General features: G+C 44.4%; 17 protein-coding genes and 2 pseudogenes across 92 annotated transcripts; 10 read left to right on the top strand and 9 right to left on the bottom strand.

Annotated features, from left to right (window-relative positions):
• Nucleotides 1-12,319: 12,319 nt before the first annotated feature.
• On the bottom strand, nucleotides 12,320-22,273 carry ZNF662 (zinc finger protein 662; the record flags this gene model as incomplete). Its single annotated transcript, XM_081072838.1, has 7 exons — nucleotides 12,320-14,367; nucleotides 17,031-17,144; nucleotides 17,791-17,917; nucleotides 19,148-19,391; nucleotides 19,444-19,739; nucleotides 21,573-21,919; nucleotides 22,213-22,273. The coding sequence occupies 7 exons, from the start codon at nucleotides 22,271-22,273 to the stop codon at nucleotides 13,376-13,378; spliced, it is 2,181 nt and encodes a 726-aa protein (XP_080928964.1). The 3' UTR covers nucleotides 12,320-13,375.
• A 2,349-nt stretch (nucleotides 22,274-24,622) lies between these two features.
• CYP8B1 (cytochrome P450 family 8 subfamily B member 1) lies at nucleotides 24,623-27,965 on the top strand. Its single transcript, XM_081072490.1, has one exon. The coding sequence runs from the start codon at nucleotides 24,627-24,629 to the stop codon at nucleotides 26,130-26,132; it is 1,506 nt and encodes a 501-aa protein (XP_080928616.1). The 5' UTR covers nucleotides 24,623-24,626; the 3' UTR covers nucleotides 26,133-27,965.
• A 648-nt stretch (nucleotides 27,966-28,613) lies between these two features.
• ACKR2 (atypical chemokine receptor 2) lies at nucleotides 28,614-74,518 on the bottom strand. 17 transcript variants are annotated; one of them, XM_081073075.1, is made up of 9 exons: nucleotides 74,487-74,518; nucleotides 73,165-73,247; nucleotides 66,259-66,462; nucleotides 63,305-63,462; nucleotides 58,915-59,125; nucleotides 52,837-53,135; nucleotides 39,748-39,860; nucleotides 38,570-38,707; nucleotides 28,614-30,210 (listed from the first exon to the last, which is right to left on the bottom strand). In XM_081073075.1, exon 9 carries the CDS (start codon nucleotides 30,195-30,197, stop codon nucleotides 29,037-29,039), a length of 1,161 nt encoding a protein of 386 aa, XP_080929201.1. In that variant the 5' UTR covers nucleotides 30,198-30,210; nucleotides 38,570-38,707; nucleotides 39,748-39,860; nucleotides 52,837-53,135; nucleotides 58,915-59,125; nucleotides 63,305-63,462; nucleotides 66,259-66,462; nucleotides 73,165-73,247; nucleotides 74,487-74,518; the 3' UTR covers nucleotides 28,614-29,036. The 17 variants fall into 17 exon arrangements, 6 of the variants coding, with proteins under 6 accessions (XP_080929201.1, XP_080929200.1, XP_080929202.1 ...); XM_081073074.1 differs by lacking the exon at nucleotides 74,487-74,518 and adding an exon at nucleotides 73,551-73,674 and having other exon boundaries at nucleotides 52,837-53,138; XM_081073076.1 differs by lacking the exons at nucleotides 63,305-63,462; nucleotides 66,259-66,462; nucleotides 73,165-73,247; nucleotides 74,487-74,518 and having other exon boundaries at nucleotides 39,748-39,863; nucleotides 52,837-53,138.
• Nucleotides 74,519-74,606: 88 nt separating this feature from the next.
• On the top strand, nucleotides 74,607-82,569 carry HIGD1A (HIG1 hypoxia inducible domain family member 1A). Of its 5 annotated transcripts, none has more exons than XM_081073081.1 (4): nucleotides 74,607-74,742; nucleotides 79,433-79,547; nucleotides 80,178-80,312; nucleotides 81,513-82,569. In XM_081073081.1, exons 2-4 carry the CDS (start codon nucleotides 79,451-79,453, stop codon nucleotides 81,560-81,562), a joined length of 282 nt encoding a protein of 93 aa, XP_080929207.1. In that variant the 5' UTR covers nucleotides 74,607-74,742; nucleotides 79,433-79,450; the 3' UTR covers nucleotides 81,563-82,569. The 5 variants fall into 5 exon arrangements, with proteins under 5 accessions (XP_080929207.1, XP_080929208.1, XP_080929210.1 ...); XM_081073082.1 differs by lacking the exon at nucleotides 74,607-74,742 and adding an exon at nucleotides 74,832-74,890; XM_081073084.1 differs by lacking the exon at nucleotides 74,607-74,742 and adding an exon at nucleotides 75,045-75,325.
• A 9,052-nt stretch (nucleotides 82,570-91,621) lies between these two features.
• CCDC13 (coiled-coil domain containing 13) lies at nucleotides 91,622-137,315 on the top strand. 3 transcript variants are annotated; one of them, XM_081073073.1, is made up of 16 exons: nucleotides 91,622-91,709; nucleotides 99,092-99,318; nucleotides 101,332-101,480; nucleotides 105,033-105,175; nucleotides 106,797-106,886; nucleotides 110,823-110,939; nucleotides 112,170-112,274; nucleotides 114,626-114,787; nucleotides 117,384-117,560; nucleotides 119,083-119,289; nucleotides 121,464-121,603; nucleotides 122,104-122,187; nucleotides 124,376-124,498; nucleotides 132,880-133,034; nucleotides 135,908-136,022; nucleotides 136,613-137,315. In XM_081073073.1, exons 2-16 carry the CDS (start codon nucleotides 99,098-99,100, stop codon nucleotides 136,770-136,772), a joined length of 2,148 nt encoding a protein of 715 aa, XP_080929199.1. In that variant the 5' UTR covers nucleotides 91,622-91,709; nucleotides 99,092-99,097; the 3' UTR covers nucleotides 136,773-137,315. The 3 variants fall into 3 exon arrangements, with proteins under 3 accessions (XP_080929199.1, XP_080929197.1, XP_080929198.1); XM_081073071.1 differs by having other exon boundaries at nucleotides 91,637-91,709; nucleotides 110,820-110,939; XM_081073072.1 differs by lacking the exon at nucleotides 135,908-136,022 and having other exon boundaries at nucleotides 91,637-91,709; nucleotides 110,820-110,939; nucleotides 136,613-136,775.
• Nucleotides 137,316-142,503: 5,188 nt separating this feature from the next.
• On the top strand, nucleotides 142,504-153,240 carry HHATL (hedgehog acyltransferase like). Of its 11 annotated transcripts, none has more exons than XM_081072142.1 (13): nucleotides 142,736-142,874; nucleotides 144,592-144,710; nucleotides 145,044-145,111; nucleotides 145,637-145,750; nucleotides 145,881-146,075; nucleotides 146,442-146,651; nucleotides 147,157-147,328; nucleotides 147,777-147,921; nucleotides 148,044-148,079; nucleotides 149,863-149,976; nucleotides 151,830-152,031; nucleotides 152,434-152,575; nucleotides 152,760-152,993. In XM_081072142.1, exons 2-13 carry the CDS (start codon nucleotides 144,605-144,607, stop codon nucleotides 152,882-152,884), a joined length of 1,629 nt encoding a protein of 542 aa, XP_080928268.1. In that variant the 5' UTR covers nucleotides 142,736-142,874; nucleotides 144,592-144,604; the 3' UTR covers nucleotides 152,885-152,993. The 11 variants fall into 11 exon arrangements, with proteins under 11 accessions (XP_080928272.1, XP_080928268.1, XP_080928277.1 ...); XM_081072145.1 differs by having other exon boundaries at nucleotides 142,776-142,836; XM_081072146.1 differs by lacking the exon at nucleotides 149,863-149,976 and having other exon boundaries at nucleotides 142,504-142,874.
• On the bottom strand, nucleotides 153,233-160,150 carry KLHL40 (kelch like family member 40). The gene is made up of 6 exons (XM_081072141.1): nucleotides 158,917-160,150; nucleotides 157,464-157,624; nucleotides 156,963-157,070; nucleotides 156,604-156,789; nucleotides 154,615-154,761; nucleotides 153,233-153,770 (listed from the first exon to the last, which is right to left on the bottom strand). Exons 1-6 carry the CDS (start codon nucleotides 160,069-160,071, stop codon nucleotides 153,659-153,661), a joined length of 1,869 nt encoding a protein of 622 aa, XP_080928267.1. The 5' UTR covers nucleotides 160,072-160,150; the 3' UTR covers nucleotides 153,233-153,658.
• Nucleotides 160,151-170,595: 10,445 nt separating this feature from the next.
• On the bottom strand, nucleotides 170,596-182,531 carry ZBTB47 (zinc finger and BTB domain containing 47). 2 transcript variants are annotated; one of them, XM_081071579.1, is made up of 6 exons: nucleotides 182,400-182,531; nucleotides 176,532-178,097; nucleotides 174,693-174,840; nucleotides 173,472-173,587; nucleotides 172,769-172,913; nucleotides 170,596-172,511 (listed from the first exon to the last, which is right to left on the bottom strand). In XM_081071579.1, exons 2-6 carry the CDS (start codon nucleotides 178,014-178,016, stop codon nucleotides 172,150-172,152), a joined length of 2,256 nt encoding a protein of 751 aa, XP_080927705.1. In that variant the 5' UTR covers nucleotides 178,017-178,097; nucleotides 182,400-182,531; the 3' UTR covers nucleotides 170,596-172,149. The 2 variants fall into 2 exon arrangements, with proteins under 2 accessions (XP_080927705.1, XP_080927706.1); XM_081071580.1 differs by lacking the exon at nucleotides 182,400-182,531 and adding an exon at nucleotides 181,610-181,841.
• A 4,673-nt stretch (nucleotides 182,532-187,204) lies between these two features.
• On the bottom strand, nucleotides 187,205-235,152 carry NKTR (natural killer cell triggering receptor). 13 transcript variants are annotated; one of them, XM_081071569.1, is made up of 17 exons: nucleotides 234,265-235,152; nucleotides 233,999-234,079; nucleotides 220,120-220,194; nucleotides 219,239-219,346; nucleotides 218,519-218,563; nucleotides 216,697-216,784; nucleotides 208,046-208,075; nucleotides 207,378-207,523; nucleotides 206,201-206,423; nucleotides 205,583-205,738; nucleotides 200,326-200,413; nucleotides 199,698-199,843; nucleotides 195,594-198,467; nucleotides 192,851-192,946; nucleotides 192,037-192,093; nucleotides 191,414-191,515; nucleotides 187,205-189,939 (listed from the first exon to the last, which is right to left on the bottom strand). In XM_081071569.1, exons 1-17 carry the CDS (start codon nucleotides 234,557-234,559, stop codon nucleotides 189,852-189,854), a joined length of 4,698 nt encoding a protein of 1,565 aa, XP_080927695.1. In that variant the 5' UTR covers nucleotides 234,560-235,152; the 3' UTR covers nucleotides 187,205-189,851. The 13 variants fall into 13 exon arrangements, with proteins under 13 accessions (XP_080927695.1, XP_080927690.1, XP_080927696.1 ...); XM_081071564.1 differs by having other exon boundaries at nucleotides 187,207-189,939; nucleotides 191,414-191,518; XM_081071570.1 differs by having other exon boundaries at nucleotides 187,207-189,939; nucleotides 191,414-191,518; nucleotides 206,201-206,348.
• Nucleotides 235,153-240,966: 5,814 nt separating this feature from the next.
• On the bottom strand, nucleotides 240,967-247,559 carry SS18L2 (SS18 like 2). The gene is made up of 5 exons (XM_081071584.1): nucleotides 247,489-247,559; nucleotides 246,974-247,365; nucleotides 243,550-244,042; nucleotides 243,232-243,308; nucleotides 240,967-241,262 (listed from the first exon to the last, which is right to left on the bottom strand). The coding sequence occupies exons 3-5, from the start codon at nucleotides 243,616-243,618 to the stop codon at nucleotides 241,175-241,177; spliced, it is 234 nt and encodes a 77-aa protein (XP_080927710.1). The 5' UTR covers nucleotides 243,619-244,042; nucleotides 246,974-247,365; nucleotides 247,489-247,559; the 3' UTR covers nucleotides 240,967-241,174.
• Nucleotides 246,761-274,132, top strand: SEC22C (SEC22 homolog C, vesicle trafficking protein). Of its 3 annotated transcripts, XM_081071582.1 has the most exons (8): nucleotides 247,024-247,091; nucleotides 248,422-248,487; nucleotides 257,867-258,075; nucleotides 261,491-261,654; nucleotides 263,641-263,820; nucleotides 266,145-266,263; nucleotides 267,480-267,545; nucleotides 269,223-274,132. In XM_081071582.1, the coding sequence occupies exons 3-8, from the start codon at nucleotides 257,894-257,896 to the stop codon at nucleotides 269,421-269,423; spliced, it is 912 nt and encodes a 303-aa protein (XP_080927708.1). In that variant the 5' UTR covers nucleotides 247,024-247,091; nucleotides 248,422-248,487; nucleotides 257,867-257,893; the 3' UTR covers nucleotides 269,424-274,132. The 3 variants fall into 3 exon arrangements, with proteins under 3 accessions (XP_080927709.1, XP_080927707.1, XP_080927708.1); XM_081071583.1 differs by lacking the exons at nucleotides 247,024-247,091; nucleotides 248,422-248,487 and adding an exon at nucleotides 246,761-246,877; XM_081071581.1 differs by lacking the exon at nucleotides 248,422-248,487 and having other exon boundaries at nucleotides 246,926-247,091.
• An 8,971-nt stretch (nucleotides 274,133-283,103) lies between these two features.
• On the bottom strand, nucleotides 283,104-315,880 carry VIPR1 (vasoactive intestinal peptide receptor 1). Of its 3 annotated transcripts, XM_081072348.1 has the most exons (14): nucleotides 315,697-315,880; nucleotides 304,797-304,905; nucleotides 299,860-299,958; nucleotides 295,594-295,700; nucleotides 294,229-294,332; nucleotides 293,633-293,765; nucleotides 291,201-291,354; nucleotides 290,604-290,664; nucleotides 290,328-290,397; nucleotides 289,862-289,953; nucleotides 287,320-287,449; nucleotides 287,038-287,079; nucleotides 286,093-286,237; nucleotides 283,104-285,838 (listed from the first exon to the last, which is right to left on the bottom strand). In XM_081072348.1, exons 1-14 carry the CDS (start codon nucleotides 315,772-315,774, stop codon nucleotides 285,684-285,686), a joined length of 1,479 nt encoding a protein of 492 aa, XP_080928474.1. In that variant the 5' UTR covers nucleotides 315,775-315,880; the 3' UTR covers nucleotides 283,104-285,683. The 3 variants fall into 3 exon arrangements, with proteins under 3 accessions (XP_080928474.1, XP_080928476.1, XP_080928475.1); XM_081072350.1 differs by lacking the exon at nucleotides 283,104-285,838 and having other exon boundaries at nucleotides 285,922-286,237; XM_081072349.1 differs by lacking the exon at nucleotides 283,104-285,838 and having other exon boundaries at nucleotides 285,922-286,237; nucleotides 294,229-294,335; nucleotides 315,697-315,872.
• A 50,831-nt stretch (nucleotides 315,881-366,711) lies between these two features.
• LYZL4 (lysozyme like 4) lies at nucleotides 366,712-374,623 on the top strand. The gene is made up of 4 exons (XM_081072479.1): nucleotides 366,712-366,965; nucleotides 367,080-367,229; nucleotides 368,757-368,835; nucleotides 374,492-374,623. The coding sequence occupies exons 1-4, from the start codon at nucleotides 366,827-366,829 to the stop codon at nucleotides 374,559-374,561; spliced, it is 438 nt and encodes a 145-aa protein (XP_080928605.1). The 5' UTR covers nucleotides 366,712-366,826; the 3' UTR covers nucleotides 374,562-374,623.
• Nucleotides 374,624-449,629: 75,006 nt separating this feature from the next.
• CCK (cholecystokinin) lies at nucleotides 449,630-455,177 on the top strand. The gene is made up of 3 exons (XM_081072462.1): nucleotides 449,630-449,778; nucleotides 450,801-451,016; nucleotides 454,800-455,177. Exons 2-3 carry the CDS (start codon nucleotides 450,803-450,805, stop codon nucleotides 454,931-454,933), a joined length of 348 nt encoding a protein of 115 aa, XP_080928588.1. The 5' UTR covers nucleotides 449,630-449,778; nucleotides 450,801-450,802; the 3' UTR covers nucleotides 454,934-455,177.
• Nucleotides 455,178-466,953: 11,776 nt separating this feature from the next.
• Nucleotides 466,954-635,437, bottom strand: TRAK1 (trafficking kinesin protein 1; the record flags this gene model as incomplete). 14 transcript variants are annotated; one of them, XM_081073101.1, is made up of 17 exons in its annotated part: nucleotides 466,958-469,783; nucleotides 472,694-472,796; nucleotides 481,632-481,979; nucleotides 488,528-488,844; nucleotides 489,867-490,100; nucleotides 491,913-491,989; nucleotides 494,396-494,533; nucleotides 495,059-495,133; nucleotides 495,758-495,888; nucleotides 497,338-497,416; nucleotides 499,247-499,355; nucleotides 500,244-500,344; nucleotides 502,622-502,738; nucleotides 509,791-509,867; nucleotides 547,192-547,386; nucleotides 578,050-578,346; nucleotides 634,915-635,421. In XM_081073101.1, the coding sequence occupies 14 exons, from the start codon at nucleotides 509,839-509,841 to the stop codon at nucleotides 468,985-468,987; spliced, it is 2,679 nt and encodes an 892-aa protein (XP_080929227.1). In that variant the 3' UTR covers nucleotides 466,958-468,984. The 14 variants fall into 14 exon arrangements, with proteins under 14 accessions (XP_080929231.1, XP_080929227.1, XP_080929221.1 ...); XM_081073105.1 differs by lacking the exons at nucleotides 547,192-547,386; nucleotides 578,050-578,346; nucleotides 634,915-635,421 and adding an exon at nucleotides 531,242-531,449 and having other exon boundaries at nucleotides 466,954-467,591; nucleotides 469,387-469,783; nucleotides 481,761-481,979; XM_081073095.1 differs by lacking the exons at nucleotides 578,050-578,346; nucleotides 634,915-635,421 and adding an exon at nucleotides 574,366-574,456.
• An 18,554-nt stretch (nucleotides 635,438-653,991) lies between these two features.
• Nucleotides 653,992-1,040,560, top strand: ULK4 (unc-51 like kinase 4). Of its 6 annotated transcripts, none has more exons than XR_013994884.1 (38): nucleotides 653,992-654,413; nucleotides 657,994-658,187; nucleotides 662,468-662,567; nucleotides 664,454-664,593; nucleotides 666,942-667,104; nucleotides 671,434-671,535; nucleotides 672,162-672,245; nucleotides 673,898-673,973; nucleotides 676,162-676,254; nucleotides 678,149-678,267; nucleotides 678,422-678,491; nucleotides 680,060-680,153; nucleotides 684,589-684,693; nucleotides 687,038-687,098; nucleotides 688,452-688,633; nucleotides 689,494-689,540; nucleotides 695,256-695,334; nucleotides 717,499-717,606; nucleotides 729,510-729,593; nucleotides 739,539-739,700; nucleotides 746,616-746,798; nucleotides 754,579-754,706; nucleotides 778,358-778,491; nucleotides 780,140-780,261; nucleotides 780,427-780,483; nucleotides 786,007-786,058; nucleotides 786,158-786,252; nucleotides 793,043-793,094; nucleotides 793,192-793,336; nucleotides 807,964-808,056; nucleotides 835,795-835,843; nucleotides 878,210-878,315; nucleotides 919,078-919,245; nucleotides 920,672-920,838; nucleotides 927,634-927,732; nucleotides 952,347-952,532; nucleotides 1,037,731-1,037,816; nucleotides 1,040,374-1,040,560. XR_013994884.1 is itself a non-coding variant. In XM_081072451.1 (38 exons), exons 6-38 carry the CDS (start codon nucleotides 667,032-667,034, stop codon nucleotides 1,040,435-1,040,437), a joined length of 3,357 nt encoding a protein of 1,118 aa, XP_080928577.1. In that variant the 5' UTR covers nucleotides 654,243-654,413; nucleotides 657,994-658,187; nucleotides 662,468-662,567; nucleotides 663,898-664,074; nucleotides 664,454-664,593; nucleotides 666,942-667,031; the 3' UTR covers nucleotides 1,040,438-1,040,560. The 6 variants fall into 6 exon arrangements, 4 of the variants coding, with proteins under 4 accessions (XP_080928574.1, XP_080928576.1, XP_080928575.1 ...); XM_081072451.1 differs by lacking the exon at nucleotides 919,078-919,245 and adding an exon at nucleotides 663,898-664,074 and having other exon boundaries at nucleotides 654,243-654,413; XM_081072448.1 differs by lacking the exon at nucleotides 919,078-919,245.
• Nucleotides 1,016,404-1,016,944, top strand: LOC308507338 (small ribosomal subunit protein eS7-like; annotated as a pseudogene). Its single transcript has one exon. The product of its transcript is annotated as a small ribosomal subunit protein eS7-like (transcript).
• Nucleotides 1,040,561-1,045,625: 5,065 nt separating the features above from the next.
• Nucleotides 1,045,626-1,085,103, bottom strand: CTNNB1 (catenin beta 1). Of its 7 annotated transcripts, none has more exons than XM_081073128.1 (16): nucleotides 1,084,898-1,085,103; nucleotides 1,059,171-1,059,232; nucleotides 1,058,503-1,058,733; nucleotides 1,058,069-1,058,322; nucleotides 1,057,707-1,057,945; nucleotides 1,057,417-1,057,618; nucleotides 1,056,165-1,056,309; nucleotides 1,052,745-1,052,848; nucleotides 1,052,327-1,052,665; nucleotides 1,052,053-1,052,211; nucleotides 1,050,492-1,050,611; nucleotides 1,049,342-1,049,492; nucleotides 1,049,128-1,049,249; nucleotides 1,047,834-1,047,894; nucleotides 1,046,689-1,046,909; nucleotides 1,045,626-1,046,388 (listed from the first exon to the last, which is right to left on the bottom strand). In XM_081073128.1, the coding sequence occupies exons 2-15, from the start codon at nucleotides 1,059,181-1,059,183 to the stop codon at nucleotides 1,046,701-1,046,703; spliced, it is 2,349 nt and encodes a 782-aa protein (XP_080929254.1). In that variant the 5' UTR covers nucleotides 1,059,184-1,059,232; nucleotides 1,084,898-1,085,103; the 3' UTR covers nucleotides 1,045,626-1,046,388; nucleotides 1,046,689-1,046,700. The 7 variants fall into 7 exon arrangements, with proteins under 7 accessions (XP_080929254.1, XP_080929256.1, XP_080929253.1 ...); XM_081073130.1 differs by having other exon boundaries at nucleotides 1,045,626-1,046,229; nucleotides 1,084,898-1,085,003; XM_081073127.1 differs by having other exon boundaries at nucleotides 1,084,806-1,084,976.
• Nucleotides 1,065,547-1,066,684, top strand: LOC308507740 (small ribosomal subunit protein uS2-like; annotated as a pseudogene). Its single transcript has one exon. The product of its transcript is annotated as a small ribosomal subunit protein uS2-like (transcript).
• Nucleotides 1,085,104-1,098,707: the final 13,604 nt, after the last annotated feature.

Below are 1,098,707 nucleotides of genomic sequence, written 5' to 3'. Positions count from 1 at the left end.
GGCTATATGTCTCGGCGCCACTTGAAGTTAGTGTGGTCATGTTACTAGCCTTGGCCAATGAGATGGAAGTGGAAGTGGTATCTACCCCCTGGGTGGAAGCCGGACGAGCCAGTGTGTGGCCAGCCACATTCCCTCTTGGACGCAGTGACTGGAAAGCATGTGTGAGATGGAGCGCCTATCAGCCTGGGCCTCTGGGTGACTGTGATGAGCAAGCCCCATGAACCCGTACCGGATATGAGAGTAAATGAGAAAATTCATGCGTTAAGCCATTAAGATTTGAGAATTATTCGCTACTGTAGCATAACTCAGTCCATCTTAATCCCATGAATACAATTTTTTGGAGAAGAGTTCCTTGAGTAGAGTCATAAGTCAGATTTTGCCACTCCTCTGCTCCAAATCTCCCCGAAGACTCACTCCTCCCTCAGCGTAACACCCCAAGTCTTCGGGGGCTGCCGAGTCCTTCCACACCTTGTGTCCTCATTGCTTCTCTAACATCTCTACCTGTGCTCTCTCTCACCCTGTGCCCCAGGACACACTCTCCTGCTTACAGTTTCTCACATACTCCAGGTGCCATCCCACCTCAGGACCTTGGTGCTTACTATTCCCTCTGACTGAAATGCGCTCGATTTCCCCCATGGTTTGCACGCTCATCTCCTTCAGGTCTTTGCTCAAGTGTCACCTCTCACTTGTAAAACAGTCACGGCAAGCCAAGCAGGACATATCACATGCAAAGGCTAATTTCCTGGCCCAGCCCCAAGAGTCAAGATCATCAGCATTTTCTTTGTATTCTATTTATCGTGTGTTCCAAATGCAGTCAACGAGGTAAGTCCTATTTCAGTGACCATTAAGATTTATTACCTCTTCACCACTACAGATCTTAAAGACATTGCAATAAAGAGTGTAAGTCCATTCCTGGTGTTTGATTGCTAACCCCTCCTCCTTCTCCTGCCCCACACCTGGACAGGCCTATGAGAAACCCTGTGGGCTCCTTCCGTTGGCGCCAGTGGGGAGTTCAAACCATGCGAGCTCCTGCAGGGCACTGCGGGCCCTCACCCCCACCCTACTCCCTACATAAAAAGAATATCCAAATGGCAAGAAGAGTATGAAAATGCTTACTCAATATCATTAGTCATTCGGAAAATATAAACTAAAACCACAGTAAGCTATCTCCGTGTTGCCACCAGAATGACTAATATGAAAAAGATGAAGGAGAGAGAGAATGTGGAGCAACTAAGATTCTCATCCATTGCTGGAGGCAGTATAAATCATTACAGCTATTTTGTAAAACTTATGGCAATACCTGCTCAACCTAAACATAGGCCTAACCTGTGACGCAACAGTTCTACTCACATAGTAACAAATTAATATAAATTTATATCTATATCTATACAGATGGATAATAGAGAGAGAAAGGAACAGAGAGAGATGAGAGAACAGGTCAGCCAAAAGACATGTAAAAGGATGTTCCAGTAACTTTATTCACAATAGCCCCAAATTTGAAACTGCCCAAATATCCATCAACCCGTGTGTGTACATGCAGTCAATGGAACAGCACTCAGCCATTTTTAAAAGCCTCTGCTACATGCAACAACATGCAGGAATCTCACAGACAAAATGTAGTGAAAGCATCTAAACACAAAAGAGTACAGACTAAGTGATTCTATTTGTATGCAGAACAGATAACACTAACCCAGAGTATTAACAGAAATTATCCTGGTGGCTACTGCTTGGGAGGAGGTGGACCGGCAGGAAATAGGCAGAAGCCTCCTGTCTATCATGATGTCTATCCACTGAAGACCAACTCGCTGTTCTCAAGCTGGCTTTTGCTCACTTAGCAATATGTTGTGCCCATTTCCAAATAAAAGTCGCTCTCTTTCATCAGTCTTTAAGTTGCTGTCACCTTTTTTATTAAACATGCTTTCGGAATCTTGTCTCCCTGAGTTAGAAATGCTATAAGGGCAGGGCTCCATCTTACAAATCACGTGAAGAAAGAGAATTTGGAGCTGTCGAGATAGTCAAACCTGGGTTTAAAACTGACTTTCACCTCTTTGGGCTGCATAACCTTGGATAAATAAAGTGCCCCTCCAGTCTCAGCATGCTCATCAATAAAATGGGTATAATGGCTACCTCATGAAGTTTGTTAGCAAGTTTTAAAGAGACAATGAATGTAAGGAGCTTAACACCTAATAGGTGCTCATGAAATGACAGTTCTCTTCCACCCTCACCAAGGCCTTGCTCATAGAACCCTCAGTAAAGCTATGATGATTTTCTTACCTTGTTCCTGTACCCAAGCAGCAGTCTAGAGAATGAATGAAGGGCAGCCATCAGCTCAACATGCTTCCTACTTCCAATCACTTCTTCTCAAGGTCAGGAGACCTGTTTAGCTGACCTCATCATTTAAGATCTGAAGATGAATTCTGAGAACTCAGGTAATCCTGAATAGTTCTCACCACTCATGGACAGCAATCTCCTCAGAAGGAATACAGAGGACAAAATGCACTGAGCTTCAAGGCTGGCAGGCAGGATTGGACACATCCAGGCTGGTCCCAGAATCAAGGGTGTAAGAGAGAAATGTTTTAAATAATGAGGACGGGAAGAAGTAAATAGCACCACCGTGTGGCCAATGTTTCATATGGAAGCTGCTCTCTGCCTTGACTGAGCTCTGGGTTTTTCCTAGCTACTGTATATAATGTCCTGGCTCCAAAAGGGTGGAGACAGAGCTAAGACAAACTCAGGGCTATAAGGACAGTTGACCCCACAGTCTGTTCCTCACCAGGAAGACCTGTGGCTATGTGCCCACTGTGCCTCTAGAGCAGGGGTGTCCAAACTGCAGCCCACAAGCCAACTGCGGCCCAGGATCCATTGTTAATTGGCCCACAGCAAATTCCAAAAATATATTTCATTTACTTAAATAAACCAGGTGAGGAAATACGTACTTCACTTTGAGTGAGTGGCCCAGCTGTTTGTGTATTTACCGCATATGGCCCTTGGTGAAAAACGTTGAAAAAGTTTGACTCCCGTGCTCTAGAGCCTCTTCACTTCGTAACAGGCTCTAATTCAATCATCTCTTTCATAGGCATTTTATAGACCTTAACTTGAGCAAGCCCCACTCCGCTCCTATTTACTGCCAGCTGATCTTTCAATGTGGGTGGCATTCGTGAAACAGTAATTCTTGCTAGAGTCCTTACTTCCACTGTACATGGCTGTCTACCTTCTTGTGTTTTCCTGAGCAATGGAAGGAAAGATGCCATGACTGACTTATTCACAGATATAATGTTGGCACCTATCACGATGCTTGGCACAGAGAATGAACTTAATATTTGCTGAGTGATTGAACTGCCCAATATGTGTTGTATCTACTGATTGCAGAAATCATTTCCCTCAGTTCTGGATTCAACATTTAGTAAGTATCTCCTATGTGCCAAGAACTGTGTAAGGGGCTAGGGTGACAAAGATGACTAGAACACCCTAGCTGTGTCACAAGAACCTCCAGGAAGGGAAGGTCCTCTGGCCACAAGAACCCTCAGGAAGGGAAAGTATGAAAGTGAGCACTGTGCTAGAGCTACCAGAAAGGAATGAGCAGGTTTTTCTTAACACCTGGCAGGAGGAAGACAAACCTGCCTGAGGAGGTGAGCTAAGGCTTCCAGGACTTCTGAGCCAGCTGAGTGGTTAGGATGGGAGGAGTTGTCCGAGTGGGCAAGGGGGAAAGGGGAGGCATTCTAGTCAAAGGGAACAGAGCGATGTGCGTAGGGTTGGATCAGGGTCATCTGTGGACTTCGCAGATCAGGAAGCTATGCTGTCTGTTGAGTTTGAAGGACACAAAAGGCCCACCTGCACAAGGGTAGCATTTGGAAGTATGGTAGGAAGTCCTCAAAACTTTCCCCCCAAAAGTTGGGGGCGGCCAGTTGGCTCAGTGGTTAGAGTGCAGTGCTCATAATGCCAAGGTCGTCGGTTCAATTCCCACATGGGCCAGTGAGCTGCGTCCTCCACTAGACTGAAGACAACGACTTGACCTGGAGCTGATGATTCCTGGAAAAATACAGTTCCCCAATATTCCCCAATAAAAAAATTTTAAAAAGCGCACAAACGAACAAAAAAGAACTGTCCCCACAAAAGTAATTTCCTTCTTGGAAACTGGGAATATTTGAAAACACTGTCAAAACAATAGCCTCTTTTCTTTCTCCCTGGGAATCCTTTGGCAGCTATGCCTTCCTGACCTCTCCTCTGTTTCTCTTTCTCCTCTCTCTACTTTCTCCTCCACTTATAGCTTTCCCCTCTCAGTCTCAGAATCCCTGCAAGAGTCAAAAGGAAGTACCAGGTTAAAAGAAAAAAAAATAAAAATAAAAGGACCTAAAGCACAATATTTCAGGACCACAGACAGTGGCACAGGGTCTGCCCACCCACCCACACATTAGACAAGCTTGCCTAGACGCATCCAGCCTACACACACCTGGAAATACAGCTTCAAAGTTTACTAAGCAAACAAAGATGGAAAGATGGACAAATCCAGAGGTACAGTATGAGATTTTAAAACATACCTCTCAATAACTAGGCAAACATTAGTTTGCCTATAATAGTTTTCTATCACTGCTATAAGAAATTATCACAAACTTAGTGGCTTAAAAACAGCCCACTGAGTCATGGCTGAGTCATGGCAGGGAAAGGAGATGGTCTCTCCTGCCACTCGGTCCCACATCCGGTAGCAGCATAGGATGTACCTGTTGACTTCCATGTTCATGAGCAGTAAACTTCCGAGACAAGACATGGAAGACATCACTTCACAGGACGCTCTTGTTCTGAGCATTCTCTAAGCATGCCCTCCTACCTCGCCTTTGCCTGTTCTGCACTACAGAACTATCCACCCCACAAGGATACTCATGGCTGCCAGTGGCAGGCAGGGTTGTTGATGCCATCACAAATGGACAGCTGAGATTTCACACAGGACACTGCAGGAGAGCTCCCAAACTGTAGGTCTCTAAGCCTGATTCCAGGCCCCTATGCCTTGGCTCACTCTCTAAAGTCGCCATTCTTCACAGCACCCCTTCATACTCAGAGTTCATTTAAGAGCATATCTTTACTGCAGTGTCGCAATCTAGGAGACAAAAGTTACACGGCTGAAATAAGACACAATTACACAATCTCAATCAGCACAGGTCTTAGGCAAGAATTCCTGATAGTTCCAGTCATGCCTCTGAAATTTTTACACTATAGCCCAGCTCCTAACGCAGGACACTTTTATCCAATCAGACTACTTCTCTCTCTAGGACCTAATGGAGTCCTCCTTAACCCCCAAGATCCCAGACAAAGCAGTGCCTTTCATGCTAAGGTACTCTGACCATAGGACTTATCGATTCTCCTTTATTGCTCAACCCACTAACCTGCAGGCTCCTGATTTAATCCGTAAAGATACAGTCTAATGCCCTGCAACTCAAAGGGCCATTTGGGGACTGGTGGCCACCTGTGAACTGTTTCTTACAGTCCTACAAGTGTCGAAATTGAAAAATTTTTTAAATGTATATAGCAATTGGACATTGCCAAGGCAGCCAAACTGTCCTCATCATCAACATCTGGCTCATTTGTATTGTTTTTAAAACACAGCTTCCAACTAAGCATAACTTTGGGTTACAACAAAAGAGGATAACATTTGCAAGGTACAAACAAGGGAAACAAGAGAAGGGAGATAATCTATCACCCTATCTCCTGAAAATGTCATCTAGAAGCAGCCAACCTACAATGAGGTTTTTCATAATGAGGCTATTCTACCCCATTATAGAGGGAGGGAGAGAGAGGCAGAGACAGACAGATGGAAACTAGATAGCAAATAATCATTTGGACGCAAAAAAGATGTACCAGATGGGAAAATAACAAACTGATTTTTTCTTTAATAGATCAGTTTCCTCCAAAATGTCAAATGAATTTGATGACCGGTATACAGCTGTATGGGGAAGCCCTGATGAAGAAGGATAACCAAGGACCAGTTCCCATTTACATTCTCCTATAAGGTCCAGGCAGAAACAGCTCTCTACAAGGTCCATTTCTTAGAGCAGTACCTTCAGTTTCTATTTATGTCTCTCCCTTCCTGAGTTAAGTGAAATTGCTCCTTTCTACCATTACTATAATCTACACTCAAATGTTCATGCTATACATTCATTTACAGTGGAAATATATCTAAACTTCCTTTTAGTCATGTGATTCCTGTCCTTGAGAAATGACAACTTAGCTGCAACAGTTAAAAATAAAAACCTGAATCCACTACAGGGGGTGAAAAACTGAGGATATACTGTATTTTGCCATGTATAAAGTGCTCTCGTGTATAATGCACACCCACATTTTTGGCCCAAACTTTCAGGGAAACAGAATTAGTACTACCAGTGTGTAATGCACATCCTTGTTTTTCCCTCAAAAATTTGGGCAAAAAAGTATGCATTATGCACTGCAAAATACGGCAATTGAGTGGCAAGTTGTATTGAGGCCATCTACAGAAAAGGTAACGATTCAAGATGGCCGAAGGTATATGCAAGAGTGCAAAAGCAGTATCAAAGTTGCAAACTTCAAAGGGCCTATGTAAGTCTAGGAAAGATCAAAGAAAGGGAGAGAGATGAGGGAAGGGCCTCGGAGGAAGCAGAAAGAGCAAGGGCTGTGAGGTAAGAAGTGAGAGTGGTGTAGAGAGGAGGGAGAAAGAACCGGCTGGAGCAGTGGGAGTCTTCTGGGGAGAAGCAGGATGTAGGGCTACATTAGTACGACCAGGCCAAGAAGGGGGGGACCTAATAATCTGCACTTGGGGGATCTGAATCAACAGTTTCATTTAAAAATGTCTCACGGGAAGGAATACTCTGATGGAGAATAACATTTGAATTCCAAATAAAGGTTTTCCCACAATCTTTATGCTCACTGTATCCTCCTCCATCCTGGAACCCCAACCTCCAGGTGGGGTTCCTGCTCTCCTGGAGCCCCCGGTGCTGCTTCAATCCTGAACTTACTTTGAAATCTGTCTTGCAAGGGTAAATTTGGTGATGCCTCTTAATACATTGCTTTTCTGCCTGTAGGCCTTCCCACATTGCGTACATGGACGAGCTTTCTCTCCTGAGTGAATTTTCTGATGTGGGACAAGGTTTGAGCTCTGAGTGAAGTTTTTCCCATACTCTTTACATCGCTAGGGTTTCCCTCCAGGGTGTAGCAATTGGTGGCCAATAAGCTGTGAGTTCACATGAAAAGCTCTGCCACATTCTTTACAGACATACGCATTCTCACCACTGTGAATACTCTGATACCGGATAAAAGTATCTTTCTCACTGAAGGCCTTACCACAGTCCTTGAAAGGGTTCCTCCCCCGTATGCACTCTCCAATGACACAGCGTGGATTTAAAAACAGAGGCTCTGCCAAGTACCTACCTTCATGGAGCCTCATCCCAGTGTGGATTCATTGGTGTTTAGTGCAGTGGGAGCTGGACCTAAAAGCCTTGCCACACTCTTTGCATACACAGGGTCGCTCCCCACTGTGGATCCCTTGGTGATATATAAACTAGAGCTGAAGGCTTCACCACACTCCTCACACTAATAGGGTTTCTCTCCAGTGTGAATGCGCTGCTGTGGATGGGAGCTGCCCTTCCACACCTTGCCACACTGTTCACACACACAAGGTAGCTTCTGAGGCTAAAGCCTTTGCCACACTTCTGACATTGATGTGGCTTTTCTCCAGTATGTTTTTTCTGATACTGAGAGAAGTCTGAATTGTGACTGCGATGTTTGTCCCACACATCACATTTATAGGAAACTTATGCATGTGATATTTGCAGATGTGTTTCACGCTGAGAACACACACTAATATTTTTTTCTAATTTCTTTTGTGGATGGCTTCTATTTGTTACAGGAATTTTCTCATTGTTAACTATCTCCTTCACAGAATCGCTCTCATTTTTATTCATTCTATCCCTCGCAACATTTCCTGTATCCCTATCTAAGTTGCCCTCTAACTCACAAGAATCTTGGAAATCAGGTCCCTCCCTCAGATATTCGCCTGCTCCCATGCCACAGGATTTGTGTTTATCGGGAATCATTTTGTTTTGAGGTCAAATGCTCATTCTAAGCCCATGTGTTTCCACCTGGTAAGAAGAAATATATGAAAAACATACCACCTCTCATCAATGCAAGAGGGAACTGGAATGGGGTTAGCAAACTTTTCCTATAAAGGGCTATATAGTAAATAATTTAGACTCTTCAGGCCATATGGTCTCTATTACAAGTACTCAACTCTACTATCGTAGTATGAACACACCACAGACAATACTTAATGAACATGACTGTATTCCCATAAAACTTTATTTATGAACACTAAAATTTGAATTTCATACAATTTTCATGTGTTACAAAGTTGTAGTCTTCTTTTGATTTCTCTCAACCATTAAAAAATTTCAACCATACTTATCTTGTAAGCTATACAAAAAAAGACATGTGATGGACCAGATTTTGCCTCCAGGCCCCAGTTTGCCTGAGTTAATCATGAAGTAAGGTAATCATATAAAAGCTGCTAGTACACAGCTTTTATATGCTTATAAAATGCCTTTAGAGCATGTAGGGAATAAGACAAGGCAAGGGAAAGTCCTGAATCCCAAAATGCAAAAGAAAATTTTTATCATGATTTGTAGATCCAAAAAGAGTTCAAGATGAAAAGGTGGCCAAAAGTGTAGGACTGGTCAATGAGGGAAGGTTGTGGGTAATAAAGGAATGTATGATGGCGTACAAAGCCTGAGGACATAAAGGGATGGGAAAGTAAAACAGAGGGCTCAGATACTAGGGCGGGGAAGGAATGGTGAAAGAACTGGAAGGAATAAAGTTAGGAGAAAACCTCATTAATCAATCAAGAGAAAAAAACAAAAAAAATTCAAGTAACTTTTTATAAAACGTAATGGCATAAATGAGAAAAGCATGAGATTATTTATGCTATCAGGAATCTTTAATTTACTTGGGAAATATATGTAATATACATAAAATGGTAAGAGAACACAGTATTGGATTAGGAGAACACAGATCTAGCCCATCAACCAAAATAACTTAACCCATGAATCATAACATAACCAAATCTCTGCCATGCCAGACTGGTTACAGGTTGGTATTTCTCCAAATGTGGTCCTTATATCTTCTACATCAGAAGCACCTGGAATGTTCTGTGAAGCATGCAGATTCCTGGGCTCCTGACTGACTAGAGTTGAGCAGATTAATATATCCACGTATAAGTGGACCTGCACAGTTCAAACCCATGTGGTTCAAGGGTCAATTGTATTTTCAATCCACAGTTGGAATCTGCATATGCACAAAGCTGACTTACATTATACTTGGATTTTCAACTGCATAGGAGGTTGGTACCCCTAACTCCCACATCATTCAAGGGTCAACTGTATAGAGACCTGAAAATCCTAGTTCACTGCATTGAATAGGATGCTTTCACTTACAATAGGAAATCTGAATTACGGGCATAAAAGACAATTTATTGGTTCATCTAACTGAGAGCTCTACGGATGGTTCAGGCTTCAAGTGTGGTGTCACCCAATAGTTCATGCTGTCATTAGTGCCATCAGTGTTACGGCGCCATTTCTCTTGACTCCGGTCTCTTCCTTCTTGCCCTCATGGTGACAAGAAGGCTGCCTACCTGTTGCTTCTGGGTCCATATACAGGGCTTCTACAAATAGTTGTGCAGTTTTTCCAGAAAGAAAGTAGAGGTTGAAACCCAGACTGTTCTGCTGGAGGAACTGTGCATACTGGTTTAAGGCTGTCTCTCCCCATAGGAAAGGTCACCTTTTCTTAGCACAGGTTCCAAACCTGAATCTACAGGACTCAGGGAAATGGTCAACACACTTCCAGATGTGGTTGGCCTATACAAGATTTTATTAATTGTCCCAGAATACCTATCTTTTGCCATATTTTGGTAATTCTCTCACTGTGATACTTCTAAATTTTGTCTTGCCATACTTCCAAAATTTGACTCTGCCTACAAACAAATATTTCCATCTTTGAGGGAGAGAGTTTCAAGGGTTGATCAATTTCCACGATGCTCCTCTACAAGTCCAAACTGTTTCTTCTCTTTCATGGTTCCGTTTCCATAGGTTCTTATTCCTACTCATTCATATTCCCCCCCCTCTCATTTTAAGGTACTGGCCTCATCTGGCATATGCGTCATCCTCTCTCAGGCAGTTGGGTTATGAATCCTTATGAATATTCAGGATTTTAATGATCACCTCTTTGTAGCCTCGGTCTAAGCTTCAACACTATTTCAATTGCTGCCTACATAGTGTGTCCACTGGTAATGTCGCCAATCGCTCACTGACTGCTCTTTCTTACTATCTTTTCCTGGCACTCCCTGTCCAACTCCCTAAATCCTGAATTGGATTCCATTCCTCATATTTTGCTACACTCTCTGGGGGCAGTACTGTCCAATAGAACTTTCTGCAATAATGAAAATGTTCTCTGTCTACACTACCCAATATGGTGACCGACTGCCACATATAGGTATTCTGTATTTGAAATCTGGCCAGTGTTACCAAGAAACTAAATTTTTCGCTTAATTTTAATTAAAATGCCCACATGTGGCTACTGTAATGGATAACGCGGCTCTAGGGGATTTCATCAGTTTCTTCCCATGTCCTTAAATAACTTCTCATTTGACGGCTACCAAATGCACAGCTCCAGCTGTAACTAACCCAGAGCTCCAGCCTGTATATACAACCACCTACTTGACATTTCTACTTGCAAATCCCACACATGTCAAATGCTAATCCAAAACAGTTATATATTTCTCTCTCCCCAAACCCATTCCTATTCCAGTCTTATTCATTCCAGTAAATGGCACCATTGTCTAACTCAGTAGCTCAAGCCAGAAACCAAAGCTACTTGATTACTCCCTCTCTATTACTCCTTGTATCCAACCCATTAGCAAGTCACTTGTTTTATTGCCAAAATATATCTTAAATCTACCTTCTCTCCATTTCCATTGCCATCACCCTCTCTAGCCCACCCCCAGCTCTGACCTGGACTGCTAGCAATCTCCAACATGATCTCTCCTTTCTCTGCTGTCCTTACAAACCATTTTCTTAGTAGCTAGACTGATTATCTTAAAATATGAGTCAAACCAGTCATCCCTCAATTGAATACCCTTCAATGACTTATTTTCACTTAGGATGGAATTGAATGACCCAGCCCACTCATCTCTACAAACCCAGTTTGTGCCACACCTATCCTTGATCATTGTGCTAAAATCTTTTGGTTTCTTGAACACGCCAAGATAAAGAGGGCCCCTCTCCATCATTCTCTCTGTGTACTCTATCCATTCCCTTCATAGCACTTAACAATTTTTTAAAACTTTGTTAGATTTTTTTTTGGTTGGTTTCTCACTAATGTTCTAAGGAGGCAGGGAGGTCGATTATCATTATCTACACAACACCTGGCATAGTACTGTGACTATAAGCAGGTGGTCAGTAATATTTGCGTAATAAACAACTACCCCCAAATACCTGTTGACATCCCTCATTTCCATTTCCTGGTCCCGTGTTGTACAGAACACAATTTTTACTGCTTATTAGAGGCTATCATAGCAGGACTATGATATGAGACCAAGTTCTCCTTACTACGTGGCATTTGGCTTCCGTAATCAGGGACTCTAGAGTTATTAATGTTAGTAACTTTCAGGAAACAGAAGTTTGGTCCAAGCAAGCCTCTGGCTTCTTCTCTTCCTTGCTCCTTATTCGACAATTATATTAACTGACTGGGAGCCTATAAAGTGGTATGCCTAAATAGCAATGAGGCAAACTATTGTCTGAAAAATGGCTCTAAAGGTGAGGAGGCTGGAATGGATGTTTCAAATCTGTTTTGGCCAGCATTCTTCCTTTGAAAAGGGCTTTTGGTTCTCTAATCCTTTAAGATGGTTAATGCCATTCTCTAATATCCTGCATTTCTTCACAGTATTAAGAGCCTGCATCCCCCTCTTAAAAATATTAGTGTTTTATAGTCTCCTGATTTCAGGTATAGTTAATTGTGGAATTCCTCACTTTCCCTTACTTGTTGTGTAGGATCTATGTGTTCCTGGCATTTAGCTTTGATCCTGGACCTCGGAGGGGCCTTTGTGACTCTGATGCCAAGATGTCGATTATATTTCAACTGCTGAGTGGCTGAGGCTACCTAACACAGAATTAAGCATCACAAAGAGCGACCATTTCTCAGTTGCTTGGTGATGGCCCCACAGCTTACTTTGGAGTGTGGACTATTACAGTAATAAGGGGACAGAAGGGGAGAGGACGTAGAATAGGGTGCAATGAGAGGGGTTGTAGCTATCCAAATTTTTATGAGAAAAAGAAAAAGAAACCTCCGATGTGGTTTTCATTTTTCCAGTTGAAGAATACTCTTATAAAGACAATCAGGTCTTCCAAGATTGCATAACCCAGACTACCCTCTGCTACTTTCCTTAAGTTACCTTGGTGACTTCAGAGGGACAACTTCTGAGGAAGAGAAGGTCATGGAGTTGGCAATGTAACTGCAGTGTCATTTACATCAAATATGGTTTTAATTGAGGTAGACTAGGAAAGCAGTATTAATACTTACGTGTGTGACAAGGAAATTTACATTTCACTGAACACTTTTTTGAACTATTTCAATTTTTTTATCATGAGCATGTTATATAGAGTCAAAAAAAAGTAACTTAAAATTTGAAAAACATAAAAGAAATATAGTGTTGGTCCTCAAAAAGCCATTTAGCTGGAGCCATTTAGCTGGACTGACAGGAAACTATTAGAAAAATGTAAAACAGCACATAATTAAATACCAAGTTGGGTAGTACCGATTACTAGTAGAAGAGGAAGAGAAGTCTGCTCAGTTGAAGGAGCTGGGTCTTAGATGAGGAAGGGAAATTTTAACCCAGGGAAACTTGAGCAAATAAAAATGGATAGTAGAAATGTGCTCAAATAAAGAATAGTAAACTGTGGAGTGTGACAGGCCTGGTTCCAATCTCAACTCTATAACTTACTAACTTGAATGAATTGTATAACCTCTTTTAACCTTAGATTTCTCATTTGTAAAATGGGGACAAGAGTATCTACTTTAATAGGAGTAAGAAAAGTTAAAAGAATGTATGTAAAATGGTTAGCACAGTAGCTAACACAGAGAAGGTGCTCAACTAAATGCTGCCTTGTATGAATGTGGGTGGTTGAACAGGGGGACCCGTCTTGCTAGAGTACAGGGTATCTGTTCAGGAGAAGGAGAAAGATACTACTGGCTATTAGAGTTACGGCAAATGTGGACAGTCGTCTCATTTTGTCTCTGGGAATCCTGTAGCATGAAGATAATAAACATCACCATTATGTATTCTCTAATGTTCAAGCAGGTGGAAGGTTTAACAGAGTTTTTCTCTAGCATGGCACCTCTGGTGCTTAATCAAAACAGAATTCTGACTAAAGTCTTTCCCACAATCATTACATTTATAGGGTCTTTCCCCAGTATGGATTCTCTGATGTCGGATAAGGTGTGCCTTGCAAACGAAGCTTTTTCCACAATCAGTACATTCATGAGGCTTCTTCCCAGTGTGGACCTTCTGGTGCTTAGCAAGATCCGAGTTCCACATGAAGCCCTTCCCACAGTCCTTACATTCATAAGGCTTCTCTCCAGTGTGGATTCTCTGATGTCGAAGAAGGGCTGTGCTCCGAGCAAAGCTTTTCCCACATTCCTTACAAGTATATGGTTTCTCCCCAGTGTGGATTCGCTGGTGTTGTGTAAGGCTTGTGTTGTGACTTAAACTCTTCCCACATTCCTTACACTTAAAGGGTTTCTCTCCTGTATGTATTTTCTGGTGCCGAATCAGGTTTGACTTCCGAAGGAAGGCTTTAGCACATTCTTGACAAACATAGGGCTTCTCCCCAGTATGAATTCTCTGATGTGCAATGCAGTGTGATCTAAAACTGAAAATCTTCCCACATTCCTTACATTCATAGACATTCTCTCTATTATGAGTTCTCTGATGTTGATCAAAGTCTTCATTTTGATCAAAATACCTGCCACATTTTTCACACATATAGATTACCCGCTCACTTAGAATCTTCTGATGTATAACAAGGTGTGTGTTAACATCAGTATTTTCTGAACTCTCTTCTACTGAGATCATCTCCTCTTTGACAATCACTTGTATAATATCATTTGTAGTGTTCTCCATAGGGAGGTGGTGATCAGGCCACCTCCCTAACCTGCTTTTCTCCTCTTCACAAGTTTTTCCAAGCCAGAATTCCTGGGAGCCACACCACCGGGGTCCACTTGATAGCTCCGTGTGGTCCTGTGGCTCCTCAAAAATTTCCTCCTTCAGAATAAAATCTTTCTCACTCTTCAACACACCCTCTGAAAGAAGAAATCAGAGCTGCAAATGTCATCATAGCCTATCCAGATGAAAGCTGGACCCTAGAGGTTTGGACCCTTGATTAATTGGTTGATTTGGGCATTTTTAGAGGGTCTTTTACTTACAACATAAATGGTAAAATGGATTTTTGACATTTTACAAAGAAAAGACAGAAAAATATGTGACCGGGAGAAAAGTGCTAATGTCGCTCTCATTTACTAGTTCAATGGCTCTCCCACGTGCTGAAGATGGGAGATCCCAGGAGGCAGGATCCCAGCAGCAGGAGGGGAACACCGTGCAAGGGTGTGAGCCTCCGGACCCGCAGCCTGGCATCATTAGGGGAACACTGTGGATGGTGTGAGCCTTATGACTCTATGCCTGGCACACAGTCATAAGGGAACACCATGTATGGTATGAGCCTTAGGATTCTGCAGGGCCCGCTGCATTAGGGGAACACCGGGTCCGGGGCAAGCCTCCCACCGTGGATCCCATGGCAGGAAGGGGTCTCCATGTGGGGCCCTGTGTCATTAGGGGAGCACTGCATACAGGAGAAAGCCCCCTGCCCTGCGGCAGGAGGGGAACCCCAAGACAAGCCTCTGACGTGGGGCACAGAAGGGCACAATGAAAAAGAAAGAGAAAATAGAAAATAGAAATTAGGAAAGAGAGGAGAAGAGGAGAGAAGGGGAGGGGAGGGGGTGGGGGAGGGGAAGGAAAAGGAAAAGGGAAAGGGAAAGGGAAAGGGAAAGGGAAAGGGAAAGGGAAAGGGAAAGGGAAAAGGAAAGGGAAAGGGAAAGGGAAAGAAAAGAAAAGAAATGGACAGCCTGCCAGGTCAAGATATAAATAAGGCAGCTCAGTAGGAGTGAGACCCATTAGGAAAGGAGCGGAGATGGAAGTTGTCAGAGAGAATGAAGGTAGGTGGAAAGACTGGTGACAAAGATGACCTGAAACTTGGGATAAGAACGTCAAGGATAGGAAACTGAGATACAGGGAAGTTGTGATTCCATTAGTTCCCCCAAACATGAAAGCATATTGCTCATTTTAAAATGTCAGGAAGAAACAGGAAAAACTAAGGTGTCTTCAGCACCTGCCCCTAGAAGGTGACAGCCAGTTCATAGGAACTGATCAGGATAGGATAGACTTGCAAAGAGCTGTTCCTGGGACTATGTCGGGAAACCACAATCTCTTAGTTTCCTTCCTTCCTATCCATCTATCTATGGCCTTCTCTTTCCACAAATGATCAGTGATGGGTCTCTCTATAGCATCCATAAGAAATGGCCTCACAGCCTCACTCAGCCATTTCCAGAAGTCACTTCTTACTCTAACGACAGACACTTCTAATCACAAAGGTCCCTTATTTTTCAGGCGTAGCTAAGATCTGTCTCTGTAACTCCCATCCGAAGCCTCCAAAGAAACAAATCAACTCTACACCTTCCAACTGACGACATTTTATGCTGCTTAAGCCAAGGACCATGTGTCCCCTGAGTGTTCTCTGAGACAAAAGTGGGCTTCAAGTAGGAACATGTGCTCCAAAGAGGTCTGCCACAGGTCACGGAGTCAGGATTTTGCTTAAGGAATAACGACTGTTGGCTTTCTGCCTAAACCAACGATGGGAAACTCCTTTGGGTGACTGGGAGAGTAAGTACCGAGATCCTGAAAGAATGTGGAAGACACCGTAGTTATCTCCCTACGTCCATTCTACTCCTCCTCCACTCTGGAACAGCCATGCCCTGTGGGTGCGAGTGAGCCCAACTGGGAGCAATACTCGGGACTTTGATTAGCAATGGTTATAGTCTGTTTCTCCCCCTAGGTCTGATTCACACCTACCAATCATCTGACAACCATGAGAAGAGCCAGACTGTACAAAAAGCCGCCATACAAGGAGACAGAGGAGAGCAGAGATTGAAATTCTGATCAAACTACTTCAGCCCACTCCACCTAAGGACTTCCCAGTTACATGAAACAAATTAATTCCTCTTTACTGTTTACGCCTGTTTGAAATGGGTTGTTACTTGCAATCAGGAGTTTTCTAACATGGAAAGACTGACAAACACAGCAAGGAGCTATGAGAATAGAGAAACTGGGGGCAGAGTTCAAGTCTTACTGGGTCACAAAAGAGCCGCTGTGGGAATAAGATAGGATGGGGCCAGGGAAGCAATAAGGGGACACAGTTCTCTTTAGGAAATTAGGAGCAGGAAAGCCCTGTGCTGGGCCTGAAGGAATGCCAGGGCTTTCCCCAGCAGAAATCCCTGAGGAATAGGAACTATGGGGTTCAGGGTTATTGGAACTTCTTGATTTCTAATGATAAAGATGGCCGTGATATCCCCAAAGGGCAGTCGGAATCTTCTGCTGGAAGATTACAAACACGCCAGGAAAGCAGAGAGGCCACCTCAGATCAGAGAGTAAACAGAAAAGTCAGGGAGTAAAGATAAATGGTGGCCATGATAAGAACAGACGAGACGGGCAAGAGGTAAAACAAGTGAATGAAGATGGCACCCAGAGGAGCCAGGATGGATAAAATAAGAAGATGGAAAACCATGAGAACACAGAGGACAAAAAGAAATCCCAACGGTATCCACAACACTGAATTGAGGGAACACATCCTATTACAATGCAAAGACCAAGACAAGGGAACTGGTCAATGACTGACACATGTGTCCTCACTCACCTGAGATGTCCCTCGGGCCCGCTCCATCCAGAGCTCCCTGAGGAGCCGAGCTCCAGGGTGCTTTCCCTCGTTCCAGCTGGGAAATCAGAGCCGGTTTGGGAAATGGAAATGCTGCTTAAAGGGAAGGAAATGGGACAGGCATGTGAGTGGGGTGACAGAGCAATCCCAGGGCTCCTCCCAGAACTGTGTTTCCAGGTCAGGGGCAGGAGGGGAAAGAAGGGAAATTACTAGGAAGAACAAGAAAAGCAAGTTCAAGGAAAGGGGCAGGAGACCCTGGGGAGAGGGGCCAGAGGCTTGCAAAGCTCAGGAAACAGATGGGGTAGGAGGTGCTCAATAACAGCTTGAGCGAGCAAATGGACGATTTCCCTCAGTGAGGAATTGTTCTCATTCTCTACCTCTCTTAGAGCTCTCAAGTTCAGACATCTGCTTGACCGTGTATGGTATTGGGCCAGGTCTCCCAAACTGACGAGATGGGGAACTGAGGGCTCAGTGGGGCACCAGGAATCTGCTCTTCCCACTGTACCCACAGCACAGGGGTTAGGAGATGGGCAGCCCTCACCCTGGGACGAGGAGGTCCTGTGTGAAGCCTGAATTGAGAACAGGATTTCCCATTTCCCAGCAATCACTGAGGCTGGGTCATTAAGACCCAGTTGCTGAAGTTGCCACTCATGCAAGGGCTCTCGAAAACTCCTGAGCCTCTGAGGAAGGAGTGAGGAAACTCTGAAGAGCAGAGGTAGAGTCCAAAGGGAAAGAGCCTTACCCAGGGAAGCCACAGCCCCATAATTCTCCAGCATCACATCCCTGTATAGGGCCCTCTGTGCAGGCGTCAGGCCAGTCCATTCGTTCGCAGCGAAGTAGATGGCCACATCCTCAAAGGTCACTGACTCCTGAAACAACATGTGTTTAAATGCCCTAGGACCATCCCAGGACCCAGGCCTGGAGTAAGGGGTAGACCAGGCACTAAGAAGTACAGGGAAGGCAGGAAGGTACTGGTTGAGTTTCTGGATTCTGAATGTCTCAAGGAACTATCAGCTGATTTTTGCCCCCTACTTCCAAAGATAAAAAAGATCAGCCATCAACTTTCTCATGTCTCTTCATCTTTACTTCAGCAAACGTCCTCTCATCTTTTCTCTGAGTCTCCGCAAGTTTTCTGTTTTCATCCCTCTGCCCGAGACAGCTATCTACATTCTAGGTGTCATCCTTTCTCCACAATGTATCCTTCTTCAGAGAAACTACCATTTATTGAGCTTGTGCCAAGCACTTTACATGTTACTCTGTGTAACGTATATACACCTATTTTATAGAGCAGAAAACCAAGGCTCAGAGATTAACTTCCCCCAAAGATACCAAACTGAGCCTGAGTCCCTGGCTCTTACCTACTATGCCACACTGGCTTCTGTCCTCATTCCTGCCATCCCGTTGGCCCCAACATAGGGCCCTTTGTCTTCTCTCCCTCCAAGTCAGACACCAGCCAAGGAAGCAGCTAAGGAAGGGATGCCCTGGAAACTGTACTCAACAGGACAGACCCAAACACTGACTCTATTCCCTGCACTCCCCCACCCCACCCAACACTCTCTAAAACATCCCACCCTTCTTTTTCTTCCCTACATCCTAGTCTCAATGCCCCCTTTTCCTTTATTTTCGGGAGCTGGAGCTCCTGCACCTTTCCTTTCCCTTCTCTCTCACCCTCCTTTTTAAGAAACACAAACAGTGCTAACTTAGAGCCATCAAGACTTCTCCCACATCTTATAATTCCCAGCCACTGCCTCATTCGGGATGGCAGTCTCCATGCTATGGGGTCACCCTACTTGTCCGTTTCCTATCAGTCCTGGCCCTGTAAGTCCCCACAGGGACTTCCGTGCACTCCGGGGCTCAAAGGCTTTGGCTGGCTCACCTTCGCCTCCCTAAAGTCCAAAGCCTCTGCAGGGCAGACAATGCCATTCGCTATTCAGGGACCCAGCTTACCTGCCTGGGAGCACCCCCTGAGCCACCATCCTCTTAGGAGCCCAAACCCTGCTTTCGCCTGGAGCTGTGCCCGTGCACACGCAGCTCGCCCTTCCCGAAGACCCAGTTCCTCCCTGGTGCGCCCGCAGACCCGTGTTCCCCTCGAGACCCACCTCAAGTGTCACGCGCTCTGTGAAAGCGGTGCCACGGACATTCTGGACCTTCGGCTGGGACACCTCCGCCCCGGCCCCCGGCTCCGGCCTCGGCCGCTCGTTGCACTTGTGCTCCCCCTGCGGGCGCACGTCTGAGGGGTGTGGAATCCGCTCTGCGCCCTGCCTGTCGCTCCGGGCGTCCACTCTGGGCTGCACCCCACGTGGCCGGTCGCGGGACTGCCCCCTGTGCGCCCCTTTCCCGGGCCTGGAGCCCAGGGCAGGGGCGCGTTAGCTTCGCGGCGCCGGCCCGCACTCACCAGGCGCGTCCGGGCACCGCGGGCCGTCCCGACAGCCGCTCCCAGGCGAGGCCGCCGCGGACCCCGCTCGCCACGGCCCGGGCCGCCCGCCGGGGAAGTGAGCGTGCGCCGGGCGCGCCCGGGGGCTGCCACGCGTCGGCGAGGGGCGCTCCGGAACCGGGCGGGCCCGGCACGGCGGCCCCGTGCCCGGGAGTCCCGCCAGCCCTCCCCGGAGCTCCCATTCCCGGCGCGGGGTGCGGGCCAGAGCCCCGCACCGGAGACGCGGCGGCGGCAGCATTCGCGCCACTCTGGCTTCTCTAGGACGGTGGAGGGCGCCGCGTCTCTGTGGTCCTGCTCTCTCCCCGCGAAAGACCGACGGGGGCGTGGTCCAGGTCTCCCCAGGACGCCCACGGCCCCGGCGCCGCCGCAGGGATGGGGGAGGGGAGGGGAGTGGGCGGCGGGAGGGAGGCTTCCCCTGGGAATCCTCTCCCGGCCCTTTTCCCACTGACCACTCTTCTCCACTTTGCTGCCCTTCGTGGGATGGATGCCGATACAAGGTAGCACACACTTCACTAGTCTCTTCCTGCTCAGGCATCGGCCTCTCTTTGCTACAGAAGGCAGATTACTTCCTTGACACGGTCCTCTGTGTGCCTCTAACGTTCACCCAACGTCTAGCTCCGCGTAGGGCCCGATCTCTTTCAGTGCCAGGAAATATCTGTTGAAGACCATAATGAATAAATGTTGAACCCGTTTTTCAGTAGAAGAAAGTAAGGCCTGAAGAGAGGAAACGGCTGACCTAGCATCACACAGCGTGTCAGGAAGTTAAACTTTTAAACAGCATTATAAAAATAAACGAAGGCCACCCAGATGAGAACAAGCCAAGGCTGTTTATTCTAAGCGTACAACAAGAAAGTCGCCACGGCCACTTGCGTTTGGAGAGGCTGCAGGTCAGGCGGAGAAGTGGGAAAGCTTTATAGCAGGAAAAAGGGAAGGCTCCAGGTTGTTCCGATGGGAGACCGTTGGCAGGGGGAAGGCCAAGAGCTACAAGCCAAGCATCTTAGGTGATTGGCTGAGGGAGCGTATTAATCAGGCGCTGGCTGTTCCAGGCCACAGGGGTTATTTTGGCTTCCTGGGCCGATTGCTGCAGATGGTAGTTTGACTCCCCGGACTCGTTACTGCAGATATGGATTGCCTGCCTGGACCGGTTGATGAAGATTGGGTCAGAGTTCTATTTTTCTATACGGTCTGGCCATTCATTACCCATTTGTATAATATATCCCGTCTCTTCTATTCACACAATTATTACCCTTCCCTTTCTTATAAGAAACCCTTGCCTACACCCCATAATTGGAACATTATTTGGGTTTCTGCCTGAACAGCTATTCTTTGATCTCAAATAAACACTTGCTGCCTCTCGCGTGGCTTTTTATTTTTAGGTTAGCATGGGTACATGTGATGCTGATTAGAAACCAGATGGTTAACCTGGGGCCAGGCTGTCAAGAACCCAGTTGCATGGAGGAGTTTCCTTCAATTCCTGGGGGGGAAAAAAGAAGGAACCTTGAAAGCTAGAAAAGGAAAGGAGCCGTAAGTAAGCTCGTCCCTAAGTAAAATGAGACTATTATCCGCTCTAAAGGCAGAGAGAAATAATTTCTCTCCTGCATCTCCATTTCAACGGTACTGCTGTTGCATTCTCGGGGTGAAGCCGTGGGTTAGAAGCGGCAAGCATCGGGGGAGCAGTCAATGTCACCTTGAATTGAAACAAAGGGCAAGCAAGACTGGGTGGGTGGGCGGGCGGTGCAATCGGACTAGAGACCCCCCCAGAGCGGAGAACCCCAATGCAGGAACCACGACGCCTAAACGAACCCTGTGGTCGGTACCCAGTGACTCAAAATTCTGGGCCACCTGTGGATTGAGAAGACACGAGACAAGGCCAGAGACCCCACTCCCCGTGGACTGTGCAGATGAGATGGGAAAGGACACTGAAACGCTGCTTCCGCGGGGCTTATGAGATGAGAGCTGCCAGCAGCATGGGCCAAAGCGGTGGCTTCGCACGGAGCGCGCGGGAAACAAGCGCGGCGGGAGGGAGGCGGCAGCGCCCTCTGCAAGTCCTCCTGCAGCCCCAGCCCCACTCCCTCATGATCGCTCCGCACTGACAGGCACGCGGCGCCTTCGCGCGCAGAGGCCCGGAACCGCACGGAGGTCGGCTCCACCGCGCCTGCTCGGAGCAGCCATCGTGGCGCCTGCCGGCCCGGAAGTGCGTCATCGCGTTTCCGGCCCTCGGCCCGCGGACGCTCTAGCACGCCGGGGAAGCGGCGGGCAGCTCCGCCTGTCGCTGATCCTTCCAGGCCGTGGGGCCCCGCGTCGTAACCCCGCCCCGCCCTCCCCTGTGGAGTCGGCGTGGCTCGGACTCGCCCTGCTGGTTGTGGAGCACCGCGTCTGTCAGTCACGGCTGGGAGGGCAGCCGCGCGGGCCGAGTTCTCAGGAGCCGGCCAGCCTCCTGCGGGGAAGAGCCGGTAGTCACTGCGGGGCCACCAGGCCACCCCTAAGTGACCCTGGGGGGCTGGACCCAGACACAGGGCTGGACCGGCTGCTGTGATAAGGGTTCAGGGCCGCACGATGGGTGAAAGCCCGAGTCCGCAATGAGCCTGGGGAGTCAGCACCCTGCTGGAGCCTCTTCCCCTCTGTCCTGAGCTCTGCAGCCACATTGGCCCTCGGAGCGGGCGGACAGCCTGCCCCGTGGGACGACCTTGGGACGACCTTGCTCCCTGCCGCGAGCAGCTCACCCCTCACGCATCTCCACCTCCCCCTGTAGCACCGCCACACACAGCACACGCTGGCCTGGCCTTGGCATCTCCAGGTCTCCACGTAATCTCCACCCGAGTTCTGCGGCCTTCCTGGCTTGCCACCCACCTTCGCCCCTCTGCTCTCCTCGTGTGTGTTGTGTGTGCTCGCTCGCGGGCCGAGAATTCATGAGTCAGATAGAAATATGGAAGATTCATTAAAGTAAGAGGAGGGTCGGCTGGGCAGAGTCTGCTGGAAACTCCTTTGTTTGGTCTCAAGTTGTATATTTTCTAATCGGGATGTAAATGTCTTAGACCCGTAGGTGCTGGTAAGCTGGTTATGCAACCTTTGCATATGTTACGTAGATTTACGTTGGAGCCAGGAGAGTGGATCCCATCCAGGTGCGAAATCTCCCCCAAATCACAGGGCCCGCAATGGGCCCTAGTAAATAGAAACATTGAAACTGTCACGCGGGAGACACTGCTCGCGGCGCCGTGTGTCACGCGGGGTGGCCTGCCGGGTGGCCTGCTCCCCACAGAAGAACGCAGGACATGGTGAGGCCAAAAAGGAACACCACGGAGCCATAGGTACGGAGTCACACCACTATAGTCTCACTGGAGGCTGGATTCACATGACATGCGACCTGCTGTCCGCTTTTCTGACAACCAACCGACCACTCTCCTCGACTCCACTCCCCAGCGCAATATTAGTGGCTAGTGGCTCAAGGGTTACAGCTGACGGCCAACTAGCCACAGCTGACGGTCATCTACTACCTGAGTCAGCACCTTTCCACGTGAGGCCGAGAGCCTGGAAACTGCTCTCTGGGGCTCTGTCCCCACAAACCGATATGCACAGTAAATGTACAGCAAGCAGAGACCAAGAATGCTTTCAAAAACTCCCAAGCTAAATTACACTTATTAATTTGAATTATACCAGAGAGCCAAATCTCAAAAATAGAAGATTTAGTGCCACCATTACAATCCCGTCTTACCACTTTGCAGCACTAACACAATTGTAATTATATACTTCTTCTGGCAATGATTTAATATCTTTTTCCCTTCCTTAGACCATAAACCCCAAGAAGGCAGGGACTGTGTCTGTCTCGTTCACGGTTGTAGCAAAATTTCTGGTAGTAAATGCCCAGTGAATGGAAAGATGGGGCTGTTCCCATGTTGACTGGAAGGAGGGAATGAATGGATGAGTGGGTGTAAGTGAACGAATAAATAAAGGTGAGAATGAATGTAAGATGGTGCCGCCACCCATTAAAAACCGGGGGATGAAGTTCAGCTCATTGGAGTTAGCCTGCAGTTCTGGATTCTAAGGCTAAAGAGATGTAATGTGCTGAGTACTTGCTGTGGTTGCCAAGAGCAATCAGAGGGGACTTCGTGGAGGCAGCCGGTGGACATGTCCGGCTCCTGTGGAGGGTTGCTGCACAAGGCAAAGGGAGCTCACTCCAGAGGGATGTGGAAATCCTACGGCTGTCTGAGGACACAAAGTCCCTGTTTGCAGGTCATTTAGGAAATTGAGTCACTGGAGCGTTATCAGAACTGATTGAATTGAGTCTGAACCTCATCTGTTGCAACAACAGGCTAAGTTGCTTGAGTAATAATGCCGTAGAGGCAGTGGCACAGCTCTCCCCTTCTTGAGCCTGCTGCAAGGGACCTGACCTGACATCTCTAGAAAACCCCAAGTAAAAGGTCAACTCACCTCACCCAAGCCAGGGCAGATGTCAGAGAAAGTCCCCACGACACTTTGAGCCAAGATCTTAGATTGTGAAATAAAACAATTGGTTTGAAGTCAGTTCATAATTCCAAGATTCCCGTCTGTCCTTCTTGCTAGAGAAGTGTGCAAGCCAACTGTGCCAGTGGCGGGGCCCCAGGCCAGAGGCTCAGAGACTGAAGTCTTGCACCGTGCTCAGTCTGGGAGGCTCTGTGGGTCTTCTAAAGATGAGGAGGGGTAGATGTGAAAGTCACTGCTTCTGGCATTTCTGAATACAAGATTTCTGAATGACATAGCAAATTAATGAATAAGTGAATGCATGGGTAAATAAAGGTGGGAATGGTCAGTAAGTCGGGGGGGGGGGAGAGTGGGGTCAAGGAAGGCTTTGTAGAGAAGATGCTGGAGCTGAGTGTGAAAAAGGTCAGAGCAACGTCTGAAGCTGGTGAGGGCGCTGTGATCATAGCTAGATGTTTCTTTCTGAGCTTTCTCCTGGTCCCCGCCTCTACCTCCCACATGACCAAGATCTGGCAAGTGCTAAAGCCACTCCCAGATGTGTCTTGCCAGGCTTATTTGCTATAACTCGCAGCCACAGGGCAAGGTCCGGGAAGTCAGAACTTTCCCTTCCCAACTTGTCAAGGCCTCCCAAAAGCTCCCGGGCATCCAGAGAACAGTGTGTCCAGAGCTTAACCTGGAAGAGCACAGCCATGGTGCCCTGGGGTCCGGTGCTGGGAGCTCTGCTGGTGGCCATTGTGGGGTACCTGTGCCTGATGAAGCTGATCCGGCAACGCAGGCCCCAGGAACCTCCTCTGGACAAGGGCTTTGTGCCCTGGCTGGGTCATGCCATGGCTTTCCGGAAGAATATGTTTGAATTCCTGAAGCACATGCGAGCCAAGCATGGGGACGTGTTCACGGTGCAGCTAGGGGGTCAGTACTTCACCTTTGTCATGGACCCCCTCTCCTTTGGCCCCATCCTCAAGGATGCACAGAGAAAACTGGACTTTGTGGAGTACGCAGAAAAACTGGTGCTAAAGGTATTTGGATACCACTCAGGGCCAGGAGATCACCGGATGATACACTCAGCCAGTACCAAGTATCTCATGGGCGATGGCTTAGAGGATCTCAACAAAACCATGCTGGACAGCCTCTCCTTGGTGATACTGGGGCCCCTGGGCCAGAGTCCTGATGCCAGAAGCTGGCGCGAGGATGGCCTCTTTGACTTCTGCTACAATGCCTTGTTCAAGGCCGGCTACCTGAGCTTGTTTGGCTACACAAAGGACAAGCAACAGGACCTGCGACAGGCAGAGGAGGTATTTGTGCAGTTCCGCAAATTTGACCGCCTGTTCCCCAGGTTTGTTTACTCCTTGCTGGGGCCCCAGGAGTGGCTAGAAGTGGGCCGGCTCCAGCGTCTCTTCCACAAGACGCTCTCTGTGAAACATAACTTAGAGAAGGATGGCATAAGCAACTGGATATCCTACATGCTGCAGTTTCTGAGGGAGCAGGGAGTTGACCCAGCCATGCAGGACAAGTTCAACTTCATGATGCTCTGGGCCTCCCAGGGGAACACAGGCCCTACCTCTTTCTGGGCCCTCTTGTTCCTCCTGAAGCACCCAGAAGCTATGCAGGCTTTGAGACAAGAGGCTGCCCAGGTCCTGGGGGAGGCGAGGCAAGAGGCTGGGAAGTCTTTCAACTTTGAGGTCAGTGCCCTGCACCGCACCCCGGTGCTGGACAGCGTGATGGAGGAGACACTGCGGCTGGGGGCCGCGCCCACCCTCCTCAGGGTGGTGAAAAGCGACAACGTTCTGAAGATGGCCAGTGGGCAGGAGTACCAGGTCCGCGCTGGAGACATCGTGGCCCTCTTCCCTTATCTCTCGGTGCACATGGACCCTGAGATCCACCCCGAGCCCACTGCCTTCAAGTACAACCGCTTCCTCAACGCCAACGGCAGCCGGAAAGTGGACTTCTACAAGGCAGGCAAAAAGCTCCACCACTATACCATGCCATGGGGCTCGGGCGTCTCCATCTGCCCTGGGAGATTCTTGGCCCTCAGCGAGATGAAGCTCTTTGTCCTGCTCATGATCATGCACTTCGACCTGGAGCTGGTGGACCCTGACACACCCGTGCCGCCCGTGGACCCCCATCGCTGGGGCTTTGGCACCACACAGCCCAGCTATGACGTGCGCTTCCGATACCGCCTGCGGTCTCCTGAGTGAACCCTGCCCAGGGGGCCACAGCCTGGCCAGAGGGCCTCCTGTGGGGATACCACCTCCTCTCACCCCTCTGAAGCCCCGGACCCCACCACTACCCCTGCCTCTACTTCTGTGGGACCCCCTACCTCCGTCCTGGTTGAACTCCTTGCTCTCTGGCCTCCTTCTGGTCACCTGTCAGGCTTATCGTTCTCTCTTTAAAACACCATCTCTCACAGTGAGTTCTATAGAACCCTCGTCTCACAGGAAGTCCAGGGGGAGAGGAAACATCTGTGGGCACGTCGGTTTGGGAGATACACGTGCCTGGGCAAATCCGGAAGCACGGAAACGCGTTACCGTGAGTAGCGCACTGTCTTGCAAATGTTAGCCCCCACCCCCACCCATGCTGCTTTACGTTTTTCCTCAATACCTACTCCACGGCCTGTGGGATTCACATCCTAGAACAGTGTTGTCCAATAGTAATACCGTGTTTCCCCCAAAACAAGACCTAACCGGAAAATAAGCCCTAGCATGATTTTTCAGGATGACATCCCCTGAACAAAATCCCTAATGTGTCTTGCATCAAGAATTAATATAAGACCTCCCGTGTACTGGGGAAACATGGTACAAAGCAAGCCACATGTGTAATTTTTTAATTTCCTAGTTGATACATTTTTTAAAAAGTAAAACAAGTAAAATGCATTTGTATACTATATTTTACTTAACACCCTATGTCCAAAGTGTTAGCATTTCAACATATAATCAATATAAAAAACTTAAACTATTTTTACATTTCTTTTTTTGTGTTGTCTTCAAGATCCAGTGGACTTTTTATCCTTGCAGCCACATTCCAAGTGCTCGAGGCCACGTGTGGCCAGTGGCTCCCATGTTGGATAGAGCGGGTCTCAGGAAATGCTGCTTTTCATGTAGGCATTAGTCAAGGGCTGTCCTTAGTGCCCTCGTCTCCCTCTGCACAGCCACCTTGGGGTGGGCTCAACCCTTCCCTTGGTTTCCACAACCATTGCTGGGCTTAGAGCGCACCCCTACCCCGAGACCCCCTAATCTCCCTATGGGGGGTGGGTCTCACAGCATCTCTGACTCCTTTGGCCCACGCAGAACTCAGCATCTGTGCCCCCATCCCCAATCTCTGCTCTGAATCACCCCTTCCCCCGATTTCCCTGCCTTTCTCTGCTCAGACCACCACCACCCACCCCATCCTCCCAGGCAGATAGGGAGGAGACACCCTCACGGTCTCTTTCTCCCTCATCCACATACTATCAGGCACTAGTTCTGTCAGCTTGACCCCCTGTGGTGCCTCTGAAACCGTGTCCCCTCCTCCCCACTCGTGCTGTGATTCTTAGAGCTGAGAACTCAAGCATTTCTCTCCACCCTCGGCCCACCAGGCTCTCTGTCTGCCCTGCTGCCAGAGACCTTTTCCCAAAAGTACCTCTAATTGTTACTCTTTCGTTTTCTGGCTCCCTCCACTCACCTAACACTTAAGTTTTGCTACATTTGGTCCCCAAAGTTTTCATCCAGTGCAATTCAACTTGGCCAACCTTCCCCCGTAGAACAGTTTGTAAAGCACAATTCCTTGCTTTTACTGCCAACCCCAGTGCCAGCTATTCCCAGAAACTTTCTTCAGTCTTATCCATTCCATCCTCTGGCCAGAAGTGGCCTCCATCCCCCTGGGGCTCCCTTAGCACTGTTTCTATCATAGCACATTTGCTATGTATGTGCCCTTGCTTTCTGTGTCCTGGTTTCCTCCTCCTGCCCCCTTCCCCAGACTGGAGCCCATAGGGCTTGTTATCTTATTCCTTCATCTCTGACTCCCAATTTCCTAAATGTCGATTAAATTATAGAAACTTGACTTCCAGTCTCAGCTAATTTACTTCGTGTCTTCAAATCATGATCCCTGTTACTTGAGGGAGCCAGCAAGCACAGAAGCAGAGGTGGGAATGCGCAAGAAACAGCCAGGGGTGCCTGGCATCCCGGAAATGAAATGTGGAGTACGGCGGGTATCAGGGTGAAATGACGTACAGCATTCTACTTGTGAAAGCGCCAGTTTTGAAGTTGGACAAAGATTTTTAACTTGATTGGGCAGACCCCAGGGAGTGCTGAAGGGTCCTGAGAGGGGCCATGGGAGACAGAGGGAGACGTATCATCCAGGACTGCCAGGAACACGTGTTCGCTCTGCCTCCCTTCCCCCGAGACCTCCCATATTCCTGGGCCATTCCCACGTGGACCGTCTCCAGCTCCTTCTGATTGCCAGACTGGAATCACCACCACGGCTGGGGTATTGAACAATATTTCCCTGGCTGAACTAGAGGGAAGGGAGCAGCCTGGAGGGTGGAGGGCCTCAGGCTTCTCTGAGGAAGAGGGGAGTGATGGATGAGGCTGTCGTGGTCACTCTGGCTGTTGGATGCAGATTAGATGATAGGAGAGAGATACGATAGGAAACGCAGGGGTCAGCTGGGAAACTATTACAGCAACTCACGCGAGAGAAAGAAACAAGTGAAAAATTCCATTTTATATTATATTTTACTTAACCCTACATAACCAAAATACTAGCATTTCAACATGTAATTGATATAAAAAATATTAATGAAATATTTTTCCATTCTTTGTTTGTGTTGTCTTCCAAATCTGGCACGTACTCTTACCCTCGCAGCATGTCTCAATTCCAAGTGCACGAGGGCCACGTGTGGCCAGTGGCCCCACCCTGGACCGAGCGGGTCTAGAGAAACGCTGCCTTTCATGTCGGCGTTTTTGTCCTGCAAGGCAATAAAGCAAGTGGAGGAAGGAGGCAGGACTGAGCTAATGCTGGCCGGGGCTGAGAACTAAGAAGTCACCACTGAGGCCCTTGGAAAGGAAACCAGGAGGACGCCCACCTGAGCTGCGTCCCCTCCACTCTCACCAGCCTGACGTGGCCTCTTAGGCTTCACTTTTCCCCACGTCCCTCTTGTTGGGGGCGTCCTCAGTCTGCCTCTCCCCAAGGTCATTCATGCCGGTCACTTCTTCTTGGGCAGTGAGGCTGCTACTCTCAGAACAGCTGGACAGCGGGGCCTGGGCAGGGCCAGGGGCCTGGTGCCGTCCAAGCATCGTGGCCAGCAAAGCCTTCAGGTAGTGGCGGAAGCGGCGGCTGGAGAAGGCGTAGAGGATGGGGGTGAAGCAGCAGTGAAGGAAGGCGACACTCTCCGTCACCTGCAGGGCATAGTCCAGGCGCTGGCTGAGCCTGCAGTCCCCAAACACGCTCAGGTCCATGAGCGAGTGCAGAAACAAGGTGAGATTGTACGGGAACCACAGCACGAAGAAGGCCAGCACGAGCGCTACGGTGATCCTTAGAGCCCGGGCCTGGCCGGGGGTCCTCAGCCGGACCAGGACAGAGCCAATGTGGGAGTAGAAGAAGAGCATGACCAGGAGTGGGAGGAGAAACCCCAGGACATTCTGCTGGAAGCGGAATACGAGCTTCCAGATGGTCGCATGGCCCCCGAAATCCGGATAGCAGCTCCACACACCCACGGGGTGCTCATGTGTCTGCACAAAGACCATGTCAGGGATGGACACAGCCAGGGCCGCCGCCCACACCACGGCAGTCAGGTGCCAGCGCTTGGCCCGGGTCCTCAGCCGATGGTGCGGCTGCGCGTGGACGACCTCCAGGTACTTGTCCAGGCTCATGCAGCTGATGAAAAAGATGCCGCTGTAGAGGTTAGTATTATAGAGGGTGCTCACCATCTTGCACAGGAAATTCCCAAAGACCCAGTGCCAGACCACGGAGATGCCCCAGAAGGGCAGCGTCACCACAAACAGGAGGTTGGAGATGGCCAGGTTCAGCAGGTAGACTTCCGTCATCGGCCTGCGCGGCATGTACCGGAGCAAGACCACGAGCAGGAGGAGGTTCCCGCCCAGGCCCAGCACAAAGACCAGGCTGTAGAAGACGGGCAGGAAGACTTTGCCGAAGGACAGCACCTCGTCCTTCCTGCACAGCATGAAGGCCACCTGATCCAGGTAGTACTCATAGTCGTAGAAGGAGCTGCTGTTCTCAGAAGCGGCCACCTCGGTGGTGAGCGGCACAGCAAAGGCGCTGGCGGCCATGTCGGGAGGAACTCTGGGGACCAGACAATAAGTAGTGGGAGAGAAATCAGACGAAACCAGGCGTGCCCTGCCTCTCTCCAAACCCACTTTTGCTACTGCTCTGGGATGTCCAATAGAATCTTCACATCGTCGCCACTATCTGCAGTCTAGTGAGTACGAGCACAAGTATGGGGAACCCCAGTCTACCACTGAATAGTTATGTCCCCTTGGGTAGGTGACTTGTTTCATTACGGTTTCTCTTCCTTATTTTCTCTCTCATCATTTATAAAGACTGATAATGTCTTTCTGATTTTTACTATTTAGTGCTACCAATTCACTTATTTGTTTTGTCTCCATCCTCTTACTCACGTGTGGCTTATAATTATTCTTCTTTGTGTGGCTTAATGATTTTTTTTAATGAGAGTTTCTCTTCAGTGGGGCTTGTTTTATCTATAAATATCTAGTGGGTCCACTCTGGCTTTGAACTTTCTTTACTTCTATCACCTGAGGATTTCTTGTTTTTGTTTAAAGTATTTTATTTATAAATACTTAATTTTATATCAATATTTTTCCATAAATATTTAACATTTTAAAAGTATTTCATCCAGTAGTTCTAGGTTTGTAGCAGAAAGGTGTGATCCATCATGTTGACAGACTCAGGACCTAAGAAAACTTTCCACCCCTCAGACTCTCCATCTTTAAAAGATAATGATAATAGTGCCTATTTCATGGGGTTCTTGTGAAGCTTAAAGGTGGTCATTCATGTGAAGCCCCTCAAGCCCTACGAAGACTGCCCAGAACACAGTAGGCACTCGATAAATGTTAGTTTAAATTATTACTTTGCCCAGAACTGAGTCCATCACCTCCCACCGATTAAACACCAGCCTCTTTTCCTCTCCTGTTTCTATCTAACTGAATAGCACCACCACCTACTCAGTCACCTAAGACTAAAATGTGGGAGACATCCCAGATCCTTCCTCACCCCACTCACCATGACCTTGTGACTCTCTACCTCCTACTGCCTTTTGAATATGTCCACTATCTCCAAGTTCCAAAAAATACATACACGATACTCTTAATAAAATTAATGCGTGTGCGCGCGCGTGCACACACACACACACACACACACACACACACACATTGAAGGAGTTCGAAGAAATGAAAGGGAAAGCCAGTGAATGACATACAGGATTCAAGATGGTGGCTGCCTGGGCAGGAGAAGGCCTGAGGTGGGGGCAGGTCACTGTCCATGGTCAAGTTCCCTCTGGGACAGTGGTTTCTGAAGTTTTAATTGTATTATTAAAAATGCTTTTTAAAAGAGAGCCTCTCATGAATCAGTGATAAAACACTGTCACGAACCAAGGATTATGTTCAATCCTGTTCCGTGTTCCAGAAGGAGAAAGACTTCATGTTCAATACATTAGATTGTTCACCAGTGGGGACCAGGGTTTGGAAAGGAGAGGAAGGAGATAAAAAAGACTATGTGGCCCAAGCAGGCAATCATGCACAGCCACCAGAGTGGGGGCTTGTAGGCTGGCCCCTATGATAATGGGCTACAAATAGAGAAATACACATCAACTCCACTTTGTGCCTCTGAATTTTGTTTTTTATTTGTTGATTCAAGTGAGATTGAACTTTTTAGTATATTCAATGCCAGTTTGTATTTCTTTTTTTTTTTTTTTTTTTTTTTTTTTTTTTAATTAATTTTATTGGGGTGACAATTGTTAGTAAATTTACATAGATTTCAGGTGTACAATTCTGTATTACATCGTCTATAAATCCCATTGTGTGTTCACCACCCAGAGTCAGTTCTCCTTCCATCACCATATATTTGATCCCCTTTACCCTCATCACCCACCCCCCACCCCCTTACCCTCTGGTAACCACTAAATTATTGTCTGTGTCTATGAGTTTTTGTTTCTCATTTGTTTGTCTTGTTCTTTTTGGTTTATATACCACATATCAGTGAAATCATAGGGTTCTCTGCTTTTTCTGTCTGACTTGTTTCACTTAGCATTATTCTCTCGAGATCCATCCATGTTGTCACAAATGTTCCTATATCATCTTTCCTTAACGCCGAATAGTATTCCATTGTGTATATGTACCACAACTTCTTTATCCATTCATCTATCGAAGGACATTTTGGTTGTTTCCATGTCTTGGCCACCGTAAACAAAGCTGCAATGAACATTGGCGTACACGTGTCTCTATAGAGAAATGCTTTTATATTTTTGGGGTAGATACCCAGGAGAGCGATTGCTGGGTCATATGGTAATTCTATTCGTAATTTCTTGAGGAACCTCCACACTGCCTTCCATAGCGGCTGCACCAGTCTGCATTCCCACCAACAGTGTATGAGAGTTCCTTTTTCTCCACAGCCTCTCCAACACTTGTTATTATTTGTTTTGTTGATGAAAGCCATTCTGACTGGGGTGAGGTGATATCTCATTGTGGTTTTCATTTGCATTTCTCTGATGATTAGCGATGTTGAGCATTTTTTCATATGTCTATTTGCCATTTGTATATCCTCTTTGGAGAAATGTCTCTTCAGGTCCTCTGTCCATTTTTCAATTGGGTTGTTTGTTTTTTTGTTGTTGAGTTTCATGAGTTCCTTGTATATTTTGGATATTAGCCCCTTATCAGAGGAACTGTTTGCGAAAATCTTCTCCCATTCAGTTGGTTGTCTCATTATTTTGTCAATAGTTTCTTTTGCTGTGCAGAAGCTTTTCAGTTTCATATAATCCCATTTGTTTATTTTAGTTTTTACTTCCATTGCCTTTGGAGTCAAATTCATAAAATGCTCTTTGAACCCAAGGTCCATAAGTTTAGTACCTATGTTTTCTTCAATGCAGTTTATTGTGTCAGGTCTTATGCTTAAGTCTTTGATCCATTTTGAATTAATTTTGGTACATGGTGACAGATAGCAGTCCAGTTTCATTCTTTTGCACGTAGCTATCCAATTCTGCCAGCACCATTTATTGAAGAGGCTGTCTTTGCTCCATTGTATGTTTTTAGCTTCTTTGTCAAAAATTATCTGTCCATATTTATGTGGTTTTATTTCTGGGTTCTCAATTCTATTCCATTGGTCTATGTGTCTGTTTTTCCGCCAATACCAAGCTGTTTTGATTATTGTAGCCCTGTAGTACAAGGAAAAATCAGGGAGTGTGATACCTCCAGTATTGTTCTTTTTTTTTAATATTGCTTTGGCTATTCGGGGTCTTTTGTGGTTCCAAACAAATCTGATGATTTTTTGTTCTATTTCTTTAAAAAATGCCATTGGGATTTTAATGGGGATTGCATTAAATCTGTATATGGCTTTGGGTAATATGGCCATTTTAACTATGTTGATTCTTCCAATCCATGAGCACGGAATGTCTTTCCATTTCTTTGTGTCTTCTTCAATTTCTTTCAAAAATGTCTTATAGTTTTCAGCATATAAATCCTTCACATCCTTGGTTAAGTTTATTCCTAGGTATTTTATTCTTTTTGCTGCAATTGCAAAAGGAATTGTTTTTTCTATCTCTTTTTCTGAGATTTCATTGTTGGTATATAGGAAAGCAATGGACTTTTGTACGTTGATTTTGTAGCCAGCAACTTTACTATATTCATTGATTGTTTCTAATAGCTTTTTGGTGGAGTCTTTAGGGTTTTCTATATATAGCATCATGTCATCTGCAAAGAGTGACAATTTAACTTCTTCATTCCCAATTTGGATGCCTTTTATTTCTTTCTCTTGCCTGATAGCTCTGGCGAGGACTTCCAACACTATGTTGAAAAGCAGAGGTGATAGGGGACAACCTTGTCGTGTTCCTGAACGTAGAGCAAAGGGCTTCAGCTTTTCACCATTAATTATGAGATTAGCTGAGGGCTTGTCGTATATGGCCTTTATTATGTTGAGGTATTTTCCTTCTATACCAATTTTAGTAAGTGTTTTAATCATAAATGGATGTTGTATCTTATCAAATGCTTTTTCTGCATCAATTGATAGAATCATATGATTTTTGTCCTTTATTTTGTTTATGTGATGTATCACATTGATGGATTTGCGAATGTTGAACCATCCTTGTGCCCCGGGGATGAACCCCACTTGGTCGTGATGAATAATCTTTTTAATGCATTGTTGTATTCGATTTGCTAGAATTTTGTTTAGGATTTTAGCATCTGTATTCATCAGAGATATAGGTCTGTAGTTTTCTTTTTTTGTGTTGTCCTTACCAGGTTTTGGTATCAGGGTAATGTTGGCCTCATAAAATGAGTTAGGGAGTACTGACTCTTCTTCAATTTTTTGGAAGAGTTTGAGCAGGATTGGTATTAGATCCTCTTTGAAGGTTTGGTAGAATTCACTGGTGAAGCCATCTGGTCCAGGACTTTTGATTTTAGGAAGGTTTTTGATGACTGATTCAATTTCCTTACTGGTGATCGGCCTGTTAAGATTTTCCAGTTCTTCATGATTCAGCCTTGGAAGGCTATATGTTTCTAAGAACTTGTCCATTTCTTCTAAGTTATTAAATTTGGTGGCATATAGTCCTTCATAGTATTCTTGGATAATCCTTTGTATTTCTGTGGTGTCCGTGATAACTTCCCCTTTTTCATTTCTGATTTTGTTAATTAGTGTCTTCTCTCTTTTTATCTTAGTGAGTCTAGCCAAAGGTTTGTCGATTTTGTTAATCTTTTCAAAGAACCAGCTTTTTGTCACATTAATTTTTTCTATTGTCTTTTTGTTCTCTATTTCATTTAGTTCTGCTCTGATTTTTGTTATTTCCTTTCTTCTGCTGACCTTGGGTTTCGCTTGTTCTTCTTTTTCTAGTTTTTTAAGGTGTAACATGAGGTTATTTATTTGGGATTTTTCTTGTTTCTTGAGATAGGCCTGTAATGATATAAATTTCCCTCTTAAAACTGCTTTCGCGGCATCCCAAAAATTTTGGTAGGATGTATTTTCATTGTCATTTGTTTCTATGTATCTTTTGAGCTCTCCTCTAATTTCTTCTTTGACCCAGTCGTTCTTTAAAAGTATGTTGTTTAATCTCCATGTATTTGTGTTTTTTCCTGCTTTCTTTTTGCAGTTGATATCCAATTTCAAAGCCTTGTGATCAGAGAATATGCTTGGTATGATTTCAATTTTCTTAAATTTGCTGAGGCTGATTTTGTGTCCCAATATATGGTCTATCCTTGAGAATGTTCCATGTACACTAGAAAAGAATGTATAGTCTGATGTTTTAGGATGAAGTGCTCTATATATGTCAATTATGTCCAATTCATCTAATGTGTCATTTAGGGCTGCGATTTCGTTATTTATCTTCTGTTTGGATGATCTATCCATAGCTGTCAATGATGTATTTAAGTCCCCTAGTATAATTGTGTTTTGGTCAATTTCTTCCTTTAGTTCTGTTAGTAGTTGCTTGGTATATTTCGGTGCTCCCTGATTGGGGGCATAAATATTGATGACTGTTATGTCTTCTTGTTGTATAGTCCCCTTTACCATTATGAAATGTCCATCTTGGTCTCTTGTTATCTTTTTCACCCTGAAGTCTGTTTCATCGGAAATCATTATGGCTACACCTGATTTTTTCTGGGTACCATTTGCTTGAAGTGTCAATTTCCACCCTTTCACTTTGAGTCTATGCTTGTCCTTGTAGCTGAGATGTGTCTCTTGTAGGCAGCATATGGTTGGGTTTAGTTTTTTGATCCAATCTGCTACTCTGTGTCTCTTTATTGGTGAGTTCAGTCCATTTACATTTAGGGTGATTATTGATATGTGAGGATTTCCTGTCATTCTGTCTTTAGTTTTCTGGTAAGGCTGTGTCTCCATTGTTTCTTTGCCTTTTTGTTGTTGTCTGTTATTTCTGTGTGGTAGTATTCTATGATGTTTCCCTCTGTTTCTTCTTTTATTACAGTATATATTTCAGATTTGGATGTTTTTTGAGTGGTTACCCTTGAGTTTATGTAAAAGAAAGTTTGATATTTAGAGTATTCCAGTTTCTTCAGTACGCTTACTTTCTCTATTCCCATATTCCAGTTCAGGCCTTTACGCTCCCCCTTTTTATGTTTCGGTTGCCACAAGTTGTCCCTGTTGATGGTGGTCTAATAGCCTCCTTTAGTATTTCTTGTAGTGCAGGTCGTGTATTAGAAAATTCCCTCAGCTTCTGGATGTCTGCCAGTTTGTATTTCTTTTGTGAATGATTTATTGTTTTAATGGGTGGGATTTTATAAGAGGTTTTCATATAGTAAAGATTTTAGCTTTTTACATAAATGTTGCACACATTTTCCCCAGCCCTTCCTGGTAGAAGTTTATTTTTTTTCCAAGTAGAATTTTGAAATAGATGTTGACTCAGGCCCTCATCTGACCCTTCTAGTATCCTTGGCACTGATCTCACAGCTAATGGAAATATCCCGTCCTGCTGGGGTGGCAACTCTTCTAGGGAAGCCCTAGGGCCCTCTTACTCCTCGAACCTCTCTCCGACCCTTGGGTTCCCGTCATATGGCATCTGGCTATATATTAGGGGAAATCACACATACACCCTGTCTGCACCCCAAAAACTCAGACTGGGCAGCTTAATTTGGGGCCAGGCTCTGCTCCTGACTGGCCTCAGGAGCTTGACCCTATGTCTTCTTTTCCCGGTCCTCCATTCCACTCTTGTGCTTCTGGGGTCTCCTGTCCCTGAGCCCCTCCGTTTCTGGGGCAGCTGTAAGAACACCCTCAACACACATGGGCTGGTGTGGGAGTCTGTGAGCTGCTGGGGTAGGGAGGAAAGAAATACTCTTCTGGACCTGGGTCTGATTAAGATTTACTGGTAAGGAGTTGCCACTAATTAAACACCAGCAATTCTGGTCTGTCAGCATTGAATTTGATCCTGACCTGGTTTCACAAAATCCTTGACTTTTGCTTTAACAAACAACCCAGTCTGATGACGGCATTGATCAAAGCAAGATATCAGGGTCAGCAAGCCCCAGGTTGGACCCCGCCACCTTTACATCGTTCCCACCACCTGGACACTCTGTCGCCTTTCCTCTCAGGTCCTCTGGCCTCCTGATCTTTCACTCTGGGCTGCTCTCCAGATCCTCTTGATCTCTGAGGCCACTGGCCCCTCCCATCACTTTCACCCATAGTACCAATAATGACAACAGCCATCAGCACCCCCATGTGCACATGACAATTGGCCAGGCCCCTTCATAGCCACTGTGGTAATCCCGTAAGGCAAACCAGCAATAACCTGCCAGGCCCATTTGACCCAGGGGCAAAGTAACTTTTTCTCAATCACATGGAAAGTCACTGGCTGAGCTGCATCTGAACCCTGGGTCTTCAGATTCCAGGAACAGTGCCTTGTTCCCAGTCCCATCTCCTCCTTGGCTTCTGTGCTGACACCTCCAGCAGTTACCTAAAGGGGCCACCTGAGAGAGGTGTGATTTGGGCTCAGGAGGTCTCAGTGGCCCAGGATACTGCCCTCATTGGCTGGTCTCGCCTCTGTAGATTCCCATTTGTTCCTCTTTGCAAAACGCAGCCTCCCCGTGGTTAGCAGATAATGGCCTCCCAAAAATATCCACACCCTAATCCCTGAAACCTATGAATATGTCACTTTATATATCAAAGGGATTTCACAGAGGTTTCAGTTTAAGGATCTTGAGATGGGGAGGATATCCTGGATGACCCAGGTGGGCCCAATGTAATCACAAGGGTCCTTATAAGGAGGAGGCAGGAGTGTCTGAATCAGAGAAGATGTGACAATGGAAACAAAAGTCAGAGTAATGCAGTTACAGGACAATGAGTACAGACATTCTCTAGAGGCTTCAAGAGGCGAGAAACAGATTCTTCCCTGACCCTCCAGAAGGAACGCATCCCTATTGGCCCATTTTAGACTTCTTTCTAGAACACGAAGATAATAAATTTGTGTTCACCTTCAAAATCTCAGGCTGAGGGAGCAGGAGTGCATCACGTCTACCTTCTTCAACTTATAGGTGGGGAAACTGAGGCTCAAAGACGGGGAAAACTTGTGCAAAGCATACAGTGAGGAGTCAGTTGTTGTACTGAGTCATGAACCTCATTTTATTGGCTGCCCTTCAGGTCTGTTACCCCATCCCTAACTGTCCCTCTAGCCTGTTCTGTTTGTCCTTATTGCCTGAATTCATTTCATTTATCCAGCAACACTTTGAGAGGAATGAATGGGGTTATTCCTATCGTAGTATGAATCAGCAGGTGGTAAGGCAACCCCAGACAAAGCTCTGCAAAGGAACTTTTGGGGAATCCAGAGAACTATATAGAGAGGCAGGCTTTAAAACGGAGGGATATCAAGGGCAAGGTCAGCTGGGATTCCCCTACAATGAAGCCCAATGGCAAACCACAGGTTATCCATAGGGCAGTTACATCATCCTTGTGGTGACTTCCCGAGGCTGCTTACCTAGGCTGGCTCCAGCTTTGACTTAGCAAGAATCTCTGGCTGAAGAGTAATGTCTCCTCCTGAGGATCCAGGGCTCACCTCCCAAGGCCTCTCACAGAAGTCTCAGTTGAGGCAATGAGAGGATATGGCTACATCCATCTAGACAGGAAGGCAGCCATGTTAGCTGAGCTCCTTCTATGAGCCGAACACTCACGTACAATTTTCTCATTTAATCCTCTCCATATATTCTGGGAAGCAGTACTATTATGATCCCATTTTCCGGATGAGGATACTGAGGTTTGGAGACATGAAGCCCAGTTGTCCACAGCTTCACATTAGCAAATGACTGCCAGGATTGATGGCTCTGACAACACAATGTAGAACTGGTGACCCTTTCTCCCCAGCTCCCCTTCTCAACATGGACCAAACTTGAGTTTAAAAGATGAGCCTCTGACAGTGGGACTTCCGGCCTCAGCAACAAGTGGCAGGAAAGATTCAAAGTCAGTCATGAGCTGGAGCCAGCTCCTACAAGCTTGTGGAGCCAGTTGTGCAATATCTGGGAGGCATTTGGCAGTCATGGAGTCAACGAATTCAGAGAGGTTTAGCTGGTAGCTTGAAATTGGTCATGGTGGGAATGTTTACACCATAGCAAATGCTACAAACTAGAGCCCCCCCACTCCGGTGTGCCCCCCCAACTCCCTAGCACTGACAGCTGGTTGTTAAACCTTTACCTGTATAACCCTGATCAGTGCCTCGTGGAGCTTGACCAAACCCTGACTGTCTCACTGTCTCCCTGTCTGTGTCTCCCGCCACCTTCCCTCTTCTACCTTCCACATCAATCCCACAGCTGCCCTCCTCCTCAGCCAAGAGCCCCTGAGGACAGGGTCACGTGTAGGTCCCCTCTCAGGTGTCCATGGCACTCCCATGCTGGGTGTGCTGCCAACAGTGTAGCTGAGACCAGTGAACAAATAAACAAGATCAACTGTGACTCCAAGAGGCCACACTAGCTTTCAAAATATAAAACCAAGACTAACATTTGAGGTCACTTCTAGTGGACAATCATTGCTGGCTTCCTTACAACTTAACAATCATATCCTGTAAAATGTAACCTACACTGTCCCCTCCCAGAAGCCTGTCCAGACCACTGGCCTGGTGCAACCCCTCTCCCAGCCCGGCAAGCACTCACAGCAGGTCCTTACCTTCAGTGTTCACCTCCTGGAAGTAGAGTCACCTCGTGATAATCCACTTGCCTCCTGTGCCACACTGCGTTTTCCCAGACGTTGTGATTACCGTGCTAAGGTCGAACTGCCAGCTGCTTGAAAAAGTTAAATATTGAGAATCATGGTTGGTAGAAAGAAAAGCAGATTTATTCATAATGCTGACATTCTGGGAGAGCGGTGGACTCCTGTGCAAAGGCCATCTGCCCATTCCTAGAATGGGCGGAAGGTTTTATAGGTTCACAAGAACAAAGGAAAGGGGGAGTTGGTGAGGCAAGTCCCAGGGCTCACATGCTTCCTGGGGTCTGGTCTGTTTTAAGATAATGTTATCTCCAGACTGGCCATTGCGGCCTGGGGCTTTATGTGTCACCAGTAAATTCCAGTGTCCTGGTGCCTGAGGAGTAAGTTGCCCTTTTCAGGGTAGGATTCTGTTGATTCAATGGATTAACCAGGTCTGTGTAGCCTTAGGAAAGGGAACAAAACAGAGTTCTTAAGTCAATCAGTGAGGGGAGAAACAAAGAGAAAACAGCTGAATATCAGGGTGGATCAAACTGACAAGTGGCTAGACAGAAAGCTATGTGGTGAGTCAAACTGCTAACTAGCTAAGTCCAATTACATTATTGATTTACCAAATGTCACCCTTACTTTCCCCCGTCATATGTTCCTTTCATTTCTATGAAATCAGTAAGGTTAGATTAGAGAGGAAACAAAACAACTATAGTATTTAAGACAATTTTTAAATTCAGGGATACGGGCCACGACCATTCTTGCTACTTCCTGCTGAGAGTGGGCATAGTCCCTGCCGGTGGGCACCCGAGTTCTTTGCTATTCAGTTAAGGTGGGGAGGGGGATATGGAGGAACCGCATGAGAACAAACCGGCCTCTTGGTCAAGCGGCTGCTGGATGACCATCTGTAGATGAACACTGCTGTGTCCCAGATGATACAAGCTGTCTGTTTGAAGAGGAGCGTAAGGTCTTCAACTGACTCAGAGGAAAGGGGCGACAGGCCTCCTTTCTGGGGAGTCCTGCGGAGACTTGAATGAAACAGGTTTGATTCGAGGGAAGTGGACCCAGCCACTGACCCTCTGAAGCCCGACAACCGTTGGGGTGCTTGGGAAAAACTGTAAAGGGTCCCTTGCATTTGGGAGCTAACTGGTCTGTCAGAGACCCCCTCCCCCTCTGGGCTTCTAATAGTCCTTGGTCCCCTGGCTTTCCGGGGCTATAATGTCTGGAGGGGTCGGTCTGGGGGAGGTGCCGGTCCCCCATATTTCCTAAGTGCCTGCTGAGCCTCTCCCACGTTAACAACATAGGAAATAACAGAATTGAGGTCAGAATCCAAAGCAATGGGCAGGAATTAGAGCCAGGGCTTAGGTCTGCTGACAAAACTTTTCCAGAGTCCTTCTGAAGTCTGATTTGCTCGTTTTACACTTCCTCTAAGGGATAGGCCAATGGAAGGAAGCTAAGCCTAATGTTTTCCCTTTCCTGACTGAATAGTATAATGGCTCTGGCCCACCGTTACATCCCTGATAAGGAGGTTCCGATCCTAGAGAAGGCCAGGGAGTTTGTTTAAATGTCTTTAACAACTGAGATAAGGAAAACGAGGAAAGAAGCAGGGAGACTGTAGATGAGGCCAGAGGCAGGCCAGATTTGGGGCTGCAGTTAATAGGCAGGCCAAGGCCAGGGCCACCTTGGAGTCAGCCCGACAGCTCCAGAAGAGAAAAAAGAGTCTGCTTTGGAGGTGGAAGCCCGGACCACTGGAGTGAGGAGTGTCCTCAGCCTCCAAAGCAGCCGTGGCCCCTGTGCAAACTACAAGGGCACTGAAAGAGGGATTGTCCTCTGCTCTGAGGGGAGTGGGGACCAACTCCTTCCCCACAAAGGCTGTGATTGACTGCCCAGTGGCTCCTCAGAAGAAAAGAGGCCGTCTCATCACAGGGGAAGAACTGCGGGTGACCCTGATGTGGCAGGTGTTATGACGAGCAGGGAAAAGAAGGAGGAGGGACACACGCTAGAGTGGGGCTAATTAATGCGTGTATTTAATATCTAATCAATTTATTGAGCAATATGCAGCAGCAAAAGACAAAGGCAATTACTAGAATGTGCTAATGACAGAAAGGAAAGGTGGTGAAGACTAAACTATGTACCTTGATAACAATGTCATGTGAAAGGAGTATACTATACGTTTAAGAGATCCCAACACAAGTTTACTATTGATCAAAAATCACTTGGCTAAATACACAAATAACATCAGTAAGGAGTATCCAAAAGCAGGAATAAGCTTTATAGGATAGTGACTATTACAGTAGATGCCCAAAGCTCACCAAACTGGCGGGGGGCGGGTAAGGGGGGAGAACAGCACTGGAAAAGTCATAAATCAAAGCCTTGCCAGGTCTGTAGCTGAGAGAAACTCTGGCGTCTCCCACACCACTTCTCACCAGTTCCCAAGAACGCTGCTGCTGTTGGTGGTGGTGTTGTTGGAAGTTAGGAAGTCTTCTGATTCTGCAAGCTGCAACCTGCATACAAATTCCCAACGATGCTAGAATGATGACAATTCACCAACAAAAGAAGTCTCTACTGTCCACTGAGGCAAATTCTGATCTCTTACTCCAAAACAATCCAATCCTGAAACAATCCAACCCTGAAAAGCAGTCCTGAAATAGCAAATCTTCTGCATAGCCATCTCTTGAAACAGCGATCAGTCAATCTCAATCCACCTGAGGTCTATCTTGTATATCTTTTTAGATGTAGCCCAGAGCCAAGCTTTGTGTTCCTACCACCCCTCACAAGGAATAGCCAGTTCGGGAGGGTCTGGCAGTCAATGATAAAAAAAAAAAAGAAAATGTATTACTTATCCAGTTGAAGGGCTAGTTCATCCGGACAAGCAATATCTACTGTTCTTGCTTGGGACCATCAGCCCAAGGTCTTCCAAAGCCTGGCAACGTGCCTGTCACGTCGTCCTGATATAACTTAGCTACTTTTTCACTTCATCTGCTGATGTGGACAAAACAGACAGAACAAAGAGGGAATTCTCTCAACCCCTAATCAAGAATTTCTTTAACCCTAAGCTAACCATCACCTCACAGCACAGAAAGAATAGCAAACATTATCTAGTATCTCCCCTGCTCGGGAGGATGAGACCAAAGGGGGAATATACTCAACCCCTGACCACAGCACAGAAATCACCTCACATACAGGAACAGACAAAAGCTAATAGATAAAAGCTCACAGAAACCAATGAAGGTGAATTTTCTTCAACCTCTTCCCTATAGCTGGTAAGCCTGTTAATTTCCTGGTTGATTGTAGGAGTCATTTATTCTGTCTGGACTGCTCACTCTGGACCTGTTTCCTCTGAAACCTCCTCGGTGATGTAAATAAAGCTCCTAAATTTGGGCTTATACTCAAGCCTGTTCCTTACCATTGGCCTATCCCTTAGAGGAAGTGTAAAACGAGCAAATCAGACTTCAGAAGGACTCTGGAAAAGTTTTGTCAGGAGACCTAAGCCCTGGCTCTAATTCCTGCCCATTGCTTTGGATTCTGACCTCAATTCTGTTATTTCCTATGTTGTTAACGTGGGAGAGGCTCAGCAGGCACTTAGGAAATATGGGGGACCGGCACCTCCCCCAGACCGACCCCTCCAGACATTATAGCCCCGGAAAGCCAGGGGACAAAGGACTATTAGAAGCCCAGAGGGGGAGGGGGTCTCTGACAGACCAGTTAGCTCCTAAATGCAAGGGACCCTTTACAGTTTTTCCCAAGCACCCCAACGGTTGTCGGGCTTCAGAGGGTCAGTGGCTGGGTCCACTTCCCTCGAATCAAACCTGTTTCATTCAAGTCTCCGCAGGACTCCCCAGAAAGGAGGCCTGTCGCCCCTTTCCTCTGAGTCAGTTGAAGACCTTACGCTCCTCTTCAAACAGACAGCTTGTATCATCTGGGACACAGCAGTTTTCATCTACAGATGGTCATCCAGCAGCCGCTTGACCAAGAGGCCGGTTTGTTCTCATGGGGTTCCTCCATATCCCCCTCCCCACCTTAACTGAATAGCAAAGAACTCGGGTGCCCACCGGCAGGGACTATGCCCACTCTCAGCAGGAAGTAGCAAGAATGGTCGTGGCCCGTATGCCTGAATTTAAAAATTGTCTTAAATACTATAGTTGTTTTGTTTCCTCTCTAATCTAACCTTACTGATTTCATAGAAATGAAAGGAACATGTGACGGGGGAAAGTAAGGGTGACATTTGGAAAATCAATAATGTAATTGGACTTAGCTAGTTAGCAGTTTGACTCACCACATAGCTTTCTGTCTAGCCACTTGTCAGTTTGATCCACCCTGATATTCAGCTGTTTTCTCTTTGTTTCTCCCCTCACTGATTGACTTAAGAACTCTGTTTTGTTCCCTTTCCTAAGGCTACACAGACCTGGTTAATCCATTGAATCAACAGAATCCTACCCTGAAAAGGGCAACTTACTCCTTAGGCACCAGGACACTGGAATTTACTGGTGACACATAAAGCCCCAGGCCGCAATGGCCAGTCTGGAGATAACATTATCTTAAAACAGACCAGACCCCAGGAAGCATGTGAGCCCTGGGACTTGCCTCACCGACTCCCCCTTTCCTTTGTTCTTGTGTACCTATAAAACCTTCCGCCCATTCTAGGAATGGGCAGATGGCCTTTGCACAGGAGTCCACCGCTCTCCCAGAATGTAGGCCTTCTGCACGGTATCAGTTGGAACTCACCAGCACAGGCCTGGCATCTGAGACGCATTCAACAAGTGAATGGAATTGATCAGCAGTCACCTTCCCCCCGCCCTTCTTTCATCTCATTTTTCCTTTGCCTGCCTTTCTGCCTCCCCCACTGGTAGCCAGGGCACAGCTGAGCCCAAACCCCCCCTCCTCCAAGTTGTTTCCTCAGCCTGGGCCAGCTCTGTCCCAGCAGCCTTGACAGCCCATGGCCATGGAGCGTGACTGGCCCAAAGCCTCCACTGTTTGCACTTGAGTCACGTTCAAGTGCCACCTCCAGCTGGTGTCGCCTCCCTGGACTAGGCATTATGGGATGTGCCTTGTTATCACCCCGAATCCCTCCCTCCCTTAACTGCTGGGGGGGACTAGGGCCCTGGCTCAGCCTGGGATGGGTCCCCCTCTGCCTATAATTCTGGCATCCCAGCCCCGCTGGAAAACTTGAGGCAAAGGTTGCGAAGTGACTCACTCCACCCACAGTCCCCAGCTGTGGGAAGCGCTCTGGGGTTAGGGCACACATGGCAGACAACCTGCCTTTGGGGGAACTGGTAATAGTGTTGGGACCTCTATTTTCCTCCTCCTGATTTTGGGAAAACACCAGATATTAAACTCTACTATGTAAATAACAATAAAAGCCACCACCACTACAGCAACAATAATAAAAATATCCACCATTTACAAAGCACTTACTATGGGCCTCACTCTGGTCTCAGCAGTTTACATGTATCAATTCATTTCATCCTTGTAATAACACTCTGAGGCAGGTACTATTATGATCTCTATTTTACATATGAGGAAACTGAGTCACAGAGAGCCTAAGGAACTTGCACAAGGCCACACAGCTAATAAGTAGCAGAGCTGGGTTTTGAACCAGGCCCAGAGTCTGGGCTAGCTCATTAACACACAGGGTGAAGGGTGGGGACAGAGATGGAGAAGTGACAGGAGACCCGCTGCCATCGCTCAGGATGCCCGAAGGGAAGGCTGGTTGGGAGGCTGATGGTGTGTGAACAAAACACAGGAAAAGGAACTGAGAGCCACACGAGAAAGACACGGGTAAAGAAGTGCAGTGCCACGGAATGGCACGCGGCGAGAGAACTCATGAATGACTAACTCAAGGGGCAGAAGTCACATCTCCACTTCACCACTCAGTTTGCGATGACCTTGGGCTTAAACCTTCAGGCCCTGCCAGTCCCAAGACAAAGTCAGGGCTTCCATCCTGGAGCCCTTGACTTCCATGAGCCTGTTTTCTCATCCATAAAATAAATAGCATTTCCAGTGAAGGCTTTGGTGAGGCTTAAATCGGGTGCAGTCATCATAACAGCTAACACCATGGAGCCCTGAGGGTGTGCTGGCTAGGACGCCAGGGCGGGGGCTTTACCCACAGTAATCTACTTATCCTCACATCTACCTTGCACATGTTAAATACTATTATTTTCCCTGTTTTATAGCTGAGGACACTGAGGCACAGAGAGGTTAAGGAACTGGCCCAATGTCACAGAGCAAGTGAGGAGTAGAGCCAGAAACTGAAAGCCAGAGTCCATGATCTTAAACACTAAGTTACATCACCTCTCAAAGAAAATAACAAGCCAGTTGTGGTCCCCCTCTGCCAAGCTTGATATGTATTAATGTCCTTATTGCTCACAACAACCTTAGGAGACAAGAACTACTATTATTCCCATTTTACAAATGAGGAACTGAGGCTCAGAGAGGGGGAGTAATGTGTCCAAGGACACACAGCAAATGGACTGCAGGATTGGAAATCCAGTCCCTGCCTTCGCCTCCAGAACCTGAGTCCTGAACCACACCCTGGGAGCTGAGCCCTTCCCTCTGACTCACAGGACACACAGCTGCCCTCTGCGTAGTGCCCCATGGGAAGCATCTCATTCGGATTCATTGTGATGCATAAAAGCCAATGAAAACAATAGTAACCATCCTGACATTTACAGGAGGCACAGGGCGCTGCCCCTGCTTCCTGAGACTCTTTTATATCCCAGTCCTTGAAAGTCCTCCTGGCTTCCTTTTGGAGAGGCAGCAGATGTCACCTCCTTGGTTTCACAGGAAGCCCAGGGCTGCACCACAAGCCAGGCAGAGCTGACCCCAGAGCCCTAAGCACTGAGTCCTGGACCACTGCACACAATACTCTCTCTTTCTCTACTTTTTTGCCCCCCTTTCTTCTGCCTTCCCCCTCCCCCCAGTTCAAGCCATTGTTTCTCAGTCTAGTTGTGTAGGACACAGCTCCCTGGCCCAGGCTGGTATCATGAGCCTTGCGCTCCCCCCCGCTGAGACAGTCGGTCTCCAGTCGTTGGTCGGCTGCTCACAGCAGCTCAACGGCAGCTCTCGCCGGCTGCCGGCCACTCATGGTGGCAGCACAGCAGCCCGCAGCAGCACACAGCAGCCCACGCCAACCTCCGGCTGCTTATGGCAGCCCAGCTCCAGGGAGAGCTGTTGTTCATAGTCTTAGCTGTACAGGGTGCAGCTCACTGGCCCATGTGGGAATCGAATCTGCGACCTCAGCGTTAGGAGCACAGCACTCCAACCACCTGAGCCATCAGGCCGGTCCCACTTTCTCTAGTTTTTTAACATGTATTTTTCCTGATTACAACAGTAACATATGCTTAATGACAAGTGGGCAAATACAAGAAAAAAAATAGAAAAGAGGCTAAAAGGAAAAAATGCCCCATAATCCTTCCCCTACCACTAAATAACCCTTGGGAACATTTCGGTGCATCTTGTCTGTTTTCATGCCCTTCTGCCCTTCTGCTACACCAAACCTCCCTGGATTTGTAGAATCACAGAGTCTGATCACAGAGCGTGGCCTTGTCCAGCCTCCAGCAGGGCAGGGTCCCCTGGAAGCCTCCTGGTTGGCATGCCACCTCTTGCTCCCTGGAGATGTGAGGCCCACCTGCTCCCCACACTCCCTGGGCCCCACATTACTCATTGTTTTCCTGGCTCTTATCATCGGAAAATGGGGATGTCTGTGACGTTGAGAGTCACAAGGCAGTCCCTCCCCTCAAGGCATATTTTGGTTAAGCTGTTTTAGAGTGGGACCCTTCAAGAGGCTGCCGCCACCAAAGAAAGTGTGATTTGTCACATCTTTCCTGAATTGTTCCTGCTTTTTTCCTTTTTGGCTTGTGGTTGTTGCCTGAAATTCCACCACTAGAGCTCCTTGCATTGGGGTTTCATTGCTATGCTGTTTCAAAATCAAACACCACCACCACCCTGGCAGCCTGGAGAGGGTGGTACACTCAGCGTGGTACAGTGTGGAAAAATAGACAGAACAGATTGGTCTGCTCCTTAATGGCGGAATAACCCTGGGAACATTACTTAACCTCTCTGAGCTTTAGTTTTCTCACCTATGAAATGCCTCCTTCGTGGAGTTTTTATAATAATTAAATGAGTGCCTGGCCTATAACTATTGGTTCCCTTCCAGGCCCTAAAATGACACTTGGCTCAGGCTGGGATGGATATGGGGGAATCCTGGAAGAGTTTGGGGGCAGAAGGAGGGGGCTGAGAACTTGGGGGAGGTGGTAATAAGAGATGATGAGGGGCACAAAGAGAGTGTGGAATTGTGCAAAAGAACACAGAGCTGGGGAACGTCAGTCCTGGAAAGGGGGACCCTTAAAGACCATCTCCCATCATAGTACAGCTGAGGAAACTGAGGCCCAGAAAAGAAAGGGAATGGCTGAGGTCACCCAGTCACACCTGTTAACCAACTCTCAGGGATTTTCAGAATCCACAAAGCAGACTCTCAAGGCTGGAGTCAAGTGGGGAAGGGACTGGCAGACCACCTTACACTCAACAACAACAGTTGTTGTAGAGAGAAATCTCCACTGACCCGTTAGCACCTCCCTCTCCCCACACCTGCCCCTCTCTAGGCCCCTGGATCCTGTATCTCTCCCTGTAGTCCCTGGGCAGACCCCTCCCCACTCCCGCCAGAGAGTGGCCACAACCTACCAGAGCCAGACCCACTTGCAGGGTGACCACCCAGTGTGCAGGAGAGCAGCCTCGCCTGGGTCCTTCCTCCTTACGGAAGTGCCGAGGGAGCGATTCTCTTTATAAGCACTTCCCCTCTCTGGACAGCGTCCTACACACATCCTGTTTAAGGCTGAAAAGTAACCCCTCTGCATGTGCCCCCGACTAACCTCAGCTGCACAGCCACCAGACGTCGCCCTCATTGAAAATGAGTCAAGCTCAAATGACCACCCTCTACCCAGCAAGGAGCACCCCCACCCAAAATAGTGTAATTACTCAGGAAAACATGTGGTGTCCCAACCACACCTCTGGAACGATTTCCCAGCAGTTGGGCCAAGGCACTGACAACCAGCCCTGTCCAAGCATACAGGCTCTCGCTTACCCTACCCAGGCAGCCTCCTCAACCTCCAGCTTCGCTGCTCCGGGCCGTCACCCCAGCAGGTTCCTTCCACAGCCATCCTTTGCTGATTGACCACCGTAACTCCCTTCAAGAAGTGCGGTGTCTGCTTCATCCACAGTGTGTCAGCAATGTTCTCATCTCCTAGACTTTCTAAACCATCTTCCCTCTCCCACTTCTCCCCCGCCCTCTCCATCACGGTGTGTGTCTCTGCAGGGCACCTGCCTGTTCACTTGTCTGCTCCCCTATTGAGTCAGGAGCTCCCAGGGCAAGGACCCTACCTGACCACCAGCTTGAGCCCAGAGCTGGACAAGAGCAGACTCAATGGACAAATGTATGTGTGTGACACACTGCCTGACTTATGCTGGGAAGCATGAGGGTACCATTCCACCAGGACAGCACCTGTGGCCAGGGTGAACGTCTCAACCACCTTCACCTCCAGCCACACCACCAGCCTGACACACAGCAAGTGATTGGTGAACGCCCATTGCCTCTACCTGAATCACGCAGTTATCAAATAATGCCACGTGGTTACAGGTACTGGCATTGGGTACCGAGCCTGAATCTGGCTCTGTGTGTACCTGCTCTGTGACCTAGAGATAGTGGCTTTACCTCTCTGAGCTTTGGTTTTCAGATTGTATTGGGGGTGGTGATGGTGCCTCCCTCAGACAGGCATGATGAGAGCTGCACGCTCCTGGACAGGTGGACATGGACATAGACATATGCCTTTCTCTGGGGTCCACAGGCCACCCAGAGTGGAGGCCATGCCTGTGATGGGTTCTCATTCCAACAGAGAAGAGGAGGGGACCTTCCAAGTGGATGGGTCTCCAAATCTCCCCAGTCCAAATGCTATATTACCAGTAGGGAGAAGAAGGCCCAGGGAGCTGCCCAACAAAAGCCAGAGTCCTGGGTCCATCCTGGGGAACAACTAAGTTCTAGAACCTGGGCTCCTTCCTCATCCCTTCCCCCCTTTTAAAAACTTTTTTATTTTAAAATAATTTTTAGACTTGCAGAACTAGCACACAGAATTCCTGTATACCTGGAGCCAGCTTCCCCAACGGCTAACATCTTACAAACCACAGTGCAATGACGTGAGCCAGGAAATCAACACTGACACAATACTATTGACTTGTGTACACATCTCATTCGAATGTCATCAATTGTCCCGCTTATGTCCAGGATCTGAAGCAGAATCCCTCATTGCATTTGGTTGTTGGGTCTCCTTAATCTCTCCAATCAGGGATAGTTCCTCAGTCTTGCTCTCTTTCATGACCTTGACAGTTTTGAAGAGAACTATAGCGTGTCCTCAAATTTTGGTTTGATGCTTCTTCATAATTGGATTGAGGTCATACATTTGGGGCAGAAACACTGCTGACGCGATACTGTGTCCTTCTCAGTGCATCATACCAGAGGTACATGATTTCAATATGGGTCATCACTGACAATGTTCATTTTGACCACTTGGTAAGGTGTGTCGACCAGGTTTTTCCACTGTGACATTAGGATTTATTCATTTGTAATTGATAAACATTTCTGGGGAAGTAATTTGAATCTACGCAAATATCCTGTTTCTTATACTTTGCCCATTAATTTTAGCATCTGTTGTTGATACTTGCGACAATTAGTACTGTGGTACTTGCCAAATGGTGATTTTCTATTTCCATCATTCTTTCTACATTTATGAAATGGAATTTTACTGTAAGAAAGAGTTGCTCTCTCTCTCTCTCTCTCTCTCTCTCTCTCTCTCTCTCTCTCTCTCTCTCTCTCTCTCATCAGTATAGAATCATGGGTATTAATTTTATTCCATTATCATCATTATTTATTTTGCTGTTCCGATTGTCTCATCCTCTTTTGAAATCTCAACCCATCTGCTTCCTGTTAAGCTGACTTTCCAGCCACAGCTCATCAAAAACACCTATGTACTCCCTGGCATACAGGGCAGGTTGTGGGGGGGAGCTTACAGCCTTTGCATGGACAGCCAGGTTTCACGGGAACTTACGGAGGCATCTTTTCAGCAAGGGCTGGGCCTTTTCCTGGAATTGGGCAGGTTCCAGTCAAGGGAAGTCAGTCTAACTCCAGGGGCAGAGGCTTCCAGGAAAGACTGAGCCTCGCCAGGTAGGCCCAGCCCCCCCACTGCTCTCCCATCAGTCATCCTGCCCTCCACAGATCCAACCCAATCTTGACTTCACCCGTATCAGCACCAGACAACCTCACGTCGAGTTTTTGTTTGTTGACTGCACCTTGTCACCTTGCTGCAGAGACAGTTGCTGAGGAGCCCAAGTGGCCGACAGCAGGACAGCCCTTGACCAAATTCTTTCCCTCACAGGAAGTGCTCCCCACCCAGGGGACAGGGCCAGCTCTCCCAGCCCAAGGGCAGCCAAAGCAGACAGTGCACTGAAGTAAGAAAAACTAGTTGAGGAAAAGGGAGACTTAAGGGAGAAGGCTCTGAACTCAACATCTTCTTTGCCCTCTTTAAGATGTGTGAGGACTGTCTGCCCTGGGAAGGGAGTGGACCCAGGCTGGGAAGCCAGGCAGCCAGGATCACAGGCCCCAGTGCTGTTTCAACCTCAGAGTACAGGCCTTCAAATCTTCACTATGCTGACATACTCATAACACACTTACATTTTTAACACGCTGGACACATCTACAACGTAAAACGTGGCATCACATTTCAAAACACCTGCTTCTCTCTCCAGCCAAGCACTGACTGTACCTGAAAATGTTGCCTACAGCCTGATCTTTCCTGTCCTCTCACCAGCTGCAGGCCCATCTTCTCGCTGAAGCCCCCCAAGTCTCCCCCAGCCTCTCTAAGCCTCCCTAATGCCCTGCTCTGAGCTTCCCAAGTCAGTATAGTAATTACTGTTCAGGGGCAAATTTGTCTCCTGACAAGAGTGCTAATTCCTCACGGTCAGAGGCCTTGTCCATCCGGCAGGGTACCTGATGCCACCCACACAGAGCAGGGACAGGAGGGCTGGTGGCTGATGTGCTGACGTAGCCCAGCACTTGACCAAGTGGTTTTTGGATGGAAGAGCCTCAGTTTGGCTCCCTTCTCATTCTCTGTCTCTCTTCATTTCGGTCTTCCTTGGGCCAAGCTCACCCCCTTCTGGGCTGAGCCCACAAGAGGGTCAGTCTGGTCCATCTCTAAGGTCTTAACGCTGGAATTTCTATAGCGCAAGCTCACCCTTGAATTTAGAAGTTCTGTTAGTGCCCATGCGTACTCACATTGATGAGCTGTTGTGCCAGAACCTCAGGCCAGTTTCTTCTCATCATGGTCCACTGACCCAGAGCAGGAAGGAAATGTTGCTCCTCTCACCTCTCCTATTTCCTCTTTCTGTGCCACCCCCCCCCCATCAGACGGCCCCCTCCAGCCACCCAACATGTGCCTCTCGGTACATCTGCCCAGGGTCTGGTACGCAGAGCCTTGGCACGGGGCTGCTTTCAGCTAAGGGGGTGGAAGGGGTACGTAACCTCTTTACCATTTTGCCTTGGTACAAACACATTGGTTTGAAATCACTATATTCACTCATTTGTCAAAATAGTTTCTACCACATATCACGTGTTAGAGGTAATGTAGTAGATCTCCAGATGTTTCCTCTGTGGATCAGACCAAGCTGAGGTGATCACACCCATTTTGCAGACAGGGTTGCCAGGACTCAGAGATGAACAGTCACTTGCCCAGAAGCACACAGCTGATAGGAGCCACCTAGACTTTCTGACCCCCATCCCAGGGTTCTCTTGCCCACCAAGTGTGTGAATATTCTGTTTAATTCTTTGCTCCTCCCTTCTCCCCAGCCCCTCCAACTCAGATCTAGTTAGCTATTCCAGGAAAGAAATTATTTCTTACTCATCTGAGGATCCCTCAGTACTCGACAAGCAGTAGACACGCAATAAAAGTCTGTTGGGTGAACACATGCTTCTATGTAGAAAGCTTTCCCATATTACCTACTCCTAGCCAAGCCTTGTCCCAGTACCTTTTGGACACAAAGACTCCTCTCCCTGGGGCTCCTCTGGGGCCCAGTTTCCTGACCGGAGAGCGGTTGTAGACTGTTGGACTTGATGATGTCCATATTTCACCGGCTGTGACACCCTGTTGTTGGCTCTGGAACTTGGCCCAGGAGGACTGCCGTCTATCCTTCTGGGAGCAAATGACTGGAAACTAGGATGCTCGGTCAGCCCAAGGTCAGGAAAGGCAAGCAACAGCAGCTGGGCATCCCCTCAGGCAGGTACCAAGCAAAGAAGACAACATCGTGGAGGGCTTTGGAAACCGGTGCTGCTAAAATAAAAAACAGACGGAGACCAGCCTTGAAAACGACCTGAGCAGACAAAATCAGTTTTGTCATACAAGCAGAGTTTAATTTAGCTCGTTTTGGGAGATAAACTTGACCTTGGTCATTTCTTGCTTTTGCCTCTGAAAATCATGAGCAAAACTTGAACTGTTTCCTAAGGTTGATAAGAGGTGACCACTGACCAATTCCCTGTCATTTAAGAAAATTCTAATATTACAGCCAATCACTGTAAGGGAGAAAGTCACTGCTTTTCTCACCATATAAGCTGCTTTAGAACAACGCACCCCTCAGCCTCGTTCCATGTTTTGGTTTGAGTGCTCCCGGTTTGCAAACTGTCTTTTCTGGTTGTGCACGATACATTTTTAATAATTACTACTTCGATGAGTCATTGGTTTTACTTTGGCTATTTATGAATCTTTGAGTGTTCACAGCTGAGCCTGGAAGTGGGTGGAAGGCAGAGGCAGACTGAGCTGCCAGCTTACGGTAGCCAATTTCGTTTCTCCGAAATTCTTTTCAACACTTTCAAGGGCATGGAAACTGAGAAGCTGACTGCCAATCAACAGCTGAGAACTGGAAGCCTTACCTGACCTCTCCTTCACCTTTCCACCCCATCTGTTCATCCAGGAGACCCTCCCTAAGTGTCTGTCCCTGGCCCAGGGGGCCTGACTACCCCACTTCCATCCTCCACGCGGAGCCAGTTGGCTGACTCCACCTCTCTTCCAAATCCAGATATTCCCCCTCCTCAACAGATAAGTTCTGTAGTTTTATTAAGTTGTCGATTATGGCAATTTTCAGACATATATCCCCCCAAAGTGCCAGAATAATATAATGAACTCCCTTGTGCTCCTCATCCAGCTTCAACAATTATCAACTAGTGGCCAATCTTTGGCACCTACACTCCTACCCACTTACCCCTTCCTATATGATTTTGAAGCAAATACCAGATATCATATCTGTAAATATCTGAGTATGTACCTTTAAAAGATGGTCACACCTAAAAAAGTTAACACTAATTCCTTAATATCATCAACTATCCAGTCACTGGCCTCATACATTTTCCCCTTAAGTTTGTTTATTCTAATCAGGATCCAAATGGGGTCCACACTCTGTGAGTGGTTGATATATACTTTAAATCTTTTAAAATCTGTAGGGTCCCTCTTCACCTCCATCATGTTGCTTTTCCTCCCAACTTATTTATTGAAGAAACTGGTTGTTTATCTTGTATGTAAAGTTCCCCACAGTCTGGATTGTGCTGCCTGTATCCCTGGTGTTGTTTTGGTGGATTCCCCCCCATCCCCACCCTGTTTTCCTCCCTTCGCCCAGAACACCCTTCATCCCATTCTCCTCCCCTTCACCCGCCCCCCCATCTGCACACCCAGTCCTTGCCGTCCTTCCTCAGGGCACCCCTGGCCCAACCCCAGCCTCTTCCCTCTCTGGGAAGGAAGTGTCTGGCTATAAAAGAATAATGTTAATAGCATGAGGGAGCCTCGTGGTGATGAAACTATTCTGGTGGTCACACACATCCGCACATGTGATAAAACTGTGCGGAAGTAAATACACACATATGCACACAAATGAGCACATAGAAAACTGGTGAGATCTGAACAAGGTCCATGGATTTCATCAGTGTGAATGTCCTGGTTGTGGTGTTATGCTATAGTTTTACAAGATGATACCATTGGGGGAAACTGGGTTAAATGTATATAGGATCTCTCTGTATTATTTCTTGCAATTGCATGTCTATAATTAGGATAATTTTATTTTTAAATAAAAAGCTAAAAAATATTATGAAATATTGAAATATTTGTAAAACACATTTATGATATAGGAATATATGCATTTCATTATTAACACATTTAAAATTATCTAGCAATGGGTCTTATAACTACCATGGCAGTGATGAGTATAAATGCTATTTCAAGATACCTGTGACGAGGTCCTACTAATACTACTGTGTTTTATTGCCTACATTCATAATTGAAGGAGGTGCTAATTTTGTTAAAGGTTAATGAAAATAAAAATGCAAAATTCTTCCTAAATTCAGGGTTCTCCGAATTATATCATGGACCTGTAAGTGAAGAACCCCTGCCGTGTTGAAAAAGACAACTTTTCCTCCTCCATTACACAAACTATAACGAATATAAAGGGCAAAAAGAGAGCAAAGTAGAGGGAGCGTCTGTGGACAAGAAAGTCATAGCACTGCATTGGTCATGCACGGTGAGGCATTTTTGAATTTTTAATTGATGGTTCCCCATATTAACCTTCCCTCCACTCAAACAGTCTGATCTCAGGAAAGGTTCTTGAATTTCTCTTTGTCTTTTGAGTACAGGAGTTTCAGGACATCAAGGTTCTCTCTCTTGTATCAAACTGAAAAATTATTACCGGATTGGGAAGAAGACGAGAGGTTAAGGGAAGCAAGTCAATACAGACATTAGAGAGACCCTGGACTGTGCCTCCCGGCCGGAGTCCTAGGATTTGTGGGATCCAGGGACAGAGAGATATGGCACATGGTGAATCTAAGGTGAGTAGGGCCACAGGCAGCCCCATCCCATGCCTTAGCCTGGCACAGAAGCAACCAAATGAAGCCCTCAGTGAACGGCCAGGAGTGAAAGTGCTGGGGGACCATACTGAGTGTGGAGGGATGGAACTGGTGACCAACAGGGAGGCAGGAAATGACGTCCAAGTGGAGGCCCACATGGACAGAGCCGTCAAGAACCGGGTGGCACAATGATGGCCTGGGCCTCGGCACTGACTGAATGAATCTCCTGGAACTGATGCAAATTTAGGAAAGGGGTGACCCTCACAGCGACTGAGATTGATTTTTGCAATATCCTGAGGATTGGGTCTCAAAGCAGAAAATAAATTGTCCTAGAGAAAGCCGATCATACTTAAGTTTGTGACCAAGGGCTAGCAGCACTTTCAGAATCCAGGGCACAACTTCCGCAGCAGGTGCTGCTGGTTCTCCTCCGATACCCTGCCCTCCCCTCCTGAGGCTGACTTACAACCTACACCGCTTTGTCTGAGGGCTTGCTGTGGCCAACAAAGCCTGATTTACCCCCCAACCAATGCAGCATGCCAGAAGTTCCTGGGAAACAACACTCCCGCCCCGTCAAGAGCCCTCCACCAAAGACTGGGGTGAGCTGGTAAAAAACAGCCTCAGTTATTCCCCTCAGGTGGAATAACTCTGAGGTGTGTGTTCTATACTGTCTCCTTGAATTTCTCCAGGGGGATTCGGCTCCAGCTACGCTAACTGGTTTGGTAACACATCCTGTACTAGGGGCCTTCCCTTCCCTGCCTCACTTCCCCACTCTCCTGCCTGTGTCTCCTTCATCTCCCAAATAAACTACTACTTCAACTACATGACCTTACCAATAGTTGGCCTTGTTTGACTTATACAGTAGTCCCCCCTTATCCACGGTTTCCCTTTCTGCGGTTTCAGTTACCCGGGTCAACTGCAGTCCGAAAATATTAAATAGTAAATTCCAGAAATAAACAATTCATAAATTTTAAATTGTGGGCCATTCTGAGTAGCGTGATGAAATCTCACACCACCCTGCTCCATGCCAGCTCGAACATCAGTCATCCCTTTGTCCAGTGTATCCCTGCCGTACACGCTACCTGCCTGTTAGTCACTTAGCAGCCGTCTTAGTGATTAGCTCGCCTGTCTCCGTGTCGCGGCACCTGCAGTCAGGTAACCCTAACACTATGTCATACTGCCTATGTCACTCACCTCACTCCAGCTCATCACACAGACACTGTGTCATCTCACATCATCACAACAAGGGTGAGGACAGTCCAATATTTTGGGACCACAGTGACATAACATTTAGTACAGTATATTGTTATAATTGTTCTCTTTGATGATTAGTTACTGTTGTTAAGCTCTTGCTGTGACCAATTTATAAATTAAACTTTATCATAGCTATGGATGAAAGGGTTTGGTACTATCTGTGGTTTCAGGTATCCACTGGGGGTTCTTGGAACATATCCTCCAGAGATAAGGGGGGACTTCGGTAGCTCAGACTGAAATTTCCACTTAAATCTTTGTCTCGGGGTCTGTTAAGATAGTTATCTACATACTCTGTCCAAGGATTGTCCCCCCTAGGGAAAGTCAATGGGAGCATACTGCTGAACCAAATCCGGGCGCTGAACCTCCGAGATCCACAGAGGACCACTGTGCCTCCTCCAGTTCCAAAGGGCAGAGGGTCCCAGGAGAGGTGGGCAGAACCAAATAGGCTGCCTCAGGCTGAGCACATGCTCCACTCACATACCACCGTGGGAAGTATGGCCCAAAATGAGGAAACCAGGAAAGATAAAGAAATGCTGTAACTGAAAAATGTGAAGGGATACTTGGAAGCAGAGGACTGGGTGTGGATTGAAAATATGGAAAAAGAACATTTTGATGAGATAAGGAAGGAGCCTGTGAAAAGCCCCAGGGGCCTCTTTGGCCTGCTCCCAGCCTTCCCTCCTCTGGGTATTTAAATAAGCTCAAGAACACTGGCTGCATCAGACCTCTGAGCATAAACATACCAATTGAATATCTCAGTTAGCTACCCAGCAAAATTAATTTGTCTTCGTGGCTCGTAGACTATGGGGACCACCCCGCAAGATAGCAGGGCAGGCGCAGAACTTAGACTAGAACTTGGACTTTTGCCTGTAACTCACGGTAAGAAAAGCACTTTACCTGGTGGTCTGTTTTCGCCAAGTAATAATTATCCTAACTACTCACAATGCACTTTTACATTTTCTGTTCTATTTTATTTCATGTTTTTTAAATGCTGGACATGGCCTATTAGCTGATTTCATAACCAGTTTCTGGGTGGTGACCTACCGTTTAAAATACTGTCATGGAGTGTATCCAAAGATGAAAGGGTGTGAACAGTACTTCTGAGCTTTTCCTCAATACCGTGTATTTGCTGCCAGCCTCAGTCTCCCATTAAGGACCGCAAGGATCACTGGGCTGAGCCAGGAGAACCTCTAAAATTCCACGAAGTGAAGGTGGTTCCTATCTCCTGATCAGGTCATTCAAACCAGGCACTGCCACCACTTTTACATTTTTTGCCACATCTCCACACCACCTGTATTATGTATTATTGTATGAAGAGTCTGTCTAAATCAACTAATCCCTTTAAAACATAAATACACTAACACTGTCTTATAAGTACTCTTGGTGAAATCAAAGCTTTTCTTGTTATTCCCCAATGTAAAATAAAAAAAAAACCATAATGATGAAAACAAAACATGCTCTCTGTGTTCCACCTTAAATCTTTGAGCCAGTCGCCCTCCCTTCCCTGCTACTTTCATAAGAAAACGACCCAGCCTCTGTGTAGCTCGAGTTGCCCCTAACCTCTACAATTCTTCATCTTTCTGTCTGTCCCCCTCTCCAATAATAATCAGCACCATTATCATGGCTAACAGCATTTAAACTCATTTAATTTTCACACCAAGCCTATGAAGTGTTAAGAGTCACCCCATTTTACAGATGAGGAAACTGAGATATGGAGAAATCTGGTAGACTTGCCCATAGCTAGGAAGCGATGGAGCCGTCTTAGCTAGGAAGTGATGGAGCCATCTGAAAACGGAGCCTGTGTCACTACATTGTACGGCCCGCCTTGGAAGCTGCCCACCCCCAATCTCAGCCCTAGTGTTGTCTCTTACAGGACATCTTCCTGGACTGCTCAGCCCATTGGATTGTTCCTCCTCTGTTCCCAAAGCACTCACTTCTTGCCTGTTTAATTCCTTTGGAGATTAATCATAAATTACCTGGAGAACATGCCTCTACCCAGCTGGGGGCTTCTTGAAGGGAAGGCTGCGTCTTATTCCTCTGTGTATCTCTGGGTCCAAAGCCTGTCTGAGGCATCGGGGGGGCTTTCAGTAAGTGCCTCTTGAGCCCTGGGATCTTCCCTTGTTATTTAACAGACACCCGGTACTCTTTGCTGAGTTATCAGCTCACAGGCTGGTTCCCAATGAAGCCCTGGAACGGTCAGGAGAAAGGGGAGATGAGTCAGAGGCAACAGAATCAAGGAGTCTTAACCTAGGGTCCACACGTCCCCTGTGGACAAACACCTAATATGCAGGAGGTCTGTAAACTTAGATGGGAACAAGATCACATCCTTATTTTCACTGACCTGTGCTGGAAATTCAACATTTCCTTCAAGTGGAATGTGACCCATGACTTTGTCACCAGTAAAAACACTGATAGTTTCATTTCACATCACCATTGAAACAGAAATATTTCTCCTCATCATTTCCTGGAAATTCTGGTTGTTTTCAAACCCACTGCTAGAGCTTGTATTCAAGACCTCAATAAAGAGGCACATATACCATGTCACAACTGAAAAAACACCGAGGTATCTGTATATTTATAGGACTAGTATTTCTTGGCAATTTCAATACGATTGGTAATCTTATGCATTTTGTTTTATGCTTTTAAAAAAGATTATTATAAGATGGGCCCATAGACTTCACCCGACCTCCTGGGGGAACCATGGCACAAAACAGGTTAAGACACTACATAGAGAATCATGGTTCAGATCCAGGTTGGGAGCCAGGTAGACCCGAATTCAAAACTTAATTCTGCCGTTTACGAGTATAAGCCAAATTACCCAGGCCTCAGTTTCCTCACCTGTAGAATGGGGATTACTACCTACCTTACTGGATTAGCATCTAGCACCTGGGTAAAGGTGATGTCCAAACTCAGCCTAGACTGCCTGGTGAGGCAGATAAAGCCTGGGGATAGTGGAGCCCTTCGCTGGAATACAGTCCACATTTCCCTTGGTTTTCTACCTCTCCTGTCAGAGAAGTCATTTGTCCCCTCAGCCTGGCTGAGCCCAGATCCCTGTAGCTGGACAGAAAGGCTAACGTTATACCCTTCTTAGAAACTGTATCCCATTTTTGAGCCCCAAACACGCACCCCACTCTCCAAAATGGGCGACACATCAAGCTCCCAGGAAAAGCCAGTCATCTCCCTAAGCATTGGCATGCGCTTCCACATTTGTCCACTGGGTGGGGCTGGTACACACTCTTAATCTGTCAGCCCAACCAGGGCCAGAACCAGAGCTCTTCACTCAAGAGTTGCCCCCTCCGCCTTACACTGCTCATTTTATTTATTTTTTCCTCAAATTGATCCCGGCATAAAGTGCCTCCTTTGTGCTCCTTTCCAGTAACCTACTACTCTAATAAGAATGGTGGTGACTATCCTGACTTTTAATATCATAGGTTAGCTTCGCCTTTATTTAAATGTACTCATACAGAATATAGTCTTTTTTTGGTTTCTTTTGTTCAACATTATGTTTGTGAGATTACATGCAGTTGTAGTTCATTCATTCTCATTGCCCTATAGGTTCCCTTGGGTGAATATGCAATAATTCATTTGTCTATTTATCTGTTGACTCAGTCTTTGAATAGTTTCCTGTTTGGGGGTTACTTTGTGGTTGCTCCTCCAAGAGAGTGGTATCCAGGCCTCCACCCATCCAAAATTGGTTCAGAGCTGGAAACTGGCGATGCAACACACTCAAGAGGGTTTAAAAGATTTTTTACTCACATAGAGAGGTTTTCTGGGAGAGCAGGGCCCACACTCAAGCCAGTCTGTTTGGCTTGAGCAGAAGGGCTAATGGATCTAGTGTTTATCCTGGCTGTGGGTGGGGGGTCCAGGAGGAAGCCTCCGTCTCCCACAGGCTGGAGTTTGTGTGGTTTGAACTTCCCTCCCATGCCAAGGAAAGAAGCACCTGGGTTTTCTTATCAGCAAGTACAGGTGGGGGACAAAAAGGAAAAGGAGACTAATAGGGATTAAAGACTGTTAGTGGTCTAACATCAAAAATGGAGTCAGACTATTACAGGGTTATTACAAGCAGTACTGCTAAGAACTTTCTTGTTCATAAGCCTTTTGGCAAACAGATTACACATTTCTATTGGCTATGTCTCTCGGAGTGCAGTTAGTGGGGTATATGCTTGACTTTGGTAAGTCCTGCTAGGTAAACAGTTTTTCAAAGTGACTGGACCAAATTCATTTCCTCCAACAACTTGTATGGATGTATCAGTTTGTTTATCCACTCTGCACCTGAGGGGCATTTGGTTTGTTTCGTTTTTTGTGATTACAAATAAAGTTGCTATCAACATTCATGTACAGATTTTTGCTTGAATATAGGTTTTTGTTTCACCTGGGTAAATAAATACTAGGAATGGAATGGCTAGATTGGATGGTAAGGTTTACCTGTGTGAGAAATGAGGCAAACTGTTTTCCAGAAGTGGTTGTACCATTTTGCATCCCTACCAGCAAAATCTGAAAGTTCCAATTACTCCACATCTTTCTAAGTGCTTGGTCAGTCTTTATTTTTAGCCATTCTAGTAAGTGTGAAATAGTATTTCATTGTGGTTTTAATTTGCATTTCCTTAAGATCTAATGATGTTGAACACATTTTTCATGTTTACTTGCCATCCATCTTCTTTGGGGAAGTGTCTTTTCAAATATTTTGCCCTTTTAAAAAAAAAATGGGCTGTTTGTTTTCTTCTATTGAGTATAGAGGGCTCTATATGTATCTTGGAAACAAGTCCTTTATCAGATATATGATTTGGAAATATTTTCTCCTAGTCTGCGACTGTTTTTATTGTCTTAACAGTGTCTTTTGAAGAGCAGAGGTTCCTAATTTTGGTAAAGTCCAAACAATTCATTTTTTTTCTTTTATGGACTGCACTTTTTGTACCTTAAGAAATCTTTGCTTACCCTAAGGTCACAAAGACTATCTCCTACGTTTTCTTCTAGAAATTTTATATTAGGTTTTACATTTAGGCCTATGATCAATGAACCTGTCTTAGCAAACTTCAGAAGGCTACTGAAAGGGGGTTCTGATAATGTACATTTTGAAAGAGGTCAGAGTGTATGTCCAGTAAAACACTGAAGATATATAAGGAAGGTTACAGTTTCTGTGCAGAGAGTCAAACGTTAAGGATTCCAGCTAATTCCAGAGTTTATCTTCCTTAATAAATGACATGAAGTTTTGGGGATCATAGGGGGCTGATTCTCTCTTTTTATTCTCCCTTTGATAAACGTACCATCTATATCTAGTAGGCAGTAAATATGCCCTTTCAGGCTATAAATAATTTCACATAGTCTAGGCTTTGTTTTTCTATCCTCAGAGGCTCGCTTGTTTGGCCTTTCGTGAAGTTCAGAGTTGGGAGGGAGGATTGTTTAATGTAACCTAACAAGCAAACCCTAAATAGCATAACAAATATACAGAGCACTCATCTTGCAATCAGGATAATTAATTTGTAATTAGTAACTTTTAATAACTGTTCACCAATGTCCAGGGTCTACCTGAACCAGCTGAAGGATTTATTCCTCTCTTCCAGAGTGAAGAACCCGGGATACTTCTTTGATTTTATAGGTATCTTTTTTTATCTACCTGGAGTCAAAGTTCATGAGTTACCTTATTCTTTACAGAGGCAAGAGACAACCCCTCAGTTTGTGGAGCCCCAATGACATCCCTAGTTTCACTGGGCCTTGTTCTAGAATCCCCACAGGTTTTACAACGGGCCTCTCAAGTTCAAAAATCCCTGTTCCAAGGATCAGAGCTAGAAAAAAGACATAAAACCAAATGTTCCTAAAAGTGAGTTCTCCATATTCCAAAGCATCTGACCCACACACACACTAGCTCAGGGAGGATCCATGTCTTGGGTGGTCTTTAGGTGGGGGAATTTTTATAGCATCTAGTACACTGTCCCAGAAGTGGAATACACAGCCATCAGAGAATGTGAGCGACAATGCTAAAGTCTGCTGGGCACTAACTATTGGATGGTCAGGGTCACTGCTGCAAAAGACATTTGAAGGAGAGAGCTCTGGTGGAAAGGGGCAGGGAAGAAGGACCGTCCTGATGTATAGCAGTAAACTGTGGTGGTGAGTAGGGTAAATACTTAAGAATCCTACAGTATCACTCCAGCAGTCTCCCTTTTCACACACTGGACTTGAGGTTATTTATCTGGTATCTCCACACAATCCTACGAACTTCTTTGTGACCTTCACTCAGTCCATATTAAATCCCACACAGTAACCCCACTTTCCTTTCTACGCTAAAGCTGCCACAGGGCTTTGGCACTCTGAATTGCATCCAGATTTCCCTTGTTTGTTATCAGTTTTGATGTAGTTGTAGCTTGTCACCCTGTATCCTCAAGGATGATGTAGAGCCCGAGTCATGGGGATGGCCAAGAGAACATCACAGGGCTCCTTCCATCTGGGTTCTTTCTTGACATTTCCTTTCCACAGAGCCTGTATCCTGCTGGATCATATGTGCTCTCTGGAGTCTAGGGTGGCCTGGGCTGCAAAGGAACCCAGACATAAGTGAGTTCTTGACAACAAGATAGAAACAGACAAGAAAGTTCTCAGGATGAGAGTGACACTACTGGAATACCAGCTACATAACGACATTGTTATGGCCTGAGTTCCAAGATCTGACGGATTGTAGGCTTTGCAACATTAGAGTTCATCTTGATCCTCAAAAGGGCTTCACGCCATGGAAAGCCTGCTTGTTTCCAAATTTTAGTGCTAGGTTTTGCTTAGTGCTATAGTCTTGATTCTGTCTCACCAGAGCTTTGGATGTTGGAAGGGATGTGTGGTTTGTAATTTATACACATGTTGGAAAAGCTGTCCTATGAAATGAGAACATCATTCTCAGTTTAAATATGGCTCTCTCTTTTTCCCAAGAGGAACACATTTTTGGAGCAATTCTTCTTCTGTGGTAGCATGCGCCTTCCAGTAGGGGTCGCCTTAGGCTACCCAGAGAATAAGCATGACAACTACTCAGACCCAGGGAATGGCTTCTAATGCTGGGATCATCTCTTAACAGAGTGCCTTCCCCGCGTTAGCAATGACAGAAGAAAGTCAGTGCCCACAACAACAACAACAACAACACACAATAAATTGGAAAACCCAGGGGCAGGCCTAGCATTTTTTAATTCTGTCATATTGCTTCATCCAACTGTGCTAAGATGCCGGCTCTGACAGGCAGGGAGAGGAAGGAGGGACCTGGGGACAGCAGGTTGCCCATCTTGGTTATGCATAGATACGGCAGGATAGCAACCTGCAGTGTCCAGCAGCCTTTTCTATACTGGGCCCCACTTTGAAGGCTCTGTGGTTGTTCTTCCATTGGAAAGTGACTAGGGGCTAGGGATTGGAACGGGAAGGGTGCTTATAAATATTTATACAGCGGACTGCTTCATCTCAAGCATTTCCCTTTATGTACCTCAACTGCTTTAACTTAATGAGCAAAGCTTTCCTGGGCAGAAATTCAAACTTGCAAATCTAATACACTAAACTTACAAATATTAGGAATCTAAAGGTGTGTTAGATGTTTCGGTATTACAAATAATTTAGTAAGATTTCACCTTAAAATAAAAAATCTATACTGCTCAAACATTTCAAATCAGTTACAAAGAGGTCATGCTACCAAACCAAACCCACCCTCCTGTGACAAATATATAAAAAACATCAAATATGAATAGCTGCTCTCTTAACACAAAAAATTATTAATACTAGTGGGTCTCTTCAATATTTCTACGCTATATTCTAAAGCTTCTCAGGTTAAGAGATGTTTACCCACCTAAAGAAGGCGTTACCGTACCTGTGAAGTAGAGCTATTTACTAGCAGACACTTGGGTTGGGAGTCTGAGAATCTTGAGACCCCGTGGGCAACTGTGTGTATGTATGTATACAGGTATATATATATGGTTTGAAATATATACATATTTCAAAACAAACGTTGTGACTGATAAGGATCTCACAGGGAAAATGGGAGTAAGAGAGAAAACAGGCACTGGCGGGGAAAAGAAAGCACAGAGAGGGACTGAAGCGTTCTAGAAAGAGTATGAGCTAAACAGGACTGGGTTCAAGTCCTGCCTCTGACTGTGGAAACCTAAGCAAGTTACTTAACCATGCTGAATGTTTCCTCGTGTGTAGAATGCGGATAATAATATTTACTTCATGGAGCTCTTTTCATGATCAGACACTTTACTGTTTCAAGTGTGTGTGAGTGTGCCTAGAGAATGGCAGGCTCTGAGCACGCGGTAGTGTACAGCAGGCTGCTTCGATAGCTGCATGTGGTTCCGCTTGCTTCTGGTATAAGATTCTTGCAGGTAACAGAGAGGCTGGGAACAACTCACTCACTACAGCTCATGGATCACAAGGATTCCAGATCCCAGCTAACTGTAAGAGCAAATGAGCAAAACATGGTAGTAGGTCTTTTAAACTCTTGGTGAATGGCCCTTCAGCAACAGCCCACCCAGTTTCTAGAGAAATCACAATGTGCACAGTACACTTAACGCTTGGCCATCTCACCGCCTGTGATTTCCGTCTAATCAGCCATACTGTCCTAGGCAATAGGCCCAGGTTCCTAGTTCACTTTTTTAATGGTTACTTTAATACTCATCATCCTTGAAAGACTTTTCTGGTCTTTATAAAGCAAAGTAGCAGAAGGATTTGATGGCCAGCACTTGACTGCTGACTCACTGAGTGAACTTGGGTCAGGCAGATTATCTTTCTTTTCCAGTTTTCCCTGAAATGGGGCAGGTTGCTGTTCCTGAGCAAAAGCCATCAGCCACTCAGGGCCATCAATATGGGTGAAGTGGCTCTCTGCATAATCCATTTTTCTTCCAGAGCTATCAAAGTAATTTGTCCATCCATCTCTGGCAAGAGACCATTATCCTGTCCTTAGTGTGATTTGGATCTAATTTAGATGTCAGCTATATTTATGAGCCCTCAATTCATTAAGCCATCAAGATAAACAGATGGTGCCTCACACTCAGTGTAAGGGCAAATTGACTTGGAGAGCCTGGGGATCAGTCAATAAAAACCTATTTGCAGTGCCATTGAGTATGGCCATGTCTCCCAGAAGAGGCACTTCCTTCTCAGAGAATTAGCAGACTGTAAAAATATCCCTAAATCGTTGTGGAGAAAGACAGAGTAGGAGAAAGCAGAGAGGCAATCAATGTCTGAGGCAGTGGAGGAGAAGTGAGGGGGGTTCTTTTCCAAAGTGTGTAAATGATGGCTGATCAAGAGAATTAAGCTGCCACAGGAACCCACAGGCCCTGAGCAGCCTGTCACTGAACTCAGGTACTCACCTCTGCAATTACACAGCCTGAGTCATCCAACCAGTATTTACTGGAGGTCTCCTACGTGCAGAACGTCAGGTGCATAGGTGAAAATGTAACAGAGGTGCTTGGTCCATAACCACAGAGCTCCACATCGTACCAGGTGGCAGGAACCAGCGAGGTAGCCCAGGTGAAAAATCATGTCTATCCTTTCCGGCGGAAAGAGCTGTTTGCCTGTGGTAAACAGAAAGCTATCACTTCTAGTAATCAATTCTGTTTCTATGTAATCTAGTCTCATACCTGCATAAACACAGATTACAAAAGTAAGTCAAGCTTTTTAGTTATGTAGATGATTTGACAAATTTTCTCATTTTTAAAATGAGGATATAAACCACATAAAACTGAATGTTAAAAAGACTAAATTCTGCCTACTCATTCTCTACTGAAAGACATTTATTAATAAAATATATGAGATTTAAAACTATGTAAATTTTGGGCGGCCGGTTAGCTCAGTTGGTCAGAGCACAGATGCTCTAACACCAGGGTTGCCAGTTCGATCCCCACATGGGCCAGTGTGAGCTGCGCCCTCCACAACTAGGTAGAAACAACTACTTGACTTGCAGCTGATGGGTCCTGGAAAAACACACTTAAAATAAATAAAAGTTAAAACAAAATAAGAAAATAAAGTAAAACTATGTAAATTTTTAAGAATAGATGGTTTTGTTAATCCCAAAACTAAATGCCTTCAAAACAAAGCAAAGAGGCAAAAAGGCTTCTGCTAAGTTAAGAAAGTTCTGTGCCCACCAATCCACGTGCCCATCCCCCCAACCCAGCCCCAAATAACTAAAAGGAAGAACAAAAAGGAATTTTGAGGAGCTGCAATAAATCCAAGATCCATTTTTCAGTGACAACCTCACTGCTTTTTATTTGAAAACATTGTCAGTGAAAACAGTCTTGTGCCAAGTGTAAACTGATGCAAATGTATTTCCTTATTTGATCTGTTGAAGTGCTATCCTGTGTAAATGACCCTCTCAACATCACTCCTTACAGGAATCAGGCAAATCTGGGCCAGTCGGGTCAGAGCACAGAAGTATGAGAGGGAAGTCTCGTCTCTGCCATAGATCTTCCCCTAGATCATAGGACTGGCCCCTCGTCACTCAGTTCTCTGCTCAGATGTCACTGGCTGGCACCAGGGATTTGCCTAAGTTTCATATTTGGTTAATGGGATGGATAGCAGTTCCATCAGCCAAGTCAAGGAGTTTAGGAAAAATTACAGGGGGTGGGTGTCCAGAGCGGGGGAAGGAAAGGAGAGAGACGGTTAATTCAGTTCACTATGGACCTGCTGTGGAATCTATGATGTCCAATACACGATTGAGTATATAGTTCTGGAGCTTAGGCAAGAAATATGGCAGAGAGAGAAGAGAACATCAGTAGACAGATGAGGGTAAAAAACTATTAGGGTACATGAGAGTACCCCAAGAGAGTAAGAAGGAAAGAGAGTGAGCATAGAATCCTGGAAAACACCAATATTTAAGGGACAGAGGAAGTGAGTTCAGTGACAGCAGGGAAGAAAGTATGGCCAAACTCGAGGAGGAACCAAAAGAAAGGTATCAAGGGAAGATGCATGGTGTCAAAGAAGATAGAGGAGTTGTTAGGTATGGGCTGAGAAACTGAATTATGTCCATTGAATTGTGTCCTTCACTATTGTAGTTTCTGTAGTGTGATAGTAATAGAAACCAGTAGGTCAAGTGAACGGGGGGGGGGGGGGGGAGTGGGAAAATGTGGAGATAATATGAACACTTTTTACCTCCTAAGTCAGGGAGAAAGAAAATAGAGCGACAATTAGAGGAAGGATGGAGGAGCTAGGAAGAGAGTTTTTATAAGCAGAAGAGTCTTGAGTATGACAAGCCTGTAGCAAGCGAGCTAGCGAGAGCACAAAATTACAGGTGGGAGAGCAAACAGCTGATAGATTAGGCGGAAAGAAATGATGGAATCCAGAGCACAGGAGTTGATTGGTGTTCAGTAGGAGGAGGGTACCCAAGACCAGAAGAAATGACTGATATGGATGCAGGCAAATCTAGAGGTGGGGGCAAGAAGGGACAAAGGTGCCAGGATTTCTCAATGCTCTCAGTGAAAAGGGTTAGTGGGGGTGTGAGGGGAATGGAAGGTGAACCTGGGCAAAGATAATGAAAGGATGACTTAGAGCAGGGTTCAGGAAACCCTAGAGAAGAAAAGTGATGTGTTTGAGGTTGCATTGCTCGTTAGTGCTTAGGAATATATGGCAGTAAGAGGAAGGGGGCTGGTTTGGAGAGCAGAACTAACATACTAGTGTCTCTTCTGTCCCAAGCACTATTTTTGGTGTCTTATATAAGGTTATTTAGATCACACAATGCCAAACCTATAAGGTACTTACTAATATCCCCATTTTGTTGATTGAAAAAAGTTGAGGTTCCAAGAGGCTAAATAACGTGTTCAAGGTCATAATGCTAATAAGCGTTCAAATCCACGCCTTCTGACTTCATGCACGGTAGCAATCCTGGGGCCCCAGGCCAGTCCCCCTTCCACTCAACCAGTTTTGCTCCTCGGCATTTGTTAAGAAGAATGCTGCTGCCCCAAACAACAATAACAAATAATACTAAGTGTATCAGTGGAAAAATCAATTCAAGACTAAAATATTTAAAGTATAATATTTTTGTTCACTAAAGAAAATATCGCTACACAGACACACAAATCCTACTGCCACATTGGTTACTAATGGGAAAAACATTTCACATGGTTGACCTAAACCAATGATATAAAAGTGGGAGACAGTCTAGACTAGAGATGAAAGGTGCCTGACGGTTCCTTGCTTCTTCTCTGCTAAAATATTGGTCGTAAGCATCTTATATTTATGGTTTTTATGGAATTCCTCTGTAACCAAAAGACTTAAAATGCAAAGCACACACACACACACACGTAACTATCAATTGTGCTTATAGGTTAGCTAAGTAGGACCTACAGGAATTCATACACACATACACACCATGGAAATACCACAATTATTCATACATGTAGCACTTAGTATGTGTCAGGAAATGTTGGGGCTTTACATACCATTTGCCAAGAGTCTAAAAGGTAGGTCCTATTATTGTACAAATGAAGAAACTGAGGCACAGAGTGATTAACTTAATTATCACATTGCTAGTAAGCAGCAAAGTGTACTCCCGAGTCTGGTCTTAAACACTATTGTATTGCCTCTCATAAAATGTAAAAGGTGGGAGTGGCTTTTCCCCTCTAAAGAGTTCTGACACGGCGTTTTAGAACTATTCTTCCTAAAGGGCAGAGGGATGGACCAGGCACCTTCAGACTTAATGTTCTGGCATATATAAACTGTGAAAAACAAAAACTGTCTTAAACCTGAGCAGAACATGATGGTCTGATATAATTATCAGCTGCTCCTTCTGCTGGGGGGCGGGGGGAAGCATTTCTTATAAAACACCTGAATGAGCAGTCCAGGGAAGGGCCCAATTATTTTTTGCCAAGAATCTTTTGTTTGCTTAAAAGCTCCTACCTTTCAGGCAAGTTTTAAACAAAATTTTAAACCATGCTATTAACATGGCTGGAAGTTAACACACAGCGTAAGTACTATTCCATGATTCTGCAAAGTGTAAACGGTACACAGGTGTAACATTTTGAGTAGCCCTTCAGGGCAGTACTCTAACAGGGAACTTGACGATGGTCTGGACCCTAGCCAATTCTCCCCGGGGACTGGTCTATAAGGACTACTCTGCTTCAAAGTGGTAGACAGACCACACTACTGCATACAGCAGCCTTCCATATCCTTCAGACCAAGGATACAGCCTCAATACAGAGTATAATGAGCTACATACTGCACAGCTTTTTTTTTATTTTCTGACTGATATTCCCTTTCTTATCCATTCTACTTCACTACCAAGTACCTCAAAAGCATTCTGCCTGTCAACATTCTGCTCCAAAACCTTCAAGAGCCACCTGATAGCATATTGTTCAAGTTCTTTAATTAGCATTAGTTATCTCGTGTAGCTTAAACCCTACTTTCCATTACTCTTATTCTGCTTTAGTCACAAATTTTTGCCTTTGCCCCACTCACTACCCTCCGTGCCAGAATGACAATCCCAAACACTACCTCTATTCCTTTGACCAGTTTCCTTTCTGTAATTCTCCCAATTTTACACGCTAATCATCCTTCAAAGCCCACTCACACAAGCCTCAGCCCCTAGAAGCCTTCTTTGAAACTGTTCACTCCTTGTATCTACCTGAATTTCCATTCAAAGCACTTATCTTGCATGTTTTTCTATACCTGTTCCTTCTACCTTATCAGATTATAAATTATTTCAGGGAAGGTACTGAGTCTTTAATTTCTGAGTCCAGTACAGTCGCAGGCACAAAATACATGCCCAGTAATTGCTGAAAGTGACTCCGAACTCTAGTTTTAAAATATCCACATGGGGTGGCCGGATGGCTCAGTTGGTTAGAGCATGAGCTCTGAACAACAGGGTTGCTGGTTCGATTCCCACAGGGGCCAGTGAGTTGAGCCGTGCACAACTAGATTGAAGACAAAGCGAGCTGCCGCTGAGCTTCTGGTTCAATTCCCACATGGGATGGTGGGCTGCGCCCCTGGTAACTAAAGATTGAAAACGGCAACTGGACTTGGAGCTGAGCTACCCCCTTCAAAACTAGACTGAAGGACGACTTAGAGCTGATGAGCCCTGGAGAAATACTGTTCCCCAATTTAAAAAAAAAAAATTTAAATACCCACAGATATTACCAATTTTCTTGAAAGGTTTAACACTTTAGACAAAATTCCACAAAGATCACAGTATTTTTAACACAGGGTAACACAGCTTTAAGCTGGGTCTCTCCTACGTAGATATCTGAGTTTAGAAGTCCATTTCCCTTAGATATGGGACAACTACTTGGAACATGAGAAGTTAGAGGCTCTCTAAAGAGGGGAAATTAGCAAAGCAGGCAGATAGATGCTTCTTGTGCTGCCTTTTTTCTATAAACTACTGGTGGGTTAATTTGATACATAACTCAAATAATTTTTAGTCTTCTGCATCAATTACACTTCAAAATGATAGAGTAAGGAGAATGGAATAATACATGTGTATTTGTTACCAATTATGTCTGTATTACATATGAGAGATGTAAGTTTGTCGGTGGCCACTGTTTTCTTGTAGCATAATATGGAATAAAGTGTAGCAGAACGATCTTGTGGGGACAGAGCCCCAGAGAGCAGTTTCCAGGCTCTTGAAAGGTGCTGACTCAGGTAGTAAATGGCCATCAACTGTGATTGCATGGCCATCAGCTATGGCTAGTTGGCCGTCAGCTGTAACCAGTGAGCCATTGGCCACTAAAATAACTGCTGTGGCTATGCTAGCAGATGATGGGGGCTAGCAAGAAGATGGTGGCTGAGCTAGCAAGAGTGGATTGCAGTTAGCACGGCAGCTAGCCAGGGGAGTCGGTCAGTTGGCAGAAAAGCGGACAGCAGGTCGCACGTCATGTGAATCCAGCCTCCAGTGAGACTATAGTGGTGTGACTCCCCTACCTATGGCTCCGTGGGTGTTCCTTTTTGGCCTCACCGTGTCCTGTGTTCTTATGTGGGGAGCAGGACTAGAGACCCTGCGTGATACCCTGCATGACACATGGCGCAGCGAGCAGGGTACTGTGCCGGCCAAAGCCCTCCGAAGGGCGGTGGAGCCGTTTGTGCTTGTGAAAACTCAGTCTCGGGAAGAACAGGAGCAGCAGCTGCCAGAGAGCTGGACCCCCGTGGAGGGGTAGGAAGACGTGGACGGTTCTCCAACCAGCATAGGCCTGAGAAAGCGAAGGTCGTTGGGGCCCTGTGAGCTGGGAAGTGCTTGCTGAGGCAGCCCGGATGCGGGACTTTTCCCAGGAGGAAACACTTGCTGAGTCCTCCGTGGGAGATGAGGGTGAGGTCAGAGTCATCCCTCACCCCCAGGACAGCCCTGGCGAATGACTATGGACTATGGGGAATTGCTGTCCATCCCTAATTTAATGGACGCTTGACTGTTTGGGAACATACCACCATGTAGTGGAACTGGCAGATGTTTGCTTTTGTGTCTTGACCAGCCGCCATCGAGAATTATGTAAGTACCTTGACTGTGAGTCGCTGTTGTTCCAGCACGGTGCCCTGAGAGGCCCAGAGAGAGTGGCAGTGCCCTGAGAGCCCTGGCTGAGCCCGGGGAGACTGGTGGCACCCTAAGAAGCCCAGGAAGTCTGGCTGTGCCCAGAAGAACTGGTGGTGCCCTGAGAAACCCTGGCTGTGTCCAGAGAGCCTGGCTGTGTCCAGGATATTGCATTCACCTCCAGGCTCCTCGCACAGGGCTCCTCGCACAGGGCTCCTCGCAGAAGACACTTGTCGCATAGATTGTGAGGTGAGACCCTGTAGGGGTGGAGTGTGGAAACAGAGCCCCCAAAAAACAGTTTCCAGGCTCTTGGCCTCACATAGAAAGGTGCTGGCTCGGGTAGTAAACGGCCATCAACTGTGACTGCATGGCCATCAGCTGTGGCTACTTGGCCATCAGCTGTAACCAGTGAGCCACTGGCCACTAATATAACTGGCATGGCTACGCTAGCAGAAAATGGGGGCTAGCAAGATGGTGGCTGGCAAGCGCGATTGCAGTTAGCACGGCGGATTGCAGCTAGCCAGGGGAGTCGGTCGGTTGGCAGCAAAGCGGACAGCAGGTCGCACGTCGTGTAAACCCAGCCGCCAGCGAGACTAGAGTGGTGTGACTCCCCCATCTATGGCTCCGTGGGTGTTCCTTGTTGGCCTCACCGTGTCCCGCGTTCTTATGTGGGGAGCGGGAGCAGAGACCCCGCCTGTCACCCCGCACGACAGAGCTCCATAAAATAATCTGCATTATCTGATTGCTTCAGCTATTTATCGTCATCACTTACCAAGACTTCAGTTTCCACATGCTGATCAGAGACTTCTCACACGAATAGGGCAGGGCCTGGTTTTTTCCACACAGTGTACGGCGCTGGAAATTAAAGCAATAGCTAACGCTTTTCAATACCACCTACGTGTGCTCCCTCACTCACCACCACTACAATTATGCCCATTTTACAAATGGAGAAAGTGGGTTTGAGAGGTAACGCCCAAGGTCATGGCTGGTATGTGGTCAACATGGGATTCAGGTCGGCCTGACCCCAAGTCTCATTCTCTAGGAATTGGTTAACATTATTTTGATTTCTATAAATCCCTGAGGAACAAACCCGCTGCGGTCACTGCTGCTCTGGGCCTTTGTGTTTCCAGAATAGGGACTTCGTGACTCCTGGTTTACCTTCAGACGCAAGCGCGCCGCGCGCTTGCACCGTCTTCATGACCCTAAACGAGTCCCTGCTCATGCCGAGTTATCTCTGAAGCCCTCCAGTTACCGCACCGGTTGCGCCTCTTCTTCCTGTAACATTACTGGGCTCCCACTGAAGCCACGGCGTTCCGGGAGCCACGGGCACGAACCAGACAAAACATGTGCCGGCCGCATCCCACGGCACGGCGTTTTAAATTGACCACCCATCACAGGACCATTTCCCACGTGCGTCTCCACTCCATCGCGAGACAAAAAGATGCTCACACTGCTGAGCTCACGGCACTTAGTTTCCCCCCGTGTGACAGCCCTGGGCACCCGCCTCGCTTGGCGGTTATACTGAGCGATTCTAAGTTAGTCCCAGACACGCGGGACAGTCGCCGAGGCTTTACATCAACTCGCCCCATCGTTACTGACGATCTTATTCCCCGAACCATCAAGGGGCCCCGGTCCCGGAAGTGCGCCGTCACAAGGGGCCTCCGACGCCCCTTCCCTCCAAGAAACCTCCCCCGAGCGGGCTGAGGTCGCAGCCCCAGCGCCTCGGGGCGGGCCGTTAATGGCTGCCCCCGGCGGCCTAAGCTCCACGCAGGGTTGCAGCCGAGGCCCGGCAGGGCGTGTTCGTGGCAGACACCCACCAGGGGAGCGGAATGGATCGAACGCTCCGGCGCCCCCGCGGTCGGCGCCCCCGCGGGCAGGACCGGGCTCCCACCTCACCCGCAGCCTCCCAAGGACTGGCCGCGGTCGACACCCCGCACGCCCGGCCCCGCCCGGCCCGCGCTCCGGACCCGGCGTTCTCGCTGCTCGCCGCCGCCGCCCCAGGCGGAAAGGACTAGAGAAACCCGAAGGACTACCCGGCCCGGGGCCAGGAGCGCGCGAACACCCTCACGGGCACCCCGGACGCCGACCTCTCACCGCTGACGCGTAGCATCGCGAGATCCGGGCTCGCGGAGCCGCAGCGCGCCGACCCAGCCAATCCCGGACCCGCTCCGGGCCGCCCCACCCACCGCGGACAGGCACGCACACATCGGGTCGGCCGCCGCCCGCTTGCCGCTCCCTGGCTTCTGATTGGCCGGAGCCGGCTGTGGGCGGGACGGGGAGAAGCCGCCAGACGGCTCGGGCGGGCGGGTGCCAGAAGCCGGTTGAAGTTTGGGGGAGTCTGTGATTCTTTGTAAGTGGCGGGTGACGGGGTATGGAGAGCGGGGGACGCCCTGCCGCGGGGTGGGAGGAAGTGGGGCCGCTCTCGGCCGGGCCCAGAGCGCCTTAGGAGGGTTCGGGGCCGCGGGGCTGAGAGTGGACCGCGGCCTGGAAGGGAGGGGGTGAGCTACGTGTCTGGGGGGCGGGGGTCAGGCCGGGCCTCGTGGTTCGGGGAGATCGGGGTCCGGAGACGGGGCTTGACGCGCTGTCGGCCGGGAGGATAGAAGCCGGCGAGATGCCGCAGACGTTTGTGGACTGAATTGTGGCCGAAAGGGAAGACCGACGGCGGGGGCGATAAGGAGGGAGAACGAGGACCGCGTCGGGGCTGGCGCCGACTCCCGGGCACCGGAGCGCGGGGCGCACCCCGAGCGCGGAGCCGGGCGGCCGACGAGGAGGGCTTGGGAGGGCGGGCGCCGCGGCGTGGAGTCCTGACAAGGTCACGGGAGGAGAGGGGACGGAGGTGGAAAGGTCGAGGGCGGGGCGTGAAGCCGCACCGCGTTCCTGTTCTCCCCGAGCCCCGTGTCCCACCCTCGGCGACCCCCTCTTGTCCTCGGAGCGTGAGAAGGCCCCAGGCCCTGCCCGAGCGTCTGGGATGGGATTTAAATTTCTCCTGCTGAGAGATTACAAAACCTACGCAGCGTGGGTCTGGAGCTGGGAGCCGCCGAAATGGTGGCGCGGCGTTGCTCGCCCGTGTCGTCGTGTTACGGGTGGGGGGCGGCTGTCTCCCTCTGCGGGTGGTGCCCACCGAAGGCGTCTGTGCTCCGGGAGCGCCCGGGCACTTGAGGAGGACCCGCTCGGGTGAAAAGTGCCGACCGACGGAGGCGGCCCCAGGCCGCAGCGTGACACACGTGTGTGAGCCCTGTGCACCAGGGCCTCTCACTTCTCGTGTGCACCGGAGTCATTGGGGGGGACTTCTTAAAATACACGTCCCGTGGGCCCTGCCCCAGGCCATCTGAATCAGAATCTTTGTAGTGCGACCTTGGCAGCCGTTTGTTAAGAAGCTGATGGGTAACTGATGCAAAATCAAAATTTCAATAGTAGTGCCTGAGACCAAAGGATCCTTTGCAGGCTGTGAAGACCCTTCAATCTGCTGCATCACCTGATGCTGGGCAGCTCATCCTCCCTTCTGTCTCTTGTAGGTTCTTGAGCATTTTAAAAGGTCTTCAGGGGTATCGCACTCATTGTACGGAGTAATTTGTGTTTTCCAAGTTGGCTTGGAATAGCTGGTTACTGGTGCCTCTTTTTGCACCTGTTCAACTTTCTGACAGATATCGGTCAGTTGCTGTGGGTGGAGGAGAAAACGATAAAGGAACATCTAGTGCTGGTGAAAAAAAACAATCCTTTGAAATTATTAGATAAGTCTCTGGGGAATAGGGCTCCATTTAATTTTAGGCATGATTTGCATATTTTTTACAATTCAAAGAGAGAGAGGCCAGCTTCTGTTAAGGAATAGGTTTTCATATTTTTCATATTAAAAATATACCAACATCATAAGACTGATGAATTGGCAGTATATTGTCAATCAAAAGAACGCTGGACTGTTAGTCCTACCCCACCAGAAATGTATTCCTGCCGTTGAGCAGTTCATATAACCCTTCCTCACCTTTTTTCCATATGTAAAATAAGGCTGTTGGCATGAATTAGTTATCTGGGTTGTTATTCTCAAACTAAACGATTTATAGTTACTAACCCTGATCCTTTAAAAGTTAACCATTTTCAGTTTGCTGTAAATCAGGAATACTTGGGGAACTTCTAGGTGGTAATTAGGAAGAGAATTATCAAAACCTCATATTCAGGGAGTGTTATAAATACAGTACTGTTAAAATGTATAAGATGATATAAAATATAAGTTGATGTAAGTGTTGGATTTTTAATATTTCTCTTTATTGATTCTATCCTGAAATGTTCACACAAAGTGTTGTGGATCAGAAATCAGAGACAAATCATCCTTAGCCACTTAAAGCAAATAGTGACTACACCCTGATTCTTATTCTAGGTACTACTTTCTGAAAGCCAGACCAAACGTCTTACCCATATAAACTTCAGCGTTTGTAGCATATGTGAAGAATGGAGATCAGTGGGTTTTCTTCTGTTCTTTCATATACAGGACAGAGACATTCCTCTCCCTCTGGGATGAAAAAAAACTTGAACTTGATTGACCTCTTAGAATTATAGTGATCCAGAAATGAGAGGTTAAGAGGAAAAGCTACCAACTTTCTTGCTTTTAAAAACAATATTCCTAAATAAATTACCTGAGAGTGATTTTAACTATAGAAAAATATTCCTTTTAAATTATCGAACAAGCATTTTTTGATGTACTTTCTACAAGCGAAGCATTTTGCCGGGCAATGGAGATAGATACAAGCAGGGCAGGTAAAGCTTCCTGACTTAAAGGAGTCTAGCAAGAGAAACAGTGACATAGTCATTTATAAGAAAGAACTATTATAGAGAAAATGTGGGGTTGTATGGGACTGCATAACCAAAGCACTTATCATAAACTTAGGGAATCAAAGAATTTCTGGAGGAGGTCACTTAAGATAAGAACCTGAAAGTGGGAGGAGTTAGCCAGGAAAGAGAGTATATGAAGGAGATGGAAAGGGAGAAGTGTTAGAGGAATCAACTTGTGCAAAGGCTTGGAGGTATAGAGAGCATCTATAAGAAGTTTAATTGATTAGAATGTGGGTTTGGCAAGGGAGGTGGAAGGAGAATTTGTGATAAAAATTATGCCTTTGAGAAGCTTATGATTAGTTATGAAGGCAACTAATAAACTAATATACTAACCTAAACTAATATACTAACCTAAAATATAATGTTTAATCTCCATCTTGTCAGTTTATGTAGTTTCTTAAAAGCCAATTTCATATATTTTTCTGTGAAACTTCCCAAACCTACTTTAGCTAAAAAACATCACACTCTAAATTCAGTTCTCATTCTCTCTGTTATGCTATTGGCAAGTAATCACACTATGTCATGTCTCTTTTTTAAAAAATCTACTTTTTGAACCATTACTTATTTCAGTGTTTGTTTTATCTTTTCAGCTATATAGTGAGCATTCTGAACCCTGAGCTTCTTGAACCTTGTATATAATAAAAGCTCAGTAAGTAGAGGTTTATTTAATTAGGTAATAGGGAACAAAGAGAGAGACAGACAGACACTAGTTCTAATCTGAGTTTTCTCCAATTGAGATGTGTGATACTGCACAATTCCTCTGGATTAAGGTTGTCTTCTCTGTCAGATGACAGAATTAGGCTCTTCCCAGTGGGGATGGGGGCTTGAAGGGATGATTTTACTTTTCAAACTAAGTACTAAGCCTCACCTCTGGAGTTGGATTTTACTTGAGGGCCTTAACCACTACTAACACCCCTTGAATAGCAAAGTGTTGAATGAGACATATTGTTAGAGAAGGGAGTATGATTGATGCCCATGAAAAACCCAGAAGTGAAGGTACTGAGATATTATGTGGGTAGTGGGATGGGCAGTTGACTTTTGAGTTTATTGTAATTGATACCAGTCAGAGACTTGTACACTTACATACTATGTTTGACTCCCTTATTTTATCTATGGGTAAAGTTTACAGGCAGCTCAAATCAGCTCAGTGAAGAAGGAAGTATATACATAATTACTGTGACTAAGGTGAAATTGAATTTGTTATTGCATCATTGTGATGAAATGCCTGCTAGCTTCCTGTGTAAAGAAAGATGACTGAAAAGGGAGAATGAAGCCTTTGGTCCTTGTGATAAAGGAAATGAAATTTTTTCCCTGCCCCCTTATTCATATAATGATCGGGCCAATATCTTGCCTTTTTTGGTACCACTTAAAGGAATAATATAAAAGAAAGTAGATAATTTTTTAAGAGGGAAGCCCAGGGAATATATGATGTGTAAAGGAAGACAGCTAAAGCTTAGGCGATATTCATTAAGGAGACCCTGAAGGTAGTTCAGTTTTGTGTTATAGTGATGTTAAAAATGATAACCCTAAGTCAAAAAACTAAGAGTTCAACCGAACATAAGTCATGTTTAAAAGGAGACAGTTTTAGCAATAGTATTTAAAATAAAAGCTTTGTCCTTAAATGGAGTAAATAATGAGCTAAGTGGAAAGCTCAGCTATTCTGAATAATCTTCCCCAAAGACGACCACCATCAATAATAGAGATTAGTGTAACAGGTTGGAAACTATTCAGAGGTGAGAACTGAAGCCTGGTAGCATGTTGGAACAAATAAGTCAGTTGCAGTTGAAAGCAGTAAAGACTACACTTAACTACTCAAAAGTATTCAGTAGGATTTTCAACATGCTGTTGAAGAGGCAATAAGGACTATTCGTTTGTTTGAGTAATTTAAAGTTGTCAAGTTGAAGTTGACTAAGGATGAAGATAGTCATAAAATTAATAGCAACTATTTTAATTGACAAGTAATTTTTTTTTTAATTCACTGTTATTAACCATGTGGTACTAAAAAGGAATTGATTGTATGGGAGAAACATCAAAACAGTAAGGGGTGATAAAAACACATAACCCTCCCTAAAGGTGGCTACGGATTAAAAATGCAGTTGATTTCTAAAAATATTTTTTAGAGTTCATGGAGAGCATATACTAGCATTATTTTAAGTACATCCATTTATTATTCTAGTTGGTTTGGATTGCAGAACCTCATGGAAATTCTCTTTCAGGAAGATTCTTCAATCACTATGTCTTCCAACTCGGATGTTTCTCTTTCTTCATATGATGAAGGTCAGGGATCTAAACTTATCCGAAAAGCTAAAGAGGCACCATTTGTCCCCATTGGTAAGTTTGCCTTTGATGTTCTAATAATGTGTTCTTGCTTTAACACAGGTGAGGTGTGATCTACTTGTTCATCAAGCATGTCCATAAATCATTTATTTTCAAATATTTTTCATATGTTAAAATATGCTGAGGTTGGCATGATAGAGGTCTTATTATAAAAATTCTGTGTGTATTTAGACTTGTTGTTTTATTGAATGTTTTGGGGGACCCCCAAGACTACCCTGTCTCAATGATTTGCTGGAAGGACTCATAGGACTTTCAAAAAAGCTGTTGAAATCACAGCTATGGTTTATTACCATTTCTGTTATGTTAACTGGTTCCTTTCAGAGAGGGAAGTAGGACAGATAGGAAGAGTTCCCCTGGTGCTCCTAAAGGAATGTATCTACTGGCTTCGCAAGCCCGCATTTTGAAGATCTTAACTTTTTGGATCGGCTCCTGTTTGCTACCAATTTTGGATCTGGAGTTCTGTTCGGCGGGAGAAAATTAGCAATTTGATGTGTGTGTTAGCTAATTAATGATCTCATAAAGCATCCTTGTACAAATAGTAGGGAAGTACATTGATTGATGGTAAAATCATCTTGGTTCCCTGCCCCCATGTATCTGACATACTGGTGACTGTTTGTTTTACAGGAATGGCAGGTTTTGCAGCAATTGTTGCATATGGATTATATAAATTGAAGAGCAGGGGAAATACCAAAATGTCCATTCACCTGATCCACATGCGTGTGGCAGCCCAAGGCTTTGTTGTGGGAGCAATGACTCTTGGTAGGTTCCTGTAGGAAATTTTCACATTTGTGGTTCCCCATTAATGGATTTTTTTGTAAATAAAAAAAGGTAGATACTTTTAGCTAACTTTGAAGCAGTTTGCAAATATCACATATTTATTCTCATGGAAAAAGTAAATTAATAAAAATAGTTCAAGTAGTGACATCATTTTACTCTGTATGAAATATCTTACTGAGATTTGGAAGGAAGGAGGGAGGGGGAGGGAGGCAGGGAGGGAGGAAGAGAGGGAGGGAGGGAGGGAGGGAGGGAGGGAGGGAGGGAGGGAAGGAAGGAAGGAAGGAAGGAAGGAAGGAAGGAAGGAAGGAAGGAAGGAAGGAAGGAGACAGTTCTGTCCACCGAGTTTATTATTTCCTTATGAGTCTAGATATGCAAATGGGGTTGGAAGTAAGATCCATTATCTAAGAAAGACATGATTACTATTTTATTGAGGTTTTGAAGGTGGAAAAGATTTTTTTTAATGTAGGTATTACATGCTTTTATGGGCTTTATAATTAATTGACTTTATCTGGTGTTGTGTAGCAAGAATGACTCCTTTTAAATCCAGATAAATACTGATTGTCCTTGAAAACAAATTTTTTTTTAATTTTGTTGGGAAATATTGGAGTACATTGTGTTTCCCCAGGGCCCATCAACTCTAAGTAGTTGTCCTTCAATCTAGTTGTGGAGGGCGCAGCTCAGCTCCAAGTCCAGTCACCATTTTCAGTCTTTAGTTGTAGGGGACACAGCCCACCATCCCATTCGGGAATTGAACCAGCAACCTTGTTGAGACCTCACGCTCTAACCAACTGAGCCATCCAGCCGCCCCTCTGGAAGCTCAGCGGCAGCTCGTTGTCTTCAATGTAGTTGTGGCGGGCGCAGTTCACTGGCCCCCATGGGAATCGAACCAGCAACCCTGTTGTTCAGAGCCCGTGCTCCAACCAGCTGAGCCATCCGACCGCCCCTAAAACAAATATTTTAATCGTCTGAGCTAGTCAAACTAACCTCAGTCTACTTGGGAAACTGAAAAGAATGTTAGAAATTTAAATTGTTTAAGAAGGCAAGAGCAACCTAAGGTCTTGTTCCCCTTATAAACATCGCGTGCTAGCAAGGATGCTACTTTTAGCCTGTTTGTGAACTGTTTTTAATTGTCTTAATATTGAAAAAATACTGATATGCTTAACTAGCATTCTTTTTCTTTAGGTATGGGCTATTCTATGTACCAGGAATTCTGGGCAAAACGTAAGCCCTAGAGGAGATGCTGTCTTGTCTGGTTGATGAAACTTGCTGTAGTAAGACATCTCACATTGAGGTTATATGTTTGTGTTGAAAATAAATCGTTTGAGTGGGTCAGACAATAACATGGTAACTTGCATATTGGCGTCCTTTCTTGCAGGCTTGTTTTGCCTGCTGACTAAATTACTAGTGACTAGAGTTCACTAACTACGTTGTTCAGAGGAGTCAAGTTAGCACCTAAGAACCATGTCACTTTCAAATGCACTGGATAGTGGTAAAATGTCCACCTTGTTAAACCCTTCTGATGAAATCAGTTCTAAAGAAAACAACATGCCAATCCCAAAGTACTCCCAGTTGCTGCAGAATATCACATGCTTTTGATGTTATGTAGGAATCCCGTTTGCCCCTGTTAATTTAACTTTTTTCTGCCTGTCTCATGGACTGAAAGAGTGCTTCAGTTTTTAGGGCTGGTTGGCTCTTGAAGAACGCTTTCAGAACAGGGCATGGCATGCAACGTTACAAGCCTCCCCACAGCTGAAAATGTGTGTGTGTGTGTGTGTGTGTGTGTAGCCAACCCTAAAATGCCGATAGTAGGCCTGCTAGAAAGTAGTATTTATTTCAGAATCCTACTTGTAAACATAAGAATAACTTAAATATGGATCCCAAATTAGCTCTTTTGTAATTGCAGAATTATATTTTTGTTGCTGTTATATTAGAATAATTTTTTAATGTCATCTTGAAATAGAAACATGTATTTTAAGTGCTAATGCAAAGTAATGAAAAACACTTTTTAAATGTGTGCAGTATGTTTATTTTCTCTGTATGAATTATAAAGATTAAATTGAACAAATTACCTGTAATGAAAGTGATTAATGATTTATGAGCAGTCTGGTCAGACATACACAAACTTTGATGTACAGAAGACTTTACTGTACTTGTGAAATTCTCTTGTCTAACCTGAATTTACATTCCATGGTGACAACATGGTAAATGTAGTGTTATTAAAGTAAGTAAACACATCAAATGTCTTGTATTTATTTCAGTTTGGAAAAATAAATCGTTCCTCAAAGTAGCATGAAAAAGAAAGAAGAGAACATTTTGTACCTTTGGTAAGAACCAGGGTTAAAGAATATTTACCAAATAGGAATGATGGCTAACGTTTATGGAGCTTTAACTGTGTGCCACACACTGCTCTAAGCACTTTTCATGTATATTGTCATTTAAGTTTCCTAACAACCCTAAGAGGTAGGAGCTGTGATCCTCATTTCCCAGAGGAGGAGACTGAGGCATGAATAGTTTAAATAACTAACTCAAGGTCGCAAAGCTAGGGAAGCTTGTAGGTTTGGGACGACCCTGAGTAGTCAGGTGGTAGATGCCAGCAGGTGGTAAATAGACTTGAAATGTTGGCGTTTGTGAAAGAAATGCCAGAGTAGCAGTAGTTAAAATTAGACCCGAGGTTATGTTATGGCATGGCCTTGGCTCGCCACTGACTATAGGAGCTGGACCAAATCTTTTCCCAGCTATGGAATGAGGGATTGGTCTAGGTAATCTCTGTGGTCCCTGTATACCTTATAGACCATTATATGGGTCTATGAGAAAACGCTTAACAAATATGTGCTATTACTAAGAACTTGATCAGTTTCCGATAGACATTACGGAAAATGCTTGTAGGCAGTCCTAACAATTGTTTATGAAGGATAAGCCTTCTGCAGAAGAACAATTGGGGAACAAGTTTCAGAAAAATCGTCACTCTAACAGATGCGCATCTTACTGATTTTGTGAAACTGAATACCCTGTAGTTTCACAAAATCAGTGATATGCTCATCTGTTAGCGTGACAATTTGTCTAGATCAATTTCTCAAATTAGTATGTACTAATTTGTATTAATAGTGACTAGTTAGTATTAGTTTGAGAGCTTGATCTAGACAAATGCCGGAGGATGGAGAGAAGAACAAAGTGAAGTGTTGAGATGGTGGTGCTCATAATGTGGCCAGAGAAAAGGAGTGGGCTTGCTTGCCTGAAGGAGAGAATGGTAAATAAGGGTGGATGAATGGGCTGGCATCAGATGATGGAAATTCTGAAAAGTGGCTCCAGTGGATATGATACTATTTTTTATTGAGTCACACCTGGGTTCGTGGTTCTGCCACCTACTAGCCAAGTAGCCGGGGTTTCCTCATCTGTATAATGGGGACCATATCAGTGATCTTGGGTTTTGGGGAAGATTAAATGCAATGGTGAATGTAAAGGGCTTAGCATAGCACCTGACATATTAAAGCAAACTCAGGAAATGCTGGCTGTTACCTTCTCACTGTGTTAAGCTTGGGAATGCAACAGCACAGGAAATGCATGGGCCCTGCCCTCTCACAACTTACAGTCTAGCAGGAAAGGATGGCACTAAGTAAGTGGTTACAAAAAGCATAATGAATGCTAGGAATAGGATGCAATAGACTGGGGGGCCTAACCCACGGTTGCGTCAGAGAAGGTCTCCCCCAGGAAGCGATGTTCTACCTTAAGGAGATGGTATGCCGATTTTTCACTGAGAGTTCGATTCCTTGCCTGAATGTTACAAGTTACTGGAGCATTGGTGTCTGATTGCTTCCATACCTCTCTCCTCCACTAGTCTGAGTGCATGATGATCTTTTCCATCCAGAGCACCTGGTGTTAGTGCCTGCTTCATACACAAATAGGTGTTCAATAAGCCTTTGAATTAATTAGAACAAGTACGTTTTGTTTCTTTCACATTCAGGATTCTGCTGTCCCCAGAGAAGTTACCTATTTCTAGTAAGCGACAGTGACATCTGGTGGTGACAGTTGGCATTTGACTCCACATCTATATAAAACCTCAAAGTACCCTCCCTCTGCTTCCCGATCCGTTGAGTCAGGATTTTGGAGTATAGAGTTGGTCGTGTAGGCCACGTCTCTTGCCTCAGATGAGGAAATGCCCAGAGAGTTTCAAGAACTTGAAAAAATTTAGGATCCATCCCTATGTAAATGTACAGCCTGTGGCAACATACCTACTAGGCCAGAACTAAGCTGAAGGAACATGAGGTATTTTCAAGTTCTGAGGAACTGCCAAATAGTGGAGCTGACAGTTATTTATGTACTTGATCCTGTTTGAAAGCTCTTCAAACAAAATAGGGAAATTTGAGAAAGGAAACCGAACATGCACCAGCCTTGGTAAAGAGCCTACTTTCCCCTTAGTCACTGAAATGAGGCAAAAGATTTTGTTTTCAGCAAGACAAAACTTAGGAAAATTTCTCCTAAATTCAGTGGTGCTAAATAGAGTGGAGGCCAGCGTCCACTTGGTCCCCTCAGAGGAACTTAGGAACAGATCCTCTCTGTAGTATTCTGAGCTTCTTACGACATTGGTGTTAGGTCTTTTTCCTGCCCCCAGTGTAATTCTGACGTGTCACAGAGTGATTAAAATTTTGCAATGTGAGGTGGAAATGCCACCATACCTTTCAGCTAGAGCCCTATCTAAACGCAGCCTGTCTACAGCCATACTTAGTGTCTTCCTCACTGCGCTCCTTCCTGCCTTCCCCTTTTCTGTCACCCTCCATCTCCCTGTCACATTCTGGGCTCAGGCTCTTAGAAGCGTCTCTCCTTCCTCCTGTCATTTATCTCTAGTAAATCAGTCACCAACTCCTGCCACTTTTTCGTAAGCAAAGTCTCTCCTCACTCAAACTTGTCCTTTTCCTTTCCGTCGCCACCACTAAACCTAGGTCCTTCACCTCCTGAACAGGAGGTGCCACCTGGCTCCAGCAGCGACACTGATGCCGAAGCCCTGTGCTCACTACTGCCCCTGACACCTTTGCTTACACTCTGCTCCTTTCCTGAACGTTCCCCTTCTCCACTCCCAGTGAATTCACTGCTCTCCTTAAGGAGCCAACCCAACTTCGACTTTCGATACAGCTTCTTTGTACTCTTCTAGGCCACAGTGAACTTGATCTTTTTTCAGATTTTGCCATATTTGAGTTTAAAACAGTGCATGCTTCACAATGGTAATAATTATGTACAGAGCTTCGCTGTATATAAAATGCCATGATACTCTTTTCCATTAGTTCCTCACAAAAATTCTGAAGCACGTATTATCCTGACTTTTTCCATGAGGAAAGCTGCAATTGATTCAAGGCCATACAGTTGGAAAGTGACAGAGCTGGGGCACAAATGCAGAACTTGAGACCCTTGGTCACATGGAGAGACTGCATCATGGAAGGGAAGGCAGGTACATAAAGTCATGCCTGTTTAAGAAATACCTGTCCTTCCCTTCCCGTCATGCCCCACCACCCATACACCTGCATGCTCATCCAGGTCCCAAGTCCAGTGTCGTTTCCAATATACCGGAGCTACTTTATCCTCAGATTGTTTCATACGTGAAAATCCTCAGGATTTGTTTCGACCTCTATAAGAAAGAAGATGAGATTCCCATATATACTAATAAATAGTCTTGACTGTTGTGGAGGTGGAAAATTAAAAACTAGAAAGTACACAAGGCATTGGGGCACCTAATCAAACTGATTTTCACAGAGACCAGGTGACTTTCATCCAAGTGTTTTGAAAGGTCATGATATGAACCAAGAGTGGGAATGAGAAATTTGGGAGGAAAATGTAAAATACATTGCCAATTCATTGTGCTGAGGGCTTGGCGGAGAGCCAGAGTAGATCTCATCCATCACAGAGGTCCCTGAGAACTCAGGACTAGCGAATCTTGGCAGTACATTGCGTTTTCTAATACAGTCAACATGATGAATGAGATCACCATATATACAAACACATCTTAGACAAAATAGCTCCATGGATAAAATAAGACTTCACCGTAGCCAAAATGGTGTTAAACTAAAACACAAAATGTCCTGAGGGTAATCCACAAGAGGCTAGTGGCCAATAAAGAAAGCCCAAATCCATGGCGAATCAAAGAGGCAGAACTGGCAGTGTGTATCCAGTACCTTCCAGAAAGAAGGAACTTGAACCTGGAGAAAATGAAAAATTTTTATGTAGGGGCTCCTGACTGTGAAGAGGAATATTTAATAAGGCTTAATTAACCCTTGGTCCAAAATATCTCAAGGCAAGTTACCTCTGTTTGCTCTGAATCCATGCATGATATCTTTCTGATGACTCTTGGCTTTGAGGGTGTCAGATTCTGGGAAGGGAGAGTGCTCTGGCTATCAGTCACAATCCTGTAAAGTAAACGGGTGACTTAGTATTCCAGGTTCCATGTCAATCACAATACTTTAACTGGTGTAGGTCTGTAACAGGGTGAAATGCTTCTTTCCCTTGATTCTCCCCTAATTCTAGCCTGTATTTCTATAGATAATACTAATTGACCAGAGCGGTTCTGCCTGAGGCTTGAGTAACTTCTTGTCTGATCAGCTGGGAACAAAGATTTAGAGATTTCCCCACTCTTTCTTGGATCTCATCTCTTGCCCCGCCTCTTCTCCCTTCCCTGGATATATAGGATGCTGGAAGTTGGGGTGCTGTTAAGATGGATTTGAGAAAACTAGAAATCTCTCTCCTGGTGCCATTTCGATAAAACCTTTCCTTATTCCAAACTCTGATCTATCAAATATTAAATATTTGATGCGCCGAACACACGGGCCTTGTGACTACAACAGGTCTAGCCCCAAGAGACACTTCTGGTGCAATGACCCAATTAGATTTCGGACCTGCATAGCTGAGGTCCATAGTGGGGAGAGCCAAATGGAGCCTGGGTGTTAAGCTGCAGCAAAGCTTCCATTTTGAGGCAAAACAGCTAAATCTGTAATAATAATGACAACTGAAGAGCATTTTAGTTTACACAGCACTTTCATGACCTGTTTGATTGTCATGGTAATAAGGGTACTATTGCTATTATGAGAAAGTTGACTTACATCGCAGAGTTAATACCCTGGTATTCTTACCTCTGACAGTTTATTTAATTCAATTTTACTTCCCATAGTAAGAGTAGGATCACTAACTGTTTATATTTACTTACTTGCGGGAGAGAGTATAATTTTAGTGAAGGGAACTCTATTTGGTGACCTTATGTTTAAAAAGATAAGCATGGATGAAGGCCCCGCTTTAAAGCTGGAGCTACCTTGAACTCTGAGAAGGACCTAATTTGGGAATCAGAAAAAAGCAGTTAGACCCACACAAATATGCTCAACTAATTTTTTAGACATTTTATTGTAAAATATACGTAACAAAATTTACCATTTAACCAATTTCAGTGTACAATTCAGTGACACTAAGTACACTTACAATGCAACGCAACCATTACCTCCATCTGCTGCCAGAACCATTTCATCGTCCCAAACAGAAACTTCATACCCATTGAACAATCGCTCTCCATTTCCCTTTCCTACCCACGCCCCTGTCAACCTTCTACTTTTTGTCTCTATGAATTTGCCTACTCTGGGTAATTAATATAAATGAAATCATACAATATTTGTCCTTCTGTGTCTGGCTTATTTCACTTAGCATAATGTACTCAAGGTTCATCCATGTTGTAGCGTGTATCAGAATTTCGTCCTTTTTATGGCCCAATAATACTCCATTATATGGCTATACCACCTTTGTTTATCCATTCATCTGTTGAGGGACACGAGTTGTTTCCACCTTTTAGCTATTATGACTAATGCTGCTATGAACATTGGTGTACAAGTATTTGAGGCCCTGCTTTAATATTATATTTTGGGCATATACCCAGAAGTGAAATTGCTGGATCATATGATAATTCTATGTTTAACTTTTCAAGGAAGTGCCAAACTTTTCTACAGTGGCGTACATTTTACATTTCCACCAGCAATGCCTAGGGTTCTAATTTTTCCACATCCTGGCTAACACTTGTTATTATCCAGTTTTTAAATAATAGCATCCTGATGGGTATGGAGAATTATCACACTGTTGTTTTGACTTGCATTTCCTCAGTGGCTAGTGATATTCAATATCTTTTTATGTGCTTATTGACCATTTGTGTATCTTCTTTGGAGAAATGTCTGTTCAAGTACTTTGCCCATTTTTTAATTGTTTTGTTGTTGTTGTTGTTGTTGTTGAGTTTGCTCAACTGATTTTTGACAAAGATTCAAAAGCAATTCAATGGAGGAAGCATACCTTTCAACAAATGGTGCTGGAGCAATTGGACATCCCATAGGAAAAAACAAAAAAAACTTTGACCTAAACCTTATACAAAAATTACATCAAAGTAAATCATGAACATTAAACTCTAACACTTAAGAAAATCATAGGGGAAAATCTTTAAGATCCAGGAATAGGCAAGGAATTCCTACACTGGACACCAAAAGCATGATCCACAAACAAAAGAAATTGATAAACTGGACCTAATCAAAATTTGAAAATTTCATTCTGTGAATGCCGAGGAAGAGAACTAAAACACAAGCTACAGACTGGGAGAAAATATTTGAAAACCACATACCCAGCAAACGACTAGTATCTAGAATATATGAAGAATTCTCAAAACTCAACAGTTAGAAATTGGGTAAAAGACATGAACAGACACTTCACCAAAGAGGATATACAGATGGCAAATAAGCACCTGAAAAACATGTTCAATATCATTATCCATCATGTACATTAGAACCACAATGAGATGTCACTACACACCTATGAGTGACTAAATAAAAAATAGGGACAACCTCAAACACTAGCAAAGATGTGGAGAAACTTGAGTCACTCATACATCACTGGTGGGAATGTAAAATGGTACAGCCATTCTACAGAATAAGTTAACAGTTTGTTAAAAAACTAAACAAGTGATTACCATACAACTGTACTCTTAGGTATTCATTCCAGAAAAATGAAAACAGGTTCACACAAAAACCTGTACATGAATGTTTACATCAGTTTGATTCGTAATAACCCTAAACTGGAAACAGCTCAGAGGTCCCTCAATGGGTGAATGGTTAAACAAACTCTAGTACGTCCATACCATGGAAAACCCCTCAGCAATAAAAAAGGAGCAAATTATTGAAACACACAACTTGGATGAATCTCCAGAGAATTATTCTGGGTAAAAAGGTCAATCCCCAAAGGTTACACACTATATTATTCCATTTACATAAAATTTTTGAAATGACAAAATTTTAGAAATGGAGAACAGATGAGCAGTTAGGGACTTGGGGGAGGGGAGGGCAAGAGAGAAGTGGGTGTGGTTATAAAAGCCCAACAAGGGGAGCAGTCATGACAGGCATGTGCAGCTCCATGGAAAGGCCTGCCATCGTCTGGTGCTGAGCCCTGACTTGGGGACTGGGGGGTGCTATTCTGGAAGGCTGCGAGCGCAGTTGGTTCCGTGTGAGGAGCCGATGGGGCAGCTAAGGCAGGTGGGTAAACAGGCTCATGGTTCAGAGGGTTTGGGGTTGTCCATTGAGAATGATCAAGACCGGAGGGGCACAGGGGAAGCTGAGGTCCCAGCAGGTGGGAGGCGGGGCGGGGAGGGGGGGCAGAGAGGAGTGAAGGGGTGGAGACGGGTCTCAGCAGGCCAGAGGAGCAGGCGGAGGGCTGGGGCACCAGGGAGGGAAAAGCTAAGTGGTGCTGGTGTCAGATGCTCTGGGAAGCCAGCAAGAAGGTGTGTGTGTGGGGGTGGGGGTGGGGGGGGGGATGAAGCAGGAGGGCCTGTTGGATGGAGGTTAGGGTGTCACCGGGACTTGGCTGAGGCAGAGCCAGTGGCAGGGCTGGGAGTAAAGCCAGCTGGGAGCAGACAAGTGAGGTGAGAAAGCAAGCGAGGTGAGAAAGGTGGTTTCCTCACCTTGCCTGATTTTTGGTTCATCAGAATGGAACAAACAAAGCCACCGTTTAGAGCAAAATGTCCAGTTATTTGGAGAAAACCTGAAATAGTGAGGGATGGGGTCAGGGCTCATAAAACAGAGAATTTGTTTGAAAGCTTTTTCACAATAGAGGGAGGTAGCAGGGTGGTGGCAACTCGCCACCCCAAGGAGAAGGGGGCTTGCCTGGCCCCACAGCTCTCAGCTGGCAACCTGCTTCCCCCCACCGGTGTGTGTCAGAGTCCCAGGCCTGGGAAGTGGTCCCTTAATGAGATAAAGTCTACAAGCATTACAAACATGAAAAAAAAAAAAAAAAGCCCAACAAGGGGATCCTTGTGATTTAAGTGTTCAGTGTCTTGACTGTGGTGGTCAAATGAAACGTGATAAAATTGTATAGAACTAAATACACATACAAAAGTGCATACAAGCAAAACGGGGGAGATGTGAATACGATCGGTGAATTGTGTCAACATCAGTATTGCAGTGGTGATATTGTACTAGAGTTCTGCAAAGTGCGTGGTGCCACATCTTTGTGCATGTCTGTGGGCGAATGCCTCATGAGGAAAAAGAGAAAGAAAAACAACTACGGGATATGTGAAGCTTTTCAAATTATAAAGGCCTGAATACATACAGAAAACACTTCCTTGGATCTCGTTTCCTAGAAATTTGTCTCCCACCTCCATACAACCCTGAATACAGTAGTGACTAACACTGGGGAGTGCCTTTTAAAAAAAATACATAAAGGTGTTTTCCACTGAGAAAATAAACCATGGTCATCATATTTAAAATCCTCTAAAATGCAAAACTACAAACACAGCACTGCAATTCCGGCACCCCAATATAATAACTTTTAAATATTTCTATGTGTCATTCCCGGTCTTGTTTCTGTGCCTAGTTTTAAAACACACAACTTTATTTCTTTAGCAATAACTATGTTGTCTCCTGCTTTTTTCACTCACCATCACATGACCTTCTCCCACAATGTTTTTTTTTTTACATTTTTCAAAAACATTCTGAACGGCGACGTTAATTTTCGTGGTGGGATCATTCGCTTTTAAACCCCCCCGCAGGCCTGCGGAACGTGCCTCTCTGGGCAGAACGTTTGGGCCACAGAACTTTTAAAACATCATGTTCCAGAAGCGGACCACTGGGCCAGCTTTAAATTCTCAGGCACAGGGGCCCCCCTTCCCGCCCACCGCGCCTATTTCCACACCCCCGCACCCTGGACCACCTGAGCCTCTGTCACTTTCAGAACTCTCGGCACCTTCTCGGCCTCCGTAGACTCGTGATGAGTCGCGGGTGGCATTGCTGGTTTCCTTGGTGACAGTTGCCGGGGCAGCGCGAGAAGGCGTCCGAAAGAAGTGACAGAGCTGCGGCGGCCCCAGGAAGCAGGAGCCGAGTGGCCGCTGTGAGTGCGGGGAAGTGCGGAAGGGCGCGGGCCGGAGCCGGGGTGCCCGCAGCCGCCGGGGGGCGCGGGGGGCCTGGACCGGAGCCGGGGCCGGGGCCGGGGCCGGAGCGCGCTGCCCCCGCTGGATGCTCCCTGCGCGCCGGGCGCGGAGCGCGGACTCGCCCGCTTCCCTTCTGGGAATCTTCGCGCACAGCCCCCTCCCTCCCCAGGCAGACACACACCGTCCGCGGGGTTAGTGGGGCGCAAAGGGTGGGTCACCTGCCCAAAGTGCTGTAGTTGGTAGGTGGCGGTCAGAAGTCCGACTCAGGTTCGCCCTCTTCTGGTCTCTGCTACCGAGCCCTCTCGCTCCACGCTGAAGGGTGGAGTGGGAACTACGCCACCTGGTGCCATCTACTGCCCCCATCCTCCCGCCCCAGGGCCAGCTCCACAGGACCAGGGACACGGGCGAGAGTTCCCCTCAGAGCGGGACTCCTGCCCGGCGAACCAGTCAGTCATCTTCATCCCATCCCCAACCCAGACCCAACCCTGCATTGATGGCAGACAGTCGGTGAGCCTTGTCCTGCAGTGCACAGGGCACCCAGCTAGGCTTCTCTGGGCTGTGTCCTCTCCACCTCCAGGACCCCAGGTGGTTGCTGGGAATCCCAAGGGAAGCTCAGGCCTGGATGGGGCCTTAGCCCTTTCTCACTGGTCCCTGTGCACTCAACTGCCTCTGGAATCTTCGTTTCACCACAGGAAGTGATGGCATGGTGGGTGAGTGGGTGCCACTCTCCCCATACCATGGCTCTAAGTCCTTCCTGAGCGAGAACCCTTCCATGCAGCCTTAGCCTTAGTCTTAACTTTAAAAAGAAAAAAAAAAAAAGGTTTTATTTCTTAGAGCAGTTTTACATTTACAGAAACACTAAACAGAAAGTACAGTCCTCATATATTCCTCCCCCCATTACCCCTTTATTAACATCTTGCATTGGTGTGGTACATTTGTTGCCACTGATAATCCCATATGTTGTTATTAACTTTATAAGTCTATAGTTTACATTAGGGTTCACTTTTTGTATTGTACAATCCTATGCGTTTTGCCAAATGCATAATTTCGTGTATCCACCATTAAAGTATCATACAGAATAGTTTCACTGCCCTAAAAACCCCCTGTGCCCCACTGTTCATCCCCTCTTCTGTCTCCCCAATTCCTGCAACCACTGATTTTTAAAAAATATCTCTGTAGTTTTGTCTTTTTTAGAATGTCATATAGTTGGAATCATACAGCATATAGCAGCCGTTTCAGACTGGCTTCTTCACTTAACAATATGCATTTAAGTTTCCTTTATGTTTTGTTGTGGCTTGGAGCTCATTTCTTTTCATCAATGATTAATATTCCCTTGTACGTTTGTTTAGTCACCTGCTGAGGGACATTGTGATTGCTTCTAATTTTTGGTAATTATGAATAAAGCTGCTATAAACATTTGCTCACAGGTTTTTGTGTCTGCATAAGTTTTCAACTCATTTGGGTAAATATGATTGCTGAATCATGTGCTAAGACTATGTTTAGCTTTGAAAGAAATATCCAAACTCTTCCAAAATGGCTGTACCATTTTGTATTCCCACCATCACTGAATGAGAGTTCCTGTGGCTTCACATCTTTGCCAGCATTTGGTGTTGTCAGTGTTTTGGATTTTAGCCAGTCTGATAGGTATGTAGGGGCATTTCATGGTTGTTTTTATTTGCAATTTCTAATGACATATGATTTTGAACTTTTATATGCTTATCTGCCATCCGTATATCTTCTTTGGTGAGGTGTGTGTTCAAATCGTTTGCTCACTTTTTAATTGGGTTGCTTTCATATTGTCAAGTTTTAAAAGTTTTTTGTGTAATTTGAATACAATCCTTTATCAGATACGTGTTTTACAGATTTTCCTCCAGTCTGTGGCTTGTCTTTTCATTCTCTTAACAGTGTCTTTTGCAGAACAGTACTTTTTAATTGTAATGAAATCCAACTTGTCAATTTTTTTCTTTCATGGATCATGCTTTTCCTACTATCTCTAAAAACTCATTGCCAAACCCAAGATCATTTAAATTTTCTCCTATATTATTTTCCAGAAGTTTTATAGTTTTGCCTTTTAGACTTAGGCTCATGATCCATTTTGAGTGATTTCTTGTGAAGGATGTAAGGTCTGTGTCTAGATTCACTTTTTTGTATGTAGATGTCCAGTTTTCCCAGCACCATTTGTGGAAAGGACTGTTCTTTCTTCATTGGATCGCCTTTGATTCTTTGTGAAAGATCAGTCAACTCTCTTGGTGTGGGTCTATTTATGGGCTCTTTATTCTGTTCTCTTAACCTATTTGTCTATTCTTTCCTAAATACCACACTGTCTTGATTACTACAGTATTATAGTAAGGCTTGAAATTCAATAGCATCAATCTTGCAGCTTTGTTCTCCTTCAATATTGCATTGGCCACTCTGGGTCTTTTGCCTCTTGATACAAACTTTAGAATCAAGTTGTCGATATCCACAAAGTAACTTGGTGGGGTTTTTTTATTGCCATTGCAGTGAATCTGTAGATCAAGTTGGGAAGAACTGACATGTTAACAATATTCAGTCTTCCTATCCATGAACTTGAATATCTATTAATTATTCTTTGACTTCTTTTGTCATAGTTTTATAGTTTCCCACATAGAGATCTTGTACCTATGTTGTTAGATATATACCTAAGTAGTTCCGTTTTGTGTGTGTGTGACTATAAATGGCATTGCATTTTAAATTTCAATTTCCAATTGCTCATTGCTGGCCAGTTTCTTCTGCTCTCAGCTTCAGGCTGACTGAGGTGCCTGCCTCTCTTGCAGGTATCGTATCCCCAGCCAGTCTCTCAGAGCACTTACCACCCCTCATTCTCAGTTCTGGCTCAATATGAGACTCACTTGGGAAGTGAGTCTCACTTTCGTAATAGACAGATGCTCGGGCCGCAGCCCAGACCAATGAAATCCAAATCTCCACGGACTGCATGAGCCCTAGGGGCTGGGGTGGAACTGGCAGGTGTCCTGTCAGTGCACGCAGGCTGTCTGTCTCCTAGAGGTTATTTGGGCCACGGACACCCATTTCATGCAATGAGAAAGATAATAGCAAAACTGTCAGGAGTGCTTATATGCCAGGCACTGTATTAGACACTTTCCATTCTTTGTCTCAGTTAATCCTCACAACCACCCTGTGACGTATATAATGATTATCATCTCATGTTACAGATGAGGAAGCTGAAGCACAGACAGTAATTTGCCCAGGAGACAGTGTGTATCCAAGAAGTACCTATTTCCCAGTGACTCCAAGAGCATGCTGGGAATAGAAAAGGAAAAAGAAGTTACTGTGTTTATTCATTTACTTATTCATTTATTCTTTTTCTCATCCTTGAGCACCTGCTACATTCATTCAATGACAATTCTGCAAATATTAATTGAAGGCCTATTCTGGGCAAGATGCTGAGAATTAAAAAGTGAATACGACGTAAGACCCTTGCCCTTCAGAGGCCTCTTAGTAAAAGGAATAAAAATAAAGTTGTAGATAATTGTAATACATTGAGGTAAGTTTAGGGATCAAGGGATGCCTGAGGGATTCTAGGCGTTCACAGAGTACCTCCAGGGGAATCCTAAAGGCTAAATGGGAGTTCGTAGGAAGGAGAAGGGTGGCAGCTGGAAGCCTGGGGAGGAAGGCACCCCAGGCAGGTAGAGTGGCTGAAGCAAACCTCTGAGATGCCTCTAGGCTTGAGCCCTAACAGGGGTCACAAAACCTCAAATCTGCAGGGGCTAGTGGGAAATAAAAGGAGGTGAATCCAGCAGATGTAAGAGAGAACAGCATTTACTGCAGTGATAACAGGCAGCTGATGTGCCGGCCGCACCATCTGAGAGTGATAGGGACCCTCGGTGAGTGGAGAGAACACCCCCTGCCCAGAAGGAACTCCGTCTGTCCAGCAGCTGCTTTCCATGTGGGACGATAGGCCCAGCATTGCCAAATCTGTGAACTTTTATAAAAGAAGATGGAAATCTGGATTTCATTGACATCTGCAGATCTTTGAGTGTTGCCAACAAATTCAAATCCTAACATAGCATTCTGTGAGAGTCAAACAAACATGTCTGTGGGATGGATGCAGCCCGTAGCCAGCCTCTGTGAGACCTGGCAGGGTTTTGCAGAGGCTGGACCCACTTAGATCTGGTTTTAGAAAGATACCAAGTGGCCTCGGTATCTTTAAGCTCCTGAGATGGTTCCAGGGTGCAGAGGGGTGGGAACGGCTGCTCTGCATGCTGGTTACAGCCTTCAAGTTGATCTCCTGACTCAGAGTGATTTTAATAGCTCCCCTTTCCCTCGCCAAGGTGACCCAATTTGGAAAATGAAGTATATGATCGTCCCTTCTTATAATCTGTAAAAATAGGGAATCACAGGATACATTTAATTTTTTAAACTCTGTTAGTTACATTTTCAAATAATAGGCTCAATAGGGTTTTCTTCAATCTCTAGATGGCTTTTCCGGTGAAATTCCTCTATATCGTGTTGGCCAACTAAGGCCCACAGTCGAAATCCAGCTCACTCCCTGTTTTTGTAATAAAGTTTTATTGGAACACAGCAACACCCACTCATTTTACCTTGTCTGTGGCTTCTTTCTGCTACTATGGCAGAGTACAATAGTTGCAACAGAAACCCTATGGTCCACAAAGCCTAAAGTATTTACGGAAAAAGTTGGAACATTGGACTCAATGTTATAAAATTGGCAAATGAGACTTTCTCTGTGAGGTGTAGGAACAGGGTGACACTAGAACATGGCATTGTGAGGGGGAAGACAGGCTGGAAGGAGAGACTGAGACGAAATCCCCCAAGCCTTTGATGCTGTTGGGCTTAGCTTGGCTGATAATAGGCATCTCCTGAAGCTTTTGGCGCAGGGACATGTCAGGCTCAGAACTGTGCTCCAGAGAAAGTTGTCGGTCAGTGAACGCAGGCTAGACTGCAAGGGAAGTGGGAAGAGGGAGAGAGGCAGCGAGGGCAGTAGGAGCCTGTTCGAGCAGTCCTGGAGACAGAACCATCTGTCATGCTTTCACCAAATACTCATTTCATACCCCCTACACACCAGGCCCTGATCTAGGCACTGGAGATGCAGCAGGAACATCCCACGGGCCTGCCATTATGGGGCTGCCAGGGAGGGAGAGAAACAATCAGCAAGCAAAAAATGTACAATGTGTCAGGTGAAGCTAAATGCAATGGAGAAAGGTAAAACAAGATAAGGGGCGTGGGGTGTGAGGGTAGGGATGCTTCCTCCAATGGGATGGTGAGGAAGTCCTCGCTGATAAGGTGACGCTTGAGAGAAGTGAGCAAGGTGGAAGAAAAGCACATTGGACTCAATGTTTCTGGGGGAAGAGCATTGCAAGGAGAGGGAACAGCTAGGGCAAATGCCCTGCGGTGGCCACGAGCGTGATAATAAGAGTGGTATCAGTGGGAATGGAAATATGGGCACAGATTTGAAGACATTTATGGAGGAGAATCAACAAGATTTATGACTAGTTAGGTGGTGGGTGGATGACGTGACTTGAGTTTGGTTTAAGTCATGGGTGCTTAACACTGGCTCACTTTAAAAGCATGTGGGGAGGGTTTAAAAACTCCCGTGTTCGTGCTATTATTCTATTTATGTGAAGTTCGAAACTTGACAAATATCCAGAATGTATAAGGAGCGCAATAAGAAGACAACACAATTCTTTAAATGGGCAAAAAACGCGTGACTAGACGTGTCACCAAAGAAGATACGCAAATGTCCGGTAAGCACGTGAAAAGATGCTCAATATAATTTGTCATCAGGAAAACGCAAATTAAAGCCACACTGAGATACCACTACATGCCCATCTGAAGGACTGACCGTAGGAAGTGTTGGATGTGGAGCGACTGGAACGCTGACGCACTGGGGTGGGGATGTAAGTGGTACTGCCACTCTGGTAAACAATGGAGCCGTTTCTTACAAAGCTGACATGAATTTACCATGTAATCCAGCATTTTTACTTCTAGGTGTTTACCCAAGAGAAATAAAAACATATGTTCATCCAGAGACTTTGTTATATATTCCTAACAGCTTTATTCATAATAGCCCAAAATGGAAACAGCTCCGATGTCCAATAACAGGTGAATGTGTGAACAAACTGTGGTATAGCTATACAATGAAATACTAACCAGCAGTAAAAAGAATGGACTAGTGATGCGTGTAACAACATGGATGAATCTCTAAAAGGTAGAGCTGAGCAAAAAAAAAAAAAAAAAAAAAGCCTACATACTGTATGATTCCATTTATATGAAATTCTAGAAAAGGCAAAACTGCAGAGACCAAAAGCAGATCAGAGTTTTCCTGGGACTGGCAGGGAGATGGATTGCAAAAAGAGGCAAAGCTTTTGGTGTGATAGAAATGTTCTAGCATGATGGTGGTGGTAGTTTACACAGGTGTATACAGAGAGGGTGCCAAAAAAATGCATACACATTTTAAGAAAGGAAAACTATTAAAATTGTAATACTCAGTATATACCGATAACAAAAGATGAATACAAGTCACGTTGGACTTCGGCAATGACAAGAGGTGCTCAGAGTGGTTAGCACCGGCGTCCAGACACTTCTGATAACGGTGAACTACTGCTTGAGCAAAGTGTCCACTTGTATGCATTTTTTTGGCACCCCTTGTATATGTATCAAAACTCATTTGGATACAAAGATCAGTGTATTTCATTGTGTGCAAATCATACTTCAATGGAGCTGATTAAAAAGGAAATAGACAAAACTCATCTTCAATGGCAGAAGTCAGAATAGTGGTTACCTTGGGGGAGTGGCTTAACGGGAGAGAGTACGAGATAGCCTACTCAGGGACAGGAAGTACCCTACGCCTTGATCTGGGGGTCACCACAGATTCATTGAGCTATACACTCAGGATTTTTGCACTGTATGTAAATTATACCTCAGTTTAAAAGGTAATGACATCTAAGCCCCATACCTAGAAGTTGGGATTTAATTGATCTAGGGATGTGTCCAAGCACTGTTGGGTTTTAGGAGCTCTAACGTTCAGCCAGAGTTGAGAGCCCCTGTTTTAGGGACAGGAAGGAGTGAAGTCTTGAGTCCGAGTGATGGGGGAGTATTCTGATGCCATTTGCAGTCTGGTGGCACAGTCAGGACTGGGGAGGATGCTCGGCTCAGCTCAGCTTTGGCTTTCAGTGGTTTTGAGGTGACAGTGGGTCTTCCAAGCTTCCACATGGACATGGGCAAAGCTAAGCAGGAAACCCCAGGATTGGGGACTACAGACAGGGCTGACTGTGTGCTGAGCACTCTTGGGAAATGTGTGCTTTGTGCAATTTGCTTCAGCTCAGGTTTCTTTTCCTACTGCTAGGGCAAGATGGCAGCGGATGAAGGCTCACAGGACACCTTGCGGCTCCAGTTCAAGGCCATGCAGGAGATGCAGCACAAAAGGTTACAGAAGCAGATGGAGAAACGGAAGGAGAAGGAACTGAGCCTCCAAAGCAGAGTCGAGGACCACAAAGAGCCCTTGGAGAGCTACGATGGCCTCGGCCTTCTCCAAGCCGGGGAGCAACACTTGAAAAACAGCTTTGAGCGAAGGTAATGCCAAGTCTAAACTGCCCCCGGGAGCACTGCAGAGAGGTAGGGAGGTAGGGGAGGAATGACTGCAGACAGACGATCAAAAGGTGAGATGCAGAGACGTTGACACGGGTTGTCAATGAAGACTCGCATCTGATGGAACGTCTGTATTCTTGGGGACGCCATTTTATATGAAATGTATTTAAAAGCCATTTAAAGTCAAATTGAAATTTTCATACTCATCAGAGTGTAGTTTATTCACTTGAATTTTCTTTTCTTAATTTTTTCTTTTTTTCTTTTTCAGTCACCGTTGACATACAATATTATATTAGTTTCAGGTGTACAAGATTCACTTGAATTTTCTTATGCCGTCTCTCATGGAAAATGTGTTTGGGTTTTTGAGGAGCTGGTTAACGGACTCCGATGGTTCATAGATTGTCATTGCTCCAATCGCATCCAGGATTATTCTCCGGTGCCCATTTCCTGACACATAATAACACATGTACCTGCCTGTCCTAAAAAAGCATTTGGGGGGTTCCTTGCTATTGTACAGTTGGTGAAAAAGTTGAACAAGGTCCAGAATCTTCTCATTTTGTTCTAAATTTGACAACATCACGCAGATGCATGTTGATCTATGTTGCTTTTAGAAGCAGGAATCTGTAGATACAAAATTCTCTGCTAGTCAAGTTACTAAAAAAAAAAAAAATCACAATTTACTAAAAAAGAAAATCACAAAATCACATTGACTCTGCTAGTCAATTTACTAAAAAAAAAGAAATCGCAAAGAGCTATCTCTTTGCTTCTGGTTTCATCCAGAATCTATTTTTTCCATTCTCAAATTCTACTTTGTATAGTTTTTCAATTTTCAAAATGTTCTACTAAAAAATGCTAATTGGGGAAAAAACATATTTCTCAATAATTGATAAAATTCATGTAGCTCTTAAATATTAGCTCAAAATTAACCCCAGACGTACTTCCAAATGACCTTTCCCCAAATCAGAGAAACTAATTGGAGGAGTCTTGAGCCATTGGTATAATAAGGACAACAACAATAACACCTGTTACCTGATAATTACTGTTACCTGTAACTTCTATAACTTATTTACTTCCTGAGCAGCTGTCTCTAGGGAGCCTGTTCCACGCAGTAACAATAGAAGTGATTGCAGGCCCATCAGTCACATGTTTCTTGTGTTCTGAAAAAAGCCTGCCAAATAACTTATACAAAGTCAACCACCTGTTCTGTCAGGCTTACCTGAATCCCAGAGACTCAACTTAAGGCTTAGACAATTCCTGTCTGGTCTTCTAATATGTATATGCAATAAAGACTATACATTTTCTTCAAGTATCACTTTAGCTACATTTCAATCTGTTCTAAATGCTTCATAATACATATTATGATTTCTTCTTAACCCATAAATAATTTATGAGTATGTTTTTTGTTTTGTTTTTTGTTGTTGTTGTTCTTGTTTGAGTTCCAAACATATGATGCGTTTGGGGTTTTGTTTTTCATTTATTTTTGCTGTATTTTTAGTATTGATTTCTAATTTTAGTCAATTGGAATTTGCTAAGGTTGCCTTTGTAGCTTATGTTAATACATTTTTTATGCATGTTCCATGGATACTTAAAAGGAATATGAATTCTTTTTTTTTAATTTATTGGGATGACAATTGTTAGTAAAATTACATAGATTTCAGGTGTACAATTCTGTAGGAATATGAATTCTTTGAGTGTAGGTTTGATCTCTCTCGATTGAATCCATAGCAAACCATGTGATGGAAAACGTCTTCACCTTTCCCGTGTGTGTGTGTGTGTGTGTGTGTGTGTGTGTGTGTGTGTGTGCTGAAGCTCTCAATTTTTGAGAACATTGTGTTACAATCTGCTCATGTAGCTTCCCTTAATTTCTATTTCCTATTTTGTCCAGACCCGTTCTTATCCCCACTTAGTGCGCAAGTCGGTACAACAAAAGCTGGGCCCTGGACGGCGGACCCCTGCCCACGGATCCCTTGAAGAATCGTAACTGCCTTTGCCTTGCAGGGTGCTTGAAGATGAGATTGAACAGCTTCGCGACCAGCTCAGGGAAACAGTGGATGAGAACGGGCGATTGTATAAGCTGCTGAAGGAAAGGGACTTTGAAATCAAGCACCTCAAAAAGGAAATAGAAGAGAACAGATTTGCCTTCACAGGTAGCTCCCCCATGGTTGCAGCTGCCCCTGCCCTGAACTCCAGGTGCCCTGAGGTCCAGGCCCAGCTGCCAGGGAGCCTCCCCGGCAGGGCAAACAGCAAGTTCCACAGGGCAGGTACCCAGGAGAGGGTGCCAAAGGTCAGATGTGGTCAAGCTGTCCAGAGTCCTGGAAATGAGAGAGAGGGCAGAGGAAGAGAGCGGGCCAAGGAGGCCCGCACATCGGGAAGTGGGAGCCCGTGAGCAGCAGGCAGGCGTTCCATCAGTGCTGGTGACTCAGCGGGGACACTCATGACAGGGGTTCTCCGTGATGCTCACTGCACGTTCAATGGGCCCGCGAGGTCTGTTTCATCTCGGTGCTCTGGCTCCGGTGTTGTAGCGTGGATGTGAAAAATCCCAGTAGACTAAGGCATTTACTCTACGGCACTTGCTATTGCTGCTCCAGAAAGGTGGGTGAGACAGGGAAGTGAGCTGTTCCCAGGGGGTGTCCTAGGACGCGCGGTGTCTAGAGTGGACCTCGGCCCTTCAGGTCTGGGCTGGACCATGGCTCTGTTTGTGGAGACCTTGGCCCCATGGGTCTGATGGGGACCTTGGCTTTGTGAGTTTAAGGTTGCCCTTTGCCCTGTAGGTGTGGGCTGGATGTGGGCTCTGTGGTTATGACTAGACCTTGGCCCTGCAGACCTTAGCTTCTGCTCCATGGACACCCGTTGAGCAATTCCTAAGTGGCTGACTAATAAAATGTCACCAACCACAGAGAGCAACAGGCCTCACCCGACATCTGCCAGAGTATCCCTCCCCGTCTTTGATCTTAAATGCCTTGAAGGGTGGGTACACCCAGAGGACCAGTGCGGAATTTAAAAGCAAGGGAACTTGGCATCCTAAAGGCCTTTGGTAGCCTATTGTGTGTCCCTCCATTTTTTTTTTTTTTTTTAGGCTTTTCTGTCTAAAACAAAAACACCCTGAAAAGAAGACTGTGTTGTGAGGGACAGAAACATGCTTAACCTGGCTCGGGGTTCAGATGTAAAGGGGCAGCTTGCCCTTTTGCAAGGCTGTAGAGAAGCTGATTTGGCTCCATGGTGAGGGCAAGAGGTCCTCCCCACGCCAGGAGACCTGGGGCTAGTCCCTCGTGCCCAGCTTGCTCTCTCTCTCTCTCTCTCTCTCTCTCTCTCTCTCTCTCTCCCTCCCGACTTGTTCATCTCATCTGACTGCCAGCCCCAGCTCTCCCTTAAATCCCCCTCCTCTTAAATCCAGTGCTCACTCTGAAGTCACCATTTCTGATTTCCAACTTCAAGTTGTAAAGAGAAAAGCCTGACTGGCCCAGTTCATGTTTTTAAACCAGGCCACAGTGACAGGCTGCTGGTGGCTGATAGGCTGGTTCTCCTTTGGCTGGATTTTTAGTAATTGCTATAGTTGAGTGGTTTTTTTAAAACTATATGTCTTTGTACTATTTTTTAGTGATTACTTGAATGATTACAAAATACACACTTAACTGTTCACAGTCTTCCTAGAATTAATATTTTATCCCTTCAAGTGATACGAAGAAACTTTATCACCATGTAGTTAGTTCTGTTTACCAGCCCCCAATTGCAGCTTTTATATGTATTATTTCCTATATACTGAAAAATCCCATCAAACAACGTTAGCATATTTTCTTTGCAGCATTATATATATTTTAAAGAACTTAAGGAGACAAAAATAGTCTGTATTTACTCAGATATTTAGCATTTTTGTGCTTGTCCATTCACTGTTGCCGCCATTATCATGGGGTGACAGCTCAGGAGTGGGGCCTGCCTGTAAGCAGGGTTGGGAGAGGATAGGAAAAAAAACACGGGATTTTTCTCATTCTCTCTGAGCTGTCCTTCCTGCCTTTTGGACTAGAGAGGGCTTCTCTTAGGCATCTTTCGATGTATAGCTCTAGAATTTTTACTGTCTTGGAGTTCTGGGAGGAAGAAATAACCCAGAGACCTCACCACTGGACCTTTCGTACTTGGTTTCCTTCCCATGTCCTGAGCCCTTTCTCCTCACATGTCCTCGTCCCACCAGGCTGACAGGGTTTGGTTACCAAGGGCAGCTACTCCCGGTTTCCCTGCTCAGTGCCTGGCTCAGGCCAGCAGCACAAGCCTGAAAACCATCAAGCAGCTTCGCTCACCTTCCACCGATTGTCACCCACAGTCTGAGGTGCGTCCCCATCTAAAATGTAGTCCTGAGAAGGTGTGTCTGCCAGTTACCCACTGCTGGACTGTCAGAGGCATCCAGGGAGCTTGCAGACCATCTGACCAAAACTGCTGTTCCACACAGACAGGGAAACTGCACTCCAGAGAGGGCAAGGGACGGCGAGGCTACCCAACCAGTTCCTAGTGCCCGCCTTCTGCACGGCCCCACCCCACGCATTCTCCCTCATTTACGCCCCTCCAGACACCCCTTCTTTCTATGGCCTCCTGCCTAAGGTCCCACTGCCTTCCACCTTCCTCCTCAGACACTCCAAGCACTTCCCTGCCTCTGGGCCTTTGTACTGGCTGTTCCCTCCACTCTTCCTAGTTGAGAACACTCTTCTTCATGGCTGATCCCGTTCGTTCAGGTCTGTCCACACATTACCTCCTCGGAGAGGCTTTCCTGACCACTCCATCTAAAATAGCATCAGCCCATCCCTCTCATCTCCTTGCCCAGCTTCGGTTTATTTCATAGCACTTATTCCTGCCAGGTGTTAGAATACATATTTATGTGTTTGGTTTTTATTATCTGTCTCCCCTGCTAGAATGTAAACTCCGTAAGTCTTTGTTATTCACCATTGAATCCCTAACACTCAGAGAGTTCAACACAATAGATATTTAGTAAATAGACACATGCATTTTTATGATTAGGTGTTATCAGAAAATTCTCTGTAAGAAACAACCGTTTGATGTCAGCAGCATTCAGCAATAAGCGTTGATTTGACTCAAACGTCTGGGGATTAGTTGGTGATCGGCTGATCTAGGCCAGGCTTAGCCGGGGTGGTTCAGCTTTGTCCCATGTGTCTCTCTTCCTCTTCCTGGGACCAGCCAGCTAGCCTGGGTATGTTCTTCTTGTGGAGACAGCATGCGCGAAAAGTGCTTGTCAAGCCCCTACCTGCACCTTATCTAACATCCCATTGACCAGCACAAGTCATTGACTGAGCCCAGAGTCAGGCAGGTCTAGAGGGGTCCAGGGGGTACGCCCTTCTCACTGGAGGGCACAGCAAAGTTACAGAGCACAGGGTGTGGTAGTGTGGCCCTATGACCGAGGAGGGCGTGAAGAATTGGCACAGTACGCTTACCTCCCATAGAATTAAAACTCTGCTTCCTGATTGTGTTTATCGTTTTCCGAGAACACGCTGACTCTCTTGTGGCTGCATTTCCACTCGCTGGAGCTGGGTTTGGGGGCGTCTAGGTGTGTGGTGACTCCGGAGCCTCTGTCCCTCCACGAGTGTTCACGCCAAGCAGCTTGGGCTTCTCAAAGCCCCGTGTCGTTGGTCCTGGGGCGTGGGTTCGATGTGTGGGCCTGTGTTTTTCACTGACCACGCCATTTTCCTTCATTTTAGGGACAGCTGGTGTGGCTGGGGATGCGATTGCCACCAAAATCGTCGAGCTGTCCAAGAAGAACCGGGTGCTGATGGCAGAGTCAGAGGGTGCGAAAACCAGAGTGAAGCAGCAGAGCAAACACATCCAGGAGCTGGAGCGGGAAGTGAGGGGCCTTGGTCATTCCTGCCTCTGGAGGGGACTCCCCGCTCCCTGGGCTGCTCCTCCAGGGGAGGGAGCCACACTTAGATGCTTTGGGTCCTTCTGAAGGGCTTGTGGGTCAGTGTCTGCAATGAGTTCCTGAGTCTTTGTCACATCCTGAGAGGGGAATGTGTGTCAGGAAGCCAGGGGACACAGTGATGGAGAGGCAGGCTTGCGTAGTGGTTAGGGCACAGACCTGGAGCCTGACTGCCCGCGTGCGGATATCAGCTCCATCCCCGACTGACGATGTGACTTTGAGGCAATTATAAATGCCCTGTGCCTCAGTTTCCTCCATCTGTCACATGGCAGTAATGAGAGGACTCACCGACCATCAGGTTTTCTGAGGATTAAATGACTTCACGTCGTGGAATACTTAGTACTGGGCTGAGCACGTAATAGGCACTGGATAAATGTTTGTTAAATACACTAAGAGGGATCCTTGGCTCATTTGGAGCTAGAGCCAGGAGCATTCCACCAGTTGGTCTCACGTTTGTCCGTCTTCCTCTTCCTGCTGCTCCCTGCCGTCCCACAGCTAATCACAAACCCCTCCAGTGAGAGAGGGCACAGCCCAAGCAGTTCATGCGCCTTTAGGAGCTAGAATGGAATCCATGAACCAGAGAGAACCCACGCAGCTTCTCCTTATACGCCTGAAGGAGCCGAGGCCCAAAGAGGTTAAGGGGCTTTCTCAAGTCCCACGGTACGAGGTGGTGTGGGGTTTCTGGTCTCATTCTGTGCTCTCCCAAATCCTCCTCAGTCATTGTACCTGGCATGGAATTAGAGCTCCTTTAATCTATGACACATTTTTTGAGAACCATCTCGGGCTCTCTGTGCCAAGCCCTGGGGAGACTGTCGGGAGCAAAATCAGCCTGGTCCCTGCCCTCCTGGGAGACAGACCAGCACCCAGGGCAACTTAGAGGAGGGAGCACACACACTGGGTCCCTGGAGGATGAGAAGGGGCCAGACTCAGAGAGGTGGGGGAGGGGCCTCTGTGCAGAGGGCCCAGCAGGGATGAAGGCCCCATGGGGAAAAAAGCCTGAAAGGAGACCAGTGTGGCAGACAGTGGAACAAGACGAGGTCAGAGAGGTGGGAGGGTAGGTCATGCCCGGCCTCATCAGACAGGATGTGGTGTTTGTGGGAAGAACAATGGAGAAACCAATAAAGGGTCGTCTAGCTGGCTGTCTGTATCTGGTGTAATCTTCGCCACCAGGCCATGAGCCCAGGTAGCAGATTTCTCAGCGTCTCCTTGTTTGTAACATGAAGTCCATAATTCCTTGACCCTCCCCCCCCAGCCTGTCGTTAGAACTCCAGGATGCAGACCATGGCTGCAGTGTTATTATTTATGCTGTTACTGAATCCTAGGGCTGCCCTACTATGCGACCAGGGAGTGGGGCCGACCATGCATTAAACCCTCTCCCGTCGCAGAGCAATTTGTAAAGGAGCGTGCTTCACTGGTCATCCTACCATGAGCTGAGAGAAAGCCAGCCACCGAGAGCGGTAACCACACACCCAGCGGCACCAGAGAGCTTCACTCAGGCACCACAACTGCTGAGCAGATTAAATATTAAGTGTGAGGTTTGCTTTTTCAGCTGCAGACGGTCCTAGCCAGGCTGCCAGCCAAGGGGGCCACTGACGCAGGAGCCAAGCCGCCGAGGGCCCAGACGGGAGACAGAGCCTTGGTATGAATGCTCTTCTGTGCGGCCCGGCCTCTCCTCTTCCATGGGAGTGTAGGTGCCTGTGTTGGGGGTCTACCTCCACCCCGCTGCAGACCCAGGGTCACCATTGCAGCATCCACAGAGCAGCCATCAGGGAGCCGTAACCACACCAGGAATGCCCCCAGTGGAGGCCAGTGAGAGTCTAATTCTGAGGACCAGTCCTCAGGGAAGGAGGTCAGGGAGTCCTGGGGACCCTGGAACCCTAGAATTTCAGGACCAGCAGGGAAGGCCTCGTGCAAGTGGCCGCCCGTTCCGAGCCCAGCTATAAAGGATCTCCTTTACTGCGTCCTCCCTGGGGAGACACCGGCCTCTACCTTACCCCTGGGACAGGGAGCTCACTGCCACGCAACGAAGCCCTGCCATTTGGGGGAGCAATTCATGTTGTGAGAGGTCTTCCCTTTGTGGAGCTCCAAGTCTACAGACTGAAAATGACTATTGGGAATGGGGGCTGGTCTCCAAGATTCCGTTTTACTAAGCTGGTGAGCAATCGCTGAAACCCAGGATGCAGGAAATTGCAGCTCCATGAAAGGAGGCCGCCTGGCCCAGTGGGCTACCAGGGAGGGGCATGGAGCCCAAGCTAGACAATAACTAGCATCAGAGCCTCAAGAACATCCCAGGAGGCCTCTCCAGGGCTTACCTTGGGAAGCCAGACCAGTGGGTGACCCAGGGGTCCCAGTCTCAGGACTCCTAGTTCAGTGCTCCTTTTCCTGCCCTACCTCCCCTGTTGCCTGCAACTCAGGTTCAAGCTGGGTCATGCCTGTCCTAAGGAGAATTCAGCCCTCAGTGTGCAGTGATGGGTCCCTTGGGTTCCAGGGGTGGATATGTCTCCTGAACGCTAGTCTTGTGTAAACCTCTCTCATTGCTGGGGAGGCAATAGAGGGACTCCGCCCTCAGCAGGGGCTGGACTGAGTGTTCGGGGCCTTTCCTGGGTCCGAGGGACACTGCTCAGCTGCCCCTGACTTGTCCAGAGCATGGAGCACCTCTAGTACCTGACTGTAGCTGTCCTGGATGGGAAACTGCTTGTCCAGTCACTTGTTAAGCACGACGGGATTTTCTGAGCCCTGTGACACAGAGAAGCAGACAAGGCCTCTGTCTAGAGGGCAGTCCAAGAGAGGAGATGAGTGGCCGTACTGAAGGAAGGAGGGAGACAGGGCCTTCAGAGAGAGGCCCAGGCTCTGAGGTCACAGAGGGAGCACACCCTCACAGAGGCAGCTAGGAGGTGGGATAGGGAGGGGTTCAGAGGTGGGCCTTGATGGAGAAGGAGGGGGGAGGGGGAGGGGGGAGAGGGCCTTCCAGCAGGAACAGTGCAAGCCAAGGCTCAGAGGCCAGGAAGCAGTCAATACTCCTATTTCATTTGCTAGCTGGGTGTCAGCTGGATAATGTTTGCCTACAGCCCAGGGCCCCTGAGGTGGAAAAGGGGAACGTAAGCCAAAAACAGCTGGGGTGGGGTCACCCATGGAGGGAGGCCTGGAATGGCACCTGGAGTGGGAGCTCCAACTTCCTGCTGTGGCTGCAGGGAAGCTGGCAGTTTTCTGATGAAAGAGGGGGTGATGGGCTCCAAGTCCCAGTTCATCAGTGCCCCATGCCTTCCCAGGCATCTTCTGATGAGAGAGAACAAAGGCGACGTTTGCCCTGTCAGGCTGTTCAGGTGGCCCCAGCCACACTCCAAAGGCCTGCAGGCTTAGCCCACATGCTGGCCCCACAGCCCCAGAGCTCACTCCAGAGTGGGGCTGCCCTCCCTCCACGTGGGGCTGCAGGAGGCAGTGGTGTGAGTGACGCTGGCATTGTCTGCTCCCCCATGGACTGTGTTTCGCTTATTCCCTCAAAGAAAACAGCCCATACCCGAGCCCCACACAAAGCCTGTGGAATTTCACTCTGGGCAGAAACAGCTCTGAAATGGCAGGGAGGTAGAGTTGGCGCAGCTGCCTGAGGGGAGGAGCAGAGGGGGTGATGGCTGCTCCCGCACGTGGGCCCAGCCCTGACCAGGACACCATCTGGCCCTCAGCCCCCTTTGCCAGCTGCCCATCCAAGCCAGGCGAGCCCCTCCCTCACCCCCACAATGCCCTCTGTCAGAAGCAGCCCCAGACAGCTTCCTTTACCTGTGTTATCCAATCAATACTCACGGGAACTGGAGGCTGGTGTTACATACCCCCATTTTACAGATGAGGAAATGAGGCTTGGAGAGGGGTGTCATAGCCTGCGTTCTAGATCCAGGTCCCATCTGTGTGCTCTTCCCAGTGTCTGAACAGGGTCACAGCAGGCATGTGGGAGACCAATGCACTCATAGCTCCCGCCCCACCACCAGCCAGGCCAGTGGGGCTCATGGCACTGGAGATCTGACAGGCAGGGGGCGTTGCTTCCCACCCCAGGGCAGATTCAGAGCGGCACAGTAGCAGGGGAGAGGACAGTACCCAACAGCAATGAGAGGAATGGCAGGCAGCCAGGCTGGGGAAGGACTCACAAAATCATGGGTTAAAAAAAGAGATGCGTTTGGGTTTTATGTAAGTTCCCATTTTGCAAATTCTGTTCACCTTAGTTATTTTATTTAGCCTCACGGTGCTGCTGCGAGGAAGCAGAACAGAGAAATTTTATACCCACTCCATAGATGAAGAAACCAGACGAGTCCAGGCTTTCTGGACCACGTGTCCAGGTCCAGTTTCCCTGACCCGCGGTTTTCGGTGGCGCTTCCCAGAGCCTTTGGGGTCCATGGGACTTCCTATGCCCAGTTTACTTGGATCTGTCTTTCATGCTGGCATTCACAGGAGATTTAGTTTGCGCCTGCTAAGGAAAGATCAGAAAGCTGCCGTAGTCCCCACCCTGCTTGCAGAAGCCCAGCACACCTGGTCAGTTGGGGTAGGAGCAGACAATCTCGGCATCATTGCTGATGGGTGCTCAGCCCAACAGCCAACGTGCCTGCTGCCATGAAGCCAACACTCAGCAACAGCTCAAACTGGGAGAACCAGCCAGTGCAGGGGAAGGAGCAGGCTTCCAATCCCACATCTGTCACCCCAACCAACCGTGTGCCTGGGGACCAGTTACTTCCCCTCTCTGGACCTCATTTTCATCACTTATGGAAGGGGTTTCAAGTGGGCTGAGCTGTGAGTCCCTTTCATGCCAAACTTCTGAGTCTCAGGAACGTCTATTGAAGACAGAGAAATGGGCAGCACATTTGAGGAAAATTTACATCCAAATAGTTTAAAACAAACATAACTAAAAAAAAATAAAAAGACATTGCTACGTGTTACAGCAGGCGGAGTATCCTGGTTGCTGCAGTTCTTCAAGCCGCAGATATGGAGCATTTGAGGATTAAGCAGGGTCCCTATTTCTGTTGAGTGAGCTCATTGTCAGGAAAGAGAGCCCAAGGCCAGGCTGACGATTCCAGGAGAAGGAGGCCCCGAGTTAGGCTGGTCGTGACCTTCCTGCCGAGCTGGGGGTAACCTTCTATCACAGAACTAGTTCCTTCTTTATTCTGAGTGAAGATGGATCAGCCGTGACGTCAGCCTCTGAGCACAGCAGAGAGGGTCCACCCCCAGGGAATGTCTGGAAAGTGTGGAGGCCTTCCCTCTGTGGTCACCACCTGACTCCATGTGTGTCTGTGCTACTCGGAGCAAAGGGCTGAGCCCCCAGAGTCAGGCTGCCCAGATTCACATCCACGCTCCCCCTTTCCCAACCAGGTACCCCGAGCCAAGGGGCCTTACCCTCCACCAGCCTCTGCTTTGTATCTTTAAGGGGCTGATAGTAGTGCGCCCCTTACAGGGTCTGTGAGGATTAAGTGCATTGCTCCTTCCTAAGCGAGCACTTAGCACAGCACCTAGCACCTGCTTGGAGAAATGGGGGCCGTGGTTGTCATTACTATTCAGGCAATAAGTAACTGCTCTTCCTCCTGTCTCCTCCAAGCAGCCAGAGACCCCAGAGGTGAAGGTCTTGCAGGACAGGCTGGCGGCCACGAACCTGAAGATGAGTGACCTCCGCAACCAGATCCAGTCTGTGAAGCAGGAGCTCCGCATGGCCCAGAAGGTATTTCAGAGCCAGGCTTCGAGTCATCTTGTCTGACTGGGGCTGACCTTGGGAGGGGGCAGGACAAGGACAATGGGTCCCATTCAGGACCCGTGAGCATCATGCTACTTGCTCTGGGTCAGGCTGCAGATCCAATAGCTTCCTTCCACGGCCCCTTGAGACAGACCCATTTGGTGAGCGGGGTTGCTGGTGGCCCAGGGACCCTGCATACATGTCCTTGTGTGCCCACCCCACCATGGACCAAGGAGGACAGTGCCGTCCACCCGGGGAGAGTCCTTTAAACCTTCCTTGTGCTATGTGCACCATGGTAGAGCCGGGGTCCTTCCTTCATAAGCCACCTTGGGCTTGGAGGCTTTCCAAGACCTGCCTCCTACCCTCTGCTGCCCGTAATATTAGAAAATGAATCGGTTGTTTGTGTATTAAAGGCCCCTTTCAAAGGAAAATACTCAGACTTGGGATGCAGGCCCGGCTAGTTCATTAGTTACTTTTATTTGCACAGTGAATTCTCTGGCGTTTGTCTTCCCTGCTGGAACCACTCTGACCAGCCAAGATTTCCAAAACAGTGTTCTATTGTGGAAACAAGCTCCAGAGACTTGGTACGCTAGATCAGGTTTCCGTGACAGGCTTCACAGAGACCCAGGGCACAAGCTGAGCATGTTGTTTCCATCTCAAAGCCTTGAGGCGGGGCCTGCACACCTCCCTTCAACTGGCCACAAACTCGGGCCCTTCTGGAACCGAACATCCCCAGTTGAAATTCAGAAGCCCTCCTCCTTGCTGCACTCAGACATGGCCCCTTGTCAGTGGCTTTTCACAGAGGGCGAGGCCCTGTGGCAGAGTACTTCCTGTGGCCATCCAGGATGATGAGCTCAGTTCTAGATGACCGGTGAACAAATTCAGAATATAGGTTTTGGTCAACTTTGTGGTTCACTCATCACTGGATGTAGCAAGAGCAGGGGGCCCCCTCTGGGCATAGTTGGCAGTTCCTTGTCTACTCTAGGCATTGCCAAGACATGCTGGGGACGCGGGGTTTACTGCTTTCCCAGGGAGAGCGTCTCTTGGAGTATGGTCAACTCACTGGCCTCTGAGGCAGCAGGAAGGTTGTGCACGCAGAACCTGGGCCTTCTTGGAGGCCCACGCACCCAGCCCTGCTTCTGAACAGACAGCAGCTCCGGGGTTCTGGTGGGGGGGGGGTCTCTCTCCTGGCCACACTAACAGTCCCACCCTTTTCAGGTGTTGGCCAGCGAGGTTGGAGAAGATGTGAATGTCCAGCAGCTCTTGTCCTCACCGGGGACCTGGAGGGGTCGGGCTCAACAAATTCTCGTTTTGCAGAGCAAGGTAAGTGAGTCATCACAGGCCTCCTGGCCCTGAACACAGGACTTGAAATGCCCCAGAAAGACTCATACAGACCCACATCAGAGACACAGAACCCCCAAAAAGCCTCTCGCAGGGTTGTTGTTTTGCATTCTCTCCCACCAGCCTGCTTTTAATTTGTTATTTAATGAACAAGCATTTATATAACACTTACCACGTGCCAGGCTCTGGCACTTAACAAATGCCAAAGCCTTTGATTTATTTTATTCCAGGCATATTTTTTCCCTAGTTCATGTAAATTTGCGTGACTATTGTACTCGTAGGCTTTTTCCAGTTTTGTCCAGATGCTTGCAGGCTTTTCATTACCCAATAAAAACGTAGCCCTGTCTCCCTCTTTATGTTTTAAATATTTGGAGCCTCCCTGGAGGCGAAGAGCAGGGGCTCTAGAGCCCAACTGCTTAGATTCAAATCTCAGCTCTCTGCTCATTGACTCTGTGGCCTCAGTTTCCTCATCTGTATACTGAGGGTGATGATAGTACCTACCCGACAGGGTTGTGGGGAAGACAGAGCAAGTCAATACAGAGGGGGCCAAAAAAATGTGTACACATTTTAAGAAAGGAAAACTGTATTAAAATTGTAACACTCAATATATACCGATAACAAAAGATGAACACGTTTGACTTCTGCGATTACAAGAGGTGCTCAAAGTGGTTACCATTAGCATCCAGACACTACTGAGTACGGCGAACTACTGCTTGAGCAACATTGACCAAAGTGGCCACTTGTATACATTTTTTTGGCACCCCCCAGTATGTGTAAAATGCTCAACACGCTGCTTTGCATGGAGGAAATACTGTACCGAGGTCATCTGTGGTCACTGCCCTCCTTTTTGCCTTCCAACCAAGAATCACAGGAGTAGGTGTTTAACTTCCACTGTTTGCCAAGCACTTTGCCTTCACCCCAGGGATTTCAGGATCACTGCTCCTAGGTGGCTTTTATCCTCAGGGTCTCCTGTGGGATCCTTGAAGCCAACATGAAGGAGGAAAGGTCCCCCCAAGACTGTAATTAATGACCAGTGTGTAGCCTTAGGGTTCAAGAGACCTGAGTTTGACTCTGGCCTGAGTCGCTGATGGACAAGTTACGTGAACCTTGGCAAATCATCTCTCTGTGCCTCAGTCTCTTCGCCTGTAAAATGGACATAGTACTCTTCTCGTGGGTTGTTGTGGGTTAAATGAAATGACACTTGTAAAGTGCCCAGCACAGTGCCTGGACAGAATAAACACTGAATACATTGGTTAACGCTGTTGTTAAGTTGTGTAAATAAATGATGAAAAGTCGTTCTGCGTTCTTTAATGCTTAAAGGAATTACCACACAGTGCCACACGAGGGCGCTGATATGTGCTTGAGCAGCCATACTGCTGCCTTTCACCAGTGATCCTAGGGAATTTTGCCCCACCTCAGGTTTCCCCAACTCTGTTCCATCATTTCTTTTGTGTCGACATGGAAACCAGGGTTAGGAGGACCCTAGGAGCTGTCCACTTCGACCCCAGTGTGGTAAGGCCATCGTTCTGTGCGATGACATCTACCTGAGCCTGAGTGCAGGATTCTGTCGGGCCAGCTTGGGTTTTCTCAAAGTTGCCAAATTCTAAAAATCACCCATCGTCTTTGTTTAAAATGCAGAGTCCCAGGTCCTTCCCCTGGAGCTCAGACCTGTTGGTCTGGAGTGGGCCCCAAGATTTGTCACTCCAAGAAGCGTCATGGGGATTCCCAGGTTCAGACTAGTTCAGGGCACTGAATGCTCATAGCAACATTATCAGGGTGTACCCTTAGGCCCAGGGTGTACCCCGCAGATGAGGGACCTGAGATTCAGAGATGTTAAGTAATCAGTGCCCAGTCCCACAGCCAGCGAGACTTTGAGCTGGTCTCTCAGCCTCCAATCCGCCCTCCCTTTGTAGCATCTCCTGCAAAGCGGCCAGGAAGCCGGGGCGTCCTGAGGAGACCACCCCATCGTGGGTGGTCTGTCTGTTCGAGAGCTCTTTCTTGTACTGAGACCCTCCATCCTTACCCTCCCGGGTCCTTGGGGCACACGTCAGCTTCTTGGCCTCAAGATTCTGAGATATGGTGATTTTTCTCATTTACTTGGCAGTTTCTCTTTTCCACACTAACCCTCTCCCATGTCTTCCCTTGTTTTTCTCAAGGTGCCACCGCAGATCCCTTCCCCACCCCCCAGTCCCTCTCCTATGGGGATTCCACGTCCATCTGGAACTGTGGTGTCCTCTGTCTAGTGGGGTCTCCCACCGCCCCTCAGGGCGGCTCCTCCAAGTGCTCGAGTCTGACTGCAGACCGGTTGTAGAACGAGTTTTTACCATCCTCAGGTTCGAGAGCTTGAGAAACAGTTGGGACAGACCCAGAACCGGTCTGTGGGAACAGCCAGCGACGAGCTGTCTGTCTGTCCAGACCCAAGGAAGCTGTCAGCCCAGGAGAAAAACCTGCTGAGGATCCGCAACCTGGAAAGGGAGAAGCAGGAAGGCTGGGAGGTAATGCCTGCTCGAGGGAAGGCAGTTGGACATGAGGGACCCAGAGGTCATGAACCCCCTGAAAGGAGTCGGAGGCACCGCTTAGAGGCAGGAGATACCTGGGGGTTTGGGTCACCCCTGTGCGTGTTCCGCACGTCCTGTCAGTCCAGCTTGAACCACCTGACTGAGTCCTCACCCCGAGCCCATTTCATGAACTTTGGGTGGCCCCATCCTGGCTGATTTGGAGATGTTGGGTCTGAAACTTTCATTGTAAAAGGAGGAGAGAGTCACAGCTCTAGAGGTGTGCTGGGGTCTCATGGCCTTAAAGAAGGGGCACTCCTGGCTGATGAAAGGTGAACAGGCTGGCACCAGCTCCAGAACCAGCATCTCATTGGCCAAACTGAGAGTGTCAAAAGCCAGACTCAACCAGGCGATGCAATGAAGGGAATGTATTGGCCCTTGTAGCTAGACAGCCCAGAGGTGGCCTAGCTCTAGGACAGGCGGGCCCAGGATTTGGGGACTGGGTCTCAGGGCCTCTTTCTCCTGGCTTAGCTCCACTCTCTCCCATGGGGCCCTCTGGTGGGCCCAGCTTCTGTCCTCCAACCCAGCCCCCACTAAGGGCTGGTCTTTCCCGGCAGCTCTGACGAAGCCCCAGAATTGAGGACTAGCTTAGACCCTGTACCCATCCCTGAGCCAGTCGCTGTGGCAGAGGGTACAGGATGCTTTGATTGGCCAAGCTTCAGATACTCACTCCTCGGTCTGAGGAATGAGTCAGTCTCCCCAAACTTGGCCTGACAGTGGGGAGTAGGGGCTTCCTCAAGGAGAGTAGAGGAAGAAGCAGGAGGAGGTGCCGGCAGCCCGAGCGGGCCCAAGTCAGTGTCCCCAGCGATGGGCCTTACCTTTCATTGTCAGGTTTCTGTCTGTGAGTGTCCTGTGCTCGGAACACTGTAACCAGCGCTGTGTAGTACCTCCCAGCATCCTGGGCCATCGGGTGTAAGGAGGGAACAGTGAGACGGTGGAGCTGGGCAGCTCCTGCTGGACCTTGTATGCACCCCAGGGGTTTGAGCTTTTATCTTAAAGGCAGTAGAGAACCAGCAAAGGGTTTTAAGTCGTGGAGGGCAATGGCCAGCGTGCATTTTGGTAAGGTTGCATGGTCAGGGGTGGGGAATGAATCAAAGGCTGCATGGGAGGTGAAGCAGGAATCTACCTGCGACATGACCAAGAACTTGCGCCAAGACGGTAGGACTCGAGCGGAAGGGCCAGATGCCTGGAACATGGAGGGTCGGTTATGTAGGACTCAGTGACTGCATGTGGAAGGGAGAGGAGTGGGAAGAACTGTGGAGGACTTCCAGTGAGTGCAGCGGATGGGTGGGGGACATGGGTCGTGGGTTCCAGGAAGAGGTGAGTTGAGACTTGAAAATGTTGGGTTTGAGGTGCACCTAGCTCAGACTTACACATTCGCAAAGAACAGAATATGATGGAATCATTGGACCATCCGTCAGCCACAATGTGGGTCAAAGGAAATGATTTCCTATGTGCACTGCCTCTGCCAGGTGCCCCCAGAGCCTGGAGTGTGCAGACAGCAGAGCAACAGGGGAACAATGGCTGATGCCCTGCAAAGATCTGTGGTTTTATAGATTCATCATGTTTTACTACTTTTCATTTCTATAATGCACCTCATCAGGGATCTGAAAACACGTTTCCAGTGATAATTAACCCTCAAGACCAAACCAGATTCTATCACCTGCTACGGAAAACCATCCTCGGTGTCTCAATCTTGGCTCTGAGGGTTTGCCTAATCTGGCCTGTGCCCCTCTGACCTTGCCCCTAACCTGCCCTCTGGCTCGCTGAGCTCCAGCCACACGTGTTCCACCCCAGGGCCTTTGCACATACCCTTTGCCATTGCCTTTAGTCTCTATTCAGATGTTACAATGAGTGTTTGTCACTATTTGGCATCATCTGTCTCGCCGCCTAGGATGTCAGCTCCTTGAGGACAAGGGCTCTGTTTTTCCCTCAGCTGTATCCCCAGCACCTATAAAAGGCCAAGCATATAGTAGGAAATATTTGTGAATGAATGAATGAATGAATGACCCCAAAGGCACATGCAGTACGTAAGTTTCAGTTTGTAGCTGACCAAAGCGAGGTGCAGTCTGGGGTGATGTGAGAGGAAGGAGTGGCAGGGGGCCCCCTCCCTTCTCACTCTTCTTCTTGGTGGATTGAGGCACTTCAGTTTGAACCCTAGATGTAGCGCTGTTTGCTAAAGCATGGTTTTCCTTTTTCTCCCCAGCTCAGGCAGGGGTTGAGGGATGGGGACAGCCCCTGGAGGACACACCCAGAGGTGGCCAATGGGTTTCCTGTCATGTCTGACTGGCAGAGCAGGGGCAGCTGCCCAGACAGCTGCATTCTTGGGCTGAGTGAAGGAGTGCTGTCATCCATTAGTGATATCTGTCATAGGCTCGGGCAGGGGCTGGAAGCGAGGGCCCCAGCTCTACTCACTTGCTCAGAGTAGTCCCCTTCCCTCCCATTTCGGGGCTCACCAGTGAGTGGGAGTGAGGGACTGGATGTGGCTCAGGGCCCGCTCAGCCCTGCTACCCAGGACTGCACTTTCTGATTCCAGAAACTTGCGGGTGAGCGGGATGCCCTCCAGACAGAGCTCCAAGAGCTGAAAAAGAAGTTTGAGGGCGTGAGGTCTCGGAACAAGGTGCTGTCAAGCGAAGTGAAGACCCTCAGGAGTCAAATGGGGACCCTAACGGAGAAGGGCAGGCATGACGACGAGCTCATCGATGCCCTCATGGTATGGCCAGCCACTCAGGCAATGCACCAGCCAGGGTCTGGGCCCCCAAAGAATGGGCCCCCACCCCACCCGAAAATGTGCGACTCAGCCTCAGCCACAGTGAGGTCTCACTCACCCCCAAATGCCACCTGCATAACCCAAAGCCCATTGCCTCCAGATGGGCCCCAGCCCCAAAGCTCCCCTCACCACCCCCACCAGAACAGGGGCAGCTCAGAGGCTGCCCAGGGGCACAAGCCTCTGGGCCTGTGGACTCCAAAGGAGAAAGAAACAGCTGAGGGGGAAGGAGATGGGATTGCACCCGTGTTATTTCTCATCAAGGAACAGAAGGGAAAACTGAGTGGCCAGCACAAATTCTTGTCTGTGTGATTGCACACAGCTCCTCCCCTTCTGGGCCCTTGGGGTGTGGTTTATAATCGTCAGTCGACAAGATAACTCCTAGGGTCAAATATTATAATCCCATTTCATAGATGGGGAAACTAAGATCCTAATTAGTTAATAAGTCATCCAAAACCTTACAACTGAGTTCAAACCAGGTTTTTCTGACTGTAAAGCCTTCCTTCATTAGCAGCGCCACACTGCTATCCTGACCGTAGCCTGGCCTTTTCTCTCGAGGGCCCGAGGCATCCCAGCTTTGTCCCTGAATTCCAAGTTGTACCCACAGGCTCCTGGGGTGGTCCTGCATGGCCTGACTGGGGTGCATGGGGAGCTGAAGCTGGCTTAGGCACCCCGTAGTCTCTAATGGTTTCACCAGGTGGGGTGGTGGGCAGGGCCCAGGAGACCTGAAACTGGGCCTGCCTCTGTTGATACCTCACTATGTGACCCCGAGCCAGTTGCATTCCCTATCTGAGCCTCAGGTCCCAGTTTTTAAAGAAAGTGCGGGGCTGGATGTCCTCTGAGGTCCCTGGGTACCACCATTCTTTGTCACTGAAGATGGCATGAGAGCTGCAAACCAGCCCCAGCCCTGCCATTCGCCAGCAGGGTCCCCTCTCTGAGCCTCAGTTTCCTCGGCTATGGGGTGAGGACAACAGCCCACACCTGTTCCAACTCACTGATATGGTCCTTCCTGGCCCCAGGCAGGAAGCCTCCACTCCAGGAATGCCCTGGGAGAGGGGAGGGGTATCTGCAGGCGAGGGGGCCAGGTACTGCCTTCAAGGGCAGTCTCCCAGCAGAGTGGGATAGGGTTTCTTTGTACCCCAACGTCTCCCCCTCTGGCTGAGGGGTCCCCATCCGAGGTGCTTCCTGTTGTCCTGAGAGCCCCTTGGATGTCCTCCGTGGCCCTGGTCTCAGGAAGAAGGAAGGTGAGGAGAGGAAGAGGGCACAGCCCCACCTGCCTGGCGAACCCCTGAGAACAGGCGAGAAGGCGTACCTCTGGTTCTCCAGGGAGCATGCGTGTCTCACTATCAGGTCCCTGCAGGAGCAGGGACTGGGTGGGTTGCTAGGGGCTGGGGGTGGGGGCTTTCCTTGTCCTTCCTTACCCAGGGGCCTTGGCTGACCCTCGCCTGGCCTCCTGCTTGACCCCCAGGACCAGCTGAAGCAGCTGCAGGAGATTCTGGGCAGCATGCATCTGCAGGAAGAAAAGACACGAGCATCCCAGCACCGCCTGGACCAGCAGCTCAACCATGAGGCTCAGCAGAGCAGCAGCCTCGTCACCCAGCTGCGGGCCATGGTAGCTGAGCGGGAGGCCAGAGTTCAGCAGCTGGAGATGGAGACGGGACAGCTCAGTGTACAGGTGAGCGGGGCCCTGGTGAGCACAGCATCCATTCCCAGGTCCCAGCAAGTCCATCCAACAACCAGGGAAATCTCAGCCACTTCTGGGTCTTTCCACCTGCCTTTATTCAGGCTGTACCATGTCCTACCTGGTCCCGCGTTGGCTCCCTGCTTCCATCTGGCTCCCCAACCCATTCTGCACACACCCTTTCCTCTCTAAGGTACAAACCTGGTTGTCTCCCTGCTCTGCCTAAAAGCTGTCTGTGGTTCAAAAGCTGTCTGTGGCCTCACCCAGTCCTCAGTGGTCTGGGCTCCTTCCAGCTCACCCTCTCCGTCACCAGCTATGGCCCTCATCCTCATGACCCAAGGTGGTAGCTACACCACCAGCCTTTACAACCACATTCCAGGCAACAGGATGGCAGTGGGGAAGCCACATTTCCTCAGCCAGCTTGCAGGGCACATTGTGACAAACTCTTGCTGCCATCCCTCCTGCATCCCCCCTTTCCTCCACACTCTGGCCACAGGAATGCCATTTAGCTCCTTACATGGCCCTGCTCTTGCCCCACGCCTGTGCACTTGCAGGAAACACACGCCCTTACTTTCCTTCCCCACCGCCTCTGCCTGGCCAGCTGCCCCTCAGACGTGAGGCCTTACCTAGTACGAGCACTTCAGGAAAGCTGCAGGTACCCCCACCCCCAATGCTGTGTTACAGGCCCCTCCTGGGCACTCTCTAAGCTCCCTGTGCAGCCCCAAGCCAAACTTTTGTCGCACTGTGTGACCATTTTTCTGTTTTCTCCCCCGAACGCCCCTTGAGGGGACACGAATCACGGCTCCTTGGTGCCAGGCCCGAGACCGACCACACAGTAGGGCTCAGTCAGTGCTGTCTAAGGCGGGAGCTCCTCGAGATGCTGGCCTTGGCAGATGCCTTGAGGGCCCAGCCTGGGCTGCTAGGAGCCAGTCACGGGCTCTGTGGATCCTTCCTGTGGTGGTGGCGCTTGGGGGAGGGGAGTTGGTGGCCTCTGGAGAGAAGGATTCCTGCCATTGACTCAGGTTTGCCAGTGGCAGAGGCGCCTCAGAGCCAGTTGACTGGTGCAGCCAAAGGTGTGTCACAGAGCATCCCCGTCCTTGGTTCCCAGGGTTCTGTGGTCCAGTCAGACACATGGGAGCCCAGAAACCCCTCATTCCCAGTCCCAGGCTGGTGTTGGCGGTCTGTCCTGCAGCTGTCCATCTCCAGAGGCCATGGGATTGGCTGTGGCAGATAATACTGAAGTCCCTGAACTGAGGGAGAGCTGGGGGCATGTGGAAGCCCTGGGGACAGAGTATGTGTGGCAGTGAGTGGGGGCCCTGGAGTCTTCACCCTACTTCCCACCCTAGGCTCACCGGGGAGTGAAGTTGGAAGGGGCACACGGGAACATTCCAGCATCTTCACCTCACCACTCTCCTGGCTCCAGGCACACAAAAGATAACTTATCTTTACTTTAGTGGTCACCAGTCAGTTGGGGACCAAATACTACCCACCAGACAAGTTGGCACACGCTGGGAGTGTTCTCAGAATGGATAGGTCTGGGGGACATGCCAGGTTGTTTGGAGCTCGTACCAACTGTCCACCCCTTGACCCCTTGGCCTGACCTCCTTCTGGGATCCCCCAATATTCCTTCTCCATCCCAGCCTCATCAGCTATCCGGAAGAGGGAGAGTTGGGGAAGATATGGGGCCCTGGGAAGCCCAGCCTCCCCACAAGGCTGCCGGCCCTCACCGAGGCCCTGCTAGCCTCTCTGGCTCCCGGTGTCTGGAAGATCCAAGTGTCTCCAGTGACAAAGGCAGCTGGCCTCAAGTCACCTGGCATTCATCCACGTGTGGGTGGGGCTGCCCACAGAGGTGGGTCCACTCAAAGACGTCAGTCTCTGATCTGCCGACACCTTAGGCCATGCCCTTCCCTTTGGGACCCGAATGTGGAGCAGCTTCCTGGCCCAGTCACCGTGCTCACACCATGTCGCTCCCTTTCTGAAGAGAGGCATTATTAGAGGTCATTATCATGCAAGGACTGCCTTCACCAAACAGGCCTCGCTTTTCACTCCTGAAAAGAAGCCTCTTTCATATCCCCTGCAAGCCCCGAAATCAAGCCAAGGCCCCCTCCTGCCTTGTCTAGGCCTCTGAGCCACAGCCCTGAGAATCGAACCCATGTCTGTTCCTGCAGTATCATCAGAATAAAGGAGTGGGCGAGGGGTCCAGTCGGCCCGAGGTCGACCCCGCCCACACCAAGCCCCTGGAGGACCCGGGCCTGACCAAGCCGCCGGCCTCAGCAGGGGACCACGTTGGCAGGCTTGGCTCTTCTCGGTAAGAAGAAAACGGGCCGGAGGGGTTGGCATGTGAATATTAATTATTCAAAAGAAAGGATGCTTCCTGCCGACTCTGATGGGAAGCCACGGGTGCAATTTTAAGATGACTCTGGCCTTGTCATCCCAATACGTGGTCCTCTCCTATTTCATTAGCCCTGCATCTGTGTGAAGGAGCGTTAGGCCCAGATATTATTACTTCCAGAGCACGTGGTTGCAGCTTCCTGTAAAATCATCTCAGAACTCCCCTGCTTCTCAGACTCACAAACAGACCTGTGTTGCATTGGTGGAGGCTCTGATGTCTCCTGGTTCTGTCTTGTTTTGAGCAAGAGTTCTGGAAGGAAGGGCAGCAAATCCACAGGACTGCTGAGAGGGCCAGCACTGGCCACCTCCTCAGGCTGCCCGGGTCCCTGCTGGCTCCTGCCTCCCTCCCAGCTGGGGAGGCCCAGCAGGGCCCAGCCTGCCTTCCCGTGGTGATGAGCCCCTTCTGCCCTCACACAGCTCTGTGACCAGCCTGGGCCACACACTCGTGGAATCTGCTCTCACATGGCCTTCCCTGCCCAGTCCTCATGGGGCATCACCCAGGTAAGAACCCAGGACCCCCCACCTTCACCGTCTTTCCCATCCTTGATCACTCCGCTGATATTGCCATCCCGTTAAAGGAGGAAAATCCAAGGCCAGGCCAAGGCCAGGGACTCCTCCAAGGCTACATAAGGACGTGTAGGGTCAGGGAGATCAGGGTCTTGTCCAAGGTGATAGAACAAATGGCTTCGGAACCAGAGTCGTGGCCTCTGAGTCGCAGGCTAGTAGTCCTGCTGCCACCGTTACCACAGGGAATCTTCCACCCCTTGTCTTCACTTGCCACTGAGAATCAGTCTCTAGGGGGAGAATTTCATGTCATATGGGATCCCACTTTAAGGCACTGATATCCCCTCAGCTCTCCGGTCCCATCTTTGTTGATAGAATCAAGCGTAGGGCTAAAATGGGCCCTTTATTCTTGCTGCCAGCTCACAGACAAAGGGCGGCTTTGTCCTGCCTCTGAGCCCTGTTCTGAGCCCTGCCCACTGTCCACTGGAGCCACGCTCCCACTGTCAGCTCCCCACCCCCACCCCTCAGGCAGGTCAGCTCAGGTTCCGGTGGGGGCCTCTGAGTGGGACTAGTCCCACCTTTGAGTTGCTGTGTGGCTCTGGGCAAATTGGTCCCCTCTGGGCTTCTATTTCCCAAGAAGAACCTGAGACACTTCTGGCCTGACATTTGGCAGCCCAGGGACCATGGGCCAAGACCAACCCTGCAACTGCCCCACACGTCAGCCTGGAGACACAGGGCACCTGGAGGAGAGTGGGCCAACGCCGAGCTCATGCCACACTTCTCCTCACACCACAGGGGGAATGCACAGGCTCTGTTTCTCTGAGGTTTTAGTAGTAGGAGCGGGGAGATGGACAAGACAACTCCTCACGGTCCCTTCCAGGCCCATGTGGCTATGACCTTTGCACTCCATGGGAATGCAGGAGCCAGTGTGTTCCTGGGCTGCCCAGAGCGCTGGTTCTCAAGCTTGTTTCTCCCACCACACACATGTAGTTACTGAACCCGACCATGTGCGTGCCGTGCCCGCATGCAGCTTACAGTCCCCTCCCATCAGTGACAAGGCAGGCATGCATGGGGTGGGAGTGACCCCAGAGAGTGTGTCTGTCAGGGCTGGCATGGGGACTCTGATGGGGTGCCTGGGAGTAGGGTGGGTGCAGGGGGAACCCCCCCTGCCTCCTGTGGCTCCTCTCCCACAGGGAGATCATGGAGGTGAGTAGAGTAGGGTTTCCCGAACTGCAGGGCACACACAGATTGGCTGGCATATGCCAGGTTAGACACGGGTTCTGATTCAGCCGAGCTGGGCCACAGACTGGGATCCTGCATTTCCAGCGAGCTGGTAGGTGAGGCCCCAGCCGCTGACTCACAGACCACACTAAGCAGCAAGGCCTTAGAGTGTATTTAGGAGCCAGAACACTCAGGAGGCTGCAGCCCTCAGAGCCCATCCCAACCAGCCCCATCCCTGTGCAGAGGGACGACTGGGGCCCAGAGAGGGGAAGGGACCTGCCCACGACCACAGAGCCAGTCAGCCTCTGGGTACCTGTGTCCTGTGATGCCAACAGGACCAGAGTCACCAGGGTGTCACTGGGAAAGGTGAGGGCAAAGCAGAGAGCAGCTCGGGACTCACATGTGGGCTTCTGGGGTTGGGAGGGGGTCAGAGCTCAGCTTCTGTCCTGACCCCAGTCAGCAAGTGAGGGGCTGGTAGGCAGGCCCAGTGATAAGGAGGGAAGAAGTCATGGGCTGGATCAGGCTAGAGAAAACGGACCAAGTCTCAAAGCCAAGTGTCCAGGCTCCTGGAAAGTGGGCTGGGCTTGGGGCAAAGCCAGGAGGTGTGGGAAGGCTGGGACAGGCTGGCATTGGGCAGGGTAGCCAGGTCCCAAGCCACACAGGTCCCCAGGGCACCCCCAGGTCCCCAAAAGCCAACTCCTATAGCAGCCAGACTAATTCCAGGCCCCTACATTGGATGAATAGAGGTGCTGGTGCAACTCCAGCCCGGGTGGGGTCTGGCTTTGGAGCAGGTACATGAAGTCTAGAGACTGTAGCAGGGCCGGGAATGGTGAGCTGAGGAGAAGCCAGAGCAGGAGGGCCAGGAGGGCCAGGAGGGACTAGGGGTACTCAATGTCCTTGCAGTCTCTCCCACCATCTTCAGGGAACCCCTTAAATAACCTCTGCCCCCCACCCTCACCCCCAGGTTCTTGGACTCCCCAGAACAAAAGGGCTGGCATGCCCAGGTAGCAGAGTTCAAGGCTCTCTGGCAGGCCACCGAGGTGGAACGCGACCGGCTCACTGAGTTTGTCACTGTCCTGCAGAAACGGTAATACATGGCGCCCAAAGACACACTTTCATGGGCCTATGTGGGCTGCAGAGAATCTCTCTTGGACAGGGCCAGGCCTCGTCCATGACTGGGTCCACCTTGCTGGGGAGTCTGGCTCCCAGGCATTCCCAGCCATAGCTCATGTCCCCACCCAAATACCCCACAACCTTGGGGTCCTATTGTCACACTTGTGGTTTGCCCTGTCCTACACGCTCCCAATGGGACTGTGGCATGCGTGTGGACATGCGGTAGGAGTCTCAGGGGAGAGACCCTCTGGAGTAGTTAAATCAGTCATATCAACCTGCTAATAACGAAAATCTATGATGAGTATGACACTGTACTCGGCGCCATTGGAAGTTTTGGTGGGAAGAAGACAGGCAAGACTGAGGTCTGGAATTGCAAAGATAAAGAGAACAGCTGATACCTAATGAGCTAAGACTTCTCTAGGGAGAGGGAGGGATGCGTGTGGCCCAAGGCAGCAGACCAGGAGCTATGGTTTTCTCCAAGGAGTTGTTGACAGATGTCCATTCAGATAAATCAGTGCTCTTCACTCAAGTGACCCTTTTGGCAAGAAATGCAGGTGCCCAGGCCAACACATGGCCTACCCATGTGACTTGCTCAGTGAAAATATAAAGGACACCACTGAGTGTCTGCCCTAACAGGCCATATCACATGTCAGTCAGGGCTCTTTGGTGACAGACAACAGAAACCAATGCTGGCTAAGTGAAGAGAAAGGCAGATTTTTGGAAGGTTCTGGCAGGCTCCAAGGCACAGAGCAGGAGAAAAGCTCAAGAAGGTCCAGGAATCTTGGTAGCAGGAACCCTTGGGTTGTCTCCCTGGTGCCCCCGGAATGGAGCAGGCCCAGTGGGTTCTGGGAGAGAAGGTCTAGCTGGTCTAGGTTGCTTGCAGGTCCCTCCCGGGACACAGGCCAGGCACCTGCACCGGAAGTACTTCCAGGTGCTCACAGATGGAGGACAGTTTGCCAAAGAGGAGAAAAGAGTACTGTTACGAAAGAAGGCATTTGAGGCACTGGAAGTGGTCAACAGATGGCCACTAACTTAGCAGTAAGAGTGACCGGCTTTAATTTTTTTCCTGTAATACATAGAGAGGACCTGGATTTCAGACATACTCGAGTATATGAGAAAAGTAATCATAATTCTTTTTCTGTCGTTGAAATGCAATGGATAGTACAAGCCTCTAGTCTGGTCTGTCAGATGGAAGAAACATATTCCATTCAGGCATTCTCTCCCATTTCCATTCAGTTGCACCTGAGTGTTGGGGTGGTCTTCTGAACCAAGGTGACCCTCTCATCTATTGCGGCAAAAGAAACCACTCCCAACATAGTGGACTCAAACACAATGGTTTCTTTTTTCTTATGATTCTTCTGTGGGTTACTTGTGTGATTCTGCTTCACATAACGCCAGCTGGGATCACTCGCAGGGCCCCATTCAGCTGGAAGCTCAGCAGGGGTGCTCAATTCTCCTTCAGGGGGCGTCTCTTTCCAGGTGGTGAGGCATCTTCCAGGGCCTCTCCACGCAGAGCTGGGATTAAGGTGAGGCAAGCAAGGCACCTAGGGCTCAGAGTTGAAGGAGGCACTTCCTGTCATGCATGTGTAATTCTCAGCTGACAGCCTTAACCTTTTGGTGTTCATTCTGCCGCTCTGTGTCATTTTTGGATGTGGGGGAGCTCTGTCCCAGGAGCACTGACCTTTTCTACTCTGGGCCATTGTGGTTTTCCCTGGGCTCTAACAAGGGAAGAGGGCCCATGACCCCTCTACACTCTGATCCCCCCAAACCTATTGGGATTTCTCACCCCAAAGGACAGGACCTTCCTTTCTCAGAGATCCTCAATATCTGTTCTTTTCTCTATCTGGAGGGTCTGTCCCGGTCTTGCACAGGGAGAGAGCTCTCTCTATGCAGCTGCCCCCTGTCTCGGGCTCTGCCTACAAATTCCAGTTGCCTCACACCCTCACTCCTATATCCCCAGTCTCGTGCCCACATCCTAGTGAGACTACTGTGCTCTGCCTGGGATCCATCCCCCTCATCCCCCACAATGCAGACAGGGGCCTCAAGCTGAAAGCAGTGGTAGAGCTCCTGTCATTTGTTTCCCTTCCCTCAAGTCCTGTGTCCAATGTCCAGTGTTTGAAGACATCATAATTCTTCTATTTGATCCATCTTTCTACCGCATTTTCCCAAAAATAAGACCTAACCGGAAAACAAGCCCTAGCATGATTTTTCAGGATGACATCCCCTGAACATAAGCCCTAATGCGTCTTTTGGAGCAAAAATTAATATAAGACCCAGTCTTATTTTCAGGGAAACACAGTAGTTGTTTACAACAGGAGGGGCTAGCCTGGTTAGTCTGCCATGACAGAAGCCTCTAAATAGGTCTCTTGTAAAAAAGCATATAGTTGGCTGTGTTTTAAAATTCCATCTGAGGATTTGTGTTTGAACAGTGAAGTTTAATCCCTTTTCATTTTTGTAATATTTGGAAATATTTTGATCATCTCAATATTTTCTATTTGCCATGATTTTTCTTAGCTCTTTTTCCCTTTGCTCTTCTCCCTTATAGTATTGGATGGGTCAAGTCTTATTTCCCTCTCTTCTACACAATTTCAGAAGATATACATTCTATCTCTATTCTTTTAGTGCTTACCCTAAACTTTTAGCATAAAACTCAGCAAGTCTAAAGTCAGTGGGTTTCTTTATTATCATTTTGAGCAATAGAAGAAATTTATGTTATCTCTGATTGCCCTGCTTGTGTCTTTCATGTTACTGTTTTCTAATATTTCTCTTCCACATTCTTAAAAAACAAAACAAAACAAAACAAAAAAAACCACCTCTGAAATTAACTCTCCAAATTTGTTCTCTTGGAAAGTAGTCAATATTCATTTACTTTTGCCAACATGCTTGAAAAACGTCTTCTCTCACTGTCGCTTCCTGCCTGTCAGTCTTCCTTCTGGACTCAGTTTCCTTCTTACTGAAGTGCATCCTTTAGTTCAGTGAGGCCACGTGAATGGCAAACTCTGAGTCTTTGTTTATTTATAAGTGTCTTCGTTTTACCTTTCTCTTGAGTGAGAATTTAATGGGGCATAGAATTCCAGAGATGGGTATTTTCTCTCAACACCTGTAGGCTATGATAGTCCATCTTCTTTGAGCATCCACTGGTGCTAAAAAAGAAATGTGCTATCAGTTTGATAGTGTTACTTTGTAGGTGTGTGCCTTCTCTCTGACTGCTGTTTCAGATATTCTCTTCATCTTTGTTATTTTGAATGTTGGGTCTAGGTACTTTATTTTATCTTCCTTATTTAGGAATTAGTGTGTTTTTCAATCTGAGGACTTTCATCCATATATTGCCTCTCCCCATTGTCCCGATTCTTTTCATCTAAAATTCCTAGTAAACATACGTTAGACCTTTTTATTCTTTCCTCCAATCATAAACTTTCTTAATATTTTGGGCTGATTACTGGGTGATTTTTTTAGATCTATCTTCCAGCTCACTCAATCTCTCTTCAGTTGCACTTCATCCGCCCATGAAGCCCATTTTAATAACAGTATTTTTCATTTCTAGCCATTCTTTTTTGTGTAAAACCTCTTGTTCTCTTTCTTTTCTTTCTTTTTTTTAAAATTTAAGTTTATTGGGGTGACAATTGTTAGTAAAGTTACACAGATTTCAGGTGTACAATTCTGTAATACATCATCTATATATCACATTGTGTGCTCACCATGCAGAGTTCTCTTTCTGTCACCTGTATTTTCCTGATCTCTTTCTTGTAGCATTTGTTCTTTCATTAAGATTTCTTGCCTTTCTCTTTTTACTAATTTTAAACTGACTTAGTCCCTTTCAAGTTGCTCTATCATCTTCATTACTTGGGGTCCTAAGTAACATCTATTGACTCCTCCTCATGGTGAATTATCTCCCCATGTGGTTTGTAGTTTTGTGTTGTTTTTGTGAATTTATCTTTAGTGTATTTTTTTTCTCGCGGGTATTCTTAGGTTATGCAAGTGCTCCTACAGAATGGTTCTGCTTTTGTTTCCATTGAGCTTTGGGGGTTTCAGTGGTTACTGATCAGTACTTTATGCTAATTTATTGGCTTAGGATTTCCTGAACACGTGAGTGCTGCCCTTGTGTTCAGTTTCCTCAGGATTGGTGCTCCCCCCCCCCCCTGAGGCCCTGCTAGACTGCAAGCTTCTTTACCACTTCTCTGACTTATAGATGGACACTGTCTGAGTCCTCTTATCAGAAACAATGCCCTCTCCTGAGGCTTCCAGAATTATGCAGAGAGCTCTCTTGCAGCTTGTTACCTTATATGACCCCAAGTGTATGTCTTCTGCTCTCATGCTGGCATTAAAACCCCTGCCTCATGCTTCTGGAAGTTGTATTAGTTTCACTATTACAAACGCATACTTACTTATTACGAAAAGCTTCCTTTTACAACCTCCAGTTCCCCCTTCTTCATCAAAAAGAACTGTTAGAACTTCCAAAATGTTTTCTTTGCACATCCAAAAATATGTGTATATATGTGTGTGTACATGCATATATTATTAATATATTATTTTAATATATATTATTAATAATATATATTATTAAATATAAATATATTAATATTTATTGTAAATATAAATATATTTATTAATAAATTTATTTATTAATATATATTATTAAAAGGTGTACTCACACTAAATGCATCTTTACATTTCTGTGGGATTACATTGGTATCATAAATTTCTAATTGTGGAATCACTGAATCCAAGAACATGCACATTTAAAATGTTCACAAATAATGGCAAATTTCCCCTTTAAAATGAATCAGTTTACATTCCCACCAATGATGTGAATGATCAACATTTCCCCATATCCTCCCTATACTAAGTTTTACCAATCTTTAACATTTTTACCAAACTAATAAAGGAACACTAATATCTCATTGTTATTTTTATCTGCTTTGCGATAACCAAAAATGGAATGAGTATATTTTTCACATGTTTATGGCCTTTTACATGTTCTTTTTTGTTAAATACTTATTTATATTATTGCACATTTTTTAGTGAGTTATTTCTACATTTTTCTTTACATGTGTAAGGAGCTATTTACAAGTATGTATATAGTATTATGTACATAATGTAAAATATTGAGTATGTTTGTCTTCATAAAGATCTTGTATCATTTGTATTAAATTAATTCCTGGGTAGGAGGACCTCCTTATCTCAATATCCTCTATCAGCATCCCAACAGTCCTCATGAAAGCAAAATTTTTAACATCAAAACATTCCGTAATAACTTCACTGCTTAATATTTGTCACTTCACACTGCCATTGGGACCATTTGGTCAAATTCTCAAAATAGAATGAAAATCAATTACAAAGTAGGCAAATCTTTTAAAAATATTTGGAATTTCATGCAGTTGATGCACGTGGTGTTGGAAAGCTGTTAGAATCACACTGGAAGCCATTGACAAACTAAGATCTAGCTGCATTCATTAGCCCAGTTAATGACTTAGAAAGAAAGAAAAAATGGTGAGAATGAGGAGTGTCAAAAGAGAATCAGATTGAAAGGACAACAATTTGACTCGGAAAAAAGTCCTGGAAGTACACACTGTTCCCCAATAAAGTCCTGTTCCCCTTCCCCAATAAAATCTTAAAAAAAAAAAAAAAAAGAGAATCAGAGTATCAATGCATCTGTGAGGTCTTGAATAGAAATGGAAATCTGCAGCAGCAGACAGAGCAGCTCCAGACCGGGCCGCCAGTGATGGAGTGAGAATGAGCTGGTTTTGCGTGTTTGGAGGAAAAGCTGTAGGGCCTGCTTGATGGACTGGAAGCCAAAAGCAGCGAGGAAGAAAGAAAAGGCAAGAGTGACTCCCAGGTTTTGGGGCCAAGCTACTGCATGAGTGAGGGTGACATTTATCAAGATGAAGAAGGCACATTTTGGGGAGAAGAGGAGACATCCAGTTTGATCATTCTTGAATTTTGTGGGAATTCATAAAGTGCTTTAGCATTTTATATGCTGTATGCTGTTAGTTTCTTTTATGATTTCCCCATCACAAATGGAATACACATTTAAACAAAGCACAAGCATTGCTGAAATACATAGCAGAAAAATGAAGGCCTGTCTCCCACAGTTAACTAGTCAGTATCCGCGGCACATTCCTCTCTTTTAGTTCATCGGCTAGATTATATTAGCTTTAGTATTTATTTGTTTTAAAATTTTTTAACTTGTTAGAAATGTTTAAATTAGATCACATATTATGCATAATCTTCTGCTACTTGTTTCACTTAGTAATATATCACAGATATCCTCTTCATGCCAGTACCTATTCTTTCTATGGATACAGAGTCTTTTATTATGCTACTCCACTGTGATTTATTTACCAAGTATTTCCATAAGGGTGTTGTATTTTATGTATTCTTGTGGCACTTGCTGTTTTTCACCAATCCCGTGATGTGGAGATCCATCCGTGTTTGTGTATATAGATAGCTCTGCCTCACTCTTTTTCGTTGCCAGCACAGTGCTGTCTGGTAGAATTTTCTGTGATGATGAGATGCTCTCTCTGTATCCATGCTGGGCGATGCCGTAGCCAGTAGCCACATGTGGCTTTTGAGCACTTCAATGTGGCTAGAGCGACTGAGGACCCGGATTTTTTATTTTATTTCCTTTCCATTCATTTTAATTTAAAAAGCTACTCAGTGGACACAAGGATGGCAGCCACTGTGCTGGGCAGCACGACTCGATCATATTCTATCATATTCCTGGGTAGGACTACGTTACCACTTATTTCGTCTTTTCCCTGTTGCTGGACCTTTAGGTTGAGTCTGTTTGCTTCTGCAAATAAAGTTTCAAGGAACATACTTGAACAAGTTGTGTTAGTGGCTGTTGACTGTGTTAGTATACAGTTTTGTGTTAGTAGTTGTTAGTGTTCAGAAATGTCACCATTCAGTGCCTTCTTAACTCTTCGCCAATACGGAAAGACCACTTCCGCCAACACTGAATTTCCAGGTGGCCCCTCTGATTTGCACGTGTGTATGTAACCTTTGCCTGGGTTAAATCGTGGGGAGTCCTAGTCTTCTAGCAGAGTCTTTAGTAGCACAGAAGTCTCCAATGCCACCCCTGACCACAGGAACGAGCTTAGCCCCAGGCCCCAGCGAGATTCAACAAGTCCTTCATGTGAAATAACCAAGTAACAGGGTCTTCAAAGTCCATGAATTCATGACAGGCATATAGAAAATAATGATAATAAATAATAAAACAGAGAGCATTAACTAACTTCGAAAAAAGCAAACAAGAAAGGAAATGTAATCCTTATGTTTCAATGTCAGCCCTGTGGTAGCCAGGATTGTCACCCATGCCTGTTTTTGCTGTTGTGCCTGTGAATGTTTTATGTTCTATGGCTAAATGGACTTGGCAGATGTCGTTATCCTTATGGACCCTAAAATAGGAAGATGATCCTGGATTGACAGGTGGGCCCAATCTAATCACTTGAGCCCTTCAAAGCAGAGAAATTTCTCCAGCTGGGGTCAGTCAGTGAGAGGCTGCAGAAGTCACAGAGATTCAAGCATGAGAAGGATATCTGGCTGGCTTGGAAGATGGAAGGGGCCAAGTGGCCTCTAAAAGATGATAATGATCCAGCCAGTAACTAGTGGGAAATAGGGACCTCAATCCTTCCATTGGAAATGAATTCTTCTAACAATCTGAATGAGGTTGTTAGAAATGGATTCTCCCCCCAGAACCTGCATGTAAGAGCCCAGGTCAGCCAGCACCTTGATTCTGGCATTTAGAACCTGGAGCAGAGAGACCAACAGAACCTGCTGAGCCTCTGACTTACAGAACTATGAGATAATAAATTTCTGTCGTCTTAAGCTATTTACATTTGTGGTAATTTGTTACAGCAGCTGTAGATAACCAATACATCACCTAATGTTAATTCAGCCAAAAAAATGATAATATAACCACATTGGGACGTGGAGAAGCGATGCTATTTGGTAAGGGGAAAGTACTGAAATAAAACTAAATTCTCATATTGCATGGCAGGAAGTCAAAAGATTATATTTAAACCTTTTTTAAAAAATAGCAGTACACGCATCTGTGGAAATAAGGCAGTAAATAGTCACAGAAGCAGCTAACAGTGTTAGAAGTGGTTGCTTCTGGCAAGCAGGAATTGGGCGTGAGGAAGAGTGGGGAGAATGTAGATTTTTTTTTCATTTTAAGCCTGGGAGAGAACGATAGGGTTTTTAAACGCATGTTCCTATGCTATTGAAATAAAAATAGAGAATAAGTCCCACCACCCCAAGATACAACGAGCACACCTCTTTGAGAGCCTGAGCAGGTGGGGTGAGGGCTTCCCCGCCTGCCAGGGAAGATGGCAGCCCCTCCTCTCTGATCACCAGGATGGAGGAGAGCAACAGCAAGCTTCTGGAATCAGAGAGAAAGCTGCAAGAGGAGCGGCAACGCACCGTGGTGCTGGAGCAACACCTGCAGAAGATGCGTCTGGAGCCAGGCAGGACGTCAGCCTCTCAGAGAGCAGCTTCCAGGAGCAAAACAGGTAGGGGCTGCACCAGGGGCACCAGTGGCTGATGGGACAGTGAAGCCTTGTGGCTAATAGAGGAGCTAGTCTGCAGTGTCGTTCAGCCTCATGGGCAGAACTTGGGAAGCAGAGGCTCTGCCTGCCCCCTGCTGCTAAGTGTCCCCTTCCCCTGGCCTCCTAGCCAGAACCAGGAGCCCCAGAGCACCATCTGCCCAGGTGGCCCTAGCCCACCTCACCTGGGAGTCCTTAGCATAAGGTGGTATGGCCCTCGCTGAATGCCCTTAGCCACCACCTCCACCCCAGCCCTCAACCCTCTGTCCTGAGCTGACTTTGTTCAAAGTTGGTCTTCTGGGGCAGCCAATGCAGCCATGGCTGACCAGGAAAGGAGTCCCTTCCTGTTGGGATGCTTGGGGACTCGGCTCCTCTGTCTTGTGCTCCACCATCCTCCACACCCCCAGCCTCCATCTCATTGTCTAAGGTGGCTGCTCGAGCCTCCCCACCAGCCGCAGGAAGGCGAGAGGGAAGAGAACAACCTGCTGCTTGCCTTTTAAGGGAAGGACCCTGAGGTTGCTTGTGTCACTTCTGCTTTCCTCCCCTTGGCCAGACCCCATCATCTGACCACACCCAGCTGTAGAGGGAGGTTTCATTGTCCTAAATTATGAAGTCTATTGCTCTAACACAGTGGTTCTCAAGGCACAGTGCCCAGATCAGCAGCATTAGCACCCTGTGGGACTGGGCAAGCTGGGGGCACAGGATGCCAGAGCCAGGAGCCATTTCTGGGGTGACCACTCCCAGGGAGGAAGCATCTCCAGTGTGGAGGGGCTGGGCCTGCCTCCCTGACACCCACATGCCAACCCCGTCAGACTCTGGAGTCCAGGTGCTGTCCCACTGCCCTGCCTCTCAGCACCCCTCCCTCCGCGAGCCAAGGACACTCAGACTTTTGTTTTCAGCTCAGATGAGATCAGAACGTTTCAGGAGGATGTTCCAGAAAAGAGACAAAGGGAAAGCTGTGCCCATCTGCCTTCTCTCAGCAGCAGGGCCCAGGGCTCCACAGGCCTCCAGGCATTGCTGAGAGGCCAGGCTGAGGAAGGTCCCCTAGGGATGTGATGTCTCCAGGCCTTGGGTTCCCCTCCTGCTGAGCAGCCAGGCTCCCAGCCAGGGAGGGGGAAGCCACCGCAGGAAAAACCACTTCGATTCTGCCTGACAGTGAGGGACAACGTCCTGAAAGTGTCCAGGTGGCCTCTGCCACCTACTCTGGGTAGGATAGCACACTCCCAATCTGTAAAACCAGGAGACCCAATTCTGGAATTTGGTCCCTCATGGCAGCTCCACTCCAGTGGGGAAGATAGACAATAAACAAATAAACCAGAAAAAGATGTGAAAGGGTAGATGGAGGGAGGAGCTAAGGCTAAAGCAGAGAAAGAAGATAGGAGGTCTGAGAGAGCAGCTGTTTCCTATGGGGTGACCACTGAACACCTCACTGACAAGTTGACATCTGAGCAGAGATGGTAGAAGTGGGGGATGAGACACACACACGCATAGATATACCTGAGGGAAGGGCAAGTGCAAAGGCACTGCACTGGGAGCTTGACTGGAGGCCAGGAGGCATAGCAAGGAGGCAGTGAGGCTGGAGCACAGTGAGTGGAGGGGAATATGAGGTGAGGTCAGAGAAGTCGTGAGGTGCTGAGGAGGTGGTCCAGTCACAGGGTCTTGAGGGCCAAGTGTGAATTCACTCAGGCCTCAGGAAGTTCTAGAGGCAAGAACTATTATCCTCACTTTACAGATGAGGAAACCAGCTCAGAGAGGTTGATGGTTTACCTGAGGCCACACAGCAGGGGTGAAAGCGGCGTCTGCTGATGCCGGGTGATTTACCCTGGGCCATACCACCTCTGAGGGTCTTTTTTAACACAGAGGTTTTCTGATGCTCTGATCGTGCCCAAGCTGCCCACAAGTTGGGCTTTGATTTCTTTTTCTGAGCATCCTGTGGTCCTGGCCCCAGCCCCCCTGGATCCCCTGTATGTATGTGTCAGGCAGGGTGTCAGGCGGGGTCTCTGCTCCCGCTCCCCACATAAGAACACAGGACATGGTGAGGCCAAACAAGAACACCCACGGAGCCATAGGTAGGGAAGTCATACCACTATGGTCTCACTGGAGGCTGGGTTGGAGACACAGGAAGCAGGAGCCACACTATCCGCAACCTGCCAACCACTTCTATCTGCCAACCAACCCCACTTGCTAGCTGCAACCCGCCGTGCTAACTGCAATCCGTGCTTGCCAGCTCAGCCACCATCTTCTCCCTAGCTCCCATTCTTCTGCTAGCGTAGCCATGGCAGTTATATTAGTGGCGAATGGCTCACTGGTTACAGCTGACGGCCAACTAGCCACAGCTGATGGCCATCCAATGACAGTTGATGGCCATTTACTACCTGAGCCAGCACCTTTCCACGTGAGGCCGAGAGCCTGGAAACCACACTCCTGGCTCTGTCCCCATAGTATGTCTGGGATAGAAACTAAAGGGAGGGGTGCCCAGTGGTACAAGGGCATCAGATGAAGTGACAGCCAAGACTCAGACTCAACCTGCAGGCCAGACCTCACTGAGGCCCAGCTACCTTCCAGAAACTTGTAAAGTACAAAGATGGAGAAAGTAACGAGAGGAACCACCTTGGTACAAAGTCAGGGCTGTGTCAGAGGCCAAAGCCAGGGTTCGGGGGAACGCAGAGCCGGCATCAGGGAGGGCTTCCAGAGGGAGGCAGCCCTTGCTCTGCACCTCGAAGGAGGTGTAATATTTCAACAAGTGGAAAAGCAGGAAGTGGGCAGTTGGGGGAGGAAAAGGAGAGTGTTAACACAAGGCCATGGTCTCATCACAGAAAGTGGCTGCTACTGCCCCACAGGTCTGCCCGCCTCTACCACCAGGCACAACCCGAATGGGAGCGAGAGGAAGGACCCATCTTTCACCCAGCTCTCCAACGTGCCCATGGAATCCCAGATGGAGGAGCTGACCACCAGGTGCTCCCTGCCTCATCTTTCTGCATATGGCAGTGTCTGGGAGGAGGTGCTTTGATAGGCAGAAGGATCATGTTCCTCCCCTTTGCCTTTTGTTTGCCCAAAAGGCTGGTCCTGCTGGGTCCTGGGTTGTGGGCCTGCAATGTCACGACTGACCATCAGGGGACAGAGGGACTCAGCCGTGACCCTGATGATCCCAAAGGTCCAAGAGAAGTTTGATTAACCATGGGTTGCTGAACCCACTTTTCTCACTAAGTTAAGATTTTCAAGGTCAAATGCAATGATGGGAAAGGAAGGAGGGGGAATCTCTACAAAGTAGTACCATCCCTGAGGCAGCCAACATTTTGAGGAGCTACCAGGTGCCAGGCCCAGGACTGTGGGCTGACCTAGAGAGGAATCTCACAGTATTCCCCCAAGGGTCTGTGGGAGGAGGGGACAGATCAGGCCGAACCCTGAGGCTGGAGAGCAGCCAGGTCCCTCTGTGTATACACACACACACACACACACACACACACACACACACACACACACACACACTGGCGCGTGCCTATGCCCACTCAGGCTGCACTGAGCCCTCTCTCCATGTGGTCCAGGCTGGCCATCCAGGTGGAGGAGAATGAAATGCTGAAGGCTGCCCTGGGCAGTGCCTTGCGGGGAAAGGAGGAGGACTTCCGGATGTACCACGAGACCCTGGGCCAGGTGAAAGGGGTCTTTCTGAAAGCCCTGCGGCAGCAGAAGGCAGACAAGCACTAGGATGGCGGTCCTGTGTCACCCTAGCCAGATGGGCAGCCTCTGGCCCCGAAAAGACAAGGCTCCATCTGAGGACTCCACCTGCTCCCGGAAGCCAGCCCCGCATCCTTCTCCTGGAAGAGGCAACCCAAGGGGGACAGAGCCAACATGTCAGGCCAGGAGGGCAAAGGAGAAGCCCAGCTGGAGCCCTGGAGGAGCCGCTGGCAGGCGTGGCTGCGACCGGGAAGAGCCTCAGCAGCCTGCTCTGCATGGGGCCGAGGCTACGGCCCGGGACATTATCCTTGTCCTAGGGCCCAGCTGGGGGTCCCATACGGCTTCATTTGTACGAAGAGGAGAGCCTTCTGCCCCAGCTGGGAGCATCCCCCAGGCCACCCAGCCCCACCCTGCCCCCTCACCAGGGCGTCCCCCTCCCCCCTCTCCACGGCTCCACCTGGGGCCATCCCCACCCTCCCAGACTTGGGGGCCCCACACTCCCTCCTTGGGGCCCTTCCTTAGACGCAGACCCTCGGACTTGTAATAATAATGAATTATTTTCATAATCGCCGCAGCTTTCAGTGAGTGAGCATCGACTGTGGGCACCAGACCCCCATCCAGTCTTCTAGCAACCCAGCAGACTGTCACCTTTTTTTACAGATGAGGAAACTGAGGCTGACCGAAGGAAGCTCTGCTAACATTTAACCCTGGCCTGCCTGACTCCAAAAGCCAGGTCCTCCTGTTGAGTAGATTCACCAGGGCAGGTGTGCCCACCCCGTTGCTGGGCAGCTCCGCCCCCAGCGAGCTGCTCCGAGAGGCACCTCCATTTGCTTCCAAAGGCTGCAGCTGGTGGCAGAGGGCAGAGGTGGGGCTGGGCTGGAGCTTTGGGCAGGAGGGTGCTGAGCCAGCGAGCCCAGGCGCAGTCACCATGCGCTTCCCTCACCACAGCACAGGGGTGAGCTGGGAGGGCTGTCCCCAGTCCCCATCCCAGACACCCTGGCCACACCTGTGCACACCTAGGCCCACACACAGATGCAGACACACACAGCTACCCAGACTCGGGAGCACACAACCCTACGTGTGCACACGCTGACCCACAGACAGCGCCAACGCCACACTCAGCCCCCCCACGGGCCTGTGCACACGTGGGTATGTGTGGGCACATACCGTCCACACACGAAGACCAGTCCTTGTGTCACTGGTGCAGTGACTCACAAGTGTGGGAGCACATGTTGTGAAAACACCCCTCCCCAGCTCCCCAGGGAAGCCAGCTGGGGCTCCTGGGACTCCGTCTGCTCAGGCCCTTCCTCAGACACAGAGCAGTGGAGGGACTCTGCGCTGGACCCCCAGGCAGGGAACCCAGCCTGCATGCGATGGCGCAGGCCTAGTGTAGTGAAGGCCATCGGGACAAAGCCCGGTTCTGATGGGGTCCGAAGGGTCCCTGGGAAGGAAGAGCTTTTCTCCCATTCCTCGTGCAGGGCAATGGCCCGGCAGAGCGAGACAGTGAGAGGGCCTGTGCTGGGAGGGGGGGTGTGACAGCGAGGAGTGCGCCCGATGCAGAGTCCAGAGTCCGAACACCAGGCGGAGTAGTTGGCACCCTCACCTGCAGGCTCTGGGGAGCCCCCGAGGGTGATCTGAGTGTGTGGGGTGCAGGCGCTGGCCCTCAGTGGAGTCCCTAGGAGGGCGACGCAGGCATAGGATTAGCCATCCTTCCTGAGGGTTGGATGGACTAGCCATCCTTCCTGAGAGCCGCAGGGGTCAGTCACGTCAGGGAAGGGCAGGACGGCATGACTCACAGCCTGACCACTCACGGGTAGTTTTGCTGCCTTTCCTGGCCCAGGGCTGGGTCTAAGAGAGGAAGGAGCATCCAGTCACTGCGTCTGAACAGGTGGGGATGCCTGGGGCAGATCTCTTTCCCCACTTACCAACTGTGTGGCCCTGGGCAAGTTACTTAACCTCCCCGAGCCTCCATGTCTTCATCTGTAAAATGGGGACAATAATAGAACCCTCCCTCCAGGGCTGCTATCGGTGTCAAAGAATAACTCAAAGGCATTTAGCTGATTAGTAACTTGCTGTTTACTTCTGTACAAGGGACATGTACCAATAGATTGATTTCGGTGCACAGAGATAAAGACAGAATTTATATAAAAGAGAAAGGGGGGGAAAGTGCAGTCAGGCATAGTAAATCTAGTTTGTACATTTTTGGGGTAAACTGATTAGCTGGCATCTTGCAGAGATCAGTCTGGGCATTCAGTCCTTGCTTAGGCCCGAGGTGGGTATAAAGAGAACGGTTACAATTTACAGATTATACGAGCCACCTTGAGAGTTTTGCTGTGGAGCTGTGGGCCGGGGTCCCTGTAGCCTCTGCTGGCACTGCCATCAGCACCCCAGCTTAGTTAAGCCAGGTCAGCTCCATTCGCCCATCAGAATCCCTCTTCAGGAGCCACTGGCTTAAAAAGTGTCAAGTGCTGGAGCAGGAGCTGGCACACAGTAGGCACTCAATAAATGTTAGCCCCAGTATCACCTCTATTAGTTCAACAAGTACTGATGGAACAGCTCTTCTGCCTCAGGCATGGGGGTGCCGGGTGAGGCAGACACGTCCCTGAGCTCCAGGAAGTCCCAGGCCAGCATCCACTCAGCTAGGCGGCCATCAGGGTCAGTGAGTGCTGACCGTATGCCAGCCAGGCTCTCCGGGCTTGTGGGAGGTCCCAGCTAAATCTAACTTGCTGCTGCTCTTGGGGAGTTCCTGGTCCAGTCAGGGAGGCCTGGGAAACGGGGTCACGATGGAGCCGGAGGGTACAGTGGAGCAGGGGGCCAGGGGGAGACAGAATGTGGCACCTCAGGGCCTCCCACCTTTCCTGCTTCGGCTCCCAGGCTCATTGCCCAGATCTAGGAGAGGAGGGGCTGTCCTATGTCCCTGAGGTGTGAGTGGGGGAGTGTGGAAGGGGAAGGCCCTGGAGAGCCTGGGAGCAGGATTTGTAAGGGAAGGAGGGGTTGTCAAAGGGTCCAAGGACAGAGCCCTGAAGGCTTTAACTTAGGTGGGCCAGGTGGGGAGTGGAGCAGCCTGGTCTGTCCAATTTAGTGCCCACGGCCTCTCCCGAGCAGCACCGTCGGTCCCTGAGACCCTAAGGATGACCTCCCCAGCCTTCAGGCAACTGGGCAGCAGGTAGGCTGGACTTGCTTTTCACAGATGAGAACACCCCGCCCAGAGCCACAAGAGGTGGGGGAGGGGCCAGGACAATCAAAGAGGCCTCACGTGAGGACTCACTCTCCCTGGCTGCACCCCAGGCAGGTGCCTGGGGCCTGGGAGCTCAGGTTCCCGCACTGACAGGTGAGACCTGGTTGAGCTATGGGTGTGGCTTGGCCATTGAACCCGTTGGGGCCTCTGGGGCACCACAGCTGAGCTGGATAAGGCTGCAGCCTGGCTCAGGCTGATTCAAGCCCCAAACACATTCCACTGCCCTGGCCCCCATATCCAGTGTCTAGAGCAAGACTCTCCTTTCCCAGCCACCCACTGCCACCCCACAAGGAAGCCTCTGCCTGCCCAGCACCTCTCCACACGCCATCTCTCCTGTAGTCCCTGCCCGTTACATAGATACACAGTACACACATGACACACATATATACACACACAACACGTGCCATAGACAACATACAACACAACCCACGCCACACACAGCCAACACAAAACACAATTATACGCACACAAACATAGGATACTTTCCCCACATTTTTATTTTGAACAACAAAAATAAAAATTAAACTAAGAGATGAAAAGGATATCTGCCCACCATATCTTTCCCAGTCGCTCTTGCGGCATTTGGGTAGAGACCCCAGGTTCTTGTGCTGGTCTTACCCCAGTCAGCTTCCTGCCCCTCGTTTTGTGGGCTGGCCACAGCAAGCACTCCTCCCACCACCCCTCACATGGGGTGGAGTTGCCCTCCGTCATCCAGCCCCAGGTGGAAGGGAACTCCCTAACCCTCCACCCCTCCTGCCATCCAAGGTCCCTACAGACAGCATGGTGGAGGGGTGAACCCCCAGTGAACACCTCCTGCTGTGTGTGAGTCCTGCCTCTCTGGGTCTCCGGAATGAGGGGGTTTCTGCCTCTCTAGCAGCCTCTCTTTAGGAGCAAATCAGTGAGCTGAGCCCTTGTTATGGAGTGACTTGCCAAGCCACGCCAGAACCCAGTACTGGGCCACAGTCTGCCCATTTATAGGTGAGGAGCTGAGGCGCAGAGAAGCAGTCACACGAGCAAGGTGCAGCTCAGGTTCACGTGAGTTGGCTTGACCTGGGCTCTGAACTATGGAGCCAAACCACACTGTGGGCTTCCCTGAGCCATTCTTTTTAAGCCTCATGAGGGCACCAGCTGGATGGCTGGCCCAGGCTGGTCATAGCCAGCACCCGGTGTGGGTGAGCTGGGTTCTCACCCCTGCAGGGCCATCAGCTGACACAACTACTTAACCTCCTGGGCCATCAGTTTCCTTTTCTATCAACTGGGGATAATGGTAACACCTTCCCTACAGGTTGTGGTGAAATTAAAGAGTTGATTCATGTCCAGCCTGAGAACCATGCCTGGCTACTGGGATTAACTTACTCCTCTTCAAACAACCATCGACTACCTCAGCACTCTGCTCAGATGTCCTCCCCACCCCAGTCTAGGAAGCCCCCCTTAACTCCCACGGGCACCCCTCCCTGATGCTGGCCTCCTCCAGTGCCCACAATCCCGACTGCAACCCTCACCCAGCCCCTACACTGGGCAATAATCACTGTTCATGCTTCTCAGGGTCAGGGACCAGCGACGCAGGCCTCCGTCATTCTGTGGGGCGTGTGTGCTGGGGTCTCCTTTCTTCTTCCTCTGGGCCAGCATGTCTGCATGCTTGGGAGGAAGCTCATCATCCGAAGGCATTGTGGGAGGGGAGGGGTCTCTCTCCCCTCCCCAGGCCTTGCTCAGGCCCTGGAAATGCCCCTGCTGGGGGTGGAGGAGCAGCCCCTTCTTCCCCCAGTTGTACCTGAGCCTATGACTGGGGCGGGGATCAGCAGGGGCTCCAGGACCTGTCCTGTAACTGTTAGTCACACAGCTCCTTGTAACCCCAGACCCCAGGCCCTGGCTCCCCCCACACAGTGAACAGTCCCCCCCAATCCCAAAGGGGACAATCAGAGGTTCCTCTCCTCTCAGAGGTGGCTTCAGGATACCCATCCCCATCAGATAGGCGGGGCTAAGGCCTTGGCTGCCCCTTCCCAGAGTGAGGGCCCTGGTCCCCACCCTCCCGCCTCCCCCAGAGGAGTCCCAGTTGGTTAGGGACACTGATCTCTGCTTCCACCTTGCCATCAAGAGGATGCTATTCCAAGTACCTACTCAAGCCTGGCCAAGTAACGCTGCTAGCACCACTTCACCTGGGCAGCACCCCAGGGGAGAAGGCTGGAATATGCGAGCCCCCTCAGCCACACGTCTCATGCCAGTTCCAATCCCACTAGGCAAGCCAGCCCTTCTCTAGGCACTGATGAAATGGCAGGGGGCTAGATGGTCTGCCCTGGGATAGCCCTCGGGAGTCCACACATAAAGCTGCAGGATGGAGTCCATGGAGCTGAGTGTGCATGCACGCGTGTGTGTGTGTGTGTGTGTGTGTGTGTGTGTGTGTCTGTGTGTGTGGCAGGGGCAGGACTCACAAGCCTAGAGAGACCAGCAGGGACCACCTGGAAGGCTTCCTGGAAGAGGGGAGTCCTGGCTAGCAGTGAGAGGGAGACAAAGGCTCTATGGACCAGAGGAGGCAGGTTGGAGTGAGGCCCAGGTGTCCCTGTCCCGGCCACTGGCCACCCCTTCCCGCACCCTACCCCACCCCTCCTCCAAGATCCTCCCTGCAGCTCCCTGTGGCCAGCAGCTCTGCAGCACTCAGCTCCGCTCCACTCTGCTCAGCTCCGCTCCAGGAAGGCCACCTCCTCCCTGCCCTCCTCCTCCCCCTTCTCCTGCTGTCACCACTCACCGCTCTAGCCTCGAGGGGGTGGGGACCCCAGGGCTGGACACACCCCACCGTGGCCCCAGAAGCCAGCTGGTCGGACGGACACACGGTCGGACGCAGGACCCAGGAGCCCCGAGGTGGGCAGTGTGCCAGGGTCCCTCACAGCCCCCTCAAGGTCAGTGCCAGCTGGGGATGCAGCCACTCTGGGGCCCTTGAGACCTTCGGAGCCTGTCCCAGGCCCCTCATCCCAGACCTCAGACCCCAAAGCAGACTTTTATCCCAGGTGTGTCTGAGGACCAGGGGGTAGGGGGAACCCCTGTGTCCACAAGCTGGCCCGGGTCCGGGGGTCTGTTGGGAGAGGTCCCAGGCTGGGGGCCGGCCCTAGCCCTGCTCACAGAGGCCTCACTGGGGACACCCCGCACCGGCCATGGGGAGCTAAAATTGGAAAGTGGCGAGTGGGAGGCAGCTGACAAAGCTATTTCGCGGGCTCTTCACCGTGCTCCGGTTTCAAGCTCCTGCTCCATTAACCTGATCCTCGGGGCCTCCCTACCCCCACCTCACCAATGAGGAGGTGCCTTAGCCCTCAGGCTGGCAGTGCAAAAGGCAGGCCCGGCAGCCCCCTGGCGTTGTCGGGGAAGTGGACGATCTTCTCTTATCTGCGACTCCAGCGAGGCTCACTGAGAACACTCGATCCTGTCCCGGTTTCACCGTGTGACCTTGACGGGTCCCTGCCCCTCTCTGGTCCATGACCCCTCCATCTATGTAATAAGGAGAATGCTGACTGGGGGGGCGGGCAGGACAGCTGTTTTCAGAGTTGGTGAGGGAGATTTGGGAGAAGATCTAGGGTGGGAGACAGAACCATGCCAGCTACCTACCTCTTGGCTCAGCCCAGCCTGAGAGGGAGCTGAGACATGTCCCTCCCTTTAATTTGGGTTTTAGGTCTGTTACCCATGAGACCCTTGGGAAGGTCCAAGGCCAGGCTGGAGCTAGACGGGAAGGGAATAGGTGCTAGCTGAGGTCGCAGGGATAGCCCAGCAGAACTGGGGATGAGCTAGGCCCCGGTAGGAGGGAGTGGCTAGGCTCGCCCTGAGCCTGATACCGGTCAGCACCTTGGACAGCAGCCAGCACCCTCCCTGGTGCCCTCCTGGCCCCACTCCCGCTACCCCAAGGCACCTCTTCAAATAGCACAGCCTCCAGCCAGCATCCAGGGCTGAATACACAGAGCACTGAGTGAGTGGGGCGGGGTGGCCGCGGACACAGGCAGGGACCAGGGACAGGGCAGGCTGGGGTACTGGGGCGGGTTGGGGCGATGGGGGTCAGTGAAAGGCTGGAGGCTGAATGAGAGGGATGGAGTCTTGGTGCTGTGGGCCGGACCTGGGGAGGTCATGGAAAGTAAAGTGGCTCAGAAGGGTGTGGGAATTAGAGAAAGGGGGCAGGAAGGGGTGGGGCTTTGTCAGGAGCTGAGGGAGGCTTACTGAGGGGGATGGGGACCCTGAAGGCCAGAAATGTGACTGAGGTGACACAGATGGGATTTCTCCACATGGAGGGCATCTGAGGCCTTAGCAGGAGCAATTTAAGCAGGGGGTGGGGACCAGTCTACCCGCAGGGTATGAGAAGTAAATGAAGGTGAGGAAGGCGGGCTAAGAGCAGAGATTATGCTTTCAAGAGCTTCAGTAGGAAAGGTGGGAGCTAGAGCAGCAGTTAGGATGGGGCCAGATGTTGGGGGGCCTGGGAGGAGTTGGGGATGAAGGGAGAATGATGACATGAGACCCCAAAGGGGCAACAGGGGCAGTCTCAAGAATGGGGTCCTCACTATCTCAGTGGGAGACCATGAGGTGGGACTAGGCAGAACTGGGAGTCAGCAGTGCCCTCACCCAATCTGTTTCCCCCAGCCCCATCCAGGCTATGGGCATCAAGACAGCGTTGCCCACGGCGGAGCTGGGCCTATACTCCTTGGTGCTGAGTGGGGCCCTGGCCTATGCTGGCCGGGGCCTCCTTGAGGCGTCACAAGGTAACAGCTGGGCCCCTGGACAGGGGGGTGGGACCCTTCTTCTCCTAGGGGCCTCAGGGTTAACCAACAAGCAAGGCCAGAAACTTAGAGGCTGCAGACCCAGCTCAGGCCCGGGGCCTGGGCTGAGCCAGGTGTCACAGGGAGGCACAGATGCAGAGCCACAGAGAGAAGAGAGAAACACTCAGACACTTAGGGAGGACTGGCCCCAGACACACAGTGAGACCCAGAGAGTGGCAGAGGCAGAGAGAAACCCAGGGTGGGGGTCAGCCTCATCTAGGGGCAGCATGGGGGTGTGAAGGGGCCCCTCCCCCTGAGGCCACACTCTGTCCTCAGATGGGGTCCACAGGAAGGCCTTCCGGGAGTCTGTGCAACCCGGCTGGGAATACATTGGTCGGAAGATGGTAGGTCCTCCAGGGGTCCCTGACTAGGGTATACGACCCCTGGCATATCTCTCCAAACCCAAGCCCTTCCCAACTCTCCCCTATTCCAGATGTTCCTGTAACAGAGGGCTCATGATAGGGAGGGTCTCTGGCTTGAGCTTTAGGACCTTCAGTTTCTCTACTGGCCCATCCTGTGTGTCCTCCTGGACCCTGTCCCAGACCCTGCTCATTTAGTAAATAAATCGAGACGTGTCTTAGCAGGGGCCACCAACACCATGCTTTCCTGGGAATAGTGCAGTAATGGCGGAATGTCAGGCAATGTGCTGAGTAGAGGGGGAGCTTCGAGGGGTAGGGCAGCCCACACGGAGCCCCTCATTCCTATCTCCCTCCCTGCTACTTCCCTCAGAGGGGGGGCAGGGCCCCCAGCCATGGCTCTCCTCTAATGCATGAGAAGACTGTGGGGGCTGGAACGGTGCCGGCACTCTGAGCAGCCCGAGTGCCAGCCCGGCTGCCCCCGCCCACCCTAACCTCCTGGGCCTGCCCCAGGACGTGGCTGACTTCGAGTGGGTGATGTGGTTCACCTCCTTCCGCAATGTCATCATCTTCGCCCTCTCTGGACACGTGCTGTTTGCTAAACTCTGCACAATGGTGGCCCCCCAGGTGAGCATGACCTGAGACCCCCCAGCCTTCCTGGCCAGCTCTTCCTCAGCTACAGGGGTTGTGGGAACCCATGCTGGGTCCCACCTCTGTGTGTGTGGATAGGTAACCAAGGCTCTCTCCTTACCCACAGTTCCGCTCCTGGATGTATGCTGTGTACGGGGCCCTGGCCGTCATGGGCACGATGGGCCCGTGGTACTTGCTGCTGCTGCTCGGCCACTGTGTCAGCCTCTATGTGGCCTCACTCTTGGGTCAGCCCTGGCTCTGTCTAGGCCTCGGCATGGCCAGCCTTGCCTCCTTCAAGCTGGACCCTCTAATCTCCTGGCAGGTGTGCACCGGGGAGGGGTAAGGGTGGAGGGTGCAGGGATCGGACTCCAAACCTCTCACCCCATCCAAAGCCCTTACCTCCCAAGTCTCTCCAAGCATTTCCTTCACTTCCCTAGCTATCTGCAAGGCTTTGACCATGGCGTAGGCCTTGCCCACAAGGTGGTCACCTACATCACAGCAGGGACACGTCCAGCTCATTTTCTGCTCTTTCCCAACACTTAATATGCATTCGCCCTGAATGGCCAATGTTGACTGGCTCTGGAAGAGATGAAGGGGCAGGACCAGGCTGGGCTCCTGTGGGAGGCTGGTGGATTTCCCAGAGACAAGGGGCACCTGGTGAGCCGGCGGCCTGTTCTCTCCCATCCAGAACGGGTTTGTAACAGGCACTTTTGATCTTCAAGAGGTGCTGTTTCAAGGGGGCAGCGGTTTCACAGTGCTGCGTTGTACCAGCTTTGCACTGGAAAACTGTGCCCACCCTGATCGCCGCTACTCCCTAGTAGACCTGCTCAAGTACAACTTCTACCTGCCTTTCTTCTTCTTCGGGCCCATCATGACCTTTGATCGCTTCCACGCCCAGGTGAGGGGACAACTTGTGGGCTCCCAGAGCAAGGCTGGCTTTCCCTCTTCAGACAGGGGCTGCTGTCTCTGACAGGACTCCCAGGGCAGGCTGTATCCCCATCCTCAGGCACGACCCCCGGATGAAGTCATGATTCCTTTCCTCAGACCCCAGGACATATCCCCCCTCAGACAGGACTCTCCTCCTGCTCGAATGGGGCTCGCAAGACAGGCCCCTGTGGGAGGCTGGTGGATTTCCCAGAGACAAGGGGCCCCTGGTGAGCCGGCAGCCTGTTCTCTCCCATCCAGAACGGGTTTGTAACGGGCACTTTGGTAACAGTCTCCCCTGGCAGGCTGTGAACCCTCCTCAGAGACCAGAGTGGCTTGTGTTTCCACCCTCAGGCAGGGCTGCCACATGCAACCAGTCTCCCCTCATCCTCAGATCCCCAGGCAGTTGGTGAGTCGCCATTCAGATAGAGCACCTCTGGCAGGGCTTGCCTCACCCTCAGACACTTGGTACCCGCCAGGTGAGCCAGGTGGAGCCGGTGAGGCGGGAGGGTGAGCTGTGGCACATCCGGGCCCAGGCGGGTCTCAGCGTGGTGAGCATTGTGGCCGTGGACATCTTCTTTCACTTCTTCTACATCCTCACCATTCCCAGTGATCTCAAGTTCGCCAGCCGCCTCCCAGACAGCGCCCTCGGTGAGTGTGTGGAGTCTAAAGAAGGGACAGGTACTGGGCCACCCCCCTAAGAAAGACAGACTTTCTGTGTCCCCAAGGCTTCATGGCTGGGGAAGCTGACGGCCCGAGGTGACACAGAACCTATCCACGGGGGCGGGAGTTGGACTTAGTCTTTGAAAGGCGTGGAACTTGTCCTGTGAGGCCTGAGCCATATTGGATAGAGCCCTCCCCACTTCACTGGGGCCATGGGCTGCTCTCCACAACCAGCTGGGTCTTCCTGGAGTGGCCAGGGCCTAGGAAATGGGGGCGCGATCTCTGTGGGGGCGGGCCAGGCTCAAGGACCTCCCCCAGGACCTGGGGAGATTGTGAGAAGGGGAGGGCCAGGCGCAGCGCCTCCCCCAGATTTGGAGGTCTCGGGAGGGGAGGCCAGCGCAACACCCCCCAGGCAATGACCACAAGCTGTCCCCAGCTGGCCTAGCCTACTCAAACCTGGTGTATGACTGGGTGAAAGCAGCGGTTCTCTTTGGCGTCGTCAACACCGTGGCACGCCTCGACCACTTGGACCCACCCCAGCCTCCCAAGTGCATCACAGCGCTTTACGTCTTTGCGGAAACGTGAGTGGGGGTGGGGAGGCGAGGACACGACCCTGGGGTGCCCCTTCCCCTCAGCCTCTTCCCCACCATGCGCTGGTGCCCTGTTCCCGCCTGATTCATACCCATCTGCCCTCCTCCCACAGGCACTTTGACCGGGGCATCAATGACTGGCTTTGCAAGTGAGTTGGGATGACGTGGGGAGATGGTCACAGCCATATTGCCAGGTGTCTGAGCTGGGCAGTGCAGAGATTGGTCTGCGTTTTAAAAGATCATTACTGGGCCAGAAGAAGCAAGGAGGGCAGTGAGGAGGTCGTTGCAGAGGTCTAGGGGAAAGGCATGTAGGTTTGGACTTGGATGGGGGACTGGAAGTGAGAGAAATTTTAGTCAGAGACACAGAGCAGGCAGCCTGGACAGGACTTGGCCATGCATTGGGGGTATCAGGAAGGAAAGGGAGGCGACTCCCAGATTCCTATCTACAGCCTGGGAGGATGGAGGGAAGGTTTCCAGAAAGGGGTTTCATTTGAAAAAATGTCTGGTGGGAATCTGGGAGACATCCTTGTGGAGGTTCAGGGAGGTGGTTGGGTCCGAGGGTCTGCGGCTCAGAGAAGCCTGGAGCACTGACAGAACTCTGAGCCCTGTGGGTGTGGGTGGTCTTTAGGCCATGGGAATAGATGCGTCCCAGGGAGACAGAGTAAGGAGAGAAGAGAAAGGATAGCCAAGATTGGGCCTGGAAGAGAGCTCTGGTTGCAGGGAGGAGTAAGAGCCAGCAGAAAGGACTGAAAGGAGTGGTCACAGGAGCAGGAGAAAAGTCAAGGCTCTGTGACATCCTGGAACTAAGAGAAGACCATCCAGGCAACGGGGTCAGATGCTGCTGGCATCCAGGAAGCTAGAAAGTGAGTGTAGTGTTGGTGGAATGGAGGTGTTCAGCCTTTCCCTGAGAGGCAGGGCCAGGTGAGGAGTGGGAGAAAACTGAGGAACAGTGAGGGAATTCCTGTGTGGACAACGGGAAGAAGCCTGGTACTGAAGGGGACGGCAGAGGCGTGGCTGAAGAAATCGTGGGGTGATTTAAAGACAGGGAATAGTGGGACATGCTTGGGTTCTGAGGGCAATTATTCTGTAGAGAGGAAGAAGTTGGTGGTGCAGGATAGAGGGTTGATTGATGGAGTGAGGTCCCCGAGGAGGGAGGAGGAAAGGGGGACAGGGAGCCTTGGCTTCGGGATGGGGAGGGGCATGAGAAGCCAGTGTGAGGCACAAGAATGGCAGGTTAGTGTAGAGGGTGAGGGAGTTCACCTGAAGGCCTTGGTGTTCTCCACAAAAGAGGAGGCTGAGAGATGCAGGGTTGGGGGCATGGAGGGAGGTGGCATCTGTGTATCCTCCCCCCTCCTGCCTGGATCCCCCTCACACCCACTCATACTTGGCAAGGGGAGATAAGGGTAGAGTAGCCACTACAGAGCATGGGAGAAGCTGACCAGAGGAAACTTGGCATTGAGAGCCCAGGTGGCATTGGAGGTAATGGATTTATAGACTCTAATATGTGAAGGTGTGAGATTTTACCCATCAGCGCTTAGTTCCTTGGGTGCAGGTGAGGAGAAAGTGGGTGGTTGGGCTCTCCCAGATGGGTAAGAAGGAAGAAGTGAGGAATAACGGGTGTTAGATTATTTATAATGACTCACTGAATATAAACCTGTTAAGGGGGGTGGCAAAGAGAGGAGGGGGTCACAAGATGAAGAAGGGTGGGTGTCAATGAAATTGGAGAACTGGAGCTGGGGGACCAGGTCAGGAGGGGCTGGGTGAAGAACAGAAGCTAGGAATGAATGACATTTCAAGTGGTGACAAAGTAGGGGTGTGGCCAGGGTAGTGGGTGGCTAAGATGGAGTGGAGAAGAAACCATTGGAAATGAGGACGTCACGGACATGACTCAATGGATCTTCTACTGAATTTATTTAACAAATATTTATTAAGCACCTACTATGTGCCAGGCACTGTTCTAGGCACTGGGGAAACAGCAGTGAACATGGCAAAGACCCTGAACTCATGGAGCTTACAGTCTAGTGGGGAGAAACAGACCATAAACAGGTAAACAAACACATAAATAAGATAATTTTAGAGAGTGGTAAGCGTTATGAAAAAAAATAAAATAGTACAATAGGATAGGGGCTGGCCACAGGACTGAAGCTTCTTTAGTTGGCGTCTGGGCAGGCCTGTGAGATGAGGTTTGGGCTGGAGACTTGAGTGATAAGGGGATGTGGGGAAGAGAATGCGAGCCAGAGGGAACAAGTACAAAGGCCTTGAGGCAGGAACCAGTTCTGTGTGTCACAGGGACAGAAAGGCCAATCAGGACAGAGCATAGTGAACGAGGGTAAGAATGGTGGGTGACGAGGTCAGGGAGACAGGCAGAAACCAGACGAGGGGGGATCTTCCGGCCATAGTAAGGAAGTTGTACTTTTAGAATAAACTCTCCCTGTTTATTCTAATTGTAACAAGGAGATATTGGGGGAGGGTTTGATTGTGGAAATAATGTGATCCAAGTTATACTCTTAAAAGATGCCACTACCCTGTTTCCCCGAAAATAAGACAAGGCCAGACAATCAGCTCTAATGCGTCTTTTGGAGCATATATTAATATAAGACCTGGTCTTATTTTTGGTCTTATTTTACTATAAGACCAGGTCTTATATAATATCATATAATATATATGATATTATTATATATTTATATATATTTATATTTATATATAATTATACATTTATTGTATATGTAGTTATAATATCATAAAATATATCATATCATATAGTATCATATCATATATAATATCATATAAGACTTGGTTTTAATATTTTTTTAAAGACTTTTTTATTGGGGAAGGGGAACAGGACTTTATTGGAGAACAGTGTGTACTTCCAGGACTTTTCCAAGTCAAGTTGTTGTCCTTTCAGTCTTAGTTGTGGAGGGCGCAGCTCAGCTCCAGGTCCAGTTGCCGTTGCTAGTTGCGGGGAGCACAGCCCACCATCCCTTGTGGGAGTCGAACCAGCAACCTTGTGGTTGGGAGCCCAGGCTCCAACCAACTGAGCCACCTGGCCGCCCCGGAGCTGAGCGGCAGCAACTTGACTTCATTCTAGTTGCGGAGGCTGTAGTGCGCTGGCCCACGTGGGAATCGAACCGGAAGCCCCGTTGCCCAGAGCTCGCGTTCTAACCAAGTGAGCCACTCATCTGCCCCTTATGTTCATTTTTGTCCCAAAAGATGCATTAGCGCTGATTGTCCGGCTAGGTCTTATTTTCGGGGAAACACTGTAGCTGCTGTGGAGAACAGAAGGTAGGGGGCAAAGGCAGAGGCAGGGAGATGACTTAAGGGACTTGTAATAATCTCGGTGAGAGGAGAGGATTGCCTGGGCTAGGATGGTGGTAGTGGAGGTAATGAGCAGTGGTCCACACCGAGTGGAGCCCACAGGATTGGCTAGATTGGATGTGGGTGGACAGGGGGATTGAGAATCCATGATGGCACTTCTGGCTTACAACTGAATGGATGGTAGTATCCATTAACTGAGATGGGGATGAAGTGGGTTTGGGCAGGGATGGGGGAACCAGTCATTCACGTGAGACAGCTGGTAACAATTGGATATATGAGTCGGGAGAGGGGCTGGGCTAAAGACACAGATTTGGGGCTTATCAGCACAGAGAGTTTTCAAAGTCTGGGTCTGGATCAGATCACTTGGGAATTGAATGAACACAGCTGGAGAAGATACAGAGCTCCAGGCTGAGCCTCCACAGTTTGCGGTTGGGTAGAGGAAGAGCAGCCACCTGAGGTCAGGAACGTTGAACGTGCCTGGATGACAGAGTTGAGGGGGGCTGCCTCTGTTGTGTATCTTTTGCCCATTTCCTACCTGCCCTTTCCCACACTGCCACCGGTCCCTTCTCCTGCCTTTCCCACAGGTACGTGTATGACCACATTGGTGGGGAGCACTCCGCGGTGATCCCAGAGCTGGTGGCCACAGTGGCCACATTTGCCATCACCACTCTGTGGCTTGGGCCTTGTGATATTGTCTACTTGTGGTCAATCCTTAACTGCTTTGGCCTCAACTTTGAGCTCTGGGTACAGAAGCTGGCAGAGTGGGGGCCCCTAGCACGAATTGAGGTGAGCAGGGAAGATCTAGGGCTAGGGGTGGCTGGGTCACTGGAGGGGGTGGCACTGCTGCTCTCTGGAGGCTTCTAGCCACACTTGGCCCCCAGTCCTGAACTTTCTCACCACCACCCTCCTGATTGTCAGGACAATGGCTCACCCTGTGGCTATCTGGCCCTCCCTACCTTCTGTGGGGTGTGGGACACCAGGCTTAGCTGTGTTGGTCAGGCCCTGCCCTCGCTCCAGACCTCAGTTTCCCCATCTTTAACAATGAGTGAGAGCTGATCTGGGACTCTCAGAGACAGGCGTAACCCCAGGCAGGACCTGCGTGGCCATGTGGGCAAGGCCTGTGACCGACCACATCCTCTTTCCCCTGGGCCTCTTGCTGCACTGCTAATACTTCCCTGAACTGGACAGGCCTCTCTGTCGGAGCAGATGTCCCGGAGGGTCCGGGCCGTGTTTGGGGCCATAAACTTCTGGGCTATCATCATGTACAACCTTGTAAGCCTGAACAGCCTTGAGTTCACAGAGCTGGTTGCCCGACGCCTGCTACTCACAGGTAAGGGACAAGAGGGTGGGGATACAGAATAGATCAGGCATCCACCTCAAAGACTGTGACCTTCCGAAATGCCCCACCCCACCCCAATTCCCCAGACTCAGCCGGGAGGGCCAGTCAAGTGGGAAGAGAAGAGTCACTGAGGGGGGTATTACTCCCAGCCATCAATGACCTCTTCCCTGTACAGGGTTCCCCCAGACCACACTGGCCGTTCTATTTGTCACCTACTGTGGTGTTCAGCTGGTGAAGGAGCGAGAGCGAACCCTGGCGCTAGAGGAGGAACAGAAGCAGGACAAAGAGAAGCCGGAATAGGTGGGAGGGGGGAGCAGGAGGGGCGCTGCTCAGCTATTTTTGGGCCCCGGCCCAGGCCAGGCCACATGAGGCCCAACCAATAGAATAAAAGACTTTTCTACCACAGTCTCGCTGTTCCCTGCCCTTTCCCCTAGCAGGTTCCTGGCTCCTTGTCTGTGCTGGGTGAGGAGCTGAAGGTTCTGGGCCTCAGAGAGAGGGGTCAGGCTCTTGGCACACAGAGTGTGCAAAAGACACCCCTGTGGAGGGCAGAGACCACCCTGGGTGACCCAACAGCTGAACATTGAAGCCCTGAATCTTCAAACCAGCTGGTCACTGACTCTTGGAGTACCTGATTCCAGACCCTGAGCTGCTTGCGTGGAAGGCACTTTATTCTTCTTACAGAAACAGACTCATGTGTGCTGCAAGGAGCACTTGATGGAGATACTTCCCATCTGACAGGCGAGGACTGAGTCCTGTGGGAAATTTACTGGCACATACAGCCAGGCTGGGGCTGGGCCCGGATGCAGCCTGGCACACCTCCCTGTGGTTCTGGTCACCGACCGAAGAACTTGGGGGATATGGCGACACCAGAGAAGCCCAAAGCTCCTCGCCCCTGCCCCAAGGCTAAAACTGGGCCACTGTCACCTTCGCTGGCTGAAGCAGCCACGCGGGCATCACAGCAGATCAAGAAGAGGACTGTGGCCTCTCCCAGCCTCCTGCCTGGAGCTCCCAGAAGGCACAGCCTGCGTTGGCCGCAGAATGGGAGGGGTGCTTAGTTCAGGCCTGCTGGTCTGGTCACATCTTGGTCAGGCGCAGCACGTTGAGCCGCACAGGTAGGAAGGTGGCACCTGTGGCGTAGGCAATCTCCCGCAGGACGCCCTCCCACTTCTTCTCATCTTCATTATATCTGGGGATGGGAGCAGGTGGGACAGCGGCAAGGACCTTGGTCAGCAGAGTTCAGAGTGGGACCCAGCAGGGAGGGTCGGCTGGGTGCATTAAGCCCACCCTGGAGGAGTGCCCCCAACCAGCCCTAGACCCATCTCCAGGAAGGTCTGCTCCTGGAGAATTCCCGTGCTCTGGGAAAGGGGGCCCCTACAAGACCCACCCCTAGAGAACACCTCCCTCTAGGATGGTCCCCCCAACCCCCTTCTCTTGAGAATGTCCCTGCCCAGCAATCCAGGAAGCCCCCCCAGTCCCCCCTTTCTCAGCAGCACTGCTCCCTGCAGGCTGCCTGCAGCAGCAGGATAACGGAAGTTTCAGGAGGTGTCCTAGGTGGCCCAAACCTCTTCCGTCCATCCCCAGGACAGACCAGCCATGGAGAAAACAAGAGCTCTGCGAAGCTGGGGTCCAGCCACTTCTCAATCCTGGCTCCAGCTCTCCCCCGCCCAGAGCAAGCATCCAGGAGGGAGGGGAAAGGAAAGGCCTGGCTGCCTCTTCAGGGCCCCTCTACTCCTGGGGACTGTTTCCATGGGTCTATGCCCTAAACTTGGGGTCAGTTCCTGACTGTGACACTATTAAGGTCCCACAATGGGGCGTGGTACCAGGTGTGCAAACCCAGACTTTCCCAACCAAACTGGAGAGAACCAGAGCTGAGCAGGCTTTGTCTGCTGTCCCCTCCCCACAGGACTCCCCAGAACAGGGGCCAGCTCTGCCCTCAGATGAGTCGGCCAGGTGCCTTGTTACCTGGCTGCGGTGCTGTAGGCCATCAGCCTTTCTCATGATTCCCCTCACCACCCGGGGGCCGGGCTTACCTCCAGATGTCGTTGAGCTCTGTGGGGACCAGCTCCCCGGACTCAGTCTCCAGTGTGGCAAAGCCGCCGAGGGCATAGAGGGTGCCTGCCAGGCTGACCAGGCTGAGTGAGCTGCGCTCCTGTGGGAAGGCCTCAAAGGGCGCCCACCTGGGGGGGGGTTGGCGGGGTGAGGAGGTGCATCACCAGGGGCCCTCAGCCAGCCCAGTGACTGTCCCTCCCCAGTGCCCACAGCTTCAGCTGCACCCGTTTGAAATCTGAATCCCAGGCGCCCAGCACACCTTCGGTTTCCTGACCCTCTGGGGCGGGAATGCCAGCCTGGTGCCCCAGCCTGGATTTGAGTGTCCCAACCCTGTTCCTCTCCCCCTTCCCTCTGGTCTTCACTTCCTTCCCCATTCCTTTGCACCTCCCACTTCCCTTCATTGTCCCTTTGTCAGTCCATCCAACCTGCCCCTGAAATCCACTGTGGATCTCCCTAGCGTCCCTCCTTCACTCCTGACCTAACTCCCCGCTTGCTCCCTCAGGGACCATTAACCCTGACCTCCTACACTCCTGCCCTGTCCCTCTTTTCCCTTCGTGGTCTAATTACTCTCAAAGTGTCTTCACTCCCCTCCCCTGGCTCCTGCAATTGGGCCTTCATCCCCACCCTCCAAAACTGCTCTCGAGACCCCAACCACCACAGGGCTTTGAAGTCCAGGCCCATCGCACACACCTCGGCTGATGTGATTTTCTTCACCCCCCATGTCCCCAGTCTCAGCTTCTCTGACTCCTTCCTGTAAAATGTGCCTGCCCCCACCATCCCTCAGGGCTTGGGCCTCAGCTTCTTCCATTGCACCTCTCTCCTGAGGGAGCGTGTCCATCTCCTTCCAGCTCAGCCCTCTTGCTGCCCTGGTGGCATCCTCCTGGACACCCCTAAGCACCTCAAATCCACGTGTCCTAACTGGATCCTCACTTTTCCTACCTAACCCCAATCGTTCGCTAATAAATGACTTCACACTCAAAAGCATCCACTTGTCCCCCAGGAGAGCCAACGGATCGCTAACTCTTGTTTTGTTTCTTCTATCTCCTAAACTCTTGCTACTGAAAATGCATGGACCAACAGCATCAGCAGTACCGGAGGTTGTTAGAAATACACTCTGAGGCCCCTCCCCAGACCTGCAAATCACAATCTGCATTTTAACATGATCTCCAGGAGATTGGTGTGCACCTTACACTGTGAGAAGCCCTGGCCTAAATCTTTTTCCAGTGCATCCCTGCTGCCCCTCCCTCCCTGTACCCCCATCTCCAGGCCACCATCACCTCTTGCTATATAGCTGCACCCCTGCCTCCTGGGAAATTCCTAATGTCTTCTCTATAGCAGCTGTCACAAGGCATCTTAGTAAAACACAGATGTGAGCTTAAAACCCATCAGAGACATTTCAGTGCCCTTGGGATAAAGTCCCTCAGCCCTGCTTCCGGCCTCTCCAGCCCCAATATGCCCCCTCCCTTCCTCCCTTCACCCACCACACTCCATTCAACCTGAGCAATGGCCTTTCCTCCAATGGGCCTGCCTTTTCCTCCTACCTGCCTTGGCACCAACTTTCCTTTGCTTGGGGCCTCATTCCCCACCCCCTCTTTTGCTGGCTGAGTGCAGCTGGTCCTCAGTTTGGTCTCTGCTGCGTCCCTAGTACCAGGCCAGGGCCTAGTATAAGTTTCTGAGTGAGGAACCTGGCATCTTCTATCCTACTCCTGGGCGCTGTCTCCTGCAGACCACGCTGACCATAATCCTTGTCCCACCTCACTACTGATCAGGGAAGAGGGGCTGTTTCTGTGCTGAACAAGCTCAGCTATGAAAACCCAAGACAGGGGCTAGGGTTTCTGCAGGATCAACACAGAGAGGGCTGGCATCGGCCCAAAGCTACACAGCCAGGCAGTGACAGTTACAGTGACGCCCTTGGTCCCTGTCCTGCCTGGGGAGGGAGGGGCAAAGGGAGGCAAGCAGCCCAGCCGTACTTGTTGTCTGTGATGCTGTACACCTCGGCTGAACTGGTCAGTCCTGTGTCTGTGACCCCAGCGGCCACAAAAATGCGACCATCATGGACAGCGGCCCCGAAGAGTGATCGGGCAGTCTGCATGGGGGCCAGCTCCTTCCACTCGAACTTCTTAGGGTCATAGACACACACCTTATTCAGGCACTTCCTGTGGGGTGGGGGGCAGTGAGTGAGAGGGAGGAAACAGGAACAGAGCCACCCCTCCCTCGGTGCAGCCCCTCCCAAGGCAGCCAAGACAGACCCCTGATAGCCTCGGGGAGATTCTGCTCCAGTTTTAACCAGCAACCCTGCTGCTGCACTTACTCCGCGCCTGAGCCTCACCTGTCGCTGCCTTTGCCGCCAATGACGTAGACAAGGTCCATGTGGGAGAGCACCGTGTGGCCGTACACGGCATAAGGCAGCGGGTCCGATTCGCCCCATTTAAACGAGCTGGAGGAGAGGGGAGTAGGGCGAATGCCCGGCTCAGGCGCGCGCTCAGTCCAGGTCTCTGATTCACCCACCCGCCCGACACCTATTCGGGGTGGTGCACACGATACCTTCCCGGAACACCCAGACCTCGCATTTCCTTGCTCGCATCCCACCTGCCCAACCCCCAGCCCCGCCGCTACCCAACCCCGCCTCCGCCCCAGACAGCGGGCTCTAGTCCCCCCCGCCCCCCCCGGCCCCCCGCCCCCCCCCGGCCCCCCGCCCCCCCCGGCCCCCCGGCCCCCCGCCCCCCCGCCCCTCCCCGGCCCCCCCCCCCCCCCCCGCCTCCAGGCCTCCAGGCTCCCGCCCGTATCCTCAGCCCCGCCCCCGGGCCGGCCCCACCCCCTCCACGCTCACAGCCTGTCGTAGCACATGACCGAGTCCAGGCTGCGCTCGCCGTCCTTGAGCTCGCGGCCGCCGACCACATAGATGGAGTTGAGAGCCTCTCCCAGGCCGAAGAGGCAGCGCGGCGAGGGCAGCGGCGGCATCCCGAGCCATTCCGAGTCCAGGTGGTCAAACTGTGGGCCGGGCATCCATCCCGTCAGCTACTGCCCTCCCACGCCCCCAGCCCTAGCCCCTGCTCAGCCTCACTGGGTCACCCTCGGGCATAGAGGAGACCGGGCCTCCAGGTAGGGCCAGCGCAGCCTGGAGGCGGTTTCTGAAGACAGAGCCCCTCCCCTCATCAGGCTGAGAACAGCAGAGCGAACCCCCCTTCCTATGCTCCCCCACCCCACACAGGCAGGTGCCCAGAGATCACCATTATAGCCCTTCCCCTGTGCAAGTCCCTGAGGCCCGCCTGCCCCTGTCCGCCACCCCACCCCACCCCACCCTACCGCACAGGAACCCCAAATACAGCTTTGCTATTCACCCCTTAAAATCTCAGTTTACGTCTGGGGCCCAGTCCGCCTGGACAGTCTAATAATATCGATACAAGTGTTCATCTTTTTGGAAAGTTTTCTGAGGGTCGAGCACTGTATAACCACCATTTATCCTTCAAAAAAACCTTATCAAGAAGGAAGAATAATATCCCCATTTACAAATGGAGGGCCAGAGAGAATCAACAATGTGCCCACGACGTGCCTGGGCTGGTAATCAGTGACTGCACCCCCCAATCTCCACCGCCCCAGCTTAACCCTGGCACCAAGCTGCCCCTCACCCCTCTCACACTTGGTCAGGCCTCACTGAGCACACCAGTCACTAGGCTCATTCCCATCTCTGTCCCTTGCTCACCATTTCCCAATCAGATATACCACCACCCTCCCCTTGAAGTCTCCAAATTCCACCCGGGTGGCAAAGGCTCCAAGAACCCATCTGTGCCCTCTGAGATCCCACAGTCATGTTACAACTTGGACTGGGCACCCCATTTTACTGGTCCTTCCTGGGCCTCAGTTTCTTCATCTGTACAATGGAAGGACTAGGTAGGATGGTCCCTTTGTCTGGGATACTCTGTTCCACACTCCAGTTCTGGCCTCATGCAAAGGCCCTGGCTAGGATTCCCTACACTGACCTTGCTCGTTCTTCTCGCCTAACCCCAACCCTAGTGCAGAGCTAGGGCCCCCCAAGGTATCAGACCATCCTGGGGCTAACATCCTTCTGAAACGGAGACAACAAAGTTATGCAGCTCATTGTACGTAGCCTTCGACTGTCTTCAGCTTTCAGGCAGTGGCTGTCAATGCCCCTCCCTGGTCCATATCACCCTAGACCTATGGCATTCCCCAACAAGTACACACAGGCCTCTCCTGGGCCCCAACGCTGACCCCAGTTGCCAGCACCCAGCACTGGCTGCCCCCTCCCAGGGCGGGCCAGGCACCTGCAAGAAGTAAGCACTCATGGGGTCCTCTTTGTTGTCCTCGTTGAAGAAGAGGCCCCCCGCCACGAAGATCTGGTTCTCCTTGGTCACCAGGCTGACATGGTTCTTGGGGATCTGGGTGGAGAGGGAGGCACAGTAGCACTCATTGGCTGCGGGATCATAGGCCACGGCGCCCTCCTCACTGATCATGAAGATGAGGTCCTGCAGGAACATGCCGAAGCGCAGGGTGTCGTTGAGGATGCCCGGGAGGACACGCTCGGCCTCCTCCTCCTCCTCTGCCTTGGCGTCGCCTGCGCCCTTGTCCGCCGCCTTGCCGCCGGCTCCCTCCTTCCCCTCTTTCTTCTTCTTGCGCAGCACCGTGAGGCGGCCCTCGTGCGCGTCCTTCACCATCTGCACCTTGCGCAGCAACTCGGGCTGGCCCCGCACGAGGGGGTGGCGCTCCACGCGGCTCTCCAGGAAGGCGCGCGGCAGCAGGCGGCAGCGCACGCTCTCGAAGACAGTGGGCAGCGCGCGCTGGCGCTCGGCTTGCGCCTCGGTGTCGCCGCTGCCCGCCCAGCGCATCACCGCCTCGAACACGGCCTCCTCCTTCTCCACGTTGAGGCCGTCGCTGGAGATGATGGCGATGAGCTCGTCGGCCGACAGCCCGAGGAAGTCGGCGTCGCGCGCCACGAGCGAGAAGCGCGCGCAGATGAAGTCGCGGGCGGCCACGGCCAGGCGCGCGCAGTCGAGCAGGAGCCCGAGGCGGAAGATGGCGAGGCAGTTGGAGAGACACAGGCGCTTCTGCAGGAAGGACACGCAGATGGTGAAGATGGACGGAATCTGGAAGCGGTGCGCGGTGGCGAACAAATCCTGCACGGTCGCTTCGTCCAGTGAGATCTCCGATGTGTACAGGTAGTGCAGCACCTGGGCCACCACGTCCGGGCTCACCTCCTCCAGGCGCAGCTCGCCCGCGCCCTCTGGCTCAGCCAGGAAGCGCGCCCGGAAGTAGGGGCTGCAGGCGGCCAGCACCAGGCGGTGGCACGGGAACTCGCGCTCACCCACCTGGACCACACAGTCAAGGAACTTGCCGTGGTCCAGCATGTCCTTGAGCCCCTCCTGCAGGAGCGTCTGCTGGTACAACCGCTGCTCCTCTGCTTGTTCCAAGCCCAGCGCCATGGCGGGGGGCCCAGGGTGCAGCCACAGTGACCGGGGCCTCCTATCCGTACTCCCTGCGTGCTCAGTCTACGCAGCTGTCTTCGTGGGGCTATATATAGAGGTGGACCTGGCCCTGTAAGGCGAGCTGCCTGGCTTCCTGCACATGACGCAGAGGGGACAGCTGGGCAGAGGCCCCCTCCTAGAGCAGCACTGACTCAGCTCCAGGGGCTCCTGAGACGGGATTGGGGTGTCTGGGAACCTCCCGGAAAGATGAGGGCTTCGCTGCTTCATTTCTAAATGGAGCACAGCATGGCAGTGCCCCTCCGGGAGGGGATGACCCAAGCTCTGCCCCTTAGTTCAGGGAGGGACAAGTATTGGAGTCCCACTTCCTGGTCTCCCTTACTTCATGCCTTCTGGGCCTTTCTGTCCAGTTGCCTCTATCTTCCTTCCTGGAGTATGTCTTACTCCAGCCACCCTTGGATACAGTGCTTTGGTTTTGTGCTCAGTAAACTTGAGCGTGCCATTCTCTCACTGGCGACCTTGTTGTCCCACCTTTAAAATGGGAGGACCTTCTCCCCATTCTGCCCCAGCTCTGAGCCCTCCTTGGACTGTGTAAGAGAGCAAGAAGGTGCCTTAGATAAACAAGATCACCAGTCTCTTGTGGAGCCTGGGGCAGTTCAGATCACTCTGTTGAGCCTCAGTTTACCTTCCTACCCAACGAGGTGGTGAAGTTAGACTGAGGGCCTCAGCTCAGTTCGGCTGAGGTTCAGAAGCACTGAGGTTCTATATTCCTGGGAGCACGCAGTCACAGGGTTTTAACATAGTGAGGTGTCAGACATACTAGAAAATTAATTTCCTAGAATTCGACTATTCTAGGCTTTTAAACCCCCAGGGTTTTAACATTATGGGGGAGTGACATTCTGAATTCTAGTGCTCACAAAGTGACACTCTTAAGAGCTTAATATTACAGGATTTAGCTGTCTATATTCATTGGTCTTGGTCTATACTAGGCTTGGTCTGAGCCTGGCTAGTCTTGGGGCCCCTGTACCCTGTCTACCATCTAAGGGGTCAGGGTAGAGGCCCAGGACAGCCAGTCTTGATGCCTACTCTCTTCTGGACTCCTGACCACCCCGACCGCCCTTCACACATAAACATCAGCCTCAGCCATCAAGATGAACTTGTTCCCAAAGTGCAGCTGTGGGTTAAATTTAGCCCCCGGACACTGGTGTGAACTATTATGGGGCATTCTCCCATCATTCCTCTGAGTCACTTGTTTATAACCTCAGGCTCGGGGGGTGGGGGGGGATTGAAGAGGCAACTTCAGGCTGGGCCAGAACTGAGTCACCTCCCCTTTTGTGATCTCGGCGATATCACTGCCTGTCCCTCCTGAGCCATGAAGGTATTTGACCATCACTTGCTCACCCCACCAGCAGGTCCCAGAGGCCACAGCATGTGGGAATATTCTGGAGGTGGTCCTGTTGGTCTTTTGTAAAGGATGAGGGCAAGTGGGGGGTTTCCAACCCAGCCCTGGACTGCAGGGCACTTCCAACAGGTACGGTCAGCGAGGAGACCAGGCCCTGAGAGGCTCAGCAACTTGGCCAAGTCACACAGCTGGCAAGTGACCGAGCCAGGATTCAGAGCCGATCTGCCCACCTCCAAAGACTGGGAATTCCTTCTTACCTTGCTGTTCCCACAGATTAACCAAAAAAACTGTCCATTAAACGTAGTCTCATTTTCCGAAGACCAGGACAGAAAGTATTGAGGGAACAATTCACTTATATTTATCAAGTGACTCCATGGTGTATTTTTAGATGATGATGAACCCCATAGGGCTCACTCCCTACCAGGCATTCCACTAGAATATTTATACGTGACTCATTCATTCATCGAGATTCTACTGCGCACTGTTGTAAATGCTGAGGGTTCAGCAGTGAACATGTCAGCCAAGAATTCCTGTCTTAATGGAGCTTACATTCAGCTGGGGGTCAGGAAAGACAGCAACCAATAAATAGTTATACGGCATGTCAGGTGATGATAAGTGCTATAGAGACAAATAGCAGGAAAGAGGGCATGGGGGGAGGCAGGTGGAGGCGGTACAAATTTTAAATGGAGTAATCAGGATAGACTCACTGAAAGAACTACATTTGAGCAGGTTCAAGCCATGGGAGAGGAGGATTTCAACTTGAGCAAAAGCCCTGAGGCAGGAGAGCACCTACCGTGTTCCAAGAGCAGCATGGAGGCCAGTGGGGCCGCAGCCATGAAAGAAGAGGTGAGTAGTCGGAGATGAAGGCAGAGAGGTAAGAGTGGGGGAACCATGCAGGACCATGTTCAAAGTGTACAACATTGGGTTTTCCCTCAGTGAAATGGGGAGCCACTGTTTATTTTTAAATTATAATTATAAAAAATGCAAACATATACAAAAGTAGAGAGACTATATGGACATCCCACGTACCCATCACCTCACTTCAACAACTATCAAGTGAGAGGCAGGACTGTGTTGTCTCTGCCACACCCACTCTGTTAGTCACCCAGGGAGATGCCCAAGTTATGGAGGTCCGTATGGAAGAGAGTGGGAGAAAGCATGACCACCACCTTTCGTTGAATCAAAGGAAAATGTCATCGCACTTCATCCCTTTACTTTTTACTCATTTAATCTTCAGACTAAAATGATGAGGTCAGGGTAATTTTCCCCATTTTACAAAAACTGAAATGTAGATGGCCAGCACATAGGGATCAGTCTCACGTTGTTTTTTAAACACCTTTGTTGAGACATGAGTGACATCCAATAACCGGCACATATGTAAAGTGTACAATTTGATAACTTTTGTCGTTTGTATATACACCTGTGAAACCCTCACCACAGTCAAGACAGAGGACATACCCATCAACACACGTCTCCTCTTCCCCTTTTATAATCCCTCCCTCATCCCCAACCTAGACAATCACTCATCTTTCTGTCACTACAATTCATTTGCATTTTCTAAAGTTTTATGTAAATGGAATCATACAGGATATTCTCATTCTCTCTCTTTCTTTCTCTGTCTCTCTTTCTCTCTCTGACTTCTTTCACTCAGATAATTACTTTGAGCTTTAACCAGGTTGTCTATTCATGTTCTGCCTTCTTTAGGAATCGTAGTACATCGCAAAGGTTATTTAAGAGAAAATTAAGTGAAAAATTTCAGAAAAGTTATGCTCATTTTGCTAAGATCAGAGAACCCCTTGCAAATGTGCCAAGAAACCTAACAAAGTCTGCAACCCTGCTTGTGTAAGCAGGGCCCTCCCGGATGTAGGTTCTGGGCTGTGATTTGGCTGTTGAGGATTTGCTTGAGTAGCCACCCTCTATGTCCATATGTGGCAGACATTGTCACACTGGGTGGTCTCCCATCTCTTAAATAGTCTTCCTGTGTTTGGGACAGGTCCCACATCTGTAATCCTTCCCTAAGATAGAAACCAGAATTTGCTTTCCCAGCTTCCCTGGCATCTGACAGCCCAAGAGGAAAAAAAAAAAAAAAAAGGATATCAATACCAAAGGGACCTCAAAGAAACAACCCAGGCACATCACTGTACAGTGAAGCCCTCTGTTTACCACATCCCTTCACACGTGCTGAGTTTCCAACAGGCTTTTTGGTGCTCCACTTTTTTGTTTTGTTTTGTTTTGTTTTTTAATTTAAGCTGGAATTAATGGCAATCCGACAACACTACTTCTAGGCTCTAACACTCTGGAACTTATGTAAGAAGACTGTTTTATCAGCCTATGTGTAAATGTGTAAAGGCACTGTGCAAAATGCGGGTGGGGCTGACCACACTTCTTGTGTAGAGTGCATGTTAAAGGAAAGGCACCTTTCCTAGGGCTCAACCTTTACATTAACTAACAGAAAATAGTCCTTTCAGACCCAACAGTAGGTAAGCTTGATAATATAGTGGGTCCTAGGTCAAAAGTCTCGAGGAGGATTCTTGAACAGCAGGTTGGAGTCTCGGCGGCTCTTCATGGAGAAATACTCCACACGATGATGATGATGATGATGATGGCAACCAGGACACTGATCGCCCACATCTTACAATTCTTCCACCAGTATTTCCTCTTCAGCTTGGCAGCACTTGTTTCAAACTGGGAAGCTCCGGCCTGCAGTACATCTGAAGGTCATCTAGCTCAGAGAGCTTCTGATTTCTTTCTAACACCTTGTCCACGTTCACCCTCATGATGTCCACCACCTCATCCACTTGATTTTGTGTCTGCTGAAGTTTTTGATTACTGCCAGAGGCAGCTCTGGAACCCGCAGGCATACCTGCAGACATTTTGGCGGCGGCGGTGGGCGAGGGTCTGCAGTGAGACCGGAGACTGGGGACCTGGGCTGGGCGGCAGCGGCGCGGAACCCTGGTGCTCCACTTTTAAACATGACTGAAAGACAACTTCTGGCCTAGACAACATGGGACTCATTTCTTCCTGTTCCTCCCTGTTAAGTAAAACTATACCTCATGGAAACAAACAAGAGGCCATCAAAAGATAACTCTGAAAGGTAGGAAAAGAATGAGAAATTGGTGGGAGACCCTAAGAATGAAAGAACAACTCAGCATGGGGGTGTCTGATACCCTCACACCTGTCAGAAGATGATCCAGGCCTGGAATTTCCTGACCTCAACTTAGCAATAGAATATAGCTCAGGTAGGCTCATCCATCTGGGAGGCTGAACAGTTGTCCCTCCAACACCATCAGGCAAATACAGCCTCACCAACAAGGTGGGTTCATCAGGACAGGCCAGAGGAAGCACTCTCCTTCCACATCTGGCCTGAGACTCACCTGCCCTGCAAGAGCCACTGGGCATCTGGCCTAGGGCAACCCCTTCTGTTCTCTCAGGTAGCAGAAGCAGGAACAAGTGAGAAATTAAATTGTCATTGGAACTTCTGCCCACGAAAGTAGACCTGGACCTGTGTGCTAAAACTAAACAGGACAACTGCTTGTTACAGAAAAAGAACCAACTAGAACACAGAGTCTTCTAACAGAATAGCCAAAATGTCCAGGATACAATAAAAAAAAAAAGTCACCCGTCATAATAATAACCAGAAAAATCACAACTTGAATGTGGAAAGAATCAACTGATGGCAGCCTTGACACAAATCAGATGTTAGGATGATCTGGCAAGGGTTTTACAGCAGCTATCATAAAAATGCTTCCACAATAAATTACAAAGTCTCCTGAAATGAATTTAAAAATTGGAACGTTGCAGCAAAGAAGCAGAAGTTACGCAGAAGAACCAAGTGGAAATTATAGAACTGAAAAATAGAATAACAGAAACAAAAAGTTGCTGGATGGCCTCAGTAGGAGAGGCGAGATGACAGAGGATAAAATCAGTGCACTTAAGGACAGATTAATAGAATATGCCCAATCTGAAGAACAGAGAGAGTGAAAAAAAAAAAAAGAATGGCATCTCAGGTCCATGAGATAAGAACAAAAAATCCAACATTTGTATCAATATAGTCCTAGAAGGAGAACAGAGAATTGTTGAAAACTTCCAAAATTTGGTGAAAGACACAAGTTCGAAGAGCTGAGCAAAGTCCAAACAGGATAAACCGAATGAAATCCATGCCAAGACACATCGTAACTAAACTTCAGAAAACTAAAGACAAAGAAAAATATCTTGAAAGCAGCCAGAGAGAAATAACACATTACCTATAGGGAAACAGCAATTCAAATTATGGTGGATTTCTCATCAGAAACCACGGAGGCCAAAAGGATGTGGCACATTTTTCAGCAGCTGAAAACTGAAAATGGTAAATCTTATATCTGATGAAACTATCTTTTAGGAATGACGAGGAAATCATCCCAGAGAATCAATCAATCAAATAAATAAAACCCAACCCTCCAGGAACTAATAAATGAATTCAGCAAGGTCAGAGATGTAAGAAAAATACAGGTGATGACAATGTTTGGAACTAGATAGAGGTGATGGTTATACAATATTGTGAATGCACTAAAGGTCAGTAAAGTTTAGTTTGATGGTATTAACATCCACTTTAATACGGTTAATTTGATGTAATGTGGATTTCACCTCAATAGAAAATTGAAAGAAAACTAAGTGGGCAACTAGAGCAACTTCAGGACCACCAGGGGCTCCTATCCTTCAAGACTGCAGACAAGGAGCACCTACCTGCCAGGTGAGTTCCTGTGATCTTCCTGGGTGCTGCTTGAGGGCAGGGGCACATCGAAGGGGAGCAGGAAGTCATCAGCACCACCCCGGCCCTTCCGCCAGTGGCTGAATAGCGATGGGAACACCTGCCTGTCTTCTCCCTTGCTGCGTGAGAGATATGCATACATTCTCACTAGTTTGTTTTCCCCTCCACTTCCCCTTCTGTTTTGGAAAGGGTCTGGTTGGTGATGGTTACATTTACAGTACAGTCTGTATGTCAGAATACAAAAAGGGATTGTAGCTGAACTGGAAGAGAGTATCACTGCAGATCCTGGGTTGGGGGCTGTATTCAATCTGTGATGAGAAACAATACTGTCCCCTTTGGGAAGTGGGTGAACACATTGTTGTCTGTATGAGGCAGGTTATCAAGAGGATGTTGTTGTTCTTGTTGTATGGAAGAGGGTTTATGTTGCTATTGCGCAGTGAAGGGCTAGACTGGTGTGTGTATTGGTTAACACTTTGCAGCCACCCAGCACATTTGGATAGCCTTTGTCTGATTGAGAATCCCACCTGCCCAAAGTAGACAATATAACTCACGTTCCCAGCTTCCTTTGCACCTAAGGTACAAAAATGTGACCTGGATCTGACAATTAGACACACCCATGCAAGACTGATTGAGAGGAGAGAAAGCAAGAAAGCAGGTGCCATATAGACTCCAGCATTTTGTGAGGGTGGCAGAGAGAGTGATTAGCTTTTATGGGGGGGGGGGGCGTGGAAAGACAGCCCTCAGTATGATTAGTTCCCAGCTGGGGTGGTAGTCACACCTCCCCTGGGGCAAGTCTCGCAGGGTGGTTTGGGTTTATTCCCTGAGTCACTCCAGAGACTGAGTCTCTGGTTCTCCAGGAGATTTAATTAACACCTTTTCATTAAATTGTTTTCTGCTTAAATTAGCTAGAGGGGGCTCTGCTGTTTGCAACCAATAGCCACGGTTCAGCATTCATGGCCATGCTCTCCTGAACACCGGTGTGCCCAGCTCTGCTGGTGGAGGGGTCACAGAGGAGTTGAATGTGGGGAAGTGCCTTTGTTCCGTGGCTTTGGCATCAGACAGACCTGAATTCGAATCCTGCCTCCAACACTCTCCGGCTATGTACAAATTACATTCCCTCTCTGAACTGCCATTTCCTCAGCCCCTCAGAAGGTTGTCGAGTGAGGAGTGACTGTCAAGCATTCCCAGCCCGAGAGCTATGGTGAGAATCTTTGTCCATCTAGAGATGCCAGAAGATCAGAGCAGCCTGGACTCCCGAACCACCACATGCGGAATGGCTGCCCTGGAGCTTCACTCAGAGCCACTGAGGTTTGGAGGTGGTCCGTTACTGCAGCAGGACACATCTGATCCTGACATATTCACCAGTCATGGCTCTAGAAAGCCACATAATCCGGGGGCAGGCCCAAGGGCACTGCCAAGCCAAGGGCGCATCACTTCCTCATCTCACTGACCCCTACTGTGTGTCAGAAGGAAGGAAAGTCCAGCTTTCTCCAGCAGGGCAGCCGTGATCCAGGTTGTGAGCTCTTAGGGAGCGGTTTGATCCCAAAGAGTAAAACTGGGGAGAGTGAGTGCTCCAGAGATGCCAACCATGGTGCCCGCCATCCGTGGCCCACAGCCACCGGCGGCCTCTGCCTTCTAGCCTTACCGTGGCACATGCCCAAGACTCTCTGGAAGGTGAACTTGGAAACACAGGGGACCCCTGAATAACGCAGGTTGAACTGCGCAGGTCCACTTATAAGCAGATTTTTTCAGTAAATACATACAGTACTATAAATGTATTTTCTCTTCTTGATAAGTTTCTTAATATTTTCCCTTTTGTAGCTTATTTTATTGCAAGAACACTGTATAGAATGCATATAAAAATATGTTAATTGACTACATTAGCAGTAAGAGCTTCCTGTCAATAGAAGGCTATTGGAAGTTAAGTTTGGGATGATTTTCAACTGCATGGGGTTCAGCATCCCTAACCCCCACGTTGTTCAAGGGTCAATGATACCTTGAGAATGAGGGAGGTCGGGTGAAGGAAAAGGACGTGTAGAGAGGTGTCACGCGAGCACATGGGAGGGAGGGAAGAGAGCAGAAACAGAGAAGCAGAATCCCCACAAGGAGGGAGCAGGCAGGCCCTCGGGTCTGTCAGCCAGTCTTTTTCTTAGGGTGACCTGAGTGAGCCCCCGTTCCTTTCAGTCAAGGAAGTGGGCTGTGGAAAGGCAATATCCTCTGGAAAGGCAATATCCACATCCGGGGAACCTGCACTTCCTCTCTGGCTGGTTAATGAATCCACCACCAGCCTCCTGGCCCCCTCCCCCTATATCCAGAACTAAGTGCCACAAACACAGGGACCTCGTTAACCATGTTTCCTCCAGGCCTAGTTCCACTTGGCGCAGAGCCAGTGCTCCATGTTACCTGTGAGAGCTACCTGCGTCTTCCTCAGAGGCCACTACGCGTCTTCCATCTGAGCTTTTCTCCTCCTGGGCCCCCAGGTCAGCATCTCCGATGTCTGGCTCCTTCACATTCCCTGCCTGCCAAGGGAGGAGTCCATACTTCATCGCAGCACCCCAGTGCTGAGCTTATGCACGGGGGACGCTCCTGTGGCAAAACACCTGGTCCTCACAGAAAACCATACCTTCAAGGGACCTGGCCCCTTGTGACGCTGCCTGTGGGGGTTCAGCCTCAGTCGCCCCCAGACCTCTCCTCTGCACTCCATCCAGGACCCAGCACCAGTTTGAGGGTGTATCTGTTCTTGCCTTGACTATGACCCTGGGTGTTCCCCGAAGCCCGGCCCATCCTTAAGCGAGGGAGGTGGGGTCCACAGATGCCCCAGGACACACAGTCCACGTGGTCCGCGGCCAAGCTGTCTGGTTCCTTGCTCTGGTCCAAGTCTTACCAGCCACGAGTCAGGGCAGGCAACATGGAAAGAAGAGGCTGGGCCAAGGAACAGTTGTACTGACTTTATTCCCCTCACTCTTCTCACTCACCCGCCTGCTGTCCCCCACACACTCTGCAGCTGTGGGGTGGGCACGTAGGACCAGACATCAGGGGGCCACAGGCCTGGGCACAGCCACTCTGCCATCACTGTGAGGGGCACTGTGGCAGCACACTCCAGCGTCGGAGGCTCAGGCTCAGCCCAGCCCGGGCTCCCAAAGCTGTGGCCATGGGCTTGAGCCCTACCTCATCTCTCTGGCCACTTATCCCCAGCTGGTCCAAGACCAGGGAGCCCAAGGAGAGCTGGCTCAGGTTCTGGACCGGAGTTCTGGCCAAATGGGTGAAGTCCAGCGAGACAGAGGGACCCCCCTGTAGCCAAACTCCGGCAGGAGGTGATGATCCTAAGCCCCCCACCCACCAGTACCGCCAGCCCTGGGAAGTGGGTGTGATGCCCCAGTCCCCTCACTCCAATATCCAGGTGCTTGTTAATAATTTGTTTTTAAAATAAAAAGGAAATGGAAAAGCTGGTAAAACAAGAACCCCATCTGTACTGGCACTGCTGAGGTTCCATTATTGCTTCAGACCCTCGCGGTCTGGCTGGAAAGGAGCTCCCATCCACAGTAGCCCAAGGGGAAGAGAGCACTTAGCACCAGGGACACGGGGCTCCTGTCCCAACTGGGATGGGGTCTCCCAGGAAAGGGCTTGGCTGTGGCCACCTAAAGCTACCAGACCATTTTGACTAGTGCCCAGCCTACTGTCAGGACCCTTCTCCTGCCGTCAGAGGATAGGTGTAAAAGCACAGGGAACCCAGGTCCTGGGACAGGGTTTTACCACCAGCTCCCTCACACTCCTCTCCAGCCTCTGCTTGTCGAAGTCTGGCCTGACAGACCAGGGGCCCAGCCTGGCCAGGGCTCCCAGGCTTACTAAGGCTGCAGTGGGGCTAGCAGGTGACAAGGCTACCAGCCCCTAGGGGAGACCCTGGTATCAATAACGGGGTTGGGGAACCCATGGGGGTCCCGACCCACAGACCATTGGGGGAGATCAACTTTTTGGGGGGAAATGTGAGCCAGCTGTGAAGAGCTGCCAGGCACTCAGACCAGAGGTTAGAAATAGCAAGGGGGGGGGGACCCTGAGGACATCATGGAAGCCCAGAAATAAGGGGTGCAGGGAAGGGAAAGAGCTACAGCAAAGCAGGGGCCTGGGAGGACCAGCCTTGGGATGGGGAGCCAGACAGGAAGCCTTCCTCTCTCCGGGAGGGGCCCACCTTCTCTGCCCAGAGAACAGCAAGGGCACCTGAGGCTGCGTCTGTAGGCTCTGGCTGGTACTGCTCCTGCTGCAGGCCCCCAACTCAGCGGGGCCGGGGAACTGCCCCCTATGCCCAGAGAGTCATCAGGCTGTGTGGCTTGGATTATATACCCTCAAATCACTCGGGCTCCTTGGGCCTGCCCACATCTGTACAGAATAAAGTGCTTCGTTTATTGATGATTAAAATGTGCCCAGCCCCCTGCCCCAGTGCCATGGGCCTACAAGGAGGTCAGAGGAGTTCTGACCCCCTCAGCCCTTGGGCTGATGGGGCCCAGTCCCCTCATTGGCCCCCTTGGGCTCAGGCCTCTACCCACTCCAGCCATGCTGGGAAGGTGATGGTGTGGGGGTGGTCGCAGGGGTTTAAGGTGCAACGAGTATAACAAACAAAACCGTATAAACACAACAGGAAAGAGCTTAACTAGGAAACATGTAGCTTATGGAACCTTCCTCCCCTTTTTAAAGGTAGGAATCAAGATGTTAAATGACAACAGAAAAGGGTGTCCTATTAGTGCTGTGCTGGCCTCATGGGGGCAAGCATTGGGCACAGGCTGGGGCTCCCCCAAAATCCCGCCCTAGCCCCCAGGGCCTGAACATGCAGGCTTCTCTCACTGACAATGCTACGGGCACCCCACTGCCAGTGCAGAGGCCCAGGAGAGAAGGATGCTGGACACCAGCCAGGGGCAGGCTGTGGCGGGGCCTAGAGAGAGGATGAGGCCTGGCACTGCCTTCGGGGAGCAGACAGACAGACATACACATCGCCTCTAGCGTGGGAGAGGCGGCCAGGGCAGCTGGTGAGGGGCAGCCCTGCCCCTTGCCCCCCTGATAGCACCTTGAAACCTTAAAACATTGGCCCAAGCCTCCTCCTTCCGGCCCTGCTCCTGGGGTCCACCCACTTCCAGGGGACCCTGGGAGCTAGTGGTGCGGGATCCCTTCTGTCTGCCCACCCAGGGCCTGCCCACAGCACCGAGGCCCAGGGACCTCAGTGTAGCCTGGGGTAGGTAGGGAATCCCTGTGAATGCTGGCAGGGCTATAGGGAGGGAGAGCAAATGCCTGGGGTCCAGCCCCTGCCTGCCCCACTCCACATGGTGCAGAGCAGGTTCTGCAGTCTTCACACCTTGCCACTCCCCATCCGACACGCTCCTGGGCATCTGGTCTCAAGCCCCTGCCTCAGTGTCCACAGCCCTCAGGCTGCGTCCACAACTCCCCCAAAGGGGGCTGCCATCTCCACTTCTCCCCAAACCCTGCAGGATGAGGGGGCAAGTCAGGGAGCCCAGGGGAGGTGGGGATGAGCCGCCGAGCTTGACCAGGCTCAGCCTGGACAACCCCTCGGGCTCAAGCCTCATCAGTGACCAGTCACACCCGCTATGCAGGCGCTTCCACTGTACTTGCTGCCTCCAGCACCCCCCTCACCTGGAGGGGGGTGCTGCAAATAATTTCCTCTTTTCTTTCTCCTTCACTTCCAAAAAAAAAAAAAAAAAGTAAAGGCTTCAAGGAGTCACTGAAAGGGGGGCACTTGGGAGTGAGGTGTCCTCCACCAGCTCTGGGGAGCTGCCAGCCCGCATCCCCATCAGGGGCAGGGGTCTGAAGCAGAGCGTGTCCAGCGGCCTCTGGATGTGGGGGCGGCGATGCCAGGCCGGTGTTGCCAGCGGGGTCGCCCCCGGACTGGGCCCGGGGCTCCAGGTCCCGCGTGTGCACTTGGGGGTCAGTTGTTGGCGGCCATCCTCCCGCCGCTGTTGGCAGTGGTGGGGAAGAGCGGGGGCGGGGGCGGCAGGTGGGGCGGGGGCGGCACGGTCTGGGGCAGCCCTGGGAGCAGGGGCAGTGCAGGAGCCTGAGGCTGCGCGGGGGCCAGGCCTGGGGCAGCGGGGGCGCCGTCGCTGGCCAGGGGGTGGCTGACGCGGAAGCATTTCTCCTTGTGGGCCTTGAGCATGTTGGAGAAGCGGAAGCGCTGGCCGCACACGTCGCAGGGGTAGGGCTTCTCGCCGGTGTGCGTGCGCCGGTGCCGCTTCATGTTGGGCCGGCTGGTGAAGCTCTTCCCGCAGATCTCACAGATGTACGGCTTCTCCCCTGGGGGATGGCGGTGGCAGCAGTGTCACTGGGGTGCTGCCACACCCCCGCCCAGGGCCGGCCTCCCTGCGCCCAGGGAACCAGTGGGGCTCGGCCCTGGCATTCTCCGGTCCTCCTCACCCTGGGCCGCTTTGGGACCCTGGGAGGCAGGGAGGGTGGCCCGGAGCCTCAGAGAAGGGGAGCAGCCACCCCAGGCATCCTGAGCAGGGCTGAGGGGTCCCGGGCCCCGCGTGGAGCTCCTCCCCGGGAAGCCGTACCTGTGTGGGTCTTCATGTGCTCATCGAAGTACTGCTTCATATTGAAGTCCTTGCCACACCACTGGCACATGAACTGCTTATGGCCAATGTGGATGCTCATATGTGACCGCAGCTGGTACTTGTACTGGAACCGCTCATTGCAGTTCTGCGATGGGGGGGGAGGGAGGAAGGAAGCAGCTTCAGGGAGGGAAGAGCTTACCCATGACCATGACCGTGACTGCAGGGGGCTCCTGGGGTGGGGCAGAGGTGAGGAGCCATGGGCATGCAGGACCCAAGCAGGAATGGGGTCCAGGAAGTGGGGAGAGGTGACAGAGTGGAGGAAGGCCTCAGGCTTAAAGCCAAGGCCCTCCCCATCCTCCTCTATAGGAAGGTCCCCTTATCTCCACCTGCAGCTCCATCTCTCATCTCTGCCTGAGATGCTCCTCTCTCCACCTCTCCAGAAAGCCTGCACCATGGTTCCAGCCCAGGCAGCCTTCCCACCCTGAATGTGTGTGGATTGGGTTAGGGGTGGGGTGACAGAGTAGGGTGGTGGGGGACAGGCCGGTAGGCAAGCAGGTGAGGACAGAGCGGGAGGCAATGGCCACAGATATCAGAGGTTGGGCCCCTCCCCAAACCCTGTATTCCACTGGTTTTTAAGCAGCTGCTGCCCCTGATCCTGCCCCATCCTGGGTGGCCCCTGGGGCAGGGGGACATGGGAACTCACCTCACATCGGAAGGGCTTCTCCCCGGAGTGCTGCAGCGAGTGCACCTTGAGAGACATGCTGCGTTTGAAGGACTTCCCACAGGTCTCGCAGGTGAAGGGCATGTCCTTGGTGTGAGCTGCGAGGTGGGCACCATGGCCGTCACAGCTCTGGGGGACCCCACCTGCCCTGGGGCCTGCCTCACAGCCTGTCCCAGGACTTGGGGCTGCCGCCCAGGTAGACCCCCTTCCCTGTGGGCTAGATAGGTTTCTGTCTGCTCTGAAATCTGGGCAGACAAATGTGACCCTTCTTTAGCCTCTGGCCAAGGGAAATAGCCAAGGCCACCTCACCCCCAAAGCTTTGGGGAAAAATGGAAGTATCCCAATGGGATTGGCATCAGCTCAAATCCTGGTCCAGCTACCGTCTCCCTGCACAGCCTCTGTGGGCGTCAGCATGCTCTTCTATAAAAGGAGGCTAGGAGTAGTACTACTGCACCCCAGTAGTACTGCTGGGGCTTTACAGGGGATGACACTGTAACAGTTAGCTACAGCCCCCCACAGAACCCACGGATAGGTGGGGTGGAAGACCTGGGAAGAAGCAATTGGAGACAGGGAGAGCCCCACGGAGCTCGGGGCTGGGGAACCTGAGCCCGGAAGGCCCACCAATCCTGGGTTACCCAGCATCTCCTCTCCCCATCAGTCCCTGCTGGAGGCCCCCAGCACTGTCTGGTGGAGAAAGGGATTAAAGGCCCACCTTAGCCACCTGTCCCTTGAGCCCCAGTCCCTGAGCAGGCAAGGAAGGGAAGTCTGCAGAGATATCAAACTCGCAGCCAGGCCCACCTAGAGGGGAGAGACAGCCATGCCCAAGGCAGAGGTGTAGCCGAACACACTTTGGTGGGACCACTTTACTGTGTTGAGGTGTGACCCTGGGAGGGAAGGGTTGTATTCAGAGAAGCCTGAAGCCCTGTGAGGACCCGATGGTCAAAGAATCAGAGGCACAGCTGACCTCAAACTGAGACACAACCTGTGCCAGCTGGATTCTAGCTCCTACCTGACATCTTGTCCAGGAGCCCTTGTGCTGTGTGCAACCTGCCCAACTGAATATGGCAGCCCTGGCCCCAGAGCCTGTCCAGGCCAAACCAGCCACTGCAACCAGCCTCCCCACTAAGAGGGGCCTTCACATTGCCCTTAGATGTGAGGCCCAGCTCTGTCCTCAGGCTCCATCCCTCACTGGCCTAGACTTACCAACCATGTGCTTGCGCACATGGGCCATGGTGTAGAACTTCTTCTCGCAGATCTCACACGAGAACTTCTTCTCTGCATAGCCATGCACAATCTTGTTATGCTCGTGGAGGGACCAGAGCTTCTTAAAAGCTTTGCCGCATGTCACACACTGTGGGGTGAGAGGACTTTAGGCTCTGGGTACTGAGTCAGAACTATGTGACAAAGGACAAGTCACTTCCCCTGTCTGGGCCTCAGTTTCCTCACCTGAATTATGCTGGAGAGAGAGAGCCCTTGGTGACCAAGGACCAGCCAGATCTGATGTTCTGGGAGTTGGGGATGGTACCTCCCCTAACACTTACCCACCCACCGCCTAGGGCTACAGCCTGGGCCCTCCTTCATCCTTGAACTTAACTAGGGCCAGGGGTCACCTCTTCCAGGAAGCCCCTCCTCTGTACTGATTTGAACGAGGCATCTGCCTATAGAGAGGGGAGACTCTTAACTGGCTGAAGGGCCACAGCTCACAGTGGGCGTGAATAAGCCCCTCTCAGATAACAGGTCAGGACAGAGATGGAACATTAGCTCTGCTGCCTCCCCCTGCTGGGTCTCCTGCCCTGACACCATGGAGATCCCCAAAGAGACAGGTCCCAAAGGGCTGGCTGGGGGAGGCGGCAGTCAGGAGGTACCAGGTCCCATTAGGTAGTGCAGGGTGGTGAGAGCCCTGGGGCCACACTCCCCTCCTCCTTTTCCTCTGGCCCTTGTCCTGCCCATCCCTGCAGGACACCCTCAGAGGCCTGGAGGCAAGGCCAAGGCTCAGGCAGAAATTGGGTCAGGTTGCTCAGGTCAGAAGGGGCACAAGTGTCTTTCCCTTCAGGAGGGAGGCTCAGGTGTGTGGCAGGTGGAGAGTCAAAGGGCAGCCCGGCAGGCAGGCAAGTGGGAACAAGGACACAAGGGTGGAGCAGACCAGGTAACCACCCCCCAGGTAACACTTTCTCCACAGGGCACTGCAATTAGCAATTAGCTCAGACAATTAGCGTCCGCCTACTGCTGCCCCCCCATCCCTGCCAGAACGTTAAAACCAGCCTGGCTGGCCGTGTGCTGCCCATACCCTGAGAGAATCAAGCTGGCCTAAGGCCTGGCAGCCAGCCCAGCTTCCCCGCTTGGCCCCAGCAGCCCCTGCTCTTCCCAGATTTCTCATCCAGCCCCTCTACCCCAAATCCAGGCCAGCTGGCATCTCCAAAAAGCTGAATGCAAGGGCTTCTTCCTGCCCAGCTGCCCCTTGCTCTACTCAGTCTTTGTGGCAAGCGGAAAATGGCGCCCCCGTCTGGGCGAACCCCTCCTCCCTTCATCTGTGCTTCTGCACACTGCGTCATCTGTGAAGCTATACCTGGGGGCCCTGCTGGCCTTCCCACAGCCCTAAGGATTTGCCAAAACACTGACCCATCTCTCCTCAGAGCCGGTTGTCCCCCACTCTCACGCACTCCTGTGCTCAGTCAACTCTCTCGTCTCTTCCTTCCAGGTCTTACTCCCTTGTCCCACTGGCCAAGGTTACGGTTTGTCCCAATCCTAACTGCACGTCTACCCACGTGTCAAAGGCCAGTGCTATCTGCCTCCTCCACGAAGTTCTCCCTGACGTGCTCACCGACCTGCGCCCTACCTTCTTGGCGCACCCTGGGCCTGGGCTGGTCCCACTGTTCAGGGGGCTAAGTCTGGTCTTCCCTGACTGTCTGGACAACGCAGGCGGCAGGACCCCGGGTGCCCAGGGCCCACGCCTGGCCTGTCCCAGCCTGCTCGGCTGTGTGGCCTGGGCCGGCCTTCTGCCCGGTGCCGCGCGCCCACGTCATGAAGCCACGCGAGGCCCACCTGGATGTTGCGCTCACAGTCTGTCTGCCGGTGCAACGACAGCTCGCTCTCCAGCAGGAAGCGCTTGCCACACCGGTCGCAGATCTGCATGCGGCTGTGGGTCACATTCATGTGTTTCTCCAGGTACCAGCGGTTGTTGAAAACGCGCGGGCACTTCTGGCACGGGTGGTGCTGCTTCTCCTCCAGCTTCACCTTGGCCCCCAACCCGTCAGTGGCCTGTGGCCCTCGGGCCGGTGCCGATGCCGGGGCCACTCCTGGGGGCGGCTTTGACCGCTTCCCACCACGCTGCCCGGGCTCCTCGGGCTCAGGGGGGGCCCGGCGCCGGGACCGCGTGGCCATGCGGCTGTGGGGAGGGGGGTCTGCCCGGCTGCCCTGCCGTCCCGCTGGGCCCTGCCGCCCCGCCGCCTCCCCCTCCTCCTCTTCCTCGTCCTCCTCCTCCTCCTCCTCCTCGGAGCTCTCCTGCTCCTGCTCGCTGTGTCCTTCTTCCTCCTCCTCCTCCTCCTCCTCCTGCTCGCTGTGCCCTTCCTCCTCCTCCTCCTCCTCTGCCTGACTGCCACCCTCCTCCTCCTCCTCCTCCTCCCCCCCACTGCCCCCACCCTCCTCCTCGTCTTCCTCTTCCTCCTCCTCCTCCTCCTCCTCCTCCTCCTCCGTGTGCCTCTGCAGCCCGTCCTCCCGGCCCAGCACCATGGTGGCCGGGCCTGTGGCCGCGCCCGGCTTCCCCTCGGGGCCCGTGGACACGTGCAGTGTCTGGTTGTTGAGGTTCACCTCCACGATGATCTGGGGCTGCTCCCGGCGGCTGTAGGTGCCGGAACCCCCAAGCTCTTCCTCCAGCTCCTCCCCCCCCTCCAGCTTGCACAGGCCGGCCGGGGGCCCGCCCGCCTCCTCGACACCACCCTCCTTCTCCTCCTTGAAGAAGGGCTGAGCTGGCCCAAGGGCGGCAGGCACGGTGCCACCTGCAGTCCCCGCCCCGTCCTCCACGCGCACGGAGTAGGGGTCGGGGCCCTCGCGGGCGTAGATCTTCGGCAGGCCTGGGGTGTCGGCCTCCTGCTTGATGTCGCAGTAGTATGGTGGTGCAGCCGGCGGTGTGCAGCTGGCGGCCGGCTGGGCCAGGGCCACAGCGCTGCCGGTGGGGCCCGCGGGGCCGAGGGAGCGGGCGTCCAGCAGCTCCTGGCAGGACGCAGCGATGTCAGCCATCTGTAGCAGCAGGGCAGCACTGAGCACCTCGTGGACGTTGGCCGCGTTGACCAGCAGCTTGGACGTGTAGATGAAGTTCAGGATCTGCTGCAGGCCGCCGGGCGCCAGCGCCTCCAGGGACAGCTCCACGCGCTGCAGCTGCTTGTTCTGGGTGAAGAGCGAGTGGAAGAACTGGCTGTAGGCGGCCAGCACGCCCTTGTGAGCTGGGAAGACGCTGCGCTGGGGCACGAGCACCAGGTCCACGTCGCAGAGGTCAGGCTGGAAGAGGCGCTGCTCGTTCAGACGGCCCATCAAGCAGGCGAAGTGCAGCGCCACGTCCTCCACCAGCGAGAACTCGGCCGCCGGTGAGTCGGTGGTCTTTTCAACCAGCAACTGCGGAGCACAGGACACACATCAGGTGAAGGCCAGGGTGGTCCCAGCAGCACCCACCACCCTGGAGGCAGTCTACCCATCACTCTCGGTTCCACGTCACAGAAAAGGAGCCGAAGCTCAAGCAAAGACGAGGAGGAATTGGGATTCAAGCCCAAGTCAGCTTGCCCCTCAGAATTCAGACACTGATCATGACCTCCTGAGGCCAAAGATCAGTTAACCTTTCTGGGCCTCCAGCTCTTCCGCTGTGAAACAGGAAGTTATTTGGGGAACGAAAAGGGAAAAGAGAAAAAGGGACTAAGATGACCAACTGTCTAGGTGTGCTAGGGACCTAGGGGTTTCCTGGGATGCAGAATTTTCAGCGCTAAAACTAGAGCCACCGTGGGCAAACCGTGTCTAGGTGGTCACCCCAGCAGGGACACAGCCATTCCTTCAGTATTTCCCACAGATTCTCTCCCCACACTCACTCACACAAATAAAACCAAGCCTGCCTAACCCCAGAAACTTTGCGACCAGAAGTCAGGCTCACTCACGGCCCGGCCTCTGGCTACTGCAGCCCTGGGGACAGCACTTGAGGGAAGCCCCCATCTCATCAGCAGTGGACCTTAAGGCCTGGGCCTGAGGGCTGCAGAGGTAGAAACTTCTGTGAAGAAGTCCAGGGCCTGGGACTCCTCCCCACCTGGTCCTGCCGGCCTGCTAGAGGAAGCTGCTGAGATCCAGCTAGCCCCTCATTACTCAGCTAGAGCTTGGACCAGGCCACTGCACATGGCATCAAGACTGGCCACCAGCAACTTCCTCTCACACAGGGATTCTGTGGTGGGGGGGAGGACACAGGAGGCCCCCAAGACCCTTTTCCTTCTAAGCCCCCAGACCCCAGGTCAAGTATGGTCCAGGCCCTGGGGCTCTGAGATGGCTGCATCTTGGAGGCCACACCATCTGGGGACTCTGCAGCCTGAGGAAGGCCCTTGAAGTCTGATGGGTCAGATTATCAGGCCCTTAGGCCACATCCAGCACCTTAAATTGCCTACAGTAGGGACCAGCTTAATTTTTCCTGGCTCCAGCATAGCAGTCTCCCCAAAAGGTGGGCAGCACAGACAGACAGGATGCCCAGTCCCTGGTATGGGTTCAGCGCACAGCAGATGCTCAATTAATATCTGCGGACTACGTGCCTGACTGCACCAACCCCACAGGTTCCAGGTTCTGGCCCTCCTCACACCCTGTCCAGCTGAGTCAGAGCAGCCTCTAGTTGAAGACCTTGCCCCACTGCCACAAAGCCATCAGCTCCCCTGCCCCAAGCAACTCCCTGGAGGCCCTGGGATGAAACCCCAGTCCTGTCTATCCACATCCCACTCCGGTATCCCCCATGCCAGTCCTTCCACTGGTGGGGCAGCAGTGGGTGTGTGTGGGGAGGTGTCTACTCTCAACTTCTCAAGTCACCTGAATTAGAATCTGCCCTGGGCCTCAAGGAGTCACCAGGAACAACCTGCCCTGGGCCCCACCCTCCACACCTAGCAGCCCAGGGCAGCACCCACCCAACGCTCTCTCAGATTCCAGTCTAGCCAGGCTCTTGGCCATGGACACCATCTTCCTAGAGTTCTCCCACCACAACTCCTATCCCCCCACCCCTCCACCAGCCAAAAAGCCACCCATCTCCTGTCTCAGGGCTGCTGGCCTGTCAAGGCCTAGCCAATCTAACCAGGATATGGTGCCAAGCCCCTCCCGTCTCCTTCCCCTGACTCAGTCTGATTCGTCTTCTGGGACCAAGCCCTAATGCATAGATGGGGAAACTGAGGCTCAGAATGGGAGAGTCCCATAGTGAGCAATAGTAATAGGCCCTGGCCTCCCAGCTCTGCTAAGGCCACCCTTCCCTGCTGGGCTGGACACATAGATTTCTTGGCCTTTCATGACTTATAAAGCAAGAAGAGGCATCTGGGGAACCCTCCCGCCCCCAGGGGACAAACTGCTTCCTCAGACTCTCTCCCCCAACCACCTCCCAAGAGCTGCTGCCACCTGCAGGTCAGTGAGGGGTCAAGATGCAACTTGGGTAGTTACCGGGCTCCTTAGGGCCTCCAGGGGCCAGCTAGTGGCAGAGGAAGTGGCTTGCATAAGGACTTGTCAAAGCCAGGCCTGTTGAGGGGCGCCCACCCCAGGCCACGGTCCACCCTGCTCCCCCTTCCCAGAATACTCTTCAGCGCCTGTCTGTCATGGGGAAAGGGAAGTGCCCAACCTTCTCATGGGCAGGTTCAGTCCCAGAGCCCAGACAAGGCTTAGCCAGGGCCTTCTGGCTTCAGCAGGGGAGGAGGGTGTTAGCCTGGGGGTTAGTGCTGCCCCAAAGACTCCATTCACTAGGCAATAACCCCAGCTAAGCCAGCACCATCCGTGGCTCTTGAGGGGCTGAGAACCTCACGACCTAGCACCGTGACTGGACTTCTTTGAGAAGGCACACAGATGCTTCCTGAGTCCATAACTGGCAGCCCGTCAGCAGGGCACAGCTGCCCCCTAGCCTGGCACCTTCCATGCAGGACCTACCAGCTGTGCCCGCTTCCCCAGCCAGATGTGCCAGTTCCCTGAAGCTGCAGATGCCCCTCCCCATCTGTCTGTGCCAGCTGCAACCACATACCCTACCCCCAAGTCCACGCCAGGCCATTCTAGATAAGATGCAAGACCAGGGGAGTGGTCAGGCACTCCTGTTGCCAGGGGGTTTCATGCCCTCAAACCCTCCCTCCAAGCCAGGCTGGGGGGAGGTCAGGTGCCAGGGACACCTGCCCAGGCAGCTCACCTGAGTCAGAGCTTCCACACCATGGCCACCAAGCCATTGGCTCCGTACCCTGCCTCAGGGCCTCACTGGAAGTCCCAGAACCAAACCCGGCATCCATCTGCACCCTCCACCCCCACGCCAGTACTTCCATCTCCAGGCAGCATTGGGTGGGCCCAGTCTGAGCAAGGGGCACAGGCTCGTGACTTTCAGGCTCCTCTTTTTGAGGAGAGGGTGTCTATGCCAGTCTTGTCTATGCTGATGTACCCCTCCTTCTCGGGAAACAGGACCAGAGAGGGCGGGGGACTGGCCCAAGGTCACACAGGAGTTTGGACCCGAGCTGCGGGTGTCCCCCCACACACCCTCCTTGGCCCAGGCGCCCCCGCATCCCCAGGCAGGGCGGCTCCAGCGCCCACGTGGCCCAAGGCCCAGGCGGGAATCCGACCTCCCCCCCCCATCACCCAGTCCGAGGGCGGCGCCGTCAGGACTCAGGGAAGCGCCCCCCTCCACCAGTGCCCAGCAAGACCTCAGCCTCTCGCGCTCAGGCACCCACCCCAGGAATTTAACCCCCTACCCGCCGAAGGCCGCGCCAGAGATCCGCATTCCAGGCCTGCGGGGCCCGGGAGGAGGAGGTCGGGAAGACGCGGCGAGGGGCAAGATCCCTCCAGCCCTTCCACCCCGAGCCAGTGGGCGGTGCGCTCGGAAGGGCAGAGCGGGCAGGTGGGCGGATAAGCGGGGGGACAGGCAGGGCCTTGCGTACCATGGTGCCGTGGCGCTGGGGGCTCACAGGGCCCCGCGGGATCGCGCTGCCCCCGGCGGCCGGGCCGGGGCCGCTCCATGAAGCGCCGCGCTGGGGGCCGCCCCCGCGCAGGGCCCAGCGACCATGGCCCCCGGGGGCGCGGCCGGGCGGGCGGAGGCGCTGGGCCGCGGCGAGTCCAGCCGCTGAGCAGCTGCGGCCCCAGAGCCTCGGGCGCGACGGGCGGGGGGCGCGGGGAGCCGATTGGAGCCCGCGCGTCAGCTGGGGCCGCCGTCTGGACGCTTAAAGGGCCAGGCCGCCCAACGTGCCGGCGGGGGGCGCGGACACGTGTGGTGTGCGCCGTCCGGGAGCCGCCCGCTCTGCCTCCGGCCGCCGGGGCCAGGCCCCGCTGCTCCCATCCACGCGGATGGACCCGGCCTCACTCTGCTGCACCGAGCCCCCCGTCTGCCGCCGGGAAGTTCGTCCCAGGGTCTAACCTCGGTGCCCTCCAGGGGCGCGACAGAGGCGGGGTCGGAGTAGGAGGAGGCCCTGTGATCGAGAAGCTGGGTGCATTCGCGCTCCAACCAGCTTCCGAAAAGGCTTCCACCTGCTCCCCTGAGTGACCCCACATTGAAGAAGCGCACGGAACCCTCGCCGCACTCACCAGCCCCACCCTCTGGCTTGGGCTGCTCTGACCTGAGAGGGTGAGTGTTGGATCTCCAACTAGCCGGGCCCCTCACCCCTACCCCAGGGCAGCCCAGGGCTCATTTCGCTCTATGCTTGCAGGACTTGGTTCTGGTAGACCCATACCCACCTGGTGGCTTCTCTGGCTGCACAGGTCCACCCGGGGCAGAAGGTACAAGAACCCAGACCACAGCTGCAGTGATCACATCCTTTAAAGTGACTGGTCCAGGCCTAGAGGCAAGACGAGGAATGGGGCCCAGAGGCCCAGGCCCCACTGTGCCCCCAGCCGTGTGACCTGCCGGCTGCTCAGTAGCCTCCCCACTCAGTCTCTGCGGGGAAGATGCAGCCAGGCCTGCGGAATGCTGCTCTGGCATGGACACCAGTGGGGGCAGGGGGCTGGCTGTGCTGGCAGGAGGCTACAAAGGAACACTGCCAGGCTAAGCAGGCAGCAGAGTGGGGGCCCACTGTGTGCTGGGCCTGGCAGGACCCAGGTGGTGGATGGACCTCTGTGGAGAGGGGGCCTCTGTGGGTCTCTCGTAGGGTCATGTCATCATTCACCCCACCCCCACCCCACCCCAAACTGACCTCTGCCCCATATTGGGTCACTCTCCCGTTGCCCTCGTCCTAGCAGTACCACAGAGTGCACCTCAACCCTCCCCACACACGTATTCGTTCACGCTTCCACACCAGCCATGCCTAGCTGTAGCAGTATCCTCTGGGTATGCCACCTTACTCGTGAGTGGGCAGGAACTCGGGGGCCTGTTCAGAGCGACTTGGTCTGGGTGCTGAGGGGGAGAATGGAGCAGAGGCCAAGATCCCAGGCAGGTACCATCCCATAGTCTGATGGTCTGACCTGTAAGATTGCAAGGGCCTCCCCTGAGGCCAGGATGGGGAGGCCTCGTGCCAAGGCCATCCTAAGCCAGGGGGAAAACACCTCAGGGGCAAAGATGGGGGTGACGAAAGAGTGCTAGAGGAAGGGGGGAATGCACACAGCCAGATGGAGGGTGAGGAGAGACCCTGGTGGAAAAAGATGGGAAGAGAGGAAGGGGCACAGATGGGGCAACCCCGCAGAGATCCTGCACTTCTGTGGTCATGGTGGGTTTGTGGACAGCTGGCTCAGCAACCGGAAGTCTCAGGCTGAGGCCAGGCCGGAGTGGCCTACTTGCCTCACTAGCCAATCACTTCAAGACTGCCTTCTGTCTTCCTCCCAACCCACTTCCTCATCTGACTCAGTGGATCCTTGCACCAGCTTGGGAGGTGGCAAGGAAGGGATTGTGTACCCTTTGGTTGGATAAGATCCCGAGCAGGACAAATCACACATCCAGGCAGCAGCGTCAGCAGCCAAAGAAAGGGGAGGCTGGGAGCGAGTGGCCTCCCCCACAGGCTGGGAGGAGCCTGGCAGAGAGGACTGCAGGGACACTTCTGGGCCCACTTCCCAGCCAAGGCTTGGTGGGGGGCTGTGGCCAGCGTGACTAAGGTAGGGCTGCTGGCCCCTTTGGGACTGGCCTTGACTGCAGCAATCAAGCCCAAGGAGGTGCTGAAGGTTGGGTGAGAAGGGGGAAATGGGGGGCTCAATCTCCATGAAGAGCCCAGCTGTTCCCCTCTTACTTATCTGGCCTAGAGCCCATCTGCTGGGGGAGCCCCAGGCAGAGCCCGAGCTCTGTGAGGCTGTTGGCACTTGGGTCCCACTAGAGCTGGTAGGAAGGGGTTGTTTGAAGAGCTCAGTCTGCTGGGCTCAAATGGGGCTGCTCAGAGCTGAAGCCCATCAGCTAGGGCAGAAGGGCACTCTAGGCAGAGAGAATAGCACGTGCCAGGGCCAGGAGGCGGGAGGCAGTTTAACATCTGTAGGGAACTAGAGGCATTTGACGTAGTGGAGTCCAGATTCTTGGGTGGGAGTGCCCAGCCGAATGGAGCCATGCCATGGGATGGCTCAAGCGAGATCAAGGCAGGCTTCTGGGGTGGGGGGGAGAGGGGAGGGTGGGACTGGGTTACTGGAGAGGGGGAATCCTAGACCAGAGTGGCACGTCCCAGTGAGGAGCCAGGAGTTTGTGGAGACAAGCGCAGAGCTTGAAGATCCTTCAGACACTAGGGGCTGAGTGCTGGAAAGTCAGCAGCCATGCGCCTGCCTCTAGAGGCCAGCTCACAGGTTTTCTCACAACTTTCCTAAACATCTAGCCCCAAGTTTCTCTCTCATGTCAAGGAGGAGGAACAGACCCAAACAAGCAGTCTGCAGGCTTGGGTGGGGAACCCAGACGCGTCCCTACTGAACCTGGAAAGACCAGCCCAGGCCAGGGGTGAGGGGGTGGGGGGCAGTGCAGGGCTCAGTCTCTGCAGGGCATGGAACTATGCAGATGCTGTAGCTGAGATGGAGGAAGGAGGGAAACCGCAGGGGCCAGTGCCAGAAAATAGGAGGTGACAACACAGCACAGGGTCGCTGGGGTGGCAGGGAATTCACCCCCCCCCACTAGGTGCTGACCCAGGACCCTGTAGCATAGATCTCTGGGTGTGGGGTTGGGTGGGCGGGGGAGGGGGCTGTTGCTTCTGTTCTCCCTCCACTGAGCTCAGCATTAATAGGCTACAGCTGCTGAGGGGTGGGGGCCTAATTCAAACCAGCAGGTTGCCTGATTCCCTCCCGAAGCCCAAACGTCATAGTCTTGGCATTCCAGGCCTCCCTGTCCAGGATCCTCTCCCACCCTGTTGGTTCAAGGGACCCCAGGCCTCTCATTTGTGATTGAGCCCAGCCCTCCACGTGAAACCCCTGGGGGGGGGGGTGGCAATGGCCCTTAACTACTTTGATATGTGCTTGGTTAGAAGCATTTACTCCTCACCAGTTCTTGGAGGGAGGAGGCCCCAGTATCCCAGTGCTTCAGATGAAGAGAATTATAAAGGCCAAGAAATTTATCCAGTTACCCAACTTTTGGAAGTGGCAGAGCAGAACTTGAACCCAGGCATTCTGGCTCTGGCCCCAAACCCTTAAGGACACAGAATAGTGGCTCATAGAGGTCCTTTGTGTCTTCAAAATAAAATCAAATTAGGCCAGAGGCATGAAGGCCTGTGAGATCCTTTCTCTTTCTTCGGGAATCTGGCATGGTGGTACCTGACAGTGGCAGGAGGGCCCGGGTGACCAGCCGCCTATCTCCTGTGGGCCGCCCGGGAGGCTGACTCATCCCTGGGCTGGTCTGGGAAGGGATGAGCACCCCTGGTTCTCATGTCTGGTTGCAGCAGTTGTATGCACCCTTTCAGGGCTTCTGAACTGAGATGACCAGTCCAAGGATCGTTACGTCGGATTACAGATGAGCAGTCAGAGGCCCAAGGTCAGGCGTCCAGATGCAGAATGCGAGTGTCTGTCCTAAGGCCTCAGGTCACTCCTTTTTTACCCCGAGGTCCTCAGGACTCTAGGCTGGTAAGAGACACAACCCTCCCCAGGCTAGCCTGGGTCCTGCCAGCAGTGCAACTTGGCTCAGTCTGTGGCGCTGGAGCTTGAGGGGCTACACATTCTGAGTGGTGGGTCTGAGGTCTCCAAGAGGCAGAGCCCTACCCAAGGCTTTCTGATTCGCAGGGAGAGGCGGGGCAAGGGTGCACTGCCTCTCCCTTTAAAACCTTTAAAGAACCGATGGTAACGCCATCTGCCCCTTCATAAACACCTCTCCTGGCCTCGCGCTCAGCAGGCACTGACAGCAGCTGCTCCGTCCGCCTGTCCTTCAGAGCACCCGGCTCCTCTCCTGACACCGCTGCAGTCCTGAGGCTGCCACCTTTAAGCACCAAAGTTCTCCCTGCCGAGCGCGTCCTGTGGCACTGCCCAGCCCCTTCCATCACAAGTTCCTCGTGGGACTTCAGGCTCTCCCCTCACTATGGGCAACAGCAAGGTTATGTCCTTTTCTAAAAACCTGCCCCTTGAGCCCAGGCTGTTCCAGCTTGTGAGGCCTGACGTCCAGGTCTTTCACTTGTCACTCAGACTAACGTGCAGGGCTTCTCACTACACCCAGTGAAGTCTCCTGTCCCTGCCGGTCATGTCCGGCCAGTGTTCCCAATCGTGTAAGAGAGGGGCATTTCCCTTGAATTCTTACCTCCTAATCAATGCCCAGCTAATTCAGAACAAGTCAAGACTGTAGGAAAGTCCTTGACACGAGTCCCCCAGTACCACCCAGCTGACAAAGCTTATCTGTCAGAGGGGAATAAAGACCCTGGAGCTCAGGAAAACACAAGACCCAGAAGAAAGTTCACTTAGGGATTTCCTCACAGCAAACAGACCTGAGTTTTCCTTCACTTTTAAAGCAACGCATTGATTGGACTACTTGTAGGAACTGCCTGACTGTGAGGGTCTACTGATTACTAAATTTTGAAAACTGAATCTCTGTAAGCCTTACTGTGGGAGGTTATGTTGTATTCACTGAGCAAATACAAATTCCTTTGAGTTCTAAGGAGAAAAAAGTTAATTGTACTTGCCTGGCAAATTCTCCTGAGGATGCTAAAAATATCACCATGACTATTTCCTTCAGGAGTGAGTGCCATGTGCCTGCCTGGTGAGCCACTGTTAGGAAGGACAGGATGTGTGGAGACTGTTGGTGGGTTAGCAGGTAAATGTGCTGTCCCCTCGGCCGCAACTCATGGACAGACTGGGACCCAGTCCTTCCTCAGCCTAGACATCAGTATGCAGGTCACAGCTGATGACCACGGCAAAGCCTGGAGGAGGGCTGGAGTAGGCAGGGGCCATGCACCATAAGTGCTTCTGTGGGTAGGAGACCATCTCTGCCTGAAGTTCTCTCGAGCGCCACCTCGGGCCCACCACTAATCCTCATCTAGGAGATGAAAATGAGCCCCAGGGAGATGAAGTCTCTTCACTGGCTGGGTCAGCAGAGACTCGGTTTCCTCCTCCACTTCACAAAGACTGCTTGAAGTCTGGATGAATAAAGGAAGCTGAAATATACACAGACTCTGACTTAGACTAAGTATATATTTTAATTTCTACAAGGTCCCCCGTTCAAGTTTTAGGGGAATTTAAATGAAGTGTATACAAATTAGACGACTGCCGATATGTACAAAAGTATTTTCTAGTTTTTAATCAACTCCAGCTATGTCATGTTTCATTTGCAGTAAACAGGACGTTACAAAACCAGTCCAATAATGCATTTTCTATTAAGAAGCACAATACACAACATAATTCAATTTTATTAAAAAATAACTTAAAATACAGAACAATCCCCTTAGGAAGAAAAGCTATCTCTGTAGTTCATTCAGTAAAGACACTAGTTGAACGCTGCAGCCCAAGGCTGTTCTTTTCCAATGGGAAAACAAACCAGGCTTCCAGGGCCCACCTTTTCAGGATAAAATCCCACCCACCGGGGCAGTGGGCAGTTCTGGCCAGTGGTAGGCAGAATTCTAAAACGCCCCGACCCGGGAACCTGGGCATATGGTATCCCTCCTGTGATGATGTTATGTTCTATGGCACAGCTGACCTGAAAACAGGGAGACTGTCTCAGTGGCCCTGATCTAATCACATGACCTTAACAGAGGAGGAGAGAGATCTGAAGCACGAGGAGAAAGACTCCCGGGTCAGGGCTGGTTTGAAGACGGAGAGGAGCACAAAGAAGGGATTCGAGCAGCCTAAGGAACTGGGAGTAAGGCCCCCGGCAGGACCGGAATACTGCCAACCACCTGAAAGAACTCGGAAGCAGGCTCTTCCCCAGAGCCTCCATAAAGGAATGCTGCCCTGTTGACCGGGATTTCAGCCTTCTGAGACCCTGAGCAGAGAATCCAGCCACACCGTGCCAGATTCACAAGCTACAGAACTGAGCTAAGAAATGGGTGTTGTTTTAAGCTGCTCGGTTTGGGGTAATTATTTACAAAGCAATAGAAAACTAACACACTGCCCAAGGGTAACTTTTCTTAACCTAATTAGATTTGGCAGTTTTTGTTTGGGTTCTGAATGCAGTTTTTTTCCACTGAGTATTATTAAAGTAATATTCTCCACTGCAGGCAACTTTTGAAAACCCTTCATATGAATCACACATTGTTTTGTATTCACTAGCGAGTACGTTTGTTTGACTTAGGCCCTGTTTTTAATGTACTCTCGTCTATCAACTTGGCAAACAACTGACCACTTAACCCTGTTTATGAACCTTTTATGGGTAATGGTTTGAATATATCCAAGGTCATCCCTCCATCCATCAGGGGTTGTCAGATCCCCAAGAGGGCTCTTTCCCACTTCCCAAGTACACCAGGCAAGGCCTGGGCTAGATTGGCACAGAGTTCTACATCAACATCCAATATGAATTTCTTCTGCATAACTGGATTAAGCTGGCACTAAGGTGATTAAGTACACTTGGGGAAAAAGCTCCAACTAGATTTAAAAAAAAAAAATCACACCAGTTCTTTACAGGTCAAATCATTTTTGGGGGAACCACCCAAAACTGAAAATGCGTAATGTATGCAGTACCATACACTTTTCTTTCGCTGTCTGCTGTCCTGGGTTTACTCCTGTCAAGGCTTCACTGAGTCACTGTTTGGTCACAGCGGAAACAGGAAAAACATGCCGGTGCTCAGACCTGCTCAACTACTGTTGTGGTCTGTCTTTTACTTGAAAGACTTAAAAGCCCGGCAAAGTGTCCAGGATGGTGGCAGCTAAATTTTAGTGTTACTTTTGAAGTCTATCCTTCAACCCACTCTTCCAGAGGCGCACATGTCAGTTATGTGCAGCCACACAACTCCTTGTGCCAACCCTGCCTGGTCCATGAGACCCCCCAGCCCACACCTGTGGCTTGAGAAAAAAATCTCCAAATATTCAAAGTGAATACAGCTCTCTCTCGTGACATTGTAACATACAGAAGAACAATGCTTAAAGAGGCACTGGCAGGTACCAAGCACCAAAGCATGAATTGGAATAGAATTGTTTGTTATAGTAAACGTTAGGGCCTTAGAGACAGTGCAGGTGTTTGCAGTTAAGGCTGATTTATTCTTCTTAACCTCACCTGCCAGCCTGAAGTAATACAGACAGTGGGCTGTACGATGACGACTTTCCTGATCCTCTGAGACAACAAAGAAGTAAAGAACGAATTAAGAACCACCCCCAAAGCCACTACCTTATACTCCTGGCTACCATCAGTATCAATTCTGGGTGGTGTGTTTTTAAGAGCACATATGTATAAGACTCTGTAATTGGTATATAAATATTTGGTCACCTTTAACAGTTCTCCCTCACAGACCTATGCTTGGCAGCATATATGCTAAAACCTGAAAAACGGGCAAATGAACCTGTATTCAAAAGAATACACGGGATGGAGAGGGATAGTCTATCTGAAATGATATTGCAAATTATATTAAAATATCATGGTTTCTTGTTTTAAGAAAATGAAATTCACTTCCATAGTTGTAAAATGTGGCATAAAAATATTTTTAGGAGACATATCTGTATTTTAAATCCTGCGCACGCGTAAATAAACAAGTAACAATTAAGAAGTGCCTGTTTTTGACATTCATCTCTAATATTGAAATAGAACAGACGGCCATTAAGTTTCTTAGACTTTTAAGTTACCAGATATTTACAAATATGATATAATTCATATCAAAAAAAGGGGGGACATTTTCAACTGTATCTGCTGCTTTCACTGGGACTCCGGTGATGAGAGTAACTTCGGTCGCTTTCACTGTCAGAGCCGTAAGACCTACAACTCCTGCACAACAAAACAAAACAGACACACAAACACCTTTTAGCTGTCAGCCCTCGGAATCCCTCTGGTAGCTTCCGTTTTGGTCTGAATGGCTTCAAAGCAATCCTGATGTGGCACAGCACAGCGGGTGGACCGATGGGGTACTGCCTCTGACAACTGTGGACTTTGCAGAGTCGTTTTAAACGACAGACAGTAATATCAAGGTTGAGACAAAAACGAAGAAACACATCTTGGGAAATTACTTGAAATCCACTCAAGCAAATGAGCAGGATAACTTTCTATGTTACCCACAATGATCATCAATATTTAATTAGACTGGGGAAATAAGGGGAAAAGGTACATGAAGAGACTTTCATTAAAGATGTGGAAATCAACACTGCAGCCCAACGAGGGGTGAGGGTGGGGCGGGGCATGGACAGGACCACTACTGGGATGGTGAGTCAGGAGGACATGGTTATGGTCATCATTCAGTTACCCTGAAAAATACTCACTGATGGCCAGTCAGTTTCTAGATACTAGGAACACACACACGCGGACCTAGTTCTTGGGGCTCAAGGACAGTACAGAATAGTGGGCAAGAGTAATAAGGCACACTGAGGTGGGTGTGGGAGGGGACGGCATACTCGGGGTTGGCAGTCAGAGAGGGCTTCCCAGGGGCAGTGGGTGGCAGTGAGGATCTGCAGGGTTACGTGGGAACTGGCCATTTCAAGAGGCAGGAGGGGAGATGGTGACCTGGGTATCCCCAGGCAAAAGCAAAGGTTCTAGCACGTTAAAGAAGGGAAGACAGAAGAGTCCAAGCTGGAGCTGGTAGGTAGAGGGGGCTTCTGTGCAATGCTAAGGAGTCTGCACCTGCCCGCGGGCAGCGAGGAGCCTGGAAGAGTTTCAAACAAAGGAGTGTCCAGATCACACTGATATTCTACAAGGATCACTGGTTGTAGCAGCAGTGGGTGGGGGAAGAAGGGTAAGACCGGAAGCTACCAGGAAGGGACTTTACAAAGTCACCATAAAAACTTTTGCAGTACTAGCCAAAATATGTTGCATAAAACATATTACAAATATATGTAATATATAAAAGCACATTTTTTTTACTAAATAATTGACCAGATATAAACCTCAATCCTGTGGAACCAAATGATTATGACATTTTATTATTTAAAAAATTGACAAATTGGCACTATTCCTAGCAAGAAACCCTAATATTTAAAGAAGTGGGCCTTCTCTCTTTACTCCTTCCAAGAGAAATGTTTGTCCAAGGATATGTGAATATTTAAAAATCCATTTTCGATTCAAACACTAACAATAACCAAGGAACGTGACCCGGCAACTCTTAGTAGCTGCCTGTGGGTTGCTGAGATTCAAGAAGAGAAAGCAGTATTCTGTCCTGAGATTATGCTTTCTCCTCTCCCACAAAGAAGTCTGTCCCCTCCACACCAGGTGCCCACAGGAGGGTGCAGCGCTCTAAGGGACAGAGACCCACCTGGACCGCCTCGTGTAACTTCTGCCTCGGTGGTAACTGTCACTCCTCTGGCTCCGACTCCGACTCCGACTCCTGCTGTAGTAGCTATCGTAAGTGTAGGATCTGCTTTAACAGCAAAAACAAACACTAAATTGACCACGCATACATTCCTGTTTGTTTTTAGGTGCTTAAGTGTTCTCCTAGAACACAGGCACTATAGGACGAGTGGCAGTGTGAGGACACATTTGCATAACACCTACCGGACACTTTTAACAGTTGCCCCAAGCGAGACTTACCGTATTAAACTGAAAAATGTTAATTTCTTTTCGACATTGAAAAATATCACAAAATCAACACTCAGTTACTTTTGATTGAATCTGGCAGATATTAGGCAATTATATTCAATAGATACCTGCCACTACAATTTGACATCAATTGCCACTTCTGACACTAGAGTACAATGGGCCAACAGAAAAAAAACTGTCAAAAAGATCTAATTTAGAAAGGGTGTGATTTCATGCGACAAATACATGTGTTTTAGATTCTCAATAAAATACAACACTTTTTAAAGGGAATTTAGGGTTTTATGAAACCAGAGCTTTCAGGGCGGCCCCCCGCAGGTGTTGCCCACCTCCTGGCCATACCTGGACCGGCTGTGGGGATCGTAAGAGCTGCTCCTGGATCTGCTCCTACTAGATGTCCTAGAATTAATCACATGAGGAACCGTCATCTTGTGGGGCAGGACGGGCTACCTCAAAAATCCACACATTTATTTGCCCACCAAAGAGAAAACACAATGAAATCCAGCAGCTGTATGGATTTTATTTTTATATCAAACGTATATTGATTTCTTTTAAAAAGCATGTTGGATTTCAGAAGAAAGGTTACGTTTTATGCTTCCTTCTATGAAGTGCACCTAAAGAAAGTCACTGGGGAGGCCTCCGTCTGGGTGGGGAGGAGGGAAGGTCTGCCCAGGTGGGACGTAGGACGCATGTATGTAAAATGAATCTGCAGCAGTGGAAAATAGCTGAGAGGCAGAGGGTTTGAAGAAACTGGGAGAACTAAAAACCAGGGTCACTCCCCACCCACTTCTTCCTTCGGGCCCCTTTTAACAACCCTCCCATCCCAATTTCTAACCCAATTTCTAACCCAAGTCAAAGTGTGACTGCAAATGTGAACTTAAGGTTAAGGAAGCTGTGCTGGGGGTGGGGAGGAGGTGGAGGCGGTGGTCAGGGCCTCTTAAATATTTCTACTGTTTCTTTCCTCACTCTGGGAAGACCGCAGCCTGAGAATAGCTGGTAAGAATCTGACAACTCTTTGAAAGAGCTAGGTGAGATAGGACGCCTGACTGGTACTTATCCACGACAGGCTTCTTCTCAAGAGCTCCCACTCTGCCTGTGCAGGCCTTGGAAAGCAGACAGGAGGGCGCCCCCCCGGCAGGGGGACTCCCAGGCTCACCTGTGACTTTTGTAACTGCGGTAGGAACTGCTCCGGCTTCTCGTGCGGCCTCTGCTGTACCATCCTCTGCTCCGACTTCTAGAGTAGCTTCTCGATCTACAAGCAAGAGTGGGAAACCATAATTAACTCACCATGCTGTTAAAATTAATTACTTGTAGGGCAGGAAGGGGAAAACACAGTAAGAGGAAAGGTCTCTCACGAACTCCTCACAGTGGGTATGACAGAAACAGCTAATGAGGGCTTAGATCGAACAGAAGAAAATAAAGACAAGCCAGAAACGGTATGTTTACAGGAGCCCTATCTGTAATATCAGAAGAGGAAATAATCCCATCTCCATTAACAGCGGAATGGGATAAAATCATTAATGCACAGAAATACACTGAAACACTCTAAAGTAGGAAAGGGAATGAACGACAGCTACTTGTAGCAACAGAGGTATCTCTAGACATAACGTTGAGTGAAAAGGCAAATGTAGAATCTATACATAGAAAAGGATTTCATTTGAAAACATACAAAAGCAACACTGCATGAAGACAGAAACATTTGTGGTAAAGCTAAAAAGGAAAACTACAAAATGATGACCAAAGTTTAGAATGATGTTTAGGAGAGAAGAGTGAAAGGAGGGATGCAGAGGGTAGGGCTGTATCAGGTATGTTGAAGCTCTATGTTTTAAAGCTAAGTGACACTTTAATTTTTTTATGTCTTAATCATTTATTTTATTTTAATATCTATTTAACATTTAATAAAATAAACAAAAAACTTCAGTAATGCAATTCTGCCCCTATGCATTCACTTGGCTTCCCTGCCCTTCTCCCCCTACTTTGTATCTGTCATTCAGGAACACGACAGTAACCCTATGTGTAGTATCTTCACAGGTTTTATTAGTTTTGAACACATTATGCTCTAATAAGATTGTAGTCATTTATTCAGCAAACAATTATAAAGCAGATCCTGTGAGGTGACTGAAAGATGAGCAGGCAAATCTCTGGATTAGCAGACATCTGGTCCTACCAAAAACGTCCGTGGAGACATCTAGTCTATGCCAAAAGGTCCTGGAAATTTGATCCTATCAAAAACACCCAGAAGCATACTGGGCCCACGCCAAATGGTCCTTGATACTTGGTCCTGTCAAAAACATCCACACTTAGAAAACATGTCTGGGTGAGATCGATCATAACATTTATTTATACTTCTGGTGATATACGTAAAAAATTCTATCATGTTTTATTGGTCCAATAATTGTGGTGTGGTTGTACTGCCAATAATAACCCCTCTCGCCTCGTTGCCTAGCACATGGGGTTAGGCAGATGGGCGGCGTGGGCCATGTGCTTCCGCGCACGTGTTAGACAGGACCAAGAGGTTCTGCAGGACAGTCCCCGACTTCAACAAGTCCACAACCTAGTAGGGGAGTCAGGCTTAGGGAGGTAACCAAACAGGGAAGCAGAGGTTAGCTACCTCAGTCTACTCCCCTGCGCGGCATAGCTTAGAACAAATTCCTTAGCCTTTCTATGCCTCACTGTCTTCAATTATAAAACGAAACAGCACCCACCCCACAAGGCAGTGGTAGGAAGGTACGAAGTGAGAGTGGCCAGCATCACAAACAGCTCAGCGCTGTTAAATGCTGAGTGGCCAGGAGGCTGAAGCCGCTCACCAGGTAACTGCACCTAGGACTATGAACCTAGAGAGAATCGGCCAGGATCCCCCAGCTCTGGGCCTGGCCTGCTGGGAGTCCGGGCAGGAGGAAGCAGGGGGTCTACAACACAAGCGTGGGATGGTCTGAGAGGGAAGAGTTGGCAGAGGGCTTCCAGAAGGTAAGGACTGAAGACGTGCCCTGCACTGCTCATGTGGAGGTGTCTGAAACCTCAGTCTGTCTAGTGAGACGGGAGGGAAGACACAGAAGACAGATTGCAAGCAGCGGAGGGGTAAACGGGAGACAGTTATTACGGGGGAACAGTGCTGGCTCCTAGCTTTAACAGAACCTGGGAAGGGCAGAAAAAGGCTGACAAATAACTGGAAAGGAAAGAAACGGTCAAACACCATTACTGTATTTGAAGTTCAAGCGATAAAAATCAAGCACAGTAAGAGAGATGAGTATTAAGAGACAGTGAGGCAAGAACAAAAAACATTTACAACAACAAAAAAATGCAAGGTACTTATTAACTTTCTATCATCATCACCAACGTTTTTTAGTTTTAAAAACGTTTCATCCCATCTATGCTGATGACAAATGCAACTCGACGTCAGATGCAATTCGAAGCAAAAAAATAAAGATGATCATTTTTTACCATCCCCCACCTTTCTCAGATAAAGGTCATCTAGATGCTTGTCTTCAGCAGGAAACTCTGCCTCTCTGGCCCTCACCTCCCAGTGGTGTGAAATGGAGAGTCACGTTAGCCATCTCCAAATCCCACACAGTCTGTAAAATCAGGGCTCCCTCCTGACAGGCCAGCGTGCAGCCTCACACCTTTTAAGATGGAGAACCTGCCACCTATCAAGGCAGCTCATTTATTTCTACCACGAGACAGCTTTAACTGACAGCGCCAGTGTTTTACATTGAGCCCAGTTTCTTCCCTGAAATCTACTCCCTGTGTCCTCAATCTGCTCTCTGAGTCACACAGCACAAGACTTCTCCTTATTCCTGTCCAGATATTTGGAAATAGTGATCCCGTCCCCAATTCTGATGTTATTCCAGGCGCAACAATACCAGACTCTCTCTGGGAGAAAGAAAGAGAATATTGCTCACCGATAAGACGATGTGGAACTTCGCGACGGACTCCTTGAGTGACTGTAGGAGACAGACCTCGTTCTGTGTCTTGATTTGGTTTCAGATTTACTTCTCGATCTGCTGGGACTCCTGGACTGGCTATCACCATCCCGGCTCAGTGTCTGCTCATCACTTGAGCTCTCCTGATTTCTTGGCCTCCGGTTTAAGCGTGCTGTCTTTCTTACCTCATCAAAAAGAGACCCAGGCCGAACTTTATTTTTGCTTTTAATTTCTATTCTCAAGCCTTGTGGTTTGGGTTCAGACACCGCAGTCAATGCCTTAACTTCCACGGCACTGGATGTGGTCGCAGCCGGTGCTGCCAGGTTCCCCACGCCTTGCAGGGGCTTCCATTTATTATCCAGGAGGCTGAGCTGACTCTGTCCAGCCACCTCCCTCCTCACAGCGCTTTCTGCAGCACTGGCCGAGCTGGCGGAGCTGCTGTCCGGTTTCCCCACCTCATCCACCACTGGGCTTTCAGACACGCTGCTTTCCTGTCTTACCACCTCTGCCTCAGCATACTCTGTCTGCATTTCCTGCTTCACAACAATGCCTATATCCGGGGTGTCAAGCCTTGAATTTCCTAGAGGGGATGCCCCCTCCACCTTTGCTGGGGAACTCCTATCAGGAGTGCAAATCTCCATGTTGTCATCTGCTTGAAACACGTCCTCCACTCTGCTTGGGATACTTTCTTCAATATGCTGAACGTTTGGGGGAGAACTAGCTACATTTTCCTCAGTATTTAAAGCTGTGGGAGAAATGCTGAGTTTATTATCATCTTTAGCAGGCTGCTCAGTGTCTGATGAAATCATTATTGTATTCTGTTTACCTGAAAGGTTGCCCTCTTCACAGGGCTTCTCAGTTTCGGGGATATTTTCTTTTACAGTTTCACTGTTTTCAGAAACTTGTTTTTTCTCTTTGGATTCCTGAGTCACTTGCTTTTCATTAATCTCCTCCTCCTCTTCTTCACCAAACTCTAGTGGAGGCTGCCAGTGAAATGCTTGTTTTCGTTTTGGAGCCTTGTGTTTTTTGTCTTTTTTCCCTTTCAATTTCTCTTTCACTTTTTTGATGTGTTCCCGTTTAAGATTTTCCTTTGACCCATGTTTGTGCTTCCGTGGCTTTCCTCTAGGGTTTTCTGAATTGCAATAGGACCCCTCAGAATCGGAGGTCGATGATCGCTGTTTACTTGACTTCCGAGCACCACTACCATCAGGCTTTGTTGTGGGTTTGGCTTTGATGTGAATTTCACCAAACTCTGATTCAGAATCTGATGTGGCCTCACCTTCCTCCTTATCAGAACACAGCCGGGACTTATTTTTACTGTTTTTAGTTACGTCTCGTTCAGAATTTGACTCAGAGTCCCATTTACTCCCAGCATAACTCTTCCTTTTGGGCTTACTGCCATTTCTAAAGTGATCAGAAAGGTTCTCTTTTAAAGTTCTTTTTTTTGAACGAGGGCATTCCCGTTCGGGTTTGGATTTCTCTTCATCTTGGTTTCTCTCCTGTTTATTATTCATTTCCAGGTGGATTTGCTTCTCTTTCTCCTGGGCTGACTGTGTAACCTGAACACTTGACTGTTCACTGTCTGAAGAATAATCTAAAGATGACCTGCTTTCGCTATACTTTCTCTGACACGAAGACTTGTCTCTACCTTTGGCATATTTATTGCAAAGTGTCTTTTCAGAGCTGCTGCTGTGCCTTTTATTTGAAGTGTTATTTTTTTTCCCACTGGACCTACATTTTCTCCTGGCTCGTCTTCCATCATCACTGCTAACAGAAGAGTATGAAGACGATCTACTACGCTGTGAGCGATCACTGTATTTATTTCGTGAATGAGATCTAGATGAGGGAGACCTCGACCTTGAACGTGAACTAGCTAGACTTCGCGACCTTGTGTACGATCTGGAATAAGATCTACTCCTAGAAGATCTGCTCCTTGACCTTGGTGAAGTTTCTGAACTTCTATCACTGTATTTTGAATAAGCACTCCGATCACTTTCTGAATTTTTTTCTCTTTTATGATAGGATGATGAACTACCAGTCTCTTTAATATTTGCTAAACTATAAGTGCTTTGGATGGGCAGCAAATGGGTTGTTTTCGCTTTCATTTCCTGAATTCGCTCATAAGAGGGCTTCCAGGGCTTCTGTCCAGGCTTCCACCTTGAAGGAGGGGGGCTGTCGCTCAGTGGTATTACAGGAATATTTTCTGCCACCACTGGCTGCTGTACTACGACGTTTTCATTTTGTGGCACTGGTGCTCGTAAAGGTTCTGTTTTAGCTGGTTTACTTTCACTTAACTGGGAGGCTGTTCTTCTTGGTGATTTTGATGCAGTCCTTTGGTGTCCTGACTTGGAACTAGATCTGGACTTGGACCTACTTTGAGAATGTGATGAGGATTTTGATCGAGTCCTTGATCTTGAGCTTCCTCTAGAATAAGACTGTGAGTGAGACTTTGATCTGTAAGAGTCTCTGCTGGAATGGGTTGAAGAGCTCTGGTCATCCTTATCGGATTTAGACCAGTCCCTCTTTGATGAGTGATGGGATGATAACGAGGAGGAATGAGATCTCCTTTCTCTATCACAAGAGGATTTGGTTCGTCGGGTAAAAGATTTTGAAGATTCTATATTAGATGGTACAATAACCCTTCTCTTCTTAGTCTGTTTGTGTCTTCTGCAATGTTTTTGCTTTTTGGCTTTCTTTTTATGCTTAACCTTTTTCTCTTTTCTGCGTTTCTTATGGTGACCATCAGAGTGTCTTGCTGTACTAAGGTCTGAGTAATATCCATTATAAGACCACGATCTGGATCTCTGGGACAAGCTCCTTTCATCCCATCGGCTTGAACAGGGGTCACTTAACCTATAGAAAAAGACATAACATGCATGATTTGCAAGTATGTTTTCTACGATCTAAAATTAACACGTTTGTTGTCAATACAAGCCTAGTTAACAAAGTACCGATTCCATCAACACTTTAAACACGTTAGAAACGATAAGTCAAAGAGTGACTGGCCTCGTCTTGATCTTACAATTTCAGAGACACACAGACAACAGCTAACAGATTCACTTACAAAAGTATTTTTTTCATAGCTAAGCAAAGACTTTAAAATTTGACAGAAAAATGGTTTTTTAAAACCAAATCCACTAATTGCAAGAGCACTGCTGACATACTGGGTTCCTGGCTGTGACTGGCCCATAACCCCGCTTCCAGGAACAACAGCAGGCCAAGTTCCCAAACAATTTTGTTGATTCTCTGCAGATACAACATAGCTGCCTGAACTAGAAGAAAAACAAATTTTGCTTAAAAAGCTAGCAAGAGTATTATTTTATCTCAGCCTCATAAAGGTAATCGAGACTTTCCCCTAAGGTTTAAACTACTAACTATGGAAACTGAAGAAAAAGGACATAAAAATAGATGCCGGCTTTACAATCTCAGTGGTAATGTCAGGGCGCAAAGTAGAGATTCTCAGTACTACTGTGTCTAAACCACTTCCGCACAGCAGATACACACCTTTTCTTCCCTTTTCCAATTTCAAACATGATACAGGACACCCACAGCGGAAGAGAATTTTACCATAAACAATTATAGAGGGTCTCATTGGTATATTATCACTAGCTATTCAAGGCCAGCTCCATGTCTAAAATAGATATTCCACTGTGGGGTGATACTGAGGGTAAGAGATGGGTAAACTTCAGTAGAAGCAACAGTCACTGGAGTCAGAAGTTAACGCACACACGAGTACAGATTTTCTTAACTACCAATTCATCAGTGACTAAGAGACCTGGCTATGCAAGTACCTGCTATGTCATTTTAAGTCCTGATGATTTCTATAATTGAATAAGGAATCTTTAAGAGATTCAGTAGGTTTATAGTCTTGTGAGAGAAAACAGAATTTTGATTTAAAAGCACCCCAACGCCAATCAACCCTCCTTGTTAACAGCACTATTTTTGCTAAGAGTTCCCAAATGTATTCTCTGGTCACAGTCTAATTTTAAATTGAAAACTTTAATGAAAAGTCCAGAAGTCTCTATCCCCTTAACACGTAAAATACAGCAGACACTGAATTGGGGGTATACCCAAAGCTCTTACTTATCTCCTTTACTCCATTTTTCTCCACTAGGTGGTCTGTATGTTCTTAATCTCTGCATTTCCTCTTTCCAGTGAGGAGGAGTTTCACTGCTATCATCATCATCTGATTCGGAACAGGACCTTGATCTTGGAGGTGTGTGGTAGCGCTTTAAAAACAAAGATAGGAATAACTATTTTTAAAATACCTCTCAATTAGTCTTTCCCAAGTTCAAATCCCATTCAAAGGTGATAATGACTGAAGAACCAAGAGGATCATATGAAGTTACGTCAAACGTAAGTATAATACTAAAAGAAATGGGAAAGGCTGAGATTTACCTGTAAACACACATGAAAATTTCCTCTTCAAAGTCCTAATGGTTTACATTCATCAGCCTAGATTAGTCAACATACTAAGATTTCTCAATGTACTGACTGTTCCACATGTTCACTTCATAGGTGAACCCATTCGAACACAGCAGTAAACTCTGATCTAACAGCAGTACCTTCCCCCAGTTATGAAGAAAACAACTAGCTCCTTCAACAGATTTTGGATTACACCTAAAATTAAAGCTAGGCTTTGGCGTATCGGTAAGAACATTTTACGGCTTAGGTAAGTAATTTGAAAAAAGAAAAATCTTAACAAACGTACAATTGTGCCCCTTCCTTTAATCTTCCGTCCAGACTTTGATACAGATGGTTTTTGATCACTCACAATGGGTGTAACATCAGGAATCTTCCTGAAAAAGATTGCAAAGCAAATGTAGATGGTTTTCTCAATGTTTAAATGCAGAATTGATGCTCCTATAATACAAAAACACTTCATTTAGATCCAAAACTGGTAGAATGAGGCATTCCACATAACTTAATTTTCTAAGCAAACCTTCAAATGCCAAAACTTAAAAAAAAAACACACAAGTAAAACAACTGGGGAGAAATACACGATACCGGTATCTATCTTAAGCACAGTACTATTTTTAAACAAAATACTTTTTTAGATGTCTTTTGTCAAACAGTGATGTTCTAAGGGAATCCTGAGTCATTCCTGACTCTGATGCTTAATTGTGCTTTTTCAGTAGTTTTTCATTTTACTTTCTATTTTTTATAGTTCATTTGTCTCCACTTCTCTACTATAAACTGCCCCTCCTTTCAAAGCTCTGGATCTGCTGCCTCATCTTATGTAAAGCAATTCTAGAAGGGTGGTTTTTATGATGGTTACAGTTCTCCAGGCATGAGATTTTTACACTTCAGTTTGCTTTGTATCTGTTATTACTAATATAATGGCTAGCTTTTAATGAGTACTTCCTATGTATCAGGCATTATTATGTTAATGAGCAGTTTAAAAATATTTTTTAAGGATAAAATATATATAACATAAAATTGACCATTTTAAACATTTTTAAGTGTACAATTCAGTGGCATTAATCACATTCACAATGTTGTGCAACCATCACTACTATCTTTCCAAAACGTTTTCTTCACCCCAAACCAAAATGCTACCCATTAAGCATTAACTCTCTCTCCATTACCCCCATTCCCTCAGCCTCTAGTAACCTATAATTTACGGCCACATAACATTCCATTTTATGTATATACCACATTTGGTTTATCCATTTATCTATTGGTGGACACCTGGGTTGTTTCTACATTTTTCCTATAGTAAATAATGTTGCAATGAACATTGGCGTACAAATTTGTTTGAGTCTCCATTTTCAATTCTTTTGGATATACTCGTATACCTAGCAGTGAAATTGCTGGGTTACATGGTAAATCTATGTTTAATTTTTTGAGGAAGCACTAAGCTGTTTCTTCCCAGCAACTGTATCATTTTATACTCCTAAAAGCGATGAATGAGGATTCCAATTTCTCCTTATCTTTGCAGACCCTAGTTTTGTTTGTTTGTTTAATTCTAGCCATTCTAGTATGTGAGATGTGGTCATCTCATTTTGGGTTTGATTTGTATTTCCCTAATGACTAATGACATTAGGCATCTTTCCACGTGCTCATTGGCCATTTGTGTATCTTTGAAGAAATGTCTATTCAAGTCCTTTGCCCATTCTTAAGTTGAGTTGTCTTGGTGCTGCTGCTCATGCTTTTGGTGTCAAATATAAGAATCCATCGCCAAATCCAAGGTCATGAAGATTTACCCCTACGTTTTCCTCTAAGAGTTTTATGAGTTTAGCTCTTATATTTGGATTGTTGACCCACTTTGAGTTAATTTTTGTATATGATGTGTCCAACCCAGGTGACCACCAATAGATAAATGGATAAACCAAATGTGGTATATACATAAAATGGAATGTTATGTGGCCGTAAATTATAGGTTACTAGAGGCTGAGGGAATGGGGGTAATGGAGAGAGAGTTAATGCTTAATGGGTAGCGTTTTGGTTTGGGGTGAAGAAAACGTTTTGGAAAGATAGAAGTGATGGTTGCACAACATTGTGAATGTGATTAATGCCACTGAATTGTACACTTAAAAATGTTTAAAATGGTCAATTTTATGTTATATATATTTTATCCTTAAAAATATTTTTAAACTGCTCATTAACATAATAATGCCTGATACATAGGAAGTACTCATTAAAAGCTAGCCATTATATTGGTAATAACAGATACAAAGCAAACTGAAGTGTAAAACTCTTCTCATGCCTGGAGAACTGTAACCATCATAAAAACCACCCTTCTAGAATTGCTTTACATAAGATGAGGCAGCAGATCCAGAGGTAGGGATTCAACCTCATTCTTTTGCATTTGGAAATCCCGTTGTCCCAGTACCATTTATTAAAGAGGCTATTCTTTCTCCACTTAATGGGTGTGGCACCCTTGTCTAGTATCAGTTGGCCATAGACGTATGGCTTTATTTCTGGACTCTCAGTTGTATTCCACTGGTCTCTATGTCTAGCCTTATACTAGTACTACATTATTTTGATGAGTATAAGCTTTGTAGTAAGTTTTGAAAGCAGGAAGTATGAGTCCTCGAACTTTGTCCTTCTTTTTCAAGATTGTTTTGGCTATTCAGGCCTCTTGCAATTCATATGAATTGGAATATTGACTATTCCAGTTCTACAAGAAGGTTTTTGGAATTTGATAGAAATTGCACTGAATTCATAGTTCACTTTCAGTAGTACTGATATCTTAACAATTTGAAGTCTTCCAATCCATAAACACGAAATGTGTTTCCATTTATTTAGGGTCTTCTTTAATTTCTTTCAGCAATATTCTGTAGTTTTCATTGTACTAGTTTTTCTCCTCCTTGATTAAATTTATTACTAAGTATTTTATTCTTTTAGATGTTGTTTTAAATGGAAGTGCTTTCTTAATTTTCTTTTCAAATTATTCATTACTGGTTGTTAATAAGCATTTTAAAGGCATTAGTTCATTTAATACTTGGAACAACACTACGGGATAGGTACTATTCTCAAATATCCATTTTGAAGAATTTTATTAAGAAGTTAAAAATCTTGTCCAAGGTCACAGAAAGAAATGAAACTTGACTCTTATAACCATTATATAGAGTTTTTTAAGGTTCCAGGAATATGGCTCCAGATAAACATAACGTTACTATATTTTTAAAAATCTTAACTATAAAGTATATTAAGTTTTTTCAGTCATTTCCCATTCATGACATCACTTGATTCTCAGAAGGAGATGACTAGGTAGTCTCGGTAGGCACCTGTTAGCCCCATTTTCCTCATTTAGGAAAAAAGCACTGAACGCCAAATGACTTACGAACAGGTATTCAGCAAGGATTAATGTTCACCTGGGAACATTTCAGATACTTATCCAACAATGACACCCTCGTCCCTCCTCCCGACAACTTCCTGATTTGAATTGCTGTATGGCCCAGAAATTGGTATTTTTAAAAGCTTGCTAAAAGTACAGCTGCGGCTGAGAACAAATGAACTCAAGCAAGCGCGGAACCCAGCTTCTGCTAAGCGAATTACATGTGATAATGAGCTTAACTGCTAGTAAATCAGTAAGGCAGCAACCTCACTATGGCTGGCCGTCCATTTCTTATCCTTGCACATGATGAGTTCTTGAAGCACACTGAATTTCAGCTGCGAAACAACTCATCAAAATCTCAAAGATCCTAATAAAATACATCAATCTGTTATCTTTGTATAACACAACGATCAGTCAATTACGATTTACAACAATTCTGCACAAAATACTTTCCAGAGATGGTATGTAACCAAAGATTGATGACCAAATCAATTTATCAGCAGTATTCAACCACAAAAGCGAGTGGTACAAAGTACTTGAACAACAGCAGATAACAGAGGTTGGCAAACTTTGCCTGTAAAGAGTCCATTAGTAGTTCCGGACTTGTAAGCCAAGAAGATAATGAAGGCTGTTAAGTACTTATGTAACAAGAAAGAAAATACATTTTCACAAATATTTGATTAACGAAATTCAAAATATATTATCTGAGTATCCTTTTCTGTATACAGATCTAATAACGAGAGGAGTGAAATTCTTTTTTGAGGGGATACGTTTCACTTAATTACCAGGGTTCACAATTAGTGTTCCTGATGAAAACAGACGATGTTAATGCTGCTCATTGGTCATGCTGAGCTGTAATGAGACGTTACGTATATTTCATCTTTGAAAAGATCAGGGCGTATGTGGGTTATCTGTGCAGCCCTGAAATACTGCAGACTTGTAACGGCATCACTGTGGCGCATAGTGCGCCGAGCAGCAGCGCACAGCACGTACAAACTCAAATGCAGCTACTTGTCCACAAGAAAACTGTGACCAAGTGGATGTGGCTGTGTTCCAGTAAAACTTTACTTATGAACTCCGAAATTCGAATTTCACATAATCTGTATGTACCATAAAACATTATTATTCTTTTGATTTTTTTTCCCACAAACATTTAAAAGCATAAAAACCATTTTCAGCTTATGGCCTGTACAAAAAAAACCCAAAAACCAAAAAAAAACCAGGCAAAAGGCCAAATTTGGTCGATAGACCACAGTTTGCTGACCCTTTCCTGCCTACACTGAAACTGACCTTTCAAGTTTCCTACCTTCTGAAAGCCAAATAAATTTGATCAATGAACTTGATGTGTTGTATTTTAAGAAGGGTCCCACTAAAATTGATTCACAAGCCAGAATTTTTAAAAATGAAAATATCAGACCATGTTAAGCTATTAATTCAAAGACACATCTCATTTTGTAATAGCTTTTTAAAATGAGACAATACCAGGTTTTAAAAATATTTGATGAATCACATGACAGAGACCTGATTGTCAACAGAGACATTTGCTTCACGTCTCAGCCTTTAACGTAATTTTTCACAGGAAACTTATCAATTATACCAGCAATATTATTATATTTCAGTTCACTGTACACACATTTCTTTGAATAATTCTAAACTTAAGTCTAATATACAAACTACATCAAATACTATTTTTTGAGAACAAATCAAAAGCCACACATTAGGTTTTCCAACGTAGAGCAGTGATCACTGAGGAAGTTAATGACATTAACATATCTACGAGTATGATACTGAATTAAATCGCCAACTGCCATGCAATTGATTTTGCACTATTCAAATTGGAACACACGTTTTATCATGCGATTGGATCCAAAGAGTTCAACTGACCCTCTTCTGACAACCAGAATCTCACTTCTAATGAAAAGCCAAGGAAATAAGACTAATAATGAAATCTTTCCAAACCTCCAATAAGAACTTGTCCCCTGACCAACTTGCCCAGCCCCACTCTCCTACTAGTAGAATGTGAATTCTGTAAGGTGGGGTACATGTCATTCATTTATCTGGTGTCTTCCACAGTATCTTTCAAGTGCTTTAACTGTGAGTCATGCTCAATAAATGTGGAACTGCAATGAGCTTATGGAACCATCAATCAAAAATGAAAACATAACAGGTTAACCATCCTACTTACGGTTCAGGTTCCACCGTGACAAGAGGCATATCTCTTCTCAGTAAAAATCGGTTCTCAGGCACTGGAGGAATCTCTTCTGGGCGGACCACAGGCTTTTCCCTTTTAGCATTTGAATCGACTGACCTTTTTTCACTGGTATCACTCCTCTCAGAGTGACTTAGAGAGAACAAACCAAGTCACCAATTAAGATGTGTAATGTTTATTACTTATTTCATAGTAATAAGAGCACATACAATTAGATAGTAAACTACAAAACTACTGATACCTTACAAGGCTCACTCAGAGGTTTATACAATTTTCTCAAAGAGAACATATAAAACATCAACAAGCCAAATGAAAACCCACAGTACTAAAATTCTGAAATGAAAATTGTCAAATGAATCCTAACTTTTTCTTTTAAGAGTTTCAGGGATTATTTTCACTTGAAACACATAAATCTTTGCTATGAAATGTGTGTGCTACCCCTAGATTTGCCAGATTTAAACTTTTAAACTTAAAGTAACGCTATCTTTTTTCCATAATAAGTGGTAAAGCTAAGTTTACAGAATTACACACACTTTCCCATTCCAGGGAGTTTGCTTTTTTTTAGGTGAGAGTACTCTAGGATTTCACACTTACCCTTTGGGGCTTGCTGTATGTTTATTTCTTGGCTCTTCTGAACTGCTTGCCTCCTTTCGTCTCTTTTTAGAATGTTTTACTTTTGGCCTCCTCTTGTGTTTCCTTCTTCTGCTTCTCTCATGTTCAATTTCACTTTCTGAAGATGATTCTGAAGAGGATGAGGAATTGGAAGAGGAATCTGAGTCTTCTGAATGCGTTGGTTTCTTCCTTTTTTTCTCAAAAACTTTGAAGACATACCAACAAAAATATTAGTACTGTATTTCGGTGCCTACCTTTCAGAGTAAAAAATGTGATTACCAAGTATTGTAAAATATGCTTTATATACAGCAAACTGAAAACAAAACTTAAACTTTTCCCAAGTTGATAATACAATTTACTGGTGAGATTGTAAGGTAACAAAGCCCTTGCCTTCATGAAGACTATATTCTAGAGGGGTCAGATAAGAAAATAAGTACCTGCATAATATGACAAATGATAAGTACTAAAAAGAGAAGAAGAAAAAGGGCAGTGTACGGGAACAGGGAGAGTCAAAGGTAATTTAAGATAACATTTAAGCAGAGATCTGAAGGGAGTGAAAGAGGGGGTCTGGCAGGTATCTGAATGAAGAGGAGTCCGGACAGAAGGAACAGCCAGCACGAAGTCCCTGAGTGCTTGCATGTCTGAGTAAAGGTCGGCATGGCTAGAAGACAATGAATGAGGGGGAAGAAGTCAGGAACAGCAAAGCCAGGCAGCCTCACAGACCACTGTGAAGACTTCAGCTTTAGCTGATTGAGAGGGGAGCCCTACAAGATCACGCTGGTTGCTGATAAGGCAGACTGCAGGGGGCCATATAAACAAGTTAGGAGAGGTTACTGCTGCTGAGAGAAGATTACAGAGGAGCAAGGATAGAAGTGAAGTGAACAGTCAGGAGGCTACTGCAAGGAGGCTAAGCCCCGTAAGAGATACTGGTGGTCTGGACCGGGTTGGTGGCAGGAGAAGTAAAAAGAAGAGAGAGGTAAGATTTGATGAAATTTGCTGATGAATTGGATACCGGGTATGACATAGAGGCCTCAGGACTATTGCTATACCACTCGTAAGAGTTTTTCCACTATTGAAATCCAGGGGGTACCTTTAAGTTACAGTCTTCACCATGCGTTACCTGTATCCTAGCTCCCTTTACACCAAAAAAACCTCTTACCATCTTTTGTTGATTTTGCGGCAAGCACTCCACAGTCAATGACTCGCACATCTGCATAGGGTCTGCTTGCAGCGTCAGTTTTCAGATTTTCAATCTGTTCGATTACTTCAAACCCAGAAATAACTAGTCCAAAGACAACATGCACCCTGTCACAACACAAATTCAAGAGAGAATTGGTTCACTGAAAATTAAGCCATGAGTAGTCATCAAGACAATTGTTATAAATGACATGTTCACAGACCTGAAAATAAAAGCAGTGTTCGATGCATGAAACAACTAGAAGGGAATTCGAACTTGAAATAAAAACAAAAACAAACCAATTATTCAAACTGGGTCTTAGTTTTCTGCCTTTAAAACAACGGTTCTAACTATTTTATGGTCGAGTCCTGTAACAGTCAGATTGCACTTGATACTCAGAAATCATCCTTACCGGGTCACTCAAGACTACATGACTGAGAAGCCCGTCCATGGGCCCCGGTAAAGACCCCTTCAGTGACAAGAGAGCCATGGGTCTCAGGGCTACTGCATCGTGTGATCCTTAAGGAAGAGTTTGGCTATGAGAGATTGGCCCGGAGATCAAGAGTGCCCCCTTGAGGGTTCACCCATGGTTCAATCTGTTCTGGACTGGCCACCCAAACACCTCCCCAAGGTAAGAACATAACTCTTACCCATCCAGGTGCGGAGCAGGTTTTGTGGTACTGTGTGATAAACATCAACATGAAGACGACGGCCAAAACCAGGTGTTCAGGTGAACAGAGTGGGTTTAAAGCACAGCATGTGAAGAACAAAAAGGTAAAGATAAAAAGACAGAGAAAAAGTTAAACAGGGTATACATCTCAACTTAAAAAACCTTAAAAACAGCAATACTATCCATTTTACTGATTAAAACCCCTCAAGATTATAATGAATTACAAAATCGTATCTATTTCTTCAATATGAAGACTATATGTATACATCTGAATTAGGCTTAAAATAGCGACATTACAATTCAAGGTACTCTCAAATCCAAAATAACCACCAAAAACTCAAAATTTATCAAGATAATTAAAACAGAATAAAAAGTATCTATCATTTGCCCTACGGAAAGAAAAATAGATGAGTGCTTCTATTTGTCTACGTGCTGCCGAGGCGAGCATGAGTTCTTTTATTACTCCTCATACTGAGTCAGTCTGCATCCTTTGGGCAGGCAGATGAGAGGTAAGACCTCAGGAATCCTGTTTCCAGAACTTCCCGGCCCTCTTCCTTCACCTAAGGTGAAGCTCTGCCACTCACAGCAACTCTGAAAATGCAATAGGGAGCCAACCCTTCAATCTGCCAACACTTCTGACAGCAAAGTAAATAATGGTGGATAACACTATAGACATTTCAAGTTTCCACGGCCCAGAGAACACCCAACCAGCTTCTTTCACAGTCATAAACTGGCAGACAGTCACTCTTGGGAAGCCTATGGGGTACATTTGGTTAAGATATTTTGAACCCAAGCTGGTTTTCCCATAGCATTTTCCCAAATCTTCACACTTGTGAATTGCAGTGGGAAAAAAAGCAAAAGCAGATATAACTAGACTCAGAAGTATACACCACAAACATCTTAGTTTTATAAGAATGAGAAACAGATTTGAGAGAAAGGTCACTGGATATCAGGCCATGTTAAAGCAGTTAATTGTATTAGAAGCTCCCATATCAATTTTTATATTCATTTTTAAGGCAATTCTAAGACACGTGAGTAAACAAAATACAATTTAACCTTCATAATGCTAAAAATCATTATTCTACAAAGAAGTGTTATACTTATACTTACATTAAGAGAATTCAATTTTGTAAGATCCACCACATAAGTAATTTTTAAAAATTAAAATGTCAATTTAAGAAGTTCCAGAATATTAAAGGGAATCTTGAGTTTTAAAACCACTAGTCTCAAATATTCCTTAGAAGACTGAGAAGTGGTAATTCAAGCCAATGTAATAGTAAAAATGAATAAGAACAGACAGTAAAAAGAAAGAAGAAAAAAGAAAATCTAGCAAACTGGTGAGACACTAATGCTTAAATTATTCAACTAGTATCCAGAAACTACCTTGGACAATAACTTTAGGATAGAAATGTGCTTCCCACAATAAAACTTTACCAAAGCACACTAAAGATGGAAAGAAATCAGTCCATACGCTAGACAGTGATTCCACTGTATGAAAGATGTAAAGAGAGAAAAAATTTAAAGGTAAAAATGTTCCACAATGTAAGGGATCAATCTTAAATATGTAGCAGTGAAAACAATGGGTAGTTTATTGATTAAATGTATTCATCTTCCTTCCTTGATCCTTTCACAACTCTCAGTCTTCTGGTATTAGGGGAAAGCCTACACATTTTTCTAACACACACAGAGCCCAATTCAAGTTGCCACCTTGGCTCACAGGAGTGCTGTAAAAACCATCTTGTGGCAATCGTTGGAGCAAATGGTAAGATTAAAACATTCTAGCTAATTGCAGTGATGTAACAACACACCACTTGAGACTCAACTGGAGGACAGAACAGCTACCTCCAGGACAGATTCCTGTTTTGTTTTTAATTCAAAGGAAAACTGAAGACAAATGAACTTGGTCCTTTATTGAGACAGTGAAGAAAGCAACTGAAGACAGTAACAATTCTTTCAAGGACAAATCTCAGCTGGCACACGGTGCCTAAACTTTTAGGTATAAATAATTAGTCCAGTACTCATATCTGCAATTCAGAATGCAAAAATGCAAATGTATACCTCAGCTGGGTTAGACAATATATTAAGAACACTGAAAGGATCTTAACCAAAAAAAGCCCTTTAGAGTTCTCAGGATTTCTACGTTCCAGGAGTAGAAATCGCATGGTAAAGCCAGCTTACTGGCACTGGGCTGACACGAGACATGGACAAACAGGGGATGTTGCCAAATGGGGTCACAAAAAGGCAGGGGGACATTCAGTTCTACAAAAAATGACAGAGACCTCATCCCAACAACTCTTAACTACATTGATCTTTTAAAACTATACAGTTGTCAAGACCCCTGCAGTGGTGACATATGCTCAGTAAAGTAAGACCTTAAGAAGGCCACAGACTATAATGACTATGTTCATGCTTACGGAAAACACACCTAAAGGAGAAACAACCACACAGAACATTTCAAATTATAAAAGCTTTCAATATTTTCACATTTCCATTTCCTCCTGTCACTTACACACTGATTTTCCAGGTTCTCCCAACCCTTGGGTCTATTTTAAACATATGTGCAAGGGTTCATTTAAACCTTGTAAATCCCAGAAATTGAAAAGTGTCACTGTTACTCGGTACGTTTTTACACCATTATCAAAGAAGCTTTGGCCTTATCCAGAAATTAATAGTTCTGTATTGAAATGAGATACAAAACCATTATATACAATACAACACTCCCACCCTGAAGATGTGTGGAAACTTGGTAGAAATAAGCCACTGAAATTAAAACATACCAGGATTAACCATGAACAATAAAACATACTTGTTTTACATACATGTATTGCTGCCATTCAGATCAAGCAGAGTTTTTTTTCTTAAAATTGTTCAATGCACATAACAATAGGATTAAAGAGATAAAGGCAAAGAAAGAAAAAGAGAGAGCCTTAGAGTAATGAGACATTACCTTTGGAGCGCACGGTGTAACACTCTTTCTGTAAATTTTACACAAAAATGGCAAGAAATAAATTGTAATACACTTTTAAGACAAGACTGAATCTATGTTTTAATATCAATATAACTTTGAAATTAAATATTTTCAAGTTTTATGCAAAGCAAGAAAGCTTTTCAAAATGGAGGGCTCTAAATTTTCTTTCACATAAGTATGTATGTAGAGATGAATTATGCTTAAGAAAAGCGTTATGGTTGAAGCTGGAATCTGCACAGATCCTTAACACTGTAATACCAGAGTGTGAATAACAGCTATTAACAAAACAGGACATTTCACTTCACAAACCCTAGAAACTAACTAAGTCAACTAACATCTTTCTCAAAAAGAGAATAATGTATCCTGAGTACACATATGAACATAAAACCTGAATGCTCACGAGCAGTTAACACCAGTGGAAAGCAAAGATTTCAATGGAAAGAACTGAGTTAAGAGAATTCAAAACAAAATTTCAGGGAACTTCGTAATTAATTCACTGCAAATAGTTAAAGAACCTTTCATGCTTCTACATTGGAAACCTTCCTTCAGTGACACATCATAACAGACCACTATCAGAAGGTAATGAGCAAATGGCTGGACAATAGTTACTGTTCAATGCCCTTGTATATACACTTTGAAGTTGTTAATCACTGAAAATAATAATAATAAAATAATAAAGCAGCGTAACTAGAATTTTAATGACCTTCTCAAAACAGAAAAAAGGAAGAGAGATGAAGGCATAAGATATGCTGTCAATCTTGGCCACAGTACTTCCTTTTCCTGTCTATTCTCTGATTTTCCCCATTATATAATTTTTTTCCAAGAATATATACTGTCTGACCAATTTTAACTCTATTATACTTTAAACAAATCTATTATTACTCAGACCAAAAACCTTATTATATACAGTGGACAAATTATTTATAGGGGTTTTGGACATATTAAAATATTGAAATACTTAAAAACAAGCTTTAATTTCTTATAGATGCATTGATACTGAATTACTGTCAAAAAAGAACATAATGTTTCAAATGATATGGCATTTTCGATGAATGTAAAAAAAGAGTGACTGGCTGTAAAGTAGTATGGGAGAAGGAAACAAAGATAACCTATTTCTGCTTAACATAGCCTTCAACATGCAATTTTTTTCCTTCCATGCCTGAAACTATCACACCATCATGGAAGAGGCACCAAACTGTACAGAGAGACAAAGCTTCTGTAAGAACAAAAGAAACTAACCAAGCCACGTTACAGTGCTCTACGTATGTGTTCCATGTCACCAACAGAAGAGCTTTCAAAACTTCATGCTAACATAATACACACCAGTACACGTCACGTAAATACTCAGTAATATTAAGACTGAATGTTACGGATGACACTTGACATTCAGAGAACTTGGTTTATGGCTAAGTTTCATGAACATCTTTGTTCATGGAAAATCTTGAAATTAACATATGAAGGTATTACCCCAAAAAATGGAAGGAGAAAGCGAAAACTTCTTGGGTTATTAACACTTACTAGTATTTTTCTCACACTAATTCATGAGCATGTGCAGGGAAAAGGCATTTCTACCCCAAACTACTTTTGCTACACAACATGTCGACACAGCTTTATAAACCCCTTAAAACCAAACCACCCACTACTCTGAAATGATCAGCGTTTCTCTCCCATTCAGGTAAGCAGCCTCTTGCAAAGTCTGATTCTTAAATGACAGAACACATTCTTTTGTTTTCCTCCCATATTCCTATTTATGACTTAGAATATAACAAACACTTTTTGTTTAAAGTCAAGTTTGACTTTCCTGTGTTATCTTGTTTTCTTATCTTTTTATAATTATCACGACTACTGACAGTGGCCAATCACAGAGCCAGCTTTCCAGAGCTTGGGAGGTCTTTCTACTTACTCCATGGCTGTGATACAAGGACTGCACAGACTAAGGGAAAATGCGACACACACCGTGTTCTCACAGCAGCGGATGAACAGACTGCTGCTCCTGTCCTGATCTGGGCAAGATGAGCCCAAAGCGTCTTTGCAGCACCTTTCACACTGATGAAAATCAGGCAATTACAACTATTTCCTTTAGGCAAGACAATATTTCCATACAAACCATTCCACCTGTTCAGAAACTTAGGATCAACCTACAAAACTTTCTTACTTTTGTGTCTACATTTTCACAACAAAATATGTACCTTATCTTAGAAATTGGGGTGGATACTTTATAAATAGAAAAGGAAACACAAAACTAATCCAAGGTACATAGTAAACAAAACTAGAACCAATGCTTCCTGATGTCTCGGTTAGTGCTATAAACCAGGGGAATAGTTAATATAAAACTATAAACCACCTACCTAATCTTTTTCATGACTACTTTATGCAATATCTTCTTTATTTTTTTGATGTATACAAAGACAACGGAAATTAGGGCCAGAATTACTAGACTGTTATTACTAACAGCCAAAGGAAAAGAAAAATGTTTTCCTGTGTTGTCATTTTATTTTCCAGTAATGCTCGATGCTTCTAATACCTAACTAAAATAAAATCAGAGCAGAGTGGTCGATAGATAACGCCGCTTACAGTACGCATCATTCTCTTTCTATCAATTTCTTCTAAATTATGAATAAAATGTCTATAACCTGTACTTGATACATTTTTTCCTTTTTATTTAGCACGATATACAGAATGAAAAGGGTTGACTAGATGATCTCAATCCTTTCCACTCTATGACTTTTTAATTCTAAAGCTTTTATTGTGGTTTCTTTCTAGTCTTTGGCTTAAACCATGAATAACAAAAAGAACAAAATGACTAAATACCGACTTAACTTGGTTACTATCTTGGTGTCAGGCCTTTGAATTCCTTCAAAAAAACCTTAATATGAGCCATTATTTCCTCAGTGATTCATGGGGATAGTGCTATATACCACTTCTTTCATGTTTCTTGAGCAGTGCTATTCCAAAAAGAATCAGTTTTCTTCTATTTAGGCCCCCCCAAACAAAATCATTATAACTAATACAGTAGCAGATATAAGCAGTTATTGCAAAAATTTCAAATAGCTTCATAGAAGAAAACCTGATTTTCGTCATATACGCAAAATTGTGTACAATAAAAATGATGTATGCATAGGAAGGGAGGCTCTAAATGTGTCAGTAATGAAGACAATAGTTATTGCACAAAGCACAAGAATCCTAGAGGAACGTTTTGAAAACACCCACACTAACAGCACCAAATTTACTCCTTAGGAATTGCAAAGTAACAGATTGAGAACATAAACTACAAATATAATTTGCAAGGATATATTAAAAGTCCTCATGAAGCCTATAAAACAGGAACCATAAAGGCAGCTATCAACATTTTACTATCCATTCTTATACTATCCTTTCTTTTTCAGATTGCAGAACTGCTGCTCACTGAGGTGCCACAGGGTTGTGGGAAGTCGTTACAAGGCAGGGGAGCCACCAGGTAGCTCTGCGACCACCAACCCTCGAAACTTCAACTTCTAGATCTATCATCTGCGATCACGTACACAACTTGAAGACAGTACATCATACTCTTTTACTACATACGACTCCAAAAGGATTTGGGCTTGTAAGACATGGATTTTCAAAGAGTTTTCTTTTATGGAAAAACCTCCATTTTACCTATCCTTTCTATAAAAGCAAGGAAATGTTTTGTTTAAAAATGTGAACGTTTGATTTTTACACTGCAACCCACGGGGAACTGGAACTTTGAGTGAGTATTGAAAAAGCACAGTCATAAAACCTTCTCAAAAAAAAAAAAAAAAAAAAGCTAAGGATTTCCTTGGTGCAAAAACACTCTGTTACTTCTAAAAGTACTTTTAACTGGAAACTCATTTCCAGAAGTAAATTTCAAACTCAAAGTAGAAGATTTTCTTTCAATCACAGGTTCACAGCGATACTAATGCCATCTATAGTTAATTATGAAAACAAGATTTAAAATTTTAATCTTAATTTACTGATGTTAAAATTTTGATTTGGCATTCCTTATCAAAAATAGCAGTCTGCTGTAAAATTAAGCAACGGCCTTAATTTTGTTTTAATAGTAAACATTCTTAAGAAAGACTTAAGTAAGTACTAAGTGACACAGAAACAAGACACTAAGTTTTCTGAAGGGGGGATTTCTTATACTGTATTTTAATTAATGTATGTAGGTGCACCAGTTTTAACTCTAACATTTTATAAACAAGCTAATTGGTAAGCAACAAAAAGCAGCAGCTGCTGCTATCTGATAAATCAAATTTTACATGTACTAGTATAAAACAAGGAAATCTAAAAGAAACTTTATAGCCCTCAGATGGTAGCTTCTTGACCAATGAATCATTAGTTTATCATGTTCAGTTCAGATAAGCTTAAAAATGGAAATGGGAAAACTCAAACAAAGAGTAAACAGCTTCTATATTTAATTATCATATAAGAAGCTTTTCAAAATATTCCCCACTACTTTTTTTGGCCCTGAAGAAGGTTAAGAACAGAAAATATTCTATGAAGAAGTATAGTCACTAATACTTTCTGGGATCAAAACAAGATATAGGAATAACTATTTAAGGTCTTCCTTTTTTTCTTGTACAACTCCAAGCATTATCATCTTCTACCAGCTTTCCATTTTTAGGACATTCTTTGGAGGAGAATGCCCCTTATCTGAACTTTATCAGATCATGTTGGATATCTATTTTTCAGACAAATTTAAAATGTGAGATTTATTGTATATGAACTCCTTTAAAGACAGGGAAGCGCCATTCATACTCATCCATTCAGAAAGATGACCCCCCCCAAATTTTTTTTTCTGATAAACCATAAATAAAATACTTCTCCAATATACATGGCACAACTGTAGAGATTTACTTCCAATCTAAAGCCTTAAACTTCATGCTAGACAATTATCTTTCATATTTTATATCATGGGATTATAATATAGGTTTTAGAGTAGCTGTAGACAAGAATATAATTAAAAGTATGCCAAAGGTGTTTCAGATGAATGCATGCACATACATATAAAGGCATTTATTTTTTAAAAAGCAAATTTAGCATTCTTAAGTTTCCTGAGTGACAATCTCATAAATTTTGATGGAAATGACAGCAACATTGGGTTAATTCAATTATGCACAGAGAGATATCTCATATGGTTTGAGGTTTTTACTGGCTCGACAGCAAATCACATATTTCTATATAATATCAGGAAATAATGGTCTCTCTCTCAAATTGGCTCAAGAGCAACAGTAAGAAAAAGCAACCATACAATGGTTTATTCAAACCAACTGCTTTCCATGCCAAAGGTACAGCTAGTCCTAGTGTTCCAATCCAGCTTTGGTAAACTTTGGTACAGCTTATGTTCCAATCCAGCTTTGGTAAACTTAGCCCCCAAACTGGTTAAAAATCAAAGCCAATTCCTTTTCATAAGATGACAACATATTTTAAAAATAATGTACATCTTCAAGTTATGCCTTTTAAGTACCGTTCTTCAAATCCAGGATATATGCTAAACACTGAGGTGGTTGCTAGAGCTTATCAGTTACTGTAACATTAGAAATTAAAAACACAACCCCAGTTGACAGAATTCTAGCATTAAACTTGGTTTAATTCTACCATCTTTCTCATGAACAGCGCTTCTCTGTTTAAGAAAAGCTCATTTCTGAATTATGCCTACTCACATGAAAAACTGGGAACCATTGGTATGTTTCCCTCGATTTGCCATTGACAAAAGGAACGCTCTGTCATGTTTGAGAATAAAGTTTTCATCTGTTTGAAGAAAACACAAATTCGTCAGTCTCCAATTATAAGTCACTGTTAAGGTATAACGTTCACAGAAATAAATAGAAAGCATAGGATGAAATTCCTCTTCTGGTCAGTACAGAAACTTGACTGAGTATTTAGAAAAAACATTTTAACTAACCAAATAACAAAAGAATAAAAAGACCAAAACAATACTACTTAAAGCCTTGGGGAAAAGAACATATATTTAATACTTTATACAAACAGCCTTAGAACAGTCACTTTTAGTAGTAACATACGTTAGCTAAATAATACTTAAACTATAACTTTCAGGGAAAACTAGTAAGGAAATTTTAGAAAAATCTTTAGTAAAGCTCATTTCCTCCAAATTTCCAATTATCCTGCCTAATGTGCTATACATGGGAGAAACTTAATAATCCTCTTACGTGCTTCATTTCTATATGGCAAATTTACTCAGTTGAACTGAAGCTAGATTAGGAGAGCAAAAAACCAAAAAGTGACATAAATTAAGTTGTAGGGACATGCCTAAATTAAGTATATGGATTCCTTCTAATCAATAGGATCACAATATTATCTAAGAAAGAACAACTTAAAAGGCAAAATACAATTTTAAGATACACAGGTATCTGCCAAAGGAAACCACCACAGTAGAGTGGCCTACTAGCATTAGTTCCAAAGCTACACGTGAATAGAAGCAGCTAAAGAGCTGTTTCTTACTAGTTGAAAGGAAAAACTCTGTCATAAAGATCACTTAGAGGTTATTTTAATTCCAGGAAAAATATCTTGAGAATTTAAATCTCCTTTTAACATTCATACAAACAAATCTTCCTTTAGAACAAACAGAAACATAGAAAACTTTAAAAAATGATTACCTTGGGAACAGGCTTCTGAAAAAGAGTAGTAATCCATTTTTCCCCAAAAGAAATATAAAAGACTATTATAACACTGCAGCTATCATGGCATTAAAACCTAGTAATGTTGGATCCCATAATAAATCTCTGCAACTGACTTTTCTAAGGCTTTTTGGGGCAAGTGCAATAGTTAGATTTATGCAAATGCTACTACTGTAGGAATAATATACAATCATATAGTTCTAGTATACAAAAGAAAACATACAAACCTTGGAGAGAGGAAGAAATACCAACTTTTATTCAAAGAAATTGCTTGGTTTAGGGAAATAAAAACAAAACACAACCAGATTCTTTTCCCTGATGTGGAACTAATAACCCACCAGGAAAAGAAAAAAAGATACAGATGCATGTATGAAACAGTATACAAAATTTTCCAAGTCTTCAAGCAATATTGAAATCCAGCCACAACCTGACCCAGACTGTCCATAAATTTATTAGGAAGGGTGCAAGGGAACAGAATTGGAGTTTGTGTTACTGAGCTTCGTTCTCTTACCTTTTCATTTTGCAAAAGACCACATTCTCTATAAACAAAAGAATATGTTGACAGTTTTAGGCAGGAAGATAGGAGTTTTCATGTATATAGTTGCCTAACCTCCATGCTGAAAGTCATGTTTAACCATAACGTTAGCCTTAATTAATCTTGTCAATTAAAAGTATTATATTACAATATAATTTATCCCCAAGTTCATGCAAATAAAGTATTTTCATGCAGCATTAGTTTCATGCAAAAAGTGAACTATAAGTAAACCTCTTCTCATTAAAAGTACATGATCAAACTTGCTTTAAACATCAGAACTGAAACAAGAGACCATAAAATATTAAGGCTTACCTTTAAAATATCCACCATATATTGATTCTCCACCTTTTCCATTACCTGCAAATAATGAGCTACATTAAACTACAATGAAAATTTCAAAATATACTAATACATATAAATTTATGGTTTCAATTTGCTGAAGGAGGTAACACTTTGTAATTGTTGCAGATAAATCAAAATTCTAACAATCCTCAATTAACTTCATCTTTAAAATATAAGTACAACCCTATTACAATAAACACTACTAAAATAATTATCTCCACAACCCATGTTTTTCAAACAGTAAATCACTCCAATAAAATTCTAGAAGAATAAAACCAATCAAACAGTATTTTGGCATTGTCATAAGGTAATTCACCAAGTAATTATAATATTATCAAAATTGCATAAAAACAAAATAAAAATGTCTTAGTACTTTGTTTTCATACATTCTAGGTCTACAACATTCATTCAGCCAACAAATACTCACTGACCACCTAATATTTGCATCATACTGCAAGTGATACAATATTTACAATTAACATTACAAACTGTATGGCGATGGAAGGAGAACTGACTCTGGGTGGTGAACACACAGTGGGATTTATAGATGATGTAATACAGAATTGTACACCTGAAACTTATGTAATTTCACTAACAATTGTCACCCCAATAAATTAAAAACAAAACAAAACAAAAAAGACATTAGAAACTGGTAGATGGAGTTATTAGGAGCATAACTTTTAGCTTTACCTTCACTGAAGTCCCCACCCTGAATCATAAAGTTTTTAACCACACGATGGAATGTAGAACCTTTATAACATAACTTCTTCCCAGTTGTTTTCCCAAGGCCTTTCTCCCCTGGAAAAAAAAAAAAAGTTTAGCTACAAAACATCCTTCCATGGAAAGTATCATCCAATTAATCCTTTGTCAAATCCCTCCTGTGTGTTGGGCACTGTAAGAGATACAAGTATAGTGTGACAATACACACACACACATACACACCCTCTTCAAAATAATAATACAAAGCAGCGTATAAATGTTAAATTGTGTGGTACAGACTCTACATGCTACAGGAGAAAAGATTAGAAATGGTTATCACTCCAATAAAAGAATGTAATCAGGGCATTGGTGCAAAGATTGTTATGCATGTGTGTTTCCAAGTATGGATTTTAAAATTTAATTTACTATTTCTATTTTGAAAGTAACATTATAGATGATTTTTCCTCCCCATTTTTCTTTTTTTTAAAAACATAAATCCAATTATATATAACAAAGAATAACTTCATTATGTTTTGCCTATCTTCTAATCCTAAATTTCTTGTGAAATCTGGAAAGCTAAATGTGTTCAGAGTACTGAAATTTGTAAAATTCTACCAAAACAAAAGTTTTAAAAATATATACAGAAGATTTCATCACCTACAGTAGTACTTTATTTTTCATTTTTGAGACCATTTCTTTCTTCTCTTTTTCCTTTAAGAATTGCTTTCCTGATTTCATATCGATAAAAATATTTTTTATTTGCTAAACTCATTTCACAGTCCATTAGTTTCTAGGAAAATATCTACTCTGTTAAGCAAGGTGAAACTGTAAGCCATGACTTATCGTTAGAAATAATTTAATAATTCATTTACCTGAGCATAGGCAAAGGAAGTTTTTGCATGTTTTTGGACATATGTCTGAGAAGAGCTGAAACATAATGCGACCAACTGAAACAAAACACATGAGGAAAAAAGGTAAGCAAGTTGATTAAATATACCACATTTTACAGGAGAGAAATGAAATTAATAGAATTAACAAACTGGAAAATCTATTTTTATAATTCATTTAAAGTTTTTAAGAGATTGAACAGGAAAGTATATAATTGGGTAATATGAACTAACAAGAACTCCACTATAGTACATTTGTTAGGGTTAGAATTCACATGCAACCAAAGTGGTTTCAGCCCTAAAAGTGCAGGATTTTAAGTATCTTTTAAAGGGGCTTATATTATTAGGTCTCTTTTAGAACAGTCCCCTACCTGACTAGCAATATTCTTTAAAAATACTCTTGATAATAGTTGTCCAATCTATGCTTGGACCTGTCTAGTAATGAGGGCACATCGTAAGAGTCATTCTGGCCAGTACTATTAGAAGAAAGTTCTTCTGTCCTCTATATTCAGCTTTCTAACTTTACATAAGAACTGTTTAGAGACAATTTCCGGAAATGCCACTCACAACTATTCTATTTCCTGAGAGAGCAGAAAAGGGAATAGGTTATGGTTCCTTCAAAACAAAAACACCCTTACAATAAACAGGAAATGAGAAGAAGCAAGTCTGTAAATTCCATTGAACTAAACTATGCCATACACATAAGAAGTCCTCCACAAACTTTTTGGTTTCAGGACTCCTTTAAACTCTTAGAAATTATTATACTTTTAAAATGTGGGTTATATTTATTGCTATTTATCATGTTATAAATTAAAACCCAGACATTTTTAAAACAAAAGAATACACAAATACATGTTCCATCAGCTGTCAGAGTGGTGACATCATTACATATTTTCTTCGGAGTGGACAAATTCTGCTGATGCCTCTTTGGAAACTAATGCTGCTTTTGAATGAATGATAAGATCTCAGGAATATTGGTTACTCAACACTTCTTAAACTTTAGTGGGATTTAATAATCTTTTAGAATCAGTCATTACTGTCTGATTTTTATATGTACTAATATTTCTTCAAAGAATGGCCGCTATGCTAATAAATACACTGCTCTATAAGGGTAAGACTGAAATGTGAAGCTGGTTAGCATAAGCATTCGCATGGTGTTTTTAAGGTAAAAAATACATGGCTAAGGACAAAAACAACACAGAGCAGGAATGGCTTCTGACCTTAATCCCAACATACCAACATTCAGATCCTTAAAATAACTAAGATGAGGAACAATACTGAGATTAATCAGGTAATATCACACATTTAAACGTTGGTTAGTCAGGAAAAGCCAAGACACGCCTACGTCATGTTGTAATCTTGATTTGGCCAGTAGGTGGCAGGAAGAAAATCAACAAGTACTCAGAATCTGGATAAAATCAAACATCACCTTTCAATAATATTACTGTTCCCTGTGCTGGAATTGCAGGTGCAATGGTGAGAAAAGAGACATATATTATGGACATAAAAGATATATCCACAGTTGTAAAAATGAGCACTGGGTGGAAAAAATACTGTAGGAGACAATACACTATAGAAAGCAAAGAATATCACATACACAATTACAAGTAAGGGATAGGATAAGAACAAAGAACAAAGGTAGGAACAGACATAATGGGGAGGCAGAAAGCAAAATCTAAGAGGAAATTAAGGGATTGAGCATTTCAACAAAAATCAGGCCATTTACTCAAACATTGTTTACTAATAGCCTCCCCATGAATCAGGTTGCCCAACAATATGTAAGGCACAGTGCCCTTTGGGGAGTTCGTATCTTAGCTGGGAATGACAGATACAAACCGCTACACAATGGCAAAGGCTACCAGTGGTATGAAGTGCACTTATGTCCAACCTGGGCCTGACTGATGTGTGTGAGGGCAGGAGAATAGGAATCAACTATTCTATCCCCTTCCTCTATCCCCCCTGATTTGTAGTGTCTGGTACAGAATAAGTGCTCAATAAATACTTGAATAATAATAATTAAAAACACTCGAAACAAAATTATTCAAAGACAGAGATTTACAAAATATGAATGAGTACCTAAATATACAGATCAAAGGTATTTATATTACCAGCAAAAATTATTACAAATGGAAAACATCAGGACATATTACAGCTTAATAAAATCTATTTATTTTCAAAGATATAAAGGAAAAGAATCTTTCTAGCATCCAGGCAATAGAATTATGTCATCTACCAAGAAAAAGAAATCACAGTATAAATAAAAAAACAAAAAGGGGTATAGTTGGTAAGAGAAGGTACATTTCCTCATATTTCATAGGAGGAGGAGTCAACAGATAGACTAATACTTAAATATAATCATCTGTAGAACTAAAAATATATTAAACTGTGGTGGAGCAACCCACGTAAAAAGGTACAAAACAAAGGAAGTGGTAAGAAAACATAAGTAAGATAGAAGACCAAAACAGCTCTATAATTATTTAGGCACACAAAACCTTTACGTAACATGTCAATCAACATCCAGCTAAAGGTATCCTGCAGATAGCACAAGTAAAAATTCAAAAGAGAATTTATTGGCTCATGTAGTTTGTTGACAGGGATATTGGTGCAGATTCCAAGAACTGTTAAGAACCAGGATGTTGGGGAATGACGTCAGATCTTAGAGCTGCCAGGTATCACAAGGCAAAGTGTTGAATGCCACCACTTCTTTGTCCCAATTGATACATACAGTCCCAAATAATTTCATTGATGAATCAGACCAAAGATAAACCAATCACTCAACTCAGGAAGATAAAAATAAAAAAAAACTAAGAAAAATGTAAAGGTTTTAATGAAAGTAAAAGCAAAAATTAATGAATTAAAAAAGCAGAAAGACATTAGACTTGATAAGTAAATCCCAAAGCTGAGTCTTTTAAGGGGAAAATAAAATAAAAAAGGAATGCCAAAATTTAGAAAAAAGAATTATAAGAAAGTATGGATTACAACTCCATGCTGATCCAGACTGAAAAACAAATCCAAGAAAGAAACTAAAGTGCTGTTAAGTAACTATCCAAAAGAGTGCTGTTGAATTACTCTTCAGATATGGGTAAATTACTTCTAATCTTCAAGTAACATTGAAGTGTAATGTCATCTCAGCAGCTTCAGAGCACAGCAAAAGATGAAAAGCTTAACAAGTTTTATGAAGCAAATTAAACTGAAGGCCTGAGAAAAGTGATGTAAAACAAATTTTAAGAACCCCATATATCAATCTCATTTTTAAAAAGACACTATTAAATATTAGAAGTCTGTTAATATAATTTATTGAAATGAAGGAAAAACTCTATAAACATCCTGTGATGGAAACCAAAACGAGCATTTGATGAAATTCCACATTTGTGCATTAACATAAACACAAACATTCTCACACACCCTTCAAATCAACAGCCAGCATTATGTTTATAGTGGAATACTAGTATAGCATTAATCCCATGAAAAAGAACTCGTCAAAAGTGCTTGTTAGCATCACTATTGTTTAATGTTGTTCTAGAAATTCTAGCCAATGCAGTAGACGAGAGAATATGAGAGGTATGTACATCAATTAAAAAAAAAAACAATTCGTCAATTTTTAAAGACATAACGGTACACCTAGAAAACCTAAAAAAGAACCAACTGAAATATTAACTGAGACATTAAAATTGTTGATATTTATCGTATGATCAACAAGAACTGTACAAAAAATAATAACACTCATATCCTCAACAGCAACAAAAAACATTCTAGCTACTTAGCCAAGTGTGGAACCTAAAAAAAAAAAAAAAACTACAAAACGCTGAGAGGCCTAAAGACAATGGGAACAAAAGGAGCGACATACCTTGTTCTTAGACAGGAAGATTCAACATTGCAAATGTGTCAAATTTTCCCTAAAGTAACCTGTGTTTTATCGCAAGCCCCAAAATACTAACGAGATTTGTAGAGGAACTTGACAGAATGAATCTGAAAGTCATCAGAATGAAGATGCAATCCACCCCTTACCCTGCAAACTCTATTTTGAAATTTTTTAATCTATAAAGATGTTTTGTCATATTAACTTCATCATTCCCTCTCCACACAGACAATTTTTTTCTGGAACAAACTGGAAGTTAAAGACATTGTGATGCGCAATTATTTCAGACTCCTAAACAAGGATATGTGCCTACTTAATCCCTACCACTAGCACACCCAAGAAACGTAATGATGATCCACAATATAGTCTAATATCGGGTCGATGCAAAAGTCATTGCGGTTTAAAAGATTAAAAACAACTGCAAAAACCACAATTACTTTTGCACCAACCTAATAGTCCATATTCAAATTTACCCGACTGCCTCCACAATGCCTACGAATCTAACCAAGGATATGTATTAGTTTGTCATGCCTTGGTGTCTTTTAATAGAAAACAGTCCCTCTCTCTCTCCCTTTTTTTCACATCCTATCAGGACGCATACGTCAGCGTGACCCATTATTAGTGATGCTCAAGTACAGTATTAGCCAGATCTCAGTTGTAAAGGAGCTTTCCTCATTTTTAAATTAACAACCTGTGGGATGATCCTTTGAAACTAGGTGCGTATCATGTTCTATAACAACCTTTTACCCAAAGGTTTGGCCATTGATGATCCTTTCCTGATCCAATTATTATACTGCCAGTTGCAAAAGGATTCTTCTAATCCCATCATCTCTTCTGTATTTATCCAGCTTGAATTTTTCTGTTAAGAGCTCCACCCACCCACCTCAGGTCAAGACTGACGAGTAACGAGGCAAAGGTGGTCAGCCCTCATCTGCTGACTCTCAGGAGGCTGAGAGAGAAAAGTAAAACTTGGGTTTTATTTCAGTCACTGTCTTTAGATCTGCAAACAATACTACCATATATTCTAACTAATATACTTTCATTCGATATAGAGCCACTAAAAGTGATTATATAAAGCTTAATTTATTGAAGTGGGAAAAGGTCCAGAATATGCTGTCTAATAGAAAAAGACAAGTCACAATACAGCATGCAGCACGGTACTATTTTTTAAAAATGTGCATGTACATAGAATTCAGATTAGATATTCAGGAAAGGTTAGTTATGAATATCTCTGCATGGCAGGACTTCAAGGCAGGATTACTTTTTTAAAAACATGATTGGAATTTTTATAATGATCATGTACTATTTTTATTAACAGAAAAAAACAATGAAGCCCTTTTCAGCTTAAAACGAGCCAAACAGATGCACCAAAGGTCGAGTCACACACTTTAGAATTTGGAAATTAACTTTACTGATTATGATATTCCTTTCTTTGCCTAATGTGTCATTCATCCACAGTAGCAGTCTCCATCCTACATCTTACCTATTTTAAAAAAATCATCTTTAAATGGATGGTTTGGAATTCAGAAAGCATTTTCCAACAAAAACAATGTTATAAATGATGACTAACTTCTGAGGACAGCCAAGAAAGCCTAGTTGATCCATAATACTAAGCTAATTAAGCAAATGGCTAACAACAGTATTAGCTTAAATTCTAGGAAGGGAGGAAGAAGTAAAATGGGAGAAGTTTTTCATCCCCTCCAGTACACGATGGAAGATACATTGAGGAAATGAGGTTTTGGTTTTTACTGCCACGTCTTATCCTTTTTCCTATCTTAGGTGCTCCTCTCTCCAGCCAACAAGCATCCTATTCCTGCCCTACTCAGCACTCCCCTCAAAACCTGGCCTTCTCTTCAAGGAGCTCCACAATACTAATTGTATTAATTACAATACTAATACTACATGGCTGGTTTTGCACACAGCCATGGTATCATGGATAAGAGAGAAAACCTAGACTAGAGCTCTTTGACAATTACTAACTATGTGACCTTGGATCAGTCAATTACCCTCTTTGAGAATCTCCTCTTCTGTTAAATGGCTTTAAATCTTACACCACAATGTTGTGTGGATTAAGGTAACTTGCAAACATATGGTATATTATCAGAGCCAACAGCATGGTTTCAAACACACTCAGCTATTAATGTAACTGACAAAGGCTACCATGTGGAAATGAGTAGGGCCAGAACCAGAGCCCAGTCTTCTGTGTCCACATCCAGTGTTGTTTTCCAATATTCTCGGCTCCCTTCCCAGATTCTAACATTACTGACTTTCCCTGGTCCCAAACACAACTCCCAGAGTGGCTCTCTCATCAAGCCTTGCTTCAAGAGTTCAGGTCATGTATGAAAACGAACCTTCCCAAAGGTGACAGCATTCTTGAAAATAAAAGACTTATTTACCCAAATTTATCTCATTTATTTCAATGCAACAGAACTGCAGATTAGTATAGATGACAGTCAAGTGGAAACTTCCAGGCTCTCTGGGAAAGATGATGATTTGGGGGCAGAAGCTAGCTACCCTGGGGTTATTTCTGCTTTCCATAGTCTCCTTCTTCTACTCCTGGAATCAGATTTTTATTTTTTTTTAATCAGATTTTTAAAAAAGCACCAAGTTTTTCAGGTGGTGACTCTAGGTGTGCAAGATAAGGGAGGCAGACAGAGCAGAGGTAGCAGTTGACACTATATATGACCTGTCTGTTCAGGCAATTTCCAAATTCCTTGTATTATTGCAGTTCAGTGGTGAAAACGTCAGTCTTTGCACTAAAGACATTACTTATGAGGGTCCCTGCCTCTTCCCTTTCTTCCTCCATACTGGGTACCCAGTCTGAGTACAGAGAATTCACCCTTTATAGCCCCCCTGCTCACGTTGCCTAATTAAGAATCAGGCATCAGTGGCCTGCGTAAGTGGAAGGGTTGGAAGCAGGAATTCAGGATTTCAGTTTATGACAATCTACTTACGACACAGCCTCTTGGAACACAGTGAGACTGAAATCAGGCACTACCTGTAGCAAGGCTTACGCAATACAGGCATTCACAGCTTGGGGTTTTGAATGTAATTTTTGAGATAATCTTGAAATCATTGCTCAGTGTTAGATAACTTTCTCAGTCACCCAAGACTTGCCCTTTCTAGCCTGAGCTTTTTTCTGCTTACCTAAAGAAATCTTTTTAGTTCCCACCTGCTTTTAATCCGAGTAAGATAAGTACTTGCTAAATGCCTGACCATCTGTGTAAGAGCTATGTTCTACCAAGACTTCAGGCTGAACTATATACAGTTTGGAAAACTTTAAGACTCTCCAGTGCCAGAGGTGACGTAAATGACGTGCAAAGCAGAACATAGTAGGCAGCTCGTTTGTACCACCGTCAGGATTCCCTTTGCAACACCAATGACAGGTGAATACCAACGAAGATAAAAAAAATAATAATAACGGAAAAGCACAGGGACTCAAAAGGGATAGGAGGTGGGAATTAGACAAGCAGCAGCCATCTTAGGTTAAAGGTAGAAAAGGAGAAAAATCTTTGTATATTTCACTTGGAGTTTTGAAGGAAAGGAAAGGAAGTGCTAAGTGAACTTTCTCCTCATAAAGTCCTCGGAAAAATCCATATGAGTTTGCCTTCAAGACCATCCAATCAGGCCTGATATTATTGGGATTCTCCAGGCCCAATTTCAAAAAAATAAAGAGACAAAGTGTGTGTGTGTGTGTGGGGGGGGGCACTTTTGCCTACAGAAACCTGAAACAAGCCTTTTTTCTAAAATGTGAACAAAAAGGTTTGATGTCTGCATACCGTGTTTCCTCAAAAATAAGACCTAGCTGGACCATCAGCTCTAATGGGTCTTTTGGAGCAAAAATTAATATAAAATCCGGTCTTATACTATGTTACGTTAGATAAGACCCGGTCTTAGATTAGATAAAACCCGGTCTTATTTTACTATAAGGCCTGAAGGCCTGAAGGCTTATAGTAAAATAAGACCGGGTCTTATATTAATTTTTGCTCCAGAAGACCCATTAGAGCTGACTATCCGGCTAGGTCTTCTTTTCAAGAAAAGATGGTACTACTTTAATATGAAAGCCCCTTACTTGACTCAGCACTAGTGCTCAGGCAACAATTAAAGCAACTTTAAAATCAAATGTGGCAGATACTGTGCTAGGTTTTTTCCAAATAGTCTGCTCCGCAATAACAGGATAGAATTTAAAGAAACATTGCATTTCAAAATCACATACAAAAACAACTGTTTCCATGGGAAAATGGGAGTTGGGGGACAAAGGAATTTCAGGTTGCAGTAAAAATGCTTTTTCATTTAGGAGTATCAATAATAAAGGCATGTTTTAGCTATAAGGGGATGTTATAAAACCTACACATCACCAAGGAAATCCTACAATTGATCACACCTCACTATGGCCTCCTTTCTCAGCACTGTCATTGGCATAATCCTTCTGTGGTCTTTCAAATTACTGTTAGGATAGACAAGAATAAGTCAGAATAGGAGTGCTGCTCAACCGTCCTCCCCTTCCATACCTCTAGTTCCCCAACTTGTTATCTGACTGTGTTATAACACAAACGGTAATTTAAACTGTGTTCCTTAATCAATCCATCCCATTAGAATAAATTCGTATTACAAAAACACAATCTGTAAGACAAGTGGTTGTATGAGTTATTTACTCTTCCCAACAACCTTATTATGTAAGCACTATTACACTGGAATACTATTTATGAGTATATAAGAGTGTAGACCACTGCCTCTATTACTCTATTCATGCATAACTTTATGACCTAGTGTGAGCCTGCAATGGGAAATGCATTTCTCCTGTCCCTCAGTACAAATTAGATCCCTTGTCCTCTCTCAAAGTATGAGCTACCTTGAGTGCGAGTCTAAAGTTTAAAGGGTAATTGTGAATACTAGCAAACTTTACCATACTGCACATTTACAAAGCGGTCAAGTGTCCTGCTCAAAGTCACAAGTAGTACTCAAACTTTTGTCTGCCTACTTTACTTAAATTTCTTGGTATCACTTCCAAATACTTTACAGTGCTTATTAAGGATACATTTTCAATTCAGTTTCCTGGATCCATGTGAATCTTAAGCAGTGAAGTAAAAATACCCATTTCACCTGTATCCCCATTTCTATCTATTTTGATAAATTGCCAGGATTTTATGATATTGCTCTGAGGACCACATAAAGAAAGATTCCAAAATCAAAGATTCCTTTAAAGAAACACTCTGGTTGTCACTTTTGAAAACCAACTTAAAGCCTCCAATTAAAAAAATGAGTAATGGTCTCAAACTTTTCGGTCCCAAAACCAGTAAATACTTCTATTTGATGAGGGAAAAGACAATCAACGACAGCAACTCCATGATGATACAGATGTTGGAATTACTATAGACTTTAAAGCAGCGATTATAACCATACTTTATAAGTAAGGACAAACACTCAAAATGAATGAAAAAACAGAAAGCTTTAAGCAAAACCAAAACGAAACTCTAAAATGGAAAAATAATCAAAATTAAAAATTCACTGGGTGGAGTGACCAGCAGAATGGAGATGAGAGAGGAAAAAGTCAATGAAATTGAAGATAATAGAAATTACCTAATCTGAAAAAAAAAAAAAAAGATGAACAGAACCTAAGAGATCCGTGGGGTAATATCAAAAGATATGGTATTTGTGTTGTCAAAGTCCCAGAGAGGAAAAGGAGTATTTAAAAGAAAACAGATTTGAAGAAATATAGCTAAAAACTTCCTAAATGTGGCAAAAGACAGATTCGAGACCAGCAAACCCCAAAGAGAATAACCAAAAAGAAATTGACACCCAGACACAGCAAAATCAAACTGCTGAAAACTAAAGACAAAGTAAAAATCTTGAAAGCAGCCAGACAAGAACACATTACATACGGGGTAACAACAACTTGAATGACTATGGGTTTCTTATCAGAAACCATATAGACCAGAAAGCAATTGAACAGTTTTCAAATGTTAAAAGAAAACAAGTGTCAACCTAGAATTCTACATCTAGTAAAAATATCTTTCAAGAATAACAGTACAGAGGTTTTTTTTTTTCTTTTAAACTTATCTGCAATGAATTCATAGGGAAGGGGTTCCAGCAGCTCAGGCTCCTTTCCATTGGTTCTCACAAAATGTGCTTCTCTGAGTGAAGCAGCCTGGTGCTTCAGTTGAACCCAGGTACATTTTTCTTTGGCTTCCTTCTTTTTCTGATTATTTTCTTTCACGTTTCAGGAAGCTATCTTGGCTCTTAAGCATGCTCAATACGTTCAATTCATAAATTCTCTTGGCAAGCATTTGCCTTTAACTTGTTTACAACCATGCCAACCACATTCTGGGTAACACTGTAGACCCTTCCAGTTTTGCCATGGTAACATTTGTGGAGCATTCCTTTTTGAACAGTGCCCATTCCCTCGATGTCTACAATATCACCTTTCTTGTAGATTCACATGTACTTGGCCAAAGGAAAAACTCTATGTTTTCTAAAAGGCCTAGAGTGCATAAAGCAGGTGCATCTCCCCATTCCCTTTGCGTAGGATATTTTGGCAAATTACTGGAAGATGGCAGTTCCCACCAAAAGAAACTATTTGTTTTTCCTTTTACGTCCTTTAAAGTATGTGTGACATTTGAAAGCAAAAGTTTTCAGGTAGATGTAATACATATAACAAAGACAACAGATGAGAGAGGTAAAGGAATGTTATATGGCGGGATGGTTTCTGCATTTCATTTGAAGTGATAAAATATTAATTCTAAGTTCTCTGTGAAAAGTCGAGAATATATATTGTAATTTCTAGGGTAACTACCAAAAAAACTATGGAGAAAACATCAAAAATTCAATATAAAAATTAAAAGTACTAAAAGATGTTCAAATAACCCAAAAGGCAAGGAAAGAGACTAGAATAAAAGCAGAGGAAGCAAAAACAAGCATTACATAGACAAATCCAAATGTTTTAACAATTGCATTAAATGTAACTAGTCTAAATATACCAATTAGAAGACAGATTGAGAGGATGCATAAAAGACAAGACCCACCTATTTGCCATCTACAAGAAAGCCAATTTAAATATGATATAAGTAGGTTGAAAGTAAAAGGACAGGAAACAATATACTATATAAACACTAATAAAAAGAAAGCTGGAGTAGCTGAATTCATATCAAAGTAGACTTAAGAGCAAGGAAAATTACCAGGAATAAAAATGGTCACTACATAATAATAAAAGGGTCAACTCACTAAGATATAACAATGCTAAATGTGTATGCATCCACCTAACAAAAGAGCCTTCAAGTAAATGGAGCAGACTAATGGAACTAAAAGGAGAAATAAACAAATCCACAATTATAGTTGGAGACTTCAATACTCCTCTTGGTAATCAGTAGAACAGACAGAAAAACCTGCCAGGAGGATGTAGAAGTATTTAACAACTATTAGCCAAATGGATCTGACTGACATGTATAGAGCACTCTATACAAAAACAGCAGAATATGCATTCTTTTCAAGTGCACGTGAAAAATTCACCAAAAAAAGAACACAGCAAACCTTAATATAAAGCAATTGAGATCATACAAATTATGTTCTCTGACCATGATGGAATTAAACTAAAAATCATTAACAGAAAGACAACTGCAAAATGTCCAAGTACTTGGAAATTAAAACACTTCTCAATCATTCATGAGTCAAAGACTAAGTCTCAAGGGAAATTAGAAAATATTTTGAACTGAAAGAAAATGAGCAATACATCAAAATTCATGGGGTGCACAAATCATGTATGGTCCTTTGTATAGAGGGAAATTTATAGCATTAAGTGTTTATTAGACAAGAAAGGTCTCAAGTCAACAATACAAGTTTCCACTTTAAGAAACTAGAAAAAGAGCCAAATAAAGACAAAGCAAGCATCAGGAAGGAAATAAAGATAAGGGCAGAAATCAATGAAATTGAAAACAGAAAACAATAAGGAAAAAATGAAATCAAAGTCTTGTTCTCCGAAACGATAATTAAGAAACTTTTAGCCAAACTGACCAAAGAAAAAAGACAAAGGGCACAAATTATTACTATTAGGAATGAAGGAGGAGACATCACTATAGATCCCACAGATATTAAATTAAGGGATTATGTCAACTCTACGCACTTAAAATTGACAACCTAAAAAAATGGACCAATTTCTTAAAAGCCACGAGCTACAAAAACTCACCAAAGGAGAAATAACATGAATAGTTCTTTATTTATTTGTATTTCCATCAAGTGAATTATTAACTATATAAGAAATCAAAAGTATTACTTGAATTAAGTACTCAAAAGACAAATGTACAAATGGTTAAATCCTACAAAGCAGGATTCTCAAACAACTGAACTGATCCTTTAACGTTGTGCAAAAAATCAAGTATCTACTACTTAGGTTATATACTGAAAAGTGCTAAGAAGTATTACATGAGATTGAACCATACGAAATTACCTATTACCAACTGATTCAACCTAGAACAATGTAAGCATTCCCTATCTTATATCTGGTTCAGTCTTCTCAAGAGTTCTAGTCACTTCTACCAGGATAGTCTTACAGTGAATTACCTTGGATGTTGGGGACTGAAGTTCATTCAACATTTACCAAACATATTGTGAGATTTTGCACAAGGACGGTTATTTGCAAATCTAGGATAGGAACATGTACTAGGAAAGGAGTACTTTACATGACTACAGAACCTTTGTTGTACTTCTACTTCTCTGGAGTCTGCTTTTAACTCTTAAAAAAAAAAAAAAAAACACATAGCCCTGTTACCTGAAGCATGAATTCACTATAAAGGATTAAGGTCCATCAAGGCTGAAAGTATAAGAGAGAATGCAACAAAGTTTTCTAAGATCAGATCGTTCCTTTACTCAAATCTCTTCAATAACTTCTTATCTCGTTGAGTCCAAGTCCTTACCGTGGCCTATAGCCATTTTCTGCTTCTCTCCCCTCCTCTGGTCCAGCCAGCCTAGGCTTCTTGAGGTTCTTACACATGCACTCCCTCGTCAGGACCTTTGGACTGCTCCATCTACAGGAATGCTCTTCTCAAAGATACCCACATGGCTCGCCTTCCCGCCTCCCTCAGAGGTCCACTTAAACGTCATCTCCTCAAAACGGCCTTTTCTGACCAACCTATTAAAATAGTGCCCCAACTACAGGCTCCTTTTCCCCCTTGACTTATTGTCTGTATTTCCCCCAATAGAATATAAACTACAAGGAAGACAGGCCTTTGTTTTATTCGTTGCTGTATCCCCACAGCCTAGAACTGGAGACACTCAGTAAGAATCTGCTGAACAAGAACATGTACAGAATATATACAAAGACGGTATATATGCCTCTAACTAAAAGTTCTGTTATGGATACTAAAAAAAAAAAACCTAAGAAAACAGTTTGGAACCCTGCACACTGACTCAGAATGAAACAACTACCCTTTGGAGGAAAATATTTTATTTTCAACAAAATATGCAGACAAGACATTAACGCTGAGTGCATACAGACGTGTCCACGTCTCTGGGTACAGAATGCTTTGGTGTATCACCCAAGAATTTTGCGAGGTCGTTTTCCCAAGAACCAAGAAATTCTGGCTACCAGATAGGCAAGGAACAAATAGAGGCGGATTTCTCCCATTAATGACAGTCAAGCATCAGGAAATAAAGAACATACGCGTGCAAACCTCCCAGTGCAGAGCCAAGATAACTGACATCAGAATGGGGAGTGTCTGACCTCTGCAGACACTGGGAGAAAGAGTCCTAAAAGGACGGCACCCCTTTTCCGGGCGTCCGTCTAGGGATGCGAGGGGCCTGGAGGGCGGCAGGGCGAGGCCCGGCTCCGAGGAGGGCGGCAGTGGTGTGCCTGAGCCACCCTCTTCTCTCTCGGCAGCCTTTAACTCTGGAGAAAAGGGGGTGCAGCCTGCGCCTCCCCGCTCCCCAGAAGCCCGGGGAGAGGTGCAGAGTAAGCCCCGCCCCCGCCCCGAGGCCAGCCTGGGCCCCCGCGGGGCTCCCCGGTCTCCGGCTCACCCGGCTCCCGGTTGATCTCGATGTCGAAGTGGCACTGCGGCCGGTCCTGCGCCCCCATCGCTACCGAAGCGGCGGCGAGAGCTGGGAGAGAGGGGGAGGAAGGCGGTCAGGTCGGGAGCCGGGCCGGGGGCGGGGGCGGAGCCCAAACCGCGGGCGCCTCGCGCCGGCCTGTCGCGACAGCGCGGAAGGGGGAGACGCGGTCCCCTCCCGCCCCCGATCTCCCGGCTCCCATGTGGCATGCACACGCATGCGGGCGAGCTCTTCACCTGGCGGGCCTCCAGCCTGAACAGCTCCCCGTGCGCAGCGGAGAAACCGCGGCCACTGCGGCCGAAGCCCAATGCTGCTAACGGACCACCACCCCCTTCCCTGGGCCCGGCCTCCAGTGCCACGTAAACCTCGCGAGAGTCGGGACAAATACCGCGAGAGCACAGTCTCGAAGCCGGTGGTTAACCGAAAGGAAGCGCACGTAGGCGTGGTTTGGAAGCTCTCGTGAAACCCCCGGGCGGCTGCTCCTATACCTGAGCTTGTCCTTTTTTGCCCCGCCCTTTCCGTCTTTACCATTGGACTCAGTCGCCCAATCTGAGAGCGCTGGAAGCGCCTGCGCTCTCTCCTTTCTCTCGTCCTCCAAGGTCCGTGAGCTTCCGCTCATCTCCCGACATCGCGAGACTTGGCTGTTGACACCTGAGAGTCAGCTGCGTGGATGAAGTCACTGAGGTTTAGTAAACCGACAGGACGTTGGCTGGTTTTCTTTTTCGCAGGAGGTAGTGATGACGCTATGCTACTGTGAGACCGTTCGTCTCATGTCAAAGACCTTTTAGGCTGAGGTGTGCATTCGTTCCCGCTTTGGCGCTCGCGTCCGTGGGAGAGTTGTTCAGGGCAGTTCTTCCTCTCGTGTGATGAGTCGGTCCCAGTCCTTTGCCCGTTTTTAATCGTTCTTCATTCAAGTGACTGCGAGAGTTCTGCGTACAAATGCTTGTTACGTAGATGGTACGTGTAACTTCTGAGTCCCAGGCTTTGTGGGTAGCTGGTTGCGGGTATCTTCTCTCCGTGTGGGTCTGGTCTTTTGTCCGACGGCGGCTCTGCAAGGCAGTTTTTAATCACGAGGCGTGCCATGTTCTTTGCTTTCTCTGGAGTTCAGTGTCTTCATCTGTGAAGCGCGCAGGACGCAATGCCTTCTCAGCAAGTCCCCTCTTTGACCCAAGTTCCGTTATGCCGCCCTGTGCGCTGGACTCCCATTTCAGGCGACGCGATGCGGTCTGTGGTTACGGAGAGGACGCTCAGGGACCTCCGCCAGGAGGGCCGCGAGCTGCTGTGCGTCCTCGCGAGTGGCTGACACTTGGGATGCAGGGAGCTTCCAAACCCAGGCTGAGTTCGGCTCTGCCTAGCGGGACGGAGAACCCCTGGTAGGCATTTTCAGGTCGTGACTCTGGGTATTTGGCCTTTTGGCGGTGGGAGCACACCAGCAACGGGAACGTCAATGGCTAGGACGCTGTCAAAACCAATCCGGAGTGCTAGTGGGGAAACTTAGATGAAATAGGTAATTTTCTAGAAAATAGAAACTACCCTATTTGACTCAAAAGAAATAGAAGGCCGGAATAAACCAGTAACCATTGAAGAAACGGAATTAGTAATCCTACGTCTCCCTCCAAACAACTGCGAAAAACATTCTGACGTAACCAGATGGGAAATTTTATTATGGTCTAGATTTTAGATAAAACCAAGGAAATCTATTTAATTGTGTTAGGTGTAGTAATGAAATTTTGGTTATGTAAGAAAATGTCCTTGGTTTTTCTAGAGATGCATACTGAAGTACATAGGGATGAAAACATGATGTCTGTCTGCGATTTGCTTTAAAATGCTTCATCAAAGAAAAAAGAAAATACATTTTTAAATGGATAACGACTGAAACAAATGTGGCAAAATCCTGATAATTGTTTCATCTAGGTGATAGGTGTATGGGGATTTTTGAGCTATGTTTTCTACTTTTGCATATCTTTGAAATGATTCACAATAAAACCATTAAGAACAAAAATGGTCTTCCTTTCCAAAAACACAAGGTCCAAATTGCTTCATAGGCAAATTTTACCAGACCCTCAAGGATCAATAATCCCTTTCTTATCAAAATATTTCAGAAAATAGTAAAGAAGAGAGAGCTACCTAACTTATCTTGTGATACCAATACCAGACAAAGACAGAGCAAGAAAGTTATAGACCAATCTCATTATAAACATGAATTTAAAAATCCAAATATTAGGAAATGCAATTTAACAGTATTTAAACCCCAAATATTCATGACCAAATTGGCTTTAACTCAGGAATGCAAAGATGGTTCAACATCAGAAAATCTATTCCTATAATTCACCATATTAACAGATTAAAGAAAGGACACGACTATCCTAGTGGTATATTGGTTATCAATTTGTTGCCTCAGCTCGTTCAGCATATCCTGTGATACACAATTCAACCTCAAGCAGGGATCCCTGCTCTAACCTCCCCCCAAAGTAACTTACATTTTTATAACTTAAGGGAGAAAAGAGGTGAACAAAACAGGAGAAAAGGAAGCCAATGAGAAGGTACATACACAATTCTACCTTATTTCCTTATAGCATTTTTTAAAGTAAAAGGACATTCTAGATCTTAAATGGGGAATTGTGCAGAAAAGAATGAACATAATAGGCCTGAGACTGCTATCTTTAGAAAGTCCTGCTTACAAGTTTGGCCTTTGGATGGAATTTGGGAACTTGAATGGTAGTTTCCTACATCTACAGAAAACTTTCATTATATGATACGAATCCCTCACTATGTCTAAACTATTTGAACAAACAATATGGTTTATGCTGAACACCTGTTTTCCTTTTGGGACTCTGGAATTTTGGTATGTGCTAGGCAGAGAATGCATATGTGACCAGCCTCTAATAAAAATTTTGGGCACTAAGCCTGTAATGAACTTCCCCAGTGGACATTTCTCACATGTCACAATTCATCCCTGGAGGAATAAGTTTGTCCTGTGTGATTCCACTGGGAAAAGGAAGTTTGAACCTGGTTTCCTCGGCTTGACCTCATTTGCCTTTTCCCTTTGCTGATTTTGCTTTGAATTCTTTTCCTACAATAAATCATAGCTGTGAGTGTGACTATGTGCTGAGTCCTGTGAGTCCTCCTAGCCAATCATCAAACCTAATCTTGGGACCCATGAAGCAGAAACAGAAATACTATCAGAATTTGGTTTAAAAAAATTGAAAAATTGAAAACACGTTTGGAAATCCTAGATTTATTTTTTTGTGGGGAAAAAAAGGGGTAGTAGATTTCATGGAGTACATAAAAATGTGCATTTTGATAAAATAGCATCCTCGTGATATTAGTCAAGATCATGGGCTTTTTCCATGGGGGATGAGGGAATGAGACTCTAGTTTAGTCTTGATGGCCTTGGCAATGGGCAGATACTATGACTGATCAGCTTAGGATGGAGCCAGTCAAGGAGAAAGGAATGGGGTGTGGCAATACAGAGACAGCCACTGGGGCAATGGCTGCAAACTGTCACCTTAATTGTGGATACTACACCCATCTTTTTGCCTTTTAGGTAAGTGGCTTTTTAGCCACAAAGTTGTTTTACAGCATGGCTGTGTTTTCACAAATGTCTGCTGCTTCATCGTCTTTGTGGGGGGAGGGTGGGTTGGATCCCATCAAATTCATGTGAAAAACCCACTACAACAAACACTACTTGTCAGATAGGGTCCCTGCTCATTTTATCTTGATCCTACTGATATTCTCTAAATTCTGCTTCAAGTCCTTGGCTCTGACACTTTTTCTAGACATTAGTTTTTACAAGTAGATTGTTTTTTGGTAAAAAAAAAAAATTTGCATTTGCCCTGGTGCTGATAGAAGCTATACTTGCTGAGCAGCCCATCTGGGTCTACCTACCAAGAGTAAGGCCTTAGACAACTGGTATCTTGGTTGTTTCCCTCAGAAATCAAAGACCCTGAGACTGGTTTTGGTGCAAGTTGCTTATTTGAGAAGTGATCCCAGGGAACTACATTTGGGGGGGGGGATGGGGAAGGTGGCCAATAGTGTGTGCTACTAAGCCAGCTACCACAGCAGGTGATTAGAGTTTGGCAAGCAATACAAACATCTCAGAATTGTCCACATGAAGGGGAGAGGGAACTGGGATATTAATACTCTATCTCCCGAGAGTCATTAGTTGAGAGCTGCTCCCTGGGTGATAATCCCAAGGTGGTTCTGGCCTTCTCTGCCTGGGGAAAGCAGACTTCGTTTTAGGAAGAAGTCCTCAGGAATAGAGATATGCATCTGGACCACTGGGAGTCAGTTGGACACAAAGGAATCAAGTTCAGTGAAGTTGAAGTTCAAGGAATGAGAGTGGGATGCTAATAGCTTCTGCTTCAACAGACAATTTTTTTGTTCGCAGACAAAAGAGTACTCAGGAATTCAACAAAATAGACTTTTTATATGATATATAAGAAGGATTTCATAATTTCCTCATTGGAGTTCCTGCAGCCTCAACATCTGAACAATTTCTTAGCCACTTCAGGACTGCCCTCAGCTTTCTACTTTCTACTCCTGACACATGGAGCCCACTTGGCCACAAAGGCTGATTGTTAGTGTAGGGAGACCTAACTCCCCTGCAGGGAACCCCCAACCGGTGTCTCTCAGTGGACATTTCTGGGACATTCTGCATGCTTCGCAGAGGTCGCTGCAGAATTGAGCCCCTACTGCCTATAACGGGTGACCTCAGTAATACACCCTTAGTGGCTTTTCGTTGTTCTCCGTCTCATTCTCCTCACTGCCTGCCTTGTGCTTCCTGAGATCATCTCCCAAAGAAACAGCCTGCACCCAAGGCCTTGTCTCAGGCTCTGGTTCAGGGGAAGTCTAAATTGAAACATCAGCTGGTTCTCCCATTCCAGCCAGAACCAGGTCCTATGAATACAAGTCAGGCTGCCTAGTAAAGAGGGGCAGCTGCCATCTCATTCCAGCTGCCGGCTGCTATGTGGATCTATAAGACCAGCATTGCTAGAAATCCAGGCTTTAATGAGGAATCCTCCTATCTTCAAATGTTAGCAACTAATTCAAAACTGAAAACATTGTACAGTGCCCACCATATCAGGCCCTTGAGCAGCCCGCTTGGTAGAGTATGGGCACCAACCCCATGACCAGTGGGGGAAAGGGACCACTAATGGGCTAGAACCCTAAAGATGGCAGAATGGGTGAGGGAGCAAAGAGCAGTCACCTTCCCAGACCTGAGAAGGCCTAGAAAGGGCCAGAACCCTCAGATAACACATCGGAGCTAACACACATTCTGCGCTTACCATGTGCCCAGCTCTCAACTGCATTCTCTCAATCTCGCAACCTCAGCAGGCAGGTGCTACTTTCATCACCCCCATTTTAGAGGTGAGGAAACAGCTTTCAGAGGTTAAGTGATAGATCTGGGATTCAAAATTAGCTCTCTTCACCATTTACACATTACAGCCCCTGTGGATTGCAACCCTCGAGTCCAACAGAAGGAGCCAGGAACCTGATAGTCTAAGTCTGGATTCAGAACAAAGCGTGCCTTGCTCGCTTCAGCAGCACATATATACTAGAACAAAGCCAATAGAGGCGGAAGGAAGGATACAATAGAAGTGTTTTAAGCAGTCTCTAATAAAATAATAGATCAAAAATGGATAGATCATAATTTAAGTGAAAGGCTATTGGGAACTTGATAATAAATCAAATCAGGTCACTTTCTATTGTGATGCAAAAGCATGTCCCTGTCACCTCCTATGATGTATTCTTGCCAAAAATATTAGAACCTGAGTCTGAAGGAGCCTCTAGATATACCAGTTTATAGGAAAAGTGGGTGAGTATTTAATGACACAACAGGGATATAACTAGGCAAATCCAGAATGTGAGAAGTTTTAGGGTAGATGACATTTTTCAAGAAATGGCAAAGAAAAAAAGAAGTGTTAAGTATTTTTAAAGAGACGTAAGGGACATCAACAAAGTGCCGTGTGTGACTCTGGTTTGAATCCTGATTCAGACAAAAGGACATTTTGTGTAACAGAAGAAAATTGAAACTCAGCAGAGTTCAGGACGCGCTACTCCAAAATACGGCACTTTGGCATATTGAACATTTTAAGCTGAAAGAATCTGAGAAATGGACTATGATGGAAGGACTCCCTGACCTTCACTGAAGCAGGTCATGAGACTCTCATACGTGAGGTGCCCTCCTTATATACCCAGAAGAAAAGCATCCTTATCTCTGAAGACTGAGGGACACGCAGAATTTGAACGAACAGGCCTTGCTAAGTTTCCCCCAGCTCACTAAGCTCATACCCTTTTGTCCTATCACATTTTCTCAAGACTTCCATTCTTCATCAAACCTAGTATAAAAATGCTCACATTCTTTGGTTCTTCATTTCCTTCTGAAGTCTCACATGTCACGTAAAACTTAAATTTATATGCTTTTCTTTTGTTAATCTGTCGTTCGCTATAGAGCCCCGGCCAAGAACTTTAAAAGGAGGGAAGGAAAAAGATATTTTTCCTCCTGTATATCATCTATTATTAGATATTAGTTAATAATTATGAATTACTATTAATTTTGTTAGCAATGATAACAGTGTTGTTACATGTATTTTTAAGTCCTCACAGTTTTTCTGAAAAACCAAAGGAGACACTTATTACATGAAAATTTCTATACCTCAACATTCGTGTTTTGTGGAAAGGCAAGCTTTACTTCAAAGCAATATGAAAAGAGCAGTCAGGGGGTCCACAACTACAAACTGGTAGAAGGGAGAACACAGTTACATGTCTGTCTGGCAGGGACTCAGTAGGGAGTTGCACCAATTCCTGCTGATCACCAAACACTTGCTCGATTTCCTGTTCAGGTTGAAACTATAAAGGTAGACTTGAAGATACCAGTGATATGCCATTGTTATCCAAACACATCTATTTCAGGAAAGAGGACACCTGGAGGCAACTTACTTGAGGGAATCTGCTTAATTATTAAAATAAATATTTACATTGAAATACAGTTTAACTTAGTAGCTTTCCTCACATTTTCACACTTTTACAAGAGCCACAGAGGTCTCATTCATGTTTTAAGCAGTTGAGCTGGTAAAGATCCTGTCTCCATTTCACAGGAAATGCATTACATCCAATTACTCCTCACAACCACCAACTGGAAGGTTATTCCATTACTTTTGAAGGACTGGTTGGGTTGGCATCAGCGATGGTAGCCAAATAAATGAGATTTCTATGTAACACATGTTGGTACCTATGGGTGAAAAACAGGCAAATATTAGCGGCTTGTTTTTACTGAACATGAACAAAAAACTGGAAATTTACCTAGGAATGGTACGTCCATTAATTGGATGATTCAGTGTTATCAACCTTCTATTATTTTTTTAAATGCTGTATCAATAAAAATACCAGGTTTAACGTGCAGAGACAAGAAAATCAATGATGCCACATACTGAATTTATATTGCACTGTCCTTTGAACAACCAGCAGGAAGAAACTGCAGATACCATGCAGTGCAATCAATCTTCTTGTTTAACACATTCAAGAAAAATATATCCAGAATCTTACCTGTTTTTCACTTATCACTTCTAGAGCTGGACCTTTCCAGGCCAAGCCATTATCACTTCTTGCTTAGACTATGGTATTCTACCAGTCTCCTAACTGGACTCCCTGCTCTACCTTTGTATTCTTACTCTATTCTCCATACAGCCTGAGTGATTGCCATACAATTTAAGATCATGTCTTCTCTCTGTTTAAATTCTTCTAAAGGCTCTCATCTCATTCTGAATAAAGCTGAACCTTTCTTGTGGCCTACAAGGCCCTATATGATGTATGACTGGGACCTCTAGTTACCTCTCTGATCTCACCTCCTACCATTTTTGCTTTGCTCACTGAGTTCTGGCCACAGTGGTCTCCCTGCTGCCGCTTGAAGACATCCAGCACTCTCCAGCCTGGGGTTTTTTCCACCTGATGCTCTCTCTGCCTAACACGTCTGCATAGCTAGCTCCCTTACCTCAGGTTATCTACTCAAACGTCACATCAGAGATACCATGTATAAAACAGTACCCTTTTCCACACTTACCTGGCTTTATTCTTACTCAAAGAGCCTAATTATATGATTTCTTCCCCTTAGATTCTAGAGTCTAGAATGTAAGCTCCATGACAGCGCAGCCAGTTATCTCTTTTGGTACTGATTCCCCAGTAGCTTAAACAGTGCCTGGTACTTAGTTGTACTTATAAAATATCTGTTGAACCAACTTAAAGAAGGGATGAGATACTTCCATGATCAATGTGAACTTTCTATACTAGGTATTTTCAATCACGGGGTAGAGCTCCCTACCCAGGAAGACAAATCAGACTAGGGGGCAGGAAGAATGGCCTGTGCAATGTGAAAATGCCCACCAGAAGATTTTGATAACTTTCTTACCCACAGGTTGAGAATCACTGCACCAAGTGGAATGTTTTGCAACTATTTTCCATGTGGAAAAATGAGAAAGTGTTTACTGTCAACTGCAAGAAGGCAAATTACAAATGCCAAAGTCAAATGTAAAGACTTACCCAAAGATGGATATCTCTACCATTCCACTGAGCTGTTTAGTGAGGGACTATGGGTGGTTTTTTTACTGGGTGGGAAAAGCATGGCTTTCTTAAACATGTCTTCAGCAACAATGAAACAATATTTTTTCTATAACAAATGGGGCGTAATTCCCGAACAACGTTTAGAAAAGAGATTATTTTGTCTCATTTTGGTATATGGCTAGAGGGCACAGGCCATTACTGTGCAGGATTTACCTTGGCTTAAGTTGGAAATCTTTTATTGGTCTTTGTGTGTGTTACAGAGTTAGAAATGGGAAGGAACTTAGCAAACGGTGTGACCCCCTCGCTGAACAGAAAAAGGACGAGCCAGGACTCCATGATGAGAAAGCCAGCTCCTAAGACTGGTTTTCTGAGTGATTCCACCGCCATCTCTTGTCACGAGCTGCCATGGCTTCACGTGAAGGAGGTTTTGCAACGAGCGTAATTCAAGTTTTGAAGGGGGCGCTCCGTCGAGCTCCAGGCTTCACCACGTACTGTCCCGACGGTCGCCGGCAGGTAGATAACCTCGCTGACCCTCACCCGCGTTCCGTCTCCCAAGACCCCGCCGTCAGGACAGGGGCTGTACCACCACGCCGGCTCTCCCCCACCCCCCGCTCGGAAGTCAGGGGAGGCTGCTGCGGACTTACTGGACGCACTCATTCGCCCGGCCTTTGTTCTGATACTCCACGATACAGCGGATCAGCTGGTCATTCTCCTCCAGGAGCTGCAAGATCAGAGAAAGGGTCCGTGCAGCGCGCCGGCAAGGCGTTCAGGCACCTGCCCAAGGTCTCCCAGCCCAGTGCCGGGCTGTCCTGCCCCGGCGCCTCTGCTGAACTTGTACCCCTCAACGTCAATGCCCGACGCACACGAGTCTCCGATGGGATGCCGCTCACTCCAGGAAGCTTCCCGCCACCGGCAGCCCTGCCGGTTCTCGGCTAAGAAACCCGTTCTCTCCGAGCGCTCACCTGCTGGATCGTGTCCTGATTGACCTGCGCCTTGCCTCTCAGCCAGTCTGGTACGAACGCCACCGACATTCCGGGAAGCCAGGCTGGAAGCCGGTCCGAGACCCGGGCGCACCGACCCCAGGGCCCACCCCAGCAGTCCCGTACGACGCACGACCGCCGCAGGACAGGCGCAACGTCGTTTGTGATTGGGCGCGGCAGCGCGACGCTCGGCGTCCCTCTCGGGCCCCGCCCCTGGGGCTGGGGAGACCTGGGCTGATCCTTCGCGTTTGCGCAGTCCGGAAAGCGAAGCGGGGGGCGGGCCCGGCGTCCGCTCCTAGCCTCGTAGGCTCTGTTTACAGTCTATCTGCGGGAGCACCGCGCCGGGCTCACACGAGGCTCGTGGCTGGACCTCAGCTCTCCGGCTCCGAGTCCACTGCTTTGGACATCACTCTCGTGCCTCCAGGCTTGCTTCTGCAGCGTGAACCCTAGGCATTGCCTCCTGCCAAGCCAAATCCTGCAGGGCCAAGGAAAACACTGGTGTGAGCTTTACGTTTTGCTAAGGGAGAAACTCGCACATATGCCTATCTTTCCTTTGGGCAACAGTAACGCTTATTAGGTTTACAACCCTAGAAAGCACTAGTATGTTCTCCATTTTACAGATGAGAAAACAGAAGTTAAGTTCCTTACCCAAGGTCACATAGCTACCAAGGGCAAAGTCAGTATCCGAATACGGGCAGTCTGGCTTTAGAATCCTCACTCGTAACCAGTATCCCATTACTGTAGATGTGGTTTGCTGCAAGACACGGAGAAAGCGGGGCCTGCCCTCCTGGGCCACACAGTTACTGTTGGCAACCACCAAAGCTCTGAAGTGGTTGTCTTCTCTTGTCCAGCCCATCCATGGTGGACATAGGAACCAGGCTGGTTTTCCCTGCAGCAAGGAGTGAGCAGCAGCCACATCATTTAGGAGGGAGATCTTGGAAGGCTTTACTCCTCAAAAGGGGGCGTAGGTGCAATTTTGCCTCCTACTTCATTTCCCTTAGAGGTGGCCCAGATCCAGAAAAGGCTCCTCTGCTTCTTTCTGCTGAGCTTTCCCTCCACAAGTCTTTTTTTATCCAACCCTGTGAGGCAGTTTTCATCCCATTTCACAGAGGGGTAAACTTAGTGAGAGCAGTGGGGCAACATGCCTGAGCTGGGCCAGGACTCAGGGCTTTCTGGTCCTCAAGCCTGTACTGTTATCCCCAAACCAGGCTCCCTGCTCAGGGAAAGTCCCCAGAGGTTCTGCAGAAAACAGAGTGGGTAGAGGAGGAGCCATCAGGGGCAGGGTGCAGGCTTTGATAAATCCTATTCAGCCCTATTTCTGTTTAGACAAACGAGGAATGGCAATACATGTGATGGTGTTAAGCGAGGACAGGCACAGGAGACGGGCCTGTCCAGCATACAGAGAAAGCCCTACAGGATAATAGATGTCTCAGTATGAAGAGGAAATGGAGAATACACAGGTGATAGGTGTCTAGAGTCTGGACTCTCTCCTAGGAGCCATGGATGGTTTCAGGTAGAGGTGTGAGAAGTTAGAGATACATTTTACAGTTTTCCTGGTGCAAGATGAAAGGCAGGTAAGGCAGCCAGACGAGAAGCAAAAAGAGCAGTGAGAAGGATGTTACAGGTGTGCAAGCCAGAAATGGTGGGAGCAATGAAAAAAGAAGTGTGTGCATTTGAAAGATATTAGGTGCAAATTTGACAGGACTTAGTGACTTAATGGGGAGGTGAAGAAGGAGGAATTAGGGAGGACTTCTGGGTTCTGGCTTGGGCGACTGAGAGACTGGTGATGCCATTCATGGCGGTAGGGAAGAGTGCAGGAGAAGGTGTACTGGAAGTGAGAGTGACAGATTCAGCTGTGGACATGTATAGTTGCAGGGGATGTCCAATGGAGATGTTGAAGTCTGTGGCTGGCTATTCAGGTCTGGGAACTCAGGGCCAAGGACTAGGCTGGCAATATGAGGTTTGAGAAGTATCACTTGTTGGAACTGACTGCGACCATGCAGTGAATGAGACTGCCCAGGGAGAGTGTCGTTGTCTTTTTTTTTTCATGGCAGAGGAAAAGAAGCTGCAAAGGAGAATGAAAGCTAGAAGGAGACTAGAGATATAAGCGGAAACCCAGGAGAGTGTGAAATAGGACAGCAATGACAAATGCTGTTGAAAGGTCAAAGCAAGATAGAAACTAGGTCTTCATGAGGGAAATGTTGGTAATATGGCGAGGCAGCAGTCAGAATTGCAGGGAACTGAGAAATTAAGGGAAAGGTGATGCAATGGAGTCTTTAAACACAGGCCACTTTCCCCAAAACGTTTGGCTGTAAAAGGGAAAGGGAAAAGAAAATGGTAGTTGGAGGGACAGAGTTGGTATCAGATCAGGGGCTTTTACTACATTTACATTGTTGTGCAGCCATCACCACCATCCTTTTGTAGAACTTTTTCGTCTTCCCCAGCTGAAATTCTGTGCCTATTAAATACTAACTCCATATCCCGCTCCATTTCCTTTCATCCCTCACAGGAGCCCTGCTGCCTTCCACACAGAATTCTTTATACATACTGTTCCCTCTGTTGAAACACTCTTCTTCTCCCCTTTGCCTAGCTACTACTCAGCCAGTGTCATGTCCTCGGGGAAGCCTCCTTGGAGCCCAAAGTCCAGGCCCGAAGCTCCTGTAAATTATCTCAAAAACCTTGCTCCTCTCTGAAGGGCACCTATCTCAGTTTGTGTTTAAACACGTGTTGTGTGATGTTCTCTGCCCTCCTCTCTTTAACACAGTTTTTAGTGTCAGGAGTTTCTCGCTACATCTCTACGGCCTGGCATAGTGCTTGGCACATAACAGGTACTCAACATTTGTTGAATGAATGAATGGACGAACACTGCTTCCGCATCTCCCTTGACCCGGCCATTCACCTGTGAGTGCCTCCGATCCCAGACTGGGGTGTGTCCTTAGACTTCGGCACCTGATCCAGGCTGGCAGGAGGCTGTGCTCTTTGGTTTGCCTATCTCGGGCCTCCCGCCTAGCCCCGCTGACAGGGGAATCCACGCCCTGGGCGTGTCGCTCCATTACGCGGAAAACTCCTTGGCTCCACGCGTCAGTCCAGTTCGCTACCCCTGCAGGAATCGAGCCGATACCGCGCATCCCCAGACGTGGGAATTACAGGCTTGGACCTCAAACCCACGTGGGTGAGAGCCCTGAGATGGGAAGAAAGTTGGGAGTCGCGCGCCCCAGCCACGCCCCCGTCTGCCTGTGGGTCTCGGCCCTTTAAGAACCACTTGGTTCACGACTCCTCCGGGAAGGACGGTGGAGGCGCGCCAGGATTGGTCAGTTTGGGTGACGGTGTCGCTTAGCAGCAGCGAATGGCGCGAGGGGGGGGGGTGTTGTGTGTTCAAAGCTCGCGCATGCGCGCCGTCGCCTACCTGCGCCTGGGCCGCCGGTGACTCGGTCCGGGTCCGCCGGGTGGGCTAAGGTGGCAGAGGAGGCGGCGGGTGGCGCGGAGGGAGGCCGCTGACTCCCGGAGGCCGCCGTCCGGGCGAGGTGAGGGATGGCGGGCGGAGGCGGGCACCGCGGCCCGTTAGCCGAGAGCAAGCGGGGCCGGGTGTGGCGCAGGGCGGGCCCGGAGCTGGAGGCGACCCCAGGGCCGCCCCTCCCTCAGGCCCAGCCTGCAACCACCGGGCTTCGTGGGGCTTCCTCGTCCCCCTTCCTCTCGTCGGCTGCTCGGCGGATTCTGGGACGACCCAAGGCGCGCGCCTGCGGGCACCCTTAGCTGACAGATGCGCGCAGAGCGCTGCTCCCAGTGGGAGGAGGCGGGCTGTGCCGAAAAGAGCGAGCGAGCCACGATCTCCTTAATTATTCACGAAGCTCACGTCACAGTGTTGTTTAATTTTAATAGCAAACTTCCCATAGCCTGCCGATGTTATAATATTGGGCTTACCAGGTATTGGATGCGCTGGACCGCCTTTTCTGACCGCCAGGTGTAGAACGTGGTGTACATTTGTGTCCACTGTAGGCTTGTAGAAATCAAAGCCACAAAAGAATATTACCAGTGGTGAAAAGTAATTGGTGAAACCTGTCACGTGGTCGGAAAAAAAATAATAAAGCGCAGCCCTATGCATAGAATACATTGTCATTAAATTTGACACGGGAAGGAATTAATCCTCTTAAAGGTAATTTTAGTGAAATGAAAATATAAATAATTGAAAGTGGTTTGATATTGTTAAATAGAATTAAATTGACCTAATAGCGTTTGCTCTGGAAAATACATTTTAAACAATACTGTTAGAGCTCTTAAGTGTTTGGGTTTACAACACAGAGGACATTTGGGGGTCCCAAAGTTTTTATGCTCAGAAGGAGCCTCAAAAAGCAACTGCGTTCTAAAAAGTGACGGATGGTCAGAGAGATAAACGGACTTGTTCAAAGTAATACACTGAGTAAGGAGCAATTGTAATAAGTGAAACCTTAGGTCTAGGCTCCTTCTATTAACAGGTCTCTGATTAGTTTTGAGTGTCAGTACTCTAGGAGAAGGAATTGTTTTAGGGAAATAGGGGTCGCTGCAATCCCAAAGATTGGATTTAGAGAAGCAAGCGTGTAGTGGAAAGATCATAGGCTTTCAAATATTTCGAGTAATGAAGTTTGGGTTTTTATCCTGGCTCTACCTTTTGAGCCTTGCAGCTACAATTTTCCCACCTGCCCAGTGTAGATTATGCCTACCTCATAGTTATGAGTGTTAAATAACATTATCGGTGTAAAAGTTCCTAGCACAGTACCTGGCATAGAATAATAGCTGCTATCAATTTCAGTCCCCTGTCCTTAGCTCTTAACAAATGACAGTGTTGACTTCTACCCTCCTTCGAACCCCATCCCCAAGCAAGGAGGAGCAAAGCCTACAGGATCTACAAATTAAGTGACCAGTTCTCAAGTCCTGTGACTGAAGGTGAATTCAGTAAGGGTGACATGACTCAATTTTGTCTTCTGTATTGTATATTTGAGGAGTGGGCAATATGTCTTATGGTGAAAACCTGTGTTTAAATATTCGTGTGCCAAATGAAACATTTTGCTTGTTTAAATTACTATTTTGCAGGGCCTGGTCATTTAATGCTGTGTTTCTCCCCTTTTCTTTCTCTATTTTAGAAGGAGGAGGTGTCTGTGGTAGGGATTTGAAAGAGGTTAAGGGTAAAGGGCAAAGAAAAAAAACCAATGGGAGCAAGGGTAGCCTCCAGCTAGGCACAAAACCTTTGCTAATAGAATAGGGATAATCGATGACATGAGCAATTTATAAATAGAGCTGAGAAGAGGATTTGGGAAATGGGGGAGGCAGATTAAAATATTTTTGTCCAACTAGTAGTGCCTTGGGTGCTGAGCATTTGATTACTACTTAAGTTTCTACTTTTAAGAACTTCCATCTATGTAAACTTCTTTCTCTTTTTCTCTCCAAGTAGAGATTTATTGTGAAAAAATGTTCGACATATAGATCAGAATATGACAAGATCTGCAAACCCACGTTTTTCTTGTTTTAGTGAGCAAAAATAAGGCAGCCCTAGGTCATTCATTCATTTGCTTAGTTTTTATTGAGGGCTTTCTAGTATGTGGCAGGCATGGTGCCAGGTTACAAGGTCCACTGGTCTGTGGAAGGAACTGGTAAGACCTGGAAGTGTCTCTGTGTGAGCAACGCTGAGGTTGCTTTTGTCCTTGTGTCATTGATAATATTTTTTCTATAATTGTAGCATGATTTTCCAGATTTATTCCACAGCTTTCCTGTTTTAGTTACCTGCAAGCAGCTTTTATTTTAATGAATCCTGAGTATAGTACCTCCCAATTTGGAAATGTCATGTAGTTATGGAGCTGCTCACTATAAAACATGCCCTTCAACCTTCACGCATAAATCATCAGAACTACAGTTAGTTAGCAGAAAAGATTATTCTACTAGTAGAGATATTTACAAATGACATTTGAATTAGAAGTATGAGCATAATTTAAGTAAGCTGTATAAAGACTTTAACTGAATACTTTTTACTTTCACCTTTTATTTTAGAATCATTATAGTCACAGGAAGTTGCAAAGATAGTACAGAGAGGTCCCATATACCCATCACCTAGTTTCCCCCTTTGATTACATCTTATATAATATAATATCAAATCCAGGAAATTAACACTGATATAAAGTGCATATAGTTCTGTCATTTTATCACATGTAGATTCCTGCAACCACCATCACAATCAAAATACAGAATTAATCATTCCATCACCACAATGATTTTCCTCTTGCTGTCTCTTTATAGTCATACCCATTCCCCTTCCTCTTCTTCACCATCCCTAACCCTAATGAGTTCTCCATCTCTATAATTTTGTCACTTTTGATAATGTTACATAAAAGGTATAATGTATATATATGTGTGTGTATATATGTATATAATTATATATATACGTGTGTGTGTGTGTGTGTGTGTGTGTGTGTGTATATAGCCTTCTGAGATTGGCTTTTTTCACTCAACCCAATGCTCTTGAGATCAATGCAAGTTGTTCTGTGTTTCAATAAGTCATTCCTTTCTAGTGCTGAGTAGTATTACATGGTATTAATATACTATGTTTTGTTTAACCATTCACTATTTGCAGGACATTTTGGTTGTTTCTGGTTTGGGGCTGTTACAAATAAAGCTGTTATGAACAATTGTACACAGGTTTTTATGTGGACATAATTTTTCGTTTCTCAGGGATAAATGCCCAGTAAGGTATGAGAGATCTAGTTTCTGCATGCTTGCCAGCATTTGGTATTGTCACTTTTAAACATTTTAGCTGTTCTGATAGATATGTAGTATTATCTCATTGTGATCTTAAGTTGCATTTCCCTTAATAGCTAGTGATGCTGAACATCTTTTCATGTGCTTATTTGCTGTCTGTATATCCTCTTTGGTGAGATGTCTCTTCATGGACTTTGTGCATTTTCTAACTGGATTGGTTTTTTGTTTTGTTTTGTTTTTACTGTTGTGTTTGAGAGTTCTTTATAAATTCTAGATTATTAGACATGTGGTACAAATATTTTCTCCAAGTCTCTAGTTTTTCATTGTCTTCATATGGGCTTTTGCAAAACAAAAATTTTAATTTTGATGAAATTCAATATACTGATTTTTCTTTTATAGATTGTGCTTTTGGACCTTATCAAAGAACTCTTACCCAGGTCCTGAAGATTTTCTCCTATGTTTTCTTCCACTTTTATAGTTTTACTTTTTACATTTAAATTTATGATACATTTTGTGTTAACTTTTATGTAAGATATGAGGTTAGGTCAAGATTCTCCCCCCTCCCTTTCTTTTGGCCTGTAGATATCCATTGCTCCAGGACCATTTGTTGAAAACTATCCTTCCTCCAATGAATTGCTTTCACACCATTGTCAAAAGCATTTGGCTGTACTTGTGTAGTTTTATTTCTGGGTTCTCTATTCTGTTCCACTGATATATGTGTCTGTTCCTCTGCCAACACCACATATCTTGGTTACTGTAGCTGTATAATAAGTCTTGAAACAGGATGGCATGGTTCCTTCTACTTTGCTCTTTTCAAAATTGTTTTAGCTATTTTACTTTCTTTGCCTTTCCATATAAATTTTAGAATAACTTTTTCTGTATGTACAAACTACCTTGTTGATGTTTTGACAGGAATTGCATTAAACCTGTACATCAATTTGGGGGAGAATTGACATCTTTACTATGTTGAGTCTTCCAATCCATGAACATGGTATAGTTCTTTATTTATTTAGGGCTTCTTTGATTTTTTTCAGCAGTGTTTTGTAGTTTTCAGCGTTCAAGTCCTATACATGTTTTGTTGGATTTATATTTAAATATTTAAAAAATGATAGCTTTATTGAGATCATTTTTTGAAGAGATTGTAAATGGTATTTTATTTTTAATTTGGTTTATACATGTTCATTGCTAGTATGTAAAATTGAGTTTTGTATGTTGGTCTTACATCCTGCCATCTTATTGAATTAGTTCTAGGCGGTTTTGTTAGTAGGCTCTTTGGGATTTTCCATATAGACAATTATGTCATCTGCAAATAGGAATAGTTTTGTTTTTTCCTTTACTATCTATATATTTTTTGCTTGTTTGTTTTTTGTTTTTGCTGTTTCTTGCCTTATTACACTGGATAGAACTTCCAGTACTATGTTTAATAGTATTGGTGATAGCAGACACTCTTGTTCTGATTTTAGAGGGAAAGCTTTCACCATTAAGTATGATGTTAGCTGTGGGCTTTCTGTAGATGCTCTTTATCAAGTTGAGGAAGTTCCCCTCTATTCTTGTTTTGCTGAGAATTTTAGCATGAATGAGTGTTGAATTTTGTCAAAAGCCCTTTTTTATGTTAATTGATATTATTGTGTGACTTTCTTTTTTAGCTTGTTTATATGATGGATTATATTGTTTGATTTTAGAAGATTAAGCCTGCCTTGTATCCTGGAGTAAATCCCACTTGGTTATGATGTCTTAATTCTTTTTATTATATTGCTGAATTCTAGTTGCTAATATTTTGTTAAAGATTTTTGCATAAAAGTTCATGAGGAATACTGGTCTGTAGTTTTCTGTATTTCTGTTATTTCTGGTTTTGATATCAGGGTAATACTAGCTTTATAAAATGAATTTGGAATTGTTCCCTCCGCTTCTATTTTTTGGAAGAGATTGTGTAGAATTGATGTTAATTCTTTTTTAAACATTTGGTAGAATTCTCCAGTGAAACCATCTGGACCTGGAGAGTTCCTTTTCAGAAGTTTTAAAATTACAAATGAAATTTTCTTAATAGGAAATTTAGTTATAGGATTGTTTAAATCACCTATTTTCTAACGGGTGAATTGTGGTAGTTTGTGCTTTTCAAGGAATCAAGCCATTTCATTTATGTTGTCAAATTTATATATGTAGAGTTGTTTGTAGTATTCCCTTATTATTCTTTTGATGTCTGTGATGTCTGTAGTGATATCCTGTTTGATGATTGATATTGGTAATTTGTTTCTTGTCTCGTTTTTTCTTTGTTAGTTTTGTTAGAGGTTTGTCAATTTTATTGATCTTTTCAAAGAACCAACAGTTCGGTTCATTGATTTTCTTTGTTGCTTTTCTGTTTTCAGTTTCTTGATTTCTACTCTATTTTTTCTTCTTCCTGTCTGCTTTGGTTTTTTTAATTTCTTCTCTTTTTTTTTTTCCAGTTCCTTGACATGTGAGCTTAAATTATTGTTTGAGATTTTCTCTCTTTTCTAATGTTAATGTTTAGTGTTATAAATTTCCCTCTCAGCACTATGTTAGCTATGTAGCAAATTTTTATATACTTTTATTTTCATTCATTTTAGTGTATTTTTTAGATTTCCCTTGAGACTTTGTGTTTGACCCAGGAATTATTTAAAAGTGTGTTGCTTAATTTTTTAAATGTTTGGATGTTTTCTTTGCCTTCTGTTATTTCTAGTTTGATTATATTGGTGTCATAGAACACACTCTATATGAATTTTTATACATTTATTAAGGTTTGTTTTATGGCCTAGGGTATAGTCTGTCTTGCTGTATGTTCTGTGGATGCTTGAAAGGAATTCTGTTGTTGGACAAAGTATTCTATAAATGTTGATTACATATTGGGTTGATAGTATTTTTGAGATCTTCTGTATCTTTGCTGATTTTCTCTCTAGTTGTTCTATCAATTGTTGAGAAGTCATCAACTGTAACTGGATTTTTCTATTTCGCCTTTCACTTCATTAGTTTTGCTTCACATATTTTGCGTCTCTGTTGTTTGGTACATATACATTTAGCTTTATGTCTTCTAGATAGATTTATTCTTTTGTTATTATGTAATATTCTACTTATTCCATAGAAATTTTCTTTGCTCTGAAGGCTGCTTTACCTGATAGTAATATAACTCACTCCTTATTTTGATTAATGTTTGCATGGTATATTTTTCCCATTTGTTTACTTTCTACCTACCTATGTTGTTACATTTGAAGTGAATTTCTTGTAGAAATTATATAATTGGGTCATGTCTTTTATCCACTCTGTTCATCTCTGTCTTTAATTGTATACTTAGGCAATTTGCATTTAATGTAATCATTTATATATTAGGGCTTAAGCTGGCTCTTTTATTTTTTTTCTGTTTACTTTTGTTTATTGTTTTCTTTTTCCTGCATTTCTATGAGTAATTCAAACATTTTTTACAATTCCGTTTTTATTTATGTATAGTGTTTTTAAATGTATCTCTTTGTATAGCTTTTTCAATGGTTGCTCTAGTATATAGATGTATATGTATTATGTATGTGCCTCTGTGTGTGTGTGTGTGTGTGACTAACATAGTCTCCTGGTGTTAACATTTTACCATTTCAAGTGACGCGTAGAAACTTAAGCTCTCTTTACATCTTTGTACTTTTCCTCACTTATAATTGTCTTAAATACTTCCTGTATATCCGAGTATATTGAGAACAACATTAGACATGTTATAATTATTGCTTCAATCATCAAACATAATTTAGAAAACTCACGAGAAGGGTAGTAATCTATTGTATTTTTTCATGGTTTTACTCTTTCTGTTGTTTCTTCCTTCTTGATGTTCCTTGATGTTCCAAGATTCCTTTTTTTTTTTTTTAATCATTTTCTTTCTGTTTAGAGAACTTTCTTTAGCCATTATCTTGGAGCAGGTGTGTTAGCAATAAATTCTTTTAGTGTTTCCTTATCTGAGTATGTTTTAATTTTCTCTTCACTTTTGAAAGATATTTTGTTGAAAATACAGAATTCTGGCTTGGCATTTTTCTTTTAGCACTTGAAAAATGTACTTCCTTTTGGCTTCTGTGATTTCTGTGAGTTTGCTGTTATTTGAATTGTTTCCCCCTGCAAAGGTAAGGTGTTGTTTCTTGGTTCTTTCAAGATTCTTACTGCCTTTAATTTTCTTATGTTTGACTGTGTTTTGGAGTGGATTCCTTTGGATTTATCCTTTCTGGAACTTATTGTGCTTTTTGAATCTGTTGGCTTATGTCTTTTGCCAAGATTGGGAGGTTTTCAGACATTATTCCTTTGAACACTTTTGCAGTCCCACCCTCTTTCAAACTTTCCTCCAGCATCTAGACTGGAATATTTGAGTCAAAAAGAAAATGGAGTAAACTCACAGCGCTGTCATTCCTCAGGTCCCAGGGTCCCTTGCCAGTCTGCCTTCTTCTCTCCACCTCTCAGAATCTTCTTATGTTTGTTTTATATATAAGGTCTATGAGTTTTAGTTGTATTTATTGGGAGTAGAAAACAGTACTTGAACTCCACCTTTCCAGAAGCAGAAGTACCCCGTTCATTCTTTTTTGAGCAGTGGTCAGATCTCTTCTTCAAGTACAGACTGTCTCATGATAGCTCATAACCTGGATTCACAAACATCAAATGCCTACAGTGTGCAAAGCTCTTACCAGGCAGTGTGGAAAACACAAAGGTGAGCCGTGAGCCTCTCCCTATTTGTATTATTCCCCCCGCCCCCCATCTTTAGGAATACAAAGTGCATTTTCACAAAGGAAAAGTGTTGATTCTGTTCTAGACTCACAGCAGCATGTGAAACACCTCCACCCCTCAGGCAGCTACCTTCCTGTGCATGGACATCCTCCCACATACACAGAAACACAAGTAGCAGTCGACATCATACTGTCACCTTCATATAAGCATCGTACATCTTTTAAAATATTGAAAAATGGATGTGGGTTTCTCTAGTTTGCAGTACTAGTAACTCGATAGACCTGAAATACAGTTTTTATTTATCTTGAATGCTGTTGTTGGAGGAGAAACAGGTTCAATCACCTAGAGCAGGGGTGTCCAAACTTTTTTCAATGTTTTTCACCAAGGGCCATATGCGGTAAAATACACAAACAGCAGGGCCACTCACTCGAGGTGAAGTACGTATTGTCTCACCTGGTTAATTTAAGTAAACTAAATAAATATATTTTTGGAATTTGCTGCGGGCCAATTAACAATGGATTGCGGGCCGCAGTTGGCCCGTGGGCCGCAGTTTGGACACGCCTGACCTAGAGGATACAATGGATGAAGTAGAGCCTGGATGGACCTTTTGGGTCCTCTAAAGAGTGGTAGAACTGGTTCTCTTGATTATTATCTCTTGGAACGGTCACTGTTTTCCTTTTTATTGGTTTAACATGATACCTGGCACATAGTACATGCTCCATGAAGACGGCACTAGAGAGGATGTTTTAGGGTTGGCAGTTGGAATAAATGTATGCTGCTTTCCCGTAGAAGGACATACAATTGACTCCGCCTCCAAAAATTATCTCTTTTGCCTTGGGAGTGTTTCTGTCCTGTGACTCTTGGTATTCATTGACTTATTATCTTTTTTTTTTTTTTTTTGATAACAAGTACTGTTCTTAGAAACCTCTTTATTATAAGAGTTCTTAAACACTTCTCTACCTGCATGGCACAATGGCTATAGCTGATATAACACTGTTCTCAAGGTAGCAAGCAAGTTGAAGTTCTTGGTTAGACCCTAAGCTCTGGTCTCAAGTTGACCTTGTAGTCTTCCCTTCTGTCTGTCAGGGCTTTATGCCCTGTAACTCTTAAAAACATTTTTTTCTAAATTAAATACTTCAAACATTCATGAAAGTATCGAATATAATGTTATTAACCTCCATGTATCCCTCCCCCGATGTCCTTTGTGGTGCTAGAGGTCTCAGCATTGCTCAAGCAGCCCACAGCTGTACACAGCTGTATTTGCCTAGCTGTACAAATCTTCTGGCAGTTGGCCTGGTTCTGCCAAGGGTACGTAGTTGTAGCTTTCCTGGGGCTTTCACACTTGAACTCTTCAATGGAAAGTTTGGGGGAAATGGGAGAAAAGGACTGTGTAGGGTCTGTTGGCTAATTCATTTGGACTAATTAAGTTTGCTTTTTGCCTTCTCTGTGTTTTTTTCTTTTTTTTACCACTGCAATTTCTCCATGTGTAAAATGGGAATAATCATTCATTCATCCATTCAGGATATGGTCTTTATTCTTAGAAGGTACATTTAGGTATTGGAAATGATACATCAGTAAAATAGAGAACAAAGACATAGATTTTCTGGGAATTTAGAGGAGGGAGAAGTACTTCCAGCTGGGCGGGCCCAGGAAGGTCTTGTGGAAAGGGCAGATTGGAGACGGGCCTCGATGTGGATTTGGATATGGGGAGATCGGAAGGGTGGCAGATACAGGCAAAGAATGCACAGAGGCCCAGAGGGGACGAGAGTAGTGTGTATCCTGGGGGCTCCCCTTTTCTACTGCACACAGGAACTGAGATGCCTAATAAGGTTATACCCCTAGAGGTTTTTGGAAGAAAAATCCACAAGTGTACACACCTATTAATGTCCTATCAAGCAGAAGAACTGACAAAAGGGATCTGAGAAACGGGATGTGTAGGTGTAGGGTATGGAAAGACCCAATAAAGTTAGAATGGCCACCTCACTCATCCCAGGTTGCAGGCTACTACGTGCAGATGTGCACGTCATGCCCTGTGCAAGCATTTGGGGGGTTAACAGAGGGGAACTAAAACCCAGCCAGGCGCTGCCAGCAGAATGGGTCCAGGCAGTTTTTACCCCCGGGAGCACCTTGTTCTCATTTGCCAAAGGTACCATAAAGGCTCAGAATCTGTTTCCTTTTGTTTCTCAATGGTGCTCACATCAAGGCCGAACATTTAGTGTCTTACTGTAGTATAATTTGGTAAATGACTTCCTTAGCCATCTGTAGGAGCTCAGTCAGCATTTTGAAGACTGGCTCTGGATCAAAAATTCAGGGGGGCATACTGTATACTCTCTCAGTTCCATTTTTGCCTTCTGTTCTCCTTGCTACCTGCTTTAGGTTAGATACTTAGAATCCCTCCACTGCAGGACATGGCGGGTGAACTGCTCAGCCCCGACCTTCCTGAGTGACCTGAAATGCACAGGTCACTGGACCCATCCCTGCTGCTTCAGTGTGAAGCGCTTCCTGTCCCTTTGGGGCTATCTTGCTACCTGTGTCCTGCTACCCACTGTCCTTGCCATTGCTCCTGAGCCCTTCTGGTCCTGCTTCTTTGCTTCTCTATTCCTTTCTCCCTCATCCTGGTTGGTTTAATTTTGGAGAAGGAGAGATTCATTAGGGAGAAGGTAAAGGAAGATTGCAGGTAAAGAAGAGACAGGATAACGAAGGGAGGAACGTTGGGAGTGACATAGCCGTAGAGGGCAGGGAAATAATAATAAAAGCAACGTTTGCAATTTAATGGAAGGGAGGATGAAACACCCCAGAGTGCACATTTCGCGGGCAGGGCATCTCTGGCACCATCATCTGGCCCTCAGTAACAAGGTGACCTTGCTTCCTTCAGGTGTCCTCATGACTTCTCTTGCGGACCATGTCCATGATCCTTTTTGCCTGTGTGGTAAGGGTGAGGGATGGACTGCCCCTCTCGGCCTCCACTGATTTTTACCACACCCAAGATTTTCTGGAATGCAGGAGACGGCTCAAGACTTTAGCCTTGCGACTGGCCCAGTATCCGGGTCGCGGATCCGCACAAGGAGGGGACTTCAATATACAGTAAGGAAGCCTGTTCACTTTTCCAGAACATCAGCGAGAGTAGGGTGATTTTTACCACATGGTAAGGTAACGTTATGCTGATCCCATTGTGTGCTAAAAGCAGATCGAAGGTCAGCCAGCGGTCTGAGGTGACGTGTGTTTACAGTAGTCAAAGGGGCCCCAAGCATTGCTGCTCGGGCTCTTGCATTTGTTAGTGGGGTGTCCGTGAGCATTGGGAGGCCGGGTTCAACCAGTTTTCATGCCTTTAGTTTGGTAGTTTTTTCTGCACTAGATGTACGGGTGGAAAAAAGGTGAGGAGGGGAGAGATACCAAATTTAAATGGTGTGGAAGGAAAAGGACGAGAGTGAGAAAGCCAGGAAAAATAAGAAAAAAGACTTGACTTACAGTTATTGCCTTCAGGTTGAGCTTTTTAAAATTTTTTCACTTTAAAAAAATGTTTTTAATTAAAAAAATGTTGTGATGTGACAGGAGCAGGGCAGTAAAAAATGAGCACACGTAGGTCCCTCTTCTCAAGAAATTTAAAGTCTAAGGAGGGAACAAGAGAAATATATAACTCTATATAATACCATGGGGAAAATGCTCCAGTGAAAGTGGGAGTCAAGTGGTTACAATATTCACAAATAATAATGGCAACTATTCTTGTTTTCTGTGTGCCGGGCACTATTCTGTGCTGTCCGAGGTGTATGAGGTAGTCAGTAGTATTATACCTACTGTACAGAGGAGGAAACGGAGGTTAAATGACTTACCCAAGGTTATAGTTAGTCAGTGGGAGAGTCTGGATTTGAATGCAGGCAACCAGGCACCAAGGTCTGTCCTTCACGGTTCATCATTTCTTATTCTAGGGCTTAGAGCAAAAAGCCCTTCTATGGAGGGATCAGGCACAAGGCAGGTTTTGAAATACCAAAATAGCTTGCTGTAGATTTTACATCATTGTTTTCCAGTATTTAGGCTTTCACTTACCAAGTCCCTTTTGCTCCCCTTGAATAGTATATTTTTAGTTGACCTGATAAGGTGGGGTCTTTTTCGGGGAATTCAGTCTTAGAATCAGAAAAGCGAAAGGAAAAGTCCAGGCCTGACTCTGGGCTCGGTGGTAGTGTTAGGCGAATAGGGACACGGCCTGAAGAGGGTGCCAGATGGCAGGTACATGCAGCTGTCACCCTGTGGTGTGGGCTGTGGGTGCTCAGGAGCAAAAACTGAACTGCATCTGCCCGTGTCTGCGACTCCTTTCTCTGGGGGCCTGAAACCACCTTCCTCATTAGCTGTGATTAGCTAACATTCTATGGGAACTTTGCACTGGACCTCAAATAGGAAGCCTTTTCTCTGTTAAGGAGAAAAGAAAGTCTATGACTTCGAATGAATTTCTGGGTACTTCCGTTTTTTGATAAGTGGAATTAAAATGTTCTACTCATTTGTATGTTGAATGAAATAGTCACCATTATTTTCACAGAGGAAACAGGCTTTTCCCCCCCTTATAGGTGAACAGCACCGTAGCTTACTTGATAGTTGAGAGTTGAATTATTTTCCTAGGGCTGCCATAACAAATTACCATAAACTGCCTTAAAACAACAGAAATGTATTCTGTCACAGTTCTGGAGGCCAGAAATCTGAGATGAGGGTGTCAACAGGGTCGTGCTCTCTGAGGCTCTGGAAGAATCTTTCCATGCCGCTCTGCTGCCTCCTGGTGGTTTCCCACTGTCCTTATGATTCCAGGTCTTATGGAAGCCTTGCTCCAAACTCCGCCTCCTGGGTTACGTGGGCTTCTAATCCTTCTGTCTCTGTGACCAAATTTCACACCAGTCATTGGATGAAGTCCCACCTTAATCCATTATAACCTCATTTTATTTTGATTACATCTGCAAAGACTATTTCCAAATAATGTCATAGTCACTGGTACTGGGAGTTGGGACTTCAACATATCATTTGGGGGGGACGAAATTCAGCCCACAAATAGGGGTCCTCTTTCACATAGAAACACTTCCATCCTAGAGAGACTTGGGCCCTTCTATAAAATTTCTTGTATAAGGAGGAGGTAATCCTTTTTTTTAACAATTGAAAATGTTTATATAGAGACTTCCAATTACAAAAAGATGGTAGATCAATATAATCAAAAACCCTCCTGGCGGAAACACCCAGAAATGTGGGTAGATATGTACAAAAAATTCTTTTAAATGTGTAGCTGAGCTTGAAATAAAGAAATCTCAAGGTGCCAGAAATGAAGGGGAAATAGACTATTAAGGTGGTAAGTGTGTGAGTTGACGCTAAGGCTCCTGGTAACCAATCATAGTAAACGCAGGGCTTGAGTTTCAGCACCCATGAAAGGAGAGGCCTTTGGGCTTTTGTAGGGTGAGGTGTTGGAGGAAGACCCATGCATAAAGGAAGGGTTCTTGTCAGGCTACAACTCTAGCGGAATGATGGATGAGAAAGAGTCTGCCCACTGATACAGGGCTAACGTGTCTCTACTTGGTTTTGGATGGGAAGGAAAAGTCTCACCTATGAAATTGAAACCCTGCTCCTCTGCCTTGTGCAGGATTGGCGTTTGAGGTTATACTTGATACTCCCCACACTCACAGAACGCCCAAGCCAAAGTTCAAGTTCAGTATTGGTTCCGGACTGATGACAGTCCTGGAGCAGCTGGCCAAGCCGCAGGCAGAACCCTGCTGGGAGAAGTGTGTCGCCTCTCAGGCATCGAGGGATTCTTACAGGAGGAACGGCTCGACAGCGATGTGTGCTCAGCAGAAATGACACAACACGACAGGAGATATTCCACAATGAGTGGGAGTCAGGAAGCACCTCAGATAGAATTCGAGTCCCTGGGACTTGAAACGATAGCGTGACAGTCTGAAAAGGAATAGAAAAGGAAGGAAAGCCCTGCATTTATTTTATGAGATCAGAATAACCTTACTGCCACAACTAGATGAAGACAGGAAAAATATAGGCCAGTCTTACTTTGTATAGACACAAAAGTGTGAAATAAAACGTTAGCAAACTAAATACAGCAGTTGTCTGTGTATGAATATGCAGAAACGCACAACCACAAAAAGGTTTTACTTCAGGACGCCAGGATGATTTAACGTTAGAAAATCTACTGGCGTAGATTAAAGAGGAAAACATTTTCCTTGAGATACAGAGTTGTCTGAGGCTGCTTCTCCCTAAGGGAACGTGACGCTCCTGCCTGAGTAAATATGAGTGATAGATCAGACACCGTCACTGGCAAAGGCCACTTTACACGTTAGAGGAGGTACAAGAAAGGCACAGTCCCAGGGAGCTCTCGCTGCACAGACAATATACATGCAGCAAACAGCTCCAAGACTGTTCAAAGCCAAGCAGTTCCAGCGTTGAGTGAGGCAAGGTTGTGTGTGGATGGGAATCCATAGGTCTGTTCCCTGGTAATGTAGCTGTCGCCCTTTTGTTTCAGCTTCTCTTCTTCGGGGGATGTGGCCTGCATGGCTATCTGCTCCCGCCAGTGTCCAGCAGCCATGGCCTTCTGCTTCCTGGAGACCCTGTGGTGGGAATTCACAACTTCCTACGACACCACCTGCATAGGCCTAGCCTCCAGGCCATACGCCTTTCTCGAGTTTGGTTTGTAACCCTCTTTGTATTTACGGTCCTCTCTTATGGCATTGCATGTGTAGAATTATAGTTTAAATCTGGCTTTGACCATCAGGGAAAATCATCGGAGGCGCAATAACATGTCACTGGAGAACAGCCTTGTATCATGAGATTTCACAGTGACGGAAGTGGCCTGGAAAGCGTCAAGGTTTAATACTCTGGCTTGTCATCTCTCCAGGGCCTGGGAACAGAGTGGAGCAATGGTGAAAACTGTATAGGTTACCTCTGGAGCAGGGATCAGCAAACTGTGGCCCACGGCCAGTACCTGTCTTTGTAAATAGAGGGGAGCACAGCCTTGTTCATTCTTCTGCGTGTTGCCTGTGGCTGCTTTTGCCCAGCAGAGTTAAGTAGTTGTGACGGAGACCATTTGGGGCCCATAAGCCTGAAACATTGACTACCTGGCCCTTTAAGAAAATTTTGAAAGAAAGAAAAAAAAAATTTGCCAACCCCTGCTCTAGAGCTGTACTCCTCAAAGGATGGTATGTGGCCTTGTTCTTCCATCATGAGGTCAGGACAGAAAGTGAGAATAAGTGTTTAGAAATTCTTACAGTCAGTTGACATCCCTGCAGTATTTTTCGTATTGTGTTTTATCAAAGTATCAGTCTGCAGGAGTTTAGAAATAAGAAGAAACTGGCCCTTCCCTGAGAGGTGTGAGAAGCTCTGCTCTGGAAGAGGAAGGACACTGCTCTTCTAGAGCTGCCAGAGCGGCCTCACAGAGACAGGCTTGGGCTTTGGGACCCAGCACGGTCATTCGAGGGGAGACACTGTCTTTCTCAGGTGTGATCCAACTCATTTGGAGGTCTTGGGAGAACGGGAGTACAGGTGAACTTGGAGGGCATTCTGTGGGCTCTTTGTAAACAACCGCTGTCCCTGTGCTGCTTCTGAACCAGCTGCTGGCAGCATTTGGTACCAAGGGTCAGGTGCAGGGCCAGCTCCGGGAAGTGTTGCCTGCTGCTTATGCTTTCCGGCAACTATTGCCATAGCCCTCCTGGTCCCTCCCGGTCCCTCGTGTGGTCGACTGGCCAGCTCCTCAGGGAGTATGGGGCCAGCACCCACTTTTGGTGTCACCCGAAGGTGCTGGGCAACTCCCTGGTACGCAGGTCCCAGCCTGGTAGATCTGTGACCTAGACCGAGAGTAGGGCCCCAGTCAAACTGCTGCTCTCAGCCCCCCTTCCTCCTGTGAAGGGCGAGCTATCCCCAGACAGGTCCCAGCTGCAGCGTCCCGTGGCTGTCATTGGATTTGTAACTGGTGGACCTGTGTTCTTCTCTCCTCGTCGGTCATGTGCCTTCCTTCTAAAGCGGGGCGCTTGACCTTACAGGAGACCCTCCCCCAGCAGCCTGTTTCCTCATTATTGATTAAGAGTAGACTGTGAGTAAAAGTACACTGCTACTAGAATTATATGATTTTTGCTTTGCCCACGTGTGTGAAACTTCATGTCAAATACTTATTAAAACTTGGCAATGGATTCATACTAACGTACATAAAAGAATTAAAACCAGCACCTTTCAAGTACATAATCCTAGTTTGCACAACACACTCACGTTCATTTGTGATTTTTTTTCTCACATGCCTTTTCTTGAGATAAACAGGTCAAGAATAACTGTCCCCATTTTTTAGGCATAAAAGTGTTCTGTGACTTGCCCGGGATTATACTATCACAAGTGGCTGAGCTAAGAATCAAGCCCTTATCCCCTAACTCCCTCGTCACTGGGGTTCTGGAAGGTGTTATCTCCTTCTCTCTGGACAGACTATCATATTTTAAGTATTCTGCTTTGGAGAGATCGATGAGGCTAGTAACGACAGGTTGTAATCATTTGACCTTATGCACAGCTTGACGCTCTCGAGAATCTGGCTGACATCAGCGTGCTTAGAAATAGAAACTTCACTTTGTACATATTGTCTTACAACATCCATTGTGAAGAAACTGCTCAACTTGGGTTGCTCTCTTTTTGCAGATAGCATCATTCAGAAAGTGAAGTGGCATTTTAACTACGTAACTTCCACTCAGGTGGAGAGCAGCTTAGAAAAAATTCAGGAGGAGCTCGAGTTCCAGCCTCCCACGGTTCTCACTCTGGAAGACACAGACGTGGCAAACGGGGTGATGAACGGTCACACACAGATGCACTTGGAGCCTGGTGAGTGGCCTGCTGTGCTCTGATGTTGATGAAGATGAGGGGATATTGTATATTGCAAAGGGACATGGATTTCTTTTACTAGGAAGGTGGTTGTTTTGGGGGGGGTGTATAAAATATGTGGGGAAAATATGGACTGGTCATGTTTCCAGGTGGCTGTTATAGAAAACTTGACCACTATGATACTGAGTTGACCTGAGGGAAGGTGACTCTTCTGACAGAATTCAGGAGAAGAGTGACTTGGCAGGTTGTTTTCTTAACCAGGACGAAGTCTACAGGTTTAAGTGTTGTATAGGCGGTTCATTCTCAGGCTGTATGTCACTTATACAGATCTGTACATTCTATCTATCTATCTATTCTATCTATCTATCTATCTATCTATCTATCTATCTATCTATCTATCTATCTCTCTCTCTCTCTCTTATCTATCATTTATCTATTATTTATCTGTCAATCATTTATCTGTCAATCATTTATCTATCATTTATCTATCTATCATTTATCTGTCATTTAGTCTATCTACCATCCTCTATCTTTTTTCCTTTGACAATGAAGCCTTATCTTACCGCATTACTTAGTGAAACTTTGTGAATCTCCACTGAGAGACCCAGCCCTCCTTGATGGAGGGGGGAGGGCTGTGGGGATATGAGGGCAGGGACCAGCGCCAGGGCTGCCGGTGCACCCTCTGTCAGGTTCTCTGTGACACCTGGGGACATCCCTCTATCCCTATGGATTTCCAAATCCTTATCTGAAGAATGAGGTGGTAATGAATTTGATCACAGTGCCCTCGCATTCTGTGACTTAATCTGGCCTTAGCCACTCAATGCCTAGCATATAACAAGCATGATTTTTGGCATTCCTTGTTTACTATTATGTACAATTAAACCAATTTTTAATTAAAATGGAGATTTACATTGTAAGAATTTTGTAATGGTATAGAGCTGAATTCTGCTCTGAAAGATAGACCCGTCTGTACTCTAACAATCTAATTATTTTAACTATTTTATACTAAACTCAATGCTTGCATTTTAAGAGTGGTGTTTTAAAAATGTACATGTTTTTGGCTTATCTTTGTGTTTTGAGTTAATTTGTTTCAACCAATAAATTCCTGGATTGGCTTTTATGCCAATCAGTAAGTTGCTGTAATTTGTCAGGAATGAACTTGACTTTTGTGGAAGGAAGACTTGGTAGGTGAACCCCAAGCGTCTCCTTTTCCATATCTGAAGACACGGTAACTTTGTAATGTATGTTTTGTTTTTTAACCACTTAGACAAGAGGAGCAAATCCAGAAAGTGTCAACTTGCCTATCTTTCTAGGACATTTTACTGTGGTTTGACCCACGCTATTGTCCTGAGGCTAGAATCTTTCAGGTAGCACATTCTGTTCTAACAGGAACTTTGAATTGCTCCGTGGAAACTAACACACTAACAGTAGGCGTCTGTCCGGTTGCAGCTGGATGTGTGTGTGTGTGTGTGTGTGTGTGTGTGTGTGTGTGTGTGTGTGTGAAATGTAAGGACAAGAAAGAATGACTCAAAAAGAGCATAGCGAGAAAATGGGTGAGATACCATTTAATTGTGTGAACCAGAATGAATTATCTTTAATTGTTATCTTTAAATAGAGAAGGATCATTTGTTCTGATTAGAGTTCCAGAAATAGCTTGTAGCTTAAATAATCAATGTTTCCCTCCTCGTCCCAATAATTTTAGAATTTTAAAAATTACATTTGCTGTGAATTGCTCTAGGAGCACCCATGACATTACGTATTGTCCTTGTTGGAAAAAGAGTGGAGCATTTTACAAGCTGAGGGTTGAAGTAATGGACAGCTAATTTACAAATGTAGCCATAAATTTCTTTAAACCGGGATTTCTCAACCCTATTGACATTTTGTACTGGATAATTCTCCATTGTGGAGGCTGCCTTGTGTACTGCAGGATGTTTAGAAGCATTCATGGCCACTGCCCGATAGATGCCAGTAGCACCCTGGCCCTACTTGTGACAAACCGAAGTGTCTCCAGACATTGCCACATGTCCATTGAGGGGTCATATTGCCGCTGGCTGACAATCACTGCTTAAATGGAAAGGAAATTGAACATTTGAAAAACCTGTGCTTGCTGAGAAAAGGGCTGCTTCTTGGAAGGAACTCACCTCAAATTCCCAGATCCATTCTTTCCTTCATGTCTTGCCTTTTCACTCTCTAACTACAGCTGCTTTTTAAATCAATATGTTTGTGTGTTTAGCATAACCTATCATTAGTGGAGGTCTAGTTAATTTTTCTTTCATATAGACATTATTTTCACTGAATACTTATTATTATTTTTTATTGTGAAGCTCCCAATTTCCGAATGGAACCAGTGACAGCCCTGGGTGTCCTGTCCCTTATTCTCAATATCATGTGTGCTGCTCTGAATCTCATTCGTGGAATCCACCTCGCAGAACATTCTTTACAGGTAACATCTTCTTTACAGTTTATATTGAAGGACACATGGCGGAAGCAACCGCTGGGGACACATTTTATTCTGACATTATTATGCGCGAAGGTCTTCAAATCCAAAGAAAATGTGTAGTTCTCACTTTATTCTTCATAGTCAGTTGAACAAATAGGAAACTTTCTCTTTTGTATCTATTTTCCTAAGAAGCCAAAGGGGTCCGCTGGGATATTGGTGAGAAATGGACAATTGCTACATGGACATCTGGCTACCCCGAGGCCCTGCGGCCGCCAGGAGTCACTGCAGGCGCTGGGTTATTCACCCAGAGCACAAGCTGGATTGCAGGCTTTCAGGTTCAGGCTCTTGTTTCCCTGGGAAAAGTTGCCTGATAGTCTGATTTGTATTATGCAGATAGATTCCATCTTCCCTGTGTCTTTGTCAAAAACTGATTTTCCAGCCTGCTCCTCTCAAAGCATCTTTCTATTTCAATGCTTTTTAAATATTGTTGTTGTTTTTTTAATTTTGAAGTATTTCAATCACTTTAAAAAAATACAGAACCATCATGAGCATAAACGGATAGATATTACTTTTAAAGACAGCCGTAATGCTCACGCCCAGGTACGTGGTGACTGATCTGCAGCGTGCCTGGTCCTGAAGCTCAGGCAACTAGTGTAGGTGGACCTGTTGGAGGAGAGCAGCAGTGGCTGGGGCTACAAGACGGTGACTGCTTGTTACCACATCCCTTCTTTGGTCAGTGTGTGGTGTGGCTCCTACTCATGTTGTTTACGATTACTCATAACCCAGTACTTACCAAGTGTCTGTACCACGTGCCTGGCCAACAAGACCTTAAGACATAGTCCCTGCCTTGGGGGCACAAGGCAGAGTGTGGTGGCATCATTAAGGAGGTGACAGTACCTGGGGTGGGAGGAATTGGGGAAAGCTTAGTATTGACCAATGTGTAGGATTTCGAGAGGTAGCTGGGTTGTGAGGGCATTCCAGGTTGAGGGCTCAGCACAGATGCGTGGGGACAGGAGGGTGCCTGGTGGATCTGGGCATTGAAAGTAATTTCATGTCAACCCCTGTTCTGCTATATAAACAGTGACTTGTGTCTCACCCAGCCGGGGATGTTGTACTGTCCACCATACCAGACTAAATGAGGCGTAAAGTGCCTCAGATGAGGCGTGTCATAGCGTTTCATCTAAATATTCTCTTTCTTCTGTTCCTCATATCGTTTTAGGTTGCCCATGAGGAAATTGGAAATATTCTGGCTTTTCTTATTCCTTTTGTAGCCTGCATTTTCCAGGTACGTGAAAACGTTGACATTTTGGTGAGTGGATGAAACCCGTGGCCTTTTTTCATTCTTTGGTTAGAACCAGCAACAAGTTTCTAGATCCTGGTTTTGTGCCACCAAAGACCTTGATTCAGATTGTGCACAGTGCCAAGCCCTTAGTGGAAGGACCCTAGGCCCGTCCTGCCCAGTCCTCTCATTTCTGGGACTCAGAAAGGGAAAGCCGCCAGCCCTAGGCTGCAGTGCCTTTGACAGTGGCAGAACAGAAACCAGGAATTGGGACTTGACTCCCCAGAAGGGACGGGTGGTTTGCAGTGGGGATTGGGTTGGACCTGACTCTCGTGAGGCAGGGTCTTGCCTCGTGCTTAGCGTTGGGCAATCCAAGTACAGGAAAGTCCCTCTGCAGCAGTCACATCTGTGTACATGTGTTTTTTAAACACAGGATTAGGTCAAGAATTGTTTTTAGTAGTAATACCATCTGACTCAAATCTGTCCTTAGGAAATGAAACAAAAATTATAACAGTAGCTAGAGGGCTTTGATTATTATTTAATTATTGTAAAGCAAGCTGCAGACGTAAGGGGTAGAGTAAAAAGGAGCTTTTGAATCCTCTATAGACAGAGTTAACTCTAGCCAAAGCCTAACTGATTCTCTTTCCTCGCCTTCCACATGGGCTAGGATGTTTGTACTTTCTCTGCATGTGTAATTAATTCTTAATTAAAATTTCTGTTCTCAAAGCACATTCTCTCCCTTCCACATACATTTCAGAATGGTCTGTTTTTAAGAATTACATGATTGTGCAAAAAGAAATTTTCAAGCCAAGATTGAAGAAAAAATGTGCTCATTTTTTAGGAACAAGTCTCCCGAAACCTTGGGTGTTGCCAGTGGAAGTTTCCTAGAGCTACATTTCAGGGCTGCAGGGGACCTCCCAGTTCCACCTGCATTCCCTCAAGTGCTTTCTTACTGGGATAGCTCTTTTGATGGGGAACTCTCTCCCCAGCACTATAGCTGAGCCTTTGTTGGATTGCTCTGTATTTTGAGAATGTGCTTTTTGATTTTTTAAACATTGTATCAAAAAGGTGTTTCTACCTTTTGCAGAACAAGAATGGCCTCTTTTCTGTGTGAGAGCCTCGCACAAAATATCAGTGACTCTCCCCACTGTGAGACCTTTCCCTGTCTCTGTCTCCGAGATGCTTTTGAAGACACGAGAAGGGAGGTGTCTAAGGACCAGTGGTCCCCTATGCTGTTGTAACTCTGAAACACTAAAATAGTAAAAGCACAGCTTCTCTCACTGGCTTTCTCACCTGTCATGACCCCCTGAAGGAAGACTCCATTTGGAGGCCAGTCAGTCTTGTTAGGGTGTCCCGGCCTGGCTTTCTGCCCCTTACCTGCATCTCTTCTTTCTCTGCAGCCTGCAGCCGGGGCATTTCTGTCTGTATTTCCTAAACTTCTTTCAAAAGTGCCATGTTCTCATTTCTCCCGTGACATCTATTTCACTCTCCTCTCTCCCAAATCTCCACTTTCATCCAGTGACTAAGAGCAACTTAACCAGCGAGTCCAAGCGGCATTTAATTCCGTGTGCTGATGTGCATGGAATGACGCTGGGCACAGCAGGTGTGAGAAGTGAATCTTGCATCTGCCCTGGCGGCCATTGGCTACCTCTGATGGGACTTCCCTTTCTGGTGTCATTTCAGTGTTACCTGTACCTGTTCTACAGTCCAGCCAGGACGACAAAGGTGGTGCTGATGCTTCTCTTCATTTGCCTGGGCAACGTGTACCTGCATGGGCTGAGGAACCTCTGGCAGATCCTTTTCCACGTAGGCGTGGCTTTTCTGTCTTCACATCAGATACTGACGCGGCAGCTTCAGGAGAAGCAGTCTGACTGTGGAGTGTGAGGGTGACTTTGTGCAAGGAATGGATCCTTGGATCTTCTTGTGACGGTCATCTGTGTTTCCCTTTTGGCTTCTCGACTTCACCTCAGGTTTCCATGCTTGAAGTTCATTTCGACCAAACCGGACCGAAAGCGAGACTTAGGGACTTTGAACAGGTGCGGATGAGGGTATAAGGTCACTTGATACCCGGGCCCTGTTTTGTACTGAGCGTTACCGCCGGATCTCCAGTTTGGCACGTTTACTGAGGATGACAGACGATGGGGGCTCATTCAGAAAGGCATGATTGGCAGATCAGAATTATTTTGGTCTTTTAAATTAAATGATGCAATAAACCACTAGATTCAATAATACTAGTTTTAGTAATTGGCAGTTGTCTGGAACCACTTTGAAATCCATATCAGCTTTTCAGTAGAAATGTGACTTGGTTTGCTTTTTTAGAGGGTCAGTACAGGGTGAATTGAAAACTTCAAAATATGGTTCATAAATATAAGACAGATAAATTTTGTTTACATTTTTTGATAACTTAGGCTCAATATGATACCTTTAGAATATTTAAATATATTTTGGATATGAATTGAACTTATCTTCATTTAGGGTAAGGACAGACTTAGGCTGAGAAAATGGCTAAGAAAGCTGAATTTATTTAATTTATATGTAAGCTTTTGCGGTAGTGGGACTCTATGGGTACAGAAATGTTTTGTACTTATTTTCAGGGTATATCTGAATATTTAAAAAATTGAGTGACCAATTCTATTGGATCACAAAGTTATAAGCATGAGCAGAAATGAGAATTTCAGTATTCCTTGCATTGGGCCATAGACTGGAGTAGTTGAGTCACACGGACTCACACAGTGGCACTTTACAGACGCAGGTGGGAGAAGCTGCTGTCATCGTGGCAGCCGAGTGCCTGTCATTTTAATGAGGATGAATACGTGACTCTGTGTGCCTGTTGCCAGAAGACCTCCCGAGTTAATCATTCCTCTCCACCTTTCCCAATCTTAATTATATCAAGGGCCTCAGTTTTTATGAACAAGAGTTAAGTAGGTGTTAACTTTTTTAAAGCTTTATAAGCGTATAATTAACCCTGTGCCCTGAAAAGTTACTTTTCTTTCTCTCATTGTCAAAATATTGATCAATCATAGTTTCCCAAAATGTGGACGTGAATCAGATCCCTTAGGTCTCTGGAAATTGCAACCTAGGTTGTCCGGTACCATTCAGGAGGTCATTTTGAAGAGCTTACCCTTGGATTATTCTGGAATCTGAATAGCTAGAAGTTTTAGAAGTCTGGAATCCGAACACCTCAGTCACAACTGCATGGAATGCTTGGGGTTGAATTATGTAGTCTTGAAAAATGAACAAGTCCTGGTGTGATAGTTTGTAAAAGTTGAAAACCATTGATTTCAAGAGTTTTTGAGCATATGAGGGAAGCAAGAAGATTGTTTCGGGGAATTCAGTTGTACTTGGTTATTACTGGTGTTGTATTTGTTACTGGGCTACCTTGGTATCACTTTAAGGAAAACAAGTTGATGTGACTGGGAACTGTTGGGTAAATGTTGCCACAGTGATTTTATTTTCTTATAATAGACTTTTCTATTTTTAATCAAGTAGAATATCTGAATATGAAAGTTCTATTGGCAACATCCTCAGCTGGAAACCTTCAGAATTGTCTCTCTATTGACTTGGCATCTGCGTAGTTTTCTGTATACGCAACAGGTGAATGTTCAGGCTTTCTGGGAGGTAATTTTTAAGAGATGGTAAAATAGAATGAGGAGCCAAAGGGAGAGACAAGTCCTTTTATGGTAGAAGCACAAATAAGCTTTAAAAGTTGCTAAGAACAGCTTACAAATGAATTGTTTTCTTTTCGAGCCCATGTGCTATTGGTGTTGTCATGTAGCTATGTACCCCAGGTGCTCTAGAGGTCTGAGCTTGTGACCCACATTCAGCGAGAAGTAAAGAACAATCCTTGAAGAGGACCCCATCCTGGGGAATGCTGTCTGCGCCAGCGGAGATGTTAGCCACACTTGGTTGAATGTGATCTCCATCGCTTACCATCTACTTGGGGTTTGAGATTTACTTTTGTAAACAAAAGGGGAAAGATGCACTAGGCAAGCGTTACAAAATAACAGCCACATAAACAGTGTTTAACTGAAATCCAGCTGAAAGAGGCCTCAGCTCACTGAAGGAAGAAACTAATGATACGAATAGGAAAGGAGTTCTGGAGATTTCTTCTGAGGAGAATCCCAGGCTCAGGGTTGACTTGGTCCAGGCCTGGAGGTGTGTGGCCCCCTGCTGTCACCTTCAGTGCCAGAAAGCTGGCTCCACATTACAGTAGTTACCCCCACCCCACCACGGACTCATTGCTGATCTAGCACCTTTGTTTTCCCAGTGCTTAAATGCTCCCTGCCAACCCACCTCACAGGGCTAGACCTGGGAATAGATAAAATCATGCTGAAAACAAAACCTTAAAAGTGCCTTCTGGTACCAGCTGCTGCGAGAGCGGGAGCACTGGAGCGTGTCAGGTCCCATCTCAGTGCTCTTGAGCGGGGTTCCCCTCCCCCGAGGAAGCTATGAAGGAAACACGCAGACTCGGGTTTCCTAGTCTCCAGGCTAGCCGTACGTGACAAAGACCTTTCTGGGGTTCTTTGACCTGGGGGGGGGGGACAGCCAGAGCATATTTAGTGTGGTGTCCCTCTCAGTACTAGAAGTCCACCGCCTGCAGCAGGAGGGATGTGACCGTCGTCTCTGGCTTTGCTTCCCAGGCTTGCACCCCGTTACCTGTGAACTCTGTTGTCAGGCCTTAGGTCAGGCCTTACGGGGTGGGAAATGGGGTGGAAAAGCAGTGTCACCAGGAGTGCTGAAATAAAAACATGCAGTGGACGTTTCTATTAACGTCACCATGAGCTCCCTGTTCTTTTCCTAGATGTCCCCGTTCTCCAGGTCTCCCCTGCCTCTTTCCACCTCTACCCCCCACACTCCAGCCCTGGGGACAGAGGCTGGCACTGCAATGTCTGGGGGGATGGGAAAGCCACCTTTAATTGTGTCAATAGTGTGGGTAGGAGCTTCGGAGAGGGAACAGGTTGCACTGAGACCCAGCCCTCACCCCCTGTGCCAGGAGCTTCAGCACACACCTGGCAGGCAGGTCCGGGGGGAAGTAGCACTTTGGTGGTCAGCACAGCTCAGTGTCAAAGACAACAGCCATCAGGGTGGGATGTTTGGGGCACCTGAACAGGTGGGGAGCAGAGCTGGGGGCTCCCTGTCTGCTGGAAGACAGCAGCTGCCTCTTGGCATGGGGACTGCCATTTACTGTTCCTTGAAGGAGTCAGCTGCTCATATAACATGCGGGACAGCTGGCCCCCAGAGACCCTGCTGCTCGCACAGTGCCGCGCAGGGGAGGGCCGGCAAGGACGGGAGTGTCTACGGCGACCAGGCGGTGCCCCCGCTCTGACATTACCCACCTTCCGATTGTTCCTACGCAGAGTCCTGCCCAGGTACAGGGACACTCCACCTGTGCACGGGGAGTGTTCATATGATGGAAGAGAGAGCAGATGTGTCCTTGAGAGAGGAGGCGGGGGGTGGGGGCAGCGCACTGCTCAGCTGGCCGGGAGGCCTGGCTTGGCTCTTACACTCTGCCCCGCACCACCTGCTTTGCACCACCGTGAGCAAGTCACGGCCCGCCGGCCCCAGTGTCCTCAGCTGGGCAATGGTGACAACATCAGCCTGCTCCCTGGCCTGCTGGCATGAGGACAGAAGCCTGGTGGGGGGGCATAGTGGGTGAATGTGTAGTTCAGGTGCCGGGGGAAAGCTGTGAGCGTGCCCTCAATGTGAGGTTGTGTGTGCGTCACGTCACGCTGCACCGCCGGCCGCGTCTTCTGGCCATTACAAGAAAGGGCATCTTACGCTACTGCAGTGTAAACGGCCTCATCCTTTCACTCCAGAAAGGTAGCGGCCTCTCTGCCTCCTGCCTCCGGGCACAGACCCTCGGGACCACCGGCGTTCGGTCCTCACGGACCCAGGAGGCCAGTTGTACTGGTTGTTGGAGGCCTGTCCTAGGGAGCCAGGGACCAAACCTCAAGGTCAGTCTCCAACCCGAGCTCTGCTTCTCCCTTCTTGGAGCAGTGACGTCAAACTCTGTTGTTGGGGAAATGTCATTGGCAGGGAACCTGTGGAAAATGGCTTGTTAGTAGAACTGGGAATGGCCGGATATGGAAACATCTGGCTGTGTGTACTGATGGCAGAGCTGTTCCCCTCAAGCGCCTTTTATTTAAGGTAAATCCATCCTGTTCCTCTAATATGTGCTTGGTACATATGACCTTCTTTTAACCCTTATACGTATACGATTCGGGGGTTGCTCCAGAAGCAGTAGTTAACGAGTTATTCGTATGACCCCCGGGATTCTATTTTGTTTAATGGACTTTCCTCCTAAGAGGACCAGATTGGAGCTGAGTTTGCCAGGGCAAAACCATTTATTTCCCGTATTCATTTTGAATGCTCGCTGTCGGTGTTATACAAGCTTCTTACTGTTTTTATGTATTAACAAAGATCTATTTTGAGTAAATGATGGGTACGTTTTAACAAATGTCCACACAGTGGTAAAGCCTAAACTTGTATTGATGTTTGTGAGGAGTGTTGCCTAGCCATTTATATACTGTGTATATGTAAATTAAATGGGGTGGCTTCAGAAGTGGGAGGAGAATAAATCTAAGGTGCTTATTAACTTGTGTGTTTTTAATTGTGTGAAAAATTCTGAGTTAGGGGTCCATCTTTCGGGGTCTGGCATAATGGAGGGCGGTGTGTTGTGAGAAGTGAAATTCAGGTCCTCTTGTCCAATGAGGTCTAGACAGGTGCAAGTCTCAAATGGTCTTCAGCACTAATCCCCAGACTCTGGAATGCAATCCTGGGCCCAGGAGGGACCTTGGGAAAACCAAAATCACAGTCTCAGGGCTGCCGTGTGAGCTGAGAGGCCTGCCTTCCATGCAGGTTTTGTTCTTACCGGCTGTGTGCCCCTGGGCAGGCACTTGCCTTGGTCTGGGCTCCAGGCCTCTGTCTGTCCTCGGGGTGATGTCCTCGGGGTGATGAAGTTACCTCCCAGGACCAGCCCCATCATGAGATGGCCACCAGGAGGCGCAGCTGCCAGCCACTGTCATCGGGACAGGGCCCTTTTGCAGAGGTCATTCCTGTAGCAGCTGATAAAATTCCCAGAAAGGAAATAAATGCACTGATCTCTCCGGATCATGCTCTAAACACACTGGGGAATGCACATGCCAAGCTTCTCTCCACCATCTGTCCTGCATGAAATCTTTTGCAGGAGGGCAAAGATTTGCAAAATAAGCATCTGAGTTACTGAGTTCTGGGATTTGGGAATTGGCAGAGCCTTTAGGTACCATCTGGTTCAGCCCCCTTGTTGCTCAGGTTGGGGAAGCTGAGGCCTGCCCTAAGGAGCTGGTGACAGTACAGCCCAGAGCTCCTCCCTCTGGGCTGCGAACAAGGTGCTGTCCACCGCTTGGCAGTACCCACAAAGAATAAAAGGGGATCTTGGCCTATGAAGAGTGCCCTTTCTGTGCCGGGAGGGCTGGATATCTATTAGTTCAGGTTGATGAATTGCCTTCCTTTTTCCTGGGCTCTAACCCCTGATGGGGCCAGGTAGCAGAAATGCTGCCTGATAGCTACCAAGCATCCTTGGCAGTGCCAGTAGGAGAGAGGCTCAGAGAGGAAGGCGCCCCATCTGAGTGCACCTGGCAGGGGGCGCTGCTTAGCTCTGCTATGTCAGCTCTGAGATGCCACTGGGTCCGATGTGCAAGGCAAAGCCTATAGTTCATTGAAGAACATGAAGGAGACTGTCTTTGTGATCTGGTATGGAAAAGGGCTTCTTAAGCAAAAAAATGTCACCAGGCCCAACCCTTAAGGGACAGTGATTGATGAATTTGATTGCATACAAATAAGGATTTCATGGGCTAAGTTAAATAATAGAAGATAATTACAATGACTTAAACCAATAAGGGGTGAATATCTCAGCAATTCCTGTATATCAGCAAGAAAGACAGCAATCTCAGTAGAAAATGAGCAGACAATTTGCAGAAGAGAACACTCCAGAACCTAATAAACATATGAAGCTATTTAAAATCATTAGAAATAGAAAGACATAACAACAGTAAGATAGCACCTTACATCGATCAGCCTGACAAAACTTAGAAAGCTGGATGGCACCAAGTGTTGGAGGGAGTATGTCGGTAAAGGACTCGTGCACAAACAGTCTGAAGAGCAAAGCCACTGTATGGGCTGAGTTGTGCCCCCCATTCATATGTTGAACCCCAGTCCCTCAAAATGTGACTGTATTTGGAGATAGGGTCTTTAAAGGGGTAACTAAGGTCAAATGAGGTCAGATGGGTGGGCCCAAATCCATTATGACTTGTTTCTTTATGAGAAGAGATTAGGACACACGCAGAGAGGAGACTCTTGGGAAGCCTGGGGAGAAGGTGGCTGTCTGCAAGCCCCAAAAGAGAGGCCTCGGGAAAACCCTGCCTTGCCGACACCTTGATCTCCAACCTCCAGCCTCCAGAACTGTGGGAAAATAAATTTCTGTTCATCGATCCACCCAGTCTGTGGTACTCTGTTACGACAGCCCTAGCCGACTGATACAGCTACCTACCCAGATTGTGTGCACGCACCTCATGATGTGGAAACTTCACTCCCGGTTTTCTGTCCCTGGGAAATTCTTACACAGATCCTTAAGGAGACATGTAAGAAAATAAATGTTTACTGAAGCAGCATGCATGTTGGCAGAAAGCAATCTGTGTGTCCATCATGGGTGCACAAAGTGTGCAGGCTCCCCGGGCACCACACAGCAGCCGGAAGTGCTAGGTTTACATTAACATGGCCGCGTGGGTGGCTCTTCAAAACATAGAACTGAGGGGAAAATAACATTCATATGATTAAAAATGTATGCACACAAAATGCTAACATTTTAAAAGAGATTGAAAACCATCCATTTGAATGGTTGCCTACAAGGGACCAGCAGCATGGGAGTTAGTTAGCTCTAGAGATAATGAGGAATTAAAAAAGAGTCAGCCATCGGGTCTGAGAGCCCTGGGAGAATCGGGGGCTTGCACTGCCCTTGGAGGTCTTGCCCTGGTTGTGCCCAGCCCTTACTGGACTTGAGGAGGCCAAGAAGGCCTGCCTTTGGGGGCTCTAAGCCCCACGTGCTGCCAGAGTGAGCCTCCAGGGCTTCTCCAGTAGGCGAGGGTGGGAACTGAAGGCAGGGCCAAGGGCTACGATGGTCAGGGAGGGCTTCTGGAACCCATGGGGTGGGGCAAGCAGAGCAGCGGACTCCAGAGGGAAAAGCGAGCAGTGGGAGCTGGCTCTGGCCACCGGGGACTATCCTTCCAAGATTTAGGCTGTCGGACCAGCAGTTTCCGGGCAGAATCTCTTTCCCCCGTGAGGCACTTAGCTGTCCTTGTCTCACAGGGACAAGGAACACAGCTGCGGGGGACAGAGATGCCCCCAATTCAAGGCCTCACTCTGCCCAAGAAATATCTTGTTTTGGCCCAAGAGTGGGAGTGTGAGCCTGGGGAAGTGAAGCTGAAAGGGGGCTGAGGGTGGGAGGTGTGAAGATAACTGGACAGCCGTTGCCCTGAGGGGTTGTTCCAGGCACATTTTCTGAGGCCCCAGGCATCAGAGCAGGGACCAGGGGCAAGGAACACAGGCCCAACTTGGGGATGAACTTTCTTACAGAGCTGTCTACAGGGTGTGGGAGGGAGCTAGCACTATGCCCCGAAAGTATACAAGCAGAGCAAAGATGTGTTGGAAGGGGCCTTGGAACATGCTGTCCCCATCTTGAAGACATTGTCTCCTCCTGGATGCTGGTGTCCGCGGGGACATCTGCCTATCTCCCCGAGTGCCTCCTGTCGAGTCCATCCTACGGGGCAGGCCAGACGCCAGTCGCAGGAAACAGCCTGTGCCAGCTCCCATTTGAAGAGTAAATATTAGTCTTTTCAAGAGCTGCCTGTTCTCTGTCACTCGGCACCAGGACACTGAGCTGAGGGGTTGGGGGGGAACCTTTTGGTCCCCACACCCAGATAGTCAGTGGGCGCAGATCACTGCTGGAACAGAGGACCCAAGAAACAGGCTCACCATGTCCAGGCAGGCATCTCCTCCCTGAGCACTGGAATCCCTCCCAGGGGAGACGCCGATGGCACGGGGGTCCCAAACCCCCTGTGTGGCTGTCCTCACATGCTGTCAGGCTACTGCTGCAGAGGCAGGGGACTGCATGTTTAACCTGGCTCTCAAGGTCTCTGACATCTATGGTTTAAAATCCTCTGATTGTCGGGAAGGGGGAATGACCTGCTTCTGTCCCACTGTCACCCCTTAGGAGAGGCCTCTTTTGACCCCCCCTTGGTCTAGCTCCTCGTCCTGCTTGCTTGCTTCTATAATTTCTCCCATTGATTATCTGGCTCCTGCATTAGAGAGTCAGCTCCACGAGGGCAGGGCCTCTGTCACTGCAGGGCGGGTCGCTGCTGTGTCCTCAGTGCCAGGTACTGTGCGCACTAAGTGCTCAGTAACTTTTTGCTGAATGAATGTAATGGTGTTAATACTTTGTAAATAGTAAGCCAATATAATTCTCATCCCCTCATCCCTGAAATTATGTTCCTCTGAAGCCACTCCACCATCATGATCCTGGAGAAGGGCGGGTGAATGCCATCTCAGGCAGAGGAAGGGAAGATAGAGGAGAAGAGACGAAAGCTCACCGTCAGCTGGTGGGGAGAAAAAGAAGGGGACGAATCTTTCAGACATGTGTCCTCGTCTCATTCTCTGGGATGAAATCTTGAGGGGAAGAAAATCAAAAGCTGAAAATAGGGGGAGCATGTGTCCTGCTCTGCATGGGTGGAAGGCTGTCTCCCAGGCAGCCTGTGCCCCTTAGGTGGCCCTGCTGGATAAAAACGGTGACACTCCAGGTTTGATGGTGAGAAGGTCCAAACAAGCCTTCCTCAGCTCCCAGAGGCCTGCAAGCGTTCTAGGAGTTCCTGTGTGTTCCACACGGCGTGAGGAAGGTGGCGGAGTTGGAACTGGTGGACCTGTCACAGTGCTGCCATGGCCAGTGGTGAGGTGAGCCTATCAGAGAGGTCATGTCAAGGGCGGCTCTTAGCCAAGGCTGGATGGAGGCGTAGTGAGACTGGAGGGGTCTGCGGGCCAGAGCGAGCCGAAGTGGGGCTGGGTCAGCTCTTCAGCTGCAGGGGCCCGCGTGTGCCCAGGAAAACTCTGTCGCCACAGGCAGCATAAGGACCTATGTGTGAGGCTCCTTTCCTCTGTCACCAGGAAGCCACCTGTGTTGGACCCTCTGCCTTATATCCTATTGACCTACCTTTGCCAGTTCCTCCTGGAATGACTGGCAGTCCCTCACCTCAGCTATACCACACAGCTATCACTCAGTGCCTCCGAGTTCTCTGAAGCCATGGTGTGGGAACCAGCTGGTCATGCACGCCATGCCTGGAAGTATGCGGCGTTGGCATGGGCAGACCTTGAGCAACAGATGGTGGGAGCCGGTGCTTAACGCTGTCCTGTCCCCCGAGAGGCTGATTCTGAGTGTTCTGCCCACTCTACAGAGGGTCCCAGAGGAAGTGAGTTCTCGTTGCCACAGCAGTGACCAACCAATAACCCACCTTTATGTTGGCTTTCCCACTTCTCTGTTTCACGCTTCTCCATTCCTATTTCCTGGTCGCGGGTCTTTGTCTCAGGCTCTGCTTTCTGGGGACTCAGGTTACCAGGCCACCCGAGCCTCCATGCTAGAAATTATCTATGGTACTCGCCATCCCTCACTGGCCCCTTCCACAGTCCCCTGTGTTGCAGGGGCTAAAGCCTCTCTTTCCCAGAAGCCCTTGCTGCTGGGGATCTGGATCCATCCTAGGCTATGCCAGAGGGAAGCCCTGCGGGAGAGAGTTAGAAGGCAGAAGGGAGGTGGGGGCCCTTCTTCCTGCAGAGTGGTGGCTGATGGGTGGAAGCGGGCAGACAGGAGTTTTGCAGCAGCAGGACACTGTGTTCCTTCCACTTTATTGTCACCAGCATAATAAATGTGCAACTAAGACGTGGGCAATAATATCCTGCAAGGTGGCAGCTGGGGTGGTGTGACCATGAAGTATAGAAGTATATCCTAATTTCCATTCTTCCAGGTCTTTTTACATCTAATTTCCTACATTATGTGTACATTTCTTTCCGCACAAAATACTTCAACTGTTTTCTATTTCCTGCACTGAACTATGGCTTATTCTGCTTCCTCACCCTCTCAGGTAGAGGGAATCTGAAAGGCCCACCATTTGCCCCAAAAGACATCAAAAAACAAAACAAAAATGGGAATCAGACACTGTTGATTGCCTACTCAACAGCCACTCCCCTTTCATCCTAATCAGATCAACTTCCCTTCAGGAAGCCTGGTTTCTCTTGCAGCCAGGGCGTGGGGTATGTGACCTATTCCTGGCTGAGGAGCCTGAGGAGAACGTGCACAAGGTGGGTTCTGGGATAGCTTATCTTCCCTGGTAAAAGGAGACACACAGGAAACATTCTCCTCCCTGACAGTGGATGGGGTTCTGTGAGAACGTGATGGGAGGGGCAGCGACAGCCATCTTGCAATCACGAAGGGATACGTATGTGGGCAAAATTCAACATACTGAGTATGGCAGAGTGGACATATAAAAAAAAATACCTGTGTCTATGATGACACCGCGCAGCTGCTGAATTAACCCCGAAGAGGCCCACTTCTAGGAGGTATCACCCTGGCAAGACCCTTTTCTGAGCCCCACAGAAGCCAGTTCAGCTCTTCAGAGTTCTTTCCAAGTTGACATGCTGGGACTCAGAGGTGCTGGGACTTCTGGGAGCTGGGCTGGGACAAGGGTGAGGCAAGTGAGGCACTCGCCTGGGGTGTAAAATTTAAGGAGGTGGTAAAACACTCGGTAATCAGGATAAATGATATTTTTTTAAAAAATCAAAACGGATGCAAAAATACACAATTCACAAACTATCAAGATTTTTAAACAAAGAGAGTAAAGAATCAGTGTTGCCAACCAGGTCTGCTCTACTTGTGTTGCCACAAGGGGCACACCCAATGACGCTCACCTATGCCGTCCAGATAATGAAGCAGAGCTCTGGGCTTTTGAGAACTGGGTTCAAGGCTGGGCTCTACCAACGACTGCCCTTCTTTGGACTTGGGTTCCCCCATCTGTCCTGCATAGGGGCTGGGGCATTGCCAGGATGGCGTTGTGACACGTCCTCCTCAGCCCTGTGGCTTGCCGAGTTACTGTCCCTGTTCCTGGGAGGCTGTGTCTCCAGGGCCATCGACTGCTGGCTATTAATACCTCAGCCATCCCTGGCTTGATTAGGGTGTTTAATGACTGCCAGCTGTGGCTCCGGCCCCCCTCCCCCGGGAGAGATAAGAACAGTTCCTGTTCCCACATGGGGGGAGGTAGGGGGAAGCAGGTCATTGCTCATCAAAAGAGGCACTGGGTGAGTGGTGGGAATGGAGGAGCTGACGCGACCCCCCATCCCATCCCACCCTGGCGCAGCACACCAGGTGGAGGGGCCTGGGGATGCAGACTCCCTGTGTACCGCTCCCCGACAGGGGCTGCCCTGGTCTCCCCACCCTCAGGGCCTGGGCTTTAGGTTCTGATTCCAACGGCCTTGGGACTTTTCCACAGATGTCCTACAGACATTGCCTCCAGCATGTCCCCACCAGGTCATTGTCTCCCCAATCCCCCCACACCCCCACCTGGATGATGGGCTGGCAGCTTTTCCCAGGCCTGCCTCTGAGGCCCTTCTCAGCAGCCAGAGTGGGGGGCTTGCCCCAAACCCACCCTCATTCCCTTGGCCTTAAGAAAGACTATCCCATTGCCACCTCAGCTAGGAAGCTGCTCCCTATTCATTCTGCTGGCAGACTGGCCACCCTCCTAGGGCAGCCTGTACCCTGGAGTGGCAGGAATCGTCCACATGGTGGCTTCTGTCATCCACACAACAGTGGCCCTCTGTGCTAGGATGGTGGGGGTCTCCTTGCCCTGCTTCCCAGGAGGTGACCATTTGAGTTAATTGGCCTTTGCCCTCAGGGACTGGGGTCAGAGCTCGGTCAAGGGCCAGGGCCTGTCGCCAATCAGACCCAGCTCTACCTGGGGCCACAGCTGGGTCTCCTCCTCCCTCTGAAATGGAGCTGAGGAGGGGGCCTGCCCTCTGTGGCACCAGGCCTCCTGAGGTGGGCATGGGGGTCTGCACCCAGGCGTTTGAGGCCCAAAGGCTAACCTTGGGGAAGTCCTTGCGGGACCCACCAGGTGGCGATAGAGATGAGCTGTTGTGGCCTCACAAGTGCCCTGCAAGGCGGGAGGCAGGGACCCTGGAGCTGGAGGGATGAGGGGGTGCAGGAAAAATTCATTTTGTAGTCTCCCCCACCCCGCCGTTACTTCGTTGGAAGCCTGGGACGGCTACCTATGGCTCTGCCATCCTGAGACACTGTTTCAGCTTCTTCCTCTTCCTGAATACCCACCCTTGGGCTTCTCACCTCCGGCCACCTCTCAGGACAGAGTCCCACCTGTGTCCTCCCTTTTGTTGCCCCTGTCTCGGGTCTGTGTTTCATTCACTTTCCACCCTCCTGGCTGCTGCTCTCCCCAGGGCTCTGCCCTTACCCTGAAACAATGACTCACCAATGGTGGGATTTCAGGCCCTGTGGGATGCACTGGCTCCAGCTTAGTCTGGGGGCCCCTCCTGGTCTCTGCACCCCACAAGCAGCCTGTGGGATTCCTGATCTGGAGAGCGGGGTGCTGCCCTTTCCTCTGCAAACACTTTGCTTCTAGGATGTGTTGGCTCCTCCCATTGTTTTCCCTCCTCTTCCTCCAGCCTGAGCTCACCCTTGAGTTCTCTGACCTTGGTCTCCACACAGCCCCCTCCTCTGTGTATCCCTGGGCCCCCAGACTGCTTGGAGCACCCCCTTTAGCTGCTCTCTTTCCCCTGAGCCCAGAGGACAGTGCAAGTGGCAGAGAGCTCTCTCTGGTCAGCCACCCACACCTTAGCCAGGAGTTAAGCTAAACCATTCAACACCCTCCCCTGCTGGGCAAGTGGAGAAACTGAGGCCCAGAGAGGGGCAAGGACCTTTCTCTGAGAAAGTCTGAAGCGGAATTAGGACTAAAAGACTAGGTAGGGCTAGGTCTTCCCGATTTTACTGAGAAATGGGGGGGGGGGGTGGACAAGGTCTCTGGAGCCAGTGCAGGGGGACACGGGAGTAGGGAGAGGGAGTTAAGAATCCAAAATGAGTGACATGCTCCAGCTGAGTGAGAGGAGCCTGTCCCCCCTCTTTCATCCCCCATGCCTTGTAGTAGGGATGTGAGACTCTCAGGGAAGAATGGTGCTCCAAATGCCCAGTGCAGCTCTCCACTACTCGGCAGTTGGTGGTCACCCCTATTGGCCAAGGCAGGGGAAGAGGAGAGAGGGTGCTGAGAATTCTCTATCCAGCAGGCCAGGCAGTACCTGATGTCAAAGCTAGGGGCACTACCTCCTCGTCTGTCCTACAACTGACCATGCACAGGGCAGGCATGGAGCGTGAATCTAGATGCAGAGAGGTTGCCCCTCCTGGATATGCTGGACCACTGACCAAAGGGTACTTGCCTGGGGTTGCCCCAGCTCTAGGTTCACAGTCACTCTTTCTATCTTTCTTTTGTAAATAAATTTTATTGGGGAATATTGGGAAACAGTGTTCCTCCAGGACCCATAAGTTCCAAATTGTTATTCTTCAATCTAGTTGTGGAGGGCGCAGCTCAGTTCCAAGTCCTGTTGCCATTTTCAATCTTTAATTGCAGAGGGCACAGCCCACCATCCTATTCAGGAATTGAACCGGCAACCTTGTGGTTAAGAGCTTGCGCTCTAACCAACTGAGCCATCGGGGCTTAACGGCAGCTCATTGTCTTCAATCTAGTTGTGGAGGGCGCAGCTCAGTTCCAACTCCAGTCTCCGTTTACTTAGTTGCAGGGGACCCAGCCTACCATCCCATGTGGGGAATTGAACCAGCAACCTTATTGTTGAGAGCTCGTGCTCTAACCAACTGAGCCATCCAGCCACCCCTCCGGAAGCTCATTGTCTTCAATCTAGTTGTGGAGGGCGCAGCTCACTGGCCCATGGGGGAATCAAACTGGCAACCCTGTCGTTCAGAGCTTGTGCCCTAACCAACTGAGCCATCTGGACACCCTGACAGTCTCCTATCCTGGCCTGACCACACCTGACTTGGGCCTCTGCAGGGTGCTGGGTTGGGCTGTCCTTGATGGGTCCTGGGATGGTACTGAGTAGCACAAAGCTTTGAAGGAGCCTTGGCCAGCCAATTCTGGCCTCTCTTTAGCAGTTTGGCCTCCCTCTCCCGCTCCTGCAGCAAGACTATCTCCTTGCAAATTTGCAGGAATTGGAAGCCAAAGAGGTCAGCTCAGGCAATGGCTTTGGAGACCTCTCTTGCTGACTGATGTCATCTACTTCACCCTACTTACTGCCTCTGTGTCTAAACCTATTAGTCGTATTGTCTTTGCTCGCTCACTTGTTTTGCTGACATTTGTTCTGCCCTTGATCTTCCTCCTCTTGAATGAGCCCTAGCAATGGCAACACATTCTCATCGCCACGTTCTCCTTGTCTGCAGGAATGACTGTGGCCTGTGAAATCCTTACACTTAACCATTTTTGGGACCGAGGGCAGCTCTGTCTGTTGTTTGTTGATCCAAGAATAGAACTGTCTCATCTTGGCTGGATTTCGAGGGTCGGAGGACACAATAAGGACCTTGGATAACTTCTTCACACTCAGAAGAGAGAGGATACCCTTCAATGAGATGTCAGTTGAAGGCCTGTAGAATTGTGTGCTCCTCACATGAAAATGTAGGATTCCCACCCAAAGCCAGAAGGGTGGTGTCATCTGGCTTCAGTGATAGTTTTGACCACCCCTCCTCCAAATGGGAGGAGATGGCCGCAAGTGGGAAGCCAGTCTCCATTTTAGGCCATGTGGGACTGTCAACCATTATGAAAACCAAGCCATTCCCATCCAACATTTATTGTTGCACACATGTGTTTGTAGTCTTGAGGGGAACTTCTGGCTGTGGTGTGGGCAGGAAGCCACGTGGCCACAGGGGTGCAGGGCACACACAGAATGCCACAACTAGCAGGTGCTTGTCCAGATGACACATGGGCCAGAGGACTCCTCAGCCACACTCCAGGGAGGGCCAGGTGGGAATGATAAGTGGTGGGAGTGATAACAATATTAGTGGTGGTACAAATAACCAGCATGTTACAAAATACAAAAGGCAGCAGTGAAGAGTCTGTGCTTTCACTTTCCCATCAGCCAGACATGAGTTCAAATCCTGCTGTGTGACAAGGCAAGGTGTTAGGTCTCTGAATGTTAGGTCTCAGAGACCTTGACAGACAGAGCCACGTCTGCAAGAAAACAAAACGTCTGTTGGCCTGCACCTGCAGACAGAGCCAAACTTGCGATAACAGAAAACACGACAAAACAGCTACTGGCTTGCAGGCAGTAGCAACATTTTCTGTTCTAATAATGCTATCCCGTCAGCCCCTATAAAACCCTCCTCACCCCCTTCTTCAGGGCTGCAAGTCTCCTTTAGGCATGCAGCCCGGACTGTACTGATCTTTGCTCGGTCTGATATACTTTTCTCTCTTGCAATAAAAACTTTCTTAACTTGCCTGACTATGCGTGTTACTATACTGGCCGACCTATCACAAGGTACCTACTCTCAGTTTCCCTATCTGTGAAATAGGCACAGGAGTTCCCACCTTGCTGGGTTGATGAGTGTACACCTCATCATGAGTGTACATCTCTGAGCCTGGTTCTAACAGTTGGCACATAGATGGGAAGCCAAGGGCAGCTCTCATAGCCCACAGAGGTGGGTGGGTAGGGCTGGTGGCAGTCTCCATTGAATTGCTCCAGCCATCCTGGGACCACTGCACTTCAGTGGGGACTATGACATAGCTGTGCTCCCCAGACCAGAACTCCATCTCACAACCGCATCTGTCTGAGGCAGAGACCCTTATTCACCTTGAGGAGCTGGCAACTAAGAGACAGACACTGGGGGAGGGGACTGCATCTTTAGAGAGATGCTTGAATGGCAATGCTTCACCCAAAGGATTTTGACAGCAAGGGTGGGCCTTCAGGCACTGTCGAGGTGGTGGCGGCAGGTGACCTTTCCGGGCATGACCTGTCAGTCAAGTTCCCAAAAGCTTTGCTGGGGGGGGTGGGCGGTTACCTTCCTCTGATAGGTCACGAGAGGGGGCGAAGCCACTTGAAAGTATGCGAATTTCTTGCCTTTGATTGTCGAAGGGGGCCTTTGGAGGAGGAGTCTGACGACTGAGCTCCACCCTGCACCTTCCAGGGTATGAGCTCTCCGGGCTCCTTCTCGCGTAGACCCACCGGCACTCCTTCTCGCGTGGAAGCAGTGCCGGTGGGTCTATGCACGCTCCTCTCCCCACGCAGGCTCTAGAGCAGCGTTCTCCAGCGGGCGGGGAGCCGGAACAGCCTCTGAGCCCAGGGCCCGGGCTGGCCTCGCCCGGGCAGGCCTCTGCCCCCGGTGCCGCCCCGGCTGGGTGGGTGCGGGCGGATGGGCCGCCCTGGGTCCCTGGCAGTCAGACCAGGGAGTCTTCGGCCTGGAAGCTGGAGGAGCGACGCCCACTGGGGCTGCCGCGGGTCAGCATGGAGACCTGTGTGCTGTATGTGGCCCCGTTGCTGCCTCCTGACGGGTGCTGGTATTTGTGGCCCCGGCCCAAGATGCCCTTCAGGTTCCAGCGCCGCCACTTCCGCCGCAGCTCTGCCTGCACCTGGGAGAAGGGAGGGTGGTCAAGCCTCCTCCACTGCTTATTGGACTGCTCTCGTTTTAGGGTGCTGAGCCTCCAGTCATATCCTGTTGGAGAGCCTAAATTGAGAGACTGGGATGCTCCCTTGGGGGGTGCAGAGTTGAGTGGGCACATGGGCCAGGGTCAAACCAAGGCCTTGGAGTCAGGGGAGGTGAGTGGCAGAGAGGATCTGAGAATGCAGTCCAGGGATGGACAGGGACACCGCCTAGGGGTGGCTGTAGCCCCATTTTTCTGATCCTTGCTCTCCAGCTCACTTGAACTCATCCAACTGTATTTCTGTGCTTTGTCACCAGGTCTTCGCCATCACTCGACCTTCACTTGCTACCCCACGCGTCTGCACTCACTGTGCACACAGACACTTAACATAAGCACTTCTCAAACTGATGGGCACATGAATCTCCTGTGGGGATTCTAAGTCAGCAGGTTTGGGGTGGGCCCAGAAATCAGCATTTTTAACAAGGTCCTAGGTGCCACCACCAATTTACTAGTCTGAAGAGTAGCAAGGTTTAACCCATGTTTTTTGTGTGTTTTTTTTTAATTTATTGGGGTGACAATTGTTAGTGAAATTACATAGATTTCAGGTGTACAATTCTGTATGACATCATCTATAAATCCCATTGTGTGTTCACCACCCAGAGTCAGTTCTCCTTCCATCGCCAGGTTTAACCCATCCTTAATCTGCACATGTGCCATCAGTGTTTCTGGATCCTGGACCTACCATGTTCTGTTCCCTGGCCCCCAAGGTCTGGGCGGGGCTTACCTACCTCACCATTGAGAAAACAGTAGAGGATGGCCACCACAAAACCCTGAGGAGAAAGGGAGCAGGAAAGGTGAGGTAGACAGACGCCAGGAGCCCCCAGCCTTGTCCCACCCCTGGCCCAGGCACCTGTGTACCCCTGGTTAAGCAAAGGGCAAAGCACGCAATATGTGCTGAATCAATACTTATTACAGTAAAAGGACTGGAATCCAGTGGCAAGGGGCTAAGGCCCAAGGTGGAATTCCCTTAAATCCCAGAGAAGCATGCAACGTAAGTCAAGATTTCGTACCTGGAAAGACCCCACGACGAGCTCAAAGACGATTTTCACGTCAGACTTGAAGTTGTTGGGGAAGAAGGCAAACATGGTGTAGTGTATTCCAAACAGGGGGATCAGCAGAAGGGTGGACTTGGTCAGCCTCCTGGAGACAGGGAGGGGCAGGCCGTGGGTAGGTGTGTCTACATATGAGGACACAATAGGGCCTGGCACAGGGACGGCTGGGGCGCAAAAGACGGGAATGTTGACCAAGACGAGTTAGTGTGGACTGACTATTGGCTCCTGCAACTATTGCATCCATTTCTGGTCCTGTTCCATGTCTGCAGTGCTTCGGCCCTCACGCCCCCGGCCCCTCCCAGAATAGAGGCCTCTCTATTCTCACCCTTCTGGAGTAGAGAGTATAAAGGAGGGCCAGTGCTGAAACCTGAGGATGATGCATAATCATGGTATTTCAGGCTCTGTGGCAGCTAATGGGACATCTTCTCAGGCTGGTTCCCCTCTCGTGGTCTCAGTTTCCCCAATCTGTACAATGGGGGTAAATGTATATTCTACATGGTCAAATTACAGAAATTGGGCCCACTGTAAACTTAGAAATGCTTTGGGTGCTACAAAGTGCAATGCATCCATGAGAGACCAATTCTCTGCTGGGAATGAGGACATTTGGGAAGGAAGTCTTTGTAATCGGGGTCCGGACCACATATGCCCAAAGGCACTTGGGAGGATGGTGGGCACTCAAGTTTGTGCCTGGTCATCAGGGATGACCCAGGGTCAACTAGCACAGCCCTCTGTCTTTGGCTTCTCTGCAGCACTCACTTCTTCAGGAGTTGCTACCTTTGCCGGGATTTCATCCCTCTCTGTCCCCACCAGCTCCCTACACCAATACACACACTTCCAGCGTGCTCCTCCATCAGCAGCCAGCCTTCTGTGCAGGGTCCACATTTACTCTGAACGTCTGGCCCTTTTCCTATGGAGCAGGGCTCATCCTGGTTCAGGCCTCCCAGCCACCTGACCTCCTAGGTGGTCAAGGCAGTGTGAGCCCATGGTTCCCTGGCTGAGGGAGGTTGGAGGGGTGAGGTGCGGGTGTCTCTGCCTTTATCAGTCCTGCCTTGGCAGTCAGTCCAGGGAAGCCTAGCCCTGGGCCTGAGGTCCCACAGCAAACTGGGGGCAGGGAAACTGGCCTTGCCCCACCCATTCCTTCCTGGACCTGGTTCCCCGCCACACTAAGATCCTGAGAACTGCCCACCCCTCCTTGGCTGCAAACCTATTCCACGTGCCCGAGGCTGACAGATGGAAGCTTTCTTTAAATCAAAGGCTTATCGGGAGGTGGAGAGTGGGAGCTGACAGCCCCTCCTCGGGGAGCTCCATCTCCTACTCCCTACCCCCCACCCCTCTGCCTGCTGACAGCTGTTCGGTTTCCATCTCACCCACATGGACCTGGCAATGACCAGTTTTGTTTGCCTCAGATTCAAGCCCTTTTAAGCAGTCGTATGTTGGGAAAAATAAGGCCCCACAGGCAAAGTAGGGAGTCAGGGTACAGAGGCCTGATGTGCTCCCCCTTGGCAGATCGTGGACCTTTGCAGGAACTTCCCTTCTGAAATTGGAGGGGAAGCGCTGCCTGTACACCCAGCAGGAGAGAATGCCGTCATACCAGGAATGGGAGTCTTACTCTCATCAGAGAGATCACAGGATTCTAGAATAGAATCCTAAATCCAGCAGCTCGTGACATTCTAGCCAGGAACCTTAAAACTGGAGAAGCTAGGCCAAGTAGAACATTCTAGAATCCCAGGACTAGAAGGCCCTTGTGGGATGCCCCAGTTCTCACCTTCCCACAGCCACCTTTTTCCTGTTTCTTTTGTTCTATTTTCAAGTCTGCTATTCTCATGAGAACCTGTTTCTCCAGACCTCCCAAACACAGAAAACAGCCCTCACACCTTCCTAAGCTAGGAGCATGACTGCTGTCCCATGGACACTGTGCCCTCCTCATGCCATGGTGCCTTCCCTTGGAGGAAGGGAATGCATGTCAGTTTCATCACCTGTAAAATGGGGACAATTTATAGGGGACCGTGTGGATGAAATGAGATGCTGCATGGAAACCCCAGAGCGCATACGTGGCATATAAACTGCACATGCTGTTATTATTGGGGTGTCCTAAATCCTGAACATGGCTGTCTTTTGTTAGACTAGGGGCTCCCTCAAGGCACTCATCGACTTGCATTTATTGCGTCCCTTTTCTGTGCCAGGCACATGCCAGGAACTGGGTACATGGTGTGAACAAGACACACGTTGTCTACTGTCTTCTCAAGCTCCCAGGCTTGGCAACAGATGTGGACCTGGATCAGGTCACCTGCTAGGTAAGTAACTGCAGGAGAAGCAAACATGGGACTCATGAGCCCGGGGAAGGTGGGACTGGGGCAGGGGACACTCTTGGACTGAACCAGGCCATGAAGTGGAGGTGGGCAAGAACAAGACTGCTTTTCGGTAACCGGAGCGGGACGTCGAGAGCATGTAGAATGATAGGAGGGCCGGGGATAGGTCAGGGCACTGGGCCCACACTCACGAGTATGGGCTGCTGTTACTCTTCCCAACATCTGGGGGCTGCAGTTTCTGAACCAGGATTCGGATGATGCGAATAAACAGGATGAAGTTCACCTGGCAGGTGGGGGCCAAGGTCAGGCAGTCAGAGAGGGGAGGTCAGGGTGTCCCGCCCCCTGGGCTGATGGCCTGTCTTTTCCTCTAGGGCCCTGATGCTCCTCTGTCTTACCTCTCCCCTAGCTCTTCCCCCTTTGGGCAAGCCATCTGGGACTTCTACTTCATAGCCCTAACAACTAGACCTCCCAATCTAATTTCTGGACTCTGGAGGAAGAACTGGTGGGGGAAGGGATAGGGACAATCCCACATTAGGCACTGGGAAACCTAGATTTCAGATCTGACCTAGATACGAATTTCCTGTGTGACCTGGGATAAGTTGACTACCCAGTGCAGGCCTCAGATTCCTCATCTCTGGTCGTGGGAGGAGGCCTTACCAAGATGGAGGTGAGGATGGGGGCCCTGAGGATCCACCACAGTAATGAGAAGTTGATGATGTCCCAGCATCTGGGTAGGGTGCGGTGGGGGAGGAAGAGAGAGGTTGCCCTCAGCCACAGAGAGTCAGCACTTCTTTAGTTGTCCCCAGCTCTGCCCCCAAACCCTTTTAGAGAGCATGGGCCCAGAGTCTGTGGCTCCCAGGCCCCCCTCATCCCACTCAGGGGATCTGCCCCAAGAGATGGCAGCCAGGAGGAGGGGGCAGGGTGACGGCTCACCCGTGATCCTCAAAATAGATCCTGATGATGGTCCACGCCATAATGAATATGCTGGGCAACCCTGTCAGGGCCAAAGGAGAGAGGAAGAGAGGAGAGGGCATGGGAGGCAAGGACAGAGGGCATGAGGGAGAGATTAAGGAGAAAGAACCAGACAGAGGGAGAGAGAGAGAAAAGGGCGGGTTACCAGTGCTGCCCCAAATGGTTGCATAGGTTGTTCACCGCTCCCCTGAAGGGGTGAAACTATGCCTAAGGGGCTGTGTCCCCCTAAAGGGAGAATCTTTTTCTAATTTTGGCAGTGGCAGTTTATAGACTAGCAGTGACCCTGCCTTTGTTTCAAGGGCTGAGGGGGAAATACAAGGATGTTCATAGAATCTGTCGGTCCCACAGCTCAGCCCTGATGCAGCTGCAGCCTGAGGGCACCTGCCCAGGGCCACACATTTGGGGGACTTTTATCAACCTTTGGCCGAGAAGCTTGCAGGCAAGACCTACAGCCCAGCAAGACCTAAGACTGCAGGCTGGGTTGGCGTCTGCCCCCTGGTGAGCTTTTGGGCCTTACTCCCTCTGTCCCCAGCCTGGTAGCCCTCCCTGGTACCATACCCCAGCCGATGAGTATGTACCCCCAGAAGTACTTCCGCTCGGAGAAGAAGGAGACCACAAGCAGGGTGTGTAGGTAGAGGCCCTCCACCAGCAGCCAGAAGAAGTTGGCCATGACACAGTACTGGAATAAGACCACGGCTGCCTTACAGCCCACCTGCAGGGGGAGGACGAGAGAGGGGGCTCACTTGGGCTAGCAGGGGTCCCTGCCCACCCCCTTCTCTGTCTGGGGTGACAAACACAGCAGTTGTACAGCCAGCTTAATCTGTCTTACTTTTGCATTATCTCCTTAAAAATGTATTCAGCGGCTTTTCAATTATCGCTGAGTTTTGATCATCGAATGTTTTGGAATAAGCTTGTGATTTTAATTATCCATCCATCAATTTATCATTTATTCATCTTCCTGTATACATATCTATCCACCCACCTACCCATACAACCATCCACCTACCTACCTATCCATTTATCCATTTATTTACCCATCCACCCACCAGACATCTATCCATACCATCCATCATCTATTCATCTTCCCATCTATCAATCCATCCACACACTTACCTATCTATCTCTTCACTCATCTATCTGTCCACCTACTAGACATCCACACACCTAGCAACCCACACACCTAGCCATCTATCCATCCATTCATCGACCTGTCCATCCATCCATATACTTATCCACCCATCCACCCCCTACCCATTATCTATCCAATTTTTCTTATTTTATCCATCTATCCTTCCATTTACTCAGCCACCCATCTACCTACCCATCTACTTAAACCACCACCCCACTCCCACCACCTATTCATTCATCTTCTTCCAACTAGGGTTGAAGGTGTCTGGAAGAGGTATGAGGCAGAAGTATTGCTTGCATTTGCAAGAGTCCCTTTAATGTGTGGGCTGTGGGCTGTGGACTGTGGAGTGGGGCCCAGATGGAAGCGTTGAGGGGAGATGGGGACTGAGAAGAGGGAAGTAGGTGGGGAAAGGAGAAATTGAAGAAAAAGAGGAGAGGGGCGGGATGGCCATTCCTCCTGGGGGCCAGAGGAGCTAGTGGAAGAAGGGGTTCCCCAGGCAGGTGAGGACAAAGGAGGAGTCAAGGAGACCCCTGAGTAGGACAATCAGGGGCTATGGGTGGCCCACCTGGCATGATTAGGTCTCCTGGGCTCTCTAGGTCCTTGCTCAGAAACAGTGTCCCGTTTCAAATCAAGCAGAGCTTAAAGCCACTTCCTCCAGGAAGCCTTCTAGCTTCCACTCCTCGCAGGACCGAGTTCCCACCCTTCTTTCCTGCATCCTTGGCTTTAAGACATCCTCAGAGAGCAGTCTATGGTTGGAAAGTCCTTCTTTAGGTCACTCTTCAGTCCCTCCTGCTCCAGGCTTGCCTGTTTCCCTCACCCTCCCACTTTCGCTTTACAATGAGAATAACTCAGCTATTTAATAGGACAATTATGTGTGTTTCTCCTAGCCTTCCAAAGCTTCATAGGGCTGGTAATGAATCGAGAAGCCAGTCGCCACAATTACCCCTAACGAGTGCTCTGGAGGCTGCAGGCTGCTCCCCAAGTCTGCCGTGTTGAGATTCCTGAGACGCTACCATCCTAAGTTCACTCTTTGGGGAGAAGGTACTTCTGGCCCCTGATCTCATGCACTATCTCCGCCATCCCTCATGAAGCAATGAGTCACTGACCGCCAGGAATGGGTGGGAGCCAAGGCTAGCCTGGAACTCTCTGTCCTAGCTAGCTCGGGGACACTCAGGGAAGGGGCCCTGAACTCAGAATCACCTGGAGATGGACCCCTGAGTGACAGCAATGAATTCTTAGATGCTTACTTAATTTCCCTTCCTGAGGAAGTCCCGGAACTTACTGATCGCAGGGGAACAGGAGGGCTGTGTGTGTTTGGACTGGCTCCAGATGGCAAGGGGAAAGTAGGAAGGGTGGCATGGTGAGCAGAGCCCTGGGTCTGCAGATGGCAGACAGCAGAGTTGCAAGGAAGCTCGGAAGTCCTTGCATAGATGGGGAAACTGAGGCAGGGAATTTCCTAGGGTCACATGGGGACTTAGCAACAGAGGTGGGACGGGGGAGCTGTCGGGAAATGTCCCATTTCCCAGCAAGGAGAGGCGTTTCTCATTGGCAGGAGCAGGTGTGTGAACTCCCAGATGGCCAAGCACCATCTCCTGTTGTGGGGAGAGGAGTAGGATTTGAGGATCTGCCAGGCGTGGTCAGTTCGGGGGAGGGGGCTGGCCATCCTTGGAGAGAGGAAGAGAGAAAAGACAGAGGGAGAGAAGAGGAGGGAAGGGAGAAGGAGGGGGAGTGGGGGAGAGAGAGGGAGCGGAGGAGAAAGGAAGAGGAGAAAAGAGGAGGGCATGGGGGGCAAAAAGGAGAGGAGATTCAGTGAGACAGGATGAAGGAGACAGAGGGAGGTGGGCCTAGGCAGGGTCCTCACAGAGCTTTCAGAGCAGGTTTCCGACTTCGTGTCGTCAAAGAGGATCAAATCCTTGATGAAGACGGAGACAGCCCTCAGGATGAAGGACACGAAGAGGTGCATATGGATATAGTTCCGTGTGCAGTGCAGCTTCCTGTGTGAAGTGGGCAGAGCTAGGAGGTCAAAGGGCCCTCGGACCCCCACCCCAACCAACATTGCCCAGTGCACTGAGTGAGGGCCGAGCAGATGGGCAGACGGGGCATGTGGCCTCCGAGGGCAGGCCCTGCCCCAAAGGGGAACCCTGTCCCAGGTACCCCATCCCCAGGGGCAGCCTGGCCTCCAAGAGCCTCAGCTTCCAGGTGCACAGGCCCCACACTCTGGTACGCCATCCCCAGGTACAAGGCCATCTTGTGGGGAACTAGGCTATGGCAGGTAGAACACCTAGCCACGTACTGTCTCTAGGGGAGGCTGGCCTGGTAGGGGGGCTGGAGCAGGGACTGCACTCCCAGGGGGTGACACAGCAGGTGGGCAGAGCATGCCTCAGTCAGACTGGGCTCAAGCATCGGAGTGACCTGGCTAGGTTTTCTCTGAGGCTTATTGCTGGGGCTGGACCTTACCTGAACAGGCTCAAGATGGCCATGGCGATCAGAAGGGTGGCGAGGGACAAACTGTAGCCAGTGGTGTAGCCAGTCTTCACAGAACTGTAGAACATTTTCAGCTGCTGCTAGAGGGAGGTGGGTGAGGATCTTGGGTGGGTGTGGGGGGAACTCACCTAAGGGTAGGGCAGGGTGGGGTGCCCTACACACCTGCTTGCCCATCCCTGCCTTGGCAGATGAGGAGGCTGTGCTGCCGCCTTTAGGCTCCAGGCCTCCTGCCACCCTAGTTTTCAAGACGGGACAGAACTGCTTCCCAGGGTGGGGTTGAATTCCTTCCCTCTCTCTGCTCATTCAGGGGAAATGTCAGTGAGGGAAAAAGCAAAGACCTCACACGTTCCATTTGTCCATTCATTCTTCAATCATGTGTCCATGTGGGAAGGGAGGAGGTAAAGAAGACACTGTGGGGGTGCTTTCCCATTTTGGGGGATCTCGGAGCTGAGTCAGCAGTATAAAGGCAGGACAAGCTGGATCCCAAAGGCTTCTTGTTGGCACCCTCTTGATGCCTTCCCCAGGGAACACACACACACACACACACACACACACACACACACACACGCAGAGCCATAGTCACTGGACAGGCCCCTCCTTCCTCTTTGCCTCCCCTGCTCCCAATGCCCAGTAGAGGCAAGTGGTTAAGAGAGATTTAGGGGTTCAAATCCTGCCTGCTGATCTGTTGAGCCTTGAAGGCCTCTGAGGAAATTGTTGCTCTCTCGGGAGGAGTGAAAGACTGTCTGAGAAGGGTGTCTGGGGTGCGACAGGTATCATCACAGACAGACACACACACACACACACACACACACACACACACACACACACGTGCGTTCACATACCAAAGTGGTGAGGGCTCCTCGCTGAGGACTCCATTACACTCTAGCCTCCCCACCAGGGTGCCTGCCTGGCTCCTGGCCCCATATCCTTCCAGTGACCACCTGTGCATCACCTGCTCGGGGGACATCCCTGTCCTGGGACTGAGAAGGGGGGTCCTCTCCTATCCCCGTTCCTGACTGGCTGGTGGGGATCCGAGGTGGGTTCCTTCCAGGATCTGCACCTCGGTTTCCCCTACGCACATGATAGGGGGGATGGTCTCTGCCTGCCTTGCCATCTCCAGAGCTAGAGCCAGGCGCCCATGAGGCAGGGGGGTGGCCTGGCTGGGGATGAGCCCCCAGAAATACAGGCCTGAAGAGGGAAGAGGAATGTGGAGGGCAGAACCCAGGGGTCCTGGCTCCCACACCGATGGCAGCCTCACCCCTGGGTGGGGAAGAGTGGAAGGAGCCTAGCAAGCCCAGGCACTTGGGTGGGGTGTGTGGGGGGTGTATCAAGGCCCACCTCATCCAAACCTGACTCCTTATCATCGAAGCCACAGACGTCAGGGTAGGGGCCAGGCTCCAGGTGTGTCCAGCCCTCCTCAGTGCAGCTTCGGCTCACGTTGCGGTCTGGGTGGAGGGCAAGGGTGAAGAGGGGAGGGTGAGGTATGGAGTCTGGCTGTCTGGGCTCAGTCTGACTCCCACCAACTCTGTTGTGTCAGGCTCCAGCTGCCCAACCTACACCCCGGGGGAACCTGGGGCAGGGAAAAGCCCCTCCAGGACTTCCAGGGGACCCTCTGACACAGGTGACAGTCACAGCAAACATTCCTGGGCTCAGCCCCCCGGCCCTTGTCATGTCTGAACCTGAACCCAGGTGCCATGTAAAGTCTGACACTTGTCACAGATAGCTTGGATCCTTGGCTCGGAATGATCCCTGACCCTTTCCATGAGCTACATGTTGGCCCTTGTCATGGCCACAGGAGCTGGTATGGCAGACGGTTTCTTTGTCCTGAGGGTAAAAACAGGAGTCCTCTGGCTGGGTCAGCCTGCCTGGGCCTATCAGCCCGGGTTTGCTCCCACACCTGATGGGGTTCAGACGTGCTGCTGGAGAGGGATCAAAGGTGAGGCAGCAGGTGCATGGGGGTTGGAGGACACCCGATAAGAGTGCAGCTCTGTACTCCTCATAAATGGGGAAGCAGGAAAACCTGCCCAGGTAAAGGCATGCACGAGGGGACGGACTCAAGCAGCACAGCATTGCAGGATCTTGGGGCTGAACCACACTGAGGCTGGGGCTCCAGGGCACAGGACCACTGAGGGGGCATGTGAGGCCAGGGGTACCAGTGGGACTGCCCACTATCCAGCCCGGGGGAGGTGTCCTCTTCCCTGAGAGAGAGAGAGAGAGATGGATTTAAATAGAAAATGGGTGAGCCAGAGTAGACCTCCCCAACGCCACCATCCCGGGGACGCATGAAAGAGGCACTGAGCCCAGGGAAAAGCTGGCCTGTTAGGCTCATCGGGATGAGAGGAAGGTGGGAGGGAGGAGGGAGAAGAAGAACCGAGGAGGGGAAGCAGGAGGGGGAGGAAAGGAGAATAGGTAGGATAGGGAGTAAGGGGATAGAGGAATAAGGAGGGGGAAGGAGAGAAAAGCAGGGGAAAAGGTGAGGAGAAGAGGAAGAGCTGAGGAAGAAGATGGGTCCTAATATCCTTGCCCTCGAGTTTCTTTCTCACCAGCACCACCAGCATCATCACTATCATCACCATCACCATCAGGACCATCGTCGCCACCATCAGCAGCATAATCAGAATCATCACCGTTATCCACTCCATCACACGTTTTGAGAACTTTTCACATGTCAGTGCTGTATAGAGCACTTTAGGCACCGTATCTTACTGAATCCCCTCAACCTTCCGGTAAGGAAGGGTCCTCTTTAGGGCTGGGTGGCCTCTTTGAAGAGCCCTGGGACTGTGGCCCAGGCCTCAACGGGAAGTGCTCTTGAAGAGATCTCAAAGACAGTCACCATGGGAGCCCAAGAAGCAGCCAGGAGTCTCTCCCCATTCTCGGCCTGGGAACCAACAGACCTCGTGTGTGCAGGGAAAATATGGAGGGTGTGCGCCAGGGAGGGGCGAGGGACTTGAACCCCACATTCTACCAACCTCCTCCCACTCACCATGGCTGAAAAAGAAGTCATGGCCCACCACTCCATTCTCCATGTGAAAAGCACCACTCCGTGACCAGAGGTAGAAATCGGGGAATCATATTCTCCCCACTGTCCCCTCTCTCCCCCTATGGTCACCAGTCCTGTCCCAGCCTTTCTGTCTTCACCACCACCACCATCTCATCTCCCCTGATTTTACGTAGGAACTTTCTGATGGGTCTCCTGCTCTCCTGCCTCCTCCAACTGGCTCCCCACCCTGAGATAGCCGCAGGGATTATTAGAAAACCTAGACCTAACCCTGGCACTCTCCTGCTGAAATCCTGTCAGTGGCACCCTGTCCCGACCAGCCTGGGCAGACGTCTTAGGCTGGCATCAAGACCTTCTTTCTGGCTTCAGATGCAGGGGGCGGGATGAGGGGAGGAGGTGTCCTATAGACCCAGTTAACATAGGCTGTTGAGTCTTCTCAACCAAAATAACTATCCTGTTTTTTGTTCTAAAAAAAGTCTCTTTGAACTATTTGAACTATTTGAACTATTTGAAGGTAAAAACATCACAGATGAAAGACATGCAGACCACAAATTAAAGGACTAGGCCCTGTGAACATTTTGGGGACCTGCTGAGCAATCCCTCGTCAAGCTAACCCTGACCCCAGGTATTTTGACCTTGCCTGAGAGAACGGCTTCTTTCAAACAGAAGGTCACACAACCCTTACCTTCTACAAGGTTTCTTCAGCTTTCCCTGTAGAACCAGGTCCCTTCCAACCTTTCCAGGGAGAACACTCCTTCCCTAGCCCTAGTATCCAGGGAGCCGGGATTGGCATCACCCCTCCCCTGCACTTTCCTCACTCGCCATCTTCCCTCTTTGGAATTTAATGTCAGTTGCTCACAACTTCATCTAGTTGCCCAGGAAAACACACCCTCTTTACATTTTTCAGCCCCTAACCTAGTAGCTTATTTCTCGCAATCATTTTCGAGACTAGGACCGCCAAGTAGAGTTGTTCAGGCTGTTCACTGCACAAGGGCATCTGGCTGATGGATGATGGGGGGGGACTACATTTTATTTCATATTCAGCTTGCCACTAGGTGGGTCCTGGTGAGAGGCTGACTCCGCCTGAGGCAGGGCTGGCTGCGGGTTTCTTATCTGCACAAAGACACCGTGTGGGCCCCATTGAGGCTGATATCCTCAGGATTAGGCAGATGGTAGGCTGGAGTCCAGGTTCTCAAGTGAAGGAGCGGCCTTGACAATTCCAGCAGGACCAGAAGGAAGAACCAGCGGGAGGAATGTAATTAGCAGAGCATCAGGGAGGGATGCAATTAGCAAGCACTTCAGGGATTCAAGAGAAGGCTGGTTGCTAGGTTCTGCTGATGGGACTCCATAAGACCGGGCGGAGTAAGTCATCTCCTACCTGCCCAGGTGCTGGGTTCCCCTGGAGGAGTCCTGGGCTAGCTGGGCTCTATACTGGAAAATGACACACCTGTGACTGTTCCCAGATTCCTCAGGCAGGGCATCAGGGTCTCTCCTTCACAGCTGAGCTCACAACACCGAACACTGGGGGGGCAAAACTGGCCTGCCCCAAAGAAACCGTTTGGTCTACCTCCCGTGCATGCCGTGCCCACTTTACAAATAGGGAAACTGAGGTCAGAGAGGAAAAGGCCACCTGGAGTGCGAGATGCCCGAGTCGTTCTGCGCTCCCTCTGAATCCTCGTCTAGGTCCTGCCCTTCCCCCAGTCGTCCCCATTGCAGCTCTCCCCCTCCCCAGGTCTTCCCCATCCCAGCCTTGTTTCGACCTTAAGCCGCCTCATCCCACAGGTGTTGATTGTCCCTTTCAATGATCCCCCCACCAGGATCTTTCACAGTGGCTCTTCCCCCCACTCCAGGTCTCCAGCTGCCCATCTGCGAACACCTGCCTTACATTGCGCCCCCCCACCCCTTCTTCTCCCTCCCAGCACTGCTGACCATTTATGACACGTGTGTTTGTTGTCTCGCTAAATGTCTCTCCAACTAGAATGTTAGCTCCCTGTGGGCAGACAGGGTGGCTGTTTTATCCCCCACCCCTGCTACCTTGTGTTTGTCTAGCCCAGTGCCTGTCACACTAGCATGTATTGAATAAACATTCACTGAATGAAAGAATGGCTGACCACATCGTGCTGTAAGCCTCTTTAATTACTCAGTAGCAAGAAAGCCCACTTCCTCAAGCGGCTCCCCCTTTACTTTTCTTTTTTGCCTTATATATGAACATTCATTTAAGCAGACATGACAAGGTGTGTAAGCAAAGCCATGCGGTGGCTTCCTGGAGCCCGAGAGGTCACCAGCCCCAGGCAGGGAAAGATTGAATCATGAGCAGGCCAAAACAACGGGAACGAGGGAAGCATAATTTAATCAAGTATCTGCCAATCTATTATTAATTGCTGAGCAAATATTTAGGGAGCCCTTCCCACTTGCTTATCTTTATGTGAAGAGATAACCAAATCCCACGAGTCCTTCAATGCCAGTGCATCCTCTTCCAGGAAGCCTCCCTGATTCCCCTGGGACCACTTTTCTTTGCCTTCTCACTTTCTTGAGAGACGAATCCCCACTCTAGATGGGGTGCCACTTGTGCCACCCAGCTCCCTCATTTCAACCCAGGCTCTTACCTTGAATGGGGGAGAGGTTGAAGGGGCAGGCCAAGACGACCACCTGGCCCCGAGGGGTGGCCGGCCAGCAGGTGAGGTTGTCCCACATCGTGCTGCAGCCTGTGGGGTAAAGGCAGAGGACATGGGTCAGCATGGTGCCTCTAGCCTCGGGGCCTGAGCTTCCAGGTATCCACTCTCTCCCTCCTCTGTGAAGGGAGGCACAGCCCTGCCCAGACTATACAGGGCCTGTCCTGACAGGGAGTGGGAGGAGGCCCAACTACAGCTCCAGAGTCCTCAGTGAGGACGGCGCGCCCACCCCCGGAGGTGTTTGAAGAGCAGTGGGGGGTTCTTTTGTTGGAGACTAGGGGCCTCACCCTGCATTTGACCAGTAGCAGGGGTCAGGTTCTGCATGGTCCTACACATTGATGAATTGTGCAGCTTCTGCAAGACTTCCAAATCAGCCAATGGGCCTTTGTGTTGGTGAAAACCTTTGGTAACAACCAGAGCCTGGACTCTCACTCCATTTCACTTATAAACACAGGGTACTTATGGTACAGGTTTAACATCATACACAGAGTTTTCCCGGAGTGTAGCTACTGAGTAAAGGGAAAGAAGGCTGGGCTTTGTTTTATTCTGAACTTTACCAAGAGTTGTTTAATGTTCTGGAAAATCACATAACCTACAGCAGTGCTGCCCGTGATATGCGAGTCAGTGAAGCAACGTGTAGACCAATCTGTATTTACAGCTGTCCCATCCCCTGAATTTGTGACTATATCAACCTTCATATTATGTCTTCTTATCTTGTAGTGTGTTCGGGTCTGAGTAGGTAAAGAGTATTTTATTATAAATCACTTTCTTTTCCATTACAACTAGAATGCTGTTTTAAAAAAAATGAATGCGTGTGTCCTGAATGCATGTTCATTTTATGACAGTAAAGGAGGTACTAGAAACTATATTTTATAAAAAGGAAGTGTTCACAGTGGGGTGGTGGATACTGGGGTTCAGCTAGTTCTTGAAGAGTCTTCATAAAACACACATGCCCCCCAACTCAGCCGAACTGTGAACTGTGATGGGCACGGTACATGTCAGGGCTTTGAGAAAACCCTGCATCACAGGCTGTGTTCTCCACCACGTACCTACTAGCCTGAGGGCCTGGCGGGTGAAGGGTGCACAGTGGGGTCTCTAGGGGTCTGCTTTAATAGGCAGATACATAGGCCATGGTTTTGTCAGTTCAGGATCTGGGTGCCCCTCAGGGACGAGGGTTCCCCTGAGGGAGGTTTAATTGTCTCTTTGCAACCCTGCCAGTCCCATAGATTTGCTCGGAAAATCCAACCCCTGAGCCAAAGTCAACGACAGCTCTGCCAAACCCAGCCCAGCCCAGGTCCGAAGGTTCATGAGTTCCCAAGAAGGGGGCCTGGGAAGAGGAGGTGGAAGATGTCCCCACTTGAGGAAGAGCTTCAGGACTCTGAATGCTGGAGGGGTCAGGCAGTGAGGAGGGGTACCTTCCATGACTGCAGCAGCCAGGTGGTATCTGCTGCTGGATGCCAAGAACACCTGGGTCCCTAGGGCTTGGCCGAAGAGCATAGCCCGCCTTCCGAGGGGATCCCAACACGTCTGCCTCACCCTGTCCTGAGGCTTCTGTGGCCTCGCTCTGGCTCTCCGTCCCTCCTCCATTTCTGTGCCAGCCTCTCTGGAGGCCATGGAAGGGCCCTTCAGGCCAGTCAAATCCTGCTAGTGGTTCAAGACTGTTAATAATACCAGCCAACACGTACATAGCTTTTTATGTGGGAGGCACTGTTCCACCCTCTTTCCGCAAATAACTTATTGAACACTTCCATTTTATAGATGCGTTCCTGAGCCATAGAGCTGTTAGGTCACTAGTGCGAGGGAGAGCGGTACAGTCTGTTCACATGCTCCCTCTCCAGCAAAGCCAGCACTCCTGTTCTGAAGTGCTCAGTGCTGATTCCCTGGGGATTTTGCTCTGCTGGGCTTTGTTTAGCCCTCTCTGACAGCGTTGGACACACCCTGCTTTGCAGGCCGGTAGTTGTGTCTGGGTCCTCGCCAGACTTTGGCTCTCTGGGTCTTTAGCTGCGGCACAGGTCAGGAAGTGGATTTGGAGCTGGGTCTCTGGCCCTGAACTCAGCTTCAGAGCACAAAGGAGAGGGAGACCGGGCCCTGCCCTTGAGGAGGCCACACTTGGCCTCAAGCAATCCTCAGGGCTGGACTGTGACCTGTGCCGGGGTACAGCGGGTAGGGCAGCGGAGTCAGGGAAGAGAGGTCAGCAGGGAATGTGGTCAGAGGAGCTTCCTGCAGGGGGCAGTGGGGTTAGGAAGCCAAGAAGGTGGTGACAGCCAAGAAAATGTTGGGCACCTGGAGGGCCTCTTGTCCTGGGCTGTGCCCTGGGAGTATTCTCCATGTGCCTGCCCCATGGAGACCTCACAGGTCCCACCACATGTGTCATCAGGCCCACGGAGACAAGGACCCAGGCTGGCTGTGTGTGCCCATGGGGGCTGCCACCTCAACAGGAAAGAAAGCTCCACCTGGAGCCTGGGTGGGGGGTGGTAAAGCAGAGTGGAAGCCTCTGCTGAGTCATTTTTATAGACGTGCGTGTCCAGACAGAGACACACTCTGACAACCCTCCCAGGCAAACAGAACCCCAGACACACATGCAAACATACATACATGTATGCTTACTTGGACACGGAAAGACCAGACACAGGCAAATATAGGCACAGACAGATACACGCATAACTCACAGACACACATGCATAGATATGACTGGGTGTATTGTAGATATCCACACTGACACACTGACACACACACACACACACACACACACACACACACACACACCCTAAAACACAGAGACACAGCCTACCAGGCAGACCTATCCAGGCATGTTCTCAGGGCTTACACAAACACACATCTCGACACACAGACAGAGTCAGACATGGAGCTGCGGACCCCAGGGGTACAGACTCGGAACCAGACAGACATGGGCCAGGAGCACACACCTGGAAGTGCATGAACATACGCAGAGCCCCACACAAGTCCTGGGCAGACAGACTCACTGCCCCTGACTCATGCCTGCCCTCCTCTGGATCTCAGGCCAGCCGCCTGGTGACAAAGTGTTGGCACCTGACAGACACCCTGTGCCAGCAATAACCTCATCGGGATCACGAGGGTGCCTGCCCTGGGGTCCAGGGAGGGATACAGCGCGGCCTAGAGTCTGGGGTTGGGGCCTCTCAGAGCAGCCTGTGATCCTGGATTCCCCCTGTTGGGACCTGTCAAGGCCGGTCTGCAGCCGGCTCCTGCCTCCCTGCCCTGGTGGGGTGGGGCGGGTGCATAGGCAGTGGGCAGGTCCAGCTACCCTTTGACCCAGGCCTCAGTCTCAGTGCCCCAGGAGACAAGAGGCTGTCCCTCCTTGAGAGCTGGGGGAGGCGAGGCTACACACTCCCCTAGGTGCAGGAGGCAGAGAGCTGGGCACCAGAGCCAAGAAGGAAGGGCCCGGGAGGGGTTGCATAACTCAGCCTCAGAGGTGGCAGGGGCCTGGAGAGCCAGGAAGACATTAAAGATGCTCCTTGCTCTTGAGCAAGGTTGTTATGTAACTTGAAGCTCGGCCTCAGGGAGGTGACCTGGGAGGGAGCCCCGGAGCAGACACCTCACTCTCCAGCCCTCCCTCTCCCTCTCAGTGAGCCTGGAACCCCCTCCCCACCCTCCACTCCCCAGGGCAGTCTGTCTCTGTGCCTCCCACCTTCCCAGCTCTCTGCTTCTCCAAATCCTGCCCAGCCTTCCTAATCTGCCTCGAGGGCTCCTTTTGAAGAAAGCCCTTTGTATGTCCTCCCTTCTCAGCCCAGGGTAACTGAGCCAAGTGCAGTGCATTGGTGGTGGTGGGGGGGGGGCGGGGAGGGAGGAGAGGGCGGAGTGAAGAGTAGAGGGTGCTGTCATCTGATCCAATGGCCCTGCTGGGTGCTGGGTCTGGGCAGCTGCGCAGCATGGACCTGAAGGTGCCCTTGGCACCACCCTTCACACTGCCAGGCTGGAGCTCCCTCAGACCCCCTGAAGAGGAGTGGGGGGCCCCATGTGTTCACCCTCTGAGTCTGACCTTGACTCACCTAATCAGCAAGATAATGAGCTGATGGTTCCTCTGACCTGCTGAGGGTGGGTTGGGATAGAGAAATCGGTGTGTGCCTAAGGGCCCGTGTGTGGTGTCACCTCTGGGTGTCAGAGCCTCGGGATGAGAGGAAGAAGCTGGGCCTCAGTCTCCCCCAGCCCCGTAGTGAGTATTCCACACCTGTGCAAACTAGCTTACGGCCCCTTCTTGCTCTAGACTGCCAAGGTGGCTCAGAGCCTCCACATGGTCCCCAAATGTTTTCTGCTCTCCCTCTGAGATGCTAACAGTACAATGGCTTAATCCCAGAGTGTGGTGTGCTGGGGCCACTTGTCCCCATCTCAGCTGCCACTGAGTCAGGGGCTGAGAAACCTGACCTAGGAGCGCTCCCACCAGAGCTACCCCAACCCTTCTTTGGGCTGGGCCAGGAGGCCTCACTGTCAGAGGCCCCCACCATGCAGTGCCCTGGGCCTCCTACCTTGGGTGGGCTGGCAGCCATGGACATCATCGCCCCCTTTCTTGGAGAAGAGGAGTAGGGACCCCCAAAGACAGAGTTGGCTCCACTAACTTTTGAGAACCCCAATTTGGAATGCCCTCCTCAGCTAACAGCTGGGAGCTCCCCAGACCTGGGGTGGATAATGGGAACATGGAGGAGTGTTAGCGCCTTCCTTCTTCCATCTGGCTCCCCGACTTCTCCCAGCATCCTCTCCTCACCACCCAGAAGCAGCTTGGTGCTATCCCTCTCCAACAATGTGGACTGAATAGGATGTGGGTGTGGGCTCTCGACGTAAGTGGTGGGACTCCTTGGGGGTCTGCAGTGCCCGTCTCCCCACCGGGGGGGCCTCACCTTCTGTTTCGTCCTCCAGCTGGCTATCCTCCAAGCACTGCTGGCGCTCCGCCTCGAACATCCGCACATAGTCGCACACCTCCCCCGGCAGCTCATACGCCCAGCCGCGCTGGGGGACGGAGACAGGAAGGGGACCCATCAGTTTCGTCCACGACCCACATCTCGTCCACAAACTCCAGGAACATGGGCCAAGCAAGGCCCGGTTGCTGGACTGCTCCAAGTTCCAGACTGAACCCCAATCCCAACCGCAGACCGAATCCCGAGCCTCACTCCAGAATGAAGCCTGCCCTTGACATGGATATGTCCCCAAAATGGGTCCATCATCCCCAAAGCTTGATCTGTTTGAGGATCCTGTCACGGCTTCTTGGTGGCTCCCCCAACCACGGCTGTAACAACTTGGACTCTGTGGGTAACCCGACCTGGACAGAGGAGAGAGGGTCTGTCCTTGGAGGCCCGAGCCGTCCATGGAGACTCTGCCATTCTCCAGCTGGGTGGGAGGGCTGGGAGTCCTCTGTCCCTGCTTCAGTCTCCATGGATGGGTGGGGCCCAGATATTGCCACCTCGTTACGGGAGGTGGACCCTGGCCTCCAGTGGCCGGGGCCAGGCCTGGGTGGAATACTGGAGTCCGGTTGCATCTTCCAGCCTCCTACCCTCTCCAGGAGCCTATGCTCACTTCCCTGGGTCACCAGCTGGGAAGGCCACACCGGCCCTCCTTGCCCAGACCTCAACGGCCGTCTTCTTAGCTTCTAAATAATTCAAGCTAAGTCAGATCTATCGAGGGGGGACATTTAAGGAAGTAAGAAAAGCCCCTCTAGGAATGGTTCGCCATCCGGCCAGGCATCCTCTGTTTCTGGGAGGTGGGGAGAAGGGATGGGAAAAACTCAAGCTTCTCCCCTCGCCTCCCCTGCACCCATCAATGGTGGGGAGACCTGTGTATCAGGGGGACATTGGCTCTGGGGTCAAAGTGAGTGATGGATGAATGCCCGGTAGTGATAGATGGATGCCCAGGAACAGCCGGAAAATTCCGCTCTTGGGAGCCGTTGGGTGGGGAAGGGCAGGTGAAGGCCTCCACGGAGGAACTGCTGGGCTGGTGGCAGCTGTTGACTGTCGCATTCGTTTTAGGGAAAGGGCTGTCACCCTTAGACACTCCATATCAGTTTCCTCATCTCTGCTTAGGGAGGAGAATGTCACAGTCCCCAACAGGGCTGTGGGGAAGAGTCCAGCAAGATTGCACCAGAATCAGAGATTCTCAGTATCTCTTTAAATTTGTCCTTCCCACCATGGGACAAGGACCTCACCTTCCTGGACCTCAGTTTCCCTGTAGGCTAAATGGGTCTTAGTCACCTTCCCTGTTGACTCAATGGGTTTTAGCAGTGGGGGTGTGGGGAGACGTAGGTGGTCTAGTTTTCCCTCAATTCCTTCCTTTGGGAGGGGTACCTCTCTGGCCTGTAGGCACCAAGCGTGTGACTCTGACCATTGTTCTCAGTGAGTTGACCCCACTGAGAAATAAGTGCCCAGGTACCAGTGAACTCTCCATTGCTATAGAGGGAGTTGGGAGCGGGGGGGAGGGGGTCCAAGCTGAAGCTGGACAACTCAGTGCCAGAGACGCCACAGACCTGCGTCCCTTTGTTGCAGGCTTTGATGGGGCCTCATTGTCACAGAGGTCCCCAGTTTTCCCAGCTAAGCACCACAGCTGACCAAGCCCAGGTCTGAGAGAAGGTCTCCTTGTTCAAAATGTCTTTCAGACTCTCCAGCACCCAGACCTCACTCACCTATGTGCCACGGGCCTGGAAGTCACTCAGTGAATGCGGTTTCCTTCTTGGACCGTTAATTTTACCAACCAATTGGGGTAAATACATTAGCTGGCAAATCATTTAAAACTTGGCAGTAACATGGAACGATTACGGAGCAGGATGCAGTTATTTGTATAACTGTTTAAAACACAAGATATAAGACTTCAAGGAAATGTGCTGTAGGCCCTCTTTGGGTCATGTCCTCCCTCTCTTGCCCATAAGAGTTCCCAAGAATGAGACACTTGACATGACTGTCTTAAGGGATGTGGCCAGCTCTTTCCGTTCAGGCATGAGAAGAGGGGTGGCCAGATGGGTCCCAGATGTGGCCTCTGGAAGAGGAACCTGGGGACTGGCCATGCCAGCCAGTGTCCCACTACCTCGCTTGCTTGGATCATGCTTCTCTCCCAGGTACCTTCTCAGCCCCGTTGTCCTTCAGCAACAGGGTTCAGTCAGCCTTCTGCCCCTTCCCAGCCTCTCCTGCCTCTCCTGCCCATTCTAACCTCTTATCCTCCCACAACACGAAAGCAGGACGGATGGTAGTGGACATTGGTTGTTGCTCCTTTCTACCATCCATTACCCTCCTCTAGTGCCATGCCCTCATCTCCACCTGGGAAACCACCTCCTTTCCCACTCCTAGTACATGAGTCCTGACAAACCCTCTTCTAGGGGACCAACATGTGACGGGCCTGAGCCAGTCAGAGCAACCCTGGCCATAGTGTCTGTCGGCACATGGCCCAAGTCAGGCTACTCAGAGCCAGGAGGCTCATTCCTGGGACTCTGGATTAAGCAATTAGGCAAGTGGATTTGTTCTTTCCCACTGGCCTAGAAATCTTAAGGGATTCGGGGGTTGGAGCTACTGCCACCATCTTGTTGCCAAGTGGAACACAACCATAAGACCACATTAACTGAAGGCAGAATAGAGAGATGGAGAATCTTTTGACATTATCTGAGCCCTGGCATGTAGCCATGCCTGAAACCAGTCCTGGTTCCAGAAACAGGACTCAATACCTTTCTCTGTGGCTTGAGCTAGGTGAGTTTTCTGTCCCTGTAACCAGAAGAGTTCAGACTTGTGCTCCGAGGACAGGAAAACAGATGTCCTCACTGGCTGGGCCCTCTTACCCCAGGGCTGTGGCCATACTATTTGCCCAGATATATTTCTTTTCCAATCACGAAGGCATCGCAGGATTCATGACAACTTCTGCCTGCCACTCTCTGAGGGTGGAAGGGTGTTGGGTCAACTTCTCTTGCCGGCTCTGCTCTCCTAGCAGCACAGCCACGGAGCCCTTCCCGAGAGGCAGTTTGCAGAGCTGGGAGCAAGAGTTCCCAGGGTAACCCAGGAGCCTGGGATATCTCTGAATAAAGTGGGGTTGGTATGGAAGATGAGCTCTGTCTTCACCACAATTTAGTTGAGTGCTGGGCCCCATCTGGAGAAGGGTAGAGGAAATAGAAACCCAAAGAGAGACCTGAGGTCATCCAGCAAATACACATTCCCAGAAGAAACTGAAGTCTCTGACGGCTAGTCTGGACTCCATCAATCCTTCTCCACTGCCTTGCCTAGGGCCATCTGGTCAACCATTGCCCTTTGGGGGACGGGGCCAGGGCAGCTCCCTGTAGCCTTATCACTGAGGAATTCAGGCAGACTTTGAACTTCCTCTTCCACTTACTTCTCTGTTCTAAACATCCTCATTATCCCTCTGGACTCCAGACACACCAAGTTGGAAAACTCCCAGCCGGATACAGGCAAGCCTTCTGATCCACGGAAGGGTTCCAGGGTAGGATATAGTTGGGGCGTGGCCTTCATAGAGAATGGGTAGTAGAGGTGGGTGGACCTCGGAGGATGTGTAAGAGTTGGACAATTAGAGGTGGAGTCAGAGCATTCCAGAAAGCAGCAGCGGTGTGTACAGAAGCATGGAGGCATGAAAATGCCCAATACATTCAAGGTTGCAGGAAGTCTGGTATGGCTGCAGCCGGGGGCCCTGGAAGCATCCGGAAACAAGCTGGGAGATACAGACAAGGGCCAGGCCTCATCAGTTCCTGGGCTAGTGCAGCCGCTTTCAGCCCCACCACCTTCAGCTTGAGGTGTAGTGTGATCCCCATTCTCGTTCTCCTGCTTCAAATCTCTCAGGGGCCCCACGGCCTAGGAGTCAAAGCCCACACTTCAACATCAGCATTCGAGACCCTTCCCAATCTCACCACTGCCCACGGTCTCGCAACTTGTCTCCTGACGCCCCATGTGGAGAGGAGAAAGCTGGGCTTTCTTCCAGGCCCTCACCAACTTCTGTGCTGAGCTGAGCTCCAAGCGAGCCTAAAGTCAGCCTGACCTTCCAGTTGGTTTGAGGTTAGAGTTTCAGGGCATACGGGGTCCCCAACACCTTCTCTATGACAGGAGATCCGGAATCCAGTGGAAGGGACCTAGGCAAGAGTGAGGATGTCTATAGCATCTCTTTAATCCTGATCCTCTGTGTCCCCTGCCGTGGTATTTGCTGGAGCAGGGAGGTGACCAGACAGTGAGGTGGCAGGAGAATCCTGAGTCTCTGATTGGGGGCAGGGATTACCAAAATTTGTTACTTCCACCTGCTCAGCTGTGCTCCCGCTTCTCTATCCCCAGTGTGAGGGGCTTGGGAGAAAGCCCTGCATTCTCCTCTCCACGTGGGGCCCCTGAGATTTGGGATAAAGGCTGGGGTTATGGGTGGGGAGAGTGAAGGTGCTGGAATTTGAAGCCGTTAGATGTTAGGGTCTCGGAAACACAGGGTGGGCCCGCCTCGTGTTGTGGGCCATACCCAATCCCCTCAAGGGGAGCCTGAGACCACAGCCACTGGCCTCAAAGCAGAACCCCCAGCCTCATCCAGGTCCAGAGAACTCTGGCAGGTGGAACCGAGGGAAACAGAGCAGTGTGCCGGGGGTGCAGGAGTCCCTCCCAGGCGTAGCTGGTCTCAGAGGCATCGAAAATGCAGCAGGCTGGATTAGGTGAGATAGGAGAAAGAACTGGATTAGGTGAGATAAGAGAAAGAACTGGATTAGGTGAGATAGGAGAAAGAACTGGATTAGGTGAGATAGGAGAAAGAACTGGATTAGGTGAGATAGGAGAAAGAACTCTCTGCCTGAAAATTACCAAGCACTGGGAGCCACCATAGGGGACTGGGCTTTTGAGGTTTGTCCAAAGAGGGCTCTTTTTCCTGCCCAGGATGGTTGGAGGGGGCCAGGGATTGGGGAATAAAGGGAAGGGGGCTGAGTAGTCCCACGTACCATTCCCCCATTACCATCTCATAGCTTATGATTTATCTAAGCCCTCCTCAATTGAAATCATGGGGCAGTGAAGGATCACTGGGGGAAACTGAGGACCCAGAGAGAAAGTAGTGTGATCCAAGGCACACAGAACCACAACCCGGCTTCCCAGGCTCCCCCCTCACTTTGGCTTTTGTGTTGCAATTGGCAAGGACATGGAGAGCCTGCATCAGAAGAGGCAGAGGGGAGAGGAGAGAAGGAGTAAGAGAAAAGGGCAGGGGACCAGGAAGGTAAGGTAGATCACGGAATCCAGAAGTCTCAGAAAAGAGGAGAAACATACTTTGCAAAGGACAGAGAACCAAGTTGAAATGAGACCTCATCTTCCTGGGAAGGGGCATACGCAACACTTTGTGGGGGGAGGTCATCGGAATGTGTAATCGCTCGATCTAGGTAGTGGCTACAGGGGTGTAGACATGTGTGACCATTTCCCAAGCTGTCACTTCGTATTTATGCATTTAATTAGTTAAAAACTATCTCTAAATTCCCAGGGCAGCATGTGGCATGCCATAGCCACTTTGGAAGAAGCAGCTCTTCTTAGTGAGATGGCAGAGCCTAGTTAAGCCCACAGATTCTGGACGCAGACTGCCACTTCCTGGATGGGTGACCTTGGGCAAGTCACCCCACCTCATCTATAAAACAGGGACAATGACAGCAGCACCTACTTCTAGGGTTGTATCGAGCCTAACATGTAAAGCACACTAGGGGACTACTAAGAAGTGTCAGCAGTAACTGCCAAAGCCAGCCCAGCCCCTCATGCCAGGCTGATCTAACTGTTACCACCCAGTCTTAATACCTAGGCAGCTGTGCCCACCAGAGGAGAGGTGTCGAGACTCACAGTTCCCCTCGCCCCTTCCTATAGTCATTTCTCTGCACCGCCCTGTAGTTTTACATCCTTTCGCCAATAATCTGAATCTTCCCGTGTGCAAATCCATATTTTGCCAATCACGCCATCCCTTGGGGAAGGCTGAGCTCTGGGTAGGAGAAGGGTGGAATGAGAATTTGTGTGTGTGGGGAGGGGGGCAGTGAGGCAGAGGGGGAGACAGGGAGGCAGGCATGGGCTTGGGGCAAGACAGAGCTTTCCACAGCTTAGAGTGGTACCAGGACAAGGGCTCCTGTTATTTGAGAATGCAAGCAAAGAGACGTTCAGCTTGGGGTGGAGCTGGGTCTCATCTAAGGGCCCTTCTTGCGAGGTTTACTTAGGGACACAGAGTCTTTCAGGGTTTCTTTGTAGAGGCTCACGGTGAGAATGGCCAGTGAAGTGGGGACACCAGGGATTCAGGTTTAAATGCTGTCCCTTGATAGTCATCCTGGGCACTCTTGGGGAAAGAGGACTCAGGTTACAAACACGATGTCTGTGGGTGACGTTGGTGTTGGGATAACCTATGGAGGGCTGGGCACCAGTACAGGGAACCACAAGACTGGGAGTCCTCCAGACACAGGGGCTGGTTGGTGACCACGTTCCTTTCTCTGGGAACCCATTGTGCAGGAAGAACTTGTTTTTAAGATACCAAGAGGCACTTCCTGAGAGATATGGACCCTCATATCATGAGCCACATCAGAGGGGGTGCATATAAAGATAGGATCCTGTCCAGGGAAGCTCAGCTCAATGCTCACGCACACTGCCCAAGGTCCCCGCGCTTCTCACCCAGCTCGCTCTACAGTCCCTTCACGACATAGGCAGGAAAGCTCCTTGCAGTGAAACCCAAACCCCTGAAAATATCACCATGTGTCTTGTGATGATTGATTCAAGGCTGCTTGGGGAGATTTGAATATTAGATATTAAGGAAACCTATTAATTTTGTTAGTTATCATAGTTATATAGAAAAATGTCCGTTGGTTTTAGAGATGCACCTTAAAATAATTTGGGATAAAAGATCATGATGTCTGTAATTGATCTTAAAATACTTCAGCCAATGAAAGCAAATGAGGCAAATATTAATTGTTAAAGGCTAGTAAGTGTCAAACCGAGGAATTGGGAGGGATGAGTGCTAGAAATTCCTGCACTGCCATTTTGCTAATGTCACTCCAAGGAATGGGTATTTCCATGTTCATTATACTATTCTCTACTTTTTTTTGCATGTCTGAAAAATTTCAAAATAAAAGTTAAAAAAAAAAAAAGCAACCATCATGTGGTGGAGAGGTTAAACTGTGTCTCTTTTTCTTTTTTTGAAATATGCCTAAGATATGTGAGGGTTTGCATACACTGCACATTTTCCCAGGTGCGGTGAGAACTGCTTTGTGTTGGGATGGCACACAAGGGAGGGTGGAGTCTGGGAAGGGGCAAAGAGAAATGGATGGGGCTTTGTCTATCCCCTGGCTCCATTCCTGTGTCCACAGCCAAAAGGGCCACAGTGAGGGGCCCGGGCGAGAGGCAGGCTCGGCCCAGGTTGGGTTGCCACTGACGCTGCCCGCTTTGACAGGGGGCACATTACCTACCACCACGGGCCCTCCCTGAGTGGACCCATCGCCTACCGAGGCCTGGAGCCTCACCTACCCCTTAAATTATCTGGCTACCTCATGAGGACAGCCCCTATCCCCAGGACTCCTGCCTGCCCTGGGGACCCCTGGGCAGGTGGGGGCAACAAAGGGCTGAGAAAGAGACCACGAGGCCCCCCAGATGGGGATCAAGAGGAAGGAACGACCTGTCACACAGTTCACTCAGCAGTTTCATCTCTCCCAGGTCTCACAGAAGTCCTGACAGACCACCAAGTCCGGTGCAGAGTTGTGAGGCTCAGGGGAAGATTAGGCCCCACTCAGGGTGGAGCTGCCTCTAGCCCAGGCCTCTTTCCGTTTCTCCTGCGCATTGGGCCAAGGGTTTTCACCCTCCCTTTTGTGATGAGAAACTGAGGCCCTTCCAAAGAAATTAAACATGTTTTCAAGGTCAACTGGCCGTTGCTGTGGAATGGGGTGAGGACGAGGTCTCCTGGCCCCAGTTCAGGCTCCTCATGGAAGCTCCAGAAACGTCAGGGAAGGCTGAGATTCAAGCCACCAGGGTGGGAGGGTGGAAACCTTCGATGGGAGCTCGCTCTTCCAGAACAGTCCCCTAGAAGCCATGCTCAGGCTTTACTGAGGTTGTCACTTCACTAGAGGAGGCCTGACACAGCTGCAGCCATGTTTCCTAAAGCCCACAGGGTGGCCTGCTGGGGACCAAGAGGGCCTGGGCAACTGTGGACAGACAGTCTCCAGAGAGGTTGGAAGGAGATGGCTGAGGCAGGATGCCTACGGCAAGGTGAGGCCTTCAGGGGCAGGTGGCCAGCAACCCACTTCACAGAGGAGTTAGAGGAGCCATGCCTCCCCCACCCCCGAGCCACTAGCGTCTGTAGGGAGCTGGGGGCTTCCTCTTCCTTCTGAGGTCGGGCCCATTGGTCCTACCAACAGAGGCTGTTTTGTGGCCTCAGCTAGAAGGTTGCCCATTTGGTCAAATTCTTTAGGGCATTGCCCTGCCTCCTCTAGGGAGCCTTCCCTGACTTCTTCTTTCAGGACTTAGTTCTGGGAGGCTGCACCCCACAACCACCTGGGATCTTCTTCCTGGGTCACCGGCTCTGCTTTTCCCCACCAGGCTGAGAAACTTCCCAGGGCAGAACTTGGGTCTGTTCCTCCTCTGTGATATCCTTCCCCGCACCGCTGGGTTGGGCATTCTCCTAATCAGTTTTGCTACCAGTGAGGAGCCTGTGCCTGCTGTCCAGGGGGTACAGGCAGTGGAGGGCTGGACTGGTGGCCTTGGGGAGGACTTCCTCTTCTGAGACACTAGAGGTTTTCTTTCCTTTTTTTTGCTTCCGTGTTCAGAGATTTCCCCTTCCCAGGCTGAGGTCAGGGCACCATAAACAGGAGTGATAAGGCCTTGGGCCTTCAAACTGAACTTTGCAGCTGCCATTTTATGGTTCTGATAACGTCTGCCGCCCCCCCCCCCCCCCCGCAACCTTCAAGTCCGGCTGGAGCAGGATTGCCTGATGTCCATTCAGTGCAGGAGCAAGTGGCTGGTAAGAAGTAGAGAGGGAACTGGGGCCCTTCATTCCAACCTGCCCTCACCCAGTCCTTGCTGAGTCCCTTCTCCTCCCTCTGTGGGCTCAGCCCTGAACTGGGCTATGGGGCACACAGGAGGGGAAGAGACCTCAGCCCTTGATCCCATGGGATGGTCAGAAAAGCCCAGGCTGGGAGGTGAGTAGGGCTGAAGGGTGGGGTCAGAGGTGGGAGGGCCGAGGGAAAAGGAGCAATCAGGGAAGGCTGCCTGCAGGAGGAGCTAGAGTTGGTTACAAAGTGAATAAGATACATTTGGAGGAGCCAGACTCGGATTGTTGCAGAAGGTGAGGCAGATATGACTTAGCATGAAGGGAAGCCTCACAAAAAACACTCCTCACCTGGGCTAGAGGCCTCCAGGGATGGGGGAATGGAGTGTCAGTGATGGTCTCAAGATCCCTGGCACATCCAAGGAGAATTTGAGAGGTCGGAAACTAGGGTTGGGAGAGCCAGAGGATTGTTGAGGCCTGGAAGCTCCATGACACTCAGGGCTGTAAGTGGTGCCAGAGCTGTGGCCTCAGGTGCCTGAACTTCATGAGGCTTTGAGTGCTCCGGAGGTGGGTCTCATGACTATCAGTGGGACGAAGGGAAGCTCTTGTCAACTGACATAAGGTCTGCTCCCAGGACAGGCAATGAGCGCCCCATCCTCAAGGTGTGTAAGACATTAGGTACATGGAAACCTGCCCTGGTGGAAGAGACAGTAAGGGAGGTAACATGGGACAGCCAATCTGGAGCTGGTGCCAGATCTGGTACCCACTGGGTTTTAGACTCTGCCGAAGCAGCGACCCCAGATTCCTCAAGTCCTGGGGTCAGGGCAGAGAGAAGAGCAACCTCAGTCCAGGTCTGATTGGTAGGGGACAGGAGTGGCTCTGGAGTCATTAGGCCTCACTTTGCCCATCTGGAAAATGGGCTTGGGTAGATTCAGTGAGTCTTGAGGTCTTCCCTGATCTTAGAGAGAGATGATCCACGTGTCTCCTGCCTCAACCATGATTTGCCCTGTAGCCCAGGTGAGCCACCCACAGACACACACACACCCACACATGGGGCATGCTGGCCCAGGTCTGGGACATACACATACCCATGTGGGAATGAAGCAGAAGTGGGAGGAAGAGGGAGGACACGGCGTATTGGCTGTTTGATCCCTGCTCAGCTTTCCCCATGCACATGGCTGGCTCTTGCTGATAAACACCACCCCCAACCGCTCACTGCCCACCAACCTCCACCTTGGGCTCCCTACCTTTCACCTCTGCGCAGTGAGAGGGCACAGGAAGGATCTGCTGGTCACCCACCTAATCCCCAATATCCCTTTCCAGGTCCCGGGGTCCCCAGCGCTGGATCTGCGGCTGAGCCGTCCCTCCCCACGTAACACACAACGCCCTACAGACACCTCCAAACCGGCACAGCACGCAATGCCGACCCTCACAGCCTCCCTCCCACTGTCTGCCAGACCTTCCATTTCATTCGATCGCAGCTCCCGACCCCGCATCCACTAATCTCCCCACCCCACGCACACCCGCAACCACGAGACGGAAGGCAAGTGTGGAGCCCGCTCGCAACCGCAGCCCTTCCACGGGTGTCCTAGATCACAGCGCCGAGCGGGCTCCGAGCTGTGCAGGGAGGGACTAAGCGCAACCGAGACCCCTCCCCTAGGGTCTATATCCGGTCCCAGGCGGAGCCGCGAGGCGAGACCCGGTGCTCGGCGCTCTCGTTCCCCGCACGTAGACGTGCGCACAGACGGCTGAGCTCTCGCCGCCCCCACTCCACCCCCAGCCGCCGGGACTCCGGGTGGCCCGGCGGACACTCACCGCGGGGCGGAGGGCGCAGGCAAGGGCGCCGGCCAGCAGGCAGAGCCAGCGGGCAGGCGGCGGGCTCCGCGGGCTCATGGTCCGCCCTGAGCCCGCGCCGGTGGCACCACGCCGGTAATGGGCGGGCAGGCGGCACACCGCACGGTCGAAGGCGGGAAGCCTGGCAGAGTGGCGCTGCCGCGGTGGCCCCAGAGCTCAGAGGCGCCGTTCGGGGCTGGGGGCGGGCCCTGGGGGCTCGTCTGACCGGCGGCGGTCACAGCCAATGGGTCCTCAGAGGCGGGGCCACAGCGCAGGTGTAGGCGGGGCTGGGGGGGCACCCGGCGCGTGGGGAGTCCCTGGGTTCCCTCCGCCCATCCCGTACGTCAGCCCTCAGCCTGCAGGCATTGACAAGCCTTCGCGCCCTCGGACTGCATCCCGGGAGTCTCGACACCCTAACACGTCTCTTTCCTCCCTGCGTGGCTCACGACGTTCCCAAGCGCCTGGCTTCCGTCTCCCACTCCCGCACGCCCCCTCAGCTCTGCCCAGGGCGCTCTGCACGTCCGCCTTCAGAGCCACCGTCTTCAGGAGGCCTCCCGGCCAGCCTTCCCATTTTTCACTGTGCGCCTCGGAGGGCCGGTGACGCCGGGCAGGACCACGACACTTATCCCCCAGGCGGAGGGCTGCGGGCTAAGCCGCCCGCATAGTGGCCTGGGCTGCAAGCCACCCGGACTAGGTGGGGCCCGTGTGCGCTCCATTTTCAGTCGTCCCAACTCCTCCGTCGTGAGGGACAGGCCGGGCGAGGGCGAGCAAGGGCGCGAGTGGGTCCCAACTCTGGGTTCCTCGGTGCCTCACCTGGGCCCAGGAACCTGGCATGGCGCCCTCGGCACCGGCTGGGCTCCCTGATCCTTCCCGACCGGGAGGGTCCTGCTCCAGGGAAGACGTGAGCCCGCGCCCTCTCGCAGGGTGCTGGGGCACCTCCCGAGGGAGGCGGGGCCGAAGTGCCAGCGCCCCCACGCGGAGAGGGGCGGTCTGTTCTCAGCGCGCCCGCCAAGCTCTGCGCGTTCTCCTAAAACCAGGGGCCTCCCGCCGGCCCTAGTTTACAGCCCGGGGAAACTGAGGTCCAGAGAAAGGTCCGGACCCGGGCCGCCCCTGGTGCCCCGCTTCCAAGGCTTGGCGGGTCGGCCGCCGGGTGACATCGGGCGTAGGCCTTTCTCCAGATATGGGCACTGTGAGATGCCTCTGCCCTGGCCATTCTGAGGTTTGGACCCAATCCCTCAGGGAGGAAGTGTCTGAAGAATCACCAGCCACCTCCTCAGCTCTCCCCACTGCTGGGGGCTAGGTTAGGCTCAGGAGCCAGGGGTCCTGGCTTCCCCTTGTGACTCGGACAGTACTCGTCAGGCATCCATTCTCCAGCAGAACAGTGGAATCATTCGGGGGTCACCTCTGCTGGCACGGCATCCCTGCAGTCCTACATGGGAATGGCAGCTCCACGGGCTTTGGCTCTCAGAAACTCTTGCCCCTCTCCTCCTGCATGTGCGCGCGCGCGCGCGCACACACACACACTACCTAGCCCCTTGCAAAATGCTGATATCCCACTGTCAGTACTTGTCCCCCTGTGCTGTTGAAGTTCTGCTCTCTCCAAGGACTGCGATCTTGGGTACTTGAGAGCTGGATTGGGGGTGAGGACTGAGGAATAGGAGGGAGCCAGACCCCACTTTGCCACGTGACCCTCTGGGGGGGAGGGAATCTTAAGGCTCTCAGTGGGGGATGGGCTGCCTCTCCCCTTGTTAGGGAGGGTGGTCCACAAGAAACCCCCTCCTTAGCTCAGGGCTGCACGGGTGGGCTGGAGGTACTGAGAATGACTGGCAGGGCCTCTTGATGCCCTTGCAGTCCCCAGGCTCCCAAGAAGGAAGTGGTGACCAAGGGAGAAGAGTTTTGGTGCAGATTCTTTGCAATGAAAATTGCTTCTTTGTTCTGCCAGAATTGTTCTCCTGGGGGACCCACCCTTCCTTACCTAGCAAAAGCCACAAAACAAATTCAGAAGTGAAAGGAGAGAAAAAAGAAAACAGCAAAAGCAAACAAAACCCTACAAAAATTCAACCAAGTCTAAACTGGACCATGTTTAACTAAGTGTCCAGTCCTGTGTTCGGAGGCACTGGGGGGATCAGCCATGGCCCACTCTCAGGGAGTCCTGTGGGATCTGATGAGGAAGCCGTCCTCTCACCTGTCTGATGAGCTGGGAAGGCTTCATGGTGGGGGGAGGAATATAAGAAGCAGGACTTACGGGAGCAGGCTACCAAGGGGGTGGGACTGGCTCTCTGTTCGCCACCCCTCCACCCTGTCCAAAGCCCGAGTCCTTCTGCGCTTGATTTCCTGTGTCCTCTTGCATGGATTCCCCCCAGAGCTATTCTGTTCTGAGGTCTCTCCTCCTGGATCCCTGGAACCTGTCTCTCATCTCTGGCTCAAGCCCACCTCACTTCAGGATGCAGGAATCACAAGGGTGCGGAAGGTGGGGGGCAAGAGAGAGAGGCAGAGTCACTTGCCAATCCCCCATGAGGACAGGCACGACAGGCACAGTGGGGAGAGCATCTGTGGTTACTCATTTGGAGCCTGCCTGGCTTGCTGGCTGCCTGCCTCATCCCTGCAGTGGGTGCCACCTTGCCTCCCCCAGTCTTTCACGCACCTCCCTGAGTCATGCACTCATTGCTTCAAGTCTCCCAGCTCAAGAACTCAATGGTGGCAGCCAGGTTCTTTGGGAGAGTAGGAAGAGTGTCTGGAGACCATAGTGTGGGCTTGGCCTACATGGTGGGGGCCAGGCAAAGTCACAGCTCCAGGATTTCCCTTCCAGAGCTTTGCACATTGCTGTGTAGAGGCAGACAAGCTTTGCCCTCTGAGCCTCTGAGTTGAAGGGACCTACACCTTTAGGTTTTTATCCATCGAGTAGGGATGGCAGCTCCAGGAAAATGAACTGCTCACTGTCTCCCCAAGCTGCTTCTTCTTGGGAGCCAGTTTTTCCTGTGAGGAGACACGTCTCAACTCCACGCTGAGCGCCAAGGTTTGGTGGAGGACAGGAGAGGCCCAGGCAGGTAGCTAAAGAGGAAATGTTCCTTTCATCCCTCTGTAACAGTATGCAGTGAATAGCATTCCTTCATCCCTCATGTGTCACCACCTACACTGGCCTGGCCCTGTGAGGGGTACTGGGGATGTCACAGTGACTTAGACATGGGCTACCCCTCCAGGGGAACCTCATACTGCTTGAGTGAGGGGGGCACTTGAGGGGGAGAATATCTTCTGGTCGTGCTGCAGCTGCTCCTAGGAAGAAAACAGATGGGGAAAATAGGCAGAGGGACCAGCTCTGCAATGGCCTACACTATCCCTTGGTTCTGGAGGCTGTAAGTTAGAGCTCTGGAGGGTGGGGAAGAAGGAGGGGGTCAGTGCCACGTCGAGGTGTGTCAGTTCAGGTCCACTGGTGAGCAGATGCTATGATAGAGTTAAGATTGCGGAAGTTTATCGGATGTTATGGGAACGCTGTGAAAGATGAAGGAGGAGAAAGCAGGATGGGGCGGGGAGAACTCAGATTTGATGCAGTTCTGACAGAGCCTCTGCCAACCTGATAGTGAGCTCCAGACCAAAGATGGCGCCTAGATGCCTTAGGAACCCTTTTGCGCTCAGTCAGTGGCTGGGGCTGTCTGACAGGGCAGGGCCTCGGCTCAAATGCTGCGTGGGTCCTGAAGGGGTTCCCGCTAGAGGCTGTCAGCTCACTGCATTCCTCCCTGCAGAGCGGCAAGTTCTTTCCTGAGGGGTGGTCCACACGATGCGTGTGAACGGCTACCACAGAGGGGAAACTGAGGCATGGAAAGTAAAAGGAGTGGGGGAGCTCCTGCTCCAGGAGACAGGAAGAGAAGACTAAGGTCCCGCCCTTGAGGAGCGCCAATTCTGGGCACAGCGAGAGATGACTTGATAAGGAACTCCTTTCCTCAAAAGTCCAGGACTCAGTTCTGTCCGGGGCGTCAGAAGTCTGTCATTGTGCAGCTTGGTATAGGGGTCACGGCGCAGTGAGTCCTGGAGACTCTATAGGGGAGGATCCTTCTCCCATTTATGCTCCAACAGCAGCCACTGTCTCTTGGTCAAGTGCTTATGGCAGCTCTCTCTCTCTTTCTCTCTCTCTCTCTCTCTCTCTGTGTATGTATAAGGGCATGTGGGTATGTGTCCTTGTGTATGAGCATAAGTCAGTACAGATGCGTCTGCTTCCAGCTGGGGTCTGAGAGCCGGGCTTGGCCAATGTGTGTTGGGAGGAAGTGAGTCAGGGGCAAGGTGCTAGGTGACCAGGGCCAGAGACAGGCTGCGTCTCAGAGAGGGTGGCCAGGACCACAGACAACACCAGCCATTTCTCAGAGCTCATTCCTGGGGCACTGGACTCCCGGAGGTGGGTGTGTTGTGGGGGCACTTCCTACCCAGGGAGAGCTCACACTAATGCCCTAGATCTAAGGTCAAAAGCTCACCTCCTCAGCTCCCAGTCCTGCGTTTCTATGCGTCAGTGTGTACCTGACCCTGGGGAGAGATTCTGGAAAAGGACAATAATGGGGTGAGACAAAACAGACACAGAATTTAGGTAACATAATTGATGCCATCAGAGATTAGTATGTGTATGAAAAATGTAAGGCTATTAACTGAAAAAAAAAAAAAAAAGAAAGTCCCTATGTAATTCCCAAAAAACTAGATGGAAAAGTAAAACAAAGAAAACTCCAGCAATCCAATAGAAGACTGTATGTATGAGGGGTGAGGGCATTAGAGACAACAATACATAATAAATAGAAACATAAAGTCAGACATCAGGAACAATTACAAACATTAATCATTAAAGTCAATGTAAACGAAGGAGAATTTAAGGTGGGAAATTTAAGAGGAATAGGTCATATATTAGAACATTCATTCTGTCAAGAACATGTAATAATCCCAAACATCTATGCATTTAATGAGATAGCCTCAAGATATTTAAAAAGGATATATATATATACACACATATATATGTGTGTATATATACACACATATATATATATATATATATATATATATATATATATATAGAGAGAGAGAGAGAGAGAGAGACAGACAGACAGACAGACAGAGAGACAGAGAGAGAGGAATTGTCAAATCTACAGTCACAGTGGAAGTCTTGAACACCCTTCCCTCTGGAATTCCCTCCGGAATTCCATTCAGCCATCAAAATAAATAAACTAGAGCAACATCTCTCAGCAGCGATATTTATTTCAACATATGGTATTGAGCAACCAAAGCAGGTTGCAAAATGGTATGTAGAGTACACAGTTACCTATACAGAACTTAAAATCTGCAAACAATTTATGTATCTGATGGATACATAAATGTGTAGCAAAGTCTAAAAAATGTCCAGGAAGGATAAACACCCAAATCGTGTTTTTTCTTCTGCAGAGAGTGAAGATGGAATAAGGGAAGTGTATTCATTTTTTATTGCCATGTAAGAAATCACCACAAACACAGGCTTAAAACAACAACCATTTATCATCTCACACTTTATCATCTCACCCGGGTTTGCCGGGTCCTCTGCAGAAATCAAGGTGTTGGCTGGGGCTGGGATCTCTTCCAAGTTCATCCAAATTATTGGTAGGGTTCAATTCTTTGCAGCTGTAGGACTGAGGTCCCCATCTTTTCGCTGGCAGTTGGCTGAGAGGTCACTCAGCTTCTAGAGCTGTCCTCAGGTCCTAGCCACATGAATCTCTCCATGGGCAGTTCACAACATAGATGTTTGCTTTACTTATTTATTTATTTTGGCCAGGCCATCAAGAGAGCATCTGCTGTGGCTTTGGACTTCTCTGACTTCTGTCTCTGAACTACAGACCCTTTTGAAAAAGGGCTCACCTGATTAGGTCAGGCCCACCCACACTAAATGAGAGGGATTATACAGAGTTAGACAGGGTGTGCACACAAGGGGCCAGGAATCTTGGGTGCCATTTTAGAATTCTGCCAACTGCAGGAGGGCCCTCAATTGCGCTGAATATTTTATTTCTGTAAAAAAGTCTACAGGAAATATGGCATTATGTTAAGGTCTAATAAAACTGGGTGAGGTATAGATTGGGTTTGATTTTCTTATTCTTTTCTCCTGTATGTTTGGAAATAGTTCACACACAATGTACATTTTTTTTATTATTATTGGGGAAGGGGAACAGAACCTTATTGGGGGAACAGTGTGTACTTCCAGGCCTTTTTTACCAAGTCAAGTTGTTGTCCTTTCAATCTTAGTTGTGGAGGATGCCATTCAGCTTCAAGTTGTTGTCCTTTCAGTCTTAGTTGTGGAGGGCGCAGCTCAGCTCCAGGTCCAGTTGCCGTTTTCTAGTTGCAGGGGCGCTGCCCACCATCCCTTGCGGGAGTTGAAGCAGCAACCTTGTGGCTGAGAGGACGCATTCCAACCAACTGAGCCATCCGGGAGGCAGCTCAGCTCAAGGTGCCGTGTTCAATTTTAGTTGCAGGGGTTGCTGCCCACCATCCCTTGTGGGAGGCGAGGAGTTGAACTGGCAACCTTGTGGTTGAGAGCCCACTGGCCCACATGGGACTCAAACCGGCAGCCTTTGGAGTTAGGATCATGGAGCTCTAATGGCCTGAGCCACTGGGCCGGCCCACAATATACGATTAATAACAACCAAAAGCACCAAAAAGCACTCGTGTAAGTAACTGTTGTATTAAAGACATCACAATTGAAATTATAAATTATTCAGAAACAAACAACAATGAATACTAAAACCTTAGAATTATAGACATTATAGTAATTAGATGAAACTTTGTAGCTTTAGTTACATATAGTATGAACAAGAAAGACTGAAAATTAGTGAAATATGTTTACAACTAAATATACTAGAAAAGAAACAACAAAATAAATCTAAAGAAAGAAGGAAGAAATTAGTAGCGATAAAAGCAGAAAGTAATGAACTAGAAATAAAATATTGAATTAGTGAATGAAATAAATAAACTTGCCCCTCGAGCAGTAAATAAACAAAGGTTTAGCAAGCCTCATCAAGAATAGTGGAAACATATAAGTCAAGGGACATAGTTCCAAGACTAGAGAATATTAAAAACTAAGATAATACTATCTTTATACCAAGAAAGGTAATGATCTAGGTGAAATAGGTGCTTTTCTAGAGAAATATAAATTATTATATTTATCCCTAATAAAAGATACCAGGCCTGGATAGTTTTCCAGGAGAATGCTATTAATATAGCCCTTAAGGGACAGAGAATTCCTATATAACCGAAGTGCTCTAGAGTAGCAAAGACGGAATGTTTCCCAAGATATTCTATGAAGTATCATAACACTGATATTAAAACAAGGCAGGGAGAGCACAGGTAAAGAAAGCTGTAATTCCATTTTATAATTCCATGGATATTAAGAAATAAGTAATTTGAGGAAGTAATTTAATACACAATTTAATTTAATGTTTAATTCACGATCATACACAAACCTAGAAGGAAGAATTGAGACAAGGGAAACAAACCATGGCTGCTGTGGTGGGGAGGTTTGGGGCAGGTCTGTTATCAGCTGACGCACCTCAGACAGGACGCCGCCAGCCACTGCCTGGTCACTTGAGCCCAGGAGATGTGTCTGCAGAGGCAGGTCTCACCTGTCAGTCTCAGGTGGGAGTTGAGACTGAAAGAGAGGACCCTGGCTGGTAACATGGCGGTTGCTCTTGATAAATCAGATTTCCCAGAAAGGGACAGGCTCCAAGTCTGGGCTGCCATGGGCAGAGAAGGTGGAGCCCCGCCCAGCCCTGCGAAATGCCAGGTACAGCCGTTATCCTCATCCTTACAGGGCAGGGCTGAGAGCATCCAGATGACTTCATTTTCCATATTCGCAGGACCTAAGATCTAATCTGGGGCCTTCGTAGTGGCCACTGTGTGACTCTCCAGAGTGGAAGATGGGCTCCAGAACTGACCTGGGCTTATGGCTTGAAGATTGGACAGAGAGCAAGAGACCTGGGCTAGAAGGGGACAGCCTAATCTTTGGTCCGTCTTCTGATCCCTACCCCAGGCCTCTGGAGTCCTCTGGCCTGACTATCCACAGGCAGACAGCCACACTCCTTAAATGCTTCATCACCTTTATTTCTCTGTTTCTCAGAGTCCCGGGCCCAGGCTCTGCTCGCTGAGCTTTCTGAGCGTGTGTCCACCCTCCCTGTGGAGACAGGCTAGTTCAGGGTCCTGAGGCCCTGCTGAGAGTGGCACAGGCCCTGATGGCAGCCCATCTGCTGCAAAGCAGGCTGGTGTACCGCCACTGGCCAGGGACTGTGGTCTGCAATCTGGGGCTTGGTGCAGCCAGCCTCTGCTTCACTGGACCAGAAGCCCTCGGCTTCCTTCCCAGCCTTCCCTTTCACTTGGGCGGGAACCTTAGTTCCCAAACTCTCAGGTTCAAGAGATATGGCTTGTCTTATTTTCTAGAATCAAAATTAATATGGACTTTACACTGTCATTACACCAGATGGGCAGAAAATATAACTTCTGCCTTTCTTGGGTTCCTGGGTAGTTTGTGCTGGGAAAGTTCTTAAGGACCCCCTTCCTTCTGTCCTCCCCTTGGTCTTTGGACCATATTGGTTGGTGTCAAGACCTTCATGAGCCCAGCCTGCACGGTGCTGAGAATCTTGGGGGCACTGGGGGCCTCATGTCCAGGGTCCTCCTAGTGTGTAGTCTATGAGACGGGGAACAGTTGGGAGCAGGCAAAGAATCTAACGCTGCTCAAGGAAGTCCTCCTTTCTCCCCCTGCAGGGTCAGCTGCCAGGCTTGACACTTAAAAACAAAAGCCTGGACAAGACAGTGGGGCCACTTCCGCTTCCCTCCTCGCTGCTACCCTCTGTGGTGAGAAATCACTGCCCAAGAGAGGCATCATGTCCTGGGAGAAGAACAGCAAAGACCATCTCACGCTTTCATTGCCAAGGTAGGCCCTACCAGCCACCCCATGGCCCACGCCCACCCCTCCTCCCTAGCTGGGGCAGAACTGCCTTAGGCTGAGGTAGTACCTGCTCTGAGGAGGAAGTGTAGCTCCCATAACACCTCTTTTTTGCCTTTGGAGGAAACTGGTGGCGGGGAGGAGTGTCGCTCTCAGCAAGGAGAGAGCAGGCCCAGGAGGCTGGGGGTGGGGGTGGGGAGCAGCGACTGGAGGAACGGAGCTGCCTGGCAACCCAGTTGCAGAGAAAATCAGCTGGGTGGGACCACCTGTGCAGGGCTGGGAATCAGACCAGGAAGATGCCTACTCTAAAGAAGAGAGGCGGGGGAAGACTTCTGAGGAAGGAGAGATAGAGGAGGAGGGATGAGGAAGGAAGGGAGGGTATGGAAGGTGGGTGGAAGAAGGAGAGTTGGGAGGGAGGAAAGGAACAAGCGAGACAGAGGGGAAGGGACTGGAGGCAGGAGGAAACCAAATGCTGGGACAAGGAGGGAGTCTTCTCTTGCAGGCCCATCCCATGCCCTCCCCCCACCCTTTCTTCATCTCAGGTCATGTTGATCTCATCCTTTACTGCTCACCTGCTCACCCCAGTGCTTCCTCATAAGCTCTGATTTCTCCCTGGCTCTCCAGTCTCCAATCTCAGCAGCTAGCTTGTGTACTAGTATTGTTTTTTAATTTATTAAGAAGAGCTTCAAGACATATAAAGTGGATAAAATAATACAATAAACTCCCATGTACCCATTGTTTAGTTTGTTTCCTGTGCCCCCACCCAACCGTGATCATTTTCAATCAAATCACAGATCTATCATTTTTATCTCTCTATATCAGTAGGTATCTCTAAAGCAGGAGTGTCCAAACTTTTTTCAATGTTTTTTACCAAGGGCCATATGCGGTAAAATACACAAACAGCCAGGCCACTCACTCGAGGTGAAGTACATATTGCCTCACCTGGTTTATTTAAGTAAACTAAATATATTTTTGGAATTTCTGCGGGCCAATTAACAACGGATTGCGGACTGTAGTTGGCCTGTGGGCCGCAGTTTTGACACCCCTGCTTTAAAGAATAAGGCTCAATAAAAATTCCCCACAATACTGTAATCGCACAATACCTTTTCTATACCTAAAAACGCCCCCAAATTCCTCAGTAGCATTAAATAGTCAGTCATTATTTAATTTTCATTCTTTGCCTTATAGATGCTTTTATTTTATTTTTTACCAATTGTTTGTTTAAATAAGGTTCACACATTACAATTTAATACAGAGGCCTCCTCCCCCCCTCTGCCCAGGCTTTTCCTTGCAAGTTCTCTTTTGAAGAAACTGACTTGGTCCTGGCCACTAGCTTCCCCCAGAGTTTGCTGATTGCTCCCATGTGGTGTTATTTAACCTCTTTTTCCGAGACTGATTATTTTAAAACACATTGAAAACATAAGTGAGATCCTGTGGTTCCTTAGTTGGAGTGCCTGCAGACCTGCGCAAGTCCCCAATGCCTCCCCTTGACCTCTCCTCGTGGCTTGTCCGCCTCTTACCTCCAGCCCCACTGACCCCTCTGCTATTCCAAGAACTCATTCCTAGCCCCCTCTTGCTTGCAGTCTTTGCACTGGCTGCTCCCTCTGCTTGGAAGACTCTTCCTCAGCTCTCCCCACGGCTCCTTCCCTCTTTCTCCAATGCCCATTCTCCTACTTGACCCTGCAAATTGCTCACTCCCCTCCAGCTCCTGGGCCCCCTCACTCTGTCTACACTTTTTCCCTATTGCACTTCTAAGATACCATGTACTGCTCCTTTAATTTTTTGTGAATTTACTTTGCTGCATGTATTATCTATCTCCCCTGCTAGAATGGAAGGTCCATGGGGGCTTTTCAGGTGTTTTGTTCCCAGCGCATCTCAGATCCTTCAAACGGTGCCGGCACAGGGAAAGTCCTCTTTTATATTTATTGAATGAACATGGGAATGACTGATTCTTCCTAAAACCCAGAGCTGATGCTGCCCGCCCTGGGTCCCCAGGTTTCTCATGCTGCCCCCTCACCTGCTTTGTGGGAAAACCCTCCTGGCCCCTCTGTAGCCTGACCTGGGAGGCTTCTCCCGCTCCCACCTAAGCCTGGGCTCTGCCTCGCTGAACACCAGCTCTTTCTGCCTCCGTGCCTTTGCCTGGGCTGTTCCCACTGGCAGGAATGCCTGCTCCACACATCTCTCAGGGGAGACTTTGAATTCCGCCTCTGGGGAGACTTCTGGGGGTCTCTGCTGGGGATGATAGGCCCAGCGTGGGTGTCAGGGAAGGGTGAATAAACAAGAGAAATGGAGTTCCTCCAGGAGGCCTTTCCCTCTCTGACCTATCCCAGACTCGAGGCTAAGTCTGACCCTGGACCAAAGGCTCGTCCCTAACCATGATCCCTGGATTCTATCCAGGGTTACCCATGACCATAGACTGATCCCTGACCCCTAACTGATCACGGGCCGCATCCAGACTAACCTCTGCTGCTGGTCATGGGCCTCAGCCCAGAGTGACTTGTGATCCCAGGATGACACCTACCTCTGATCACAGACAGCAGCCCAGCCTGACGTCTGACCCCAGACTGACCCCTGGTCCTGGTTCCAGCCCCAATATGCACTGCCTGCCATGGGGAGTGAGACAGTGTGTGGCTGGCTCCTGGCAGGCAGTTCGAGTCTCTAGAGGGAGCCAGGGCCTCAAGGCTGGGAGCCTCTGGGGCACCTGGAGACAGTTCTCACATCTGACCTTCCTCTACCCATTTCTCCTTTCTGGCTCCCAACCCAGTGGGTGCTGCCAGCCTGCTAAGAGACTTCGTGGCCAGGCACCAAGGGAGGAGAAGAACTGGCCAGACCAGCCCACGCCTCTGTTTGCATAGGTCTGGGTAAAAATAGCCTCAGCTCTGCAAGACTCTCTCTCACTTCCTTCCTATCCTGGATCCTGCTCAGGCTCCAGTCACTTGCCAACTGTTCTTGCCCCTAGGCTCCTTCTGGCCTGAGATGGGACGGGGCCCAGCAAGATGGGGGCAGGGACCCAGACAGCTTCAGCAGTACTGCTGCCGCCCACGTAAATCCTGACCCTTGCTGCCACCTCTGGGAAGCCATCCTGGATTGGCTGCTGGCTCTCTTGCCTCGTGGTGGCTCTAGTTATCTGCCGTTTCTGTGCTCAGGAATTTGGAAGCAACTTGGCAGGACGGTTCTGCCTTGAGATCTTTCCTGAGTTTGCAGTCAGATGTCAGCTGCAGTCAATGGAAGGCTTGACTGGGGCTGGAGGATCCATTTTCAAGGTGACTCACTTGAACATGAGTGGTAATTGGCAGGAGCCCTCAGTTGCTCTCCACCTAGACCCCTCCAAAAAGCTGCCTGAGTGTTCGTATAGCATGGTGGCTGGCTTCCCCCAGAGTAAGGGATCTAAGAGACCAAGGTAGAAGTGTGATAAAACAAAATCTGACTGAGTAAATTTGGAGATCTAATTGGCTTTGTTAAGAGATTCACGAATTGGGCAATAAACCCATCTAGCAACTAGGAGGGTGGCTGTAAGGGGTTGTACAAAATTGAAGGTTTTTATAGGAAAAAGGGTGGGGTAAGGGAGCTATAACAAAAGAAAAGAGAGAATTATTTTTAGACCAGGACATCTTTTTTGGGGGAAGGAAATGGCAAGAGTTTTTATAATGCAGATTGCCTCTTCTTTCTATGGGAGATGGAGAGAGCCCGGGTGACAGATTACCTTACTTATGGTGCTTGACCACAAAATTCCAGATCAGTTGATTAAAATTATATTTCTAGGGAAGGTGGACATAGCAATTAGGGTAGGTATTGCATCTAGGTTTAGTATCATGGGCTTTAGCACAAGTGACGCCATTTTGGGCCTGTGGTTTTTTCTTTAACAGAAACTACAATGTCTCATCTGACTAGTCTTGGAACTCACCCACTGTCCCTTTTCCCACTTGTTGGACACACAGGCTACTCTCCTGATTCAGTGAGGGAAGAGGCCACACAATGGCGTGAATATGAAGAGGTGAAGATCTTTGTCCCCATGGCCCCAGGGGGCTCACCACCACTTCTGCTTTCCAGGCAGTGGGAAGGGGAAAGGGGAAGGAGAAGGCACACTCCTTCCTGGTAATTAGGACGTGCCTTGGAAGTTGCACCGTCACCTCTTTTCATATCCCACTTGCCAAAACTTAGTCACATGGCCTTACACAGCTAAACATGCAGCTGGGATTTGTAGCCCATACCAGGGGTGATCAGGTGCCCCGCTTAAACATTCTATTACTCTGTGTCTTCATTTGGGTCTCCCTGAGCAGAAGCTGGGAGAGGAACTTGGGTGCAGACAGTTTCTTTGGGAGGTGATCCTAGTGGGTTGGAGGAAGGGGTCAGGGAGTGTGCCGTCAAAGTCTCTGCTTTAGGGGAGGAGGCTCAACGCAGCAAGGGCCTCCCGGAGTGGTCCATGCTGGGGGTGGGAAACTGAGGCCTGCCTGGTGGGCTGCTGACCACAACCTAGGAGCCCAGCCCAGGAGGCCACAGGCCGGTGCCCCTCAGGCTTTCACTTGCCATCCCATCCTGCCAGGAACCCTCTCTGCCATGTTCCATGCTGGGCACAATGGAAATGTTCAGAAGTTGAAACCATAAATACAAGTTTAAAAAAAAAAGTAGAAAGAAGAGAAGAGATGGCTGCCCAGACCTGGCCCCAGCACACTCATTTCTGGGACTTCCTGGCCCAACTCTGCCAGAGGTTGAATGAGGACCCCTCCTGGCTCAAGGCCACTCCTTTCCTCTTCCCTGGAGGTCTCTCGTTGGCAGAGGTTTGGACCTTTTTGCTTCCATGGACCTTCTGGTAAAGCCTGTGGATTCTGGTTAGGATGATGTTTTTAAATGCATCAAAAATACAGTGTAAAGGATTACCAAGGAAATCAGTTGAAATACAGCTTTCAAAACGTTAAAACAAATTTGTGTCATAGTGATGCGTATACTTCTTAATTCATGTATCAAATAACAAGATCGAGTGGCAGTCTGAATAACTAGGGTGACTTTAAAGAAGTAATAAGAATAAATGACATTTTGAGACATCTCCACCAATGGGAATGTGAGATGAAATTAGCTAGGATTTCTGTTGGTGACAAAGTCACAGCTTCTGCTGACACCACTGTGTTTCGTTGCCTGCTTTCACAGTGGAATAAAATGCTGAACTTCAGTTAAAAGTTAATGGGAATAGGGACGGCTCAGTTGGTTAGATCCTGAGCTCTGGACAACAGTGGTTTGATTCCCACATGGGCCAGTGAGCTGCGCCCTCCACAACTAGATTGAAGACAACGAGCTACCGCTGAGCTGCTGGAGGGGCGGCCGGATGGCTCAGTTGGTTAGAGCGCGAGCTCTCAACAAGGTTGCCAGTTCAATTCCCACATGGGACGGTGGGCTGCACTCCCTGCAACTAAAGATTGAAAATGGCAACTGGACTTGGAGCTGAGCTGTGCCCTCCAAAACTGGATTGAGGGAACAACGACTTGGAACTCATGAGCCGGGGGGAAACACACTATTCCCCAATAAAATTAAAAAAAAAAAATTTTAAAAAAGAACTCATCCATCCTATTTTCACATGCTACCCCAGCTTCTAAGTTTCCTCACAGCCTGGTTCTCCACCTTACTGCCTTGTTGGAAAGGAAGGGCTTTCCAAAACATGCAATGGATTGTGCCACATCCCTGCCCCCCAACTTCAAGGGCTCCCATTGCCTGAAGAAGTTCCTTAGACTGACATCCCAGTCCCCGAGCTCTTGAAGACGCAGCAAAGCACTTTAAAATGGCAGCAACACAATCTAGCTTGTTGGCTTGAGTTCCAGCTCTACCTTTGAGTAGCTGTGTGACTTTGGGAAAGGTTCTTAACTTCTCTGCATCTCAACTTCCTCATCTGAAAAATAGGGATAATAATAGTCCCCAATTCTGGAATTTGTGGGAATTAAATGAGGTAGCACATGTAAAACACTTAGCATAGTGCTTGGCACATAGTAAGTGCTCAATACAAGGTGCCCGTTAGTATCTGCTTCATCCCCCTCCACACACACATCTACTGCTGCCCAATATTTTGTCATCTGACAGCCACTCTCAGCTATCTTAATGACCCAAATTTCTAGCAAGACTTCCCGGTACAGCCCTCGAATTAGCTATCTGTTGATGTATAACAAATGATCACAAACTTAGCAGCTTATAACAATGAGCCTTTCATATCTCACAGTTCCTGTGCGTCAGGAATCTGAGCAAGGTTTGGCCGGGTCTCTACTTCAGGGTCTCATGAAGCTGCCAGCAAGTTGTCAGAAAAGGCTGCGGTCTTTTCTGAGGCTCAAGGAGGGAAGGGTCTGCTCCAAACTCATCTAACTAACAACCCAATTGTTGACAGAATTAAGTTCCTTGTGGCTGTAAGACTAAGGACCTCATTTTCTTGCTCACGGCTGGAGGCCCTTGGTGCTATTAGCTGGAGGCTGCCTGGTTCCTTGCTGTGTGGGCTTCTCCAAAATGGCTGCTTGCTCCCTCAAAGTCAAGAAGGGAGAGCGACTGTAGCAAGACAGGCACTACTACCGTGTTTCCCCGAAAATAAGATCCAGCCAGACAATCAGCTCTAATGCGTCTTTTGGAGCAGAAATTAATGTAAGACCCGGTCATTAATAATAATATAATATAATATAATATAATATAATATAATATAATATAATATAATATCGGGTCTTTCATTAATTTTTGCTCCAAAAGACGCATTAGAGCTGATTGTCTGGCTAGATCTTATTTTTGGGGAAACACAGTAGCTTATGTAACATGTGTATGTAATCATGTGTACATAGTCACACATATCCCATCACCTTTGCCATATTCACAGGTCCCACTCAAGGGGAGGGAATCATACAGGTGTCAACACCAGGAGGCAGGGACCTTGGGGACCACCTGTCCACCATGGGCTCCAAATCTGTCTCTGCTCACGCTTCTCCTTCTGCCTGGAAGGCTCTCTTTCTATGTCAAGGTCCAGCTTGTTCCCAACCGCCCCCCCCCCCCGTGTTTCCTGCGCACCCCCTCCATGCCAGTCCCGGGCTGGGTTCTGGGGCCACAAGAATGAATAGGACAGTCCTGCTCATGGGGTTTTCCCTTTCACGAAGCTCCCCCTCACCACCCATACTTCTCAGCTCATACATGTGACGCTCGTTCCATTGTCGTGTATAATGTTGTGATGACACATTTTTCATGTAAACACTCTGTCTTGCTGGGTTCAGATTTCTTCTGGGGTCTCGGCCTCTACAAGGTCAGGGCAGAGTCTGGGTTAGGATCAGGACTTGGTCTCAAGCCAGGCATGAGAAGAGAGCTCTGAGGACGGGCTAGAAAGGGGTTGGGCTTTGTTTTTTTCCCTGAGGTTGATCAATGAGAAATGATCGATTTGTTTTCAGAAACTAGTACAGATCTTTTCAGAGGCAGTAGTGCGTCCAAAGCTGTTGAGACTGGGTTCTGTTCATGAGATACAATGATGGCTAACTGCGCTGGGCACTAGAGATAACAACTGACAGCAGGAGCTTATTTTTCATACTTAGCAAAGCCTCTCTGCTTAGCTGGGGAATTGCTAGTTATCGGGGGCTGCTCAATCCCACTCCCTTTTTGGTTTACAAAAAGGAGTGCATGATTCCTGCTGGACCAGGCCTGCAGAGGTGAGGGCTGTGTCTGAGCATGAACATCACTCCTTAAGATGGAATTCCAGGAACTCCCTGTGAGAAGGGGGCAGCTGGCCCAGTTTCCGCATGGCATGAGAATAAGTAGAGTGTGAGTATGGCAGGTACCCTCCAGGGCAGGGAGCAGAATGGAATAGGTGTTAAGGAGAGCCTGGGTCAGGCCCTGGGCTCTGTGTATGCATGTGCGTGCCCATTATATTGATGAGAAAGTTGAGGCCAGGACAGAGGAGGGACCTGGGGAAGGTCACATAGTAGTCAGGCCCTGCCTTCACTGCTGCTCTGTGATGTCACGGTCCTTAGACCTTATGTGTGCACTTTGCTTTTTAGTACGTTCCTGGGGAAGTGAGATGTAGCTGAGAGATCCAGGTGGCCCCAGGACTGAGGAGCTCAGTTACCTTCTGGAAGTTTCAGAAGGCTTGGGGGAGGGCTGGAGGCTTTAGGCTCCAGGAAGCCACCTGGTGGTTTGGAATAGGGTTTGACCCCCTAACCCCTAACCCCTGCTCTATGGCGACAGAGGACAGAGCAGTAGATACTCAGGGAGACAACAGATGACAGAGCTGTTAGAGCCAAGAGGCAGTTCCAGAGCTGGACAGCCCAAGCAATGGTCTGCCACCTTGGAGGAAGCTAGAATACAGAAAGGACACAGAAGATCCCCGGGCTACACAGAGCGTGGCTGGGTTGAAATTGGGGTTCTTTTCCCACTTCTGGTGATCTCTCTGGAGGCCCAGGGACCCAGGACACATCCAGAAGCCCCTGACTCCCACAGGAAGGCATTCCCTGGTGGCTGCTGAAGTTCTGGGTTATCGAATGTTTCGGTTCACGGAGAGCTATTGCTTACACGATAGGTGGATTTGAGCCCCACGAAATCCTGCTGCCCTGGAGGAGAGCTAAACCCTTTCCATGGAGGTGGCCAGGCCCCCCAGCACCTGGAGCACCACCGTCTCCTGCCCGGTGAGGCGTGGCAGGGCGCTGAGTGTTGGGAGTCACCAGCTCCTGTCCTCTCAGGGCTATGGATACAGGCCTGGAGTGTTCACGGTGGGCAAACGGCACACATTCCACCTCAGGGGACGGTGGTGATCAGTCCCACCCACTTCACACCCACACGAAACCCAAAGGGGCACAACTGCTTTTCTGTGGAGCCAGAGGGAGCTGGCTGGAAGCAGCAGGAGTGATTTAGGTGTATCACGGGGTGATGTGTAATTGTTGCTGTCACAGACCCATCGGGAAGGGATGAGAGGCAAACCCACCTCCCGGGAACCTGGTTCCAAGGCCTAGGTGCTACTCACTGCCAGGGAAGAATCAAGAGTCTCTTTGTCTTCCAGAGTGGGAGGCCGCCTGTAAGGGAGGGGTTACCCTTCAGGTCCCTCTAACCAGGGGGGGAGAGGCGGAAACTGGATGAGACCATTCTTCAGGAACAGGGAGACTTTGCTTTGGGGGTCAGAGTGAGGGTGGGTGAAGGAAGTGTTGAATTCCTGGGGTCTGAGCACAGGCTGAGGAAGTTGGTCGGCCCCGCAGCACAAGGCCAGTGGGTATACCTGAAGATCAGAAGAGAACACCTCAGGCTTCAACTTTTCCCTCCTCCGTGGAACTTGGGGGTCCCAGGGATTTGGTGATTCAAAGGGGAGGGACCTTGTCAAGGGGGAGGGACCTTGGAAATCGATGACTAGTGCCCACCCAGGTCACTTTCATCAGGTGGAACAGCCATCTTAGCGGCTGTAAGCGTGGTTCTGAGAGCTCACAGCTTCCCCCTTCTCTGGAGAATTACCTTCCACCAGTGGGAGCCACATCACTCAGGGGGTTACAGCCCCCATCCCAGGGGCAGCTCAGAGCCAAAGACCAACCACACAGGGCTCCTTGCATTAAAGTGGGACTGAATGTGGTGCAATTTCTGCTCCCGAGCTCCCATGGGATCAGGCCGAGCTGGGTGCCCCCGCCCCCCTGCTCACCCCACAAGAACCCACCCTTACTTAGCTCCTCCCTTGCCCATCCGCCTTGCCCCCTTCTCCCGAGTCCCTCTCTCAGTAAGCCTCAGGCTGTGCTTCCGGGAAATCTGACCTGACACTGACCAGTATAAAACTTCTCAACCATCTTAGTGGGTGAGTTTGAGTCAGAAAACTAGTGAGCGCTAATTTAAAAAAAAAAAAAAAGAGCTGTGAAATTGTCAGCATGTCATATCATAGAGCAATTTATGGCTGTGTCAGATGGTAGGGGGAGTGACAGAGGCTACTTTCCAACCCGAGGGTAGTCTGGTTGATCATGGAGATGGTGACTATTTCTTGGGGTAGGGGAGTTGAGATCCTTAAAAAGGAGGCTTTCCAGTGTGTTCTTCACCCCTGGGCATAGAGTGGGGCACTGCAGATCACAGGCTGCAGGGGACCACAGGCCATGCCCCACGGATGACCATGCAAAATAGCCCAGATGTTAACTTCCAGAACTGAAAAGTGGTCACACCAAGGCTCGCTTTGCTGGAATTGACATTTTAACAGGCAAAAATAAGGAGATATTTGCCCTTCTACTCACACCGTGGATCTTCCAAATACCAAGAGACGCGATTACCAAACACAGTAAATGAAAACAAAAACAAAAATCCCTCACAAATTACAAGGAGAATAAAGGTAACCTTTGGGGATCTATCTCAGGCAGAATAAAATTCCCTGGAGATTCGTCCAAATTGTTGAGTGTACCAAGGTTCATTATTTTTTTAATCGCTGAGTAGTATTTGAAAGTATGTATGTACCCCTGTTTATTTATTTATTTGTTGAAGAATATTAGGGTTGTTTCCAGTTTGGGGCAATTATGAATACAGCCTTTATGTACAAGTTTTTCTGTGAACATAAAATTTCATTTCTCTGGGGTAAATGTCCAATACTGCAATTGCTGGGTCTTCCGGTAGTTGAAGGTTTAGTATCATAGGAAGCTGCCAAACTGTTTCCCAGTGTGACCATACCCTTTTGCATCCCCACCAGCAATGTAGGGGTGATCCAGTTTCTCTGTATTTGGTGTTGTGACTATTTATTATTTCAGTCCCTTTCTTGCCTGTGGATGTCCAATTGCTCCAGCATCATTTGTTGAAATGATTTGTTTGTTCCTTTTCTCTGTTGAATTGCTTTTGCACCTTTGTCAAAAATTGGTGGGACATAAGTGTGCGTGTCTATTTCTGGATTCTCCGTTCTGTTCTTTTGAGCTATGTGGCCATCCATCTCAATGCCACGCTGTCTTGATTACTTCATTGAGTCTTGCCATTGGGTAGAGTGATTCCTTCCCCGTATCGTCTTCTTTTTCAAAATTATTTTAGCTATTCTAGGTCCTGTACCTTTCTATATGAATTTTAGAATAAGCTTGTCTATGTCTTATGATGAAACACTTGCTGGGAATTTTGACAGGAATTACATGAAATCTATTTTTACCATGTTGAATTTTCCATTTCTGAACTCCATATGTCTCTCCATTTATTTTGGTTTTCTTTAATTTCTTTCATCAGCATTTACAAAATTTTCAGGATACATCCAGAGCGTGTTTGGTTAGAGCTATACCTACATATTTTGTTTTCTTTGGCATGACTCTAAATGGTATTGTAATTTTAATTTCAGTTTCTACATGCTCATTGTTAGGATATAGAAATACAATTGATTTTTTAAAAAATTTATCTCATGACCTATGATCCTCCTTAACTCACTTGTTCAAGGAGTTTTATTGTAGATTGCTTGGGATTTTATACATACCGTATTTCCCCGAAAATAAGACCTAACCGGAAAATAAGACCTACCATGATTTTTCAGGATGCTCGTAATATAAAATAAGCCCTGCTGTATTTCCCCCAAAATAAGACCGGGTCTTATATTAATTTTTGCTCCAAAAAATGCTTTAGAGCTTATTTTATATTACGAGCATCCTGAAAAAAATCATGCTATGGCTTATTTTCCGGTTAGGTCTTTTTTTCGGGGAAACACGGTAGATAATGCCATTTCATTGTCAACAGGGGCAGTTTTATTTCTTTCTTTCCAATTGATATGCTTTTATTTCTTATTCTTCCCTTACTGCAATGGCTAGAGACATCCTAATGTAGTTCCTAACCTTAGAGGGGAAGCATTCAGTCTTTCACCATTAAGTCTAAAGTTAACTTTTTGTGGGCATTCTTAATCAAGTTGAGGAAGTTCTCCTTGATTCCTAGTTTTCAGCGACTTTTATCATGATTGGGTGTTGGATTTTGTCAAAAACCTTTTCTGTGTCAATTGTTATATGATTTTTTTTCTTTAGCTGATTAATCTGATGGATTACATTGTTTGATTTATGAATGTGGAAACCATTTTGCATACTTGGAATAAATCACAGTTGATTTTAGTGCATAATTATTTCTGTGCATTGCTGGATTAAATTTGCTAATATTTTGTTGAGGATTTTTATGCTTATGAGAGACATCGGTTTGTAGTTTTCTTTTCTCATGATATCTTTTCTAATAAGGTAATACCAGCTTCGCAAGATGAATTGGGAAGTATTCCCTCCTCTTCTGTATTCTGGAGAGATTGTATAAAATTGGTGTTAATTAAAAAAAGTATTTGGTAGACTTCTCCAGTGAAACCATGTATGCCTGGATGTTTCTTTTTCAGGAGCTCATAAATTACAAATTCAATTTTTTTAATGGTTAGGGCTATTTGAATTATCCACTTCATCTTGGTTGGGTTTTGGTAATTTGTGGTTTTTAAGGAATTTGTCCATTTCTTCTAAGTAATTGAATTTAAAAGGATAAAGTTGTTTTTAATATTTCATTTCTGGTACTGGTGATTTGTGTCTTCTCTCTTTTTATCTTTGTCAGTTTTGTTAGAGGTTTATCTTAAAACGTTTTTTTCACACAACCAGCTTTTTGTTTGATTTTTCTCTAGTTTTCTTTCCTTCAATTGATTTCTGTTCTTATTTTTATTATTTCCCTCCTGCTTGCTTTGAGTTTATCTTGCTTTTATTTTCTTCTTTTTTTTAAGTTTCTTCAGATGGGTGCTTAAATTACTGAATTGAGACCTTTTCTTTTTTTTCTAATGTAAGCATTTAGTATTATGTTTCCCTCTCATTTCTGTTTTAGCTGAATCCTACATATTTTGTTAGTTGTATTTTCAGTGTAATTCAGTTCTCTCTCTATATATTGAAAATCGTCCTTTGAGATATCCTATTTGACCCATGGACTATTTAGAAGTGTGTTGTTTACTTTCCAAGTGTTTGGAGAGTTTCCTATTATCTTTCTGCTATTGATTTCTAGTTTGATTTTATTATGATCAGTGAACATAATTGCTAGGATTGTAATTCTTTTAAATTTGTTAAGGTTTGTTCTATGGCCCAGGATATCATCATCCTTCTTGGTGAAGGTACCACAGGGGCTAACGAATAATGTATGTTCTGCTATTAAGTAGGGTGTTCTATGTATGTCAGTTAGATCCTGTGGGTTGTTTGTGTTGTTTGTTTCTTTTATATCCTTGCTGATTTTCTGCTGAGTAGTTTTATCAATTGCTGTGACTGGGTTGCTGAATCTCCTAACTCTGCTTGTGGATTTTTCCATTTCTCATTTCAGCTATCTAGTTTTTCTGTATTTTGAGGCTCTGTTATTTGGTGTATGCGCATTTAGGATTGTTATGTGTTCCTGATGGATTGACCCTTTGATCATTACATAATGTCCCTCTTTATCTTTAGTAATTTTTTTGCCTTGAAGTCTACCTTATCTGATATTAATGTAGCCACTCCTGATGTTTTTGGATCAGTGTTTGTGCTGTGTATCTTTTTCTACCCTTATCCTTTTAACCTACCTGTGTCTTTGTATCTGAAGTGAGTTTTTTGCAGATAACATATTTTTGCATCATCTTTTTAATCTGCTCTGTCAGTCTCTCTCTTTTTATTTCTGTATTTGTATTAGTCAATGATTTACTATTTTATTATGTTTTCTTTGTTTCCCATTATTTTTTTCCTTAGCTTCTCATGGGTTACTTGAACATTTTTAAGCATCCCATCTTTATTTATTTATCATGTTTTTGAATATATTGCTTTGCCTAGTTTTCTTAGTGGTGGCTCTAGATACAATTTTTTTTCAGTACTTGAAAAAAGTTATGCTACTTCCACTGTATAGCTGTGGTTTCACACGAGAAGTCTGCTGTCATTTGACGTGGTGTTCTTTCATAAGTAATGTATTGTTCCTCTCTGGCTCCTTTTAAGATTTTTCCTTTGTCTTTAGCTTTCAGAGGATTAATTGTAATGTATCTTGGCATAGATTTGTTTGGCTTGATCCCAGTTAGAGTATGTTGAACCTGTAAGTTTATATCTTTCCTTAACTGTGGGAAGTCTTCAGCCGTTATTTATTCAAATACTTTTTCAGTCCCCCGTCCCCCATTCAATATTATGAATGTTATGCCTTTTGTTTTTGTCCCAGAGGTACCTTTCTTTCCTCTAGTCTGTTCTTTCTGTCTTGTTAGGATTGGGTAAATTTTATTGATCTATCTTCCATTTCACTCATTCTGTTTTCTTTCATCCACAACACGATTGAGCCTCTTCAGCAAATGTTTCCAGAGAATTCACAATGACAAAGTGAAGCTTTTTTTTTTTTTTAATGATGGCTACATTAAAATTCTTGCTAGATAATTCCGATTTGTCTCAATGTTGGCATGTTTATAGTGTTTCTCATTCCTGTGATTTTCTTGGTTGCTAGTAGGATGATCAATTTTCAATTGTATCTTGGATATTTTGGAGATTACATCATGAGACTCTGGATTTTTAAAAAAATTAAAAATAAAAATTTTAGTTTTTCAGCAGTTCCTCTGTTTAGTTGTAGCACAAGGGAGAGCTGGGTGAGTGTTATGTTCTGTTTCCTACTGGGCCTGGACAACATCATCCTGGCAAAAGTGGGGCACCTACTCGCTGCCGATAGAAGGGGTGGAAGTTCAGTTTCCCCGCAGCCCCACTGACATCTAAGTAAAAGTGAGGCTGCCTTGTTGCCTCTGAGTAGAAGTTTAGACTCCAGCTCCCTACGGGGCCTCACTGCTACCAGGGATTGGGGATGAGGGGTCTGACCCACACCACTTTATTGCCGCAAGGTGGCTGCAGAAGCTCAGCTCCCCACTGGGCCCTGATGGCACCTGGATGGTGGTGCAGGAGTGCTGACTGCATTGCCCTGACTCATCCAGTCTCATCGCTGCTGGGTGCAGGTGGGGTTCAACTCCTACCAGGCCTCAATGACACCAGGAATGGAGGGAAAGTGGCGGGATGACCAACCCCAACTTGCAGTGCCTTGTTGGGTTTCACTGATTCCAGGTGGGGGTGGACCCTGAGTTCAGTGCTGGACCTGGCTGACACCACCTGTTGGTGGGGAGCATTGGGGTACTGCCTGCTTCTGCCAGGCACGGAAAGGAACTCACCAACGCTACTGGCAGGAAATGTGTTTCGCTTACTTGAGTGAGGGTGGTGGGTAGATCACTTCCCCCCACCCACCCCACATGGCTTTGCTCAAACTTCCAGGAACGGGATGTGGTTTTCCCTTTGGTATGTGGCTGGAGTAGGAAAAGCATTATCCAAGTTTTCTGTTGTGAGACCACCCTTCTTTCGGTCCTTTGGCTGGAGAGAATAGGTTTTTCTTGGAGCTTTTTTATGTCTGTGCCTATCCGTAGTCTGGGTTGGAACCGTTGGCAGTACTCCGGGATACGTGGGAGGCCAGGAGGAACCCAGGGGGCTCACTGGGGGTTCCCTCAAGTCCAGACGTCTCCAGGCCGTCTGTGCTCTTCTTTCCACATTTCAGAATCTTCTTAGGCTGGTCGGTTGTATTATGTCCTGGGATTTTCAGTCTTAAGGCGGAGGACCAGGGAGAACAGGGCAATTCCATCTTGGTGAAACTGGAAAACTGCATGGTTGTCTGGTTAGTGCAAACGAGCTCAGTCTGAGACACTCTTCTCCAAAGTAACTTCTTATTGCTTGCTAAAATAATCTGTGAGGGATGTCAGTGTCACTTGAGCAAAACTGGAAAAACATACACTTCTCTCAACTACACTGATAGCTCTCAGCAGTCTATGTGAGAACAGGCTCTGAGTCATACATTACTCTGAAAAGGAACCTCTTATTTAGAGTTAGAACAAGATAAAGCCACGCAGTGTTTGTGAAAACTAGAACCAAGTCACACAGTGTTCTCAAAAGCATTCAAATTCTTAACTCTATCATCTACCTCCGCTTCCTCAGCTTTAAAGTGGGGATGACAAGAGCAGCTTCTCCTGGCATTGTTGAGATGTATTCATTTAATTACAAATAATTTTTTTAAGTACTTGCTCTATGCCAGGGACTGTTCTAGGAGCTGAGTAATAGAGTAGTGAACAGAATGGATGACATCTCCTCTACACAGGAGACAATGAAAGGAAAACCCATCACACAGAGTCCAGTTCTCCGTTACTATGAGAGGTAAAACCAGAGATCCCGACATTCTGTTAAAGGATAATTTCCAAAAACTGGTAAAATCATGACTCTCCTACAGATCTGAAAGTGATTTTATTTTAAAGATTAAAGATTTTATTTTGCTCATTAACAAGAAAACTGGTAAAAATGTCACAACTAGCTCAAAGGAGAATCCAAAGAACAGACCCATTTATAGATTAGGAATATTGAAATAAATGTACAAATGGATGCAAAACTGACTTTTCCAATAAAGAGAGGAAGGTCCTCCCTTGTCCGCGCAGACTTTCCTTAAATGTCTCTAGGCCAGAATGATTTTGCTATCAGTTCGCTACAGTTTACAGAGTTGCAAATTAGTTCCCAATAAAATCAGGATTAGGTAACTGGAGACTGGTATGCTGTAAACAATGCGTAGTTTTTCACTGACGCTCAAATTGTTCCGTTTTAGTGGCCAAGAGGATTTCCCATATAAAGTCAAAGGACTTCTTTCATTGGAAACCAAAAGATGCGTGATGGGAAGGAGCAGGACTCAGCAAGGAGGTCACCTGATCCAGGACTGGTGGCGGGCCGTTTGGGACATTAGTCCACTGCAGAGTTTGAACCTGATGGCTGTGGTCTGTTGGAGGGGGACTCTCTGTGGCCACAGGTGACTTCCCAGAGAAGAGGTAGCTTTGGAATGTTAGCAGCCCACACAGCACTGGGGGTTGGGTGCCAGGGCACCATAGCACGCAGGTTAGGGCTGCTACCTACACTTTTCTTTATAGATATGCCAGCCAATGTGAGTTTGGAATCTTTTATATCATATTTTGAGAATGGGAGCTGTCTGATTTGTGCTATTTGATTTTGGAGCCCACACCAGACCAATCAACTACGGTCTGGAGGCCAGGTCAGGGTCACGAAGGTGAGTCCATATACTTATGCAGATGACAGTGGGAGTGGCAAGCATTCTGCCAAGTTGCACAAGCCCTCAGAGGCACCATTCATGTTCTAATCCACGGAGAGGCACCATTCAGTTCTAATCCACGGAGCTGTGCCCCAGAGATGCCATTCACACAGAATACAATGTGTAAGATACTCATGGAGTATGTGTTGCTGAGGCTTTAGTGTGAGGGAGTGGAGGGGTTCCAGAACATGCCATCCCAAAATATGCCTCTTTGGCATATGGATTATTTTGAGCTAAAGGCCACTGAGAACCAGCAGATGCAGGAAAAGCTCTAGGAACAGGGCACAAGTTCTTTTGTAAAGGAAATTTACATTTATTGTTAAGGAAATTTCCATTTATAGAGATGTCTCCCTCTCCCCTACCAGGAAGTGGACGCTTAATAAGGCTTATCAATGAGAAGGTACAACTTAAATCTGCATAGCAACCCTTGTGACCAGACTCTTCCTGGTGCCGTACCCATACCTTGCCTCCCCCACCCAGAAGCCCCCAACCCCTTTTCCTGTAGCCTAAGGTGGTATATAAGCCTGAGTTCTAAACACCCCTTTGAGTTACTCATCTCTGGCTGCTCCCATGTGTTACATGTTCCATGCACATGTTAATACACTTCTGTTCATTTTTCTGTTGTTAATCTGTCATTTGCTACATAGCCCCAGCTGAGGATCCAGAAGGGTAGAGGGAAAAAGAGTTTTTTCTTCCCCTATGGGGATGAAGGGCATTTCCCAGAAAGTGGGTCTGTGGGGAGCAGCTGAAGGGATAACTATCCACCCAAAGTGTGGACCTGCCCGAGGGTGTGAAGTGGGGCAGGGGACACAAGGCTGGACTCGTCACAGGATCCAGGGCACAGAGGGCTTGGTATTTCTCATTCAGAATTTTCACCCACCTACTTTCATCCAAGTGGAGAAGTTGGCAAGGAAACACGAAATGGGACACAATGATAAAGGGGGCTCTTACTTCAGTGCCTCCACCCAAATCTGACCTCTCGGGAGAGGCCCATACTTCAAGTCCTGAATTACAGCTTCCCCTTCAAAACTTACCTGTCCTGTGCCCCACTCTCTTGACTCTTCTGTCTTCTGCACAAGAGCTGGCTAGCTTGGTAAAGAATCAACACAGTGATTTTTTAATAATGTGTGGAAACCTTGGCAAACATTTGTCTCAAAGTGCCTTTTCTAGAAGGAGAGATTCTTTTTTTTTTTTTCAGTTGGGCAAGGGGTACAGGACTTTTTTTTAATTGGGGAGCAGTGTGTACTTCCAGGACTTTTTTCCAAGTCAAGTTGTTGTCTTTTCAGTCTTAGTTGTGGAGGGCTCAGCTCAGCTCCAGGTCCAGTTGCCATTGCTAGTTGCAGGGGGCGCAGCCCACCATCCCTTGCGGAACTCGAGGAATTGAACTGGCAACCTTGTGGTTGAGAGCCCACTGGCCCATGTGGGAATCGAACGGGCAGCCTTCGGAGTTAGGAGCATGGAGCGCTAACCGCCTGAGCCATCGGGCCAGCCCGAAGGAGAGATTCTAATCGTGAGTCCCGAGCGCTTTGGGGACAAGGTTTCCAGAGAGACTTCGGGAACCTGTTGCGTGCCATTGGTTGGGCTGCTCTGTTCTGAGGATGGCTCCTTCATCCTTGGCAGTTATCTTTAGTGGAAACCCCAGTCATGGGTCATGTGGCAGCATCACCACCAGGTGGCAGTAGCACCGTGTTCCTATGACCTCAGGACATTTACACCCCCTCAGCCCAGTTAGTTTATTCAGGGTAAACACAAGGAGGGGTGCGTAAGGCTTGGAACCTGGGCTTTGGAGCCACCCAGATAAAAAAGGGAATTACTGCTCTGCCACTTAGCAGTTCCAGGCCTTGGGGAAGGGGCTGGATTTGTGCTTCAGTTTACTCCCTGAGAGAACTAATTGTGTCACTGAAACAGCTTTTAAACAAAGCCCCAAATCTTCCAGAATCATAATTTATTAACGGCTTATTACGTTTCAGGCATGCTTTAAGATCTTTACATAAATTAACTAGTTTACTCTTTAGAAAAGCCTATGGAGCACATACTGTTATCGTCCTCATGTTCTGAATGAGAAAACTGAGGCACAGAGAGGTTCAGTAACTTGTCTAATGTCACACAGCACCGCTAGGACTTGAACCCAGGTAGACTGGCTTCAGAGCCCTAACTACTATTCTATTGCACCTCTAACACCAACATGCATTATAATCAACTTCCGTGTTACTGTCAGTAGCCACAGCTTGTGGCAGAGACTAAGTGTTGGGAAGGCAATAAAATTAGAAGAAATACAAAGAGAGATCAGGTCACCAAAATCTTTATCAATTTTTGAGTTCATTTCCTATAGACTACGTAAGACTGTTGGGAAAGTCTTCCACAGACATTAAAGTATATTGCATCTGGGAGAAACAGCTCTTACCGCCCTCTGCAAATTCCTCCTACACTGAATAGAGGGGTTCCTGCATCCTGGCTTCTTAGAGCGTGTGGAGATTATGCAAGGAAGGCGTTGCTGGTTCTCTTCGGGGTCCATTACTCCCTTTGGTGCCCATCCCCAGTGTCTAAAACTCATCTCCTAATCCCACCTGCCAGCTGGCTGACTCTGGGACTCATCTTTCTTCTTCGTCTCTCTTCCCTCATCAGGAAAACGGAGATAAAAGTGCCTGCTTCACCAGGCTGTTGCAACGATTAGAGGAGTTGACAAACGAAAGTATAATGCATTTAGGAAGTGTTAAGCGTAAAGTTCTGTGAACAGTTCCTGATCCATAGCAAGGGCTTGATAAGAGTGGGCTTTTATTGTTTTTGTGCAGAGCACACTGTGTGTGTGTGTGTGTGTGTGTGTGTGTGTGTGTGTGTGTGTGTGTGAGATCTGGTCTGGGTGACACCATCAGTGCTGTCTGAGGAGAATGCTGCCTGCAGGTGGCAGCGGTGTCCTCCTCATCTGACTTCTGAAACCTTAGCCAGAGAGGCTGGCTCTAAGCTTCCCTGGGATGCCCAACAAACGTTTTCCTTCTGCTGCCGCTGACTGCAGGGTGGCAGGGCTCCCCGGCTGTCCCAGGCTCTGGGGCCGGTAGCCTCTCTTGCTTCTGTCTTCCCTGTCGTGCTCCCAGCCTTTTGGTTCACCCCCAGGAAGTGAGGTGCAATTAGGGCTGCCAGATTTAAGAAATAAAAATACAGGACACCTAGTTAAATTTGAATTTCGGGTAAACGATGAGCGGTTTTTAGTGTAAATATGGCCCGAGTATTGTATTTTATCTCCCTTGGGCCCCCACGCCTGTCTGAGGTCTCTGTCATATTCCTCGTCTCCCTGCAGGTTCCACTGGTGGGTGGGTCGAGGAGCAGGGTCATTTCCAGGGAACCCCCCAGGGTGGACAGGACCGTTTCCAGGGAATCCCCCTCTTGCTGTCCACGTGACTTCCAGAGGTGCTCCCTTCCTCTGTCCTGGGAACTTCCTCTCCTTTGTAGCAGGGAAAGCTGGCACTGACCTATCGCAGGTCTTCGAAGTTTCTAGGTTACCTGTAAATTTTATACCAAGTCCTTCAGTTTCTTACAATTCAAAATTGACTTTTGACATTTGAAAGCTAAGCCAAGGTTTTGACTCTCATGTCCTTCCATTCCATCCCCACGGGAGGTCGTAGCTGTTGAGGCTGAGAAAGTAACAGGACACGTGAGGAAACGCAGCTAACATTTCCACCTATTTCCCAGCAATACACCGGAGGTTTCATTGAAATCTCCCCACCGTCCTGTCGTTATTCCTGTCCTTAACCCTGTTCTTTGTTTCCATGGCCACTGGCCAGAGGTGGGGTCATTGTACCAGTTGTCAAGCTCTTCAGGGACAGGTGTACCTGGTCCATTCCTATCCTCCTACTTGTCACCTGTCAGAAATACAGCTATCAGCTCGTGCTGCTTCCCAGAGAGGACCGTCATTGTATCTGTTCTGTCAGCCGATGCTACAAGCATCGCATCAGAGAATCAGCCCATCTCTGCTGTGTGCTTGGGACCAAGATGTGAAGACAGGAAGAGGCTGCAGAGATATTTGTAAACCGAGAAATGCTTTACTGCGCATTCTGGTAGATACAGCTGCCATGTCCCCGAGTCCGCCTACCCGAGCACCGCTGCTGAGGAAGCTGGGAACGCGCGTAGCCTGGTCTCTCCAGATGTGTTCAGGAGACAGAAGGGACCTGACCTGAGGTTACCTACATGGCACAGGGATCCTGCAAGACAGAGGCAAATGGGAATTTAATTCTGGCAAATGTTTTTCCCCCACCGTCAGGCTAAAAATGTACCCATTTGTGTAAGACACAGGCCTTAGTCACCGAAGAAAATGTGACGAAGAGAAGTCTCCTATACTTGCCAAACTTGCTTCGAATTCACACTTCCTGAATCAAAGCCACTGACATTTTCGGAAGAGCCAAATTTAATCAAGGCGTTTTTGAAAGATGTAAACTGAATCAGAAAGACGTGAGGCCCTATTGGCAGCATGAGTCTTGATGACTCGTTGGAATTGCATTTTGCTGCGAAGCATGGTTTTCACTGAAAATGATGGGAAATTCAATTTTGTAAGAATTGAAGAAAGAGGGCCTATTTTCATTTGTGTCATTAGGGACCCAATCTGGAAAGAACCTGTACTTCTGAGATGCCATGGCTGCCCCAAGATGGAGCTTGGAATGTCTTGGGAATACAGTGGGTCGAAGTTTGGCCCTCTTGAGGATTGTAGAATTCTTAGCCTTGAGGACCGTGGTTCAAAGGAAACCTCATTTAAAGGCCAATATGCAAAGCCTGAAAGTGAGCTGCTCTGAGGAGGCAGCCGGGAGGCCCCTGTCATCCGTCCCTATCTGACACTTGCCATGTCTGTCTGTTTCTCATTATTTCTCCCCTCACCAGAGTGGGAGTCCACAAGAGCGGGATTTGTGTGTGTGTGACTTGTTCACTACCATGGCCGCCGTGTCTTGAACATTGTCAGACGAGGGTAGCCCTCGGCATGGATTCATTCAATGAATGAGTGAATGAATGAAGAGACCCCTGAGGTGACGCAAGACACATCCTTTATTACTTTTATTAATGTTACTATTAGCATCCATTTATTGAATGTGCTCTATCCTGTGTTCTAATAGCGTATTTAGCAGGCCGTACCCAGGTCTTGTTCAATCCTCACAGTAAGCCTGTATAGTAGGTAGTTTTATGGCTAAGGAAATTGAAGCTTCCAGAGGTTAAATAACTTACCAAAGCCACACGGCCAATAAGTGGTGAAGCTGGTATTCAACACAGGCCTGCTTGGCTCCAAGACCGTGAAGGACTGCACTGGTTCTCTCTCTCTCTCTGTCTCTCTGTTTCTCTCTGTCTCTGTCTCTGTCTCTCTCTCTCTCTCTCTCCCCCTGTGTCTTTCTCTCTCTCTCTGTCTTATTTTTATTTATTTATTTAAATATTTTATTTTTCAATTGTAGCTGACATACAATATTATGTTAGTTTCAGGTGTACAACACAGTGATTAGACATTTATAGAATTTACGAAGTGACCACCCGGATAAATCCAGTCCCCATCTGACACCATACAGAGTTATTACAATACTACTGACTATATTCCCCCCATGGTATACTCTACATCCCCACAACTATTTTGTAACTACCAGTTAGTACCTCTTAATTCCCTCCTCCTTTCACCCATTCTCCCCAACTCCGCCAATCGGACAACCATCAAAATGTTCTCTGTATCTATCAGCTTGTTTCTGTTTTGTTTGTTCATGTATTTTGTTCTTAGATTCCACGTATAAGTGAAATCATATGACATTTGCCTTTCTCTGTCTGATTTACTCCACTCAGATACCCTCTAGGTCTATCCAGGTTGTTGCTGATGGCAAGATTTCATTCTTTTTTATGGCGGAGTAATATGCCACTGTATATATGAACCACTTCTTCTTTATCCATTCTTCCATTGACAGACACCCAGGCTGCCTCCACATCTTGACCATTGTAAGCAATGCTGCAATGGACATATGAATGCACATGTCCCTTCAAAATAGTGTTTTGGGTTTCTTTGGATAAACACCCAGACGTGGGATTCCTGGGTGCTTCTTTGTCTCTTGTTATAGCCTTGTTTTAAAGTCTGTTTTGTCTGGTGTAAGTATTGCTATCCCAGCCTTTTCATTTATTTGTTTCTATTTTCATGAATTTCGTTTTTCCATTCCTTTACTTTCAGTCTGTGGGTGTCTTTTAATCTGAAGTGAGTCTCTTGTAGGCAGCATATGTAAGGGTCTTGTTTTCTTATCCATTCAGCCACCCAGCACTAGACAATCACTAATCTACTTCTGTCTCTCTACATTTGCCTATTCTGGGCATTTTATGTAAACGAAATGATACAATATATGGCCTTGGTGACTGCTTCTTTTACTTAACGTGATGTTTTCAAGGTTCATCCATGTCGTAGCACTTTTTCCTCTTGTATCAGTATTTCATCCCTTTTTATGGCTGAATAATATTCCATTGTATTCCATCTAATATGCATGGATAGAGTACATTGTGTTTATCCACTCCTCAGTTGATGGACATTTGGGCTGATTCTGCCTTTTGGCTATTATGATTCTACCTTGTGCTGCTATGAACATTCATGTAACAGATTGTTGTGGACATATGTTTTCTTTCTCTTGGCTATATATGTACTTAGGAGTGGATTTTTTCACCATGGTGAGTGAGCCTTTTGAGAAACTGCCAGACTGTTTTCCAAAGTACTCACCCCTCATCAAGATGCGTCTTCATCTTTCAGGGCTTCCATCTTTCTGGAGTCCTTCTTCACACTTCCAGTGACAACGCCGGGCAAAAATTAATGTCTTCTCTCAGATTTGACTGCTTTTATTTTTCTCAAAATATTCAGGTTGAACAGGCAGCACAGTGATCAGGCAGAGGGAGCAAGGGGACACTTGAGCAAGAGTCTTTATTATCGCCCTGAGGGGGGGAGGCGGTTATGGGCTCTGGATTGGTTGGTTTGCATATGAAAGGTATTTTCTCATTCAATTCTAAGAACTCATTAGCCTGTGAGGGATAATCCTCCCAGAGTTAGCAAGGCCTCAAGATATCAAAGGACCAAAACTACAGAATAAAAAGACATGACTAATACATCACTGTTAGGTAAGACTTCTTTTTATGCGATTGCCTGAGGGCCTGTGGTTGGCAGCTGTCTCCCTCAGAGAAGGAGGAGTGGCTTCTGCTTTCTCCTCACCCATCTCTCCATCCCTTTGCAAGGTGTTGTTTGCGAGGCCTCTGAGGTTAGGTGGATGGAGCTAGGATAGTAGGAGTGGACTTGGAGTGCCACCGGCAGTGTGCCCACTTTCAGAGCATTCACCCTGGGAGGCCCTTTGCCCTCCCAACTGTCCCCTTCAGCAGGCCTTAGCATGACCCACATGTGGTCCACAGGTGACACCCACACACCCTTGATTTCCTGGGCAGGAGTATGACTCTAGGCTATCGTGCCCCCCAACTGCAGAGAACCCAAAAGAAGCCCTGCGGATGTTCCCACTGAAGCCCCCCATTTCTTGATGGTTAGCAATTGAGGCCAGGAGTTCTGTTTTCACATCCTACTACACAGGCATGAGACCATACAACTGCTCAGGGTTTTCTTTCTTCCTAATGCCTCCATATTGGGAGCTTCTTGATTCATGGAGCAGAGTTCCACTTTAGAGCAGAGCAGAATCACAAGTAGCAAGATGCTATTTTCCATGAATTTATGGAGAGATGTTACTTTCGGATCCTGTTAACACTCTGGTCTGCCCAGAACTACCTGAAGAGGGGTCAGAGCTGCTCAGGTGATGATTCCCTCTCCCTCTTCCCTCAATGTATTTACTAAAAAAAACCTACACTCAAGGAAAGCCCCAGAGGGCTGGCGGTGGTGGCCAGGTGGAGGGCTGATGGTTGGAGAGATCTCTGGGATCATGAATCTTAGATGGAACTGAGGATTTTTTACTCTGAGATTGTATCTATTTATCCCCAAGAATAACTAACATTCATTTGGTTTCTCAGTTGGAAGTCTGCATTTAAACTCCCGAAAGCAGAGCTCCCTGTGTCTTTCTACCCAAGAGTTATAGGGAGGGAAAATGAGAACAGATTTGGAATAGGTGTTTCAAAGACTGGTTGTCCTTGATAAGATGTATTCCCAAATAGTCAGTTCTCTACTTTCCCAAACATTTTATGACTTTTCCTACACACACACACACACACACACACACACACACACACACACACAATCAGGCATTTGTTGTTTCTGAAACCCAGCCCAAAGCAGAACCTTAAACACATCTCAAGTTGTGATCACAGTAGCAGTGGGCTCCCACTGGGGTTGAGGTTGTGCAGGGCATTTCATGATAAATGTATCAAAGCCACAGGAGCCAGATCTTTATAAATAATTCTGGCTCCTTCATTACGCATTATTTGCCGTCAGCCCATCGGGAGCAATTAGTTTCCATAGAAAGGAAAGGCTTCCCATTTAGATAGTTGCATTCACAGCACTTTCGTTTTTATGAACCCTTCATTTCCTCAATCTCCAGATTAATTTTTGCAATGTTGGAGATATTTTATTTATGAAAACCCTGTAAACCAGCTGTGCTTGCCGCTGAAACTGCGAATACAGCCATCCATTTTGGGGTCATCGCCTAACAAATGGTTCCCCCACTGTTTGCTGGGCACTGTGCCAGGAAGGGAATGCAAACCCTATGCAGACATATCCCTGGACGTGAACTGGAGACGTTCAAAGAGGTGAAAACAAACAGTTCAGTGGGAAAAATGCTGTCACAGAGGCCATGGAAGGCAGACACAAGTGTAGGATGGATACCAAGAAGGCCTTTCAGAAAGAGTGTTTCAAGAGTCAGGAACCTGCTCCCTGGGCCACCATATGAGAAGCCCAAACACCCTGAGTCCCCCGTCAAAATAAAAAACAAATGGAGACCAGTCTTGAAAATTCCCTAAACAAACAAAACCAGCTTAGTCATACAAACAAAGCTTAGTGTAGGCCTGGCCCAGCTATGGAGAGAAAGTCACAGTGTGACTTCTGCTGTAATATATTGTTGAAAGCAATCATAAAGCCTGCCCACATGCAAGAGGTGGGAATATAAATCTTAACTTTTAAGGGGAGGAATGTCAAAGAATTTGTAGCCATTTTCGTCGGCCAGGGAGGGGCTCTGTGCCTTGCTCCCTTCCCAGGCCAACCCCCAGTGAGAAAGGACATAAGAATCCCCAAATAGGTTTGTAGGATCAGTAGATTGGTACTACTTCTGGGGTTGAGATTGGGGCAATAGCAAGATCCTGGAAAGAGATGGCTGTGGTATGCACTGAAAGATGGAGCTTCAGAGAGAATTCTGAGTCCCAGCATGGTGGGGAAGCAGAAGAATGTTTCCCATATGTCCAGGAGCATGGAAGACAGTGATGAAAGAGTTGGCCCCAAAAGGTTGGCAGAGACCACTGGGGGTTGACTCAGCAGTGACCAGTGCGAAAGAACCTCTGAGGATCATGTGGGATGTTGGGCATCTCGTTTGGTGCCATGGAGATAGATGAGAATGAAAAATGGTATCACCCCTCTCCCTACTCTCACCTTGATGCCTTGGGTTTATGACGACCCCTAGAAATTAGGTGTAGCCCAAAGATAGCAACACTGGGTCGTTCACAGGTTGGGTTCCCCAGGCAGAAGATTCTGGGATGGAGATTGGCTTAGCCTGCAGGATGTTTCTTAGGGTGTGCTGTGGAGATCAACTCCTATAGATGAGGGGATGGAGACAGGGCTGGGCAAAGGGAGAAGCTGGGTTGCGATGTGGACTCCCTGGAGACCTCCGCCAACTCTACGGCAGCTCCAGAGCTGGGGTGGACTTTTAGAGTTATCCTGAGTTGGGGTAACAGGGCTGGGCCTGTACACCCCTGCATTGATCAGGCATTGGATACAATCATAGGGAAAGGGGACACAACCTTGGGTGAGGTGGCTCCCTTTGGCTGAGCCAGTCCCCACAAGTGCTGACAGCTGAGGGCTGTCTGCTGGTACTTCTGCCAGCAGCTCAGCAAGAAGCTGGGGAAATAATTTCTTTATTCCCAAAGGTCAATCTGGAAGGCACATCCCAGGGTCCACCATAGGACTTACCAGAGAAATTATAATGAGTCATAAAATGATGAAGAAAATGACATGTCTTGCCACCTGCATTTGTGAGATTCATGCCCCCAACATCTGAATTCTATGATTTCAAGGACAAGGAACTTCTGAGGTGTTACTCTGACATGATGGATGGTCTTTTGTCTGCCTTTTAGAAAGAGGAAAGGGCCCCTCATCTCCCTTCCCCAGAAACAAGAACATAAAAACTAGGACCCACATAACTGTTGGCCTATACACTGTCATGTACAAGTCAGGGGTGATACTTATTTTATTTTCCCTATTGAAAGGCTAGAGAAGCCCTTAAGACAAGAACTTCTTATTTCTTGTTTTTTTAAAGAACCATGAATCAATTAGCATAAGGGCAGAGCCCTTGACAATGGCCATGGCCTTAGCCTGGGCAGTAAATGAGCCCTTGGCCCTACTGTTGCTGAGCGTGAGGTGTTTCTCTAAGGATAGTGTCCACTTAGAATTAAACAATATGCGGTGTCTTGAACCATTCAGATTTTCAACATGGGGGACACTGATTGTGGGCAACCAAGACTGAAAATGAGCTGAGTGTGAAGATTGAACCTGCTGAACCCAACATAGTGTAGAAACGAAAACTGCTGGATCCGCAGGCAGAAACTTTGGGGGATCTCTGACCAGCAAGGAAGAGAAAGGATGGCCTCATGAGGAGGGCGCCGGTCTCTCATTGCTGCTCCATGGAGCGTTCTGTGATGGTGAAATTGTTCTGCTCTGCTCTGTGCAGGATGGTGACTACTGGGCACTTGAAAGGTGGCTAGTGTGACAGAGAAAGTGAATTTCGAATTGTATTGGATTTGGCCAGTGGCTACGGTATTGGACAATCAGGTCCAACGTCTTGCTCTCAAAGTGCGGTCTGGGGAACAGCAGCATTGACACCACCTGGGAGCTTGAGAAAGAATTCAGACTTTCAGGTCCCACTGCAGACCTGTACCCAGAATCTGCACTTTGGCAAGATTTCCCCAGGGGATTTGTGTGTCCACTGAAGATGACTTTTAAATTACTCCCCTCCTCCCCCAAAGCCTCCCGTTCATTGTTCTATGATTCAATATGGAGGAGAGTGAACAGAGGATTGGAAAAGAATGGCAAGATCCTCGACTTCAGAGTGAAAGACGGGTTAGACACAGGCGAGTTTCCCAACGGGCTGAGTGTGAGGGGAGGAGTGTCCTACGAAGCTGGAGATTTTGCTGACAGCATCCAGGAGGACAGCAGAGAGTCTATCATAAGATCTGTTTTGCTTCCTTACAGGACAGCACGTTCTGATCAGAGTCCTGAGGGGCATTTCAGATGGCTGGGACAGCCTGAAAATACGTGCCTTCCCATCTTGCCAAAGTCAGAATCCTCCCAGCTGCTTGGAAAAATCTTTTCTGTGCTTTTTTGGATCAAACACATTTTATTGCCTCCTTTGGGACTCAAAATGGCTTCTTTTCTTTTTTTCACTTCCCCTCCTTATTTCTACTTTAGTTCTAGCTGTCAAGGCTGTTATTTCAAACCATTCCTACTTGTTTTAATTGCCACATCCATTTTTTGAGAAAACTGAAAGCTACTGAGAGTTCTGTCCTCCTCCCCCCTCCCCACTAAGTTTGAAATCTATCTTTTTTAGCAAGCATTTCTCACTTTTGTTCTTTCCCTTCGGCTTTTGTGGTTGTTTCTCTCATTTCTACTCTCCCTATGTTCTTGTTATTTATCTGCAAGAGCTATTGACACTATGATAATAACACTTGCCCACAATGGAAGAAATGCTCGGCCTCATTGCCCTCTTGTGTTCTCCTTCAGGCTGTCATATATGTTTGAAGAGAAGCTCATGAACGTATCTCATCTTGTTTCTCTAGGATCTCTCCATTAGCAAAACAGCAAGGCTTTTTGTAGCCCAAGCTGGGAGCTGGGAACAGGAGAAATCGCTGATGGCAGTTGCTGAGTGCCACCAAGTGTACAATACAGAGCTCTTGATAAGACATCAAATACCATCCTGTCTGTTTAGTAAGTACCCATTCATTTCTTCAACACGCACTCCTTCATCTCCCACTGGAGGCCACAAACAGGCCTGAAACATAGTCCGGATCCCAGAAGCTCACAAACAATGGCAGTACCTCCCGGGGTGTATGGGTGGGAGTTGTGGGGAGGGGGTGGGGTGCCAAACAGCAGTGTCAACCAGGCTTTGGGAGCCCAGTGGAGGGGTGGTGGATTCCTGCTGTTTTCACAGGAAGAGAGGAATAGTGGAGTAAACCCTACCCTTGCCTCTAATCTAAAAATTGAGGAGAAGTCATTGGCTAGAGTACTCTCCATTCTGGAGTAGATGTTTGTGGTTTGGGGCTCACTGCTGGAAGATGGGGTAATGAGAACCAAGTATTTCTGTAGGAAGGACTGGTAGAAGGGCATAGGGAAAGGAAGATGTTAGGGAAGGAATAAAGGAATCGGGTGATAGGAAATGAATGGGGAAAAGGGGCAAAGTACTCAACAGGGGAGGTCCACATAGGACCCCAAAGACCTCGGGTGTATCTCTATGGGAAACCCTAGGAGGCTTAACCTCTAGAAGACAAAATGTCCAGATGGCTACGGAATAAATGCACATCCTTTCCAGTGGAAAACTGTTCAGACTTTCATTAGGATCTGGGAGGTGTTCATTTTAGGGAAAAGTAGTTAAGGGGGGATTGAAAGCAAAGTCCCTGGAAATTGATGAATAGCATGATCAGTCTCTGATTGGTCAAAATAATATGAATAATAACAACTCTTTACTGATGCATCTCTGGTGCCAGCACTTTTCTAAGTATCCTGTTAACTCATTTTGTCCTCATAGCACTGCAAGTTGAGAGACACTCAATTATTTAGTAATTACAGAGTTTCTAACATGGATCAGGCACTCTTTCAAGTGTTGGGGATACAATAGTGAGCAACATAGAGAAAAAAAATCACCATTCCTTTGGAGATGACATTCTAGTGGGGACTTTGAGGGAAATCATAATCAAATGGAAGAAAAACACATAATATATTAGTAAAAAGTGCTATGGAGAAAAGTAAAGGTGGAAATAAAGAGAAGCTGTGGAAGGAGGAGTGAGGGAGACCAAAGAAGTAAGTGACTGTTATCATCATGATTTTATAGATAAGGAAAAAGCGAAACACCCATGAATTCTCCAAAACACTATCCATTAAATGCTTTAAATTAAGTAGAGGGCAGTTCCAGGGAGCTGTTTTTCCACAGAGTCCAAGATAGGGTCTGTTCTTTATTTTAAACTAATTACAACTGTTTGGAAGAAAGAAACATTCACCCTTGTTTATGCTAATCCTTGACGTCTAAGACAATGCAATGTGGAACGTCCTACTCGCCTGCTCTCCAGAGCAATGAGTCTCGCCGCTTCACCTCTGAGTTCCAGCATGCAGTATGGATGTGTCTTCAAGAATCAGAAAAGGTGGGGCTAGGGGGGTGGGTGGGGAGAGACAGACAGAGGCAGAGACAAACAGCATGTGCAGTGGGATCTTTACTTTTACAAAGCTCCTGGATGATTCTGCCACTGCAAGACTAGACCCCAGGAAGAATAGCCACCATGTGTTGAATATCCACGGCAGCCAGGCCTTAGTTGTGCCTGCAGGATGAATGAAGGCTTCCCCCCCAGCCCTGCCCCCAACGGGCCAGGGCAGGGGGGGGAAACACTGGGGGTTGTTGCTGGGCTGCATGGAAGGTTCTGGATTTGCTGAGTGGGGCAGAGAAGCTCAGAGGAGGAGTGGAGTCCACTGGGCCACAGAGGGAGATGGAGGAGGTGGGTTTGGGGAGGAGGGTAGAGAAAGGGCAGATATGGCAGAAAGATGGGGAGGACACTTGAGTGAGGCAGGGGTATCTACTGGGAGCAGTTAAATACATTTTGCAATCGCACCCCAACTCTCCATCCTGTTCCCAAACTTTCACAAAAATCTGTATTTGTCAGCAATGCTTGAGAAATTTTTCAATTTTAAAACACAGACAATTTCGAACATATACAAAAATCGGGAGGATGAATATTATGAACCCACAAGTACCACACATGTTGACTATGTTTAACAATGGCCAATATCAGTATCTCCCCCCCAACTCCCAGATTTTTTTGGGAGCAAATCCCAGATATTTAAAATTTTTACGCATAAACATTTCAGTGTCTATCTAAAATAGATGAAGATTTCTCTTAGAAAACATAACCACAATACCACTGTTGCATCTTAAAGTTAACAATTCCTTACTATCCACTGTCAGTATTCAGATTTCTCTGATTGCCTCAAATCTATTTTAGAGTTGGCTCATTTCCATCAAGATCCAAATAAGGGCCATGCATTCCCATCGAGTGACATAGGTCTTTAATCAGTCGATTCCCCTTCAATTGCTGTCTTTACTTTCTTGCAATTTATGTGTTGAAGAAACTAGGTTGTTCACCTGTAGAATTTCTCATGCTCTGGATTGTGTTGATTGTATTTCCATAGTGACATATAACAAGTTCCTCTGTCCCTTGTATTTCTTGAAAATTGGTGGTTTGATAGAGGCTTGACCAGATTTTGCTCCAGTGTTTTTGGCCAGAACACTTCACGTGGTGCTGTTTTCTTTCTGGACACACACTGCAGGGTCTCTCTGTTTCTGAAATGTGAGCAGCTATTGATGATTAACACTCCATATTGATGATTAACACTCCACTAAATCCAGTAATTCATTAGGGGTGGCAAACTGGTGAGGTTCTAGCTCTATATCCCTCCTTCATTTATGAGCTAAAATTCTCCTATAATTCTTCCTCTCAACTTTCCGGTTCCCCTGGGTTAGGCTGTGCACAGGAGAAGCATGATGCATGCTTGATTCTTTCCTTTTATTAATGTTTTAAATTAATCAATGAGTCGGTGCCCTAGTACTTTGGGAGTTATCTTTTTGGATGACAAAGAGTCGAACCTGACTTCTGCAGGGGGAACCCTCAAATTCTCTTAGTAGTTTTGCAGGAGTGGCGTTAAACGTCCATTTTTATAAATGGGGAACTGGAGACTCAGAGGTGGCATGAGTTAGTGAGTGGAGGAGCTAGGATTTTATCTCAGGTCTGCCTGGCTGCAGAGATCAAACTCTATTGCAAGGCACAACCCTTTTCATGGGTCTAGAGGGAATTCACGTAAACCCGGGATCTGGCAGCTAGAAGCCTCTTCTTGCCCTGGCTTGCTAGAAATCAACATTCTGTAATCTGAAAAACGTGACATGTGTATCCTTGAGGCCTAAGAATAATCTTTCCTCAAGTTGCATTTAGTCACAATTATAGCAAGGCATTGTTTGATTTCAGAATACTTATGTCGTTAAATAGTTTCCTGAAAGCGAGACCTCAGGCTAGGCTGCTTTCATTGGATTGATAATTCACTTATTGCAATAGGATAGGATGTGGCATTACAATCTGTAAGTCTGTGGTACATGATAACCATCATTGGTACATGGAAGTGAAGGAATCCGGTATCAAAAAGGGTTATTTATAAAGAAGTCTGGGAGAAGCTGAGGCTAAACTGTAGGAATAAAGAGATTTACTGAAACAAAAAGGCCAACATTAAGTCATAAAGAACATTTGTATAGTGACATTACTTGTTTAGTTGGTAGCTACATGAAGAGCCATCAAAATAGCCAATGAATTCATGAACATTATGTATCAGAGTTGCAGGTGACTCACACTGGCTTAAGCATGGGCTTACAGGGTTTATTTGCTAAACCGTCCAGGGATTGATAGGACTCAGGGCTCAAATGCTATGTCTGGGACCTGGTTTCTCTCTTTACATCTGGGCTTTGTTTACTTTGTGTTGGGTTCATTCCCACAAAGACTCTCCCCTATGGTCCCAAGAAGGCAACTGCCAGCTTCCCACTGCTGTGGCTCCAGCCTTCCTATTTCACATCAATGGGAAGAGTCTTATTGGTCCTAGATGGGTCCATGTGCAAATAGTTGAACCAATCACTGGAACCAAGGAAATGGACGCACTTTGTGGCTCAGCTCTAGGCCAGTGCTCCAGCCTTGAGCACAGGGGATGGAAGCGGGTAGATCCTGAAAGAATAAGTGTGGCATTTTCAGGAAAAGCGTGAATGATGAAAAGCAAAACCAGCAGAATCCCACTTCAGTCTTATCCAGGACACGCCGGCAAGTGGTTCAGGGGCCTGTGGATTACCTGAAGTTGTAGGTACAAGTTTGTGTTTGTGTTCATTTTTCAGGGAGAGTCCATAGCTTTGATTCGATTAGCAAAGGCCAACCCAAAGAGTTGGCTATTCTGAGATAATGGTGGTTATTGAACCGCACCGAAAATGTCTCATATTTGTACTGTCTTCTTGAATGCTTTCAATATAAGATGTAGGATCTGCTTTTAGCTGACTTTTAACAAAAGATGGTGAATTCATGGGGATTATCAGAGATAGTAAATACTGATTAGAATTTAGTTTATATGATTCCTTCAGGTTCTAGAAGGAGACCCCTTTTTTTCTCCCAAGAAAGCCCTATGTCTGGGGTCACAACAGAGGTTGCTCCAAGCTCTGTCACAGAGGACAAGTTCATGTCCCTGTTGGGCACCCAGCCACCACCTGCTCTGCACAGAGCCTGCCTCAGAGGTCCTGAAGACCCAGGGGTGGAGAACCGCTCCTTCTGGGTGAGGAAAAATCCTGCTAGGGATTACTTCTCTGTGAGGAGTCCGGGCCTCAGGCAGGCTGATGTTTTTCTGCTAAACCCAGGTCAGGGCCCAGCGTGTGTGCTGTTGACTCCAGATAATGTTAGTCCTCCGGCTGAGAGAGGGGCGGATGAGCAAACATCGGGCTGCTAGCAGAGTCCCCGGCTTCCTGCGCAGCCACAAGCAGATTCACTGAAGTTTAAACAGAGCGTGCCCTTTGCGTTTGCCCGGAGATGGGATTATTGGTGTAAATAGTCGCCCCTCATTCCCCCCCATCACACTAGCACTTTGAATATTAATCAGGTTCAAAGCCTGGCTGGCATTTTGCTTCTTTTCCCATCTGTAGAACCCACAGGCCAGCCCAGGGGTGATGAGCCCTTAATGTGCGTATGAATCGCCCAGGGGTCCTGTTCAAATGCAGGTTCCGATGCAGCAGGTCTGGGTGGGGCCCGACGAGAGCCGCATGTCTAACCAGCTCCCAGTGGTCTGGAAGTTCCTCCAAGGCCCACACGCGTAAAAGCAAAGGGACTAAGACCCACAAGATCCATCCACCGCGGGTATTATGCTCAGTGCAATAAATCAGACTGAAAAGAACAATTACTGCATGATTTCACTCATGTGGTATATAAAGCACCACCAACAAAAAGAACCAACAAAACAAAACAAAGACAAACTCATAGATAGACAACAGAGTGCCAGTTACCAGAGAAGGAGGTTCTTGCGGGGAGGGCGAATTGGGTAAAGGAGGTGAAATATACTGTAACGGAAGGAGAGCAGACTTTTGGGAGTGAACACCCCATAGAGGATACAGATAGTGAATTATAATGCTGTGCTCCTGGAATTTATATAATGTTATTAACCAATGTTACCTCAATAAATTTAATTTAAGAAATTACAAATGAATAACTAGAGAAATAAATAAAAGCAACCACCAGGCCAATGGCTTTTGGTCCCCGCTGCACATCTGTTACCTGGGTTGCTGCAGAAATACCGAGGCCTGGGTCCCACGTTCAGATGTTCGGGGTTACGTAGTTGGGATGTGACTCCCCAGGTGATTCTGAGGTGCAGAATCCGCTGGGCTGACCCCCCCAGCCTTCAGCCTCTGTCTGCTCACCCCTTCTCACTGCCCATCTGACCTGCTCGTGCTACCTCTGCACTGCACAATCCTCTCTCTTGTCCTTGGCATTCATGCAGAGTATACCATGAACTAGAACTTTCCACACAACCCGATGAGGTCGGCACTACTTCTATGCCCATTTCGCAGGCAGAGAAGCTGAGGTTCGGAGAATGAAGTAATTTGTCCTAGAAGACACAGCTAGTGAGCAGCAGCGCCAGGACCTACCCAAGCCTTCCGTCTCTGGAGCACAAAAGCAGCAGCGCATGGGCTTTAAAAGATGGCTTGTGGAGTCAGACAGCTGTGAGACCAACCGCTGACTATCCACACGACCTTGGCAGGTCACCTAGATCCTACAAGTGTTAGCGCCCCCTTTGTAAGGTGGAGGTGAGACGAGTACCCCCTTCTCAGGGCTATCAGGAGCACACAATGAGATGGCCTGTATCAGCCATGCCCCCAGAGCCTGCGCCACAGGAAAGGTCATTGCCATCTCAACCCCACGTGGTGTCTCCACAGCACTTCCCATGGGCCCCTCTTCTTTGGCTCTGGGCACAGTCTTCTCGATTGTAACTCACTTTTCTGTGCTCACAACTCTTCCAATGGAAAGCAAATTCCTTCAAGGCAGAACGGGACAAGTATAAAATGCACGTGAATGTGATGTTTTTGATTCCTGGCTTCAGATGGATTTCCTTTGCCCCACGGGGCCCAGTAGTGGATTCACCGGTGTTTATCAATTGATGAAACTTATGTTAGTCAATGGAAAATAATCACGTTGGAAACAGAACTGTCATGTAAATATAATTACTCTGTTGGAGTCATTCATTCATTCACTCATTCATTCATTCACTCATTCACTCATTCATTCATTCATTCATTCATTCATTCATTCATTCATTCATTCATTGCCTTGTGTTCACACAGACCCTATGGAGTGACTGAAGACAACTCAGCCTGAATCTGCCAGACCACAGAGCGGGCTGACTCTGCTGCTTATTTCACCTGAGGGAGGGTTGAGGCGGTGTGGGCTCCATCTCATGTGTAACTAATATATTCAAGTAACTACTTTGAGTGGCTCCACCACCAGAACTTCCCCAGTTTGAATGCAGAAAGTCCCGCATCCCTTGAAACCCCTCAGTCCCAGACAAATGGGGATGGTTGGTCACCCCACCACAACCACAGAGGTCTGCGGTGATATCCTTTTCTCTCACAAACCTGATGGCTCTCTGCCTTTCAGACTCCCTTCTTTGTGGAGGGTCCTTGGTGGGAGGTAGTTCCTGCGGGTTTTTCTCATCCCCTTTGTGATGTAGGCTTATAAGCCCCCTGCCCCCTGGACCGGGAAGCTGATGGGCTTGTAGGTCGTGATGGGTCCCTGCCTGCTCCCCGCTCTGCATTTCTCTCAGCACAGCCTGACATCTTTCTCCTTCCATTTCGGTGCGTTGTGGGTAGCCGAGGGAGGCTTTGTCCTGATGCAGGTAACAAGAAGAGTGCTCATAAAAGAAAACACCGCCACTTCCCTCCCCCTTTCTCAAGGCTGCCAGCACACGTTGCCTCAGACCAGCACTCAGTGAGTACACAAAGGTGGGGCTGTTTTCTTTCTGATGAAATTGAATATTTTTAAACAAGGCAAGCAACACCACAGCTAAAAATGCTTGGATTTGAAAATAAATGTGTGGCAGATTTACACAAATCCCTTGAATCAGTTAGAGGTGCTTTCAGCAGCAAGTACAATTCGTGACTACAGGGGGGTCACGCAACAGAGCTTTGCGCTTCTTGCATAAGAAGTCTGGAGGTGGGCGGCTGCTCATATTGATTCAGGGATCAGTGGTGTCTGGATTGAAACTGGCATCAATGCCATTCTCTAGGTCCCTTCACGTCAAAAATATGGCAGCAGCAACTCCAAACATCATACCTTGAGCAGCTGATTTCAAGGGGAAGCACAGGCCTTCTTTGCCTCTCGTCTGGAGGAAAATCATCCTCAGAAGTCCCCCCTCCCCAGTGCACCTCCCCTTACATCCTACTGGCAAGAACTGGATCAGACACCCACCCATAGGCCAGGGGCAGGTCCCACCTTCTTTGTAATCCAGGGGTCTCTGCCCAAAACACTATCAGAGCTCTTTTGGGAGGGGTGGCTTTGGCTGGATGACCAAAAATGTATTCCCAGCCCTCTTTCTGTGGGTCTCAGAAGCTCTGAGTCTGGTTCTGGTCTCGTTTCTGTCTTGCTCAGGTCTGAGCAATGCGATGACCTGGAGGCATTGTCCTCAAGCCCTGATATGGAAGCAGAAAGGTGAGCTACAGTGAGGGCCCCTGCATGAGTTTGCTTTTCATCAGGGGCTCCATGGCAAGAACCAAGTTTGAACACAGATGAACTAGACCATTTCAGAGGGAATGTCTGCCTTGGATGTTTCTGAGTTTCTGGCCAGCATCTGGTCTCGTCTCCAGGCATTTTTTTGCAGACACAGATATAGATGTAGATATTGACACACATATAAATGTAATTATAGATTGTGTTATCTGGTCATGTCTGCAGAGCAGATGGAGAGCCATCTGTTGGGGAAGACTCCAGCTCGGGCCAAGGGCTGGGGCAAACTGATGGGCAAGTGAGTCTCAGGGGTTCGGGGCTGGCTCCCCATCCCTGAGTCAGAAGTGGCTGAGCCAGACCCCTCTTTGGGGCTTCTGGCTCCTCTAAGGGACTTAGGAGTTGAACCAGCCAAATCTATCCCATTGTTGGATTATAGTTGACAAATGAGCCTGTAAAAAACCCAAACTGCAGTAGAACACTTGGCAAGGTCTCCTTATTACATATATCTACATCTTGGAGCTGAAGGCAGCCTTCATGTATATTTAGGTGTCCTCCACTTGTGGGAGGAGAGATCCAAGCAGCTTTGCTGGAAGGCTTGGGACCAAGTTGGTGAACGATTGATGTTTTTGTCTGGGTCACCAGGCCTGGGGAATGGCAGATGAGCAGCCAGTGGTCCTGAGGCTGACACTGGTCTACTCTGGTATTTCCCAGGAAAGCTTGGGTTGGGAGATCAGTGTGGCGGTAGGTAAGCAGCTTTCATTTTTGGCTTTGTTAAATGCTTCGGTTTTATAACTCAGGATATTAGTCAACTTACCCTGCGAGCTCTGAGACAAAACCTTTCCCTAAATCTAGACTGTCCCGCCTAGGGGAGACTTTGCCTTCCTCTCCTGGCAGTATCCGCTCTCCTTTTTGTTCTCGTCTTCATCAAACAGTGCGCTATGAATTGGTGTTCTGGCGGGAGAAGGGCAGGGAAGCAATTTCTCTCCCTCCCCTTTTCTCTCTTGCCTCTTCCCCTTTACTTCCTCCTCCTCCTCCCTCTCTTTTTGCTCCTCCTCTTTCCACCCTTCCCCCCCTCCTCCTTCTTATTTTAATGTTAAAAGCACTACCTATTGAACACCTACTATGTATGTGCCAGGGCCTGCGTTAAGCATTTTATGTATATTTATCTCAGTTCTCCCAACAAGCCTAGGAGGTAGATTTTGTCATTATCCCCATTTTGTAGTGAAGAATTAAGCTAAAGAAAATGAATGATGTTCTCAAGGTCACATAGCTAACAAGTAGTAGAACCAAGACTGTCTGACTTTAGAGCCCCAGTTTTTTGTTTTGTTTTTTTTTTTTTTTTAGATTCTTCAAAAAATTAGCTTATTTTCCAAGTTAAAGGGGGTAGTGTGACGAACACCTGTAGGCCCCTCACTAGGTTTTCTGGCTATGAGAATCCTGCCACTCCTGCTCCATGTTTCTCTCTCAATATATATATATATATATATATATATACTCACGCTTCCTTTTTGCCAAACTGTCTGCAAGTTGACTGCAAGCATCATGACGTTTTACCCCCCACACCCCCCAAGGAGTATGGCTCTGCCAACACCTTGATTTTCAACCAGTAGTCTGATGTCAGACTTCAGACCTACAGAAGACAATACGTTTGTGTCGATTAAGCTGCTAAGTGTGAGGTAACTTGTTACAGCAGCAATAGACAATGGACACACATGTGATGGTGACAGACCTGTCCCTGCTTCAGAATATTCTGGTGCATAGCAACTGATGTCATAGAAAGGATTCTAGAAAATCAGACCATGGAGGGTTTCTGGTTTAGAAGCTCTTGGGTGAAGGCAAACGGGTTATCAAGGAAGTGGCATCTGAAGAATCCAGGGATGTGAGTGCAGGGAGAGCAGCCTTCCTGTAAGGAACATTGAAGCCACTGCCGTGACTGTTCTTCCCCACCGCGAGGAGGTTCCAAGACCTGCAAAGGACTGGCGGACTGATAATCAGGTATATGGGGGGCAGGAAGCAGGACAGGTGTGACGACAGCCAGCTGCAGGAGACTCTGCTCAGCAAATTCACTTATTGCTCATCTGATGACAGTTCTCTTTGGAAGAGTAGGTTTTTGTTCATTCATTCACTCAACAGAGATTCATTGAGCACCTACTGTGTACCAAGCTGTGTTCTAAGTTCTGGGGATAAAGCAGAGAACAAAACAGATCAGCTTTCTGTGTCTCTTGTGCTTACACTCTGGTATGGGAGATAGACAAGTGAATACATACATGATCAAGGTAATTTCTGAAATTGGCATATTAGGAAGAAAATAAAAACTACGTTCTGTGATGGGGCAGTGGTCAGGGAACCTTATATGAGGTGGTGAGCTCATCTGGGCTGAGACCATGACCAGGAAGTGCAAGCTGTGGTTGGGGGAATCATGTTCCAGACAGAAGAAAGAGCATGTGCAAAGGACCTGTGGTACGAAGGAGATTGGCACGTTCAGAGAAAAATGTGCAAGGTGAATGTGGCGGTGTGAGGGTGAACGAGGGGAGAGGTGTGAAATGAAACTGGATGGGTGCTCGGGCTAGATCAGGTATTGTCGGCCAGGATGAGGAGTTGGGATCTTATTTAAAGTACAAGGGGAGTCCACTGGTGGTGTGATGTGATGGGATATGTGTTTTTTAAGAGTGGATAGGTTTTGGAAGGACAGGCGACAGGGTTCCGGATGAACTGGCTGCTGGGGAAGAGGAAGAGAGGACTCTGCATGCTTTTTATGAGTTGAGGTGGGGCCTGCTCTCTGGGAGACAGACATTGCCTGAATATTGTTTGCTCTGTTGGGCAATGTAAACATGGACATCTCTCATATACATTGAAATGCAGTAATTAAGCTACAGTTATGGAGTGCACCAGAACTCAGAAAAGGGGGTGTCTACAGGAGATTGGGTGCTTTGCATATTGAGCTCATTTACTCTTTAAATCAACACAATTAGGTGATTGTTACTTTCACTTTGGTTAAAGGCGAGGAAACTGAGGCACAGAGAGGCTGAGTAACTATCTTAGATCACTCTTGGGATCACTAAGTTCCCAGCTACTGAGGGGGTTGGACCCAGGCAACTTGACTCCCAAGTCTGAGCACTTCAATGGTAGGCCGTCCTTGACAACGAATTTGGTTTACTGGTCACGTCGGTAGCTAAGGATGCAGCTGGAGAATTTAAGCAGACGTTTGAAAGTGCATTCCTTCTTATTCATGAATATACTTATTTATTTCAAACTTTTGCCCAAGTTAGACATTTAGGTCATTGGTTTTCAACAGGGGGACAAGTTTGTCTCAGGAGACATTTGACAATGTCTGGAGACATTTTGGCAGTCACAACGGAGGGGGTGGACGTACTGGCATCTAGAGGTCAGCTGTGCTTCTCAACCGTCTCCAATGCACCAGAGAGCCCCCGGAACAAAGAATTTTCCAGCCCAACTGCCAAGGTCGAGAACTCCTGGTGGAGGTGAATATAGGCTGGAGGATATGCAAACACCTGTGAATGATGACAAACAGGAGGGTGGAATTAATTGTCCAGTTGATATATATTTATGCACTGTTAGGGGCTGCAGGGCATGCCAGGAGGAAGATATGTTGTAATTTCCAATTGCACATTCTGGTCTGAGGGATGGGCAGTAGCACAGAACAGGACAATCACCGGTAAAGAGTTCTAGAAATGATTCTGAGGGCAATGGGGGCTCAGAGAGGGAATGTTTTTGAAGGATTGCATCGGGCTTCAAGGAGGTGGCATCTGGGGTGGAGACCTGAAGGTGGAGAAACATTTGGGTGGGGGGAGGCCTGGTAGGGCCCTGGGTACTGGTAAGACCCACGTGTGAAGACACCAAGGGAAGAATTAACCAGAGCATGGGCGTTGGGGGTGTGGTGTGGGGAAGTGAAGAGAGGGTCAGAGAGGGAGCAACCTGGGTACTCAGAGGGCCGGGTGAGGCAAGACCTTGGCGGGCTTAGAAAACCAAGTGTGGGTTTGCTGTATAAGGACTAGGGAACTAGCAGCAGTCTCAAAGTACGGCTTTGTTCATGCTTTGGGGACACTCCTGAGTCGTGGTAGAAAACGCTGCTGGGAGGGGAGCCCAGGAGCTGGGCTAGGACTTCACTTGCAGAGATCAGGTGGGTGAGGCGATGGTGATGAGGTGAGTTTAGGTGGAGACAGCAGAAACGGGAAAGGATAAGCTCAAGAGCCAATTCTCAGAGCACCCCACATGTTATGCCCCGCTTTTTACAGAAGAGAAAGCAGAGGTACGACGAGGCTCAGTGACCTGTCCGCTGTTGCTGATGACGGCTCAGCGAATAAGTGGCAGCTCTGGGCTGCACCAGCGCTTGTCTCCTGTGGACAGTGGAGTTTGGTTTGCAGAAAATCTGAGGACTGGCCTGTGTAAAGGGGAAGGCCACAGCTCAGAATATAGTCCAGGATAAAAGGCAGTGGAGGAAGTCACTCAACATGACCGTGGGGGTTCTGCTCTAGTGGTGGGACCGTGAAGCATTTGTTTTCTTCGCTCTCTTTTTCTGTTTTCCAAAATGTGTTTAACGAACACGTTCTCCTTCCACAATAAAGGGGAAGAGAGGATTTGAGAATCTTCATCTAATGTGAAAGAGAAAGGAGTGAGGACAAAACCAAGTAGAAGCCATTGGGTGTTGCTGAAGGGAAAGAATGGGTGTGTGTGGGAGGGAGATGTTCAAAGGAGCAATTTCCTTAGAAAAATAGGTCAAGAAGGGGAGGCGGGGCGGGCCCCCGGGATCCTGGGTTTGCAGTAACTCGAAACAGAGAAAGGATGGGAAGAAGTGTCATGGTTGAGCCGGGCGGGACTCCCCTTTTTCTGGACACACTGAATTGCACCCCTCACCCCCACAGGGCCCTTCTCTTCCTTCAGAGGACCCAGTGTGCCCGGGATCTTGGTAGAAATTATCTGTGACTCCACCCGCTCACCCAGCTGCTTCCGCCCTGAGCTGTCCAGAGTCTGGAGAAGATGAAGACGTCTGTGGTTCTCGTCCTTCTTGGCTACCTGATGGTTCCAAGTGGTGCTGTTGTCCTGGGGCGCTGTGTGGTGGCTAAGAGGCTTCAGGAAGGAGGCCTGAGCGATTATGAGGGCTATAGCCTTGAAAACTGTGAGTAGGCCCCTCTCAGCCCCCTCTCTCCTCACTCTCTTTCCCTCCACCCCCTGCCGAGCTACCACCGACTCCAGCCTTCCTCTGAGCCACACACCTCCTGTTCTGTCTTAGGGGTGTGCCTGGCTTATTTTGAGAGCAAATTCAATCCCGAGGCTGTCTACGAGAATGTGCGTGATGCCTACATGGGCTTTGGCCTCTTTCAGATTCGCAACAACAACTGGTGTGACAAGGGCAAGAACCTGTGCCACGTGTCCTGTTCCGGTAGGTCTCTCACCTGCCCACACCCCACCCTGTTCCACACTGGGGCACTGGGGGCCACAGCACTGAGCTCAGAGGTCTACCTTCCTAATGACCAGAGTTGACAAGTTTGATGCAGGGAGGGGCTGGCAGGGGCTGGGCTGAGCCAAATCCAAGGCGGGGTCCCGGGGAGGCCGAGTGCTGCACTGCCAGGGTCCACAGGGAGAAAGGGAGGCGGTGAGCCCGGCCCAGCGGCCTGGGTGGAAGCCATGGAGACCCACATCCAGACGGGCAGAGAAAGCGTCTGGTGATGAGGAAAGGCAGGGAGGAGATGTCAGACATCAGAACCCATCTGAGCCTGAAGGGTGAGCGTAGAGGGCTCCAGTTGGGTCTGATTTTACCCACACGTGGCCAGCACACTCTTCTTCAAGGGGGACAGAAGCTGCCACTTTGACAGGCAGAAGTGGTCCCTGGGACGAGACAGGAGTGGCCCAATCCAGAGGGAGCTTGCCCACCACTTTTAGGAGGTTCCATGTACCTGAGGTCAAGAGGAGGCGGTGACCCAAGGTTTACTCATCCCATGAGCGTTACTGAGCACCCACTGAGAGCCGGATGAGCTGCATATGATCCCCAAGCTGTGGGTATCGGGTGGAGCACCCACCATCAGGGTGGCACCGTCTTTGTCTCCTGCCTCTTACGTCTTCCATAGCAGGGTTGTGGAGGACAGAAATGGAAGGTAAGGGTGTAGAAGTGGAAAGACATGTTCGGCAAAGTTGGACCAAGCCAAGGACTGGGGTTCTGTTTTACAGGCAACTGGGGGGCACTGAACTAACGTTTGAAGGAAAAGCAGTCAGACTAGATTAGGGGCGGGGGAAGGCTATAGTGCAGGCAGGAAGAAGGGTATTGCCGTAGGACCAGGTGGGAGGTCTTGGTTTCCACCATCCAAGGAGGGAACAGAAGGATGAATGCATAGACATGTTGGTTCCTTAGAGGCACCTGTGGGTCCTCTCATACGCCGTTCCTTCTGCCTGGAACAGTTTTCCTTCTGTGACTCTCTGAACCCCTTTCCTTAGATGTCAGTTGGCTAGATAACCCTTCCCTGAGCTGTCAAATCTGAATTAGGTACCCCCATTCAATACGCCCCCATCCAGCGGCATTGCCCACCATTCCAGGTATCCTTTGTATTATAATTGTCTGTAATCTTTACCCCTTTCCAGATCGCAGGCTCTGTGAGGGCAGGGATTTATCATGTTTGCCATTCTATCTCCACTACTTCTTACATTGCCTAGCACAGAGAATTCACTATACAAAAATAGACTGTTAATGAAAATGTTATTATAAAAATTACCAGAAAAAAAAATCACTAGATTTAGTAAAACGTGACCACACCATGCTGCCCCCCAGAACTGTCTGAGGAAAATTTAGGGATAGGTTTATTCTTGGAATCACGTGGACGCCTCTCTAATGTGAGCACCGTGTACGTTCCCTGACATGCTCTGACTTGGCTGCCAAGTGGAGGTATGGTATCATTCTACTTTATTCTCTCCACAGATTTATTGAATCCAAATTTAAAGAAGACAATTGAATGTGCCAAGAAAATTGTAAAAGGAAAAGAAGGGATGGGAGCATGGTAAGTGGCAGTCTCCATAGTGTGTACTTATAATGACTCTCACTCATTGGATCTTAACATTGGCCTAATCTTGGTGGCTGTACATCTGTGGTCCCAAACTAGTGGCATCTTATTAACCAATATTAACCAAGCTAAGCAGGAGAACACCATTGAGTTCTGCAACGCAAAGGCCACAGAAGGAAGGAAAGAATGATCAAATTGCCTTAACGTGAACAGCTTACCTTGAAGTTTTCTCCCCCAAATGTTGTTTAAGGTTATACAGGATGTTAGGATAAGCTTCCTTAAAATAAATATCTGTGTACATCTCTGATCATTTCTTTTGTACAAATTCCTACAAGGGTTTTTGAATACTTTTAAGGTTTTCGATACAGGTTGTGAAATGATTCTGCCGCAAGCTTGTACAATTTATACTAATGTTAACAATTTAGTAAAATGCCCATTTATTGCACTCTCACGAATGACAAGACCTTTGCCATTTGAAAGGTGAATGACCATTTTGTCTTCTTTCGCATTTTATGGTATCCCATTAGGAGCTTTTCCCATTACATTTGTTATATATTTATGTTCTTTAGTGATTCCTCCCTCCCCCGTCCCTTTCCTTTGCCTATTTTTTATTTATGTCATCTTATTGGTTGGAAATAACTCTTTATATATTGGATGCATTAACTGTTATATATTTGCTGCCAAAAATATCTGCAACTTTTTTTATTTATTCTTTAATCAGATATTTGCTTTGGAAAGCCTAAAATTTATAGGTGGTTGGGCCTGTATCTGACTTCTTTCACTCAACATTTTATTTGTTCATATTGTTCTGTGTAGTTGTAATTTGTTCATTTTCATTGCTGTGTAGTAGTTCATTATATGGATACACACAATTTATTCATTTGTTTTTCTGTTGGTGGGCTTCTGGGTAGTTTTCACTTTTTAAATGCTGCCATGAACATTCTATACTTATCTTTGGTGAATATATAAATGGATTTTTCCATTGATTATGCAAGGAATAAAATTACTGGTCATAGGATATGCATATTTTCAGATTTGGCATATTCTACTAAATGATTTTTTAAAAAGAGATTTTGTTAACCTACACTCCCAGCAGCAGTTATAGGTTTCAATTGCTACAAATTCTTGCCAATGCTTGGTATTTTCGAGTTTATTTGTGTGACTGTTTAGTTGTTTTTCATTATGAGTTTACTTTACATTTCCCTGATAACTAATGAGATTGAGCACTTTTTCAAATGTTTATTGACCATTTAGATATCGTTTATGTGTGTGAAATCTTTTGTCAAATTTCCTATTGTTATCTGTCTTTTTCTTGTTAATTTGTTAGGAATTATTTATATAGTCTGGATAAATTTTTTTGTTGTTGGATACAAATATTGCAAATATCTTCTTTCATTCTGGGGGTTACCTTTTTAATTTCTTAATGGAGTCTTGCTAAATAGAAGCTCTTAGTCTTAATATAGTCTAATTTATCATTACTTTCCCTTTGTGGTTATTTTTGATAAATCTTTGCCTAATCCTAGGCCATGATGATATTCCTTTCAAATTTTTTTCTCAAAGCTTTATTGTTTTGCATTTCACATTGGGCTCTACAATACATTTCTTTTTTCTTTCGGCCTTACTGCATTGGCAGTAAATGTTGAATGAAAGCGATGCTAGTGGGATCTGTGTCTCATTTCTCATCTCACTCGTAAGAAGTTCAATCTTTGATCATTAAATGTAGTGATTTCTTTAAGTTTTATGAGCTACTCTGTCAGCTTAAGAATGTGCCTTTTCATTTCTAGTTTGTTAAAGGGTTTCTTTTTTTTTTTTTTTAAATCATGAATGGGTGATGAATGTTGGTTGTTACATTTTTAGTTCCTTTGCAACTGTTAGCCTATCCAGCTTCCTTGTAAAATTCAAACCATTTCATCGCTCTTCTTTTTTATGGCTTTCTCCAGAGGTCATGTCTGGGTGCACCTTATGGAGGATGTCAGTTTTAACAAATTTACCTCTGGATCCTGCAGGATGCTGTCTTCAGAATATTTGTCTGAATTTCATTATGATGCCCCCTTTTGTTCTTGTAATATTTTCCCGTAGATCCTACGTTAGTTTTATCCTTCCTCGAGTAGGGACAGATTTACTCATATTCAGTATTTGCCAAATAGATAGGTTGTGTGAATTTTTCTTGTCTTTGCTCACTGTGACATGGGTGATGGTCAGATCCCCCTTCTCAGATGTCCATCTCAGCATAGATTGGTGTGCATGTCTCTTGGCCTAATTTCCAACTTGGAGATTTTTCTGATCTATATATCTGGTTCTATCTTATAGGCTGTACCAGTGGAGTATATGAAAACCCTCTATTCCCAATACGTACTGCAACCACCTCCCTCTATATTACTTATCATGGTGGGCCTCCATTATCCAGTAGACACTGGGTTACTACCAATTTCTACCTTCCCTTGCCTTTTCTGCCCTCTCCTTCATCCCACATGTCATAATCAAATACCTGCTTGATTCTGGGCATTGTAGCCTCCAGGAAGATCTTGAAACAATGTGATATTTCCAGATTGTGTATCTTAACATGTCTGACATTAGGGTTTATCTAAAATTGTTAATAAATTATTGCTACATCTTGCAATAGAAGATATTTTACGATGGAGGAAATCTGTTAATGACAACTACAATTTCTTGGCTGCTTTAGTGTGTAGTCTTTGTATGTTTACATAAACATCATCATTTAACCCTCATAAATCCTTCTGCAGTGAGTATTCTTATCCCCATTTTTAAAATGAGGAAACTGAGGCACAGAGAGGTAGAATAACTTATCTCTGGCCAAAGTGTTGGGCTTGATCCTGGATCTGTACTATTTCAAGCCTCAGCTTTCCCCAGGCTACTCAGAGATGAGGGTGGTTTGCAAGGAGAGATCTATGCTCTGGTCATGTAAGACGCTGTCCAGTTGTCCTGTGGGGGCAGACTCTGGGTTTCTGAGCAGGGGGGCGGCTCGCGGGGCAAGGTCAGACCAGCGGGCAGACTCACTTCACTAGTAGAAGCCTGAGAGGCATTCTGTACCTACATAACCCACAGGCTCTGTAGGCAGTGAAGACCTCGTCCAGAATCTGGCAATAGGAGATGTGTCCATCTCATAGGTTAGGACTTTTGTTTTTGCTTTTCTGTCTTTTTCTGTGTCTTTGGGAGCTAAGTTCAGCCAGAGATTTGTGTCTGTTTCTCCTGCCTCTATATCTCCAACACCTATGCCTGGCACATGATAGATGCCCCCTAATTGTTTCTTGAAGGACCAAGGCTGCATTTGGGGCCATTATCCAGTAGCCGTTTTTAAGATGTTCACTTTCTAATTTATTATTTCTAAAAATAAAAACAATTCATATGTGTTTAAAAATGAAAAATATAAAAGAAATGTCTTAGCAGCAACCTCCTTAAGGTCACCACCATTACTGTGTCTCATAAACCAGAGAAAAATGTACATACAAATATTTTAAAACACACTGGAAATCCCAATGTGTGCACTGACCGGCATCCAGCTTTTTTGTCACTTATCAAGAGAGCGTGCCAATCCTGGTCGATCCCTACCCAGAGGTCTCTGCCATCGCTGTAACAGTGGTCAGTTTCCTCTGTTGTCTGGACGCTGCAGGGGATTCTCTGCCAGGTCCCTATCGGTGGACATTGAGGGTGTTTCTGTATTTGTTGCTGCTGCTGTTTCAAAAATTCTATATGAGCATGTTGCTCTGAGAATTTCTAGGTCCTTTCAAGTATATCCTTAGGAAAATCCATTGCAGAAAATTTGGTGGAACCCTTTGGGGCACCTCCAGCTACACTGTGTGAGGAGGACCTATGCTCCCCCTCCCACACACACACACTGGCTTGGAGCATTAAAACTTGTGTGGTTTTTGGAAATGGAGACATAAAATGATATCATTCTGTTTTGCTTTGCATCTTTAATCTACAAAAAAACTTGAGCATCTTTCCCTGTGTTTGTTGACCATTTTCCTATGAACTGTTTGTTCTCGTTCTTAGCCCATTTTTCTATTGGGATACGAATATTTCCTTTTGTTTGTATTGATTTTACATATGTCCTTGATTAATTAGGGTTTGTAGACCTTTGTGCATCAAATCTACGGGAACTATTTTTTCAGGTTTGTTATTCGTATTTTGACTGTTTGTGGTATTATCATCATCTAGGAGATTCACATTTTCACAGAATCAAATCCCTTAATCTTTTGTTTTGTGGCTTCTGAGGTTTTTTTGAAATCGCCTTGTTAGAAAAGTTTTTCATACTCCAAGACTGTTAAGAAATCAAGCAGTGTTTTACTTTATGTTAGAACAGTGCCTGGCACAAAATAAGCCTTATATTAAGTTCTTGTTAAACAAATTAGAAAATAGAAGTTTCATGTTTGTCTACTTAAATTTTTGGTCTTCTTGGAATTCATGTTGATATAAAAAGTGAGGTAGGGATGCAGTTTTATATTTTTCAAATGGCTAGTCGGTGGTCTCATACCATTTATCCATTGACCGATTTTCCTCACTAATTTAATAGATTGCATTTTAAAGCGGATGTCCCGCTGTTAACGTTCGCTGTCTTCAGAGTGTTTAAAATATCTTTCATACATAGTCTTGACTTTCCAATTCATTTGGAAGCTTGGCTGACCCTCTAGGATAAGCATGAATGAGCTAAAATCACCTTCATTGTATAGCACTAAGTAGAGAGATGCTGGACCAGGCTGATCAAAAGCTCAGCTGAACAGCTCTGCAGAGTTGCGACAGCCAGGAAGGGAGAAGACCAAGGCCCTGTGTGCCAACAGGAGTCCCTTCTGCGATGCCTGTCCGGGGCCAGGGAGAGCCTTGTGATTTTTGAAAAGATGTATGTGTGTGTTTTCCCTGCTGCATTATAGCTATGGGGGACCAGGGGGCTAGAACCTCTTCTTCAACTGTAGGACAACCCTGGAAGACTCACGGAGGGCTGGCCAGCTGAGGAGTGGGACTAACAAAATAGGATTCCTAATGGCCTGCAGCTTGCCTGGTGACTCCCACAACTTCTAGGTCAGGATAGGAGGACCTGGGGTCTGGGAGCTGGCACAGGGGCTGGGAATAGGGGGATCACTTTTAGGGGCACCAGGAGAAAGAGTAGAGAAACTCAGTCTAGCTGACCTAGGCAGGTTGAGGCACTGCAAGGAATCTTGGATGGTGAGGGGTGAAGCAGGTGCATGGAAAGATGAAAGGCCCAGACCCAGAGGACGAGAGTCCCCATGTCAGATCTAAGGTCTGCCAAGTACTCACCATAGGACCCTGGGCCCATCACAGAACACTCACTCACTTCAGAGAGGTTAAAAACACTGACCTTGCAGGGGTTGGGGAGGATTTCACAGTGTGCCATTCAGCCTGCCCATCTCGCAGTGTAGGATAGATGGAAAGAGGTGTGCGTGCGGGGGAGAGGGGTGTGTATGTGGTGTGAGGACATAGGGAGTCCCAGCATTCATGTTAGGATGTGGGGGGACAGCAAGACAGACATTCAAGATGCACAAGAGCCTTCAGAAACGTACCCCCAGCAGGGGTGCAAGCTCAAATGCTGCAGGAACCAGGCCAGGGAATAAGTGGGCCAGTGGGGGCTGTGGAACCCTGGAGATCCATTCACTCTTCTGGGTCTTCCTCTCTGCAGGCCCTCCTGGACCCTGAACTGCCAGTACTCCGACACTCTGGCGCGCTGGTTGGATGGATGTGAGCTGTAGCTACCGGGGTGGCCCTTGCAAAACTCACCAGTTGCATCTTTTGAATGAAGGCGCTTTCCTGCTTGCTACTCAATCCTGTTGATTATCTCACTGCTTGACAGGTCCAGATGGAAAAGGATAAAACTTTCCTTCACCCAGGAATGCTGGAGGCAGAATAAACCAGCTTGTTACTCAACTTAGGCCACAGGTCTCCACTTGTATGACTGTTGTGATTGTTACTATGATAACCATCATTTACCATTATCACGACTTCTTAGGTTGGTGCCAGAGTAATTGCGGTTTTTGCAATTATTTTAAACCTTTTACACTGCAGTTACTTTGGTACCAACCTAATATTATTACTTCATCTCAGAGGGAGGATTTGAAGGAAGGAAACTGGAAAACAAGATGTGTCCATGAATGTCAACATTAAATAGGGAAAGGAAGAAAAGATACAGAGAAGGAAAGAGGAGTCAGAGGAGAGAGGGAGAGAGGTGGCACAAGCAGATGTCCACGCTGACACACAGGTGGACGTGAGGATACCTCAGAATCCTCTTTGCACTTCTATGGGGAGAATATAGTGACAGCTGCTCTTTCTTATAACAAGTTTAAAAAAAATTACCAAAAGCACACACTCACATTAGAGAAATTGTGGAAAATACAGAAACATAGAAAGAGAGTCCCCACGTAATCCTAGAACCTAAGAAAAATCACCGCCATACCTTGGTTTCATTCCCTTTTGGTCTTTTTTCTATAGAGTGGATTTTCTTTTTTTTCAAACAGTGTTGTCATCATGCTATAGATAGTTTTGTACTCTGCTTTTCAGAAGGAAAAACCATGATTTTAAGCAGGAAGGGGGTTATTTCTGAAGCTTAGGGGCTCACAGGATGGGGCAGCAGGTGTCAGCAGGGGCTTCCAGGGCACACCTGCCTGAGATGTGGGAGTGGAAGCAGCAGCACAGGTATCTGCTCATCAGGAGCCAAGGCACCTGCAGAACCAAAGGTATTATGGAGATTAGAGAACATAGTCCTTTAGAGAACCTTTCTGTCCTGCGCAGGAGAGAAAATACTGGGGTGGTGACGAGAGAGTTTGTTTGCAGCATTTGCTGTTAGAGATTCTTCAACACGAAATCTTAGTGCTGGTTAACAGTCCATTGTGCGAATGAACACTTCAGGAACTTTTCCCCTGCGGTCAGAGTTTTAGATATTGCCATTTAAAAACCATGACAAAGAATGAGGTAGTGCCTGAGTGGGGCTGCCCCTCTTTTCATTTTTTATACTTTTACAATCACACAAACCACATACATTTGATGACGAAAACTTGGGAGAGCCCAGATAGTCATAAAGAAGGAAATTAGCCTCCCCTTACTGGAAACAGAAGTTTCTGTCATTGTTATGCAGTCAGAGCGCAGAGAAGCTCAACGGAGGGGAGGGGTGGTGAGTGTCAATCTTTCCGTGTGCACCCTTGCCCATTTCTGTGTGAGTGCGTACACATTCTTTTCCTTACAAATGTGGTTTACCACTGTACGTACAGGTTTCTATCTTGTTTTTTTTTCCAGTTAACATTTTGTGGTCTTACTGTTTCCAGGCATATGACAGGGATCCCAGTGCTGGTTTTAACGACTCCACAGTATCCCTTTATGTGGACAAACCATAATGTACACAACCCTCTATTGTTACTGTCTTCAATCTACACAAAAAGTCAATGACATAAGAGAATCATGGCCACCTACGAGGCAGGCAGAACCTAAATAAGGCAGGTCAGGCCTCCTTTCTGTTGGCATTTTGCTCACTTTCAGAAAGGAGAAGAAAGAGCTACACGTTAGAAGTTCAGGGGCAGAACTTTGACTCAAGTTTAGTAATGGTTGATCAACTTCATCTGTTGGTTTTGTGTGGCTTTCCCCTTCTCTAGAGAAAAAGGTATTCGATAGTTTCCAACCACACAAATGAATTGGACAGTAAAATTCTGCTGGCGCTGGCACTTGCTGTTAGGGTCGATGAGAAGCTTTTGAGACCTTGAGAGCAACTTCCTTATTGAGCTGGGGACCCACACTGTTTCTGAGGATGGGTCCAAATGTGATAATGCACCTGATCCCAACCCAACCCTAAGCCAAATATAAGTGACAAGCTGCAATGGATGAAAGCGCTATCTCCTCAAGTGCCCAATCCAGCGTGCTGCCGCCTCCTTCCAGCTCATTACTCCTGCCACGGTATCACTGTCCTCTAATGGCCACTTGTGTCAACATGGGCGTGAGGCTCGAGGTCAAAGCAAATGTTAGTGTATTGATTGGAACAAGCTCTCTAGTGTTTCCCAACACCATCTCCTGGCTCGGCGCCCTCAAACCCACTGATAACGGGCGTTACAGCGAGCGCTCCTTCTGCAGCCAGATCTCCTGGTTTGGTTTACAGAACGATGAGCCAGGCTAGATTAAGAAATCTCAATAACAGCGACTCCTGTTACTATTACTTCTATCGCCAGCAGCTACCAGATTAATTCCAATTTTACAAATATGAACTTTTAGGCTTTTATATCCAATACTTTCAAACCTTGAAAAATCTTACAAGGGAGGTATGAACTGTAACCATGACAGACAGAGAAACTGAGGCTTGGAGGGACTAAATAATGTGTCTTGGCTAGGGATGGAAATAAAATGGGTATCTCCCCCAAACCGATAGCTCCTCCACACAACCCCCCCCCAAACCCTGGTACTGTGTTGGTGTTAATTCTCTGTTCTATCCATTAGCTGGAAAATTGGGTCTCCAGCTTTTTAATTAAGACTGCATAACAGAAGTTTTAGGCAACTAGCATAGAACAATGTGCGCAGGTCAGAGGCTGGAAATTGGGGCCATAAGAGATGAAGTGATTCTCAACTACACAAAGATAACCAATAGGGAAGGCAGTGTGGTGACTTGTGGGGTTTCCAAACTGTCAGGATAAAAATCACCAGCGGTGGCTGTTAAAATGCTGGTTCCTGGGCCATGCCTCGTATCTACTGAGTCCCTATTGCCACATTTGAGGCCCAGGAAAATGTCTCCAGATAAATCTGATCTTTGGGAAATGGGAGAAATTGGTTTGTGGAAAGAGCACGGATTGGGAAGAGTCAGAAGACATAGGGCTCATTCTTGGCTTTGCCACTGCTGAGCCATCTAATTCTTTGAGCCTCAGTTCTCCTGCCTGTAGACGGAAGTGACTGACCCTGGCTGCAGTGGCTGCACAGTGGTGGTGTTGAGTGTGCAGCAGGGAGGTGATGGGGTCTTCTGATTGCTGGGCCCTTTATCGGCTTCCCAGAACCATGTTGGCTTTACGAGTCACGATACAGTCAAAGATCTGCCATCAGAGGGTCTGGGGTGGGGTGTGTGTGACCTTGCTGTCTGCTGCCATGTGTGTCCTGCAGTGTAGCTCGGCCACATCACTTACTGGAGTAAGGAGCTGGTATCTCACCCTTGGGACACTACTTCCTAGAATTCGCCTGAAGTGCTGGCTGGTTTTTGTTTTGCGTTTCAAGTTCTACATATTTGTGAGCTCAAGTTGAGCCAGGCAGGGGCTCCTCGTTGCTTCCCACATCCTCCCTAGACTCCTCTCGCTCCTTTGAAGCAAGTGCCGCTCCTCCATTCTGCTGCCCATGACCTTCATTCACAGAAGGCTTTGGCTCCCGACTCAACTGTTTTCCCACGACTGCTGGGGTCATCCTTCTCGGTGGCCTCAGTATGAATGTGGACAAGCCACCAGCGCCCCGACATCTCGAGGTCATTGCCTGTAAATACCTTGTCCTCACCTCACTTGAGCCATACTGTACCTTAACCTTGTCATGATGACTCTACCACGTCCAAAATCTCCGTGCTGAGCACTGCACTCTTTAAACACCACCTCATAGCTTTCCATGGCAGTCCTCCCAACAGTCCTGTGACTCGAACAACTCTGTGACCCCACTGGGATCTCTAAGGCTTCACGCTATCACCCTTGCTCTGTCCTCACTTTTCTCCTGCCCTGGCTCAAATTTCAGAGCTGCCACCATGACGTCAGGCATGCCTTCTCATCTCCCTTACCCATCGTTCCTCTCTCTGACATACTTACCTGGCTACTCAACCCAGGTAAACCCAACTCTCCACCCATTCTGCATTTGTACCTGTGTAGCTCTCCATATTTGGAGAAGAGGGAAAATATAAACCACCATTACACCATGTTGATGGGTGTCATTTTAAATTCCTGACAACCGTTATGGAGTGGGCTTTTATATTTCCAATCTATTTCACACTTTCTCCTCTCTCTTCAAGTCTCAATACCTCCTCTCTCATCCACCCTCTGAACGGATGATGTTGCTTCTTATTTCACTGAGGAAATAGAAGCCATCAGCCATTTGTAGGCTCCTGTCACCACCTCTGCCCACCCACCCACTCCTCTTCCCGTTTGTGGTTGCTCCTGGCTAAGACGAACCTCTCCCTGTGGGTCCTGGATCCCATCCCCTTTTGCTTACTCTCAGACTTTACAAGAGACAAGTGATAATGCACTACCACTTTTTTTCCTTCCCTACTTGGTTGCTTACATCATCATAACAACACATTGTGATATCTCCCAGTTAAAAATATCCCTCTCAGGGACCTAGTTCCTGCCATTTCCTCAAAAGAGTCCTCAAAAGAATTGTCGAAGTCCTCCCTCTTCTCTGCCTTACCTTCTATTCTCTCTTCAATCCAACTCATTGGAAAGAACATCTATCATGGGTATGAGTGATCTCTGTGTCGCCACTTCCTGCGGTCAGTTCTCAGGTCACATCTTGTTCTCAGCAGCCTTTGACACGGTCGATCACTCTCTCCTTCTTCAACCATGTAATTCACTGTCTTTGGGACATCGTGCATTCCTGGTGCTTTCCCATCTCACTGGTTACTATTCCTTCCCCTCCATGGACCTTCCTGGTCATGTAGGTGGGACTCAGGCTCAGTCCTCAGGCCTGTTCTCTGTTTTCATCTACTTCCATAATTTTGAATAACATCAGTATGCTTATGACTTGCAAATATGTATATTTCCTCCCCAGTATTTCCCTCTAACTCCAAATTCATATATAAAACTACCTGTTACACATCTCCACTTGACTGTCTAATAGACATCTGTATAATAGTACAGCAACAGCTGAAAATGGATGTGAATTAAAATGGGCCCAGAGAACTCAGGCGCAGATCTCTTTGCCCTCGAGTTCCTGGGTCACAAGGGACATTGTCTCCAGGTGTGTGAAGCACCTCAGTACCAGGAAGCCTGCTCATGGTGGGGGTATCTTAAAGTGAACTGGTCTCATAAGCATGCTCTAGCTATGTGATCAGCCTTCACCCTTCAAATCCCCTTTGCCATCAAAACTAGATGCAAACCATCCATCCAATTAGTTTACTAAATAATGCTGACAAGAGGCTGCATCTTGTTCCAAAGCCAACCATTGACCCAAGAGGACAGATCAGCACTTTGCTTTAGTTAATACATTCCATACCGTTGGCCAAGGGTCACCTGCTCTAGTGAGAGACATGCAGTCTAGACCATTTGGGATTAACCCATGTCATGCAGATACCATGACAATTAATAAGGCACTCTGCAAGCCTAGGGATGGTAATGCGGACAGGAGCATTGCGGGCAGGGCCGGAGACTATTTCAGTGAGTATATAAGTAGCTGCTCCTGCAGTGGCCCAGTGTCCTAAGCCTTCCACCAAGTGGTTAGCTGGTTCCCCTGGGGAATCCGTGTTGCATCTTGTCTACTGGGTGATGTCTACTGACAGCCTTCTCTGCCATGGGAGCGCTGAGGTGAGCATTCACACAGGACGCAGGTATCTTCACATTCTGCTCCCATCCCAGGAGATCTGTCGGCAAAAGCTCTTCCCCAGACGTCTTTGTTACCAGGCTTTCCAATCTTGTTCCTCCTAAATCCCTCACCATCCAGACAAATGCATAGCCATTTCCCATAAATCAGCAGAGATCTCCACCTCTGACCATCTTTCTTTCCAGACAAACTGGACAGCTCACGGTGTTACTTCAAGCTCTGCCCATGAGGAGGATTTCCCTTCTAACATTACAGAGGTCTACATCTAGTGTGTGCAGCACCCTGTGTAGACCACCCAGGAACGAGGCCTGAAGTTTTCTTCCTCAGCCAACTGGTCGTAAAGAACTCCCCGTGGAGCCAGAGGTGAGGATTGAAGGAGCAGAGGGACGATAAGAATCTGAGTCACCTGCTATGTGACCTACTTGTGCCTTCCGGATTGAGCCCAATATTATATCTGTCACTTTTACTGGATGGTGGCTACTGCACACATCAAGCCCCCTTTGTGGCTTGGGACAATCAGAACGCATTTGGTTAACGATGAGTAGTCAGATCCTATGGTCACTTGGTCTTCTAGTGAAGCCCTCGTAGCCAGGTAGAAACTGCTTCTCAAAAGGAAAACAGTTATTTCTGGAACAGGCTCAGCTTTGCTTCGAAAACTTGGGGCACTACCAGGACTTTCCGGAGGCTCCATGGAATTCATTGCTGGCCAAACTGGTGGAAAAGCTGAAGGAGCAAAAGTCACCCGCCTCTAGGCTTACCACCACAGCCATGGTGCCAGGAGTCAGAAAATTTCTGCTTCCACTAGGATGTCTGAAACGTGCAAGAAACAACTGCTGCCAACTTCCCAGCAACTCTGCAGGCTTGAGTGAGGTGCCTGGCGGGGAAGACGTAGCCTGTTGCAAGAACTCTGGCCTTCAGAGTCTCGACATGCACTGGTTTCAGATGAAGGAGAATGTCTTTTGCCTCCCTTTGGCTTTCTAAATCTCTGTGAATGTACTCAGTGGTGAAGCCAACACTGGGAAGAACTCTGTGGGCATGGCTTCCTCCCAGGTCTCCAGCTTTCTACCACCAAGGGGAGAACATGGAGCAGGTGTATGGCTCCGTACACTGTCTCTTCCTCGCCAGGAGGTTCATTTACTTGAAAAGAGACAAAAAGGACTGTATAGATCCTTAGAGAGGTCTGGTTTAATTAGGCTAATTTGTTAAGTACGTCTCCAAGTGAAAACCATTTAAGTTAATACAGTTTAACTGTTTCTTTTAATTATTAATTTTTGCATCAAGATATATAAGCTCATAATATAAAGAGCAAAATAGGTTTTCTTGTGAAAATCAGCACTCTCTCATCTCTTTCTCGTTCGCTTTCTTTTCCTTAGGAAAAAGCAGGTTCAACTCTTTCAGCCGGTGCTTTTGGTATTTACGTCAATTCTCTGAAGAGCATCCTTTTATTCCACTTCTCGGTTTGTGTGAAATCTGGGGTTGCCTTCCACTAGGGACATGGAGGTTTAGCCGCTTTTGCTCCCCTTTTCCCACCATGCACGTGGGCCCCTGATAGCCCCCGTCCTACCCATGTAGTCCAATTATAATTTGGGTTCTATCAACGTTTCGTTTTCATTATGGCTATGAAAATGCTCTTCATAGCTGAGCTATGGAGGACACGCTATGGTTACTTGTCTTTCCTGAAAAACATGTTCTCTTTTGTGAATTATTGTCTGTTTTTGCTTCTCTGCTTGCTATGTACTTATCACTTATTCAGCCCCCAACTTTTCTCCAATTGTCCAGTCAGCCTCTCAGAATGTTCAGATTCATTAGGTTTTTTCCTTTCAGTTTGTCTTCTTAAAAAGCTCTCTCTCCTTGTGCTTTCTGGCTGCGTTCATCTTCACTGGTCTTTTGCCTCATGCACACCTGCTGTTCTGGAATCCTCCTTCACCACCATCACTTTCGCCTCTCGCGTGGGTTAGGTCATTTGTTTTCTAAAGCTCGCATCTTCCTCTTTCTTGGTATATTCCCTTGTTTTATTGGAGCATAGCCTCCACAAGCTTTCTTAGAAAGAGTACATGGGACTTTTTGGAAAGTTTCTGAGACTTTGCATGTCTGAAAATGTCTTGATTTCATCCTGACACTTGGTTGATACTTTGGTTGGATTTAGAATTGTAGATAAAAAATAATTTTCCTATAGCGTGTTGATTATGTTGCTCTCAACTAATCTGAAGCCATTCTGATTTTGGTTCTTTGTATGTGACCTGTCTTCTTCTTCTGGAAGGTGGTAGGATAGTTACCAGTATTCTGAAATTTCAGGTTGACGTGCCTTCATGTGCTGACAGGTACAATATAATGGGACCTTTCAATCTGGAAAACTATATTCTTCACTTCTCGGCAACTGTCTTGGGTTATTTTGTATATATTTCTTCTTTTCTGATTGTGCTGTTCTCTCTTTCTGAAATTCCTATTATTTGGGTGTTGTGCATTGTGTGTTTGTCATTCATTCATTAATATTTTCTCTCCATTTTCTTTCTCTTTGATTTTTTCCCCTCTATTTTCTGGGAAATGCCTTCATCTTCTTATTTCAGACCTTCCATTGATTTTTCATTTCTATTTACATTCTTTTTAACTTCTAAGGGCTGTATTTGTTCTCTGAAATTTTCTTTTCTCTTTCTTTTGTTTTTGTCAGCACCCTGTTCTTGTTTGGAATATGCAATGTGTTTGCATGATAGGTTTTTTTTTTTTATAGTTTTATTTTATTTTATTTTATTTTTACATCCCTCACACCGTGAACCCCCCTCCCCCTATCCACCACCACCCCGACCTCACACCGAGCCATCACATTATACACATAAAATTATAGTTGGCATTCATTAATGTCCAGCCTCTGGTGTACAATGCCATGACCAGGAATCCACAGCATCCCTGAGGTGGTCTCCCAAACAGGACACATGTCCATCGGACACCCAACAAAATCCTCAAACACTATTGAATAAGTTCCCCAAAGTAATTCTCAAAAAACCCTGAGGCCATCCTGTGGTCACCAGCCGCCCCTCAATCCCTTCATCCCCCCATCCCCAATCTCCTCCCCCCCCGCCTATCTAACAACTCTCGGTTTTTTGTGTCCCCAAAACTGTTTCTGATTAGTTCATACACATATTCTTTTCTTTAGATTCCGCATATAAGTGAGATCATATGGTACTTGTCTTTCTCTTTCTGACTTATTTCACTTAACATAATGTTCTCTAGATCCATCCATGTTGTTGCAAATGATAAGATTTCTTTTTTCTTTATGGCTGCGTAGTACTCCATTGTATAAATGTACCACAGCTTCTTAATCCAGTCATCGACCGATGGGCATTTCGGTTGTTTCCATATCTTGGCTATTGTGTAAAGTGCTGCAATAAACATAGGAGTGCATACAGATTTTTGAATTGGAGTTTTGGATTTCTCCGGGTAGATGCCTAGGAGTGGAATTACTGGATCATAGGGTAGTTCTATCTTCAGATTCCTGAGATACCTCCATACTGTTTTCCATAGTGGCTGCACTATGCATGATAGGTTTTTGTTGTCAGTTTCTTCTTGCAGCAGAGTCTCTCTTTCTTTAAACTTTTTTCTTGCTTTTCAGTTACGTATTTTATTTGGAATCTTTTTTCAGATGTCTACTGACCTGGCTCGCTGCTTTATATTTAAGAGTGGGACAGCAAGCAGCTGAGTGCGAGCTGTGTCTATGTGTGGGTTGTTCTTGGAGAAGGCAGGCTTCCCCAGAGGGTGGTCTGGCTGGCAGTTTCCTTGCAGGTACCACTGGGACAAGTCTTTAAGTCTCCCCTCTTAGTCTGCTCACAGGCCCCCAAGAAGCCTCCTATCGCTTCCTACCTGGAGTGTAGAGGCCTGGCTGCTCCATTCTGAGAGCCAGCTTGGGGAGAAGGTGGAAAAGTAGGCAGCGTCACAGCTTTTAAGTCTATTTAAGTGTTTATGGAAACCCCCTGCTGGCAGTATTTCCCCCACTCTAAACCGTGCCTGATGTTTTCAGTCCAGAATGACAGCTTTCTGCTAGAGTGGTGAGGGACGGGTACCTGCTGTGTGCAGTGGGAGAGGACGCTGGGATCTGATTCTTAGGCAGACTTTGTGCCATTTAGCCCCACCTTTATCCAGGCTCCCAGACATAAGCGGTGCCAATCATTCCTGAGCCTTGCGGGCTCTGATGGGCAGCTCAGGCTTCATTTGCCTTATGGCTGGCCACAGGGTCAGCTTTCTGGGGTCTGTTTTGCTACAAATGACACTTTTTAAAGTTTGAAAGTGCCTGTTAGAATACGGCATGATCTGAAGATGTTTCTTTTCCCTCACAGAGAGCTGCGGTTTTTTGCTTTCTGTGCGTTAGGATGAGAACAGTCTGACTATAATCCACTTGGATTCTCGTGGAAGCCAGTGACCAGAACTCAGCCTTCAGGAGGTTTTCTCACTGGGTGTTTTGAAAGGCAAATGTAAATAACAATTCCTATGACTGTTTCTTTGGGCAAAGGCAGATTTATTTCTGTAGAATTTAATATTCTAGCGTTATCTCCACCCAATGAAATGGGACGTGGCAAACAAGTCAGTAAATCACTTAGCCTCTCCCATGAGCCTTAGCCTTTAAAATACATGTGGTTTTTGGGTCACTTTTTGTCATTTCAATTAAATTTCCCCTCCAGAAATTTCCAATTTATTATCCCAGCAATAAATCCTGGCTCCTTTCAAATGCACTGTCATTTCAATGTTGACTTTTCATTTTTTCAGCTTCTTTCAAAGTTCAGAATCATATGTCAATTTTGAGTCACTTGGCTTTGACCACTCCACGCAGCCAGCAGAGCATATGGCCCAGTTCCTCCTTTCCCCATTATTTTTGAATGAAATTCTTAAATAATCTGTTGATTTAGTTAATTCATTAGAAAAAAAAAAACCTTTCTTTCAATGAATTACTATAGATTGAAATACTGAAATCTGACAAAGGCAGATTCAAGCTTTTATCCAGGTCTTGGAGTAGGCGTTTATGAAGAGGGTCACGGAATAGTTTAAAAAGGGTCAAAGAATAGTTTCAAGAATAGGACAAGTCCAACATTGGTCACTATATACGTTGACTTTTGCCACAATAATGCTGCATAAGAAATCATTCAGACCTCAGTTTGGCGCGGCTCATTTTGTCACAAGAAATGAATGGGATAGTCAGCTAGAGGTGTTTTTGTTTCTGCTTTGTTTTGTGTTCTATTGCTTCCAACCAGAAGATCAGTAGCACAGAGATTGAAACACTTCGATCTGGACTCAGATTGTCTGGCTCTAAATCCTGCTTTGCCATTTGCCAGGTGTGACTTTTGGGCACGTTCTCTCTGCGCTTCCATTTTCTCACTTGTCAAATGAGGAGAGAAATAGAAAAATAGTCCTTCTCATCAGGTTGCTGTGAGAATGGAGGCTATGCATGTAAAGTATTTCACGTGATTCCGGCACGGTGAGCACTGATTCAATCTCTCAGTACAGACATGGGTGTTGGGAAAGGGCTACCAGGTACTAGAGCTTCACTTGTGGAACCAACTGAGTTGAGCTGGGGTGGGAAGAAGGTGAGGGTTCTGCTGACCCCAGGAGTGGTAATCCATGAAACTACCTCTCACTGTCACCTTGGAGCCAGACCATGTGACCTGTGGTGAAGAACTTGGGGGCAGATCAGCAAAATGTCAGAGTATTTCAGGGGTTGGAGAGCATCTATAGTCCGTAGTCGGTTTCAGGAGAGACAAGCTCTAGGCAAGCTGGACCGACTACCTGAAAGCAGAGTGACCACAACAGAACATATAGAACTTTGGCAAGGAAGACACTTGCTGCCGATGTCCTGAGGCCACCTGGGGGTGGAATCATCGTGCCTCCCTAAGTTTCACAGCCCACATTCTCTGCTGGCCCTGAATGAGTACCCTGATGAATTCAGGAATAGAGATCCCCAGGGAGATAATAGAGAGCCTGAGGGGACAGCATGCTGACTTTGCACCTATCTCTGCACTTCCTGCTGGGACCCTGGGGACTTTGCCGCCACTGCACCTCTGGGAACAGCTCACAAATCCCGTGTGGGTGAACCCTTGTAGGTTTTGTCTACACTGCATGTTTCCACCCCCTTGGCCATTCCTGACAGATTCAGGGGAGAATCCAATCTTGGCTGCCTCCATCACATTCTCGGTCCTTGAATGGAGGAACTGAGACCCTGGGTTGCTGAGTTATGGTCATGTCAGGACACCAGAGAGGCAGTCAGCAAACCTGTGGCTGAGAGCGCAGACCTGCCCTGGGCTCCTGCCCTTCTGCGGCCTTGGGTTGGCTTCCCTTTTTGACTATGTGTGATCCTGCAGTATTGCCACATTAATTACCGCTTTTTGTTTAAGCTACCCAAAATGGGCTTCTCTTGCCTGCCACCCTAAGAAACGTAATAAATGGAGATTAAACAAAGCAAGAGCAACAGCAAATGATTTACCCTATGGCTTGAGGTGAGAGTTCAAAGGGACGGCAAAGTAGGCCATCAGTAGGCTTAACACATCCCTCCTCTCCCTTTCGTCCTCTCCTTCTCTTGGTAAGTGCAGGACCACAAGAGGCCACACTGCTCGGGGGCATTGTTCTATTGCTTCAGGAGCCCGCAGCCTTCTGTCCATCGCATCTACATGCTAATGCAATTTCTGGGCATGATATATTGTAACCGTGGCTAAAAATCCTGGGAGATTTATTATGTTCCCTAGTTCTATAGATCAGAGACAATTTTTTTTTATGAATTCTTGCTTTTGCTGAGCAGTTTAATATGCCATTGTCTAGGCAACAGAATTTTCCTCAATTAGATTTTAAAGCTAATAGGGGGAGGAACTTTCCCCCTTCCTCTCCAACCATGTTAGGAAAGATCATAAGTCCTGATAGAGAACAAAATTTGCTGGTGCCTCACGGGGAACTTCAAACCTGATTCTCTTTTGCAACAGGACTGCGTCCTACCTTCTGCTCCAGAGCTGATGTCCTGTTGAGGTGGTGGAGGCGGCCAGTGGGAAGAACCCACAGTCCCAGTGGGGTCTGGGTACTGGCCATGCAGGGGGACCCCCACCAGGGTACACTGAACTTGGAGAATGAGTCACTCACCTGGGTCTGGCCTTCAGCCATGTAAGCTCAGAAATTCAATCTTCTAAGTCCCCAAAGTTATTGGAGGCTTGAATAAACAACCACTGAGGGACGTGAGAACAAACTTGAAGGAAAATGTACTAATTTCCAGCAACCCGGAGGTTCATATCAGCAGGGTGAGCACATTCTCTATCTGCAAGCATTGCTCCTCAGGAGGCCAAGTTATCCGATGGTGGCTTAGCGACCATGATCTTGGCGTGCAGGGCTATCAGTGCGTCATGTGAACTTTGAATGGCTCCGGCTCCTGCTGGGCAGAGGGTGCGACCTCCGACCCCATTCAGGCTTCTATAGTTCCTCAGCATGCCATCTGGGGACCTGTTCTCCCGGGGAAGGTTGATTCTATTGCAAACCTGAGGCTTTGTCCTCAGGCCTCTGCACAGCTGTTCACTCGGTCAAAGCTGATTTCCTGGCTTAACTCCCAGGACGTCCTTAATTCCTTCCTTTCCCCACTGTTGGGGGGGTCTCTTTTAGTCACCTTCATGCAGACAGCATCTTGGTTTTCACTGGACTTGAGGGTGGGAGGAGGGAGGAGTTAAAGCCGGCTCAGGTTGTAGATTTGGGTGACAGGCTGGGGGGTGGGGTGCGGTGTCATTCTGAGCTGCAGAATAGTTGCTGTTTCTGCAATACTCTGCTGGGGATCGCAGCATCATTAGCTGATTTAATCCTCCCAACGTTCCGATGAGAAAAACACTAGTATATTTTCCAATTGGCTGAATGGCAGCTTTGATAAATGTACTTGCTTTGTGTCATGGTTTAGTTTTAGTTGACCAGTTTTCATTTTTGTTTTTATAACAACATGTAAAAAGAATGTTCAGTGTGTCCTGGTTTCTGTTTCCTGCTGCTGCCACTGGAGCCTAAGGGTGGAGAGAGGGGAGTAGACAGGGAAGAAAGAAATGTAATATATTCTTTAATAAAGAGAATTCTTAGGAACATTCTTCATTCATGTTTTCATATTCATAAGGATAACAATTTAAGAGTTTTCATGATAAAAAATATATTCTCATGAATGTATTCTCCTTATGTACCCCGCCCCCACCTCCCAGCCTGCCTCTCTTTAGTCCCCTCTCTCTCCCTCAACTCTTTCTCCCTTCCATCTCCAGCTGCCACATCAGGGAGCTGGGGAGATAGTAGCTGAATAGTCCATAAAATCCTGTTATGAGGATAAGATGAAAGCTGATTGATGAAAACAGAATACTTCAAAGAATCAAAGCAAGGTGACTGGTAGATGGGAGGCTTTCAAGAAATGGTACTTGCTGAAATAGCAATACTGGTCATTGATAATAACGACTGTTAGTATGATCAGTACATACATTTAGAAACTCCGAGGAAAGCTCTAATGCAACTTGGCGTCTAAAAGTTCTTTCCTCGGGTGATATTTCCATGAGGATAGTAAGGTACCTTGATGTGCCTTTCTCATTTTATTATACTTATATTTGGAAGTCACAAAGCCCAGGACTTTTTTGTAGCTCTATCCTCAAAGCATTCAGGGAACCTGTTTGGATCCAAACCCAGTGGGAATTTCTGACACTTGATGTATACAGTATAAAGCATCCCCAAATACTCCTTCCCACTGGCCTTTAAGGGAAGATTGACATAGAATTCAGCCTCTTCTCATGCACGCACCGGGCTCCTTAATTCTGTTTTCTACCCTTCCAGGCTGCCCATCTTTTATTGTGCTATTCAGTTCCGCCCAACCTGAAACCATGGCATTTGACGGAGCAAGCGGTTGTCCTCTAGGCTTCCATCCCAGGAACTGAACACACACGCGCATGCACACACACGTGCCCACCCTGCCCCCACTGCCACTGCTGAGGCTAAAGGGCCAGAACTGAGTGCTGGTGGGGGTATGTGTGGGAAACAGACACTCTTGTGTTTTGAAGAGTGAGACAGTCTCCCAACACATACCCCAAGTATGTCCCAAGTTGCCCCCACCCCTCCATCCTCAGCCCAACAGAGGGAAAGCTGACTTGCCTCCTGCTGTGCCTGGCCCCCAGGACCACAGGACTTGGGCTTCCAGGACAGTTGATGGCAAATGTCCAGGGCCCCTCACCCCATTTTTGCCTTACTCCCATTTCCCAGGGCCTCCTGCCCCAGATCCTGAATTTTAGGTACTGCATCCTAATTCTAGCCCAGGCTTAGACCTGATATGACAGATCTGGCTTCTCTCGATGAGCTTTGGGTCTTTGTAGTGGGTGTTGTGGGTGCCCTGCCCTGACCATTCCCATGCCCATGGTTCCTCTGATTTCCAATTCTTAGCAGCTGCAATTTGCTGCCAGAAGAAGGCTTTCTCTGGCTACTCAGGTCCACTGAGATGGTGCAAGGAGCAAGCTATGCTGACAAGTTAAGCCCCGCCCCTCAGCACCCTCAGCCAGTGGTGGATGGGAGTTGGGATGAGTTAATACTCCAACTTCCTCACTCTGCTGGAGGGACAACTTTGAGATGTGTCCCACCCAGTCTCCCAGAGGTCCCCAGTGGGGCTGAACTCCAATTGTTTACAGAGGTAACCTGCACAGTAAAGCACCCAGTGTTGCTTTCTTACCTCCCCCACTCTCATACTGGGTTTCCTCGGATGACCTCTCAAATAAACTCCATGACTGAGGCTCTGCTTCTTGGAGAGCCCAGCCTGAGACAGACCTCTTTCTTACCCTGTAGAGTAAGATACTACTCATAAACAACCTTTATGTGTCAGACACAGTATTTACCTCATATCAACTCCCTAAGGGGAGTGCTGTTTTCCCCCCACTTTACACATGAGAAAACTGAGGCCAGCACGTGGTAGACCCAAGATCTGAACTCTAATATTTCTGGCTCCAAAAGTCCTGCCTCTCCCAACACATGTCACTCACCAGGTTCCTTCTGTCCTGGATGTCTCGCCTGCCTGATCAAGCCTTCGCTACCAGGACAGAAGTGGGCATAGCCGATCAGTTACTGTGACACCAATTATTGCCACAAGAGCAGGAAATTGTAATTCAGGAACCAAGTGTACCAAGACAGCTGGCTCCAGCCCACAAAGGCAGGCAGCAATATTATTTTAAGAATCCTCTTGGGCACAAACTAGCAGCCTTTGGTCTGCGGAGGCTGGTACAGGGATGGTGATACCATCCCCATTACAGAAGACCCAGTGGAAAAACCCAGCGAGGACCCTCACTGGTCTGATACTCCTTGGAACAAATAGAGGACTAACAATCTATTCTTACGCTTCCTTTTATTAGCTGTGTGAATTTTGGCTTCTTGCTTCCCCACACTGGACCCCGGTTTCATGGGTTACAGGTACTCTTAAAGGCAGATGTGATCTCATCAGTTTGTAGCATTTGGCCCTTTGTAGCAGAAAGGGCCAAATGCATCTTAAGTGTTGGGTGCTTCATTTGGAGGTTTTCCCATAATGTTTGGCCTGTGGCTGACCCCAGACCCAACTTCATCCTGGGCAGGATAAATAAGATGTCAGCCATGTCCCATCTCAGGATCAAAGTAAACACATCATTGGCCAAAAATATATTTCTATTACGTGTTTGTTCTGTTCTAGGATGCTAGAAAAGATGGACATTTGTTCATGCCTGCGTTCAAATAACCAACAACTCCTTACAGCATACCTTTGTTCTAGGCCCTGAGGTTGGTACCATGGATAGAAAAACAGGTAATACAAGGCCCTTGTCCCTGAGTGTCAGGAAATGCTCCTGGAGAGCGATCACTAGGAACGAGTACGACAGAAAAGAAATTGATCTCTCTGCTTCCCCTGAGTGATAGCCTCATTGAGTTCCCTTTTACTAGGGAATAAAACATAGCAGCTTGTAGAGGAAGGTAAGCTCCATCTGGACTAGGGGCAACTGCTTCCAGTGTTGCCGAGGGAAGAGGGGACTCCCAGGAGAATCAGGAAAGACTTCATGGAGGAGGTGACGTTTGCGTCAAGTCTTGCAAGGTACACAGGACCTCAGCAGTTGGAGATGGGAAGAGGATGTTTCAGGCAAAGCAGATGAATGCACAGTCCCCTAGACATTGTCCAGGGCACAAACTGTTTCAGTTGGAGATAGCAGAAGCTTATCTGAAAAGAAAAGGATGAGGAGAAAGGCTGGACACGATCATTCAGATCATAGGAGAAAGCTTCTGAACTCGGATAGAGGAACAGGCAGTTCTGTCCAGGTGACTGGGCAGATGAGCTCTCTTAAGCAGGCTTCTGGGTTACAAAGCACAGACATCAAGTCCAACTAACTGTAGCAAAGAGAAGAATTTCTCAGAAGGATATGATAAAGCTTGCAGAATTGAAGGAGAAGCTGACCAATTAGGCTTCAGAGAAAACAGGAACCAGGACATCTGGAAGGACATAGTGGTAGGGGCTGCTGCAATACAGCTGCGTAACAAAGAGTCCTTGAACCTCAGTGACTTACGGCAACGGACTTTTCGGTTTTCTTGTTCATGGGCCTGGGGTTTGGCTGGGATGGTTCAATTGTGGGTACAGCTAAGTTCAAGTGTATGATATGTGTCTCCTCATTCTCCTTGGACCGGTGGCTACCTGAGGGCTTGTCTTTTCACAACAGAAGGCAGAAGAGCAAGCCAAACCACCAAAACACATTTAAGGCCCTCTGCTCTTCTCATGCCCAGTAATAGTCCATTGGCCAGAGCAAGTCCCATGAAGAAAGAGAAGGAAAAATAAGACGGTGGGAATTCACAAGGGGTGTGTGTGTGTGTGTGTCTGTCGGGGGGTGGGGTGGGTGGGTAGGATTGTTTCAGGAAAAGATACTCTGACTACTGCATGGGGGCAGTTTGCCAGTAGGATTCCAACACTGGAGGCCAGCCGGCCAGCCAGAGCCCCCTGCTCTCCTCAGAACCTCAGTGACTCCAGCTTTTCCTCACTCTGGCCGTACGTCTCCTCACCATGGAGGCAGGGCACTTGGAGGTGGTAATATTGTCCCCTAGCCTCACAGTGTGGGAGGGCCTCAAATGGTTTTGCACATTCCTGCTCAGACCTAAATGATACAGCTGAAACCCCAGGGAGCAGCCTTCCTGCACAAATTCTTGGCTCCCCAGTATTGACCACTGGGGAACACCGGGGGTTCTAAGAGGTTAAGCTACCTGTCTCACATCACTCAGGCCTTGAGAGGTAGGGGTAGAGGAGTTAGGCTCCTTTCTGGGCCCAAATCGAAAACACTCAGGGTGGGGAGCGAAGCTTCCAGAGGCTGTACCTAAAACCATCCCTGGCCCTAACTCTGCGTCAGGACTTCGGACACTGGGGTTCCTTCGGGAGAATATCTTGGCTATTGCATCTTTACTGGATGCTGCACTTCTGGCTATTATCTAGTTCAAGGCTAATACTTGTCACTCCAACTGCTGATTTTCCTCTCTTGGCAAGGCTGAGGCTTATGATTTTATAAGCAGAGCCCTGGTTGCTAGGTGATGTCCTTGCTCCTAGTTCTGGAGGCAGCCGAGGCAGGCATGAACCAAAGAGATCTGAAGCTTCCACTTTAAAGACAAAACTATGAAGCCTAAAAGAGGATGTAAGACCCTAAGTCAGCTGGAAGGTTATATAACAACCAGACCTGGTTCTCCTGTCCTCCCTACCATCCTGCCAAGACCAGTGGGTTATATTTAAATGTATTTTTCGAAATAGGGGGAAAGTAGGACGTCGAACTGATAAATATAGTTGGCTCTTTTGATTGGGAGAGGAAACTTCTAATTATGCCTCTTTTCTAAGCTCCATCACTCAGATCTCCACCTTCATTAGCCTCCGAGTCATTAGTGGAACTTATTAAAACAATTAGATCTGTGGAGAACTGCAGCCATCAGCATTTGTGACAGCTGCGTTGGGGAATTAAATTTTTCATTAAAATTGGATGGAGGCTCTTGCAAATCAATAAGGAGTAGAAGAACATTCCAAGTGAAAAATGAGCAAAGAACGTGAATAGGCAATTCATAAAAGAACCACAAATGGCCAATAAACAAGTGAAAAAATTCCCCAATTCATTAGCACCCGAGGAAATACTTTAAAACAATAAGAAAACATTTTTAATTTATTAAAGAGCTAATATTTTTCAATAATAGTATATAGGATGGGCAAATATGCAGTAAATTTGCTATTTTCATACATTGTTGGTTGGAGTGAGGTTAGAGAAGACCTTTCTGGAAAGCCATTTGGCCACATATTGGAGGTTTTACACATGTACACAGCTCTTGGCCAAGCAATGTGGTATCCTTATTTATAAAAAGGGAGAAATTTGAAAAAACTATCTACCTAATAATGGGAAAAAGTAAAAAGAAATTAGTAAATTTACTTAATTAGTAAACAGAAATCATTTAATTCCAACTAATTAAGTAAAAAGAAATCATTTAAGTCCCATTATGAACAAGGGTTAAGTTCCCATGGCATCTCTTCAATGTTATAACAAAACAACATTGAATGGACCGATGTTATTTGAGGGCCTGCTGTATAATAAGCTGGAGTTCCCAAACTTTTTCTGTGCATGGGAAATTGAACAGAGTCTCAGTAATTCTTGCACAGAGCCCTTAGACACTGCTCTCCCCCCGCCCCAAATAAAAACCTGACAGTTTGGTTTATTAAGTAGTTGGGTCCAACAACATCCTATCGAGATAGTGCGGACAGTATCATGCAGGTGTTACTATGTTTCTGTCAAACGTTTCACACACCACTCGGTGGCCCTGTTGGTTAATTGTAGCGACTCTGGGTGGGTCAGCCCATACTTTGAAACTGCAGCAGCTATAAAGCAAAAGGTGACTTGTGGTTAAGCTCTAAAACCCAGGCTGCCTGGTTGGAATATGGGCTCTCTCGTGTGCTAGTGAGGGATCCTGTGCAGATGGTTCTGTTTCCTGTACCTCTATTTCCTCACTTACTAAATGGAGATAATAATAGTATCTATCTCTTAAGGGTTCTTGGGAGGCTTGTGAAACGCTGCCTGCCTGGCTCTTGGCAAGAACTCAGTGATATCAGCCACCATTATCTCCCACAGGGGATTGTAGGTGACTTATTTTTTTGTTTCTACATTTTTGCATTTTCCAAATGTTACATGATAAATATATATTACTTCTGTAATAAATGAATTGTTCACTTTTGAATCAGAGAAAGTAGGGTGGCAAGCTCCCCCTGTCCTCAGCGCTGTGCCTGGCAGTTCTCAGGACTGAACAGGTCACATGTGTCCGATGGCGTTCAGAGGCACTTTCCATCCTGGAGATGAGTGGGGCCTTGGGAATTCCGCATCGAGGATGCCCTTCAGATCCTGCCTTGGGAAGGCAGGGCTTCCTGTGGGCATCTTCTTCTTTACAAATACCAATTGGTCTAGCTGCCTCGGCTACCATCGGTGTCTCCTTTGCTTCTGCTCATGCTGTGGCACCCGTGCCCGTCCTTGGTCTGGCTAGTTCTCATGCCCTATTCCAGACTTGGCTCTCCCCAGTTTTAGGGAGGGGTGTTGGGGGATACTGGCTTGCTGAAGAGGAACATTTTGAGCTAGAGTCCACCCTAGCTGTGTGCTTCATGGTATACCACTTTGGGAGACCATAATGTCAGGATGACCTTTTTGTCAAACTCGCACCTACAAGGTAAGGCGAGGCCAAGGCTAAGACCTGACTGATGTGATCGGTAAAGATATAAGCCACTTTAGATTTCGACAATATCGCTCACCAGAGACACTGAAAGGAAGTGTGCCAACGGTGCCAGCTCCCCATGAGCCTTGTCTCATGTACCAAAAAAACAATGACACTGACACAAAAGTGTCTGGATGACTGCAATGCAAACTGTGGGCTACCCAGTTGCTGAGGAGCCAAATGCAGACTGCAGCTAAGCTGCATTATATTCTGCAGTGAGTGGCAGGAGTGGAGCAGAAGGCTCCGGGCCCCATCAGAACCTGGGGGGGTCATGAGAACCGTTCATGGCAGCTTCCAGGGGAGATAGGAAGGCAAGTGGGAGATGGTCTCTTTACTGCCTCCCATCCAGCATTCTGCCAAGACCAGATTAGCTGCGGCCACATTCAAGATCACCACGACCCATGGCTGAGCTGTTTTCCTGCACCTACCTGAGCGATCCTAGGTTTGACTATTGAGTGAAGGCGACGATGGTCTGAATTCCCCACTGGAAACGATCTGTGGGACAACCCTCTGGCACTGTGTGAATGTTTGGTTCGCCATCCACCGTTCATCTGATGATGGTACAACAATGAATAATCCTTGCCCGAATCAACCTTTCTTAATAGTGTAAGTGAAATGATGTGTTTCTGTCTGCCGTCCCACCTACAGCTGTTAGCCGGCATTCTTCTGCAATGTAGGCGTTCCCTCAGCAACTGGGGCTCTCTTGTGCCTCTGACATTAAGTTCTTACTGAAAATGTGGGATTAATGCTTGATTTTTACAATGGCATTGTCCAACTTTTGTTATTAAAAAATTGAAATATACAGAAAGGTTGAAAGAATAGTACTGTGAACCCTCCTCTGCTCACCAGTTAGATTGAAAAACTGTTTACTGTATTTGCTTGATCTGTGTGCATATGTTTCGTTTTTGCTCAGAGTAAATTGCAGACATCATTATACTTCCTAGTTATTGAATCACAAAACTCCTACAAATAAGGATATTTTGCCACATAAACACATGCCTTTGTAACTCAAAATAATTAACATTAATCCCTAATATTGTTCAACAATCAGACTCAAATTTAAATGTTCCCAATTGTCCCTCAAATGCCTTTTTACAGCTGATTTTTTAAAAAGACAAAACCAGAATCCAGTCAAATTTCATGCACTACGATAGCTATGTCTATTTAGTCCAATTTAATCTAGAACAATTCTCTACCTTTTTCCTCATACCATTGATTTTTTAAGAGGCTAGGCCAGTTGTCTTATAGAATGTCCCAAATTCTGGGTTAATCTGACTGTTTCTTTATGATTCACGTGATTTATTCTTTTATCTCCTTGGATAATTTGTATAATTTTCACTTTAATGACATACACATTTTACATAGTCACAAAATAAAATTAGAGAAAAAATGCACCTTAAATCTATGTAACTTTGCTAACAATTGTCACCCTAATAAACTTGAATTTAAAAAAAGAAAACAATGCAAACCCTAAAATTTAAAACAAATTTGGCTAAAGGAGCATAATGGCATAACAAATGAGTCACATAGCCATTCCAAGAAAAACAGTTTTTCCTCTGCTGCATGTCCACTATGAGATACGTTCTAAGAGCAGAGAGACCTGCAAGAAAATATCCAGCTTCACTTAGTAGTTATATTAGTAATAATAGTGGTGTTTAAATTGGAACAATTTTAGGTGTGTTGTAAGATAAAGCAGAGAAGTAAATGCTTGGAACTATTTAATGTATTTTATAGTCTAAAGCAAATGACTAAATATATTCTGATATTATAGAAAACAAACATTTTCAGGGTAAGAGAAGAGATTTAAATAGAATTAAAAAAACCCCTGCATTATTAAATTTAAATTGGAGTAAATATAAGCTCATTATATATGTATATGTATGAGATATATATGTGTATGTATATATTTATACACATATATACACATGTATGTATGTATGTGTATATATACAGAGAGTGCCAAAAAAATGTATACACATTTTAAGAAAGGAAAAGAACTATTAAAATTATGCTGATGGTAACCACTTTGAGTACCTCTTGTCATTGCAGAAGTCAAACGTGACTTGTAATCATCTTTTGTTATCGTCATATATTGAGTATTACAATTTTAATACAGTTTTTTCCTTTCTTAAAATGTGTATACATTTTTTTTTGGTGCCCTCTGTCTATATATCAAGTCCACAGAGAACTTGTTAGAGTGACTTGTCCCAGTTTTAAAACCAAAAGACCCATGTCCTGGAAACTCCTATAAAAAAACGTATCTATTTATATATTATAGTTATATCCCCTGGAAGGGTCTAGAAGCAGTAACTCCCCAGTAAGAGCACAGCACACACCTTGATCTTCCCTCCTCAACACCACTCCCCATGCACAAGGGCTCCTTAGAGAAATGGTTGATTCCAGGGCTGGGCAGGGAACTGCAAGGGGAGTCTGAAACGTCTTTTTGGTGTGGAAAGCAAGGAAATGCTTAAAGCCTGATGGGGATGATGTTTGCCTGGGACTGAGGGAGTTCCCAGGATGTGGGACTTCTCCCGTTTTCAAACTGGTCACTCAGTCAAGTCCTCCTCTATTGGTGGATATTTGGATGGCTTCCAATGTCTCCCCATCGTAACAAATCTCCTGCACCTGTTGTTTTGTTGTTTTGCATTAGTGGAGGTGTATCTGCAAGGTTGATTCCTGGCGGTGGGATTGCAGGGTTAGAGAGCTAAGGCACCTGAGGTTGTGTGAGGGGTGGACAGACGCTCTCCACAGAAGTAGAAGTTGTGCTGTTTTGCCTCCCGGTATGCGCCCCAGTACCCAACCCAGCAGAGCCAGAACATCTCGTGCCATAGTGAGGAAGACATATGAAAACACCCCAGAGAAAGATAACAAGTAACTGAGATTGATTTCCAGGGAGTGTAAATGCCTAACATCAGCTTCTTTTCTAAATAATGGTTTTGACAGTAGGAGAAGGGGCGGGGAGGAGAAGATGCATTGACGCCTTTGGGGGAGGCGCTCCGTCAAGACTTCCCCTGCACCCCGGTTCTGTCTGGGCTTTTCTGTCTGGGTTTCTCACACTCTGATACCCTGCTCAGGCGAGACAGCAGATTCCAACCCTCTAACTTCAAAACCCATTCTCTCTTTTGCCCTCTAGGCCCCCTTCACTAATTAACACAGGGCCTTCTCACTCACCCAGGTCTTTCCTTTTGGACCGTTGGCTTATTTGGGCTGTCGACTTGGTACCTCCCTCCTCCATCCTAGCCCTTTCTCCTTTAACCCGGACACCATGCTTCTCCCCTTAGGACTTTCTGTACCCAAGAGAGGACGCTTTTTCCTCCCAGCAACTATAGCATTTACATTTTCATAGGCAAACCCAGATTTTGTGAAACCCCAACAAATTCTGCAAGGAAATAAAGCAATTGTCCATCCAGCCAGGCTGTTCCAATCCTCATGAGGTTCTAGTCCTGGCTGTGGCCCTGCTAGGACAGGCTGTGTTTGTTGACGCCGAGGGCTCTGGACATAACCCTGCCCCTTCTTCCCACCTAAGAAAGCAGGGTGTTGACATGAATGACTATACTGGTAAGAATCAATCTCAAAGCATAATGCTGAATGAAACACTGCTGCAAAAGGAAATAGAGTATGTATTGAAGACCCACCACATGATACATTGTTCATAAAAACATTTGTTCAGCGGGTGAGCCAGATGGTTGACGGCTGGTTACCACTCTGGTTGGTGCCATGCACCAGACGGGTGGTTAAATCTCTTGATATTGTGTTCCCTTTCAACAATGGCAAAGTGTGAAAACAAAGATGGAAAAAATACCCAGTAATGTTATAGTAGTGGGTACTTACACATGGAAGGCAGGCAAGAAGGGAAATGGCATGTGGGAGAGGATTTGGCTTCATTTACCTGTCACTTTTTTCCCCTTTCTCTTTTCTGTTTTTAAGGATATGGAAAAATATGTCCAGATATTAGCATTTGTTAAATGAGTATATGGATGCTTGTTATATTGTTCTCTATATTTTTTGGGGAATTCATTCCCTTTTCCCCTTTGTTTTTAGAAAAATGCTTCAAAATGTCAGTCTGCCTCCACTGTGCTAAAGGAAAAACCTGTTGTTACCATGGAGTTAAAATGCAGGTGTTTGAAGGCCACAGAGCAACCGTGGAGCCTGGGGCAGAGGGAGCTGGGGATGGTGTTGATAATTTCCCAAGGGGTGGCTGACCAGTGGGGGCAGAGGCAGGAACAAGTGAAGTTCCATGGCACCAGGTGGCACTTCAGCCAGGCATTGAAAGCACAGGAGGCTCTGTGGCCTTGGGGGTGGGGAAAGGGAGGGTGTCCCAGCCAGAGGGCACAGCATACAGCAGCAAAGACACTGTATCAGTTTCTTGTTGCTTACATATTAACAAATGTAGTGGTTTAAGACAACACAAACTTCCTGCCTTACAGTTCTGGAAGTCAGAAGACTGAAATGGGTCTCACTGGGCTAACATCAAGGTGTCTGAGGGCTGCATTCCTCTATGGAAGCTCTGGAATCTATTTGCTGGCCTTTTCTGTCTTCTGGAGACTGTGGATTTCTTGGCTGTGGCCCTCTTCCATCTTCCAAGCCAGCAATGGCGTCGTTCTGATCTCTGCATCTTTTGTCACATCTTCTCTGACTCTCTCGCCTCCCTCTGTCACTTACGATAACATTGGGCCGACCTGGACTATCCAAGACAATCTCTCCACCTTCATTTAATCACACCTGCAAAGTCCCTGTGGCCATAGAAGGTGACATATTCAAGGTTCACAGGACTAGGGAGTGAACATCTTTGGGGGCCATTATTTTGCCTAACGGGTACCAAGTAAAGAAACTGTCCCTGAAAATCAGGAAGAGTGAATATGGTTGCTCAAGCAGAGCCTGGCCTCACAGACCAGAGACGAGCTCTGCCCAGAGGCTGCTGGGAGATGGGCCAAGGCAGGGGCTTCTCTGCCTTTCTCTGTCTGCAGTGGGCAGACCTCAGTGCCATGTTCCTGGAGAAGGAGGTGGGTGGAAGGAGGAAGGCAGGCCCAACAAATGTATTCTTACTAAGCCATATCAACTGCTGGGCACGTGGCTTGGGGCCTGGAATGCAACTAGAAAACCATTAATTTATATAATCTGGTAATTAAGGTAATTGTCTGAACAGCACTTTTTTGTGTGTGGTCATCAAAAAGCAGCATAATGAGCCTAAAGACAAAAGGATCTTTCATTTTTTCATTCATGTCTTAATCATCACTTCAAGTATCCCCGCCTGGTTGCTATAATTACAGGCTATTGGTACAGAAGTGAAGCTGGTTTCCCAGGGGACATGGTGTTCACATCCCTGTTCTGCCAGAAAGCTGCCACAGTCCTGTTCGAAGCTTCTGGAATTAGGAATGCTTCTTTCTGTGTGCAGATTTACTCAGATGCCTTTTTAATCACATGAGATGGACATTTCAGAATATGTCCATCTGGGACATATTCTGTCCCAAATGTCTGGGACATTTCCCCCAGACAGAGCCTGGGGGAAAGGGCTTTCCCTCCCTAGTCAGGCAGAGAGATAAATGTGGTACTGTAGTGGGGGCCATGGGTGCTAGCAGCTCAAAGTGACAACTGTCCTCTACATGCATCATTCATCTGAACACTACAGAGTAGAATGCAGGGGCCGAAACAATGGTAAGAGGCCCACTGGTGGGTGGTGATGGAGAAATAGGCATAAGAGACACTTCAGCCGTCCCCACACCCATTGACAAGACCACGTCTAGGTGGTGCGATCAGTCTTCACTCACATCCCCGTGGAGAGCCTCACCATTTCTGGGCACAATGTTGGCCTGACCTCCATCAGCCACCTCTGTAGAAGGGTTACCCTTTCAGAGCCCACTTGCTGTGCATCCAGAAGGGCTTGGGAAGAACCAGGGAATTACCATCTCCTTGGGCCAGCCCTAAGCAATGACTGACAGGTGTGAATACAACCAGCTCCAACACCTCTTGGCCATATCCGACAGTTCCTCTCTGGATTAAGCGCCAATCGCCTAATGACGTAGCTGGTTTAAAGGTGCACTCCCACTGGCTGCCTTCACTTGCCCAAACACTTTCTGCTTCACCTTCCCATGTTCTTTCCACCTTCCCCATGAGCTACGTGCACTCAAGTCCTGGTCTCAAGGTCGGCTTCTGGGGGAGCTCAAACCAAGACCCATCGTGGGAACCTTGCTGTGAGCAGCTCCATTCATAAATCATCACACATTGGACCGTGAGACACATGCTATCCCCTCCGAGTCCTTATCGAACGACCGACCACTCAGCCTCCTGAACTTGGCTGCAGGTCTTCCACTGTGTTCTGCGCCCTGGGAGGCGCCGCAGGAACCCCTGTGGGCAAGGGAGCAGGTAGTTCTGGGCCCCCCTGACCCTGTACCAGCCTGAATAGTTCTGCTTTCATTTGCTTTACTTATGGATTTATTCTGAAGAAAAGACTATGCTACTGCTGCTGAGGAACAAAAGGTGACAGTCACTCACCCAATGAGGAAATCTGCTCTTAATGAGCTGAGGGCCTGGGGATTCCAAGTTTATAAGTCTGCACCTTGGCCGGCCCCCAGGATGTAGGCTGCCACCATGTCCCATCACCTTCACCCTGGCTTCACAAAGCTGCCCTCATTTTCTTCTGCCCGAGCAAAGAATGTGGTCCATTGTTACTTCTGAAGAGAATCCAGAAAACATTTCTCTTCCTTCCTGTATCTCCAGTCTACATGTCCACGTCTTTCCTCTATATTCCTTCCAAACCACTGAAATGGACTATTCATTCTTCTTGATTTTCAGGGACAGTTTCCTTACTTGGTAAGTGTTAGGAAAAATAATGGCCCCCAAAGATGTTCACTCCCTAGTCCTGTGAACCTTGAATATGTCACCTTCTATGGCCACAGGGACTTTGCAGGTGTGATTAAATGAAGGTGGAGAGATTGTCTTGGATAGTCCAGGTCGGCCCAATGTTATCGTAAGTGACAGAGGGAGGCGAGAGAGTCAGAGAAGATGTGACAAAAGATGCAGAGATCAGAACGACGCCATTGCTGGCTTGGAAGATGGAAGAGGGCCACAGCCAAGAAATCCACAGTCTCCAGAAGACAGAAAAGGCCAGCAAATAGATTCCAGAGCTTCCATAGAGGAATGCAGCCCTCAGACACCTTGATGTTAGCCCAGTGAGACCCATTTCAGTCTTCTGACTTCCAGAACTGAAAGGCAGGAAGTTTGTGTTGTCTTAAACCTCTACATTTGTTAATATGTAAGCAACAAGAAACTGATACAGTGTCTTTGCTGCTGTATGCTGTGCCCTCTGGCTGGGACACCCTCCCTTTCCCCACCCCCAAGGCCACAGAGCCTCCTGTGCTTTCAATGCCTGGCTGAAGTGCCACCTGGTGCCATGGAACTTCACTTGTTCCTGCCTCTGCCCCCACTGGTCAGCCACCCCTTGGGAAATTATCAACACCATCCCCAGCTCCCTCTGCCCCAGGCTCCACGATTGCTCTGTGGTCTTCAAACACTGCAGTCAATAGAAACAGACTTTTCCTTGAGCACAGTGGGGGCAGACTGACATTTTGAAGCATTTTTCTAAAAACAAAGGGGAAAAGGGAATAAACTCGCAAAACACAAGCATGAGAAAAATTAGTGACATAGTCAAATACAGTTTTTAATTCTAAAAATCCTGTAGAAGCAGCAAAAATCTCATTAGGGGGCTGGGATTATGTGCTTGGAACAGCCCTGGGATACTATTCTGGTTTCCTGCCCACCTCCCTGCCTGGATCTGTCCATGGCTTCCAGAAGAAACCTGCCCCTCTTGAAGCTCCCTGAGGCCCTCTGGAGTCTCTCTCTTCTCTGGGCACCCCTGACACCCCATTACCTCACTCAGTCTGAGTCTAAGGGTCTTAGCCAGGCGGCAGCCTTTGGAAGGCCTCTCCAGATGTTCACAATGGTGGGGGGCTATTTAACTTATTGTCTAAACTGGGACACCTTTGAGAGTGAAAGAGGTGATTAATAATTGTGATTGGAAAAATGGGCAGAAACACACTGTCATCTGAAAACCAGGCCATTCGGTCACTTTGGTCACCACATGAGTGGTCTGGCTCTTCCTGGCTTAGCTTGCTTGAGGACCCACCTGGGAGCAGTCAGGGCTGTAATCCTCTCCCCTTGCTTACCTACTAGAGCTGACAGTGGAAACCCCCCAACCTCACCGTCACCACCCAAACATAGGAGACTGATTGACAGCGAGACACTAACAGCGGGATTAACCAGTGTTCTAGGAAGAACCTGCGCTCTGTGCTCAGATAAGTCTGGAAAAGCTCGCTTTCACTAAAGTGAGTGAGTTTTGGTCTTGAAGTGCAGGACTTCTCAGAACCTTTAATCTGCTAATGTGGGTTATGAAGCTCCAAGACGATAATACAGTATGCTACTGTTTCTCAAATGTATATTCCTGCGGCACATGTTCCACTTATCATACACATGGCTACCTTCCAGAAATCCCACTTGGCCCCTTGAGGAATAGTTTGAGGCAGATCTGAAGTATCAGAGTAGCTAGTATTCTCTGATTCAGAAATTCCCAGGTTCCCTTCACTTGGGAAGCTTCCAGAGATGGGTGGCCTATCCCTGAAAACTCTTTGGGGTCCTGAAAGTCATCCTCCTGCAGATATGGTAGGAAAGTGTGCAGGGAGGGGAGAGGCCGTTCTCAGGCGCGGGTTGGGTGTACACTGTACCAGGTAAACCCCAGGCGCTCAGGAGGGGCACCTTCCTTCCTGGGTGATAGCTGCTTTAACAGCCGCTTTTATCTTTTGCTAAGCAACCCAGGGAACTGTAGAATATGAGGTGATAACCCTGAGTGGGGTTTCTGCCTTCAGCCCCACCCTTGAACCTGAGGCCCTGAAGATAAGCCTGCCTCTTATCACAGATTCATTTCCACTGTCTTGCAAGCCCTGGACAACAGCTGTTTGTAGGTGGTGGTTGAGCTGAGCCTTGAACTTGCTTTGGAGGAGCCCATGTCCCTGCAGTCTGCACGGGACAGTCCTCATCCATAACACATGAGGCTGGAGACCCAAACAAGGGGTCCCTCCATGCATGCGATGGCCTGTGGGAGTTGGTGATCCATACAGGAAACAGGAACATTTTTCTCTGTAAGAGTTAGCATTGATCATCACTCTGTTTCAGTCATTGTCCCAGGCTTTCATTCCTATGCCATTTTGTACCTTTCAGAACTTCATGATTAAAAATGAATCAGATTCAACTCCCCACATCAACCGGGCACAGCACACACCCAGAGATTCGGAGGATGGGTGTGTGGTGTGGTGAGGAGAGTGCTGGTCAGGAAATGGAGAGATCCAAGCTCTGGATCCTCTCTTTAACAGCCCTGGGTCTCAGCTTGTTTTTGTTCCTTTTTACTCTAAAAATTAGATACTTGAATAATGTTATAATAACCGAGCGTGTGGTATATCATTTGTGTCAAATGTAACTGCAGCAAAGTTTAGCCACCAAAACTCAGATAGGCATAAAATGTAATTTTCTTGTGTGTGTTTGTGAGTGTGTATGTGTTACATGGGATAATATTAATATATAATAACCACATCTTGCTTTAGAGTCATTTCCCTCTGAGGGTAGAAAACATTTACATTTACCAATTAGATGCAATTCTATCTCTTCTGATTTGAATGTCTCTTTTGTGTAAATATTCAGCTAATTCCGAGTTCAAACTTCCTGTCTGGAATGATGATGTTCACCTCTCAAGGAGCAACCTTACCCCCTTTTCCTTTCTGAGGGAAATGCAAATGAAAACCACAATGAGATACCACTTAACACTCACTAGGGCTGAAATGACAGATAATAACAAGTGTTGATGAGGATGTGGAGAAACTGAAACCCTCATACACTGCTGGTGGGAATGGAAAGTAGTGCAGCCACTTTGGAAAACAGCCTTGCAATTTCTCAGAAGGTGAAACATATAATTACATGTGACCCAGCAATTTCACTCCTAGGTCTCTAACCCCCCAAAATAAAAACACATGTCCACAAAACACCTGTACACAGATGACTACAGCAGCATTATTCATAAGAGCCAAGAAGTAAAAACAATTCAAATGTTCATCGACTAATGAATGAATAAATAAAATGTTGTATAACCATACAACGAAATACTACTAGGAATAAAAAGGAATAAAATACTGATTCATGCTACCTACAGATGAAACTTGAAAGCCTCATGCTAAGTGAAAGAAGACAGTCACAAGGAACCATACATGTATGTGAATTGTCCAGAATAGGCAAATCAGTAGAAACAAAAAGTAGATTGGTAGAGTCTAGGGGGCCGGGGGTGGGAGTTGGGGGAAAATGAGGAATGACTGCTAAAGGATATAGGGTTTTGTTTGGGGATGATGAAAATGTTCCAAATTGATTATGATGATGGTTGACTAACTCTTTGAATATAGTGAAAACCAGGGGCTAATACAAGTGGGTGAACTTTAAGTGAGTGACACGTTTAATATGTGAATTATATCTCAAGAGAACTCTGACAAAAAAAGGAAAGAGTTGTCCTCTCTGATGTTAAGCTGGTAGAATACTTGAAACTGTTCATGGTCATATTTGCCTATGTCTGAATGAAGCCAACACAAAAGAAAGCAAAGACAAAAAGGGAGAAAGTGTTCTGTACAGAGATATTACGTGAGCCCCTCATTCAGCCATGCACTCCTGGACTTTTTGGTTATGTGAACCAATTAATTCCTTTGCTCTGTTTCATAAATGTTGTTTTGAATTTTTCTCACACTGAAAATATCCTGACTTGTATAACAAGATGGGCAACTTGCTTTTGTAGGGTTGACATGGTTTTGAATCCAACTCTACTTTTGTACGTGACTTCCAGAATCTTCTCAGCGACATAGACTCCGTGTGGGTAAGAGGTGCCCAACTCTGCACACAGGTGTGCTGGGTGCTGAGAGAATCTCTGCAGAGCCTGCTCTTCACCCAGGGCTGAGCAAAGCTGGGCATCCTGCATCCTGGCCACTTGTAGTCACATGTCACCCTATAATACAAGGCTGATTTGGGCTATTCCAATTCCTACCACTTGTTATTTGAAAATGTCTCAAACACAAAGCATAGAGTAACTGAACTCATTAAAGCCACGAAATATTTGGTGTGGGGATACAAAGTTACAGAAAACTGAGTTCATTTCTGAAAAAGCTATGTGAAATTTATTCAAGTTATTCAATTTAGTGAAAGCAAGACCATAAATATAAATGGTTAAGCTGGAAGAAATCTAAAACATTATCTGGCTCAGGGACCTCTATGTTATAAACTGAGTTGATGGAAAAAAACAAAAACAAAACTACTTTCCCAACCAAAATGTCCTTCGATAGATGAATGGATAAAGAAGTTGTGGTACATATACACAATGGAATACTATTCGGCGTTAAGGAAAGATGATATAGGAGCATTTGTGACAACATGGATGGATCTCGAGAGAATAATGCTAAGTGAAATAAGTCAGACAGAAAAAGCAGAGAACCCTATGATTTCACTGATATGTGGTATATAAACCAAAAAGAACAAGACAAACAAATGAGAAACAAAAACTCATAGACACAGACAATAATTTAGTGGTTACCAGAGGGTAAGGGGGTGGGGGGTGGGTGATGAGGGTAAAGGGGATCAAATATATGGTGATGGAAGGAGAACTGACTCTGGGTGGTGAACACACAATGGGATTTATAGACGATGTAATACAGAATTGTACACCTGAAATCTATGTAAATTTACCAACAATTGTCACCCCAATAAAATTAATTAAAAAAAAAAACTACTTTCCTTCCTGTTCATTTGAAATAATAGCATTACATTCTTACTTCACTCCAAATATGCCTAGGGTGGCATGAAAAGCCAAATGAACGTGGTTAGATGTCAAAGGTGCCATGGATTGGTCAGTCATGCAATGACGATTCAACAATCCCATTTTCTTATTCAAGTCAATCACCATTATCTTATTAAAATTCACTATAGGGCAGATTTGAAGTCGTATTTTAAAATTTAATTACTCAGTTTGGATTTGTCAGGAAGTGAAGATCTGAGGTAAATATAGGGCTGCTGACCGACAGGCATTGGTCGGGCTCAGGGAGGAGGACAAAACCGGAGAGAAAAGGAAAGGTATCTGAAGTTCAGGAGGCAAGGAGTCCAAGGTCAGTCAAGGGAGGGAAAAGAGGGAGGCATTAAACCATCGGGTCTTGCATCCGGGACTTCAATGTAACCAGGAACAAGGGATATAGGGTACGAGACTAGAGAACATAAAGCTAGGGATCTGGACAAAGGTCTGGGTCAGCAGACATCAGGAGGGTGACAGGGGCCTTGGAATCAGGAGGAGCTCAGGGACAGCAGGAAGGACTTGCAAAGCTCTGCCCTTGCAAAGCTCTGAGAACCGCCTGTCACAGGCAGGAGTCCCCGGCTGGGTGGAGAGTGAGAGGCCAGCTCTCCAACCTGAGGGCTCTCTTAAGGGCTCTCTTCCCACCTTGTCTTGGCCCCATGTCCCCCAAGACTGGGGTGTGTATGTCCTGGCTTTGGACCTAGTCCCTGCGTGGGACCTGATAGAGCTCTCCCCTCCAATGTAACTCGCCCCATAACTTGGAGTCAGAAACCCATCCTTTCTCCTTCTGTCAGAGCTGGTCCCAGGCACCGTTGCCACCTCACTGTCTCCAGGAGCCACTCAGCCTACCGCAGTTTGAGGGGAGAAGCTCAGGCCATCATCAGAGCTGCTCCTTTAGCCCCTAGACGGCCTGTGAGTGCTAGTCACCTGATTTCTGCACATGCCTTACCTCTCAACTAGAGTAGAATGACCCTTTGTGCCCACAGCCCTTATGCAGTGCCACATATACATGTCCTTAATGCCCAATAAATGTTTCCACTCAGGGAACGAGGCCGCTGGGTAGAGTTTGCTTTTTCACTGGCTTCCCAGCCTGACGGCAGGAGGCTTTTGCTAACAAGCTATTCTAAATGATTTGTATTTCAATATTTGGACCTGCTTACTGGGCTGTTGGGGAAAACAAAACCCAAGGGTGCCTTTTGAGTAAAGGATCCGATGTTTAAAGTCCGCAGTGAAAATAAAATAATGAATACCCTGGAGGGATCTTGAAATCAGGGCTGGAATTTCAAAGTTGTTATAATTATTTTCTGTCCAGCTATGAAAGCAACTCCGAATTTCCCTTAAATATAATAAACAGTCTCAAGTAAAGGGAACAAAGGACTGTCGCTGGCCCAGAGCCACATGGGGAGGGATGTCAATGAGGACACCATCCCTGGCTCTCTAGGCGGAAGTGGTTTACCTGAACAACAAGGGGCTGCTTCTGGGCCGCCGGGAGAGGGAAGAGGAAGTAGATGAAAATGCAATGCTTGTTTTTGTAGAAAAGTACCAATTAGTAAAATAAACATTAAAAAAAGTGATGATATTAGATCATTATTGAGAATTTTTTTTGGTGTTGATAACGGCATGGTGGTTATGCTTCTAATAAAAGAATCCTTATGTTTTAGAGACACCCTGAATGATTTGTGGTGAAGTGATAAGTGCTCTGGAATTTGCTTAAAAGCAAAGGATGGATACAGGTAATGGGTAAATGGGAATTTGTTATACACTGTTCTCTACTTTTATATGTGTTTGAAAATTTCCATCATAAAAAGTGAAAATGAACAATAAAATTAATCATAAATGATCCCAACTTGCTGACTACTGTACTGTTTGTTCACTTGCTGTGGCTTCAGAATTTTTCCATGAGTTGACATGGTATGTGTGGGGCAGGAGACGGTTGTGGGCTGGAGAGGAGATGGCAATAATTTGATTGGCATGTAGAGAGGTGGACTAAGGAACCTGTGTGAACGTGTTTGCACAACAAGGGCCCTCTTTTTACTTAGATGGTTCATTTCGAATGGCTTGGTGGCTGGCTAGTGATGGTTATAGGAGAGGGCATGGTATAAGTCCCCAAAGACAGTCTATCCTGGGGGGCCTCCTGTGAGTTTTTTCTTGAGGTCAGAAAACTTCTGGATCATGCAACCTGCTTCTGCAAATTTCAAGGCTTAGAGAAGGAAGAGAAGTAGCAAAACCACTTCCTCCAGTTCCTGTGGGACTTGGTCTCCTCCTGTGGTCCAGGCTATATGACCAAGCAATGGACTCAGAGTTCAAAAAATATTTGTTGACTAATTAATTGATTGATTGACCGATCAGTTGGTGGCCCCTGTATAGCCACGTTATTGGAAGGATTGCTTGAGAGCAAATACCTAGCCGAAGGCTAGTCATACTGGAAAAACAGACACCCCCTCCCTCTGGCCCCACACAGCATTTACCCCTTGTGGATATCAAAATTGCATAGAGCAATGCTTGGAAACAGAATTTTTTCTCGTCCATTTCCTTGCGTTGCTCTCTTCAGGTTCTGGGCTTAGTACTTCTTTGGCAGCTTAAATTTTAACAGTAGTTTTGGAGAAAACCTCTTACTTAGAGCTACCTAAACTCTGCAGCCATGTATTTTTCATACACATACACACACACACACACACACACACACACACACACGCACACACCGCTGAGCAGTTAGCTCAGAGTCCTGAAGATGCAAAGTGAGTACTACTTACTTATAATAAACATGGGAAATGCACACCTAAAAGCTCACCGCGCCATTTACCTATCCATGAGGGGTCCTGTCACTTCAATCTGCATGTGCTTATGCTTCTCAATCCACTTCCCAAGACCAAATATCGTCCCCAAGTTCTAGCTCTGTGTTTCACTGGTCTACGAGGCATCTCCACTCTGGGATGTCTTTCACAAGACTTAATTCAGCATTTCTGGTGTTGAATTTCTTTTCCTCTGAACTTGTACCTCCGATTATCTGACTTGGGAATTGGGTAGGTCAGAACCCTGGTGTCCTCACTCTGTCCTCAACAACACTTTGTCGTCCCTATGCTCAGTTGACTGTGTTTCCTGACCACTTCTAGAATCTATTCACTCTCCTCAATCTGATGACCATTGATGATTAAGACCTTCACCATCTCTCTCCTAGATCCTGACAACAGACTCACAGCCCGCATACTTCCACGTGAATGGATTTAGGGCATTTTCCTTGAATGACAAGAAGATAGATGATCTCAGGAAGATAGGGAAGGGCCAGGCCACAAGTAGCTTTTAGTGCCCTGGTGGGAACTGGGTCTTTATCCATGATGTTTCCACTATGTTCGCAGGGAAGATGTAAGGTCCTGAGCCAAGAGAAGGACACCGTGACACTGTCCTAGATGTCACAGATAAAAGAAGGATCACAGAGACTACCTTAGTCCTCGATTCTAGATAGTCTCAGATGGGTACATTAGCTCCACAGAACTTAGGAACCCTTGCTACCAAGAAATCTGGGAAATGCAGTTCTTAGTTTTCCAGAGGCTGAAGGACAGGAAAGCAAGCTGAAGACAGTGGGGTGTGGTGGGCAGGTTGTGAGTCTCTCAACAGGAGCTGCCCTTATAAGAAGAGCTTCCCCAACTCTTCCAGTGAAACTTTCAAGAAAGAAGGTAAGAGGAGAATCAAATAAATACCACCCAGAAAGTATACAGATGAAGCCTAAAGCCACTCTCCACAATTCTAACAATTCCTTGATATCTCACATTGTATCTTAAAAGTTAATGTTGAGGTTGCCTTCTACTCCAGAAAATGTCTGTTTGTTTACATAAAATTGTGGGGTTTTTTTCACCTGAAGTTTTCTGGCAAATCTGGCAAAATTGATACTCCAGATAAACGCAGCCCCTTTGTATGACAACTGCTCGTACTCCTGGGACACCATGGAGCTCCACCAGAGATGGGTCCACCTGCTTGGGATGAAACCAACACGACATGGGTTTGAGACATGCAGGTCCCTGGGGCTCACCTAGGCCCTGACATCCCCAGCAAAGGAAGTCACGGATCCCTTAGTGCTAAGGTTCCCACTCCGTAACCAGGCAAGAACCAGGTAGGAGGAGCCCACAGGGGGTGGCGGATGCTGTCCATTGCTCCTTCTCGGAGGAACCAGGGAAAGCAGAAGAGCATGGTACTTTTGTTATCTCTATTACTTTTCATGGGTAATTTCTCCTGTATCACACAGCTCCCTATTACTTTGCAAATAAATTCAACCTCTTTCCGTAATGGTAACTACTTCCCATTTGTATTCTCCAGCTCTTGCCTGCAAAACATTTAATGGTCTTATTAAAGCTTGTTTAAAGATGTCTTTCTTTGATAAAGTGGCAATTATCAGGTATATGATTTGTACCTCAGGATCATTTATCATCTCACAATCAATGTGATTGATTTAGCTTCTGAGCAATATGGGTCTGAATGTTTTCCAGCCAATGGTAGTAGCATCACCGAACGGCGACGGAGTCATTGTTATGACAGTGGTTAATAGATGAGCCCTTGACAGGATGGGGTTCAAGAACACAACAATTCCCTGGAGTCCTTCCTTTCAGCCTTAGGACCGTTAATGGGAAATAGGCCAGATCCTAATTTTGCTGTTTCCATATCTCTCTGCTCTGGGCATCCAAGTACATCTTTGTCGACACTGCCTAATTGCCTGGTTATACTTTTTAAGAAGTACATCTCGTGGATCAAGAGAAACATATGCATTCACTACAATATCCCCATACAAATCCCTGGAAATTTAAGAAAAATGTATCTTTAAAAAAATTCATAACTGTTTCGGAAAGCAAGAGAGGGTCCCATTAGTGGAAATTGTGAGGGATGACTGCAAATCAGGAGGCAATGGGACCAGGTTGAAGGAGAAAATCAAATCCCAAAACATGCAGAGGAAAGAACTCTTACAAAAGAGGAAGGTATTCTAGCGTGGGCTCCAGTGGGACAGGTGGGTACAGAGATCTGAAGCGCTCTGATTAGGATATGGCAGGAGAAGCAGCTCGGTGGGGGCCCTCTTCCACATTCACTGCTTATGCCAGCAGGAGGTGACAATGCTGTCACTGTACTGGTGGAAGTAGTGAGTGGAGATCCTTAGGTCAAGAAGCAATCAGTATCCTTCCTAGCTGATGCCTTGAGAAGAAACCAGTAGCCGCCACACCCAGAAATCTGGACCCTCCCCAGGCAGCTGCATGTGTTCCCTTGCCTGCACCTGTGAGGATGGGCTGGGTGAATAAAGCAGACACATCTTTCAGGAAAACTCAAATTCAGAAATGAACACACAACCCGAATTTACAATGACCACAACTGGACCTAACTTTTGAAGTATTCTTTTAGCCAGCTGGAGAATGAGGGGAAATTGTGTTTAAGGATTGTGTCAAAGAAAGGCACATTTAGAGAACAGTAAGTAATTTTAAAGAGTTAGAAGTGTCAGGAGGGGAGGTTGCCTGTGCTGGGAAAGGCAGGAAGTGCAGAGGGAGACCATTGAGGAAGCAGATCCTGAAGACTTCGCAGGCTGTGTGACAGAGCTTGGACTTTTTTCTGTAGGTATAGGAAACCACTGAATGTTTTTAACAAGAAGGATGGCATGAATAGACTTCTATCTCAGTAAGATTCTTCTGGGGGCAATAGCCTATTAATCCCATGGACAAAGCATTTCAAACATGACCTGCAGATCAAACCAGACACCATCCAACTGAATAAGCCAGGAGAAAGAACAGTTAGGGCCAGAAAAATATATCGTAGCCATGCCAATTAAAAAATAAATAAACGAAATATTATATATATAATCTATAATATACATATGGAGATATATATATATATATATATATATATATATATATATATATATATATATATGAATTATGGAGTAAGCAGATATTTAGGACTAAACAGGAAGGACTTTTTCTATTTTTCTCTACCTCCAAAGCCTGAGAGTTCTGCTTGGGAGAGGCAGCTCTGGGAGACAGGGCTGAGTCTTCATTCAGCCTCAGCCTGAGCCAAGGTGGGCAGACCTGGTCAGGAAGAGCTCTACTTTAAAGAGCCCCCCAGCAAGATGTTAGGACCCTGAGGGACTCTTATAGCAGGTGCCGGAATCGCTTCCACGCACTGAGGACATAGCTGGCTTCTCTTTTTTTCTGTTTCCCTGAGTGGCGTGCTGCAAACAGTCAAACACAAAGCACAGCACAGTGGACAAAGAATATGATGTTTGTGTTCATGAAAAATTCAACCCTAATTATGCCTCCGGGAGCCCGTGGGAGTTATGAAATAGCGTGCCCAGGATGTTCTTCGTGTTAATAGATGGCCGGCCACAGGGCACTTATTTTCTGTGCCATTTATAAAGGCTTGGGTGGACAGAGAGGAGCTGCTTGCGTCAGTCCACAAAATCATAAGATATAAAGGATATTATGGTAATTCTTTGGGATGATTTTCATTTACTATCTGGTCTATGAGAATGCCTCTCTTCCTGTTAGTGCAATATTCCAGCAAATGCAATAGTCAGCTTAGCAGGAACTCTCCAAAGTATATGCACTGACTTTGGCTCAGACACCAGTGACATATTTGCTGCCATTTAAAGGTTTGTTAAGGAAATGGTTTTTAAATTTTATTTCTGGCTCTCAATTTAGGGGTGATAGCTCCACATGACATGGATTGACTGACATACAAAAGAAGGTCATTGTTTTGACTCAGCTGAGATGAGCCAAGCTCAAAGAAAGTTTCCCAGTGACTAAGGCAGGCCAGATACACTTTTTCCAATACGACAGCCAGCTTTCTGAAAGCAAATGAGCAATTAGGTGAGGTGAATACAAAAACGAAAAGGGAAAACTAGCTAGTTCGTTTGTCAGAAGGACAGAGAATGCATAAGCAAGAGTCTTTGGCCTGAAACCAAGTTCAGAAACCCATCTTCAGGGACTTTCACCAATACTTATATAGGTTGAACCGTACAAAACTCCGGATTATTCTCCTGGTTTTTGACCTGCAGAATCAGCTATTTCATATGGTTCAACTTGATGCTTTAGGAACAACAACACCTCTACACCCTAGAACTCGTCATGACCTATGATTGCTTTAACTGTAAAGCCTGAAACTTCCTGACTGAAGCCTCCTGTCCTTCTAAACCTCTCACGTCGCCACTTCTATTGCAAATCAATGTCTGCAGCCCAGACCAGTTTGCAGACCCTCAGGCCTATAGAGCCAAAAGTCCCCTGGGCATCTCCACAAGGAACTGCCACAGTTACCTCAGTGTGATAGTTTTAAAACTATGTCCACAAACTCTTTAAGAGGTAGAATCTAAATCCTCTCCTCCTGAGTGTCAACTGAACTTAGTGACTCGCTGTTAAAATGAAAGAGAAGTGTACAACTTCTGAGGTTGGGTCATAAAAAGCATGTGGCTTTTGTCTCAGTCTCTCTCTCTCTCTCCCTCTCTCTCTCCCTCTCTCTCTCTCTCTCTCTCTCTCTCTCTCTCTCTCTCACATTCCCTCTCTCTCATTACTCACTCTGGGGAAATCCAGAGTGTTGTGAGCAGCCCTGTGGAGAGGCCCACACGGTAAGGAACTGAGTCCCTCAGCCAACAGCCATGTGAGTGGCTGTTTCACCATCTTCAAAGTAGAAAGTGGATCCTCCGGTTCCTGTCAAGCCTTCAAAACACTGCATCTTTGGTCAACATTGTGACTGCAGTCTTATGAGAGACACTAGACAGACTCACCCAGCTAAGAACTCCACAAGTTCCTGACCCACAGAAAATGGGAGATAATAAATAGTTGTTGCTGTAAGCAAGGAGTTTTGGGTAATTTGTTATACAGCAATAAATAACTAATATGCCCAGCAACAAGAAGTCCATATTTTAATTCTCTGTTGTGTTAGTTTTCCAGGGTTATTACAACAACTTACCACAAACTACCCTTCAACCCAGTCAATCATTTCAGGAATCCAGAAATGTTTTAGACTCCTCCGTTTTACTTGCCCTGCTCACCACCTGGTCACTGAGGTTTGTAGACCCCACCTGCTAGACACCTGTAACCTGCTCCATCCTGCCCATGCCCATGGTCACCGCCTCTGTTCACGTCCTCATTTCCTTGTAGCCGGGTGGCTGGAAGTGCTTCCGAGTGATTTCCTTCAAGTCCATCTCACTCCCCATCTCTCTGCCTCCAAAGTGATTTTTCTAAAGCTCATCGTGTCACTCTCCGGATTACAAACATTCAATGACCTCTTTTTTTCCTCAGGAACTCTTTGGGTGAACCCCCAAACTCACCTGTGACTTAGACTTCCCTACCTCACCTCCTGCCATTTTTCACAAGCATCTTCAGCTTTAGCGATACCAGCTTTGCCTTCACACATCAGAAAAGCCAGGCTGTTTCATGCCTCCTTGTATTAGCAGGTGCTGTTCTTTCTGTCTAAAATGCCCGTGACTTTCTCCTTTCCCACCTTTATCTAGATATATCCAAAGGTGGTTTAAAATTCAGCTTAAATACCATCTCCTCCTGGAAGCCTCCTTTGAGTCTCCAGGGAGGTTCTGATGCTTCCCTGACAGTCTTCCCTGCAATGGTGTAATTCTGCATCCATCTTTCCCTTTAAAACTTCCATGCAATTGCAGGACCATGTCCATGTCCATCTACCTTTTTATCCCTAGGTTTACGCAGTTTGTACCGGGCATCAAGGGGTCTTTGAGGGGGTGGGGGGTGAAAATTCCACCTGTGCTGCCAGTCTGTCTGCTGACGGGCTCCTTTCTGTAATTCACCTGCCCAAAGGGGGAGCTTTTAGCAATATGTCTTTCCAGAAGGGGTGCCCTTTAAATTTTTGCCTCATGTGCTAACTGGGGCCCTGCTAACACCTCTGTTCAGGGAGGAAAGGGACGAGGTGACAGGAGACGTCACAGTAATTGCCTCCGTGCCTCCATGAAGGTTGAGGTTAAGCTTCCTCATGAAACGGCCAAAGGTAAACAGACTATTTGAGCTTGAGGGAATCCAAAAATTGTCCTCTGCTCCCAGAAGACACGATATCAAATGAAGGTGGAGACAGGAAAGTGTTGTCAGGTCTCTGTTTTGGAAAAAAGGTGGTGTCTCCTCTTCCACCAGATGGGAGGCCTCTATGGCCTCAGGGAGAGGGAGCATTTCCAAGTTCCCTGCTCGGGCTCCCCACACGTGCATTTCCATAGCTACCTTTCCAACATCCCTAAAAACAGGGGCCAGGCTAATGCAGACCTCCACCAGATTCCACATGGGATCACCACACCCTTCATAGAGAATGCCCAGGAAGAGAGGAAAGGGGGGACAAGATAGCGGAGGAAAAGAAGACGTGAGGGCTTGAAGGGTCAGCAGAAGGAACCACCAGCTAGCCTGAGCGAACAGCCCACGATGTCAACCTTGGGGAGCATGCTGGAGAAATGAGAAGGTGCCTTGAGTAACAGAGGAGAAGTTGGCAAAGCTCACCCAACAGGATGGCACAGGCTAAGAGGTGGCCTAACATATCAGGAAGAGAGGCCAGGAAGGTGCTAAGAGGCCAACAGGAAAAGACTGGGCTAGGCGGAGTGACAGAGTCTTGGGATCTTTACACCTGTGTCGGGGCCTTCTAGAGGTGAGCATTGTTTATTGGCCCCGATAAAGATGGCCACAAAAGATGCCCCTAAGTCTGAGCAGGGGACAGGGATGTTTCCTGAGCAAAACGGAAACAAGTTAAAGCCTGTAGGAAGGTCTGCAATGCTGACCTTCAAAAATGGGGACAGGAGAACTCTGCAGGTTAGGGACAGTTGCCAGCTTCCCACGTGTTCTTGTCTGCATGCTTTCATTTGTGATGCCATCTGTGATTCTTGAGTAAAAACTAAACCCTGCGAGATAGGGGGTCCGCAATTTCCTCTTTGCCTTCTAACTTTGCCCCCTTTTCTTTCTTTTTTGCTATGGAGCTCCTTCAGGTTGCAAACTTTGACTAGACAATAAACCACAGGGCTTGCAAAAATACTTCTTGGAATATTCTATTGCGATGGTATTGGGGTTACACCAATGACCTGAGCAACGGCACAAAACCAGGCACAACCTCCAAACCCTGAGTTTCCATTCAAGTAAAAAATTGCTGCCTAAACCCAAACCACACGTTCATGCATTCAGCTCTCCCCTAGCCTATAAAAATCCTGACCCTGGTTAACCTGGGGTCACCTGTGCTTTAGATACTCTCTGATGTGCATCAGGTGAATAAGTCTTTAATCTCTATTCGAGCCACTAAATAACTTCCTTTTGACTGCTGATACTCAGAAAAAATGGTCCTAGAATGTTACTTGGGTTGTCTGTCCTACAGCCATCTTTTGGCAAGTGTCTAGTGGGATTCCAGGAGGCAGGATCAGCCTCTCTCTGATGGCATCGGGCTCCGTCTGACCTTGCTTGACTGAGCACATGGCTGTGTAGGATGGGAAGGGTTTGAGGGTGCACACATATGAGTTAGTGCAACCAGGTGCCCACCCTGTCCAGACCCCATCGGCAGGAAAGGAGCTGGGGTGGAGTATGGGCAAGAGAAGAGAAGTTTGTATCCTTGGGTGTGTGAGGAGTGTAAATTTTATCTCATGAACTAAGGAATTCAAGAAGTAGAACTTACTCTATATTCTATGGCTTTATTTAATTTCTCACTCAATCCCCATTCTGCTGGGATACAGAGAAAACAACCTCAGTCCTTCCTGGGACACTCTACCCTCTAGATGGTCCCCAATCCTAGGGTGCTGTACAGTGGCAAGGTATTGAGGTAGGGGAAACCTACTTGGTCCTGTCATCAGTGCCAACAGGAAGTCACGATGACATCTGTCATCTAACTCCTTCAGGCCAGGTAGCTCTTGGCTACACCTGTGCCGGGAGCCTTTCTTGAATGTGTCTCTCTCTGGGGTCTTGCCACCTCCCAGCAGGGCTGCCAGGAAATAGGGTAGTGTCACCTCCACTCCTGGGACCACGGCCTCAGTCTTCCTCCTTTTCTTCCTAGTCTGGAACAATCTATTTTCAGTCTGGGGAAAATCCTCTCCTTTCATGTTTCTTCGACTGTGATCATTCTCTCATCTCTCCTAAGTCTAAAGCCAAAGCCAGCAGGCCTTTCAGAGGAGGTCTATTTTCTGATGTACCACATGAACTCCCCTGAAGTGACAAGCACCAAGCTGACTTAAATGAGAAGGGAAGAGGGGAAACAGATGGAAAAAGAGTACATACATTTATGTATCAGTTAGAAGTCTTTTGGGTTCTCCCTGCCTTACAACTCATCTGCTCATGCTGAGGCTGGCAGCCTGGGGTTGGGAATTGGCTGTGGGTAATTCTCCCTGGAGCCCAGGGCGGGGTCAATCCCAGCCATGGTTTAGATAGCAACAGGGGAGGGAGGTTCTCCCAAGTGAGTGTTACCACACAGAGGGGGTTAGGGCGGCAGCAAATACTTGGCAGTCCTCTGTGACCTTTCCCAATCCCATAAGGACCAGACGCTTCTCCTCTGTGCCCCCAGAACACTTTCGTCTATAGCCACAGACTATGTTCTCCTGCAATGGCAGGCTTCATTGCTGCCTCCCTCTCTAGACAGAGCTCAAGCTGAGGACTTGTATTTCTTCATCTGTGCATTGGAAGCCCTTGGAAGGTAAAGATTGAATAAGTAACTCTTTGGAGTGTCGTAGAACCCCTGTACCAGCACGCCATGGGTGACTGAGACCTGGGTATGAAAACTGTGGATGACACCAACCTGTGCTTCTTGACAAAATAAGAATCAGTACATAGGAAGCATGGGTCAAAGCAAGCCAGATTAAAATTTGATCCTTGAAGACATAAAATCATGGACATGAATTGCAAAATTCGGCTGGAATAGAGTTGATTTGATGAAAGAGTAGAACATATAGGTAAGATGTAGGGTTTTTAGTTGTCTCCAAACTCAATGTAAGTCAACAGTGTGATATGGCTGACAAAAACCACACCAAAACCAGGTAGTCTGATGTAAGGCAGCGTTAGGAGAAGTATGTCATCTAAAACAAAGGAGGTGGCGGCCTTCTACTACCTCACTGAATGCAGGTGAGAGCTTTCCTGGGATGTAACATCCAGCCCTATGCACGACGTCTCCTGGGACACAATGACCAAACAGAATACCTCCGGAGAAAATGAGCCACGAAGGTGGTGAGATCTCAAAACCTTATCTTGTCTTTACTTTAAATGGGGCTGGATCTACTGGATATCCACGCGGGAAAAAATAAGTATACATAAAACTAACTCACACAATACACAACATTTAACTCAAAATGGATCAGAGACCTAAACATCAAACTGAAAACTATAAACTTCTAGAACTAAACATTAAGAGAGAAATATTTGCAATGTTGGCATTGGTAAAGCTTTCTTAGGACATAAAAAACCTAAACTATAAAAAAAAAGATTCATTGGACTTCATCAAAATAAAAAACCTTTTTCTTTGCAATTTACCATTAAAAAAACAAACGTGCAAGTCACGGATTGGGAGAAAATATTTGCAGCACATGTATAAGACAAGAACTCTCATCCAAAACACCTCAAGATCTCTTACACTCAATACCGCCCATTGCCCCTGCTCTAGTGTATCTGAGGAGCAATTCCAAGAGTTAGAACCATAACACGATCAGTGTCACCACTGCTGATTAATTAATAACAAGAGCGAGCACTCATTGAGTACCTTACCATGGGTATGACTGCAAGCTAGACACAAAACTATGCATGTCCAATAGGCACGAAACCCGTCACTTTGGGGGTGGTCCTCTCTGCTGGACAGAAATCACGTGCAACTTATCATCTTCTGCTGATTCACAACTGATTTAAAAAGGATTCTTAATTGAGTGAATTAGTTGAATTACTGATTATGCACTTTCCACATATTAACTCATTCTATCTTCGAAACAACCTGTGAGATAGCAAGTAGCAGTATTCTCATTTTACATAGGAGGACATTGAGACACTGAGAGATACAACAAAAATTACCCAAACTCTGGGCCAGCAGAATGTTAGACAAATGGGAGAAATATTGTTGGTCAAAGCAAAACTATTCGAACCAACCTAGAAGTGTAGGTGAACAGTTAAGTCAATTTTTTTATGGAATCCTCTGAAGCCATATTTCAAAATGAGGAGTTCCTTGCAGTGCCCTGGGGAGGTTTCCTTGGTTTGTAGTGCTTGCACAGAAGCAGCACCAATGAATACGTGGATGCTTTGTTGAGTGAACAAAAGTGAACGACACATAGGAAAGAATTCCATTTATCATTTTAAAAAGGGATATGTGTTCCAAGATATTTGTTTATCACATCTGTAGAAACACAGAAAATATCTGGAAGGAAATGCACCAAGCTGCTACAGTGGTTACTTCTGAAAAAGAGATTGTAAAGATCGAGAGGGGATTTTTCACTTTAGAAAACAAATGAATCAGGTTCTAGAAAGATTAAGTACCCAGGGTGTGTAAAACAGCAAAAGCCAGATATAAAACTCTATGTCAGTACAATCACACTTTTCTAAGACATCTAGCATACATAGATTCGTTTTTAAAAGTAAAAGAATATAGGAAAAATGAAGAGCTGTCACTTTCAGATGGTGGATTATGACTACTATTGTTTTCTTTGATGCACTTGCGCATTTCCAAAGTGTCTGCAATATCGATTTATGACTTTCGTCATACAGATCCATTCTTTTAAAAAGAAAATAAAGAAGCTAAACTGAGTTTTCATAGCATGCTGGCATGTTCCTAACACCTGCAACTCAAGGGAAAATTGTCTGGGTCTCCTGCCTGTGAAACAAGGAACGTTTTCCCAGTGTCAGGTGATGGAGGGTCGCCCCCAGCTTGCAGCCCTTTGTCACTGATGCTCACAGGTGCCCAGACTGAAATGGAACGAACCTCCGTCATGGAGCTCCCCCAGCCTTGCTCACTCCACACTGACTTAATTCATCCACTGAGCACACGTGCTCAGGGGCTGAGGTCACATACTATGAATGTCAAGTCCTGTCTTCTGGCCCATTACACTGCTCCCAACAGTTAGGGATCAGCCGATTTTAAAAACAAAACCAGGCAAGTTTTATATAAATAGGCAAACGTCACAAAAATCGAGTTCTGGGTATATGTGTTTACGAAGGGGTGGCTCCTATCCCAGAAGACAGTGTGTAGGATAGAAAGCACGTTCGAATGCCACTAATGGTGGGCCTGCCAGCCAGGGAGACTCTCCAGGCAGCCGTGCAGGCAGGGTTGCTACGGTGACCCCGCTGCTAAGTGCAGGTCTCTGGGTCAATGGCGGGGAGGGAAATCTGTGGTTGCAGAATTGATTCTGCTCCTCATTTGAAGTCTGTGGGTGAGCTGGTCGAGCTCAGCTCCACGGACCAGCAGTGAATAATGCTGTTTTTGCTAAGCTCTTGCGGGTCCAAGAATCATGAGAACATGAATCCATGTCAAGAATTCTGCCCCATTCAGTTTTATAATATTCCCTAAGCCTGGTCCAACCCTCTCAAGACCCATGTAGTGGGCACTCCCCACAACATGTGTGCTCCCCAGAGATACATCCTAGGTCTACTCCCTGGTTTCTGTGAATGTGACTTTATTTGGAAACAAGGCCTTGCAGATGTAATTAAGCTACGGATCCTGATAGGAGATCATCCTGGATTTAGGGTAAGGCCTGAATCCAACGACTGAGTGTTCTTAGGAGACAGTGGAGGAGACACAGGGACACAGAGGAGAAGGGGACATGAAGATGGAGGCAGAGATGGGAGTGATGTCTGTAAGTCAAGCAATACCAAAAATTGCTCGCAGCCACCAGACGCTAAGAAAAAGTCACAGAACAACAGACTGTCCCTCAGGGCCTCCAGAAGGAACCAACCCCGCCCCGCCACCTTTACTTTGGACTTCTAGCCTCCAGAACTGTGAAAGAGTAAATTTGTGATGCTTTATGTCACTCAGTTAGTGGTAATTTGTTTCAGCAGCCACACACACACACACACACACACACACACCCCCCTAATACAACATCCTTCCACCCAGGCCCCCTATGTCTTGCTGACACACAGTAATACCTTCGAGAAACTCCCCTGAGATGTGAGCTTTAGTGTCCATCCAGGCTGTGGGGGGATCTGACTCTGGTTATTGGCTTGAAGGAAATGAGGAGTGGGGGGAGCGAGTCTGGAAGAGAATTAGTATGTCTTTGTGAGGCATCAGTTCAAGTAAGGCCAACCTGGTCTGCAGGCGAGGGGAGACTGTTCTCCTGCAGAGGGAGGAGGTGCTTTTGCCAACTGGGAAATTTCAAGGGATGTGAGATTACTGGGTTCAGCTACCAAAATATTTCCAACCCCGGTCTCGAGCTCTCGCTCTTTCACTATTAGCTACTCTCGTAGAGTGTTCTCTGTAGCTGTGCCCTTAGAATCAGATTCCGGGTCTAATCGCCAGTGCAATCTCACCTATGACGGCAGGTAACAATCTCCTTAAAAGCTACCACAGAGGTATGAACAGTCAGGATAACAGTTACCTTTGGGAGGAAGGAGGCAGTGATTGGAAGAGGGCATAAGGAGAGCTTCTGTGGTATCAGCAATTTTATGTTTATTAATCTGGGGGCTGGTTAGACGGATGTGTTCACTTTGGAAATTCAGCAAGGTCTATACTTACGATATGCAACCTACAGAGGTTACATGTCAGGAAAACGTTATTTATGAAAAACGTTTCAAACCTAAGAAAAATAAAAGCTGCTGTAGAGGCTCTCTGGCTTTAAATAGAGATTGGAAGTTGCCCGCCCTGAGCCAGTCATTCTCTTTTCGTAAGCCTCTAGTGCTGTCATAAATAGCCACATTCGTTTCAGTTAATATAATTTCCACAGCAGTTAAGTGAAGCTATCGCCAGTCTCCTAGGACACTGCCTTCTCATGAGACCTCTGGAATTCAGAGTCTGCTGTAAGAATGAGAGTGCTAACACTTTATTTGGGAAAGTGCAAGCCCAGAGAGTGAGGGTGAGGGAAACAGGAAGTGCATGCCAGGGAAGGGGACCCATCACTGCTTTACAGTGACCCCAAAGAGACACAGCAGGTCGGCAGTGATGATTTTTATGCAGCACTTGACATCTTCTCAGTCCCATTTCTGTCTCCAGCCACTCCTGCAGGCACAGTTCTACACAGGTGCAAATGGAGTGTCCTTTCTTGGGCAGTTTCTCCTGCCCCAGGGCTCCGCTGAGCCACAGCTTGGAATGCTGGGGGGAACTCATTCAGCACTTCTGCATGCACAACCTGGGAGAACCCAGAGTTGACATCCATGGGGCAATGGGAGCTGATGGACAGAGGCTCCTCTTCTGGGGCCCAGAAGGGTGGTTCTGAGATGCATTTCTCAAGGCTCCTTAGACCACCTCACATCACCGAGCACCAGTCACGAGCCATCGTGAGGCCGAGGTAATGCATCTCTGCGTTGACTTCCTCTCCTTTTCTGTTCCATGCCCCGTCACTTGCTCCTGCCCCTTGGGATCACTTCCCAAGGAAATTATCTGCATGCTTGCTTTGCCTGACTCTGCGTTAGGGGGAACTAACAAGGCACAATCACTCCACAGGATGTGTGCCCAGCGTGCATGATGGGTTGCGAGCAGGGAGCACATCTTGACGTGAGCCACAGGAGAGAAAGGAAAGTCAATGTGTCTGGATCCCTTATAGCTCCCATTTTTTACTGGTCAAAACTAACGCCACAAGAAGATAAGTCCCAGTCTTTGTACATTGTGTGGTCTGGCCCTTGGGGTGGGGTGGAAGGGTGACCTCTTGGGTGGGTGCTGACTGATACCGAGACAGAGAGGAGGGGGATAGATGAAGACAATGGAATAAGGTATCCAAGGTTAGCGTCCCATCTAAGGGAGGCAACTGTATATGTAGAAGCAAAAGAATTGAAGGTTGGCAGAGCGTGAGAAGGGAAGGAATATTTATTTGGAGAATCTGTCAGAAGCCTCTGAAGCTCAGGCGCTCAGCAGGGAGGCCATTGCTGGAGACCTGGGTTTGGGAATAGCTGGGACACAGGAGGCCTGGAAGCCTGGATGAGGATGAGGCCCCTCGGAGAGAGGCAGCAGAGAAGAGTGGGCACAGAGCTGGGCTCTGAGAGGGGGGCAGACGGTGTGGAGGAAGAGAAGCTAAGGGGAAAGGGCATCCAAGTGAGAAGGAAACCAATGTTCAGGCAGAGAAGCCAAAGGAGAGGGGAAGAGAGGGTGAAAGAAAGGCTGTGAAGAGGTTAAGCAGAAACAATCTGGCCATTAGAAAGCAGACTGTGACTCCCACGAAAAATCCTCTGCGACGGCAATGTGGGTACGTAGACCAGTCTGTGGTGGTGGGGGCCAAGACTTACCGGCCTCCATAGATGCTCTTAGAGGAAATTTAGGATGTTGCCAGGGAGGGGAGAGGGTGGAGGCAGGGGAGAGGGAAAGGGAGCTCGTGTTTACTGGTACAGCACTGGGCGCCTGGCAAGGGTCTTCCTCCTTCTGTTCTCACTGAGTGCAACTCACAATGCTAAATAAGAGAGGAGGAAACAGGCTCTGCAAAGCTGACCCAATGTCCCAAGACCGGTAAAAGGGTGAGGCTGGAATTTGCACCCAGGATTGTCTGACGCTATGAGCTCTCTGCTACATTATCTCTGGAGAAGGAAGACAAGCTCTACGGGAGAATGCCATAGGTAAGTAATCCGATGCAGAATTCTAACGACAAAACCATGGAAACGTTCTCTACTTCTGTCTTGGGCTTCCCTTCATGTTTAAATCTCTTAAGTTAACAGACTGCTCTCAGACTTCCTTGTCCAGAAATTAGGTCGCATCCCTCACTGAAATAGCCTCGGGCCTGGAAAAGTGCCCAAGGGGGTGGGTTGCAGAAAGCCTGCTAGTCACAAGCCGTGGGCCTAAACTATATCTTTGTAGGGATGACAACAACTTTATATAATGAACCAGAAATACCAGCACTGCTGTGGGAGGGGCAAAAGAATGTCAAAGAAAACATTTTTTCCCCTGTATGTAATTTTTAACTTTTTATTTGGAAATAATTATAGATTCTCAGGAAGTAAAATAAATAAAAGCTTTTAAATAAGATTGTATTTCTTTCCTGGAAATTGGCAAAAAATTTTCAATATTAATGATATCCAGTGTTGGCAAGCGTTCAGGGAGGGGCTTTTGGGAAGACAACTGGGTTGTTCCTTTATAACCCGTCACGCACATGCTTGGACCCAGTGGCTCCAAGTGTGGGAGAGTTACTCACACACCTTCATAAAGAAGCTAAACGCCCATCCGTGGGGACATAATACATCAACAATGTGGAATTCCATTTGACCGTTAAATACAGAGGAGGGAAATATTAAGTTTCTCAAGATAGGAAGTTCTCCAAAAACATTGTTATCTGAAAAAAAGCAAGTTGAAAACAGTACTATAGTACAATATGACTTGATTTAAATATCAAAACAAATGCAAACCAAATTATTTGTGTGTATATATAGCTACAGTAATGCCAAAGGAGAGAGATGAGATTGGAGGATAAGAGAATCAAGGTGGATAAGAGAATCAAAATTTTATTAGTTTTGCTAGTTTGCGATGAGCATATACTCATGTATTATTGGTGTGTTTACATTTTTTTTTGGAATGAGAACTTCTGGGATGATAATGGCTGCATAAGACGACAGCATCTCTGCTCTAATATTTCTGGCTATCGTATGAAAGCAAAACTAGATGCCTACTGTTCTCGCCCAAAGTTCAGCAATTTTTAATACATCAATGCGCCTCAATTTGTTGTTTGCCTTTGGTCTGTTCCAAAACCTTGAAATGATTATTGTTTGAAGTACGTATCTTGTCCAGTTTTAGAGCTGCTTTGGAGGGAGAGGATTTGCCAACCTTTTCAGCCACCATTGCTGGAACTCAATCATTTCACTTTTACTTGAGTCGATGATATTTTTTCTTTTCCTGAGCCAATGTTTTCATTTTTACAGAGTCTGTATCAGTGGCCTGGGGCTAACAAGGTATCACAAACTGGATGACAAAACAACAGAAATGTATTCTCTCCCAGTTATGGAGGCTAGAAGTCTGAAATCAAGGTGTTGGCGAGGCCATGTTTCCCTCTAGGGGAGAATCTAGTCTGTGCCTTTCTCTTAGCTTCTGGTGTTGTTGGCAGTCGTTGGCATACCTTGGCTCGTAGATGCAGTACTCCAGCCTAGACCGCTGTGGTCACATGTGGCTCTCCCTGTGTGTTTTCACACCGTCTTCCCTCTGTGTGTGTCTGTGCCTTTTCTCTTCTTCTAAAGACACCAGCCGTTTGGATCAAGGACCCATCTTAACTTCATCACATCTGCAAAGACCCTATTTCCAGGGCCCGTCACCTTTACTGGTACCTGGGATTAGGACACCCATGAATCTTTCTGAGAGACATAATCCAATTTATAACATAGTTCAATGTATCAATCTTTTCTCTTAGGATGTCTGTGTTTTAGCTTCCGCCTAAGAAAGGCCTTTCTCACTCTGTTTATGAATAAATACATTTTTATGATTTGACTTTTTTATATTTAAATTTGAGTCATCTGAAATTGTTTTGGTGTAAGCATGCCACCCATCTGAATTGGAAGTCAAAGGAGCTGAAGAACCAGATCCAGCTGGAGCTGGAGGAACTGCCTACCCAGCTGCTGCCCTCTGCCAACCTGGTTACTCAGCAGATTCGTGACAACCTGTGAGAGCCACCCCAGTGCCTCAGGCATCAGCCAACCCAGTGTAAAGAAACATGGTTGTTCCTTCTGTCAGCCTTCCAGATCTTGTGCAAAATGTGATTTTAGGTCCATGCTAACTTGCAACTATGCCGAGAAGGGAATTCTTAGCGAGGCTGACACAGTAGGGTTTGAACAGAGCAATGGTGTAGTCTGACTTCAGTTTTTAAAGGATCACTCTGGCTGCTATTGCATAATTCAGGCGAGACACACTTGTGCCTTGGACCAGGGAGTACTGGGACGTAGTCATATATCTAAACAACAAGCAAAGGACTTGCTGATGGATTAGATGTCATGTGTGAGGAAAAAAGATTAGTCAAGATGACTCCAAGGCATTAGGCATGAGCAGCCTGAAGAATGAGGTTGTCATTCCCTGAGATGGAGAGACTTGGGGACCATCTGGCTTTGGGAGGCTGAAGTTAAGAACAGGATTCTGATTGTGTTAAATTTGAGGCACTTACTAGACCTCAGCGTTGTAATCCTGGAGATGCCGTAATCCTAGACTTGGAGATGAATGAAGTCACCAGACAGTTGTCACACTTAGGAATGGGGTGAGTGTGTTCCATGTGTGAGGAGAAGGGTATGTATGGATATCTGAGTGGCCTGAGCAGTAGACTGTGGCAGAGAATGCTACGACTACCATCACCCAGCCTCCTTTGCTTCCTTTAATAAGAGAACACTGAGTTCTAGTTGGACACTGAGCTTCTCAACTGGTGCTGACAATTTCCAGCCTTCCTTCCAGCTTTCTGAAATTCTGTGACCAAATTGGAGCTAATGTAATGATACTAGAAGTAACGTAAGTCACCTCAGGTCATCATCTTAAAAGGAACGGGTGGTTGACCCATCGCACTTTGAACATCTGCAATGCAGATATGATGCCAAGTGCTAGAGCAGCCATCTTAGATCACAAGGTGGAAGCCACATGCTGAAGACAATGAAAAATTTTAAACATACAACAAAATAGAGAGATTACTATAGTAAACTCCCATATATATCCATCACTTATATTTAGCATTTGTTAACATATTGCCCTATTTCCCTCATTATTTTAAGGAAAATTTGTAAAACATGCCATATTATCCTTAAATTCTTCAGTACGTGTCTCTAAAAAAATAAGGACATTTTCCTACGTAGTTAAAGCATCATGATCACAATGAACAAAATTAGTAAAACTTCCTTCATATGTTATCTAATAGTCATTCCATAATTATACTTCTCCAACTGTATCGACATGACTTTAGCAAATTTGTTTGAACACAACTACAATCAAGGTCCATTCCTTTCGGTATGTTTTTTAAATCTCTTTTAATCCAGCATAACCTCCCTCTAAGCCTTTTGATGCTTTCATGACACTGACCACACTGATCAGATGCCCTACAGAATGACTCATCAAGGACTAAAAGTTAGGTCTACATTTAGGTTAGAATTTGGGGCAAGAGCAGGTCACAGGTAACATTGCGCTTCATATTGCATCACGTCAGGACGCACGTCAAGTCCGGTGGTCCCATGATTAGAGGTGTTAAAATCGCAAGTTGATTTAAAAATCACTTTTGAAAACAAGACAAAACACATAACAAAGATAAAAAGATACTGACATTCTTCAATCAAATAATCTGACTCATGGAATTCTGATCTAAGGCAATAATGAATCCAAAAGGAAAAGGTCCTATTCCTGAAAAATTTAGGCCCTTACCTCTTTTGAGAAAAAACTGGAAATGATTTGAATGTGCACCAGTAGTAACTCTGGTTCATTCCTTCCTTTATTCAATAGACATTTATTTAGCTCTTCCTGTGTGCTAGACAATGGGTTAGGGACTAGGAACAGAGGGACAAAAGTGTATTTGTCTAGGGATCTGCTGGGGGGAACGTGAAAGTACATAGACAATTCACAATGTGAGGAAAACCACAATGGGGAGGGTTTCCCATCTTTAATGGTTTCAGTGTACTTCCCCCAATTGCTCCACTTCCTCTCCAGGTGAGCAGGCACGCGAGAATTGATTTCCAATTCACTAGACATCAATTACTAACGCAATTGCAATGTGGTTTTATAAAAGATAAACAAAACGATTTTTCAGGTAGCACCTATTGATTACCTGCAGCCCTGAAACACTGAAGGGTTCTAAGATACGGGAGATGATATTTATTCAACAATAGAATTGTATCTGTCAAGTTTTAATGGCCTGAGAGAGGAGGTATGGGGGCAGGGGGAATGAGCATGATTGATTGAGCTGTAAATCATATCAGTTTTCAATTATGCCTTTTTACTGTCTCTGAGCCTAAACTTACACATATGTCAATGGTAGCTTACTTCATGGCAGTGGTAGGTCATATTTACTCCGTCACCTGTCCCAGGTTAGCAGAAAGTACATGGGAGCAGGTGTGTGAACAACCCTATGTCAGAGAACCTGCTCACTGCTGACCCTTCACACAAAGGTTTAGTGCCCACAGTCTTAGAATGGAACTTGTGAAGTTAGGCTCAGACACTTTCAAATGTTCACTTGATAAGGTACTCTTCAAAGTATCTTAATATGAAATACTTTAACACTTTCTTTATGATTGAATCCGACCTGGATGAGAATTTAGGATGTCTTTGGTCCATTCCTTTGCCTTTAGTCTGGACTATGGCTACTTCAAATCATAAAGATAAGAATTGATCTTATTTAAAAAAAAAAATCAGTGATAATGCCCCCATGAGCTCTTTCACCATTTCTGCGACTAACTTGCTCCATTGTTTAGAGACATTGGCATTTAAAGGAATCCTGCTACATTCCTTGTGTTTCAGTTTAAACTTAGTTCCTTTGGTTCTAATCTTGGCAAAGATGAAGTGCCCTTGGCCATAAAGACCAGTCCCTTGGCCATCTCGCCACACTCATTCTCTGCCCGTCCACCTAAGCCCCTTGGCTCTACTTGGCTAACTCTTACTGCAGTTTCCAAATCACGTGCCACCACCTGGGCTCGCCACTATTTTCAGCTCACTAGAAAATTCTTATTAGCAGTTTTAGAAAATGGAAACAAATCTATAGGGACCAGATCAGGTCAGTGGTTGCCTTGTGATGGGGAGGGATGGTGAGAAAGGACACCAGGAAAATATAGGGTGAGGAGGGATTGTTTGTAATCTTGTGGTATGTGCATAGGTCAAACGCGATCAAATTGTACACTCTAAATATGTGCTTTAATATACCTCAATAACGTTATTTCATCAGTTCTTATTAGCTGTCAGTTCAACTGCTTTCAGACCCAGCCTAGTCTCAGAAGCCTTGGTTTATTAATTTGCAAAGCCAGATCCCTTGTGGCCCCAGTCCCCAGAGCCGGAAACCACAGCGGTGATACGCTTACACAGCCCTGCTTTGTAAGTTGGCCTTAGTTCCCTGTAATCACGTGACCACTTCACTGTCAATGAGGCTCAGAGATATTAAGTAGATTGCAACTCATTCCTGCTGAAGAGCACCACGCTTGCAGTTCATCTGGCTGTGGGCTGCTCTGGGACATTGGAGAGGCCAGCCTTGCTTAGTACAATGGCCAATTCAGAGATGAATATTCTGAAGAGGACATTCAGTGTCATGTACATGGACCCCCACCCCCACCAAGACCATCTCAAGACCATGACTAAGCCTTTTCTACTCTGAATGTGTTTGTTGAGGTACATTGGGATTCACCCAGTGTCTCCTTCTCAGCAGCATCCTGGTTGTTTTAAAGGGAAGGGATCCCAGAGTGGTTATTCCAAAGAGGTCCTCATGAGCCCTATTCCTCCATCCCTTCATGGAGGATCAGTGAAGAGAGATCGTGAGAACACTGAGCATCTTAGAACAACTCCTGAGCCTTCCAGAGCAAAGGCTCTACTTATATTTCCCTCCAAGGAAGGCAGAAGAGAGAAGACGATGACAAACACACGTAACCACATCTGAGTCGCTCTTTCCAAGAAGGAATGTGGGTCTTTGATTCTATTCACGAATATCCTTCTTAACCCAGGAAACAAAAACTATTCTCTTCCTGGGACATTTTGTGGCGTGTCTTCCTACAAAAACGACCAGATTATTTCCACTTGCCCTTGAGGGAAGAGTCTTGGAAAGATTAAAATACTTGCCCAAGGCCATGTAGCCAATAAATGGCAGAGCTGGGACCAGGGGAGTGGGGGGCTCAATGGTAAAAGCAGAAGCTTTAGCGCAAGCTAGACTTTTGAATCACAGAAATATCAGCTACAATTTCCTCTCCCTTAGGTGGGATAGCACTGCATAAGGAAGGGGAAAGCATCTCAAACTGTGGACTTTCTGAGAACATAAACCCTAGGCACAAAAGAGAAGGTGATTATAGGTGCCCCTTTCCTCTATGAATGCCTATCACCACATGGCTAAATCTTACAGGTCAAGGCCAAGAAGGATGACATTTCCTTCATCGATACTTTTTCCCTCAGAGCTATTTTCTTCTCTGTGAAGGTCGACTTTCTCTCTGCTCTGAATAAATTACAAGCTGGCATCATCACTTTCCTGTGAATTGGGAGGGCAGTCCAATGGCCTTTCTTCGTGCTGCAGAAGCAAGATAGCAAAGGCAGGGCTGGGCATTCGCCTTTTCACCAGAGCAGAGCATCTCCTTTCCCCCAAATGAACGAGAACCATGGAGGGTCACAAGAAAAAGGCTAGTTCTGTGACCCTCCAAGTGGCAGCAAGTGGGAAAGGGTTTTTTCCTTCAGACAACAGCCTTTTTGGTTGGGTGTATGCCAACCCATGTCCCTGTCTCCTCCCAGGTGGCAGAAAGCTCTAGAATGCAATGGCCGAGGTGGAAACAGAGACAGACAAAGCCCTGGTAGTTAGTATTCAAACTCCTGGTTCCAGTTGTTCTTACAGTGAAGGAACATTCCCACCTTTTTCTTGGCGTGGGGGGAAGTTCTCCAGGTTCCAGGAGGAAACAGACAATAGTCTCAAAGGGTCTAACTGAGGAAAATTAGTTATCCTCTCGCCCTATGATTCTTACAAGTCAGCAATAATAGGGGGCAATGTCTGAAGAAAATTTACGTAAGAAAAACTTGAAGTAAAGAAAGTTCTGGAAAGATTGCTATAATTTGATGTTACTGGTGGACCCCAAGCTTTGGTATTTGCATGCAGGGTGAGCACTGAATTTGAGAAGCGTTCTCTTTCCCTCCAACATGTTAGGTCCTCGCACCATGATAATTTCTTCCCCTTGGTTGCTAGATAAGGTAGAGGAGATGGCTCTACTGCCCTGGGTTTAGGCAGAGGCAGATGTCTCCTCATCCTTTCCTTGGTTTTGGATGACTGGTACACAGACCACCAATTACATATTACAGTTAGCTTAGCGTAGACTGAGGAGTGGGTGGGTGGCTTGATACTCCCTGGAGAGCTTGGTTAGGACCAGAGGCTCAGCTATGGAGAGAATTTTATATTGACATTTATTTTTTTCTCAGCATCTTTTATGATGTTAACCTATTGTTTCCTGGAATTCATTAATATTTTCAGTATTGAGAAATCGATTGTCAAACTAATTACCTTGTGAGAGATTTTTATATTTCTTCTCTGGTAACTTTTAAGATTCTCTCTTTATACTTAATGTTCTGCAGTTTTCCTCACATGTGTCTATATATGAATTTCTATTTATCCTGCATGGTTTTTAGTACACATTGTGAATTCAAGGACTTACGCCTCTCTTTAACTCGAGAAAATGTTCAGCATTTTGTTAGAAAACCATTTTTCTTCCCCTTTCTAATACACTTCTGGGATTCCTTTCAGATGTTTCTTAAAAACTCTCAACCTAACCTCTCTTCTTGTTTCTCTTCTTGTTTCATTCTTCCCTCTTTCTGTGCCACCTTCTGGGTTCTTCCTTTATGATGCACTTCGTATTAATTAATATCACAGTTTGTCTGGTCTATTGGGCTTTTATGTCAATGACCATATTTTCTACTTTTAAGATTTCTAATTTGTTTCTTAGCATATCTACTTGGATTTTTTCATTTCTTCTTGTTTTTGTTCAGAAATTTCTCATTTTTATGGTTATTTCTTCATCTCTGGAGAATTCTTAGCACAGTTGTCAGATTTCTCTATTATTTTCATTTTATCTGGAATGAATTCATCTCTTGATTGTTGATTTTATTGACTGTCTTTCTTAGAAATAGTTTCTCCTCAAGGGTTTTCGGATTTATTTTGCAGCTTACTTTGATTTGCTCTGTCTCTCCTTTCTTTTCACCCTTTCCACCACTCAAGCATATGACTTCCTATTAACAGGTGAGCTGCAGCCTTCACTCAGGCTCCTAGGACACCAGCTCTGTGATGATCTCAGAGATTTCACATAGTCATTTACATAGGCTTGGGCCAAGTCCTGGCTGTGAAGCTCTGCCATCTTGCTTCCCCTTACCCTGGGAAGGTCGATTGAGTAAGCCAGAGCTCCAGGAAGTGGTAGGATGTGGATTTTTTTTCCCCACCTCTTTTTTTGGACAAAGAAACTCCAGCCCAGCCTGTGGCTTCCATTGGTGAGCCTGGCTCTGGTGCCCTGACTTGGAAAGCCCACTGTGACCTCACTGCTTTGAATGATGCCAACACCTGCAGTTGCTCGCCTCTGCACCTGGAGGCAGGAGACCTGTACCTGTAGCCCCACTTTTCCATTATGTGTTTCTGCCCCATGGATATGTAGATTTTGTTTTTAATTGAAGTGATATCTTTTTAATGTGCACTGCTGACATTTTTATCTATCACTCTTTGGCGAGGAAGGATATCTTTAAGGCAAAAACTTTCAAAAGAGAAAACAAACTTCTCCAAGTTCACAGAACTGAAAAGCAGAGACGGAGACTGACCTCCCGTCTATATGACTTCAAACACACCATTACAAATTGCTCTTTTTTTCTTAGAAAAATACGATTGTTTTTCTATAGCCACCTACATTAGGATGACCTCAACTTCTTAAGGACTTATAAAATTACTCATTTAGATAGCTTTATAATTCTTAAATGAATCTGTCAGGTTACAGTCAACTGGAAATCTAAATTGCCATAATAAATATTTTTTACAGATGATCTATCATTTATAACTTTACATGATACTAACGACAATTAATAATAAGAATATTAATAAAGAGATTTTAAATGCACCGATAGTGCTAATATTTGTAGGCCAGGCACTTAGACAGTGGAATAGAAAAGGGTATAAAACATGGTCTCAGCTCTCAGGAGCTAGACAGACAGTAACGGGATTTAAAAATGCCTACATGAAAAACTATCTAAAGGGAAAACCAGGATTAACGTATGATGGTCTAGGTTGGTTAAGAAAGCTGCACTGAGATGATGAACGGTAAACAGAAGTTGTACGAAAGTGGCACCTCCATGCCTACCTGCATGGTTTATTTCATTTGTTCCCATTAGAAAAATCTCTCCCTTGAGAAATACAGCAGCATGGCGGTTTCTCCAGTAACTAACATTTCTGCCTGACTCAACAGTCAGTAATTTTATTAAGGTGTGATAAGATGGCCTAATATTATTTTATTAATCCCTAAAGCCAGAACACAGTCTCAGATACCATCTTCACATTATGAATAGCATAAACAATGTGACCAACTTTAATTTCAAGGACATTCCTGGTCACCCAAGGTCATGAAATAAGATGCCAGTGAAATTGAAATATTCACCTGGAAAGAAGAATAACCCATTGCCTTGACAGCTGGAAAAAAGAGAGATGCATTTGGATTTACATTTTAAATAAAAAGTCCCCTCAAACTGAAGCTGATTGTAAGTGTTTTTAGTTTAAACTCAACAGAAGGGTTAGAATCAGATTTTGTTGGTGGGTTTTTCCTTCTTTTCTCTATCTCTTACTTATTCCCCTGCCCACCACCACTTCACACTCACCTAACCCCTACCTCCATTTCTCTCATGGAGGAAAATGCCAAGGTGAATAAATTCAAAAACTCTGGACAAATTTTCTATGGGAAAATTTTCGGTCATTGTTTTTTACTTTTTCCCTGGTTCATTCCAGACAACAATAAGATACCTAAATCAGCTGTTTCGCAAAGCATGGTCTAAGCCCATGAATGAGGTATGAGGGTGCACAAACCGACCCCAAATTCTAATGTCAGTTTTTCGTCTCTCAAGAATAAAAATCTTGCACTGCTTGCTGTCTTGTGCTAAAACCAACTGCCTCAGTATTTTGTCTAGTTTTAGAATTGTTTATAGGAGGGTCCAAACAAGGGAGGTATTTTTCTGGAGGTGAGGGGAGGCTGTTATTTGCTAAGTATTATAATATGCTGAAGATATTTTCCAGGTAACAACAGCATCTGCTGCTAATGAACTAGTTACGTATCATTTTCAATATACCATCTCTCATGGACTCTAAGACACTGTTGATTGTAAGATGCACCATTGTTTCTAAAACACCATATGACTGATACACACATCACGCAGATGATTACCAAGAAATTATGTTTAATTAACAGCAAAACCATGTTGTTGATTAAACATAATTTCTTGGTAATCAGCTGCATGATGTGTGTATCAGTCATATTCACCTCTTTGAATTTCTTTCATTTATTCTAAGAAACTTGGCAATCTGTCCTGCCTTCAGTTGCATAGCCTGGAGGCTACTGGGCAATCTTTTGCAAGTATCTCGATGCAAAACGCAGCCCAGCTTCATCTGCTTGTAAATATCTTCCTTTTTATGACCTATATAAAGTTCTTGACCATTGTTTGCTGAGAAAATATGGAATTGCAATTATTGCTCCAAGAATTCATATTTGCTTCACTGACAACATCTTTAGGTTTTACTGTTTTCTGTGTGCTGCTAAGCACACTGTTAACAACTTTTCATTTCCATGCCAAACTGTGGTGTAACCCTTCCCCAGACATTTAAAATAGCGCTTAAATTCAACGTGCAACAATGCACACTACTTAGCGTGATGTCAGTATGTACCACCAAGGCCAAATTCATGGATCTATGTCTAGTGACAACCATAGCCCTCTAGTCTCCAGTGACTGTAAGATGTCACAGCTTGTAATATGTCCTGATCAAATGTTTAAAATGTGAGAAAATATCTATGTCTCTTTTTAAAAGAAATTGAAGGAGACACAAAGAAATGGAAAGACCTTCCATGCTCACAGGTTGGAAGAATCAACATAGTTAAAATGGCCATATTACCCAAAGCAATATATAGATTTAATGCAATCCCCATCAAAATCCCAATGGCATTTTTTAAAGAAATAGAACAAAAAACATCAGATTTGTTTGGAACCACAAAAGACCCTGAATAACCAAAGCAATCCTAAGAAAAAAGAACAATACTGGAGGTATCACACTCCCTGACTTTAGCTTGTACTACAGGGCTACAATAATCAAAACAGCATGGTGTCAGCAGAAAAACAGACACACAGACCAACGGGATAGAATTGAGAACCCAGAAATAAACCCACATAAATATGGAAAGATAAATTTTGACAAAGAATCAAAAACATACAATGGAGAAAAGACAGCCTCTTCAATAAATGGTGCTGGGAGAATTGGATAGCCACGTGCAGAAGAATGAAACTGAACTGCTCTCTGTCACCATGTACCAAAATTGACTCAAAATGGATCAAAGACCTAAGCATAAGACATGAAACAATAAACTGCATAGAAGAAAACATAGGTACTAAACTTACGGACGTTGGGTTCAAAGAGCATTTTATGAATTTGACTCCAAAGGCAAGGGAAGTAAAAGCTAAAATAAACGAATGGGACTATATCAAACTTAAAAGCTTCTGCACAGCAAAAGAAACCGTCGACAAAATAAAGAGGCAACCAACTGATTGGGAGAAGATTTTTGCAAACAGTGCCTCCGATAAAGGGCTAATATCCAAAATATACAAGGAACTCATACAACTCAACAACAAAAAAACAAACAACCCAATTGAAAAATGGGCAGAGGATCTGAAGAGACATTTCTCCAAAGAGGACATACAAATGGCAAATAGACATATGAAAAAATGCTCAACATCACTAATCATCAGAGAAATGCAAATAAAAACCACAATGAGATATCACCTCACCCCAGTCAGAATGGCCATCATCAACAAGACAAATAGTAACAAGTGTTGGAGAGGCTGTGGAGAAAAAGGAACCCTCATACACTGTTGGTGGGAATGCAGACTGGTGCAGCCGCTATGGAAGGCAGTGTGGAGGTTCCTCAAAAAATTAAGAATAGAATTACCATATGACCCAACAATCCCTCTCCTGGATATCTACCCAAAAAATCTGAAAACATTTATCCATAAAGACACCAATGCTCATTGCCGTTTTATTTATGGTGGCCAAGACATGGAAACAACCAAAATGTCCTTTGACAGATGAATGCATAAAGAAGCTGTGGTATATATACACAATGGAATATTATTTGACGGTAAGAAAAGATGAAATAGTACCATTTGTAGCAACATGGATGGATCTTGAGACTATAACACTAAGCGAAATAAGTCAGACAGAGAAAGTAGAGAACCACATGATTTCATTGATATGTGGTATATAAAACTGAAAACAACAAAAGAACAAGACAAACAAATGAAGGAACAAAAACTCATAGACACAGACAATATTTTAGGGGTTACCAGCAGGTAGCGGGGATGGGGGCTCTATAAGAGGGCAAACGGGATCAAATACATGGTGATGGAAAAGGAACTGACTCTGGGTGGTGAGCACACAATGTGAGATATAGATGATGTATTACAGAATTGTACACCTGAAATCTATGTTACTTTACTAACAATTGTCACCCCAATAAACTTTAACTAAAAAAAAGAAAATACCTATGTCTTAGAACTAATAAAATATGGTCAACATAAATTATATACACATGCTTATTATGACATAAAACAATGTCCAAAAGGAAATCATTTGCTCACAAAAGGTCTCCTAATTACTGTCCCCATTTTGACAACTTCAAGCACACTTCATAGTTGCCTCACTATTGATCCGTTAGTTGGCCTAGTTTTGTAAACAAGACTACAATTTAAGCACACTACTCATGAAATGAAAGTAATTATAGTGTGAGTATTCTGAAGGAGGGCCTCCCCTTCCCCCCAGTGGGGAGAGTGTAAATCATTCTAAATGCTTCCCTCGACTGCAGGGACTGACTTTAGCTGAGGGCTGCCTTCTCAGACTCAGCGATGACTGCTAATGTCTCTGTCCCAAGAATGAAGGGGAAAGATCCTGTTCCTGACCTTGTAGCCTTACTGAACATGATGCCACCAAAGGCCATTGGGGTTGAACCCTGCTGGGAAACTATGGAAGCCAGCGCGGAACACGACTCACAGTGAGAGAGCAGGGTACGTGTTCACCACTTCCCCTGAGTCATCGGTTGGGGGCTGCTCCTGTGGTTGGGCATTCGTTCCCCTAGAACTTGAAGCAAGCTCCGTATACCAGAGAGAACACTCTGGCATAGAGTCACAGGGGCTGGGGGCTGGCAGTCAGATCCACCCACACAGGAAAGTTAAGGGCTGAAGAAACACAGACAGATAGGGTACCCACAACATCTGATGAAGCATTTACACCCATCTGTGGGGTCTGCTCTGTGAAGGTTAAATTCTTTCTGATCACAGACCTATTGCCTGGTCCTTTTTAAAGCAAGAAAGAAAATTGTTATGGGTGGAAGGAAAAAACCCACAATTATAGCCATGAAACCAACAGCATGTCTCCAGATGAATCCTTTAGACCCATCTGTATCTTCCAAGGAAAGCAGATTGCTTTGTGTGCTCCAGGGCTTTGGCTGGTAACAAGCTCAGCTCCTGGCTTCTGATTTTCCCAGCTGTGCGTGCAGCACAGGCGAATGCCTTTAGCAGCCTGGCAACTCTTACGGCAATTAGGGTTGCTGAGAAATAGCTACATTTTCATCCTGCTCTCTGCATCCATGATTTCTCTTTAAAATTAGCATCTTGTTATACAAGGGATTGTCCACGAGGATCCCAGAATAAACCTCCTAAAACTGGATAGTTTTAATGGACTTGAGCTTTTAGTGTTGCTCTCCCTCTACTTTGACTTCAATGGAGCCACTGTTTTCAGAGAAGAGAGCAGGTGATAACACTCGGGAGCCCTGGCACGGATCTGTATAATGGAGACAATCTCTACTCTCTCCTCCCATGGGTTGTCTCCTCCTCGGCATCTCATTCTGAGATCCGTCTTTTTGTTCCAAGAAGAGCTGGATGTGGAAAAGGGCTGACAATGCAAGTTTTCTTGTCCCCAAGCCCTCACCTCACACCACTAAGGCTTATCCCACTGAGAGTTCCCAGCATTCTAGGAAGTAAACGCCTTGTTCCTACCCACCTCGTTGAACAGTGTTGCAAATGCAGGGTCAGGAGACCAAAGTGGCTTGCTCTGAGTTACTCACACGGTGGGTGGGAAACCTAGAACTTAAATCTAGTACCATTTTCACTGTGGAGTTCCCAAGGTCAGAGAAGAAAAAGAAACGTGCCCAGCTTGAGAAAGAGGACCTGAGTCTTGAGGAGTATTTCTCCAGGTCCAAATATTTATACTCGTTGGTGCACATGTTCCCCCAAGAACAAAATAAGGCGACGTATGTTTTTACAGCTTGTGAAGATAATGGGGTCTTTCCGGAGGTTTGCACTTAGGGGCTGCAGGAAACACTGTTGATGCTTCACCTCAGATCCCCTCAGCCCACCTGAATTCACCTGCAGCTTCTGGGGACAGTTCCTATACAGACAGAAGGTTTCCCACATCCACTTCCTGCATCTCTCTCCTCTGCCTGTGTTAGGTCCCCATCTGCCACGGTGACCCTCAAACAATAGGACATAGAGTCACGGATAAATAATGCTCCAGTGGGACAATTCTGAGGTGTTTTCTATGCAGTTTTCAGAGGGGACCCAGCAAGACTGAGTCCCAGTTGCCCCCAACAGCAACCTCTTCATTGACCCACACTTCACTGACTTTTCTTTCTTCCCTGTTTCCCACCTTCTCAGGTCAGCTCTCTGGGATGCCCTCCCAAACATGCCACCTCCATCCAGGTCTCTGTCTCAGGGTCAGTTTTTAGGAGGGACCCAAACTAAGATATAGACCCAAGCATAGGCCAACATTCTTGAAGACCAAGTCTCTTTTTCCTCCCCACTCCACATTGCAGAAACTTACATAAGAAACACAATCTGGCAGATATGATCATATTCTCACTCCTCTGCAAGTCTTCAGCAGACCTGAGCCCAGCACTGTGCAGCTCCCCACTCAGCTAGAGGCCTATCTGCTGCCAGCCATCTCTGGGGAAGTCTCAGGAGCTAGTAAACAAATTCCTTCCTTCGCTCATCATCCTGGGTGCTAGGAAAATATATGCCCAGATCCCTCATTCCAGTCTGCCAATTTTTAGCATTTCATTGCACATACCACAGGTTCGTGCTATTCCCTAAGTAATGGATGTGGTGAAAATTTAATAGCACTGTACTTTCATGGTAAAATTCCCACTGTCCAAATACCACTGATTTTTTTAGCATGAAATGGTTTTCTCTTTTTCTTTTGGCTGCCTTCCTCATCGGCATGCCCTTTGGACATTGCTCAGCATTATCCCTATGCAAAGGAGCCCAAACTTGCTTTTCCTAAAACCCGGAACCTCCGGAGAATCTCAGCTGGCTCTGTGTACCTCTGGGACCTCCCTCTCCACCCTTGGGTTTCAGGCTTGTCCAGGAGAAGCTAGTGCAGGTCAGAGGGTGTGGCCAAGCTCAGGAGTCAGCAGCGTGGTAAGGAGGAAGCAGAAGTGTATACTCAATGCTCCTTTGCACTATTTTTCTCTTTTGGCCACCACATCCTGACCCCCTGCCCTCCACACACTCACGCACTCTGCCACATCTTTCTGGAGTCCCTGCTCCCAACTTTAGCCCTCCTGCATTCCCCGTATTAGCAAGAAACAGGTAGAGCAGGATTAGGCCTTAAATGTCCATGTTCTTAAGGCCTGGATCCCCAACACCATCTGACTCAACACCTGCTTTGGACAATAGGTATTTCCCACTCTTCCTTCACTAGCCTCAAGTTCCATTTATAACTCTTATAATACACCTATACACATAATACTTTAAAAAGTCAATATAATGTCCCACATATACATAATATAAATATCAACTATATTCTGTAATGTAAAAAGAAAACAATTTAAAATACAATATGTATTCTCAATATTCAATATGTAATATTGAATACGACAGGAATACAAATACTCACAATGTAAATGGTCAGGCACAGCTAACTAGAAGACACAGGAAATTGTCAGATGTCTGCACCTACTTAGAATGAGGGAGTCTGGATTTATAACAAGTAACACAGGAGATCCAAGATGGCAGAGTAGATAAACACTGTGCCTCCTGTCTTCCACGAACACATTAAAATTACAACTAAATTATAGAACAATCAACCTAGAGATCCTTCTGAAGTATGGCTGAACAGACTTTTATAACTAAGGATATAATGAAGAAGCCACATGGAGACTGGTAGAAGACGTAGAACTGGCTAACCCCAAACCTCCGTGTGTCGGTTGAGAACAAGGAGGGATATCTTGGCTGCAGAGGTTCCCCCCAGAGGAATGAGAAACGCCAGCCCCACATCGGCCTCCCCAGCCTAGATTACTGATCCCCACAACATCTCGCTGAGAAAACAGTGGGAATTCTGACTAGCGGGTGGGACAGAGGCAGTAGAAAACCCAGGCGTCCTCTTAAATGGCCCTCGCACAGATTCTCTCATTCCCAGGCACTCACCTTGGGCTCCAGCGAAGGGATGGTAACGCGGGGGTGTGTGTGGGAGACATGCAGGCGGCAGAGTTGTGTTGCTTCAGGTCAAGGGCTGGAGGATAGTTGCCATTTCCCTGTGAGGAGGCCTTCCTCCCACGCAGCCGGCAGACGCCATCTTTCCTGTGGTGAGCCCACCCCCACACAACCAAATCTGAATCTGATTGGTCTGTTGAGCTCGAAGGGTAAAACCTGTGATAAGGTGGTATAGTGTCAGATGGTTGCTGAACTTACGGTGATCACTTCCTCACGTATATAAAGGTTGAATAACTATGGTGTACCTGACACTAATATAACATTGTGTGTTAGCTATATTTTAATAAAAATCTTTAAAAAATAAAATAAATTGGAAAAAATGTAAAAACAATAAAGAAGGATGCTGTGATCACTGGTAGAAATACAAAATAAATGGTTTCTGTGAAAATTTTTTTTAAATAAATAAAAATAAAACAAGTAATAATTTGCAACTGAATTTTACAGACATTTTTTTCCCTTTACATTTGATAATTTGAAATAAAGGTTACATAATAAAACACAGGATTTTGTGAGTGGGTCAGCTAGATACATGGGCCAATAGTCGTGTGTCACAGAGGGCACTGAAACACAAGCAACGTTGGGGCTGGTGACATGATTTTTAAAATGGTGGCCATCTCCTGTGAAAACCCTAAAAGATCAAAGTACAATCCTGTTGATTTAACAGTCCTCACATTCTTGGAAGGTTTAGTTATGTTAAAACTCTATTAAAATACTTTTTTTTTATGTTACATGAAGTTAGTTTCTAGGGTTGGATAATTAGAGACAGGCCTTTCACCTACATGTATGTCCAGTGTGTAATTCAGCATCATGTGCTTGCCCATCCAGCGGGTTGCCAGACACCCAGCATCCTGTTCCCCTCCCACCAAATGCCAGTTGGTACCCCCAATATTGTGCTTACCCCAAAAAATCCCCATACATTTTCAAAATGTCACCTAGAGGGAAGTACCAGCCACACTGAGAAGCATAGCCCACCCTTTGCCCCCTACAAACACAGGCCACAGCAATTCAAACAGAACTGTGACTCAAAGATGAAACCCCAGTGGTTCAGTTGGATCAGCTAACGTTCTCAGGCCATGAATTTGGCTAAGGAGCTGGAGCTGAAGCATTAATAAGCAAGAAAAGATAAATATGCCGTCCTTGACAGTTGGGAACAACTGTCACGGAGGATAACTTGACAATATTTACCAAAGTGTTAAATGTTCCTACCCTTTAACTCAGCAATTGCACTTCTAGGAATTCATCCCAGAGGCACACTGTGCATGGGCAGAATGGTGTATACAAGTATTCAAGGAGCCTCCGTTATTATTGGAAAATACTGGAAACTACTTAAATTTTTATCAATTAGGCACTGGCTAGATGAATTAAGGCACATCCATACAATGGAGTATTCTATAGAAATTGAGGGTTAGAGTTATGCCAACAATATAGAGTGACTTCAAATATGTATTTTAAGTGGAAAAAAAAAACAAAGCAGAGAACATTATGTATTATGTGCTTCCATTCCACCTGGAGATTGCATGTGTGGTGATGGTGGTGGTGTGTCACTTATTCGATTTGCTTGTATGTGCATGGACTCTCTTTGGAAGAATTTACTGGACTCAAGAAGCACTTCTTGCCTCAAGGAAGAAGAAACTGGGTGGTGGATAGACAGGGATGAAGGGTATTAGTTTTCACTATATACCCTTTTCTACCTTTGAAATTTTGAATTATGTGTGTTTAATACCAATTCAAGCCATTTTATTTGAATTTTTAAAACTAACAGCCTTCACGATAAGGTTGTCTAGGAACAGCTGTGTCCCCAAGCCTTAACTTAAGGGAGGGGGAATGGCCACCATCAAGCACTAGGTGGGTTGATAGGTGGGTCATGTCTCTGTTGGAGGCTGGCATGTTGTGGGAACACACGCTTGTCCTCTGCTGCCAGGGGCCCCAGATTCAGAGGGAAGCTGCATCAGCAGGGCCACAAAGACTCCAGACTGCCCCTCAAAGAATTTCAGCCTCTGTTCATTCACTTTTCCCAAGTTAAACAATGGAAGCCTCTCCTAAAACATCTACAAAGGAAAATGAGCCAAAAGACAGGCCTGATGGCACTGGTCACTGGTTCCCTGGCAACTACCATTTGTTGGCTTTTCAGTCTTAGTTTGCAAAGTGAAAGCTCATGCTGCATGGCAATCAATCAGCTGGAAGCTGACTTCCCCTCATTCCTGTCCTTTATTTCTGAGGCGACCTCTCATTTCTCATGGCTCTTATATCCCTGTCTGAAAGAAATGGCGCTAAAAATAAATAGCCACGGGTGGCTATTTGGGTAACAGTGACCCAGCCGAGGGCCAGCAAATGGCTTTCATTCACTACTACACACCTTGTCAACCAAGTCAACTAAACTGGCTAAGAGTTGCTTATTATTATTATAGTTGCTGTTCTCCTCCTCCTCCTCTTCCTCCTCCTCCTCCTCCTCCTCCTCCTCCTCCTCCTCCTTCTCCTCCTCCTCTTCCTTCTCCTTCTCCTTCTTCATCACTTACCATGTGTCCAGCGTAATCCTTACATTAGGTGAATAAGTTGCAGTTTTTTTCCTCTGCCATTTGACAGATGAGATGTCCATATGCAGTTCAGTCAACACATATTTATTGGGCAACTGCTATGTACCAAGCACTGTTGGAGGAAATGAAGGCAAAATATGGTAGCTCCAACACTGAGTACCTACGAAGTATTAGCAGCAGGCCAGAAGTGCTGGGGAATGAATAACCCCCTCCCCGGAACTGGCCTCAGCCAGTGACTGACTGGAGTTGAAGTTTAAATGCTCCAGCCCCCTCAGCCCCTCAGGTGAGATAAATCTGAAGAGTGTGTTCTGCATTGGCCCCGAGTATTCCCCAGTGGGATTAACAACCACCCACATTTGTCACTTGACATTTATCACAGTGATTTTTTTGTTGCTCTTTTTACCCATTCACTCCAGCTTCACTCCACCTGGGGGTGTTTGGATTTGTGACCCTTGAATGGGAGAGTGTTGAAGGTCCTCCCCAGATTTCAGATTCCTTGATTCCACCAACCTTATAGAAACGCCAGTGACAGAATACCATAGTTTCCAAATACAGGTATGTTACCATCCATCTGTTATGGATTGAATATTTGTGTTCTCCCAAAATTCATATGTTGAAACCCTAATCCCCAAAGGAGGTATGACCTTTGGAAGGTAATTAGGTTTAGATAAGAGCAGGAGGGTGGGGTCTTCATGATGGAATTAATGCCCTTAAAAGAAGAAAACCATAGAGCTTGCTTTCCCTCTCCACCATGTGAGGGACACAGGGAGACAGACATCTGTAATTCAGGAAGAGAACTCTCACCAGGCAGGACCTGCCCGTGCTGGTCCCGATTTTGGTCTTCTCAGCCCCAAACTGAGAAATAAATGTCTGTTATTTAAGTCACCCAGCCTTTGGTATTTTATTACTGTAGTCCAAGCAACTTTCCTTGGCTCCTCTGTAGCCATCCCCACCTCAGCCATCTGCTTCTATTTTCTACCTGAGGACTTGCTCTGGCACTGCAAGAATAGGTAGGGGCTTAATTGGAGGTGAAGAGGGAGCCGACACTCCTGTAGCAGCCCCCAGCCAACAGGCATGGGAGTTGCTGGCTAAATACCCCAAGCTCTCCTCTCCACCTCAGGTGAGCTGGTTATGAGTCTGTTCCAAGAGGTATCTCCTAGAAACCCCAGTGGGACTGAGTCCACAGCAGCAACCCACTCACTAACACGAACTTGATTGTCTTTTCTCTCTTCCCTGCTCCCTCACTCCTGCTTCCTTGACCTCACTCCCAAATAAACTTCCTGCACCTGGATGCTTGTCTCAGACCTGTTTTTGTGAGCACCCAAAAGAAGACAAGAGAGTCTACAGGAAGTCGTTATCAGGAAAAGGAAACACTGTTCACAACGACCAACCGCAGCAACTCCCTTCTTTTCAGTCAGATCATTCCATATAATGGCAGATAACATTGGCTATGGGGCCTTTGAAAAGTTCCAGGACAAATAATGGCATTTCTATCACATGTTCTAGAGAAAACACTCAAGACACAAAATAGAAGCCTTCAAACCAATCCATATCTAATCACAGCAAACAGTCTCCTGACCTCCTTTCAATGGGGATCACTTGTAACAAGTTGAAATTCTATGAATAATAAATTAGGAGGCTCTAGTATGTCCCTGGAAATGCCACTGAGTTTTCTACGAATACGAATGGACGGATGTCTTTGAGATCATTCTATGGCTTAAAAATATCCTGCATTGAAACTATCACATCTTTCACTCTAATGGAACCTCACCTAAATTCTTTCCACCACCATCAGATGGCAATTTCTAGATCCCCAAACCAGTAAACAGTCACAAGTTTCCTCTCAGCACTCCTCACTCTCAAATGCCACCTCTGGATATGGTTCCCATGTTTTCAGTCCCCTGCATGAAGGCAGGCACCTTCCATATCATGGGAACCCAGTGGGTGAGTCTCACTCAGTGATAAGGGGTTGGTGGGGGGAGAACAGAGGTAGCACTGCCCTTTTCTATTCCTTTCCTGAGACAAGAGGATGGGCTTAAGGTAAAACTAAATACCATCTCACAGTTGGTGAAATATAAAAACAACCTCCAAATCAGGTAAAAGTCCATTACAACTTCGCTTGTCTTGATTTGTATTGAGAAGCAAACCCATGTCTCCTTAACATGCATAGTGAGGTCTACGTGTCAAAGTGCCTACCAGGGACTTCAAGCAGGGCTTCGCACGTGTTCTTGCAAATTCCATGCCCAGGCCTCCTGAGAGCCTCCTCCTGCTCTGTCTTCCTGCTCAGCATTGTGCCCATTCATGACCTACTGCGTATGCTATGTGTTATTGTTTATTATCTGAGCCCCCCACTAGCGTGGAAGCACTGTCAGCACAGGGATTTTTGTCTTTTGCTCCCTGTTCTATCTCAAAAGTGCCTGATAAACAGTTGGTGTCTTTAGTAGGATTATCCTGCAATTAGACAAAGCTTTTAGGGGCAGGTGGTGTATTTGGGAGATGATCTGGATAATAGAAGTGAGGAAATAAGAAGAATACGGCAGGAAGGAGGAAAAACCAGCGAAAGGGATGGTATCAAAATCCCTGATGGAAGCAAATGACATTTGAGAAGCTTCCAGAAGCTTCTGGAATAGTCCACGAAGAGGGTGGGAAACTGGGTTTCCTTTCCCCACTTGTGGAGGGTTGTCGTCTGGGGTGTTAAGACTGTTGGACTTTCAGGCTGGACCTCTGCTGGGGCTGAGCTTTAAGGCAACGAAGTGCAGAGGAGTGCTTGCGAAGACTGAGGTGGGAATGCTGTCTGAGTGCTCAAAACTGCCCAGCCCAACTTTAGCTAGAGCCAGAGGTGGGGCGTGTAGCTGTGGTGAAGGGCACAAAAAGCATCTGCTTCAGGTGGCATTAAGCAAATACTTTTTAGTGAATAAAAGGATCCTCCTTAATGCAGATATGCATTTGCATTGCAGGAAAATTGGGGGCCCATCTTCTTTAGAACAAGTCAGAGTTATTAGTACCCGCAAACCTATTAAAAAGGAAACTTGTTACTATGGCCAAGTTAAGACCCCTTTTAACTTTTTAATTTTCCCAGAGGATTTTCTGTAATTCATCCCCACTCAGAATTCCCATTCTTGGAAGGAAATGGCTACAGCTCGACTGCAAATTAAAAGGGTCCATTGCATGAGCCCTTCTTCCAGGTTCTGATAATCCTTGTCACCTTTGGCTTTTCCTTGTGGCATTTCTACTCTGGCCTCTGGGCCACTCCTTCTCTGGTTCTTTACCAGCTCCCTTTCCTCTCCTTACACCTTCTTGCTGTCCCTCCACAGGGTCTGCCTAGAGGTAGCCACCCACTCTACCTGCCCTTTTGGATATTCCCTATGACTCTTAGGCTGGCAGTCACCACATTCACCTGTCAAAAAACTCTGGTCCACACCTCCAGTGTCCCTTGTTTTGTTCCCAACATCCTGCCGGACCATCCATGTACAAACAATGAGCCCAGTCCTGTTATTAGACTCATTACCAACACCTTCCCCTCCAGCCCCTACCATGCCCCAAACCTGCTTTTCCTTCCAAATTCCGTCATGGGTGATGCTCTCTTGTCTTCCAACCAGGAACCTCAAGGTCAGCCTCAGCCACCTAATGTCATTGTCCCTACCTGTTTCTTGAATACCAACAGCTTAACAGTGGCTGTCCCCGGGGGGGTGGAATTTTTCTTTTTCTCTCTACTGTTATTTATCTAATGATCTCTGATGAACACGTTATCTTCATAATGTTCAGTATGTTCCACAATAATGAATAGGTTTTATAAGGGTTTATTATCCTAAATATAAACCTATCTTGATTCCTCCTGTCCCTCTCTATCCCTAAGCTCTCCCAACCAGTTCCTGACTTACAGTCTCTCACCCCTTGGAACACCTTTTACATCACAACCAGACGAGTCTTTCTACAACCCAAACCTCATTCCTTCGCTCCCCTCATAAAACACTTCTCTGGGACCATCTCCCACCACGTCCACACCCATAATTCCCAAATACATCAGAGTCACCTTGGGGGGGGATGTTTATTTGTTTATTCTGCTCCCCACTATAGTGTCTGCCCTGTTCACACAGCACCCCCAGTGTCTGGCACAAAGCAAGTGTTGGATAAACATCGGTTAAATGAGGGAGGGAAGGGAGTTAAGTAACTGGCTTGTGGTCCGAAAGGTCTAGAGCAGTGGTTTTAAAGTGTGGCCAGGAGACCAGCAGCAGCACCATCTGGGAACTTGCTAGAGAAGCAGACTCTTGGGTCCCACTTCAGACTTACTGAACCAGAAGCTTCCGTGCTGTTCCAAGCCCTTTAGATAATTCTTCTCTACAACAAGTTTATGTTTGTAGGCATGCCTTGGCCATGGTCACAGATACAATTAGTTTCCCCAACCGGCTACCTTAGCAACCCCATGGGAAAATCACCGGAAAGCATTTAATCAGCTGCTCTGTGGCAAAAATGTTGCTCTAGGTTGCAGAAATGCAGCAGCCTTCCGGACTTAGGGGGAAGGCAACCATAGTTGTCTCCCAATCACGCTCCCCCCCTTCCCCGACCCCACCAGGACCCCCATGCAAGCGTCTCCACTGTTCCTCCATCCCGGGAGCCTACAGCTGAGTACGGATTCCGAAGCTCTTCAAATCTTTCTCTATGAGGAGCTGGGCCCCGGGATGGGAAGGAGGTGGGATGGGGGATGAGTAGAGCTAGGTCCAACGGCTTCAGGGCAGAGACGGGCGTAGCTCCCCTCGGCGCACTGGCTCAGGGTCGCCCCTCTCCGGAGCCAGGGGCGCGACAGCGCAGAGAAAGGCGCACAGCAGCCTCGGGGGCGTCCCTGCCGGCTCCGGTGGGTGCGTGACGAAGGGCAAGGTCCTGTCTCAAAGCCCAGCAGCTCGGGTGCTGGCGGGCCTGGGCCGGGTAGGAGTTCTCGGGTACTCGGGAGAGGTGGGAAGGGCGGATGCAGACGCCGGCGGGGAACAGGGAGAGGGAGGTTCTTTGGGCCACTCGCTGGCGCCACTTGGCGACGAGGAGCCGCGGGCAGGAGGTAACTCGGCCCGGAAGGAAGCACAGCCCGTTTTCAAACTCTAAGCAAAAGCCGATGGTGTCACCCTCCTTTTCCAGCTGCGGGAACAGAGTCCTCGGATGTCCACAGCCAGCTGTGGCCGCAGCCCTCTCACTAACCCGGGGACACTTGCCCTCGGAATCCTGGAGACCTCCGAGGGCTCTTCCTGGGGCTGAGAAGAAAGTGAAGCCCCCGCCTCCCTCCCCCAAGGAGCCCACTCACTGGTCCAAACACCAACAGCTGCCTGGGATGCTCAGAGAGGGGCCGCCGTCCCCTCCCTCTCAGAGTCACACTCTGCAGACCCCCAGCCCTGACGAGCACCCCCGAGCTTCCTTGCCGGCCCCTTGGGTGCCCAAAGCGAACCAACGGCGCGGGCAGCCACTCCACCCCGGAGATTCCTAGGTTTCCCACCCCGGAGAGCTCCGCGCTGCAATGGGCCAGGGAGAGGGAGCAGGACAGAGCTGGGGGGGGCCGCAGCGGGGACAGGGAGGGGGCTGAACCGCGGACACCCGCCTGGGAGGGGCCGTCCCAGCCGCTCTGAGCCGCGGCCCCTGCCCCCCAGCACTTGGATCGGGCGTCGCCCAGCGGCCCCCTCCGAGCACGTGGGGCTGCGGGTCTGCGTCAGCGCTGGGCGGGTGGCTGAGTGGCCGGCGGCGCCGGGCGGGGCTATTTAAGAGGCCGCCTCCTGCCCGCCGCCCTGAACTTGGCTCGTCTGCTCCGCGGCTCCGGCAGGACTGCGAAGCCAGCGGCGTCCTTCTCCGAAGGTAAGCTCCCTCGCTGTCTCGCGGGGAATCCACGCGTCCTTGAAGAAAGCTGCCTTCGGTGTTGTGCCCCTTCCACTTTCTTTTTCTGTGTTTCTGTGTCTCCTTTCCGACGACTGGAGAGACAGGTCCTGAAGTCAGAAACCCCGGGGAGCGCTGGGTGGGTTGAGCAGCTTTGCTTTTATGCCTGCGACGCCGGGACGTGTGTTTGCTGGGATGGGCGTGCACACTGGTATTTGCTAGATGTCCCACGGAGGGGCCGTGTGCTTTTCAAATAAACTCTCAAGAGGTTTTAAGATTGAAGTTCATTTTGGAAGCATCGCAGAACCGTTCTTTGCGGGTAGGTATTTTATCTGCTCGCGGATCTACAACGCGGTGGAGCTTTGTCAACCACCGAGAACCCAGACCATAGTTGTGATTTTTTTTTTACAGCCCTGCCTGTGCTTTGCGTAGTGGTTTATTGCCAGTTCCCGTGCACAGCTTGAAGAAAATAAGTGTGGTTTTGATGTATTGTTCCCACATGTCAACTGTGCTTCTCTTTTTTTACACCACTTACTTTCTTATTGAAAGCTGCTTAGCTATCTGGGAAGGTGCTACTTTTCTTGAAGGGTCTCATTTCTCCCACGAAGTCTTCCCCTTCGGAGATTTCTACTCTGTTTTTAATCTCTTGCTTTGCCAGTTAGCAGAAGAGAGAGGCTCTATAGATATTTCCTTAAACTAAATAAAACCAGAAGATATTCCTTTTGCTAAACAGGGTAGAAGGCAGGGTCCCTGTCCGCCCCCAGCTACCGGGGGTGGTGCCCCCAAAACAAGCGGGGTGCTCCCGGACGCGCGGGGCTCGCTGTGCCCACTGCGCTCCCGTCTGCACTTGGCGAGCCCCGGTGCTTGCACTCGCCTGGCAGGTCTGGGGCGCCGTAGGTTTGCGCTGAGCCCCCTTCTAGGTACGCCCGCTACCCCGACCCCACGCGAGAGCATGCGGATGGCCCACCTTTTGGTTCACAGTCACTCCCCTTTGCTCTCCGCAGCCATGAACAGCGGCGTGTGCCTGTGCGTGCTGATGGCGGTACTGGCGGCGGGCGCCCTGGCGCAGCCCGTGCCTCCCGCGGACCTCGAGGGTCCTGGGGCGCAGCGGGAGGAGGAGGCGCCCCGGAGGCAGCTGAGGGCAGCGCAGAGGATGGACGGCGAGCCCCGAGCGTACCTGGGCGCGCTGCTGACCAGATACATCCAGCATGCCCGGAAAGGTACCGATGCCATCTCCCCGTCCCTCACTTCTGCCCTTGCGCGGGGCTCCCAGTCCTGACCCTCTTCTCTAGCGTCTGGCTGATGGAAGTGGGTAAACCCTCGGGAGGAAACACAGGCGACACTTTAAGCTGAAAGGTTTTTCGCTTTCTTTTCTCGAGTTATACTGCGCAGGATAGTGCCATTTCCTGGACATCTATTGTAGCAAACTGAGAGCGCGTTTCCCTTACTAGTAAGGGAAGCCTTTCTCAAAAGCTTTCTTTAAACCAATTTTTGGCACGGTGATGCTATTAAAGTTCAACACCATGTTATGAAGACATTACAAGATAACCCCTGAAACATTCCTGACTCAAAAAGGTTTCACAGATCCACTAAATAGCCCCTACTATAAATGCAAATACTATAAATGCAAATACAGTATCTGCCACCCAGATACTGACACTTGGAAACCCTCTAACAGGAAGTGATCGATGTTGAGAACAATTGAGATCTGACTACAGCAGTTTAAAAAGAAGTGACAATATGCTGGTTTTCACCAAAGTAAATAATAGGAAGAAAGAAACAAGTAGCAGTTTTGAGTTCTTGGCAGTGACCTAACATAATTACCCAACAAGAGACGAGTGTGTGTGATTTCACTGTTGGCGAGCTGTTCCCAAGTGCAACAGGAGCTGAACAAGCCAGTTTACTCAGCATCGTAGTCTTTCTCCAGGAATAAGGTGACACAGCCGCTCACTAGCTTGAGTGGCCTACAGACAGCCCTGTCTCTTTCTTGGGTCTCACTGTCTCATCTGTAAAGAGGGGAGGAGGCTAGCATTTCACTCTGCCCTTTCCAGCTCTGCGTGTTTCAGAGGGAGGCTCATCCATCTCTAGGGTCTTCAGGAGTCATGACTGGGACTGGGGTGGTTTTTTTTCTATCTTCGAAGGGGAAGACTTTCTATCTTTATCCAGTAACACTGATGGTGAACTCACTGTTCTGGGGGGCAGTGTGCTAAACATCACCAACACGGCTGGACAATAAAACCACAGCAAACACTGCTGGGAGAGATGGGAGATGGGCCCCTTTCCCATGAAGCTCACTTACCCTACTGGTGTGCCTGGGCGTGGATTTTAACCTTAACTCCTGGCTTGATTAGATGGGGAGAAAATGGAAGGCTTGCCTCTCCAGAATCTCCTATGGTTTCGTGTGAAGGTGAGACCAGGACCTTTTTAAGCAGGGAATATCAGAAGGAAAGAACAGAAGCTGATTTGTTATATTTCTTCTTCTCTTTGGGAAATTGTCCCAACTACCATCTTCTGGTTTACTTTCTTGCTAATTAATTAGAAAAAGGTGGACATACTAATCACATGACAGAGAAAGTCTGAAAACTTTTGGGGTTCCTACTGCTTGTCTGTCTGAAAGTAATTTAAATATCTGTCCTTGGATGTGAGATGAATTTCAGCCAGGTCAGCCTGAAATATCCTAGGCTTTTCATTGAGCCATAATCTGGAACCCCTTCCCCACCTTTAGGAAAGATCCACGGGAAGATTCCTTCCGGGAAGGAAGTCAGTCATCAAACTATTTCCCCAGAGCTGACACTTGACGGTGGCTTTATACCACAAATCTCAACTGGAAGGTTCTTCCTAATGCCTCTTCTCAGCCCCTTTCCCTTCACCTCCAACCTGTGGTGCCAGACAAACCCAGGTGGAAGCAACAGTCCCTTGGAGTTTAGGCTGCCAACAGCCAGCGTCAGGGCTAGCTAGAAAACAATCAGACTCTTCTATGTGACAAATGTGAACTGGGGATAAAAAGCACATGCATGAATACTCTACAGTTTCTTTGACTATCTGACATACTTTGGGATCATATCAGATGTTTACTCAGTTACAGTATATATTATGCTTAGAGAGTCTAAATGAGATAACGCACTCTTTGGGGGGTGCTCAAGACTTTGTCATTATTAGGAATTGTCTGTAGAGCTTGCAATGACCTGAGAAGAAGCAATTCCACTGGAGGGTGGGGAGAGCTAGTGTACGCTTGCCCCCGTGCCCAGCAAAGCCCTGGTGCTACATCTGCCTATATTGTTTCTCTTCATCCTCACGACAGCCCTGCACAGGAAGTCCTAGAATTCGATTCTGTCAGTGTGGAAGCTGGGCTTCTAGAAGTGTGAGTCACTGCTATAGGGTTGCACCTGGAGGGCTCAGTCTATCCAAGCCCTGCCCTCCCCCCAGGGTCGGGACGCCATTCAGCTTCCCAGCTCTACTGTCCATTCTGGGTGCTGAAGTGTAAAGGCACCAAGCTCTTCAATTCAATTTTGCACATCAGTTGTAAGTCCTTACTCTGTGTGGGGAAGTGAGTGAGCCAGGACTGCATGTGGAATGGGGAAACTGAGTGTGTAACAAACACAACTGTGTGGCTAAACACGGTGCCCCCACCGACCAACCCAGGCTGCTTACTTGTATCCAAGCTACCACTGTGCTTCCATTAGCTGGAACAGCGGGTTGCACTCGCCCTCGGCGTGGGAATTCATCATCAGCGGCAGGAGGATGGATCATATTTCTATGCGACTGTGTACAGATCACGGAGTCGGCAAGTTTTGCTGAATGTGAAGACTAATATTTCACCTGAAAGGGGTTGCACAATTAAAGATCAGGGGCTGTTTTCCTTCTGCACAGGTTGGGTATATCTGCAAAAGGGCTGCAATGTGCTGGGTTGACTCTCAGTTCCAAGGCTGAGAAGGCTTGGGGGAGGGGACATCGTTCTGTATTGTTATTTCTGGCTTTTAATTTAGCTAGCTGCATTTGATTATGTAAGAGAGTAACGACTCTTGCAGTGTCACTAATCAATAAATAAGCCATAGTCTGACTCTGGGCAGCCTGTGGTCAAGAGCTGGCAAGCATCACAAACAGTGGGGACATAGTGGCCCCCAATACAGTAGGACCCACTCCTCCACCCCTCTATTCTTGAAGCCATTGAGGTCCCTGAGGGACCTTTCTTGCCCTTTAGTTTGCACAAGAAAAGGCATTCTACTGATTTCCTAGCCAGGAGGTCACTGACTGATCTGTGGGCTAGAATGCCTCCCAAAACCCCCATCTTCTCATGTCGCTGCTTGGTCACTGTGAATTATACACGAGACTCATCCTGTTCCTAAGGACTTCCCTCCATCCCAAAGGGCCCATTTCACGTTCAGTTATTGCATTTGTGGCCAAATGGCTGAATTAAATTACCTCTTTATTATCTCTCTGCCCACCCTCCTTTGGATGGATCTCATAGTATGCTTTTTCTCAATATCATTTTTAAAAAAGAAGGTAGAGTTCAAACTCATAATTTTTAAACAGTATGTATCTAACAATAAGATGTGATTGCATTTTCTGAACCATTTCAACATCAACATATTATCATTGCATTATCTTAAGCAGAGTCAGGTATGCTCAGGGGTAATAAGGGGTAAAGTTTAGAAATGGGTAAATACTAGAGAAATCCTTGGTTGGCGTCTTCGGCAGGCCAGCTACATAAGAAGAAACGCCCCTAGAAGGAGGAAAAACCCAGGCAGGTCCCAGCTGTGAAGGGGGGAGTCAAAGAACCCACACCCATGACTAGCAAATGTTGCCCTCTCTCCAGCTACACAGATGTGGGTCCTTCTCCTCTTGTAGGTCCAGCAATCTCACTCTCCTGAAAGCTCATTGACACCTTTGAGGAGGTACACGGTCCACATTGTCTGGCTTTTCCCATTGTTCTCCTTTGCAAATTGGAACTGGTGGTGCTCCAGATATAACGGCCTTGTTTCCTTCCTCCCTGCCCCTTGCAGCTCCCTCTGGCCGACTGTCCATGGTTAAGAACCTGCACAGCCTGGACCCCAGCCATAGGATAAGCGACCGGGATTACATGGGCTGGATGGACTTTGGCCGGCGCAGCTTGGACGACTACGAATACCCCTCCTAAGGTCGCAACCCTCCTGACTCAGAGGAGGCCGAATAACAAAACAATCACATTCATAATTCGTTGTCTCTGAAGTCTGACATTTTAAGTGTCTATTTATTAAGTTCTCAATGTGAAAAATCTGTAAGATTTTTCTAGCGCAGCCACGAACCTCAGCAGAATTGCACACATGGAAGACAAAATGTTTCCCTCATCCGTGACTCCTGGTCCCAAAGTGTTGCTATGCTATTAAAGTGATTTCATTCTGTGTCCTCGTCCCATGTCTCTCGAGGGCAAAGGGCTCTGTTCGTCCTCAGAAAGTTCGAAGAAGGAATCTCTGTTGTAGATGGTTCCAGACAGGGCTTGAGAAATGAGAGGGTTGGTCGTAGAACTGACTTCCGGCTGTAGGCGAGGTGGCCAGTAGAAGGGCCTTCTGTGTCAGCGCCATGGCCCAGCCCTGGCCATCCTGGGCCCTGGGCCCCAGCTGGGTGCCACTGCAAAAAGAGAACCTGCCTTGCTTTGTCTGGGTGAAACCCAGAGAGGCAGCTTGGGATGGAGCCACATTAGCCTGTGTGGCAAATTGTGGTGGCTTTGAGGGAATTTTATGGAGCTTGCTGGGCAGGAGTGGGGGGGGAGCCAAAGACCTCTTCTCCAAACACTTTCAGCACCACCACTGAATTCAGGCCGTCCCCTTGTCACTGCCATGACCAGCTCTTATCTCTATGCCCCTTGCTGACACAGGGGCCCAGGAACCAGGACATGTAACCTAGCTCTGCCTCAGCCCATCCTCAGCAATCAGCTAAGCGGAGCAAGTCTCATAGAAGAGCCAGCTGGTCCTCAGGCTCCACTTAAGGCCGTGTGTGTGTGTGTGTGTGTGTGTGTGTGTGTGTGTGTGAACTCACACATAATTGGCAAGCTGTGATTCCCCTTTCCTCCCTCCACCTAGGGTGCAGGACCTCCACCCTAGGCTATGTCCTCCTGCAGCTGTTCTGGCTGTTTGCACTCTCAGCTTTGCTAATTAAGGCTGCTCTACAGGTTCCTTTTTTGTTGATCCACTGGAGTTTGCAAGTTGAAAGGGGCAACAGCTATCATTCTAGCCCAACACACATTCTTAACCTACCCCCCCTCCCATTTTATAGGTAATGAACTTGCCCAAGACCACACAGTAAATGAGTGATGGAACCTGCAGCCCTCTCTGGAATCAACTCCTTGCCAGGCTGAAACACAAAGAACTTGTCTGGTGGTCCCTGTATTTGCTGATACCTCTGGACCTCTTGCTTAAGAGGCCTGGCCTGCCCTGACCTGTAACTCCTCATCTCAACACGGCCAGCAGCCAGAGAGCAGACACATTCACTTCCTCAAGATTAGCTTTACCCAAATCTGACCATGACACGTCTGTCCTGTAACGTAGGGAAATCTTTACACAATGCACCCCAACTTAGGAACCCAAATGGCATATTTTTTCTCAGGTTCAGCCCATCACAGGTAAAAGGAAAGGGAGGATGGGAGAAAGATATTCCATGTCCATTCTTTTTAACAAACGACAACACAAAACCACCATCCTTTTTTCTTGTCTCAGTTTTGAAGAGCCAAAGGAAAGAATCTTGTCCCCTTAGCTAGATTTTTAGGGACCCTGATGATTTTTTCGCCAGTATCTTCAAATTATTGCTAGTCCTAAAGAGAAATAAATCAGAAGATAAGCCAAAAGAGAAAAAATTGTTACCTGGCTAATTTCTCCTGGTCTCTGGGTTCTGAAATAATTTATGAAACCGTTCTGTTGGAATCTGCCTCCTGCTCTGAGTTGATCCAGAGACCCAGGATCAAGGGGACCCAGATGAGGGAATGCCTGCTCCAGGTTCCCCACCATACCGAACGCTCTCACTGGATGGACCTCCCTGCAGACAGCCTCGTCGTAACTCCCACCTTGCTGACCTCGTCTCTTACCACCACCCGCTCAATACTCATTACAATCTAGCCTCACCACCTTCCTTGTTAGTCCTTGAAAATGCTGAAGTCACTCCTCCCTCAGGGCCTTTGCACCTGCTGTCCCTTCTGCCTGGCTCTCTCTTCCTCCAAAAAGCGTGTCTGGACCTCTCAGCTCATTTAGCTCCAACATTACCAGCTCAGAGACTGTCCCGACCACCTTCTCTTAAAAAGCTCCTCCATTGTTCTCTATTCTTTTCCTGGCTTTACTTTTCTTCTCAGGCTTATCATCACTTGGCATTGCATTATTTATCTATTGATTTACAGGTTCTGTCTCACCCATGAGGATGTCAGCTCTGTTCAGGCAGAGATTTTTGTCTGCTTTGGTTATTGCTATGTTCCCAATACCCACCACAGTGTTTGGCACATAGTAGATACTCAGGAAATATTTGTTAATTAATTAATCAATTAGTAAGGGAAAAATATCTCTGGATCTCTGCTACTCAGGTTATAGATTGTTTTTAGAAGGAATTTCGTTGGAACATTTCCTTTTAAAACCAGAGCGGTAAGGCAGGCTCAGTGACAGGCATAAGGGTGAGAAATCGGAAAACAGACCACACACACACAAATGGCTGACATCCGTGGAGGGTGACAGTATACTTTATACCTCATCCAACCCCCCACATACATGTTTAGCTGTATTTCTTTGCAATTAAAATCCAGAAAGAATAGAAGGGAAAGATGGGAAAAGAAGAGTATTGATGGTCTTTGTTGCATTTACTCAGAATATCGAAGAAATGAAAACAATCTGAGTGTTCCACAAGAAGGGGATTGTTAAAGAGATGAATGGACATCCCATTGTTAGACTGTTAAGCAGTTATTTAATGAGTATAAGTATAGTGTAAGAACATGGAAAATGGCTACAATCCATGTAAAGTGAACACGTACTGTGATTACACTAAGTTTGTTTACTTTTGAATGGGATTATGTGAAAATGAAGATAGTCATGTTAGGATCAGAGGATCACAGGTACTTTTTCTTCCTTTTCTCTAAATTTCCTGTACTATTAGTAGATCATCCTTACAACTGTAGCTCATGTTCTCCAGGCAATGCCAGTCTACAGAGAGACGGAGTCATAAGAAAAGCTGCAAAACTAGTTCTTTACCCACCTTTACCAAGGAAACCCTCCCCTTATTCTCTCTGGATGATTCTGAGAATCACTGAGGCTGGTTACCTATGTGGCCACACATAGCATCCATCATTTTGCCCTCCATGACTCCTTTTCACTAAGGCCATGAAGCTCCCTGAGTATACCACCTCTGGTGATGGAAATAACAGTATTCTAGCTGCTGTGCCCACCCCCACGTTCAGGCCCAGTGTCTACAGTCTTGATACCTTCTGGGTGAGTCTGGGCAACATAGCTGCCATTTTGTTCTCACTGGCTCTCAGCAGCACTCTGTAGGGCCTGGATGCCATTGGAAGTTTCCTAATAAGCAGTTATCATCAAATCACCAGAGGCCCCTGCCAGGTGGCTGGACTGCCTCTCCTGATTGTGGAAATCCTTTATTCTGCTCCCAAGTTTCCAGAAACATCATTGGCCTATGAAGGATATTTTCATTCCTAAAGGATATTTTCACTGGACTTAGAATTCTAGGTTGACTTTTTTTTTTTTTTTGTACTTTAAAAATACTGTACCATTGCCCATGGCTTCCATGGTTTCTCATGAGAAATCTGTAGTCATTCAAATCATTGTTCCCCTATAGATAATGAGTGATTTTTCTCTGACTGCTTTCAAGATATACTGTCTTTTGCTTTTGGTAGTTTGATTAGAATGTATGTGGCTGTGGATTCTTTGAGTTCATCCTCTTTGGTATCTGTTCAGCTTCTCGAATCTCTAAGTTTATATCTTTCATCAAACTTGGGAAATTTTCAATCATTATTTGTTCAAATCTTTTTTTCATCATTACACTCTTTCTTCCCTCCTTCTGTGATTCTGATGACACAAATGTTAGACCTTTTGTTGTTGTTCCCCATGTCCCAGAGGCTTTTTCATTTTTTTCTCTGTGTGGTTTACAGTGGATAATTTCTATCCACATCTTCTAGTTCACTGACTCTTTCTCTGCCATTTCCATTCTGATAATGAGTCCATCTAGTGATTGTCTTAGTATGGTTTTTGTGTTTCTCTGTTCTAAAATTTTCATTTATATCTTCTATCTATTTGTTAAGATTTTCCATTTTAACATTTGTTTCAAGGATTTTTGCAATTTCTCCTTTGAGCACTTTTATAATAACTGTTTAAAGTCTTTGACAATTCCAACATCTGTGAAATCTCATCACTAGTATTTGATGATTGTCTTTCCAAGGAAAATTAAAATTTTTATGATTCTTTGTATGCTCAGTAATTGTGGATTGTATCCAGGACAATTTGAATGTTACATTATGAGACGCTGGGGCTTTTTAAATCTTATTTAAAAAGTTGATATTTTTCTTTTAGCAGGTGATCAACCTGGTTAGGTTCAGTCTGCAAGTTCCAACCCACCTTCTGTGGGCTGACAGTTCAGTTTCCTGGTTCCATTTGAGGTGTGGGAACTGGGTGGTGGTCTGTGCTTTACTTCAGTTCTCACAGTCTTTGGTCTGCTAATGAGGACCTGACCCAGACATACACAGTTGGGGTGACCCTTGAAGTTCATAAACAACTGTGTGGAGTCACTTCCCTAAGCTCCTCTGTCTCTGTAATCTCCCCAGTACTTCCGAGGTCCTTGGGGCTCCCCTTTGTCGTCCTCCACTCAAAAACTTGGAAGTCTCGTTGCCTTGTTTTGCCACACACATCCATGTTTAAACCCGTGTTCAGGTCCAAGTGGCAGGAAAACAAAAAGAAAAACAACAATGGGGATGGACCCCACCCTCTTGGGATCACAGCTCCTATAATCAAAGAACAAGATTCATTCCTCAGAGTTTGGCTCCTGTCAGTCTCATTACTGACTGCCACCCCTGCAGCTGTGGGTTTGCCATGAGAGAAAAAAGAAAGGAAGGAAGGAAGGAAGGAAGGAAGGAAGGAAGGAAGGAAAGAAGGAAGGAAGGAAGGAAGAAAAAGCAGGGGATGTTTATGCTCTCTGGCCACTAGGAGTTGCCTTTTTCACTCCTAGAGCCAGAACTAAAGGGCATTTGCTGGAGCGTCTGTGCTCTCCCACTTCCAGTTTCTAGCTGTGTTAAGTTTACAAAACGCACCACCCACAGCCTTCAGGGCCTGTTCCTGCCTTCTCTCAGCCTGCCAGGCCTGGCAGTTTCTGCTGGAACTCAAGGATCTTGATGAAATAAGATAATAAGATGTGCGAAGATTTAAAAACCCAGTCATTCATGGCACCAGGCTATTCTTTAAGAATGGATGGCTTATTTTATTATCTTAATTTTGAAACCTTTAACGTGACTCCCAAGAGGCTTCTGGTTTGGAAAATCTCAAGAGAGAGCCAGAATTACTGACAAGTGGAATGTTACATCTAATCAGGACTAGCATCTCTTCTACCTTTTCCTTCCCATGGCTCACACGCTGATCTGGACAAACAGAAGCAGGAAGAATCAGCAACCATTCAGGCCTTATGTGGCCAAACACTTCTGGCCTGCAGCCAGAATAACTTCAGTATGTTTGGTCTTTCTCTAAGTTCCATTCTGGAAAAGATTCAACTGCTCTCTTGCACCAATCTCTGTGGATGGGCCCTTCCCTGGCTCAGCAACATACACAGAAGTGCACCTGCGTTGATGTGGCAGGTAGAGACCCAGCCAAGTGGGAGGTTTAGAAAACCATACGTAGTACCGCAGGTCCTCAAACAATGTCGTTTTGCTCAATGCCATTTGTTATGATACTGATGGAAAAAATCAATTCCCAGTGGGTCCACTGCCTGTGGAGTTTGCATCTTCTCCCGAGGTGTGGATTTTCTCTGGGTACTCCGTTTCCTCCCACATCCCAAAGATGTGCACTTTAGGTGGTGAGCTGGTGTGTCTGCATTGTCCCAGTCTGAATGGGTGTGGGGATGTGTGAGTGACCCTGCGGTGGAAGGGCGTCCTGCCCAGGGTGGGTTTCTTCCCTGTGCTCTGAGCTGCCAGGAGAGGCTCTGACTACCTGTGACGCTAAACTGGAACAAGCCAGTTGGAAAATAATGCTCTTACTTGCTTTTATTCATCTTTCTTAATGTATGGATTCCAATGTTTTATATTAGAAGTGTTTTGGGGAGTTATTTAGAAGTTTGGTGATGTTTCTGTGACCAGCAGTATGCTGTAGGAACTTACCTCTTGTTTATATCAATTAGCCTATGGTAAAATTAGTTTTACTATACATTATTTTTCTTAAAGTCGCAGTTTCCAAGAACCTATGGAAGATGTTAAGTGAAGGCTTCCTGGACAAGCCACCCAGACCTATGACAGGTGATGTGCGGAGGCTAGAACAGAGCAGAGCAGTGAACCTGGCTGAATTAAGGGACAGGCCAGCCAGCAGCTACCTGGGGTTCAGTTTCTAAGTGACATCTAATCACCATTGCAGCAATTAGAATCCAGCTGTTGGTGAAATTCCTCTTACTTAGTAACTTACCTAACTGGAGAAATTGAAGACGTCAGCGCCATCAAGTGGACAGCATTTAGAAAATCGCTCCTCTGGGTACCAGCTGGTCTCTATAGAGAAACGGCTGTGCTCACGATGAAATCTGCAGGACTCAGGCCCATTTCTTTTTGCCAACCTGCTGGGGATCCCACCTAGTCAGCTGCAATTTTAAAACCAGAAAATTCAGGGCATGAGACTATTTTCTAAGAATGGGCGCTTTCTGTTATTATTTCAATTTTGAAACTTTAATATGGCTGCCAAAAGATTCCAGGGTTTGGAAAATCACCAATAAAACTGGGGTGAGAACAAAACCTCTGACAAGTGAAATGCTTCTTGTGGAATTAAGACCGAGAAAAAAAGAATGCTTAGATACATTTGAAGACAACTTGGTAACTATGGTTACCTCTAATTAGTGAGCAACTAACTATGTGCTTTCTAGATTTGAGTGGAGGAAAATTGAAAGGAAAAACAATTCCAAATAAGTAAAAATGTTAAGTTCTGTTGAGTGCATGTACTCTTGTGTTCTGAACCTACAGAATGATATATAGAAGTTTGTTAATAGCAAATCAGTTTCTCCTCACCTTCACCTTCTGTTTCTCTTCTTGCCTAATGAGGACTCATAAACCAAAACTGAGAGTTAAGGAGGTCTCCTTGTAGGAGGTGACACCAGAGGCCAGTGGGCAGGGGACAGGAGGCTCACTGCAGAGTCAGATCAAGGCCAGAGTCCTAACAATGGCTGAATTGGGGTGAACTTTAATATTGTTACACAACGTTAATTATTGATATTAATAATTAATCAATATTAATTCACAATGTTAATTCAAAGTGAGTGCCTAAGTGTTTAATATGGAAAATCTCCACACTCACAACTTTCTGTTTGGTTATGACTACAGAGTGACAAAGGTGAGTGTAACTGAGTCTCTAGAGTAAATAAATATTAGATGCACCTTTTCAACGAATAACATACAGTGTTTTTGTAATTCTTTTCTTTTTCCCTATGGTCTGTTCGTTCTTTTTTTTTTTTAATGTAACTTAATGTCTGCTGAATCTAATAATTTAAAAATTGGTCTTGGATTTTGCATTTCTTTTTTATTTTTTCTCTAATTCAGTGTTATTGTATTTTACAAAAATACTGGCTCATGATGGATTGATTTAAAACAAAACGAAAAACAATCCTTCACCACTGAAAATTGAGAAGTGCTGCTCTGCATATCTTTAAAGCCCCGGGATTTGGGCTGGTTGTTGACACCTGGTTAAGTGCCCACTACTCGACCCAGTGTATGTAGGCTGGTCAGGACTCCAGCCTTGACAGGCCAGCCTCCGAGCCTGGCTATCAGGAGATGGGGGATGGGCGGGGGGCAGGCACCTACCTACCAGGTTCCTGAGCCAGGCAACTCATTTCTTTGCTGAGTCAGTTCCATAGTTTTGCAAGACTTGGGTCTGCCACTCAGAACAGCTGAGCACTCAATGCAATTGCTTCTCCAGTCACCGGCAAGTCACCCAAGGGTGACAGAGGCCACTGTTGGCTGGAAGTCAGGCAACCAGGAGAGTTGAGGCCTGCCTGCTGCCACTGCTACAGGTCTCAGTGTTATAGGTAACTAAGAGAGGCCTCAGGCAGGACTAAGGGTTTATCTATTTGGGGGCTTAGGAGAAAATCACACTTCTCTATTTTCTCTTCTGAAAAAGATGTCCCTAAACTTTGGCCTGTGACTTGTGACTCTCCTCAACCAATACCCTCCCCCCACCACCAAGTCCTGCAGAAACCTCTGCTGAATTCCGCCCTAACCTGCTCTGGTTGGCACCAGGTTCCCGTCCTGCTTCCTTTTCCTGGGTCTCTCACGTCTACTCCCAAGCATTGCTGAGCCTCCGTGCTGCTGGTCTACGCTGAAAGCCTCGCGTTCCCTCTCTGGTCTTAAGTTCTTTGGGACTCCAGAGCAGTGTCATCCTGAACCTCGGGTATTCAGCGTGGTGAATGGTCAGGTACCGCTGAGCAGACACTTCCTCCAATCCTGGATTCCATCATTGTGCCGTGGCTGTGTAGAGTTTGGGAGATGTGGGCCAAAGAATTAAAGAGTAAGGCATCATGATATCTACAACTCACTTCCAAATGTTTCTGGAAAAAGCAGAGAAAGAATAAAAATTAGTTTTAAAAGAAAGAAGCATTAAAAGGGGGTCGATTGACTTCCAAAGGTTGAAACACTCGAATATAGAATACGTTTTGTAAACTGTTTTGGTTTCCTCTGTCTCCTGGGTGTGGCAGGATAGGCAAGGGGTTTCCCGCCCCCATTTTATGCTGAATTTCTTCCCTTCTACTCCAAGCCTGTGCGTAGGCAGCCCCTTTGCCGGCAACGCCTTGGTCAAGTTCACCTGGTGAACTTAGACCATGTGTCATGGCTTCCCTAAAGGCTGGCCTGAACTGCTTTCCAGGGCAAAGCAAACACACCAGGTTTTAGGATTGGATCATCAGGGCTGGTTCCTTCAGGTTTTCTGCTGTCTCCAAGTGCCCTCTACTGGCTACAGAAAATAAATCCTCCCCGGGTATGATGCTTTGCAGCCATGCGCCCAAACGTGCAACGCATTAATTTTATTGTTTTCTAAATCTTGACTTAAGCCGTATTATGAGCTCCCAATCGATTCAGGTAATTCAGCATAACTTTCTACCACCACCAACTTCTCCCCAGGTGGCATCTAAGTTCTGGGGTCCCGTACTTGGTCGAGCTGTGGGGGAGGCATGTGTCCACTTTCTCTGTCCCGTTGGAAAGATCCCCAGGGCATACATGCCTCTGCTCTCAGGCAATGTTTGGAAGTGAATCCCACATCTATCTGGGGCCAGATACTTGCTACCATTTCTACTCTTCCTGCCCCATGGGATTCACAGTCCAGGCCCCATGTTGGGGATGAGGAGCTGGCTCTGGCTTCTGGAATATCTCCATTTTCTCCAGGCCCCCTGAGAAACCAGCTCGTCTGTCCTTGGATCACCAGCCTCATCTGAGGCTTCTCCCAAGACCCTGCACTTGACCCAGGGACAGGGAGGGTGAAGTTGTGGGTCAGAACCCTTTTCAACTCCCTCCTCACGTGCCAGGTTGGAGAACCTGTGTGGGGACAGAACCCCAGAAAGCAGTTTCCAGGCTCTCGGCCTCACATAAAAAGGTGCTGGCTCGGGTAGTAAATGGCCATCAACTGTGATCAGATGGCCATCAGCTGTGGCTAGCTGGCCGTCAGCTGTAACCCGTAAGCTATTGGCCACTAACATAACTGCTGTGGCTACGCTAGAAAAGGAATGGGGGCTAGCAAGAGCGGATTGCAGAGAGGCGGATTCCCCCTGTGAGAATATAGTGATATGACTCCCCTACCTATGGCTCTGTGGGTGTTCCTTTTTGGCCTCACCATGTCCTGAGTTCCTATGTGGGGAGCAGGAGCTGAGACCCCGCCTGCCGCCCCGCACGACACATGGCGCAACGAGCAGGGTCCCCCGCATGACAACCTGTTTGGGCCGTGGAGGGGGAGTCAGCAGTAAAAAGAAAGCTGGTTCAGTAGGTTTCCTTCCAAATCTTTTTTTTCAAGGGTAAATTGATTTTTTTCACTTACCTTTATTGAGGTAACACTGGTTAATAACACTCTATGCACATCAGGTGTACATCATAATTTGATATCCGTGTACTCTAATGCGTGCTCACCACCCAAAGTCTAGTTTTTGGTCTCATACCAAACATATACTCAGCTTTTTCTTTCCTCATAATTAAAAAACAAAGGATTTGACATCTTAGTTTCCTGGTCTGTTTCCATGAACTGCCTCTTGGAAAACTTTCCCTTGGTCCATGGTGCCCTCTGGTCCTGAGTCCCCCGTGCTGGGGTCAGGGCTTGGATATATGTGAATAAATTCAGTAAAGAGCAGGGAGGAGAAACCAGACCAACTGGAGTATCCCCTTCCACAGCCATGAGACAGAAGAATGCATTTATTTTTTCAGTTTACAAAACATACAGTTTTAGGGTGCTTCCCCCCTTTACCTTTAGAGAGTTCCCTTTCTCACATCTTTCCTTTATGAAAAATTTTTATTTCCTTCATCCAGAAATATCTGAAGGCTACCCTTGCACATAGACGTTAAGGCCCTTTGTCATCACCCTTTAGCTAGTGTCACCTAGGAAATAGGACATGCTTTTACACAGCTGCAGTACAATGATTGAATTCAGGAAATTTCATATTGCTACAATATTTAAAAATATATGCTCAGTATTCAAGTTTCTCTGATTGCCCCCCAAATTGTCTTTAATAGCATTTTTTCCAATTCAGGATCATGAATGGCATTAGTTGTCTTGTCTTTTTACCCTCCTTTATTCCAGAACAGTTCCTTGGTCTTTGTTTCACGACATTGGCATTTTTAGGGCATTTTTAAAGGGAACCAGGTACATTGTTTGATGAAATGTCCCTCTATTTGGGTTTGTCAAATTTGTCAAGCTCATGGTTCAGGTTTTGCATTTTTTGCAGAATATGCAAAATAGAAGTGATATGTCCTTCCCAGGACATCCCACATCAAGAGGCACCGGGTATCAGTTTGTCCCATTTGGGTAACATTAAATTTGATGATTTGTTTAAAGTGGGGGTACAACAGGTTTCTCCACCCACAAAGATACCTGTTCCCCCTCCCCGCCTTTGAAAATTAATCACATTCTGTGGGAAAATACAATGTGTGCCAATATCCTGCTACCTATCAAATTCTTACCCAATAAGACTTTAGCATCCACTGTTGTCTAAATGAGTTAGTTTTATAGTTGCAAAACAGTGGGTTTTCTAACTTTATTATCCCTTCCAGATTTATCACTTAGCCGTCCTACTATAGGGAAAAGCTTAGAAGAGTGCATTCTAAGATCCCTTTCCCATCTCTCCTCCACACCTTTTCCCTCTGCTGGGAAAGTCTTCCCCTCTTGGCAAATCCTGCCCGTCCCTGAAGCCCAGATCCAAGGTTACCTTGCGTCAAAGTCTTCCCCCACCCCATCTGGGCAGATAAACCTGCCCACTCTCTCTCTCCCTTTCAAGCAAGGTGGGCTGCAGCTGTCTGGCCTTCTGAGCCTCTGAGACAGGGAGAGGCTGGGGAGGGGAGCTTATCCCTCCCATGGCAGGACTCCCACTGCAACTCTACCTGGTCTAACACAGTGGTTCTCACACTTCAGTGCGCCCAGGGTTACCTGGAGGTTTTTTCATTACAGTGCTGTGATAGCAAACGAGTAGAATAACTCAATGCCCAGCTATAGAGTACTGGTCCATAGGGGTATGTATGTATTCACGTGGGTATGTGCACCTGGTGGAATAGTATGCAGCCTTGAAAAGTAGGGAAGAGCTGCAGATTCTGATAGGAAAGTTGTCTAAGGTATAGTACTATGTTAAAAGAAAGGGTGGATATAACAGCCTGTGAAGTACCATAAGGCTTTCATTTGATTTCCCCACTGAGTGGAATACCTTCAAGTATTACACAAACAGATCCTCTCCTCCATGAGAAAGATAAAAACAAAATACAAATCAGAATGCCAATGTGGTTTCCATCATTTGTACTTATTTTATTGATATTCGTTAGCAAATAAAATTTTATTGTTGATTTTTGATGCATTACAACACACTTTTTGATAGTGGTTGCCCAAGGTTGATCATTTATTTACTATACTAAATACTGCAACGTCCGAACTGCTGATTTTTACAGTGGTATTTCCTTGGTGATGATGGGTGGGCTCCTCTCTCTGAATACATAAAGTGGTCCATTCAGTTCACAGTTTTCATATTCCTTGGTTTTTCTACCTACCGCGATAAAATACATTCAAACAAAGTGATATAAGTTCCTTGCAGTGAGTGCACAGGTACAAACCACAAGGAGGGTTAAAAACATAATTAACCAGCATCCTCATGTTCAGAGAATATGGTGTGGGACTGAAGCTTGCTCCTGGGGACTTTGTCTCAGAGTATCTTCAGTAGACATAAGCTTACAGTCATTCAATGGAAGGACACATCTTTTGCCAAGGGGTGATGCAACATGGCAATTTCATTTGCATACGATGTTATCCTTCCAGAAATGCCTGGAAATGGCCACGGGATGCCGTGATGAACACTGCAGTCTTCAGATGAGAATAAATAGATGACCTGCTTCACCCTGAAATGCCACAGACACGCTGTGACTGGAGCTGGAAAGGAGAGAGGACGTCTGTTTAAAATACAGCACACATAAATAATAAATAAAAGTTCAAAACTTAGTCGGTGACAGCAGCAGGGCCAGGCTCCCTTGCTCATTCATGGTTCCTCTCACGAGTACCTCTGCCTTTTCCTAAGGATAAAAAAGGGGCACAAGGAGAGCAGGGCTTTGAGGGGAAGGAAATATCCTGCTGTGACTGCTCTGTTCTGAAACGAGGGAGCAAAACGTGCAAGCGTCGAATGGCTGCCACGAAAGACCACAGAAGTGAAAGCACATGGACCAGACGCGGTTTCCGAGTAAGGAGTGGGCTCAGCAGAAGGTCAAAGCCTTGTTTTCCCTGTGAGCCTACGTTTGGTTGTGGTTTGTTTTACCTTTACTGTTGGCAAATTTCATTCACCTTTTCCCCTCTCCCCTTTCCCTTCAATCCTATTGTTCAAGCTGTCTTGGGTCTGGTCTTACTAAATTTGGTTGTGACACTGGGTCCCAGAAATAAGCTGCTGTCTCCTGAGTGGCTTGATGGGTTTGCCATGTGCAATTTGGGGTGTCGGAGAACCACAGAGAGGAACATCCACTATGACTTCCCATCTAGTACCATTACCTCCCTACCCATAAAAAAATGGAAAAGTAAAACAAACCACACAGAACCCACGGGGCTGCTGAACCACTGGTACAGCGGGAGTGTAAACGCATTTGCTTTCAGATGGGTCAGACATCTGGCCTGACGGCTGATTATAAAACACGGAAGGAAGACTTTAGGTTGAAGGCATGGAAAGAAAAAGTCATCCCTCAAAAAAGCAGCGGCCATCTACCGAGGCAGAATAGTGAAGGTCTGAAGGCCACCCACAAAAGAAAGAACAGCTCTCCAGTCCTGAAAGCTACGTCAGTGGCATGTGGCTGCTGATGGAGGCTCCCGACACTCTTACAGGGTGGGCGAGGGGCCCAACAACTCCGACACTGAGTCCCTGTGCCCTGTGCCGCATGACAGCTCACCACGCGCAGCACTGGCAGCCAGCTACGAATCCACTGGTTTCCTATCCATGGGATAAGAATGCCATTGGAGTTTCAGTGCTTCTTGAAGGACAGAAGGAGAAAAGGACACCTGCCTGCCCTGCCCCCAGGCTGGTGCAGGTGAAGTCCTCAGGAGAGCAATGACAGTACTGGGGCACTCGGGTGGGATGTAAAGAAAGGGAGGGGTGGATACAGGTCTCCAAGTCTTATGTACACATTTTACAGTCTCCACTCTTCCCCCAGTAGGCACGAGGTTGATTTGTGTAGCTCAGGAGAGGATGGACGAGGACGGAAGAGGGAAAGAGGGCAGTGCAGGGGGGAAGAGAGGGAGGCGGGACAAGATTGGACTCCTCCTCCGAAGGGCCCCCATCCTACCCTCACCGCAAGCTAGTTTGTTTGGGGAGCTTAGCACCCATCAAGATGCCCGAGGTCAGAGTCACGGGGGCCTTCATCTGCATGCTGGACCCCACCATGGTGGGGAAGCTGCGATTCCGTCGGATGCCACTATTGAGCGGCAGCCTGCCGATGGCATGGGTGACAGTGGGGCATCCGAGGGGCAGGCCCTCAGGTACCAGGACTCCAGGGACGAGGGCCTGTGCTGGACCCGGGGGCCCACACAGGAGAGGTCCCTGATCCTCAGTCAACGTGGGGGCGTGGGCTTGCCCTGAGTTCACCACTTTGGCCACGCCAAACCTCCTGACTTTGTCCACGAGGTTGAGGTTGGAGACTGACACATCTGTCTGACTCTCACTGCTCCGGACGTTCTTCTTTTCCCTCACCTCCCTCAGGATGGAGCTGGCCGGCTTGGAAGCCAGGAAGTTGTCGTAGGGAGGGCTCCTGCACTTGAACTCGAAGGAGGGCAGGGACGACGTGGGCGTCTGCGTGGGCGAGTTGGGCGGCGTGGAGGGGATCACAGCCATCCTGGGGGTGTAGGAGTGCAGGAGGGAGTCCCGGCCGGCCCTGTTCCAGCTCTGGGGGTCATACACAGCCGCCGAAATGCCCCGCTCTTTCAGCAGCCACACCAGCCCCAGGGACGTGCTCATAGTGGTCGTGGACTCACGGATGTTAGTGAAGGATTCAGCCAGGCTGAGTCTCCGGGGAGTACACGGTGTGGCCACCGGCGTGGACTTCAAGTGGCTGGTACTGCCGCAAGCTGGAGTTGGGGCCGAATTAAGGCTGGTAGGAAAAGATAAGAGGCCATTCATCAGAAAATAGCCCTGCACATCAAGGACAGGGCAGGCCTGGGACCTGAGAGGACTCCCCCAGCCCAGGCTCTCCAGATACCTCCTTCTGTGTCTGCCCCCTTCTCTCACCACCGGGGCCTGGGATTCCCTTTGGTGGGACGTGGTTTAAGTTAATAGGAAGCTGCACCCTTCTCTCAGCCCCACAGGGTATGTGTCACTGTCTCCTCTGCAAATGAGGAAACGGACTCAGAGGTCATGTGGCTTACTCAATGTCACACTCAGTTATCAACTGGAAGACCCTGGATTTGAACCCGAGTCTGAGTGACACCCCCAAATAAGGGAAGAAGCCCTTCAGCAGAGAGGTTTTCTTTCTCTACCAAATTTACTCAAATTCCAGTGTTCCTACTACCTACTTCCCTGAGGCAAGAAGTCACCCAGGACTATGGGATATGAGAATTTATCTAGGGGTGGGCAAAGCGGGTGGGACATCCAGACAGAGGGCCCTTGGAGACGGGGAAACTGAGGCTGCAGGTGCACATCAAGCCAGCGGCAGATCCCGGCCTGCTGGCTCCCAGTACAGTGCTTTTTCCTCTGCACAGAGCTCCACTTAGTCCTTCCCACAGCTGCCCACATCCATCTTGATGAGTGGAGTTATGGGGTTAGAGGAAGCATGCGGTATTATGACATCTATGGAGCTACCTGGGAAAAAGGCCCAGTGTGACACCTGTTACTAAAAGAAAGCAAAGATTCCTTTGTCTACTTGTATCATGGTGATGGAGGATTCACTATGTTCCAGAAGCTGGGATTCAGCCAGGAAGGGAGTTAACAGAAAAGTGTAAACAGGGCCAGCAGGGGCAAATGCACTGCTGTCTGCTAGAAGCACCCGGAAAGGCCCCCTTCTGACAGCTGCTACAGAACGGCACGAGGCCACATGGGCACAGGTGCTGTTGCAGCGTGAGCAGCGGAGGGGCAAAGCAGCACATCCTTCCTCACAGTCTACGGAACCTGCCCGCGTGCTGCCCAAGCATGTGGCTGTGGCTGCAGGTGCCCCTTGGAGGCCAGTGGGGTGGCTCCCAGGAGCTGGGGGACAGAGCGCTCTCTCCTCAGCTTGGTAGGGGGAGGGCAAAGCACCAACGTAGGAAAAGGGAAGGAAGGGGGCACACTCTGGAGCAGGGTCCTGGGATGACCAGAGCACAGGTCCCTCCTGCAGGAGGACAGCTCACAAGCAAGTACAAGCTGAGGCATCATGGAGCTGCACACTCAGGTGCCGTCGCCGCCGGCCAGGCACACAGGGGTGAGGCACACAGAACAGCCCCAGCCCACATAAGCTCGGGGGTGGGGATGCTGTGGTCATCCCCGCACTCAGAGAAATGCGAGATGAGGAACGGCAGCACATTCCTAAGCTGACAAGGTGGATGCCTCAAATGGTGCAGGTCGAATGCTGTAACATCTGGACCTACAAGCAACAGAGGCCCAAAAAGTCCTGGACTTAATGTCTCGTGTACAGGGCCATTCCTAGGGAGAGTCCTGGTTTTGTTTTGAGCTGCCATGCTTTCAAACTCTGGCAATAAAAGCCTGCTCTTGCTACTGACAGCCCAGGCTTTCCTGGCCCTGACAAGGCGCTGTAGATGTCGACAGGCGTGCAGTGTTGAGTTCTACGACTACAGTCAGAAGCGCGCCAGGGCGCCAGGGGAAGCCCTGTCTCATGGTTTTTAAACACCATCTCTTCCTAACATAAAGCCATGGGCCAGGGAAGCCAGTTTCTACACCCTCAGGAAGGGAGTTGGAGAAGACAAGCTAAAACGTGGAGATGCCCTTCCGGTGAGAACTTCGGTTAGGCCTCTATTAGTGTTGGCGTTCGGCTCGACGGGGGCGTTTAGATGGGTTAGGGGTATCCACTGTCAAGGCCGAGTTAGCCAGGCACAACCACAGAGACACACCCACGCCTAAGTCCAGGGTTAGTGGCGGCCACGCGTGCACACACAGCTCCTTCCACGTGGCCCTGCCAGGGCAGGTACTGCTGGTGGTGCGCTCACCCCCTGCCTCGCCTGTGGGCTCACTCTCTGCCTTACATCACCTCTCAGCTCAACGGGGCATGGGGCTGCTTTGTCGTCGTCCTCACATGACCTGTGGAGAGTTATTCAGAGTTGAAGGTGCTCCTTGGGTGGCCGCTCCCTCCAAGCTGGCCCTGCTTGCCTTCCTCCCTTTCTGCTTTACCTTTCATTCCCTGGCATAGTGCACGACACAGGAAGTGGCTGACTCCGCCATGTCGGGGAGACCCTTTTCCCTTTCACGTGAAACTGGAGAAGGCCTGCAATCAAGCCGAGCAGATCACCCCATACCGTACAAATCCTCTTGTTGGATGGTTCCAACTCTACCACTTCTCAGAGGCACCAGGGGACAATGGACCACGCTGGACACGTGATTCAGTCTCTAGATTTTATCATTTCAGTCACTACAAAGTGGCTGTGGTGCACGATTCCTGCAGTCTATTCTATGAGCACAATGGCTTCCACAGGGCTCAGGAACTCCATTCTGTGAGAAAACTCCATGCTCTACTGGCAAAGTTTGGGGCAAAAAGCCAACAGACGTGGCCTTAGGGACTGGGGGTGTCATCTTCAGCTGGTTAAGGAGGGGTCTGAGAATCTCCCACGGCCAACTAAAAGGGCAGCTAAAGTTGGTCCCGGTCTACCTGCACTGGACCTGCGCCAATAGGAGCCTCAATTCAAAAGGAAGGACAGGCCCTAGAACAGGAGTCTGCGGGCGCTTAGGAGATGCTTCAGCTGCCCGGAGTTGGTGTAGAAAGAGCCTCTCTACTTGGGCTTTCCTCGACAGTAAGTCCTACAAGGAGTGTCCCCACCGCACCCCACCCCTGCCCACCCCTGGGGCCAGGGTCCCTTACCTTGGCGTGACCCGCGTGAGCTCGTCTGAAGGATGTAGGATGCGACAGGTAGTGAAGGTGAAGGTGGAGTTGGTCTGTGACATGCACTTCCCAGGGTGGTGTGCTAAAGTGGGGGGAAGGGGGACAAAACACATTTCTTGCATCTACGTATACCCATGAGAAAACGAAAATCAAGCACAGCCCTCAACAGATGCCAGAAGCGATAAGCTACCTTGTTAACTGGATTTGGGTAAGGAAGGTGAAACGCAAATGTTCTGGATCACAGGTGGTTCCTCCGAAACAACCACACTTTTGAGCACTGGCGTGCAGAGCATAGATTTCCAGCTTCCAACCCAATCCAGACAGGGTTCCCCCCTCGGCGTTCTTTGGCCAGCAGTGGATCCAGTTTGAGGGGCTAATGGGCCCTTGGGGGTCAATTTGGTTTCCCTCCTTAGAAGTCAGAATCTGGCTTCTTTCTTTGTTGTTTTACATTTTGTTTTCATTGGCAAACAGGTGCCAAACTCTGCCAAAGGGAAGGGACAGGTGTGGGAGGGGGAGAGGCACTTGCCACCTGGAAACGGGACAAGGCTCACGCGGCTCCTTTTTCTGTGTACATAAAAAAGGGGCTTGGGGAGGCTGGCTCCACTACTGTCCATCTGTGGTCAGCAGGGTGGGAGATGGGACCTCAGCTGCCTTAGCAATGACGTGGCAAGAGTCCCAGAGCCTGGGGTCCCTGCGGTGCTGTCTGACACACAGCGGTGAGAGCAGCACCAGTCCCCCGGGCCACTTTCTTGTCCCGTCTAGGATGTCTCATTTCGAATGAAAATGAGACAGCCACAAGCTGTCATCAATTTATTTCCCTTTTAAGCTCTACAGTTATTGTTAAGGCAGCTGAAGGCTATGATTTGGAGCAAAGTAAATCACAGACGTGTTAGGGCCATGCATCAGAAGGCTGGCGAGTGATACGTAATAAGGAAGCGTCTACGGGAGATATCATGATTGCAGAGGTCATCCTCATTCATAACTCAAACATTAAAAAAAAAGGAAAAAAGACAAAAAGACAAAAATATGCTGCTTCAAATAGCATGCACAACGAAATACTGGGGTGCCCTCCCCTCCCCATCCCACCTTGCCCACCGTCCCTGCAGCAGCTCAGCCCCCAGAGACCTCCTGGGAGAAAAGTGATTAGGGTATCAGAGGCTATGAGCGCTCTGAAGATTCAAAAGGCTGTGAACGAGAATCTTCTAGTTCTTTATGGCAAGTTTTCTCTTGGCTTTGACAAAAAGGAAAAGGAGGGCAAAACAAGAAGAGACTGGTGCCCCAAACCTGCAGATCCACACGTGGGTGATGATGTCTTAAACAAAAAACAAAGAAACAAACAAACAAAAAAATAACCCCCCAGAAACCAGATGAAACAAATGAACAAAAAATGTTGGAGGCACGCAGATTGAAAGCAGGCAGCTCAAAGCCAGCGCACAAAAAATGGTGGTGGTCACTAGAGGAGCACGGAAGCCTGGTTCGCCCGGATTATTACGGTCCAACCCGTCTGTCTGTGTCAAGGAGGCTCCTGTGGCCTCTGGAGTGGCTGTCAGCACCATGGCCACAAAAGCAAACTCTCAACCACAGGCAGCTCCAGGCAAAGGGTCTGGGTGGGGGGAGGGGGGAGCGGGGCACACACAGAAAAATAGCCTTTATGAATCTTTGTTTCTCAACCAATAAATGGAATGGTTTCGGGACTCTGATAACTGAGGAACTGCTGCAAGTAAAACAAAAATGGAATACGCTATGAAGAAAAGGCAACCGAACAATCACGATTCTCTGGCTGCCACAGGTCTAGAAACAAAAGCAACAAGAAGCCTGAGAAAAGCATCCCAAAGAGCGTGAAGGGTTGTTTGGGTGGCAGAAAAGAAAAAAAGGCGGTAAGTAGAGGTCATTAAGACAAAACAGTTGAAAGAGGGATAGAACATTTAGAACAATCAAACAAAAGCAAGGGTGGATTTGAAATTAGAGGCGTACCCCATTAAAACGCATGGCAAAACATCAAATCAAAAGGTGACCATGTTCACTTCCTCCTTCCCCCATCACATATTGGATCTTTGATTTTAACAGGGGGTGTAAGATGGACATTTTAGAGACACAATTAATTGCATCAGTAGAAGCAAAACCCATCCTATGCAAATGGGTTTGGGGGACAGGAAAAGGCTGCTAAAATTCAAGTTATCATTCCCCAGAAGCAATGGATAGCCTTAGAGGACCAAGGAAAATCAACCAGTGTCAAAAGTGCCCAAGCCAGAGGTTCGGCCCCTTCAAAATACCACTGGACGCCTGGACCCGCCAGCTCTCCTCTTGTCACCGCCTGCCCGGCTGCTGCAACACCTCCCTTCCTTGGGACACAACACAGAGACAGTGAGTCGCCTGAGGTTCCCTGTGCTGTCACAGAGCAGCTCCGGGCTGATTCCTACAGTCCTGCGTTCAGGAGACAGCAATTTCTCAAAGAAAGAGGCACAGAACGCGTTCTTCTCGGCAGGGTGAGAGCCCGCTACTGAAGGCCCCAGGACCCACCACACACCGAGCCCTGCCTTCCATGCTGTGTGTTCCCTTGAGCAGCTCACTTGGGGCCTCCAAGGACAGCGTTTCCTTGGACTCCATGCTCTGACTTCCTACGTGAATCCTTGTCCTTTTTCTCAGCCTGACTGGTGGGCCTCAGTGTATTGTGAGGAGGGAGTAAACGGGTTCAAGTAGTAACACTGACAAGTGCTTTTGTCACCTGTTTTACTTGGGAAGGAACTTGCATTTCCCAATAAAACCTCTAATCCTTGGTTTTTATTTGTTCCTCCTCTGTCAGCGTCTGACAGGGAGGGATACAAAATCCAAATCTATCAAAGATAACCTTTAAACTTAATTAATCCTTTATTATTTGAGGTCTTCTACATTGGCGAACTACATGCGGGGGGTTAATGTGCAGATTTTTTGTTCTGAGAACATGGCATGTGAAAGCACACACCCTTCAGGGAGCTGCAGAAGGGCGTCGGAGGGCTTTGTAAGGGTGACAGCCACCCTGCTCCCTGGCTCTCTGATCCGACCCTGAGGTGCTTTCTGCCTGGAGCAGATGAACTTGGTGAAGGGTTCTGATTGCTGTGCTCTTCTGGGGACCCATCATACTGGTACCGACTGGCAAACTGGGTGCTTGGGATCTCACTGCTGCACCAGTCACGGAGTACCTGGCACACACCCTCCCCTAGTCTCCAGTGATGTCCTGGGTGCCCCTGCAGAATGCACTGGTGGGGACCTGAGGACAGCCAGGATCTGCCAGGCTGACCATCCAAGTGGATCAGACGTGTATACACCAGCTCATGCATTTCAGTCAATCTGAAGGGAGCGTTCTTAAACTTACAGGGAAGGGCAGGCTGATGGTGTGCTGGGGACAGCAGGAACTTTTCTCTCTAAGGGCCATCGTAGCACCCAGTCCTTCAAAGAACCCTCACGGGAGCCCATGCAGACGGCAGGGTGCAAATAACTGCACTCGGTTATTTCTACGGGGAGTTGCCACATACACAGGGAAAGGCTGCTTCAAAGGGGACCGCTGAGGACAGAAACGTTGCTCATGCCACATACCCAAGCTATTTTTCTGCTTGCCCAAGTACTTTCTTAAAAATATAAACAGTACAAATGCATCCCAAAATCTTGAAAAAAAGGACTCCGTCTCTGCAACACACTGAGAACCTTCCATATTATATTCTCTTCCCCTCTCTTCATGGGACGTGGCCAACTTGTGTAGGATGAAGTGCCCCTGAGCTTCCTTTTTCTTAACTTGGACATGCAATGTAGTGTGAAGCTACTCTCATGCAATCTGGATCTGCTTTGCAATTTCTATAAACTCATTAACCACCACACACACACACATATACACACACACATTCATTCTCCCTCAGCAGCCCCCTCTCCCCCACACACCCTTTAACTCCAGCAGCTGTCACCATGTCAATGGTGGCACACAGGCCAGCCTTTTCTCTTCAAGCAAAGACAAACATATTGAAAAGAAAAGCCACCTTTATCTAGCTTAAAGGTGTGGCCTGAACTAAGCCCTAAGAATGTCACTTCCTTTCTTTACCTTTTTACCAGCTTCTAATGACTTTGTTACCTTTTGCCCAAGCAGTAACAGCATTGGGAGTGGGGGAGGGGATGGGGCTAGGGGTACGGGAAGAGGGCGTCTCTGCCTGTCAGCTACATGTCCACTTTTTAAACAGGCAAAAAAAAAAAAAAAAAATCCTTTAGAATTCTTCCTAAAAGACTAAAAGGGCATCGAAAAATAAAGACTTTTTCTGTCACTTCTTTAACTCTGGCCATGAATTTTTCTGGGGGGAAAAAAAAGTTCTATGATGAGTCCTCGTGTGGAAAGCTCCATAAAACATTCATTTGCCCTATGCTTCATCATTTAACATAAATAGTTTGGGGTTAATGTGGCTTTAATATGTTTTTCTTGGGGCGGGGGGCTGGCAGGAGGAGGTCTGAGCAGTTTCAGATACAATAGTGCAGCTTCTTTTTTTTTTTTAATAAAATAAAAGCAATTTTAAATTACACACTGTTGTAAGATGATGTTCTGTAAGCCCTTAGTTCCAGGCTTCACATGGGCTGGGAACCCCTTTTTCTTAGTTTCTTAAGCATTTTTTCAGCGGAGTCCTCACTTGGTCCTGCAGCTCTACAGGGACCCCTGGGTCTCCCGTGCAGACCTCGGCCTGGAGGTACTGGGCAGGTTTCTCGCACAGAGATTGAGAACCACATCACAAGGTCTTTTTCTGGTTTCGTAACAGCTTATTTTTGGTTCCTGTAAAATTTAAAAACTTAAAGTCTACCTTTCCCACTGCACCAATCTGTCTACTCTCTGTTTCATTTAAAAGGTATGTGATTTAGCAGATGAACAATCTCAACCTCAACAGTGCGGAGAGGACCAGAAATTCCTTCAAGTGACCCCTGACGAATCTTACGGAGAAAAGGGAATGTGTTAGAATGCTGTTAAAATGTCAAAAGGGCAAATGCAACAGTCTCTTTGTTAGATCCTTCGGATGCCAACAAAGCTGGGCCCCACGGCCTCTGTCCTCTTGTCCTTCCTTCCGTGGCAGACACCCACAGGCGCAAGAGCCACGTGGCCAGTGCTTTCGACGCCAGTTTCAGAGCGCACTTTTCCCAGGCGTCAGTCGGTGGCAACTGGACAGCTCATTGAACCTCAAGGCCCCTCCGCGTGCAACCTCAAGGGTCCCTCCAGTTAGAAAAGCGGCGGTGCAGACGCCCGCTCCTCAACAGTCCCCGTGGGTGCCCCTAGGAGCGCGGGTTTCCAGGGGTGAGGATGTCATATACAACGTGCTTCCCACAACCGGATTCCATTAAGGAAACGTTAAGTAGGGTTGACTGTACGCTGTTTCTTTGGGGAGGAGTTAATGTTCTTCTTCATTCATTTTTCCATTTCCGAGCTGCAGTTGGCCTTATTTGCTCTGGGTTAATAAATATACTGATGGAAGCGAACAGGACTTCCTTAGCATCTCCAAATACAGGAGGGTGTGAGCAGGCCATCTGCTCTGTCCATAACCACCACACTCCTGAAACTGCTACAGACGAAGAGTGGACTGAAACATCAACCATCATCCCCAACTCTCTCCATGGAGACAGGAAGGAACTTCCCTGTATCCGAGGTCTGTGAATTGAATGCACCAGACTTTTCCTTCCAGCTCCATCGGGCCCCCACAGCCAACTTTCCTTCACAAGTCCATCTGGGTCCTGCTTCTGCGGTGGGACAAAACGCAACAGGATGCGGGTTGGCGTGACTCTGCTCACATCGGACGAAGCTGGAGTTAATGCTCGGCTCCCGGAACTTTCCATCTGGTTCCTTTCCTCCCCAGCTGTTCCTTTCCCTTTCCTTGCTCAGTAACCACTCCTGCACAGACCATGGACCTGTGACCCAAATAAGGAAGCTACAAAAGAAGCTGATTCTTGGCTTTTGCCTCTGTGGACCTAGGTGCTGCCGCTCTGGGGAATTTTCAAGGGCTGTTTCACCAAATGTGATTTTTGCCTTAAACAGTTACTTTCGGGTCTTAGCCCCAAACATGACACAGCTTCACTGCAAGGCCATTGCCAGACAGGCACCCACGATTCGAGCCTGTTTTAGGGTATTTCCCCCACATGAAAGAGTCTCCAGAGTATTAAAATAAATGGACCTTCACTTTCTTCTGTCTGGGTTGCTTTAATCCCACCTCTCTCTCCTCTAAGGATCAAGGCATGCAAGTGAACTCTCTGTCCAACCCACCACCTACGGACAACTGTGAGACCAAACTCTGATCTTAATCCTTTACCACACGCAGCCTCTTCCCTACACATAAATACCTAAAATCCAGAACCGAGACCGTATAAGATAGTGACTACTTCTGATAAAGTGTACTTTCTGCGTGAATTAAAACACAAAATAGGCCACTGAAATAAAGTAAAACTATAATCTAAAAATTGTTTTAAACAATCCATTTTAATCATCTACGTTATTTACAAATATGAAAACAAGGATTCATCCTTTTTAAGACATGGGATTGATTATAAAAATCAGCAAATGGTGATACAACAATACATTAAAATATATTAATAAATTTTCTCAGTAGGTACTCAAAACTTGTTCTCCATGAGACAGCTGACTCCAGACAAAAGTGCCTAATATATAACTCTTCCCAATTTCCTCCCATCAAACCAGTTGCAAGAAAAAAAGGTGAGTCACCTTCTGTCTCCAAAATTTCTCCCTACTCAGTCTTCCCAGCAGATGGCAGCTCCTGGGACTGTGCACTCTGGCAACAGAGAAACCCCAGGCATTGAGGGCGGGCCAGGGCAGGGACCAGACCAGCCCAGATACAAGGGTCAAAGCAGAGGACACCTTAGGCCTTCCTGCTGAAGACTGTCTGTCTCCCTGTGACTCCAAGACTGTGTGCCTAGTGCCACGTGGGCCTCTGGAATTATTGATTTAGAGTGCCGTGCTTCTTACATTCCAAGAATCAAAATGGTCCTGTCGTTCCCAATAGAGACAAAAAGAGCCAAATCAGTGTTCACGCCTTTCCCCTCTGCACGGAGTTTTAAACGAGTCTTAGCTCAGGAAACAAGCTCCAGAGGATGCTCGTTAAACAAGCAGACTTTTACTAAATTACCTTCAGCAATCTACATAATTCTTTTTGATCGCACACTTCCAACCTGACCCCTCCACAGTTTCAACGGTAAGTTGGTGTGTGTGCCTCTCCTCCAAGTTGCTGGGATGAGTCTGCTGCAGGTGAGTAAGGAGGGAAGACGCAATAACTTTGTCTTCATTTATGGAAGAAGAGTGGTGAGGAGTTCGGTGCTCATAACTGGTCCCCTCTCTCCCCCAAGAGAAGTTCTTAGCTGACTTGATAAGCTTTATTCCTTCTGTACAACTTGAAGATGCACCTAGTGGTGCTGCTTTAAACTCTGGATTCATCTTCTATCCCACATGTAGGGCTGCAGGGAGAGGGGTCATCACACTGGACATGATTCCTACCCCTTCAGCCACAAAAATAAACACAGGCTGTGTTTCCTGTTCCGTCGCCTGCATTCCAGGTGGACACTGGGGCTGATAACAAAGGGAGGTGACCATACTGCAGGTTTCCCTTTCTTAAATGTGAAGATACTAAAGCACAAGCCTTTTCGCTTCCTTGCAAGCTTCTCTGGTCACTTAATTGCTAAATAAAATAAACCATAAATAAACCCTTACTTGATGATACCTTTAAAGTTGATGTCAAAACAAAAAGAACAGTTGGTCACAAATAAAGTCCCTTGGCCACAGAGGTCTGAATTTAGCCAGGGAATGGGAGATGCCACCAAGAGCCTGAGCTCTTTCCTACCTTGTATTGTATGGGGGCGGGGGTTGTGGCCGTCCTGGATGAAAATCATGAATCACAAACGAGCATCCAGTGTTCACACTTGGTGACTCACGAATATCATGAGGATGAAGACATTGGGTTAATTCATCTTTTTCTGGGTCTCTCCCTTTATCCCATAAGAACTTCCTCATCTTCTTGGCATAAGCAGCCAGGAGGTCTAGGACGTCTGGCAAATTGTAACCACATGGTCGCTGTGGTTTAGGGCCCTGAGCACAAAGCTTTTCAATCCAGTGCCACCTAGGATGTGGGTAGTTCTGTCAACTTATGGTCACATTTTTAATGCGCCTGAGGACAGTGGGGAGGAGAGACCAGCCAAAGCTCTTTTCCAGATTCAGCTAAAGTCCTCTCCCTGGAAGAGCTTCCTGATAGTCTCTTAGGGTTGGTTTGGTTAAGGAGGACTGCTAAAACACTTTTTCAAAAATCCATTTTGAACAAATGTGTGAGCTGGAAAGGAGACATATATACCTTCACTCAAGTTAGAAAAGTAAAACATTTGGCTGATCAAGTGTTGTCTAAAATCCTGAATACTTCCTGGGGTTCCTCCTGCTTTAATGTGGCATGTAGGTGACAGATTCCCATGTTCACCTTCTGAATGGCACAGAACTTATAATTTCCCCTAAAACTGACCAACTCGGCTCAGCTCAGTTTGGAAATTGCCAAGGGACTTGAGAACCTGCCCCTTAGACACGGGAGAGACCCAGAACAGAAGGAGGGGAGCTGGTGTTCTGGGGGGCAGGGAGTGGGGTTTATCCACTTCTTTTTAGCAGCCTTTCCTGCCCTGGCATCAAGAGCCCCACTGGGCCATGTACCTCCAAGATGGGTGGGGAGCTTCACCCATTTGTTACAAAAGGAGGCATCGGACTCTGCGTTAAAAATCAGAACTGCACAATGGGAATGCTTTAATCACCCACACAGACGAGCGGAAGATACAGACAGAGAGCCACTATGGATGGTGCTCGGAACAGAGGTGAGAATGGCCCAGAATTCTGCCTCCGGTAAAGGTGCCAGGTTTACAGGACTTATCTCGGTGCCCTCACCAGACCCCTCCTCCTCATCCTCCTCCTCCGTGGCCGCTGGCGGCTCCTGCATCTCTTCTGGGAAAGCCTGAGGCCGGCTCTGGTAACTTCTGCTGCCTGAGACAGTCACGTGTGCTCGGGACCTCTCACCTGAGGTCTCTGGCTGCTGTGCTGGTGTGGAGGTAGCTAGGCCCGGGAGGGAAATGTGGTCACCTGTGTCGTCTTCTTCAAAGTCGTTAAGGCAGTATACTTCGTCCAGGTCAACGTCTAGCGTCCGGAAGCCCTTGGTGACCACACCGGGCCGGGGGTCCAGGATGCCCCCGAGGTGAGGCTGGGCCAGCTGCTGCCAGTGGTGCAGGGTGGCAGAACCTTGTAGGAGAAAGAGAAGGGGGGACAGAGAGAAGACAGGGTTAGGATGGAACTCCGAGCTGACAGCTGTTCCCCACCCTCAGAGTGTGGAGCGGGGGCCCCGCAGGCCCTGAGTTCTGCAGGGGGACCCTGGGAGGCTGCCTCTGCCCCTCTTGCTGGGCAACAGCAGCTGATACCCCACCATGCCTGGAAGGGGCACCAATTTAAGGGATCAAAATTATTTCTTTTTAAAGTAACATGCATGCCATACTGTGTGCCAAGGATATTTGGTGACAGACTCTTTATTTTAATTAACTTATGTCAACCCCCAAATCTAACACAGAATCATGTTAGAAACAGAAGAGGAAAAAATTAGCAAGACAGGCACAAAAGGGGGTTGGGGGAGGGGATGGTGGGTGCCGATTCTATGCTGACTACACACTGCTGGGGGCAGGGAGGACAGAGCAGGGGCAGAATAAGGTCATGTCAAGCCAACCCCAGGAACCACAACAAAAGGGAAACAAGAAGAAACTCAAGTAGCACACAGAGATAAGTGATAGGTACGGCCATCGCCTCCCTCACGTAGGTGTTCTGTATCTGCCAGCAACCTCAAGGTATTCCAGGTTTAGGGTAGGGAACGGGCCTCAAGAACGGACTGAGGAACATGGTAAGTCCGCACGGAGGTCTGAGGCGGAGTTGCCCATCTCCTCAGTGACACCAGACTCTAGCTCTCAAATGACACCACGCAAAGTCTGTAATAACACCGGAGTGTGTCCCTGAGGGCCTCGAGAGTGTCACAGGTGCTCACAAACAGAAGTGTTCCAAGTGTGCTTAGGAAACCTGGGTTAAGAAGTGTATCCACTGAGGGTCATCTCAGAACCTTTAGCATGTTGCTGTGTGCTGGGACCCTTCCCAGCCCGTCTTCTCCCTGCACATTTACTACACCTCACGCGGCCCTGGGATTGTGGATGTGTGGCCCATGAGGCTGGGTGTTCTAGCCTCATTCTCCAGATGGCGTTAACCACACAAATAAACATGCTACACTCAGGAGAAACTTTGCGAGAGGGGCTCAGGCATGGGAAAGCAAGAGCCTTCCGGCACACATGGCGTCTCAGGGACCGCTGGTTTACTGATGTTGTCCTGTGTTCATTGGGCAAGAAGCCGAAAGGGGAGCCAAGGATGCCAGCAGCTCAGGAAGTCAAGATGGAAGAAAAGGGAAAGGCAGGCAGGCAGTGAGGTCAGGAAGCCCACGAGGAATGTGACTGAGATGCAGAGAACTCACGCTCATCAAAACTTCCCTACCCTCTGGGCTGCACGGTGAGGGTATGACCTCTACACACTGCGGGAAAGTAACTTCCCACGGGACAATCTCAGCCAAAGAGTCGCGGAAGGATTTTGTAAACGGGCAATTTCAAATCACTGGAGAGAGAAAAAACTGTCCACAATGCCAGTGCATGTTTAGAAGAGTGCCTGGACACCCACTTTGAGGTCTGTCCCAGTTTTAAGTGTGTACAATAGTAACCTGCTTAACCAGAATCTATTGAATATAAATTGAAAATATTCTAAATGCAAAAAAGAAATAATAAAGAGATGCATATAATGAAAGAGGGCATCGCATACTTGTTCTCTCACTAGGTGGTAAGACACACTTAAGACTAGTGGTTCTCAACTGGGGGCGATTTTGACCCCCAGGGGACATTTGGCAATGTCTGGTGGCATGTTTGGTGTCACCACTGTGGAGGAAAAGGGGGTGCTAATGGCCTCCAGTGGGTAGAGCCAGGGCTGCTGCCAAACATCCTATAATGCACAGGACAGCCCCTGTGACAAAGAATGACCTTGCCCCAAATGTCAACAGTGCCGAGACTGAGAAACCCTGACCTAGGGCTATGGTTCTTATTCTCAGATCCTTTGAGAATCTGAAGGAAACCGAGGGCCCTCTCCTCAAAGGGAGCTCACAAGCAAGCAGCACTGTGCACAAACGGCTGGGGCTGAAGTCAGGTTTGGGATCTGGACTTCCAGGTGCCACAGTGTCACGTTGTACAAAGGGCTACCCTGCGTGGCAACTGGTTTTACGTGTATTATACCAGCTCATTCCTCAGAACTGCCCTATGAGTGAGTCTTACTACCCACTCTTCCCGCGGGAGGGAACTGAGGTTCGCTGAAGTGACACAACTTCCACAGTCACTGAAGCAGTGGTACAGGCCAGGTTCCTTCAATAATCTCACCTCAAAATCTACAGGCCTGAAAATAAGCAAGGACATCAGCGTTCTAGCCAGGAACCCAGGCGAAGTGAGAAGCATAAATGGCGGACAGTAAAACTTCCAGGTAGGTGTCCAGGACCCGCTAGGAGACACACGCCTCAAGATGGGATTTCTCATGCCAGCCACCCCCAGGACCCCCATTTATAATGCATGATGGGCCCCCTGTTCATGAGTTCACTGGAAGTACAAGGCACATTCCAGGCAACAAAACCACACTGGGGAGAAGTCTTCAACACGGCACACGACATCCAGCTTAGGACTGCACATAGGGCCTTAGACGGATGGTGAGAAATCCCTGTCTACGACGTGGCCACGTCACCTCTACTTTTGGAAGGGGAACAAAGGGAATGTCGACAGACACTGGAAGGTGAGGAACTGCGCTGAGGAAGTGCCAAATCTCCGCATGCTTCCGAGGGGGGCACTAGATGTTTACAATGCATGGGAAACAACTTGGTGAGGCTGGAGGATGGGCCCAGACCAGAGGTGCCTGGATCCTCCTTTTGTTCAACAGACTGCCCCCATCTGTCCCCACCTCCTGCATGGGCTCCGGAGAGAAATGCTGCTGCAAAGGGTTTGCTGTTTGGTGTTCAAGAGGCTACCGGAATGCATGGGGTTATCTGCACTCCCTAAAAGTGCATAGCCACTGAATTCAGTGACATTACAACCAAAAGATGGTACTCAAAAGTGCGTCGTACTTGGATGTTTTACACCACGCCTCGGGCATCCCTTACTCACATAAGAACAGCCAACCTTTATTGAACACTTACTAAGTGCCAAGCACACTTCTAAGAAGACCACATTTATTCTCACTTAATCATTATAACCCTGTTGTCCCCATTATACAGATGAGAAAACTGAGCACGGGAGGTAATTTGCCAGAGGCAGCACAGCTGGCAACTGGTCAATCCTGGATTCAAACGCAGGCTGGCTCCAGTGTTCATCCTCTTAACCATATAGACTGCCTCTCAGCCAACATATGTGTCTCAGATATAAGGTCAATAACGTACCAGAATGGCTTCTCTAATCCTCATACAGGTGTTTTCAGTTCTGCAAAAGTGAATATTGGTGAAAGCGTCTGCAACCCTGTTGTTTACAGCATGCGGTGGGGTTCAGAGACCATCTCCACTCCTGACTGGTTCTGAGGCCCTAGGAAGATTTGCTGAGCCCAGCACCAGGGCAGAACACCTCACACCCCACCTCCCTTCCATTCTTACTGCCTGGACCACCATGGAGGAATGCTGCTGATCTCCTGGCTACCTGAAGTCCTTCCTTCCATACGAGAAGGCATCCAAGTGAAAGGAGATGTGAATTGGATCTTATTCAGAGCTTTTGTTACCTCTTTCCTATCCTTTTTCCCAGCCTGGCTTCCTACTTCCAAAGTAGGATCACTGTACTGTTAGCTACCACCTGCTACCACCACCTCCTCCCACTCCCAGGAGAATGAGGCTGGGGTCAAGCAAGTAGGAAGGGTCGAGAGGAACCTCCCTCGTTGGCACCTAGGAAACAAGGGCATGGACAGTACAAAAAACAGAATGACACTCACTGCCCCTTTCCCTCTGTTTGCTTTCCTTCCATACCCCACTGTTCTAACCAAAAGGTACTCATGTCATCAGCGGAGAAGAAAAGCAAATTCATTTATGTCAGAGGAGCACACGAGGCCTAAAAGGTAGAACTAAACCTTCTGGATAATGTACAGTTTAGAAGTGTATGCTTTTCCCTGATACATATTAACTCATTTATTTGGAAATACTATCTTGGTTATAATTAATCAGAAAGAAAGAACAAAATACAGGGGGGGAAATACTGCCCGACTCATCTTTTTAATGCAAATATGTCTTCTAGTCTGAGTGTTCTGTTTGTTCTGCACCTGCTTAATACATGTAAGGTAAGATAGAGAAACAAGAGTGCTAGCATTCTTAAACACCTAACCCAGCTATTTGGCTGATTCCAGTAAGCAGACAGCGAGATTAATTAAACAGGTAAGGGAAACACCGATGGAAGACACAGATTGGCTATCTGCGATGATTCTCAGCCAACATTCTCCAGGGCCTCACCCCAGGTACATTTACCTGGGCCACTGGAGATCACAGGAATCCTATCAGCTTCTCAGTGGGTGAGTGGAAAAGGATGATGTGAGAACATGGCCCCAGCACAATGCTGGTCCAGGTCTCAGCACTGGTAAGGCCACTCTTTAGACCGGAGCTGCTGGGATAGGAACACGTTTGGGGAGCCTAAGTTTTAATTAGGACCTATTAGGTGCTGGGCGTAATATAAAACACATCACATTTACTCTTCACCACAATCTTCTGTGGCAGATGTGAGCCCTATTTCAGAAATATGGGAAAGAAGGCTCAAAAAAGTGAGGTAACTTATCTAGTGCCACAGTTAGAGCTGCACGGAAGCCGGTGACAGGCAGACTTCCATGCCAGCACTCCACCTTATCAAAGTCAACATAGTAACACCAAAGATAATTGTGGAGGGGAAGAAGAAAGAAAACATTGATTGTATTTTAAATAGCGAAAAAGTCCAAGAACTACAAAATGGAGCCAGAGAGATGCCTGTCAGATGCGTTACAGGCCATAGTGATAAGAGATGAATTCTTAATGGTTGTGATTTAACTTCCTCGTGAACAGGTATTATAGGTGAAATTTATCTTGCAAATCTAACGGGATTCATTCTTATTCCATTATCACAAAACTACTGCTATCTATGTCACAAGATTAAAAGCAAAAAGGATGAATTGGTCAAAATTAATTTAAAAAAACAACAACTCTTCCTGTAATACACATGGAAAAATGAATCCAAAAACATAGTCTTAAATGATCTAATGAAACCCAAAATCAAATATAGAAAGCAGACAAGACAGAGATGATAAACTCCAATGATCTTTGAGACAAAGGAGAAAAAAGAAAAGAAAGGCAAAAAGTAAAATTGCGGAAATGGAAGATTTTATTGAAAGAAAAAACAGACATAATTGTGGATCAGAAAACAATCGCCAAGCTTACAACTGAATGAACAATTTTTAAAAAATGAGCCATCCCTTTTCTGAAATCTAAGAAGGACCTAAGTTATATAATAAAAAAACAATAAGGGAGAAAAGAATGTAAACCCACCCTCTTCCTCGCTTTGGGGGATACAGAACCCAGGATGTCTTGGGTCTTTAACAAGCAAACCTCATCTTACAGCAAGAATTCTCAACTGCCCCCAAGGGGTTGAAAATGGGTTCTTGTGGGGGTGAAAAGAATCTACTTTCCTTAGACACAGAACACAGATATACATATTGTACATAAACAGTATATCTGTGGCATTACATTTTCAGGGGGGAATAAATGTCTTAAAATAATTCCTTAAACGGGGCAATAATTTTTAAAAAGTTGAGAAACACTGTCTTACAGAAATTCTGATTTGGCTTTGCGTTAGATACGTAATACAGAATTCTAAACGCCTTCTCAAACTTAACATGGGTTTCCAAAACAAAGGAGTAAAAAAATGAACATTACAAACACTTGGTGTATCTTGGGTGGGTAGTGGTAGGTAAAGGGAAGAAATTTTATAATGCCTAAAGGAAAAAGAAAGAAAAAGAGGTGAGTTTTTCCATGGGTTTAATCATCTGGGGTGTCCCTGGTACTACAAAGAGGAACGCCCCTGGAAAACCCAGGCTTAAGGAGGCACGGAACTTGTAGGCCTGCACAGCCACCCCCTTCCTGGCCCTCAAGTTGCTGAGGTCTGGGAGCCTTGCGCAGAACACTGCATAGGAAGAAAGCCCCAGTCTCTTTATTGGAAGATCCAAGGAAAACATGTGAGCCGACAAACTGCAAGGACAAACTGCAAATTGCTTTCATGTGGTTATTGAAATAAAACATAAACCAGTGGCTTTGCACCCCTCCCTCCCTGACACCAACATTTCTGTAAAATCAAAGCATTAATTCTCTGCGCTGCTCGGACCCCCAGGCAGGACTGAATTAACTTCTGAGTAAGTGTGTCTGCCTCGCAGAATGATTTTCATGTCTAAGGTTCTAAATGCACGAGAGAGAGAGAACTAGAAAGCCACCGTCTGCACGTTCTTTTCTTTGGCTTACTGGCCGAGGTTTGTCTTGGGTGCCTGTGTGTGTATTTCCAAACCTGCACCGGGGAGCTGGGGGCCGGGGCTCGAGGCCCCTCAGAGAAACTCAAACCAGCAGCGTGGGCGGCTATCCCTGAAGAAAAAGGAGTAAGCGTGACAGAGGTTTCCCGCTTGCTGATGGTGGATCAGGGACCACAGGGAGTCGCCAAGGAGGACAGAGAGGGGACGAGGCCCTTGGTGATCACCTTCCAGTGGCTTCACGATCTGGAGTTTCTCAGGCAGGTAGGAGCGGCTGCTGAAGGACATGCCCGAGAAGCCGGTGAACTCGGAGAGGCGGGAGTGCGTGCCCAGGGACATGATGCTCTCGGTGGGCGTGAGGGAGCCGCTGGGCAGCTCGCCCTTCTCCGCCAGCTCCCTGAGCTTCCTCTCCTGCTCCTCCTCGAAGAACCTCCTCTCGGAGAGGTAATTCTCCCGGCGCAGGGACAGCCGCCTCAGCGCAGTCTCCAGGTCATGGGAGCCCGGGGTGCCCGGTGTCCCCGGCTTCTTACTCTGCTCCTTGTTTCTGGAAGGAGGGGAGACGGGGTGAGTGTGGAACACCCAGCAGGGGACGCTGTGCAATGTACAATGAGGCCTTACCGCTGAATGTGCAAGGGTGGCTGCAGGATTTTCTAAGGAAATCAAGGCAAGCCTTGGAAAGGCAGGCAAAAATGGGGAAACAAATGCCCATCCTTAAGAACTAATTCTCTTTTTTTTTTTTTGCAGGGGGGAGGGGAGGATAGGCGTGGTGGCGAGCAGAGGGAAGAAAGCACTCAGGTAGAATGAAAATTTGCACACGCAATGTGAAATCCAGTCCTTATAAACACCTCCCTCACGAGCCCTTAGGAAGAAGCCTTCAGACGCAGTTGGTAGTTACCAGAAGGGCAGCAGGCTCAAAGGACACTTCTTTCCTCTTGAATTTAAAGAGCGGACAGCTCAAAAACAGTTCTGATCAAGCAGTGTCCCAACTGTCTGACACAATTGGTCAGAAAAAAACGATTTTATTAAGTCACAGGAAAGGGTGCACAAAGCAGACAATGCTGGGGAGGGGTGAGTCCTGCGGGCTTCAGGACAGAGGGACTGACCACTGCGGAGGAAGTCCCACCCCTGGGACGCTCAGTGTGATGGGTCCTCACTGCGCACCCTGCACCCCACCTTCTGAAACAAACCCGATTCTGGTCATGAGACATAGTCTGAGTTCTCCTCACCCTTTCGACCATCCCAGCTACAAAGGGGTTCATGCAACAAATGTCTATTGTGTCACCTTAACAGTAAGGATTAAAAGAAATACATATGCACTTAGCCCCTTCAGTATCTTACAGAAAAGCAGACTTCCTCATACATCTTGTTACTGGACCTCTTCAAACTGGTTAAAATATCAGTATCAAGGAGAAGCGTAAGCTCCGAGGCTTGGTAAAACACGTGGGAACTGAAAGGTCTATAGGCTTCCGGCAATTCTTAACAGCCTCTCTCCCCTGATTCTGAACCTGCGCTCAATCCACACGCCTTCTCCCCAAAACAGAAAGGGAAGAACGCCCCCTGGCTCACCCCAGGTTGTCTGACTCTGCTTCCAGGATAATGCTGTTGGTCTTGTTGTCCAAGACGTTGCCGATGTCACTGCCGTAGAAGCTGGACCGGGGGGTGCTGACACAGCTGGACAGGAGGGAGTTCATGGCCGAGGACTGGTTGGAACCGGGGATGTTCATGGGGGAGGGCGTCAGAGACCGCTGCTTGACAACCTGGTTGATGTTCCTCACGGTCTCAAAGACTCGCTTCTGGTGACTGGGGAGAACGCACATCAGCCATGAATGAGCAAGTGTAGGAATGACCTTGGCATAAACCCTCCAAACACAATCAACTGAGGAGCCAACAAGGCAGCGGACCCAGGTGAGCCCCCAAACAACCTGCCATCTGAGCCCTTCCTTGTGTTTCTGAGGGTGTTGGTTGGAATTCGAGAGACTCAACACCCACTGAATTAAAGGCTCTGATACGTGGTTGTGTCCTAACGGTAATGTTAGCAAGAGTGAGTGATACTGCTTTTCACTTCCTTTAAGCTTGACCTACAAATAAAAGTATGTAAGTCGTACTTTGTCTCCCAGCTAGTTGGTTTTTCATGACAGTGATTACAATGCAGACTCCAGGAGGGCAGTGTTCACCGCTCAGTACATAACAGGGCTCAATAAATATTTGTAGAATATTTCTTGATTCCATATACAGTCACATGCCGCTTAATAACGGGGATATGTTCTGAGAAACGCATCATCAGGCGATTTCATCGTTGGCAAACATCCTATCACTAGTGCACCTACACCAACCCGGATGGTGCAGCCTGCTACGCACCTAGGCTGTCTGGGATAGCTTACTGCTGCTGGCTGACAAGCCTGGACAGCATGTTAACTGCACAAAGCACAAGATTAAATCAAGCACAAGGGGACATGAGGCAATTAAGAGACACAGTAAACAGGCGATGTATGAGGCTACTGCTGGTTGGAACTCAGCACACTGTTTTATAGCATGCTATTGGTTTTGTAAGTAGAAAGAGGATACTCCAAAACAACAAAGTATTGCATAGTAAGTACATAAACCAGTAACCTAATCGTCTATGATCACTACCAAGTATCATGTACTGTATGTCATTGTATGTGCTGTACTTTTATACGACTGGCAGCACGATGGACTTGTTTATACCAGCATCACCACAGATAAATGTCATGCGTTGCACTGTGACGTCATGACAGCCACGCCATCCCTAGGCAGGAGGAATTTTTCAGCTCCATTATAATCTTAGGGGACCAATGTCATCTATCTGGGCCATCGTTGACCCAATTGTTACCCATTGCGTGGCACATGGTGGTATATAAAACAAGTAAGACTTAGAGTTAGTCTTAAACTTCTATAATGAGATGATAAACACCAGATGAATTTTTGTTTTTTAAAAGAAACTGCTGTCTCTAAGGGCAGAATCACAGACTTTGATGCCCATTTGTTTCCTTTCAAGGAGAAAAAAAAGTAGGCATGTTTCTATAATGGCCACTTCTTCCTGGGATGCCGAGGGCCACACACACGTGCCAGGGCTCAGGGACAGTGGGCACTCCCAGGATCCCGTTTCAGTTCTGTTGGTGGGGTTTGGGTACAGAGAAAACAGCGTAAAACTGGATCCACAGGTTCCTTATGAACACCTCAGGGCAGGCCATGTGCAAGGTCTTGAGTAGGAAAGAGAGACCGCAGAGGACGATATCCCTCAGTGGATCCGGGAAGGAAATGGAAGCCTCACACCCCTGAAGAGTCCTCTGTATCTCATATCCTGTCGTTCTCTTTTCCTAACAGACATTAAGAATTTAAACAGTAATGTTTTTCATTGAAAGATAAAAATGAGTGGTGGTGTTAAAGGGAGGTGGGAAACATCTCTCCTCGCCCACCTTTCTGCAAGTTCACACTATATCTTTCAAACCTAATAGGAGGCGCTGGTGGGATGTTATCAGCTGGGTTATTTCCCTTAATCTGGACTTAAGCTGTGGAAGGCCCAAACACTGCTTGTTTGGACCATCACAGGTCACGAGGTGGTCTCCGGGAAGCTTAGAAGTGAGGCCGTACGCGATGTCTGGAGAGTCCGGCTCTTCCAACTGCAGCTCCTTGCGCATCGTTCCCTCGATCTCGGCTGCCAAGGAGTCCTGGGAAAAGCCAGAAGACACACACGTGAGCGGCAACTCAAATGCTATCTCCAGAAGAGGCACGCGGGCAGGCTAGCCATGGAAGGGTAAACTGAGGCCTGAAATGCCCACAGACTTCTCACAAGGTTGACGGCATTTGCCATTGTCAGAGACCCTGGCTGAGCAATAATCGGGGCAGGTGCTGAACGCAGTGGCCATCAATGGGCCCTGAGTGTAAAACCCCTTCGCTTCCAGGCAGCTAAGGGTCTGAAAGCAAACCTTATGTTCTCTTGGCCCGACCACGGGGCTACCACTGTGGCCACAGGAGAGGCAGAGAACTTACGGGGGGAAGAGAGGACTGTTGAGAACAACAGAGATGGACGAATTTCCATTGCCCACCAAGCTCATGAGCCGTCAGAGAGGGTGTCATAGCCCACATAGGCCTAAGTTATTGTCCTCTCAGTCTCCAGGGTCCGCTAACCCTTGGCTCACCCAGAATTCTGAACTGCCTGCCTCTCCTCATCGTGTGAGGTAGAGCCCAACAGACAATCCTTACACGTCTGCCAACAGAATCAGGTGTGTGTAGAAAAACACCTGCTGAGGCCTCAGAGGAGGACACCCATGTGGGACAACCTGAAGGGAGAGGCTAACTCCCTCCACACCACAGAACTCCCTGCGATGATGGGAAGAGTCTCTGTCCACGCTGGCCAGTGTGGGGGCCACCAGCCACAGGGGGCCATCGAGCCCTTGAAATGTGTGCAGTGTGACCGAGGAACTGAGTTCTTAATTGCATTCAATTTTAATTGATTTACATTAAATTGATTTGAATACCTTTAATGAATAATGCACTTGAAAAACAGACACCTTCAAAAACAGAGCTATGCCAAACATGAGCTTTTCCTCTGCAAATGGGAAAGCTGAAAAATCTCTCCAGAAGAAACCCAAATGCAGATGTTCAATATAACTTTTCTCATGCAATGGTTTACATTTTAAAATACAGGTCTGTCCTTCAGAGTGGGGAATGCAGCGTGGGGTAAATCCTAGTGCACAGGAAACAAGGTGGCCCCCCAGGAGATGGCTGTGCCCAGATGAGAAACCAGGAAGGAGGAGAACGAATGCAAGGGGCACAGGCCAGTCTGTGAGCTGAGGGTCGTCAGCTCTAGATTGAGGAATCATGGTCAGAATGTTCTTCGCTGAGATTCCTGGTATTACTTCCTGGATCACTACTCTGCAGCTTAGAAAGCAATGTTCCAACATCTTGGAAATGTTACATATCATTGTTTTTGGTTTCATTAGATTTCAGTCAAGTAGGGAAAGAGAGAGCTCGAGCCTGACTTGGATGCAGGAAAGCAATGAAGCAAAAGAGGTCATAACTGAGGAAAAGTGGACCAGACAACAAGGGGTGGGGTGAAAGGAAAGAGCCCCCCGGAAAAGCCAAATTTGGAAGGGACCGAGTTTCACAAACATTTACAAAGCCATCCACTCCTACCTCATCCATAGGAGTTCCTCTCAAAGGTTCTCTCCTCAGAGAGTACTTGGTGTTTCATCACAGCATGAAAATAGAGCTTTAAATATAAACATTCTTGGTCATCTGTTCTTCTGTCTGTTCACTCACCCATCTAAATCGAATATCTATCAAGCATCTACAATTCTACAACATTCCCAGTGCTGTGCTAGGTGTAGGGTAGTAGAGAGAGAGGGAAGGAAGAAAATTGCAAATAAGACACAGTCCCCACCTCCGAGGGGCTTTGGTCTGACAGAATTAAAAGGAGTGAGCTCACCAAGTTACAGGGAAATGACCAGCAAAATGGAACTACAACAAGTACAGAGCAGGGTTAACCTCCTAAAAAATCCCCTTCTCAGCCATGTTCCCTTAAGCCCAAACAGCAAACAAATCAGGCCAGGGCTAAACAAATAAGGTTGTGGAGAAATAATGTGAAAAATATAAAAAGGCCACACCCAGCACAGAGGGAAACATTTTTTCAGAACATAGGTACTGAAAGCTATCAGGACAATGTCTAATATGCATACAAAGAGCCAGCAGAACCATACGGGCAATTGAAGAATTCTGGAATGCACTTGTGAGGCCAAAATAGCACACATTCTCTTAAGGTCAGGAAAAAACAATGTACAGATAACATCTTCCAACTTTCTGAGGTTCCTACGAAATCGAGTTCCTACGAAATCTCTCTTAAGAGTGGGAGGAGGAAAGACAACAGACTCAGAGGGACAGAAAATGGAGAACCAATTTGTCTCATGCAGTTAAGAGGTCACCTGCTGGGCTCAGGAGCCCTCAGCTCGAATCCAAGCTGCCGAATGAGAAGCTACCTGCACAGGTTCAACTCCAGCCGGGCCTCCTACCATGAGCACCCCTGCTCATGGGAATAAGGGTGGGAAGAGGGGTGTCAGAAAGCAAGCAGCACACACCATGGGAAACAGGCCCAGCGAGTGGTAGCGCCGGGACGTGGCATTGGGCACCGTCTTGTTGCGAAGGTTCTTGAGCTCCTCCTGTGCCTCGTGAAGCATCTCCATACACTCGGCGTACTTGTCCTCCAGCTCACGCAGCTGCAGGGGACCAGGGAAGTGCGAGAGTCAGAATCTCCTGAGCACTGGGTACAAACCCACCCGTCCACACAGCCAGAAAGACACGGGCCCGGCACTCTCTGGTCTGAGGCCAGATGCCCAACAGTCCACCAGGCTCAGTTTTTCTTTCACGTGGGGCAGGCTTACAGACTCAGAAATCGCCCAAAATCCTAACCGGGGGCAAGGGAGATTAAAAACATCTTTAACTGAATGGCCAAGCGTGACACCGTTGTTTCAAGGCTGTCTGGGAATGGGTTCCCTTCACATGGTGTGCTCTGTGTCATCTCTTTACCGGGAGGCTGGGCACACCAGGCTCCGGGCTGCAGAACAGCCCAGCCTCCCACGTACTCACAACCAGAAACAGCGTCAGCAGGAATTCGTTAAGGAGTAAAAATGACATTCGACTGAATATAAAAATGATTGTTAAGGTGGACACGACCCACAGGCAGTCAGAGGGCAGCTGATGCCCCATAACTGGAAGTGATGAAATGAGGGGGAACCACTCACCTCGGCCGTGAGCTGTCGCTGCGCATCCTTAGCAGCCCCCAGGTGCTGGACCAGTTCTTCATTTTCCACTGCGCACTGCAACGGGGCAAAGGGAAATCAGCTTCTCTTTGGAGCTACTTAGAAAAGTCTAACTTTTCCCCTCCTATTACTGGGTCCATTATGATCCTATCACTCTTCTACAAAGGGGCTTTCATCTTCTGCTGGAGTAAAAGCTCATGTTTTATACAGTTTTGAAGGCAGTCTTTCCTACATCCATATTCATTCTCCGTAGTCCACCCCCAGTCCGACCCTCCAGGATCACAGCTGCTCTCCGGAAGCATTTCCCCTCACGCTCTAGCAAAGGCCCAGCATGGGAAACGAAATTGTTTTCTGCTGCTTCATCTTAAATCTAAAGGGGATACCGTTCTGCTGCAGAATATACGAGGTGCGCTGCATGAAAACAAATACTAGGCAATGATTCGTAAGTTCAATCCCCAAACTCCGTATCTACAGCACCTACCCTCCGAAGACTGTGCCAAGTGGTTTCATATTTTTGTGCTGCCCCTTTGGAGAAAAAGCTTAGTGGATGCAATGGTATCACACTTATCCCTACCTTCATCCTAAGACTAATCTACAAAGGAAGAGAATTTATTAAGAAAGGTGCCCTTGGTGATCTCAGAGAGGCCTTTTCTGTACTAGCCAGAGAAACAGAAGCCTTACAGCTTTCGCCTTCTTCTGCAAATCAACTATTTGCGACAGCAGGTGTGTGATCTCCTCTTGCTGACGAGTAGCATCTTCCGTCTTCTTAGCCAGTTCCTCCGAGATGCTCGCAATCTGCACGTTGGCGTCCCCTTTGACCAAGAAGTAACAGTCACAAGAGTAAGTCAGGAAGCCCGACATGCAGCCCAAGAGAGAACGGTTTATTTGTGTTTTGTACAAGAAACATCTTTGTTACAAGACGTGGGGTAGGGGCTGGGTGGCGGGAGCCGGGAGAGAAGAAGGTACATGAATCAGAAGGAACTTAGGATTCCCATTGTGCTCTATGGTGAAGGGAAGCAAAGTGACTTCCTTGGGCTCAGTCTGTTATGAGAAGGAACCCGGCCCCTCAGTTTTGGCTCCCAGGCGCAGTGTAGGGGCCCGATCCCGCTGACCAAGGCTGCCTCCCCACAGGCAGTCAGGCAGGCTTCAGGAGTCAGCCGGGGGTACCACACCAATACAAAGGTGCGTCTGGCCGAATCCTCACCTTCCATACATGAACAGATCCACACATTACCAAGAACCCCTGCTGTCGACTCTGTTCTAGAAAGGAACCATTACCATGCACAAAACAATCCCCTTGGATGTTTTCAACCTATATTCAGAGCCGTAACTCATTTTACTAGACTTGAACATAGAACGTGTTTCATTTACTTAGTATTTTGCTGAAGCTCAAAATATTCTGTTTTTACCCCTTTGTTTGACCTTAACTATAAACTTATGATGAGGGTGGAAAGAAGTACGTACTTGTGACACTGAGAACTCTTGCCTCAACTTTCATGTATCAAAGTACTAGGAAGCACTTTTTCCAACACACTTTCAACACAGAACCCTGAAGCTGGGTGTGGGGACAGAGCCCCAGAGAGCAGTTTCCAGGCTCTTGGCCTCATGTGGAGGGGTGCTGGCCCAGGTAGTAGATGGCCGTCAGCTGTGGCTAGTTGGCCGTCAGCTGTAACCAGTGAGCCATTGGCCACTAATATAACTGCTGTGGCTACGCTAGCAGAAAATGGGGGCTAGCAAGAAGATGGTGGCTGAGCCTGCAAGTGGTGCAGTGAGGGTTGCGAACAGTGTGGCTCCTGCTTCCTGTGTCTCCAACCCAGTAGCCAGCGAGAATATAGTAGTATGACTCCCCGACCTATGGGCTCCGTGAGTGTTCCTTTTTGGCCTCACCATGTCCTGCGTTCTTATGTGGCGAGCGGGAGCAGAGACCTGCAGGCCGCCCCGCGCGACACTGGGTCTAACTTAGCCATTAATTCCAATGTTCCAACACTGGAAGCCAAAACTAAAATTAAACATTCGTGTCAGTGAGAAGTTGAGACAATATATGACTGACAACCGAGCACCCAATTTCTCATACATCAGGATGTGGATTGCCACATACAAGAGCAGGGAGGCCTCTAGTTTTAAGAGAAACGCTACTGAGCCCAGGCTGGCAGAGAGACTGTATTTTGTCAGGGGGAAGCAAATCTGTCTGGTCTTAAAGATGGTAGATGCAGAAAGTAAAAAGAGGGAATAGGAGTGGGGTGAGAGGGCGAGGGACATACTCAGCTCCTTCACGCAGTCATTGACCAGCTGCTGTTCCTTCTCTTCGTAGGTGATGGTCTCCGTCTTCAGCTGGCAGGCCTGTGGACAAGGCCCAGGTCAGAGACCCGGCACTCACACCGGAGCTGATGGGGCAATCAAGGCTGGGGCATGGAGCAAGGGCTAACCTGGGCCTGGGAAACCGCCCTTCAGCATCTTCCCACCTGTTACCTACTGTCCCCTCAAATACAGAAAGGCAGTCTGAGTCCCCTGCTTCATGAATCTGATTCTCAAAGCTGAAAATGTGTACCACTAGAGAGCGCCATACAAAGCAACGTGCACAAGAGCTATCCACCCCCCCACACACGCACTAAAACTCAGTATGAGCCACCATTGTGTCCAGTCGGTCTGTTCATTCATTTGTATCTGTCCGGGCGCATAGCCATAAACCCCTCTGTGACCCCAACAGTGCCTAGGACACAGCATTGCCTACCGCAGGCATTCTCAGGATAACCACTTTCAGTTGCCTACTATGTGTTGGGCACTGTCCTGTGAGGTTCTGAGTGGGAGTTAAACCTGTTGTGTTCGGCTGAGCAAAAACAAGGCATGATATGAAAGCATTAAAATTCAGACACCCAGGAGCTATTTCAGGCCTCTGTAGAGCTTGCTCCTGGCTAAAAAGGTGGGAAGAAGATATCTCTGAGCTCTCAGATTCTGACCCCAGAGAGACACTACCCTCCTGAAAATCGAGAGGGAATAGCCGGAATCTGTGGCTGGGATCAGATTCCCTCAGCTTGTTTTAGGTGGGGACTCTGACAGAGGGACCGCTTGCTATGTGCCTGGGGCAGATGCTGGAACTGGCAGCACTAGACTCAGAATTGGGAGCACTGAGCTGAAGTCTTGGCTCGGCCACTGGCTGGCAGAGAGAGTTTGGGCAACCAACCCATCAGTGAACGAGGGGCTGGAAGAGGTGAGGGCTAGGAGAACATGACCCTTTCCTCATGCCTCAGAGTGTCTTGTTAAGTCTAGACGTGAGGCTCTTTCCAACATGGGGGCAAGTTCAAGGTGACAGGTGGTCTGTCCCATTGGAGGACCTTTGGGAGCACTGGGCCAGCCCAGGTGGGCACGCAGCTCACACTTGACAAACCAAGGAAGGGCCTGATAATGAAAACCAAAAGCACGGAATCTGTATGCATCCGTGTTTGTAGACAAGGACAGTGGGAGAAGGGAAATAATGTGAGTCCCAGAGACTTGCAAATGCTCTTTTTGTCATTCGCTAACTTGCGCAACCTTGGGGAACCAAAACATTTAGCAGCCTGGGTCCTGGTTTGCCCACTGTCAGAATCAAAGTCACCAGCACCCAGGCTTATTGGGAAGATTTTAAAAAATAATGCAGGCAAAGTACCTAGCATAATGCCTAGCCAATCAGAAACAGTCCAAGGTATGACTTCCCAAGTTGCCTAAGCGCAACCTTGTTTAGTTAACTGTTTAGGAAGTATGTCTCCAAGTTCTCGGATACTATTTCTTTAGAGTGTCTGATCTGCAGTGACAGGAGAATGGCCTTCACCCCAGTCCTCCAAGTCCTGTCTCTGTCAGGACTGGAGAACACTGTGGAAAGACCCCACTGTGGGATCTTTTGCCCTAACTGTGACGGAAGATGGGTTTGCCAGCATTGCCCATCCACACGCTGCATAATTCACCAGTCGGTCTGCCCCAGCCCCAGTGGTGCATGCTGCCCTGGGAGGCAGCGCCCAGCACACAAGTGAGGCATGCTTGCCAGGCACTCGGGACGGCTGTGAGCTAAGGTTCAGGTGGTTGTTCCACAGACTGTCACCTTTGAGAATGGCACTGTAACCATGGCTACTCTTGCCAGATAAGGCAGACGGGGCCACCACCCTTGCAAAGGGGACAAGAGCAGGGTGCACACTTCACCTCAGATCGAAGAACGACGTTCTCCTCTTCAAGGTCCTTTAGCTTCTTTTGAAGAGAATCCAGGTGAAAGTAATTCTGGACTGAGGAAGATGACTCATTCCTCTTCAACCTCGGGGAGAAAGTACAATCACTTTCTAGGGAGAGAAGCTTTCCTCCCCCACCTGGCACACCACAGGGAGGCACTCCTGATTCGTATCAGGAGAGTCATGAACCGAGCAGGCGTGACGAGGACCCCTCAGGTGGCTCTCTCACTACCCAGGAACAGCATCTGCTGACTCGGGCTCACCACCACTTCAGACTCACACCCCCACCCTTCGTCTACAATTTGCAGTTGCCATATCACCTCAGCATTTGGCGGATATCAGCTCCACTTGAAGCCTACACAATTCCGGGATGCCTGGGAGCTCATTTAATACTTACAATGGGCTTCTATGTGCCAAGAACTGTCTTACTCTACATGTATTAATGCTCATAACCCTATGAACTGAGTACTACGATCACCCCAATTTTACAAACGAAGAAACAAGCACAGAGAGGTTAAGTAAGTTGGCCAAGAGCACCCAGCTAGTAAGCCCCAAAGCCGAAAATTGAACTCAGAACATTGGGCTCTAGAGTGCATGCCCCTAACAGGAGGCTCTGCCGACTCAGCAAAGCCCCGACACCTTCTGTCATGGCCCCCCCACAGCACCCCTGGCTCAGAATCCTGTATCTCCCCCAAGAGACGAGTCTACCCTATGACCCATGAACATGCCAGGCCAAATCAACCTAACTTGACAAATGAGCAAGGAGACCCAGTAAGAGGAAAACTAAAAAAACCTGTCATTCGATGTCCCACTAACAGAGCTAAATCCATCTGTGTGAGGCACTGGGCGATGCCTGGTCTGGAGGAGGCTGAGAGCAGCGGACCTGCATTGCTTGCTGGAGAAGGCGACCCTGCCCAGGCCACTCCAAGGCCAGGGACAGCAGCCGGCCTGTGCGGCCGGTCCTAGTGACTTACGGGGTTGAGCACGCAGACTCGGGCTCGCTCTCCTCGGCGGCGCTGGTGTAGAACTGAAGCAGCTCATCCTTCATGGACAGCTCGTGCCGGAGTTGAGACACCTGCGAAAACCAGAGCCGGGGAGGCCGGCGTTCACTTTCCAAAAGTGACGACGTCCCCAAGAGTGCTCAAACACCGACTGCTTGGGGACACCATTTAAAAAAATTCCTCATTAGAAGTGAAGGCATATAATTGATTTTGTGCTATGCAGAGAAAACAAAAGGGCTGAGTCTGATCCCACTTAAGAAACATACAATGAATTACTTTTGGGGCAGAAATCCCACTGCCTAAGTTTATAATTTTTACTTTGGCACAGAGAAGAGGTGGGAGGGGACTAGAAGGTTCTAGAATGATGTTGGGGGGGAGGGGCACAAGACAGCATGTGGGCTTTGCAAGTAGCCAGATGACCAGCTGGGCAAATGGTCAGAGAAATGGATCATGTTACCAAATGCAAGACAAGGCCATTAGCTTTTGCTGAAAGAAAATCCCACCAGGGACCAGGGCCTTGGAGATGCCGGCTCTGGGTGGGCAGCTACTATGCAGCTTGTTGTGCTTAGAAAAACTCAGAGCCCCACCCTGTGACTACTTCACCCTCACAGGTCTCCTGGCCAAGCTTGGCGACACAGTGCTCTGTCATCAATGGTCGCGAGATAGGAATTTCAGATACAGCAAGAAGAGGCAACTGTCAGGAACTGGCCCTACAGACACTGCTCTGCTAGGACAGTTCTGCAAATCACGCTGATTTATACGGAAGGTTTAAAATAAACAAACCTGGGCCATAAAATTTTTCCCCTGCCCTTTTGCCATTCAGTGCAGATAGACAGGGAACCAGTGCTGTAAGCGAGAATTGCAATTCTGTTTGAAATCTTCCTTGTTTCTAATTTCATTTAGGGTCTTCGGTGTATTCCACCTTTCCTACACAACACAGTGACTATATTATGAAATCCACAGAGGAGGCAGTTTGATGTGCATGTAGGCTTTAGCTTCAACACCGAGACTGATAATTTAATGAGGTGCCAAAGGGGGACATGTTATAGTTTTCAAATTCAAAGCTTTTCCAAAGGGGGGGGGGAAGAAGGCATTTCCACTCCCAAAGAGTAGGATGGTCTTTGTGCGAGGTGAGGAAACCCCAAGCAATGCAGTAACGTGGAGACGCAGCATATGCGAGGTGATGGGTGACAGTTTACTGGTTCCTGGGTGGCATGTCCATCTGCACAAAAGGGGCTGGGAAGGGGGCCGGGCTGACCTGGCATGCTTTAGTACCTGAGAGAAATGGGGTTCAGGTCATGAGGCAGGGGGGTGCGGGGGTAGGGGGGCAGCAGGGGTTAACTTTATTTCTAGAAGAACATAAGCATATGCTACTACCTTATCTTTTAAAGAAAGCCCGGGATTAAAACTTTTCATACCGATGTATAGTGGCAACTCTATTTCATATTAAAACTATTATTACACCCAGATGGGGATAGCTTTAAGGAGGAAAAAGTCTGAAGACAGCTTAGGGACATGAATAAGGGCAACCCCCTCCCACTAAGAAAGCTTCTGATAGAAAACAAGGCAGAAGAAATGAGAAGAAAGAAATCCAATGAAAATCCTCACACTTATATTTCCCTGCGAAAAGAACAGGATGATGGAAAGAAGTTAGAGTGGGGCGTGGCTCCAAGCCCATCATCCTGGTTCTAGCAGCTCCGTGGGACTCCTCAGAGCCTTCCTCCTGCTGCCCACACCCCAGCCCTTTCAGAAAACCAGTGTTGCTCCTCCAAAATCTCAGCCCCTTAAGATAAGCCTTCAACTTTCAGGCCCTCCTCTCACCACACATATCTAATACCCAAGATTCATGTCATGAAAATAACGGGGTTTCTCTCATGAAAACAACAAGGCTATGTTTTGGTTTTACAAACACAAAATTATACCATAATGATGAATGTGCAGTGGCTGGCTTACGCTGCCCACTAGACTCAGGTTGTATCAGCCTGCCTGCGCTTTTGCCAAGTGCTTTGGCAAAAGTGCTCAGTTATTTTTCTCAGCCCACATGATCTGGACTCTTGGAGGACACAGACTGTGGTTGGTCCAACACACCCAGGCCTGCCATGGGACACGACACTGTGGTCCTACTAAGTGCGAGCTTTTCCCACCATTGGCAATCCTGCCTACACTGGCAGAAGGAGTGAACAGAAGGAGCTGCACGCAGGCAGCATTCTGTGTCCAGGTCACTCTGGAACAGGCAGCTCTGGGATCAGGGCTTGGGCGTGCCCTTGGGGCGCCCTCTCCGAATGGGACCCTATGACATCAGTTTCTTTGACCATGCCCGTGGTGCCCCAGCCTTTGCGCCAGCTGCTCACCTCCTCCCTGATGTGTTCCACTTGCTCCTCTAGCAGCTCGTTCCTCTCGGTGAGGGTCTTGTTCTTCTTCAACAACGACTGGCCAATCCGAGCAGCCAATTCTAAATCCCGCTCTTTCTAAGAAAGGCAGAAGCGAGAGCAGAAATTCAAAACACCCAGGCTTCCTGAAGGAGCCAACAGTGCTCTGGGTCAATGGAGGAAAACAAGGGCATTTAGAAATAACAAAGGGATTATTAATTTACCAGCATTTGATACCCGTTCAAAGAGGGGGACGCTCTGCCCACGTATGTGCAGGCATTAACCGAATGTCAAGCAACAATAGAGAGCCTTAAAAATTGAATAAAAATTAGTCTGTGTTCCACCAGGAAAAACCTGCTTCCAAAAACATTTCTCCGCAACTGGTTTTGGTATTTGCATAGTCATTTGATCACCTGTTTCCACGGAGACCTGAGGGCTAGGTATTGTATCGCCAGAGCCCAGCACATGGAAACACTTGGTGACTATTTGCTGGATGAGTCAATGAATCCAGACGTTCAAAGTGCTCTTAGGACAGACACAGCCAAGAGCTCACACACAGACGCTGCCTGCAGCCTCCTTAGCACACATTAAGCTGGAATTCACCGAGTTCCTTATATCTGCCTCCTCTGACACACAAAAAATGTTTCAAGTTACTCTGAAATACAATACATAACAGGCTTCTTTTACTTAATGGGAGGCTCCTTCACCTTTATTTAAAACAAATACTTTCAAAATGGAGAGAGAACGCATACAGTGGCTCCACTTCAGAGACAAAGACATGTTCAAGACACAGAATTTTCTGTTCAGCTGATGACATCACTTAGAGCAGAGCAGTACACAGAGGAAAATCTGCACTGCTGTAGAAAGGTACAGCTGCCTTAATGGGAGCAAAGATGTCCCCTCACCGTGGAGATGTGGGGCAGCCACCTTCACAGTTGTTCAACACTTTTAGGTGGGGGTTGGGTAAGGGGAGGAGAACTCTGGAAAACGAAATTATTTTAGGCGCCTATGCTAATTATTCTATTCACCTGGTGTAAGAAACAGACAACTGGGAACATGTAGCTGTTAAGAAAAATAATATAAATGGAACCACTTTAAAATGGAGCTGAGCTGCCATGTCAAAGGAACTGCCTTACATGTCTTGTGCCTCAAACTTTTGGAATATTAAAACAGGGCAAAATAACTTTTGGGCTGAGCCTAGAGCAACCTTGTACCCCAAAGAAAAGTTTGCAAGGATAACGAGAAAGCAGGTATTATGACTACCAAGCTGAAGACTATCGGACTGAAAATAAAAAACATTTTTTAGAATAAATATCACTGTGTTAGTTGTTCTACACCGATAGAAATGCCTTCCTTCTATTGTAATTATTCCCCTTCTCTTTCTCATAAATACCCCTTACCTTTGTTTCCTAATTGGAACATTATTTGGGCTTTTGTCTGAATCAATGCTTCCCAAATAGCCATTCTTTTTTTCAATCTCAAATAAATGCTTGTTGCCTCTCATTTTGAAAGGCCTTTTATCTTTAAGGTAACATATTTAAAAGCAAAAAAAAAAAAAAAAGCTGGGGAGGAGTCCTAGCTTCTGATGAACTACCATTAACTATGAGGTGTTGGGTCAATGGCTTCCACTTAACGAGAATCCGGTACACTCCAGATTAGTTTCTTCTAAAGGCAGGTTACAACCTGTTAGCAGGCTGAGAATCACTTTAGTAACGGCAACTGACATTTTGTTTTAAATGAAATTCTACAGCACAGAACTGAAATACCACAATGCATTCATTCCACATGACAAGGGTACTATTTTACATTTAAACTTTTCGTTTGTCATACATTTACTTATGTGAATAACTGAGTCACAGCCTAAGGTAAGTCTCTTACAGCGAGTACTGGTCCAAAGTTTAAGTTCTCCAGGTGAACCATCGTCCCACTCTGAAACTGTGAGAGTTTGGGTTCTGATTTATCATCTCTGGACCTGGTTCCCTCATCTATTAGATGGAGTAGGGTGAAGGGGCAGGCAAGCTGACATACCCTTGAAAAAAATCTTCTAGCTTTATGATTCATTGACTTGTACGATAAAAAAACAAAAACAAAAAAAGAATCAACCAACCAAACAAAAATACCCCACACACATCAGCAGCTTTTATTTCTGTAATAACTTCTTACACACCCACCGAAGTATTCCCTGCGACAGCAGCTCACCCTCCCTTTGCTTATCTCAGATGTTTCACTGAATTACTGGAGGTCAAAGTACAATTTGGGAAGACTCTGGATTTGTCAGGGATTTGGCTCTCTGTCATTCACAGATCATGGGCTCTCTCCCCTAGGTGTTCGACAGTCCTAAAATCTGCAGTCACCACTGTCCCAAAGGCCAGCCAGGAGTCACATCAAGTAAGCCATAAAATACCTTCAGCTCATTCCCACAATTTGTGCTTATTTGGTACCTGGAGGAACTTGCACACCTATCTCTCTAGAGACCGACTCACACTCAGCATCTAGTCCAAGTGGTTTCAGCGGGCTAACACTCAGTTAAAACTGCAATACCAATGTCCACTTCCATTTGGAATTGTGGTCTCCACCAAGCTCACGCAAGTCTACTAAATTTCTCTGCTAGAACAAGTTCTCAAACTGGGTACCCAGCAGGGTCTCAATGCCCACCGGTTTGCTGGCTCACTGCTCTGCGTTACCGTCATGCAACTATGGGGGTTCAGAATGAGTCACCCCAAGATGTGCTTCTGTGATCCACAGGTTGTTTTGAGCTAAAGGCAAAGTTAGCATTAGTGGAGGGCTCAAGAGAAACTTCTGCCTCTCCCTTAATTTACCTAGAAGGACTTGAATTAGGGGCCTTGCCCATAATAAGAGATTATCAGAGATAACCTCTTTTGACCTGTCCATAGGGCAGGACAAACGTCTATTTACTAAGCATCTACTCTTGACATCCTCCAATGACCCTTTGCAGCTCTCAGGGCACCTTTCCACACCCCTAACTCAGAATGTCTTATACACCTACGTTTCATTTCTATCTCTGAATCTCTCGTGCATGTGGGGTCTCTGAGTCTCTCATTTATGTAGTGTTCCCCTACGTATGTATGTATTATTAAATTTGGTTATTTTCTCTGGCTAATCTGTCTCATGTCTATCTGATTAGTAGACCAGCCAGAAGAACCTTGAGGGTAGAGAACAAGTTTGTTCCCCATACATCCAAGCTGCTGAGTTCCAACAGGCAGTCATTTGCTATGTCTTAGCCACAATGTATGTGCAGGTCCACTGCAAACAAGTCAAGCAAAAATTATAACAATGGGGACCAGCTGGGAAAGGCACTGCTGGGGCACGTGAAGAATGCTGAATGTTGCCCCCCTGCACAAAGAGGCCAGAAGCCAAGAGGAACAGGAGAGAGGAAGGGGAAATGAAACCAGTAGAAAGGGCACACTCAACAAGCCACCCTCTTGCCTCTGCCCATTACACTCCAAACCTCACCTCCTTTGCCCCACTCACAAGGGAGCTCTCACCTTGTCTACACCGAAAATCTAATCTTTGCAGTAACATAAAAACAACTCTCTGCTGGGGGTGGCGAGGGGGAAGCAAGACCTTAGAGTAAAAGTATTTATGGATGAAATGAAAAAACTAAATAAAAAATTTATCAGTGTCTCTGTTGTTTCTTTACCACGTGATTGGCAGGCTGGGTTTCTCTTAAAGAATTACAAGAATGAAAAAACTCTCATTTCTTACCACCAGCCAGCATCTGATAAACGTTTACTTCTAAAACCAGGAAAACAGCTAGGAAATGACCACTGGATTAAACGACAGTGAGAAGAAAAGACTACAAATAAATAATTTAGGGCCTTGGAAATAAGCTATTAAGAGAACTGGCTCTTTTGTTCCTCGGGGAAATGTGGCCAGGTGGAACGACTCAATTCTAACTCTGCTCACTTCCTCTTTGCCGACATGCTCTGTTTAAAAAGACTGTGACTTGTGTCTCAGGTCCTTTTACCAATGAACACTTGTGCTGCTGACACAACCCTAGAGCTGGAGAGCTGCCTGCCTCCCACACTTAGCGGCTGACTCATCTCATTCACCAGTTTCAGGATAAAAAGTATGACTCAAGGGCCCTCGGAATAACCCTCTTCGTAACTGGGGAAGAGGCAAGCTCTGCCCGAAGGTAAATTCTGACAGCAGCAAGCCTGGGCAAGCTGCTGTATCCTCTTCCCCTTTAAACTCAGACGCTAACTCCATGCTGGCCATGGGCTGTGCTTTGGCTTCCCATGCAAATGCCCCCAGCATCCCACCTGCGTGTGGCAGGCGTGCAAAGCAAAGCAAAGGATCATGATGGGAGGAAACGGAACCAAAGCCAAGAAAAGCATAGCCCAGTACAACTGTCACATGACTGGGGCAGTTAGATGTTAACCAGGAAACCCGCCTCTTTCTAAAGAAAGGCAGTGACTCAGCTGCGATTCTTATCAGGACAAGGAGAAGAATGGCACACGTAAAACACACAGATACACGCCAACCAATGCCATGATGAGCCACCGAAAAGAAAACCAGGCGCAACAGAGCGCCCTGAAAAATTACCCCATAGGTATTCTTTTTAGTAACTCAATTTTTTAAAAAGATAATAGCATACTCTTTATACAGGGACATTCACTGAGGAAATTAGCTGGTGGGGAGTGAAGTATTTTTAACCAGCATCTGCAAAAAGGGCTAGAGTCCTAGGCTGCTTTGGAAGCGATCCTCGCACATCTAAGTGCAGCCGGACTTGCCTGTGGAGGCAGAACCCAGGGCGGCCAGCTCAAACTCAGCAGGAGCCAAGAATATGGACACTCCCGGAGGCAGCACCCCATAAACAATATTACCGCTTCACGTTTTTAAAGTAAAAATGTCCCACTGACAATCAACTAACCATACTCTCCAAAACTAAATATACAGGGCAGTAAGCACGACAGTCAAAAGGAACAGTCACACGCGCTGCAATTAGGGGACTGGGTTGGAAAGCAGCCATGCCATCTTGGGCTTCTTCGGTCCTCTCAGATTCAGGTCCCTTCACTGTAGAATGAGGAAACAGCGGCAGCTATTTCTGAGAGCTACTGTCGAATTAATGAGATGACACATGGACAACACATAGCTCTCAGTAAAATTTCAGCCTTACTATTAATAAGGATGACAACAGAAGCAGAAAATTATCAAAGGCTCATCATTTCCAAGATTAAAAGGACCAAGGAAATCAACCCACAGGAAATCACCCCCCACCTTGGTTTCTAACCAATCCAGTTGGATGAGTGAATAACTCCTGTGCTCTAGGCTTGGTGGGGGCACCACCTGGGGCCGTGGTGATGGTGACAGCTTCAAAGGTCCCCATGAGCCCTGCCGCACAACACTCAAAGCCACGAAAAGATAGAGGTGACCAAATGGTACACAAGGTGAAGAGTGGGTGAGCCGGAGCCATGCTGAGTAAGAGGAGATTTGAGAACGTGACCAAGTGTGTGTGGCCCTGACTTGTTTGAGAAGTGTGTGTGGCTCTGACTTGCCACCTCGAGGAGTTCTAAATGTCAGGAAAAGGGCAAGGGGATTCCAGGGGGCTTGGATTCCAGGGTCAGCTGCGGAAAGATTTGAGAGGAGAGAAACTAAACTCTCACTGCTGAGGATTCAGGAGCTAGAGTGGTGGCTTTGAAGTAAAAAGAAAGGTATGGAAATAGGACCCCCCAGAAGACTTGAGGACTAACTGGGAATCGGTTGAGGAGTGGATGCTGGAAACATTGCAAGATCTGGAGAGCAGTGGCTTTCTTGGGGGTAATGGGCACAGCAGGAAGGGGTCCGTAATAAAGCATTTTCAAAAGTCGTTGGTGGTGCCAATCAAGCCAGCCTCCTACATGGCTAATGCTGCTGCCAAGATGGTGGCACCTACAGTGTCACCAGAGGCCTGTGCTCTCAAATGCCTCACCAACAGTCCTGTCACACCCAAAAAACCTCATATCACTTCTTTGGGGCTGATGAATTTATAACTTCTATGACATGCAGGTGGCCAAGTGGGACCCAACTCCTGCCCCCACTCAACGCAACTGGGTTTGTCAGTGGATGGCCATTTGACAGAGGGGGCGGGGAGTGGGTTGCAGGGCAGGTGAGCCCTCAGGAACTCAGAGGCAATTGGAAGGCTCCAGCCCTCAAAACAGGTGTGAGAATGCTTGATGTGCAGAAGGGAAAAACACAGGGGAAGAAAGAGACATAAGTAATGGGGTAAAAAGATACCCCCAAAAAAACTCTGGGTCCCACCACTCCTGCTTGGTCCTGTGTTTCAACCTTGTCCTACCACTAGCTGAAATGACAATGATTTCTGTGTCTCCCTCATCCTTCTATTGTTTTCCTGGAGAAAGGCTAATGAATGATCACATGACCCAAAGTCATTCTTGATTCTAGAGCAGAAACAAGGGTCTAAAAGTTAGCACCTGTGCTTTTAAGGCCTGATTTTTAGGAGAGAGGGGGAGACAATGTTTAAAGATGGGCACTTATTCAATAAATACTTACTAAGAACCCACCATGTTCTGGCCTGTTCTAGGCATGGGGATATACGTATTATACTCCTCTGTTTCTACAGGCCTTCATACCTCCGTGATTCTCAATTGCCAACAGACTGCTGAGAAGAACTCGACAAAACCATGGTGTCTAAAATACCAGCAGCTCATCTAATCCTAAGCAAGTTTCCTAAGTTTTTCTTGCCGTGCTTATTTTGGTTATCTCCATGCTGACACCGCATAATAATATTCCTTTAACCTGATATAAGTAAACAAGCAAAAAACCCTCCAAAACCCAAAACATTACAAATATGGGTGATGATGTATTTTTCTGATATTTTCTGGATACACTTAAAATATATCCTAACAAGATTTTAAAAGATTTTTAAGTTTTTTTAAAAAAATCTTAACACTGGGTGTTCTATCAAGTATTTCAATGCTATCCGATTTTGTCATTAATACCTTGTACAAAGGTACAGGTACAACAACCAACACAGCTACCAGTTCAAAAAGTAAAGCTACTGAATTGTACCCCAAGAAGGCCCAATTTCTGAGATTCTTCACCGAGATAGACAATAATGTATGCTTCAATCAATATACTTTATAATCGGTCGATTATAAGCGACTCTTGGCCCTCCCCAAAACACTTACCTCCTCAAGAAGGCGAGTGACAGCATCAATGTCATTATATGTCTTAGTCATCTGGCCAACTCTTTCAGCACATAAAACTGCAAGAAATAAAAGTGACCATGAAACCACTGATGAAACCACAAACCTGCCAAACAAATGACCCCTCTATGAAAGCAGCACAAGGGTGGTTGTTTCTGCTGAGTTCAACCCACCCTGGACTCAGCACCACCTGGTTTCATTTTCCAGTTCCAGGAAAGAATCCCAAGCTTTGAGGGGGGATGAGGGATCGGAATGACTGCTAATCCCTGCAAAGCTTTGATGTTCTGTATGTGTGACATACTTAGAGGTGGTGCTGGGAGTAAGGCGCTAGAGTGGAAAGGGGTCTGGCCTCATAAGTCCAGCCAACTGAAATGGGTCAGCAGCGCAGACACCAATTATCAGAGAGACCTACAGGATCTCACCAGAGACCCAACCATGTGGACAGGGTGGGATCCTTCAGAAAGCCGCTATTGGTATAATTATTAAGCAACAGTCTTAGCCGGTAATTTCATAATGGCACAGCACCCCACTCGCTCCCCCAAATGGCCTAAATGCTAAGACTGTGCAACCAGTTTCCATACCATGAAAACGAGGGTGGTAGATTGTTTTTGTTTGATCCACACCAACAAGAATACTTACTATTACTGCTTACACATACACACGTGAACAATATTTCATTACATATATAATTTCCTGTGCTCACGAGAGGCTGCACGTCTGCCATTTTCAGACTGTGTGTCTTTGTTCTCCCTTCCATTGGAGAAAAAGCATGTGTAATGAAGGAAGACTTGAGTCTGCTGAAAAATCTCAGGGTTGTTTTATTTTAAATCAATGGCAAGGAATCGATTTGCAGTTCAACGAACCCCAAGAAGGTAGCACGGGTCTTATTCTTTGGAGGAAGGAGTGAATGCAAATGGCTGTAGTTGCCAAAGTATAAACATTTTTGAAACCTGACACTTTGGGGCTAAATAATAACTTCTTAGTAATTCTTCTTAGCTATGACTCTAGAGAATATTTCTTTAAGAGTCAAAGACTGAGTTCAGCTTTGGCAATGACCCGCATTCAGTTACAGCCTCTGCAAGGCATCTGGGAACTGAAGTGTACTCCTAAGCCAAATTCAGTAGCATTACTAATGGCTAGCTGCAAGTGGAATGCAATAGGTCTCTAAATATTTTATTAAACGCAAGTAGAGATCATCCTAGTGAAGGAGCTCAGAGAAATCTGATCTGTTGGAATGATTTTCTAGCTTAAGAAGGTGACCTGAAATCTGGTTCCAAATCTGAAACCCAACCGACACAGAGCCCTGGAGCCAAGACAGGGGGCTATTCTCCCAGGGCTCTCCCCACCCAACCAGCACTTTACGGCAGGAGCCCGTCTGCCTGCTGGAGGGAAATGCAGGGCCTGAAGCACTTTTCCTTCCCCTCACCTCCCACGGAGCGGCCAGGTCAGGGAAAGGCAAGGGAGATTTATAAGGGTTGGTTTAAACCAGAATTCAATTTGATAGAGATGGAGTCCAGCTCAAATTGCTTTAAAGAGTTCATCAGTTCGAGGTCACAAGAAATCCTTAAATGAGGATTCCTACGTCGTGGACAGCAGTTAGTTTGCATGCTGTACAGCTGCCATGTTCTGCAAAACAGAGCAGATAAAGACACTGGAGTCCTCCAGTCAGCGCACTTATAGGAAAGCATCAGCAAACCCCTTTCATCAACCAGAAACAGACCACAGCAGTTACAAAAGACCTCTGTGCTGAAACCTGTATTGTAACCGAGGACCTGCTAATGCCCACCGTGCTCTCAAAAGACCAACTCCTCTGCTGTCCTGAGAAAAAAGGAAACCGGGCTACATTTGAACTCTCCCCTGACGCTTTGTCACCCTAGCAGAAGAGGACAAGATTCGGAGCCACTTTTTTTCATTTGGAATTGTATTAATCAGAAATTACACATACATTTTCAAAGCTAATGTTTTTAGGGGGGCTGGGAGGTGGTAGAAGAGGGTAAAGGGGGTCAACTATATGGTGACGGAAGGAGAATTGACTTTGGGTGATGAGCACACAATGCCATATATACTAGATGGTGTAGTATAGAACTGTGCACTTGAAACCTATATAATTTTATTAACCAATGTCACCCCACTAAATTTAATTTTTAAAAAAGCTAATTGTTTGATGTAAGAAATAATATAGGGGTCCCTTAGACCCTTTACCCAGTTCCCCCCAGTGGTGACATTTTATAAAATTGTATCACAACCAGGGTACTGGCATTGATATGGTCCATGAATCTTACTCTGTTTTACTTGTACTCATTTGTATGTGCGTGTGTGTGCACGCACATGTGAATATAAAGCCCTATGCAATTTTATCATCTATGTAGGTTCGTGTAGCTACCACCACAAGGATTCCTTTTAAAAAGCTCATTATAAAAAGCCTTACTATATTTTAACAATTGAACCCCCCAAAAATGTACACTTGGGCCAGTGGGTTTTTCCAGCATTGACCAGTCAGGCACATACTATTACTACACACACAGTGATAGGAGGCTAAGTGTGCCCTTTCACATTCAATTAGGGGTGCACAGTGATGTAGGGACCCCGGAAGTCAGAGGCATAAATGAAAACTTACTGTTGACTCCGCACTGTAGAAGTATGTGCATTATTATTCTAGGTATGTTTTTAGAAATACATATAATCCCCCAAATTAGACTAGCCATACAAATACTGACATTTGGGTGGAATTACACATTTTAATTCCTTTTTGTCCTTTAAAAAAATTTTTTTTTGGTGTGACCATGCACTAACAGAGAAAAAAAATCACTTAAAATATTTTTCTAGAAAATATACAATCTACAGTATAAGGTCCCGGGGTCGTCACTGAGGTTACTTTTCAGTAACAGCAGCCGCAAACCTTGACTGAATACACCGATTTTGGCCAGACCTTGTTCACAGCCATCTACATGGATTATCTCATGTAATCCTCAAAGCCAACACTACAGGGTAGGGTACTTATATTAACCCCATTTTACAAATGGGAAAGTGAGGCCCAGAGAGGGCAAATAGCTCCTCGGATGTCCCAAAGCTCTTGAGTGGCAAATTTCAAAATAAGAAGTCACTCCCAGCAGGGGAAGCAGTTAACATCTACGGAGTCCCTGCTGTGTCTGCCTGCGGATTTAATGTGCTTCTCAGTTAACCCTTGTAACAACCCTGCAGAGTACCCACTGTTGTGAGGATGATTCCATAGGCGAGAAAACTGAGGCTCTGAGAAGTTAAGGACGGAACCAAGGTCACAGGGAACAAAGCTGCAGGGCAGGGACTGAACCGGGCCAGTCTGGCTCCTGTGCTAAACTTGGGAGTGACAAAGGACATACAGGCAAGGCTGAGGTCAGCACGAATCACCAGTGTTCAGGACTATAAACACAGCAAGAAGGACCTGTGGTGTAGGGGAAAGAAAGACCCCTTAACAGAGGCTTGGGTTTTCATAGGAGAAAACCATAGGTCAGGAGGCCCTGGGCAAGCCCCGTAATTGTGTCTTGGGTTTTCTCTTCCAAAAAGTAAGGAGGCAGGGGTGATACCAATGAAGGTGGTAAGATAACAAATGACACCTTTAAACAGTAAGACAAGTACAGACTACAACTTCTAAGCACCAACATTCTAGATAATCTACAGTAAACCGTGGTCAAGCTTCTGTCTCCATGGGAACAGTACTCAAAAGGAGGTTGCATTTCTGACCAAGGGCGCTCTACCAAATAAATCCACTTCCATCCAAAAACATGCCTCTCCCCCTAAAAGTGAAAGAACAGACATAAACCTCTATAATAACTTAACATGAGAAAACTAGGGTCCAACTCCTAGAAGAAGTACAACACACCTACAGTAGCAAAACAGATATGCAGTACACAGAGCACACGTCTAGCAGTATCCAACTAACACCAAACACCATTTGTCACCACGTGCCAGGCTCTCTGCTGAACAAGACAGGAGGTCCACCCTCCTGGGGTGCAGAGAAAACAGGTAGCCCCCGTGCCTGTCAGGGCACCCCTGGCCCAGGCTCTAGGAGGCCTGGGCAGCCCCCTTTAAGGAGTTTAGACTTTTATCATGGGGCAGTGGGAAGTCACTGGAGGATTTTTCAAAGGGGAGCATCCATATGAGAGTTGTATTTCAGAAAATATCCTGGCCACAGTGAATTAGGGGGATGGGTGACCAACATCAAGGCTGTTGAAAGACTCCAATGTTCTCCTGGGTGGCACCGGGGATCGGAGAGAAGGGATCTCTTTTCCTGAGATAGTTAAGAGGTAAGACAGGGTGGGGAGTGAATCAAAAAGTATAGGATCTGGGCTTCTGGCTGGGATAAAGGGACCAAGAGCATGTCATTTCCTGGGCCTAGTGTCCCTCTGCGAGACAGACACGTGGCACCGAAGGTCAGAAACAAGATGGGCTGCCCCGGCGCAATCACCGGCAGGGGACAGCCACTGAGGTCACCGTGGAGTGACATGCCAGGCAGAGAGCTATCCACACCACAGCAGCAGGAGGCCCACCTGGAAGGAACGCCCTGTCCAGGCTGAAGGTGCTAAATCTTGGTTCGGAAGAATCCACTCTGAGATGAGAAGAGAATCAAATGCTTACTCTTGGGATGGCAGGTGGAATCGCGAGTGGTCCTGGGCTGGCTGACCAGGGAAAGGGAGAACTGTGATTGGCCGTCACAGCTTGGGTGGGGGTAGGGGGTCCTTCATCGGAAAATCAGTAATGCAACTTTTATTCGACTTACACCATGCCCCAAAGAATTTTGGGTATAAATGCTGGCATCCATTTTCCAGCTCCTGTTCATAGACACGAAATGCCAGGCACAAAATCTGAAATATCTATGGTGTGCAGGCCCTGAACAGAAAAAGAGTTCGGCCAGTGGGAAGTTCAGGGGTGACTGGAATTGAGGTCTGAGAGAAACCCCCACAGGAAGGAAGACAATGGGAGATGAGGTGTGAGGGGGTCAGATTAGACAGGGGCCTCAGAACGAGCCCTCAGGCAGCAGCTGCTGCAGACTTCAGGTAGTAGCTGGAGCGGGAAAGTCAGAGGTGGAACCCATGAGGCCTGACTGGATGGGTGGAGGCAAGGAGGTGCCAGCACAGCTCTCCCTAAGAACCTGCATCTTCTCATCACATTAACAGGCTTGACAAGGCCCCTTGACATTTTGACCTAAGGAACAGAGTGAAGAAATACAGTCACCACATTCAAGCTGCTAAATTACTAAAATCAAGTAAGTTGAAGCTTGAGGACGTGCTTCTCTTCTTGTTTTAACCAGCCCGGGAATTTAAACTTTGGAACTTTTCAGTCCTGTGCCAAAGCTTGTATATACATCAAACCTCCAAATAACCCTCTGATTACTCTCTGAAGGACTAAAGAAAGAATATTCCGGTATTCAGTATCCAGACCACAGGTCACCTAAAGGATGACCATCTTGGACCAATCCAGAAGCTAAGAAGGCCAGACTGATTCTTCTCAAGAATGCACTTTTTATTATAAGAACTCTTACTTTTTGTTTTCCTTCTTCGGAACACGCTGGGTATTGCCTAGTTGTGTTTCTGGTGTGCAGACCCTAGGATCCTTGAATAAATCATCATCGTTCATTTTTAGCCTAAGCCTCCTGACTTTTTTTGAGCTCGTTCGACAGGTCTCATCAGTCTTCTCCAAGAAACTACCATTAGCAGACCTCACTTCTCAGTCACGTACTATATTTTGGTGAAAGGTTGTTAGAACAATTAGCTCTCATCACCTCTTAACCTAATTTTGATAACATTTCTCCCGAGTCAGTTTTATATATCTCTGGAGGAAATGAATGAATGGATGAATATTTTACCCATAAACATATGTATGTATGTATATATGTACATATATATATATATATATATATGTACATACATACGTTTGTGAGTGTGTACATACATAAATGTATGTATACAAAAACATATGTAAATGTGTATATATATTTATATTTATAAATATCCCGAACCCTCAGGAGAACATTGTTTTCTTATAACTCAAAGGCCAAGTAGCCATAACACGAATGGAGAGAAGATATTCATGACTGCCCAATATACTTGCATTTTGGGTTGTTTTGGCTCTGTGTTACTTATAGGTCATTTCTTTAATTAATTAGGACATCGCTTTTCAACTTTTTTTAGAACCCGACCTCTACTCTCCTCTCCCCAATAATTTCTCCTGTCTTCTGTACTTTATATCAGTTTTTTAAAGGTAAATTTCATTTTCTGTAATTTTTATTACAAAAACTATAGGCATATCGAATACACTTTCAAAATAAACACCTACCCCCTAGAAATTCCAGTAGAGATAGGAGCTGGTACTTATGTGTCAGAGAAAAGAATGCTCCACGAAATCAGTGGATTATCCCTCTCTCACTTTGACCAATAGCAGCAGTTGTTAGCTGAAAAAGCTTCCCTACATTTGGCCCTTGATCCTGCAGGAAGTAGACCTAATAAACAGTGCCTGCCCTGTGCACAGGGGCGGGGAGGTTCAGACCCTAAGAGCCACAGCTGAAAAGCTTCCCATAAAATTCTAAATGAGTCACCCCTGATGCCAAGTTTCCAGGCATTACAAAATAGACATCCTTTAAAGCTTTGTCTCCATGCTTTTGAATTTCATACGTCAACGCTCTTCTTAAAAACCCTCACCAGCTCCGCCACTGCTACAAGCGGCAGCCTCCACACATAAGACAGAGGAACCGTCCTTACCTGACCCAAGCCTACCCTTCTCGCCTCCTCACCTGCCAGCCGTGCCCATTTTCCACCACAGCTCGTCCACACCTAGCGCTGTCACTCTCAGATGTCAGGCCTGGCACTGTGTGTGCGTCTGCTATTTCCTTTTGTAGGCACTTTCTCCCACTTCTCCATCTGGGGAGTTCCTGCTCCTCCCCACGGCCCAGCAGGAGGACAGCACCTCCACGTAGCTGACACCTTAGTCAAGTGTCTCAGGTCTTCTGTCTACTACCGTAAAAACTCTGCCTTTCACAGTCTGCCTTCCCTTGGAAGACATCAGGCAGTCATCTATTTAGACTGGGCTGACTTGGCAAAGCACTTTGGAGGGGGACATCTTCAAATGGGGGTTTTGGCCCCACTGCACAGCAGCCACCCCCACTTATCTCGGCTAGACACAATGCTGGTGGGTTAGACACATGCACCGCCACCCCTGAAGGCAGGGAAACTCAGGCTCTGAGAAGCTGGACGACTCACCGAAGGTCACAACGATTTAAGAGTCTCCTAGGTGTCTACCCAAGAGAAATAAAACCATGTGTGCACACTGTTACTCAGCCATAAAAGGAAAGAAGTATTGATTGATACATGCTACATGGCTGAACCTCAAAAACCTTATGCTCAGAGGCCAGACACAAAAGACCATATATTGTTTGGTTCCATTCATATCAAGTATCCAGTGTAGGCAAATTAGAGAGACAGACATCCCGTGGTTTCCTGGGATTGGGGGTGGGAATGGAATTGACTGTAAACAGGTATGAGGGGTCTCATGAGGGCTGGGGGTTACAAATGTTCTAAAACAAAATTACGATGATGCTTGCACAACTCAGTGAATTTACTAAAGATCATTAAGTTGTCCACTTCCAATGGGTGAATTTGATGGTACGTAAATTACGCCTCAGTATTTTAAGTTACCAAATAACGTATAAACAAGCACCTCTGAACGACATACACCATATTCCAACACGTCCCCATTGCATGACAATGTAAAAGCATTCTTTTATTATCTCACCCCAGACAGAGCCTTCCGCAGAGTACAATGGAGTTCTCAGACAACAAACTAGTTTAGGAAGAGCAAAGCACCCATGTAAGAAGCAGCACTTATAACACGCACATACAGATACTAGTCTGCCCCACATGACTAGATTATTTTTCATTAGATAACTGTCATTAAAATTTGCTCAGATGGCAGAACAATTTTATGACACATCCATCAAACCAAGGGCCAACTCTCTCCCGTTTTTAAGAAGAGTTTGAATTCTCTTCCCAAGCATGACATCCCCCCCCACCCTTCTCCCAAGTTAGGGCCACTTTTGTAGGTTCAGCCAAGTCCCTCACTTAGCTGATGCCCTTCAATATCTACAAAACAATTTAGACTCTCTCTAATTTGCCTATACTAGGTACTTTATAGGAGTGAAACCATACAATATACGGTCTTCTGTGTCTGGCGTCGGAGCATGAGGTTTTTAAGGGTCAGCCATGTCATAGCATGTATCAGTAGCCCAAGCGTATTCACTACTAAGACCCGTAAGACACACATTATTTGGTTTAAAAAACAAACAAAACGTAACGATGTTGACGCAGCTTTGAAGTGGGCACAGGAACAGGGTGAGGGCCCACCAAAAATGGCAACAGCCACCACGAACCTAATTTTTACAAATGTCCCATGTCCCTTCCCACCTAGGTGGATTGAGCCACATGAAGGCAGCTGAGTCTTCTTTTGGGCCCAGCACATAGTTGATGCTCAGAACAATGGAAGGTTTTTGTTGGACTTCCGGACCAGCCTTTGCAAGGAAAGGCTCATTCTAACCAACACCCCAGAGAGGGGTAAACACATAAAAGCCCTCGTGTGTATCTTATCACCCCAAGATAAGCAAGTGTCCTGGAGAATCCTGAGAAAATAAGAAGCCATCTGGAAAGGGGCAAGCTCAAGTCCAATGTGATACAAAGAAATGATGAAGTTGCTAAGCAAGTAGCTGCATTAACAAGAAAGGCATCCATTCATAAGCAGCTGTGGTCTTAAACGGGAAGCAAAAGGGCAGACTGCGGCTCCCAGTCCTCTCCTGTGAAAGATGCCGGTTTACACGGCAGCCTCTGGGATGGCACGGTGGCAGAGGCCAGCCTGCTACGAAGAGCAGTCTGGGCCTGTGCCCTGGGAGGTGGGAGAGAGATGTCACATGCCAAGGCCAGAGGCCTGACAGAACCGCCCTGGCCACATTGCACTGGACCTCTGTATCATTAATTCAAATGTTAGTGTGACTATTTCACTGGCTCACTTTCTTGCCAAGGTAGGCGGAGCAGGGCACCAAAGTTATTAAAGAGGCAGGGAAGAAGAAATGAAATGACTACTGAGTATCGACAACATGCCAACTGCTACCCTGGGCATTCTAGAAATAGTATTTCACTTGTAACCCAGAACAACCCCATGACACAAATATGCTCCCCATTTAAAGGTCAAGTGGCTTGTCCAAGGTCAGGTGGGACATCACCATGGACTTGGACCCGGTCTGTTGGAAGCCATAATCATCCACCCCACCCTAGACTAGAACATTCAGTATTGATGAATAGTGGCCATTCATCGCCAGGATATTTAATGAGGGTCTAGTGGGTGATAACCAAATGGCTCATTTTTGACTGGTCATTCTGTGCCTGGCACTCTGCTAAGTGCTGGATGTCTATCATCTCCTTTAGTGTTTACATTCATCCTATGAGGAAAATATTACCTGTGTCCACAGTTTAGACATGACTTAAGTGTCTAAGGTCACAGAACTTTCATGGAAGGGCCTAATCTGTTTTACCCCCCAAGTTAATGCTCTTCACTGCCAAGTAAATAAATGAATCTTACCCTCAGTTAATAAATGAATCCTGGCCTACTTAAGAAGGCAAGACACAAGCATAATTAGCATAATTCAGAGGAGCAAGCAGGAAGGGCCAGGTGAGAGGTGCTGTTGGGGAGTTCAGAGACAAGAAGGCTGAGAACAGCAGGGCATCAGGGGACAGGTGCCAGAAGTGGGCAGAGCACCAAAGAGACCCAAAATACACAAACCACAGGTGAGCTCTGCCCATGGCCAGCCCTGGGGTGACGCTGGTACCAGCTCCCCAGTAGGGGAACCACCCTGAGCATCTGACGTCACTGCAGACGTGCATGGGTAGCCATGGATACGAACAACAAAACCCCAGGCTGGACCCAGATAATAAACACCATTAGCAGAGACCTTTGGAACAGTGCTGAGGGCGGTACCCATAAGTGGGGTCACCTCCTTCCTCGTCCACAACCCTATAGGAAGGAGAGAGTCCTACAGGCACCTGCACGTGCCACTGGCCTCACTGTCAACACAAACCCCAGAGCCCAGCCCGATGGCTCCTTCTCTGGGGGGCAAGGTCCCACTCCACAGTGGCTGGTGGCATCACAACCACCTCTGGGACGCAGCCCAGCCCTCCGCCTGCAGCCCAGGGCTTCCCTTTCAACTGGACGAATGTGCTCTATGTGTGCTGCTTCCTATGCTTGCTTAGCCTTGGATCCAAGTGGCGACCTCGGACGGCCCAGCAGGGTGCAGCTGTGGACAGAGACTCGTGGGGCTGGCCCGGGGCTCGCGCCATCAGGCTCTGGGTTCCCACTGCCAAGTGGTGTTTCTTTCATCTCCGCTTCTCCTGATGCTAAGTTCTGGCTAGTGCTCGACAGCTGAAAACTACCCTTAGTGCTGCCACTGCTGCTGCCTGTTTGTAGCCCCTCTAAGGACCGGATGCCGTCTCTCCAGCAGCCCATGCGCTCAGAACACCTATACCTGCAGATCAGAGCACTCAGGAAACCCCAGACCATCCCATGTGCTCTTTTTGAATCCTGCCAGGAGCTGAACGACTGATCTTGCCATTGGGTAACAGCCTCAGAAGCATCCAGGTGGGAAAAAATGACCAAGTCTGGCTTTTCTTAGGCATTTCCTTAAGAAAGCGTGGTACTCTGCCACGCAACAAACCACAAGGACCTGACAACAAAACTTCACTCTCTTTACCAGTGTTTTCCTGGTGCCCGTGGTGCTGCTTGGACACGAGAGACGTAACCTACAACTTCACGCCCAGCAGCCCTGCGATTGCCCCAGCCCCTGACCTCCCCCAGGACCAAGGGGTCAGGGGAAAACAAGCATAGTCCTCTCCACTAATGCCACTCAGTATTGCTTGAAGTCAATTCCGTTTCTGCGCCTGCAAGCCGGGTATTTACCCGAAATACCCGAAGCCGGGTATTTTCTCTCCCTTAAGATTCAATGAGATAAGTCGAGGAAAGGGACTCGGTTAGCTTACAGCCTGGGTGTTGTGGAAGGCAGACCCCCAAGGCAGAGTGAGGGTCCTGATCTGTGCCTACAGCTGTGGGGGTCAGGACAACGACAACTTGTCTGAGCCAAGGCTGCTGTGATTGCAAACGGGAATGCGCTGACCTCAAAGGCTGTTTTGAAGATTAAATGACATTAAAAAGTGCCTATCACCCCCACAAGGTGACCGGAAGAGAACAGGTGTCTCCCGTACCCACAACTATCAAATACTAACTTTGTCCTTTGGCTTTCAACCAAAAGCACCTCTTTGAAGCCAGTTAGCGTAGAAAACCATCTTAGAATCCAGGGCACACAATTATGCCCACATCCTGCACACATTTTCACTATTCGCAGAGCATTTCTCTCCCGCGTGGGACTTGTTTCTCATTAAGTTAAGACAAGCGTGGGGTAATAGTGTCGGAGAAAAACAGGTTGCTCTGGATACAGGTTTCCAGCAAAACTGGCCACAGAAACCAAACCAAACCTCTGTCTTGCTGATCTACGCCAGAGATTTCCTTCCTTCAGGCCGGGAGCAAACCTTGTGAATTTTACTTTACAAAGAAAATGAAGCACGTTGGCAATAAAGTGCCTTTCTTTTGAGGTTACTTTTGAGGTTACTGAGGAAACTATTGTTAACACTTCACCTGTAGGACAGTGAACAATATTTTATTGGAGAAAGGAGCAAAATGGGATGGGAACAAACAAGAGGGAAGGAAGAGAATGTAAGTCTGTCACAAGACGGCAAATACAGAGCAGGGCCCCCCGGTCCAATATGATCACAGAGACCCTGGCGTCTGTGCCATGTGGGCCAACACAGGACAGTGTGCACTGGTCTGGTATCAGCCAGAGGGCCCGCCCCAGAGTGTTTGACTGCAGGTATGGGGAGGGGCTCAAGACTGCTTTCCTAACACGTTCCTGGAAGGTGCGGAGCACTGGGATGGGGACCACACGTTGAGAACTTCTAGCAAAGTGTTTAAGAGCAGAGAGCCCTTGAGCCATTCTACCCAGGTTGAAACCACGACCTAGCTGTGACTTCAGATGAGTTTTTAACTTAAGTTTCCTCTAAACCTATGAAATGAAAATTATAACAGTACTTAACCTCATGTGGTTTTCTGAAGTAGTAAATGCACAAATCCACATAAAGTAGTACTTAGAATGGTGCCTGGCACATGGTAAGTGCACAATGAACATTGGCTATCATTACGTTTTTTAAAAAGTGAAACATAGAGAGGCATACAAAAATATATCTATATGAAATATGGGCAATACAATTTTTTTCCTTCTCTTGACTAGGCTACATGACACTGTTCCAGAATCTGGCATAGCCTTGAATTTAGAAGCAAAGGGTCCGTGATTGGTTTTTAAAACCCTTTTGCTATCCTTTAAGGCAGCAGCTCATCTCATACTTTCATGTGCACAAGAATCCCCTTAGGATCTTGTTAAAATGCAGATTCTGACTCAGTGGGTTCGGGGTGGGGCCTGAGAGTCTGCATGTCGAACAAGCTCTCAGGTCAGGCGGGTACACAGGCTGCACCGTGGGTAGCACAGCGGCACGGGACACAGCAGACGCAGTGACATCTGGGCTGGCCCTAGTTCTACAACAGCAGACGCACGGCCTTCTCTCGAGCATTTCTGGGAACCCAAGAAATGCACAGTCCTCATCAGCCTGTCACCCCTTTCTCCTTTCACGTCCACGGTCTCTTTCATGAAAAGGCCAGGCTGGGTACCAGACCTCAGCACTGAGCCCCTTTGCTCTCTCTTCTGGCTGTTCCCCACCCCCTTCTCCAATTAAATGCATTGTACTGTCCTGTAGGTGAAGCGTTAATATTTTCAGGACATAAACGTTTTGTATACGGCCAATTATAAATAATTTTAAGAGTTATGCTGAGACATGAACATAGGCCACCACAGAGCAGAATTTTGAAAAGGTATCCTGATTGCTTTTCCTCAAGACCTAGAGACCATCCCTTCAGTCACTGTTTAAATATCCTGGTTCACTCTCCTCAAAATCCCTTTCTCTGGACTGTGGGTGAAAGCCCCAGAGGCTCAACTAGGAAATTCACACCCAGCATTTGGGCAGATCTTTATTTAACACCAGCCCTCTTCTCCAAAAGCAGCACCCCGATAAGAGCACAGTGGTGAGCTCCCAGGTGATTCCAATGTCAGCCCTTGTACTTTTCTGTTTGAAATATTTCCAAGTTAAAAAAAAAAAAAATCACTACTTCAAATCACTGATCACTAATGTTTTAAAATAAACAATGCCATGTTTTATATATAATGACTCAGTCTCTTGTCCATTAATTTACCAAAACCTGTTCAGTCACAAGAAAACAATTAAAACTCTTAAAACGGAGGGCTAGAATGCCACAAAGGAAAAAAAAGACAACAACTGATATTTGCAACAACATGTATGAATTTCAAAGACCTTAGTGAAGCCACAGAAGCCCGACAAGATAATACACACTGTTTGATTCCACTTGCACAGATAAAGAATGGGCAAAACAAATCTCAGGTGACCCAAGTCAGGACCATGGTCTCCCAGGAGGGAGGTGTAAACTAGACGGGCATGAGGGGACTTCCCCGGGTGCTAGAAATGTGCGTCCCTCGTAGTGGCTTCCCATGAATGTCATGAAGCCACTTACCACGTAAGATCTGTGTGTCTGACGTTACAGCTCAGTAAGAAAAGAGTACTGTGAGAGCAGTGGAACTGACAGGCCTATCTACACATTAAGAGGGAAAGGATCAGATTTGAGCAAAGGACAGAATTACCCTCTTCCACGAGGTCCAGAGTTTCATGCTGCTCACTGGTGGGTTTCCGCTTTTCATCTTGGCCGTTGTACTCAAAACAGTCTTCTTCCCTTCCCTCATCTCTCAGGGACATTGCTAAAGTCACCCCAAAGCCAAAACATTGCCCTAGAGGGCTGTCCTTGAGGGAGCTCCTGGCTGCCTGCCTGGAGGAGCCATTGGGGCTCGAGCCCTCGGGGCCACACTAGGCCCTGGCAGGGACGGAGGTCATACCCTGGCTCAGCTGGAGTGGAGGGTGTACCCAGGGCCATGGGCCCTGCATCGTCCAGGATGACCGGAAGGGGTGGCTCTCCTGAGCTGGGAGGAGGAGTGGGGCAGGCAAAGCACCTGTCGGGAGCGGAATGCCCCGCCCAGCTGTGGGGTGACCCTGCCAGATGCTGTGGATTCAGAGGGGAGGAGGGCAGGCAGGTGCAGGACCTCAAGCAAGCTCTCTGCCTCCAGATTCTTCTCCCCACCCCTGCCCTACCCCAGAGGCAAGGAGGAATGGTACCGTCCTGGAAGTTTCATAGCAACTGCACAGAGTAATACCAACCAAGCCTTAAACAGGTACACCCGTCTAAAGGTGGGGCTCTCGTGTTGGAGGTGCCTGGTGAATGATTGCCCAATGCCCTCAGATGAAGGTTTTCCCGTGGGCTGCTTCAGAAGCGGAGACAAATCTGACTGTGACAACAGCCTGACTCAGTGCCAAACGGGGAAGAAAGTGATTAATCTGACTTCTAGCAAAAGGGAAAAAACAAATTGCAGTAACCATTACCCGCGTTAAGCTTAATTCATCCTAGTCTTTCTTTGGTAATAACGCCACTGCATATTTGCTCTTTTTCAAACTGCATTTTATAAATTCCACTCTCACCCTCCATCTGTGTAGTTATAGCCAAGTATATAACGATCTCTTCCACTGCTAGGAGAAGGGAGGAAAAAAAATCTATTGCCTACTATCTTGCAATGTTGCCTGGAAAAATAACCCACAGTTTAAGTGCGTATCTCAATACCAATTCCTCTGTATGGTTTGATTTTGCCTGTAACAGTGAAGATGGCAGGTTCTTCCATCAAACCTGCTGAAAGGTGGCCCAGAGCACTGGCGTCTCAGAGAATCACAGCACATTCTGCAATTTCAGTCCTTCAGCCACCTCGCGGCTATACAGTGGCAGGTCTCCCCGCTCCTAAAAGCCACAGCAGGAGACGTATTCCACTGCTCTGTCAATTCACCTCCTTCGTCATAAAGAATTCTGTGCTCAAGTTCAGAGACGAAGGTCTCATTCACCTTTGAATCTTTTCAGCCGAGCCGCCTGCTTAGGTAGCTAAAAACTGCTAAACTAAAAGTCTGCTAGATTGAATTGCTACCTCCATAAAAATAATCAAAGACCAGAGACGAGTGCCTCTACCCAGAAGGCCGCCAGAAGAGAATAAGGATTTTATTAAAAAATTAAAACCTAGGGAAGTATGCATGTCTACTTAATTTTTTTGGAACCTGGAAATGATTGCTACATTTTATGACGTTAAAGATGTGTTCTTTGTAAAAAGAGCTTTTAGAGATTCAGTGGTAGGGAGTTCATAATCATACTTGAAAAATCTTCATAAGTTTTTAAATAAAGATACACCTTTAGGGGGGGGACATGTTTCTTTAATCTGAGTAAATGTTATCACATGGGGTTTGTTAATTCAAGTCAAATGACAATGAGTGTAAAACCCTGGGAAGGGCGGGGAAGGGAGAATTTCCACCTGGTGCATTATTCATTCAGCACATAGCAGACTGACTGACACTGGGCTGGGCCTTCATGCATACAAATGAAAACAAAAGCTGCTTTCATATACTTGAAAATACTTTTAAGTGATTTTACTCATAACTAAATTGATTGGACTCATCTTTTATCTCAAATCTACACTCCCCTTAACGAATGGTGTCCAAGTTTGTATACGTTATATAATAAAAAAAAAATTTTAAATATATAAAAATTTAAAAAAACATTTAGGATGTGGCGTTTTGACACAAGACCACCCCCCTAGCCTCGTCATGTCATCCCATTTCTCTGGGTTTCAGCATTCAGGATACTCCCCGCCTCCTTCCTTTCCCTCCCCTCTCCTCTCCTCCTTCCAAGGGGATGTGAGGGGATTCTCAAACCTCATCCACATCTGCATTCACTTCAAAGTAAAGGCAGATACTGGCCAAGGAGCCTCTTCTGTGACAGAGCACTTTGTCCAAAAGCCAAAGCAAAACACGACCCCTAAAGACCAGTGAGAAAGCCTCGGAGTCCCTGAGCCAAGGAGAGATAGGGAAATGGACATGGAACACGGCGCTGAGGCTGGCCCGGCCCAGCCCTGGAAAAGCTGCTGGCCCCAGAGAGTCAAGTCGCAGGTGTGAGTGCCATCACAGAGGCGAGGGCCAGCCCCTGCGGCCCAAAGTAGGGAGACAGGGAGTGAGTTCATGACCCATCTCTGGGAACACCAGATGGGAAGGGCCACAGGAGGAAGGTGTCACTTGCCTCCTGCAGGGCAGAGGGATGGCGTTCTATGAGTGTCCCTCTCCAGATCTACTTAACATACCACCATGAAGTCATCTTCCCGAAGCTCTACCCTGCCCTGTGCAAAGCGTGGCTGCAAGCCACTGGGGCCACTTACATTTAAATTTAACTAAAATTCAAAGTTCAGCCACACTAGTCACATTTCGAGCACCGCATAGCCACACATGGCTAGTGGCTGCCCCACTGCATCGCACGGAACGGAACATTTCATCACAAAAAGGTCCACGGGACAGGAGCGCCCTAAAGGACACCCTTCTTTTCAAGATGTCTCTGTACACCTTGGCCTCCAGGGCGTGCATCTCCCTGCAGCCTCTGTGCCCTCCTGACCCCACCTGACCCCTGCCTCGAGTATCCCCCGTCCACTCTACCCCATGCCATCTGGAGGTGCTCCTCTCTCAATGTTCTACATGCTGCCCCCCTTACGTATGACGCCTCTGCTCACACGGAGCAGAGCGGCTGGTTATTGAGGGTCATTTCCTCCAAAGACCTCGCGTATGCTATTTTTAACAATAAATAAATAAGAGAAACACGAAGCTTTAAAAACTCGAGCTTTACTTTGTCCTTCCTGTCAGCTTTCTAGACCTCCACTTCGACATCTGAGGGAAAACATTCTCTCTACCAAACAAAGCTAGTGATAAAAACGTACGGTTACATTATACATTTACATGTAATCCCCTTTAAAAACAAAATAAAACAAAAACCACTTGAACAGCCATCAGAAGAGCACTATCTGGACAGGGAAAAGGTGGTATACCTACCACCAAAGGTATATCCCACCATACACACAAGATGAAAAAATGGGGCCTGTTTACATTGTTTGACACAGAAGGCAGGAGAATTAGAAAACCATCTCAAAAACCTAGCAACCTAGCTTTTCAATTTATGCTTAAAACACCTCTAACAAAACTTCACTCACAAGCCAGCCATCCCCAGTTTGGGGTGGCATTTCAGAGGTCACTGCAGTCAAGGCAGTAACAGCACATGTGACTGCCCTTGTGTATTGTCACGGATTTTCACTAGGGAGTAAGTAGTGTCGAAGGAACAACTTCGACAATCTACTTGAGTCTCCTCATTTATAAATCCCTACAAACTAGTAGACCACTTCCTGCCCTGACATTTGAATCTTTAATACTGTATAAGGGGGGAGATGAGGGTGGAAGACTACAAAAGAAGCTGCAGCAAGAAACAGGTGGTCTAAATACTACACCTGGGTTCTATAAACCATGCACCTTTTCCAAACTATTTTTAAAAAGAACTTAATAATTAGTACTACTGTGTTTCCGTGAAAATAAGACCTAGCCAGACAATCAGCTCCAATGCATCTTTTGGAGCAAAAATTAATATAAGACCAGGTCTTATTTTACTATGATATAAGCTCCAGTCTTATATAATGTGAGACTGGGTATCATATCATATCATATCGTATCATATCATATCATATCAGGTCTTATATAATATAAGACTGGGTCTTATATTAATTTTTGCTCCTAAAGACGCATGAGAGCTGATTGTCCGGCTAGGTCTTATTTTTGGGGAAACACGGTATTTCTGAGAAAACAAAATTAAGCCCTGGCCGAGCCCTTCACTGTTTACAAAAAGCCCTTACTTTACTGACACTCTTTACCCTCTTCAAAACGCTCTGGTCAGTGTGCTTATCCCATTTTCCAGATGGGGAAACTGGGTTGACAGAGGCTCTCCGAAGTCCCAGGAGTGGCCCAAACCACACAGCCACACAGAATGCAAAACAGACCTCAAGTGCAAACTCCAGGCCAGGGCTCTGCTATCCTACCTCTCCCTAGACTAACTACAAGAGTGTGTTATTTCTTTCACTTATGAACATACACTTGAACCCAAGCCTTTTTGAACATTAAAGAGGCCTCATCCTCTTAAAGCACTCTTTTTTTTTTTAAGTGCCCAGTGTAGCCAAGAAACAGCGTAAGATTCTGTAACAGACCTAAAGGAAGGAGTTTCCAGCACCACCCCCGTGCGTAGGGCTGGTGTCCACCGACACTCGCCCAGTTTCCCAAACACACCTGATATAAAGCATCACCAAAAGCATGTGCTCAAAATTCAGATTTTCAGAGACTCTCCTGGTCTGGAGTGGGTCTGAGAACCTGCTTTGTTACTTAACCGAGGGTTTTCCTGATCTGCCAGGTTTTAGAGATTCTGCAATTAGGGCTGGGACGCGTCCAATGCAGGTAACCATGACCGTGTTTAACACCAGAGTCTAAACAGTAAACTGCGAATTTTGCAAAGGCCTCTGTTACACTGTTTGATGGCTGACTACTTTAAATCTCTAACAATTACTTTAAGGTACTGGGAAGTCGAGCCCTCCAATGTCTTACTAATCTAAGCCCCTGCCCTTCATGCCCCTTGCTATACTCTCTGGGGCCTTATTGTCTGTTGGGCAGGTGGGGTGGAGGGATGGAGTGTAAGACTCCACAACCAAAACTGGTACGGGGGAAAGCTACACTTATCCAACATTGACTGAAGCTCCCCTAAACCTCAAAGATAACACGAGAACAGCAGCCATTTTTTAATTCTAACTTTATAAGACGGTTCCTCATTGTCCTGAAATCTACATTCCCACCCAGATTTACGTATTACTTTTTTTCAGTGCCAACCCTGCAATTTAAGTGAGTCAGTAACTCTTGACATATAGGATGATTTTACATCTTTTTCAAAACATTTGACTCATCTTTTGTTATTAGTATGGAAAGTTCCCTAGAAGTTTCCCTCATTTAAGACTCAAATTCCAAATGATAAGAGAGACAAAGCAATGCTGTGTCTTTGACTCCTGCCAGGTCTTCTCACTAGGAAGGTTAGGACTGGGAGATGAAGGACTGACTTGCAATTTTAAAGATACATAAAAATAGAGACAAATTGCATTTCTAGACTAACCCGCCGGGAAAGAACCCAACTAGTTAGAAATTTGTACACAAGTAAGACCAAAATTAGCATACACTTGAAATCCCCCCCTTTCATGGGTTTCCCAAACTAGATTATTTCTGGGCTTCCTTTCTGGGCTTTCCTTTCCATCCTTGTTTTGCTAACTATCTTTAAAATGGGATGCCAGTTGTCCCAGTAAGTTCTGTCCCGATGGCCTTTTCCCCTTCATCCAACTTGGGATGGAGAGTAAATGCCAAGTATTCTGCTCAACACACATTCAGACAATAACTACAATCAACATTTATTTACCCGTGAACAGATGAGCTACCTCTTCTTCCATTCTCTTTTTCGGAAGCAGAGAGATCTGGCTGCCTCAGGGCCAAAAGACTCAACTGAGAAACTGCTGGGTAAGAAAATCCTTCTGACAGACCTGTAGATAAGAGCAGGCCTTCTCTCGCCCTCCAGATTGATCACTACGAGTGACTGGCTTTCTTTCCACAGACAAGGGTGTAAAGAGAGCTGGACGGTGTGGCAACTGGGTCAAGATAGTAAGAAACCTTCCTCCCCTGCTGCTAGAATGGATCCGTGGGAGCCATGGCCACACCCAACTCGTCCACAGGCCAAGGCACAGGTGCTGTGTTGTAGTGTAACCAGTGCTCCCTAGTCCAGTGGTCCTTGGAGGTCCATACTTTAAAAAGTTATGGAGAGTTCAGCGAGTCACATGTCACCAAGGATACCACAAGAGGTCAACGATGGCTTCCGAAAAGGAGCACCCCTCTTATTGCCTCTTGGGGCTTGGTAACAGGATGGGAACTTGCTTTAAGAATAATATACTCAAAAGAAAAGAAGAATTCCATCATCTTTTCCCCTCGGGACCCTGGGAGCTGCCCACCATCGTCATTACTCAATATATTTAAAGACACAGACTCAACATGACACTGTCTTCATCTAATGCTGGTGGGGGGGCTCAACTGAGGAAGTTTCTTAGCACATTTAAATACCGCTCCCCCCCCCAGCCTCTTGGTTCCTCTCCTGTCGTCCACAGTCAAGGCGGAAATCAGCAGATAAGAGACAATTATGTAGCTCTTCAGCTTACTAATGAGGCCAGCTCCCAGAGTGTTACATCATTCAGGTTAGTCAAAGGTAGTCACGGTTCAAGCCATCTGAAACTCCCCATTCAATTAAAAAGCAGTTATCCTACCTATTATTAATGGCTCATGTGGGGCTGGGAACATATCATCACTGGGGAACAAGCCCCTAAAGTGTATATATCAATTGTATCCTGTTTGTGTGTTGAATGTGTAAAGGCATGTGATTCGAGGGTCATTTTAAAGAAGAAATTAAGAAAGACAGATTAAATGTGACATGCACAGTTTCGATGCCAACACCACAGGAGCCTGAGGCCACTCCCCTGTGGCCTCTCTGAGAATGGACCTCAGTGCTAGTTCCCCTGCGCCTGAAACCTGAGGCCTGTCCAGCTGCCCAAACTCCACCCAGTCTCCTCTGGAATGTGCCACACCCTCCCTGCACAAACTGAGACTGTGACAGGAGGAGACTTTTCTCCTTACCCCTCCCAACACCTCCCCACCCATCTCTGTGGGATCCCACTAGCAAAATTCATTTGAATGGCCTGCTAGGTGGGACGCTCCTTTGGCATTTTTCTCCAACCTCCCTGGGCTGCAGGTCTGGGCTCAGAAAAGGGCGGATTCTTCTAGGCCTGCTGCTGACAGTCCAGAGAGCCACCTCCTAAATACACTGCTCCCTAGCTCCACGAACAGCACAGAGGACAGCGAACACACACACACACACACACACACACACACACACACACACACACACACACACACACACACACACACACCTCACCCCAGAGAGAATTCAATCCAACAGAAGTATAACGCTGTAAGCCCAGCAAACCAACACCATCTCTCCTTCTGAGCAAAGACCTGACGACCGCAGAGTCTCCCGTGGGAACGGGCCCTGCCCACCTGCCGTCCTCCACCATGCCCTGGAAATTGTCACAGCCACGCATGTCTGCGGGTGGTGTGGGTTCCTGTGCCCCCTCCTTCTGCCCATCTCCCTGGAAAGGTTTCAGGACACCCTCCCCCGCCTCCCGGGAGACAATGCTCCTACACATCCCTGTTTTGCGGGGGGTCATAATTACCGTCTGAGCATTCTTCATAATACCAGTCTAGTTCATAATAATCCGCTTCGATAAATTTCTGCATAGTCAGTATTCTTTCAGAGGGAAGAACGCACTTCACAGCGCCATCCACGTCAAGTACAACGCTGCCATGCCTCCCTGCCCTTCCAGAACACGGGGCAGGAGAGCATCTCAAAACACACCAGAATTAATTTGAGCATTATGGATGACAGTCTGGAGCCAAAACAGAAAAGGGGCAGTGAGAGGAAAAATCCGGGGGGAAGACGGGTAGGAGGAGCAGAAAGGGAGGCAATTTGCAGAGCTATCAGAGACCCTGGCAGCCCTGCAAATAAAGCGGCCAGCAGCCCTGAATGGGAGTAGCCAGAATCGTCCTATCCAAGCTTGTGGAGGGTGACGTCAGGGACACACACCACCACCCTGAGATCTCACTCGAACCTCACCTCCTGTTCGCCGCTCATCTTTCAATCTATCAGTTGCCATAGAAACTGGCCGGCTCTGAAAAATGATGCAGAGATGGAGGCAATGTCTTCCAAGGATGCTGAGAACAGGGTCTGAGAGGTGCCACTCAGGGAGGAAGAAGGGTGCAGGCAGGTGGGGGGGCCAAGGCCTTCACACCATCATCGCCTCGCACAGATGTCAGGACAGGTTTATTTGCTGGATTCTGGGCCACTACAGAGTCCGCATTGGAAAACTGCCACCTTTTAAAATCTGCAACCATTACTTCTGGTGTTCTTTCCTCAACCTGATTTAAAACATTAAACGTCTTTTCTTAAAATTTTTAACCCCCGCCCCCCCAAAAAAATTTGTTTTTTGACCACCACCCAAAAGAAATGTAAATTACCTAGGAACCGTTTTCATTTAGACACGGTCCTGCTCTCTGCTCATGCCTTTGCTCAAACTTCTGGAAAAAACAGCCTGCAACATGCAAATAGAGCAGAGCGCCATTACAAAGGGGCCCGTACAATGAACTATACTGTTTGATGGACACGCACATGTGTCATCAAAGTATGAAAATACACACCAGGAGGAAACGGTCCACCTGTAGGAAGGTGGTTGCCTCCGGGGAAGGATGGAGGGAACAGGGCTTTGAAATGGTCCTTACAAATGTATCTGTAATGTTTTATTTCCTTTAAAGAAAAAACGGAGTTAACAGTTAGTAGCTCTAAGTGTTTGGCATGTTGAAAGTATCTCAGAAATATGAGCTACCGAATAATCAGGCAGGTTTTAGACTTCCTGTGGGTTGAAATCCGTCCCCTACAGCAGGATTCCTGAAGCTCGGCACGACCGACATCTGGGGACACATCATTGTTTATGGTGGGGGTGTCCTGGGCATTGTCAGATGTTGAGCAGCACCCCTGGCTCTACCCACGTAGATGCCAGAAGTACCACCCTCTCTCCCTGAAGATGTGACAACCAACCAGATGCTGCCCAATGTCCCCAGGGGGCAAAACTCTCTGGGTTGAACACCGCTGCCCTAGAACAAAACTACCAGAGAACCCCACTGGCCCGTTGGCTGAGTACTGTAACTGGGAGTCACTGTCAAGGGCAGCAGTGGGGCCTTGGTTCAGTTTCCCCCTTAACTTTCTACCAAGACTGCATCATTTTCAAATGAGTACCAATGAAAGGTCCCTTTACCACTACTGGGAGGGCATGCTTCTTCCCTTCCACAGTGACCAAACAGGGATGGGTTCCCTTTATTCTTTCAGGGGCATACAATGCCCCAATTAATAAACTTGTAGCAGGAAAAGGCATCCCTCTAGGCAGGGCTGACGGCTGCCCTGTGAAGCACCGGGAGCTCTTGTTGACATGCAAATTCTGATGCAGCAGGTCGCTGGGTGGGGGGTGGGGGACAGGGGGGTGGGGGTAGGGCAAGACGCTGCATTCCTAACAAGCTCCCACACGACTGCAATGCTGCTGGTCCCCAGTCCCTACTTTGAATGGCAAGGCTCTTCAGTAGAATGGATGGACGGATGCTGTGGTGAGGGAGAGATTACAGAGGATGTGTATATATTTATATGTCTGTGTGTGTTGGTAGAACATTAAGAGGAAAACTATGTACATATACACACGCACACATGCATACCATATACATATGGTGTGTATGTATATATAAAATCTATACTATATATAAATCTATCTCAACTTTCCTAAATCATTGGAGGCAGAGGAACCCTTAATGCTGTTATAATGTCCCCAAAGCTAGCATTCTATCCCCTCACCTCTCAGCTCCAGGGTACCCTCTCCTCACTTTAGGGCCCTGGGACTCTTGCCCAAGCTATGTCTGCACACCAGGGCAGAGTGCTACAAGCAGACCTTCCCACTTGCCACGGGGCTGACGAAACCCATTCGGCCCAGCCTTACACTTTGAGAGCAGGTCCTGCCCCTTTGTGGAATGCGGGATTCCTGCCCCTCTGGTACCACCCAATAGCAGAACCTCGTCAAGTCTCAGAGAGAAAAGGAAAGTTAAAAGCCGCTGGTGATGAATCTTTGCTCAAGTTGTAAACAGGCTTTTGGGAAAGTTCAGAAAATGTAGGAGGCAAGGGAATGGTCGACTGTCCCTGGCTGTCCCCTACACCCTGGAGGACCTGTGCCCCTCTGGCCTCTCTTCTTCCTCCAAGGTATTCCAAACCTAGCGCCAAATTTTTCCTGGTCAATCAAAGTAGAGTTTAGACTCCATTGCCTCCCTCTCTGACCCTAACTTAAGATACACATTTAAAATTTTCAGGGACATCTGCCTATTTAAAGTCAGCAGACAATGATTTTAATTCCTGCTATAACTGCCCCCGTTATCTGAACACATGTCATCTCTCCCTTTGGTCCTTTATCACGCCTCTCTCTTTGGCAATGATGGCACCTGTAAATAACCCCACTGCAGACCACGGAGCGGCCCTCTCAGATGTCATACCTCGTGACAGGTGGGCAGAGCCTGGAGTCCCAAGGTCTGTCCAGGTTTTATTCCTTTAAAGTCCCTTAAGGTATTTCTAAAAAGGATTGTAGACCTCATAAATAAACCAGTCAATAGTCAACAGATGTGTCAAAAACCAGCATGTTCAACAGGTTCAATCCAGAATGTCTGGTGGGCTGGGGGGGGGGGGGATCTAATATGAATTTGCAAATTGAAATCGCAATAAAGGGACAGAAAATGAAAACCCACAAAGCGTCACAGAAAGTTGGGTGAGGCCAGAAATGCCTTAGACAAAGTGTGGCACATTTACCTCACTGTGCTATGAATTTGTTTGAATAATCTATTCATACTAAATCACCATAAAATCAAAAAATAGTAGATGGATGGATGGATGAAAGAATGGATGGACACAGTAATGTCAGGCAATTTAATTTCATAGTTAAGAGCATGAGCTTTTGGTATCAGATGGCCCGAGGTTTGGTCCAGGCTCCTCATTCGCCATCTCTGTGACCTCCTTAGACACCTGAGTCTTATCTACACAAATGGAGTGATTGCACAACACTCTGGATAGACAGTCTTATCTACACAAATGGAGTGATTGCACAACCCTCCGGATAAACAGGGCAAGGCTTTAATTAATGAATGCACGGCAGAGCACTTAGCACAGTGCCTGGGACAAAGTGAGTCTGCAATAAATGTTAGTTGGAATCATCTCTATCACTCTAATCCTTTAAAATAGGAAATAAGCCAGTATGAGCTATTAAAAAGAGAGTAAAATTTTCTAAGCTATAATTAGGGAAATGAGGTAGAAACATCATTTATGATCTTTTCCCAGCATAATTGATTCAACGGCACTAAGTTCACAGGACTGAGCAGGAGTGACAGTGGGTGGGGGTGGGGAGGGAGGCCACATTTCTTCACAGTAATGCATTACCAAACCCAACTTACATCAAGTCCAAAGATGGCACAATCCAATTTACTTTTTAAGAAAATGGGAAAGGAAGAAAACAGAGAGTGTTAAATAAGCACAAACAGTGTCCTTTATGGGTGAATTTTATAGGCTTTGAGAAGTTTCAAAGTGAACATCTACACCCAAACTTCCCTTTATAGGCTCAGAAGGATAGTCATACATCAGCTCTGCAGAGATGGTTCTGAGATGAAAATCCAGGCCTACCTGCTTTCCGAGTCATACTTTCTTCCAACTGCCTCCTCAGGGTTACTGCCCTCCCTTGGCCCAGGCTTATTGCCACTGAAAAGGCAGCTCCCCCTGCCCACACATGGTCCTGGGCTCCCCATCACTTCCCCATCCTTCAGAGCTAGGAATATAGACAAGGTCCCAGGAGCAGCTTCAGAAAAGCCTGACTGCCACCTGCCAGCCACCTCCCACTCACGCTCATCTTCACCCAACACCATTTAGGAAATGCTGGCTACATACCAGGCATTCAGCTTTTCCCGTCTCACTTCTCAGACCCCAGTTACCTAATTACTTCCCCTCTGCCAACCCAACCTGTATCTATAAGGAAAGAGGCTCAGAAGGTTTAAGTGGCTCGTCCAGGATTGCTCAGCAAACACCAAGAAAATCTGGATAGAAACCAGGCACGGTCCCCTCCAAAGACTTTCCCACTCCATCAATAATTGAGAAAACATCCAAGGGTTATTTACAAATGAAATTTGAAAGGAAAAAAAAAATGAAAGGATACGATTAAAGGAGATTAAAAAAACCTCAAGCTGGGAGCATCTCACAGAGAAAACAAAAAGGTGTTTTTAACAAAAAAAATAAAAAATAATCAGGAAAGTAAGAGTTCAATAGAAAATATCAATGTGATTTGGTGATAGTCAAAAGAAATGTTATTTCCAGCTCTGTCAAGAAAGTGGCCCAACAAGGACACCGGCGCCCCCATCACCAACCAGCATGATTCTGGTGCCCAGGTTTGAAATAAACCTTAACAGGCTCCATGGAGAGCTGCTGACTCCATGTGTGAAGGCAGGAAAAATCAAGATGGACCTACAACACCAGCTTGCAAGAAAGCAAAGTCACTCCAAATGGTCTGGGGCAGAAATGAGGAGGCATAGAAACCACCTCAAAAGGACGATCACTGGCCAGACTGTGACAATTTGAACATCAGAAAGAAAATACAGTTCACAATAGTTAAAAGGAACAAGCTGAGTCTGTAAAGGCCACGATATCAATGAATATTAAAACAAAGGGGGCAACCAAGTAAACCAGGCAACTGGTATATAAAGGAAAGGAAACTATAATAGGAAGACATTTTTAATTCATTTTAAGAAGTAGGGAAAGGTCGGTGTGTATGATTGTTCTGTCTGTGCCACTGTATCTTTTCTAGAGTCTTGTGTGAAGATTTCTCTAAATAGGGTGGAGACAAATAAGCCAACCAAATATGGAAGAAGGAGGCAGGTAAGAGAACAGAAAGGCCTGATGGGTGGTCACAAACTACACCCAGGTAGGAGGGGGATGCGCCCAGAAGCTGCAAGGTAAGCTGTGTGTTCTCTTTTGCAAGCATTTCAGAGAATCTGATAGATTTGGTCTGCAGTGCTTAGGGGAATCTAATTAAATCCATTTACAATCAAATCTGAATGTTTAAAAGAATTTAATAAGATTTCTGTTTCAAATTATTACTTATGTGAGCCTATGAATTAAATATTCATATACATATATATGCAATTTTATGTATATGTATAACAATTTTCAGTAGATTGTTATCAAATACAGTTGGAAGGTGAGTAGACACTAACAACTGAGGATTGAAATACAAATGATGCAGTTATATGAGTTCGGCCCAAAGCATCTCAGACGTGACAGATGTCGCCACATGCCACGTTCCTCTGGCCCGCAGTGATCAGTGCAGGCCACGCAAGGCCACAGCACTGCCCAATGAACAAACGGGTTGGTCTAAGGATGGCTCCCTGTGCTTCTCCCTCTTGCTTGAAGCAGAACCACTCAACGGCCCCAACCCCCTCTGGAACAGACTCCTAGTCTCCAGAGCTTTCTTCCCTTCAGGAAATAGTATCGCCGACCTTCCATATGCGCCTGGGGACAGACAGCCAGGAGCCTAAGACAGAGAGGAAGGCCCAAAAGGGCCCTAACCAGACAGCGCTGGTGGGGCTCTCTGACCACACGGCCTTACCGGCAGGCCTTCCCTCTACTTGCTATAGAAACTTAGCTAACAGGAGGCTTCTGCAGAGTTCTCTTTCTGATTTTTCTTGTTTAAAACATTGCCACTGCCAGTCATGGAGCTGTGGTGGCAGAAGGCAGGCTGCTAAGGAACAGCTTGCTGTCAACTACCCCCTCCCAAAGCATCTCCACCTCATTTCAGGCACAGGAAAAGCAGGCACCCATCCCACCTCCAGGGGGGAGAAAATGGGGGGCAGAACAAAGCCTGGCTTTTCGAGGAGACATCCAAAAGCAGGCAGACGGCATTCAGCAGAGCACCCCAGAGCCAAAGTACACCCCAGCCTTGATGCAGTTGCTAAAATCACCTGTATATCTGAGAGGGAAGGAGAGAAGAAGCAGGATTCGGATGATGTGTTGTACAGTTATAAGTTGCCTTCCTGTGGCCTGGGAGGGCTGCATGGGGCATCTCACTCCTGGGAACAGTGGGTCATGCAGCAGACGTCACAGGCTTCAAAACACACCAGCAGCTAAAATGGTCCCCGATTCTGCACCTGCTGTAATTCTGAACTGCTGTGGCCTGAGCCCATCACCCAGGAGGAATGGATGAGGAATGGCAAGCTGAGCCATCATGTCAATCACCCACCTGAGTCCGTTCCAGCTTTGTCTTAGACATGCTGGATTGACATGAAAAGGAGAACGGTCAATCTGTACAGAACGGCTTGCCAAGCATTTTTGTTTTTAAAAGAAAAAGAAAAGCTACTCAACGTTGGTATCTGGTTTGATGAGAAAGAGTGAAAGCTGCCAGGTGGCAAGTGACAAAGTAGGCCTTGGGGACCATGTGGGTGGATCTGCCCAGCAGGATGAGTGCCTGGCTGCCCTGCTCACTAGACACTGTGCCCAGGGCTCTGTCCAGCACCCTGGTACGAGGCTGCCTTCGATCACCTTCCAGAGACAGGCACTTTCAATTCTTCCAGCACCTGACACGATGACCACGGGTGGCTAACGTGCGGGGAGTGACTGTGCAGCCAGGCTTCTCTGCCCCCACCTTTGACCCTGCAGAGCTAAAAGCAGTGAAAATGGGCCCAAGGAAGAGTCCACTAGTATGAGGAGCAAGCAAGAGAGGGAAGAAGACACAATTCGTGGGCTCACTCAAGTCTTCGCCTGTAAACAAAATGGCCCCAGGTCTTGGGAATGGTAGAAAGGACACAGCCAATAATGGGCATTTACATGACAGAAATTCACAGAGACTATTTATAAATATACTGCAATGTATGCATTTCAGTATAATTTTGTTAACAAATGATAGTGACAAGTTTTCCCTGGTCATGAGAGCCCTTTTCGGTACTAACCACGCCCTCCACCTATTCCATTCCTGTAATTCATCTTCCTTCATTCAACCCCACCAACCACACACGTGCCTGGGTGAGAAGAGATTCCTCCATGTTCCACCTGGCAACCCTCCTGAGTGCACACGTGTGCACATGCACGCACGCACACACGCACACACACACACACACACACACACACTATGTTTTCTCCTATCTCACCACCTCATAAAACGACTTGATCCCCCTCTTTCGAAGGTCAGCACTATGTGTTACTTATCCATTTAATTTGTACAAGCTTAGTGTGTACTGCGGTGCCTCTATTTTTGTTTCACTTGAATTTTAATTAGATAAAGACAATCTTTGGAAGGTGGCAACAGACAAAATGATCTTTGTACTCTACATGTGAGTTTTCAGTTTTGTTTGTACAAAAAAAAGATAAGAAAAGAGAAAAACTTGTTTTTAAATTTAAAGACGTGTCTTTGCATTTTCCGTTATCTAAGGAGCACTTATTTTTAAGCAGCTATATAACACAAGGCATTGGGCTAAGGACTTTGGCCCATTTGAACATGGTACAAGGGCTCTGCCCTTGTGGGACTGATGCAATGATTATGGAAATTATTTTCAACAACTTGTTATCTTGTAGAATTTAAGCCTTGAGTATATCTAAATCTAAATGAGAAAGGTTCTAGGCAATTTAAAACATGCTTAAGGAATTAGGCAAATATTTCTACAGCATTCTGTTTGAGCACTCTTTAAAATTTTCCCTACAATTATCTATCACCTGAAGGCAATTTAATAGAACTTTCACTTGAAAAAGCAAACAGTCCGTTTTTATTTTTTTTGCTTATGATGCTGGTTTTATATTTTTTTTTAACAATTTTTTAAAAGTGAAAATTAAAGTTCCAAGTTTTTTACACAGAAAAACACAAAAAACAAACTGCCACAAAACAGAAAAACAACAATAAAAGAACTTCCTTGCAGGATACTTTTGATTAGAGAGTGAAAAGCTCTGAAAGATATATGTCAGAGAATCACAGAATGCTTGATGCTAATTTTCTAGACAATAAATCCGAGTCCCAAAGCAGTTATGTGATTGACCCAAGGTCACACTTTAGTTGCTAGACAGTGACGGTGACGGCATGGCTCCCAAACACAGGACTGGGTCTCCAACTGCTTTCCTTCCCTAAGAACCACTCAGAAGAAGAAAACCTTCACATATAGTCTCTAACGACGGGGATACCTTCTGAGAAAAGTGTTGTTTGGCGATTTTGTCATCGTGCAAACATCAGAATGACTCACGCAAACCGAGATGGTCCAGCCTGCTCCACATGGGGCTGTGTGGAACCGCTCGGAGGCTACAAGCCTGTGCAGCACGTTACTGTACTGAATACTGTGGGCAATTGTAACACAACAGTATTTATGTTATCTAAACATCCAAACAGAAACGGTCTAGTAAAAATACAGTGTAAGAGATAAAGAACAGATGCCTGTCCAGGGCACTTACCACGAACGGAGCTTGCAGGACAGGACACTGCTCCGCGTGGGTCAGTGAGTGAGTGGTGAGGGGATGTGAAGGCCGAGGACACTGCTGTCACTACTGAGACTTTAGTCATTTACACTCAGGCTGTAATTCATCAAAACATATTTTTCTGTCTTCAATTAGATTAACTTTAGCTTATTATAACTTTTTACTATGCATATGTGTATGTATATACATATATATATATATAACTTTTGACTTTTTGTAATAAGACTCAGCTTAACACACAAACACAATGTACACCTGTACAGAAATATTTTTTCTCTATATCTTTATTATAGCTTTTTTCTACTTAAAAATTTGTTTTTTACATTTTTAATTTCAGGATCACCAGTCTCACTGTCTCCAGCTCCACCTCTTGTCCCTCTGAAAGGTCCCGTGGGCAGTAACACCAGGGAGCTGTCATTACCTAAGAACAATACCTTCTTCTGAAACACCTCCTGAAGGACCTGCCCAGGGCTCTTGAGGAGGTGTCACTCTTTCAGAAGTCCTGGGTGATTCGCTTGGTTTGCTTCTCTTTTTCATCACAGATTTGCTTGGAAGCAGATAATGCACCATGGACATTCCTCTCTACTAACGAAAACCTTTCGCTGTTGGGATCCATGTTTTCAAACATTTTAAGGAGCTTGTTGCGATCTGCAAACGCTTCTGCTAACCCCTTCCCTGTGAATTTCCTTGGGGGTTCTTCTTTTTCTCCTCCTGCACTTTCCTTTTCCCTTGCCTCTCCTTCAGCTATGTGTTCCTGCTCCAGTTCCAACACCCCCTCCTTAGTCAGTTCCTCAGGAACCCCCACTAGGAGCTCCTCAGTGTCATCCCATCCACACCCAGGTTCGAGTTGTTTGCCATCTCAACCACAGCCTTGCTGATTTTTGCGCCCTCCTCATCTTGGCAAACCCTTTGAAGTCATGGCCGAACCTCTTGAGCGTCTTCTTCCAGATGCCATTCACACATTCCTTGGTGACATCACCCCAAATCCAAGCCAGGTTCTTGATGCAGCCATAGATGTTGTAATCCTTCCAGAAGAATTACATCAGTGTCTTCCTCAGTTGCAGCAATAGCCTGGGCAAAGGTCCTCAGATAGCAGGTCTAAAAAATTGCTATAATTCCTTGCTCCTTGGTGGACCACAGAAGTAATGTTTAGAGGGAGAAACACCACTTTGATATTGGGATGAAGATCGCCAATAAAAGGAGGATGTCCGGGAACATCATCAATGATAAGCAAAATCTTGAAAAGTATCTATTATTTTCCAAACAGAACTTCTCCACGTACTTCCGATCTAATGTATCTATCCTAGTACGCCCGTGAAGACAAAGCATTTGGCACAAGCCTGGCAAACAGGAAGTGATCAAGAGATGCAAATCATCATTATTATTGGTTACCACTATGTAAGCAAATAGTGACAGAGCTATGAAGGCAGGAAAAAGGAGAGGTAATAAAAGTGGGGGGGACACGGCAGATGGGGCAGTTTGGAAAGCTTCTCCGCAGACGGGGCACTTGTGCTGAGAACCAAAGAATAGGGAGGAATGGGGAGGGGGCAGAGGGAGCCTCTGTTAAGCATGTGTGACTTGTTCAAGGGTCTGAAATCATCAGTGTGGCTGGTGCAGGGTATACGGAGGCTGGCTGCAGAGAGAGCCAAGAACCGGGTCACAAGTCCTTTATCTAAAGAGCAAAGGGAAGAAAAGGAGCAGCATAACCCAACTGGGACTCAAAGAAAAGACCAGTCAGGCTACTGAGTTGAAAGAAGATGGCAGAGCAGCAGAAGTGGAAGCAAGAGAGCAGTTAGGGCAGCCCAGTGACAAGATGGCAGTGGCTTCGTCCAGGGTGGTGGCAGCAGGGTCAGAGAAGGGATCTGGGATGTACCCAGAGGAAGAATTAGCAGGGCCACTGAAGGCCAGGAAGATATGGAAATGGGGGAAACAATGTCACATTTATCATGACAAATGTGTATGGAGGGAAGAAATCCATTTTGGGCAGTGGACATAACTGGGACAGGAGCCTAGAACGTGGGAGGGGAGGTCAGGGGATGACAGAAACTTGGGAGGTGCCAGTATGTGACTGATACTTACAGCCTTGGGAAGAGAGCATATGGAGCAAAGCAGGCTGGGTGCTCCAACAGAGCGGTACATTACTCTCACTCGAGATGAGAATTACAGGCCTAAAATGACTGTATCTGAGGGTGGAGCTTCGGGAGGATATATTTTTAAAAGCTCTCTGTATGTGGCAGGGTTGACTTAGAAGCTCAGAAGAAGAGGAGGAAAACCTGTTGAAAGAGGTTGGAAGGATTGTCCAGAGACAGGAGGGAAATCCAGGAGAAAGTGAGGCGAGCGTCCAGAAGAGAGCAGTCGTGGTGTCGACCCTGCTCCAGGGGCACGTAGGACGAGGGGACAGAGGAGCCTCAGGTATGGCCACGTGGGTAAGGTGGAGTCCAGCCTGCACCTCCACCAATAACACCCTGCTACCAGATGTTCTGTGTCCTCGTCCTTATCCCGGGCAGAGTCCTACTCTCCTGTGACGAGCTCGGTATGAGTCAACTGTAACACTTTGGCTCCTACAAATGCTTGTGACACCTGAGACTGTGGACACAGTGAATGACCTATGGCGGAAGTGGGGGTATGACCTACACTCGCTCCCTGCACCAGCTTGGCGGGTCACTTCTCCCCAGGCCTCAGATGCCTCATCTGCACAATTATGGGTGGACTAGGTTAACAGTCTTTCATTTTTTGGTATAAATTAAATTTTAGAAACTTCAAGTAATACGGGGAGCTGGCTTACTATGCAGGTTCCCAGATTCCACTCACTCCTCTCACACAAGCAAGGCAGGCCACTCAGTGCAGGATACCAGCCGAAGGCCTCAAAAGCGTCCTGCTTTGACCAAACCCAGTGCAAAGTCCCTAGTTAGTAATGAAAGAAAAACCAATAATCCAGGACATGATTTCACTGCCTGAGCCAGAAAACCTCAGCTGGAATTCAAAGAAATCAAGTTCACAAAAGATTACAGGTACATACCAGGCACTCAATAAATACCTGGCTGATTCATTACAATAAAAGCAAACAACACAATGGTGTCTCAAAACTCTTATTTGCTTCATAACCTTCTCTTCTCAGGAAAGATTGTTCCAGGTAAACTCACAGGGGAAGCGGTCAGCAGGTCACATGCATTGGAGACATGGAGAGACTTTATTTTTTAATCAACGCTGCTTAACTGAAAAGTTACATAGCTTGGCCCCTGGAAAGGAGGAACCAGAAGGGGACAGCCACCTACGTAGCAACAGAGCAACCTTTGGGTCTGGTGTCTGGGGAGTGTTATGTAACTAGCAAGGTCTATAGTCATCTCCACCAGAGATGGGGAAGTGTGACCTACGGACCACAGGATAAAGGCACACGCCACAGGGAAGGAAACCTATCTTGAAAGTAAGCTGTATCAGGCTGAGTTTTACTTGAGACAGTGACCCTGAATGGGAAAAAAGAAATGAATTTTGAACATGTTGTACATGTATTTTATAAATAAATAAGCTACTGACATATTCTGAAACCGAGGGTTTGTTTTTCGGGTTTTTTTTTCTTCATTTTTACCAAATGAGTTTTATTTTTAAACTAGAATTTTTTTCCTCATTTAGCTACGTGGAGAGAGTGGTTAAGATATGGAGTCAAACCAGACAATGTAGGTTTGAAACTCAGCACCCACCTTGCTAGCTGTGTGACTTTAGGCAGGCTTCTTAACTTCCTGAGCCTCAGTGTGTCCTCATCTGTAGAATGGGGATAGGAAAACTATTTAAATCAGAGGTCACTGTCAAAATTAAACAAGAGACATGTAAAGCATTAAAGACAGTGCAGTGCCGGGCACAAAGTAAGCACTAAATGCTGACTATTGTTGGATCCTCTGATCCTAAATGTCCCATCTTTATGGGTACATTTGCTTTGTGAGTCCTTTTCATTTTCTGTGTGTTTCAGACTCACCAGGAGTCAAAAAAATCTACCTGGAAGTAGAAGTACTGAAAATGTTCTGCAAAGATCATTCTATCACCTGGTAAAGGTAGACACCCAAAGCTTTCTTGCCTCTTCTCAATGAACCAGGTGAGAGCCAGATTTAAAAGGCAAAGTGTCGTTTCTCCATTCTGGGGGTAGGAAAGGAAGCTGAATGTCATCTTTGCTCTGATTTGTGTGTAAACAGTGTAGATGACCCTCTCATCCAGTGGTCTTTACCTGGAGGTTTATCAGAACCCTCTGGGCACCCCTGGCTCCCATTCCCACCCACAATAGAGAACCACTGCCCTAGTAGATGCAGAAAATAAATCTAACCACAAACAAGGGGTTATATTGTTTTCTCACAACTGACTTCACACACCAGTAAGTCACAGTGCTGTCACTCACAGCATCTCCTGGGTTACATGTAAACAAACGAAACCCCCCAAAGACACGATGCACAGAGCAGGGCTCCTAACCTGTACCTTCCACCAGCCCCTCAAGCAGTTTGGCAAGGCTCACAGGCCCCTCCTCAGAAGAAAGAGGTGAAGACATAAAATGCAGAGGACTACCAGAGAAATCAACTGTGTTATAACACAGTCACCAAAACTTGAAAAAAGTCTGATATAAGTACTTCTTTATCAATGCATTAAATAACAGGATCTATCAGCACATCTAATAATGGATGTGGTTTCAAAGCGATGATGAGTAAAGGTGATATTTCAAAGCCTCTGCTTCTACCATAGGCTGACATGAAGATATCCATGATTTCTATTGGTGACAAAGCCACAGGTCCTAATACCACGGTGCTTTGTTTTCTACGTTCATAATTAAAGGAAATTCTGCATTTCAGTTAGAAGTTAATGAAAATAAAAATATACTTCTTTTTTCCTTTTATAAGTTCATAGGACCCCTCATTTTTCTCTACAGACCCTGTGGGGGTGGGTCCCAGAACCTCCGTTGGAAAGCCCTGCTCTAGAGGGTGATATATTTAAGTTAAGAGTTAATACCTGATCATTCATTTCATCACTATTTAACAAACACCTACTTGGCTCTAAGCACAAATACCAAGGAGGAAAGTACAGAATTAAGGTAAGATTGGACGCCGCCGTGCTTTAAGAACTTTCAAAATCTCTGCTCAATGTTTATTCCGGTTCTTCCCGTTTTATTATAAATTGTGTTAGCCACTGCCAAATCCACCAGGATTTTCTCTCTCTCTTAAATAGATATAACTAAGAGCAAAACAAACAAACAAAATGAGATGCAATGTCTCTTCAAGTCTACTGTTCAGAAAATTTTAGAAGCTGTAGATCAGTGCTAGGGAATACATACCCGTGAGTCCTCCACACTTCCAATTCCTCGATAACAACTGCCCAAACTGTAGACATTTTACAGGGATAAAATGAGGCAATTCATATAAAAGTTCTCTGAAAATAGTGAAATACTGCTCATGAACGATGTTCCAATTACACTGTGAACCTTAAGTGATTAATCTTGTATGAGAAGGGACCCAGGAGCCTCCTGGGGCAGAAATGGCCATGACGGGTCCTGCAGAATCATCAGGAAGAGTAAGTTAACACACAGAAATTTCCAGAAGAATAATTCTGTTGTGAATTTGACTGTGAAGCAGTCTAAAGGAACCAAATATGGAACCTAGCAAAGGTAGACACCCAAAGCTTTCTTGCCTCTTCTCAACCAGCCAGGTGAGAGCCAGATTTAAAAGGCAAAGTAACCAAGGAGGTTACTCCGGACACAGTTTTCCACACAATACATGTCCTTGGCAGTACAGATACTATGAGTAAACAAAAGTCACTTGCAAAAAGCTTCCTGTATGCTTCGAGACACACCAGAAATTCTGAAGCTTCGACTTGAAACTTAGCACAAATCTAACACTCTTCATATCTGCCTTGGTGTGGATTATGCTATTTTCATTCCTATTGAAACATTATCTGCAGTGTTCACAAAGAGACTGTAGGGTTTGTGTTAGGTATAAAAACACAGGCCAATTTAAACAAAATTCCTTTCTTATTAATACCTACTAGGGACAATGTGAAAACAGCCTCAGATACACTCTAAAGGAGAAACCTGTAATTCTGGCTTGTTTATTATAAAAGCTTTCACAAATTCAAGACAATTAGAGATCAGTCTATAGAGAAAACAATTACAGAAAAGTTTACAGACGCATGAGAAGCTGGTTTTAAGTCAAGTTATCTCCAAGCAGAAGTAAGACTGCTGTACTTTTCTTTGAAGGTGACACAATGACACACAGATATGTAAATGATGTCACTTTGGAAGTGACATCACTAATTTAGACCATCCCCAAGTTAACTTGAATTTAAAGCCAGGGGTTTCAAAACAAAAGAGAACTGGTATGTCCTACAATCTCACCATACTGCCATGAATTTCAAAAGAGTGAAATTTTTCTACAAAGGTATATCTTGAATAAACACCAGAAACATCATTAGTATGAATTTTTTTAAGTATCACATTTTTTTTCAAGCCTGAAAAATCAGGTTTCATGACCTTGTCGTCAACCATCTCCTAGTGTATTGCTCACCCTACCAGGTATCAGCTCTGCAGCTCTCTGGCATATCTGGCTTGCCACTGCAGGGGCATTCTGACTCTCCTAATAACCAGCTTAGTGGGCTTTCACATGGAAATCATCAGCCTTGGTATATATGTCTTGCTATGTCACCTTAATACTGAGCAGCCAAGATGTTCCCAATACCTTTCGTTTAAATGCAGACAAACTCCTTCCCAATAAGAGTTTTTGAAGACTCACATGGTACTTTTGGTATGGAGGGAAAATGGAAACATTTTCAAATTCTTCTGTACAGTTAGGAGAAAGTCGGTTCAAATGGAAATTCGCAGTTGTTCCTCACTACTCTAAAATTTCTAATCAGAATACTTAAAATCCAGGCCTTTTATGTGGCTAAATCCTACAGCCATGTTTCCTTGAGCATCTTCCATGGATGGCAGGTCACAAGCCGTGGTAACTAGTACATGACCTCATTTGAGGCCATGGCTAAGAAGGACTGGTCGACACAGTGCTATCACCCCACCAAAGGAGAACTACTTACGGAAGTACTTCAAGGTCTCTTCAATTTGCTCGGTTGTGAGGTCAATGTTGGCATCTGGAGAAAGGAGGGGTGTGTGGAGCCAGTCGTCGTGGTCATAACCGTAGATGGTATCAGCTCTTAACTTATAATGGGGCAGCTGCTCCTCCAGCAGGCTAATGATCTCAACTTCCGGAAGATCGGTGCTGTTGCACACGTCTAGAGAGAAGATGATGGAGAAATAAGAGCCCAGATCTGGTTATGTCCTGGCTGCTGCAGGTTAACTAACCTTGTGACCTACAGCAAGTATGTCTGACTATTTACCCACAGCCTGGAGAGACCAGACAAGATCATATCAAGGGCCTTTTCTCATCTAATTCTACTCTCAGAATTTAGAATTATGCATGCTTACTGCCAAGATCTACCTGAAACTTCTTACTGTTTAGCTGCCCACTTTTTGCAAAGTAACGCCAAAATTCTTGTGTCTTCACCATCTGGGCTAAGTCTTTCTTTCCAAACCATTCTCTGGCCATTTTCACAATCATTTGAGCCAAACCAGTTATAATTTCACCGATATGCCTAACTTCTTTCTGCCACCCTTTTACCATTTAAGCCATCCCCTCTGAGTAGGATTTTGCTTTAATTTAATTCATTCATTTATCTGTTCGCCCACCTCCATTTCCATCCTTCCTTTTTTCCTTCTTTCCTTCCACCCACCCATTCATCCATCCATCCATCCATCCATGCACCATCCATCCATCCATGTACCATCCATCCATCCATCCATCCAAATACATCCTGAGTACCAGAGACACAGGAGACTCAACAATGATACAACAGCCATGGCCCTGCCCTTGCAAAGCTTGTATTCTCATGGGACTTCCAACCAACCATTAAACCAACAGGTGCCCCTCCATCAAGGCATAGCTTGAATACCACTTCTCCCGACATACTGGTGTTTTGGGCACTCCAAGCAGAATTCATCTGTCTTCCCACTTCTACATAGTCAGCCCTCCATATCTGCTCATTCAAACAACCATGGATGGAAAATATTTTGGGGAAAAAAGTTATGCTATTGCTGACGTGTACTCTGCAGTTATGATGGCTGCATCTGTACTGAATAGGTACAGACCTTTCCTTGTTATTATTCCTTAAACAATACAGTATAACAACTATTTCTATAGCATTTACATTGTATTAGGCATTATAAGTAGTCTAGAGATGATAAAAATATACAGGAGGATATGTGCAGGTTCCACACAAATACGACACCATAATATATAAGGGACTTGAGTATCCTCAGATTTCGGTATCCACGGAACCAATTCAAGGTCCTGGAACAACCCCCCGTGGATACCAAGGGATGACAGTATTCACATAGCCTTTTGCCAGAACTTCTATTACCGCAGTTATGAAGTTCTCTCTTCTAGTGTTTTAGTACCTGCCTACCTGTGAGATATAAAACATCTCCCATCACCACATCATCCTGCTCAGCACCTCACATCACCACAGTCCATACACGGTGGTCCTTAAGTCCAGCACCCACGCCCTTCACATTTCAAGCCCAGAGACTGTGCCCAGGGGCCGCACCACAGTCCCTATGACAGTGATCCAATCTATACAAAGCACATTAAAGCAGGCATTTAATTCAATTGTAAACAAGGCAACAGGGCAAAGGGACCCAGGACAAGAACCAATTGTACACCACTTCTCTACCCCCAAGAAGGATGAATTAAATAAATGCTAATGGGAGAGTGTTGATTATCTGACAACTAATTCTGACATCAGCCACTACGTCCGCCCATTTCACAGAAAGCATTTGAGGCCTGACGGTAAACAGCTCTGTGAGTAGCCATGCTTTTGTCAACCCCAAAATTCCAAGGTGCCAGTTGTGCACACAGCTGGACTAAAGAGGAGTCAATTCGGTCTTTTGTTCTAGGAATGAGCCTTCAGTGAGAAAAACTAATCCAAAGATAAGAATACGATGGGGGTCAGTTCTTCAGAAGGTTTTCACTCCAAGTTCCCACCTTGAAGCAGGAAACAAAGGTGGAGGACGGAGCTTGTGAATCAGTCTCCCATCCTTCTCCAAAGTGTTAAGACAGGGCGGAGGAGAAAAACACCCTCAAGATAAATAAAACCCAACAGCACAGAGAAATAAAGAGGAGGTGCTGGCAAGAGATCAACATTATGAGGTGTTTCTAAAAGGTGGAATTTGACATCAAATTAAAGACCCTGTCCTAAGCACACACAGAGGAAATGATGGGTACAAAGGCTGGGGTTAATCCCAGGGTCCTCCACGCTGGAGCAGAGGGGGAGGGGGTACGCAGCCGCCAGAGGGAGCAGGTAGGGCCTGGGCAGGAATTTGTTGAAGAACCAAAGCAGGCACTGCAGGGAGGACCAGTCCCTTTGCTCCTCTCTCTGCTTGAACCCAGGCAAAGAAGGCAGCTGGGCAGTGACTGCAGGGCTGCTCACACTCAGGTAGAAAGTGGAGACAGCTGTGCCAGAAGAACAGCTATGCAGAGACTTACCAAAATCCCTGTCTCCTTCATGTGCAATAAGAAGGCCACAGAGCAGGCAGAAAATATAAGGACTCCCACGTAAAGAGAATGTTCAGTGACCAGTAGTCTCCCTCTGGGCAGGAGCCCACTGCAGGCGCCTGTGGGCGGCCCCTCCTACTCGTACCAGCCCACACCACCCCTTCTCACTCAATTCCACACGCAAAGCTTCATGGCAGAACATTATGATCAGGGAAGTCGGCGTGGTTTTTCAAGTGCTAAGGAAAGAGTTTAAGTAGAAAGTGAAGACATTCTGAATTTTCCTTGGAGCTCGAGGGGCGCTACCCTCAAGACAGAAGATACCTCCTATTTTTTCTCATCTCCCAATAACAACCACCGCCATCCAAAAGGTTCAAGATGGGCCCATAATCAAGCAAATACATCTTCCTCTCACAATCAAGTGAAAGTAAGTTCCCACAAAGCTCATCACTTACAGTTCTGAAATGGCTGCCATCTGACTGAGGGGACATGGGGTCAAGGAGAAGTGATGCCTAATTGGCAGCAGCCCGCCACTAAACAGATCTGCTCCACAAAAGACAGCGCCAGCCTGTCCTAGGCGAACAGGCAGGGGACCAACACACTCCCGCATGTGGCGCCCACACATCAGGCTGGAAGCTTCCGGTGTCACTGCTGTTTGGTAGTGGGGAAGGCAATGGTGTCAAAACCAAAAAAAAAAAACGAAAAAAAGAAATCCCTTCTAAGAATAACAAGTCACTTGTGAGCACCCTGGCAGCAACTCAAACGCTGAGGCCTGACCTGTCCTTCCACGTTTCCAGGGCTGAAGGTCAGCCTATTTACAGTGCGGGTCCTTGTGCCCAAGAGATATCGTTTTCTTTAAAGCATAGGATGACCAGGGAGATAACGTATCAAAAGGTGAGGTTGTATCAAAATGCCTTTTGTAAAACTCTGTAAATTTGATTTTTCCATAACGTGACCAGTCACGTGAACACCGGCAAGTTTTCCTCTGCTTGGGAGGTCCAGAAAATGAGGGCAAAGGAGAGGAGTATAAGGTCTGCCCAGGGAGCTCTCCTTGACCTTGGCGGCAGGGCCAGAGGCCCTGGGGATTTCGTGTGGAAAGGGACACCACAAATCGCTCATGGAGAAGACACATCCGAGGCCTGAGGTTGGGTAAACATAATACGAGAGCCTTCAAAAATTCCCCAGGAATGCTTTCCCCACGTCAAGCACCAGGCCAGGTAGCTTCAGAGCATGCTCTGACCCTCCCAACAGCGTGAGGCACAGAAGATATTTGCTTTCTTAGAGTAGATGAGGAAGCTGAGATTCACAGGGACTGTGGAATATCTTGCTGGTCAAGGTCATGCAGCTAAATAAGTAGCAGATCCTGTGTGAGAAACCTCAGCTGTCCGACTGAAGTCTGTCTTCCCTCTGCCGTCTGCTGCCCATCTCCCAGGCGGGCACGCAACAAAAGTTGGGGAATTCCCAGGACATTCTGACTGAGAAGTTTCTGTTTTAAACAGGTAGAAGATTTCATAAGTACATTAGAGACGTTCAATTACACACACTGAGAAGGATGGTCCCTTCTAGTGCACAGGAAGCAGAGCCAAGAAATGAAGTAACTTGTCTGCAGAACCACAAAGGATAAGGCCTGAGAGGAAGAGGCCTGCCCCCGTTCCTCAAGCTGATGGCACATATAGAAAGACACTGTTGGCCCTGCCGGGAGGCAAGGAGTCCTTTATGGTCTTCACACTCATCATTTCTCCACGCTCCAACGCACGTTATTAAGAAGCTATAAGAAATGTGTTCTCAGATAAGTCTCCAATGAGGGGCATTAGCCGCCTGATTGAACCCAGACCCCAACAGGTCCACGGCTTCTGGCAGATCTGCAGCAACAGCCCAGAACCCGCTGACCTCCAGGGGCCCTCAGCCTGTCCAACATCCAAAGACCAGGCTCCCGCAGACAGTCAGGGTGGACTTACTCTCGGCATCTCCCCATTCCCCACTTACTCCAACAGCGCCATGGTTGGGGGCTAGCCACAATGCTGCTGGTCCCATCTGTGGAAAGATGCTTTTTAAATCACAGTCTTGCCCTGCTTTAAAAACCTCCCAGTTCTCTATAAAGTGTTTCATCATTCAGCCCACACCTTTCTAGGCCAGAAGCCCTTGGGACAGAGGTCTCCCAATATCCAATTTCTGCTTCGCCCTTTTGGTAATGTAACCTCCAAGGTGTAGCTGGGCACACGGCCACACAGCTAAAAACTACATTTCCCTTCTTCCCTTGCAGTAAGATATGTCCATATGCCTGGTTAACAGGATATAAGCAGAACCTCCAAGTCATGCCTTTTCCAACTGTGGAATTACGGAGACGGGCAGCTGTTGGAGCCATCTTCAACCGCACAAGAAAAGGCAACACCCGGGAGATGACCTAGCAACCCTGGGTGCCTGGGACAACCTGGTGGGATAGTATTCCTGGGCCACCTTCCACTTGGCCTATTAAGAGAAAAATAAATGTCTACCTTATGAAATCCACTATTGTTTGGTCTCTGTTAAAGCAGCCAAGTCAATATTCAACGAGCCTTTCTTATCAAGCTCGGCCTCCACTATTTTCTCCAATACCTCTTCCGTTAGGCCACCACAACTTCTCACCATTCTCCAAACATATTTTTGCAGAAATCTGGGTTTTAACACCATCTGGTCTAGCTGCCTAGAATGCCCTTCACTGCTTAGCAAACTTCCTTTCAAAATATCACTCAAATGTCACTCTGTATTTCAAGCTTCCCTTGCCCTCTGACCTCTGGCTATGTATTTAGTACATGGCTTATTTCACTACCGTGTCCTAAGTGTTCTCTACCGTCTCTTCTCCACTAACTGAGAGGCCCAGAGAAAGTGCTCTGAATTACCCACCTTTATATCCAGCTAGGCAACAGTAAGTGTCAGTGAGTGTTGCATGAATAATGGAACAAAGGAAGAATCAGCAATGGGTGCAGGTCTAGTCTGTTAACCCCCTGCCCACCTAGGAGGGACGAAGGTCGGCCTTCAGCAGGGGAGAGGTAGAGCTATCTAGTGTCAAGGACTTTTTGGTCCCTTCTCAGTGTCACCCTAGGCCTTTGTCCAGCATGGAGGCAAGTTCCACAGGAAAGTGAAAATTCCCTTAACCACTTAGCAAACACCAGTCTGATCCAATGCCCACCATTCTCACGGCACCACTTTGCAAACAGAACACAATGGATCTCTTCACCTCTTGAGAGCTGTAACAATTCCTAGGTTTTCTCCAAGGCATAAGGTTTGGAGTGGGTCCTGCTCCCGAGGACGAGAGCTTCATTTAGGGCTGCGTGGGGGGAGCGAGAGGGTGCTCGAGCCTGCTCAGGGTCCGGAAGGTCTGGGGCTGTAGGTGCAGCTGTGGCCATCTCCGCCTGAGTTGAGTTAGCATCCATATTCCCAGACAGGGGCTAGAAGGAGGCCCTTCCATCTAAGAATTTGCACTGATGTACAGGTGACATGCCAGCTTTATGGAACCTGCCAGTGCCCAAGGTGATGCTTACATTTTACAGCAGAAATGGTAGCCCTCAATTAGTGTCCCTCTAAAAATCAGAGTTTCATATCCAAATAGAGATTTCTGGCCTCTGGAAAGAAGTAGGCACATCTAGGACCACTCAGTTACAAGCTCTGAGCAGTGGCCATCCCCTGGATGGGGTGGGGATAGCTCCACTGGGGTTTCTGGGCCTGCTGCCTGCACGCTGCAGCTGGAGGGCTCTGGGCCCAGGAGAGCAGAGAACTGCACGGCTGGCAAGGGGTCAGAGTTTACAGAAACGCTGTCTCAGAGGACGGTGTCCTAAAACACCCAGGTGCCAGGAGATTCCGGGAAAAACAGTAGGGGAGAGGGAAGAATCACAAAGGGAGCGAGACCAGTGCTGGACAAAGAGGAAAAGTTAGGGAGAGAAACCTCTGGCAAAATGCAGAGGAAGAGAGCGGAACAGAGGACACAGAGGCAAGGGGGAAGGAAAGAGGAAAATCGGGGAAGACAGAATGTCAGGCAAGCCAGCATCACGGCCGCCACCTGCTGGCAGGTGCGAGGCCCTGCGTACTGCACGAGCACTGTTGGAAGAGTTGGGAGAAGGGGACCCAGCTTTACCCACTTGCCCCAGTAAGTCACATCTTCGTCTGTCTGGGACTCAGATTCTTCGTCTGTAGAACAACGTGGTCTGGTTGCAGAAAAGCTCTCTTCCTACCCTAAATGTCTCTCAGCGGCCAGGCCAAGGGCTGTGTCTGTGGGCAGCTGCCACTCACAGCACATCTTGCTCCAGAGACGCCCCACGGCCCGAGAGGTGCCAACGTCTTCTGAGAGGCCAGGGATCCGTAATTTTACATGAGATTCTCTGATTTTTAAATGTACGCTAATTTCAATTTTTTTAAAAAACATCTGAAGGCCAAATTAAACACGTGTGCCTGCAGTGTGCACACTGGGATTTCCCATCCTGGTATCTCCCTCTGGGCCTTGGGAGAATGTTCTAGACTATATTAAAGGTGACAATGAAAGAACAACAAAAGGAACCTTAACTCCTCAAAAACTGGCCAGATTCCAAAAGCCAGCCTTTCTTCTATTTTTTCCTCCCTGTCCCAACCCGACCCCACTTCTTTACCCAGCAAGTTTCCACCTGGCAACAAGGGCGGTGGGTGACGAGCAAGACCCCAGGTCTGTGCTCAAGGAAGTTCTGGCTGGAGGTGGCGATGGCAAACCCACAGCAAGGTTTTAAAGACTTCACAAGACAAGACCCTTCTCCTACTTGGCAAACCATTCTGTACAGACTTGGAAGCAATTCCTTTTGGGAGAAATTATCAGATAAAAGGGCACAGACTGAAAGACTCACACATAGACCATACTCATGCTGGAGACACACGTGATGCTTTGTAACTGGTGCCTGACAGACGGCCTTCTAGAAAATTCCGCCTTGTCACAAGGTCACATAATTTAGGGCCTGACCTACGCATCATCAAGGAACTCAGGGTCAGTAAGTACTCTACACCCCAAAAGTTGTGATTTCACAAACTGCAAGGGACGGTTAGAGGTAAAAATCACTGGCTCATCCACCTCATTTAATGGAAGAGGACACTACTCGGAGAGGGTAAGGAGGTGGCCAAATGTCACACGGCGGCCAGCAACAGACTCAGGACTGGTGCACAGCCCAGCGTGCAGCCTGCCACATGAGGGGCCTCAGGGAGTAGCTGTGCTACCCTGGATTCTGACACCTTCTCCGCTGTTTACCCAGCACCCTGCATGGTGACCAGTAAATGCTCAATAAATGTTTGCTGAATGATGTAACGCACTTGAATCTATTCCTGCATTTCATGACTCCCACAAACCAGCAGGGCAAGCATTTTACAATCGAGGAAACCAAGGTCCCAAAGATTATGTGAGGAACCCAGGTCACTCCACTAGTAAGTGGTTGAGACGGACCCCACACCTGCCCACTTGCTCCCAAACCCCTAGGGAAGGAACCCCTAGGGAAGGAACACTAATTTGTAGGCACTTCAGCAGAACGGCGGACCCTCTCCAGGATGGTGCATGGGGGCGATGGTGCCATCGGGCAGGCACCAGCACACTGCAAACCCTGGCTTCTGTAAGAGGCATCTTTCAATGGCTCCTGAAGCTCTACCCAGATCTCCTGAATCTATGCAGGGGCGACTCAGGAACTGGCTTTTGTATCCAGTCTTCCAAGGGGTACTTGCACACCAACATTTGAGAGTTGACCATTAGCCCCCTGAGATTTTAATTAACTAAATTTGCTTTTGTAATAAAAAATCAGTAAGGCTTATGGCTCAACATTGAACCAATATGAAAGGGCGAGGTGGTCTCCCCGCCAACTCCCCTCCCACACCTCCGCCCTCTCCCTACTTCCACACAAGACTTCTCAGACTCCTCAGAGCTGGTTTGAGCTCACAGCTGAGCCAGCCCTCTTCCAACCCTTCCACTTACAGAAAGGGAAACTGAGGCCCTGCAAGGTTCAGGACCTGGGTGAGGTCTCACAGGTAGGCACTGGCAGGACTAGACCTCAGGACTCCCTCCCGTCCCATGTCCATACCTTGGGCTCAGTTCCTCATGTACCACCACCCAGCTCACATTCCAGCCCCAAAGGGATAAGCTCAGTCTCTTTTCTCTCATTTTCTGCCTTGCCCCTGCCCCATCTCTGGGCCAGGGACCCATCATTTGCTGTAAGAATTAAATGGGGGTGGGGGTAGGGGATGAGGGGGGTATCCAGGAAAAGGAAGGCAAGCAGAGAAACCCCCATGGAACAGGAAAGAAAAGGCCAACAAAACTACATCTCAGAGACAGAAACAAAAACTGACACTGGGGAGTTCTCTGCCATGGCTGTGGCCATAATTGCCACCAGAAGTGACTCTTCCTAAAAAGAAGGATAAATAATTACACTGATTCAATTCCACGGAGACTGTGTCAGGTTCTGAGCTATCCCTTAATCACACACGAACATCAGTTCCAAAGATACATACCCCGACAAGTTCCAATCATACATACCCTGACGAGTTCCAATCATATGTACCCCGACAGGAGCACTGGAGTGCAGACGGCCACACCGCTCAACGGACCTGTTTTCTGAACAGTCTCCGAGGTGAGGCTAAAGTGCAAGCTTGTGCAACGGAATGTGGCAGAGTGCACCCGGACTCGCCAGTGTGTTGTGCAATACGAGAGGGCAAGAAGAGGCGGGACAAAGCAAAGAAGGAAAGATCTTGCTCTGGAGGGCCCCAAATGCCAAAACCAAACTCAGCATCTTTCAGAAATAGTGACTCCCACTGGCTTTGTACAGAAATTCACCAAAGCAGATGGTATTACATTACAGGTTAGATGGATTCTAATACTAAGACATGCAGCTAGAACTGGACAGGTATTTTGTTTTATTTTAAAAGTATCATGTAATGGGTGTAAATCCAGCCCAGAGCTGCACCTCCAGAAAAATGCTCAAAAAATGGGAAGTGTTACTGTTCATTTGAATTTTTCTTATCTTAGAAAGATACACAGAAAATATACTTTGGTTTTCCAACTTTCTTGATAATTTCTATTTAAAGTGTGTATGCTATATCTTATAATTATTAAATTACCAGGGGGAATTTAATAATTATGCATAATAATAATAATAATAGTTTTAATAAATAGTTCTAATAATAGTTTTAATAGAATTTAATAATTATGCATAATAATCACAATAGTTTTACATAAAACTAGCCATTGTCAGTATGACTGTAATTGAAATGCTCACAGCTGAATTAAGTGTTTAGACAGATGGAGCTGCTGTCAATTGGAACCACACTTGCCGTAAACAGTGTGACAGCATGTTTGGAGAACCAAAACTTGGTCATGACCCTCAAACCAGCAATCTCCCACATGGGATGAAATCTAAGAAAGGAATCCCATGAGCATGTTTATAGTGCCTCTGATAAAGTTAAAAACATGTCTAACCAGGTTCCTGAAAAAGTTAAACACAGAATTACCTTATGGATCCAGCAATCCCACTTCGGGGTATGTATCCAAAAGAAATAAATGCAGGGACTTGAACAAATATTTGTATTCCCCTGCATCAGTCACCACAGCCAAAGGTAGAAGCAACCAAAGTGTCCAATAATGGATGAATGGATAACAAAATATAGAATGTACATATAATGCAATGGTATTCAGCCCTAAAAAAAGGAAGGCAATTCTGACACATGCTACAACATTCGGACACATGCTACAACATGGATGAACCTAAGTGAAATAACCCAGTCAGAAAAGGACAAACACTGTATGATTCTTCTTATATGAGCTTCCTAGAATAGCCAGATTCATAGAGACAGAAAATAGAATGGTGGTTGCCAGGGCCTGGAGAGAGGAGGGAATGGGGAGTTAGTGTTTAAAGGATACATTGCTTCAGTTGGAGAAGATGAAAAAGTTCTGGAGATGGATGGAGGTGATATTTGCACATCAATGGGAATGGACTTAATGTCACAGAACTGTACACTTAAAACGGTTAAAATGGTAAATTTTATGTTATGTATATTTTACCACAATTTTTTAAAAGAAGTAAAAGATGGTCACTGCATTAGGGATTTCCTTTCATCTCTCAGACTGGGGGACTTGGGCACTTCGGGAGCAAGAAACGAAGATATATATTGGAGTAAACGTTTCAGAATATTCAGAGGAATCAAACACACCGTCAGGACAGTGGCTAATGCCAGGAGGGAAGAGAGCAGAGCTCAGGAAGGGCTTCTCAGGAAGGCCTGAGCTGAACAATGATGTCCTGGTTTGCCCAAGACAGTGTCAGTTCATGCCTGTCGTTCCAGTGTAATTTTTAATATTAGCCTTTGTTACTCTCAAATGCATCCCTTCTGGGAAACAGTTTCGCCGATCCTCAATAGGTTAAACACAAAATCACCATATGACCTTGCAAATGTACTCCTGGGTTTATACCCAAAAGGACTGAAAGCAGGTGTCCAAATAAAAATTTGTACACAAATGTTCATTGCAACACTAGTCATAGTAGCCAAATGCGGAAACAACCCAAATGCTCATCAATGGATGGATAAAGAAAATGTGGTCTATCCATACCATGGAATATTATTCAGCCATAAAAAGGAATGGACCACTGACACATGCTATCACATCAATGAACACAGAAAATGTCATGCTAAGTGAAAGAAGGCACACAACAGACCACATTGTGTATGATTCCATTTATGTGAAATGACCAGAATAGGCAAATCTATAGAGATAGAAAGTAGATTTGTGGTTGCCAGGATCTAAGAGGAGGGAGGAATGGGGAATGAGTACTGAAAGGTACGGAGTCTTCTTTTGGTGTGATGAAAATGGTCAGGAACTAGATAATGATGATGTTTGCACGCATCTTAATATACTAAATGCCACTGATCTATACTTTTAAATGGTTAAATGATAAATGTTATGAATGTTTTGACACAATAAAAACAAGGGTCCCTGATGAAAATCCGCAATGTGATAGCACTACACACTCACTGTAATAAAAAAGACAAGCAATACCCCGAGTCGGGGAGGATGTGAAGCAACAGGGCCCCTTACACAGTGCTGGTGGGAACGGAAAATGGTCAGCCAGTCTGACAGCAGTGCAACTCTGTAAATTTACTGAAAAAGAAAAAAAAAAGTCATGGACTTGTACACTTACAAGAAGTGAATTTTATGGTATGTAAATTATACCTCAATAAAGCTATTTTTTAAAAAATCTTAGACAATGATCACTGTAGCTTTGGTTATTAAACATAAGTGGGGCTCCTGAGTATGAATAAATTATTTCTGCACATTTCTGTAGGTTAACGCTATCTTCGATGCATTTTTGAAAAGATGCGCATTGCATTGCCAAATACAACCTTCATGTTTAGATAAAAGGCAGTACTTAAGTAAATCATTATCAAATGAATGGAAGATGATAAAGCCACAACAATCATTTGTTCATTTCTGGGGAAGCGTCATTTGGGCAGAAATGGGAATGAGGGAACAGTATTCCAATAACAAATCGGAAGAAAGGCCCAATTTGGCAGCTGGTGTGGCTCCGGTGGGGGAGGAAGAACAGTGAAGCTGAAGGAAGAGAGGGCTACACTTCCGGGAGCTGCAGCGGCTCTGAGCCCCTTGCCCCTGCAGGTCGCACAGCCTTCCCTCTCTTCCCCCTGCCGAGGGTGTGAGCCTCCTGCCCCAGGGAGCAGACCCTGGTGCTATTTCACATTTGCTCCCAGGGCACATAAGGGTTTTTGTTAGCGTCCTGGTTACAAAGTCACGTAGCACCTATTAGTTTTAGTGTCCAGTTTTACAGAATACACAAGTTTTTCAAGACCCAATGTACTGTGGTACAGCAAGAATGCCTGTGTAAAGTGTAATTTTTATGTGGTCAAATCGACCCATCATCCTCTTTGTATTCTTGCCTTCCAATCACGCTGAGGAGGGCCTTCGCTATCTTAAAGAGTATTGAAATATCCAGCCATATTTACTCTGGCATTTTTATGTCTGCATCCTTGACGCCGTATCTTTGAACCATCTGGATTTTACTGGGTTTGAAAGAGTTACGTGGGAATCCAGCTGTACTTTTTATAAGAACAAACAACAGCGATAATAATGCAAACATTTAATGGAGTGCTACCTCCACCAAGCATTGACACCCATGGACTCATTTAATCCTCCCGAAGATTGGAGCCCTAGAGTGGAGAATCTTACCATCCCTATTTTACAGAAGGAGAAGCTAAGGTGCAGAGAGGCTGAATAACTGGACCCCTTCTACGCAGCTAGAAGGCAGTAGACCTGGTTTTGTAACTCAGTCTAGACCCAGCGACCACAGCCCTCGCCACCACCCACGCTGCCTCTGGTCCTCAGAGCCTGGTCTCTCTGATTTTTTCCTCATGACTCTCCTTTCTTTCAATTTTCCTCCTATTCCCAACTTCCACTCTTGAGTACATGGCACATAGCGAAAGCTTCACTTTTTGACCCATTCTGAGACTGTGTTCAAGTAGGAGCATTAGGGTCATGTCAAATGTGACTGATCTTCTGTCACGCCTCCTGGTGGCTCCACTTTCTTGAGGTGTCACTGCTTGGCTGTCTTTGGTTTTGTAGAACATGTGCCACCAGATTCCTTTTTCTTCTAGTGATTTAAGACAGAGCTTCTCCAAACAGTGCTGGGAACAGAGGGTGCCAGGCAGTGTCCTCAGCGGTCTCCCGCTGTGAGCTGCCATCACCATTTAGTCCCTGTGCTATGCAGATAACATTGTTTTCTTGTGTGGGTCAGATGTGAAAAACTGAGAAAACACTGATTTTAAAGGTCCATGTCAGATCTTTCATTGCCGTCAAGGAGGTGTGGAACACACTGCTAGTAAGTTCCCAGTATTCAAACTCCTCCACTTTCCTTCATCTCACCCATCTCTCTCCCAGCTCTTGGGTTTTATGGCTCCCATCCAGGGGCTTAAATTCTGTTTCCTGTTTTCAAATTATTGATTTTACACCTGCACGTGCTTTCTATTTTCCAAAAACACTTATGCCCAACGTTTATACTTAGATTCTCTAAGGCTTTGGACCCACATCCTTCCCCCATCCTCTCCTTTCCCCAAAGTGAGCTCTGACTAGGGAACAATGGAAGGCAGTTAGCACGAAGGGGTAAATTCTGAGATAAAGAGTTAAGGGCTGAATCAGGAAAACTTTATTACTAGAACCAAGTTTTGAGAAATCATAATGCCTGCGGTGCCTCCCTCATTCCGTGCAGTCAACTGCCTTACTGCTAATCGAAATTATTTCCTCCCCAGGAAATTCTGTTTATACACGAACAATGGTTACTTTTCCAAAACATCAAATGAGATCATCTGGATATTAAAAGATGCCAAATACATTCCCCCACCAGCCCCACATTACTGCAGCCTGACATAAATAGTCAAACAAAAGAGATAAAAGAAATAAAACCTGAAACGATTCCATGTTACGTGAGCCAGGTTTCAAACGAACACAGATGTAAATTCAAAATGTAGAAAATTACAAAGGACACCCTCCTACAAAGACGAACACAAATGAAGAAATATAAAGCTATAGAAAAGGGGAAAATGTTAGTTATCTCATCAGGCGACGTAGTTAAGAGACACAAGTGTCAGGAGCGATGAAAGCGTCTCTTAGGTGAACACCTAAATAGCACCACCGTCACTTGAGAAGATCCCTTGCTCTCATCTCCAAGGCAAGGCTGAGCCTTTCAGAGCCAAAAAAACAAAAACAAAAACAAAACAAAACAAAAAACACAAGGCCAGCAGAAACCAAGAGGTGACTTTTTGAAAGCTTATTAAAAATGCTGCCAGAGTCGGGGAGATGGGAGAAGGTTAGGGTGTGGCAGCTAAAGAGTCTGGAGTTTCTTTTGGGGGTGAAGAAAATGTTCCAAAATTGATTGTGGGGATGATTGCATAACCTGGTGAACATACTGAAAACCACCAAATTATACACTTTATATGGGTGAATTACATGGTATGGGAATTGTATCTCAATGAAGTGGTCACACACACACACACACACACAACACAACCACAAGGAACTGTAAAAGCAGGGTCTCTGAGCACACCTACTTCCTGGCCAAACCTCTGGAAAATAGAAACACTGTTCATGAAAGAAAACGCAGACTCTACCAGAATGGGAAATTGCCTTCCATGTCAACTGTTTGGAAAGCCAAACGAGCTTCTAATACCTTTTCCAGACATTGCTACTGAAAATGGGTTAAGTACAATGAGACTTCATGCTTACAAACACTAAGGTTGGACTGCCTATGGAATTCAATGATACAGGACAACTGTTTTCAGCTTAACAATGCTGAGTGGGTGGGATAGTATTGGACTCACCAACAGCCCTTTGATTTTTTTTTTTGTCTCCCCAACTCAAAAGGGATAGTTCTCTCTTATTGTTAAGTTGATGTCCTAACATAGATCAAGCCTTGAAGATCTAGGCCAGGAGTCCACAAACTATACAGCCCAGAGTGAAATACAGTCTCTGCCTGTTTTCATAAATAAAAATTTCATTGGAACATAACTAGACCCATTCGCAAGGCACTGTCTATGGATGCTTTCAGCTATAACGGCAGAGATGAAGAATTGTGACACAGATCAGGGGACCCACAAACCTAAACTATTTACTCTCTGGTCCTTTATGGAAGAGTCTGCCAAGCCCTGCTCCAGACCGTAAATAAAAGCCCATGTCCTTCCTCCCCACCCCCCTACACCCAACCCAATTCTCCAGTCCAGCAGAGCTAGGAGAATAAGTGGAGGGCTTGGAGGTCACTGACACCATGGGCTTTCCTAAAAACCGCCTATGTGCCTCGGCCACTCAAGTCTGCTCCTGTTACCTGAGGATCTTCTAAAATCCAGGCTGTTCACCTTGTTCACAATTCTTCCTTCACCCCTCACCCTGCCTATGGTTCACCGTGAACAAATCATCATCTCGTAACTCTGTGACTTTGAGCCGGGCCACCGGACTTGCTTTGGCCAGTGAAATGTGAGTGGACATAACTCATGGCATGTCCAGACAGAGGCTCTGAATGTCCCTGTGTGGTTGAGTTTGTCCTTTTGAGCTCCCGTCCTCTGTCAGGAGAAGGGTACGGCCTCTAGACAGCCACTGCCCCTATAGTCTAAATCCTCCAATGAGAGACAAGGGGAGCAGACCTGAATTGAAAGCCAGGTGATCCTCAGGTGACCTACAACCGTGAGCAGGGAATAAATGCTGCAGTAGCCACTATGGATGTGGGAGCTGTTTGTTACCTAGCATTTTACAGCAAAACCTGACTAATACACACCCAATTTAAAATCATGTAAACTACAACCGATAGCTAGAACAATAAAGTTTGTCACAGAAGAATAAAGTTCGTCACAGAAGTGAAATTGCACCACCATCAGGATCTCCTAAGAAACAGTCTCAGCAAGAAAGACGTGACCACATTTGGCTCTCATAACATGCTCTCTTATAAAAACAACTTCTAGAATTAGCAAAGAACCGATGGAGTAGAATAAAATAAAGGTAAATGGATCGAGGCAGGAGAAGGGACTGGGGTGAGGGGGGATTCTTTTGTTCTACACAACTAAAGTTGTTTGCCTTATCTGTCCAGCTCTCTGGACAATCCCTCAATCCCTTTCAAAACTGGCAAACCCAGGATACCACAGGTATCTGGCCTGGTCTCAAGGTTAAGGCTGCCACTCCTGTTGCTAATGCATCCCTGGCGCTGCACCCTCCTCCTGCTCCTGGGAAAGGAAAGAGAGTGGGCACCAGAAGACTTGCAGGCTCTCAGACTCAGATTTGCCCCTTTCTATCTCTACTCACCACAAACCCCCACATAAACAGGGAGAAACAGAGGTGAAATAATACCGAGCAATGGAGTTCAAACCTGCAGTCGCAACAATCTGAGTTGTCTATGATGAGCTTTGTTCCACACAGGAGAAAAAAAGGAGTAACTATATTTATCAGATAAAATGTTGGGCTGGCACTGAGACCAGAATTCCCATCAGAGAGAAGGAATGTCAAGGTGCTCACCACCCCAGGCTCAGCCTTGTCTCATCTTTCCAACCATTAAGAAGACCTTCCTTCTGTCCCGCTAAGGAGGAGGTTCAGTTTGGCCCACGCACATGTTCCATCATAGAGACCAAAAACCCAGTGAGGGTTGAAAACCTTCTGGAACATGAAGGTTCAAGTCCTGCTCTGAGCTGGCTCACGTGGGCGCTGGAGTTGGCGTCAGCACTGTCTGGCTCCTCTGGCCACATCCCGTTCGCTTTCTTCCATGTGCTTTTAGAACTCTTTGCTCATTGAATCTCACGCTGCCCCCTTGCTTATGCTCACGTGTCTATCTCCCTGTCCCTCCTCCACCAGCGTCATCAGGGTCAGTCATCCAGGAGGTTGCCACCACCCCCAAGCCAGACACCATCCAACTCCCCAATCTCTGAGTTCCTGAACCTCCCGTTCCACCTGTGCCAGCCACACCTGGGCCACCTCTGAAATTCAATGGCCCCTCCCTCCACGACCCCCACCCCCTGATCCCTCCAGTTTGCTTCTGTCCCCCCTTTCCCAATCAGCTTCAACTACCCTACCTCCCTCCATGGTACTTTCCTGGCACCCACAGGACAAAAGGCAATTCTGGACGAAACCACCTGTCCACCTTACTCTGCCCTGCTACTGGGCTCCCAGGGGTCCTAGGGGAATTCACTAAGCGCAATGGGGCTGATGGAGAGCCCTGGAATGGCATGCTCCTGCTGGGGACTCAATCTCCTACTCCTACAGTACAGGGGTGGGGAAGGAAGTGAGAGGGGCTGGTAAGGTCTGAAACAGCCTTTCAGCAGGGCTGTAAATTAGGGTGAAACTGCCTTCTGCATAGCTTCCAGTCACCGAGAGGGTAAGCCGACTGCTTCTGTGCATGGTCTTGCTTCTTTACTCTTGTTTTTCTCTCTCAATGGTCAGGTTCCCTCCAGAAGACTTCCAGAACTCACAGCCCTCAGGCCTCCCACTTGGCTCCCTTCCCAGTTAACTCCAGCTAAGAATTCAGCAGACCTACTGCACGCAGACTGTATGCAGAGCGCTAAAGGGTGGTGACTTCTCTCATCCATTCACTTACCTGCAAACTCACCATCGATGTCTGGGTGACACCTTTACTTAACTTCCTACTTCTAGCTAAACCCCAATGTATTCCAAATGAGCATTATGACGCCCCTTCATTATCACAAGATGCATGCCAGATGACGTAAGAGGGTGTCTATTAACCCAGATACAATGGGAAAAGGACAGTTTACAACAGGCCAAGTTCGCGTCCTCCACATGCCAGAAAAGCACTCAAGAACATTCTGTCAGTTCACTCAGCATGGCGGTAACCTGTTGTCTTCACCTAAGAAGTTCTGATGGAATGTGGCAAAGCTTCCGAAGTCTTTTACAGCCTAGATCCACCTCAGTGGTAAAATGTTTTCAAAAAGGAAAAAGAAATTGTTGCTCTTACGCAGTGGGCGAGGGGAAGAGCAGGGAAAGAAGGGGAGGCGGAGGGAGAACAGGGAGAGAAATAGTGGGGAGGGGAAAAAAGAAAAGAAGAAAGGAAAGGAAAATATAATAAAAGTTCTCTGAGATAGTCCTCTGGAAACCGCTGGCCCCCGGTGTAGGAGCAGCTCGAGGTCAGCTATGACGGCCGTTTAAGGTCAGACCTGCAGACCCTCCGGGAGCACACCACCGACTGACAGCCCATCAGCATGTGTCTGCTCGGTCTGTTTTCCAGAGCAGAAGCCTGAGAAATTCAAAGGCTCAAGTCACAAAATATGTGGTGATCCCCATTTACATAAGGAACGGGGTATGCCCAGTGAGTGATCCCAAAGCGTGTGCCTCACTTCTGGAATTCAAAAGCCAAGCCAACAGACAGGGTAGTCCCAGAGAAGGATGATGGGAAAGTACCGTACTAGAAGATTCCACTGTCAACTGAGCGGGCTGGAGGCAGCTTGACAGAAATTGGGAATTACACTGAGCCAAGGTAAAAAGAAGTACGAATAGTTACTGAATTCCTTCCACGTACCACTGTGCTACACATCAGACAGGAGTGTCCACACTGTGTACCAACAACCACCCTCAGGTTCTCATGGTCGTGCCCATTTTACAGATGCAGAAACGGGTTCAGAGACTAGATGCCTTGCCCAAGGTCACACCGTAAGTGCTGCAAGCTGGAGTCACACCCAGACCTCTCCGTCCCAGAGCCAACATGCTTTAGGCCCCAAACCCTAGGAAGCCACACTGTGTGTCCCTTGGGAATACTGACATTCTATTCAGGCTGAAATAGGAGCGTGGGGTCGACTTCCCGCAGGAGCAAGTTCATGGTACCTGGAGAAAGTGCAGTGGGGCAACGTTCATTCTTTTCTTCTCAAACCCTAGGTGTGTCTAATAAGATTCCAATAGAACCATTAGAATACGCATTAAAAAAAGAGCAACCTATACACTTTATTAAAAGGAGGGAGGCAGGAGCTGGGTAAGAACCGAGTTTTACCAGAATAACTACTCAATGAAATCCTAGGGCAATTGAGCTTCACAGACGCCAAAACAAATAGTCACACACACCCCTCACAAACACACCCCAAAAGCTCATTATCTAATAAGCAGAAAAGAGTTCATCAAGAAAATTTTGAGACAAATGATAACATAATGGGAAGTATCTTTAAAATCATTTTTTACAAGTGATGCAGCAATCCCATTTCCTTCTAAAATCAATTAATAGTTGTTCGTAAAGCAGAGGTCATACGTGTATGTTACAGGTCTATGAAGACATTTGAGTGGAGACCATTTCCATCATCACAGAAGGTTCTACTGGACTTGCTATAGAGCTTCAGAGTTTTCTAAGTATTTTTCACAAAAATATGACAGTTGCTCCCCCCAATAAATTCATCATTCCTATCATACAAGCAGAGAAACAAATTCTGCCTCCCCAACACCTTCAGAAGCCTGCCAGGGCTGCCACCCTCTGAGGCCGCACCCCATGGCATCGCAGCCGACTAGCGTGGAATCTTCCCGCAGCCCTGCCACTCCTGGCAGAGCAAGCTGCAGTCTCTGACAAAGGAGGATAGTGAAGACCCAAAAGGGCAAGGGAAGGGGAAAGTGAGAGAAGGGTCATCAGTGAGTAAAAGATGAGAATGTTTCTGAGACACAAGTCAGAGAGTGGTGATGGAAGAAAAAATAGGATAAGCCTGGGCCCAGAATATAGAAGAAGCGGCTATGGGGTCCAGTCGCTTCTGTCTATTAGACAGAAGATAGACAGGTGATAGGGAAGGAGCCTATAACCAGAGGGCACACGGAAGGGCAACATTAAAACAACTGGTCAGTTGCTGTCCCTCCCCCTTCCCCTGCCACCTACTAACCCAGCAACAATAATCCCGGGGTTTTCCTCCAAGCCATGATGATGGCTTGGATAGATGATGGATGGATAGATAGACAGACAATAGTAATAACAATGAAAACTGGTTAAGTGAGTACTTACTACGTGCCAACAGCACACTAAGTTCTCTGCATGTATTAACTAATTTAATCCTCAGCAATCCAGTGAGGTAGGCACTACAATGAGTCCCTCTCTACAGCTGGTAAGTAAAGTATAAATAATACTTATCTTATTTAGAATTATGGAGTTAACTCCATAGCTCCAGGAGCTCAAAATAAAAACTGTTAAGAAGCCTTTATCTCAGGTCACAGAAGGGAAAAACAATCCTTCATTCATCATTCCCGTCATACAAGCAGAGAAACAAATTCTGCCTCCCTAACACCAAAAGATGCTCACAGTCCCCATACTGTGAGGAATACAAACCAAGACCAGCAGTGCTGCTATTTTCTACACCTCAGTTGGCAAAGAGCAAAACATTTGCTAATGCCCCAGGTACCCAGGGCACGGGCCCAGACGCTCTCCTATATTATCTGAACAATACAAAAAGTACAACTTCTCTAGCAACATCCATCACAACTCAAGTGCCCCCTCCAGGAATTCTCACAAGTGTATTCATCACATATTTGCTCAAACGTGTGGGAATACGGATATCCCGTTAGTATCTGCAAACTACTGGAATCCTACATATCCATCCACAGGAATTAAATCAGTTCTGGGTCTTGCATGCAATGAATACAGCCAATGAGAAGAATGCAATAGATGTATGACAGCTAAAGAGAAAGGTCTCTCACATATATGACTGAGTAGAAAAATTAAGACACAGAATAGTATATTCAGTGTATGCTCCCATTTATAGAAAAACTTAAAGGGGAAGGGGAGATTCATACATACACATGCACAACATATTTTTAGAAAGATACACAAGAAACAGTGCTTCCTTTGGGAAGGAAAAGTATAGGGCTGGGAATCTGATGGGGGTGGAAAAACTCAAGGCTCGTTCTCTAAACTGTTGCCATTTTTTCTGTTGTACCCTTTTTTAAGCCAATGCCCCTAAGGATTAGCTCTAGGAAGCAGGTCTGGCTATGGGAGAGGCAGCATGGGGAACAGGGCAGTTAAGTCTCTTAAGTTTCTGCAGAGACAAAACAGCATAAGAGCAAAATGTTCCAAGCTGCAAGGGGGACAGGAAAAGTTTGGTGAACCGCAATTTGCATTTATTTTCCCAATGAAAGAAAACAGAAAATATCCAAATGAAGTGCAAACAATATGCATAAAGGTATCTAGTGGAACTTCTGGTTTGGGCCTGTGATGTGTGTGCTGGGTTGTGATGTGAAACGAGATTTTTTTTTTACTGTGGATCACAGTCAAAGCTTATAAAATATTGGTACTGGTTAAAAAAGTGGACCCTAACGGCAAACTGCCTAGATTCAGATCTTGGCTCCACCACTAAGTTATGTGACATATGGCACAGGTAATTTAAGCTCCCCGTGCCTCAGTTTCCCCATCTGCAAAATGGAGATGATAATAAGATGTACGTCGCAGAGACGTGTGCAGTATGACTGGCAGCCTCCACTATGGCCTCCAGTGGTGCTCACCTGCCTGTGTGGGACCCACCCACACTCAGCCACGGCTAACCCATAAGTCCCACAGAATAAGAAGGAAGTGACTATGTGACTTCAGAGGTGAGCTCACAAAAGAGGTAGACGCTGGAGTTTCGCCCTTGGTCTTACTCTTGCATTACTCACTCTGTGGGAAGCCAGCTGAGCCCCAGCCCCAGGCAAGCTTCCATCATTCTGTAAATAACAGCTTTATTGAGATATAATTTACATACCATAAAATTCACCTTTTAAAGTGGATGATTCAGGGGGTTTCAGCCTGTTCACAGACTTGTACAATCATCGACATTATCCAATTTTAGAGTATTTTCATCATCCCCAAAAAGAAACCCTACACCCATTAGCAGTCACTCCACACCTTCCTTGTCTCAAAGACATGGCAACCACGAATCCACTTTCTGTCTCTATGGATTTGCTTATTCTGGACATTTCACAAGGAATCGTTTGTGTCTGCCTTCTGGCACTTAGCACGCTGTTTTCAAGGTTCATCCGTGCTGTGGCATGTATCAGCACTCCATTCCTTTCCATTGCTGGTCAATATTGCTTGGTATGAATATACCACATTTTGTTTATCCATTTATCAACTGGTGGACATGAGGGTTGCTTCTGCTTTTTGGCAATTGTGAATGCTGCTTGGAACACTTGCATGTAAGGTTTTGTGTGGACTTAGACGTTTTCATTTCTCTTGGGTATATAACTAGGAGAATTGGTAAGTCACACAGTAACTATGTGTAACCTTTTGAGGAACTGCCAGACTGCTTTCCAAGGTAGCAAGCTTTCATCTTGACTGTGACATCACGACAGACCCTGAGCCAGAACCACCCAGCTAAGCTACTCCTAAATTGCTGAAATATAATATGTGAGACTATGAATGTTTGTTGTTTTAAGCCACCAAGATTTGGGAAAGTTTGTTCCACGGCAATAGACAACGAAGACATGAGAATTAAATGAAGTTAGACATAAAAGGCACTTAGGACAATGTCTCATGCATACTAAGTGGTCTATCGATGTTAGCTATTATTGTCATTACCAAGACCTTCCCCACCACAGGACCTTTGCTCATGCTGTTTTCACTGCTTGTAATGCTCTTTCCCTCCCCGCCCCAATCCTGTCCACTCCTACACATCCTTCAGATTTCTTAATATTTCTTAGTATTTAAGAAAGCTTAAATACTGCTTTCCTACAGAAACCTTGGAAACGCCACTGCAGAAATCCCCTTTACACAATCTCTTAGCACCCTGCACTTCTCCTATAAATATCAAACACAGTCATAGTTAAATAGAAATTTGCGTAACTATTTTTAAGACATTTTGTCTCTTGTGAAATATAAAAGAATCTCAAGCTGGCACACTGCCCTATCCTCTGTACACACAATTGAAACTCAGCAATACCTCTTAAAAGGTCAAAAACCCAGTAGAAAAACAACCAAAAACAAAAACAGGCTCTTTATAAAAAATGAAACACAACAGAGAGGAGGCACAGACACATGAATAATTCCAAAGATGCAAAATAAGATGAAATATCATTTTTCATGGATATCTGACTAACCAAGATGCAAAGGATTGATAATGCCCAGAGATGGCAACAAAATTGAAAGGGTGCTAGGCACTTAATGGGTGCAGACTCTTTGCAGGGGAGTGTTGGGAGGTCCGCATACCAAATCTCAAATGCACTTCCCTCTGTCAGCTTACACACATGTAGGAGATAATACGTGCAAGAACGTTCCTTAGAGCACAGCTGCAAAGCAAAAAGGGGAAACAACTTGAAGCATCCTTCCAAAGGGGACTGCCGAAAACAGTGGCACTTTCTTGGACCTTGAGTGGCCAGTAGGATTAGTTGTCCTTGTACCGGCCACCTTCACGGCAATTCTACCTGCAGGGGTAGCGCCCAACTCTTCATTATACATCCCAGGGAGGCCATGTCCATGATGCAACAGGTTCCATCATTTTACTTTAGCTTCTCCTTTACATTATAGTAAGGCATTACATTGGTTCTTGTACAACAAGGTGTTTAGAAGAACTAGTTATCTATTAGGACCATGAGTCTCAGGTTCATAAAGGAGGAATTACAAAGTGTTATAAAAAGGAATATTACGTCTTCTAGGATGGAGAACTGTTGGATTAATTAAATAAGTGATGACAATGATACAGCCACACAAGGGGATACTATGTGGCTATTTTAAAACAGAAGGCGATATTACATATACTGTAATGAAACAACCTAAGTAATATTGTTAAATTTTTTTTAATGCAGATTCAGGGTATAGGATATGGTCCCACTTGTGTTTTTTAGAAAAAGGATTATGTGCATAAATTTTAGAAAAAGAATTATGTGCAAAAAAAACAAAAAACATTCCTAGAATGATTTTTAAAAACTGTTAAACTGCATAGACGGTGGGTAAGTTATTCTGCATTGACTGCATTTTGGTACAATTTCAGGTTTTACCTCTTGCATGGGTTGTTTTTATAATTTTAAACCCGCGTGAGCTAAAATCATTTAAAAAGCAAAATCCAGAATGAAGGGAGCTAACTTACAAAGGGTCAGAAAACAACACTGCGGGGTCGAAACCCCAAGAACCCCTGTTTCACACGAGAGGACGAGCGCGTAACAATGGCTGCCACCTGGCAGTGCTGTGCTGAGGACAAAATGAGTCGCGGGAGCCGTCCTGGGAAGCCTGCCAGGCACAGCAAAGGCTCAGCGTCAGCCTCTGTTAGGATTTGTGATGGCTAATTACGGTACATGCGCCAACTTGATTGGACCACGAAAGGTCCTGACATTGGTCAAACATAATTGTGGGCATTTCTGTGAGAATGCCGGTGAAGGAGTAACATTGAAATGGGCAGACTGAGTAAGCCAGGCTGCTCTCCCTAACGTGGGTGGGCCTCATCCAAGCAGTTGAAGGTCTGACTAGAACTAAGAGGCTGACCCTTCCTCAAGTAAGAGGAGTCCTCCTGCCTGACTGCCTCTGAGCCGACATCTGCGTGTTCCTGCCTCTGGGCTCGAACTGCAACCATGAGTCTTCCTAGGTCACAAGCCTGCTGGTCTTTGCACTGGACCCACCCCACGGGCTCCCCTAAGTCTCTAACTTACTGACTACAGGTCTTGGGATTGTCAGCCTCCCTAGTCATCTGAAACAATTCCTTACAATGAATCACTTTATGTACCATGTTGGTTCTGCTTCTCTGGAGAGCCCTCATACAGGATTTATGAAACCTGATTCATTCCAGGTCTAGTGACAGAGATAAAGTTTCAGTTCATGAGAGTTGCAGCCTGATTTGCTCATGTGTCAGCGTCCACACAGGAGCAAGGGTCAGAGAACACAGACAAGCTTCTGACTCAACTCCTCACAGGACCATGAGTCCCAGGGTTACCAGTGAACCGTGTGGCCAGGGGTGCGTCCAAACCCACCTTCGAGGCCTGATTTTGGTGGCACACACCGCACCCTGCACCCACTCTCAGGAAACCCTTACAGCAGAACTTGGCTGTGTGAGAAGAATGGGGCGCTAAGGGCTGAGGCCCACGTCTGGCCGCTTAGCCAGCAATTGCCTCTGAACCCTGATCTGGTTGGTCACACTGAAAAGAGAGCCCCTTGACAAAGCGTGTGTGCTTCTGAAGTGACACTAATGCCCACACTTGCAAATCAATGGAATGTAAAATCCATTACAAAACCTTAGTCTCCAAAGGAAGACCATTAGGAATGCTATTTGTGGCTGCCATCAATGTTCTGAAGACCTGCGAAGCACCCCTGATTAAGTCTCTACTAAGTGTACTCTTTAATTTTTTCATAATTTATTATTTGCCAGCTTCCTAAAATGGTTTCAAGTGGTCAAAGACTATCACAACTATATTAGATATATTAAAGGCTTGTTTCAAATTGTGAAGGAAACTAGTTAGGAAAAGGATAAAAATGTATCAAATGCACGTCAAGAATCTTACTAACACATTTTAACTAAATGTTACATTTTATGTCAACAACCGTGTGTGATAAAAGTTCTGCTCCCCTAATGATGAAGAACTAAGGGGAAGCAAGGTCAGTGGGTGACCCCCAAATCATTTAGAGCACATTTAAAAGAGGTAAATGTTTTTGCTAAAGATTAAAAGTTAGCTCTAGAAATCAGCATAATAGGGACGCCCTCCCACATTATAACTGCAAAAACAAATCAACAGTTAAATAGGGGACATTCCAGTAAGAGAGGGAGCAAAAACATTTCTTAAGTTACAAATTTAGAAAAAAAGATTATAACGTCCTAGATTCTAATTCACATCTTCTCACTCTGTGAAAGAAGGGATTATTTTACTGTCCATGCTTTTCTGTTTCATTTAGCCAAGTGAATACCAATTCGATGATAAATTTTCAATGGAACACACATTAAAAATTGTATACTATGACTCTGGGTGGTGAACACAATGCAATATATAGACAGTGTAGTATAGAAAGGTACATTTGAAACCTATGTGATTTTACTAACCAGTGTCACCCCAATAAATGTAATACATTTTTTTTAATTACAATTTCCACTAAAAGAAAAAAAAATTATACTAGGCAGGAATCGATAAGGCCTTAAATTTAACTTACAAAAGAAGACCATCATATTTTATTGGAGCATGTTTTCAGACAATAAAGCCTCAAGTTTGATGGCTTTACTTAGTGAGAGAAAAGGAATAAATCCTAAATGGTGCCCCTATGAAGAAGAGGGTGCCAGGCAGGACTGCTGCTGGATGTGTACTTGGAGCCCTTCTCCTCCGAGTCACCTGTAGTCATTCACACCTCTGCCCACCTCCAAGGCCCTGGGGGCAAGGTCAGTTGTCCTCAATGGATCCCAGCCAAAGCTGGCCATGAACAATGCCAGCTGAACAGAATTCTGGGCTAAGCCTGCAGCCACACACGCAAAGACACACATTCACTACATTTCCATCATCATCTCTCTCCCATAGTCTCGTATGTCTTGACACGGGAAACTAACTGGGTCGGGACAAGAGGAGCTCACACCTCCCAGCAATTCACTGTTTGGTGGCCCAGACAGCTCTGGGGTAACAGTGTATTGACAGGACAAAAACCAGGTGGGTCATCAACAGTCAGATTCTGACCGGCTCAGAGGAAGCGAGGAGAAACAAGCCAGAACAGAACTGATTAGCAAGCTTTCCATCACTGGGGTGTGGGTCAGAGGTACAGGGCAAAGCACATTTAGCAAGGAAAACAGAAAGAAACTGAGGGCAGGCAAGAGGGAAGCGGGGAAGGAGACATTGTCTTCACCTTTTGAAAACCTCCTTCCTGACCCAGACACCAGGCGATGTTCCAAGAAACCGGGATAAAGGCCCAGGATTAGGAAAATCGCAGAGTTGAAGAGGCCAGACGGGGCCTTAACGATGCTGTTAGTCGTTACAAAGAATTGCGAAGGGAAAGGTGGTGGGAGTCCAGCAGACCTGGTGCCAATACAGACCTGCTGCTCAGGGCCGTGTCACTTGCCTCCTCTGAGCCTGGATGAGGGGACAAGGGGTGAGCAGCCTGTCAACGATTCATATTGAAATTTCCCGACCACATGTCCATGGACAGCCTAGCAAGTAGAACTGAACAGGAGATAAATGACATCCCCTGTGGTCTTTTCTCCTTTCCAGCCACATCACAAAGAAAAAAAAAACAACAGCAGCCAAACAGGCAAACACACTTACCACAAGAGTTTGTCCGAATGTGCTTGCCTCGGCACAGCTCTGGCAGAGGCTGGGCCCCCACGGGCTGCCTGAATTGAAGCACCAATGCCATGGGCAGAAATAAACTCCAGAGGCAATCCAGAGAGAGAAGAGCTTCTTCTCCCTGAGAGCCCAGCACAGCCACCGTCCCACACCTTCCTCAGCACTTTTCTGAGCTTTCTTGTCGGGACAAATCCTAAGATTGTGAGCTGCCCTGGACACACAATGGATTACGTAACTCCAGGCAGCCTGGGCGCCCTCTTGGTACATCTTGTAAAACCGCCCCAAACAGAAAATGACACACCCGAAAATGTGATATCCCCAGGTTGGGGGTAGCGGGAGCAGGGCTTTGTAATGGGCATTTGGCTTTGCCTAAAACTTAAAGAGAAACAAAAGTCTGCTGTTAAACTCAGCACTCGCCGGGAACAGGGGGCGGAGTGCATTTATTGGAGGCCGGAGGCCAAGTAGTCTCCCAGGACAGAACTTGCCAAAGCCCTTGGGGGGCCCCCATATGCATGCTTGGGGATACTGCAGGTCTCTCCAAGAATGTTTTTTTCATTTTGTCTTCCTGTCAGTGAGCATCTAAGGAGACTCTAACCTGAGCGTGGTCTGTATTGTCCGGCTGCCCAGCACCTTAACCGTGTAACACTGCCTGTGTTCACCCTCCTGTTTACCAAGCCACTGCCAAACATGACCGCATTGAGCTCTGTTTCTCAGCTGTCCTACAGTGCTTGCCACAGACACCCCAGCAGAGAACCTCCAGTTCTATAGGGTTTGAGGTTTCAGCACTGCACGCTGCCATTTCTTTGCCCTCGGTTGTCACGTTCAAAGAAAGTAAAACTGCTTTCATAGGCTGGATGTTTCCTGGATTTCACGGGCACAGACGCCACAGTAATCCCAGGGATTAGTTCACATGTTTAGACAAATGAAGAAGCAATGGAGACACTGCCTCCTCCAGGAAGCCCTCCTGGCCTTCCTCGTCCTTTCCCCTCCAAGGCTTAGCCAGGCACCCTCCTTGGAGCACTCCTGTGTGTCTGTGCTTATCACTGCACTAACCACAGTGCACAACCAATATCCATTTGCTCATCTGTCTCCCCATCTGGGTTGGACTGCTGAGTGGCAAAGAACACGTGCGCTGGGGTCACGAGCTGGATGTGAGTCTCACCCCTCAGAGCTCAGGCACCTTAGGCAGGATGCTGAACCTTTCATGATTTAGTCTCTACCTGTAAAATGAGGACAACAGTCCCCACTTGGTGCGGATGCAGTAATAATTAAATAACACCATTTATTCAGCTGGCAAATGTTTCCTGGGCACTGGGCACACACAGACACTGTTTCAGTCATTGGGATTCAGGGACACACAAAGCCCTTGCCCTGGGGAAGTGGACGTTCTACTGCAAATGTGGCAGACAAAGTAGAAACAAACACACGGTAACTCATGGCTAAGCCTGGGGAGAAATATAAAGTGGGAAAGGGAGTGGGGAAAGGAAGGGGGACGCCATGTCTAACGAAACGCTGTTTGGAGAAAGTAACGAGGAGATCACGAGGACATCGGGGTTTAAGGTGATCCAGGTACTGGGCACCCACGCGAACAAGGGCCCTGAGGAAGGAGCCTCCCGTGTGTCCAAGGGCTAGCAAGAAGGCCGGTGTGCCTGGCATGGAGCAGACACAGAGGAGACAGGCCGGAGGGCAGGGGGGGCCCCATCACCTCAACCCTCACAGCCACCGGCAGATGGAAGCCCGCTGGAAGCTTGGAGCAGGAGAGTTAAACTACCTGACTTTGTATTTAGAAAGGCTCTCTCAGGGCTGGGTGGAGAATGGATTGCACAGAGGCAGGGGTGGAGTGGGGGGAGCGGGAGCCCCAGGCAATATCCAGGCATGAGAAGAAGGTGGCTGGGACCAGGGTAGCTGCTGTGGGGCTGGTGAGAAACAGTCCAATTCCAGACGACACACTGTGGAGAGAGAGTCAAAGACATCCCAGCAAACTGGGGTGTGGAAGAAATACAGAGGTCCTGGGTACCTCCCGGGTTTTGGGCCTGGACAATTGGAAGGTGCAAAGTACCATGTATAAACACAGGGAAAGCAGGTGGTGGTGGAAATCAGGAATCCATTTCTTGGCTGCGTGAGTTGGAGGTGCCTTTCGGCACCCTAGTGAAAATGCTGTGTGTGGAGTCAGACCGCTATGTCCGGCCTTCAGTGTGAGAACAGGAAAGGGAGAGGGGTCAGTTTTAAGGCAGGTTTTAAAGCCTGGAGACTGGGTGAGATCACTTTGGGCATGGGTGTACAAGGAGCCAGGGGCTGGAAGGGCTGAGCTCTGGACACTCCAGCATCTGCAGGCCTGGGCGGGGGGGGGGGGGGCAGCCAGCAAGATGGAAGAACCAGGAGAGTAGGGACCCGAAGCCAAGGGAGGACCCTCTTCCAGGAGAAGAGTGTGGTCGGCTGGGTCCCCCTGCTGAAAAGGCAAGAAGATGAAAGCTGAGGACAGACCCCTGGGCTGAACAAGGCCATCAGTGCTGGAAGAACGGTGGAATCACCAGCCTGCTTGCACTGGACGCAGGAGACAACAGGAGAAAGAAATCAAGTCAGAAGACTGAAGAACAGAGACACAGGCATTCGCTGTAAGGAAAGTGGGGCCAAGAAGGCTTCTTCTTAAGGACTGAGAGAGATCATAGCATGTTTTTGTGCTCATAGGAAAGATCCATGAGCAAGGGGAAATGTTGGAACCGTGTCCTTCAGTGAGCCAGCAGGCAGGGCTGGGGATTAGTGCATAAACGGAGGGAGGGTAGCTCGTGGGACCGGGAGCTCAGCTGCTTACACAGGCTGGGCACACAGGCTGGGATCCAGGCCATCTCTGGCCCCTCTGTACTCAGGAAAGTCCCGACACACAGGGGCTCCTCCATGCTTACTTAACTGATGAGACTGCACAATGAAAAGCTACTGGAAGCAAAGAAGTGTTGTTTAAACTGCCATTAGGCATTATTTCAAACAGGAGGACAAAAGCAAACACTGCAGACAAAAATGAGAACTACGGTGAATTTCAATACAGATGCAACTGGATTTAACTATAATGATGCCCCTCCCTGCTGTTACGCGCACCCTCCTGCTCCATTTCCGCTCAGAGCCCTCTCTCGTGCTGGCTCCAAGCTCCGGTGTCAGTGACCCTTGGAGAAAGGAAAGAAGCAAGAGCTCTGGCCGCATGAGCCTGAACAGCAGAAGTTGCCAGCGCATTGGGAGGTGATTAACCCTGTTCCTGGGACACTGGAAGGTGTGACTGACACGGGCAACTGCAAGAACCGATGTCTGTACAAATCATAACAGTGAAGAAGGGCACTACGTGTGTTTCTGTTTTTGCATCCCCCAATGCCACTGTGCCTTATTCCCATGACACCTGTCTTCTGCCTGAAGAGACTGAGCCTCAGAGAGAAGGGGCAAGGGCCACTCTACACCGAGTGCTCCGTGTGCACTCCCCAGGTTCGATATTCCCGTCTTTAACCTTCACGACAATTCTATGAGGTCCTGTCTTCATCTCAGACCAGTCGGTGTAGGATGGCGGGTCCACGCTCCCACAGCGCAGACTCCCACATTGCTTCCCCAGACCCACCCCTGTGGCCGCATCCTTCCCCAGGCCTCCGGCCCGCCCTCCTCGGCAGGGAAAGGCCCCCATACCGGTGATGGTGCAGGCGTCCCGGTACCCTCTGCAGCTGGGACCATCTTCCACAGCCTCGCTGACATAGAGCTCCTCAGGAATGCCCGGGCTGCAGGCTAGGACTGCATGGTTGCACGCCTCCGAAGGGGGCACAGAGTTGGCCAAAGTGACGTCGTGCAGAGCTGTGGCGTCCAGCTTGGCAAGTTTCACGGGGAGGTGCCCAGTGCCATCAGAGGCCCCGCTGCCGGAGTCTGGTGCAGTCGGGCGGATGGCCCCTGGGAGGTCTGGCACACCGGCGGGGGCTCCTTACCGGGAATCTGTGGGACAGTCCAGAGAGAGGCACACAGTTACTTAAGAGTCTGGAAAAAATGGACAAAATCTTTAGAAAAGAAGGTTCCCAAAAGGATGTGGGCGCAGGCTGCAAATCCTGAAAACTGCTTCCTTCAAGCCAAGGTATCGTCCATTAAATGCCTCAGTTTCAATAAAAGGACTGCAGTTCCATTCACATAATCAGGTACCAGTACAGAAAACAATATGGAGCACATGGCGTCATTCACTGTCTTGAAACCAGTCTTGAGGCAACGCTAAGCAAATAAACTGGACCACGGCTAAAATGATGACACCGACCCTGAAATAAGGACATCCAGGACACCGGGGAGCCACACCAAGTGTGAGAAGAGCTATGCGTGTGCATTCTGTTGTGGAAGACACACACCGACCTATTTCTACAGGACTCAAATACATTTTATTTACATGTTGAATTATGCAGGATACAATATTTCTCTTAAACGCTTTCAACCAGGCCCCGTTCTCAACTCACCAGGAACTGTAAGGCATGCCCCTACCTTAAGCTAGGGAGGGAAATTAGGGGACTGACTCCTTTCAGAATATGATGACAACTAGAGACCTTATTCCAAAAAACCCATAATGCAGTTTCAGGAAAATCAGCCCGTTCCTAGGCTCTGGGGAATCCAAAGACAGCAGGTTAAGCTCCCAGGGCCCAACAGCTCAAGCTCTCTCCAGGGGCCACTCCAACAACATCAGCCTAACTGGGCAATTCACACCCCCACTTAAAATCTGACTGGACTAAAAGATGATCGCTGGAATGGAGATGGTATACGGCAGAGGCTACTGAGAACTCCGCTCGGCTCTAGTAATAGCAAACCTCCACGCAGGGATGTTCCCCCACATTTCAGGAGAGCACTACTGCCTTAGAAGTTAACCTTTCATTCAGCAGTGGCCCCTCTCCTCCCAGCCCACCTCCACACACACCACACGTATGTGTGTGTACACCCGAACACATACACACAGTAAAAATGTCAAATGCGAGCTAATGGACAAGGCAGGAAGCCTGAGAAACATTCTTTAGCACAATGGTTCTCCGGATTGCAGCCTGAGAACCCCTGAGGTTCCCTGAGACCAGATTAAAGGGTCCATGGGGTCAAAATGATCTTCTAAGGTACTTTTATTCTCTCATGGATGTACAATAGAGTTTTCCAGACACTACATCATGGGTGTTGATGCCCTTGTTCTGAGGGCCAATTAATGGACTGGGTACTTCTATTAATATTTCATTCGGGCCGGCCTGGTGGCTCAGGTGGTTGGAGCGCCAGGCTCCTAATGCTGAGGTCGCAGGTTTGATTCCCACATGGGCCAGTGAGCTGCTCCCTCTACAACTAAGGTTGTGAACAACAGCTCTCCCTGGAGCTGGGCTGCCATGAGCAGCCGGAGGTCAGCGTGAATGGCCGGCAGCCGGTGAGAGCTGCCGTGAGCTGCTGTGAGCGGCCAACCGGTGACCGACTGCCTCAGCTGGGGGTAGTGAAAGGCTCACAATACCAATATGGGTCAGGCAGCTGTGTCCTACACAACTAGACTGAGAAACAACGGCTTGAACCAGACTGGGGAGGGGGAGGCGGAAGAAAGGGGAAAAATTTCATACATTATATGAGAATCAATATAAAACATGTGAACAAAAAGAAGCTCTTTGGGATCCTCAATAATGTTTAAAGTGTCCTGGGACCAAGAAAGTTTGAGAATTACTTCTTTAGTACAGGATGCCTTTATCGTTCTCTTTTTTTTTTTAATAAGAAAGAAACAAAAAGAGGGGGACATTAACAGACATTTTACCCTATATGGTGTAGTTAAATTCTGGAAGAAAACTACAGCCCCGAGTCTGTAACATTTTCCCTCAGCAAGAGGTTATTTACCAAACTACACCAAGCGTTCCTATTATACATGAATTCAGCCTGCTTGATGCACTTCCTGCCCTCAATAAAATGGACACATAAATATAAGACGGGAAGGGGGTGAGGGAGCTTGTATATGGGTGGTGAAAGTGCAAGGTATCCAGAGATAAAATAGGACCGGAACACCTAGTCAGTGATTGAACTACAGACAAATGGCTAAGCCACCTGGGGTGCAGGGGGGCAGGGGGAGCCGAGAATTTCCAAGCAGAAAAAACATTGTGGGCAGCAGAGGCCTGTACTGGACGACCTCCAGAAGAGAACCTAACCAATTAAGCTATTGTTCCGTGCAAGGACAACAAAAAGACACCGTCGGATATGCAGAAACGTAAAGACCCCACACTCCCAAGGAGCTTCGGGTATGCTGATCACACCTTACAGGTTCTCTCTAATGAACAGATCAACATACAGAATACACAGGTGAAGAAGACACGCTAAAGTAAAAATGGCAAGGAAATTCAAACAGCAATACTTAGAATTAATGTCCAAATAATGTACATGACTCAGAACCTGGAGCAAACAGCCCAAAAGGGGAGAAACAATGGGCAACAGATATAAAGATGTTTTTCTCATCAAAATTACTTCAGCAAAAGATTTTTCTACCATTCTCCTCCCCGAAAAGGAAATACACAACACCGAACATTTTAAGGAACCACAGTAATGACCAAAAAAATCTGAAGAGTGACCAAAAAAAATACACAAACACCAAACACGTTAAGGAACCTTAAGAGTGATCAAAAAGATCTCTGTATCAGACTGACAAAGATTTAAAAACTGTAGCAAGGCTCAATTTGGCACGTTTCAAGAAGCTCGCGGTTTTATGCAGTACTTGGGGTGGGGGAGGTAATATATTCAGGACAGCCTGGCTACATGTATGTGGTCCTTTGGCCTAAATACCGGGATGCATGAGCCAAGGATGCTTATCACAGTGAAATGCAAAGAACCACCTAACGTACAACTGACAGGATCGAGTCAGTTATGCTGCAGCCACAGAGAGGTCAACTGTGCCGCTGTAAAAAGGATGTTCAGAACAGGCATGAATTTATCAATATGGAAAGATGGCTGACACGGAGAGATGGCCGATCATAAGCATAGACTTCAAAGGGTTTTAAAACCCATTAACAGACTGAACCTTCACTCAGAGCTTCTTTTATTTTTAATTTATTGGGGTGACAATTGTTAGTAAAATTACATAGGTTTCAGGTGTACAATTCTGTATGACATCATCTATAAATCCCATTGTGTGTTCACCACCCAGAGTCAGTTCTCCTTCCATCACCATATATTTGATCCCCCTTACCCTCATCTCCCACCCCCCACCCCCTTACCCTCTGGTAACCACTAAATTATTGTCTGTGTCTATGAGTTTTTGTTTCTCATTTGTTTGTTACTCAAACCTTCTTTAATCTGTACTTAGACACATTCTACGTGACCCTTATGCAGAAGTTTGAAATACTTTCTCCCCTTGCAAAATGTCATTATTCTACTGAAAACTAGGAAGAGTCCATTCAAATCGAAGTGGTAGGGTTTTTTTTTGTTTTTTTTTTTTTAAACAAGGGTCTAAAATGTAAAGATTTCTTAAAGAAAACTTCAAGCATGGATTAATCAATTTACACACTCATTGTCTAGAAGATGGAGTTGGCCTAAATACTGATCACTAGCCCTAAAACACTACAGTCTTCCTTCTTAGTTCCTTTGCTTCAATTTATAGTTGCCATACACTTAACCCAGAAACATACTGTTATAAAATGAATTGTTCAAGGAAGTATAAATATTTTCTAAAAAAACAAATTTTGGAGACATCAGCAAATGCTTGCTCAGGATACAAAAGGGAACGCAAGCAACCGTCTTGAAGTCCAAAGTACACTTTTGTATCTGCAACAACTGGCAAAGCCTTCGAAAGCTTGAGAGCCCCCCACCCCCACCTTTTAAAATTAGACTAGAACTACTCCAATCTACTTTCTCATCTCAAACCCCAGTTAAAATAATGAAGTACATAAGTGTGTGCATTCAGACGCATACCACACAAAGTACGTCACGTCCCATGATTTGTGAATTTTAATTCTCATGACTTCTTTCTGGTCAAAGTAGTAGTTGCGTTTTATTGTGGGGGGAAAAAACATGTAACATAACATGTACCATCTGTAGTGTATATCTCTGTAGTATTATTAAGTACATTCACGTTGACATGTAACCCGTCTCCACGATTCTTTTCATTTTGCAGACCTGAAACTCTGTACCCAGTAACCTACAACTCCCCATTTCCCTCTTCTGACAGCCCCTGGAAACCACCAGCCTACTTTCTATCTCTATGACTTCACTACTCCAAGTACCTAAGATGAATCATACTATATGTGTCTTTTTTGTGGCTGGCTCCTTTTACTCAGCCATGATGTAGCATCAGTCAGAATTTCGTTCCTTTTTAAGGCTAATATTCCACTGTACTGAGAAGTCCCTCTGGAAACGAAAAGACCAATCTCTAGCCCATTAAAATCAAGTGAGAGGCAACCTACATTTCTATCAGTACAAAAAAGACCAGGCACGTCCCAACCACTGGAGTCTATAAAATGAGATAATCCACATGCGCACTTACCTCTGTCCCAGGTACCTATCGCATCTCAAAATCATCATTGTCAGTGACACTATAATTTCCAGATTCTTGGAAGCAGGCCCCTTTCTTGGTTCTACCATGATATCCCTATACCAGCCAGCATTTCCAGACCTATTTCACTGTGAAACCTTTCTCCACACAATACCTAGTCACATGGCATTATTTCACAGAGTACACTTTGGCACAAGCCTCTGTATGTAACACAACCCGCATGCCTTCATCAGCACTTGTCCAGGACTCATCTATCCCACAAGGTGTGAGCTCCTTGGAGGCATGGGCTGGTCCTGGCACCTGTGGGGTACTAAGTAAATATCTGCAAAACAAACAATAATGAATGAAACAAGGGATTTGATCAATGACTTTGAGGATCTCCTGAAGCCATAAGTCTGTCTCGAGTGCTTTGGAAGCTCTCATACCCCCTGCCACCGCTTCCCTCTCAGCTGGTTAGTTACCAGCCCCATTTTACAGCTGAGGAAGAAAAATGCTCAGAGAGGTTCAGTAATTCTCCAAAGGTCACAGAGCCAGCAAAAGGGGGACTCCAGGTCTGAACTGAGACAAGTGATGGGACCCCAATGCGAAAACGATCCTTGGAACTTGGCTACTTGTCCTGTCTCTCCTTCCCTCACTCTAATGTTCCCAGGCCTTTCTGAAGCTCCACACGGGCTGAGGAACAAAGCAGCCGTAGCCCTGGACACACTCTCTGGCTCCAGCAAACCCTGGCACACCAAGCAAAAGGCTCCTTTCAGGCAGAGGAAACAAACGAGGCCCAGGCAAAGTGAGGGTGGATGGCCCTGAGCGATGAAAGAGCCTCTGTTTCACTTTGTGAATTCTGCTGGGGAGCCTGCAGGAAGGAGGGATTTTTCTTAGCAGAGGAGTGAGAAATTCTGCAACTGGGTCCATTTTCAGCAAAAGAGGTACCAGGAAGAGAAGGAGGAGAAAGTACACAGGGAGGCAGCTTTGCATTCAGGTGAGAGAAGCCTCCTGCCTGGTGCCTGGGGTCCTTGCCCCGGGTCTCCTGCCTCCCTCTGACAGAGTACTAGACAAGCTGCTCAAGCTCATTCCAGTTTGCTGCTGAACTTCACTTTGCTAACATAGTACACGTGTGCAAGTTCCTAAGCTCTCCCCCTCCAGCATGGGATTTCTGTGGCTCGGAACCGGAACGAAACCCCAAAGAGCTGTGTGACATTGAGGTGTCACTCCTCTGGGCGGGGCTGCCTCATTTGGACAAGGAAGGGACTGAGCCAGCATCAACAAGCCAGTGCCTTGCAGCTAAACCATGCCAGGAACCCCAAAAGCAGGGGCGGGGAGAACTGAGGGAGGGCTTCTGTCTCCTGTCGGCCCTCCCCCTACACCCCTAGTGCTATTAGCATGTACCCCTCCCACCCACATGCTGGTGACCTCTGGCAGGAAAGCCAAGTGATACCGCACAAATACTGCTACCCCGTATGAACACATGTCACCTATTTCCCACTGGCGAAAAAAAAGAGCTGCCTTCATGACACACTCAGAGGTTGTCAGGAGAAAACCAGAACCAAGCCCAACAGGTGACAAGCAGACGGCAGTGCTGGGTATCCCCTCCACGACCAGACAGGTGCCTGAGCTTTCAAGGGTTCCTTAAATGCATGGAGTGGTGGCATCCAATAAATTTACGGACTGGGACTTACTGTCACAGGTCAGCAATTCTGAACACACAGGTCCAAGTCCAGCAAACGTTTTCAAAAAGGGACAAGCTGATGAAAGAGGATTATATCAGTCCTCTATCGCTGCTGTGACAAACTGTCACCAATTTACTGGCTTGAAATAACACCCATGTTGTCCACAGCTCGACTGGTTAGCAGACTGACAGGGGCCTCGCTGGGCTCCAGTTCGGGCATCAGCAGGACGTGCTGCTCCTCCCTGGAACTCTGGAAGGACCTGTACTTGGGCTCATTCAGGTTGTGGGCCAAAATCTGTTTCTGGTGGTTGCAGGACTGAGATCCCGTTTCCTTGCAGGGCTGGTCTTTGTTCCCAGAGGCTTTCCCTGAGCTCCCTAAGCCTCTCCCCACTCCCCGCATGTGACCCCCACAGCTGAGTGGTGGCCTGTCACATCCTGCTCCCACTTGGCACCTAGCTTCTCCTCCTGCCACAGCTGTCGAGCCTCCTCGTCTGTCTTCCTTTTCTGTTTTTAAGGGCTCGTGTGCGTCCACTCAGATAATCCAGGCTAATTGCCCTATCTTCAAGTCGTGTAATCAATAACCTTAATCCCATATGCAAAGTCCCGTGGAGCAGTACCTAGACAAGTGCTTGACTGGTTAACCAGGGGACAGGAATCTTGACAGAATGACATCTGAATTTTGCCTCCTACAACGGTCGTTGGGTCTGAAGACACAGTTTGCCTCAGGAGCCACATGTGGCCACAAGCCTAGTGATAAGACAGACCAGAGCAGCCCACATCCACCCACACCATTTCGGCCCCAGAGGAAGAGGTTTATTCCAGCTCAGCCTCCACCTACTGACTGCAGCTCTTGGTCACTCATCTATAAAATGTGGGTATCGCCAACCGGTTGTCAAGTTGCTGACAGAGGCAGACAGGGAAAGCAGATGGCCTGTCAGGCCTAGGACACGGTCCTGAGACTGAATCAAAAGTCTTAAGAGCTGCTCTAGGGAACATCAGCATTTAGCACCTGAACAGACAATGGAGGTACATCTTCCCCACATTCTTTCTATTTCAGGAATAATCACATGAGGCCAGGTAACCTGCAGGTTGTGGGTGGGACCTACGGGAAAAGAGCCAGTGGGAATCAGGGTGCACACTCGATGACCCTGACACTTGTTCAAGGCTGACACTTGCTCCTGAAGCATCTTGACCAAGGTACAAGCAGCACTGGGGTCGCCCCGCTCTCTGGCCGAGGCGGGTCTTTGTCTTGCCGTCTTTCAGCTACTTCTCTGAGCAAATGGTTGCCTGCTTAGAAGGTGACGAGACCTACCTGTGCCTTATTGAAGTGCAGACAGCCCCAGCCCTGCTGTAATTGTAAAATGAGCTACAGGCCTGGCACTAGGCTTAGTAATCTACAGGCATGACCTTGCTTAAGGCTCACCAGCTACAGGACACAGGCTCAGAGAGATTAAATAACTTACCCAGGATTTAAACCTAGATTTAAAAGGCTCCAAAGACGGCTGTGAGTAATACTGTACTTAGAGCTGCTCACAGTCCATTGGCGAATCAGACAGTCCAGAGGATCCCTGCCCACTGACCATTCTCCTACACTTGTCCACTGCCTCTCAAAACAATCCTCTTGCTCTAACAGGGGCAAAGGAACTCAAAACAAAGACCCCACTACGACCTCTCAAGTCCACAGAAAAAATACGCACCCCCCCCACCCCCGCCAGCCATCCCAAAGATGGGGGCTGACCTCCGGGGCCCTGCTGGGCTGCTAGGCAGATGCTGGGCGGCCTGCAGGTCTGCTCCTCCCTTTCTCCATCTTATCGCTCTCCTACCTCATCTGACCTTTCTGGCAGTCTCATCCTTCCAGGCCAGCTCTTTAAATAACTGAACAAGTGGCTAAGTAGTGGAAAATAGCCTGGAAAAGTTGAACAGCTGGAGGATGAGAAGATGAGTTGCAGTTTTGCAGCGATGGTGCCAGGTGGGAGAAAGAGCAAGGCCGCCAAGAAGCAGCCAGTGGCCCTGCAGGACGATACAGCTCCCTACGGGCTTTCATAGGCCTGATGCCATGTGTTCTGTAAAAGCAGCTCTGCGCTACAGCTCAGTAGAACCATTCTCATTTTGTGAGGCAGGGGTGAGGGAAGGTTAAGTGGCTGGCTCAAAGTTTTCTCTCAGCTAATGATAGAAGCAGGACTGGGAAACATTTCTTCTTTTCTCAGAAAATTGTAAGTATTGCTAGGCATCACTGCAAAGGGAAGAAGCATCTTGGGAGAGGGCATGCGAGATCACCCACAGAACAAGAATATTTGGGGGGGGGGTCAAAATCAGCCACTACTGCCAGAAAGTCAGAGCTACATTGGAGTAATGAAAGGCACAGGAAAAAAGACACCATATAATCTAAAGGACAACTGTCAGGGCCTCTTGTGAGCTCCTATGAGCCTCCCCAGGGTCCTGTGAAAAGGTGAAGTTAGGTCAGCTGGCAACTGCAGGCAGACGCTGTCACGGTTTCCCCTAAAATGACTTAAGGCGTGGAACAGGGGCTGCACTCTGCGCCTATCATGTGTCTGTCCTCCCTTGCTCACTTTCCCACACGAAAACACACACACACACACACACACACACACACACACACACGAAATAAATGCCATTTTAAGGCTATACTGTTCTCTGGGTCTGAAGAACGTGAATCCCCCAAAATAGTTTAAAAAAAAATCAAAAATCACTGAAAGAAAATTCCATAATTCAAGGCAACTGGAGAAAAATGACTCCAACCCAGGTTAGTCCCATAACTCAGCCTTCTCTTTCCTAAACCCTGCTAAGTCCAGAAGCAAACCCACTGACACACACACTGGCCCCGGTAAATGTCTATGAAGAGAAGACAAATCCATTTCACCAATCAGGTCTCATGAATGAACATTATTGTCATGTGAACAAATTCCCCAGTTTCCAAAAATAATTCTGCTGCAACAGGCATGCTACCTTCTTGTAAGCCCATCCCTGTCTCCTAGAATCAGGAAAACAGCATAAAAAGGCAGCGTGCTCTGACAGCCTTACGTAACGGTCGCCCGTCTCTCTAGCCGGTGGCAGCAGATTTATAACACACCATAAATAGCTCCCTCTCCTGCCAAAAGAGCCCAGGCTGCCTCTCCTCTTTCGTCCGCAGCGGAACCTTCCTGTGCCTTCCAGCACAAAGCGAATTCAGTGAGACCAGCTGGCCCAAGCCCAGCGCAGACATGTGTCACCTGAGAGACCTCAAAAGCTTGGTAAGACATTCAAAGTGTGGCTGTCAGTCCCAGAGGAACAGCACTCCCTGGCCAGCCTAGTAATGGTAACCAGAGTACGTTACTCTGCACAGGGGTTTCCAGCACGCCAGGCCGACGGGGGTGCTCTGGGCTCCCAGGCCAACGCAGGACAGAGTAGCCTTTGGGTACTTCATCCTGCCAGCCAGGGAGGATGAGGCCAGCCTGGCGGTGGCAGGCAGGACAGAGGCAGTTCTCAGTACAGGGTCCCCGGCTGCACATTCCCTGCTCTACTTCAAACCCCAGTCAGAAACTCCGAAAATGCACCAGAGCTCCGTTCACGTTCCCAGGACACTGGGAGGAATTTTGGAGGCTGGCCAAGGCCGGTGAAAGTGACAGGAGTGGTAACCTCCCCCCCAAGTCCCTGTGGGTGGTTTGTTGGAAATCTCTGAGATGCCAGGCTGCAAAGCTCTTGCTCTGTAGAGGAAAGCTTCCCCTGAAAAAAGCCAGATGTCCTAAATTAGGAAGCCCTGCAGCCCACGCTGCATGTGTCATCACTTTGAAGGTCCACGGGGTCTCTGGGAAGCAAGAAATGGGGAGAAAGATGACTGAGATCCAGGCAGAAGGCAAGTACATGAGGTCTCGCCTGCCCTCCAATGTGCAGGCCTAAATTAGGCATAAACTTCACCTAGCCAAGAGCAGCAGCTGCCGAGCTGTCACACCGATCTGTCACACTCTAGGATAAAGGTAATGTAATGACCAGCATGAGAAAGAGGCCCAGGAATGTGGGACAAGGGTGGGAGAAGAAGAGAGGGGAAGAGAACAGTTCTCTGTACATGACCCCTCGGTAGGGCCTGGCTTTTACTGCACTCACTCCCTGGGAGGAATCTGGGTTTTAAAAAATCATGACTCCAACAAAGCAAAGAACAAGCACTCCAGGCTCCCCATGAACACACAGTGACCCTGTGCCTGGCCAGGCCTGCATGCGTTACCCCAGGAGTGAGAACCCCGAACTCCCAACTGCCTGCTGGCCTACATCATAGCCCTCCGCAGGCTGCTGACCGGGAAACTGGCACTGGAAGGAACCCACAGGCCAAGAACCCAGAGGTGAGGCTGGTGTCAAACCCAAGCCTGTTTAACACCACAGCACACAGCAAACACAGCAAGAAATGTGTAAGATAAAACATCAGCTTAGTTCACTATACTCTTCTCTTCCCACATATATAGAGTTGAAGCTTTTCAGAAGAAAACGTCGTGACAGAAAAAAGAGCAATCCTACATGAAAAAAATATTTTGTTAAGATGACAAGACAGCATGGATTTCATGATAAATGCATTCCAAGAAACCATGAAGACCATTTTGCATTGGAAAATAAGAAAATGCAGTCATAAAAGTTTTCAGGACATAACCCACAAGTAATCAAAGAAAGGAAAATTAAAACAAGTATGAGATACTATCTTGTTACAAACTGGCATTTTTTTCTAGTTATAATCTGTGCTGCCTACAAGGATACAGGTACTGAGCTCACTCATTCTCAGGGGCATACAACAAAAGCAACTCCACTGCTCCGGTTATTTGCTAAGGAAAAACCCTCACTGTGTACGAACATTTAACTTTCCTTTTCTTACCTTGGCATCACAGAGAAAAAGTGGAAAATAAAAATGTCTAATAATGTGGATTTCAATTAAATAAAGCATGGCCCATCCAAATAACAGGTCTGTATACATCTCACCACAGCAACATTTCTAATGATACCGCAAAGAAACACATGGTAGCCAAGGAGAGATGCTTGGAATAGACTGAGTGGGAAAAGGGCAGGTCACAAAACAGGGCCTGGAATATGCTGTCTCTGTTTTCATAAAAATGAGACATATACAAATATACGAATATTTCCGGTAGAATTTCCTCTTTACCGGCATCCCATCCCATGCCCTATGCCCACCCAGAGAACCACACCTAACAGTCCTGTTACCTCTCCTTATTGGGTCCCTGGCTGGCCTCCAACACAACCCTCCAGCCCTCACCTCTCGATGGTTGGGGAGCACCACTGCATCATCCTACCCACCCACACTTTAAAATGGCCTGGATATGAGCACATTTCCTCATCATGGCCACACAGTCACAAATGCATTTCCTGAAGCACTTCCACGGCAAGCTCATGTCCCCTCCGGAAACAGAAAGACACAGTCACTATCAGTCACTGCGTGATGTTGGGCAAGTTGGTTAACCTCTACAGGCCTCAGTTTTCTCATCTATAAAATGGGAAGTAGTAACAGCACCTAACAGTGCGGGGCTGTTGTAAGGATTGAATGAGATACTACACTCAAGTAAGATAAACTGTACCCTAAGCACTTAAGGAAAGCTGAGTAAATGACAGATCTGCTCATACCATTGAGAAAACGCCGCATAAGGGGGAGTTAATCTGTTGGGGAAATGAGGACCCTGTTTCAACAGGCATTTTCCTGCAATCAGGCTACATAAAAAATTCAAGCACACAAGGTTTATATTGTATGCCTCACATTGAAACAGCAAAAACATTAAAATAGAGACTCATTTTTGCAAGTTTTGTTCACTGTTGGGTCCTCAGCACCCGGAACACTAACAGCACGAGTGTAAAATGAATTACATGATTCACCCTTTAGACCCACGCCGATCTCATACAACCAACCCATCTCTTCTGTCTTAATTACAACTACATGATAATCACAATTGTGGTTACTGTAAGCACAGGGATTTCCACGGAGTCATCTGCCATTTAAGGTAATAAGGAAATGTCTGGGGAGCATCCCGAGTGACAAAACCATGGTCAACTTCTGAAATTAACCTGCAAACCTTGAAAGCTTGAAAGAGAAACATAAACCTCATTGAAGCATCAAAGGAGGACAGGAAATTTTTGTTTCCAATTGCATCTTTGAATAAAGCTTCACTGTTATTTCCATATCAGCTTCTCAATGTGCACTAAACCACAGTGAAATCACAGCCTTTGTGTTTTTGAAAACAGATTCCACAGCTATGGTAACAGAAGTCGTCACTGCACTCTGACTTCACTGTAGGATCAAGTGAGAAGAAACATCTCTCAGCTCAGACATGGCTACTCAGCTATGGTGTTCTTTTCAATAAAATGTGCATAACTGTAATCAATAAAGCAAGCCGTTGAATTCCCAATTCTCTAAACACATTGCCTCACATAAAAAAACTTCCTTCAGCTAAAAATTCACACTTCAGGCACAAGTGCAAAAAATATACTATTTCTAATTTTTTAAAAAATTCTAAACAATCTCCAAAGCAGGAAGTCGGGGTCACCAGGGCCACATTAAAACTCAGATTCTGGACTTAAACCAGCTTGATGGCAAAAAGAAAAGAAAATCTCTACAAAGCACTAACACAGGCATCTGGGGGGAAAAAAGGAAAGGAATGGGAAACCCAATTTTTATCATCCACTTTTAAGTAAATAATGCAAAGCAGACCTCAGGATTACTCAAGAAGTAGCACAAATAATTAGGAATGTGTGGTATTGAGGATAGAAGCCAAAAGTCTCTGAATATCTTAGGAAGCAGTAAGGTCAGAGACCAGAGCCACAGAGGGGCTGAAGATGCATTATTATTTCTTTTTTCCATAAAGAGGCACTCAATTAGTCTTTCTCACTGAAATTAACAGGGCCGTTACTAGGTAACTGGTCAACACAACCATGCACACACTGAATAAATATTGACAGCTGGGCCTTCAGTCGCATAGTTTCATGGATAGCAAGGCCTCCTTATGGGAAGCAGGCAAATGAACGGCACAATGCAGAAAGGCAATAATAACTAGACTGGAGATGAAAGGAGGAAGCACATCAGCTAGGCACTGGATGGGTGGGGCACAGGGAGGACTGAGTCCCCCGCAAGCGTGGCAACAGCAGGAGTCCCACAGAGGCACCACTTCTGCGCTGTTCGTGACTTTGCTCAGGGGAATCCATACGTGAACATGCAGCTTTCCCAAGCTGGGCTTTCTCTTTCTCCCTCCATCACCTTTCCACTACAGAAGGAGCAGCATCTCCCCCCAGCCTCTGTGGGTCTCACACACCTCAAAGCTTGCTCTTCACAACAGAAGTTGAACAGTTTAACAGCAGGCTCAACTAAGACAGCTTGTTCACAGCTTCAAAACTATATACCACCTGCATGGCTGCAGGAGAGCTGATGGAGTCCCATTTTTACAAACTGTGATGTTTGGCGTACACTATGTTTTTAATTTTTGAATTAACTGCCAAGTCATAAAAGTCAAAAGTTTTCACATAAAAAAATCGGGAGCTCTCAGCCTCCCTCGATAAACTTGGAGCTCTGGCAACATTACACTCACATTCCTGAGATGCTGCTGAGAAGTAACGCTTGATCAGGAGCTAGAAGGCAGCTGCCCTCCAATTTGCCACAGTCCCCACCACTCCCTAGTATCACACACCCAGCTGGTCTCATCCCACTGTGTTAGCTACCTGGCCTCTATTGGCATAGCATGTTTTATAGGAAAAATCTCAAGTAACTTGGATGCCACTAACAGAATGATTCCAATCTTGGCAGGCCCCATTTTTTATATCATTTTGCAAACTTCCAGCTAAAAATGACTCTCTGAAAAAGAGATTGGTTTTAGATAAATTTCTGATTAGCTTATTGTTTATACTCACAATGGTGAACATATCACCCAACATTAAAGTTTTTAAAGAAATCCTTAAACTTCACATAACAAAAGTTTTCTCCATCAAATTCTACTCTTCAGTTTACCATCAGAATTTCACAGAATAACTCTATTGGACCTTCAAAGACCAGATAATCCCAATTATCTGGAACAACTTAAATTGTTCCAGAGCCTACGAAATGCGAAAAAAAATCCATTTCTTTTTATGAAGTCAATATAACATTGACACCTAAACCAGATAAATATAGCACAAAAAAACAGAAACTAATCTCACTCATGAATATCAACAAAAAATCTTAATATAAGGAAAAAAGATCTACTACAATGAAAAAAAAAAGCATCATGGGACATATTCCAGGAACGTAAAGATGGTTCAACATTTAAAAATCCATTCACATAATCCAACATATTACTAGATCTTAACAGAAAATCATGACTATCTCCAAAAAAGCAAAAAAATACTAAAAAATCTTCAATAAAATTCAACAACTTATTCCTAACAAAAACACTTAATAAAATAGGAATTGATGGACACTGCTTGAATATAAATACACACGCCACAGTCCTAAAGCCGTCATCTTACTCCACGGGGAAACACCAGTAGCAGTTTTAATAAGGATAGGAAGGTTAGACACCCACTGTCTCCACTACTCTGTAACAGTGTGTTGGGGGTATCGGCTGATACAATTAAAAAAAATAATTTGCCACATAAGAATGGGAAAAGAAGTACAATTACCTCGTTGCTGATGATATGATCATATATCTGTAAAAGCCAAGAGAAACAACAACAACAAAACTAATTCAAACAATAAAACAACTCAGTAAAGTACCAGGATATATTAGCACAAGAACAATGGTCTTCATATCCATGAACAATAACCAATTAGAAGATATAATGGAAGATAAAATTCCATATATGACAGCAAAATAAAACACTCAGAAATAAACTGAATAAGAAATATAGAAAACATTTAAAAGATCACACAAAGTTATTCAAGGACATGATTTGTGAGAATAAAATATTAGAAGCAACATAAATATTTATATGTAGGAGTCCATTCAACTAAACAATGGAATACTATTCTGCAATAAAGAAAAAATATATGAGGAAGATCTCCATAAACTGATTAGGGAACGTTCTCCATAATACACTAAGTGAAAAAAGAAAAGTATAAAAAGTTCACTACTTTTTGTACTAAAAACAAAGGGAAATATTTACATGTAAGTAGCTGTTTATTTTTACAAAAAGAAATAAGGGATAAACTAAAAGGAGAAATAGATTCTCTTTGGGGGTGGGTAGAAAAGGGATGAAAGAATTAAGAAACTAATGAGCCGTCTCTAGGTACGTATTTTTCTACACTTTGGACTTTGGATCATGTTAATGTTTTACATAATCTAAAAGTTAAATTACATCAAGGAAGATGGGGACTCCAATATTGCATGTAAACAAAGAAATGAATATAATCATACAGCGAATTAGTAACACACTCAGGAGAAAGCAACTGAAGTCACTCTTGCACAGAATACTTTGTACACAATCAATGAGACACATTCTAAGGACAAAAGGAACTCCAGGAGTAAATCTTGACTTTAATTTAGTAGATTTGCTGATGGTAGTAGTATGGGTAAATAGCCAATTTTAAAATTATTTGGGGTGTAATGTATAAACATATTGGTACTTTTTAGGGATGTTAGTGTGTTTAGTTGGGAGGGCACAGAAGGCATTTTTTGGCAGAAGGAGCAAGGAACCCCTAAAATGGTTCAACATGGTGAAACTTTAAATACAAGGGATAAAGCTGGAGAGGCAGGGGTAGATGAAGGCCTCTTCATTACACAGCTCCAAGGGTATCACTCACAGTGTAATCTATGTCACTATACACTAAAATGGGCCCGGCCTCGTACACCATGCTAAAAAGATCTTGGCCTTTATCCAGTATGCAAATAATCCGCCATGGCAGACATTCTCTGGGCAGCAACGTTCATCTCAAGATACTCAATGAGTTAAATGAAACCATGAGCTTGGACAGGACAGAGCTTCATGGCCGAGTAGTCAGGAATGCTCTGTACAAATAAACAGCATAGATTCGGATCTGCAGAAAAGCACGTGTTTAAAAACCTTGTTCCAGTACTTCCACAGTTCTGTGACCTCTGATTAGAATCAAACAACACCCAGTTGAACAGCCTTTACCCACCATAACTACTGAAAAACAAAAAAATATATAGCTACTTAACCCATTGGAAAATATATCCTTCATACCCTAAGGTAAAATCAGTTCATCAATCATTTTCAGAAAAGTTTTTCATTTCCAAGAAGTTAGCACAAATAGTTTAACTTCAGTATTTTAGGAAACATTCCGTAAGCGCCTTGAAATGTTTATTATTCACTTGCTTTTCTAAGAGTTCATAATAAAGTGACACTCATTCTATCCTTTTTAGTCTAGAATCACATGGTAGTTTTCCCAGATTCCTGTGGATAATATTTTAGAATTCTTAGGAATTACATTTGGGTAACACAGTAAGTTTCAATATGTGTTTCACATGCAGGACTGCTTGGGACAGAATTCACATTTTTATGTGTCACTAGTGACCAATCCAGAAGGAATTTGTGGCATCTTCTCCAGGTCTTTTTATTTTTTTCCCCTCTAGGTCTTATCTCACTTATCTCACCTTGGTCTTGGAGCGTATCTATTGTTGTATAACAAACTACCCGAAACACAGTTGCTACAAAATTTTACTCCTCAATTCTGTGAGGGTGAGAGGCTCAGCTGGGTGGGTGGTCCTTCTGCTCTTCTCACTTAGGATCTCTCATGAAGTTCTATCAGAGGGTACCAAGGGCTAGAGCATCTAAAATGTGCTCGCTCACACGTCCAGCCCCTTGGCAGGAGTGGCGGGAAGACTGCAACCTCTCTCTCAAGTGGAAACCTGTCTCCCTGGGGCTACTCAGGCTTCTCACGTGACAGCTGGACGCAAAGAGGCGGTGTTCAAAAATGGCAGAGCTTTTTAGATCCGTCTGGAAAGTTACACAGTGTCACTTCTGCCAAAATCTACTGGTAAAAACAAGTCACAAGGCCAGTCCACATTCCAGGGGGATAGATAGAGACCCCACCTCTCCATAGGAGTGTGGCAAGAATCTGTGGTCCTGGATGTGGCCAGACAGCACCAGACCCCTTAGACAATAGGGCATGGCTGCGTGGCCCCTGTCCCTTTGTGGTTCACACCTTTTCAAAAGAGTAGCTACAAAGGCTTTCTTGCAAGAAAAATCTGGTAACACAAAGAACCTGAATGCTTCTGTAGCTGTGCTCTAGGCCAGGGGTGGGCAAAGTAAAGAGCAAGACAGTCAACACTTCAGGCTTTGAGGGCAATATGGTCTCTGTTGCAACCATTCGACTGCCCTTGCAGCAGGAAAACATGTCAATGAATGAGTGTGGCTGTGTCCCAATAAAACTTTATTTACAAGAACAGGAGGTGGGACAGTCATTTGCTGACCCCTGGTCTAGAACAAGGAGCACTGGATTTCGGAACAGAAAACCAGACCTGGAATTCTGATTTCACTACTCATTACCTATACGACTTTTGTTGAGTTTCTTAAACTTGCCGAAGTCTATCTTCCACATCTAAAATTCAGGGATAATGTCATTTATGTCCTAAGGTGGTGCTAAGGAATGATACATGCAGAAGGGTACAGCACCCCCCCCAGTAGAACAAACATGCCTTAGTTCTGGCCCGAGGAGCCTGAAAAACAGTTTCTCAGGAGGGGGTCATAGGGAAATCCAGCTGGGCAGGAGAGGAGGGACTGTCCGGCACTGTTTTCCAAGGAAATGGAAACTTCATGGATGAAAATTATATTTTGCAGCAGACTGAACAGTCTTTGTTAAAGACCTGGCACTGTTTTGTTCTTTCTTGATAACAAAATATCTTGTTTTATGGCACACAGACAGCATGGACACAACCGGTATTTCACCAATAAGTAGTGTACATGGTCAGTGGAAAGAAAAAAAATATCAAAATAAATAAGCCTCAGAAATGTTATTACTCAAATACAAAGTTTGTTCAGAGGTATGGCAGTATAATCAGACCCAGTATTTAAGCTGGGTTGGTAGCCTCTGAAAGGTTAAACAAAGTAGTCTCTGAGACAAGTGCATATATATATATATTATATATATAAATATATATATAATATATATATTTACATATATATTTTTTAATGCTAAAAGCTTAACTGGAATGTTTTAACACATGAATGCCAGCTTTATTTTTCTGAAATTGGCCCTTATAGAAAAAAATATATCAAAAAAAAATTTGTTTGAGTCTATCCTTAGCCAAAAGGAATTAAAAGCATTATTGTGTTTGCATCTCCACAACAGGGCAACCCTTTATAACATCAAGAGTCCTCTAAGAGTATCCCACATAAATAACTGACAGCATTCTACTCCTGCTTTTGGAAAATTCCATTTCATCCCCAGGAAAGTGGACAGATGAGAAGCTGAGTGACTTGCCCACTGTCTAAACCTCGTCCTCTCTAGGCTTTTCCTGCTGCACACACCTGAGCAGGATTTTGGCCATGACACCTACTTGCAGTTTCAAAGTCCCCTTCTCACACTACTGAGCAGCCCTGGCCAGAGGCAGCTGTCTGTCCCACAACCTCCATGAGAGACAGCTGCATTCTAGAGCGATGGCATCAGCACCATCAAGAAGGGTGTGGGTCCCCTCCTAAGCCCCAGAGTGGGTGCCAATGGCTGTCATCATTTGGATTGAATGTCCCCCTCCCAAAGCAACCTGGACCACTTCCAGAGCAAAGTACAACTAACTAAATAATGTTCAAACCCAGGCAGATGGATGGATGGATGGGCTTGTTGCTCCTGACTTGTAAGTTAATAAATTGCTATGTATTGTTGGTCTCCTGATTCAGAAATTAGAAGGGAAAGAAGTGAGATGACTTAGCATTAAAAAAGGCAAAAGTGAACATTCCCAAATACACTTGTATTTGTACTTGAGCAGAATGGAATTCTCACATGATAGCCAGGATGTCTATATTAAGTATCTCAGGCCAATCTTCTACTAAATAAAGTTCAAGTGGCACTGAGTTCACATGATACTCGCAGCTCTCCAGACAGCTGATTGTTCTCTCCGTATCTCTAGCTTTGGAACTTGAGCTTCAAAGTAGCTCCTTGCCTGCTTTTGCCATGGCCAGAGTCCATTCTGTACCCAGGACATCTGAGTGTGATGAGCTACCAAAAAACCGATAGATAACAGAGCTGCCTTTCTCATGCTGTGTGTGTGTGTGTGTGTGTGTGTGTGTGTGTGTGTGTGTGTGCGCGTGCGTGTGTCTATCTGCGTGGGTAGGTACACACAGACACACACTTAAGGTTGATGGTCATCGAAGATGTTAACATGAGGAGAAGCTGGGTCGAGGGTTATGGGAACTCTGTGTAGTCTCTTTCCTACTTTTCTGGAAATCTAAAATTATACCATAATAGTTTTTTTTCTTACATAAACTTTCAGTCAACTTAAAGGCCTAAGCATATGATTCTAGTTTTCACAGGCTCCTTTTGCATAAGTCATTAAATCCCTCAGCAGAGGGGATTTAGCCCTGAAATGAAGCTGGTAAGATCCCCCAAAGGTCTGCAAAACACACCTGACAAACATTGTATGACGGTTCAATGTTAAGATTAAGGCTGTTTCCTCCATAACAGGCACAAGTATAAACCACTGGGAGTGACAATGCTGGGTAAAGCCAAGTCTGGGGCCAGGCACTCATCCACTCCTTAAGTTACTACGCCATCCGAATTTCCAGTGCTACCCTGTCCCCACCCTCCCAGTAACAAGCACTGAAGTATGGTCCTTCGGTCACTCTTTATCATTTTAAGTACACCTAAAATCATATTTATTTAGTTTTCACTGGAGTTATCTATTCAATATTTAAACAAATATTTCAAAACAAGTGATTACACACTAGCTTCCTCTGTCCCTCACAATTCTGTTCCCTCTACCCAGATTCTCCTCCCCAAGTATCTTCAGGACTTTTTCTCTCATTTTTTTTCAGATATTGCTGACACTTCAACCCCTCTCTGAGCCCGTTTCTGACCACCCTGTTTAAAACTGTACACCTTTCCCAACACTCATTATCTCCTTCCTTTCTTTCTCTTCTTAGAAGTTATTCCTTCTAATATACTATAATGTTCTCATTTGTTTAGTGTCCATTTCCCCCAAATAGAAATTAAGCTCCATGTGGGTGGGGATTTTGCATGTTTGGTTCACTGCTAATGGGATTTTTTAAAAAACCCTCTATGGAAAGATATTCCTAGTTCATGAATAGGAAGACATCAGTTCTTCCCAACTCGACCTATAGATTCAATGCAAACCCAATCAAAATCCCAGCAAGTTGCTTCATGGAAATCAACACCCTGATTCTAAGGATTATATGAAGAGGCAAAAGACCCAAAATGGCCAACAAAATGCTGCAGGAGAACAACAAAGTTGGACAACTGATGCTCCCTGACTTCAAAACTTATTATAAAGCTGGTTATCAAGACAGTGTGGTCTTGGCAAAATAACAGACAAATAGTTCAATGGAACAGAATAAAGAGCCCAGAAACAGACCCCCATAAATATAGTCAACTGATCTCTGACAAAGGAGCAAAGGCAACACAATGGAGCAAAGATGGTCTCTTCCACAAATGATGCTGGAACAATTGCACATGCACACGCAAAATGAATCTAGACCTTACACCCTTTAATGAATCTAGACAGTAAAATGATCAAAATGGATCATAACAGTAAAATGCAAAACTGTAAAACTCCTAAAAGATAACATAAGAGAAAAACCTAGATGACCTTGGGTGTGGCAATGAGTTTTTACATACAAGACCAAAGGCATGATCCATTAGAGAAATAATTGATAAACTGGACTTTCATTAACATTAACCATTTCTGCTCTGCAAACGACAACGCCAAAAGAATGAGAAGACAAGGCAGAGACTCACGAAAAACATTTGCAGAAGACACATTTGAAAAAGGAGATAAAGGACTGTTATCCAAAATACAAAGAACTCTCAAAACAATAAAACAAACAACCTGACTAAAACATGGGCCAAAAACCTGGACAGACATCTTACCAAAGAAGACACACAGATGGCAATTAAGCATATGAAAAGATGCTCAAAATCATATATTATCAGGGAAAGGCAAATTAAAACAACTTGTGAGCTGCCCTGCACACCTATTAGAATGGCCAAATCCAGAGCACTGACACCACCAAATGCTGGTGAGGATGTGGAGCAACAGGAACTCTCATTCTTTGCTGGTGGGAATGCGAAACGGTACAGCCACTTTGAAAGACAGTTTGGCAGCTTATTGCAAAACTAAACATATTTTTACTATATGATCCAGCAATCGTGCTCCTTGGTATTTACACAAAGGAGTTCAACACTTACATCCATACAAAAACCTGCACACCGATGTTTACAGCAGCTTCATTCATAATTGCCAACTTGGACGCTCTTCAATAGATGAATGGATAAACTGTAATTCATCCAGACAATGAAGTATTATTAATCACTGAAAAGAAATGAGCTATCAAGCATGAAAAAACATAGAGAAATCTTAAGTGCATATTACTGAATGAAAGAAACCAATCTGAGAAGGCTGCATTCTGTATGATTCCAACCATATGACATTCTGAAAAAGGCAAAACTATGGAGACAGCAAAATGATCACTGGTTGTAGGGGTGGGAAGTAGAGATGAACAGGAGGAACATAGAGAATTTGGGGGGCAGTGAAATATTCTGTATGATATTAGAATGATGGACACATGTCATTATACATTTGTCCAAGCCCATAGACTACACACCACCAAGATTGAAACCAAAGGTAAACTATGGACGTTAGGTGGTTATGACGTGTCAATGTGGGTTCATCAATTTTAACACGTTGGCAGGAATGATGGGAGAGTGTATGCATGTGTGGAGGCAGAGAACATGTGGGAAGTGTATGTACCTTCCGCTCAGTTTTGCTGTAAACCTAAAACTGCTCTAAAAAATCGTCTTTTTAAAATTAAAACATTAAGAAACTTTTAAGCATGAAAAAATAAAAAAATAAAAACTCCTATGAGCTTGACCTATCAGTCTGAATGACGTAGTTCTCTGGGATTGTCAGGAAAAGAACAGAATGTTTTAAATAAGGAAAAGGACATTTCTTATGCAGAAAAAAAATGATTACTATGAATCCAGCATCTTCTGAATCACCGCTGTGTGCACATAACCCTGTCCGTCATACTTTTAGATATTGTATCATCTATGTTATCCATACTAAGTATATGTTACTTTTATGTAAATTATCTCATTCATTCCTCACAAAACCGTGAAGTAGGAGGAGCAGATATTATCATTCCCATTTCATAGAGGAGAAAACGGAGGCGTCACAAGAAAAGAATCTAAGTTACCCAATACTTTGCGTTGAATGGTCTCTGCCATAGGATCTATTTCTCTGTAGGAAAACAAACAAACAAAAAACACCCTAAGTCAGTCATTTCCATTTTTTCCCTAAAAAATACTATTTCTGAGTTGAATAATTTCTTAAATAAAATACAAATATTAAAGAAAACCATACGTGACCTAACACATATATTCTTGTGGGAAAATGCCCACAATGGGAAAGACGGAAAACCTGTGGTCCAGCCTCACCACAGCCAGCCCTGTTGACAGGCACCGGGACCACCATTCTCACCAAGCCACCATTTCCACAATCTCATTAGAATTCATGGAGACTACCAGAAGGCCTACTGGTCAAGACAAGTACATATCTTTCTAAGATACGGTTAACTCAGTTCTCATCCGGGGGTGGGAACAAACAACCTGACTAAAACATGGGCCAATAACCTGGACAGACAGGTTCCCATCCGGGGGTGGGAACTGAGGGTGGGAATCTCAAAAGCAGTATATAAACAAAGTACACGTTAGTTCCCTGAAGTCCAGGACCTACTTACATCTTACACATATGTGTGTGTGTGTGTGTGTGTGTGTGTGTGTGTATGTCTATGTATGTCTATATGGATACAGAGACTTCGATTTCTTTTAAATTAGGTGAACATGCAACTTGTTTTTTAAAAAAATCACAGCACAAAGGGTAGATAGTAAAAGAGTAACTTTCTTAAGATGCACATTTTTCACATCTCTGAAACCGAAGTTGTGTCTTATAACCAATGCTACCTCACAGCTACTTTGTAGCATTTTTTTTTTCTTTTTTTAGAGGTACCTAAGCAATGGTGCGTCTTATGATCTTAACTTTTGGTGACATGGTAGATCCATAACTCTTTAATATGAAAGGTAGCAAGCATACTATACACACAGCTCTGCACTCTGCTTCTCTTGCTTAGCAGTGTATCTTAAATTACTCCTCATCAATGCCTGCAGAGATGCTTCTGGGATTTTTATAGATGCACAGTAACTCATTAAATGGACAAACTGTAACTTAACCAGTTGCCTAGTAGTGGTAATTTAGACTGTTTTAAATCATATTGCCATATACTGCAGTGAATAACCTGGGACAAACAGGTCTGTGCATTTTGGAAAGGAGAGGATCGGTTCCTAGATATGAAATGGCTGAGTCAAATGGAATCATTTAAATACATATAAGTCACTTTGGCAGGAGCCCAGGGTGGAGGGTAGAAGGGGCAGGTTATCTCAACAACTCAAGTGGCCAAAAAAACGATGGGCAAAGTCACCCTGGATGTTAGGGGAGACCCTTGCATCAGGCCGGACAGAGGACAGTCACTTTAAGGGTTCCTCTGGCCCTCAGTTACTATAATAAAGATAATGTGATAAAACAGAGTGTAAGGGGAAAAGGATGTTTACAAACCTTATTTTACGTAATCTCCATAACTGCTAGGTGACATAAATTAGGATCTACATTGTAAAGATAAGGAGACAGGCTCAGAGGGGTCATTTGCTCAAAAGCTAAATACAGGTCTGACTTCTCACCAAAATGCCCCCTGTGGCAGAACAGTAAGAGAAACGTGAGCCAAACGTAGCTCAAAGGTGCTACAATAATTCCAACCTGGGCAAAGGGCAGGTGTGGGGAAGAGGAAAGGAGGAAGTGAAATCTGAGCTCAGCCTTAAACGACAGGTGCAGGTTTATTGGCATTTAAAGCAAAACCATCTCTCAGTTGGTTGTAGTTTCCGGTTTCTTTAAGTACTTCAGATTAACAAGGGGCAGGCTCAGTAGCAGGTTAAACTGTGACTTCTCCAGGTTATAGGACACTTTATGGAGGAGGGACTCATGGCCTTCCTGAGATGCTGATGACAGTCAGAGCCAACCCCATTACCCAGTCCATCCTCCTATTCCAAGGGGCCACAGGATGAGGGTCACTGTTCACCTGCAGTCTGGTTCTCTTCGGGTCACAAGGTGAGAGCAGTAGATACAACATCAGCTGCACACGTGACAATGTCCAGGGGAAGAAGAGGGGCGGTCTCTTCACATGTGTCCTTCTTACCACAAGGAGAACCTTCCTCAGGAGACTCAAGCAGACTTATCCTAATTGCAACAGCCTGTGTCAAAACCATGGCAGGGGACATGGGACCACCAATAGGCCTGGACCAATCAACACCCACCCACTGCCTCCCCACCCTCACCCCACACCCGCATACTGCAAAGGAGGCTGAAGAGGGGACAAAATCCAGATTCTGTGAGGAAAGAAGAAAGCCTGGCAGAAGGTGGATATGGGGGTTGGCAATCAGTTTCTGCTACTCCCATCATTCATTCATTCTTCATTCAAGAAGCAACACTGTGAACCAGAAGTCAGCCTATGTGTTGGAAACACTTGCTCAAAATTGGATTCTAGCCCTTCAGGAACTTAGGGTGCAGCCATTTTATATAAGACTATTCCATTTCCTTGATAGTCAAAGGAGCACTGGATATCCCAGGTGGCCTAAATATCAAAGAGTAACTTATTGCCTTTAAGTGCTTTTAATTACTGTACTAAAAATGCACCAGTGCCCTACTTCCCATATTCACGATGAGAGCGGCTAGGAAGTTGCTGGGTCTGATTCAGCTGAGGCATGGAAGATGCCCTTCAGCAGACCCCTGTTCTATTAATAGCAGCTGTGTGTGACTCGGGTTACAGGTTGGTTCAAATCCATATAAAATGGGCTCCTCCAAGACAATCTCAATACTTTGTCTCTCACACACATAAGATTTTTATTTTAAAAACCCTAGTATTGGAAATAGAAATGTCCTCAATGTTGAAGGTATTGGGTAGGATGCAGAGCAGCCTATTATTATAATCAGGGCCAGAAAAAAGTAAGGATTTGGGAATTAAAAAAAAAAAAAGAAAAGAAAAGAAAAAAATTCTGAGTACTCAATAGCATATCCTCACGTGGCACACATTTAAAGGTTAAGACGTGAAAAATGCATACTTTTACGTAGCAAGTGAGCGTATTGAAAAGCAGAAATTCGTACCTTGTTTCTACAAGATTTCTGAGTCAACAGAACAAAACAGAATGCTTTTACTTTTACAATTTCTAACATTCACCTGGATGAAATCATCTAATGTCAGTGAATACGTATACTACATATAATATAAAAAGCAGTGAGGGAACTCCCTTCTCATTGCTAGATGGGATGCGGCCCAATTCATGAACGGCTTAAGAAAGCCAATTGGATCTTCAAAAAAGAATCAATGAAGAGTGTATTTCTGCTTATGTTGAAGTATTTTAAGCATGTATTGAAGGATATGTACCCAAGATATTTTTCAACTCAACAAAATAATTTCAAAAGTTTGTATGACAAATGGCCAGTAAGCACATGAAAAAGTGCTAAGAGGCCAGATACAAAGGACCACACATTACATGATTCCATTTATGTGAAATGTCCTGAAGAGGCAAATCCAAAGAAAAAGAAAGCAGATTAGGGGTTGCCCGGGGCTGGAGGATGGGGGTGAAACATGGAGTAAGTGCTAATGGGTACGAGATTTCTTTCCACCAGGGTGATGAAAGAGTTTAAAAATGAACTGTGGTGATGGTTGTACAACTCTGTGAAAACACTAAAAGCCAGTGAAATCTATGCTTCAAAGGGGTGAATAGTATGGTATGAGTTATGTCTCAATAAAGCCATTATTTTTAAAAAAGCTTTGTGAAAAGTCTATGGGAGGGGAGGGGGTGCTCCTGAAGGGACAGGCAGTTCCTTCTTTGGGGTGAAGGAACTACTCCGTATTCTGATGGTGGTTACAGGACTCTATACATGTGTTAAAATTCATAGAACCAGATGCCAAAAGAAAAAAAAGCTTATTTTGCTGTATGACAACTTGAAAAATAAAAGTTTTTTCACAAGTCTATGGCTTTGGGCATCCACAGCTGATATGTTAGGAACGAATGTTCGGAAGATGACCATGTCAATGATTAATCTGGAACATGGAGAATGATTCACCTCATGCTGACTTGGCTGTATCTGTATCAGTGAATAAAATAACCCAGTCATCTTCCCTTTCCAGCATACACAAATTGTACCATACCTTCAAAATGCTTCAACCATGCTGGGGACAAGTACGAGGGGGGTAACACAGCAGGAGGGCATTTTAGAGAGAAAAATGGAGTCTCCCATATAATACGGCTTCTTCCAGGCCCCAGGCCAGGAATGGGAAGTGCTTCACGCTTGATCTGGCTACACAACTGGTTAGCTGGTGAGCAGGTGACCTGGGGTGAGTTATTTCTGATCCCATCGATTAAACCCGCTCACTGTTAAAATACAACTCCAGCTCCTGATGCCGGTATGCAGGCTCTCGCTGTGTGACATGTAGCTGCCTCTCTGTACCGGGCTAGGAGGGACCGGACCAGGAAGGACAGCAGGATGGGCAGGACACCAGCGAGGCCTGACTCTCCAGCCAAAGACAGGACTGAAGGAAGTCATCACTCCACTAGTATTTATGGGTCAAGTCAATTAAGCGCTTCGCACAGCACTTGGCACATAAGAGCCCTCGATATGTAGTAGTTATTGTTACTGTTAGAGACATACACAGTTCTACACTCATGCACATACACACACACACACACACACACACACACATGAATGTTAGCTTCAGAAGGACGAGTCTATGCTGTATCCTCAACACCCAAAGGACACGAAACAGCAGGTGCTCAATAAACCTGCTGACTTCATAACTGGCCTTAGGGAACAGAGAGATGAGCCAGAGCGTTTGGAGAAATTTCTGCTACAGTGGAAAGCAGACCACCTTTGTGCATCCCGGAATCTTTCATCACAGCTTAAGCAAGCATCAGGGTAGGCTGTCTGCCCTGATTCCCATCTGTGCAGGATGAGCAGTAAATCCATCAACGGTCAAGAAAAAAGCAGACAGGGGTCTGGGGTCTCACTTCACTCAGGACTTTCATTCAGGAATTTCAAATCAGGGAGGAAGCGAAGGCAATGTCCTGGATTCAGAAGACCTCTTCCCTCAGGCCAGTTCAGGCCTGTACCACCTGACCAGCCAGGTCAAGCAGGGTCAGTGTGAATTTGGCTCAGAACAGGACCTTAGCATGGGCTCCAATCCAGCCTTTGCCGGCTCCTTGGGGCCTGGATCTCAGGGACAGGATGGGGAGACAGTGGCTCCGCTGACAAGGATTTCTCCAGTCTTCCCGTGGGTCCAGGAGGAAAGGAGATCATGCCAGAGAATGGGGGCCCCAGCAGAGTGCACCCAGCTCCCCCACCGAGGAAAGACACTCCCCCTTGTCCCAAAGCAGCCACTTGCCCCAAGGATCCTCTTCTACCCTCTTCCTTTGCTAGCAACTTGATCCCTAATTCTGAGTAAGACTGTGTATTTTCTCTCTCATAAAGTATCTTTTTCCCCCCTGGGAATGGGGGGAGGTCTTCATCTACCTTTTTCTCCATGCGAAAAATAAGCTCAGCCATCACACTACACTAACTGTAAACATTAGATAAAAGTCAACCAGACAGAGTCCATAAGGTCCAGTGGCTTAAACAAATGGAAAAGAAAAGATTGCATTGTGTGGGACACTGCCTGGGAGAAGTAAGAACTCATCAAAACAGCCATTGTTCCTGAGGAAAGAATCAGGCGGCTCTATTCCAGGCAGCACATGAAAAAGCAACATTCACGGACCTGCAGCGTCAGGGAATCTAAATGGCAGAGGACTGGCCGGGTCAGTCGGCTCCCCCCGCTTTTCCCCCTTCACAGAGGCTCAAGAGGAGCCAGGAGCACCAACAACTCCAAATGCCACGGGAAACTTTTCTCAGCGTGCAGCGACCTCTGACAACTGGAATTCAAGTCCTGGGGTCCCTTGCCACCTCAATCCTTAGCCCAGTGCTGTCTAGGGCTCTTGCGTGACGGGTGGGGAAGGCATACAATACAGAACATGCACACGGTGTGATCTCAGGGAGGTGAAATACACATTCCATACTCACATGCACACAGAATGAAGATTGGAAGGAAACCCCCAGTATGCCAACTGCTCTTATCACTCACGCCCACGCACACAGACCTTCGTTAGTTCTTCACACAATGCAGACTACGACGAGTTATTTTTTCCTTTGAGATTTAATCATGCTTTTGGTCCAGCTGGCTAATCTCCCAAATCAGAGGCTGCAACTGTCAACAATGGCAGCAGGGGCCATAGACAGTGATGCTGAAGGGATAGCTCCCTCCAGAAGCCACAGGTCAGGGGACCGCTCCCTAGAGACACAGCTTTCCAGGCTTTGTGGGACTGACCCTCAACCCCACACCTGACTTCTGTGTGAGTCTACAAGACCACCTAAGCCAGTCAGCGTGCATCAGAACCTTCTGGAGGGCTTGTTGAAACACATTGCTGGACCCCACGGCTGAGTTCCTGTGGTCTGGAGTAAGGCCCACGAATTTGCATTTCAGACCAGTTCCCAGGTAGGGCTGCAGTGGATGCTTGGGGACCATAATGAGGGCCAGCGCTCTAAATACCAACAGGTCATTTCCAGCCAAACACACAGCGTACACTGAACTCTTTAGCACAGGGCTGAGGCCACGTCCCTTAGAGGTCTGCCTGGCACAGGCTGGGTTTGATTTTTTAATCATCTTTACATTCTTTGAGTTTGGACTTCACTGATTACTCTTCGCATCTCAAGGAGCCTGCAGATTTAATAATTCAAAAGCGGAGCACATGCTAAGCTATATCGTATCGCAAGGCCATAGGGTAGCTTCAAATTACAAAAGGATTCCAAAGAAGTCACTGGGGTGCCACGGGGCAGTAGAGAGGATGGGATTAGAAGAGGGAGATGTTTAATGACAGATAACAATCTTAGCCACCAGGACTGGAAACTGGGCATGAAGCAGCCAGAACTCCACTGTCCTTCATGATTTAAAAGATGGAGATCTCACAGTCTCTGAGGTCATGAACATATCACCCATAACTGTCCTTTCCTTCTTACTCGGCTCATCCCACTGCAGTAGCAAAGCTTTGGCTAACCATCCTCTATGAATAGAGTCTGAAGGCCAGTCCACCAGGGCCTTGGACCGTCAGCTGCTCAAATCCACAAGTACAGACCAGAGCCAAAGCAAGAAAAAAATGTAGATATTGGCCCAGGCTGAAAAGAAAGCTGCAGATAAAGGGGCAGTTCCCCCTCAGAGAGCACCTGACCTTTGAAGAGGGTTAATGCTGTTCCCACTTGGAAGGAAAATGAGAAGGCATGGATCCCACTGAGCTGTCTAGCAGCCTCCTGCTGCCTGCTATGGGCATGGAATGGAGTTCCCTACTGAATTATCAAAGGAAAGGCCACAGAAATTTCTGCACCACCCTCACCCTCAACAGAGGTTAGTTCTGAAGACTGAGTTCTGGCTGGGCTGGTGAAAGCCATCAAGACCTACTACAATGACACATTTGAGACCTGCCACCACTGAAAGGTAATGTCCAAAGTTATGGCCTGAGTTATTCAGGAGACAACAAGAAAGTGATGGAAAGAGAAACCTATATAGTAATAAAGAGTTGACATACATAAAATACATATCAAACTTTTAAAAACAGGCAACAATAAATTATGGTGCTTAGTGATTATAGTAAAAGTCAGAAGAATGGTTACTTTTGGAGAGAGGGTTGTGTGAGGGGCTTCTGCAGAAGCTGATGAAGTTCTATTTCCTGACCTGGGTGGTGGCTGTATAAGGTTTTTGTCTAATAATAATTCACCATGTTATTCACTGTTTTGTGTGGTTTTCTGTATCTGTGTTTGATTTTATAATAAAAAATTTCCTTAAAAAGATTTTGGTGTGTTGTTGTCTTGATAAAAAAGAATTATGTAAAAATAAAGTCAAACAGACATCACACACAGATTTTCTGGCAAGATGTTCTCTGTTAATCACTACACGGATTTTTCTGAGTAGTATGATTTGAGATGGTTTCTGGCTTTTCTCTCTGTTCTTTCCTAAAGCACAGAACTTTAAAAATGGCTATTTCACAAAAAAGATAGTCACTATTTTAAATTTTAAAACTCAACCGTAGGTACTTATGGGCTAATCTTTCAAATTTGTGGGTGCTGGAACTTTCTTCTATCTTCATTCCTCCCTACCTTACATGGTTCATGTCAAACCCAGAGTTGAAGGATTAAATGGTGAAAAGTAAGCCTTAAATGAACCCGTTTTTCTACCTTCCAGATCTGCCAAACGATTGTCTTATATGGAACTATTTATACTCCCCCTTGCCTCCATTCAACATAGAAAGATAATTCAGGGACATAATAATCATGCATTTTTAAAACTGCTTTACTTTTTTTTTTTTTTTTTAAAAAGCAATCTAATGTCTTGGCTATGCATAATGTAAAGAATGAATGTAAATATTATGCACTAAAATGTAGTTCTGGATTAATTAGGTAAGACATACACGAGTAGCTTCACTGTGGCCAAAGCATCCATCACCCCTTAAAAACTAAATGAAATATAGGTAACCTTAAAGAACAAAAACTGAAGTTATTTCAGGGCCCTCAGGAAATAGCAAAACTCAGGATATTCAGAATCGATAATCAAAAAGCATACACTTATGGAAAAAGAGGAGAAAACTACCCCACACCAGAAATGTGACCCGTTAAAATGCTTATGGGTTTATGATTGGGAGTTTGCCTTATGAAAAAAACGCTTGCATCTCTTCCTCCCAAAACAAGTACTGTAAATTCTAGCAGATACTGTGCCTTCTAGCTTAAATCCAACCATAACAATTGTAAACGTCAATTCATCTTCCGTCTCTCAGAAGGGCTCCAGCACTCAGCAGACATCCTCTGAATTCCATGTCCCAGGAGTGGGATACTAGAGCCAGAGGCACTCCAAGCACAAGCTGGTTTATCCTTCTGCAGGTCTGGGCGCTGCTCATGAGCCCACAAATGCCTCCAGAGGGGGGAGGCCTTGAATAAGCAGCCAGGCGGAATACAGGGGCCACCGACCAGAATCCACATCTGCCCTCACCCTGCTAACTCCACCCACCTTCCCAAGCTATTGGAGGGTCTCTTAGAAGTTCAGGAATGGTGCAAAATAATGTGGCTTTTTTTTTTTCCAAATGTGCTCTATTTGAATAAAAAGAAATTTAAAAAATGGTAAAAGTTGCTCAGTCAAAACACCCAGATCCCTTGTGCACTGCTGGTGGGATTGCAGATTGGTGCAACCACTATGGAAATTAGTATGGAGGTGTCTCAAAAAACTGGAAATGAAACTACCTTATCACCCAGGAATTCCACTCTTAGGTATCTATCCAGAGAAATCCAAAACACTAATTCGAAAAAATTTATGCACCCCTATGTTTACTGCAGCACTATATACAATAGCCAAGACATGGAAACAACTGAAATGCCCATTGGTAGATGACTGGACTCAGAAACTGTGGTACATTTATACAATGGAGTATTACACAGTCATAAAGAAGAAAGAAGTCTTACCATTTGCAACAACATGGATGGATCTAGAGAACATTATGTTAAGTGAAATAAGTCAGACAGAGAAAGACAAATACCATATGATCTCACTTATATGTGGAATCTAAAGAATAAATGAACAAACTAATCAGAAACAGTGTCAGAGATATAGAAGAAAAACTGAGGGCTGCTAGATGGGAGGGGGTGGGGATGAGGGAGAGGTGAGGGGATTAGAAAGCACAATCAGTAACCACAAGATGGCCAGGGGAAATGAAAGACAGACTGGGGAACATAATCAATAATGTTGTAAAGATTTTATAGGTACCCAATGGACACTTGTCTTATTAGGGAGACCACCTCAGGGATGATGTAGGTGCCTGACCACTGCAGTGTACACCTGAAGCTGAATAATAATGAATATCAACTATAAGGTAATATATATAGTCACAGGATATGGAGTACAGCATAAGGAATAGTCAGTGGAACTGTAATAGCTATATATGATGTCAGAGGGGTAGTAGATTGGGGGGGGGTTATCACTTTGTGAGGGGTGTAAATGTCTAACTATTACATTGTTTTGTACACCTGAAACTAATAATAATAATAATTAATAATAATAATAAAACACAAAGCTTCTGGTTTCAAATTTGGTATCGGCTACCCAAGCAAGTCCCAAGTTTTTATTTGTTTGCCACTCAGTTTGGGGACCACTGCTCCAAAACAAGTTACTGGCTTAGATACTGGTTAGGCATAGGAGGGAGGGCGATAGGCAAAGAAGGCCATTCTGTGCAAGTTGACACATGAGCAGGCAGAACGACTCCATTTATATGATATATCAAATCGCAACATTAGCTAAGGTTCATAGAACCAAGCAGCTCAAACACATATTTTTAAAATGACCTTGATATGTAATGGACGAATATACCAAGGCCCTGAAGTATGGGTGTGATTAAGAAGTACCACTGAATAAAGAGTGCATGCCGTACTATTTCCACTTCCTAACAATGCCTGCTTTCCAACCATCCCAGGTGAAGGAGTCTTGGCTAAGGGTGGAAGCCAGAGGGCAGGGCCTCAGGCTCGCAGGACAACTGCAGGCAGCGGGGTGCGAACGGGGTCCCAGTCTGGGGCAAACCCAGGCGGTAACTCCGGTACCCCGGGACCTCAGCAGCTTGCCTCAGTGAGGGCACTTTAAGCTGTAGCATTAGGCTATGGCTGTTCTCCCTCACCTCAGATTAGATCCAAAGTTACCCCCAACCTCACGGAGAGCGTTGAGCTTTTGTTTACATGAATTAAATAACACTGTAATTCCACCTTTAAAACTTCTAGTACTCTGGAACAGTTTCCACAGCAGGTTTCCTTTAAATGTAGGTATGAGTCCAGCTTCTAAACAAGGTTATAAAATGAAAAGGTGTACATTTACAGAGATGTAGTGTACTGTAAAATGTGCCCCCTTGAGCAGAAGTTTATGGCAGCAACAGGTTTCTGCTTTGAGAAATTTTAATCTTTCAAAACTGCCATATCTTTAAATTTTTTTTTTTTTTTTAAGAAATACACAGACGTCAGCTGGTAAAGATTTTATTTTCTTCCAGTAAACTGGTTTCACAGCTCTAATTTCTTAAACTGGGATCACTTAAAAATCTAGAGAAATCATGTAATTCAAGTGGAAAAACAGCACAGGAAAGAAAAGAAAACTCCAGCAGGCTCGTGGTTGTTTCGATGGCTGACCTTTGTTACTAAATATTCTTAATAACTAATAGTAGCATTTATTAATAAGCACTTAACCTGTAGCTCCTCCCCTGACACTCACCGCCTGATGAAGATGGCACCCCATTCCTACCCAGGTGGAGACCACAACTTTAGAAGCTAAAGAAATGGCTCATACAGCTGGCAAGTGGCACAGATGGGGCTTGAACCTGGGCGGTCTGGCTCCGGAGCTCAACCTCTTGGCACAGCAAGAAGAAACTTGTACTGGCAAATCCAATTTATTGACTCTACTTTCTAGGAAAGTTGCCCTTATACAGAGAAAACTCCTTCCACATAACACAGTATCCAAATGGCTTGGAAAAAAAAAAAAAAAAAAGCCTGAAACATAGATGGGGCAAGTTGGGGGAACAATGAAGTAGAACTGAAAAAAACAACAGTATTTTAAAATTCCAACATCAGTTTTTTAAGGTCCAAAAATCTAACATAACCTAGTGCTTCGGGCCACCTGAAAGGTGGGTTTCTAGCCAGACTAGGAGCCCGGGGCATCTGGACTCCAGCAAGTCAAGAGAACTAGTGGGTCAGCTGGCTACCCTTTTCATCCCAAATCAATCCGCTTCTGCAGATCAGGAAAAAGAATTGCAACCAGATGGAGAAGACTCGAGCTTCCATTTTCAAAATATTAAACAATGATCATAACAATCATTGTGTTTAATTTAAAATACATCGCCTCCTGTCAACCCAAAGCTTTTTAAAAGGCCTTGAAGGCAGCTGTCTATCAAGTTATCAGGGGCTCTTACAGGCCTCCGTGTTTTCTTCTAAATCTGATTCCCCACCCCGGAAGAGGGAGGAGGAGCTCCTGTCACCCTCACTGCAGCACTGTGAGAACTGGGGAAAACAAGGAGCAAAGCCAGGGAGCGACTACATCAGAAATGGCCAGACGCTGCAGACAGAACCTGTCAGAGGCCAGGAAACTGGGATCCCTTTGACTCCCCACCTCCATGGAGAAAACGAGACACAGGATCTTGAATTGGAGAAACCCGAAGGCGAAAAACCAAAGACAACTTCCATCAGAAGGTGGACAGATTCGCTTACAGGGCTGGGGGATGGTGGTGGTGGAGAGGGCTGGAGGGCTGGAGTCAGAAAAAGGACAAAGGATTCCTAAGACAAAGTGGGAAGGAGAAGGGCAAGGGTCAGGAGGAGGGGACTAGGAAAAGAAAAAAAGAAAGGGCCTGGAGAAAAGGGGGGAGAAGAGGAGGGAGGGAAGAGCAGAAGAGGCAGTGGGGGAGGGAACTGGAGGAAGAGGAACAGGGAAAAGACAGGAGGAAAGGGAGAAGGGGGAGGGAGAAGAGGGAAGGTAGGAGGAGGAGACCAAAAAGCAGAGACAAAGTGAGTCAACTGAGTGCCATGCAATGGTTGCTAAGCTGCTGCACATGAACCCACAAAAATGGATGCAGACACACTAATCCTTACCCCCAAAGGGGGAGGAAAGATCAGCAAGAACTCTAAAGCAGAGTTCCTGGGATCAAATTCCACATAAGCACCCTTCCTCATGTATTATTTACAAAGGAAATCAACATCCTCTGGTAGTAAGAACCCAGGATCATCATTTTTTTTAAAAGATGAGACAAGAAGATCAGTACAATTAGCAACACTTCCAGCCCCTGACAGGCAGGGTCTTCGTCAATATGAGAAAACTAATCATAGCAGTGGCAACAATAGATGATTAGCCCTACAGAGTGGAAAAGCCCATTAGCCATCAAAATAAGAACAGTATTCCTTCTCTGGGACATGTACTGTGAAGCAATCGTTTTCATGGGTTCATTTTCCAGAAGAGAAAGAACAAAGAACTTTAGTTCAATGAAAAACAATCTGCAAGCTGAAGTTATTTCTACTCCATTTCATTGAAAACTATTTTCACTTAATGGAAGTCCTGAAAGATAGTATAACAAAGTAATGAAGTAATGATCTAAAAATCGTTTCTTATAATATGCTATATTAATTACATAAAGGACAAAAATCATATGACTATCTCAATAGATGCAGAAAAAGCATTTGACAAAATTCAATAACCTTTCATGATAATACATTCAACAAACTAGGAATACAAAGGAATTTCCTCAACCTGATAAAGAGCATCTATGAAAAGCCCACAGCTGGCATCAAACTTAATAATGAAAGACTGAATGTTTTCCCTTATGATCAGGAACAAGACAAGGCTGTCTACTCTTGCCACTTCTATTCAACACTGTTTGGAGGTTCCAGCCAGAGTAAGTAGACAAGAAAAAGAAATAAACACTCAGATTGATCTTGTATACGGAAAATCCTAAGCAACCCACTAAAAAACTGTTGGAATAAACAAGTTCAGCAAGGTTGCAGGACACATGATCAATACACAAAAATCAGTTGTATTTCTATACACTAGCAATAAACATTCCAAAAATGAAATTAAGAAAACTATCTCATTTACAATTGTATGAAAAAGAATAAAATATTTGGATATAAATTTAACAAAATAAGTGCAAGACTTGTACACTGAAAACTGCAAACATGGTAGAAAGACATGAAAGAATATCTAAATAAATGAGGAGACATCCCCCATTCACGCATTGGAAGACTTAACATTGTTAAAATGATGCCAATACTCCCAAAACTGATCTACAGACTCCAGGCAACTCCTATAAAAATCCCAGTTGTCTTTTTTGCTGAAATTAACCAAGCTAATCATAAAATTCAAATGGAAATGTAAGGGATCCAGAATAGCTAAAATAATCTTGAAAAAGAAAAACAAAATTGGACGACTCACAACTGCTTGATTTCAAAACTGCTGACAGTAATCAAAAGGCGCGGTGCTGGTATAAGAATGCACAAATCAATGAAATAGAAGTCAGAACTCAGGAATAAACCCTTACATCATTTATGGTCAACTGGTTTTTGACAAGACAATTCAAGGTGGAAAGAAAAGTCTTTTTCAACAAGTGGTGCCGGAACAACTGGATATCCACATGCAAAACAACAGAGTTGGACTCCTACCTCACACCATACACAAAAATTAACTCGAAATGGATCTCAGGCCTAAACGTAAGAGCTAAAACTATTAAAACTTAGAGAAAACAGAAATAGATCTTTATGGCCTTAAGTTAGAGAATGGCTTCTTACACTTATACAAAGTATAAATGATCAAAACAAGAATCATACCTCTGTGATATACTAAAATCCACTAAAGTGGATGAGTTGTAAGGTATGTGAATTATAGCTCAACGCTGTTTAAAAAAAAAAAAAATCCATGTACCCTTGGTATTTTGGTCCAGGAAAATCCAGTTCGGCACTCCTGATCATCCCAACAGCCTTATACCACCCCAAGAAGGAGATTATTTGAAAGATTTTAACTCTCATGCAATCTAACAGGTCATGGGCTGTGAACCTCTAAGAAAGTCCAACCAGCTATCTCCCTTCCATCTGAGGACCCCCAGTAGATGAGGCAACTGACCTCTCCGATCCACCCACCTACCAGGCAAGTTGTGGAGGACATTATAACCCCGTCTTTCATGTAGACATGGTCCAGCAGCTATCCCTGCTGCATTCCTTTGAATCGCCTCTTGGAAATCCAGGACTGCCAGCATCTTGAGTATATCGCACCACACACAACTCATCTCAGGAAGGAGAAGCCTGGACTGAACCCTTTACCCAGCCAGCTCGGCCACCTGGATCAGCTGCTCAAACTCTGATTGGTGCCCCAGGACACACCTCAGCGGGGGAAGGGGGCCCACGGAGGATACAAATGCTACAATCCTTGTAAACACTAATTGCTATCTGTTCTTATTAAGACAGGAGACGCAGGTGTTAGAGCCCAATGTGAGAGAGAGAATTACATGCAGACCTGACTCTGGCTGTTCCTCTAACAGCTCTCCCAACATGAATCTTGCTGCTTCCGCCATTGGAATGGCATTGTCCCCTCTCTTTGGAGGAGTACATTTCCTATAGGGAAGGCTTCCCAAACCCCCTAAGCCAAAAGCTCCTATGACAGTCCTCTGAACAGTGGTCTCTTGGTCACAGTTACAACTTTACATTTGTTTGTGAAACTGTATTAATGTCCGTCTACACGACCAGTCTGTAATGTAAACTCCAAGGCACAGGGCTGCCTGTCTGCTCACCATCTCCAGCACCCTGCCTGCCATTCATTCAACAAATGCACTGTACGAGGTCCTGGGCATCCCCAGTGAACGTCAGAGATGAGATCCCGGACCTCCCTTGACTTAAGCAGCTTCCCTTGACTTAGGGGAAGAAAGGCTGAAAACAAAACCCATAAACCAGTGAATGAGATCGTTAGAGAAAGTGGGCATAAAGTGGGTATGCCATAAATAGAGGTCTAATAAATGAATGACGAAGAACCTTATCTAATTAGTTACTGGAATCCCAAAACATTAAAAGCAGCTTTGGTTTGTGTCATAAAGAAGCACATCTGCTCCCCGGCACCACTGCTCTTTCTACGGCGCTCTACCAGGTTCATTTCAAAGGAGCATCAACTTCCTAGCCGGTTAAAAGGCACTTCGATGTGTAGAGTTGGGTCTAGTCAGAAAGTTAGGAGACTGCATCTCATCTCAGGAACAGAAACACGTCACTTTTCTCCAGTTGCGACATGAGTCAGAACAGTCACGGCTATCTCATGACCCAGGAATTCTGTTACACGGCTCTGGTGATTACAACTTGTGATTTTCAAAGGCTCACAAATGTGGGATAAAAGAACGCAGAGAGGCTGCAGAGGACGCAGCTCCAGGGCGCCAGCCCCCATTTCCAAATCCGTGCCCTCCTATCACCCGGGCAGAGGGGCACTTAAATCAGCCTCATGAAAACTGGGTGAGTGAAGATAAAAAAGTTCACTCTTGCTCTTCAGTCATTCGACTGATAGCTGTGGCACACCTACTATGTACCAGGCACTACTGTCTGCCTCTACTAATACTTGGAATATGGCAAAAAAACGAATCTGACAAAAATGCCTGCCCTCGTGGAACTTGCAATCTGTTGGGAGTAATTTATCTCAACAAACTCAGCCCCCTATAACAGATAGGAACGGCCTTGGCCTGTTCGGTGCCCAATGTGCCCAATACTGGGTCAGACGTCTGCATGCACTCCACTGTCCAACTGAAGCCTATCACGGATGCTTTCTACCGTCAAAGGGTCACAGACAAAATTACCAGCAGCGACAGACCACTGGGAAAACTGCTGACACAGATAGGTAACCTAAGGTCAGGAAAGGCTTCCCAGGCCAACCTCAGGTCAGACCTGAAAGGTGAGCAGAAGTAGTCAGGCTGCCAGGCAGGCTGTGCAGAGAAGGGGGGAGGGGTGGCAGGCTCTATAAGTAGGGGTAACAGCAGAGACAAAGTCCCAGAGCAGGGAGAGGAAGCATGGCCCAGTTGAGGAACTGAAAAAGGTCTGGAAGGCTTTTTAGCAATGGAATGAGGGGCAACAGCCTCTTTGGCCCCAACGGGAGATCCTGAACAGGTTTTCAGCAGGGAAGTGATGGGATTCTATTTACACTTTAGAAAGATCAGTTTAGCAGCAGAGTAAATATTACAGCAGCCAAGCCCAGCAAGGCATTCTGGGAGATCTAGGAGGGAGGCGACCGCTGGGAAAGAGCAGGAGTGCGAGAAACGGAATAACGAAAAGGTCCAGGTTCCTGCCTGGGCAGCTGAGAACAGTGGGGTCCTCCATGTGACTGGGCGCACACGCAGACCCTTTTATTGGTGGTGGGGATGGGGAGAGGGCGAGGCAGTAGTGGTGGTGGTGGTGAGCTGGGCAGTGTTTGTGCACCTGAAAATGGAGGTGTGCTGTGGGGAGGCAGCAGGTAAATGGGTCTAGAGCTAAGCAGACAAGATTTGGGTAGTGATGGCAATCGAGAGCCCAGGCATGGCAGCCTCCAGGAGTGGAGTGCAAGGCGAGGTGTTCACCTGAGGTGAAATATCCCTAAGATACCAGCATTCAAAGGCTACATGGGGACAGAGGAGTCCGCAGCCTGCCAAGGCAGGGTGGTGGGAGAAGTCGTAGGAAAGCCAGCAGAGCATAACCTCCCAGAAGCCAAGGGAAAGAGCATTTCAGGAGGGAAAGGAAGGTCAGGAAGGCCAGGACTAGAAGGCAGGCAGACCCTGAAAGCAACACCAAACTCGCTGTGCTGTTGGAGGGGGGATAATGGGCTTGGGTGCCTGATGGCAATAGGGCCAGAGAGAGGAGGCAGAGGACGTCTCAGTGAGACTGGCAGTGGAGGGGGCCAAAGACATGGGGGACATGGGGTCTAGGAAGAAGGGAGAGAATTGAGTAGTCACAGGACGGTGGGATGGAGTCCATAGGTAGGATGCGGCTCAAGACACAGAAAGAAGGGCTGAATGACCAAGCGCCACTCCTGAGTGGGCGGGAGAGGGTGGGATCCAATTGGAAGAAGCAAATCAGTCTCAGGCAGGAAAAGGGTCCCTCCTTCACTTAACAGGAGATAGGAGAAAAGAAAGGCACTTAACGGCTGGACAGGAAGGCTGGGAGCGGCAATCCTGCAGCTCCTGTTCTCTCTGTTAAGAGAACCTATTGCAGGCCAGGGGTGAGGTGTTTGAGAGAGACATGGAGAGTTCGGAGCAGTCGCTGAGAGTTCGGCAAAAGGCAGAGAGAGAAGCCTAAGGAAACAGGAAAGAACCAATGGCTAGAGCCTATGGGCCAGCTGAAGGTGCTTTACAAGGTCATTACTCTGGGTGAGACGTGATTATACAGTTTCTCCAGCAGCCCTCACAAGGCAGGGGCAGAGCTCTGCCAGGTGGTGCAAAGGAAGGACCACAGGTGCTCAGTGGTGACAAGATGGAGTGGAGGGGGAGAAGCCAGGAACCTGGATGAGACAGGGAATGTGTGCCAAGGGCTGGGAGGACTGGAGTTCAGAGAGCAGGGCGGCTATGCGTAGGATTGCAAAGGTGGAACAGGTAAGGTTAGGAAATGACACAGTCCAGGCTGTGACTGAGGCAGTGGGTGAAGCAGCGCAGAGAAGCCATCAGTGACGAAGAGACGGTCAAAGTACTAGGTGCGTCTTCCATAATGGAGGCAGAGAGCTTGGGAGCGGAAAGAAGATAATGATATACTGAAATGTCCCCAACCCCAGGGGAATGGAGCTCAGAGCCCCCCTGCATGCAGCCTGCTACGAGCTGCCAACAAAGCAAACCTTTCCATACATCACCTTATTGAATCCCCATAATCGCACTGCACAGTCTTATTCTGTAGGTGGAAAAACGCAGGCTCACTGGCTAAGAACTTTTCCAAGGTCAAAGAGTCTAAACATGCTGGGCAGAATTTGAGGGTTAGGCTTCTGAACACCAAATCACTCGGCCTCACCACATGCATAGACAGATAGGGTAGATTGCATTATTTATGCTCCAGCAGTCACTTGTCCCCATGCAAGAGCTCTCTAATTGCCCCCCGCGCCATCTCCCAGGATGAGGGGTCAGGGGCTGCCTGCTGCTGGCTAATAAGCTATGCTGTCCTCGGGAATAGCTTACTGTACTTGCTGAGATGAAGGCCACAGTAATTACCCATTAAAAAGACACTGGAATGTGACATGCTAATAGTTCCAGAACAAACACATCAAAATATCAGTTTTTGAGGAAACAGGAGCCCAGAATTTAGATTTCTAAAAGAGCTGACTGGATCACATGCAACAGGAAAAATCCCTTCCTTCCCACATTTCCAAACAAAGCAGCCAGTGTTTTAATTCCAATGACAATGGAGTTTCATTTTACGGAGGACAGGGACCTACCACACTTGTCTGAGGGAGTTAAAAAATATTGGTGCCACAGTCCTGGGGTGATTAAGAAGAAAAAAAAGTGAGGAAACAAAATAGGGCAATAGTGTTGTAACGAACACTAATAAACACAATGGCCATCGGCATTAATCTGGTTTAATAATTTGGTATGTATGTATTCAGACGCCAATAGGACACAGTGGAAAGGCCTAAAAGAGTTCAGAGGGTGGGAAGAAGTCTTTTCAGGTTGACACATGCTAGGTGAATTGGAGCCATATCCTGGAGCCTCACGCCATGCCTGACGAGACTCGCCGGGCCATCAATAGCACGGGGTAGTGAGCAGCCCTTTTGTGCTGCACCCACAAGCCCTTGTGGCCACTGCCTGGGAAGCAACAGTACATTCTGGAAACACCAGACAGGCCCCACTCATCCTCACGTGCTGCAATCCCAGAATAAGCCCAGCTCCCGTGTTGATTATTCTTATCATATTCTACCAGAAACCATGATTTTCTGTCCTCAAAAACTTCGCATTCCAAAAGGATGGGCTCTCCCCAGATTCTTCGCTGATCATGTCAGTCTGTGACCCGCTTGAGCATCAGCATGTGCTGTGCCAGGGAACCTGCTACCTTCCTAACTGGGTCCCTCCAAGCCTGAGGGTGGAGAAGTGGACTCCCCCCACTCACACAAGGGGGATCACCTTGATCCCCCTTGTCCATGTCCACTTCCCCAAGGGGCTCCCTACACTCCAGCTACACTGGCCTTCTGGCAGAGGTCTCCACACTCGCTGTTTGCTTTGCCCAGAAAGTTCTGGCTCCGTATTTCCCAAGGCTCCTCCCCCCACCGACCCCCAGTGTTAGGTACCTGCTCACCCACAGCCTCCCTACTCTCCTTATCCATCACGCCTAGTCACCACCTGGAATTTCATCCTACATCTGGTACTCATTTGTGTCTCTCTCGCCTGTCCTCCCAAACCCGGACTGTCTGCTTTACTATCATACCTCAATAGCTGGCCCAGGAAAGCCACTCAACACACCCTTAGCAGTCATTTTTCTAAGTAGATCTCCAACTCCCCAGTCTGCCAAGAATGCCCTGGCTCCCACCACAGGTGACTATTACCTGCTGAAGACCTATTAGCTCAGAACCAACCATGTTTCTGGAATAAACATAAACCACTCAGCAAAGCCATTGCCATATGGCCTGTACACACGTTGCCTCGCAGCCTGGAGCTCCAGCACCAGCACCCACACGGCCTGTTAGGAGCTGGGGCTGCTGCTGTGCAAAAGGGCTTCCTCCTTAATCACTCCCCTTCTTCAGATAAAGTTAGGGAAGTGAAAAAAAGGTCTTCCTGTTTTTCTTTCCCAGTCTCTGAATTAGCAGAGACATCAACGTGAATAATTACATAGTTGCCCAGCTCAGTCTCTCTCTCTTCTCATGCAGATCTCACTTTACAGTTTGGCTTTTGGATTTTTGAAAAATCTGGGGCAGCCGGTTAGCTCAGTTAATTAGAGTGCGTGCTCTGAACAACAGGGTTACCGGTTCGAATCCCACATGGGCCAGCGAACTGCGCCCTCCACAACTAGCCTGAAGGACAAGGACTTGGAGCTGATGGGCCCTGGAGAAACACGCTGTTCCCCAATTTTCTTCAATAAAGTTTATTAAAAAAAAAAAAAAAAGAAAAATCTTTCTGACAACTAAATGATTTCTCAAATCGAAAAAAGAATTTTTTTCTAAAACGGTTAGATTTACTTTCTTGGGAAGAAAAATGCCCAGGCTATAGAAGCTTTTCTAAAACTGCTCCTGACAGTTGTTGTCACTATCAGAGTAAGACATGACACTAATGTAGGCATGGAGTATTTCACTATTTTTGAAATAAAAATACGATGCTTTTGTGTCATGGCTACAAAATTAATGTAAATATGTCAAGACATCAGCACTCTGAAAGAAACCGTGGGAAATTTCAACAATGAAGCTTGCATTACTCTGAGCTTTAAAGAAGATCACTGAGGTCATATTACACAATGGCACGTATCCCGCAGAAATTCAGTCCCCCAGAACGATAACTGAAGCCAACCTGAAGGCTGCAAGAGGAGACTGGGGTGCTATAAAAACGAGGAGAACAGAAGGCCCCAGGGAAGCATACTAATAAAAGTTGATCACCAAGATCCAGGACAACTGCGGCAAGAGAGGTCATCAGCCAAACCAACAACACACAAACCATATGTAAACATAAACAAAAATAACCCGTGCCCCTGGCCAGCTCATCAATCTGTTGGGGTTACGACGGCCCTACAGCCACCACTATACCACAGGAGCGAAGAGGGCATAAGCTAGCTGTGTCATTTAAAACAGGTGGTTTTCCAATCCCCAGTGTATAGCCACCCTCAGACTTACCTGCACTCCTTATGTTTTCTATGAAACCCTGAGGTTCACTGTCAAGCGAAAATAGGCCAACTGTCTTCATGTCCCACTGTGTCCTTTTCTAGTTCCACAAGGGCTTAAATAAAAAGGCCCACAAAGGAGAAAATAGGAAGTATGGGAGGGAGGGAGGAGGAACAGAAAAATAGAGGGGGTGAGAAGAACATAAAAGAGAGAGAGAGAGAGAGAGAGAGAGAGAGAGAGGAAGAAAGGGGGAAGGAGGGAGGGGGAGAGAGACGCAGAGAGAGAAAAACAGAGAAAGATGGAGAGACAAAGAGGGGGAAAGGCACTGGGAGAAGGAACAAAGAGGAAACAGAGCAGGCAAGGAAGAGAACGAACAGCAAAGAGAGGAAATAACACAGAAAGACAGAGAAAGAGACAGAAAAGGAAAAAGTTCGTGGGAAAAAAGTAGTGATGTGCTTCATGGAAAAGCTATTTGTTACCGAGTGGCTCTTTCTCCAAGTACTGTGTTATGCCATATGTGGGAAGTGAATAAGGCTGGAACTCTGCCTAAGAACATCTGCCCAGGACTCCAACAAACCCTAATAATAGCACAGCTGGTGTCCCCAGCCTAATGAGCTCACCACCCATGTGACCACTCCTCCTCCAGCAGCTCCTCCAGAGAGAGGCCCCCACCATAGGGTCAGGTTCCCGCCCATCTGCCCTCCCCCAAATCCAGGCTTTAGTTCCTCCAAGGCCTTCATCCTCTCTTTCCTGAATCCACGCCCACCTGTTTTCCTAAACTAAATTCCTCGGATCCAGTAGTTCCTTTGAACAGATACAATCTCAACATGAAAGACAAATATCAGAAATAAAAGATGGGGACATCACTCGAGATCTTCCAGATATTAAAAGGATAATAGTTAGGCCAATACATTCAACAGCTTCGAGGAAATGGACAAACTCCCTGAAATATACAACTTACCAAAACTAACTAACACAAACAAAAGAAAAGATCTGAACCGCCCAATATCTAGTTTTTAAAAAATGAAAATCTTTCCACATCCATCCAAAGACCAGTATGACACCACCAAGTGTAACCTGCTGCGAAGGTACAGGCCCCTCCAGGAGACCTGGTGACTCACTGGGGAGGAACGTCTCTGACAGAGGAGGCTGTCATTCAGGCTTGATTTCCCCACTGCCCACTGCCTGTTGCTAGGAGGAAACCACACACAGCACAATTGGAAAGGGGCAGGGGATAAGAACAAAGAAACGGGATCTGCAAAGTTGGGAAGTTTTAACCCTTTCTGGTACTATGTTTTTAACCGAGTTCCCATTGCAGTACACTTTTCAAAGCCCTCTAGTACTTACAGCAACTGCACCTTAGCATGGGGAAGGGGAAGGATTTCAGCTTTAAGGGGAAGCCGAGCGGAAAGTGACGGAGAGGAGACTCCAGTTGGCACTGATACAGTAGTATCCATAGCAAGTGGAAGAGGAGCTGAAAAATCTGGGATCTCTCTCTCTCAGTCCAGGCAACACATCCTGACTGCAAGCAAGAGCCAAATAGACATGACACATGGCGCTTATTCACCAGAAAAGACAAAGAAGGCCACATTTCAAAAATGACTCTTGGTAACATACACGAGGGGTGGGTTTGTAAGCATGCACTATCAAGGCTAGGAAATTGCTCGATTCCATCCCTGCCCACCAAGTAATTATATCATAGCAATCGCGTGATTTCCTAAAGGTGGTCAATCATTAACTTCTTTTACTGCTAAACACTGTTACACACTAAAGACCATGTTTTTATACCTTGTTAATGCCGTGAATAAGTTACCGGAGCCTTGACAATTTCCTGCTGTGATTTATAACAGCAATGCCATAAGTTTAAATGCCACTGCAAAAGTCACAAAAACTTAAAAGAATTACAGCATTTTAAGGACTACTACTTTTACACAGTACTCCCTTTTGCTGGAATGTGTACCATACTGAGAAGAATCCTTTCCAAGACACAGAATCCATGTTGTATCCATTCCCAACACGCTAAAAGCATTAACATGACCAATTTCTATTTCAGTCTTTACCTACCAACCTTGTCCTTTCACTGTCACTCTTTTTAGGTCATACATCCAGGTCAAGCCTATGGTCTTCAAGCCTTCAAGAATCTTCCTGAATCCATCTTCCGGCCCATAACAGTGCCTTGCCAAGGCATCGTGGAGCCAGAGGCTCGGGGAAAATTCAGGAATGCCAATTTTGTCTTCATGAAGAAATTTGATATTTTGTTCATTATACATTTCTTTTGCATTAGATTTTTTTTTTTCGTATTGCACTAAAATGTTATTTATCTTGATTACTTAAATTTTTGGCCACAGTTCCTCCCACCCCCTTATCAATTTTGTACCTTTGGCAAGTGTCCCTGTTACTTCATCCTACTCCAAGCCCTGACCCACAACGGTAACAATATACCCTGGTGAACCAAGGGAAAAAATAAACACCCAGGCTTCGTTACCCCAAAGACTGGACAACAGCTGCCTGAAAGATCATCTACTGGGGTGTGCGTGTTTTCTAAATGACTCCAATGGGGGGGGGGAGATGGGATGAAAACTACAAGTTAGAGCACAGTTATATTCTGTAGAACAAATATTTTATACCATGTTGCATTAAAATCAAATAGTTGCCAAGTTAGAACCTTTACTATCTTATGCATTCAGCTCTATTAATTTTTACTTACCTATACACTTCACATGGTCAGTACCTTCTCAGAGGTAACCACCACTATTCTTATCCTTATCACAGCATAGTTTTGTCTGTGGTTAACTTCCTGAAAATGGAATCATACAGCGTATACTTTTGTGTCTGGCCTCGTTTGCTCAACATTTTATTTTCATCCATATGTGGCATTATTAGTATTACATTCCTTTTTATTGCTGAGTAGTACTCCATTGTGCGGACATACCACAACTGGTTAATACAATCACCAGTTAATGGACATTCGGGGCTATCGTAAGTAAGGCTGCCGTGAACTAAGTACCCAGCATTCACTTCTGTTGTGTACAAGCCCAGCAGTGAATCATTGGGTCGTGACATATATGTTCAGCTTTAGGAAATACTGCCAATTTTCCAAGTGGTTGTTCTTTGTATGTGGTACATGAGGCTTCCAGTTGTTCCACATCCTCACCAACAGCTGGTATGGTTAAATTCTTACTTTATCCATTCTGACGAGTCTGCAGAAGTATGTTTGCTAAAACAAGCGATTTCTAATGCGCCCCCCCCGCAATTTTACCATGATTCGATAACTCTACTAGTACAAACTGTGAAAGATCAAGCAGGTGGATAAGAATACAAGAAAGTGCAGCAAGCTTTCTAATTCTGAGCGCAAGCATACATGATACTTGGCAAGGAAACCTGCAAATTTGCATGAACGCTGCAAGAATTCTTCTAGTCAAGATGTCATTATAAGATATTCCCAAGGCTAAGCCGGCATCTCTTTGGAGCCATGGAAAACGGAGTGACAACTCTACAAATATTTGCATACCTACTATATATAAATAAACCCAGAGGACATTTTAGCCTTTATCTTACTTGGCCTCTCACAGTAGAGTGGCCCCATGAATCCCTCCCTTCATTGCAAGAATCCTTTCTCCCCCAGCACATCTGGTTTCCTTCTGGTCAACCTCTGGTCAGTCCTCTGTGAATTCTTCTACATAGGATATCATTACTGTCTACATGGAATGCACCCCAAGCCCTTACCTCACACTTGGATCTCTCTTGCATGAGTCGGGCTCAAAAGTCCCACTGCCTTAAACTTCTCCATGTGGAAATTTCACATCAAACTCAGCACGTTCAAAACAGGGTCCTCCTGCTCCTCATCCCTGGACAACTGTGTGGGGCTAATCCAATCTGGAAATCTCAGCCTCATCCCTGCCTCCGCCCCTCCCCACCTTACCACCACCCCTTCAAAGAGCATGCCCTAGCTCAACATCATTCAAAGGGATTCACTTCTTTCCATCCACACAGTCACTTACTACGGCAGCTGAAGTCACCACCCTCTCTCATCTTGAGAAAGCCAGAGCTTCCACTGGAGGTCTCAGTCATCCTGGAGGTAGATGAGTCTGGGACCACACACTGGCCTGGGGCATAAGGTGAAGCCAGCCGCCTCTCCTAATGACACCCCTGCCCTGCCATGGGCCTTCTCTGTGGAAGGTCTACAAACTACATCGCTTTTCCAACCTAGCAACTTCCAGTCCGTGGAGGGGAAATTCTCAGACTTGATTACGCTGATCATTCTCTGGCATGCTGCCACTTGCCAAACAGAGAATTCAGTATACCACACAGGATAAAAGTCTGATTATAAGACAACCAAACTCCCAGGAATATTCATTTTCTTTATCCCCTTTCCCATCAGTATCCCTTCTCCTCTCGTATCAAGGGACTTAGCCCAGCTAAAAGTTTTCCAGGGAACACTCATTCAATAATTGCTATGACATCCCTCATGGACTTAGAATGTCCCTTTTAATAATACAAAATGTTTTCCTATCTTCCAAGTACAGTAGAAACACATCTACTGCATCAGCAAACATTTTAATCTCTTTTCCCAATGATTTGTTTGTCCCACTTTTTATCTACTGTTGTAACAGTAAGAGTGTTCTGTTTGTTCTCTCAAAGAGAAAGCTATTTTCTTGAATATTTACCCCCACACTATACTTCGTCCACAAGAGACTTTGGAAATGTCTTGATATCTGTGGCCAAATATCAAGTCCAAAGGCATTTCTCTAATACCGTGGAATCCTTGCAAAGTTAACCCTTTCTCCTCAAAGGAGGGAAGTCAGTTGTCAGGTGAGCAAAAACCATGGGCCACATCACTGCCTGAGGGCATGGGGGCTGTTTCCGCCAGCGCCACGATCGATCGTGGAGGCCAGCACATGCCATGAGGGCATGGCATAGAATATTTGCTCCGAAATGATTATGGATGAATGGATCCGAAGGAGTTCAATAATAGCAATAATAATGATGGACACAAAATGCTTACTCTGAGCCAAACATCCATATTCAAGTCATCTTATTAACCATATGAGGTTATCATATAAGGTAAGATTCAGGAACTGAATCATAAAAAGGAGTCATAAAAAGGAGTTCCTTGCTAAGCTCAGCACTGACAAAGTACCAATCTTAAAGGGGAAAGAAAAAAGGAACATGGCATCAAACACACCAATAGTATGCCACAGTTTATCCAGACAGCTTGTTAAATCTGGAAGTTTTTATTTTTTAACAAAGGGATGAAAATAAGACTGCACCCACTCAGGTACATAAAACAGAACTGCGATTCCCATAGTGTTCAGCATTTTATTGAAAACATATTCTAGATGCAGAGGTTGAAATGAAATACCCACCATCTGGATGACACTCTTTTCTTCTCTGCTATGAAAGCCAGTAAAGCAACTGTCTGAGACATTCTGCACCCAAATGAAACACAGACACAGCCCAAATGAGTCACACATGTAACAAGCTGCTCATTTTCCTGCCCCCCACCTTTCCTCTAAATCATTATACTGCTATTCCTAAATCATAGGTTTGGGTTTTCTTTTTGTTTGTTTGTTTGGTGTTTTTAATCCCTCGGCACAAAGCCTACCAATTCCAAGTTTGTAACATGACAAGAAATCTGCCTGTCCCTTTAGTTTAAGTAAACCTCCAAGTTTCTTCCCGACTTGAAATTCTACAATGCAGGCAAGGCCCCTATCTTTGGACCCCTCTTTTAATAATAATAATAAACAGCCCTTGACATAACTGGGCTGCCAGATATCTGCAGACGTCAAACCACCAAACACCCCCACCCAAAGATAAGGCCCAACAGGCAAACCAACTTTATTCTTAGAACTCTGCATTCAGAATCACAAAATGTTATGTATTGTCTTACTGAGCTGCTCTTTTACTGTTATCCTCTGGAGTCCCCCAATTGACATACTCCGATTTCCATTCAAAATACATGGGAGGAGGGAACGACCTTAAACAGAGACCATAAACAATAGTAGCTTCTAGAAACCTTATGAACGTGAGTCCCATCACACTTACTAAATGAATTAAATGTGATGGCCTCAGAATTAAGCAGCAATCAAGAGCAAGGGTTGAAGCAAGAGCTCCTCATATTTCGGGAATTGCCCACATCTCAAAGCAAGGCAAGGACCATGGCTAGTGTTAGGAGAATAACAGAATGAAGGGAGAAAAGTGACTCAAAAGAAATAGCCAAGTTACACCCACTAGGATGGCTATTATAAAAAAAAAAAAAAAAGAAAAAGAAAAAAACAAAATAACATGTTGATGAGGATATGGAGAAAGTAGAATCCTTGTGCACTGCGGGTAGGAATATAAAATGGTGCAGCCAACTGAGGAAAACAGTAGGGTGATGCCTCAAAAATTAAACAGAATTATCATAGGATCCAACGATTCCACTTGTGGGTAAGACCCAAAAGAAGAGACAGCAAGGATTCAAACAGGTACTTGTACACCCATGTTCATCATAGCACTATTCACAATCGTCAAAAGGTTGAAGTAACCCAAGTGTCCATCGAAGAATAAATGAATGAACTGGTATAGACACACAATGCAATATTATTCAGCCTTAAAAAAAAACGAAATTCTGGTATACGGTACAACACAGATGAACCTTGAAGACATTATACTAAGTGAAATAAGCCAGATACAAAAAGACAAATATTGTATGATTCCCTTTATGTGAGGTTCAGGGGCTGAGGGGAGGGGTAAACGAGGAGTTAGTGTTTAATCAATACAGTTTCATTTTGGGAGGGTGAACAAATTCTGGAGATGGATGGTGGTGATATTTGCACGACAGTGTGAATGGACTCAACACCACAAAACCGTCCACTTTAAAACGAGAAATTTTGTCATATGTATTTTACTACTGTTTTTTTTTTTTTTTTTTAGAAATAAAATCCCTTTCATCTCTCAGATTGGGCACCTTGGGGGCAAAAAAAAAGAATTTGGCAAGGGCAGGTTATCTGCTCCCACTTCCGCATGAGTTATGGAAAGAGCAGGGCAGGCTGAGGGCTCCCCACCTGCTTGGAGAGCAGGAGGGAGGAAAGGAAGGTGAGGAAGAGGTTACATACACGGGGGTCAGATCCACTTCCCTTCTAGCTAGCTTCCATTCTGCCACTCTGTCTATCTTGTGATTTCCCATATGCACAGTGCATGTGACCTGACTCTTTAGATTTGTTCAAAGAGTAGGTGAGTGGATGGGCAGATGGATGGATGTTTCAACTACTTGGTAGGACAGTTTGGGGAGAACTGCCTATTCACTGCTCTGGCATATTGTTAAAAACTCAAAACATCACCCAATGTTTTAAATGTGTATTGGGGTAGGGAGGGTAAATGACTGGCTGGGTTCTGGACAGCTTTCCCTCACTACTACTTAGCAAGACAGGTGTCCCTTCCCTTTCTGGACCCTCCCATTTTACAGTCCGCTGCACACAACTTAAGGAAGGGAAGAGGTGGGCGTTGGGGAGGGAATGGGTTCAGCGATCTTCACAGAGGAACCCTAGCCCCTCGCCTTTCAATAGAGGGCAAAAGGGTGAATCCAACTTGAGCACCAACTCTTCCAAGTAGGGCAGGAGCAAGTGTGTGGGGGCCATTTGCTCTTCCCAACATTACAAAGTCTGGCCTTGTGCACCAGAAAAGAACATTCTGTATAACTGTGCAGAGGTGTCTGAGCATTAATACCACTTGAGGATATGTTTAAAGTGCAGATTCATATTTAGCAGGCCTGGGGCGGGTCTGAGATTCTGCAGGTCTAACAAGGTGTGCAGATAACTACAGGTCCCCCTCCACCCCCCACAACCCCCTCCACACACCTGGAGCAGAGAGGCCTTACCCTGCAATCAGCTGGAGCCATGACAGCAGGGACCGAAAGTCAGGCAGAAACAGCAATAGTCAGCATGTCCGTCTCATGAGCATTGCCCTCGTCTCACGGCCATTCTCTATCCAGGCCAGAGTCACTTGTTTCCACCATGAATCTGGACCCTTAGTCCTTCTAGCAAAAACAGCCTAGCCATCTGTAGTCCCTCACTCCCTGCCTTTCTCATCACACTGAGGACAAGAGATGCTCCTGGAGGTCAAAGAAATGTTTCCTCTCCACTCCCCAGGGAAAGTTTCCCAGTGGCCCTCAGACAAACAGAAATCCAAGGGCGGCTTCTGCACTCATTACTCACCAGCTCTTCCTGGTTCACATTCAGGAGTCAATAATACAAATGAAACCAAGCCATTTCCAACATTCTAGGGAGACATTTTGTGTTTCTGACCACATCCCAGACTGGAAATTATTTGATAAGGTCCATAACAAAAGGAGGCAGGCATGCACTGGACCACGCCTCCCCTACTTTTTGCAAAAGTTCAAAACTGAGAGTTCCCAGAATGTGATCAAAAAAAAAGGAAAGGAAAAAAAAAATCCAGGCCCACAGCATATGCTGTTGATGTCATAGAACTACCTGGAGGGACTTCTTGATTTTACCAAAACAACGAGAGGACCTGATGGAGAACTTCTAAAATCCTACGGTTCTCCACATGCATGGATGGTTTTTGTCTCCAAACATGGAGAAGAAAAAATCCCATATCCCTACTAATTAATATCCATTTTAAGTGACATTAATCAACTTGCATCTACGTAATCGAATGTAGGATTTGCTAACAGCTAATCTGTGTGAATGCACATCAGGAGACAGCAGCATTTTTTAATCAACATAATCATACTCTATCTAGTAAATACGTCTAGTCCTTACGGAGGAGTGCCATGAAGAGTGAAGTGCTCTGAATGATATGCTAAAGAGATGCTTTTCAGAAAGTCAAACCACTTAATCGACGTGTTCACGGTTATTTTCAACTAATTCTTAAAGAAATTTAGAAAAAGGCAAAGACTTCTGAAGACCCACAGCATGGTCTTCCTTAACATTCAAATCCAGATAATTTATATCCTCGTGGTTCTTTAATTTACTAATATACCCATTTCCCTTCAGTATTGAAGCATCCTTTTCAGATATTAGTACGAAACCCATTTCCTCTAGGAATAAGACTACCTGTTAGCTTCTACTTGGCATTTCATCAAATCTGGAACTAGAAGCGACCCTAGAAATAATCCAGCTCCAAAATTCTCAAACTGGGTGTGGGGACAGAGCCAGGAGTGCAGTTTCCAGGCTCTCGGCCTCACGTGGAAAGGTGCTGGCTCCGGTAGTAAATGGCCATCAACTGTAATTGGATGTCATTAGCTGTGGCTAGTTGGCCGTCAGCTGTAACCAGTGAGCCATTGGCCACTAATATAACTGCCGTGGCTACGCTAGCAGAAAATGGGGGCTAGCCAGAAGATGGTGGCTGAGCCTGCAAGCGGCGGAGTGGGGATTGCAGATCGTGTGGCTCCTGCCTCCTGTGTCTCCGACCCAGCCGCCAGCGAGACTATAGTGGTATGACTCCCCTACCTATGGCTCTGTGGGTGTTCCTTTTTGGCCTCACCATGTCCTGCGTTCTTACGTGGGGAGCGGGACTAGCAACCCTACCTGACACCCTGTGTGACACTGGGGTACACACGCTTGTGCTGTGGGGAGCCCCCAGGCACCCAGGGAAAATAAGATGCATATTCCTTGAGTGCTTTTTGACTCAAAACAGCAATTTAAATTACTTTTATATTAAAACAAACAAGATGAATCCTGCGTTCTGTTCATCACAAGAATCATTGAACTAATACTGAAAAGTGCGGAAAAGCTCAGGTGGAGCTTCCCGATCCCCTTTTCCAGGGTTCCACTGGGGCAAGTGTAAGAGGCATCAACATAATCCATTTCGCAGAGTGAGACATGAAGGCCAACAGACTCCCAAAGGCTGTCAGTGGCCTCCTGAGAAGTCACCATTTGCTAGTCTTTACCGAAGAGATTTACAGTGCTTCTCGGAAAAGCTCTCCCCGCTAACCAGGTGAGGTTGGGAGCAACCCTTCCTGGAATGCCGGACCAGAAGCCCAAAGAAGGGTTTTAAGAGCTTACCTTGCTTCCAGCCCCTTCCACCTCAGGTGCACTATTAATAAACACACAATTAAGTGAGCTTCTCAATGAATAATAATGCCACTCAGCCCTTCACAAGACACCTGTTAAAGTCTTTCCTTAAGCAGTTGCATATCATTTGGGATTATATGTAGCTCAGAGGCATTCAGCTCTACATGTTATTATTTACTGCCCTTCGCTAAAACTTTGAACTTTTCTACACTGCAGGTGGCCTCCGCTTGGATATACTTAATAAGAAGGTAAGTCAGAATAGGGAACATTTGTTCAAAAAGAATGAAAAAAGGGTGGAGGAACCAGAAGACCCATTCGACAGTGTGTCTCTATCCGACAGACACTCACCCAAGACTATAAAATAAAATCTAAGAACCCTGGGGATGGTGGAGACAGTTCTCCCCCTAACACCTTAATCTCCTAAAAGGAACATCCGTCTGTCCTTCCTCATAAGAGTCAAGGTCCAAGATGAGTTATGTAGATCACCTTCAAAACCAAGGGTCACATAATCATTATGCATCAGAAGAGGCTGGTCGTTGTCACATTATCCCCAAGTTTATTAAACTTCCCAGGTGAACTACAGCCCAGGTGAAAGGCTTGATTTAATATCTGGAACTCTCAGTCAGTTTCAATGAACTCTTCCTCTAGTGCCTTTCTCCCCTGAGTCCTAAAGGGAAAAAAGAGAACTGCCCGTTGTATGAAAAATGGCCACCTGCCTGCTTGCCCTCCTTGGCTGTCTTACGAGCTGTATGGAGCAACAGAACAATCAAGTCCATGAAAATACCGACAGCTGATGGCGCAGAGGAAGCCCAAGGTCTGTTCTCCACCTTGGGAACACACAGTGAAGACGGGGAGCCCAGACTCATCTAACAATTACAGAGACCTACTATGTGCAAGGTCTGAGGAAGGGGCTTAGAAGGCAATGACAGGAAGAAAGTCCACATCGGATGACAAACACCAAGATACTGTTTATTTGGGGGTAAAAAGAAAAAAAAGTTTAGGAACTTTCAGTTCAAGCAATGTTTTTATTTTCAAAGCCTCGTTACATGGCCTAATTTGACCCACACACTAAACCTATAAGGTAATTACTACTATAATATCTGCTTTATTATCCCTGTGGAGGCTCAACAAGGTTAGCTACTCATATTGGAATGAGACCTGAAAACCCTCACAGGTCATTGAGTCAAACTTTTACTGACACTTTAATTTAAAAAATTCTAATCCTTACCACAGTCCAAGGAGGTTTGTTTTCTTCTTTAGGTAGGGGGCAATCCCAGAGAGGGGAAAGCCAGGTCAGAAAGGTTAAATAAGAGCCGAAGGTCACACAGCCAGTAAAGAGAAAGAGGAGCTGAAATTTGAATCCGGGTTTCCCACTCCAAGGCCAGTGTCCTTTTAGAAAGAGCATAGGCAACACAGCCAGGATGGATATACTCTCCAGGGAGACTTGGGGATGGGAAACCAAATCTCACAGGTCCCTGGGGCAGCAAACAGGAAATGGCTAGTGCCGGGCCAGGCGGAGCTGAAATCCAACTCTTGCCAAACCTGCTGCCCCTGGACATGGCTTTCTAACACAGCTCAGCATCCCCACCCAGGCTCAGCTCTCCAGGTGGCTCAGTCTACTCTTGTATGGGCACTACTGTGACAACACGGGTTAGAGAGCAAAGGACACATAAGTGTGACCTTTCCAAACCAAAAGAGAAAGGCCATCTGTCACTCCATGTCCAACTCTGAACCTGCCAGCCAAGCTCCCCACCTGTCATCCTCCACTGGAACTGGGGAGAACCTCCCCAGTGCAGACCGTTCAGAGCTGATCCTTGCCCAGTCTGACCACCTCCCTCTCTGCTGCTCTTGTAGTTGAAAACTGGAAAGGACCCTGTTGCTAGCTTGTTTCCCTGTGGTGTCTGTCACCCCATGTCACAAATAACCAAAAGAGCACCAGGAAAAAGTATCCATCCTGCCTACAAGTTCCTTTACACATTTGTTTGAAACAACTACGTTCCGGTAAAGCATATCAGGAAAAAAGTTTTTTTTAAAAAATCCGAGGCCTAAACACTCAGGTCGCTGAAAGCGGAGGTTGATTTCAGTTTCTGGACAAGTGCAGAGAAGGGTTCTAAAACCCTGAGGCTTAATGGGGAGGGGGCGTCCGGCGCCAGCCCAGCCAGCAGCTGGGCTTTTGACATGTGCTTCCCTAAACACAACCTTACAAAACAAACAAACAAACAAACGAACGAAACGATACATTTCATTACATTTGTTTTAACCTGCAAGAGGCTGACCTTGAAGATTGGAAAAGAATTCTAAAACTCATGTCAAAAAAGTGACAAAGTGAACTTGTTAACTCTCAGAATGGAAGGGGGTGGGGGGGGTCCTAGAAGCCATCTGACCGGTGACCCCAGGCACATACAGATGTCATTTACATTAGTTCTGCGGGTGGATGGGCATCGAGGTGCTGCTCGTGCTCTCGCCTGGCTCAGCACGGGGCTTTCTGAAGGTCGCCTCACTGCCACCTCGGCGTGCCGAAACCCGGAATCCAGGACACGAGGAGTGACCAATACGACGCCCCATAGGCACCCTTCTGAGCCCCTGTGAGCCACCCGCAGGCCTCCCGCAGACGCGATCGGTACAGGAGGGGACCGTGCCCGCAGGGTCCCAGCTCCTGGCCTCTCCCGCCGTCACCACATCACGCGCCCACACTCCTTCCCCAACCAGCCCCCGCGCCCGACGCGCCGCAGGCCCGGGTGAGCGGAACCCGGGCTTACCCGCGAGAGGCACAGGCAGCGCGGCCCCGTAGCAGGAGCGGTCCCGGGGGCCTCAGGCGCGGAGCTGTCCGGGCGCTCGGCTGTGCTGGCCTCTCCCTGCCTCCTCGTCGCCCTCCGCCCGGCCCCGGCCGCCCGGCGGCTCCGGTTTCCTCTCCTGCAGCAGCCGGCCGGGCGGCAGCCGGGCGCACGCGGCGAGGTCCGGCTTTGGCGCCTCCTTCTCCCGCTACACGCCCGCCGACTGGGCGCTCCCAGACTCCGGGCCGGGGCTCCGGAACGCGGGGGTCGTCCGGGTAATCGGGGCGCTCAGGCTCCGCCGCGCTCCCTCCCGCGCGCAGCCCCTCTCTAGGGGGCGCCTGGCTCGAAGACGCGCTGGAGTCACCGGCTCAGGGCGAACCGGGGCGGCGGCCGGGTGGGCCCCGGGGCGGCGGACCCGAGCGCTGCTGTGGACGAGGGCACTGGTGCAGCCGCCGCGGCGCGGCCTCTCGCCATGGCTCCGGGCGGAGGGGCGGCTCGCACCTCCCCTACGCGCTAAACGTCACCGCCCGACGCGCGCCGAGCCCTCCCCTTCCCCCATCCCGCCCGCCACCCGGCGCTGCCACCTGCGGGCTGCCCTCCAGGATGCCCAGGGGCGGAGCGCGTTTCAGCCGCCCCGAGCCGCGCCGCTGCTACCTCTCCTGCCGCTGCCACCTCTCCTACCGCGGCCCTTGGCCTGTCCCTGAGCCTTTACCCGCACCGCGGGGCACGAAGAAGTACCGGGAGATGTACCAGGGTCGGGGACAGCTACCACACCCCTGCCCCGAGCGATTATTTTCGTCTAGCTTTTCTCGATGCCAGTGCAGAGTCAGTCTAAGGTGGGGGTGGGGGGACGGCGCGACTCGCGCAGGACGGTGCCGCCAGCGTGGTGGAAGTCCAGGTGTCGGGTTATTGCAGATCCTGCGGTCCCCTAGGAAAGCATCCCTTAGGCTTAAACCCGGGGAGGACACGTGAAGTTGGGGGTGGGGGTAGGGTGGGGGTTGTCCGAACAAAATGCCACCAAAGAGTGTGGGAGGTGGTGTGGTGGATCAGGAAACGATCCAGGAAGTAAGAGCTCACAGGCCACTCTATTATGCAAATCACTGCTGGACGGTTTAAGGGGGAACCACCCACATGAGCTCATTTCCAGTTGAGGTAGCTGAGTTTACTGCTTCGGCCTAGTCTCTGCCCAAAGGGCATAGGAGGACACTGGAAGGATATGGAAAAGACTCAGACCAGAACCAAAGACGCCAGGAATCAAAACCCTAGAAAACCTGGTTTCCAGTACTGGAAGAGGCCTTGAAGAGACCAAGTGGATTGTCAAGATTGATTCCAGCAGGAATCCTCAATGGATGTTAACACTGGGGGTGGAGTTTATTGGGGAGCAGCTATTTGCCTGGGTTATTATGTCTCCCCATAGGTGGTTTAGGGGTATTAGTAGCAAGAGGGACACATATATTATACAAAGGGGCAGGCAGACAGCATCTTGACCAGGTGATCAAAATGAACATCACCAATGAGAACAGATGGATGTCAGTCACATCCTCAGAACACAACACTCACGCAGTATTCCCAGCAAGAATGCATAACATGAATCTAATGAAGCCTCAGGCAAACCCAAAATGAGGACTGTCTATTAAAAAGGGGCAAGGGCTACCTTCCTCAAACATGTCAATGTCATAAAAGACAAAAGAAGGCTTGGGAAATGTTCCAGATTAAAGGGTGCTACAAAGTCATGGCAACTCAAGATGATACCTGGTGCTAGACTGGATCCTGTACTGGAGGAGTGGAAATGCTATAAAGAACATTCTGATGGACAAATTGGAATCCTGATAGATTAAAGTATTGGATCAAATGGTAAGTTCACTGATGTTGATAACTGGTACTATTGTCATGTAGAAGAATTCCCCTATTTTTGGAAATACACACTGAAGTATGGTGAAGGGGGTAAAGGGGCATGATATACACCACTTACCTTTAACTGATTCAGAAAAATTGTCGATAGGAAAAAGTGATAAATGGGCAAAATATTAACCATCAGTAAATCTGGGTACAGGATGGACTGGAACATTTCTGTAACTTTGAGATTATTTCCAAATAAGATTTTTGAAAAACCATCAAGTGGAGGACAAGGTGGGATGGGAGGAAGGGAAGGTGTGGTTATAAAAGAGCAACACAAGGGATTCTTGTAGTTTTAGAACCTGTGGTTTTAGAACAGGGAATACAATTTATATAGACCTTACACACACACACGCACACACACACAAATAAGTACAGGTAATATGGGAAATCTGGATAACAGGATATATCGGTGTCAATATCCTAGTTATGATAGCATATGAAGGTTTTGCAAAATGTTATCATGGGGGAAAACTGGGCAAATCGTATTTTTTATGACTGAATGTGAATCTACAATTATCTCAAAAAATTTTTCAATTATAAAAAAAATGATCAAGTATATGCCAGGATTGTATGTAAATGAGCATGGCTACCTGGGAGAATGGAAAAGCGGTTTTCTGGGTTCAGAGTAGACATGGGGCTGTTACCAACAATGAGAGCTTATAACGGGGGGAAAAGACTATTTGAAGCATAACTGACAGATCAGCTTCCTTCCAGTTCTGTAATTTAAGAATCCTAGAGCTGGGCAATCTCTGAGATCATCTAGTCCAACCTTCTCATTTTCAGGAAACTGCGGGCAGAAAAGAGGTACATGACCAGAGAAGCATCAAATTAATGGTAGACCGGTAACTACAGTTCTTGTCTGCCGAATACGTCCCGCGCTCTTTGCACCTTTACCAGGGGCCGGTCGCTGTTTCCATGAGATTCAATCAGGGTTGGTACTGAATTTTGAAGTCATTCATTCATTCATTTTGAGTCCCTGACTTGTGGCCCTGTGGGAGCAGGCTCCTAACATCTGATTCCAGGCACCAGATGACAGACATGTGGATCCCACCCTTGAGGAGGAGGGGCTGGTCTCCCTCTTCCACTCTCAGCTCAGAGGGAGCAGGTGGCAGGCAGGGCTCCTTGAGTGAGCCCCCTGCTATGGGTCCTGAGCTACTTCAGCAGCTGGTGACCTGCTGCTGCTGGAAGTCAAGGGTGCAGAGACCTGGGAGGGAAGCAGGTTTCCCTCCTGCTTTCTCTTCTGAGGACACAAAAGAGAAAACAGTAATTGCCCTGGCAGGTCCCAGCCTTATTCAACATCAGGCAGAGGCCAGAGAGGAGGAGCGGAAGCCAAACATGCAAAGGGCAGGGGCAGCATCAGACAAAGCTCCACAGGCAGCCAAGACCTTCAGTGGCTGGAGCGGTGGGGAGGAGCCAGCCCCTGGGCCTGTGACTGGGTAAGGAGAAAAGAGTTCTAGGTGAGGGAGCAACGTACTCAAATGCACATTTTTAAAAGCTCCCTCCAACCGCTGAGTGGAAGATGGACTCAAGTGCGTATCAAGAATAGTCAGTGGCTCTGGAAGGTGTGAGGAAGACAAGACAAGTTCAGTGCCAGCCAGGGAGGCTGAGCTGCCATGGTGTCCACCTCCTCCACTACTACTGCCACCAGCTATAGTTTAGTAATGTGCTAAAACCCCACTGTAACATAAACGGGCCCCCCCAAATCAACTGGTAGAGTGTACGTTTGCATACCTGAAGGTTAGTTGAAACCAGTATTTCTCAGACAATCTTCCAGTTACTATATGAGGAAAAAAGTATTTTCTATTTATTGAATAAATGTGTAGAAATAGATCAATTATTACAAATGCAGCATCAGCTTAAACTGAACTGAGAGCACCCCAACTGATTGTGGGGTACTCACCTATAACCACATGCCACACATACACCTACATCCTCCAAGAAAAGAACTTGAACTGGTCATCAGGTCAAAACGAGAGCAGAGGTCTAATTACGTTATGTCCACATTCACATGATCATCGATGATAATGTCGTATCCCAGTGTCTTAATCTAACATTTATTGAGCACATATATGCACCAAGAATTGTACTAAGTGCTTTAATGAATGGCATCAGCTCATTGAATCCTCACAACAACTCTGTGGGATAGCTACCATTACCTGCAATTTACAGATAAGGAAACTGAGCCTCAGGGAAATGAACTAATCCAGAGTCACACACTATTGACAAGGTCAGAATCACTCCTGCTTTTTGGACTCTTGCAAAGTAAAGGAGAATCAACCTCAGTCTTGGAAGATGGGAATATTGGAGCTGGGAATACTGGAGTGGTGAGAACTGGGGTGCAAAAGGCATTGAGATTGAGACATGGATTAAGCTAGGATTAGGACATGTAGCCTTATGTTCATAAGGCTGAGCCATTGCTCTTGGATTCCTTAGAAGAAAAAAATGGATTAATACCAATTACTTCTTTATTGCACCTGGTGTGAATCTCAAGGCTTTAAACACCATTTATGCACAGGTAACTTCCAAATGTCTACTTCCAGCCTTGACTTTCCCTCCAGACTCATGGAAACAAACTTCCTACTTGGCACAGCCATTTGGATGTCTACTAAGGACCTTAACCTTATTATACCCTAAAATGAACTACTGATCTTTCCCCAAGTTCTACTCTTCAAGTTACCTAGATTTCAGTTGCTCAGGCCAAAAAGCTTGTAACCATTTTTAACTTCTTTTTTTCTAATTCACATCCATCTACCAGGAAGTCATATTGGTTCTACCTTCAAAATATAATCCAGACTCTACTTACCACCTTCACTGCTTCCATCCTACTCCAAATCACGGTCATCTCTCCTGGGTTCCTGTGAGGGGCTCCTAAATCCTGGCTTCTTCCCCTGCACCCCCACCCTCCCCACAGCCCATTTTCAACAGAGGAGCCAATATTCCTGTAAACTGTGAGTCGTAGCATGGCCCTTCTCTCTTAAAACCTTCTAAAGGCTCCACATTTCCCCCAGAGTATAGACAACTGTCTTTCCAGTGGTCCACAGGACCTACATGGGAGTCCCCAACGTCATTTTCCTCTTCTCCGTCACCTCACTCCATAGGCACAATGTCCTCCTTGCTATTCCTTGAATGTGCCAGAGACACTCACCTCTGAGGAAACTTCTTTAGATACTCTGTGATTATGTCTCACTGGGAGGGGGGGTGAGAAGAGGAGGGTCAGCAGTTTCTGCACTGCAAGGACTATGAGAAGAAAACAAAAGTAACAGCCTTGCACTGCTCCTCATCAGCAAGTTGAACCTTTTCCTTCTGGTATTACTCAATTTATCACATATGGCCATATAAAGTTGACCCAATATGAACAGACTCCTATTTCTATGACTGGGTCTTCGGAATAAATAAATTGGTAAGAGACAACCTCTGGGTGGGGTATAAGCACTTGCAAAGCAGAAGCTGAGTTAGCTAAGGGAAGATGGTGGTGGGAAACAGTTTATTCTTCCCAAGCCCACTCCACATGGACCAATTAAATGGAGGACGCAGCTGCAGCATGCTCTTAAAAGAAGATACCAAATCACTGAAGGGGCACAGCAATAAGGCATAATAAAGTCAAAATGTAACACATGACAAGCATAAGGCCAACAGTACTCCAGGGTCATAAGAAACAGTGAAAGGTTAAATCCTCCCTTAGAAAGAGAAGGCTCTCAGACTGGTGGAAAAAGAAAGGCTAGCTTTCTGGTGTTTATGAAAGATTCAACTGAAAGAACATGACTTTAAAAAAAGTTGAAAATAATGGGAACGGCAAAAGTATAACAAAAGAATGCACACTACATTAGAAAAAAAAAAACCATAAAAAGATACATAGCGGCAGTATCCTCAACTACGAGACCTGGCTTTCTCAGTCAGTTCACACACAATCTGAGTCCACGGCAGGCCTGGTTGCACGATGTTCCGCCCTTTTCCCCAGTAAATCTGAGGATCCTGAAAAATGTGTACATTTTCCAAAACTCCATCTCATTGCTCTTGTCATTTCTTGTGCCGCTAAATACTCATTGCAGGCCTCTTGTCTTTGCAGCTCCCTAGGCAATGCCACTGCGAGGCCCCCAACTGACTACTCAAGCACAGCTAATATAAGGCTGTCGTGTTTAATTAGAGTTGGCTAAGACCCGAGGGTAGTAATTACATGTTAGCCGAGCTAACCAGATAGAGAGACTCCATGTTGTGATATATCATTTACCCCAAAATTAATCGGTGTATTTTATGTAATTCCAATCAAATGTCAAGGAAATTTTATTTTAAGGAAATGACAACATATCCTAAAGTTCATATAGAAAAATAAATACGTAAGACTATCCAAGCAATTAAAAAAAAAGGAAAACAACAAAAACAGTCAAAAACCAAACAAACAAAAAACAAAACAAACAAACAAAAAAACAATCCAGGGTATTAATCCTGACCAGAAAACTAAATATAACATAAAGTGACTGTAATTAAGGGGTTATTTCTGTCATAGGAATGGATAACTACACCAATTGTACAGAACTGAGAGTTGAAAACCAGAGCCATGTATCTATGAGAATTTAGTTTTATGGCTAGCAGGACACTATTTTCACTTTGTTTTAGTAGTCTAGGTTCTCCGGGTTCCTGGATAATCAAACAGAAACAGTTTTACTATGAGAAAATTGTAAAACGTTTTATTAATCATATGATGCCCCCTGTGACATGGGTTTTGGATAAAGTCCTGGGACCATCCAGAGAAAACACTTTTCAAAAAGTTTCTTTAAGTGTTCCATTTTTTCCTAATTTCTTCTTAGTTCTTATTCATCTTTTTAAAGAGATGATCTTGATAATATATCTCTGGACCCTGTGTCATCTTTGATATCTCAAGATTAACAGCCATCATCAATACATTCAGCAGTTTTCTTTTAAAAAGTTATGAAAAATTTCAAACATAAAAATAGAATCATATAATGAGCTCCATGTATTCCTCACCAGCTCCAACCATTATCAATGCAGAGCCCATCTATCTCTATTCTCACCCAATTTCCTCATCCCTTGAATTATTTTGAAGCAAATCCTCATCCCAGACATATCATTTCACTCCTAAATCTTTCACTGCACCTCTCTGAAAGATAAGACCTTTTATGACAAGTTACCTACAATGTACATATTACTAATTGAAGTTGGGTTGACGAAACTTACCCTGAGTTGTTTTTTTGGCAGGTACAGGAGATCTTTCACAAATTTTTCCATTTTTTTTCCTTTGGGTATTGTTTTATTTTAATTTTCTTTCTATGTTTGAAGTCATATTGTTTGCTTCAATTTTGCTAAAAATGTATCAGTTTTCTAATTTATTTTCATGACATTGCATCTAGCAAGAGAAAACATTTAGAACATAGCGAATTACTGCTAGAGAGCAAACCAATGAATGATACAGGAGACTTAGAGAAGAAAAGCCCATGCGCAGATGAGAGGGGAGAGAGCCAGGGAAGAAGTAGGGGTCTGCCCTTAAGTAGAAACAACTCATCCATTGCATAGGAGGAAAGACAGCGTTTGTGGATTCAGTTAAATGTAAATGAATTGATTTAGTGATTCTGCTGAATGTGGAGAGAAATCAGAAGCTGGAGGGGAGAAAAGCTGTGAAATAGTGAGCTCGATGGGAAAAAGTGAATTGTTTAAGAAAATGTAGGATTTCCTGAAGGTTTGAGAGCCCATTTGAGATTTGTGGGTTATTAAATTTAAAGTAGGATTAGCTCAGCATGATAGTGTGTTTCTGTCCACACACATAATTCTCTGCTTCCATGTTGACATAAAAGAGAGGAAGAAAGTTGGGTTTAACCAAGGTTGTTTTTTTCCAGATGAGTTTTAATGAAGAAAGAGAGGGGCAGGGTAGTTTAGAGTATACACAGGAGAGTAATTTTAGTGACTGAGGAAGTAAAAATGAGAAGGGAGTGGTGGACAATGAAGAAATCATTTGACGTGAAGAAAAAACAGCCATGCCTCGAGAGGGTTGTAGGAGGAGCAATGTCTTCAGGGGAACAGCCAGGGGGTTGGCTGCTGATAGGCTGTGAATCCAGAGGCCATGGTGGAAGGTCTGGGAAGAGGCACAGAGGAAAGGTGTGTGGGAGACTGTGCACTTGAGTGTATCAGGATAAGATACAGGAGAAAAATGATGACCTAAGAGACTTTCCTTTCTCGTTCTCATTAGTCACTGCCTGTGAATCCTGTTGCTCTTAACTTCAGGCTTTCTCTCCATCCAGAAGAGTGGGTTTGATACTCAAAAGTTCCCCCACTGGGAGGATTTAGTGTCCAATAGTCATTTCTCTGTCTTTCATGTCTATAATGTTACTGCAGTCTCTTCTGGTTGGTTCCAAGAAACCTGCAGAGAAAACGGTAAGCCAGGCTTGAATTTTTCTTCCCTGGTCAACTGGCCAAAGGGAACTCCCCAAGAGGAAAAGGCTGTGAGTTAGGAAGGGAGTTACATGCATCCAGAGTAGGCATGCTGGGAGTGTAACCAACCTGCTCAGGTAACCTATTAATAATACCTCCGGGACCTGCAATTAATGCTGTAGTTACATTGAGCACACCCATCTTTATAGCTTGGTGGATCCTATTACTCAGTTCATGATAAGCAGTTCGTATCTGAAGGGCATCTGATGTGCACGGGTACCTCCCAGGGCAAGAAGTGTTTCTCAAAGGGAGTTGCTTGATAAAGAGAGGATGCTCTGTTTCAAACCCATAGGCACCACGCCTGTAATAGTGCTGTCAGGTTGACCACACCATCCACATGGATCAGATATGGACACTTAGGCTACCATTGTATCCACTGACGCATGCGGACCAAATTATGGAGCTATTTGCTCATGAGCCTGGACGGGCTGGAGAACCTCTGCTGTTCAGGAACCCACTCAAATCTGGCATCCTTTTCGTATTATTTAGTAAATTCAGAGTTAGTAGTACATCTGAATATGGAATATTTTGCCTCAGAAATCCAAAGAGGTTTATCAAACACCACGCATCTTTCTTAATGGTAGGTGTGGCAATTTCTTCTTTGCTTTGAAGTCCAGACCACTGCATTGTTGGAAAATTCAACCAGATAAGAGGCCTCTGGATGTTCTTAGGTTTTATTTCCTACTTTCAGAGGGCAAATATGTGTATTACCAGGGGATCAAGAGGACCTGCTAATAATTTCATCTTTCCTGATTCTATCAGCATGATGGAATGCAGTGAACATGTGTGATGTCCTGTAGGATGATGAGATGGTCAATGTCAGTATGGGCTAAACTGTGGCACAGAACCAAAGAGTGGACATAACCATGAGACAAAATTAAAAGTGTACTACTCACCCTGTCAGTTGAAAGAAAACTGCTATTTGCGTTCTCTACATACTAGGATAAGAAAAATGCATTTGCCAAATACAAAGTTACATACACATGCTAGGAATGTTGATTTACTCCAGTAAGGAGAACACATCTGGAAGAGCAACCGCAACCTAAGTCACCAACTGATGAAGCCTGTGGTAATCCATAGTTATTTTCCAAGATCTATTTGTCCTAGTCAATCTTGCTAATTAAATAGGAATGAGATAGGAATTATTACTCGTGCCTCTTTCAATCTTTGAGGGTAGCAGATTCCATGTGGAGGCACTCTTTGCTCCTGAACTTCACATTCGGGAGCTGGGAAAATAATCGCTGATATATGAGTATCTGGAGGCTGGCTGGGCCTACTGTGAGGTGGACACTGAGGAAACCCCATTTATCACCTAACATCCAGAAGTCTCACCTTGATTTATGGACCACAGTGCATGCTGAGACCCCTGGTATTGCTGTTATCTCAAAGCTAGTGCCCAATATTCTCCTAACGGTCTGGGCATTTTCCTTTCCCTGACACACTGTTACTGTGATCAATGGCTTTAAGTCTTGGAAGATAAGTAAGTTTCTGTTTTTACTGAAGAAGTTTTTCATTTGGGCCTCCCTTTCATTCAAGGACTCCGTGTTCAGATCTGTTTTAGGTCTGACACTTGGGTGAGGGGCCATGATTCTCTCTAACAGTGTCTTAAATTATACCTCTGTTTTCCAGACCAAAACTTTTTTGGGGGGTCATACAAACCAAATAGTATCTTAATGTTCTACTGCCTATTTTAGTAATAAAGATCCCGTGATCAAAGAGCCCCTCTGAAATATCTCTGTGGAAGAGAACATTCTGTTATGTCTCCATCCTTGCTGGCTACTATTGTAACCTTGCCCACCTTGTCACTCACAGTGAAGAACTGCTGTTTGATCAGACCTTCCTGGGATCCTGCTGTTTCCATTGAAATGAAGGTGCTCATTTCAACTGTATCATTGTCCCCTAGTATCCACAGCCTACAGTGAGAAGCCACTTAAGTGATTTTAAAGGATTTTTATGCTCTTCTCCTGATATATTTCTCAACACTTTGGTTAAGTAAGAGTCTTCTGGACTCTGTTGTGGCCCATATTTGAGGGGTGATTAGGTTCTCCCTTGAAGTCTTTGAAGCCCTTTCTCTATATCTAAGGCTCTCAAAGTGTGATCCAGGCACCCCTGGGGGGTCTCTGAGTCCCTTTCAAGGGATGTATGAGCTCAATACTCTTTTCATAATAATAGCATGGTGTTATTTGCTTTTTCACCCTCATTCTTTCATGCATGTACAGAGACTACAAGACGTGACACTTCAACAGATTGTATACAGAAGTGGATATTAGAATCCAGCTTTCTCCTGTTAAGCTAGACCCTAAGGAGATTTACAAAATGACGTTACTTTACTCAGTAAATTTTTCCTTCTGGAAAATATAGTTATTTCAACCAAAATATTTATATGAAAATGTAATGGGTTTATTTTTTATTAAATATTGCAAAATAAATAATGTTGAATTTCTGAGTTTGAATGGCTCATACTATAAAGATCAATGGCCATAATACACATAAATAAAAACTCTTTGAGTCTTCAGTAATGTTTAAGAGTGCAAAGACATCCTGTGACCAAAAAGTGTGAGAAACTCTGGTCTACATTATATCTTAGAACTTCTGGCACCACAACACAAGAAACTGTTGAGTCCAGTTTTCAGTTAATCAACTAAGAAAACAGACAAAACTGTACATTTAAGTGATGTAACGTACAAACTATAGGATTAAACTTGTTTTTCTATTTAAGCCTTGTAGCTTTAAAATAAGAGATTCTTTTATCACCATCATATATATTTCCTAGTTTTTATTTCATGTCTCAAAACGGGAATTTAGGAACTTAATACTGTCCAGACCTATTAGAGGAGGATATCTCACCTCTTGGATCTTAAAGTGCGTGCATGTGTGTGTGTGTGTGTGTGTGTGTGTGTGTGTGTCCTATATCAATCACTGTTACTCTAAAGCCTTTTTTCTAATGGGTATCCATTCCATGTGACTACAGCTAACAATTTCAATCATTGTTTTCCCACATTCTGCTACAGATTGCCAAATTCCCATGCCTTAAAATGAGCTAGATTTCACTGCCTTTGTTCCCAGGCAGATCTGATATCCACTCCAACTTTCCTCCAAAATTTGAAGGTCTTTTGTCTGCATCTACTTTGGGTACCAATTTCCACATTTGTCAGGGCTCTTAACTAAAGCATTAGAAATGGACTTTGATTAATTTAAACAACACAGGAATATTACAAAGATACTGGGCAGTTCACAGATGTAATGAAAAAATTGAGAATTGGGCTAAAAAAATAAGAAAGGATAAAGAGAATCATAGAACAAGGAGTAGAACTAGGGTTAGGGGAAGGGATAGGGCTAGGACTAAGGCTGGGATTACAGAAGGTTAGGGCAAGGGCTAGAGCTAGGGCTGGAGTCACATTTGGGATATGACTAAAGTCAGGGTTACAATCGGGGCTAGGATTAGATATAGGGTTGCGGGTAGGCCTAGGGTTGCAACAGAGTCTGATTTAGTGTTATGGCTTGAGCTAGGCTTGGGGCTTTTGTTAACTTCAGGACAAAGAGAGCCACAGGGCTAGAGTTAATGATAGCACACCCAGTGTTATCATTAGGAGTGGGGTTAAGACTAGTGTAAGGTTCCCATGAACACAAGTCCATGCCCTTGATTTCTTACCCAGATTGTCTTTACGTCCTGAAATTTACTCGTACCTGAACAGTAGCAATCTCAGCCTTGGAAATGGGGCTGCTAGTGCTTAGTAGCCTGCAGCCAATGTTTGAACTGCTAGAGGCATTCAAAAGTGACACCCTTGCTTCAGATGGGGTCACTCCGGGCTGCGCTTTATAGTTCAGAGCTCCCAATGCGTTCAGGCCAAATCTGGTCTTCAGCTAGACCACGTCCTTGCTTGTTTCTTCCTGTGCCCTGTTCTGTCTCCTTCACTTCCCTTTTCCTGTGAACACTTCCCAGTAGATCACATGCACAAGAGTCCCTTTCTCAAGTTCTATTTCTAGGCAACTCAACCTACAACAATGAGCAATAAACCAAATATAAGAAGCAGATGCATGTTTTAGGCTACCAAATACAATCACCCACAAGACCTATCTTAATAGCAAAAGAAAACAAGGTGCTTAACCCCCGACTACATATCCTACTTCAGGGACAAAATCTCCTTCCAGTATATTCTAGGAAGCAGAATCCTATCTTTTTGTTCATAGCTTTAGACTCAGGAGCTAATGTAGTTCCTGACATGTAGTAGGCCCTCCACATATATTTGCTGAATGAATGGATGGGTGTCACATCAAATTCCTCTGATTCTGCTCCTAGATAGCTGCGGACCCGTCATGATGTCAGACTTTTTCTGTCATAATTGATGTTCTCCAGCCACAGCCATCTCATTAGGGCAGCTGAGTGCTTCAGGACAATGACTGTAAACGACTCCCTGTCATACACACTACACCACCTTGTTGTAAGCATTTCCCCTCTTTTTAGGTTTTCATTGTCATCCCTGGCCCTTCCTTCTTTGCAGGTAGTTTTTCTTTCCTCTGTATTATAAAATTATCAAGAACTATCTCCAACTCATTCAAAAATAGCTCAACGGTGGGGTGGCCGGTTAGTTCAGTGATTAGAGCGTGGTGCTGATAACACCAAGGTTGCCTGTCCCTGCATGGGCCACTGTGAGCTGTACCCTCCTTAAAAAAAGAAAAAGCTCAATGGAGCAAAATTGATAAGCTAGCGTCAGACTTAGTGTGCCAGTTAGAGAATTGGTCTGCAATGGAGAAGGCATCACCAATTCCTGAGGAAAGGGGGAATTTTAGTGCTGGGATAATGGTTAATTATTCTGGGGAGTAATAAAGTTATAACTTAATTTCCCAATGTTCACCAAAATAAATTTCAGATGGACTGAACAATCCAGGGAAAAAACTGAAACAATAAAAGTAGGAAAAAGGGTGAATATCTCATCTCTACATGGGAAAGGCCTTTTTAAACTTAAAAATAATTTTTAAAAGAAATCACAGAGGCAATATTCAAACTTTGAAAGCACCCTATCACATACGGATTTATCCTCAGACAAGAAAATCAGAGCTGCGTGCCAAGATGGATGTACTGTATAAGAATGTTTTGGTTTTGTTTTTTCAGTGTTAACTATGAATCAGGAAGGAGAAAAGGAAACTGGCTCTTACTGTAGATGAGGAGAGAGGAGAGCGTGTCTCTCCCTTCCTCTGTTAAGGTTAGGGAGGCTGGCCTAATAATTTGGCCTGAGAGTTGTGAGAGAAAGCTCTACGTTTGAATAATCGGCAGTCTTTGCATTGCTAAAGGTAAGAACTAGGAGAGAGACACGTGTGTTTAGAAAAATTCCTCAATGACCTTGCTGACGATGAAAGACTAGATTAGGTCCCTCTAGAAGGAGGTGATTAATGAATAGAGCTCCGTGCTCCATCAGATAACAGATGGGATTTATAATTTCCCCTGAAGACAAGGAAGAAAGGAGGGGGTGGGGGAATGGGGAGGGAGGAGTGGTCGGCTGGGGCGTGCTCTGGACTGGGTAGAAGAGGTGAGAAGGGAAAATACAGCTACAGGCAGAGTCCCAGGGAGGAGGCTGGGGCATGGTTACCTGTGGGAAGGATGCCTCAGGGGCTTGCAGAACACAGACATGCCACACTTCGTTTTGTCCATTTAAATTATATGTATATAATTTATACAACCTATATAAATATATGTATGTGTGTACATATTACATATCCATCTATAGTATATAATTTAAATATATATTCATTATATGTACAGGTAGAATAGGTAATACAGTTATGTGGTTCCAAATGCAAACTGTATGTTATACCCAGTTCTGCACCCACCCAACCACCCCCCCTCCATCAAATCAGCTGGAGTTGGGGTTCAAGATATGTTGGGGCTATTCTTTGCACATATAGGCAAATACCTTCCTATATTCTTGCCCCTCTTTTCTTCCCTTTCCCAAAAATGGTAGTATACTATACTCGGTGTCATGCACCTTGCTTTTTCCTCTCGATGATTGGTCTTGGAGATATTTTCGTATCAATACACAAAGGGAAAAATTCATTTCTATTTTAATCAGTCTCCTGCTGATGGACACTTGAGTTGTTACCAATTTTTTAAAATTACAAAAAGGCTGCGATGAATGCTATTGCGCATAGGTCATTTTGTAAGTATAAGAATATAGCTATTGGATAAGTGTTTAGAAGTGGACTTGCTGGGTCAATGGAGGCGTGCATTTGTCATTTTGGTAGATACCGCCAAGTTGCTCTCCCAACAGCAATGTGAAAGTGCTTATTTTCTGACACCCTTACCACCGCCACCACGTCCAGCACTCACTTTTTAGTTGTTTCCATTCTGTGCGGTAACATGCCCCCCCACTCCCCCCCCCCCCTTTATCACTTCAGTAAAAGCCTGTTTCACATAGTGGTCAGAGGCGAATGGCATGTTCTGCAGATAAGATGGTGAACATGGACTAAGCATTAAGAAATTTGTTGCAAGAAGTGACCGAAAATGTGATTTCCCTGGAAATATAATCATCCTGGAGTTACCACAGTATCTGTGATGGGTGCTAGAGTGATTAATGTTGGTAGCAAAGGAAAAAGACATCCCAGGAGGCCAGAAATTTTAAGGGATATGAGTTAGTAATATCAAGTTGAAAATCTCCCATCTCAGGGAGGTGGCGTCTGGCTCTTTCAGTGTTGTCACACTAGCCAGCTGGTGCTGGAAGAAGGACCTTGCTCCCTCCCAGGCCTTCCTGAGCGATGGGCATGCATCAGTCCTGAGGCTTCCAGACTCCGGCGTCTGTCTCCAGGAGATCCCATTCACTGAGCTGGTAACCTGAGAGTGGAGACTCTTATCTTAGGGAGAGCTGGAGACCCTGTGACACCACGGCCAGACTCTGTGTCTTGTTCTCTTGGGAAATTACAACCTGGAAGAGCGTGTGGAACCATCTCCTACTCTCTGAATTTATACCCTTGACTAGTAATTTTCCCCCTTCTGTTTCATTTCATTTCCTTTCTCATCTTCAGTAATGCTTTCCTTCTACTGCCATTGGGGTCATTTTGTAGTATTTTTCTATTGTTTAGTCCTTGAACTAACCCAATAACTAATTGACATATCCACAACCATAATGAGTAACTTCATAACATCTTTCTCAGGAACTGGCAGAGCAAGCAGGACAAAGCAACATAGAAAGAGCATTTGGAAGATTTGAATATGTCTGTTAATAAGCTTGAAAATATGCATATGAATTTTGAACCCAACTAAAACAAACAAACAAACAAACATATTTTCTTACCAAACTCTTGTGGAACATTTAAAAATATTAACCGTTTATTAGTCCACAAAGAAAATTTCAATAAATTCTTAAAATTAAATAACGTAGAGACCGAAAAGAAAATCTATCCAGTTTCTAATTAAAAAACAAAAACAAAAAAACACCCCAACTCTTGAATATTTTAGATTAAAAAAACAACAAAATGCAATACTATACCTTTTAATCTTTCTAAAGATATTCATTATAATTTGGAAGTTTCAGTCTGTTTTCTGCGTTGTTTTCATTTCCTCTGAATTACTTTTTTTGGTTTGCTTAGTTTAACCTCTTTTCATATTAGTCTTTCCTCACATATCTTAGTATTTCTGGCCATGTGTTCTCTATGCAAGAGTAAGGTACTAAAAGGGTCATTCAGTGTTTACTGCACATTTCAGGGTTTACTGACTAGTGAACTTCATTTTGTGGGTGAGATAGCTCTTTTATTGGGAGACCTACCCCTCCTGCCAGATGTATTTTGTCTTTTCCCGAAAAGGAACCTTCCGATCTTTTCACTGATGATTAGATTAGCTGCTGCCATCATTCTTTGCAGGACCGATGGTTCACAAGGCATTCTCTATTCTTCACTACTCCAGGTCCTTTGTTCATGTGGTTTAGAAAGTATTTCCAAACCACTGCAAGAGAGACACTGTCTAGGGTGGCGAGGTCAGTTGATTGTGGAGATGGAATTCCTTTCCTCCATTACCAAGGTGAGGATTAAAGGACCCAGGACTCACATATTAGTGGCGGAGTTGGGGGTTAATTCTGCTATGGATCCTCTGCTTATCTGCAGCCAATTGCTTTCTGTGTTCCAGAAATGTCTCAGACTTTCCATTTCAGGATGGTTCCCTTCCTTGTTCTTATGTGCTGTTATGGTTTTAATCTTGATTCAGTGACTTGGGTGAGGGTTTGGGAGTCTGTGTGGTAAATTCACGTGTTCAGTTCCTCATTTTGAATCGTGAGTCCAAAGTATTTTTGAGGACAGTTATAGCCTTTCCCCAGTGTCCTGTTTTGACTCTCTTCTCAGGAAGTGGAACATCTTTCTTAGGTTCCCCAGTTGTCTCAAGAGTATGTGAATTTCTCCATCAGCACGGGGCATCATATTTAACTGGATTTACGGGAGAGCAATGCAGGTATTTATCAGGGTGGATAAACCTGGACTTATAACTCTTCTACCTTTAAAAGCTCTGATCTAAGTGTAGCAGTGTCTATGGAAACTTCTCTGCTGATCCTCTACTCTGAGAGCTTCCCCAGACTATAAACAGACCAGGAGGGCTGACCCTGAAGAATCTCCATTCCTGCAGAGCCAGTGTTATTGAATCAGGTATGGCATGATGCTGGCTGCTTATATGGAGGGAACATGAACAGGAATCACCCTATGAACTCTTCAGTGTTTACAGTGACATAGCTCTTTACAGCACTTGCTGAAGACTCAGGGAATGAATTTCCTTCAGGAATAGACTTTTCCTGACTAAATGGTTTGTTTTTACTTTGAAGCCAGAGAAGACTTAAGGGTTCTGCTTTTTTTTCTAAAAGTAGCTAGAATACTTAAAATGCATTTTAGAGCCCACCCTAAAGCACCTACAGTCAGTCCTTCAGAGGCTTCAAAATATGCATTTTTTGTTCTGTTTCTCCAAAATCCAAGTGAATTTTCTTAATTTGTTTTCCCTTTCCCTAAAAAAAAAAAAAATGTTTTTGCTAAGTTTACATGCATTTTTGTTACAATTTTGTATGCTTCTTTGACTGAAGATAATACCTAATAAATGATTTTTTTTCTCTCCTCTGCAATGTCTAACACAGTTCTTTGCCCAAAGAAGGAACTTTTTATGGGACTGAATAGATTCTTTATGATAATCTAGAGATAAGGAAGATGAAGTATAAAGTATTTCTGAGAGGAAGAGGTTGTTGGCGTAACTCAGCATTTGGTATTCACGTCAGATTCATTCTTATCAAGTAAGAGAATGAAAATCTAAAATTGAGGGGAAGGCCAAGGTGATTCTAAAAGTGCTCAGGAATTGCAGCATTCAAAACATGATGTTTCAGTTCTCCATCCTGTTCAAGAACCTAAGAAACGCTCAACTGTGGTTTTCGATTTTTTTGTTTTAGAGAACTAATATCCAGGTTTAACCTCTGGACGGACCAATGGTGGCTACTGAGCTAGGTCACTTGTCTTTTGTGATGCTGTCTTAAAACTGTCTATAGAAGAAGTTCTTAAACTTTTCTGGGTCGTTGGTACCTGATCAAACCCATGGACTCTCTGGCCAGAAAAATGCACATGCACACAAAATTTTAACGGTCTTAGCAGATTCATGTATTGCCTGGATGCATCCAAGGAACCTAGACTAAGAAGCACTGGGATTTGATAATTGTTTCTGACATTAATGCTGAGGCTATTTATAAAAACTTGGAATAAACTAGTTATTTCATTTTATGTCTTCCTTAACTAGGGAGTAATCTATGAGGAAACTTTTCTCCATGTCGAAGCCGTTAAATATAGGCATACCTTATATATTGCAGGTTGAGTTCTAGACCAACGCAATAAAGCAAGTATCACAATAAAGTGAATCTTAATCTTTCTGCTGGTGGAGGGTCTTGCCTTCAATTTGTAAAAAACGCACCTGTGAAACGGAATAAAGCCAAGCGCAGTACAATGAGGTATGCATGTACACAAAATTGACAATAGATAATGTAAGATTCCTGAGAAGGCAGGTAGGGTTAGGAGTCAATGAATAGGGCATGTGATTCCCCTGAGCCCAGAGGCACAGCTGGGTCCACATACAGGTGGGTAAAGCGTGGTCGCTGATCAGCAACATCCTTATCAGTTAGTAGATCAGATGAGAGAAATGAAAAAATTTGGGCCTCAGACAGATCTACAGAATCAGAAGATCTGTAGGTAAAGCCCAGAAACGTTTTAGCAACCACTCTAGGTAATTCTGATGCTGAAGTTTGAGAACCACTGCTCCAACTTGAATGGAAGGAAGATGGGAGGTGGTGCTAACGTGTCTGGCGGTTGCAATTTGAGGGCTTGAAGCTTTGAAAGTCATAAGCAATCAATCAAGATCAGGGGATCTAGTCTGTTTTCTCCGGTACAAGGAGGAAGATAATCTAGTTTGAGCCCTTAGTTATCCAGACTATGTTGCCATGACCACCTGAGCTCCGGAGGGCATCAGAAAGAAAAAGGATGGAAGAAAACGAAAGGTAGTATGAAACGACGAGGACCCAGGACTCCAGGCTCCACAGCTATGCAACCACTGCTCAGGTGGGTTCCATCTGTCCACTGAAAACCCCCAATCCAGCCAGGCGAGAGTGGACTAACGGTCCATCACAGCCTCCCACTTCCTGGCCCCAGCCAATAGGAACCCAAACTGCTCAGCCAATCAGCGCCGTGCGCTGCTTCCGGCGTTCGGCGTGCTGCCCTGGAGACGGGGTGGGCGAATTCCAACCCCGAAGGGTGCTGAACTCGCAAGGCCCGTCGCTGACGCTGTGAGTCCTGCCTTCCTGCAGCACCTCCTGCCCCGGTCTACGGTCCTTGGACTTGTCCTAAGTCGGGCGCGAGGCCGTTTGAATTGTGGGAGGTGCCCTAGCAACCTCACTTCCAGGCCCCAACCAATAGGAACCGACACGGTCTAGCCAGTCAGCGCCCTGCGCTCTTTCCGGCGTTCGGCGTGCTGCCCTGGAGACGGGCCGGGCGAATCCAACCCGCGAGGGGCGCGCGACCCGAACGGCCCTACGCCGCTTCCGCGCGCCCCGCCTCGCTTCATTTCTTCGCCCCCCGCCTTTGGCCACTGGACCCGTCCTGGGGGTGCGGTCCGGTGGACCCGCGGCTTCTCCCCACTCAGCCGGCAGGTGAGTGGCAGCGGCAGTTTGCGGGGCACGCACGTGGGTTCCCGTCTCTGTCAGCCGGCGCTCGAGAGGCTCCGGGCCCGGAGGGGCGCTGACCTCTCACTCAGTCCCTCTTTCCCCCTCGCCTGCCCTCCTGCGGTCGCTGGATTCTGGGCCCCACGCCCCGCTCTCCGCCCCCCGACGGCTCTGCTCTGTGGTCTTGTTAACCTACAACCCTCCCCAACTTTCTCGGGGCTCTGGTTCAGGGCACACGGGACACCTGTGCTAGGACCTGGGTGCAGCGGGGATGCGAGGCGCTCGGGCTCCAGGGTTCGGCGGATGCGCGTTACGGGTGCCCGAGGTCGTGGGCAGGCCACACTCGGAGCCTGTGTGGAAAGCGCTGCCAGGGGGAGCGCCTGCGGAGTGGTTAGCACGGGGCCTCGGCTCCGCGTGTGGCCTCGGGGAGGGGTGGCGTGGCCTGCGCGTCGCCAGGCGGAGCGTGCACCGTGGGGGCCGCTCCCAGCGTGGCTGGCTCCCTAGGTCGGGGCTGGGGGCTGAGACTGTGCAGGGTACCAAGCCCCAGGTGTGGCGGAGCCTGCTCGCCAGGGAGCGAATGGCAGGAAAGGGGGGAGGTTGAGGGGAGAGTCCCTGCTTTCACTTGCGCGCCCCCATCAGGGGGGTCTGTCCCGGAGCTCGGTCAATGTTCGCACCTGCGCCCGGAACCTCAACGGCCTCGTTGGCTTGTGCGAGGCTGTGCCATTTGCTCTGACCTGTGGCGTATGAAAGTCAGGAAAGGGATTACTTTTGGGGAGTAGGAGGGGTCGGTGGGGTGGCTGGCAAAGTGCTACTCCTGACCTGGGTGGTGGTTACAACGTGTCCCTCCTACGATAATTCATTCAACTATACATTTACTTTGGTGGGGGTTTTCTGTATTTGTGTTGTAGTTTACAATTTACAATTTTATTTTACAAAGTTTTAAAAATTCATATAGGGAAGTCTCAGGTGAGGAATGTCTGTGGCTTGAGTCAGAAAGACTCTTAAAGTCGAATCTTAAAGTTTCAAATGTGAAAGATAGCTTAGAAGGTCACCTTGTTTTCTAGGAATAGTTATTCATTTTACATAAAAACTTAATTTTTATGTCTTATGTCTTTTATGTCAACGTCTTATCCTGATGTATCCTTATGTAGTCAACTTGTGAACGTTTAATTAAGGTCTCTGTGCGGACAGAGTCCCAGAGAGCGGTTTCCAGGCTCTCGGCCTCACATGGAAAGGTGCTGGCTCAGGTAGTAGATGGCCATCAGCTGTAACCAGTTGGCCATTGGCCACTGATATAACTGCCGTGGCTATGCTAGGGGGTGGGTTGGTTGGTGGGTTGGTTGGCAGACGAGTGCGGATTGAGGCTAGCAAGTGGGGTTGGTTGGCAGAGACAAGTGGACGGCAGGTGGCACATCCTGTGGAGCCTGCTGGTATCTCCAACCCAGCGGCCAGCGAGACTATAGTGGTATGAACCCCCCATCCATGGCTCCGTTAGTGTTCCTTTTTGGCCTTGCCATATCCTGAGTTCTTATGCGGGCAGCGGGAGCTGAGACCCTGCTTGACAGTCCCTTTTTTATTCTGGTTTAATAGCTTCTCTATTTTAACATTATTGATTTAATCTTATTTTGGTTATATTACATATTGTGTATTGTTGACCTCTTACCACATAATTATTCCTGTTTAGGCTGTATTTTGGTGGGTCAGGAGGAGTCAGGATTGATTTATTTTTAATGAATGGGTTTTCGGGAACAGAGAAATGTGAAAGGAACTTAGTTAAAACTGTTCATTAAAAGAAACAGATACTGTGTCCTTTTTTGGTTTCCATTGGTTTAAATTCAGTATTCTCCTATATCTTTTCAATTACTTTATAACACAAATAAGTAAATGTAATTACTAGCCTGTACATTTTTATAGTAGAATTTCCCCCCATTTTACAGTAAGTTTTAATTTTATTGGAAGATGGAATCATAGAATTCATTATTTCTAGATTCTTAGATTACTGATTCCCTATAATGCAACGAGTCAGTAAACCACTGCCTAGTGGCCAGATCTGGCTCTCTGCCTGTTTTTGTACGGCATACAACTGAAGATTAATAAAATCTAACGTACGTCATAATGATTAGAGTCAACAAGAATGTATTATATACTTCAAAGTCACTACGAAACTAGATCTTAAATGTTCTCACCATAAAAAAGGAATGATAATCATGTGATGTGAGAGTAACATTATCTAATGCTATGGTAGTAATCATATTACAATATATAAATGTATCAAATCGACACCTTGAACATACACCATGTTACATGTCAATTACATCTCAGTAAAACATTGAGATGAAACTCACATACTATAAAATTGACCCTTTTAAAATGCACAATTGAGTGATTTTTAGTGTATTCACAAAGTTGTACAACCGTCAGCATTATTTAATTCCAGTCCAATTTCTTCTGCCCCCCAAACAAATCCCATACCCACTAACTCATTGCTCTTTTACATTCTCTGTTTCTAAGGGATTTTGTTACGGGCTCTGACTTAAACATAAGCTGTTTTTAAGGAGGATTACCTTACTGCCTGGATAATTTCTGGGACATTTTCTATAGTCTATCATGTATAGTCCTCCCAAAGAGATGCCAATTTAAAAGATAGTTTTAGTTGAATAAATACTTTGATTATATTGTTGTGAATATGTTAAGATACTGAATTTCCTATTTCACTTCAATTCTAAAAAAAATCTAGTCTGATAAAAGAGTACATCAAATCCTTATTCACTTATGAAAATTAGAGGATATTGTTGGCCTCTTTTCATGGCTTATATCATAGATGAAGTGGTTGGTTAAAAAAAAACAACTTAATTTAAAACAGGAGTTAGCAAACTTTTCCTGTAAAGGGCCAGATAGTTAATATTTTATAGTGTGTGAGCAGGCTGTAGGGTCTCTGATCACAACTACTCAACTCTGCCATTGTAGCCTGAAAGCAGCCTTAAACAAGATATAAATGAATTGAATGTGGCTATGTTCCAATTAAGCTTTATTTACAAAAACAGACAACGGGCTGAATTTGGCCTAGAACCCTGTAGTTTGCTGATCTCTGACTTTGAATAATTGTGACTCGTACAATCTCTGTGGATTAGATGGAAATACTATCATTCAATATTTGTTTATAAAGTATTGTCACATCCATTGTCTCATTTGCTTCTCACAATTTGAAGTTTAGTGGGGCATATATTGCCCCATTCATTATACAGATGTTGACACAATGTGCTTTCTATTGCAGGAGAGAAAGGTATCAAGATACATTGACTGAAATTGCATTCATTTCCTGATTTCGTTTCATTTGTTGGAAACAGCTGTCCTTTTCATTATTTTTGTTACTATCTTCTTGATAGGAAGTTGAATATTGGTTTGTAAATTATTTCTTTTATTTATTTTTCCCTTAGTTTTTTTCATCCTGTAAAAAGAAAGACACTGGTATCCAATACTTGGTGAATTTTCTGAATTTATAGAATTATTAGATTTATTTAAATATTAAATACTGCATTTATATGTGTCCTTTTTGTTTACATTTTAGGAGCTGGAGATGCTGTTAGGCTGTCACTTTATCCAGTGTGAGAAGTTAGCCTGGAGATGGAAAACTTCATTCTGTATGAGGAGATTGGCAGAGGAAGCAAGACCGTTGTCTATAAAGGGAGACGGAAAGGCACAATCAATTTTGTAGCTATTCTGTGCACTGATAAGTGTAAAAGGCCTGAAATAACCAACTGGGTAAGTCAAGTGTGTTTCCCTCCTTCGGCAAAAGACCGAGTTATGCTCAGGTTGAATAAGTTGCTTGTAAACAGAAGCCAGTGAACTCACACCGTCAGTCTGGAATGAGTGACCTTCTGTCTGGTTAGTGACGCCAGTCCTGAAGAAAGGCCAGTGAACCTACCCAAGTCATTGACAACGTACGGTTTTGTTTTTTTTGGTAATCTTCAGGGGAGATATAGTCTATGTTAGATCACTTACTTTTGAATTTAGTATATGACTATGAAGCTTTCCAAAGGAAGAACTTTTCGTGAGAGTGACTTGGATTTGAAATAGGTGTCAACTCAGGCTCCTTGGACCAAACCTAACGTTCCCCTCACCTCAACTTTTTAAAGAAATTATTGTAAAATACACATAACACAAAATGTACCATCTTAACCATTGTTGACTGTACAGGTCGGTGATATTAAATACATTGCTGTGCAAATATCACCATCTCCAGAAATCTGTTTTTAAAGAGTTACATTTTTAAGAGAAGTTTTAGATTCACGGTAAAATTAAGAGGAAGGTATAGAGTTTTCCCGTAGACCCCTTGCTCCCACACAGCCCTAGCCTCCCCATTATCAGTATCCCTACAATAGTGGTGCATTTGTTACAATGGATGAATCCACATTGACACGTCATTATCCCCCAAAGTCCATAGTTTACGTGAGGGTTCACTCTTGTCCATTATGTGAGTTTGGACAAATGTATAATGACATGTACCCATTATTGGATCATGCAGGAGAGTTTCACTGCCCTACAAATCTGCTGTGCTCTACCTGGTCACTCTTTCCTGTTCCTCCCAACATCTGGCACCCACTGATCTTTTCACTGTCTCCATAGTGTTGCCTTTTCCAGAATGTCACATAGTTGGAATCTTACAGAATGCAGCGTTTTCAGACTGACCTCTTTCCGTTAGCAATATGCATTTAAGGCTCCTCTGTGTCTCTTTCTGGTTTGTAGCTCATTTTCTTTTTATCACTGAATATTCCTTAGCTTATTTGTTCATCTATTGAAGGGCATCTCGATTGTTTTCAGTTTTGGATAAAGCTGTTATAAACATCTACGTGCAGGTTGTGTGGATATAAGTTTTCAACCCCATTGGGTAAATACTGAAATTTATGTCTGACTGCTGAATCGGCCAGAACTCTTTTCATTTTGCAAAACTGAAACACTCACTATACACATTAAACAATAATTCCCCATTTCATCTTCCCTCAGCTCCTGGCAACCACCATTCTACTTTCTGTCTCTGAAAGGTACATCGTATAAATAGAAGCATACAGGATTTGTCTTTTTGTGATTGACTTATTTCACTTAACCTAATGTCCTCAAGGCTCATCCATATTGTAGCATGTGTCAGAATTTCTTTTTAAGGCTGAATAATACTCCATTATAACACAATTTGCTTATCCATTCACCTGTCTGCGTGCACGTGAGTTGCCTCCATATTCTATCTATTGTGAATAATGCTGCTATGAACAGGAGTGTGCACATATTTCTTTGAGACTCTGCTTTCAACCCGGAAATGGAGTTGCTGCATTCTGTGGTAATTCAGTTTAATTTTTTGAGGACCCAGCATCCTGTTTTCCACAGAGGCTGTATCATTTTACATTTCCACCAACAGTGAATAGGGATCCCATTTCTCCACATACTCACCAACACTTGGTATTTTCCAGTTTTGTTTTCTTGAAAAAGCCATTCTAGAAGGAGGGAGGAGACGTTGGCTTTCGAAGGGAGTGTGGATAGTTGAGGGAAGACAGGTATATGGGATGCAGGTGAGTTGGTTGATTTGATGCTGGGAACACGAGGCATGTCTCTCTTGATCAGGTTTGCTCTGAAAGGAGAAGGTAAGTCATCAATTAGGAGGGCGGGGAAGGGGAGGCAGTGTTCTAGGAAAGAAATGGGCATAGTCAGTCACTTGGGGCCATTTGCGATTAGGAGTCAGACGTTGCAGGAGGACCAGTCAGCGCGGTTTGTGTGTCGGCTTCAGCTGCCTGGGTGTGTGCAGTGGGTGGGGGGTGGACTGAACCAGAAATGGAACGCTGGAGTGAGTGAGCTGGAAAGGGAGTGAGTGGGGCTCACGGACTGGCAGGTGTGAAAGAGAGTTTGGAGGTAATAGTTATCAGGAAAAATCTAGCAATGTTGTCCAATGGAAATATAATGGGGCTACAAATCTAATTTTAAAGTTTACAGTAGCTACATTGAAAAAAATGGGTGAAATTCCTTGTTAATGTATTTAATCCAGTTATATATATATATGTATGTATGTATATATATATATATATATATATATACACACACACACACATATATAGTGTTATTTCAGCATGTAGTCAATATAAAAATTATTGAGAGATTTCTCATTCTTTTTTTAACATTAAGTGTTCAGCATCCGGTGTTCATTTTACACTTAGAGCCCATCTCAGTTCAGACTAGCCACTTCCCAAGTGCACTGTAGCCCTTTGTGGTTAGTGGCTCCTGTATCTGACAGCGCAGGTCCCAGGTGGGTGGTTGAGGTGGGGTCGGGGCGAGATTCAGGGAGCTGAGGCGGCTCCGCGTTGGAGGGGTAGGTACCTGGCGCATGTGAGTGATGGCGAGTGTTGGGACCATGTGCTGTGGCCCGACTTCTGTTGGAATTTCCATGCCTCCTTTATTTTTGCGTCCCTTCCCCTGCCTGAACCTATGGTATCTGTTTAAACATGCTCACCAAATGTCCTCCCCGCCCTCTAACGGCATTATTATTGGGGAACTATTACAAGGTGCTCCTCAGATTCTCTCTTGATCACTCAGATTTTTGGTTTTCTCCTCATCTGTGTTCTAAGTTATGTGGATTCATTGTCCTTTATTTGTGTTACAGATATGATGAGCCCATTAGTTCCCCGAGTGTACCCTATTCCATTTTAAAAATAGTTCTGTATTTCTACAAGTTAAGGGTCCATTAGTCGGTGTTGAGTGACAGTAAAGTTTGTATGTGTCTTTTTTCTTTCTTTCTTTCTTTTTTTTAAGATAATCAGAAAACAAGTGCTCCGGAGTGCTTTGGTAGTTGTCAGCAATTCTTGGTTTTGATGGTTTGCTAATAATGCGCACGTTTTGTGGTTTTAGTTCCCATATTGATTGGGATTTTGAAGGGATGAAGCAAAAATCCCTGATGTAACATAGTGTGTGTTTTTTTTTTCCAATCAGCAGTTTAATCATTCATCAGACTAGCAGACCATCACGTGGCGTGTTTTGCAAGCCAGTTTGCTCACTGACTCTTTACAACTTAGTGTTTTTTAATGGACTTTTGAATCTTGATTATTGAGTTTTGAATTCACTCTTGCTTTTGGTGCATTAGTAGGCTTATGATCTAATGGAAATGTACTTTTTAAGATCAATGTATTCATTGTAATGATTCCTCTTTTAATAATCTGGGTGCATTGGTAATAGGATTCACTACGAGTGTTTTTAAGAAGAACATTGTAGAATCAACCCTTTGAGAGTTCTTTTAAGAATTTTAAAAGTACTACGTCATCATTATTGAAAATTTGGACAATATAGAAAAATGGATAGAAGAAGAACAACACTTTTCTATTACCTCAAGACAATCACTGTTCTATTTTGGTTTATTTCTTGTAGTCTTTTTTTCCTGTGAATTAAGAAAAATAATTTGCTGATTATGATATAAAATGTTGTTTTTTGCCTTTTCACTTAACATTATAACACTCATTTTTCCATATTGCTGTAAAATAAACATTTTAATGTTGGCTTAATGTTTTGTAAGTTGATATACAAGTTATTTAATTATTATTATTGAGCATTTAAGTTGTTTTACTTAGTAAAGGTTTTTTTCCTTTATAACTATTTCTTTTATCCTGATTTTAAAAGTAGTGTGAACTTAATATAGAAAATAGAAACAGAGAAATAGAAAGAATTAAAATTAACACCAGTAATTCTGCTCATAACAACAGCTATTTTGATGTATACCTCTGGCCATTTTCCTATGAATATTTCTTTTGCAATGCTATAATTACACAAATACACAAAACCGTGTAGCACAGTTTTTTTTTAAATCATTTTTAAGATTGTATGCTAAATTAGCATTTTTCCATGTGACCAGCCTTCATAACCATCATTTTGATATGCATGTAGAATTCTACCAAATGAATTCCACTGTTTTCTTATCCATTTCATTATTGAGTATTTAGATTTTTTTTTAATAGATGTGAGGATTTTAAGAACTTGTTTTTTTTCAGTGTGAATGCTGTGTGTTTTCATAGGTCCGTCTCACCCATGAAATTAAACACAAGAATATTGTAACTTTTCATGAATGGTATGAAACCAGCAATCATCTCTGGCTAGTAGTGGAACTATGCACAGGTAAGCAACCTATGTGTTTTTGATGAAACATAGGATGTAGGTTTTTTTATTTTCCTTTCTTTTCTTGAAAATATAAATACTATTGATACTGGTGACTCTGTTAACTTGAAAATCTGCTTGATGGCTATTAGGGAAGGGTAAAGAGCAAAGATGTTTTGTAAGAGGAAGACTTAGGTAAAATTCAATTTGGGGTTTACTTTGGTATAAAATATTACTAAACCACCCACATCAAAATTTAGAAATATTTCTTAGTGGTAATTTATCAAAAAAGTTTTTCCATTCAATAAAAACAAAGTATTTTGGGCTACCCAGCTATTAATTAGATTATTTATAAAATGATTGTCTTTTTATTTTTATGAGCACGATACTTGCTCTTTATAAAAACTTAAGCAATATGGAAAAGTACAAGGATGAACCAGCAAATACCACCACAGTGGAACAATTAGAGATAACATGTTATAGCTCTTGCTTGGTACAACTTTCTAGGACCATATACAGCGAGAGAGGTGACTAAAAACAGATATTATCTGGGCTTTTGTTTCAGTGTCTTCAGGGAAAGAATGTAACAAGTACCACAGTGAGTGTACTTCTGTTTGTACATTGAATACATAAAGGATCATGAAATATTAAGATATGTAATTGCAAAGTGGCAGTTACAAAATAGTCATGGGGATGTAAAGTACAGCATAGGGAATACAGTCAATAATAATATAGTAACTGTATAATGCCAGGTGGGTACTAGATTTATGGGGGGATCACTTTGTAAGTTATGTAAATGTCTAACCACTATGTTGTACACCTGAAAGTAATATAAAGTAATATTGAATGTCAACTATAATTGAAAAATAAATTTAAAGGTATGTTGTAATTATTTCTAGCTTTATGAGTCTTACCTATTATATTGGCACTTAGAATTTATGCAACTGAATTATAAAAGAGGTTACTTGGAATAATCATTTATACAGTTGAATCATAAAAGGTTATTTGGATTAATACTTTTTCATTTCATTTTTCGGAATCAGTAGGAGGGTGCTGTGCTTTAATTATGTACTTCCATAGATGTATATACTTTTGAGGTGATCAGGGGACTTTCTCTGTATTACTTTTTGCCTCGGATGTTGTTTTTGACCCCTGACCAGTGTAACAGCATAATTTTACGCCGATGTCTGGAGTGGTTCCTCACCCACCAAAACAAACCCCCAAATATCTCCTACCTTTATCACAGTAATCTTAAATGAACTTTCATATGTCAGCTAAGACTTCGCGTTTTCTGAACTTGTCTCCTGTTGTAATCTTGACCCTTTTAAAAAATTTTGTTTCTGGTACTTAGATGGTAGAGACGTGACTGGGACCTTGGAAAGATATAGGAAGAGAATTTCTCGGTGTGTCTGCCGTGGCCCATTATTTCAGTAGGGGTTGTGATGTCCTAACCATTAAGGAAAGGAACCATCTTTTTTTGCCAATCAACACTTTGCAGAATGTGACTGAACTTTGCACAGGAATAAATGTGACTATACTTTGTTTGCATAATGTGATTTAAGTGTACTGTTTTGGTTTGTGTTTGCCACAAATTTTTGCAACTGTTCATTTCCCCGAGGGATCTGGAGGGAGATATCACAGCATGTGTCATTCTCCCCTCATCCCACCTGCTGGTTTATTGATGGGTCTTCCAGACCGAGCTGCTTGTGCTCCCTGAGCTGGCCCTGGGGCATGAACACAGATTTCCTGCAGGGTGCCTGTCCACTGTGTTTATTTGCATGTGTTTCCCCTGTTAGGCTGTCCAGGTGTACTGATTTGATCATTTTTTAATGCTCAGTATCTGCCAGTCGGAACCGCCCAGAGGCACTGTGTAATGTTGCTGGGTTCAAATTTTAATCCACTTGCAGGTGGTTCCTTAGAAACAGTTATAGCCCAAGATGAAAATCTCCCAGAAGATGTTGTGAGAGAATTTGGAATTGACCTGATTACTGGATTACATCACCTTCATCAGCTTGGCATTCTCTTTTGTGACATTTCTCCTGGGAAGGTAATTCATGAAGTTTTGATTTCCTAACCCCTTGTGTCTTAATTTATAGTGCTTTCTCCAAGGTCTTTTTATTTATATATATATATTTTTAGATATAAAACATCTTGAAATTTTAAGTTAACATTTTTTAAAATTATAGGAACCATATAATACTATATTTTAGGTACCTAAATAGCTACTTGTTGAAGTATGTACAGAATACAAAGTCTTCCCTCTTTCCAGAGCTCTGAGTATTTATTATTTCTGCTGAGGTCATGATGAGGTCAATACATCTATAAAATAAGACTCTTGGCTCGTAGGGTACGTAATTCCGAGCCATCATTTTAGTTTGATAGTGGCGTTCTTGGCTATGTATGTATGATTCCTGATATTATGGAATTCATGATATTATTCCTTTTTTTGGATAAAACGAATTATCCACGACTAAATGTGCTTCTTGTGTAGCGTCATGGAACCTGCTTAGTTTCTGAGGCACAGTTGCTGCTGACATTTAGAAGCCGTGTGCCCTGGACAAGTCACCCTTTCTCTCTGTGCCTTAGTTTTCTCATCTCTCATATGGAGATAGATGTTTTGGGGTGATTGTAAGCCTTCCATATTATATTTAGGTGAAACTTCTGGGACACTTTCTGGTACATAGTGTGCTGTCCTCAGTGGCAACTGTTATTTATAAGTATACAGTCTCAGGGATTGTCCACATCACTGGTCTGAGTTGCTACTTTTTCTTTGTTGGATATTTCCTTGTTAAACATTATTGTAGCCCATCTGTATGAGAACGTAATTAAACCTAAAAAAAAAAAAAACAGCTCCATAAAAACTCTGTAATGAATAGAAGTTCTTATTTGTGATAGTCATAAACTTGCCTTCAGTCTACAACCAATTAACTCTGGTTAATAGGCCTAAAAGCAGCTATAGACAATCTGTAAATACATGGGCATGGCTTTGTTTCAGTAAATCTTTATGGACACAAATTTGAATTTCTTATAATTTTCACATGTCAATAAATATTATCTTATTTTGTTTTTTTTTCAAACATTCAGAAATGTGAAAACCACTGTTAGCTTATGCCTATACCAAAATAGGTAATGGCTGGGATTTGGCCCAGAGGCTGAAGCGTGCCAACCCCTGCATGGGAGTTATTTAATGAGGTCCAGTATCAGCTGTTCATAATCTAGGAAACTAAGGCTGATTTGCAAAGTAACCTTTATTCTAGAGCTGGGGTTGGCAGAATTTGGGCAAGATGCCCGTTTTTGGTAATGAAGTTTTACTGGAACATAACCACACCCTTTTGTTTATATATTGTTGGTGACAGCCGAGTTGAGCTGTTGGGACAAAGACCTTATGGCTTCCAAAGTCTAAAAGATCTACTTATAAAAAAAGAATTGCTGACCCTTCCCACTGGTTCTCAAAGTGTGCTCCCTGGACCAGTAGCATTGGAAAGGCAGGTTCTTGGACCCAGCCCAGACCTGTTGAATCAGAAGCTCTGGGGGGTAGGAACTAAGTCTTCCAGGGGATTCTGGTGCTCAAAAATGTTGAAAAGGCACTGTGGTCTTGTAATAGACATCCTTAGTATTTGCAACCAGACAGTAGAGGCAAACTTTGAATTGCTTTTAAAAACAAAAGCCACCTGACTCATCGCAACTTCCCAGCAGTATTTTTAATGACTCTGGAGGAAAAAATAAAATAGAACACTGATTCCTGGCATAGGTTTCAACAATCAACAGATGACTTCTGATCACAGATTATATTAGCAGATTTGAGCACTTATCACATGCCAGTCACTATTAAAATCCCTTTACATGTATAATCTCAATTAAGCTTTACAACAATATGAAGAATTAAGTATAATTTTCCCCATTTTCTAGGTGAAGTGACAGATTTAGAAAGGTTAGGTGAATTCTCCAGGTCAGGCCGCCTGTAAGTGGTGGCCTTGGGCTCAAATTCAGATCTTTAACTTCAAAACCCTACTTTTAACCATGTATTATATAAACAACACCTTCGGCAGGTAGGTTTTCAAATCCTTCTTCAGCTATCACTGAGGATTGGAGAGTATAGATTGTTCCATATATATTGTTCTTTCTCCAAAGCCTGGGCTTTCCCTCTGTGGTTATGTGATGTGTTCATTCTGCATATCCGAGACTGGAAAATTTGATATTTGACTCTATTATTATTAAAATGTTGGATTTATTTTTCTTTAACTTTTCAAAAAAGTAGTAACCATTTAATTTTCTGAGTTGTGATGAAGCAAGAAAGCCAGTGGTCAGAGTTCTTTAATGAGGTTATAAGAGGTATTGATGGAGGGGCAAATTGAAGTGGTTTCTGAACATGTTTATTTTTAAATCTTTATATAGATACTCTTGGAAGGGCCTGGCACATTGAAGTTTAATAATTTTTGCCTGGCAAAAGTGGAAGGTGAAAATTTGGAAGAGTTCTTTGCTTTGATGGTAGCAGAAGAAGGAGGAGGTGATAGTGGGGAAAATGTACTGAAGAAAAACATGAAAAGTAGAGTCAAAGGTACGTGGAAAGCGTAACGATCGTAACTGGAGACGTGGGACACCCAAGTCACCTGTTTAGGGAATAATATTGACTTTTCATTTTGCCAGTCAAATAATGTGTTGAAAATAATAATGGAGAACTCTGGCTATAGGGATGGCTTTGTCCATGGCCTAAAGTTTTCCGTTTGGGTCCGGTACTGTGTAAGGCATGGGGAACCTCTAACAAAGAAATATCTTACCCTTAGCTTTATATGTCCCTGACCACCCATTAGAGCATAAGGAGTGGGGTTTGTCTTGCTTCCTGCTGTACTGTCAGCACTTAGAACAGTGCCTGGCACACACCAGTGACTTCCTAGATACTGTTCAGCATTGTTGAGTATTTGATGTTCTTCGATTAAGGAAGAATTTAGGAGTGCATTCTTGGGAGGTTGGTTTGACAGTGTGAGAGGGCCGGGGTGTTAGCATTGCTGTGCTTGAGGGGAGATGGTGGAGTGATATTTCTTATCCCAGAATTTTTGAGAGGAGTGGGGAAGATCTTTCATCCTCAAGTTCCCTGGGCAGGTGCTTGAGACTAGACCAAAGCTCTCGTCTACTCACCGTGTAGGGAAGGGCGCTGTGAGGTAGGGAGGCATTCTGAGGCTCGGTCGTCATGTGGCCTAGGACGAGCCGTATGAAGGACAGGGGTGGGGAGCAACAGGTAAGCACAGGCCCCATACGTATTACCGAAGGAACTGTCCCTGTCAGGGCCAGTCTTGCATGCAATAAAGCTTCATGCCCAAGATGAAGGCTTTTAATGTCCCAAAATATCATTTCATAGGATGACTGACCTTCTGTGAAAATGAATATTGTGAGCTGTGTTGGTAGAATATTAAGTTCTGAATTATCACTTATGGTTTTAGAAAACCAGGAAGGTGATGTGTTCTAGGAATGCATCTTTGAAGTATTCCCCTTTAGTAAGGGGAAGAGGGCCGTGTTATGGAGGAATAGGCCAGACTTTCTAGCAGTGCCGTTCAGTTACTGCTGAGCTTAATCTAAGAATAGTCCCCATGATGGGCCAGGTTAGCCTCTTTGACCAAGGATGGAGGACCTCATATTATAACCCTCAGCTCTGACCATCGGGGAATCACCCAGGTCACAGGCCACTCACTTTCACATCCCTGTGGCATAAGATAAAAGTAAAAAGTAAAACCACTCCTGTGTCTCTGGAGCCTTTGAGAACTTACAGTCTAAGTGTGGAGATGAACAGGTGTTTGGAATAAATGCCTTGCCTTTTGACATCTGCCAGTGGCTGTGTGTTGTGGTAGGATTGACGACTGGTATCTAGGAGATCCTTGATAGCCATAAAGGATCTGTTAACATTGGTGTCAGCCTGAGATACTGATGAGCCAAAAAGAGAGAAAAAAACTGGGTGGGCTGAATAAAGGTAATATTGCAGAGTTTCGTCTAAGGACACCTGAGTTCTAGTCCTGCCTTTGCTTATGTGTAACCTCGAGAGTAATGTCATGTAGCTCTAGGAGTCTTAATTTCCTCTTGCGTAAAGTTAGGGAGTTGGACTGGATCATGAGTCCCAACCTCCAGGGACAGGAAAGTTATGTAAACAAATGAAGTGTCTGGGGAATGATGGGGATTATGTGAAAATGGGCTCAGTTCTGGCCCGCAGTTCAGTCTTGTTCATTGACTGAGAGAAGCTAGCTGGACATCTGGGCTGATTTATGAAATGAGTTTCAAGTTTAGAATCCCTTGGCTTGCAGATTAGAGTTCAAGTTTCCAGATCTGGTCCCTGATTGCCTCTCTGGTCTTGTGGTGGCCATGAGAAGGTACCTTGCTGTTCTTCAACTACATGAAACATAATTAACCAAGGACTACAGCTACTTGAGAAAATTGCAACTTTTGCTCTGAAGACATACGAGTACGTCCCACGGGCTGCACCCAGCTGACAACCGAGCATGGCACGAATACTAAGTCCCATTCCTAGGAGACGCTGATGGTCGACGTTGGTGTGGGAATTCTCAATGACCTTCCTGGCCCTTTCTTTTTTTCTTTTTCTTTTTTCTTTTTTTTTTTTTTTTTTGTGTGTGTGTCCTTTGATAGATGACTGGATAAAGAAGTGGTATATATACACAATGGAATACTATTCTGCCATAAGAAAAGATGGAACAGTGCCATTTGTGACAACATGGGTGTATCTTGAAATTGTTATGCTAAGCGGAATAAGTCAGACAGAAAAAGTCGAGAGCCCTTTCTTATACTGCACAAAACTCTAGGATATTGCCACTCCACCTTCCCTCTCTCTTCCCTCAGGGTCCAGTGTGCCTGTGGTTTGACCAGCTCACCTCCTTTTCTCACAGATGTTTCCTGTCATAAAATCCGTGCATGGTTAATCCTGTCTTGGTGTCTGCTTTTCAGAGCATCTCCCACCATCCCCGCCTCCTGTGTTATGCTCCAGCAGCCATGTTTACAGTTTCCTGAGCATGTCCAGCTCGCCCGCGTTCTTTCCGTTCTCTTTTCTTGGAGTGTGCTTCCCCTTCTCTTGTTTCCCGGGATTAGCTGTCTAGAAGGAACCATCTTTGTCCCTCTAGTTGGCAGGCTTTTATTGGACTGAATACTTAAGTGTTGGTTCTTCTATTACTGTTACAGTATTCTGTGCATAACCCTGTCATTGAACTTGCCATGCAATAATTACTTTTCTGTGATTGTCTTCCCATTTGCTTGTGAAGATAGGGACTTTATAGTCATTTGTTCGTTACTGAATGTGTACTATTTATTAATTTAACACTTATTTATTCAACAGAAATTTTGTCATGTTCTATGGTGTTTTGCCAAAAATAAGACCTAGCTGGATAATCAGCTCTAATGCGTCTTTTGGAGCAAAAATTAATATAAGACCCGGTCTTATTTTACTATAATAGAAGACCAGTTCTTATATAAGACCAGGTATAATATAATATAATATAATATAATATAATATAATACTGGGTCTTATATTAATTTTCGCTCCAAAAGATGCGTTAGAGATGATTGTCCCGCTAGGTCTTATTTTTGGGGAAACACGGTAATACTGGGAATATGGATGTGAACAAACAGGCAAAAATCCCTGACCTCACCGAACTTACATTTCTAGTCAGGGAAGGCAGACAGACATGAAATTCAAATTCAATAAATATCAAGGAAGTGCCGGTTAATTGTTGGGCAGGGTGCCTGGGCGTCCTGGGGGGGTCTTTGTTTCCTCCGCATCTAGCCATGTGTAGACACATAGGCCCTCCACAGTGTTGAATGAGTGAGTGTGAGTGTGAAATGTGATTGCATAGCAGAAATGTCACATAGGAGACGTTATAACTGTGCATCAGGACACACGAGGCTGCTGATCTGGCTGCAATGGGCCCCGTGAGAGTTTGCTGGATGGTTTATCTCAGTGGGATTTTATTTTCCAAGTGATTGGTTATTACTTCATGGAAAGAACATTCTCATTGGGAGATGAGAGGCTTTTAGGTGGAGCGGAAAGAGTATGCCCCAGGGAGAGACGAGAACCCTGGGTTTTGGCGGGTGCTCTGTACCTGCCCAGCTGTGTGACTTCAGGGATGTTAGGGTACCTCCCTAAGCTTCAGTTTCTCTCATCAGTAAATAGGGACTTGCTAGTTCTAGAATTGGGTATTTCTCTGCAATCCTAAACTGTGTCTAAAGTACATGTGGTACACATTATACACATGTTCACTAAATATTTCCTGCTGTCCTTCTGCATCCCTGGCAGGATTGTATTGTCCCCCTGGCCACGGCCAGCCAAGTGTGAGCAGAAGGGGTGTGAATCCCTTTGAAGTGGGGACTTGAAGAACCAGTGCGCAGTTTGCTGCCTGTGTTCTCTCTGCCTTGGTGATAAGATGCATGTGTTGAGAAGGAGCCATTCTCAGCCCGGGGCTTTCGGTGACTGAGGATCGGAGCCCTCTACCTGTGGTGGACATTTAGTTTGAGTAACAAATAAACCTTGGTTAAGCCAGTGGGAATATAGAGTTGTTCCTGCTGAACGGGACTTAACACATCCTGTTCAAGATAGTAGTATAGAGTATAGGCAAAAGTTCTTTTCTTTGGACTATTTAAATTGTTAATTTGAAAAAGAATGTACTGAAATCTAACTCAGGTGGGTTTTCAATGTCTGTCTATATTCTCACATATCCTTACATAAAACGGAACCTTAAAATTAGGAAACATTAAAAAATGTAAATACACGTGAAGTTATATTCATGCGCATGTTTTTCTCCCATATTTTTTCACCTCGTCAGGTGTCTCCTGGGTAGGTTTGTATGGAGAACTATATAAGTGCCTAACAAAGCTTTTTTTGCTGCTTTATTTTTAGGATCGCTTATATATACAGCTCCAGAAATTGTGAGGGGTACCGACTTCTCCATCACCAGTGACCTCTGGTCTTTGGGCTGTCTGCTTTATGAGATGTTTTCAGGTGATTACTTTCTGGTTCAGTTTAAAATCAGAGCTGCATAAACACAGAGGTTAAAACTGCAATTTGCAAACATTTTACCTATAAGATGTGAAAAAGCTGGTTTTTCTAAATTTTTATATGTCCTGATGTTGGCTGGATTGCTTGGTGTCTAGGCAGAGTTCTTAGGAACTTTTTGATGTCAAGGGATTTTCATGATAATTCATCTGGAACGTTAACATGTGCCTATTAAAAACTGATTATTGATCTTGTAAAAGGTACTCGTGACTGAATGAGTTCGATGTGTGCAGTGGCCCATGCAACCCTCTGAACACTGGTCATGGTCCATATGTGAATTTGTATATTTATGAGGATGACAAATTTTGAATTACAGAAATATAAAAATACGTATATACTGTGTTTCCCCGAAAATAAGACCTAGCCGGACCATCAGCTCTAAAATGTCTTTTGGAGCAAAAATTACTAGACAGTATGCCTAGTATGTCCTAGGCATTCAATAATTAGTTATTGCTACATAAATATATGTTTTATCAATTGTATAATCCTGAACTATGTGTAATTGAGATTTATTTAGAATTATTGGTGTTAGCAAACTATTGTTTACTTGGCAACTTTTCATGTAATTTCAGGAAAACCTCCATTCTTCTCAGAGAGTGTTTCAGAATTAATGGAAAAGATCTTTTATGAAGATCCTTTGCCACCTGTTCCAAAAGGTAGGATTTTTTAAATTATAAATGTCGTTAATTTACGTTTACACTTTTATCCAAAGTTTATTTTTATGGATTCTTAACCCTCCAATTTATATTTTATAAGTAGTCCCAAATTGATATTTTTAGAAATGTTAGCATTTCTTTTGCCTTTTTTTTTTCTTTAAAGATACTGAAATGGAAAATGAAGTACTGCTAATAGTTTCCCTCATTTAAAAACAAATTATTTTGTGCTTCTATATCAAAGAAGTCTGGTTTAAAGATTTAAAAAATTCAAACTTTTGTTTTTTTTGTGTACGTACCATTTACTTAATTAGGACTCATGTTCTTTGTAGTTATTTCTAGTTAGTGTTTGAATAGGAACAAATCAAGCATTTCTCAGCCCTTATTTTGATGAATCCTCGTGCTACCCTGACAAGTTTTAAAGTCTTTTGAACTAGATATATCTGTAGTACTTTAAAAGTGTTGGAACTTTAATCGTATAAATTGTGATTAATATAACAACCTACCATTAACAATTTTAAGGAAAGAAAATAAAAACAAAGGGCACAAGCATAATAAAATACTTTGCAGTACACCAAAAAAAAGTGAATCTTAAAAAAAAAGTGCATCTTATGACACATAAATGAAAACAGAACTTTGCAAAAAATAATGTGAGTTTTTAGAAGAATAACACTTCCAGCGGTAATTAATGGAAGAACTAGGAATACAGAATATTTTCAATATTTCAAGAATCATCTGAGCCGAAAAAAACCAAAACTCTTGATATTTTGAAAATAGTCTGTATTTTTTAAAACAAAAAGCTGCATTTCTCATTTTTTTCTTTCATTAACTTTAGTTTTTGCAGAAATCAATCATTCCTATTTCCTATAATGATGACTTCTGTGTTTTGTTTTAAACCATATTGGTCATTGTTGTCTCCTATAAGTTAAAGATTTTTATGCAGGAAAGAGAAATCTGAGAATGAAGGGGTCAGAGGCCTGGTGAAGATACCTCTGGTGGCCCAAGCTTAGTTCTTTCCAGGGTCTTCATCAGGATGGGGTCAGAGTGCCCAACGGTGTCATCTGCTTTGATGGCTTTGACTGGGGTGCTTGGCGATGGCTGGTCCTTGCCTTCACGGCCACTTCTCTTAACCATTATTGATAATTTGGTCATGGTATATATCTGTCTAATTTCAAAAGACAAAACTTGGAAGTTAATGAAATTGGACAGGATCATAATATTGTGACGTTTATTATTTTTTTCTGTTAAAAAAATAAAGAGAGGGATTGCAAGTATTTAAATCACAGTGTACTATAAAGCAGAGTTAGTCAAGTTCAGACGACTTCAGAAAAGGAGGCGTAATTAATAGCTGAAGACAAGGGCATGAGTTTGTTAGGCTGGCAGCCCTTACTGGGATTATTCAGTAAAGTAATTTTAGAGGTCAGTCGAAACTTAGTTTTCGAGATTCATAGTTTTTGTGGTCTAAGGCAAAATGTTTTTTGTTTGTATGTCCCTTCCCCCCTCATTAAATGGAGGCTGCAATTGTTACTAATAGATTCAGAGTTGTCTTAAAAATAATTTATGTGCCTAAAATAGTATGACTTTAAATGTTGATGTAGGGTATGTATTCATGTACTTATTTATTTATTTATTTATTTATTGGAATTTGTGTGTAGATTCTTCTCTTCCTAAAGCTTCTTCAGATTTTATTAATTTGCTTGATGGTTTACTTCAAAAAGATCCTCAGAAAAGGTATGTATGGGTTGTGTTTTATAATATGAATGAATAATGGAATCTTTTTTTTCTTTCATGCACTTCTAAAATATTACTGTTCTTAATATACAGATAGTTGTTCAAATTACTTTTTTAAGAAAAGATATCTACATCTACATTGAGCAGTTTCTCTCTGCAGTTGTTTTTAATCATGAGGAATTTATAAAGTTATTTTCTCAATGTATTAAATAGTTGCCTAGTAGGTTGAAATATTTTTCTTGCAAGTCCCAAATCCCAGCAGTTATTTCTTTCCATTGTAGATTTCAGGCTAACACTGTTTTCGACTATTGAACTAGGGATGATACTGTCAAGACAGTTAATGTAATAACCACTAACTGAGTGGTATTTTAATGTGATATATTTTTGATAGTCCAGTGATATAATGGGGCTATCAACTGACAGGATAATAGGCACTGTGTGAATTTTCTGTGTTGTAGTGATGTCAGTAAGTTAGAAACTGTGGCGTGGGATGGCAGAGGACAGGGGGAAGGGCAAGCGGGCACTGGGGGTTGGTTTCCCTGGCCTGGGAGACAGGAGCAGCTAGCTGGTTTCTAGTTCTGGTTCTGCCACTTAACCAGAATTGGGGTAACTGGGGATGTTTGAGCCAGTATTTGGGATCTCTGTTTCAGGGTGCAAAATGATTAATAAATTTAGTGTAGCATATAAAAGAATCCATTCTCTATCTTCACTAAATAAGAGGGAAAACCTGCTGAGGGAAATGATGATTCTTGTATAAGTTGTAGGACAAACCTCCTTATAATAGAATGCTTTTAGGATTAGTGTTATTTTGATAGATACTTCTAGACATCTTTTGATAGGATATAAATATACTTAATTTAGGATGGCATATCTACATTTCCACATATTTATAACCCTGTATTATATGCTTTTTTTTGTGTGTAAATGGGACCACTCCATAAACTAGTTTTTTCTTTCTGTATATCTGTTTAGTCATTTTAAATGGCTACAGAATGTACATTTGATAACCTATTTTTTTAGAGTGCTTCTTGATTTAGACTATCATATATATAGTGCTACAGTAACTAGCCTTTTGTGTATTTTTGCTGTCATTGTTGATAACTTGGACAGTTATCTGTTTTGGATAAATTTCTCAAAGTGGGGTTGCTGGCCAGAGGCTGGGAACATTGAAAAGTTTGGTACATTTGCTGCCTTCTAGGAACATGCACTGGTTCACACTTCCAGCGATGTTAGAAAGCTCTTTCCCTACCGCTGTTATCTATGGTGGTCTTTGCTAATGTTATAAACTGCCAATCTGACAGATGAGAAAGAAATTCTGTCATTGACAATTTTTATTTCTCCGTTAGTGAATTTTAAGAGCCTTTTTAAAAAGGGGTATTTATGTGGTGGCAAATTCTTTCCCTTTATTATTAGTGTGTGAATTTTGATCAAAGTAGTTTTTATTTCAATACAGAAATTTTGAATAATGAAATTAATCAAATATAAATTATTATATTTTTTAAAATTGCAATGAGGCCTAACCTTTCTGATGAGTCTGATGAGTGTACCTAGAGGTATAATCTATTAGTAGCAAAACTTAATGCTTTGAAAGTGAGTCTGGGTTTTAGATATAGCTTCAAGTCGTTTTACTGTGGGTAAACTAGGTAGGTAACAGTTGACTGTTAAACAGAGGTGTGACTGAATATAGTCATGAAGTTTTTTTTTGTTTATTTCTGAATGAAGTTCTAAAACTGAAGTTTTGAAAATGAAATGTGTGTAACAGATAGGGTACCTAGAATAATCTAGCCACTCTTGGGACTTGAAGGGTGACAGAATTATAGATTGATAATACCTGACATATTTACTTTAAAATTTTAAAATATTTATAGACTCCCTCATAGGCTGTTTTGAGAACCCAAAATGTTTTCATCAGGCTCCATGGAATATGAACCCTGAAACTTGTAATACTTAGTTGTCAAACTCTCATTCTGTACCATTTCAGGCTTCTACATTACTTTTGAATTATTTGTTGTTAAGAGTTTAATTGCATACTAAAATGAAAGAGTAAAGTATGACACAATCTCAAAGGTACATTTATATGGAGATATTTATAAATTGTCAGCTCTGATATATGTAATTGGGACACGTTCTGGGATTTTCCATAATATATCATATTAAAGTAAAATTTTAACATTTATGTTTTATAAAGATTAACTTGGGCAGGCCTACTGCAGCATTCATTTTGGAAGGATGTTTTCACTAGAAAAGACCAGGACTCAAGCCCTGAGGATTCCAACGTCAGGTAAGATAAACTTACCTGTGTGTGGGTCATGGTTATTAAACACCCCCAGTACTATTCTAATAATGCAGCATCAGTGACATGTTTTGTGTTGTTGAATTTGTTTATTTTTTGGTCAGTTGTTTATTCTCCAGTCACTGATTTAGTATGATAGTCATTAGTTCTGTTCACCAAATGTAAGCGGCTTTTCACTTTGCAAGCACATGGTAGGATCTCAATTCCCCCTTTTAAGTTAGGGGTGGTCATGTGACTTGCTTTGGCTAATGAAATGTGAGAAGTGGTATGTGTTATTTCTAGATAGAAACATTTAAGAGCCACACTTTTCCTGATGAGGTAATTGGTTAGAAAATGTCAAAATGGAGTTGCTGTCAGGCCGGGTCTTCAGTGACTGCAGTGAGCATAGCGTTCCTGCCAGCCTTTTTGGCCATGTTCATGAGTGAGCCATGAAATTATGAGATTCTGAGCCCTTAGCGTTGGGGGGTTGTATGTCACCATAGCACAACCTGGATCATCCCGACTAATGTACTTTATTTTTATTATAAAGTTTTCTTAGCTCAGGACACTTCCAAAAGTGGTGGTATGTAGAAATGAACAAGGGGAGAGGTAATTGAATAGAGGTGAAGTGCTGGTAATCGACTGACTTCCCCCCAACTCATTCAGCAGTAAATGGTTGTCTGATTCTTACTTTTAATCTTGGCAAAGTCAATGTATTGGGTAGAGAAGTCTGAATTCTACTGAAAGTCTTTCCCAAACGTGAGTTTCTCTGATCCATTGAGCTTCAGCTATGCTCTCACCAATGTATTAGGCTCGGTGGGAACTCTAGAAAACAGGCTCTGGTCCATCAGTGTCAACAAGTCACAGCCCACCTCTGACCTTTTCGTCACCTGCCTTTTAATCTCTATGCATTTTCTTTCTTTTGTCTTATTGCTAGGATTTTTTCAGTAAGGTACTGAATCAGGAGTAATGGAAGTGAACATCCTTGCCTGGTTTCTGATTATAGGATGATAGCATTCTGGCTTTCCCCATTAAGAAGGATGAACTGGAGATTTTTGTAGCTGCCCTTTCTCAATTTGAGTGAATGTTGAATTTTATCAAATGCCTTTACATATCAGTTGATATGCTCATGTGGCTTCTTCTTTAGACTCTCATTATGGACTCTAACATAAATTGGATCTCAAATATTGAACCAGCCTTGCATTCCCACAATAAACCCTACTTAGTCATGGCATATTATAGTTTTTATGTCTTGCTGGACATATTTGGGGCCAAGTGGCAGGACAATGAGAGAGGGGAACAAAGCAGAGCAGCAGGTATTTGCCTCATGTTCTTGGAATCATAGCTCTCTGGTTAGAGAAGAGGATGCCCTATCCTCAGAGTTTGAGGCACTTGGCCAGAAGCAGCTGCTGTTCCCAACCAGGTGCTGCAGGATTACCTGGAGACTGGGGCAGGACAAAATGGAAAAAGAAAAAGAAAACCTAAGGATTTCCCCTGTTCTGGTCTTTAGGACAGGGGAAGTCTTCTTTCCTATTCCTTGGAACAGAAATGGAGGGCTTCTCTTGGGGCTCCTTCTGTCTGTACTTGCTACCTTGGAGCCCAGGCCGGGCAATACTCTTAAGGGGAAAAATAAAAGGGAAACTGTTCGTTTACTGGTACTTTGAATTCTGGCTTACTTCCCCAGTCTGCCTGCTGGTTTTTATCTTTCAGGGTTAAGTACAATGCCTTATATGTAGTAAGTGCTCATTTTAGCTACTTAATGAAAAGTATTACTTTTCTAACTCTATGGCTTTGCCACATGTCAAGTGTAATTTAATTAATCCTTCCCAACCTTTATGTTCTACACAGAAGAACTATAGATAGCTCAAAAGCGAGTTTGTGTTGACTTTCTCCTGTTGAACAGCAGAAACATGATGGATTATTCTGGGCCACACGATTCCAAGGAGCATTTGAAGAACCCTCAGAGTGGACAAGCGAAAGGAGAGAGGAGTGGTCAGCGGCTAAGTCACTCTTTGAGACTAGGTGAGCTTTCATTCACGCACCTTCTTACTGCTTAGAATGCTATCTCTGAGAATTCCACATTTGTGTTATCTTTCTCTCTAAATCTCTGTCTGCATTATGCTCTGCTCTTGACCTCCTGTTGCTTTGTGGGTAATGTTGTACTTTCCCGCCACAGAAAATCCAGCTGAACTGCGGCCTAAGAGTAGTCTTGGGGGTCACCTGAATGAGTCCATGTTTCTTCTCAGGTATGTAAACAATGACAGAGCAGTGAGCAATCCATGCGACATGAATGTTAAATCTTCTTCCAGCATCTGTTGTCTTGCTGGCAAACCATGTTATACAGAGATAAAGGACAGGGAGAGATGTGACTGCCAAAATCCAGCTTCATTCTCTTACCTTCAAAGTTACTGTTAAGTGCTGGCTGAATGTAGATTTTGCTATGCATTTAAATTTTTTTAAAAGCAAACCACTTATCTTTTCTATTCAAAAAAGGATTAAAACTGCTTCATTCTGTACTTCCATTTGAAATAGAATTGAATTTAAAATTTCAGAATTCCAGTTTCTTTATTTGGATAAAGGCTTATAGAAAAGAACATGCTGCGTTTTTCTTTAAATGTTGTTTTATATGGGTGGCTTGAATAATGTTTGTAATCATCAGAATAATAAAAATATTGGAATGGTATTTTAAGGTGATAATGTATTTAAAATTGTATTATGTAAATTTTGTGTTATATTTTATTCATAGTTTTAGTCTCATAGAGAAATAGTTTTATTTAATGACAGGTGTTATAATAATAAACTAAAATTTCCTGATTTGTTTTACTCATATTTAAATGTAGCGTATTTTAAATGCATCTATATACAGAGGGTGCCAGAAAAATGTATACATATTTGAAGAAAGGAAAATGTATTAAAATTGTAATACTCAATACATACCGATAATAAAAGAGGAATACAAGTAACATCTGACTTCTGCAATTATAAGAGGTGCTCAAAGATCAGCTTCCAGACACTTCTAATTATGGCGAACTATTACTTGAGCAATGTTGACCAAAGTGTTCACTTGTATACATTTTTTTTGGCACCCTGGTATATCTTATATATTTTAAATTCAGGTTTTTAAAAATGTGCAATCTCTGGCATATTTTGTGAGTACTTATTTAAAAAATGAATAAACAGGTAAATAAGTGAAAGAGAGGTGAAAATTCTGGTAGTTGGGAATTTGAAGAAATTCATTAAAAACCCTGGTCATCTGAGTGAAAGAATTTCATAAAATGTGAAAATCTCAAAATCAGATACCCAGGGGTAATGGAGTGGCCCGTTGAGAATATGACAGTTATTGGTAAGTGTAGGAGAAGTCATTACAAATAGATGCATTGTAACTTGTTACTTAGTAGGTTCCAAGGTAATTTTCCATTTCAAATATTTTCTGAATTAAAATTGTAAATATTATCCATCCAATGTGGAATATCTGATCTATTTTATGATGTTAACCCTGCTTACACTAATAGGCATTTAAAAAATAACAAAAGCAATGCTTAAAGTTTTTTAGTTAAAACAGAAAATACTGACTATAGCATAGAAGCAGTAAAGAAACAATAAAGTAGCCAGGAAACTACTTTAAAAACCGTTATAAAAATAATAGTGTCATGTAAACATAAATTAAAGTTTAAACATTTTTTATATAAAGTTTTTATATAAAGAATCATCACATTCTACCATTTTCATGAGATGTGTTTTTTCCCCAGAATATAGTAAACAGAGGATAACGTTTCTGAAATCTGCATAATGCTCACTGGTATTTATTTTTCAGTTCTCGTCCTACTCCAAGAACTAGCACTGCAGTGGGATTAAATCCTGGTGAGGATATGATTCAGAATTCACCACAGAAGACTTCTTTGGCCCAGGTGAACAGAGATGGAGGAGATTTTTTTTAAAAAAAATACATATACATGTTAAAAAATATATATTAAATATATATGTATATATATATGATAATAGAAATTCAGCAGAATAATTGCAAGTTGCTCTCTGACCTATGTTTACAATTACAAAATTAAAGTTAAGTCATTTTCCTTGATTACCATTGGTTTTTCTAGAAAGTACTCTTAGGTTATTTATTTTTTTTTTGATAACAGCTTTATTGAGATATAAGTGAAATACCATGTAATTCACTCATTTAAAATGTACAGTTCTTGGGCTTTGAATTTATTCAGAGTTAGGCAACCATTACCACTGTCAATTGTAGAATACTCTCATCGTCCCACAAAGAAACCCTGTACCCATTAGCAGTCACTCTCCTATTTCCTCCAGTTTCTCTTCCCTCACACCCTTGGCAACCACAAATCTGCTATGTGTTTTTATAAATTTGACCATTCTGGACATTTTGGATAAATGGAATAGGACAATGTGATCTTTTGTGACAGGCTGTTTTCTCTTAACATAGAAATTAGGGTTGATCCAAATTGTAGCTTGTGTCAGGACTATATTCCTTTTGATTGTCAAGTACTATTGTGTTGTATAGACTACATTTTATTTTTCCATTCATCAGTCTGTACATATTTGGGTTGTTTCCACTTTTTGGCCATTGTGAATGCTGCTGTGAACATTGGTGTGCATGTGTTTGTGTGGGTGTGTTTTAATTTTTCTGTATATCCTCAGGAGTGGAATTGTTACATCACATGGTAACTCTGTTGAACCTTTTGAAGAACTGCCAAGCTATTTTCCAAAGCTGCCACACCGTTTTACATTCTCACCAGTAGTCTATGAGGGTTCATTTTCACACATCCTCACCAAAACATGATACTGTCCGCCTTTCTTTTTTTTAATTATCGTAAAATGTACGTTACAAAAAATACACCATCTTAATTAATCATTTTCAAATGTACAGTTCAGTGGCATTAAGTGCATTCACATTGCTGTGCAACAATCATTATTCTCCATCTCCAGAACTTTTTAATCATCCCACACAAATTCTGTACTCACTAAACAATAACTATCCATTCCCTGTCCCCACCAGCATGGGTATAACCACTGTTCTACTTTCTGTCTCTATGAATTTGCCTAGTAACCTCATATCAGTGGAATCATACAGTATTTGCCTTTTGTATCTGGCTGTATCTGGAATGTCTTCCAGGTCCATCCATGTTGTTGCTTATATCAGAATTTCATTCCTTTTTAAGGCTGAATAATACTTTGTGGTGTGTGTATACTAGTTTATTCATTCATCTTTTGATGGACACTTAGGTTCTTTCAACCTTTTGGCAATTGTGAATAATGCTGCATTGTCTGTTTTTGATTACAGCTATCTTAGTGGGTGCTAAGTGGGTGCTAATGAAATTGTCTCATTATAGTGTTGACTTGCATTTCCCTGATGACTAATGATGTTGAGCATCTTCTCATGTGTTCATTGGCCATTTGGTTATCTTCTTTGGAAGAATGTCTATTCACACCCATTGCCCAGTTATTGAGTTGTGGCAATTCTTTATGTGTTCTAGATAAATGATTTACAAACATTCTCTCTCATTCTGTGGGTTGTCTTTTTCACTTTCTTGGTGGTGTCCTTGAAACACAAAAGTTTTTAATCTTGCTGTAGTAGTTCACCTTTTTTGTTTGTGTTGTTGCTTGTGCTTTTGGTGTCATAACTAAGGAACCATTGCCTATTCCAAGGTCACGAAGATTTATGTCTATGCTTAGATCTTACATTTAGGTCTTTAATCCATTTTGAGTTAATTTTTGTATATCGCATGAAGTAGAGGGTCCAGCTTCATTTTTTTTGTGTGTGTGAATATCCAGTTGTTTCAGCGCCATTTGTTGAAAAGACTGTTTCCCCATTTAATGTAATGGTCTTGGCATTTTTGTTGACATCAATTGACTGTAAATGTGAAGGTGTGTTTCTAGGCTCTCAGTTCTGTCTGTATGTCTTTCCTCATGCTAGCCGCACACTGTTGGGATCACTGCAACTTTTTAGTAAGTTTTGAAGTTAGAAAGTATGGTTCTTCCATTTTATGTGCTTTTTCAAGTTTCTTTTGGCTATTCTTGGTCCCTAGCATTTCCGTATGAATTTTAGGATCCGTTTCTGCAAAGAAGCCAGCTGGGGATTGTGATAGCAGTGGCACTCAATGGGGGGAGTTCTGCCACCCTAACAATATCAAGTTTTCGTCCACGGACACAGGATGTCTTTCTATTTCATTAAGTCGTCTTTAATTTCTTTCAATCACATTTGCTTTGAATGAAGAAATATTTTGAATTAAAATTTTTTCCAAGTTATCTTTTACTGTATGTACTGCTTGAGAAAGAAAATGGCTTTCAGTTATTACTGTCATTTTTATGTAATGTGAAATTCATTTGGACCATGGGAAGCTTATTTCTGCATTGAAATGAAATGTAAACGGGTTATAATAAAATCTCACTCTGCTAATAATGGTTTGATTATATGGGAGGTAGAAAATCAGTGTAAAAGTAAAAAATACATTCTGAAATGTGGTAGATGTTGAATCTCTTCTGAGAGATAGTTACTGCCAGAGCTGTCTAAGTGTGTGTAATCATTTTATTGAAAATATTTAAGCAGTAGTTATATAAGTACTGTAAGAAAGTTTATGTCATATATATATGTGTGTATATATATATACATATATATATATATGTCTATAATTATTGTTTTTTCTTTAAGAAGGGCACAACTCACAGTGGCCCATGTGGGGATCGAACCATCAACCTTGGAGTTATGAGCACCACGCTCTAACCAACTGAGCTAACCGGCCACTCGTCTTATAATTTTTTAATGATACTTTTTAAATTCAATTATAAATATTATATAATAAGTAGAAAGCTTGGAAAATGTAGAAGTGGACAAAGAAAATAATAAACTACTTACAATTACTCAGAGTAATCACTGATTATATTTTAATATCTGTACTTTTGGTTCTATACATATATGTTCATTTTCGAACAAGGGAACAAAATTTTATAGCTTAATATTTTTCATTTAGTAAATGAGATCTCACTGCAATTTTTTGATCACTTAACGTGTTCCTGAGCATTTTGTTTAAATTTTGCTATTGTGAATGGGATATTTGATTCTTATAGCCTGTTTGTGTATGCATTCAGCTTATAGGATATTAATCTTTACGTATAAATTTTATAATTGGTCTACCTTACTAATTCTTATATGATTTTAAGAATTTTTAGTTGATTCATTTTTGGCTTTTCTTTCAACTCTTTCTGTCTTGAAAGTTCACGTTCTTAAATGTGTTTTTAAAAAGTCTTTTACCAAGTACCTCCATACTTAATGTGTTTTTTTGTATGTCTGTCTTTTAAGTTGCAAAAGGATGATCTTGGTTTCCAGGAATTTTATTAGCTAATCTGTTTCTTTATCCATGCCCCACCTCAGTTGTGGATAATTTCTGTCCCTTATTTTTTACATCACTGTTTCGCTTTTCTGTTTTATTCAGGTTTTCAGTTTGCTGAGCGTGTTTAAATGGAAGTTTTTTCTTTTTTAATTTTTTATTGGGGAATGCTGGGGAACAGTGTGGTTTTCCTGGGCCCATCAGCTCCATGTCCAGTCGCTGTTTTCAATCTTTAGTTGCAGGGGGCGCAGCTCACCATCCCGTGCGGGAATTGAACTGGCAACCTTGTTAAGAGCTCGCTTGTTAAGAGCTCGCGCTCTAACCAACTGAGCCATCTGGCTGCCCCCTCAACTGAAGTTCTTAATGCCTAACTCTTCGTTTTTGTCTGATGCGAAACACTAAGACATAGCAATAGGAATAAAAGTTCTTAAGTAGAGCACAAAGAAACATCTCAATGGAATAACTGATGGCAAACATCTAGTTATTCATTTTCATCATGTATCAACTCTACTTTCACTAGGTTTTATAAAGATATAGGTGTTTAACACTTAGGGAACAGGTTAGTACTTTAGCCTGAAATTTTTTATGCTGTAATTTTAACTTTATATTGATATTCTGTGTAGCAGAATTAAACTGATTAGTGGTCGGTGGATGAAAGATTAAAAATCATGGTGGTAATTGCAAAACCACTTTGCCTCTTCATAGTGTAGAACATTTCACTATAGAAGATCTGTTTTCCAGTCCAAACCAGGCTTTGTGGTAAACAGGAGCAACTCAGTTACTTTCTCTGAGCTTTTTGTTTTTCGTCTGTAAAAATGGGAATAATGACACATATGATGTAGGATTTTTGTGAAGATCAAAGGAAACTATCTGTGAAAGCTGGGTTGCTATAGGTAACCATTTTCAATGGTGTCTTACTCAGCATCTTACTAGCTCAGTCTTTTGAAGCTCTTCGTTAGTCACGGAAACAGTCTAATTTTTGTTCTTGTTTCAGAGAACAAGTGAACATCTGAGTCAGCAGGACCTGGAATCCCGTATGAGAGAGCTTATCTACACAGACTCAGATCTTGTCGTCACCTCCATTATTGACAATCCGAAGGTGAGGAAAGACACGCTAACCACTGAGGGCCGAAGTTTGGGTGATTTCTTCATTCCCGTTCCTCTTGTGGTCTGCTTTTATTTTGTTCATGCCCCATGTCTACATTTCTAACTCCCACCCTGTCTGTCACCCTTGCCTCTTCTGGCTGCCTTTCTCCTTCACTGAGTGGTGAGTTTTCTTCCTCTTTTGCACCACCTCTGCTGCCCATCCGTCCAGCGGGCTGAGGAATGGCTACTGACTCTTACAGCTCAGCTCTTAGTCCTTGATTCCTTGATTTCTCCACACGTATTTAACGTGGATCACTCCAAATATTCTGGACGCTGATGTGCTACAGAGGCAGGTCAGGGAGCATCACCCATCAGCTTGGTTGGCTGGGCAGATTAACAGACATCATACCCTTTCATAGGTTATCAGGACTGCAGGGTCGACAGTGGGAGATATTGGGCACTTGGGAGTCATGGAGCACAGTGCACTTCTACCCGCTGTGATTTTTGTTGTTCTGTGTCTTTTGGAGTGTACTACTGTATTACTAGGATATGAGTACTCTCGCCTTAAAAAAAAAAATTCTCTGTCCCTCTGTTTTCTATGATTTCCAGTCTCCAGCATACGTTCCACCACCATCTATTCTGTATTTTCTTCTTTTTTTTTAATGTCTTTTTCAGTATTAATTTATGTCAGTTTCCTCTCATCTCATTGGGGAACATTATTATAGTTTAGAATAAATGGGTTTTTGGATGCATGTTTATTTACTAGAAAGACAACATTTAACATAGATTACCCAGCTATTTTTCACAGGGGAGCTATTTCTTTTTATGGGTTCCTATATCTGGCAAAGGAACTATATATTATGCCAAACTGAATGTGTTTTGGGGCATTTTCCCACTGGACTTTCTAGAACAATTGATGATATGTTTTGACCATATTCTGTCTCTATTTCTTTATTTCATCCTATAACCACATTTTGTTGTTTCTGGGAAAACTTAAAAGTCAGTAGCAGTTTATATTTTATTATTTTATTATTTTTTAATGTTCTTATTTTGAACTGATATACCGAAAAAGTTAAATATATCTTTTACCCACTTTCTTCTAATGTCAACACCTTACAGGATCATAGCTTGGTTAGCAAAGCCTAACGTTGGTACAGTGCTATTAACTAAACTACGAGACTTGTTTGCATTTTACCCCTTGTGCCACTGAGTCTTGTTTTCATTTTAGGGTCCCACATTTCAGTTTGTTATTACGTCTCCTTACTCTCCTGTCTGTCCTTGTCTTTCATGGCCTTGTGGTAATTTCTCAGTCTTTCCTTGGCTTACATGACCGTGACACTTTGAAGTGGTCAGGCATTTTGCACACTAGTCAGGTATTTTTTTGGATGTGCCTTAATTTGCGATTGTCTAAGAGTTTCTCATGATGAGGATGAGGTTCTGCATTTCTGGCATGAATACTACCAGCAAAAGTTTTAAAAAAATGCTCTATAGATTTTGGGGAAGTTAGACATAGAAATGATGGTTGAATTTTTTTTTTTTTTTTGTATTAAAAACCTGAAGATGAAGTACCCCAGCTGTTCCCATTACATGTGAATCCAGTTACACGTTTTCTTCTCTTTCCTCAAAAACAAAAACCAAAAAACACGTGCTTTACCATTCAGGCTGTCACAGCTTCCTGGAATGGTGTTTTCTTTAATTCAACCATCAAATTCTAACCATTCTTTAAGACCTCAGTCCACCATCTGCCTCTTCCATAAACCCTGTTCTGACCACATCAGCCTAAAGTGCTTGCGGCATTCTCTAGTATTTAAAAAAAAAATTGTCTTGTGAAATGTAATGGTTTGTCTGTAATTATGTGCTGCCTGTTTCGCACTGTTACTTACATCTTTTGTTTTTTTTTATTGTTTAACAAATGTTTTATTCATGAGATGTTTGTCATACTGTCAGATCCCATCCTCTGACAGCAGGATCATGTCTTATATCTTTGTATTCCCCTTAACCCTTACTTAATATCGTACCTCACTCTCGCAGGTACCTAATACATGTTTTGTGGAATGACTGAATTTTTAACCTAGACGGAAATTAGCTTACAAGTAAGCCAAGACAGGCCGACTCTTTTTCCATGAAGCTTTATTTTATGGCAACTATCACTTGAAATGATTTTATTTTTATAAGTTGTTACCCACATTTGTTTATTTTAATCTGAAAGGGCGCCGCTGAATTCTTATTCTTCTGGTGACAAATTTTACAGCACTCTTTTTTGTCCTCATTGATTTATATAATCTGATATAGGAGGTGAATCGGGAGACTGATGTCTGTCTGAAAAGGTTTTGTTTTGTTTTGTTTTTTAACTGCAGATCATGAAACAACCACCAATTAAATTTGATTCAAAAGTATTACATCTACCAGCACATTCAGGTAGGATCATGAAAGGTTCATCGAACACGTGGACACTTTACAGATGGGTACAAATATGAAATTTAATAGCAAATGGAATATTTTACTCACGAGTAGCTAAATTTCTGTATCCTTGCTAACTGGCTTTTTCTTGCGGCAGTGTTATGTCAATTATAAACAACCTGTGATGCATTTGTGCCGGGCTTTGACCTCACTCAGCTGAGCCTGGGCTGCCCTGTGCTCTTGTGGGTGGGAGAGTTCTGTAAAGCAGGGTGAGTTTCCCTGTTAAGTGGATGGGCCCTTCTCCTGCCCTTCCCCTTGTAGAGCCAGTTGAATTTCCAACATTTATGGTGCTCCTCTGGATGCAGAAGGTTGGAGACCACAATGAAGAATCGGGAATCTATTTTTAGAACCGGGGCAGTTGAGAATGGCTCCAGATGGTTTACGTTTGTGGGGACGGTGTGGGTATGGAGATGCTTTCAGGAAGACTGTTACATTTCCTTTCGCCGAATGAATAATCTTATTTAGGGTGAACATCAGAAATTTTTTTATACCTTACGTTTGATGTATGTTGTTTGATAAAGCTGTTAAGCTAATTTGGAAAAATTTCATCATAGCTATAGTAGAATCAATGATTTGAAATCAAATCAAAATAAATTAAAAAATAAACTATATTCAAATTTAAGTAAACCATGCCAAGTAGAACCACTGTGAAAACCTAGAGGATTAATATGTTGAAATAATTTTCTTTCCCTTTTCCCCCTGACTTTGAATCATTTTGTAATCTTCTATAACATTAGGAAATTACCATTACAGTTTATTTTTTTTTAAATACAGATCAGCTGAAATCATGTTAACTTTGGATGGCATCGCTTTTCCTAGGTTTTACCTTTTGTTTGCATAGGGTTTTGGAGGTAGGACTCCTAGATGATTTCAGCTATAATATTAACCTGGTTATGCTTAATAGTAATTTCATTGGAACCTTTTAACAACTAACATGTTTGGCTTTTCCAACATTTTAAGGCTAAATTGCTTTATTTGCACAGAGACTCTTTTGGTTTAGTACAATTTTATTTAACTTTGCATTTTGTTCTCAGTTGCAGGATAACTCTCCTTTAAGCATCTGTTTTCTTTCCTTAAGCATATTTCTTTATTGACATACTTGAAAATTCTCCACAGGTAGGAAAAGAGATGAGTATAGAAGTAAATAAAAATAGTGTCAACCTTGGAGCGTTTTTGGTTTTGGCATTGGGAAGTCGTGATTTTTTTGTCCTCATCTTAGCTATTGAAATTCTATGTTCCATTTGATTTGTAGTATTTCCAATAATCCTTTCTCACATGAGACCCACTGTTAATATTTTCTTTCCTCTTCAGTGGATAAGTTAGTATTACTCAAAGACCAGGAGTGGAATGACTTTTTACAACAAGTGTGCTCACAGATCGACTCCACTGAAAAGACCATGGGGGCCTCGCGAGCCAAGCTGAACCTCTTTTGCTATTTGTGCGTGGTGGCTGGGCACAGGGAGATGGCCACCAGGCTCCTGCATTCCCCTCTGGTAGGTAGTTAGACTGTGACGTAAAGACTCTTTTCACGGTCCTTCCAGCATATCTTCTGCATGTAACTTGTATATATTTATAAGATTAAAACAAGTGCTAAAATATTAAATTGATTGGATTACAGTGAAAATTTAATAGTAAGATTATAGGTTTGCCCAAATCGTCCTCTGTTTAATCCTGAGGTCTAAAAGCAGTTGAGTAGACAATAATTTTCAACTTCTTTTGTAATAACCTGGCTTGCATTTTATGTTAACTTGGAATCACTGTAAAAACAAAAGATATTTTTCATATTTGTGATCATAAGACAGAGATCTTTTCATCATCGAGTGGAATGAGCTGCCCATGTGGAATAGGGGCTCCTCTATTGGGTCACGTGGTAAACACCAGAGTTTCTGAAGGGGACACATGGAGCCTCTAAGACTTTTTCCCCCCGGTAATATTTATCAGACTATCTTGGTTCATCAGTAAAACCATGGGAGTTTGGCAGGGCTTTCGAAGTCATCCCCAGAAAGGAGTTACATGTCCGAGGTGTTGCCCTAGTGGGCCCTCATTTGGGTACTGGCTTGAAAATTTAAGTCATTTGCTTTCAGGATAGTGGTAAGGTTACCTTTTTGGTACTTGATGTGTGTTTGTGGGATGAGGGGTGGGGCACATTTAGGGGATGGGAAACTGCAAGTATAGTTCTTAGTTTTTATTTTTGTCCTATTCATATATTCAGTGCTTTTGCATTTTTGTAAATAATTATCTCCTTGGAGCAGGATTCACATTTCACTTGTATATATATCTGATTGGTTAACTTAGTGGTCACTTTCTGTGTTGTTTCACGAATGAAATGTGCATCTTAAATTTTTTATTCTAGTTTCAATTGCTGATCCAGCATTTGCGAATAGCTCCAAACTGGGATATGTAAGTAACATTTATATTTTAATAATCTATTCTTTATTATTTGATGAAGTAGTTACAGCGTACACACTTATCAAAAGCACATAGTCCTAATCATGTAATCATAAAATAGTCTGAAGTAATGACGACTCTGAATCATAGGCAGTTTCTATAGGCATCCATTTGTAAACTTTAAAAAGACTTCAAAATAGTCCTCATCCTAATATGAATGCAATTCTAGGATTATATAACGTTTGTAACTGTTTCTCTTCTTGAGTATGCTGCATCAAATACTTTATCCTTGATCCCTGCGTTTTAATTTAGTTATATTTCCTAAGGTGTTTTCCCTTGCCACTGTACCTTTCCCTTACGTAGTGCATAGCTCCCTTAAGATGTTAGTTAAAAATCTAATGGGATTATGATCTGTACGCTCTTGACGGAAGGATGTGTACTTGCTTAGGGAGGCAGCATGCTGTGGTGAAAAGCATAATAGATATTTAGAAGGCTCTGGGCTCTGGTTGCCTTTGAGACTTGGCCGGATGATGACCTCTTCTGAGTCTCAGCTTCCTGGGGAGTCGGTGGGGGATGATGAAATTGCATAGGCTTTGGATTCAGACAGACCTGGATGTGGATCATAGATCCGTCCCCTGGACAAATTGCTCTAACTGTTTAACCTCAGTTTCCTCATCTGGATAATGGAGAGAGGGTATCTACTGCAATAGATTTTTGGTAATAAAATTAGCGTGAGATAAGTATATGAAGTACCTTGCACAGTGCTTGGTCCTTCTTACTGGGTGCTGAGTACATGTTGGGGGTATGGAAGTCATAGTTATTATCAAGCCTGCTTATCTTATACTGGGGTGCCAAAAAACTGTATACACATGACTTGTATTCATCTTTTGTTATCAGTATATATTGAGTATTGCAGTTTTAATACAGTATTTTCTTTCTTAAAATGTGTATACATTTTTTGGGCTCCCTCTGTATTATTGTTAGGAGAAGCCCATGAAACCATGAAGGTGAAGGGGTTTTGTGAAACGTGGTAGTGTAGGATATTAATTACTCTTCCAGGCTAGCAAAATACGGGGGAATAAGAGGTGTTCAAAGATCCTTTTTTTGATAATTGTACATTTTCTAATGTTACTTTCCCAAGGTAAAATCTGGCATTACAAAATAGGATTTTTAGGTAATTTTTGAGCAGGCGAAACTTTGGGAAGATTTATGGTATGCTCATTAAAAAGAAACCAAGGAAACAACCCTTCAGCTAAAGCTTAAATTATGTCCTTGAATGGGGTGCCCTCTGCTGACTTTTAAAAATTGACATTCTTAAATCTTTCCAAGTGCTGTTTTAAAAACTTTTTTTTTAATTTTTAAATTGAAGGTTAATGGTAAAGCAGTTTTGAGGAAAATGAGTAAGGTAGACAAGTCCTCTGCTTGGATCCTTCTTTTCCTCTCTCTTCCTCCATGCCAGCACCTCTTTCAGTGAGGCCTACTCTGACCAGGTCATATCACTCTGATAACATGTGATAAAGGTCCTTCACTGAGCTGGGGATAATTACTGTTGAAGTAGATGTTTATTTCTTAGCTATATTAATATAACATGATATACTTTTAGTTTCTCTTCCCCTCCTAATGTATTTAGGTATTTTTAATGTCATTAATTATTTATCTGTGATACTTTTTTAAGGTATGCTTTTATAAAAGGCATACCTTTTGAAAGTTATGCTATGAATGTCTGATCATTTTATTAATATTTACAATGTTCCTTATTTTGCGATAGTAAATATTATAAACAATAGAACGATGAACATTTTTGTACTTAAATTTTTGTGTCTATCTCATTCCTTTTTCTTCTTAGGGAAGATTTATAGAATTAGAATGCATGGATAAAAGGCAATAAATATTTTTGTGATTCCAGTTAAATTGATAAAATGCTGTTAAATTCCTGTTAAATTGATAAAATTAGAAACATTGTGTCAGCATGCATTCCCAATCAGTGTGTATAAAAATACCCTTTAGTGAAAACTTCCAAAAGTGGATATTCATCAGACTTTATAACCTTTGCCAATCAGCTTCGTTGAGGTATAATTCACATATAATGTATAAATTTTAATTTTATTAATTGTGGTAAAATATACATAATATAAAATTTACCATGTTAGACATTTTTAAGTCTACAATTCAGTGGCATTAAGTATATTCACAATATGTGCAACTCTCAGCACTATCAGTTTCCAGAACTTTTTCATCATCCCAGACAGAAGCTTTTAGCCATTAAACAGTAACTACTCATTTCTCCTCCTGGTAACCTCTATTCTCCTTTTTTCTCTCTGAATTTGGCTGTTCTAGGTATCTAATGTAAGTGGGATCATACAATATTTGTCCTCTCGTGTCTGGTGTACTTCATTTAGCTTAATGTTTTCAAAGTTAATCCATGCTGTAGCATGTATCAGAATTTCATTTCTTCTTGAGGCTGAATAATACTCCATATATGTAAATGCAGAATTTTGTTTATCTTTTCATCTGTTGACGGACAGTTGGGTTGCTTCTACCTTTTGGCTGTTGCAAATAATGCTGCTGTGAACATTGGTGCACAAGTATCTGTTCAAGTCCTTTCAGTTCTTGGTGTACACCTAGGAGAGGAATTGCTAGATCTTAGGGTAATCCTGTGTTCAGCTTCTTGAGGAACGATCGTACTATTTTCCACAGCAGCTACGCCATTTTGTATTTCTACCAGCAATGCATGAGGGGTCCAATTTTTCTGTATCCTCCCAACACTTTGTTTTCTTTCTTTTTGATAGCTAATGGGTGTGAAGTGGCATCTCATAGTTTTGATTTGCATTTCACTGTGACTAGTAATATTTAAGTATCTTTTCAAGTGCTTATTGGCCATTTGCATATATTTGAAGAACAATTAGTTCAGATCTTTTGCACGTCTAATTGGGTGGTTTTATATTGTTGATTTGTAGGAGTTCTTTACATGTCCAGGATATTAACTTCTTATCAGACACATGATTGACAAATATTTTCTCTCCTTCTGTGGGTTGTCTCTTCACTCTGTTGATAGTGTTCTTTGATGCATAAACGTTTCACATTTTGATGAGGATTTTGTACATAGGCCATCATGTCATCTGGGAACAAAGACAGTTTTATTTCTTCCTTCCCAATCTGTATACCTTTTATTTTTTCCTTGTCTTACTGCATGAGCTAGAAACTTCCAGTATGATGCTGAAAAAGAGTGATAAGAGGTGAAATTCTTGCACTGTATCTGATGTTAGTGAGAAAGCTTTGAGTTTTCTCACCTTTAAGTATGATGTTAGCTGTAGGTTTTTTATAGTGTTTATCTAGTAAAGAAGTTTCTCTCTATTTCTAGTTTACTGAGAGTTTTTATCATGAAGGGTGTTGGATTTTGTCAAGGGCTTTTTTTCTGCCTCTATTGATATGATCATGTGATTTTTCTTTTTTGGCCTATTGATGATAGAAATTCACTTTTTAAAACTGAAATTCAGTGATTTTTAATCACAAATTTATACAACCATCACGGCTCTCTAATTCTAGAACATTTTCATCACCTGGTGAAACCCTGTGCCCATTGCCTCCTCCCTTCAGTAAACACATGAAGAAGTAACTGTAACCTTTCATGTCTGCTCTGTCTCATATGGTAGCCAATAGCCATATGTGGTTATTTAAAAAATTAAAACCAATTCCAAAAAAAAAAAAATCATCTATTTAGTTCTTCACTTGCGCCAGCCATGTTAAATGCTCAATACAATCACATGCGTTTGGTGGATACTGTATTGAATGATGCAGACATGGAACGTATATGCCATTGCACAAGAGTTTGTTGGCCAGTGCAGCTTTAAATACGGTCATAGATATGGGGATGGCTCTAAGGTACGGCATAACAGGTCACTGGGGGCACCTGAAGTAATGACGTTAAAGAAGAAACCTGAGGGCAGCTGGGTGGCTCAGTTGCTTAGAGCCCAGCTCTGAACAACAAGGTTGCTGGTTCTGTCCCCACATGGGATGGTGGGCTGTGCCCTCTGCAACTAAGAAAACGGCAACTGGATTTGGAGTTGAGTTGCACCCTCCACAACTAGATTGAAGGACAATGACTTAACTTGGAGCTGATGGGCCCTGGAGAAACACACTGTTCTCCAATATTCCCCAATTGAAAAAAAAAAAAAAAAAGGAAGAAGAGACCTGAATTATGAGAAGGAGCCAGTTTTGTAAGGGCATTGTGTAAAGGGTATAGTTGTATTTAAGTATTTGGTATGTACACTGAAAAATACTGTTATTATTACTTTAAATAGTTTATAATTTAAAACTATAAGAGCTTTTAGGTAGTGTGTTTTCTCTTGTCCTGGTAGGAATTGTTTTTGGTGAGATTGGGGAAAATATTTAATCAGTGTGTCATGATACATTTTTATTTTAGTTGACTATTTGACTTTTTAGATTGGAAAAATGATTCAGTGCTTTATGAGTATTTTGGGCTTGTCATCCAACTGAGATAAGTTTTGTCTTACTTCTTGTAATTGGCTAGTGAGTTTTTTGGTAATAAGCAAAGCAAATGCTTTGCTGTATCACTGAAAAGACTTAGAAGTTAATTCACTGTGCCTTTCACTTGCACACGTGGAAGTTGAAGCACGATTGACTTGGCTGTGGTCACTTAAGTGGTCAGTGGCAGAGCTGTGACTGGAAGCTTTTACTTGTAACCTTTGGTCCAGTGTCCCACTAAACCTTTTTCAAAAAGATCACTTTTTAAAGTATAATCTTGTTATGCAGAAGCAGGATGCTGATCATAAAAATGCCTGGGACTGCTTTAATCTGTATGTTAAGAGATTTGAATGGGCAATTGAAAACGTGTTGAAATCTGTAAGAATTATTCCTGCACGTTAGAGAGCTGACAACACAAACGCCTCCATGTCGTTCTTCTCTGAGTCTGATTTGCCTCCCTCCGGGGGGGTCCTGGGTGGTTATTTTAAGAACCGGAAAAGTAGAGGCTCTCTGGCTGGTGAACACACTGATTAGCTCAGAGAATATGCGAGCATCACTAGATAAAAGAGTGTGTTTTTCAGCAACTCACACGCTTAATTATCTTTTTCCAATTAAAAATTTTTTCTCAAGATAATTTTTTGTATGAAATAAACTTTTTTCAAATCACCTGAAATGCTATTTAATCATGTATCAACTGTATTTTCTGCTGGATAATGAAACAGAAACATCTCACTAAAACTGGTACTTATTAAAGTAGAACAATATATGTAAGACTTATTGAAAACTTTCTATTAAAGTGAATATATACATATATGTTTAGCTGTTGTGATACTACTTATTACTTATATTTAAAATCACTGGTCTGCTCAACAAGTAGAAGAACAGAAACCTTTCACCCAATATCTCTGTACTCAGAAATAAAAGGGTTAATTACTATGTCCTTCTCTCTGGTTAAGGCCTTTTGAAAATTTCATTTTCCACTTTACTATTAAAACACAACTTGTTCAATTTTTGTCTTTGTTACAAATGGGACTGCAGAGGGCATGGCTGGCTGTTCATGTCTCCCTGAGTAAAAGAGGGAAAATTTCTCCGGGCTCAATACATGGGGGGTACACAAATATGCTCACCCAGTCACGCACCATTTATCTCATGTTAATGCTCACGATTAATGTAACTAATCCAGGGGTTGGTTTCCTAGTCCTTGACTCTCCTCTTCAAAGACTATTTTCTCTCCATTTACAGACGGGCTAAGGTCGCTCGCGTGATTGGCTTACTGGCCTCGCACACAGCTGAGCTCCAAGAAAATACACCTGTTATTGAGGTAATTCCATTTATTACTGAAATGTTATGAATGACAAAAAAAGATTGTTCTTCATTTCGTAATTTAGAATATGTGGCTTTCATTGACCTTCACTTAAATTCTCTTTGCGGAATTATGGCAATTGTTACAAAGCAATACCCTCAATAGACCTTTCGGCTTAAATGCAGTTGATCATGTACAACACATTCTGTTATTAAAGGTGGTATGGTAGAGTTACAAGGCTTGTGGGCTGTATTCTTTATATCAGTTATTTTTGAGTAAAGCTTGTTTCATTACTAGTTTTCTTATAATCTACCCAACCTTTTATTAAAACTGGTGTATTTTCTGGATGAAACATAGCTCAGATTAAAACACTTTTAGCTGTTCACCTTGAATTCAGTGTTTCTATCCTTACCATTTGTCAGTTATTTCTGACAAGGATCTCGCTATGGAATGGCCATGCAGGCTGTAAAGATATTTCCTAATATCAGTAATTTCTTTCCAATACGGATACCGGGAAGCCTTTCTTAGTTACCCAGTAATTCCAAGTCCCACAGAGTGAATGCTACCATTGTGTCCTTGAACCCGAAAAACTACCTTCTGTCCACCCTGTTGATGTATATTATACTTACTTGGTAATAGATTTTTCCCCCGCTTGGAGTAGGAGCGTCTCAAGTGTCAAAATGGGTGAGAAGAACCAGGACTTTTAGGGGGAAAGGCAAGAAGTCCTGAAGGAAGGAGAGAGTAGGAAGAAGAGGGGATTTTGTAGACCCAGAACCTGGTGGTATGGTATTTGGGGCTGAAAGAGGAATTGTTTAGCCAAGAACGATCCAGTAGAACTTTCTGCAGTGGTGGAAAATGTTCTGTATCTGTGCTATCCAGTACGTAGCCAGTTGCTGGGGTGGTGTCCCAGGTAGCCCCATCTGGGTGGACAGTCACCAGAGTGGCAAAATTAAAAAGCCTTACAGTCCTAAATGTTGGGGAGAGTCCTGAGCAGAAGGATGCTCAGTGGGAAAGTCAGTGGGCACAGCTGCTCGTGGGAAAGTCAGTGGGCACAGCCCCTCTGGAAGGGTGCTTGGCCGGGTCTCCTAAAGCTGAGCTCATCCAGCTGTGAACTAGCGTCCATTACCCTGTGACCCATCGTACCAAATAACGTGTGCATGAATATGAATATGAATATCTATTACCAGTGTTATTTGTAGCCCCAAATTCGAATCAACAAAAAGAATGTGTCCCCCAACAGTAGAATGGATGACGTGTGGCCCATTCCCCCAATGGACGACCAAGTCGCATTGCTCATGATGAACTACATACCGTGTTGGCCAAGAAGCCTGAATGAACCTCATAGTCACAGACAGTTGTCCGAGGCGTCAGTAAGACATTGCCTGGGACACTGATCCACATGGTCAGCGATGTTCTGGGGCTGTGACGGTTCTTGTTTAGGGGTCAGCTCCCCCTTGGTACCAGACAGTAGGAGGGGGACGTGTATGTAGGTGGAAGTTATGGCAGGTCTGGAGATGCAGGGTGCCTGGTGGCATAGAGCCAGGGGAGACAGGCCAGACAGAGGCCACGGCCGGAGCTGAGAGGCCCCACATCCCCTATGGGGGCCCTGTGCTTAGTCAGGACTTGGCTGTGCTGCTGTCCTAGGTGTTCCTGCAGGTCTGGGCAGGAGGCATCGGCAGCAACTGGGGACTTGTCATTCACCCTGGGCGGTGTGCTCAGCTCACCCCCACTCATGCCTGTGCTCTGATCCCCTGGCAGTTGCTGTTGCTACTGCCGCTGAACCGCTCTCCTCCGTGTGCTCAGTCAGGTCGAATTGTTGGGCCAGTACTTCCCTCTGCTCAGAGACGGGGTGCTTCTCAAAGTATTTCCCCAACTCCCGCTACTGTCCCTTATGAAACACTGCAGTCCTGACGCGGCCTCCATTGATGAGGGGGAGGGTGGCTATTAATTCCTGAGGTTCTTCTATCCTTCATTCCTGAGGCACTGTTCCCTTTCTGGATGTTTGCCAATGTTTCATTAAATTGAAATGAAACTTGGGAAAAATCATACTTATTTCATTAAAAAAGCAATAATGTATATTTAGCTATCGGGGAAGCTATTTTAAATTAAGCACACTGTATTGTGAACTGAGCTGGATAATGAGGAGTTTACAGAATAATTTAAAACTGCCCGGTGTTAGTTCCTTTGTGATGCCATCTTTTTTTAATTCAATTGGCTATGACTTTTATTCATGGCAGCAGCCACTAGAGGTCACTCAAACACTGGAAACCAAGTTTTTCAAGTTTAAGAATTTTTCTTTCAACTTCAGGAAGAAGCAGGCTTAGCAGATGTATAGCACCATGTTTCATTTTTTTCCATTTCCTTCCTTCCTTCCTTCCTTCCTTCCTTCCTTCCTTCCTTCCTTCCTTCTTTCCTTCCTTCCTTCCTTCCTTCCTTCCTTCCTTCCTTCCTCGGAATTTCTGCTACATGAAGTGCAGTTGCATTCCATTAGTTATTAATACCATTAGTTATTAATACCACTTTACTATACACATCTAACAGAAAAGGATTAAAAAAATATGACCACAATATCATTATCACACTCAACAAAATCCACAGTGGTTCCTGAATATCATCTAATGTCCAGTTAGTGTTCAAGTTTTCTTAATGGTCACATACATGTTATTTTGCACTTTTTCACTGAGCCAGGATTCAGTTAAGGTCCTGTATTGCATTTATTTTATTTTTTTAATTGAAATTTATTGCTGTGACAGTGGTTAGTAAAATTACATAGATTTCAGGTGTACAATTCTGTAATACGTCATCTATATATCGCATTGTGTGTTCACCACCCAGAGTCAGTTCTCCTTCCATCACCATATATTTGACTCCATTTACCCTCTTCTACCATCTCCCCTCCCCCATTACTCTCTGCTAACCACTAAACTATGGTCTGTGTCTACGAGTTTTTTGTTTCTTTGTTTGTCTTGATCCTTTGTTGCTTTCAGTTTTATATCCCACATATGAGTGAAGTCATGTGGTTCTCGACTTTTTCTGTCTGACTTATTTTGCTTAGCAAAATAATCTCAAGATCCTTCCATGTTGTTGCAAATGGCACAATTTCATCTTTTCTTATGGCAGAATAGTATTCTATTGTATATATATAACACATCTTTTTTATCCAATCAACTATTGAATGATACTTTGGTTGTTTCCATGTCATGGTCACTATAAATAAAGCTGCAATAAACATCGGAGCATATCTATCTTTATGGATAAGTGTTTTCAGATTTTTTGGGTAGATACCCAGGAGAGCGATTGCTGGGTCATATGGTAATCCTATTCATAATCTTTTGAGGAACCTCCACACTGCCTTCCATAGCGGCTGCACCAGTCTGCATTCCCACCAACAGTGAATGAGGGTTCCTTTTTCTCCACAGCCTCTCCAACACTTGTTACTATTTGTCTTCTTGATGATGGCCATTCTAACCAATGTGAGGTGATGTCTTATTGTGGTTTTTATTTGCGTTTCTCTGATGATTAGTGATGTTGAGCATCTTTTCATATGTCTATTGGCCATCTATATGTCCTCTTTGGAGAAATGTCTATTCAGGTCCTCTTCCCATTTTTTAAATTGGATTCTGTATTGCATTTAGATAATATGACTCTTCAGGCTCTTAATTTCAAACATTTCTCTATTATTTTTCAGTGCCATTTATTTATTGAAGACAAATTGTCATTTATTTTAACCAAAGCTAGAATGTTGGAAATTTTATTTTACCCTTTTGATGTCATTTGACATGATCCTCTATCACCAGTTTTTCCTGTGAACTGCTGGTAAGATGTGTACTCTTGATTAGATTTAAGATCAGTTATTTTAGAAGGGAGGGTAGGAATTCTTGTTGGTGCTGTGGATTTCCTACTGCCTCGTGGGGAGAGGCATGTAATGTCTGGTTGCCTCGTTATTAGTAATGTTACGATAGCTCACAGGCTTCAGGTGTTGTCAGCCTTATAAGGAACTTTCCCATCACTCTTTACATCATAGTTGTAGCATTCATTGATGATCATTGCTTACATGCATTAATCCTCTAGGGTTGCAAAAATGACAACTTTCTCATTCTATAATTCCTTTCTAATTGATAGCTGGGAGTTTTTCTTGTAGAAGACTTTTCCATATCAACCAGTTGGTTATCCTAAAATACAGTTTGTTGAGTAAGGGCAGGATAAATATTTCCTTTTATAAGCCAATTTTCAGAATAATGAGTTGGCGCCTTAGTTGTCTCAATAAGAATCCAGTGAGATTTTTTTGCATTATTAGAACTTAATGGGTTTATATATGTCAATCTTTTGTAGTCATTAATCTTTTTGGTGCTGAAATTGTTCCGTCTCAGTGCAATGGGAACCCTTTCAAGTTTGCTCCTTTCTCCTTTCAATAAGACCCTACTAGTGTCTCTGATAACGCCTTTGCTTTCTGTCAACAAGATTTCACAGGCTCATCTTGAGAACAGTTAGCCTTAGTTCTGAAATGAATTCTATAAGGAACCTCATTTAATTAGAAATCGTGCTTAGAGAACAGAGTCTGTTTGGGGGTATTCATTGTTGCTGGGATTGTCATTTCTTTTAGAACTTTTCAAGGGTTAGTGCTAAGAAATGTTATTTCTTAAAAAAAAAAACCACAAGTTCATTCATGCTGATACTTCTAATTCATATTTAAGATTAGAGTTTTTAATGTTTTGATTTAAAATTACTTTTCTTATAAGCTGAAAATCTTGGCTGCTAATGACATTAACATAATTACTTATTTTCTTTAACTTATAGTTTAGAATAAGTAATTTAAAAGTAATATCAATATTATCACTGATAATAAAGCTACAATGTACAGTTTAAGATATTTTTGTGCTGTTTTTTGTTCTTTGGGATATAATCCACTGGGTGATATGTACAGTCAAAATACTGAGTTTTCAGATCAATTCAAATTTTTCCTTTGTACTTCTCTCACTAATATGATTTATAATTATATATTTTTCAATTCATGTTAGATAGTTAGGGATTTAAAGATTATTTTATGCTTCATTTGGTTTAAAATTTATTCTTTTTTACCGAAGAGTTACAAATATACAGAAACGTGTACAAAACATAAATGTCATGTTCAGTGAATTCTCACAGAGTGAAAACCCACGAAACTGCCACTGGTGAAAAAATGGAATCCCAAGTTAATACTCAATCCAAAATAAGTCGGAAAGTAGGAATAATGTAAGAAAGATTAAATGAGACAAACAGAAAAGTAGATAGCAAGATGATAGACTTCAACCTCACCATATTAAAAATTACAGTAAATTTCAGTGGCCTAAATGCTCTAGTCAAAAGGTAGAGATTGTCATAGTAGATAAAAAAATAGAAACCTAGCTATATACAGTTTACATGAGACATACTTTAAATGTGAGGACAGGCTAAAACACATGGGACAAGCTATACCATGGAAACCCTAATAATAACAAAGCTTGTGCGGCTATATTAATAACAAAGTAGACATTAGGGAGTATTACGAGAGATGAAGACATCATTTCATAATCAAAGTTTTAATTCATTAGGAATTACAGTTGACCCTTGAACATCATGGGGATTGGGGGCACCAACCCTCTTCGCAGCTGAAAATCTACATATAACTTTGACTCCCCCAAAACTTAACTGCTGATTCTGCTAATGTGGGAGGAAGAGGGAAATAATCTATACCTGGAAATACTTACATCAGGACAGCAGTTCTGTAAATTCCAGTGTGCATCAGAATTACCTGGAAGGTTTATTAGAATGCAGATTGTTGGACATCGTCCCCTAAGTTTCTCATTCAGTAGGTCTGCAGTGAGACATAATAATTTGCATTTCTAGTTAAGTTCCCAGGTGAGTTTTTGAATGCTGCTGATTCAGAGATTATACTTTGAGAGCCACTATATTGGGAATTAAGAATGTTTTAAGTTTCAGTTTAAGAAGTTAGAAAAAGGAGAGCAAATTAAATCCAATGAAATTAAAATACAATAATAAAAATAGGAACTGTGATCAATAAATTAGAAAAGTAACAATAGATAAAAATCAGTGAAACCAATAGTTCATACTTTAATAATCTGTACCTAGATTGATCAAAAGGAAATAAGTAGAAAATAAAAATGACCAATGTCAGGACTAAAAGGAAGACAGCAGCAATATATTCAGCATTCATTTAAAAGTACTAAGGGGGTAATCTGGATAACTTTAAAGAAAAAAAAAAGTTTATTGGGGTGACAATTGTTAGTAAAGTTACATAGATTTCAGGTGTACAATTCTGTAATATAACTTTATGCCTGCATACTTACCAGCTTAAATGAAAGGATAAGGTCTGCTTGAATGACACAATTTCCTGGAACTGATTATAGAAGACAGACAAAATTGGAGAACCCTATGTCTGTTAGTACATTATTAAGCCACCCCTGCCCCCAAACAGCTCTGGGCTTTGATGACCACTGGTGAACTCAACCCCACTATATCTATGAATATATACATATGCAGTAGCATATACATTAATATATGTTTTGTTTACTTACATTTATATTCACTCAACAACAAATTTGCTTAGCTTTATGAGAAAGGGCAACATGGGCAACATAGCATGAATGGTAACAGCATTATAGAGTCTCATGATCTAGGTATAAGGAAAAAGCCTAGTCACTTTGCAATTGGGAAGCTTGTGGTCAAAAGAGATGCGACTGGATGGGTGTAGAGCAACTCATTTTGGGGAAATCATCATTTCTAAGTTGTTTATTTTCTTATTACTGAGCTTGGAGTGTTATCTGCCTTCCTATTATCCATCTATCTATCCATCTACCACTATTTAGCTATCTGTCTATATAAGTACCTATCTATATCTGACAGTTCTTTATATATTCTGGATATAAGTCCTTTATCAGATACATGGTTTGCAATATTTTCTCCCAGTCTGTGGCTTGTCATTTTATTCTCTTTATAGTCATTCAAAAGCAGGAGTTCTTAACTTTGATAAAGTTCCTTTTTGGATCATCCTTTTGTATCAAAAAAAACAAAACAAAACCAAAACAAAAAAAACAAAGAACCCCAGAAAACCCTATGTTTAAAAACACAAAAAGTTTCTCCTGTATTTCTTTCTAAGATTTTTGTAGATTTAGTTTTTGTATTTAGACCTACGTTTCATTTTGAATTAATTTTGTATAAGATGTTCAATATGGATCAAGGTTTATTTATTTCCTTTTGCATCTAGTCAACAAATTTTGAATGAGCACTTTCTTTGAGCCAGATAATGAAACAGGCACTGCAGGCACAGTGAGGAGGAAAACAGATGTTGCCCTGTCCTCATGGAGCATTACTGTGGACAAAGGATATTAAACAGAGAAGGAGGAAGTCATAAAGGAGACTGTGAGAAGTAGAAAGAAACTCAGGCGAGTTGTGTTAGTGGAAGGGAAGACAGGAGCATGTGCTATGAAGAAGGAACAGTCATTTTTTTAATTGTTCCTGAGAATTAGGTTTAGTTGAAAACAGAGACTTTAATTGGATTTGGCAAAGTGAGGGTTAGTGACTCGCATGCCGTAGAAGCCAGATTGGAGTGGTTGTGTAGAAAACCAGCGGTGAGCAAGTGGTGACCATGTATCTTGATAAGGACCTTTGACAATGAGTGTGGGCACATTTGAATGCTAATGGAAAAGATGAATCCAGAGGTCGGCAGTCAAGAGTGAGGCTCGAGAGGGGCTAACTGAAGTTATGTAATCCTTCAGATGGTACAAGGGAATAACGCAGGGTGACTGGCCTTATAGAAGGGACACTTTATCTGCTGGAACAGGAAGACAGGATTACTAAAGGTAGATGGGGTGGGGGGTTAAGATTTGGTGGTGGAAGGATGAGGGATCTTGTATCTAATGGCTTCTGACAATGGAGTTCATCAAAGTCACCATCAGAAAGAGGGGAATGAGTGCCCAGGGGATTTGAAGTAGAGGAGATATGAAGCTGTCCTCTCAGAGAATGAGAAAGCTGACTCACTAGGGAAAGAGAATAGGGTTCCACAGAAACCAAGAATTTAAGGTGAAAGAAACCAGTTTGCCTAGTTGTGTGATGTTCTCCAGAAGATGGTTGGGTTTCAATGGGAGGGGTGTGGTCTTTTGGAGGGAGAGAGTGGCCACTTCAAAACCCTCTCACATAAGGCCCTGTGGTTTTGTGTCTTACACCCCAGGACCCAGTCTATGTAGGAAAGCAAGTAAAGAAACGCTGTGAGAAAGTGTAGGCTTATTGGCTTTGATGGTTTTGTTGAGTTCAAACAATTATTGCTGAAGGGTTTTAAATCAGGATCATGAAAAGATATGAGTGGAAGTAAGAGAATGTTTGACTTTAAGAAGTTTTGGAGATACTCTCATGGTCCGGGGTGTGTCTGTGCATGAGTGGCTGAATTGGGGTGGAGGGAAAGGACGAGGAACTGAATGACACAGTGAAGGAACCCTATGGCCAGGTGTGTCCTCGTGGAGATCCACTCTGCTGAAGGTGAGGACCGGAGGAGAGGTGGGAAGGAAGGTGGTGAGCAAGGAGCTGGTATCCTCAGTAGCTAAGAAGACAGAGCCAGGGGGTCAGTAGCCAAGGACGCTGAGGAAAAGGCAGTGTAATATGATGTGTGAGACCCCAAATCGCAGGTCCTTTGGCAAGACAGAGAGTTTGGGGGTGTTAGCAGGAGTGAGGATACCATCCTCATCTCGCTTCCAAATACACTTTGACGTAGGGTCAAGATGACATTTGCTGCGTGGCACTAGGAAGCACAGAAAGACAGATTTTCCACCAGAATCTCAGAGAAAATGATCTCTCTCTCCTTTGCATAAAGTGCTATTTAAATTTGGCCTGTCATCAGGACTTGGTTCACAACAGTGTTGTGTGTTTTCTAGTGTCTGTGTTCTAGCTCAAGACAAAGCACTTGCCAAAATGTTGCCGGTGGGAAGAACTTTTAACACAATAGTTAACCATGTTTCTGTTAATACTTTTCTTTCTAAAACCTGCGTTTGAGCAGGATCTTCTTGTTGCTGGCAATTTGTAAAAATGATGCTAGATGCTTTCCTGAAAACATGACCTCTACCTTGTTGGTTCATATTTCCCCTTTTTTCATAGTTATTACATAGTCCCCCCCGCACCCCGAGTGCTTTGTACGCCACTGCTGAATCGGGGTAGTCTCCTCAATAGTTTTTGTGTGGAGGTGCTGTAAGATGCCATCTTTCTCGTCAGATGCTGCATGACCGACCATTTCTGGCTAGTTTGCAGCCCTGAGCCAAGACCCATCATTTATCATCTTCCACATTGTTAATTTCAGTGAATTTGCCCTGGTACCTCCCTGCGAACTAAGCTGTGTTTTCGGTTACTTTTAGGACAAATTTGTTGAAAATGGTGAAGCAGGAGTTGAATAATATTCACGTCTTTGTATAGAGTGAAGTGAAACGTGCAGGATTTGTTATATTAAGCCATGATGCTGAAGTGGATAGCATTTGGGGAATTACCATATTTGAATCACTTTTGCATACAAATGAAACATCTTACATCAAAGAATTCTTAAAAGGCATGCTTCCTAATTTCTTATAATGACAGAATTCATTTAATTTCTTACCTGACATCTTGTAGAACAATTTTTAGCTTCTGTGTTTTCTGCTTTGACTAATTTTTATGCTCATTTTACCTGAGCTGTGAATGTACCTTTGTTATAATATTTTTGGAGCAGCAGTTGTGAGGCCTGTGTATTTGAATGTGATGTAATTTAGTAATCCTTGGGAACCTAGCAAAGCATCACATTTAATTTTCTATTAGATGAAAGAAACATGGAAAGAGAATTGGTGATGGAAAGAATTGCACAGAACATAACTAATTGGAGCAGATCCCTAAAACAGAAAAGTGCAGTTTAAAATGAGCTCCCTTTCTAGTTCTACTATTTGAGGAGCATTGAAAAGACGACAATTAAACATACAGTAACAAGTAAATAATAGTAATTATGTATAGCAAGGTTAAAACCACCATATTGGAGTTATATTCTTTATGCCATAACTTTTACATATTCAAACATTGAAAAGACTCATTTTAATAAGGACAATGGTAACTTGGTTTGTTAAGAAAAATTATGTAGCGAGTGTAATTATGTTCTGTTCCCAAATAAAAATGTCATTTAACCCTCAATATACATGTACATGGGCATACACACACACACACACACACACACATCATCTACACAACAGTTGATGCTTACATTAGATACAGAAGGAGGAACTGCCAGAAGAGTGTAGAAGTACCGAGCACATATGTCTGGCTGGGTTTCCTGTCCCCTCCATTGTCAGGGTTAGTTTGGGGTTGCCAGAAGGAAGTAGAGATCGCTGGAAACGGGGTGTGCATCTCTTTCCAGTACAGCGGCTAAGAGTCCTGGCTGCCGTGCACTTGTTAGCACTGTACTGTTCTCCTCGTTGTGTCATGGTGGGTAGATTCTAGGTTGAAGCCCCTTGTAGACCCCGAAGGTCTCTCTTTGACTGACCTCCTGCAGTCACTGCCCACAGTTGCCACTGGCGAACCTCGCTGCTTGAGGAGTGGTTAAGCGGAATTCAGAGGCTCATGCTCTGATACCAAGATGACGTATGAATCTGTTGTCCCCGGCAGTCCCAGCAGTTTCTTTTTTAAATTGGAGCAAAATGAACTCAAAATTAGTGAAACTAATAGTTTGTAAAGGCTTAAAAGGCTGTGACTCAAAACAAAACCCTATAACTTATTCATTGATCAGTCTAACTGTATCATACTATGCTGCAGTATCCTTTTCCAAGAAGGAAAGGATGAATCCAGCTATTGGGTTGGAGGCTGTCATTTCCAATATTGATTAGTTTCATAAGCTGACAAAGGAAAAACTGGAAAGTGAATCTTTTCAAAGGGGTTTATATAATTCACAGTCCCTAATACATGGTACACTGAAATTGGGATAATTCAATGATGGTTTGTTTACAAAGGCGTGATTAACTCTAAGAGATAGAGCAGTTATCCAGGGTTAGGAATAGTGGAGTTGTTCTGACCTCTTTCTTATCCCAGAGAGAAGAAGGGGTGTGGGATGGGTGTGGTTCCTGGAACTCAGAAGGAGCTGCATTGAGCAGGTTAGTTGAAAGGTGCAGTACCAGGGATGGTGGAGTTGGCACAACTGCAGGGGGCAAGGATGGCTCCTTCATACCTGGAATAGCCTTCTGTTCCTGTGAAGACAAAGCGTTGTCCCTTCCAAGATCAGAAGGTTTAAGTGTAATCACCTCGCTCCTGGTGAAACAGAGCTACGTGAAGGCTTTGTGTTGACCTCTGTTCACGGCAGATTGGGCACTCAGCAGCGGCAGTAGCCAAGTCAGCTTGGTGAGTGGAAGTCCATGTTGTTGAGCCCACGCACGGCCTTCATCCTTGCTTCCATGCTGCTTTCTTTGTACATGGGCTTATTGAGCAAGCACCGGGGTACCTAGTGAAGCATATTGACTGGCATCCGTAGAAGGTTCTGCTTTTCCTGCTGACTGTTGGTGCCCTCTGCTGGGCATTTGTGGTGGATCATGAATGTCTTTAATTTCTGTTCTCATTCCAAGACCTCCAACTCTCTATATATACTCTCTCCCCCACACTTTAATTTTTTTTAGTACAATTTTGCTCTTTCCCAGTTTTTGACTGCCTGGCTAGCCTGTTAGCTCCTGCCTTTGAGTTAGTAGAGATCCATCCCTTAGTCCACCTCTCTGTGTATAGATGTGCCACCCCAAGTTCTGTGCACTCGTGGGGTTTCCTTTCACCATTGTCTTTGTGGGCTACATTTGAGTGGGGTTGCAGTGCCATGGCCATCCAGTTTTCTGCTGGTGCCGACATAACATGCCGATCTGTATGTGGCCCAGGTCTGTGCCTCCTGAACTCCCTACGAAGTCACGGGTGTGGGTTGAGGAGGGACAGGCCCCTGGGCAGTGGGAGCAGATGCCTTGGGAGTCTGAGCCACCTGCATATGGAGTGAGTGAATCTGCTTGACTTGGGCTCATATATACCATTTCAATTTTAAAATAAAATTCTGCTCTGTGTAATCAGTTTTATGATGTCATCTGATTCATGATGAGCGAGTCAGGTCCTGTAGTATTCCAGAGTCAGGCATTCATCTCAGGGCCCAGCAACAAGCCAGGAGCTGCTTTTCAGATGGAAAATTGATGTTGGTAGAGGGCAGGACAAGGCCTCCTTCCGAAGTCCAAGGGGTCTGTGCTGATTCTGCTACCATGTTTCCACCAATATAAGACCTAACCAGAAAATAAGCCCTAGCATGGTTTTTCAGGATGCTCATAATGTAAGCCCTACCCCCAAAATAAGCCCCAGTTAAGATCATCAGCCAGACGGACGCATTTTGTACATCCATTGGAACACATGACGGACGTATTGAATTATAGTAACATAATTAAATATAAATAATATTGACATTAATACTTAAATGATAATATAAATTATGATTAAGTATTGTAAATACTCAAGTGCTCACCTTTGGACAAGAGGTAAACGCCTATGTAAACACACGAACTCAAGATTTATTGCTGAATGACCAATCGGAGTACACACAACGCACGAATAATGTGCGCACTTGATAACGCATGGACGTGGTTGTGTCTAATATGAATCTTCATAATTCAATACATCGTGTGTTGTAACGGACATACTTAATGCACTCATGTGAAATAAAGAAACGTTTTCTGAATTTAGGTGCCTGCAATTTTTTGTCGCTTTTGTGTGGACCATCATTCTTAACTGTCATCATTTTTGTTGCCACTCCTGTCTTGTAAGTCTTCAGTTGACACTTGATTTAGTGGAAGATTTAAAGGGAATAATATTTTGAGCCCTAGACATGATGAGTGCAAAAAGAAAGAGCTATTTCGTTGAGTACAAGAAAGGAATCATGGAGGACCCCAAGGGCAAGAATCTTATGGCTTTCTGCAAAGAGAAGAAGTTGGATCTCTGAATAGTCCGAAAATGGCGAGCAGAGTACGATAACCTCAGTCAACAGGTGGATGAGGGAAATGCTAAGAAGGGCAAGTGTGGATCAGGTTGGTAGCCATTATTTCCTGAGCTGGAAGACATCATCTGTGAATGGATTGCTGAAAGGAGAGCAAAGCCTTTGGTTGTGCACAGGGCTGATATTCAAGCATTTGTCCTTGCAATGGCACCAACAGTTAGAAATATCCCCAGAAGAATTCAAAGCATCACAACACTGGCTGGATGGCTTCCTTCAGCGATATGAACTGTCTCTAAGATCAACAACACTGCTCAAGCTGGAAGGTACTGAAGTTATTAAACATTCACTTGCATTCAAGTCTTTTGTGGATGGCATTGACTTTTCTAAACACCAACTCTCCAACATGATTGCTATGGATAAAACTGCAGTGTTTATGGGCCAAGGATCTCAAACGACAATTGATCAGATGGGTGCCTCGTCAATCTACCTTCCCTCCACTGGTTATGAAAGTGCACATGTTACCTGTATTTTGACAATTCATCTGGATGGAAAGAAAGCCCCACCTCTAATCATCACTACTAAGGGCAAGAAAGATAAGTTTGAACGTGTTTCAGGCGTTTGTTCTTGAAACTGAAAAAGCCTGGTGTACAGAAGCAGTTATGAGGAAGTGGGTTGATTTAATGCTGCCGCTTGTTTTGCGAGGTGGCCAAAGAGGTCTGCAAGTCTGGAATTCAGCCAGCACTCACTGCGCTAAAGACATGAAGAACTTCCTTGCAGAGAGAAGACTAGATCAAATAATGATTCCCACAAGAATGATTGCCTATCTCCAGACTCCTGATATTTCAAGAAACAAGCCATTCAAGGACCATTTGTGCATGGAAATCAATGGCTACATTGAAAATAGAATGGAGAGAAATCAGCGTGGAAACTTTGTGAAGCCTAGCCTGTAAGAGGTCGTGACTTGGGTGAAGAATTCATGGGATAAAATCACTGACAGCTGTGTTGCCAGTGCACTACGAGCAGGTTACATGGACAAGAAGTGCTCATTTAAGGAGAGCTCTGTTGCTGGGCATGAAAGATTGGGGCCAATGGTTCTGCAGGAAATGGAGTTGCAAGACGTTCAAGCTGGAATTTGGGGTTTGGAGAGTTATAATGATGTTCCAGAAGAAGATGACATGACTGTATTTGAATAAATACAGATTTTTGTACATGAATAAATGAATAAATGTAGATTGTTGTACATGAATGTAGATTGTTGTACTTTAAAAAAATAAGACATCCCCTGAAAATAAGCCCTAATGCATCTTTTGGAGCAAAAATCAATATAAGCCTTGGATATATTTTCGGGGGAATACGGTACTTGGGCTTGCCATAGGCTTTATGTGGCATACCTATTTGCCACAGTAGTTCCAACAGCATTCGTTCTGCTGGGTCTTAAGACCCGACTGGCAGAACAGCTTGTACTTCAGCTGGGACCTGCCACAGACCCCTTTCTTGGGCCACTCTCAAAACTAGCAGCGATCAATAAATGGGTGGGAGCCTTTAAAATCCAAACAGGCTCACCAATCATTGCACCTCCTTATCTTGGTGGGTAAGACAAGGAGCAGCAAGTTCTCTTGCACTGCAGGAGGAATATCATCACATGCCCCAAGACCACCGAACTCCTAGGAACTTCACAAATGTAATAGCCTGTGAAGTTTTGCAGGGTTAATCTCCTACCCTGTGGCATGCACATTACGGTGCTGCTTACCAGGTCCAGTTAGCATAATGTCATCAATCTAATGAAACAGTGTGATGTCCTACAGATTATCAAGATGATCAGTGGCCCTCTGGATTGTATTACGCCAGAGCAGATGACTTGATTTAGGAGCAATTCAGCAAGTAGAAACTGCTTCTGATTTATTTACTGACTGGAATGGAAAAGAAAGCATAGCAGGTGCCAAGGGCTGTATTGATTTGCTTCAGTAAAGATGCCCCATCTGAAACTGTACCTCTAATAGGTATCATTGCCATATTAAATTTGCAATAATCTGTAGTAAATCCTTAGGATGTGTATGCCTTCTGCACTGACCTAACAGATCAGCTAAATGGGGATGTGGTCGGAATCATCCCCTGGACCGCTTGGCTTTAGTGGCACTTATCCCTAATCACTGAGCCCCTTCTATATGGTTTGCTTTTGGTTTCCTGTCATTGGGTGGGCAGGCAGGGCAGATGTTCTAGTTGCAGGACTTCCACTTTGGCCCTTGCAACTCTCAGTAGTCCTCAATTCACTGGTCAGCTGTCCACTTTGGGAATCCTGCCAGTTACTAGGTGTATCTTTTCTCACTGTATGTTCTCGGATGAGGAAAATAACCAAGGATGGGTCCATGGCGCACTGGACAGATGTGAGATGTATTTAGCTCCATGTAGCACCTGACCTTGATGACCTTGATGAGCAACCCCTCTGACTACTGGAGTATAATGGCATCCTAGGTCTCCAGAGATCAGCCTAAGTTCAGAGCCAGTATCTAATAACTTTCAACGGTCTGGGTATTTCCCTTTCCCCAGTGCTCAGTCACGTGTTAAGTGACTGAGGACACTCTCAGGAAGGAAAGTGTTGGGCAAGATTCACAGCACTCACCTGTGGGTACTTTGTAGGGCTCCCTTTCAAAGGGACCTCCAGCTTCGTCAGAGAGCTCTGGGTCTTTGAACCAGCTTGGGTGTGGGATTGGGATAAAAGGCTGAATCCTTCATACAGGGACTCTTGTTAGGTGTCTGTCCAATGAACCTAGAAATTTTCTTACTATATGTCAAGCATCAATTTAGTAGGCTAATTTCATGGTCAATTTACCATTGTCTCGGATTCTGGTGGGTCGGAATACTCGGATATCCAGATTGCCCAGGGACTCTCTGGGTCTACCTGTGTTTGCAGTTAAATGCTGCCATTGGTCTCTTCTGGAATCCCATTATTCCCATTGTGATCAGAGAATCCAATTCCATTGTCAGTATTTTCCACTGTCATTTCTGGGTTGTAAAGGCCAGCTGCCTCAGCTTCTCAAAGAGGCTGGGGTTCGCCTTCCCCCTACCCCCCGCCCCAACCCCACACCCTCTCTTTGCCAGGCATATTTTTTCAGGCCCACTTGGGAGGGGCGGCTGGGACAGGTTGAACTTTCTAGAACCATTCCCACGTTTCTAATTTCCTGAGCATTCAGGCTCTGTTCTCTGTAGCAGTGATTCTTAACCTTGCAGCACATTAAAATTCCCTGGGGGGCTTTAAAAATTTTGATGTCCATGCTGTATCCCAGACCAATTAAACCAGAATCTCTGGGGGGTGTGGAGGGTAGATGCAGGTTTCTGTAGTTTTTAAAGCTGAGCAAGTGATTCCAACATGGAGACAACATTGAATCCCACGGTAGTGATTTCAGATGTTGTCCTACACCTTCAACATCACTTGGCAACTTGTCAGGCAGACAAATTCCCAGGCCCCACCCAGACCTATCGAATGAGAAACTCGGAGGGTGGAGCCCAGCAATCTGTTTATTTTATTTTATTTTTTATTTTATTTTTTTTACAAATTTTTTAGTGATTATGAAGCATACTAAAATTTGTGAACCACTGCTCTGCAGGATGTTAGGGGGAACCCCTAGCGTTTGACTTCATTAGTTATAGACCATTATTAAGGCCATGTTTCCACTGGTCAGCCTAGCAAATTCCCGGGTGAGAGGAAATGAGAATGTGAGCTGCAGACCTGCTTGTGAGACTTGGTTTGATTCTCAGGGAAGACAAGCTTTTTTGCAGGCTGATTCATTTCTTATTCGTGCGTCCTTAGGATCCCAACTGAATGTGAATGGTCTCCTGTTCGACACCACACCATAGGCAGGCCCTAGGATTTGTCTCTTGTTCCATTTCAAAAGGTTATTTCAAGGTCAACAAGATTCAGCACTTGCCCCCAAGGGTTAAATTATCTTGTGTACTTCCCTGTTTCTTTGTTTTCCTCTTTTCTCTCTATTTTTGGTCTTTGAGGTCTCCCTTAATTTCTTGTCAGTTTAGCTTTGCTTTTTATAAAGATATTTAAAAATATTTTAGCCAGCATTTTTTATCATTTTCAGTGAAAGGAATATTGAGGATATCTTGTCTGCCATCCATCAGAAATGGAAAAAATAATTTAAATCATTAATCTGGTTCTGGACTACAGATGCATTGCAATTTGACATCCAATTTCTTAAATTAATCTGAGTGGCAAGATTTATCAGTATAGTTTTCATTCACTGCTTTTCTGGTGGTTGGGGCTTTGCAGCCCTGGTGTCAGGTCTGTGACATAAATGTTGACGGCAGATCTTAGCTGCTCATGAATGATCTTCTTCCACCCCAACGTATGGGTGCAATGGTTTGCTGATTGTTTTGTTAGTGACTATTCTAAAGTATGAAAACTCCTTCATTCCTAGGTATAAATACAATGGTCTCCTTGAATTGAATGATTAGGGTTCTGCCTCGGGATCGGCTAGCTTACATCGTGGTAATGAAAACCATCAAAATCTCAGAGGCTAAGTAACGCCAGGGGCAGATGACCTCAGTTTTCCAGGCTGCTTCCATCCAGCCTGGATGACATCTCCATCCAGGCTGGATGACATCTCCACCCAGGCTGGATGACATCTCCATCCACCGTGATGCTTTCAAAGTATCTTGGGACGGGGAAGAGAGTATTGAAAATTGCACGCAGGTATACATATATCATTTCTACTTTCAGCTGATTGCCTGGACCTAGTCTCACCACCCCACCCAATCACAGGAAGCTGGGAAATATTTTTGTGTGTCTAGGAAGGGAAGGGAACTGGACAGCACAAGTACTGTCTACTACTTTTGTAGTCTGACTCTGCCTTCCTTAAGTATAAAGGGTATTTATTAGGAGGCAATGGGCAAGGTCAGAGGCTCCAAGAGGAGGTTTGGAACAGTCAGGACCTGGCAGCTTTAGAAGACCTCTTGGACCCTTGCTTGGGGCCACTACTAGAATGAATGCATGAACTTCGGCTGTTCCTTTATTCTCTGTCCCTCACTCAGTGCTCAGATGTTTGAGCAAGTTTTGCTGGCTGAGTTTAGGCTGTGGCCCTGCCCTTGACAGTTCCAGACTATGGGAGGAAAGATGTTTCTGAAGGGAGCCAGGGACCCTTTCACGTTCTGTAGTTGGAGGGCAAGAATGCCTATTTTGTCACTTCACAGACTAAGCACTGTACTGGAAAGGTATTTCCCCTAAAGGAAGTTGAATGGTGTTAGGAAGAGAGAGGGACTGGATGACCAAAAAATGACAAATTTCTTTCGCAGTTAAATTTGTTGATCTCTAATTGAACAAGCGACTCAGGAAGTTGATCAAGTTTTTGTACCTAGTGCTTCCAAATATTTGATGTGACTGTAAAAGACTGGATAAGAAATCTACTTATGCGTTTTCTCCGCTTTTCCTGACACTTCATTATCTTTGAGAGAAGGAGTCCATCCGTTTATAGGTTGTTTATGTTTAGGCCTCAACAGGGAGCCAACGAGGTAGCAGTCCTTACTTCTCCCCGATTGTCTAGTTTTAGGAGTTAGACGCTAATTACAGGTGCCGGTTTGAGTACAGTCACGCAGTCAACAGGCAGAGAATTAGAGATTAAAGACTATGTCCACAGAAGAGAATGTTAACAGTTTGATGTCAAGATGTCACCAGGGAAGCTTCTTACAGACAGCGCTGCAACATTGCAATAACATTTTTAGTTATTAAATACAGGACAAGATTGTATATTCTTCCGCAGGTTTGCCATCTTTGTTCTCCTGCATCATGGGACTTCCCTTATCTGTCTGGATTCCGTTTTCTCTCTCCGTCTCACTTTTTTAACCCACTCTTGTGGAAAGGAGGGCTTGAAGTTTCTAGTCTATGGATGTGATTTTATTTGCCAAGGCTTCATCAGAAATATAAGATCCCAAGGGATCTCAGATTTCATACAAATAGAATTTAAGAAAGGATTATTGAAGCTTATAATGCTCTTATTTTATGTGCCCAGGTTATGTTTGGGACAATGAAAGTGTTGTTCTCAGACAGAACAAGCCCGGGCAAAGAGGTATCCCTCAGAATTCTCTGGTCATTTGAGGTTGTAGAATGCCTCTTACTGCAGGGGAATGGAAGAATGTGGACCAGGGTCTAGTTTAAAGATTGCGTTGATGAAATGACTGCTGTACTCGCTCCCATTGGAAGTAGTTACACACAGCTTAGAAAATGTCCCTTTGGTCCAGTCAAACACTGACTGAATAGGAAATGCCAGATACTTTCTAGATTTGGAGTTTAATTCACTTTCTCTTTGTAGCTCTTCGTTGTAGACCCATCAACGTGGATGTTTAAAAACCACATTTTGAGGGTCAAGAGCAACCAAATTATATTTGCGCAAGTATCAGAATGTCAGTGTTATAACTGCAGAACTTCCATGCCTTGGTAGTCTCCTTAATTCGTCATCTTCCTGTCTTTCTGCCCTTGACTTAAGAGACTCTCCCGGATATGTGAAACTGAAGCACGGTCAACCTTTTAATATCAATCTGATGGTTTCAGATAAAGCCAAGAGGCCTGGCTCAACCTTGCCAAAGTTGTTATTATAGAAAATGGGTTTTGGTTTCAAAGTAGTTTAGGAAAAAGTGGTACAATCTTAAATTTTTTGTAGTAATCACCCCACCAGTCAAGCCTGTGGTTGCAGGAGGATAGTTTTCATTAGGATAATAGAACCAGTGATGGAGTAGATATGCCTCAAAGCATAGTGACAGAAGTAAGACCCCAAATCCCTCCCCCCCATTTTCCTTTACTTAGGTTTTTCAAAAAATGCACACCATAGCATAATACTTGAATATCCTATTTTTATATCTTTTTTTTTTTAAAGTTAAAGTTTACTGGGGTGACAACTGTTAGTAAAGTTACATAGGTTTCAGGAGTACAATTCTGGAATACATAATCTGTATATCATATTGTATGCTCACCACCCAGAGTCAGTTCTCCTTCCATCACCATATATTTGATCCCTTTTACCCTCATCTAGTTTGAATGTTAGAAGGCCAGGTAAAATTTTATAGACTATAGCAAAAGATGCATGAGAACAATATCCAAATATTACTTGGATTTCTGAGTTTGAAGAAGAACTAAACAAATTTATTTTACTTTTTTGGTTCTGTTTAATATTCGAATGTTGGTGCATGTAGCTCAACAAAAACTTATTTTTCTCTTTGATATTTGTCATTTATGTGGCATACTTGTTTATTCTTCTTATAGTTTTCCATTTTAATATTAATACTTCTTTAAATTTTAAAAATAAGTGGGAAATCTATACAAATAACATTGCAGAGAAACGTTATCTGTTGTGTACTGTTTAATGCTAGCCAAAGTTAACTTTGCAAGTGAGATGTCAGATTGCTGTGGCATTATTAGCATAGATTATCTGATATGTGTCTATTTATAAGACACTGAGCTCCAAAGCAATTTCTATTATGCTGGGGGCAGTTCAGACAGTTTTATTTCTTTAAGGATCTGCAGCATTAAAATGTTTTTTTTTTTTAATTTCCAGTGATACATACTGACTGACACAAAAAGCCAGTGGATTATAAAATGGAGAAATGTTATAAATTCCTGTCGCTAGCTTTGTGAAGCTGAAAGCTAGATCTGGATTTTGAATTTAGTATGAGGTTTACTTAAAAAAAAAATTACACCTTTTATTTTGAAATACTAATTGTAGATTCACATGAGGTTGTAAGAAATAATACAGAGAGGTACTGTGCGTACTTCTCCAGTTTTCCCCAAGGGTAACATCTCGGAGGACTCCACTACAGTATTACAACCAGGATATCGACATCCAAACCGTGAAGGCACAGAACAGTTTTATCACAAGGATCCCTTAGACTGCCCTTTCGTAACCATGCCTACTTCCCTCTGTCATGTGTCCTCCCCTGTGCTCCCACCCCTGGCAACTGCCAATCTGTTGTCCATTTCTATATTTTTGTCATTTTGAGACTGTTGTAGAAATGGCATCGTACGGTATGTAGCCTTTTGGGATTGGCTTTTTTCATTTAGCACAGTTCTCTGGAGATTCATCCAGGTTGTGGCATGTGTCAATAGTTTGTTCCTTTTTATTGTGCAACAGTATTCCACAGTATGGTTCCACCTTGCTATCTGGATTGTGGTGATGATTTCACAGAGGTACATGTATCAACTGTATCTAATTGTACACTTGAAATATAGGCGGTGTGTTGCATGTCAGTTATAACAATGAAGCCATGTAAAAAACTACCGTGTCACCAAATGTGCCTCCAGTGCGTAACTACTGTGCAGCGGCCCCACGTGCAACTCCAACCCCTCTGCACTCTTGTTTGTAAAATGAGACCAGTGATCACATGCTTGGATGTTGTATCACTGTCAAATTGCTCTGGAAGTTTTCAAATGCTTGTTTGCAATTTTTATACTTACGTCTCCGTTGATGGTAAGCAACAGTCCTGTCTGTGACTTTGAGTCCCACTGTTTTAGAGCAGTGCTCCCACACTACCTTGGGTACGTTATTTTCCAGTCTCAGAATGGGGCCATTCTTTCTGTACCGTTCGAAACAGACACTGTGCTCTACTTCATGGTCACGCTGTGATTGGATTAACCCGTGTTGTAGTGTATGAATTCCGGCAATGAGAGTATATGATTTTCTTAGCACGACTCCTAGGAAATTAACTAGATCTGATAAAATATGCTGCTGAGTTTCAAAGTGGATTACGTTGAAACTTTGGTGGAGTATTTCTCCTCTCAGAGTTTCAAAGGAATCCTTTAAAAGTGTAATGCAATGTAAGAATTTTTCAAACCGGGGTGTGCTGGATCCTACGACGGAGCTGGCCTGGTAAGATCTGTGTTCAGGTCTTGGCCACTTCAGCAAACTGCATGGGGAGCTGCTGGACCTCTCGCAGCCTCAGTTTCTGTCTAAAGATAGAGCAACTGGTGCCTCACGGCATCAGTGATACGTGAAACTGCTTGGTAACTGATAAGTGCTGTGTGGACGAGAGTTTATTTCACCGGATAGATTTTTACCTTTATCAGGATTAAGGCCCATATGTTGGAAAATAATTTGAAAACTTGTTCTTAAAAATGGGCAGTGAATTTTGTAGAGTGTCTTGCCTTTTGCATATAGGTTAAAGAACTGAGAGATTCATATGAAATAATACATGTTTTTTTTTTCTCTTTTCAGGCAATTATTCTCTTAACCGAATTAATTAGGGAAAACTTCAGGAACAGCAAATTAAAACAGTGCCTTTTACCAACCCTTGGGGAGCTGATTTATCTTGTAGCTATCCAGGTGAGACTGTCTGGTTGACTCTCTTGCTCTTTGACGTGTTCTGACGTATCGGGCTGACAAGTATTAATATCCTCTTAAAAGTGTTTTGACTTTGCCTCTTGGAGCATGCCTTAGGAACATAGGAGAAATTTTGCTTCTGGATAAGAGAGACTAACAGTGTCCGTCTATCTCTCTCTCCCTGTCTGTCTCTCTGTTAGTCAGTCATCTTCCTTCTCTCCCAGTGCCTTTTTTTTTTTTTTTTAAACTTTAAAGTGTAGGAGAATCTCAGGTCACATTTTAAAACCTATGGACCGAAAGTCCAAAATACTTCCTAGGTTGCAGCTATCTTTGACTCCTTTAGGCAAGAAGAAGTCGGCCTTTGCTTCTCCCAGTATAAAAGCTCTATTTCAGTTTAAAACACCACTTTTGCAAATATAGCTCTTTACATGGCCATGAGAATTGGTGATTGCAGAATGTGACTAATTATTTGTTAAGTTACAGTATGGAAGGAGTATTGAATTCCACAAAGGAAAATTGCATGTTTCATTGGTGTCATTTTTTAGAATAGTATTGAATAGATATTGATCAATTATGAGTTAGTCATTTCATTTGAGAGTTTTCAATAAGTACCATAAGTTATAAGTGAATCAGGAGGTTCTCTCATTACAAATCTGATGTTTTGTTTGTAGAACTTTCTTAAATGTTAAGTAACCTGAGTATCCTTAGTATGTAAATTAAATTGACTTTCTGGACAATCATCATTTTAAGGCCAACTACCATAATTGTTATAAAACACAAGTATTTGAAGCCATTTAGCACCATAATTAGTATTGATAGTTGGTACCGCATATCTCTCCTTATTCTTCGCTTTCATAAATGTCTTGGCAGTTCCCGGCTCTTCGCATGTCAGTATAAATTTTAGAGTCAGCTTGTTCAATTCTGTAAATCATTTTAAAAAATTGCATTGGCTGTACATATCAATTTGGGAAGTACTACTATCGTTATTATTTGGAGTCTTCCAGTGCGTATTTGGAATTGTAATGAATCTATGTATCAGTCAATTAGGAAAGTATTGGTATATTTATGGTATTTTGTCCTCCAGGGCACAAACAATGGCATTTCCATATATTTATATTTTTTCAAAATATTTTCATTAAAGTTACTGCTATTCATAAAGTTTTTGGACATCTATATTTGGTTGAATTTACTCTTGGGTAATTTTCTGTTTTGAAGAGACAACATATTCATGAAGCTAGAAAACTAGGAGGTAAAGAAAGGTATACCGGGAAAAGTCTCTGTCCTATTTTTGTCCCCCATCTGCCTAGTTCCCTAATGAATAACCGTTATAACTACTTCCTTACTTATAAAGTCACTTTTGTACGTACGAGCAAATAGAAATGTAGATTCTTTTGTGTCATTTACAACTTGCTTATTTCACTTAATAGTTACGTCCTATTAAGAATAGTGTATGGAGATACACACTCTGGAGCTGTTTCTTAATTAATATGCATGTATTTCTTTTTTTTTTTTTTTTTTTTTTTTTTTTAATTAATTTTATTGGGGTGACAATTGTTAGTAAATTTACATAGATTTCAGGTGTACAATTCTGTATTACATCGTCTATAAATCCCATTGTGTGTTCACCACCCAGAGTCAGTTCTGCTTCCATCACCATATATTTGATCCCCTTTACCCTCATCACCCACCCCCCACCCCCTTACCCTCTGGTAACCACTAAATTATTGTCTGTGTCTATGAGTTTTTGTTTCTCATTTGTTTGTCTTGTTCTTTTTGGTTTATATACCACATATCAGTGAAATCATAGGGTTCTCTGCTTTTTCTGTCTGACTTGTTTCACTTAGCATTATTCTCTCGAGATCCATCCATGTTGTCACAAATGTTCCTATATCATCTTTCCTTAACGCCGAATAGTATTCCATTGTGTATATGTACCACAACTTCTTTATCCATTCATCTATCGAAGGACATTTTGGTTGTTTCCATGTCTTGGCCACCGTAAACAAAGCTGCAATGAACATTGGCGTACACGTGTCTCTATAGAGAAATGCTTTTATATTTTTGGGGTAGATACCCAGGAGAGCGATTGCTGGGTCATATGGTAATTCTATTCGTAATTTCTTGAGGAACCTCCACACTGCCTTCCATAGCGGCTGCACCAGTCTGCATTCCCACCAACAGTGTATGAGAGTTCCTTTTTCTCCACAGCCTCTCCAACACTTGTTACTATTTGTTTTGTTGATGAAAGCCATTCTGACTGGGGTGAGGTGATATCTCATTGTGGTTTTCATTTGCATTTCTCTGATGATTAGCGATGTTGAGCATTTTTTCATATGTCTATTTGCCATTTGTATATCCTCTTTGGAGAAATATCTCTTCAGGTCCTCTGTCCATTTTTCAATTGGGTTGTTTGTTTTTTTGTTGTTGAGTTTCATGAGTTCCTTGTATATTTTGGATATTAGCCCCTTATCAGAGGAACTGTTTGCGAAAATCTTCTCCCATTCAGTTGGTTGCCTCATTATTTTGTCAATAGTTTCTTTTGCTGTGCAGAAGCTTTTCAGTTTCATATAATCCCATTTGTTTATTTTAGTTTTTACTTCCATTGCCTTTGGAGTCAAATTCATAAAATGCTCTTTGAACCCAAGGTCCATAAGTTTAGTACCTATGTTTTCTTCAATGCAGTTTATTGTGTCAGGTCTTATGCTTAAGTCTTTGATCCATTCTGAATTAATTTTGGTACATGGTGACAGATAGCAGTCCAGTTTCATTCTTTTGCACGTAGCTATCCAATTCTGCCAGCACCATTTATTGAAGAGGCTGTCTTTCCTCCATTGTATGTTTTTAGCTTCTTTGTCAAAAATTATCTGTCCATATTTATGTGGTTTTATTTCTGGGTTCTCAATTCTATTCCATTGGTCTATGTGTCTGTTTTTCCGCCAATACCAAGCTGTTTTGATTATTGTAGCCCTGTAGTACAAGGAAAAATCAGGGAGTGTGATACCTCCAGTATTGTTCTTTTTTTTTAATATTGCTTTGGCTATTCGGGGTCTTTTGTGGTTCCAAACAAATCTGATGATTTTTTGTTCTATTTCTTTAAAAAATGCCATTGGGATTTTAATGGGGATTGCATTAAATCTGTATATGGCTTTGGGTAATATGGCCATTTTAACTATGTTGATTCTTCCAATCCATGAGCACGGAATGTCTTTCCATTTCTTTGTGTCTTCTTCAATTTCTTTCAAAAATGTCTTATAGTTTTCAGCATATAAATCCTTCACATCCTTGGTTAAGTTTATTCCTAGGTATTTTATTCTTTTTGCTGCAATTGCAAAAGGAATCGTTTTTTCTATCTCTTTTTCTGAGATTTCATTGTTGGTATATAGGAAAGCAATGGACTTTTGTACATTGATTTTGTAGCCAGCAACTTTACTATATTCATTGATTGTTTCTAATAGCTTTTTGGTGGAGTCTTTAGGGTTTTCTATGTATAGCATCATGTCATCTGCAAAGAGTGACAATTTAACTTCTTCATTCCCAATTTGGATGCCTTTTATTTCTTTCTCTTGCCTGATAGCTCTGGCGAGGACTTCCAACACTATGTTGAAAAGCAGAGGTGATAGGGGACAACCTTGTCGTGTTCCTGAACGTAGAGCAAAGGGCTTCAGCTTTTCACCATTAATTATGAGGTTAGCTGAGGGCTTGTCGTATATGGCCTTTATTATGTTGAGGTATTTTCCTTCTATACCAATTTTAGTAAGTGTTTTAATCATAAATGGATGTTGTATCTTATCAAATGCTTTTTCTGCATCAATTGATATAATCATATGATTTTTGTCCTTTATTTTGTTTATGTGATGTATCACATTGATGGATTTGCGAATGTTGAACCATCCTTGTGCCCCGGGGATGAACCCCACTTGGTCGTGATGAATAATCTTTTTAATGCATTGTTGTATTCGATTTGCTAGAATTTTGTTTAGGATTTTAGCATCTGTATTCATCAGAGATATAGGTCTGTAGTTTTCTTTTTTTGTGTTGTCCTTACCAGGTTTTGGTATCAGGGTAATGTTGGCCTCATAAAATGAGTTAGGGAGTACTGACTCTTCCTCAATTTTTTGGAAGAGTTTGAGCAGGATTGGTATTAGATCCTCTTTGAAGGTTTGGTAGAATTCACTGGTGAAGCCATCTGGTCCAGGACTTTTGATTTTGGGAAGGTTTTTGATGACTGATTCAATTTCGTTACTGGTGATCGGCCTGTTAAGATTTTCCAGTTCTTCATGATTCAGCCTTGGAAGGCTATATGTTTCTAAGAACTTGTCCATTTCTTCTAAGTTATTAAATTTGGTGGCATATAGTCCTTCATAGTATTCTTGGATAATCCTTTGTATTTCTGTGGTGTCCGTGATAACTTCCCCTTTTTCATTTCTGATTTTGTTAATTAGTGTCTTCTCTCTTTTTATCTTAGTGAGTCTAGCCAAGGGTTTGTCGATTTTGTTAATCTTTTCAAAGAACCAGCTTTTTGTCACATTAATTTTTTCTATTGTCTTTTTGTTCTCTATTTCATTTAGTTCTGCTCTGATTTTTGTTATTTCCTTTCTTCTGCTGACCTTGGGTTTCGCTTGTTCTTCTTTTTCTAGTTTTTTAAGGTGTAACATGAGGTTATTTATTTGGGATTTTTCTTGTTTCTTGAGATAGGCCTGTAATGATATAAATTTCCCTCTTAAAACTGCTTTCGCGGCATCCCAAAAATTTTGGTAGGATGTATTTTCATTGTCATTTGTTTCTATGTATCTTTTGAGCTCTCCTCTAATTTCTTCTTTGATCCAGTCGTTCTTTAAAAGTATGTTGTTTAATGTCCATGTATTTGTGTTTTTTCCTGCTTTCTTTTTGCAGTTGATATCCAATTTCAAAGCTTTGTGATCAGAGAATATGCTTGGTATGATTTCAATCTTCTTAAATTTGCTGAGGCTGATTTTGTGTCCCAATATATGGTCTATCCTTGAGAATGTTCCATGTACACTAGAAAAGAATGTATAGTCTGATGTTTTAGGATGAAGTGCTCTATATATGTCAATTATGTCCAATTCATCTAATGTGTCATTTAGGGCTGCGATTTCGTTATTTATCTTCTGTTTGGATGATCTATCCATAGCTGTCAATGATGTATTTAAGTCCCCTAGTATAATTGTGTTTTGGTCAATTTCTCCCTTTAGTTCTGTTAGTAGTTGCTTGGTATATTTCGGTGCTCCCTGATTGGGGGCATAAATATTGATGACTGTTATGTCTTCTTGTTGTATAGTCCCCTTTACCATTATGAAGTGTCCATCTTTGTCTCTTGTTATCTTTTTCACCCTGAAGTCTGTTTCATCGGAAATCATTATGGCTACACCTGATTTTTTCTGGGTACCATTTGCTTGAAGTGTCAGTTTCCACCCTTTCACTTTGAGTCTATGCTTGTCCTTGTAGCTGAGATGTGTCTCTTGTAGGCAGCATATGGTTGGGTTTAGTTTTTTGATCCAATCTGCTACTCTGTGTCTCTTTATTGGTGAGTTCAGTCCATTTACATTCAGGGTGATTATTGATATGTGAGGATTTCCTGTCATTCTGTCTTTAGTTTTCTGGTAAGGCTGTGTCTCCATTGTTTCTTTGCCTTTTTGTTGTTGTCTGTTATTTCTGTGTGGTAGTATTCTATGATGTTTCCCTCTGTTTCTTCTTTTATTACAGTATATATTTCAGATTTGGATGTTTTTTGAGTGGTTACCCTTAAGTTTATGTAAAAGAAAGTTTGATATTTAGAGTATTCCAGTTTTTTCAGTACGCTTACTTTCTCTATTCCCATATTCCAGTTCAGGCCTTTACGCTCCCCCTTTTTATGTTTCGGTTGCCACAAGTTGTCCCTGTTGATGGTGGTCTAATAGCCTCCTTTAGTATTTCTTGTAGTGTAGGTCGTGTATTAGAAAATTCCCTCAGCTTCTGGATGTCTGGAAAGATCTTTATTCCTCCTTCATATCTAAAGGAGATCTTTGCTGGATATATTATTCTTGGCTCATGATTTCTCTCTTTCAAGAGTTTGAATATTTGGTTCCATTCCCTCCTAGCTTGTAGAGTTTCTGCTGAAAAATCTGATGATAATCTAATGGGCTTTCCTTTGTAAGTTACCGTCTTCTTTTCCCTGGCTGCCTTGAGGATTCTTTCTTTATCATTGATTTTAGACAGCTTCAATACAATGTGCCTTGGTGAAGGCCTGTTGGGATTGAGGTAATTAGGTGTTCTATTTGCTTCTTGGATTCGAGGATCCAGTTCTGTCCACAAGTTTGGGAAGTTCTCATCAACGATTTGTTTGAATATATTCTCTGTTCCCTTCCCTCTTTCTTCTCCTTCTGGTATGCCCATTATTCTTATATTGCTCTTTCTGATGGAGTCAGAAAGTTCTTGTAGAGTTCTTTCATTTCTTTTAAGTCTCAAGTCTCTTTCTTCTTCCCTCTGTGTAAATTCCAGGTTCCTATCTTCGATGTCACTGATTCTTTCCTCCATCTGGTCAACTCTACTACCTAAGCTGGATATTTTATTGTTAATTTCTTCTATTGAGTTCTTAATCTCCAGAAATTCTATTTGGTTCTTTTTCAAGATTTCAATCTCTTTTGTAAAATGCTCATGGTGTTCTTTGATTGTGTTTCTGAGTTCATTAAACTGCCTTTCTGTGTTTTCTTGCATCTCGTTCAGTTTTTTCAGAATTGCGATCTTGAATTCTCTGTCATTTAAATCACAAAGGTCCATATCTCTAAGTTCCTTTTCTGGAGACTTTTCACTTTCTTTCTGAGCTATCTTGTTGCCTTGGTTATTCATGGCAATCACTGATTTACTATTTCTCTTCCTAGACATCTACAGGAGTGTCTTCTGCAACAGGTTGATAGGTATGCGAAGAGCTTTTGGAGTTCCAAAGCTCTTTCTGCACCAGATTCAGAGCCCGTTTGTTTCAGCAGTTCTGTTTACTCCTGCAGGGATCCGCCCAGATAGGTGGGGCCAGGGGCGGGGTGAGTTGTGAGAGGTGGCCCAGAGCAATGGCGGCGACCACCGCCACAGCCAGTCCTGCTTCCACAGCTCCCTCCCCTTTGCCGGAACTAGTTGAGCTGCGAATCTGTGTCTGCGGTCCACAGTTCTCAGAGCAGCAAATATTCTGTCCTTTGATCCGACACTGCTACTTTATCGCTTCTAGCACCGGGCAGGTGGGGGCGGGGCGAGCTCTGGGAGGGTAGGGAGGGGGCGGCTAGTCTCCGTGCCTAGGGCTTCCGTTCTCCGCTCGGCAGTGAGGGCTTAAACCACCGATTTCAGCCCTCTTCCCTCAGTCTTTGCTCCGAGGTCTGCCGTGAGCGAGCGTTGGGTTCAGCGGTTTTGTATGCTGCCCCCTCAGCCCTGTGGGCCGTAAGCGGAGCCCTAGCAGTCCGAGTCCTTCCCTCTCCCGCAGGTGCGGAAGATCCGGGTGCAGCGGGCTCCGAGCACTGGGCTAGGTCTGCGTCCTGCGCCCGCGCGGCTCCGTCTCTGCACTTCTCCTCTCCCTCCTCCCCTGCTCGCGCGATTCACCCACCTGGAGGTGAATTCCGTAGTCGGCCTCTTCGTCTTGCCTGTCTGCTGTGCAAGGAGTCCTTTGTGGAGTTATTGTTGTCCGATTCGTTGTAAATTCCAGGGGAGCGTTACAGAGGCTCACCTCACGCCGCCATTTTTTTTTCCCATGTATTTCTTATCAGTACTCTTTTCCTCCCTCTCTCCCTCTTCTTGTAGTGGAACATTCTCGTGTATGCCAAGTTTTGTGCAAGGCTGTTTTCTTTGCAGTTCTTTGGGGGATGATTTGATCTCTGATGCATTTTCAGGATGTTACAACAAAACTATTAGGTTGGTGCAAAAGTAATTGCGGTTTTTACAGTTATTTTTAATTTTTTAAATTGCAGCTACTTTTGCACCAACCTAATAGTTGCTTTCCTTATAAGAGTGGTCAGGTACCTAGTCTGCCATCTTAGCAGGGATATGAGTCTGGTCTAAATTTTTTTTTGTTGTTTTATTTTAAAAAATATTTTTACCTTTGCCCCAACTTAATTGAGACGTAACTGGCATACAATAAACTGCACATGTTTAATGATTACAATTTGATCAATTTTGATATACAAGGTCTGACAATTAAGTTCACGAACTTACTGCAACAATGTTGCTAATCTTTTTTTGATATCAGATGGATTATTCATTATGAATTTGTACCAACTGCACAAACAGTGAACCAAGTTTACTATTTGGAAGTGCTGAAAAGGCTGTGTGAAAAAGTTAGACGACCTGAACTTTTCGCCAACAATTCATGGCTCCTGCATCACGACAATGCACCAGCTCACACAGCACTGTCTGTGAGGGAGGTTTTAGCCAGTAAACAAATGACTGTATTGGAACACCCTCCCTACTCACCTGATCTGGCCCCCAATGACTTCTTTCTTTATTCAAAGAGAAAGAAAATATTGAAAGGAAGACTTTTTTTTTTTATTTTATTAAAGTTTATTGGGGTGACAACTGTTAGGAAAGTTACATAGATTTCAGGTGAATAATTCTGTATTACATCATCTATAAATCCCACTGTGTCTTCACCACCCAGAGTCAGTTTTCCTTCCGTCACCATATATTTGATCCCCCTTACCCTCATCTCCCTCCCCCCACCCCCTTACCCTCTGGTAACCACTAAACTATTGTCTGTGTCTATGAGTTTTTGTTTCTCATTTGGTTGTCTTGTTCTTTTGTTGTTTTGGTTTGTATACCACATATCAGTGAAATCATATAGCTCTCTGCTTTTTCTGTCTGACTTATTTCGCTTAGCATTATAATCTCAAGATCCATCCACGTTGTCACAAATGGTCCTATTTCATCTTTTCTTACCGCTGAATAGTATTCCATTGTGTATATACACCACAACTTCTTTATCCATTCATCTATCGAAGGACGTTTTGGTTGTTTGAAAGGAAGACATTTTAATGACCTTCAGGACATCAACTGTAATATGATGCCAGTTCCGATGGCCATCCCAGCAAAAGAGTCCAAAATTGCTTTGAAGGGTGGACTAGGCACTGGCATCAGTGCGTAGCTTCCCAAGGGGAGTACTTCAAAGGTGACCATAGTGATAATATCCAGCAGTGAGGCATGTAACGCTTTTTCTAGGATGAGTTTGCGAACTTAATTGACCTCTTATGTGTATACCTGTGAAACCCTCACCACAATCAAGATAATGAACATTTCTGTTACCTCCAGTAGTTTCTCCAGCACCCTCTGTAATTCTTCCTTCCTGCCTTTTTCCTGCCTCCAGGCAACCACTGACTTGCTTCTGTCTTATAGACAAGTTTGCATTTTCTAGACTCTTACATAAATGGAACCATACAGAATCATACTCCTGTTTGTTTCTGATAGTAGATTTAGAGAATCATTTTCCTTGGTGCCAGGGAAGCCGATGTCTTAGGCCATGACATTTGACCATGTCTTAACGATAGCAAACCTGCAAAGGAAATTCTGTCCCTGGGCCCACAAACTTTAATAACTTGCATGAGATGAGCGCTTTTGTGGAATTGTCACTTCGAACGTATATCAACCTTATCGCAAGTCAGTACTGACCTAGTGAGACTGACCTGAGGTGATAGGATATTATGTCCTGTTGGTGCTCTGATAACATCCCCAGGTTACAGGCTTGAGGACAGAAGACCAGAGTGTGTTTCTACAGAGGACATCATGAAGCAATACGCGTATAGTTATAGTTTATGTATTTTCTCTTACTTTTGTCGAGGTTGCCTCCCACCTGAGTCCAGCTATTCTCAAGTTGTCCCTTTTTGTCCAGCCCATCATCATCTCTCCCCTGACCTGTTGTGGAAACTCCCAGACACTTTTCTTGCTTCACTCTTGTGTCCGAACGAGTCTGTTTTCCAGACATCAGGCAGAGTGAGCCTGCCACAAACCTGTGAGAGATGACATTGCCGCTCCCCAGAGCCTCTCAGCACTTCTCGGTCATTGTTGTAAATCCCTCCAGGTGCCTTCAGGGCCTGTGAGCCGCCACCCAGTGCTCGCAGGACCTCACTCCCCTCCTCCTTGCATACTTCTTCCAGCCACACTGACCTCCCCGCAGGTCCTTGAACCCACCATGTCATTCCCGCCTCCACACCTCTGCACTGGCTGTTCCTCAGGCTTGCAGGGTCCCCTCCCACCACCCCCAGAGGTTTGCATTTTCTCTCTGTTCAAATGGATCCCTTCAGAGAGCCTTTTCCAGGCTACAGTCTTCCTCTAACCCCTTATGCTGACGCTGACGTGTGTTTCTTTATACCACACTCATGACTACTCTCTTGACTCACTTGTTGACTTCTTTTTAAATCTCTGTCCCCACTAAGCACTGTCGAAGCAGAACATTTATCTGTCTTGTTCATGGCGGTGAGGCTATTGTTTAGAAGAGTTCCTGACACACAGTAGGTGCTGTTTTCACGTGGGACCTGCACCAGGCCAGTAAGACGGGAGGAAGTGAGCGACGAGGCAAGGCTGGAGAGGCTGGCAGCAATCTGGTCCTGAAGGGCTCTTGGCCAAGTCATGTGTCTTCCTCTTGGTCCTAAGAGCCAGGGGAAGTCATGAAGGCTTTAAAGAAGGATAATGATGTCACCTGATTTAAATGCCGAAAAGATAGAGAATAGACTAGAGCATGGTAAGAGAGGCGTCTGAGAACCTGAGTGAGAGGAAGTGAAGTAGGAACAAATTAGGAGAGAGAAGAGGGTGTTTCAGGAAAGAGAAAGTCAGTAGGCTGAATGAATGTAGCCATGGTACAAGAAAAAGGACTAGAGAGAGCCCACTGGCTGAGTGGCATGAAAGGGGTTCAGGCTTCTGGCAGGAGTGTTTACCTGTTGACCAGGGACTCTTTAAGTGGCTGGGAGGGAGGGTAGGTGATAGACTGGGGGAAAGCAAAGGGGTGTGTGGTGGGGGGAAGGAGGATCTGAGGTCTCTGATGTTAAGGAAAGGTGGTGGACGTTCTGAATAAGTGAGCTGGAGGGGAAGAAAGTTGTGTTTGGAAGTTTAATTGGGTGCTGCATTAGTTAGCGATTTTCGAGCTGGAGCAGCTTGGGATGATAATGTCTAGCTTATGATCGTACGTGGAATTCTGTGATTCAGGGGACAGTGTTACAATTCTCTTCACTGCTATAAAATGCAGGTACTAGTTCTAGCATTTGGACAATCTTAACGAAATATTTTCTTTAAACAGAACCTAAGTTCTTTTGCTTTTATAGAAATTACGTTTTACCTTTCTGAGTGGTACCTGATCATTTTGTGATTTTAGTTGCTATGTGGCAGGAGGGTTCTTGTGCTTATGAACTTAATTTGGTTCTTTTGTGAGAGAATTATTGCTGATATCATTAAAATCAGTGTTCCTGCTAATGATAATTGCTTATTTTTACCCAGCACATTGTCTTACTAGCTAAACACTGTCTTTTACTTGTGTGTATGGATTACCCTGAGATATTACTCAGACTGTGTATTCTTTGCCTTTCAAATCATTCCAGATAATGGGATACCATTTAGGTAGGAGTATGTGGATTATCGTCTGCAGTTACCAGTGAAGTGTTCATCAACCAGATCATATTGTCATTTTTTAGTTCTCTTCATCCAGCTTCTGATGAGGGGAGCTTAGCAACATCATATATAACATAGTGACAAACAGGAGCAGTACCCATATGTACAATGCAGGACGAGACCTCTAACCAGATCATAATTGTCAGGTAATAAATAGTACTTTAAATAGAATATCAGGAAGTTTTAGGTAGTTGGTGCATTTGAAACTGTGCCTTTTTCTGGAATGGGTTAAATATCTTTGTGCTGTGAGCTTCACCACTTTCCCTTCCACTTCTTTTTAGGAAGAAAAAAAAAAGAACCCTAGAGAATGCTGGGCCGTTCCCTTGGCTACGTACACAGTGCTAATGAGGTGCCTTCGGGAAGGGGTAAGGCTCCTTTGTCGTTCTCTGTAGACTCCAATTGTAATAACCCTTCAGGCGCTGTGTGAGGGCTCTAGCCTGCAGCAGTGCAGGCGTGTGTCAGCCAGGTATTGCTCCTGAATTTAAATAATCCCGACAAGCCACCCTACAAGTGACCTACAGCAGAGCAGGTGTAAAAATGAACCAGCTTTCTCATTCACTTTTTAAAATGTCTTGCTTTTAAAAGATGATAGCAAATACAAACAGCATAAGTAGCTTTTAATAACATGTTCTTAATCCTTTCCCACTTTGAAAGTTCTCGATACGCCAGTTTGGTAAGTGAGGTGTCTGCAGAGAATTTTCTGGAAGCCTCAGAAGCCCCATGGTTACCTTGTCAGGTTGCTATTTTGCGGTTCAGAAATAGGGAAGCTTCCACTCATCTCCATTGGCTTTACTATTCAGTAGTATTTATTATGTAATGTGATTTTTCATTTTATTCGCATCCCTTCTCATGCCGCTGTTAATGACTGTAGACCAGCCAGCTGGCCAACCAACCAATTGGTATGTGTAGCTCCTATGTGAAACTACGGAAAGGATTTTACTAACTGACCTAAAAGGTTGGCATTTTCTGTTCTCTTGAAACCATTTGACATTGTTTCACCCAAGGCAAAGCCATAGGCTAAACACATTCCTTAAGGAACGAAAAAAATATGTCACAATAAACATCTTCCTTTTGAGTTTATTACTACCTGGTAATGGAATAATGTTCTGAGCGTAGAATGCTCTGCAAGGTTTTCCCCTAGTGATCCCCAAATGAAGTCTGAACACTTTCTAGCCTGTAGGGTTTATACGAAGTCAGTTGTCATTATGGGATATGAATGAAACCGTAAACTGCACTTTATCAATAATAGGAGAATCAGGTCATTATCTATCGTCAAAAGACATGCATGGGTCTGTTATTCAAGGCCTCAAGCTAAGCACACTTGGGGACTCACAGATGAAGGTGACATTTCTATCTACACTCAGATCCCATCTATAGTGGGAGATTAGATACAAATATAAAGTGGAATATGTCAAGTCAATAAATGCAAAAGAACAAAATAGAGGAACTCAAAGGAGAAACACGTCTTCTAGGAATTCTTTTAACAGTGTAAAAGAAATTTTTAAAACTTTGTATTTTCAATTTTTGCAACTTAGATTAATGCCTCCTAAAGATTATTAATTCTAGTCCACGAAGTTGTATCCTTTATTAAATATCTTCTCCCTACCCCTCCCATATTTTTCATTGTGTACATAATATGAAGAATAATGTTTGATATCCACGTGTATTGTTATTATTGTAAAATAATGACAGTGTTTTATATTTTAGTAACATATTCATCTTTTATTGTTCTTTGTATGTATGGCTAGTCTTGCGTATTTTTCATAAATAGGGAGGTAAGTCCAGAACTCTCTAATTTATGAAGATTTTATGCTATTTGAAAAGCAGTTACTGTGTGTTTTGGCAGCATACACACTAGCATTGTCACTATGACACAGATAAATTAGGGGTGATTATTTCACCTAAAAAATATTCCTGTCCTTACAAAAATAATTCAGCCGTAGCAGTTCTTTTGTGTATATGTCTAATGTATTCAGGACGTGGTTGACGGTAAATAATTTTAAGCCTTTTATCTTCAACAATTAAAAAACTTTTTTCCATGTAGAAAACTATTTTCCCAGCACCTACTGGTATTTCTGAGTGTGGGTTCTTTTCTTTTGAAATGTATCTCATATACAGAAGAATATATGAAATGTGTGTGCGGGTAAAAGCTCACCTCTCACACACTCACTCTCAGAAAAAAAGAGGACTGGTAGCTTCGAGGATCCCTCTCTGTCCCTCTTGGACTGCAGCTTATTCTTTCTTTCAAGGAATAGCCACTGTTCTGACTTCCGTGACTGTTATTCCCAAGTTTTTTTTTTTTTTTAATTTTTATTTATCATGTTTCCATCTTTGAATTGCTAAGTATTTTATTGATTGGTTCTTAAGGCTGAACTTTATACAAATGGAATGGCACCTTAATTCTCTGGAGACTTAATTCTTTTGCTCAAAGTTAGGCTGAGGTTGATACATGCTGATTATGCAAACAATAGCTCATTTATACCGATTTGTAGTGTGTTAGTATGTTGTTAATTGGAATATACCTGAATACGTGTGTGAGAGACACAGAGGCAGAGAGACAGAGAGACAGAGAGAGAGAGAAAGAGAGATATTCCCACCTGAAGGGTATAGGAGCACCCATTAACCCACATCGTCTCGAACATTTGTATATCAAATTTTTGTCAATCTCATGGGCATTAAATGGTTTCTCATAATAGTTTTAATGTGCGTTTTCCTGATTACTAATGAGGATACCATCTTTTTCTATTTAGAGTTTTTTGGTTTACTCTTTAGAAAACTATTTTTTTCCATTGTTATGTGGGATTTCTGTACACCCCACTCCAACCTATTGTTATAAAATGTTTCAAATATTAGAAAAGGAAAGAAAACTATAATGATCACCTTTATTTCTATTACCTAGATTCAAGTTCTTAGCATTTTGCCTTGTTGTAATATATGTATATGTATATACCCATATGTGTATTTATTATTTATTTAGTCATTTGTTTATTTTTTGAACTGTTTGAAAATAATTACAGATTTCATGGCACTCCATCCATAGAAATTTTTATGTAATCTGGATATTAATATTTTGTTCATATGTGTCATAGATACTTTCAAATTTGTGGTTGGACTTCTCATTTTCTTTACAGTGGCTGTTGATAAATAGAAGTTCTTAATTTTAATGTAGCTAAATTTATCAATCTATTTATGATTTGTGCTTTTTGTCTTAAGAAAAGTTTATCTACTCCAACATCGAGATAGTCTATTACATTTTCTTCTAAAAGTTTTATTTTTCCATTTGGAACTGTATTAGTAATTATTTTGTGTGTGTCTGTGGTGCTATGTATGGGCACAATTTTATTTTTAAAAATAAATATAGGTAGCATAAAACTTACCATTTTAACCGTTAAGTGTACAGGTCTGTGGCATTAAGTGCATTCACATTGTTGTGCTATTTCTGTTGTTTTTAAATATATTGACATGTTCTTTTACTTCTAGATTTTTTTTCCCCCACATCAAAACTTATTAATGTACCTTGTTGAACGTGGGCTGTTAACTCTGTTTTTTTACTTCCCCACCCCTTTTTTCTCCCTCTAATCTCTGCTTTGGGAAGAAAGTATAGAACTTTTACTTCTTCATTTTAATTTGATATGTAGACTTCTTAGAAGGCAGTTTTTTAAAAATTATAATTTTTTTGTTCATTATGCATAAAAAACTAGCTTTGCCATAGAATATTTATAAGTATTATATGAATAAAGGATTTTCTAGTCAAATACATTGGGGCACACTGGGTTAAACATGATTCAACAGTTTTGTTTGTTTTTAGTACTTTTCTGAGCTTTTAATTATGAATCTACTTGGGGAGCTATTATATTTTCCAAGTTCTTTGGCCACAGACCTACCTGACAGACCTGGCATGCTGTGGGATGTACTTGGGCACAGGAAGCCTTATACTGAGATTGTAATGACTGCTAAAATAGTTTTCAGTAGGTATTCTCTTTTTAGGTTGCCTAAGAAATTTTGTCACTGTTTATCAAACAGGTCAACCTGCTGTATGAACATGGTTTCTGTAACTTTAACAATGGTGAGATGTGAGTCAGATGTTTTTGTCCTTGTCACAGATGGAAGCACTCAGGTAGAAAGAGGGGATGTCTTTAGAGTGAGAGACTCATGGTGGAATACACAAAGAATAGGAATATTTGATATAACTGTTTAAAGAAGAGTGTGGCAGTGTAGAAGACGAGGTATCTGTCATGATACTGAGTTATAGTTTCAGATTTGGGGCTGACATTTCAAAGACCTTGAGCTGGCAGTTGGAGGATGTGGATTTCAGTTCCAGATGTGCAGCTTTCAGTGGTTTGATGTTGGCTGAGCCCTGGGGGCCCCACATGCTGGTGGTGTTTTCCTACCCATTAGGTCAAGCTAGTTAATTTAATATACAGACAGATAGATGTAGATGTAAATCTTCTGTATCTGCGCCGATTGTTTTTTGTCTGTTTTGTCATCTACGGAGATATATGTTTAAATTGCCTTCTTTGGTAGGATTGCAATTTTGTCAAATTTTGCTTTTATGTATTTTTAGTATTAGTTATTAGATATACAGAAAATTTAGATTGTTTTTCCCTTGCTTTGTTGAAGTTTTTATCATTATATTGTGATCTATAAAATTCACCATTAGTGCTTCTTGCCCAAAGTCTATCCTGTGTGATATTAATATAGTTAAACTGTCCTTATTTGGGTTAGATCTGACTGGTGTATCTTTTTCCATTTTCTTATTTTCAGCCTTTCTAACTGAATAACTGTATTTTTGATGTATCTCCTCATATTGTTGTATTTTTTAAAACTTCCATTTTATAGTCATTTTCTCTTAACTATAGTATTTAGTCCATTTAAATTTATTGTAATTGGTTTGGTTGGATAGATAGCTGCCATCTTATTTTGTACTATTTGATTCATCTGTGTTGTATTTATTTTTTTCTTCATGCCTTCTATTTTGGTTTTATTATTTTTTATAGTTCCTCATTTTTTTAGTAGTTATCCTGTTCTTGTTTTTGAAATATTTTTTTTTTCTGTGAATACAATTGTTTTAGCAGTTGAAGATACTGTCTCCCTGTCTTCTGACTGTAATTGTTGTTTTAAAGAAGGCAGCGTCAGAACAACTGTGGCTCCCTTAGCTTCTCATGGGCTTTCCTTCCTGCAGTCTGCTCTCCTTAACATACACTTTCAGCCCCCAACTCTGATTGTGGGGAGACAGGGGAATGTGAGAGTGTTTCTTGCCCCCATCTATTATACTGGGTTGTAGCCACTGGGAGCTCTAGCTTTAACTGGGGCCAGGAGAGGGTCTTCATTTGGCTTCCTATTTGTGTGGCCCGTCAACCTTGCCTCCCATTCCTGTTGTTCACCTTTGTTGGACAAATGCTCTTGGGACAAACATCCGCTTAAGTGCCCTGGGCACGTCTCAGGGTTCTTGCCTACACTGTCAGTTGCCAAAAACTTGGTGCTAGTTCATCGATGCTTAAGGTTTGTTTTCTTATTTTATGTTTAGCATTTCAAGTTGTGTTTGGAGGGATGGAGTTGTCCAGATAATCTAGCCCACAACACTGGGAGAAATGGAAATCCTATTTTCTTGATTGCACGAGTCACTAAACTCTGCAAAATCGATGTCAGGTACCTTGAAGCCTGTGGAAGAAAGGCCATAGATTTTTTACTAAATCTACAAATGTGAAAATATTTAATGTCAGCATTTTAGATGTTAATTTTAGTATGCTATTTTGGAAAAGTAGGCAGGTTGATTATAATTATATTGGCAGCAAAACTTTCTTTTTTGTAAAGACTGCCTGCAATACATTTGATCTTAACACTATTAAAACATAGTACAGCTCCTCATTAAAAGCCTGATTACCAGAGGCTTATTTTCATAGGATCATTTTCTAATCATCAGCTTTTATCCTTACAATATGATGAAATAGATCTTTGATTTAAATGATGATACCAGTTCAGTCCACTTATCCCTTCCAAAGAGTTAATTAAGCAGAAAATGGCCCCAATCGTAGTGCTTGTGTGGTGTCCTAGAGGGGATCCCTGAGGGACTAGGATAGCTCATTTCAGGTGGTGGCGAGTTGAGGTGGCCTGACAGCGTCACTGAGTTTATAGAACACTGGGATGACACATGGCACCTTTCCAACCTAGGTGCTAAAATAGTTGTGGTTTTCTGCTTCTAGGAATGAGTCCTCTAGAAACTGACTGACAGTTGTGATGTATAGCACTTGTTAAGGTATTTGAGAAGGGTCCCCATAAATAGCACCTTCCCTCATCCTACATTCAGGAGATTTCAGAACCTAAAGAGAAATAAGACAAAGAGCAAGGCATGTGGGACAAAAAAATACCATATGTGTATGTAATGAGAGCTAGAGTGGAGGACATGGCTTACATGTGTGGGCACCTAGAATCTCTAGGCTTCCTGATATTGGAATCCTAGCACCCCTGAGATAGTGGCACTCTCCACGTGGAGTCCTTTCCAGGTAAGACTTACGATGGGGGCGGGATATGAGAGGACAGCTCTGAGTGGCTGGGCTTGTGCTCAGGGGAAAGAGGGTCGCTGAGCTGAGCACTTAGGCATGCCCGGTTTGTTTTTCTCAAGTGCCAACTAGACGAAATGTTTTACTTCCCCTTGGATAGAGGTGAACAAAGGAACAGAGAGAGAGTAAAAGTGTTATATGAATGTGTTCTAGCTACCTGGAGGAAACATCAGGAATGGGGAGGAAGCATTCTCTGCCACACTCATTCTGAGAAATGAAATGTGTCAAATTTTGAGGAGGTTAAGTACCTTTAAAATTCCTTTTCTAGCAGCCTTCCAATTCCTACTGTATGATATTAATAATAATAGGAAGAAAAGCTAACACACTGAGAACTGACTGCTTTTTGTGACCTAAATGAATTGTATCCCCCAAAAATGTATGTTGTCTCATTTAATTTTCCAACTGCCTTGTGTTTTATTATCTCTGTTTTATAGACGATGACGCTGAAGCACTGAGATGAAAATGCTCAAGGATATGTAGCTGGCAGAGTGCACAACCAAGCCTTCACCCGAGGCATAGCTCTCTGTCTTCTCACTGTTCTTGTAAAATAAGTTGTGCATGAAAAATACATACATTTGGGTTGAAAAGTAATACGCACATACTGTAACAATCCAAACGATAGACAAATGTCTAAAGTAGAGTTAGTGGACCCCCCCACCCCCTCACCCTTACCTATTATAATCACTATTAACAGTATTATATATCTCTCTATGCCCTTCTTTTATTTGTATATGTACATATGTTTTTTTGTTAAACATGGGATTATATTATACATATAATTCTTTAATATATTTTGAAATATTTTAATTGATATATAACATAAAATGCTCAGCTATTTAGTGTGTATCACAAATATTTTCTTCCAGTCTAAGACACTGAGGCTTACTGGTGTCATTATGAGTAGAAATTTACAATTTTGATGAAATTTAACGTAATTTTTTTTCTTTTATGTTTAGTGCCTTTTGTTTTTCCCTAAGAAAGCTTTGTCTACTTCAGGATAAACAAGATATTCTTTATTATCTCTTTTTAGAAGATTTTTGGTTCTAGCATTTTTATTTAAGTCTGTGATTGATCTCAAATTAATTTGTGAATATAGAACTCACTCAGATGTGTTTTATAATCTAACATGGTAATGTTTCATAGAATGTTGAAAAGAATGTGGGTTCTGCTTTTGCTGAGTAGAATTAAATGTCAAAGTCAGTTGACAGTGTTATCATAACTGACTTTCTGGCTACTCGTTCTGTCAGTTATTGAGGAAGTGTATTGAATTCTCCAACTAAAATTGTGAATCTATCTGTTTATTGTCTTGATTGTATCAATTTTTGCTTCAGGTATTTTGAAGTTCTGTTACTAGGGGCATAAATATTTAGGATTTTTATACCTTCTTGTTGAATGACTCTAATCATTGTGAAATGACCTTTGGAAATGACCCTGGATAATCTTTGCTTTGAAATCTGCTTTTCTGAAGTAATATAGCCACTCTAGCTTTTTTTTGGATATATGTTAGCATGGTATGCCTTTGTTCATTCTTACACTTACTTTTAACCTATCAGTGAATTTATATATCAAGGGTTTTTTGAAAACAGCCTACATTTGGGTCTTGCTTTTTAAAAAAAAAAATCTAAATTGAGAATCTCTGCCTTTTAATTAGTGTGTATAGACCTTTATATTTACTATGATTGTTGAAATGGTTGAGTTTAAATCTGCAGTCTTGGAACTTGTATTCTGTTTGTCTGTTTTTGTTTTGTTTCCTTTTTCTCTCTTCTTGCCTTCTTCTGGATTAATTGACTTTTTAATGATTCCACTTTATCTCCTTTATTGGATTATACATTTTTTAACCATATATATGTATATATCTCTAACTTAACCACAGTTGACCTTTGAGTAATGATGTACAGATTCATATATATATAGTAACCTTTATAACAAACTTACACCAGAATTTGCTCTATATAATGATATGCTTATTCATATATACTATACAAGAATTATACATAAGAATGTTACACCATAATACATCTAGTACTTCCCTTCTAGGCTTTACATTATTATACATTTTACTTCTACATTTGTTTTGTTTTCAGCGTTATTGAGGTATAGTCAATATATAAAGTTATAAGGTATTTAAAGGGTACAAAGTGATGATTTGATAGCCATATCCATTTGGAAAAGATTTCCCCATTGAGTTAATTAATACATTAGTCACTTCACATGTTTACATTTTTGGTGAGAGAACATTTAATTTTTATTCTTCTAGCAAATTTCGATAATTCAGTCTTTTTGCCTATAGTCACCATGTTTTACATTAGATCCTCAGACCTTATTCAACTAGTAGCTGAAAGTTTGTAACCTTTTACCAACCTCTCCCTATGTCCCTCACCTTTACCTTTGGTTTTGAAAGGTGTTATTTTCGGATACAGATTTGTAGGTTGATAGTTACGTTTTTTTCTTTTTCCTTTTGGTACTTTAAAGATATTGCTCCACTGCCTTCTGGTTTGCATTGGTTTCTGATGAGAAGTCTGTCATCCTTATCTTTGTTCTTCTCTACGTAATGGGTCTTGTTAGTCTAGCTGCTTTTAAGGTTTCTGTTTATTACTGGTTTTTAGCAGTTTGATTATGATATGCGTTGGTATGATTTTTCTTTGTTTCTTCTGCTTGAGTTCATTGAGTTTCTTAGAGTTTTCATGTATTTGAAAAATTTTCAACCAATATTTTCTTCTTTCACTCTGCCCCTCCACCTACCACACACATTCTTTTGGGATTCTCACTGCACATACCTTAGGTCATTTGAAGTTGTCCCCTAGTTCACTGAGGCTCTGTTCCATTAAAAAAAAAATATTTCTGTGTTTATTTTGGCTAGTTTTTATTGATTATTGCTATGTCTTCAAGTTCGCTAAACATTTAGTCTGCAGAGTCTAATCTGTTAAGCCAGTCTAGCGTTTCTCTCCTTATGCTTTCTTCTTCCTTGTTGAGAATACGGATTATGTTTATAGTAGCCATTTAAACATATTTTGCTTCTGATTCTATCATCTATATTATTTTTATTGATTGCATTTTTTTATTCTCATGAGTCATATTTTCTTGCTTCTTTGCATTTGTGGTATTATTTAATTGGATTTCAGACATTGTGGTTTTTATATTGTTGTGTGCTGGAGTTTTTTTGTATTCTTTTAAGTGTTTTTGTCCTTTTTCTTGGACTCATTTAAGTTATTTGTAAACAGTTTGATCCTTTTAGAGGCTGGATTTTAAGCATTGTCAGGACAATCCAGAATAGCCTTTAGGGTTAATTTGGTCACACCACTGAGGCAGTTCCTTTCTTAAGATTTTCCTTGATGCCTCATATTTAGGTGGTGTTTGGCTGATCAGTACACTATTATTCCCAGGCCTGAGTGATTTCTTAGGATTGTTTGCCTGTTCCTTATGACTTTAAACTTATCTTCCGATATTTACGTATGTTGTTCTTATATTGTGTATTTTCCAGATTATTTCGGCATTTTTTATTAAAATATATTAAAATTATATTGGGCTAGGTTTAGTGATTAACTAAATGATTATTGGTAACAGTTTCATACTAGCCTGAAAGAATAATCACACCTCTTAAAGTACCCAACACATCCAGAAGCAGATAATATTCTCCTGGTATTAGGCCTTTACTTGCAGTAGTTAATGAAAAAATGACATGTATGTGTTTCTCATACTAAATAATACCCTTTTAATCTTCTCCTTGTTCTCTGCTCTCTCATTCTTTAGGAAGAACGTGTTGTGAATCACATGGCAGCAAAGATTATTGAAAATGTCTGCACTACCTTTTCTACTCAGGCCCACGGCTTTATTACAGGAGAAATTGGACCTGTTTTATGGTACCTATTCAAACATTCCAGTGCTGATTCTCTTAGGATAACAGCGATATCGGTAAGATGGAGCATATTTTGGGGATATATTTGCATATATTTAATCACCAAGTTTGCAAAAACTGTGCCAGAAACAGAGTAGTTTTAATTGGATAAATAGGAAACAAATCTCAGAGTAATATAATAGTTGGTGAGAACCATAACTTGATTTTCTCCTAAAGCAGAATTTGTTAGTACTGGAGCTGGAAAATCTTGGGACTGTCAGGAAATTCCAATAGGACCTTGTAGGACCATGATACTATGGTTTCAAAAACGATGTGGGGGCGATCGTGGAAAACTGTGCCAGTGGATAGGATACAGGATTTGGTCTGGTATCTTAGTGTTCCCTGACTTTTTCTGTTGGCTCACTCTTTCAGATTTTATATTAAATGGGTTATCATGTGATTCAAAATGGATTCATTTTAACGTTCAGCTCTCTGGTTTTGCAATTTGGTTGTATACTACTTTGCTCACATGGTTATAATGACTAGGTGTAAAAGATGATTATGAAGATGTGTTAACATGGTTGTATCAATTTAATAGTCTGTTGAGCAGATACAATCCTTTCTCATATGATTTGTTTAAATAGTCTGATCACCAGTCTCCTCTGGACTCTCGACGTTGTATGGCAGCTGCACTGTATTTCTCTTGTCTGCTCATTCTTGCACTCCCCACTGTGGCAGTTTTATAACTTACCTCTTTCCTTAAATCTCCAATCCCACATTTTCCTCCTGCATCCTCAGTAAATGACTTTCCCCTATACTTCCCAGAGAAAAATGAAGGCATCCAATGGGAGTTATCCCAACTGTGTCTGCCATATCTGTGGACATATTTACATCCACACCTGCCCTCTCTCAGTTCTTTCCCTCCTGTTGCAATTGATGAGCTATCCTTTCTCCTGTCACAGACAAACCTCTCATGATTCTCCAGATCTTCCTGTTCCCTTCTTGAGAACCTCCCTCAAATGTTTGTTTGGTTCTTTCTTAAATCTTGAACCTGTCCTTGTGCACTAGAGCCTTCTAATCAGCGTTCAGGTATTCTTTGCCCCATTAAAAAAAAAAAGTACGCATGCAGACATATCAAAAGTTCTGTGGCTGCATGTCCCCCTTCACAGCCATACTTCTTTATACAGAGTTATTGGCACAAGTTATTGCTCTTTTCTGGCCTGTTTCCTCTTCAACCCAATCTGGTGTCTGGCCTAAAAATGTCACTGAAGCTGATCCTGCTAAGCTCTCTAATGACTTTTATGTTGCTAAATCCTATGGATATGTATGAATGTTTTTCTGTTCTTAAATTTACCTGTGTGATTCCAAAGATCAAGGGCTAACAATCCTGCTCACTGACTATCATTAAGCAAAGCATATATAGCATCCACCACACCCATACCCACACCCACACCCACACCCACACCTGCCTACACCTACACCTGCCCCTGCTTCAGGAGCCACGTGATTTCAAAATACAAAGAACCCTAAATATGGTATGAGTAATTATGGAGAAACCGTCAGAAAGAGTTATGAAGTATACCAGTGAACTTTCTTGAGACATCTTGGAATCGTATCTTCAGGCCTCCATTTTAATCCTGGGCCTTTAAAAAACAATCTGTCTTGCTTTAATTGGGTTAATGTTATCATTTTCATCTTTATAAGGTTGGTGTCAAAGTAATAGTGGTTTTAGCAATTTAACCTTTTAAACCGCAATTACTTTTGCACCACCCTAGTGTCAGCATGGTTTCTTTTCTTGGCAAAATTATTTTTTGTTTTTTCTCACCAAAGGCTTGTACTTTCTAGCCATTTCTTCATCTGACACATTAAGCTTCACTCTTTCATCTCGAACTTATATTTTGTTCTTAGCATTCATCTAAATAATTAATTTTTCACTGAAATTTTGCCCGTTGTCCCCAGTATGTCTCTCTTTACTTTTCTGCTCCAGGAGCCTCTTCAGTATCCTGTGTTATATATTGTTTCCATGTATCTTTAGTCCCCTCTGACAGGAAACAGGTCCTCAGCCTTTCTGTGTACCTCATGCCATTAATAATTGGAGAGAACCGAGGGCTTTTATTTTGTAGGGTGGATCTCAATCTGGGCCTCTCCGGTGCTTCCTCATGCAACCTCCTCAGCACCCCCGAGGACCCCTACCTGTGCTGACACCTCTGTGATGGTTGACATATCATGACACCTGTTTGTATCATTCCTTTTTTAGGAGAGGTTGGCAAATATTTTCTAGAAAGGGCCAGATAATAAAGACCTTTGGCTGGCTTTTCCCATATCTGAGTTCTCATTTTTCAGGCCTTCATGTTAATGTCACCTCCTCGGTGAGGACCTCCCCTCGGATCTCATGGTATTTTCTCTCACAGCACTGAGCACAGCTGTGTGTGTGTAACTCACGCGTGCACGTTTTCCCCCACTAGAGTGTCAGTTGCAGCAGGTTAGAGCCCTGTTCCTTTTGCTCTCTCCCTCGGCACGCGGGGCAGGTGCTCAGCAGATACTCGTTGACTGAGTGACTGCATGACTGAGCTCTGGCAGGGGGACAGTATTGCTGGGTGCCGAGGCTGCACCCTGGTCCTCGTGCCACTGGGAACGGTTTGCGTCTGCTGCGCCGTCACTGATGTCCATACCCATTTCTCCTCGTCATGCCGGGGGCCCGCAGATGCCCCTGTACCAGTGTGGTCCCCAGACCTGCAGCTTCCACATTACCTGGGGACTTGTTTGAAATACAGGTTTTTGGGCCCTAACCCTGACCTGCTGAATCAGACCTCTGGGGGAAGAGGCCCAGTAATGTGTATTTTAACAAGCCTCCAGCTGATTGTCATGCCTGCAGAAGTTTGAGAAGCACTGCTCGAGACCTTGGAGCTCTTGAAAATACTGGCATGGCTTGGAGTGAAAGATGGCTACTTTCTCTTCCCACTCAGAAGTGGCATTTGTTGCTTAGGGAGTGGGATTTGGAGGGTAGGGACCTGGCTTGGGAAATAGATTGAATGGATAAAAAAGTTTCTGGAATTGTTAGGATGACAGAGGATTCCTCTGACCGTGGTGGGAACCTGAGAAACCTGTTGAATTAGATTGCGTAAACTGGGTCCTATGAGGGCGATCACTGGGGTAGTCGTCCTGGTTACTGAAGAGCTGAGATGAAGGGGGTAAAAAGGGAAGAATTTTGCAGGGTAGTGGTCCTTACTGGGGTTGGTGGGAGCTTTTGAAGCAACATGGACTACTTCCTCTTTTTTGTCCCGCCCTGCCCTTATTTTTAGGTATCGTAAAATAATCTCTGGGATCAGATGAGAGTGTGTGTAGTTTAAAAGGGCTCCCAGGGTAATTTTTGATATGACATCAAAAAAAATCATTCAAAACTCAAAAAAGAATGATTCTTAAATTTATTACATGGTGATTCTGTTCATGTTTCCAATATATATACAGCTTTCTCTTTTGAATGAGTTTATTTCTTTGAAGCTTGAATAGACTGAAATTCTGGGGATAATGCCATGTTCTTTTTGAAGCAAATTTTGAACCGCAACTGTTCTTTACAGTTTTAGAATATAGTCTCAAACTCTTTTAAAAAGTAAATACTTCAAAACCAAATCACTGAAGATCAGACTTGAGATTTATTATTTTTTGATTTAGAAAACACAAGCACGAATGTGCTCTTAAGCCTCCATGAAGCTCTCAACTGTGTTTGATATATCAGAGTTGACCAGTTAAATGGAAAATCTCTTAGGCTTTTGAGCAACATTCTGAAGACAAGATCATTCCAGTTGTCCTTAAATTACTTTGAATACACTTAGCTTGGACAAATCTTTTATCATGAAATGTCCCCATTATGATTGGGTAGGGATTTTATATTGATAGGACGACAGTTTTGCGGATGAGACTTACCTGTTTCTCTGTGTTGAAGTGCCTGTTGGGAGAACCCTTAATTTGCTTGAACAGTTCTGATTGTAGCATGATCTTGAGGGAGTCCATTTAAAATGTTCTCATTTTTTAATCCTTGGATTATAAAAATGGTGAAACAATTCTGTTTTGATTTCATAAACAGCAATTTTCTTAGGTTTATTACAAATGCATTCTTAACACTTTCACTTTCAGAACCAGCATTGTTTTTTAGTGAATTTATTTTATTCCTGTTTTCAGATATTAGCTGCCAATTTTCTACTGAAACTTGCACAATTTGGGTTTTAGACTTGAAGAACCCTGCTTTCATAGCTTACAAACTTACCCATCTATATGTAAGAAAGTAGAGACTGAAATGTTATTGGAAAGGTGTTCAAAGTAGAGTTTACATCATCAAATTTCATTCTGATATGGCTATTTGTAAACGAATACAAATTCCTGGTCTATGTTTGAAATGGAGTCAATGATGAATATTTTTCCAGCTTTATTGGGGTATAACCGACATGTAACATTGTGTAAGTTTAGGGTGTACCGCATGTTGATTTGATACTTATGTATTGCAGAATAATGACCACCATGGCATGTTAGCTACCACCTCCATCATATCATATAACTACTACTTCTCTTTCGTGGAGAAACATTTCAGATCTATTCTCTTAGCAACTTTCAGGTATATAGTACAATATTATTAACATTCTTAGGGATAGAAAATATAATTTTTCCTGAGACATTCAAGAAAATGAAAATATTTTTCACAGTCTTTATCTTTTCTCTCCCTCCTACCTCTTTTTCTTTTGACATCATAATATTTCTAACTATCTTATCCTTAATCTTTTCATTATTAGTCAAGGTTATAAATTTGTTTCAAATATAAATCAGGAAGAAGGTTATATGGCATTAATTATAATGACTGTTTTTGTGAAACTCTTTCTGGCTTATGTTTATTTCTCTCTTTGGAGTCTCCCATGTACACAAAGAATATGACCATCCCTCTCTTTTGCCTAAAACTTTTGAGGTTTTCCCATTGCTTATGGCATAAAATTCAAAGGTCCTAGCTTGGTAGACCACCTCTGCCTCCAGCCTACTTTTCTAGATGGACCATGTTTTCCTCTTTCCTACTCTCTGCCTCTTCTTTCACCCAAAGTATGTTCTATTATAATTGCATCAGACAATGGATGCAGTGCTCTACATCTAGAACATGCTCTTCATCCTTATGTCTCTATGCGAGTACCCTGTATTTGTTTTCTTCTCTCTGGGTAGAATTTTCTTATTTTCCCACCTATCCATTTCCCACTTACCTTCAGAAACTAGCTCAATATTATCTTACTTATGGAGCTGTTGTTGACTTGCTTTTCCTGCCTTTCCAAGCATGATTACTGAGCCTGCTTCTATTACACTTCTTAAATTCTATTAGTTTATTCATTACAGGTTTTTAAATGTGTTTTTTATTTTTCAATTACACTTGACATACAACATTATATTAGTTACAGGTGTACAACACAGCAATTAGACATTTATATAACTTATGAAGTGATCACCCGATAAATCGAGTACCCATCTGACACCATATATAGTTATTACAACATTAGTGACTATCTTCCTTATGCTATATTTTATATCCTCATGACTAGTTTGTAACTACCAATTTGTACTTCTTAATCCCGTCACCTTTTTCACTCACTGCCCCCCCAACCTCTCTCCAATCTGGCAACCATCAAAATAATCTCTGTATCTATAAGTCTGTTTCTGTTTTGTTTGTTCATTTATTTTATCCTTTAGATTCCACATATAAGTGAAATCATATGGCATTTGTCTTTCTTTGTCTGATTTACTCCACTCAGCATAATACCCTCCAGGTCCATCCATGCTGCTGCAGATGGCAAGCACCCATTCCCTTCCATGGCCGAGCAATATTGCACTATGTATTCGAGTATGTACCACCATCTCTTTATCCATTTTTCCATCGATGGACACCCAGGCTGCCTCCATATCTTGGCCATTGTAAACAATGCCGCAATGAACATATGATGCATACGTCCCCTCAAAATAGTGTTTTTGGGTTTCTTTGGATAAATACCCAGAAGTGGGATTTCTGGGTCCCTCTTTGTCACTTGTTATAGTTTTAAAGTCTGTTTTGTCTGGTATAAGTATTCTACCCCAGCTTTTTGTTGTTGTTGTTCTGTTTTCATGAAATATCTTTTTCCATTCTATTACTTTCAGTCTATGTGTATTTTGATCTGAAGTGAGTCTCTTGTAGGCAGCATATTTGTAAGGGTTTTGTTTCCTTTTCCATTCAGCCACCCGGTGTTTTATGATTGGAGCATTTAATCCATTTCCATTAAAAGTAATTGTTGATAGGTAGTTATTGTCATTTTATTATTCATATTTTTGATCTTTTTCTTCTTCTTAAAGAAGTCCCTTTAACATTTCTTAATTACAAGTTTTATCTCTAATAGTCTGTGAGCAATTTGGAAAAGCTCAGGGGTCTGACTATCTGATTTGGATTTCTGTTTTGCCTATGTCTTTGGGAAAATTACCTAAATATTTTATGCGTTAGTTTTACAAGCTATAAAATGGTTAATAATAATAATACCTTTGTTATATGTTGGGAGAATTAAATGAGATAGTCTTCGTATATTCTCAGAGAGTGTTCTTTACGCACTAACCAGTAAGCGTGAGATATTTACTTTAATGACTATTTGTTCAGCCTTTAGCTTAGTTTCTGCCCAAAGAGAGCACTTAATGATGCTTGTTACTTAAAGGGAACTTTTCTGTATAGACTTATGAGTCAGTGTATCATTTTAGCTCCTCATTTACATGATCATTATTATAAGAGTCTTCAATGTATTAAAACAACTTTTTAGTTTTCATTAGCAGCTGGGTTGTTGTTTTATTTTTAAATGTGCTGAAGGTTTCCAACTTAGGCCAAAATAAGCAATGAAGGAGTGAGGAAAGTGCCTTTTCCCTCTTTACCCAGAGGCGTGTGTTACCTTTCTGGGGCCTGGTTAATGTACCTGGCGTTGACTGATGGATCTGTCCTTCCGTCTCGGCAGGCCTTGTGCAGAATCACTCGCCATTCTCCTGCCGCCTTCCAGAACGTTATTGAGAAGGTGGGACTGAACTCAGTGATGAAATCCCTGGCCTCTGCCATCTGCAAAGTGCAGCAGTCCATGTTGACCTTATTCACTGCTCTGCTGTCCTGTGGGGCTCATCTTCAGAGACTGATCCAAGAAAAGGTTTGACATCAATTTCACCTGTTCCTCTACTTTAAAAATTGTTTTCTTCTGGAGTGTTAGTAGTTCAACAAGTAATATCATCTTTATAGAATTTACTTTTTATCTCCAGGGGCCTTTGTGAACTTTGCCAAACCGATGTATCATAGGTCATTCCTCTGTAGATGTTACAGGAGTCTTTTAGTGATTAAAATAGAAATCCAGTAAATGGCTCTGCCTCCTTGTCCCATTTTAATGATGAAAAGTTAGGAAATGAGTCCTTCCTATGTGCTAATATTTCTTATGCCTCCTCCTGCTCCTCAGCGCCCATCTCTTTTCCCATATCCTTTTCCTGCCTTGGGGTTGGACAGGGGCCGGGTGGGGGGCCCTTTCTATTCTGACTCCTTTTTATTCCTTTCCTTACCTAATACCTTGCCACTGCAAATCACCTTTAGAGCTCCCTTTCTCCTGTTTTCACTTAGCTCCCTTCTAATCCTTTGCCATTCCTTTATTTTATGTACGGTAGAGTTTGTAAGTATTAAAATCACATCACAAAACTATAGCTATAAAGAAGTCTCTGTAGGATCACTTTCCTCAAAGTGTCTTCTCTAGTTCTTGCTAAAGAGTGATTCTGGCCCAGAGCACTGCATCATGGGAGTGTGTTGGCCATGCAGACCCTCAGGCCCCACCCCAGACCTGCTGAATCAGGACTGACATATTCAGGAGATCTCTAGGTGACTGTTTGAACTTTATGGTTTGAGAAGCCCTGCCCTAGAATATGTATGTGCAGTGAGGTGTTAACAAGTCAAAAAAGTGCACCATGGTTATATAAATATATTTATGTATGAAAAGAGTGAGTTAAAGTTAAAGAGATATTTTCAATTCAACAGATTTTCCCATTTTTTCATATGCTCATGTATATTATGAATTTTCATGAGGCAAATGTAGTGTACAGTGTTTTTTAAACTCATTGGACCAATTATCCTTTTTTGGATGGGAGATACCTGTCAAATTGGAGCTTTGCAGAACACGGTGAAGGTAACGATAAGTGCAGAATGGATCCACTGAAATAAGTGTTTGTCCTCGTTCTTCTGCATTGAATGCAACATGTTAAATTTTGAGTTTTATACTCAGTTAAAATTTCAATAATTATGATGATTAATGCTCAGGTTCACATATTAAACTTGATCTGTGAAAGTCAAACTAGAAAGTCATGTCTTGTCTTTAATTAGTCTGATTTAGATTCCGCTAAGAAATTTGAGCCTCAGAGAACGTATTCTTTCCGTCAGTTTGTATTTCTAATTATTGCTACTAAAATTTTCAAGTCATTAGTGTTATTATATTAGTAAAAGTGCCACTTGAGTAGTTTTACTGTGTAAATTGTGATAATAGAGGCTGAGAGTTTTAGCACAGGCATGGATTGATTTAGTTTCAGATAGGCTGTTTCACAAAGCTAGTAAAATATCTTTGTGATTCCGCTTCCCTGAGGTGTGAGAGATGTTGGGGAGATCCGGGAAAAGAAAGAAGGCAGCCAAGCTGTGCAGAGGCTGCAGGGAAGAAGGGCCATGGATAGAAGCTGGGAAGTAGGAAGAAGAACAGATCCTGTACGGTGGAGATACTGGCCTTCCTTTGGGGTTTTGACACAGTGGTCTCTTTTATTTTTACTTAATGGAAAGTGCATGTATTTCTCTATATATGTGTGTTTTAGGGGCAGGTTGACTAATCTTATGATTGCTAAGTTGAAGTGGTCTCAAGTGTTGGATCATTGATAGAGGTAGAATGAGTGGAATAAGAAGGGACCCAGGAATAAGAGCAGTTTTACCGCTTCCTGTTGGGCAGAGAGAAAGAACTGCACATGTTCTTTTTGGGGAATGGATGCCTGTATATCCTGGTATTTTTTTTAATTTAAATGCTGTCCCCCAAAGAGGTCCACGCCATTGTTTTTAAAATAAAAGAAATGACTATTCACTGCAGAAAATTTAGAATAACCTAAAGAAGAAAACAAAATCAACTGTAATCTCACTACCCAGAGATCGTTGCTGTTAACATGGTGGTTTATCTCATTTTAGTCTTTTGTCTGTGTGTCTGTGTATTTTGTGCACACATTTATAAAGTGAAGATCAAAATGTGTGTCATTCAGTATTCCCCAAGAATACCACTAGTGAACTGTTTGGCTCGCATGTTTTGGTTGGTACTCACTCCAATGCAGCGAACTTCCTGTTACATACACTTTTGTGCTCACCTCTAATAGAGTACACAGGTGTTATCCGCATTTAGAAGGCTCTGCATAAATAATGCTAGATTGTTCTCTAGAAAGGTAGGTGATGAGAGTACCATTTACTTGTAATTTCACCAGCAGTCATTAAGACAAACGCTATAGTTCTCTTATAATAAAACCAACCTAGAGTTGAGGATTATTCACAGCATACTTCCTGTTTTTGTCGTTATTTGCAGTTAATGATTCTCCATTTGAAGTACATAACTACAGCCGTGTTTGCATCCCCAAGTAGATCAATTAGACTGTATTATTCCTTCTGAATCATGCTCAGGAGGGAATGTTTAGTTCGCACTCTCGCCTACGTCAGCTATGTGGGTATGCCCACACACAGCAGCCGTGTTCATCACTGGTGCTTGATTTATGTTATGTCACCATCTACAGAAGGCTCTGCTTGCTCACAGATGTGCTAAATGGCAGAAGATGCCTTTATCCAAAACAAGTGTTGGTTCCATATACTGCGATGTGAAAAGTGAGTGTTCACGGCCATGGTGACAAGGGACTTGAGTTAAAATGATGTGTTCTGTGTGTTCTGGTCATTGGAGAAACTGAGCAAAACAAAAAGTGACACACTGTTTTCCCATGGCCGCTCACCCGCCAACACTTCACATGGTACTGTTGAACCCTTGGTAGAGGGTACTTTAGATGTACTGTTGCACCCCCTATTCACAGTTCAGGGGCTTGAATGACTGTGAACAAGAGGCATCGGGAGGCCTGCCCAGGTGTAAGAAAGAACCTTGTAAGTTAGGTGTGTGCTTAGGTACTGTGCTATGCCCTAGGAGCTGTTTTGTTTGTTCGTTAAATTCCTGGTTTACTCTGCGGTTTTATTCTGCTGGGTCTTCCAAGCTGTTAATGTGTCCTGAAATGTTTGCTCTTCGTGGTCTGAGGCTGGAGGAGTCCAAGCTTTCATACATGTGTACCCTGCTGTGTTATTGGGATGAAGGAGATTGGATGAGGTCATTTTCCTCACTGAGGTAGTATCTAGAAACTTTAGCTGGTGTGAATTCATTTTGATCAGATTATGTTTACAACCTTTATGAATTTAGGGTTTACATGGTTACTACAGAAAATCTAGAAAACATGGAATACAGAGTACTGAAAGAAAATGCTTACCTTCCTAAGATAATCTCTTTTTTTTTTAATTAAATTTATTGGGGTGACAATTGTTAGTAAATTTACATAGATTTCAGGTGTACAATTCTGTATTACATCGTCTATAAATCCCATTGTGTGTTCACCACCCAGAGTCAGTTCTCCTTCCATCACCATATATTTGATCCCCTTTACCCTCATAAGATAATCTCTTTACAATTTTTGATACATACCTTTCAGATTCATATTTGTTCTGCATATGTATGTGCAAATACACATACAGTCAGGTATCCCTTCCTCTCCCCTTCCCCCTGTGGCTGCCGCACACACGTGCTGTTAGAATCTTTGTACAGAAATTGGATCAATTGTGTATTGTTTGGTAATCTATATTTTTCCTACTCAGTGATGTCTTTATAACTGTTATGAATTTTATGTTTGAATAAGCTAAGGCCAAGTAATGAAAATAAGTGTGGCAGAATAGTATGTCATTCTAAACCTACAGTGACATACACACACACATGCACTACACGTATATATACACAAATATGTATGTACATATATACACGTATATTTATAAAGGCATATAGGGAGAAAGGGAGAAGTCTATGAATATTACACTAAACTAGACAACTGCTTTGTAAAGAAATCACTGGTGTGGGTTTAAAAAAAAAAACACAACAAAAAACCTTACCTTAAAAACTCAGTGCCAGATTCTTGATGTTAGGAAATCAGAAGCATATAAAACTCCCGGAACCCCACTCTGCTGCATTTCAATTAGTTGAGCTTAAAAAACTCACATCAACTTGATTAAGGTACATAGATTAAAACATCTGCCTCAGTCTTTTTTTTTTCCCTGAGGTTTGTGACTTTGAATGTATTTCGAAGCTGGAGAATCAGTAATGCATACTTTGGGGGGGGGTCACCTAATGATTTAAACATTAATTTTTAAAGCCATACCATATTTCACAGGTTAGTTTTTCATGCTCACTGGTGAGACGGTTTCCTTCTGAGTGTTATTGACTAGAGATACTGCCTTTCAAAGTTTTTGCTTATTAATTTTGACAATAGCTGCTGTCCGTCCATTTTTATATTAGCGGTCTAGTTTGGGGCCGTTGCTTCAGGTTTAGCATTTTGACAAAGTAGCACAACAGTGATTAATAATAAACGAGAAGCTGCAGATCTCTGTTATTTGTAAGCACTATGGAAGATCACTATGATATTTCATGCCTGTAGAATTTTAAAAAATCTGAATGCTAAGTCTGCTAAGGGTTTTTTCCTTACAAGTCACTAGGCACATTGACTCAAAGGTTGCAAATGCAGCATTTAAAATACGGTGGTTAATTTATGCATATTAATCAGATTATGAGTTCATATTGTGATATTTTTAGTGTGTCTACATTAATAAATGTATTCTGTTAGAGACATTTTACTCAGATGCTGGGCTGAACTTCTTTAAGGAAAGTGTAATCTAAAAACATTTTTAGATTTAATCAGTACATTTTCCATTTCCATCAATATTAAACAGGAAAATTGTGTCAGTATAGTTATCCACATGATTTCTCACTGTTTTTCCTTGAGGCTGTTAGCAACTGATAGCCAGGCTGTACTCATTGATTTTCATCGGTGACAGTTGATTGAAGCAGATCAATTTTATTGCTTCAGGTTTCCAAGAGATAATTTTGAAGTTCTCTATCTCATCATCGTTTTTTTTTATTCATCTAATAATTTCGTCTTTCTGATCTGTATTAGAGGGATAGTTCATCCTTTTGCTTAATTTTGATAACAATATTATTTTGTTTGTGATGGATGCTTCATAGATTTGGGCTCATTCCCACCATTTTGAATATTTCATCATATCATCTTTATGTTAGATAGATATGTTCATTCTGAAATCACTGCCAAGTAGCATTTGAATATTGGACATAAACACGTCGTGCTGGGATTTGGCTTACAGACTTAAACAGCTTCTGCTGTTTTCTCCACATGTAATATCTAGGTATGTTGAGCTGAATGGCAAGATGAATTTAAATCAATGCTGAACACATAGTGGATTGCACACTGAAGTGTCCTGAGGTCATGGTTGGTCCCCAAAGGTCATTTTGATGACTCATTGTCAATGCAAAGTCTTCGCCTGCAGTCTGTAATCTCCCCTTCTCAAGTCTTGTAAGATGAATACTGCTCTAGAGGGGTGCTGTGCCCATTACTTAAGATTAAATACGGAGCCCGAGGCCCTTAGTGGTAGGGTGTCAGTCAGTACTGCTCATTCAGTTTTTCTGAGGTGGATAAATGAGCATTTATTTAGGGCACAACATGCTTTTAGGCTTAGATCCAAAATTTTCTGTAACACACGCATTTAGGGACTTGGAGTTGTGGTGTTACAAACAAACCTCATATCCAGCATCTTTTATGTTTTGATACGTGCTATAGTTTATCTAGTTTGTTTCACTCAATCCTAAGCATATTATTTTAATTTTGTAAGATTCTTAGTCATGGCTTCATCTCAAGGGTTTCAGCAACTATTGAGAATATTTTATAAGTGAATCATAATCATAGTTGCTCTTGTAGAAGCTCACGGTAGCTGCATCTTGTAGCATAAATGGAAGAAAGCGAAGTTGAAGCCTGTTACTGTAATTCAAGAGACGTAGAATGGTACATTGAAATAAGGCAGCAATGGAGGTGGGGGTGTTTTCGCAGAAATTGGGGATCAATTGGTCATGGGAGGGAAGAGGAAGAAAGAGTCAAGGAAGGTGCTCCAATTTTGAAGCTTAGCTTTTGGATTGATGAACCTCAGAGCAGATCACCTTTTGGGTAGGCAGTGAGTTTAGTGTTGGATGTGTAATACAAAGAATTGCAACATACCCTTCACCCACATCTACCAAAGGTCACCATTTTACCCTATGTGCTTATGGTTCCTCTGACTTTCTGTCTCTCTCTTACCGTGTGTGTGTGTGTGTGTGTGTGTTCGTGTTCGTTCCTACCCATTTAAGAGGTTGCAGACCTGATGCTCCATTACCTTCAATTACTTCACTAAATAATCCCTAAAAATAAGCCATGGATTTAAAAATCTTGAAGTTAACATTTATTAGGCATTATTATTAGCTAACCTACAGACCTTATTCAGATTTTGCAGTTGTACCAGTAATGTTCTTTTATGTGGAACAAAACTTCCAAATCTTTAATTGCAGTTTGTGTCATGTCTCTTTAGTCTCCTATAACTAGAAGAGTTGAATGGCTTTTGAGTTATGTGCGTGTACTCGTATGTGTGTGGGGTTGTGTTGATGTGGGAAACAGATTCGTGATTGTCCTTGGACCACAGACTGTAAATTAGAATTGGGAGTTGATGGTGGAAAAATGGGCTTTCTACTATCTACATGCTGGAAAGGTGCAAGCAGATCTGTTACGCAGGACGTCTTGGTGTTGATTCTGTTTTGAATCAAAATGATGATGAAGTAGCTTGATGATTTGGTTGAGGAATCAGGTGAGAGTGATGCGTAGAGATATAGGGACATATCTCCATCCTTAAATAGAAGCATACACCGGACTGTGTCAATTCTTCCTGCCTGGCAATACAGCGCCCAATGTAAAAGGACTGTGGAATGGCAAAAAAATCCAGTTGCCTGGGATGCGGTGTCACTGCAAGGTGCTTGCCTCTGCTAAGGACTCTTGGGAACTTACATTCCTGCTGTCTGTAGCCATCTTGCTAACAGTACAGTTCCGTATTCCTGCCCCTTACATTCATTAACCGTGTGAGTGTGTGTGTGTGTGTGTGTGTGTGTGTGTGTGTCTGTGTGTGTGTCTGTATTTCTGTTTTTGTATATCAATAGGCACCCGAAATGATGTACAGTCTCTCTCTGTTAGAAAATAACAGTAATACTTGTCAATACTTATTTCTCTGTGTTGTATTAGACCTTTAGTTAAAGAATGATGTAGGACTATAGGTTTTTCTTCTGTGTCGCATGTTGGGTATTTATGTCTGTAGTACCTCAGGTGTGTACATTAGAGACGTGATCTCTGTATATACAGGTTTGCTCAGAGATCCATGTCTACACGCAGTCGTGACTGCCAGTTGTTCTAGTTATTTGTTGCCACACTTCCAGTTGTTTGGTTGCTGGGTTAAGAGGCAAGCAACTGGACTGGCCTGTTGTTGACTGGACTGGATTTGAATCCAACTTTGTGAATTTGGGCAAATTGCTTCACCTTTCAAGATTCAGTTTCCTTTTTAAAACGGGGGTAATACTGTCAACACTTTATGACTCGTTTTTCAGGTTTAAATGAAGTAATACATATTAAAAACTTAGTACGGAGTCTGGCGCAAAATCAGAACGCAGAAATGGTAGTCGGTGTTATTTTATTCCTTGCTGTCTGTTTGGTTATTGTAATCTATTCGTCCATGACTTATTTCATGTTTTCTCAACACGTTTTTAATGTCTTCCACAGGATTTTGTCTCTACAATTATCCGTTTACTTGACAGCCCCTCCACTGCCATTCGAGCAAAAGCCTTCCTGGTTCTTTTGTATATTTTGATTCATAACCATGAGATGTTGCTGCTCAGCTGCCAGTCAAGGTATGACTTTCTCTGGTGATTTCATCAATGACTTCAATTTGGTGCCTGTTTTATTAGTTTCATTAGTAGTGTTGCTGGGGCTCTATGTAGCTGGTATTGAAACATTTTTTCCACTTATAGCCTCCGCTTGGAAACCCTGAAGACTTCAGAGAGGACCTGTGGAATGGAAGCTGGGTGGTGGGGAACACCTGGAGTTTTCCAGGCCTGAGGACAATCCAAGGAAGGGTGTACGAGTTGATTCTGGTTTGTGTCTTGGGGAGGTATTTTTGACTGAGTTTTCATTACTGCAGCATTCCGGAATGGGTAGGGGAAAGCCCAGAGGGGCTGCCTGGTAAAGTAGAGGAAGGAGCAGGGCAGGGAGCAGGGGTCTCTGGACTGGTCTAGGCTCGCGGATCTCTCACTCTCTGGCTGTCACCGCCCAGAAGCTGTCCCAGATGCACCTTAGGTTCCCTTTACGCTCTGATGCTTCCTGAGTAACATCTTCTGAAAACCCAGAGGAACCTTGAAAAATACGGTTTAATGTCCATTTTTCAACCTAGCTTTTTACTTATTGTAGAATATCGAGGAGAGCCTGGCCTTGTTGAACTTGATCGAGATTAGGGATTGGCAAACTTTTTCTTGTAAACAGCTAGAGAGTAAGTGTTTTAGGATTTGTGGATCAAGAGACAAAATTGTGGGTATTATGTAGGTTTTTATTTAACAAGAGAGAAAACACGTTTTCATATATTAAGTTGGTGCAAAAGTAATTGCGGCTTTTGCCATTTTAACCTTTTAAACCGCAATTACTTTTGCACCAACCTAATATATTTTATTGAAATAAAAAATATACTACTAATAATTGAGTAGTTTTTTTCTTTTTGTAATACAGGTCTACTAATGAGAAGAATAGAATCTTTTTTGGGGGGAAGAGATCACATTTTGCTTAATTAGGGGTCAAAGTTAGTTTCTCCATCATCAAATCCATTACCAGTGTTCACGTCATTGCTGGTCTCTAATGCAGTTTTATGTTTCTTTTCTTTGAAAATATCTGTCACATAGATAGGTACTGCCACATGCCAATATCAGTTGAGGAGCATGTGACTTTAATTGAGCATATGCTTGCTTGGAAGATATTCGTAGGATTCTGTTAGATTCTTCCTTGATATTTGCGTTTCAGCATGTCTTACACTGCTCATTCATCACTTCCAAGTGAAGGTCATGTGGACGCTCCAAATAAGCCTCCTTTGTTTCTCATGTCCCAGGGATCACGTGAAGTTCAGTGTCTTGAAAACTGATTTCATGTCTTTTGTCTATTTTTTTGGTTGTTTTAGGTGGGAGGGTGAATCCTGTCCCTCGTAGTCTATTAGGGCTGGAAACAGAAGTTGCTCTTGGCTTTGCTGCCTCTCATCTCTCCTTGTATCCACCATTATTTTATACGCGGACAAATAATATAGTTTCTCAGCAGATGTTCTGCCATCATTTCTTGGATTCACAGTCTGGTCGTTATGTAGCGACTGGAGTGTCTCGTACATAGTATGAATCAACTTTTGTTTCTCCCCTGCTCAGACTCTTCTAATGACATCCTGTCATCCTGAAATAATACCCCTGCTGCTTACCATGCCCTTTTCTGCCCTTCCTCCTCTACTTCCTGCCCATTGCTTAGCCCTTGTCTTATACAGCTCTTCTTTGTGCTCACTCTATTCCTACCATAGTTTTTCTTGTTGCTTTTTAAAACAGTGAAACCTATGATAGTCACCTCAGGACTGTTCTCAGTTGCCATTCCCTGTGCCCATAATGGACTTCCCCCGGATGTTTGCGTGGCTGGCTTCCTCAGGTTATTTTGGTGTCGGTTCACTAAGGGTTACTTCTGAGAGCCACCCTAATCATTCCATGAAATACCCCTCGTAAACCCAACTCCAGAAACTCTACCTGGAAAGAACAACCCATATCAGACCATCAGAGCCGGGGCATAACACATTTGGTCCTCCCAGGAAATTGCTGTGATTTCATTCTCTGAATGAAAATTTAGAAACTTCAGTAGTGGTGGGAAGATGGTGGCCTAAACGCCTACTCTGACCCGGACTTGCACTCTGCTCTCCCTGGAGTAACACAATGAGAAGGATAAGTGTAGGAGGGTGGTCTGGAAGGTGAGGTAAGGGCGGGCCCCCGTTTTCCTTCGCTGTGTGGCAGAGGTGATGTCCTGTCTTCGAAGCCCAGCTGAATACCAGCTCATGGGGCTCCTGGAGGGTCCGAAATGCAGGTGCTTTCCATGTGCGGTTGTTGGGCCCAGTGCTCTGTTCCCGGGAGAGCTGGAATAGGACTACTGTGGGGGCCAGTCTGCCCGAGTCTGTGCATCTCAGGCAGATGACCTCATTTTCCTGTCCTTGAAGAGAACTGTTTCCTCTCACCACCTGCTTTGCCACACCCTGTCCTGATCAGGTGCTGAGTAGGGGAGGAAGTCATGAGTAAGCAGGCAGTTGTCATAGTCCATTGAGAGAGGCAAGAGCAGGCAGCTCTCACTGAGGCAGAACTAATGGAATAGACAGTTTTAAAAAACAAGTTACGAAAACTCTATGCGGAGGCAGGTTTCTGAAATTCAGCAGAAGAACTGAAAGAGAATTGCCTTTGTTGGGGGCGGCATTAGGGATTTGGAAGGCAGCAAGAAAGAACACATCAAACCATACAGAGCCGATTACAAAGGTGGAAAATTCATGTGAAAACAGTAGGAGAGGTGGAGTGTAGGTCCAGGAGACCTCACATGCCCAGTACCGGGGACCTCAGGAGGAGGAAGGGAACAGATGGAGGAGGATTTCTAATTGAAATGATAGCAGTCATCTCTGCTTCAACAGGTTCTCTTCTGATACTGTACTAACCTGTGAGTAAAGGAGTTAGAAAGTCCCCAAACCACAAGAGCAAAGTGGAAGGGAAAGATGGCCAAAGCAGAGGAGCATTGTTACGTGTCTTTTATTTTGGGAGGTGGAAAGCTGGCTAATGAATGTTTGCTAGTTTAGCAGAATGGAGATGGCTGAGATCCCTTATTGTCTGCAGGGTGAAAGGCCACAAGGAGACGTGATTACTGCTTGACAGCTCTGGAGAGGTTGGGAATTGGGGGTGTACCAGGTACTAAGAGGGAGATGAGACTCAAGATAGTAAGATCCTGGGGAATCTGCATGAGACTGATTCCCAGCTCTTATCCCTGACTGAACATTAGGAGAGGCCTCCTCTTCCACTGCAGCAGGAAACTTGAAATGTATTCTGGGTAGTGTGAATGGGAAAGGCCGCAGATGTGGGGTGTCAGACACACAAGAGGGAGATGAGGTGCCTCGTGAGAAATCAGGGGAGTGTATGAAAGCCTGTTTTCTCTGAAGGGTAAGGGCTTCAGCCCCCAGCCCCTACTTGACTTGCAGACTGTTGGCAGCCTGGCTTCCATACTATTGACCAGAGTTTGGAGATTCAGGGAAGATGACCGATCCCCAATAAAAGCCCCAGAAGGGCTGACATTTGGGTATCCCCTACTGCAGCTAGTGAGACTTTACCTAGTATTCCTGTACTGGAGCCCATCTGCCCCAAGCCCTATTCCTGCGCACATACCTTCCAACAACACTTTAGAGCATCATTTACAACTTAATTGCACAACCAAGAATCACTAGCTAGTTAAGGGGAGCCTCTAATGTGGGCACAGAAACCGGAACTTACCAATAGATCAAAGGGACTTGGCAGAAACAGGGACAGAGTTTTGAACAGGCAGTTCCTGGAAATGGGGTTGAGGATGGCCCTTAAATCTATGAGTAAATGCTTAATCTTCATGATGAGAGAATTTCACATTATTATTCCTCATTATAAAGGAAACCACACTGAGGTATCATTTATCACTCAACGCATTGGCAGTGTCTGAAAACGTAATCTCTTGGCGAGGCTGTGGAGAAGCTGGCACGCTCATACATTGCCGGTGGGAATGCAAAGTATTGTAAGTATTATGAAGAGGAATATGGCAATATCTAGAAAATTTTTTTACCATTGGCCCAGCCATCTCACTTCTAGAATACACTGTCCAAAGATCTGTTAGCCGACGAGTGAAATGGCACATGTACCAGGCATTATTTGTTACGGCAAAAGCCTGCACACAACTCAGATACCCATCAGCAGGAGACTGGCTGGAGAACTGTGGTCATCCTTGTGGTTTCCATTCCTGCCCTGACAAGTTGCCCCCAACTCAGTGGTTTAAGACAAGGCACATGTATTACTCTGACAGCCCCCACAGGACAGGAGTCAGGGCTCCGTGTAGCTGGACCCTCGGCTCACGTCTCACAGACTTGAAGGGCCGGTGTTGGCGGCTGCTGCAGCCTGCATCCGAGCTCACTGATTGTTGGCAGAATTCATTTCCTTGTGGCTGTAAGACGGAAGTCCCCATTCCCTTGCTGCTTTTTGGCTGGAGCTTGCTCTCAGCTTCTAGAAGGTGTCCCTCCTCTCCATTGGCAAGTTCCTGGAGCCAGGAGGAACTCTTCTTACACCTTGAATCCCCTCCATGCCCCCACACTGCAAATGTCTTTGACCCTTCTCTGCTGGCACCAGCCACCTAGAACTCCCCTTTTATAGGTTTCACCAGCTTGGGTTAGACTCCTGCAGATAATCTACATATATTATGGTTAATTGAATCGGGACTTGAATTACATCTTCAAACTCTCTTGACCTTACTAACTAGATTAATGTTTGAATAGCTAGGGGGGTGAGAATCTTGGGAGAGGGACATCTCTAGGGTCCTGCCAACTGTAATCCCCGTAGCAGAGGACTTTGCAGCTGTGCAAAGGAACCGGCAGAATCTGTGTACGAAGCCATGGCGGCTTTGCCAGGATCCATGACTATCCTGACAGAAGCACGGTGCACTGCCTTTTGTGTAAGGCAGGGGTGAAAACAAAACATTTATGCGTTTACGAATATTTCCAAAAGAAAGAATGGAAGTATAAATAAAAAAAAGAACAAAAATGATAATTTATAAAGGTAGGAAGAAAGTAAGAAGCAGGGCCAGGAATGAAAGGTATACTTCTCTGAATGTACCTATTTCATGATTTCAAGTTAAGAACCATATAAATGTTTTACATAATTAAAAATAACATTAAATCAAAACGACAAAAATAAAGCCATTTTTAAAAATTTAAAACAACCTGTGTACTATCAAGTGTGTGGCATAACTCCTTAGATAAGAAATATTACAGTGTTAAAGTCACAGTATTTGTCTGTATATTTCTATTGGGATATATATGAGGGGCAAACCCCATTAAGAAATTTTAAACTACATTGTGTTTTTGTTGTCAGTATAATTGTATTGCCATTTTGAAACTGTTGTATGTATTTATGTATAGGAAGAGAAAATTAGTAATTGTGCCAATTGCAATAGGAACCAAGATTTTCTGCATAAAAAACCCATACAATTATGAAATAAAAATTAAGTAAAATCCTGTTATCCTTAACTTGAATCAAAAGTATCGGAGTAAAACTCATGATTCTGATATTATATTATATTAATTTATGATTTTTTCTTTTTAAAGAAATTATGTATTTTAGTTTTATCTACTAAAAACCCAGTACTCAACTTTTAATCCCTAAATGCTATTTTCCACTAACAGAAACCATGGCCTCTTGTATAAATGGCCTCCAGGTCTCAGACACAGCTATGCATTCAGATAGGAGATGAACAAATTGAGTCTGAGACATGTCATTCCTGAAAGCAAGGAAGTTATGAGAAACTGCTGAGGTCCTGTTGAAAGAACACATTAACCAACTTGAAGGAGCTTCTACTGGCCCAAGATGGAATTTTGAGCATTAAAAGGAATAATGCAATATATTAAACTATCAATGCCAAAATTCTTGAGTTCATAATTGTATTTAACGAACAACCCTCATTAGGCAGTCACCTTTAGAAAATTGCAAGGGCATACAATCATTATCCTGAACATTATTCAATAAAGGGACAAAATTAGTATTTATCCAGTGTTTAACATATAGATTGTAATTCAGACTAATCAAATAGTTGATTAGGCCAAGTGTTTCTTTATGGAAGTTTTATAGCTAATAAATACAGGAGAAATGATGGAATTCGGAAATCTCCAATTTGCAACCCTAAACTCATGGATAGAATTAATTTTAAAAATAGCAATGAATATTTTTGATAAATCTTTGCATATATACTTTGACACTTTTCTAGAGTTAACTACCTAGAAGTGGAATTATTGGGTCTTATGGCAGATATTCAACTTTTTAAAACAATCGAGCTATTTTCCTAAATAGTTGTACTATTTTATATTCCAACCACGGTGTATGAGAATTCCAGTTTTTTCACATTCTCGCCAACTTAGTATGGTCATTCTTTTTAATTTTAGCTGTTCTTATACGTGTGTAGTTCTATCTCATTGTGGTTCTAATTTGCATTTCCCTAGTAACTTACAATTTAGAGCATCTTTTCATGTGCTTATTTGTCATCTTTATATCTTGCTGGTTTAAATATATGTTCAGTCTTCTGACCTTTTATCAAAATGGATTGTTTTTCTTAATGAGTTTTGAAGTGTTGGTGTTTTTTTTTTTAATATACAGGATACAAGGTTTTTTTTCTTAAAAATTTTTTTTTTCAATTATAGTTGACATTCAATATATTTTATATTAGTTTCAGGTGTACAGCACAATGGTTAGACATTTATATAATTTAAAAAGCGATCCTCCCAATCAGTCTAGTACTCACCTGTCACCATACATAGTTTGTACAATATTATTGACTATATTCCCTATGCTGTACTTTGCATTCTCATGACTGTTTTGTAACTACCGATTTGTATTTCTTAAGCCCATCACCTTTTTCACCCAGATCTCCAATCCTTCTCCCATTTGGCAAACATCAGTTTGTTCTCTGAGGATACAAGTTTTTTACGAGATAAGTGACTTGCAAATATTTTCTTTCCCTGTGGCTTTTCTATCCTCTAATGGTGTCTTTCAAAGAGCAGAAAGATCCAAATGTAAAAGGATAAACACATTGTGGCATATTTGTACAAGGGAATACTTAACAGTAAACATTTTTTAAGAATGGAATGGTTTATCCTACTTGTAAGCTAAACAGTGAAGCTGTCAGTTTCATAGATGCAGGCAGAAGACATGAGACTCCTGGGTCAGACACAAAGGACTTTATCACCCACAGCACAGCAGACAGCGTGAGGGTTGTGTTTGAATTGGCTCCTCTCAACTTCTAAGTCCCACAGTGGGGAGAGTAAGGTGGAGTCAGGCCCAAGTAGATGCTGTGCACAAAGGGAAGCAGTTGTGTCACTGAGGAGCCCCAGTATTAGAAACCCCCAGTTTTGTAAGGGGTGCTGGCCTAACCTTTACACCCAGAAAGAGACATTAGCTTTATAATCCTGGTAACGAAATAAATCTGCACTCCTGGAGGGAGACATTATATTTTCCAAAGTTATTTGCTATATAAACATCAGCAAAGATAGTTGGAAACAAAAACTGTCAGTATCTATTCACAAGATATGCAGAAATGCAAGAGACCCATGGAGAATTTTCTCCCGACATTATTGCTATGGTAATTCTTTGTTGAGTGTTTTAAGAAACTGCCAAACTCTTTTCCAGAGTGGCTGTACCATCTTACATCCCCACCAGCAAGGTATGAGTAATCCAATTTTTCTACATCCTTGACAGCATTTGGTATTTATTGCCATTTTATATTTTAGTCACTCTCATAGGTGTGTAGTGATAATGGGTGTGTAGTAATATCTCATTGTGGTTTAATTTGCATTAATTTGCATTTCCCTAATTACTAATGATGCATATCTTTTTATGTGCTTATTTTCCTTCTCTATATCCTCTTCAGCGAAATGTCTGTTCGTATCTTGCTTAATTTCAAATTTTTCTTGCATGTGAGTTTTGCGCATTCTTTACATATTTTAGGTGTGAGTCCACTGTTGGATATATGGTTTGCAAGTATTTTCTCCCAGTGTATAGCTTGTCTTTCCATCCTCTTATCAGAGTCTTCTGCAGAACAAAAGTTGTTAACTTTGATGAAGTCTTTTTTTATCAATGTTTCCTTTCATGCTTTCACTATCAAGTCTAAGAATTCTGTGAAGATCCCAAAGATTTCTGTTGTTTTTTCTAAAATTTTTATGTTTGTATGCTTTACATTTAAGTTTGTCATCCATTTTGAGTTAATTTCCATATAAACTGTGAGACTTAGGATATTTTGTTTTTCTTTATTTTGCCTGTGCATATCTAATTGTTTAGCACTATTTGAAAAGGCTGTCTTTCCTATAGTAAATTACTTTTGCTTCTTGTCAAAAATCAGTTGGGCATATTTGTGTGGGTCTACTTCTGGGTTCTGGGTTCTGTTCCATTCATCTGTGTATCTGTCCTCCACCCATGCTATTCTGTCATGATTACGGTAGCTACAGAGTAAGCCTTAATATTGGGTAGAGTGATTCCTTCCATTTTATTCTTTTCCTGTCTAGATTGTTTTAGCTATTTTAGGGCCTGTATGCTTTTGCATATAAGTTTTAGAATAAGCTTGCCAAAACTTTGGTGAGATTTTGATAGCAATTGCCTTAAACCAATGTGTCACGTTAGGGAGAGTTGACATATTTACTACGTTGCCATCCAATCTGTGAACATGATCTGTCTCTCCATTTATTTAGGTCTTTTTAGCTTTCTTTTCCTAGAATTTTGTAATTTTCAGTAGACAGGTTCTGTACATGTTTTGTTAGTTGTATGCCTTATATTTACTTTTGGGGGGAGCAATTGTATGTATAATTTTATTGTATGTATAATTTTATTGTATGTGTAAAATTAAAACATGGTATTGTTTTAATTTTAGTTCCCACATGTTAATTGTTAGTATATAGAAATATGTACTAACCATGTATTGATTTTTGTATTTTAAAACCTTGCTGAACTCACTTATTCATTCTTGGTGCTTTTTGTAGATTCCGGGAGATTTTCTACATAACAATCATGTAAATAAGCACAGTTTTATTTTTTCTTTTCTAATTTGTGTGCCCCCCTTTTGTTTTTGCTTTATTGAAGTGGCTAGAACTTCCAGTACTGGGATGAAGGAGAGTGGTGAGAGTGGATGTCCTCTCTCTCTCTGATCTTAGAGGAAGAGTAATGTTTTCTGCTACGTATCATTTTAGCTCTATTTTTTTGTAGATATTCTTTTTCAACTGGAGGAAGGTCCTCTTTCTTTCCATCTTCTATTCACAGTTTGCTGACTTTTTCCCCCCTTTAATCATGGATGAGTGTTGCATTTTGTCAAGTGCTTTTTCTGCACCAATTAACATGACAGTATGTTTTTTTCTTTTTTTACAACCTGTTGCATTACATTAATTGTAATGCATCTTTAGTGTGGATTTCTTGTTTTCCTATTTTGAGTTTGCCAGATTCTTGAATCCGGATAGTTTGCCTATTAGGAGACTCTGTGTCTTTACTTCATTCGGTGTCATTAAGACTTGTTGTTGATAGATAATGATGGAGGTCCAGCTCGTCACTGGACCCCACTGACACTAACCTGATGGGGAATCAGATTACTGCCTGGTCCTGCTCGTTGGGGAATGGTAGATCAGATGTCTTCCTGCTCAGACATGCTGACACTATCCCTACAGGGAAATTGCAGAGTGGTTTGCTTTGACTAGGCGGAGAATGAAGGCTCAGCTGCCTGCTCCATGTCAAGGGCACTACCCCTGCAGGGGAATGAAGTCAATGCTTCCTGCTTGTGCTGAGGAGATAATGGCAAATTAGCTTTCTGTTCGCCCTTACTCACACCCAGCCAGGGAATTGGAGTGGTCATCTACTTCCTTGATTGGCTCCATCAAAACTGTGGAGAAGGAAGAGGTGGAGGGTTGTAAGTGGTCCTCCTTTGGTATTTCACCAGATTAGGGCAGCTATTGCCAAAGAAGTTTTCTGTTAGACCATCTTTTTACTGGTTCTGTGGCGAGGCGAAACAGGCTTTTGTTTTTGGGCGGGGACAGCTGTGGGTTGGAGGCTTCTGTAGCACTCTTTACTAAATATACATATGAAAGGTACTAAGGAACCCTAAGAGAGTCACTGCCATGTTGTTCTTCAAGGCCTCCATTCTCTTAAAGAAAGTAGTCCCCGTTCTTCTCCCCATCTTTCACAGTCTTCCTATGTTTGTTTTTAGATTATGTCCAGAGATATTTAGTTATAAGACGGAGGACCTGGGAGGATTGGGTCTACTCTGTCTTGGCAGAACTGGAAATCCAAAGTCACTTGTAAACATTGCTTGTGGAAACGTGAATTGCTCCAACATTTTGCAAAGTAACTTAGAAACATCCATGACTTTCAATAATACCTATCACTTTGGATCTAATAGGCCTGCATTTGGTTTTTGGCTGTTAGAAATAGAGGTATGAATTGTTCCTATGCATGAGGGTGTCCAATGTAGCATTGTTTCTAGTGGTCAGTACCTGGAAATACAGTTAATGTCCATTGGTATTGAAATACTTCAATAAATGATGGTATAGCTATGATATAGTAGGTGATTCATTTTATTAACTTGGAGAGATGTTCATTATATATAGATAAGTGAAAAAGTGAAAGGGCAATTATATTAATCATGAAGTTATTTTATAAAACAAATAAAAATGGCAAAACTCTTCTATTTGTGTGTATTTGTATAACGTTGTTTTTTTTTTAAAATATGGAACGCTTCATGAATTTGCGTGTCATCCTTGCGCAGGGGCCATGCTAATCTTCTCTGTATCATTCCAATTTTACTATATGTGCTGCCGAAGCTAGCACTGTGTAACATTTTCTTAACAAAAATACATGGGAGGATAATAAATCTAGTTATCTGAGGAGGGTGGGATAGGGATGTTGTTTGTTATCTTTATTCATTTTTATTTTTAGATTTCTTATAAAAGCATGTTTCACTCTTGTAAATAAGAAAAAAATATAACGAAGCAAAAGAACAATAGGCACCAGTTGATTTTGGAGGATTAGATCTATCAGTGATCAAGTTTTTTGCACTTTGTAGATTCAATGTAGCAATACGGATTACGGCCAGAAATACATAGGCAGCCAGTGCAGACTATGGAAAGATGGCTGCCGTTTGTTCCTTTGTGCTTTGCAGCCCATGTGTTACGTTTGCATGCATATAAAACACAAAGTTGAATATAAAGGTATGAATATAAAGGCTTCAGGCCAGAGAGATGTTAAAATTCTCTGTGATGAGTTTATATGGAAAAATGTTCTCCATTCCCTACCTGTCCCTTGAAATGCCCTTAGCCCCTGGAGTTCTGAGCTCACCATGATGCTTCCGTCTGCCTGGGAACTGAAGCATCACATCTGGAGCCCATGACAACCTTTGCTACATTAGGTAGATAATTTTTCCTGCTTATCACCATCACCATCAGCCTTCTATGGATTAAATTTCAGCACATTTTTTATGATGTTGGCTCTCAAATCTTTCTAGCGTGACAGGCAGTGAAATCAAGCTGTCAGAATCCGATAAAAATGCTAGGATAGTCCCCAAATGTCCACCTATTTCTTCAAATGGCTTCATGCTCATATTGAATATGGCAGGTGATAAAATAGGGTCTTATATGTCTCTAGGAATGATAACCCTTTCAGAGGATGAATAGTCTTGTAAGTTCATTGTATAGGTTTGCTGTGAGCCTGAAATGTCAGTGCCTGCTGATGGATCTGGTTTTCCTAAAGGTTTTTTCTCCCTTCCCATAGCAGTGCTATTAATATGGTAATCAGCGAAATAAAAAAAAAAAGTCTGCTTTGATCTTGAAAGAACAATTTTTTTAAAAAAGAAATTTTTGCTCTGTGTAATTGGTGAACTGTGTGGGAAAAAATTATCTTCTCAGCTTACACTATACAAAAGTCAATTCCAGATGGATTAAAGAATTATATACCAAAAAAAAACCTATAAACAGCTGGAAAAAAATATGTTTAAATTTGGGTAAGGAAAGCTTTTCTGAGTAGCAAAGCAATGAAAGAGACCATAAAAGGAAACACTGATCGTTTGGCTATATATAGATTAGAAACTTTTACATAAATAAATCTCATGCTAACAAAATCTGTAAATTTTTTCATCATATATATAGCTAAGAGTTAATCTATGTACTATAAAGAGATAAACAGATAAAGAAGTAAAAGAAGTAACCAGATATTCAGCCTCATGAGTAATCGAAGAAATGCAAATTAAAATGATAGCGAAATACTATTTCTACCCATCATACTGTCCACAGCTTACATCCACAGTACACATGGAGGGACAACTTTTAACCACTTGCTGAGGCTACTTTCTGAGGGCGTTTAAAAATGAAAACTATGACTCAGTAGTTCCACTGTCATAAATAAACTCGAATGACAGGTTTGCACTTTCCTGGGGAGATTAAGTACCTGAAAGGTCTGACCCTGCCTTTTCTTGGTTGCTGAGGTTTTCACTAACTTTCGCTGTTAGATATGGAAGCAGCTAGATAGAGGTTCTTTAGAGAACCCCCTGGGTTGGCCCCGTCTTCACAGTTTGGCAGCAACCCAATTTTCTCTTGTTAATCACGATCACGCACTGGTTTTTTGTTTTATTTTCCGCGTGTGGCTATTTAATTTTACTTATTCTTTCATTTTTTTATTGTTAGTTTCAGGTGTGCAAAACAACATAATGCTTAGACACTTACACACCTCACAAAGTGATAACCCCAACAAGTCTACTACCCCTCTGACACCCTACATAGTTATTACAATACCATTCACTGTATTCCCTATGCTGTACTTTACATCCCATGACTATATGTGTCTTTTAAAATAAAGTGGACATTCACTATTTATATTAGTTTCAGGTGTACAGTGCAGTGGTTAGGCATTTATATAATTTCTGAAGCGATCCCCCCAATAAGTCCAGTACCCATGTGACATCATACATAGTTCTTACGTTATTGACTATATTCCCCAAATCGTATTTCACATCCCCGTGACTATTTTGTGACTACCAATTTGTACTTAATCCCGTCACCTTTCTCACCCAAGCCCACAACCTCTCTCCCATGTAGCAACCATCAGTTTGTAACCTGTATATTTGAGTCTGTTTCTGTTTTATTTGTTCATTTATTCCATTCTTTATATTCCACATTTAAGTGAGATCATGTGATATTTGTCTTTGTCAGTCTGACTTATTTCACTTAGCATAATATCCTCTAGGTCCATCCATATTGTTGCAAATGGTAATATTTCATTCTTTTTTTTATGACAGAGTAATACTCCATTGTGTAAATGTACCACAATTTTTCTCTTTTTCTTCGTTTTTTTTAAAAGGCAGATTCCTGACTGCCACCATAGACTCACAGAATCAGAAATTCCAGGGACCGTACTGGGAATATGCCTTTTTTAAAAACAAATTTTACTGGGGAATATTGGGGAACAGTGTGTTTTTCCAGGGCCCATCAGCTCCCAGTCATTGTTCCCTCAATCTAGTTGTGGAGGGCACAGCTCAGCTCCAAGTCCAGTCACCACTTTCAATCTTTAGTTGCAGGGGGCACAGCCCACCATCCCATGTGGGGAATTGAACCGGCAACCTTGTTGTTGAGAGCTCGCGCTCTAACCAACTGAGCCATCCGGCCACCACTCTGGAAGCTCAGGGGCAGCTCATTGTCTTCAGTCTAGTTGTGGAGGGTGCAGCTCACTGGCATCTCTTAAGTCTGTTCTTAGTGGCTCTGGCAGAAGCTTACGGGCAGGGAAAGCAAGTCCATTTCCAGGATATATAACTATTCCAGTGAGGAGAGTGGACTGCTCCTTCCATAAACCAACTTGTTGTTAGATGACTAATTGGTCACCCCGGGAAATGGGGCCAAGCTGGGGCTCAGCATTGGTTTACCCCATTGACTGTATCCAGATGAGGAGCATTTCTTTTGCTGAGTCTATGCATATCCTCCATTGTCGCCACCTTGACCACTTTGTACTTGGGACCACTGAGCAAACCCTGGGGTGGCTGGAGAAAGTCTTGACTGACATGTGCCTCCAAGTAGAACCACAAGTGGTCTGTACTTTGGTTGTCATTACTGTTCAACTTGCTTGGAAGTTCAGACAAGTCACATGAATGCCAGCTCTTTCAGCAAATTGCATACATGAATCCAAATAAATGGTTTCATTCCAACGCGGGGTGATATCAACAGTAGACAGTACCCAAACATCTGGATGTCACATGTCCTTTTGTCCAGTAGTTTTACGACATTGGCTTTTGATAAACTCATTTCTTTTTCAAACCACAGGCATTCACTTAGCATCAACCTCTGAACTAACTGTCTCCAACCTACAACTAGGGGTCATATTGGACCGTCACACTAGATCCTTAGGGTGTTGTTTACACGTTTTAGGTCCATGTTTCATCCCCCTTTCTGGACGCACCAGTCATCTCCCCAAGTTCCCATTCCCCTTGACTCTCTAAATGGCAACGAGCCCACTCTGACTGAGTCTCCTCTGATGTGGATGCTCGTTAGTGGGTATCCACATGGTACACAATTGTCTTCAGGCTTTGTACCCATTCCTCAGAATTTCTTGTCACCCGTCTTCAAACCTTGTTCTTTCTAATTCCCTGACCATTCTGTCAAGCTATTAGCCAGTGCTGATGAATCAGCATATATCTGTACTTCTAGACATATCTCAGTTTAAACACAGGGTACAACAAATTGTGTTGTTTGAAGTTCTGCTAACCGGGAGGATGTCCTTTTCAGAAACTCTTTTAATTTGGTTAGTAGTGCTGCTGCAGTCTACTTCGATTTGGTGCTACCATATTGTACTGAATCAGTCACTAATCAGGCTCAGTGCTTCTCCTCTTCAGTCAGCTGGTCATGAATCTTAATCAGGTTCAAGAGCGGGGAGGCAATACAGAAGAGTATGTGTAGAAGGAATCTAAGCCACCTACTCCTGCAACTGAGTAGTCCATTCTGGACGTTTTCAAGCTCAGTCTCATGTTGATCAATCCACTTGATGATGGAATACTGCTATGCATGCCCGACCTAGTGGCTTGGTGTGTCAGATTAATGATAGCTAATTCAGGTCGTGGGTCATGTGATGTCAATAGTCATGTGCTTATTCTCTATGAGGAGGTGTTTCTCAAAAGAATAGCAATCTGCACATGAGAATGTGCTTTGCTCTAAAGCCCCAGTCTTAGTCTGTCTGCTGTAACAAAATCCCACAGACCAGTAGCTTATAAACAACAGAAAGTTATTTCTCACAGTTCTGGAGGCTGGAAGTCTGAGATCAGGGTGCCAGCATGATGGGATGAAGGCCCTCTTCTGGGTCGCAGACTTTTCGTTGTATCCTCACGTGGCGGAAGGGACTAGCGAGCTCTGTGGCATCTCTATTTTATAAGGGCACTAATTTCATTCATGAGGACTCTACCCTCATGACCTAATCACCTCCCACATATCACCTAATCGTTCCTAACATCATCACAGTGGGTGCTAGGATTTCAACACATGAATTTTGGGGCAGACACACACCTTCAGACCCTAGCAACCCCAAAGCTCTGTGCTGTGATTCACTTATTGGTGCTTCTCCAGGGCTCCATATAGCACTCCTATTTTTCACAGTCACTCTGAGTGTTACTACATCTGTTGGTCAGAAGGCCAACATGGCAGAGCAGCTTACAATGCAGGTCGGGATTGTAGCAGAGCCTTTCTTCACTCCAGTTCCACTCAAACCTAGCAGGGTTATGGGTTCCTCAGAAAATGAGCTGGGACACATTCAAAGGTGGTATATACTGCCTCCTAAGTTCACAAAGGCCCACTTTTATGGTCTCAGTCAGCAGAAGACGCAGTGACCTGTCTTTGACTTGGAGGGATGTCCCAATATGCTCTAGACCATTGCGTCCTAGAAACTTCACTGAGAACTAGCAGGCCCATAGATTTTTATGGGGTTTATCTTCCTCTCATATGTCTTATTAAGCCACCTGTCTCATTTGCTACTAACTGTTCCTCAGGTCCAATCAGCTTAATTTCATCATAGTACGGTACAGGTGTGACATTTGCGGGGACATCAAGATGAGCTGGCATAGCTCAACGGCAAGACTAAATATTCACAGTTCACTCTGATGAGTAAAAGCGGACACGTGCTGGTGGTTTTTTCAAATTGATGTACAGAAAAAGCCTTTTCAGGTCAACAGCAACGGAGATGCCAGGGCCAAGGTGATTTGCTCCAGAAGAGATACTAAATCTTAAATTGCAGCAGCAATTGGAGTCACGACCTGTTTATATTTTGGATGATCCACAGTCATTCAAGATCCATCCCAGTTATTTTCTAAGATTCTGCCCAGGCCAAATAGACAATTTAAATGTGGAGATAATAGATTTTATCACCCTTCCACCTCTCAATTTTTGACTGCTGGTGTTAATTTCTATAATTTGGTTTTCCGCTGATATGGGTTACTATCTTGTTAGAGAAGGGACATGTCCAGGGACTTCCATTTTTTCCCTTCTTACTATCGTAGCCCTCACTGCTCTGATCAGATAGCCAATGTATAGATTCTGGTCCTTGCTAAGGATGTCTATTCCAGTTGTACATTTAGGAACTGAATAAATAATCCAGGTAGGTCTGTAGATATGCTGGGTCACTGTAATTTGAATTGGGACCAAAACTCCACTTGTCACCTGACTACCGTAAGCTGAGAGATTAATAGCTTTAATCACAAATAGAAGTATTGGATTGAATGGTGAGTTTGCTGAGGGTTCTGATGGGGAGATGGAAGAGTGGAAAAGTGCACCTTATATTTAAAGTACAAGTTTTTCCTGCATGACGAAAACAACAGTTATGAGTTAAAGAAGGTGCAGTGGATAGATTAAAATGGGCTTAGAGTGAAGTGAAGCAAAGACAAGTGTGCTGTTTTGATTCTCTGGAAATAGTGTGTGGTTACAGCAAGGAACCAGTTGTGAAGTTGTCCAGGAGGAATGCAAATGGGGTGGGTATTCAGTTGACATCTTATTCCAGTAGCATACTGCACATGAGGAGATCTGCAGTAGAAATAGACAGTGGAGCAGTCCATTGATGGGGTACAGTGAGTGCAGTAGAATGCAAAGGGAGTGGGGGTGTCCAAGGGGGTAGAAATGGGGGGGGGGCTTATATGCATGATGGCATCTCCCAGGAGGAGCCGGATTAAGTTAAGGTCAGTAGTGTGGCTTATCCATTTCTAAAGCCCATGTGATTGTCTTCGCATATGCAAATGTGCTGTTCTCTCAACAACAGAGTGTTGGAATCTTGTCTCTAGTCACCATTTCCGGGCAGTCCATTCTACTCTCTTGAGTTCCTTTCTGTTTCTCCTTTTACCTGCACACTTGTAACTCCTAATTGCCTGTCTGGCTTCCTCTCTCTAATACTTTATGCCACTATTAGATTTAATATTCCTCAAATGCCACTTTCATCTCAGTCATTCTTTGCTTGAAAAACTTTCCTTCCTGTGGTCCCCCTTTGACCCATCTCCTTTTAGTTAACATGGTTTTTGTGCCAGGTTTTCTAGTTCACAGTTCATTTATTTATTTATTAATTTTTTGCCCCATTATATAGAGAATGCTTTATTAGTTTCTGTAATCAAACTCACGTAGATAGGACCTTACATGTATAATATGGTATGTTACCCCTGTACAACTAGAAAAACTTATGTTTAATGTTTCTAGACCAATGTGACTATTTCTGTAAATGGCAATGCAACATGGTCCAACTGGGAAACTTTTTCCAAAGTTGACAGCACAGTTAAAGTTTTCAAAAATTCCAGTTATATATACATATGGGTATATACATATTTATTTATATAAAAAGACCAATAGCAGGATGTTATGCATCAATAGTAGCAACAGCTTTTCCAGGCTCTGCATTCATCTGAACAACATTATAGAGACATCCAGCTCACTCCATTAAAACAACAAAAAAAGGTGAAAAACAAAACCCCAGGAAACAGTAAAGTTCTGTTACTGTTGTGGTACCTGACACCATTTTTTGTTCTTATTAGCTTTTCAGTCATCATCTGGAAAGAAAATGTTCTAGAATAACATTATTAAAACCAGCTCTGATAAAGCATGGTCACCATTGTGTATCATAAAGCAGGTATGAGATATTTACCATTCACAGAGGTATGGTACAGTACTGTCCTACTAGAGGATACAATTTAAAAAGGCATCATTTGAGACTTAATTTTACTTTTCCAGCAGAAGGCCCAAAGGATGGTATGACACAGCTCTGGTAACGAAATGCACCTTCTTAAATGGGATTTCCTTTCATCAATGGCTGAGTTCTAGGTACTCACTGCTCTTCATGAATATCAGCTTAAAACCATTTAAAAAGGACAAAAACAAAAACACAAAAAACCAAAACCATTGGATTCATACAAAGGAGACCAAGTGGAGGCAAGCAGGACTCAACCTAATATTCTACCAAACCTGTTCTGTTTGAATGGTAAAAGCTCCATGGAAGAAAGGAGATGCCAAGCAGTCCTTCAAAGCTTTCGGCCACAACCAACCAAACACAGCATCATTTCAAACAAGCAGGAGCCAAACCCTGTCCTCGTGGATATGTTCAAGGATGTCACCATCACTTGTCTCCTAATCATACCGTTTCCGGGCAGTCCGTTCTTCTCTCTTGAGTTCCTTTCTGTTTCTCCTTCCATGTGTCCCCAACAATAAGGCCTAGCTGGACCACCAGCTCTAATGTGTCTTTTGGAGCAAAAATGAATATAAAACCCGGTATTATATTCTATTAAATTCTATTCTATTAAATTCTATTCTATTAAATTCTATTCTATTCTATTCTATTCTATTCTATTCTATTCTATTCTATTCTATTCTATTCTATTCTATTCTATACTATTCTATTCTATATTATACCTGGTTTTATGTTATATTCTTTATCCAGTTATTCAAGCCCAAACCCAGAGTAACCCATGTTATTTTTGTTCTCATCACTCAATCGAATTCATGAGCAAATCATATTGACTCTTTCTCCAAAAGAGTCTCTCCACCCCCATTTATCCATTTCTTTCCATCAAGACTTCCCCTATGCTGGTCCAAGCCAACAGCATCTCTTCTCTGCTATGACACTAGCCCCCTAACTGGCCTCCTTCTTCTCGTCCTGCAACCCACCCCGACCCTCCCATAATTCGTTTTCCATACAGAAGCTAGAATAATCTGATGAGAACATCTTGGGGTTAGTTGACTTCAGGTCCATCCTGATTATAATATGAAAGCTTAGTTCAATGGAAGTTCCAAAAAGACGTTTTTTTGTGGGAACATGGTGAATATATAAATTTTTTAGGAATTTGGTGAACTATACAAATATCCACCTGTGGCTGCAATATTTAATTTGTTACTGTGGTTACACATACGTACTTAAATGGCATGTACAAGACTATGCTGATGTAGAATTTTTTCGTTATTGCATTTCATAAAATTTATTTCAACACTCCACGTGCAACTTTTTAAACTATTTCATTTATGTGTCGTCACAGCATGTTTGACATCAGTTCCTTGAATTTCTTCTGCATCATCTGACACAGTATTTCAGAGTATATCATCTTCTTTTTCCTTTAAATTGCTTCAGAGGCAGCACTTTTTATACCCAGTGTATGATGCTTTCACTGAAAATTTTTTGTGAACCACAAGTTCTTGTATAATAGTAGACAGTTGTCTAAGGCATTTTTTCCTGTATTTATTTGTAATCTACATAATTTGATATAATTATATGTTAAGTGCATATATATTTTATTCAGCACCTTTCATTGTTGTTTTGTTGATGGTAGGCAGGTTTGTCTGAATAACCTAACTCACCTTTAACAGAAATTAAAAGTCTGCTGTCATCTTTCTTAAAGTCTCCCTACTTGGCAGCCAGGCTGCTTTTTTTGGGTTTTCTTCATTCTTCATTAGTCACTCTTTCTCAGTTTCCTCTGCTCATCCTCTTTCGTTTTCTAGCCTCTGTGGTAGTAGTGGTTCCATGACTCAGTCCTAAGACTGGCACTCCTCAGGTGATCTCACTTGGTTGAATGACCTTAAATACCATCTGTCCCAGGATCACTTTCAGGTTAAAGCCACCAGTCCAGACCTTTCCTCTGAACTCGGACTTGCATATCAATGGCCAACATATCTGCACTTCCATGTCTAATAGTGATTTTTCTACCCCAGACTTGCTATCCCAGCAGCCTTCACTCATCTCAATCAATGGCAACTCTGTTCTTCCAGTTGGGTAGTTGCATGGAGTTATTCTTGGTTTCTCTCTTCCTTTCATATCCAATCAACAGCAAGTCTCATTATTTATACCTTAAGATGATATGGAGAATCTCATCAATCCACACCATTTCCATACTATCACTGTAATTTCTCTCCTGAGCTATTACAGTTGCCTCTTCCCTGGTCTTCTTATGTTTCTATAGTTGGCTCTCCTCGCAATCTCCAGAGTGCTGATTTTAACCACAAATCAGATCATGCCACTCCTCATTGAGTAAAATTCCAGGTTCTTACCAGGGCCTCCAATGTCTTGCAAGCTCTGGAACTTGGTTTGCTTTCTGATCTCTTTTTTCGCTGTGCTCCAGCCACACAGGAACACACCACCCATGTTCCTGCCTTTGGGATATTGCATGTATTTTCCCGCCTGCCTGGCCTGTTTGGCCCTTGCTTCACCATTGCTTCTGATGCTTTATTGCTCATCTTTGCATGACATCCTGTCAGAGACCCTTCTCTGACAAGTGACTAATTGTCTTACTTTTTAATTTTCTCAATAGGACGTAACACCACTGAACTATTTTCTAGTTATTTGTTTGTTAATTGTCTTTCTTCCCACTTGCTCATTTGCCATGAGCTGTATTCCCATCAACTAGAAAAATGCTTAGTGCATAGTAGACACTGTAAGTATTTATTGAATGAATAAATGAATGTCATCATCCTTGTTCTCATTGAGCTCATTTTACAATAGGCGCTGCACTGGTGTATGTAGTAGAAATAAAGGACATGGCAAGTTTGGCCACAGAAGCATGGAGGTACAGCAGGAGGGTTACTAGAAGGCAGGTGAAGGAGGCATAAAGGTGGAGGTGTGTGGAGTGAGCATAAGGATTCCTACAGAAATGGGAGTGAGAAAATTGTGGTAAGGTTAATGGGAATGAATCATAGAGATCAGTGAGGCAGTAGATTGGGAATCAGACATATTCTGGGGAGAAACAATCCTATTAAAGGTAATGGGGGAGAAAGAATAGATTTTATTTATTTGTGGTTTACTTGGATTACTGTTCAGATTATTGATCTTTTTAACTTGCTACCCTTGTAGAGCACTAAGAAATATCGTGAAGTTTTGTTGTAGAATAGCTGTAAAGTGTTTATGGACACTACGCTCAAATGTTTCCACATTTTATTTCCTTCATAGAATGTGAATCCTTTTAGTAACTAATGTTCTCTTGTCGGTAAAGTGAATTTATTCTGTAGCCTGTGTAAACACATCCTGTAATGGGAAAGCATTGGGAGAGCATTCCAGAAAGAAGAAATGGAGGATCATTCTAGAGTCAGTTTTATATTGTTATGGATCCCACCAGTCTTTTATTTCTCCCAGCAGAGATAATGGATATTTTCTTATGTCTTAACAGGCTGTACTAGTGTTTGAAAACTATTTGAGTAGTTTTTGCCTTAAGGATATTACGAACTATTTTGTCATGGATAAATTATATTTTAGAGAAAAACTGACTCCCTATAGACAAGTGTGAGTTTGCTTTTCCCCCCCGATTTTTAAAACTTATTTATTTTTTCAGTTAAAGTTAACAATCAATATTATATTAGTCTCAGATGTACAGCATAGTGGTTAGACATTTATATAATTTATGCAGTGATTCCCCCAATTAGTCCAATACCCACCTGGCACTACACAGAGTTGTTGCAACATTCCTGAGTCATTCTCTGTGCTGTGTACACCCCCAGGACTATTTAAACTGTGTACATTTTGGTGGAATTTCTTTTGGATACCCTGACTGCCAAATGATAAACATTTCCATTTTCTCTATTTCTGGGATCTCCGTTACTTAAATGGGGAAAATATTTCCCCATTTGGTTCATCAATAGATGAATGAAGATGCAATTAAATGCGATGATCTTTCAACTTTGGAAAAGCTGTTCTGCAGATGGCAAGACTAGACAGGTAAATGTCAGATAACCCATCTTCGGAAGCAGAAAAGAAAGATGGCTTTCCACGTCCCTGGTGTTTCCTGGTCCCGCTCCTTAGATGGGGCGGATGGAACAGGTGCCAGCTAAGCCAGAGGTTCTTGTAGAAGCTCCAGGCCACAGTGACGGTGTGCTGTGCTAAGGATTCCTAGGGGCTCCAGGATGGCTGGCTCACCAGGCTGCACCCAGTGATTTCATCACATCTTATATGGCTGAAATTTTTGGATTTCTCTTATCATGAAATAGTCCTGTCCCATTTCTTTTGGTTTATTCATTATTAAGAAGTTATGTGCTCTGAATTCTGTAAGCAGTATCAATACATTATTGCTGATTCATCAATATTTTCTCTGCATTTTGACCAGTGTCGTATATTTGTTAGAGCAGAAGATGATAACTGGCATATATAAAGCATAAACTTTGGATTTGGTTTTATCCTCATGTGTTCCCAGATAGGGCTCCAAATAATAGTAAGCAGAAAGGCAAAACATGAACAAATCTAAGATAGCCACATAAATGCTAAGAGTTAAGATTTCAGTGTACTTTACATGCATGTATTATGTTCAAAATCTCCTCTTCCCAGTTTATGGTGGGAGTTGATTGGAAGTTCGTTCTGAGAAATAGAAGTTGGCTAGGATGAGTTATTACAACAGAGTTGGCGAGACGGATGATGGGAAGGGAGGTTGTAGTAAAGGGCCCTGTGCCTGATGAAATCAGTGGGCTCATTGCCATTTAGAGAGTCAAGGGGAATGGGAACTTGGGGAGATGACTGGTGGGTCCAGAAAGGGGGATGAAACATGGACCTAAAACGTGTAAACAACACCCTAAGGATCTAGTGTGACGGTCCAATATGACCCCTAGTTGTAGGTTGGAGACAGTTAGTTCAGAGGTTGATGCTAAGTGAATGCCTGTGGTTTGAAGAAGAAATGAGTTTATTAAAAGCCAATGTCATAAAACTACTGGACAAAAGGACATGTGACATCCAGACGTTTGGGTACTGTCTACTGTTGATATCACCCCGCGTTGGAATGAAACCATTTATTTGGATTCATGTATGCAATTTGCTGAAAGAGCTGGCATTCATGTGACTTGTCTGAACTTCCAAGCAAGTTGAACAGTAATGACAACCAAAGTACAGACCACTTGTGGTTCTACTTGGAATCTCTGAAACACCAAGAACCCTCGTCTGTCCAGATGCCTTTGTTTGCCTTTCACCCATCATGTGGAGAATGTGGTTTCTTCTCATGGGCCAAGCGCAAATGAAAGCAGGACACTGTTTTCTGATACGCTGGCAGAGATATCAGTTGTCTTATTTTCTTTCTGCGTAAATGTTTAGATTTTTCTAAGGCACAAAAGGACTGCACCAACAAGTTGCCACAAATCTAAATGTTAACATGATTTGGGACTGTGCCCCTGGAAACACTTGTCTTGGTGGCATATTTGGGCAGATGCTGTCCACTCTTTTATCATGAGAGGTAATCCGTTGCACTTTCCTGTGTGTAGACTGGTGATGTACATCGAGAGAGACAGCAGGAAGACCACTCCAGGCAAGGAGCAGCAAAGCAGCAATGAGTACCTGTCCAAATGCCTGGATCTTCTCATCCGTCATATCGTGCAGGAGCTGCCACGAATCCTGGGTAAATCAGTCTTGTCCTCAAGCCCCTTGCTGCTTACCTGGTCTGCCACTTGGCTTTTAGGCATCACCTTTTTTCTCTTGCTGGTCAGTTATTGCAGGCGAGTGCAGCGACACTTTTTCTTGAATGTGTAATTTCAAGATTTAAATGTGCCTTTTCTATTTTCCTAATTATTTTGCATCTGTGACATGATTGAGGCTAAAGGTTATGTTGAGGTATCATCTGTGGTAAACTGGTGATTTTGGAAAATAAAAGCATTTTAATTGCTTAAAATTGGATTTATGCTATTATTTTGGGGAACTTTTCTTCAGAATTTTCTGTCTAATTTTGAAGAAAAATTTCCCCTTCAGATTAGAAACACACATTTATTTATTGTTAAAAGAATTTTAAAATGCTGTAGGCTGTGACATTCGACTATAGTTGAATGCTATTTTCATGCTGCTGAGTGTGGAGTCTCACTTTACCCCACGAGCTCAAACTGTAAAAAAATCTTGTCAGTATTCCAGAAAGGAAGTTTAGGAAAGCAGATGTACATTTTCTATATTTTTGTGTTTTTCAAGAATGAATAACAATGGGAAATTTTTATACTTTAAAGTAATCATTTATTTTAATAAAATGTAGCACCTCAACTATTTCCTTAAAAATGTAAATACTGTAATTATTTTTTGTGGATTTTTGACACATTTTGGAGAACCAACTTGAAATCAACGCAGTGAAAGGGTTAAAGTTCAGTGTGAAAATTTCTTTGAGACATTTAAAATAAAAATATCTAATAATGATTTGCAAAGGATGTTTGTTATGGCTAATCCCTTATTTCATTGTTATTTGCAGAAATTAAAATTATGTAAGGAATGTGTACATTTAGTGTAAATCCCATTCCATGCTTTTCCAGCAGATGTAGCTATAAACCAGAAATGTTTAAAATGTTACATTTGATCCAACCTAATACGGTAAAATATACTTAAACACCGAAATTCAGAATATTAAATCAGAGTAATGAAAAATATCATCGTGGCTAATTGACAAGTGTTTTTGCTCCTTACTGATACTTTGGGAGATTTTTTGCCTGTTAAAGACTAAAAATAGAGCATTTCAAAATTTATTTTGGATTGTAACCTTTCTTTAATATTCAACCTGAAAGTTACAATCTGATCAATTGGATCAGTTTCTTATTACTAGCCTCATGCTGTTTTAGGATATGACGAGTCATCCAATGAGAAGTTTTATGAATTAATCTATTTTTATTTCCATTTATTCTATTATTTAAAAAGTGATCTGTAATCTGTTCACTTCTCATTTAAAACAATTTTTTCCTGTTTACCAAAGTAATAGGTGCTTGTGCCTATAATTTGGAAAATTACAAAAAAAAAGGAAAAATCATTTCTAAAAACACCACTCTACCATACTATTTATAAATTCTATTTTAAATTTCTAGATGAGACATGGAGTGTATACCCATCCTGTCCCTAGAGGCCACACCTTTTTTGTTATAATCTCAATATTTGTGAGTTAAATAACACAGCTTCTACCCACTTCTTTTATTTGGAGTTTCGTTACCTCAGCAACCCCCTTAGTGTCCCAGCGATGACCAGCGGTCCCTAAGTATCTGTGGTCTGTAATCTCCATGCACCCTCCACGATGTGCTCCACAGGTGACATTCTCAATGCTTTGGCGAACGTGTCTGGCCGTAAACATCCATCAACAGTTCAAGCGAAGCAGCTGAAGATGTGTCTCCCACTGATGCCCATAGTGCTTCACCTCGTAACTTCTCAGGTACCATCTTTATAAGACACAAAAAGTTAAGTGTGCCTCCCTTCTTTATAAGCTGGAGCTGAGAAATGCCAATTCAGACAAAATGTTTTCAGTTTTTTTTTTTTTTTTTTTTGCCCCTTGTACATGGCTTTCAGGATTTAATCTATGGCAACTTTCACCACACAGGTATTTCGACCTCAAGTTGTAACAGAAGAGTTCCTTTTCAGTTACGGAACTATCCTTGTGAGTAACACTGAATTTTTCATGTTCCTAATACAAATGTGGCTGTCTCTACTGTTTGTGGAATTTGGTGTCAGAATGAGGTAATTTTAAAATCCTTGTGGTATTTATTTGTCTCTAGGGAAGTGACCTTTTTATATTTTTATCTGTTGACTGTAATAAAAATTGACATTTGGAGAAAAATGCATTCTCTCCTGATAATGTATGTTGTTCAGAGACAATCCCGAGCAGGGTAAATAAGTCCATAGAACTCTTTCATAGATTTTGGTATTAAGTATCGTGAAAAAATTTAAAATAATAAAAGTGGTGAAAACTGAATGCTGGGAATGTATTATCATCATTATTCACTTTGGATTGCATTTTCCAATTATGTGCAGTTTCTCTAAGTTAAGCTCAATTGAACTTTTTCTTTAATTTTGATGAGATGGGTAGCAAGAAAAAACAAATCATTGTGGTATCTTTCACTTTAAGTTTTTGCTGGCAAAAAATAGTCTCTTTGTTCAGATTGTGGCCCATGATTATGTTATCTTTTTCTCTTGCCTGGCATACTTAGAATATATATCATTGATAAAACGGGAGCTATTCAAAGGGAAAGCTAAGACATTTGTCACACGGCATCTCCAGTCTTTGATATCCATAATAAACACTGAACTGAGATTTAAAAAATGCCATAGAGGTATCTAGTTAAAGCGAAGTAAACATCTCAATTTTATTGTTAGTTTGAATTAAAAAAGAACTATTGTCACCCACAAGTGAGAATATAATTTTTGAGAAGGTTCATGACGGGGTGAAGTATGAAGCTTTGAAATACAAACGTTGAGTGCAGGTCACTGACTTTTAGTATGAAGTGTGCTCAGGCTATGCAGTAGGGATTCTTTTGTGCTCAGTTTCAAATGTTGATCACCCTAGTGCCGTGAATCCCAAGTTCTACAAAGTATATAATTTTGGTTATACACTCATGAGTTTACAATTTATTAAACTTTGGTTACTGGCTTCTTTAATTGGCTTTTAAATCTGTTTTTAAGTACACTATGGGTATCGTTTTGGCATGACTGTAATTCTGTATCTATAATGCCATTGTACTACATTTTGATGGCTGAAGGTAGTACTCTTGCCCTTGCAGCCCACCTTGCAGTGTCTTGGCACATAATTTATCTGGGATAAGTATAATGGTCTTGTGTTTGTTCTCGTATTTTTTTTTTTTTCCTCACGTGTAGTTCTTTTCTCTGCCTACATTAACTGAGTACGCTTTAGGTTTTCAAGGAAATACCAAGTGTCTCCAACATAAAAGTCTTTATGGACTTTCAGGAGGGACATGTACCTGTTTTAGGGAGAACTCCTCTGCTCCCCGTAATGCTCTCTTGAGAAACAAAGGGGGAGGCCACACAGAAGAGTCTCCTTGTCCTCTCCCAGGAGTGAGATATTCTGCGAGGATTCGGGAGCATTCCGTGGGGCCTTCTTAATATAGGCCCTTTTAGGGAATGGAAAATAACTTGCCTGGTTCAGAGATAATTATGATATTGGAAACTCTTTATCAGTTTTTTTCCTTATAATATCACTCAAGTAGATGGAATTTAGGCAAATAAAGTGGAAAGGGTCTTTTAGCTCTTATCAGACTATTTTCCTACTTTGAATCATGGCCAGTCCCAGAATTCTTTTGCTATTATTATTTTATTTTAATCACATCTGTTATTTGGCCTTAGCTGTGTGTTTATCTTTCTCATACTCAATGTTGATGGCACTGATGAGGTACTAGTAAAAGAAGAGCAGTATTGAGTAAAATGAATGATCTGGATTTAGTTACCTAACCACTTCTTATGCATGTTATTATGAACTGTTGAGTGCTGGCTGTTGCATTTATGAGTTTATTCAAGATCTATACAGAAGGTGCCAAAAAATTATTGAAGTCACAGTGCCCTCTGATGCCACAAGGTACCGTTAAGTCTTCCAGCGTCCTACAGCCGCTCAGAAATTCACAGCGTAGAGCAGCATATTACAGCCTTGGCATTTTCTGCCTTCCAAGAACTCTTTTTAAGTTTGCTTAAACAGAGATTTCCTAAACGTGTTTGAGAGTTTTTGTTTTTGGTTTGGGCCACACAGCTATAAATGTTCCCTAGACCAGTCAGTGGACACCATGACTGTGACACTGCCCAGAGCATAGTGCATCTCTTCCTGGTGGTCTGAGGAAGCAGCCCATTCATATGTATGTACTTAGCATTGTGTTTTAAAAGCCTTATTGGTCCATTGGAGATAAATACCATTTTTAGCGTTTGTCAAGAGGTACCTGGTAGAGTAGCCACTGTACTATGGTAGGTGTGTTGTCTTTTTATATTTTAAAAATATGCCTCAATTTGAGGTATTCAAGCCTGGTTCACCTTTAGTAACTGTATCTGGTAGCATCAAGCTGCTAAGAACTTTTTGGGTTTCTGCTAAAGCAGCTCCCCAGGAGCCGCTGGCCTGCCTCTGGTGAATGTGGTGGGTGTGGAGACGGCAGTCAAGCTTGGTGTGATCTCTACTCATTAGAAGGGTCATCAAGGAGCAGGCTGGAGGGGGCGTTGGAATTGTGCTTCCCATTGGCTTCAGTTTTTATACTGGCACCAGGGCATGGTTTGCCTATTTGACCTATATAGCCAGCTTTTATTTTGGGGGTAGGAAAATTCAAGAGACTTCTTAAATATGGAGGCATGACTATGCGAATTAACTTTGTAAACATTCTTTTCTCAAAATGAAGTTTTGATCTCCTTATATTTTAAAGAGGTTAGTGTTTGGAATCGAGTTAGCAGGGTACTTGTAAACCATTATTAAGCTTTCAAAGGCTCCAAGTGAAAGACTACACAGCTGATAATTGCTGTTTTCACTTCTTATTGTCAAAGCAGTGTGTCATCATACCTGTTTCCCTCTCCAGTAAAAAAAAAAAAAAAAGTGTGTGGGGATACTTTCAGCAGTAAAGCATCTGGGCGAGTGTGATGGGGAAATTCTCTGGTGAATAACATAGTTCTTTTGGGCCCCCATTGAATTGTCTGGGAAACAGGAAGTAATGACATTGAGGAAATAAGTTCCAGAACTCATGATGTGTATTAACCTGATGTTCACTGTGTTTCTTGTGTTCTTTGAAAATGATTAATGAGCTAAGGAAGAGAAGTTTATTGTGTTTGTTCTTAAATTTTGACCTCATTAGGTTATAAAAGTGCGATAGTTGTGTGGTTATAGTTTTCTACAAAAAGGCATCACAATTCAAATTTTCAAATAAAAGAAACAAAAGAAATGATAAAATTATTCTGATAGATTTTCATACAGGAATATAATTATAATCTCCGTCATTCACGAACCTTTACTTATCCTAGGAGGGCATTGAGATAGTTATTAAAAAAAACATACTTCCTGTCCTCTGCAGATTTTTATTTTAAGAGCATGTTGCTTTGTTGATAGATTTTTGACTTTACATGTAGTAAATAAAGCAGAGAGCGTGTACTCTTATATTTTAAAAAATATACTATATAATTATTGACTGTCACACAAATGTGCTTGTTTGAGTTCTTTTTAACAAGCTATGAATCATACACCCAATTTGCTGTAGTAGCTTATTTTCAGCTTCTTCGAAGTAGTGCTGAATCATATTGAATAGTACTAGCCTGGCCTCCAGACACAGCTTTCCATTTTCCCTCTAGATGGGGCCATTTCCTGCCCCATACTCCATCCAGTGAGCCTAGATGTGGGTTGGGTGTCCATCCTTTTTGCCCCTCTGCTAAAACTCCCAGTTTGAAGCTAGCACCATTAGGGGATAGCTTGTGTTACCGGCCGTTCTGTGGTCATCTACAGATTTCTGGGCTTTGCCCCTCGTTCCTCAGAATCTTGCAGCTTCGGGCTCACTGTTAGTCTTCATGCTGCTCCCATTACCATTCCTAGAGAAGCGGATATCCCTATGGAGAGTCCTCCCTACCAGCTTTGCTCTCCAACCACCTCTCTCCCCATGAACTTGTCTTTCTCTCCCACAGCTGTCCACACCCATGAACTTATTTCCATCATCACACTCTGTGGTCACCACCCCTCATTTTAAACTCACTTCCTCTGTTCCCCATCTCCAACGGCTCTTTGATCCCTCTGAATCTTAAATTTGTCTTCACACTTTCCACTTAACCATCCTGTCCTCTTGTGGCACTTTTCTGTTTTCTCAGAGTCCCTGGTCCTGCTCCCTTCACTGCCTTGCATACACCTGTAATTCCCTTTTATGTCTCTTCCTCCATTGTCCTGCTCTAACATATCCTAATCCTGGTTCAGTGTAATTCTCCACCTACCTTACCGTGTGTTGAGTGGTTAAATATGGCTGGAGAAAAACACAATGAAAACAACTGGTCTCACTTAAATTCATGACTGTTTATTTCCAGTGAGCCCTCTCTGTAGACTGGTATATCCAGTTCATTTTCTGAATATACTGGGGGTGCCAAAAAAATGTACACACATGACTTGTATTCATCTTTTGTTATTGGTATATATTGAGTATTACAATTTTAATACAGTTTTTTCCTTCTTAAAATGTGTATACTTTCTTTGGCACCCTCTGTACATACCTTCTCGTTCACCTAGGTCACCCTTCACACATACTCTTCTCTCCAGGAATCATCGATGCCTCTCACTCTGTCCTCACTCTCCTCTGGTTAATTCTCATTACCCTGAGAATGAAGAGGAAGAAATATATGTAAAAGACATTAAAATTGGTAAATCAATGAAACATTGTGTTCCATTGAGTTTAAAAAATTAAGTTGGAAGAATAAGAAAGAAAATAAATAAAAAGAAGCCCGTAGTTTCACCTTCTAGATAACCCTTGTTGACGTTAAGAAAGAAAAAAATTAATACATATACCTGGTTTGAAAATTCCAACAGTGTGGAAAGTGAGAAATGATAGCACACCTCTAAGTGAGCCTGAGCTCATGCAGGCCTGCCTTTAAGCAGTATCGGGGTCCTCCTGCAAGGAGGCTCGGGCACAATGTGTGGGGACACAAACAAGGGAACAGGGTTGGTGTAGAGGTACCAGGAGGGACTAAGAACAGTGGGGAAATGTGAAGACAGGCCTTGAACTAAACTGCTTCATGATGCATTTTGCACTCAGGGGGCTAAGGCTGGACTTGCCTTTGAGACACCTATTTCCCCTGGTAAGGTGCCATTCTCGGTCCCTTCCAAAGGAGTGAGAGTGTGGTGTGTTATTGGCAATGGTAGGTATCAACTGAATTATCCTCATTTGTGCAGGTTGACATTTCTGTGCTTATAATGGATGCTGTTGAATTGATTCCATCTTAAAATCGCATTGATAGTGATTTATATGTTTAAAAATGATTATAGCTTATAACGTATTTATACTATTTCATATGCTCATATTTTAAAACTACTTTTATAGTGTCCATAATATGTATATAGTATTTAATGCCTTCATGAGTTATTTCATTCAGAACAGTTCATGGTTTGGGGCAAAACATTTTATTTCAGAGTTATTTTGAAATCTCCATTTATTAAAATGTTTGTGTTTTCCAGAGTCATATTAAATCGGTAGACTCAGGAGAAACTAACATAGATGGAGCTATAGGTGAGTAGATCATGGACATTTTATGTTCTTGATTGAGGTACTTTGATATTGTGATTTTGAACATGTAAATAAACACCGGTAATAATGAACTATTCCTAGGACTGATGGCATCGGAAGAATTTATCAAGATCACATTGTCAGCTTTTGAAGCAATAATACAGTATCCTGTTTTGTTGAAAGACTATTGCTCTACGGTCAGTACTGGCAGCTTTAGAAAAAGATTTTTTCATTTACTTGGGAATTTTGCCTATTGTAGAAATCTGAGTATATGCATATATGACAATTTACTTGTTTACTTTTGATAGACATTCGATTGTTTCTAGTTTTTGTCATTTACAAATATGGATATTCTCGTTTATGTGTTTTGCTCTACATAAGGGTGCATTATTTTTAGGGTACATACTTAGGGGTGGAATTAGTGGTTTTAAGGAATATGACACTCAGCTTGTGTACAAAATGCCGTAGTTTTTTCCAAAGAGGTGGTCCCTGTTTACATTCACACGGGCAATGCAGTACCTGAGCTCATCCTTCTCAACTCTTGTTATTTTAGACTTTTTAATGGATGGGTATATAGCCGTGTAGTTTTCAATTTTTGTGTGATCAAGATGTTAATGAGGCTGAGTAGTTTTTCAAATGTTTGTTGGCCATTTTGGAATTCTCTTCGATGAAGTGCTTGTTCAAGTCTTTTTTTCATTTTGTTTTTTATCTGGTTTGTAAAATGTATTGCCATAAATAAGTTCATAATATTTTCTTGCCATCTTTTTAAAGTGTCTTTATAATCTAATAATATCTTCTTTAAAAATGTTTACAATGTATTGTTATTTCCTTTTCTGTTCTTAAACAATATAACCAGAGGTTTGTTAGCTTTATTATCAGAGCCAGTTTCAGTTTTGCTAATCTCTCTAGCGTATGTTTCTTTTCTATTAATTTCTGCTCTAATCTTTGTTGTCGTTCTCTTTTCTGTTATTTATTTTTTCATTCTTTTATTAATTTTTTTAGATAAATGTTTAGTTTGTTGATTTTTTATATTTTCTAATATATGCATTTACGATTATGTCTGCTAAATACTGCTTTAGCGGCATTCCACAAGTTTCAGTATGCAGCATTTTGGTATCTTTCAGTCAAAATATTTGTTTTCACTTACGGGTTAATTTTTTGAGGATCCTCCATACTGTTTTCCATAGTGGCTGTGCCATTTTACATCCCATCAGCAGTGAGCAAGTGTTCCCTGTCTCTACATCCATGCCAGCATTTATGTCTTTTATTTTATTTATTTGTTTATTTATTTATTTATATTGTGGTAAGAACACTTATCACAATATGAGATCTACCATCTTAACAAAATTTTATGTGCACAGCCCAGCACTGTTAACTATAGGCACAATGTTGTACAGTAGATGTCTAGCACTTGACTCCTCTTGAATGATTGAAACTATTTACCTGTTGAAGAGTAACTCCTCTCCCCCAACCCCCCAACCCCGCTTTTGGCAACCACACTGTTAGGATCTGCTTCTATGAGCTTGACTATTTTAGATGCATCGTATCAGGGGACTTCTGGGACTGGCATATTTCACTTAACATAATGTCCTCCAGGTTCATCTATGTCTCCACGTATGGCAGGATTTCCTTCTTTTTTTAAGGTTGAATAATATTTCATTGTATGTATTATACCACCTTTCTTTATCCATTCATCTGACGATGGACAATTGGTTGTTTCCTTATCTTGGTTGTTGTGAATAAACATTTATGTCTTGTATTGTTGATGGAGACCACTCCAATAGTGGTCTTCACTCCAACAGTGGTATCACTCCAACATGAGGTGATACCTCGTGGCTTTAACTTGTATTTCCCTAATGATGTTGAGCATCTTTCCATGTACCTGTTGGCCTTTTGTATGTCTTTGGAAAACTGTCTCTTTGGGTTATTTGCCCATTTTTAAATGATTTGTTCTTTTGCCCTTGAGTTATATGAGTTCTTTATATATTTTGGATATTAACTCCTTATCAGATATATGGTTTGCAAATATGTTTTGCATTCCATAGGTTGTCTTTTTACTTGGCTGATGGTTTCTTTTGCTGTACAGAAGCTTTTTAGCGTGATGAGTTTCACTTGTTTATTCTTTTTATTATTATTCTTTTTTTACTATAATCTTTTTTTGTTGTTTCTTTTTTTTAAAAGATTTTTATTGGGGAGTATTGGGGAACAGTGTGTTTCTCCAGGGCCCATCAGCTCCAAGTCATTGTCCTTCAATCTAGTTGTGGAGGGTGCAGCTCAGCTCCAAGTCGACTCGCCGTTTTCAATCTTTAGTTGCAGGTCTTTAGTTGCAGGGGGTACAGCCCACCATCCTGAAGCCTCGTGTTGAGGTTCCCTCCTCCAAGAGCCTTTATGATGGGTCGGGGCCCTGCCAGTCGGGGCTACCTCAGACTAAGCTCCTTTGTACCCACTTTGCCAATCCCTGAGACTACAGGTCTGAGATCAGCACTTCCTGGAGCAGCTCTCTCAGCATTTCCCAGGAGTGGGAATGCATGTGGAGGGCTCGGTGACTAGATCTGGTTCCCTTCCTCTGCGAATGTGATGCCTGCTCCTCAGTGCCCCCCACTGTGGGAGACTCACAGGTCTTCACGTGCTGGGAAGACCTGGATTCTGACCTCTGTCTCTCACCCATCGGGGCCCTACGGAGCTTCTTCGTATTTGTACTGTTGGTAAATGCCTCCAGGGCACAGCCAGTAAATGGCGCTGAGATCATTGGATACAAATGCTCACACAGGTAAGGCTTTCATTCAGAAGGTCGCCTGAAAGTTCCCCCCACTCTTTTCAGATCTTAAATAATTTTAAGGTTTTGTTCTTTTATACCAGGGGTGCCAAGAAAATGTATACACATTTTATTGATGGTCAGCGTTGCTCAAGCAGTAGTTCGTCATAATCAGAAGTGTCTGGACGCTAATGGTAACCACTTTGAATACCCCTTAATAATTGCAGAAGTCAAACATGACTTGTATTCATCTTTTGTTATTGGTGTGTATTCAGTATTCAATTTTAATAGTTTTTCCTTTCTTAAAATGTGTATACATTTTATTGGCACCCTCTGTATTTTATCTGGCATTTTTCATTGTTTTCAGTGAGAGAGTTGATCCAAATAACCATACCTACTATTACCAGTAACCCTATTTGTTCTGCTCATTTTCTGAGCAGTGATTTCTCAGTCTGCCATTGAGATAGTACTGGCTTAAGCGTTGCTTATTGATTCTTTTCTCTAATAAGCAGTAACCCCATGGATAATTTGTTGCGATCCAGCAGTTACAAATATCTGTACTTACATTTAAATAGATATTTAGTTTATTTTCTAATCATGAAATGCTGTCATTATAATCACTGAACCCACAGAATGCACATATTGTGACAGGAAAGGTATCATTGCAAATCATGGGCTTCATAAAACAATTTTTTAATACGATAACTCACGGGAAATCCTCTAATTACCACTTCTTGAGCATGACTGGAATACACGAAGTTGAAGATTCAGCACCCCAAGGAGCATAACATTGCTTGAAATGCTGCACAAACTACGTTCAAGGCTGCTGATCAACACTTCATTGTGTGGAAGTGGTTACGTGCATTTAATTCTTGCTGAGCACAAGTGCTTAACTCAGATCTTTCCCAGCGTTTAGTGTGTTTAGTACCTCCGCGTTGGAAATCATCAGTGTGGCCTACAGAGCAGTTAGAAAGACCACAAAGATTTGATTTGTACTGAGAATTTGTTTCATTCGTGGTGGTTTCAAAAAAAATGTTATAATAGCAAAGGGAAAAATAAAGGTGATTCTTTATTAGAAAGTTCTGGTAATATACACATTACCTAACTACATATTTCAGTTTCTTTAAATAACAAAGATAACCAAGTGTCCCAGTTCATTTGCATGAAGTTTAAAAACAGACAAAACTAATCTACGACAAGTAAGGATAGTGGTTACCCTTGAGGCAGGTAGTGACTGGAAGGGGCTACAAGGGGGACTCTGTAATCTGGTAATGTCTTGTGTGGTTTTTTTTGGTCTAGGAGCTAGTTACAGGAGTGTGTGAAAGTTAACTGAGATATATACTTAGGAGTACTACACCTTTGTGTATGTATGTTATATTAAATTTAAAAAGCTTCACTAAATATGAAAATATTTTTAATAAATAAAACGGTGTGTACAACTTGGTGACTGGAAGCCTATTTTATTGTTTTTTTGCAAAGTTAACTATCTCTTAATCATTGTTATGGACTCATATTCTGTGTTTCTCATAGCTGCTGTAACAAATTACCAGAAATTACGTGGCTTAAAACAATACAAATTTATTGTCTTGCAGTTCTGGAGGTCAGAAGTACACAGTGGGTCTTTGGGGCTAAAATCAAGATGTCAGCCGACCTGTGTTCCTTTCGGAGGCTCTAAAGGGAAACTCTGTGTCCTTGCCTTTTCTAGCTTCGAGGGGCTGCCTATGTTCCTTGGCTCATGCCCCCTTCTTCCACCTTCAAAGCAGCACGCATAGCATCCTCACCTCTCTCCCTCTCCCTTTCCTTCCCCCTCCCCACTTTGGTTGTCACGGCTCCCTCTCTGACTTTGGCCCTCTTGTCTCCCTCTATAAGAACCCTTCCTACTACAGTGAGCCCACCTGTGTATTCCAGGATAAACACCTCATCTCAAGATCCTTAACTTAATCACATCTGCAAAATCCCATTTGCGGTGTGAGGTAATAGATCGATAGGTTTTAGGGATTAGGATGTGGACGTCTTTCTGCCTACCAACATTCTGTCTACCACAGGTTCAGATTTTTACCAATGGCTTCATTACTGTAGTTATTAGCCAGATGTGGCCAGTGTAAACCCTTTCAAGTTGACTCCCATGTTCCTGAGACACACCCCAGCATGTTTTGAGTGATTCTTCACTTTCTGTTACCACCAGGTATTCTTGCCTCAGTTTGTTGGTACCCTGCCCCGGCCCTGAAAGTAGTGATTTCTCTGAGGAGGCCTGGTTTCCTTTCGTGGGAAAAGGCATGAGAGACCACAGTCAGGGAACGAAGTGTGCTTCTATCTCCTGGGATGTCTTAGCTTCTGGGCCCTTCCAAGAAACAGAGCTGGGAAATCCATACATGTACATACACATGTGAACACACACATTACCCACTCATGTGTACTTACATACACACGCACATATTTTGAAATCATGAGTGCACACCAGTATCTCCACATTTAATCCATCCCTCCGTGGCTCCCTCATGCCTTCCCCCGTGCTGTATTTGTGTGTCTCTTCTTTCTTTGTCATAGTTCTGGATTCCAACAGCTCAGCACATGTTCTCATTTGCTTAATCCTATACTACACCTGAAATTGTTGCAGAATTGCTTCACCTAAACCAGCACAGAAACAGACATGATGAAAGCAGGATTTGTTTGCAGAATTCCCTCTGCCCCTCCACCTCGCAGATATCACCCAACAAGATTATTGTAGTGAATACTGTATTCATAAGGTACTTGGATCAGCCCCCCTCTTTCCCTCCTAGTGTGGTGATAATATTCATTTGAAATACAGTTGGTTTACTGTCAGTTTGCTTTCAATTTTAGGCCTTCTTTCCCCCTTCCTATCCGTTCAGGTTGTATTGTTTTGAGTATGTAGATTAACTTGATTCCAAAAGTCAGGACTATAGAGAAAATGTACGCAGAGATCTCTCCTGCCCCATCACTGTTCCATCGTATCTTCTCCACTCTTACAGGTAACCAACTTCATTGTTTTCTGGTGTATCCCTTTACTGTTTCTTTTTTTGTGTGCGAAGAGAATATTTTCTTATTCCCCCTTCTTTCTTATACAAAAGGTAACATGTTGCTCTTTTGCTTTTTCCCTTATTGTTGCTTTTTCAGTTATGTGTATGCCATAGATTGTTCCATCCATCTCCTGTGTTTGGTCATTTAGGTCATTTCTAATATTTTGCAATTTCTCAAAATTTCTTAGTGGAGCATGTGCTTCAAGATGTCTGTGCTTCAAGTGATGTGACCTCACTTCATGGAAGAGGGTAAACCAACACCCCTGGTTCTTAGGGTTCTTGCACACATATTTAGATGTACTGTTGACTATAAACTTACTACGTGAAGCGGAGCTAGCACAGGTTAACACCACCCGTGTGTGGAGATCTTTACCTGTACGCATCATCATTTCATTGGTTTGGACAGCAAGATGGTGTTGTTGGGCTGTGAAGAGCTTCTTCTGCCTTTTTATCAGTGTAGAGAGAACAAATACATTCTTAAGATCAGCAATGAATTCAGTTATAAACAACAGGAATTTTGTTTACTGTCATCAAAATAGCTCATCAAATGAGATAGTATGTCAAAATTAGACTGTGGAAGAGCTTTGCCCTTTCTTCATTGTCCATTTTCATTTGGGGAAAGAACTTGTTATTTTGGAGGTTTCAAATCGTATTTGCTTGTGCTCTGTCTGATATATCTGGGAAATCACAGGGGTGTTGTGCCGTGAATATACATCTTTTGAATCTATTTCTAAGAATAACCAAGATTAATTTGTCATAGCTCTTTGATGTATTTGATGAAACATGAGGACTGTGTCTTTTCCCCCCCAAATTTTGATTTTGATCACTGTTTATCTTAAACTTGAGTAATGATCACCAGCTCATATATTATTAATTTGATGGTTTAATATCAACCCATGCATATCAGAGTTTGCATTATATGCTAAAGTTCCTTTCATGAATCTTGATGGTTTTGATAAATTACTGTTTTGATGATCATAATGTCATTTTGACCTGAGGACTTTTTCAGAATTAAATAAGCTTGGTGGTTTATTAAATGTCACGCAGACTTTAAATCCAGGATAAATTCAGCTGTTGATTTTCTTTTCACTCCTTTGATTAGTGATTCTGTCAGTGGAAAAAAGCATGGATAGTGGTTGATAGTGGTTTTGTGTTTGCAGATTTGAACCAAGTCTTTAATATCTTTTCTTTTAGGTTGTTGATTATATCCTGCCACCCTTGGTCTCCTTGGTTCAAAGCCAAAATGGTAAGTGACCACATCAACGAGAATTCCATCAGTGACACATTCTGTTTTCATTCTATCTCCATGTAGTCACATTCTCGGCATTTTTTTTCCTTTCAAGTGGAATGGAGACTCTTCAGCTTGCGGTTGCTCTCAGAAACCACATCTCTGCTCGTGAACCAGGAGATTGGAGATGGCAAGAAGGAGGCGAATGTCGATTCTGACAGCAGTCTTCTGGCTCTCGTCAGAGATGTCTTACTTCCCCAGTGAGTACTGTGCACTGCACTCGCACACAGACATGTAGGATGTCCAGGAGGCTTCTCTAAAACTAGGTGCATGGATGGCGTTGGGGTCTCGGTGACCTTATATTCGTCACATCCTGTGCTTCTGTACTCACTGTAACGGGGTTTAGACAGAGGCAGGAACTACCACCCTGGATAGGACCTGGGAGGATCTCAGTCTGTCTTCAAAATCATCCATTTAGAGCTTTTTCTGTTTTCCACAAGGCACATGACTCTGAGGTTATGCAGAGTTAAAGGTGTTTATGGCTTGAGGGGTGAGGTTTATTATTCAAGGTCAGCATTACAAGACTTCTGGAAGATGAAATCGGGACTTTTGTTGGCCCTGGTCAGAAATAATAGCGATGGAAAGAAATCTTCCTCCCCACCCCCAAACTCTTGGAATGGGAATTAAGTTTAGTTACAAACAGGACACACACACACACACACACACACACACACACACACACAAAGTCTGACAATGAAGTTCGCAAACTCATCCTAGAAAAAGTGCTCCATACCTCATTGCTGAATATCACTATGGTCACTTTTGAAGTACTCCTCTTGGGAATCTGTGCACCGATGCCAGCGCCCAGTCCATCCTTCAAAGCAATTCTGGAACTCTTTTTCTGGAATGGCCATCAGAGCTGTCGTATACCCCTTGATGTCCTGAATGTCATCAAAATGTCTTCCTTTCAATATTTCCTTTATCTTTGGGTAAGGAAAGAAGTCATTGGGGGCCAGATCAGAAGTGTAGGGAGTGTGTTCCAATACAGTTATTTGTTTACTGACTAAAAACTCCCTCACAGACAGTGCCGTGTGAGCTGGTGCATTGTCATGATGCAAGAGCCATGAATTGTTGGCGAAAAGTTCAAGTCGTCTAACTTTTTCATGCAGCCTTTTCAGCACTTCCAAATAGTAAATTTGGTTAACTGTTTGTGCAGTTGGTACAAATTCATAATGAATAATCCCTCTGATATAAAAAACAGCAACATCGTTGCAATAATTTTGCAAACTTAATTGTCAGACCTCCTGTGTGTGTGTGTGTGTGTGTGTGTGTGTGTGTGTGTGTGTATTTTGGTGGAGTGGTAGTAGAACAAGTAATGTATTAATTAACAGAAAGAGGTTATCTGTTTCCTTTTACTCCATTGCTCACATAGCATACATGCAGTAGGATGACCACAGAGATCTAATCTCGTGCTGTTTTGTACAGTAACGTGCCGTACTGCCTTATATCCTAGGAGCAATTATAGGCTCTACCACACAGCCCAGGTGTGGAGCAGGCTAGACCATCCAGGTTGTATAAGTCACTCTGGGATGTTCATACAACGATGAGATCGCCTGACAGTGAATTTCTCTGGACGTATCCCTGTCGTTAAGTGGCACATGACTGTATATGAGTGTATGTGTATGGTTTGTACTTACATGGGTAAATATAAGGTTAGAATCTTGTGTCATGGGATTATTTAATGCTTTCAGTGCCATCTCACTCCTAAACAATTTTTGTGTAATCATGTGCATCTTTTTGATAAGAAAATGCCTGAAAATGTAGGTTTTTTGTGCAAAATATGATTTTTAAAATACATACTTTGGATATCTGCTATCTAACAACTTGCAGAGAAGCATTTTTCAGTACCTGAGATGTCCTCCCACAGTAGGGACAGGATTTCTTTCAGTAGGACTTCACAGTGGAGTAATAGCTTGTTAACAGGCATGTGAATGTGAAATAAAATTTCTTTATATCTGAAGTTTGCCCACTTTTGGAACAGTTTGTAAAATAAAAAGTGCTAAATCTCCAATTCAGTGCTCCTGTTTTATTCATTTGAGCTGGAGTACATAAAATGTATTCCCTTTAATGTATATTTTACCTTTTCTGGAGATTAGGAATTAAAGAGGAAAATACGAAATGTAAACCACATGGCAATTCAAGAACAAAAATAATGTAGGTGGGTTCAGGTTCGTATAAAGCAACTTGAAATGCACTTTGGATAATCGTATGGGATTTATTGGGATGTGATGGGTATGTTTTCAAAGCTTGTGCACTGATTCTGATGTGAAGTGCAGGTCTGGGCTCCGCATTTCATTCTAAGTCTCATTTTTCTTGTCTATAGAATGGGGATAATACTACCTCACTCAGAAGAAAATTGTGAGGATTAAATAGGATACTGCTTGTAAAACATTTAGTGTAGTGTGTGGGACATTTGGCAAATGTTTAGCATTACTGCTGTTATTATTGGGTCTATTATTATGATCTCTTCTATTATCCTGTAAAATGAAGATTGTAATGGGATAGTGATAGTAATAGTACCTACTTCATGGAAGTGAAGTGGCCATTGAGTACATAATGCTGATTGTGCATACCTGGCATATATAGTGAGGGCTCAGTACGGGTTATGCAAAAATTAAAAAAAATAAAAGATAAGTGATACATTCATTTAACTTTGACTCTGGAAAACTAGAAACTTTTGCAAGGAGTTTGGTCTTTGAAGATAACTCTCAGTATTATAAGTTCAGACTTGCTAATAATGGAAAACTCATGTTCTCCATTGAGCATGTAAATATAATGGCTTAAAATTATGACAATTCCAGAGTTCATAGGAACTATGCGGCATCTAATTCAATTTATAAAAGGCAGTGTCCCCCTTTATCCAAAGGGAGTAAGTTCCAAGACCCCCAGTGGAAGTCTGAAACCTAGGATAGCTCCGAACCATAGTCCACTTCTTCAGCCCTGCTAGAAATGTGCTGCAACTTCTCGTCGGCAGACGCAGTCTCTCCAGTAATTTGTATATTATTCAGTCCAAACCTATTCCTGTATCTGTGTAGCTACCCGTACTTGCAGTAAATGGCGTGGTGTCACTCGTTTCTGGGGATCCCTTGATGAAGTCTTTGTACAGGCTCAGTACTTTCTGACATAACATGTTGCCATCACTCTGATGTCATCACTCTGATGTCTGTTGTCTGTTCATGTCTTCCATCCACAGATTTAATGCTTTGTCCATCTTAACTAAGCACGTCTCACTCACTGTGGCTGTAATTTGCAGTTTGAGGTGTGACAGCAAAACCACAAATTTCTTTCTCCTTCATAATATCACAGATGTAAGATTTGTTCTTACCATAGATTTCAGCAACCTCAGCATATTTTTTTTTTTTTAAATTAAGTCAAGAACTTTCATCTTTTTTCACTTAAAGTAGCACTTTACAGTTTCTCTTTGGTGTGCCCAAGTTACCAGCATCACCACTCTTGCACTTTGGAGTTATAATTAAGTAAAATAAGGGTGACTTGGGCACAAGCACTGCAATACTGTGACATTTGATCTGATAACCAAGGTGGTTACTAAGTGACTAATAGGAGACTAACAGGAGATGTTGGACAAAGGGATGATTCACGTCCGGGATGGGATGGGACGGGATTGTGTGAGATTTCACTAGCTATTCCAGAATGTTGTGCGAGTGACAATTTACGAATTATTTCTGGAATTTTTTAATTTAATTTTTTCAGACTGCTGTTGGCCGCAGGTAACTAAACCCATGGAAAATGAATCTGTGGATAAGGGGGGACTACTGTAGACATATTAATGTCAGTACTTTTAATTTTGTTAGTTTTAATCCTTTTTTGACCTTAATATTTTGGATAAAGAGAAGGTGACCGTCTTTTCATGGCTCCCCAGTTTTTGCACAAAAGTGTTATGTTAAGAGTATTTTATTTGCAAACAATAACCTCAGCTCTAACTTGGAAAATAATTATTTGCTCATATAACTGAGAAGTCCAAGACTTGTGCTGGCATCAAATGTAACTGGGTTCAGGGATTTGAGTTTATTTCCACAGAACTGTGTGTATGTGTCTCACCATTCCTCTCCTCTGCCTGCATCTCCGTGGCTTTGTTTTCATAGAGGTTCTTGTTGGTAGTTAAATGGCTCCTGGGCAGTGATCTTAGAGAAAGAGTGGATGTCATTTCTAATAGCTCTGGAAAAATTTTCAGGAAGCATAATAATTTAATCTTGTTAAATACCGTGTAAGACCTGGGTTCCAGGTGCTTATCGGAACTGTTCTGTGATATGAATGAAAACTCATTTGTAAGAATAAATATCTTATTAAAATGACTATTATTTACGGCTCTCAGAGAAACAGAGCCAACAGGGTGCATGTGTACTTGTATATAGAGAAAGAGATTTATTTTAAGGAATTGGCTCACAAGATTATGGAGGCTGAGAAGCCCCAAGATCTGCGGTCCACAAGCTGGAGACCCAGGAGAGAGAATGGTACAGTTCCAGTTTGAGTTCTAAGGCCTGAGAACCAGGAGAATTGATGGTATTAGTATCAGTCTGGAAGCTGGCAGGCTGGAGACCCAAGAAGGGCCGATGTTTCAGTCCAAAGGCAGCAAAAGACCAGTGTCCCAGCTCTAGGCAGTTGGCACCGGGGAGTTCCCTCTTCCTCTATCTTTTTGTTCTGTTTAGTTCTTCAATTTACTTGTTGAAGACCACCCATATTAGGGAAGCGCAGTCTGCTATAGTCAGTCCACTGACTCAGTCATTCATTCACCTCATCCAGAAACCCTCACAGACACACCAGAACAACATATGACCAAATGTCTGGGTATCCTGTGGCCCAGTCAAGTTGATACATAAAATTAGCCATTACCACATCTATCAGAAATATCATGAATGACTTGCTTACTTTATAAATTGATGAATTAGTATCAAAGATTCATGACTTCTTCTTGGTGTACATGCTCTGCTTTCTGAAGAGATGAATTTTAGTTACTAGTATTTGTTTAGTGCCTTTTTTATGTGGAGGATTATCATACTATTTATAGAGAACTGGTTTTCGAGTTAGACTTTGAAACCTGGGTGTGATTGGATAGAAAAGTATAGAAAAGGAGTCAGCACTTACCCCATGCAGGAATGGGGTAAGCAGAGGTGTGGGAGGCAGAGCAGTGGCAGTAGGCAGACCAGCTTCTTTCCAGCAGATATGTGCATGTGAGAGTGACACGAAATAAGCTTTGGAGAGAATGTTTTCCATCTTCATCAGCCCATTTATTCACCGATACTAATTGAATACATCTTATTTCACTGGCCTATTTCTAGTTGCTGGGAATTTAATAATAATGAACAAGATAGGCATAGCCTCTGCCTTTATGGAATGTACCATCAAGGTAGAGCCACATATTTCAGAAGTTAATAATTTTTTTTTAACTGAAGAAGTTTATAAGTCATGCAAGTAAAAATATTTACTTACACATAAGTCAGATGAATATTGAAACCACCCTTCTTAAATTGGGGGCCCACGTGATGTCTATAAACCTGTCATGGAACACATGTTTTTTCAGAAATATTCCGTGTGTTTTTAAGTTTATTTCTTTGCTTTTAAGTTTCACAATTTACCCATTTAGCATTCTAAAGCTCAGGGTTACTCAACATTATGCGACCTTAGGACATGATTTCCCATGGCCTACCTATTAACATCTCCCAGAATGCTAGTGTACTTTTGATCACAATTTTGAAGTACTTACTACTCAAGGTCATTTCCATTCATGTCAGGAATAAGGAAAAAATGCGCACCATCAAATCTTGTAACATATTAACTAACGTAATACAAGAAAATGAAACGCTAAGTATTCTATTAGTTTTCTATCGATGAATGACAAATGTAACACCAACTCAGTGGCTTAAATCAACATCTGTTTGTTAGGTTGTGCCCTGTTAGGGCAGACGCCTGACACAGTGTGACGTAGTTCTTTGCTCAGGATCTTACGCCGCTGAAATCAGGTAGGTTGCTGTCTGCTGGGATGAGTCCTTGTCTGAAGGACCGAGAGAAATCTGCTTCTGAGCTCATTCAAGTTGTTGGCACAATGGTTGCTTACAGTTTATATTAGTTTCTTAGGGCTGCTGTAATAAATGGCCACAGACCAACTGGCTTAAAACAACAGAAATTTATTCTTTCAGAGTTCAGGGGGCCAGAAGTCTGAAAGCAAGGTGTCAGCCGGGTGGGTGCTCTTTGGAGACGCTGAGGTGGAATCCCTGCCTCTCTCCTAGCGTCTGACGGCTGCCTGCAGGCCTTGATTAATGGCTGCATCACTCCCGTCCCTGCCTCTGTCTTCACAAGGCCGTCTCCCCTGGTGTCTGTCTCAAATTTGCCTCTGCCTTTGTCTTCCAAGAACACCTGTCATTTTATTTAGGGCCTGCCCTAAATTCATAATGATCTTGTCTCAGGATCCTTAACTACATTTTCTACAAATAAGGTCCCCTTCACAGGTCCCCGGGCTTAGGACGTGGACATATTTTGGGGACCACACAGCTGCAGGACCAAAGTCCTTGTTTCTGTGTTGTCTTAACCTTACTCATGCTTGCAATCTCTCTGACTTCCTCTTCTGCCACCAGCTTGAGAACACTCTCTGCTTATTAGAGTTGGTGACATTGGCTGTTGGTAGACTGGGTTTTGTGATTAGAATATATTTGTATTCGAATCTTGGCCCTGGTGTTAACTCGGTGTGTGTGCCCTCACTTTCTCCTGCCCCTCCTTCTTTCAGTTTCTCTTCCTTTCTTCACTATAGTTGGAATACCAGAAACATAATTGAGTTATCTGTATGATTAATGAGAAAAAGTTTTCTTCTGGGAAGAAAGATAACCCACACATACTCAGAAAATTACCATGAATTTTTTTTCTTTGAGCAGAGGGACAGGATTTAATTTTAAAGGTTCATCCAGAAGAGAAGAGGAACTATTTAATGGAACTTAAGCCCAGAGTGACCTTATTAATTAAAATTGGCACCTCTCAGAAGTTTAATATCAAAGCCATTATCAATGAAATCTTGGTAGTGGAAGTAGTCTTCTGCCGACTGTTTGAACCTTTTTTCCTGAGACTTGTTACATAAGGTGAGGACATTTTTCTTTCAATATTTGACTGTAAATCAGGCTAAATCCTTCCCTGAGAGAACTGCACCACTACTGGTGGGGAAGAGGAAATTAGACTATACAAATGTAAATAAAGCAATTTGTGCTACATTTTGTGATTGTGCATATGAGGTTTGAAACCCTTCTGTCCTCCCTCCCTTTTTTCATTTCTAAGTTAATTCATTCAGTAAATACACGTTGGGCGGCTTCCACGTGCCAGGCGCTGGGGATGCTGTGGTGAGCAGGAGGGAGGCCCTGCCCCGAAGTGCACTTACGTTACACATGAATATGTAAGGTGACCTCCATTGATTGTGAGTTCTGTGAAGGAAAATACAACCAGAAGCAGTGTGAGGGGACGGAGGAGGACGGTGAGGGGAATGAGGGAGGGGCTATATTAGGACAGGCAGGAAGGCTTTCAGTGAGGTACAGGCCCTGGGGACACTCGCTGTGCAATTTGCCTTTGGTGGACTGGAACCGCGTTGCCACCAAGTACTTTAGTTTCCATGTTTTCTTTCAGCCTTGGATGTTTTGTATTGAAAAGAGATCACGCTGATATAAATGTGCTCATGTGTTTATGACACCATGGCATTCGGCGTTTCTCTCCTGGGGAAAATGACTACTGCCTTTCTTTTTTAATTCTTCTCTTGGGTCCTGTACAATGATCAGGGCCATAATGACTTCATAAATTGTTGAGGCTTTGTTTTTCAGAATCTGGGAAAGGGCTATTCCGTACAAACTGGAATTGTCTTATTCTTTAGATGGCAACGCACTGTAGAGTCGTTTATCTATCTTTGGAATAATGTCCAGCAAAAGTCATGAGTTTGATTTCTGTGCCAGTGCTTCAAGGGACAGACGTTCAGATGGTTCTGTGTTGTATCTTTGTCTCCCTTAACTACAAGTATTCTATATTAAAATAGGCATGAACTTGGCCATTTTTGATGGCAATCAGAATAGAAAGGAGTATTTCATTTTTAGCCTTTGTTTAGATGATTTTTTTGCAGCTAATATTTAATTCACATTTTTTTGCATCAGAAAGAAGCGTCACAATATTCTGGTGTTCTCCTTTTACATAATCCTTTTATGTTTTGACTGGGTACCTAAATCAGTGCATTTAGGTATAGTGATTTTTTTTCCTCCTTTAGGGGTACAACCTATAGAAATCTAAATTGGGAATTAGATAAGGATAAATATTCTTTCATCTCTCTGAATCAGGATAATTCTGGCAATCCAGTACTTTGAGTAATATTTTATAAACTTTATTGATTTTTTTGAAGTTGTTTCTTTTAGCCTTTCAGGCTTTTATAATGAAAATTTGCTATTGATTTTATTGAAGAGTCCAGAAGAGATGAGGGCTTATGTTTGAGATTAAATTTACCACTTACTTTGAAGTCATACCTATCTTTCTTTCACTTAAAAAGTAAATCTATCTATCAATCAATCAATCAAACAATCAATCAATCAATCAATCAATCATCTGTCTATCCATCTACCTATCCATCCATCTACCCATCAGTCTATTTCTCCACCCACTTATGTATCCATTTAACTACTTATGTCCTTAAGTATCTATGCATTCATTCCTGCAAGACAACAGAGTGTCACATAGAAATCAGGTCACATAAAATCACAACACAGGAAAGTTCTCAAGACACAACTATTTGATTTATACTCTCATTTTATAGAATTTTGGAGTTGCCTAAAGATATTACCTAGTTCAAATTTTGGAGATGACGGTACAGAAAATACCCCAAAGAGCATGGTACTTACTAACTGTCCGGAGAAAGTCCTCAGCCTTCTTCAGAGCTGAAGCCACCTCCATATGCCTTTGCTGTCCAGCTCCACACATCCCCCCGCTAAGCTCTTTCAGCCTGGAATCCATCTCGCACTCTGTTAGGTGTGCATTTTATCACATGGCCTTCCTCATGTGATTCTCTTGGTCAGAAACCTTTACATGTATAGGTTTTAGAAAGGAGCATTAACCGTACTTACCCAGCCATTCAAGACTCTCAGTGTCGGCCTCCTGCCTACCATTCTGTGTTAACATCTGCCTGCTCCCCTTATGGTTTCTTCATTCCCAGTGAGGTTTCCTTTCTGAAATGTCCTCCTTGGACCCCACCTACTCCCAGACATCATACTGGGAATATCTACAGCTATACGTATGTAACACTATTTTATTATTGACTGTATTGTAATCTACTTATTTACCCCTACATCTATAAATGTAGTAAAATCATGTAAATGGTTCCCAGTTCCTGATCATCTAGGATTTTTCCAGTATTTCACTGTTATAGACTATTGTGCTATTATACAGAGACCCTTTTCTATCTTTGGGTGCACATTTATTCCTTTTGTTGAATGGGTAAGGTAGAATCACGGTGTTAAATATTATATACATTTTCGTGCTCGCTTCGGCAGCACATATACTAAATATTATATACATTTTAAGGGCTTTTCGTGTGTTTTGGCAAATTTTTTTCAAAGATGACAAACAATTTATACTGTCAGCTTCCATTTATGAAACTGCCTATTTTGTTCTACCTTGTTAGACCTAACTTGCATTCCTTCGGATATGAGTGCAGTTGGTCGATTCCATTCCCCATGCTTTTTGGCCATTGATATTTTTCTTAAGTGGATTTTGTCCTTGTTTTGGTGGATGTTTATTGGTTTGCAATAATTCTTTATATAACAAGACAATTAGCTCATTGTTTTAACAACATTCTGCAAATAATTTTTCCTCATTCGATTTGTTTATGGTGGTTTTGTCATGAAGGAATATTTAATACTTAAAACCTTTAAGCTCTAAATATTTTTTTGATTGATTTCTCATTGTCATGCTACAGAGATCTCATCCAAGATTATGTGACTGTTTAACTCATTTAGTATTCTAATGTAGTTAAAATTTTTTGCTTCGGTGTTTTATTGGCAATGCACTTTTATAAGAGATGGCCTGCCCATTCTACTTAACTCCCTAAGATTACTTTTTTGTCCAATGTTGGGTCACTTTTCTTTCCTTTAAATTTATATGTGTATTCTTGATCCCTCCCCACACTTAGTAACTCATGGTTTTATAAAGTACTTTAGCTTTTTATTAAGGATCTTCCTCGTTGCATTTCCCCCTAAAGTTTCTTGGATATTCTGGGATCACTCTTTCCCCTCCAAATTCTCAGAGTACACTCCACGGAGATGTGAAATGTGAGTTTGTGGCTTCCTCCTGGCCGAGTGGAGTGGACCTATTTAAGATACCGTGCCGCACCTTTTCCCCAACAAAGCAGGCACTTCTTTCCACTCAGCCAATTCTTTGGTCATGTCCCCAGAATAGCTTTCCACAATAATCCAGTCATTTAGATAGCTTAGTTCAGTTTTCTGCCAGCCTACCTAATTGGGCACTGGTTACTCCAGGCACTTGATAAGATAAGGAAGACTCCATCTCTTGGCTCTCCGAATATGTGATTTTTTTAGAAGTTTTCTCTCCTTTAGGATACATGTGAATTTAGGATGGGTACCAGCTGTTTGACGCCTAGCAAATGGGAAGGACCATACAGGCAGAAGACTGGGGTCTTAGGACACGATACTCTTATTCGAGTGGCCTCCTTCTGTGCCAGCCTCAGGGTACTTGCAGTGCTCCTGTCCAGCCCATGTCCATCAAAATGGGCCAGCCCCTCACAGGTCACTCCCCTTCAAAGCCATTTCAGGGGTCTGGGTTTTTTCTGCCAAGTGGCTTTCAGAGGATTGCGAGATGCAATTGCTATCGGTTCGACTGCTTTGTCTCTCTTTAGAAGACAAGCTTAACAAATCACAGCATTCCTTTGGCTCGTTCTTGATGACCGTGACAAACCTTCCTTTGATTAACCTAAAATATGGTCAGTATTTCTATTATAAACATATCCATTATGAATTACATTCTTCTTTTTCCAAGTCAAGAAAAACTTCACAATATTCTTTGGGAAAATCCTCATGCACAGGCTGGTATAAGCACCATGTTTCAAGTGTAGATAACCTCAAACAACCTCAAGACATTTGCCTTTCAGTCAGTAATGTTTCATCAGTGTTTTTTTTTTAAATGTGGATTCTACATATTCTTAAGTCTGTTTGAAACCAGTTCATATTTTTCAGTCCCCTTGAGATTGTTTTCTAGTATATTTCTCACTAGTCGTCCATGCTTTCTTTTGTCCTTTCCATTCAAGTATGTGAGTAGGGCGATCATGTGGGAAGCTTTTTAAAATTCCTAGGCTTGTGGTCCTGTCCTCAGTGATTCAGCTCAGTCTGGAGTGGGAGTCAGGGGAGCTGGTTATCCGGGGTATGTGATGACTCATCACAAGCTTCTCATCCCTCCTTCCACTGAAATTTTCTGGCTGACAATTTCTATATCCTCGTTAACAGTAGAAGAGCACATTCTTCTCTTATCTCTTAATAATGCCTCACTATCTCTTAACAGTGCCTCAGTTTCCCTATTAAGGAGGAGTTTCCTGAAGGATTAACTCAGCAGGTGTGGGGTGTTCCAACCCTACACATTACAAAGAAACTGGCCCTTGTCTGCCTTCTGGAAGATAAGTCTGAGCCTGTGGAATATCCAGCCTGATAAGAGAGCCTCTGTATGCGCCAGGCCTTGAGTCATGCCAGATAATTTCCACTGATAATGGGAATTTTGGTGGGGCCCTGGACTACACCAGGTCAGCTTGACCTCCTAGGGGCTGGAGACTAAGTAACGTTAGCCACACAGGCACTGCACCCTTCTGGGACTGACCCCTAAGAAAACCCTGGACACCAGTGTTCCCGTGAGCTTCCTTGGCTAGCAGTACTCCACACATGTTGTCACACATTGTTGCTGGGAGCCTTAAGCCCTGTCCCCACAACTCCAGCGGGAGAGGACAGCTGGAAGCTTATGCCTGGGCCCTCCTGGACTCTGCTCCATGAACCTTTCATCTTTGCTGACTTTCATCGGTATCCTTTCACTGTCATTAACCATCATAGGAAATATAACAGCTTTTCTGAGTTCTTCGGGTTCTTCTAGTAAATCGTTGAACCAGAGGGTGGTTTTGGGTACCCCCTTCTTAGGATGATAAGAGCTTTTTATTTTATAAGACTATTAGAGAAAGGAATAGTGATTTCTCTCTAGTATGCTAAGAGTTGTACCTTTTTAAAAGAAAGTTTGAATTAGATGTTAAATTTTATGAATATATTTTATTGCTTCTGAAGATGTTTCCTTGATTTTTGCTTTGTTCATATGGTAAAATATATTGTTTTCCTACGTGTGATTTTTTTCATTCCTAACATTAATTGTGCTTGGTTGTGCTAAATATTTGAACATACTGTTGTTCTCTTTGATTTATTAATGTTTTATTTATGATTTTGTTATGAATGATTTGGTATTTTGTCTTTTATCATACGTGAACAAATATTTTAATTGCTATAATTAAAAACTATTTTATAAGAAAACTTTCTAAAATATGGCATTTCCCGCCTCATTAAAGAGAAGAGTCTACCTATTTTAACACTTTCTTGACTCGCTATTCCCATTTTGAACATTATGGTGTGTAATGAGCCCTCCGGTCCCACTGAGGTACGAGCAGCTTCTTCTACGTTAAATGCTCCCCAGACTCTTTGCTCTCTGTTTGGAATCCTTGGGTTTGCTTTCTTTTGTTTTTCCTATGCTTTCAAGTCCCACTTCTTGTAATTCTCAGGTTGCCTTTCTGTAGTGGTCCCTCTTCTCCCTTTACTTGGCTCGTTTTTAATGGCTGTGGGCTTAGAGACTGCGTAATTAAGCTTGTTATATACTGATTTCCAAAATGAGAGTAAATAGACTCTGAATAAGAGCCTGGGGCCCTGTTTTCTAGTTGAAAAGCATCTGCTTCATGTCATGGATTTTTAAATAATACATCTTGGATTTTGTGGAGGTATTTTGTTCCCTCTTTAGTTGTTGGTTGTTCCAGATAGTTAATTCATAAAGTTGATTGGTTAGTTTGTCCTTCTGTCCATCCATCCATCTGACACGTAATCATCTACATGGTGCTGTATACTGGATAGGTGAACCTAAATAGGTAAGACACAGTGTGTAAACCAGTGTTTGCAGAGCAAATAACATGTGAATGCTGTCTGAACTTTGTTGTGGAAATTTGTTTTATTTTTTGTTTTATTTTCTCTGGCAATAATTTTCATTTCCTATTTTAAAGTTTTTTTTTAAAACTTTATTGGGGTGACAATTGTTAGTGAAATTACATAGATTTCAGGTGTACAATTCTGTATTACATCATCTATATATCACATTGTGTGCTCACCACCCAGAGTCAGTTCTCTTTCCATCACCATATATTTGATCCCCTTTACCCTCATCTCCCTCCCCGCACCTCCCTTACCCTCTGGTAACCACTAAACTATTGTCTGTGTCTATGTAAAGTTTTAAGAAGAATGCTATGCAGGAAAGAGTTAGCGTAGCAGTCCTGAGACTGCTGTCCTTAGAAAGGCCTGCTGGCAGGGAGGGCCCTTGGCTGGCATCCTAGAACTTGCCTCCTGGTGGATTTTCAGTCAGCGTTTAAGTGCTGAGGGTAATTGATGGTACCTAGACTGTTTGTGCAAACAGTGTGCTTTATGCTGAACACCTGCTTTCCTTCTGGAAGTCTGGGATTGTGATACTTATTGGACAGGGGTTGCCAACGTGACCAGGCCCAAGTAAAAGTGTTAGTCACCTGAGACTCTAATGGGCTTCCTTGGGCAGAAACCTCACACACATGTGCTGTGTTTTTCCGGCTGGTGGAGAAAGCGTGCTCTGTGTCACCTCTCGTAGGAGGGGGAGAGCCTAAGGGGACCTACATAGAGTCCTTCTCCCTTATGATTCAGATGTGTGTCCTTGCTATGTTGCTGTATTGTAGTCCCCCATTATCTGTGGTTTCACCTTCGGCAAGTTCAGTTACCCATGGTCAACATGGTCCCAAAATTTTAAATGGAAAATTCCAGAAATAAACAATTCTTAAGTTTTAAATCACATGCTATTCTGAATAGCATGACGGAATCTTTCATTATTCCTCCAGGATGTGAATCACCCTTTGTCCAGCGTCTCCACTCTGTACACAGTAACAGCCCATTAGTCACTTAGTGGCCATGTGGGTTATCAGATTGACTGTCACTGTACCACCGTGCTTGTGTTCAAGTGACCCTTATTTTACCTACCAATGGCCCCCAAGCACAAGAGTAGTGATGCTGGCAATTTGGATATGTTAAAGAGAAGCCATGGACTGTATATACAGATAGGAAAAAGCGTAGCACATATAGGGCTCAGTACTCGCCATCGTTTCAGGCATTCGCAGGGGGGATCTTAGAACATATTCCCCTTAGACAAGGGGGGACCGCTGTACTAAACCTTCGACCGTGAGTATGACTGTATATTAGTCTTGTGAGTCCTCAAGCAAATCTCTGAACGTAAGCTTGGTCTTCGGGGCCCTGGCACAAATTCCTAATGTTTGCTGGTTTCTACTATGTATGCAGCTCAATACCAAGCACTTAGCATGGCTCCCCGCCCTGCTGCTTCCTCACTGACTCAGGGCTCCGTGACGAAGGTCTGGATCATCCTCGCCATTGGCAAGTGCACATTCTAGAGCTCATGCGTTTATTTCAGTATCGATGTTTTCCTCAGATGTTTGCATCTTATGGTATATTGCTTCTGTTGTTCAGAGGAGAGTTTAAGTGAAGAAAACCACTGAATCGTTTTTTAATCCCTTTTGTCATTTCAGATACGCGCACATCCTCACCGATCCTGACCCAGTACCAGCATATGCTCTGAAACTGTTGGTTGCGATGACTGAACGCAACCCAACTTTCACCAGGTACTGTAACTTCACATTTCTTTTTCTTGTTTCTCATCTGTAAAATGAATTATTAATACATGTGTTTTGAAAATGTTAACGACAATGAGATTCTAAAGCACTGACATTTGACTTACCAGTGGTAGTTTTTCATGCTTTATGGTTTGTCATACCTGTTATTTTTATGTTGCATTTGTGTTTTGAATCTCTTATTGGAATTTCCATCCTGTGAAATTCTTGATGCTTTAAGATGCTAACTTCTTGAAAGAGAAACACTGGACACATGTACTTTAAAAAATGTCAATTGTTGCCTCACATTTTACTGAACAGTTTATTGCATCTCTACAATATTTATGGACATTACTTCCTACTGTTTTATTTAGTTGATACACTTTTATTAAGTAGTGGAGAGCTTTTGCCTTTATTGAAGATGCTATGTGTGACACCATTTTTTAGATCTGTTATAGTTGTTAGAATAGTGGCAACTGCTTTCAGTCTTGCAAAGAAGAGATTGTCAGAGAGGGCACCCAGGTCTGCCGAGGGCATGGAAGAGGAGGCCCTCCTTGCTTTCAAATGAGGAAACCAGTTTTAGTCGTGTAGGTGACGTGTGAGGATCTTTTGGGCTTTGATCCATCTGTAGGCACAGCGCACCTCTAGAATCGCCGGTTGGTCTTTAGTGGGAACTAAATCACAGTCCCCATCATCTGGATTTCATCCGGTCTTCTGTCCTACCACAGAAAGTACTGTACAGTGACAAGCCGCCATCACTGTTTTCATTAGGGAACAAGAAAGGCTGTTTGTAGAGAGAACAATATTGGGTGAAACCCTGATCCAAATGTCTTTCCCAGAGGGTGTACCACGGCGCAGGAGTGTGCTGGCTGAGTCACAGGGGTGCCAAGGTGCTCTTGGCCTTTGGGTCGCCCGCAGTGCTGGACAGTGGCAGCTCTCAGTCTCATTTCCTTGTGCTGTGAGCAGCCTCACTGCTTTCCAGATGGCAGCATACAAATACTACTCTGTACGTACTCTTTGTGCCATGTTGCACAAAGATTTTCACCTGGGCAAGTTTTTAAATGAGAAAAAAAATTAAATTATGATGTAGCCACACTATGTAATACTATGTGCTAACAGTTCGAAAGGGCAAGATAAATTTTGAGTACAATGTATCCAAAGAATTTTGCTGACGAAGATTAATTATCCGCAACCCCCGTTTAATGCCACCTTTGCCGTAGTAAGACTCTTCCTGGAGTCACTGTTCCATACTGTCTGTATGCCTTTTCTCATGAACTGGATGTTAAAATGAGAGTTGTCCCTTGTCAGTTTTGACTGAGGCTCCAGAGGTTAAGAGCAAAGCATTAAAGGCCTATTACATCCCCGACCCCAGCCCTAGACCCCACAAGCCCTGGCAACCTGTGTGCAACGTGCAAAGTCTATTCACATATCTTGAAAGGAGGAATGGAGGAAGGAACACTAATAAGTAATTAACTTTGGAGTTTGTTTTTATTTCCATAACTAGATTCTCAAAAATGCATTTTAAGTGCAAAATTTTGGAATGGGTAATAAATTTCAATTTGGGAAAAATTATGTGAAAAAATAAATACTGAAAAGTCTTATTCCTCCCTCTGTCCGCTCCGTTCTTTTCTCATTTTTCCATTATCCAACATGGTTGACTACTTTTGCTCATTTTGTCTCCAAATGCAGGCAAATGTGAATATATATTTTCTCTTGCTCCCTTTCACTCACAATAGCATATTGTGAATGTTTTTCTGCCCCTAGATTTTTTTTCACTTAATGATATGTCCCCAATATTTGTTTCTATATCAAGGTAGGGAGTCTCTACGTTGTATTTTACAGTTACAAAATTTTCCATTGTATGGATATATCATAATTTATCTCATTAGTGTCTGGTGGATAGACTTGCGTTGTTTCTAATCTTGTGATATTGCGAACACTGAATAATCTTATACATACATCATTTTGTACGTATCATCTCCATCTTATAGGATAAATCCCTAGAAATGGTATCTGTGTATCAAAGGATAAATGCATTTGAAAACTTTTTGGAGATATGGCCAAAATGCCCTACAGCGGCCCTTTACATTTTGCATCTCCAAGGGAAAAGTTTGAGGATGCCTGATCCCCAAAGGCTTGCCCTCAGAATTTGTTGTTGAGCTGTGGAATTGTGTCAGTGTGATGAGCTAGGTTATTTCGGAGTGATTTAAATGTGCATTTCTCTTATCATGAATGAGATTGACTATCTCTTTGTATGGTTAAGGGCCATTTGAGTTTCTTTGCTTGTGCTCTTTGCCGTCAGTCCCCATCTTGGCAGTGCCACTCTGCAGACTAAATCACCTCCTGCCTGGCTTTCCGTGGCACAAATATACCACAGTCTACTAATCCATTTTACTTTTCACAATACCTGTTTTTTCTGCTTTTTGCTGTCGTGAGTAGTGTGGCCATGAATATTTCTTTGCATGTTCCTCGGTGAATCCATGTGTGTCTCCATTGTGTATCCGTGCCCGAGTGCAAATGCTGGCGCCAGGGCTCGTGCCAGCTCAGATCCGATAGGTCCCGCCAGCATTGTTTGAGCGGTCCGGTTGTCATGTAAGCTTTTCTTTAACAAAATTTTAAAGTCAGCTTTATCGAGGTATAATTTACCTAGAGTAAAATTCACTCATTTTAGGTATATAGTTGTGAGTTTTTACAAACGTATACAATTCTGCAGCCACCACCGTGGTCAAGATAGAGTGTTCCCATCACTCCAAAATGTGTCCTCATGTCCCTTCGAACACTAGCTTCTAAAAATTGTGTTTGCTTGGAGAATAATAGCACCAGACTGATTTTGTATTTTAATTTTTAAAATGTATTTTTCAAGAGTTAATACATATTATAAATTTCAGTATTTCGAAGGGTATACAGAAGAAATCAAATTTTCACCAAAAGAGACAGCCACTTTTACCACTTTGTGTGTGTATTATTTTTCACATATGCTTTATACACCATTCTGCATCTCTTTCAAAGTACGTATAACAGCTTTAGTGACATAGAATTCGCATACCTTCTGCAGCTCTTTTTCAAAGATGCATCATATTGTGTTTTATGAATATTCAATATTTATGATTTCTAGTCTTGTTATCAGGAAGCAAAGCTAATGAGAAAGGTCATTCACAACGTGTGTGAACATGTATGTGTTAGATAACTAATAAGTGGAAGTGCTTCATCAAAGGGCATATTAGTTGGCAATTCCCAGACTTGTCTGTGCATTAGTTATCTGGAGATCTTTAAAAGGTCTAAAGGCCGGGCCATACCCAGGCCAATTAAATCACAGTCCCTACAGCTGGACACAGGCACCAGCTTACCAGGTGATGCGATGTGCAGGCGAGTTTGGGAACCACCCCTCTAAGCATTGGTAATTGTGAAAGGTGTTGCTGAATTGCCCCAAATCTTGGTTGTGCCAGTTCATTCTCCACCAGCAGTGTATGAGAGTGGCTCCTGGTGCCAAACCTTTATCAAATTGGTGTATGTAAGTGTTGATCTTTGCCATTCTGATAGGTGAAAATTGCCTCTTGGTTTTTAATTTCTTGTTTTATTGCATTGTGATGAAATCATAGATTGGTTACATTTCTAATTTTTTGTATTTGCTTTTATTTGTGGTCACTTTTTGTTGAGTGTACTATGTTTAATTGCTTGTTGTAACCAAAACAAAGTTAAGCCTAACCCTGAAAAGAGTGTTGCCCATCCTAATTTTGGAAAGTTCCTAAAATGGTACCTCATTAACCTGTGACATTTTCCCCACTTTGTAGCAGTGGTTTTTAGGCAGAATGCTTGATTTTAAGTGTATATCAAGAGTAGAATTCCTTTATGATTTTGTGAAAATTGATTTCTAATAATGTATAAATAACCATAAACCATTTGTTAGAAACTTATTTATTGGATTCTTCAGCATCATGTTCTTTGAAGGATATTCATCTTAAATTAGCTTGTATACATTAAGAGTTTACAGTACCAAGTAATAGCTTTTGGAACATTAAAACATCTATGTTAAGAGAAGCATATATTATTTCATTGTGTTTATTCTTACTTTATAGGATTCTTAGTGGATAAAGAAGTCTTCAAAAGCTTGGTCATAGTACAATTGAGAAGGTATTGTTCCCCTTAAATAAGGAACAAGCGCATTATCAAATCTGCACTGTACCTGACAAAGGTTTTCTGAAAAAACACCACAGCCCTGGTTAACCTAGTTTATTATTGGATTTATGGCAGAAAGGTAGATTGTTTGCCATGTTGGTCCAGTTTTACTGTTAGAAGGAATGTGTTAAATCCCCTGAGCTCTGCCCTTTTCTCTCTCCTCAATTTTATAGTAGCTTGCACCAAACCATTGCTTGCAGAGAGAGAGAAATGCCCCAGTAACTTGTTTCCATTAAGAGATAATTAGTTTCAGCAAATCTTCCTTAGCAAACACATTAAATTTTAACTTCTCGAATTCTTTTGGAGTAAAATTTAGTTCTTTTCCTGACTTACAAAAATTTGTTTATGGTCTTATCTGAGAATTATCATTTTCATTGGCTCAAAAAATGTTAGAGCTATTTGTTTTATGGCAAGATTCACAAATATGCCTTTTAGAAGAATAAAATTTTAGTGATCTCTTAAGTGGAGTTTATGGTGAATCCATGGTGTACCTGTCAGTGAAAAATACTTCTGCCCTTATAGTCACTCGTCTTCAACTGACTTTTTTCCTCGGTTTTTTTGGTCCATTTGTTCCGTGGTTGGTTCGTTCATTTATTCACTCATTCATTCATCAAACATCTGATCAGCAGCTACTGATTGAAGACAAGGATAAGTGACAATTAAGATAAAATTCTCACCCTCGGGGTGATTAGAATTTAGTGGAGGAGACAGATTTATCAGTAGCCTTTTATGAAACAATGTAACAATTTTAAAGGCATGGTCACGGTCACGTCCAGTAGGTTATGGGAGCACCTGAAGGGATTTAACCCGCTAGCTGTATGATCTTCACCAAGTTACTTAGCCTCTCTGGAAAGGTTCCTGCATTCCCTCACCTGGAAAATGGGGGTGATATTAGCAGCTGATCCACAGAAAATGCTTCCTTTTCTCTTCCTCCTTTTCATTATGATTAGAGGAAGGAATATTGAAGGATGTATTCTTAGAAGAGATAACCACTTAGAAAATAAAAATGTTTGAGACTGAAACCAGAGTTCTACATCCTACAAATAATTGGAAAAAAAAAGGTTTTCAATAACAGAAAGAAATTGCATGGGGCAAGTCATATTGGTTTGACTTTGGACAGCAGTTGTGGAAGCCATAGAGGTCCAAGATGGCTTCCATTTGAGCTTGCTTTTCAATTTATATATCTTAATAAAATTAGGTTTTTCCACATGCAGATATATTTTAGTTTAAATTTTGTAGTCTGATAAAAGTCTGATAAAAGTAAAAACCCAAATTATCAGAGACATCAGAGATGTTTGAAATGTTTTTGTTTCCCTGTTGTGAAAATAAGCCAGTTAGGTATTTTTTTCCTCAATTAGCTGAATTTACACAGGTAAATATTTCCTCTGATGAAATATCAACGAATGAAATAACTCTGTAATAAAGTAAAACTTTATTGTTAAAATCAGAATGAATTGATTTCCCCAGAAGTAATTTGCTGCTTCTCAGGGTGCCTGTGGATATCAAGAGGCCTCCTAATGAGAAGCAGGTCACCATGTATTTGACCCTGTTTACCCTCATCTACCACCCCTCTCCCCCTTACCCTCTGGTAGCCACTAAACTATTATCTGTGTCTATGAGTTTTTCTTTCTTCATGTGTTTGTTTTGTTCCTTTATTGTTTTCAGTTTTATATCCCACACAGTTCTCAACTTTTTCTGTGTGACATATTCGCTTAGCATAATAATCTCAAGATGTTTTACAGAATTGAATACTTGAAACCTATGTGATTTTACTAACAATTGTCACCTCAATAAATTTTAACAAAACAAAACAAAGAGAAGCAAGTCCATCTCTGTGTCTCTAAAGCTCCCATTTTTATTTTAGGGTCACTATTTAAGTGGCTTGCCCGTTTTATTCTTTACCAGCACTTGCGGAATAAGATACAAGCTTTCTCCAATAGGCACTGAGCCTTCGAGCATCCATTTTTACTTTCTCTTTCCTCTTTTATGGACGTCGCTCATGTCCAGTGTTCTCAGCCACTATTTTAAATTGAGTACATATCTGTACTTTTTAACTGAAGTAGAGTAATTTCAGGGGATAAGGCAACTGTAAAAGATTTAAAATACTGAGCACATCTTGAGTTTGTTCCTTTCATCATCCCTCAAATCAAAAACTTCCTGTTTTATTTTATTTTTTGTTTTCCCTTCTCTCTGCCTTGATTTAGGATTATAGTGCTGCGTGCTTGTTCAACATATATTATTGGTACTTAAAAGTACTTAAGAATTTGGAAATTAAAATTGTCCTAATTGTTAACTTAGCTGAGGTCTTTTATGTACTTCCACTGAGATTGAGCATAAAATTTTGTTTTTCTTTTGGAAAGGCTAGCATTTTCTTTTTTTCTGCTATGGTTCTTTATCTTCGTTTAACCACTAACGGTCGTTAACTATCTTTGAAAACTTAGTAACATAACAGCTTCCATTTTAAAGGAAGAGTTTATAGTTGGCTGTGTTTATTTTATGTTGTCTAGTTCTAGAGATATCCAGAATCTATAAGAGGGTACCACATTCTTTCCTTATAAAGGACTTTTGGTTTGTGACCCATTGAGTTTGTGTCCGTTGGACTCTAGGCAGGATGGTTATTTCAACAAAGTGATCTTTTCTCATTGTTTTCTTTCAACGGAGATGTGAGTTCATGGCCACGTGACTTCTTAGCAGCTAGTTCTGGATCAGAAATGGATGATTCCAGATTACTTTTTTGGAGTAACATTTATAACGGAACCACTTTGAGTTTATTGTGCACCTTTACAAATCATGGTTCCCCAGTTGTGCATTGTTGAGTGGTGTTAAATCTGAGCAGGGATTCAATAAAACTTTTCATGTTTCTCAAGGCATGCTTAGAACTGTAGACTTTCCCTCGTCATCTAACGCAGAAATTGGAAAACTATGGCCCATGGGGCCAATTGGCTTGCCACCTGTTTTTGTGTGGCCTGCAAAGTGAGAGTCGTGTTTACGTTTTTAGAGTTATAAAATGTACAAACAAACACAGATGAATATGAGACAGAGCCTTTGAGTCTGGAAAAGCCTAAATTAGTTACTTTCTAGCCCTTTTCAGAAAATGTTTCCTGACCCCTGATCTGAAGGAGTAGAACTTTTTTGTCTTTATGTGAAAGCAGAAATACTAGAATTTTAGAGCTGGGACTTTGGTGATCATCCAGGTGTTTCAAAATGTAGGTTTCTAAATTCTTCAGGTCTGGTGAGGTCAAAGAGGAGGAGGCAGCTGCCCTTGAGAAGATTCTTTGCTGTCCTCGTAGATCCCAAGAGCAGCGGACGTACCATGCTCCACCATGGGCAATCACACGGGGAAGCACCAGGGTTGGTCAGGAGGCAGAAGAAGCGAGAGGAACAGTGGGCAAGAGCCTTTATTGTAGTGGAGGAATGGGCGGGATGCGGTAAGCAGGCTCAGGACTGGCTAGTTGGAATAATCTCACTGCGCTCTGGGGTGTAGGAGCTGGTCCCTGGCCCGGGGGAGGGGAGGGCACGGGAACAGTAACCGACAGTGTAAGAACTCCGTAAAGGAGGTGGTTGGAGAGCATGGGAATTCTTTCTAGAGCAGTAAGGCCTCAAGATGTCAAAGCATCAAAAATGCAGAATGAAAAGACATGATTAGTACACTGGGCCAATGCCATCATTGTACAGAGGAGGGAATTGAGGCCCCAGAGGGAATTTGTGGGCCCCAAACCTCATTGTCAATTCAGAGCAATCAGACTTTGGATCTCCTGGTGCATTGTTCTTTACATTACTTTGCAGAACCACTTTTTCAAAGAAACCTAAGTGGAGATCACAGTAGACTTTGAAGTTGAACTGTTTTAAGTTTTGTGGTATCACATTTACTTCTGAGAGTGGTCCAGTCCCTCAGTATAGTCATCTTCACCGTCATGTGGGGCTTACAACAACCCATGCACAGTTCTCTCTTGTTTCCCTCTGCCGTCATCATTAGGTTCTGGCATTTGCCTCTGATTTTTATCACTGTGGCAGCTCCTGGCACAGTTCTGGTTAGTTAGCAGTATGATCCCGGTTCCTGGCCAGGTCAACTTCTTCCTCCCCTCATGCTCCTCGGTTTTGAACCCTCTTCTGTTCATGTCTTAAACCACACTAACAAGATTGAAATCCCTCCTCATTATGTTAATCATGGTATAACTCATCATCGTAACTCCTGCGGGAACTAATGTAAGTCTTTACATAGGCACTCATGGAATAAGTGTTAAATTAATTCTTTCATTCCTCCCCAGTATTCTGATTTCTGATAGAATATGGAAGGACACCAACCTAAAACCTTAGGAGTTTGATCCGAGGCATTCTGTTTGGTTTTTTTTTTATTTGTTTTTAATGCTTTGTGAGGAAAATCAATAGTAACTGATGTAAATCAGTTTTGATAGTTTTTTATGTTTTCAGGAAGTAAAAGTCTCCTATGTGGGTTTTGCCTGCTACAGGTGGTAGTAGACATTTCTGCTTATTTTCTTCCATTAGTATGTGCTCCACCACAGAGATTGCTCCTAAGTTCATGGTGACCTGGTAAACATATCATCACTTACCTTTATTGTAGTCGTCTCAGTTGGGTCCATTGAGACAGTTCATCTCGGCCATTTGAAGCAACTTAATCTTTTGAATCCATATTCTCATAGCAGCCCTGTATACTGGAGGCTTGGTCATTTCAGTTTTCTTCCTCTGACTTGCATGGGTTCAATGACAGCTTTCCTTATGGAGTGACAACCAGGGCCTGGCAGAGAGCATTGCATGCTGATCTCTCTTTGGTCATGTGGTGCTCCTGCTTGAGCCACTCACTGCATGCCATGTCGGCAGCCAGCATTTAGTTAAATTCTTTGATCAGAGCAGCCCTGGTATTTTGGGGGCTACAATCAACAAGTCACAGTTCTTTCCTTCTGTATTTAAGTAGAAGTTCAGAGACCATAATCTTTAACAGAATGCTACCTAACATTTCCCCCTAAAGTATTTCTTTGCTTGCCCACAAGAAAATTCATTTGCTGCCTTTCTCTTCGTCAGAGTCTCTTGAAGTCTTACAGTTTATTTCCACCATAGAATCATGGAACTGCAGAGCAGAGTCTGCTTTGATATTTTTCTACCTGTGAGAAAAGTTAATATCATTCATTCGTTCATTCATTCAGTTTCTCCACAAATAGTTGTGTTCCCTGAGGTGGACAAAATAGACACTGTCCTGATTTTCACAGAGCTTATGATTGCCTGGAGGTAATAGACAATAAACAAAAAAAATTAATTAAAATGCTACAGTCTCAGCTAGTGATCAGTGGTATACAGGACAATAAAGCTGGGTTAGAGAAAGGAGAGTGACGGGCTGGGGTCAGCTGCTTCAGGGAGGGTGGTTAGAGCTTCTTTGGGAAGGGGACATACAGGTTGAGGTCAGGTTGTTGACTAGTTGCGTTAATGCTTCATTGTTAAAGAGAAGGTCTCTGCTTTTCAGAGGAAGGAAACGGTAACAGTGTCACACGCTGCTGAGACTGTCAGGAAGGTGAGGATGGAGAATTAACCTTTAGAATCGGCAGTGGGAGTAACTTCTTTAGTGACACATCGGAGCAAGAGCCTGGTGGGGTTCATTCAGGAGGAAATGATGAGGTGGAGTATGGGAACATCAATAATTCTAAAGAGAGCTTTGCTATAAAGGGCAGCTGAAAAATAGGGAGTCAGAGGTAGATATGGGGTCAAAGACATTATTTTTCTTTCCTTTAAAGATTTGCACTATTTTAGTGACGTTTCTATGTCGATGGGAGTGATCTAGAACAGAGGTCGGTGAGCTACCGCTTATAAGCCAAATCCAGCCCACCTGCTTTTGTAAATAAAATATTGTCAGAACACAGCCACACTGATTCGTTTATTTATTTCCTGTGGCTGCTTTTGCATCACAACAGCAGGGTTGAGTAGTTTTGAAAGAGACCATAGGGCCTGCAAAGCCAAATGTGTTTACTTCTGGCCCTTTACTAGAAAAGTTTCCCTGACCCTTGATCTCACAGGAAGGGGAGAACTGATGGAACAAGAGGTGAGGCCTTGCTCCCTAACAGCTCCCTCCTGCAGTATCTCCTCAGGGAGAAGAGTTAGAATTCTGTACCCACCTGGAGGGGTAATGGAGCGGGGAAGTTAGGAAGTGGTGTTCTGCCTCTGGGATGCTCGAGAGCGAGAGTTTTGAAGTGGTGCAGTGTGGGATAAGAAAAGAGTTTGGAAGTGAAGAGGTCAATGAATTGGGAGGTTGAGGTATTGAGTTCTTATCTGGGTCCTTGGCAACTATATTATATGTTCCTATTTTTAGGATATTTATAGTATACACTTTAGAACCTGTTGTCATTTGTTAACTATCCGTTATTTCCTACTTTAAGACAGTAAAGTAGGTAAATATTAGATAGTAAAAGTGGTAAGTATTATTGTGATTATTGTGGTTGTTTTTTTTGAGTTTCCCTTTCTAAAAGTTGCCTTTGAACAAAAATGATTAAGACAGTCTTTTCCTTGGGGAAAATATGTGTTACATTTTCCCTAATAAATCATTTAAGCATGTTCAGAATTTATTTTTAGCTCTTTCAGATGGGACAGAAGGACTCACCCATTTGGCTCTCTCAGTCCTCTCTGGAATCCTTTCTAGAGGTGGGTTTTGCCTGGGTCTTACATGCTTCAGGGGCAGTGGTTCTTATGAGTTAAGGTTTCTATATAGGATTTGAGGATTCCCACATTTTCTCCTTGAACTCCTGCTTAAAGTGGGTGTCATCCAGGTTCCTTGCTATATGTATTTCTAGAATGTTGGTTAAATCTAAGGTGTGCGATGCTGTTGTCATATTTTATCACCTGCTCCTTATTTGCTCAAACTTCTGCAAGTGAGACGCAGTTTGGGCCTGTGAGTCTCCATGACTTTCCTAGTGAAGCTTCATGGACCTGGAGGGGTGGGCAGTGCATGCAGCCCACAGGTGTCTGGGCATCTCCTCCTCAGCTCTCCACTGTCAAGAACCCTTGGCTTTCTGGGCCACTAGATAGAGCCAGAGACTGTTCTATGGATTCTGTGGCCCTGGTGGAGGTGACACGAACGCATTATGAAAATAGTAGTGCTCAAGTACCATGGTTATTTTACTGCAGGAGGTCTAGCCTGGGCTATCAGAGTGTGAATTCAAGCTCTAGATTTCAAGCCTTCTGAGCCGTTAAACACTGGGCTTAGTTCAGTGGCAGCCTCCTCAGTTCACCAGTCATTATGAAGAGAAGGCTCAGCCGTCTGGCGCACCCTTTCTGTGGGGTATGTGCAGTTTTGTATGTTTGCATGTGCAGTGAGCTCTTCCAGCCTGTTCAGTGGGGAAGTGAAAGCTGTAGGTGGCTTGTGTGCCAGTCGATAGGAGACCTTCCCCTTGGAGAGTGCTGGGGTGAGAGTGTGGGGTACCCATAAGTAGAGGGCAGTCCTGGTGGCATCGGGAAACCCAAACCTTTACAAGCTCTCACAGGCCATTAGCCACTCAAACACTGATATCCTTCAGTGGAACACATGATTTCTTAGATACACATAGGGTTGGGCATGAAAGCAATCTACTGTATCTTTTACCATAATAAGCAGTTTTCCATTTCTTTATTCAGCCACCATGGACATCATTATCTTCAGGATTTAACAGGAACATTCTTGAAATTACATGTTTATTTAACCTCAGAGTAACATCTTTCTTGGTTCATTAAGGAATGTGTAAAGATGACAGTTAAGCCAATTGCCCTGGACCAGAATAGTATCTGCATGCACTGCCCACCCTCCAGGGTCTGTCAAGCTTCACTAGAAAAGACGTGGAGACTCACAGGCCCAAACTTTCTCAAGTGTGTAAGTTGGAGCAAATAAGGAGCAGGTGATAAAATATGGCCAATAGCATCGCACACCTTAGATTTAACCAACATTCTAGAAATACATGTAGCAAGAAACCTGGATGACACCCACTTTAAACAGGAGTTCAAGGAGAAAATGTAGGAATCCTCAAATCATATATATCGTGTTTCCCTGAAAATAAGACCTAGCTAGATAATCAGCTCTAATACATCTTTTGGAGCAAAAATTATTTTACTATAAGGCAGGGTATAATATAATATAATATAATATAATATAATATAATATAATATAATACACTGGGTATAATATAATATAATACTGGGTCTTATATTAATTTTTGCTCCAAAAGATGCATTAGAGCTGATTGTCCAGCTAGGTCTTTGGGGGAAACACGGTGCAACCTTTAACGCATATGTTTATTTTAACTGATACTTTATTCTTGCTTGGTTGGGGTTCCCAACTTTTCTTATTGGCTTTTTTGATTTTTGACTCATCAGTTAATGCCTTTTGGTTATTTTGTATTTGTAAAACAAATTTATTTTACTTCTGATGGTGTCAAACTGTGCAGCACTGAAAACAATGGCAAAAGAGAAGAGAGAACATTGTCTTGCAGCAAAGCATTTCTATGGTGCCCTTATATTTTGCATTTACATGGTGGTTTTGTCTCTTTACAAATCATATAGTTCATAAACCTTTATTTATGTGTTTATTACAACTAGCAAAACCATCAGCTCGTGGCATCCCAACTGGTAGAAATAATAGATAAGCAAAGTGTCTTGATATGATCATGTACCTTCTAAAGTCTGAAACAGTCAATCACTTGATAATAGTTGGCAAGTTTTGGCACCACAGTTCTGTTGTAAAGTTTGCACCTTTTTTTTGGTGATTTACCAAGGTTATTTACCATTTCAGAATTAATGAAGTACTTGGGCTGCAAACTTTTGCTGTTGTTTATCTCCTCTGGGTAAAGTCGTGCGTTCTCTGTGAATATATCGCATACACCTGCCAGTCAACTCTGTAGAACAAAGTGAAGCCCAACTGAATGGAATGTAACATGCGGCATGAAGCACAGACTCCCAATTCATTTCTCATGTCTCAACACCAAATCCTCTTCCGTATCGTCTTCTGATTTTAGGTGATGACAGTTATTGGTTGGAATACATTATAGTGTTTGCTGTACAGACAGGGCCTTTGTCATCTAATTAAAGAGCATGGGAGCGGCCAGACTAAACAGTGGTCTGAGCTTCAAATGTTCTGTGACTTCCTGGGCACATTCTTATTACCACCTCGAACATGTGTGATCACTTAGCATTCTTTACCACCGCTTATGCCCTGGGAAAGAAACCTAGGCAGTAAAGCAGACCAACTGTCATTCTTCAATGAGGTAAATATCTCTGAGACACCTTGTACTTTGAGAATGCACCATCTTGCGTGTGTGTGTGCCTTTCTTCTCTCTGCTTGGAGCCGTAGATCCAGCTTAACCCAGCTTTTTACAAAATACACATAATGGTCAGCTTTTAGGAACAGATTTCATTCACTGTCTTGAAGTTCTTCTAAAGTAGGATAGGCTCAATGGAAAAATGGATGAAGGACATGAAAAGGCCGTTTCTAACAATAAACATGAAAAAGAGTCACCCTTATTAGGGATCAAAGAAAATTCCATTAAGAAAAAAACAAACAAACTCTTATTAGAGTTTTAAATTTTTTTTAAAAAATTAAATTTATTGGGTTAACATTGGTTAATGACATTACCTAAATTTCAGGTGTGCAACTTTGTAATACGACATCTGTCTACTCTGTTGTGTGTCTCACCACTCAGTACAGTCTCCTTTTGTCACCGTTATTTTTTTAAAATAGCCATTGCTGAGAGTCTAGTGAAATGTGCACTTCCATAAATTAATATATTTTTTTGTGACAAGTGTACTGTCACTGTGTATTAAACCTTAGATATCCTTTGATTACACTTCTAGGAATATATCCTAAGACAATAGTAAAAGACATGCTGTGGAGACAGAGCCAGGAGTGCAGTTTCCAGGCTCTTGGCCTCGCATGGAAAGTTGCTGGCTCATGTAGTAAATGGCCATCAACTGTGATCGGATGGCCATTAGCTGTGGCTAGTTGGCCATCAGCGGTAACCAGTGAGCCATTGGCCACTAATATAACTGCTGTGGCTACTCTAGCAGAAAATGGGGGCTGGCAAGAAGATGATGGCTGAGCTAGCAAGAGTGGATTACAGTTAGCATGGCAGATTGCAGTTAGCAAGTGAGGTTGGTTGGCAGAGAGAAGTGGACGGCAAGTTGCGGATCGTGTGGCTGCTGCTTCCTGTGTCTCCAACCCAGCCACCAGCGAGAATATGGTAGTATGACTCCTCTATCTATGGCTCCGTGGGTGTTCCTTTTTGGCCTCACCATGTCCTGCGTTCTTATGTGGGAAGCGGGACCAGAGACCGCGCATGACACCGGGCATGACACATGGGGCAGCGAGCATGGTACAGTGCTGGCCAAAGCTCTCCGAAGGGCGGTAGAGCAGTTTGTGTGTGTGGGGACAGAGTCCCAGAGAGCAATTTCCAGGCTCTCGGCCTCACATGGAAAAGTGCTGACTCGGGTAGTAGATGACCGTTGGCTGTGGCTAGTTGGCCATCAGCTGTAACCAGTTAGCCAATTAGCCCCTGATGTAATTGCTGCGGCTGCGCGGGTTGGAGAGTTGGTTGGTTAGCAGGCAGAGAGGCGGACAGCGTGTTGCGGGTCGTGTGAATCCAGCCTCCAGTGAGACTATGGTGGTGCGACTCCCCTATCTGTGGCTCCATGGCTGTTCCTTTTTGGCCTCTCCATATCCTGCGTTCTTATGTGGGGAGCGGGAGCTGAGACCCCGCAGGCTGTCCCGCATGACAAATGGCGCAGCGAGCAGGGTCTCCCGCACTACAGTGCCTATGAACAAGTCTCAGGAAGACCAGGAGGAGCAGCTGCCGGAGAGCAGAACCCCTGTGGAGGGGTGGGAAGACGTGGACGGTTCCCCAACCAGCATAGACCAGAGAAAACAAAGGTCGTTGTGCCGCTGTGGGCTGGGAAGTGCTTGCTGAGGCCCTCACCCCCAGCTTGGGGAGGACTTGGAGCCCTCGCCCTGCGGAGAGGGCATACGTTGTGAGGCCAATGCACAGCCCTGGCAAATGACTGCGGACTATGGGGAATTGCCTTCCATCCCTGGTTTGATGGACCTCTTGACTGTTTGCTTGGGAATGTACCACCATGTAGTGGAACCGGTGGATGTTTGCTTCTGTCTTGACCAGCCGCCATCCAGAATATGTAAGTACCTTGACTGTGAGTCGCTGTTGTTCCAGCACGGTACCCTGAGAGGCCCAGAGAGAGTGGTAGTGCCCTGAGAAACCCTGGCTGTTTCCAGGGAGACTGGTGGTACCCTAAGAAGCCCAGGAAGTCTGGCTGTGCCCAGAAGGACTGGTGGTGCCCTGAGAAACCCTGGCTGTGTTTAGAGACGCTGGCTGTGTCCAGGATATTGCATTCACCTCCAGGCTCCTTGCACAGGGTCCCTTGTGGAAGACGCTTGTCTTGTAGATTGTGAGACGAGACCCTGTAGGGGTGGAATGTGGGGACAGAGCCAGGAGTGCAGTTTCCAGGCTCTCGGCCTCACATGGAAAGGTGCTGGCTCAGGTAGTAAATAGTCATCAACTGTGATTGCATGGCCATCAGCTGTGGCTAGTTGGCCGTCAGCTGTAACCAGTGAGCCATTGGCCACTAATATAACTGCTGTAGCTATGCTAGCAGAAAATGGGAGCTAGGGAGAAGATGGTGGCTGAGCTAACAAGCATGGATTGCAGTTAGCACGGCGGGTTGCAGCTAGCAAGTGGGGTTGGTTGGCAGATAGAAGTGGTTGGCAGGTTGCGGATAGTGTGGCTCCTGCTTCCTGTGTCTCCAACCCAGCCGCCAGCGAGAATATAGTGCTATGACTCCCCTATCTATGCCTCCTTGGGTGTTCTTTTGGCCTCACCGTGTTCTGCGTTCTTATGTGGGGAGCGGGACCACAGACCCCGCCTGACACCCTGCATGACATATGCACAAATGTTTATATGTGAGAATGTCCATTAAAATAACAACAATAGTAAAGACAGCCAGTATCTGTCTTCAAAAGGAGCTTATTATCGACCAGACAGTGCTGGATTCTTCCCGGGCACAACCATATTTACCCCTCAACATCACTAAGTGAAATAGGCAGTGGGATTACATCTGAAGAAAATAACGCTTAGAGTTTATGTACTTTCCCAGAAACACAGAGCTAGGACAATTGACTGAGGATTTGAACTCGTTTGAAGCGATCCCTAACCACTATATTTTTAATTTTATTTTAATAAGTACTAATAAAAGTGGGAAACAAATGTCCATCAAAAGAGGACTAGTTAAATATTCTGGAGATGAGAAAACTTTGTAGGTGTAAGAACTTGTATTTTAAATGAATATTTAAAGGCATGGAAATGTCTTCAAGAAACCCCAATATGTGTAGTGTGATTTGAACTTTCTCCCACCCGCTATCCTGATATAATATGCCTACCGGGCTCTTAAATTAGCAGATTCCAATTCTAATCCCAGATCCATTACTGGCTTTGTGAGAACATTTGTTTCACCAGCCTAAGGCTCAGTGTCTTTCCCTATAAAATGGGCCTCGTGGGGTCATTACATGTAAATGAGAAGTGACTGTCCAGTGACACAGGGCACTTGCACAGGAGATGGCGGCTATTATTTAAAAGATGAGGTTTCTCCTACGTCCTATATGAATAGAATAAAGACAACTAATACATCAACACTTAATGATTTTCCTACAGTGCTGGGATTGTGATATTTTCTTTGTAATCCTTTTCTTTTTCTTTTTTTATTAAATTTATTGGGGTGACAATTGTTAGTAAATTTACATAGATTTCAGGTGTACAATTCTGTATTACATCGTCTATAAATCCCATTGTGTGTTCACCACCCGGAGTCAGTTCTCCTTCCATCACCATATATTTGATTGTAATCCTTTTCTATTCTTCCCAAATGTAACATTCAACAAAATATTATACTTTATGCGTATGCATTTCTACATTTTGTATAAATTTTAGATAACTAGCTATATACAGTTATGATTTTTAATAATTTATTTTCTGTAATCAGGAAAAAACCATCAATCTGTTAAGCTCACACAGACACACCCAGGCTGGTGGTTCTATCAGACATTAACATAAATGGCAATCCATAACCCATCTGTGGTTTTCATGGTCAGCAAGGTAGCCTTTGGGTCAGTGGTTTCAAGTTCATCATCACTCTGTGTTTGTCTGTTAGTACCAGAGTATCATGGATTGATTTTAGAAACAGCTTCTGAAATGGGCTGCAGGATACTGAAGTGACTCATATAGTACAAGTGTAATTTATAGGAACTGGGGCTGAACCTGAGACCTGACCATCAGGAGGTTGACCAGGGTGTTAGGCTGTTCTTTTTGACCCTCTTTCTTTCCCCACTTTGACGTTCTTGCTTCCCACATCATGTGAGCACTGAGACCACCAGGTTTCTCTTTTCCTGCCAACTCTTTAAATGGTGACCTGCCCTCAGTCTACTTGTTACTCTTCTTTCCAAACTTAATCCATGTTCTTGTCCATACTAGCTTTTCCTCCATATATGTTATCTTCTATGTCTTAGAGCGGTTAAGATTATGAACTCTGAAAGTAGCCGTGCTGCCTTGGATAAGGTTCAGGGTTAGTGTTCTTCTCGGTAGCATGGCTCACTCATTCCCACCTCAAACTAAGGATTGAGGGAGAGGGAAAGAATGAATGAAGCATAGCGTTATCAGGGCTCAGGAGCTTCTGTGAATGAGCCGGCTTACTGTGCTGGTCAGTGTTCTGGTGGTGGCCTGGGTGGTGGCCTCCAGGTAAGACAGATCAAGCACCTGGAGTCATTCTTTGTTTCTTCCCTAATCTCTCCCTCTCCTGCATCCAATAGACTTTCAATCAATTAATTCCCTTCATAGAACCTCATTAATCCTTCTCATCTTCGTCTTTGCCTATTTACTTCTGCTTTGGCTCTTACTACCTCTTATGTTGAGACTAGTCATTGTCACCTAACTAATCGTGTTCCCAGTCCTTTTTGTTTCCCTCACTGTAGCCAGAATAATCTTTGTAAGAATATAAAGTGGTAATGATATCATTTTTCCTAATCCTCCCGAGTGGCACCCATTACCTGGACGAGAGCAGGGCCCAGCAAACTTCCTGTAAAAGGCCAGATAGTAAATATTTTAGGCACTGCAGGCCCTGTGGTCTCTCCTGCAGCTGCTCTGCCCTGGTTGTGTAAAAGCACCTCTAGACAATATGTAAACGAATGGGCATGGATGTGTTTCAGTAAATGCTTATTTATGGAAACTGAAATTTGAATTTTATGCAGTTTTCATGTCATGAACTAGTCTTCTTTGGATTGTTCTCCCCCCAACCATTTAGAAATGGAACAACCATTCTCAGCTTGTGGGTCATACACATACTGGCGGCTGGTAGGGTTTGGCCTCTGGGCTGGAGATACCAATCTGGATTTAGAGGATAAAGTTGAAGCTCGTCAGCATGGCTGAGAAGATAGATCTTTTGTGATCTGCCCTGGCTATTCCTCCAGCCTGATCTTTTACCTTTCCCCCCCCCTCTTCTAATGCAGTAAACTTGCGTTTTTACTTCTTTTTCACTGCCCGTAATGAGCCATTCTGTGTTTGCTTTTTGTCATGCTGCTGCCTTTGCTCAGGACGCAGTTCATCCCTCCCCATCCTCCTTCCCGTCCAACCCCTTCCGCCATCGACTGCCTGTCAATAACCTGCCCCCTTTCAGGGTTCAGCTCCAGCGGTCCCTGTTCTGTGGAATGCGATCTCAGCAGCCTGGGCTCATATCTCAGTACTCCTTGGCAACTGATCAGTTTACTTCTTTGTGCCTCCGTTTCTCATCTGAAAAAAAAGTGAATCATTGTCAATAATACCTAACTCAGAAGGTTTTTCTTCTTGGTTAGACTCCAGTGTGTTAGCACATGTACAGCAGTGGGAACCGAGTCCCCACCGTGAGTCTGCGATCTGTGTTTACACTGTGGTCACTGTTGGTTACACTAGGAAGCCTTTGTTTTGCCACTCGGATAGCAAAGGCTATTTCTGTTTGCCCTTTGTACCCTTTGTAGCCATCCATCCTCACACTTCTAATACATGATGTAGTGCTAACTTGGCCCAAAGCACGGCACAAAATTATAAGTACTCAGTAAATACTTACTGAGTAAACGAGAGAGAAAAGAGAAAAGTCTTATTCTAACTTCAAGTAGATTCTAAAGCAGAAACATCTTGCATTTCGTTAAATGACAGGAGAAAAAGGGACCATAGAAAATAAGTAGGTTCACTAAACTGAAAAGCATTAAAGTATCTCTTACACAATTGCTGGTTTTTAGTGTTGGGCTCATGTCTGTAGGGGAAAAGAAACACTGGCCACCTGTATGGTCTAGTCGCCCCCTTACGGACGTGCCTCTGTTTTGAACGTCCAATCCTTTTCCTTACGGATAGCGTTTCTTTTGGTTTAGTCCCTTCCCCACTTTGGCGCAAGGATCAACACGCTTCTTATCTCTCGTTTCAACGTGTGGAGCTGTGTGACCAGTACAGAATCATGCCTTGGGGAGAGTGCCAAGGATTCAAAGAATTAGCAGAGACAGGAGATTAGGTACAGAGCCACAGGATTCAGAGAAACAGGGCGTGAGGGCTCAGGACCCAGGCAGGACGGGAAGCACTGGGCAGATGTGGGAACGGGGGCCACAGCGCGAGGCTGGTGAACAAGAGTGTTGTCTCGTGCAGGGACAATTTGCGGGAAGCCCTGGACACAGCGGGATTTCAGCCACCTTGTAACATCTGGAGTTAGAAGGAGTCAGAGATGTCTGGAGGTCCACACGCTGTGTGGAGAACCTCTTGATTACAGCTCTTCCGCCTCCCCTTCCATACTTTCTGTGATAGAAACATTCTGTGGCCTTGTTTCACTAGTACGCGTGGATGTTCCCAGGGCTGGATTGGGCATCTACTGAGGTTATAGGTAGAAAAGCGTTATGCAAAGTTGCTAATGTAACATAACGATTCTTTTACTTGCATCTAAAATCTCCTTTCTATTGGAAAACACTTGCTTTTGACTTAACCATAGTTTCTCTCACTGAACTGCACATCTTTTTCATGCTATTTTAGGCAATGGGAGATTCCTGTATATCAGAGATACATTCTTGTATAGCTTCATTTTCTAACTTAATTCTAAGACTTTCTCAGCAAATGAAGCAGTCAGCTTTATAACATGGATTGTTATTTTTATATTGTGTATTTCTCTTGCTCACTGGGGTGTAAACTTCCTTAGGGAAAAGAAGTATAATGCTGGCCCATAGGGGGACACTATTGATCTTCATAACATGATGCGATCTAAAAATTTTCTGTGCTAATGCTGCTGAAATCTTAATGTACCCTTTTTTTTTTGGTAAAAAATAATTCCTTATATGTGTACCTTTACTGGTAAGACTTCTGGAATTCTCTGCAAGAGGATTAGCAAGCATTGCAGGCAAGGGCAAACATTTCAAAGAGAAACGTTACAAATATTGCTTTCGGGCAAGATATGATATCATGCTAGAGCTAAACTTATGAAACCGTTTCTTTTTGAAGCCGATTCACTGAACCAATAATTTGGAATTCAGCTTGATGTTAGAGGTTTTTCTTTTTTTTTTTTTTTCAAATTTAAAATGACTGTTGTTGGCCCACTACATGGGCAAATTATATAAATAATAAGAAATGAAAAAGTTTTGTTTGTAGTCTAGTGCTCAGTTATGAACAAATACGTATACTCTGAAATTCCTAACTAGTGTTGTTGGGAAAAATCTTTAAAAGTCCGGCATCTATTTGGGGTTTCTACACAAGTCAGCCAGAAGTAGCTTATTCAAAGGCTCAATTATGAATCATAGGTGAGTGGGCTTGACTAATCAGATGAGCCATTTAAATCTGGTCCAGAGGTCAGAGGCAGTGAAGTCAAAGAGGTTGGAAGCTTGAGAAGGACTTACCATGGAGCTGTCCTCCATTGTTGGTTTTGGAGATGGGGGAGGCCATGTGGCAAGGACGGAGCGTGGCGTCTCGGATCTGAGAGGCAGCCCTAGCTGACAACCAGTGAGGAAATGGGCACATCACTCCTATGTCTGCAAGGAACTGAATTATGTCCACAGTAAGAGTGTGACTGAAAACAGATCCCTTCCACCCACAGCCTCCAAATGAGAACAGTTCTGCTGCCACCTGGACTCCAGATTTATGATACTCCGAGCAGATAACTGAGCCATCCTGAGCTCGACTTCTGACCTACGGGCTGAATTAGTTAGTATATGGGTGTTGCCTCGAACCACTAAGTTTCTGGTAATGTGTTACTCAGCAATAGAAAACCATACGGGACCCCAGTCATGACTCCTCTGGATTGCGGTCGTAGCCTGTTAACTGGTTTCAGACAGTGTTCTCAAACTGTCTGTATTGAAGAAACAGTTACTAAAATTTCTGTGTGTTGCAGACAAATACTGTGGCAGATTGAGTCTTACAAAGGTGGCTGCAGAAACATCTCCCATCCCAGCCGCTTTTCTTCCATTCTCCCATCAGGAGGTGACTCTCGTTTCCCTCCAGTTGAGGCCAGGCAGGCCTTAATGACGGGCTCGTAACCATTTGGAACGCAGTGGAAGCGATAGTGTGTATCCCAAGGATCAGTTTGGAAAAGGCCATGCACCTTCCGCCTGGTTCTCTAGGAAGGCTCCCTTGGCATCCTGCTGCCGTGCTGTGAGAGGAGAGGGCAGCAGGAGGTGACGTGGCCAGCAGGATGGACAGTCTTCCTGAGTTCTCTCAGCCCAGGGGCCAGACATGTGAGTGAAGAACCCAAGATGGTGACAGCCCCCAGCTATAAAGGCACCCCCAGCCTTTGTGTCTGCCTAGCTGAGGCCTGAAACATCTGGGGACAAGGACGAGTCACCCTGTGGTGCCCTGTCCAAATTCATGACCCACTGAGTCCAGGAGCGCCATACAGTAGTTACTGCTTTATGACACTCAGTTTGGGGTGGTTTGATATGCAGCAAGAGATAACCAGAGTAAATATCCTTATAAAATACTGTAAAGTGAAATTTTAAAAAAAGACATACACAGAAATCAATGTAAAGTCACTTCCCTGTGACTCTGTTCACCAAAGCAGTTACAAACCTGTCCAAACTCAAGGGGAGAGGACACAGACCCACTTCTCAAAGAAAGGAGACTCGAAGAATTTGGCAGCCATTTAAAAAAAAAAAATCTTTCAATTTTGAAATAATTTTAGCCTTACAGAAAAGTTGCAAAAATAGTACAAAGAATTTCTACACACTCTTCAGCCAGCTTCCATGGATGTTAACATCTTCCAGAGCCATAGTCTAGTTATCAAAACCAGGAAATTAACACTGATATAATACCATTCACAAATATGCAGCCCCTATTCCAGTTTCGCCAGTTTCCCCACTAATGCCCGTTTTCTGGCCCAGGTCTAATCTAGGATCCCACACTGCATTTAGTGTTCCTGTCGCTGTAGTCTCCTCCAACAGGGGACAATTCGTCACACTTTCCTTGTCTTTCATGACAGTACCATTTTTTAAGTATACTGGGTAGTCATTTTGTAAGATGCCCCTCAAGCTGGTGTTTGTCGGACATTTTTTCATGGTTAGATTGAGGTTATGTAGCTTGGCCAGAGCACCCCAGAAGTGATGACGTGCCTTCCTCAGTGCGTCATCTCAGGGGGTACGTGACGTCGATAGGTCTTGTTCCTGTGATGTGAAATGTACTCACGTGGTTAAGGTGGTGACTGCCAGGTTTCTCCTCCACTGGAAGTATTTTGGAGGAAGGTACTTGGAGACAATGCAAAGGTCCTGGTTTTCATCATATTTTGGTGAGGTCATGTTTTGAAATGGCCACAGAATTCGATTTTTTTCATCATTCGATCTACCAGACAGACACTTAATCTTCCCAATTTCTGTAGTGATCTTGTCACAGACCTGTGACAGTTCGCAGGCCGGCTCTGGGCTGCAGACCCAGAAGTAATGGTCTGGACTGCACTCCTCCCCCAGTTCATTTTTCCCATTACTGTCAGATTGCACTTTGAGTAGCAAACCCAACTGCCATTCATCTGCTTCGGCTCCTTCAGAGGCTCGCCATAACCCTTAGGGTAAAAACCTAACTTCTTAGTATGACATTCAAGGCTGCATGGTTCTGTTTCCCCTTTCACATCCTCCTTTTACTACTTAGAATGCTTATGCAGCACTTCCGTATAGGCACACCTGCCTCCTCCACACATTTTAGGCTTTCAAGGCTCATGAATATCTTATCGGTCAGGGCTCATGGGTTTTCTCCATGTCTGTCCCTTATATCCTGTGCATAGGTCTCTGATGAGGTTAATTTTGTCTTATGTTTGTTTATGTATCAAGCCACTTGCCTCTCAGTTTGAGGGTACGGGTTTTGAGTTTACAGGATCAGCCCATGGCAAGGGTTTAATAGTATTAATCAAAAATTGAGTTATGAGATAGTGTCCAGAAAAAAATGGTCCAGTACTAAGTAAGATCTGTATGACAAGATGGATTCCTGAAATGCAGAGATGGTGGATGAGAAGCCCTTTGGAGAGGACAGTGTCCCTGTGGGTGGGTTGCCTGCAGAGACTGTGGGTCTCGACTCCCGATCCTGGCTTCACGTATATTGTCTCTACCCATGTGGGTAGATAAAAACTTCAGGCAAGCCAGTCGAAGACAGTGCAGCTCCAGGGACTGACCCTGACGTCCCCAGAAACCCGTTTCATCACTGTTGGGGACTGCTTTCTTTGTCCTGCAAAACTGAGCTGAGAGCAGGCCTTCCTCTGCCTGCACCTCCTCCTGGCTGTTTTCTGTGAATCAATAGAAATAGGCTAGGGCAGGGCCAGGGGCCTTTAGTTCCATTTAACTTTTGTTGTTGGTTCATCCTTAAATAGTGTTAGGTTTTAAAGGAAAGTTTTAAAAAATGTTAGTGATGGTTTGAAATTCAGCCCAACTCTCTTCCATAGCTCTCTGAACAGAAGTGGAGTAATCTCCCTATTCCTTCTTTTCCCGTCTAACTCGCAACTAGTCCTTTATATCTAAACATTGCTAGATTTACTTGATAGCCTTAACTATCAAGCATTAAATTTAAAAAAAAGTCCCAACACTGGGGCAACATTTGCTTTAGGCGCAGGAGGGAGTTGGAATGCCAAATGATGTGTCCTAATGATTTTCGTAAGTTTAGTCAAAAATTTCTAATTCAAACAGCACCTCTTTTGTTAATAATATAAACCACAAATATACCAAATCCCAGTGAATCTTCCCAAATAAAACCTGTAAAGAGAACCCTTTAACCACCCACAATCTATCATAAAATTTTACTGTTAAGAGAAAACCACCCCTACGACCCCCAAACCTCCCCTCCCCCACAAAACACGGTAAAGTAATCCCAAGAATGAGATTTGAGAAGCGGAGTATATTTCAATTTACTCATCTGGAATTAAATGAAGTGTGCTTAGATGGCTAAATAAAAGAAGAAAAGTATACTGTAATGTAGTTCATATCTTCACAATCCTTTGAAGATTAGGGATGGTTTCAAAAAGATCTCTATTTCGTTTGTTTTTCGTTTAAAACAATTCAGATAAATCTCTTTCCTTCCTGTCCTCCAGGCTGTCCACAAACCATAGAGATTTCATTCGTTTAGAATTCAGGATACAACAAACAGGCTCATGTAGTAAAATGGTAACTGGTGATTTAAATCATGGCAGCCAACCACAACACAACCCCAAATAAGATAGCCTTTTGCGTCATGGTTCTCCAAAGTCTACTGCTATGATGACTTCAGACTTGCTGCCCGAATAATCCCTAAGAATCAGCCACATCCATTTTCCTTAGAGGTGAACCTGGTGCTCCCTGGTCTGCAGAGGCCTGAGACTGGGCTGCTCTCCATAGTACCCGTCAGAGGAAGACAGCTGAGTGGCCCGTGGCTCGGAGCCAATCAAGGGTTTGATCATTTGAGACCCGAGCCACTAACTGGACCTGTGTTGGTATGAGAGGAGATGCTTAGAAAAAGGAGACTGAGTTTTTAAATCAAATGTTAAGAACATATTGAAGACAAATGAATATTGTCTTCATAGCAATCTGTAGTCTGGGGATTTCAGATGTTTTATCTACAACTCGTGGTTAAAAAAAAGAAAAAAATGCCTTTTATGTCATTCCCCAGGACACACATGCATACCTATACCGGAAACAAAAATGTCACGGAACAATCCTGTGCGTGTCACTCTTGGATGGTCTCTATTTTATATTTGTAATAAAGAAAATGCTAGTCAATACCCAGTAAACTCATTGCTCTCTTTATCAGTCACTTCTCACAGTCTGGAAAAACACTGCTTTGCGGAGCTGTAAATGTTCACAGCCACTCTTGCATTCGAGTTCTTTTGGAATTGCATTTGAGGTTAATCCACGAACCACAGAAAATGTCATAGAAAAAAATTTTTTTAACTAAGCGTAATTTTTTTTTAGCTCGAGTTCCCTTTTTATTTACCAGCTGTGGCTCTAAATGATGTGAGTAACTCAAAGAACAAAATCGCTGTGGTTGTTTGTATTCAGAAGAACGTGAGGACTGGAACGTTAGACTTCAGAGTGCCAGGAGGCTGAGAGGCGGTCCAGGTCAGCCTGCTCATCATGCAGAGATCTGAAGAACAGCTAGCTGTAATTGTTAAGAAGGAATTAAGGTCGTCCTCTTGAGCAGTGAGCCCCGAGCTCCTCTCTTGAGCTTTGCCTCCGCTCAGGGCCTGCTCCAACCCTTCGGAGTGTACTTTCTCTCCTAATAATAATACCTCCTTGAGCCCTGAGCCGCTTTTCTTAGTGCTGTGCCTGCTCCTGATTCTTTGGAGTGTACTATCTCTTCTAATAAACTTTTTCACCACTTAAAAAAAATGAATTAAGGTCATGATATAGCCATGTGTTAATACTAGAATATGTTTTAAAATACTATCGTGAAAAGTCTGGTGCTGTGAGTGGATGTTTCTGCATCTGATGCTGAGGGAGAATGGGATAGAAGGACCTGTGACTTCCAGGTGCCATTGAAGAAGCAATGGTGTCTGTGTCCCTGTGACCTTCTGGGCTTTGGTTGCTAGGGCAACTCTGAGATGTATGAGCTTGGCCATTTCAGCCCGGGCCTCATAACAGTATATGTTATAAAAAAAAATGACCTGTTAAGGCAGAGAGCTGATTAACATCCAGGAAGCTGAGGAAGATCGGGAAGGTTAGTGTGGGCCTGTAGTTGTGCCTGGTATCGAGTCTGTGCTTCTCCCGTCCTGCCCAGCCATGTTGGAAAAGAAGCTTCATTCTCGGATCCGAGCCTTCAGTTGCCCAGAAAAGTGAGAGAATGTAAATGTATTTAATATTTGTAGTCACAGCTTTTCCCCTCTAATATCCTGAAACTACAGAAATAATCACATTTGTTTTTGCTAGATACTGAGGGAGGCCTTTCTAAGTGCTTCAGTTTTGGGGAACTGTTTGTATCTCACTTTCCCTTAAAACATATTTGTAAACATTGTCATCTTTTTTTGGCTAGTCTCATAGGCTTTTTTCTTTTTTCTTTTTTTTTTTTAAATCAATGTATTATCACAGACAAACAAGCTCTAGGGAGGCCAGGTGATAAATTCCCTTTCCACCCACCTGGCATATTCTGTGAAACAGACAAACTGCACAAGCCTCCAACGAGGGCACCAAGCTTAAGTGCTACAGTTTATCATACACAGTAAAGTCTAATAAAATTAAGGAATCTGATTTTTTTAAACTGAAGCAGGATCGGCAAATTATAGTTTGTGAGCCAAATATGGCACTCTGTCTGTTTTTGTAAATAAAATCTTACTGGAACACAGCCATGCCTATTCATTTATGTATTTATGCCTGCTCTTTCATTATAGTGACAGAGTTAAGTAGTTGCTATAGAGACTGTGTGGCCCACAAAGCCTATAATATTTGCTGTCTGACCCTTTACAGAAAACAATTTACTGACCCTTGGAATAAAGGCATATTTAGAGATGAAGTATTGTTCTGTAAAAAAGTGTCACTTTTGAATCAAGGCTATTTTCTCTTCAATGGCAGGAAAAAATTCTTCTATTATATAGATGACAATTTTTTAAACTGGGTTTAATGAAGGAAGTACCTAAAGTCAATTGGGTGATTGGTGTCTACCTGTTTTAAAGTTAAGGATTATTAAAAATCACTGTACATTAAATAATGCTGAGAAGCTATCTAATGGGGCATACATGAAAGATTATAATGTGGCATGCTTATAATTTAACTGCAGTGATGATTGGTTATATGATTTTAGCTGGCGTTGCCTATTTTGATGGTCTTTATAATGATTGTGAATTTTAATAAAATTTTTCATTTGTAAATATCAATTTATTTGAGATTTTACTTGCTACAGATCAGTAAGGCTAAGCTAGTAGTCATTTGCAGAAGCTTCATATGTCTTGTGTTTAATAGATGTAGTTCAGTGTATTAAAAATGAGCATGTATTTAATTATACAATTTCTCGGTCACAGAATTTAAGAAATAAAACACAGGGCTGCAGAGCTTCATATCCGGGCAGCAGTTTAAGTATGAGCTCCCTAATGTGTGGTTATCTTTTTATTTCTTAACAGACTTGTGGAAGAAAGCAAACTGATCCCACTCATTTTTGAAGTAATTCCGGTAAGAAAAGAAATATGCATCTGAAATTCAAATGGAATTTAAAATTTTTTTAATAGTTTTGACTCTGTTGGGTAGTTGGGTTCTAACCCTAACACTGCCCACAAGGCTTTGCGTGTCCTTCATCATCTTCCTTAACCTTACTGGGCCTCAGTTTCCTTGTCTGAGCTCTGTCCAGCTGTGAAATTGCATAGGGACACTTAATGACCTGCTCACTTGTCACAGTCCTTTGCATTTCATTTCTATTGACTTAAACCATATGTTACCTAAAATAGAAAAGATACTTCATCTGAGGCTGGTTTGTGGAGGGAGGGCAGATTGGTGATGGCTGTGCCGCTGTATGAGTTTGCTGATGTTCAGTGGGAAGCCCTCTGACTTTGTAGTCACTGGGTCAGATCAACAGTTTTATGCCGATGGGCAGAAAGTTGTCTTCTTCATAATGTAGAAGAGCTGAGCCTCCATACACCATTTATTCATAGAATGCAGCTTAATTGGAAACCATCTGTTAAAGAAAACCTTTCATCTCCTGTTCCTGTGTGGAGGGAATAAAATGGGCTGCAGAACTGACTTTTAAATCCCTGTTTAAACTAAATACAGATTGGAAAACCCGGGTGAAACTTGAGCTGGTGCTTATAGCAAGGGAGGACCCTAAACCAAAGAAATGTCATTTTGTGTTTGGGTGGGTTATCTCCCTTTGCCCTAAACTTTCTATCCATAGCTAGCTGACAGCACAAGGGACAAAGGAGGGAACAGACCCGCCAATTCAGCTTAACCTGTCTTGGTCGTCCATGGAGCAATGACTGTGATAGTCTGATAACTCTACACATGGAAGATTAGCTTTCTTTAATCATCCTACAGTAGTAACCTACAAGTTGTCTGTGTATTGCAATGGCTCTCGGGTGAAACGTTATCTTTGTTAGCTCCACAACACCCTTTCCCTTTTAGAGGAACTGGTTGGATTTGCTAAGGGAAAAGGAATGGGAAGTGGGTTAGAGCCTGGATTGAATCGCTTCAAATAAAAGGGGCTTTTAGAGGCAGTGTTAGAAGGAATAGACGAAAAGGAGGTGAAGAAGCATGGAGATCAAGAGCTGTTTCAAGGGGATTTGAAAGCTTTGCCAAGTGGTCTGTACCCCTCCTTCCCTGCAGCAGGGTGTACGTCACTTGCTAACTGCTTGTGGAATGGGATTTGTTTTGGAGAGCAATGGGTGCAGTAAACCGCTGGGTTTGGCCACGAGGTTGGGCATGGGGCAAGAGTCAGTGGTGTCCAAAGTCTGCTGCAGCTGGCGTGCCTTTGAAAAGAGTGTAGCAGATGTAGAGAGCACTGAGCTAGAAAGGCCTTAACGGGGTGGAGGGGACTCACCCCTTGCTGTGGCAGGAGGGCCTCTAACCTGTTACGGTCACTGCAGCACCTTCGGGGACTGATAACAAGTTCTCCATCTGTCCTTTGGTGATCATCTCAAGGTCTAAAAATCCACACGTAGAAATTCCTTCATGTAGGTTACCAAAACCCCTCCGTACTTGATGAATTTTTGTCTAACGAGCCCCTAGCAAGGCTTCATATTTTACAAACGACAATAAGTGTTTAATTGATTAAGGTCACAATCTCCACTCTTGTCATTGTGTTGTAGCTGTTGTAGGAAGTGGGTAGAAGGTGACATCTGCTCTCCAGGTCAGGCTTTCAGCTGGTCCTGAGCTCTGTGACCTCTCAGGCATGTGTGGGATCCTGCTCTTTCTCCAACCAGAACAGCTTCATACACAGGTTTCTTGTAGAATAGTATTTTAAAAAGAGGTCCTACTGCTCCGAAAGTAAAGGAAAAACAGTTGGAAATCACTGCTTTTTGGGCCAAAACATTAATGTCCTTGAAGAATATTGTTAAGTCCCTGTTCTACGTTTGTCTTTCTTCAGTTGAGTAATCTCAGTTTTTTTCTCTATATAAATACATATTTTAATCAATGAACTATCTTTGTAGCAGTTGTCCTGTGAACTATTACCTTGTCCTTTTAAAATTTTTGTCACCGATCAACACATAAGATAGCATGTTATTGATTTTATGATGTACATTTTTTTTAGGTTTTAATATTTCTGAAACTGTGATGTACTTTCCAAATCAATGGCTTTTTGCAATTGCTTTCAGCCAGGCGACTTGGTTGTCATTGCCTTAACCAATTTATTTTCCTTTTATTTTTCTTTGGATAAGTGCCCAAGGGTGATATAAGGATGTGTCTGAATCAGTCTAAAAGAGCTCTTTCAACAAAACTAAAATGAAAATTCTAAGTAATAAGAAACCAATGTCATAGTTTATGGACAGCATTTTTTTTCGTGCTTGATAAAATAATGGTGCATCTTAGAACTAACTGTTGGATTCCTAGTTTCAGGAAACAGTTTATTCTTCAGTTAGGTGTGCTTTCTAAGTTTAAGGGCCTAGTGTATGGGTAGCAGCTTCTATCAATGATTTGGTCAGGGGAAGACATGAAAAGGGCCCTGCATGCTTGGCTACTGCTTATGTCTTCTAGCCACCCATTAAAAAAACAGAATAATTTCACTCATTCAGCTGGTGGTCCACTCTGACCTCTTGATTACTGTTTTCTTTACTCTTAGCCCATAATTATTTTCCAGCTTCTGTTTGCTGCTTTGAAAGCCTGATTACAGGCTATATAACTTCCTTCTTCTTTTCTAGAGTTTCTCATAAGATGGGCTGTTACCAGCAGTGCATCCTCCCCGAGATATTTTTATTAAGAAAGCAAACCTTTCTCTTCTGATGGGCAAGAATTGCAGGTAGCTTCTGTGTCTTTCCCCGATGCCTGGAGCAAAGTGAAGATGAAGAGAGCAGAATTCTGAATTTGATGTCCCATTTACTCAAAATAGCCGTGTACAAATCTTAAGAAAAGATTTCTGGGGTTGTGTGCTAGATTGAAAAGCTCCAAGTAAGGATCAAACTGGTTAGATATATAGCCAATTGAGAGTAGTTTTTATTATTAAAAAAAAGATAAAAGCAATCTCATTGCAACTGCCAACTCAGGGGGCATGTGCTCCCTCCTGTCTGGTGCCCAATATCTGGATTCACCATGAGCCATGTGTGTGCACGTGATCAGGTGGGAGCTTAATGGAGGGAGGCAGAGACTGGCTGTGGATCCCAGGGGTAGGGGTGTGTGTGACTGAGTGCTCAGTGTGGGGAGAGGAGTCTCCCAGAAGTAGTAACCTTTAAATGTGGCCTTGAGGGCCTTATCGTGAGGGGAGGGGGAGTCCAGCTTGGAGGAGGGGTGAGTTCTAGCTGGCCTGAACCAGAGACCATGGAGAAGTGTATGGAGTGAGGCTGAAGGGCAGTTTGGGACCAGATCTTGCAAGGCTTTATGCTGTGATTTTTGTCATATTTTTTTGGCTTTGCTAGTAATTTATGCCATTTAAAATCAGGTAGTATCCTCTACTTAAAAAAAAAATTGTTTTTAGAGCCTCTGTGCTGTGGGGGTATGTGCTGTGAGGAGGTAGGCTGCTCCGCCCCCGGGTTGGGACTGGGAGAGAATCGGGCTTAGGGTCATGGGATTGTACTGGAAACTTGAAACATATTGAAAGCTGGACCTGGGCGTTCCCTGCAAGTCTCCCTCACCAAGGTTTTTGAGATCAGCCAAAAGGACTGGGGAAGGGAATATAAAAGACAGAGCCAGTCTCAGAGGTCCGATCCAAGGGCCCAGGAGAGCTAACACCACATTGAGGGCAGAGAGCAGGCAGAATGTTGTTAATCCTGAGCTCCAGCCTCCAGTATCTCGGCCCTTGGCAGGCCCAGCGGTGGGAAAGCCAGGGAGCTGATTGCTTACAAACGGGAGCCGTCACAGCCTCTGGGTCCTGCTTTCCCGGCCAGTCCCACCTGGGTGAGAGCACTGCCTTTTTGTTGGTAGCACAGGGTGGGCAGTGTGTTGGGTGGGCAGTGGAGGCTCAGGCAGCGTGCATTGGATTAAGCTGAATGGATTCCTCCATAGACTTCAGGATCTACAGCACTAAGACCGTCGGTATCTGCTTAATAAATGCAGGTTCCTGAAGAACCTGAGCCCGCAGAAGAGCCGGTAGCTTGGTTTGGGAGTGCAGTGTGGCTGGACGGGCAGGATGGAAGGCATTCTTTTCCCCTTCTGCCACTTTTCCGAAGAGCAAAAGTTGCATTTAAACGTGTTTTAAGCATGAGTTTGGATGGATTAGCCTTTGCATTTTGCTGTGATTCCAATCTCCCTTCATTTTATTTCAGTGGTTTATGTTTTGGCCTACTTCAGTAAATCGTTTTAATGCCAAGTAATAGAGGCAAACTGTATTTCATTGGGGGGAAAAAAAAGCTTTATTCATGGCAGATTTTCCATGACAGTGCCAAAATATCACTGTCATGAAATTTTATGTGCCTGCTCCAAAACAAACAATTAAAGAGCTATTTCAGTGGCAAATGGTAACAATAAAAATGAGATTAGCAATACACTAGTTTGACAATTATATTGTTTTAACAGTTCTTGAGGAGAGCAGTTGAAGCAAGCTGCAGTAAATCTTTCAAGGCAACTGTGTCTTTACAAAAGAGTCTCTTTGTGGGTCCTTGGAGCCTAAAGGATTTAATCACTGAGACACCAGCGCGGTACAGACTGGCAGCCACATTGCATTGAAGGAGCATTTTCAATCCTGTGCATCTATCATAGGAGGTTTTTAAAACTACTTTGCTCCATCCTCGTTGTAACCCATCTAATGTGAATTGGGTCTTAGGGTATGTTAAAACGACAAGTTCCTTATAAGTTTATGTAGCTGCATGCTTGTGTTCAGTATACCATTAATAAGATTCTGCTGTGCACGTGGGCATGGATTTCTAAACTAGAAAATGATTTGATTAAAATTTCCAAATGTTTGACTCGGGAAGATATTTTCAGAGTTATTGCAAAGAGTACTATTGGATGCAGGAGATAAATTTGATTTTTCAACCTACATGTATGCCTATTCAGGGCTTCTGTAGATTGCAGAATGGAGCTGTACCAACTCCTATTGTGTACAAAGAAGGTTGTACACACTGCTAACACACTGTCCTTAACATATGTATTTTGAGGTTGTTGTTTTTTTTTTGGTGGGGGGATGGATTTGCATGGATCTGTTCTTTGTAGCTTGTGTCATAAATTTGTATTTGCTAAATAACTCTAAGGCTAGAATGCAACCTATTGATACTGGATTGAATGAAGCAAAGTCGCCCATGTAACAACAACTGAACAAATGACTTTAATCTGATTAATACCGTGTTACCTGTTTAGCTGAATAAATGGTCTGAAGCTAAATAAAATAAGCTTATACTTTAAATTTGGGCTGAAGCATAACTAGTTTCTGCAATATCAGCCCAGTTGGTTTGGAAGAAGATGGATTTTGCTAAGATAAAAACCATATGATTTCATTCAGATGTGGGATATAAAACTGAAAGCAACAAACAAGAGAAACAAAAACCTCATAGACACAGACAATAGTTTTGTCGTTATCAGAGGGTAAGGGGGAGGGTAACTGCTATTGCAGTTTTCAGTATGGTATCCAGTAGCCACACCAAGCTCACTGAGCACTTGAAACATGGTCATCCCAACTGAGATGTGCTCTAAGTGTCAAATACATACTGCATTTACAAAAAAAATATAGCATTGTAAAGTAGCTGATTAATTTTCTTATATTGATTGTATGCTAAAATGATAGTATTTTGGGTATATTGGGCTAAATGAAATAATATTAAAATTAGTTTCATTTGATTCTTTTTACTTTTTTGACTACAGCTTGCAGAGCATTTACATGTGGCTTGCATTATATTTCTGTTGGATAGTGCTGCAGGAGCTTTTCCTAAGTCTTGTATCCTCAGTTACACTTTGAGTTTCACTTAGGGAAGAAGCCACACTCTGTACAACCTCATTTGCCCCCAGCACATACCCTCCCCACTTCATACCTTTCAGTATGTACGAGGTCTGACAATTAAGTTCGCAAACTTATTGCAATGATGTTGCTAACCTTTTTTGAAATCAGAGGGATTATTTATTATGAATTTCTACCAACTGGACAAACAGCCAAGTTTACTATTTGGAAGTGCTGAAAAGGCTGTGTGAAAAAGTTAGATGACTTGAACTTTTCGCCAAGAATTCATGGCTCTTGCATCACGACAATGCACCAGCTCACACGGCACTGTCTGTGAGGGGGTTTTTAGCCAGTAAACAAATAACTGTATGGGAACACCCTCCCTACTCACCTGACTTCTTTTTTTACCCGAAGATAAAGGAAATATTAAAAGGAAGACATTTTAATGACATTCAGGACATCAAGGATAATACAACAGCAACTCTGATGGCCATCCCAGATAAAGAGTTCCAAAATTGCTTTGAAGGGTGGATTAGGCGCTGGCATCAGTGCATAGCTTCCCAAGGGGAGTACTTCGAAGGTAACCATAGTGATATTCAGCAATGAGGTACGTAGCACTTTTTTTTTAGGATGAGTTTGTGAACTTAATTGTCAGCCCTCGTCTTGATTTACTAGTGATCCAGTGAAGGAGGTGAGGCGTGGCTGCTCGATCCCTCCTTTGCAGACTGCAGTTACAGCCAGCCTTTTTCCCCCTTGATGATGGATTGAAAGAAGAAATCGTAGGAAGGGCCAGTGTTCTTCCTTGTATCTCAGTGTGACATACAGAAGGCAGTTTAGTTGTAGCTCCTCCGAATTTGATCATGACTGGTGACACTACACAGTTTTACTTCTTTCCTAACTCTGGACTATCTGGGGATGCCCAGTCATTGGACATCTTTGTGTTCAGGCTTGTGATAAAAAAACAGCAAAATGCCTAATGTGGATAGTAGGCATTGCCCAATCTCACTACTCCAAAACCCTTTGTGAGTATAGCTTTTGATTGGTGGAACAAAGCAAAATGACTTGATAAATACAAAGGATGACTGGAAGAGCCTGGGATAAACTCAGTGGTTACTCATTCTCAATGTATAACCACTTGTGGAGAGCAGGATGTAGGCTGATAAGGTCCTTGCAGCCTGTAAGGTCATGCAAGGAAGCCTCGCCTCAGCATCTCCCCACAGAAAGAACAAGATAACACAAATACAGCAGCAGGGCATATAACCTTACAAATAATACAGAGAGTCTCGTGCCCAGCCCTCCTAATAAAAATAAGAGACTGATCCTTTCAGAGACTTTACTTCACCTTTGTGCTTACACCTTATATTTCCCTGTTTGGCCCCAAAAGATGGCTGGTTAGTCAATGACGGGTAAGATTTCTCAAGGAAGGAACAACCTAAGACAGGCACAGCCACATAGGAGCCATCTGGAGAACTCGGCCCCCAAAAGATGGCTGGTTAGCCAATGACGGGTAAGATTCCTCCAGAAAGGAACAACCTAAGACAGGCACAGCCGCATAGGGGCCATCTGGAGAAGTCGACCCCAAAAAGATGGCTGGTTAGTCAATGACGGGTAAGATTCCTCAAGGAAGGAACAACCTAAGACAGGCACAGTCGCTCAGGGGGTCATCTAAATACTCATGGGGTTGATAAAGGTGGACATAGATCCCCACCTTCCCCTCGGCTAGGAGAGCTTCTGCCTCTGTGGCTGTATTCAATGATTTGAGAAATTCTTGATGTGATAACTTCAGTTCTCCATCTATTCTTTTCAGTAAGTTTCAACATAAATGTTTTGTCCCCTGGAAGGGTGCATGCAACAATTATTATTACATTCATGACACTTTCAACAGACAAGGGTGATTGGTTTAAATCTATTTTCTGATATGATATATGAGACTCATAGACCACGTCTTAAACCAAAAAGAGAAGGGGGAGATGTGGAGAGCAGGATATACGCTGACAAGGACCTTACGGCCTGCAAGGTCATTGAAAGGAGGCCTCTCCTCCACATATTCCCCCAGAAAGAACAAGATAATACAATGACAGCCACAGACATACAAACTCGCATATTCACAGAACAGTATGTTCTTCTAATACTTGCTTGTTTCTACTAATACTAGCTTGTATAGGCAATTGTTCTAGACTAGGAGTGTCCAAACTGTGGCCCGCGGTTCAACTGTGGCCCATGATCCATTGTTAATTGGCTCGCACAAATTCCAAAAATATATTTAGTTTACTTAAATAAACCAGGTGAAGCAATACGTACTTCACCTCGAGTGAGTGGCCCGGCTGTTTGTGTATTTTACCGCATACGGCCCTTGGTGAAAAATGTTGAAAAAAGTTTGGACACTCCTGTTCCAGACTGTTTAAAAACCGTGTGAGAGAAAAAAACTGCGCCACTGATCTGCCATCCATGGACAGTGGACTTCCTGATCCCAACTATCCTGTCTCTGTGTTTTCTCTTAATCTCCCACTCTTCCCCCTCAGGTCTAGCCCTCCTGTCTGCGCTGGACGCGGCAACCACTGAATGTTACTTTTTCCTGAAACTTCTTCAGTATTATAGAATCCCATAAAGTTTATTCAGGAACAAAACAATGGAGAATACACACTTTTAAAGAAAGTAGAAATGTCAGCAAAAAGTTACTAGTTTCAATTACATAAAGCAGCAAGCATCTATAGCATTTGCTTTTGATGTGCTTTTGTATTTGTTTTCTTGGATGAGCAAGAAAAAACAGAATTTATGTGTTTACCCAGAGCTGCAAAGGATTTTCTGACTGAGCCAGGAAATCTGACGCACTGAAGTAGTTTATAGATTTATGGGAAAAGAGCACTTTTTAAATAGCTCTAGCAAGTGAAATTGGATTTTGGATTTATTAGAGGTACCAAATTGGAGAAAGACTGTGATGAGAAGCCAGGTAAGGGCAAGTTATTACATAGGATTTTTAGGTTTATTTTTTCTGCTAACACGCTTGTTAGTATAGTCTCATTTTTGGAAAAAAGAGATAATACATGTGTGGAAAATAATTAGGAGAAAATGAATTAAGCTGTGAGCTGTGATATTATGGAAGGCCTTCCCATTATATTAGACATTTCTGTACTGTTTGAACTCTTTACAAATATGTATTGTTTTTTGCTAAGATGAGCAACTCTGAACGGAAGCTTTTTGTCATATCTTTACACATCTGTGTGTGTTTCTCTAGGGTGTTTGAAAGTTGAATTGTTACACCAAAGTATATGGATCTTTTGTATTTTGATATTACTCTCCAAAAGTAATATAAAAATTTCCCACTCAGCTGTTGTATAAATCGAGCTACTTTTGCCACACACAACTGAGTATTATTGGTCTTTTAAATTGTCAGTTGTTTGTATTTTGAGCTGTTTGCTTTTTTAATATCAGAGTCACATTTATCAATTTTTTTTTCTTTTTTTTTTTTTTTTGCTTAGAGCTTCTTTGTTTGCCAGCATGCTTAGGAAAGGACTTCTCTTCACTAAGGTTATAAAATATTAATCCCTCTTTTATTCTATACATTTATGATTTCATGATTAAATCTTAAATCTTTGCTTCAAAAAACTTTGTCATAAGGAATGAGTACGAATCCAGCTTTTCTCTTCCCCACACATCTTACCATCACTGAGTTGTTCCAACAGTATTTGTTGATGTAACCCATCATTGTGTTGGCATGAAACACCAGATGTGTCATTCATTCACTATACCTACCTATATTGTTTGTTGTCTATATTGACATACAATAAGCTTCATATGTTTATTATATGTAATTTGATGATATTTTACAAATGTATATTCAGTCGAGATAATGAACATATCCATCGTTCCTCCCTCCCATTTCCTTGTGCCTATCTATAACCCATCCCCTCCCTACTCCCATTCCAGCCCCTGGCAACTATTAATTTGCTTTCAGTCACTGTAGATTAGTTTGTATTTTATAGCATTTTATGTAAATAAGTAATAACGTATGGATTCTTTTTTTTGTTAATGGACCTCTGGCTTCTTTGATTGAGCATTTCCTTGTCTCCTAGGGATAAAGCATTATGTCTGATGTTAATATCACCACTGCAGCTTCCTTTGATTAGTATTAGTAAGGAATATTTTGTGAATTTCTTAACTTTTAACCTATTTATGCCTTTAAATTTAAAGCTGTTTTCTCTTTTAGAATTTATTTTTTTATTTATGTATAGTTGGTATACAGTCTTATATTGGTTATATTAGTTTCATGTATACAATATAGTAATTCGACATTTTTGTACCTTACTATGTGGTCACCCCAAGAATTCTAGTAACCACCTGTCACAGTGTAAATTTATCACAATGTTATTGACTATATTCTCCTTCCCCATTTCACCCATCTTACACCCCTTCTCTTCTGGTAACCATCCCTTTGGTCTCTGTTTCTATGAGTCTGTTTTTGTTTTGTTTGTTTGTTTTGTTTTTGTAGATTGAACATATAAGTGAAACCATATGGTATTTGTCTTTCTTAAGCAAAGAATACTTGGGACCAGAATACATGTCACCAATGTGTGAGTTAAACCTGCATGATCTGACTATGGCTACCTTTCCTGCTTCATGTCGTACCTCCTTCCCTTCCTGATGCTTTCACCAGGTTGACTTCTCAGCTTACTGATTAGGCTATGCACAGGGCTATTTGTCTCTTACTTCAGGACCTTTGCTTTTACTAGTCCCGCTTCCCAGAATGTTCTCTCTGAGTGGCTGAGTGCACCCCAACCTTCAGATTTCAGAGAGACCTTCTTTACCTCATCTAAAATAGCCCTGTGAGAAGAAAAGGTCCATGCCTGTCTCTCTAGCCTTGCCTATCATTTGGCACAAAGGAGCCTTAGATATTAAGTAGCCACTCATTGTATTTGTCTTGAACAGTTAATATATTTTTAATATTCACTATTATTTTTAATGTAGTGCTGGATTCAATATGCAAACATTTTTTAAAGGTTTTTACAGACATATTTGTAAATGAAATCGTCTGTAGTTTTTGTGTCAAGTCTACCTTCTTAACTTTGTATTTTAAAATGTTTATAGTTTCCTAAGAAATTGCAAAGGTAGTATTGAGGCGTCCTGTGAACTTCACTCAGTTTTTCCCAGTGGTTATATTTTCTATATCAAAACCAGAAAATCGGCATCGGTACACTGTATCTGTGTAGTTCAATTTATGTACATTTTTTTTGAGGTTTGTTTTTAGCCAAGGATATAGTTTGTCTTGGTTTATATTCTGTGGTGCTTGAAGGGAAGCTGTGCGCTGTTGCTGTTCGTTGGAGTGTTGTATGAAAGCTGATTAGGTCCTGTTGGTTGATGGTGGTGCTGAGTTCTTCTGTCTCCTTGCTGGTTTTCTTTCTAATTATTCTATCCGTTGAGGAGACGGGGGTGTTGAAGTCTGCAGTTAACTGGGGATTTGGCTGTTTCTTCTCTCGTTTCCCAGTTTGTGCTTCAGTGACCTGCAGCTCCGTGGCTCGGTTCATGCATCTCTCAGGCTGTCATGTCTTCTTGGTGATCTGAGTCCTTACGTCATTTTGTCATCATCATTTTTATCATTATGTAATGTCTCCCTATGTTCCTTTTAATTTCCTTTCCTCTGGAGTCTATTTTTTTTCTGGTATCAGTATAGCCACACCTGTTTTCTCTTGGTTATAGTTTGCATGATGTGTCTTGTTTCATTCTTTTAATGTTCAACCTACCTTTAACATTATATTTTAAATGAGTTTCTTGTGGACAGCATGTAGTTGGCTCATTTTTAAAAAGATTTTTATTAAAATATAGCTAACATACAATATTATATTAATTTCAGGTGTACACCATAGTTATTCATCATTTATATATATACATATATATATAAATAAAGAAGTGACCTCCAACCATCGGACACTGCTATGTTATCACAATATTATTGACTATATTCCCCACTGTACATTACATTCCCATGACTTTTTGTTTTATACCTTCCCCCCTTTTTAATTTTTCAATTACAATTGATGTTCAATATTATTTTATATGAATTTCAGATGTATAGCATAGTGGTTAGACATTTATATGATTTAAGAAGTGATCCCCCTGACTAGCACCCACCTGGCACTATATATAGTTATTACTGTATCTCTGGCTATATTCTCTATGCTTTACTTTACATCCCCATGACTATTTTGTAACTACCAATTTGTACTTCTTAAACCATTCACCTTTTTCACCCTATCCTCCAACCCCCTTCCCATCTATCACCCTGATAAATCTAGTCTCCATCTAACACCATACATAGTTATTACAATATTATTAGCTATATTCCTTATACTATACCCTACATCCCCACGGCTACTGTGAACAACCAATTTGTACTTCTTAATCCCTTCCCCGCTTTTCACTCATTCCCAAACCCCTTCCTATCTGGCAGCCATCAAAATGTTCTCTGTATCTGTGAGTTTGTTTCTGTTTTGTTGTTTTCTTTTTGTCCTTTAGATTCCACATATAAGCAAAATCACATTGCATATATGTCTTTCTGTCTGATATACTCCACTTAGCACAATTCCATCCAGGTCCATCCATGCTGCCACAGACAGCAAGAACACATTCCCTTCCATGGCTGAGCAATATTCCATTGTATACATGTACCACTTACTCTTTATCCATTTACCCATCGATGGACACCCATACTGATTCCACATCTTGTCATTGTAAACAATGCTGCAATGAATATATTGATGCACACCTCCCCTCAATGTAACATTTTGGGTTCCTTCAGATAAATACCCAGAAGTGGGATTACTGGGTCATTCTTTGCTCCCTTTTATATCCTTTGTTTCAAAGCCTATTTTGTCTGATATAAATATTGCTACCTCAACTTTTTTGTTGTTTCCATTTTCATGAAATATCCTTTTTCTATCTCTTTATTTTCAGCTTCTTTGTGTCTTTTGGTCTGATATGTGTCTCTTGTAGGCACAATACGCAAGGGTCCTGTTTTCTTATCCATTCAGCAGCCCCATCTCTTGATTGGAACATTTAATCCACTTACATTGAAAGCAATTGATAGATGTGTAGTTATGGCCATTTTATGATTTATATTTTTTACTCTTTTTCCATCTTGAAGAAGTCCCTTTAACATTCCTTATAATACTGATTTGGTGGTGATGAATTCCTTTAGGTTTTTCTTATCTGGGAAACTCTTTATTTGTCCTTCAATTCTAAATAATAGCTTCACTGGGTAGAGTAATCTTGGTTGTAGGTACTTGCTTTTCATCACTTTGAATATTTCATATCAGTCCCTTCTGGCCTGCAGTTTTTGAGAAATCAGCTGACAGTCATATGGGAGCTTCCTTTTAGGTAACTAACTGATTTCCCTTGCTGCTTTTAAGATTCTCGTTTTGTCTTTAACCTTTGGCATTTTAATTAATTATATGTCTTGGTGTAGGCCTCCTTGGGTTCATCTTGTTTGGGAATCTCTGAGCTTCCTGGGCCTGTATATCTATTTCCTTTACCAGGCCAAGGAAGTTTTCCATCATTATATCTTCAAATAGGTTTTCAATTCCTTGCTCTTTCTCTCTTCTCATTCTGCTACCCTTATGATGTGAATGTTGGTATACTTGTTGTTACAGAGGCCCCTTAAACTGTCCTTGTTTTTTTTAATTCGTTTTTCTTTTTGCTATTCTGATTGGGTGTTTTCTGCTACCTTGTCTTCTAAATTGCTGATTCGATCCTCTGCTTCATCTATTCTGTTGATTCCCTCTAATGTATTCTTTGTTTCACTTATAGTATTCTTTATTTCTGATTGGTTCTCTTTTTTGTTTTCTATCTCCATTTTCATACAGAGGGTGCCAAAAATGTATAAACATTTTATGGTAGGAAGAAACTGTATTAAAATTGTAATACTCAATATATATATCGATAACAAAAGATGAATATAAGTCATGTGTATACATTTTTTTTGGCATCCCTGGTATTTCCTATCTCTGTGTTGAAGTTCTCACTGAGATCATTTTTTTAAAAAATTGGGACAGGTTTCTTTGTCTACCTGTTTTGGCTGCCTCCTTGTGTTTGTTTCTATGTATTAGGTAGAGCTGCTATGTCTCCCGGTCTTAGTAGGTGTCCCATGGGACCCAGTGGTGCAGTCTTCCTGGTTACCAGAGCTGGGTCCTATAGGTGTGTCCCTTGAGTGGGTTGTGTGTGCCCTCTTGTTGTAGTTAAGCCTTAGTTGCTATTTGCACATCTGTGGGAGGGATTGACCCTCATGCTGATTGGTTTTGAGGACTGGCTGTGATGTGACTAGTGGAGGAGTGTGGTGCAGAGCTGACCGTGCAGAGCAAGGTTTACTTTAGCAGGTCTCTGTTGCCTGCCCAGTCTGCCTCTTGTGTGTCTCATCCATGGAGGTGGCTGGGTGATGCTCCAACTTGGTCTGAAGTTGGCCACGGGGCATGTCAACCCTTGGGCCTCCTGGGAGAGGACCTGCTGCAGGCCAAGTTTAGATACAGCCTGTGACCTGCCCAGGGCTACCTGGCATGAGACACAAAGCAATCTGCAGGTGCCTTGAGAAGCCAAGCCACGAACTGAGACCAGCTGTTGCTAGTGCCAGGCTTAGGACTGCTCAGCCTGAGGTATGGGATGCCTTGAAGCCAGATACTGCTTGTTTGGGTTTTGTGAACCTTTGAGATATTTTGGGAAAATTTGCAGCATGAGTTAAGACAAGCTGTTTGTACGGAAAAGCTACTGGAAGTGGCTTGGGTGTGCCTAAAATTTGGGTGGGGTGTAGTTTCAGGGAATCACCAGGGCAGGACTGATGAATGGTGATAGCCATTTTTTTGGAGATTCAGATATGGTGGCCGCCTGCATCTGCATGCCTGGAGGGGGCAGAGCTTAACAAAGAAACAGTGGCTTCCTCCATCGCCTCCTTCCAGGAGAAAGCTGCCCCTCCAGCCCTTGCCCTGAAGCTGGACAATTCAGTTCCTTCCTGCATATCCTTTTGAGCTGTTGCCCCAAAACTGGAGCTCAGAGCAAGTTAGTCCATCAGCAAGTAAATCCAAGTGCAGGCCCTTTAAGAGGATCACCTAGGAATGCAGCTGCCCTCCTTCTCACCCAGCCACAATCTCAGCTTATTTTCACAGCCAGAAGTTATGGGGACTTCTCTCTCCTGCACTGGAACCCTGGGCAGTGGGTCCTGGTGTGGGACTCAGATTCCTCACTTCTCTGGGGTACCTCCACTTCTGAGGTATCCCTCCCAATTTTTAATGGTCACATGTATGGTATGGGACCAGCCTGTTCCGTGTCTCTGCCCCTCCCATGAGTCTCGAGGTGGCTGCTGCTTCTGTGTGTCCTTAGTTGTTGGGCTTTGGTTCAACTAGACTTCAGGTGATTCTCAATGATGGTTGTTCTGTAATTGTAATTTTGATGTGGTCGTGAGAGGAGGTGAGCACAGTGATTACCTACACCACCCAGGTCATATTTTTTCTTAATCTACTCTTCAAATCTGTTTTCAGTGGTGTATTTAGACCTTTTGTATTTAACATAGTTATTCATGTGTTAGGTACTAAATTTGCCATTTTACTTTTTTGGTTGTTTCTTATCTTTTTTCTGCCTTCCTGTTGATTACTTGAACAATTCCATTTTTATTTTTTGATAGTGTTTTTGAGTGTATCTCTTTGTATAGGTTAATGGTTACTCTTGGTATCATACATAATTTATGTATGTATGTGTAAGTTATAACAGCCTACTGTGTCCATCAGGGAATGCTGGGTTTAGAGAGAAAGATGAAACAGAGGTCTTGGCCTCAGTGAGCTCACTGTTTACTGCAGAGGCAGATGTAACTTAACAGTTACAATATAAAATTATGTAAATTATAGAATGAGTGCATAATGGGGAGCAGTGGTAGATTGGGTCCCACTGTAAAGAGCTTTATGTCCATGCCAAGGGTGTTGGACTCTCCCTCATGTCCTCTGGTGACCCTTGGAAGAATAGTAAGCCAGGATTTGACATGATTAGATTTCATTTAGAAAGATCTACCTGGAAACCATTTGTGTGGGAAGCACATTTTAGAACATATGGGTAAAGCAGTGGTAAGTAGATAATTCTTACTTTTGTAGATATTAACCAGTTTTTATTATTCACTAATCTTTCCATTTTGAAAATGCCTTTTCTGACCAGTGGGTTTTTTAAATACATTTATGTAGATTCTCTCTTATGGTATTTTTAAGAATGGCTTTTATAGTTTGTACCTATGGTAGGCAGAATATGGTTTCCACCCACCAAGGAGTCCACGCCTTAATCCCTGAAACCTGTGACTATGTTAGGTTGCTTGGCAAGGGGAATTTAAGGTTGTAGATGGAATCAAGTTGTTAATCAGCTGGCCTTAAGATAATATTATCCTGGATTGTCCAGGTGGACCCAGTGTAATCAAAGGGGTCCTTAAATATGGAAGGAGGTGGCAGAGGAAATCCTCAGAGTGACCTGATGAGATGTGGTGAAGACTCAACTGGCCATTGCCAGCTCTGAAGCTGGAAGGGGGCCATGGTCCAAGGAATGTCTGCAGCCTCTAGAAGCTGGAAAAGGGAAGAAACCAACCTCCAGAAAGGAAATGCAGCCCTACCAACATCTTGAGATTTAGTTCAGTGAGATCCATCTTGGACTTCTGACCCCCAGAACTGTTAAGATAATAGATTTGTGGTAATTTGTTACAGCAATAATGGGATACGAACAATAACACTTCCTATATTATATTATAAGCCTACCATGTAAGCAATCATGAGGAATGATACAAAGCAGTCTTTGTAGAAGCAGCAACTGAGATTAACTATGAAATCTGTTTGGGTCTTTTTGTGTTTGTGTATTTGGGGGGTGATAAAAATGTCCACATATGTTTAATGTTTTTCTCGATTAATAATCACGTTATGATTCTTGATATAAATTGGTCAAAATAGAAATAATATTCTTTTTTAAAATTCTAATGCTGCCCCAACATGATTCACATGTGAATAATTCCTGCTGCACCACACACCACATCTAACTGTGGCGATTTCTAGGTTTCATTGTAAAAATGATTCATTTTGTTCTCCATGACAGGTTTTCCTTTGAAATACATTACTCACTTGCTCTGGGAGATTGCTCACATATCTCTCTCTCTGGTCTCTTGAGATGCTCTGTATCTGTTGAAGTACTGGATTTTTATTTTATTTCACTATAAAATGTTTTATAGTTTTCCATAGCTCCAGTTGAGCTACTTTTTAGTAATTAATATTTTAGAGGTTTTAGTTTAGAAAGTACGCAGTGTTGTAAAGCTGTGGCGATAGGTGGCAGGGGTTAGCAGGCTGGAGGCCGGCCAGGTCTTTCTCCTCCTCCCTGCAATGGAGCCTTCTTGGGGAGGGTAAGGCGGTGAGGACCTGGTCAGTGGGACCAGGACATCTCTGCTTTGGTTAGTTTCATATAGTGGGCATTCTTGTCATATTGAGGGGGTCCACTCAGCCCTGGGGAGCCTCGGCACTCTTAAAGGTTATTAGCTTTAGTCCTTTGGGAAATCAGGGACTGCTGGTAATGAAAGGCATGCTTGGAAATGAGGGTTTTGTTTTTGTTTTTTGTTTTTTAAAGAAAATTATCCTTTTTTTTAATTTAGGGAAATACATGTCAAAAGAATTCAGTGCACCTGATGTGCTTAGGAGTTTTGTTTTCTTCCTTTTCTCCACGTGGCGTGTTATGAATAGAAGACTTGACCTTTGAATTCCTGTACTTTGCAGAGCTGCTCCCCACCCCCAAAATCTCTAAGTTTATATTTTAAGGATAATATCTTTTTTTGGCCCCCTTTTAAGTTGTCAGTGGTAAACCATCTTGGGATGGTAATCAGGTGCGATTGAATGGGGTTGTGCTGGCCCCCTAGGATATGCCCAGAACCAGCCCCTCCCCCATGGGTTTTCACATTTGGCCAAACCTCAGTCTCCGTGGCCCAGGCGGTGGGCCTGGAGGACAGCACAAGGTGGTCCTACACTGAATTCATTATTTGGTTCATCAGGGGCTTGATTGTGTAGGAGACTGGACTCTGCCTGAAAAATTCAACCTGGGATATGGTATGGGGAAATGGGGAGGGAAAGGGGAATTAAGTCCAGAAAGCCACATTTTACTTTCGATATAAAAGACAGATGCCCAGTTTGCCACGTCCTGGCTCGTGCAAAGCCCTTTAGGTGCTGAGTCTGGAGAAGGAAAGGCAGCCGTGCGTCTCCCTTGGTCCACACAGAGCAGCGGAGTTTCTCGGACCTTGTTTAGAAGGATCCTTCTGGAAGGCCCAACTGCAGGAGAACAAGTAAGAGTTAACTTTTGGGGTGCCTGTGGATGGCACAGGGGGACTTACTTCAAGACTTTTCCATTACGAGTTCGTCCCAGTCCGGGGTGGGAAGACAGCAGAGTATCTGCATTTCCACTCTGGGTGGGGCTTCTCTTCTTAGTCACCTCCGTACTGCGTGAGAACCAGGGCCCTTTGCGGACTTTACCCTTGACTCCCGAGCGAGGAGTCTGCAGGGGGACCTGTTCTCAAGCCTGGCCACCAAAGGTCCTGCTCCAGGGTTGCTGCAGCAGAGACCGAGCGGGGATGCTGCCTGTCTGGGGGTGTTGTTTAGGGTTGCTACTAGATAGCATACAATGCACAAGACCGCCCCCAGGACAAAGCATGACCTGGCCCAAAAGGTCAGAACAGCACCCATGTCAGGAAACCTTGCACTGGAATCTGGCTGTTTCGTCCTTTCTATGACTACAGCTGCCATCATTCACGGTGACTTCAGTTTTTGTGTACCTCAGCCAGCTTACTTTTAATGTTCTGTTCCATCCCTTGCACACACCTCATGTACCCAGTCTGTGAACACGTTTCCCACCTTATCAGCCCTCATAAGTGTACTGCCTTTGTAGCGGTCCCAACCATTGATCCGGCCACTCTCCCTCTCTGCCAACCTCTGTCTTCACTTCCCTTCCTCAGCTCCACGATCTGTCCATCTCATGGCCTTGAAAACACCCACATCTCCTCCCGCCTTGCCTGTCCTCACGCACCATCAGAACCACAGCTTTACTTAAGCCCCACTCTCCTCCTGTTTGTCACAAGCATTTGATACATTAAAATCTCCTGGAGAAAAATATAAATACACTGACTGGTTTCTCTTTCAATTAATTGGCTCTGTCTCAGCTGGGAATCCATGCTGCCTCATGTTTTCCCTCTTAAGGCCCAGCTCCCTTAAGCTACACTGAGAAATTCCCTCATCCTCCCAGCACCAAATCTGCCAACCTGCAGGCAGCTGTACCTGTTACCTCCCTCCCTCTCGCCTTCGCTCCTTCTTTTCCTCCCTTCCTCCCTCTTTCTTTTTCTCCCTCCCTAGAATATCCCTGCTTTCATCAAAGGCAAACCAAATCATCTTCTTGTGTCCTGGACTCATCCCTTCTTGCTTTGATAGGGTTTTCTACCAGCAGTTATCTTTGGCTATCTTGTTAGGAAATACTAGGCAGGCTCTTCATTCCATATCTGCTGGCTGTTACTTCATTTCTCTTCATTGCCCATGTAGCTAAAGTTCTTGAAAGAAATGTCTTTGGTGCCGTCTTCTCTTCTTCCCATGTAGTGTTTCCTCAGCTGCCCTGTAGGTTGTGGTTTCACTTCTTTACTGATGGTGCTGGTGGATGTCACCGGTGACATTCACATTGGCAAATCCCAGAGTCACTTCTCTGTTACTTCCTTGACCTGAGAACAGTTCATAAAATTGCCTGCCCTCGCCTCTTGAGACAATCTTCTGTCTTGGCTTCTGTGGCACCACACTCCCTGGGTTTCCTCCCATATATGCCTGGCGACGGCTTCTAGTCTGCTTTGCAGGCACCCACCTCAGCTGTGCTTGGTCTCTAAGCTTCACAGGGCCCCAGGGCTCTTGGGACTCCTTGTCTTTTTTACCTACACACTTTCCCATAAGTAAATCTATCCATGCCCACTGCTTCAAATGCTATTATATTAGTAATTCTCCATTAACCTCCCTTTCTAGGATTAATAAACTGCTTACCCTGCTCAGTGGCCCAGGAGGCTGGCACAACCAGCTGCGTCACCTGGTCCCCTTAGTCTTCTGGCTTCTAGTTGGGTTCTGCCAGTAGGAGACGTGGGCGGGAGGAGAAAGAGGTCAGAGTAGTTTTTCTCCTCATTCCCTCCCTGCCTGGTGCCGGTTCTGGCAGTGGCTGGATTCCTGTATCACTACAGTTCCTGTCAGGGGTCCCCTTTGCCCTGGTGGCAGCTCTTCCTAGTCTCCGGCAACACATTCCTTCCCTGGCACTTCGGGCCTCAGGGTGGTAACTGCTGCGGGTTCCTGGGGCGTCACCATGCCTCGCTGGCTCTCTGCAGCTGCCTGCATATCTGTAGAGTTCCTTCATTATATGCTTTTCAGTTCAATCCCTTTCTGCCATCTGACCTGATCAGTGCGTCCTCTGTAAGCTGCCAACACTGTCTGTGTATGTTGCAGACTGCCAGATCTTTATGAACCTCGATCTTTCCTTTGAACCCCTGAGTTTGGTATTCAGCTGCCCATTTGGAATCCCCACCTGGGTGTCTTAGAAGTACAGCAGGTCCACGTTTCACTCGAGGTTGTTTCATTATAACATCGAGCAGGTGCTGTAGGAACTTAATGCTTATGTATGTGATAAATGCTTATGTATGTGTAGTGTCTGATAAAATTGGCTGTGTTACATGCCGTTTTGCTTAAAGTCATAGAACCTACTGGTGACACTAAGTGGGGACTGACTGTACCTCACCACCACACATGGCCACATAGGTCTTTTGATTCTGTGCCCACTGTGTCTCCTCACACATACCCAAACCGCTGCTTCTGTAGTCTTCTCCATCTCTGTCAAGTCTACCTTTCCTCACACATGTGATATACTCCATGGTCATCCTTCTTCTCCTAAACATACTTCAGTTTGTCTACTTTTTTCCGTCTCCGTTACCACCACCATATCCAGGCCACCATCATGTCTCACCTGGACTGCTACGCGGCTCCTGACTCAGCTCCCTGCATGCACTTTGAGCTCTCCTGCTGTCTGTGCTCCGTGTGCAGTCAGATGTGACCTTCTGAAAATGAAAAGAACAGATCCCTCTCCAGTTTAAAACCTGCCAGGCCTTGATATCCATCTGAAAATAACATCATACCTCCTTCCCCAGGCTTTCGAAACCCCATGTCGTCTTGGTCTGTCCCTTGTATCTTTGCCCCTTGCCCCTTCACCTTGTTATAATACACGTCAGCCTTAGCGGTGTTTCTCCAGCTTGTCAGGCTGATTTCCACGTTGGATCTTCACACAAAATTCCATTTGCCTGGGACGGTCTCCCCTCACCGTGGCATGGCTGGTCCCTCTTGTCATTCAATTTTCAGCCTAAATCTTACCTCTTCTGCGAGACCTCCCCAACCCCACCAAGTAGAATACCTACTCAGTGACTATCAGATCACCCAAATTTATCTATTTATTTTAAATTATTGTACTAATTGCCTTGTTTTTAATTGGGCAATATTGGGGAACAGTGTGTTTCTCCAGGGCCATCAGCCCCAAGTCGTTGTCCTTCAATCTAGCTGTGGAGGGTGCAGCTCAGCTCCAAGTCCAGTTGCTATTTTCAATTTTTAGTTGCAGGGGGTACAGCCCACCATCCCGTGTGGGAATTGAACCCGCAACCTTGTTGTTGAGAGCTTGGGCTCTAACCAACTGAGCCATCCAGCGCCCTCAATTTATTTCTTAATGTGGCCCTTAAGACTTTTTGATATTTTCCTTGTTTACCTGTCCTCTGTGTGTCAATACTCGCTGAGATTTCAGCCCCGTAAGAACATTCCGCACTGTGACACCAGCACCTGGAACACGCAGTGGTGTATATATTTCTCTGGTTACAAAATTTTTGTTATAAAAAGAATTTTTAAATGCTAAAATATGAAAGAAAAAAATGAAATCACCTTTTCCTGGCTACCCAGGCATAATAGTGTTAACATTTGGATATATTGTTTTCCAGTCATGCATATACTTATATGTATAAATAAGTGTTGATATTGTTTTCTGACTTGTGTTTATCACAAATAGACTTTCCCCTATCAATAAACATAATTATATTTTCTTGTTTTAAAGCAGTCATTGGACACTTAGTTTGTTTCTATTTTTTTCTCCTTTCCGTTAATTTGTAAACTTTGAGAGGGCATGAACTATGTCTGTTTTGTTCACTACTAGAATTCACAGACCTTATCTCAATATAGCGTTTAATAAACGCTCATACATATTCTTCATTGAATGAATGAATGGATTTTATAGATGGTAGTGAAAGTGCCACCATTTTAAATTTCGTTTTTCATTTCCTCATTATTCTCCTTCAAATGTTTTAGTACTTTTACACATTTTTAACAAAACCGTACTTAGAGAGGTCCGGTCTTCATTTTTCTGTATTAAGATTTGCTTCTGTTCCATAAATACTGGCTTTATTATAAGGACTCCTGTGTAGACTCACAGTGGGTTATGAGGAATTGCTTTCTCACCCTGAAGTGACACAATCTGCAGCCACTGCGTGTCAGGTCTTCACTGGATATATGACATTGTAGTGTGAAAACGACAGCACAATGCTGGCTACTGAGCAGCTGCTCAATAATTGTTAGAAACACAGGAACGAGGAGGATAATGGGTCCGATTCACATTCTTTTTCTAATTCTCGTTTTTATCCTCTCTGTGGATATCTGACAAGCAGTAATGATTTTACTCAAGTAGATGAGGCTTTGATCCCCCTCTATCATTTGCTGGGGAGAGGAACATGCTGAGTTTCTAGTGTCACCCTGTTGTCCTCCATTGCTCTGCCGTCACGACTGCCATGGACCGAGGGAGGTACCCACACCCCTGGCCTCTCTGCAGGGACTTCCCCAGGTTTCATTTTCTCAAAGCTTTCCTCCTTAGAGCCTCGGTGACTTGGGACTACTAAGAAAACGTTCCACCCCACAAACCTATCGTTTCTTATACGAGTTCTCACTGCTCACTTGCCATGCTCACTGGCTCGGATGATCCTTGGACTATAATGAACTCGCTTCTGAGAGGGATGGCAGCCTCCGTTATATCAGACACTACTCACTGAATGACATCCTGAAAACCAGGGTGTCCAGGAAATCTTCTTTGCATTTGAGTATTTTCATAGAATGTTCCACATAGCAATATTTGTAACAGATTTTCTTATGATGAGGCTTTGGAATTTATGTACTGCTTTGAGGACCACATTGTTTCCTAATAGACAAGACATGAACGTCCCGCTGCTAGGAAGTAATTGTCAGTGCTAATGGGTGATCCTTAAAAACCAAAATAAACACATAAATTACAAATGTCACTGAGTAATGTAATGTGGCTTGTATTATGGCACGTATGTGTATGGCTTGTGTTCAGTTGGAAAGTGAAGATAACTTCAGACTTTAGCGTTCTGCAGCAACATACACATTTTGCAGTACAGATTTATGGTTCACTATTACTAAATGTCACTGAATACATTTTACTTTTCTGTGCAGTTAGTCATTTAATGAAGTTGGTGATACTGGCTGCTAAACAAAAATATACTCCCCCCAGAATAGCATGCAGTTATTACGTGATTATCAGAAAGCAATTGTGTAAGTAGTCGATGTAATGGTAATATTATTTGATGTGTTGTTATATATCTACATGGATTTCCTCTTTTAAATTTCAAGTTTTAAGGGACCATTCAAGGGCAAACATTTCCCCTGATATATGGATAGAGTTTGATGAATTTCTAGGCCAAGTGAAGGGTAGTGAAAGTTTTTACTTCATTGACCGTATTGTTTTGCATTGTGATCCTTTATAAACTACGCACACATCTGCACATTCATTGTCGGGTACATGTCCACCTTCTTCCGCTGATAGTTTCTTAAATTCAGTGGTTATTTTATTGAGAAGTAATGTATGCCAAATAATTCCTACAGTGTGGAGTTTTTAGGGAAATGAGCAATGACTTTTTAAATTAAATGTTAAGATATACTTATAAGAACCCATGACTGCCTCAGGAGTTAAAGAATTTGGGAAAAGGCAGAAAGTGCGATAGGCCCTTCATGGGGGGAAAAATAAACATGTAGAAAATCTGCTGGCACTTAGATGAAATAGTCACTATGACAAATGATCAGTATTAACCTAAGAAAAATCTGCATGTTGTGATTTCTGGTAGTTTGTATGAGTGTTAAATTATATATGTTCTATACCAGGAAATGGTCGCACCTTAATTAAATCATCATTTAAAAAAAAACTTCTTTTAAATATAACAGTTGCTGTTTTTCTTTTTGACACAAGTGTTACATTTAGATCTTCTCTGTATAAAAACTAAAATGTGCCGAAAAGCCCAAAGAAGAAAATAGAAGTGACTAGAGATAATCATAGTTAACATTTAGTGTTATTTATTTCTTGCTTTGTTTCTTTGTGTATCTTTATTTATCGTTTCTGTTGTTGATGCAGATAGAAGTACAGACAGTCATTTCTTTGCATGGTTCCACTATGCATGAATTTCAATTACCATGGTTTAGTTAAATAACTCCAGTTCCCTAGCAACGTGGTTCAGATTTCACTTACCACGGTATATTAACTGAGTAATTGCATAAAGTACAAACTTTACTGCTAGCTCTTCAGTCAAAAAAATCACTAAGTAAATAACAGATGGATATCCCTTCTTTCAAAGTCTTTTGGTGATTCACCCCAGTGCCTCGTCATCTGAGGCTCAGGCAGCAAATTGTATAGCTGGGTTTCCTCCTCAGCTCCCAGTGAGAAACCCACGTGACATTTTACAAAAATGGATAATTAAAAAAGAGTTTGGCCAAGAAGAGAAAAGTTCAGGGAAGAAATATAAAGTGATAATGCTGGAAATGAAATTTGAAACAAGCAAAGAGTTAGAAAATAAATAGCTGATTGTGGGAATGGACACTGCTGCTGTTCTAGAGACTCTACATATGCAGCCAGAGGAATTTGGCAAAAGTGAACTTATTGACACTAATCAGGACAGTGGTTGTGATGAAAAAAAGGAAGACAACCAAGAGTGGCTGTGCCAGTTTCCATTCCCACCAGCAGTGTGTGTTTTCTCCACAACCTCTCCAACATACGTATTTCTTGTCTTGTTGATAATAGTGATTCTAACAGGTGTTAGGTGGTATCTCATTGTGTTTTTGATGTACATTTTCCTAGTAGCTAGTGAAGTTGGGCATATTTCCATTATCTGTTGGCCCTCTGTATGTCTTTTTGGAGAGTTGTCTGTTCAGGTCCTCTGCCCATTTTTTAATTGGATTGTTTGTATTTTTGTTGTTAAGTTATATGAGTTGTTTATATATTTTGCATATTCGTCTCTTATTGGAGGTGTTGTTTGCAAATATCTTCTCCCATTCTGTTGGTTGCCTCTTTGTTTTGTTGCTGGTTTCTTTTGCTGTGCAGAAGCTTTTCAGTTTGATGTAGTCCCATTCATTTATTTTAGCTTTTACTTCCCTTGCTTTTGAGGTCAAATTCATAAAATCCTCTCAAAGACTACGGTCGATAAGGTTAGTACCTATGTTTTCTTCTGTGTATTTTGTTTCAGATCTTATATTTAGGTCTTTGATCCATTTTGAGTTAATTTTTTTGTATGGTGTCAAATAGCAGTCTAGTTTCACTCTTTTGCATATGGCTTTCCAGTTTTCCTAGCATCATAAAGCCAAGAACCATATGATTTCACTCATCTGCGGGATGCAAACCTGAAATCAACAAACGAACAAACAAGGCAAACAAAAACTCATAGATGCAGACAATGGTATGTGGTTAGCAGAGGGAAAAGGGGGTTGTGGGAGGTAGAAAAGTGTAAAGGGGGTCAAATTACGTGGCGACAGAAGGAGATTAGACTTTGGGTAGTGAACACACAATGCAACATACAGATGATTTATTATATAATTGCACACTTGAAACCGTCAAAGTAATCTACAAGTCACTATCGCCTACCAGAAAAATAATTCAAGTCTTTAGAAAATCAACAAAATGGCAAACTCAATGCAAATTTTACAATGTTGGTAGTCACATCAAATATTGCTAGACAAAAGAGGACACATAAAAATGTAACTCATAACAGAAAACTAAAATCGGTTAAAAAATCAAGATGCAGAAATGACAGAAAGAGTGGAACTCCAGACAAAAATGTTTAAAATTCCTATTATAAATATGCTTAAGAATGTAAAGGAAAAGTGAATATAATGAGAGAAATGAAAGGTTTTAAAAACAAGTGAGTGCAACTTTTAGAAATAAAAAATGTCTTTGAAATAACAATTTCACTAGATAGTATTGCCAGTACATTAGACGTAACAGACAAAAGGAGCACCAAGATCTAGCAAAATCTACAAAATAATTCTGTGCCAAAACTATGTAGAAAGAAAAAAAAGACTGGAAAACAAAATGAACAGAACCTCAGTATCCCAGGGGGTAATATCAAGTGGTCTAACATACATGTAAATGGAGGCTAAAACAGGATAAGAAGGAGATAAAACACTCTTTAACTATTTATGTAAACATATGTAATTTCATGTTTAAACTGAGAATAGTCAGACCTTTACTGTACACAATCCATTTCAATGAAATGAATATAGCTCATGCTCTAAATATTAAATTGAATATTAAATATTAAGTAGTACTTAAAATATTTTAAAAAATTATGTCTTGGGGACACGTTCGTGTGCCAGTATATATTTTTAGGTTTCAAAATTATAATGAGTGCATTTTACAAAAGATCACGCACTAAATAAAGTGAACTATCATCAGAAGTGGTATGCCAAAATTACCCACTATGATTCTGGATTTTTTCTTTGGCTCCGCCTGATTCTTTCTGTTTTTACCTCCTATTTTAAAGCACTTAAGGATTTGGGTTTGCGATCTCCTTCCCTTGAGTTGACTCCTTTGTCATTAGGGCAAGTCCTTGTTTATCTCTAGTACATTTCTTGCCTTAAATGCTACTTAACAAAGCTATAGCAGCTTTCTTTTCGTTAGTGTTTGCCAACCTTTTACTTTTGGCCTTTTTTCCAACTTTTTTGTGCCCTTGTATTTAACGTAGGACTTCTATGCAGTAGTGCTTAGTTGTTTGTTTCTTTTTCTTTAAATCTAATCTGCCAACTTTTGTACTTTAAAGGGAGTGTTTAGAATTTTTACACACATACATACAAGTTACTGATATGGTGAGCCTTAGATTTACCTTAGGATTTTCTTCCTTCCTGTTATTTCTGTTTATGGTACAATTTTCTTTTTGCCTAAAGATTTCCCTGTCATTTTTCTTTTAGTGTAGGTTTGCTGCTGGAGAATTTCTCAATTTTTTTTGGCCTGTTTGAAAATTTTTTCTTGCTTTCATATGTGAAAGATATTTCTGTTAAGGATAGAATTCTAGGTTGGCAGATTGTTTTCTACATTTTGCATTATTTTATAATAATTTTTGAAGGGGAGGGGCTTCTGGCTTTCATTGTTACCATTGACAGGTTAGCTGTTAGTTATTGTTTTGTGCTTTTGAAGTTAACGTGTCTTTGTGTCTCCAACTGCTTTTTTTCAATAGATTTTTATTTTTCAATTATAGCTGATGTACAATAGTGTATTAGTTTCCAGTGTACAGACTAGTGATTAGACATTTATATAACTTATGAAGTGATCACCCTGATAAATCTAATACTTATCTGATACCATACACAGTTATTACAATATTGTTGACTATATTCCTTATGCTATACGTTATATCGCATTACTACTTTTTAACTACCAGTTTGGACTTCTTAATCTTGTTCCCTTTTTCATTCTACCCCCAACACCCTCCCATCTGGCAGCCATCAAAATGTTCTCTGTATCTGTTGAGTTCATTGCTGTTTTGTTTGTTCATTTATTTTGTTCTTGAGATTCCACATCCGACTGCTTTTGATTTTCACTTGGTCCTTGGTTTTCTACAGTTTTACTGTTATATACTTTTGTGTTGATTTCTTTATTTTTTTTAATCAGTTTTGAATTAACTGATCTTGAATCTTTGGGTTAAAGTTTTTTGTGTTTAAAAGAATGTTTTTAATCAGCTGCGGAAATTTCTGTTATCACTTTAAATATTTCTCTTTATTCTGGGCTCAAATTATACACATTAGATCTTTTAACAATGTCCCACATATCCCTTATAGTCTTATCTTTTTTCCATCATTTCTTTTCCTTTATGTTTAGTTTGTATTTTCTATTAACCTGTCTTCTAGAACAGAAATCAAGTGTATAGTTTATCTGAATTACTTTTCAAGCCCATCCATGGTATTGTTAACATAGATATTTAATTTTTTAGTTCTAGGATGTCCATTTGATTTTTTAAATAATTCCTGATTTCTGGTGAATTTCTCCATTATTTCATCGCTTTCCTTGTATTTTCTTTCTTGTATTATTCAGTTATTTTAAAATTCTTCTTTGATAACTCCAATATCTTTTTTCCTCTTAATATTGGTCAAATTTTCTTGCCTCTTTGCATGTCTAGGAATTTTTTTATTGAATACTAGATATTTTATGTAAAACTATATAAATTACAGATGATACTATATCTTCCATCAGAGAGAGACCTTCCTCCCTTTTTTTCTTTGGCGTTTAGGGTGAAGGGCTGATCAACTTCATCTAGTTACAAAGTAAGCTGTATCAGGGTTGTTTCATTAAGACTTGTATCTAGCTCTTGTACAGTACTGTTTTTTTTTTGGCATGGCTTTTCTGGATTTTTGGACTTTTGATTGAGATCACTGTTCCTTTAGCCTTGCAACACTGGGGGATTTAGCTCTACCCTTCAGAATGTCTTAGCCTAGTTCTCACATGTAATGCCTCATACACCTTAAAAATCTGGCAAATGTCTTAAGGGGGAGACCATCTGAATGCTTAAAATGGATTCTTTTTCCTGACTACCAGTTTCTTAAGTACCACTGACTATGGGAAATTTAACACAGTCTTTTACAGACTTTCTGTTCAGATCATCAGCCTTGTGCAGCCACAGAACCAATCAAATGTAATTTTTGGGGGGGTGGGGGCGGATATTGCTTTTGCGTTGAGGTCACTCCAGATTTCTGTTTGTCATTCCACTCCCTACAACCTTTATAGCCATTGCTGGTTTCTCATCCCCTCAGTGGAGGCCCTTTGTAGGTACCAAGTCTAATTTTCAGCCATCATCCAGAACCAGCAAATATCCCTGGGGGAAATGCCTGGAGCATCAGTTTGCTTTGGGAAAGTTCTCCACTTCCTGGAATTTTACTTCTTGGTGCTTCTGTAGCTCTCCGGTACATCTACAAGTGGGATTTTATAATTTATATGGACTTTTCTAGTTGTTATAAGGTGGCAGTTTTGGCCTGTGTGACCTATTATATCCTTCTAGAGGCAGACATCTCCTAATTCATTAAAGTCTGCTTTTATCTTTTTGAATTTTATTCTTTTGCTTTCATTTGGTAACTCCATTTTTTCCCTTAGCTTTTAAAAATGAGTACTTCATTTCATATTTTTATTGTTGTAGGTATTCAACACTATATATTTTATTCTGACAACTGCTTTTGTGGTATCCCATAGATTCTAATGCGTTATGTTTTCGTCGTTCATAAAATTTTGCAGTTTTGTCCTTTTATCCCTCAAAAGTTTTTAAGTAGCATTTAAGAAAAGCTTCTTTGGTTTTAAATTAATTCCTAGTGTTAATGCAGTAAATGAATTTTTATTTTAGGGGAACTTACTATGTTTTGTTGTACATATTGGAGATACTTTTCGTGAATTCTCTGTGTACATTGGAAAATTGTTTTGTAGAGTTCAAAGTTTGACATATATCCATAGGGTATATGTTATGGAGCATGTTATCATGTATATCCTTACTAATTTTGTCCTTGATCTATCTTAGGTTGAGGGATGTGAGTATAGTACCCTATTGTTGGTGGGTTTCTGTGTACTGTCGGTCGCTCCTCCTGACAAACTGATTAAACGTAATGATCTCGAGTTAACATTTTTACAAGTTTCTCCTTATAATATTATTTTTTCTTTCTCTTCAGACCTTAATACAAACTCAGAATGGAGAATGAGTATGGGTTTAAGTCTGGACTTTGTATAATGTTCTTCTAGCCTCTCCTCCTCTCATAGGTGTTAGTCTTTCTGAATTTCTCCTCATAAGTCCTTCAGTTCTTAGCAGCCTCTATCAGCATTTGGCCCAGAGACTCATTTAATTAGTGAACTGTGATTTCATTGTGACACTTTTTGGAAGTAAACATGCTTTGGAAAGACTTTTTAAAACGCCACCTGCATATCCCGACAGGTGCTTCTGTTCTCTGCAGAGACTGAGTAAACAGCGTCTTCTGCCTTCCTGTGTCATGTCCCCTGTTTGCATGCCCCTTGCCAGAGTGTGTGATTGTTTACAATTTCCCACGTTCTACTCGAGGCCTCACATCTAGATGGCTATGCAGGAGGGTCCACAAGTTCTAGCCAATAATAACCAATCAGTGCAGGCATGATAAGAGTCCACCAAAGAGTGGTAGGAGGAGGACAAGTGTGAGGGCTGAGGCCTGAGGAGGTGAGGTGACCGGTGGTGGAGCACCCACCAGCACATGCAGTGGGGATGCACGTGGCTTCCTTTTAGCAGCCTTCTGTGCCCTCTCGTTAAAATCGTTTCACAAGTTTCTGCACTTCTTGTGGCTGGTCAGAGGTGAGTTGTGTTGTTGAGAGAAGCTGGCAGGGAGTGAGGCTGGTGTGGTAGGAGCTGCCGGGTGGAAGAATGTATCACCTTCTGGCAGGTGACACATTCATGTCCAATGAGACTCTAATTGAGTGTAATGCTTTGCTCACAAATATAAATATAAAACAAAGTATTCATCTCTGAATGGTTCCTTCCTGACTGCAGAATGGGTAACATTTTAGGTGATCCATTTCTTCTTATTAATTCCACAGGGTTTCATAGTGGAAAATACATGAGACGTATTTATGCTTGCAAATCAAATTGCCATAAAAGGTTATTTCAATAGACAGAGGGAAAATCATAATAAAATAATTTAGTAAAAATGGGAGCTAAGAGTATTTTTAATGGAACATGATTAGACTTAATTTTCTTACTATTTCCATCATTAAAGTTCCATTATCTTTTCTGAAACCTCATTTAGGCTTCCTGCCCACACTGCCATTCTGAGGCATTTGTGGGGAGCACACAGAAGCCTGTGAGTTCCATTAAAAAACAAAAATAGCTAATAATATGCTGTTCTTTCATTTTTGCTATTTGATATCCATGCCCCACATCCAGAGTCTCACATACTCTCTTTCTAACCCCATCTCTTGAAAGCCATAAGTATCATTATCTGAGAGCTTTCGTACAAAAGCAGTTTGATTCCAGAGTTGAAAACAAAACTGAGGCTTGCTGATGAATGTCCCCGAGCTGCAGAGGCTCTGAGGATTTTTAAGAATTCCTCTAGTTATCCCTTTGCCATCAAGCCTATCCGCAGCCAAATCATGTTTGCACATAATAACAGAATCAGTAATAGTATTAGCCTTGTACACGTCATGGAACTTCATAGGTAGTGATAGTTAAGTATCCATATACCTTAACCCCCCCCCCCCCACCCAGAGAGTATTGCCTTCTCTGTCTGATGTAACGAGGGAGAGAGTGCTGGCCTTTCCAGCCAGCGAGGTTGAGTAGTCCAGTGCATTTAGGTTCAGTCTGAAGTCAAAGCCCAGAGGCCCATAGGGCCACGCAAAAGCAGAAAGCAAGGTGCTGGTCGGAGCTGAGGGGAGGAACTGAGAGAAGCTGGCAGGAGTGGGGCCCGTGGAGCTGACCCTGAGGGTGACATGGCACTGCCCCTGCCTACTCTGTGCACCGATGACATAACTGATACCTGTAATGTAGAATGACAGCGTGTTTCTGGTTTGTGTTTAACGCTACCGCATCCACAAGAAATGTATACTTGAGGCAGTGGCTATAATCCCGGATTTAGTGTGGGGTCTGAGAGTCTCAGCTAAGAGTTCTGAGGAATCGGCCTCAGTGTGCCAGCCTTTGTAACATCCTGTTTTCCTCCACCTCAAGTTCCAGAGCTCCACGGTCGGGGCTGTTCCTCAAGGTCTAGACCTGTGCAAGTCTGCTGATGCTTCCTGCCCCGCTCCTGCCCATCTCCTCCCTAGAGTCTTTCCCGATCTTCTGCCCACTCGTCCTGATCAGCACTCCGCACTGCCCCTGCACTTCTGGGGGCCGCCCCGCCCACCTCCTGGATGGGAAGCTCCCCAAGGGCAGGTGCCTCCCTGCGGATCTGGGGCGCTTCCTCAGTTCTGCGGTCGGCCTGGCACAGCTGGGCTTCAGCGCAGGCTGTTGAAGGAATGGCACTCGGCTGCGTGCAGAAATCATTCATCACTTACCTTTTGCAAAATAGTGAACTCTTTTCTTCTGTAATATAAAAGGGTATCATCTGGGCAGACTGCTCAAAATGATGACTAGTCCCATTGTTCACATATTACTTTGGAAACATTTTCATTATACCTGTATTTGTGTGTAGGGTTTAAAATTTATACAATTTCACATTAAAACCTCTTGTGGGTTTTTGTTTTTGTTTGTTTCATGTGGGAGCTTAGCTGCAATCCACTCATTTTGTCCCATTCATTCTGATTTCTGGTCTGCTCTTTGACTTGCATGAGGAAAAGCTAATGAAGCCATCTTGACATCTAAGCTCTTAAACCTGAGGCTTGTTTGTTGGGATATGATTGTTAAAAATATGAAAACAGCATAGCCTTCCCTTTCCCCTTCTTCCTCATTCCAGGGGACTTTTTGTGGATTGGTGAGACTTGCTTTGATGCAGAAACAGTGGATGTGAATGGTGGGCCTTCGAGTCTTGAATATCCAGCCTGTAGCCAAGACCCCCATCGGTGTTTGTCCCGGACTAGATATTGAAGAGTAGGGTCAGCTTTCGGCTGCTGTCTCAAGGCTCCCAGGAGACGCCCGGCCTGGCTTGGCCTAAGAAATTAATTTAAGCTCTCCATAGTTCCCTTCTAGACTTCAGAAGTGGGGACCAGCCAATATATGGTCACTGTCTCCCTTGGTCAAGTTGGTCAGTCTCCTGATTCTTTTGGAGTCTCCTTATTCTTGTTTGCTCAGTACATGCCCTGCCTATGCCCAGGGTCTGTGGGTTTACTGATCACTTCTCCCAAACCTTTTCCCAGAACAAGACCCCTTGCCTCTGCCCATGGTTGTCCAGCGTGACTCACGTTAACACTGCCTAGTTTTTGCTTATTTCTACTTCCAGCTAATTTTAAAAAATGTCAGTAAGGACACAAAATATCTGGGAGGTGAAAAATTCCTCACATTATTATATCCCATTGCAATCAATTTATTCTGCAAGATGCCATAGTTTTAACATTGTGTGGCCAAAAAGGAGCATATTAAATGTTCCAAAGTGATTACAGAGGTATAATTTATGATCTAAGCAATGTCTAATAGGAAAGCTGATTGCCCTCGTTCTGCAGACTGAGACACAGAAGTGTGATCATGCATAAAATACCAAGTGTGGCAAATTCCAGGGTGACTGACAAAGATCCGGGCTGTGCTGACTTTTAAAATAGCCCAAATGTGTGTTTGCAGGTCCCCGAAGTCTGATTTGTAACCTCCTCAGAATAATTTATTGGGAAAAGATGCTCCCTGTTTAAAATTTCAACTCTGTGAGATGGCCAGACTCTCCTGTCACCTCTTCAGAGACAGCCCTCTGCAACAAAAACTGGCTGAAAAATCTTGTCAGATCCAGAAAGTATTTGCTTTTGGGGCATGGGAGCCAGAAGGCATGATGTGGAGAGGGATTCCCATTTCCTTAGGAATAGCCCACCTCCCACGTGCTGTTCAGAGAAAAGAGCCGACCTTCCAAAGAAGGTGGTAGGTCAGCCGAACCTGCAGCTCCAGGGAGCCGAGCTGACTTATGGCTTTATTCCAGTGCGTGCAGAAGTCATCAGTTTGAAAGTACCTCCTTGACTCTGTATACCCTGAGGTGGTTTGCAGAATTGTGAGGGCAAAGTGAGGTTCTGGGAAAGGAAGACGCTCCTCCGAGTTGAAGTCCTGGCCCTGCTCCCTATGTTTCTTTCTTGGGGCTTCAGTTTCTTCATCTTTAAAGGATTGAACTAGATGGATCTCTGAGATTTTTCCAAAGTCTAGTAGTGGATGAATCTTGCTTTGCTCCAGGTTTGCCAGCTGTTTGGGGGCAGGGCAAGCAGCTCGTTTTGCTCAGCCCAGTTTTCTTCCTGCTTCCTACACTAATTCCTTTGTGTGCCTCTACAGCCTTGGTTAAAGTCAACTTCTAACCAATTCCCACTAAAATCTTTCTCCTGCAAGATTTACTAGTACTTCTTTGAGGCAGGAACCCCGACTACGATACCTGGGAAACTCCCAGTGCAAAAACTTTGCAAACTCCCCCATCAAAGACAGCTGTAGTTGAAAATGTCTGTGATAAGTGTGTGTCTTGATCTTTCCATTCATTTTCACCACATGTACTATTTTTTTCTTGAGAATGGGGTATTTATGTTTGTGAGCAATTATCTTTAATGGAGAGTCCCATTAAAACTGTGTCAACATCTTTCGGAATGTTTGGAGTGTACATTTTGCATGCTGACGCAAGTGCTTCGCGAGTCCTTGACAAATGTTGAGCATGTGAGAGACTTTATGTATTTAAAGTAAAAGGATCTGAATTTATCATCTATGGCGAACGTTACTCAAAAGTAAATATGTACCCAAGGAAAACTTTCTGAGGAAGATGATTTTTATCCCTTTGTGGTTCTGCTTCATGCCATTGTGTAGCAAAATTTAGGTGCTCGATCAATCTCAATTGCGTAATTGAAGACAATTTCTAGTCATTGACAAGTTAACCTGAAGGGGAATCCCACAGCTGTGTGTTTCTTCCTCCAGCTGTGCTCGCGCAAGCACCTTGAGCAAGACTTTTTGTTGTTAATTGACCAGAGGCCACCACAGATCAGACACCGCACCTCGGCACTGGGGACACGACTGCAAGTCCCAATTCTGCCCGCAAAGGGCTTGGCATCAGGAGAAAGGACAAGTCAGCAGTTACAGTACCCGTGGTACATGTGCTGTGATGAAGGCAGGCACAGGAAGGTGATGAGAACACGAGAAGGAAAGCCTCGCCTATAGCCCCCGGCTCCAGTAATTGGCATCTGGCCTGAATGTTAATTTGCCAAGGCTTCATTTTTGTTATTTGGTGGTGGTGATGATGACAATTGTTCTACTTTTGGACAGTGGCGGAGATGCAGGGAACAGGCAGAAGGAGTTGTGTGTCTCAGTGCACACTTCTATTTTCTCATTTGTCCCTCTACTTCTGGCCTATATTTAGCTCAGGTAGCATGTTGTGGGGCAGATTGGCCTGTCTTTCAACACTCCAGGCAGACACATCAATGGGGCCCAGTTGGACCCCAGGGACACGGGTCCTGGCAGCTTCCCTTTGCCTCCGTTGCCAGGGTTTCCTGCCCGAGCAGCACTGGCTCTGGCTCACTGCACCTCCTTGAGGCATAGGACCCTGATGGACCCCAAGCGCATGGAAGCTTCCTGCTGGAAGCGTACGTCACGTGAAAGGGCAGCACTGGAAAAGCCAGGCGATACAACTCACCTGCCAGAAGGGCACCCACAGCCCGCTGCCACTGGTGTTGCATGAGGACAGGAATTGTAAAGCCGGGCTCGGCATCCTGATTGGCAAATGGCACCAGTTGATCTAAATCCTCCCTTCTGTGCCAGCTGCTGAGATGCGCCACAAATAGTAACTTGTATTCACTGTTCCCAAGGAGCCTCTGCAGTATCTGTCAGTCAAATTTAAAAACTAATGAAAACAATTTTCTTCTGTTATGGCTTTAACCAGAATGAGGGAGGGAGGCCTTCAAATGATGACCCACGTGAAAGAAGGGACCGAATTCTATTCCTCCAGGATCCTAGGGTGAGAGCGTCAGACACTTCTGGAGACAGATGGGAGAAGAGCATACTTCACAGTTCTCCCTTAGCCTCCTCAGAGCCTGCGATGCCCCCCAAAGCCCCGACCACAGGACAGATGAGCTGTGGAATTGCTTCACACCTGGCAGAACAAATGCCCAATGGCAGTGACCCCGGCCCCAACTTCATCACACCCCAAACATTCCCGCATTGGACCCCCAAATTTTGGCCTTCCCAGGAAAGCCCATGTATACGTGTATGAAGTAAATGAGTAAATTAATGTTAACCTGTGCCCTTTCAGTTTAATCTCACTTGTTTCTTTTCCTGCTTTCCACCCTCAAGAGTCAGGATTTGGTTCAATAAGTCATGAGAATATTTCCAAAATCAAGATGCAGTATTTCTCTGGGATTGAAAGCGTTGGAGCGACAGTGCCCTTCTGTCATCTCTTGGGTCTTGTGACCTGCCTTCCCTCCAGACCTTTGAGTCCCACTGGAGCTCTGGACACACCCTGGACTGTGGGAGGCAGTGGCCGTCCGCCTTACGCCTTCCACACATGGATGAACTCCTCAGGCCTGCAGCCCCCACATTTGAGCCCCAGGAATGGAGATGAGTCTCTGCCACTTTAGAATGAGGAGGGTAGTTAGCAGTAGAGGAGGTGAAGCTGGAAGTAGAGACCCCAGTAGGAGATTGTGGTGGCCCCAGCCAATGATGACGACAGCTTGATCTTGAGGAAGAGGATAGATTCCGGAAGGGCTCAGGCGGGAACCAGGAGGACTTCATGGCTGATAGGGCGAAAGGTGGTGGCCCCAGGTCCTTCCGGGATTTGGCCAGGCTGGTCAGACTGTAGGACTGTTCATTGAAACAGGAAACAGAAAAGGAAGCAGTGTGAAGGGGAAAGAGATGATGAGTTCATTTTAGATTCCACTGAGTTTGAGCTGCCGGTGGGAGAGTCTTGTGAAAAGTCAATAGTATGCAAAAATTCCCCTCAAATACATTTGTTTCATCTCAGTGCTCCCAAGACCCTTTTCTGTGGGCTCCAGGTCTCTAGGCATCTAGTCCTACGTAAGGACGTATGAAAAGGAGTGGACACCCCCTAGATTCTGGGGCAGCAGCTTTGTGCCATGTGCGAGCATGTGCCCAGCTGATGAGGACCCCGCCGAGCAATGCTACTTTCTTGCCCTGGCAAGTTGTCCAAACACGTGTTGACTATGATAGGCTGTGTGTGTATTTCTAAGAGTTTGTAGATTGCAGGTGCACCCTCTGTGTGTGTCTGCTTTTCATTCTCTCAGTGGTTTCCAATCTCCTTAGGATTGTTGTTGTCCTTTGAATTCTGACCCACACCAAAGGCAGGAGAGCGTGGCCATCGTTCTTTGTCACTTCTGATCGTTAGCAGTACTTCCTGCCTCGGCTGTTCAGACCCCTGCCAAACTTGTTCTCTGGACGTCTGAAGTCTTTTAGTGCCATTTACATCTTCCGATATTAGAATAAAGTATAATGCTCTGTTTACAGTGAAACCACTTTGGGAAGGCTAATCATTTTTCAGTCGCGTTTCCTTGCTGTGCCCTTGGTATTTCAGAGCTGTTCGCTTTAAGCACTGAAGCAATTAGTTTTGAGAAGGCTGATTCTTCAGGGTCCAGTGCTCGCCTGCCTTTCATTTGCTGAACGCTGTACATTTTAATGAAGTTGTTTCATCTGTGTTGCCAAACACTAGAATTTTGGTGCTTCAGTTCTAATTATCTCTACTGGCAAATGTTATGTTTGATTAGAACTCTCAAGGGCTCTGTTTATTAAATGTTCGTGCACTGTGGCGTTGGGCACACCAATTAGGTCAGCTGTGCTTATCGATGGGTTATGGATGAAGGAGTTAAAGATTTCCATCCTAATCTTAAATGGCCGTGGGATGTCAGCGATACCTTCTCCCACGAGCTCAGCTTCCTTCCACATCCATCAGCCAGTGGTAAATCTAAGTGTCTGAATAATGTGGCGATTAATGGCGGCTCAAGTGTGCCTTTTCATTTTGGGGGTAATATGCTCATTCTTTCCTTTCATATAGTTGCCTAATGCCTACATCTTGCTTCCTGGGTTGTACGTCTTATAGCATAGTGATATGTGCTAAAGGCTCTTTTGAAGCCAGGAGATCCAAGTGCTGGTGCCACAGGGCAGGGCACATGTGGCATGAAAGGAAGGAGGAAAACATTACAAGAGCAGCCCCCAGACAGCATTTCTCTGCTTCTTTCCAGCCCCTGCTCTGGGCTCCTTTAAATTCCTCTTATATAACCCCACGGGCCCTCAGGGGGGTTTTGGTGAACCCGGGGTGTGTTGACTCGTCTGGGGACTCCGACTCGCCTCCTTCCTCCTCCTGTACTGTGGACACCAGGCAGTGCTGCATGGTGATTAGGGGCATGGAATCCCAGCTTCACCAGTGAAGAGCTGGGGGATTCTGGGCAAGTTCCACTTCACCTCGCTGACCTCACTGTCTATCTGTAAAAAGCAGGGGCTCTGTAGCCTGTTCAGTGTTTTGGTGATGATTAAATGAGATGACACAGCTAAAGGATTTTACCTAGCCTTCTGTTATAGTTCTTCCACCCTGGGACTCAGGCATAGCCTTTGCGGGGAGGGGCTGTCCTAAGGAGCATCTAATGAGGACATAGTCTCTAATAAGTCGTCCCTTGCCTCCAGCTCTGGCCCATGGTCTTTGAACTAAACCTGTGGTTCCCTTTTCTTTTAAAAAGAAATTTACTGGGGTGACATTGATTAATATTATACATTAATTAATATTAATATTAATATTATAATAATATTAAGCGTACCATTCTGTAATACATCATCTGTATGTTGCATTGTGTGTTCACCACCCAAAGTCAATTCTTCTGTCACCATATATTTGACCCCCTTTACCCTCTTCTACTTTCCCCCACACCCCCTTTCCCTCTGGTAACCACTAAGCTGTTGTCTGTGTCTGTGAGTTTTTGTTTGTTTATCTTGTTTGTTGCTTTCAGTTTGATATCCCAATGTGAGTGAAATCATGTGGTTCTCGAGTTTTTTGGTCTGACTTACTTAGCATGTCCTTTTCTCTTTACACTGGTTTTCTGCATGTGCCCAAGAACTCTGGGCTCACATACTAACCCCCATGTTTTCTCCCTTCATATAATCCCCTACTCTGAGAAGAAAATGGGATGTTTGTCAATGCATAATTTATCCCCTGTAGACTAATGTGTTTGTGAACAGCAAGGACAAATCTTATTAAGTTGCTAAGAGAAATGAAATAACTCAATTTGATAGAAGTTAATAGAGTTGTATTTAATTCATGTTTACACCTTCTGAACTGCTCTTCCCATGTATTTAGGATTCTTTCTGGGGAATATTATGATCTAGGCCACAGCATTAGCTGTCTTAGTTCCCCCCAGAGAAGCATGTCATCATCTTCAGAGGAGCAGTGACTGTTCTGTGGTCTCCCTCCCCCTCAATATGTAAGAAGTGTATATATCTATAAGAGGGAACAGGTAGTAAACTTATAATTCTATAATTTTTATAAGCCCCACTTAATATTGAATGGAGTTCACAGTTTATGAAAACTTGAAAACCAACAAAGAAACTAAAAAACATTAAAAACAATTTTTCAAATTTATTTTTCAATTACAGTTGACATATAATATCACATTAGTTGTAGGAGTACAACATAGCTATTAGAAATTGACACACGAGTATGTTACGAGGTGATCACCCCGCTAAGTCTGGTACCCATCGGCCACCATACATAGTTACTACAATATTATTGATTATATTTCCTATGCTGTACTTTATATTCCCGTGACTGTTTCTATAACTGGCAATTTGTACTTCTTAATCCCTTTGCCTTTTTTACCCAGCCCCTCAACCCTCTTCCTGTCTGGTGACCATCAAAGGATACGATAGAAAGGGAACCATTTCTCCCAGTCTGGTTACAGGATTATCGGTCTCTTCTTTATTCTCTGCATCAACTATTTTATCCTGAGTACCCCCAGTCATAAGGGCAGTGGGGGCTCTTGATAACCAGGGTGTGCCTTGGATATATGCCCCTTTGCAGACTGACCAGGGGCTAGCAAAGGCCTTCATTCTGCAGTGCTAGGGGACCTCCATCTCCATCTCAGGAGTCCCAGCACCTCTTTGGCCAGACTACGATCCTGGTTCTTAGTCTTCAGGGGAAATGGAGGTTTAGAAAGTGGGTTTTTGTGTTAAAGGAAATGCCTACATTCATAAGTGGTACTCACCCTGTGAGCACAAGGAAAAACTGAAGTATTGTCAAGGGCATCATAGAAAAGGTGCATTTAATCATTAAAATGTGCCTATCAAAGGAACGCTGGGTATACTCCTATCTCCAGTAAGACTGACATATATTTGCTTATAGACTGGTCTTTGAACAAGGAGCGCTATGTGTTATTTTACTGAATGGGACCAAAAAGGGTTTATCAACTTCTCTTTTCTTCACAAAAAATAGGTTTCCAATGTATTGTTAGTTACTTTATCATGAGTAACATGTCATGCCATGTTGGTGCTTATCGATCACGCTTTCCATCCAACCAACTGTAAGAGTAATTAGATGAAGTTGGTGGCAGACCATGGTTTCCACATAAATCTTCTTAAGCTGGTGTTGGTGAAACAGTCAAACATTAACATCCACTCTTAAGTGTGTGTTTCTAAAGAAAGAAATTTCTAGGCGTCTGCGTTTGGAAAGCAAACCGCTCGTCCTGTCATCATCTTGAGAGGAACAAGGACTTGTTCTGTGGTCTCCCTTCCCACACTATGTCATATTAAGTGGGGCTTATCAGACAAAGACGTAGACAGTAAACTCATGAATCCAGTGGCTCCCATGAGTGGAAGGCAGACATCTGTTGACAGAGCAGCTTCAGAGACAGATGCGTGTTGGTGTTTTTGTACACTCAGGAAGCCATGTGTCCATCAGAGCACTCGTGGCCGCTCCGCTGCATGTCCTCACTCTGAGACGTGGGTTATTGGAGCCTGTGTCATATGGGTCATTTCCGGTCACCAGGGCAGAGGGAAAAATGGGACAGTGAAGCCCTCAATGGCCCTTAAAGTTTCTGCCCAAGTGAGTTTAATTGGCCAAAGCAAGTGTCATGGGCATCTCTAATTACAAGTGGGCAGGAACATTCTCTTCTTAGCTCCACAAATCTTCCTTGAACCTTTTTACGTCACCTTTTACACTGTTTCCTCCACTCTCCTGTTGATTGGACTCACCAAAACTTGTCTATTTTATTGGTCTGTCCAAGGAACCGGCTTTCCATTTTAATGATCAGTCTTCCTTTTTTGGCTTTGAGTTAGTCAGTGTAAAGGAACACAAATGTCCCCACTTTTCTCTCCTCTTTTTTGCACTTGCTACCTTCTAACACATTATATTTATTATGCTTGTTGTTTGTTGTCTGTTTCTGTGAGGACGAGAAACCTTATTTTGTTCACTGATATACCTCAAGTGCCTAGAGCAGTGCCTGGTATATAACAGCTGCACATTAATTATTTGTTGAGTGAGCAAAATACAGCAAACCATCTCTCTCTCTCTCTCTCTCTCTCTCTCTCTCTCTCTCTCTCTCTCTCTCGTGTGTAGCCTGCTAAATTGATATACTTGTTACTTTTTAGGATGGGCCTAGTTACTAACTGAGTGGTCCAGGGGCAGGGCCAGGACTAGAGTGAGGCGGACCAGACAGTGAGCCATTTGCACGAACCAGAAGGTGAGGGCCTCCTTTTTTCTTGTCCCCTCTGCACTGGGCTAGCCTCGTCCTACTCCCAGAGCTTAAAGGCATTCTCTTTATTTTTGTTATTTGAAATTTCTTAGTTTCTATTATGTTCTGTGTTGTTGAAGTGTTAAAAAGATTCAGAGGAATGAAAAAGGAAAAAAAAAAACTAAAGCAAGTTATTTTTGAGATCCCTTAAAAATTACAAAGAAATTTTTTTATCTTTAAAATGAGAAATAAAGACTGAAGAATTATCCTTCAAATGAGAAATGAAGACTGAAGAATTATTCGTTTTCCTCATTCTCTTTAGGACCAAAGTTACTCCCTGCCATACGATGTTAAGTGTTCGAAGAAAGCAAAATTCACTCTTTCAGGTCCCAAGTGTAGTTTATTACACCAAAGCAGTGGTGCAGTAAGTCATATCCAACAACATAACCATCAGCAGTGTACAAGACTTCAGAAGGAAAAGATCAGTACCAGTTTACTCCTGAGTCTGCAGAAATATTTCTTTGTGATCTCAAGATGACTTTCAGGTGTGGCCTCCTAAGTTTCACGAGGTTGACTTCTGGTCACTGTCATCCTTTGTCACCCATCTGAAGCACAGAGGGCTACGTGGCTGTCCTTCAGCTCACGGTCAGGGGACTGCATACAGTGGCGCCCGTTCTCTGAATGGTTCAGGCTGCCTCCCCAGTCACTTAACTCACTAATGGGGCGGAAGTGTCTGCTTCATCAGACTGCAAAGACATAATCACGGAACCTGCTGCAAAGAATGAAGGGATGGAGGTCATTTGATCATTTGTCATTATTCTTCTTATGTAATTTTATCTCTATATAGTTATGAGCATTATAATCGGTTGCAGGAACATCAGGAGAACATTCTGGGTAACACCATGCAAAGCGTGATTGCACTGCTCAACAACCTGGTTGCCTGCAAAGATTCAAATATGAAACTACTTTATGAACAAGGTAAGTGCTTCTTAGAACTCGCCTTTGATTCTTTGGAGTTTTGCCTCTTTGTAAGTTTACGCAGCTTACATAGCGGGGCGTCAATAAGTACTGTTTGAAGTTCATCAGTTCACATAGATGTTTAATATCTAGAAATATTACCAGCAAAAAGGGGAAGTGTGGTTAGATTGCAATAGTTTCCCTACAGTAATTTACTCTCTGTCATGGCTCAAAGTCAGTAGACACTGCTTAAAGGTGACAGACCCAAAAACAGAAGTATAAGCCTAGTATTTAGACTTATTGCTGCCAATCAAAACAAAAACATATATGGTCAAAGGCACCTTGTCAAATGAGATTGGATGGGCTGAGGGTGGCTTTACTTTGCTTTATACATACGTGTCTGTAATATTATAATTTAAAACAGTTTTTGATTTTATTTTTTAAGAGCAGTTCTAGGTTTAACACAACATTGAGAGAAATACCGAGTTTTTCCATGTAACCCATGTCCCTACACAGACACAGCCTGCCCCCTTGTCAGCCTCTCCCACCAGAGCAGTGCATTTATCAAAGATGAACCCACACTGACACGTCATTATCAACCAAAGTCCATAGTTTACCGTAGGTTCACTCTTGGTGTCATAGATTCTATGGGTTTGGACAAATGTGTGATGATATGTATCCATCATTATAATATTATTCTGAGTATTTTCACTACCCTAAAAATGCTCTGTGCTCTGCCTGTTAACCACCGCCGCCACCCCTACAACCACTGATTTGTTTTTTAACTGTCTCCAGTTTTGCCTTTTCCAAAATGTCATATAGTTGGAATAATCATAGAGTATGTAGCGCTTGCAGATTGGCTTCTTTCACTTAGTAATATGCATTTAAGATTCCTCCACGTATTTTTATGGCTTGGTGGCTCATTTCTTTTTAGCTCTAAATAATATTCCCTTGTCTGGATGGACCACAGTTTGTCCATTCACCGGCTGAAGGGCACCTTGGTTGCTTCTAAGTTTTGGCAATTATGGATGAAGCTGCTCTAAACAACCACGTGCAGGTGTTTGTATGGACATGAGTTTTGAGTTTCTTTAAAAACCAAGGAGTATGATTGCTAATCTTAATGCTAATCATTTAGTTTTTTAAGAAATAACCAAACTGTCTTTCAAAGTGGCTGTACCACTTTGCATGCCCACCAATGAAGAATGAGATTTTCTGTTGCTCCGTGTCCCCTCCAGTAGTTGGTGTTGTCAGTGCTCTGGATTTTGGCTGTGTAGTGGTGTCTTATTATTGTTTTAATTTGTGTTTTCCTGGTGACATATGATGTGGAGCATTTTTTTATTAGTTTCAGGTGTAGAAAACAACACGGTAATTAGACATTTATATACTTCACAAACTGATTGCCCCAATAAGTCTGTTACCCATCTGAATTGTACATAGGTATAATATTATTGACTATATTCCCTATGCTATACTACATATTTCCGTGACTATTTTTTAAAATTATAGTTGACATTCAGTATTATTTTATATTAGTTTTAGGTATACAGAGTAGTGATTAGACATTTACATAACTTGAAATGACCCCCTGATAAGTCTAGTACCCATCTGACACTATGCATAGATTTTAACATATTATTAACTCTATTCCCTATGCTGTATTTTACATCCCCATGACACTTTTGCAACTACCAATTTGTCCTGAATCCCTTCACCTTTCTCACTCAGCCTCCCATCTAGTAACCATCAGTTGGGCCACTGTATCTATGGGTCTATTTCTATTTTGTTTGTTCATTTAATTTGTTCTTTAGATTATTATAAAATAATTTTTTGAGGTTTGCTTGTACCTAATATATAGTCAGTTTTCATGATTTATTATGTGCACTTGAAAAAATGCATATTGGCTTTCTCCGATGACAATGACTGATACTAACACATCCTCCCACCATAAAAAATGGTAAAACTCAACAAAATACGTGAAGCAATTGTTTTAGTCACTAAGATATAAGCAGAATAGGGCTATGATCCCTGTGAGAAAGGAAACACATAATGTGAATCTCATGTCACTCTGGTTTTTTCCCCCTTGGGGGAGGGAAGCAGAGTACAAGCAGAGCACAGAGGTCTTGCTGAGCTGGGAGTAGAGTTCAGTATTCAGAGATATGAACTATTGAGTATACACAGAGCAGAGTATAAGAGAAGATTTGCAAAGAGGGTTAGGGCCTAGAAGTCTACATGCAGGTTTCTCACAGGTCCTTGGTAAGGGCTGGGCTTCACTTGAACCAAGAAACATTCTGTTAGGCTTATCAGAGGATAGAGAAGATGCCCTAAGACTAGGAACTGAAATGAGATAGCAGAAACCAAGCAGTAATAGGAGATGTAGGAATTCCAGCCTAGCCAGTGGAGTGCTACTCTAGACCTGCCTTAGAATTTAAACCATGTACTACATAGGACTAAGCATTAAACCACTATAGACCTGTTCTAACGCAGAACAACACTAAGTCCATCAGGGTCAAAAGATTCACAAGGAATTTAGCTGCCTGCCAGAACAAGAGTCAATACCACTTATAAGATAACAGTATAATCCCAACTCTCTACAACATGTTATCCCAACTCTCTACACAATGACCAGTCTACAACCAAAACTTAGTAGATATGAAAAAGAAACTGGAAAATGTGACCCATAATAATAAAATGTTGTTCTTTTTCTGCAAATCTTCTTGGTGACCATTGCATTAAACAATAAAAAAAAAAACCCAGCCACGAATCCCTTCAAAACATTCTTCTAACATGGGCTGAGAATCAAGATACTGCAGAATGAAGCCTGTAACATTATTAGTAGCTCTGTTTGCTAATTGAGAGAGTGGATAAGGAGTCAGGTGCCTGAAATGGGCATTACAGAGGTTGCAGCTGCTGGCCCATGAAGCATGGGGTGATATGGCAGAGGCCGGATGAAGGACAAAATTCTAGAAGATAGGAGCTTAGGGAGCTGAGAAGTCAGGCGTGGGAGGATTGTCTATGAGGTGATGGAGGTGGCTACTACAGTTGTGTGTTCAGTGAGCTGTGAAGAGTTGGAGCACCAGGAGAAGCACAGATAGGTTTGCTATGACGCTAATGAACCTTAAGTGTCAGGGGCCCTCATATACACACGGGCGATTTCACATTCATATTTTTTTTCTTCTAGTCCATCTCCACCCCCCCAACTGTATAAGCTTAAGTTCTCATAAGACCTAGCCCTATTCCACGTTTCGTAAAGTGGAAATCACAAAAATGATGGCAAGAATAGTAGTGTTAGTGTAACATTGATCCAGGGAATAAAGGGAAGTGACTCAGTGGTCTGAGGATGACGGCAAGTGGGGGAGAGGAGGCAGGAGGTACAGACTGCTGATCTGAGACTCAGTACACGAAAGCCTGTCGTCTGGCTGCTTGCTTTTACCAATACGTTTTTGTTGGAAGGTAGACATGTCCACTCATTTGCATATTTTCTGTGGCTGGTTGTTCTTGTATAATGGCATTGTTGAGTAGTTGAGACAAAGAGTGCATGGCCCACAAAGTCTAAATTATTTACTACATAGCCTTTTAAGAACACGTTTGTCCACCTTCGGTGTAGAAGCCGCACCGTGGAACAAGGCAACACCACCAAGGCCCAGTGGCAGAAGCAGAGTGGCCAGAGAAGTGTCCATCACCTGAAGAGCCTGCTGAGGAGACCAGGCTCTGGAAGAGGCAGGTTTCCAATAGAGCAGGAAGGTGAAAGGTACATAGATGAGAGGTTGACGATCTGAAGGATTCTGCTGATAACTGACTATGAGCTCCATATGTCCTAGTGGAAGGCGTTCAGAGGTTGGGAATGGGTGGGATGACATGTGAATCCTCTTGATGTTTAGCCTGCTGAAGATTGTCAATGACCTGGGAGTTCTGAGCGTCCTGTGAGAGCGTGAGTTAGAGACAAGGGGCACTCTAAGTCCAGATGGTCTTAGGCTGAGGATGGTGGCCAGGCTGTGCGTGTGGGGTGAGGAAGGGGAGAGGGTACCGGGTGTTCACAGAGTTTGGGAACTCCTCCTGGCCCCTGCTCATGGAGGTTAGAGGGGATGGGAGTGATGGGGTGGCCCGTGCGACCTGCAAAGCAGTCTGCTTCCAGTCTCTAGAGCGAATCACCCGTCTGACTTGCCATCACGCTCTGCTGCTCGCCAAACCTCTTGGCTATTAACATGTAGACTGGTTTTTTCCAAAGGTGGGTAAAGATCTGATGGGTGGTGGGAGACCCAGAGTGCTGAGGTTCAGCGGAGCATGGCCACATGAAGACTCACTGACGAGCTGCCACTGTGGGGTCTTGAATGTATGCGTTTGGTTTGAATGAAGTCTCGTTAGTTTTTATTTCAGATCAGTTCTGATTTATATACTCATTACATTTCGTACAGAGTTAAACTCCCTATTCTAAATGTATAGAGTTATTTCTAATACTGATACTTGAAAAATCATCCCAGTACAAATGAGCCGTGACATAGATGAACTAGTAGAAATGACTGTTGCTGCCTGAGTTTCCTCCTCTGGTGACATTAACAGTTAGCAGTAGGATGAATTCTTTGGCACATGTCCCCCCCAAACACACGCACGCACACATGCACACACGTTTGAATAGCTCTGCAATCAGTACATCAACCCCTGCTGTCCGTGTGGCGGTCCTGACGTAGTTCCTGCTGCTGGCACAGGCGGGTTGAGCCTTGCAGAGTGGACGTGACCGCCCTGGAGGTTAAGCGGTGCCCTCCTCCTCCATGCTGTAACACAGCAGGATATGACAGCAAGGCGACCCTGATGCTCACGTTGACAGATGAGAAGAGTCAGCCTCCAAACAGGAGGAACTTTTTAGAAAACCTAAACCAATTAATTTTACTTACATTTTCCTTTTCTCTTTTGTACGGGTAAAGGCAATACACGAGCAAACCCGTGTCAAAGGAAGTCTCAAAGAGCGCTTGCATCGAGTGTAAGACGACGTTCTAAGGGATAAAGCATGTAACGTAATGTCATTGGCAGCATTTTTTCTTTTTTACTGGTACATAAAGTAATGATGTTCAGCCTCAGTGACTATGGAAGGTGACATACTGAGGACTTCAGCCCAGTGCGTGCCTCCTGGTAGGCGTGCCACAAAGGGCACAAACTCTGATAAGCGCGGTCATGGACATATCACCAGCACGCAGCTGCGTTGTATCATTCAGGCCGTTGGCTTAAGCGTTTTCATTTTGAAATGAACCATGTAGAGAAAGAATTATAAAACAAAGAAAGATCTTTTGTTTATATTTGAAAAATATCAGAGTCATTAACATTTTAAAACTGGCTGCTGGCCTGTCCCTGTGCAATGACCTTTCGATAATGGATATTAATTCCCGCTTCACTTTTACCAGCAGAGCTGTCAGAATAATGGCTTTACATGACACACAGCAGCAGCCAAAAAACCGTAGCCTTTCCAAAGAAGTGTTTAAAGAAATTATTTGTCTCCATTGGTGTATGGTGTGTCAGAAATCAAAATACTCATTTCTGACTGGGTTTATTATAAAACCGCCTAAATCGCTGTTTACTCAAGAGAGCAGAAAATCACTATGAGAGTTGTTTGGGCTTTGAAGGTCTACTTGATAGCTATGTTAGTTTTTTTTTTTTTTCCTTACTTTTATGACTAGCATTCAAAACAGTGTTGTACAGGAGGCGTTGACAAACTTTTCTTGTAAAGGACCAGATAGGAAATATTTTAGGTTCGTAGGCCATGTGGTCTTTGTCGCTCCTATTGCATACAGCCAACAGAGCAGGAAAGCAGCCGTGGAGAATCTATAAAGGAATAGGCATGACCTCATTTTAATAAAATTTTATTTACAAAATTAGGTGCCATCCCACTGGCCATGGTTTGCCAAGCCCTGAGGTATTGTATCTCAAACTCTCCCAAACCTCCTCTCAAATTTTCAAAACTCAGTGTATTTGTAAAATTTAGTTATTAAACTGATTCCAATCAAGATAAACAGAAAAATAATATATAAAAACCCCTCAAAAGAGGCTGCTGCATTCACAGTAGTATGAAGATGCACGAAGAAAAAGTGGAAAATTTACCCTAAGGGTTTAATCTAAAAATCGTCATAAATAAATCTTTCTGTGTTAATTAGCCTTTCCTAGATAACAAACCACCCCAAAGCTAAGTGACTTAAAATAAGTTGTTTATATTTCTCACTCTTCTGTGCGCTGGCCTATGGGCTGGTTCTGCTGGTGTCCCTTGGGCTCACTCATATGCCTGGAGCCTTGGTGGGGGTAGGGTGCCCCCTGACCTCAAGAGGCTTGCTCAGACTTTTTAACGTGGCGGCAGCATTCCAGAAGAGCCAGAGAGGAAGCTGGACGGCCCCTTGCTGCCTAGGCTTGATAATCTCACCTCACTTCCATTACATTCTATTGGTCTAGAAATCGCCCATCTGGCATGAGGAAAGACGTTCCACCTCTTGATGGCAGGAGCTGCAGAGAATACATGCCCATTTTTATCAAGTTCAGTGACCTAGAAATTTTCAATCAGACCACAACCAGTGTGCCAGGGGTTGGCAACTATCTTGTAAAGAGCCAGACATTACATATTTTAGGCTTTGCGGTGCACAGTCTCTGTTGCACCTACTCAGCTCTGCTCTTGTGGCACAGAAACAGATGTACACAATACATAAGTGAATGAGCATGATGGCGTTTCGATAAAAATTTATTTACAAAAACAGATAACTTGCCACCCCCAACATAGTTCAGTCTTTCAACAAAGAGATGTCTGTCAGGCATTGTTCTAGGTGCAAGGAATACAGTAATGAACAAAAGTCTTGGCCTCCATGGAGCTTACATCCTGGTGGGAAAAATAAACAACAAGCAAAATAAATGAACAAGAAGTTTATGTTAAATGTTACAGGATTATAAGTACTGAGGAAAACAAATCAAAGGAAGCAAGGCGATATGAAATGTCTACATGGGAGTGGCGTTGCAATCCTGCCTTGGTAGCCACAGAAGGCCTCACTGGGAAGATGGTTAAGTAAAAGCTTGAAGAAAGTGAAGAAGCAAGCCATGCAGATGTCTGGGGCGCAGAGAGCAACAAGTGCAAAAGCAAGATGGGAGCACGCCCGGCATGTCAGAGGCACAGGAGGCCTGCATGGCTGCCGTGGAGGAGAACACCGGGAAGAACAGTGGGAAAAAAACAGCTACTTGGTGCATTCAGGGTCATTTTGGTCAAAGCTATTGACATTAAAATCACTTGGAAACTTGTGGCTAGACTACAGTTCAGTTTTAATTGAGGATTAGGTCATTGGTTGGCTATTACTGACTACTACCTGCCTCCCTGCCTTGGCTAACTTGTAAAGATTAGACCCCTGGTTTGGGAATCAGACTCGGAGATGAGGGCCGAGGAGTGTCCCAGGTGACGGTAATGATGATCCAGGTTAGGGAAGCATTGTAGCAGACTCAGCTCCCACCCAGGGCTGGCATCTCTTGTATGCTGTCACCTTGAGAGGTGACCATGCAAATGTCTCCGGAATTAGAAGGCACTTTTTTTTTTTTGCACGAGGTAGCACATTCCACCTTTGAAAAGCTCTAGTTGTTAGAAAGTGTTTTATATTGAGCTGAAACTGTCTTCCCTGGAATTTCTACCCTAGTTGACTGGAACTAGACAACATTTGTTATTTCAGTCACCTGTAGAAGGAGTAAAATACCTTACAGGGTTAAGCGTGCAAGGCTATGATAATATCACAATTGGTGTTTTATAGTATCTTACATTTAAGCTGCCAGAAATACTTTATGGATTTTTTTCAGCTAACTATTGATGAGACATATTTATTTCTTTACTACCCGGTGTAACTATATAGTATCCCTTGTTAACATATCTGTCCAAAACGTTTGGTCCTCCTCCATTTGAGGAGACTTCATTCAGTTATATCTATTCAGTTTAGATGGTGTTTATTTTCAAGTTCCGTTGGCTGCTGTTGGATTACAAACAACCCCATGACTCAGTGAATTAAAACAGAAATCTGGTATTTTGACTCTTGTATCCGTAGGTTGGCTGGCGCTCAGCTCTAGGCTGGGATGTGCAAAATTTATAGTAACAAATTGCCGAAGTGAAGGCAACTCCGATGGACGCCAATGAAGTCAGGTTCTTCTGCAGTTCAGTTTACTTCTGGATGAAGTCCTACTGATCCTTAAATGCATTCAGTGGCCATGGGCAAAGCCACCAAAATAAGCATGTTAGTCTCATGACACAGAGCCCAGTGTGATGCCCTGACTGCTGTGGTTTAAATCCTTAATGGCCCCAAGCATTTCACCTCAGTTTTCTAAACCCCCATCTTTCTGAATGGCTGTTCTACCTAACAGCAGAGCCTGTGTACTCTGTGCCTAGAGATTCCATGATGTGGAAGGACTGATTTTAAGAATTGTTTTTTTTTTTAATTTTCTCAAGAGACTTCTAGAAAATACTTTGCTTACCTGTATTTAGTGAAATTTCAGTGTAGTTAAAAGGTTGTGCAACTATCTGCACTAACTCCAGAATATTGTCATGATTAAAAAAACCCCCACAAAATAACAAAAAAACCCCCAAAACTTACCTACCCCTTAGCACTCGCTCCCGTTCACTCCTTCCCCCAGCCCCAGCAACCACTCATCTACCTTCTGTCCTTGTGCAGTTGCTTGTTCTGGACATTTCATGAAGTAAATGGGAACATACATTTCATTGGAGTAAATGGGAACATACAATATGTGGCTTTTGCGTCTGACGTCTTTCACTTAGCATAATATATAAATTTTAATGTTAAGAGAAAGGCACAAATAATCTAAAACATATTCACCTAAGAAACTTTTAAATGTTTAAATAACGAACTCATTTTTACCACATATATTTCTATCACATATTTGAACTTATTTCTTACTATCTTTTCATTAACAAATTCCCCCCATTGGCTTCAGAGGATTTAAACATGTCTACATGAAAGTTTGAATCTGAAGTAGATTCTTATGTGAAGGGTCAAGTTAATGCAGTATTTTTGCTCTGACTTTTAGAATTTATTTTAAATGAACAAAATGGAAATGTATGCGTATAAGGTAAGAATGGTCTCAAAAACTTGCTTGAATTCGACATGAAATTATTTATGAAGGTAATGCTGCCAAACTGAATAGTATAAAGTAGATGCCAACTTGTCTTTTCTCTCAAAGCTGCTTTGAGAACTCTTCTCTGTTAAGCTAACAGTTAAATGATGATAGACATGATTAAAACTCGGAGACAACAGATCCCGACTTAAATCTTAGGATATACGTTCTTTCTTGGACAAGAACCCACTGGGGAAAACACAAAACTGAGTATCTGGAAAATCCTTCGTTGAACTTGATAGATACATGACATGTTTTCCTTTAATGGAATCATGGGGGACGACACAAGGTTCTCTTTCCATTTATATTGCTACAAATTATATCTTTTCATTTCTTGCCACTCATACTAATGAACAGTTTACGGTACTTAATGAATCAATAGAAGAGCCAGTATTTTTCCCTTTTCCCCATTTACTTGGTTGTAAAGTGGCTATAATGCCCGACTCACTTAGGTACTAGGCAGGTGAATGAATTGTTTCTTAGACTTTTGAAACCCATCATGATGCTGTAGGTCACAAAACCTTCCCTACTACACTAGCTATAAAATGAATTCTTTATATACAAATGTCTGTGTCTATAAATTTCCATTGAGAAATTCAAGTATGCAATTAGGCCTAAATTCTAATAGAGGGAAGAACATAAGCATGAGTGGCTCTTAAAGGAGAGGCCTGAGAAAACCAACCAGGTGAAATATTTTAAAATAGAAGAAAATGCTCCATATATTAATAAATGTGCAGATTGAAATGTGTGTTGTATCCTAGAAAAAGTGATATAAAATGACATATTCTGGTGACAATATTAACCCTCAAGATCAGAAAAAGGGTTATTTGTGTCTTTTTCCTTCTGACCATCCTAATGGTGTGAAGTGATAGGCCGTGTGGTTTGGACTTTCATTTCCCTGCCTAATGGCGGATGACGTTGAGCATCTTTTCATGGGCTTAGCGGCATTTGTATGTCTTCTGTGACGAAATGTCTATTGAGATTAGGTTATCTTTTTATTATTATAGGATTTATTTTGCTTTAATATTTAAAATTTCAAATATTTTAATTGCATTGCTGTCTCCTAGGAATTTCAGAGATGATTTGTGGGGGACTGACTTTGGGAACAGGAGAATATTGGAGTAACAGATAAGAAGAGAATTCTCTGATCTATTTTTTTATATAGAAACAGCCAGAACGATCATTTTAGGGTGCCAGTCTAACCATGTTAATCCCTGTACTAGCTTTATACTGTTTTTAGGAGCAAGGCTGAGATCCTAACACAGCATACAGTCCGCAGTTTGCCAGCTTCACGTTGAGCACTTTTCCTTCTGCTGTCCGCGCAGTAGCCATATTCACCTTATCTCCGTTTCTGTCACGTACTCTGCTGCTTTTCACTCCACGCACCATCCCCCATCCTTCTCACCTTGTTTGTTCCTCCAGAGCTCAGAGCAAACTCCATTTCTCAAGGAAGGCTATCTTGCTACCCCATATTCTCTTTCGTTGTGCTTATCACAGTTTTCATTAAAATACGAAGTATATCTTTCTTTGGCTAGTTAGTGTCCGTCCATGTCATCTGCTGGAATGAAAGGCCCATGAAGTCAGGAACCTGCCTGTCCACTCACAGGAGAATCCCCTGTATATTCCTGGCTCACGGTGATTGCTCCGTAAATATGCCCTGAATGGGTGAACGGTGGGGATGCTCGGTGCAGTGCTCATGTCCATTTCTAGGATACGTGCTTCGAGTCTCTGCACCCAGAATGCACTGTACCGCATGTGCTGTCCGACTTCCGACCTCATCTGTAGTGATGCACTTCGGATCTTTCTTCTGTCCACGTATGTTGCTTGAGAACCTGATATACATAAGACGTTATGTGCTGGATACTTTTAAAGCCACTAATATGAATAAAGTTTGAGCTGCTGACTGATTTTTCATCAATTTTCACCCAGTTCCTCACTTTGGGAGCCCCACTGGCTAATCTCTGAGGGGCAGATCCTGTCAGTTTGAAGCACAGTGAAAATCACTGGCAGAGTCGGAGACCATAACCTTGTAGGTAGCAGAGCAGTTGTTCAGACCCACAGGCCTGTAGGATCTTAGTTTTGCTTCTTTCATTTTGTCTGACCTTAATTTTGAAATATGGAGAGCTGTGTGTTAGATAGAAATGTCTACCTTTCTTTCTTTAATGTTTCATTGAGATGAAATGGCCTGTGTGTCGTTACTCCCCTTTCCAAACATCTCTTCACCAGTGCTCAGTGAGGCTTCTTAATGTCTGAAATATCAAAGTCATATCAAGAAGGGTTTTTCAATATAAGAAAAGAGGAAGACATTTAACAAGCTTTTTGACTTGGCCAGATTAAAAACATGTTAAAAATGCGAAGGAGGGACGTATAAAAGAAGGTATGACTCTAAAATAGTGTCAGGGAATAGCACACAATGAGCTGTCCCTCCTAAAAATATCTCAAAGAGCTCCTGGAAGACCTCTGAAGCTTTTCTCTAAAAAAGAAGATGTAAGTCCATTATTTAGGGAAGAATTTGAGAAGTTAGCATGTGAGTGAAAGATGGTAACATGGTGTGGTAATTGAAATAGCTGGGTTGGAATCTTACTTGATAAGATACTTTTGGGTCTTAATCTCTCTAGTGTAATGATACTTATTTCATACGTTTGTTTTGAGGACTAAATGATAACATATGTAAATTTGTCATGTAAAATTAATAAAATTAACATAAGTATTTAAAATAAGTACTAAAAATAGCCAAGTGGCCCTCACATGGGACCATGCAAGCACATCATTAGAGCCAGAGAAATGAAGCCTGACATACCGTGTTTCCCCCAAAATAAGACCAGGTCTTATATTAATTTTTGCTCCAAAAGATGCATTAGGGCTTATGTTCAGGGGATGTCATCCTGAAAAATCATTCCAGGGCTTATTTTCCGGTTGGGTCTTATTTTCGGGGAAACACAGTAATTATTAAGACAGCATCAGCCATTTTAAATGAGTTAAACTTAATCACCCCAAAGAGGTTACAATGCAGAATATGGAATATCTACAAATATCTACAAATACGACCTCAGCCATTAAAAAAAAAATCAGATATTTGTAGGATTCTTCTTTTCAACGCGTTCTCCTCTCTCTCCGTCCTTTCCTTTCTCCCTCCCTCTCTCCCTCTCTCCTTCCTTCCTTCCCTTCCTCCCTCACTTCCTCCCTCTCTCTCTCTGTGTTCCAATAGAATTTTATTTTTTTGGACGCTGGTATTTGAACCTCATATAATTTTCACAAAATATTTTCCACAAAATATTCTTTTAATTATTTTCAATCATTTAAAAATGTAAAAGCCATTTATTGAGATATAATTGGCATGGCATAGTTTAAGTTTGGGGTGTACAATGTGTTTATTTGATGCACTTATATATTGCAAAATTATCACATTATATAATTACCATTTCTTTTTTGTGGTAAGAAAATTTAGCTACTACTCTCTTGGCATCTTTCAAGTGTACAATATCGTATTATTAACTGTAATCACCCTGCTATCCATTAGACCCCCAGAACCTATTCATTTTACAACTGGCAGTTTATACTCAGAGCCATTGTCTTTAAGAAGTTACAAAGAAATATGGGTGTCTAAGATCTTAGCATGGAAAATATCTCAGTTACAAAAAAGAGGAATGGAGGGATTTCAGAACTGTAAGAAGTAAGTCTGTCTTAGCAAAACGATGATGCTGTTAGTTTGTGATAATTGGAAAAAAAAAAGGGGGGGTGTAATCAGGGAAGACTTGAGCCCAGATTTAAGAGGCATTAATGGAGCTGAGATCTGGGAGATGGAAATCATCAACTCCTAGATCATACAATCAGAACGACTGTGAATAGTCACACAGAGGGGAGTGTGAGGTTGGAGAACATGCCTGGGGAAAAAAGGAACCAAAATTTCAGTGGATTAACACTAAAGAAATTTGAGTTGGATAATATTAACATCGTGTTTCCTCGAAAATAAACCCTATCTGGACCATCAGCTCTAATGCATCTTTTGGAGCAAAAATTAATGTAAGACCCAGTCTTATATAAGATCTGGTATTATATTATATTGATATTATATTATACCTCGTTTATATTATATCATATTATATTATATTATATTATATTATATTATATTATATTATATTATATTATGCCTGGTATTATACCTGGTCTTATATTAAAATAAGATCGGGTCTTATATTAATTTTTGCTCCAAAAGACGCATTAGAGCTGATGGTCTGGCTAGGTCTTATTTTCAGGGAAACACTGTAGTGGAATACGTGTCATTCCTCGTCAGTGGGCAGCTCTGTTCCCTGTTTGCCGATCTCCTTCCATTTCTTTGCTCCATCATTCCCCTGGGTGTTGGAATCCTCTGCACCCAGCAGGCAGAGTGTAAAATAGTGGAGGACGCACACCTGCCTCTTGAGAACCTCAGCTAGAAGTGAAAATACTTGCAAATCACCTATGTGATAAGGGATTAATTTTCAGAATATATGAAGAGCTTCTACAATTCAAGAACAGAAAACCTAACAACCTTTTCAAAAATGGGTGAACAACTTGAATAGACATTTCTTTAAAAAAGATAAATAAACTGCCAATGGACCCATGGAAAGATGCACATTATTTGTTTAGGGAAATACACATTAAAATCATAATGAGATACCACTTCACACCTGTTAGGTTGATTATTTAAAATAAAAGAAAGTAACAAGTGTTGATGAAGATATGGAGAAATCAAATCTTCATGCATTGCTGGTAGGAATGTACAATGGTGCAGCGGCTGTGGAAAACAGTATGGTGATTCATCAAAAAATTAAACAGAATATTATGATCCAGCAATTCCTCTCCTAGGTATATGCCCAAAAGAATTGAAAACGGGGCCGGCCTGGTGGCTCAGGCAGTTGGGGCTCTGTGCTCCTAACTCCAAAGGCTGCTGGTTCGATTCCCACATGGGCCAATGGGCTCTCAACCACAAGGTTGCCATGTCGATTTCTTCAGTCCCACAAGGGATGGTGGGCTCTGCCCCCTGAAAGTAGGATTGAACATGGCACCTTGAGCTGAGTTTCCACTGAGCTCCTGGATGGCTCAGTTGGTTGGAATGCGTCTTCTCAACCGCAAGGTTGCCAGTTCAACTCCCACAAGGCATGGTGGGCTGTGTCCCCTGAAACTAGGATTGAACACGGCACCTTGAGCTGAGCTGCCGCTGAGCTGCTGTGATTCTCTTGTCCCTGTTTAACCCCACACGTTCACATGTGCCTCAAATTCAACTTCTCTACCACCCTGACTTTCAGGAGGGGGCACTGTTTGATGTCTCAGCAGTGGGGTATCAAATGTCCCCTCTGTGTGAGGAAGAATGTTGCCTTTCCTTCTGGGTGAAACATTAAAGAAGCATTGCAGATAAAATCAGAGGCTGCGTAGCTTGAAGCACCCATGATGGTGAGGCAAATGGAAAGTGTTTCTTCTGCAAAGTGGCAGAAGATGCTGGATGTTTAGCATATTGGTTAGATGACCAATCAGAGCTCCCAGTGCTGTCTTCAGATGTGTGTCCTTCTGTCCTGTGAAATGGGAGGGGGTTCATGCAGTAAGTTGTTTCCCAAGGCAGGACCTTGAGTCCCACTGAAAGGTCCAGGGCATCTACTTCCTGTTCCAGATAAGGAAGATCTTTCCAGGAGCTCAGACACTCAAGTAGGGCGAGGTCAACTTCTGGACTCGGGAGTGCAGGGCACTGAGGACACCGTCTGGAAGGGAGACCTAACAAGCTATTCCAGTGCTGGTGGGAGGTCGGCGTATGCCCAGCCCCTTAACAGCTCAACACATTCTCTGACTCTTTCTTATTCTTGCCAATGTTTGCAAACATTCCTGCAGTCTCCAAGATGAAAAGCAGAGGAGTTGTTAATGCAATGAAGGAAAGCTATTAAGATGTAAATTGTTTTCTGTAAGTGCTTTCACAAAGTGCTGAAACGTACATTTACTTTTATTCCCTTCTGTCTAGGCTGCTGACACTCAGGAACTAAAGATGGAAATGCGGGATCAAGGAGGTTATACCCGTACAGAGAGAGACAGCTAACATCTGGCTCTTCCTTTTTTCCTTAAAATGGTGTAATCAGTGCTGCACAGTGTCTGTCACACCTTCTCTTTTATATTCTTAGTTTTAGAGAAAAAAGTCTAATGTCTGGCAGCAATTATTGTAGTGCATTGCTGTCCTATTCAGCAAACAGTAGGACATTTAAAGTGAGGACAGTTGTTAATGGGATTAGACCAGTAATAAAACTGTATAGAGGAGTTTTAAATAACGGATCTGCAGACCATGAAACGAAGCGAATAGCCACCCTTCATGGGTGAAGTGTTCCATTTGTCCTGTGGTCCACCGCTCTGACTTGTAGTCAAATGTCAAGAGATCACTTAGATTTCAAGTGTCTTTAATGGTCATCTTATTTTAAAAGCTTGTAGAATTTTGCACACTTAAAACATGATCTGGCATGAAGGATTTTAATAAAATGTATCAGCTCTTTTCATTTACTGACATATAAATGAGTGATTGGCAAACAAAATGATATTCTGTCTACAGACGCACCAAACTTTGGACTTAATCCAGTCTTTTTTCTCTAGGTATCTCTTGGATATTAGCTATAAAAAGCTGACTACATCATAGGCCATTTGTCTCCCCTTCTGCTAACAATTTCCACCATCACCGAGCCTTTCCGGGCTTGATACCGTGTCCTCCCCTCCTTGCTAACAGCTCTCTTTCACTGCAGCATACCCAGAACACTTCCTTTCCTGTTCTGATGTGGGTTTTGTTTCCTTCCATTTCATTCAATAACCCCTGTTTGAATCACAGAGTCTTCTGAGTTGGAGCATTCCTAAGAATCATTTATTCAAAGCCCTCCTTGTACAGATGATGAGAGTGAGGCCAGTGAGGTGCAGAAACTTGCTCTGGAGCCCCCCAGCTGGAAAGCAGCCGGGACGACATGAGATGGAGAGGTTCCCACTGGAGCCCCATCCTTTCCTGGTGCCTTCACCAAGGGCTGGCTCAGCTCTGTCTTCAGAACTGCAAGTGCTGGTCAAGGCACCAGTAGGTATTCTTTTCTGTCTCTCATGTGGAACCAAGCTGTTGCTTTGGTTTTGTTTATTGTTGCTGAAATGGACTGGAACACTGCCCTCTCTTTAAGGCTAATATTACTGGTGACTCAAAGCCCCTCCTTTATAAACACAGTTCAGCATCTTCCCTGATGCCCTTGGTGGCCAATGGCATGCATTTGTTATTTCTTTTGACACATCTGGCCAGTGCTGAGGAAAGGCATCTCTGCCCTGAGAACAAAGCTATGCCTTCTTTCATCGGGGCTTCCACCAACTGTACTGCCTAGCTGGAGACAGCTTTCACTCTGATTCTCTGACGGGCAGCTGCGATGCGAAACCTGATACGTACTTTAAAGGGAAGTTGCAAATCATAATTTGAAAAGATAGGAGTTGTGATACTTGAAATAAAGGCGGAAGGATACCTTTTGGGGCCAGGTCCATTTTATGACCTTGAAGCAATAAGCAGATTGAATGCTTAGTCTTCCTAATCATGTTTTGAGAGAATGGTCAATCCAAAGGGTTTTTACCCAAACGGCCAATTCAGGTGTTTGTTATCGGATAAAGGGACACTCATTCAGATTTTTGTGGCACAACACGGGCCATGTCATTTTTGCTCAATAAATATTTATTAAATAAATTAATGAAAGAACAAATGAATGCACAAATGAACTTGAAAATTACATTAATGAAAGATAAGTGTACCTGGTATGCGCTTGTGAGCGAATCAGATGAGAAGAGAGAGAATAGGTCTAATGATGATGATGATGATGGCAGTGGCTGCGGCAATAATAACAATAATAAGGAAAAATGGGACCCATTTTCCAAATGCAGTGGCATTTGTTTCCCAGAGACTGGCTACCTGGTGGTGAACGATGTTGGTGGCGTTCGCCTCTGAGTCAGGCTGTCTGCCAGGCACGGTGGGTGTCCCTTGAGGAAAACCAGCCACGCAAACCCAGAGAGCCCCCAGCGGGCCTTTCAGAACGGAAGTGGGAATCTGCTTCTGGCCTCGTGGGTTATTTTACTCTAAAGGTGAAATGTCTGAGGTCTGTTGTTGTTGATGCTGTGGACTCATACTGTTGATGGGGCAAAAATGTACGTACATTGAAATGTAAACATTTCACTAGCCCCCATCTCAACTGTATAGCAAAACCCAAATAAAAACCAGCTGAAACTTTCCTCCGCAAATGTAAACTTTCCACTTAAATGTGTAGCTCTGTTCTGGTGTAATAGTCTGGTTATACGTCAGTTTGTAGTCTGTTCAAAAGCCAACTCCCTCTTAGGACAGTTTTTCCCCTCCTTTGCCTCCCTAAAACAGTCTGGATCTGCAGGGGTGCTTTGTGTGTCCTTGTGGGGGCAGGGGAAAGAGGGGAGCTCCTTGGATCCCCTTAACGATAAAATACAAGTGAAATAAACATCATTTTAAGCTAATTTTATTTAGTGGTATGAAATGCCTTTTAGTTTTCGATCAAATATGCTTTATTATTTTTGTAAATATGATTTAGCACTTTATGATAGAGCAGTTTGCAAAATTGGATTTTTTTTTTCTTAATTAGTAGACTTTTTAGAGCATTTGTTTTTTTTTCTTAATTAGTAGACTTTTTAGAGCAATACAGAGGTTCATCAGACTCTGTATTGAACAATTCTGTGCGTTTAGCGAAATGCAGGTTGTCCTATGTCTTCCTTCACAGTATCATACAGAATAGTTTCACTGTGCTCTGCCTGTTTGTCCCTCTTTCCCACCCACCCACGCCCCTGATATTTTAATATCACTATAGTTTTACCCTTTCCAGAATGTCCTATATTTGGAAGCGTACTTCCATACTATATTTGGAAGTATGTAGCCTTTTCATACTGGCTTCTTTCACCTAACAACATGCATTTAAGGTTGTTCCATCTGTTTTTGTGGCTTGATAGCTCTTTTTTTTAAAATTGCTGAATAAATACTCCATTGCATTTATCATATCCATATCTATCATATGTACATTCCATTGAATTACCACAGTTGGTTTATCCACTTCTTACTTAAAAACACCTTGGTTGCTTCTAAGGTTTGGCAATTATGAATAAAGCTGCTATAAACATGCTTGTGCAGGTTCTTGTGTGGACTTCCTGTTTCAGCTCATTGGAGTAAATACCAAGGAGCATAGTTGTGGGGTTGTATGGTAAGGCTATGTTAAGTTTTGTAAGAAAATGCCAAACCGTCTTCCAAAGATGGCTGTACCATTTTTCATTCTCACCAGCTATAAATGGGAGTTTCTGTGGTTCCACATCCTCGGCAGCATTTGGTTGTCAGTGTTTTGGATTTTCATAGTTCTAATAAGTTTCTGGTGGTGTCTTGTTGTTTTAATTTGCAATTCCCTAACGACGTATAGTGTAGAGCTTCTGACCGTATGCTTATTTGCCATCTGTGTAACTTCTTTGATGAAGTACATGTTCAGATCTTTTGCCCGTTTTTTAATTGGGTTGTTTGTTTTCTTATTGTTGAGCTCTAAGGATTCTTTGTATATTTTGGATACAAGTCCTTTCTCAGATATGTGTTTTGCAAATACTTTCTCCCAGTCTGTGGCCTGCCTTTTTATTTTCTTCTGCTTTAGTTTTGATACTTGGTATTAATGGCTGTGATCGCTGAAAAGTAAACCTCGTAACAGTGCATAGATCTGCATGGAGAAAATGCACTGTCGCCTGCTCCCTGAGTCAGACTTATTTTCAAAACCAGGCACCAGTTATGCAAAGATTTTTTAAATAATTTGTCTAGTAAAATTTCATTTTTCCAGAATAGTGCCTATTCTTACAAACTAATTGGAACATGTTGCATTCTTATATACATTCAAGACCTACTGAGATTTGAAAAATATTTAATAGGTTTGAAAATAGCTTCCAGTTTTTTGACATACATACTTTTTATGGAGCTTTAGCATGCAGTGATAAAATACACTAATTTTAAGCATTCAACTTAATGAATGTGTACCTACATACAAACATGTAAAACCAGCATGTAGATTAGGTAAAGAACATTTCACCACACCAGAAAGTTCCTTCAAATCCCTTTCCAGTCCGTGCTCATATCCAGAGCTAATCAGTATTCTGATTTCTATCACCATTGATTAGTTTTGTCTGTTCTTGCACTTCAGATAAGAGAAATATAATGTATATCCACTTTTGTGTCTGGCTACCTTCATGGAATAATTTCTGTGAGAATCATCCACAGTGTTGCTTACATAACAGTTGTTTTTTTTTATTTAAAATATTGCTATATAGTTTTCCATTGTATGAATATATTAGTTTCTCTCTTTTCCTGTTGATGGACATGGGCTGGATTTCAGTTTATGGCTGTTACGAATAAAACTGCTATTAAAATTCTTGTACACATCTTATTGTGGGCATATTCCCCCTCATTCGTTTTGGATACATACAGAACCCCAACCCTCCCCCCATACCTATGAGTGGAATTGCAGAATCATAGGGAAGATGTTACCAGTCTTTAGTAGATTTTGCAGAACAGTTTTCTAAAGTGTTGTGCTAATTTGCATGCCAACTGGCAGTGTGAGAGAATTCAGTTGCTCTATAGATTTGGTATTTGTCTTTTTCATTTTTGTCTGTTAGTGTGTGGTAGCTTCTTGTGTTTTTAATATACAACATTTGCATATGTGGATTGGCCATTTGGATGTCCTCTTTTGTGCCTGTGCATGTCTTTTACTCATTTCTAAAATTGACTTATGTGTTATTTTTCATATTGATTTATAGGTTTCTTTATACATTGTAGGTGAGATTCCTTTGTCAGATATGTATGTTGCAAATACTTTATTCAGTTCAAAATTCAAGTAATTTCTTCAATTCAAAAGCATGCCTTTATACCCCTCAGTGGTAATCTTAATGAGAAGATGTTCTTAATTTAATGAACTCTCCTTTATATTTTTTATGGTTAATGCTTTTTGTCCTTGTCTAAGAAAATTTTTGCCTGTGTGACAGTTGTGAAGATATTCTCCTATGCTTCCTTCAAGAAGCTTTATCATTTATCTTTCATATGTATATTTATGAAACATCTCAAATTAATCTTTTATATGGTGTGATATAATGGTCATGGCTCATTTTATCTTGACTATATTTTAAAGACCCTTTTTCTTCGTTTAATTTTTCTTATGGTATAAATTTGAGATTTTAAAGGAATAATCTCATAGTATTTTCAGCCACCTCATCAGATGATGCTAGAAACTTTCTCAAACATTTTTTTTTTCCAAAATGCTCTCTTTATAGTAGTTAACTTTTTCACTCAATGTTAAAACTTCTCCTTCACCTTGAAGGGACTTGAAGGTTAAGTGTGTATGTTAAGGAGGGGTGTGTATAAGTATCTGCTGAATAGCATACTGACAACTTGTTTGTCATCGCACAATCTTAACCATCATTTAGTGAAGAAAATACTGCCTAAGACAAACTTAACTTTAGCGTTCTTTTAAATCTTAGCCATGAGATAAGTGGAGAATCGCGTTTTTCTTACCACACTGCATCGCATTACAAAATATTATAAAGGTTTTTAGGATCTTGTTTTTATAAAAATAACCACATCACTAGCTTAGTGTTTGAGAGTAGGCACTCTTGATTCTGGTTGCCTGGGTTAAGTCCTGGTTCTGAAACTTACATTCACTATGACCTTGGGCAATCCTTGCTTCTCTGTGCCTCAGTGGCCTCACCTGTAACAACAGGTTTAATTATATTAATAATACCCAGCATAGGGGGTTGTTGCAGGACTCACACGGGAATGAACACAAGAAAGATGAGAATGTTGTCTTGTACAAAGTTCGTGCTCCATAAATATTACATATACATATAGTTGTGTATGTGTGTATGCAGTTAATTTTATGGTTATTTTCCCTCTGTCACATTATGTATTTATGCCATTCAGTGGCCCTACTGCTGTAGTTTGCAAGTGAATGATGCTGAAAACAAATTTTACTTGTGGGGTTATCTCTGTAACCTTACCGCAAGAATAATTTTTGTAAAAATTCAGATCAAAGCAGGTATTCTATCAGTGACTTCGCTTACACAAAACATTTCTAGTAGGGAAATTATTTACGGTCCAGAATATATCTCTTCTAGTACATCTTTTCTGTAGTGACTCATAGAAAAAGTAAATATTTGAATATTTCTTGATAGAAACAGAATCTGGAAGTACTGTGAATAGAGTCAATTTTGAAGTAGCTATATTGTGATCTGGCCTCTCACAATATAACATATAATTTGTTCTAATACTTGCTGCATGAAATTTCCAGCAATATGTTTGTTTTGTTGTTGTTGCCAACAATATTTATTGAGAAAGATTAAATTTCAGGAGTTTTTTGTTTTGTTTTGTTTTGTTTGAGGTTGCATTTTTACCATGGGGGAGAAAAGTATTTGATTTGTGGATTTTAGATTTTTACTATAAAGTGCAAAACCTCAAAGGGGCTTCTGTTTATTTGTCACTAATTTCATAAAATGTTGAGAAGTACTGGGTGAGAACCACTTGAAATAGTTTTATTTTTCTATTGTTAGTTTAAAGTTTTCTTAGTTTTAAATTTTCTAACTATGATGGATTCATATCATTTCTAGGTAAAATATCAAGGCAAAATACATAGCAAGATTCATTGTTACAGGAGTAGTTTTCATAATTTAATTTTTTTAGCTGACTTCTTTTCGGTTCTGATTAGGTTGTCATTCCTTTTAACATCATACTGTGGCTGAGGAAAACTAGGGAGTGGAATTGCTGTGAATTTTGTTTGTTTGCTTGATGGTATTTGTGTTATTAGTATTACCTTCAATTCCCATTTTTTCAGGAATCGACGTAAGGTACTTGCCTACTTTTTGATTGTCATTTAGTTGAAACTAAATAATATAGTTGGTTCATTCATTTAATCAGGCGCACATGCTATTATGTCCCAGTGTGCTAAAATTTTACAGAACTCATGGGACTGCTGGCTCCGCCCCCTGAGTGGAGCTGTCCCCACTCTTTCCTCTGGATACCCAAGCAGCATTCACTTTGCAGCAAAGTGATGTATAGTGAAAAGACCAGTTGTTGGTGTTTTTTTTTTTCTTGTAAACATAATTATAACGCAAGTTTAAATATTTTTTAATCACACTTTAATCGATCACTTTGGAGACCTGTGGTCTAAAATAACAAAAACTATTACTCTAAAATAAGTAATAGAGAACAGGGAAATGATTTATTAATGCCGGATGCAGGGTCGGAAGGCAAGAAAATTGATTTGAGGAAAAATAAACAAAGGAGTTGATGATAAATTTCTGGAAATATACAGAAAAATCTTAAAAGACAGAAGACTTCAAAGAGAAAGCAAGCAAGCAAGAGGAAAAAGCAGCAGCACCGAGAAAAACAATGACCATAATCCTGGATTTCTGCAGAGCCCCTGCTGTGTGTATCAAAAGGTGGAAAAGAATATTCGATGAATCATTGTCAGCTTTCACTCTTCCTCCTCCAGAATATATGATTTCTACACTTAGGAAACCCACGTCACCATCCTCAGCTTGTTTGGGTAGCGGGAATAATTGTCTCCAGGGCCCCAAAATGGGTGGGAAGATGCATACAGCAGCCTGGAGCACCTTCTCTTCGGCTTCTGTTTCTCTGTACTGGAGGCCTGACATTTTCTCATCTGGCTTTCTCCCGCCACACTAATTAATGTCAGTGCCAGCAGGGTAGGATGAAGGAGCTCTATGCAGACTGATAAAAAAATGTTAATGTACTTTGTAATTTAACTTTAAGATGATTACATTAATGTATGTACTATGTATGTGAGACAGGTGTTTCTATTTTAGTTTTTGTTATATGGGCAGTTAAAAGAGCACTACAGAAAATGCGTTTGACAAAATATGACACCTACTTATAATTTTTAAAGCTTTTGGCTTACTAGGATTAGAAAGGAATTGCCTTTGATAAAATTTGATAAAAAATAACTCCATAAAACTACAGCAAATGTCATATAAATATTGGAATATTGAGAATTTCACCCTGAGATAAGAAACGAAGATGTGCACCATCACAGCTTTTATTACATTTTGTAGTGGAGGTTCTAGCCAGTGCAATAAAGAAAGAAAAGAAATACGAACTGCTAAGAAAGAAAGAAAACTACCATTATTTTCAGGTGACGTGAATGTGAGCCTAGAAAATTCAAAAGAATCTATGAAGTATTGACATTAATAAGCAAATTTATCAAGGTCACCAGTTACAAAGTCAGTATAAAAAAATCAATTGCTATCAGATCAATATAAAAAATCATGTTTCTACCAACCATACACACAAAAAAAGTTAAGGATGATTAATTACATTTATAGTAGCACCCCAAAATTCAAATAACTAGGAAGAAATCTAATGGACAAAATATATATACTGCAAACTGTAAAACCTTACTGGGAGACATGTATAGGGATTTTCCTAGCACAGTTCGTATGATGACAAGTGGAAACTGCTTTATTGCTCATCAACTTTAGAATATTTAAATATGCTTTGGGGCAGTCACACAACAGAATGCTACATAGCCATGAAAATCATGCGCTACAATTACTGTCAGTGCAGTAAGAGTGAATCTCATGAATATCACTTGTGATTCCAGTTATACAAACTATGAAAACTGGCAGCTAATTCTTGATAATGTCTGGAGGGGGTACAAGAGGATTCTGGGTACTGGAGATTTTCTCTGATGCTGCAAGCTGTTTACATGGGCGCGGTCAGTTTCATCTAGCCGTGCACTTGAGATACTGATACCTTTTTACTATGTCAACTATACATCAATAAAAAACTTTTCTAAAATGTCTAATTCTGATTATATGCACAGGTAGTAGGTAAACATTTGGTGTATGTGTATCTTAGATTCAGGAAGTCAGACAGGTTTGTCATTTGACACTCCCACATAGTAGCTGTGTGACCTTGTGCACCCACCTGGGGCACAGGTGTGAACTACTTCCTCATCTGTAAAATGGGGATAATATCACCATTGTTTAGTGATAGAATTACGATGGCATATAGATATCATTGAGAAAATGCTCATTTCTTTCTCTTTCAGGGACAATGTGTGTGTAAAATGATATGCGTGTATGTATGTGTGCATATCTAAGTATATGTATACAATGTGTGTATATATAAACATATACATACACACATACATACATATCTGATAGAAAGCAAAGACTCAGTGAATTTTATATTACAACTCACAATTAAATTCAAAATGAACTTTCTACAAATGAAACATTATATTTAAATGTGTTTACAGTTTATAGACCTAACTACATATTTATGTAGCTATGTTCAAATATAGAGCAGAGTACATTGACTTTTTTTTTTTTTTACAGTGAGATTGTGGCCATATATTTTTTTTCCCCTCCAAAAGCTATTATGTGTAATAAAATATATCATTAGTTACATTTAGGTCATTATAGATGATAGGTTAGGATCTAATAATGATTTTTCTCTCTTTGCAGGCTGTCAGATTTAATCGGTAGGTTATCAGACATTGATGGAAAACGAAACTCAAAGTTATGCTCTACACTTCCATATTTGCATGCATCAATTTAAAAGACCTGAGCCATTTTACAGCCCCAAATAACAGAAATGGCTTTTATTTCCCTTCACTTAGTAATTCACATATTCATTTATTTCAGTGTTTGCTGAGAAGTAATTCCAGTCACTTTAGATTAGAGATTCGGTAAATAATCTGTGTGTCAATATATGTCAGATATATATATGACCTGGGTGAGAAGGGGTGGGACATGCAGCACAGGGGGTGTTGCGTGCAGGATGATTGGGGGAGGCCCTCTCATTGAAGACGTTTGGGCAGAGATGGAAGGAAGGGAGAGTCACACCAATGTGAAGGGGACCGATTGAATATCCAGGCTTAATTCAAAATCAAATGATCCAAAATAAAAAAAATTTAAAATATGCGTCTACTTCAATGGGGGTGTTTTTGTTGTGTTTTGTGTGCTTTGGTTTTGGATGTTTGGACTCAACCAAAATGGTCTTTTCTGCAGGTGAAATCAAAGTGCTGATTCAAATGACTAGTTCTGAGTGTTGAGGTTCTAGAATTCAGTATTTCTAGTTCTATCTCCTCTTATCAGAGTCCTTGCTTTTAAAATGTATCTATATCACAAGTAAGATTCAGATTTCTTTCAGAACAGAGCACTGTTATTTGTCATTGTAGAATATTCAAATTGAGTTATTAATCATCAGGTTTCTTCTTTTTTTAAAATACCAAAAAATACCAAATGATTTAATAAAGCATATATGCTAATTACATATATTTTTAAGTTTAATGTAATCTGAAAAAGACACATTATTTAGGTTAATTTCTCAGCCACTTCAGAACTCAGTATTTTTAATATTTTCCAACATTCTAATTTACATAGATAATTTCAAAAAAAAAATTAGGTATCCTGTGACATTAGCAGGGATTTTCCTCAGAATTTTAGAGCGGACAGGACCTTTCGATCTCTTCTACACTGATTCCTTAACGTCAACGAGTAGGTCTGGAGGAAGGTGGGGAGCCTGCAACAAGGTCAGGCAAATGCCAGACATCCAGTGCACCTTTGGCTGGAGGTGCTCTTGTATGGAGCTGGGTCCCCATGTAGGAACCTTCTAAGACAGAGAGAAGATGAAACGTCTCCAGACGCTGTGGTGTGGCATGTAGTTCACTGTGCCACACAAAAGTTCCAGGGACTGGAGAGATTGGTCCTTCATCCTAAGGGCACATGGGTCGGACAGGGGGTGGGCTTCTCAGCAGGGAGTCTCTGGCCACAGATGACCTGGTTCTTTACCCCACTGTGCCATGCAGTCATTATCTTATTGTCCCCCGGAAATGTGCAATTTTCTTAGACACAAAGTTGGTAAGCTTTTGTGGAATTGAGACATTAAGTAAAATCTCAATGCATTAATCATTTTTCACCAGAGGGCTAAAGCCAAAAGTACAACTGGACAACTAAAAAGATCCTCAAGTTTAACTACCTGATGGAGAGGTTAACACTTCAACTCCCACCCTTAGCACTTCGCAGGGGATGGTGCTCAGGCGACGTGCCCACCACATATTTTATGCCAATCAATAAAAATTTTGCCCGAGGGTCCTGTCCTCAGTGCCCTACACACAGGAAAAAGCCGCCACGTTGCCAAGAAATACTACAATTCTACTGTGGTGCTTCTGAGGTTTTGCAAAGATTTACTTCAGACTTTTCTGCTCAGTGTAGTCAACTCTTGACTACCCGGGATACATTCAGGGGACCGTGGACGGGAGGGGACATCCAGGGGGATATCACAAGCACGACACCATTCTCTTCATTCCACTAGAGCATCTCTGCTCTCATCTGGTCTGTATATTTATTGGGGTTCTTCATGATGTTTCCTAGCAAAGGAGTTATCAATAAAAATAACTTTGAAAACCGATGTTCTATTGTACTTAAAAGAATTGACTTCTTAGCTCAGTAAAAGTATTGGCCAAAGAATGACAGAATGAATGAATGAAGTGGGCCTAGAGAAAGGACCCGTAACAGAGTCCATTTTAATTGAGCCTGATGTTTAAATTATCACCAAATTTGACAAGATAAAGTAACGGATAACTGCTATAGATCTGTCATCTAATGTCCTGACCTGTTTTCTTCAGTCAGTAGTCTGCCCTTGATCCCAGCCAATGAATGTTTCATTTCAGGGAATGTACTTTTTGTAGAATTTCCATTTAGTTTATGGTTTTTATTTTTTGAAGAGTTCTGATCTATTAATTCTTTATGACCACGTTTTTAAATGTCTTTCAACACATTTTTGTTAGCTGCTTTAAAAACCTGGGTTATTTTGGTGTCTCTATTAAATGTATTTTTTTCTTACGGGTTACATTTCCCTGATGCTTTGTGTATATAATACTTTTTTTATTGCATGCTGGCCATTCTGGAGGCTATATTATGAATCTTAATTTTGTTGTCTTCCTTTGGAGATTGTTGAGTTTTCTGTCTGTCACTTAATTTACTGGTGGCTCAGCTTGATTCTTTTATTTTTTTGTTACCATGGGTCTATTAATTAGGTGTGGCTTTTCGGAGGTCTCCTTGAATACTCAAAGTGTTTAGCAAGATCTCTTTTCTCTGAATTGTCAGAGCTTCTTGTCTCTCAGCTCTGCAATTTTCAGACTCTCCATTCAACTCACAGCTCCTGGGGGTGGAGGTGGGGTGTCTCTTTTCTTTCACACCTCTTGGAATCGTATCCAGTGATCATCTTAGTACTTAACCAAAGACTGGAGGGCACCACTGTGCAGATTTCTGAAGTTCCTTCTCTGAGCAGTTCCACTCTCTTCATTAATCTACCTGGTAGACTCTAGCTGCTTCAGCAAAGCCTGTCTCCAGTCTGCTGGCCCTCACTCAACAAAGTGAGACTGGCGTGCTCTGTTTGGACCCCACCACCCTGTGCCTTAGTAAGGAAAGTTCCTCCAGGCAGAGTGCCAGGGTGATTCTAGGGCTCTTTCTGCATCTCTTCTCTCTCAGGAATCAGTCCTGTGCTATTTGTTGTCTAATATCTGAAAAACTGTTGCGTCACATGTTTCGTCGAGGTTTAACATTATTTATGGTAGAAGGGCTACTTTGGTACCAGTTATGCCATCATAGCTGGATGTCAGAGTCTCCTCTCTCTGTTTTCAGTTTGAAGTTTACTTATTATGAGCATCTCTTCATTTATTCAGTAGCCATTTGTAGTTCCTTCTCTTTGAAATATGTATGTGTTCCTTTCCTTTACCACTTTTCTCCTATGTTTTCAGCATTTTCGTATTGGTTTGTCAGTTTTCTTTACTAATAAGGGAAAATGGACTTCAGTGATATGTTATGCAAATATTACCCACTTCGTTGTTTGACTTACAATTTTGTTCATGTTGTATTTTACTACAGAAATTATGAGATTTTCTATTAAGTATTATTTATAAATGTTTTATGGCTTCTGAGTTTTGTGTTATATTAGGAATGCTTTCTCAATTCTAATCTTTTAAAAATTCTCTGTAATTTTTTCCATTACGTTTGTGGATTTAAGTTGGATCCTTAAATCATTGATTCACCTGGAATTTATTAATATTTGGTTTTAAGTTGTGACGATAGGATTTATTACACAATAGTACCAATGCCGTTAAGTGAATGTCCCATCTTTTCTCCATGGATCTGAAATGCCACGGTATTAAATTTCTTTACATTTTTGTGTAGATTTCAGACCTCTTCACTTTTCCCTTTGATTTTATTTACTTAATGCCAGTGCCATAGTCTTTTAATTTTTATGTTATTAAACATTGGATTTGGATAGTTCCTGCTCCTAGCTATTTTACCTTTTTTAGAAATTTGCTTGCTATTTCACTTTTGTATTTTCTCCACAGTAACTTGTGACTAGCTTGTCGTGTTTCAAAAACAAAAAAGAAAAAGAACCACGTTGACTTTTTTATTGTGACTACTTTGAATATATAGATTAATTTAGGAAGAATCAACATATTTATGATTCTGAGCTTTTTCTATCCCAAAACGTGGCATGCTTCTTCATTTGCGGGTATGTCTGATTCTGTGTCCTTGATAATGTTTCAAGTGTTTCTTCATGTTGACCTTGCAGAGTCCTTGTTACATTTACTCTTAGGCATCTCATCCTCTTTCGTCACTGTTGTAAAGGTGATCATCTCTTCCGTCTTCTAAGTGGCTATTACTCAAATGCCCTGAATATTTCTCTTTTTGCAGCAAATGCTAATCTGTGATATTTATAACCTTCACAAAATACTTTCCTCTTCCTTTTTCTACTTTTCTCACTGTCATTCTCATCGACATTTAGTGAGCACTGATGAGCATCACCCCCTGACATGGGCCTTGGGCAGAATGCATACCCTCAAGTGCCAGCAGTCTTATCATCTCTCTTATCTAAATTAATGTACTTACTGATTCATTCAAAAGTATTTACTGGACACCTTTTCTATTCCAAACACCATAATAGGCATTGTAGAACTCACTAAAAGCACCGTGTTCAATTTAAATGAATGCATTCAATATTTTTAAAAATGTGTTTTTCATTCCATTATAGTTCCTTTCTTTGTGGAGGTTGGGGAGAAACATTTTATGTGGAAAGATAAGTAGCAAATACAAGATGATATTGCAAAATTGGATGGCATAAACAGAAGCTCTTAAAGGAGAAAGTAGTGATTGGAATGTACTTTGAGAGAAGTAAAAGCTGTGGGCAAGACGAGGAAGAGAGGCCACCTTAGCTTGAAAGAACAGTGGGCACAGAGCCCAGTGGGGCGTGAAGGATGAGGGTGCAGGGGACATGGGTGTCTGTGGGCAGGTGAGGCGGGAGCCAGAGTGAGGAGGGACTCGAATGCCTGGCTGGACTCGGCCTCAGGTAGGGGATGGCATGGTGCTCGGGCTCTCTTAGCAGTGGAGGGACCTTAGGTCAGTGATGCTGAGCAAGGTGAGGCTGCTGGCCTTGTGGGATAGAGGTCGGAGGCAGAGAGCACTGCCAGGAGGCGAACACAGTCATTTTAGGTCTGTGGTCATAAGGGTCAAAGCTGGAACAAGAGAGGAGCTGATGAGGCTTACAGGGACATGGCAGAAGGGGCACAGCCAGGAAGGGGTAGCAGGTATTTGGGTTGAGAGGGAAGAGATAGAGGGCATTGCCACCAAGGTTTCAAATCTCAGAGGTAGAAAACCTCATCATGCTTTTGACCTCTTCCTCAAAATGTCCTTTGAATTTTGAGAGACTTGGGAGACCTGTCCTTTGAATCGGGTTAATATGCAAAGTTGGGAAAGGAAAAGAATGCATGTGAGAACAATGTTAGCCACACCACTAGCATTAATGCTCCATGATTTAGGCTGTATCATTAGAATCTAGCAACTCGATGTTGCTAGCCAAGATTGGTGGAGGTGACATCTGAAGGACAAGCTTTCTTGAGTGGGATGAGCTGAGAAGCTCACCCACAGCAGAAGGTGTGTGTCCTGATCTCAGGTGTGTGACTGCCTTGGAAACTTAGCAAGTAGGTACATTTCTTAACTGGGAAGAAGAACTTCGCAGGTCCTGCCAGGGAAGATGCAGCTCAGGGGCACAGCATCCATTCATACCCAGGAGGGCAGGGGTCGGGGGAGAAAAGACTGTGCCAGGAAGGCAGACGGTGCTGTTTGTTGGTGCATCAAGGTTTTAGGGGGATTTGGTCCCATTGCTGGGAGAGACGTGCCTCTGATTGTGAAGCACACGGCCTCGCGAGGGAAGGAAAGCGTGACAGCCCCTGCCCTCTAGACAGCCGCAGTCTTCAGAAAGAGCCTGTTAATGGCCCATTGTGCCTATCACAGTGTTCCATTACCGGCCCGGGGTCGTGAGAGAGAACCCAGCATGGCACTGAGAAATAAGCCAGTGTCTAAAGCAGAGGAAAGTACTTGTGGTAAACTACCTTCTGAAAATTCTAATGATGACTTTAATAACAGAAAAAATAGAAAGCAAACAGATTTGTCTACATTGCCAGTAAAAGAAAGGAGGGGTAGGATGGTATTTTTCAGGGAGCAGCAAAGCCAGTCGAAGGTTTTCCTTTGGAATTGAGAAATTGGCTTGGTTGACAAATACAGATGAAAGGGAGAGATGTAGGAAACTTACATGAAAGTGAGTAACTTGGATTGGAAGGGGGTTGTCAGGGGGTGTAAGGTTTGGAGGAGGCCCAAATTGCTGAGGTGGAGCTGAAGTATGGGAGGCGGTGGTCCTGAAAAGAAATGAGACTGCTCTTTGTCTGTGACCTCCAGGAAGACGACAGTTTGTCGTTTTCTCCGCTCCACGTTCGGTGTCCTTGATTTTCACATTACGCCCCCGTGCCAGAATCATCCCAATTAGACAGGCAAAGCCAGCACTTAAATGTCTCACAAGCTGCCAAGGAGTATTTCTTTTCTTGGTATCAAGCTCTCTCATAGCTGAGACACTTAAAACTTTCTTCAAGGTGGAACGAATCTCACAAAAATGTCAGAATGGAATAAGAGTTTCACTTGGCGATACATAGACTCAAGCTGAACCCTAAACAGAAGTCTTTCTTCACTTCTAGCAATTTTGTAAGTTTCAGACAACAGTTGAAAAAAAATACTTAGGGGCAGCCGGATGGCTCAGTTGGTTATAGCGCGAGCTCTGAGCAACAGGGTTGCCGGTACAATTCCTGCATGGGATGGTGGGCTGCGCCCTCCACAACTAGATTGAAGACAACGAGCTGTCGCCGAGCTTCTGGAGGGGCGGCTGGGTGGCTCAGTTGGTTAGAGCGCCAGCTCTCAACAAGGTTGCCAGTTCAATTCCCGCACGACGGTGGGCTGTGCCCACTGCAACTAAAGATTGAAAACGGCAATTGGACTTGGAGCTGAGCTGCGCCCTCCACAACTAGATTGAAGGACAATTACTTGGAACTAATGAATCCTGGAGAAATACACTGTTCCCCAATATTCCCCAATAAAATTTATTTAAAAAATATACTTAGAGGACTGTCATGCATCCTTTCTAATTGTTTTGCAAGATGTAAAAATATCTGTATCTTTTCTGATCATAAAAGCGACAAATATGCGTTTTTCAAATTTAATTAATGCAGAAGTGTATGATGTTAAATGTGAACCCAACCCCCAGAGATGAGCTGGGTTATCTGTGTGGGTGGAGCTTACCAAGCAGAAGTAGGTAGTGAGGGAGAATCCAGGTTTGGAGCCAGCTTGCCGGGCTTCACACCTCTCTTCCTGTTCTGTGGCTGGTCCCCACTTTCTCATCTACAAAGTAATAGGAATAATAAATACCGGGATGGCCATGAGAGATTAGATGAGATAAAATATGTAAAGATAACGTGTGTAAAACAACACAGTGCTTGAAAAACAGGAAGTGTTCAATTAAAAAATTTACTCTTAAATGCCTATAATTTGTGTGTTGTTCTATATGTATTGTTTTTTTAACTTGATTTTCCATATTATATGTCATAGACCTATTTCTATGTCAGTACATAGAGTTCTACTTTATCTTTTTTAATGATTTCAAATATTGTTGTCTTCCTCCCTAAGTAAGTAGGAAGCGTATTATCTATCAAAGTAGTTAATTGTTATTGTTATTTCTTTGGCTAGATTACCCAACAGAATTTTTAATAAAAATTATGAGAGTCGCCACCCTTTTCTAGTTCCTGACTTGAAAGGATATCCCCCCCTGTTGAGAGGCCGTGTGTGTGTGTGTGTGTGTGTGTGTGTGTGTGTGTGTACAATGTCCATACCATATATGAAAATGGAACTCTCACTCCCAACCAGCCCAGGGTGCCAAAGCACCTGGCCCACATTGGTCGGGACTGGGTCCAAAACTGTCCGCTACCTTAATTTTGCCCCTGCTAGCAACTCAGGACTAACCACAGAGGCACCTAACCAGTGACACGAGGCGCCCTGCTTCCATTAACCCGCCTCCAGCTTCCCCGTACTAACCACCTTCTCCAAGTGTGCGCCCGAAGTCTTCCTGTCATTTCACTCCAGAGCTTCCCCCCCACCCACCTGCCTTGTTGTCTCTGCCAAACACAAGTGATGGCGGCTGCCTCCCTTGTGACAGCAAGCTTTGAGCAGCCTGTGTGTGCTCATTTGGGTGGCCTTGCTTCTTCCTTACACTGTTAGCTATAATGTGCATTAATGGGCTTTGTAGTGGTTAATAAGCTGTGAATTTCTAGAATGAGTCCTTCTTTGGTCATGTTGTAATGTCGGGCACTCGGCACAGGTGTCTTCAGCACCTGGTGTGCACAAGGGGCTGTGTTGGCCTCAGGTGAGAAGAAGAACCCAAATCGATGCGGAATCTATGGTCTAGTAGGGAAGACAGGTATTCCTCAGATGTGTACATACACTTGATTGTGAGGTGAAGGAGAAAAGAGCTCCAGGAAACAGTAGGAGTGGGCAGGGAGAAAACCCAGGAGAACGGGGTGTCCTGTAAGCCAAGAGAAGGCAGCACTTCCAAAAGGTTAAATGTGTCAAGGGGCATCCAGAAGTCAAGTGCGAGAAGGTAAAGAGTGAGTATTATGCTCTTCTGATTTTAACCGTGTTTCCCTCGTTCTTTTCCTTTGTGGTTATTTCTGCCAGCTTCATCTTTTATGTCCATATTTAAGTGAGCATTTACCAGTCCCTTTATAGCGTCAGTTGGTTTCCAGTGTGACTTCAGATTTTTCAGAAATCGGATGTGTAAAAGCTGCGTATCAAAATCGTCCTCATATTTATTTTCTCCACCAGAACACTGACAATGAAAGGCGTTCCCTGCTGGTTGTTGTCATTTACCTGATAGCACTGGTGCTGAATATCTAATATGGCTCGCATCTCTTGCAGTACCAGCTGCAGTGGACGCCCTCTGGGACTGGCACCTGTTAATTAACTAATGTGGAGAGATGTCACTGAAGAAGATTGTCATGGGGTCATAGACCTGCTGTGTACACGTGCGAAAATCACTTTTCCAAAATAAGATTTTAGTGAAGCAGATTTATTTTCAAGGCAGAATGCCTTGGTGCCGTGGCAATTTTCTGTCCCTTCATTTTATTTCCCTATTTTTTAGCCCCTTATATTTCTGTAGTGGTGGGAGAGATTCAACGTGGTGTGTGAAGCCCTCTTCTTTACTTTTCTTATCCTTATCTGTTCCTCGTGACATTTTTAAAACAAATCTTTTTTTTTTTTTTTTGCATTTACACAGTAGACTCAATGGTCTGTTTTCCTCCTCTTTCCATTTTCAGTCATTTCAATTACGAAAGCGCCATCTTGTGTAGTGGGTACTAGCGCAGACCATGGAACCGGCTGGCCTTGGCCAAGCTACCTAAGCTTTTTGAGCCTCTGATAGAAATAAAAGTAAATAAATACAGATTGAAAGAAAGGGAGGAGGGTGGGGGAAATGGCTAACGCATGGAGTGAAGGAAAGATGTTTTTGAAGATCTCTAAGTAACTTGCAGCTTAATCACTTGGCTACTGCTGCTTTGTCCCATGAAAAGAAGACTTAAAAATACGAACTCCCAGGCCATTGTGTTGGTTAGGACTCTTATCTGCCTGTATCAGAAACTTGAACTAGCCCCTTGAAAAGGAGACAGTCTACAAGTGAGAGGATGTCTGATGGAACTCAGGGCAAGAAGCATTGCTAAGCCCCAGAAACAGCTAAAACCAGGGGCCCAAACATGACACCCGAAGCCCTTCTCCCCCCAAGGTTTTCTTCTCCTCCCATGTTTTCCTTTTCATTCGTGCTCAGCGTCCTTGCTCCTTGCTTGAGCTGCCGCCTTCCCACAGCCACTCCCAGGTTCCAAATGTTAAAGTGTGTTCCTCAGAGACGCCACTCCCTCCTTCCCAGCCTTGTTTCTGGAAGTCCTGGGGAAGGACCCCCGCCACTCCCCTTCACGGGCCTCGTTGTCTGGCCTGTGCGCTCTTGCACGCTCACATCCAGCTGCAGACCTTTCTCACACTTATTGGCCAAACCTGGAGTGCCCCCTCCTGCCTCTCCACATCCCCCTGTCCGCCGGGATCCCTCCTTCCTCAGGAGCACTTGCCCTGCCCTCCCACTGATCATGGCTCCCTCTGGCTGATAGCGCCAAGCTGGCATTCTGTTCTGTGAGCCGCCGCCTCACACGTGGAGATCTTCGTGAGGTCCCTGAAGCGAATTGGCCATTTCTTGAGGTTTTTTCCTACTCCACGCATTGTCTACCACTCTAACATTGACATGTGCAGATGAACCAGTGGTTGAAGGAATGATACGTGTTTTCTTCTGACTGTTGACCTGCCACCTCAGAGACAGATGACAGGGGAGGGAGAAAGTGGAGGATTGAAGCTCTCCTGGGGTGTGGGGCTCAAGAAGTTGTGCTCCAGCTCAGTGCTGAGCTCCTAAAGGCCCCTCCATAATTCAGCAAGTGCCGATCAAAGTCGGAATGGAATTAGACAAAGCTTTCGGGCTTTGGGGCTAACGCTGGGCTGGGCTGGGTGGCTGCTGAGGGGGTCATACTCCCTCCCTGAAGGGTTTCCTTTCCTGCCCCTCTACGCCACTCTCGTCCAGCATTTTCCTGAGCATTGCACATGTATGGTCAGTTGTTTATTACTCATCCATTTCCTGGTAGGAATTGGAAAGTGTCTGCCCCATTGAGTTAATAAAATTCCCTTTCTGAATTAGTCATAAACAACGTTGCATCTTAAATTTGGGGCATGGAATTTGCATCCACTTCTACTTTTCATATTCTCACTTTCAAAAATTGTTCCAGACATATTTGCTTAAATCAATCCTAAGCTCCTTTAGCTATCTCTCAGTAATCAAAATAAGCGTATCTTCAGTGAATAAAATCTCTTAGGTGCTGAACTTCTTTTTCAAGGATTTTATAGTTGAGTTCATTCTATCTAAAACTTTTTCCTCTCAAGTATGCATCTGGGGTTCACGTGTTGCTAAAATTCAGGATCTCTGCTTAAACCAGAAAAGGGCACTGCAGCCCTCTGGGAACAGGTGAGCAGAATAATATACTTGGAATATACTTGAAAATCATATACTTGGAATAATTCAATACAGGGTCTCCTCCATCTGCAGATCTAAGTGCTGAACTGATTCTGTGCTAGTCATGGGAGGGTCCAGGGGCATTGTGGGCTCAGGGGAGATGGGGCGAGTGTGTTTTTAAGGTACTCTCACATACAGATTGTCTTAGGAATGTAATTCAAAATGAATGCTCTGACTACAGAGTCCCTTCAGGCTTTTTGGAGAAAAAAATTAATTAAAACATTAACCTCTGTCATGTGTGAGAGGTTCCCAGCCTTTATTTCAGCAGAGCACAGAGTGTGAGTCGGCTAGGCATACTCATCCACAGCAGAGGAAGGTGTGCAAGTACAGGAGGAGCGAGAAGGCCGGGGAACCGTGTGGCTTTGGTGTCAGGCCCCGTGAGGACACCCAGTGCCTCTCACAAAGGGGCTGGAATAACAGAAGCAAAAATCTGCCCTGGGATGGTTCATCCACTTTGAACCTGAGAGATGTTTGGACATCTTGTTTTGTGGAACCATTTCTATGTGGGGGTGGCTGCCCATTAACCTTTGGCCAGAATGGGTCAAGCAAGCTTGGTTGAGGACCGAACGGTTCATAGATGCCTCCATTTATCCTGCAGTGTATTCAAGACCAGCACTGCCCCTTTCTTTCTCTGTGTTTTGTGATTTAAAACAGACTTTTGACTCAGCCGGTGTGGTGTGATTCTGGTTTTGGTGGTTAAGCATTGATCAATTTGGAAAGAACCCTTTCCCCACATCGAATTTGCAGATGCTTTTTTTTTTAAATTAAAGTTTATTGGGGTGACAATTGTTAGTAAAGTTACATAGATTTCAGGTGTACAATTCTGTAATACATCATCTATAAATCCCATCGTGTGTTCACCACCCAGAGTCAGTTCTCCTTCCATCACCATATATGTGATCCCCCTTACCCTTGTCTCCCACCCCCGTCCCCCTTTACCCTCTGGTAACCACTGAACTATTGTCTGTGTCTATGAGGTTTTGTTTCTCATTTGTTTGTCTTGTTCTTTTGTTGTTTTCAGTTTTATATACTATATATCAGTGAAATCATATGGTTCTTACTTTTTCTGTCTGACTTGTTTCGCTTAGCATAATAATCTCAAGATCCATCCATATTGTCGCAAATGGTCCTATTTCATCTTTTCTTACTGCAGAATCTTGTATCACATCTTCTTTATCCATTCATCTATTGAAGGACACTTTGGTTGTTTCCATGTCTTGCCCACTGTAAATAAAGTTGCAGTGAACATCGGAGCACATATATCTTTACGGATAAATGTTTTTAGATTTTTTTGGGTAGATGCCCAGGAGAGGGATTGCTGGGTCATATGGTAATTCTATTTGTAATTTTTTGAGAAACCTCCTCACTGCCTTCCATAGCGGCTGCACTAATCTGCATTCCTACCAACAATGTATGAGGGTTCCTTTTTCTCCACAGCCTCTCCAACACGTGTTACTATTTGTCTTATTGATGATAGCCATTCTGACTGGGGTGAGGTGATATCTCATTGTGGTTTTTATTTGCATTTCTCTGATGATTAGTTATGTTGAGCATTTTTTCATATGTCATAGGTACTAAACTTATGGACCTTGGGTTCAAAGAGGTTTTATGAATTTGACTTCAAAGGCAAGGGAAGTAAAAACTAAAGTAAATAAATGGGACTATATCAAACTGAAAAGCTTCTGCACAGCAAAAGAAACCTTTGAAAAAATAGTCAACCAACCAAATGGGAGAAGATTTTTGCAAACAACGCCTCCGATAAGAGGCTAATGTCCAAAATATATAAGGAACTCATACAACTCAACAACAACAAAAAACAAACAAACAATCCAATTGAAAAATGGGCAGAGGACCTGAAGAGATATTTCTCCAAAGAGGACATACAAATGGCCAATAGACATATGCAGATGCTTTTATACTTCTCTTCTGGATTTCCTGTTTAGATTGGCTTTAATGAACTGTGGTGGAAATGCCCACATGCTTGTATGATGTAAATGTCATATTATCCAGAAGGAAACCTCTGTTTGGGGAGGTTACCCTTGGATTTAGAATATTATGTTCAAATCATTAATGGTGGAAGGAGAATGTTTTTCAAAAGCTTGACATTTCAATGTGTACTCTCACATTATCTCTTTACTCCAACAGCTTTTGAAAAAGTAATAATATAATAAGGACACAGTGACTGGAGCTGAGAACAACTCATGTACATTAATATTCCCAGAACATTAAACACTTGAAAATAACTTATGGCAGTGACTCCTTCAGAGATTTGCTTATAATTAATACAAAATAATTCTTGGATTTTTTTTTTTGGATGCGTTGGTTATAATCAATGCAAATAAGTATTGGATTTTTGGCTTAATGAATGTTGGTTCTTGTAGAGATGTTAAGACGGAGTATTAAGAAGTTGTTATGATGGCATTTGGCCAGAGGACTGGGAAATACTGAAATGCTCTCCCAGAGGCCTTTGTATAGCATTTCTGAGGGACATGACAGGTGCGCAAGGCCCAGAAACCCTTTTTATTGTGCTGGTCTACGTAGAGGGCTGCTTTTAGCCTCACTTCCTATAAGAGGTCCACTCGCGGGTCTGGAAACAGAGTTGGCTGTGGCTTTCCCTGTGTATTTGCCTCAGTGTTGAAACTTCAGTTCTAGAACTTAACACTTTCATGCAGGAAAGCCTCCTTCCCCCTCCACACAGGTGTGCAGCAGCTGGCACCAATACAAAGAGGCAGGAAACATAGCAATCGGCGGTTCATTGGTGTGGAGCAGAGCTGACCTAAGCCACAGGCAGCTGCTGCATCTCAGACTGGCTCTGGGTGAGAGGAGAGAGAGGAAAGGAGGGGGAAAAACCAAAAAAACAGTAACAGAAGGAATGACTTTTTCAAAAAGGCCTTTCCCAGGGCTGCGGGACTATGGCTGTGGTATTGTCACTGGCCTTCTCAGTGGAAGAGGAAGGTAGAGGAAAGCTGTACAGACAAACCCACTGCCAGTTTGAGTCCTTGGAAAGTTTTTGCTGTGGAGAACACAGCCTTGGAAATACCCTTGAACGTCACTCCCTGTCTTTGGAGGGGGAGTATCTTTCTCTTTTATCAGGACCTGCCTGTGGAGAAGAATGACAGTACAGAAATATGTTAACTTCCTTTCCTTGCCTTGGCCTCCTCCTGAGATGATTCCTTCACTTTTGTAAACTGCATCGCGTGTTAGCTCGTTCACGTCGCCAACATGTGCAAACAGCAGGGTCTCCTTTGGCTCCCAGTGGAGGTGACAGCTGGTGTTGTCCGCTGGTGCAGACGTGGCTTCACGCCTGCCTGCCTTCCAAGAAACTGTTTTTCCTAACTCCATCTCCAGGGAAATTCTGGACACAGCGTAGAAGCACATGTCTCAGAGCCTACATGGGACGTGGGAAAATGCAACAGGGAAGATCTGGCCACTTGAAGTCTGGCTTCAGGCTATAGGACCGAACACATTTTGCCAATGACAAGCATCGGTGACCAGGAAATGATCCAACCAGTCACCTTTCCTCGGCTTTGAATTGTGTCACTCAGGCATCTTGGACACCCTTGTTCTTTGTCATTCTAGTCATCCCGTGATAGCTGTGGCATTATGTTTTCATGGTCTTTTTTCTGTTGTGTTAGCATCATTTCCTCCATTTCCTCTATAAATTCCTGCTTCAGTCTGGGATTTACTCTACCCTCCGTATTTGACTCTGTGCCTCTCTAAATCTTGCCTGTCGTTTGGGAACTTTCCCACTGTCTCTGACCATCTCCCACCTCTCTTTGTCCAGTCCTGATGCTACCAGGCTTCTAGGCCTTCATCTCGCCATTGGGCACTGGCTTTTGGATGTTATGTCAGTCTTGGAAGCGGATTGACAGTTCCTAGGAAAGTCCCCCATTTCTTCCAGTTGTGGTGTTGTTCTCCTATTCCTTATGGATGCTTCTTGGCCCCACCCTACTGTTGCCACAGCGTAACATATCACATTGCTTTAGTGATGTGTCTGCCTGCCTCTTGGCTGGGGTATGACTGCAGCGGCCTCCCCATGGCCTTCTGTTCTCAGTTCCCCACTGGTTGCTCCAGGGGGTGCCATGATAATGAGATTAGACTGTGGTCAGTAGTAGATAGCATTCAATGGAACCTTTACAATGGCTGAATTCGACTAACAACCCCTGAACCCAGGTATCAATTTTAACATCATTAAATGTGGAACAGCCAGATGGCATATCCTTCCAGATGTGGTGCAACAGGAAATACAGAGCACCCAGCCCCAAGTATTAATGCCAAAATAATTGAACCTGAATTAAATTGAGTGTCTAGGTCTAATTATGAGTTTACAGGAAATTCAGGGATATAGGAACACACCACCACAGGAAAAATGGTCTAATTTCTCCAACAAATAAATGGTGTGAAAAATTGCAGGGAGTTGCGGGGGGGTGGGGAGTAGGACTGTTAGAGGTTGAAGGAGACTTAAGATCTGTAACCAAATGGAATGTGTGGACCAAAAAAGGCAATTTTGAGACAGTTGAGTTTTAAACACAGGCTGTGTATTGAGTATATTCAGTATGTTAATTTTATTAAGTGGTAATGGCATTGTGGTTAAAAAAAAAGAATCTTTTAGACTATACAGAAAAATTTACAGGATAAATAAGATGATGTCGAGTATTTACTTTAAAATCTGAAAAAATAAGTGTAGCTAGATTAAACAAGATTGGCAAAACGTTGCTAATTATTGAAGAGGGTAATAGGAATTCATTTTACAGAACTGTTTCGTGACCTTTGTTCTCATAATAAAAAAGTCTGAACAAGAAAAACATGCATTTTGACCCTGAAGTGAAAGTTCTGGCTATGACGGGCGCCAATTGTGGCTGAGCTAGGCCGCTTGAAATCTTACTAGTGGGCTTCGCTGGCGTTATAACTGCTGTGAAGAAATACTCTATGTCGTACTTCATTTCTAATCTCCTATGAGCTCCTACCCTGACGCCAGTGTGTCAAGTCAGAGCATGGAATGCCTGTTTTTCACAAAGCAGGCTGGAAAGAATTCCATCCCAGCCGTAATCTGATTGCAGTCATTGTTTGCATTCCTTCCTGGGGGACTGACAGAAGACCAGGAAGAACCTTGGGGCTCACCAGATGTTTAGTATGAATCGAGCGGTATACAGATGGGGACCCAGGGGACCGCCTCCATTTTCTGAAGTGCCACTGGTCACATCGCTGGACTTCACCAGTACGCAGCCCCCTGGACCTCTGACCGTCTACATGCGTCACAAAGTAATCATGAACCCCCAAAGGAAAACATCTCTCCTGAATGTCAAGTGCTGGTCCATAGCATGCGCCTGAGTGATTCTTTCTAACTCACGGGAGAATGCCTGCTGCTGTAATGCACATGTCGTAATAATTGTTTTTCTGTGCTATGTGTTGATTTGTGCTATCAAACCTTGTCATTTGATACAGAAATTTTGCCAATAATTCATTCTACTTTCCCTTCAAGTATATTTATCTTCAGCTTTGTAACTTGCACCAGTTTTTGCCACAAGGAGTACAACTTTGAATGAGGCCTGTGTAATTTTGGTTTCTCTCTGCCTTTACTGACAAAATTAATAACTTGTGTAGTCATAAGAATTACTTTGCACTTGTCTAGGAAGTCCAGATTGGTTGACTGGAAATGACAATGTGCATTGTTTGGAAAAGATCCCAAAGCTTACCAAGAGACACGAAGGCTGTGCTTGGCAGAGTTTCCATCCAACCGATCATCTGAGAACTACGGATGAATGGATTGCATGGCCAATAATATCCAGCTTACACTACATGTCATACTTCTTGACCATACTTTTTTTTTTTTTTAACCCATCTGCTTATGTAACATACTTATGTTTGGAGATTCACTTTTTCTAAAACACTCAGACGATCTACAAAGGTTGAAGGTCCCCTTCACCACTGAAGTTTATATTTCATGCTGTATTTTTACCACATTTACATCTGAATTAATCTTGCTGACTCAAAGGGTAATGCTGCATAATAATAACAATTAAAATGCCAACTTAAATATAAACAATAATGCCTCCCAAATGTGGACATGTGTGTGTTGTGACAGACAACGTCAAACTGAAAGTTGATGCAGACCAACTTTCCATTAATAAAAGGCTTGCAGAGACAAGATGATAGAACCTGGCAATTTCTCAATTTCACATTTCTTAAAATCATAGCGAACCTTACATTTCAAATGTTTCGAAATGCCTGAGAAAGAATGCTTCATTGCTTTATCCTCTTCAAATGACCCCCTGACAGACCCTTAGGTTCGCCTGCTGTCCCTGAGCCTTCAAACAGAGACCCTGCCGACAGTCTGTGCATGTTCAGCACGCTTTCCCTCAGTGTCAGGGGGTCCTCCATTCCCATGTAGCCCGTCCACCACGTAGCACAATGTCTCTCAAAGTGTAGTTTTGGGAACCCTTACATCAAAATTACCCAGGGAGCTTGATTAACACGCATGTATGTTCTTAGGCTCCTGCGTAGACTCTCTGGGAGTGAGGCCTGGAAACCTGCATTTAAAAACCTTCCCCCGAGTATCTGGTACATGGTACAGTTGAAGGACTGCTTCGTGTTAGGCCTTGTAGAGAACAGACGCCTGCCCCATTGCGTGTATGTGACACATTATAATTTACGAAAAATATTTGACCCTTCTCCTTTTTACCCCCAGGACTGGTCCATCACGTCTGTAACCTCTTCACCGAAACCGTCACCCTGTGTTTGGACGTGGACAATAAAAACAACAACGAGACGGCCGCCGCGCTGCTCTTTTCCCTGCTTGACATTTTGCACGGCATGCTGGCCTACACCTCCAGCATCGTCCGGCTGGCTCTGCAGGTAGAGGACCTCTTACCTGCAGCATGAACCACCTAACCATGTCACACGTCCCCCTGCATTCTCTTCTTTCTTTTTTTGTTTTCTTTGTTTTATTTCAATGGTGAAATTTTATTTTGTTTATTTTTTTATTTTTTAACGTTTTTATTAAAATATAACTAACATACAATATTATATTAGTTTCCGGTGTACACAATAGTCATTCAACATTTATGTACCTAAAGAAGTGATCACCAGGATAAATCCAGCAACCATCTGACACCGTACTATGCTGTCACAATATCATTGACAATATTCCCTATGCTTGTTAAGTTATATAAATGTGTAATCACTATGCTGTACACCTGAAATTAATACAAAATATTGAATGTCAACTTGAATTGAAAACCTAAAAGGAGGGGGGAAGGTGAAGGGGAATCAGAGGTTCAGATTCCCAGATATAAAACAAATAATTCAGGGGGATGTAATGTGTATCATGGGGAATACAGTCATTCTCTTCTTTCTAATCTTCCTCTAATGTATGTTGATTTTTGAAGAACTTATGTGTCTATAGAGAGAGCCTACCAAGTAAGCCATGTGTGGGTGACCAATTTATAGACCAGATGAGTTGATCACCAAATCAGAAAGGAAAGCAGGTGAGGCCTCAGCAAACACTGAGCGAGCTTAACGCTGAGCGAGCTTAACGGGGGAACCACTCCTGACCAACGAGATCATTTGCCTTACGAGCACCCTCGGGCTGGCCAGCAGTTCGCAGCCTTTTCTGCCCAGAGATGGGGCTCCAGCCCACTCCCAACAGGATGGATTAGCCGGCTAGGAACAGTGCATTGAGATTCTAGGCACATACATGCATAAGCACACACACATACATATACTGGGGGTGCCAAAAAAGTGGTGCCAAAAAAATGGATACAAGTGGACACTTTGGTGAGCGTTACGCAAGCAGTAGTTCGCCGTCATTAGAAATGTCTGAACCCTGATGGTAACCACTTTGAGCACCTCTTGTCATTGCAGAAGTCAAACGTGACTTGTGTTCATCTTTTGTTATCGGTATATATTGAGTATTGCCATTTTAATAGTTGTTTTCCTTTTTTAAAATGTGTGCACTTTTGTTTGGCACCATCTGTATGTTTATATGCACACACACATACATGTGTAACCCGTACACTCTCGCACGTACTCTTTCTTATTACCAACAACATGGAATTGTAAGACGGTTTTGAGGACTAGATGTGTGTTCAGTGGCTTTGGAAAAGTCCATTTGCCCCAAACTGCACCTGGGTTTACTTAGCATCGTGTTCCGAGGAAGGAAAGGGATGTGGGTTTGTTAAGTACTTTCCGAGTTAGGCGCCTGCACATGCCAATTTCATTCAGTGTTTTTCCTAAGCAACTGAGGCAGCTGATCATGGGAAAGCACACAGCCGATAGGAATTCATTGTTACATTTCAAATCCTGGTAAAGTTGCAAGAGATGTATTTCAAATGGCAACCTTCCGGCTTGAACAGATGCAGAAGCTAAAGTGGAAACCAAACTGTTTTGATGCCTTGCCAAGAGTCACAGTAGCAGAGCCAAGAATGAATCCGGAGACCCTCGTTTGTCTCTGTTATTCATCATTGTGATAGATGGTAACTTTTACCCACAGTTAAGCTGCTCAAGTATGTAGCTTGCCTAGTGTGGTTTAATAAATAATTCCAAGATCCCGTCAACAAACATGATAGTGTTTAACCTAAACTTGTAAAACCAGTTGATGAAAATGACCTTTGAACTACCTGGTTTTTTTTTGTCTCATCTCTAATACAATAATCCTAAATTAACAGTGGAGCATTGTTAAGTACTTAGGGAACTCTGAATTACGGATTGCTCTTAGCTTTTCCTCTCTTTTCCAGTGTCTTTTCAGAGAACATTGCTGCTGATTTCACTTTCCATAGTGGTAGTTTTATAATTCATCAAGATGCAGTCCATAGTTACTCTCACAAGATGCTTTGTTGATATTAGTCTGGAGGAGATTATTTTGTAGATCAGAAGTGTTAAAAACTCCAGAGCAACAGAAATCCTCTTTTACTTTTAAGTGATTGTTAGGTAGGTATTCAAGGGTGTTTAAAAAAAAAAAACAAACCAGAACACCTTAATAAAAAATATGTTCTAATTCTTTTTCCACATGCTGGTGTACCACTAGATCACTATTTGTTTATGTTTTCATTTTCTTCAGCAGCACTGTACATTTGACTGCTATCATCTTTCTAAATCCTCCCCTGTAATATCTGCCACGTATTACGTTTGGCTTTCACTACTCGCTTTGATCTCCGTGACCCCTGGTGTCAGGCTGAAAGAGCAAGAGTCCTTGAGACTGAATTAGGGGAAAGGGCTGGGGCAAAGAGTGGAGTGGCATCAAACACAGCTTCTCGGAGAACACTGCGCTTATAAGTACTTTCCAACCCCTAAGTCACTTCTTCCATTGAGAAACATGCTCCACCCTGGGGATTCCTCAGCCTTCACGAACTTCTGACAGGAACTTCTCTAAAGTAGAAGACTTGAGGGATGGAGGGTTGCCGGTGCTCCAAACGATAGTAGCGTTTAGATTTATGAAGCACTTTGTTTGCAGGGAGGAGAATGATAGTAGATGCTGGAAGGTGTACTAGGGAGGTAGTGCGTGGAGGGAGGCAGGTGTCAGAATCTCTGTCAGGAGTTCAGTCCCTGACGCCAACTTGCCTTGGGATTCAGAATTGGCCTTGGTTCAAATGTACCTCCTGAGGGTCTTGTGTGAAGATGTGGAAGTAGAAACAGATACGTGTCCACGACTCCCTGGTGGGGGTTCATGGGCCTTGCTGGCTGCAATGCCTTGGGTTCAAATCCCAGCCCCATCACTTTCTACCTGTAAGACCTTGGGCGAGTTCCTTCTCCTGTCTGGGTATCCATTTCCTCATCTGTAAAGTAGGTATGATAATAACTGCTCTGCAGGGTTGTGGTGGGACTTCAGTGAGAGAATAAAAGATATACCTGGCCCAGGGAAGGTAAGCAAGAAATGGCTGCTCTGTCATTAGCAGCAAGAGAAGAAAGGTGCTCACCTCAGCTCCCTGTTTACAGAGGGCTTCCTGTGGGCTGCGATTTCCTCATTTCTGTGTCCTGGCGCATGGGGGCGGGGGGCACTCAGTTCAGATTTACTGAGTAAACTGACTCCTCGCACTCTTATGAGATAATAATGTATGGTTTTATTTTGCACTTATGAGCCTAGCATCGGGGATCGGGAGAGCAAGGATGTTAGCTCTCGGGGAGCCTCAGTTTGGTACGGAGGACTGTCAGTACACAAACCGTGAAGCGAATCATCACCTCGTTCCACTTGTGAGAATGCAGCCACTGAAAGGCACAGGGGGCTGTGAGTGAAGATGGGAGAGGGGGCCCTCACCCAGCCTGGGGGCTAGGGAAGGCAGATAGTCACGTTAAAATCCTGGTGCCCTCACTTCCCTGGCTGCGCCTTGTCCGTCATTCCTGAGGTGATGGGAATCCTATTGGTTTCCTGTTGGCATACTGCTCTCATGGCAGTAAGGCGGTCCAGTTGCTGCTGATTTGCGGATGCGTTGCGTTTGCCAGAAGACTGAGATGAGGGCCCGGAATCCTGTTCAGTCTCACACACTGAGTCTGTGGTGGGCGCTCTGCTCTCTATTTGTCGCCTCCCTTGGATTATCCAGTTGCCTCCTCCATGGCTTTCCCTTTGTTGCTCTTCCCCACGAACTCCCTTCTGCCTGATGAAGGCAAGTGAGATTTCCTGACATGGCCTGTGGTCCTCCTCACGGCTCTCCTTTCCTTTGAAAACCTCAGCGTCTCATCGCCTGTGGTAAAATTGTCTAACTCCTCGCCAGTCCTCCATGCTGCCCATGCCCTCACTAACGCAGTCAGCTCAGTCCGTTCTTCATGGGCCCAGCACCTTGTCCCTCCCATGCCTTTCCTCGTGCGATTCCCAGCACCTGGCACCCGGCTCTCCACTTGATTGCTGTAGACCTCATCCCAACCATCCAAATGATGGAGTCCGACGTCGCCTTCTCCTTCTTCCCCCACCACGTACACTGTTTCCACCCCATCACCGTTTTCAAACTCTGTCTTTATAGTAGTTATTTGGAAGTTTGTCATCTTTTTAATTAAACCCAGAGGCCCCACAGAGTGGGGAATCTGTGAGCATGGTGGTGTTTGGGGGCACGGTGAGCACAGACTTGGTCTGGGCCACACCATCGCAAGTTCTCCGCTGTGTGCCTCAGCCTGCCAGGGCATCAGACAGCAGCTGCTGGAAGAATGGCCTTTCTCTTGTTCTCTACAGATGCCTTACCTGTGTGTTCATTTAACAGGTCTCCACTGAGTACCTCCCCCATGCTCTGGGTTCATATAGCAATGCCAGATGTCATCGAAGTGTGTTATCCCTGACCTTATTTTATGCCGAGAAGTTAGCTGTATTTCTTTATCTTGCTTGAGGTAATGCTGTATTGCCATCTAGTAGTACATATGGCTCATAAGGTGACATTCTCAACTTTTATACGTTTAAAACTATTACATTTAGATTTCCACGTAGAGTGTTCTTCTGAGATCCGTACTTGGTACATCTAGCAGCTTTCAAAGTGGCCACTAGAATTCCCCATAACCAACAGATTCCACACGTCCGAAGCTGAACTCAGGACTCACCTCCCCAAACCACTCTCCTGCCAGCAAGCCCCCCCCTCCCCACATCCTGATGTGCAAACTACAAACCTGGGAGTCATTCTTAACATTTCCCTCTTTTTCGTATTCCACATCTAATCTGTCACAAAATAATGTAGGCTTTTACCTTAAATATCTAACAAATCCAACCTCTTCTCTCAAACCCTACTGTTACCACCCAGCTCAGTCTACCCTCTGTCTTCTGTTGCCTAGACTGTGACAACTGGGTGAGCCAAGGACACTGCGTAGACAGGAGACGGATCACCTACCACACAGCAGTGACAAGGCTCAGGGAGTTGTGGGCAGGGCTCAGTGGGACCAGGGGCAAAGGCAGAGGAGCTGGGTGGAGAGCACAGTAGCAGTGCCATGGCAGAGATGGGGTTTTCTTGCTGTGGAAAGTGCCCTTTGCACAATGCACACAAAGGGCCACAGATCTGGGAATCCAGAGGCTGACTGGAGGGAGGGTGATGTGGGGACCTGGAGGGAAGGGGAGAGGAAGCCGGCCAGGCCTCTGGTTGGTTGCTCAGCGTCTGCGTTTATGCCTCTCGTGGGGACGACCATTGATGCAGGGATCTTTTGGGTACACAGAGCCCATAATTGTGTGATGAGGGTTGAATTTCTCCTGCATTCCTGGGGTGAGCTTCCCTGTTGTGCAAAGCTGCAGCGTTCCCTTTCTGCAGCCCTTGGCAACTTTGCTCAGAGGTGGGACCTGAGTCCTGGTGGCAGGGTCTGGAGACTTCTTGGTGACAATACCAAATGACTAGGAACGTCTCTAAGGATCTGGAGGACCCCTGGATGTCCTGGTGGGACAAGTTCCACAGCATGTGCTTGTTCCTGTGGCCACGTCTGTTTGCTTCCATGTGTTTGGAAAGGAAGGACTGACACCTTGCCCCTCACTGCCCGGGTGCTGCCCAAGAGAGAAGCAGTCTGAGGGATAATGTGTTAATGTGAAAAGGCTGATATTCCACCTCAAAGTGGGCTTCAGAAAGTGGGCATTAACAGCCAGGATTCAGAAAGGTTCAGACCTCTGGGAGACGGCTACCCATTTGTTTTCTGGCAGGCAATTCTACCATGGTTCCCCTTGGCTGTAGAGAGGTGAAAGCTGCTAAAAGGAGGGCATCTGATTTTCAGTCAAGTTCTCCTGAATCAGACGAAGTAGGCAAGGCAACTCAAATTCTGTCTACAGGCCTGAAGTGCAGGATGCTTGGCATTTATGAGAAGGGCCCTGGAGTCCAGGCTAATGACCGGAGGTGGGGCAGCCTGCAGCCTGCTCTCTAGGCCCTGGCAAAGGTCATTACCTCACAGTAATTTCATTGCTTCTCAGTGAAATTTAAAACGAAGAAAGAGTATATTAATGAGATGTGTACTTATGATAGCAAGCACAATAAATCAGTGCCTTTTCCAATATAAAATTATTCCTCTCCATGATAGAAATCTCTGGAATTAGATGGTTCTGTAAAACACTGGGAAGAAGGCACTCATTTCTCATTTCCATTGCCATTTAAGCCCACGCTTCCTAAGCAGTGTAGACCTGTATCTGAAGACCATTCACGCAGTAGCACATTGAACAAATATTCTAGGTGGTATTTGAGCATGTGTGTACATGTAGAGACGGAAAGCATAGAGAATGTATTTGGTATGCATTATCTCTTGTCCATAAAATTGCCTAGGAGAGATGAGCATGTGTGATTGGGAGACATATAGCCTGGATCTGTCCCACATTATCTGTGGGACTTTACACAAACTACTGAACTTCTCAGAACTTCAGTTTTCTCCCCTGAAAACGGGGGCTAACAGCGCCTAGCCTGAGAATGGTTGGAAAGGAAAAGCGGTTACCCACCGCATTATGTGAACAGAGAGCAGCCTTCCTCCAACGACAGCCCTTGTTACTGCTTTATCTGTGGGTCACCCGGGTCTGCCTCTGTAGCCTGAGCTGGCGGCAGTGGCGGTGGCAGTGTGTGCACTTTGTCATGTTCTAACAAAGCATAACTTCTCTTCAGGGGGTCGGGGTAAAATACTTCCCCAGCCCCCCTCATTGGCTAGACAGAGGGGAGCGGTCTCTTAGGGCCAAGCTGACTCATCTCTAAGGCCCCCTCTTTTCTCTCCCCTCCCTTCAAGGCCCAGAAATCTGGCTCAGGAGGGGATACTCAGGCCGCAGAAGACCTGCTGCTGCTCAGCAAACCTCTGACAGATCTCGTTAGCCTGCTCATCCCGCTGGTAAGAGCTCACCTGTTTGTGCGACTTCCAGAACATTGCTGAGATTGAAGTCATTTTGTTTGAATTTCATGATGTCTCGAGTCTCTGTGCTATTTTAAGTCCTTTCAAAACTAGAACCAGAAGAAATTGCAGAAGATTACTTGGCCTGGAATTACTAAATTTCTACTGTATTTTAAAACCAGGTAGCTTAGCATTTGTTTAAATGAATATTTAAGTAAGGCAGAATCTCAAATCCTTCTGAATAAATGAATGTGAGGTATTTTAAAAAAAAAATCAGGAAATGAATTCCGGGAAGGGAAATAAAAAGTCCATTATGGGGATCAATTCTCTTTCGAAAAGATATTTTAGGGTTATGCTTGACATGCAGGATTCCCCAGCAATGAAGAAGTACAGACATAGACCTAGAGCGTGTCCCCTCAGTATCCATGGAAATAGAATGAAATAAGTGAAATTAGATACAATCAGGTAAGACTACACAAGATGACTCAACATCTGAAGAGGACCCAACAGAAACTTGGAGTGTGGCGCAACCAAGTAGTGTTAGCCAAACTTAAAGAGGACCCAACGTAGAGAGGAGCCAACACGTCCCCCGGCTATGGACAAAGCAGCCAGTCAGAGGGTTGTTGATGACATCCCATGAAGCCCCCTGAAAACGTCCTCAGATTTGGGGATCCAAGGACTAGGGGTGCAGGTAACCCGAGCAAACATATCACTTGTGGCCTCCACCCTTCTCAGAGGCAGACAGTGCTTCAGTTCTCTCAGGACTGTTAGGATTTGCCTTTTTCTGCCTCTGGCTTAAAGGAAGGCAAATGCAGTTTGGGTGAATAATTCTATAGACTTAATTGTATTCATCAAGTAAAGGTTTGGTTCAACTGAGAAAGAAAAAGGTGGGGGAAATCAGACAGTACTGTGTTATATGAAATAATCACACATATGGAATAGAGATGTCACACCTGGCCGTGGGCTCACAGTGCAGTGAGGGAACAACCCAAACCCCGGGGGACGGGATGTGCTCCTAACAGAGCAGGAGCTTTGGAGTAGAGCTTGCTGAAGTTACAGGGAAAATAGCAACGCTACCTAACTGCTCCCACTCGGTCGGAGGGCTGAACCCTGACAGCCAGCTCTACAGGCCAAGGGGAGGAAACAGGTGAGGTCCCAAAGAACAGAGAAGAAGGACTAACACAAACCACACGTTCTTTTCTAGAAAAGATTCCAAAAGGCCCCATTCAATTAGAATGTATACATATATATACAAATATACAGGGGTGCCAAAAAAAATGGATGAAAGTAGACACTTTGGTCAGCGTTGCTCAAGCAGTAGTTCGCCGTAATCAGAAGTGTCTGGACGCTGATGGTAACCACTTTGAGCACCTCTTGTAATTGCAGAAGTCAAATGTGACTTGTATTCATCTTTTGTCATCAGCATATATTGAGTATTACAATTTTAATACAGTTTCGTTTCTTAAAATGTGTAGACATTATTTTGACACCGTATGTGTATACTGATACAATGTATTACATATATGATAATAAGTGTATTTTAGCAAATAAGATTTAAAAATAGTTTAAGAGAGACAGATGAACAATCCATTATAGGCAAACTTCTAGGGCACGCTATCTTCTAGACAAGGTTTTGGTGTTTGCCACATTCTGAGGTTTGTTTTAATAGGTAAACTTATCCCAGTTGGATTTATTGTTAAACTTATCTTGGGTCTTAGTTTCATTGTGTTATATAACATCTTCATTCTAAATGTCTTCCTATATTAAATATGAGGTTTAATGCACACACACACACACACACACACACACACACACACACACAACCTTTAACAGGACAAAGAAAAAGATTCTACAAGGAATAAAATCCTCAGGAATCTTTTTGTGCCAAATATCAGAGCATCAAACAATATAAACAGAAAGACAAAAAGCAGACGGGGTGAAATAAACAAGAATCTGTTAGTATGGAAAGCTTTGACAGATCTTTCTCATTGCTTGACAGACCAAGAGGATAAAAATAATGATGTGGAACAGGAGTTGACAAACGCGGGCCCATGGCCCACGTGTGTAAATAAAGTTGTATTGAAGACAGCCGCACAGACAATTCATTTACACATCATCTGTGCCTGCTTTTGTGCCGCGTTGTTAGGGCTGAGGAGTTACACCACAGACCTGACAGCCCCCCAGCCTGCTTACTTACTGTCTGGCTCTTTATAGAAAGAGTTTGTTGACTCCTGTACAGAGGATATGAAAACTTGAATGAGATTGATCTAATAGAAGTATATTCATCTTTGTACCTGAAAATAGAGATTGCACCTTCTTTTCAATTTCCTGGGAGCATTTTTTAAAACTTAAGCATGCATTATTTTAAAAGAATATAAAAGAAATGTTATCGATAGATGGAATTATATAGACCACATTCTTTAACTATGATACAGTTAAACTAGAAGGAAAAATAAAAACAACTGAAGATGTACTGTTAATGAACACTAAACATGAGTTCAATCAAAGAATAAGACATTGTGATTAGTATCAGTCTGGGTCCAATCAGAACGCAGAAACCACACAGTGATTTAAATAGGAGGATTTTAATATAAAGAATTATTAAGCTGTGACAGAAGAGTACCTGTAAGATTTTAAAGAACTGTGTAAACCAATCTAAAGCTGAGGAAGGGTACCCAAAGGACAGTCTTGACAGGCGGACCCCTTCCCCAAGGCCACAGGTCAGCCCTCATTGGAGAAGACATGTCCACAGCCCACAGGAAATGGGCAGCCTTGCTGGGTTGCCCGGGACAGAGCTAGTCCACCTTCCCTGGGAAAGCAGAAAGCAACTCTTGAGGGTGCAGGCGGATCCTAGCCAGGGGGCAGGTATCCACAGGGAAACAGGGTACCGCTGTTAGTGGGAGGCCTGGGGTGCCCAGTGTTTGGACCACAGGAGACAAATCTATGCAAGAGGCGGGCACACAGGGGAGGTGGGAATCCAGCGCATGTGGGAAGCCTGGAGTGCACAGTACCCATTGGGGAGATGAGTGGAATCGTGATCACATGCCAGGCTAGGGTGAGAGTGGCTGAGGGGCCACATATTCTAGGCCCATGGTTAGGTCACATCTCCAGTAGTTGCCATCACACCCATACTTCTGATGGATAGTGCAGCTGCCAGAAATAGCAGGAGAACCCCTTCCCGCGATGTATCATCTGAGAGAACTTTCCCAGCCCTTTGGGACTCTGAACTCCTGGTATTAGTAACTTGATCACACTTAGGTTCTAATGTATTGGCCAGACATCTCCCTAACGTGTGCGAGCTGTGTTGTGAACCTACCCATTTATCAGTAGAGTCATTAGGTTTCCAAATGGCCTGCATCGAGAACAGTGCATCTTCTCGGGAAAAGGTGAACACAGTTATAGCTGTGGACACAGTGAGGAAAAATTGTAAGATGGCTGTTGAAGGCCTAAACTAGAGCACAAAGATCAATGTTACGGTGGTTGTTAAAAAATGTAATAGGCTACAGAATGAGGTGCTGCAATTGCATTCCCACAGGGAAGAATAAACAGACTTTCAGTTTTTATCTAACGTGGATAATTTTGGAAGTGTTTTGCCTGAAGGCAGGTGAATGAACTTGTTAGCTCTGGAGGTTCTTTCCAAATATGAAAGTAAACATACTTATCCTTTAGAGAATATGAAACCTGTCAACCTATAATTTATGACCTATATTTATAACACTGTAGAAGAATCACAGTGAAATGTAAGTATAAGACACTGATTCTTAGTCTGTTTTGAGTGTGAACTCCTTTGAGAATCTGATGATTCTAGACCTTCTTTCCAGAAAAATGCCTAAACTCACCTACATGCAAAGTTCTGCATACGATTCTCAATTCCAGGGGGATCTTTGAGCCCTCAGTTGGGAACTACCGTATAATATATGGCTAATGAAAGACATAATAAGTTGGCCATGTCTCCTGAAGAAAAGAAAAAGCAATGTAATTGTTGGACCTAAATATTTTATTTCTTAGAGGAGGAAGTGGGAGGCCAGGCTACTTATCCTTAGATGAATTTCATAACTAGATAGCAGTTTGCTATACAAAATAATGCTATAGCCTCCTTCTGCCTCAATTAAAGTAGGTATTTTCAAACTTGTCGGAGATATTTAAAAATATATTTTCTTTATCATATGTCAGCGATGCCGGTATTTAGCCTGGTTTTTGCCTTTCACGTGAACCAGGCTTTTATTGGCCATTGAACAGCTGTCCCTGCACCGTCTGGTTATAATCACACCCTCGGCTGCAGCAGACTGTGACCCCTTCCTGGGCTGCTGGAACAGTTAGTGATTCTGCCAGGAACCACGTTTGCGCCTATGTCGACATGCTACTTATCAGCTCAGGCTTCTGAGATCACTGTGCCAATTTAAAAATACACTTTGGTCCACAAAGTGCAGGAAAAAACAATTTCTTCTTTTCGTTTTCTAATTTCTTCCTCTTAAGAAATAACCAAGCAAATTTTTCTCGTTAAATAGTAATGAGCGTGGACTTGCCTGTTCTGCCCCTGGTCTGTTACCTTCACAGTCAGTGACGTGAAGTATAGGTAACGATTTACGGTGATAATGGCTCATGGCAGTGGAGCCCAGAGGTACTAAGTCCATTTGCAAGTCAAACCCAAGAAACTAGGCACCGTCTTAATTCTATACTAAGCAGCTGCTCTAAGGAGTCACACCCCATTTCACAGGGAAACCCTTCTCTCTGACTCACCACTGCCCATCTGTCTGCTCGGTGCACCATAAACACCCCAGATTCCACTGGGTTACAACAAATGCATAATCACCTCCTTAAAACTGTTCTCCTCTGGGTTCTGTTTGTCAGTGAGTAAAGCTAACTTGCCCTCAGGTGCCCAAGCCAAGAATGCAGGCAGCATCTTCGCGTCTTTTCCTTCGTCATCCGGCCCGTTCCATCAAGCCACCCACACTCAGCACACGCTGTCATTTTGTCTGCATTCCCACAGGCACTGTCGTGAAGGTCGCCCCTGAAGGTCAGCACTGTCACCTTGTGCCTGCAGGGCCGCAGCAGCCTTCCACTGGGAGTGCTGCCTGGTCTCGCCCTCTCCACTGTCTTCTCCACAGTGGAGGCACAGGGCTCTTTCTAAAAGGCAAAAGTCACCGTGTCACCAGTCACTGACTTAAAACCTCCCAATGGTTGCCCACTACACTTGGATAATTCCAACTTCATAACAGGTGTGCAGAACCACACATGATCTGACCCTTTCTTACGGTTCTAGCTTCGTCTCTTGATTATCCTTATCGTACTGTGTAATCTGCACCCCATCTGTTTTCAGTTCCCCCCTTGCCTCTGCCTGGAATAGGCTCTTCCTCCTGCCACTTGGCTGACTCCTCCTCAGCTGTCAGGTCTTGGCTTAGACGTCCCTTCTTTGAGGAAGTCCCTTTACTCCCACAAAGACCGGGTTTGGTTGTCCCTGCACCCCCCTCGTACGCATACTTAGCTTCCTCAGACCTTACACTTATTCAGTGGTATCAAAATAGCTGGTTTATGTGTCCGTCTCTCCCCTTAGACTGTAAGCCCCAGGATGTCAGGAGCCATATTTATTTACTTCACTTTTGGGCCTGGTACAGCGAAAGGATTCAATTAATAGTTGTGTAGGAAAGGAAGCAAATTGCTAACAAATGTAGTGTATTTTCTGCCTTTCTCAATGTAATTCAGAATAGATTGTGGTAAGACATAGATTCAAGTACAGCTTTATCCAGAGGATTTGTCTGCACCCTTACTGTGTTGTCCTGGGCAAGCCAGCCCGTCCTACAGCGTGACAATGGTCATGCCTCACCAGCTGTCTTGCCTTAAAATGGCATCATCTCGATTTCTCTCTATAGGTCGATTTCTTCCTGGCCTTCACTGGGCAACCTAAATTCCTTAAACAACCCATACCCTATCTTTGATGGATGAAAAGGAATGCGAGAGGGCAAGTAACATTGCCCAGGGACTTCTGTGTTTCTGGAAACTTGCTATATTTGTGGTAACTACAATATATAAAAACCCAGCCCTAGGACCCCAGCAGCAGTGGTGAGCATAAAGGCCTCTGAGCAGTCAAAGTCGAAGCCACAGCGTTGTTACAGAGTTCTGGGGACCCTGCTGTTCACTGCTACGATTTGGATAGTGGTAGGAGAGGAAGGTCCCAGGACTGCAGCTGGTCTCTTCTCTCCGATTATTTCTTATGCCTTTGTCTTCAAGTGGCTGTAATACAGCGAGATGTATTTTAATAGTGTTTTGGTTTTGGCCAGAGCTGCCAGTTGAATAGGTAAGCATTAACGTACGTGGTGGGATATGAGTGGTGCCAGAAAGCGACTCCTCTAGAAAATCCTTCTCACCTATTGGTGACCCAAACATCCATATTCTTACTGCCCTCTTTTCAAGGCTTCTTTCAAATAATAATGCTTTAATATGAATACATGCCACTTGTTTCACAAAATAAGACTAAGACAGTGCGGCAGACCAATAGAAGAAAAACTCCCACTAGAATTAGAGGAATAGAAGCAATAATTGAACGTGGAATTGTGAAACATGGGTCATGCCAAAAACAAAGCCTAGTTGATAAAGATTTACTTTATTCTCTGTTCCTAGTGCACCTCCCTTGATTTAAAAATCAAGGATAACAATGTTTTTCCATAATTGTTGAGTTTTTTATGTGCAGATGTGAGGAATGTGAGTCTTAGTATTTGGACTTTTATAACTAGTTCCAAAGGTTAATCATTGAACTAGCTAAAAGCACCTCAGAATTTTAGTGTGATTTCATATTTACACACAAGTGTGTCTCACCATGTAAAAAAAAAATGGACAAGAAAGGAATAATAATCCATGGTTTTTGGAGTTCCAGACTTGTTCAATTTTGAGACACAGTGTCTGTAAGGAGACAATGTAAGAAAGAGGTCATTTGAATATTTAGGAATAGATAAGTACCCCAAGAGAAAAGTGGGCAAAGGCCTTGAGTAGGCAATTCACAACAACAAAAATACAAATGACCCATGTTAATTTCACTAACCACATTTAAGCTCACTAGTAATAAAAATAAAAATTCCCAGTTACAATGTATGGGTGTGAACTACACGTTCTTGGTAACTATATACTATGGTTCTCTAAGACGTTACTATTTAGGGAAGTAGGGCAAACTTATTTTTACTATTTGTTGCAACATTTTTAAGCCTGAATTGTTTCAAAGTGAACAGATAAAAATTAAAAATTTTAAAAAAGGGAAAAATATGGCTCCTAGGTGCCACCCGTCCTTTTAGTACTAAAGTCTCAGGCCTCCTCCCTGGATCGATCCCCTTCCCCCACAGAGCTCTTGAAGGTTATCTTGTTCCCCAAGGCTGTTGCACTTGGAGTTCAGTGTCCCCAGCAGCCAGGCACCAAATCCTGTTGATCACCTCTGAAACCTGCCCTGGCACCTCCCGCTCATTGTTTTCCAATTGTCAACCCCCTTTGTAGATTGGCCACTTTCTGTCTCAACTCTTCAAACTTTCTGTGTCACAGAGAGCCAGCTCTTGGGTTATGTCAAGGAAACTACAAGAAACTACAGCATCATTTCTCCTTAGGTGGCTCCCCCAACACAGCTGTACTTAGTCTCATTCTAGGGCTATCATGGTGCGTTCGATTAGGTTGGTGCAGAAGTAACTGCGGTTTAAAAGGTTAAAAATCACAAAAACCACAGTTACCTTTCCACCAACCTAATAGAAGGGTTTTAGGCAAAACTATGCTGCTATCAGACTTGTGTTGCAGACTCTCTGAGTTGAGCTGGAGCTAGGAGGAGGGACAAATTACGTGACTCGGTGTACAGGGCAGGAAGTGGCCCAGGGAGAGAAACCAGAGATCAGTCTCCAGAGGGTCTCCCTCGGCTGGTCAGCAAAGTACATGTTTGTGAGGAGACAACCAAGGCCAGGGACGAAACAGCAGTAAGGGTTAGAGAATATTGCCGGTCACTCACACAGGGCCAGGAACAGCTCTTTTCCCCACCACACAGACTGGAAAAGATTCTTAATTCATGGAGCGTTGGAAAGCATACTAAGGAAGGAGGTCTTGCCTCAGGAGTGGGGAACAATTAATTAGTCCTGGCCTCAGCGCTGCTCCAGACCCAACGACAAAAATAAGATCTGAAAGGATCAGACTATTTCCAGGTAACTCCGTTGCCTTCCGTAAGTGTAAAATTTTTAGGAGTAGGCACCCTACAAAGTAAAATTCACAATGTCTCACGTCTCTCTAAAAGGTAACTGACCATTTAAACTAAAATAATAACTATTTTGTGAGGTTTCTAAAAGCATGTGTGTCTGTAAAATGCGTGGAAATCATAGCATAAAGCTGGGAGGGAAGAAATGGAAGGATACTATTGTAAGGTTCTGATACAGTGTGAAGTGCTCGAATATCACTTGGCAGGTAGACTGTGTCACGTTATTGATGGTGCTATTAAACCCTAAAGCAGCCCCTGAACAGAACAAAACAAATGGTCATAACTAACAAATCAACCAAGGAGATGAATGACATAACAAAAAGAAATATTTCACGGGGAAAAAAAACGACAGAAAAAGAGAGGGGAAGAAAAGATAAAAAACTTCAGGAACAAATAGAAAACGAGTGGTGAGAAGACAGACTGAATACAGTGTGAACAATCACATAAAATATAAACGGTCTAAACACGCCAATCAAAAGGCAGAAATTGTCATATTGGGTAAAAAAAGCAAGACCCAACTATATGGTGCCTACAAGAAACTGACTTTAAATATAAAGACACAAATACGTTAAAAGAAAAAGGGTAAAAGATACACCGTGCTAGCGTGTTATTGTGTTATTATGGAGGCGGTGGTGCAAATTTTGAAGTCTCACGTGCTGTCTTGACTGGAAGTTACGTGTCCGTTTAGTGCCCAGCCTTGTCCCTGGCACTTGTCACGGTCCCTGGCAATAAGTAATTGTGGGATGGGATGCATGAATAAGATAGACTAAGTACCCAAATCTAGTTACAAAACAAAATTATGTGAGCTGCTTTGTATCATGCTCTATATACGGGTATGTTTATCTAAAGTGCCCAAAAAGACGTGAGGGCGGAGTGATGTATACCCGGGGCTGAACAGGGTATTCTCCACAATGGTTTTTATGTTAAAGCCTTTCTCTGCTGTGTCCCTCCTACTCTTGTTGTTACAACAAACATGAACTTTAGAATATACAATAAAGTTATCTCACCTGGAAAGAAGTAAACAAATGAACAAAGATCCTGACTCCACTGCCCCCAAGTTGAGGACCTTTGCCCACTGAAGAGTGGTCAGAAGCTGGCCTCAGAGGATCTCACCCTGTGTCAGTGGGGACCAGGGGGTCTCCTTGCTCCACACCGAGTGTAGTGTGTGAGGCACGGAGGGAAAGCAAAGCCGAGCAGCTGACCGCCAGCTCTTTTCCCTCCAAAATGCCTGACGTTCTCACCACCTGACGGCCAGAAGGATCTGGACTGTTAGCTGGGCTTCAGAATCTTGAGCATTTTTCCTAACACACCTGTTTTTCATGAACAGTGATTTTTTTTTCTTTCTAAATGTAAGATTTGAAATCTCAGAATCAAATAAGGTAACTCCAAGCTACTTGGATGATTCAGAAGCACACATCCCTCCCACTCGGTCTGCCAGTGGCCAGCACAGTAGGAAAACTTCATAAATATTACCAGCTCTGCAACTCTTAAGTTCTCACAGTAGCTGCCATCAACAGAATTCTCTTTTTTTTAAGGAGGGCACAGCTCACAGTGGCCCATGCAGGGATCGAACCGGCAACCTTGGTGTTATTAGCACCACACTCCAACCAACTGAGCTAACCGGCTGTCCCCAACAGAATTTTCTCTCTCATTCTGCCAGTAAAGATCAACATACTGTTCTGTTGAATGGAAACTAAGAACAATCTGGTTGGATTTCCTGTGGCAATGAATTGACTCGGTAATGCTATAATAACCTATTTTTTGGTCCTCCAAAATAAGCAGGTAGATATGACTAACACCGAACATAAAACTTGCTGTTGAGCTTAAAATTGTTACCCTTCTGCTTCAGACTCAATAAGTTCCGTGTCTTAGCGCATCATGAAATGATAAGAATAGTAATTTCTTTTAGAAAAAAGCAGAGGTGTTTTTTTGGATCTGTGTTACTTGTGACGATTGCCTATCGTAATTAATTCTCGATGCCTTTCCTGAGGACGCTGGATCGTGTCCCTCTGCTACAGAGGACACGTCACCATAGCAGCCCCTGAATCTGATCTCCAATTACTGTCAGAGCGTGGCTGACCGGTTCCCTTTTCCAAGCAGGCCATTTTGAGCAGATGGTCCCTAACAGATGACACAGTGCAGAGAGGAACCTTTTCATCCAGTTTGTTGGAAAGATTCACCAGGAGTTAAAATGACCACTTCCTGTCTACAGGTTAGGGGTTGGACTGGAAAACCTGTGTTGGTCCCTTCAAGCTCTGTCATTTTAAAATTCACTCAAGAGACGATGACAGATACCTCGTATCAGTTTGAAATGGTGTCGTGTTTTTAGAAAGTCTCAACCACAAATAGTCTGAAGGTACATTGGTTGCATGGCAGTGCCATTTCCCTACTTTTACGGTATCAGGCCAAAATATAATTGTACTCATATTTAGGGCAAAGATACAGTTTATTCTCACATAATTTTATTCAGTAATTTTTGATGCGTTTTGGATCCTGACTACGTGATCTGGTGGAAACAAATTGAGAAACGTCAACCTTGATGGATTTGACCTTATTCGCAAGCTTCTCAGTGTATTGTTATTTTGGATTGGGAGCATGTGTGTGTATTTTCTCATAGGTATTTTTATTTTCACTTTGGTTGGATTCCCTAGGGTCATTAGTAGTTAGGTTTCCATAGTATCTGTCTGTGGGATTAAGCCATCTTCAGGAACAATAGCGTGACATCACTGAAGACGTGGTATGTGGAATTTATTTCCTACGATCATTCTACCATCAGGGGCATGCCTGTTGGGCCGCATGCTTTGAAATCCAGCAGACAGAGACCATTCGTTTTACAGAGAAAGAAATTTAAGTGTAAATTGTTTGGTTAAGCTAGTCCTATCTTTCTTTTTGTCAGTGTGAATTGAGGGGTAAAATTTTCAACCCGTAATGTTTTTATAATTGGGATTTAGCTCATAATTAAAGATACACTTAAGGCAAAATAGGAAATTCACATTTCATGTAAATGACACCTCAAAGCTGTTTGGAATATGGAGGCCAAGATAATTACAAAATCCATCATGCAGAAACACTGGAAACACAGAAAATTCAATGTTTAACCCAGCGATCAGTTTTTCTTAATTTATCACTGAGAAGAAAGTAAATCGAATATTTAAGAACTAAAATCCATTTTCCCATAGATTATTGTTTAAAAATCAATTCAAACTGAACAACTTCTACCATTAACCCTGGGCAAATATAAAATACTGAAATATAAAACAATAATAAAATAAAGTAACATTTTCATGATTGGACTTTAATACATAATATTAATAAATAAAAGTGAAAAGTTAGTCTGCCATGCTGATATGTAGTCAGAATAGCTCCCTTCTGAGTTTAAGGCTTCTGTATGATTTATAGTACTTCACATTTATTCTCCAAATGTTTTAGGTGTTTGGCAAAAAGATTCTATGTGTTAGTATCTCTTTTAATCATAAAAATTATATATACACATAAAAAGTAATTCAAACACTTCAGAAGGGTTAAAAAATGAAAAGTAAACATCTTCCTGTTTAGACCCACAGGAGAAAAAATGTAGGCTTTTATAATTATATGTATATGTGTGTGCATATACAGAGGGTGCCAAAAAAATGTATACACATTTTAAGAAAAGAAAAACCTGTATTAAAATTGTAATACTCAATATATAACGATAACAAAAGATGAATACAAGTCATGTGTATACCTTTTTTGGCACCCCCAGTATATGTGTGTATATAAATGAATGTATATATACGCCTTTTTATATAGTGTGATCATAGTATACATACAAATCTCTAACTTGGTCCCCCCACTTTTTTGATGTATTTGACCAAATTTTTGTGTGAGCACATATAAATATAACTAATTTTGATGGCTGTAACCCTGTATAAATATACCGTAGTCAAGTTAATTAGCTCCCCTATTAATGGACACTTAATGTGTGTTGGGGTAGTTTTTTCTGACATAGAGCTGCACTGAAAATCCTTGTTAGCTCTATCTATGCTTATTTATATTTATATAGTCACAGAATAAATTCCTAGAAATAGAATTGTTAGGTATGATGCTTAATTTTGTGTCTCGACTTGACTGGCCTAAGGGATGCTGAGAGCTGGTAAAGCATTTCTGGGTGTGTCTGCGAGGGTTTTTCTGGGAGAGATTAGCATAGGGTCATCCTGTGCCGAGAAGACCCACCCTCACCAATGCTGGTGGGCATCATCCAATCCACTGAGGGCCTGGATAGAGTAGAAAGGCTGAGAAAGGGCGAAAGTGTTCTGTGCTAGAGCTGGGCCATCTGTCTCTCCTGCTTCTGGAGCCCCTGGTTCTTGCTTCAGGCTCCGACCAGGACCTATACCACTGGCTCCCCTGGTTTTCAGGGTTGGGGTTTGGATTGCAACTACACCACCAACTTTCCTGGGTCTCCAGCCTGCAGATGGCAGAGTGTGGAACTTCTCAGCCTCCACAGTCGTGTGAGCCAGTCCTTCCTAATCACTCTCTTTCTGTGTATCTCCTGCTGGCTCTGTTTCTCTGGAGAACCCTGTCTAATAGACTAGTAGGTAAAAGGGTTGTAAATTTTTAATTTTGGTATGTATTGCCAAATTGCCCTCCCTAAAAGGTAGAGTACCAGTTGTCGTTCTCACTAAAAGAGAAGCATGTTTCCCTAGAGCCTTGCTGATAGTTTTATGAAATTGTAACATTTTTGCCTTTCTGATACATGAAACCTTGTATATCTTTGATGTTTTGTGTTTTATGGTAAATGAAGTTTAGCATCTTCTGTGGGTTAGCCATTTGTGTGTCTCTTTCTATAATTGCTTTAGCGTAATCTGCCCATTTTTCCTGCTTAGTTTACCTTTTCTATTGATTTTAAGAGCTCTTTGTAAAGTTGATCCTTTTGTCATAACAAATATACTTTTTCATTTTTTTGTGTTTTTAATTTTATTGGTGCTTTAACTGTAAAGGTAGTTTTCATTTAGTAGTAAAATTTATCAGTGTTTTCCTTCATGACTTTTGAGGTTTATGTCATATTTTAAAAGATCTTCCCATTTCATATATATATATATATATATATATATATATATATATATATATATATATATATATATATGTGTGTGTGTGTACTTTCATGGTGTGTGTTAACAGATACTTGATTTATTCAAGATTATTTTGTTATAAGGAGTAAGGTGGACATCTGTGGTGGTATATTTATAAAAGTTTCAAACATCAAGTACTATTAAGATTTTGTTTCATTAATTCTTTTTACCCATTGCCATATAATTATTAGATGAGTGGGAGTAGCACCTGCATATCTCGTTAAAATGCCATTTCATTGAATACAGTTGGTTATATTTATTCTTTATGCCATAATCTTTAAATAACAGGGTGTAGTTGGTGTCCTAGGAGATAATAGCAAAGCATATATAGCCTATGAAAATATCACCTCTTTGACTTAATTTGGTGTCTTCCTAATAAAACTAAACAAAAGGGGATGGAAGGAAAGTGATTTATGCCACAGAAATGGAGGTGAGTAGTGGCCTCTAAGTAGGATAGCTATTCTGGTATGTTCCCTAAGGTTTATATGGAAGAGCCTTGCTGTTACATTATGCCTTTCTCCAGAGAAAGTAACATTTTTCAGGACTGTTTCTCCTGTGAAAAGACACCTTTCTTCAACAGGCTCATCAGAGAGAAACAGTCAGACTTAAGACAGGTTATGTTGTTTCTTTTGGGGTGATGAAGAAAACTCCATTTAAAGTTGAGGTGTTGACAGGAAACAGATAACTTGCCATGCATATATACGAGGTTGGACAATTCAGTTCGTGAACTTCTTGCAGCGATGTTGCTAACCTTTTTTGATCAGAGGGATTATTCATTATGAATTTGTACCAACTGGACAAACAGTTAACCAAGTTTACTATTTGGAAGTGCTGAAAAGGCTGCGTGAAAAAGTTAGACGACCTGAACTTTTCGCCAACAATTCATGGTTCTTGCATCACGACAATGCAGCAGCTCACACGGCACTGTCTGTGAGGGAGTTTTTAGCCAGTAAACAAATTACTGTATGGGAACACCCTCCCTACTCACCTGATCTGGCCCCCAATGACTTCTTTCTTTACTCGAAGATAAAGGAAATATTGAAAAGAAGACATTTTGATGACATTAAGGGTAATACAACGGACAGCTGTTATGGCCACTCCAGAAAAAGAGTTCCAAAATTGCTTTGAAGGGTGGACTAGGCACTGGTGTCAGTGCATAGTTTTCCAAGGGGAGGACTTTGAAGGTGACCATAGTGATATTCAGCAATGAGGTTTGTAGCACTTTTTCTAGGATGGGCTCATGAACTTAATTGTCAGACCTTGTATATTTTATCTCTACTTCAAGATCATACTGATTACATCTTATTTTGTCAGTGCTGCTCTTTAATATCTCAATCTCCCAAAATGTATGCCAGATTTTTAAACTGTAGAAAAGCTTTTAAAGGCAGCCGTAGCCCTTTGTGTCTTCTCCAGCTATTATCGTTGGTATATTGGTCTAATAGCATGGAGCTATGTGTGTACATGTAACAGCAACAGAAAGAGAAGTGGTTACAGTTTTAAAAATGAAAACAAAACAGTATTATCTAATTGATTTGACATTCCATGTGAGGCTGTTTGGCCAGACACATTGGTGTTTCCATGATTCAGTGGAGTCATCTCTGAACATCCATTCATTTAACAGTGGTTGAGTTGGCTTCGTTACTTATCAGGTGAATAGCCATGGGCGAGTTCATAAGTCTCCATTTCTAGGCCCAAAAAAGAAAAAATCAACACCTCTGAGGGTTGTTGAGAGAACTGATGGAGCAATGCATGAAGAACTCTTAGCTCAGCGCTTGACACATTGTAAATCCCTCCCCCCCAAGTGTCTGCTTTTATCTGCTTGTTGTATCATTGTTGACGATGGTATTATCTATATTTCTCCGTGGTACAATAACGTGCGGTGAAAAACCCATATGGCTACAGTCTCAAAAGATAATTCCCTGGTGTCTTTAGAAACGGGCTGTATTTAAGATGAGCAGTCGACTCCCTGAGTTTGTTCTGTTTTCTTCATGACACCCTGAAAAACAAAACAAGCAAAAAAAAAACCCCTTTGATTTTATGTAGACTCAGAACGCATGTCTATACATCGTTTTTGGAGCAGGAAAATGTGGATATTTAAGAGGGTGGATATTTACCCGTAACTGTGATACAGTGAAGTTAGCAGTTTTGATAATGATGTTTGGCTTTTTTGTTTCATTTAATGCCTGCAAAATTACCCTGTCTATGACTCCCTGAGGCCCTTCCCATCCAGTATGTTCTGTAATCATATTACTGATCTAATAAACATTTCTCTCTGATTGTAATAAACTCACTTTGTGAGCTGCCTCGTTAACGTGCTGAAATAATGTACCCCAAGGGTATTTCCGACAATTTCATCACAGCTCTGAAATCCATTGCCCGAACGGCTCTGTTGGTGGGAAAACGGCCAGTGGAGCTCCCGTGACTGAGTCTCCTGCAGGTCTTGAGGTTCCCCTGGCCAGAGCTCTCTGTGAGGGAGGTGTAGGGCAGAGAAGCTCTCCCTACAGAGTAAAACTTGAGACAGTCAGTCTCATTTTAGTTTTAACTCTGTATCAGTCTCTTTGAACCCATGATCCGTTAGTTTATAAAGCTAAGATTTTATCTTACAGAGTTCATGCTAAATATCTAGGTAATAAAGGCAAAACTGTGTTTAACCAGTTTTATACAGAGGCTTTTCTTCTTTCACTTGTAAAAATTGTCTGGTTGGTAAGTTTTTAGTGTTATGAAGTGGTTTGTAAATTTTAATAGCCTTGCGATTTTGCTGAAAATATCCATTCTTATAAAGGAAATAACCATTTTTTTTAGGGAGAAATGTGTTATCTCCTGTTCTTTTTCTTTCCAGGTACATTCTCTACCTCGAACCTCTATTATTTAGATATGAGCTTCTCACAAAGGGATTGTTTTAGTATGAAGAGGACTTCATGTATTTTTCAATGTCCGGGATTCATTAAACAGTAATTTTAACGACTTCTAAACTATATAATTTTGTAATACTTTTTTGACTCTTATAACCAAAGAGTAACATTTCCAGGTTTCTTTGCTAACTCTTTGGCAGTCCTAAGAAGTCATGGTAGTGTGATATTGGAGCTGCTAAAGGTTCGTTAGCCCTTCACGTTTCTCCAGCCATTTGTCATTGGTCTCAAATGCAAGTCTTGCATTTGACTTAGGTCAGTATGTCGGTGACCAGGAAATTTCCCCTTTTAACATTTTCAGGGGTTAAGAAGGCAGATTTGTTTCATATATTTGAATTACAAAAGGTATCATAAGCACATTATGAGAATTCAAGCAATTTAGAAGTGATTAAAGGAAAACTGAAGCCCCTCTCTCCCTGCACCGTGGCACTGCCCTCCAGTGTAACCAGTGGTACATGTCACATGCGTCCTTACATACTTTTCACTTTGCACCCAATCATATGCCCTTATTTCATTGATTTTCTTTTCATTGTTTTTGCTTTCATTTCTAAAAATAGGACCATGGTATAGGTATTTTACAACTTGCTTTTCTTTTTACTTATCTCAATATTATGGACATCTTTCTAAGTCAGTACTACATTGATCTCGTTTTTTTAACAGCTGCATAATAGTTCATAGTATAATGTACAATTATTTATTCAATTCAATTCAAAGACTTCCTGGTGGATGGTCATTCAGATTGTTTCCCCTTAAGTGATATTATAAGCATGATACGATAGACATCTTTGTATGGTTTTAGGGACTTCTGCATTTACTTTGGTTAGGTAAGTACCGAGAAGCGAGGTGGCTAGATTAAAGGGTGCTTTTAAGTTTTTATAAATATTAATTGCCATATAACTTCTCAAAAAGATTTTAGCAGTTTAGATTCTGATTAAAGGTATATAAATGTGCTTGTTTTTCTACACCTTCACCAGCACTGCATTTTCTTAGTCTAAAAGTTTCTTGTTCTTTTGACAGGCAAAGATGACATCTCACTGTTTTAATTTGTATTCTATGGCTATAGCATTAGGAAAGAGAAAAGGAAATACAACCACCCAAATATGAAACATGTATAACATTAAGGCATTAACTTTGGAACTACTGAGAAGTAGGTGATTTATGGAAAATTATAAATTACCAATATTGGTATCAGAATAGATTAAAAACATCAAACTTCAGAAGTTAAAATTGGATCTTCTAATGATGTAATACTCTCACCCTCTTTGTTTAAATAAGAATATACAAAGTCTAATTTGTTTCCACAAGCAAATGGGAAAGATGGCTATGTCGATCCAACAAAGGAAGTTCATAAGTATATATATCTATATATATATATATAGATATATATACATATATCTATATATATCTATATATCATGTAGAAATCCAAAGATATCAATATAAGTATCATCACCAAAGTAAACATTATTAAATAGCCAATCAGAATTATTTATGTTTTAAAAGTTAAACGTTGATTACACAAGACCCAATCACCTTCTCTGCCTTCTAGATGTCTTACAAGATTGCTTTATTAGAAATGACATTTTCAAGGACGATTTTGTGATGCAAAATGGAATCTGCTTTTTTGCAGCTGCAGGGAAAGCAGTAATGATTTTCTCTTTATCCTGCTAAGATTTCTTTCGCAAGCAGTTAGAAGGGCTGCCAGTTTGAAGGGTAAATACTAGAATTCTGTTAGTTACTATCAAAAGAAAAAAACGTATAATGTGAAAAAAGGTATCAGACAACTGGATTGTCATAATCTGATACCTTGTGTCTATAAGATCTGTCATTAAAAGATTGCAGGCCTAAAATACTACAGGCTTTTTACATGTGAAATTTTCAAATAGACAGCTCCTATACTATTTAAATAATTCAAAGTATAGAAAAAGATGGAAAGCTTTGTGATCCATTTTCATAAAGCTGTAATAAGTCTAATGCCATAACCTACTTTAAAATAATATAGAACGACCTAAGATCACTTTCACTTATGAATATAGGGGAGAACATTGTAAAAGAAAAAAGTTGAATCTAGCAGTATATAAAAAGACCAATATAACCAAATAGGATTTGATCTAGGAATTCAAGAATAGTTCAAGCACCAGAAAAGTATAATTTCATATTTTAAGAAATTGAGGGAGAATAAAAACATCATAATAATCAATGCTAAATCACTGTGGCTCCTGTGTAGAAAACAGATTGTAAGGGGCTAAAAAATTCAGCAAGTTATTCTTCATTTTTTAAAACTTCGTTTAAGATAGAGTGAATCTTCCAACATTTTGAAAGTTATTTCCTAGAAATTAATAGTAAATATTTAAAAGAAACACTGAAAACATTTTCATTAAAATTGAAAAAGTAGGAATGTCTTCTACCACTAATAGTCAGCAGTGATGGGGGGAGGTGTTATTAATAATGCTGTAAAATAAGAAAAACAAATATTAAGTCCCAAAATAATTGTCATTCCTGGAGATTGAAATAAATTGATTGGAACTAAAAAGTAATTTTCAGTAAGTTGGTGGCATATACTATAATATAATACACAAAAACCAATACCTTTTCTTTATACTGGCATTAATCTTATAGAAATAGAAATGGGAGGAAATCCTTTTATAGAGGTGACTAAAACCACCCCCATAAAAAGGCCAAAAATAAACGTAACAAGAAAATGCAAGTCATGATCAGTATAGAACATTTTGAAAGACATAGAATTAGATCTAAATTAATGGAGAGACATGCCAGGGGCATACAGGTGGTAAGACTGAAAAATATAAATCCTTCCCAAATTAATATGCAGGTTTAAAGTAATTTTATCATACTTCCGTCCACACCTTTTTAGTTTATTAAAATGATCCTATGGAGTAAGCGTGAGATTTGCCAAGAGAAACTCGAGCAGGAGTGCCGCCCCTTTTCACTATTTCTTTTCACACACTTCTCTCCCGTCTCTCACAAAATGCCTTTAAAGGAAAAGTGCAGGAACTCAAAAGGAATAAAGTTATAATGATGAAGAGAAAGGGGAAGTGGGAGTCAGTAGCAGATTGAGAGTCAACATATTTCTGTAGGACAGAAGGAAGCTTGTGTGCAAAAGGCTTCGATGGGGCAGAGGAGGCCTGGCCCACTCTGTGAGGTGCCAACGTGGCAGTGGGAGTTGGCCGTCCCACTCTGAAACCCCACAGCACCTCCGGCCTCAGGGGAAGAGATGGAAAAAGGGCATTTGCAGAAGTCTGGATAAAGAACAGCTCCCGCTTATGCTCCTCTCCAGTTCACATGCAAAAGACCAAGTAGCCTACTATGTGCCCTGAAAATGATGCCAGGACTTTTCTCTAAAGACGCTGAGGCTGAGATGAAGTCAGTACCCCAGGGTAAAGCCTTACTGAATTTTCTGAGAGTGGGTGGTGGTAGAAGTGATGGTAAGTCTTCCCTAAAGAGAAGCTTTGCGAACTCCACGCCCACAGAGTAGGGCTGGGGGACCACTCTCCCATAAGTGGTCTCCTTCTGCTTCTTGCTTTCAGTGATGCGTCTACTTGGAGGATTTCCAAATGTGTGTCTTCAGACATGACCTGGCCCCTCAACTCCATGCTCATGTATCCACTAGCTACACTATCGCCATAAAAATATCTAAGCCGTTGACGATTCAAGCAGCGAATGATGCTCTGACTTAGGTTTTTGAAGACTGTGTCATCTTGCTCTCCTCTCTGACCTCATTGTCTAGCCTCTCCTTGCACTTTCACTCCAGTCATACGGCCGCATTGCTCAGACAGGGTCTTGTGGGTCACACAGTAAAGCGTTTGGACTCTTCTCAATGCAATGAGACGACATTGGAGGTTTTAAGCAGGAGAGTGATATGATCTGATTAAAGTTTTTTAGATAATCACTGTGGCTCCTGTGTAGAAAACAGACTGTAAGGGGCACAAATTGAAGCAATAGTGGAACATCTGATTATTTCTTGGGTGGCTGTCTGGAACATCCTTCTCTCATCCGATGGTAACAGACTCCACCTGAATTTCCAAGGAGGAGACAGAGAAGGACAGAAAGTGACAGGTGGTCAGGCCAAAGCTTTTACACAAAACCCAGCGTCTTAGCAGTCAGCGTTGACAGACATCGCTATGGTTCCTTCAACTTTGGTTCTTCAATAGAATTGTTTAAATCTCCTTCTGTATCGACTGGTTATGATTTTTTAAATGAGCTGTGTTTTCTCATTCTTTAGTAATTGACCAGGAAAATGTCAAGTTCATTGTGAAAGTTAGTCAGGGCAGTGCAGGAAGTTCAGAAGTCAAGGCTGATTTGACCTACCAGTGACTTTCAATTTGTTTTTGGATTTTTTTTCCCCCTTTTTAAACTCTAGTACTCTGGTCTGTGATTTATATATAGACTTACAACTAAATCAGTAATGGTGGTGGCAGGTTTTCTTCCCTCTAAATTTCCACATTTAGAAATATAATGTGCCTGGGGGTCCGTGAAACTCTAGATAGAGAATCTTTGCTTCTCCAGAAAAAGGGAGCAGTGTTAAGGCTGTGGGCAGTGGTGTTTCCTTGGGTGCTGTCCTCTGGAACTGCTACCATTCATCAGCCTAAGGATAGTTTCTGCTGCCTTTTCAGCTGATTTGGGCAGGAGTGATATGTTAAAATGAAGGGGAACAAGAATTGATAGCCTAATGTGAATTCTTGTTAAGGATCTCCTAACAATACAGAGTGAGTCCTTTCTCAAGGTGCTTTTAGATAGTTTACATAAAAGGGAAGAAAACATTATATTATTAAGTGGTTATTTTTTCTTTCTTTCTTTGTTAATATATTCTCTTCTCTGACAGTAACTATGCCCATATAATTTTTGACAAAACACGGTACCAGGCAATATTTTAAAAATAGAATATAAAATGAGAAGGATTTTGAAATGCATTGTATTGTGTAGATTGAATAAAGGGAAGTAAACACAGTACAAATGTGATTTTAAATTGTTTGAAGACAGTTTTTAAAATTCAAGTGTAAGTTTACTTTGAGATATTTCAAGTTGTATGTATATATATGTATGTTTATTATCTTATCTCTCCCATAAAGCATTGGAGTTGGCTAATAATGTTTGCAATAAAATTAGGGTTGACAGAAAAAACACACGATGCCAAATGAACATACTTATACTAAAAAAGATTTATTGTTTATCTGAAATTCCAACTTAATTGGGTGTTAGTTTATTTTTTACAGTCCAGCAATCCTAAATAAAGTCGAAAACATGAATAAAACAATGAAGACAGGATGAAGTTTCTATACAAATTTGAAGTCTAGTATAATTTTTAAAGTCGGGCCATGGTTTTGGCCTCGAGAACCCTGGTTGCTGGACAAAAATGGAAATATAATCATTTATAAGATGTACATCACCTGGAAAGTGGGGCACGTGGAGGGGAGATATTTCCTTGGAGCAAGAAACATTTTCTAGTTTTGGGGTCTGAAAGAACACTTCTTTATGGCTCTCCTTTAAAAGGACATTTTGCAATAGGGACAGGGTGATAATATCCACCTTTTATTGAACATTTTATGAATAAGACAGTGTCTTTCAAAGAGAAGTTTTGATGAAATCCATTTTACTTTTTTATTCCCATTTGTAAATTATACTTTTTCAGTCATGTCTAAGAAATCTTTCCTTCAGCCAAGGTCAAATTTTTGCCTGTTTTCTCTTAGAAGTTTTATAGCTTCAGGTTTTATTCTTTAGATCTATCAATCCTTTTTCTTTTAAAGAATTGAATGAATTTCAGAAATTCCTGAAGATGGGTTTTTTCATTGAGTGTGGATGTTCTGTGGTAATTCTGAGCCACCTTAGAGTTGATCTGTGTTTTCCACCATTATAAGTTCATTTTGGTCCATGGTGAAAGGTAGGGATTGACGTTTAAGTTTTTGCCTATTAGTTGAGCACTGTTGGTTGAAAATGTATTCTCAACTGCATTGCCATTGCACGTTTGTCCAAAAGCAGTTGACTGTACTTTTGCAGGTCTATTTCTAGGTTCTCTATTCTATTAGTTAATTTATGTGTCTAACTTTATGCCAATACCATACTGTTTTGATTATTTTAGCTTGATAGTAAGTCTTGAAATCGGGTAATGTTAGTCTTTTAACTGTTTTCTCTTGCAAATTTGTTTCGGCTATCCTGTGTCCTTTTTATTTCCACATGAAATGTAGAATCAGCTTGTCAGTTTCTACCAAAAGAAACCCCCAAAGCATAAACCTACTGGGATTTTGATTACGATTGCATTGACTCTGTAGATTAATTTGGGGAGAACTGGCATTTTCACAAAATTGAGTCTTCTGACTCATAAACAAGGTAAATCCCTCCATTTCTTTGAGTCCTCTTCAAATTCTCTCAGCAGTAGTTTGTATTTTTCAGTGCACAGGTCTTTCATCTTTTGTCAGATTTATCCCTCAGTATTTCAATGTTTTGTACATGGTATTTATTTTAATTTCAATTTCGGATTGTGGCTTACATTTAAAAATGCAGTTGATTCTGTACGTTGCTCTTGACTCCTGTAACTTTGTGAAACTCATTTATGGGCTCTAATAGTTTATAAATTCCATTGGATTTTCTACACAGAGGATCATGTTTTCTGTAAATAAGCAGTTATGTCTTCCTTTTCAATCTGGATGCCCTTTCTGGAGGATTGATTTGCACTGGCCCAAACTTCCCTTTCGATGTTGAATGAACCGAATAGAAGACATCCCTGTCTGTCTTCCTGAGCTCAGGGTGAGGCATTCAGTCACTGACATGCCTTTTATCAGGATGAGGAAGTTTCTTTCTACTCCTCGATTGCTGAGTTTTTGTTAGAAATATGTGTTGAAAATTGTTAAATATTTTTTTCCATTGAGATGATCATGTGATTTTTCTTTTTTAGTTATTAATATGGTTCTGTGGGTTGACTGCATTCCTCAATAAAGATACATTGCAGTTCTAACCCCCCCCCCCCCCCCCCGGTACCTCCTAACACGTGACCTTATTTGGAAATAGGAGCTGGAAGAGGCAGGGACGGTTTAACCCCTGTTCCTTTGGAAGGAACATGGCTCTGCCAGTACCTTGATTTCAGACTTCTAGCCTCCAGATCTGTGAGAGATCTTTATGCCATCCAATTTGTGGTAGTTTGTTATGGTAGCCCTAGGAAACTAGTATTGGGAGTAAAAGAGAACTTTAATCATTGTTATTGGAAACAAAACAAATGTTCAAGTAACTTGTAGGAAGGTTAACACAGAAAGGGAGAGTGAATCAGAAGAACAAGAAACAGGAAACAAACTGAAGACAAATAATAAAATTGTATGTTAGACTTAAACCCTAGCATCTTAGTATTTACCTTAAATGTAAATGGTTTAAATGCACCAGTTAAAAAACAGAGATGGCTAGAGTGGATAACAAAACATGAGGAAGAGTCAGATTTTGCTATAAAAGGGATCTTTAGGATGGAACTGTTCTATATCTCGAGATGTAGTGGGTGTCACCAAATCTACTCATGCGATAAACACACACACACACACACACACACCTAAATATACAGCGGTGTCTGACAAATAAGTTTGTGAACTTGGTGCAATGATGTTGCTAACCTTTTCTGATATCGGAGGGATTAGTCATTATGAATTTTACCAACTGGACAAACAGTTAACCAAGTTTACTATTCGGAAGTGCTGAAAAGGCTGCATGAAAAAGTTAGACGACCTGAACTTTTCACCAACAATTTGTGGCTCTTGCATCACGACAATGCACCAGCTCACACGGCACTGTCTGTGAGGGGGTTTTTAGCCAGTAAACAAATAACTGTATTGGAACACCCTCCCTACTCCCCTGATCTGGCCCCCAGTGACTTCTTTCTTTATCTGAAGATAAAGGAAATAATGAAAGGAAGACATTTTGATGACATTCAGGACATCAAGGGTAATACGATGACAGCTCTGATGGTCATTACAAAGAAAAAAAATGTTCCAAAATTGCTTGCTTCGGTGCATAGCTTCCCAAGGGGAGGACTTCCAAGGTGACCCTAGTGATATTCAGCATTGAGGGACGCAGCACTTTTTCTAGGATGCGTTCGCGAACTTCATTGCAGGACCTTCTATGCATATGAAACATAGGTGTGTTGGTCTCTGCTTGTTACAGGGCATTCTCTGCTGTAGATAAGAGGACTGCAGGACTTCTGATTCTGTGCTATTAGCTTTCTGCAGTCGCTGTGTGCATCCTGAAAGAGACCCACTCAAAACAGCTATTCCGTTCGTGAAACTTTGTACCGGACTACTTTCCCCGTCAAGCCAAATTTGACTGTAGTTCTTGAGAAATGCCGGCGCCGTCTGTGATGGAGCCTAAGTAAGTGCTGTTTGTTCATTTTCAGCTTCCCCACGAGGATCCTGAGATTTTTGAAGTTTCATCTAAGTGTCTATCTGTACTGGTTCAACTCTATGGCGGAGAAAACCCAGACAGCCTGTCTCCTGAAAATGCAGAGAACTTTGCTGACTCACTGACATCCAAGGAGGATCCGAAGGAGCAGAAGCTGCTGTTGAGGATCCTCAAGAGAATGGTGAGTCCACCCAGAAATTGGGACCGGGCTGGGTGACCTCCAGGGCGGATGACGGACAGCGAGGGAGCGGTCGTTATCTTGGACTGTGTGTCAGTAAAAGAACTCCGCTCCCTTTGCCCATAGTCACCTATTGTTGATGTGCATTGGGTTCTGTCTGTCGTGTCTCTTCTGAACTACTGGAGAGTTAGAGAACATTGTACCTTCTCACCCCTTAACACATTGTGTATTTCTAAACAAAATCGGTATTCTCTTACTTAACTGCTCTAATCAAAATCAGGAAATTTATCATTGATACAATTCGTTTACTGCCTTGCCATCCATATTCCAGTTCTGTCAACTGGAAGAATCCTGCAACCTTTCTTTGTCTTTGATCACCTTTTTGGAAAATATGGATGGGGTATTTTGTAGAATCACCCTTAATTTGCGTCTGGCTGATGTTGTCTGGCATTTAGATGCAGGATAACTTCCGAGGGGATATTGTGTTTTCCTCAGTTCATCACACCCAGAGGCTCATGATGCCTATTTGCCCCTTTCCTGGTGATGTTGACTTTGATCACTTCATCAAATCAAGGCGTAGGTATTATTTTTAAACTTGGAATAGTTGCATAATGGAGATTTTTCTAACTCCCAATATTTCCAACTCCCAGTATTCGACTATAAGGAACAATTTCCCCCTTTCCCCCCATTTATTTTCATAAAAATATGTATTGCTGATGTTGATTTGAAGGCACTTTTAATGACGGACTTATTTTCTTTCTACAATTCATCTCATTCTGCTGGTTGTGAAGGCCATTCATTATTTGCATAGCTATTGTGCACGTTAAGGAAGGAGCGAGGGTCCCGTTAGCCTGGCTCATGTTCTGGTTTGCCAGTCTGTTCACTTCTACACACAGTTATCTTGAGGAGTCCTTTGGCAAGTGGAGGGGCTGGATGCGCCAGACGGTTGTATTCAAGGTAACTTTTATGCTAGTTTGATAAACAGACAGCAGTGTATGACCCAGCTAAATCCACATGGCGGTTTATGGAACTGGGGTAGAAGTAAGACCCAGAGGTTTATCCTCCTCTCTCCTGTATCATGCTTTTGTACAGCCAGGCCTCCCTGACCCCAAGTAAGACTTACTGGCTCAGCAGAGGCTTTACTCGCATGACAGGATGATGACATGGTCTAGGCGGGTCTCCTAAAGTGTAGGGTAAATACTTCTGGGCGTCGTAGGTCTTGGAGATGGTACTCCAACCTAGTGCTAGATCTCACTGAACTGAGACGAGTAAGGCAGGTATTTCCTTTTCAATGTTGTCTTTCTGATGACTTAAGACGAAAGTCTCAGTTTGGCACCACTGTGTCTTGAACACCTTGGCAATCCTTTAGAATCTCCCTTTTTAACAGAGGGTAGACCTTTCAGAAGCTCGGCTTTTACCATAGAGATCAGATACTTCTTAAAAATCTAGTTTTATTCAAATGAAAAAGGTGCGTCAATGTGAAGACAAGTACTAGATAATAGAATAATACAAGTGACATGTAGATATGGCATAATTGTGAATCTGATAGAGAATGACAGAAGCTTGGGAAATAGTGATCTAATATCTGATATGATTGATTTTGTGGAGATCCACCGGGTCTTCTTTGAACCTCTTGGGACCAGAGTTGTTTTGGAATGTATAATTTCCAGATCTTTTTGTCATGGTGCTTATATACTATGTATATATAACGACTGCCACAGAGATAGTGACCCTGCGGCAATGCCGTCAGTGAGTATGGTAGTGTTTCTGTAGCAAAATTTATGAACAGTCACATTGCGTGAGTAAATAAAGACTGTGCATGGCCCATGTGAGTTCAGGTCAGGTTTGGCCACCACATATATTTTTGAATCAAACTTACGGGAAAAAAAAAAAAAAACTGATTTTTGAGAGCTTTTCATAATTGCAGATAAGAGATTATGGATCTGTCTTTGGAAATAAATTACATCATTCTCTAAAACACTGATCAAATTAATCATGCAGAAAACAAATTAGACTCTAACTTGGTCAAAGTATCCAGACTACAGCATCTTTTAGTTTATTTTACTGCTTGGAATCATTTCCTTATAGTTTTGACGTGCCACTTAGAGGGCCAGGTAGATTAAGTTCGTGGAAGAAAAATTGAATCTAAAGAACTTTTACCTGTTTATGTGAAAAGAGAAGTAGTTTCTGGTGCTACTCATCCTTTATTTTTAATTGTGGTAAAATATACATAAAATTTACCGTTTTAACCATTTTTAATTGTACAGTTCAGTGGTGTTAAGTATATTCCCATGACTATGCAACCATCACCACCATCCATTCACAGAACTTTTTTGTCATCCCAAACTCTACCCATTAAATAACAACAGCCCCACCCCCACACCCAGCCTCTGGTAGCCATTCTAATTTCTACCTCTGTGAATTTGACTACTCTAGGTAGTTCCTATAAGTGGAATCATATGATGTATGCTCTTTTGTGTCTGGCTTATTTCACTTAACATAATATCTTCAAGGTTCATTCATGTTATAGCATGTATCAGAATTCCATTATTTTGTAAGGCTGAATAACAATTCGTTGTGTATATATACCACAGTTGGTTCATTTATTGATGGACGTTGTGTTGTTTCCTCCTTTTCTGCCCAATTTATTTTTTCTCTTATCTTTTCATCATTATCAGGGTCAACTTGGATTTTTCTTTTATTCAATGGGTTATAATCTACTGCTGCCTCATATTTGTTTGGTGGGAACCTTTTCTGGATGTCTGCTGTGTCTTTTGACATGTCCCTCATCATTTTAGTTTTGAGCATTTTCCATCTTAACATGATATTCTAGGCTCATCTTAGACCTTTTCTTAGCACCAGCCCTGGAATCAGCCATTCCTCCAAGGAACCATGGAAACTTTTTGGGCAGTATTTAGAAAGCAAGACACAAAAATGTTCTGGGTTGAAATTACAATGACTGTTTCCTTAAGAAAAACAGACTGGACAGTCCCAAGAGTCAAATACACTGTTTTCTGCTGATAGCACTCTAACCCCTTTATGTCTCTAATTTAGCCATTCAGGAATGCCCATAATATTTGCAGGCCAGCCGTCTGTGGTAAATGCTTTAAAATTTTCTAAAAGCTGTCTAAATTACCCCGGGTCTGTCACTGTTGGGTTGAAGTTGTGCGAAACACACAATCAGGGATTCCAGGGCCCAATCAGCTCAGCGCGGGCCTTGAACTTGCCAATCCTGAAGTTCAGTCCTGCTTAAACTTAGTACTGAGTTTAGTACGTTTGGAGAGAAGCATCAGCCAATCTCTCACAGAGTTGACTGATGCCAGCACCCACTCCAGGATTGATACAGTCTTTCTATTTGTCCCATTGTTCCCTGTCCCTACCTGTGTGGTGGCCATTGTTTGGTAACTGTTGGCTTACTTTCTTTTCTCACCTTCACATTGCCCTTGTTCGGGGAGTGATGTGGTCTTGGTCATCATTCTGTCTTTAGCATATTACAGTGTCTGGCCCATAAAAGGTGGTCAATAGCTATCATTTGTATGCTATGCTAGTCCCATGCGTTAAGAACTTTGGGTGCATTATCTCATGTAATCTTCACAGCAACCTTAGAGGTCAGCTCCAGTGATTATTCCCATTTTATAGGTTAAAAACTAAGTCTCAAAGAGCTTAAGTAATGTTTCCAAGGCCACCAACTAGGAAACCGCAGAGCTGGAATCAGCCCAAGTTGAACTGTCCTCGCTCATGCTCTTTCCAAGTAGCTGGCTGCCTTGCTGCTGCTTTGCCCAGGACCAAATTTTGATCTAGAAGGTACCTGAGCAGTTCATTCTTTCTTTCATGGAAAAATAAATAGTAGAGTTATTACTATGTGCAAGCTCTGTATTGGGGTCACTACGACAGTCAGACAGGATCGTCCCGATCTCCACGCTCAAGGATCTGTAACCACAGAGATAAAGAAACAGCCAGTTTGATTAGAAAGCAGAGTGCACTGAGTGCTGCAGTGGAGAGCAGCACAGGAATAATTCCCTCTGGAGAGGAATTCGGCAAAGACATGTTTGAGCTGAGTGTGGAAGGATGTGCTGGTCAGTCATCCATGCGTGGGGCCAGGGGGAAGCACACCTGTGTAAAGGCCCCCATCCATGGGGCCAGGTGGGGAGACAGAAGAAATGGGCCAGGGAAGGCCAGAAGATTCCACACCTGGGTCTTCATACCATTAGGAGTTTGGACACTATTGTTGGGGTTGGAAAATTCTGGTTTGTGAAACAAAAGGGCGGTGGCAGCATCTCAGTTGAATTCCAGTTATTTTTAGTGAAATGAAGCTTTATCGTGGTAACTGTTATGTAAGAGGTGTTTAATGAGTATCCACTGAGCTAAGTAAGAAATGTTTGTAAAATCTCTGCTTTTGTTATTGGCAGTTGTTCGTGTCTTGTTCTTTGGTGTATATTGTGAGGTCATTTTAGTGCTTTACACACGCGTGGGTCAGACTGAGAGGGACCTTAAAAGGCAGTAAGTCTCCATGCTTCAGTCTCCTGCCAAGTTTCTGAGGAGCCGATGAGCTCGCGTAGGCAGAGCACAGAGGACAGGACTCGGAGAGATAACAGAAATGCGAGCAAAGCTTCCCTGCGACTTTCGGGAGGCTGGCCTCTTAGGTTGCCTGCCTGGCCTGGAGGGACCAACTTCGATAGAAAAGCAGGGACCGTTCTAGATCTATTACCTGGGGTCAGTAATTGGATGAATGAGGCCTGATCAGTGCATCCTCCCGACAATAAGAAGTGAAGGAGGGAAGACAAGCTCCTTGAGGACTTACCTTACAGGACATTCATTAAGTGCACACTGTCCAGAAGCTCTTCTAAAAAAGAAGAGGCTGCTACTCCTGGGGGGCGGGGGGAGGGCATCTCTTTTTAAGCCCTGAGAGAGAAGCTCCCGCCTTTCCCAAAAGCCACGTGATCTGGGTGGTTTCAGAGAGGGTGACCCTGAATTACACTTGGCCGCGTAATTTACAAGGCAGGTCAGTGACTGGTAAACCGTGGTTATTAGCGACCCGACCCGTCTTGGGGAATGATGTGGCAGATCCCTCCCTATGAGTCACACCAAAGGCCCTGGATTCTTGAAATACCTGTTTAAAGTCCCAATCTTGTGACAGTTTCTAAAACCACAATTTTCACTAACAGATGAAAGAAATAGGATGTTTAATTTGTGCTAATAGAGCTGGGATATGTTTCACCCCTCGGGTGTCTTCCTTATGTAGTCTGTGTTTAGAGCATCCAGAGAATGTTGGGGAAACCTAAGAATTTAATTATCCATTGTAATTTACTAGGAGGTTGGGAGGTGTTATAATTATGCTTTGTGCTCTAGCTTTAGCACTGTGATGCAGGTGCTCCCAAGTTTACCTACCCCTTAAACTTGGTATCAATGGGAGTTTTCCCAGAGTGATGATTGTAGATTAGCTACTTGTCTTCTAATTAAAGCCAGCTTACTCTGACACTCAAAATATTGACTGCACATAAACCACCACAGACTTGTTCTGCAAAACTGGCTTAAGCATACGTTATTGACTGCTCTGAAAGCAGAGAGGCCATTCGTGGGACGGTGATTGTAACATGCTTCCTGCCGTTGCTAACTCCTGACGCCTGCCCGCCCGCCCGCCCATCTACCTGGCACAGCAAAGGTGGCAGGGGTGCGACTTGGGATCTCTTTCTGAAGACGATGATTGTCCTACGTAGCTAGCCCTTGGAGACTGTTTACTCTGTGGCTTTCAGAAAGTCGTGCTGTGCCCACCACCATTTCCTTTTAAATTCTGAGATCATATGAATGTTTCCTCATGACATTTTTGGTCACACTATCTCACTGCAGTGGCTCCTCACGGTGTCCCATTAGGAAGCACAGGCTGCCAGGCTTCCCCAGTTCAGAGGTGCTGACTTTAAATGCTTGGTGAAGGGGGGTGTGTCCCATCTCTTCAGCGTGCAGACTCGTGCTTCCCTTTGTGGTTACTAAGTAATCCGTGTGCAGGTACGTTACCATTGTGGGAATGTCTGTGTTCCCCACAGCTTTTTAACGCAAACAGTAAAAACTATCAACATGGGGTAATATTCATGCAGCAAAAGAAATAGTTAATTCTTAAATGTGGGAAGGACCACTCTGCTCTCCTCGGTAACAGATATAATGTCCCCCAAACAGAGAGGAGACCTGCCAGGAATATCGCTTTCTTGTGTAATATTAACTTGTTGAGAATCTACCCAATGTCAGTGGTAAGTAAAAAGCTAAGATCCCCTGGAATTTTGTTGTTGTTGTTGTTGTTCTCCAGCCTCCTCACAAACAAGGGAGAGTAGGGGAGAAGCTGCTGGGAGGGATCATTTATTTATTCAAACCTCGAATATTCCCATTTATAGGGACTCAGTGTCTTGTTCAAATCATAGTGATTAGGAGCCATCGTGGATTCACCCCGATTCTAGAGGTCATTTTGACGATCCTGATCCCCACTGGGTGGCTATTGCTGTGAAGAATGCTCTAGAATCTCTTGGTGTAATACAGGATTTCTTTAATGACATGCTTTTAACAAAACGGTCCTCACAATAATGAGCTTTCAAAGTGGGTTAATAATTAGGATGGATTTGTTTGAAACACGCTTCCTCGTGGATGTGGGCAGCAAAGAAGATTGTTCTGAGGTCCTTTCCTGATGAACATCTGCATTAAATGTTTCTAATTCTTATTTTCAAAATAATATTTTAAATAGAATTTCCCTTTATACAAATGATGTTAATTTTAATAAATGAATTCTACCCACTGAAAGAAACAATAGTAATGTCTACATAAATTATATCAATAGGGGGCCGGCCCGGTGGCTCAGGCGGTTAGAGCTCCATGCTCCTAACTCCGAAGGCTGCCGGTTCGATTCCCACATGGGCCAGTGGGCTCTGAACCAGAAGGTTGCCAGTTCGACTCCTGCAAGGGATGGTGGGCTGCGCCCCCTGCAACTAGAAATGGCAACTGGACCTGGAGCTGAGCTGTGCCCTCCACAACTAAGACTGAAAGGACAACAACTTGAGTTGGAAAAAAGTCCTGGAAGTACACACTGTTCCCCAATAATTAAAAACAAGGTCCTGCTCTCCTTCCCCAATTAAAAAAATCTTAAAAAGAATTATATCAATAGGAAAATCTTCTCTCAAAAGGATTGTTTTCAAGTAGGTGTGCTGTATAGAACAAAAAACTAAAATTGGGTTTTGCATTTTTAGCTCTAAAATAATCATAGAAAAAGCTACAGATAAATTTTTTTTTCAGTTGATATTTTAAATATCTGAGACAATATTTTAAATTCAAGTGGTTTGATAAGTTGAATTTAAAAGTCTATTATGACCTCTTGTTTTTTGTAAGTTAGTGTTTTGAAACTGGTCAAAAGAGATACTTGACATGTTTCCTTTTCATTCTAGAATAAGTGATACTGGAAATCTCACTACTTAATGTAAAAATTGTGGTAATTAATGACACAATGTTTGGTTGGGACTTAATCTAAAAAAATAACCCCACTGAAATGTATTCAAATAAATTGATTTTTGTCTTTTAAGAACATTATAAAGACATTCTTATAATGATTACTTAGCATTTTGTAACAGTATTCAGGAAAAGTCTTCACTAAGTGTGACTACTCACTCAAGTAGTTACTAAGTGCCTACTCTGTGACAGACAGTGTTCTAAATGCTGGGGTTATAAGTGAACAAAACAGACAAAAATCTCTGCTCTACTGGAGTTTGTTGGGGAGAGTGAGATGATAACCTCATTTATTAAATAAACTGTGTTATATTTTAAATAGTAAAAGCTCTAAGGAGAAAAATATAGAAGGACAAAAAGATAGGAAGTGGAGTGGGACATTTGCCACTTTAGATAATGTGGCCAAGGAAGGTCTCACTGAAATGACATCCGAGTAAAGACCTGAAGGAAATGGAGGAAGTAGCCCGAGCGGTGCTTGGAGCAGGGCACACGAGGCAGAGGACAATGATTGCTAAGTCCACAAGACAGGTACATACCTAGCATGTCCTAGGAACCGTAAAGAAGCCAGCATGTCCAGAGCAAATGAGCAAGGAGGAGACATGTACCATGTGAGGGAGAGAAGTGGGAGGGATGTGGTAGAGGGAGGCAGTCATCAAGGCTGCCTTTATCTTGAGTGACAGGAGCGTTTGGGGGGTGCTGAGCAGAGGGGTGAGACGACCTGGTTGCTGCATTGAGAGGGTGAGGGATAAGAGATGGCAGGAGGTTACGACAATCCAGGAGACTCCCGATCATGGTTTGGAGAGGTCATGTTTGGTGATCACGTGTGGTGATCAGAACGTGGGATGCTTGAATTGGATTCTGGAGGGCCGCCAGTTACTGGTGAGTGTCTGAAGTGTGAAGGAGGACAGGTCATTGGAGGGAAGGTCAAAGAACTGAAAGGTGCTAGAAGGAGCCTCTCTGTGGGTATGGAGATTACCAAGCGCTGTGACAGAGTGGTGCTGGACACAAGGACAGTGAGCTGCGGACCAAGTGAGTGATCCGCAGATAACTATGACAGGGAAGGCTGGCAGGTCTCTATTATCCTTGCCTCCCTTCCTGATTTATACACAGAACACATTTATCCTTTCTTCAAGGTCCCAAAGTTCTACACACTATCTTTTTTCAAGATGTTAAATACTTTTATTTAATACTAACTAACAGTACTTGCTTTCTTTCTCGGAAACATCCCTAGAAATATTATAGATTTCGTTAAATCTAAATGATTTAATGAATCATTAAAAATATTAAATAGTATTAATATTTGGTTTTAAACTAAAATAGTTGGTTTTAAGTACCACAAAAGTTTTGATGCCACTTGCTTTTTTTTTTTTTATTCCTTCATCATTATGTCAAGAAATGAAGCCTTTTTATAAACTCCACATGGACCTTTTGTGTAATGGTTATGAGCAGGTTTTAATGAAATTGGAGAGTGTCTCTAGAGATCACAGATACCGGGGTCTTTACCATTGAGCGTTGCTTAGCAACCTGGAAGTCATTACATTTCCAGGCTCTGTAATAACATGATATACTTTTCTTTGCCAGTCCCTGATGAAAATGTAATGGAAATAATCCCTTTCTAAAGGTTGCACCCTATGAGGGGGCAGCAAAATAGATTTTTTTCCCCTCACTTCATGGCCTGGGCAGGTTTTAACTCAGTGTACAAGTATTGTTTTTCCAAACGTTGCCTGTGACAGAATGAAATATGTTCTAAGATGGTATTCTTAGAAGGAAGTCCTGCTGTTCTGAAATGGTTATAAATACCGTAGAAATCGTTAACGTACATCAGTGTCCCTTCACGATGTTGTAAAGATTAGATTTATTAGTTGACCACCAGTTAATGCGAGAATGTCTGCTTATTCCTAGTTAATTTAATCCTTCCAGGTATTTGCAGGTATTGGACAGGTTTTAACAGTGTAGTGAAACCATATGCTTTAGAGTAATAGGAGCACAGTTACTGTACATTAGTGAAAAGTTTGATTTATTGACTTATTTGGAAAAGGTATTTTCGTAATTTTTCTAAAGCAGTAACTTTTTAGATTATAATAATACACAATTTGTACATGAAGTTCATAGCGACATTGTTCAGAAGAGCCAAAGAAGTGGAAACACCCCAAATGTCTGTCACCTGATAAATGGATAAATAAAATGTGGCCTATCCATGCGATGGAGTCTTATTCACCCATAAAAGGAATGAAAAACTGACACGTGTTACACCATGGATGAATTTTGAGAGTATTATTCTAAATGAAAAAAGTTAGACACAAAATGCCACATGTGTACTGTATGATCCCGTTTGTATGAAATACTAAAGGAGGCAAATCTATAGAGACAAAAATATTCGTGGTTGCCAGGAGCCAAGAGAAGAGGAAGTGACAGTGACAGCGAATGGACATGGGGTGTTCTGGGGACATGATGAGGATGTTCTAAAATCGACTATGGTGATGGCTACACAACCTTGTGGCTACACTAAACACCACTGCATTGTACGCTTTAAAATGGTGAGTTTTATGGTATGAGAATTTGTTATAAAAAAAAATTACAGCATCCAAAAAACAACAACAGGAATATACAGTCATGGTAGAAAACTTGGGAAATACATAAGAGTAAAAGGAAGAAAATAATGTCATCCTTAAATTTATAACCCATACATTACCATAGTTAATACACATAACATATATGTATGTGTGTGTATACACATATGCACATGAACACATATACATACACTGACATATATTTCTAAACGAGTTGAGATTTTAAATCATGATGGTGAAAAGTTCACGTGTTTACCGTGACTGCCTCCCCACATTCCATTGCAATGATCAAAGTAAGGATAAAAATAAGTGAAAAATGCAGAATTGCACTGAAAGCAGGGAAAAATATCCGTAATTGATGCCTAACTTGGGAAATTTCCAGAAGATGCAATTAGCTTAACAGAAAGAGTATTCAGATTGTAGGAGTCCACAGATCCCACTGTAGGCAAAGACGCAGGCATGGCGAGAAGCTCTGGAAGAATCTTAAGCTCAGGGTGCAGAGGCTCCGCACCCCCACGCACCCCCTTTGGAGCTGCTCACCACAGGACCTTCCCCAAGTGCCCTGGGTGGACACAGAGGGGCTGAATTCCAGGCTGAGCTGCCCTGGTTCCCCCACCGAAGTGGATGCTCAACCTGCTATCCCTGTTCCTCCTCTGAATTTAGTCTTTATTTCTTCTTCATTTCTCACTAACCCCAGGCCAAGGTTGCTCACAGCTCTCAGCAGCGTCCACTTAGCAGAAGATTCCCAAGGAAATCAAAGTGACATCTTAAACATTCCAGAGGTAGCTCATCGGGCTATCAGCACGCACTCACATAGCTCTTCATTTATGAATATGAACAAGGTAGAATCATGGGACATTTGCGGAAAGTCCATAGCCAAAGAGTGGCCACCAGTGAACCAGAAAAGCCAGTGGCCACAGGGAAACAAATAGAGGAAACAAGACTTTAAAAAAAAAAAAGAAGTCTAATTAGTATCCTCACAAAGACTTGAAAGATTATTACATCCATAAAACAAAGCATGACTTTAAACTTTAAAACCTAATAGAGGGATTCAATAGCAAAATAAACTCTGACAAAAGCCAAGTGAATTATTTATAAAACCAATTTGAAGACTTCTTCCTGAACACAGTGAGAGAAACGTTAAGAATCGTGACATATGGATCCAGGAAATCCAACAGCCCTTTATGGGAACAGAATATTAACACCACAGGTCTCATGATCCACCCAAATGAAATGCCCTCTTGGTACAGAGAAATGTGATAGAACACTCAGCTGTCAGATGTGGATGTCCCCCCCCCCCACATCTTCTTCAGGAGAGCTGTTTGCTTACAGAGCAGACGCATAAGTATGTATATATACTTATTTTATATCTATATGCAAATTGCTCTCCAATGGAAGTATATAGACACACAATTTGTGTATACACACAATATGAGTGCATGTATATGTATATATGTATATTCAGCCATATTTTCTAAAGATAGGTATTTGGGGCATTTCATTTGTGCAATCTATTGAACTACATGCTTTCACATATTTATTTAGATTAAATAAATACAATTGTTTTGTACTGTTGAAAACAGAATAGGTAGTACTACTCTCGGAAGTATGTATTTTCTAGGGGGTTACCATATATTTCCAATACTATAATATACAAATAAAAGACCATCCCACTCTCTTTCCCTCTTATTTAACCCCTCTTGCTGAACTAACAAGAACCACCATCAGCAAATTTGTTAGTCCAAGGTTCCTTGGGTTTTCACTGAAGTTAAGTCTTAAGAGGATTTCCAGAACAGAATTGCCCTCATAGGGAAGTCATAAAGCCATTTGACTGGGATTCTTCTCTGGTCCTAAGGACTCTCTGCTCTGGGGTGTGTTGAATACCCGCATGCTCTGGCCTTTTGCAGGGGTGCCATTTTTAGCCTGGTGCACGAGACTGTTCATCTTTTCTAGTTTAGAAGATTTAATGTGTGCAGCCTTTCAGATGTCTAACAAACACATCACCCTTTATTGAGATAAACAGTGACTCTATGCAAATGATTCAATGAGTCACTTTGTAATATGGAGTACTTGATTCAAACCGACTCGATCTATGTCTTGAATCAAGAAAGTCAGTTGTCCCAATTTTATTTTTAAAAAGTCGTTAGTTTGTTTGATATAGCCTTATGAGATGATGTTCTTTACTTTGAGGTAGCTGAAAATTGAACTTTCACAAGGTGCTCATTCTGCATTCCCAATAGAAGAGCTCATATAGCATAATGGTGAAGAGGCGGGGGCATTTGAGTAGTCTTGGCATTTGGGCAGTCTTGGGGTCAAGTCTCACTTCTTTTATTTGGTTAACAATTGGACAAGGAATCTAGCTCCACGAGTCTCAGTTTCCTAATATAAATAACAGCAAAAATATTTCTAGTCTAAGATTGTTGTAAGGCCTAAATGCGATAGTATAAGCAAAAAGCTTAGCACGTGTCTGGAACATAACTGCTCAAACTGCTGTCATCATCAACATCCTCATCATCATTTGTATTCCTATGTTATATTAATTTCCTGGCTTTACCACAAATTTAGTTGTCTTATTTCCCAAACACAAATTTCCTTATGCCTACATAATTGTAGAAACACTGGGACATGGAAAATGTCTGCTGGTTTTCTGAGGGTATTTTGAATTTGCTTCATCGAGCTTTCATCCAAGTTCAAGCTCATGAGGGCTGCAACAGGGCTACTGTGTACTACGACATGAAGAAGCACGCATGGCGTGCCCTAGTAGGACAACTAGATGTTTCCAGACCAGGTACTAAGATTGTCCTGCAAAAAAGACTTCTGGATTCAGAATCCAGAGTGTGGCGAACATGCTGAAATAGTGCCATCTCGGGGGTCCTTTGCTGGTGTGACAGAGTTGACAGGACCTCTGCTACTCAAAATGTGGTCCCAGACCTGCAGCCGCGTCACGACTTGGTAGCTCATTTGAAATGAGAGTCTCAGGCCCCACCCTGTGCCCGCTGAGTCAGAATCTGCCTTGTATGAGAACACGGTCCCCCGATGGTTTCACATGCACATCTTTTGAGAAGCTCTAGAGCCTGCTCCTGAGAATCCAGAATGGATTGTTACGGAAGCGGAAGATTTGGGTCTGAGTTCGTCCCTTTTCAGACTCTTCCTGTCTTTAGCCAGTTTCATGCAATGTCAGTTATGTTTGCTGGGAAGAAGACTAAAACTCTAATTTATGACCGTGCATTTATTTCTGGAAACACGTACTTTTTGAAAATCTTTTTTATTTCTTAATTTTTTTTTACATTTGAAAATGATAATGACATTCAAAACTGACCTAAGTATTTATGGTTTTTGTCCCCAAAGGCTGGTTTATCTAGTAAAGAATTCACAAGGGAAGAGACTTTGAGCAGCACTAGAAGGGAAATAGCAGGAAGAGAATATTCTTTAGATAAAACCTGTGAAACAGGCTAGCAGGAAACACAGGAGTTTTCTTATCTGCTACAATGATAACATCCACCTCCTGATGCATTAATAATGCAGTCACGTGGGCAAAGGGCCCAGCGCGGGGTCTGGCGGAGGGCAGGTGGGCCAGCGCTGCTGCTGCTTCTCAATCAGTTCAGGGGCAAAGGCCAGGGAGTGGGGGCAGGGGAGCACTGAGTGAGCCCTCTAGACAGCAGTGGCTGGATTGAGAAGACACTGAGACACAGACAGGGGGGGTTCTGAACTTTACTTTGTCCCTGTGTGTCCTTGGACAAGTCACTTAACAGCTCAAAGCTGAGTTACCTGGTTAGGGCCCTCATACAAAGATTACAGGAGACAGTTATGCAAATGGTTTATCAGTGTGCCACATATAGTTTATCACAGCACGAGAAAGCCTTCAACAAAAGACATACATACACGTACAACATGCACACAGTTGCATACTTTGGAAGTGGCCAGTGACTTCATAAACACCCAAGACCTGGGCATACGTCGCTACCAGATTTTATGCGTTCATCCTACTTATTTCCTACAGCAGAGGAACAGGCTGTTTCCGTTTGAGAATGTGCATCCTTCCTGCCAGTGACACAACTTTCTGCTGAGGCGTTCAGTCACAGCTGAACTGGAACGCACCTTGCCTAAAGCACACGTCTTCACTGCTTGCCTCTGCAAGAATCCACAGCTCTGAAGTCAGCTTGATCCGAGCCACAGTCAGATGTGCGGGAGCAACCCTGGGCCACAGCAGTCTCCCGGCACAGAGGAACCTCTGTTGTCTGCTTCCCCAGACCAGGGATCGGCCTTGCTGTATCTGGCTCAGGAGAGCTCAGAGCAGCCAACAGAGCTGTTCATGACTTATGCATGAGGCTAGGTGATCCCATCTGGCCTCCCTCAAGGTCCTGACCCTTCCTTGGCCCTTCCCTGCTGCCAGCACATAATCCCTAGACCCTGGGGAACCAGAGGCCTGTTGCCAATTACTGTGGGCATCGCTGTGTGGCCTGCAAGGAGCTCCCTGTGCCTTGTTAGGTTTAATTACATGGCCACTGAGCGCCGGAGTCCCTGGACTCAGGCTCATCAGTGGCCCAAGGGCATTCTGAGGAAGGGTAGCGTGGCCCACAGGGCCCACTATGAGTTGGCACATGGCGCGCCGCCTCCATCACCACTACAGAGGCTGGAGGACGGCCAGGCTGCACGTCAGGGCCACAGCTGTCGCGAATGACTCTGGAAACTGTCACTGCACAGAAACTTTCCAGGAACAGTGCAGCCAGAGCAGTGCTCAGTTCTCTGGGTGCCTAGATCCCCTGAGCTTCTGAGCTGTGGTGAAGCTGGAATGTTCTCTGCTACCAAGTGCTTCTCCCAGGGATGTTCTGGTTATAGCCCTCAACTTAATCAGATGACGCTAAAGACTGGGAAACCGCTCTCTTTTGACCACCCTCTGAATAACAATGTAAAGCCCAACGTGTGTTGTGTGCTGGTCTGGATAGTATTGACCTGGATAATATTAGAGCAGGAGCTGTTAATACCCCTGTGCTCCCCCGTTGAGGAAACTGAGGCACAGGAAGCCAGGATTTGGACTCAGATGTTTTAACTTAATATTTTAATCATCATAACTGGTGTATATCACAGTTACCCCAAATAAGGAAGAAACTGTACACTTAAAATGGTTAAGATGGTAAATTTTATGTAATATGTATTTTACCACAATAAAATAATTGAAGGAAATAAGGACGAGTTGGCCAACTTTTATAAAATGCTTTGCTGATTTAAATGTTCCTAAATGATCTCTGCTTTATCAATCAGCCTGAATATATAAACCTCTAATCACAAATTCTCATTCTTTTCTCTTAAAATTTTCTCAAAAAAGAAAAGAAAAAAAATCCCTGAACAATTTTGTGCTGTCATACCTAGAACTTTCTGTATTCTTCAGTCAGCAGAACTCTAAGGGGCTCCATTTTTCATGCACTTACAATCCACAGGTCTGTGCCCGTAGGATTTTACACCTGAAATGAATTTGCTAGTCTCAGCCATCTTATTATAGTTAACCCTCTGTGGTCGGATATGGCTGAGAAGTGAGCTATTCTGCTCACTCCAGACATCTGGCTAATGGTGTCTCAGGAAACCAGAATACAGTGAAACGTGCTTATCAGCAAAACTCTTCTAAACACCAATTAATCTTTGCTTGACTGTTTAGAATTCCTTTCTAAATATACAGTGACCTGTGTGATATTATGAACAGCAAAACACCAAATATAGGCTTATTCCATTATTTTGTTGTTTTACAAGCATGCTGCAGCTCTTACTTCATAATGATGTAAATCCCCAAAATAACGACCTTCCCTAGAAATGACACAGAAGCATTAGAGCCTATCGTTAAAGATTTCATGGTAGAAACTTGGATTTCATGCAAATGCACGGCATCAAAATTGGAGTGAGCTGGTGCATTTTATTATCATTATGAGTTTTCCACACTCACACAGAAATGCACAGGGAACAAAATAATAAACACTTATTCACCACCCAAATAAGATGCTGCTTTGGGAAAATGTTTTAGTCACAGTAGGATATGAAAACTTACAGTAATGTGGTAACACAAAAGAATCCCCAAATAACGATGTATTTTCAACAGAATAGATGTTAAGCTTCTAAGCAGTTTTATGGTGTACACAACAGGTTCTGATGGATTCCGTTGCCTGCCTCCACAGGGAATGGCCCATGTCAGCCCTGATCCCAGGAAAAAATGTGTTTGCATCTGAGAGCACTTTCCAAGCAACAGGATAAGGAATTAGTACTTTTGATCATTTTGTATATTTTTTCCTGAGTCTTAGTTCATCGAATCAGAGTTTTTTCTCAGGGAGGGCCTCTCTGTTGGGTGACACTTGAGTACTCCGATGGCAGTGACCCGTACTTGAACCACTACCATCTTGTGAATGCATTCAACAAACATGCCGGGCCCCGCTGTGTGCCAGGCTCCATGTGGGGTTAGGGCAAGCAGTGATGGGCAAACACAGGCCACAGTCTTCGGTCTCAGGGAGCTCTCAGCCTTCCTTGTCCCATCTGAGAGGCTGACGATAAGGGAAGGAAATGAGATGCAACCTGTAATTTCACCTTGCTGGTCCCACCCACCCTGAGGCTGCTGTGAGGTTCCTGCCAGCCCAGTATCCAGGACTCAGGAGCCATCCCCCACGTCTTCCACACATCTGCAGAGCTGGCTCCAAGCTTCTGATTCGCTCCAAAATATCACTCAGGATGAGGCAAGGTTTCAATTTCAGGTCTAGGTGTGAGTCTCAGCTCTGTACTGGTAAACCTTGGATGAGTTGCTTAACTTCCTCAACCATTCTTTTCTTTATAATAATCCAGATTTACAGCATTGGTTTCATGGGTTACTAAGAGGATCGAATGTTTATGCAAATGTGCTTACATAATTCCAGGCGGAAACGACTCATGTGCTGTGGGTTTCAGCACCTCATACCCCTCCACCCCCCGATATGGTTGTAAAAGGATGTGGAGAAGTCGAAGGGACCTACATTCCGTTAGTTACTTAACACTCCAAATTTCTGCTTCCTTCTCACTGTCACACCTTTTGCTGCTTTTTTCTTCCTGTCCTGCCCAAAGCTTGGACCTGAGCCTCCCTCTCATTCCTCAAACTTTCACTTCCTCAGTGTGGGGTGGGGCTCTTTTCAGCCTGCTGCCTGAACTGTTAGGCCTCCTCCTACCTTGTACCCCATTTCCCAAGCTAGCCCCTTCTCTTGAGCTCCGGCCCGCTCTGCCCTGTCTCCTACCTGGGACTTGCCCCTGTGACTTGAAGTGGCTCCTGGCTCTCGTGGGCTTTGCCTGGCGTCACTTTACATTCTACCCAGATCCTGTCTTCCTGTGGGCCACCTAGACCAGTGGAACATTTTTTTTTCCTTAAACAGCAAAATTAAATCTTTGTTTTCTGATTGTGCAGGTGACATACAACCAGTAGGAAAATAATTCAAGCATTACAGAAATGATGGAGAGTTAAAAAGTCCCAGAAAACAGGAGTCATACTAATCCTCCTGCCCCACCACTGCCCTTTTCGCTGGCTTGCATGATGTAGTGTGGAGTTTGAAATCTGGTGACTCCAGTTAATAAATAGTAAGGATATCGTTTCTGGTGCTGTGATTTGGAATACCACCACACACTTGGACCTGTATGAGTGACTGAGAAAAGAAGAGTCAGGAGACTCTTCACTGAGTGTTCAGAGAAAAGGGAGACTGTCGAGAGGAACACACACCTGACAAATCACTGTGTCCCTGCCAGGCAGCTTGAGAAGATCTGGTCTGTGTGTCTGACATAGACCAACTGTCACTTTCGTATTGATAGGACCTGATGTTTCTTTGAGTGATTCTCTTTCTTTTATAGAAAAATATGTAAAGTCACAGTAGAGCCAATGAGTAGTTTGGGCACAGAGAACATAAAGGGACAGCGCCCCTCCACGGTGGCCTTCCAATATGGAAACACATTTAATAATGATGGCCGTCACCTATCATCTCACCAAGGTAAAAATGATAAACAATTTAAATTACCTATAAGGAAAAAGTACTTGATAGTTCAATGAAATATCCAGGTGTTTATCTAATAGACGCTGTTGGGAGATCCTTGGGGCTAGAAATCTGCTTTGCATAGAGTATGGTTCCTAAGTTTTCTGTTTTGAATTTGATGACATTGTAAGTTAGCTGTTTCATTTTTAGCATACCCGGTAATGAAATAAACAAAGTGTGAAATATGAGACAGTGCTGGTTAAACATTTATACCAGCCCTGCCCTGTCATTTCTTGAAACTATTAAAATGTAATGTTTTTGTATGAAATCATTATAAATTTATAACAAGTTTAATCTGTGCTGGTGCACACTGTTCCGTGGACTGTGAATTATTGTTCTAAATTTCAGGTGGCAGATGCTTTCTCAGAGCCATGGGGCGATTAGTCCCTATGATGAAGTGTAAGAAAATATCTCTCCTCATTTGCATAAAACACGAGTGCTGATGATACAGTTTGATTTGAGTCCTTCTAAAATATTTTTCCCAAACAAAAATCTTGACAATCAGCCCTCTTACAAAAAGGAAGAGCTGATTGATTATGAATGCTGCCCTGAAGACGTTCTACCCCCAAAATCTCTATTAAGAATGTCTCCATAGAGAGGATGACACTAAAAACAAAAAACAAAAAAAACAAAAAAAATCACTGTCTTCAAGATGGGTGCGGTAATTGGGCTGTAAGCAGACGTGAGGTTCTGTAGGGCGTTTGCTAAGCGCAAGGGCGTTCTTGGGTTTGGAGACTGGGATCCAGTCCATGACGGAGTCTGTCTTCCCAGGACGAGTCTTAGTTGTGGGCGGACCAAATGCTGCCCTTCTGGGGTGACTGCAGAGTCCGATGGATGCCTTTCCACCCCAAAGTGTCTGTCTTTCAGGCCCTCCCTGAAAGTCACTAACGGTTCCTAAAATTCCACTAACAGTTCCTAAAATTCTAGAGAGCCTCTTAGGGGAACAAGCCCTCATTAATAGGCAGGCACTCCTGGAAAGGTGATGTCTTTATTCTTAGCACAGTTAGTTCTTTGGCAAATGTGAATTTCCACGCTGTTTTTTAATGTGGTGGGGTGAGCTGAGGGCAACTCCTTTGAGAAGGAGGAACGCGGTGGGAACATAGCAGTGCTTTGATACCCGCGTGAGGGGAGGGGAAAGGAGTCCTAGATCACGAGAGGAGGGCCATCCGCAAGGTGGAAATGGGGTCAGCAAGCCATTCTGGGTTTTGACAGTACAGCGGAGGGCAGGGGTTTACCTGGAGAAGACTTCACGGCAGTTTTTGTCTACAGTTGTGTGTGCTGTGATGAATACAGATTTGGAAAACAAGTCATAATCTAGTAAATATAGCTTCTTTGCTGGGCTGGCCCAAACCTAGCAGAGTTTGGCTGCCCTGTGTCAGACTGGGGCCACTTCCTGGGCTTTCAGGACCCTCTGTCAAGCTTCTGCCTGGTCCCTCACTTACAAGCAGAAAGTACAAAAAAGAGGACTCTGTCGTGTCTTGACCCCAAAGAGCTCCTGTGTTACAGGCAAGACGCAGGTGTCCACACAATGTTTGTCATCAAGAAAAACTTCGGCAAAAATGAGAATTGCTTGCAAACATGGTATATGAATGAGATAACTGGTTGAAACCCATTTTCCGTTGAAATCTCTTAAACGGCCCGAGAAGCTTAATCCAGAACCCATGTAATCTATGCAAATGATGAAGGAAGGAGAAGCCCCTGCCAGGTCACTCAAGCCTCTATCTTCAACTCAGTGGTGGCTTGGGGGATAATGGGAGGGGAAGCAGTGTGCACCCCAGCTGGGGCAGCGTGGGCTGTGACCCTCACTGGCTGCAGTGGTGGTTGGAGCATTTGTGGGCTGGGGAGTCAGTGGTCCCCGAATCAGGATGGCAACACAAGCCGAGTGAGAGGATGCCAGTCAAGTGAGGAGTGTAAGACCCCAGCCAGATATCGTGGGAACAGCCCAAAGACACCCCATTGTCCTTCTTTAGACACCTGGAACAGTGCTTATCAATCTTTTTTTCATTATGCACTCGAAGGAACCCTCTTAGACATTATTTTCCTGATTGCCTGTCCCTATAAAATTTTAGTACCGCAGATATATTGTATCTGTTTATGCACTGTGGTACTTGGGAGGGTCACAGTTCACTGTAATGGGGCTGGAGATTTACTCCTGTCCCTCCCCCTTGGAGCCGTCTCACCCTGTTGAGAATGCATGTCCTAGACGGTGACCTGGAAAGGAGGGAAGGTCAAATCCTGTACCCTGTGAATAGTAGTTACGTGGCAGACTGATACCGGACACGACAAACTGAAAGGAGCAGCTGCCATATGGCTGGAGACTCACCAGACATAAGAATCTTCTCTTGGAAAAGATGGCTCCATTTGAAAAGGCAGAAACTTGGATTTGTCCCAAGGGCAAAACCTTATCTTTAAGCAGCCAGTAAGGCTCTTGTAGCAGTCTCGGGCAGAGGTGTGTCTACAACTTGCAGCTGGAATGAGAAGAGAAGGAACGAAGCAGTACCCATCAAATGCCATCCACTCTAGGTGCCTGGAGGTTCTAATTATTTCAGAATTGGCAGTTATGCCACTTTTCTTCAGTTGCAACTGGATGAAATTCCTGGGTTATTTCCGGGAAACCAGGCCATGGCTTTTGTCCATCAGATACGCGTTGTGTCAATCAGAGCCCCTGGCTTAACCCCTTTTGTGAGGAAGGAAAGACCATCAGTCTCTCAGCAGGCCTTCCAACAGTCCCACAGAAGCGCTTCTCCCCCTATGACAAGCTCTCTTAGGAGAGCCGGAACCCTGACTCCCCAGCTTCTAGAGTTTGTCAAAGGGTGACAGAGGATGTCAAGTTCCCCTCAACTGTCAGCGGTTTGCTGGGTTTCCAGAGAACAACTCTTAGACGGCGGGCGTGACTCGTGTGCAGTCCAGAGCCCTCCTGTGTGGAGTGAAAAGGGAGGCCACTCTGAGAGCCATCTGAAAGGGAGACCTTGTCAGGTGGCACACTTGGAAGTTTTCTTCTGGTGTTTGCAATATGAGTGAGGGCAATCTTTCATTACAAGGTCCTGCAGTTCCCGTTACTCATGCGCCTGAGAAATCCTGAGGTCTTTTGAGCTTTCATTCTGGAAGAGGCAGGTAGAGGCAGGCGGCTTGTGATCCTCCCTGTGCTAGAGGAGGAAGCCCTGCCACTTAGTCTCCAAAGGGACAAGCCTCATTGCCATGTTCCTGAAAATGAGACCTGGCCAGACCATCAGCTCTAATGCGTCTTCTGGAGCAAAAATTAATAGAAGACCCAGTCTTATTTTACTAAAAGACCCGGTCTTATATAAGACTGGGTGTAATACAATACTATAATATATTATAATATAATAATATAATAATATAATATAATATAATATAATAATATAATTTAATATAATACCGGGTCTTATATTAATTTTTGCTCCAAAAGATACATTAGATCTGATGGTCCTGCTAGGTCTTATTTTCGAGGAGACACGGTAATTTCTCTGCAAAGAGAGATCTGCACATATCTGCCAACATCACCCAGCTCTTTTGAGAGCTATTCCTGCTCAGGGACTTTAAAGTTGAAATTCGAATTTCTGGTTATTTTCTGTGATGATTGAGGCAGCCCCTGTGAGGCAGACCTTGCCAAACACGAAGACACTTCTTGAAAGACATAGTAAAGAGTGAACCATGAATTCATCGCAAAAACTGCTAGACCATTTTATAGTGTCCTGATGCAAGCCTCGCTTTCGTTCCTATTAAAACACCCCCCACACACACACAACCACACACACACACACACACACACACACACACACACCTGGCTGCCAAACCCCATGCCGTAATTTCAGTTTCTAACTCCCGCTAAGTAATGGCAAGCCTTCCAATTGAAGTTTATCCTAAGGTAGGAGTACTTTTTGGTTCATATGCGTAATAAGCGCATAACAGAGATAGTGAAAGATATATGATTCTTTGTAGAGATTATTACTACATTGTGTTTGTGTTAAAGAAATAAACTTCTAATGAAATATCATTATTATATGAAAACTTTGCATTTTGCTCATGCCCATCGTGCTGGAGAAGGGATCCATGACTTTTATTCTTAAAAAGGTCCATGACTCAAAACAAAATCAAAAACAAAAAATCAAAACCACACTGCCCCTCTCTAGGGGCGACAGAGACAGCCAAGTTAGAACTTTATAAAACAATTCCTTCAACTTACACTTTTATTATCTTCTTGGGTTAAATGTGAGAATGCTAAGTATGATGAATGGTAGGTTTGCATAAAATATAGAAAGGATTTGTTTGTGGAGGAATGACTTTGACAAATCACATTTATCATCATGTAGTACTAAATTATAAAAGATATACCTTGTGCCTGGAAATATACCCAGGAAATAGCACAGAGAATTTATGCCCATATGAATAATGGCAAGATGGACAAAATAATCTACGTCTTATTTTTCAGAAAGATATGTGTGGCTTTGACAGTGGTGCCGTGATGATATTTCCTTCACTTCACACCGAAAAAAAAATTACCTAAGTACTTTGGTCACAGCCAATGAAATTATGCTATTTCATTGAAAATAGGAATCAAGTGCCTTGGGCCTCTATTCCGTAGTGAGACCCCTCCCAGGAGAAACTGATGTGCCTGAGATGTGTGCCCAGAGTTCCAGGGGAAATCAGTCTCATGTGTATGTTTGATACGTGGGCTGAGGGAAGAGAGACCTCGTTATAGCTGTCCTCTCTTAAATCTGACTCTGCCTTCCTGAGAGTTCACCTGTACATGAGGGGCAAAACTTGAGAAGCTGGTGCTTCTTGTTACTACGAGTAACAATGCTACTAGTAATATTACTACCACTATTACTACTACTGCAATTGCTACCACTAAAGGGCCCTCTCATCTGTCTGCCCATAAAATGCTGGGTGTTGGTGACTGGGACAGTTCCATGCTGGCCCCCGAGGAAGCCTCAGGCACAGGGACTGTGAGTAGAGAAGTCTGGCCTAAGTCAGGCCAAGGTGAGTGGATTAGAGGCCAGCTGTCAGGAACCAACCTAGATTAGGCCTCCGTAAGGGTAACGTCAGAGCTGTGTGGTTTTTGAGTGTACATTATTCAGCAGATCCTTCTTTTGCCCCTAATCAAGTCACAGAGTCCGTTGACTGCCTTCTAGGAGTTATATTACATGTGGATGGAAGGATGGGTGTGTAGTTTTGTTGTTGTGAGAAAAGTAAGCTCTGTACGCAACAATACATTGGGAGCAGAGGTTATGTGATGAAATCAGTAGGAGTTTGACCTTTAGTCTGACCTGACCCTAGGAGGCCCTCCCGGTCTTCCAGATGTGCTCAGACTGCAGAACTAGAGACTGAAGATATCCGCCACCCCATCTCTGTTTGGATCTGTGTCTTAGAGACTCACTTGGGGAAGAGTGAACAAGTCAGATCACTGCTTTACGAGGGTGCTGTGATTCCCGGGGTCTCTTGGTGCCCGTACGGAAGATGTTCACTTGTGGGGAGTCACTGAGCTTTCTGAGTCATGCAGAAGCTGACAACCAAGGACTTCAGCTCTTTCTGGCAAGGCACAGCCAAACCCTGATTGTTCATACCTTTCCGATTCAGATGATGTGGAACCTAATAGCTGAGTGAGTTCATGGATATGGAACCGCTCTGGGAAGTATGATGCATTGTGCAGACGTGAGGCCTTCTGTTGACCTTTTGGTTTTTCCTGCTATAAAACGAACAATGCTCAAAAGTATCTCACGTACATTTACCCTTGTTTTCCTGGGCCTGGGAATGTGTTTTCAGCTACATTTGTCTCTCTTAGAATATAATGTTCTTGGGGCAGCATAAGAAGTGGGACACAGACTTTGGAGGCAGAAGGAATTTTAGCTGTTTGGGCCTCTCTGAGCTCACTTAGCCTCTCTGGCCCCCATTCTTCCTCTGTAAAGCGGGGATAATAGTATGTACATTCTAGAATTGTTTTGAAAAGTAAATACAGCAGAAGTAAAGCCCTTGCACAAACCCTGGTTTTTCACAGACATGCTAAATGGTAGCTTGTCTTCCCGTGTTCACTGGGATGTCTTGTAGGGACCCAGCAATGCTGAATGGTGTTGGCTGGAGGTGAATCCTCCATCCTTTCCTGTTTGGGACCTGATGCTTCTTTTTGCCTCCTCTAGATCCATTTACTTTTTAAACCTAAATCAGAAAATCTGTCTGTTTGTATCTTCCCAATGCCTTACTGCTCGTGTAAAGAACAGGTCCTGATACAAATCGAGCAGTACATTAGGGGTCTCCCCAGGGGTTACCCTGCCCTCAGTGAACCAAGCGTAGATGGCACAAGCAAGGTGGTCCGTGTACCGGAATGATTCCACTGGAAGGAGAGGCCCCCTTTTTCGGGAGATACAAGGGTAGGTTTTTTAGAGATGAGCTGAAACACATGTGTACGGTTTAGACGTGTAGATATGAAGGGAAGGGTCTTCCAGATACAAGGAACAGCATAAGCAAGAGTGTGGAGGCAGGAAAAGGAGAGCCATGTATAGGGAAGGAAAGGAAGTTTTCGATGGAGTGTTAAATGAGTGAAAGGGAAGAAGAGGAAGAAATGAAGTTGACAAGATGAGTCGGAGTCTGATCCAGGTAGGGCATAGCTGTCTCAGCTGGGAGGAAACATCCACCTTGTTTGCTGGAATGTTGCAGGCTGTCAAGTCCCACTTTTTTAGATTGTGAGCTCTGTACTGGAAATATGCAAAATAAGAGTTCTTTACTTTGTGATTTGTCCAAAAATGAAGAGACATTTTGCACGCTAAAGAGTTGAAAGCAGTCTGCACATGACAAGGCTGGTTAGCACGTGTGTGACTGTGGACTGAGTTTACTTTTGGGATGAACTTTAAAGCTGATATAATACGCCTTTGAACTCGGCGAGAGCTGCAGTGATGGCGCTTTCATTTAGTGCCTGTTCTAGTCAGAAAAAAAAGTATAAATCCTTACTTGTAAATCCTATGATTTCTTTTTTTCTAAATACTTGTTCCTATATCTAAAAGGGGGGGATTCCAGAGACTAAATTCTGTAATTGGAGTTCTTTGAAGATGAATCCTGAGTAATGACTCATGTATTATAGGTTATTTTTAAGCCATTAGAAAAGTTGGAAGCTCATCAGAAAAAGCAGTCTATACGTGACAGAGCCCTCAAATCCAATGACTGACTCAGACTGTTGTCGTGTTCAGGCCAGTATCCTTAAAAATACTTGGAAATGTTTTTTTAAATGAATTATTTTAGAAAAAGAGAGGTCAAGGGATATAATAGCATCTTTGCTCGCTGTCATCTTTTGCAATTATTTTAACTTTACTTGAGATTTATTTTCTACAGCACACACAAAAAATGTCCTTCTTCCTTATGCATTTTGCAGTAATTATAAGAAGTTATTCTCAAGGAAAATTAACATGATCCACAAGGTTGGAAATTTAAACTAAGCCTAAAAGCATTCAATGGCAGGCTTCTTCCTCTCCACGCACTCCCAGCCTCCCTCCCTCCACGCATCTACCACAGCCTTGCCTCTTGCCCTCCCGGGGCCCCCCATTCTGGGCACGAGTAGGAGCGGTGTTTGCTGAGCTCACCTTCTACAGACAAGGAGAACCAAGGCCCTCAATATGCCAAAGAGGTTAGGATTGCTGCTGTTGAACAGGAAATCTGGTGTCACTTGTGAGGCACATGCAAGATGATAGGAACTTCCAAGAGGCAGGTACAATTAAGTCCTAAACGTCACTGTGTGTCCGGACATGAGTGGTGGGTTACGTAGAAGGTGACAAGAAAGACTGCCCCAGTAAAAGGGTGCGCTTTGTCCTCAGTGCAACAAATAGATAATCCATTCAGTAAACAGTTATTGAGTGCCTTCTGAAAGCACCCGACTGCCCTGCTGAAAGCCTATCAGTGGGTCCCCAGTGCCCCCAGGATAATGCCTGGAGTCATAAACATGGCTGTCAACGTCCCTCCTGCTGTCGGCTTCCTCTCTCTGGTGTTGCCTCTCATGCCTCCCTCCTGTGCTCTCCCTTCAAGGACTCTGATCGCTCACAGTTCCCCTCATTGGCCGAACTTTTGCTCACGTTGAATCCTTCCCTCCACCTGGGCCAGTATGCCCTCCCAGCCCCACCTGACCTCAGCTTTTCCCTGGCAAATGCCTGTTCTCCCTGAAGTCAGCTTGCACCTTTTTCTGACCAGAGTCGGATAACATCTTGTGCTTACCCCATTGTAGCATTTCACGGCATCCCTATGTTTAGTTTCTGTGTGTAGACTGCAGGTCTTTGAAGAGCTGTCTTGTTCACACTCTGCTAGCATTTAGCAGAGTGCTGGAGCATACGCAGAAAACAGTCAGACGTCAGGATGGAAAGAGGACAGAAGAACAAGAAGGAGGAAGGGTGGAGGGAGGAAAAAGAGGGAGAGAGAACTGAACGTCTGCAAGGGAATAAGCCAGGCACTGGGAACAAAACATGAGTGAAAAAATCCCCTTGCCCACAAGGAGCTCGCAGCCTACTGGGAAGAGAGATTTGTACTAAATTATTAAAAATACAGCACGAGAAGGCATGAGATACTGGTGCAAACCAAGTGTCCTGAGCCCCGCAGGCAGCTCCTGAGAAGGAACTTGGTACACATCTTAGGAGCAGGTTGGGAGCAGGGGCCTATGACTGCTGGGCCCAGGTGGCTGGAGGATGAGGGAGCCCTGCATGGCTCACGGGCTTGCCTTCTGCAGCCCCGGGGGCCCACAAGACATACCTTGCTTCCTCCTGGGATGCCTGTGTTTTGTGTACAGACACTTTGAGGATATCTGTACTTACCTGCCCCACGTCCCAGAAAAGCACCAAGGGCCACCCTGTGACCCGGCAGGTACTGGGCTCTCTTCCTGTGACTAGGGAGGGGGGACTTGCAGCATTGGTATTCATTCTGATGAGTCTCCGGAAATGGGAAGGTTTACCTCTACGCAGCGCTAGTCCAAGTTCAATGATTGCTGCGATGCTGGGCAAGTGTATACAAGTTTATCAAATATGGGCATTACTAAATGTGGTCTTGTTGAAAGTGTTTAAAACTATAAAACTAATATAAAGATGCCCCAAGTGCTAAGTGAGTAGCTGTTTTTTTCCATGTAAATTGTATAAAACCAAAGTGAAGAGCGCACCAGCCCTTCTGAGGCTGCTTGTCAGTAATCTCCTCACTAGGCTTGGGGGAAAAGGAAAAGGTAATTAGCATTAGGCTGTGGGAGAAGCTTCCATGGTGACGGTGGCTTACTCATTGTCGTGGACGATTACAATGCCATGGGAATGCGTGAGGATTCAAATTAAACCAAGACCACAGCTTGTCTATGGTTTACCTTTTTGTTCATTTGACTCTTTATTAGACAGTAGCTGCTTGTGTATTTCTTATATGGCTTTAGCTCTAATAACAGGAGCAACGTCCTAATTATTAGGGGCCTCTACATCAGCTTTGATTGCAACATAGACAAGGAAAATCTATTACAAACCTCGGGCTCAATAGACACTCGAGATGGAAGCATTAGATCGCAGGGTAAATACATTAGCTTTGCAGGCAGCCCTTTCCCTCTCATTCTGATCTCTTTCCTGTCGATGTCACGTGATCCATGGCTGTGCATTTCTGATATGACTGGGTGCATTAGCCTGTTTCCATTGCATGAAAATGCAAATAGAGAAGCTTGATTCTGGACCCTCAACTCATTAATATACTCTCCCCCTACACCCCTGTACTCAGCGTTATCCAGGAACTTAAAAGGTGAAAGAGAAACTTACTAAGTCATTGTAGCAGTTTATTCCACTTTACTCACATCTTATCACAAATCATATATAAATTTTTGTTGTCCAAAGATTACTTAATTTAACACCTAAAAATTTGTGCTTTCTTGGCTTTTAATGTAGCAAAATTTGTTCATAACTAGTTCAGGAAATGTTCTTGTGATATCTGAGTCTATTTTATAGATGCTTCAGGTTCCATTTCATTTCTCAAACAGCATGAGAAAAGAATTCTAAAGGACATTATTGCAATTCATTTAGTTTTTTGTGTGGAGCTTCAGAGACAAACACCATCCTTTGTAGGAAAGTAAAATGTGGGGACGCTTAGCAGTGCTTTCTGTCATGGAGCCCGCGGGACTGCCATAGAGCCGGTTGTCCTGGTTTCTGGATCGTAGGCTGCAGCCCCCAGCCCTTCGTTTTTCTGTCGTTCTCTCTTCTGGCCCCCACCAGAGAATGCCGCCATCCCGGAGTCCCGGGGCAGAGATGAGAGGTGGTGCTGCCCCACTGCGAACACACTGGAGTGTGAGATGGAGCGAGGAGAGGAGCTCGTGCCCGCCATATGTGCATGTCTTTGTTCTTCTGCCCTCCTGTGCCAGACACTGCTGCGTGTTGGTGATTTCACTCCTGATGATCAAGTTGGTAGGAGAGATGAGAGAAAACGAAGATTTTGAGGGATGAGGTTATTTTCAAAATTGCTTGCTGAGGATGGCTTAGGCACTTAGGTTTTTTTGTGAAATCAAAGTTATGGCGTAGTGATGGTGATGGTCCCAACATCTGTGTTTCTCTTTTCAGGTTGCTGGTCCAGTTTGGGCAGGTTTCCGGTATAGGTAGACTTCTGCAGGTGGGGTTGTGGTTGTTAGAGCTTCTTGGTCTGTTCATCACGCCTCATGTGCTGCTGCCAGGCCAGCTCCTCCAGAGAGCTCAATTACCAAACAAAACCTCAGTCTCAAACTGTGTTCTTTTACTGACCCAGGCCTAGCTCTCCATTTTATCTTCATCTGCAATGGTCAGCTGTTGCCACAATAATGCACAGTGCAACAGTGTAACAAACCATCCCAGAATGCTGTAGCATTGCATTAATAAGCGCTTCTTTCTTTCTTTCTTTCTTTCTTTCTTTCTTTCTTTCTTTCTTTCTTTCTTTCTTTCTTTCTTTCTTTCTTTCTTTCTTTCTTTCTTTCTTTCTTTCTTTCTTTTCTTTCTTTCTTTCTTTCTTTCTTTCTTTCTTTCTTCCTTTCTCTCTCTCTCTCTCTCTCTCTCTCTCTCTCTCTCTCTCTCTCTCTCTCTCTCTCTTTCTTTTTATGAAAGTGTAGTGGGGTGACAGTGGTTAGTAAAGTTATATAGGTTTTCAGGTGTACAATTCTGTAATACATCATCTATATATCACATTGGCAACACATTTTTTATTCCTTTAACATACTCTTTAATGATTTTGTTTTAGATGAGATTTAACGCAGTATAAGTCTGTTTTTTTTCTGAGCTGAGTCCTTTCATCTAAGTCTGGAGTTGGTCAATGAATCCTTTTTTCTTTGTTTATTATTATTATTATTATTTTGTTTAGACTTTTTAAATTTATTTTTATTAGTTTGGTGTACAAAGCAACATACTATTTAGACATTTACAATCCTCACAAAGTGATAAACCTCTTCCCCCAAGCTACTATTCCCCAATATCTCATATAGCTGTTACAATACCATTGACTATCTTCCTTATGCTATACTTTACCTCCTGTGACTACATATATATTTTTTTTCTTATAGTTGACATACAATATTATTCTACTTCAGCTTCAGGTGTAGAGCACGGTGGTCAGGCATCTACACAGTCTACGAAGTGATCCCCTTGATAAGTCCAGTGCCCATCAGACACCTTACATAATCTTTACAACATTGTTGATTATATTCCCCATTCAGTACTTCATATCCTCATGGCTATTTTGTGTCTACTAATTTGCTCTTTCTAATCCCTTCACCTATTCCCCCATCTCTTCCCCCCTCCCATCTGGCAACCAACAATTTTCTTTTTCTGTACCTCTGAGTCTATTTCTGTTTCGATTGCTCATTTATTCTGTTCTTTAGATTTCACATACAAGTGAGATCATATTGCCCATCCTCTGGGTTCCCCTGATCTAGGCTAGGCTCAGCTAGGCTCTGCCCAGCCCACAGATTAGAGTCAGCTCTGCTCCATTCCTCAGGGCCAGTGGACTAGTCAGAACAAGGTCTTCCCGTAGGAGTTGCGGGAGCACAGAAGACCAGCCCAATCATGCGCGTACATTCCAGGCCTCTGCTTGTGTCACGTCCACTCACATCCCATTGGCCAAATCAAGTCACATGGCCAAGCCCAAGTGAATAGTTGTTGAAAAATCATATAAACTGTCCACCATCACAGGGCATGGTCACATCTGGTAAATGCCATCTCAGACCTTGTTCCTCTCTCATGTGGTAACATAACCCCACCAGTGTTAACGAGTCTTACCTTGACACTGTAACCACAGTGCTTCAGGGAGAATTAAGAGCTCACATGTTAGAGAACATTATAGGCACTTAATCCAGATGGAACACCTGTTAGGACACTGTCCATGGAATTTCCCAACAGTGAGATGACACAATAGCCAGGCGTCCATTTCGAAATTGGGGGAGGCTGGTCCTATACTCAGCTTAGGAACCATTTTCTTCCCATGCACTGTTTGCACATAGGTCTGTTTCCTCCACGGGCTCTAATTTCCTTCAAGAGGAGAAACTTGTCCCTTTGTTCCTGTGTTTCTACCTCAGCCCCATCTAGTTCTGGAAAAGACTCTCAGGGAACGCCTATAAAATGGCAGAAACTTTAGCTTTGCTCTGCAAGTGGTTACCAGGATGAACTTGGGCTCATTGTCACCTCATTTGAATCATAGCACATTAGAGACGAAAAGACTTTGAGAGGTCATTTAGTTCACTGTCCAGAACTTTCTGCAATTGGAAATGTTCTATATCAGTACTCTCCAGTACAGTAGCCACAGGTTGTAGGCAGCTATTGTGTACTTCAGTGTGCCTACTGGAAATGAGGAACTTAATTTTAATTTTATTTAATTTTAATTAATTTAGATTTAGATTTAAATAGCCACATGTGGCTAGTCACTGCTCTATTAGATGCTGTAGATCTAGTTAACCCCTTGTTGGCCCACAGTGGACAACAGTAGATATTTCCTGAATGAATGAATGGATGAATGAATGAGAAAGAAAGAAATGACCTCCAACCAAGGTCACACAGCCAACTGGTAGCAAAGCCAAAATAAGACCCTGGGACATGCAGAGGCCACTCTGGCCCTTCCCCTGAACACCATACCACACCACACCATACCACCTCCTCATGGCCTGTATCTGTTTGCATTAGTTGGTTCTTATTTCTGTACTTGTAACCTTCTAACAATATCTGAATCCCTCATGGTCAAATAGATTGGAAGAAAAAATTTAAAAAGCAGAAAAACAAAACTATTTTTCTGTCTTTAGTAATTTGAAAAGTGAGCATTAAAAACTCAATCAAACATCAAATAATTTTTACACAGTAGAAATAATATATACTTTCCATCCAAATTAAAACACACGCTCCCAGCAATTTAATTATGCAAATGTAATATAAGCAGCAGCAGAACAGTGTTAAAGGGGAAGAATGAAGATTGATAAGCTAAAATTTCCGGTGACATTTTCCTTTCTAATTTCCTCTTTTGGTTAATATTATGCTGATTTTCATGCACTGCTTAGGTGGCTACTTTATTTCTTTGTGATAATTGCCTCTACAAATGTATGCAAATAATATTAATCACTATTGAGAAAAACAGCAGCCATTCCCAGCCCTGCTGCCCACAAGTGTTAGGCATCAGTGCTAGATGGGTCTTTCGCTGTGAATATGATTAAATACACGGGTAAGCAAAGCTCCTGTGTTCACACAAGGCTGTTTTCCTCTGGACGCACAGAGAATTCTAATTCTGAAGTGTGATTCCCACTGTCGCTTGAAAGGTGGCCCGAAGTGAAAACAGTGAGAACGGAAGCATGGCTATCGCTGGTCTTGCCCCCCCCCCACCCCCCACCTCACTGGAGGAGCCCTAACCCGCCGGCCCTTCCCAGTTAGGAACTCTGTCTTTGGGGGTGCAGGGGTCCTTCAGAAGCAGACCCTGAGATCAGGATCTGCGTACTAGTAGTTTCTTGAGGGAGTGCTCCCAGGAGAAATGTAAAGGGGGTGGGAGACATGGGATGCGGACGGGGAGGAAGCCAGAGGAGGATCTCCGTCCGAGTCCTGTGCAGAGTCCCTGGCTTCGTCCTCGTTCCGCAGGGAACACTGGATGTAAGTGACACCTCGGAATTTGTCACCACTCGAGACCAGGGGACTGGACTCTCATACGTGGCACTCCAGTCAGTCATGGGGAAGAATCGTCCTGTGGGACTTCAATCCCCAGGCACTCGCAGCCTCTGGGAGTGCAGGCGGCACGGCTGGGAGGCTGGAGCAGCGCCCGGGCCTCTGCACTGGGGCAGGCCTGCGCCACAGCTGGCACCCCCACCTTGCCGCTCTTCCTCCAAGGTACCCGCGTCTCTTCCCTGGAGTCCCCCTGGGGCCCTCGAGAACTTCCTGGTGCATTATGTTTAGGTAACTGCGATTTTTTTCCCTAATTCCATCAGATCACATTGGTATTTTAACAGCTATCTTCAGATGGTGAGCAGTGGAGAGAATTTGTAGCAAGGCCAGTGAGGAAGGTTTCAGGTCAGGAGAGCTGCTCCCAGGCAAGGCCAACTGATGAGGAACCCACCCCCATCACCCGGAAATGAATGCCCTTCTAAAGCCTGGGAATGCTAAGGTGATTCCTACCGTGTTATGGCCAAACCTTTGGACCTCGCAGAGATGGTCTCCCGTGGGCCCTTCTGCCTGTCTGCAGCCTCTCCACACCTGTCACAGTCAGGAGGAAGGAAATGTGATTCCAGGTGCTACGTGTCCTTATGTCGAGGCACTCAGATCCTACTGGAGAAAAATTGGAGCCCCAGACACTTTCTCCCTTCTTATTTACTTTTTCCCTTTCAAAGAAGGTGTTCCTCTGAAAGGCTCTCTCTGCAAAGCAGAAATGCTATATTGAAGGTGAACATAAAAGCTCTCTTGGCAAAGAAATTGCTTTGTTCCATTTGAGAAACCTCTCTGCCTTTGAGAGAACAGAGGATGGGGGCCTCTGAGAACTTGATTAGCTCTCGTCATCTTTCCCTCTGGTTTTCAGAGATGAAGCGAGACAGAAAGGCTCCCAATTCTCCCCCTGGCTCTCCAGGTCCCCTAATTGCAGAGCTTCAATGGCCCCCATATCCAGAGCTGCCTGAGATTCTGGGGTTTCTATTAGGATGGCAACCCCCACCCCGAGGGCTGAGCCCAGCACCCATACAGTGGGAAAGGAGCCAGGTTTGGATTTAATGTTGGCTGCTGAAGCTAATTCTGCTGTTAATTGGCTTTGACAATTCTGCCTTGCGAAATGAGGACAGCAACACCTCAGCACACTGTGTGAAGGGTGCATTGTAAACTGTAAAGTGCTGTGCAATTTTAGTTGGCGGTGGTGATGCTGGTGGTGAATTCTGGGCCTCAGGACCTCAGAAGTGTATATGTGTGTATGTGCGTGCTTGTTTTTTTCTGTCTTAGCAAGAGTGGCTGAAGTTGATGCGCCCCTCAGTACCGGCCCTCCCCCTACCCCTCCTGGAGTAAGGGACCCCCTCGTTCACACAGGTTCTTCCAGACAGCAGCAGTGGCAGAGGGCGATGACAGCGCTTCTTATTCCTGAACCCACCCCCAGCCCCCAGCCCACACAAGGAGTCTGTCAAAACAATACTAACTTCTTATTTTTAAATAAATATAATAAATATATACTGTACAGTACTACTTTAGAACCCAGAAATGTAAAATTCAAAATAAAAATTGAATTATCAGGATTTCGAGTCATAAGACATGGATTTGAGACCCGAGTTTGTTGTTGACTCATTATATGGCATGTGTTCTCTTTGAGCCTCAGTTTCCCCATCTAAAAATCGGGTAAGACTCAAGGATCATGTGATGAAATGACATTTGGGAAAGCGTGACTTGTGAGCGCCCCTCACACAGAGTGAGTGTCACCGGCGTCCTTCACAAAGTGGTTTGGAGCAGCAGCGAGCCCCGGCCCCCGTGTTTCACAGATGGACAAGCAGAGCCCCAGCTTGCTTCAGACTCCTCCAGGGTCCTCCATCCGGTTAGGACAACAGGGCTGCAAGCCCACGGCTTCCTGCATGTGCATCTCTCATGCTGTGGGCGGACGCCTGGGACTGCCCGGCCTCCCAGGCTGCCCAGCGGCCCAGTCCCACTGCCACGTGCTGTGGGAGTTAGGGGCCTGGCCAAAGAAGGGACAGGCCACAGGCACTTCTGAAGGGCACTAGGTGTGGACTTTGGGGTGAACTAACAGTTTCTCCTTCCGCAGCTCTGAGTCAGTCTTATGCCTGCCTGGACCAGCAAACCTTCAGGGTGTGGACTTCTCTTTGAGAGCTGACAAGGAAAAAGGGGCTTCTGTGCTTGTGTGGAAGTGACAGGGCACAGACGCCCATAAACTCCTCTGCTTTTTCTTTCCTAAGCTGGACCCCAGGAACACTGGAGAATATTCAAAGGGGGGCTGGAAGATGACGCACCCTCATGTTCTGTAATGTTTTCTTAGAATCTTTCAACCTCGTATGGAGGACCCCTTACTGCGTGTGATGTTCGTAGCACTCTTGTGGGTTTTCTTCTGTATAGAAAATACTTTCCTCTTATTACTGCGGCAGTTTTCCTGGTAACAGTACTGAGATCCTACTGGGATGGTGAACTGAGCCTGGTTCTCCCACTTATCCTCCAGCCTGGTCTCCTGGAGCAGCTGAGTGTGTTTGGAGGACAGTCAGCCAGCACCTCCTGTTCCTTCTTCCCTCCCTCCCTCTGTCTACCTCTCTCTCTGTTGGAAAGCCTTGTTCTAGAACAGGTTAATCTTTTTCCTGTTTTCAGGCTAAGTATTTCTTTACAAGAATGTAGAGCATTTATTATCAGGGTTACCTCATGTCGAAGTGTTTCTTTCCATTTTTTATATACTCCTCTAGAGCCTTGAAATGCACACTTTTTCAATATCTAAAATAAGAAACCATTTGAGATGAGCATGTTGCCGATACTCAAAGACTAAGTACATCCTTTCTCTCTGTCCTCGTGCGTCTGACACCCAATGCCCTTACGTTCCTCATGCCTCCCGGTCACATCTGTTCTGTAATTACCAATTTCTCTGGCGTAAGTTACCATTGTGTGCAGTATTCTTTAACAAAATAGTTCTTCACTTACACACACCAGAGGCTGTAATTTTCTTACCTCTTGTGTCATTAGTGTTTGTGACTTTTTGCAAGAGGGGAAAAAGTCTTTTATTTTATCTTACTATTTATTATAGTTTTAGTCTGATCCCAAGAAACAGCAACTACCACCGAGATATATTTTCATAATTTCCAATCCCATTCAATTTGATGATAATATGAAAATGAAGCGAGTCTTACCTAACTAGTTAGGAATGTATTACATAAATGAAAATAGAGATTGATGACTATTCAGAATCACTGATGATTTCTGCCATCAGTCTATAAGTCCCAGGTTGTAAAATGTGATTCTTTGTACTCACATCATCTTACTCAGAAGTTAGCCAGAGTGAAACGACCTGTGCTTAGTTCCTACCTGAAATTGAGCTCATTTAAAACTTCATTCTTAATGCATATACTTAATACTATGGTTTCGTGGCTTACTTATCTATTCTATTAGGTTGGTGCAAAAGGAATTGTGGTTTTTGCAATTATTTTTAAACTTTTAAACTCCAATTCCTTTTGCACCATCCTAATACTTGTCTTGCAAATACCTCTTATCAAGAAGTGACTGTGTCCCGTTGTTTAAAACACCTTTTAAACATCAATTTAGAATTGTCAAAGTTTTGTTTCTCTCATTTGTATAACCAACCGGCAGTTTCTTATACACTTCAATCTACCTTTGTGTACCTTTCTCTCTCTCACCCTCATTTCTACATATTTTCATCCTGCCTTAGTCTCTGTACCTAGGAAATGGGCCATCATTTTGACTGTCCCTTTCCCCTCTAGCCACAGCATCCCAGAACCCTGTTCAGATTTTCCTTCCCCCTTTGTCTGAGTCTTCCTTCTCTCTCCTCCTTCAAAGGGTGAATTAAAACACAAGTCAATTAAACATGATTTTTAAAACTATTTGTAGTTAATTCTTTGCCATAAGAATTCATATCCATTCTCATATATTAAGATACAAGTCCCAGACGTCTTTCTTCAGGCAGTCACCGCCAAAGACCCAGAACTTTCTTTGTTTAAATGGTCTGTAGCCACACAAGGGAGCTTCCTACTGCCCCATTTGGGGGCTGTGTGGACATCAAGGGGGAGGCACAGAAGAGAGAGAAGCACTTGCAGAGCCCTCATCCCTGTCGCTCCCCTGGGCTTTGTTACGTGTATTTATGGACAAGCATGAAACACCCAAAGATGCTTAAAACAGTTGTACTGATTTTTAAAAATGTATCTATGTATACTGATATATTTTCGTGGCTCAAACAGAAAAATAGTTCATAAAAAAATTCCTCCAAAATCATCACAGAGGTTTGGAAATTTAGAGCTAGAAGGAACCTAAGATATCCGGTGGGACACCCTCTCTCTGTAGCTAAGGTTTGGGGACCCCTGGCATCTCAAGGGGAAACAAAGAACCGAATGGTCAATAGAACCTAAAGAGACTTGAGAGACCTCCAACTGAGAGTAGATGAGGGAGCCTCTCAACCCAATTCACAGAAATAGTTTTAACAAAGATTTCTGTAGGTTAAGCCCTCTCCAATTTGCAGCCCCTTTCACAAACCTCCATGTTCAGCCCTCTTCCCATCACCATGGCAACACACTTCTAATAACCGACTAGAGGGGAAGAAACAGTTCTGCAAATGTGACCTTCTCCTACTCTCAGTTCTGCCAGTGTGGGGTGTTTTTTTTTCTTAGTTGTCCTATCCTATGAACTTTTATTCTCCTCTCAAGATCTGAACATCTTGTAATAAATAGCACCTGGCCATTAAAATAGGAATGCCAGGCCTGGAAGCTTTAATCACTTGGCACTAAGTATTTCACTTAGATCAGTGGTTCCCAAGTGCCCAGCTACTTTGGAGTCAATTAGGCCCCAGTGCAGACCAACAGAATGACAGTCTGTAATCATGGTACCCAGGAACCTGAATTCTTAGGCTCTCCACAGAGTCTGAGGCTCTGCCAATTTTGCTAACCATGGTTGATTTGACACTGTGCCTGTCCTGAGTCACCAGCATGCCAACCTCATCTGTCTGTCCTATCCTGCAAAGCGATGAAAAGTAAAACAGCTCAGTTCAGACCTTGCCTGGATCACAAAAGGAAACTACAGAAACTGTTTTAGACCAATAAAGAAGGAAAAGTATCACAAGATCGCCCGACTCTTAGATACCCTTAGGTGAGATAAGGAAGAGTGGAAAATTGAAAAAATACTAGACTCCAAGGCAAAGAAAGGGTAACGCAGGCCAGGGGTGGGGTGGGGGATGGTTGTGAGACATCCATTGTCAGCCCTTTCCCCACGCAGATGCCCACTGTAGGCCCCCCAACACTGTGTGTCCAGCTTCTCAGCACTAATTTTTTCGTGATTTACAGTGCATCTTCGTTGACGGGGATATAAAAGGTATCACAGCACAAACGGAAATGAGTAGGAACTCGGAAGCAGCCGTTCCCCTCTGTTTACGCAAGCCGTTGAGGCTTTGTGCACCATCAGGTTTTGCTGTTTTGATATTAACAGCCGAGATCCCGCTGGCAGTCAGTTTTCCGTTCGAAATTATCCACGTCACACTTGTCTGCATGATTCAGTTTAGTGACATGAGCTGAAACATCGTTGGGTGACGTCCTCACAGGTTATTCTGACTGTGATGCAGCCTGAAATGGAACCTTCAGGAAAGGTTCTTTCTCATGTTGTCTGGATTTACCATGGCCGTGCATAGCTTACCCATAGTGTGCTGTCGTCCTGCCCTATGCATCTCAGTGCACAATGCTGTGCTTTAAAAAATAAAATTAAAAAGAGATTTGTTTCAGAAATCCCAGATGAGACGACTAGAAAATATTTTTAAAGATTAATTAAAGTTGGTTTAAAGATTGGTATCTTAAAAGAAAGGATCTTAAGCTCCTCTTACCTTGTCTGCTCCCCTATCTAGCCATCCAGGCCTCGTCCCCTGAGCAGCTGAGATTTCTGACTTCCAGCCAAGACTGCCATTGGGAAGATGGGAAGCTTTAAATCAGGGGTGTCCAAACTGCGGCCCGCGGGCCAACTGAGGCCCATGATCCATTGTTAATTGGCCCGCAGCAAATTCCAAAAATATATTTTGTTTACTTAAATAAACCAGGTGAGGCGATACGTACTTCACCTCGAGTGAGTGGCCCGGCTGTTTGTGTATTTTACCGCATATGGCCCTTGGTGAAAAACGTTGAGAAAAGTTTGGACACCCCTGGTCTAAATGCTGTCATTTTGTAGCACTGTCATTAATCATGATGAAATCGAGTTGAATCTTGCTTGGACTTGACTGTTTTCTAGGATTTTCTTAAAATCGTTTGACTATTCAGTTGGGATTCACAAATGTCGATGTGGCCCCTACATCTGCTTTGTAACTGGTGCTTTTGGAGTTAGATCAGCTTTGAAATGGAAAGGTAGGCTTCTTGGTTTGTGTTTTATTTATTTCCTCTTGGCTTCCTGGAGGAATCAGCCCTATCCTACATGCCATACAGTGGTCATGGGCACATTTCCAGGTGGCACTAAATCAAGATTCATGTGCCTTTAACATCTGACATCCCAAGATCTTGACTTCACGTAATTATGATCTTGAACTACTGCAGCACTTACATTTTCACATTCTATTTGATTTTTAAAAGCTATTTATTTTAGCATATCTAAAACTTAGAAAGACATTTAAGAGGAAAGAAAACTTATCCCATTGTCCCAAATAAATTGTTGGTTACAATTTTGGTGTATTTCCTTCTAATCATGTATCTACTTATTCCATATTAACACATATTCATTGATCACTTGCTCTTTATGTGGCAGTAAGGAAGAATTGAAGTCATTGACAGTCAGTCAAACAGATTAATTGAATTATTAGGGAGGTCTCATCAAACCCAAATGGATAAAACAAATTGCTAAGAAATTTGTCTCAAACAATTTTAGAGAATCTATAGCTTTGGCCGAGGTGTTGGGAATGATGAGGGAAGTGGATCGCAGAGAAAAAGTTCATTTTTACCTTGAATCTGTAAAATACTTAAGAAAATATGTAAGTAAATATAAAAAAAGGAGAAATTGAGGAATCCTAAATGACACGTGCAGTACCGTGGGGTTGGGGATGTGGACAGAAAACAAAGAGCATAGGAATAAACTTCGGTAGACATTTTTCTTCATGTTTTTATTTTTTTTCGAGGGATCTAAAGGCAAGGAATTAATATAAAACAGGTTTTATTCTATAATTGCACACGTCATTATCCCAAGAACACTCCATTTTCTTTGGGTAATTCCGTGTTTCCCCTAAAATAAGACCTAGCCAGACCGGGTCTTATATTAATTTTTGCTGCAAAAGATGCATTAGAGCTGATGGTCCAGCTAGATCTTATTTTCGGGGAAACACGGTTGGAGTAAATGAGCTGTCGAGAACCCTGGAGTATATGCCCCATTTGAATGGACTCTCCCAATGTTCCTTCTGTCTTGATGAGTCCCTTACGTGCTTCACTGCTGTGCCATTTCCTTAATTGTTGGCCCACAGGAGCTCCGCACCCCTGGTAGACAGCCTCGCCTGACTCAGTCCAGACTAACTAGGTCTCTTACCCTAATGGATGCTTGCAGGCCATACCTGCAGTGCTAACAGATACCTAACTCAGTCTGAGGCACCTCCTTTTTTTCACCTAAATGGCTGCTATGCCTGAAAAGGTTCATTAGGAAGTTTAATAACAGCCCAAGAGCAGGGATCTGAGGCTGCTTTGGTGTTCTTGGTGGGGGTGGGGGAGAGTGCATTAGATGAGCAGACCCTTTAGTGTTTGGGAAACTGGATTGCCCAGTGCGCTGCTGATCTCCTGTGACTCCCTCCAGAGACTGGCAGAGAGGACTGTTCCCCTGGCCTCCCTTTGGCTTCCTCACCTTGTTTCTCTCTGACTGCCGTAGAATCACAGCATGGCTCAGTAAAAGCCCAGAACCCCAACCACTTCCATTTCTCTAGGCTTAGCTCTGCTGCCTGGAACTGTTAAGAGGCCCCAGTGAAACTGTTAACGTAAAAGGCCTTGTAAGCCACAAAGTACTAGAGGCAAAGGGATCTTCGGAGTTTCAGACGATGGGGAGGTGAACGGGCCTGTCAGCCTGTGAGCTGGCTGAGCCTCTGACTCCCCAGCCACGGCGCATCTGGTGACGCACACGCTTCTCACAGCGTCAGTGCTCGCCCGTGCTCAGGTGGGCCCCTGAACCCTTATTCTTGGGCGGGCTGGTCAAACAGTAGGGTAATTAAACCTAACCTAGCTATGGTTTTTCCTGTAAGAACTGCTTAAGCTAGCATTGCCTGAGGAAGTGGGATAGTGTGTGAGCAGTGGCCAGCCTTGGGAAATGTCCAGAAGTGCTCAGATCGTCAGATAATTTATAAAACTCATAAAAAGAAGGCAGTATAGGGTCAGTTTCCTTGGGAAAGCAAAATCAGTCCCGCGATGCTTGGCGGAGGAGATAAGCTGGTAGAAGCTGGTTGAATGGAACAAGGAGGAAATAGGCATGTGGGGATTAGAGACAGGCAGAGCGGGTCCTTGTGCTGGGAATTCTAATCTCTGTGGCATCGACTCCAGTGCACCGAGTCCAGAGAGCTCAGTGACAGCAGGATTGTAAAATCTGTGACAGGAAGCGGCTCTCAGCTTGAGGGAGAAACCATTTAACTGTCTAGAGAGGAAGCACGGGGCCTGTGGAGGTGAGCCCAATTAATGTGATAGTAATCTGAAACATGTTCGTGCTCATACAGGTTAGGGAACTAATTCTGATGCTCTTGTTTCAGTAACTTTGTGTGTTTCTGTGTTTTGATTTCCTATTGCAATGCCATTTGTCAAGGCTAAGATGCTTTTCCAGTAAATACCCCTTTTCTGAAGAGTTTTATTTTTTCATTTAAATGGTTTCAAACCCTAAGATACGTAAACAAAAGTGTTTATTGCTGCATTATTTTTAGTGAAAACTTGGAAATAATCTAACTGTTCATCAGTAGGGGACCTGTTACGTAAATGTTGGGCCATATATATAATGGAATACCATGCAGTTCTTAAAAATAATGAGGTAGAACTAAGTGTATTGATAGGAAAAGGTGATATCAGGTTGTACAACTATTTGTAGTAAGATCCAACTTTTATAAATATTGAATATATACAACTACATAAGTTTAGAAAAGAGTATATAAGAAATAGGCATCAAACCATTAATAGTGTATCCCTCTGACGGCAAAAGTTATAAAGCGAAATTTAATTTTCTTATCTATGTCTACATGTATTGAACTGTAGCATTTGGGTATTTTACAGTGAGCATGCTTTTCTTTTTTAGAATTCAGATTTTTTTAAAAAAACACCCATAGAAAGAAAAAGAAGTCCCCCAAGGCACACGATACCATAATTTCCTTAAACTGAATTCACTGCTCCCCAGATTGAGCCAAGATGTTCGGAAACCCTGAAAACCCAGAGATTTCACAATAGCCGAAGTAGCCAATTGATATTCCTTGTCACTCTCTGTTGAAGAATCTGAGCTGTCGCTCCACACAGCAACTAGGAAGAATCGCAGAGGCATTGTGCTGAGTGAAAGAAGCCAGTCTCAAAAGGCTACACACAGTGCGACTCCATTTCTATGACATTCTCAAAATGACAAAACTATAGTGACGGAGAAGAGATCAGTGCTTGCCAGGGTTTGGGAAAAGGAGCAGCACAAGGGCATTTTTTTTGTGGTGGAACCATTGTATATCTTGATTGTGGTGGTGGTGAGCATGCTATTAGCATGCTAACATTCATAGAACTATACCCAGAAAGTTCATTTTACAGTAGGTTGATTTAAAGAAATAAAAATAAATTAAAAGCAAAAAAATGAAAGAACAGGGAGCCAACGAAGAGTGGGTGTCTGACGTGCCAAGAGCATGGTTGTGGGCTTTCAGTGGGTCAGCACCACGTACCCCCCACTCTGCAGGGCTGAGCAGCACCACGTACCCCCCCCACTCTGCAGGGCTGAGCAGCACCACGTACCCCCCCACTCTGCAGGGCTGAGCAGCACCACGTACCCCCCCACACTCTGCAGTGCTGAGCAGCACCACGTACCCCCCACTCTGCAGGGCTGAGCAGCACCACGTACCCCCCCCACACTCTGCAGGGCTGAGCAGCACCACGTACCCCCCACTCTGCAGGGCTGAGCAGCACCACGTACCCCCCACTCTGCAGGGCTGAGCAGCACCACGTACCCCCCACTCTGCAGGGCTGAGCAGCACCACGTACCCCCCCCCACTCTGCAGGGCTGAGCAGCACCACGTACCCCCCACTCTGCAGGGCTGAGCAGCACCACGTACCCCCCACTCTGCAGGGCTGAGCAGCACCACGTACCCCCCACTCTGCAGGGCTGAGCAGCACCACGTACCCCCCCACTCTGCAGGGCTGAGCAGCACCACGTACCCCCCCACTCTGCAGGGCTGAGCAGCACCACGTACCCCCCCACACTCTGCAGTGCTGAGCGGCACCACGTACCCCCCACTCTGCAGGGCTGAGCAGCACCACATACCCCCCCACTCTGCAGGGCTGAGTCCCAGAGCAGCCACACCCTCACCTCTGCCCAGAGCATCCGTTCCTCCACCCAAGAACGGTAAGGTATTGTCCAGATTCTATTTGAGCAAATCCCATGTCAGGAAGCTCGGCACCTTTCAGAACTTCCTATTGGCTTTACATACGCATGTGCCTTTTCTGTAGCCTCTTCCCTGTATCTTCCGCCAGTGGAATCTAATCCTGCTCCCTGGCAGCATGTAAAGTCAATCCATCCCCTCTTCTGTAATACAACTCCAGAAACATCTATGTACGGCAGTCCTATCTGCTCTCTCGGCATCCCCTCTCTTGAAACTGTTCCTTTGCTGATCCCACTACCTCTTGGTTTCCGGAGCCTCCATACCTCTGGTCTCTCTTATGTGCTGTCTCACTTATCAGTGTCCCTCTGAAAATGCACTGGCTAGAAGTGAACATGCTTCTCTGGCTGTGGTCTGACAACAGAACAGGGCTATCTGCTCTCTTACTGCCCCGAACATAGGTGTTTTGTTAATGGCACTGACGAGTGCATTTCGGTCTCTAGAAGCCATGTTGCTCTGTGGATTCAAAGTGTGCAAACACTGTTTTCTCACACATGCTGCTGCAAAGCCTCATGGCCCATCATGTTCAGTCGGAGTAGGTTGTGTCTCAACGCAGATTTTCCCACTTATCCTGTTCAGTTACATCTTTCTAGGGTGACCATCTCCAAGTATCCAGATCACTTTGCACCCTGCCGTGCCATGTGGTTCTGACATGTGGCACATACACCATTCTTCCCAGCCTCAGGCTGAGACATGCCGCCTTCATCGCCGTCAGTAGTAGATAGTCTTTCTTTCTAAAAGACTTGAAGAAGGGAGATGGCTGACCTTCATTTCCACCCCATCACCTCTGACTCACTGGGCTAGCCTGTTCTACGAGAAAAGAAATGCCGACGTGCCTTTAGTTTCCCCTTGCCTGTGTTCCTTTCTGAAAAGATTCCTCTCGTGTTCTAAATGTTGTTACTCTTTATCCGTGACTGTTAATTGCATGCCTTGGTGCCAGCTGAGGTTGCTGGGGCAGGATGGCGCCGCTTAAATACAACTTATCATCCTAATTGGCATCACTGCGTACTTAAGCGGGGTTTGAAACCTCAAGGTTTCCTCTGGCTCTTGATAGGTGTGTCGTTATTATGAAATTACTACACATCTGGATGTCTTATTTCCATAATTGCTGCACTTGAAAGGTGACGACTGGCCTGTTCGAGAATGAAAAGGTGTTAATTATGTTAATAATCGGGAATTCTGAAGCAGCTTCTCTTAGTGGGTCCTGGAGAGTGTGGGTTCCAGACTCTACAGAGAAAAAGGCAGGTGGCCAGTGACCTGGTATCACTGGGAGAAGCAGTGGACATAAAAGGAAGTAGTGACTCTGTAGAGAAAAGTGAGGATCGTATCTAAAGGAGAAGCAAATGGCACCTGGCCATAGAGACAATTTGTTGGCGTGATTAAAAAATGCACTTGGTATAATGAGGTGGATTAAATAGGCCAGGGATTTTAGTGTAATTTGCTCCTGTAGAAAGTGCCCTGTGGACTTTTGTCCAGCAAGATGTCTTTTTCCAACAGAGGCCCAGGATATAAGGATAAGCCTTGAAGGTGCTAGATTGTCCTTTTTCTTCCCCTACCAGGAAGTTATTTCCAAACTTCTTTTTTTCTCGTTTTACAAAAAAACTAATAAAATGAAATCACACCCCAAAGCAAAACATTGGGGCCTTATTAAAAGCCTTATCGAGAGGTTGAAAACACCAAGGCAGAGAGCCTAATATGTAAATGTAATGTTATCACATACTGACCTGCCTTATGTACGAGCTATTCCTAAAATAGTGGGTCCAGAGACTGCATTCGGTTTGGAGCTCTCACGTAGAATGTTTCCTGCCATGTTCTGAAGGCCCTGCTCTTGACCGGGTGACTGGGATCTCCCCTCTGGTCAGTGGTCCCTCCAATGGCTAGTCTGGTTAATGGTGCTTCTGTCCTCTGTGTCCTTTCCTTGTCCCTCCCAAAGCATCAGACACTGTCAGAGGACCATTTCTCAGTGACCTTGAAATAGTAAAGCTGTCCATCCACACCAATCAGGATAAAGTGACTTGGGGAAAGAGAAAGAAGCAACTTCGTTAAAAACAACTTAAAACTTTTGTAAAGCCAACTTTACACATGACACCAAAATACACATGTTGTATGAGCTTTTCTTTCTTTCCCAGATCCCCAAACTTGTACCCTATTGACTGTCAGCTGCTTCTGCCATAAGCCTGCCATTGACCTGGGATGGTTTTTACTCTGTTAACAGAGGAGGTAGCATGCAGAATGATTCTATTATATGCGTATTCTGGAGTATACACAAGCATGTAAATGTAACTTTCTTTAACTTAAAATTAATACATTTCCAACAAATGAAGGGTAATTTAGTTGAAGAGGACAGCTGGGAATTGCAGCAGGCAGGCGTTTCAATCACAGATTCTAAATTGTACCTCAGTTAATAATGAAATTCTTGCAGGAATTAGCTGCAAACTTGTATTCAAGAATCGAATTTGAAGCGTTGTCCGTATTGATTTGTGAGGTGTAATGGTGCTTTTCGTGATCGGAATGTTGTGAAAGTGCTGCCTACAGAGAGAAGGAGAGAGCAAAGCAGTCCATTTTGGGGGAGCCCGAAGTGTGCTGAAGCCAGCAGTGCCAAGTAGTGGGGGTCCAGGAGCCCCGTCACATGTAAGGTGATGTTTACTGGGGTAGGATAAAGACCTGGTTTTATTTTAGTGCACATATCCATGCATTATATGATAGCTATTAATAGACAGACAGATACACACACATACATAGATATATACAATTCTATATATTATATATGTGTGTATGTATTTTATATATAAAATAAAATCCATTCTTTTATTGAAAACACCTTATACAGTGCCAGGAACTTCTCTCTTCACATGTAATTTTAGTGTCTCTGAAAACCATTTTTAACCAAGACAATAACACATTCTAGAATTTGCTGAATGGATAAGTATTTGCATTGAAAGTATCTGCTTTACATAACAACGTAAAATCTGATTTTTTAAATATTTAATTGGAGTTTAACTCTTCTAAGAAACCAATGAAAAATTTATATTTAAATATAAGTATTTTGTTTGCAAAATGTTTTCTTTCTCTAGTCTACCTGTAGTTCTTCTTAATTCTTCCAACTCCCCAGGACACCCACACCTCCGAGGCTCCTTTCAGATATTCCCATTTTTTTCTGAGTGACCAAATTGATATTGTCACTTTTGGAAAAGAGGGTTTACCTTGGGGATTCTTGGGAGAATATTGCCACTATTTTCATTTTACAGTCACTAGGGGCTGAGTGTACCCTGGCAAGCTGTACTTTTATGAACAGCATATCATTTACACCATCAGAAAATTGTAGGTTGTGCTGTGAAGAAATGAGGGACATTCTACCACTGTAACAAGCCCTACTGGTCCTTCCCTTTCTCCCTGCTGATGCAGGTGATCTCATTTCGCTGGTAATTAACCTCCTTGGCGAGGATGACCATGTGTTTTAACTCTCGTGGTGCTAATGTTTTTCCAACCTCATGTTTGAGTACAACACTTCCTTTAGAGTGAAACGCTCATAGTTTGTCATGAGATGCTGGTTGGAAGGCAAGAAAACAAAGGAGACTCCTAAAATCACAGTATACGAGGTGAAGGAGGACGTGCCCTTAGATTGCCTTTGGGGAAAGTGAGAGGAAAGTGCTGGCACGTAGAGGCCCAGAGAGGGGAGGTGACTTTCACCCCAAAACTTTGCTTTTTCTTATACTGTTCCCCATTGTTCTTTCCACTTTCCCCAACCCCGTCGATCCTGCAAGACCCACTGCCATTTCTGCTCTGTCATCTCCCTCTGCTCTCTGTGCACTGATGGTCGCTCCCCGGATTGGCACTTACTTCTCTATACTGCCTTGTAGTCTCTGATCCTTGAGGTCTTATTAAACTTTTCATCTCTTCTCTCCTTGCCAAGTTAAGGCAGGGATCCTATATTACGTGCCTTTGTGTACCTCTGTGCACAGAGTAGGCACTCAGGAAACGCATTAAATTTGTTAAAGGAGCTCATAAATGGAACAGATGTTCACAGCCTCTCCTCACTCAGTTTTGCTGTCTTACTGCAGAGAGTTGATTAATGGCTGTTGAACAGGTACTAGGCGGAATGGTGACACTAACTAGATGTCTCCTTCCCAGAGGCCAGGCCCTCATCTTCTCTGTGTCGCCTTACGTCCCTAGCACGGGCAGGGCGCACCGAGCGTCTCAGAATCTGCTGGCTGAATTGAAGGGAAGAGAAAGGGCTGCCTTCTCGATGTGAAGGCCCGAGCGATACAGCTGCAACCTCAGAACACTGAGCTTAGGCTGGCCGGGCTTCTGTTGGGTTCACTCTGCTGTGACTGTCAGTCATTGTTCCTCAAAGCAGAACAACCCAAGTGCTGCTGGGTCAGGAAGCAGCTCGAGATAGCCAGGGGTAGGCTTTGCTGCCTTCCCTGTATATCAACCCAGGGAAATAACTAACCTACACCACCCACAAGGAAGGGGAAACATTTCAAGTCATGTTTTTCTGTTTTTCTATTTTATTTTTTTTTAATTCTGAAGTCTCTCTATTTGCTGGTGCCCTCGAATTGCAGTTTCTTTTGCTTGATATCTTTTGTTGAGTCAGCAAAAATGCCCCTATTGCAACCCCCCTGCACAGTTCCTGCCTTTTATTCCATCTGCAAGTGCTCTTGTGAGTGAGATTAAGGGTGGGGGTACACGCTCAGCAAATTTGCAGGTGTCTTTGCAACCAGCCCTACCCAGTAGGTAGTAGGCAAGGCCAAGTGCGTGGCCGCAGGATTCCTGGATGTCAGCTTCTGGCCAGCTGGTGAGGAATTCACTTGCTATACAGCTCAGGAGTGCTGGGGCCACTGGAGGTATTTAGTCAATGCTGCAAATCCTAAAAATCTTCCTTTCTTTGTCTTAGAGCTGAATTTTAGGTTTCTCTCTTTAGGTTGATGTACCGTGCCCTCTGTTTTCTGGGTTGTCATTATTCACCTAGGGGGTCTTCTTCCTCTCCAATATCTACACACGTACATAGAGCTCTTTTGTATGTATTTTTAATTTATACAAATGGTTTTGTACTATTGATCCTCTTTTTTTAACTTTTTTTTTTTTTTAACCTAACACTGTCCTTTTAAACTCCATTCATGCTGCTCTGTGTACAGGTAGTTTTTTGCATCTAGAATATAGGTCCAGGAAGGGACTTGCTGGACAGGAGGGCAGGAGTCCCTTCTTTCAGGAAGCACTGTCAGACAGTTTGATTGAGTGGCTGTACCGCTGAACCCCCAACAGTCGTTGTTGAGGGTATGTGGCTCCTAAATGCTATCCTTGTCAGCGTTTGGTATTCCCCACCTTTCTGTTTATATCCATTCTGATGGCTGGAGCTCGTTGTAAATTTAAGTTGTCTATCTCTGCAAATCAGTGCTTCTGTGAATTTTCTTTTCAGATCCTTTGCTTCTGTTTGTACCCAACGCTTGATCTGGTTGATTGGCAGGTGTAGCTTATACGCTCTAGAGATTTAGGTCTAAATCTAAAGGTGGCAGAGTCTACCTTCATGCCTGTCATGTTTGTTAACTTTGCTTGTAATGTCCTTTACTGACCCCAAAACACCAACTGTTTGCCTTTGGTTTGTGCTTTCAGAGCCTTGCTTAAGAAGTCTTGCCCTAATTTCCATTCATAAAAGTAACTTCCTACAGTGTATGCTTTTCACCTTAATTTTCGAAATGCCACCCTGTGAATCTTGGGCACACATTTACTTCTGCTTTTTTAATTTGAGGGAAGCAAAAATCTCGAATATGGTTTTAATGCGTTTGTGGTATAGTCTAGCAAGTAGTACGTGCTAAACGTTGTATAATTTGGCCAGAAGTAAGCATCCGTCCTTTTTTTGTACCAGCGGTTCTCACACTTCAGTGTTCCTGGGAATCACCCCTGTGGAAATGCAGGTTCTTGATCCCTGCCATAGATCCTGGTTGGTTCATGAGGTCTGCGCTGGGGCTCTGGAGTCTGCTTTTTATCCAGGTCTGGTGATTCTGATGCAGGTGGGCTGCAGCGGGTACTTTGATACATACTGTCTTACACCACATCCAATTGTGGCAAGTGCATCACTTTAAGATAAGGGACTATGAGCAAAGGGAATGCGATGGAAAATTTACCTGCAGCCTTGGGGTACTGCAGTCACTGGAGAGGGGGTGTTGCTGCTATCTGCAAGCCTTGCTGAATATTTTATACCCCTAGCTCTTTTCACATAATGCTGAGTTTCTAAAAAGCACTGGAGATGAAAAAAGGTCCTTCAGAGGCTATTGCCACCCTAATTATCACCTCAACCTCTTCTTTTAAAGGAGCCCCCTGAAGTAGTAACAATGTGAGACCTTGGGAGGAAGCACCTTCCTAGGATCTGAGTTTGCTGCATGATAAAGGGTGAAAATTAGAACCAGAAAGAGCTGGCAATTAAGGTCCATGGACAGTTTCCAGGCTTAAAAAATAAATGGCACTAAGATATAATTGCATTAAATTGCACAATCTTAAAACATGTTCCAAAGCAGCCTAGATGCCTTATTTAAAGCCTGCGCCTCTCACAGCAAGTTCAGGAACATATTCAAAATGGAGGACAGTGGCAGGCAGAAGTTGTTCTTAGTGCCCAGCCTGGGTTATAGGACTGCGCAAGGTTCCTGGATGGTTCCCTCAGTCCCACAGAAACTGGGGACCTGACCCCTCTCCTCATTATTGTTGTTGTGATTCCAACAATTGACTTGTATTATCACATTCATCATCGTTATTAGAGTAATAATAGTGATGCCCTCAGGATTCATACAGCAACGTTTACACAGGACTTTCCCCTAGATTATTATCTCTTAATAATGGCTGCCCTTTGTCAAGGGCCCAATGAAATGGATGTTTTACATACATTACCCTTAATCCTCCCAAGAAATCTGTGCTTTTATAGTTGGGAAAGCAGGCTTAAAATCACTAGGAGAATTTCCTTTAAGTCACATAACCAGTAAGCAGCAGAACTAGAATCAGCGATCAAGTTGCAGGCTCTCTGAGCCTGCAACTTGTGTGCAGAGTATATAGTAATTTAAAGAAAATAGTTCATTTGTTAAAACCCTCAAAGAGTTAAATATAGCATATTCATATTACTAATAAGTTTTATGAAGTTATGAGAAAGGTTTGTATCCATATACATGAATAAACCACTGTGAAATCAATTGATAAAAGCTTGGGCTCTCCAAGTATTAATTCAATAACTCCAACTCTACCACTTATTAACTCAATGATTTGGGTGAGTTATTTAACCTCTCTGATCTCAGTTTCCAGATCTATTCATTGGGCACAATAGTGGTGCCTATTTCCTATAGTTCTTAGGAGGATTGCATGACATGATGTACATAAAGTGTTTAGGAAAGTATCAGGCCAATCGTTAAACACTCGATCAATATTAGATTTTTAAAAAATGAACATGGTGATATGATGGCATTTGCTTTGGCAGATTGGATTGATATGTACTTACTTTGACCATGTACCAGGATGTGTTTGGTCTAGTAAAACAATACACGTAAAGATTTCTTACTTAATCGAACCTAAATGTTGAGAGAGTCACAAACGTGGGTCCTCCCTTTTGATCTGGGCTCTCCTCAGACTGACAACCCTTAGAAACACCCACCTCATTCTTGATGAGTTATGATAACCATGCACTATGACATGAAAAGTGCTTTTAGATTTTTTATGCCACTGAGATCTCACTGGAAACGAGATGTCCTAACAGCTGTTATGACGGAAACTCTCTGATCTGCAGTGGAAACTATAGTCATGAGCACCCCCTGTCCTAGTGGACAGTGCCCCCATCCCTGAGGAAGGCCCACAGACACCTGAGAGAAACAGAGTCTGCAGATCCATTCCTAAAGTGACCTCGGTCTCCACACGGCCACGAAATGTCTCCTAGGCCACCTATTCTAGCTTTAATAATACTGCACTTAAGTAGTAACATAAGGATCCTAGTTCCATAAATTATGCAAGATATATCTAAACTCATCTTCATAGACCTGTTACAGCTAATCAAACCTTTTCAAATTCAATTCTTATTCCTGAAAATTCACCATAATGTAATCAGTGGTACTGACTCCGTGGTTCTCTTAGAACAAAATTAACGTGCACTGGAAGTAAATGTCCTAAATGGATCTGTCTTCCACCCGTTATGGGGCATCACTGATTAAGTTGCAAATACTGTCCATCTTCTTTGTAAGCTATGGTTGGAGACCCAGTGTCAATCAACAGTGTCCAAGTTATTTTTCTAGATTTGCTCTGACCTCACAGACTGTGCCGCTGATTGCCTGCTGCTGTCACTCTGAGATGACTCGGGTGGCTGGCTGACCCTGTTCATCAGAATTTCCCTCTGGGCACACCACAAGCCCGGGACCTTTTGTCCTATCAACACTCTGCATCCTGCCCTAACTGCACAGAAGATTCTCATTAAAATGTCTTAGCACAGGGGTAGCTATCATCAAAACCACAAACAAGTCTTTATTTGTGGCATTGCTCCGGATCACTATTTTGCCTCTTAGTACTATTATGTTTAAACTTAAGAAAACTAAAGTTTTAAACTAAATACTAGATCTATTTCTGCCTCCTTACTGAATTCAAAACTAAACCCAAGAAGCCATTTTTATTAAAATATACAAAGAACCATTTGTTATAAACTAACCTAACAACCCAGTTCAAACCAATGTGCACCTCATAAAGTAGAATACCACACACTTGTTCTACAAATGGAAACTTTGTTTTGAGACCCAAATTTGTAAAATTATCTTCTCAACTCTCTATGCCAGAAAAGTCTCACCTTGTTACCATTTACCTCTTACGACACTCATGGAATGGAAGAACTAAAACAAGATTTTTTTTTTCTAATCTTTTTCACCTATATCTGCCCCATTAGGATTTTCTCAAGTGGTAAAATAAAATGTTGAGAGCAATTCTTGCCTTTAAGCTCACTAATAATTTACCTGAGCCCCTGGGACAACAGATATGCACCTTAGTTAAAGGGTCCATTGAGCTGCATCAATAGGAAGAGGGGGTCAAGTGACAAATTCCATGTAGCATCTGAGCTCCCCGGAACCAGAGATCACAGGAGAGGAGCTGGCAGCAATGTTCCCACCCCCAGGACCAGAAAGTAAATCTTTCTTGTCTGCAAAAAATAACTGGAAGTCATTCTAGTGGGTGACAGAGCCCCAGTCTGTGGTTTGGACAGCCTAGTCCTCTCAGAACACCTTCTGGAAGATTCTGGTCTATTTATCCATCAGAATTACAATTCTGTTCAGCACCCACTATTTATTCTGAGACTCACAGTGTAATAAAATCAGTAATCTGTTGTTCAGAGGATGTTTATTTGACCAAGAAAAAAATGGTTGTTGTGTTTTTTAAAAAATGTGTGTGGAGTGAGGGAGACGGGGACATCGAGCTGGAATTGGACTGTGTCACCTCCTCTGTCATCTAAGTGTAACAAATCCGTGCGTTGGATCGTTTCCCTTGATAAGTGATCAGCTGTGCAGGAACTAAAAGCTTCAAAAGTGAAACGACAGTATTTCAAAATCAGAAGAAATGAGATGTAATTGCCTATTTTACATTAAACTATGCAATCATTCAAACATTAAAATGTTTAAGAAGAGTTTAAATGTTTTTAGAAAATGATAAAAGATTAAGTCTTTAAAATTGCATAGAAAAATATATGGGCAAAGAGCTGAAGACTAGAGGGAAATATTCCAAGATGGTAACTCATTCACCCCACAAATATTTGAGGGACTTATGTACAAGGTACTGTTGTTGATGCTGACATTCGGTGGTGAACCAGATAAGGAAGGTTCCTGCCTCCATGGAGCTTACACACCAGCTGGGGAGAGGGGGACAGCATACCAGTTTTGTTGTTGTTGTTGTTGTTTTTTAATAGCACCTTTGTTGAGATATAATTTACAATACAATTCACCCATTTAAAGTGTACAGTTTGATGGGTTTTTTGGTATATTCACAGAGTTGTGCAACCATCACCACAAAGAGCTTTACAATGTTTTTGTCACCCCCAAAAGAAACCTCATGCTTATTAGCCATCACTTCCCATTGCCCTCTCTCTCTCTAGCCCCTGGCAATCACACATTTTTCTACCTCTGTGGGTTTGTCTGTTCTGTATGTTTCATAGAAATGGAATCATATTGTATGTGGCCTTGTTCGTGTGATTTCTTTTACTTAGTACAGTGCTTTCAAAATTCACCCATGTTGTAGCACATGTCAGTACTACATTTCTTTTTTTTTTCTTTTGCTGACTAATATTCCATTGTACGGATATACTGATTACATTTACCCATTCATCAACTGATGATCGTTTGGATTTTCTCTACCTTTTACTATAATGAATAATGCTGATGTGAACATTGAGGTACAGGTTTTTGTGAAGACATATGGTTTCATTTCTCTTGGGTATTTACCTAGAAATGGAATTGCTAGGTCATCTAGTAACCGTGTTTAATCATTTGAGGAACTCCCAGACTCTTTTCCAAAGTGGCTGTACCATTTTGTAGTCTCACCAGCAGTGTTTGAGAGTTCTGATTTCTCCACATCCTTGCCATTGTCACCGTTCGTTATTGTTTGTGGGTGTGAAGAAGTGACAGAGAGGACCACGAGGTTTTACCTGTGTAGTTAGCTAGACGATGACCACCTCCTGAAGGGAGGAGCAATTATAGCTTCAATTTCAGAAAAGAATGCCACTTTGTCATTGTTAAGTTGGAGAGTTTCTTAGATACGTGCTTTGTTTTTCATCAAATTTGGGGAGTTTTCAGCCATTCTTTCTTAGAATATTTTTTTTCTGCTCTTCTCTTTCCTAGTACTCCCATTGTACGTTATCCCATTATCTCTAAGGCTCCGCTCATTTTTCTTCATTTTTGTTTTCTCTCTGTTCTTTGCATTGTGTAATCTCTATTAATATATCTTTAAGTTTGTTGATTCTTTTTCCTGCCCATTCAAATCTACTGTTGAGGGTCTCTAGTGAATATTCCGTTTTATTTGTTATACTTTTTAATACCATAATTTCATTTTTTAAAATTTCTTTTTATTGATATTCTCTATTTGATGAGATAGTGTCATGATACTTTACTTCTTGAAACTTGATTTCCATATGGTCATTGCCAGTCCTTGGAAATCCTGTGTCCCCCTTGCCCACTACATTCTGCTCTCCTCCTAAATGTCATTACTCTCCTCACTTTATGATACTCATTCTCTTGCTTTTCTTTATAATTTTACCATCTTTCCCTATTAATTTTAAATTTTCTTTTATATTCTAATAAAAAGCCCTTAAGAATTTATATTATCCTTCCAGTAGCCCTTTAGCTAAAAACTATAAATTTCAATATGTACCCTTTTTATTTTTTTATTTCTAAGTATGTTCTATGTTCCATTAAAGGTATCCTGTGTTCCATTTGTTCACTCTTTGATTATTTTAAATTATGTTTTAAATATTTAAAGTTTATGAGGCTTTTTAAAAAAAATCTGTTAATTGATTTTCTATTTTTATTTCATCATTGGTCAGAAAATGCCATCTATAGAATATGAGTTATTAGCTTTTCATTGAGGCTATTTGTAGCCTAAAATGTGGTCAGTTTTGGTAATTTTCCACATATTTCCAAAAAAAACAATGTGTGTTTTAGTTATAGGATATAGGATTCTACGTGTGTCCATTATATTAACCTATTTACTAATTGTGTTACATTTCTATCTTTGTAATTTTCCCAATGTTTTTTACTGCTTGATAGACCAAGCAATGTTAACACATTTCTCACTGTGATTATGGATTTCAATATCTCCTTATAATTTGTTAATTTCCACTTCGCACATTTTAGGGTTGTAGTATTTATGTGTATCCAACATCAGAATTTTTATTTTCCCGGCAGGCATCCTAGAGACCTGATCTTTTATTACTATGTTTGGAGCTTCTTCATTTTTATTCCTAATAATGCTTTTTACCTGAAGGTCTGTGTTACCTTTCTTTTGGTGATTGTATTAGTCAGTGTTCTCCAGAGAAACAGAACCAGCAGGAGATGTGTGTTTATCATTTATTTATGTATGTATGTATTTATATGGAGAGCGAATGGGAGCGGGAGAGATTTTAAGGAACTGACTCACACAGTTATGGAGACTTGGTGAGTCCAAAATCTGCACAGTAGGCTGGCAGACTGGAGGACCAGGGAAGAGCTGCAGTTCAAGTCCAAAGGCAATGGGCCATCAGAATTACCTCTTCTGGGGAGGTCAGCCTTTTTCTATTCAGACCTTCAAGTGATTGGATGAGGCCCATCTACACTATAGAAGGTAATCAGCTTTACTCAGAGTCTACTGATTTAAATATTAATTCCATCTAAAAAAAACAATGCCTTCACAGAAATATCTAGACCAGTGGTTCGCAAAATATCTGGGTACTGTGGCCTAGCCAAGTTGAAACATAAAATTAACTCTCACACTTGTTATTTCATTTTCCATCCTTTTACACTGAGCCTTTCTCTGCTTTTATGCTTAAGTAAGTTTTGGTTAAATAGCCTAAAGTTAGAGTTTGTTGTTTTTTATCTGATCTGATAATCTGTCTTTTAACTAGTCTGTTGATTCCATTTGCATTTATTATGCCTATGCGGACTTAGTGCTTTCCACCATTTTATTTTGTGTTTTTCTGATTCTTTCCACTTTCGTTTTCTCCTGGCTCTTCATAAATTGATGGTAAGGTAAATAAATACATACCTTGTTTCTTCCTCTACTGGTTTGAAAGGTGTATGTTCTGTTTCTTTTATTTATTAATTATCTTTGAAAAGTTAACAGGTACAATTGACTTAACAAATTCTAGAGCAATGCTGCTCAGAGCATGGGCTGCAGATGGTTGCCCGTCCAAGAACATTTCTGTACCAGTTCACAATGAGATTACGTAGTACAGAGATGGAGTTCCCACAGCGCATTAGGACAGAAAGTGAGACCCTGGGTACACAACAGAAGGGAAGTGGGAACTCAGGCTCTTAGATTCCAAAATGAGCACGTTCTGAGGCGTCCACATCAGCAACCAAAGCTCCATGTTTTAATTTCTTCCTTGCGTTCTCCCACTGGGCATTTCCCGTACTTCCTTGCTTGTTTAGGGAAGGTGGGTTATATTTTATCAGCACATCTAGGTTTATAGTGTGAGTTTTCGTCTGTCTAGGCTTCGGTGTTATATTATTGGAAATGGAAATCTCTCACAATGCGTATTTCTCATCAGGAAAAATTTTAATATATTTAATTTAAAAGGAACAAAAGCACCCACGTTTACAGACGGCTGAGGTTTTCCTCCCCAGGGTATAAATCTTCCCCCTCCAGGCCTGGCCCTGTGACCTTGGTGGCCTGGCATGTGCCTCCCTTTCCATGTTAGAGGGATGCTTCTGCCTTATAACTAACTCTTGGCAGGAAACAAAGGCCACCTCTGAGTGATAATACTGTAAGTATTCCTGTTCCCGCCTCCCTTGCAGCTGAGCCACAGGCAGGAGATTTCAGCTCTTTCCATCAGACTTGCTCATTGTACACTTCGACACAGGAGCTAGTGACTTAAGAAGCAAGGGATGGTGAGTTTGCTTTCTGGAGAAGTGACAGGACCCCAGTTTGCCAGATTGATTTCCTGGCACTACTGAGCAGGAGCAGGACTGTTGCCCGTCATGCAGTGCCAGTCAGAAGTGGCTGGAGTACCTTGCAGCACTGGAGTAATTGGTGTGGGCTTTGTCATTGGAAACTTAGGGTCAGGTCTTCCAGCTCTCCTCAAAATTGTGAGCCCTCAATATCTTTCTCTACTTGAATCAGCTAGGGTTGCTCTCTGCAGCTTGCTACTAACAACCCAAGTGTTACATTTATCCTGATAAACTTTCCATTTCTACTGAGCCAACAAGTCCATGTGCTATTGCAGAAGGAAACCCCAGGCAGATTGTTCACCATTTTACACACGATACTGAGTTTCCTCTACCCCAGCTTTCAGGCCTTCAAACGTGTCCCCTTCCGTAGTATCCAAATACAAGCCATGTCACCCATTTGTCATGACTACAGGATATCCAGCCCCCTCCAGGTCTTCCTGAGAATCCTTGGAGATCTTTGAATGCCTCTTGGTTGTCACCTCTCACGTCATGCTCTACCATGTGGCTCTCAGATACAACCCTGGGCACTTCTCTAGGCTGCTGTCCCCCCAGCATGGCTGACCACAGAGCACAGATATAGCCACAGGACTCGCTCCCCAAGGTGACCTTGAGTTACACACTTGAGCACGTCAGAAGGAAACTACAGTGCAGAAAAGACAGATTTACAGCTGTGATCTTAAAGGTCATCACTATTGCCTGGCCCAAAGAACCTCTCATCTCAGCGGACACTGCTAGACATGTATGCAGACACTCACTTCCATTCGTGAATAATTGGGAGTTGGTTGTCTGTATGTTACTGTGTGAAGAAATAAATTAGGGAGAAATCATCCTGAGACCTCGCTCACTTCACTGGCTCCACAGAGACATCTGTATGTTACTGCAAACGTGCTCTAATATAAACGTGGTGGTACATTTCCTCAGTCACAAGATCTTAATTTTAATGAATTCCACTTCTCTCGTTTTCTCTAGGAAGTGGAATTAACATTCTAACATGAACTAGAAATGCTAAATTGTTAATAGCCTCCCTAGAGTTTCACTTCTTGCTATGACACCTTCAATAATTTAATCTTGATTTAGGCAGAATGAAATATCACAGTGTGGGCTCCTGAGCTGGAAGCTCTTTAAATGTTCTTCAAGAACAGGAAAATCTTTTCTCTCCAACTCTCAAACAATGACAAAATCAATTAAGAGCCCATTAATTATTATCAGAGGCAGTGCTGTAATTTTTAAAAATCATAATAAGGTAATCATTTATAACATTTGCTCATTTAGATTTGGATGTTTTATGAATTTTTGAAAATGATATAGATTTTGTTCCTTCCAACATAAATGCACAATTTTGTCTTCCAATCTTTTTCTACAGGCTGCTTTAGTATATTTCATTTTAAGAAAAACTTCGCTTGTCCTTTAGTATTATGAAATTCTCTTATAATGTCCACATCAGATTAGTCAGGGATAAATTATTTAGATTTTTGAATATTTAAATAAACTTGTTTATCTACAAGTTGACATATATGTAGCTGAGGACAGTGGCTTTGCTAATCACATAGATCACGGAAATGTTTAAAATCATCTATACTCCCCTGACATTCATCGTGAATTTTTTATTTGTAGTCAGAGCTTTCTGTTATTTCCCTTTATTTTAAAATGATCTGTTCACTTTCAATAAGGACTGCCTTGCAACTTGGAATCTGAGCTTATTTGGGAAGTTAATAAACCTATGCTGCAACTGGCCAATATTCTAAATTTTTCAAGTACTTTGAAAATAGTTAAAATAAATGGCTCATAACACTATGCTGAGTTTTCATAAAACTACCTCTTTAGATCACAGACTTAATTATTCAGAGAATAATTGTTCACTGCTTTGTTCCCATCCACCATCCCTTCTTTTGTATTCTTTCTTTAAAAGGACACCAGACATTTAAAAGCCAAAATGGTAGCTCAGCTTCCACTCGCATTCCTGTTCTCTCTCTTATTCATGGAATATGAAAAAACCTATTTACTATTTGCTTAAACAATCTCATTAGGTCCTGATTCAAATATTATTTTGTTTCCATTCAATGTTGAGTTGAAGAAAACTCCATTTATCTCTGAGAGAAAAGTTACATGTCTTATGAACTGGTAGTCAAACCTTTTATTCTGTTCAGTATACTTTTAGTCTGTTCAGTAGCCAAACATTCTTTACCTCGCTGATACAGATAAACCTAGTTTCCTGTGAGAACATATGAAATGCCCGCTTTATTCATCCAAGGGCTTTGAATGATTATAATTTTCCCATGTTCTTGCTCTGACTCTGACATCCTCAGCATGACTATTCATTAAACTGGGCTTCAGTGGGATCTGAAATAGAAAATTTAAATTAATATTGTAAAAGTATTAATCAAGAGGCCCAGATTGTTTTAGAACCTCAACCCGAATTTTACCATAGAAAATCAACATCAAATAACTCTTAAAAATAGAGCACCCCTATCCAAGGGGTATTGCATTCATCATGGATTCAAACTGACTTATTTTTCAGACATGTTTTGTCCTTATAAGTATTTTGATTCTCAAATCTTTTAGCGATGACATATCTGACAGTGTCTCTTAAAATAGCAACCAAACTCTTGATTTTGTCTGTTTTTTTCACATTTTTTCATTTGTATTGATACTTAAAGATGCATTTACTCAGTTGCATTCCTTTGCAATGCCGTAAACACAGCACTCCAGAAAACCTGTTACTGTAGAAAATAGTGGCAGCCATTCCACCTAGTGCTTAAGCTGTTGTCTAGTTGAAAGTTAAATCAATTAGAATCGGCATAAAATATTTTCAGGTGGCTATATACCCTTAAAGAAGCAAGTGCTCATGTGTATTATCAGTTCCTGGCATATAACTTAGAGCTGATTAGAAGGGATCTGGGGTCCAGGGAAGACTCAGTCCATTGTATTTTGTGCTTATGTTAAAATGCCCATTTCCCATCATCTTGAAAGACTGAATAGTATTTCATTTAAAAATGAAATAAAATGCCAGCCAGTTAAAAGAGGAAAAACAAATCCCGTTAGTATATAACATGCTTTGCGTCAGCAGCAGCATTCGGCAGGACGTTGACCTATCAGGGTCTCGCTCGGTTCTGCCTGACTAATGCAGGCAGCAGACAGTGCGCATCATCCCCGAGCCAGAAATGGTTCCGAAATCACACCTTTTCATTTTGGAGTGAAACACAGCCGCCTCCTCTGGCCCTTCCTGGGCCCTGTTCCATCCCTATGGCTGCACAGTCTTGGACAAGTCCCAGAACGTTTTCTTTTATTGTTTTACGGCTCAGCATTAACATGGAGTTAGGGGTTTCACAATTTCGTTCTTTCTTATCCCTGCTCCGAAGGTCTAAAGTTAAGGTCAGGAAAGAAATGCTCATTCAACAAATACTTACCTTATATACCAGACTTTGTTCCAAGACCTGAGGCTGGGTCAGTGAAACAAAACAGATGTAAATCCCATTCTAGTGAGGAGAAGTAGACAGTGAACAACAAGTGCACTAAATAAGTGAATGAATTCCACAGTGTATCAGAAAGTCATTGGTGCTGGGGAGAAAATTAACAAAGGAATGGGAGTCCGTGGTCTGAAGGGGTTGGCGGCCATTGGAAAGGTGAGGTTTGTGCAAAGGCTTGAAGGAGGTGAGAGAGTAAGCCCTGTCCGTGTCTGTGAGACCATCCCAAGCTGAGGAAACACGAGCGACAAGGCTCTGAGATGGGAGTGCGCTTCACTTATTCAAACAACAGCCGGCCCTGGCGGCTTCAAGGAACAGCAGGGAGGCTAGTGTGGATGGAGTAAGGTGGGGAAGATTAGTTCTTATTGCAGTGTCAAGGCAAAGCTAACTGTGGCTTGGCCCAGGGTGGTGGCAGTGGCGTGGTGAGAAGGGACCAGATGTTACATGTGATTTGGAGACAGAACTAGATTTTGTGACAGATTAGATATGGGGCATGAGAAAGAGAAAGTCAAGACTGACTGCAGGTAGAGTAGATTTTGAGGGCAAGATCAATTGTTCAATTGTCCTATTAAATTTAGAACATGTTAGATTTGAGATGCCTAGTAGATATGTAAGTAGATATCCCACTGGCATAATTTGACTTCTCCTTCCAGTCTTAGGATTGAGTTGGTCTTGGCTAGGCATGCACAGAGGCTCAGAAGCTTCTGGAATTTCCGTGTTATTGCTCAGATACGATAAGCTCAAAGTTAGGCCCAGTTCCTAGAGCATTGCCTATAATCCCAACCCTTAATTTGTCACTCAAAAAAAGCCTAACAGAATGCGAGATAGTGAGCATACGTTTCTAGAACGTTGGTTCTCTAGTTCACTTTTTAAGAATAGAAAATGAACTCTTTTAGAAATGTTAGTGCTTTAACTGCTTTAGCCACAAATCACTTGTACCCAGCATGGGAGGGTGTCACCAGAGCATTCTCCTGGCTGGGACCTTTGTGGAGCTTTCTCATCACCCTCTGGGTGTGCTGTGGAAGGGGCCGGCTGTCCTGTGGCTGCGTGTGTGCTTTGCTAAACCTTGATTGAGATAAAGCTTCTCTCCGGTGCATTCATATTATTTGGGAAGCGTTCCTCCACCTCAGAATAATTTTTATACAGAAAACTTAAGTTTTGCAAATGAAAGCTTATCGCAAATCCTATAGGGTTCATTTGTTAATTTATTGTTATCCCTTCCATATGATTATGTTAAATAATGCCCACTATAAACATGCATTTAAAGGAAAGTTACACGTCGACAAATATATCTATAGTAATAAAGATTTCCCATCTAAAAACTTGTTTTAGAAAAGCAAATACCCACTAGTTTTCACCATTTAGATCTGATGTGAATGTTCCAGAAATAAGTATCTGAGTAACATTTACCTCTTTTTTAGTTCTCTGCATTTTCAAAGTTTCATGCCAGCCTCATTTGTCCAATGATATATAAATCAGACAGCTCCGTGGTTGCCCCAGGCTTTCATCCAGTCAAAGAAATGTAACCAAGGCTCTTATTTTGCAATTTTTCATCCACTAACTTTGTACCTCCTAAAAATAAATCTTGTCCTGGCAAGTGTGTGATGAAGTTTGCGTCCAAACCCTGCTCCCGTCAGTGAAAATTGGTTCAGCCTCTGTGGAAAGTATCTGATGGCGTGTTTCAGAAGCCATGTTATGGTTAATAACCTTACTCAATAATTCTGTTCCCAAGAATCTATCCTAAAGAAAGCATCCGAAACTTGAGAAATGGTTTATGTATAAAATTATTTATAATTCTTAGAAATTACAAGGTATCTAAAAAATCCATCAACATGGGCATGATTAGGTAAATTATATTATACTCCTTCAGTGGAATATTTTATAATCACTCAGAATTATTGCAATAAATTCAGATTACCAATGTGGAAAAATATGTGGGCTATCATGGCTGGAAGTAAAGCAGCACAAAAATAGCATATTCACTGGGATTAGAAAGTACTCCTCCTGACGCAGGGGATCACAGAACGTAAGAATCTCCCCATCCAGGTTCCTAGGAGACCCCCAACTGTATCAATTAAATATTACTGCATTAACCAATCACCCCGAAACACATTGATTTAAAACAAGAGCCACTTTCATGGCTCACGACTCTGCAGGTCAGCCACTGAAGCTTGAAGTCTCTGGCGATTCTTTTGCTGGTCCTAACTGCGCTCTTCGTGGCATCCCTGGCCAGCTGCAGGTCAGGCAGGGGACTCTACAAGTCCGCTGACTTGTCTCTCATTGTCAGGGGCCGGGCTGGGACTGGGCCAGTTCTGCCCCACATGACCTCTTCTTCTCCAGCAGGCTAGTCCGGACTTGTTCTCATAGACACAGGTACACAAGGCAGAATGGAAGTGTGCAAAGTCAGTTCCACCCTCGGCGTGAAACTGGTACAGCATCAGTCACTTCCATCACATCCTGTGAGCCAAAGTGATTGGCCCAAGGCAGCCCAGATTCAAGGCTGGGAAATAGACTCTCCCTCTTGCTGGGAAGAGCTGTGAGGTCACATTGTCCGAGGTGTGGACACAGAGTGGAGAGCACTTGCAGCTGTTTTTGCAAATGTTCTACCCACTAACTCACGGAGTTGTCGAGGTTCCTTCTCTAAAGAGCTCGGGTATTTCAAACCTGACGCTTTACCCCAGGCTGAGATGTACCCTGACCTCTCTAGGGTGCACCACTTGGGACTGGCCGTGGTGCCAATTCCGACTGCCCAGGCCCGTGCCAGGCCAGTGCTTGAGTATTTTGAACTGACTTTCTGATTAAGCTTCTCTGACTGGAGGAGCCCCAAATTGCATGAGCGTATACAACCTTCCTGGGTGATCGCTCTCCTAACAGACAGTTCAGAGACAAGAACTAAGTTAAACAATTTAATCTTCAACAACAGAGGGCTTAATTCTAGTATCTGGGACCTTTATTTCTAGATCAAAATCTTGTTTTCTTTTTTATTTAAGGGGGATAAAATGAGAACTGGAGGATCTTATTAATAACATTTCCTGACAGCACTTATTCTGGTTAACTTATTTGTTCATGTCGAAGACAGGAATATATGAGCAGACAGGCAAAATAATGGCATTATTAATGTAATCTCTCATTTTTGGAAACTGACCAATATGGGATTGAATAGAGAGCCTTACACTCCTAACTTGGTTGAATCCCAATGTTGTCTCTCCTTATTGACAGCAACACTGAAATAGTTTATCCATCAGGAAAATCAAAAGCCAATTTTTAAAAGTATTTCATTTGCTTTCTGGTTTGAACCTATGTATTATCCTGTAAGCCAAATATTATTTTACAACTATCGCATTTTAAGCTGACTATCACTTGCCATGTATGGTATATGATACTATCTGGGTGTCCAATTCTTCCACTCATTAGCAGAATCAGCAGAATCAAATGACAGATACGGTATCCTGAGTAGAGCGGGGCAGTTTTTTATGTGCTGTAAACCCATAAGGCCAAGTGCTGCCTGGTCAATTGTTGACCGAGGATGTATCGATTTGCGTTAGGCCTTTGACCTATAGGTGCTAAAAGCATGGGTGTGACGTTGCCAGGAGAGCCTCATTTATTTCCTTTGTCCCCTGAAATATTGAGCTAACCATTAGGCTCTTCTGTAATATGATAACGCGTTAGCCCAGCCAGGATCTTCTGGCGCCTCACCATCCTCCCTCCTGGGGAGGGACAGGCTGTGTCCGAAAAGGCAGATTGCATCTGAAGGCAGCAGTATGGTCCATCAGAAAGCCCCTCCGGTGTCGGAGAAAACAAACCAGCTAATAATAGGAATTTTTCTTCGGTTTCAGTTGATTTCAATGGCTCTTAATCTAAGGAACTTTTAAAAAGTGGCAGCCCGATTTGATGAGCTCTCTCTCATGAGACCTAGGCCTCTTCCCAGGCTGGTGCTCACCAAGGAGAAGGCCCTGTTCAGTTCAGCAGGAAGATCGTGAAACCCCAATGATGAGACGCCGGAGGAGTTCAAGTCTAGTATCTCCCAGGGTCTCCTTGAGCTGGGGATGACCTCAGACCCCAAGGCCGAGCGACAGAGCCGAGTATAACAGCAGCAAAGGAAGTCGAAGTCAGTGGCCGTTGGAAAGCTATCACAATCCTTGTTCCTGTTCCTCAACTGAAGTCTTTCCAGAAAACCCAAGTCCGGCTCTCACGCGAATTGGAGGAAAAGTTCAGTGGGAAGCACGTGGTCTTTGCGGCTCAGAGAAGAATTCTGCTGAAGCCAACTCAAAGGAACTGTACAGAAAATAAGCAAAAGGTCCCAGAAGCGGCACTCTGACAGCCGTGCACGATGCAATCCTGGAGGACTTGGTTTTCCCCAGTGGGTCTGTGAACAGGACAATCCACGTGGAACCAGGTGGTGGCTGGTCCAGAAAGGTTCGTTTGGATAAAGCGCCACAGAACAAGGTTGAAACTTTTTCTGGCTCATGGGGAAGGATGTCAATATGGAATTCCCAGAGTTTCAATGGTAAACAAAAATGATTAAATAAAATATCATTCACAGTAAAAAAAAAAAGAAGGAGAAGGAGAAGGAGAAGGAGAAGGAGAAGGAGAAGAAGAAGTAGTAGTAGTGCTGGCCCCAGGTTTCCTAAGATTCTGACTTGCTGGAGCTTGAAGGGCCTGGAAATCAGTATTTTCAAGTTGGAATGTTCCAAGGAAGAAAGGTCTGCCAGTCCTTTTAAGAGGGTCCAACATCAACACTCTTTTCTCCCCTCCGTTCCCAGTGCAATGTGCTGGAAACCTTCATGGGACCCTCACACGGTGTGGCGTCAGTCTCCAAACCCAAAAGCGGAGACATACCCTTCCTTCTGCTTTCGAAGTGTTTGTAGCAGGAAGAAGCCACCTGCCCCCTTACACACACACACACACACACACAGCAGGTATTAACATCAGGCTTGCCTGGTTGCAGACAGACAGGGCCTAGGGTTCCAGAAGGAATCCAGGATCTCAGAGCTCACACACAAGAAAATTAAACAGCAAATAAGTACTGCTAAGCACGGCAGGCATTCATGGAGGCACTAGGAGGGAAAGAAATTTCTGGAGACATTGGGCCCTTGAAGGACCTGTGGGTTTCGATGAGGCAAGGAGAGAGCGCATTCCTGGCAGGGGAGCGTCACGTGATAGCATCTGCCCCTCGTACTGTCTTAGGCTCCATTTGCACATAGGCCTCTGCCCAGGGAAAATTGGGGGATGAGGTCTCAGAGCCGTGTTCACTTTCCATTTTCCCACCTGATTCTTCCTCTTCCCTCCCTCCCTCCCTCCCTTCCTCCCACGACCATGATCATCATCCCTTGATGGATACAGCAGAGACCTCACCAGACCTTGCCCCAAAAGATGATTGCCCTCGTGAAGAAGGTACGGGTCAGGGGCTGGGACCAGTGTCAGGCCGACTCACTGCCTTCCTGGGGCTTCTGTCCTGCCCACCTGAGCCCTCCATTTCCTCTGTATGGTGAGGAGAGGTTGACGAATATGCCCCGGGACCCCTCCTGCTCTGTCCGCCATGTACACCGCGGCCACCTTCAACCCGGGGTTCTGTGGGATCCCCAGGATATGCTCGGGCTTTCATCCTTGTGAAAACTCACCTCAGCCTTGGCTTCTCGTCAGCGTGAAATGTTTCTGTTCAGGCACCAAAGTTATACTAAACTCTCCTGGTCTTTTGTGGCTATCCAGTCATGTTGAGTTTCGGACGGAATTGTGTGGCAGTACTTATTATTATTGTTAGTAGGTGTTGGGTCCAGATAATTGTAAAATCTAATTAAGAACTCCGAGGCTGGAGTCTCCTTCGGGGAGTTAATCATGTATTCCGGTCATTGTAGTGCAGTGTCTTCTCTAATACCCAAAGGAGTAAACTCAGAAAGTTAAGAGCCATGATTTTAAAACGGTCCGTGCTCTCAGATGATGGTTGTGTTACTCCAAATTAGGAACAGTTTCAGTTTGTAGTTTACCGTTGCTATAACAACAGCAATAGCAAAACAAAATAATTTAAGTAGTTAATCATTTGTTTACAAGTTTTTAAATGCATGGGAGACACAGGTATCATAGAAAAGGTGGAAAGCCTCAGGAACTGCCCGGCAGCTTCCAGTGCCCCCCACACACACCCACAGTGTGCTTGGGGCTGTGGACGCCCGATGGTCAGACAGGGGTGCTTGCTCTGTTGGAAACCGGAACAACATGGGACCCAAAGTTTCGCCATCTTTGACCATCCCAACATTTCAAGGCTAGTTTGGAAACTGTTGCCCTTCAAGGAATTACTTTGAAAACGGTCTCTTTTCTGAGTAAACGGCTACCTGGTGGGTCCATGAGTGGGCTGGGTGGGTCTTTGGTTGAGGATACACTGGAGTACAGTAAGTCGGGGGCCCACAAAGCATTCTTAGGGTCATGTATTCGTTGTTAGCTATGTGACAGCACATCACAAAAGCTCCGAGTCAGACTGGTGTCGGCAGTAAGGGCATACTGCGATGGAAGGGAGTCCACGGCTCTCCCCGCCCCTCCTGCTCCAATCGCCCTCCTACATGAGCCGCTTTCTTGGACGGCAGGCAGCAGGCCATTGGCAGCAGTTCCAGACATCGTGCCCAGACAGACCCTCCTAAGGTTCTCCACATCCTGCCTGGGTCTTAGAGAGGGGACCTTTCCCAGAAGCGCCCAGCACATGTGCCCTGAAGCCTCAGTGTCTGGATTCGGCTCAGTGCCCTGGCTGGGAAGCAGCTTAGCAGGATTTGCTCAGACCAGTCAGAAATGAGCCCTGGAGCCTCCCTGAGGCAAGCCCTGTGGGCAGGGAATGTACCCCCGAACCAAACCGGGGCTCCCTTAGGAAGGGGAGTGTGGGAGATGGATGTTTCATGGTCACAGACCTGTCCACTACATGCTGTGTTTCATATTTTTCTGTGAAAAGTTACTGGAAGTTGAGTTTCCCCACAAAAGAATGATTGGACTCAGACTGAATTTTAGTACAATGCTCATCTCGTCAAAGAAATCACTGTATTTGTTCCCTTTTAGTCTTTTCACACCCACCTCAGACTCAAGCAGCCTAAAAGTGATTCTCGAGATGTTTAACCCCATCGTATTATATTTACACCGACTCACAGGATCAAAATCCTAAAGTTTCAACCCACTTTAGGAAACTAAGCCATGATCGCCCTGTCTTCCAGTGTCCCGTGTAGCCCTGGTAAATAATAAGATTCTGGACTAAACTTTATGAACAAGCACGACTTCAGCCTCAGTGCCATACTTTTCAAGATGACTTTGATTTGTATGTTTAGTTAGACTCTGGTGACTGTTACTATCATCCTCGGAGGGTGTGAGGCTCTTACTGTGAGTATTTGGTTAAGAGAAAAATCTCTGCTTGCACAAGACCCAAATCTAGTGGAAAAATCAGCCCTGTGTTTGAAGAGTTCTCAAACCCCCAGAGAGTTTTAATGGCTCAGGGTGAACAGTGAGTCTGAAGTGTATCCTCCTTCATCCGTCACAGCCCAGTGTCCTGCTCTTTGCAGAGTGAAATTGCACAAACCGAATTTCACTCCATGGGGGGCCCCATTTGATCTTATTTTGTTTCTGAATTTTGGACCAAGAAAAATCAATGTAAAGATAAGCATCATATTCCATTTATAGCCGAAATCCATATCCCAGGGGCAGAAAACGGAGGGAGCTGGGTTGTTTTCTCTTTTCACGTCATTTCAGTTCGTGAGCCAGCAGGAAACTGTATTCCCTCTCTGCCACTCCGTCCTGTTTCCCTCCTTCCACCAGGTTAGACAGGAACAATTTCTCTGCTGCCTGTTAGGAAAAACAGGGCCCTAAGCCCCTTACTTCCTTCACCTTCTTCCACCTGCTGGCCTTGCCAGCTGGGTGACTTTCCTCACCTCCACTCTTGTGCTGCCCTTGTATTATTTCTCCCAGCTTCTGGCCCCACCCCGACCTTCCTGTGTCCCATTGAGATTTTGACCAGGTTCTACCACCCGCTTGTAGAATCACTGCCAGGCCCTTTGACGTGCGGGAAGTGCCTGCTGACTGGGAACAGGCTTCTGTGTCGGCCCCTCTGCCGTATTTGACGAACAGTTTGTGTGAACCTTGCACGAATCGTGCCTCCCAAGATGAATGCAGCCTCCTGCCATGGAGACAGACACAGTCTGAGCCTCCAGACCTTGTAGTGTCGGGACCCTGGAGAGGCACAGTGGAGTGAAGACAAGGCCTGAGCTTTGAGTAGAAGGAAGGTGCCCTGTGGTTTCCGTAGAAAGCCATAGGTGCCCCAAAATCTGTGTTCCTGGGGCACTCCTGAGCATGTGCTTGGGGCCTTCTCTTTCTGCCAGGCTCCAGCCTCCCTTCCTCCGTAGCCATGGCTGGGACTGTAGCCTAAGGTGCTGCCTCGGCTCGAGAGAAGCTTTTCTCCGTCCCTTTACCATATGCGCTGCCTCCTCCTCCTAAGATCTGGATAAAATGAGGGGCAGCACCCAGGCAGCCTCTGCTGGTTGTCACAGCCTCAGCTTTCCGGCTGCCCTCACTCACTCCATCATCTGCTTTCCTCCCTGGCTTATGGCTAGTTAGAGGCCTCAGAGCTCTGGGTAGGGTAGATCTGAAAAAGGAACCTCATGTGGCTACCAGATTAATTGAGTGCCAAATCCAGGCTCTAGAACTTCTCTCCTTGGCCCAAGAAAGCTGCCTACGAACCTCACTCACCCCTTTTAAAAACAGATAAAAATAAGGCCCACCTCAGAGGCTTATTACAAGGAGTCAAGGAGAGAATGTCTGAAAGAACTTCACGAACAGTAATGTGCCAATCTGTTATCTTTTTAAAGGAAATTGTTCTCTCTCTCTCTTTCTCTCTCTCATTGCTTCTCTCTCTCTCTCTCTCTCTCTGTGTGTGTGTGTGTGTGTGTCTCCCTCTCTCTCTCCATATATATATATCTCGATACAGAGCCTCTCACTCAGATTGGCACATCAGCGTGTCCATCAAAATGAGGTCCCAGGAAAGATATTCTTCCGGTAGATGTTGACAAAATGAGTTCAGCTTTAAGGCAATCTCATGTCCAAATTTCAGTGATAAAAAGAATGTAGAGTCAATGTGTCCGTATCCTCCCATCCAGTTCTGTTCTCCAGCCGCCAGATTCCCTCTGGAGGCAGCCAGTATTACGATTGTTCTGGATGTCACTCCATAGATGCTTTGTGCCTATGTGACAGAGCCTTGACTGTCCATTCTCTTTCTCCCGTACACAAATGGCAGCTCACTGTACATACTGTCCCTTTCTTCCCCACTTCCTCCTAAATTATTTTATCTTTACCAACCAGTAGGATAAAAGGGGATTTTGCGGTGGTTTTAATTTGTATTTTACCTACTGCAAGTGAGATTAAGCATAAGTTCCTGTGTAAAGGCCATGTGAATTTCCTTTCTTGCAATCTGTATTTTTATATGTTGCGCCCAGTCTTTTTATTTATTTATTTTTTTGAGTTGACCATATACTTGTTGATTTGTAGGTGCTCTCTACTAGGGAAGCAAGACCTTTATGCCATATGTTGCCACCATGTTTTCAGTTGATTATTTACCGTTTGATTCTGTTCATATTGGTTGTGTCCATGCAGACTTTGATTTTATGTAGTTAAATTTCTGTCATATACTTTGGAAAGAAAGAATGAAGACAAACAGCTGTTCAGCCCTGAGGTGTGCCTTTCTGGGTGTCGGTCACCAGCCTTTATTCTCTTTCTGTCACAAGTGAAGGGTGTAAGGCCTGGAGCTGGGACTGGGCTGGTCCAGAGAAGCCAGGCCCATTGCAACACTTGGAATTGGGGCAGACTGAGAACGCGGATGAGATCTGAAGTGAGAGGTCTGCCCTGGAGTGCAGGCTCGAAGGCCCAGATGTCAGAACGTAAGGATTCCTCCGAGCTGTGCAAAAGGAGGCTTTTGTTAAATTGGGGTTAGATTACAGTCGCCAAGCCTGTCATCAGGCAACTGTAGGAGAATGAATGAATTAACCTCCTCAGTGAATTGAATCCCACACACTTGGAGGTCAGCGGCTCGGACAGGTGTCTGCCGTTCAGAGACACACCTTCTCCAGCCCATTTCTTCCCTAAGACAATAAGCCAGGCCCTCGTGGATCAACAGTAGTCTGATCTGTCACGTGTTCTGTGGCGTCCTGAAAAGCCTTTGTGGAATTCTGAAATTGGGCTGGGAAAGTGGCTGATTCTCGATTCGTTCTGCACTGCCGTCCCTTCCCTAATGCAGCCATGGCAAAGCCCAGTCCAGTGAGGACAGCTCACTATCACCTGCTCTGCCTAGGGGCCGATGGCAGCGGCAGCTGGATCAGTCTTGATTGGAGGGCATAGAAGAGCCACAGAGTTCCTAGGCAGATGGCATCACACTGGACCTAGACCTGGACCCTGCAGGTGTTAGGAAAGATTCTGAGCCAGTTCGCCAGCAGCTGGGTTGTTCTCTCATGCACATTCAGACATCTGATGGGTGCACCAGCTTGTCTGGACTAGTAGCTGAAAGGTTTGCTCTGGCTGCCGTTATTGACTCTCCCCCACCCTTTATCTCTCCGCCCTTTGGCCATTCTCTTAAAGCCGGATTCTAATCTTCCTTTGAAAAGAATATTTCTCAAAAGAAATGTTTTCTGTCTTTGCTAGACACTCCTGCAGCAAGAGAAGATGAACAAGAGGCTTTGATCTTGTAGGCATCTTTTTAAGTTTGCTCTTTTGATCTACTGTTTTGTTTCTGTGTACTTAATGGTTTGCTTCAAAAATCACCTAAATATCAGGTCACATAAGGCAAATACTTTCAAAAGCAAGACCCATACCAATGCTGTATTGTAACCCCTGACAAAGTGCTATTACACTGCTCTTTGCAGCTGGCAAATTGTTTCCAACCTGGCAGGAGGCAAAGAGGAGAACTTCCCAGGTCTCCTCTGTGAGGGAGGATCACTCACCTAATGATCCCCAAAGCCTAAATAGCAAATGCCATAGGTAGCTCTGCATTGTCACATGCTAATACTCTTTATAGGACGTAATAGATGAGTTGCTTCTTCCAGGGCGCTCACCAAGCACCACCAGCTCGTCACGATTGCCCATGTCTTTCTTTTGAGGGTTGTGGGATGTCCTGGCTCACTCTCCTTGGCCCCATTGGGATGTGGGCCTCTGAGTTCAGACATTCCCACCCAGAATTATAATGAACAGAGCACTGCATCCAGGTATCAGGCTTAGGTAGCTGTGATGGAAGCCTCTTTTCCCCTCACCCTTCACCTTCTCCGCCACTACACAGACAGAAGTCCTAGGCACAAGAGGCTATGAGTTACAGAATACAGAGAAATTCTACCAAATTGGAGCAATCTCAGTGTGGAACCCAGCCCCGTGGGATGCAATTTACTATACTGCTTGCTGACGTTTCAGAAATCTAAGTGAACGGCAGTGAATCAAGCCCACCAAAATTTTTATTCCGGTTCAATGTAGTTATAGTCATATATTCTAGGCTAAGGCCTATAATTAATTTGGCTATATCTGTGCCAGAATACTCTCATGAGTAAGAATTTAAGATTCTGTGGTTGCCACCCATCTTTAAATCCATGAGTCAGTCCCCAGGCCTTTTTTATTTTCCTGAAAGATAATTAATCTATGCCTTTTGAAGAAAACTATTACCGCTGTGACTGAACATCAGTGTAGTGTAATGTTGGCTGTCTGCCTTGCTATGCACCCTTAAAATACACTGCTAATTAATGCATATGCACAGAAAAGGAAAAACTAGAAACATTCCATGTACCCAACAATAGAGAAATGGTTAGATAAGTTTTGGACATGTAAGCATTACAAATTAATACATGAGCACTTCCACTGCAGGGAAATAGGAAGTAATAGGGCACAGATTTACTATCCTACTGAAACAACAGCACAAACAAACAAACAGAATTTTAAAAGTGCTGTGTAACAATGGTTTTCTAGACACTGGACTTCAGACAGTGAAAGATAGTGATCCCTGAGAGACAGTACCGTAAGAGATGACTGCGACGATTGCCCCAGCAGACTGCCTTGAGAGTTTCAAGCCACGGACTGTGGAGGGGGGACTGAGGTGGCATACAGAAGATTCCCCAAGTTGAGGAAACAGCTGAGAGCCCAGGGAGACCTAGGCAGCTCACAAGACACAGTACCGGAGCGGAGAGGCCTGCACAGAGAAGAACGCTGGAGATCTGCAGATGGTCCCATTGGGTCTTCAATAGAGTACTGATCATGTTAAGTGTGTGGGGCCTGGTAAAGAACCATCCAAAGGGATTAAAGGAAACAATGCCCAGTGCTCATACAGGACCAAGAATAGTGCCTGTTTCTACCAGCCAGACTGAAAAAAACTCACAATTCACAAGGCGTGGGGTAGAATGCACAGAAACGTCTTGCCTCAGTAGTGGAGAACATTAGCCATAGACTCAGCAGTGCTCCAGACCCACCCAACAAATCAAAAAAGCAAAAGGATCAAAAGGATCAAAATGTTTCCAGTAATTCAACTGCCTTACCCTCACCCCCCAAAAAAAAAATCAAGAATACTTACAGTAATACAAAAATAACAAGCAACAAGGTAAATTTCATACTATCTGGCATCAAAGATTGCAAGGTATTCAAAGAAACAAAAAAACACAATTCATCAAAACCAATTCAGAACTGGCACAGGTGTTAGAATTAGCAGACAGGGATGTTAAAAGTTATTCTAGCTATATTCCCTATGCTTAAAAAGTTCAGCAGGCATGGACATGAATATAATTTTAAAGACCTAAATGGAACTGTCTGAGATGAAAAATACATGGATAGGATTAACAGCAGATTAGACATTGCAGGAGAAAAGATGAGTGAGTTTGAACACATAGTTATACACACTATCCAAAATGAAACACAGAATTTAAAAAAAAACAAAAAAAAGCATCAGTGAGCTTTTGGATAACTTCAAGTGGCCTAAAATATGTATAATTGGAGTCCCTGAGTAGGGTAAAGGGGAGGGGGCACAGGCAGCAAAAATATTTGAAGAAATGTGGTAGAAATTTTGGTAAATTTGATGAAAAGTATAAACCCACAGATCCAATATGCTCAGTGAACCCCAAGCACAAGGAACATGAAGAAAACTAAACCCAGGCACATTACAATCAAATTTCTCGAAACCAGTGAGTGATACAGAGAAAAACCTCTACAGTAGCCAGAGGAAAAAGAAACATTATATACAAAGGAACAAAGAGATGGATGACAACACATTTCTTTTTAGAAACAATGCAAAAGAGAAGACAGTGAGGCACCATCTTTAAAGTACTGAAAGGAAAACTGTCAACTTAGGATTCTATATCCAGCTAAAAATATCTTTCAAAACTGAAGGCAAAAAAGACATTTTCAGATATACAAAAGCTGAAAGAATTAATTCATTGCCAGCAGACCCACCCTGAAAGAAGCCCTTCAGATGGAAGGAAAATGATACCAGATTGAAATTTGCATTTACACAAGGAATGAAGACCATCAGAAGTAATAATGACATTCCCTCCAGAAGTGTGTGAGAGTTCATAGTAGCTTTATTTGTAATAGCACAAAGCTGGCACCAACCCAAATGTCAGTTCATAAGTGATTGTAGAAATAAACAGGTGTATCCAAACAGTGGAGTACTATTCAGCAATAAAAAGGAATGTATTGTTGATACCTACTAAACCATGGTTGAATCTCAACATAATTACATTGAGTGAAAGACGCTAGACAAAAAGAATATATACTGTAGGATTCCACTTATATGAAATTTTATGAAATGCAAAGTATACAGTGACAGAAAGGAGATCAGTGGTTTCCTGGAGGTGAAGTGGGGGTGGGGAGGAGAAGAAGGGAAGGATTACAAATGGGCATGAGGAAACTTTTGGGTTGATGGAGATATTCTCCCTCTTGATTGTGGTGTTGGTTTACGATTTAGCAAATTTTACAGCTTTGGTTTGTGTCATTTTATCATGTCTATTAAGCCTCAGTAAAGAAAGCTGTTAGAAATTAATATATAAAGACAGACTGAAAGTGAGTATATAGAAAAAGCCCATAAAAAATGTAAAAAAAGTTTTGTCAGCCCTATATCAACTAGGTAAAAAAGACATGTGATATAAATAGTTAAAAAGAAATAATTTAGATAGTTTAGAAAACAAAGTTACTGAGAATAATTTTTACCAGTTGTTTTAATAATACAAAAATAACTAGAAGACTAAAAATGCACTATATTCTCAGATTTTGTCATTTTATGCATTTAAATTTCAAATGTTCTATTTAAAGTTTTTAATAACTTCCTTAGAAATGTAACCTTTCTGAAATGTAACCTTTCTGTGCTATAATATCTTCCTGTATAAATGAGGGGACATTAATAGTGTTGAACCCTTAAAAACTTAAATGAGCAAAACCTTCCTAAGTGCTCAGAACGGTCCCTGGCCCACAGTAAGGCCTCATTGTGTGTTAGCATTGACCATGACCAGCTGTGAACAGAATGTTGCCGCAAGGCTACCTTGGATCCAGGGAAAACAGGCTGAAGTTTGAGTATTAGTGTTGATTCTTCCCCTATCTTTGTATGCTCAGAGAAAAATAACAAAAGCTATAAAAGAAAAACTGGGGAGGAAAAGGACAGGGCTTAAGGTCGTTGTTTAGACTTCCTGGCTCTGAGGACTGAGACCCCACAAAAGTGCAGAGCCATTCTGTGGGTCCCGGAGAGGGGGGCGACGATAGTGGGACATGGTCGCACTCAGGGGCCTGCCCCAAGGTCACGGACCCTCAGCTGAGTGAAGTTTGATGGGTGAAGTGAGTACCTAACCTGAATGTCCAGCCCCGGCACTGAGACCCTCTCCTGGGTGGGGGTTAGTAGCCTTCCCCCTCTGCCCATGCCTCCTCCTCGCCTCTTCTCCCTGAACTCGGGGCCCTGGATTTGAGCAGGTAGTTTGCACCGTGTGTTACAAAACAGTTGTCAGACTCCTCACTTGAAGACCTCTTCGTTTTTCTCAGTGTCACTTGATAGTTGACATTAAGGGTTCTGAGGCTTGCCCCTTTGCCTCTTGAGATGGCAGCTTACTCATCTGTTAGTGAGGAGCTCGGAGGTCAGTGGGGTAACACATGTAAAGGACTTTTCACTACAGTTATCGTAAATGTCACGCAGAACTTAGTGGTAACCCACAGGTAGAATTTCTACCCTTTTGCCATCAACCATGTTCCCTCTTTCAGAATAAATGAGGCTATCTAAGGCGAGTTTTAAAAAAATCCTAAACTGCTCCCCACACACACATATACTCACACACATTTACTCACACATACACCTGGCCACACGGGGTGGGTGGCCAGAAGGCTTACATTCTCTGCTTAGATGTCCAGACAGCCCCACTACACACACACACTCTCACACACACACACTCACACTCAGTCTCACACACATGCACACACACACTCTCACACACACACTCTCACACACACACCCTCTCACACAGTCTCTCACACACAGTCTCACACACACACTCACACACACAGTCACACACACACACTCACACGGACACACACAGTCTCTCACACACACGTACACAGACACACACACAGTCTCACACACACATGCACACACACACTCACGTACACACACACAGTCACACACTCACAAACACACACACATAGACACACACACACAGTCTCTCACACACTCACACACAGAGACACACACACTCACACACAGAGACACACACACACACACACACACACACACACACACTACTCACCCGTTAGCATTGCCTCTGCTCTGTGTACGTTGACTGTCTGGAGCAGGAGTAGTTTTAAGGGACCAGGGAGGTAAAGGGAGGCTGTTTGGGGAAAAGCGTAGCAACACTTCAGTCAGGAGGATGAGGAGTTCTCTTTTCTCCTCTCTGGTAAAATCCTTTTCTCAGTTTATTTTTCTGCCTCTGTTCAGTGAAAATCTCCTAAAATACGTTTGCATTTGACCTCGGGTTCGTGAAGCACTTGTAAGTCATTGATACTCTATCTCATCTGGAAGCACTGAAGGATTTCCTCTTGGATAAGCTCTTAGGCTTCCAAAGGCTCGACCTTGGACAGTGAGTCCTGTGGAAAATGTGGAGGAACAATGATGTAGCCTGTTTGTGGCCAGGACGCCTGTCCCTGAAGATTGCCCCAGGGAGCTCGCCTGGGCTGGGAAGTGTCTCTTGGTCTCAGAGCTCTGGGACCTCGACACTGCAAGGCCCTGTCTGTCTCCCTCTGCTCCACACAGAAGTGCCAGCAGAGCCTGCAGCCAACCTGAGGCTTTTCTAGAGGCTCCGACCCTCCCATTGGAGACTCAGTTGGACCAAAGCTCTGGCATCCCTGTTAAAGTGCCCAGGGTGGCCCCGAAGGCCACATGAGTGATGGCCACGTGGTGGTCACAGCTGCTCTGAGTCCAGGACCCTAACCCCTATCCTGTCACCAGCACAGCCACTGTTCCCGCTTACCTGGGTCCTCACAGGGACGAGGGGCAGAGTCCACTGGAGGTCGGCCAGCTCAGCCTGCCAAAGCCTATTATAGAAGAATATCCGGGCTCTTTGAAGTTGCCCCGGAAGCCTCTGAGACCTGGCTTCAGTTAAGTTTATCCCAAGGCCAATTTGACGCGTGTCCAGGAAGCTCCCTGTGCACTCCAGTTCTGCTTGGCTCTGTGTGGTCCGTCATGTTCGCCCCGGAGCGGGAATATCTGGGTCAGCAGACTTCTCCTGGGAGCCTCCAAGGCCCACCCCCCACCTCTACCACCCATGTAGCTCCTTGTCACCACCCAGCTGTGCATACAGATGCTTTGGGGTCAGCTAACAACTGACCTGTCTCTCTGAGGTGAAAATCCGAATCCCTTCCCTCCTTCTGTGGTCTGGCCTGAAGGAGGGGAGGGTGAACTGCTCATTTTCTCAAAGTGGTCATGATTAAAATGTTTCTAAATGCAGTCTTTCAATATTTGATCAAGTCCCTCAACAAAAATAACAGCCACCAGGAGAATTTTCAGCTGTCCAGCAGTCTCTGTCCTATGTGGCGTGCATGTTGACTAATTGGTGGCTGATGGCTTTAACCATGGAAACAAAATGTGCTTTAATTTTCCTTTCATTTTACTTTCCTCCCAGTTGTTATCAATGTGAGGAAATTTCCGTGGCCCCTAATGTCTCTGTAGAGAGCCTGAGCAGGATAAGGTGTAGTCGGGAGGACAGAGCCAGGCGGAAGAGGCAACGACAGACTCTCAGCTCAGGTGTGTCCACCAGCTTTGCTTTGCACCTTCGCCTGGCCACCTGTTGACACGTGTTGAGGTGGCTGCTGAGGTGATGGTGTGCCTCGTGGAGGCGCCTGCCTCTGAGTCCCAGGGAGTGTGTTTGTCACAGTGGAAGCTCTGACTAGACACCCTCCCTACACCATATCCCCTCAATCTAAACAGGGTCCAGCTCATAATAGGTGTTCAATATATCCTGTCTTCTCGACCCCAGAATCGTACCAACTATTATTTATAGGACCCTTTACAGTTACCAAGAGAGCTTCTCATGTGCACACATCTCATGTATGGTTGCGATTCCTTTTCGCCCCCCCGCCCCCGCCCTTGCTAGACTGGGGGCCTCGGCCCTGAGGACTGGGGCTGTCGTTTTCTTCTCATACTGGAGGCTTCAGACTTAGGAGGTACTATACTTGTTATACCGCCTCCTGTTAGTACCTCCTGTTATATAATTGCAGTCATGTTCCACATGCTTTTATGTTTTATGTTTTGTTACTTAAGATGATGTTATGAGCCTTTCCCTGATTGTCCTCATTTATAATGGCTGAGGCACAGCAGAGTGGGTTAGTGGCCGACAGAGTCCTCACTTGGGCGAGTGACGACTTGAGGGAAGGAGAGGGCTGTGGGGCTTGCTTAGTCTTGTTGACCTGATCTCACTCTACTTCCCGCCACCTTCCCACTCCCTCTCACCCCTCCATGTGATAGAAAGCTCAGAAAAAGGGCTGGAAATGGGCAGTGTTAATCCACTTCTATCTACTTCTTTCCCACCTCAAAGCCCCACCATTACACACATGCCCACACACACGCACAACTCCAAATTCAGTGGTTCCATTGACAAATAGACATGTCAGTAGGAGCGCAGTTGGTATTCCTAAGATCGGCTGAAATTTGCATGGACAAGTGTGCAAATACCTACTCCCAGTTCCTCACTTCCCATGACCCACGTTCTCACACTTACCCGTCACACCATGGCTGGCTACTACCTTGAATATGTTCCCTTGTGGGGAAATGATTCCAGCCGTGTCCCATGGATGACATCCTGGTGCCACTGCTTTGGAAGTCTCTTCTCTCATGTTTGCCTTTCTGAGCACTTGGCTCGGGTCGTCTGGGGAAAGCAACACGGCCTGATCCTATATTTCACCCGAATTTTCTTTGGGCCAACCTCTGGTTTATGCTTATATGCACAAGAGGTCCACAATCGTAATTCTTTGCCAATTAAAACTGTTTTCTCCTCACTTATTTTGGACCTGGCTGTTGTAGTTAGTTAGTTGGATCAGGCCTAAAAGATTTCCCAAACCAGCTATATTATAGTCAACATTCAAAACTTACTGGATTTAATGACCAGAAACTAATGTAATTATGAACAGTTTCTAGGCAATAAGGGCATTTTTACTGCCCCACCGAGAGCTGAGAGAATTGGCTGGCCTAAAATGACTATAGTAGGTGTGGATAATTTTCTTCTAGAAAATAATCATGTCTTATGGGGTGAAAAAGAAAAACATTAAAATCCTCTGCAGGTCATTTCCATGGCCTAAGGATTTATCCGGTGCCCAGGGGTATAGACAAGAGTTTAGGCAGGAGAGGAGAAGGGGGGTGTCGAGCCAGATAGAGGAGCAGATGGACCCCAGGAGGAGACAAGAAAGGTCAAGTGAAAGAAGAAAGTCCTTTCACACTGGGGTGTTCTCACTGAAGTCAGCTCGCCTGTACAATGTGATAGTCCAGATGTGTCTCACCTCCCATCGTCCTCTGCTTGCTGCCTTCCCAAATTGGGGAATGTCAGTTGAGAGGACAGTGCTCCCCACTCCGACCCCAGCTCGAGAGGCTGTAGGCTGAGCCGTTCCATATTCCGTCAGGGACCTGGGCTCTTACCACGTTCCATCAGGTGGCCCAGATCTGGGTCACCATCCCAGCTCCACTACTGACCAGCACCCTCACCCCGTCTCTAACGTGGGACCACAGGAGACCTTCTTCATACGGCCACTCTGAAAAGAACAGGCGATAATGGCACACAGTACCTACCCAGCAAACTCTTAATCCACTTGCCATCACCAGGAAAGACAGACCTCCATCTGCCTTCTGGTAGTCAGGCGCTGAGAGAACTGCCAAATGAGGGGTGGTCTCCCCATCAGAAGTGTGTACTGGATAGTACGTATGACCCACGGGTTCCTTCGGTCAGCACCTGGAACGCCTGGTTGTGTCTGAGTTCCTTGCTCCCACTGCAAATGATGAGGATCAACAATTGTGGGGAGCAAAGGGGCCACCCAGCAGCAGAGTGGGTGAGCCTTTACACATGGCCGCCAGCGTGGGGGCAGTGGAGCTGGAAGTGAGACTCCGCTCCGTCAGGCAGCTATTATTAGCCAGCCAGTCAGCCAACAGCTGTGCAGGGTCTTGGAGGCGTGTGAGGTTGGGTGTGATCTCTCGGGAAGATCTCTTAAAGTTGGGAAGACTGGGTCACATCTCAGTGGGACTGCTTGCTGGCCAGGTAACCTTGTGCCAGTCACATGAGCCCTGCTAAGCTGTTTCCTATTCTGTGAAATGAGCGTAGTAATACTTCATTTTCAAGGTTGTCATATGTTTGAACACTTTAATGCTATTCCCGAACACCACAGATGCTCGGAAATGTTAGAGTCCTGTGATGACCCAAACCCCACGCTCCTTTTACTCCAAGGTCTCTTGGCTCAGTTAGTCCTCTGGACCAAGGTGAATCCCAACAGTTTCTACTAAAACCTAGGTTTTGCTAGTTTTGCCCACACAAGAGCTGGTCATCCATTTCCTTCCTGTCCTGCCCCAGCCTTCTTCAACCTGAGGAGTTGCTGTGTTCAGGGTGCCACCCTTCCCTGGGCCTCTGTGCTGCTGGGGTCTCACGGTGAGTTAAAGCTAAGCTGGGCTTCCCGCAGAGCATGGCAGAATCCTCCACAGTGGTCACCTGGACACAAAGAGTCTTCCTTATGCCCTATTTCTGTTCAGGGCATCTAGAGCAATATCTCTGTCCCCTCCAGAGAACCTGTGTTCTCGGGGGTCCGGGCCAAATCGAGGGGAGCAAGGCTTTGTGCTTGGGCCTGCCTCATCTGCTAGACCCTGCCTGTGCCATTGAGATGCTCCAATGTAGTTTCCAGCTGGAACCCCCCCTGCTGACAGGAATCCTTAGGGACACCTCTAGGTGTCTTTCGGCCCAGCCCCCTGCTTACTAGCCCTGCTCAGAGGGGCCTCACTGACTTTTGCTGAGAAACATGAGTTTTCTCCATGGGCCCCAGGCGGTCACAGGGGCCATGAGGCCGCTGAAGGCCGTGCGTGGAAATGACTCCATTCCGCCCGCCATGCACTCAGCATCCCTCGGAGGACGAGATCAATGTGTGGGCATGGGTGCAGAGCGGCCTGTGTTGTTATGGCCTTGCTTTAATCGGAATGTGAAAGGGAAGACCCAGGCAGCAGCTCGAGAAGTTTCTGGAGAGACCCAGAATGAGCAGCAGGTAGGCAGTAGGGGAGGGAGGACCAACCGGAACTTCTTCCCCAGATTCCACCCTGGCGTCTGAGGGCAAGGAGATAGCATGTCTCAATACGCAACTGGCAGAAATGGCTTTGAAGTAACAAAACCCTCAGCCGAAGAGAAGACAAAGTATATGTTAAGAGCACAAAATACAGGGGCTGGATGTATAGGTTTATTTTTGAAATGTAAACTCTCTGAAGTAGAGTTGTCATCGTCACCTGCTTGTTTTTACTTGTATTCATGAGATCTGAAGGCCACGGAATTAACATAATCCTCACCTGTGTGAAGTGTGTGTCTGTAGTGAGGCGTGCCGAGAAGCACCTGGGCCCTCTCACCGCTGTCGGCTCCAGCCCTGATTTTCCTCTGGTCTCCCCATGTTGCCTGGGCCTGTCCAGGGGCGCTCAGGAGTAGGCTTTTTTTGGCCACCCACATTCAGGCCCACTGAGATACAGACATATATTGCTACACGCTCACAAATGAAGTCCCGTGGCCTGCCCTTACCTGACTCAGGTACAGCCACATAGCCCTCCGTACCCGAAACCATTTCCAAATAGAGAAGCCCGTACCAGAGCATTTTAATAAGCTTCTTGAGGATGAGGCTGTGAGCCATATTTATGAGCATGAATTCGTGATGTACCATGAAGATAGAAAATGAAAGTACATTCTGATTCACACTTTCTTTTCAGGCTGTAGGTAAGGAGTGTAGGCACCGGGCCTGGCTTTGTCCCTCAGTGGCCACTGTGCCCCAGACAAGCCACTGTCCTTTCTCTCCTCTCAGCCTCACGTGCAAACCAAGGAAGCTGGCCTATGTCAGGGTCCTGCCGCCACCACGGACATGGGACGGCTCCTGTTGGTAGTTTGTATTTGGGAAGCTGAAGCCCAGAGGAGCCAGCCCAAACTCTATCCCGCCAGGGGATTGTGTGCAAAGTCACCACCTTACGATTCGTGAGCCTGGTGGGGAATTTGAGGGATGAATTGATAAGACACTTTCAATGTTTTGGCTATCCCAAGTGATGCATGACTGCTGATTGACAGGCCACCATGTTAAACTGACCAGAGCAGAAAGCTGAATAAAGTAGGTAGGCTTTTTACCCAAAGTACATTATCAGCTTTTATATATATCCTCAATTAAACAGAAGTGGAAGCACTATCTTTCTAAGTTGATCTTAACTCTAAGCTCAGATTTCCAACTTTTAAATAATTTTTTCCTTAAAGACCCCATGTTTTGAGTGATTCCTGTCTACCAGGTGAACTGCACACATTTAGTATAATTCATGTTTCCATTCTGATGAATTTTAACCATACAGCTACCATTCAGATGGCGTGGCGGCATAAGATAATCACTAGCACACCACATTTGGTTGATATATTTCCATTATAATGCAGAGAAATGTGAGGCAGACACGACTGTTTGCAGGAAACGGACACCAGCCATTTGATGTTTTGAAATAATGAAATCCACTCATGGACACTTAGAGTTCCAGAACTTATGCTTATTGCACCTTATTGCAGAATAAGATTGAGTTTGCTTGTCTGGGCTTATGAGAATTACTGCCAGAAATGAGAATAATAACCACAGGAAGAGGTATTGTGTTTACACCCTTCACCAGTCTCCCCTATGCATTATTTATTTTCTTGAAGAGTCGCTGGGGTCCTCTGTCATGGCTTTTGTAGTAATCCCAGCCATGAGAAGTTCTCCAAGAGTCACTTAGCCATGAATTCAGGATGACAGTCAACAAGTAAGGAGATTTTTCTACGGGGCTCAGTGTGCACAAAACATCCTCAGCTTAAGTAGCTTGAAAGAGAAGTAGGTGGGATGGCTTTTGAGCAGACCCACAATTCAGTTTTTAAGCAAGGTTAAGTACCAAGAAAATAGGTTAAAAGCATTATTGTCTGGTAGATAACAGTAGAACATTTCTGAAAGAAAGTTGGTTTCCATCTTCATTTATAACCTTCAAGGGCCGAAGAGGAGAACAAACTCTAGGAGTAAGGAGAAATTCATGCCAAAGCCCACTCATTTTAAAGCCACTTGAAATCCTAATGTTGCGAACTCAACTAATTATAGAAAACTGATGCCAAGGGACAAAATAATGTAGCAAGGCAAATTAAGACTCTTACCTTTTCTAAATTACTCAGATTTATCTTTACTCATATCTCATTCTAAAAATGAAATCAGACCTATATACCAAGTAATGCATGAATGCTTATTGTTTTTCAATTTCTTTGGTTGAAGACCATCTTGGTTCTTTTCACTTTTTAGTGATTATGAATAAAGCTATGACAGATTTTTGTATACAGGTGTTTGTGCGGACATACGTTTTCAGTTTACTTGGGCAAATACCTAACAGTATAATTACTGGGCTGCAGGAGAAGATTACATTTAATTTTGTAAGGAGTTGCCAAACTTTCTTCCAGAGCGCGATACTGTTCTGCGTTCCCACCAGCAATCGATGAGAGCTTTTGTTATCTGGGCCGGCATTTGTTATTGGCAGTTTTATGAATGTTAGCCATTCTGCTAGGCATGTAGTGCTATTGCAATTTTAGTTTGCATTTCTCCAGTGCCAAATGATATCAGGTATCTTCTCCTGTGCTCATTTGCCACCCATATACCTTCTTTGGAGAAGTGTCTATTCAGATTGTCTGCCTATTTTTAATTCGGTTGGTTACTCTCTTGTTGAATGTTAAGAGTTTCTTATATGTGCTGTATAAGTCTTAGCAGATACGTGATTTGCAAATATTTTCTCCTGGTCTGTGGCTTATCTCATAGTCTCTCATCAGGATTTTACAAAGAGCAAAGTTTGTAATATTGATCAAGTCCAATCTGTCATTTTTTCTTTCAGGGATCATACTTTTGTATTGTCTCTGAAAACTCATCAATGTACCAAATTTCGCATAGATTTTCTCCTATGTTTTCTTCCCAAAGTTTTATAGTTTCATGTTTTACATTCAGATCTGTGATCTATGATCCGTTTGGATTACGTTTTCCATAAACGTCAGAGAGTGTCTAGGTTCACGCTTTTACATGTGAGCGTCCCTTTGTTCAAAAGACTGTCTTTCCTCGTTTCAAGTTTGCACATTTGTGAAAACTTGATTTCTGGGCTCTCAATTCTGTTCCACTGATCTCTGTGTCTATCCTTCTGTCAACCCTACAGCATTATGGTTATTGTAGCTCTATAGTAAAACTCTTCAGGTGGGGTAGTGTGGTTCCCCCAACTTTATTCTGCTTTTGCAAAATTGTTTTAGCTATTCTAGTTCCTAAGATTGGTAGATTCAAATATTAGAATCAGCTAGTCTATAGCTACCAAAAAAATCCTGCTTGTATTTTGACAGGAATTGCTTAGATTTGGGCTGTCGTGGCTGCCTTGATGTCCTGAATCGATTCAAAACGTTTACCTTTCATGGTCATTTTGACTTTGGGGAAGAGCCAGAAGTCACACGGTGCCAGATCTGGTGAGTAAAGTGGATGAGGACACACCATGATGTTTTTATTTGACAGAAATTGCTGTACCAGAAGCGATATGTGACACAGAGCCTCTCCATTGCAATCAAACAATACAGTGAATGCTGCTGCCGAGTGCCTCCAACGGAAAGGCAGGATTTGCAGTATGGGAAGTGGCACATCGGACCTTAGTAACAGTGGGTGACAAGTTTCAATGTATTCGGTGCAGTCAGTGAGGTGTGAGATACGGTTGAGGAAAGGTGTGTTTTAAAGTGTGCTGTAATTCATCCTCCGTCATGACAATGCTCCGTGTCACAGGTCACTTCTGGTGTACGGCAATTTCTGTCAAATAAAAACATTACAGTGTGTCCTCATCCATTTTATTCACTGGATCTGACACCATGTATCTTCTGGCTCTCCCCCAAAGTCAAAATGATTCAGGACATCGAGGCAGCCACGACAGTGCAACTAAAGACACTCAGGAAAGAGGACTTCCAGAACTGCTTCAGAAAGTGGCAAGAAGGATGGGACAAGTGTGTTTGAAGGGGGATTAATGGCAATGTGTCTTTTACTGTAATAATTTGTTTTTTACTTAAACACTGTATTCTTTGATCACACCTCATATATTTCTTGTAAGCAGCATATAATTGTGTTGTGTTTTGTTTACATTCAGTTCGAAAATTATTAGTCTTTTATTTGTAGTATTTGATAAATCTATATTTAACGCAGATACTAACATATTAGGGCTTACATTTATCACAATACTCTTGATTTCTGCTCTTTTTTCATTCCCTCTTTGGGTTTGTCTTGCTCTTCTTCTAATTTCTTAACATGAAATGTTGGATTATTGATTTGAAATATTTCTTCTTTTTTAATATAGTACTATACATTTAATACTATAAATTTCCCTTGAAGCACTGCTTTAGCTGCATCCCACCAATTTTGATATATTATTTAGTCATTTTCATTCAGTTAAGAATATTTTCTAATTTTCCTTGGGATATAGATTTATGTCTTTCATCCCCAATGCCACAGGCCGCCTGAGACTCAGGGTGCCCATCCAATGGGACGTGAGTCAAAATGGGCCAGCTGACCACTTTCTTCTCCTTCCCTTGCAGGTCACCTCCAATGAGAAGCACCTCGAGAGCCTCAAGAATGCGGACACCCTCCTGCGGGCTCTGGAGTGGCTGGCCCCGGCTGGGGGGTAAGTAGGCCCAGGAGTGGCAGTGCAGTCTGTTGGGCTCAGCAAACACTCTCACCCATGCCGTCTCCCCTCCTGCCCCCTACCCCCCCACACACACCAGGACCACCATCGTCCAGCCTGTTAATGGCCACTGAGACTTCTCCCAGTGTGGGGAGGGCCACTGTGCCCCTCCACCCTCTGGGCATCCCCACTATGCAGGTAAGGGGGGTCGGCAGGAGGAGGGAGGAAAGTGGGAATGTCTGAGGAAGGCAATGCTCAACATCTACACTGAATAGAGAGGAGGGAGTGATTCTGATGAGGTGGGAGCGAGATGTGATGAACCTCATGAGAAAGGCAGTACCCGGCCATCAGCAGCCTGGCCCAGAGGCATCATGTCGCCACCTTGCAGAGGATCTGGAGACCTGGCCCAGGCAGGGGTAGAAACGGGAGCTCAGCCCGCCCTACAGCTGCCTTCCTTGGTCAGATCTTCAGAGGGAAACCTTGGAGCCTATAGAACAGACTGACACCCAGAATCTGACAGTGTGAGGTTAGGTCAGCCTCCTAGTTCTTGGCTCCACAGTGTGTCTAGAACATTCTGGAACTGAGGGGCGCAGACCAGGGCAGCCTTGTCACCCAGGAGCGTGTGGGTCAACCTGCAATGACATGCTCCCTGAACTTAAGAGGTGGCTGCAGATGGTAGGGGTAGGGTTTACAAGTCTTAATTTACTTGGCATGTTAGCGTCAAGTGACCAGAGAAAAACTGCATGGGATGAAGGGGAAGTTGTCCCCAGGTATCCAGGCTTCAGTCCGCTGGCGCTGCGTAATGGCTCACTGCGTACGACATGCCTGGCAGGTAATGGGGGCTCCCGACGTTCGACAAATGACTCAGTGAAGGCACTCCCCCCTCCCCCCTCAGGCCATTGTTCCCAGAGCTGAGGGAGGTGGCCAGAGGTTGTGGTGGCAACTGTCTCCTGAGCCCCAGCGGTTGTCCCCAACCCGGGGAGAAGACCCCACCTCCTGAGGGGTCCCTGGCTTTCACTGGCCATGGTGCCTGGCGTTTCCTAGTCATTTCTGTTTTCAGAACCGCAGGGTTCTATGAAATCTGCTTCCAGGTGTTTTGGGATGGGTATTAATTTGAAGAAAGATACGTGGTTGAGGCATTGCTGAAAAGAGGAGTCTGGAAGGCTTGCTCCAATCAACCTTCTGGCACTTAATCCTGGGTGGGGAGGGGAAGAGGACACCCTCTCCTGGCCTCCCCCACCCCCTTCCCTCTTACCCACGGTTCCTGTGAGGAGACGGGCGGGACAGGCCGACTTTGCTGGGTCCCCTTCACCCTGCTGAGCCCCGTGGCGTAAGGTGCTGTGAGAAGCGTGTGATGTCCATGCCCAGGGGTCCTGGCCTTGTGCCAGCAGCCGTGATGACGCCGCTGAGCAGATTAGTGAGGAGGCGGCCGTGGGAGTGTTGGGACGAGTGGAGTTTGGGGGGGTGGCCCGAGAGCCCCACCCCCAGCCGGTCTGTGTGGGCCTCCTCGCCTAGCAGGGCCTCCGTCCGCCTTTAGGCCAAAGCCGGCAGGCCCTCCTGCGCCAACTGCAGAGAGCTGGACCTACATCTGAACCAAATGTGTCAAAACAAAGCTCATTGCTGGTGGCCCAAGACGCCAGCCACTGAAATGCCTGTACCAGGCAGAGCGTGTGTTCGGTGGGAGGTCGTGCTATGACGTTGTCTTGTTTGTTCAAGTGGCTGAAGAAAAGCTTTTCTTAGGGTGACGAAGGCGTGGGTGGCAGTGTTCTCAGTTCTGATACGGCGCTGCCAGAGGTTCGTGCGCCATGTGTGCGGGTCCCTGGGCGTTCTGTCCCCTGCGGGCAGCGGGGACAGCGTGGTGCCACCAGACCCGCCTGGACTCAGCAGGGACCTTGGTGTGTGGAGCAGGGATGCATGGCCCCGTCCGACTGTGACCCACGCGTCTCTGTGGCAACAGCTCCATTTCTGTGTAGCCAAGAGTGTGCCCTGATCTAATTTTATACTTGAAGGCACTCTGCTGGGTCTTTCTTTTCTTTGCTAGCAGTTGTTAAGGCAGACGTTTCAATGTGTGTTTGCTCCAGTAACAAAGTTTCCATGCTAAGCTCTTAATTGTACACCCACACCTATGAGAAAACATCCCAAAGCTCCTGGCTGATTGGCCAGGAAGTGGCAGCGTGGAGCTGGGGGGGGGGGCAGCATTTGCCGGGTCTGGCATCTCTGACTTTCGCACAAGTCAGCTGCAGGCAGGCCCCGTGGGGGCCCTGGCTGCCTTCTGAGGTGCCATCCAGTTCAGCGTCGGTGCACTCGGCCGAGGTGCTTTCAGATGTTGAGTGGTGGCGGGGCCAGGAGCTCAGGCCTGGCTTAGGGGTGCTGGCGGGCTGTTCCGAGCCCCACCAGGACTGTGGGCCAAGGGCTTCCACCTCACCGCCTGGGGATCAAAGATGCTGCTCAGGGGCAGCTCTGGGAAGCAGCTGGCCCATCACATAGCCGCCCCTTTGAGAGAGGGGGCACGTTACCCCGGAGACGTCTAAGGGTTTTGTTTTGGGTTTTCTCACAGTTCATCTGCCAATAGTACAGTGGCTTGTTTGGCCCTGGAAATCCTCCAAGCTGTCGGACACTAGGCAAGAAGGCACTGAACACAAGCCTGCCTGCAGCACAACCCTCCACGACACGGCTCGCTCAGTCAGCTCCCCCACTTGGGCCACCTCGCCACCTCCAGCTGGATTTGGACCTAATAAAGTCAGCTTGAACCCAGAACCTTCCGGCTGATGTGCTCTCTCTGGGCCCTAGAAAACCAACTCAGAATAGAGCTTCTTGTTCCCTGTGGACACATCAGGGCCCCCCAGGTTTGCTAGCTGTTCTCAGAATGTTCTCTCCCTCCGTGTGTGGGCCGGGTGGGCCTCCTCTGAGCCTGCGTCTGTGAGCGTCTCCCCGCCCCCGCCAGCTTACAAGCAGGACTAGGCCTGCGTGAGTTCCCAGCGCAGCCCCACAAGCCTGGGGAGGCGAGTTTCAGCCTCGTCTTCCCCCCACGGGTGCCCGCCGGCCTTCTTCCGTTCAGGGACAAGATTCCCAGAACCCTGGGGAGGGACTGGGCATGGCTCCACTGACAGGCACGGGGTGCAGGTCGCTCGAGGAGTGCGGGCTTTCCTGAAGCTCTGCCCACCTAGATGGGTGGATGGCATCAAGGTAGAATCATCCCCCCAACTTCTACCGGTTACCCCCTTATCCTTGAACCCTTGTCAGCTTCTTCCTGTTCCCTCCCACATCCGCCGTCAGAAGCTCCTGTGTAAGGGCTGAGCCCATGAAAATGTTTGGACTCTGCAGAGAGGGGCAGGGCTGTTGTACTGAGGAAGGCATACGCGGGAGTGTGGCTGGGCCCTGGGCAGCTTGGACCAGGCGAGCAAGCTGAGGCCCCTCCTTGGTCTCTCTGGGCGGCAGGTTCCCAGTCTGCCAAACCAAAGGGCTAGGCTACAAGCGCTGCTACCCCTGCTGCCAGCGTGGTGCCCTTAGAGGACTGGCCCCTGATAAGCTCTGCCCCAAGCCTGGGTGGGATTCTGTCCCAGGCAGCAGCGGCCGTGCACTCTAGAACGGGTGGCACAGGCAAAAGTGTAGCCATGTGGGCACCCATCTGTGGCACCACAGAAAGCTGTCTTGCTGCCACAAACAGCCCCACTTTGCCAGTGATCTGGGTAGTTTGACAACTTCCACTTGGCTTTATAATGAAAAGCAGCAGCTTTGTACCCAACTCTGTCAAAGGCGTATGTGTCCGTTACCTTACTTAATCCCCACAACCCGCAAAGCAGGCCTTAGCTTCGTTTCAGAGATGAGAAAACAGGCTCAGGAGCCAGTCCACTCGCTCGCTGAACTGACTCAGATTCCGTAGCCCTTGGTCCCTGCGGGGGCATCCAGAGCTCGAGCTGTAAACAGTTGGGGTACAAGAGGGAGTCCCACCCAGGAGGTTTCTGTGACATCGTGTGGCCTACTCAGCCATGAGGCGGTGGCCCCACATGAAGTCCTGCTGGGCAGTGTTCCTGTCACCAGGCTGTGTACCCACCCGTGGCCCTGGCCTGCCTGGGTCTGCCTGTGCTCCTGGGCTGGGGCGTTAGTGGACAGCACCCAGAGCCTGGCCTGCAGCTCCAGTTGCTTTGCCTATGAGTCCAGGAAACAGGCACAGGGCTCCATTTTCCCAGGAAATCTTCTCTCCCTGTAATTCAGTTCTTGGGGGAACCACCCTAGAGTTCTGGCCTAGCGTCCTCCCAGAAGTATTTCGGAGCAATGAAAGATGCATTTCCCCTTTTCCGCTGAATAGGGAGGCCTTCGCTGTTTAAGGTAAAACAGGAAGGTTTAAACATTCCAGAACTTGTTGAGTTGACCATTACTGGCTGAGCCCCACAGAACTGCCTGCCTGAGGAAAGGCCTATCTGGTAGGCAAGGCGCACAGATGAAGGTCCCCAGCAGTGCTACTGCCCAGCCGAAGCTTCTCAGCCCAGGGTGTCAGGGTACTCGAGCTTGCGCACACCAAGCCACATACCCTGTTGTCAGCCTGAAGTTAGGGGACCCTTTTTGTCATTCTCAGCCCCAGTCCCAATGAGCTCAGAGGTAGGGGACGTGAGCAGGCTGGCTGTGCAGGCAGAGGGAGGCTAAGGCAGTAACCTCTCCCTGCCCTCCCTATGCCCTCATCTTTGGCTTCCTAGGCTGGCTCCAGTTGTGAGAAAAGAGCTGGCCCCTGGCCCCCATCAGAGCTCTCAGGATTCGGGCAGTGGCAAGGAGCCCAGACCCAGGCACCACTGGCCCTCCCTCTCCTACCGCCTCCACGCGTCAGCTGTTAGCTCTGGCCAAGTCTCCCAGGGGCCAATGGTGTCACTGAAGTCGCAGAGGTAGGAAGGAGGCAAAGGAGGCCCGAGCACAGGTCGGGACCAGGGGAGTGGCCGCACAGGGCAGCAGGCCTAGCGCGTCACGACCTTGCCTGAGAGGAGGTGCCCAGTGACCTATCCCTGGGAAGAACTATTTGGGGTGACTCTAGTACAGGGGACCTAAGAGGAACCATCCGAACAGCTCAGGAGGTAGGTCTGCTGGACGCAGCAACAGATTTACTGTCTCGTGGCTCTTGGTAGTTGTCGAGCTCTCGTTTCCCGTATCACCAGGTTTTCTGCATTACCTGATGAGGTTCAGGTAACACCTGTAGTATAGCTCAGCAAGTGGCGCTCTGGTAGCCCAGGCCCTTGTCCAAGGTGAGTGACAGGAGAGCAACTGGGTGTCTCCCGCCTCCACTCGAAACAAGATGCCCTCCTTTCTCCTTCCCCTAGCAGCAGAAAGCTATGACGTAGAAGTCTCTGGTACGTGGATAAATGCAGGTGCTGAGGCAGGAGAAAGGGGCTTGGCCCCTTGGGAGAGTTGTCTGGAGTGGCACAGGAACAAGACTAGCCAACAGCTCAAGCTTCGGTGAGGCCGCGAGGAGGGAACTGTGGGAACCAGGCCCAGGGAGGCGTGGCGTCCTGACGTGGAGGTGGCAGAGGCGGCCAGTCATCTCCCTCCAGCTTACAGGAGTCTCACCAGGTGGGGAGGTGGAGTGGACACACACGGGTAAGAAAAAGGAAGCACTGCCTTTTCGGCCCCACCCGCACCCCCTCCGTCATTCTGTAATTGCCTTTGGCGGGTGACTCATTCAAGGCGAGGAAAGGCAGTTAGTCTCACCTACCAGAACAAAACTGCAGTCATCCACTTGGCTCTCTGCTTATTAAACCAAACAGCACAATTCAGATCGTGTTTGTATTACAGTAATCCAAACAAGAGTTAAGCTTACTTATCTCAAGGATTCAAATAATCAGATCAAAGCCTCATGTCTAGAACATCAACATGAAAAACCTTCATTCTTCAGCTCAGTGGTGGTCACTTCAGTGGAATCCAATGTCCTATGCACCTGGCCCCAGGTAACCTCTATTCTGATTTTACAGTCATGTGACCACTTGATTGTTTTCATTTTACCATATATGGATGATTTCCTGCAAATAGTTTGCCCTTTTGTGTGGCTCAGTGAAAGCCCCCGGCATGCATTTGTGACTTGTTTTTGTTTAGTATTAGTCTGAGATGTACCCATAGTACTGTGTACAGTTCCAGTGGGGCTGCAGGTTGGCCACTCCGGGGTGCATGAGGCGATTAGTGGGCCCCTGTGTGGGCTGTCACACAGTGCCCTGCCAAGTCATACTGGAACTTGAGGCAAAAGAAAAATCATTAATACTGGTCCTGTTTTTATTTAAAATCTTGGTGTTTTGTTGGTCATGGGTTTCTTCCTGCATTAATTTCATCCAAATGGCCACGCGTTGTTCCCCACTTTTATTACTAAGAAGTCCCTGTTTTCCCTCTGACTTCCAGTGCTCCCTGTAGTGTCGAGGTCTGTACCTCCTCGTCCCTGCATCTGTCCTTCTTCCTGTCGGTACCAGTGCTAACCCCCTCGAGCTTCCCAGTTAGGCCTGGACAGCAGGTAGAGCAAGTCTGTCTCTTGTTCTCACACGTACCGGGGCTCTTCTTGGCCCTCTGCGCTTCTAAACACAATGCAGAACCACCTGGCTGAATCAGATTAACTTTCATATTACGTTTCTAATAGAACTTCAAAGATACAGTGACTTTAGGGAAAGCTCTGAAAATGTGTTCTGGTTTTAAACATTTACATGAAATACCCTGCTGTGGTTCTTCATGTTAAGCTTCTTGCAATACTGGCTTGGTTTTACTTGTCACGCACTGCGAACAAAGCCTAAGACCTGTCATGTCACCAGGTACACAGATGCTACCTCTCCAATTCCAATTCCATTTTAGACCACAGTGAACTTGAGGCTTTCACCAAAAGTCCTCCCCAGATGAAGCTCATCTTCAACAAAAAGGAACTGATATACAGAGGGTGCCAAAAACAATGTACACACATTTTAAGAAAGGAAAAAACTGTATTGAAACTTGTAATAATATATACTGATAACAAAAGATGAATACAAGTTATATGTATACATTTCTTTGGCAACCCCGATATGTTTATCTAATAGTCACGATCTTACGAGAAACACACAGTAAATCAGAAACAGCCCTCCCTAAGCACAAAACATTGACTCTTTTTAAAGTCCAAAACACAAGTCTTAACAGGTCTGCCGACTCCGGCCTGAGGGATGAACTAATAAGCATGTCAGACCTACCACCAGGATGGCAGGATCCCCAGCAGATAGCGTGGAAGAAAGCCCATTCTGCTTCTCTGATTATGTTCAGATAAACATCGACACTTAAACCATCTTAATTATCAGTTCAAAGTGGAGTTGAAGGAATTCCCCTCTCCAAGTGAGTCACACTTATGTGAAGGAGCTTGAAGTCCAAACCCAGGTACTTAACGCTTCATTATCACCTTAATGGACTGAAATCATCTGCCACATTGGGGGTGCCTGTTTGGCTTGCAGTTCTGCTCCGTGGCCCAGACTAGACACCTTCCCAGTGAGGCAGCCTTTGGCCGTTTGGCCAGGACTTCTACACCAGACGCCGGGCTGAAGGAGTCTTGGCCATAGGGGCTAAGCCCCGAGTCCTTCAGTGGGACATGGCAGAATCTCTCCTCTTACACAAGCTCAGAACCAATCACAAGGTTCAATTTTTGGTGCTATTTAACCCACGGCCAAGTACAAAAGAAATCTGGCTAACATCCCATCTAGAGGTAAGGCTCTATCATTTACAACTTAAATTAGTTTAAGTTGTGTGTTTTCCTCAGGATGAAGCTCAGTGAAATAAATGTATTACCCTCACAAACCATTTAATAACAAGGAAAAAAAGGTGACACAATCGAATGAATTAAAAGTTTAATTCTGAACCATTTTTATAACCGCATTTTCTCTTGAAGCATCGTATCACAGCAGGTTACAACAACTTTGGGATAAAAGGCAACTGGTAAACTGTCCAAAACAAGGTTCCAAATAACACCTCTTACTGATTTACCCTACCCATACATATCCCAAATAAAGTTTTTGATCAAAAACATGAAATAGATCCACCTGCTTATTTTAAGCATATTAAAAAGGAAACTAATTGGACCATTTCTATTTGTCTATTTTATACAAAAAGGCTACACAATGTTACACTTTATTCAGATTACAATTAGAGTGATTATGAATTAGTGTTCTACACCATTACTCAATTCTTAAAAATTAGAAATTGCTGCAGCAGTATTCACTATAACTTAACACTACAAGACTTAAAAAACTAACAGTTACTGCAAAAAAAATTAAAAGAGCTACTTCAAAGCAAGCAAAGTCAGTACCATTACAGATATTAAAAAAAAAATTTTTTAACAAGCAAGGCTAGCGTTTGATAAATTCCATCTTGTGATCCATTCTTGTGCATTCTTCACTTCTTGAGTCACTCCCAAAATCCATTTGTATTGTTACTCCTCGACCAAAAAGGACCAGAACAAAAAGTTTACTTCAATTGTTCCCATAGGAAACTCAGCTTGGTTAGTGTGTCAGGCACTTTCTGAGATACCAGCCCACCCCTCGAGCCCTCTCAGCAACTCTACAGGCCAATCACAATGCAAGTTCAGACAATACAGCTGTATAAAGAGAGAAAGGCTGCTATTAATGTTTAAAACAGCAAATGTTACTCATTTGAGTATTAAGTTGCAAAAGCTGTGGCAAAAAACAAAGTTAATGACTTCCACACATTACCACGTAACAACCAGAAATCTGAGAACATTCACATGTTCTAAGACATCTCCTTTCAAAGTATGGATCTGTTTCTGTGGCAGATTTACAAAGAGGCCTAAACCACTCCCACCCTACCAACCAAGTCTTTCTGAAGTTCTGTAGGCAGAGTAAAAGTATTTTACCCAAACTGGCTTTTAACTTCTTACCTAAAGGATGATTTACAGGTCAGTATCAAACCAGGCCAGCTGATTGCTGTCACCTGGCGGCAGCCCATCCATGAGGTCCTGGGCGTGCCCCAGGTCTGGCAGCCCATCAACTGGATAGTCAGCACCAGGGTGGTGGCCACCCATCTCATGCTCCATCATGGGGTCCATACCCAAGGCATCTTGGCCGTATCCGCCAGAGTGAAAAGAACGATAGCTGGGATCTAGGAGAGTTGGGGTGGCAACAAAATGCGGGGGGGGGGGGGGGGGAGGAGAGAGACAGACAAGTTAACTCTGACGTTATCAGGGACATCCAATGGCAGCACTCCTGTCAGAAAGCACTGCTTTCTCAGCCTCTTCGGCCAGGTCACCACCCGATGCCAGGGCACCCACGAGGCTACGCTAAGTTCCTCAGGACAAAGGCAGCAATCTACCAGTCTACCACGCAGGCATCATGAAGCCATGGGCAGGAGAGGAAGGCAGTAACCCACAAGTCTGGCAGATGGAATCTCTGCTGAAAAGTCCAGGTGATACCCACGCAAGTACTGACAAAACTCAAGACATGTTTCCACGTTTTATCTTAAGGGTTGGCATTTATTTCTGCCAAGGTAAGAAGCTTATGGGCTTATAGTGGTTTAGTAATTGGGAATAATAACCAGTTACGATTATAAATTTCAGATGAATAGTTATAGCTGAGAGTGGTCTAACCCACGGCTGCATCTCCATTACCAAGAGCTGAGTTAGCTTTTTGAAAATCTTGGTAATGTGACTATGTAAATCTCCACCCCAGAGCTGAGCTTGGGGACAGGAGTTGCCCATCTTCTCACTTCCTGGGTGGGTTGCAGGCACAGGTGTTAGGGCTCCTCTGACAAAACAAAGCCAGTCCTGTCCCGCACGGCAGAGGCCGAGGCCCAGGCCTCAGCAGTAACATAGATTTGTCGGGTGTGACGTGGTCGTGCTCAGTGTGTGTCTCAGAATCCATGTTCCATTAGAGACGCTGCTGCTAACTCTGGAATTTAAGAGCTGTCTTTGATGGCAGCCACCACTTTCCTGCCAACACTGGTTTCCAGACAAGCAAACCAACTCTTTTTATAAAGCTTTGATCTGTAGCTTGATCTGAAGTTAATCGAGAAATAGTAGCCACGTACCATCCTGGCGATATCCAAGGGGCTCTCCCTGGGCGCCGATATCAAGTCCAAGGTCAGCGGTCTAGATGAACAGGCACAAGGCAAAGAAAAGCAGCAGATGAAAGCTCTCAACTTTAAGTATACTTAATACTCTCCAGTATTTTGAAAACATGTTTATTTTCAGATTACAAAAGAAACAAAGAACTCAAACATTACAGAAATACTTAGAAAATATAGACGTATATCATACAGTATTTTAAACTCCACCCCTCAGAGATTAACCACTGAGACCTAGGGAACATGTCTTCCCGATGTACAAGTATTAAAAATATTCACCAGATCATTCTTTCAGTAAATACATAGTAAGTACTTACCGTGTTTCCCCGAAAATAAGACCTAACTGGAAAATAAGCCCTAGCATGATTTTTCAGGATGACATCCCCTGAACATAAGCCCTAATGTGTCTTTTGCAGCAAGAATTAGTATAAGACCCGGTCTGATTTTCGGGAAAACATGGTAATATGCACCAGGCACCATTCTAGGTAATTGATACAACAGTAAACAAAACAGGCCAAGTGTTTCCCCACCTAACAGGGTATGTTACATGAAAACAGATTTTTAGCCTGAATAGCTGGAAAGACAAAACTGCCATTAGCAGAGATGGTGAAAATTATGACAGGAACAGGTTTGGGGAAAGGGGTGGGTGGGAAGCTCAAGTCGGAACATGTTAAGATTGCTTATTAAAACCCAACTAACACATTACTCACTGTTAAGCAATTTGCTTTTTCTTTCACCTAACAACATATAGGATCTCTTCCTATTCATCCAACAAATATAATACACTGCGTGACTACATACCATAATTGAATAAACTGTCAGGGTGGTTCTAAAGTTTCAATGAACAACTCTGTACGGAGGACAAATACTGAAGACAAAATTCAGACAAATTCAAGTGGAAAAGGAGACGAAAACTGAGCATTAAAGGAAAGTTCGATAAACTGACTCCAACTAACAGTGTTTAATATTTAATGGATTACCTCTTTCCTTATGCCCTGATGACAAGTATTTTAATTTGGTAACTGTTTCATTTCCCTCCCTCATGAACTCGAAGGTTTAGCAGTTTAACCTGTTCTCTCTGAACAGGCTGTTTAAAGCTGTCGTTCTCCCCACAGCAGGTGCTAATACAGCACCAAGAATGAACACTAGGGCCAAGGACACAGCCACCGCCAGTGACCAGACACTAATTGTTCTGGGGCATCACACACTGCCTCACAGCGCCAGCAAACTACCAAATATACGCACTCACTCTGCCTACCTCATTCCAAGCCATGGGCTCCGTTCTGAAGAGAGAACTGGTCAGCTCAACGGAAAGCCGTTTCTTATAATCCTGTGGTTTGTCCTCAGACATTCGGAACAGAACAGCAGCTGCGTATGTTGCTGGGAGAGGACGGGGAAAAAGGCCCTTAAGAAAAAACTGAGGCTTCACCACATACAGCCCAGCTCCCAGCTCTGGTTCCTTTTCTACTTACCCACGCCTTCGTTCCTCGAGTGAAGTAACTCTGTGAGGGGTGCTGTGGCCCCCTCGGCTTCGATGGCTTCTGCGGCCTCCTTGTCTTGAGCAAGTTCACAGAGGACCCCTGCTGCTACTCTCTGGATATTTTCAATGGGAGAATAAAGCAGCTAAGGAGAAAACACACACCAACAACACCGGATTAAATCAAAATACAGCGCGCACCCCACGGTGGTACAAACATTCCCATTTCAGAATGTAAGAGGCATTCATACGACTTGTATTAAATCATAATCATGCCCTCCTTAATGACAGGGATATGTTCAGAGAAATGCATCATCAGGCGATTTCATCGCTGTGCGAACATCTCGGAATGACTTCCACAAACCTGGGTGGTCCAGCCTGCTCCACACCGGGCTGTACGTAGAGCCTATGGCTCGTAGGCTACACGCCTGTACAGCAGTTACTGCGCTGAATACCGTGGGCAGTGGTGACACAACGTAAGTATAGGCTGTGTACAGCAGCAGCACCACAAGCGTGAGTCACAAGCAAGCTCTGTTGCGTCACAGGCGGTGGAAGCTTTCAGCTCCATTATAACCTTACTGGACCACCGCCGTGACGTGTGGTCCTCCACTGCCCAAAACATCCTTCTGCAGCTCAAGACTGGATTCTCTACATTTATGTTCCAAAGCGTTGACTGCGCCAGAGCACTGGTTTCCTAGTATATTTTTAGCTACAAACCCTTTCTTCAGAGTTTCCATGGCACTAAGATTTGGAAAACCCAGGGGGCGGTCTGAGGCTTGTGCTCTGTCAACCCAGACCAGCTGTCATCCCTCCAAAACCGAGTACCCCGAAAAGCAGAGTGCAAAGTCTCTTTCCTCTTCTCGAGGCCTCTAGTCCCTGTGTTTCTCCCACCGCCCCCCAAAATGAAGAGACTTGTCATAAAATAAAATGTATCTAACATAAAGGATGCTGCACGTTGAGATTCTCTCTTTCATACTCTGGCAGGCGGCATGGGCAGAGTGTTGTCATTTTATAAATGACAGTAGATGAATAGTAAATGGCGCCCTTATTTTGGTCCCTGATTTCCTGAAAAGCTGCTTATCGTTGAAATCCTAAAATATTACGGACACATAAAATCTAGAACACCTCACTTAAAACCAACATACCTGCACAAACAATGGAATGGTGTTGAGTCCTCTAATTACGATTCGGTTGTGGACATCCCGAGCGAGGATGTGAAGGGCTCCAGTACAACCTTCGACTATTTCTTCCATGCGGACGCCCTCCTACCAAAAGAAACGTGGTTACAAACAGGGCATTCTCCTTCCTCAAGTTTTAACCTTGAAAGACATTCTGTCCTGAGTGGCAATTACTAGTTATTCACATTACACACCCAAGGTTCCCAGAAGTTGCAATCAGTGCAGGACGAAGGAGGATTCATTAGCAGAGTGTCACAGAAAGGGGGCCGCAGGGCAGCACTAGGTCCACGCAGCACCCCTCCCGCCCACACACAGTGCTGTACAGGGAAGGACAACTTCCAGATACCTCTGAGTCCCAAAGACATTTCTAACAGAGAGGGTACCAACCATTCTACGTTAAGAGAGAACGAACGGAAAGATACACAAAGACAGGAAAGCAACACTCAGACTATGTCGGTGGTTTTCCCTCACATGCTCCATTTTTGTACACCTACGTACATTTGGTGAAAACTTAGCAAAGTTTTATCGCCAACTACTAAAATTCTACTGAGCTGCCAGCAGAACATCCACTCCTCACCTCCCCCAGACTTTTCAACTGATAGCTTGTATGAGAGAAGGAAGTCAGCTTTTGCAAAATCTAAGCACTACCTGCTTTCCCTGAGTTTTTAAAATGGTTATGATTCTGCTCCTTTTATAAACAACTTGATTTTTGTAAGACACAAACACTCCTTTCTTCCTAGAGAAGAGATTTAAAATAAAAGGTACCCTTTACATTTATTAAGCCACTTCATGGACACTCGCCAATCAATACCAAAAGTAATGAATGAAGAGGGCCAACGCCCCCTAATGAGTGCATAAAGAACAACTGGGGATTCCCAAAATCTGTTCTGGTAAGGTCCATCTTTGTTTTCTAAAGTAACCTACTTAAATAAGAACTCTTTGAAGGTCTAACTCTTAAATTCTGAGGATTCAGAAATGTCTTTACTTGTCATGAAGCTAGCTAGTCTTAGGACTGCAAACTTGATATCAAAGCTTTAGGCTGAGATTATGAGTCAAGATTCCAGAAATGCTACTACTTATTCTTGACATTTATTGGTAATCTTAGGTCAGTATAAATAGTTTAAACCACTCCTGGAAGAGATAGTAAAAGGTGTGTTAAATATTTATAGGTAAAACTCACGTTGTGGGGAATAAGAGGCTCTGAGATCAGACAGACTTGGATTCAGATAACGGCTCTGCTACTTCCTAAGGAGTGACCCTTGTATGAATTACCCCCAGCAGTAAATCACACCCCACCCTCTCTTGTAAGACTGATGATGCAAAGATGTCAAAGGAAACATCACTAGGGGCCACATTATTCCTTATTTTCTCTGCAGCCACAGAAACATGTCAGCTTTTTTAGCCATTAGCAAGCAACCCTTCCGGCAGGAAAGAGAATGGAGGGAGCCAATGATCAAAGCAGTTCAGGACCCTATGGATTTATGCATTCCTTTTGGGTGGTCAGGTGTCACTGCTAAGATTTACTCACCACAAACTGCTGCTGGGTTCCGCCCATAGATGTACGGCGCTGGGTATCCTGATGTGCACGAACCAGCAGCTGAACTAGCCGTGGGATGGCACCCTGCTCACGCAGAGGTGCATGATTTGCTGGACAAAGGGCAAGATTTCGAATCAATCCAACGGTAGCCTGTAGAGAAGAAGGAAGAATAAAGAACTGGCATACGACACAATTCCTACATATCCCTTAGGCCTGGACAGCCATCCTTAGCTAGAGGTGGCTCATTTTCAATTTGACCGTCTACCTTTATCAGAGGCCAATGGGATGGTGGGTGTAGGAGTTTAACCACAACCGGCAGTCCATAGTGGAGGCGAACGGCATTCTGGGCCATCTCTGCTTCCTGGTGTCGGCTGGTCAGATGACGAAGGGCACAGATGGCAGGCTCAGTGATGTCCTCCCTGTCACCAGCACGAAGGACAGTACGCACCAGCGCCTCTATACCACCGACTTGGCACACCATCATCTTGTTCTTATAATTATTGCAAGTGAGATTAGACAGAATTCCGGCTGCACAGGTGACCACGTTGATATCATCTGAGCCCAGCAGCTGAACAAGGGTCCCAAGCAGACCTTCCATCCCTTCCTACGGAAATAAAAGCAGATGCTCAGGACATATTCATCTCGACTCTTATCGCCAAGGCACCGGTTTACTCCGAATTTACCTGTTTAGTTGCAGCATCTGAAAGATTCCTAAGAGTCCAAAGACAGTTCTGAACAAGACGCTGACTTGGATCTGTCAGGTGAAGTCCTAACGCTTGCATTCCACCTGGAATATTAAAAAAGATCAAAGGCAACGGCCATTAGTTAGCCATTCCTATCAGCACTGTCTTCTCAGCCTTCTAGGGTGTCTCTCCTTATTGCCAAAACTTATCTCCTCCATCTAAGTCCTTTATTTCCTTTTATTTTCTAGAATGTTCCTCACTTTCCCTTTTCCAGTTCATCTCAACTAGTGACCACTTCTGTCAAATATCTATTATTCCTTCCCTATGTGGAAAAAGCCTTCATTATTTCAACTGCCCCCCTATAGGTAATATTCCTATTACTTTTTAATTACCTTCATCTATTCAATCGTTTCAAAAAGAAATATTCAATACCAGGCCCTATTTTGAGGTAGAGCTATACCAGTGAGCAAAATACTCTAAAATCCCTACCCTCATAGAGCTCATGGTCTAGCTGGAGGAAGACAATAGACAAATATACAATTAATAAGTATATAGTGTGTCAGCGGGTGTTAAGTGCTACAGGGAAAAGTAACACAACAAGGGAAGGGCTATAGTTCTAAGTAGGGTGACGAAGGCACCTCCGCATGAAGGGGACATCTGAGCACAGACCTGAAGGAGCCATGTAAACTCCTGGGGTAAGAACAGTCCAAAAAGAATGCACTGGAACCCCCACTGCCAGGGACTGGATGAAAGGCAGTGACTCTAAAACACGTGATCCAAAGGCTCACAACCTTCCATCATGTCGGACCCTAGTGAAGGGCACACACACTGGCAGGTGTCCAAATGGAAGCTCAATTCCCCGCTTAACTTCCCCCATCTCTCTCCTACTGTAATCACTTCTGAACATACATGGACAGAGACACTTTCCCTTGTCTCCATATTCATTTTTTTCCGGTTTCATTTCCACAAATTAGGTTAGATCTACTTGCTGTAATTCTCATGGCCCCTGTACACTTCCTTCATAGTATTTATCACAACTGTAATTACATCAACCTCCCCTACAAGACAATCATCATCCCTATCTGGCTCCTTTCTCACAGCAGCTCCAGCTAATTAGAGTGACCCACACAAGGCTGACAGTCAGTGTCTGTCAAGTGCCTCGATGCCCCTCTACCTTCTCGCCCCCAGAGATGTCATTCCCTCCCTCTGCTGTAACTACTCTAAGACAGTGGAGCCGAACTCCAGATGCCATGAGAACAGCCTGTACAGACTGAAAACACACACATTACGATCCGGCAGCTCCAGGGTAAAAGCCCCACACAGACGACTTCGAGGCACCTCCCGCCTCGCTTCCTGAGGCCCTGATCCGCCCCCCTACCCCCACCCCCCACGAGCTCTAGCCCAGACTTCTCCTGCACTCACTCCGGGCCCATACATTTCCAGCTACCTACTGGCCGTTTAGTCACTTTGAATGTGTCAGCTTCTTAAACTAATTTGTCCCCCACGTTAAACAATCCACTCTGTAGTGCCAGTTATCTTCAGGGTACCAATGTCGCCCCAGCACAGACCACTCGGGTTCCACCTTCAGCCCCTCCACGATCACATTCTATGGATTCTTTCAGAAGTCTCAAACATTCATGACTACTTTTAATACCAAACCAATTAATTCCTAGACGCCTGTTAACACATCTCAGTGGCCTGGCCTGCCAGCCTATGATCATTCCAACTGTCATACAAGGTAGTATTAATATTCCGGACACCCCACTGTGATGCTCTGCCTCTGCTTAACCATCAATAGCTTCTCATTAACTGTAAGATAAAAGCTAAATTCTTTAGCATAACCTGAAGGAACCCTTTAGAATATGGATCTCACTTAGAATTCCAAACTGACCTAAACATTCTACATCTATGGTTCCAAAACTGGAATAAAGCACAAATAAACACCTTACAGGGGCTGAGAAAGTGCTGCACAATATGACATGACCGTGCCTAGCTCATCAACCTTATGCTCGCTATTCAGCCCATTGCTCACTGCGTTCTGCTTAGACAGACTCCCTTCAGCATCCAGAACTCAACAACCTCTTTCCTACCTTCAACACATAGCACATGCTTCTCCACTCTCCACTTTTCATACAGACAATAGGTGTCGTCTCACCCTGTAATCCCATCTAACACCCCCTTCTCAGGGAAGCCCCTTCTCCCTGCCCCCCACCCGTTAATTCTGTATCACTACTTGCTGTTTGTTTCTCTCACAACGCATTCCAATTTATAATAACCCATCTCTTTGCATATTTCTATCACCCTCACTAGAATAAATACTGGGACCATACTTGTTTTGTTACCCAATGCATGTGCTTATTACTATAGTGCTTGAAAAACAGGTGCTACTGAATATTTTCACAATAAAGAACAGAATAAACAGGGAAAATTCTTAAAATGCAGATCCCTAGGCCTCTAGACCCATACATTTTCAGCTACCGACTGACCTTCTTGAACATTCCAGGGATTCTGATGAAATAAATCTGAAACTCTGGTCTTTTTTGCAAGCACTCCAGGAATTTCTGGACTAGCTGGCAGAATTTACATCCCCTCGTTCTATCTGAACTCAGCCATACTTGTTTATCCCCAAACCTATTGTCCCACTCCCAGCAGCTATCCTGGGCGACCATAATGCCCGTCTCTCGCATACATTCTCAACAAGTGGGAAAAAGTAGGTGTTAACAACCCTATACTTCCAATATTTTCTATGAAGTGCTTTTCTAGTGTTCCTCTTCCAGTTTTACTTTGAAGCTTGGTTTGAGAGTCCAGGTAGACGTTGTTAGGTTGGTTATGGAAGGGAAAGGATGCGAGGTGAAGAGTAACTGTTATCTTATTGACAGAAAACCAAGAGGCCCTGCCTGGTACAGACCTTCTATTCCTTTCCTCTGCCACCAACATGCACAAGACACAAGCTGCTTCACTGAAAATACTTAAGGGGGACAGAAAAAACCTGTTTTTCGTATGAGACCACTTGTTCACTAAGAATACAGAGCAGCAGAGCAGATGTCTTCTCATGAGCACCCACTAACAAATCAGGGGAATCGCTTTGCTGCATATAACTGTACTTGAACACAATATGCCGTAACATAATTTCTCCTATATATTCACAGGTCTATTGGCAAAGCAAATCTTGGGTCTGGCCAAAACCAAAATTAAAAACAAATGTTATCAAGCCAAGATTAGCTGTCATTTTTGATAGTTAATGAGAACTCTGCCTAAACTACACTTAAATAGCAGCAGTGCAGGTGTCCTACAGAATACATACTCTGAATGTGACCTTGGCTACAAACTGAAGAGGACCGCCTGCTCTCAGCCCACTGAGGCCGAGTTCCACTGCTCTTGTCCTAGGAAACCGCGCAGGCGCCGCGCGCGCGTACTCACCAGCTTCCACGATAGCGGGCTTGTTGCTCGAGCAGACGGACAGCACCTTCAGCACCCTGCTTGTGGTCCACAGCAGCTTCTCGTACGTGTAGGTCCTCATTATATTCACTAACGCTTGAGGTCCACCACTCGCCAGAATGATCAGCTAGAGAGACACGTATGTATTGTTAGTTGTGGAATCTGGATCAAACGCCTGAGGAAAGCCGCACTGTATTACCATCCTATTTTATTACACCAACATTTCCGCCAGCTTGCCATTGCCTTCAGTGTCATCCTGGACCCCACTACCCAGCCCCTCACACTGGGGCCCTATTTAACCCCGCCTTCTACAGCACTGCACTCAAATCCAGGCATCCGTGTCCTGCCAAGAACGTATCAACTCTGGCCCAACTGTCCTTCTCCCCACACTGATCATAACAAAAGGAGAAAAAAAGTAGAAACGACAGTGGTATGCAATACGCACATATATAAAAGTTTTATCAAAGCTGCGTCATTGAAAATTAAAACCAGAATGGGCACTTAAAACTCCTAATGAGCTGGCTCTTTGCTTTTCCAAATCCTATCTACCTGACAAAGAGATGCCACACCACAAAAGAATCATTCACTTTTGCCCTTTACTTCCCTGCTTACCCCCACTTCCCAACTTTACCCTAATTTTCTAAAAACAAATCTTATCACTTCATGCTTCTGCTGAACATTATTTGATTGCCTCACACTGCTCTTTTAACGTGGTCTACAAAGCCCTGTGGGATCTGTCCTGTCCATCTCAGTAGTCTCAGCTCAAACCTATCTTCTTCCTACACTCTGTAGTTCTTGAACTTGTAAAACTCGCCATGTTCATCCCCTCAAGATGCCATTTCCTCTCCATGACCTTCACCTACTCAATCTTTTCTCATCCTTGAGAGCTGAACTCAACTACCACTTCCTTCAAGAGTCTCCCTGAACCCTCAAAACAGATCTGGTTCACTTATGTGCTCTCACAGCCCCTCTACTGCCCCCAACACATAAATAGTCATTTCGGTATCTATCCCCACCTAGGTCGAAAGCTCTAAGATAAGCTTGCCTGTTATATTCCTATTGCCTAGCATAGTGCTTTACACACATTCAACTATTTGAAAGAACGGAGATGTCTAACTTTTCTAGGATACATACAGAGGGTGAGGCATACAATGAATTTGTAAGTCCACATTAGGACATGACACTGGGGGTCTCCAAAGCTTCCTGACAAGCACATTCAGAACAATTATTTTACCTTGCTTTCTTGATTGCCGTAAGCTAAAATCTGAAGGCAGTCTGTTGTGATAGCCAAGAATTTAACATTTGTTTTGTTGAGCAATGCAACCATTTTCTGCAGCCCGCCAGCCAAACGCACTGCCATTTTAGCTCCTTCTTGATGCAATAAAAGGTTGTGGAGAGTTGTAATGGCATAAAACAATACAGAATCCACCGGTGAACTGGGAAGAAGAAAAGAGCCTCATGAGAACTGCTGTGACTACACGCTTGTCCTTCTTAGCTGCGAGCATTCCGACCAGGCTCTCTTACCCAAGCATCTTCACCAGGGCAGGAATGCCCCCCGACTTAAAGATGGCCAGCAAGCCCTCACGATGATGGGACAGATTGTGCAAGGTCCCAGCAGTACAGCGAGCTGTTTCCACATCGTTTGTGTTCTGCATGGTACGTACAATAGCAGACACCATCTGAGGGGAACGCATGATGGCGTGTCTGGAAGCTTCCTTTTTAGAAAGTTGATGGACCATAACTGCAGCCTTATTGACCACCACCTATAATGTACAGGAATTAAGAGACGTAAGTTTCACACGCTGACATCAGGTTGACACTCTGAGATCCCTTCCTTGCGCGTTCCCCGCAAAGCAGATGGGAAAGCTGGCCGTGTCATTACCAACCTGGTCCTCGTCATTCAGCAGTTTGGTCAGTTCAGGGATTGCACGTGTGGCAAGTTCTGCGTCATCTTGATAGTTAATCAAATTCACAACTGCATGTTTTAGCATCTGTGATGGCTCAGCCAAACGCTGGACATTAGTGGGATGGGCGGCATCAAACTGTGTCGATGGGATCTGCATGCCCTCATCTAACGTCTCAGGGAACATAGCCGCTCGTACCCTCTGAGCTCGAGTCATCGCATACTGTCCATCAATATCTGGAAAAGGTCAATTCAATAATCACTACGCAGTTTAGCGTTCACCCGAGTCTCCGCTGCCCTAAATGGTGAAGGTGGCACTGCCGTCACTCCCTTTCCATCACCAGAGCATCTTATGTACGCTACTACACACTAATGCGCAAGCCCGCATCCTGCTTTTCAGTAAGGCGGCACTCTTACCAGCTACTTGCTCTTGAGTGAAGGACTGCGAAAAGCCCTGCTCCCACTCGTACAGGACCTGCTGGGTGGCGTCCACATCCTCTTCCTCAGGATTGCCTTTCCCGCTCAGAGAAGGCGCGGTGGTGGTGGCGCCAGAATGGATCCCAGAGTCCAGGTAAGACTGCTGCTGCCAGTGACTGACAGCTGCTTTCCTGTCCGGCTCCATGGCCATGTCCAGCTCCATCAGGTCAGCTACAGAAATCAAACAGCATCAGCATTACTGCCACAGGAGAGGTTACCTTTGTTTTCAAAAACAATCTGTAATAAGACCCATGGAAATATTCTTAGGAATAAAGTTAAATCTGAAAGACAGCCGAACAACAGAACCACAGCCAGGATCAGCTCGGCGACGAGATACCTCCTCTCAGAGAACACCTACCAGTTACTCACTGAGCCGGGGGAGAACGGTACTGCACCCGGGCCCCAGGAGCAGTCAGCCAGACTACATTCCTGCTGGTGGCTTGTTGGTTATTTCACCAAGCCATTAGGAGGAGTGAGCAGAAAATGGAGCAAAAGGTAGCCTGATAAGTAAGCAGGGAGAGAGGAAAGCGAGGGGGCTCTGAGCCAGACTGGGTGAATGGCAACGCAGCAGAGCCCCAATTCAGTAACTAAACACTTCTGATACAAACCTTGGGTTGCCATTGTCCACGCAGAATTTTCGGAGACCGCTGAATGGTGTACTTCAGATACCCTAAAAGAGTTAATCAAAAGTCATTAGGATTTAAAATTAGTTTTGATTTTAATACTCGTAAGTCACTAGGATGGCCTGCTAAACGTCATGGACGATATCCACAAAAAGTGCCAAATCCTTTTACCATGTGATACAGTGAAACGTAGACCTCATGGTCTCCTCTAGACTCTTCACCCACGGCGGAACTTTGAAGTGATAATTCCTCTTTAACAAGCACCTCTTTTTAGTAGAAATATAAATTACAGATGAATCAAGATGTCAAAAAGCATAATTATTTAAGATGACAAAGAAAGCATAAAAGTTCTAATAATGAAAGCCTGGGGGATGGGGGTCACAAACTATTCAAAAGCCAACTCCTCCTTAAGTTCTAAAAGGCCTCTCCCGTCTTAACTTCTCTCACTGAAAAAATCATAGATTTTCCTTGGACAGCAGAGGTCCAATGGGATTTAAAAATCACCAAATTTTCATTAAATGGATCAACTGTTTTCTGATATAATACGATGCCATCTAAAGTACCTTCAATAAAGTAGATTTTGGTGACTATATCAGAACAGTGGATTTTATTTTTTACTAGAAGTAAAATTACTTTTCAAATGAAAAGTTTGCAACACAAATTAGAAGCATTTTTTTAGTAAAATTTTTCTAAGTTCAAATTTATAGCAATGATTTATTATAAATACAAGTATTACTGACTGGAATGCCGTTTTGATCAATATAAAATTTCATCATTCATATCTACAAAAATCTTAGTATTTATGTCTGCATTTTCGGTTTATTGTATCATATTCAGGAAAACACTGAAATCACCCATAGGAAACTTTGCAAATAAGAATAATTAAAGGGCTCATAGCCTCTAAGTATTTCTAACACAATTTCCTTTATAATGAAGTCTGCCCTAAACAAGTTCATCTTATACTACAAATTAACATATTGGGTATTTACCAATGTATAAAGATATGAACTAAGATATTTAAGTGCAGTTTCTATCAATGCACAAAGGAGCTTAATTATGTTTAATGAAATTGGAAACTGCACTCTGAAGTGCTATTTTCTCTATGTAAAGGAAGTACGTATTGATTAGCCCTAAAATTGCTCTTCCAACATTACATTTTTTGTTTCAGTCTCCACACAGTACAATCCATGATTTACATACAAGGCAAAATGAAGAACAGAAAATAGTAAAGGTGATTCCTGTCAACAAGGATCTTGTATTTTAAAATCGAGTTGATTCCAGAACGTGTGTGTGGGGAGTTAGGGTACTGATTCCCACGCAGTAGAAAACCCACATGTAGCTTAAGTCAGCCCTCCACATATGCAGATTCCCAATTGCCATTTGACCCTTGGACAAACGTGGGTTTGAAAGGTGAAGGTCAACTGAGAAGTCCGAGTATTAGTGGACTCCGTGCAGTTCAAATCCACATCGTTCAAAGGTCAACTGCAATTTACCCAGCAGGATGACGTGTTTAATGTTTTGATTGAATACGACTGGAGTGGTGCACAGAAACCAGCATTTTTAATGAACACTCACTCTAGGATGCAGCGAGTAATCTGCAGACTACACTTTAAGAAAATACTATGCTGGAAGGAACCCAAGTTCTCTGTCCACTAATGCTGTGTTTTAGCTCCTCTACCTTTGACTATCTTTGTGACTGGCTAGTTAACCACTTTTCCACCTCTCTGGAAAACGGGTTTCCCACTCCAGATCCCAATATATTGCTGGGAAAGAAGGCTCTCTAGTCTGAGCAACTTTGGCCAATGCCACAGGGCTCAGAACACCAATTAGTCACTTTTACAGGCTGTGCAGCTGTTTCAGAAGCCCTTTGATATATCTGGCTTCAAGGAAAAAATATTTATAGTATTGTTTCCTTGTTGGCGATGCAAAGGCAAACCATTTTAGCCACGTTACTGGGTAGAATCTGTTTATGTGGGCTGACCTGGTAACTTGACCATGATTTATAACAATTTTATGAAAAAAGAGCAAGTTCATGGTCCAAACTTACAATATCTATTTATATGGTGGTGACTTCTCAATACTGATATTTTTTTTACAACACTTTAAAATTTATGTAACATACATAAAAATTATTTTTGCTCTTTACTGCAACCCTACTGAGGTGAGGGAGGGTAAGTGTCAATCAGCAGGGAAGTAAAAAGCAAGAGTGAAAATGGAGCCCTACATAACCAACAGTATATACCAACACACCCCTACACGGCTCTGCTGACAAATACAAATTGACCAATAATTGGAGAATTACTCAACAAAGAAACTGAATATACCTTCCACAGAACGAGGACAGAATCCTGCCCACAAGCCTTCCACCTCCTCCTTCTGGGCAGAGCTTTCAGCCCAGGGGCTGGCTCCCCTCCACTACACCCTCCCAATCATAAGGCCCCAATGAGCTCCCCATCAACCCAGGCTTACCAAACACTTCAGAAAAACCTTGGACATCAAAGGAAAAAGTTCATTCAGAACATAAAAATAGGAGTAGGGTAGGGAAAGAAACAGAATGTTTTGTTACCTTCATGAAGATCGGAGAGAATAAATAAAAATATGAGTTCAATACATAAGCTAGGAAAATCTCCTAGAGCATAAAGGAGAAAGACACACAAAATACAAAAGAGAAGAAAACAATAGGATCGATCCTGGGAATCAAAGCTCCAAGTAAGTATTGGGCATTTCAGAAGAATTATAGGAAACAAAAATGGGAAAAGCCTAAAAGTATCAATCAAACTGGGGGGAGAGGGGCGGACTTAAAAAACTATGAAGTACAAAATGTTCCCAGATGCCAAGTGATCATTTACTACAGACTACAATAGAACGTTCTGTGCTCTGCCAGCTTTATCACCACCAAGTTGTGCTTTGACAGAGAGGGTGTCGGGATAGCCAATTTATCCAGTCTAACGAGGCAGTGGACACAAGCATCCTTTTTCTTTCTGCTACTTAAACATATATTCTTTCCAATTGTGTATTTTATAAACAATACCTCATAATTCATCATCCTATTTCTGATTTAAACTCTATAAAGGTTTAGATTTTTTTAAAAGTTTATTGGGTGACAATTGTTAGTCAAGTTACATAGATTTCAGGCATACAATTCTATAATACATCATCTGTATATCACATTGTGTGTTCACCACCCAGAATCAATTCTCCTTCCATCACCATATATTTGATCCCCCTTATCCTCTCCTACCACCCTTCTCCCCTTACCCTCTGGTAACCACTAAACTATTGTCTGTGTCTATGAGTTTTTGTTTGTCTTGTTCCTTTGTTGCTTTCAGTTTTATATCCCACATATCCGTGAAATCATATGGTTCTCGACTTTTTCTGTCTGACTTATTTCGCTTAGCAAAGTAATCTCAAGATCCATCCATGTTGTCGCCAATGGTACTATTTCATCTTTCTTATGGCAGAATAGTATTCCATTGTATATATATACCACAACTTCTTTATCCATTCATCTATCGAAGGACACTTTGGTTGTTTCCATGTCTTGGCCACTGTAAATAAAGCTGCAATGAACTGGAGCACACATGTCTTTATGGATAAATGTTTTCAAATTTTTTTGGACAGATACCAAGGAGAGGGATTGCTGGGTCATATGGTAATCCTATTCGTAATCTTTTGAGGAACCTCCACACTGCCTTCCATAACGGCTGCACCAGTCTGCATTCCCACCAACAGTGTATGAGGGTTCCTTTTTCTCCACAGCCTCTCCAACACTTGTTACTATTTGTCTTGTTGATGATAGCCATTCTGACTGGGGTGAGGTGATGTCTCATTGTGGTTTTTATTTGCATTTCTCTGATGGTTAGTGATGTTGAGCATTTTTTCATATGTCTATTTGCCATTTGTATGTCCTCTTTGGAGAAATGTCTCTTCAGGTTCTCTGCCCATTTTTCAATTGGGTTGTTTGTTTTTTTGTTGTTGAGTTCCTTATATATTGTGGATATTAGCCCCCTATCGGAGGCACTGTTTGCAAAAATCGTCTCCCATTCGGTTGGTTGCCTCTTTATTTTGTCGACGGTTTCTTTTGCTGTGCAGAAGCTTTTTAGTTTGATATAGCCCCATTCGTTTATTTTAGCTTTTACTTCCCTTGCCTTTGGTTTAAATTTCTAAGTAGTAAGTTCATCCTGAACTATCATACCTTATTCAAAGTATTACTATGAGTAATTTTTTCTTCAGCTTTTCTAATAGGACTATTTAAGCAAGCTTGGTTTGTCTCTTTTTCTTATTGTGAAAATTTTCAAATATGCACAAAAGCAGACACCTCTGTAATGAACCCCCACACCACCTATATTTAACTGCTAATATTCTACCATATTTGTGCCTTCCTACAGGATGATTTTAAAGCAAACTATGTACATGAGTACCTTATGTGGTAAGACTGTTTTCTTACCACAACATCATAAAAGATTTAGCATTACGAGCTGATAATTTCCCAATGAGTGCTGGAGCTTCTACTTCACCTTCTGTATTTTAAGTGGCCTTATGTCAAAGTCTATGTGATAATTCTTGACACAATATAGATTTCATACTTAAGTTACTTCTCTAGTTCCCATCAGGACAAAATTATCTTAATTACTTCGATTTCAAAAAGTCTAAGCATTACTAACAAAGTAACTTTGCTATATAAAAATAAAGCAGACCTATCATGAAACCAGTTTTATACTTGCAGTTCATGCTAACAATTCACTTTTCCAATAATCTGTACTAGAAGAACCTAAGCCAACTATTTATTGTGTTAAAGTGAGAATATGCAAGTCTATTTCAGGAGCATAATAAATTTTTGATATATCCTCAGGGATTAAAAAAAGTTCTTAGTAAAATTTATTTTGTAAATCTAAAAACACATACATATGCAGTTTTATTAACTGTCACTACTAATACCCTGCCATTTAAAAAATTGATACGGTCTCCTCAAATCTTCCTGTTTTAGACTTTTCATTCAACACTAAAACTTTTAACTCATAACTCACTCTAGTTTCCTTTCTGCTTCCATTCCTCAGTTGTGTGTGTGTTCTAAAAGGACTGGCCAATAAAAATCACACATCTAATGACTCTTGTTCCTCCGAAACATCTAACATCAGTGTCCTTGGTATTATCTTTAAATAGGCAGGTGCAAAAATGGCTATTAGAAACGTGAACTGTGGGTGGCTAGGAAAAATTAGGATGTTCCGTAAATGATCTCTCTTATTTTGTTTTATTCTCTTCTCTACCCCATCCGTAAAGTAAAATATGTACTTAGTATAAAATTTTTCTTTGTGGTTCCCATAAAGATATGCAGTTGATGACATTTGACATATCATATTAAACTTACTGTTAGGAACTCCCTTCATATAAAAGTCAATTCCTCGTGTTGTGGACCCTTATAAAATCCTTATAAAACATAATCTGTATAGTGTCACTATATTTGTATACTGTAATTTAACTATACATCTTCTTGAATAGTTTTTCCTTCCCCATTTAGTCATTCAAACAATGGTGAACAAACATCTTTGCATATAAATAATTCTCTTAATTTCTCCCATCTTCCACTACTGAGATTAAAGAGCACAAACTTTTAAGGCCTTTGATATATAGTTCCAAAATACTGATGGAGCATAAGTCCATACAATTTTCACAGAAGACATTGTACCAGTGGCCAGCTTACCAAGGGCTTATCACCATCAACTGTTATCTCTGACAACTTTTAATAGCTATTATGTACACCCATCTAAATTATATATCACCACCTCACCTGGAAGTTTTTCTAAATTCTAAGAAGATTAAATGCTTGAACAAATTTTTTTGCTACATACTATGTTTCCCCAAAACTAAGACCTAGCTGGACAATCAGCTCTAATGCGTCTTTTGGAACAATAAGACCCGGAGTTATATTGTATTATATATTACATTACATTATATTATTATTATAGACTCGGTCTTATATTGTAGTAAAATAAGACCGGGTGTTATATTAATTTTTGCTCCAAAAGACGCATTACAGCTGACTGTCTGGCAAGGTCTTATTTGTGGGGAAACACGGTATATATTGTAGCTTTCTGGCTTGTCAGACTTTTTATGTAGTCCCCTTTTGTTTTTATGGAGTGCATGTATATATATTAAGAAGACCTTTGAATAATCACTAATATAGCACATTTAGGCCAACTGTTTATGTCTGAGAATATGATTTTACTCTTTAAAATAATTAGATTATGGTTATAACCTTTACATTCATGATACATCGTGAGGTCTCACCAATGAGTAACTTCACACAAAATATGTAATCAGTAACACAATCCTAAAACAGTCCTGATCCTTCTGGAAAAAAACTTTATCCACTCTAAGAACAAATTACTGCAAAAAAGCAGACACTAGCTTTCCTTGCTACCCAGAGAGCGACTCATATGGTGGTGTTCTCGGTTCCCACGTAACTTAACGGGAATCTTTCACAATGTCCGGAGCCTTAATGTCCTGCAAATGAAGGAGGAGGATGTCCTCCAACTCCTTGCAGCAGGAACCCACTTAGGTGGCACCAATTTCGACTTCCAGATGGAACAGTACACCTACAAACGGAAGTGATGGCATCTACATCATAAATCTGAAGAGAACCTGGGAGAGGCTTCTGCTGGCAGCTCGTGCCACTGTTGCCATTGAAAACCCGGCTGATGTCAGTGTCATATCGTCCAGAAGTACCAGCTGGCGAGCTGTGCTGAGGTTTGCTGCTGCCACCGAAGCCACTCCTATTGCCGGCCGCTTCACTCCTGGGACCTTCACTAACCAGATCCAGGCAGCCTTCCAGGAGCCAAGAATCCTGGTGGTGACTGATCCCCGGGCTGATCACCAGCCTCTCACAGAGGTGTCTTACGTTAACCTGCCGACCATCGCTCTGTGTAACAGACTCTCCTCTGCGCTATGTGGACATTGCCATCCCTTGCAACAACAGGGGCGCTCACTCCGTGGGTCTGATGTGGTGGATGCTGGCCCGGGAATTCCTGCGCCTGTGTGGTACCATCTCCCACGAGCACCCGTGGGGGGGCCATGCCTGACCTCTACCTCTACAGAGACCCTGAAGAGACTGAAAAGGAAGAGCAGGCCGCCGCTGAGAAGGCTGTGACCAAGGAGGAGTTTCAGGGCGAATGGACGGCTCCAGCTCCCGAGTTCACTGCTGCTCAGCCTGAGGCCGCAGACTGGTCTGAAGGCGTGCAGGTGCCCGCTGTGCCCACTCAGCAGTTTCCTACTGAAGACGAGTGCCCAGCCGCCTCTGAAGACTGGTCTGCAGCCCCCGCTGCTCCGCCACTGAATGGGTGGGAACGACCACTGAATGGTCCTAAGCTGTTCTTCCACAAACTCTTACGCAAAATGGAAATAAGGTTGACGGAAAATAAACAATTTCTAAAAGTTAAAAAAAAAAGCGGACACTATCTCCTCCAGTTTGTATTAACATAAGCAACCAAAAAGATTAATATTTTAAAACACAGCTACTTCAAAGTACATACTGAACAGTCTTTATCTATACAGGCACATTTTTATAATTTCCAAATATAACTTTATGCCACTTAAGTTAAAAAAACAAACAATGTTTCATATTATTTATGTAGTAAAAGTACAAGGAATACATACCAACTTCCTAATACTTAGGGGGGCAAGGGGACCAGGACTGCTGAAAAGGTATTCAAGATGGCTTCAACCTTTTAGCAGTTTTTGTTTTAAATCAAACAAATACAGCTAAATGACATCTGCTAATCTGGGTGGTGAGTACGTGGGTGTCTGTTACATTATTCTCTCTATACTTTGCATAGCGAAAATAACTGAATGAAAACAATAGCTGTGTATCAGAATTTCAAATGAAATAAACTCCAAATATAATGTTAAAATAACTTTGTACTTTAATCTTTTTTAAAAAATTTAAATGGAGTCACCCAAAAAAGACATGAGTACTTTATGTAAACTTTTGTTATGTCAGCTAAACCTATAAACTCCAGTCTCAAATACGAGGATAAAATATTTCCATCTTTTTGAAAAGGGAGTGGTCATAAAGGCGGCTAAATAGGCTATAAGTATATTTTATAAGGCTAAAGATTGCAGCTATGCGGGAGGATCTGTTTCAGTTGACTGTTGGAACTAAAATATCCTGTTTCTCAAAATGCGTTCACAAAATGACTGGCTGAATACTTTTAAACTGAGGACACTGTTAACATTTTAAAGACACTTTATACCCATTTTAAGTAGATTTTACAGTATGGATAAGGCTGCACAAAAAACAGTTCGTAAACTTTTAATAAAGTGACCATTAAATTATATATAAACTTCTTTCCTATATACAAACAGATTAGAAAAACATAATCACAGAAAGATTTCATTCATAACAGCAACAATAAAAACAAGCTACACACAAGATTAAATGGAGATAACATCTTGTTCTTGACTAGAAAATTTTTGTACTATATAAAGATATTAGTTTTCTCTAACTTAGTTTCTGTAACCCAACAATATTCTCAGATTTCTTTAGGACTAAAATGATTCTTAAGTTTATTTGGAATGGAATTATGAAGATAATCAAAAATGAATCAAAAAACTCTGAGAAGAGACAAATTCTATCAGATACTAAAACACTATATAAATCAACAGCAGCAGCGCTTAAAGAAAAATATCATTGAGATAGGAATGAATAAAAACTACAGTAATCAGAAAACACCCAGATATAATGTGGCAATTTAATAAATGAAAAAGGTGATATTTCCATTAGTGGGAGAAAGATTACTTGATTAGTAGCATTAGAAGAAAGGGAATTGTCCTTCTAAAAAACACTTTTTTCATCTTTACTATATTAAAATTAAACCTACATTTGTGAAATATTTACATGTTAAAAAAAAACCCACAATGAAATAAAATGTTATATACAAGCAAGGGTGGTATACCTGAAAATAAAACCATGGTAAGAAGCCCAATATAAGCAAGACTTGAAACTCTGAAACCAAAAAGCAATGACAGGATAATTTGTGTATGTATATAAACTTTTTAAATTCCAGGGAAAAAAATCACATATAAAGTAATTAAAAAACTGACATACTGGACACAAGACATGTGAAACATGACTAAAGGCTAATATCCATATGTACACAAAGATCTGAGGACAAAACCAGTAAGAAAAAATATCAGGGAAAAGGGCAGAAATCATAATTTCATAGGAAAAATAGAAAGTAAGCAATAAATATACACAAAAGAGTTTAAACTCATTTATTGTTTTTCTTACCAGGCTGGCTGATTAAGGATATAGTTAAACTGGCAGAAACTTTTTAGAGGGTAAGTTGGCAGTATCCATTAAATGTAAGTGTAAATACCCTTTGGCTTTAAAAAAATCCATTTTTATAATAGAAATGTATTCTGCAGAATATTCACAGAATCATGCCAAGAGGTCTGCACAGTGAAGCATTCATAGAGAAAAAGCTAGAAATTACCCAAATGCTTATCAAGAGGGGAGTGAATAAAAAATAATTTATCCATTAAATGGAATATATATTCATCCACTGAAAAATATTTAAGTATCTTTTATGCTACTGGAATTACAGTAACAGTGAATAAGAGAGTCAAGGGCATGTATCTAGTGGAGCCTGCATTCTATTGCTGGAGAGTTAAGCAATGAAAAGACAATTTCAAGAAAACTGCGGTGAAGAAAACAAACAGGTCAGAAAAGAGTGACAGGTGGGGGAGGAGGACGACTCTAGGTAAGACTGGGTGAAGAAGCAACATGTGAGCAAAGGAGGAAGAACTAGCCAGGTGAAGGTGGGGTAGGACACTCCACACAGAGAACAAGTAGGTGCAAAGGAAGAAAGGAGCTGCTCGGTAAAGGTACTAAAACGTTACCAGTACGAGTGTAACTAGAAGTTAGGAAACCATGAAGAGAGGTAGGGACCAGATCACTAGGATGTTGAATAAAAATCCACAGTGCACTGAAAAGCCACTGGAGTAACGTGACTTGTGCTTTAGGCTTTTTAAAATTCACTCTAGGCCTGTGTGGAAAAATGACCATGATGAGCAAAACAGGGAGAACAGTTAGGAGGCTACTGTAAATCATCCAGGGAAAAGGGCACAGTGGATTACTATGTAGCCATTAAAAAGAATGAAGGCTACAATGAAAAACTATTCAACATATATTAAACATGCAAAGCATCTGCATACTTTTAAGGACATTATTGCATACATTTGCAGAACAAAATGTATGCAGTATATGTTAGATACTTGTCCAAGAAAATATCTTACATCATTTAGCCCCGCTATATGATAGCCAAAAGCTAACAATACAGCATTAAGGAAGTCTCTAACCGTAAAAGCTTAGTGGTCTATAAAATGGACTTTCTGCAAAAGAATTGTGGAAACTACTTAGCCAACGATTAGATTAGTACCTTAAGGCAAAAACAAATTGATTTACCAAAAAAAGGAAGGGAGGGGAGGGGAAGAAAGGAGAGAAGGAGGGAATTAATTCTTTGGAAAAATAACCAATGTTTTCTAAAAGTGAAATCAAACTTATTGCAATTTTTTAATATTTTTGCAAATGTTTCTGTATTTAATTACATCCATAAATATCCTACTTTTTAAGTAATTTAATAGATTTTCATTTAGTTCTTATCTATTAAACAGGCAGTATTCTAAGAATCAACTGCGTCACAAATGCCAGACTTCTGATTAAATAGTATCTTTTACAGCATAATTTTAGGATGTTACCTTGTAGTATCAGGTAAACATCTAATTTTGCCCATGACATGCCTAACAAGGTAGCATAATTAAATGCCTAGCAACTTCAGTTCTGAAACTAATAAGTGTTATCTCATTAAATCTTCCCAACAACCTCGTAACATAAACATTTCCCAAATAATCAGATGAAAAAAACTGACAAGCAGCAGTTAATATAAGAGTATATATTAGGTTGGTGCAAAATTGTGGTTTTTGCAATTGTTTTTTTAACCTTTTAAACCGCGATTACTTTTACACCAACCTAATATAAAGGATGCCAAAAAGATGTATACACATTTAAAGAAAGGAAAACTGTATTAAAATTGTAATACTCAATATATACCGATAACAAAAGATGAATACAAGTCACGTTTGACTTCTGCAATTACAAGAGGTGCTCAGAGTGGTTACCATCAGCGTCCAGACACTTCTGGTTACGGTTACGGCAAACTGCTGCTTGAGCAACGCTGACCAAAGTGTCCACTTGTATCCATTTTTTTGGCACCCCCAGTATATGAGTATAGCTAATACACTGCTCAGTTAAAATTCAAATCCAGGTCGGTTTAGTCCAGTCATGTGCCCTTTTAATCAAATTATATACCACCATCCCCTGAAAGGCATAGCCAATTAGTATTTAACAGTCAATGTTGCAGATAAATCCAAAAGAAGGGTAAGCAATTTTTAGGTAAGTTATCATATATAATACTAAAGAACTACAATCTCTCAACAGTGACCATAGGGGGGAGGGGGAGAGATGGGACAGGACACATATTCCTAAGATTTCAATCACTACATACTTCATACTTTGACTTTGTGGCTAGACAGGTAAAGTTACAGCACTACTGCCGACAAGAAGTGCAGAATTTTCAAACATGAGTATACTATGCCAAGAAAAATGGAAGATTTTATTTCAAGAAAGTTTCTGGATGTTAACCTCTAGGTTCAGGCTATAGGCAGGATTAATGGCAGGAACTCAATGACTCCTAGAAGTAATGCATTGCTTTACATCCCGTAACAATAACCTTCCTTTTCTCCACTTGTTACAAAGGTTTCCCTTCACCATCATACTAAGCACAATGACCTTAAAAAAAAAAAAAAAAGAATGAAAAAAAAGTTTTAAAAAGCTCAGTGAGTGAACTCTGTGGTGGCTGGGCCTATACCTTTGGTTCTTCACTGTTTCCAAAGTGCTTAGCACATATCAAGCTCTTAAATATTTGATGGAGTGAATGTGCCAATAAGAAAAATGTTCAAAAAGTCGACAGTAGGACAAATGAAATGTAACATGGAGGCTTAGATGGGCAACAAGAATTATACATAACCTCAGAGACTTCTTAAGTGCCTTTAGGAACATGAAGGAGTCACTCAGGAAGAATGTATCTCATCTAGAAGAGAGGTCGGCCAACTTTTTCTGTTAAGAGACAGATGGCTAATATTTTAGGCTTGGAGGCTGTAAGTTCTGTGTTGCAAGTACTCAACTCTGCTGTCGCAGGATGAAAGAAGCCACAGACAACATGCACACAAATGACATGGCTGTGTTCCAATAAAACTTTATTCATGGAAATTGCAAATTTAAATTTCACGTAATTTCAGGTGTCATGAGACAGTAGTATCCTTTGATATTTTATCAGCCATTACAAAATGTAAAACCATTCTTAGTTCTCAGGCCACACAAAAACAGGTGTCAGGCAATAGTTGGCCAACCCCTCATCTATTATATACTTTCACTGAGAACAAACCAAAGGCAAGTGACTTTACATTTTAATTAAGCACATTAAACCTAAATGTGAAGACCAATAACAGAAACGGTTTTTAAGTGTGTTAATAGGTTACTAAGAGAGGTCCCACAGTTTTTTCTGTAGTCTTTCAAAACAGATTGTGTGAAAAACAAAACTGGACCAAATGACACATGAAAGCTACATCAAGGCCATTTATTTGGGAAAAACATTTCAAGCCAATAAGACCAGGTATGTGCTAAACCAGAATATGGCCTCAATATAGCAGTTTCCCCTTATCCACAGGGAATACATTCTAAGACCCTCAGAGAATGCCTGGAACCACGGATAGTTACCAAACCCTCATCTACTTCAACTGCTGAAAATGTGGCAGCAGCTTCTTCAGCAGACGTGGCCTCTCCAGTAACTTTGTATTCTTCAGTCCAGCCCTATTCATGGCACGGTGTCACTCGTTGAACCCTTGATGAAGTCTTCGTACAGGATCCACGCTTTCCGGGGTAACATGTTGTCATCACTAGGAACACGTTTTCTGTTCATGTCTTTCATCCGCAGATTTAATACTTTGTCCATCTTAACCAAGAAGTCACTCACTGTGGCCGTAACTATCACAGTTTGAGGTGTGACAGCAAACCCAGCACAAATTTCTTTCTCCTTCACAATTTTACAGATATGAGATTTGTTCTTACCATAGATCTTAGCAACCTCAACATACAGTTTTTTTCTTTGCTTACTAAGCTGAGAACTTTCTTCACTTAAAGGAAGCACTTTCCAGCTTCTCTTTGGCGTGTCCAAATTGCCAGTATCACTACTCTTGCACTTTGTGACCATTATTAAATAAAACGAGGGTCACTTGAGCACAAGCACGGCAATACTGCGCCAGTCCATCTGATAACCGAGACGGACGGCTACTAACAGGCGAGAGCGCCTAGAGTGGATACGCTGGACACAGTGATGATTCATGTCTTGGGCAGGATGGAGCAGGAAGACGCAGGATTTTATCACACTACTCCAGATGGGCACACAATTTAAAACTTGAATTCCTCATTTCTGGAACTTTCCATTTAATATTTTTGGACTGCAGTTGACTGCAGGTAACTGAAGTCACGGAAAGCAAAACCATGGATAAGGGAGACTACTCTGTGTATGCTTTAAAAAATATTTCTTTACTATGAAGATTTCCAAGCTTGTTAAAGAATCCTTTAAACTGGCAACCAGATCCTTCCAACGGTTCTACCCTAGAACTTACAGAAACACAGGTGACTAGGCTCCATCCCATGGTTTCTATCAGTAGGGCTGGAACAGGACACTGGCATGGTGTTTTTGTTTAAAGCGTCATACACTTTGCTGACATGGCTACTACCCCCAGTAAAGGTCTACATATAGTTTACATATAATCCAGGAACCATATAATCCAGCTCTATCAGTAACCTGAGTTAGAAAACAAACAAAACAAACCTGGCTCCACAGAATAACCCTAGTACCAGCTCCTTGAGAAGCATCTATTCATAAGAAAATCCATTCTTAATCTTTAGCAACCTTCTGCCCCCACCATGCTTATCAAGCTTCCTTTACTCTCCCATACAGGACATTTTGCTATCTTTGAAAGCCTTACTGTAGTAATAGGTCTCACACGTTAATTGTGAGGCTCTTTTGTATTTAGGAAGAGTAACAGAATATTACAGAAAGTAGAGTAACCTAGGAAGCATTTATTTTCATAATGTAACTGCTTTCGTTATCTCAATACAAAGAACATCAAGGAACAGCTCTAAATCCGATCTACTGTGAGTCCAATATCACACAAATAAATGAGTCATAACCTGGAGCTGATACGAATGTCCCATTGGTGATATTATGTTGTTTTCTCAATTTACCAAATTGTGAGGTTAATCAAGAGAGTTTCTGTTCCACAAGAAAGCTTGCCCACAATTCCTTCATTTAACTCAACAATTCCAGAATACACCAATTCCAAAAGCATAAATGCAATATATGTACAGATTTAATTCATTTACTCAACAATTTTTTATGCAACTGCTACATGCCAAAAGAGGTGTAATGGAGTTGGGGTATGCAGTAGTGAATAAGACACACATGGTCCTTGTATTCTTGAGAAGGAGATGGACAGCAACTGAATCAACGATTATAAAGGGTATTAAGTGTGTAGCTGAGTTACATGTGAGAGACGGAGAGCAAGAACAAGGGGAAGGTGCCCAGATTCTGGAGGGTAACCTTCAAGCTCAGACCTGAAGAAGAATGCAAAAGAGCCAGCACGTAATGAGCAGAGCAGGGACATTCCAGAAACAGGAAGTAACATGTCACAAAAGTCCAGTCATGAAAGATCTGATCATCTTTTAACAACCAAACCTTGAGACAGATTCAATTATAGTGGGAAAGGATGAGTGCAACGAGATGAGGTTGGAAATAGCCAGATCTTGTAGGGCTCTCTAGCTTTTGGTAAGGAATGCATTTTTTTATTCTAATGCCACTGAAAGTCCACGAAAAGTTCTAAGCAGGTGAATAACAAGATCCCGTTTGAGGTTTTAAAAGCTGTTTTTGGCTATGATGGGGAAAAAAACTGAAAGGAAACAAGAAAGAAAGCAGGGAGACCATGTCCACAGGATGTCTTTTTCAGGCTGTGAAAGGGCACAGAGAAATAAATGGGGCATTAGCTGGAGGGAAACAAAGGTTGTCCAATTCTGGAACATTCACCGATTCAACAAATCTTCATTGAGCATCTACAGCTTCCAGACACTGTTCTGGGTACCAGGGATACAAAATCAGGGCAAGACCCTGAGAGGAGGAAAGAACAAGCAAGTAAACACTACCTCAAAGTATAAGTGCCACAAACCAAATCAAAGAGGATAATATGATAAACTAAAAATGGGTGAACAGGGAAGACCTCAGTGTGGAAGTGACATGTGACATGAGTCATAAATGACACGAAAGAACCACCTCTGCAAAGCTCTGGATATATCTGTATGCTATTGGGACTGATCCAAAGTGAGGTGATTAAGATTTAAAAGTCCTTCGCTCAACACATATTTACTTTATCAACTATGTACCATGATTCTAGGGACTGGGAAGAAAGCAGTGAAGGAAACAGACGAAAATCCCTGTCTTCCTGGAGTTTACATTCTAGGAGGCTAAGAGGGAAAAAAACAAACAAGTAAAATATCTATTGTGTTAGACAGTGATGAGGGCTAAGGAGAAACATAAAGCAAGAATGGAGATAGGAAGCTGGGGAAGGACTTCAGCTAGTGTGGCCAAAAAAAAGCCTGAAAGAGCTGAGGAAGTAGGTGGGCCACAGTATGTACAGAGCATGCTTGACCAACTGGAGGAAACACAAGGCCAGCATGGGGTGGAGAGGAGTGAGAGGAGAAAAGTAGTAAAGAACAAAGACAGTGGTCTGAACAGATAGGAGTTAGTGCTTTTACTGAATGAGATGATAAGCCCTGAAGGTTTTTGAACACAAAAGTTACATGACTTATTGTTTTAAAGGGATTACTCTGGTACTGTGTTGATGAATACATTTAAGGGGAACAAAGAATAAGCAGAGAGACCAGTTAGAAGGCCTTTACAGTAATCCTGGCAAAAGATTAAGATGGCTTGGTTATGGTGAGAAATTATTAGATTTCACGTATATCTTAAAAAGGAAGATCACGCACGATTTACAGACAGGGATTGGATACAGGGTGTGAAAGAAAGTTGAGTCGAGAACAGCAAGGTTTTAATTTTGAATAAATGGAAATACAGAGTTGCATTAGTTGCATAGTTTCTTAGGAAAGATTAAGAAGCAGCTTTAGAGGAAATCGGGAGTTCAGTTTTAGATACACTAAGTTTGAGGTGCTTCTTAGACATCCAAAAATGTTGAAAACCTAGTTAGATATTAGTATCTATGGTTCAGGGGAAAAATCTAGGCTAGGGATATAAATTTAGAAATCATCAGCAAGTAGATTAAATACCACCTGTTTAAAGTTAAGAGACCAAAGTGTATTTAGACAATGAAAAAGGAGAGGTCCAAGCAGTAAGCTTTTAGCCACTCCACCAAAGAGGTCAGAGAGATGACAGAAAAAGTAAAGAGACTAAGAAGGAACCACCAGAGAACTACTAGGAAGAAAACTTGCTAGCACATATGGTGGCCTAGAAACCAAGTGAAAAAATGTTTGAAGTAACTGTGCCAAAATGTTACTAATAGGTTAAGTGAGATGAAGACTGAAAATTTATAAATGTGGCCACTGATAGGGTTTCAACAGGAAAGGGGAGAGAGCGCATATAAATAATTGTTTCAAGGCGTTTTGTTGTAAAGAGAAGCAGACTGGCACGGTGGGGGAAAGGGGAGACAGAAAGAAGATATTTTTTTTGTTAATAATGAGATAAATGATACCATGTTTGCATGCTCATAGTAAGAACCAGTTGAGAAGGAAAAACCAATGATGCGAGAGAAGGGAGAATGACAGAGTAAAAATCTTGAAAGTAAGAGGGAATAGGATCGAGTGTATAAATGAACTGATTGTCCTTAGCTTGGAACACTCCATTCCATCCGTAGTGACAAAGGAGTCATAGATGTGGGAGCATGCAGGAAATCTTCCAATTATTCAGTATGCTTCGTCAAGTAGAAAGCAGTGGCATCAGATGAGAGTGAGAGTGGGGGAGAAAGTGTCAGAAGGTTTAAAAGGAAGAAGAATCATAAGGACAGTAAACAGATAGCCCGGGGACCAGGTTGCTGACAGTGCATGTAAGAAAGTAATTATGATTCAACAGGAACTTTCAGCTGGGTAGAAGTGAGGGAGAGGGATACTGAAAAGCTTAGATGGACAAATAGACTGTAGATTCCAGTGGGGTTGAAGGGCTGTTGGAAGTACGTACTTACTGCAGGAATAGGGGAGTGGGACACTTGACATGAGATTGGTGAAAGACACGGTATTCTAGGATGTGACAATGGGAATCTGAGTGAAAAGTAAGATCACTGGAGAAGAAATCAAGGAATTAAAAGGCCGGAATATTGAAAGCATCCTTTCCATCAGTCACTCAACATGCCAGGCCCCAACCAGCTAATGCGCTGGTGCCAGATTATAAATCAACATACCGACTGCTTCCCTCATCAAAAAGTCTTGCTACAAAAAACGTCGGCTGAACTAAACAGTGAACTTAATGACATAGGTGATTTAAATTCTAGCACAAAGTCCTGATAGCAATTCATACCGGTAACAAACAGTTCCCAGGGCAGATGACACTGTGACTGGTGCTGCTCTACATGGACACTGATGTCACGCAGAGCCAAAAACTGTGACAGAAATAAAGAAGACAGTGAGCCAGGAGCTAATCAGTGTTCAAGGAAGGAGGGGAATGACCCAGGAAAGGTGGTAGACGACTGAAATACAGAGGTGGGGTGGGTGGTATATTTGATGGCATGTGAGTCAAATCTGGAAAAGAATGGTCAGAAAGTGACAATGAGGAAAGAAGACACGGCCTCTTGGTTCAGCAGTAAAAGGTGTACAAAAAAGGAAAACATGACCACCGGAGAACTGTAAGGGAAGCAGCATTATCAGGGGAGAGGCTAGGTTATAGTCGGAAAGAGAAAGAAAACAGAATATTCCCAGAATAGAATTATGAGAATAAAAGGGATTTGCTGATGACTGAGTTCTAGGAGGCACAACAACTGGGTTTCAGGAGATGATAAAAGGTGGAAAACGGAGACCAAAAAAGCCGTGGAATTGGCATCTGGAGGGATAAGGGGAATAGAGAAGAGTGAGGTGTAACTAAGGGAACCAAGTCCTTGAAAATACATGTGTCAGGACCAGCCTCTGACCAGAATATAATTTTCCTCCTTTATAAAGACGGACCGTCCACGCAGACTGAGGATAAAAAGGCGAAGGATTAGTGCTTAGCTTCTGACGGGGGAGAGTCTGAGGAGCAAAGAGAAAGTTAGACAGGAAAGTTAGTCTTCCCGTCTTGGAGCTTTCTAGAGAAATGTGGCGTGATCTGGCGTATAATGGCAATAGGAGAAACCTTAGGCCCTTGACCAGATAGTCAGGGCGTTCTTTCAAGCAAAATTAATAAGTATTCTTACAAAAAAGACCCAACTTTAGTATTTCCCAGCTTCCATTTATCAGCAATACCATTTTAACTATCATTTCTGGCACATGAGGTACCCCCGGTCTTCTGGAATTCTAGACGTGAACTCTCTTAAACGTTCTAGCCTCTTATTTCTCATTCAATGGGGAATAGAATGGCTGGCACGCTGATTCAGAACCCAGGAAAAATGACGCAGAACTAAGGCAGGAAATAGTGACCTACAAAGGACAACCATCAGATAGTTTTACTACATGAATGGATCACAGGATATTCATAACCAGAAGTTAGAATATAAGCTTTATTTCATATTCTCACGTGGGTTTTCCAATATAAATAAATAAAAAATTTAATAAAATAGTTCGGTTTAGAAACTAAACAAACTTTAAAATTAAGCAAAATGCCAGAAAACAGGCTAAATTTGTGAATCTATCTACAGAGTGCTATGTCAGCATACTACGCTTTCTACGTTAACATTTAGGGCCTACTTTTGTATTTAAATAAACTATTAGGTATAAATAATGTTTGACATTGCTGCATTCTTTCAGTAACTCAGAAAAGAATTCAATTGTCCACGTCAGCACTTTCTACATAGGGGAATGGAACTCCACTCGGAAGCCTCCATAGTTAGTTGGATTCAAAAGTACTTCCAAGAAACCCTTGTTCCTCCCTCATACATGTGGCATTCATCTAGTATATGGAAAACTTCAAAGACAGACTCACTCCCTACACCCTTACCCCAAACCACTTAATTATACTTAAAGGGGTGGGGGAGGGGATTTACAACCACCCCTCAGTACAGTAAATTACTACAATCATTTAAGATCATCTTCAAATTGCACTCCCAGAAATTTTGCAGTAAATCTAACTTCCCACATTTTATATGGATCATGTACAATAAAATGTGTCCATATCATCATGATTCCAGCTATCATAAAACCTTGTTAATAAAAGAAGTTTATTAAACCCTCGAGTTTTGCACATCTTTTACTTCCCAATCAGATCAGCTACCAGCATTTAAGATAAGATTTGTTAATCATAGATATGGTTTATCTGCCATGATTGATGAACTTGAAAGAACTTAAACCAGTTAAAAATATCATTTCCGCTACCCCAATTTTTAAACTAATTGTTTAACACACCTGTTACAAATCAGTTAAAAGGGAAATATCAGTCCAGCAACATGTGAATTATGAAATCACCAGTAAAACTATGGGAATATAATTAGTGAAAAACTAAGAGATGGAAATAAACAGAGGAGCAAATAGAAAGTGCTAGGAAGCTATTTCATTCACCTCAGCATCATCCAGCTGTTCACACTTTTCAAACTGTTACGGGGGGAAAAAAAGCCTTGTTTTTAGAAGTTCAAAAGAAATCAGAGGCAGGCAATTTCTGGACGAGTACAAGAGAAACTTTACAGTGGCTGCGCAAAGTTACATGGGGGTGTGGGACAGACAGGTGAGGGGTGAGCACCTCTGGGATAAAGGCTTTGTGCTCAGGCCACTGATCAGTTCTGCTTGCTTCCTACTCCACATCAGATGAAAATAACCGCAGCCTGCAGCACTAGCTTCAGGTGATGCTTCTGAAAATCAGTGTTGGCCTATGGTTTGCATTTTCAGTCCCAACATAGTTTGCCATCTACAAATGTAGTGTGAACATTAAACACACAACTTGTCAAACTATGGAAATGAAAAACTTTGCCCTAGCAGCAAAAGATTTAACCAAAATCTATTTAACTGCCTGCATAAACTTACCCTGACCAAATAGGAGTATGCCATTAATTTAAGTACTTCAATTAAGTTTTCATTATCTAAACTTTGCTTTTAAATTTTGCACCTAGTCTGATAATAGGTAGTCTTAGAAATGCAAACTTCGGCTAAAAAACAGGACATGATATAAAGACATCAATAAAATTTTAGGCTGACATGATTGTGTATACAGAGCCAGAATTTGTCCAGCATTTATAGTTTGAGACTGCTTTTTAAAAATACACTTTACAAAACTATACTTAAGTAACAAACAAGTTGTAATTTCTCCTCCTTTACCTTGACCCAAACCATCTTAATTCCTAGAGCTGAAAGTGTGGTTTTCCCAGATTTCACAAACAAATTAATAATATGAACGTGCTTTTAAGTTCCTAATCTATAATCAATTGATACAAGGCATTTTTTAAATGCCTAAACATGAACCTGATAGTTTAGCAATTTTATTTCCTAAATCCACAGAATCCGATTTTCCTCATTTAGAATCTACAATCATCTTTATTAAAAAACCGTACTCCAAATTGCAAGATGTTACAAACTGGCAATATCCTGCCAATAGGATTATTTAATTTGGGCTGCATATTATCTTAAAACATGAATTTTATTCCCCAACATATGCAAATCAAGGGATACGCATTAGTGGATTTCCTGCTTTACTCTTAGGGAAATAAAATCAGGTGCTGTGGCAACATAAACTGTATTTCCACACAATGGTGGAGCTGCAGCAGACTGGCTGCTCAGATGAGACGTGTACTCTCCAATTTGTTGTAGTTCATAGGGTTCCAGTTACCCCATACTTGCCAGGCTCTGGAGACCGAGTAGCCACTTCCAGTGTAATGTAAGACCAATCCTACACGCTTTGTGAAAGCAATCTTACTTTAGTCACTTATCTTGAATGTCAAACTGTTGTATGCTATATTAATGAAGTAGCCAATTTCCGAAGACAAAGTCCCTAAAAGGCAATTTTTTTCAATAAGCTTTATGTACATCATTTTTGAAAGAACTTTCAAATCTATTCTCGTATCTCATAAAAATCTTGACAGAAAATTTGAACAGAAGCTACTTGACTTAGAGATGGTAAATGCTGCATCAACCTAAACGTTACTAATTGCAAATGTGATCTTTTATGAAGGAACACAATCCGTTCTGATATAACAACTTACATAAAGCAATTGAGGCATTCTTGGCTTCTTGTTAAAAAAAAAATCTAAACTGAGAATTTTCAATAAAATGACCATTTGACTTCCAAAAGCTGATTTAGAATACGTTTCATTCCTGTTACTAATCAGAATCTGATTTGAAACTAGCATTTTCAAAAAATAATGTTACTAATAGAAATAGCAAGAACTTTCACATAGGAGCATAAAGAAAGGTTCTCATCAGAAAATGTAAAGGGCAAAATATTGCTATAGTGCACCCTAGCCTAGGATTCTTTATAAATGAGACCCTGTAGTAACTAGGACATTATATCCTAGAGTTCAAATACACTGATTCATCTAGCTTTGTTTCTATCTAGATTCTAACAGCAGATGTAATATTCCTTAACAACATAACTGAGCTGAACACTTACTCATGTTTTACTGTGTAACTGATTTTAGATAAATTGACAATTCACTTCTTCATTAACTTTTTCTGAGACTGTGTTTCTATAATTCATTAATATGGCTAAACATTATAATTTTTTACCCCAAAATTATTATGTTGAGTTTTTTGGATTGTCATTATGATATATTTAAGTAGAACTGCCTACTTAAAGCAGACAAAAATTTAATTCCCAATTTTACTCTGACCTTTCTCCTGCAAATATTGGTTGAGATGACATTTTCGCAAGCTAACCTTACAATTAGCAGTATTGATATGAATAAATTAGTCTAGTACTCACAAGGTTTCTTACCAGTGCTTTCTCATCGGAACTTTTCATAAATATATGTATTCCACACAAACTTGGTAGGTGGGAAAAGTCACAAGCATTAGATTATATCCACTGGAGGGCACTCAACATGACCAAAGCATGCGATAAAAACATGCCCTCCTACTACTCTCACTCTGCTGCCTGTCAGGTTTGAGGGAGACTGGGAGTGGGGAATGTCTCTTAAAAGAAAAGCTGCTCACAATTTTTAAAAAGTCATAAAAGTAAACTCTTTTTTAAAAGGGCTCCTAATGTGATTGACTTTCTAAGAGCTTTTTCCTTCAGGAGAAAGTAGATTATATACATACTTCAAGGATAACAGGGGGTTCAGGCCTCAACAGAGGGACCTAGGTTTCTAAACCAAGTCAAGCTCAGTCTTGCACGAAACACAAAAGAAGCATTCTTAAAGTAAACAGAGGAAATAAAGAACTTTCTCCTGAGTTTAAGTGATGAAAAACTATATGAATTAACACCTACTCATTTTCAAGCAACACTAACCACACATTTTCCTTTCACAGACGCTAAAAACTATATATTCATTTTAGCCTATTAGCCTAGTTGTGTATCACATTCATAATTACAACACTATTACATAAACAATAGTCTGTTAAAGAATGAGAACTGACTCTGCAAATCAGTTATCCTCTCAATGAGGGGTAACAAGAGGCAATAGCTACCTGCTCTGGACTAAGCAGCAGCTCCTCGTCTATGTTTAATATTTACTTTTATGGCATAAAAATGTTTTTAGTCAAGCTGTTTCAACAAAAGATATTGTATTACCAATAAAAAGAGGGCTACAAGGAAACAACCAAGTTAATACAACTAATGTTTTCAAAAACAATGTCAGAAGTCAAAATGTAGCACTACAAAAGGGTTGCCAATACTTATTAGACATTTGTCCTGCTCTAAAAGCATTCATCCTTTCTGCCCTGGGTTAGCAATCAAGCATGCTTCCCACCAAGCTCAAAGTACAAACTTAAAATTTACCACCTACTCATCTACAATGATTATCAGCAATTAGGAAACCATGAGAGAAACAAAATCATGGACAGATGTACTGTTTCATTTCAATAACAAAAGTTTCCGTAGGCTGAATGTACTATGTAGTCCATTTAGGGGGTTTTCATTTCACTGCGACTTGTAACTCAGAGTGACAGTCAAACTTTGGAATTGTTCACCTCTCTAGTTTCAGCAATACTTAACACTCCTCTTCCCACCCCTCCCAACAACCAAGAAAAGGATGTATGAGGCTGGTTTTCTTAAGCACCACATCTCAAAATACGTTTAGAGAAACTTGCTGAGGGGGTGTAGGGAACTGTTTATGAAAACAGGCTTCATTTATATGAACAATTTTTATTCCAGTCATCACTAGCTAACAGCTGGAAGCTCAATTCATAATTTCTTAAGTTTTAATACTAGAATATAAATTTTTCTACCTAACAACCTTGGTAAAGGAAGTAGTCAGATAATTAGTTCAAAAGAAAGAACACTCTTGGAATGCTTCTTGACACACGAACACTGTTGAATGCCTCATTTTTTCATGAGCCACCTTATTTTTAAAAACTTGGGTTTTCCTGAAAGCTATTCAAAATGATTCTTCTGGCCTCTGGGAGAATCTCAGGCCTGGGACTCTAAATTACATTCTACTCTAAACTTTCTAGTACAGTTTTTTATTTCCCCCTCAAGGACCTCAGACTTAAATAGTCTCAACATTCCTTTAATCCTAGAGAATAGCCTTCTGCAAGTTTTTCAAGTTACTTTTGCAATCACTTTAGGGCCTTGTCCTTGTACGTGGCCTTCAGAACAAAGACTAGGTCAAAGTAATGAATATCGGGTGCAAATTAATCAAATTTGGGGGAAGATTATCAAATACACTTTATTGTTCCTCTTTTTTTAATCCAGAGACTTTGTGGTTGTAAATGCACAAGTAAAGTCAATACAGCAGCAACCTTAGCTCAGACCAAAAAGAAAAAGAAAAAGAACCTCCAAAATACGTTTATGTCACTAATTCAAGCAGATACTCAACAGGAGTAGCATTATGGAAATAACATGCTAAGCTATGTCTAACGTTTCCTAGAATGAGGACTAGTTAACATGAGGACGTATGAGGGGGCTGAATGTTTACCAAGAGGCAGTAACGAACCGGCTTCCCGAGTTCCAGACAAAATACTTAGTAACTCCGCCATCCGCAACACATTAGCCGAGACTGTATCAAAGGACAGCCGTCTCTCCAAGTTGATGTCTAGTCTCGGCCACCGCGATTCCCGACACAAAGCTCATTCCACCAAAACCACTGCTCGATTTCCCCTCGCCGAGCTCTGCACACCAGCAGGCCGGTCTCTCTGCACGCACCGCGCACACGGGGGTGCGTGGGGGGAGGCCACAGAGGCCGGAAGGATGCAGCTAGGAGACCACACCGCCCGCACGAGGGAGCCGAGAACCGGGGAGACAAGCCCCCCCCCCGCAGAAGCCCCCGGGGCAGCGGGCGCAGAGCGGGCTGGAGACCCTCCCCGGGCTCCGCTCGCGTCCTCGGCCCCGCAAAACAATGCAAGAAGTTGCCTCGCGTCCATTTCCCTCGGCCCGCGTCGCAGCGAGGGAAACCTCCACGCCGCCGACACGCAACCCATCAAGTTTCGCCGCCATCGACCCCGGCGGCTCCGTCGTCCCCCGGAGCGGGCGCCGCTCAGGACGGGCGGGCGTCGCCCCCACCCGCGCGCCGGGGGTCCCCGCGGCGCCACCCACCCCCCTGCACGGCCCCGGCACACCCGGGGCCGCACACGGATCTCACGCGCGCAGCTCCCACGGACGCTGCCCCGCTGGCACGGCTCCTTGGGTCCCCCGCGGGTTTAAAGTTGCTGCGACGGAAACTGGCGCCCGCGCCCAACTCGCAGGCAGGGCGTGAAACAAACACTACCAACCCTCTTACGAATTTCCCTCGAGAACCAAGGAGCGAGTGTGGGGAGAAAGTCCCCGCGCACGGGGGGCCTCGGGGGCGCCCCGGCCCGGCGCCCGCACCCCAACTCCCCGCCGGGAAGGCGGAGCCCCCCGCCCGCACCCCGCCCCCCCGGCCCCGCGCATCCGAGGCGCAGGGTCCCTCCCCCGAGTCGGCCGCGGCCGGGGCCCCTGACGGAAACCGCCCCCGCCGCCCCCACGCAGCCGCCCCCGCCCCGCGAGCGGCGCCCCCCAAGCCCCCGACACGCGGGGCGACCGACACCCGGGCCCGGCCGCCGCCCCATCGCCCCCCGCCGCCGTCCGCCCGGCGCCCCCGCTGCCCGCTCCGGGCCTCCGGGGCCGCCGCCGCGCCCGCGCGCCCTGCACGAAGTTTGGCTCCGAAGCGGGAGCGGGAGCAGCCCGCAAGGTAGGGGAGGGAGCGCCCGAGCACCTCGGGGGGACAGGCTGCGCCCGCCGCGGCGTCCGGCCGTCCTCGGCCCGCGCTGGCGGCTCGGGGGGCCCGGCGCTGCGCCTCGCACCGACCTCCGTCTCCGCCTCCGCGGCTCTCGGCTCCCGGACCCGGGCTGCGCGGCTGCCACACACCGAGAGGCTTAAAATGGCGCCGCACAAGGACCTCTTATAAGTCGCGCGCGCGCCGCCGTATCCTGCCGCCGGGCGCAGCGCGGAGCGATCCGCCGCGCGAGGACAGGGGCGGGGCGCGGCGGCGGGAAGTAGTCCCCGCGCTCCCCGGGCCGGGCCGGCCGCCCCCGCGCGCCCCGCGCGCCCCGCGCTCCCCGCGCGCCCGAGCCTCCCGCTGCCCCGCGGGGCGGGACCGCAGGGCGGGGGCCGCGCGGCCGCCGGGGTTCGCCGAGCGCCGGCCGGGGAGGCACCGGGTCCTCCGCTGTCCCGGGCCGGACGCCCCCGCCGCGCGCGTGGCCGGGCCGTGAGAGCCGCGCGGAGCAGCCCGCGCGAGTCCTGCGCGGGCGGAAGTTCGGGCCTCGGGCGGGGGCGCGGGCGCTGAGGTCGCGGCCCGTGGGGCCACTGGCGCTCTGGGCGCCGCCTCCGCCCCGCAGTCGGTGCGCGGACTCGCGCGGGGTAGCGCTTCCGCCGGCGTGGCGTGAGGGCCACACGCTCCCCGCGGGGCACGGCTCCCGGCCGAGCCCCCGGTGTCCCGTCGTGGGTCCCGCGTCCCACCCGTGTGCCCCGCCGGAATGTGGCAGTGAAGTCCCGGGTGGGGTCGCCCGCGGCCCCCACTCCTGACGGCTGTGAACTCGGTTAGAGTGGGCGCCTGGCCCCGTAATTCAACAAGTCGTTCCGAGCACCTACTGGGGACAGATGACGAGGGAGACGGACTCACTGTAGAGCCCCGTCAGTTAGGTTAATGCTTACGGATTCCGTTTTCATCTGGCTCCGCCGTGCTACTAAGTATCAGATCTTTTTTATTTTTTATTTATTTTTTTTTGCGGGGTGGGGGAGGTTGGAGAAGATACATTTCTGTGGTGTTACTTAGTTGAGAGGTCCAAGGATGTTGTGAACGGAACGAGCTATACCGATGAGGCAGCTTCTAATTTTTTAAAACTGATTTTCCATCCTTCAAAAACATTTTCTAATTCGTTTTAACAGGCTGAAGTTGGTCTTGATTTCCCTTGGAAATGTCTCCCTTGTAATCCAGCAAGATTGGCATTTGTCAAAGCCGAAACAATTATGATCGATTCACTTTCTCTAGCCTGTCGTTTTCTGCTTATTTTTCTCCGAAACAATGGAGAGAGTACAAAAAGCAACAGTGAAAGTTATCTTGAGGCTTTTATCCCTGTAATTAATGCATGCAAACAATAGGTCTTTATACGTAGGTACAGGCAGGAAACCCACTTCCTCATTCACTCATGGAGTGGCACATGTAGTTTTAGGCATAGCTAATGCTTCAGGGCCCAACAGGTTCTTTAAATATATATATATATATATATATATATATATATATATATATATATATATATATGTCTTAAAGATATGTTTCTATATACAGTGGTAATGTCAGCTGCCATCACCATAGCACATGTGGGCCACTGCAGTGGGTAAAATCCACATACTGAGATGATGTTCGTTGAGATCCATTGTCTAGAACGACTTTTGCATTTGTATCTTTGCCAGTAATTCTGTGGATGTGTTGCAAATGGTTGTGGTTAACCGGGCTGCTCATAATTAAAACAGATTGAGCAGAAAAAGGTATTTCATCAAAGCAGTGTTTCTAATATAAATGTTTTCAAAAGTGTAAATAGCATTTCCAGGTACTAATCCCCAATTTTAATTCTCGTACACAGAATTAGGGAATATGCAGTTGATTTGATTAGCCATACATTTAAAATCAGAGGACTGATTAATCGATATTGAAAGATTTTTGTTTTGTACAGATGTTTCATTTTTCTGTGTTCAGTTTCTTGGTTTTTGGTTTTTTGCTAAATAAGGCACACTATTAAAACTGTTTAAGAAATATTTGCACTATTAGAACACCTACAGAAACAAAACTTCTATATTCATATTTCTCTATTCAGGTGCCAAAGTAATTGAAGGACTTTTCTATAAGTTAGATGTCTTAACCTAAATTTAGAATTAAGATTTTTTAAGTCCCTAGTAATACTTTAAGCAAACACACAGTATCAAAGGAAATATAAAATTTGCAACAATGCAGCAAGCTGTTTTTCCCATTAAATTTAAGTGTACTGAAGAATTACTGGGTGACTAGCATTAAAAAATATTAGTTGATTTTAACAAATTACTGAGAATTTGTATTTACTTATCTCAAAAAAACAAATTGTTCCAATTGTCTCACCAAAAATATGAGATGAATAACTTCTGTGAAATGAAGACAAATGCCATCATTAAACCAATGAGAAATACAACAAAATACCTGATGAGTTGGTGAAATAAGTGATTTTGTAAAACAATGATTCTTAAAAATTAACCTTGGGCAATACGTTTTGTGAAAAATACTTGATTATCCTTTTACACATTTTCCTCCTAGAGCCAACCACTTGGGTTTGACATAAGTTAGTCCATTTTGTAAAACTGCAAAAGACAAATGGTTCTAAATTTCAGGCTGTATTCCTAGAAACCAGAAGTGTCTTCAGCTGGTTTAAAATAGGAGGCATTACTTGCCATAATATCAGACCATTGGCATATCAAGCAGTGGCTACATGGACCCTGAATACAAAGCATCCTCCTCCACTAAAACCCATCTTTTGAATCACCTTTAGGCAAAGAAATAAATGCCCAGATTGTTTTTGCACTTCCGACAGAAACATTAATCCAGGCAGCACTTTAAAGAAGACCCATTCACTTTCTGCATAGTTAAGTTTATCAAATCTATTCATTAAACATTTATTGAGCACTAAGACAATAAGCTCCCTTTAGAGGGAAATGGATGACTGGCTCCTTTTGATTAGGTCCCTTAAAGTAATATGAAATTGTAATTGTTAATCAACCTGACTTGAGAGTCAACAGAAACAGTAGAAAACAGTGAAGGAGGGTGTGGTCTCCTCTGGACTCTATATCGGAATCTCTCTGGAAAGAATCCTCTCCCAGCAGAAAGGTAAGACTAAGTAATACTCCATGCATTTATGAACAATAAATCTTAACTCTCTAAGAATGCCTGTTAAAAATATTTCTTTTGACAACCTGAAAACACTGGACAGTAGTCAAGATCAGCTTTTCATTTAGCAGTTCACCGAGTGGGCTATTTATGGATTGGAACTTTTTGATTTGCAATCCATCATCTCAGGGTTCACTGTTATCTCTTGATTTCTTTCCAGCTGAACAGGCTAAGTAGTTGTAAATACTTCTTGTCAGACTACATGGTTGGCTATTCTCGCACACAGGAGTAATCTAGGAACCTACTGGGCAAATTCGGCGGAGAGCCACTGTGGAAAGCTTGTGTCTGGTATGCACTGCAGACCAAGGGAGGGGCGGCGAGGTTGCTGAGAGGCGATGGCCTTGGTGGTGACGGTGGCGGCAGCAGTGGTGGTGATATTCATGGCCGCTTCAGCTATGTCAGGAACACTCTTCATGCTTGGGGTTATGTGTTCTCCAGGCCTTCATTGGTTTGACACAATCCTTGCCAGACTAAGGGAGTACATTTTAATGGCTACCACAGAAAGTGAAGGAGAAGCAATGGACACATCATCCATTATAATCAAAGAGCACAAAGGTGTATGTTTTGTCAGTGTTTCTAATAACTAAGATAAGTACGGCTGTATTGCGTAGAAATTATGCTTTGGAGATATAACACCCCCCCCCAACATACAACACATACACACACACACACACACACACACACACACACCTCTATTAAACATTTCAAAATGGTTGCAGATATTTCATTCACAAGAAGGTTAAAGGCGTTTCCCATCGAAAGAAGGATTAACTTACCCGAGGATTCTGGGACTGCAGATGGATACTGCGGCAAAATCCTAAATTCATCGAAAAAATCATTTCTGGACTCCAGCTGCTAAAAATAATAGAATTATAGTAATTCATGAATAAGATTAGAACAAGCCATTTTTCACATTCGAAAGTGTTCAGGAAAAAAAAAATGATTCTTTTCTTTTAACTCATTTCTTAAACAATGCAAATTTTAAAGTAGCTTTTCTTTCCAGAGCACGAAGCGCCATGAAATCGATAATTTTTGATCTTTCGGTTAGTAGGCAACATGGTGAGCTAGTTGCAGGGACTGCAGGCAGCAGACATGTTCTTGTCAGCTCAAAATTTTCATATTGTTTTTGAATCCATCGAGATTTGTGGATGTGATATCACCATTTTTTGTCTTAGCTGGCACTAGGCACTAGGGACGCAAACCCTCAGTTTATCGACATAGGCATGTCTATTGCTTTATATATATTAAAAACAGGGAGTCTTACTGGATCTTAAACAAAAAATTATGTAAAAGGAGTGGCCGGTGTGATTATAATCCCATCATGCAGGGTCCACGGTTCCCATTTAGTGAAATTTCGCAGAGGGCAACTTCTTAAGAACATCCCTGCTGTGCAGAGTGAAAAGCATGAACAAACCAAAGACAGAATTCATCTGTGTTTATATTTTACAAACAATGAAAAACCTACTCTTTGTATGCCTCTTTTCCCCCATCTTATTATTTCATGAAAACTGCAGCATTTTCCCCGCCCCCACCCAAACACTCACCACCCCAGCACTGCAGTATTCCGTACCTCTTAGGCTTCTCCTTCGTCTCCTTTTTCGCTTTCACAAATTCTGCACGCGCCATCTTTGTGTGGGGCGATTCTTTGCTAATTTCAGTCACCCATTCTCTTACAAATCGGTTCAGAAATAGAAAATGATAGTGCGCTTTGGGGCTTCATGTGCCTAAATTTCTTTGTCTTCCTTTCTGACAATGAAAAATGGAAATGACAGGGGGAGGGAAGCCAAAAAGAGGAGGTATTTCTATTAGTGCCATAACCTGTTGTATACAGTGGTGATAAAAAATATTATTAACATAATAGCAACAGCTGCAGACTAAATAGGAGCTATGAGATAATTAATGTGCTACAACTAATTAATTTGCTGCAGGTACCTCTGCCGTGAACCAAGTAACCCATGCCATATAAAGTCTAAATACAATTATGATTCCCCCCTCATGCTAAAGCAAAATATAGAGCAAAATGTGCTATTTGGTAAATATTATGCATGCCTATTGTAAAACAAACAAACAAACAAACAAACAAACAAAAAATCCTCCCCAGCCCCTTTCCTCCTGTTCCATACCAACATATCTGAAATGATTTAGTCATCAATGGGTAAGTGTGGAGTTGGAGCAGGTGTGTATGTGTATGAATGTGTGTGTGTACAGAGGTGGCGGGTATGGCAATTTAAACATATGGAGGTTTTATGGTATGTCTTAGTTGGAAAACATATGGACCAGCTATAGATTTCTTTTAGCAAATGTAGAGACAGTTTATCATATGTACAAGCTCTATTGGTTTTAAAACAAAAATTAGATGCATTTATGTGTGTGGCTAAAAGAAAAATAACAATGTTGAGCAGTTGCCCATCTGAATGAATTTTTTTTTTAAAATCATCTATCTTACAGAAGAGGGAAATGTGTTTGTCGTGTGGCACTCTTCATTGATGTGAGAGAGATTTTTACTCTCACATGCTGTCAGGTTCCGTGTTGATGGAGAATAGTTGCAGGTTATGTCACAAGGGTGTGCACCAAGGCCACAGGGACAGGGGCATGGAGATGGTCATGGTGCCAGAAGCAAGTGTCCATTTTCTTTTTGCGCCATTTAGCAAAAAACAACTTTGGGCCCAGAAAAGTGGAGGAACACACAGATTGAATTATTTTGTAACTACGTGACTGAAAAATTTTCTTCGAGTAAGGATGCAGTCAATCTGCTTTTTCTCCCAGGAATACCACTAAAGGACATGACAGTTTTGTTTTTATTGCAACCTTGGTTGGTTGTTTGCTAAAAAGCCACAAAATACAAATTTTATCATTGGTCTAAATTTTCAAGGCTATTGCTTATTAAAATTTATTTTATTGAGGTTAAATTTTAATCCTAAATCTCACAGTAAATTGGATTCATTTCTTATCCAATACATAGATTTTGATAGCATCTGGATTTAACTTTGCAGAAATTTTAGGTGTAGGAGAAGATATAAAATTATTCAAACAGAACATTATTCCAGCTATACCCAGAAGGGACACTGCATTTGCAAAGGTTTTCTTTTAAATATATTTTATTTCACATATCCCTTTCAGGGGGCCAGCAATGCTTTGAACCACCACCATTCTCTCAGCAGAGGTACTATACACCTGTCACACTATTTCTCACGCAGTGGCGGACATGCATTTTATTCTATCTTTCTTTTGTTTATACTCAGGCTTTTTCTTCATAATCCATTTTCAGATCTGCTCCTTATTTTGAATTTACAATTATAGAATTTGAGTTGAGTGGAAATGAAGAAAGAACAGAGACCATGGTTTTTTTTCTTTTAAAAGAGGGAGAGAGAAATAGCCAATTCTTTGATAAAAATGAGAAAAGTTGACAAGTAGGGAATATTGCATCTCTGGGATTTTCCAGTAATTTTTATGTCAGTCGGTGGTTGTTCCACACAAAAGCAACTCTCTGAAATCATGGAGTTCTATAATTACAAAATCAATTAGGGAAAAGAAAAAAAATGCTTTAATTTCTGTTGCCTCAAGGGATCGTCCATTTAAAATATTTTTTCTTTCCACTATAAATTGTATTAGAATCTAAGCTGTAAGAAATCAAGATAGTAAATGTCTAACACAGTATCTTTTTCTTATTAATGTTCTATTTTCGTAGCATAGGGCTCCCAGCTCTTTGAAGCCTTCCTCCCATGACTTAGTTTTCAGAACCCATATTCTTACATTGTCTGTACAAGTGACACTGTTCAGGTTCTAAACAGTGAAAAATGATGGTTGTTATAAGCCAATTCATTTTGGGGTGGTTTGTTACATAGGAAAAGCTAACTAATATAACCAAGATGATTCCATTTTGGGCTTGTTTTTTGGTGTTTTTTTTTGTTTTTGTTTTTAAGATCACATCATACTGCAGGTTTATCCTGAGGTTGTTATCCTCTAAAACAAAAATTTCTAAAGATTTTTAAGATTTTTAATTGTCTTCTTAGTAAAATCATTTTGAGTATGCACCCTCTAGATGTATATTTACTTAAATATAAATATAAATATAAATATAAATATATGGACTGTTGTCAATGCATATATTAAATATCCATGAAGCGTGGCTTCTTTTTTTTTTAATGATAACAAGTAAATATGGGAGTTGCAGTATTTTATTTCCTAATGCCAGTGGGTTCTCATAAGCACCTTCTGGGTTATATTCACTCCATTCAGGACCACTCTTCTAAAATTCTTAAACCTTTCACAAAATCTGTTTTAAAGCATGTTTCACCCTGCCTGAATGTGTGTAATTCATTTTTTAAAACGAAACTCAGCTTTATTTATTATCATTGCTGATTGTTGCAGAATCCTTTAGCAAATCACACATTGATCTTTTCTATTAACTCACTTCAAATAAACCCTCTTTGATAAAAACCACCATTTGTGTTTCTTGCAAATGTACCTAGAATACATATTGGTTTATGGACTCTCTTGCATCACCATTTTCTCTTGGTATTTAACTCGTGTGTGTGTGTGTGTGTGTGTGTGTGTGTGTGTGTGTGTGTATTCTGTGTCTTTCTTTTTTCAAACTATTATTTTTTAACAAAGAGGTTTTCACATTTTCAACACAGAGGATAAGGATGCCTTTTTAATGTCAAAAGATTCTGAGATACCTCACATGACAATAGCTGTACTTTTAGTAGCTGATGATTAAGAATCTACATAATGACAGAAAGCTACTATAAAGTCAGTAATTGCTTTTAGACAAGTTTATGTTTTATCATTTCTAGTGGAATCTACATGAATTTGAATTCTAATCACCAAAATATGTAGAAGACTCATTTTTCAGTGCACAGACGATTCCTTGGGCCCATATGGGGTATTGGAGCCGTTGCTGCACTTGGTAGTGAGAAAGCCACTGCCGTGAGGAAAACAGAAGTAAATCTGCGGTGCACCAGCTGGGTTATGTGACCTGGACAGGCTCTTTAACCTCTCTGCATCTCGGCAGCCCCTCGGTAGTGGCAGTGACAGCAGTGGTCGTGGGACTCACAGGAATCCAAATGGTGGCTTCCGTTTGTTGAGCTTCTGCCAGGTATGAAGCTTTGGCCTGTCACAACCCAGTGGACTTCACGTGTCACATATAAGACTTCTGTGAACCATTACAACCAGTAAAATAGGGCGACCTTCGTTTCCCCATTTCACATCTGGGGAAAAGGGACGTAGGGAAATTAAGGAGTTTGCTCAGGTTATAAGCTAGACAGACAGAGCTGGAATTTCAAGTCCAGCCCTGTGTTGTCCAGGACCGTCGCCATGGGGAGCATGTGACTCTTTAAATTTGAATGAGTTAAAATAAAACAAAATTAAAATTTAATTCCTCGGTCTCATTATTAGCACATACCAAGTCTCCATCTCCCTATAAGGTTACCGCAGAGCACACAGCGCAGTTGCAGAGCCATGGTCACAGTAGAAGTTCCCCTGGGAAATGCTGAACTAGACTGACCAACTGCAAAGTCTGACCTGTTAGCACCGGGTGTAATTCTTCCTTACCGATTCATTCCTTTACTGGTTTGTCCATTTAACAAATATTTACTGACTACCTACTAGTGAAAGAGCGTTTTAAGCTATAAGGTTCTAGATACTAATGAGATACTTTTCTGTTGTAGTTGCTACAATAGTGAGACTGTTACTCTTCTTGGAAACTTCTCCTCCCCTGCCCCGCCCCCTGCATTTAGCAGGGTGCAGTACCCACCAGAAGTGAATGCAGAAGCTCCCAGGACAGTGTACCTGTCACTTTTTGTCCCTCCACTTTCTGAACCCTTTTCCTAGTTTAGATGCGTCCATCACATAGGGTATTGTGGGCAACATGGGCCATGGCCCCTGGAGCATGGACTTGAAGTCTCAGCTCAGCCAAACAGATGCTTCTGCTTGGGACTTTGAAACAGGAACAGAGGACGCGAGAAAGCAGAAACAGATTTCATGATTTCAGGGACTGTGGCAATAATATCCACTTTCTATGCAACCATCACTTTACTGGACTTGCAATGGGGATGGTCCCACCATTACCGCGGGATGCCACATAAAGTGAATGCTTATGATCTTCCTGGTTTTGTCAGTCAACAAAGTCCTATGATCATTAAGCTACAAAATATGGTGTCTATTTAATGGTCGACACTTCTGTCTTCAGCTGAAGGTAAAAGTTCTCCTCCCGTCCCGGGTAGTGCTGCGAAGAGGATAGATTGACTTTCTCTCACCATCACATCCTCCCCACCGCCTCGCTGCTATTTTTGACCCTCCTGGTGTTGGGACCATTAGGAGAAAGGAATGCGGAGTTTCTTCACAGACTGATTACTGACATAAACTGGCTTTTGCTCTCTGGGTCCAGCCAATGTTGACAGTGGCCCTGTTCTGTGCATTTTGGGGGGGTTGTTAGAGCTCCCCTGCTGGAATTCTCTGACCGCTGTTCCCTTGGGGGGAGTATGGTGGGACTCCATAACCTTAGAGTCACTTAGGGTCCTCTTCAAGGCTCTGCCTCCAAACTCAGTCTCTTGTCCCTTTGATGTCCTCACTTGCCCACTTCTGGGTCATCTGCTTTGACATTTCTGCTTAGTACCTACCTCACACCTTACTCTGACATCTAAAAACCATCATGTCTTGGTGCCTCAGTTGGAACTTCTGGTCTGACTTTTTGTCCCCTAGAGACAGCAGAGGGAACCAGGTCTAGGAGGGGTGATGGCAACAGTGACCTCATTAGATGGTTCTGTGGATTTTGTTGCCTTATCTCCTTGGGCTCTACTTTTATTTTGAGCCCATTGCTTCTACCTTCCTGGTGATTCTGTGAACTGTCCAATGTCTTTCCATTAAATTCATTTTCTGCTTTAGCCAGCCAGTGGTTTTCTATTCCTTACAGCTCCATGGTGGTCCAATAAACCTTCTATTTTGATTACTTTTGACTGCTGTCTATCTCCCTAGTTTGTATTTAGTTATCATATTTCTACTATATCTTCATATTGTAAAATAATGCATGCACTACATAAAACATTTGAAAACATCAGTAATTTATAACAGAATGAAAAAGTATCCCATAACTCCATGCTCCCAGATATCCATCGGCATTTCTAAATTTAATTCTTAAATTAAGTAATGTATTAAAGCAATGTATTGAATTAAGTAACATTATATATTGCATATATATATGTGTGTGTATATACAGATATACATATCCTTAATTTATTTAACTAGCCCTTCTCATTGATGGACATTAGGTTGTTTCCAAGTGTTTGTCATTACAAAGAGGACTACATGAATTACCTTGTACATGTGTCATTTACTCCATATGCAAATCTCAACTGAAGGGTAAATTCCCGGAAGTGGGACTGCTGAGTCAAAGGGTGGATGCCCCAGGAGAGAAGAATCAGTATTAGACCTTGTCAGATTGCCAATAACTAATTGGCACTCCCAGTTATCATAGGTGTTGTAACAATTTCCGTTCTCACCAAAAATGTATGAGAGTGTCTCTCGCCTGGCAGCTTTATCAATGGAGGGTGTGGGAAGATGCCCCTAGACCATCATTTCTCTACTGCAGCTGCCCGCTTCTGCCCCGGAACTTTGTTCTGGCTTCAGGAGGCAGGCTTGGACTGCGTGTGAGCATGAGAAATAGGGTAGAAATGCCTGAGAGTTAAAGCCTTACAAGCAGCCATCAACCAGTGATGGTCGGAGAGTCGGTGGATGAATTCCCCAGCTTTCTCACTCTCAGAGTGATAACTCTTAAGTGTGCTCTGCGTGGTGTCCCACAGCTCTCTGACTGAGCTGCAGGTACTTACACTGGCAATTGGACTTGGTAACACACGCTGTCACAACCTCTTTCTCTTTCCTCCTCACTTTGTTACTTGTGTTTCCTGTGATCACCTCCCAAATAAACTACTTACGGATTTGTCTCAGTGTCTGCTTCTGGGAGACCCCAATCTAACTGTCTCATCAAACTTTTGGAATTTTATAAAGGGTAGCTCGGTGTAATTTGAATTTGCATTTTTATTATGAATGAAGCTGAGCACATTTTCATAATTGGAGCTATGCTTATTTTTATTTCTGAGAACTGATGGTCATGTATTTTGCCTATTGGTCTCTTCAATTTCTATGATATGTCTCTATGATAGAAAGATTAGCTCTTTGTCTGTAATATGAATATTTTTTTCCAGTTTGTTGTTTCTCTTTTTAGTTTTAAAAAATGTTTCTCCTTCTTCTCCTGTTTCTTTCTTTCCTTCCTTCCTTCCTTCCTTCATTCATTCCTTCCTTCCTTCCTTCCTTCCTTCCTTCCTTCCTTCTCTCTCTCTCTCTCTCTCTCTCTCTCTCTCTCTCTCTCCCTCCCTTCCTCCGTTCCTCCCTCCCTCCCTCCCTCCCTTTTTTTCTTTCTTTTTTTCCGTACACAAGTTGTTATTTTTATGTAGACAAATTAGTCAATCTAGTCTTTTATCTCTTCTGCATTTTGAGCCATTATGATAAGAAATGTTTCCTTAACTCTACATTATAGAAGAATTCCATGCTTTTTAATAACACTTTTTAAAAATTTAGATTTATATCTTTAATCCATTTGGAATTTATTTTAGTGGATGTTCATTAACTTTTACCTGCCTTGTGCTTTTTCTGCTCTGTGATCTCTCCTAGAATTACCCACTTCTCTGAAACTGCCCTTGGATAACTTTGAGCAAGGTGTCATATTTCACTGCACCAACCTATTTCCTCTTGCAAATGATTATGGGTCTCTAGGCTTTTCTCTTAACTTGGCCTTTACTACCCTTATTAGCAGGAGAGTTTTCTGCTGCAACATTTCTCTACTGGAATGGCCTCCCTGTATCTTTTTTACTTTTACTGAGCTCATATTTTATCTCAACTGAAAGTGTATATTTTCTTCCTTTTCCTTAACCCTTATTTTTTTTCCTTTTGTTCTATTCAAAAGAGCAACTTGTGTGCCATTTTCATATGGCATTGAACCCAACCAATCTCTCCTAAGATTGCAGCGTGTTTTTAATTACAGGCTCAAAAAGTAGTGAAAAAGATTGAGAGGGCCACAAGCACTTTTATAAATCTGTGGGGTTCTTCTGCAACTCAGCACATTGCTGTATACATTTTAAATTTATTTTTGTCTTAATAGTTGTTCACTCTTACGTAGAAAACTACCAAAAAATAAATCGATAGCTGAAAGATAGATAGATAAATGAGATAACAGACCTGAGCTATATTCATTTATAGAATGCTAAATAATTCGTGCAAATCACATCTGCAAATGAACTTGATTAAATTCTGTTGCCTTGGCTAAAGCAGACAATTTGGAAGAGTCAAACCTTTTCTGGTTTATTGCTGCTTGTCTGTTTGGTCATCTCTTAGGTGTGCTTCTAAAAATATAGGCATTTCTACTGCCTTTTATGACATGCTAGGCCAGTTCTGCCCCCTAATGTGGGTGACTTTTGCCCACTGATCTTTGGCCTTCTCTTTGTTGAGCAATACCCATGGAGGCCTAGTCTCTTTTTAGGATGAAAGAAGCCCATCATGTTCTATTGACCGGGTTCACTGTTCTACCCTTGAGTCAGAGCCTCTACTGAATGTGAGAAAAGGAAACCAGTTATCATGCTTTCCTCCCATGGGTGTTTTAAGCTCCCTTCACCCACATATCATACAAAGAAAATGCATCACCTCCACCTGTCTACTCAACTGCCCCTGTAGGTATAGACTGTGCTTGATTTGCCTGGGAAAAGAATATTCCTGCCCACTGCACTGAGAATAATGCAAGGTGCACTTTCATGGATACTCTCCTTGGCCTTTCTGGATTTTTCTTGCATGAGACCAGGGGAATGAAATTGGGTGGCAAAGTGCCCATCTCCCTCCCAGTTCTCCATTCTCTCTGTGAGTTTTCAGTGTAGCCTCTGTGGAAACTTCCATCACAGCCGGCTCCCCCGGCACCCCCACCCTCCTCATCAGAATACTCCTCCCCTGAGTGTCACTAGCTGTGGGATTATAAGACTCCATTATAATAAAGGTGACAATGACAGATCTCAAGGAAGTAGAGCTCTAAAGTGAGGGAGGGAGGCACATCAGAGAGAACGGGCTCCGGGAGCCTGATAATGAGCATGGAGAGGACTTTTTCTGCTTATGGGTGAAAAAGACCGGGAAGTCTCTGTTTGAAGACAAAGCACATAATAATGTGATCACAGAGCTCTCCTAATGGGCTCGATGTGATGTTCAGAAAACGTATTATTTTCACTGCCTTCTTCTTATGTCCCCGTGGAAAAGGTCTTCACATGAGTGTTTGCGTACTGTACCCAATTCTACACTAACATCGCACGCTAGCCAACACTTTTACAGAGCAAAGTTACACACAGGTGTATGTTTCATTGACTTAATAATCTTGGGTCTCCTAGATGACTTTTTCTAGACACTTTGTCTCAGTTGGAAGAATTAAAATATAGTCAGACACAAATCCCTTAGTAGTGTTCAATTTATTTCTGAAGGATTTTCTAACATGCTTAGCTGAGAGTTTTCTTTGAGGTTTTTTTTTCCCCCTTTTCTCCTAAAAGGGAAGGTGGCTTTTTTTTACAGAAAGTGCCTGAATTGCTTCAACCAGCATTGCCAGCTTCCTTGTAAGGAATGCTCTGTTTTCCCCAAGCTTGAATTTGAAGACGCAGGACATCTGTAGAGTATGAACTGACA

Source organism: Rhinolophus hipposideros (genome assembly GCF_964194185.1).
Source record: "Rhinolophus hipposideros genome assembly, chromosome: 14".
NCBI lineage: Eukaryota > Metazoa > Chordata > Mammalia > Chiroptera > Rhinolophidae > Rhinolophus > Rhinolophus hipposideros.
The sequence above is the reverse complement of the archived record's forward strand: the minus strand, read 5'-3'. Positions and strand labels throughout refer to the sequence as shown.

Excerpts from the sequence above, each read along its gene's own strand:
- KLHL40 (XM_081072141.1), bottom strand. The coding sequence starts at position 160,071 with ATGGCGCTGGGCTTGGAACAAGCAGAGGAGCAGCGGTTGTACCAGCAG. Across the intron at positions 157,071-157,463 it reads GTCATGTGCTACGACAGGCT|CTCGTTTAAATGGGGCGAAT; the intron begins GTGAGCGTGGAG and ends CCTCTCCTCCAG. Across the intron at positions 153,771-154,614 it reads GAGCTCAACGACATCTGGAG|ATATAATGAAGATGAGAAGA; the intron begins GTAAGCCCGGCC and ends TCCCATCCCCAG.
- VIPR1 (XM_081072348.1), bottom strand. The coding sequence starts at position 315,774 with ATGAGCCCGCGGAGCCCGCCGCCTGCCCGCTGGCTCTGCCTGCTGGCC. Across the intron at positions 290,398-290,603 it reads ATCTATTTTGAGGATCACGG|ATGCTGGGACATCATCAACT; the intron begins GTGAGCCGTCAC and ends CACCCTACCCAG. Across the intron at positions 285,839-286,092 it reads GCTGACCCGCGGCAGCCCCA|TGCCGGTGGGTCTACGCGAG; the intron begins GTGGGCGTCGCT and ends CGCGAGAAGGAG.
- SS18L2 (XM_081071584.1), bottom strand. The coding sequence starts at position 243,618 with ATGTCGGTGGCGTTCGTACCAGACTGGCTGAGAGGCAAGGCGCAGGTC. Across the intron at positions 243,309-243,549 it reads ATCAGGACACGATCCAGCAG|CTCCTGGAGGAGAATGACCA; the intron begins GTGAGCGCTCGG and ends CTGATCTTGCAG. Across the intron at positions 241,263-243,231 it reads CGGGCGAATGAGTGCGTCCA|GTACCAACATGTGTTACATA; the intron begins GTAAGTCCGCAG and ends TTTCACCCATAG.
- ZBTB47 (XM_081071580.1), bottom strand. Across the intron at positions 174,841-176,531 it reads ACTGTGAGCGCAACATCCAG|TGTGTGACATGCGGCAAAGC; the intron begins GTGGGCCTCGCG and ends CTCACCCCACAG. Across the intron at positions 172,512-172,768 it reads GCACATGAAGACCCACACAG|GGGAGAAGCCGTACATCTGT; the intron begins GTACGGCTTCCC and ends GCCATCCCCCAG.
- NKTR (XM_081071564.1), bottom strand. The coding sequence starts at position 234,559 with ATGGTAAAGACGGAAAGGGCGGGGCAAAAAAGGACAAGCTCAGGTATA. Across the intron at positions 198,468-199,697 it reads AAATGGAGTAAAGGAGATAA|GTTAAGTGACCCCTGTTCAA; the intron begins GTAAGAGCTTTG and ends CTTTTTCTATAG. Across the intron at positions 192,094-192,850 it reads CGCAGTTACAAAAGTCACAG|GACATCTAGTAGGAGCAGAT; the intron begins GTGAGCCTGGGA and ends GATTAATTCTAG.
- ACKR2 (XM_081073075.1), bottom strand. The coding sequence starts at position 30,197 with ATGGCCGCCAGCGCCTTTGCTGTGCCGCTCACCACCGAGGTGGCCGCT.
- CYP8B1 (XM_081072490.1), top strand. The coding sequence starts at position 24,627 with ATGGTGCCCTGGGGTCCGGTGCTGGGAGCTCTGCTGGTGGCCATTGTG.
- LYZL4 (XM_081072479.1), top strand. The coding sequence starts at position 366,827 with ATGAAGACGTCTGTGGTTCTCGTCCTTCTTGGCTACCTGATGGTTCCA. Across the intron at positions 366,966-367,079 it reads GGGCTATAGCCTTGAAAACT|GGGTGTGCCTGGCTTATTTT; the intron begins GTGAGTAGGCCC and ends GTTCTGTCTTAG. Across the intron at positions 367,230-368,756 it reads GTGCCACGTGTCCTGTTCCG|ATTTATTGAATCCAAATTTA; the intron begins GTAGGTCTCTCA and ends TTCTCTCCACAG.
- CCDC13 (XM_081073071.1), top strand. The coding sequence starts at position 99,098 with ATGGCAGCGGATGAAGGCTCACAGGACACCTTGCGGCTCCAGTTCAAG. Across the intron at positions 101,481-105,032 it reads GAACAGATTTGCCTTCACAG|GGACAGCTGGTGTGGCTGGG; the intron begins GTAGCTCCCCCA and ends CCTTCATTTTAG. Across the intron at positions 124,499-132,879 it reads GTCACTGTCCTGCAGAAACG|GATGGAGGAGAGCAACAGCA; the intron begins GTAATACATGGC and ends TCTGATCACCAG.
- HIGD1A (XM_081073080.1), top strand. The coding sequence starts at position 79,415 with ATGGAAATTCTCTTTCAGGAAGATTCTTCAATCACTATGTCTTCCAAC. Across the intron at positions 79,548-80,177 it reads GGCACCATTTGTCCCCATTG|GAATGGCAGGTTTTGCAGCA; the intron begins GTAAGTTTGCCT and ends TTTGTTTTACAG. Across the intron at positions 80,313-81,512 it reads TGTGGGAGCAATGACTCTTG|GTATGGGCTATTCTATGTAC; the intron begins GTAGGTTCCTGT and ends CTTTTTCTTTAG.
- HHATL (XM_081072142.1), top strand. The coding sequence starts at position 144,605 with ATGGGCATCAAGACAGCGTTGCCCACGGCGGAGCTGGGCCTATACTCC. Across the intron at positions 146,652-147,156 it reads TTGATCGCTTCCACGCCCAG|GTGAGCCAGGTGGAGCCGGT; the intron begins GTGAGGGGACAA and ends GGTACCCGCCAG. Across the intron at positions 148,080-149,862 it reads ATCAATGACTGGCTTTGCAA|CACCTACTATGTGCCAGGCA; the intron begins GTGAGTTGGGAT and ends ATATTTATTAAG.
- CCK (XM_081072462.1), top strand. The coding sequence starts at position 450,803 with ATGAACAGCGGCGTGTGCCTGTGCGTGCTGATGGCGGTACTGGCGGCG. Across the intron at positions 451,017-454,799 it reads CATCCAGCATGCCCGGAAAG|CTCCCTCTGGCCGACTGTCC; the intron begins GTACCGATGCCA and ends TGCCCCTTGCAG.
- SEC22C (XM_081071583.1), top strand. The coding sequence starts at position 257,894 with ATGTCCATGATCCTTTTTGCCTGTGTGGTAAGGGTGAGGGATGGACTG. Across the intron at positions 258,076-261,490 it reads GGAGGGGACTTCAATATACA|CTTCTCTTCTTCGGGGGATG; the intron begins GTAAGGAAGCCT and ends CTTTTGTTTCAG. Across the intron at positions 263,821-266,144 it reads ACAGATGCACTTGGAGCCTG|CTCCCAATTTCCGAATGGAA; the intron begins GTGAGTGGCCTG and ends TTTATTGTGAAG.
- ULK4 (XM_081072448.1), top strand. The coding sequence starts at position 658,050 with ATGGAAAACTTCATTCTGTATGAGGAGATTGGCAGAGGAAGCAAGACC. Across the intron at positions 687,099-688,451 it reads ACATCTACCAGCACATTCAG|TGGATAAGTTAGTATTACTC; the intron begins GTAGGATCATGA and ends TTTCCTCTTCAG. Across the intron at positions 793,337-807,963 it reads AGAGATGTCTTACTTCCCCA|ATACGCGCACATCCTCACCG; the intron begins GTGAGTACTGTG and ends TTGTCATTTCAG.
- CTNNB1 (XM_081073128.1), bottom strand. Across the intron at positions 1,052,849-1,056,164 it reads GCCCGCTATCGTGGAAGCTG|GTGGAATGCAAGCGTTAGGA; the intron begins GTGAGTACGCGC and ends TTAATATTCCAG. Across the intron at positions 1,049,493-1,050,491 it reads CCATTCCATTGTTTGTGCAG|CTGCTTTATTCTCCCATTGA; the intron begins GTATGTTGGTTT and ends TTTTCTCCTTAG.